The sequence below is a fragment of the Boleophthalmus pectinirostris genome, unplaced genomic scaffold, assembly GCF_026225935.1.
Source record: "Boleophthalmus pectinirostris isolate CB_2022bp ecotype Guang Dong unplaced genomic scaffold, ASM2622593v1 HiC_scaffold_21, whole genome shotgun sequence".
NCBI lineage: Eukaryota > Metazoa > Chordata > Actinopteri > Gobiiformes > Gobiidae > Boleophthalmus > Boleophthalmus pectinirostris.
The window spans coordinates 28809614-29865920 of NW_026571175.1; the positions used below are offsets into that span (position 1 = coordinate 28809614).

The 1056307-nt window shown below is 38.5% G+C and overlaps 8 protein-coding genes, 1 long non-coding RNA gene and 2 pseudogenes across 14 annotated transcripts; 7 read left to right on the forward strand and 4 right to left on the reverse strand.

Moving 5' to 3' along the window:
* The first annotated feature begins 57203 nt into the window (after window positions 1–57203).
* On the forward strand, window positions 57204–210466 carry LOC110172188 (POU domain, class 2, transcription factor 2). Its single transcript, XM_055157103.1, has 15 exons — window positions 57204–57303; window positions 185394–185456; window positions 186144–186172; window positions 189417–189464; window positions 192629–192769; window positions 193553–193852; window positions 193988–194194; window positions 197829–198092; window positions 198649–198790; window positions 198920–199068; window positions 200102–200296; window positions 201408–201456; window positions 204466–204592; window positions 207468–207541; window positions 210048–210466. The coding sequence occupies exons 1-15, from the start codon at window positions 57204–57206 to the stop codon at window positions 210464–210466; spliced, it is 2307 nt and encodes a 768-aa protein (XP_055013078.1).
* Window positions 210467–272604: 62138 nt separating this feature from the next.
* erf (Ets2 repressor factor) lies at window positions 272605–387813 on the forward strand. The gene is made up of 6 exons (XM_055157218.1): window positions 272605–273243; window positions 344873–345107; window positions 364109–364221; window positions 373748–374610; window positions 378906–379365; window positions 380908–387813. Exons 1-6 carry the CDS (start codon window positions 273222–273224, stop codon window positions 381123–381125), a joined length of 1911 nt encoding a protein of 636 aa, XP_055013193.1. The 5' UTR covers window positions 272605–273221; the 3' UTR covers window positions 381126–387813.
* A 41261-nt stretch (window positions 387814–429074) lies between these two features.
* Window positions 429075–555118, forward strand: cica (capicua transcriptional repressor a). Of its 4 annotated transcripts, none has more exons than XM_020938015.2 (23): window positions 429075–429260; window positions 466849–470226; window positions 476528–476789; window positions 501245–501376; window positions 503059–503215; window positions 512315–512414; window positions 513469–513651; window positions 514370–514496; window positions 514908–515053; window positions 519343–519475; window positions 519908–519987; window positions 522914–523276; window positions 525562–525904; window positions 531458–531603; window positions 533554–533714; window positions 538634–538871; window positions 540730–541003; window positions 543798–543955; window positions 546030–546151; window positions 549790–549941; window positions 550013–550147; window positions 550545–550670; window positions 551914–555118. In XM_020938015.2, the coding sequence occupies exons 2-23, from the start codon at window positions 466999–467001 to the stop codon at window positions 552159–552161; spliced, it is 7014 nt and encodes a 2337-aa protein (XP_020793674.2). In that variant the 5' UTR covers window positions 429075–429260; window positions 466849–466998; the 3' UTR covers window positions 552162–555118. The 4 variants fall into 4 exon arrangements, with proteins under 4 accessions (XP_020793674.2, XP_020793676.2, XP_020793675.2 ...); XM_020938017.2 differs by having other exon boundaries at window positions 525562–525622; XM_020938016.2 differs by having other exon boundaries at window positions 522917–523276.
* A 734-nt stretch (window positions 555119–555852) lies between these two features.
* Window positions 555853–576502, forward strand: LOC110172181 (glycogen synthase kinase-3 alpha-like). Of its 2 annotated transcripts, none has more exons than XM_055157428.1 (11): window positions 555853–556164; window positions 563975–564060; window positions 564421–564522; window positions 565249–565332; window positions 567097–567207; window positions 568336–568466; window positions 569269–569473; window positions 569557–569652; window positions 569854–570040; window positions 570746–570832; window positions 573468–576502. In XM_055157428.1, the coding sequence occupies exons 1-11, from the start codon at window positions 556008–556010 to the stop codon at window positions 573527–573529; spliced, it is 1308 nt and encodes a 435-aa protein (XP_055013403.1). In that variant the 5' UTR covers window positions 555853–556007; the 3' UTR covers window positions 573530–576502. The 2 variants fall into 2 exon arrangements, with proteins under 2 accessions (XP_055013403.1, XP_055013404.1); XM_055157429.1 differs by having other exon boundaries at window positions 570746–570823.
* Window positions 576503–579529: 3027 nt separating this feature from the next.
* Window positions 579530–587139, forward strand: zgc:91910 (Zinc finger protein 706-like). Of its 2 annotated transcripts, none has more exons than XM_020938010.2 (4): window positions 579530–579621; window positions 581876–582026; window positions 583909–584025; window positions 586060–587139. In XM_020938010.2, exons 2-3 carry the CDS (start codon window positions 581892–581894, stop codon window positions 584002–584004), a joined length of 231 nt encoding a protein of 76 aa, XP_020793669.1. In that variant the 5' UTR covers window positions 579530–579621; window positions 581876–581891; the 3' UTR covers window positions 584005–584025; window positions 586060–587139. The 2 variants fall into 2 exon arrangements, with proteins under 2 accessions (XP_020793669.1, XP_055013297.1); XM_055157322.1 differs by lacking the exon at window positions 579530–579621 and adding an exon at window positions 581413–581546.
* bmp8a (bone morphogenetic protein 8a) lies at window positions 587133–609450 on the reverse strand. Its single transcript, XM_020938007.2, has 7 exons — window positions 608293–609450; window positions 597096–597288; window positions 595404–595552; window positions 592882–593061; window positions 591733–591809; window positions 591534–591644; window positions 587133–589509 (listed from the first exon to the last, which is right to left on the reverse strand). Exons 1-7 carry the CDS (start codon window positions 608774–608776, stop codon window positions 589360–589362), a joined length of 1344 nt encoding a protein of 447 aa, XP_020793666.2. The 5' UTR covers window positions 608777–609450; the 3' UTR covers window positions 587133–589359.
* Window positions 609451–621245: 11795 nt separating this feature from the next.
* Window positions 621246–946950, reverse strand: macf1a (microtubule actin crosslinking factor 1a). The gene is given in 104 exon segments (XM_055156981.1): window positions 621246–622843; window positions 624491–624599; window positions 626347–626439; window positions 628052–628269; window positions 635162–635279; window positions 637934–638008; window positions 639084–639238; window positions 639439–639601; window positions 639965–640113; window positions 640390–640489; window positions 641553–641741; window positions 642635–642907; window positions 643002–643196; window positions 643386–643545; window positions 644096–644265; window positions 644349–644468; window positions 644946–645152; window positions 646220–646375; window positions 646998–647177; window positions 648063–648191; window positions 649338–649535; window positions 650900–651055; window positions 652550–652723; window positions 652983–653084; window positions 653955–654056; window positions 654140–654262; window positions 655489–655715; window positions 656461–656686; window positions 661740–661943; window positions 662185–662403; window positions 662868–663095; window positions 663640–663846; window positions 665411–665637; window positions 668005–668089; window positions 669945–670271; window positions 673813–673972; window positions 676379–676545; window positions 679238–679408; window positions 680545–680706; window positions 750927–751109; window positions 751254–751571; window positions 754853–755059; window positions 755853–756041; window positions 756896–757494; window positions 760252–760528; window positions 761918–762142; window positions 764439–764638; window positions 769925–770054; window positions 770181–770419; window positions 771796–771858; window positions 772763–772874; window positions 773555–773711; window positions 778754–778920; window positions 779473–779790; window positions 780734–780933; window positions 782046–782169; window positions 782319–782492; window positions 782590–782781; window positions 784795–784962; window positions 786154–786327; window positions 788637–788816; window positions 789520–789753; window positions 791064–791213; window positions 793997–794281; window positions 794418–794579; window positions 796361–796576; window positions 796853–797008; window positions 797099–803959; window positions 803961–804545; window positions 810668–810803; window positions 811545–811636; window positions 811802–811924; window positions 812008–812106; window positions 813296–813403; window positions 813492–813575; window positions 814355–814514; window positions 815698–815891; window positions 817270–817408; window positions 818206–818384; window positions 820105–820271; window positions 821799–821982; window positions 823652–823778; window positions 825649–825803; window positions 832126–832278; window positions 834955–835080; window positions 835466–835561; window positions 836665–836769; window positions 838645–838806; window positions 839724–839801; window positions 841097–841225; window positions 842012–842312; window positions 843288–843442; window positions 844952–845045; window positions 846927–847054; window positions 851420–851515; window positions 852586–852705; window positions 853439–853545; window positions 854781–854893; window positions 856400–856566; window positions 907044–907136; window positions 908566–908643; window positions 912042–912131; window positions 927775–927836; window positions 945969–946950. Coding segments are annotated over 104 exon segments (24444 nt in total). The 5' UTR covers window positions 946096–946950; the 3' UTR covers window positions 621246–622595.
* LOC129410014 (uncharacterized) lies at window positions 885052–887291 on the reverse strand. Its single transcript, XM_055156982.1, has one exon. The coding sequence runs from the start codon at window positions 885773–885775 to the stop codon at window positions 885173–885175; it is 603 nt and encodes a 200-aa protein (XP_055012957.1). The 5' UTR covers window positions 885776–887291; the 3' UTR covers window positions 885052–885172.
* On the forward strand, window positions 898955–899072 carry LOC129410234 (5S ribosomal RNA; annotated as a pseudogene).
* LOC129410015 (uncharacterized) lies at window positions 945925–951577 on the forward strand. Its single transcript, XR_008632688.1, has 3 exons — window positions 945925–946083; window positions 946945–947103; window positions 949547–951577. It is a non-coding gene; the product is annotated as an uncharacterized LOC129410015 (long non-coding RNA).
* Window positions 951578–1037362: 85785 nt separating this feature from the next.
* Window positions 1037363–1056307, reverse strand: part of LOC129410031 (RNA-binding protein 25-like) — a 58988-nt pseudogene continuing 40043 nt past the window's right edge.

Consider the following 1056307-nt stretch of genomic DNA (forward strand, 5'->3'; position numbering starts at 1 on the left):
TTCTCTGCAGTATCAGAATCGGTTTTGAGAGTTGAGTTTGTTCCTCAGTATCGAAATCGAGTTTGAAACTTTATTATCGTGACCGCACAAGTCTGCACTCCTCTTTTTGTGAATTTCTTCTTCTGATTTTCTTTTCTTTTCGGTTACAGACCTCCACATGATCTGTCGCTTCCTGGAGTCAAAACTGAGTCTCTAATTCCCCCACCGCACCAACACCTGCCCACGTCCAGAGCCTGTTTTGCTGCCTTCATACTCTATATCTCTCTTTTCTTCTTCTCCTGCTCTTCTCTCATCCCTCCCTCCCTCTCTTTCTCCTCTTTTTTCACCTTCTGCCTCAGTCTCTTCTTCTCCCCATTGTTTTCATTCTCCTTTCACCTGTCTCTCCTCGTCTTTACTCCTTCCTCCTCTGTCTCTCTCCTCTTTCATTTCCCTCTCCTCCTTTCCCTCCTTTACTTCTCTCTCCGTCTCTTCTTTCAGCTGCCTCTCCTCCTTTCTCCCGTTACTCCCTCTCTCTCTCTTTCCTTTCACCTGCTTCTTCTCCTCTTTACCCCCTCTCTGTTTCTGTCTCTGTCTCTCTCTCTCTTCTTTCAGCTACCTTTCCTCCTTTTCCCCTCTACTTCTCTCTCTCTCTGTTTCTCTCTCCTTTCAGCTGCTTCTCCTCCTTTCCCTCTTTACTCTCTCTCTCTCTCTCTCTCTCTCATCCCTGTTTGCCTGTTCTTTACCCCTCTATGTCTCTCTCTCTCTCGTCTTTCAGCTGCCTTTCCTTTTTCCCCCTTTTACCACCTCTCTCTTTCTCTCTCTCTCTGTCTCTCTCTCTTTCTCCTCATTTTCCTGCCTCTCCTCTTCTTTACCCCCTCTCTGTCTTTCTCTCTCTCTCTCTCTCTCTCCTGTCAGCTGCCTCTCCTCCTCTTTATCCACCTCTCTGTCTCTCTCTCTTCTTTCAGCTGCCTCTCCTCTCTTCCCCTTTACTCCCTCTCTCCCTTTCTCCGTCTCTCTCTCTCTCCTTTCACCTGCCTCTCCTCCTCATTACCCCCTCTGTCTCTCTCTCTCTCCGCTTTCAGCAGCCTTTCCTCCTTTCCCCCTTTACTTCTCTCTCTCTGTTTCTCTCCTCTTTCAGCTGCCTCTCCTCTCTTTCCCCCCTACTCTGTCTCTCTCTCTTTCTGTCTTTCTCTCTCCTCTTTCACCTTCTTCTCCTCCTTTCCCCCGTTCCTGGCTTTCTTTCTCTCTCCTCTTTCACCTGCCTCTCCTCCTCTTTACCCACTTCTGCGTCTCTCCCTCCTCCTTTCCCCCTTTACTCCCTCTCTCTCTCTCTCTGTCCATCTCTCTCCCTGTCTCTCTCTGTCCTCTTTCAGCTGCCTCTCCTCCTTTCCCTCTTTCCCCTTTTTCTTCTTTCATCTCCTTCCTCTCCTCCCTCTCTTTCTCTCTCTTCCCCTCCGTTTAAAAGACAGATGGAGCGCTGTTGTTTCTTTTCTTCCTGCGGCCTGCTGCACGTGCCCAGAACACAGGGGCCTCACTGCGCTCTATTCACCACCAGCCCCCTCCCCTCCCCTCTCCTCCTCCTCTCCTCCCTCCCTCGCTCCCTCTTTTCTTCTGCCCCTCCCTCCTTCTTTTCTGCCCCTCCCTGCTGTATTCTTCTGCCACACTTACTCCTGTTTTTTGCCCCTGGTCTATTATCTGCCCTCCACACACACACACACACACACACACACACACACACACACACACACACACACACACACACACACACACACACACACACACACACTCGGTGGCTTTGTGATTTCCAGTTTTTGAGACATCATTATTATTTAGTATTTTCATCACCTTTATCATTTTTTCTTCTTCTTCTTCTAATTGTCCATCGCTTTTGGAAATTATGACATTTCTGAAATTTCAAGGTTTTAAAATTCTCAACCTGATCTTTATCTTGAAATTTAAGATATATACACTTGGAAAAAAACAATATCTAGGTGAGTTAAAATAATAAGTAAAATTATCGAGAAATGGAATAAGTGTGTTTTTCTTAATTCAAGCATCACTCGATTTTGTTTCCGATTTTAAGTGCAAAAAGTTGTTTTTCTTGTGTAGGAAGATGCATTTTCATATTTTAAGTACAAAAAGTCTTGTTCCATGTGCAAATAATTTTACTTGTCAAGTGAAATTTACTCAAATCATGGTAAAATTTTCTTAATTCAAGTCATCTTAACTTGACTAGATTTCGTTTTTTTGCAGTCACTAAAATTTTCTTAGGCACATTTTATGTTATTTTCTGATTTACAGTGTGTTGTAATGTTGTTTCCTCATCAAAAACAGACCTGGAGTTGTGTTTTGTTTCATTCACACATGTTTAACACACAAATCTTGCATATTTAGGCTGCGTTTTTCTCTGTTCCACCTTGTGATGTCATGTTACAAATCAGAAAGTGCTTCTCTGTACATCTTCACCAGAATCATTTGGATGATTTCAGCCCTGGAATTGCCAATCTCTACTCAACTAAAAGGTAAAACATAACTGAAAATTATACCGCTTTTTGAGCATTTTAAGCTTTGGAGATGTAGACAGACTAAAAATAAAGGGTTACTCGATGTGTGAATGAAACAAAACACAACTCCAGGTCTGTTTTTGAGACGGAAACAACGTTACAACACGACTAAAACCTCAATTTAGAACCTTTAATCACAACTATGCAAATACCTTGAATGCCAATGGAGTTATTTACATGTGTATTTCTCATCATCGTCTCTTCCCGCGTTGTAGATTTCTCTTTTGCCGTGCTCTTGACGTCAGCCCTGGATGTGACTGTGGCCCCTGTGTGTTTAAGCTAAAGGTGGAGCAGCCTCGGGGCCAGTTTGACCCTCTCCACCGCCAACAAAACCAATGAGCCAATGAAACCAGAGAGGAGAGGAGAGAAGAGAGAGAGAGGACTCCACACAATGCACTGGTCTAACATCTGTGGATTTACAACCCCTCAAAGACTTTAAACGGTCGGACAAATGACATAAAGTTAATGTTTATAATATTAGGACGTAAAAAGCAAATTGTTTATTATTCCATGATGATCCAAAGCAAATAACAGAGATTTTAAAGAGGGAGTATTGTTACGCAAAATCGATTTATACCATTTTTTCTCTCATCTGAAGTAGGAATGTCACAGTAACCGAATTATCGTGATATCGTGCACTGTCAGAATATGTCGAATTACAAGTTTCTCTGCTTAAATGCGTGGTTTTATAGCAGCAACAGATTATAAACATAGGGAACTACATATCCCATGATTCATTTCGGCGCAGACGACATGAAGAAATGTGTTTTTTACTTGAATTCTTGGGATTACGACGGAAATAATTCACATCAAAATCTTGTCAAGCTATTTTAAAAGCAAAAAAAAGCATCCTATCTTCAATTATATCAATCTCTTCAAAATATCGAAATAAATATCGTACCGTGAGATGCGTATCGTGATAGTATCGTACCGAGAGATTTAGACATCGTGAAAATATCGTACAGAGAGATTTGGATATCGTGATAATATCGTACCAAGAGATTTGGACATCGTGATAATATCGTACCTCGAGATTTGGATATCGTGATAGTATCGTACCAAGAGATTTGGATATCCTGATAATATCGTAACTAGAGATTTGGACTAGTGATAATATCGTACCGAGAGATTTGGATATCGTGATAATGTCGTACCGAGAGATTAAGACATCGTGATAATATCGGGCAGAGAGATTTGGACATCGTTACATCCCTAGTCCGAAGAGGTCGTAGCTGTCGTCCATGCATGTTTGAGTAATTTAGCGATCTCTCCCGGGCCCTATCCAAACCCTTTTTACAGTTCGCTGTAAGATTCTGTGCAATTCTCAGCCCACGAGCCTACGTCACCCGTGCTCCCACGCGACAATTCTCCAGAAAAACATGACTCAAAACTGTACACAGCAACTTGACAAACCCGAGCGCTCTGAAGGGGGAGTGACTTTGCACGGAGAGCAAAGGGAGAGGAGACTCAGAGCATTAAAAAACAGAAAGTAACAGTAATTTAGATATTAGTGTTAGCAGATAATACCCTGCAGAGGTAAAATACCTCCGTTTTAAGATGATTTATTTGGACTACAGGGTCATTTAACACCAAATACTGTATATAAAATGCAAAAAGTGACATTATAATTTCAGATTTCACTGATTTCACTGATCTGAATGTAAAATTATATGTTAAAATCTGTAATTATAATAGTCTATATTTCAAATAGCAAGAAGTATTCAACAATATTTGTGTTTAGTGGAGAAAAATTGGAGCTAAGATCTGTTTTTTGCATATTTTAAAACCCCAAATTACCATAAGTGTTACTCTGATTTTGTTCTTTTTCATTCATATTTTACCAGGAGCTTTCAGTGTCCTTTTCGATACACTTTAAGCCACACTTTTATGCAAAAATTCTGGCTTTATTTCATAACAAGAACCATTTTCCTTCAAAGCACTGTCTCAGGTACAACCCTTAACATTAGTATTTAGTGCTTGGTAATTGTTATTGAATGTGGTGAGTATTTATTTGGGCTTATTGGGGTTAACGGTGAAATAATGAAGTTGTCGATGGAGAGGCGGTGCAGGTCTATCCCACAGAAATCAATGAACACTGAGTTAATTATGAGAAATCAATTAAAAGCTCCAGGTTTGACCCCGAGAGACGATCAGCAGGACACGAAAAGAGCAGAGAGCGAGAGAGCGAGAGAAAGAAAGAAAGAGAGAGGTCCCGGTGCACTTTTAGACATGTCCTTTTGGTGTCCTCACACAAATACAAAAGAAAGAAAATATACAGCTTCAAATGATCGTATATTTTCTGTTTACAGTCCTCCTGGTGCCTCGTCTGAGCTCCTAAAACTCAACTACACTGAACGTAACACACACGTCTGGAGTCTGTGGAGTGTGTGTGGGCCCCTGTGTAAAGAAAAGAGAGTTAGATAAGAGGACAAGCACGATATTTAGTATCTGATGTTTCTAAAATGTTTACAAAGTGCTTTTTTTCTTCCTTAATTTCATATCAGTGTGTAGGAAATTGTTACTTGAATAGTGTTTGATTTATATGGATAGGCTACTTATTCAAAGGAGTTGAAAATTCCCTTTATTGCCAGGCTCTTTAAATGTATAACTAGGTAAATAAAAGAGGTAAATATTTTTTATGGCACATTTATGAAGTGATATAATTGTCTATAAAGGCTCATTAAATTAGCTTTCAGTAGAAAAAGCTCAGGCTGAAGTTACTGAAACACACACACACACACACACACACTTTGATACTGTAAATTAAAAAGTATATATATATATTTTGTTGTAATCTCCATGGTTACTGCAGTAGTCACAGCGTCAGTTTTTTTTAATAGCTCCATGGTCAGACCGCAGCTGAGGTCAACAGTTTGAGGTTTTACGCACGGTTACGCACGGCTCTGCAACAGGTATTCACATTATTCTTATCCCCCATGAATGTTAAATAATTAAATTAACATTTGTAGTTTAGGATGACCGCATTTTTATCATTTTTATTCATGTATTTACGTAGAAAACGATCTTAAAATGTCATAATCTCGAAATGCGTAAATCGCCAAATCTGCGTAAATATGTAAATTATTAACTATGTTTTGTTTCATATTTGATTATTAAAATTTGACCTGTATTGTTATGAATGTTATAAAATGTGCAGCCACACTCGAGGCTTTTATGAAATCGATGTCAGTTTCTAATATTTAAATTATATGCAAATCATTTTTAAATTATATTTTCGTGTTAGTTGATAGAATAAATCACACATAGCAATAACACGTCACATATTTAACGTTTTTACTTTTATTTCTCATTTTTTATGAGAATTTACATTTATGCATCGCATGTAAATGGCCTCCACGATTTGAATAAAGCTAGAAAAATACTTTTTAAAGCCCAAATACGTAATGTAACCAAACTGGAAAAAATAGTAATGGATGTCTGGTGATTTTACGCAAACGAAAATATACGTTTGCATATTTAGACTAATTTACAAAAGTGTGTAAAAGAAAGAGAAACTGTGTGTTGTGTGTTGTTGGATATGAAGGAAAATTACAGTGAAATTCCCCCAAAAGGCCGTGGTGTAATTTTGTACGGTCGTGTCCGAAATAAAAGGCTCCGGAGTGAAACAGAGCGCAGCCGGAGAAGGGACCCACGCCTTTCCACAACCGCACATTTGTCACGTATCGATTTTCTGTCCAAAACGCGACAGTCAGACTTTCATTTGAATTGATAAATAATAAAAACACAATGGGACGTCTGCGGATACGCGTAACTGCCCCCAACAACGATACATTTTACACTGCGTTAAAAGAGGAGGTACAAAGAGTGTGTCATTATCAAAAACGTGAAAATGAAGCTCGCTTTGGTTCAGGCTACAGATGCTATAGCGCGCAATGGAAACCTGAACGCTACAGCCAGTCTACACGTGCTGTCAGGGGAAAAATACACTGCAAAGAAACAACTGTAACACCTTTGACAACACTCATAAAACCACTGAAATCAAATGAAAAAATATAGCTTCATTCAGATGTGTAACGTGATATAATTTTGGAGAATTTTCATAATGTACGTCAGATTTTAGTTGGACCACGTGCAAGACTCTCCACGCACTAAAGTAAGTGTTTCATTGCAAACATAACATCATTTATCTTTATATTAATTTATATTTTGATGGTGTTTTTATGAATTTAACAGCTTGTCCAACTAAATGCAAGAAAATATGAACAAATCTGAAGTTTTGATTAAAATTAGTGTAACCATAATTTCAAAATAAAATGTGAATTCCTCGTTTTTTTGTGGTTAGTATTAACAAAAATGTGGAAACTTTTTATGCAGACACCATTCATGACTAACATGAGTCAGTATAGTCACATTTTCTTTGTGTTTTGGTCATTTTTAAGCCAATTTTGTGTATTTTACCTAAACAAATCACAATTTATGCCTCTCTTTACTGTTGGCAGGTCAAAATTTGGGACAACTGAACACATTTCTTACATAAAACCCGGACAAATCACTGTTTTTTGTAAATCTGCAGGGACAGGGGGACACAGGGCTCAAAACTGGGACTGTCCCGGGTAAAAAGAGACATTTGGTCACCCTAATTAAAATGGAAAAGTTGTGAATGTGTATAGAGTTACATTGCACATCCATTGCAAATGTTAAAACTCTCTTTACTTTTCTGATTATTTTGTTAATTCTGTCATTCTGAAAGCAGGATCTGACGCTTGGACTCCTCGTTGTATTTACAGTAGATCAAACCAGCGTAAATCTGTTGTATCTTTTCCCTTTTAAACCAGTTTAAACAACTATTAACACAAGTCTAGCGTCTATATTTCCTTCGCCAAACTTGACCTTGTCCGAGCGCGTCCAGTAAACACGTTACACTTTGTCTTTTATTTTTTCACCCCATAAAAAACAATGTTCGCCATAACACACACAAACACACAAATACACACACGCACATTATTGTCTGTGTTGCCATTAGGGGATTATTTGGTTTTTACGATCCACACGCTATTGCCTTTTTTCATCAATTTCCTCAGGACCGGCGTCTGTCACCGCGGCGATGACCCGACCCCCCTTCGCCGTGACATTGGGAGGTCAGAGGTCGGAGTTCAGCTGGCCACTTCCCCATTACCGCAACTCATCAGGCGCTCCTGCCGTCAGCCCCTATACTTCAAATAAACAACACCAGCGACCCGGCTTTAATTAAGTGAGTACACCCTTTGGGCAACATTAACTACATACAACATATTAAAAAGACTGTAGTTTTATGGCAGAGACCGCTCCCAGCCTTATAACTCTGGGATTATAATGTTTCGAAGCTGCTTTAAAGGTAAAATTACAATACTATTTCACCATAATGTCAAAGATTAGGTGCTATAAGTAATTAGACTGTATTGGGCTATGGCATTTTCTATGTTGGCTATTAATCAAAATGACCGGACTACCGGACTAGTAGCAATAGGGTAACGAAATCCCATACAGCAGCCTTCTACAAATGGCTTTTTATATATTTATGTTGCTTATTTTCAAAACTAAATGCGTTCCAGGCAAGTTTAATTCTCTACTGTTTGTTATGACATTACTTTACTTAAACAAGGTGTATTTTTTTTTTAGATTATCTAGCATTTTATAACGTCGTTTACGCATCGAAAACATCCCTGAAGAGCTTGTAGATGTCGTCCATGCGTGTTTGAGTAATTTAGTGATCTCTCCTGGGTCCTATTCAGCGCGCAAACGTAGATAATTCTCCATAAATGTACAAAAACATGACACAAAACTGTACAAAGCGAAGCGACAAACCCATTGTGTTGGATTTTGGTTTGAGATCAAATTGACAAATATCTCAAAATGTTTAAATGTTTACCGCAAATTTTAGTAAACATTTTGTGTAATTGTGAATATTTTTGTGCATTCACTCAGTTTCTTATCTTATTTTTATATAGGTCTTCCAAAATGAGCTTATTTGACCAACCAGAAATGCTTTTTAAAAATCTAACTCTCACACAAACGTCAAACGAAATGTAACTTTTAAAATAAACCCTATCAGCTATTTTTATTTAACTTCTAACGAAAAGCTTTGATTTGAACTTTTTATGCGCTCGTAAATGTCCGGTGCAAACATTAAAACCCCAAAACTCTCATATATATATAAAGTGTTGATGTTTCTCAGTTTGAGCTGTAATCAGGGCGAGTTTATCTGGAGGCGCACGGAGACTCAGATGTGATAGTCGTCATGGAAACGCCGCTGCTGTCCGGCCACTCGTAAAGGGTTAAATTAATTACAAACACTTCCTCTTTTTTGACACAGAAAAACATCGTTAAGGACGGTTGAAATGAGGATACGGCTTTTTAGAAGTGAGCTGTACTGCGCCGTGAATATTCAAAGCAAAACGACGAATTTACATGTTAAGATCACTGATGTATTGTAATTTTTTGCATAGTTTTTTCATTTTTTATTTTCTTTATTTATTCATTTGACAGAAACAATGCAGTCACACATACTCACAAGAAACTATACTTGTAAATAGGCCGGTCATGACAATTTCTACTTAACTTATTGTTCAATACATGAAAGCTGAAAGCCATGTTTTAGCGCTTTATATTTATCTTGTGGACATTTTTTTGCAGTAATGGACAGATTTCAGACATTTTTGTGTAATTATGTAAGATTTGAGCTGTAGAGGGTGGAATAAAGAACTTTTATGGCAATTTTTTTGTTCCTGAAGTTGGTCTAAAACACTTTGTCAGGTTGTGAAAATGAATTTAAGACGATAACATTGGCATACAACAGCATCTAAGGGGATTTCTTATCTCTTATTTTATTTATTTGTAAAGGGACAGCACATATTAATGAACACTTAAAATGCAAATATGTAAAGATTAAAACCAACGTGGGTAATTTCCATCTTCAGTTCCTCAACAGGTTGATGTAAAATCATCTACAGGACAAGGAAAAGTACAGCAACAATCACAGAAAAGTACATAACACCAGCACAATCTTTATACGTACAACACACTCACTGTACACAATTAATTTCAAACAGTTAATTTGTTTTAGTTTTAGGTTTTGTTTTTCAAATTTAATAATCATAGCCTGCTAAAACCTTTAATAATTTCTTATATAATTATTCTATTGGCCAGTACAGACACACGGACAAAAAGAGTGAATAGAAACGACTACATTAAACTACAAAACTTCAAAAATTTTACGTTTTTAAAATCAATGCTTAAATTCGCCATCTTTCTTATCAGAATCAAATAAATGTATTAAAGGTGCACTGTGTAGCCACCTGATTGTCTCCATGGCGATGTTTTTGCTTTAAATGAAACACAAAATGTACACCAAAATTCTTTTAGAGGTGAAAATGCAAGAAACTGCAATTAAACTTGAAAAAATGCATAGTAGACTCAGATTATTTTTAAATAATGTTTCGGCAAAAAGCCTTTATCACATAATTTTTCTTGCTTTGGACCAGAATAGAGATGTTATTGCTTTGCCTGGAATGTTTCACAGTAAAGCATTAAACTCTCTATCTTGTATCTATTTAATTATTTTGTGGATTTTGTGGTTAAATTAATAATGGAAAAAGTGGGTAACGGGACTAAGTTCAGGACTTAGACCGGGACCAGACCAGGACTGAGACCGGGAACTGAGACCGGGAACTGAGACCGGGAACTGAGACCGGGAACTGAGACCGGGAACTGAGACCGGGAACTGAGACCGGGAACTGAGACCGGGAACTGAGACCGGGACTGAGACCGGGACTGAGACCGGACTGAGACAAGGACTGAGACAAGGACTGAGACAAGGACTGGGACCAGACCGGGACCAGACCGGGACCAGACCGGGACCAGACCGGGACTGAAAATGGTTCAGTTCTGGTTCAGTACGTGTGCGGCGCAAAAGTCCAGCATCGCAGTTTAAGTCACTTAAACGGGAAACGGCCATTGTCCTTTTTTTCCATTTTTCATTTAACCACAAAATCGAAAACTGAAAAAACAAATCACTTTGTCATTTTGGTTTTGGAGACAAATAATGAAGAAAACAATTATTTTTTCATTTTCTTAATTTTGGTTTTATATTGAAAAACAAATGAACGAATGATACACGGATTACAAAGCATAGAAGAGTAATTTTTGCGTAATAATATACAGGGTTCCCACGGTCATAGAAATCCTGGAAAAGTCATGGAATTTTAGTATCACTTTCACACAACTACAGCGTTCTGTTAAGTTCTCATTAGTCTATTATGATTATTTCTGAACGTCCCTTTTGTTTTAAAGAGACGACAATAAATACACTGAGAGTATTTTGAATGTTAAAAAACTCTAATAACAAACCATAAAGTGAGTGGAAAACATTTAATATTTATCCCTAAAATTATGCTTAATTCTCCTCATGTAGGTGCCGTCAAGTCATGGAAAATTCACTTTAGGTCATGATAAAGTCGTGGAAAAGTTTTGAAATTTTGTCAGTGAAAAAGAGTGGGAAACCTGAACCTTTAATTTTTTCACCTTGCTTTTTTGCGCGGCCGTTTTAACCCAGTAAAAGCAGAAATAGACTCGTTTTGACAATATAATACTGACGCGTTTTATATCTAACAAAATGGCTGTCCTTTCAGTGGCCCGTGATGCCTATAGATCCTTTTCTAATCTTCTATAGGTGGAACTATAATAAGTCTGAGCAGTAAAGTTGTGTGTGAGCTTAAAGAGTGTTTGGACAGCTTCGGTTTAGTCCCTCTTTTTGGGGCGTGGAAAATCTGGATCAGGAGTGTCCGGCTACAGATAAGAAACCCCGGCCCCCCTCCCCCCGGACCCCCCACTGGCCCCTGTCATCTCGTCCGGCCATAATCGCCTCAAATGAATTAACACTAAATTAAATGATAGCATCGCTCGGTGAACAATTTTAAAAGTGGTGCCATAAGCAAAAATACAAGATGGACGTTTGGTAGGTTTACCTCTTTGAGCTCTAGTTGTTTGAAACGCTCTGAAGATGTGGATTATGTAGACGCTGTACAGAGAGTGGAATATTGTTTATAATTAATTGTTTTATTTGTAAATTGTAAACTGTAATTCTAATTATACATTTGTAAAAAAAAATAAATAAATAAAATAAAAATCACCTTTTTCACAATACTAGCTTTCTGCTGTCATTGAAATATTCAAAAGTGTATTTCATTTGAATTTCTTAAAATATTAAACATCTGTGACTAAATGAAACCAGGACTGAACCAGGACTGAACCAGGACTGAACCAGGACTAAACCAGGACTGAACCAGGATATAACCTGGACTAATGTAGGACTAAAGCAGGACTGAACTCTGAATAAACCAACCAACTAGGACTGAACTAGGGGAAAACCCGGACTAAACCCGGACTAAACCCGGACTAAACCCGGACTAAACCCGGACTAAACCAGGACTAAACCCGGACTAAACCCGGACTAAATCTGGACTAAATTTAGATGCAGGACTAAAGCAGGACTGAATTAGAACTAAGACAACCAACTAGGATTGAACTAGGGGAAAACCCGGACTAAACCAAGACTAAACCAAGACTAAACCAAGACTAAACCAAGACTAAAGCTGGACTAAACCAGGACATAAACCAGGATATAAACCAGGATATAACCTGGACTAATGCAGGACTAAAGCACGATAAAACTAGGACTAAATTATTGGAAATCAGGACTATACCTGGACTAATGCAGTTCTAAAGTAAGACAGAAGTAGGACTAAACCAGGATAAAACTAAGACTGAACTAGATTAAAATCAGGACTAAACCATAACTGAACCAGGACTTAAGCAGATCTAAACCAGTTCTTAATTAAGCCATAAATACATTTACTTTCTATTGTCCTGTTCAACATAGAATAATTACTCAATTTTAATTTTTATGATTTTTTTTTTTTTTATGTATCAAAATTTTATCTCCTTAAATTAAAATATTTTTTTGCCATTTTTTACAGTCTGTTTTATATTTAATTTCCAACCATATTTCAAATCAGTTTTTATTTGATGTCTGTGGAGGTGATGTTAAACAGCTTATAATATTGTCACTCATAATTCTTTGTATTGACGAGGAGCTTACACCAGACCACATCCTCCCTCTCGATAAATATAGCGCCAATACATCCGTGATCGGTTCTGGGGAATGTTAACTCCACTCCGATTGATTCCCAATAATCTCTCGTCCTCCGTCTGATCCCCGGAATCCACATCTGGGAATTTGACAATGACTTTCCGCCGCTACGGAGACCTGTGCGTCGGTAATAGAAGTTAACGAGATATTAACCCGGGCTAAGTAAAACTGGATTTGTTGAGACGGGATTTGTGAATGCATGACCCCGGACTGATCAATAAGTCTGTGTTATTCAGAGGAGTGACCCTGAGCAGCGGCTGCAGACTTGGCCAGATGGACTGAAGAGCTGGTTTTAGACTTGGACTTAGACTTGGACAAACTTTATTGATCCACAAGGGAAATTATTCGGACACAGTGACTCAAAAATCACGATATAATAAAATAACAAAGAGAAAAAATAAGAATAATTTTAATAAATCCTGAATAAGTAGCAAAAAAAGAAAAAGAAAAAAAAAAGAGAGACAGATGTAAAATAAGGCATAATTATATATATATATATATATATATTATATATATATATATATATATATTTAATATAATTAAATAAATTATTGTATATATATATATATATATATATATATACAATTATATATAATTGTGTGTGTGTATATATATATATATATATATATATATATATATATATATATACATATACAATTATAATATAATTAAATAAATTATATATAATTACAGTTGTAGGGAGTATTATTTGTTATGTTGTACGCCTGAGTTGTTGTACAGTTGTAGGGAGTATTATCTGTTACATAAGGGTAAGTTGCTGTACAGTTGTAGGGAGTATTATCAGTTACATTGGGGTGAGTTGTTGTACAGTTGTAGGGAGTATTATCTCTTACATAAATGTGAGTAGTTGTAAAGTTGTAGGGAGTATTATCTGTTACATAAGGGTGAGTTGTTGTACAGTTGTAGGGAGTATTATAGTATGAATGTAGACCTTCATTTTTTTGGTTTTAGTCTAGTTAGAATATTAAATGAAAATGTTATTCTATCTTTTCTTTAAAACTTAAGATGTTGTGGTATATTTGTTCTCATTTAGTGTCTTTTGGTCCTAGTTTGGTCCTTGTTTAGTCCTAGTTTTGTTATTTTTTATGATTTATTTAACAGAGATAGTCTCATTTCGATCTTTATTTGCACTCTCGCATTTTTCAAGTATCAGTTTTGGTGTTTGAAAAGTTAAAATTTCCTTATACAAAAAACTAATCTTTCATTTGCTTGTTTCCACTTGTCAATTTTTTTTATGTATTTATGCTTTATTTGTGATTTATTCAACTAAGATAATACCACTCAGACCCTTTTAACTTTACAATTTTCAAAAAAAAAAAAAAAAATCAGTGTTTCAATTTTGAATGCAAACTTAAGAATGATCATGTTAGATATAATAATTTACAATCGACACCACTAAATGTAAAAGTTTTCAACAAATTTGGATTCAGATTTATTTTTCTTTTACACTGTCTAGACGGCCAACTTTTGATACTTTACAAAAAAGGATTAAGTTTATCAAATTAAAACTACATTTAGAACATAATAATTAAGATATTGTGTCTGAAATGTTGAATTCTAAACTCAAACTGTCCTGCCGTCTGAGTTTGACCAGAGAAAACAAATTCCTTTTCTCAATTTGAACCTGAAAAAATATCTATTATTGATACGTCCGTTTTGTTTCCCCTGAGTGTTTAAAAAAACCGACAGACGTGGTGCAAACCGGGCGGCTCGATGTCCAGCTGGTTAGGATGCAAGCGGCTCCCTCCACCCCGGGGTCAAGGGGCAACTTCATCGGCGAGGAGTGACCTAATCCAGGAGACGCCGACCCCCGAGGTCACGAGCTGAGAGTGAGAGAGAGAAAGAGAGCGCAGATGGACAGACTGAGAGGAGAGGAGAGAAGGAGAGAGAGAAAGAGAAAGAGAGGAGGAGGATAAACAGAAGAGAGACGGAGAGGAGGAGAGAAAGAGAAGGAGAAAGGGAGAGAGGAGGAGAGAAAGAGAAGGAGAAAGGGACAGGGGGGAGAAGAGAGAGGAGAAAGAAAGAGAGGAGGAGAAGAGAAAGAGAAGGAGAGAGGGGGAGAGGAGAAAGAGAGGAGGAGAGAAAGAAAAGGAGAAAGGAGAAGAAGAGAGCGAGAGAGGGAAGAGGAGAGGAGGAGGAGGAGACAAAGAGAAAGAGGAGGAAAAATGAGAAGGAGAAAGGGAGAGGTGGAGAGGAGAAAGAGAGAGGAGAGAAAGAAGGAGAAAGGGAGAGGGGGGAGAAAAAGACAAAGAGGAAGGAAGAGAGGGGAGAGAGGAGAAAGAGAAGGAGAGGAGGAGAGAAAGAGAGGGAAAGAGAGAGGGGGAGAGGAGAAGAAGAGAAAGTGGGGGGAGAGAGGGAGAGATAGGAGGAGAGAAAGAGAGAGGAAGAAAACAGAAGGAGAAAGAGAGGAGGATAAACAGCAAGGGGAGAGACAGAAGGAGAGAGAGGAGAAAGGGAGTGAAAGGGGGAGAGGAGAAAGAGGGAGAGAGATAGGGGGAGAGGAGAGGAGGGGGGAGAGGAAAAAAGAGAAGGAGAAAGGGAGAGAGAGGGGGAGAGGAGGAAAAAGGGGAGGAGAGAAAGAGGCGAAGGGGGTAGAGAGGGGGGAGAGGAAGAGAAGGAAAGAATGAAAAAGAAAGAAAGAAAAGAGGGAGAGAGCAAGGGGAGAAGAGAAGTGAGGGAGGGAGGGAGGGAGGGAGGGAGGAGGAGAAAAAGAGGAGAGAAAAAGGACCTATGTCTATGAGTGCAGACGGACAGACAGAGACGAAGAAAGACAGACAGACAGAGAAGAGAAGAGGAGAGAGGGAGGAGGAGGTTAGAGGAGAAGAGGGGAAGGATGGTGTTTAGGGAAAAAAACAAGGAGGAAGACAAGGAGACCCAGAGGTTAAAAAGTGAAACTGGACAAACAGAGAAAGACAAGTGTGTTAGAGCGCGGAGGGCAGGAAGCTCTTATAAAACGTCTATTTGAATCACTCACGACAAAAGTTTGGACAATGAACTTGACCTTATAATCTGATCAACTACTTTTTTCAGTCACGATGACAGAACACGAGGAGCACAAGGGATCAAAAATTACTCACAAAGATCCATGGTCCGGGAGAAGCAAAATTGGGTCCTAAATTGGGCTAATGATATGTATTTATGTTAATATAATGAACCTCCAGATGTACAAATCCTTCCTGATAACTTGTTTTGAATGGAGCAGGTGTCAATATTGTAAATCTGTTTTTCTTATGGGTTAAAAAGTTAAGTTTCCCATTGTGAAATCAGTAGTTATATTTAAACAATTGATTTCACAGTGGGAAACTTAACTTTTTATTGAAGCTCTAAACAGATTAAAGTGCAGAATAATGAGGATGATCTTTTCAAATTCATTAAAACAACCCCTATGAAGTAGAGAATCTGAGTATCATTCGTTTTTCAAAATAAAGCCAAAAATAAGAAAATGAAAAAAAAAAAAAACTATTTTCTTCATTATTTGTCTCCAAAACCAAAGTGACAAAACAGATAGTTATTAGTTTTTTCAGTTTTTGATTTTGTTGACTGAACCAGGACTGAACCAGGACTGATCCCAGGACTAAAACAGGACTAAACCATTACTAAACCACGTCTAAGTCAGGTCTAAGTCAGGTCTAAGTCAGGTCTAAGTCAGGTCTAAGTCAGGTCTAAGTCAGGTCTAAGTCAGGACTGAACTGGTCCCGTCTCAGTCCCGGTCTAGGTCCTGGTCCTGATCCTGGTCTGGTCCCGGTCTCAGTCCTAATCACCTGACAGTCTACATGGGCACACCTCCAGGCCCATCCCGACACTCAGTCCTGATTCAGTCCTGGTTTAGTCCTGGTTCAGTCCTGGGATCAGTTCTGATTCAGTCCGTATGCGATGCAAAAGTCCGACATCACAGTTTAAGTCACGTTTTTGTTTTTGTTTTTTTTCCCCATTATTAATTTAAACACAAAATCAAAAACTGAAAAAAAAACAAATCGTTATCTGTTTTTTCATTTTGATTTTTGGAGACAAATAATTAAGAAAATTGTTGTTTTTTCTTTTTCTCATTTTTGGTTTTATTTTGAAAAACGAATGATACACGGATTCTAGAGATACGCCAATGTTTTTTGTTTGTTTTTTTCATGCCGGACACTGATTGCTCCAAAATCCAGAGGAGCCAAAACCTGAGAACCTCTGCCAATACTTCGTGCTGATTTTGGTAGTTTTTTTCCCCCAAATCATCTCACTTAAATTGACTCCAGAATCATCGATGACCTTGAAAGAAAGCTGTGTAGTCCCATTTTGTGCAGTGACCTCTTTGTACTCCGTAAGTGTTCAAATTAAATGTTTTGTTTTTATTTTATTTCATTAGTTTTAGGTAACTGATTGACCCAAACAACAAACCGGCCTCTACAGATCGACACAGATATGCTCAAAACTACAAATATCGGACTGATTATTGTTTTATTTTTAGGATAAACTCTCGAGGATGTTGTGTTTTATGGAAAATACTTGGTGTATGTAAGAAAATATGGATAAAAGTTGTTATTAGTATTGTATTATTCATAGTAAAGGAACAATAATGATCCAGTGACCGAACAGACGAGACCAAATCAAAACCAAGATGGAGGATTTGGGCCTAAGCGATGGCAGTGACAGACGAAAGGAAGTTTTATTTATATTTGTACAGTTTTTGCTCTTGTGCTGTGATTGTTGTTTCGGTATATATTTTTAAATCCCTCTTTCTGTGCCTCTCCTCTGTCCCTCTCTCTCCCTCCTCAGAACAGCTTTCCAGAGTATTATGTTTTGACCTTGGCTGGTGACCCTCTGTTCCTCCCCCCAGTGCCGTGTGCAAAGGCAGGATACAGGAGCACGGTGAGCTCATCCACAGATACACTCCCAGCATGCACTGCACACACTCACGCCGGCGCTCATTTACTGCGTCCAGAGTCGTAAGGAGTAATTTAATTTAACCTCATTTAAAGAGCCGTGCGATTTAACAAGTAATAAACAGTAGTAATTGAAGTAGTAGTAGTAGTAGCAGTAGTGGCAAGAAATGCTAAAGTAGTAGTAGTATTAGTAGTAGTTGGAGGAGGACTTTGAGTAGTAGTAGTAGTAGTAGTAGTAGTAGTAGTAGTGGCACTGCAATATTCTTCAATTAGTAATAGTAATCCTTGAAGTAGCAGTAGCAGTACAAGGAGTTGAAGTAGTATGTGCTTTAAGAATAGTACTCTGTTTAAAATATGTAGTAACAGTAGTAATTGAAGTAGTAGCAGTAGCAGTAGTACTAGTACAGTAATGTAGTAATAATTGAATAGTATTAGTGCTACTGCAGTAGTTGTAATAGTACAAGGAGTAAAAGTAGTAGATGCTTTAATAATAGTACTCTGTGAAAAGTATGTAGTAACAGTAGTAATGGAAGTAGTAGATGTAGTAGTAGTAGTAGTAGTAGTAGTAAGACTTTGAGTAGTAGTAGTAGTGGTAGTAGTAGTAATAATAATAGTAATGGCAGCAGAAGCAGCAGCAGCAGAAGTAGTAGTAGTAGTAGAGGTAGTACTGCAACATTGTTCAGGTAAAGTTATAGTAGTAGTATTAATAATGATAGTGATCCTTGTAAAATATGCAGTAACAGTAGTAGTAGTAGTAGCAGAACAAGGAGTAGAATTAGTAGGTGCTTTAGTAATAGTACTCTGTTTAAAATATGTAGTAACAGTAGTAATTGAAGTAGTAGCTGTAGTAGTAGTAGTAGTAGTAGTAGTAGTAGTAGTAGTAGTAGTAGTAACTTTGAGTTAAGTAGTAGTGTTGCAACTTTGAAAGTCAAGTGTTGAAGTCAATGTTGAGCTCAAGTAAGAAGTGCAGTAGCAAGTAACATTTTAAAAGTTTATTGGTTTTATTGAACAATTAAACACGTAAGCAACGACATGTGCGTGTTAGAATGGTGACAGAATATTTACGTTAGATGATTAAATACTTTGGATTTAATATTTGATTTTGTCATTATCATTTTCATTACATCGTATTTTATTTTTGTTTCCATGTGTTGAAAACACTGTAACTTTGTTTAGAAATGCACTGTATAAATAAAATATCACTATATTATAACAGAAAATTCACACTGTTGCCTATGATATTTATTTAATATAAAGATTTTAGTATTTTCCAGTAATGTTTCTCTTATATAGTGGGAGCTTTATTTGATAGAAGATATAGGCCTGTCGATATGTGCTACTTCCAGACGGAGCCCTATCTCAGCAGAATACGACTGTCCAAATGAACTGCCTACACATATTCAGATAAATTATTTGAAATTGTACATAACAAAGGTATAAAGTCGGATCATCGTGTGCAAACAGCATCAAACCCGCGTCTCTAATTCCAAAGAAATATGTCGTAAAATTGGGGAGGTCGGGGTCAGGGTTTGGCTTTATTGGATCTATACAACTGTAAATGGAAAAACGTGAAGTAACTTATTTCGATGGGGTAGCGTGAATCGATAGACGTCACTGTCGATTTAGGCTGCGGGTAGCTCATTTTGAAGGGGAAGCCCGTTTCGACTGAACACTGGGTTGCAGGGACACCAAAGGTTGTCCACAAAACATGCATGAATGAAAATTGAGTTTTGAAATCAGCTTTACATAATTTATTTGGATACAGTTATTTCTCTGTATTAGTATTAAGCCTACAGGTTTAATTATGTATGTTTAAAATGACATTTTTGTATTAAATGTAGTGTAAATTATGATTTGCATGGATGGGTGAGGCGCTGCATTGGAGACTTTGGGAATGCTGTTGTAGAAAATGACACTGTTAGTGGATGTATTCACCTTGCAGCCCTCACTGGAATGTTCTTCTGTAAATATCATTGTTCACTCGCTCCAGACCTGATGGTGGTGAGGTTCTTATGTAGCCACAGCTGCCCTGGGATAGACTGACAGACATGTGGCTGTCAGTCTGTGCCACCAATCACTCACTCACACCACATTAATGCACAGACATGATGGGTCAAGTGTATTGCCCAAGAGCACAGTGGCCATATACACTGGTTGAAGCAGGTTTTTATCCTCCAGGCTTTAGCTGCTGGATGAGCTCTCTGACCTCTCGAGTGTCAGCGCTGTATTTCTCATAAGTTGAAAATAGTAGTAGCAGTGAGTGTAGATACTTGTAGTACTAGTAGCAGCAGTAATAGTTGTAATAATTTATAGTAAACAGTAATTTCTTAAAGGTTCTGTGTTACATAAAATTTACTCTTGTGAGCTTTAAGTGATGTTGTAATGTTACTTCATCAAAAACAGACCTGGAGTTGTGTTTTGTTTCATTCACACATGTTTGAGTAACACTTTATTATGATTCTGTCTAAATCTCCAGAGCTCTAAATGCTCTGTTCCACCTTGTGATGTCATGAAATTAACAGCAATTTTTTTACCTTTAGTTCAGTAGATATTTGCGATTCGACGGCTGAAATCATCCTAATGATTCTCAAGCCCAGTTTATGGTCGTTTGTCAAATTGTTTGAGTCACGATGTAGAGTCTGCGTCGCCTTGAACCCTCTCAGCAGAGCGTCAGTATCGACCGCCGTGCACCTCCAAAATTTTATACCTGAGTGTTGAACCGAAGCCGACAGAAGGAAAAGCGACGCAGACAATAAGGGCTGTGATTAGTCCTCTCTACATCCACTCTACATACATTTCCGGTACTGGAATGCCAGTTTTAAATCGCAGCGCATAGACCTCGACGCAGATCCCTAAATTAAAAACGACAGCAACGAGGCGAGTTGACGCGAAACTGTAATTCAGCCTTACATAAAGATGTTTAAAAACACAGTGGAGCACTTCCTGTATTGTTCCAAGACATCCCAAGGTGGAACAATGTTTTCCGTTTGAGAACTCATCCTAAATATGCAGAATTTGTGTGTTGAACATGAATGAAATAAAACAAAACTCAAGTTACGTTTGTGATGAGTAAACATTATAACACAGATCAGAAAATAGGCTTTTTGAATTGAAATTCAGGGCAAAAAATAGAAAAATATATGTAGTTTTTATTTGTCTCGTAGCACTCGCAAATCCAGTGTGATCTAGTTTCTGTAGAGGACAAATATTTTCTTATATTGTGGATGTTTTGAAGGTCTTTCCTCATTCAATCCTTTCTTGGTGTGTATTTTGTGATTACAGGCGATGACCACAATCAAAGCCCTCTCTCGCCCCCTCCTCCTCCCTCCTCTCTGCCCATCCCAGATCTTCAAACATGGCGGTGAGTAGTGCGTAGTGGGAGGGGAGGGAGCCATGAAAGCTAGTGGAAATACGCCTGGTCGAGCATTGCTTTTAGACTCCTACAAGCTTCTCTTACAACCAAAAAAAAAAAAAAAAAAAACTAAAAAAAAACCCCAAAACCTCAGCTTCCTTCTCCCCTCTCCGAGCCCCTAATCCTGGGATAGTGCACTGCATATGCCCCTAATCCTGACCATGTGGGGCCCTCTCCCTCACAGGACCCCATACAAACCCTTTATTTTAGCTTTTGGCCTTTTTCATTTATTGAACATTTGCAGGAGTAGATTTGGCTGTGCTTAAGTTGTCCACTGCTTTGATTTTGAACTTGAGGTGGTCTTACAGTGACAGTACAGTTCAGGCTTGGTGAATAAAATAAATAAATATACACATTTGCATTTTAGTTTTGTTAAGTCTTTATTTGAAAGGACAATGAACAGAGACATTAAACTCAAAAATAAAAAAAGAACCACGCATTAAAGATAAATGGCCAGTTTCCACCTGCAGTCCCTGATTTACAGAAATAAATTATACAACACAGTTATATTCAGTTCATTGTTTGTAAGATTCTTCTGTAGCCACATCTGCCCTGATGCTGACTGACTGCCACCAATCGATAAACGTCTACTGTGTAACTCAGAGGGTCCGTCAAGATACGATACATATCTTGATACAGTGCACTTTCGATTTGATATGATAAATTTCAAGTTAATTCAGTATGTTTCAACAAAAAATGACAGATAAATCATGGCTGTGATACTAAAAGTCTTTGTTGAACCACTTGTCTTTAAAGTGAATATGAAACACAAACATTTTAATCATCAAATCTGTGAAAATGTCAAATGTGTCGCATAAACAAGCAACAAAACTGTAGCTGTAACAAAATAATTTTGTAAAATATACAAAAAAATACTCTTGGTGATATATCCATACAGCAGCCCATGATATCGATACTGCATCATCACATTAAACGATACGATATATTGATATTTCAATACTTTTGCACACCCCTATCCATTACCCTCTGTGCCTGTTCCACAGTAAGGCATTAAGGGTCTGTTTACACGACAACACTTGCAGGCAAAAGTGACAAAATATTTTATTGGAAGTGCCTTTCGTTTAGACGGTGATGGCGTTTTTGGGGCTTAAAAACACAAAAATCTGAAACCACCCTCCAGAGTGGAAAAGTTGAATATGCTCCGCCCTAGTGTTTCTGTCTACACTGCCCAAGACGCAAAACTCTGGTCAGATCTGCTCACGTCACATACATGTCTGCATCACATACATGTCTGCATCACATACATGTCTGCATCACATACATGTCTGCATCACATACATGTCTGCATCACATACATGTCTGCATCACATACATGTCTGCATCACATACATGTCTACGTCACCACCAATCAGCCTGACATTCATACCCAGTCGAATTCCACACATTTTTGCGTCACCGTATGCACGCAGATTTCTTCCCGAAAACACTCGTCTAAACGCAGAATAAAAAGTAAAGACGCAATGCCACTTTTGCATCTTCTGTTCAGACCGTCATCACATAAACGTAGCCTAAATATCTACACAGAGACGAGCAGGAGATGCCACCTGGACAAATTACAGGGCAGATCTGTGGAGAGGCGAGCCCACTACTCACCGTATAAATGTTTCTCAAGGTTTTTTTTAGCAACAAAAACACCCATAATTAAATAAATCAAAGATATATAATCATAATGCCATACTAAGGAACATTCCAGGCAAAAGATAACCCCCCAGCTCAGACTCCACGCAGTGCAGCTCCTGTCTGATTGTCCTGAGAATTACCTTTAATTAAAAGCAGCGAGAGGAGCTCAGACCACTCGCCGTACAGTCCGGTGGAGGTGTTGTGGTGCTCCGTTTTAATTCCGTCGGAGTCCTTTTTGCCGGACACTGGAGCCGACCTCAGCTTTTTCCCTTCATAAATAATTATGGAGCGTGAACACGTGGTCTCTGCAGCTTCAAAGGCAGTGACACAACAGCAGAGCGCCGGTTTTCGTGCGAGTGTCACATACACCTGTCACAATAATCACTGTATCGACTTCTACAGCATATTACAAACGAAACCATACTTTTTGGGGATCAATATTTATCTTGATACATTTTCTCTGTACTAGTGGGACATTTTGGATTATTTCTTTCTGCAATATGATCAAATTTGAGCTGTAGAAGATGGAATTATGAACTAAAATCACACAAACTAATCACTTAAGTGTTACTTTCTGCTATTTATTCATACAGCTCAACAATATTTCTTACATTTAGAATACTTTTTGTGAATAATTCTGCCTTAAGGTTTGGTTTATCGTCTGTATTTAGTTCAGCAATATATCACACTTCGAAATTTGTTATCGTGACAGGTCTAAACATGAAAAAAAGCAGCACCTTCTCTCTCTAAAAAAGCTCTCTAGTGCATCTTAAGTCCCTCAAATCAATGTGGGTGAAGTGTCTTTCTCAGGGATACAATGGCGCATTTACTGGGATCCACTGTTTGACACAAAAGAAACAACTTTATAATATGTAAGAAATGTGGATTTGTGTAAAAACGGTCACATTTAAATCCAGTACGAGTTAATATACCATTTCAATATACATCTGACAGTCCAGTTTCTCCCTCCTCCCTCTTGCGTCTTGTGCGTCCCATTTCCTCTCAGGTGATTTGGTCCTTTCTCTGCCTCCTCATTGTAACGGCCCCCCCCCTCTCCTCCCTCTTCCCCCTGTTCTCCTCCCCATCGCTGAATAGTCTCCCCGAGCCTTTTGTCCGGCGCTGTATAGGCACATGCCAAGTCAAGTTATTTCGGCGCAGTTTTCAATGGAATTACCTCCCAAATAATCTCCTTGTGCTTCAGAGAAACTAGAAAGGATCGAAGAATGGGGCAAAAATGAAACGCGCCCTTGACATAGTATAAAACGGGGGTATCAAAAGATGAGAATAATATGCATATTTTGTGGAGTGTGGTGGATCAAAGTGGGACATGGAGAGTACCTCAGCTCTGCCTTTTATCTCCGCAATGCTTTTATATTACATTTGGAAGCTTGCAGGACAATTTTCTGTAATAGCTACTGTACACTTAAAGGTCTTATATTACGCAAAATTGACTCTTATGATCTTTAAATCACGTTAGACTGTTATTACCTCATCGAAAACGTAACTGGAGTTGTGTTTTGTTTCATTCACACGTGTTTGAATAACCCTTCGTCATTAGTCTGTCTACATCTCCTAAGCTCAAAATGCTCCGTTAACAGACACATTTTACCTTTTGATCAGTGGAAATCGGCAATTCCGGGTCTGAAATTATGCAGATGATTCTAGCTAAGGTGTACGGAGTTTAAAAACACAGTGGAGCACTTCCTGTATTATCAGAAGGAAGCCTAAATATGCAGGATTTGTGTTTCAAACTAAATTTCTGGTATATTCTTCATGAGGAAACAACATTAGAGCAGAAAATAGCATTATATGGGCTCTTTAATCATTGGTAATTCAAATTAAACTAAAAACACAATATAAACATAAATAATCATCATGAAATTTAACATTAAAAGAGAAGAGAGAAGACTAATTTAACTACTTTTGCATAAATCACCACACCCCCTTAAGATGATGGTATCGTGTTTATTTTAGAAAAAAACTGTAACAAAAAAAAAAAAAAACGGTTTTAAATTCATACTGTAATTATTTTTGCATAAATCACCATGCCCCCTTAACATGATAGTACTGTGTAAAAACACATAAAAAATAAATAACAAACCCCCAAAATATTTTTTAAATTGCTGTTTTTAATTCCTACTTTGACTATTTTTGTATAAATCACCACACCCCCTTTAAGATTATGGTTCCATGTTTTATTTTTTTAATTTCAGAAACAAAAACAAACCTCAAAAATATTTTAAAATGGCTGTTTTTAATTCTTACGTTGACTATTTTTACATAAATCACCATGACCCCTTAAGCTGATGGTACTATGTTTTGTTTTTTTGTTTTTATTTCAGAAAAAACACAATAACAAACCCCCAAAATATTTTAAAATTGCTCTTTTTAATTCCTACTTTGACTATTTTGCGTAAATCACCCCGCCCCCTAAAGCGATGACACAACGTTTTTATATTTCAGAAAAAAAAACAATAGCAAACCGCCAAAATATAAAAAAATTGCTGTTTTGATTTCCTACTTTAACTGTTTTTGCATAAATCACCCCGCCCCCTAAAGCGATGACGCCACGTTTTTAATTTCAGAAAACAAAAAATACAATAACAAACCCCCAGAATATTTAAAATTGCTGTTTTGATTTCCTGCATTAACTGTTTTTGCATAAATCACCCAGCACCCTAAAGTGATGGCACCATGATTTTTTTTTTCCCCACAAGAAAACAATAGCAAAGCCTCCGAAAATAATTAAAAATTGCTGTTTTGATTTCCTACATTAACTATTTTTGCATAAATCACCACGCCCCTTTAAGATGACGGTACCATGTTGTTGTTGTTTTTAATTTCACAAAAAAACAATAACAAATCTCCCGAATATTTTTAAATAGCTGTTTTGATTTCCCACTTGAACTGTTCTTGCATAAATCACCACGCCCCCTGAAGCGACGCATTCAAAGTGCCCGCGTGTGCTCGCAGATGCCTTCAGGGCCCTCCTGGTGAATAACCATCTGTTCCATCGATACCTCCACTCTCTCCGCACATCCCAGCGCGTCTGTCCACTGTTTATCGATAGGTTAATAGCTGCTGTGTCACATTCACTAACTCTCTGATTAGTTGACAGTTCACTAATCCACACGGCACCCTGAGTTATTGGCGACGCTGCATTGATTTCCGCAGAGGCCAGAGGAGCCGGGAGGGGGGGGGCCAGAGGTCGACCCACAAGCCTGCTGCTATTGATTGGCCCCTGGATCAACCTGGCCGGCTCTTCCCTTAACACACACAAATATATATAGAGGCAGGCGGTGGAGTTAAGTTCACCGGCTTATATGAGATAGAATGAAGTCTGTGCCCGTGCCGCGTTCAAGTGACTTCAACATCGAGTGGAATTATTGGCGCTTTTGATGCAGAGGAGTGCAGCGGGGCCCAAGTTGGGAATAAGAGGCGGCGTTGATAGTTTGCGGTGGCGGTTGCACTGGAGGGAACAGCTTGGGTGTCTATGGAGGAATGTCCAGCAGTTGCCATGGTGACACACCGCACACACGGCCTGATTTTAGTTTCGAGAAAATACTAAATCGATTTAAGCGTTCGTGAATGAGTTCAGATTGGGAGCGCGCGGGAGTCTACAGTGCACCGGGAGATTTTTTTTTTTTTTTTTTTTTTAGTCCAGGTCAGACACTCATTGACTTGTCCTGTTCCCCATTGTGGTTCTCAAGACGATTACCCTTAGACTTAGACTTAGACAAACTTTATTTATCCACAAGGGAAATTATTTGGGCACAGTAGCTCACACATCACAATATAATATAATAACAAAGAGAGAAAATATAAATGGTAATAATAAATTCTAAATAAGCAGCAAAAAAGAGCAAGAAACAGGTGTGAAATACGACAGAATTATATAAATGTAAATGTACAAGTTAAAATAAAATGGAAAGATAAGTAATAAAATATTAAATTACAGCTTTATACAAGAGGTCATAGGAACACAGCTAAAAAGGATATGATGATTGACAGGACATAGGGCAGGGGCGTCCAAACTTTTTTCATCAAGGGTCACATATGTAAACACAGACGAAGCAGAGGGCTGATCGAGGGCCGTAGACTGGACCTCAAGACAGTGAATAATTCAAATATGTGCATGTGTAACACGTTAGAATGAGCCATCAGTCTTTTATTCATACTAAGATCATTAAAACCAGACCCTAAATATTAAATAGTGGCTTTATCAAGGTAGATATACAAAAAACTTGGGGTAAAAAGTTTAATTGTTGCAAGGCAATTTGGGCCAATTCACTTGGAAGCCTGAGGGCCAAGAAAAATTTGTCTGAGGACAGAATATGGTCCACGGGCCATAGTTTGGACATGCCTGACATAGCATTATTTGTTACATACGGATGAGTTGTTGTGCAGTTGTAGGGAGTATGGTATGAATGTAGTCCTGTATCCAATCAAAAAGCAGAATGAGCTTCACGCGAGTCTCACATTTTGCCAGTTTTAATGCTGAAATCCAGTTGGTTTAAACCTAAAATACCTCTCTCTGATCTCAATGGTCACTACCTCAAACCACACAACCTACAGCCAAACATGACTCAGTGCTTGTGCAGCCTCTGTAGCTCAGTGAGGGAATTCTGGAAGTTCTTTTCTGAGCTTTCACATGACTTGAGAAAAGCGTGTTTTTCCTCTGTCTGCAGGTTAAGACACTGGCAACCATAGACTGTATATATAAACGGACATAGCTAACCTTCTAGCCGCCATGGTCCATATAGGAAGTGAGCACAGGTGCACGCTTAACCTGCTGGACATTATCTTGATGTTTTCCTTTCACTGTTTTGTCCATAAATCAATTCCTATTCCTAATAAGGGACTCAAACCAAAACATGCTACATAGGTTTCCAGGAAGAATAGCTGATACCTGATAGATGCGGTCAATTGAATACAATCAATCAATTAAACTGCCCTGGGACTGCAGGTGGAAATTTGCACTTGTTGCACTTTATAACCTGGTACAGTGCATCTCTCCTGTTAAGGTTAATGTATATTGAGCACTGACCCTGTCTCATTAAATAAATAAACTACCGTATTTTCCGCACTATTAGGCGCTCTGGATTATAAGGCGCACTGTCATTGAATGGTCTATTTTCAAACTTTTTTTTTTTTTTTTTTTTACAAATAAACCGCACTGGACTTTAAACGAAACACAACAGTTCGATGGGTCAGTGGGACTTTGTTTGGCGCGTTCGCGGTGGCTCTGGGCTTTGTTCAGTTGTGGCGTGTAGGGAGGGTGCTGTCTGGGACCGCTGGATTGTCGGCGTGTTCGCAGTGACTCAGTTGTTCAGTTGTGGCTAGAAGCGGCACATTGCGCTCACTTTATCCGGTTCGTTCCTCCGTTCCATTCCTCGTCCTCGCCCTCGTTTTTCGCCGCGCGGTCGCTGTCTGCTCCGTGCATGTTTGCGTGCGCTGCGGGTGGTGCGACTTTGTAGTTTACTGAAGTCGTGCTGGGACACCCGAGTGGATTCGTGTATAGGACGCTCTGGATTGTGGGGCGTTTTTTGATGGGGTTGGGGGCTTAAGAGCGCGCCCAATAGCTCGGAAAATATGGTAACTAACTAAATAATATGTAACTCGGTGACAAATTCACTCCTGTACCTTTTGGCCTCTTTTAATCTGTTTCACTTACAACATAATAAAGTATAATTGCTTCCATGCTCAAACATCTTTAATATCTTCTTATAAGTCTTATAATATAAAGTTACGTAATGTCACATACCCATACAAACATACAGCCCTGCACCAGCGTGTCCGCCTCTCTCCTCCGCGTGCGCTGTGGAGCCCGGGGAGCTGTTAAACATTTCTCTTCGTTCTTAATTGTTTTGACTTGTGGCATTGGCATCCCGATTAGGCTCCATCGATTCCCCACCGCTAAGTGCATTGATTTCCACATTTCTCATTGATCTCTGCTTCTAAATCTACCCACACACGACTCTCTCTCGCGGTGCCGGCCCCTTTGTGAACACATGCGCTGCACTGGCTCGCTGTGTCGACCCGGCTGTGTTTTAGAGACATGCGGAGCGCGGAGGAGGAAGAGGAGGAGGTAGAGGAGGAGGAAGAGGGCAAAAAGCTTCTCACTTTCAGACTGAAATGTATCCGTCTGACCTCACGTGTTTTCAAAGATCGTAGATGTTTTGAAAAGGGCGTCTTAAGGAAGGCTGTTGTAAATAGCAGAGGTGACTGAGTTGTAAGAAATTGTGGTGGAATAAGTATTAAGGTTGCAAGATTCAGCGCCATTTGAACGGACGCAATTAGCAAATCACAAACTCAATTTAAGTACCGTAATTTCCTCCACAAAGGTCAAAATCTCCTGTCTCATTCTGCATAAAACAGCCAACCCTGTACAGTTCTGAAGTGTGATTCTTGTATTAGTTTTTCAGCTTTTTGTAATTTTTTCTGGACACGTTAAATATGTGAACATTTAACGAGCCCCCCCTGTACCCTTAATGACGACTTTTGACACCTCCGCTGTATCACTAAAGACGTGATTTGACGACCATTAGAAATGGCTCCGTTTTTCACATTTAAACAGAGACTGCGATAGGTTGGGGCCACTACAACCACACTAGACTGACCATTAGGATTCAAGGATATGTTTTCGCTGATTTTTTCCGAAGTTAATCGAAGTAGTGATGATTGCAGCTTCCGGAAAAAACACAACCCGAAAGATCGCGGCGCTGCGGCGCACAGTTTTAGAAATAATGAGGAGCGGACGTATTTTATGGATAAGTTTAGAGAAAGTGACTTTTATAGATTTCAAAGTGATGATGAAGGTGATTATAAAGTGGAAAACAGCGATAGCGACGAACTTACAGAGAGTGAATCTTACGAAGATGAGAATGCCGCTGATGCGTCTGTATGAAGTCCTGCGATATCCAAACAAACTATCCGGGCTTTATACTCGATTATGAACCAAAATTGCCCTGAAATCACTCGTGGAAGTCTGTTTTCTTTTATGCAGTTATGCTCTAAGTGTAGCCCTAGTAACATATGTATGGGTTGTTCCTAGTAGGCGTCCAGGGGGGAAAGAGTTAACACACAAATCCTGCATATTTAGGCTGAGTTCTTCTTTCGAATGCTCCATGCACCTTCACTAGAATCACTTGGATGATTTAAGCCCTAGAATTGCCAATATCTGCTGATAATGTAGCTGTTAACTTGAAAACTACCACTACAGGACATCACACGGTGGAACAGAGCATTTTGAGTCTTGGGGATGTAGACAGGTAGTCAGGCCGGCGCCACCTAATGCCTCCGCTCAAATTCATTTCTCTCCAGCGACTAGGTCAGGAATCGGAATACACTAGACAATTTGCAAAAAAAACCTGGAAGTTGTCGACTGCGCATCAGCCAATCAGCAAAGAGCTGTGAAGCCATGATGTCAAACTCAACGCCTGTCTGGGTCCCTTTTGTGGAACAGCACAACAGTAAACAAAGCGGTCCAGATGGATGTAGATGAAGCCAGACATTCTGTGTTGGCAACGATTCCTGAGATCGAGGATTTAAAGCCGGAACAAAGAGAATGTTTGGTGAATTTTATCAAGGGGAAAGACGGTATTGCCCTTCTTCTTGTGGGATTTGGGAAAAGCTTAATATACCAGTTAGCCCCGTTAGTGGCGCATTACATACAAATATTAGCGATTGGTTAAATTTAAAAAGTACCCACATACCATCGAGCAAACGAATCGTAACGCTGTGAGGTCAGATGGTTTCCACAAAGTGAAACCGGCTGATGAATCAGACTAGTGGACAGGCCCATAATGCACGATAACTAGGGATGTAACAATAACCAAAATATCGTGATATGGTATTGTTAAAAAGCTCACAATAATATCGAGAGTGGTGACAATATATCACATAAGGAACTACATATCCCATGATTCACTTTCAGTGCAGCAACACGAAGAAATGTTTTTTACTTTAATTCTCGGGATTAAGAGGGTAATGATTCGCATCTAAGTCTTGTCAATGTATTTTAAATCTACAATTATATTAACCAATCCAAAATATTGCAATAAATATCGTAACGTGAGATGAATATTGTGATAATATCGTACCATGAGATTTTGATATCGTTACATCCCTAACAATTTCTGAGATATGTGTGAATAAAATGAAACATAACTCCGGGTATGTTTTTGATGAGATGACAACGTTCTAACATGACTTAAAGCTCACAAGAATCCATTTTGTGTAATATAGGACCTTTAAAAGTGATTTGTGGTGCCTGTTAATAATACATCGGTCTCACATCTGGGTCGTTACGCTTTAGGAGCCATTTGGGGAAACATGGCATTGTCCGGGAACTGTGAGCTCATAAAATCACTAAACTCCATCTTGTTCCTTAAGCTTTCCAAACATGGATCTGACTAGAATCCCTTTTGTTCTACTCAGAGCAATGATACGTATTTTACATCAACATTCTATGCGAGTGTGACGCTAACTGTAGGCACTGCTCTGTCTGAAGCTCTGTTACTCGAATTAGACTTTAATCTGAAGTTTTTAACACAATCTGACATTTCAGAACTGACTTAGCTAGAACTACAACTGGTGAGCCAATTTTGTACTATTAAACAAGTCTTTCTGACATAACAGTTTTTCAGTCATTTACTCTCAATTTTTCTGGTTAAAATCAAACATTTAAACAGGACCATGAAAGCTTGTTTTGATTTAAGTTAAGTTTTAAGTTTGTTTGATTTTTGAGGATCTGTCTTCACTTTGTGCAAACCGTCTGACCTCACAGCATTAGGATTCGTTCGGTCGACGGTAGGCGGGTACTTTTTTTATTTAACCAGTCGCTGCTGTTTGGTCGTGACGTATGTAATGCACCGGAACGCTCAGTGGTGTCCAAGTAATTGCCGACACAACAGCAAACAAAACAGAGAGTGAACATGTCTGTCAACGATCATTGTTGTTTCTAACACAGAATGTATGCCTTCGTCTACGTCCATCTCGATTGCTTTGTTTACTGTTGTGCTGTTCCGCAAAAGGGACCCAGATAGGCGCTTGAGTTTGACGTCATGGCTTCACAGCTCTTCGCTGATCAGCTGGTGTGTGGTCTACAACTTCCGGGTTTCTTGCAAACCGTCTAGTGTATTCAGATTCCTGCCCTAGTGGCTGGAGAGAAAGGAAATTGAGTGGAGGCACAAGGTGGCGTCAGCCTGACTACTGCACTATGGCCATAAACGTATGAATCTATGTGGAGACTTGCAAGACAAATTACAGGTTAGATTTGTGGAGATATGACCCCAGTCACAGTAAGAATTTATGCTTTTTAAAGATATTTTTGAGCTATAAAAACCTTCTGTAGTTTAATAAATACAAGACAGAATAGTTTAAAACAATGGACAACCAAAGCACAGAGAAGAGAAGAGATATCTCCATGGAGACAAACAGGTGGCCTCCAGAAAAGTTACACAGTGCTAGGGGTGTGCATTACCTTGAGTCTGACAATACCATACATATTATGATTCGCATGTCACGATTCAATATATCACGATATATCCCGGTACTAAAGCAATTGATGATATATTGCGATTTATCAATAATTACTTCTAATAATACAGTCAGCTACACCTTCAAGAGAACACAATTGTATGAAATATAATGTATTTATTTTTAAAATCATAAGAACTAATACGTTTTTGTGAAAAATATTATTTAAAAAATCAATTCAGATCCATTTTGAATCGATTCGAGAAAGGAGCAATGAAGTATCACGATATATCACTGAATCGATTTTTTTTCTTACACCCCTACATAGTGCACCTTTAAAACTGCTTTGGCTGATGAACTGATGAACATTCTACCATAGAAATACACGCAGAACACCCCCAGCGTGATGTCACTGCAAAGTACTCTGCTTCCGTACATAATTTTTGTTTTGAAAAGAACTGAAATCATCAATCTGAATCACTTGGCTACATCAATGTTTTGTAATCTTTGTGCATATTGTTTATCTGTTTTCTTATATGCATAACTGTTTGTTTATAATAATTTGTATGTATATATGCAAAAAGTTTAAAAATATATATATGATCTTGGTTTCTGGATTGTTGTTTTGACTGTTATGAACAACACAAAGATACTGACCTGCTGTTCTGTAACTATTTTCCACGGTCTCTATGACAAATCCTGTAATATCCTTTAATAATAAGAAGCCTCTCCAATGGCGGTCGTGTGCACCGTGAGCATGACAGAATTGTACTTTTGAGGCTCGTTCACTTCTAATTTATTGTTAAGTGGAAGGTTAAGGTGGCAGGCTTCATTTTGGGAACAGAAATCTCATCTCATGGAGTTTGTCATAATAATGCATTCGTCTTATAACACTTTTTAGATGCTCAGTTTGGCCTGTCATGATCATCACAATAATGACTTATAGTTCAATAATGTTAGATTTTTATTTCACTTTTTTTTAATCCACACTTTTGATATTTGACAGTACTAGACAAACATGATTAAAAAAGAAATAGACAATCATAAAAATGTATGCACAATTGGGCACTTTTTCTTTGTAGTAATGGGAACTTTTTGTTATTTTTCTGTACTACGATAAGATTTCCACTGTATAGGAGTATTTTATTTCTGCTATTTGGTTATTGTAGTAATGAAACTTTTAATGACATTGTACATTTACATGTGACCCGGCCCCGGATAAGCGGAATAAAATGGATGGATGGATGTACATTTAGAATAAGTTGACAAATCCAAAATATCTCTGCATTTTGTTATTCTATCAGTCTGGTCCCTGCGCCCTCCTTTGCATCTTAAATCACTGCAATCTACAAAAGCTCAAATACCGCACATTTTTCGGTATCTGCATCAGCGAGTACTCAGAGCAAAGCACCTATCCGATATCATTCTTGACATTTGTGCTTCTTCTTTAATGTTTTAATTTAGCCTTTAGTACATACCATATATACATTTGTCTCCTCAAAATCTCATTTATTCTTGTTTATTTTCTTTAGAGATTGTGGTGTATTTATTTTTTATAATTATTTTTTGCTTTTGTTCTGTAACAAAATTGAGTAGCCTTATTCTACCGTATTTTTTGGACTATAAGGCGCACTGGATTATAAGGCGCAGTATCAATAATGTTGAATTCTCTTGTTAGTTTTCATACATAAAGCGCACCGGATTATAAGGCGCATTAAGCAAAACAAACGGACGACTTGAGACTGATCCCTTAGCCTATGCATCCACGATCCATTGGCAAATCATGGCGTAATTTGCCCGTAATTCTAATTTGTTTAATGCAGCTTTGCGCACATTTGTTTACATTTACAGAAATTAACCTTAAAGCCACATGACTAATTTGAATAAACTATAAGTGCTGAAAAAAAAACAGCTCGCTCCTTGTGCGCTGATGCGGTCAGCTTCTGTCGGACTAAAGGTCACGACTCAGTGGAGGTCAGTAAGCACAACCAGAGTTAATAATAATAGATTTTTGAGAAAGTTAAAGGATTTTTAAGTGTGTCTTATTGTCCGAAAAATACGGTACACTCTTCACACTATGCAGGATCAGACTGGCCTTCGTATCACAAGTACAAGTATCTATATCGAATTGGATCCAAAAAAGTGTATCAGAGCAACACTACTAATTATATAAAACACACACTGGACTTACTTTGACCTGAAAAGCCACTTATATAATATATTTGTACTGAGCTAAGACACATTTTGCTTAAATACATTGGAAAATATCAGGTACCGGGCCTTGAATTGTATATCAAACCCAAATAAAATATCAGGCGTTGCACTGACCAACGCTAAGTAAACCCTTGGCCAGTCAAAGTGGAGGAAACTGGTCTTTACAATCAGAACAATCAGATTTCCTTTCGGCGCGGCTCTCCTCCCACTCTCGAGGCTCCTGAGCTGTGAGCAAAAGCATTGATCTACGGCGGTGATTGTATCAAGATGTGAATTGACAGCGCTGTGTTTTGCTTTGTCTGTTTGTCCTCTGCGGCTGTAAGAGGAGTAATGGGCGAGTTGGAGGGCTATTGGCAGCTCTGGACCGGCCTATTGACGATCTGTCACCATTGATTACTTAGTCCGACTGCACGAGCTACAGAGACTCAGGGCCCCAAGATCAGAGTACGGAGAAATAGATATTACGTCATGTCAGATGGAGAGAATACAGTGTCAAGTAGGGCTGTCAAAAGTACCGAAAATCTGATACTAATCGATACTAAAACTAGCGTGGAAACTCAGATAATCATTTAAGCAGGCATCGATACTAAAAATCATCACATTCACTGGACAGAAGTGAACCTGACTAGCTTTAAAAAGATCTTGAGATGTATCAGAGCACAGGGACTAGTATACGCCCATGGACCACTGAGGGATTACACAGATATAAGACTACATGGGAATATAAAAGAAAGTACTACGATTTAATGTTGAAATTGATATTCTATTGGGTATTTTAAAGGTGCACTATGTAAGGCCTGCCAATTGCCTGTGTCCATGGAGATTTTACTGCTTTGCCTGCAGTGTTCCAAAGTATAGCATTAAATTTATCAATCTCCACAGAGACGAGCAGGAAATGCCACCAGACCAATTTACAGGTGAGATCTGGGAAGCGGAGAATCCCACTCAAGTCAAAATGCATATTAAAAGTATTTTTGAGCAATAAAAACACCCTTAATTTAATAAATTAGGGGTGTAACGGTACATTTATTCGTGCTGAACTGTTTTGGTTCGGTGCAAGGCTGTGCACGAGTGAGTTCGTTTGTGTGTGTTTTACATTCCACCACTACATGTGCAGCTACACGGAAGTCTCGGCTCTTTAATATTCACGAGGGAACTTGTCCGTGATTGGGGTGGCAGTGTTTCCCGCAGCTTTTTATAGTTAGGGTGGCCGGCTTGACTATGTCCCTGGTCCTCACTTTTTTGAATCTAGGAATTTATTATTTATAATATTTGATACACTGGTTGCTGTTGTTGTTATTTGAGAAAATTTTATTTAACTTACTAGTATTACCAAGCAGCACTTTGCATTTATTTTATTTTCCCGTTTGTATAATGTTAAAACAGATTGTTGGTTTAATAAACACACAGATGGTTTTGCATTTTGTCCCCATACTGTACTGAAAATGAACCGAACCGTGACCTGAAAACCAAGGTACGTACCAAACCGTGATTTTTGTGTACTCTTACACCCCAAGAATAAATGCATTTTATACAAGTTTAATACCATACTGTGGAACATTACAGGTAAAGTAATAGCAGATCCATGGTGGCGGACTCCCAGTATCGAGTCTATTCTTTAGTATAGAAATTGAGTTAGAATTTTTGTATCATGGCAACACTAGTGTCAAGTTAATGCCACTTTTTCAAGCATAATAATTCAGTTTGTAATGTTTTATAAGATTACTGTTGTGGCTACCAGTCTGTCCCCTCTAGCCACTGCCAATCAGAAATTCACAAACTTCATTCATACAAAGTGGATGAAGTGCCTAAGGACATAATCACGGTGTGTATGAACAAGAGCTGGAATTGAACCACCAACCTTCTGGTCATAAAACAACCACTATTAGATTATAATTTTGTTTGTGTAGAACTAAACTTGAGCTCTGGTTTCGCTGGTGTTGACTTATAGAGTACACCGGTGCTGATATAAAATGTAACATGATGTATGGAAGCCTGTAAGGTCCATCCCTGCAGCGGTGGTGTTGTGGTGCTGTACTCTTATTTTAGCTCAGCTGTGGTTCCTTTCATTTGTTTTCCTTCTGTCGAAAACAAGAACACGATCTTAGAAACAGGTCTGTCTCTGGACCAGACCGGTTAGAAAATTCTGCCGTGCGTTTATGATTAATCCTTATTGTCAGGACAGATTCTCAGTTGACTATAGTTATAATTATTTGTATAGTTGAAGCAAAATTGACTTTTCAGAGGTTTAAACCATGTTATAGTTGTTTCCCCTGAACATTTACTCACCAGAAGTTGTATTTGGAATGATCTGTGCATGTTTGAGCAATCTTTAATCACTTATTTTGCACTATTTTGCTGATGTTCTCCCATTTTCACCTCCAACAGTACACGCCCAATCACCCACTGCTCTGTGCTTGCTTCGTTTTCTAATTTTATTTTCTTCATCGGTGATACACATCGGTGATACGCATAGGATTCGGTAACATCACATAGTCCCTTTTGTAGAAATTAAAAAAGAAGATATTTACAGTGACGACAGCTCCTATTAAACACCTTTTTTCTTTTATTAAGTCGTTTTAGATGAACATTGCGATTCAGTATGTGCAAATTATAACATAATGTATTGTAGACTAAAGCACAATATGTCTGTAAAATGATACCAAAACATACAAGAAGACTAAGATCAGCCTCTTCTGTTGGTTTATTTTGTTTGTATCGGTAACATACGGTCCCACTGCTGACAGAGTTTCTGCTGCAGTGAGCCCAGAGCAATTAGGAAGCACTTAAATACTGTCTGAGGTCCAAGCCCTTCCCCAAGAACAATTTGCATTTAGGTCAGTCCGACCAGTTGGCCTTTTCAGCTCAGGTAACACCTTCACATTAGCATTTGAGTACAGGTCAGGATGATCAAACAAAAGACTTGGAATAAGACAGCAGACATGTAAATGGGAAAAAACCCAAAGTTACCTGTAGACTTCCTGTGAGACTAAGGGGCCGTCCACACGACCACATTTTTGGTCAAAACTGAGAAGTTTGTATTCGTTTTGGCTTTTTGTCCACACAGAGCCGGCGTTTTGAGTGGTCGAAAACTGAGTTTTCTGAGAACGGGTTCCAGAGTGGAGAAAACTGAGAATGCTGGCGTCACGTTGTTGTGTGGACAAACAAACTGCAGCTTTTGGAAAACGATGATGTCATGATCCCGTCATCGCCAGGGTCCCCCGATGCAGCGAAGCCTGCAGCCCTCAAACTGGCCCCCACAGACCGCAAGAGCGTTGCCAAAATGGGACAGGTGTAGTTTACAGAGCCGCTCCCATCACCCATCAACCAAGGCACGCTGCTAGCGCCAATACTAACAACACGCACCGCAGATTATGCACACGGATCAATAACAAAGACTATGTTTACACTGAAACGAATCCTCGTATCACTGTATCGCCGTATTAGAAACAATCTGTGTCCAGACACTTCGTTTCTGTGTCTGTAAGCCTTCCCTATCCACACAGCTTTGTGCATATTTGTTTACGTTTTACAGAAACTAAACTTAAAACCGCATGGATAATTTGCATTTGCTCAAAAAACAGCTCGCTATTGTGCGCTTCTGTCGGACTAAAGGGCACAACTCAGTGGAATATATGGGTTCTTTCTGTGACTTATGTTTAACTTTTGCAAAACAAAATGGCTATATTTCTGGGATACATTTATAGGCTAAATTACCTTTAAGTTTAAAAAACGGTGATGTGATATTCATTATTAAATATTATTATCATTGTTAACAGCACCACATACAGGCGTGGCAGATGTATTACATAATTTTCATTCAGTGCTCCTTTGTCATGTGGATGCACATTTTTTTCAACTTGCAAAGAAAAAAATCCAGGAGCGTTGTCATGTGGATGTAGCCTTAAATACTGTCTGAGGTCCAAGCCCTTCCCTCAGAACAATTTGCATACAGGTCAGTCCAGCTATTTGGCCTTTTCAGCTCAGACAGGTAACATTTTCTCATTAGCATTTGAGTACAGATCAGAATAATTAAAACTAAAAGATGTGGAAAAAACAGCAGACTTGTAAATGGAAACACAAAGGTACCTGTAGCCTTCCTGTGAGACTAAAGGATTCGACAAACAACAGTGTGGCTTTTATCACTTCCTGCAGTGTATTTTGGACAACAGCACAACACACATAGTACTCAAATTTCCACCACACTTCTTTAATAGACACAGACTATTATTATACTTTGACAAAACAAGTGCGCTCCAATCTTTAAAATCAACCCGTCTATAAACTGTCTGCTCTGTATTTACTTCTTTATTCTCCAGTTTTATTTTCTGAATCTGTGATACACGCAGGAGTCGGCAGAGTTGCGCAGCCCTTTTGGTACAAATGAAAAAAGTGTAGAGGGGCTGACAACTTAATGACTCTTTGTTGTGATGATATTTACGGTGACGTCAGCTCCCATTTGGCTCCACAGTTTTCTAACTTGAGAGCGAGCGGACGTGTTTCTTTTATCAAGTTGTTGTAGGCCAATATTGTGATTTGAAATGTGCAAATTCTAACATCATGATCCACAGATGTCATTTTTTTATAACTTTATAGAGGCCCAAGCGCAATATGTCTTCTTTAATAAACATTGACAGAATTATACAGTTTTGAAGATGTGCAAAATTAAACTTAAGATTTTAACCAACAAACACAACAAAAAACATTAATTTCTGCACTTTTCTTTGAGTAATTTCGCTGTCTGTGTATCATTTATGCCATTTTTGAACTCCAAACTTCACTGCAAAAACACTGAGATCTTAATTTATCACTATCACCCATGTCCAGCCTTAGACATATTTCTCTATATGGATTCCCTTAAGGTCTCTCTGTGGCTGCATCAATGTCACGGCGCAATGGGTCTCTTGTTTTATCCTATGACATCCCGCCACCACTCTGCTGCTGTTTCACCGTTGTCAAAAAACACTCCGTCAGAACCGTCTTCTTGCTTCTAAATTGCCCCATTAGGAAAAAAAAAAGCGCTTCACTTTCTGTAACGTCCCTCAGATGTGTCCCACTTGTTTATGAGTAATAGTTATGTTAGCCTGGGAGCGGTGTGTCAGTGAATATTTTATAAGGTTTATTAGGACCATTTGCTCCGCGGTAATGACTCCTCTCACCTCATCATGTGTGTGTGTGTGCATGTGTGCATGTGTGTGAGTGAGTGTGTGTGCGCGCAAAGGCTGCAAGATTAATCACTATTGAATCGAAATCGCAATCTGGCTGGAATTTTTTAACTACCGTACTTTTCAAACTATAAGAGGCACCAGATTATAAGGCGTAATATCAATAATGTTGAATTCTCTCGTCTCTTTTCATACATGGGGTGCACCGGATTATAAGGCGCATTAAGCGAAACAAACGGATGATACTTGTGACTGATCCTTTAGCCCAGGCGTCCACGATCCATTGGCAGATCGTGTTGTAATTCGCCCGACGTTGCCTCCCTGTTTTGGTGAATGTGTATTATGAATGTGAATATGGGTGGATCATTTAAGTTTGTTTTTTTATTTCCTACGAGGAGGATTCAAATATACATCGAGTAATAATGTGTTTAATGCAGCTTTGCGCACATTTGTTTACATTTTACAGAAACAAAACTTAAAACCACATGGCTAATTTGCATAAACTATAAGTGCTGAAAAAACAGCTCGCTCCTTGATACAATCAGCTCCTGTCGGACTAAAGGACATAACTTAGTGGAATATGAGTGTCTATCTGTGACAAGGCGAGGGGGGCAGTGTGCGGTGAGTCGACACAGAACTATACTTCACCCTTTACTTCAAGGCTCCTGACTACGGTAGCCATAAAGCTCTGACAATCCATCAAACGGTGCGGCTTCGTAGCTTACCAAAACCGTACTAAAACATTTAGACAGATTTTTGAGTGCCATGTACCACATAAAATCGGTTTGAGATCAGTAAGCACACCCAGAATTAATACGTAAGGCGCACAGGATTATAAGGCACATTTTTGAGAAAATTAAAGGATATTAAGTGCGCCTTATAGTCCGAAAAATACGGTTCCATAATTTCCAGTCTTACTCTGCATAAAAAGCTGCTAACTTTTTAGTTTAGATCTGTAAAAACATGCTCTGAAATGTGAATCTTGTATTTGTTTGTCAGTTTTTATTTCAGTCTTTTTTGTCACTTCTTCTGGACGTGTTAAAATTTGAACTTTGAAGAGAATCCTGTCATTATTTGAAATGGCAACACTTGTCAGAAAAATTCGCTTTTAGATATTTTTTTTCTCGTGCAGCCCTAATTTGTGCGTGTTTTTTTGTGAGAGTGTGTTTGCGTCCGTGCATCTGTGAGTGTGTGTGTGTGTTTGTGCTAGGGCTACAAGATTAATGGCTATTGAATCAAAATCACAATCTGAACAGACGCAGTTAGCAAATCGCGAAGGCTGCAATTGTTTAAGTACTATCATTTTTTTCACAAACAACGAAATATCCAGTCTTAATTCTGTCTTTTTGTCAATTTGTCAAAATCCTGAATGTCTTTAAAATGTGAATTTGAACAGAATTTTGTGATTAAAACATAAATCGCAAGTCACCATACAGTGTTTGTCAGGAAAATCACAATTAAATGTTGTTGGTTTTTTTTCAGCCCTAGTGTGTTGCATCCGCATGTGTTCTTGTGTGTGAATGTGCGTTTGCACGTGTGTGTATGTGTGTGTACGTGTGTGTGCGTTTGTGTGCATGTATGTATGTGCACGTGTGCGGACAGGCGAGCGTGCAGAGGCAGTGATATAATTGTAAGCTCGTATTGATTGGACTCCCCTTGTTATTGATGAGGGAGAATTTAATTCAACCAACTCGTTTGTCAACATGACACTGCCATTTAACAATGAACTGGCTCTCTTCCTCCGCGCACACAGCCTCCAGACACAGCGCCAAAGATCTCAACCAAAATAAAACATAAATGTGGACAATCATTTCTCAGCTCGCTCACACAATAAAAGTCAATGAGCAAACCGTTTGAAATGACATATTCTCTGGCTTCTCTCTCTGGATTACTTCATACTCATTACTTCTAATACTGCTATTTCAGTAAAAAAAAAAAAAAAAAAAAAAAAAAGGGGGTAATACAATCTCCAAGACATTTTTATATAAAAAAATACATATACATTTCAAAAAGGCAACATTAAAGAAGAGCTATTGTGCTTGTGTCTGTTATATCTGTTATAATCTGTGAGACCCAGAGACCATTGTATTATAACTTGGACATTTTAAATCTCAGTATTCATTTAAAACAACCTAATAAAAGAAAAAAAAAAAGCACACTGACTTCTGCTTTAGAAAACTGTGGCGCCCAGTGGGAGCTGATGTCGGCGTAAACGTCATCACAACAAAGAGCTGTGAAGTTGTCTGCACCTCCGATGGATCGCTGCAGATGACGCGAGCGAACATCGGTGGTGAAAACTGGAGTTAATCTGCAAAATGGCGTCTTGAAAATAAGCAATTAAAGGCTGCTCAAACATGCTTGAAACAATCCAAATACTACTTCGGGTGAGGAAATAATGAGGGGAAACAACTATAATATGGTTAAAAGCTCTGAAATGTCAACTTTGCAGGTCTGCTTTAAATCAATTCAGCTAACAATTTCCGTTTGTTAACCTGTGCTCTGAGTCTAATAATATAATTTGAAGGCTTAGTAACACTTAATTAAATCATTACATTTGCTTATGTCTGAGTTGTTATTTAACATGTAAGAAAGCACTATGTCTTTATTTTAATGGTTGTGAATGAGAGCCCCTATTACAATTCATCCGCCAATAACTGTAATATGGTGTTGGAAAGTAAAAAAAAAAAAAAAATCTGAATAAAAAACATAAAATATTGTCAGCCTACACTCTCTTCCCAATATATTCCCATTCAAAGTGACATGATATATACAATTTGGCACCTTTGGTAATGTAATTGAAACACATTAATAGATAAATTACTGTGACATTATCTAATAGGATCTCCAAAATTCACGGTATGATATTTTCACGATATGCATCTCACGGTACAATATTTATCGTGATATTTTGTGGAGGCGAGGTTTTAAAATACCTTTGGTTCTGTCATAAACCAAAGAGTGAAGATTTAAAAGTGCGTAATAACAGAAATAAATATTTCATTGCGTCAACTGGACTGAAACAAAGCAAAGGATCCTGGTATATGTAGTTCCTTCTGTTCATTTAGCTATTGCTGCACCATGAATTTAAGCCAAGAAACTTGTAATTCGATATATTGTAACAACCCATGATATTATTAAGAGACTTTTGACGATACGATATCACGATACTTTGGTTATTGTTACATCCTTACTATCTAAACCTTACTCAGATTACAATCCATGTATTTCCTGTAGACTTGACATCTATAGAATCTGATGTTCTGTGCTATTATTTGCTATTTTATTTGCTTTAATACTAAGGTGGTAACAATATCCAAATCAAAAAGTTATGATTTAGAAGTGCGTGATAACAGAAATAACAGCAGTAATTATTTTATCTTGAAAATTGGATTAAAACAGAGCAAAGGATCATGGTCTATGTAGCTCCCTCTGTTTCTTTAAGCTATTGCTGCACCACAACAATTAACTTAAGCAAAGAGACTTGTAATTCGACATATTGTGACAACCCATGATATTATTGAGAGACTTTTGACGATATGATATCACGATATTTTGGTTATTGTTACATCCTTACTATCTAAACCTTACTTACCTTAAATTACCGTCCATATGTTTCCTGTAGACTTGACATCTATAGAATCTGATGTTCTGTGCTATTATTTGCTATTTTATTTACTTTAATACTAAGGTGGTAACAATATCCAAATCTGTCAGTACAATACTTCCACAATATGCATCTCACGGTACGATATTTATTACGATGTTTAATGGAGATGAACAAAATTGTGAATATGCTACTTTTTCTTTTTAAAATGCCTTGACAAGCCAAAGAGTAACGATTTTTAAAAGTGTTTAATAACGGAAATAATTACTTTATTGTGTAAACTGGACTGAAACAGAGCAAAGGATCATGGTCTATATAATTCCCTGTTTTTCTTTTTGCTATTGCTGCAATTCTTTTAAGCAAAGAGATCTAAAATTTCAAGTGCTTCATAACAGAAATAATTATTTAGTCGTGTAAATTGGACTGAAACAGAGCAAAGCATCATGGTCTATGTAGTTCCCTGTTTCTTTTAGCTATTGCAGCACCATAACAAATAATTTAAGAGAGAGTACAGAGATCTAAATTTTAAAAGTGCTTAATAACTGCTATTTCTTTATCTAGAGCAAAGGATCATGGTTTATGTAGTTCTGTTTTTTTTTTTTTTGTTTTTTTTTAGCTATTACTGCACCAAAGCTATTCATTTAAGCAAACAAACTTGTCATTTCGATATATTGTGACGGCCCACGATATTATTGTTAGACTTTACTACGATATCACGATATTTTGGTTATAGTTACATCCATATTTAATACTGTCCAACCCTCGCTCAAACTAAATTTCAATTTATCAATACATTTCCAAGCTAGAACATCACAAACGTGTAGCTAAGTGAATCACGTGCTACTGGCGCATTGTTTGACTCTTGTTTGACGTGATCCATTTTGTCTTTCTCTCCTCGGTGCCGACGAGAGCTTTGAGTCCAGTGTCTCCGTCTCCATTGGCCCCCGTTGTGTGTGAATCATCCTCACATGTTGGACAAAGCATCTCCGCAGGTATCAGCGCACTTATAAAACGCCATAGATATTACAGCAGGGAAAAGAACATATTGCTATTGATGAGGCCCATCGCGTGCTATATTCCTCACCTTTTTTCCCCCCCTCTTCAAAAATCCTTCCTTTTGCTTTCCTCCGCTCACAAAACACACTATACTCGAGCAGAAATAATTGCTTTTGTCTGAGTTTGGGATCCTCTCTCCCTTCTGCGAGGCCCTGGTCTGAAAAGGGGGGCTTCGGACGGACAACGCGGTCACTGCTCCAGACCCCTGCCTCGCTCCCTCCTCCCGTCCTCGCTCCTCGTCTCTGTGCTCTCGTCTCGTTGCTGTTGAGAAAGCTTAAATAAACAGAATTATAAAAGCATCTCAAACAGACAATCGAAATGATGTCTGAAAACGTATATGTGAAAATGCAAATGAAACAGAATTTATGGGATATTCTTTTTTTATTTGTCTAGTTGGGAAATAGTTAGTCAAATTTCACTTGTTCATGTCCTGAGTTTTGCACAATTGTTTATCTTTTTTTTTTTCTTTTTAAGCTTTTTGAAATGTTACTATGTTGTTCATCAAAATCATGCCTGCAGAGGTTTGACATGTCATCCGTAAATGTAGTATTTGAGCGATTTATTTCGTTTTTATCCCTCTTCGAACCCTCTTTACGGTTAGCTGTAAGATAAATCTACATCACCCACTGCCCCTAAACGACAATTCTCCATAAATGTGCAAACACATGATACAAAACTGTACACAGCAACTTGACAAACCTGATGCGATGTGGAGTAGTTTCATTTGCGGGATGTACAGCGATTGTGTTGTGATGGCGCTCTGAAGGGGGAGTGACTTAACTTGGGGAGCCAGTAGAGGTCATAGTGTCAAAACTGAAACTTATAAAACATTTCAAAACATTTTTACTCTTTAAAATAAAAAAGGAACAACTTATTCTATTGGTAAAAGACTAATCAAAATGAAATCAACTTAAACTTTGCAGCTTTAAGATCATTGTATTTCCAGGTGAATCTCCTCATTGTTCAGTAAAATAACCAACATTTTCTGACTTGTGCAAGGGAAAAGTCCCTACGATAAATATTGACCCCCTAACAAGGAATGTTCCATCTTTCGTGTACTTGAGCGATATTTCGATATAATATTTATCGTGACAAGCCTATCTCTTCTCTCTTAACCTCCTCCCTCCTCACCTCTACTCTCCTCTTTCCCTCCCTTTTCTTCTCACCTCACCTCCTCTCCTCCTTGTCTCCTCCCTCCTTCCCTTTTAGGAATCTGTGGTCACCATACTGGTATCGGATATTACCGCAGATATTGAAAATTTTGATGGATCAGATATCGGTTCAGTCTCATTTTGATCAGATATTGATTCAGTCTCTCAGATATCGGTGCAGTCTCGGTTTGATATCGGCTCAGTCTCGTTTTGATATCGGTCCAGTCTCATTTTGATCAGATATCGGTTCAGATCAGATATCGGTTCCGTCTCGTTTTGATCAGATATCGGTTCAGTCTCATTTTGATCAGAATATCGGTTTTGATCAGATATCGGTTCAGTCTCGTTTTGATCAGTTATAGGTTCAGTCTCATTTGGATTAGGTATCGGTTCAGTCTCATTTCGATCTATAATTTAGTGGTCGATTTTGGCCCAGAACAGCTGTTTAAAATGATAAATGACAGCTACAAAACACATTTTCACCATACGTCATCTGTGTTTAAAGGAAATAAGTAATATTTTCAGTCTCTATACAAGGGGTCTCCAACTTTTTTCCTCTGGTGAGCGACCTGTGCAAAACAAAAATGCCAGAGAGCTACAAATTTTAGAGATTGGAAGAAAATGAGTAAAGATAAAGAGCCACAGTAAGCGGACAGTTAGATAAACCATCATCGGTTTATTAGTGCACAAAGTTAGACATTTAAAGCATGTGATAATAAGCAATTGATTCATCCATCAGATCTTAGTTCTTCAGCACGATATGTTTACGGTAATTCAGAAATTCCTTTTTTGAGCTACTTGGAAGAGTGTAGAGCTACCGGTAGGAGTCTGGTTGGAGGCTCTATACCCAACTATCGGCTGATATTGGTTATCGCCAGATACTTAAAGTCAATTATCGATATCCCTTCCAATCTCCTCTTCCCTCTCTCCTTTCCCTCCTCTCTCCCTCCTTCATCATCCTCCATCTTTTCCTCCTTCTTCCTCGTGTCTGTTTTTTTCTCCCCTCACCTCACCTTCTTTTCCTTGCCTCCTCACCCTCCATCTCTCCTCCATCTTTCCTCGCTGTCCTCCATCTTTTCCTCCTCCTTTCCTCCCCTCACCCCACATTTTTTTTTACCTCACCTCCTCTCCCTCCCTCCTCGTACACCCCTCTGCCTTCCTGTCAGTAGAATATGTGTTTTATGAGCGCGTGAGGGCTTTTTGTGGCGTGACGTGTGCTTGTGCATACATGACATCAGAAACACGGTGAGTAATGGACTTAACCTGGAGAGGAGGTAGACGGGGCTCGATTGGTCTCAGAGGATGCCGCTCAAAGTGACTCAGCCCGATCTCCGCAGTTATAGACGTGCTAATGTTCCCTAATAGGCTAATTAGCGCTCCCTTCATTGTGCTCCATCTTGTAAGCTTCCATAGATTTGAGTCATGGGGCCATTTCTCATCGTCGGTGCAGCGAAAACTTTCTACCTTGATGAGTGCTATGTGTAAATTAGACAAAAGTTCAAATTAAAAAAAAGAAAAGAATTAAGGCTCATTATACGGATGCACTGATACCACTTTTTGAAAACCGATACAAGTATGAGTATAATCATTTCTGTACCGATACTGATACTTTAACCCCCACCCCCATGAACATACACTGAGTTTACAGCTGTTTACATTTTATACTGCCTCTTGGCCAGGTCGACATTGTAAATTAGAAGGTGTTCTCAACTGACTTACCTGGTAAAATATTTAATAAATAAATAATTAAATAAATAAATGTGCGCGCTGAGAAACCGGGACACTCATATCCCTGTGTACATGATCAAGTGTAGTATCTCGGTTTTCTTGACATAATCTTACAAATGTGCAAGAGCAAAAATTATATATTTAATAAACCAGGAAAAATAGAAATAACCGTGATGTTATAATATGTTTATTGCAGCTTTGTGTGTGTTTTCTGTGACAGAGGATCTGCTGCTGATGGTGAGTCTGTTCTATGCGTGTGTGTGTCGCGTTGGAGATGGTTCATGTTAAACTTTTCAGAGATCATACGCGTGCAGGTCGTACATGTGCAGATCGTACATGTGCAGATCGTACATGTGCAGATTCGAACTTGTGCAGATCGTACGTGTGCAGGTGTGCAGGTCTTACATGTGCATGTCGTACTTGTGCATGTCGTATCGTACATGTGCAGATCGTACTTGTGCATGTCGTACTTGTGCAGATCGTACGTGTGCAGATCGTACGTGTGCATATCGTACGTGTGCAGATCGTACGTGTGCAGATCGTACGTGTGCATGTGTGTACGTGTGCATGTTGTATCGTACGTGTGCATGTCGTATCGTACGTGTGTGCATGTCGTATCGTACGTGTGCATGTCGTACGTACGTGTGCATGTCGTATCGTACGTGTGCATGTCGTATCGTACTTGTGCATGTCGTATCGTACGTGTGCATGTACGTATGTACGTGTGCATGTCGTATCGTACGTGTGCATGTCGTATCGTACGTGTGCATGTTGTATCGTACGTGTGCAGGTTGTACGTGTGCAGGTCGTACATGTCATGTCGTATGTGCATGTCGTACTTGTGCAGATCGTACGTGTGCAGGTCGTACGTGTGCATGTCGTATCGTACGTGTGCATGTTGTATCGTACGTGTGCAGGTCGTACGTGTGCAGATCGTACTTGTGCATGTCGTACTTGTGCATGTCGTACTTGTGCATGTCGTACTTGTGCAGATCGTACGTGTGCATGTTGTATCGTACGTGTGCAGGTCGTATGTGTGCATGTCGTACGTGTGCATGTCGTACGCGTGCAGGTCGTACGCGTGCAGGTCGTACGCGTGCAGGTCGTACGCGTGCAGGTCGTACGCGTGCAGGTCGTATGTGTGCATGTCGTACGTGTGCATGTCGTACGCGTGCATGTCGTACGTGTGCAGGTCGTACTTGTGCAGGTCGTACGCGTGCAGGTCGTACGCGTGCAGGTCGTACATGTGTCATTTCACTCATGTTCAGTCACTTCATTTTTCCCAGTTTCTCATAACCGGGATTGGCTTATTCAAGATAATGAAATCGAGATACTGCGTAATGTGTCATGTAATAGTGGTATCGGTCCGTGGTATCGACAAAAGTTTTACGAGTGCAATTATGAGTATATTAAGGAAGTATCGGGCCCTCCCTAGTTCATTGCGTAACTTTTTAGGTAGCGGGTCCGTCAAATGCTTTTCTTCATGGACATGTTATTGCTTCATCTGGAATGTTTCTGTCACATCTAGAGTAGAAGTAGGACCCAAAAGGCAAAACTGCATTCCTAAAGTCTCTCAAAGTATGATCAAACACAAAAATCCAAACAGACATGACAGCCATAATGACAATGAACCAACAAAGGGCAAAGGAGAACACAGGGTATATGTGCACATAAATGAGACACAGGTGAGACACACGGGGCGGGGCAAACAAGAAGCACAACAGGAAGTCAAAACACACACGGCTAGAGAAATACAAAATAAAACCAGGTCAAGAATAGTCAAATAATTCAATGAAAATTAACACCATTACAGTTTCACAGTATGTTATTAAACTTTTCTATCTTCATTAAGACCAAACCAAGTTACAGGTCAGATCTGTGGAGAGGTGACCCCGCTCACAGTCAGAATGTTTGGTTTTGCACCTGTAATTGAATAAGTGTAACATAGAGCTGTTTAATGTCATACTGTGGAACATTCCAGACAGGCAGAGCAGTGATGTCTCCATAGAAACAAGCAGGTGACGACCCCTAGACCAAAAAGTTACACAGTGCACCTTGGAGGTTTTTTTGAGCATTGAGTTGTCAGTGTTGCGGCAAAGACAAAAACAAAACTACGCCTTCTAGTTCAGTAATTCATACATGGAAGAACATTGCAAAGCTTTTTTTTGTTTTTCCCCACTTTAATTAAAATGATTAATTATTAATGAATGTATGATTTTTTTAATTATCATTATTATTTTTTTTTTAGCTTAATCAAATGTTGCAATTAATGTTTTTTTTAAATATATATTTTAATGTTGTATGTTGGAATTTCTTAGCAGCATTTCTTTTTAGTGTTTGTTTTTGTTAAAATATGAACAGAAATACAAAGTTATTCAAGTCTAGGAGGTTCGTTTATGGTTTGTGCCGGTCCCAGGCTCGGATAAATGCAGAGGGCTTTGTCGGGAAGGGCATCTGACGTAAAACTCCTACGACAAACCAACACGCAAATCAGCGAGTGGACACAAGTAGTCAGATTACATTTTGTAGAAGCTCCACACTTCACAACGAGCTCAAAGAAAATATGATCTTTGAGTTCTAAAATACAAGACTGCGTTGACTTTGTTCCTTTTTTCTTTTCTTTTTTGTCCTCCCTGATCACTTCTTCCTGATTGTGTGTTCAACATTATTATTCTCCCCTGTTCCTGTTGGACGGCTCTATCTGCTTTGTGCATCTACGCTCCAGATTATCACCAGCATAGATTTTTTTAAATAGAAAAATCCATACGCTAAATATCGCAGTCAATAAAATAACATCGACCACTCTACATCTCTCTTTCTCCATCGCTCTCTCTCTCTTTCACTCTCCCCCCTCCCTCTTGTTTTTTCTCTCAATCCCTTTCTGTTTTTCCTTCCTTTCTCCCTCTGTCATCCACCTTGCTCCCTCTCTCTCTCTCCTTCTCCCTCTCATTTTTTCAATCCCCCTCCCTCTCTCTTTATCTCTTTCACCTTCTCTCTCTCTTTCTCTCTCTTTTTCGCCTCTTTCTCTCTCTCCCTCTCTCACTAGCCCCCACTCCTCTCTTTTTCTCTCTCCCTCTTCACCCTCTCTTTCTGTCTTTCACTCTCACTTCCTCTCTCTCTCTTTATCTTTCTCTTCTCCCTCTCTCTCTATCTCTTTCTCCCTTTTTCTCTTCTCTCTGTCTCGCTTCCCCTCTTCATCCTCTTTCGCTCTTTCGCACTCCCCGTCTCCCTTTCGTTTTTTCTCTCCATCCCCCTCGCTCTCTTTGTCTCTCTCTTCCCCTTACCTCTCTCTATTTCATTCTCTCTCTCTTGATCTCTCCCTCTTTTCTTTTCTCTCTCTCTCTCTCTCACTAGCCCCCAGCCCTCCTTTTTTCCTTCCCTCTCTTTCACTCTTCTTCCCTTCTCTCTCTCTTTCACTCTCCCCATCTCCCTCTCTTTCTCCCTCTCTTTTCTCTTCTATCTCTCTCTAGCTCCCACCCCCTTCTCCCTCTCTTTCTCTCTCCCTTTTCACCCTCTCTCTTTCACTCTCCCCATCTCCCTCATGTTTCTCTTCTCTCTGTCTCTCTTCCTCTCTCCTTCTCTCACTAGCCCCACCCCTTCCTCTCTCTCTCTCTGTCTCTCTCTTCCTCATTACCCTCTCTCTATATCTCTTTCGCTCTCCATCTCCTTGTTTTTTTCTCCATCCCCCTCTCTCTTTCTGTCTCTCTCTCCCCTCCCTGTCTTTCTCTTTACCTCTTACTCTTTCTCTCTCTCTCTTCTTTCTCCCTCTCTTTTCTCTTCTCTGTCTCTCTCTCTCACGAGCCCTCACTCCCTCCTTCGCTTTCTTTTTCTCTCTCCCTCTTCACCCTCTCTCTTTCTCTTTCACTCTCCCCATCTTCCTTTGGTTTTTCTCTCTCCCCTCCCTCTTTCTCATCATTCTTGCGTTTTCTCTTTTTCTTTCTCCCTCTTTTCTCTTCTCTCTCTCACTAGCCCCCACCCCCTTCTCCCTCTCTTTCTCTCTCCCTTTTCACCCTCTCTTTCTGTCTTTCACTCTCCCCATCTGCCTCTTGTTTCTCTCTCTCTCACTAGCCCCACCCCTTTGTCTCTCTCTCTCATTTTCTCTCTCTTTCTGTCTCTCTCTCCCCTCCCTCTCTTTCTCTTTACCTCTTTCTCTTCTCTCTCTTTCTTTCTCCCTCTCCTTTCTCTTCTCTCTGTCTCTCTCTCCCTCTCTCACTAGCCCCCACCCCTCTTCTCTCTCTCTTCCTTCCTCTCCCTCTTCACCCTCTCTCTTTCTCTTTCACTCTCCTCATCTCCCTTTGGTTTTTCTCTCTCCCCTCCCTCTTTCTCATCATTCTTGCTTTTTCTCTTTTTCTTTCTCCCTCTCTTTTCTCTCTCACTAGCCCCCACCCCTCCTTCTCTCTCTTTCTCTCCCTCCATCTCTCCACCTCTCCATCTCTCTCTCTCCGTGAATACACTCGCAGCTAAGACTCAGCTGTTAATAAGATATCGATCAATTATGGCCCCAGTATGGAGGGGCCCCGGGCTCCTGGCCAATGCTAATGTCCAGTCCGCACTTTAGGATCTCTTTATGGATAGGCCCTCATCACGTCTGCTGACCTACGCACTCAGCAGAGCCTCGAATGCAAATCTGCACCACCCTTTCCTCCCTCTTTCCTCTCTTTCCTCCACTGGACTCCTTCTTCTTTTAAATATCGCTTTATCGTATCGAAGTATCGTCGAGATTCCCACAACAATATCGCGCTTTGTCTCCATATATCTTATTATTATAGGCTTGTTTGGTTAAAGCCGCACTGTGTAACTTTCTGATTAGGGGTCCGTCACCTGCTTGTTTCTATGGATACGTCATTGCTCTGCCTGGAATGTCCCGCAGTGTGACTTTAAACATCTCTACTTTGCGTTTAACCGATTACAGGTGGTTTTATTGTGCAAAAATTCCTAAATAAAACAACATTTTGACTGTGAGCGGGGTCGCCTCTCCACAGATCTGACCCCTAACTTGGTCTGTTTTACTCAAATCTCCATGGAGAATAGTATTTGACGGATAATCCACCAGAAAAGTTACACAATGTGCCTTTAAATGCATTGTGTAGCATTACAGGTGGTTTTATTGTGCAAAAATCCCTAAAAAAAAACAACATTCTGACTGTGAGCAGGATCGCCTCTCCACAGATCTGACCCCTAACTTGGTCTGTTTTACTCAAATCTCCATGGAGAATAGTATTTGACGGATAATCCACCAGAAAAGTTACACAGTCCGCCTTTAAATGCATTGTTTTATCGCAACAGCAGCTAAAAATGACGATGTTTTGTGTCTTTTCACTGCAGAAAACATGAAGAAATAACTCTCATAAAGAAGTTTTCTGTCTTAATTCTTTGGACTTTGATATAAATATAACCACAAAGACTTCTCAAGGATTTTTTAAACGAAAAAGTAACATTTCTTCCATTTTGTTTGTCTCTCCACAATATCGCAATAAATAAAATAATCGACAAATATTGACTTCTCAATCGTTAAAAAAAAAAAAGTTGTAGTCTTATTTTGACTATTGTTAAAGGTGCATGGTGTAACATTTTTAGCGCAGGGTCCGCCTCCTGATGTTATTGCTTTGTCTAGAATGTTCCACAGTACAGATTAAACTTATCTGTCGCCAGGGAGACAAGCAGGTTACAGCACTACGCTACATTACAGCTCAGATCTGTGGAGAGTCGCGCCTTTTCACAGCAGGAATTATTGTATTTTTCATCAACCTTTCACCAGAAAAGTTCCGCAGTGCACCTTTAGACTTTGTAACACATGCAGATTCCTGATTGCATTAAGAACACACTAGATTCAACCTTTATTTGGCAAAAAATATATTTAAAAAGTCTCATTTGTGAATAGAAATGATCATTTGACTAATGAATGACGAAATGTAAATATTATAATCACATAGAATTATAATGGAATAAACAGTCTGATATTAAAACAAGTTGTGTCTTATTTTACTTGTTTAGATCAAATTGAAATGGCTTAATTTTCTTCCAAAAATGACCTCAGATATTTTTGATATTTTTAGTTCTTGCAATTGTATTATAACCTGAATAATCACTGTTATTTAAAAGAATTATCTTGTATTATAACCTGGATCGTCACTATTATTTAAAAGAATTATCCTGAGAACTGCTTGCACATAAACATCTATTATTATTGCATTGCAGCGTTTCTTTCCATAGTTTATTTTTGCAACAGATGCCCTTCCAAACGCAGCATCTGAATGATATAGGTTGAAAACACCCAAAGTTCTGTTAACAAGACGGCAAGATATTAATAGTACAAAACATAATACATACAAACACATCATAATAGAGAATAACAGAGCATAATAAAATATGAAAAATACAATTATATGGAGACGTTTTGGAGGGACTTTGCATTTATGGTGATTTTGAGGTTAGATTTAAGAAAAATTAAGTACTAATCCTGCTTGGAGACTCCTTGTAATGGCGAGAATTCATTATATTCAAAACAGATTTGATGATCACGAAGCAAATATCGATATTTATTCATAAGGAGCTGGAAGCCTGCCCCATCTGCTCCGCCACAAAGGTCAAAGGTCACCACTGGACAATGGCCATCATCACTGGGCTTAAGACGGCACCGAGTCACACTCAGAAAGGAACCAGTGACCAGTGTTTTCAAATACACAGTGAATATAACACACGGCGTGATTTTAACTTTATCTGCCATGTGGTATTAGAGGCTTTTGATTATTTTGTACTTTTTGAGTGCCTCAGTTTTTCCTACTTCGTATTTGAGCACCAAAAGGACAGTTCTGCACAATTTTTGCCCTCAGAGCTTTGCATAATAACACATGTATGACAATATTAGCCCAAACTGAAACTTGGACGTGATAATAATGGTCACAAAGCAAAACTGTAAGATGATTTTAGTTCTGGTTGCGTTTTGTCTCATGTTAAACTTCATATAGAACTGAATTCTTTCTTTCTATCCTTATTGTATGTTTTCGTTTGTGTATTTGTTGCTTTGAAGCTGCGTTTAATTAAAGTAACACATCGTATCGTCTCGCTCTTGGTCACAATATATCGAATTCTAAGCTTGTTAAATTAAAGGTCCACTGTGTAACTTTGTGATTTTGGTTTCCGTCACCTGCTTGTTTCTGTGGAGGTGTCATTGCTCTGCCTGGAATGTCCCACGGTGTGACATAAACAGCTCTACTTTACGTTTAACCAATTACAGGTGGTTTTGTAGCGCAAAAATCCCTAGAAAAACAACATTTTAACTGTGAGCGGGGTCGCCTCTCCACAGATCTGACCTCCAACTTGGTCTGTTTTAGCCATATTTCTATGGAGAATAGTATTTAACATAATAATAATGGTCACAAAGCAAAATTCTAAGATCATTTTAGTTCTGGTTGCGTTTTGTCTTATGTCGAACTTCATATAGAGCTGAATTAAAACGCAGTCTGTCTTTCTTTCTATCCTTATTGTATGTTTTCGTTTGTGTATTTGTTGCTTTGAAGCTGCGTTTAATTAAAGTAACATATCATATCGTCATGCTTCTCACAATATATCGAATTATAAGCTTGTTAAATTGTTAAAGGTGCACTGTGTAACTTTGTTATTGGGGGTCCATCACCTGCTTGTTTTTGTGGAGATGTCATTGCTCTGCCTGGAATGTCCCACAGTGTGACATTAAACAGCTGTACTTTAGGTTTAAGCAATTACAGGTGGTTTTATAGCGCAAAAATCCCTAGAAAAACAACATTTTAACTCGCCTTTCCACAGATCTGACCTCTAATTATAGTATTTAACGCAATAATAATGGTTACAAAGCAAAACTGTAACATCATTTTGGTCCTGGATGCGTTTGTCTTATGTTAAACTTCGTATAGAACTGAATTGAAACGCCGTCTGCCTTTCTATCCGTCTTTCCTTACAGTATGTTTTCATTTTGTTGTGCTGTGTTTGTTGCTTTAAAGCTGCGGTTAATTAGAGTAACAATAGAGGTGTACCTGTTTAACAAGCTTCGTCAAATTAACCCGTTTCATTCATCAAGTCTCGGTGACATTCCCTCACACTTAACGCTGCCAATCTCAATCGAAACCCGGATTGATTTGACACCGCGGCGATACAGGCCTCAACTGTACCCCTCCCCGCGAACAGAGGCGGCTGCTGCGGTCCGCCTGTGACCTTGCGTGGGTAAATCTATACGAGAGACGAGGCGCGGATCCACCTGCTGAAATAAACATCAAAGTCCGGCCTCTTTTGAATGCGTGTGTGCGCGCGCTTTGTGGAGGGAGGGAGGGATGGAGGGAGGGAGGGCGAGAGCGCGAGGGAAGGCGATCGATCCGCCCGAGCAGCGATGATGTGATTATTGGCTTCATTATAATGAAGTAATCAGGAGATCAATGAGCGGGGATGAGCCGTGGCTTGTACCGGATTAGGGCGCAGGGATACGGGGCAGAGGAGGGGACCGAGGGGGCAAGTGGATGTGTAAGCAATTAAGCAGAAAAGACACGGGATCAGGAGCAGGTACAGGCGTGTAATTAGCTGCAACGTTATGAATTGATATAAAAAAAAAAAGAAATGAAAATCTTATAAGCCAAGGGATACAGAAAGAAGCACGATTAGTTATAAATTCCATATATATTTGTAGTAGAAATGCACAATTACGCACGGCTGCATAAGAAAGTACGTAGGTTTTACGCACAGATGAAAGACGTGAACCTTTGTGAAATTTCAATTAAATAATAAATAAAGTCCCTCTATTAAACCCGGTGTATGATGGTTTTGAATGATTAGTCTAATTTAAAAATATGTCTAGGATTGTATTAAGGTGAGAAAGGCAATAACGTTACGCGTAAAGTGCGGTAAAGTTGTTAAATTACAAATGCGTGGCTTTATTAGGAGAAAAAAAAAAAAAAAAAAGGAAGGCTCGTTTTCGCTCGTGGACATGGATACCATGCAGGCGCGCGCGAGTGTGTGTGTTTGCGCGTACACGTGTGTGGCGGGGTAGAGAAAAAGAGGGGAGAGAGAGAAAGGGGGAAACGCTCCGAGCAGAAGGGGGTAAAACAGGGGGGTCAGTCCGCGGAAGAGGAGGAAAAAAAAAAAAAGGGGGTTGGATATCTCTCCCGTCTGGCGTCGCCTTCTCCAGGAGCGCGCGATACTGAGCCAAAGCACCCGGCAGAGGACCGAGGGGCACCGACCAAGATTAAACCCACGCACGAGGAGGGAGGAAAAAGGCGAATGGCGCGAGGCTGGAGAGAGGAAGAAGCGTGAAAAAGAGGCGAGTCCGTTTCTTCTGGCCCCCGCGCCCCGTTCATGTGTGGAGCAAACGCGGACTGCTATGGATTTTCTCATTCATTTCTCCATCGATTTGGCTTTAATTAGTGACCCGCGGTGAAGGCAGGGAGACGGGACCGGGACGAGCAGCGCGAGGGGAGGCGAGGGAGGAGCTTAAGTCCAGCCGGCGGTGCCTGCGTTTAGCCCACAGTAGAGTTTGCTTATTTTATTATTTATCTATACGCAAATTCTCTTGTTAATATTTCGCTTTGTGTTCTACTTCTGAATCCGCGCCTTCTCCAAAAAACCAGCCCCATCTATGCTACTAAACCAAATCTTTTACGAGAACCAAAAATAACTACTATTACAAAGACAGTTTCCAGCGCGGATTTGTCAACAGACTTTTTTTTTCTTCCTTGCGAGGCATCAGGTGAAATACGAGTCTTATGTGGAGCGTTTGTGGACACGTTTTGAGAAAAAAGACAAACCAAAGACGGAGCAGCGGAGCCTTTACGCACATCTGTCTGGACACAGCCGATGGAGTCTACGGGAGCAGTTTCCTCGAGGATGCTCTTATAGAACCGGAGCGAGCCAAAATCCACCAAAGCTGTTTTCGCCTTTTTCCTCTTTAAGTCCAGGGACACACGATCCAAAGAAACCAAAAAAACAAAAAAAACACACATATACACACTCCAAGGATGAGATAAGCTAACGCGAACCAGCCCAAAGTCGAACATCACAATACCTCCTCTCTCTCTTCGTACACATCGCTACGAATCTAAGGACAAAAACGACCCGAAGAAAGGCCAAAGAACGAAGCGAAGGACCACGGGATAAGACTTAAGTGCAAGTAGAAATAAAAACCGACGGGCCCCCGGTCGACAGAGGACCATGTTTGTCCCCCTGCCGGTCCCCTTCGTCTTTCAGAGAACAGCGTCCGACTTCAGCGCTTGGAGACTCAAGTCATCGCTGGCTCCGCGGACCAGCCCCGGTAAGCGTCTTTTCGAATAAAATTGCACTCCAAACACCACAAATGCGCACACGTGTTACCAAACTGACAAAACACCTTGAATAAAACCGTCATTTATTCCGTTTACGCATCGCACACACACTTGTATTGCCCCATTCAAATCGCCCATTAAGTTTCATTCAAATGCGCCCAAGTCCACGTCTTTACGCACCATAAAATTTCAAGTCCACATCGCAAATAACTTAATTTTAGCCACAATATGTTACTTAAACGTCTAATTATTACACCTCAGTCATTTGCATTGCCTGTAGCGTCGTTGCAAGTGGCCAAAATTCACACCAAAACGCAAACAAAACACTTTAAAAGCACCACTTTGAATTATCCCAGTGAAATTTCCCGTTTTAATAATTTTAATCTAGGTTAATATTGTGTAAAAGTAACTCCTTTTGCCAAACAGCATCACGTCCAATCACTTACTTGTATGTATTGTAATCCCACTTAGCTGCATCCATTTAATTAGTGTCACTGTCTGATTTTGTCTGCTGTGTCTCTTCAAAGTTGTCTCTTTCTTCCACCTCAAACCAGTCTCCTCTTCTTCTTCTCCTTCTCCTTCTTCTTCTTCTCTGCTGGTTCTTGGTCGCTCAAGTTCTGGGCAATATTCATGGTCCTCTATTGATCAGGGATTATTGATCTGGGACAAGAAACTCAATGGGAGCGGAGGAGAAGTTTCATCGTAAACTTTGGTCCATCGTGTGCTTGTATAAACTATTCAAACCCTACCTGTGTCAGCACGTTATAACGAAGCGATTTAATAATAATTTAAGAGCTGGATCTTTATTTTAACATCAAAACGCGGTGTGTAATTCAAATTTAACTACACCTATTTTTCATTTATTTGAGCCGAGCTAAATTAAGTGAAGCTGCTTTGACTATATCTGTGCAAAAACATTATCTTATAAAACCGAAAATTGAAATCTTGACCTATAAAGATGAAATTATTACAATAGAAAGTTATTTTAACCATTTTTATTCCAACATATTTTCATTTTAACTTATTTAGACTTGTAAGAAAGCCCTGAATTCTCAACTCCAGTGCACAATTTTGTTAAATCGCAGAATTTGTAAAGTTGTAATCGTAAATCTATAAGCTCTCTTAATGTACGATCTTGTTATACTTTTTTAATTCTTTGTGTTGTTTTCTTGTTTTGATATCTAAACCTTTTGGTGAGTAGAAAGCCCTGACAGAAGGAGACTCAATTAGGGGAATAGGGCGATGTGTCCTCTTCAATATGTATTAATATGATAATACGATGCAGGTTTGCCCCACCGAGTCCCTTGTGGTTTCCTCTAAGCAGCATGACTTAAGGCTAATAAAAGCAAGAGGATATTTCATTTAAATATTTTTGGACATTCATTAATCTCGTGTGGAAAATTTGAATTATTTCTCCCTGTTGGCCCATATAAAGCAGTTGTATTTATTTGGCTGTGATGACAGAAGGAGGTTTGGCTTGGTGGGTTTGCTGAAGCAGGTTTTTTGTAGAATGTAAAATATTTTGGAATTAAAAATATGCGTGAAATTTTCTATAAGCAGTTTTGTGGCTTTGCTTTTGAAAAATATGAACACAAATTGCAGCTCCAATCCTGTTACATTTGGTATAGTCTCCAGTGCATGTTTTTGTGTTTTTTGTTTTAGTAATTGGAAAAAAATCTCACCCCATTTTGCTCAGAAATTATATTTGTTTACACATTTTCAGTGTATTGAGGTCTTCTTAAGTACAGTAATATCTAATGTCCGTTTGAGCAAAAAAGTTCAGAAATGCTTCCTATATTTTTCTCTATTACTGATCATTTTAGTCACCCACTTTTTTAATATACAAGTTAAAGATACATTTTCTTACATACTATTTTTTCTCTAACCTTATGTCTGTTTACAATTTGTTAAAATCACTTAAATCACTAAATATAGATTTTAAATAACATTACAATCAATAATTTTCAACTTTTGTGTGCACTGATAGAAAGAGATGTCCACAATTGTCTTCTTTTAACTTAACATGCACAAATAATATAGTTACAATCACAATAAATACCACACTGGAACAGTATATTTTTTGTACTCATTTGCACTTTGTCTTTACACGATTGGGAATTTTTTGGTTATATGATAAGATTTGAAACGGTTAAAGGTTGAATTTATAACTTCTATGACTCTTTACAGATGCAGACTAAGTACTAAAGTGTTTAATTTATTGTTGCTCATGATTTTTTAACAATATATACAGATTTAGAATAGTTTTTGTGGTTTAAATCTGCTTTTCATGAATTATTTGCAATATTATGCGCATTGAATTAACCTGCTATCACATTTTTACATTTTAAACTTTAAGCTTTGAGGCCAGCTCTGTCCTTATATGTGATTTTAATTCTAAATATAGATTTTAAATAACATTATCATCACTAATAATCAACTTTTGTGTTATCTATAGCTCTTGCGTTAGCGGTTTCTTTATTGACCATTGAAAAAATGCGCTTCTTTACCTTAATTTGCACCAGAATTAACCTGTTGTCACATTTTTACATTTTAAACTTTAAGCTTTGAAGCAGCAGTGTCCTTATATGTGATTTTAATTCTAAATATAGATTTCAAATAATCAGTATGTCAATAATATTCAGCTTTTGTGTTACATATATATCCTACATTGATGCTTTTCTTAATTGACCACTGAAAAAATGACCATAATTCTCTTGTTTAGCTTAAAACGCAGATTTAATTAACAATTTTTACATTTTAAACTTGAAGCTTTGAGGCAGCTGTGTCCTAATATGTGATTTTAATTCTAAATATAGATTTTAAATGACATTACCGTCAATAATAATCAACTTTTGTGTTATCTATAGCTCTTGAATTGATGTTTGCATTATTGACCACTGAAAAAATGCCATTCTTTACCTTAATTTGCACCAGAATTAACCTGTTGTCACATTTTTACATTTTAAACTTTAAGCTTTGAAGCAGCTGTGTCCTAATATGTGATTTTAATTCTAAATATAGATTTGAAATAGCATTACTGTTAATAATATGCAACATTTTTATAATCTGTAGCTCTTGTGTTGAGGTTTTCTTAATTGACCACTGAAAAAATACCCACAATTTCCTTCTTTACCTTTTTTTACATTTTAAACTTTAAGCTTTGAAGCAGCTTTGTGGTTTTGGTAGATTTTAATTCTAAATATAGAGTTCAAATGACATTACTGCTAATAATATCCAACTTTTTTGTCATCTGTAGCTCTTACGTTGATGTTTTCCTAATTGATCACTGAAAAAATTTAAACAATAGCTCCTTATATGTCCTTTTAACCTTAAATATAAATTTAAAATAACATCACTGTGAATAATTTCCATTTTTACATTTTAAACTTTAAGCTTTGAAGCAGCTGAGTCCTTATATGTGATTTTAATTCTAAATATAGATTTGAAATGACATTACTACCAATAAAATCCAACTTTTGTGTTATCTGTAGCTCTTGCGTTGAGGTTTTCTTAATTGGTCACTGAAAAAAATGTCCACAGTAGCCAACTTGAGTCCTCATACGTGCTTTTAATTCTAAATTTCAAATAGCATCACTGTCAATAAAACTGAGCTATCTCATTTTTACATTTCAAACTTTTACGCTTTGGAGCAGCTGCGTTGTTTTGTCAGAGTCCTTATTTGTCCTTTCCCCCATTCTCCTCTGCATATTTCCCATCCCTCCATCTGGAAATGCCCCTATGACAGATGCAGGGGTAAGTGCGTTGGGGTAATTCAGCCCATCACTTTAAGTAGGTGTCAGCGCGGAGAAAAACGGTTGGGTTTTAATGAGTTTCAGCTTGTGGCTAGTGACAGGAGACGTACAAGCAAATGCAGGCGCTGTTTTGAAGTATGGGGGGCTCCGGAGCAGTGAGGTCAATGTGCACTAGTCCTTTAAAGAAATTAAACTAAAGGAGATGGAAGAATAGAATAGGACTGCCACTGCCACGGCTACTGCTGCACTGCAAAAACTCTAATCTGGCCACGTTTGGATGACTTGAATTAAGAAAGCTTTATCATGTTTTGAGTCAATTTCATTTGACAAGTAAAATAAACAATCACATTTTGTACTTGAAACATGAAAATACATCTTGTCTTTTAAAGAAATTAAACTAAAAGAGGTGGAAAAATAGAGTGTGACTGCTGCACTGTTAAAATTACTTGAATTAAGAAAGTTTTATCGTGATTTGAGTGGGTTTAAGTAAAATGATCTAAAATTATCTACTGCTGCAATGAAGAATTGAAAATTTTTCATCGTAGTAAATTAAAATATGGAAATACATCTTGTCTTTTAAAGAAATTAAACTAAACTAGATGGAAGAATAGAACAAAACTGTGACTACTTCTACTGCTGCTTAAAATTACTTGAATTAAGAAAGTTTTATCATGATGTGAGTAGGTTTAAGTAAAATTATCTACCAATGGAATAAGACTTTTTGTACTTAAAATATGAAAATACATCTTGTCTTTTAAAGAAATTAAACTAAGCGAGAAGGAAGAATAGAACAGGACTGATATTTCTACTACTGCACTGTTAAAATTACTTGAATTAAGAAAATTTGATCATGATTTGAGTCAATTTCGCTTGACAAGTAAAATAAACAATCACCTTTTGTACTTAAAATATGAAAATACATCTCGTCTTTTAAAGAAATTAAACTAAGTGAGAAGGAAGAATAAAACGGGACTGCTACTTCTACTGCTGCACAGTTGAATTAAGAAAGTTTTATCAAGATTTGAGTAGGTTTAAGTAAAATTATCTACCAATGGAATGAGTTTTTGTACTTAAAATATGAAAATACATCTCGTCTTTTAAAGAAATTAAACTAAGCAAGAAGGAAGAATAGAACGGGACTGGTGCACTGTTAAGATGACTTGAATTAAGAAAATTTTATCATGATTTGAGTCAATTTCACTTGATAAGTAAAATAAACAATGACTTTTTGTACTTAAAATATGAAAATACTTCTTGACTTTTAAAGAAATTAAACTAAAGGAGGTGGTAGAATTGATCAGGGCTGCTACTGCTGCACTGTTGAATTAAGAAAGTTTTATCATGATTTGAGTAAATTTCACTTGACAAGTAAAAGTTAAATGTAAAAGTCAAATTTAACAACACGTTTTGTAGTTAAAATATGAAAATACATCTACTATCTGCTATACTTAAAGGCGCATTGTGTAATTTTTCTGGTGGAAGGCCTGTCTAATTTTTCTCCCTGGAAATGTAATCACTTTGTTTGACCAAGTTACAGGTCAGATCTGTGGAGAGGCGACAAAATGCCTGTTTTTTTTAAGTATTTCTGAAGCCATAAAACCACCTATAATTGAATAAATGTAAAGTAGAGCTGTTTAATGTCATACTTTGGGTCATTCCAGTTACAGCAATGACGTATCCATAGAAACCCTAACCAAAAAGTTGCATAGTGCAGCTTTAAGATAAGAAAAACACAACTCTTTGCACTAAAATATGAAACAAATTAAGAAAAACACACATATTCCATTGGTCATGATGAATCTACTCAAATCAAGTAAACTGTTCTTAATTTAAGTCATGTTATTTTACATAGTCATAGATATTGTTGGGTTTTTTTTTGCAGTGTAGTGCCGCTGCTGCCGTCGCTGTTGCCGCTATTGTGAATGAGCGATTGAGTAAATGTGTGAATGAATAAAACATGAGAGAGGTGGTCAAACATGGCGTGATTAATAAAACAGTCAAATGAGGCGATGTCGAAGGATAGAATAGCTGGAGAGCTTGAAAAATGAATGACCGGAGAATGGCACTGAGTGAGCAGGTTAATATAATGACAAAAATACATAATCACCAGAGAACGGGGAACAACATTTGACTGTGTAAGATGGAGTAGTGGAGATATGACAGGGCTATTATCACATTTACGAACACAATGATGCCTGCCAAACTAAAATTAAATTAGGAGTGTGGAAAAATATCGATAGAACGTGATACTATGTGAGTTTTTTGGTATTTTTTAGGATTTTTTTGTGATCGTACTATGATTTCGTTGCTAAATTCGTGGAAGAAAACTTATTTATGCAATTCGTTGTTCAAGAAATCTGATTCTCAAAACACTTAATCAAAAGAAAAGTTGTTGTATTTAAAATTTTGTATTTTTTGTCTTTGGAACGTTCATTTTTTTGCATAATTGTCCTTCTCAAAACCCGCTGCTGTGAACAATTTGCTCACATCAACTTGAGCTTTTTGCATGTCCTTTAAGTCATTTTAATGGTCGAGAAATCAGATTTTAATCCGATTTTGGTGATTTTGTAACCGTGGTCACGGATATTTCAATAATCTGATAACTCCACAAATTAAAAATAACAAAATAATGATGGATTTGATACGATTTGAGCTGTAGATGATTGAAAAATGACTTCTGTTGCTAATTATTGGTTCGTTTTGCTGTTTATTTCATGTTTTTTAATGTTACACTCTATTTAAAAGTTGTTTACTGGGATTATCCTGCTTTATTATTGTGTCAGTGACATAAATTTGTTTAAATATTTGTTGTTTTCATGACAGTCGTACGTGTTAAGATCGTCAGTGTTCGTTTACTCCTGTGCGTTTTCGTGCACTGATTGCGATTATGTAGAACTGCAATTATCTTTATGGCTTGCTGTGAAACTGACACCGTACTTTGGCACATACTTTTACTTGGGGACATTTCTGAGGTAAACTGGTTTTGGTTTGGCCTTAAATATTTTATGAATTCTCAAAATAAGTGCATTCTCTTTTTGGCATATCTCAAGTGACAAGTCCTGTCTTACTTACTGTCAGTGCAGGGGCTAAACTATGTAACAGCACAGACCTACGTATTAGCAGCATAATATTGTAAGTATAGGAGTAACTTTTAGCTTGTCTCTGTGATGATGTCGTTATTGCTTTGTCTGGAATATCCCGCAGTATGACTTTAAATGTATCCATCTTGTATTTATTCAATTAAAGTTGTTTTTATTGCTCAAAAAAACCTGAAAATACATGCCTTCTTACTGTGAATGGGGTCATCTCTCCATAGATCTGGTCTGTCACATGCTTGTGTTTATTTAAATGGCCAAGTGTATATATTTCCATGGAAACAAGCCCATAGTTACAGGTCAGATCTGCGGAGAGGTAAGCTCATTCTGTATAAGACTGTATTTTTGAGCACTAAAACACCTGTAATTACATTTAATTCATGCAACATAGATTAGTTTAACGCTATACTGTGACACCTTTCAAGCAACGCAATAATATTTCCATGGAAACAAGCCCACAGTGCCCTCAGGCCACATTACAGGTCAGATCTGTGGAAAGGTGAGCCCACTTTCTGTAGGACTGTATTTCTGTGCAGTAAAACATGTGTAATTAAGTTTAATATATGCAGCATAGATTAGTTTAATGCTGTACTGTGACACCTTTCAAGCAACGCAGTAATATCTCCATGGTTACAAGCCCACAGTGCCCCCAGGCCAAGTTACAGGTCAGATCTGCGGAGAGGTGAGCTCACTTTCTGTAGGACTGTATTTTTGAGCGCTAAAACTTTTAAATATATGCAAGATAGATTAGTTTAATGTGAAAACTGTGATACCTTTCAAGTAAAGCAATAATATCTCCATGGAAACAGGCTCACAGTGCCCTCAGGCCACATTACAGGTCAGATCTAAGAAGAGGTGAGCTCACTTTGTGTGAGATTGTATTTTTGAGCACTAAAACGTGTAATTAAGTTAAATATATGCAACATAGATTAGTTTAATGCGAAAACTGTGATACCTTTGAAGTAAAGCAATAATATCTCCATGGAAACAAGCCCACAGTGCCCCTAGGCCAAGTTACAGGTCAGATCTGTGGAGAGGTGAGCCCATTTTCTGTAGGACTGTATTTCTAAGCACTAAAACTTTTAATAAAATACATGCAACATAGATTAGTTTAACGCTATACTTCATATATTTCAAGCAAAGCAGTAATATCTCCATGGAAACAAGCTCGTGACGGACCCCCTACCCGAAAAGTTACACAGTGCACCTTTAAGTTTAAAGTAGTATTTCCGGACTTTCAAGTTTGCAGTGAGTTTCAGAGCAACACTTAACCCACAACTTCTACAGAGTGCATATTATCAAGTGAATTGGGTTAATAGAAAATAAATTGTCAGCATCACCCATCTCCAATGTACAGTTCAAGTGTTTATATTCCATTTTTAATTTAACTTATAAAAACAAGAATATACGCTGCATTCCACTATTTAAAAGCATACAAAAACAGTCCTATTTACGTCAGTGTTGAAAATCCGCGTTATGTTCTGATTAAAAGCAAAAGTGACCTCGATCAACCTTCATCTCCGTCTAGAAAATCGCTCATCACAACATTGTACAAAGCTTAACTTGACATATTTACAAATGTATGCACCGTGTATTACTCTGACAGTGAGAAATGTCAAAAAGCCACGCATTTCCTTTTGAGTTTTACTTGGTTAGCGGCAATTTATCGAACCGCCGGTCTTATTTTCTTTACACGTTTCCGCGTAAGAGACTTAACAGGGTCAAAGTGTGCGCGCGGGCTCCGTTTTATTATATAGATGTAGCAGGCAAAGCGCATACAGAAATAAACAGCTTCACGGAGCAAAGGTTGAACTCTCGTGGTCTTCCTCTTTTCCGTCTGAAATCTCCAGAGAGACGCCGTGAAGATGTGGCGTGTGTCTGTGAAATGCTAGCTCCACTCAAGTTCTATTCAGTGAAATGCAAACCTGTTTTTTTTTTTTCCCCTCTTTACTGGTCTGGCCTCCCTGTGGACTGAAGGAGCTTGGCTGTATTGGATTTGCCTGCCGTGGTGAGACCAAGGCCCTCTAAGCCACTTTAGCTAAGTCTGTTACTCGCCGTGCTCGGTGTATCCATGATCCACTGATTTTTGGTGGCGAAAATGTACTTTAGATTTTACGGAAATGGATAGAAGAGTGTTCTGGTGTTGCTTTGTCTAGGGCGTGTAAGTTGTGATGAGATTTCAGACGCAATCGGGCAAAGACTGAGTTGAGAGTTGTTCTAATCGATGTGTTTTAACTAATTGCATTGCTAAATAATATTCATTAGGGATGTAACGATATTCAAATCTCACGGTACGATATTTATTCCGATATTTTGAAGATATAATTGTATAATATAATTGTAGATGGGACATGTTTTTGCCTTTAAAATACCTTGACAAGATTTTGGTGTGAATTATTACCGTCATAATCCCAAGAATTCAAGTAAAAAGCATATTACTTCATGTTATTTGCGCTGAAATGCATCATGGGATATGTAGTTTTCTGTTTTTATAAGCTGTTGTTACTATAAAACAATGCATTTAAGCAAAGGAACTTGTGATTCGATATATTATGACAGCCCACAATATTATTGTGAGACTTGACGATACGATATCACGATATTTCGGTTATTGTTACATCCCTAATAATAATTAAAAGGCCTTTTACGCTTTTTTCTAATCTGATATAATGTTTTTTCCTCGTCACAAACAAACCTGGAGTTGTTTTTGTTTCATTCACATGTTTAACAGACACCTTGCATATTTAGGCTGAGTTCTTCTCTCAGACATCCACCTTGTGATGTCATGTTGTAATACAGGAAGTGCTCCACTATGTTTTTAAACTCCGTACATCTTCACTAGAATCATCTGGATGATTTCAGCCCTGGAATTACCTATTTCTGCTCGACTAAAGGTAAAATAAAGCTGTTAACGTGAAAAATAACTGAGCATTTTGAGTTTGTAGATGTAGACAGACTAATAATAAAGTAGTTAGAATATTTTTAGCAATAGTAATTTGTCCAGTCATCTAGAGTAGAACTATAAGGAAGAAATGAAAATATACTGTATGTATGAACTCAAATGATTATATATGTATTTGAACCTACTATAACATTTTGAAGATAGCACATTTTGCAAATCCTGCTCAAATGACGTGACAGAAAGAAAATATCATTACAGTAATTTAATTAAACAAGAAAAACTGTCAGTAGTGTCCTTTTAATAAATACAAATGCACCAACACATTAACATATTACACTGTTTATTATACAGGAAGCATTGAAAATGGACTAAAGCAAAAAAGCTTTAGTTTAAACATGGAATCCAATTACCTAAACAAAATATATAGAAAATACTGTGCTATAAACCGTGTTCATTTGGCAGCGCTGCGAGCCGAGATGGGGTGTCAGGGCGTGATGGGTGACGGGGATCAGAGGGGGAGGGGAGAGATGGTCCTAAACAGCAGACGTTAGCAGACACTGGCTCTGCTCCGGATCTCCACCAAAGCTTATGGGGGTCTGAGGACAGAACTGGTCTAAGCCTAAACCCAACCTCGAGGATTTAACATTTTGTACTGAAGTTATGTGACGAAAATGTTGTATAGTTAGTTTTGTGCTTTTTCCAGCGATCTATAAAAACACATCACTAGTTAAATTAATGAATATTTCGTCTTTGTTTTTCATTTACAGGTCCTAAATCATGCAAAATGGACTCTTTTGAGGTTTGAACCATGTTATAATGTTGTTACCTCCTCAAAAAATATCTGGAGTGTTTTGTTTCAGTCACACATGTTTGAGTAAACCTTTTATTATTAGTCTGTGTACATTTCCAAAGCTCAAAATGCTCTTTCCCACTTTGTGATGTCATGCAATGGTAGTTTACAAGCTTGTTTTACCTTTTTGTTCAGTAGAAATTGACAATTCCATGGCTGAAATCATCCAAGTGATTCTAATAAATGTGGATAGAGTTTAAAAACACAATTTAGGCCGCATTCATTTGAGCTTGGAGTACAAAAACGTGAATTTGTTTACTAGTTTCCATAACCAAGCATTGCAAACCTTTAGGGATATTATGTAAAACAATATTGATTAAAATTCACAGTAAAAATTTTTTTTTTAATATATATATTCTCTCGATTATGATAACCAGCAGATGTTTTGCCAGAAATGTACCAGAACTTGTCTTGGTTATGCAAATATGGCACAAAATATTAATTAATTTATAAAATGCACCATGGAAATTGTGAAATTTTTTTTAACAATACTAGTAATAAATTATGTTATTTATCAGCTCCTTTCTAGACACTCTGACACTTTATAAATAACTGAAATGATTGTCTTTTGAAATATTACACTCCAAGTTCATTGTCCTTTTTAACCTTTTTTAACAATACACAACCAACTCTCCAGTATTTGCCAGTCTCCCGTTGAATTTATTTATGATACCTCTTCCTCATTATGATTCTCCATTAGTTACAGCTTCAACAAAAGTCAGGACCACCAGACTCCCCCTGTGCCCTCTGCCCCCTCTCTGTCCCCTCACAAAAGCACGTCTAAATGCTCTTTTATTTCACACTCCGAGCTGTAAAAGGCTCCGGGGGTCCTGCTTGTCCCATATAAAACGGACGACTGTCATCTCCACACAGCGCGCGCACGTGCCTGGATTTATGTGGCCGCTATGAAAAGACTCTCATCCCACTCATAATTATTCACCTCCACTGCAGCTTTATGGTGTGTGCCGCTCAAGAACATTTATTCACTATTACTAACTTTGCACGGCTCGGAATCGTAATGGGAGCGGTTCTCGGTGTGTGGCACAGGGATGTCTGGTAGAGGGCACGGCTGGAGATCAGAGTCTGGGGCCATATTTGTCATTTTTGAATTGAATTTTGGGTAAAGTGCGTCTCTATGTCAGTTTTTATACAGAGAACGGGGTCACCTCTCCACAGATCTGACCTGTAACTTGGACTAGTAGCATCACCAGCTTGTCTCGATGGAGATAATTACGAACGATGTCATGTCAGCTGAGCTTAAATGTAGTTTTTGAATTGGCTTAGCTCTGGTTTAGAGATAGTTTAGATTGTAGAGTGTATACAAATATAAATGGACATAACCCACTTGCAGCTGCGTTCCTAATTGGAAGTGAACATGGGAATACCGGCTCGAGCGTCCCCCTGGCTTGAAAGTCCCAGCTCGAGCGTCCCATTCTCTCGGCGGGGACGTTCTCGCCGGCCTTTAGTCAGTCGCGTCATGCACTGTGATGTATTGAGTTAAAAAATCAGCTTCTATATCATAATAAAATGAAACGTGAATGTAGCAACACCAAATGTCGGCCTTGTTTATGTCATTTTACCGATTTTCCTGAAGCGGCACACATTGTTTCTGTGTATAATATCAATATAATCCTCATTTGCTCGCAGAGGTTTTTTATGAAATCATATTTTAAATAATTTTTTCTTGTTCTCCATGTCCTACAGCATCTGTAACTGCTGATTTGGGAAGAAATATTAATTATTTCCTTACCTGCCATGAACATAATCTGTAAACAGCGTAACACAAGAAACTTAAAAAACTACAGAATTTGTTCAAAAATCACTTTTACGAAGGCCTTAACTATATATTTCATCGAAATAGTTGCGTCACAGTTGAGTTCACATAATTTTTGCATGTTTTTGTGTGTGTGTGTGTGTGTGTATGAACAAATGTGTTGAAATGCATTGTAACTTGCAAACGTACAATATATAATGTAAAAAAAAAGTTTTGTTTTTTTATATATCTATATTGATTAACTTAGTTTCAAAAATTGTACAATTCAGGGGGACTTTCCAGCTTGGGGACCTTACAGCCAGGGGGACTTTCCAGCTGATTTCCGAACATGGACGCACTTCAGGCTCTATCGACTCTGGCTCCAGTTCACTTTCTACTGACAAATCTTCAATCCTCTTTCCATAACCACTGCTGTCACGGTCTTCATTTTGGTCTTAAAATGTTCGTATTGACCCACTCAACATGATTCTGGGGTTTTTATTTTGCAATTTTTTGATTGTCCGTGAATTAATTCCTATTCCTAATCTGGAGCTCTGCTTCAAATTTGCCACTTCGTTATACAGTCTGTGGTTTAATCCTGGATCCCACCTGATGATGCAGATCTTTTTGACCTGTTATTTGCATGTTTCACTGCTGAGTTTCATTCAGATAGTCAGTCAGTCTGTCCTGATTTAGTTCTGGTTTGGGTCCAGCTCTACTTCTTTATACAGTCTATGGTTTAGATCTTGTTTAGTCCTGGCTCCCACCTGATAACGATTCAGACCTTTTAGATCTGTTATTATGTGCATGTTTCAGTGCTGGGTTAGAACTGGTTTACATCTCATCCTCATAGTCAGATCTGGCTTGGTTCCAGCTCCACTTCTAAGGGCTGGACCTGGTTTAACCCTGATTTAGTTCTAGTTTGGCCCCTTTACACATTGGTCCATTTATGACTGTGCTACCATCCAAATATTTACTGCAGCGGTAGTAGGCGTGAAACAGTTCAGGTAGTAGTAATTTATAAAAAATGCACGAAGCAAAACAAAACTAAAATCTCCAGTTTGCTAAATATTTGATTAGCGGTGCATTGTTTTTGCTGTGTTTTTGCTTTTTTTTTTAGTGGCATGGGTGGATGAAACTTTTTAAAAAGCGTGAAAAACCCTCTCTAGCAGATCCACACATGAAAGAGCTCCATGCTGCTGGATAACTACCGGCCCTCGCTGCCAGGGTCTCCACCTCGCCGAGCCCAGGAGGAGGGCCTGTGTTTGGGCCACACCAGACTGGGCCCTGGCCTATAGCCCCGGAGCCTGCTTTAATTGGCCTTATATTGTGTGTTAGTGTTGTGGTTAGAATCTCTATTGCTCGGTATATGTTGTGAAAGTGGATAGGTTAAGAAGGGTATTGGAAATTGAACTTTTTGATTTTTTTACTCTCTCCATTTGGGCAGGAGTCTAAACAAGCAACTGTGTGGACATTGGATCGTGTATATTATAGTTATTAAAGCTGCACTGTGTAACTTCTTGGTTGGAGGTCCACCACCTGCTTGTTTTTATGGATATGGGGAAGGATTTTGAAAGAATTTTTAAATTTTTTGATCTGTGAAAGGAGCAAAGTTTATAAGAAAAGGCAAATAATGGTAGTAATATGTGTTTATGTTAATTGTCATATTTTGTTGTTGTTGTTTTCTTTAAATTGATGCCAACAAAATAATAGCATGAGCAATAAATAAACAAATGGCTCTACTTTACATTTATTGAATTACAGATGGTTTAATAGTTCAAAAATAGTTAAAAAATACAGGCATTCTGACTGTGAGCGATGTTGCCTGTCCACGTTTATCGTTTATTTGTTTGTTTATTGTTTAAATGGTCAATGGTCACATTTTTCTACAGCACTTTTCCACCTTCAAGGCTCTCAAAGTGCTTTACAACAAAGAACCACACACCCACACACACACATGCACCATACACCAGTGTACGCAGACACTGGGGGCGAGGTGGGTTAAGTGTTTTGCCCAAGGACACAACGACAGCATTCATCTGTGGGAACTGGAATCACACCAGCCAACCTGTGGGTCAGTGGTGCTGATCGCTCAACCCGTGATGTTTTTTATGTCGAGAGTGGGATGTTTATTTCTGGTTTGTTTATTTATTCATAGTTTGGTTATTTATTGTTTATTGGTTTGTTTTAATGTTTATTTGTTTATTGTTTTGCTCAAAAATACCTAGAAAAACAGGCATTCCTCTCCACAGATCTGACATGTAACTTGGTCCAGTTTGGTCTCTGTGAAGATGCAAAGATTAATTGTTATTTAAACAATAACAACCGCATGGAGACAAGCATTTTACGGACCCTCCACCAGAAAAGTTACACAATGCACCTTTAAGTTAAGCACTAATCAGCTGTGTTGGTCGAATGTTTGTCCACTGATCTGAAGGTCGGTGGTTCGAATCCCACTCTCGACATAAACGTAATTGGTGGAGCGAGCAGATCTACTTACCCACAGGTTGGCGGTGCAATCCCAGCTTTTGTTGTGTCCTTGGGCAAGACACTTAACCAACCTTGCCAGCCACTGGAGCCTACCAGCCACACTGCACTTCACACATAACTAATACAAAAAATCATGACACTTAAAACATTCAAGTCACTAAATATAAAATAATACATGCATAGCTTTTCAATTGATTATTCATAAGAAATATTTTTTTAAATTGTCTTTAATTTGAATAAAAAATATTAAGTGCAGAGCTCCATATTTGGGATGTACAGAAACCAAATGAAGTGTCACCGTGTTTGGTCTGATCCCCACTTTATAATTAAGTACCATGTGGAAGTACTACGAAGGTTTCATTATATGTTGGCTTGGCTTGACTTTTTCGACCTGTAACTTTGTCTCCTTTATGTATCAATAAATCTTTTTTATTTAGCCTTAAGTCTACCTGTCACATGCTCCGAGTACATCGTGTACCTCATGTCAACGCAAACTGGTTTTGTTGGATTTTCTTTCTCTGTTAATGTATATAGCCACGTGTTATTGTTCTATCTAGACCAACCCATTTACATATATACGTAGAATATGCACGCTTTTGTTAGTATTTTTATCTATCTGTATTCTAATTAGTACTTAAAATGAATTTGTACAATGAGTCAATTTGATATTTTTCAGAACTTGCCTTATAAAAATACAAAAATATAATAAAGTACTATCGTTATGTGTTGAAAAAGCAGTATAAAGACTGATCGCGCGCTGTTATTTTGATTAAAAAGTGTTGATTTTGTGTACCATATAGAGAAAAACATGAGAGCGAGACCAACCTTTGACTCGAAGTGCATGTTGAACCATAAGTGGATGTAGTAATTATCATGACAGGCCTATGTACATTCCTGTTACACACATTTTTACCTGTTATATTCCACGGCGCTGATATAACTCTTCTTCCTTATTTGTGGTCGGGTAGAAAGCCTTGCATGGGAACATTTGATTTGAGAGACTTTTGGCTGACCCGTGTTGATCGGACTGCGCGGTTTGTGGGCAGGTGGACAAAGCGATGATTTAATAATTGCACGCTGAGGTCAGTTATGGATCTGTGAGTCCGTGCGGTGGAAGTGGAGCCTGCAGCTGACCATTGTGCTATCGGTTTTAACCTTCTGCCTGTATCGATCAGGTGCACTGACTTCTCTCCTCAGGCAGGGTTAGGCCCACCGGCTGTACAGCCATGCACAGGTTCAGACCTGGCGTAGTCCTGGTTTAGACCTGGTATAATTCTTGTTCAGGTCCATTTAAGTTCTGGTGTAGTCCGGGTATAGTCTTGGTGTATGTGGTCCTGGTATAATTATTGTTCAATTCCACTTAAGTCCTGGTTTAGTCCTGGTGTAGTCCTGGTGTCGTCCTGGTGTCGTCCTGGTGTCGTCCTGGTTTAGACCTGGTATAATTCTTGTTCAGGTCCACTTAAGTCCTGGTTTAGTACCTGGTGTAGTCCTGGTGTAGACCTGGTGTAGACCTGGTGTAGTCCTGGTGTCGTCCTGGTGTCGTCCTGGTGTCGTCCTGGTGTAGACCTGGTGTAGACCTGGTGTCGTCCTGGTGTCGTGTAGTCCTGGTGTAGACCTGGTGTAGTCCTGGTGTCGTCCTGGTGTAGTCCTGGTGTCGTCCTGGTGTCGTCCTGGTGTCGTCCTGGTGTCGTCCTGGTGTAGTCCTGGTGTAGTCCTGGTTTAGACCTGGTATAATTCTTGTTCAGTTCCACTTAAGTTCTTTTGTAGTCCTGGTATAGTCTTGGTGTATGTGGTCCTGGTATAATTATTGTTCAATTCCACTTAAGTCCTGGTGTCATCCTGGTGTAGTCCTGGTGTAGTCCTGGTGTCATCCTGGTGTAGTCTGGTGTAGTCCTGGTGTCATCCTAGTGTAGTCCTGGTGTAGTCCTGGTATAATTCTTGTTCAGTTAGAGTTTAGTTAGGGTTTAGTCCTGGTTTAGACCTGGTTTAAACCTGTTTTGGACCTGATGTAGTCCTGGTATGATTGTTATTTACTTCCAGTTTCCAGTCCTGGTTTAGGCCCGTTTAATCCTGCTTCAGTACTGGTTTAGACCTGGTGTAGTCCTGGTATATTTTTTGTTCAGTTCCAGTTTAGTCCTGCTTTAATCCCGGTTTAGTCCTTGTTTAGTCCAGTCCTGGATTTGCTCTTGTTTGACGTCTCTCCTCAGAGCTTTGCAGAGGTTCAGCTCTGGTTTAGACCTGGTGTAGACCTGGTGTAGTCCTGGTGTAGTCCCGGTGTAGTCCTAGGTTCAGATATGGATTAGACCTGGTTTAGACTTGTCTTAATTTTTGTTCAGTTCTACTTTAGTCCTGGTTTAGCTCAGTCCGGTTTTGGTTTTTGTTTAGACTTTGGTTTAGTCCTGGGTTGAGTCCTGGTTTAGTCCTAGTTCAGTCCTCTTTTAGTCCTGGTGTAGTCTAGTCCTAGTTCAGTCCTTGTTTAATCTCGCTATAGCTGTAGTTTAGTCCTGGTTTAGTCCTGATTCAGTCCTTGTTTAGTCCTAGTTCAGTCCTGGTTTAGAACTGGTTTAGAACTGGTTTATCGTTAGTTCAATCCTGGTTTAATGCTGGTGTAGTCTAGTCCTAGTTCAGTCTTTGTTTAGTCGAGGTATAGCTCTTGTTTAGGCCTAGTTTAGTCCTAGTTCAGTCCAAGTTTAGTCCTGGTGTAGTCTAGTACTAGTTTAGTCCTTGTCTGGTCCCGGCATAGCTTTAGTTTAGTCCAAGTTCAGTCCTGGCTCAGTTCTCGTTGAGCCTTAGTTCAGTCCTGGTGTAGTCTAGTCCTAGTTCAGTCCTGGTTCAGTCCTCGTTTAGCCTTACTTGAGTCTTGGTTTAGTCTTGGTTCAGACCTGGTTCAGCTCTCGTTTAACCTTAGTTCAGTCCTGCTTTAGTCCCGATCTTGCTGTAGTTTAGGCCTAGTATAGTCCTTGTTTCAGTCTTGGTTTAGTCCTGGTTCGTCCCTCGTTTAGCCTTAGTTCAGTCTTGGTTCAGTCTTTGTTTAGTCCTGATGTAGCCCTGGTTCAGTCCTGGTCTAGTCCTGGTTCGGTCCTGGTTCAGCTCTGGTTCACCATTTCCTCAGCCCTCCTTTAATCCCGTCTCCTCGTGCCTTGACCCTTGTTTAATCCCACACCGCGCAGCTGTCTGTCGTATGCACCATTTTAACCTTTCACTGTTATTGATCAGCCCGCCCCCCTCCCTCCTCTGAGCGCGTGCGGATGTGTACACTTCCACGCCCATATATAGGCATGTAGTTTACGTGAGGACACCTGCTTAAAAACGGCCCGGCGCGCGCAGTTAGTGGTTGGTTGTGAGTCGCGGCGCTAACGTGATTGCCAATGACAAAGCGTCCAGGCGGGTTTGTTAGCTCCATAATGGGGAATCAATAGACACAACACAGATGTCAATACAACATGGTTTATTGCGTTAAGCTGCCTCGCCCCCTCCGCGGGCTTTCAGACACTTCAACACTCACTGCAAGAGGAAATCTGAACCTGTGGAATCTCAGGTCAAGAAAATATGAAACAATGAAAAAAAATGTAAGAATTTTTATTAATTATCTTGAATCTTTAATCTTTGTTTGAATTGGAGTAAAGCTGAATGAGTTTAGAGGTGATTTTCACTAACGATCCTGGTTAATTTTAGACTGGTCTTGGTCCTGGTTTAGTTCTATATCAGTTTTGGTTTTAGTCCTGGTCTTGTCTTGGTTCAGTCACAGTTTAGTCCTGGTATAATTCTTGTTCAGATCCAGTTTAGACCTGGTTTCGACCTGATCAATTTTAGTCCTGGTTTTGTTCTTGTTTGAACCCTGGTTTAGTTTTAAATCGGTCCAGGTTGAGCCAGGTTGAGTCCTGGTCTAGTCCTTGCTCAGTCCTCCGCAGGCTTTCAGACACTTCAGCACTTCCTGCAAGAGCAAATCTGAGCCTTTGGAATCTCAGATCAAGAAAATATGATGGAGAAAAAAAAAATAAAAATCTTTGTTTGAATTGTAGGAGTTTAGATGTGATTTTCACCAACTTGATCCTTGTTAATTTTAGACTGGTCTTGGTCCTGGTTTAGTCCTAGATATCAGTCCTGGTTTAGTCCTGGTCTTGTCTTGGTTCAGTCCCAGTTTAATCCTGATATAATTCTTGTTCAGATCCAGTTTAGACCTGGTTTAAACTTAGTTTAGACCGGTTTAGTCCTAAATCAGTCCAGGTTGAATCATGGTCTAGTCCTTGTTCGGTTCTCCACAGGCTTTCAGACACTTCAACACTCACTACAAGAGCAAATCTGAACCTGTGGAATCTCAGATCAAGAATTTATGAAGGAAAAAAAAAAGATTTTCTATAAATTATCTTGAATTTTTAATCTGGTTTTGGAAAATATCTAATTAAACTTTGCACACCTTCTCATTTGGATAATTTCAACTCTGGAATTGGCAATCTCTACTGAACAATAGGGTAAAGGTAGCTGTTGAAAACTACCACTTCATGACATCACAAAGTGGCATTTTAAGTTTTGGAGATGCAGACGGACTAATAATAAAGGGTTACGCAAACAAAACACAACTACAGGTATGTTTGACTCAGATTCTGATTGTTTAGAATACAGAGAAACTGATGGCGGTTCGATATTTTTTGCAGATTTTGATTATTTTCCTGATATTCTGTAATTTAAATTTACTTGAGATTCATCCAAAGCACTGTTTTTTTTAACCATAAACATATAACAGAGCTGTGAGGTCACATGTTCGGCCTGTGCTGGAGATTTAAGGTTAATAGTCTTTACTAAAAATAGCAAATATCAGCTCTGTACATCGACCAACTGATATAGACCTAAGATAGACCTGACCTTCAACTAAAACTAACATAACGTAGACTAATTAAACTTACTTCATACATGTACCTCACCTCAGCTTTGTGGTCACTGAATAATTCTGTATTTATTCACAGAAATCCCCATCTGATTTTACCAAGCCACATCCTTTGAACATATTTCCATACATTTCCGGTGCGCGCTGTATTATGCACATATGTAGCGCTTTTATCCTCACACAAACCAACATCAATGCTGTGTCCTCTGCTCTTTTGCCTGCTTTCATTACCATTACTTTACATCGAGTCTATTTCAGAGCACAGGGTTTGTAACAATGCCTACTTTGAGCATTACCTTGAAGAAACATGTATATTATGGCCCTATTCATTCCCAAGGCCACGTAATGTAATGTAATGCTATGGCTACAGCTGCATTAAGTCTCATATATGCAAGAGAAAGCAAGAATGGTCCAGGCATCAAAGGCTGGTGGTATTCAGTACAGTGGAACAAAGTGTAAGAAAAAAGATTATGACTGCATTCAAAAGTTCATATTTAAAATAGAAAGCAAGACGCATAATGTATTTTCCTATAGTTTCAATACTTTAAAATGAATATTGGAGTGGTGTTAAAGATTGCACAATGTTATGACTATCCATTGGTTGTAGAAAGATGAAAAATTGTCATTTTTTGTAGCAATTAATAATTTAAAACTAAGGACTAAAAAAAATGAGCTGGATCAGGAATCAGTTCCATGATATTGGTTCAGCCGTGTCCTGGTTGGGCCTTTAATTGGTAGTAATAAGACTATTTACATGCAGATTTTGGCTAAATGTTTGAACTTTTGTACATAAAAAAGCTGTTCAGTAGTGATTTGAAGGATAAATAACAGTTTCATAACTAGGGCTGGGTAAGTTGCCGATTCCATACATACCCGATACATAGGCAACGATACGATATGTATCTCGATACAGTGAGCTTTTGATTTGATACATTTCATATTGATTCCATATAATTCTATAAGAAATAAAGGCTAAATCATGTTTGTGATACTAAAATTGTCTGTTAAACCACTTCTTGTTCAGAGTGAATATGAAACACAAACATTTTAATCCTCAAAACTGTGAATATATCAAAAAAGTTTCCTTTCTGTAAATAAGCAACAAAACTGTAGGTGTAACAAAGTTATTTAAGAAAATATACCCAAAAATACTCTTGGCGATATATCGATACTGCAGCCCCGATATCGATACTGTATCATCACATTAAATGATACGATATAGTGATATTTCGATATTTTTTGCACACCTCTACTCATAACACAGTTAGATCTTTTGTTAGATCTCAGTTAGTAGGGATGTAACGATATCCAAATCTCTCAGTACGATACTTTTCCGATGTTTTGTGAAGGCTAATAAAACATGTGAACATGCTGCTTTTTCCTTTTAAAATGCCTTGACAAGCCTTTGGTTCTGTCATAATCCAAATAATTAAGATTTAAACATGCTTAAAACTGGTATATCTTCATGTACTAGTAATCGGCAAACGGAGAAAGAATTATTGTCTAAGTAGTCAGTTTTTAGGTATATTGTTGCACCATAACTATAGCTTAAGCAGAGGGACTCGATATATTGTGATGGTCCACTGTTTTATTGTGAGACTTTTGACTTTTAATATGACAATATTTTTTGTTATTGTTACATTCCTTGTCATAAGTCAGCTGTGTTTTGAGGATCATTTTCAGTCCCTACACTGGATATCGGCAAATACTTAAAGTCATAGTATCGATATCGGAACTGTAAAGTGCTCTCGGTGCATCCCTATTTAAGTAAGTGTTATTAAGTACATGTACCTTTTTGGATGGTGGTCCGTCACTGCTTGTTTCTATAGATATGTCATTGCTTTGCCTGGAATGTTCCACAGTATGACATTAAACAGCTCTACTTTACATTTATAACATTACAAGTGATTTTATTGCTCAGAAGCACCCAGAAAAAACGGAATTCTGACTGTGATTGGGTCGCCTCTCCCCAGATCTGACCTGTAACTTGGTCTGATTTGGTCTCCTTGAAGATAGAAAGGTTTAATGCCACACTGAGAAACATCCCAGCCACGGAGAAAAGCATTTGACGGAGCCTCCAGTAGAAAAGCTACACAATGCACCTTTAACGCACGACTGAGTAGTGTCAAAATCGAGTTTTAAATTTCACTATCATGACAACATATATACAGCACTAGCCTATAGCCACATCTTTTCTTTACCACCTTCCTATAACTCTGCGGGGAGGCACCTTTGTCTCTGTCCGCGATGAACCCATTGCTGTCTCCCGCTGTGCAAAATAGATAAATAACAAAAAAAAAAAAAAAACAGCATACACCATCCACCTGCCTTAAACCTGCTCTGAAACCAGCTGACCTCCCCTTCCCCTCTCCACCGCTGTCCATGCGTCAGCCCACCCGAGCGACTCAAATGACCAGCGTTACCACAGAAACATACGTAGGCCATTAGCTACACATGAGCGAAGAGACTTGAGGTAAAGATCGCCCTCCTATATACGCTCGCACAATGCACATCTTAGGCACCGCGCACTTGATGGCCACAAAAGACCATTAAGGGCTAAATTGTCTGTGCTCCGACTCGTGCATTTGACTGCCCCGTGTCTGTGCGTAATCACCGATCATATGGGGAGTGGGTGTGGGGGTTGGAGTGCATTTTGCGTCCTTGTAAATATGGTTTGTGATTCACTCTGTGTGTGTGTGTGTCTGTGTACTCAGTGTTTTTTTCTTACAGACGGAGTTGGGGAAGCTAGACGTAATTTTGGACAGTCGAGAGTATAATCCACTTGAAAAATGAAATGTTGACTTATTTAAAAAGGACCAGATTAGGCCATTTTCTGATCTATTATATAATTTCCTCTTCAAAAACATACCCACAGTTGTGTTTTTGTTTCATTCATACATTTAAGATACAAACAGGAAGTGCGCTGCTTTGTTTTTAAACTCCATACACCTTCACTAAGATCATTTGGATAATTTCTGCCCTGGAATTGCCGATCTCTACTTAACAAAGGTAAAACTGAACTGGAAAACTACCACTATAAGACATCACGAGGTTTAACAGAGCATTTTGAGCTTTAAAGATATAGACTAATAATAAAGGATAATTCAGACATGTGAGAATAAAACAAAAAAGAACTCCGGGTATGTTTTTGATGAGGTAACAGCATTTTAACAGGGCTTAAATCTCACATGAGTCAATTTTGCATAATATAGGACCTTTAAATATAATGTCTCACCTTTTTCCCTTTATTTATCTAGATCCAAAACATAGCCAACAGATAGGCTACTATAAAAGCTTGAAAAACATCCTGGAGTCTAGTCTATAGTCTAGTCAGTTGAAATAGGGATGAAGAGTGGGGAGAGACGTTCATATTGTATACATACTGTGATGAACATTACTATTACGATTCATATTTACTGTATTTTTGGGACTATAAGGCGCAATATCAATAATGTTGAATTCTTGTGACTGTTTTCATACATAAAGTGCACCGGATTATAAGGTGCATTAAGCGAAACAAACGGACGACACTTGAGACTGATCCCTTAGCCCAGGCATCCACGATCCTTTGGCAGATCGTGTCGTAATTCGCCCGGTGTTGCCTCCCTGTTTTGGTGAATGTGTATTATGAATGTGAATGTGGGTGGATAATTTAAGTTTGTCTTTTTATTTCCTACAGGGAGGACTCAAATATACATTGAGTAATAATGAATTGAAGGCAGCTTTGCACACATTTGTTTATGTTTTACAGAAACGAAACTTAAAACTACATGGCTCATTTGCCTAAACCATAAACGCTGAAAAAACGGCTGAAAAAAGCTCCTTGTGCGCTGATGTGGTCAGCTTCTGTCGGTCTCTGCGAGGCTCCTGACTACGGTCGCTGTAATGCTCTTACAATCCATCAAGCGGTGCAGCTTCTTAGCTTACCAATGTCATACTAAAACATTTTGACAGATTTTTGAGCGCCGTGTACCACATAATATCGGTTCGAGGTCAGTAAGCACAACCAGAATTAATACAAAAGGTGCACCGGATTATAAATCGCACTATTGATTTTTGAGAAAATTAAAGGATTTTAAGTGCACCCTATAGTCCGAAAAATACGGTATTCAAAACATTACTTGTATTGTATTGAATTGTAATTATTGTAGGAGCTTGTACTTGCCCGTCTTTGTCGATACACGAGTTAAAATGGTTGCCCCTGATGCCTGGCCACACTGTGTATAACTAGACCAGTGTCCCATTTTCACCTGTGCTAAATAATGACCCTGTCCAGTGGGGGACCAGCGCTACAGAGCACAGCCCAAATCGAACCCACTCACTCAGACCACCACCAGTCCCCCTTTTTGTCCTACAAGAAGCTCGGACATTGATAGGTATTACCCATATATACAGTACACGCCATAAAGAACCCTATTCACTTGACTCATAGCTCAAATTCCTCCTCTGCAGCCCTCCTTAACCAATACACCATAATAGTATTTCACTGTGTTGGCCTGGCCTGCCATTGGGTTGAGCTATAAGATACGACCGAACAGCGAAAGGTGTTTTTTGTTATTACTGACCGATGTAATGTCAACTTTAAACTTCTATCTCCAATTAAAGCCCCTCTACCTGAAATTTTTCCATATATTTGAGGAAATTTGAGCAGTATAGATATATTTTATAAGGTAGGAATGCACTGATACAGCTTTTTCAGTCTGATACCGATGCCCGACATCAACCGATTCTGGTACAGAGACTAAAATATTTGTCATTTATTTGTCAAAAATGATCCAAATGTGTTTTATAACTACAGAACAGCTTTTAAATTCAGCTAAATTTTATGAAACTGGCCAGTAAATCATCTTAAACACTTATTAAAAAAACAAAAATGGGATACCGCCTGAACCGATCTTGGAAGCCGATGTCCGATCTTCTAAAAATGTCAATATTGGTGTGATAAAAGCAGCTCTTGAGGTTAAAATAAGTCAGCTCTGCAATGTTTACATCTAAATAGAAAGCCTTTTATTTTCTGACAATCGGGAAGTGCGTGTTAGCTTGCTAGTTGTTGTTAGGAATACAGCAAAACCTTAGGCTGATCTCTCAAAGTTGTAAAAAGGGTTTATAAGCTCGTCGTGGTGAATAATTAGGATACTCAGAATGCATAAGGTAAGTGAGGAACAACTTTCGAACACTACAAATGGTACAAAAAGTGAAAAACTAAACTAAATCCTTTTAAAACACAGTGAAAATCTGGTACATTGCTTTTAAATACAATAATTTGGGTTCGTGCTGCAAAGGTTTTTCAGATTTTCAAACCCACTGCAGAAATCTTAAGACTGGACATACTCTGATATAGTTATAAGGTATAGAAGGGCTTTTTGTAGTTGGAGATATTTCTACTCATGTCAAAGATCATTGAGGGATCTCGGTGGGGAGAAGTTGATCCAAAGGAGTATTGTCCATCTAAAGCCAGCTATGACCAGAAGCAATGTGCTGTATTGGAATGTCTTCAATGTAGTGACCGCTATTAAGGTAAGAGATGGTGGAGCCCTTTTCAGATATGGAATAGCATTTAGGCTTTGTCCTTTCTCTGCACTATCATAAGGTTTTTGAACAAGCCACTCAAAGTTTCGCTCTCATTTCTTTCAACCATGTCCAGACGCAATCATCCAGGTACTAAAAACTAGGATGAATCAGAGAGAAGAGACCTCTGCCATCGCTGTTGGAAACTTTGGGCCTATCTCTCAATGATATATATAGTTTCAGTACACGTTCCTTAATTCTTTGTACTTTTAATTTCAGACATTCGGCCATGGGTTTGGATTTGGTATCTTCTGAAAATAAATAAAAACGTATGCAGGATCAACATGCAAATTTACCTACATGCTCCCACACGACAGTTCTCCATAAATTCGCAAAACATGATAGAAAACTGTACAGAGCATGAAGAGGGGTGTTAATTAGGAATGTAACAATAACCAAAATATCGTGATATCGTATTGTCAAAAGTCTCACAATAATATCGTTGCGTTACACAATATATCGAAACTCAAGTCTCTTCTTAAATTCATGTTATGGTGCAGCAACCACTAAAAAAACACGATCCTTTGCTGTTTCAGTGCAGAATACATGAAGAAATAAAGGGAAAATGTAGCATATTTTGGTTTTGGTTAGTCGCCACCAAAGTCTCTTGTTGTGACTATGAGGACCACTCGAAAATGAGATGGCGAGAAATCTCAAGGGGCTTAGTCTCCAAACAAATAAATTCAAATTTCACAAAATATCGTAATAAATATCATATCGTGAGATGCATATTGTGAAAATATCGTATCAAGAGATTTCAATATTGCTACATCCCTGGTGTTAATACATTGTTTTAGGCGAATATAGCATTTTCAAAACAATAAAAATTAGTAATACTGCAATTTTTGTTATAAAACGTGATTTTTTGATACATGTTTTCCAACGATTTTTATTTTAATATTTGACCAGTCACAAGTACTCCAATTGCTGCAGCCCTAAGTAAAAAAAAAAAATAAAAAATTGTAACTTCCTAATAATGGAGCTATATTTCTCATGAGTTTACGTATTAGACAATAGAAATTGTCTTTTTAGAACAACAAATTTTGAAGTGTGATTTATTGCTGAAGTAAATATAGATGATAAAAAAACAAACTATATATAGAGCTTAAATTTCCACAAAAAGTATTTTAACTCTACAATATTGTTAAAAGACATGAGCTGCAATAAATAAACGACAGGATACAACACTTTAGTAATTAGATTGTATAGTTTTAGTTCATAATCAACCGTCTACAGCGCAAATGTGACAGGCCTGCATTCAGACTGCTCTTTTATGCAACTCTAGATTCATGTTTCAGCATCTACTTACCCACGTTTGTCAGTATTGTAACACTTATCAAACTAACTCTACCAAAACTATATACAGGTCTACTATTTCCGGTGACAGTTGACTATGGCTGCACTGACAGTGAGAGATTGAAGGCAGCTTAAAACTTTGTACCAAATTGGTTTCTCGACCTGCGCGCCCCCAGGAATACGATGAGGATTTGACTCTGTACATTTCACAGTGGGGAAAGTTGAATGTTTTCTCTGTTAATCCCAGATCAAGATTAACTCCAGTGTAATCTATAATCTGTATATCTATGACCCCAGACATGATCATCGCTATAGGGAGACTCCGCAGGGCTGTGTCTGAGAAACTAGCAGTAACTTATAGGAGGACTGATGGACGAAAACTGACATGAGCGCGCTGTGTAACTTTTCTGATGCGTGATCCCCTATCTGTCTGTTTCCATGGAGATTTTATTGCTTTGCCAGGAATGTTCCACAATCTCGTTTATCCATTTTGTATTTATTCTAGGTGTTTTAATACCGAAAAATGCATTAGAAAACACAAAGTTGCCTTCAGTATTACAATTTTGTGATTTTTCTGTTTGTTTATTTTTATCGTGATAGGTCTTCTCTCCACAGATCTGACCTGTCACCAAATGCTTGTGCTGTCTCCATCTTGCTGGATAAGTTTAACGCCATACAGTGGAACATTTTAGGCAAAACAATAACATTTTTGTGAAGACAAGCTGATGCCAAACTCTAAACGGAAAAGAACACCTGAACATTGACTGTCCTATCAAATCTGCAACACTGAACTGCTTGCTGATTTATAATGTAAAACGAATATATATATGAATACGAATAAATATGAAATGAGAAGTATTTTAACTTTAAAGAAATAATTCAATAGCCAGGCTGGTGTCACCTAGTGCCTCCGCTCAATTTCATTTCTCTCCAGCGACTAGGTCAGGAATCACAATACATTAGATGGTTTGCAAGAACCCTGGAAGTTGTAGACCGAGCACTGGCCAGTCAGAGAAGAGCTGTGAAGCCATGATGTCAAACTCAAGCGCCTGTCTGGGTCCCTTTTGTGGTACAGAACAACAGTAAACAAAGCGTCGAGATGGATGTAGACGAAGACAAACATTCTATGTGGGCAACGATTCCCGAGATCAAGGATGTAAAGCCGGAAAAAGTTAATGTTTGGTGAATTTTGTCAAGGGGAAAGACGTTATTGCCCTTCTTCTTACAGGATTTGGCGCATTACATATGTCACGACCAAATAGCAGCGATTAGTTAAATAAAAAAAGTACTTGCCTACCGTCGAGCGAACGAATCCTGATGCTGCGAGGTCAGACGGTTTCCACAAAGTCAAACCGGCGAACAAATCAGATCAGCGTTGGAAAACTGCAGTGTTCAATGGGAACTTGCGTCGCTGTGAACGTCATCACAACAAAGAGCCGTGCAGCTGTCGACACCTTCGATGGATTAGCTACAGATCGTGCAAGTGAATAGTAGTTTTTTAATTTTTATCAAAATTACTCCACAGTCCGAGTCCTACATATATCACAGATTAAGAAAATTAAATTGGAGAATGAAGAAAACATAAGCAGTGGTGGTGAAAATGGGAGTGGGCATCTTGAAAATAAGTGATTAGAAGATTCCTCAAACACTCAAAAATCACTCCAAAACAACTTTGGGTGAGTAAATGGTGATGGGAAACTACTCTCAGCTAGTTGATTTTGCATAATGGGTCTGCTTTAAACATGCCATGCCTTCAGTCATGTTAATTCTTTATCATTTTTCACACTTTTTCATTGATATATTTCCTTAATCGTGTTGTGTTACAAGAGTGACTGGGCTACGACCAAAATCTGATAAATTACACTCTGAAAAGCCGAAGATAGAATTTGATGAAATGGTATAAAGCAGCCGATTCAGACTTTTTATCCATCTTAAAACCTTACTTACCCATGCGTTCAATTTGTGATCTTTTACTTTAAGTGGGGTGCATTCATGTCGTTATCCTCTCTATCTGTGAATCCGTGCATCTTTTCGAGCTTGCATCTCCTCCTTTTTTACAAAACCGCCCTCATCTTTCCCCTTTAAAATACTGAAGTGCTGGTCTTTTGTACCGCGCAGACATCTCGAATGAATAGAGTGGAGTTAAAGTTAATGAATATACTGTATGCTTTGAATACATTCTCACAGGGCTTTTGACAGCGCCGTACCCGGCTCTCGACTCGTACAAGGCCAGGCGGATAAGAGGACCACTCACTCCTCCTCTATTTCCTCCTTTACATTTGACTGTGGAGTGTTTGCATGTTTATGTGTGTAGTGGTAATGTAATCTGGTTTTGTAGCACCACCGGGACTCTCTATGTCCACAAACACACATTACAATATAATGAATAGAGACGGGGAGGTCTATGTAAAATAAATAAAATTGTAAGACAAAATTGGAATTTGTTGCGTAATATAAGCAAGATATAGGTTGTATTGTATTGTGAAGATGCACTAAAAGGCTGCACAAAGGTGTAGGAGTGCAAAACAGAGATAATATATGACCATATTGCATTGTATTATTGTTTTGCAGTTATCCTATTCAAGATATAAATTTGAATATTATTTGAGTATTGCAGCATTTTATTGTCTTATCATATTTAATGCAGATGGGGGCAGCTATAATGAATATTGTTATTTTGTTTGTAATACAAGAAGTTAATGCATCTACTGTAGTCGCTAACAGAAATCATCAGGTTCAACATTTGTGAATTTACCTTTTGGATATTTTATGGTAAAGTACAATGTAATCAATAGGGAGAACTGTCTTTTTTATTTAACGTTTTATTGCATGTATAGAAACAAATTATTTTAAACATACATGCATGTAAACGTATGAACAATATTCAGGAAGTTTACAAGAAATAAGGTGAATTAATTGATTCAGATTGTAGAATAAATGTAATTATCTTGTTTGTTTGGAAGGTTTTCTAGGTTCACATTGTCGAATCAGAAAACCACCAATATTTTCCTCTATATATTCAGTATATTATTTAAAACGGATGCCAAAAAAATCATAAAACTATAACTTGGCACTTAACAATGACTTTTACAGATGAGTGTTAGCAGTTTTTTCTATTGAACTCCCGTGGATCGTTGTTATAATTTAGACATTTTAAATCCCAATGTTAATCTAAAATGAGTTAATAAAATAAATAAATCTGCTGACTTCTGTGTTAGAAAACTGTGGTGTCCAATGGGAGTTGAAGTCGCCGTTAACGTCATGACAACAAAGAGCCTTGAGGTTCTCGGTACCTCCGATGGATAACTACACATCACAAAAGTAGCAGATTTTTTTTGTCATTTGTACCAAAATGTCAACGCTGCCTTGAAACTTAATCATGAGTTTTACAGGCAGGTGTTTGCACTTTTTTTGAAGGAACGCTAAAATATTGTCTTAATATTGTGATGGTAAAAATAGATGGTTCTCCAGAGATATTCGTTTTAGGTAAATGTTTGCTCATCCATAGCCGCTAGGACTTTCACCTCACAGAAAGAATGTGAGGACTTTCTTGATTTAAAAAAAAAAAGTTCTCCATTTTCCACCATGATCCTAAAACATGTAATAGTAGTTGACCAAATCCTCTAGCTGAGGTTAGTCCTGGCCAATTCTAGAAGTATATTTAGTCCATATAACAATTTCATTCAAACAAACTCATAATTTTGCACAAAGAAAGAAAGTGAAATAAGTCTACTTAATATATTTTTATATCTATTCATATTCAATTCCTCAAAGTAGCCACCCTTTGCTTTGTGGAAAAAAAGATTTAGATTTTTTTTCTTTTCTACACAATTCCATAAATCTTACTCAATATATTTTATGTCTTTAGTGTGTATATGATGTAGAAAATGGTAAACATGAAGCAACAAAAACACTGAATGAGATGTTGTGTCCAAACTTTTGACTGGTAGTGTATTTTACTGATCATCTCTCAAATTTTCAGTCTACATTTTTATAATATAAAGTTTGTTGCGATGTACTTGAGATTGCGTGTAAAAAAAACAAAACAAAAAAGTGCTAGAAAGTAGAAAGTACTAAACATAAAGAAAAATTCAAAGCACTGAATGAGATGTTGTGTCCAAACTTGTGACTGGTAGTGTATTTTACTGATCCTTTCTCAAAATTTCAGTCCACATTTTTATAATATAAGGTTCGCTGCAATATACTTGAGATTGCATGCAAAAAAAACCCCGAAAGCACCACTCTCCCTTTTGCGTTGTGCTTTTACATTCCTGTTTCTAGGCAAAACTCCTGCCCTGCCACCAACAGGGCATCTGATACATTTAGCTAATAAAGTCAGATGACACAAGTGGGGTCGGTTTGATTGGATTTCGTCTCTTTTGTCCCTTTCTCTCTCCATTCAACCCTCTTGGCTGGTGGTAGGTGGCATTTTGGGTCTAACTGAGGGAGAGATTTAGATTTCCCAATTTAATTTACGAGACAGGAGTTATGGTAATGAACTTGGGACGGGAGGGGGGGGCAGAGGATGTATGTTTTTGTGTTGGGGCCGGGGGAGGGGCGAGCGTACCTCCAAAAACGCCCTTGCTGGCTTGTTTTATTAAGATGTTTTTTAGCTAAAATCTTTGCCGTGGCGGGCGGGAGGGGCTGTAGATGTATTCACAGAAGTAAAGTGACAACAATAGCGGGACACGGGGAGGAGGAAGAGGAGAGGGGAGTGGGGGTACGATACACGGGCTGTGGGTTTGTCCCTTTTTAATAAATGTGAGTGCTTTGCTTAGTGCTCCACTGCGAGGCTAGCCCCCTTTCGCACACGGACGTACAGCCACTTACCCCAGACTCATTTTCACCAACATATGCCCAGCTCAAGGGCTTTTAGAAGGTGTTTTCAGACCGGCCTCCACAGCTGAGGCTAGGCCCTAATTGAACTATCCACCAAAACAGCCACCATAATGAAATGCTGCTATTCTGTTTTTCTGGCTATACTTTATATAATGCGCACCATGTTTTTTCCCTAAAGCTTGAAATAAATTTAGTCGCATAAAAAAGGTGGTTGACCAAGGATGCCCAGAAACGAAATGGAAAGAAACATATTTACTCTTAAGGTTACAGATGCGATATTCAGTAACTGTTTGGTATTGTAATAACTATATTTTTGTGATATTATCCAAGAGTTTTCAAACATATTATAGTTGTTTCCCCTTACCATTTACCCTCTCAAAGTTGAAGCTTTAATCACTTATTTTTAAGACTGCCACCAGATTCATCAGCCGGTTTCACTGCAGTTCACTTCGTAGAAACCGTCTGACCTCGCAGTGTTAGAATTTGTTCACTCGACGGTAGACGGGCACGTTTTATCATTTAACCAATCGCTGCTATTTGGTCGTGACATACGTAATGCGCCGCTAACGGGACTAAGTGGTATATTAAGCTTTTCCCAAATCTCGTAGGAAGAAGGGCAATAACGTCTTTCTCCTTGATGAAATTCACCAAACATTCTCTTTATTCTGGCTTGAAATCCTCGATCTCGGGAATCGTTGACAACACTGAATATATGGCTCTTCGCTGATTGGCTGGTGCCCAAACTTGCACTTCCGGGGTTTTGCGAACCGTCTATTGGTTTTTGATTCCTGACCTAGTCGCTGGAGAGAAATGAAATTGAGCGGAGGCACTAGGTGGCGCCAGCCTGGCTACCGGTATATGCCCATTGCTCCATAATAGTTCGCCATCTGAACTTTCTTTTTGTATGTGTTTGAAAATTTTTCTACATTTATAGAACAAAACAAAAGTGCAGACCAAAACAAAACCAAAAATAAATTCGGAGCATCTAGAGTAAAACAATAATTATCTATCTTCACAGTATTAATATATCAACGCCAAATAATCGGCCCATTTCCTCCATTACCGGTTACATTTAGCAGTAGAAAGTCTTAATGAAAATGTCAGTCTCTCCATGTCATAACAATTGAACTTTGTTAATCTGTGATACACGTAGAATTCGCCAGCGTCGTTTAGTCCTTTTGGTTCAAATGCTGACTCTTTGTTGTGATGACGTTTGCTCACATTGGGCAGAAGTCAGTGGACTTGTTTCACCTCCTTCTGAAAGTTCACTCTTCATTGTTATTTGTCAATCCACATGTTACTCAAAAAGTGTGTTTGTTTGAGCGTAGAGTTGCGTTAAATAGGAAGTCGTTGATATTGAGATTTGAACAAAAATAACAACTTCTCACAAACATTTTTTTCATTTAACCATAGGTGTGTAACGATATCCAAGTCTCACGATACAATATCGTAACTGTATGAACCTCACGTTACGATATTTATTGCGATATCGTCCAAAGTATACGATATGGTGGGGAGGCTCACGATTAGGAATGTAACAATATCCAAATCTCTCTGTACGATATTTCCACAATATACATCTCACAGTACGATATTTATTGCGATATTTCGTGGAGGCTGAACATCTAAAACTGTTAATATGTTACTTTTTCCTCTTAAAATACCTTGACAAGACTTAATCCAAAGAACTAAGACTTAAAACTGCTTAGAACTGTTATTTCTTCACATAGTCTACACTGAAATGGAGCAAAGGATCATGGTCTATGTAGTTCGATATTATTATGAGAACTTTGACGGTACGATATCACGATATTTCGGTTATTGTTACATCCCTCTTTAACCACCGTATTGTCCAGTCCTTACACCAACTACACGTTCATCTTTAAATATTGATTCATAGACAAGGTGGGTGAAGTGTTTTGCTCATGGACACAACAGTGCACACTTGTTATAGCTGGTATCAAACCCTGGAACCACCTTTCCTTTTAGACTGGCCAATCTAAAATCAACTATTGAAACTGCAGTATTGTAATTCTAGTTATTCACTTTAATACGAGCTTGCTTTTTATTCTCTTCGGCATTACCCTCATGATATCTTGAATATTGACTACACGCTGTTATCTTAAGGTCTTGTATTTTGACAGCTAAAATCACACGGCTCTTATGCAAAGAAATTACCCTTTGACAGCGAAAATGCAGAGAGATCAAATCCGTATCATTTCTCCTGACGTTCCGGACAAGCCTGGCATTTTGGACCATTAGCCTCCAGTGTTGCCGCCGGGAATATATCTTAAAGCATGCCCATTTGAGTCTCTCCACTTATCTATGACGAATAAGAAAATTACACCTTCAAACAACAAAATACACACGTCTGCTTTCGAGTGTTTTAGCCTGAAAAAGCAAGCATACCATCTCGTGCATTAGACCGGCTGTGTCCAGATACTTATACTAAATTACTCCAGCTTCAAAATGGCACTCACTATGTTTATGCCCGTGAGAAGTTGCATGTTTTTTCCACTGCATACGGTTTATTTTAAGACATTTTAGTCCATCTTTTCCGGTGTTTTCTGTATTGTGGAAATATAACAGGAAATGCACGGTGTTTATACTAAAAGCAAATGGATGGAGTGGTAAAATGCATTCATGAATGTTGTGAGAATGTTTGTGTTATGGATGGGAGTGAAGGCTTTATGCACAAAATGGCCAACTTCTATATAGTGCAATTGAATGGATAAATTGCATAGTACAATTGAATGAATAAATGTAGTAGAGAACTCAATAAGGATGGACTAATATCTCTCTATATATGTTTTATTGTATTTGAGGGATTTTGGTGACGCAGATGCAGCTCTTTGTTCGTCTTGGAGGCCATCTTAAGGATTGTATATGAAAAGAAACTGGCATAAGTATTTTATTATTGTATTTTTTGACAATAATACCTGTACTTGAAGGTTCCATATTGCGCTATTTTCTGTGCTCTGTTATAATGTTTTTTCCTTGTCAAAAACAAACCTGGAGTTGTGTTTTGTTTCCTTCACACATGTTTAACGCTCAAACCCTGCATGTTTAGGCTGAGTTTTTCTCTCAAATGGAAAGCACTCTGTAGCACCTTGTGATGTCATGTGGTAATACAGGAAGTGCTCCATTGTGCTTTTCATAATTCCAGTTCTACTAAACAAACAGTAAAAGGTGTTTGTTCACATACTGATTACTCAAACATGTGTGAATAAATCAAAACACAACTTCAGGTCTGTTTTTAAGGAGATAACAACATTCTCGGGACCCATATTTTAAAAATCACAAACCTTCGTGACCCAAGTCAATAGACATTATTCGTAAATCACAAAATAAAGGTGGATTTGACCATTATTGAACATAAATGAGGATATTTTATTCTTGATTGAGTGATCGTGTCTCTCTGAACAATTAGTATTACTCAAGTTTTAAACAGTAAAAACAGTAATTGAAGCAGCAATAAAAGTCTCCATAAGTCGCCTATTTGGACATTAAATTTGGCCCATTTCTTTTTCTTTTCAACATTCATTTGAACCAGCAATATTGAAACAAAACAGTCAATAAAATAATTACAAAAACATTAGAAATTATACAAAACATGTCTTAACATTTCAACATGTGTCAGAAGTGTGTGTTGCAGACCGACATGCTGATCGTGACAAGGCGACCCCCAAAAAATGTCTTGCAACCCACCTGAGGGTCGTGATGCAGTCTTTGGGAAACAATGTTCTAATACATCTTAAAGCTCAAACTTAAAGCAAAAACTTATGCACAGACTGATTGTAATATTATTTGAGAAAGACTTGTACAAATCAGCTCACCTGTTGTAATTCCACTCAGTTCTTTTTGGCCAGATTGTGTAAAAATAAAGCACAAATCAAAGTCTAACTAAGCCTCAAACAAAGCAGAGCCTTCAGTTAGCATCACACCCTCAGGGAAAGTTGGACATCAGCTCCAAAGTATCAATAAGAGGTGTGGGTGCCTCATAGAGCTGCATTCAGTAGAAACATTTGTGAATTTCAAGATGCAGAGTTCATATTTTACAGTGTTTCCTCACAGGAATAAGATCACAATTCAGTTTTTATCTTCATATTACCCTGCCCCATTGTGAAACTTACGGCGAATCCCAGTATATAACCTCTTCTTATATGTTCAGCGACCTGCGAGTCTTGAGCCAAAATGTCCGCCGCCTTTGTGCACTAACCTTTGCTGGTATTATAAGCGTAATCCTCTGTCCACTGCATCTTTTATGATGTTTGGGTGTACGATTGAGTGAGCGTGCCCGGCTGTAGCCCAAGCTTTACAATATGTTAAATATCAATGAGCCCGGGCAGCACTGCTTTGCACAGCCTGCACTAATATATGAATATTTCACACGTCTCGCTCACGTTTGGGCTGGAGATTTGGGTCTAAAGATCTCAAGGTTTTCTCTCAGCGCACAAACATAAACTGTGAAGATATAGTTGAAAATAGAAGTAACTTTTTATATGTGATGTTGAGAGCACTGACTTTTAAATTGGTTATGTAAGATGGAAGTATTAGTGAATAAAATGGCTGATTATGTTCTCAAGTACACTATATAATAATTAATAACAGAGAGAATATACTTGCCCTACTTCTACTTAGTTATCGACAGCTACTTCTAATAATACTACTTCTACTGCATTTAATATGTAGAGTACTACTTTTAGTGCTACTACTATGGTTTCTATGGGAACTACTGCTACTGCTTCTACTACTACGGTCAGCAGCCTCCAAATTGAGTATGCATGATTACTACTACTGTTACTACTACTACTACTACTATGATAAAAAATATATATAAATGTTATCAGTCAAACCGCAAAAAATCACCAGTATGCAGCAGACTGAGATACTACAACTACTACCACTACTACCTACTACTCCTACTACTCCTACTACTACTTCTACTTCTACTACTACTACTACTACTACTACTACTGCTACTACAACAACTACTACTACTACTACTACTACTACAATTTAAAAAGTACATATATAAATGTTATCAGTCAAACCACCAAGAACCAATATGCAGCAGCCTGAGCTACAACTACCAACTACCACTACTACTACTACTACTACTACTACTACTACTACTACTACTACTACTACTACTACTACTACTACTACTACTACTACTACTACTACTACTACTACTACTACTACTACTAAAGCACATTGTGAGTTGATCTCTGCCCTATAAATACATAAAAAAATAAACGTTACTTACTTATTACTAAAGTATATATATATATATATATATATATATATATATTATATATATATATTATATATATATATATATTTATATAAATATGTAGGGGTGTACAAAAATATTGAAATATCCATATATCGTATCGTTTAATGTGATGATACAGTATCAATATTGTTGCATCGATATAGCGCCAAGAGTTTTTTTTTTTATATTTTACTAAATTATTTCATTACAGCGCTACAGTTTTGTTGCTTGTTCAAAGAGAAAGGAAGCTCGTTTATGTGACACATTTGACATTTTTACTGTTTTGAGGATTAAAATGTTTGTGTTTCATATTTATTTTGCACAAGAAGTTATTTAACAAGGACTTTTAGTCTTACAGCGATGACTTAGCCTTTATTTTTCATTGGACTGTATCGAACCGATTTGAAATATCATACTGAATCATATCAAATCGAAAGCTCACTGCATCGAGATATGTATGGTATTGTGGCCTATGTATCGTATCGGCAACTTTATTACATTATACCCAGCCGTATAAATATGTCTACTGTTTAAAAAATATATAAATTCTGTCAGCTAAACCTCGAAGGACCACCAGCGCACCAGCAGCAGCCTATTGTAGCGCTCTATACAGATCTAACCCCTCTTCTGAAGCGATTTAAGTCCTGATCTTCTCTGCATGATGTAAACCAGTCCGCCTCCTTTGTAAAGTTGAGTTTTATTCCTCCTCAAATCCTGCGATCCTCACCAACAGTTAGAGACATAATCGCCAGCCTCCCCACGGCCCCCCTCTCCTCCGCACTGTACACACATTTACTACATCTGATAAAACAGGGGGAAAAAAACTGATTTTACTCCAGTGCTTATCTCAACCCCCTCCTCTCAGCTCCTCTATCCTCTTTTTATGATCCTTTCTTCAGCGGAGGAGTGAATGAAATTAATCTGTAGCGCCCCTCCCCTGTCCCATTGTGCATAGAAGTCTGTAGGAGGAGGACTTCTTTATTTTGGAACAGGAAAGTGCATGGACCATAGCATATAAGAAGAATATAACAACATAAAAATAATGGAAATCGTCTATTAAAAAAATGCAAGCTTGCACATTGTAGAAGCATTTGAAATAACATACTCCAGAAGCTTTCAGAAAATAAGTGTTGGTTTTATAGACACATTAACTTTTCACTCTTGGTTGACCGTGTACAGTAAGTATTTGATGACATTTCAATCAAATCTATGGCCCTTTATTTTTTCTATTATTATAAAGTCCTCCCCATTATTACAACATAAGGCCTGTTTCTTCAGTTAACTGGGACTAAGTTTTAAGGTAAAAAGGTGAGGTAAGAATCCAATAAGTAAAGGATTTTGATGGTTTTGTTCTTTTTCAGGGTCTTTTGCAGGGTCTTAAAAGTCTTAAAAAGGTCTTAAATTGCATGTTCCTAAATTAAGGCCTTAAAAAGTCTTAAATTATGTTGTCCAAGTCTTATTTTTTTCACAAACTTTTTTTTTTTTTAATACTGCAGTGTTAAATAGAGGGAGGGGAAAAAAACAAAGTGAACTCATGTAATGTGAATAAACGTCTAATTTGGAGGATGCGCAAAAAACACTTGGTTTCTAGCGGCAGCAATGAGTAAACAATCAGCACAGTGGAGTAAGACGTTGGATGGATCATGGGGAATTGTAGGTTTAATCCACAGTCGCTCTTAGATTCTAGATATAGTAGTTGGTTGGTCATTATTAGAATTCGATCTGGTGTTTTTTATACCCCTGTTGGTCTTAATTTTCAATTAAGTGGTCTAAAAAAGGTCTTAAAAAAGTCTTAAATTTGAGGTAGTCAAACCTGTGGACACATTGTTTCTTCATTCATAATAAATATACATCCTTTATTTTATTGCAATTCCTGTATGTTTTTCACATTAAGCATTGTTAAACCTCTACTCCTGCCTTCTACTACTACTACTACTACTACTACTACTTCTTCAGAGAGTTTCATTTCATTCTTCCCTTATTATGTCCAAATAAAGGTTTCTTTGAACAGACCTGTGTTTGGTTTACACATACCTCCAGAAGGGTCACGTGATGTTCGTTCTGGCAACAAAACGTGAGTTTTCTGAAGAAGGACGCAGAAGGCATCCGAAACATGTCACGATACACGTAAACAACACACCGGTATGTTGAAAAGGACCTTTATTAGGAAATACTACTACTGCTGCCACCACTGCTACTGCCATTTCTTCATGCGCATTTAAAATCCAAGGTGCATTAAGTCAGTACAGTATAGTGACTTCCATTGCCTCTGTGTTAAGCACTGATGTAATCCTGCTACTACTACTAGAGTTCTAGTACTGCTTCTGCTACTACTAAAACTACTACAACGACTACTATTCACTATTTCACTACTACTATTCATTTTACATCCAAAACCCAAGCCACTGCTAGTTCTAGTACTGCTCCTCCTCCTACTACTACCACTACTACGTTCACAACTACCATTACTACTACTACTACTACTACTACTACTACTACTACTACTACTACTACTACTACGTTCACAAACTACCATTACTACTACTACTACTACCACTACTACTACTACTACTACTACTACCACTACTACGTTCACAACTACCATTACTTCTACTACTACTACCACTACTACTACTACTACTACTACTACTACTACTACTACTACTACTACTACTACTACTACTACTACTACTACTACTACTACTACTACTACTACTACTACTACTACTATCCCTACTACCACTACTACTACTACCACTACTACTGTCACTACTACTGTCACTACTACTATCACTACTACTACCACTACTACTACCACTACTACTATCACTACTACTACCACCACGACTACCACCACTACTACCACTACTACTATCACTACTACTATCATCACTACTACTACCACTACTACTACCACTTCTACTACCACCACTACTACCACTACTACTATCACTGCTACCATTACTGCCACCACTTCTACCAATACTACCACTACTACTACTCCTACTCCTACCACCAGTACTACCACTACTTCTATCACTACTGCCACTACTATTTCTACCACCACTACTACTATCACTACTACTACCACTCCTACCACTTCTACTACTTCTACTTATACTTCTGCTACCACCACTACCACCACTACTTCTGTCACTACTACTACTACTACAACTACTACTACTACTACTACTACTACTACTACTACTACTACTACTACTACTACTACTACTACTACTATTCATTTCACATCCAAAACCAAGGCCACATTCATTCAGTTCATTACTGCGCTTTCCTTTTCCTCTGTGATAAACACTGATGGAACCCTGCTACTACTGCTATTTCTAGAACTACTACTACTACTACTACTACTAACATTACCACTACTGTTCTTATCCCTACTACTACCACTACTATTATTTTATTCACATCCAAAACCCAGGCCACATTCAATCAGTTCAGTAGTGCACCTCCCTCTGCCTCTGTGTTAAGCATTGATAAATCTCTTTCATAAATATTAATCACTGGGTTTTGTCATAAACTGCCTCGATCCATCAAAACAGAAGACATGACGCCGCTCGCTCCTCGCCGCTTTATGGAGGTTACATGGAGACGTTTGATTTCCGACGCAGGATGTGCCATTTTCGCTCCGATATCTAAACAAATCTGCACCAAACCCCACTGCTGCGCGCCCAAGTCCACGTCTGACAAACTGCTCCTCTTCTCCTCCCCTGCACGCCTCAATCAAGCTCTGATAGGGATCTGGACCAGGACTAAACCAGGACTGAATCAGGACTAAAACAGGATTTAAACAGCATTAAAACAGCATTTAAACAGCATTAAAACAGGACTAAACCAGAGCTAAAAGAGGACTAAACCAGGACTGAATCAGGACTAAAACAGGATTTAAACAGCATTAAAACAGCATTTAAACAGCATTAAAACAGGACTAAACCAGACTAAAAGAGACTAAACCAGGACTAATCAGGACTAAACCAGGACTAAACAAGATTAAACCAGAACTAAACCAATACTAAACCAGGACTGAGATAGTGAATACAAAATGGAACTAAACCAGGACAAAATCAAGGCTAAATCAGGACTAAACCAAGACTAAAACAAGATTAACCAGGACTAAACCAGGAACTGAGAAGGTGAATACAAACTAGGACTAAACTGGGACTAAATCAGGACTAAAACAGGATTAAAACAAGACTAAACCAGGGCTGAACCAGGACTAAACCTGGTGTAAACCAGGACTAAAATATACATACGAGGACAAAACCAGGACTGAGAAGGTGAATACAAACTAGGACTAAACCAAGACTAAACTAATCCAGGATTAATGGAGGACTGATCCCTGACTAAAGCAGGACTAAGACAAGGCTAAACCAGGGCTGAAACAAGATTAAACCAGGACTAAACCAATACTAAACCAGGACAAAATCAAGGCTAAATAAGGGCTAAACCAAGACTAAACCAAGATTAACCAGGACTAAACCAGGACTGAATTAGTGAATGCAAAATGGGACTAAAAACCAAGGACTAAAAGACCAGGACTAAACTAAACCAGGACTAAACCAAACTAGAACAAACAGGACTAAACCAGGACTAAACCAATCCAAGGACTAAACCAGACTAAACTAGGAATAAAACAAGGCTAAACCAGGGCTAAAACAAGATTAAACCAGGACTAAACCAAAACTAAACCAGGATTGAGATAGTGAATATAAAATGGAACTAAACCAGTACAAAATCAAGGCTAAAACAGGACTAAACCAAGACTAAACCCAGATTAACCAGGACTAAACCAGGACTAAACTAAACTAACAATACAGAGTCACTTAAGTCAGATGCAACCACGGTGAATCCATCAAGATCAAGATTCCACCAGGTCTAAACAAGAACCAGGTCAGAACTAAACCATGTCTTTTCAAGCCCTGAGTAACCTAAATGAATTCAGGACAAAACCAGCCCAACCAAGCTGCTCCAAACCAACCGTCCCCATCAAACAAAACCGCTCTAACCCTACCTATGACTTGCATATCTGTATTGATCTGGTCTTCTGATTATTACTCGACGTCTCAATTCAGTAAATCTCCTCTACCTTCATCCATCATCGCACTTGAATCTTCAAAAATCGCTGTTTACCACCTCCCCCAACCCCTTTTTTTATTCCTGCGTCTTCTACATAGAGCCTTGTGATATTGGCAGGTTTTCGCTTTGGCCTTGGCTGAACTAGTCTTCCTTATTAGCAGGATACGGAACCAACCAGACTCGTTCTTCGCTATGAAAAAATGGGGGAGGGTTGGACACGGAGAGAGAGAGGAGAGAGAGGGAAAGAGAGGTTATTCTTAATGGTCCCCCCAAGGGATTTGAGTGGCCGTGCGAGCCTGTGCTGCAGTTGGAATATAGTGGTAGCGAAATGGGACAGGTAAGGCCCTCCTCCTTGGCTGTAAAGAGTGGTATGAATATGGTAAAATCGGTACCATGATTCTCTCCCCGAAAATGGCGTGTGTCTCTGTCCCTCGGGGGGTGAGAGCTAAGGAGATTCTGCATTTAGGGTCCCCGCTCAGTCCGCTCTACAGTCTCAGGGGGGAAGAACAAGACCCTGGCCCACTGCTGTACACCTATCCATCTCCCATATACATGAAACAGTTGTAGTAGTAGTAGTAGTAGTAGTAGTAGCAGCAGTAGTAGCAGTAGCAGTAGTGGCGGTAGGGAGAGCAGACATGGTTTAAACATAGGAATATCTGTCGTCCGTTTGGATGTTGGAGTTTAGCTGGTGGTGACCCAACTTGAACAAGAGATATGAAAATAAATTGAAGCAAAGCAGTGACTAAACCTTTAAAAAACACGTTATATAAAGTCGATTTTGCATCATAGTTCTGCTTTAACAGTTGGATAAACCACCAGCGTTATCGTAATTTGGATAAAGAGCTGTAGCTGGACTAAACCAGGACTGAAGTAGACCAGCGAAGTCTTAATGAGGACCTAAGCCAAGATGAAACCAGGACAAATCAAGGCTTAAATCAAACATAATTCACATTTTAAACAATGCAGAGTTCTAAATAAATGGCCAAAATTAAATGTATTCAAAAATATATGGTTAAAATGTGTAACACTAGGGAGCTCCAACCACACAGTAACATTACGTCTAGAGCTGAACGATCGTTTTGGACCGAAAAATCGCGACCACAGACAATACGATTTTGGAAGCGTCAAAGCCACGTTTTTTTGCTGTGCTCCTAAAAAGCCCAATTTTAAGGTCGAAGTGTAGGTCTGCGTTGACTCAACACACTGTCGGCATCGTTTTTGATTTATGGATCTGCGTTGAGGTCACAGCACTAGGGGGTGAGGATTTAAACCTGGCGTTCGTGTCAAGTTTAACATGAACCATCTCCAACGTGATAGAAGCACAGAACAGACTCACCATCATCAGCACGTCCTCTGTCACAGGAAGAACATTCATATTCCACTGAGTCATGTCCTTTAGTCAGAAATCCCATCAGCGCACAAGGAGTGAGCTATTTTTTTTCAATGCTTATAGTTTATGTAAATTAGCCATGTGGTTTAAGTTTTATTTATGTAAAAGGTGAACAAATGTGTGCAAACGGTCCAGATTCAAATCGTGGGTGTAGGACTCTGGTATGATGTAAGTTTCTGTGATGTTTGCAAATGTTCATGTGCACTAGAACTTGATTTGAAAAAAAAAAAAAAATGGATGAAATCGAAATCGCAATATCTGCCAGAAAAATCGCAATAAAATTTTTTTCTTAAAATCATTCAGCCTTAATTATATTACTACTGACGCTACTACTATGACCAACACTACTGCATATAGTATGCGTCAGTCAATAAGGAAAAGCCATTATGTCCTGAATTTGAAGCTCTACTCTACCCTGCAATACTATTTCCAAAACTACTTACTAGGGATGCACTGATCCAATAAATCGATACTCAGAAATTGGCTGGACCAAGTATCGGCTCCTAAATATCGGTTCAGTCGATATCCTCATTAGGTATATAAATTAATGTCATTTATTTATACAAAGAGATAAGTCAAAGAAAACATGAAACATTTTGATCAGTTTTGTTTTATTTTACTTTAGTTTAAAGGAAATAAATGCTGTTTTCAGTCTCTGCTCTGGTTATCGAGTATTGTCAGATACTTAAAGCTATAGTATCGAAATTAGTATCGATACTGAAAAAGCTGGATCAGTTCATCCCTACTAGTTGCTACTACTATTTTAATATAGTTACTACTAATTAGGGATGTAACAATACCCAAATTTCTTGGTACAATATTATGACACAATGCATCTCACGATATTTACGATATTTATTGCGATATTTTGAAGAGGCTGATATAATTGTAGATTGGAGACTTTTTTGCTTTTAAAACACCTTGACAAGAGTTTGGTGTGAATTATTTCCGTCATAATCCCAAGAATTCAAGTAAAAAACATATTTCTTCATGTTGTCTGCGCTGAAATGAATCATGGGATATGTAGTTCCCGATGTTTATTAGGCGTTGCTGCTATAAAACAACATTTAAGCTACTTTTGGCGAAACGATATCACGATATTTCGGTTATTGTTACATCCCGGCTACTAATACTGTTGTTGGTGCTACTTCAGTTGTTAATATTGCTCGTACAACAGCTACTACTACACTGTTTTCTCATGTTGACGTGCACTCTACTCTCCGGGGTCTAAAAACGCCCCATCCCCTATCTCCCGTGCACCAGCAGCAGCAGCAGCAGCAGTGATAGTGACCGCACCGCACCGCACTACCGCTTTAACACAGGGCCTATCTGAATGGATGCATGCCTGACACTGGCTACATTTAGCTGTGTTACCCCGAGGCGTTCAGGGACCACCGGTGACCACATCATGTCCATTCTCTCACACACACTTCATGTTGTTTTTTTGTCCCGCTCTTGTTGAGGTCAGCGAACACGGCGCGGTGGCAGCTCTGTCAGCCTGCCTGTCCTTCAGCCATTATACTGAGAGGGAAAATGGTTTGGGTTTTAAACAGTGGAGCAGGAATGTCACTAAAACCAATGCGTTATAACGTAGTGTCAAATATTAAACTGGGTAATACTGACAAACATTAATAACTTTTTTTGTATTTCAGCCATATTCAACCAATATTTAACCGTCTAGATCAGGGGTGTCAAACTCATTTTGGTTCGGGGGCCGTATCCAACCTACTTTGATCCCAAAGGGGCCGGATCAGAAAACTCATGTCATATAAACCCCAAAAATAACAATAAATTCAAATATTTGTGCAGAGAAACACAAATCTATTACAGAAATCTTTTTTAATTGATGAACTCTTTCTTTTACAAAACATTATAATATTATGAACAACCTGAAACTTTAGGAAAAATGCAATTTCAACACAATGTTTTAACATTAACTTGTATGCAAATAGGAATAAGTCAGTTTTTCTTGGAAAATCCTGCACTTGGCTCCATTTTTCTCATTTTTGACATTTTGCTGATGAGGTAAAAACGATCGTCCTTTAAGAGCGTTTGGAAAAAGGCAAGTCTTCATTTGTGCTGCTCTGGTGGGAGGAGCCACTATGCTAAGCACCGCAGAAAATTACCAATATTTTAATAGAAACTATAATTAAAATATTTTAGTAGAAAATCAGCAGAGGGCCAGATTAAAGGTCTTGGAGGGCCGCATCCGGCCCCCGGGCCTTATGTTTGACACCTGTGGTCTAGATCATTTTAAGTGCAGAAGTTCTTCCTCACTTACCTTTTTTTATTCACCTCAATGAGTTTATAAACACTTATCTCAGCTCTCAGAGACAAGAGTAATAAAGCAGCAACTAGCATGCTTAACACGCACTTCCTGATTATCGGATAGTAAAAAAGCGGTGTCTATATTACGGTATTTTTTACTCTATGTTTTAACGTTTCCTTGTCAAAAACATACCTGGAGTTGTGTTTTGTTTCATTCGCACATGTTTAGGCTGTGCTCTTCTCTCAAACTGAAAACACTCCATTCCACCTTGTGATGTCATGTGGTAATACAGGAAGTGCTCCACTGTGTTTTTAAACTCCATACACCTTCACTTGAATCATTTCGATGATTTTCGCCCTGGAATTGCCCAACTTAATTGAACCAAAGTTAAAAGGTAGCTCTTGAAAACTACCACTATATGACATCACAAGGTGGAACAGAGCATTTTGAGAGTTGGAGATGTAGACAGACTAATAATAAAGGATTCGTCAAACGTATGTGAAATGAACAAATCGCAATTACGGGTATGTTGTTGAGGAGTGGAGCTGGGTATCATGAAGAAGTTGCAGATACGATACATACCTCGATACAGTGAGCTTTTGATTCGATATGATATATTTTAAAACGATTCGATACAGTTCAGTAAAAATAATGGCTAAATCATGGCTGTGATAGTAAAAGTCTTTGTTAAACCACCCATTTTAATCTTAAAAACAGTGAAAATGTCAAATGTGTTGCGTAAATGAGTTTCCTTCGTCTAAACAAGCAACAAAACTGGAGCTGTAACAAAATAAATTAGTAAAATATATTTAAAAAAAATACTCAATACATACCTCGATACAATACGTTTTTCGATTCGATAGAATGTATTTCAAAACGATTCGAAGGCTAAATCATGGCTGTGATACTAAACGTCTACTAAGTCCACTAACTCTGTGCAAATTTAAGATGAAAAATGCCTCAAAACAGTGAAAATGTCAACACAATGTAGCTCTTACATAAAAATAATTTAGTAAAATATACCAAAAACTACTCTTGGTGATATATCGATACAGCAGCCCATGATATCGATACTGTATCATCACATTAAACAAGATAAATCACCAGCGTTATCATAATTTTTAATAAAGAGCTGTATCTGGACTAAACCAGGACTGAAGTAGACCAATGAAGTCTTAATAAGGACCTAAACCAAGACAAAACCAGGACAAATCAGGGCTAAAATAAACATAATTCACATTTAATATAATGCAGATTTCTAAATAAATGGCGAAAATGAAATGTAGTCAAAAACGTACGGTTAAATTTTGTAACACCAGCCTGCTCCAACCTCACACAATAACATCACTTCTAGAGCTGAACAATCTATTGTTTTGGACCAAAAATCGCGATCAACACGATTTTGAGAGATCAAAGCTACGTTTTTTTTTTGCAGTGCTCCTAAAAAGCCCAATTTTAAGGGCGAAGTATAGTTCTGCGAGTGTAGTTCAGTACGATATATCGATATTTTAACATTTTTGCACACCCCTATTGAGGAGGTGACAACATTCTAACCTGGCTTTAAAAACCTTTAATAACTAGATCCAAACAGTGCACAGCAAACGTATTTTTCCCTCAGATCTTTGCTCAATTAGATGGAAAGAAATCAGGTACTGTGCCTTTAACACTGAAATTACCATAACATTTAAAAATCTATGTTAGAATTGATCTACCTCTTCAATTGATAAGATGATTCAATTCCATTACGCGGAGCTCCACTATAACCGCGCTAAGGTGTTGCATGTATTTCTCCAGTGAGGGATTGTCCATTAAGAGCTTTAAATCAAACCCACCTCGTGAGTAGAAGTTACTGCAGAAACCTCCACATCGTTCATGTTCTAAAGCCATTGAATATTCACGTGGCCAAAGGGGATCTCCATACATTACACATCATTTATATTGCCACATTCAACCTGCTTATTGCGTGTTTGGTGGACATTATACATTCAGAGTTTATAGCATCATTCACTCAGTTGGATTAATTTTTAATGCACTGACATCTTATTATCCACCGTGTCGTTTTTCAGGAGCTTTTCAAACAACCACTTGCAAACCAGCTGGAGAATGTAGCGGTGGATTCTAAATAAGATTTGCGATTTATTTTCTATATTTTTTGCATGTTTTGGTGGTTTTACAGAGACTTTTCGACCACAGAATACATTTGGATTCACAGATTACCACTTTAAAACGATTCAAGGGAGTAAACTGAGTACTATACCAGACCTAAACCAGGTCCAAGCCAGGTTTTACCAAGTCTGGACGAGGTGGTCACATTGAAGTTTGAAATTTAGTGTTGATTATTAATAACACAGAAGTATGTATTACGCTTTTTCTTCTTTTTTTTTAAACAAATGCCAAGACAAACCCTGAAATCGAGACTTAACTGGGACTAAACACAGATCTAATCCTGGACAAGACCAAGACTAAACTAAAACCAGAACAGGGCCAATCCAAGTCCATGGAGATGTTACTTTTTTTACCTGGATTGTTCCATTGTGTCGCATTAAATATTTGAGATGTGTATTTCTAAACAATACAAAAAAATGTCTGTCTCTTACTGACACTCGATTCGCCTCTCCACAGATCTGACCTGTCACTGGACCCAACTTTAGTTAAACGCCATGAAACTGAACATTCTAGGCATCATGTAAAGAAAAATCCATAGAGTCTAGAAGATCGCAGACCCTCCACCTGGAAAGTTGCTTTGTGCATCTTTAAATTGAACAAAACTATGTTAATTCAGAACTTAATCCACACTCTAATCAAAACTAGTATTTGTCTAAACTAAACCCAGAGTTGGGGAGTAATGGATTATATGTACCGGAGTTACGTAATCAGAGTACAAATTATGAGTAACTGTATTCGATTACAGTTACTGTTTCAATGAGTGGTAATTAGATTACAGTTACTTTGTTGAAATAAATGTATTACAGGGCGGTATTTTTCTGTTTTCACATTTTGGGCTAAACCAGGACTAAATGCAGGACTAAAAGCAGGACTAAACCAGCACTAAACCCAGGACTTAAACAGGACTAAACCAGGTCTAAAAGCAGGACTAAAGCAAGACTAAAGCAGGACTAAACTAGTACTAAAACTAGGACTAAAACCAGGTCTAAAACCAGGACTAAATCAGGACTAAACCAGGACTAAACCAGGATTAAACAATATGACACCTAACAGTAGGGTGGACATAATTTAAGGTGATCTCATATAGAAATCATTTCTCTATCAATAATATTTTTTATATGCTTAAGTAAAGACTGGTCTTTTTATTTTCTTTAAGCAGAAAAAACAAAACACCTTATGTTAAGATTTCCTGGTCTTTGCTTCTCTACAACAAACAGTTTCTTATTCATGGAGACTTGGGCTCAACAGAGAATTTGAAGAGATGTGGTTGGTACATTCATGTAGTTTTAAAAAGCATGACAATATCAAGTAATCCAAAGTATTCAGATTACGTTACTCACTTTAAGTAATTTAATGGATTACTTTACAAGATACATTTTGGGGTATGTAATCTGTAGGGGAATACATTTTAAAAGTAACCTTCCCAACACTGACTAAACCATAACCATACGTACTTAAAAACGAAAATCTGAAACTGCAAAAGCCCTCAGTTGCATCAGTAGAAGCATATGCAGCTCTAGACATAACTGCACCACATTTTGAAACCATCTCTAATATTTAATCTTGTGATATTACCTGCACTCCTCTCCAAAGTACTGTGAAAGTTAGCTTTAAGGACACCGCCAGGACCAGGAGCTGAATTGCAAACAATAAAAGTCATTACATCATGATACTGCCGTTAAAATGATAGATCCCTGCTTTGTCCTTAGAACCATTGTTCTTGAATATGGCCCCAGTGTAAATCTTAATTACTTGTAAAATTAAACATTTATTAGGGTCGGGCGATGTAGTTATTAGAGGAAATTGCTGTCTTGCCCAAAGGCGCTTGACCGACACCAAGAATCAATGTGACCTCTATTGTGGAGCGACACCGTAACTTCAGACTTAATATAAAGTTTGGTTTTCAGAGTTTGCAACATTGAAATAGAAGTACAATAGTGTTTTAAGGTACAGAAGGTGTAAATGCCGATATGTGGGAGGTGGACAACTTTAAAGATACGCTAAGTAACTTTTCCGATGGAGGGTCAGGTGTCCATGGAGATGTTTTAGCTTTGGAGTGTTCCACAGTGTGACTTTAAACTTATTTATGTCAATGGAGACAGTCAGGCCAAGTTACAAGACAGATTTTGTGAGCTTTAAGCCATGTTAAAATGGTGTTACCTCCTCAAAAACATGTGAGTAATCCTATATTATCAGTTGTTTTTTACGTATTTTTCTATTTTATTTTGACACCTCTCTCTTGCTCTTTTTAGAATTTATTATTACCATTTATATTTTTTCTCTTTGTTATTATTATGTTATATTGTGATGAGTAGGGACGTAACAATAACCGAAATATCGTGATATCATATCGTCAAAAGTCTCACAATATTATCGTGGGCTGTCACAATATATCGAATTACAAGTTCCTTTGCTTAAATGTTCGGTTTTATAGTAGCAACAGCTTATAAACATCGGAAACTACATATCCCATGATTCATTTCAGTACAATAAAATTAAGAAGTATGTTTTTAAATCTTTTCAAGGTATATTAAAAGCAAAAAAGTGCCATATCTACAATTCTATCAGCCTCTCCAAAAAATATCGCAATAAATATCGTACGGTGAGATGCATATCGTGATAATAACGTGACGAGAGATTTGGATATCGATCAATGAAGTTTGTCTTAGTCTAAGGTTTTTTTTTTTTACGTTTCCAAAGCTCAAAATGTTCTGCTCCACCTTGTGATGTCATGTAGTGATGGTTTTCAAGTTAACAGCTCTTTTTACCCTTTGTTTAGTAGAGATTTTAAGAAATCCTGGGCTGAAATTATCCAAATGCTTCTAGGGAAAGTGTATGGAGTTTAAAAACAGACTAGAGCACTTCCTGTTTTATCAGTTGACATCACAAAGTGGAACAGAGTGTTTTCAGTTTGAGAGAAGAACTAAGAGAAGTCTAAATGTGCGGGTTTGTGTGTAAAACATGTGAATGAAACAAAACACAACTCCAGGTATGTTTGTGATCAGAAAATAGTAGGGATGTAACAATAACCGAAATATCGTGGTATCGTATCGCATGAGGTCTCACAATAATATCATGGACCATCACAATATATCGAAATCGAAGTTTCTTTGCTTGAATTAATAGTTATGGTGCAGCAATAGGTAAAAAAAATAGAGACAGAGGGAACAACATAGACCATGATCCTTTGCTCAATTTCCGTGCAGACTACGTGAATTGAAGTTTCATTGCTTAAATTAACAGTTCTGGTGCAGCAATAGTTAAAAAAAAAACTACATAGACCATGATCCTTTTCTCTGTTTCAGTGCAGACTACATGAAAAAAATAACTGTTCAGCACTTTTAAATGTTAGGTCTTTGGATTGTGACAGAACCAAAGTATTTTAAAAAGAAAAAGTAGCAGATTCACAGTTTTGTTTGGCTCCTCAAAATATCATAATAAGTATCGTACCATGAGATGCATATCGTGAAACTATCATTATATCCTTAAAAAAAATACCATAATCTTGGTACCATAACGTTTAAAGTGAATCATAAATTGTTCAAAACATCTAGGTGCTTGGGTTTTCTGCATTTCCCGGTTCTGAGGCTTTTGCAGATTTTGGCTCTGACTTATACTGAGCAGTCAGGCTAATACAATTGGGCGGATTAATAGCAGATTAGATTGGCTCTAACCACAGCTTGGCCCTTTCGAACGGCAGTGACCCCAAAATGTGACCCCCATCCCATTCCCAAAAAACCAGACCCCCCCTCCCCGCACACAAAACCGGCCCCGACCCCTGGCTTTAAAAAAAAAAAGAGCATCCGGACCCCTGGCTGTCCCCCCCTCTCTGGCCCCTCACTGGCCCTCGGATCGTCCGGGGACTTGAACTTGAGACTTGACACAACAGCGCGGCCAGGCGTGGACAGATGAAAGAAGAATGGGACACTTGCATATGAATGGGACCAGGGCCAACGGGTGAGAGGGGGAGGCAGGGGGGAGGGTAAAGGTCAACCCCCCAGCAGGCCAAATGTCCCAACCAAGGACCAGTTTTAGGTGCTGTCGTGGATATAAGGTGTGCCTATTCACTACTTTTAATTAAAATGCTCGGGAAATACACCAGAGATTGCTTCATGATGTCCAGTTAAAAAATGTAGTAAAATATATAGTTAAAAATCGTGACGTAACGATATCCAAATCTCTCGATACTGTATTTATTGCGATATTTTGTGGAGGCTAAGAAAACTAAATATGCTCAGTTTTCCTCTTAAAATGCCCTGACAAGACTTAATCCAACGAACGAACACATTAAAGTGCTTAAAACTGTTATTTCTTCATATAGCCTGCACTGAAACGGAGCAAAGGATCATGGTCTATGTAGTTCCATCTGTTTTTTTTAGCTATTGCTGCACCATAACTCTTAATTTAAGCGAAGAGACTTTTAATTAGATATATTGTGATGACCTACGATATTATTGTGAGACTTCTGACGATACAATATCACGATATTTCAGTTATTGTTGTTAAAAATGAAAAATACGTGTTGATTTGTAGGTAAACAAGCTTATAGTAGTTGTTTTTTGTGTCTATGTATTTCTGTTTCTATTGTAAACACTGCTACTCAAGTCAAACCAAAATTATCAATTGATTTAAACTAAAATTGTCTTGTTTAGGGTTGTCAAAAGTCTCGAAAATCAGATATTGATTGATCCTAAAAGTAGTATCGAAACTAAACTCATCTGAATAAGTATTGTTACTTAAAAAAAGTCACATTCACGGGACAGAAATGAACCTTTCCTGAATAGTTTTAGAATTATCTTGAGCTGTGTCAGAAGAAGTATAAGAGCACTTAGACTAATATATATAAGGATAAGTGGTAATATACTAGAAAGTACTGCTATTAATGTTGAAAACCGTGTACTTTTGTCTAATTAAAGAGTGTTTTTATGATCAGAATTGGTTTTGAGTATCAAAATCGAGTTGGAAATTTTAATATTGTGACACCACCAGTCTTGCAAATACGTTTATACATATTTATTTACATTCATGCATTATTCATACACACAAATTTGAATTATATTATTACTTCTACTATGACTACTGCCTGCTACTTTCAAAGCTACTACTACTACTACGACTACTACTTCACAAACCGAGTCAGCTGGACATCTTGCCATCAAGGTCAAGTCCAGCGGAGGCAGGCGTGGACAGATGAAAGAAGAATGGGACGTGACGGGACACTTGCATTTGAATGGGACAGGCCTAACGGGCGAGGGGAGGGGGGGGCGGGGCTTATCCAGGGAGAGTTCAAAGGTCAACCCCCAGCAGCGCGTTCATCCCGTCGCGGGCCGCTCCCGAACTGACGAGCAAACAAAGGAGATGACACGGAGCACTGGACAGGCGGCTGCCCCACTCCAGGAGGGGGCAGCGAGGAGGGAGGAGGAGGAAGAGGAGGGGGGTATTTGGGGTTCGTGGGGGTCAGTAGAGAGAGGAGAGCGGGGGGGGGGCGCACAGCAGGCAGATGCACAATGCGGAACACTAAAGAGCGCTAAAAAGACAATAGCACACGCGTCCAACCCCGAGGAGAGCGGACGCGAGGCACACTTAGCACTTCTGCCTCTGAAATCTGCCCCACACATGAATAAACACATCTGCATCTATATTTCAACAGCGATAATCTGCACTTTGAGTAAAATGCAAACAATACTCACGTTGCAAATTCATTATTGGAGTGTCTTTGCAGTTTTATAAGGATTTTACCAGATCTCGTGAGACAAAAATGCCACAAAATCGTGCACACGTGAGAAAAATGATCTCGTAAAAAGAATTTCCAAGTGTTTTTCATTTGGATTGGACAAAAAAAGTTACATCTCTTTAACAGGTGCACAAAAAGCAAGACTAGTAGTTCATATGCAGCATGAGTACTGTTTGTTTCATATTTTTGTTTCCGTTCTAGAGTATCTTTACAATTTTATAAGGATTTTACCAGATCTCGTGAGACAAAAATGCCACAAAATCATGCACACGTGAGAAAAATTGTCTTCTGAAAAAAAATTTCAAAGTGTTTTTCATTTGGATTGGACAAAAAAGTAACATCTCTTTAACAGATGCACAAAAAGCAAGTCTAGAACGGAAACAAAAATATGAAACAAACAATACTCAGACTGCATATGAACTACTAGAGTATCTTTGCAATTTTATAAGGATTTTATCAGATCTCATGAGACAAATGATCTTGTAAAAAGCATTTTTCGTTTGGATTGGACAAAAAAAGTTACATCTCTTTAATAGATGCACAAAAAGCTAGACTAGAATAGAAACAAAAATATGAAACAAACAAAATTGCGAGGCCAAAATTGGAAACTGGATCGTGAAATTTATATATTAGAAATTTTAAATCTCGTTTTATCTCGATCTTTTAGACCCAATCTCGTATCTTGTTTCTTCTTGTGGAAACTGTGTCTCTCTCATCCCATCTCTACAATTTAACAATTTTATCGTGCATCATTATACATTAGTTTATGGTTTTGTTTATTTATTTTATTTGTCACATTCTTATACATATAGTAAGTGAAATCATAATAGAAATTAAAATAACCACAACAACAAAAATTTGCCCAAAAAGGAGTGGGAAGAAGAACACTTATTCAATCCCACCCCCACTCTACTAATCTTGTAAATTTAGTGGTTATTTACTGTTTTTAATGTTTTAAGACTAGTACGATTACATTTCTGTATTTGTGCAGCACTTTGTTTAGAAAATGTGCAATATAAACAAAAAAAAAGTGGATTTGATTATTAATAACATGGTCTCATAGCCAGAAGATTTCAGGTTAAAATCAGGTTTATATTGTTGAATTTCTCTTTTAAAACTACAAAATCATATTCACTAATGCTATGGGTAGTCAAAGTTGATAAGCGTAAAATTAGAAATCTGGCTGACACCTATTTTTTTAGACAGCATATATATATTTTAGTGTAATTTATAGTTTAATGCCGCTTTTATAGTCTAGCTTTCGACACTAGAGTTAATTAATTTATTGCTGTTTTATGTTTTTCTCATTTAGTTTTTGATTTGACTTGGTTTGAGGGCTGTTAATATCAAATTGAGCACACGCAGGTTTTGTTTTTATTGGTTTTCGTCTCTCTGCAGTGCTTTTTGTTGATAAAATTTGCTGTTTACATGAAGTAGACTTAGACGATTTCACCCAGAGAAGCGTAACGATCTATAGTGGTGCCTCTGAACTTGAGCTTGAGACGGGACGGAGACCGGACGCTCGCTGACCTGAGGCGTGGGGGGTCAGAGCGGGTCAGATGGGGTCACAGACACCGGGCAGACCCTCTCTCCATCTGCTCCCGACGCATTTACATATTTATATCGGGGACATCTGCAAACAGGCTCCTCACCGGACAGTTGGTCATTTTGGTTTATTCATGCAAAACGTCTGAAAAGCAGTTTGGGGGAAATGGAAAAAAGGGGCTCATACAAAACTAGAGATGCTTGTATTACAGATTTACACGCTATACAGACATTGTGTAAATTATAGTTTACGAAAGCGACTTAAATATATAGGGACTTGGCTTTTTTTTTCTTTTTTGCATTGTCATATTCATAGTGGAAGCAGTAATAGCAATTCACTGCTTATTTCTATAATAATAGTGTTTGTACTCTTCACAAGTTCTCCATTCACCCAAGGTTGCCTATTATATTGTACATTTTATATTTAATTCCTTCAAATCGACCATCCGCAAGTCAATGTTTATTTTTGTGTTACTGTTTTTTTTTTCCTCAATCTCAGTTCTTGAGGCGGTAAATCTAAGAAAGACTAGTTATACAATTTGATATGACCACCGAAAGATTAAAAAGAAGTCTTGCAATTGTATTTTTTAAACCTCTGCAACCATGTTCTGAAATACATGGGATTCGTGTATTTGTATTAGTTCCCAGTCATGGAAATCCTGGAAAAGTCATGGAATTTTAGTATCTCTTTCACGCAACTCCAGCGTTCTTTTAAGTTATTTCCGAACGTCTGCGCCTTTAGTTTAAAAGAGACGACAGTAAATGCACTGACAGGATTTTGAATGTTAAAAAACTATAATACCAAACCATAAGGTGAGTAGAAAGAATTAACATTTCATTTTTAGCTCTTAAAGTACGATCAATTCTACACATGTAGTGCTGTAAAGTCATGGAAAATTCACTTTAGGTCATGAAAAAGTCATTAAAAAGTTTTGAAATTTTGAGTAGGAACCCTGTATTTCAGTTTTTTCTCATATTTTAACACTCCTGGAGTTATTTATAAACTGCACTCTGAGCAGAATCATATTTTTTTAACATTTATATCAAATCTAATCACTTTTTTCCCTCCAAAACCACGCACTATCTATTCCTTCAAAATATACAAGCACAATTTTGTAGTTTTAATTGATATTGACTGATACTAGACGCTCATTTGAACAAGTGTCAATTCTAAAAAGAAGTCATGTTCACAAGACACAAATGAACGTTTCCTGAATATTTTTAGAATGATCTTGAGCCGTATCAGAACAGGTATAAGAGCACATAGACTAGTATAAACCCATGACCCACTGAGGGATTATACAGATATAAGGTTCCATGGTAGTAAGTTAGTTAGTTTTTATTTATATAGCACTTTTCACAGATTTTTGTCACAAAGACGCTTTACAGAGCATTATTCATTCGCTCCATTCCCAGTGGTGGTAAAGCTGCTAATTGTACTATTGAGGGTGAAGTGCCTTGCCTAAGGACACAGCAACAGTTTTTTTATGACTAGCGCCCCACTGTGGCAGCTGATTTTCCCAGTGGTCTCCCATCCAAGTACTAACCAGGCCCAGTCTCGTTTAGTTTCTGAGATTTGACGGGATCAGGCTTTGACAAACTGGTATGGCTTTTTAACAAAAAAACTGATGTCTCCAAAAAATATAAGAAATTATTACTACGATTTAACGCTGAAAATGCTATTAAACAGTCTAAATAAAGTCATTTTTGTCATTTTCGTGGTAGCCTTGGCTTTATTTTCACTCAAACCTACAAACACACCCTATTATGAGAAACTTATAGACATATTGTTGGATTCTTGCTCTTTTTTGGACCAGTGCAGGTGGTGTGGCTGGTCATTTCACCTCCCCCCGTCCCTCTCAGCTCCTCTCTCCAGTTGCCGTTTTGGGAGGGGGAAGGCGCGGTGGTCGTGGAGGGTCAGGGTCGCGGGTCAGAGTGGGCGGGGCTGTGGGTCAGTTCGCCAGACGGACGCGCAGACGGTGGACTTGACATTGAGTTTGACCGGGGAACCTTAACTGAATTTGGGGCGGCGCTCTTCACCGAAACAACTGACGTCTCCCCAAAAATATATATGGCCCTGGAGGTTAGAGGTCAGATTGCACTTTTAAAGTCTAACGCCTTAAAATTAATAGCATTTTATCATTTTTATCGCAGCCACAGAAGGTGAACAGCCATATTGTTGCGAAGTTGAATCTGTATTGGCGTGTATTCAAGTTAATCTCACTTTTTTAATGGAAAAAAGACTCATGACTTCATGTCCTTCAAATCACAATGAATTGACTGACAATACCTATGCTTGCATTTAACTACAAAATATCTCTATTGTAATACTGCCTTCCTTTTAAAAAGCCTTTGGAGGACACTGAGAGAAGAATTAACAAGTAACACAAATGAAATCACATTCTTGACACACTATTGTCCGCAAACATACAATTATGTTTTCTCCACACAGAATAGCATAAGGCTAGCATTCCTCCAAGACAATATGAAAGTGTCCAAGGATGCGTTAAGTGGGTAACCAATTTTTTCAGGCATCTGACTTTTAACCCTGTGTTTATGTTTGTGGCATTCTTGCAGATAATAGACACGAGTTAGTTCTTGAAAGCATCCAAATTGAATGCTGATTGAGATGGCCCAGAGGTTATACAGTGAAATGGAGGGAGAGTTATTGACCCCCTCTTACTCTGAAAGTGCAGCTGTAGTTGGAGCTCAGGCGTGTCCAAACTGTGGCCTAGGGACCGAGTGCAGCCGCAGACCAGTTTTTCTTGGCCCTCAGGCTTTCAGGTGAATTGGTACAAATTTTCTTAAGCAGTACTTTTCACTGCAAGTTTTTTAGAAGCTTGACTAAGGCTCTGTTTTTTTAAACTCCATAAATCTTCACTATAATCGTTAGAATAATTTCAGCCCTGGAATAGGCTCTAGTCTCTCTTATATTTGTTAGTTACAGACAATGGACTTGCCTACTGACTGCGAATACGTATGTGCCTTTTTTTGAATCATGTTGAAGTTGGGGCCTCGTCTCTTCTAATCGCATGTACTCAGTGCGCTAAGAGTTGTGTATCAGTGAGGAAATGATGAAAACTGAGGTGTGGTTGTAAATGCTGATTCGCCGAACATAACGGAACGCTACAATGACATGAAGATGAACTCAGACTTACGATCGCGCTGGAAGTTGTCATCGCATGGTTTGTGACGTAAGCGTGAATAGAGCCTGTTGTCAGTTTCAGCTGAATAAAAGGTAAAAGGAGCTGTTAACTTGGAAAAATACTGCTTCATGACATCAAAAGGTGAAACAGAGCATTTTGAGCTTTAGAGATTTACCCAGACTAATAATAAAGGTTTACTTAGACATGTGTGAATGAAATAAAGCACAACTCTGTGTATGTTTAACATTACTAAGAGCTCAAAGGACTGTATTTTGTGTAATATTGGACCTTTAAGGTTACGTTTACGCTGAAACGAATCACCGTATCACTGTATTGGAAGCAATTTGTGTCGTTTCAGTGTCCGTTCCCTATCCACACAGTAAAGCGAAACCACCTGAAACGCTAGTCACGTGACTAGGCTGGGGTTGCGTCGTCACAACTTCACGCGGGCGGTAAAAACAAGGAAGTAGAGCACCGTGTCTGAAGTTGCAGCATCTGATTTCGAGCCGAGGATGATGGCAAGCGTGAAAATAGTCTTTTTGTGCACCGACGAAAATGTTCAGTTTGTTTAAGCTGCTTTCTGCAATAGCATCACATGACCGATGTCACGAACCCAGTGAATCAGGAAGGCACAAGTCATGGTGACATGGTCCAATAAGGGCGCAACTAGAGCTCCTACATCAGCTTGTATTAATGTTTTCAGGCGTCCACACAGTGCAGGATCAGATCCGTACTCAGATGAATTCATAGGAGCGTCTCTGGGGCTGTTTTCCATCGGATTGGTGTGGACGAACATTTAATTCACAACGAAAACATCTCATATACGTACTAGTGTGGATGGGGCCTAAATGTGCACTGTGTAACTTTTTGGTTGAGGGTCTGTCTGGCTTTACCTTACATTTATTCAATTACAGCTTTAACAGTTTGAAAATACCTAGAAAATTAGGCATTCTGACTGTGAGCATGGTCGCCTCTTCACAGATCTGACCTGTAACTTGGTCAGGTTTGGTTTCCACAAAGACGGGAAGGTTTAATACCAAACTGTGAAACATTCCAGACAACAAACCAATAACACGTCTATGGAGAAAAGCATTTGACAGAAAAGTTACACCTTTACAGTTTACATTTAAAACACATATTTCTTATTTCTTCTTCTTCAGAGTTCTCCAGCTCAGATAAAGATTGACACTGAGTGCATTTAGTCGTCTATAGAAATTCACACCTGTTACTTGAGTCATTTATTATTGCTTGTGGCTAAAACACTATTATTTAACTGGCGAGTTGTATATGAACGCTGTGAAAGTTCAACCCCGGTATTACCATCTCCAAAACTGAGCGCAAATGGCCAGTATGTTTTTCCCTGTCTCTCCTGATGTGTTCTGATGGCTGACAGATCCACCAGCTCTGTCATTGATGCCAATTGCAGTTTTTTTCTTTGACGTTTCTCCTGAGTGCTCAAATTACTATGTTCCAACTAGTTAAAGTGGTCCAGCTTCTCCTATACTCTTTCAGGGCATACTTTCACCTCAAAATGACACAAAACCGCTGGAAATCACTTGGTTGAATATGCGTAAAATGGAAAAATACCTCTTTGGGGATGTACCGTGGTAAATAAAATAGTAGGTTTTTATTGAATTTTTTGCTCAGTTCATGTTGTTTGGCAGGAAGCGGGTTCCCAAATCAAATGTGTGACAGCGCTGCTCACCACAGGAGCCTGGTGTCTTTATTTAAAGGTGGGAGTTGTAGTTTTTTGCAACATTTTGGGTGGCATACGGCAAACTCACACCTATCACTACAACTTTTTGGAACATGAGAAGAGATAGGGGAGCCCTGCTGGTACATGCTGTTGTCTAGGGAGAAAGCAGACGGATAGATCTCGTAGCAATTCGGTATGGTCGCTTTAGAATGAGAAATGAGCCGAGTCTGTTTTTCAATGCTCTGAAATCTGTTGACAAAAGCAAAATAAATATGGTTTGGTTATAAAAAATAGTAAATACATTGATGTAATTGCACTAATAACCTCTGGCCTCTATGAAACTTTAAATGTACCTACTGAACTAAAGGTAAAAGGAGCTATTAACTTGAAAACTACCACTAAGAGACTAAACTAAAAGAGCATTTTGAGCTGACTAATAATCTAGGATTACTCAAACATGTGAATGAAACAAAACTCTGTGTATGTTATTAGGTTCTTTTTTCAGACCAAGGGTTTGTTTTCATACCTGACAGTTTCGACTGCTGAAAACAGAACCTAATAACATAAATTATCGGAAGACCAAATGAACCTCATCGGACTAAAACTCTGTATTTTTTGTTGAGGTAACAGGATTAAAGCTCACCAAAGTCAATTCTGCATAATACAAGACCTTTAGATACAATTTTTTTGTGTTGATCGTGTTAATTCTGTATTAAAATTGTGTATTTATAATCATATTTTTCTTTTCTTTTTCTTTCTTTTTATTTGGAAAGAGCAGATGTTTTACTGTCACTGTCCTTGTCTGTTTTAAAAATGGATCATGAGTCCAAAATAGAGATGATGATTATTTACATATTGCAGTTTTTCAGTTCAAATGTGGTCTTTTGAATTTTGGTATTTTGGTATATAACAAAAAGGGGGAAAAAAAGAACAGGGGAGCTTAGAGAAACAAAACTGCCATAAAATAAAATATAACAAATCTTCACCAGGGTTGGAGAAGTTACAAGAAATCTTTTCTGATCGGGATGAAATACTTAATCCAATTATTCCAAATACACTATCAGTTGTCTCTTTGAATGTTTATTGTGTAAATTAGCTTTTCCGTCTTAAATATATCAGATATTATGTCAATCCAGCCATCCAGTGAAGGAGTGACAGGGGTTTTTTGGCCATTTTTTGGTGATATTCTTTTTGCTTGCCACCAAGAGGGTTTGTAACATATAATCATATTTTTCAAGGTTGAATTTTTTTGTATCATAACACAAACACATAAACATATAAATTAAGACATCACACAGTGGAATATACTATCTCTAATGCGTAGTTTTTCATATCATGCGCTTTTAAAGTTCCTATATTACACAAAATTGACTGTTGTGATAATGCTGCTACCTCCTCAAAAACATGCACAGACTTTTTTTCATACACACATGTTGGAGTAACCCCTTTTTATTAGTCTATCTACATCTCAAAATGCTCTGGTGTACTTTTTAGTTCCGTAAAAATGGGCAATTCCAGGACTAAAATCATCCAAAATCTAAAATCTAGTGAAGGTGTATGGAGTTTGAAAACACAGTGGAGCACTTTCTGTATCACCACATGACCACATGAGCCTAAACTCAGCCTAAATATGCAGGATTTGTGTGTTAAATAGGTGTGAATGAAACAAAACACAACTCCAGATCTGTTTGTGATGAGAAAACATTACAACATAGATCAGAAAATAGTGAAATATAGATCCTTTTAATTGCAATAAACTTCATTTTTACTTCCAGAGCTTGTCCCTCCTTTTTTCTTACCATCAAAACACTTTTATCACCCTGTTGTTTTGTACACGCTCTTATGTATATTTCATGTATATGTGTTACCTGTTAATACCCGAGTGGAATACTGTATAAATAAGTAGATGCCAAACACTGCCTTTCAAAATAAAGCTCCTAAATCATCACATACATGTCAACGTTTATGACATAGTATTTAGATGCCGCATGTATTTTTAATGCGGTCATTTCTCTTTGCATCTGAAATGTATAGAATCTTATTAACACCTAAAGACCGTTGTGTAGCCACTAGGGATGTCCGCGAGTCTCCCTCTACTACTTTGTTGCTTTGCCATAAGTCACTTCAAGACCTCTGTTTGATATTAGACAAGCCTTATGAATATTCAGTATTTACCACAGTGTGAAATATAGAGAGAACTGGGTCTGAACAACGCAAGGAAACAAAAAGAAAACCTGCTTTTTTCTGACAAAATCTGAAATTGTGTTCAGATTAAAATAGTAGATGTAAGGCTGTGCAATTAATTGAAATTTGATTGTGATTTGTGTGTCAAAACAATCTCCAAATCACCTCTAAACTATATTTACTTTATTTTTTTTTAATGTAGAGATTAAGGAACAGCTAGTTATTGAGTTTATTTTGGATACATTTATGTTTTTCTAGGCTTTATTTCACGTTCAAAGTATATTTTATTCATTTTCTTGGTTTATACATCGCAAAACTGCTCTAAGATGCATATTTGTAGCCTATATTTATATTCAATTGGAAAGTTTTGCATGAGTTATCAATCACAAATGCTAAATAAATGCATCATGTATCTAAAAAATAATAAATAAGTAATCGTGATTTCAATATTGACTAAAATAACTGTGATAATGATTTTTTTCCATAATTGAGCAGCCCTAAGTAGATCTGCTGTTTGTTTCGCAATCAAAATTTAAAGGTGCACTGTGTACTTTTTCTAGTAGGGGGTCTGTCACGAGCTTGTTTCCATGTCATTAAATGTTGTATTTATTCAATTACAAGTGCTTAAAAATACTACGAAAAAACATGCGACTTGGCCTGGAGGCATTGCAGGTTTATCTCCATGGAAACTGATAAGCAAAGCCATACTGTGGGGCTTTCTAGATGAGGTAATAGCGTTTCCATAGAGACAAGGAGGTGGCAGACCCGCTTCCAGAAAGTTACACAGTGCACCTTTAAGACTATGAACTACTAAACAATTTCATTCAGATCACGCTTTTCTGCTTATTTCTGTGTTAAAAAATATTGCTGTGCCTGCAATATTCCGCTGTACTGCATTTATCGCCATGGAAACAATCCGGTGACACCACTAGGCCAGGTTACAGGTCAGATCTGTGAAGCAGCATCCCTTTTCTCGTCAGTAAATACATCTACAACTGATTAAATTCAAGACACATTTAATGCCATAGTGAGGAAAATTCTAGGTAAAAAAAAATAACATATCATTTCTAGTGAGAGTAGCTGACCCTCGCTAGAATGTTACACAGTGCACCTTTAAATATTACCTACATAATTTCAGCCTTTCAAATTTAGTGCAGTTTAAATTTCAATATTTTTGCAATTCATATTTCAGCCATAGCTTGAATTCATTTAAAAATCCGCCCTGATTTATCGGTATTCCTTCACAAACCCTTTTCAGATTAGTTAACAAGGCTTTCACTGAATCCGCTCGGAAAAAGGTACGATGACCAGCACCTGCCCCCATGCTTACCCCTCCGTCTCATCTATTCTCCCCTCAGGATAAAAAAACATAAGAAATTGCAACAAAAACGACTTGAGAGATTGAAACTCTCATTGAAAGTAGAGAAAAAGCCGAGCGGTCAAAGGAGGAAGAGGAAAGAAAGGATGGACGGATGGACAGACACTTCTAACGCGAGAGGAGAAAGAGGGAGAAGCCAGCGGTCGCCGCGGTGATAGTGGTGGGCTATAGCCGGACAGACAGACAGAGACGCATTAAAATTCATGGTCTTTTTTATTTTCCGAGCTGAAAATCAATACTGTCTACTATGGATGAGGTGCGATGTGGACAACAGCGGTTCCTGGACGGTGCCGGGGCTTTTTGGGGGGGGGGTGAGGGGGTCCGAGAAAGGGGTCCAGGGTGGGGGTGAGGGGGTAAGAGAAGGGTGGTGTCAGTATTAGCAGTGACACAACCAGTAAGGGACAGAGCAGAGGGGTACATTTTATATTTTGCCCCATTACCTTGTTTTTAAAATATGTACTTTTTAAATTTTATTCTTTATACAGCATCTTTGAGTGTTTAGAAGAGCACTGTTGCTTTAAAATAACAACACATAAACATAAATGCTTTAAAAAAAAGAATATAGAAATTGGGAGATTGGGGCAAAATTTGGAAATCTGTGTTTTGTTTTTTTGTTTTTATTTTATGGGGCGTAATAATAATAGCCAAACTGTTGACGATGGAGAATATTTTAGTCAGTTTTTGTCTTTTTTTTTTTGCATAAATAACTGCATTTTTGTTTCTGAATGATGGAAAATTAGGACTGTCGCCATAGTGATTAACAATTTAATAGCTAAACATTATATCTTCCCTTTTCTTTTTTTTTTATTCAGATTTTCCCAATATTAATGATAAGAAATTTTGAGTTTATATTGATTGGAAAAAAGATATAAACGTTCTTAAATTATCCAGGTTTTTAGTTTTCAATTTGATCCACACAAGATAGATTTTTTTTTTTACAGATATTTTTACGTTTTCATCTGACCAATGTTAGTAAATTTTTCCTTAAAACTGTCTCTAAACATGCATTTTTGGGTACGTTCAGTTATTTTTTTTAAACTAGAGTCAAATTCATGAATAATGTTTGATTTAATTGGATATTCTCTGACAGTTTTGTAAGGTTTTTGGTAATATATATGTATTTTAGAGAGATCCGGTGTTGCTTTTTGCACACTGAAACTCAAACTAATACTGGATTACACACCAGTGAGCTAATTCCAACCACAGAAAAGCTTGAATTGGAGGGAAATATAGAGAGGCTTGTCTTTAGTATCAGTGTTGACGCAGCCTCTCTGCTCTGGTCCAAGGTGGAGCTGGGGACCTCCGCACGAGGGGGGATGGGACCGCGGGGTTCAGTGTGATAGGGGGGTAGGGTTCATTAAGTCTAACCAGGAACACTGCCTTTTGTCCGAAGGTCCGGCAAACCTCGCAGATGGATAGATGGACAAATACAGACCCCCCCCCAGTGTCCACACACACACAGAGACACACTGGGTTTCCATTCTTCTTTGGGGGACATAACATTGACTTCCATTCATTTCCCATAGTCTCATCTTAACCTTGAGCGTAGTCTCTACTTGCCAAATCGTAACCAAAACCAAAACCTTCATCTGTTTTGACCAGTTTTTGAACCTTAAACCTTCTTTTCAATCTTATCATGAAAGATTTACATAATAGAGACCTTATCTTTGTCCCCATAAGTATTACTTTAATACAATAAAACTGATTCTTAAGAAAAACCTTCATCTATTTTGACCAATTTTTGACCCTTAAACCTTTTTTTTAGATCTTCTAATGAAGTATTTGCATAATAGAGACCTGATTTTTGTCCCCATAAGAAATATTTTAATACAATAATACTGATTCTGAACCAAAACCTTCATCTATTTTTACCAATTTTTGAAACTTATAATGAAGGATTTACATAATAGAGACCTGTTTTTTGTCCCCATGAGTAATACTTTAATAGAGTAATACCAAAACTTTCATCTATTTTGACCATTGTAACACCTAAAAGAAGGTTTAAGGTTAAAAAATTGAATGATTTACATAATAGAGACCTGATTTTTGTTGCCATAAGTCATACTTTAATATAATAATACTGATTCTGAACCAAAACCTTCTACTTTCATCTATTTTGACCAATTTTTGAAACCTAAACCTTCTTTTAGGTCTTATAATGAAGGATTTATATAATAGAGACCTAATTTTTGTCCTCGTAAGTAGCGTTTAATACTTTAATACAATAATACTGATTCTGAACCAAAACCTTCTATTTGAACTAATTTGTGAACCTTACACCTTCTTTTAGATCTTACAATGACAGATTTACATAATAGAGACCTAATTTTTGTCCTTCTAAGTACACTTTAATATAATAATACTGCTTCTGAACCAAAACCTTCATCTATTTTGATAAATTTTTGAACCTTAGACCTTCTTTTAGATCTTGTAATGAAGTATTTACATAATAGAGACCTGCTTTTTGTCCCCATAAGTAATACTGATTCTGAACCAAAACCTTTATCTATTTTGACAAATTTTTGAACCTTAAACCTTCTTTTAGATCTTATATTGAAGGATTTACATAATAGAGACCTGATTCTGGTCCCCATAAGTAGTGTTTAATACTTTAATACAACAATTCTGCTCTTATACTTGCTCTGAATCAGCTCAAAATCATTCTAAAACTATTCAGGAAAGGTTAATTTCTGTCCTGTCAATGCGTCTTCTTCAGTGTCAGTACCTTTTTAAATTAGTATCTAGTTTCAGTACTACTTTGACTTGATTTTTGTCCCCATAACACAGCCAGAGCTCCATGAAGTCTAATACGCACACAGATTTTAGTCCCCACACCGTTATAAATATACCCACCCCCACACGCACATAGAAATACATAGACACCGTTATAATTTACTACCCCCCCAAAACTAGCTTGCCCCACAGCGGCTTTATCATTTAGCTACTGCCTGAGTTTGACTAATGCCTGGCAGATGTCCTAACGCTACATGCCAACTATTGTTCCTTAAAGGGTTGGGGTCAGTTCACTTCTAATTCAGGAAATGGAGATTCTTGCGCGCCTACAAAACCATAAATCTCCCTCCATCCCTTCCAGCTTATTACATTAGGTTCATTTTACGCTTTAAATGCACAGACAGAAGCAGGAGAGGCAGCAGCAGCAGACATGTCCTCTTGTTTGGATTTGAACTTGAGAGCTACAAATCAAAATCCGAATATGAAACGAGGCAATTTACAAATAGAAAATAATGTCCTGGTAACGCTGTAGTTTAAAGGAGCCATATTTTACGCTATTTTCTGATCTATATAACGTTATAATGTCGTTTCCTCATCACACAGACCTGGAGTTGTGTTTTTTTTTTTCATTCACACAGATTTTAACACATAAATCCTGCATATTTAGGCTGTGTTCTTCTGTCAGTCTCTCTCTGAGCTCCACCTTGTGATGTCATGTGGTAATACAGGAAGTGCTTCTCTGTATTTTTAAACTCCTTACACCTTCACTAGAATCATGTGGAAGATTTCAGCTCTGCAATCTCTAAAGAACTAAAGGTTTAACATTATAATGGGCATGTAACAATATCCAAATCTCTCGGTACAATCTTATCACGATATGGATCTCACGGTATGATATTTATTGCGATATTTTGGAGGTGGGACACTTTTTTGCTTTTAAAATACCTTGACAAGATTTTGGCGTGAATTATTTCCATCATAATCCCAAGAATTCAAGTAAAAAACATATTTCTTCATGTTTTCTGCGCTGAAATGAATCATAGGATATGTAGTTCCCAATGTTTATAAACTGTTGCTACTATAAAACCATGCATTTACGTAAAGGAACTTGTGATTCGATATATTGTGACAACCCACGATATTATTGTGAGACGTTTGACGTTACGATATCACAGTATTTCGGTTATTATTACATCCTTACATTATAACAGGGCTTAAAGATGCGCAGTAGTTTCATTAACGGGGTGCACGCTGATTGTGTTGTGATAGCGCTCTGAAGGGGGAGTGACTTAGCTTGGAGAACTTTTATATTATATTATAGGATTTTCAAAACAATAAAAGGTAACATGGTGATCTAAATTTGTTATGTGTTAGCAGTTAATACTCCATAAAAGTAAAATATCCCCTCTTTCTTATTCTTATTTTCTTATTTGTTTATTTGTAAAGGGACAGCACAAAAGTCTTAAATTATCTTGTCTAAGTCTAATTTTTTCACAAAGGTCTTAAATTTCATTATCCTGTTTTTTTGTATACTCAACTGGGCTGCAGTGCAATGTTAAATGACGCTGGATGGATCATGGGGAAGTGTAGGTTTAATCCACAGTGGTTCTTAGATTCTAGATCTAGTAGTTGGTTGGTCATTATTAGAACTGGATCTGGTGTTTTTCGCCCGCATAATTATGTTGGTCTTAATTTTCTTTTAAATGGTCTTAAAAAGGTCTTAAATTTGCAGTAGTTAAACCTGGGGATACCCTGATATTAACAATTGAAATGTAAATATGTAAAGATTATAGTCGGCGTGGCTAATTTCCATCTTCAGCCCCTCGGCAGGTTGATGCGAAATCATCTGCAGGACGGGAAAAATTACAGCAGCAATCACACAAAAGTACATAAAACCAGCACACTCACTGTACAGTCACTATATTTGGTTATTTGTTTAAACATGCATATTTGTAGCCAGGCTGGCGCCACCTAGTGCCTCCGCTCAATTTCATTTCTCTCCAGCGACTAGGTCAGGAATCAAAATACACTAGATGGTTCGCAAAAACCCCAGAAATGCGAGTTCGGGCACCAGCCAATCAGCGAAAAGCCATACATTCTGTGTTGGTAACAATTCTTGAGATCGAGGATTTAAAGCCGGAACAAAGAGAATGTTTGGTGAATTTCATCAAGGGGAAAGACGTTATTGCCCTTCTTCCTACGGGATTTGGGAAAAGCTTAATTACACACATTACATACATCACGACCAAATAGCAGCGATTGGTTAAATGACAAAAAGTACCCGCCTACTGTAGAGCGAACGAATTCTAACACTGCGAGGTCAGACTGTTTCTACGAAGTGAAACCGACAGATGAATCGGACTGACATATTTGGCCATTGCACTCCCACTTTAAGCAGTACATACGTTTGATTTTCTCCCAGATATGAATACTCCTGGTATATTTAAAACGAGCACTCGCACCAGAAAAAATACTATTCTAACCACAATCCTCACACTAAATCTCAAATGGTCCAGCCCTTGTTTACGCCATTATTTACTTGGTTTTATATGTGCAGTTTTATGCCCGTGCACTTGTGTTTGGGGAAGCAGCTTAGCACCAAAAGGCTGTAAAGGCACTGAAATGATCCTCGGGGGTGTTACGGTTCACAATGCCCGTAGTGTGCAGTAGCTGGATAACAACATATAACGCTATCTTTTGTACTAAACGGCTAATATCAGGCATTGAAATAGTATCTTTACCAACGCGCATTTTATCAGTTATTTTGCTTATAGACTGGAATATAAGCTGGAGTTTAGTCGCACATTCAAATGGCAAAAATGGCTTGATGTGGCTGAAAATGCACCGTTCAAATAGGAGTGACCATATGAGAAAATGGCCATTGTTGCTTTCTGCATGGATCATAAACTATAAAATGATAAACAAAACGTAAGGTTAATAGATGTACCATTTTATGCACCATTTATAGTTGGAAATTTGGCGTCCACGCTGCGTTTCTAACCGCGACAGTGCATGATTTCTATATGTTCGCTATATTGTACCCAAAATGTATAAATAAAATAGGCCCTGAATTGCTTTCCATAAATTGTGTGTGGTTTTGAATGTGTTGCATTTTATGAAGCCAAATCATGTCAAAATGTTACCTCAGCCTGTCAGGAGAACAGCAGCATTCAGCATGAAGGGAGACTATGTTTTATTGATTAGGGACATGGTAAGTTTCTTTTTGTTATGGAGGAAGGAGGCTGAACAGTACTGCCATCACTACTACTACTACTGCTACTACTCCTGCTACTACTAATACTAAAACTACTACTAATTAGGGCTGGTTATCATTAAAAAGTTGCCGATACGATACATACCTCGATAAATAGGCCACGATAGGGTAACATACCTCGATACAATGAGCTTTCGATTCGATACGATATATTTCAAATCAATTTGATACGGTTTAATAAAAAATAAAGACTAAATCTCAGCTGTGATACTAAAAGTCTTTGTTAAACCACTTCTTGTGCAAAGTTAATATAAAACACAAACGTTTTACTCATCAAAACAATGAAAATGTCAAATGTGTCGCGCAGATGAGTTTCCTTCCTCTAAATAAGCAACAAAACTAAAAATAATTTAGTAAAATATACCAAAAAATGCTCTTGGTGATATATCGATACAGCAGCTCACGATTTTATTACATTAAATGATACGATATAGCGATATTTTGATATTTTTGCGCACCCCAATACAACTAATACTACTATAATATCTTTTTCGATATCAATACTTTGGCTTTAATTATGTGACAATACCCGATATCAGCTGATACTAAAGCAGAGACTGAATTTGTATTTATTTTTTTCCTTATTCTTCTTAAATATGACTACAAATGTGTTTATGACTGTTATTTACCAGCTTTGAAAAACTACAAGTTCCATAATACAAAGTGTTTTGGGCCAAGATTGGCAATTAAATTATCTTATGTATAAAAGCCAAACCAAAAAAGATACTCACTGACCCGGTATCTTGGACCCAATATTAGATTAATCCAAATTTTAATAGCAGGTCAAATGTCCAATACTAGTACTATATACTACTACTACTATTACCAGTGCTAGTACTACTAATACTTGTGCTTCATGCTATAGTAGGAAGTACTTCTGCTTGTACCAGCACTTTCATCTTTTGTCCAGTAGAGATTGATCAATTCCAGAGCTGAAAATACCCAAGTGATTCTAGTGAAGGTGTTTGGAGTTTTCTATTTGAGAATATAACTCTAAACATGCAGGAATTGCGCATTAAACATGTGAATGAAACAAAACAACATTATAACATAGATCTGAAAACGGCATAATATCGGCCCTTTAACTCAGTTGGTCGTTTAAATATTAGTTCTAGAAATGATTGTGTTTTTTGTAAACATCGCAACAACAAAACGTGTAATTCTTCGCTCGACAAATCCAGTACAATCTTTGCTTGTTAGTCCTAAATTTCCTGCTCCTGTCCCCACATCTCCTCTCTCTCCTCCTCTCCCTCTCTCCCCTTCTCTCTCCTCTCTCCTCTTCTTCTCATGGAGGCCTGGTTTCTATGGGGATGAGCTGAGGCCGTGGGTTTGAGGTGTAAAGCATCATAAATAATGGACACTGCACCTCACATTGAAATGCAAAGGCTTCAGCTCTGGCCCGGCCAAGTGGTAATACTGGCTTTTTGAAATTTATTTTTCATAACCGCGATCTGTCTAAACCCCCTTCTCTTTTTTTTTTTTTCTTATTCCAATCACATACTTATAACTGGGGTCAATATGCACCTACAGCTGCTTTTCAGGTGACATCACAACAATCTATGGGTCAGTATATTTTAATACAGATAAGGGGGCAGCTTAATAGAATCTTGTTAAAATGCAGTTTTTTGTTGAAATACAAGAAGTGAATTGGTCTAGAAATCATCAGGTTAAAGGACCCATATGAAACTATTTTCTGATCTATGTTCTAATGTTGTTTCCTTATTATAAACAAACCTGGAGTTGTTTTATGTTTCATTCACACTTTTAACACTAGGGCTGTGCAAAAATATCAAAATATCGATATATCTTATTGTTTAATGTGATGATACAGTATCAATATCGTGAGCTGCTGTATCGATATATCACTAAGAGTATTTTTTGGTGTATTTTACTAAGTTATTTTGTTACAGCGCTACAGTTTTGTCGCTTTTTCAGAGGAAGGAAACTCGTTTATGTGACACATTTGACATTTTCACTGTTACGATGATTAAAATGTTTGTGTTTCATATTCACTTTGCACAAGAAGTGGTTTAACAAAGACTTTTAGTATCACAGCCATGGTTTTGACATTTTTATTGAACCGTATCAAATCGATTTGAAATATATCGTATCGAATTGAAAGTGCACCGTATCGAAATATGTATCGTATCGACAACTTCTTACTGATACTCGACTCTTTTTAACACAGAAAGACACGCATTTTTAGGCTCTCTCAAACAGAAAACACCCTGCTCCACCTTGTGATGTCATCTGGTAATACATGAAGCGCTCCACTGTGTTTTTAAACTCCATAAACCTTCACTAGAATCATTTGGATGATTTGATTTCAATTCCGGCATTTTCAATCTCTACTAAACTAAAGGTAAAAGATAAATGTTAATTTGAAAGCTGCCACGACATGACATCACAAGGTGGAACAGAGCATTTTGAGCTTTGGAAATGTAGACAGACTAATAATAAAGGATTACTTAAATATGTGCGAATGACACAAAACACAACTCCAGGTCTGTTTTTGATGAGAAAACAACATTCTAACACGACTGAAAGCTCAAAAGAGTCCATTTTGCGTAATATAGGACCTTTAAACATTTGTGAATTGAGCTTTTGGATATTTTATGTGCCAAAAATACAATATTATTAATAGAAAAAACTGACTCTTGGCCCCATCTGGGAGTATGGCATCTTCACATTCAAGAATCTGAAAGCACCATTATGCTATACTTTTATATCTCCCCACTTACCATAGAGAAGACATTTTAACATACATATGCATTCCAAATTTCATCTCCGCCTGCCACACTAGGTTTTATTAAATCCAGTCATTTATCAAGGACTTGTCAGGAGCAATTTCCAAGTAAGGCTATTTACCGACGCGTCTTCATAGCACTATATCACAATATTTAATCTTTTTGCCCAATGCGATGAAAATTTTATGCAGTAATAACGGTTTTGCATAAAGGGAAAGCGCCGGAGAGGTATTAAAAGCTGTACTTTTTCAAACTTTGACTGCAGTTATGGATATTGGGGCTCATAAATCAATAGAATGTTGATGTGCAAAATTTACCGAAAACACTTATTGTAATGTATTTGGGTGTTTTAGAGGGAAATGAGATGGAATAGAGACAATGCACATATATTTCAATGTTTTATGCAGAGTATGGCTTATAAACAATACGGGAATAAGCAGCGTTTGGTATATAAAATGATTTCTCCAACTCTTTTTTGCAAGTACAATGTCTAAAGTATATACAGCTTTATTTATAACTTATTGCAGTCTACATACATTAAAGAGGAAATATTATGCAAAATCGATGCATTTTTTTAACTTTCTATCATTTTATAATGTTAATTCCTCATCAAAAACATGCCTGAAGAGGTTTTTGACGTCATCCAAGCATGTCTGAGTAATTTAGTGATCTCTCCCAGGCCCTTTTGGAACATTTTTTAAGGTTAAGCATGATAATTCGCCACAAATACACACAAAAAAAAAGATACAAAACTGTTCACAGCGACTTGACAAACCTGAGTCGATGCGCAATAGTTTAATTAACGCTGATTGTGTTGATAGAGCTCTGAAGGGGGAGTGACTTAGCACGGAGAGCAAAGAGAGGGGAGTCTCAGAGCATGAAAAGAAAGTGAAATTTAGTTTAAGTTAGTTTGTTGCAGATCATTAAAACATTAAGCTTATTACAGGACTGCAACTGGAGGAAAATTTTTGTGTATTTTATTTGGGAAACATACAAACTGGGCTGAAAAAAAAAGCGATTACGCGAAAATAACTACAGGACTCTTACTATTTCAGAATGGGCTGAATAATCAACAGAATTCAGGTTATGGAACAAATAACATTTTCCTTGAGACACTCCTCAGACAAAGGAGAAGTGTATTGGAAAAAGTTGAAATCTTACAATCAAAATAAATCGTAATGTAATTTTTTCAACATTTTATACATCAGATGTCACATGATGATGGCCTCCTATTTTATATTTTATTTTTGTATATATTATTTGTATTTATTTATTTATGATTATTATTATTATTAGTAGTAGTAGTAGTAGTTCAAGTAGTAGTAGTTCTTGTAGTAGTAGTAGTAGTTCTAGTAGTAGTAGTTCTAGTAGTAGTAGTTCTTGTAGTAGTAGTAGTAGTAGTAGTTCTTGTAGTAGTTCTAGTAGTACTTCTTGTAGTAGTTCTAGTAGTAGCAGTTCTTGTAGTAGTAGTTCTTGTAGTAGTAGTAGTAGTAGTTCTTGTAGTAGTTCTAGTAGTAGTTCTTGTAGTAGTTCTAGTAGTAGTAGTTCTAGTAGTAGTAGTAGTAGTAGTAGTAGTTCTAGTAGTAGTTCTAGTAGTAGTAGTTCTAGTAGTAGTAGTAGTAGTTCTAGTAGTAGTAGTAGTAGTTCTAGTAGTAGTAATAGTAGTTCTTGTAGTAGTTCTAGTAGTAATTCTAGTAGTAGTAGTTCTAGTAGTAGTGCGAGTAGTAGTAGTAGTAGTAGTAGTAGTGCGAGTAGTACGAGTAGTAGTAGTAGTAGTAGTACGAGTAGTAGTAGTAGTAGTAGTAGTAGTACGAGTAGTAATAGTATTATTATATTATTATTATTATTATTATTAGTAGTAGTAGTAGTAGTAGTATTTTTACTATTATTATTATTATTTATTTACTTTATTTTATTTTTATTATTCATTTGTTTTTTCTGACTAATATACCATTTTCAAAACAACAAAATATAACATGGCAATCCCCATAGAAGTCAAATACTCCCTCTTTAACTCCAAATATATATATATCTATAAAATCACAGTAGGCCATATATGTAGTCCATAAATGCGCTTACTTACTTCTTCTAGACGCCGACGGTATGGAGAAAGCCTGTGCCAGCAACAACAGGATTAATTTAGCCCTTACAAATACTCTACTTATATGTCCACAGCCCACTCTTTTAGACTATTTCGCGGTACATTGCATAGGAACACAGCGCTCGTATTCCGTGCATTGATTTGTCATATTGTGCCGATCTTTTCTCCAGATGTTTGCTCACATCTGGGCAGAGGAGTCAAAGGGCCAGCTTGTGTGGATGCATTGATGTGCAGATGTTTATGTATGAGCGCCTTGTATAGTTCCAAGCTGAAGGAAAGGCAGACTGACGCTATGGGACCAAGTGGATGAAACGTCTAAGCATTTGTGACAGAGTCTAAGGCGTCTGACCCGAAAGAGCAGCACAAGCAGTGAGGAAAAGGTTTGTTTATTGTTTAGAAATTGTAAAAAAAAGTTCGGTCTACTGTTGTGGCGGTGTCTTCAAACATGCATCAGGTCTTTAGCATTCAGAAACGGTGAGGTATGGACATGTGAAGTTAGGTGGGATGAAAAAAGAGAAGTTAAAAGTGTGTTGCTTCAGAATAATTTTCCTCAAATAGAAATATAAAGTTATGGTTTAAAAAAAATGACTTGTGTAAGAGTAAGAAAAACATTTTCATAGTAAAAATAATGGAGCACTATTTGGGTGGAAAGTTAATTTAATTTGAAGGACAAAACAAACCAAAACAAATTCTGGTATTTTAAAATATTAGACCACAAAAGTGAAAAAGAAAAATTAAATCATATGCGAAAGCGCAGCGCAAGAAATACAAATGTTTAGATCATTAACCCTTCTAGACCGACTGGGAATATGTTTTATATAACCGCACATAACTTTCCAACCATAAAAGATAAAAACGTACTCTTTTTTTTTCTTGGAAAGCTGAGAGTTGTGGCTTTCTGACCATATTCCTGGCATTATTCTAAGTCACATGCACATTGTGTGATAATGCAGGGAATACAAGTGTCCAAACTCATGCGCTCCGTCCGTTTTGATCGGCGTAAACTTTGCCAAAGAGTGTAGTGAGTCAAGATGGTTGACTGCTCTGAGCGTCTGTGTTCGTAACAATTGAAAAAGCCGCTCTAAGTGCAGTTATTTCTCAAATAAACTGCAAATTACGTATCTTGGTCTGCTTGACTTTTTGTTTTGATTCAATAAGGATATTTTTGGTTTACTTACAGACTTTGATATTTTTGCACTTTTGTAGCTAAGGCCCTAAATTAAACACTTTATGTATGAAAACGTGTGAATTTTATTGTCGTATATTTTGTTTTTCATTTGTATTTCTGGTCCTACAGCTTTTATTACAGACATATGACACAACTACAGCGTGCAGACTGTGAAATAACAGGTTGTACTGAAAAAAGTATGTATAACACTTCAGTAGGGGGTAAAAGGAGGAGTTTAAATAGCAAAATTAAGAAAAAAATCCAGGCGAGGACAAATGTACTAAAATTGCCCTTAGATCTTGAAGGGTTAATAGTGCCACTTGTCGACTTAAAGGGCTCATATTACAGTATTTTATTTTACTTTCAATAATGACATCACAAATTATAGCAGAGCAGAGAGGATTATTCAGACACTTGTGAATGAAACAAAACATAACTCCAGGTTTGTTTTTGAGGTGGTAACACAATTCTAACATGACTAAAAGCTCACAAGAGTCAATTTTACATAAAGTAAGAGTAAGAAAAAACATTTTGGCAGTAAAAAGGTTAAATGTTAAGTGGAAGTGCTGATTTATGATATGAAATTCGTGTCTTTGGAAGGACAAAACATTGCAATGAATCTGGTATTTAAAATTATTAGACGACAAAAATTAAAACAAAATGAAGTCATATCTGAAAGAGCTGTTCAGTAATTAATATTTTCACTTGTCGAGGGAGTTGGCAATACTCTTAATCAAGTACGCTGTAAAAGAAAAAGTACTCTGACAAGCACAACTTCTTTAAAAAGTAACTCAGGTAAATGTAGTCCGAAGTTGTTGGAGTCCAAACATTGAGTTTTACAAAGTCTCAACTAAACATCTGCGGATAAAGACCGTTATTTACTCTCTGTCTGCATTTTCTGAAGGATTCTAAATCTTCTCCCCAAACCTGTGATCTGTAGTTCATTCACAAACTCATTTTCTTCTCCACTCATTGGCCTCACTCTATCCATCCTCCTGTTTACTTACTGCCACCGCTCTCTCGTTTTTTTTTTTTTGGTCCTCTCTCTCTCACCCCTTTCTCTTCTCGTTATCCCTCCCTCGCTCTGTCTTCTCTCATTTTTTTCCCGTCATCTTCCTCCGTCGGTAACTCTCTTTCTCGCCTTCTCTCCTCCTCCTCTTCCCTCAGTCCTCACCTCTCTTTGCATCCTCTCTTTTTCTTACTGCCCCTCTTCTTCTCCTCATATCTCCTCTTTTTCTTTGTTTCAGTCTCTCTCAAATTCTCTCTCCTACTCCCTTTCGCTCCCCTTTCTCCTCTTTCTCCCTCCTCTCTCTTTCTTCCTCTCTACATCTCTGTTACCCTTCTTTCTGTCTTTCTCTTTCCCCCTCTCCCTCTGTCTCTCCCTCTTTTCTCGGGGTCCTCATGATGGCCCCCTGCGCTGTAAGGCAGTGGGCAGGATTGTAGGTCTGAGCCCAAATGGCCCTTAAATGTGTCTCCAACTCGCACTGGCTTTATTGATGCTTTGGAGCGACGCCAGCAGACCTCCGCTCCAGAGAAAGAGAGCGAGGGAAGACGAGAGGGAGAGGGAACGATGGAGGGATGAGAGAGAAAGGAGAGAAAAGAGACAAGAGGGAGAGATAGTGATTGGCCCCGTTGATTATACGGAGAAACCCTTTGTGAAAACTTTGACTTAACGCAGGCAAGAACAATCAGATGGAGAAAATCACAAGTATTTTAAACTTGCGGTGGATTAAAGAAATTCTTGGTGGAATAAAGACGTGTCCTGCCGTTTGATTGTTCGACTAAAAAGGGGGAGCTCTCAAAAATAATGTATAATGTGCCTCTACGTATCTGATGCAAACCTGCAGAGTGAGTTTATGCAAAAAAAACAACAACAAAACAACAATTTATGGCAAAAAACTACAAGGAATCAATGTATTTATTGTGCATTGTGTAACTTTTCTGGTGTTTTTCTCCATAGAATTGTTATGGCGTTGTCTGAAATGTTTCACAGTATGGCATTAAACCTTTCTATTTTCAGGGAAACCAAACTAAACCAAGTTACAGGTCAGATCTGTGGGGAGGCGACCCCGCTCACAGCCAGAATGTTTGTTTTTCTAGATATTTTTTGCGCTATAAAACCGTCTTTAATTGAATAAATGTAAGGTAGAGCTGTTTAGTGTCACACTGTGGAACATTCCAGGCGGTGTCGTAACCAAAAAGTTACACAGTGAAGCTTTAATCTGACGATTTACACATAAATACCAAAAAATAACAAACCTTTAGTTAACTTACTCCCTCACTAACTTCCTCTTTCTTCTGTTGTCTCATATAAATTCTTCTTAAATCATCCAAATGAAATGAGTTATTGACTAATACTAATTTCGGTCAAAGTTGTATTTCTATCCATCTATTTTCACATTTTTCCAGATTACTGTCATGACTACTTTAACTCGCATGTTGAACGTTTATTAAATCAACGTTTATTCAGACTGTAGTGCATAGAAAACGAAAATATGTAGATATAGCACAAAAATTACAGACTCCTTGTCCATAACGATAAACCAAAATAAATGTCACGCAGATTTTACTTGTGTCTGAAAAGGAGCGGGAGGAAGTAAATATTTATTTAACCCCTCCCCTTTTTTCTATTGTCCCAAATTAACAAAGAGCAAATAGACTTCTCATTTCCTGTATATTATAAGCTATAATTGCACAGTACACACATGTTAATTTGACTTGTTTGTTTTTTTATGTCAGATGCCCATCCTCACACAGTCTTTTCATTTAGTTAGGTCCAATTGTCCATGTGTTTAGTAGCTAGAGGAAATCTGGTACAGCTCCTGGCCACATACGGGCCTTTGGGTGACTCTGACCGGTCCTTTTAAGCTCATTTGGAATAACAAAATAAACACATTTTATAATTTTACCTCATGCATGGACTAAAGTTGCATTGCTTTTATTTTAGAGGTGTTTTTTAATGACATTTTTTGTAAGGCAACCTCACTTTTTCATTGCTTAGTCATAACATAAACTCTTATTAGTTTTACCAGCTCGTCAAAACAGCGCTATTTTCTATATCCAAATCTCTCGGTACGATATTATCACGATACGCATCTCACGGTACGATATTTATTGCAATATTTTGTAGATAGGACACTTTTTCGCTTTTAAAATACCTTGACAAGATTTTAGTGTGAATTATTTCCGTCATAATCCCAAGAATTCAAGTAAAATCATATTTCTTCATGTTGTTTGCGCTGAAATGAATCATGGGATATGTAGTTCCTGATGTTTATAAGTTGTTACTACTATAAAACAATGCATTTAAGCAAAGGAACTTGTAATTCGATGCATTGTGAGACTTTTGACGATACAGTATCACGATATTTTGGTTATTGTTGTTATTATTTAGAAATACAATTAATATTACGCAGAATTGAGTTAAACATTTTGGTCCGACGCTCGACTTTCCATTTTCTGTTCCTCTTTTGCCCTCATGGAAAAAATAATTGTCCACTCTTGAGCGAAAGGCTGAAATTGCTTGAATTATCACTACTTCACAACTTTAATAATGTTGTTCTGACACTAAAGAGAATTCGAACAGTATACAACTAATCTGTATTCATTGAGTTTAGTTTAGCGAGTCCTACTTTCACCTACGCTTTTGTATCGTTGATGTAACCACTGAAAATACATTCTTTACTGGCATTTGAACCCACAACCTTTTCCTTGTAGTAAAATAGTATAGCGGTGAAGTCAAAATATTACATCCATATACAAGAGAAATCACTTTATAACTCTAACCTTTTACTATTCAAGTGGACAAGGCTATATGTATGTATGCGATCGTCTGCTTTGAATCCAATACAGACGTCTCAAAGTGGAGATCATGGATGGCGCATTACCTCGTGAAGGGCCCTATTTTGACTATTCACTTTAACAATGCGTGTCGTGATCCGAGCGAGGCCTTGGGCGCATAAAAATCTGACTCTTGCTCTCACATCTTCACAGTTTGTATAGCGGCTGCATTAGAGCGTCTTTTATCTGCACTTTGCCCACTGCAGCGTTTCATAATAACACAGGTAACACACACACACACATGTACGTACACACATGTCTCTGTACAGTCCCCCAGCGCTGCTTTCAAGTCCCTCGGGAGCTCTGAGTTGCCCACAGAAGACCAAACACCTGTCCTTGTGCTGCTGGCTGCTTCTCGATCATGTGTCTTATACACGAACACGCTTTTGTGCAGACTGTCATCTTACAAAACTGCCTCATGCCTTCTCACTACATGTCTAACTTTGTGTTCTATATTGTTAATATTTTATCATATTTAATGTTTCTTTATGATGTTATTTTCTGATCTGTGTTGTAATGTTCACTGCAAAAAAAGCTGGGCCAAAATTTAAGATATAAACACTTAAATTTATCAGAACATGACTTAAAATTTGTGAAATTATTTGTCCATGCAACAAGTTATCTTAAAATAAATGACCTCTAAACTACAATTAAGCAGTCTCAGAACTAGAAAGAAGATAATAAATCTGAAAACAAGATGAATAACCTGATAGAAGTTTTAAAATCTTGGCCACATCAGATATATTTGAGTGAATGAAAACACAGAAAACACAACTCCAGGTATGTTTTTGATGAAGAAACAACATTATAACTTAAGCTAAAAATTCACAAGAGTCCATTTTTGTGTAATATAGAACCTTTTGAATTTCATCAACCCGTATTTTAACGTTAATAAAGTCTAAACCAGAAGCAAACAGCACATTCAGGAGACTAAGGCGACGTGTAGACTGCAGGGCTTAAAGCTCAATTTGGATTTTTTTGTGAAATCAGATTTTTTTTGCGAGGTCGTTCACATTTCCAATTAAATGTGACTTGTATGTGATCTCCAGTGTGAACTTTAAACGCCCCGAAAGTGTCCCCTCATGCGCATCGGAGGACACTACGACGTCACACACAGCGAACATGCTCAGTGTTTACGGAAGTCGCCCTAAACACTGGGCTCATCTCCCAAAATACGGTCCAGTTCTTCATAAAATGGACAGGTTACACGTCCACGGCCGCTTCGTTTGTTTGAGTCTTTTGCCTCCTTGTATTTGGCTCGCAGGCTCTTTATTTTTCGTTGACATTGGAGCCAGGACCGACTGTAGCCGCGCTCGGTCATTTCTTTGACAATCATTTCAAAAAACGCCCGGTTCCGATAAATAAGACCCCGCCGATTTGTCCTGAATACAGCGATCCCCCCCAAATATTAATTAACTCTCTAACCTCGCTTTCCCTACATTGACAAGACTCCGAGTCTGACGTGTAGGTGGGATGAATGTGACCTGACCATTCAGATTGAAGATTGGACATGTATCGGTTTTAGAAGCACATATCCAAGTGGTCTGGGTCACGTTTGAAAAAATCTGATCTGTGTCATTAAAAGATCAGATACAGGGGCGAAATAAAAGTTGGATTTCGGTCACTTCAGGCTGAACGTAGCTATAATTTCTTTTTTTAGCTTCAAGTTTTAAGGCTACGGGTAGAAAATTCCACGACTTTTAGTACTTTAGTCATCGTAGGCCACTCCAGCTACTCAGTGAAAAGTGTACCAACAATGATTCCAGGACCACTACTTGAAAACCACTGCTGTAACTTATTTTTCTTACTGCTTCAGACCATGACAGACCTAACCCTCTACTTTGTCCCCGTATCATCTCCGTAGCCTCACAGCACCGCAGACCCCGCCAGCTCATCCAATACCTATCATTTTCATTAGCACCGTCGCTATCGGGGCTTTAGCTCCTTTAAGCCCGGCCTCCTCCGTCCAATCACTAACACATTTCTGGCTAGTCATCTTTTCATCTCCTCCTCGCTCGTGTCCCATCTTGTTTTAATTCATTTTATCACTTTCTTTTCCCCATGTTGGCGCTGTCTCGTGGACGCGCGACCATGCTTCTCTGTTCCCTCTCGCTTTCCTCTCTCTCTCTTTCTCTTTGGCCTAGCTTTCTCTATTGATCCACCCATAGTTTTTTCAGTCTTGGCAGTGCTTGGCTGGCTTTAATCAATATAGATAATTGTCTGCTTTCTCAGTTTTTTTTTTCCTTTTTTTTTTTTTTTTCTGAATGAATCTAGGTCTTCCCCCCTCCACACACGGGACTCCCCTTCGCTAATGACGGGAGATAACCTGTTTTCCTTACCGATTTTTTTCTTTCTTTCTTTTTTTCGATCACCCCATCCCGTTGCCCTCCTCCTCCTCCTCCTCACCCCCCCCCCTTTGGCTTCGGATTCCCTTTTTCATCGATTACCGTGAGATATCGCCCCGCGTGGCCAAGTCAACACATGTAAACACTGGGCTCCACGTGGCCGGGCGCCGAGGACAAACAGAGGAAGAGGAAGATAAATATTCAGATTCGCAAATGGACTCAGGCGTGGGACACCAGGGGGCGCTGCACTCGAGAGGCTCTAATAATTATTGGATAGCTGTCTTCATGTCTTTACGCAGTTTTCCGTGTAGTTTATCATGCGTTTATTTCACGCAACTTTCCTGATGTGTAATATTTTCTCTGTACAGTTTTTGTTTTATGATTAATGGAAGAAGAAATATGATTTTTGATCATGAAAAAAATTGAAATTCACATTAATTCATGCTTTCTAATAGATCATCATGCCTTAAAGAAGATATATTGTGCTTCTGTCTGCTTTATAGTTATAATCTTTGAAACTTGTGGATCATTAGGTTATAATTTGGACATTTTAAATCGCAATATTCATCTAAAACGCCCCTGGTGCCCAATGTGAGCTTTTTTCCCCCCTTTCTTTGTAGATTATAATGTTACCTGTAATATCACAATGATCAATTACCTGGGTATTCTTGATCAAAGTTAAAGGTGCATTGCGCAACTTTTCTGGTGGAGGGTCAGTCACTTGCTTGTCTCCATGGAGATGTTATTGCTTTTAGACCTGGGTTAGACCTGCTTTTAGTTTTAGTCCTGATTTTAGTCCTGGATTAGTCCTGGTTTTAGTTCTGGTTTAGTCTTGGTTTTAGTTCTGGTTAGTTCTGTTTGTTTTGTTTTAGTTCCTGGTTTTAGTTCTCGTTCCGGTTTGGTTTCTGTTTTCCTTTCTTGTACGTTGTCTATCCCGGGTCCTTTGGTCGGCGCTTTCGTCTGGTTCTGGTCTGTTATATCTCCGTCCCCCGGGTAGTTTCTTTAGTCTGTTCTTGGTTTGTTGTGTCTTCGCGCTTTGTTAATTCCAGTTTCTCGGTCGTTGTTTCAGGTACTGCTGTCGTCTGTGGTTTCCAGGTCCTGCTGTACGTTCTTATTTGTTTGTTGTCTTAGTGCTCCTCGGTTTTGGCTCTCCTGACTACATTTAGTTTTTATGGTTTAGTCTGTTCATAGTCCTATACCGTCACCTAGGTTCCTCTAGTCTGTGGTTTCTGGTCTCGCCGTACCGCCCCGTAGTTTGCCCCTTCGTCTATGTGCTTTTTGATACTCGGCTGTTGTTATGTCCTGCATGGCTCTTTAGGGCCAATGTATTTTGGGCATCCACTCGATTATTTAGTTTCTTGGATTTTATTTCGTACTGGTATTCATTTTCTTGGCCTCTCCAATCTATATAGTTCTCGTACAGTCCTGGTTTTAGTTCTGGTTAGTCCTGGTTTTTTAGTCCTGGTTTTAGTCTTGGGTTTTTAATGCTTCTGGTTTAGTCCTGTGTTTTCGTTCTGGTTTATCAGTGTCTAGTATATATCGTCTCTGGGTTTTAGTTCTGTATATAGGTTTAGTCCTGGTTTTAATTATTCTGGTTTAGTTCTGTTTAGTTCTGTTTATGACCTGGTTTTAGTCCTGGGTTTAGCATTCTGGTGTAGAGTATGGTCACGTCATTAGCACACAAGAAGACGCTTGCACGGAAGGAGCTGCGGTTGGTTAGGTGGGGTTATTGCACTTTCGTGCCCGTACCGTCCACGACCCCGGGGTTTGGGGAGTGCCTGATAGTTGGTTTTCGCTTGAATTAGGATTCGGATGTGTTATCTCTTGCCGTGGGAACTGAGTCTAGCACCTAGGTTTCATATTATACTTGGAAGCACTGCAAGATAAATTCAGTGAGAACGGTACTCTCTGCCACTCTATGATTAAATATTGCTGGAAGGATGTACATGTCCTTTTTAAGACAGTAAAAGCCTTTTCAATTACCGTTGATGATTGTTGAGTCTCAACATATAAAGTTCTCAACCCTAACACCTTCATAATGTGTCTATGCTCAATCTATAGGACCTAGTCACAGAGAACACCTAATAGACAAATGATTCGTGTAACCTCAGACTCGAAGTTGTTTATCGTCTGTTATCTGACATTTAGATGCAACTCGGTCCTATGATAATATACATGGTAATTGATTTTACTTAGAGCATCCATTAGATAATTAAAATATTAATGCATTTCTTTGCCGGAAGGGAGTTTAACTAGGGGACTATGTTTTTGGTGCAATAAGGCACATGTTGTCTATTTTTTTATCTATCATGAAATTTGTTTGGCTAGGCTAATTGTCTTTGTAAATTAGCTTCGAGTTATTCTAATATCATGGTGATAGAGTGGTCTGTCATCACTCATGTATCACGGCGCGGCGTATTTGAATGCTGAGGTGTCTTATATCAATCCGCTTATTTGACAGAAGGTGTCTGTACTTCTCCGTCATTTCTGTTGCTCTTCTGGCAGCGAGAGAGCGATACATAGGCGAGCTGCCGGGTGATATGCATCTATATGAAGAGAAGGGTCGTTCTTTTAATTGATCGTTATGATATTCTGATGTGGCGTCACCCGTAGTTTGGTCGTGCGCAAAGCCGCCTGGCTGCTTATTAGTGCTCGAGTACTTTTGGATAAGAGTAAAAACTATATCTTTGAGTCGACGCAGAACTCTAGACTCGCCCTTTAATCCACGAGGTTCTGATACAGTAGCTAATGCTCCAAAAATTATCAGCGGTGCGGCTCTCGTTGGTTACACGATATAGTCTCATCTTAACCACACCATTTCTGACTGTCTTCTTTCTGACTGCACTCGTGTACCTTCACATACACAATCTCAGGTTGTGCCGTTAGCCTGGTCATGTGACATGCGACATGTCTAATTGAACAGTAGATAGGTGTAAGTCTCCCATAATCGTTTAAGGCTGGCACTGTAGCGTTTGTTGTAGGCATAGTAGGAGTCTTGTCAGGCGCCCGGGATTCTCTCCTAAATCCGTTTTATTACCGTCGACTGTCTCCTTGACCATGCGTTGTGTACGCCTACCTATTTTTGTTTTTTGTTTGTGCATAACCTGCTGCGCTTCGTTGCGACAATTAAGGTTGTCAGCGATAAGGATGTAGATGTTATTGCTTATATTGTTGTTGTTGATCTGTAGCTGTCGATGATACTATCCTCACCACGTGTCTCTTCTCGTCGCCGCTGTGATATCTCCTCTGATGGTTTGCTTCTGGGGGATCTACCCTAGTAAACCTTACTGATTTACACGGTGTTCGCGAGAATGATTAGTATTGAAGGCGTGTCGGCTGTGGTTCGTTAGTTTGCTTTCCATAGCACGTTCGGAGCGCGCGCTAGAATACATTGTCTTGACTACGATCCGTATTTGTAGCGCCCGTGTGTAGCCACACACATGTTATAACTGTTCGCTATGGTCGAAGGACAGCACGCTAGTCACTCAGAAGTTTAATCCAAGCATAGGTTGCCCAACATTTTTTTATAGGTTCGCACTATGAGGTTGTGGTAAGAATAGTATCTATATTTTCTGGTGGAAGGTTTCTGTAATCGCTTACTCTAGTTTGTTGTGCGTTTCTGTGATATTCGGCCTAATTTGTCAATATTGGCGATTGAATTTGTCTTGTTGCTCATTCGTTACCTAGGCATATGAAGTAACATTTATAATTCGTTATAGAGTCTACCTTATGTTGAGAGGTGATTGTCAGTATTATTAGTTATCGCTTTCGTTATTACCTATCTTCGTATGGAGGATATGAATCGAAGTTTCTCTGATTTGGTTCAATGGTGACGGATTCTGGCTTCTGATTGTGTATCCGATATACAATTTTAGGTACACGGTGTGTTACGGATACTGTCGGTTGTTGTCGTCTGTTATAATTCTCCCATCTCCAAGATACTATATATTCTAGTATATTCTCCGTAGTTTAATCTATCTCACTCTTATTGATGTCTACGCTGTTGAAATTGGTTGTGTTTTATTGTGATTATTGAGGAGATGTTAAGAGAACCTATGGTTTTTTTCTACTAATGACCACCATATACTTCTTTATAATCTCCCTCCCCTGTGCTTTCTGTAACACTACCACACAAACCCAAAGCAAACATGAGAAGGCTACAATACACCTCACCGCGTGCCGCCCGGGGTACACACAATTAGACTCTATAGGGGGCAGTAGCAAGGCCGTACAGTAATTACACGGAGCTATATGAACTGAAATGGCAGGGGTCTCCGTGTGCACGCCCCATTGTAACTGCGCTTTGAAACCCAGGCCCAACCGATCGATATTCGGTTACATAGAAGTGAATAGGGGAGAGTGAGGGATGCAGTGGACGTATGTATACACATATAGAGAGAAAGAGAGATGGTTTTCTATGGGTTAAAATGGGAGCAATAGGGTATGCAAGGTTATAGTGTTAATGACGCTTGTACTTTCATAACAATTTAAGCAAGTTTATTAAGTAAGATCGATATTTGGTTACACAGAAGTGTAAAGGGGACAATGAGGAATGCAGTGTTATGTATAGAGAGGAACATTTTTTATCATTTTGGTAGTAAATGTGAGCCGAATTGGTGTTGTATGACCGAGCGTTAGTTGGTGGATTCTGTATAAGGTGTAGTTCTAACTATTTGCTTCGTTGTAAGGTTAGGGCTCCAAGACTTATTATTCTTTGGATATGACTTTAATATTAATGGTTGTCAATCAATAGGTCTGTGTTTTTAACTATTCTTCTGTTTCTCAATCGTATTTTGTAGTGTTTATCCGTATCTTATCAGATGATAAGATGTGCAAATACGCGTTCAAAGTATGTTGGTTTCGTATGCTATTTTTCTTTGCCTCTCATACTAGGTGGTTTGAGCTACTATTTAGCTATGTCTTGTCTATTGGTTATATTGAAGGGCTACTTCTTGAAAGCGTGTGGATATAGATCGTGCACTTGTTGCAGAACATACTAGTCCACGTGAGCGGCTCTCGCATCGTATGTCGCGTAGTTCGAGACAGATTCAGTCGGTGTAAGTTTTGTTCGCTACCGCTGCTCATATGGAGTACTGTGTATCGCTTACTAGTGTAGTTGAGGGTGGCTCGGAGTAAGATCATTTTCAGAGTTCTTGCTTTGATCTTTCATATTCCTTGATGTGAGGATTAGTACGTCGAGAATAACATATATTGTTATTGTGTCAGCTTAAATTGTGTTCGTGTCACGTATTTGTGATTTATATGCATTTCAGCCATTTATTTTGCATTAGGCCATTAAGTGCCCAATGGAAGATTGACAGAAATACTAATGTCTGTTAGAAAAACCATGGTGGCTAATATTGTTGTGATTATGTACGAGCAGAATCTGATAAGCTTTGTGTTTGGATAATAAAGCGTTAGCGCTGAGATTATTTTGTAGCCTGTAGACTGGTTCAAGTTTCTGTTTGGACTTACTCCACGAGGCTTCTTGAGTCTTTTATCAGGATATCCTTTTCTTTTATTTTGCTACTGAGATACCGCGATTGCAATGTAGAGAGTCGAGTGGCTTCGGTATACGTCTTCTTGGCAGATAAAGTCGGATAACTGTGACATTTTGTCGACAGATTTTATGTGTGTGATGTGTTACTTATAAATAAATTTGGGTTTCAGAGTCTCTAGTTGGGACAGCATACGCCAGAATTTTATGTTATAATAGCTCACTGTCAAGATTGTTGAGATAAGAATTTGAATAAGGAGAATGTTTTTAGTGCGTCCTGTGTGGTCGCTGGTATACAAAACACGTAGACCTCTATGATAAGTGATGATGCGTGTGATGTGTAAGGGTGATAACTGCACATCGAATATACCAACAGTTGGTGATAGTGGTATTAAAGAGCGTACTCTGTTTGGTTAGATTTGATGGTGGATTGATGATATTGCCGTGAGCTGGATGGGCACTTTCTGCCCAACTTCCACGGTTTAGTTATGTGTTAAATCAGGTGTTATAAACACTCTGTAGGGTGTACTCTCCTGCAGCGTGTGAGAGTACGTTGTTTTCGTTGTGTATGACTAAAGTGTGGCCATTGTGAAGTGAGTTAAAGGAGTGCGGATAAATGTGCCGGTTTAATTATATGCTGACGATTTAGTCACCGATCTTTAGGTTGAAGAGAGGGCTATTATTGTTTCAGCATGAAGTGAGCAAATGTGCAGCATGTCTCGGCATTGGTTACGTTAGATGTTATATAAGCACAGGTTTGTAGGACTGGAATGCATCATTCCACGGTCTGTTTCACATCTGCTGGAATGCCGATTCTCCATTGTGTGTATACCGGCCAAGTTACTATCTGTGTTTGTATTTTTTATTACTATTCTCTCTTTTGTTCAGTAGTCCTGCTTCTGTGTCTGGGTTTAATCACTTTAGGCAAAAATAATAGCTTGTTAGTGTCATTAAATGTTAAACCTTTGGTAGAGCACGAGCAAACATTTGTCTGGTTAATGACATAACTCATTTGTGGCTTTCTGAGAAGTATCCATGTGTGTTAATAAAGAATGTGTTGGTTTTAAGTTAGACTTTTTGTTGCTCACTGACTTTCCATCCAGTACATGAAACATAGAGATAGGTTTATTTAGGCTTGAGTCTCATTAATTAGGAATATGGGTAGTTTTTGGATGATGGATTGGATACTTTTTGGACTTTTTTGAGACTATTTAGAGATGAATATCCTACTTTTAGTCTAACACATGTCTAATAAGTCAAAATCCAATCTGGGTAACTCAAATTATTAGGACTAATTAATCAGGCTAAACCAGGTAACCAGGTGAACGGTACTATACTAGGATTTCAGGGAAGCTGAGTGACATAAGATGTCTTCAGTCCGAATAAATACGAGGTGACTTTCTTCTGGATATACAGGTCATAGCACGACTTAGAACACTACGGATCGAGCAACACGGGTGTCGCTTACAACTATGTAGCTATACTTTATGGGCACTATTAGCACAGACGTGTCAATCCACGACTAAAGCAGTGACATAGAAACACGTATAATAGGTACTATAAACTAGTGCATAATACCTTGCGATCTTGTAGAACGATTGGCACTAAAGGGCCATAGGTATTTACGAAGGATCTTAGGATAGACGGACACCGCCAGTGTTTAGGATATCATGAGATACGTACCTAATGACTAAGTGCACCAAGACCGGAGGATCATGAAGAAGCAGGTGCTAAACAAGACTAAACTCATGGTACTGGAGAAGACTCGGCGAAGCATTAGAGTCGGGTGTCTAGAAGGCAGTGACTCATCAGACACAGATGAGCTTAAAGCCAGCGAGCTAAAGACCAATTCTAAGCAGTAGCTAAACGCAGGGCACTGGTAACAGGGACCAAACCCAAGAAGGCTACAGTATCTAACCAGGAGCGGCTGTGTGGATGAGCTGGCATATTTTAAAGAGTTTTAGTCGTCTACTGGTGTAGGGGTTGTTATGGCGCCAAATGAGTCCAGAATAGGAAATAACAAGTATATCTGGTTTTCCATTCTGTAATTGTTATCTTTTATAAGAATTGTACACTAGCCAAACGAGTTGGTGAGCAATGAAAACAGAATTTGAATTTGGATCGTTTTTGGTTTAGATTATATGACAATTTTAATTTGAGTGTCAATCTACCACTTCTATTTTATGTCTCTACTGTGTGTTGGGTACTGCGAGATCATCTCCACTCTGCCTTCTAGAGCCGGTTATATGCCCGTCCTGCATGCGTGGCCTGGCTAGCCTTATAGGTGTGTTTTCCAGTCGTTGTACCGCGCAGAATTGATGTTCTCTTTTGCTGGTTTAAACGCATCTTTTTCCCATAGCATTCTTGAATAGCCCCGTTGGCGTCGCACGGCGTTGTCGTGGTGTCACTCTCTAGTTAAGGCACTTCCTTGGATTTTGTTGGCATCAGTGGAAAGCTTCGGCCTTGATGATGGATAGGAGTATCACGGCGGGAGGCGTCTGCTCACTTGGAGCATCCTTGTATCTAGACAGTACACGGCAGCGCCCTCACTGTCGTCTCTCGTACTAGGCATAGGGTGGAGAGCTGAGTGATGTGACTGAGAGCTGTCGTCTGACCACCGCTGTGATACTCGACGCCGTACCCTACTCGCTCAGACGCACACGCCTAACATATTGCCTCTACGTGGAGCTCCTCTACCACATATACGCCATGTTCGAACTTATTAGGTCTATTCATCACTTCGTATCTAATGTGATTTGTATGTCGTTTATTTGCGCTGCATGGAATGGCAGAGAGGACACGCATGATACCACCATAGATGACTGAAGTTGTCTGCCGTGTGTAATTGTGTATTTGTTGACGGAGATTTGTAATCCTGTATTCAGTGCAACATAGTGCAGCTGTCGTCTGGTTAGCTTTATTCTCATATTCTCGAGTTAATGGACGAAAGTATGAAGAGGATGAGATATCGATTGTAGTTGATGTCCGATCGTCTGGTAGAGTGATCACATCTGTTTTACCGATGCGTCTTTTTATCATCTAAAACTCTATCAGTGTCTGATACCGTCAGACTGCATTCCTGCACTCACTCACATACGTGGATCCGCATGAATGATACGAACTCGCTTTCAAAGACATATTACATACCATCCATTCTGCTCTAAGGAACCAAACGCATCATAGTCGATTGAGCGTTACTCTCCACCATTGTGGTTCATTGAGAGTGCTACGTTTTCTGCAGCAGACGATTGGAAGAACGACAACGTTAAATATATTCCCACTACGTGTGCGACTCATTTGGGCATTAACACCTCTAATGGGAAAGGAAGAATGAATACTCACAAGATCAGACTTCTCCTCCTCTGTCGCGGGCGCTGATGCTTTTCATGCTCTCTGGTTGTCGGACACTGTAGACAGACGTCTGCCGATCGGTCAGGTCGTGAGGGACTGGCTGTGTGCCTTCTTCTTCTGTCTGCGTGGAGTCTGGTGAGTTCGTCTGATTGGGCTCTCGATCTGGCCTGGCTGGAGGCTCTTGGATCTATTTCTGTCTGCTTTCACTATGCTGCCGGTTGGTGGTCTCGATGTTTTCAAAGATAAGCATAGGGCAGGTCCGCTGTCGGCGGCGGTTCTTTAGCAGGTGGCGGTCTGAGTTATCGTTGGATGGCTGCAGACGGTTTCTAGATGCTGTGTGGCATTGTCTCTTTTTGCAAGTGGAGGACCTTACCAATTAAGGGTCTTCGATTATTTTTGGTCGTCTTCTTTATATGGACCGCCTTGTGTTACTGAAGTATTGTTTATTCGCCATCTGTTTCTGAATGCTCGGACAGAGCGATGATGATCCGGATTATTTTGCACTGAATTGCGGTGAAGTGTTTCACTCCATTCATGGCGAAACTTCTGAACAGGCCTCCGTGCTCTGAAACCCAACTCTGATCATTCAAATACCGATATCTCTCTTGAACGCATTAGCGAATCTGCCTCCGCGGCTGTAGACGGTCAATGCAGCGGCGCATATGGCAATCCGTGGATCTTGCTTAATCTTACGCGTTTCATTTAGAGCAAGCGCACAACGTCACTATTCTGTGCTGAATAGTGAAAATTGTTAATGAATCTCCATGTCACTGAGCGAAGCACATCACCATCAACACTCTTGGCTCGTCTCCACATCACACGTTCCTTTAACGGCGTCGCTGCCATGGGACTGGCTTGCCGAGCAGGAGGACTAAGCAACGTGCGGACCGGACCCATATAGACAACTCATCGCTTAGCTACTATTCTTTACTTCATAATCTTTTATTTGCTGTTTTTAGGAACATGTATGATTTGGTATTGCTTCATTGTACGCACGCGTGTGCTTCGGGATGCGTAGCATAGATATGATTCTTGTGTTACAGTCTTAGGTGCTCAATGCTAAGACTGACGATACAATTGCTGCTTTTTTGTGTAACTAAGACTTGGCAGTGATCATCAGAGCTGACTGCTCGCTCCTGGTCGGCTATGATCAGTTGATCTGTTTTCTCTCAGCTGTGCTCTCATTGGGGAAGATGAGGAAGTGACTCTGTTTCGTGCGTTTTTACCGCTGCCACTGGAGTCACTACAAGTCGCATTTAATCTGGTAATGTGCCAGAACCGCGCCTCTTTCTGAATATATAGGCATCTGGAGATTTCACAAAAAAATCGGAGAAATTTGAGATTTGAGGTCACTTTGTGTTCCTTGACCGCCGTATATCTCGTGCTGCATTTAACATTGCATTCAGCATTGTTGAAGTACCTGGTGGATTTCCAGGATTGTGCCTGATGTTTAAATCTACACTCGAATACTCGATAGGGGTTGACTTGATGTCATGAGGTCAAACGGTGGGATCTGTGGAGGGTCGTTGCTAACTTCCAATCCTGGGGAGTCAGACGCAGCTTCGTCATCTACCACACAGAAACGCTGAGCAACTTATGCAGTTTGCTCGGAAGTTTGATGATTGGAGAACGGGTGTTTAGGGATGAAAGAGTGACAATTTTAACTTAAAGTGGAGGTCACTTGATCAGAGCTATCTACCTAGTCCCCTAATGGCGGGGGAGGAGGGATGAAGGTCCTCGGAAGATGAGAGGTGATCAAAACGTTGTTGTGACGGCTCAACCGCTCTTTTTTAATGACATGTCTTTGTGTTTTTTCTTATTTTAATGGAATTCCAGTTATTGAGATTTCAGGTTTAATTTTTAGTTTGTACATATCTCGGGGCATGATGGTATCATATTGTGTTACATATATGTTGGGATGAGTCAAATTGTGACTCACTGGTATAAAATGTCAGCAGTAATCTCTTATTTGTAGTACTTGTACAGAATGTTCACATTTTAATTTGGTAAAAGATTAGGTTAACTCATACGAGGTTTTTATGCTTGTTTAATAATCCATATTTATGTTGTGTATAAACTACTCCCTACAACTGTATCTCTGCATCGCGACTCAACCTGATGTACGCCTAAAGAATAATATGCTCGCCTGATATACTGTTACTACTCCGTTCCTAATTGTACTAGATGAAAATAATGTTTGGGTGATTTGGATATTTTTTGGCCTTTTTTAAGACTTTTAGAGATCAAAATACTACACATGTCTGCTATTTTGATCAGTCTCTACTACATGTAGCTTTCAAGCATAATGGTACGTCAAATGGAAGAGTAATGTCAAGACTGGAACTTACTACTGTATGACATCGCTCTTCTATATATGGTTATAAGATGGATCAGCAAGGCTCAAAGAGGCTGGACCTATCTTTAAGAAAAGAATTAATAGCTATATAATAAGATAGCGGTACATAAATACTTACCTATATCGGATTTTTAATTTACTTGCTATATACTTTGAACAGCAGAATCTCCAATACTTTTCATATCCATTCAATAGTTAACACCACTACCTTAATGGGATGTTTTCATCGTGGCAATATATTAAAATATCGTATCAACAAAGTCATGTAGGTAACACCTAACCCAGTATAAAACCTGATAATGCCCATCGATGGTATGAGGCGAGTATCAATAAACTCTCCCTCGTCCTTTTGCTCCCTTTATGGTAGTGTGGCCGCTGTCTCTAATAAGCAATACTCACTCGCTTACTTCTATCTTAAACTCGTACAGTGCAGTTTACTCTAGAGGTATGAGGTACTGAGGTGAATTGTATTTTTAATTTAATATCTTCTGTCTCATGCCTTAGCCTATAACCATAGGAATGAGGCAGCGCGTGATTTCACTTCCTAAATACTGTAGGCTCCCTCCTCTCATATCATTGGTATAGTTGATCGTTGCCTTTTATTCTCGATACGCAGATTTTCATACATCTAAATGCACAACGCTGCACACTGATTTAGATGTTCAGTTATACTTTAGGAATAAAGACTCACCCTTCAATGATAACCATTCGCACACATGATATGTGTCGAGAGAAGTAATGCACTGAATAACACGGACTAGATAGATTGAGCATATCTCTCATTTAATCCTACCTCTAATTTACAATTTTTAATCTACATGGTATTGCCTGCTCGCTCTTGTCATTCCGTTTTAGGAAAACTAATACACCATAACTTGGAACACACACTACTAACTCGTGCAACCAAAATATCTCCTGCCATTTGCAGACTACGCGTAGGTCCAATACCGCAATCACAGAGCCAGTACACCTACATCTCCTCTCAATCTAGACAATAAGAAACTCAGATGGCGTATTGTGTTTAAATAGACATGTTTATGGGAACAACTAAAACTGTAACCAAGACGGGTAGAATAACGTTTGGGAGGGGACTAGACTGAGTCCATTTAACTAACAACTTGCCTTAACTTAATCAGTAACTAAGATAGGCAACAATATACATGATAAATTCCGAATTTTACTGTATTATGCGATCTGACTATTATAAATTGTGTGGGAGGCTGAGTTTTCTTAGTGCATCTCAGGAATTCATATGGTTATTTAGAAATATGGCTTTTTAGACTTTGTTCTCTATTAAAGCCCTCCTGGATATTAGTCTCTTGTGGTGATGTATGATACTATACGTTGGAGGTTATGATACTATTGGTCCAAAGAAATTCTAGTACTTCTTGACAAAATTGTATTGTAGCTTATTTATGCAGCTTATTATTTTTGTCTGCTCCACTACAGTAGAATTTAAATGTACCAGAAATGTATAAATATGTTAAAATTATCCACCTATAAACACAGATTAGACAAAAAGATCAAACTGTTTTAATAAGCGCAGGTTTTGTTGTGAATTTTTACAGTATTGTGCACTGTAATATGTAATTTCTTGTGCTTTCAGATTACTTTTTTGAGACTTTTTTGACACTGATTGACATTAAATCATTTCTTATACATTTTAGATTGTCTGTATTTATTTGTAGAATTGCACCATTTTCTGTCCGCAAAATCCGTCATGAAGCGGTCCATCTTTCATCCTCCTCTTCGACAGCGTAGTCCGAAACGCATTTTAAAAACTCACCGTGTCCGAGCTTCGTTTTTTTTTTTTTTTTTCCTCCGTTTCCTTATCTGGCCTTGACGGCGTGTAACCTTTCCGTCTCTTGTCAGCCGGCCCTGCCTTTAATCGCGCCATTTCGGCCATTTTGATTCTGTGTTGTTTGTTAGCTGGCGCGCTCTTGTTTGTTAGTGTTTGTGCGAGTGTGTGTGCACGTGTGTGTGTGTGTGTGTGTGTGGTGCCGCCGGTAACCGAGAGAATGCACCCTTATCCAATTTGTACTGGTCAGTGGTGTGAAATGGTGGTAGGTCATGTAGCCATACCCAGCCAGCCTCCTAGTCTCCTTCCCCCGTTTGCTTCTGTCCATTTTGTAAAAAAAAAAAAAAAAAAAGAAAAAGCATATCCTTCTATAGTGGTCTAGTCTTTTTTTTTTTTTCGACGCACGTTGGCTCGCCCGCTTTCTCCCTACCTCCATGATAATCCTATGGACAGAATTAATAAGCCTGATTACAGCTCAAATAATAACTCCCCGTGTAAAGCATAATATTATAGTGGACACAATAATGGCATCCAGCTGGCTTTCCTGTTGCGTCTCATACACTGCACACCTCCCGTACGAAAAAAAAACATAGCCTTTTCTATTAAATTGGTCATTATTGTATGGTCAGCCCCCTATGGATTGAATCTATACGGCGGCGAGCGCACACACACACATCATTCCGACAATTATCCGTGTAGCCGAGGCCTGTAATTGCGAGGAGTTGTGCGTTTCGTGTCTCTGCGTTTCGTGTCTGCGTGTGTGTGTGTGTGTGAGGAAAAAGAAGGAATAAACGCACTTTTGTTTTGCTCTCGTGTCATAAGCTTTAATTCCGTCTCTATCGCAGGATATTAGAAATGAGATGTCCCCTTCACCGCGAGTCTTGTGTAGCAGATCAAGAACGAGTGTGGGGGAAAAAGAAATAAAAATACACAATGTGGCTGTTTCAAAGGGCATAATTAATACACAGAAACGTACACGGATGTTTCGCAGTCAAGCCATGCAGCAATACGATGATGCAATTTAGTATTAAAGCGCGAATATTGCACTTAAGAGTCACTGCTTCCAGACACTTTTTGCTTTTGTATTTGTCTTTATTTATTAAAGTGACAAGATAATGCAACATGTACGTCTAAATATGCCAAAGCAAAGCAAATTTTCATCCTAGGTCTCCACATTTTTCGAGTTTTAGCAGAAGTAGTAGTACTTCTTGAAGTATAAGACAATGAATTTGAGTTTTATTTAACTATATGTCTTAAAATGACTGCATACATAATTGCAGAGTTGTGTTTTAGGAATAAATATAGCTTAAACATCTATTTTGAATAATTTAAATGAATGTACTTTCTCATAATTTTACATATTAAGTAGGGCTGGGTGTCATTAAGAAGTTGCCAATACGATACATAGGCCACGATACGATACATATCTCGATACAGTGAGCTTTCGATTCGGTACAGTATATTTCAAATCAATAAACATAATGGATAAAGTATTGGTGTGATACTAAAAGTGTTTGTTAAATCACTTCTTGTGCAAAGTGAATTTGAAACAGACACATTTTAATCATCAAAACAGTGAAAATGTCAAATGTGTAACAAAATAATTTAGTAAAACATACCCAAAAATACTCTTGGCGATTTATCGATACAGTAGCCCATGATATCAATACTGTATCATCACATTAAACAATAAGATATATCGATATTTCAATACTTTTGAACATGAATATGAATATGAATATGAAACACAAACATTTTAATCATCAAAACTCAAAATGTCAAATTTGTCGCACAAACGAGTTTCCTTCCGCTGAACAAGCAACAAAACTGTATCTCTGTAACAAAATAATTTAGTAAAATATACCAAAAAATACTCTTGGCGATTAATCGATACAGTAGCCCATGATATCAATACTGTATCATCACATTAAACAATAAGATATATCAGTATTTCAATATTTTTGAACATGAATATGAATATGAATATGAAACACAAACATTTTAATCATCAAAACACTCAAAATGTCAAATTTGAGTTTCCTTCCTCTGAACAAGCAACAAAACTGTATCTCTGTAACGAAATAATTTAGTAAAACATACCAAAAAATACTCTTGGTGGTATATATTGATACAGCAGCTCCTGATATCGATACTGTATCATCACAATACATTTTTTTTGATATTTTTGCACATCCCTAATATTAAGTGACATACTTTGCAAAATGTGAGGTACTGGTCACAGCTATAAGATATTAATATTCATGCATTCTTCTCTATAGCTTAATTATAGATAGAAAGAAAGATTTATTGATCCCAAAAGAAATTCACAGTTCAGCATCTTAGAAAAATTGATTATTTAAAAATTATGTATGCAAATTGTTTCTAATTAATGCAAAATAATACATTTCAAAAGTTGCATTGACTGAGGAAGCTGGTTGCACTGTAAACAAACAGCACTTTTTTTCATTTTATGCATATGTAATTAGATCATTTTCATAATTTATTTTGCGTTTATAGTGAAATAAGCAAAGATATGTACCGCAGATTGCAATGATTTCTGTAAAATGCCGTCTAGAGCCAAAAACCCTTCGTCTCTTCGTATTTTACAGCACTGGCCTCTTTCCATTGAAGTCCACCTGAACGTTAAAAAGCCTGTCCTATTCACATTGCTTTTAGTGGCTTATATATTTATTTGCAAAGCTTATAAAATATACAAAATAAAACTTCTTAAACGTAACCTTGATTTCTTCCTTTTTGGCTCTTATCGTCGTGTATTTTTTCTCAAACACTTGAAAAAAACTCAAGGTGAATTCAGAAGCCACTCCAGTATACGCTTAAAAAAAATAAATAAAATGAAAGTACTGCATGTGAAGACTTCTCAAAGCAAAAATAATATCACGGGAAAATAAAAACTGTATGTATACGGTATGGTCAGAGATGTTTTTTTACGGTTCGGGTCAGAAATCCCAAATCAAAATGGTGGCTTCGTCATTGTCCGTAATTGTGTGTTGGTTTGCAAAAGTGAGCAGATAAGTGCCTTTGGTGTAAAAATAGATAGATAACAGCCACTCCGGAGCGAAAAGGCTTTAGTGAAGGCGGGTGGTCTGGGCTGGGTGGCCTTGAGCACCCATTTCACCCACTTTCTCTCCCCCCCTCCCGGCTCCACTGTCGCTCGCTCGCCCATCCGCCTCTCCTCCGTCTCCTCCGCTCCGGCCGTGTTCCTTCAAAATGGAGTTGGTTAAGTGATAGACGGACACTGCAAAAAGCTGGGAAAATTAGAGTTTGTGTTAGAAGAGTAAGAGTAAGAGGTGGTCGAATACACAATACGCAGACACTAAGCAGAACTAAAACTATCACTGAAACTAGATACTCACTTGAACAGGTTTTAATACCCGAAAAAACACAACTAAATATGACAAAATGTGGCCTTTGTCGAATAAACATGTATTAATGCTTGAAAACATGCACCTAAATTGGACAAGATTTGAGCTTGTCTGAATTAACAGGTATTAATATTGGAAAAAACAGACCTAAATTGGACAAAACTCAACCTTTTCTGAATGAACAGATATTAATACTAGAAAAAAACAAAATCTGGGCAAAATGTGACCTTTTCTGATTTAAAATGTATTAATACCGAAACAAATTCACCTCAGTTGGACAAAACGTGGTCTTTTCTGAATTATCAAGTATTAATATTGGAAAAACACACTTTAATTGGACAAAACTTGGCCTTTTCTGAATTAACATGTATTAGTACTGAAAAAACACAACTTAATTTAAAAAAATATGGCTTTTTTTGAATGAACAGGTATTAATACTTGAAAAAAGACACACCTCAGTTTAACAGAATGCAACCTTTCCTAAATTAACAGGTATGAATACAGAAAAAACACACCTCAGTTGGACGAAATGTGGCTTTTTCTGAATGAACAAGTATTAATACTGAAAAAAAAAACACTTTAATTGGACAAAATGTGACCTTTTCTGAATTAACAGTTACTAATACTTGTAAAAACACACCTTAAATGTACAAAATATGCCCTTTTCTGAATGAACAGTAATTAATACTGAAAAAATGCACCTAAATTGGCCAAAATTGTCACTATATCAGAAGTAGTGTAGTCAAGGCAAGTTTATTTACATGCGCAATCGTACACAAAGTAATTCAAAGTGCTTTGCAGAATAAGAAAGACAATAAAATCACAAAACAAACAAATCAAGACCATAAGATTAACATTAAAAGAGAAGAGTGCAGAATAAAAACAGTATAGTACAGGACAACTTTGTAATATTACTGCGTACTATTACCACGAGCAAACTTGTATTAGTATGTATTGAAAATTGTATTGTATTGCTTAATAATACAGTTTTAGTATCATTGTGGTCTTAAGATCAGTATTAGGTCTCAAAAATTGTGCTTGTATTTTAGAATGGAAACCTTTATGACGACACTAAAGAGGATTTGGAGTATTATGATTTATCTAAATACCAAATATTTACCATCGACATTGAATGTTACTGATAGACCTTTTATAATCGTGATGTATATTCCTTTGGATCATAAAACATCTGTAGTAGAGTTTGGAAAAGACAAAAAGTGTTTCCTCTGAGTTTTTATTGACTATGGTGGCACAAGCGCTCCATATATACCCAGAGTTTTGCTTGTGTGCATTTAAACATTTTGTACACAACCAGTCAAAAATGTCGAAAAAAACAGCTTTAGACTTAGACTTAGTCAAACTGTTTTGATCCAAATGGAAAATGACTTGGACACAGTAGCTCACACATCACAATATATCATAATAACAAAAAGCAAAAAACATAAAAATGGTAAACTCAGTCAATTTTAAATAACCAGCAATAAAAATAGCAAGAGACTGATGTCAGATAAGGCATAATTATATAAATGTATATGCACAAATAAAGTAAAAAACAGAAATATAGTAATTAGGGGTGTGCAAAAATATTGAAATATCGATATTGCATCGTTTAATGTGAGGATACGGTATCGTTATCGTGGGCTGCTGTATTGATATATCGCCAAGAGCATTTTTTGGTGTATTTTACAAAATTATTTTGTGACACATTTGACATTTTCACTGATTCGATGAGTAAAATGTTTGTGTTTTGTATTCACTTTGCACAAGAAGTGGTTTAACAAAGACTTTTAGTATCAGCCTTTATTTTTTATTGAACCGTATCGAATCGATTTTAAATATATCGTATCGAATCAAAAGTGCACAGTATTGAGGTATGTATCGTATCGGTAACTTCTTAATGATACTCAGCCCTAATAATAATATAAACACAATATATTGGTCATATATAAGAGGTTTATCTGTTACATAATGGTGATTTGTTGTACAGTTGTAGGGAGTATTATGTGTTACATAAAAGCGAGTTGTTGTACAGTTGTAGGGAGTATTGTATGAATGTAGAACACAGAGAAACACTGTCCATCGAATCCTCAAATTCTTTATTATTCCCGGTCCGGCCCTGGTCTACCACACACTTTCCTTTTGCGTTTGGATTCTCAGTTTGTCTCCACTTTGGACCAAATCAGGCTTGACTCTCCCCCCTTGTCCCATAACCACAGCGACGCCCCCTCCCCACCCAAGAAGAAGAAGAAGAAGAAAAAAAAAAAAAAAAGAAAACACATCTTCCCAATCCCAATCCTTATCCCAAAATTTGGAATCCGCCTGGAGCTGCCTGATCCTTGCCTATGGTGGAACTGAGCCCGGTCACGCTCGCAGATGGAGAATTTCTGATGCAACGCGAGGTGGGACAGTCCGAAATTGTTGTTTTTTTTTTTTTTAGGGAGGGGGCCGGAGAAAGTGGAGGAGAGGGTCTCTGATTTTGTATGATTGGTCTGAGTGCTTGTGCTCCTTTACACCTTTTCTATCCCAAAATGACCAGCTGTGACGGGGAGGTTTGAGAGGGACAATCAGGGCGGTGGTGGTCCAGGTCGCAGCATACAAAATGTAACTGGAGATTTGGGGACGATTGGCTCCTGCATTTGCAACGATTGAGAAATATTTTTATCGTATTCCTTTTATAGTCATAGTTTGGCCGTGAAATTTTGGTTCATTTTTCTATGAGCAGTAAAATGATTGAAAAAGATGCATATACAGAGAGAGAGACTTAAATATTTTGTCTCATGGGAGTTTACAAGTTAATATTAATGATCTATGGTAGAAATATGTTTTATCAAATACAGTGTAATTGACAATTTTTCAAATTTAGTCTCAAGTCAACACAATATTGTACAAGAATTATTAAAGGGCCCGTATTAAACCATTTTCTGATCTGTTATAATGTTTTTTTCTCATCAAAAACAGACCTGGAGTTGTGTTTTGTTTCATTCACACATGTTTAACACACAAACCGTGCGTGTTTAGGCTGAATTCTTCTCTCAGACTGAAAACAGGAAGTGCTGTGCTGCGTTTTTAAACTCCATACTCCTTCACTAGAATCATTTGGATAATTCCAGACCTGGATTTTCCCATCTCTACTGAACTAAAGGTAAAAACAAAGCTGTTAACTTGGAAAATGAAGATGTAATTCCTTGTTATTCCCAGTCCAGGGGCTGCTTAATGACATCACAAGGTGGAACAGAGCATTTTGAGGTTTGGAGATGTAGACAGACTAATGGTGTTGTAGTACTTGAGACCGGTGTGGGTTTTTTTTTGCTTTCTTGGTCTCGTCTCTGATTCGACCACATTTGGACTTGGTCTTGTGTCAGTCTTGAAGGCGTTTGGACTCGGTCTTGTCTCGGTCTTGAAGATGCTGGGACTCGGTCTTGAAGGAGCTTGGACTTGGTCTTGTCTCGGTCTTGAAGGCACTTGGATTCGGTCTTGTCTCGGTTTTGAAGACGCTTGGATTCGGTCTTGTCTCGGTCTTGAAGGCGCTTGGATTCGGTCTTGTCTCGGTCTTGAAGGCGCTTGGATTCGGTCTTGTCTCGGTCTTGAAGGCGCTTGGATTCGGTCTTGTCTCGGTCTTGAAGGCGCTTGGATTCGGTCTTGTCTCGGTCTTGAAGGCGCTTGGATTCGGTCTTGTCTCGGTCTTGAAGGCGCTTGGATTCGGTCTTGTCTCGGTCTTGAAGGCGCTTGGATTCGGTCTTGTCTCGGTCTTGAAGATGCTTTGACTTGCTCGGTCTTGTCTTGGCCGTGGAGACGCTTGGACACGGTCTTGTCTCGGTCTTGAAGGCACTTGGACTCAGCCTTGTCTCGGTCTTGAAGGAGAAAGATTTACAAAACAGTGATATATATGTGCCAAAAGAAATTTAAAATACAAATAAATGTCAAAAATTACAAAGATGACCTCAATTTGGTCTCGATGGGCTGTGGCCTTGGTCTTGTCTTGGTCTCGGCCTTTAAATGTCTTGGTCTTGACCCTCGGAGATCTCGGTTTTGTCCTGGTCTCGGGACCCTGTGGTCTCGGACAGGTCTCGATTAGTGCGGTCTTGACTACAACACTACAGAAAAAAAAACACAACTCCAGGTCTGTTTTAGATCAAAATTGGGACTAAACCTGGAATATAAATCAGGACTAAACCAGGTCTACATCAGGATTAAACCTCATCATTTATCATAAAAATCATAATTAAAGTCTATAATTTAATATTACTAATGTATAGTACAATATAGTCTTGTTCTCAAAACTTCTGGACTGTCCTCGTCTCATTTTTTAAACTGGATCTTGAGCTGGAGTTTTATCTGCTGTTCTACAAAAGCCTGCGTAATATCAGGTGGTGCTGTGTGAGTGCGAGGAGAGGAGAGAGGGGGAGAGAGGGAGGGAGGGACGGGGGTCTGGTCTGGTTCGGCGTTGGTCACTGCAGAAGTACCCCGGCTCCCGTCCGTCCCGCTCCCCCCTCGGCCGGGCCCCGATCGATACCAACTCACAGCAATAAAGCTTTCCCCCTGTCATCTCCGCAGAATACAAAGCAGAGCGGGGCAGCTGAGGCGGAGGAGAGGAGGGGGAGGAGGGGGAGGAGGAGGAGAGGGGGAACAGAGGAGGAGAGAGGGGTGGAGGGGTGGAGGGGCAGAGGAGGGGGGGGGGGGAGCTGTTCAGGAGCCACACCAATTTCCTAACCCCACGTTTTTTCACCTGCTTTCCTCGGCCAGCTTCTTGCCTTCTTTTTTTTTTGTTTTTTGCTATACCTTTCTAACGTTCTACCTTGGACATTGAGAGGACCAGGACTGTATTTCGAAAATGAGACCAGCTTCAATAAAAATGTGTAATAATTAATCTATAAATGAAGTGCTAAAACAGGATTGTCTTGTATTTGGAAGTACTGCTCATTTCTGTGTGTTTCCAATGTGTTTTAATCAGCTATTTTCATTTATTTCTACATTCTACCTTTGATCATGAGAGTACCAAGACTATATTTCGAAAAGAGACCAGCTTAAATGAATAAATACATGTAATAATTAGAGATGTAACAACCAAATAACCAAAATATTGTGATATCGTATCGTCAAAAGTCTCACAGTAATACCGTGGGCTGTCACAATATATCGAATTACAAAATCCTTTGCTTAAATGCATGGTTTTATAGTAGCACCAGCTGATAAACATCAGGAACTACATATCCCATGATTCATTTCAGCACAGACAACATGAAGAAATATGATTTTACTTGATTTCTTGGAATTATGACGGAAATAATTCACCTCAAAATCTTGTCAAGGTGTTTTAAAAGTAGAAACGTGTCCTATCTACAATTATATCAAAATATCGCAATAAATATCGTACCGTGAGATGCATATCGTGATAATATCGTACCGAGAGATTTGGATATTGTTACATCCCTAGTAATAATTAATCCGGGATTGTCTTATCTTTGAAATTACTGGTCATGTCCCTGTGTTTTCATCTTATTTTAATCAGATATTTCCATTTATTTCTACATTTTACCTTTGATAATGAGAGGACCAAGACTATATTTCGAAAATGAGACCAGCTTCAATAAAAATGTGTAATAATTAGGGCTGGGTATCGTTAAGAAGTTGCCGATACGATACATACCTCAATTCATAGGCCTCGATATGATACGCTTTTCGATACAGTCCACTTTCAATTCAATACGATTGGATACGATATATTTCAAATCGATTCGAAGGCTAAATCATGGCTGTGATACTAAACGTCCACTAAGTCTATGCAAAGTTAGTATGAAAAACGCCCATTTTACTTAAAACTGTGAAAATGTCAACACAATTGTAGCTCTTACATAAAATAATTCAGTCAAATATACCTAAGAATACTCTTGGTGATATATCGATACAGCAGCCCATGATATCAATACTGTATCATCAAATTAAACAATACGATTTATCGATATTTCAATATTTTTGCACACCCCTAGTAATAATTAATATACAGTTGGAGTAATATAACATCATTATCTTGTGTTTTCAAATATTTCTATAAGAATTAATGGTCATCTCTCTGTTCCCAACCTCTTTTATTTCATTTAATCACTTATTTTTATATTTTGGTGTACGCTTTGACGCAGCAAAAATAATTTTAGCAACCTTGGCGTGTCCTTGTGTTAGAAGTAATAATAATAATTGCGATCGTAATGGCGTAAACTAATACAATAATGTAGAAAACTAGACAGCAATCATTGAGGATTTGATTTTCACGTAACGACACTCAACTAAACTGTATGTGTCTATTATTATTAGTCTGTTTTTTAGAATTTAAATTAGACTCGACGCTATATTTGGCTCTATTTTGTTGCAGCTTGGATCATAATGAAGCAACAGCATAGAAAACGTATAGAAAAACTGACTAAAATCCCCAAATTTCTGTGTATGAATGACGAACCGATGGTATTTTAGTTGAAATCGTCGCCAAAACGTCAAGACAAAATCCAAATCTTGAGCCCCAAAAGCTGCTTCGGGACCTGGAGGGGCGCAGGAAATAAATGCATTGGTGTAGGATGAGACGGGCAGGGGTCTAAAGAGGTGGGGGGAGGTGGAGGATATAGGCTGGAAATGAAGAGGGGGGAGGGGGCCCCGAGGTGCTGCATCCAGGAGGGAGATGGATGTTTGGGGAGGACGACGTTTAAGGGGAGAGGACCTGAAAGAGGACGGGGGGGTGACGAGGAGAGGACCTGAGAGAAGACGGGACGGAGGGGTATATACGGGGGTCAGAACAGAGGCCGCTTTAATTGGGAGGCAATTTGAGTCAAGGCCGATCGATAAAACCTGCGAAGCTACCGACACACCTGGTTTTACACGCGCCGAAAGCTGGAATTTACGGCGAAAATCCTGGATCTTAAACCTAACGCTGTTGCTATAATAGTCGTTTTCAGATTCTAGATGGAGCTCATATTCTTTGTATTGATTATATGGACTTTTGTATAAGAAATGTCCATAAGGAATATTGAGAATTCATTGAGATTCGAGACAGGTTCATTACGACGCTATAAAAATATCCGAACACAACAAAACGCACCATAATAACTATTGTAATATTCCACTTCCAATGTCACTTACTCTTTTAAACACAATTTTGATCTGAAACCCAGTCATTTTTAGTAATTTGAGCACAATAGGCTTTTGAAATTGTAGTTTTGTAGACATGAAAAGCAAGAATTTTTAGTATATTTAAAAATGTATAAAAAAACTATAAAAATTTGCAAAATTGTGCAATGAAAGAAAATTCTAGTGAAATTTTGGAAGAAAGGGTGGAAGTTCTGTAATTTTTTGTTTACTATCTGCAAATCTTACCACATTTTTAATAGATAGTAAAATTATAATCTAAATTTTGTCCTTGAAATAATACATAAAAGTATCAGTATATTTTTTTATTTTTTTTTTTTTTCTATACAATGAACTCAGCTATTTTTATCACATCTCTAAAAGATAACAAATTTCTAATCAAAATTTTGTTCTTAAAATATTCCCCCAAAAATACCAACACATTTTGGATTTTTTGTATAATTCTTTCTTTTTCGTTTTTTTTTTTTTTTTTTTTTCCCCTTCACATTGAGCACAGCTATTTTTATCACCTCTCTAATAGATATCAAATTTCTAATCAAATATTTGTCCTTGAAATATTTCCAAAAAATTACCAACACAATTTGTATTTTTGGTATAATTTTTTTTTTTTCTTCTTTCTGTTTTTTAAATACATATTGAACATAGTTGTTTTTGTCATGTTTGCAATAGATAGCAAATTTCTAATCAAGTTTTTGTCCTTGAAATATTACCAAAAAATTACCAACCACACTTAGTATTTTTTGTATAATTTTTTCTTTTTCTTCATCTTTTTTTTCTTCACATTGAGCACAGCTATTGTCATCACATTTCTAACAGATAGCAAATTTCTAATCCAATTTTTGTCCTTGAAATATTCCCAAAAAATTACCAACACACTTTGTATTTTTTGTATAATTTTTTCTTCTTCTTTTTTTTATAACACATTGAACACAGAGGATTTTCCAGCCCTGAATCCTCACATAAATACCCCGGCGGTCACATGACAAGCTCATAACTCCAAATTGAGCGGTAATATGATTTTCTTTGGGTGGGGGAAAATTCGGCCATCTTTGGACTTATCAAATCCCCTCAGCCTCTATGGGATAAGCGTGCTGGTCAAACTGAGAGGGATTCACACACTGGGTTATAGGGTTTTTATATGGGGTTTAATATAGCTGTCAATATGTCTGCAGAACACACCTGGAATTTGTCATGGAAGTACAAGGAGATATTGATATCAAAGACCATTCTGACAGAGCCCGTACTAACATACATAGTGGCCAGATTCAATTTATTCTCATAGTGTGATAGTGTATTGCAGTTTTTTCCTTATTCCTGTTTTAATTTGTAACATATTTGACCAAAAAAACTAATCCGGATGTGTTTTTGATGAGGTTTTTGATGAATTATAACATGACTAAAAGCTACGTTATGTAATTTCTCGTGGAGGGTTTGTTTGGAATCACAGTATGGCATTAAACCTTTCTATCTTCATGGAGACCAAACCAGACCAAGTTACAGGTCAGATCTGTGGAGAGTTGACCCCGCTCACAGTCAGAATTCCAGTTTTTCTAGGTGTTTTTGAGCTATAAAACCACCTGTAATTGAATAAATGTAAGGTACAGCTGTTTAATGTCACACTGTGGAACATTCCAGGCAGAGCAATGACGTATCCATAGAAACAAGCAGATGATCGATCCTCAACAATGCACCTTTAAAGCTTACGAGTCAATTTTGCGTAAATTATGCTCAGGAATTTAATATTAAAAGCTTTGAATGAAAAAACAAAACAAAAATTGTGATTAAAAATACACAATATGATACATTATTTTGCGATTTCTAAAGCCAGCCCCAACCTGTTGAACTACTGTTATGCATTTATTCAATTACAAGTGGGGTCGCCTCTCAAGAGATCTGACCAGTAACTTGGCCTGGTTTGGTCTCCATGAAGATAGAAAGTTTTAAAGCCAAAGTTACACGATGCTGGCCAGGCTGGCGCCACCTAGTGCCTCCGCTCAATTTAATTTCTCTCCAGCGACTAGGTCAGAACTCAGAATACAGTAGATGACCGCGCACCGGCCAATCGGCGAAGAGCTGTGAAGCTATGATGTCAAACTATCAAGGGGAAAGACGTTATTGCCCTTCTTCCTACAGGATTACATACGTCATGAACAAACAACAGCAATTGGTTAAACGAATCCTGATGCTGCGAGGTCAGACAGGTTTCCACGAAGTGAAACTGGCTGATGAATTAGGCTACCTTTAAAGCTCACAGAGTAAATTTTGTGTACGTTTTGCTCAGGAATTTAATATTAAAAGCTTTCAATGAAAAAAAGAACCAAAAATTGCCATCAAAATCCACAAGGGGAAAAAATATGATGCATTATTTAGCAATTTCTTAAGCCAGCCCCAATCTGATGAAGCACTATTATACATTTATTCAATTATAAGTGGTTTTACTGCTCCAAAATACCTAGATAAACTGCGAGCGGGGTCGCTTCTCCACAGATCTGACCTATAACCTGGCCTAGTTTGGACTCCGTGATGATAGAAAGGTTTAAAGCCAAAGTTACACAATCCACCAAATAGTCCCTCTGCTCCTCAGCTCCTGTTTTCTGAAATAAAATTAAAAAATAAATTTAAATTGTCATGAAAATACACAAGGAAATAAGTCATGATTCATTATTTTGCTTTAGCCCAAACCTGAGGAACTACTACTGTACTCCACACTTATTTTCTATTCACAAACCCATTCAAAAACTCTTTATCAGTGACCATTCCAGTTGATTCTAGTTCTTCAGTATCTTTTTCCGCATCTATTTGTGTTTCCGACCGTCCCCATGATCCTGGGAATCTTAGTTAAACCCAAATCTCCTCTCCTCCTCCAGCTCCTGTTTTCCGAAAAAAGCAAACAAAAAAAATAGAACTGCGGTCTTTATTTCGCTCCTCTGTCTTCCCCACAATACCATTATCACGAGATTTTTCCACTTTTTCATCTGTGCTCATTTATTCCATGCCTGTCCTCTCTCTCCGTCCCAGTCATTTTTATCCATTCTTGTTATTTTTCCCAATTACTCTCCCTGGATTCCTAATATGTGCCATGCTCTTGTGTAGCGTGCTCCTCCAGCCCTCCTCCAGTCTTCCTCCTCTTCGTCTTTGAAACAATCCCCCACTTTCCGACCACGAAGAAGAACATCGAGCTTGTTTAGCCAGTCCCAAGCAAAAAATCTCATGTTAATTGCCCTAAAACAGATGCAACATTTACGCATTTTCAATTAAAGCTGCGTTTTGGAACTTTTCTGGTAGAGCGTCCATCACTCCGACTCTTTATGTTGCTTTATTTTTGGCTCTTTTAAGGCATTTTACTTAACTATCTCCATGGAGACGAGCAGGCCGAGTTATGGGTCAGATCCGGTCACGGTGGTAATGCTTTTTTTATATTTTTGTGGTAGTTTTGAGAAATGAAAACACCCGTAATGAATAAATACAAGGTATATTCCTTGTTTAATGCCGTACTATGGAAGATTCCAAGCAAAAGTTACACAGTGCACCTTTCAATTGTAATAATTTAATGTAATTGAAAGAAAATTGCCAAAAACAAAACATAAAAAGTCTTCTCTTTGAGCTTTTTTAGACAATTCCACGCAAAAATATCACATTATGTGCCCAAAATAGATGAAATATTTCTAAGGTTTTATTTAAGATGCAGTAATTTGATTTAATAGAAAGAAAATGGACTAAAACACAATATTCTTGAGCTTTTTTAGCCAAATCCAACCAAAAATATCAGGTTAATTCCCTAAAAGAGTTGCAACATTTCTAAGGTTTTATTTAAGATGGAGTAATTTAATTTACTAGGAAGAAAATTGACAAAAACAAAACAAAAAAAATCTTCTCTTTGAGTTTGTTTAGCAAATTCCATGCAAAAATATCACGTTAATTGCCTAAAATAGATGCAATATTCACACAGTTTTATTTAAGATGGAGTAATTTAATTTAAAAGATAGAAAATTGACAAAAACACAGTCTTCTCTTCAAGGTTTTTTAGCCAATTCCACGCAAAAATATCACGTTAATTGCCTAAAATAGTTGCAGCATTTCTAAGATTTTATTTAAGATGCAGTAATTTGATTTAATAGAAAGAAAATGGACTAAAACACAATATTCTTGAGCTTTTTTAGCCAAATCCAACCAGAAATATCAGGTTAATTCCCTAAAAGAGTTGCAACATTTCTAAGGTTTTATTTAAGATGGAGTAATTTAATTTACTAGAAAGAAAATTGACAAAAACAAAAACAAAAAAAATCTTCTCCTTGAGCTTTTTTAGCCAATACCACGCAAAAATATCACATTAATTCCCTAAAATAGATGCAACATTTCTAAGGTTTTATTTAAGATGTGGTAATTTAATTTACTAGAAAGAAAACTGACAAAAGCACAATCTTTAGAGAATTTTATAATCTGTTGTTTACGTTAATCTAGTCCATAGGAAGTGAGCATGGGCACACTTCCGGCTCCATCGACTCTGGCTCCAGTTCACTTTGTATTTAAAAACGTTGTCCCTTTCTCTGTAACAGGCTCCTCATTTTGGTCTTAAAATATTCATATTAACCCGCTCGACATGATCCTGGTGTTTTTATTTCACTATTTTGTCCCTAAATCAATTCCTACTCGGCTCCAAATGTTCACATCTATAACTACCAGCCTCGTTGAGCTTCATTTGACTGGAGCTGAATGCTGGGATCCAGGGAAAACTGTGCGTGCTCGAGATACATTAGTTTTGCAATTCTTCAAATGAGTCCAGTCCTTTTGTTCGTCTTGTAGCGCCCCGTTTTATTTCCCTTTGGACTCTTTAGCCCAAAAACCCAAATGTGCGAGGAAGCAAGCGTCTCCTAGTTTCCTTTCCTTTGTGCTTTCTGTCCTTCCCTCTCCTCCCTCCATCCTATAGTTTTGGCATCTCTCTCTTCTTCCCTTCTTCTCTCTGAACATCCCCTGTGTCTGTGGTGTTTCTCCTCTTCCTCTCCGTCCATCCTCCGGCCCTGAGTTTGTACCTATGGCTGTAATGTCTCTCCTCCGTCTTCTCCTCTTCCTCTCTTCTTCCTTCTTGCTTTTCTTTTCCCTGTACCTGTGGTTTTGGCGTCTCTCTCTCCTTCCTCCCTTCATCCCCTGGGCCTGTACCTATGATGGTTGTATCTCTCTTTCCTCTCTTTCCTCTCCTCTTCTCCCTGTGTCAGTGATCATTCTCTCTTCTCCCTCCTTCCTTCCCTTTCTCACTCTCTCTCCATTCTTCCTTCTGTGTCTGTGGTCTCTCTCCTCCTCCCCTCCTCCTCTCCCCTCTTCCTATGTCTGTGTTCTCTCTCCTTTCCTCCTTCTCTTTCCATCCCTCCATCTGTGTCTGTGGTGTTTCTCTCTCTTCGTCTTCTACTCCTTCCTTCCTCAGTCTGTGTCTGTGATCTCTCTCCTTTCCTCCTCCTCCCTTCATCCCTCCATCGGTGTCTGTGGTTTTGGTGTCTATTTCCTCCTCCTTCTCCACTCCTCCCTCTCCTCTCTCCATCTCTGTGTTGCATCTTTGGTTGCTGTTTCTCTCTCTCCTCTCCTCTCCTTTTCCCTTCATCCTCTGACCCTGTGTCAGTGATCTCTTCCTCTCCTCCCTCCTTCCATCCCTCTTTCTTTCTCTCTCTCCATTCCTCCATCTGTGTCTGTGGTGTCTCTGTGTCTTCGTCGCTCCCTCCTCCTCTCCTCTTCCTCTCCTCTTCTCTCCATCTCTGTGTTGCATCTGTGGTTGCTGTCTCTCTTCTCTCCTTCTCCCTTATTTTTTTGACCCTGTGTCTGTAGTCTCTTCTTCTCTTCCCTCCTTCCTTCCCGCTCTCTCTCTCATTCATTCCTCCCTCTGTGTCTGTGGTATCTCTCTGTCTCCCTCTCTCCCTCCTCCTCCTCCTCTTCTCTCCTTCTATGTCTGTTGTCTCTCACCTCTCCTCTTCCTTCTCCTCTCCTCCCTCCATCTTCTCTCTCTCCTTTCCTTCTCTCCTTTTCTCCCTTCATTTTCTGGTCCTGTCTGTGGTCTCTTTCCCTCTCTTCCCTCCTTCCTTCCCTTTTTATCTCTCTCTGTGATGTCTCTCTTGCTTCCTCACTCCCTCCTCCCTCTCTCTATCACTTTGTCTGTGTCTCTCTCTCCTCCTCTCCTCCCTTCATCCCTCCATCTATGTCTGTGGTCTTGGCGTCTATTTCCTCCTCCTTCTTGCTGTCTCTCTCTTCTCTCCTCCCTTCTCTCCTTTTCTCCCTTCATTTTCCGGCCCTGTCTGTGGCCTCTCTCCTCCTCCTCCTCTCCTCTCCTTTTGTCTCTCCATCTTTGTATTCTATCTGTGATTTCTCTCTCTCCTTTCCTTCTTCCTTCCCTCCTTTTCTCCCTTAATTTTCTGGTCTCTCTCTCCTCTCCTCCTCTCCTTCCAGCCCCGTGTCAGTGATCTCTCTCTCTCTCTCTCTTCCCTCTGTCCTTCCATTTCTCTCTCTTTCTCTCTGTGTGGTGTCTCTCTTGCTTCCTTACTCCCTCCTCCTCCTCTCTCCTCCTCCTCCCTTCATCCCTCCATCTCTGTGTTGCATCTGTGGCTGCTCCCTCTCTCCCTTCTCTTCTTTTCTCCCTTCATTTTCCGGCCCTGTCTGTGGTTTCTCTCCTCCTCCTCCTCCTCCTCCTCTCCCTTCATCCCTCCTTCCGTCTGTGTCTGTGCTCGTGCTCTTTCTCCTCCTCTTCCTCCTCCTCCTCCTCCTCCTCTTCTCTCCCTCCGTCTGTGTCTGTGGTGCGCGCTCCGTGGGGAGGGCAGTAATAACGGAGAAGGGGAAGGAGAGCGAGAGGGTTCTGCGATTATTGTCTTGTCGGGAGTCAGAGGTATCGATCGCTTCAGAAATATGTGGAGCGAGAAAGAGGTACAGTATCGCTTTAATAAACACTCCAGAGACGCATGTGCACAAAAAATAAACCCAAAGCAGATCTCACGTCCGTGTGGCTGGGCACAGGTGGGGACGAATTAACAAATGAATCGTACTGTAATTGTGCGCAAAATTTGAATCTGAATTTATTTTTAAAGCTCCTATATTACGCAAATTTGACTTTTGTGAGCTTTAAACCATGTTACCTCATAAAAACACACCTGGAGTTGTATTTTCTTTCTTTCACGTTTTGTTTCTTTAGTCTGTCTACATCTCCAAAGCTCAAAATGCTCATGAAGCGGTAGTTTTCATGTTTTAAATAATGATATATTTATTATTTATTAGATATTTTAAGTTAGAAAATACTAAAAGCCAATTAAAGCCTCAAGTAACTTTATAAACTCATTACAAATTTATTTATTCACTCTCTGCAGCAACATTAACAACGCTGTTTTCTAGGGATGTAACGATATCGAAATTTCTCGGTACGATATTATCACGATACGCATCTCTCGGTACGATATTATTTATTGCGATATTTTGGAAAAGTTGATATAATTGTAGACAGGACACGTTTCTGCTTTTAAAACACCTTGATAAGATTTTGGTGTGAATTATTTCCATCATAATCCCAAGAATTCAAGTAAAAAACATATTTATTCATGTTGTTTGCGCTGAAATGAATCATGGGATATGTAGTTTCCGATGTTTTTAAGCTGTCCCTACTGTAAAACCATGCATTTAAGCAAAGGAACTTGTAATTTGTGACAACCCGTGATATTATTGTGGTACTTTTGACGATACGATATCCCGATATTTTGGTTATTGTTACATCCTGACTATTTTATCATGTATATTGTCGTTTCCTCATCACAAACAGACCTAGAGTTGAGTTTTGTTTCATTCACACGTGTTTAACTCACAAACCCTGCATATTTAGGCCGCAGTTCTTCTGTAGAAACTGAAAACACTCTGTTCCACCTCGTGATGTCATGTGGTAAAAATCATTTGGATGATTTCAGTCCAGGAATTTTCGACTGAACTAAAGGTAAAAGGTAGATGTTGACATGAAAACTACCTCTACATGACATCACAAAATGACAGAAAACAGAGCATTACTCAAACATGTGTGAATGAAACGAAACACAACTCCGAGTCTGTTTTTGAGGAGGTAACAGCATTATAACATGACTAAAAGCTTGAAAGCGTCAATTTTGCGTAATATAGGCCCTTTAATATCATCAAAACAAACAAACCAAAAATAGTAACATCTTTTATTTGGTCAGTGTTGCTCCCTTAAATTCAGGTAATCCATAACTCCGTCTTTCACTGTGCACAAATCAAGCACACCCACAGGTCCAGACACAGACTCACCTGAGATGATCAGAGGAAAATCTACATGACACTTCACAGGGACGCTCCCAACAAAGACACAAACGCACCTTTTACACTGGAGTTTATCAAAGACTGGACCGATGCATGCTGGGACTTTAGTCATTTACTGCTACACAGGGAGACATGTGGTGTTTTTGTTTGTATTTTCTTATTATTTATTAAGTTCTGGTGAGGCTAAGATACTAAAGAGAGGGAGATTTGAGATTTAAAAAAAAAAAAATTAAATTTGTATTGTAGGTCAAACAATATGGAAGTTAATGAAGAGTTAAGTCTAAAAGAATATATTATTTCGCTGTCCCTTTGTTGCACTCACCTTTATGTAATATATAATACTCCCTACAACTGTACAACAACTCACCTTATGTAACAGATAATACTCCCTACAACTGTACAACATCTCACCTTTATGTAATATATAATACTCCCTACAACTGTACATATCACCCTTATGTAACAGATAATACTCCCTACAACTGTACAACATCTCACCTTTATGTAATATATAATACTCCCTACAACTGTACAACATCTCACCTTTATGTAATATATAATACTCCCTACAACTGTACAACAACTCACCTTTATGTAACATATAATACTCCCTACAACTGTACATCTAACCCTTATGTAACAGATAATACTCCCTACAACTGTACAACATCTCACCTTTATGTAATATATAATACTCCCTACAACTGTACAACAACTCACCCTTATGTAACAGATAATACTCCCTACAACTGTACAACATCTCACCTTTATGTAATATATAATACTCCCTACAACTGTACATATCACCCTTATGTAACAGATAATACTCCCTACAACTGTACAACATCTCACCTTTATGTAATATATAATACTCCCTACAACTGTACAACATCTCACCTTTATGTAACATATATAATACTCCCTACAACTGTACAACAACTCACCCTTATGTAACAGATAATACTCCCTACAACTGTACAACAACTCACCCTTATGTAACAGATAATACTCCCTACAACTGTACAACATCTCACCTTTATGTAACATATAATACTCCCTACAACTGTACAACAACTCACCCTTATGTAACAGATAATACTCCCTACAACTGTACAACATCTCACCTTTATGTAATATATAATACTCCCTACAACTGTACAACAACTCAGCCTTATGTAACTGTGAGGAAACAAAACCAAAAATTTGAGATTTTAACTAGACTAATTGACATGGCATCAGGCTTAAATGACCCATATTATACCTGGAATTGTGTTTTCTATTATTTACACACGTTTTACACACAAACTTTGCCCTCAAATTTCCAATCTTTACTAAATTAAAGACTAAAAGGTCGCTATTAACTTGAAAACTACAGCTTCCTGACATCACAAGTTGGACCAGAGCATTTTGAGCTTTGGAAATGTAAACAGACTAATAATAATAAAGGATTACTTAAACACGTGTGAATGAAACAAAACACAACTTGGGGTATGTTTTTGGTGAGGTAACGACATTAAAACATGATTAAAAGCTCACAAGAGTCCATTTTGCGTAATTTAGAACCTTTAACTTTCATTAAATCACGTACGCAACTCTATTTCTAAACATTTCTAAGCCACGAGAACCAAGTTAAAAGTAAATTTAGTTCAAGGGATGGCAACAATTGAATGTTTTAAGGGATTTCTGGTCAGCTTAACACTAATATAAGCGTCATCAATACATGTTACCTCACCGTACATCTCCGCATTGATCCGGCGCTGACCCACATAGACCGCAGCGTTAACCCGCGGTCCGGTCTCGATCCGTGGCCCTCGCGAACACGGCCGACACGACATGCTTATTCTTAATCATTAACGCCCTCAGCCTTTTCTCCCTCTTTCTCACGCGCGCACACAAACATAAACACACACACACACGCAGAGTACATACACACGCGCATATGATCCTTAGACGTGCGCCCGGGAACACGCGTGATCTCTCTGTTTCCATGACGACGGCCCGTGTCCCGCCACCGCTGCTGACCACTGCCACACGACGAGGGGATTTAACAAGGAAATCAGGACTTCGGGTCATAAATATTAGCGAGGGAGTCAGGTAGTAGTAGTGTGTTTGTGTAGGGAATGCATCTGGTGTAGTCCTTTGCTTTTCTGCATCATGGTAAGTAGGTCATAAATTCAAATTATTTTTTTATAGTTGGCTAAAATATATAAAAATCTACAAAAATTCCATGTTTTACTATAGTATTATATTGTGGTTAAGTATGATGCACACAAAGCCTATTCATTTGTGTCCTTTGTAGTGGACGTTGAGTAAAAGTGTTTTGAGATAGATTTAATGAAGGACTAGTTTTTGTCTAAATAGGGCTGGAGGATTGATTATCTGGTGCTAAAATGTCCAGGATACAAAATTAACTCAATAGGAGTTAGTTTGAGGCTGCACTATGATAAGAAAGAAAAAAAAAAAAAAGAAAATAAAGGGGAGTCTAAAAACTTTTTGAGGCGACTGTAGAAGCTTGTCATCAATTAAGTTGTTTTTGTTAGGTTGTCAACTTTACAAAATGTCCCCGGTGTCCATTACAGAGGACATGTTACAAAATTATGAATAAAATCTAAATGCAAAGGTGTTCATTTACCTCCAAATAGATAGAAAATCACAAAAAATATATGTTGCAATACACTTTTTTTCTTCGGGTCCCAGGAGGAAAAGCGAAAATGCAAATTGCCGTACAACTTTATCTTCTCTTCTCCTCTCAAACAGAAACGCTATTCCACTTTGTGATGTCATGTGGTAATACAGGAAGTGCTCCACTGTGTTTTTAAACTCCATACAATCATTTCAACCTTGGAGATGATCCAAAGGGTTACTCAAACATGCGTGAATAAAACTAAACAAAACACAACTCCACATATGTTTTTGAGAAGGTAACAGCATTATAACTTAAAACTTACAGCTCACAAGAGTCAATTTTGTGTATTATAGGACCTTTAAGTATTTGTAATCCACAAAAATGTTTGAACAATTCAGTCAAATTCTTTATTTTTTAAGCAATTCCTGAGTACATTTTGATAAACACAAAATCATATATTCATAGCGAAGTACAACTACTTTTTTAAATTAAGATGATTCTTTTTCTATCTTGAAAACTATCATAAAGACCATTTTATGTTTGTTGTTATGCATGAAATAAGACTCTTTTTGCTTTTTTGATAAACACTTCTGATAAACACAAAATCGTATATTCATAGCAAAGTACAACTTTATTCATTTGATTCTTTGCTTTCACAATAAACCAGAGATCCTGACCACTAGTATAAAGACATAGACTATTTTATGTTTATTGTATGTTTGTTGTCATGCATGAAATAAGATACTTGCTTTTTATAATCCCAGTGTAATATGTTTTCAAACCTGTTATCATAAAGACAGTCAGAATGACCATAGCCAAAGGCAGCAATTCAATATGAACTTATTTGTAGAAATATTCTCTAACTTTGACCCAATTGTTTTCAAAATTTGCCCAAAACTAAACTTTGCTTCACTTTCTTTAGTCATTTATGTGTCTGGAACAACTTTTAACAACCAAAAAATTCACAAAAAGCACAAAAGGTGAGGACAACAAGATGCATTTTAAAGAAACGTTGAATGTGCAGAAGTGAATTAGGCTAAAGTTTAGGTGAAGGTCATAAACAGGTTCGAGTTACAACGGAAAATAAGCGCCGTCCGAATAAATGAGCTGAGAAACCAAACGTAAGGAGGTGTGGGAGAGGGTTAAGGGTGCATAAAAACACTTGTTATGTTGCAAAGTTACCTAAATTCAAGTCTGCACTACCAAGAAATAAATATTGGTCTCAATGGGCAAAGAATACTGCAGTTTTGAGGTGTGCACATTAAAGGGCTATTTTCTGATCTATAATGTTGTTTCCTCATCACAAACATACCTGGAGTTGTGATTTGAGTGATGATTGGCGGAACAAAGTGTTTTCTGTTCCTCTTAAAGCTCACAAGAGTCAATTTTGCGTAATATAGGACCTTGAAAATGAACTAGTTCTGTTTTTCATGTTTTTAAGATTGTGAAAATCAGTGAAGTTATAGTGACTTTAACACAGTGTTTCCCAAACTTTTTTTTTTAAGTCACAAATCTCAAGTCAAGTCAATAGACATTATTCATAAATCACAAAATAAATGAGTGACCATGAGTGGTGTCTCTCTAAACAATTAGTATTATGTATTTTTCGGACTATAAGGCGCATTAAGAGAAACAAACGGACGACACTTGAGACTTTAGACTTTTTTATTTCCTACAAGGACTCAAATATAGATTGAGTTATAATGTGTTTAATGCAGCGTTGTGCACATTTTTTTTTACGTTTTACAGAAACAAAACTTAAAACCACATGGCTAATTTGCATAAACTATAAGTGATAAAAAAAACATCTAGCTCCTTGTATCAGCTTCTGTTGGACTAAAGAACATGACTCAGTGGAAGTGGATGTGAAAATTGGTTCGAGGTCAGTAAGCAGAACCAGAATAAATACATAAGGCGCACTGTCGATTTTTTTTTAGAAAATTAAGGGATTTTAAGTGTGCTTTATAGTCCGAAAAATAAGACTGGTTAGGCGACGCTGCCGAAAAACTGAGGAGCGAGGGTGCGTGGAGATAGCCAATCTGGCACCACTTTAATTTCTTTTAATTTCAATTTAATTTCTCTCCAGCGACTAGGTCAGGAATCGGGATACACTAAACAGTTTGCCAGAACCTTGGAAATGTGGGTTCGGGCACCAGCCAATCAGTGAAGAGTCATACATTCTGTGTTGGCAATGATTCCCGAGATCCAGGATTTAAAGCAGAAACAAAGAGAATATTTGGTGAGTTTTATCAAGGGGAAAGACATTATTGCCCTTACCCTTCTTTCTATGGGATTTGGCAAAAGCTTAATATACCAATTAGCTCCGTTAGAGGCGACCAAATAGCAGCGATTGGTTAAATTAAAAAAGTACCCTCCTACTGTCGAGCGAAGGAATCCTAATGCTGCGAGGTCAGACGGTTTCCACGAAGTAAAACCGGCTGATGAATCAGGTTAGTGCGGCAATGTATGTATATGTATATTGCAGACCTACATGCAGATCATGAAAAGGCGACCCAAAAAAAATCTCTTGGGACCCAGTCTTTGGAAAACACTGCTTTATATTAACAGATATAATCCGATTTTGAATCTTACACTAGTTTAAAATACCATGAGCTGCGTACACTTTCAGTACATAATTTTGTTAAAAGTAGACTCTCCCTCTTTAATATTGAGTTCGAATACAGTGTGAGAACCGTCTTATCTTCTTCACAGGTGCAGTTTCTGTCAGTTGTCAGCCTTAAGCATTAAGATTAAACCAAATCCCTAACAACACATGATAAGATACACTTTGGTGAAATTTCTGGATATTTCTTGCAAAAAAAGCAAATTACCTGTAGAAAAAATGTGACCCCTGCCCAATCTTGAATATTAAAACAGCTTAAAAAACCATAATAAAGGTTAAGAGGTTCTGACCCCTGCCCCCCAACTGAAATTATACGTCCATAATCACACATTGTAAACCCGTCCTGCTGCTCCTAATGGATCATTTATGAAAGAAAGAGTGTTTCATAGTATCTTGGGCAGTTAAGAACCAAATTTTGCAGAGTTTAACTAGAAATTCAACACTGCCAAGGGTCATTCAGCCTTCAAAATCTTTTCTTTATGTTGCATTTATACATAGAATAGATACAAATGATTTTAAACATACTTACATGCAAACGTATGAAGACAAATATATACACAAATATTACAAGACATCGCACAAGGGGTAGTTAAGACTCAGACTGAAGTTCTTTATAAATTAACATGTAATTTACTTGTTTATTTGGAAGGTTTTCTAATGATTTAAAATAATATTGTAGGTTGTAGTTTGGGGATTTTTTTTATATGAATAAGTATATTTATGTTATTTTTTTAAATATAGAGATTGTAGAACAGCTGGATATATAGTTAATTTTGGATACATTTATGTTTGTCTATGACTTATTACATGTTCAAAGTATATTTTATTCTTTTTTTTTTGTTTTACACATCGCAAAACTGCTCTAAGGTACATATTTGTAGACTATTTATTTTCAGTTTTAAAGTTTTGCCTAAATTATCAGCAACAAAGAGTTCTTGTTTTTGACACAGAAATGCTGATAAATGCATTGTGTAACTAAAAAATAATCGTTTGAATAATCGTGATTTCAATATTGACCAAAATAATCGTGATAATTATTTTTTCCCTTATTGAGCAGCCCTATAGTAGACTCTACTTTTCTGTAAGAATTTGTCCAGTAAATTGTTTTATAATCAGGGTTTTTCCTTTGTTAGAAATGCTTAATGTCTATGATAAACTCTACTTAACTTCCCAAATAACATAAAACACAATTGTAAATGTTTCTAAACCAGGCTCTGATATCACACACGTTTCTGAGTGTTTTTAGTTTGCCAAATTTACCTTGATTTTTCAGATTTGGTGAATTTCTGAGCTTAATCCCAGTTTCACCATTGAAATCTTTTTTTTTTTTTTTTATTGCATATATGCATACAAATGGTTACAATAAACATACATTCAAGAAAACAGATAAGTACTTCCTTACAAGATGTTCCACCTCACTTTTGCCTGATTCATCAGACGGATCACTTCGTAGAAACCGTCTGACCTCTCAGCATTAGGATTTGTTCGCTCGACGGTAGGCGGGTACTTTTTTTATTTAACCAGTCGCTGCTATTTGGTCGTGACGTATGTAATGCTCCAAATCCCGTAGGAAGAAGGACAATAACGTCTTTTCACTTCACCAAACATTCTCTTTGTTTCGGCTTTAAATCCTCGATCTCGGAAATCCTCAATCTCAGGAATCGTCGCCAACACAGAATGTCTGTCTTCGTCTACATCCGTGTCAACCGATTTGTTTACTGTTGTGCTGTACCTCAAAAGGGATCCAGACAGACACTTGAGTTTAGTGTGATGACTTCACAGCTCTTTGCTGATTGGTCAGTGCACGGTCTACAACTTCCAGGATTCTTACAATCCATCTAGTGTATTCCGATTCCTGACCTAGTTGCTGGAGAGAAATGAAATTGAGCGGAGACACTAGGTGACACCAGCCTGACTAGCCTCCTGTTGCCTCCATTCCATAAATTAGAACTCTCTTTTTTTTTTTTTTACATTTTTAAAGGGTCCATAGCGTGGCATTGTCCCCACACTGTATTGTCTTTTCTTATGACACTTCCTGACATGGAAATAGTATTTTTTTGTGCGCGTCTACCCCCCATAAACATATACCTGACATGTTTATTATGGGTCAAATCTTCAGTCTGAATGCAAACAAATCCAGCTGTCTTTTGGAAGCACAATTTGGAGTCTATCTGGATGTAAACAGCTTATTTAGGTCTCATTAAACTCGCCTGTCTGTGTCTGGTACAGGTGTGACTATGGACCATTATAATGAAGCTCGTGTCCAGCTCTCCTGTCTCTCTCTCTCGCTCTTCTTTCTCCTCTTTCTCTTCTCTTCCTCTCCTCTCAAATCCAATGTTGAATTCAAAAACAAGCGCAGAAAATATACAGCGCATAACTAGACCTTTGTCAAACCTGCGCTTTTGAAAGAGAGACAGAAATCAAAGACTGAACGGCGAAAACGTAGCTGGAAATTCGACGCTTTTTTTGGGGTGTTATTTGAAAATGAGGAGTTGGTTTTGTTTGTTAGCGGGATCTGGGAGAAATGTTGTCACGTTCTTATCAAGCTGTTCACTGATAATAATACAATAGAATACAGTAGAATATGTGGGATAATGATGCTGGTGACACAAAACTGTATAGGAAACTGTCAGGAGGGATACATAGGATATCAATGAGCTTTGAAAGGAGATTGGACACTGTTCGGAGATGTGAGGAGTAAGGATTTTCTGGAGATTGTTTATTATTTTCATCTATATTTAGGAAGTATGTACTGAGATCTGTCATCTTGCTTTTTTTAAAATTATTCTACACATTCTGGCTTCACAAAAATGTTCTTAAAAGTCCTGTATTACACAGAAGTGACTCTTGTGAGCTTTAAAACTTGTTATAATGTTGTTACTTCATCGAAAACATACTGTACCTGGAGTTGCACTGGAAAAAAACAATATCTAGGTAAGTTAAAATGATGTAAATTAAGAATATTTTGCTTTATTTGAGTAGATTCAACTTGACAAGTAAAATTATCTACCAATGGAATAAGTGTGTTTTTCTTAATTCAAGCAACATTCGATTTTGTTTCTTATTTTAAGTGTAACAAGATGTATTTTCATATTTTAAGTAGAAAAAGTCTTGTTCCACTGGCAGGTAATTTTACTTGTCAAGTGAAATTGACTCAAATCATGATAAAACTTTATTAATTCAAGTCATCTTAATTTGGCTAGATTTTGTTTTTTGCAGTGTGTTTTTTGTTTCATTCACGCTTTTGAGTAACACTTTATTTAGTTTATTAGTCTGTCTACATCTCCAAAGCTCAAAATGCTCTGTTCCACCTTGTGATGTCACGAAGCAGCAAGTTAACAGCTGCATTTTACCTTTAGCTCAGTAGAAATTGGCAATTCTAGGGCTGAACTTGTCCAAATGATTCATCTAGTGTAGGCAAGTGGAGTGAAATATTACCACGTTTTGTTTTTTGTTTTTTTGTTTTGTTTTGGTCTGTTTTTTTTTTCAGTTTGAGAGAAGAACTCGGCCTAAATATGCTAAATATGCAGAGTTTGTGTGTTACACATGTGTGAATGAAACAAAACACAACTCCAGGTCTGTTTTTGATAAGGAAACAACATTATACCAAAGATCTGAACATTTGTTTCATTTACACTTTTAAGGAACACTTATTATTAGTCTGTTTACATCTCTAAAGCTCAAAATGCTTTGTTCCACCTTGTGATGTCACGAAGCAGCAAGTTAACAGCTGCATTTTACCTTTAGTTCAGTAGAAATTGGCGATTCTAGAGCTGAAATTGTCCAAATGATTCTAGTGAAGATAAATGGAGTGAAACACTTCCTTTATTACCACGTTTTTGTTGTTGTTCAGTTTGATTAGATTAGATTTAGATTTATTATCATTGTACGAAATACAGCAAAACTTTGACAGAGCGGTAAAAATGAATACATATAGATACATCCTCACGTCCTTACCAATAAAAACATGAAATAAATCAAATAGATTATAGCACTGAGTTCTTTCTGGCCTTTTATTTGAGCCTGTGCTCCTGCTTTGAGAGACGAACTCAGGGTAAATATTCAGGTTTGTGTGTCAAACGTGTGAAAAAACACGAAAAAACACAACTCCATGTAACATAAATCGGAAAACAGTAAAATAGTTAATAAATAATATAATATGGGACGTTTAATGTTTTTTGCATAAGATTTGACCACATTATTGCAATGAATTGATTTACACTAAAAAAACAATATCTAAGTAAGTTAAAATGACTTAAATTAAGAACATTTTACTTTATTTGAGTCGATTCAACTTGAGAAATAAGATTATCTACCAATGGAATAAGTGTTTTTTTTTTAATTCAAGCAGCATTCGATTTAGTTTCTTATCATCTTTCTTATTTTAAGTGCAAAAAGTTGTCGTTTTTCATATTTTAAGTGTAGTATCTTCATTTTTTATGTACAAAAAGTCTTCTACTGGCAGATCATTTTACTTGTGAAGTGAAATTTACTCAAATCATGATAAAACTTTCTTAATTCACGTCATCTTAACTCGACTAGATTTTGTTTTTTGCAGTGTAATTGCATTTCATGGCGACACATTTTAAAATCTAAACTCAATAATTACACAGAAATTGTACTTTGCAGTGATATTTTTTGTAGTAGTACTCTTATTTTTACTTCAAATCAGAATACATACATACATTTTTATATATTTCAAATGTGAGCTACTTGTGTAATTTCTTTGTCTGTAAAACTGCCCCTCTCTTTACATAACTGCCCCGTGCATTAATGTGACAGCAGGGGGCAGGTGGGAGCGTTAGGGCCCGGACCATGTGTGCCTGACCTTTGACCTCCACACGCCAAAATACCCCCCGCTCGCCGAACCCGCCCCTCCCGTACCCGACAATACCCCTCCCCCCTTCCCCTCTCTCCTCTCTCCGCTCCTAACCATCCCGTCCGGCTACATTCATAAACCCACGCGCCGTCTGTCAAGAGCCCCTGACAGGCGTGACCGAGGCGGGGCATCTGGGGCAAGTTTAGGAGCGCCTCAAGCCATTCTACTGCCCCCCTCCCGAATTTTGCCCCTCCCGAATTTTTAACTCCCAAAAAGAAGCCACAAAAAGAAAGATACATCATCGCATCATCTGCCCCGTGGTCCTCTGTCCGGGCGCGCTCCATCTCGCTATTAGTGCCGAGAGGAGGGGCAGAACGCCGAGGGGAGGTGGGGAGGTGGGGAGGGGGGCATCATCAGGGCCGGGTTTGTCAAATTGCCCCAAGACTGAAAAGGACAGGGTAGAAACTGAGCTCATGCTTTGTTCAGTACAGCAAATATTACAGATTTGAAATACTGTATTGTAAGAAAAAGTTTAGAAATTGTAAGTTAAACATAGAATTAATGGGAAGGATCTTTGAGTTAGAATAGAAAAGCTTTTACATCAGATGCCCTAACTTATTCGCTACTCTATACATACATACTACTACTACTACTACTACTACCATTCAGAACCCTATCCATTTGCACATAGTACATAGTGATGGATTAATGCATTAATACTACGACTACTATTAATACTACTACTACTACTATTAATACTACTACTGCTACTACTGCTTCTACTACTACTACTACTACTATTAATACTACATAGTACATAGTGATGGATTAATGCATTAATACTATTACTACTACTACTACTACTACTATTAATACTACTACTGCTTCTACTACTACTACTACCATTAATTCTGCTACTGCTACTATTACTACTACTGCTACTACTACTACTAATACTATTAATGCTACTACTATTGCTACTACTACTACTACTACTACTACTACTACTTCTACTATTAATACTACTAATAATATTTTTTGTAACGATAAACTTTTAAGTAATAACCCTATCCATACTACTACTAATACTTCTACTCTACTACTACTACCACTACTACCACTACTACCAAATATTATTAAAACTACTGCTACTACTACTAGTAGTGGTAGTAGTACTACTACTACTACTACTACCACTATTCACAACTGGATTTGCTTTACACATAGTAAATAGTGATGGATTAATGCATACTACTACTACTACTACTACACTACTACTAATTTTTTTGGGGTCATTGTTTTGTATTTGAAAGTTTTACATCAGATGCCCTGCCTTATTCACAACCCTATCCATACTACTACTACCTCTACTACTACCTCTACTACTACGAATACTACTACTACCAGTATGCACAACTGGATTTGCTTTACAACACAGTACATAGTGATGGATTAATGCATTAATACTACTAATACTAATACTACATTTGTGTAATGATGAAGCATTAAATAAAAAGATGCATTTTTGTATTTAATTTTTTATTTTAAAGTTATATATTAAGAGATTGTAGTCCAACTTGGAATGAAAAAAGAAAATATTGGTCTAAAATCTGGTGCGTTTGATTTGCTCGCATTATTTGGGTGGATATTTTGGAGGAGGGGGGTGGAGTTTTCGCCCCGATGGCCAGAGGGGTTAGGGGCAGTAGAGTCAGGAGGAGGGGAGATAAAATGATTGTCCTTTCATATGCTGAGGAGGAGATCTGACACTTGGGCCTCCTGCAGCTGTATGCAGAAGATTTTCACAGATAGGAATTATTTTTACAGTTGTTAGTTATGGTTTAGGGTCAGACAAAATGCCTTACATTCAAACCGAAGCAACAGAAGTGATTTTTGTGTTGTGTTTGTGTCTCAAATTCTGCTCATTGACACTAGAAAATGTTTGAATGATTGTGTTGAATTTGTGGCATTCAGGTCAGTAAAACCAAAGGCGTATTCAAAACAAAACGTAATGTAGAGTTTCAGAAGAATGCTGCCCTGAATAAAGAAAAATACAGTTAATCTGAGACGTTTCAATTCAGATTTGAGTGCTTAATATTTCAGCTCTGACACTGCGCTGATCCTCGGCTGTTACACTGACAGCTGCTGCCACCCCCTGGAGGATACGTGTAACAGCACAAACCCACGTCTCCAAATGTCTTTAAACTGAGCACGTTTGCAAAAGGGAGATTTATTTATTTTCCAAGTCTTTTGGATTTGATAATTTTGTAATTTTACTGCACAGTATTTGTAGTAAAGTTGATTGAAGTGGGTTGATTCAGTTTGCACCATGTATCTTTACTGGTGCAGTGTCCATCAGCTGCTTCTATGTTATTGCTTTGCCTAGAAAGTTCCACAGTACGACATTAATTGTGTCTATCACTATAGAGACACCGCCTGGCCAAGTTACAGGTTAGATCTGTGGAGAGAAGACCCAAATCAGTTCAATTCAATTCCATTTTTGTCATTTTCATATGTAGTAAGTTAAATTACATTAGAGCATCACACAAACGGCATAGTATTTTAAAAGTGCATAATAGTGTAGAGCACCCGCCCTATGACACCCACCACCTAAACATTACACCAACTATGTGAACATAAGATCAGCAGTTACATGTGTATTTAAATAAGAATGTATATTTTTAATGGTATAGTTACAATAAGAAGTACCTGTAATAAAATAAATGCAAGAAAAGCAATTACGTAATGTTGTTCTACATGGACACACTGGTGTCTGAAATAAAGATTGATTGATTGACTGACTGATTGACAGGTTAATGCCGTACTGTTAAACATTCTTGGCCAGGGGAGTCAAACTGAAATTCACAGAGGGCCAAAAAACTGGGACTAAGTCGTGGACCAAACTAAATATTTATTGAAAAATTTCAACAGCATCTGCATGTTTTCTCTTCTTTCGAGATATGTAATGTTCTTCTTATTAAAATAAATGTTTAATAATAGTTTTAATTAAACACTGAATCTAGAACAAACAGAATATAAAATAATAACAATGTCTCTATAATCTATCTGTAGCTGACTGGCAGCTCTAATACATATCTGATATGATCTTGCAGGCCAAATATAACTATATCGCGGGCCAAATTTGGTCCCTGGGCCTCAGTTTGACATGTCTGTTCTAGGCAAACAGCATCTTCATGGAGACAAGAAGCTAGTGGACCAAAAAAGTGACATAGTGCACCTTTTTTTGTTGTTACTTATGACTTATCACAATTTCATTTTTTTTGGTAGCTTCATGAAATTAAAACACATTTTTCACAGCATTATGTGTAAGTTTTGTCCTGATTTAGGCCCATTTGAAGCTCAGCTCTAAACAGAACAGTGAAAAACCTAAAGTTTCGCGCTTTGCCATAGTGTTTTTTGTTGTGAGTAATGTGGGCTGCTCAGGTAAGCACTTCCAGTCTGCAGTTGAGTCCGGACCAATTACCTCCCGAGTCCCAGAAGTGAACCATAACTGTGCAGCTAATGTGGAAAAGGCTCCCAGAATCCCTCCTCCACGTCCCAGGACCCCCAGTTTTACATCTAAAGAGGGGCAAAAGACCAGGCCGCAGCTGTGTCGGCCATTTTGAGCTGGGAGTTCGTTTTTGTGGCTCTGGTGCAAAGTTAGGACGCAAAATAAGACGTGGCTTGATGAGACTGCTTCAGTTTTTTTCTTCCAGTGTTTTTTTTTGTTGATTTTTAAAAAGTTTTAAGACACCACAAAAACAAAACATACACTGACAAGGAACATAACTAAATAAGTACAGACAGACACATGCATTTGTGTACTTATATATATAGTCTATAGCACTTTTAAAATTTATACCCACGTGACCACTGATACCAAAACCAGTATTAAAAATGTAAACCCATCAAAACATGCAACAATGTTGAAAGACAATCGCACAAATAGGCACATTTTAGACACATTTAAAAAGCAAAATAATACATTAATGTGTGGATAACTTTGATATTTGAGTTTTTATTTTCTGTTTTCTTCCTAAACTGTGAATTTAAACTGGTCCATTGATAATTAAAGGTGCACTGTGTAACTTTTCCGGTAGAGGGTCCATCACCTGCTTGTTTTTTTGATACATATGTCAAATTTTGCCTGGAATGTTCCACAGTGTGACATTAAACAGCTCTACCTTACATTTATTCAATTACAGATGGTTTTATAGCTCAAAAATACCTAGAAAAACAGCATTCTGACTGTGAGCGGGGTCGCCTCTCCACAGATCTGACCTGTAACTTGGCCTGTTTTAGTCTCTGTGAAGACAGAAAGTCTTAATGTCATACTGTGAAACATTCGAGATAAAGCAATAACATTGACAAGCATTCGACAGACCCTCCGTCAGAAAAGTTACACAATGCTCCAGACTGTCTTTACGATTGCACCAAACTTTCTGTTCAAGAGGAATTCATCTTTTAAAAGTATGAAATTCTATTTATTGTAGTATTAAGACAACAGAAAACTTTGCACATCCCACTTTAGGACGGTAAAACTTCCACTTGCCTTCATTAACTTTTTAAATAAATCACTGGTACTGCAAGAAAGACAGTGTGTGTAGACTTGTTCTTTCTTATTGTATTTTATTGTGTTGATATATTTTTTGTGTATTCTGACCAGTGTTCCTCTCTTATGTTCCACAGATATCAGGATGTCCAAAGCAGAGGAGGAGAAGTCTGGGGCGGACTATCCAGGAGACAGCTCAGGTACTGCTCTTATATCACAATATTTCCTACTTATAATTACATTAACTGCACCGTATCCCTTTAATTAATAGATTTAATGGAATTAATGGAGACTTTGGTCCAAAAACTATACATTATGCTTGTAGTGTTATCATAAACATATATAAGTAACATTTTTAATCTGTAATCAGTGTTTTTTGGTTCAGTAGAGGCAAAAAGTGACATTTATACACCAAAATATTATAAAATAAATGATTCAAATAATGATTCTGATCAGTTACACTTATTTACCTACAAAAAGCAAAGACAGAAAAGAGAAAATATCCTTGTACTTTGTTTTCAAATACTCTAAAAGTCCATTCATTTACTCACAAGATGTTTTTATGATCAGATTTCTCTAAAAATCTAATGTTGACCCATTTCTAAACACTTAAAGGATCAAAAAAAAGTATCATTTGAGTGAGGGAGTAGTAATTACATAGTAGTTTGGCCACCATAGGTACATTTAGTAGTAACTTTATGTATGGGATGTGTGTTGGATGTACAGTATTTCCTCTCTAAACCCCAGAGGCTCTTACAGTAGCCTGCGTAACTTCCTGTAAAATCAATACGTGTCAATATTTCACTCTCTCTCTTTCTGCCTCCCTCTCTGTGTTTCTTTCTCTTTCTCTCTCTTCTCTCCGCTGATCAAATCTTCTTCTGTTTCAGACTCAGACAGAAACAGCCCTGACGACCAGGTGGGTTTCACTCAATCATTTACATTTTACAAAATCGTCAGTCACTCCAGCGAAAAGAGGGACGTGTAGAAATTATTTAAACACATTGAGCAAAGCAGTAAAATACAATAGTAATACTGTAGAAAAAGCTCAAACCAAAGTCTCAGTGCAGATCAAGAGGAAGTGTGATCAGATCCAGAGTTAGGGTAACAGCCCTCTGGACAAAAGTGTACCTCATCTCTTTCTTGAAGCTCAAACATTACAGCAGCCTCCAGGGGGCGCCAGGTGAAGTCTAGAGACACACCAGGAAAGCCTCTCCTCTCTCTCTGTTTTCTCTCACTTTTGTTTTGTTCGGTGATGAGACATGCCATAAGCCAGAAGACGTTTGGAAAAATGCGATTACAACTTCCCAGATGCAGTTTTCTTCACCTACATGTCATTGTAGCGACTAATCAACAATTACAGCCATACCTCAGTTTTCATCATTTCCCCACTGACGCACAACTCCAAGCGCTAGAGCTGGATATCATTAAAAAGTTACCGATACGATACATAACTCGATACAGTGCACTTTCAGTTCAGTACGATATATTTCAAATCAATTCGAAATGGTTCAGTAAAAAAATAAAGGCTAAATCATGGCTGTGATACTAAAAGTCTTTGTTAAATCACTTGTTGTGTAAAGTGAATATGAAACACAAACATTTTCATTTTCAAAACAATGAAAATGTCAAATGTGTCGCAAAAATTAGTTTTCTTCCTCTTAAATAAGCAATAAAACTGTAGTGCTGTTACAAAATAATTTTAGTAAAATATACCAAAAAATACTCAGGGTGATATATCGATACAGCAGTCCCCAATATCGATACTGTGTCATCACATTAAACGATACGATATATCAGTATTTTGATATTTTTGCACACCCCTACCATATGCGATTAGAAGAGATGTGGCGCCAAATTCCGGATGATTCCAAAGACCACATACGTATGCAGTCTTCATTTTACCGCTGATCACATTTACTTCAGTGGGTCATTTATCGATCGGCGAGCCCAGTGGTAGTAACTATAACTGTAATCGCATCTTTCCCAACGTCTTTCTGGTTTGTGACGTAATGTGAATAGAGCCTATTCGCTCTAGAACATCTTCCTTCAAATGGAACGTCCCACTGTATGGCATTCAACTTCTTGAGTCCAGTATGTATGAGGCCAAGTTGCTGTTTTGCGGAGATAAATACGTTTAACACCATACTGTGGAACTTTCCTGACAAAACAATAAAATTTACATTCATTTAAGTAAGCAAAAACTCCTCTACTAATGTTATTTAGGCCCCATCCACTCTAGTACGTATTCAAGTCGTTTTTGTTGTGGATGCAGTGTTCGTCCACACTAATCTGATTGAAAACAGCTCCAGTGACGGAATGATCTGGTGCCGTCAGCTCCCACGAATTCATTTGAGTACAGATCTGATCTGGCACTGCGTGGACACCTGAAAATGCTGATACGCTGATGTAGGTTTATGCGCCGTGAAGTAATTCACCGCCAAAACACTAAGAGGCTAGAATATATGTCTATGTATGACCTGCAGACGTATAATCTGTGAAAAGTTTAACATGAACCGTCTCCAACGCAACAGAAGCACAGAACTGACTCACAATCAGCAGAACACCCCTCTGTCACAGAAAGAACACATGTATAATCCACTGTGTCATGTCTTTTAGTCCGACAGAAGCTGAACCACATCAGCGCACAATAGCGAGTTTTTTGACGCTTAGTTTATGCAAATTAGCCATGCGGTTTTAAGTTTAATTTCTGTAAAACGTAAACAAATATGCTCAAAGCTGTGTGAATAGTGAAGGCTTGCAGACACAAAAACGACGTGTCTGGACGCAAATTGTTTCCAATACAGTGATACAGTGATTTCTTTCAGTGTAAACGCAGCCTTAGAAACACTGTAAGAATCAGAACAGTGAGTGCGTATACATGCACATCAATAACCCGGTTATTAGCCATATCCCGGTTATGTCAGTATTCGGGTTACTGCGTTTACATGCGCACTGAGAAAACCGGGATACTCATATCCGCGTATACATGATCAAATGGAGTATCCCGGTTTCTTGACATAATCTTACAAATGCGCAGGCGCAAAAATTAACTTAAATCAATTTCATAAACCAGGAAAAATACAAACCGTGAGCTCCTTTAGCATAAGAAGCTAAGGAGCTACGAGATCTCCCACAATCCACTGTGCAGATTCTTCATTAAAATCTTCTGCATAAATAAACTCAACTTTACAACATATAAACCATAAAGACTATAAGATCTACATTCAGCCCGTTTGATCAGATAATTCAGCTGTGATCACATTTGTTTACGTTTTACAGAAACGAAACTTAAGACCGTTTGGCTAATTAGCATAAACTGTTAGCGGCGATAAGAAACAACTCGCTCCTTGTGCCGCTGATGCGATCAGTTTCTTTTGGACTAAATGACACGACTCTGTGGATTATGTGTGTTATTTCTGTGACAGAAGAGGCGCTGAATGAATGGTAAGTGTGTTCCGTGCGTATAGAGTATAGGAGATAGTTCATGTTTTAGCTTTTCAGCGATCACACGAGTGCAGGTCGTACGAGTGCAGATTGTACGTCATTTCACTCGTTTGGTCACTTTATTTATGTTGGTCAATTTATTTATGTCACGCTACTGTTGTGTTGAAAGGCTGGAAAGTGTCTTTTGGACGCATGCGCACTCAACTTTATGTTGCAGTAACCGGGGTACTGCGTTTACATGCCACAAGTAACCCGGTTACTATCGGAATAAACCAGCTACAGTAACCCGGTTTCTAATAACCGGGATACTGCCATAACCGGGTTACTGAAACCGGGTTACTGCGTATACATGCACCATCAAGAAACCGGGATACTCAAAAAACCCGATCATAACCGGGTTATTGATGTGCATGTATACGCACTCAGTGACCGTTTTTAAAATAGATTTCCTTATTTAGCTTTGTGCGTTTATCAATTTAGTTGTTATACTGAAAATGACCACGGATTTCTGTCATATGTAACATTTTAATATCATTTAGGCCCTGTGGAAGCCTTTTCTTTGTCGCCTTTGTGTTTTGATGAAGACTCTATCGTTCATTTTGACTGGCTGATTGTCGTTGTCACGGTGACATGTGTCTTGTTGACGTGTTGACACAAATCACAGACTGGGATGTGATTGTATGTTTTTCTGATCGAGAGTCTTTGTCCAAACACAGGTCCAGCCCATGAAAATCAGTGTTTCTCCCACAGCGGCTGCAGGCAAGGTGAGTGCTGTTAACTCCATTTTGTGTTTCCGTTATTACAAATATACAAAATGGAGTCATATGTATTTACTATGTTGAACTAAACAGCAGTTATTTACATCTAGAATATGAAAATGAAGCAAACAGACAGCGGGGCACAAAAAGGTCTATTATCTTTTTCTTTTAGCTAAAATACAGAAAAACATGCTTCAAAATGAAAATAAGAAAAAAAAATCAACAACAGAAGTCCCCAGATTATATACTGACACGTGTGAGTCGAGTAAGGACAATGTAAGGCTTTGTTAGACTTTAATCTGAGCTTTATTTGAACACAATCTGACCAGAAAACCAGAGCTACAAATGATCTGATTTGTACTGTTAAACTTTTTTTTTTCACAAATATTGTTACATTCACAAACTAGTTAGTATTAGCCAACAGTTTTTCAGTTAGTCACTCTCAAACACCTGAATAGGACCTTTAAATATGGTGTTATAAATCTGTTTTGTACTTGAGTTTTCAGATTATCTAAAAACAAAAATTTGGTAGTTATGTAACTGTAATTTCTGAATATTTCACCAGAGAGATACAAGTAGAACACCCCAAGCATGAAGTCACTGCAAAGTATCAGTTGGATGTTAGCTACAGTGACCAGACGTCCCTATTTACCCGGGACGGTCCCAGTTTTGAGCCCCGTGTCCCCTGTCCCATCAGATTTATAAAAAAAATAATAATAATAATGAAAAGAAATGTCCTAGGCGTCTCTAATTTTTTACCAATTTGATTTAAACTAGGACTAAACTAAGACTAAACCAGGACTACTCCAGGTCTAAACCAGGACTAAAACAGGATTATCTCAATTTTTGACTAATCTTAATTCCTGCCAACAGTAAAGTGAAGCATAAATTGTCATTTGTTTTGCCGAAATTCAGAAATCTTTGTTTGCGAATGACCATAAAGCAAAAAAAATGAAGCAACGGAAGTCCCTCAGATTATGACTGACACGAGAATGCACAATCTTACACGCTCTTTTCATTATTTTATTTATCCATCCCGACCCAAGTGTGTCCCAGTTTAGAATGTTGAAAATCTAGTCACCCTGATGCAAGCGCTACAGAAATATTTTTGTTTTTTAGCCTTAATTGAGTAAAGTTTGAGGGAAGTATAAATTCTGATAGTAGTATTTAATATTTAAATCTCCTGCCAAATGGTTGCATTCATAATTTGGTATAGTATGTTATTAAACCTTTCTATCTTTCTAGAGATCAAACTGAACTATGTTACAGGTCAGATCTGTGGAGAGGCGACCTCACTCACAGTCAGAATTTCTGTTTTTTGAGCAATAAAACCCACTTATAATTGAATAAATGTAAGGCAGACCTCTTAAATGTCGTAATGCGGAACATTCTAGGCAGAGTAGTGACATCTCTATAGAAACAAGCAGGTGACAGACCCTCCAGAAGGAAAGTTACACAGTGTACCTTTAATAAAGAGAGTGAAAAATATCTGCATTAGTGATTAAATAAGTTGTAAGTGTAAATAAATAAATAAGGGGAAACTGTGTTGTCCTTTAAAAGCTCCGGTGTGTGCACAGACCAAAATATTCAGCCCGTCTATTGTTGAACTGTAAGTGTGAAAATAAAGGGAGTGAATGGGGAAGACAGTGATGGACAGGCGGCTGCAGCAGTGACTGATGGGTAATGACAGTGGGCGCCAGGTAACGATACAGAGAGGTCAGAGGTCAACAGAGCTGAAACGTCTCTGACACTTTCAAAACCAACAGGACGGACTGTTCTTTATAAGCAGACGTCGGGGAAAATCAACTTTAAATTCAGCGGAAGAGAGGGGCTACGGTCTGCTACTACTAGAGCCTATTTAAAACTATGGATACACCACTATGTGCAAAAGGGATTATGTTAAAGGTTCACTGTGTAACTTTTCTGCTTCAGAGTATGCAGCCTGCTTGTGTCAGGGAGATATTGCTTTGCAGAGAGTGTTCTACAGTATGGCATTATCTTAAATTTATTCAGTTACCACAGTTTTTATTGCTCAAAAATAGCAAGAGCAGGATCATGTCTCCACAGATCTGACCTGTAACTGGCTCCAGCTGCTTGCTTCCACAGAGATAGAGAGATTTAATACCATGGAGAGTTCCAGACAAAGCAATATACTGTATTTTTCGGACTATAAGTCGCTCCGGAGTAGAAGTCGCACCAAAAAATGCGTAATGAAGAAGAAAAAAACATATTTAAGTCACACCGGAGTATAAGTCGCACTTTTTGGGGGGAAATTTATTTTATAAAATCAGAGACCAGGAGCCGACATTTCGACTTGAAAGGAAAATTATAGTAATAACAATAGAACAGAGAACAACAGACGGTTAACGTCACATATGAACAGTTCTTCAGATAACTATAGCATCAATAACAGAACAGAACAAGTTTATTAAACTCTCCATCTCCGTCCAAATCACTAAATCCTTTGAATTCTTCATCCTCGGTGTCACTTCTGAGCAACTCTTTGACCTCTGGAGGTAAACAGAGCGCCACTTCCTCTTCTGTGTAGCTGTCATCAGACTCAACATCAGTTCCAGTTAGAATTATTCTGGCCTTTCTGAATCCCGACAGGATGGCTTCACTTGTCACTGAAGTCCAGGCTTTGTCCATCCATCCAATGACCTCTAGAAAAGTTACATGGCACACCCTCCCGGTTGCCATGAAGCTGTGTTCTCCATCCCCACTTTCCACCAGTCCCTCACAAGTTTCTCGTTCACTCCAAACTTTCTTCCTGCTGCTTGATTACTGTTTTTGACAGATTATTTCACTACTTGCAGCAGGACAACAGCTTTTTCTGCAGGAGACATGCACAGTAAAGTGAAGTGACAGTGTTACAGGAGTAATAGCAGCAGCAGATACTGACATACAGGACTAGAGCTTCTCGCAGCTGTCAGTGTGAACATTTTAATATATAAATCGCACCAGAGTATAAGTCTCAGGATCACCTAAACCATGAAAAAAGTGCGACTTATCATCCGAAAAATACGATAATCTCCATCTCCAAGCAGGTTACCAGAAACGTTACACATTTCACCTTTAAGATAATAATTTTTATCTCCAGTATTTAACATTTTCCACAGTTGAACTCTCATTGTTTATGATCTATACCGATGTAAAATTTTCTTTTGCAGATACGTGCCGACGAAAGCTCAGAGCCGCGAAGCACAGTGGCCCCGGCCCCGCCTCCCCCTCAGCCCCCGCCCCAGCAGCAGCAGACCGCCCAGCACCACCACACCACACAGCTCATGCTCGCCGGAAGTCAACTGGCTGGGGTTCGTCACACTCACATACGTCACATCCTTTACTGGCCACTAGAGGGGGCTGCTGAAAGTCCCGCCATTTTTTCATGATCAGTTTGAGCAGTTACACCAACAGTTGTGAAATCTCTCTCTTGCCCCCCTTCGTGTATGACGTCAATACTCTAAATGAATATGAAACCACTTCTATTTCTAGTCAAATGTAGATGTTTAACCACAAATTGTATCAAATATGTAAATAATGTACGCCATGTTACGATAGATTATTACTACAACAGGGGTCTCCAACCTTTTTCCTCTGGTGACCTACCTTTATAAAACAAAAATGCCAGGGAGCTACTCTTTTTAATGGTTGCCAGTAATTGAGAAAGTAGAAGAGCTATGGCAAGCGTTAAATGAGGTACAGTTAGATACCTATTAAACATAAATCATTATCCATTTATTAGTGCACAGTAAAATTACACATTTACAATGGTAATTCATCAGATTTTACTTATTAAGCACAATATACTCATATACTTCACAGTCACAGTTATAACCATAAATCCATGCTTATAACCTTCTCAGCCTTAAACGTTTGCAATATCTTTTGTTGTCATAGTCAAAAGTCAAAGTGTAAGTTTGTTGCAGTTTCTAGGCAGAATTGTGGTAAAATCACTAAAAAACAAAACTAGAACAGTTGTGAAGTTGCCATCTAGGGCTCTCATAGAACTATAGTGACTTTAGTAACTGTTTAATACTGCAGAGATACAATGTGAAGAAATTATCAGCTCATATGGATGTTTCTTCTCTCTTCAGCTGGCGGCTCTGCTCCCGGCTCAGCAGCAGCTCCTCCTGCAGCAGGCCCAGGCTCAGCTCCTCGCCGCCGCTGTCCAACAGTCCAACGCCGCCCACGCAGCTCACGCCCAGGCCCAGGCTCAGGCTCAGGCTGCACACGCCCAGGCACAGGCCCAGGCCCAAGCTCAGGCTCAGGCCCAAGCCCAGGCTCAGGCCTCACAGCAGCAGCAGCAACAGCAGCAGAGCATCAAACAAGAGCCGCTCCAAGCCCCGCCTCCTCCTCAGCTCGCCCTGTCTCAGCCGATCCAGCTCACAGCACAGGTAACACAAAACAGAACAAGACCAAGCCTAGCTCAAGATCTACCATAATAAACCATAAACTTATTTGTCCATTATGAAGTTAAGCCTACATCCTTTATAAAGTGTGACTGAATTGATGGATTTTTGTGTTTTCAGGACATCCAGCAGTTGTTGCAGTTGCAGCAGTTGGTGTTGATGCCTGGACACCCTCTTCAGTCCACGGCTCAGTTCCTCCTCTCTCAGCCTCCACAGCCCCAGCAGACCCAACAGTCTCTGCTCTCCTCCCCAAACCTGATCCAGCTACCTCAGCAGAGCCCGGGCGCCCTGCTCACCACCCCCCCACGCCTCGGACTACCGCCACAGGTCAGGAGCTATACTTACTACTGCTGGGTTGTGCAAGTCATTGAATGTTAATCCAGATTGAGATTCAGTCATGTCTAATAGTCATTGATCGGTTTGGGTCTTTTTAATGGATAATGGAGAAGTCTATAGCCAGTCCTCTGTCAGTAAAAGGAGGCAATTATTATTATTATTATTAAAAGTTTGTCCTGTTTTTGTTATATATAAAAATAATATTGGAAGACACTTTTATTAGATATGAATGAGAAAAAAATGTATTTAAAATTGTGCTCAAACAATATTAGGGAAAATAAATAATGCATATTGGTTAGGGATGTAACGATATCCAAATCTCTCACGATATGTATCTCACGGTATGATATTTATTGCGATATTTTGGATAGGCTGATATAATTGTAGATAGGAGACTTTTTTGCTTTTAGAATACCTTGACAAGATTTTGGTGTGAATTATTACTGTCATAATCCCAAGAATTCAAGTAAAAAACATATTTCTTCATGTTGTTTGCGCTGAAATGAATCATGGGATATGTAGTTCTTGAAGTTTATTAGCTATTTCTACTATTAAAAAATGCATTTAAGCAAAGGAACTTGTAAATCAATTTATATAGTGAGGCTCCACGATATCATTGTGAGACTTTTGACGATACAATATCATGCGATATTTCGGTTATTGTTACATCCCTAATATTGATTAAAAAATCTTTTTGTTAAAAATATATATGCATAGTAATAATGGGAAATTCCACTTTTGGCATTAATTAGCGTTCATATTTAATCAGTATATAATTAAAGGTCTTATATTACAGAAAACTTGAGCTTTAAGTCATGTTGTTACCTTATCAAAAACACACATCAAGTTGTGTTTTGTTTCATTCACACATTTTAGTGATTTTATTATTAGTCTGTCCACATCTTCACAATAACAGCTACCTTTCATCTTTTGTTTAGAAGAGTTTGACAATTCCAGAGCTAAAATCATCATATTAACTCCTAAATATGCAGGATTTGTCTGTTAAACGTGCGTGAATGAAACAAAACACAACTCCAGGTTATGTTTATGATGAGGAAACAACGTTACAGCAGAACACAGATCAGAAAATAGCGTAATATGGGCCCTTTAAGCAAAAGTACACGACTTGCACTTTCGATGCTCCCACAATCTTGAGCTACGCTTGGCTTTGAATAAGAACAATGTCCAACTCTGCATACATTGTTTAGTATGAAAAGCAAAGATGTGAAACTAACCCTATGCATTAAACATTAGGCCCGGTGTTAAACCATGGGAGCCTGGAGAAGTCATGTAGAGCAGCCTGCTTTGTGTTGCATATCGAAACACACACTTAACCCTTTTCCGCTCTGGGACGGGCAACTAATTGAACCAATATTATGCACAATAGAGTGTCTTCGAGGCGTATTTACATGTGCGGTCCCTGCATAAGTAACGTACATGCAGAGGGGGCAGAGGGAGCCTTTGCGTTTGACATGACTTCATCTCTTGGTAATAAAAAAATCTATAATGGTCTCAGACATGTGATGGTGCATTCACGCCATGGGTTACTTTGTTTTGCTTTGGTGAAAAATGAATTATTAAGATTCATAGCCTGTGTTAGATCCAAGAAGATGCATGTGTGTCTATATGGAAATCACCTGTTTTGGATAATACTGCGTTCCCATATACACAATATATATATACAGTATGAAGCGTAACATTGTGAACAGAAACTTGTGAAGTGAATAAAACTGATTTCATTTGGTCTCGCATCTATGGCAAATACAAGGCAGTATGTTTAGCATGTTAGTCTACTTACCAGCTACCAGTAATGCTGAAGAATGAGCTAAAATATAAATGAGTGGACATATTGGGCTTGTTTAGGCCGCGTGCATATAATGTTATGGTTGATTTGAGCGATTCAAGCCAAGTGTATCTATAGGAAGGTAATATTTGGCTTTCCGTCAGGACTAAACAAGGTCTTAGAAAAGGTCTTAAAAAAAAAAAGTGCTATGTGTAGAGGTGTAACGATATATCCAAGTCTCACGATGCGATATTGTCACAGTATGAATCTCACGGTACGATATTTATTGCGATATCGTGGGGAGCCTCATGATTAGAGGTGTAACAATATCCAAATCTCCCAGTACAATATAATTCATGATATACATCTCACGGTACGATATTTATTGCGATATTTTGTGCCTTGACAAGACTTAATCCAAAGAACGAAGACTTAAAAGTGCTTAGAACTGTTATTTCTTCATGTAGTCTACACTGAAGTGGAGCAAAGGATCATGGTCTATGTAGTTCCCTCTGTCTTTCTTTAACTATTACCACACCATAAGCATAGAGGCTTGTAAGTCGATATATTGTGAGGGTCCATGATATTTTTTGAGAGACTTTCAGTCAACAGGTGTTATCAGTCAAGGGCACAGAAATCTGGAACAACATCCCAGCTGCTATAAGAGACTCCACCACTTTCAGTTCATTTAAAACTAATCTGAAACGATGTCTTAAGAGAAACCAGATCTGTAACCACTAATGTTATGCTCCTATGTAAATGTCAGTGTCATGCTTGTGTGTTTGTCTATTGTGACGTGTTTTATGTTCTTATGTTTTATGTCTTATGTGTCTATCTCTCTGACCTGCCAGGGACTACAGATGAAAAGTCGCCTTCGGGTTAATTCTGGCATATTTACAAGTATATGTTCATGAATATGCATTGTCCCTTTTAAATAAATAAAACTAAAAAAACTAGAACTTTGATGATACAATATCACGATATTTCGGTTATTGTTACATCCCTAGCTATGGGTGAGTTTTTTGTCCATTTAAATTACATAATTTGAGGAAAATAATAAAAATCGTCCCTACACATCAGCCCAAAAATATCGGCAGAGCTCATCGGCCATCGGTAGCTTTGAATTCTAAACTATTGGTATTGGCTTTGACCGTAAATTGCTCATATTGATCAGTCTCTACTGAACTATGACTTGGGTATATATGAACTACGATGCTCTCCGTAATTTTTCACAGCACAACATTCAAATTTTCTTTCTCGCTTTTATTCAGTCACATGTGTTTTATTCTGGAGAATCCCAGAGAATCCCTGATCCCAGATCTGATTTATAACTTGCCATTGTGACTTCTAATTCTCAATCTAATTGTCGTTCAGACTTGGAAGATATTATCATCACTACTTGTGGCAATTATTGAAAGTTGGTATTGTACTAGTATATCTTCAGAATATTTAAAAATTTAAAATCCACTGCAATGTGTATGTACAAAAAAGGAAACTAAATTGTGCATAATAGTGAAGATTTCTGTTTGCAACTAGTGCGATTGATTGTGCCTGAACTGAAATTTTAAAGTGACTATCGGTGTTGATGTTTTGTCTGGAAAAGGGAAAAGGTGGCAGATAACATAAGATTACTCTTCTTTCTGCTCCTTTTCATTCATTTCTTTGATGTTGTGACACAGTTAATGTCTTTTTATACTTAAGGAATTAAATAAATAAACAAATATTTGTAATTGGTCAATAATTAGGGAAGTAAATTTGCCCTAGTACCTACTGGTCCATAGCTACAGTACCCAGTCCAGTCCTTTGTTTTACTCACTGTTCATTTGTCATTCTCTCTCTCAGCGGGAGAAGAGCAGTGATGTGATCGTCCCCAGCGGCAGCAGCAGCTCCATGGTGGGTCCCAGTAGTAGCACCGTGGGGGTGGTCTCCTCCGGACCCTCCCCAGGCTCCACCTCCTCCATGCCCCCCACCTCCCTGCCCTCCTCCTCCCTGCCCTCGGGCCTCGGCGCCGGGGCACACATGAGCGAGGAGCCCAGCGACCTGGAGGAGCTCGAGCAGTTTGCCCGCACCTTCAAACAGCGACGCATCAAACTGGGGTTCACACAGGTAAATACGGGAGAAATCACTACTACTACTTTTTGTGTTAAGTGACAGTTTTTAAAAGCCTGTGTTTATGTTCAGGATATTTTAATAAGACAAGTCAAATTAATAAACATTGTGATGAAAAAGATGTGTTGTTTTTTTTGTCATATCACCCAGACTTAGTTAAAATTTAAGATAGCAGTCTTACTTTGCACCCAAAATTGCTTTGTATTGTTCCATTCTCAGTTGCATTGAGTGATCGGAACCTTCTTCTTTTCATGGCTGTGTACTTTCACCATTCACAAGATATAATATTTTGTTTTGAATTGTCCATTTCACTTCAAACACTCTGACATAAGAGTAGCTGACAACTGGTTCATTCATACACAGACATATGGATGACGCAATGTTAGTGCACAACCATATACTAAATTTATTATTTGAAAGATCTGTGTCCACTTTATTTTACAGATACATTTAACCTGCTTTTTGATCACTACTTACTATGCTGAGAAAAATGTTAATGCTCGATTCCTTTTGCAGATTTGTGTAATAGTATTCTTTTTCTTCCTGTCTGCAGGGCGATGTGGGCGTGGCTATGGGCAAACTGTACGGCAACGACTTCAGCCAGACCACCATCTCTCGGTTTGAAGCCCTGAATCTGAGCTTTAAGAACATGTGCAAACTCAAGCCTCTGCTGGAGAAGTGGCTCAGCGACGCAGGTGAGAGAAGGAGCTTTCAGACTTAAGAAAATCTCTTGTTTATGGAATAATAGATGTTCCTTAATATGCTCTGTCCCTATAAAATAAATAAATAATGAGATAATGATAAATGCCTGCTGTGTGTAATAGAAACCATGGCAGTGGACAGCATGCTGCCCAGCCCCTCCTCTCTCTCCTCTCCTCTTTTGGGCATGGAGGGTCTCCCGGGGCGACGCCGGAAAAAACGCACCAGCATCGAGACCAACGTCAGAGTCGTCCTGGAACGCAACTTCAGCACGGTAAGTTTTAAAAATTTGAGTTTATTATTTTTCTCTTTTTCATCTGCAGTTGGATCTTATTTTAAATATTATGAAAGTGTGGTTAATTCCTGTTAAATCTCACCAGAACAAACCTCCTGGTCAAAGCCTGATCTTGTCCTTGGGGCTGGTTAGTACTTAGATGGGAGACCGCTGGGAAATATCTTACCTGTCCAGTCAGAACCACACAGGAACCTGATTTCAAAGGGCGTGATTGACAGGCGGATTAACCAATTAGAGAGACGCATGCTCAGTTCGTGTCAAAAACAAAACAATAACTACTTGTAAAATGTAAAACGGCTGGAAAAAAACAACATAAAAGACTGAAAAACAGCGTGAATTTTGTCAGAATCAACAATCGAAGCACTAAACTATTACTTATCTCATGTAAAATAAGGGTAACACTTTAGTTTAGGGACCACATATTTATAGATAGTAGATAATAGGTAATAGTAAAATGCATAATAAGTGCTTAATTACATCTTTGTTAGTATTTATTTTTGTCTAAGGCCGTATTTTGCGAGTATTAACCATCAACTATTTTCTTCCCATTAAAGTAGTGGAGATTACAATAGATATTTTTGTGTTAATAAGCATTAATAAGTGTTTGATTAATACCAACTATTACCAATTACCACTTAGTTAACTATTAATATGTGGTCCCTAAACTAAAGTGTTACCAAAATAAGTTATATATTTTGTTCTGAATGTTAGAAGATTTTTTTGTGCTACAAATTGGCAGCTGTGGTTGAGACGACATGTCACTCCAGGAAAAGTCTGTTTGTCAAGACTCCCACTGGATAATTCTAGTGACACTTGCTGTCTTACCTTTTTGGTTTCAAGCTGTTCCGAGTTAATATAACATTTTGCCATATCTAGAATCATTATATCCTTGCAACAAACAAACATTTAACCCTAAAAGTCAGCAGAATTATGTCTTAGCTTTCAATATAAACTAATTGTACATATATTTTTGCATCAGTCCTTTTCTAAATCTGTCTTATTTCCCGTTTAGAACCAGAAGCCTACCTCTGAGGAGATCCTGATGATGGCCGAGCAGCTGAACATGGAGAAGGAGGTGATCCGCGTGTGGTTTTGTAACAGACGACAGAAAGAGAAACGCATCAACCCCTCCACCAGCACCACCCCCCCTCTGCCCCAGAGCTCCCCCGGGCTGACGCACAAGGGCCCCGGCTACAGCCCACACATGGTACGGACACTGACCAACTCAAATCCTCGCTGCTAAGTCACTCCCCCTTCAGAGCGCTATCACAACACATATCAGCATGCATCCCAGTAATCACATGGTTTTTACCAAGTTGTTGTACAGTTTTGTATCATGTTTTTGTATACCATATTTTTCGGACTGTAAGGGGCAGTATCAATGATGTTGAATTCTCTCGTTTATTTTCATACATAAGGCGCACCGGATTATAAGGCACATTAAGCAAAACAAACGGACGACACTTGAGCTTGATCCCTTAGTTCAGGCGTCCACGATCCGTCGGCAGATCGTGGCGTATTTCTCCCGGTGCTTGCTGTTAAGTTTAGATTTTTATTTCCTACGAGGAGAACTCAAATATACATTGTGTAATAATGTGTTTGATGCAGCTTTGCACACATTTTTTTTACATTTTACAGAAACAAAACTTAAAAACACATGGTTAACTAACTATAATCGCTGAAAAAAAACAGCTCGCTCCTTGTGCACTGATGTGGTCAGCTTCTGTCGGACTAAAAAACACGACTCTGACGACGGTAGCCATAACGCTCCGACACTCCATCAACCGTTGTGGCTTTGTAGTTTACCAAAGTTGTACTAACACATTTGACAGATTTTTGAGTGCTGTGTACCACATAAAATCGATTGGAGGTCAGTAAGCACAACCAGAATTAATACATAAGGCGCACTGTTGATTTCTGAGAAAATTGAAGGAGTTTAAGTGCACCTTATAGTTTGAAAAATACGGTATTTTTGGAGATTTGTTGTGTGGTAGCATGGGAGAGCTTGTTGGCTGAGCACTGGACAAAATCTTACATCTAAGTAGATTTATTTTAAAGGTGCACTCTGTTACTTTTATGGTGGAGGTCCGTTAAATGCTTTTCTCCATGGAGTTGTTATTGTTTTTTGTCTGGAATGTTTCACAATATGACATTAAACCTTTCTATCTTCATGGAGACCAGACCAGACCAAGTTACACAGTGCACCTTTCAGTTGCCTATTTCTTATAATATCTCAATTGTTTGTGTCTGCTGCCCTGACATGTTTTACAGTTCTGTTGTTGACGTCTTTTGTCTCTTTCCGTGTCCGTCTTTTCCAGATTTCGAGTCCGGGTCTGTCCCAGGTCGCCACCAGCCTCAGCACAACAGGTGAGTTATAATTACTGTGTGCCTGGGCCCTCTGTGCTGTCAATAAATTATTAAAGGTGAGAGTTTGAGTTTGAGTTTCTGGATCCAGAGGTCAGATACTGGAAGATTAAACCTGCCCTGACATTATTTGGCGAAAGTTGATATTGTCGAAAATGTCTCAGGCCTTTCACTTTTGATGAACCGACCTGGAAACTGTGATTTGGTGGAAAGAGAGAGAGAGTTAAGGAGAGAGCTAGAGACGGAGGGAAAGAATGAGTGTATGGGAGGAGGGAGTAAGGGTTGGGGAGGTAGAGAGAGTTTGGGAAGGAGGGAGGAAGTGAGTTAGAGAGGAATGGGGAGAGAGAGAGTTGGGGAGGGAGAGAGAGAGTGAGTGTTGGGGAGGTTTACGGAGGGAAAGAGGGAGGTAGAGAGAGAGTGTGTATTAGGGAGGGAGGGAGAGAGAGAGAGTTAGGGAGCAGCGGATGGTGAGAGAGTTGGGGAGGGAGAGAGAGAGTGTTGATGTTTAGGGAGGGAGAGAGAGAGTTATATAGGGAGGAAGGAGAGAAGGATGTATAGAGAGAGACTTTTGGGGAGGGAGGTATAGAGAGTTAGGGAGGGAGGGATGGAGTGAAAGAGAGAGCGTTAGGAAGGGAGAGAGACGGAGTTAGGGAGCAAGAGATGGAGAGAGAGAGTTGGGGAGGGAGGAAGAGCGATTTGGGAGAGGGAGGAAAAAAGAGAGCTAGGGAGGGAGAGAGAGTGTGTGTTAGGAAGGAAGGAAGGGAGAGAGAGTTAGGGATGAAGAAAAGAGAAAGAGTTGGGGAGGGAGGGAAAGAGAGAGAGTTAGGGAGAGAGAGAAAGACAAAGTTGGAGGGTTTAGGGAGGGAGAGAGAATTGGGGAGGGAAAGAGACAGAGAGAAAGCTAGGGGGGAGGGAGAGAGAGAGAGAGTTAGAAAGTGAGGGAGAGAGAGAGTTAGGGAGCGTGAGATGGAGGGAGGTATAGAGAGTTGGGGAGGGAGAGAAAGAGAGAGAGTGCTAGGGAGGGAGAGTGTGTGTGTTAGGAAGGGAAGGAGAGAGAATTAAGGATCGAAGGACGGAGAGAGAAAGTTGGGGAGGGAGAGAGAGAGTGTTGGGGCATTAGGGAAGGAAAGAGAGAGAGAATTGGGGAGCAAGGGATGGAGAGAGAGAGAGAGAGTTGGGGGGAGGGAGAAAAGGAGAGAGACAGAAAAAAAAAATCTTTGAGGAAAAACAGAAAAACAATGACGCACTGTTGACACCAAAATGGAGGCTCAGGTCCCATCTTGAGTTGTTTACCGTGGCGACAGGATGTTGTGATTTATAGAGCCGTGATCCGCCGCTCCGCAGACGTGACAGATGAGATGACAGGTAACAAACACCTGGAAATGTATCGGCTGATTGAGTCCGAGGCGACGCTCTGACACTTAAAGTCTGCTCAGTCCAGTCCAGATCCACTGTGTTAATGAAAAGAACAGGCCAAAAGACGAGACTTTATACTTTTATTTGGTAAAGCAATCTCCAATTTATATTTTTTATTGCTGGAAGTACATTTTTGATTAAGAAAGTTAAAAGTGGATTAAATGTTATGTATAATAGAAATGTATAGTGTATGATATTTAAATTTAAATCCCCTTCATGTAACTTTTCAGCCAAAGTATCAATTAAAATAAAAGGTTTTAGGTTTCTATTGCACTGAAAAACATAAAAATATGGGTCCGGTCAAGTTTTAACGGAGGGAAACGGGCAGATTTTTTACATTCAAATAGCTCTTATTCAGAAACTAGAGGGACTATTGAAATAAATAAGGTATCAGAATGTAGGAAAGAGTTAACACTCCAACAGGGTAAATTTAAACCTGCGATATTCAAGTTGTTGACAAAAAATTTAAAAACTCATGTTGGTAATGGAGGGAATGAAATATGCAGCACTTTTTGGGCAATAAATACAAACAGTGATAACTATCGGTTCTCACTTACATATCCTTAACAAACTGGTTTGAATATTTGCTTCATATAGTTTTCTACCATATGGTACAAGATTAGGTTGAAAATCCTCTTACTTTTTGAGTAATGAGATTTTTTATTAAGAAAGGTCATGGTAACGAAGGGAAAAGTAACGGAGGGAAAATTGTACAAACAAGTAGAAGGTGCAGGATTTTGCATAATTTGTCGCTTTTTTCTTCCGAATACTTTAATGTTACTTCAAAATGAAAGGAAACTATTTCTATAAAATATGTCAGTCCTTCCAAGCAAATTTTTTATCATTTTAAATACATTTTTTTTGAAAAATCATGTACCTTCATCAACAGTTCAAAGATCGAATAACACAAGATATGATGAAATACGTCAATTTATTTACATGATTTGCAGGTCTTTGAAATTTGGGAAATAATTTTTGTTCCATGTTTCATACATGGTCTGTTTAAAACGTATGTAACTTTATAACCAAAAATGGTACAGAAAAAAGGTAAACAGTTTCATAAACTAGAGTACATATGTATCTGTTCAATACATTTTTATATCAGATGCATTAAGTTGAATTTTTGGCCTTGCTGTTTACCTCTGCTTGACCGGGCCCATATACATCCTTACTTTCAGTGGGTTTGCATCTCCACAAACCTGATTCATATTTAGTCAGGAGGATAGCCTTGTTTTTCATAGAAATTATGTTCCTTAGGCTGTAATATTCCACAGTATGGCATAAAATTAATTAGTTCAAGTATGGTTTTCACTCAGAAACTCCAGAAAGTTACATGGTTATGCTTTAAAACTGTTCCCCAAATTTTCCCCAAGCCCTAAACATCAATCTTCTGCAGGTCAAACTTACTTTTACTCACCTTATTTTTGTCTCCTTTGTGTCATTTCTCATTTAGAAATGTTTATATCAGTGTTTATTCCAGTGTCAGATCTGTTTTTTCTCGAGCTTTGCCCTGCATCTGCCCCTGTATAAACTGTACCTCCTCTATTTATTAAACAGTTTATTGTGTATTGTCTAAATGTTGCCTTCTCGTCTCAGCCTCCAGCTCCTCGCCCTCTGCGTCCTGCCCCATGACTCCTGCAGGCCCCGCCTCCTCCTCTGTGACTCCGCCCCCTCACAGCACAGCCAGCCCCACCGGCCTCAGCGCGCACGGGCTCAGCTCCGGGTCAGTCTCTTACATCAACTTATTACTTTAAGACTCTAATACTTCTTATATCATAGTTGAAATTTGAAGATCAGACTTTATAGAAAGAATTTTAATAGGTCATTTATCAGTGCTAAAGGCATTTCAAATTCTTATTTTATTTTTATATAGCCCACGATATAAATGAATGAGAATTTCGCACATCAATTTTTTGAAATGGGTGCGTTGGAGGAGATGGAGCAGCCCAAGAACATAGAGAAAAATCCCTCACACTGTCTTAATTGCAAATTGTGAAAAATATTAGCGGGATTTTTCTCTATATTTTTGTATAGACCGAAATCACACAATAGTCTGGGCAATGTTAGTTCAAAACAATATCTGAAGCACTGGTTTACTTGAGGTTAAAATAGTTAAACTTATCAAATTGATTGAAAAACTATGCAGATTTACAGAAAAGTTTATAAATATTCTGGAATTATGTAGAGTATATAGTCACTGTATTCTACCAGTCAAAAGTTTGGACACACTTTTTCATTTGTTTGTTCAATATTTTCATCATTATGTACATTGTAGATCAGGATTCTCCAGCCTTTTTCCTCCTACTTTTACAAAACAAAAATGCCAGAGAGCTACTGGTTTTACCGGTCACAAGAAATTGAGTAAATGTAAGAGACAAGGCAAGATTTAGATGAGGTACAGTTAGATGCCTATAAAACAAACCATTATCTATTTATTAGTGCACAAAGTTAGGCATCAAAATGACACATGCACAGTGGTATTAGGCATTTAATTAATCAACTTCAATCACTGCTTTGCGCTTTGGACTTTTCTTTACCGTTTCTTGGCACACGTGAAGTGAAATCCATTTCCGGGACTTGATCAAGAAGTTTATTGAGAGAAGGCCAAGGGTTTGCAACGCTTTCCACAAAGTAAAGGGTGGAAACTTTGAGGATTTGAATTAAAAATGTAACAAATATTAAGAATAGGGATGTAACAATATCGAAATCTCTCAGTACAATATTTTCACGGTACGATAATTATTGCGATATTTTGTAGAGGCTTACAAAACTACTGCTACTTTTTCCCTTTAAAACGCCTTGACAAGACTTAACCCAAAGTACTAAGATTTAAAAGTGCTTAGAATTGTTATTTCTTCACGTAGTCTGTGCTGAAATGGAGCAAAGGATCATGGTCTCTGTAGTTCCCTCTGATTTTTTTAGCTGTTGTTGCACCGTAAGCCTTAATTTAAGCAAAGAGACTTATCGTATTTTCCGCACTATTAGGCGCGCTCTTAAGCCTCCAACCCCATCAAAAAAATGACTGCGTGCCCCATACACGAACATGAATCCACTCGGGTGTCCCAGCACGACTTCAGTAAACTACAAAGCCGCACCACCCGCAGAACACACAAACACACATGGACCAGACAGCGACCGCACAGAGAAAAACACCCACAGACACATTCATCACTCCACACAGATGAAGAACGGAACGAAGGAATGAACCGAAAAAACGAGCGCAATGTGCCACTTCTAGACACAACTGAACAACTGAGTCACTGCGAACACGCCGACAATCCAGCGGTCCCAGACAGCACCCTCCCTACACGCCACAACTGAACAAAGCCCAGAGTCACTGTGAACGCCACAAAGTCCAACTGACCCATCCAACTGTTGTGTTTCGTTTAAAGTCAGGTGCGGTTTATTTGTGAAAAAAGTTTGAAAATAGACCATTCTATGACAGTGCGTCTTATAATCCAGTGCGCCTAATAGTACAGAGAATACGGTATAATTCGATATATTGTGACGGTCCATGATGTTATTGTGAGACTTTCAACGATACAATATCACAATATTTTGGTTATTGTTACATCCCTAATTAAGAATTTATTTTTTTTACTACATAATTCCATATATTGCTTCATATATTATTTGATGTCTTCTGTATTTATCAAATGTGGAAAGAAGGTGTGTCCAAACTTTTTACAGGTAGTGTACATATTAGAAAAGTGTGTCAAAAACCATTAGTATTTAGGGTAACACTTTATAATAACTACACCTTATTTAGCCTTAATAAAGCATGAACAAAGACTTAATTAATAATGATTCATGCTTAGTAACTACTTAATTACTACCTGAATTAGCACTTAACTTGCACTTAATTCACCTGTGCTGTAAATAGTTACTCAATACTTCTTAATTACTCATGAACTAACCATATGCATGTTTACAAATGCATATTTAAGTACACATTTGAGCATTTATTAATCATTAATAAGCTATGAGAGAATGATTTACTAATAATATAATGCAATGATAATTCAGGCAGCTGTTATCTGTTAGTTAAGTCTTTTTGAGAGCTTTTCTAAAGTGAAGACTAATTCTGCTTTATGAAGCATTTGTTAAGGTTGGTCAAATTCCAGAGAAACAATAATGCATCACTAGTAAATCATTCTCTCATGGCTTACTAATCATTAATAAATGCGCAAATTTGTACTTAAATAAACATTTACAAATGCACACACAAATGGTTAGTTCATGAGTAATTAAGTAAGAAATACTTATGAGTAACTATTTACAGCACAGGTGAATTAAGTGCAAGTTAAGTGCTAATTCAGGTAGTAATTACGTAGTTACTAAGCGTGAATCATTATTAATTAAGTCTTGGTTCATGCTTTATTAAGGCTAAATAAGGTGTAGTTATTATAAAGTGTTACCGTATTTAGTTAATATTCAGTAAATAGACCACTTCCGTTCCCTGTAAATACTTCCCTAACCTTCCTGCCTCGTGTCCCTACATGTGTGCGTGCGTTTTGGTTTGACTGTGTGTGTGTTTCGTTCCTTCGTGTGTGTGCATGTGTGTTCTTTGTGTGAATATGGGCACATCCACACTTTAGGAACACTATGATGGGAGTAAGCACAGGGATGAACCAGGCCCTCATTGGCAGTAACCCCCTGGCCACCATGCAAGGTGTGTGTGTGTACGTGCATGACTGCAACAGAAGGGGGCGCCCGTGCTCCCCCTCGGGCCCACCTGGTCTCCACAACAATATCCATTTATCAAAAGCCCATCCACCATTCAACCCATCTCATCCATTCTGTGCAAAATTGAATGCCTTCTTTGCAAAGCTCCAGTAGCCAACAGCAAAGCCCGCCGCCGCCTTCCTCCCTCCTCCTCCTCCTCTTCACCGCAAACTTTTGAATCGCTTATTTTGCTGAAAGATTCAATTTTATTCTCATACAATGCTTCGCTATTATCACAAGCTGACAACAGACCCTTATGGCAAAGCTTAGGAGCTCCAAGTCCGATTATAGTAAACACACCAAGACACTCAATCCCCCGTCATATCAAGAAGAGCTGACGGCTAAATAACTAGTTTCGAGTTCAGAAAATTCTCCTTTTCAAAGCGGAAACCCGTCGTCGAATCAATTAACCATCACAAATATGTTTTTTTCAGGCTAAGCTTTGAATTGGTTTGTATGGGATCTTCCTATACACGTGCCCCTCCTCCGTTCCTCTGCGATGTCTGCCTCCTCGGGACATGGCCATATTATCCAGTGTGGTACTAGCAGCGGCTTATAACAGTGTGAGGCCAAGTTTTGATGTGAAAAGGGTTTATTTTGATTCCCTTTGGGGCTCATGTTTTTTTGCGCTGAAAGCATCAAAAGGTTTTATTGACAGAGAAGTGCTGACAGCTCATAATACGTCTCTAGTCGTAGTAACATAGTAGTAATAACAACAAAAAAATCTATGTTACAATAAATTCCTGAATCGTTTTAAAGTGAGTTGACTGTTAATGTTGTCAAACCACAAAGATGTTTTGATTTACACCACTTTTTGTCATGTTTTTTGCTTTACCTTCAATAAAAGACCAAACCTATGTCTTGATTAGTCTTAATAAATCACAAAGAAAGACGAAACTCATAATGAACAGATAGTGTATTAAAGGATTCATATTGCGCAGTTTTTGAGCAATAATATAATATTATTTCCTCATCACAAGGAGGAGGAGCTGCTTCATTCAGACATATCATTCCTTTATACTTGCACATTTCAGTGACATTGAAAAGACGGCTTTGCTTCAATTACGGAACGATAAGGTATTTTACGTAACTGTTGGGCACAATCAGTTCCAAGGTACAATTACAGAAATATTACCACATGGAGCTGGAGGGTCTGTGTATCATTTGTTCTTTTGAATTTCTTTGAATTAAGAATGAAAAACAATAAAGTGGGAAAACAGTTTACAGTATTTCATTATTCCGTTTTAATGTAAAAAAAAAAAAACAGATTTCATCTCTATTTCCAATATTTAATTTAAAGTTTACTTCAAGTAATCATCAAATAATTGTCGTGCCTATTTCAGTTTTGATATTTTACTCTCTCTGGTTTATTTGCCCCGGAAGTTCTGCTGCTAGAAGGACTTGCCTGAAAAATCGTTGCAATTTTGTGTTGTTGAACTCCATGATAAGTTTATTTCGGATGTTTCCATAAATAATAAATTGCATTATCATACAGTAAATGATAAATTGCATATGCAATATTCAACAGATACCTAAAGACTATTATTTTACACTGCTCATCACAACTATAATAACCACAAATAGAAATAAGAGAAAAAAAAATCTATTATCTATTAAAATCTAACTCCATGATGAGAAACAGGAAACAGCGAGGCAATAAACTTGTTCACGTGACTCCATAGAACTATAATAAAAATAGTTTTTATTATAGATCCATGGTTGACACTGCAGGAGAACTTTCGGAACAAAAAAACAGAGAGAATAAAATATCAAAATTAAAATAGCCACCGAAACTGTTTTTTGATTGGTGTTATTTGAAATCAACTTTAAATTTAATATTGGCAATAGAGTTTGAAATCTGTTTTTTTTTTTTTTTTTTTTTTTTGACACTAAAACTAAAATAACAAACTTTTTTCCCATTTTATTGTTTTTCGTTTTTAATTGAAACAAATGGTACACGGATCCTGGAGCCTGATATTTGCACAGACAAACTTTCAATCAATCAATCAAACTTTATTTATAGAGCACTTTTCATACAAAAATGCGACACAAAGCTCTTACTTACAGATGGCTGTGCCTGTGTCACATCATACAATTTAAACTCACTCTCGTCGTCTAGTGTGACATTCAGTAAAATTATAAAGCGTGAAAAAATCGTGCAGTGGAAATCAGGCTTTAGGACTTTTGCATAACATAACAAAGAAATCCTCATTTGCTTGAACACAAGGCTGTTTGATGCAGTCTTGGGAAAGGGTTGGCCGGAGCACTAATCACTTCACACCAAATTCATTGCAATAGGCCTATAAAAACTCATTAAAAAAGTCCACCAACCATCACTTCAGCTTCTTGTGTACATCGTGCTGTGAGCGTGTCTTTGTGAATCCTCACCCCCATCCTCACCCTTCACCACCTTCAGCTCTCTGTACTTATAACTCCTGTGTTCCCTGTAACAGCTCTGGCCGCCAGCGGGGGTCAGCTGCCCCTGTCCAGCCTGGAGGGGGGTCCCGGGCACATGCTCCTGGGCGGTCCTGGTGGCACCGCAGTGTCATCCTCCATGCGCCCCTCCCTCTTCCTTAACCGCCCCTCTCTGCTGCCCATGATGCCCGGCTCTGGCTCTGCGATGGGCATGGTCAGTGCCAGCGCGATGAGCAGCGGATTGGGAATCGGAGCGGGAGGCGGTGGAGGAGGAGGAGGAGTAGGAGGAGGGGGTCCCCGGGCGTCGTACCCGCAGCCCTCCGCCTCTGCGCCCGGCCCGTCTGACCTCATGAGCCCCACGTCCTGCCCCGAGGAATCACCCTGCTCCAGTCCGGGCTCCTTCTGCTCCTTTAGCGAAGCCTCCCCCCCACCGCTCGGAGGGACTATGGCCGACTGACCCCAAATGTCCCATCGGAGCGGGTTACGGGAGGAGGAAGAAGAGGAGGAAGAAGAGGAGGAGTTCGACTAAGCTTTATTGATTTAAATGTACAACCTCGCCTTTCAACCAAAGCCATCTTTCTGTCTCAGCCATCTCTCGCTGGTCTGTGCCCGCGCTGCTCCCCTCTCGAGTCTCCCGAAGCCAAAAATATACTCAGACGAAGGAGGGGGGCAGCCGGGTGAGACTGGATGGTGTGGACAGAGAGAACTGCCGATGGGGGGGTAGACTGAAACCAAATAATGAAGTGGAGAGGAGGCGCTGAGGGCTGAGGCCGCTCTGTGCTTTTGACGAGATTTGAATACGAGGGCAGGGAAAAGACGTGAAAAACGCCAAAAGAAAAAGAGACTTGTGAACCGAGCGTGAAGCAGGAGGGACACACAAGAAGAAACGAAATCTCCAAATACCAAAAACTGAAACCAAAAATGTCAAAACCAACAAACGGAGGGAAAAGCTTTAGTTGAAAAAGACTTTTACACGAGATCTGTCCAGGATCGATCCAGCGCTCACACTTCTCCACCATCTCTTTACATCCCTTTTACTTTGAACAAATCATCTATTTTTGTATTATTTTGTATGAAACATTTTGAAGATGCCAAATGCAACTTTAATAGACCCCAGGTACCATCTACCTCCTCAACAGTGAACCAAAGTCAAGAGCTACGCCTAAAGTTTGACAAAGCTTTAAAATATTCTACTTGTTTACCAGGATCGAAGGCGTTAAAATAATGGACCAATGGACTCCACAGCATCACTTTTACATGCACAAGTTTTATCGTAATATAAAGTTTTTTTGTCACGTTAAAAACTCTTGAATTCATTTTTGTAATTAGACTGAATATTTAGAGCAGTAGTCCTTTTTATACAGAGTTATTATTGGTACAAAATCACAGTTTTTCGCAATACAATACAAAAGAGAAAAACAGTCTTGGCAACTTATTCAACCAGCCAATTTGACTTGAAGCACTAATTTTGCGCAACTGTCATAGACTGTATAAAGAAGTGGGCAAAGTGCGTGTGACGTCACCGATAGTGTTTGGTTCCACTCAAATGAAGCCCACTATGCCAGCGTTTACAGAAGTGAATTGGAGCCAGGGTCTTTGTTATGAACTGGGTTTTGTTTAATCATGTAGAGCAGCAGTGTCCAACTTTTTTCCATTGGTGAGCGACCTTAAAAAAACAAAAATGCCAGAGAGTTGCTCATTTTAGAAGTTGGAAGAAATTGAGTAAACATAAGAGCCTTAGATGGGGACAGTTAGATGTCAATAAAGCATAAACAATTATCCATGTATTAATTCACAAATTTAGGCATTAAAAGCGTGCATTTACAATGATAATAAGCATTTAATTCATCAGATCTTAGTTATTCAGCACAAGACTTATAATTCAGAAATCCCTTGGTGAGCTACTTGGAAGGGGGTGGAGAGCTACTATTAGATCCCGAGCTACAAGTTGGAGATCCCTGATGTAGAGCGAGTTAATACAAACATTTTAAGACCAAAATGATGAGGCTCATGGCAGTAGTTACAGAAAGAGGGGCGACAGTATTCCAGTGTAAGTCAATGGGAGTCAGGATCAGAAGGAACCGGAAGCGCCGCATAAAAACTTCCTGTTTGGAACACTGTGGCTATCGAGTTAACTATGTCTATTTACATACACAGTCTATAGAAACTGTTTTCCGGTACAGTTACTTTTTCATTTGGTGCTATTCAAATTACTTTTTTTTTTTCTACAATAGAGATGTGTGAAAAATCCCTCTGTCGTCCAGGTCGAATCCATGGCAAAGGAGAAATTCAATTTGTCAACTGGACAAAGTTTATTTGGTCGAATACGTTTCGCTGCTCCTTCAGTTCTGGTTTGGCGAAACATTTTGGACCAAATAAACTTTGTCCAGTTGACAAATTGAACTTCTCCTTTGCCTAAAATAGAGAAGAATACATGGCAATACTTCGTCATGTAATTTTGGCTTTGAACTGCATGGTATTGGTGAGGAAAAAAAGAAATGCAGAACAAAGAGTGCAACAAAAATATAGAAGTTTGTAATATTATGCAGTATTTGTCTCACCAGAATATAATCCAACTCGGTGTGAGTATTTTAAGTACTCAGAATACAGTACTCTGATTGGGTGATGTATCGGACTACCTTACCAAATATACCAAATATTCTGTAACTAAATACATTTTCACAGTATTCTTCCATCAGTGCTAATCGTAGAAAAATGTTGTTAAAAATTCTGAAATGTTAAAATTTTAAACCATTCGCTTTCATATTTTCCTGAACTGACAAAAACATGAAATCATCCTCTGAGCGTATATAGGCCAAACATGGTGGAGTCCTTTGCCCTCTCCCAAAAGACTCTCTGTGGCCCCGGGATCCTTGGTCCATTGTTTTACCCCTCGTCTATGTATTTTTCATTGCCTTATTTGCCTTCTTTTATTTATACACCACCATAGACCCATCTCATGTCATCACACAACAGCAGCCACTCTGAGAAAACCAAAGCACCACCTCAAGCAGCAGCGGTGTCTGCGTCCGCCCGCGAGACCAGTCCAGACCTTTGTCCAAGACTTCAGTCCACACACACGCATAACACAGACCCCAAATACCCCTGCCCTCCACCTCAGCTGCCCCTCTCCCGTGTCTCCAAAGATTACATCAAAAGGGCCAGAAGACGAAGAAGAGAGGGAGAGAGCGAGAGGTGTCGTCCGGAGGTGCTCAAAGCTGCAGGGGGAAAGAAGAAGAAGAAGGAAGGAAAAAAAAAAAACGCTAGAAGAAGAGGAGGAAGAGGTGCGGAGGCTCAACAAACCAAAAAGAAACACGAAAAAACCAAAAGCTACTACTACTGCTACTAAGTGTGAGTGACTGATCGATACCAAATACACGCGAAGCAGCAGGCGACCGGGAGCGACCAAGAAAGACGGCCATTTTGAAGTCTGTTCTGATTGACTGTGATTATTATTGTTGTTTTGTTTTTTGACAGATTCAAAGTGGCCCCCCGAGCTTTTCCGGTATCGCTTTGCAGGTTTCGCGCTTTTTCCTGGATGGATAAAATATGGAAAAACCTCAAGAAACTGACTCTAAGAATATATATATATTTTTGTTTTTTGCTTTACCATAGTGTGTCTGTTAATGCTGTATGGGGTGGTACCATTGCTTTCTACTTTTTATGCGCCGGGGAGGGCATCCGGGTGGGCTGCGGGGGAAAAAGGGGGGCGGGGTTAAAGTTGTGAAGAGGTTGCGGGTTCGAAAAAGTGTCGGAAGTGTTGCCTACTTTCATATCTCGTCGTCTCTTTGGTTACACGCTGGGTTTGTTTTTAACGTTCACTTTTCTGGTTGGAAATAACTGTGAACATGTTGCTTCCACGTGAAGAAAAAGAACCAAATAGCTCAACAGTAGTTTCCGAATGTTGTTACAAAAAGCCAAAATTGTAAGACCAAAATTTTTAGTCGTACAACAAACCAAATAGAACTACCAAACCAATGCACAAGAGGTACGCCTGGAGAAGAGCGGATGAAAGCGAAAGAAAGAAAGAGAAAGAGAGGAAGCGAGTGTGTTCAGATAAACTTGTGTTAACGGAACCATTTCAGAAACTTTTAAGCAGAAGATTTTGTTTGCTGGTGAGTACAGGAAGTTCAGCTGTTGTGGGTCTCGACCTGATGGGCTTATGTCATGTTCTTGTTCTTTCTCTTAACACATTTGAACCTAAATCAGGATCGCAAATCGTTTTATTTTATTACTTCTATTACAGTAGATGAATAAACACTATAATAGTACAAAATTTCATGTTTAGTTTCCGTAAATTTTATACATTTAGTGGTACTTCATACTTTTTTACTCACTTGAATCTTTAAAAAGGATCAGGATTAGAGTTTCGGATTTCTACTTCACGCAAAACATGAAAATACAAAGTCCACACTTGAAAAACAAAGATTTTTCTCAACATTATCTTGAAATTTTGATACTTTGCGGCAGATACCTTCAACGTTCCCTGGAGGTGTGATTCTAACTGAACGCACTGCTCTGTCTGAAGCTTTGGTACTCAAGCCACACGTTAATCTGAGTTTTATATGAACTCAAACTGACTGTAAATAACTGAGCTGATTCGTGCTGTTAAACAAGTCTCAAAATGAAATTACAGTCACAAGTTTTTCAGTAGTTAGTCGCTCTCACCTTTTTGTTGAAAATCAAACACCAAAACAAAATAAACACTCACATTGATCACAGACTCTTGAAAAATGTGCAGTTTAAATCCATTTTGGATTTTTTCTTGCGTCTTAAAACTTACTAGTACTTGACAGTTTTTGGCAGTGTACGAATTGTGTCTCCATGGTAACTGCTGAACATTCCACCAATGCACATACATGTAGATCACCCCCAGTGCGATGTATGTCATTGCAAAGTATCAATAATGAGTTTATTGATAGTTCTAAACTCTGTGGACTCCCTCTAGTTATTATGATCGTACTTTTTTTTTCTGTAACTTAACTAAAATCTTGTTATTGTGATTTAAGTAAAGAAAGTTAAGTTGGAAATTTTCTTTTTTTTTTACAATGGAGCACATAACATTGATGAAATCATAGCAGAAATAACAACAATAAATAAGTAAAAATAAAAAAAAATTGGCCCAAAAAGGAGTGGGAAGAAGAAAACGTATTTAATCCCACACCCCTGTCCTCGCATCTAACACAATGAGCTTTTTTTTTTTCAAATTTTTCTGACATTTTACATTAAACTATATGACCTATTTACAGCTCTTTGAACAAATGGCAAATAAAAACACAGCACTTAATTATGAAAATGAAAACATATTTTAATTCATTTTAAATCCAAATTTTGTACATATAGAAAATCCCGTTGTGTAACTTTTCTGGTAGAGGGATTCGTCAAACATTTTTCTTCTTCTCCATGGAGATGTTATTACTTTCACTGGACTGGAATGTTCCACAGTATGGCATTAAACATTCTCAACCGTCAGATCACCTGTTTTTCTAGACATTTTTTTGGGCTATAAAACCATCTGTAGTTGAATAAATAAAAGGTAGAGCTGTTTAATGTCAAACTTTGGAACATGACTTACCCGTAGAAACAAGCAGGTGAAGGATCCCCAACAAAGAAGTTACACAACGTGAAAGACTCCTGACAAAACGCTCATGGTCAGACCCCAACAGCGAAAAACGATAACGCAACCGAAGGCAACAAGACGAAGGAGGAGGAGGAGGGAGGAAGAGGAGGGAGAGGGGGACTACATATAGCTTGTCTTTAGTTTATTTTAGGGGGGAACAAATGGAACGCTCTTAAATGTGTTGCTTGTGTAAAAAGAAAGACGGGGCGTTTCCGTTGGGCGACCGCGCTCCCGTTGGGCGACCGCGCATCCATGGCGACCGAAGACGACGATAACTTGATGTTTGATGAACCAAAAGCTTTAAACTCTTTATCTCACGGGCTCCTTGTCGGATGGGGGGGAAATCTTTGTAACTTATTGTAAGCGGGTGGTGTGTGCTTTTCGGGGATGGGACGTGTGGGTCCAGTTTGTATTTTAACGAACTACTTTGTCTTTCACCTGCGTTATTTATTACTTTATTTATGTATTTATTCTATTTAAGTCTTTTCGGATCGCTTTGTAATAGTTTTTCATGGGGGGTTGTGAGGCTTGTATCTACGGACATGTTTTTTTTTTGTTTTTTTTTTTTGGATCACGATAAAGAAGAGATGATGCCAATCGAATGTTTTAAGCAAGACCAAAACCTAAGACTGTTTTACATGACACTGAGAAGTGACAACGGGAGACGGCAACAGAGCAGAGGCCTTGTACAATTATAAAAAAATATATATTTTCTAATTTAATTCTGACTTGGAAACATAAACAGCATAAGTAGGGATGTAACGATATCCAAATCTCTCTTTTAAAATACCCTGACAAGATTTTGGTGTGACTTATTTCCACCATAATCCCAAGAATTCAAGTAAGAAACATATAACTTCATGTTGTCTGCGCTGAAATGAATCATGGGATATGTAGTTTCCAATGTTTACAAGCTGTTGCTACTGTAAAACAATGCATTTAAGCAAAGGAACTTGTAATTCGATATATTGTGAGTCCCCACGAGACTTTTGTCGATACAATGTTACGATATTTTGATTATTGTTAAATCCCAAACCATAAGTACCAAAGGAATAATTTGATAGAAAGTACTGTGTCTAAAAACCTAAAAAGCCTTACATAGATGATTGCTTTTGCCGAACATAAAGGTGCATCGTGTAATTTTTCTGTTGGAGGATTCATCAAATGCTTCTCCATGGAAATTATCATTATTGCTTTGTCTGGAATGTTTCACAGTATGATATTAAACCTTTCTATCTCCATGGAGACCAAAGTCAGATCTGTGGAGAGGTGACTCCGCTCACAGTCAGAATGCCTGTTTTTAAAGGTATTTTTGAGCTTTAAAACCACCTGTAATTGAATAAATGTAAAGTAGAGCTGTTTAATGTCATACTGTGGAACATTTCAGGCAGAGCAATGACGTGTCCATAGAAACAAGCAGGTGACGGACCCCAAACTAAAAGTTACATAGGGCATCTTTGAAACACATGTTGGTTCTGCTTCTCAAACAAACCAAACTTTTTGAACACACCTTGTACTTGTACTTCAAGATGCATTGTGTAACTTTTCCGGTTGAGGGTCCACCACCTGCTTGTCTCCATGGAAATCTTATTGCTTTGTCTAGAATGTTCCACAGTAGAGATTAAACCTATTCAGATCTGTGGAGAGTCGCCTCTGTTCTCCTAAAGTATTAAATTACTGTGTTTCTGAGCAACAGAAACACGCTTAATGAATAAACGTTAGACGGAAATGTGTAAAGTCATACCATGGAACATTGCACCAAAGCAATAACATCGCCATGGAGACAAGTAGGTGGAGGATCCTCTACCGGAAAAGTTACGCAGTGCACCTTGAAGTAATATTCGTTTTTATTGACTATACTAAACTTTTTTTATATATACTTTAAGAAAATTTTCCTGAATACATAAACAGGAAATCATATTTTTTTCATCCAAGCAGTGATTTCCGATTTGCCTAGTACACCAAATACTAATATACTACCAAATATTTAAAGGTCTCTACTTTTTACTTCTACTTGAGTAATAATAAAGGAAGTACTGGTACTCTAAAAATGTACACGTTTTGTTACTCTACTCACTTTTCCAAATACAGTCTTTGTTAGAAAGTATGTGCAGTTTCAAGGATTTTTCACAAGATTTATATTTATTTTACAAACTAAAATTTTTAAATATTAAGTCAAATTTTCTGGATATTTCTCGACATTTTTTTGGGCCTCTGCTCTGCTCCCGTCTCCCGTCGTCCTCTGAAAAGCTTTGCGACCCCGAGTCCCGCTGCAGGGTGGGGGTCAGACTCATACCTCTGTTACTCTGAAGAACAAACCAAATATTCTCTACAAGCTTTAATGATTATCGATATGAATAATTCTAATAGTACGAGATGTGTCTGAACTCAGGAGGGAGGGACGAGGATCACGTGTTTCTATGGAGACAAACCTGAAACTGTTTTAAAGGCTTTGACGTCGGGCCGCTGTGCGCTGACGGAGAAAATGGAAAATTCGTCTCAAAGCTGCATCGTGTAACTTTTCCGGTGAATGGTCCGTCAAACGCTTTTCTCCGTGGAGATGTTGACGATGATTGCTTTGTCTGGAATGTTTCACAGTATGGCATTAAACCTTTCTATCTTCATGGAGACCAAACCAGACCAAGTTACGGGTCAGATCTGTGGAGAAAATGCCTGTTTTTCAAGGTATTTTTGAGCTTTAAAACCACCTGTAATTGAATAAATGTAAAGCAGAGCGGTTTAATGTCACACTGTGGAACATTCAAAACAGTGCAATGACGTATCCATAGAAACAAGACCCCCAACCAAAAAGTTACACAGTGCAGCTTTAAGTTATTATGGAATACTATTAGAATCTCATTAGAGCATACTTCAGAAATCCAAACCACCAAAACAAAATGACTCTCTGTATTTGTCGCTATTTTAGTTTTATTTTATGCTTATTATTTATAACTTATTTATTGACTTTTTAATTAATATTTAAATATTTATGTAATTGTAATATATTTGATTATTAGGCAAGGACAAGGTGACACTTTCTCCCATGCATTCTGTTTTATTTATTTTTAATATATTTTTATTTATTGTATTTATTTCATTCGCAAAATATGAAAAGACATCAACTGTGTCGTAAAGTTAAACATACAAGAAAATAATGAAAAAGAGCAGAGAGAAGAGTATTATTATTTTATTTTCCCCCTTTTTCCAGCTAGTTAAACGCAGGTACTAAACTTTTTTGAGTACGTAAAAAAGCCCATGTCTATTTATGCGCAGTAGGACATATTTTTTAAAAATTATGCAGGATCACAACTCCATTCTTGCACCAAAACTAATAAATTAAAGACTAAACTTTTGGAATCACTATCTTGGTTAAATGGCCTGTTTACGCTATTTTCTGGTCTATTTTTACAATGTTGTCATCACAAACAGACCTGGAGTTGTGTTTCGTTTCATTCACACACGTTTCAGTTCTTCTCTCAAACAACGCAACACTCTGTTCCACCTTGTGATGTCATGCGGTAACACAGGAAGTGCTCCATTGTTTTTTTTTTAACTCTTTACATGTTCACTAGAATGATTTGGACGATTTCTGCCCTGGAATTACCTATTTTTGCTGAACAAAAGCGTAAATTGTAGCTGTTAACTTAAAAACTAGCACTTCATGACATCACAAGGTGGAACAGAGCATTTTAAGCTTTGGAAATGTAGACAGACTAATAAAAAAAGTTACTCAAACATGTGTGAATGGAACAAAACACAACTCTATGTATGTTTTTGATGAGGTAACAGCATTATAACATGATTTAAAGCTCACAAAAGTCGATTTTTGCGTAATATAGAACTTAAAATAACTTATTTTTACTAGGTATTTAAGCGGAATATTGAAGTAAATATAATATAATATTCTTAAGTAAATATCGAAGAAACTGAAGTATGCTATATGAGATACACCAACAAATCTGAACTAAACTAACTTGTCTTGTGTTATAGTTTACGCTCTTGTCAGCAGCAGTGGCCCGTTGGCGCCCGTGGTGGACCGAGAATGATACCAAAGTTTAACCACCACCACACGGGGGCGCCACTTTACCGTCACCACACCACGCAGTCTTCTTCTCCATGTGTATATAACTCATCTGGATCCTGGTTTAGGGCCTCAACTGTTTTATTTACAAGTCAGTCTCCATTTCAAAGTTGCCCCGTGCTTATTTATGTGTTAATTTATAAGATACACGTTTTATTTTTGGTTTAATTTTCTACGATGCAGCTTAAATCCAAAGGTTGATAAGAGAACAGCAAAGATAGTTTTACTAAAGTTAAACCTCAATAGTGAAAACCAAAGAACTCCAGTGTACCCTTTGATTTCTCAGCCTTGTACATGTTTTTACTCCAAACAGAAACCCAACTCTGCTCGATATGAAGCTTTATTACTATGAATATTACAATTTTGGACGCTTTAGTTTGGATGGAAATGCTGTTTTTGACTTTGAGGCTCTTCTCTGTTTAACCTGGTTTTGTTGGGGGAAGGTCTTGTCCCATCGCTGTCTGTGTGCCTGTCTATGGGGCGGAGGGAGCGGGACAGCTGTACGTGTTAGGAATAAAGTGCGAATTTAGACCAAACTTCTGTCCACGCGTCTTTATTTGTGTCTCTGTCTTATTATGACGATTGTTTATTACACTTTTTACATTCACTGTTCATACTTTGCAGCTGGAGTCATCAACTTTGCTGCTTTGTCTGAGGTTTTATTAAACTTTAATCTGAGCTAAGGTTGCTCGATTATGGAAAAAATCATTATCACGATTGTTTTGGTTAATACTGAAATCACGATTATTCAAATATTATTTGTATTATTTAGTATTTAGTATAGTATTTATTTAGTTACACAATTCATTTATTCAGCATTTCTCTTGCAAAAAAAACAACAACACTTTTTTTATTGATAATTTATGCAAAACTTCCAAATTGAAAATAAATTCAGGCTACAAATCTGTACCTTAGAGCAGTTTTGCAATGTATAAAACAAAACATTAATAAAATACACTTTGAAGATGAAATAAGGCATAGAAAATCATGAATGTATCCAAAATAAACTATATATCTAACTGTTCTACAATCTCTATATCTAAAAAATAAAATAAATATACTTATTTATATTTAAAAAAAATTATCCCAAAATACACTTTGTTAAGCTTAATTGTTTCAAATCGATTATATGAGTTTGGAGATCGTTTCCATAAATGGAAATGGCAATCAAATATGATTAATTGCACAGCCTTAATCTGAGCTTTATTTTAACACAATCAAACCAAAAAGAAGTGACTTAGTTGGAATTACAACAGGTGAACCTGTTAAACAAATCTCTCACACATAAAATTACTTTCACAAGCTGCACAGCATTAGACAACATTCACTTAGGCCTAGACACTTTCACCTTTTTGGTTGAAAATTAACCCCCAGCCTGACGTCACTGCAAAGAATCAATACTTTTTTTTCTTTCAAATCTAAAAATGTACAATCCAAATGTATTTTATAAAATGATAATGCCTTTTTAAATGCAGCTGTCTTGAAGTAGCAGCAGTTGGGTGATTTGAGGTAGTAGAAAGTATTTTTTTCAAGGTATTAAGCAGTAAAGATTCCAGGCAAATCAGGATCATCCCACGGAGACCAGCAGGTAGTGGACCCCATCAGAAAGTTAAATAATTAAGCGTTTAAAATTATACAGTAAGTTGTACTTTCCAGGTTACATCAAATGACCAGATAAAATAAAGTAACATTGTTTTCCAGTTGTACAGTTGAACATTCAAACAACCTTGCATTTATACTCATATTTGTTGATGTGATATTGTCAAAAATGGACAATCTGTAGACCTTTCACTGATTTTATTTTTTCCAAGTCTAAATTTTGGCACAAATTTCCAAACTTGCCCCTGAAGTAATAAAAATACAGTTGATGTTGGCACAGACTTATCTCTAGTTTTGAGTCAAATTCTCAGATCAAAACGACAAAACACTTCTAAGCAGAAGCTAAAACACAATGGTCTAGTATTTAAATCCAGACTGCAGCTGTAACTCTGCTCGTGCTGAAGTCTGTGAACATAAATACTGCACATGCTCACCACAGGCCACAGAGCAAACACACAAAGGACAAGACTGAACACAGAAACACAATATGAAGAGATTCTATAGACACACAAGCACCAGAAACACAATGTAAGAGACTTGTGTATGTAGTGAAAATCTGTGTGAACCAGGTTTTTATTCAGAGACTTTGAGGTCCAAGTCTGACACAGCTCAGATCCCAACTGCTACGAAATTTGTAAATTGTCCTTTATCTGTTCCCCGAATGACTGTGTGATATTTTACACGGTCATTTTTAGGTACACTTCTGATTTCTGATTTGTTGTGTGTCTTGTGTGAAGAGTTTTGCAAAGTGAAGCTGAAGATTTGCCAGAAAATGTGCCAAAGCGATCGAGAAAACTTGCAGTGCACTCTCTTCATGTTCTGCAGCCAAACACTGCCCTCTTCTGGTCAAAAGTAGTTTATTGTATATTTATTTTAAGCCATAATGCATTTTATTATTATTACAAGTACTTCACTACTACTATTAATACTATCGGTGTTGGGGAGTAACAGATTACATGTACCAGAGTTACGTAATCAGAGTACAAATTATGAGTAACTGTATTCAGTTACAGTTACTGTTTCAGTGAGAGGTAATTGGATTACAGTTTCTTTGTTGAAATAAATGGATTACATGGTGGTATTTTCCTGTTTTCACATTTTGGGCTATATCCCCCTTTTTTTTTTTTTTTTTTTTTGTCGGTAATTCCACTCATTGCCGGAAAGTAAACCAGGTCTAAACTAGATCTAAACTAGACCTAAACCAGGTCTAAAATAGGTCTAAAAATAGGTCTAAAAACCAGGTCTAAAACCAGGTCTAAGCCAGGACTAAAACAGGACTAAAACGAGACTAAACCAGGACCAAAACATCACTAAACTAGCACTAAAACAGCACTAAAACAGCACTAAACCAAGACTAAAACGGGATTAAAACAGAACTAATCCAGGACTAAACCATGCTGCGTGGACGTGTCTTCTCTTCTATCAATAATATTTTTAATTTGGTTAAGTAAAGTCTGAGCTTTTTATTTTCTTTTAGCAGACAAAACATCTTATGTTACGATATCCTGGTCTTTGCTTCTCTACAGAAAATCAAATAACCCAAAGTATTCAGATTACGTTACTCACCTTAAGTAACTTAATGGATTCCGTTACAAATTACATTTTGGTGTATGTAATCTGTAATCTGTAGGGGAATACATTTTAAAAGTAACCTTCCCAACACTGAATACTATATAGTTACTGCTACTACTACTACCACCTACTTCCTGATATTACTACTACAGACAAAGCTATAGAACTTTGTATAGATTTTCCCTGTATATTTGTCTATATGTGAACATTTCCACATGTCTTTCTATCTCTTGTGAGTTCGTGTGCACTTCCTCGTGTTTTTAGGGGCCCCTGAATGATTGAGTGGCCCTGCAGTCTCAGTCTGACAGTGAATCTATGTTTAATGCAGTCCTCTCCTTCCTCCTCCTCATCCTCCTCCTGTGTCCTGGCTTCAGTCGGATCTTCACCGCTCACAGGTAAAGGCGAGAGGGAGGAGAGCAAAACGAGGGGGGTCTGGACTTACAGGAACCAGGACTAAACCAGGACTAAACCAGGACCAGCGAAAAACCAAAAAGAAATGTGTGTGTCTAAACCAAAACATCTTCAGTGTAAATTTCCTGAATTTCACAGCTGTACAGTCAACTCTTTCTCAGTCTTTTCTATTACTGACTACTGGAAAAGTGTCAGTTTTCCTACTGAAATCCTCAGTCCTTAATAATCAATGACTTTCTTGGTGATTATTGATAAAAATATTTTGACTTGATTCTGAAATTGTAAAAAAAAAAAAACAGCATAATATTTTATACACATAAAATAGAAAAATAAGTAATAAAATATAAATTCACAGCTATAAAATCTAGTATCTATTATATTGTCTATTATATATCTATTTTCTAGTATCTATTTTATATAATATATAGGCTCCACTACAGCCACTAGGAGGGTGCAGGTCTGTCTTTTCCCACAGATGTGTCCCTCTTTTGGGTCTGTTTCAGTCTCTGGTTTAGTTTTGTGTGGTTGCGTTGGTCTTACACACAGTTTTGCAGAGTTGTGACGTCAGACAGGAGCTGAGGCGAAGACCACAGCAGCTCCTCCCAGAGCTCTAAATCAAACCAACCTCTGCTCCCACAGACGCAGCGAGGACAGGCTGTAAGCAACGCCGATATAGTCCTGTACACCCGTCTCACAATCATGGACATTTAAAACTGTTGTTGTACTAAATAAGTAACAATTGAAAACAAAATATCCTCTCATTTGAATGATGAATGGTCCACAAAATGTTGCCTATAACAGGAAGTTGAAACCTGATTTTAGTGATAATGCAGGCTTGTTCTAGCCTGATTCATCAGACAGTTTCACTTCATGGAAACCGTCTGACCTCGCAGCATTAGGATTTGTTTGCTTGACAGTAGGTGGGTACTTTTTTATTTAACCAATCGTTGCTATTTGGTCGTGACGTATGTAAGGCTCCAAATCCCGTAGGAAGAAGGGCAATAATGTCTTTCCCCTTGATGAAATTCACCAAACATTCTCTTTGTTCCGGCTTTAGATCCTCGATCTCGTTAATCGAATGTCTGTCTTCATCTACATCCATCTCGATGCTTTGTTTACTGTTGTGCTGTACCACAAAAGGGACCGAGACAGACACTTGAGTTTGACATCATGGCTTCACAGCTCTTCAATGATTGGCCGGTGTGCGGTCTACAACTTCCGGGATTCTTGCAAAATGTCTAGTGTATAAGGATTCCTGACCTAGTCGCTTGAGAGAAATTAAATTGAGTGAAGGTACTAGGTGGCACCAGCCTGGCAACTTACAGCACCCTACATGTGTAGAATTGAATCTCTTTCCACTCACCTTATGTTTGGGATTATAGTCTTTTAATGTTCAAAATACTTCGGAAATAATCATAATAGATTAATGATAACTTAACAGAACGCTGTAGTTGCATGAAAGAGATACTAAAATTCCTTGACTTTTCCAGGATTTCCATGACCAAAGGAAACCTGAAGTCTTTTAAAATAAGGTGTCAATACATCATTTTGCCCCCCTGTAGACCCGGGCCTGTGCTGCGACCATTATAATTTATCTGTAATGTCAGTCTAATCTAATAGTCTTTTCTATTTAGCTGTGCAGCTTTTCTAAACGTGATTCATAACACTAAACACAAGACTGCTGCACAGATCTGGTTTGATTTAATACAGTAATGATCCAAATATAACCACAGACCTTACACTGGTTTAGCATTTCAAAGCTTTACCGCCTTCACTCTCTGTTTAGTCTGGCTCTGCTCTTTTACAACATTTGTGCAACAGCTCCAAGTGTCAAACTCATTATACAGTTTTCACACTCTCGGGTCTGTCTTCGGTCCTGGTCGAGTTCTGGTTTAGGCCCGGTTTTCGCGAGGCTCTCATTGGGTGGGCCTCGGTGCGATTCCAGTCAGCGCCGCTCGGCCTGCTGGGAAACAGCGTGCGGTTTGCGAAGCCACAGAGCCCACGGGAGCCACAAACACGGTCAGGACTGTCTCTAAGCGCAGTGTCCTGAATGAGACCAGTGTTTGATCCTCTGTCCTCCAGATGTGCAGCTCGGACCTCCACATGGGACAGATGTTCAGGAGCCCAGAGAACATGGACACTGGGAGACGGCCGGGAAATAAGAAGGCCACGACTCCAAGTGAATTCAAATTATCTTAAACCTGTTCTTAAGCCTGGAAAATTAAATAAACTGTGGCTACTATCTGCTTTGTTTTCAGCGTGTTGATACTTTAAAGTGACTAATAACGAAAAGAATAAAGAAAAATGTTATACACTCGGCACTAATGTGAGTCAGTATAGTCACATTTTCTTTGTGTTTTTGTCATTTTTAAGCATCTTTTCTGTATTTTACTTAAACAAATGACGATTTATGCCTCTTTTTACTGTCGGCAGGTGTCAGGTTGGTCAAAACTAAGGGACACCTGAGACATTTCTTGTAAAAAAAACTGGGATAAATCAGTGGTTTTGGATAAATCTGCTGGGACAGGGGACACAGGGCTCAAAACTGGGACTGTCCCGGGTGAATAGGGACGTCTGGTCACACTATACATGTATCTCTATGGTGAAATGTTCAGCAGGTATCATGGTGATGCACTGAACACGTTAGAAAACACTGTCAACAAGTTTTAAGATAGTCTGAAGAAGTCTAGTCTCAAGAAAAAATACAAAATGGATTTAACCCACGCATTTTCAGGAGTCTGGGATCAATACAAACATTCATGGCCTTGTTTAGGTGTTTGATTTTAATGATAAATGTCAGCAGAATTTCAAAACTTGACAAAATTTCAGGTAAAATCTTTAACCCCTTAACGCCCGAATTTATGTAAATTTAAAAAAAAAAAGTTTTATGTGTGTTTTTGCCTTCAAGTAGATGATAAATTAAGTTGAGATTATTCATTCAACTATAGCAAAAAAAAAAAAAAAGAGGGCATGCTGCAAATTTGCAACAACTACAATCAAGTGCTAAGGGATTAATGTAATGTTAACTGTGTTTTAGTGGAAAAGTACTCTGACCTGCCATATGCACTTTAAACCACTAGAGGCTCGATCTGTTTTTGATATAAACTAAAATCTTATTATAAAAACAAACGTTCTTTCCCCAAATAAGCAAAAACATGTAGTGCTGCCAGCCACAACTTGTACAAAAATTTAAACCTAATATAGTGTCATGATAGACTAGTTCATTGTTTTGTATCGGCCTATATACATGAATACTGTGAGAATATATTTAAATACATTTTACTTTCATTTATAACTCTAAAATTCCTCTGCTTGAAATTGCGTTTATGTCATAATTATTTTAGCTTTTTTGCTATTTATTTAGAATTTATTATTATCATTTATATTTTCGCTATGTGTTATTATATTATATTGTGATGTGTGAGCTTCTGTGTCCAAATAATTTCCTCTTGTGGATCAATAAAGTTTGTCTAAGTCTTAATAGTTTATTACTTGTGGCAAAAGGCTTCACTCATGATATTACGTTGTTTCACCACTAGATGGCGACACTTCATTGCTAAACTGACTCATTGGCTTTTCCAAATATGGACTTCCTCTTTTCTATTGACGTTGTACTTACTGTCTGTTGTATCTTAGTCCACTCATGCAAATAATAAAGAGGAAGGACTGGTATTTCTCTGGTAATTCAAATATATTTATAGTTTTTGTTGTATTTTTGTTTGTTTTAGTTTAGTTTCACAATGAGAACACAGTTGAAAGATTATGCGAAACGAAACTATAACTATACTTAAAATTGCATTCTTCAAGATGCACTGTGTAACTTTTCTGCATATTGTGGGCCACTCCAGTCAAAACAATAACATCTCCACGGAAACAGGCACCAGAAATGTCCCATAGTGCACCTTTAACTCTCCTCGACTCTATTCTCTCTACGGATTCGTCTTTCGTTGACATTTCTTGGAGGTGTGACGCTAACTGAGAGCACTGCTCCGTCAGAAGCTCTGTGACTCAAATTAGACTTATTTAGAGTTTTATTTTAACACAATCTGACCAAAAACAGCTGGTTTAGTTGGAAATACAACAGGCGAGCTGATTTGTGCAGTTAAACAAGTCAGAAAACACGACCACGAACGCTCCTAATGATCACAGGCTTCTGAAAACGTGCTGTTTGAATCCATTTTGTGTTTATTTTTCGCATTTTCAGACTATTTTAAACATCTTTAGGCTCTGTTTGTGTCACGTGTCGCCATGGTACCCGCTGAACATTCCACCATAGCGAAAAATGCAAACAAATACAAACATCAACATCAAATAAAAGGCCCATTTTACGCTATTTTCTGATTCGTTATTCTGTTTCCTCATCGAAAACATATCTGGAGTTGTGTTTTGTTTCACAGCTTTTCTTAAATAGAAAACACTCTGCTCCACCTTGTGATGTCATGTGGTGATACAAGAAGTGCTCCACCTTCACTTGAATCATTTAGATAAACACAAACCGGTTGAGATGGATTTAGACAAAGACAGACATTCTGTGTTGGCAACGATTCCCGAGGTAGAGGATTTAAAGCCGGAACAAAGAGATTATTTGGTGAATTTTATCAAGGGGAAAGTCGAACGCTCCTGATGATCTCAAGCTTCTGAAAAAGTGCCATTTGAATCCATTTTGTACGGAAGCCGAGAGGGGTCACAACAAACGCAAATGCCGCAACACATTAAAAAGCCACAACACATCAAAAAGCCACAACGGAAGTGACCGTGGGACTCTATTTTCAGACACGATGAAGCAGCAAGTGAAGAAGAACAACTACAACGTGAAACGAATAATGATAAAACAATAAATTACTTTTACTTACGTTTCCATCTTCTCCATTCTTCACTTGCCGCTTGATCGGTCTGTCAGAAAATAGAGTCCCGCAGGTCACTTCCGTTGTGGCTTTTTAATGTGTTGTGGCTTTTTAATGTGTTGTGGCTTTTTAATGTGTTGTGGCTTTTTAATGTGTTGTGGCATTTGTATTTTTTGTGGCGTTTGCATTAAAATAAGAGTCCCGCGGTCATTTCTGTTGTGGCTTTTTTGTTGTGCGGCTTTTTTGGTGTGTTGTGGCTTTTTGTGGTGCTTGTCATGTTTGTATTTGTTGTGGCGTTTGCATTAAAATAGAGTCCCGCTGTCATTTCCATTGTGGCTTTTTTTGTTGTGTTGCGGCTTTTTTTGGTGTGTTGTGGCTTTTTGTGGTGCTGTCATGTTTGTATATGTTGTGGCGTTTGCATTAAAATAGAGTCCCGCTGTCATTTCCATTGTGGCTTTTTTATGTGTTGTGGCTTTTTTGGTGTGTTGTGGCTTTTTGTGGTGCTGTCACGTTTGTATTTGTTGTGGCGTTTGCATTAAAATAGAGTCCCGCTTTAATTTCCGTTGTGGCTTTTTTTGGTGTATTGTGGCTTTTTTTGATGTACTGTGGCTTTTTTTGGTGTGTTGTGGCTTTTTTTTTTGTGATGTCGCATTTGTATTTGTTGCGGCATTTGCATTAAAATAGAGTCCCGCTGTCATTTCCGTTGTGGCTTTTTTTGGTGTATTGTGGCTTTTTTGGTGTGTTGTGGCTTTTTTTGGTGTTGTTGCGTTTGTATTTGTTGCGGCGTTTGCATTAAAATAGATTCCCGCTTTCATTTCCCTTTGTGGCTTTTTTGGTGTATTGTGGCTTTTTTTGATGTACTGTGGCTTTTTTTGGTGTATTGTGGCTTTTTTGGTGTGTTGTGGCTTTTTTTTGTGTTTGTTGCATTTGTATTTGTTGCGGCTTTGCATTAAAATAGAGTCCCGCTGTCATTTCCGTTGTGGCTTTTTTTGGTGTGTTGTGACTTTTTGTTGTGTTGTCGTGTTTGTATTTGTTGCGGCGTTTGCATTACAATAGAGTCCCGCTGTCATTTCCGTTGTGGCTTTTTTTGGTGTATTGGCTTTTTTGGTGTGTTGTGGCTTTTTTTTGTGTTGTTGCATTTGTATTTGTTGCGGCGTTTGCATTAAAATAGATTCCCGCTTTCATTTCCGTTGTGGCTTTTTTTGGTGTATTGTGGCTTTTTTTGATGTACTGTGGCTTTTTTTGGTGTATTGTGGCTTTTTTGGTGTGTTGTGGCTTTTTTTTGTGTTGTCGCATTTGTATTTGTTGCGGCGTTTGCATTAAAATAGAGTCCCGCTTTCATTTCCGTTGTGGCTTTTTTTGGTGTGTTGTGACTTTTTGTTGTGTTGTCGTGTTTGTATTTGTTGCGGCGTTTGCGTTTGTTGTGACCCCCTTTCGGCTTCCTTAATTTTGTGTATATTTTTTTTGCATTTTCAGACTTTAGACTTTGTTTGTGTCGCGTGTCGCCGTGGTAGCCGCTGAACATTCCACCATAGCGACACATGTAGAGCACCGCGCTGTTTTAACGTGACTGATTGGACCTTCTGTGTGTTGTGTTCCATTGTAGCCGACATGTAAATATTAAACGGGCTCTGGCGTCTTGTTTTGAATACATTTGAAGCTCGGTGCAGATCCGTGACTGGGCTGTTTATCCTCTGTTTGTTTAGTCAAAACGTGTGTGTACAAATGTGTGGGGGCCTCAAATCATTTCATACAGGTGAGATTTATGCCGCCACAAACAGGCTGTCCAAACCACCGCTTAAAGGGACACTGTGTAACTTTGTCTCCATGGAGATGTTATTGCTTTGAATGTTGGAGTGTTCCACAGGAGGCGAGGCGGGTTTGTTTGCAGAGCAGTTCGTACATAAAGTGAACAGCTTACAGGCTAAAAAAGACATTCAGTTACAAAATACAAACAAATAAAATGTTACACATCAAAATAAAATTTACTTTAAAGTTCTAAACCAGGTCTAAACTAGGTCTAAACCAAGTCTAAAATCATTTCTAAACCAAGTCTAAATCTAGGTCTAAGACCAGGTCTAAAGCCAAGACTAAACCAGGACTAAACCAGAACTAAAACCAGGACTAAAATCAGTTCTAAACCAAGTCTAAAACTAGGTCTAAAAACAGGTCTAAAACCAGGACTAAACCAAAACTAAAACCACAACTAAACCAGAACTAAAACCGGGACTATACCAGGACTAAAATCAGTTCTAAACCAGGTCTAAACCAGGTCTAAACCAGGTCTAAACCAAGTCTAAAACCAGGACTAAACCAGGATTTAACCAGGACTTAACCAGGACTTAATGAGGACTAATCCATGCCTCGTCTCCTCCCGTACGCCACGCCAACCACGCCTGCTCCTATACGCCGCCTGTCCATAAAAATATTGTCTCACTCTCCGAATTTTTGTCAGACATAAAACCAGTCCGTGGCGCAAATAGGTTGGGGACCACTGATTTAGATGATTTCAGCCCTGGAAGTGCCAATATTTACTGAACAAAAGGTAAAAAAGTAGCTGTAAACTACCAGTTCATGACATCACAAGGTGGAGCAGAGCATTTTGAGCTTTGAATGTAGAAAGAATAATAATAAAGTGTTACTCAAACCTGTGTGAATGAAACAAAACACAACTCCAACTTTCTGAAGAGGTGACAACATTCTAACATGTCTTAAAGCTCACAAGAGTAAATTTAGTGTAATATAGGACCTTTAAACTCGACCTCTTCTGCAAAAACAACTTTTCACAGCTTTTAACCATGTTGTAGTTGTTTCCCCTCATCATTTACTCATCCAGAGTTGTATTTGGAGTGATTCATGCATGAAGTTTGAGTAATTTTTAATCACTTATTTTCAAGTTGCCATATTGGCCATCAACCCCCGTTTTTACTGCCACTAGTACACACCCACCACCGCTCTCTACTGCTTTTTAAATCGGTTATTTTGGTGCAAATGAAAAAAACAAAATCCATTCTTCGATAGTGATGTGCAACTATCCAAAGGAGGTGCCTGACTCTTTGTTGTGATGATGTTTACGGCAACGTCAGCTCCCATTGGGCATCTCGGTTTTCTAACGCAGAACTCGGCTCACTTCTTTCTTTTATGACGTTGTTTTAGATCAGGGGTCGGCAACCTCAAATACTCAAAGAGCCATTTGGAGAGTCTCCCACAGAAAAGGAAAACACCCGGAGCCACAAAACCCTTTTGACTCTGAAATGAGGAGAACACCGCAGATCATTTTTTAACCTGTGTGCTCTGAATAAAAGACTATAGTTTGTTGCATTTATGAAATCAATGAAATGCTACAGAGAACAGGGAATTTTATGTCTGCATGAAACAAAAACATTTTGAAGTCCAAAAAAAAAGACACTTGGTTGACGCTTACTTTCAAATTAAATACACACTGTCTATTTGAGTCGTAGTAGGAAATAAAAATCCAAACTTAAATTCTCCACCCGCAGCGAACCAAAAACACCATCTGCTTCTGTGTTCCGTCATTTTATCACGTTTAAACCAGTCTCATCAGCTATGAAAACAAATGAATTTGCTCACGTAGTATTAAACGTTCTGTTTTCTTCAGAAACTTTCCTTTACTTGGATTTATCCATCTTTTACCTATGAGGGGTCGAAAAGTTCAATAAATCGTGCTGCTGGTGTAGGTGGGATGAAGATCAGCTCTTCCAAGGCCATGGTTCTCGACCAGAAAAAGGTATCTTGTCCTCTCCGGGTGGATGGAGAGTCCCTGCCTCAAGTGGAGGAGTTCAAGTATCTCGGGGTCTTGTTCACGAGTGAGGGGAGGATGGAGCGTGAGATTGACAGGCGGATCAGTGCAGCGTCAGCAGTGATGCGGTCGCTGTATCAGACCGTTATGGTGAAGAGGGAGCTGAGCTGAAAGGTGAAGCTCTCGATTTACCGTCAATCTATATTTCTTCCCTCACCTATGGTCATGAGCTCTGGGTAATGATCGAAAGGACGAGATCGTGGATACAAGTGGTCGAAATGAGTTTCCTCCGCAGGGTGGCTGGTGCTCCCTTAGAGACAGGGTGAGGAGCTCGGTCACACGGGAGGAGCTCAGAGTAGAGCCGCTGCTCCTCCACGTCAAGAGGAGCCAGTTGAGGTGGCTCGGGCATCTGCTCTGGATGGCTCCTGAACGTCTCCCTTGGGAGGTGTTCCGGGCATGTCCCACTAGGAGGAGGCCCCGAGGAAGACCCAGGACACGCAGGAGCGACTATGTCTCTGGGCTGGCCTGGGAACACTTCAGGATCCCCCCGGAGGAGCTGGAGGAAGTGTCTGGGATGAAGGAAGTCTGGGAGTCCCTGCTCAGACTGCTGCTGCCACAACCCAGCCCCAGATAAGCGGAAGACAATGGATGGATGGAATTTTTTTTTTTTTTATGTTTTATTTTAATGTTACAAGATCACCATTATCTCCAAATTTAGAATTACATTTAAGAACAAACTAACTAAATTAAAAATACAGTCTAATTAAATGCTCTTTTTTTTGTTGTTGCCAAAGTTAGAGGGAGTCACAGCAGAAGGATGCCACAGGTTACTGACCCCTGTTTTAGATGAATATTGCGCTTTAAAATGTCCAAATTATAACATAACAATCCATGGGTGTCATAGATTATAACTATAGCAGACACAAGCACAGTATGTCTTCTTTAAAATGAGTAAACTTCTGGTTACGGAAACATGCGCCAACACTAAAAAGAAAGTGTAATGTTGATTTAAATACAATCATTATGTCATTCTACCATCTGGCGAATATTAGACCCATGGATCATTTGGGAAATAAGTTTAATGTCCCTTTAATACGCTCGTAAATGATTCACTTGACTTGTGTCTCAATGTGTGGCCCTCGCTCTGCTGGTTACACTCTTGTCTCTCGAGTGTTTTCCCATAAATGTAATGTAATGCACTTCTTTATTACTGCCCCAAAACCCGGCGGTGACGTCTGCCTCCGCTCCTCTGACCCAGACTCGTCGCCCCCGGTAACCACACTGATGCAAACCCGTCGCTAGAGTAAACCGTGTGTGTTGTGGGTGCGCGCGGTTAGACTCGTGTGATGTCTGGTGCCATCTCAGATATTTTTTTACACGTTTTCTTGAGCTGGAGGCGGATTTCGAAGTGCCAAGTCACCCCTCGCCCACGGTTTGAGGAGCCCACAAAAACACAGCCTTGGCCAAAGTTAATCGAACCAGCGCGTCGCCTGTCCAAAGACATCACCACACCCAGATTTAAGCCACCCAGAGGTTTCCCACATGATATTTGATAGTTTAGAAGACGGGCAAAGATGAGGAGCACTGTAAAAACAAACCCAAAAAAAAAGTCCCAAGTTAAAATTATTGCATTTGTGAATATATACAGTATACATGTAGTCATTTTTATACTTTTGATTGGTTAAAGCTGCACTGTGTAACTTTTTGGGGTTCGTCATCTTCTTGTTTCTGTGGATGTGTCATTGCTCTGTTCCACATGTTCCACAGTATGGCATTAAACAATCATTCGTTCATTTGCTTTTCAAAATAAAAGCAAAAATTTTAAAAAATAAAAAAAATAAAAAAACAACAATTTTAAAAATTATTTGTCTCCAAAACCAAAATGAAAAACAGGTACCAATTGTTTTGTTGTTGTTGTTGTTTTTTTCAGTTTGTGATTTTTTTGTTTAAATGAATAATGGGGGAAAAAAAAAAAACGTTTCTGTGACTTAAACTGCGATGATGGACTTTTGCGCCACATACAGACTGAACCAGGACTAAAACAAGACTTAACCAGGACCAAAACAGGACTGAACCAGGACTAAACCAGGACTAAACCAAGACTAAAACAGGACTAAAACAGAACTTAACCAGGACTAAAACAGGACTAAAACGGTACTAAACCAGGACTAAAACAGGACTTAACCAGGACTGAACCAGGACTAAAACAGGACTGAAACAGGACTAAAACAGTACTATACCAGCTATACCAGGACTAAACAGGAACAAACCAGGACTAAAATAGGACTGAACCAGAACTAAACCAGGACTAAAACAGGACTAAAACAGTACTAAACCAGGACTAAAACAGGACTAAAACAGTACTAAACCAGGACTAAACCAGGACCAAAACAGGACCTAACCAGGACTGAACCAGGACTAAAACAGGACTGAAACAAAACTAAAACAGGACTAAACCAGGACTAAACCAAGACTAAAACAGGACTAAAATACTATACCAGGACTAAACAGGAACAAACCAGGACTAAAATAGGACTAAAACAGTACTAAACCAGGACTAAAACAGGACTAAAACAGTACTAAACCAGGACTAAACCAGGACTAAAACAGGATTAAAACAGTACTAAACCAGGACTAAACCAGGACCAAAACAGGACCTAACCAGGACTGAACCAGGACTAAAACAGGACTGAAACAGAACTAAAACAGGACTAAACCAGGACTAAAACAGGACCAAACCAGGACTAAAATAGGACTGAACCATAACTAAACCAGGACTAAACCAGGACTAAAAGAGGACTGAACCAGGACTAAACCAGGGCACACCTCCGGGTCTGTAGCGACACTCAGTCCTGGCTGAGTCCTCCACCAGAAGTTACACAATGCAGCTTTAACATTATTATTTATTTGTTGACCCGAGATGAGGTAACTTTCTTCAGTGTATTTCTAATTTATTCGATTATACTGTATTTTATTTTAAAGTATTAATTATTATCTCTATATTTTTGTATTTAAAGGTGCACTACAACTTTTCTAGTCAACAGTATGCTTGGAGCAAAGGCGAGGAGCACAGTAAAAAAGCTTGCAAAAAATTATTTCATTTGCAAACATATAGTTTTATTTGACTATACATGGGTTTCAGAATGATTAAAAACTAGGGCAGTTTCCATAGGAATTAACAAAATATCATATCTTTTTAATGTGGAAAAGGCTGGATCTCATTACTGGATCTTGACTTTTAAGCATTTATTTATTTATTCAAGGAGCCTGTCTCCATGGAGATGTTATTGCTTTGTCTGGAATGTTTCACAGTATGACTTTAAACCTTTCTGTCTTCATGGAGACCAAACCAGACCAAGTTACAGGTCAGATCTGCGGAGAGGCGACCCCGCTCACAGTCAGAATGTCTGTTTTTCTAGGTATTTTTGAGCTATAAAACCACTTGTAATTGAATAGATGTAAAGTAGAGCTGTTTAATGTCACACTGTGGAACATTCCAAGCAGAGCAATGACATCTCCATAGAAACAAGAAGTTGTCAGACCCTCAGTCAAAAAGTTACACAGTGCAGCTTTAACATTCTAAAACAAAATACCATATGTTCTGAATGGAAAAACTCCTCTCATTGCTTATTTAGACTTTTAAACATTTCTTTTTTTTATTTATTTATCATTTATTTTCACTTCTAATTTATTCCAGTACATTTTTTTTTTATTTCAGGTGATTATATATTTGTATCTGCTTGTCTTCATGGAGATGGTTTGATAGTTTGCAGCTGAGGTCATCCACATTTCCTGGGGGTGTGACGCTCGCCGTAAGCTCCGCTCTCTCCGAGTCTTTATTAGACTTTAATCTGCGCTTTATTTGAACACAATCTGACCAAACAGAACTGACTTAGCTGGAAGTACAACAGGTGAGCTGAGTCGTGCTGTCAGACGAGTCTCCAACACAGAACACAGAACATTACAGTCACAGCCAGGTTACAGCGGTTTTTCAGTTAAGCCACGAGTACACCGTGCAATTTTTGGCCATTTTTGAGTCGATTTTTCACTTGTTTTTGGGATCGAGCCGAGTTTTCACTTAATCGTGTGTTGTGCTTTTTGTAGTATACAACGAGAACCGATTAATACCTCACGACCAGCTCCCAATCAGCAATCGTAGGTCGCAAGAATATCAGACCTGTTTGAAATCCAGTCGCCTCTCGTGAAGGCTTCGCTCTGATGAAGTTGTTCGTTTAGTGTGAGAACATGAATCGTGAGCTGCGAACTTTTAAACCCTACTATTTGGTCGTACAGTTTGAGCTTTGGCTGAGTGAAACCATCAAAAATATTGCACAGTGTATGTCCAGCATTAGTCTCTCTCACCTTTTTTGTTGAAAATCAAACGCCTGAACAGGACCATGAACGCTTTTGTGTTGCTTAATCCATTTTGTGTCTTGACAGTGACATCTTTGACTCTTAAAGGTTGTATGGAGGATTTTTTTGTTTTGTTTCAAATTGTCAGTGAAAGTTTAAAATACCATTACAGAGACGCAGCAGCCTTGTAATTATGATGACCAAAAAAAAAAAAGAATGAAAATCTATCAATTGTGGATGTAGTGAGGCCAGATAAACATCATCCAATAGAAAATGAGGCTCCCTCATTTTCTATTGGCTGTTAGGCTGTCAATCAATCTCCCTACGTTTCTAGTGTAACTGACTGGGGATTACGAGGTTTATGCAGCGGTTTTTAGAGTCTTTTTTAAACTGTAGCTTCCTCACATTTCCCACAAAGTTTGCCGCGATGTCGGACGAGAATCCACGACCAGTTCGCGACAAAAGAAAGTCGGTTTTTGAGGTCGCTGAAAGAAGAAGAGAAGAAGAAAAGGAGCAAAGACAAACTGAGGTGATTCTTGGAGATTTTTTTCCAGCGATGGCGCGAATGAAGCAGACGAAGGGTCTAAAAACTGACGCGTCGGTCGCTAAAATATTTCTAGACAGGAAACTTCAACAGTGATTCTGAACGCGCACTGGATGTAAACAAATGTGATTTCTAGAGTAAAGAGGCGGGAGGAGATGTTTCTACTGAGGAGCTGTGGAGGAGGAAGGTGGTGTCACACATGCACAACATTTGAAAAAGGACTGTCGCTGTATTTCACTTCCCTTAAAAAATCCTCTATACAACCTTTAAAGGTGCATTGCTCAGCTTTTCTGGTAGAGGGTCCATCACCTGCTTGTCTGATGATGATAGGGACGTAACAATAACCGAAATATCGTGATATCGTATCGTCAAAGTTCTCACAATAGTATCATGTATAATAATAATATTGAATTTCAAGTCTCTTTGCTTAAATTAAGAGTTATGGTGAAGCAATAGAATAAAAAAAGACTTCAGTGTAAACTATAAGAAGAAATAACAGTTCTAAGCACTTTTAAGTCTTAGTTCTTTGGAAATCTTGTCAAGGCATTTTAAGAGGAATTATAGGAATTATAATATTAGCAGTTTTAGACATTTAGCCTCCACAAAATATCGCAATAAATATCGTACTGTGAGATGTATATTGTGAAAATATCGTACCGAGAGATTTGGGTATTGTTACATCCCGAATCGTGAACCTCCCCAACATATCGTGAGCTTTCCAACGATATCGCAATAAATATCGTACCGTGAGGTTCATACCATGTCAGTATCGTATTGTTAGACTTGGATATCGTTACACCCCTACTGTATGACATTAAACACATTTATCTAGTATTTATTCACTGCGTTTGTTTCTGTTGCTCAAAAATACAATGATTCTCTTTGTGAGTAGGTTTGTCTCTCCACAGATCTGACCTGTAATGTAGCCTGTAGTTGTTTCCCTTGAGATATACAGTATAGGTTTAATCTCTACCGTGGAACATTCTACACAAAGGCTCCAAAAATAAAATGTAGAACACCCCCATTCTGGTGTCACTGTAAAGGTCTACGTTTATGCCTAATTTACACTGAGGTTATATTAGGATTTAGTCCAGTTTAAGGACCTGGTTTAGTCCAGATTCAGTCCCAGTCTGGCATAAAGTTTTGGTGAAAAATTTGAGACCAATTAAAAATAAATTGTACTCTGAAATAAACTCTAAACTTTAACTCTAATCAAGTTAAAATTTAAAGTCACTCTCGCACATTTGACATTTAGTTTTACAGTGCTTCTCATAAGTCTCCACTTGGTCTGCGTTTAACCAGTAGGAAAGAGAGAGAGAGGAGAAAAGAGGAGAGGAGAGAGGGAGAGAGAAGGGAGGAGAGAAGAATGGAAGAGAGGGAGAAGAAAAGAGAGCAGAGGAAAGGAGATGAGGGGGAGGAAAGGGAAGGAGAGAGAAGCACATGAGGGGAGAGGAGGAGAGGGAAGGAGAACAGAGGAGCAGGAAAGGAGTGGAGAAAAGAAGAGGGGAGGAGAGGGAGGAGGTGAGAATAGGAGAGAGGTGGATGGAAGAAGAGGTGAGGGAGAGAAAGGAGAGGGGAGAGCATAGGAGGAGAGGATGAGGAGAAGGAAGCGAATCAGAGTGAGGGAGAGGAGAGGGTGAGGAGAAGAGGAAGAAAGAAAGGAGTGAGAGACTAGAAGAGATGAGGGGGAGGAGAAGGTGGAAGAGGGGAGGGAAGGGGAGAGGAGAGGATGAGGGGGGAAAAGAGAAAGGAGAGAGCGGAGAACAAGCGAGAAAAAAGAGGAGTGGATGCATGGAGAAAAAAAGAGGAGAGGAGAGAACATGAGAGGAAATAAGAGGGAAGAGAGTAGAAGAAAGGAGGAGATGAGAGAGAGGAGTGGAGGCGTGGAGAAGAAAAGAGAAGAAAGGAGAACATGGGAAGAAAAAAGGAGGGAGGAGGGGAGGAGGAGAGGAGAGGAGGGTGAGGGCAGAAGACGAGAGGGGTTTTCCATGCAGCGTCCTGTCTGCAAATCTGAGACGAATTAGACAAATTACAGGACGAGTGCAGAGCTGCTAACACTTTCCACACTGCAGGCTTCAGCGAGGCCCCGGCCCCAAACCCACACACACACACACACACACACACACACACACACACACACACACACACACACACACACACACACACGAGTTTACTGGACCTTTTAACGCACTTCTCTCTGATGAGTGAGCGAACAGAGCACGTGTGGGAACTGCGGCGGATAAACGAAGGATAATATCGGTACTTTAGGGCTGTGGCGCTAACTAACTGGAGGCACTGCTCTGTGTGAAGCTCGACGACTCAGTTTAGACTTTAATCTGAGTTTTGTTTTAACACAATCTGACCGTGAAGAACTGAGTTATGTGGAACGACAACAGGAGAGAGGATTTGGGCTTTTAAACAAGTCTCTAACGCAAAAAATGACCAGGGTTCCCACGGTCATGGATATCAATTCAGTTCAATTCAATGAAAGTTTTGGAAAAGTCATGGAATTTTAGTATCGCTTTCACACAACTACAGTATTTTCCGGGCTATTAGACGCGCTCTTAAGCCTCCAACCCCATCAAAAAACACCCCACAATCCAGAGCGCCCTATACGCGAATCCACCCGGGTGTCCCAGTACGACTTCAGTAAACTAAAAAGCCGCACCACCCGCAGCGCACGCAAACACACACGGAGCAGACAGCGACCGCACAGCGAAAAACACCCGCAGACACTCATCACTCCACGCCGACGAGGAACGGAACGGAGGAACGACCCGAAAAAGCGAGCGCAATGTGCCACTTCTAGACACGACTGAACAACTGAGTCACTGCGAACACGCCGACAATCCAGCGGTCCCAGACAGCACCCTCCCTACACGCCACAACTGAACAAACCCAGAGTCACCGTGAACGAACAAACAAAGTCCCACTCACCCATCCAGCTGTTGTGTTTCGTTTAAAGTCCGGTACGTTTTATTTGTGAAAAAAGTTCGAAAATAGACCATTTAATGTCTTATAATCCAGAGCGCCTAATAGTGCAGAAAATATGGTACAGTGTTCTGTTACACTACCGGTCAAAAGTTTTAGAGCACCCTAATTTTTCCAGTTATTTATTACAACTCAAGTCGTGCAAGTCCAATGAAGAGCTTGAATTGGTTCAAAGGTAAGAACTGAACAGACAGAGGTAAAAAAAAATGATAAAAGATACAAAACACAAGTCCAAGCTCTGCCAAAACTCCCTCAGGAAAAAAGAACAAGACAGTAAAGCTTGAAAACATGGAGAGTCCAGTCTCCAAAATTAAACAAGCTGGTTTGGGATGAACTGGACAGAAGAGTGAAGCAACCTACAAGTGTCACACATTTATGGAAACTTCTGCAACAGACTTGGGAAGAACTTTCTGAAGAATATTTGATTTATATTGTGAAAAGAATGAGTCACGCGTGTGTTCAGCTGTTATATCTGCCAAAGGTGGACACTTTCATCAATCAAAAGTTTAGAATAAGTTTTGGTCAGCAGTAAACAATAAAAAACTGGAAAAAGTTTGGTGTTCTAAAACTTTTGATCGGTAGTGTAAGTTCTTATGTTTGAATGTCTGTGCCTTTTGTTTAAAAGAGACGACAATAAATGCACTGACAGTATTTTGAATGTTAAAAAACTATAAAACCAAACCATAAGGTGAGTGGAAAAGGTTAACATTTCATATTTAGCCATAAAAGTCTGATCAGTTCTACAAATGTAGGTGCCGTAAAGTCATGGAAAATTCACTTTAGGTCATGAAAAAGTCATGGAAAAGTTTTGAAATTTTGTCACAGACAAAAAAGGGAACCCTGAACCCTGAAATCCTAAAAAGTTTAAATCCATATCGAGCTTTCAGGCAATCTTAAATCTTTTTTTTTATTTTATTTTTTTAACTTGCATTTTGTCACCATGGTAACAGCTGAATATTCCACCATAGAGATACGTGTGGAACAGTCCCAGCATGATGTTATTGCAAAGTATCAATCACAATTAGTTGTTTTGGACGCCTGCAAAAATATTAAAATATTAGTATGTTGTCTAAAAAATGGAAAGTAACAAATACCCATGTTTCTGTAATTGAGTACATTTGCAATATTTATACTTTTACTTAAGTATAATTCCAAACATTTATTGTAATTATAGGTACATTTAAAAAGCTAGAATTCCCATGGTCTTTGCTTCACTTTCTTTGTAAGTACTCATAACAGCGCAGTACTTTGAGTAGTATTTTGTGTACTTATTTTACTTTTTATACTATTTTTGTAGCAGTATTATTCGTGTTCATTTTACAGTCCGTTCCCAACTGTGCAGTGCTCAGTCTCATCATGTTTTCCAGACGTGTTTTGCACATTTCAGATGGAATTGACATAATATTGTCTGAATATAATAATATTATGACTTTTTGTCAGTTATGATGAATATGAATGAACTGTCTTGCCCAGGGACACAACAGAAATCTTGTGATTAGGAGCCAGCTGCACTGTACTGCCAGTACTGTTTTTTTTTTTTTTTTTTTCAAAGAAGGTTTTAGTGGTTCAAATTCCAAACCTCATTCAAAAGCTTTCTGTTGTTGTGTCACTAGGCAAAACACTTCAAACATAGTGCGTACTCCAGTCCCTGTATGTGGCTATTTGTAGAAAGTGAATTGGACTTTTTAGGAGCTGCTGTTGAAATAAGTCAATTTAGTCGTCTTTTTATACTCTATCTGGCCACATACGGTGCAAACTGTTGTGGTGTTCTTGAGCAAGACACTGTGATTGTAATGTTTTGAGTGCATGATTGGTGGTTAAATTGGCCAAATTGCTTTCTGGGCATCTATAGCTGCAATTGTGGGAAGTGAATTCATGTTAAGCCTCTATAAAAAATAACAATATAAAACCAACGTTATATTGTTCAGAAAGCAGAATGGAAGATTTGCCTTAAAGCTCCTTTATTATACAAAATTAACTCTCGTGATGAGCTTTTAGTCATGTTAGAATGTTCAAAAACATGCCTGTTTGAGTAAAACTGTCTCATTAATCTGTCTGCCTCCCCAAAGCTCAAAATACTCTGTTCCATGTTTTCATGTTTACAGCTACTTTTATCTTCTTTTTAGTAGAGATTGGAAATTTAAGTACTTAAATAATTAAATTAATTCTAGTGAAGGTGTGTGGACACATTTATGTTAGGTTAGGTTGCTTTATTCATACCTGTAAGTAAATTTGTTTTGCAGATTTGAGAGGCAGGTCCCGCATGTCACATTTTATTCATCACACTATACACAATAAACACATAAAAACACAGTTACAAAATAAAGTGTTACAGGGCTTCAGTGCAGAATGGTTTTGCTCCATAAATAATTAAATTCATCCATCACACTTGGCTATGATCACAATAAATATTAAATATATAAAAACACACAATTTTTTCAAAGACAGGGCACTAAAATTGATTTATACTGTAAACAGATTACAATTTATTCATAAATACAACAGCAGCTGGAACGAAGCTCCTTTTAAAACGATTCGTTCTAGATCTTGGGACTAAAAACCTCAGACCAGAGAGAAGCAGCTGAAACTCTGAGTTTAGTGGCTGTTGCACGTCTCCTAGAATCCTCTGGGACATCCGCTGTTAGGGTCTTGAGTACAGGGAGTCCAGGCGGCTCTGAGGATGGACAATCACCGACTCTCCCATTTAACCAACTGATTCAGGGAGTTCTTGTTTTTAGCAGAGACGCTTCCAAACCATTGCCCGATTCATCAGTTGGTTTCACTTCGTGGAAACCGTCTGATCTTGCAGCATTAGGATTCGTTCGCTCGACAGTAGGAGGATACTTTTTTTTATTTTAACCAATCGCTGCTATTTGGTCGTGATGTATGTAATGCGCCAAATCCCGTAGGAAGAAGGGCAATAACGTCTTTCCCCTTGATAAAATTCAACAAACATTCTCTTTGTTCCAGCTTTAAATCCTCGAACTCGAGAATCGTTGCCAACACAGAATGTATGGCTTCATCTACATCCATCTCGACGCTTTGTTTACTGTTGTGCTGAACCACAAAAAAGACCCAGACAGATGCTTGAGTTTGACGTCATGGCTTCATGGCTCTGCACTGATTGGCCGGTGCGTGGTCTACAACTTCCGGAGATCTTGCAAACCGTCTAGTGTATTCCAATTCCTGACCTGGTCGCTGGAGAGAAATGAAATTAACCGGAGGCACTAGGTGGCGCGTGCCTGGCTAGCCAACCCATAAGACCAGTGAGTTCAAACTGATTCCATAAACGTTTTATAGAACAGTGTTATCATGGGTCTATCTACACGGCAGAAGGAGAACTTCCTCAGACAATGAAGGCACTTGTGGCCTCTTTTACACACAGCAGTACAATCATCGTCAAAGCTCAATTTAGAATCAAAGAGTGTTTCAAGATACTTATAGGAGTCTACACACTCAACTGACTGACCCTTTATATATGTGACGCATTCTTTCAAAAGTCAATAATCATATCCTTCGTTTTGAAAACATTTAGGTGTGGAAATGACTCTTCACTAGCCTGATTCATCACTCTGACCTCGCAGCATTAGGATTCGTTCGCTCGACGGTAGGCGATGGTACTTTTTTTATTTAACCAATCGCTGCTATTTGGTCATGAAGTATGAAATGTGCCCGAACGCTGAGTGGTGTCCAAGTAATTGCCGACACAACAGCAAACAAAGCAGAGCGTGAACATGTCTGTCAACGATCATTGTCGTTTCTGCAAGATGAACTTACGAATTAAAGATGCAATAAAAAATGCAAAGTTTGTATTTGACAAAGAAAGTCCAAAGGAGAATAGCAACTGGGGTTGGTTCAGCTCTTCACTGATTGGCCGGTGCCGGGACTCGCACTTTGGGAGTTCTAGTGTATTCCGATTCTTGACCTAGTCGCTGGAGAGAAATGAAATTGAGCAGAGGCACTAGGTGACGCTAGCCTGGATAACTCTTCACACCGTTGGAGCACTTTTTGTAGTAAATATGCAGAGTTTGTGCGTTAAACGTGTGTGAATGAAACAAAACACAACTCCAGGTTTGTTTGTGACGAATAAACAAGATCAGAAAATAGCGAAATTTGGGCCCTTTAATATAAACAAAACACCATTATGTTTTTTTAACCACAAAAGTAAAAGAAAGTGTCTGTTTTATTATTGTCAGCCCGTCATGTGCATCTTAAATCTCACCTCTAATGCACAAAGCCCTATACAGTCTATAGGTGATCTTCTGTCATAATCCACAAATATGAGTCCATTAAACCCAGGTGAAGACAGCTCTTTAGTTCAGCAGACTGAGAAACGGCAGCAGACTACACATATCACCGCTCATATTTACATTAGAATCAAACAAAAGGAGAGACAGAGGCCGGGGCAGATGGTCCCTGTCAGACACGTGAAGGAAAGGAAACGAGGAGAGAGGAAGTGAGGATGTATGGAGACTGTAGGAATGAGAGAAATGTGACGCGGCCGACAGCAAGGTTTCCATAAATAGTAAAAATCCTGGAAAATGCATGGTTTTCCTCCTACGATCTCGTCTGTCTTATCTGTGTCTGGCGCTGGAGATCTGCACTGTTCAAATGCAATGTTACCGTACATTCTTTACATCGCACAAAAACATTCTTCCAACATATTCAGTAAAGATGTGTGGCTGCTTGACAACAAAAATGCAACTAAATTAACCTCAAATTCTACCTCGGGCATTCTTGAGTACTTCAGATAAATCAGTCTGCAGAAAATGTTGGAAATTGAGTGGTTTACTGTGATATCTACATTAAAAAAAATAATAATCATGGAAAAAATACAGTGTTCTTCCAAGTTATGTCACGACCCAGACACAGAACTAACTAACTAGCTGCATATTTTGCTGTTTATATTCTAGGAAAAGCAAAAACATCTGCATGGACATAATTCAGCATTCACTAAATCAGTGTTTTGTTTAGTTTTTTTTCTTTTTTCGGGGCCCATATTTTAAAAGTTACAAACCTTTGCAACCCAAATCCACAGACATTATTCGTAAATCACAAAATAAAAGTGGATTTGACCATTATTAAACATTAATGAAGGTATTTTATTGTGATCGTGTCTCTCTTTTAACAATGAAAAACAGTAATTGAACCAGTGATAAAAGTCTCCATAAGTCACCTGTTTAGATATTATATGTCGCTTAGTTGTTTTTCTTTTCAACATTCAATTGAACCAGCAATATTGGAACAAAATCATCAATAAAATAATGACAAAAAGATTAGAAATTATACAAAACATGTCTTAATATTTCAACATTTCTAATGAGATAGGTGGGCCTGTCTGTGTTTTTGTAGCACGTTGCAGTCCGGGTGCAGGAGGAGAGTGCAGCATGAATATCAGTGTCAGAACTGTATACTGTAGACCTACATGCAGATCGTGACAATGCGACCCCCCCAAAAAATCTCTTGTGACCCACCTGTAGGTTGCAACCCAGTCTTTGGGAAACAATACACTATAGGACCTAAAAACAGATCCAGAAATCTACAACTGATACCTCTGCATTGATATTACACTGGGAGAGTTCTGTGCAGTTAATTGAATTTTTATTGTGATTTTGATTTGTGTGTGAAACGATCTCCAAACGTAAAGCTTAGCAAAGTTTATTTTGGGGTATTTTTTATATTCATTATTTTATTTTTTTTAATTTAGAGATTGTAAAACCGCTAGATATATAGTTATTTTGGATACATTTATGTTTTTCTATGCCTTATTTCATGTTGAAAGTATATTTTATTCATTTTATGTTTTATACATCGCAAAACTGCTCTAAGGTTCATATTTGTAGCCTGAATTTATTTTCAGTTTGAAAGTTTTGCATTAATTATCAAGTGTTTTTTTTTTTTTTTTTTTTTGAGACAGAAATGCTGTATAAATGCATTGTGTAACTAAAACTAATAATTGTGATTTCAATATTGACCAAAATAATGGTGATAATGATTTTTTTCCATAATCGAGCAGCCCTAATGTGTATCTATGGTCGAACGTTCAGCAGTTGCCATGGAGACACACTGCACACATTAGTAAACACTTTCAAAAAAAGCTTCAAGATTGTCTGAAAACTTGGAAAAAAAAACCCACAAACACACACCTGTTTTCACACACACTCACACACAGACGGTGTTTCTGTATCAGCGTCTGGCCCGGAGTCTGAGTATTCCATCCATGTGACACGGGAGGAAACCGAGCTGTGCCAAGAGGAACAGGAAGAGCAGCCTCCTCCAGTCCTCAGGCCGAGACGCACGCACACGCTCTGCTTTTAGACACTCGCCATTCCTCTCATAACTCCCCCTGTACCCCCCGTCTACCCCCCGTGTACCCCCTATTTACCCCCGTCTAGCCCCGCCTCCCTCTCCCGTCTCACCCCCTGCAACTCTCTCCTCTCAGGTTTCCCAAAATGCCTCTCTGTGCTCCAGACTTGGCACACAGCAACAACTAGGTCAAATCTAACGCTTTGCTTCCTCTCACCGGACTCACTGTAAAACTTCTGCTGAGTCAACACAACAGACACAGAACACGTTTGCGTTATTAGTCCGTCTGCATCCCCCGAAGCCCAAAATGATCCATTGAACCTCGTGATGTCATGAAGCGGTTGTTTTCAAGTTAACAGCGCCTTTTAATTTTTAGTTCAGTGGAGATTGGGAATTCCAGGGCTGAAATTATCCAAATGATTCTTGTGAAACTGTATGGAGTATGGAGATTCCTTCTTGATTTGAAAGACTGAAGTTTGCAAAACACAAAGGCACACAAACAGCAAAATCTCCGGTCTTACGCTGCATAAAAACTGCTTACCCTGTAGTTTAGATCTGCACAAACATGTTCTGAAAAGTGATTCTTGTATTAGTTTCAGTTCACATGACACAGAGTCCTGATATTAAAACATGAGCCGCAAATTTAACCTAGAAGTAGTAGTAATAGTATAAGGAGTCGTAGTTGGTGGTAGTAGTAGTAGGAGTAGTGGTAGGAGTAGGTGGTAGTAGTAGTAGTAGTAGTAGCTGGTATTAGTAGTAGTAAGTGTAGTAGTAGGTGGGAGTGGGAGTAGGTGGTGGAAGTAGTAGTAGTAAAGTAGTAGTTGTAGTAGGTAGTAGTAGTAGTAGTAGTAGGTGGTGGTACTAGTAGTAGGCGGTAGTGGTAGTAGTAGGAGTAGGAGTAGGTGGTGGTAGTGGTAGTAGTAGTAGTAATAGTATAAAGTAGTCGTAGTTGGTGGTAGTAGTAGTAGGAGTAGTAGTAGGAGTAGATGGTGGTAGTAGTAGTAGTAGTAGTAGTAAGAGTAGTAGTAGGTGGGAGTGGGAGTAGGTGGTGGAAGTAGTAGTAGTAAAGTAGAAGTAGTAAAGTAGTAGTTGAAGTAGGTAGTAGTAGGTGGTGGTACTAGTAGTAGGTGGTAGTGGTAGTAGTAGGAGTAGGAGTAGTTGGTGGTAGTGGTAGTAGTAGTAGTAGGAGTAGGTCATGGTAGTAGTAGGAGTAGTAGTAGTAGTAGGTGGTAGTAGTAGTAGAAGGAGTAGTAGTAGTAGTCGTGGTAGTAGGTGGTAGTAGTAGGAGGAGTAGTAGTTGTTGTACAGTTGTAGGGAGTATTATCTGTTTCTTAAGGGTGAGTTGTTGTACAGTTGTAGGGAGTATTATCTGTTACATAAAAATTAGTTGTTGTACAGTTGTAGGGAGCATTATCTGTTACATAAAGGTGAGTTGTTGTACAGTTGTAGGGAGTATTACCTGTTGCATAAAGGTTGGTTGTTGTACAGTTGTAGGGAGTATTATCTGTTACATAAAAATGAGTTGTACAGTTGTAGGGATTATTATCTGTTACATAAAGATGAGTTGTACAGTTGTAGGGAGTATTATCTGTTTCTTAAGGGTGAGTTGTTGTACAGTTGTAGGGAGTATTATCTGTTACATAAAAATTTGTTGTTGTACAGTTGTAGGGAGCATTATCTGTTACATAAAGGTGAGGTGCTATACAGTTGTAGGGAGTATTATATGTTACATAAGGGTGAGTTGTTGTACAATTGTAGGGAGTGTTTTCTTTTACATAAAGGTAAATTGTTGCACAGTTGTAGGGAGTATTATCTGTCCCTCTATAGTCTGGTGCCGTGGGTGAGTTGCTGTACAGTTGTAGGGAGTATTATCTCCTCTGTCCCTCTATAATCTGGTGCAGTGGGTGAGCAGGAGTGAGCAGTTTGTCCAGTGTCCTCTTGTCTCTCACCGTGACAAATGTCTCCAGCTCACAGCAGATCATGTGACCAGTTTCATGGATGAGTTTATCGATCCGCCCAATGCTGCTTTTACCTGAATAAATTTCCAGAAACTATTGGGATGGGAAAGATCTCGTGCCACAAGATCTCGTGAGTGCACACATGAGGAAACTGATCCCGTGAGATTAGTTTCCATTTAGTTTAAGGGCTGGTAATTGACATCTCTTGTGGATCTGTGCTTCCAAAAAGAAGGTCTTCTACTACTAAAACAAAAGTATAAAATCGGAAAGTTTTAGGCGCAAAAATGCAAACAGAATCGCACAAATATTTTATCACAAATTATTTCAAAATCACGTCTGGTTTCGTTGTTGTGGACCTGATCTCGTGTCCCGTTTCATCTTGTGGAAATTGTGTCTCGTCCCACCCCTAGAAATTATAGAATACAAAACGATTCTGGTGGCAAACATATTTTCGCTCGTCGACTTGGGTTAGTGCGTCACAGACAGACTCATGTCCTGACAGGAGCACAGTTCTCATGATCTTATACGTTGTACATTCCTCGTTTACTCTGCTCTCTGTGCTTCCTGATCCTGCAGACGGAGTAAACAGGGCCTCAGACTTTTGCATTGACATAAATACAGTGTTTGTCACCACACACTGATTGGACTCCAGCGTTTTACGGTCGAGAAAAATGATCCTGTAATTTTATAGGCCCCTCATTCCATCTGCACCCGAGAATTACAACAACATTCAAGAAACACGTGTAAACAAGAACGCTTTTCTGTCATTAAAACTGCATTGCGTAACATTTCTAATGGAGGGTCTGCCACATGTTTGCCTCTATGGAGATGTTATTGCTTTGTTTAGAATAGGGGTGTAACGGTACATGTATTCATGCCAAACCGTTTCAGTACAGGACGTTCGCTTCGGTGCAGGACTGTGCACGATTGAGTTCGCGCAATCAGTGTGTGTTTACATTCCGCCACTACATGTGCAGCTACACGAAGGCGAGGCTCTTTAATATTCATGATCGGACTCTGTGATTGGGCAGTGTTTCCTGCATTGCTTTATAGTTAGGGCGGCTGCCTTGACAATAATTGTCCCACTCCTTGACTACGCCCCTCCAAACCACGTGAATCCTCACAAAACTGTAGTCGTCGCACCCTGTTCCTCACTTTCGCCTTTCATCGGTTCGGAATCCCTGCCCCCCCAAAAAACAAGTTGGTTTTTCTGGCCAAAAATATGATGATTGAGTAAAACTTCATGCTGCGCTTTAATTTTTGAAAAGTTAATTTTACTGTTTACAAGGAATTAATTTTTTATAATATTTCATACATTTGTTGCTTATTTGAGAATATTTTATTTAACATATTAGTATTACCAAGCAGCACTTTGTATTTATTTCATTTTCCCATTTGTATAATGTTAAAACAGACTGTGTTGATTTAATAAACACAAATAAACAACATGTAAATGTTTTTTGCACTTTGTTCCCATACTACATGTACACATACATACGTACCAACCTCAAAACCGAGGGACGTACCGAACCGTGTTTTTTGTACCGTTACACCCCTAGACTAGAATGTTCCGCAGTATACATTACAGCACTACACTACATTACCTTTCAGATCTGTGGAGTGTCGCAGCTTTTCACAGAAGGAATGATTGTATTTTTGAATAATAGAAATACCTGTAATGAATAAATGCTAGATAGATATGTTTAATGTCATACCATGGAACATTCTAGGCAAAGCAATAATATCTCCTTTTTAGCTTTCTATCATGTTATAATGTTGTTCCCTCATCAAAAACATGCCTAAAGAGTTTTTAGATGTCATCCATGCATGTCTGAGTAATTTAGCGATCTCTCCCGGGCCATATTCAAACCCTTTTTACGGTTAGATGTAAAATTCTGCACAATTCTCTTCCCATAATCCAACATCACCCATGCTCCCAGACGGCAATTCTCCATAAATATACAAAAACATGATACAAAACTGATACACACACGCGCTCTGAAGGGAGAGTGACTTAGCGAGGAGAGCAAAAACGAGTGAAAACAGTTAATATATTGTTTTCATTGAATACAAATCAATAAAAAGTAACATGATGATCTTAATGTGTTATGTATTACCCCAAAGAAGTAAAATACCCCTCTTTAACTCATTTTGTTCAAATAAATAACTAATACTAAAATTGTTGGTGATAAAATATAAAACAGTTTTCCCCCAGACAATTATCTTGTAAAAAAAATAAAAAGTCTCTTGTTCGTATCTGAATGAGTGGAGTCTATTTTGACAATTTTGGGCCTTAGGGGGGTACAGTCAAATGTTTCTGCCAAAAGTCCTGGTGATAATTATTAAATAAAACACGGGCTCAGCTCTCAGACACAAAGAGACTTCAGTTTAGCTTTTATTTCACTCTGATTGCTTGATATGAACCTTTAGGGCAACATCCTATTCAAAAATGTGTCTAATGTCCCCCATGACCTCCCATCGCCTCCGAACAAGCCACTGGAACAATCTGCACTTGTTTTTACATTTATCATGCTCTCTTTCCCTCTTTTATAATCCCTCTGTTGATCTGTAGTAGTATTAGTAGTTTAGAATCTGTAGTAATAGTAGTACTGTTGTTGTAGTTACAGTATTAAAGGTGCACTCTGCAACTTTTCTAGTGGTGGATCCTCTACCTTGGTCCTATGACTGGAACGAAATAGTTCAGCGAATTTTAGCATCTCTACAGACTATTTAGTTTGAAAAATGGGCAGAAGTGCAGAGCCTTTGTGCATTTGTGGACAAAGAAGTTGCCTGTGCTTTTCTTTCTTCAACCGGATGTGACAAAAGTTTGATTTTCGTCTCGTTCTGTTGTTGCGGCACTTACACCGATCGAGTTGAAATTGCTGACATCACAGCTTTATATAGGCCAATATGATTTAATACAGATGAGGGGAGCTAAAGTAAATACAGTTAAAATGTAGGTTTTTATTGTAACACTGAATATTAATGGGTCTGGTCACCGAAAGAAAATATGACATTAACGATTTGTGAATAAACTTTTTGGCTCTTTTTTTGGGGTAAAGGGAAATCTGGAGCTTGCCCCCCATCTTGAAGTATGACATCATCACGTTTTAGTATCTGAAAACCACCAATAGTTCGTTTATCATTAATTCATTCATTTGTTCATCATTCATTCGTTCAAAAGTCGTCATGACATTCTGCATTTTCCATTCGCTTTCAGTAAGAGCCATTTCAGATTGAACATGTTCATTTATCCATTTTATTCCGCTTATCTGGGGCCGGGTTGCAGGGGCAGCAGTCTAAGCAAGGATTCTCAGACTTTCTTCACCCTGGACATTTCTTCCAGCTCCTCCAAGGGGACACCAAGGCGTTCGCAGGCCAGCCCAGAGACATAGTCCCTCCATCGTGTCCTGGGTCTTCCCCGGGGCCTCCTTCCAGGGACACCTATCCAAGGAGGCGTCCAGAGGCATCCAGAACAGACGCCCAAGCCACCTCAGTTGCTCATCTCGACGTGAAGGAGCAGCGGCTCTACTCCAAGCTCCTCCCATGTGTCTGAGCTCCTCACCTTATCTCTAAGGGAGCGCCCAGCCACCCTGCAGAGGAAACTCATGTCGACCACTTGTATCCGCGATCTCGTCCTCATGACCTTAAGATTGAAAATATGTAGACCTCAATGCAGAAGGCTGCAAATATCAATCTGATGTGAGCCAGTTTCTTCTCTCTATCTGTATAGTAATAATAGCAGTTGAATACTTTCACTTGAGTATACTGAATTCATTTACTCTAAGCAGTACTAATCATCAGTAGTACTGTGCTGCTTGTGAGCACAATTACACTGAGTCGAGTAAAGGCACTTGAACTCGGTCTTGCCACGGTCTTGAAGGCGCTTGGACTTGATATTGCCTCGGTCTTGAAGATGCTTGAACTCGGTCTTGTCTTGGTCTTGAAGGTGCTTGGACTCAGTCTTGCCTCAGTCTTGAAGGCGGTTGGTTTTGGTCTCGTCTCGGTCTTGAAGGTGCTTGAACTCGGTCTTGTCTTGGTTTTGAAGGCGCTCGGACTTGGTCTTGTCTCAGTCTTGAAGGCCCTTGGACTCGGTCTTGTCTCAGTCTTGAAGGCCCTTGGACTCGGTCTTGTCTCAGTCTTGAAGACGCATGGACTCGGTTTTGTCTCGGTCTTGGAGGCGCTTGAACTTGGTCTTGCCTCGGTCTTGAAGACGCTTGGACTCGGTCTTGTTTTGGTCTTGAAGGAGCTTGGACTTTGTCTTATCTCGGTCTTGGAGGCCATATTTTAGTAATACTAGTGGTAGTAGCAATATTTAGTTGTACGAGTAGAAGTAATGTACTAATAGTAGTATTTACTAGTAGTTGTGGTTGTAGTAGCAGTAGTAGTTGTAGGTGCACAATGTAGCTTTTCTGGTTATAGATCTTGTACCTGCTTGTTTCTATATCTATCACTTTTTTTTCCACATTTGTTTAATTTTCTCCTCCTCTGCTGTCTGTTTTTACATGTATTCTCTCCTCCTCCTCTTTCTATCCATGCATTCATCCCTTTTTCTTCTTCTTCTTCTTCTTCTTTTTTTCTGGTGGGTTTGTGTGAGGCTAATCTCATTACACACGTGTGAATACAGCTGGAGCAGAGACACAGAGGGCCCAGTGTCCCCGCCGCCCGCTCACTACCAACTCAGACCCCTCCCCGTGATCGAGTCGTCAACAAACCGCCATAAAGCAGTGCATTATGGGTCGCCCGCTGGTATGTGCACTTTATGGTGATGTAGAGACGGAGAAATTGAGCTGGACAAATGAACTGTTTTAGTGTTTAGTCTGCCAAGTACTGCAAATCAGAGGAAAATGGGTTTACTACTACTACTACAACAACTACTACTACTACTGCTATTACTATTACTACTGCTACTACTACTATGATTACTATTACTACTACAACTACTACTGCAACTACAACTACATCTACCACAACTACAACAGCTACTACTCCTACTATTACTACAGCTACTACAACTACTACTGCTACTACTACTACTACTACTACTACTACTACTACTACTACTACTACTGCTACTACTGCTACTACTGCTACTACAACTACTACTGCTACTACTGCTACTACTACTACAGCTACTACTACTACTACTACTACTACTACGACTACTACTGCTACTGCTACTGCTACTACTACTACTACTGCTGCTACTACTATTACTGCTACTGCTACTATTACTTCTACTACAACTACTACTGCTACTACTACTACTACTACTACTACTGCTACTGCTACTGCTACTGCTACTGCTACTGCTACTACTACTACTACTGCTGCTACTACTATTACTGCTACTGCTACTATTACTTCTACTACAACTACTACTGCTACTGCTGCTACTACTACTACAGCTACTACTGCTACTACTACTACTACTACAGCTACTACTACTCTACTACTACTAACTACTACTGCTACTACTACTACTGCTGCTACTACTACTACTGCTACTACTACTACAGCTACTACTTCTACTACTACTACTACTACTACTGCTACTACTGCTGCTACTACTACTACAGTTACTGCTACTACTGCAACTACTACTATTACAGCTACAGTTGTCACAAACACATAATTTCTCTGTAGAAAACAAGTAGGTGAAGTGTCTTGCCAAATGACCATGTAATGTGCTTTTGCAGAGCTTGAACCTACCTCTTGAAGGAGCTTGGAGTCGGTCTTGTCTCAGTCTTGAAGGAGCTTGGACTCGGTCTTCCCTCGGTTTTGAAGGCTCTTGAACTCAATCTTGTCTTGGTTTAAATGTCAAAAAAAATTACAAAGATGGTCTTAATTTGGTCTAGATGGGTTGTGGTCTTGATCTTGTCTTGGTCTTGACCTTTAAAAGTCTTGGTCTCGACCCTCAGCGGTCTTGGTCTTGTCTCGGTTGCGGGACCCTGTGGTCTCGAACTGGTCTTGGTCTTGATTACTTCGGTCGCTACATATTAATCTGGTAAGAGGTTAGAGATAAGCCCCACCGAGAAAGAACATATGGCTTGAATTCCCTTAAATTATTTATCCCCTTTACATTTTTTACATAAGGCTGTAGAGCAGGGGTGTCCAAACTTTTTTCATCAAGGGCCACATATCTAAACACAGATGAAGCAGAGGGCCAATCGAGGGCTGTAGACTGGTGCTCAGTACAGTGAATAATTGAAATATGTGCATTTTTAACATGTTAGAATGATCCATCAGTCTTTATTCATGCTAAGATCCTCAAAACCACACACTAAGTATGAAATATTGGCTTTATCAAGGTAGATTTTCCAAAAACTTGCAGTAAAAAGTTATGTTTTAATTGATGCAAGGTAATTTGGGCCAATTCTCCTGGAAGCCTGAGGGCCAAGAAAAGTTTGTCTGAGGGCCGCATTTGGCCCCCGGGCCATAGTTTGGACATGCCTGCTGTAGAGACGTAGGTGTGAGGTTTACTCAGTTGGCTGCTTATGAACAAACTAAATCAACAAACAATTGCTAAAACATAACAATAGAAATTAAAGCAAAGTATAAGAAATATTAGCAGAGCACTTATGTTTCACATCAAGAAAATTCCACATTCAATTCCCGGCTCGCCCAGGCCTTTTTGTGTGGAGTTTCCATGTTCTCCCTGTGTGTGTTTGGGTTTCCTCTGGGCACTACAGTTTCCCCCAACAACCCAAAACATGCACCATAGGTTAAACCCTCCAGCTAAGGTAGTCCTGACCAAGACTAGCTCAAGATCTGGAGATGGTTCGCTCTGCTCACGACAGGTGCAGGACGGGTCAAATGTAGAGGGCAAATTTCCCTGTATACGGGCCCAGTAAAGCACTCAACTAAATCTTAGAACAGCTCGAGGTAGTGAAATACCTGCTCTGGTGCGTGGTGTTGGTTGTGTAAATGTGTTGGCTGATTGTGTTGCTGTGGCGGGTTGGTGAGGACACGGCTGACAGCGCAGACAGACCTAATGTGGCTCCTGAAGACTTCAAGCGCCAAGAAAATAAACAAGAGTTTGATCACAAAGAGTCCATTCACTCTGCGTCTCTCCACTCTCCCTCCTCCTCCTCCTCCTCCTCTTCTCCTCTCCCTCGGGCTTTGGACCAGGACTAGTGCTGCTGCTGCCACTGCTGCTGACACATGGAGGTATCAGACTGGACCTCAGAAATAATGTCTAGGTACAATTCAAGTAATCTTTGAAGGACAGATAAAGATAAAGATGAAAACTATTGTTGAGAAGTAGCAAGATACTTTATATTAAGTTATAAACAAAGATATTTCACCTGAGTACATACTTTGCTATATTTTGGCATCTATTTAAACTAAATTGTGTATTCCAAATTACTTCAAATTACATCTTGGAAATATTTTGCGTCTGTTTTGTTTTTAATTTTCACAGCGTTAGACCTTGGTAGCAAAGTGTTGTGTTGCAAGTTTCAAGTAAGTCTCAAGTCTATGACCTCAAATCTGCGTCAAGTCCCAAGTTAAGTCCAAGTCAAGTCTCGAGTCTAAGTCAAGTCCAAGTCATCTGCTTTGAGTCATTTCAAGTCTTTAAACCAAAGTAGCTTAGATTTTTGCTATTTATTTGACTTTTAAGATAAATTGTACTTAGTCGAGTCCCAAGTCTTACTCCATTTTAACAAGTCAAGTTCCTAAAAATAGTGACTCAAGTCTCACTCGAGTCCAAATCACAGCTTGCAAGTCCCCACCTCTGCTTGTGACTGCTACATTATCGTTCTAATCTATGAACCACGGATCATTATGTTGTAGTTTGGACATCTGAAATCGCAATATTCATCTAAAACGATTTAATAAAAGAAAAAAGTTTGGATTACTATTGCAGCAACACATCATCAGTAGTGCTTAGTGAATTCTGTTTCATAATGATAGAAAGAGCCAACATCGACGGATCAAAAAGCAGCGTCGCTATAAAGGCCTGGCCGCCACAAGCCAGTTATCCCTGTGGTAACTTTTCTGACACCTCCTGCTTAAAACCAAAAAAGTCAGAAGGATCGTTAGAAAACTACGATGCCCAGTGGGAGCTGATGTCGCCATAAACGTCATCACAACAAAGAGCTGAGAAGTTGTCGGCACCTCTGATGGATCGCTGCACATCACACTTGCTAAACTGAAATATCTGAAATTGCCTATTATTGCAGAAATATGCAAGACAAGGAAGACATCTGTGCTTTTCTCTCAACTGGATTTAACTAAAGTTTGATTTTACGTCTTGTTCCGCTGCACATCGCATCAATGTCAAGTCTTTGTTTGATTTCTCCGATCAGTGGTTCTGATCACTTTCAACAAGCGCTATCCGAGACCAAACTCTATTCATTTCAGAATGCTACACGAGACCGGCATAGATTGTTTTTTCCATTTTAAACCAAAAATGACTATGCAACGCTGTCGAATGCAATGCTTATCACAGATTAAGACAATTAAACTGGAGAACAAAGTAAGTGCAGAGCAGTGGGCGTGTATTGCTCTGCGATGGTGGTGAAAATGGCTATTGATCCGCAAAGTTGTGTTTTGAAAATAAGTGATTAAAGATTGCTCAAACATGCACGAATCACTGCAAATACAACTTCAGGTGAGTAAAAACTACTAACATCTGAATAGTCTTTTGTACATTATAGGTGTGCTCTATTATAATGAAGGCTACGGACCTCATTAAATTCATGTTTTTGCTTAAGTCAAGTAGCAGCTGATCACTTTTATCAGGACAATTGTTCACAAAGAGGGAGTTGGGCCTCACAGCTAGACTTTACAAGATTTCAATATGTCATTTCCAATTTATGACTCTATATGCAGTCTAAATTTTAAGTTGATTTTAAACATTTTGCAATATGTTATAGTATAATATTACAGTGTGTGTTGCATTGACAGTTTATCTGGTTCATATTCTGTGCACAAAATGAACAGCTCTAAATACAGAACACTTCCTTGTGCACAGAAACAAGTGAATAAAACGTGTCATTATTTCTAGCCTTGCACGGAACCGTCTTTCACTTTTAATGCGTCTCTCATATCGGTCCATCTCTGATCTCATGGCGATCTGACCAAAGACACAAACATCATCTGACCAACCACAGGGCACTGGGGCGCAACAATGACCCCTTTTTACTCCCACATACACACACATACACACACATACACATACGCACACATACACATATCCTCACAAACACATACACACACATATTTACATGTCTTATCAGGATTTTACATTGACTTACATTCATTCCCTTGAGACTGATCCTAATCTTAAAGGTCCTATATTACACAAAATTGACTCTTGTGGGCTTTAAGTCATGTTAGAACATTGTTACCTCCTCAAAATTATACCTGGAGGTGTGTTTTGTTTCATTCACATGTTTCAGGCTACGATTATACGACGACGGTCTGAACAGAAGACGCAATTGTGTGTTAGACAAGCGTTTTCGGGAGGAAATCTGCGTACATACGGTGACGCAAAAGTGTGTGGAATTCAATTGGGTATGCTTGTATTTAAAGCAACAAGAGCATCTTTGGACATTCGGAAGTTTTCACGCCACGCATTTTCATCAGCTCCTCCTTCCGCAAAGTTGTCTCACCATCGATTGGTTCTCCCAGGTCTTGTCCACAGCTGTCTGGCTCGCCTGCGACGAACTGGTGCGTAAAGATTTTGAAAGAGGTGATTGTAGATCCTTCTCTGTTCACTCATAGTATGTCTGCATATTCTGTACATTTGTTGGGAGCCTCCTGTAAGTTTATTAGAGCTGCCAGAGAAGCTTGAAGGTCCGACGCATGGAAATAATCCAACATGCTTATTTCTGTGTACTGTATGTATGTGACGTAAACGTGTACGCAACCTGAGCACATCTGACCAGAGTTTTGCATCTTGGGCAGTGTAGACGGAAACGCTATGGCAGAACATATTCAACTTTTCCACTCTGGAGGATGGTTTCAGATTTTTGCGTTTTTAAGCCCCAAAACGCCGTCACCGTCTAAACAGAAGGCACTTCCAATAAAATATTTTGTCATTTTTACCCGCAAGCATTCTTGTATAAACAGGCCCTCAGTAACCATTTATTATTAGTCTGTCTGCATCTCCAGAGCTCAGAATGCTCTGTTCCACCTTGTGATGCGATAGATTTAAAGACAAAAACACATACCTTTTCCCTTTAATTCAGTAGAGATTGGCAATTCCAAAGCAAATGACCATGTATGGAGTTTAAAAGCACTTCCGAGCGATGGAAAAAGACTAAAACAAGAGACCCCAACCCCATGCAAATTAGTTAGACGTTGCGTGTCGCCACTGAATGAGAGCTAATCAGATTTATAATAACACCTAAAAATAACGTTAATCACCTGTTAACAGTCAGTATTTCAGTCTTTTGTAGGTTTATTATTGCGAAACAGACCTGAAAGGACTAAAAAATCACCTCTTTACAACAAAAAAATGCAACCTGTGACTGTCAAAATGTGCAAAGAAGCCCAAAGTCGCTATAAAGAAGTGGACTTGGCAACCCTGCTCACAGCCGGCTCTATAGCCCAGTGTCAAAGCAGGGCGTATGGGTGATTTAAGTGTTTTCTTTTGCATACAGATGCCCTGGAGGAGAGCAGCAGTTTTGGGTGTGTCCCGGGACCATTTGCCCCCCTCAGGACTACTTTCCATTTAAAAGGCCAAGTCACATTTCCTACATTGTCGACTCAGAGCCAAACAAAACAACTACAGGCGTCGAGAGATAGGGCTCGTTTTAAGTGTTGTAAATGAGACAGAAATATAGTACAATACTTAATATAAAAAAAATTAAAATAAAATGTTCCTTTACTTTAGAACCAGTGTTGTGGGATTACATTTTTAAAGCATTGCGCAACTTTTCTGGTCTCCATAATGTTATTGCTTTGCCTGGAACGTTCCATGGTATGACATTAAACATTTCTTACCAACATTTTTCATTATGGGCATTTCTATTGCTCAAGAATACAATAATTCTCTCTTGTCATAGTAATTACATACTTGCCACTCCACAGATCTGAGTTGTCTCCCTTGAGGTAAATAGGCTTGGGGCCTGTTTACATGAACGACAAAATATTTTATCGGAAATCCCTTTCGTTTAGACGGTGATGGTGTTTTTGGAGCTTAAAAAAGCAAAAATCTGAACCCACCCTCCAGAGTGGAAAAGTTGAATACGCTCTGCCGTAGCATTTCCGTTTACACTGCCCAAGATGCAAAACTCTGGTCAGATTTACCCTTGCAGCTTGAATAAATTTACAGGAGGCATCCCAACAAATGTACAGAATATGCAGAGATATTATAAGTGAACAGAGAAGGATCTGCAATCACCTCTGTCAAATTCTGGACGCACCAGTTTGTCACAGGCGAGCCAGACGGCATGCACACCCAATCGAATTCCACACACTTTTGCGTCACCGTATGCACGCAGATTTCCTCCCGAAAACTCTTGTCTAAATGTGGAATAAAAAAGGAAGACCCAACACCACTTTTGCGTCTTTGGTTCAGACCATCATCATATAAACGTAGCCTCAATCTCTACGGTGGAACATTCTAGACAAAGCAATAACATATTTAAAAGAACACTGCAATTACTTATCTTTTTAAAGTTCAACAAATTATAATACACAAATTAATATGCGATTTAAAAAAGGAAAAAAAAATACAGTGACATCTAGATCAGGGGTCATCAAACTAAGGCCCATGGAGTGACTCCAGCCCTCCACGCCCCTCTGCCCCCCACCATTTGAACTGACCCTATGAAGCAATCCTCAAAAGTTGTCATGGCCTATTTTTTTATTACCTTCTCGCAAATAATCACACATCTGCATCTTGTATTTTGTTGTTTTTTTTTTCAATTAAAAGAAGATATTTATATGAAGTATTTATATTTACATAATTATATGACGTATTTATATTTGCCACCAAATTTTCGTCACCTGACAATCTCGAGATCAAACAGTGACAGCCAACACATATGCAGAGTTCTGTAGTGCAGTTAAGGACACCAGAACAGCGAGTGTTAATGTACGAAAACTTGACAGAAAATGCCGAGTTTTCAAAGAACAGTGGACGACCGTTTGTTTTTTTTATGTTCAGTGTAAGGAGCGTGCAGTTTGTCTGATATGTAAAGAAAGTGTGGCATTTTTCAAAGAATATAATCTGTGTCGTCAGGGTCATACAATTCTGTTATACAGCTGACCTGAACCCAGCCCCCGTCACAGTCAGGAGCAATAATGTGGCCCCCAGAGAAAAAAGTTTGGTGACACCTGAACTAGATGAAGAAAACTGGGCCATTTTCTCAATTTTCTCAGATTTTGTCAGAGTTACTATCGCCAACAGAGCCCACCAGAAGTCATCATTCGTGTGTTTCCAAACGTCTTCTGGTTTTGTGACATAAAAACCCATTGGCCCATTGGTCACTGCAGTTTATTAATGCAGAAGTGAGAAGACTTGTCACTTCAATTACGTAGTTTTAGATCAATATTGTGATTACAGGTGTAAATTATAACGATATAGCAGAGTCAAGCACAAAAGGCCTTTAAAATGATCAAAATTATAGTGGAGCATATTTTTATGAAAGGTCCAGTTGAATTAAGTCGATCTTCTAAGCATTACAGTACAGCTTTTTCTCAAATGACTCTTCCCTACTGACCTGAGAGCTCTTTCCCCACATAGACCAGCCTGTATTCCTGAGCCCAGCCCCCTCTGTGTCTCATGTTTGTTGTTAGGGTCATTACCACAGCTGTAATGAACTAAAGGCGTTGAAGTGATCAATTAGTCCCAATCACCGTCCCATTCACTTACATGTATGTGAGGAGGGAGGAGAGGGGGAGGAGACGAGGGTCCCACTGGGCTTTTGTTTACCGGGCTTTCACATTTACACGACACTCCCACACGCCCTTTGCCCCTGCGAGGGTCAGCTGGGGCAACTACTGTATGGTTTACACTTTTACTTCAAACACCAGCCCACAGCATTTAAAAGAGTAAAGAGAATAGAGGCCTGTATCATTTTAACCAGTATTATGGAACTTTTCTGGGAGAGTCTGGTGGTCTGCTACCTGTTATATTTTATTATTTTCCCTAGAATATTTCACATTATTGCATTAAAGTGTCTTGCCCAAGGACACAACGACAGTATTCAGCTGCGGGAGCTGGAATCACACAGACAACCTGTGGGTCAGTGGATCTGACTGATCTCCCTGTGATGTTTATGTGAAGATCACGATTTGAACTTTGGATCAGTGACAAACACCAACTGTTGTCCTTGTGTCACAGTGAGGTACATTTATACACAGAAATAAATGTGCACCATGGTCTATAGATTTACCACCCATGGAGATAAGGGTGGTCCACATTTTTTATTTATTTATTTTTAGATTTTGTAGATAAAAACCCTGCATTTGGTTCCATATTTGGCCAAAATATTTGGGTCTAAATTGTATGCTAATTAATTAATATTTAGAGGTTGCTCAAGACACTTGAAAATTGCCCTATAGGGCCTGTACTAAAACATAGAGAACCAAATAAGTAAGGCATAGTCCAATAATTTGTCATTTTATTCTGGAAACACAAACTGAAATTTGCATAAAAATTACTTACAGAGTCCATAAAAAATTACTTAGAAAGTCCAGCAACCACTGTGGCTTTGTTGGCATCACAAAAGATGTGCCTGCTTGCAGTAGAAACTGTTTCTCATTCTTTGTACGGCTACAGTTAAAATTTTGAATAAGTTTCATCTCCTTTCAGCAACATCATTGACAACTTTCCTGGAATGCACAATTTTAGCAGCCATCTGAAAGTCTGCATCATCAGCCCAGTCTGCTGGGGAATTGTTAAAAATGTTTTTGGCAGATCGAAAGCTTTGAGGAAACGCATCGTGCTGGTGGTGACAGAATCACTGATCTGCTTCCCTTCATAATCTACTTGATTAAGGGCATCATGTCGCTTTGGTGGAGCCTCTGAACTTTCCTTTTTCATAATACTGTGAACCATCAGCTTTGTCTGTTCTTCTGTCACAGTGGAGTCAAAGAATTCCAGGCCAAACATTTCTTCACTCAAGTACCAAAGATGTCACCCGAAAGCTTAAAGCTTAGGGCTGTTTTCTTGACAATGAATGGTTCATACTGTGACAGCTTCTTAAGGAAAACCAAATCAGCTTCTAAACTTCATGCAGAAACTTTATGCAGCTTGAGCAACCTGTAAAACATCTCCCTTTTCTTCCAAATTTCTTTCAAAATCATCTTTTAGAAGTGAAAAGCAAATGCAGGGTTCTAATCGAGGTTATCTGGACCACCCTAAGTTAAATGCCAAACTGTGAAACATTATCTCTCTCTATAGAGCCGCCAGCTGCACATCAGATCGGTGGAGAGGTGTTCCCCGCAACCCACTTTACTGAAGAGTCTTGAATGATCTTGATCTGTATCGGAAATTGTGTAGAACCACGTTACAATACGAAAAAAACTAGAAGATTTTTGTTGACACATTATACTGCACATACTGTATATAAAAAGTATTTTCTTATCTCTCATAAATCAGTCAAGTATTAAGCCTTTTTCTTTGAATCTAAATAGAATTGTGGCATCTATCTACAGTATAGATCCTAGTCCAGGTTGTATTAAATCCAGCGTGGAGTGATTGACGCTGCATGTACTGACTTGAACACAGGTGCTCATTATTGCGATGGTACATTGAAAACACTTAGTCCTGTTATTTTCTCCTCCGCTCTTTTCTTGTGTTTAATGAAGTGCTCTCAGCTCCACAGCCATCGCCACAGCAGCAGGAACCTGGCGCAATCACTCAGACCTGAACCGAGAGATGGAGAGAGAGAGAGGAAGAGAGGAAGAGGAGGAAGAGGAGGAGTGGGCTACCGATGACTTTACATAAGGACTACAGTAAGGATTATGAAAGGTGAAAATTACTGGTCCACATCTTCTGATCCTCTCCTGTGCACCCACTTCCTTTGACTATAACTGCATGTATATCGGGTGTATTGTTGGGAAAAGTATCGAAAACCAGATACTAATTGATATCGAAATTACACTCATTTGAGGGATTACACAGACTACATGCAAAAAAAAGTACTATGATTTATTATTGTGTTTTTTATGATCATTATGGGTAATATTTAGAATTCTTCTTGATTTATTCTGTCCAATTTTTGTCATAATCAGACGCGTAGATAGTTTAATAAGAAGAGGATCTGTAATAACTTATTTAATTTCAGTTTTTTGCAGTTTTGATGTTAAAAATTCAAATTAAAAACAGTTTTCATATGTTAAAAAAAAAATTAAATCAATTTCTGTCTTAGTGTCTTCTAACAAACTTATCTGAGAGTTGGTTGGAGCGTTTTTTTCATACTTAAGGGGCTGTCACTCCTTGATTATTTAGCCAGCGTATGCCGACGTATGAAAAATTTGGCAAACGCTCTGGTGTACGTCAAATAAAGTATACTTAAGTTTTCTATACGTTATGAACACAATGAAGCACGCTGGCATACGTCGACATAAGGCAAGGTCGTCGAAAAATTTTGAGCATGCTTCAAATTTCTCAAAATTTGTCAGCGTTTGTTTATACGTCCTGCATACGTGGACCGTAAATTGTAGGTAAGTTTTGCGATCGTTGACACACGTTAATTGTAAGTTACGCATAAGTCCAAATACGTTGAGTTAATATCTAGAGTACCCATAACTTAAGAGTAACGTGCTTTGAACCTACGTGTAACTTATATCGAACTTACCGCCAACGCATATACATGCAAGTTCATCTGCATACGTCAATACATGCATCCCAAATTTCGGACTTCCGGTCATTGCGCAATGCATACTGGGAAGGTCCCTCCGAAAAAGTGAGCATCAAACCGTCATGTTTGATTTCCCAGTGGGATGCGTTTATTGTCAAAGCCGATCTTTTCAAGTCTTTTGAACCATATCACTTTTGTTTCTTGTTTTGATATTTTAGTTATGGGATTCAGACATCGAAATTGTGTGGTTGCACTGTGCGATGACCGGAAGTCCGAAATTCGGGATGCATGTAATGACGTATGCAAACGTATTTGACATGTTCCGACAATCACAGAATTTACTGAACATGTTTCTAACTTACAGCTACCGTATAATGGCATATTGGCAGCATGTAGAGAAATTGGTGTATAAAAATGCGAAGGAAACCGGCAGTACTCCTCCAGACTTCATGGTACGGAGTTGTCTTCTGCATGACGCTGATTAATGTTGCTCCTGTGATGTCTAAGCACAGTTATGAATCGTCGAATCGGAGCCTTTTTCTAGGCGACAACACGTGATCGTCGGCAATACGCTGTCGTGCACTTTGCATAAGTTCATTGGGCATAAATTGTGGATGCCGGCAACACAAGCATTAGTTGGTATAAGTTATATACTGTATAAGTTATCAAAACATTCTATACAAGCAGTGTTGGGAAGGTTACTTTTAAAATGTATTCCCCTACAGATTACAGATTACACACACCAAAATGTAGTTTGTAACGTAATCCATTAAATTACTCTAAGTGAAGTAACGTAATCTGAATACTTTGGATTACTTGATTTGCTGTAGAGAAGCAAAGACGAGGAAATCTTCACATAAGTCTGCTAAAAGACGATAAAAAAGCCCAGTCTTTACTTAACCGTATTAAAAATATTATTGATAGAAGAGAAGGAGACACATCCGCACAGCATGAGTCCTGTTAAATCCTGTTTTAGACCTGGTTTAATCTTGGTTTAGACCCGGTTTAGTCCTGGTTTAGTCCTGGTTTGGACCTGGTTTAGACGTGGTTTAGACCTGGTTTAGTGTCCGGCGATGAGTGAAATTACTGAAAAAAAAGGGAATACCCCAAAATGTGAAAACAGGAAAATACCGCAGTGTAATCCATTTATTTCAGCAAAGTAACTGTAATCCAATTACCACTCACTGAAACAGTAACTGTAACTGAATACAGTTACTCATAATTTGTACTCTGATTACATAATCTATTACTCCCCAACACTGTATATAAGTTACTAATACGTTATGTCTACGTCCAACTCGTTACGAATACACTGTATATGTCCAAAACTGAAAAAAAAAAAAAAAAACATGGATAGTTCAGCGTTTGCCAGAGTTTTAGAGAAACTCTGGTACATCGACATACTCTGGCTAAATCATCACGGTGTGACAGGATCATTAAAGATCTATGTTATAATGTTTCCTCATCCAAAACATACCTGGAGTTGTGTTTTGTTTCATTCACACGGTAATACAGAGAGTGCTCCACTGTGTTTTTAAACTCCATACACCTTCACTACAATCATTCGGATAATTTCAACCCTGGAGTTACCTTGAAGAATGATCCAGCCTTCTTAATTAAGTGAATATGGTTAGGAATTGGGGTATAAATTAAGCATTAAATCATTCTTAACGTATTTGCAGATTATTAATTAAGATTTTTGTCCACGTTATTATAAAAGTTCATCAGTGATCTTTTTAAAATTCAGTCCATTACCTTCAAACCTTGTGTACTGTGCTCCTCCTCTGCTCTGAGAGTGAGTGGGAGACGAAGGCCAGTTTTCATAATGAGGATTTCACAATGAGAGGAGCATCATCATCAGAGCCGTATCTATGGAAATCTGACGGACCTCTCCTGCGTCCTCTTGTGCTTTAACTTCCTCCTGTCCTTAAGGATCCTCGAGTCGCCTCCTACCTCCTCTTTTGTGTCCTCGTCTCCTCTGCCCACCGCCTCTCCATCTGAGGGCTCTTGTGTTATCACTTCCTCCTCTCATTGTTTCTGATTACCTCCTGAATACACAAGGACTTTAAAGTTTTAGTGTTAGTTTTGGATGGAGAGGAGTTGAATAGGCGCTGTTAAATATGCAAAAGATTTATTTTTTTTTAGGCACCGTGTAACTTTTCAGGTGAGGGTTCTTGCTCTGAGGCAGACTGAAGGGACACGAGGCTGCCGGTCTGTGCCGTCGAACCCCTCTGATCACCGCCAATCCCTCACACGCACCATTACTAGACATGCTACTGACTGTCTTGCCTAAGGACACAACGGCAAAACTTGGCCATGAAAATATTTGAATAAAACCCACAAAGCTCACCTGACTCACGCCACACTGATCTGTCACTCTGATCATGATCAATCTGGAACGACTCGCTGAAAGAGATCACAAAACACAGAGCGTCATGGCGACTTTTTGATTCTGATTGGTTGAAGCGTCGCGAAATTGGAACAAGATGAAAAATCTAACTTAAGAATCAAACTTTAAATACAGTTCAGAAAAATATTCCAGCTCACAGACACATTCCTTGTCCACAAACGCACAAAGCTCTGACCTTCTTCACGTTTTTCACAAACCAAATAGTCTAAAATCGGCTGAAGTACGTCTGTCTGCATCTTCATGTTTGTTTTGGTTTGTCTGGGAGCTTCATATTTGGCTTCAGCACAAATCTCAGAGCTGCGACGTGATTGGTGCGCCGGATTAATCGTACAGCGGCTGCACGTGAAGATGGATTCTCGTGAGTTTCTGATCTCACAAATACCAGAAGAATCCATCACACTGTGCATGGTTACAAAGCTACAAATGACAATAAATGAATTACAGCCAAAGGAACTTATTTCATAGCACTTTCATAGTCCTTATTTTTAATTTATCTCTGTGAATCACGGCCAAATAATGTGTTTTTGTAAATATGGTTTAAATGTTAAATGGTCACATTTTTATACAGCACTTTTCCACCTTTAAGGCTCTCAAAGCGCGTTAACAAGGAACTACTCACCCATTCACACACACATTCATACACCAGAGTACACAGACACTGGAGGTGAGGTGGGTTAAGTGTCTTGCCCAAGGACACAACAACAGCACTTGCCTGTGGGAGCTGGAATCACACCGCCAACCTGTGACTCAGTGGATCTGACGCTGAACAGATGATGTTTATCATCCGATGAGGTTCACTTGGTCTTCAGATAATTTATGTTTTTAGGTTCTTTTTTCAGACTAAGAGTTTAGAGTAAGAGCAGGAGTTTAGAGCAGTCGAAACTGTCGGATATGAAAACAAACCCTTGGTCTGAAAAAAGAACCTAATAACATCAGAGAGCAGGTTTACTGTTTTGTATTTGTGCTGCTGCCTCTGGGCCAGGTGAAGAAGACATTTACGGAGTTTCATCCTGGTTAAATAAAGGTTTAAAAAGACGACCCTGGTGTTATATTTATATTCTTCATTAAATTCTGGAGCCTGTGCATTGAGCGTGACTTTATTTTGAAATGACATATCTGCCCTCTTAGTTTACAGCTCGATCCTCCTGCTCTCTCCACCTGTTGCTCCCGGAGCGCGCGCGCTTGGCTCTGGACACACAGCACCCTTGGGCCCCGGTGCCTCCGTCGTTACCGTAAACAGCACCCACAGCCGTCTCCAGGGCAACACGGTGACGCGCCAGCGGCAGAGCGCGAGGCGACAGACCGGAGGCGCTCTGCAGCTCACGCGCTCCGGGCACGCGCTCCGGCCCCGGCCTCCGCGGAGATCGTCTATTGAGACAAAGCGCCACGCCGTTACGTCACTGTGTCATTCAGCCCCGGGGGACGCGCTTCATAACGCGACCAGGGACACAGCAAAATATTTACCCGCCTAATGAAACACGTGACAAGAGACGATGAGGATGAGAAGAACAACAAGATCTGCTCCACAAGAAAGACACAGACACAGAGAGTCAAGATGGAAGAACAAACATGTCACTGTTTTTATTTGTTTATGCTTTACACTACACAGATAGATAGATAGATAGATAGATAGATAGATAGACAGACAGATATAGATGGATAGATCAATAGATGGATAGAAAGAAAGATAGATAAACAGATAGGTAGATAGATAGACATATTTAGAGACATAGATATTTAGAGATAGATATTTATAGATAGATAGACAGATAGATAGATAGACAGATATAGATGGATAGATCAATAGATGGATAGAAAGAAAGATAAACAGATAGATAGATAGATAGATGGAGAGATAGATAGATAAACAAATACATAGAAAGACAGATATAGATGGGCAGCATGGATAGACAGACAGATAAACAAATAGGTGGACAGACAGACACATAAGCAGATAGAAAGATAGACAGATAGATTGACAGATAAATAAATAAATGGATGGATGGATGGATGATAGATAAATGGATAAATAAATGGATGGATAGATAGACAGACAGAGATAGATAAGCAAACAGACAGATTGACAGATAGATAATATTTTACCAAAGGAAATTCAATTTTCTGCAGCAACAGTGAAACAAACATAATAATACAGCTGTCCATTCTCTTGCATTCATCATTTATAGCAACTTTATATGTGATTTAAAGGTGCACTGTGTAACATTTTGGGGTGAGGGTCCTTCACCTGCTTGTCTCCATGGAGAAGTTATTGCTTTGCATGAAATGTTCCACAATATTGCATGAAATTTTATGTATTTAGTCAATTATACAAGATTTTATTGTCTTGGAAAAACATAAATTCTTACTCAAAGCTTGGTCCCCTTTTCACAGATCTGACCTGTAACTTGGCCCAGTAGCGTCACCTGCCATACTCCGTGGTTACAGATGTTTAATGCCACGCTATGGGACATTTCAGCAGTAGACAAAAAGGTGACCTTCCACTATGAAAGTTACACATCGCATTTTTAATTACACTTTTAATAAGCGGTGGTTTAGTTTGATTAAATGTGAAACTCATTTAAATTTTTGCACATATATTAGAACGTCAAAGATTGTAAATTTAATCTCCAAAACATTTCTAATAATTTGCTAAGAGGTGTTGTGTCTTGTTGTGTGTTGTCTTTGCTCTTCTCCGCTTACACTGGAGAATTAGCAGTTTAAAACATGTCACAAACACAACACCTATTTAACGGTCGACATGCAGCCTGCGTTATTTGATCAAGTTTGTCCATGAGTTTGTTGCCGTAGGCCCAGTGTTAAGATCAGGCACAGATCTGTAATGGAAAAAGTTTGGGCTTGTCTTTAGTGTAAAAGCAATATCAACTTTTGTACCGTTAAATTGAAAAAAAAAAAAAAAAAGCAGTTTGTCAAGAGTCTTTTGGCACGGCTGCTGTTTGTTTCCTCAGACTAATCTATCTCCATGGAGACCAGGCCAAGTTACAAGTCAGATCTGTGGAGAGGTGAACCTACAAAGAGTAAGAATGCGGTTTTTCAAGGTATTTTCTGAGTAAAAATGAGAAGAAATAGGTATACTTTAGAACATTAGATGCAATTATACGCAAAGGAACATTATCTGACATGAGCAGAATAGAAAAATTACACAAGACACTTTATCCACCTTGCGTTGTAGTTAAAAGGATAAAAATACTCGTGAATGAAAATCGTACCACAATAAATTAGTAAAAATAAAAGTTAATCTGGAAAACCATCAATTTTTTTAGATTGTTTTATAACAAAATGACGTATTCTGCTCGACATGTGAGATCAGTGATATCATTTTTAATTTCAGTTCTCTTGTTACATCCTGCATTTTGTCATTTCAAAATTATTTACATCTGAATCAGACATGTTCAGACGTCTCACCAAGAATCCGGTCCGACCCTGTAGTTTCTTACTTTTTTTATGTGTTAAAAAACGAAACTAGACTATAGACTTTTGAATAAATTATTCACATTACAGCCTCCTTCCTTCCTCTGTTTTTATTATATGGTTATTGAAACACAAAGGTAATTTACATCTTGCGTAAAATCCCATATGTGTCTTTGAGATTATCCACAGATTTTAGACGGATATGCTTCACTGACTGCCATCTGTGCAGGATTTTATAATACCACCAAAAATACATCCAGTTTACAGAGGACTATTCTTAAGGCCATAATGTAACATGATAGCTCTTATACGATACAATAAATCCTACCTGTAGCCTAAATATTTTCATTATTTTAAAATTTTTTACTCCTACACGTGACGCGTGAGATTGACAGGCGGATCGGTGCAGCGTCGGCAGTGATGCAGTCGCTGTGTCGGACCGTTGTGATGAAAAGGGAGCTGAGTCGAAAGGTAAAGCTCTCGATTTACTGGTCAGTCTACGTTTCTAGCCTTACCTATGATCATGAGCTCTGGGTAATGACCGAAAGGACAAGATCGCGGACACAAGCGGCCGGAATGAGTTTCCTCCACAGGGTGGTTGGGCGCTCCCTTAGAGATAGGGTGAGGAGCTCAGTCACATGGGAGGAGCTCGGAGTAGAACTGCTGCTCCTCCACGTCAAGAGGAGCCATTTGAGGTGGATCAGGCATTCCCACTGCCTCCTGGGTCCAGGGCGTCTCCCTCGGGAAGTGTTCCAGGAATGACCCACCGGGGAAGACCCAGGACACGCAGGAGGGACTATGTCTCTGGGTTGGCCTGGAGGAGCTGGAGGAAGTGTCCGGGGTGAAGGAAGTCTGGGAGTCCCTGCTTAGACTGCTGCCCCCACGACGGCCCCGGATAAGCAGAAGAAAATTAATGGATTTATTTTTACTTGTACATACATTTATATAATTATGCCTATTTGAAATCAATCTCTTGTTATTTTTGCTACTTATTGATGTACTTTGTCTCATATTATATTGTGATATGTGTGCTACTGTGTCCAAATAATTTCCCTCGAGGATCAAGTTTGTCTAAGTTTTCTGTTCTTTCCGAATGCCCCCATGGAATAGGCCTTCAGGGTTGAGGTTGTGTTGAGTAAAGTTGTTTACTGTATATATTGATATGTACCCACAGTACTTGTAATAATAAGGGAAAAGGGAAACTTATCTGTGTTTAAAAAGTCTCAAAATCTTCATCATGTTCCTTAAACTGAAGCTAAGCTTAAAGGTGCACTGTGCAACTTTTCTCCATGGAGATGTTATTGCTTTGTCTGGAATGTGCTCTGTTGCTCAAAAATATAATAATTCCTTTAGTGAATAGGGGCAAAAAGTTGTTGATTTTCTTATTTCAAGTGTAGCAAGAGGCATTTTCATATTTTAAGTACAAAAAAAGATAATTTTACTGAACCAGGGCTAAACCAGAACTAAAACTGGAATAAACCAGAACTAAAACAGGACTAAACCAGGACTGAACCAGGACTAAAACAGGACTGAACCAGGACTAGAACAGGACTAAACCAGGTCTAAACCAGGACTGAACTAGGACTAAACCAGGTCTAAACCAGGACTGAATCAGGACTGAATCAGAGCTAAACCAGGACTAGAACAGGACTAAACCAGGTGTAAACCAGGCCTAAAACAGGACTAAACCAGGTCTGAACCAGGCCTAAAACAGGACTAAACCAGGTCTGAACCAGATCTAAACCAGGACTGAACCAAGACTGAACCAGAAAAAGCGAAATTTACTTAAATCATGATAAAACTTTCTTAATCCAAATCATTTGAACTTGGCTGGACGTTTTTTGCAGTGTATTGCTGTAACCTGCGCGTCTGCCTGGTGATAGTTAGGTTTAATCAATACTTTGGAACATTCTAGACATTTCCATGGAGACAAGCAAGTGGCTCACCCTCTGTTAGAAATGTTAGAGTGCATTTTTAAATTAAATAATCCAGCAGGAAATTAAGCATTACTGTATGTCATACAAATATCCAGTAGTGGAACGTAATGAAGTAAAAGTAGTAGAGTACTGCTCTTAAGTATAAAAAAAAAAAGTATCTGTACTTTACTTAAGTAGGTATAGCTGGACTGGATACTTTTTACTTTTACTTTATGGTGTCTGTACTTTCTGCTCCACTACATTTTTGAACTGGACTGAAAAGTAAAAGTATTTCTGATTATTGTATTTTCCTTAATGAACAAAATTGAGTAGTGTAAACTTGAACAAGTAAATAATTAATTCAAATAAATATAACTGAGTGTTTATACATTTCCCATTTTTTTCTTTCAAAAATTCATAGTGTCAGTTTTACAGGTTGACCACACGTTCCTATTTACCCGGGACAATCTCAGTTTTGAGCCCTGTGTCCCCTGTCGCAGCAGATTTATCCAAAACCACCGATTTGTTCCAACTTTATACAAGAAATGTCCCACGTGTCCTTATTTTTAACCAATCTGACACCTGCCAACAGTAAAGAGAGGCAAAAATTGTCATTTGTTTAGGTAAAATACAGAAAAGCTGCTTAAAAATGACCAAAAACACAAAGAAAATGTGACTATACTGACTCACATGTTAGTGATGAATGGTCTCTGCATAACAATTTTCCATAATTACGCGCTCGTTTCACAATTTTATTATTACCAGCCACCAAAAAAACCCGAAGACGTCCCAGTTTTTATTTTGAAACGCTGGTCACCCTACACGTTTGCGCACAGACTTTACGCACAGATAACTCGCGCCGGTTCCTGCAGCACAGACCTGACCCCGAATTGTTTTATAGGCTGCTCCTCGTGGCCTCTGTGCCCACCAGCATTGATTAAAAGTAAATGCAATCTTCCAAAAAAACATAGACGATCTCTGGCAACAAGTGGGCGTTTGGTTCCTCTTTTCCTCCCTCCCTCCCTCCGTGGGTCAGCGTGGGCGGCCCCGTGTGGCAGGAGGAGAGAGAAACACGACACCCCGGCGGAGCGCGCAGAGAGAAGGGGGGTCGACACCGCGAGGAGAGAGTGGAAAAAGAAAAGTCTTGCGGAGAAAGCGGAGTTGGCGACTTGGTTCGGGCACTTTTGTTCATTTGCGCGGAGCTTTCTCGGTGTTTGCAGCCGGAGAAGAGGAGGATGTTGAGGCGGATGGAGCGACCATGCGACATCGCTACAACAAAGTGGACGGACGCGTAGACTGGCTGCATTCCGCTGCTCCAAAACAGACCCAAACTTCGCCCACCTCCCAGCGCCATTCAAACCCCAACGAGTGGACTTCCCCCCGGACAACTTTTCTCGCCACACGCCCCTCTCCCACGAGCCAGTGCCGCTGCGTAAAACTTTTCCAAACACGCGTGGATGTGCGCTGGTGGTAAAAGGAACTCCCACGCTGAGTTAGTTGTTACAAAGTGGTAGTTTTCAAAGGCAGCGAGGAGGAGGAGGAGGAGGACGCACGGTGCCGCGGCTAGTAGCAGCTAGAGCGCAAACTAAAGTTACCGATCCAGACCTCGGAGGGGAAAAGTGCCTGAAGCGAGCGGACGAAGAAAGCGAGAAAGATGAAAACCCCGGCAGATTCGGGTAAGTGCACGACTGCATGTACAAACAGATTAAAGTTTTAGGTTTGACGCGCTGCAATTGTTCTCGAGACGAAAACAATCCTACACAACACAACTTAGCACTCGGTGGCTAACGCGCTAGCACGCTCGACTCCAGAGAAAGTGTGACAAAATTATGGCGCTAGGCTGAAACCCTCAGACTCTTGTAAGGTTTTTTAAAGTACGTGGACTGCGTGGGGCATTGTAGGAATTTTGGATTTTTATTCCTGAATGCGTTTATGGAACTTTTAACTATTGGGTTTCATGTATTTGATCAACTTTACGCACGGAATGGGAATGTTCTGAACAAAGTAGAGGAGCTCCCTGTGTTGGCTTCACTAATGGTTACAAAAACTTTTTTATGGGAGCCACTTGACCTATATATTTTCTTCTAAACCTTAATCACCGTGTTTCCCACAGGTTCTGGGGAGACTAGGGTTGCAGAAGTAATTTCGATTTTAATCATTTCCATTTTTATACAACGTGTAGTGAATAAATGGAGTTTATTGCTTATATTTAATCATTTATTTTATCTTAAAGTAGTCATTTTTGTACACATGTCCCAGTATAGTTACTTTTAAATGTTTATGATAGCACACTGAGCAACAAATAGTTATTTTGTGGGGTATTTTAAACTATGAGGGGCATCATAGTCTCTTGTATTAATGGGAAACATTTAATCATGCTGTAACTTTCCCAGTGTGATCCAAGGGGATTTTAGATTTGGATATGCGTTGGCGTTACACATGAAGTTACAGTATTTAATTGCAAATCTAGTGTATACTCTCATGTATTAATGGGAAACATTTAATCATACTGTGACTTTCCCAGTGTGATCCATGGGGATTTTATATTTGGATATGCGTTGGCGTTACACATGAAGTTACAGTATTTAATTGCAAATCTAGTGGCAACGCTAAACAAAATATTGGAAACCACATTTGCAAAGCGTCCAATGCCCCTATATTTACACACATATTAAAGGGCCCCATGTTACACTGTTATAATCTTATTTCCTTGTCGAAAACAGACCTGGAGTTGTGTTTTCGTTAATCCACACATGTTTAACACACATATTCTGCATATTTAGGAGTTTTTCTCAAACAAAAAACTCTGTCCACTGTTTTCTCTTGAATAATTTGGATGATTTCAGCCGTGGAATTGCCAATTTCTACTTAACAAAAGCTGAAATGAAGTACGTGTTAACTTGAAAAGTACCGCTTCATGACATCACAAGGTGGAACTGAGCATTTTGAGCTTTGGAGGTGTAGACAGACTAATAAACCCAGATTACTCAAGCACGTGTGAATGAAACAACGGCATAATAACGCACTTTAGAGATCACAAGAGTCAATTTTGTGTAATATGTGACCTTTAAAAGTAGAATTGTAACTCTCCACATAAGGTACTACTGGGTTTGCTTTAAGTTAGTAATGGTAATTAATTGGCTTCTTGCACGCCAGGAGTTACAGCCCATCTATCACCGACCAAAGATGTGTAATTATACATAGACGTACGTGTGGAGAGTGATGTCAGTTTTTACACTTTAAATACTTTAATCCCTGCATTTACTCGGGATGAACTGGAGCCTGTTTGGCCTGGTTATTACTATCTTGTCTTCCTGGTCGCTGCTCATGCTTTGTGTTACAGGCACTTTTGGCACTTTTGACCTTTTGACCTCACATCTAACCTCACGGTCTTCGCTTCTTTTTAGTCAGAAAAGTCCGTATAATCTCCTGCGGGGGATCAACTCCAACTAAGCAAGGTTTTTCTAAATGCAGCTGGTTAGAATTCCTCTCATTTCCAGACCTGTTTGTGCCGTCATTGAAATAAGTATGATTTCAGTGGCATAACTTATCATTTGGCCTCGTTGTGCTCAGAGAAGCTCTTAAATCCAGTTTAGTCCGAAATGGTGTGTGGTCATTTTAAAGGAAGGCAATGATCCAGCCTTCACAATGAGCTACAATTATAGTCAGACATTTAAAGGGCCCGTTTACGCTATATTCTGATCTATGTTATAATCTTGTTTCCTCATCACAAACGTACCTGCAGTTTTGTCTTGTTTTGTTTCGTTCAGACATGTATAACGCACAGAAAACGCTATGCTCCACTGTGTTTTTAAACTCTATACACCTTCACTAGAATCATTTGGATGATCTCAGCCCCGGACTTGCCAATCTCTACTAAAAAAAAAAAGGTAAAAGGTGTTTATTAACTTGAAAACTACTGCTTCATGACATCACAAGGTGGAAAAGAGCATTTTGAGCTTTGGAGATGTAAACAGACTCATAATAAAGTGTTACTCAAACATGTGGACGAAACAAAACACAATACTCAATTTTGAAATCACGATGATTCAAATGGTTATTTTTTTTGTCAGCATTTCTCTCTCTCTCTCTCTCTCTCTCAAAAAAACAAAACAAAAAACACTTTCTTATTGATCATTTACACCAGGCATGTCCAAACTATGGCCCTCAGACACATTTTTATTGGCCCTCAGGCTTCCAGGTGAATTGGCCCACGTTACCTTGCATCAATTAAAAACAAACTTTTTACTGCAAGTTTGTTTGAAAATCTACCTTGATAAAGCCAGTATTTAATATTTAGTGTGTGGTTTTAAGGATCTTAGCATGAATAAAAGACTGATGGCTCATTGTAACATGTTAAACATGCACATATTTGAATTATTCACTGTATTGAGCTCCAGTCTACGGCCCTCGATCAGCCCTCTGCTTTGAATGAGTTTAGATATGTGGCCCTTGATGAAAAAAGTTTGGACACCCCTGATTTATGCAAAACTTTCAAATTGAAAATAAATATAGGCTGCAAATATGTAACTTAGAGCACTTTTGTGATGTATAAAACTGAGTAAAATACACTTGGAACATGAAATAAGGCATAGAAAAACATAAATGTATCCAAAATAAACTATATTTATTTTAATTTTTAAATATAGAGATTGTAGAACAGCTGGATATATACTTATTTATATTAAAAAAACACCCCAAAGTCAACTCGATTATGTGAGTTTGGAGATCGTTTGACACACACATCGAAATCGCAGTCAAACTCCAGGTATGTTTTTGAACACTTGGAATGTGGCTTAAAGGTCACGAGAGACAATTTTGCGTAATACAAAACCTTTTAAACCAACCAGGGCAGTACGGTCAGTTATCTTTGTAAAATTGTGCAGCAAATCGCCCAGAAAATACAGTTTCATTTCAGTGATGTGTGCCATTTCCTCTCATATGCAAATCTGACTTCTGTACTACTTCTCACGGATCCTTTCGTATCCATTTGAATTTAGTTTTGTTTGTTGCTGGAGCTGCCCAGATAATCAAAAAAGATAAACAGTATCGCACACAGTGTACAGCGTGAACATTTGAATAGTAAATTTTGATCTACCACATCCTTCCCCAATCCATTCTTTTGTAGTTACAGGGTTGCTATTATTTTCATAAAGTAAATGTAGTGAATAACAACAGTCGACCAATTCATGAAGCTAAAAATGGTGAAATATCCAACTGCAGGTTTGTTTTAATGAATTAAATATCGCATCTTTGGACTAAAATGCTCCTCTTGGCTCAGATTTTGTTCATATTTAAAGGGCACGTTTTCAAATCTATGTTCTGACGTTGTTTCTTTATCGCAAACATACCTGGAGTTTTGTTTTGTTTTGATGAAGTAGCAGCGTTTTACATGGCTTAAAACTCTCAAGAAACCATTTTGTGTCATACAGGAACTCTAATTCAAAACCATTCTTACCAGATCTTTACCATCTTTTAAAAATGTGTCAAGTCGAACTAATTAGTTTCACACAGTTCAAAGTCGATTCCTCACTTTTGTAATGCATTCCTGACATCCTTCTTCCTTCACTGTCATGAGTTTCCAAGCCTGTTTCCGAACTTTCAAAGGGGAAAGCCCGGGTTTAACTCCCCAGCGCTGCAAACAAATAGAGATAGACACAGACTTTGACACAAGGAAAATAATTTGGACACAGTAGCTCGCGCATCACAATGTAATATAATAAAAACAAAAGGCAAAAACTGCAATAAAAAAATAAAAAAATGCAAGAGTCTGGTGTGTATCTACTCCCAAAAATAACAATTAATGCAAAGTTTTTCTTTATTTTGCTGTTTTTGTGTCCTCAACTTTGCGTTATCGTTCACAAAGTTTCATTGGTGGAACAGTAATTTTTTATTTTTAGGTCAATATTTTTGTGTTTGTGTGTATGTTTCATTTGCACTACTGGAATTTTTTTTTAAATTCTTTGACTATATGATCAGATTTGAGCCGTAAAAGTCAAATTTATGGCTTCTGTGACTCATTACAGATACATGCTATGAAGGTATGAAAGTGAATCATTCTGCTATTTGTCTTTCAGTTCATGTTTTTTTAATCTGTCTTGTACATTTAAAGTAGTTTTTGTGGTTTAAATTTGCTGTTTCAGTGGCATAAATCAGTTTCAGTATTATAGTTTATTGTCTGTAGTTACCAATTCAGAATGTTTTATCGTGACAGGCCTATTGCTCACAACATGTAGGCTGTGTCTGAATGTCCACCCTAGTCCCTAACTCCCTGATTCACTACATAGGCCCATACTCTTTAGCGCCCTCTACAGTGCACTCATTCACTCACTACATTCAGGTCACGTGATTCTGTTGTCTAGGTGAACCTAAACTCCAATAAAACCAGATTTCTATCATAAATAATGATCAGAACAGACTGGCACACAAGCAGAGGTGTAAGAGTTTTTTTTTGGGGGGGTATATTTTACTAAATTATTTCGTTACAGTGCTGCAGTTTTGTTGCTTTTTTTATCCAACATATTTCACATTTTCACTGTTTTGATTATGAAAATGTTTGTGTTTCATATTCACTTTGCACAAGAAGTGGTTTAACAACGACTTTTAGTATCACAGCCATGATTTAGCCTTTATTTTTTACTGAATCTATTTGAAATTTATCGAATCGTAAGCTGACTGTATCGAGGTATGTATCGTATCAGCAACTTCTGAATGATACGCAGCCCTACACACAAGTATTTATGGACTAATAATAATCCTACCTAATGTTTTTGTCACACTGGATTTCACATAAATGGACCGAATTATTTGCATTTTGTCTGAAATGTGGAAATTATTGCTCTTTTAACAGCTGGAGCACTTTTACACCAGAACGGTTTATTTAAAAGTGTTTTATTCATAATCACGGATCAGCAGTGCCATAAATTGGCGCTTTTGTCTGCTTATTTCAGTCGGATTGTGTCCAGGTAAACGCCTGTCGTTGAATGCTGTTGTTTTCCCGACTCTCGCAATGCATTATGGTCTATATTGACTGCTCTAGAGGCCACCGATGCCCACTAATTTTCAAGGTGCACTGTGGAAAACTTTAAGTGCACTACTTTTTCACCAACTGGACATTCGGCTACCCCTAGAAATGACTCCTAAATAGATTTAATGTCATACTGTGGAATATTCCAGGCAGAGCAGTGACGTACCCATAGAAACAAGCAGGTAAGAGTAAAAAAAGTTGCATAGCGCCACTTTAAAAAGCTTCATGTGGACGGGCCATATGCTTTGTATGACATGAAAATCTCCCGGGTTTAAAAATACACAGTGTCAGTCTGGTGTAATTATCTGTCTCTGTGAAGTTTGATGGATGACGTGCAGGAAAAGCTCCACAATGGACCCTGGTAACGATGGAAAAATCTGAAAATACCCACCAAAGACTCACCATCTGCATCCTCTGGGCTTGGTTATATGGCAAAAAATACTCATTATTTTTTTTTACCTGGTTATTAACACAATCCTGGACTAAATTTAGAGTCATTTTGATGATGAAACTAGGCTTGAAGCACGAGATATTACTATAGAGATACAATGCCATAAACGATAATACTGAAACTGCTTTATGCCACTTATATCACTTAATCAACAACTTTATTAATCCCAAAGGGCAGTTCACTTCGCATCTCTGGTCATAAAAATCAAATAGATACAACACACGCCATACATTCACACCTCATTGCATCAGCGGACAAAATAGCAAATTTAATTTCCATTTAAAAGCTTTATGACTGAAGGAATAAATGTATACAACAACAATAATGCAGGATAATCCCAGGAAACACATTTTTATATACAGTATTATAAAAAATATATATATCATCAGCAGAATAAACCAGTAATTATTAGGGGTGTAACAATAATAACCGAAATATTGTATCGTCAAAGTTCTCACAATATTTTCGTGGACCATCACAATATATCGAATTACAAGTCTCTCTGCTTAAATTAAGAGTTATGGTGCGGCAATAGCTAAAAAAAAGACAGAGGGAACTACATAGACCATGATCCTTTGCTCCCTTTCAGTGCAGACTACAAGAAGAAGTAAGTTCTAAGCACTTTTAAGTCTTAGTTCTTTGGATTAAGTCTTGTCAAGGCATTTTAAGAGGAAAAAGTAGAATATTAACAGTTTGTTTTGCCTCCCCAAAATATCGCAATGAATATCATACCCTGAGATGTATATTGTGAAAATATCGTACAGAGAGATTTGGATATTGTTACATCCCTAATTGTGAGCCTCCCCACCATATCGTGAAATTTCCCATGATATCGCAATAAATATCGTATTGAGAGACTTGGATATTGTTATACCCCTAGTATTTAACCTCCTACAGCTCAAATTTGATGGTATTACAACAAAATTTACCCAGTTTTACAAAGAAATGGTACACACGATAAATACTGAGCCTCAAAATGTATTGTTCCAGCTTTCATATAGTGAACGATAATTCGATATAGTGACAGACCTAGATGAAAACAAATGAAAATGGCGTTAATATTGAGGTTCATAAACATGGAGGACAAAGTTTGGTGCCCCAGACCAAGTTGGGCAAAAAGATAACAGAAAATGATTGTCACCTAGAACTACTAGATGAATCAGTAAGATGAAAAACAAAATTAATTGAATAAAAAATGCAATATTATAATGTACATAATAAACAAATCGTGAAGGCCTCTATTTTTGAAGCACTATACTTTTTCCATTAACAACAAAATATCCTGTCTTATTCTGCATAAAACTGTTAAAGCTGTAGTTTATATTTGTACAAACATGTTCATATTTCATCGCAATGCTTGTTGAAAAATAGCAACTTTATATTTTCCCCAAATGGTTCAGACCAACTATGTCCATTATCCTCCTCATGAGCTGAGTAGATCTCCACACCTGTGCTGTCTCTCTCTTTTAACCATGTTTTTAAACCAAACAACATGGCTGGCACTTTATGACCACCTTGTTACTGTAAAACATATTGGAACATTTACATGGCCCGGTGTTTTTGTTAATTTAAGAGGTGTAATTTCAATATATGAGTCTATGATGTAAGTGTGCGCCGAGACTTTTAAAGGTCCTGTATTACGCAAAATGGACTCCTGTGAGTTTTAAGCCAGAAATATACTCGTAGTTGTGTTTTGGTTCGTGCACACATGTTGTAGTAATCCTTTATTATTAGTCTGTCTACGTCTCCAAAGCTCAAAATGCCCAGTTCCACCTTGTGATGTCATGAAGTTGTAGTTTTCAAGTTGGTTAACATCTGTCTTTTTAACTTTTGATCAATAGACATTTGCATTTCCAAGGCTGAAATCATCCAAGTGATTCAAGTTAAGGTGTATGGACTCTAAAGCTCCTATATTACACAAAATAGATCATTTGTGAGTTTTAATCCTTGTTATAATCCTGCGTTTTGTGTTTTGTTTCGTTCACACGTTTGAGTGAGTTATTATGAGTCTGTCTACAGCTCCAAATCTCAAAATGCTCTGTTCCACCTTTTGATGTCATGAAGCGGTAGATTTCAAGTCAACAAGTCAAGTTTCCTTACTCAAAGTTCTGAAAAGAAGTTTCATGAATGATTTTTGTTTCAAGAATAATAATGCAAAACACTTGTATAGCTCTTTCCTTGACACTCAGAGGCGGTTCTCACAGTTCAAAACGAGCAAAACAGATAAAAATTAGTTATTTGAAGGCATTTTTCAAGCTTCAATCTTATTAAACAAAAAATAAATATAACAAAAATAAAAATATCTATTATGTTTATAGTCTGTCTATATAATTATGCACATACTGATTTATTAAATTTTCTTCCGTTCAATAGAGATTAGGAGTGTGCAAAAATATTGAAATATCGATTATATCTTATCGTTTAATTTGATTATACAGTATTGATATCATGGGCTGCTGTATTGATATATCGCCAAGAGTAATTTTTGGTATATTTTACAAAATTATTTTTGTGTAAGAGCTACAAAAGTGTTTTGATGAGTAAAATTGTTGTTTTTCATGTTAACTTTGCACAAACTTGGTGGACTTATTTAGGGGTGTGCAAAAATATTAAAATATCGATATATCGCATCATTTAATATGATGATGCAGTATTAGTATCGGGGACTGCTGTATCGATACATCGTCAAGATTATTTTTTGGTATATTTTACTAAATTATTTTGTTACAAAGCTACAGTTTTGTTGTTTTTTAGTGGAAGGAAACTCATTTATGCAACACATTTGACATTTTCACTGTTTTGATGATTAAAATGTTTGTGTTTCATATGAACTTTGAACAAGAAGTGGTTTAACAAAGACTTTGTGTCACAGACATGAATTAGCCTTTATTTTTTATTGAACTGTATCGAATCAATTTGAAATGTATCGTATCGAACCGAAAGCTCACTGCATCGAGATATGTATTGTATCGTGGCCTATGTATCGAGGTATGTATCGTATTGGCAAGTTCTTAATGATACCCAGCCCTAGACTTAGTAGACTTTTAGTACCACAGCCATGATTTAGCCTTTTTTTTCACTGAACTATCAAATCGATGTGAAATATATCATATCGAACTGAAAAGCGTATCGTATGTATCGAGGTATGTATTGTATCGACAACTTTTTAATGATACCCAGCTCCTGTAGAGATTGACAAATTCAGAGCTGAAAATATCCAAATGATTCTAGTAAAGGAGTATAGAGTTTAAAAACACAGTGGAGCACTTCCAGTATTACCACATGACATCACAAGGTGTAGTCTTTTCTGTTTGCGAGAAGAACTCAATGTAAATATGCAGGATTTGTATGGTTAAACATGTTGGAATGAAGCAAAACACAACTCCAAGTATGTTTATGACGAGAACACAACATTATAGCATAGGTTTTTTTAAAAACTCGCTCCATATAGACCCTTTAAAAACACGTCTGCTCCCACACTGGCCCTTTGTGCACGCTTCCCGTTGTGCTTGGAGCCCGGTTCAAGTATATGGGTCAAACTACACACTCTCCTATCAGGAAGTCAGCAGTCTGGCCCCAGTAGTCTCTCAATTTTCCACTTGTGCAGTTCCTTGTATCAACATACGGAGCCAGACGTCATAGTCCCGGGACGGCCCAGCGCCCCTCTCTCAAAGAGCCCATAGAGGCACACAGCTACTGTTTATGACTTGAGATGTTTATGCATTTCTAACTGCTTGTGTGTGTTTTCCATTTGACTTCAGCAGCGCCCCAATCGTCCCTCACCGCACACCGTAGTCCTGAGATTTATGTGGTCACAACAAAGCCAGTGTATTTGGCGTTTACCATAACACCGCACTGCCCTTTAGGAAGACCATTTGGCTGTGGGCTTTTGACTCACCGGGTTAATTACAGGAGCTGGGCTGTCGACGAGGCCATCGCTGATTTCAATGTTTGTAGGGACAGTTTTGACAAAAGTAAATGAAATCAAAATGTTCAGAGCGCTTTATTTTAGTTTGTCATTTGTCAGGTGGAAAATATTTAATGAGGGCCCGTATTATGGTCGTTCCTGATCCATGTTATAATGTTGTTTCCTCATCACAAACATACCTGGAGTTGTGTTTTGTTTCATTCACACATGTTTAACCCCGCATTTGTATCTTGTGCCATTTTCTCAAACTGAAAACACTCTGTCATGTGGTAATACGGGACGTGCTCCACCGTGTTTTTAAACTCCATACACCTTCACTAGAATCATTTGGATAATTTTTGTCCTGGAATTGCCAATCTCTGCTGAACAAAAGGTAAAAGGTAAATGTTAACTTGCAAACAGTGTTGGGGAGTAACAGATTACATGTACCGGAGTTACATAATCAGAGTACAAACTATGAGTAACTGTATTCAGTTACAGTTACTGTTTCCTTGAGTGGTAATTGGATTACAGTTACTTTGTTGAAATAAATGGATTACATGGCGGTATTTTCATGTTTTCACATTTTGAGCTAAACCAGGACTAAACCAGGACTAAACTAGGTCTAAACCCGGACTAAACCTGGTCTTAACCCGGACTAAATCAGGTCTAAATCAGGTCTAAACCAGGTCTAAACCAGGTCTAAACCAGGACTAGACCAGGTTAGCATTAAGGGCTTTGGAGATGTAGACAGACTAATAAAACGGGGTTCCCACAGTCATGGAAATCCTGGAAAAGTCATGGAAATTGAAAATGTCCAGGTGTTGCAGATCTTTAGGCACAGAAACGATTTAGGTTTTCTTTTCCACAAAGGGATATTTATTATGAACCCACAAAAAAAGTTAAACCGGCTACAACAGCTCCCCTCTCTCATCCCCTGCCTTGCTGCGGTAAAAGCACACTCAAGTCTAGTTCAAGGCACACGTACAAAACCAGTGTGGGGCGTTCAAATGCACCTTAATTGCACATTGATTCACAACAATCATGTATAACTGTAAATTTATTAATCATATTTCTCACACAGGCCTGGAAAAGTAATCGAATCTTAGTCTCTTTCATGCAACTACAGCATTCTGTTAAGTTATAATGAGACTATTATGATTATTTCTGAACATTTGCTCGCCTTTTGTTTGAAAAAGACAACGATAAATGCACTGACAGTATTTTAAATGTTAAAAAACTATCATTCCAAACCAAAAGGTGAGTGGAAAGTCATGGAAAATTCACTTTAGGTCATGAAAAAGTTTTGAAATTTTGAAAAAGAGTAGGAAAAGATGATTCAAACATGTGTGAATGAAACAAACACAACTCCAGGTCTGTTTTTGATGAGGTAACCGTATTATAACATGGCTTAAAGCTCACAAGAATCCATTTTGTGTCATATAGGACCTTTTAAAATTAGTTTTAAAATCAACATTCAGTTCCAAGTAATTAAACAGGAGCGTTAACATTTGTGCGAGAGAATGGGCCGTTTAATAAAATTATTCATAGAACACTTTGTAGACAGCGTAATTTCTAGTTTGTCATATTGTCATTTTAGGGAACAGTAGTAGCGTTTATGATTCGCTAATTGTGACAGCTTAAATTTTGGTTACAATGCGTTGCTGATTTAACGTGGCAGTTTTAGGAGCGAAAATAAATCATTTAATTTTACGCATTACATTTATCTGAATGTTTGTCACAATAACGCCGGATCATCTCTCGGAAAGTTTCATTTCATAATACACGTCACATACTAGAGGAACGGTGATCTATTAAACAATGTGACTCGAAAGTATGTGATAGTTTTTATTACATTGCATTCCTAATCTAACATGACGGTCATAGATGCAAATTTCATGTCAAAAGGGATGGGTATTGATCAGGAGTTGCCGATACGATACATACCTCGATACATAGGTCACGATACGATACATACCTCGATACATAGGTCACGATACGATACATATCTCGATACAGTCAGCTTATGATTTCATATGATGTTTTCACATTTTGGGCTAAACTAGGTCTAAACTAGGTCTAAACTAGGTCTAAACCAGGTCTAAACCAGGTCTAAACCAGGTCTTAACTAGGTCTTAACCAGGTCTAAACTAGGACTAAACGAGGTCTTAACCAGGTCTAAACCAGGTCTAAACCAGGTCTAAACCAGGTCTTAACCAGGTCTTAACTAGGTCTTAACCAGGTCTTAACTAGGTCTTAACTAAGTCTTAACCAGGTTTTAACCAGGTTTTAACCAGGTCTAAACCAGGTCTAAACCAGGTCTAAACTAGGTCTAAACCAGGTCTAAACCAGGTCTAAACCAGGTCTAAACTAGGCCTAAACCAGGTCTTAACCAGGTCTTAACTAGGTCTTAACTAGGTCTAAACTAGGTCTAAACTAGGTCTAAACTAGGTCTAAACTAGGTCTAAACCAGGTCTAAACCAGGTCTAAACTAGGTCTAAACTAGGTCTAAACTAGGTCTAAACTAGGTCCTAAACCAGGTCTAAACCAGGTCTAAACTAGGTCTAAACCAGGTCTAAACCAGGTCTAAACCAGGTCTAAACTAGGTCTTAACCAGGTCTTAACCAGGTTTTAACCAGGTCTAAACCAGGTCTAAACCAGGTCTAAACCAGGTCATATGATGCAATATGATATATTTCAAATTGATTCAGTACATTTCAGTAAAACATAAAGGCTAAATCATTGCTGTGATACTAAAAGTCTTATGTAAAGTGAATATGAAAAACAGTTTTAACATCAAAACTGTGAAAATGTCAAATATGTTGCATAAACGAGTTTCCTTCCTCTAAACAAGTAACAAAACTGTAGCACTGTAACAAAATATTTGAGTAAACTATACCAAAAATACTCTTGGTGATATATCGATACAGCAGCCCACGATATCAATACTGTATTGTCACATTAAACAATACGATATATTGATTTTTTTTTTTTTTTTTGCACACCCCTAGTCACAATAACACTACTTTATTCCTCAGAAATTGTGATATGATTTGACAAAACCTTCGAGCCGTGTTCAGTCTCCCAAATAGTTCTTTTAATTTCAGAATGTGTCTGTGATTGAAAAGTTCCAGTGTAAAGATGGCGCTTTGTCTTTACCATTATATAACCAGTGTTCCTCATTCTGTGGCCCTGAGCAACTTTTACAATTCTGATTCAAGTCAACACAAAACACAGTTACTTGTACACACAAAACCACAGAGTGTAGTTTTTTTGTTTGTTTTGTTTTGTTTAGTTTTTTGTTGCAGAATTGGCAATCGAAACACCAAACTGTTATTTATGTCAGGTTCATATAGTTTGTTCTGAATGTTACTAGGATGTTGTAGAGACACGAGATACAATTTAGCGTCTGTGGTTGGATCGTCTCGAGTTTTGGACGGAGGTTTTTCACGCTCTACGATCTTTATTCCAGACCCTTCTGGATTCGAGCAGAATGTAGAAAGGACTGTCTGTCTGGTCAGGAAATGATTTGATAAAGTTGGTCACAGAATGGCGGGGTGATTTATTAGACAATGTGACAATCATGAAAGTCAAGATGTTTCTTTTCACAATTTTCATAACACTAAAATTGGATATCGTGACCATAGACCAGGGATGGGCAAACTAAGGTCCAATATGCAGCCCTTTAATCTTTTTAATCTGGCCCGCCAAACTTAAATAATAATAATAAAAAAATAAAATAAATTATGATAAAACGTAATAATAATAATAAAAATAATAAAAATAAAAAAATAAAAAAATATCAATAATAAATAATAATACTAATAAATAATAATAATAATATATATATATATATATATATATATATATATATATATATATATATATATATATTATTTATTTCAGTGTTTTAAAAGTAATTTCAATAAATACTGTGGGACTTGAAAGACAGATATTTTGTTGTAATCCTTTTGTAATGATTTTCAATTATGGGATATTTCAATAACATGGGACATTTTTTTCTCTTATAAGGTGGATTACAATAAAACTCCATCCATTTGTTCCTGGTCTGGCCCTTCCGTCAAATTTTAGAACTCTTTGTGGCCCACGAGTCAAAAAGTTTGCCCACCCCTGCCATAGACCATGGGTAGGCAGTTGTTTTTTCCATGTGGCAACAAGAGAAACAGAAAATATTATGGAGAGCCGGGCCAGAATGCTCAATTCTGCTTAATATTAATTGTATTTCTTTATAAAAAGCATTAAATAGCATTGTTTTGACAAGATGGTAAGACTGGTAAGAGTTTTTATGACTAACCAATGAAAAAGTGAGGTTGCCTTACAAAAAAAGTCACTTTAAAAACACCTCTAAAATAAAAGTTCATGCATGAAGTAAAATTCTAAAGCTCAAGGCCAGGAGTCATGAGGCGAATTTGAAGGCGTGTCTCGAATTACTAATAGAAATTGATTTATGACACCGGGATCATGTAGAGCGGGTTAATACAAACATTTTAAGACCAAAATGCGGAGCCTGACAGCTGCAGTTACAAAGAAAGTCGTGACGTTTTTTTCAACATAGTCGCAACGAAGATTTAATTGATATTGCGGTGTGGTTGTAGTTTCATCTATGGGACTTCCTGCCTCTTTGATACGGCAGACAGTCTTTTGAAGCCGCACACTAAAGGCTACGGTGGATATTTTGGTACAAGTCGATAAAGTTAAAGGGAGAGAGGGATTATGGGAGAATATAGAAGTCCTTTTGTACTGAAGGGTCACTGTGGGTCAGTCTCACGCAGAGACTTTAAAAGAAATCGGCCTCTGGGGAAACTTCTGACATCTGTAAAGAGCATTTTTCATCACCATCTCAGCTGCTGTCTGCATTTAACAATCAGCTGTTTCATTTTATGTTTTTGTATTGTGTAATGTAAAGGTCCATATTGCGCTATTTTCTGATCTGTTATAATATTGTTTCTACATCACAAATAAACCTGGAGATGTTTGTGTTGATTTCAGCCCTGGAATCCACTGAAGAGGGATGTAACAATAACCAAAATATCATATCGTATCGTCAAAAGTCTCATAATAACATCGAGGCCATCACAATATATCGAATCTCAAGTCTCGTTGCTTGAATTCATTGTTATGGTGCAGCATGAGCTAAAAAAACAACCCTGAACCACATAGACCATGATCCCTTGCTCTGTTTCCGTGCAGACTCCCGTATTTTCCGGAGTATAAGTCGCAGCACCGCCCAAACCATGAAAAAAGTGCGACTTGTAAACCGAAAAATACAGTACATAAAGAAAAAAACTGTTAATAAGCACTTTGAAATCTGTCAAGGAATTTGGTGTAGGAATTGGTGAAAGTATTGACATATATAGCGACAATTTTGGCTTCACAAACAAAATATCGCAATAATTATTGTACCGTGATAAGCGTCTCGTGAACATATTGTACCGAGATTTGGATATTGTTACATCTCTGCTACTGAAATGAAGGTAAAAGGAGTTTTTAACTTGAAAACTACCACTACATGACATCACAAGGTAGAACAGAGTGTTTTGAGCTTTGGAGACGTAGACAGACTAATAATGTAAGCGTTAAGATGGGTGTACGCTCCGATTTTTGAGCCGATTTTTTTTCACTTGTGCGACAGTTTTTTGGGATTGGGCTGAGTTTTGGCTTAACTGTGTGTCGTCCTTCGTGTAGTAACCATGGGGTAACGAGAACCCATTAATACCTCACGACCAGCTCCTGATCGGCAATCATAGGTCGCAAGAATATCTAACCTGTTTGAAATCCAGTTGCTTCTCGTGAGGGTTTTGCTCTGTTGAAGTCGAGCTGTGAACTTTTAAACCCTGTGATTTGGTCGTACAGTTTGAGCTGGGGCGGAGTGAAACGACTGAAAATATCACACAGTGTATCTATGGTATTACTCAAATATATGTGAATGAAACAAAACACAACTCCAGTTATGTTTAAGATAAAACAACTTTATAAAATAACTTAAAGCACACAATAATCCATTTTGTGTACATTGAGGATCTTTTAAAGTCACAAACTTTTCTTTGGAGATGTTTTACCCCATACTGTGGACCATTCAATAAAGTCAAAGCAATAATATCTCCATGCTCCCCTTAGTGACAAGTGACGTGACAAAGCCCAGTTATGAATCATATCTGTGGAGCAGCGTGACCTCTCATTGTAAGGATGCGTGTTATTTGACCAATAAAAACACCAGTAAATAAATAAATGCTTGACTTTTTATGCCGCATGGACGCATTTCAGTTAAAGCTGCACTGTGTAACTTTTTGGTAGAGGGTCCACAACCTGCTTGTCTCCATGACGATGTGATTATTTTGCCTGCATGTCCCACAGTGTACAATATTAACTTGTCTGTTTTGTATTTATTCCATTACTGCTTAAAAATACCATTAAAAAAAACTGTTGTTCTTAGATACACTGTGACGCCTCTCCACAGATCTGACCTGTATCTGGGCTTTGTTTAATTTCCTCTTATCTTCACGGAGATGGAAGAGATTAATGCTTCACTGCAGAACATTCCAGGCAAAGCAATAACAACTCCAGCTTGAGATGAGACAAGCAGCTGGCAGATCCTCCACAAACAAAGATACACAGTGCACCTTTTTAAAGCAATAACATCGCCATGGAGACCAGCAGGGGAAAGTTGCATAGTGCACCTTTTTTAAAACCTTGTCCCCATTTACAATCAGTCCAGTTGATATGATTGGAGTGTGGTTGTTTTATTGGCGTTGAATATTCTAGGGATCAGAGTGCTGTGTCATAGTTACTCAGCAAATTATGCAACAACGCAGTGAAAGATCAGCTCTGTGCACTTTAGATTCCAATAGATATTCAACATCAACTCTTAAAAACGCATTTGCCACGTTTACATGAGAGTTTTACTTACGAATAAAAATAATTTAATTTGGAATAAAAATTAATTCTGCTTTAAAAAGACCATGTAAACACTTAAATCCTAATGCAAATGATTATAATTAAGTGGGTGGTTTGTTCCGATTTTAAAGCCGGATTTTATTTATTCCTCGATCATGTAAATGTTTATTCTTCTTAAAAATAATTCAGGTTGTTCATGCTCGTTGGGTCGCCCTTCTGACGCGATCCAGACAATCCAGGTCCACCAATCCTGGCTTCGGACTTTCATCCACGTCTCTTTGGATTTGCGAGTGGGATGCGGGAGTGGGCTGAGGTAGAGCAGCCGTTGACTCAGTTTGTCTTCTTCCTCTCTTCTCCGATACTCTTCCCTTCTCCTCCTCAGCCGACAAACGTAATTAAAAAACATCATGTAAACGTGGCCAGTGTGTAACTTTTCTGGAGGTAGGTCAGATCTGTGGAGAGGCGACCCTGTGCACTGTCCGAATGCCTGTTTTTTTTTTAGATATTTTTGAGCTATAAAACCACCTGTAATTGAATAAATGTGAAGCTTTTTAACTCTATACTGTTTGACATTCCAGACAGAGCAATGACATATCCATTCCATAGTATTGGGGAGTAACGGATTACATGTACCGGCGTTACATAATCAGAGTACAAATTGAGTAACTGTATTCAGTTACAGTTACTGTTTCAGTGAGTGGTAATTGGATTACAGTTACTTTGTTGAAATAAATAGATTACATGACAGTATTTTCCTGTTTTCTCATTTTGGGCTAAAGCAGGACTAAAACCAGGACTAAAACCAGGACTAAAACCAGGACTAAAACCAGGACTAAAACCAGGACTAAAACCAGGACTAAAACCAGGACTAAACAATATGACACCTAACATTAGGGTGGACATACTTTAAGGCAGCAATGCTCTCATATAAAAATCTTTTCTCTATCAATAATATTTTTTAATACGGTTAAGGAAAAACTGGGCTTTTTATTTTCTTTTAGCAGACAAAACATCTTATGTTAAGATTTCCTGGTCTTTGCTTCTCTACAGCAAACAAATGCTGTTCATGGAGACTTGGGCTCAACAGCCAATTTGAAGAGAACAAACAAGAATTTTCAGGATGTGGTTGGTACATTCATATAGTTTTAAAAAGCATGACAATATCAAGTAATCCAAAGTATTCAGATTACGTTACTCACTTTAAGAAACTTAATGGATTACGTTAGAAACTACATTTTGAGGTATGTAATCTGTAATATGTAGGGGAATACGTTTTAAAAGTCACCTTCCCAAAACTGTCCATAGAAAAAAAAGAAAGTGAAGGACCCCCAACCAAAAAGTTACACAATGCACCTTTTAAAGCTAAAATCTTAATAATTTTACTTTTACCTGTCAAAAAATTGGCGTCCTTTATTCTCACTATCCCTCTGAATGTTTAGTTTTAAATCCTACTTGCAGTCAGTACAGCAGCCGCTTTCAAATCAAATAATTACTCACAAAAACCATTCATACCGGATTTTTTTGACTTGTTCTATCTTAAAGGGATCTTAACTGCTCGTGAATCACCACGGGGATCATCTTAAGGGATATGCCACGACCTTGAAAATCTGTTAGCGTGACTCCGTGTTTAATGAAAAGTATTTGTAAATGGTTTGTGTTGATAGGCCTGTCATGATAACAAATTTCGAAGCACTATAAATGGCTACGGAGAAATACTGCAATAAATGACATATTGAAATGACTTTATGCCTCTGACACAGTAACAATAATGCAGGATAATCCCACTAAACCTGTGTAAATAGACGGTATCATTACGAGGCATCAGCTACAACAAATAGATAGCTGAATGAACAAATAAAAGAAACAATAGTTGTGACCTGTTGAACTCAAACAGCTCAGACTAAAATAACATCTTCTCAAAATGTACATGCAGAAAATAATACCGAGACTTGAAATATAGAAGGTAATATATATAGTTTTATATCTACAGACAGATGAAGCGTATAGGGTTCACGCGCTGGTTTACTCTGTACCACCTTGTGATGTCACGCAGTAATACAAGAAGTGCTCCGTACACCTTCACTAGAATCATTTGGATAATTTCTGCCCTGGAATTGCCAATTTCTGCTGAACTAAATGAAAAAAAGGAGGTGTTAGATTCACTACCTCTTCATCTTCATCCTCAATTATCAGTAACTCAGGGTTCTTACTTGGAGTGTAACGATATCCAAGTCTCACGATACGATATCGTCACGGTATGAACCTCACGGTACGATATTTATTGCAGTGTTTTGTGGAGGCAAACGGAACTGTTAATATTAGGGATGTAACAATAACGGAAATATCGTGACATCGTTATTGTCAAATTTCTCACAATAATATCGTGGACCATCAGAATATATCGAAATGCTACTCTCTTTGCTTAAATTAAGAGTTATGGTGCAACAATAGCTCAAAAAAAGACAGACAGAACTACATAGAACTGTTATTTCTTCTTGTAGTCTACACTGAAATGGAGCAAAGGATCATGGTCTAACACTTTTAAGTCTTAGTTTTTTGGATTAAGTCTTATCAAGGCATTTCAAGAGGAAAAAGTAGCATATTAACAGTTTTTAATAAATATCGTACAGTGAGGTTCATACCATGAAGATATCGTATTGTGAGACTTGGATATCGTGACACCCCTAGTTAATACGCTACTTTTTTCTTTTAAAATGCCTTGACAAGACTTAACTCAAAGAACTAAGCCTTAAAAATGCTTAGAACTCTTTTTTTTTTTTTTTTTAGCTGCACCATTACTCTTAATTTAAGCAAAGAGACTTGTAATTCGATATATTGTGAGGCCCCGCAATATTATTGTCAGACCTTTGATGATACGATATCACAATATTTCTGACGATATTTCACATTCTATGAAAATTTGGGGTTATTTCAACAAGAATTCCCCAAATTATTGGCCTGCGAAATTATGGCAATTTTTTTAGAGACAGATGAGGCGTAGGTTTCATACGCTGGTTTATTAATACATATATTCTGTGAAAAGTGTCTTTAAAGCTGCACTGCAAAACAGTGACAAAAGAGTGACTGTCACCTCCTTGTCTCCATGGAAATATTTTTTTTACAGGTTTTACAGGTCAGAGCTGTGGAGAGGTGCTCCTATTTACAAAAGGAATGATTGCATTTTTGAGCAAAAGAAACACACGTCATGAATAAATGCTGCAGGGGAAATGTTTAAAGTCATACCATGGAACATTCCAGGCATAGAAACAACATCTCCATGGAGTAAAAGTAGCAGACCCTTCCATCAGAAAAGTTGCGCAGTGCACCTTTAAACATTTCCATCTAGCATTTACGCATTTACGGGTGTTTCTATTGCTCAAAAATACAATAATTCCTTCTGTGAATAGGAGCGCCTCTCCACAGATCTGAACCTGCTCGTCTCCCTCGTCATATTCAAACCTTTACAGCTCAAATAGAAATAACAAATCTTCCCATTTTTGCGAAGAAATGAGTGCACGAAAAATGCTGAAACTCAAAATATATGATACAATAAATATACGTAGTTTCAGTTTTGATATTGAGCGATAAATCAGTGTAGTAATTATTGTGACAGGCCTATGTACGTGTATTTGTAAATGTTTGGTGTCGATGACGTTAGTAGTCCTCCAGCCCTCCTCCTGCCCTCCACCTCCTCCTCCCGGTTGCTGTGCCCCCATGCCCCCTATGCCTCCCGTGCCCCCCTTTTCCTGGAAGCGTGTTTGTGCAGTGGCTTTAGTGACCCGTTCGGAGCCGGGTGAGTGGACGCAGGCTCCGGGGATGGGGCATGATGGGCACACAAACACACTGGGCACATAAACACACAAAAGGGCCCATGTGTGGAACAGCGTATCAGGTCGGCACGTGGGACGAACTGGTTTAAAGGTGCGTTGTGTAAGTTTTCTGGTGGAGAGTTTGTCCAGAATGCCTGTTTTTGTAGGTATTTTTGAGTTATAAAACCACCTGTAATCGAATAAATGTTAAGGTTAAAGTCATACCAACCAAAATGTTATATAGGGCAACGTTTAAAGGGCCCGTGTTAAGCTATTTTCTGATCTATGTTATGGTTTCCTCATCACAAACACACCTGGAGTTGTGTTTTGTTTCATTCACACATGTTTAACGCACAAATCCTGCATATTTAGGCTGAGTTCTTCTCTCAAACAGAAAAAAAAATGCTGTCATGTGGTAATATAGGAAGAGCTTCGCTGTGTTTTTAAACCTCATACACCTTCACTAGAATCATTTGGATAATGTCAGCTCTTGAATTGCCAAACTCTTCTGAACTAAAGGTGAAATGTATCTGGTAACTTGAAAACTACAGCTTCATGACATTACAAGTAATAATAAAAAGAGGATTACTCAAACATGTGTGAATGAAACAAAACAGAACTCCAGATATGTTTGTGAGGACGTAACAACATTATAACATGGATTAAAGCTCACAAGAGTCAATTTTAAGGCTGACTAAATTGAGGAAAATATACAATTGCAATTTTCTGATAAGCATTGAGACACTGGCGATGTTTTAATAAGTCCAGAATAATTGATACTAATGTTGTACAGATATAAACTACAGGGTTTAGCTGTTTTTTAATGCAGAATAAGACTGGATATTTTGTTGTTTGTGGAGGAAATAACTTCAAAAACTGCAGCATTTACATTTTGTTAATTTCGTCCATTCGAATTTGTATTTAGTTGTGATTAATGTTACATCCCTTTTTTGATACAGTGTTACTGCGATTAAAAAAGATTATTAGATCACAACAAATGGACAAGGTACTTGCGTCCGTTGACAGAGGTGGGGACTTGCAGGTCGTGACTTGGACTCGAGTCAGATTTGAGTCACTATTTTTAGACTTGAGACTTGACTGGATAAAATAGACTAAGACTTGGGACTCGACTCGGACTTGAGAAGCACTTTTAAATCCGAATTCTTTCTGATCTGACCGTAATGTTTCACACTAAGATCTTGTTGAGACACTAAAAAAGGAAAAATGAACATTTCTACAACTCTTACATACTCTATAAATATTCATATGTAAATATTCTATGAAATTTTAAGCACAATTTATCTTAAAATTCATATAAATTGCAAAAATCTAAGCAATGTTTGGTACTTTGAGCTTCAAGTCATTTCAAGTCTTTAAACCAAAGCAGATGACTTGGACTTGACTTGGACTTATGGGCCAGTGACTCAAGATTCGACTTGGACTTGCCTGTATTTGACTTGGGACTTGACTCGGACTTGAGGTCAAAGACTTGAGACTTACTTGAGACTTGCAAAACAACGACTTGGTCCCACCTCTGTCCTTTAGATTAGATTTGGTTCAGACTCTAATGGCTCAAATATTCTTTAATACATTTTGTGGAGTTTAAATGTCACGTTTTGCCCGTATTTCATATTTTAGCAATCTTTCTGAACAGTGTAGTTAGTATTTTATTTTTATGTAAAGCAATAAGTCTAGTCCATGTTCTTTTTACACATTCGCAAGGAGAATTTAGACTATGTGGGCCACTATAGTCTCTGAAGTTATTCAAGTACCGTGTCTTTAAATGTTGTACAGACTTCTCGTACAGTTCTTATCATTGATTCGTGATTGATAGTTATGTAAAGTAGTTGTGCTTTGGGACCTTTTTACAGAGTTCTGATGTGAGGTCAGAGGAGGTGGGGTGGAACCAGTGCGCGCTCCAGTGAAGAGATAAGACCAGATCTGAGAGACACCTGATCGTACATGCGCTCTCTTCTTTATTTCTTTCACTTTGCAACAAGAATAAAACCAGCCTCATTGTTTTAAACCTTCATCTCCAGAGACTTTTCACCCACGGGTTTATTGAAGATGCACTGTGGAACTTTTCTGGTAGAGCGCCCGAAACTTGCTTCAGTCTAGGTAGATTAGGGGTGTGCAAAAATATTGAAATATCAATATATCATATCTTTTAATTTGATGATACAGTATCAATATCGTGGGTTGCTGTATTGATTATGGATGTAACAATAACCGAAATATTGTGAGATCGTATCATCAAAAGTCTCACAATATATCGAATTACAAGTTTCTTTGCTTAAATGCATTGTTTTATAGTAGCAACAGTTTATAAACATCATGAACTACATATCCCATGATTCATTTCAGCGCAGACAACATGAAGAAATTTGTTTTTTACGTGAATTCTTGGGATTCTGACAGAAATACTTCACACCAAAATCTTGTCAAGGTATTTTAAAAGCAGAAAAGTGTCTCATCTACAATTATATCAGCCTCTCCAAAATATCGCAATAAATATCGAACATTGAGATGCATATCGTGATAATATCGTACCGTGAGATTTAGATATCGTTACACCTCTAATATCGATATATTACCAAGAGTAATTTTAAAGTGTATATTACTAAATTATTTTGTTGAAGAGCTGCAATTGTGTTGACATTTTCACTTTTTTGACAAGTAAAATGGGTGTTTTTCATATTAACATTGCACAAACTTAGTGGATTTAGTAGACTTTTAGTATCACAGCCATGGTTTAGCCTTTTCTTCACTGAACTGTATCAAATCGATTTAAAATATATCGTACTGAATCGTATCAAAAAACGTATCATATCAAGGCCTACGTATCGAGGTATGTAACTTATCGGCAACTTCTTGACGATACCCAGCCCAAGTAAATGTTTTTTCGTGGGCATTTCATTTAACACTCTCCACTATCTCCATGGAGACAGGCAGGCCAAGTCACCAGGCCAAATTACAGGTCAGATCTGTGGAGAAGAGGCCCGCTCACTTCACGTTATTATTAATGTATATTTTTGCAATGGTTTTGAGAAATAAAAACACCAGTGATTCAATAAATACAAGATACTCTATGTATATAAGTGTTTAATGCCATACTGTGGAACATCCCAGGCAAAGCAGTAACATCACCACGGAGACGAGCAGATGGCGGACCCTTCACCGGAAAAGTTACACAGTGCACCAACTCTTTATGCTTCTTTTGTAATTATAGATTGCATAAACATTTTGCATAATTTCAAATCAGCAATACCAACTTTTGATACAAGAAATTTTAAATAACTATAACTTAAAGGTGCATTGCGTAACATTTCTAGTCGAGAGTCCTCCCCCTCTTGTCTCCACGGACATTTTATCGCTTTGTCTAGAAGATTCCACAGTACAGACTAAACCTATTTGCTAATTAGGACTGTTCATACTGCAATTTTTACTCAGTTGCTTTTAATTTTTGCAAACTTTCTGAAAATTGAATGTAAAAAGCCAAAGTCACCAAAGGCTCTTCCCAAAGCTAACACGACTCACTGAATCCAGCCATAACGCACCATACCTTTTGATTCCAGACCAAACAGTCACAGTTAATAGACAAGTTCAGGTCATGCATTGTGCCATTTATTGTCTGGCTTACGGGAAAATCGTCAAGGGCGACCGTTTCAGGCTCACGTTTGACCATAAGAGCTGTGCTTCGTTTTCACTCAATGCAAAAATGTGTTAAAAGTGTGGGACTGTAGTTGTTGTGCTTTGTTTAACAGAAAGAAATGCAATATAAAATTAAAGTACAGCCATTTAAAGCTGCACTATGCAACTTTTCTGGTGGAGTGTCCGTTTCCTGCTTGTCTCCATGGAGATGTTATTGCTTTGCCTGGAATGTTCCATGGTGTGACATTAAACATATTCATCTATTTGTTCATTAAAAGTGTTTCTGTTGCTCAAAATTATCACAATAATTCCTCCTGTGAACTGTAACCTGCTTGCATCCTTTGTGATTAGGGCTGTGCAAAAATATCAAAATATCAATATATCGTATCGTTTAATCTGATGATACAGTATCGATATCGTGGGCCGCTGTATTGATATATCGCCATTATCAAGGATTTTTTGGTATATTTTCCTCAATTATTTTGTTACAGCTACAGTTATGTCGCTTGTTTAGAGGAAGGAAACTCTTCTATGCAACACATTTGACATTTTCACTGTTGTCACTGATTAAAATGGGTGTTTTTCATATTAAGTTTGCACAAGAAGTGGTTTAACAAAGATTTTTAGTATCACAGCCATGATTTAGCCTTTATTTTATATTGAACTGTATCGAATAGATTTGAAATATATCCTATTGAAATGAAAGTGAGCTGTATCGAGATATGTATCGTATTATGGCATCTGTATCGAGATATGTATTGTATTATGACGTCTGTATTATCGAGATAGGTATATATAATCGTATCGTATGATATGTATCGTATGTGTATCGTATGTATCGTATATAATCGTCGATTTGTATCGTATTATGACGTCTGTATCGAGATATGTATCGTATTATGTATGCGTCTGTATCGAGATATGATGTATCGTATTATCGAGATAATCGTATTATGATCTGTATCGAGATATGTATCGTATTATGGCGTCTGTATCGAGATATGTATCGTATTATGACGTCTGTATCGAGATATGGTATATCGTATTATGTATGTCTGTATCGAGATATGTATAATATCGTATGTATCGTCTGTATCGAGATATGTATCGTATTATGACGTCTGTATCGAGATATGTATCGTATTATGAGCGTCTGTATCGAGATATGTATCGTATTATGACGTCTGTATCGAGATATGTATCGTATTATGACGTCTGTATCGAGATATGTATCGTATTATGACGTCTGTATCGAGATATGTATCGTATTATGGCGTCTGTATCGAGATATGTATCGTATTATGACGTCTGTATCGAGATATGTATCGTATTATGAACGTCTGTATCGAGATATGTATCGTATTATGACGTCTGTATCGAGATATGTATCGTATTATGACGTCTGTATCGAGATAGGTATCGTATTATGGCATCTGTATCGAGATATGTATCGTATTATGGCGTCTGTATCGAGATATGTATCGTATTATGGCGTCTGTATCGAGATAGGTATCGTATTATGGCGTCTGTATCGAGATAGGTATCGTATTATGGCGTCTGTATCGAGATAGGTATCGTATTATGACGTCTGTATCGAGTAATGTATCATATCGTGGCCTGTGTATCGAGATATGAATCGTATCGGCAGCTTCTTAATGATATCCAGCCCTACTCGTGAAAGACGGGTTTAATCTGTAGTGTGAAACATTCTAGACAAGCAGGTGGCGTACCCTCCAACAGAAAAGTCACACAGTGCAGCTTTATGTCCTGCGAACGAGCTGTTTAACTTTGTAGACTGGGTGTGTCCCTTAAGGGCCACTGTATTATTGCTGTTTAAATGAGATGAGACAAGTTGCAGTTAAAGCAAAATTTCCTTCTAAGTGTTTTTAAAGTAGTCCGTTTTAGCAAAGCAGGAACAATTTGCCAGTACTTTCTTGGTAATAGGAGAGGCTGGGGTGGCTGTGTCTTCAAACTTCAAACTCCAAACTCCCAAACATTAAAATACTCAAAGTTAACTGCGGTATTTATTGGCCGTAACCATGGAAAGTATAAAGAAAAGTGCAAATTTAGACGCCGTTGTAAAATGGGGCATATGGGGACCACCAGGACGTGAGAGGAAAGCCCGAGCAGGATGTACCCAAGGGGGAAAGAGGACACCATCTCGGGCTTTGTGGTTGTTTCGATTGGGGCAAGCGTTCCCAGATTTTTTCCTGATCTTAAAACCTGTTGGAATTCACCCTGCGGAGCTGAGCTAAAAATACATACGATATCCTCAACTGTTTTTCTAACATCCACATGGAAAGACAAACGCCATGACGGCCCATTTCAGAGCAAGAAATTATACGTTTGATTTGAAAACTGGGCCTGGCGAGATATAGTGGAAAATGGGGCTGTCAAAAAATCGATACCCAGATACTGACTGATGTTAAAAATATGATTGGAACAAGATGCCCGTTTGGATAAGGACAAAATTGGACCTTACCTGCCTAGTTTGGAAAAGGTTTTGATGTACACTACCAGTCAAAAGTTTGGATTCTTCCTCTCATTCAATGTTCTCTTCTTTTTTCTTCTATATTTTAGATCCATACAGAAGACATCAAACACTTCTAAATATTTTTTAACAAACCAAAGTGTGGCTAAAAATTTTGAATATAAAATAAATAAAACTACTATCTTTTTTTTTATTTACATACATCTCACTTTATATATTTGATGTTTTCTGTATTTTGTAATAAACATGAAAAAAAACAAACATAAACTGTATGAGATTGTAGTGACTAGTAGTATTTATCAGTGTAAGACTATTATTTTGTGTTGAAAATTACATTTAAAGAGCATTTTTATATTTCAGTTGCCACATTTACATGAGAGCTTTAATTCTGAATAAAAATAATTCAATTCTGAATAAAATTTAATTCTGCTTTAAACAAAAAAAAGACCATGTAAACACTTAATTCCTACTGAAAATGATTGTTTGGAATTAAACTTAAGTCCGAATTAAGTGGGTGGTTTATTCCGATTTTAAAGCTGAATTACTTTATTACTTGATCATGTAAAAGTTTATTCTTCTTAAAAATAATTCTGGTTGTTCAGTTCATGCTCGTTGTGTCGGCCTTTTGGCACGAATCCAGGACGATCCAGCTCCACCAGTCCTGGCTTCGGACTTTCATCCACGTCTTTTTGGATTTGCGAGCGGGATGCGGGAGTGGGCTGAGGTAGAGCAGTTTGTCTTCTTGCTCCTTTTCTCCGACACTCTTCCCTTCTCCTCCTCAGCTCACAGACGTAAAGCACGATGATATATTTCTCCAGCTGCTGCTTCATTATCACTGAAACGACTGCGAAAAAAGTTTGGATCATGTGTGTGTCCGTGGCGTAACGACAAACCGAGATGACGACAAATCCGGTAGCAGCTGAAGTGTGTGTTTTACGTTCGTATCCCTGTAAAATCCAGAACCCTTCCCCACCCCCAGACGTTGAGCAGAATTAAATAAAGACAATTTGACGTGCTTTCCATGTAAACCTCAATTCAGAATTATTATTTCAATGTGAATATTTTAATTCCAAACGATTTCATTCAGTACAATTAATTCAGAATTACAAAACATCATGTAAACGTGGCCACTGTGACATAGAAACTGATATCAAGTACATCTAGGATTGAAAATTATCTATGTCAGTTCATTTTCAAACGTGATTTCTGTGTCATTACAACATGGTGTAATATAAACCGGTGCACAGTTGTATTGCCGTCTCACGTGCGCGGCTGTTTGTAGGTTGAAGTTCAAGGTGCTGCGAAGCTATGAAACTGAGGTCGGTGAGGTTAGAGCAATTCAGTCAGGCCATGTCACCTGATGCAACAACTTTCATTTTCCACTGTTCAACTGCATGCAAACTTTCCTATACCTTGCAACACTACAAGACTTAAATGGTTCTAAATGATCAGTATTTTACATTATTTACTTTGATTTAATGTTTCAGTAGTCATTTTTAAACTCTACACACACAAATATTTTGAAATGCTTGAAGAACTCCCCCAAAATTGCCCAATAGAGTAGGACTAAACTATGGAAGATCATTAGTTTCAGCAACAAAAATTCAGAAATAACATCTTTTTTCAGAGTTAAATATTTAAAGTGAGAAATTGAGCTGTATTTAAAATTCTAAATCAAATGAAACAAATTATTTTCCATATTAAACTACCTAACTTACTTGTACTTTTATTTGTACTAATACTACAGAAATCTTACCACTATAGTTTTTTCCTGTTATAAACTCTGTTTGTGGCTGTGACACCCACACATTTTGTATTTGCACGTTTAAAATTGCAATATTAATCTCAAACACTAAAATTATTTAATAACACATTACACTAGCGAGCGCTTCTCATTTGTACCAAATGACTACGCAATGCTGTTGAATTCTGCACATACCAAAAATTGTTAAGATAAAACTCGAGAGCGAAGTATAGAGCTGTGGAAACGGGGATTTATGAGCAAAATGGCTTGAACATGCACAAATCAGTCTAAATACAACTTCAGGTGAGTAAATGGTGATGGGAAACAACTATAACATCCACATTTAAAGCTATTATGCAAAAAAAATAAAAAAATAAATCCACTTTTCAGAGCTTTTAACCATCACTTTTCGGGTGGAGGGCCCAGCTGCATTGAGATGTTAGTGCTTTATCTGGAATGTTCCACAGTATGGTAGTAAACCTTTCTGTCTCCATGGAGACCAAACCAGACCACACCAAGTTACAGGTCAAGTCTGTGGAGAGGCGACCCCGCTCACAGTCAGAATCCCTGTTTTTCTTGATATTTTTGAAAACCTATAAAACCTGATTCATCAGCCGGTTTCACTTCGTAGAAACCGTCTGACCTTAGGATTAGGATTCGTTCGCTCGACAGTAGGCGGGTACTTTTTTAATTTAACCAATCGCTGCTATTTGGTCAGGACGTATGTAACAGGGCTAACTGGTATATTAAGCTTTTCCAAAATCCTGTAGGAAGAAGGACAGTAACGTCTTTCAGCCTTGATAAAAAATCACCAAACATTCTCTTTGTTCGACTTTAAATCCTCGATCTCATGAATCGTTGCCAACACAGATATCTGGTGCCCGAACTTGCAATTTTGGGTTTTTTTCTAACCGTCTAGTGTATTCTGATTCCTGACCTAGTCGCTGGAGAGAAATGAAATTGAGCGGAGGCACTAAATGGCACCAGCCTGGCTATATAAAACCACCTGTAGTTGAATAAATGTAAGGTAGAGCTGTTTAATGTCACACTGTGGAACATTCCAGGCAGAGCAGTGACATCTCCATAGAAACAAGCAGGTGACGGACCTCCCAACCAAAAAGTTACACAGTGCACCTTTTAAACGAATGCTTCATGTAGTGCAAAGTCCAGATGAGTGACGTCGTATTATGGCTGAAATCAGAGTGGCTCATGGGAATGTTTTGTGCTTGACCTTCACAGTAAAAAGGCTTTAAACCCTCAAATACATCATGTTCCTTCACCGTCTGCAGCGTGGCGTGTCCTGCTCTCCGGGTTCACCCCGTACAGCTCCGGTGTGTTTGTGGATTCAGTCTTTTTGAAAAACTGTGTATTTGCTTTGGGCTCATTACACACAAACTTTTCACACCTCCAAACCACACAGACTCATTTATGTAGCGCTCCACTCCTCAGACTGCACCTTCGCATGTCAATAATGGACACAGCTCAGATATTAACCACGTGTTTTCATGTTAGTCGCTCTAAACATGAATCTATCAAAGCATCAAAGCAGGTTGGTGTTGGCTTCAAGTTAAAGTACAGATTTATTGTAAAAACTGGGTCAAAAAGAGACCACTGTGAGCTATCTGGATCCACTTATAAACCGTTTTTTTTTCTGTTGGCGTGTAGGGCTGGGTAATTAATATAGGCATAAATAGAACTGTGCCAAAAACCCAGCTGGAGCTCCTCACCTTTTCTCCTCTGGTGCTTCTCGTCATTATAATCCAAGTTACGGAAAATAATCGACTGTTTTCTCACAGTTTATGAGTGAATTTTTTATTTTTTTTTATTTAGCGCACAGACATCGCACGTGTTTCTGTTTATCAGTTAAGCGTGCATACTTTTAGGTTTTTTAGGCTTGTTAGTTATTCATTTTGTTTAGTTTTTGAAATAGTAGCGTATAGGTTTGTGCAAAAATATCAAAATATCAATATATCGTATTGTTTAATGTGATGATACAGCATCGATATCGTGGGCTGCTGTATTGATATATCTCCAAGAGTATTTTTTGGTGCATTTTACTACATTTTTTTGGTACAGAGCTACAGTTTTGCTGCTTTTTCAGAGGAAGGAAACTCGTTTATGTGACACATTTGACATTTTCACTGTTACAATGATTAAAATGGGCGTGTTTCATATTAACTTTGCACAAGAAGTGGTTTAACAAAGACTTTTAGTATCACAGCCATGATTTAGACTTTATTTTTTATTGAATCGATTTGAAATATATTGAATTCAATCGTAAGATCACTGTATCAAGGTAGTCAAGAGTATTTTTTGGTATATTTTGCCAAATTATTTTGTTGCAGCGCTACAGTTTTGTTGCTTGTTTAGTGGAAGGAAACTTGTTTATGCGACACATTTGACATTTTCACTGTTTTGAGGATTAAAATAGATGTGCTTTTAGTATCACAGCAGTCATTTAGCCTTTAGTTTTATGGGATCGTATCGAATCATAACAAATCGAAAGCTCACTATATTGAGATATGTATCGTATTGCAACATAAAAATGAGAATGAAGAGCTTCCCTCGTTTGATTGTGATTAATCGTCCAGTGTGTGCAAACAGATTTTTTTTTTGCACCTATCACCCAGCTCTGTTTGCATCCTAGTTGTGGTTTGCAGAGGAGTGACAGTAAAACTCTGCTTTTATAAACTCATTGAGGTGAAGGGTTACGATGCCACAGGTTATTCTTTTATTCTTGTGGTTCACTTTAATGTACCATTGTAACAGCATTCTTTAAGAAATTCTCATCTACACTCGGTGTTGAGTTGGAGCGATGAAAGGTTATAGATCGAATCAGGCCAAACATGCTCTGAAATGTGATTCTTGTATTCGTCTGTCAGTTCATATTACAGTCTTTTTTAGAGATGGGACCGATATTTGGACTTTTTATTGTATCAGCTATTGGCCTTAACTCTCCAGCACAGGCAGATGTTTTGTTCTGGTTGATCTGCTGCTTTAAAAAATACACACAAAGCTTTATTTGAACACTTTAAAATGAAAAGATAACTGCTGAAAACATAACTACACAGCTTTTTTAAAGGTTTGTGGATAAAAAAGGGATGTGGGTGAGTTTGTAGTAACTTTTATCTAAGACATGTTGAGGAAAAGAATCAAAATAGTCCCAAAAATATCAACAGATTATTGGTTTCTCTGGATTCTAAATTCTGTGTTTTTAAATTTTTTTTTGTGTGTTTTTATTGGTTTTATTCATTTAAATTTATTTATATTTTATTATTTTGTTCTTATTTTATTTTACTAGCTTTATTATTTTAAGACTAGTATTATTTTAGTAGTTTATTTTATCATTATATTATTGTTAGTAATATGTATTTGTGCAGCACTTTGGAAACTGTGAAATGTGCTATAGAAATAAAGTGGATTGGATTGGCAATGGCACAAAAACGCAACATATTGGTAGATCTCTAATCTTTTTTTTATAAATTTTTCTGGACTGGTTTAAAATATGAACTTTGAACTGAATCATATTAAAACATAAATCGCAAACCTGACTTGAAAAAACAGCAGTTTTTCTAATTGTTCAGCCCGTTTTTCTGTAATTTTTAATTCTATAAACCTTGGATGAGAGGCATTTCGATGTTTCTCAGTGGCATGAATTAGAGGATGTGAAACAGGAAATGTTGCAGCTGATAATTATTTTTTGAACATTTTTATTTGAACTGGCACCCGCCCATCACCAGAAAGTCCCTTCTGGTCACAGGCACGGTAGAGTTGTCACATTTTTGGTCAGCGCTTAATGGTCTTCTTCCTGCCGTTAAGATGTTTATAGACGCAGCTTTAGCCATCCGGTCTACAAATGTGTGATCGCACTATATTGAATTAAATATAGTTTTAACTTAAAAATTGTATATTATTTTCTCATCGAGTGTAACCAAGTCTTTCATTATCATTTGCCTTTGTCTAATTTGCATATTGACACACATGTGACGAGGGCTGGGCATCTTTTAAGAAGCTGCCGATACGATACATTATTTTATTATTTTGGTCAATATTGAAATCACGATTATTCAAAGGATTATTTCTTAGTTACACAATGCATTTATTCAGGATTTTTCTCTCTCTCTCAAAAATCCAACACTTTGTTACTGAATTTACACAAAACGTTCAAATTGAAAATAAATATAGGCTACAAATGTGAACCTTTACAGCAGTTTTGCGATGTACGAAATGATATAAAATGAATAAAATAATACTTTGAACATGAAATAATGCATAAATATCTCCCAAATAAACTATATATCCAGCTGTTCTACAATCTCTATACTTAAAAATTAAATAAATGTACTTATTTATATAAAAAATATCCCAAAATAAACTTAGTTAAACTTTATCTTTTCAACACGATTATGAGTTTGGAGATCGTTTGACACACACAATCAAAATCGCGATTAAAATTCTATTAATTGCACAGCCTTATATAGGCCACGATACGATACATTTTTCGATACAATGCACAGTTCAATACAATTCAATATATTTCACATCGATTCGATATGGTTCAGTGAAAAAACAATCACAAACAAAAGGTTAAATCATGGCTCTGATACTCAAAGTCTACTAAGTCTGTGCAAAGTTAATATGAAAAACACCCATTTTACTCAAAACAGTGAAAATGTCAACACAATTGTAGGTCTTACACAAAATAATTTAGTAAAATATACCTAAAAATACTCTTGGCGCTATTTATCGATACAGCAGCTCACAATATCGATACTGTATCATCAAATTAAACAATACGATATATCGATATTTCAATATTTCATTGTTTTTGCACACTCCTACATCTGACATACACATAACATAAATTTATGTAACTTTGTGTTTGTCTTGATCAAGATTTTCCACAGTATGGCATTTCTACACTTCTCCATCTCCATTAAGACAAATATGTGACACTACCAGACCAAGTTACAGGTCAAGTCTGTGGAGAAACGAGCCCACGCACTGTACAAATGCTTTTTTTTTTCCAAGGCCATAAAAACATCTGTAATTGAATCCATGCCAGAGATGGATTACTTTATTAATATCATTCTGTGGAACAATCTGGACAAAACGTCTCCATCGGACAAATAAGTGGCGGACAAGTTACACATTGCACCTTTTAATTTGCTTGTTTAAGGTAATACTTTATTGATTTGACTAACTGTTGACGTAAAAGGATCGCAGATAAAATCCTACTGGACTTAAACAGATTTTATTGATCCATAAATGAATCAATACTTGGGCACAGAAGCTCATACAATGTTCTAGTAAATAAAACTTTAAACGATATACACGTAGTTAGAATATTTAGAATAGTTGTGCCGTTTTTTTCTACTAATTTAACTTTAAATGGCATTATGATGTAAAATAAGTGTATGTTCTGGAAGGTCTGTCAGTAAAAGCTTTGACTCCTTCCTCTATAAAATCTCCCGCCTCTAGATCCTTTTATCGAATCCTGATTGGTCCTCGGACGTGTCAATCAAACCACTAATGAGCGACCTTCATACCTTCTTTTACTCCACTCAAATTTAACTCCAGGTTTGAATAAAGTTAAACAAAAAATAATCAACTTGAAACAAAAACACTAAAGAAGCTAAAATACAGTATAATTAACGTGAAAATGTGAAAGTAGGTCAATAAAATAAATAGGCCTACTGATAATTGATGTAATATTGGAGTTTTAGTCAACCAAAATGTGTATTATTTAAATTATAAAGACTTATATGGGACAGCAGCAGAAAGAAGTTGGTCCGTTTTCTGAAGATTTGGCATTTTTTGATATTTAAAAGTAAAAAAGTCAGATTAAACAAGTCTGCCTTTATGTAAGTACTTTGTTTCTGAGTATTTTTTCTGCATAAATAGTTGTTTTTTGCTTTAACTCCCCCTGAAAATGTAGCCTGGTGAGTAAAGTTTGGGCCAGATACAGATATACGTAATAGTTTTTGAAAGATTTTGTCATGCCCCCTTTTCTTAGCAGTTACAGTATTGTAGAAAAATCCATCAATAAAAAGTGCATTTCAAAACTGCATTAAAAGTTTGTAAGCGTTAAGTTCTTTTCAGTAACAAAAACCAAAGGGATCTGCTTGTGTCCTTGCTTTGCCTGGAATGTTCCCCAGTGTGGCATTAAACTGGTCTATCTCGCAATCATTCAATGTCACAGTAATTGCTGTATCAACTTGGAATTTGGAAAGAGCAATCATTTCTGTGGGTCAATATTTATAGTGGATACTTTTTTCTTTGTTCTAGTCGGGAACATTTTGTAATTTTTCTGAACTACAATAAGATCTGAGCTGTAGACAGTCGCATAAATAACTTCTGTGACTCACTGATACAAACTAAAGTAATAAAGTGTTCCATTTGTTTTTGTTGCAACTCAAGTTCGTTTTGTTTTGACAATATTGTACTTTTAGAAAAGGTTTAGTGGGGTAATCCTGCTTTAGGATTGTTGCGTCAGTGGTAAAAAAGTAATGTAAATATTATCATTTGTAGTCTGTTTTCTTCAGCAGTATGTTGTACTTCAAAATGTGTTATTGTGACTTTGCACCCCCTACTCTAAATGATATTGTCCATTTAAAGAGCCCATATTTCACTATTTTCTGTGTTATAATTCTTCATCACAAACAGACCTAGAGTTGTGTTTTGTTTCATTCACACATTGAACACACAAACTCTGCATATTTAGGCTCTAAATAAATATGAGAGTTCTTCTCTCAAACAGAAAACACTTTGTTCCACCTTGTGATGTCATGTGTTAATACAGAACGTGCCCCACTGTGTTTTTAAACTCCATACAATTTCACTAGATTCATCTGGATAACTTCAGCTCTGTAATTGTCAGTCTCTCCTGAATTTAAGGTAAACATAGCTAGCAAAGGAAAAATTCAATTTGTAAACTGGACAAAAGTTTATTTGGTGGAATATGTTTCGCGGCTCATCCAAGTTGCTTCTTCAGTTCTCAACTCTCTGAACTCTCAGAACTGAAGAAGCAGCTTGGATGAACTGTGAAATGTATTCAACCAAATAAACTTTTGTCCAGCTGACAAATTGAATTTTTCCTTTGCCATGGATTCTACTTGGACAACTGAGGGATTTTTCCACATAAAACATAGCTGTTAACTTGAAAACTATCAATACATGAGTGTAAAATCCCTCAGTCGTCCAGATCGAATCCATGGCAAAAGGAGAAATTTGTCAACTGGACAAAAGTTTATTTGATCGAATACGTTTCGCAACTCACCCGAACTGTTTCTTCAGTTCTGAACTGAACCGAATGAACTGAAGAAGCAGCTTGGATGAGCTGAGAAATATATTTGACCAAATAAACTTTTGTCCAGTTGACAAATTGAATTTCTCCTTTTGCTATCTATACATGACATCACAAGGTGGAACTGAGCATTTTGAGCTTTGGAGATGTAGACACACTAATAAACCAGAATTACTCAAACATGTGTGAATAAAACAAAACACATCTCCAGGTATGTTTTTGATGAGGTAACATTATAAAACGGCTTAAAGCTCACGAGAATTTTGCTTAATATTAGACCTTTAAAAAGTTTTGCTGGCCTTGTCTTGCTCTGTGGCATAAAGTAGTTTCAATACATATTATTTATCACAATATTTCTCTGTAGCGATATACCGTGTTTTAAAACCTGTTATCATACCAGGCTTATCAACCCCCCCCCCTTACTCCACAGCGCCCCCTTCCCCATGTTGAATTTGTTAGACTTTGTTAAACTGCTCGTCTTTGATGTGGAGCCGATTCGTGACCAGAGAGTTCTCCTGAGTTTTGTTTTTGAATCTGCACTGATGGATGACTCAAGCCTGCGTCACTTTTATTGAAATGTGAAAGTCTATTAGCCCCTCCTTCCCTCCCCTTCTCTCTCTCACACACACACACACACACACACACGCAGTCTCTCCGCAGGACCCCCCACACTCACAGTAAATGGATGAAGCCTGTTCTGAATTAACACGTGCACAAACTCTTTTAATTTTCTCTGCATTGGGTTTTGGTTTTTGTCCTCGTCATTTGTGGTGACGCCGTCCTGCCTCTGTCTTTAATGTTTTTACACAGGCAGCAGCAGCCAGCCGTTCACTCAAGTTTAAAGGTCCTTTATTACGCAGAATTTACTCTTGTGAGCTTTAAGTCACGTTAGAATATTGTTATCTTCTCAAAAACAAACCTGGAGTTGTGTTTTGTTTCATTCACACATGTTTGAGTAATCCTAGATTATTAGTCTGTCTACATTTCCAAAGCTCGTAATGCTCTGTTCCACCTTGTGATGTCATGAAGCTCTAGTTTTCAAGTTAGCAAGTCAAGTTTATTTACTCTTAAAAGTTCTAAAAAGAAGTTTCGTTTCTTTTTCAAACTTTATTTTGGTATGTGTTTGAAATTTTTGATACATTTATAGAACAAAACAAAAAAAGACCACAATAAAACTGAATATTATATGTATATATGTATGAATAATATAAAAAAAGTTTCTTAAATAATTTTTGTTTCAATAATAATAATACTCAACACTTGTATAGCACTTTTCTTGACACTTAAACATTTCACACAGTTCAAATTGGACAAAACACAAATGAAGAAAGTTAAAAAAATATTTAGTTATGTGAAGACAGTTTTAAAGCCTCAATCTTATTTTGATTTATTATTTTTGATGCATTTTTTGTTTAATATATCTTTACCTTTCTTTATTACGTTTCCTTTATCCAGGTGATTCTAGTGAAAGTGTATGGAGTATAAAAACACAGTGGAGTACTTCCTGTATCACCACATGACATCACAAAGTGGAAAAGAGTTGGTTTCTTTAAACAGAAAACAGAAAAACTCAGCCTAAATGTGCAGCGTTTGTGTGTTAAACGTGTGAATTAAAACAAAACTCCAGGTACAGTATGTTTGTGATGATGAAACGACATTAAAACAGATTAGAAAGTCCCGTAATATAGGCCCCTTTAAACCATCAAACATTTGCTAGAGGAAGGACTTTAGTGTCTCTTAAGCTGAGCGCAAATAAAGGATCACGAGTTAAGTTGTTAAAGGTTCTCCTCAGTCCACATTACCATGACTAAAGATATTCAAATCCACAGCTGCTTACCATAGAGAAACAAAGGCAGCCCCTGAATGCATAAATAATTGAGTCAAGTTGCCATCTCTCTTTTAAAGCTGCGTTGTGTAACTTTCCTGGTGGAAAGTCCGTCAAATGCTCCATATATAGAGACCAAACTAGATCCATTTACGCTCTTGTCACGGTCACAATGTCTGTTTTTCCAGGTATTTTTGCACGGAAGGCGAGAGGGTTCATAACAAATGCAAACGCCGCAACAAATACAAACGCGACAACACAGCAAAAAGCCACAACAAACCCAAAAAAGCCACAACGGAAGTGACAGCGGGACTCTATTTTAATCCAAACGGTGCCACATATGCAAACGCCACAACACAACAAAAAGCCACGACAAACCAAAAAGCCACAACGGAAGTGACCACAGGACTCTATTTTCCGATGGACCAAGCGACGGTCAGACGGTGACATTGATCCTGGCCACAAAACAATAAATTTCTTTTACTTACGTTTCCAACTTCGTTCACTTCCCCGTTCCTTTACTTTTCACATTCTTGTTCTTCTTCAACTTTTCTCATTCACTTCCCACTTGATCCATTTAATGTTTCGCTTGGTCCGTCGGAAAATAGAGTCTCGCAGTCACTTCCGTTGTGGCGTTTGCGTTTGTGTCGTGGCGTTTGCGTTTGTGTCGTGGCGTTTGCGTTTGTGTCGTGGCGTTTGCGTTTGTATTTGTATTTGTGCCGTGGCGCTTGCGTTTGTGCCGTGGCGTTTGCATTTGTATTTGTGTCGTGCCGTTTGCGTTTGTGTCGTGTCATGGCGTTTGTGTTTGTACCGTAGCGTTTGCGTTTCGTGTCGTGGAGTTTGCGTTCGCGTCGTGGCGTTTGTATTTGTTGCAACGTTTGCATTAAAATAGTCCCGCGGTCACTTCCGTTGTGGCTTTTTGTTGTGTTGTCGCATTTGTATTTGTTGCGGCGTTTGCATTTGTTGTGACTCCTCCCGGCTTCTCTAATTTTTGAGCCATAAATCCACCTGTAATTGACTAAATGTAAGATAGAGCTGTTTAATGTCATACTGTGGAACATTTCAGACAGAACAATGACATTTCCATAGAAACAAGCAGGTGAAAATTTACAAAGTGCACCTTTAAGTCAGTATAAACCTCGCATGCTTTAGATCTAAGCACCGAAACAAGACTTTTTCCAATTAACTTTTGAGATTTTCACGCGCTTAAGTGAAACATACTTGATTTCCAGTAAAACTTTAAAGACAAGAGCGTATGTCACTCTCTCTTTCTTGCCCTAATCAACACTGGAGTCGTTTTGTCTGCGCTGGAAGACGCTAAAAGCACTGCGGCCTTCTGGGAAATTTGGAGGGGGGAGGGGCTGGCAGATGAGGCTTGATTGGCAGTAGTTTTGGTGGAGTGAATCACCCCAGTCCTCCGCAGCGTTGCCAAGTCTGCTTTTTATAGCGATTTTGGGCTGCTTTTTTTGGAGCGGCTTGCAGATTTTGAGAGACGCCGGTTGGAATGGCACTTTCATGTCATAAAAGATGTTTCATGTTAATGGGCCCGGTAATCAACTTTATATCATCGTAATGGAGACAGGTTAATGGGCAGATCTGTGGAGAAGCAAGCCTGCACATTGTAAGAAGTCTCTTTTTTACGTATTTTTGAGCTATAAACACATGTAATTGAACAAATTGACAGTCTGTAGATATTGTTGTCAAAATATACACATTTCAAACTCAATTTCGATACTAAGATAAAGGCTCGATACCAATTTCTTTATTAAAAACTTATCTAGAGTTGTGTTTTGTTTCATTCACAACATATTTAACACACAAACCCTGCATAATTAGTTTTTTTCCCACAAATGGGAAACACACTTTTCCACTATTGTTTTTTTTTAAAACTCCATACACCTTTTCTAATTTGGTTAATTTCGGCCCTGGAATTGCCAATCTATACTGAACTAAATGTAAAAGGTAGATGATAACTTGAAAACTACCGCTTCATGACATCACGAGGTGGAACAGAGTATTTTGATCTTTGAAAATGTAGACAGACTAGCTATTTATGTAAAAAATAGTAATAAACTTCTAATTTTTTTTGCTCTTTGTTATTGTGTTAGATCAGGGGTCAAACTCAAATTCACAGAGGGCCAAGATTAAAAACTGGGACCAAATCGTGGGCCGAACTAAATATTTATTGGAAAATTTCAGCAACATCTGCATGTTTTCTCTACTTTTAAACCTTTTCTTAAAATAAATGTTTAATAATAGTTTTGCTTAAACATTGAAACCAGAGCAAGCATAATATAATAAAAAAATCAACGACAACATTTTAAATAAATAAATAAATACTAGATATGATTTCGTGGGCCAAATACAATTATATCGCGGGCCAAATTTGGTTCCTGGGCCTGAGTTTGACATGTCTGTATTAGATTATGATGTGTGAGCTACTGTGTCCAAGTAATTTCCCTGGATCAATAAAGTCTAAGTCTATGTGTGAATGAAACAAAACACAACTCTAGGTCTGTTTTTGAGGAGATAACAACATTATAACATGACTAAAAACTCACAAGAGTCAATTTAGTTTAATAGAACCTTTCTCTGGCTGCTTCTATTTGAGATTTCTTGCGAGACTCAGGTCACATCTTTCTTTTTGAAGTAAAATATGGCATTCCTGGTCCTGCTCTCGCTGGATGTGCAGGCTCTGGAATATTCTGGGAGCGTTCTGGTGTATTCTGGGGCAGCCGAGTCGGAGGGGACACGTGTTTGAGCGGTTTGTGTGAGTTTTTGGTCCGCCCGCCGCTCTGGAGCAGAATGAAAGAAGTCTGGCCCCAGGACCACAACACAGCAGCCCGCGAGCAACTGAGAAATGTATCTACTCTCTGTCTGTGTCTGACTGAAGGCACTTTCTCTCTTCCTCTCTGTCTTTCACATGCTCATCTCTCTTTCTCCAGCTCTCTATTTATCTCTTATCTGTCTCTGGCTTTCCTTCTCTATTGCTTTCTCCCTCCTCTTCTCCTCATTTTTCTTCCCATACTCTCTATCTCTGTGTCTCGCTCTTTCTATCTATCAGTCTCTATATCTGTCTGTTTCTCTCCCTTTCTCCATTTACCCTAGTTACAACTCTTTCCCTTCCTTCTTTCCTCCCATCTGTCCTGGATATTTCTTTCTCTCACCCTCCCTTTTGCTCTCTCTACACTCCTTACCTTGTGTTCGTCCCTTTTTCTCTCACTTTTTTATTTTTGTCTCTCTCCTCTCATTATTTTCTCTCACTTTCTCTCCCTCTGTCTCTCTTTGTCTTTCATTTTCTTTCCCTCTCATTTTCTCACTCTTGCCATCTCTCCTCCCTCTTTCACTCCTTCCCACTTTCTCCCGTCAACTCTTCTTCCTTCTCTCCCCTCCTCCCTCTCCTCTCTTTCCTCTCCCTCTCTCTGTCTCAGACACCATCAGATCTTGTACATGTTTTTCTGAACTGGGACAGAAATCATTTGGATTCTAGTTTTGACATCGTCCCGCTGCCGCTTTATTCAAACATGTTTTCTGCCAAATCAGAGTCATTTTTGGAAAACTCTGATCGTTCAGTTTTGGCTTTTTCACTGAAGAAACTGTCACAGAAATCCCTCTGCCTCCCACAGTACACGGTTTTTACATATTTATTTGGTGTGTGCTATGAACTTCTTTTAAAGGTTCTATTTCACGCAAAAGAAGAAAGAGATCCGTACTGCAGTTCTTTGAAGCTCCCAAATTTTTATTTCAGTGACACCACAATGTGACATTTCGGGTCAAGCCCTTCTTCAGACTTGAAGGCTGAAGGTTGTTGTCTGAAGAAGGACTTGACCCGAAATTTCACATCGTGGTGTCATTGAAATAAAAATTTGGAAGCTTCAAAAAACTGCAGTGCGGATCTTTCTTCTTTTGCGCAGTTTTTGTTTTTGGACCAGGCACGCAGTCGCAATTTTTGTTGGATGTACACGCAAAATCTTCTCTTTTTGAAATATAAACCGTGTTATAATGTTGGTACCTTCTGAAAAACATACCTACAGTTGTGATTTGTTTCATTCACACATGTTTGAGTAATCCTTTATTATTAATCTGTCTACATCCCCAAAGCTCGAAATGCTCTGTTCCACTTCTCAGTTTTTAATTTAACTTAGACGTCGACAAACTTTATTGATCCACAAGGGAAATTATTTGGACGCAGTAGCTCACACATCACAATAAAGATAATAAAAAAGAGCAAAAATCTAAATAGTAATAATAAGTTCCAAATAAGTAGCAACAAAGAGCAAGAGACAGGAGTCAAATAAAACATAATTATATAAATGTAAATGTACAAGTAAAAATAAAATAGAAAAATAAGTATTAAAATATAAAATCACAACTTTATACAAGAGGCTATAGGAAGGTAGTGCAACAATGATATGAATTGTTGTACAGTTGTAGGGAGTATTATCTGTTACATAAAGGTGAGTTGTTGTACAGTTGTAGGGAGTATTATAGTATGAATGTAGTTCTATATCTCACAGTTTGAGTGGCGCTGTAGAATTATCTGTACCTCTATAGTCTGGCGCAGTGGGTGAGTTGTTGTACAGTTGTAAGGCGTATTATCTGTACCTCTATTGTCTGGCGCAGTGGGTGAGTTGTTGTAGTTGTAGGGAGTATTATCTGTCCCTCTGTAGCCTACTGCAGTGAGTGAGTTGTTGTACAGTTGTAGGGAGTATTATCTCCTGTCCCTCTATAGTCTGGTGCAGTTAGTGATTGTTGTAGTTGTAGGGAATATTATCTCTCCCTCTATAGTCTGGCGCAGTGGGTGAGTTGTTGTAGTTGTAGGGAGTATTATATGCCCCTCTACAGTCTGGTGCAGTGGGTGAGTTGTTGTAGTTGTAGGGAGTATTATATGCCCGTCTATAGTCTGGTGCAGTGGGTGAGTTGTTGTAGTTGTATGGAGTATTATCTGTACCTCTATAGTCTGGTTTTATAATAAGTAGAGATTGGTCATTCCAGGACTGAAATCAAGCAGGAGTTTTAAAACCCAGTGAAGCACTTCCTGTATTACCTCTATTCTGTTCGTGAGAAGAGCTCATCCTAAATCTGCAGGGTTTGTGTGTTTCAGTAGATCAGTATGGCTCCTTTAATCTTCACTAAGTCTAAATTACTTCTGCCATGTAACATTTTGGTTTCTCCACCTTTTGGTCTCCACCCAGTGACATATCTTACCTGTTTCCATTGAGATATATTTTAATGTCATAGTGTGAAACTTTTCCAGTCATGACTGTTTGACATGAATATTTGCAGATTCCGAAGAAAACTATTATAGACAAACTGTAAACAAACTAACCCAGCAAACTCTAGTCGGTGAGCAGCGCATTTCCTCTGAGAGACAGACTGTGACACCGACTGCGCCGCATTCCTGAAATACAAATGTAAATGTAAAAAAAAAAAAAAATCAGGTTACATGTTACAGACCGCATTCTTGTGATAAAAGTGACCTACTTTTGGACCACATTTTCTGCCGTTTTGTTCCGGTCTTTTTTAAACCTGCTTTGAAGTCGTCTTTCCTCATGATGCTGTTTTTGTTTTTTTCTCCCCCGGAGCTACTGAACTTTGTGGCTTTGTTTCACCTAAAACCATTACAACAACTGAAATTACTCTACTGTGTCTGAAAGCAATGCAACAAGTCACTTTTGGTTTGTTGTCGTATAAAATCTTCATCTTAAAGGTCGCATATTACACAGAATGGATTCTTGGGAGCTTTAGACCATGTTATAATTAGTTCCCCACGATCAACGTTTTTTTTTTTTTTTTTTTTTTTTTTGCGGCCAGTATGAAACCGATCAAATGGGAGCTGGATGTGCCGATAGCCAATATAAAAGCTGATATATTTAGTGATGTAAAAATTCACTGTACATCTTCAATTTATTATAAAACTTAGGTTTGGCACTACTGGATTTTAAATTGGGTTTGTTTATTGTTATTCTGCCTCTTTACAGTCATATTTAAAGACAGTAGGTCAGCCTAATGGCATTTTTGCATGACATATAGCAGTAGTTTACTTACTTTGTTTACTGGCTTAAAATTTTAGCGGTAAATGCATGGCACAGTGGTAATTGATTATGTGTGTAAATGCTGATAATTCACATCTCTACGACCTAAACAATGAGAAAGAACTAAAAGTAGCTTCAAAAATCGGCACATTTGCAACACTCACCGCTCACACAGGCTCCTCTCAGATCACAAGTCTCCACAAATAAGTCATAATCAATTGAAGATTTATAGTAAAACTTGTGTTTGGCACTACTGGATTTTAAATTGGGTTTGTTTAGGTGACATTTATTTTTATTCTGCCTCTTTACAGTCATATTTAAAGACAGTAGGTCGGCCTAATGGCATTTTTACATGACATATAGCAGTAGTTTACTTACTTTGTTTACTGGCTTAAAGTCTTTAGCGGTAAATGCGTGGCACAGTGGTAATTAATTATGTGTATAAATGCTGATAATTCACACCTCTACCACCTAACCAATGAGAAAGAACTAAAAGTAGCTTCAAAATCTCTCACACAAGCTCCTCTCAGATCACAAGTCTTCACAAACAAGTGTCCTTTTAATCCTGACTCAAAACGATCGTGCGTAAATATAATAAAATATAATCCAGTGTGTTGACAGCAGCTGTGTGTGTCTGTAAACAAGAGCACATGAGTGACGTGACTCTGGGGGTGCGTTCGGGGGCAGTACGGCTTCACAGACACAGACAAATTACTCCTCTGATAAATATCGATGCAGCACCACATATTAGGACATTTATCTGTCTGTAAATTGGATAAAATTGACATAATATAGAGAGTCTAAACTTTATAACGAGGTGTAACATGCCCACGATAGCCAATGTCTCCAAGTGCCCATATTGGCCAGCTAATATATTGGTCAGGCCCTAGTTATAATGTTGTTACCTCCTCAAAAACATACTGGAGTTGTGTTTTTTTTTTCATTTACATGTTTGAGTAGCTCTTTTATTATACCGATCTACATTTTCAAAGCTCAAAATGCTCTGTTCCATCTTGTGAACTGAGCATAAATACGCAAGGTTTGTGAGTTAAATGTGTGAATGAAATAAAACACAACTCCAGATATGTTTATGACGAGGAGATATTATAACATGGATCAGAAAATTGCATAATATGGGCCCTTTTAATCTTTTATGTAACGTATAATATATTTTGTGTGTGATTGTGTAGTCCAAAACTGCATGCGAATAACCTGTTTTCCCTCGTAGCTTTGTTATCTTTTAGTATCCAGAGTTATTTTCGAAGTTTTGTTTGTAGTTGATTCACTTTTACTCTTTTTTTGATGACTGCGCCAACTCAAACAGCGGTTTTGATTTGATTCTGATAAATGTCCGCATCCTAATTGAAACTGGTTCGTAACGCTGGTCTTATCTGGTGTATCTGGCTCTGTCGGAAGCAGATTGCGGTTGGCTTGGAGGCAGACTGCTCCTCTCGTCATTATAACCGTGCGTGTTTCACAGAGATGTCATTTTGAGCAGAGGCAGGTCCAGGCCGGTCCCGCTCACACCTGTACATGCTTGTCCCTTACACGGCAGCTTTCTCAGACTACACAAACTCAACAGACTGTTTTTGGAGACTTAACCTGAGGAAAATGTTGAAAACCTAGACGGGCAAAGTTCTCTGGGTTTACAAAATGTCTAACTGTGCTCTTTATTAACTGTATTCATTGGATTTTGATCAAATAATTTCTAAAAATCAATGATAAGTTTGTTTTTTTTTTCATTGAGAGATCTACAGCCAGTCCTCTGTCAATAAAAACATGTGATTTGGAGCAGACTTCTGAATCGTTTTCAAAATAAAAAGTGGACTTCTTATGCAAAATTGACTTTTCAGAGCTGTTTATAGCACACACCAAGTTGTGTTTGGGATCTCTAATTTCTCTCCTTTTTCTGACCTTTTTTCACAGACAGACTTTGCTTCAGCTGGGGTCATTTTGTTTCTGTTTTTTGTTTCTGTGATGTATTGAGTTAGAAAATCAGCTTCTATATCATAATAAAATGAAATGTGAATGCAGCGAGACCAAATGTCGAGTGTTGTTTATGTCATTTTACTGATCTTTTCGAAGCAGCACACATTTTTTCAGTGTGTAATATCAATATAATCCTCATTTGCTCGCTGAACCTTACTATGAAATCGTTTTTGAAATCGTTTTTTCTTGTTCTCTATGTCTTATAGCATCTGTAACTGTTGATTTGGGAAGAAGTATTAATTATTTCCTTACCTGCTGCCATGAACGTAATCAACTCGTGTCAGGTGTCAGATCATGCAGCAGGGGATAAAAGCCGAGTGCTCATCCTTCACAAATCAGAACACTTGCTTTTGCTCAACATGAACAAATGTGTTGACATATACTATAACTTACATCTGTAATCAATTTTTCATTATTTTTTTTATTTATATGTATATAGATTAACTAACTTAGCTTCATAAAGGGAATAATTCAGGGCGACCTTCCAGCAGGGGAACTTTCCAGTGGATTTCCTTTAGGATCTTGTCCCGGTTTTGGGTCTAATCCTGGTTTAGTCCGGTACCTGTACAGGTCTGATTAAGTCTGCTAAAACATCCTGGTGTGACCTGAATCCAGCCCAAACTTTATGACTCAATTTTCAAAAGCCTGTTTTGCAGATCAATTTCCGCTTTCACTGCTCTGTACTTTCTCAAATTTGATATTTTATTTACCGTCAGTTCTCATTGGGCAAGACTTATTTCTATTTGTAGAAGTCGTTTTCGATGAATATTGTGATTTAAAATGTCCAAATTATATCACAATGATCCATAATTATTCTGAATAGCGAGACATAACATTGTGATTTATTATAATGGGAGAATGTGATAAAAAATAATGTACATTTTCACCGTATTTTCCAGTGTAGACAGTTTTACATTTCTATCATAACAATTTGCACCTCCTTTAAATCTCTCATTGTACTAAATCATGAGTTTCAGCTTCCTGTTTTGTGCAACATTTTGTGGACTTTTTCCCGATAATATTTTATCTTAAATTGTTAATTGCAAAGGCAGCTCTCCAAATTTGTCATCATTCCCAAACCCGTAGCTCATCACCGCGCAGTCTTCCCCCACGCAGTGACCAGACCGAGGCTTGCTCACATCCTTGGCGTGGCTCTTGTGTCTGTCCTCCCCTCACAGATTCTGGTCTTCTCAAACTGTAAAAACTCAAATCTAGCCAAGTTAAGAAATTTTTATCTTGATTTTGAGTAATTTTCCCGTAACAAATAAAATTATCTAAAGATTTTTGGTAGTTAAAATATGCAAATACATCTTGCTTCACTTAAAGGTGTGTTGTCTGACTTTTCTGGTGGACGTTCTATCAAATGTTTTTCTCCATATTGATGTTATTGTTTTGTCTGGAATGTTTCACAGTGTGATATTAAACTTTTCTATCTTCATGGAGACCAAACCAGACCAACTGACAGGTCAGATCTGTGGAGAGGCGACCCCGCTCATAGTCAGAATGCCTGTTTTCTAGGTATTTTTGAGCTATAAAACAATCTGTAATTGAATAAATGCAAGTTAAAGCTGTTTATTGTGATACTGTGGAGACACAAGCTGGTGATGGATGGACTCTCAACCAAAAATTTACATATTGCAGCTTTTAAGATAAGAAAAACACAACTCTTTGCTCTTAAAATGTGTAACAAAATCTAATGTTGCATGAAGTAAGAAAACTGATTCCACCGGCAGATAATTTTACTTGTCAAGTTGAATTGACTCAAATAAAGTAAAATGTTAAAAGAGCAATGTGTAACTTTTTGTTAGGGGTCCGTCACCTTCTTGTTTCTCCGAATACGCCGTTCTGTTTTGTTCCACTGTATGACATTGAAAAGCTCTACCTTACTTTATTCAATTACAGGTGATTTTATAGCTCAAAAATACCTAGAAAAACATCAATTCTGACTGTGAGCAGTGTCGCTTTTCCACAGATCTGACCTGTAACTTGGTCTGGTTTGGTCTCCATGAAGATAGAAAGGTTTAATACCACCTCTCCCTCGCCTTTCTCTCCGGTCTCTATGAAAACTGAAAGGTTTATTAACGTAAATTGAAAACATTCCAGACAAAGCAATAACATCTATACGGAGAAAAGCGTTTGACGGATCTTCCAGCAAAAAAGTTACACAATGCACTTTTAATTGAAGTCATTTTAACTTGGCTAGATGTTGCTTTTTGCAGTGAATGTTCTCTCAGGTCTCTCAAGGCTCTGACCCTGTGGACTCACGATCGCACTGTTGTGTCTGGTATCTGTGCTTCAGAACAAAACAGAACTGAGTCTCTGATCAACAAGCATTAAGTGTGACTTTTATCAAGATGTTGGTGGGAATTTCTGCGTTTTGTCTTGTTCAACCTTTGACCAAGTTTTGCTCAGTTTTTGTCTTAATGATTAAAGGTACATTACTGTCATTGCTTTATCTGGAACGTTTCACAGTATGGTATTAAACCTTTTTATCTTCATGGAGACCAAACCGGACAGGTCAGAATGCCTGTTTTTCTAGTTTTTTTACGCTTTAAAACCACCTGTAATTGAAAAAAAATAAACAAAACAAAACTGTGACTATGATGAACAGGCTGCAAGTGTCTCAAAGTGTGAGTCTCATCAAGATGTTGGCGGGAATTTCTGCGTTTTGTCTTGTTCAACCTTTGACCAAGTTTTGCTCAGTTACTTGTAGACCTGTCACGATTGGGGGGGGTATCATTCAGAAGTTGCAGATACGATACATACCTCGATACAGTGAACTTACGATTTGTTATGATTCAATTCGATATATTTCAATTCTATTCGATACAGTTCAATAAAAAATAAAGGCAAAATCATGGCTGTGATACTAAAAGTCTTTGTTAAACCACTTCTTGTGCAAAATTCATATGAAACACAAACATTTTAATCATCAAAACAGTGAAAATGTCAAATGTGTCACATAAACGAGTTTCCTTCCTCTAAACGAGCAACAAAACTGTAGCTCTGTACCAACAAAATTTAGTAAAATATATCAAAAAATAGTCTTGGTGATATATATCGAAACAGCAGCCCACAATATCAACACTGTATCATCACATTAAACAATACGATATATCGATATTTTGATATTTTTGCACACTCCTAGTCATGATAATTACTGTATAGACTTATCCTTCAATATACAGTACTGTATATGAAAGCTGGGAGAGTATTTTTTGGGCCTCAGTATTTATCGCTTGTGCATTTTCTTTGTGCTGATGGGAATTTTTTGAGTTATTTTTTTGTAGGAGTTGAAAGTTGAACGAGTAACTGTTTCATTCTTCTTTTCTTTAAAACAGTATGGTGCCTCTAGAATATTTTAAGAGATAATCCTGATTTAGTCTCATAGTGTCAGTTCGAATATTATTGTGTATCTTCTGTATTTTCTTCAGCATTGTCATACTGTGGGACATTCCAGGCTGAGCAATGACATATCCATGGAAACAAGCAGGTGACAGACCTCAAATAAAAAGTCACGTAGTGCACCTTTAAGAAAAAATGACGTAAACATGTTAGTATAAATTGTAAAGCTGTATAAATGACAACCTCTCTGACTACAATTTCAGTGTGATTGCGATTAATCCTGTTGCCCTGAACATGATCATATACAACTAAGCCGAGGGATCACCTCCTGCACCTGCCTGCACCTGTCCCATTTGACAGGTTCCAAGCTTTCCTCCTTCCCCATGTCCTGCCTGACTCCTCCTCCTCCTCTTCTCCCTCTTCTTTCCTTCACCTCTCCTCCTTCTTTCCTTCTTCTCTCCACCTCCTCTTTTCCTCCTCCTATCCCTCTCCTCCTCCCCCTCTCCTTTCCTCCTCCTCTCACACTCCTCTCCTCCCCTTTGCCTCTCCTTTCCTCTTCCTCTCACTCTCCTCCTCCTCCTCTTCTTTCTTTCCTCCTTGTCTCCTTCTCCTCCACTCCTCTCCTCTTCCCCTCGCTGTCCGCTCCTCCCCTCCTCCTCTCCTTCTCCTCCTTCTTTCCTCCTTGTCTCCTTCTCCTCTACTCCTCTTCCCCTCCCTGTCCTCTCCTCCCCTCCTCTTCTTCCCTCCTTCTCTCCTCTTCTCCTCCTCCATTCCTCAATGTCTCCTTCTCCTCCCCTTCCTGTCCTCTCCTGCCCTCCTCCTTTTTCTCCCACTCCTCTTCCTCCTCACCCCCTCCCCGTCTTTTCCTCTCCTCCTCCTCTCCTTTCCTCTCCCTCTTCCTCTTTCTTTCCTCCTACTCTCCTCTTCTTCGTTTCCTCCTCTCCCTCTCCTCTCCTCTCCTCCTACTCTCCTTTTCTCCTTCTTTCCTCCTTGTCCTCCACTCCCCTTCCTCTTTCCCTCCTATCCTTCTCCCCTTCCCGTCCTCTCATTCCCTCCTCCTCTCCTTTCCTCCTTGTCTCTTTCTCCTCCCCCTCTCCTTCTCCTCCTCCTCCTCCTCATCCCCTCTCCCGTCCCCTCCCTGGTGCTAAGTCCCTGGCTCCTACCTCATCCTCCCAGCATCCTTCAGTGCCCATTAAGAGCTCAGTAGAGTCTTTTAAACACTGCTTTTGGAGATGGAGGGATGAGCCCATGTCTGAGTCTGTCATAAACTGTATTTAAAGACATGGAAATCCACACGAGACGCCCGCCCGGTTTATTTTAGGGAGAAGACAATGGGATTAACTAAACGCCGGGTGAAATTATTGCTTTTGGAAATGTAATTGGGAATTCTGACCTACTTTTGAAAACAAAACTGAGTGAATGTTTTCTACTTTTAGTTTTATTTTCATTGAAATTTCAAAACAACTGATTTAAAACAACAAAAATATTTATCTTTTATCATTTTACTTTAAACTTTTTACACTGATAAATCAACTTTTTTCACATTAATAAAAGATACTGGCCTATTACTCAAAGTTATGCAATTTTCTCTTCCCCATTATCAAATCATAAACAGTCTAAAGTAACTATAAAATAAGTTTTGGTTTAGTAGCGCCAAGAAGTAAATGATATACACAGATTGGATGAGATTACGTTATTCTCAGTAAATAGAAAACACAAACTATTTTTAGAATACTGTTTAATATCTTAAGTCATCATAATTTCAGCTAAAGATGAATTTGTTTCATTTCGAGGAAGTTAGGGATGTCAAAAGAACACTGTTGTCAGAATCTCCAGATACTCGACCTAAAGACGTACATTTTTTTGAGCTTTCTACCATTTTATGATGTTGTTCACTCATTAAAAACATGAAGAGGTTTTAAATGGGAGTATTGAGTATTTCAGAATCTGTCCAATGCTCTTCCCACAATCCTACGTCACACAGGCTCCCACACGACAATTCATCATAAATCTACAAAAACATGATTCAAAACCGCACATAACAACTTGACAAACCTGGTGTGATGTGCAGTATTTTCATTAGGGGGATGCACTATGACTGTGTTGTGATAGTGCTCTGAATAGGGAGCGACTTAACACTGGGAGCAAAGGGAGGAAGGAGTCAGAGCATCAGAAATGAAAGTGAAACTTATAAAAACATGTTAATAAGTTGTTTTCGGTGAATATGAGCCTGATTCATCAACCGGTTTCATTTCATGGAAACCAGGGATGTAACAATAACCAAAATATCGTCAAAGTTCTCACAATAATATCATGGACCATCACAATAGATCGAATTACAAGTCTCTTTGCTTAAATTGTTATGATGCCGCAATAGTTAAAAAAGACAGAGGAAACTACATAGACCATGATCCTTTGCTCCATTTCAGTGCAGACTACAAGAAAAAATAACCGTTCTAAGCACTTTTAAGTCTTAGTTCTTTGGATTAAGTCTTGTCAAGACATTTTAACTCTTTCCCCCATGAAGACTACATTTGACAACCCTCTTTTTTTCCTTAATGACGTCTTTTGACACCTCCGCTGTATCACTAAAGACGTGATTTGACGACCATTACAAATGGCTCGGTTTTTCACATGTAAACAGAGGCTGCGATAGGTGGGGGCCACTACAACCCACACATACTAATATATGTATGGATTGTTCCAAGTAGGCATCCCAAGGGGGAAAGAGTTAAGAGGAAAAAGTCACATATAAGCTGTTTTTTGTTTTTTTTAGCCTCCACAAAATATCGCAATAAATATCATATCGTGAGGTTCATACCGTGACGATATTGTATCGTGAGGCTTGGATCTCTTACACTCCTAATGGAAACTGTCTGACAATTAGAATTCGTTCGCTCGACAGTAGGCAGATACTTTTTTTATTTAACCAAACGCTGCTATTTGGTCATGACGTATGTAATTCGCCAAATCATGTAAGAAGAAGGGCAATAACATCTTTCCATTTGATAAAATTCAACAAAAAATTCTCTTTGTCCCGGCTTTAAATCCTCGATCTTGGGAATCGTTGCCAACATAGAACGTCTGTCTTCGTCTACATCCATCTCAACGCTTTGTTTACTGTTCTGTACCACAAAAGGGACCCAGACAGGCGCTTGAGTTTGACGTCATGGCTTCACAGCTCCTCGCTGATTGGCCGAAGCGCTGTCTACGACTTCCGGGATTCTTGCAAACTGTCTAGTGTATTCTGATTCCTGACCTAGTCGCTGGAGAGAAATGAAATTGAGCAGAGGCAAAGACATGGTGATCTAAATGTTATGTCTAAATATTATGTGTTAGCGGTTAAAATACCCCATAAAAGTCAAATACCCTCTTTATTCTTACATAAATGGCTCTTATTTACATTAAAAACTGTATTCTTTTGATAATTTTTATCATCCATTGTGGTATTCAAGTTGGTATTGCGTAGTGAGCCCTTTCACAAGTTTGAAATTTTTGTATCGTGACAAGATTTTGAGGACTTTTTCCTCATTCAGAAGAAATTTATATTGAAATATCTTATCCCTATGGCAACACCTGAACTCAAAACCAAAATAAGAAAAAAACAACTAACCATTTCTCCTTTTTGTTGAACCAACTTACCGACAAAAACATTGTTTCCCATAACCCAGATTACCGTATTTGATGACGCCGCGATGCCCGAGTAATGACCCATTTCCTCTTAGCTTCCTCTTATTTCCTGTTTTTTTTTTCTTTTTCATATCTTTATTCTGACTAAGCCCCACATCATCATCATCATCATCATCAGATCTCCCACTTCGCTTCGATTACCTCTGCCTTTTGAATCGCGCCCTGCCAGAAGAGACACAGTGACCTTTCAGAGCGTCTAAAAATAGTCCCCAACAAAGAATGGGAGGAAGGGAGGGTGAATAGACGGGTGAGAGGGACGCTAAAGAAAGTTGAACAAGCCGTGATTTTCTGTGTTTTTTTTTTTTTTTTTTTTTTACAATACCCCGTGATGACTATCTGGAGTGTAATAGCACTTTTGACCAGGCCATACGTCATAGAGCCCTAAGAAAACACAACAAAATCCTTAACTGGCTTCTGCTGTGTTGATTTTGGAAAGAGGAACGCAGGTGGTTTTGCACGAATAGGCCCTAATAGCAAAATTAAAGCTTATTTTTTCGGTTTCTGCGGCTAATTTTAGACACGCTGAGATTTGAAATGGTGCGTTTTACCTCGACCTCACTTGTTTCCGGTCTGGAGCGGAGCCTGCCAGATCAGACAAAAGACTTGGACTGGAGTTTTTACACACTGTAAGATCAACATTAGGATATGTGTAAGCCAATGATAACAGGTAATAGTATTGTGGGGATTAAAATAACAGTTTGTGCTCTTGACGGTAGGACTGGACCGTTAATCAGATTGAATAGAGATTGAGGTCCTGGCGTTTCTATTGGTCAGTATGAGCTTGAGACGTCTACAGCCATTTCTGTCTGTAAATACATATTTTTCTGCATCAAACGGTTAAAAGACTATTGTTTATGTTCAGGAAATCAATTATCCTACTACTTCTGGAGCTCCAATAAGGACAAAAAAGTACATTTAAGTGTTCTAGATACATGCACACTACAGCTCGAAATAATTAAATAAATAAATGGGAAAGAAAATTGGAAAAATTATTATTACGAGTTAAAGCTGTGCAATTAATTGATGTTTTAAATTTGATTTTGATTTGTGTGTCAAACAATCTCCAAACTCATATCAAGTTGAAACCATTAAAGCTTAACAAAGTCTATTTTGGGCAATTTTTTTATATAAATACATATGTTTTTAAATATAGGGATTGTAGAACAGTTGGTTATATAGTTTATTTTAGTTTTTCTATGCCTTATTTCATGTTCATTTTATGTTTTAAACATTGCAAACTGCTCCAACGTTCATATTTGTAACCTGAATTTATTTTCAATTTGAAAGTTTTAAGTAAATTATCAAGGGTTTTTTGTTTTTAGAGAGAGATGCTGAATAAATGCATTGTGTAACTACGAAATAATCGTTTGAATAATCATGATTTCAATATTGACCAAAATAATCGTGATAATTTTTTTTCCATGATTGAGCAGCCCTAATACTATTATTTCCACGTGCAGATACAAATGTTGACAGCGTTATCAGCATTGTTTGGTGATAGTGCTCTGAACATTAGAGCATTAAACAGAATTTAATTCCTAATGAAAATAGAATTCGGAATGACTTAATTCCGAAGTAAGTGGTTTATTCTGCTTTATATTTTAAAGCTGAGTTCATTTATTCCCGGATCATGTGAATGTTTATGTTTATTACCCGAATGATCCAGCTCCACCAGTTGTTGCTTCGGACTTTCATCCACTGCTCTTTGGATTTGCGAGCAGGATGCGGGGGTGGGCTGAGGTAGAGCAGCCGTTGACTCAGTTTGTCTTCTTCCTTCTTCTCCGACGCTCTTCCCTTCTCCTCCTCAGCCGACAGACGTAAAGCGTGATGAGAGAATTCTTCAGCTGCAGCGTCATTGTCATCGGGAACAACTGCGATAAAAGATTGTGTCCGTGATCTAACGACAAACCGAGATGACAAAAAAGCTGGGAGCAGCTGAAGTGTGTTTTCTTACGGTCGACGTAAATACGTTCGCGTCTCTGTCCGATCAGAACCCTTCCCCAGCCCCAGACGTTGAGAGAAATTAAATAAAGCTCAATTTGGAATTATTATTTCCATGTAAACTCAAAGAATATTTTAATTCCGAACTATTTAATTCAGAATTTGAAAAAGTCATGTAAAATTAAACTGTAAACTATAACTGAATTATGCTAAACAGAAAGCTGTAAAGACACACAATAACATTTCTACTGGACAAGAAGGCTGTGTACACACTACCAGAAAAGTTACATAGTGCGTCTTTAATTATGAGCTGTAAAAAACTGCCATCTCAATCCAAATAACCAGCGAGTAGGGACCAGTGTTTATGTATTTTTTAAAATCTTCTGAAATGATGTATGGGTGGGGAGTAAACCATAATAGTTTTGTGAATGTATTTCCAAACTCCACCTAAGCAGACCTAAACTCTTTGTCAACTTTTTCGTTAGTGAATCATATTTTTGTCGTGACTCTGCTATTTATTTTTAGCGCTAAAAGCTTTTGTTGCTAGGAGACTGTAGCCGTGCAGGAGAGGCGTGTGAATGGGAGGATGAGGAGGGAGGAAGAAATGGAGGGAGGGAGGGACGGAGGGATGGGAACTCGTGTAAAGAGAGAGGAGGAGGAGGAGGAGGAGGAGGAGGAGGAGGAGGAGGAGGAGGAGAAGACAAGTGAATGAGAAAGTGGAGTGAGGGGGTGAGAGAGAAGGACAGATGAGAAGAGAGAACAGAAAAAGAGGGAGAAGGAGAGAGAGATAAAGGGGAGAATAGTTGCTTAGAGAGAGGAGGAGAGGTGAGACAGATGAGGAAAAAGGGAGAAGAGTGACGAAGAGAGAGTATAGATTAGTAAATGAAAAAAGAAGGGAGAGATTAGAGAAAAATGGGGGTTAGATGGAGAAATGGGGAGCGGAGAGAAAGAGCAGTTGCTTGGAGAGGGAGAAGGAAGAAGAGAGAGAGAGAAAGGAGATGTGAATGAGGCGACGTTTATACGATGACGTCTGAACAGAAGATGCAAAAGTGCTGTCGCGTCTTCACTTTTTATTCTGCGTTTAGACGAGCGTTCTCGGGAGGAAATCTGCGTGGATACAGTGACGCGAAAGTGTGTGGAATTCGATTGGGTATGCATGTCAGTCAGGTGGTGACGTAAACGTGTACGTGACGTGAGCAAATCTGACCAGAGTTTTGCGTCTTGGGCAGTGTAAACGGAAACGCTACGGTAGAGTGTATTCAACTTTTCCACTGTGGAGGGTGGTATCAGATTTATGTGTTTATAAGCCCCCAAAAACGCCGTCACCGTCTAAACTCATTTTGGTCCGGGGGCTGTATTCAACCTACTTTGATCCCAAAGGGGCTGGATCAGAAAACTCATGGCATATATACCCCAAAAATAACAATAAGTTCAAATATTTTTACAGAGAAACGCAAATCTATTAATTGATGAACTCTTTCTTTTACAAAATATTATAATATTATGAACAACCTGAAACTTTAAGAAAAATGGAATTTCAACACAATGTTTTAACATAAACTTGTATGGAAATAGGAATAAGTCAGTTTTTCTTGGAGGCATCCACTTTTCTCATTTTTAACATTTTTCTGATGAGGGTGTCTCGGTCAACAGTCAAAACGATCGTCCTTTAAGAGCGTTTAGAAAGAGGCAAGTTCTTCATTTGTGCTGCTGTGGTGGGAGGGGCCACGCACAGAGACGCTGGAGACGCTGCTATGCTAAGCACCGCAGAAAATTACCAATATATTAATAGAAAATATAATTAAAATATTTTAGTAGAAAATCAGCCAAGTTCCAGGTTAAAGGTCTTGGAGGGCCGGATCTAGCCCCCGGGCCGTATGTTTGACACCCCTGGTCTAAACGAAAGGCACTTCCGATAACATATTTTGCCGTTTTTACCCGCAAGCGTTCTCATGTAGGCACTGAGAAGTTGGAGAGAGAAAGAGCAGAGAAAAGAAAAGAATAAACAGTGAGAGAGATGAGAGGTGTTTCGATACCGATACTATGACTTTAAGTGTGTGCTGATACTCGATATTCACAAATACCAGCGCAGGGAAGGAAAATTATACTTATTTTCTTAAAACCCACTGAACTTATTACACAGCTGGTTCAACTGTGTTACGCAACTGTTATTTATCCTTCAAATCTCCACTGAACAACTTTTTATAATTAAATTTCCAACATTATGACACGTTCTAGACCAAAATCAGCCTGTGAATCGTCTTATTACATCCAATTAAATGTCCGTCCGGGATACGGCTGAACCAATATCATAGAAACGATACGTAATCCATCTGTTTTTTTTTTTAGTATTAGTGCGATTATTCAATACCAGTGTCCGTATCGATGCATCTGTAGGTTGGGAAAGAGAGAGACGACGATGGAGAGAGTGAACAGCGACTTGGAGATGAAGAGAGACTAATCAGAGAAAAGAAGAGAGAGAGAAAGAGAGATAGAGATGAAGGACAGATGAAGCGCGGATGAGTCAGCAGCAGTGTTCAGTCTGTTCTGAGCTTCTATTTCTGAGGCTTTTGTTTTGTCCCACGCACGAACCCGCTCACCTCCAGTCTCACCTGCGCCCAGAGACCACAGCAGGGACAGCGCCGAGACGCAAATCTGGGCTCTGTGAAGTATCGAAAATCAGATACCAGTCAATACTAAAGCGAGTATTGAAACTAGATACTCATTTGAGCAGGTATTGATACTGAAAAAGTCACAGAAATGAACCTTTCCTGAGAATGAGCTTGAGCTGTATCAAAACAAGTATAAGTGCACATAGACTAGACTTTTATGTTGAAAATTCTTTTTTGTGTCTATTCCTTAGTGTCAAAATCAAGTTTAATCAAGTTTAGTTTCTGTAAAATAAATCTAAAACTGAATAATAATTGCGTAAAGAGAAAAAACATGCCTGAACCGATACTGAATCCTTAAAATTTTAGGGTTCAGGCATAATGTTTTTTTCTCTTTACGCAATTATTATTCAGTTTTAGATTTATTTTTAGTCCTTATCACAAGAAAGAAATAGAAACTAAACTTGATTAAACTTGATTTTGACACTAAGGAATAGACACAAAAGAATTTTCAACATAAAAGTCTAGTCTATGTGCACTTACACGTGTTCTGATACAGCTCAAGCTCATTCTCAGGAAAGGTTCATTTCTGTTTCTTTCTTGTGATAAGGACTAATAATAAATCTAAAACTGAATAATAATTGCGTAAAGAGAAAAAACATTATGCCTGAACCCTAAAATTTTAAGGATTCAGTATCAGTTCAGGAAATTTTGCATGTCTAACGTGTACAAAATGTCAAGTGGAAAGTAGTAGTAGTAATAGTAGTAGTAATTAGGGCTGGGTATCATTAAGAAGTTGCCGATACGATACATACCTGGATAAATAAGCCACGATACGATACATATCTCGATACAGTGCACTTTCAATTCAATATGATATATTTCAAATTGGTTCAATAAAAAAATAAAGGCTATATCATGTCTGTGATACTAAAAGTCTTTGTTAAACCACTTCTTGTTCAAACTTCATATGAACCACAAACATTTTAATCAGCAAAACAGTGAAAATGTCGAATATGTTGCATCAGCGAGTTTCCTTCCTTTAAACAAGCCACAAAACTGTAGCGCTGTAACAAAACAATTTTGTAAAACATACCAAAAAATACTCTCGGCGATGTATCGATACAGCAGCCCACGATATTGATACTGTATCATCACATTAAATTATACGATATAGTGATATTTCAGTATTTTTGCACACCCCTAGTTCTGGTTTATGCACTCAAATTGTTATTAAGTTGTTATTTTACATTTTCTTTATTTTATTTTTAGATGTGATAGTGGTAGGGATTCGGAAACAGAATTTAAAAGCCTTTTATTCAAATTTTAATAAAATTATTTGGACAGCTTTTTTTTTGTACTTTATGAACCAAAACCAACCGACAGAGGTGAGGACTTGCAAGTTGTGACTTGGACTCGAGTCACTATTTTTAGGACTTGACACTTGACTTGATAAAATGGACTAAGACTTGGGACTCGACTTGGGACTTGAAGGTCAGTGACTTGGAATTTGACTCGGACTTGAGGCCTGTGACTTTAAGACTTGAGAAGCACTTTTAAATCTGAATTCGTTCTATTCTGACGGTAATGATTCACACAAAGATCTTGTCAAGACATTTAAAAAGAAAAAAAAAATACTAAATTAACTCTCACATACTCTGTAAATACTCATATATAAATATACTATGATTTTTTTAAGTACAGTTTATCTTAAAATTCATATAAAGTGCAAAAATCTAAGCTATATTTGGGACTTTGGATTAAAGACTTGAAATTGAAGCTCAAAGCAGACGACTTGGACTTGACTTATGGGCCAGTGCCTCGAGACTCGACTTGGACTCGCCTGTTTTTGACTTGGGACATGACTCGGACTTGAGACTTGCAAAAAACGACGACTCGGTCCCACCTCTGCCGACCGAACATCTCCTGCGACAAAACCAAAAACAGTTTTCACCCCATCACTGCTCATTTTGTATTTTCCTCATGATATCGGTCCATTAAAGTTTCTGAAATAGCCTCACATTACGTAAAACTTTTCCCCCCTTATGTCACACAGCCTTATTATTCACTTTGCCTGTTTTTCACATTTTTCACCCTTTCTTTTTTACTTTTTTATATGAGACATGACATAATCTGTTACCATGCCCCCCTTATCTTCGTAACAGCAGTGCATTGTGAATCATATGTCTGCACCCACTTAGCAATGTCCCTCTGAATAGCCCGTTAACATGTCTTTCTGTGTTTTCTTGGCTCCCCTCTCATCTCTCCATAGGACATCGGATAGCAGCATGTGGTTTATTAGTCACCACTAGCTACTTGTTTTTCACCATTTTTTTCCCTTTCCTCTGATCTATTTTGTACGATTTTTTAAATGCATTAGCGGCCAACTTCGGAAAGGGAAGAAAAAAAACTGTGCGAAGAAGTTGTGAAGGAATAAGGAACAGAATTCTCCCGGTTGGAAAGCGGCGATCACACTCGAGTCGTAAAGTTTCAAAGCCAATCGCATGTTTTTGCCATTATTTCATTGTCAAATCGGCTCCTAATGAACGCGGAAAGGTGTAATCTAGTTAACTAATTGAGACTAATTTTTGTAATAGAGAAGTTTGCAAATTGTTGGTGTTTTTTTTTCACATCGGGGGGCTGTTCTCAGTGCAGGTGTCTTGCCAGGAGGAACGTTAACAGTGAAATTTAGCAGTTTGACACAAAGGAAGCATATTTGGTTGGTTCATTTCGTGTTGCAATGCTGTTTTTTGAATACTTACTACATATAATTGCGAATATACTTTACTTTAGGTTTAATTAAGGCTGTGCAATTGATTAAATTTTGATCACGATTTCGATTTGTGCGTCAAACGATCTTCAAACTCATAATCGAGTTGAAACGATTAAGCTTAACAAATATAAGTATATTTATTTTTAAATACAGAGATTGTAGAACAGCTGGATATGTAGTTTATTTTGGATACATTTATGTTTTTCTGTCTTATTTCTTGTTCAAAGTATGATATTTTTGTTTTATACATCGTAAAACTGCTCTAACATACGTATTTGTAGCCAGAATTGATTTTAAATTTGAAAGTTTTGTGTAAATTATCAATAACAAAGTGTTTTTTTGAGAGAGAAATGCTGAATAAATGCATCGTGTAACTAAAAAATAATCGTTTGAATAATCGTGATTTCAATATTGACCCAAATAATCGTGATAATGATTTTTTTCCGTAATCGAGCAGCTGTAGGTTTAATGAATCTTTCTGCGTGACGAGCCAGTCCCTTCTGCATTCGGTTTAAATCCAGAAGGGTCTGGAATTGAACCATGAAAGCGTGAAAATCAAAAAATCCAAACTTGAAACGATCCAACCACAGCCGCTAATTTGTATCGCGTTTCCCTCAAATGCAGAAGACGTCTCCTCTCAAATTCTCTCAACATTCAGAACAAAATATTCGGGGTATTCTATAATTAGAGGTACATTTCATGGCCGTTTGCTGTATTTATGAATTGTACCATTATTTCCTGGAAGCAGTGATAGTTTTCTCATTGGTCCATCCTCACATTGGACAAAATTTGGTGACCTGATGGCATTATTAAACGATTACTGTAGAATCCATCACTTTATCTGCTGTAGAGAGCCTTTTTTGCTTGTCCGTTTTTCAAATTTCAAAGTTTCAGATCCAAAATCTATATCTGACCGGATAAATTTGGTCTTGTATAAAGAAGTGTAATGATATTAAAGTCTCACGATACGATATCATCACGGTATGAACCTCACAGTACGATATCATTATTGCGATATCGTATGAAAGCTCACGATTTGGTATTGAATGGAACAGTATTCAAATCTCTCGGTACGATATTTTCACAATATACATCTCACTGTTAGATTTTTATTGCGATATTTTCAGGCTAATGTGCAACATTTTCCTCTTAAAATGCCTTGACAAGACTTAATCCAAAGAGCTAAGACTTAAAAGTGCTTAGAACTGTTATTTCTTCTTGTCTACACTGAAATGGAGCAAAGGATCATGGTCTATGTAGTTCCCTCTGTCTTTTTTTTAGCTATTGCTGCACCATAACTCTTCATTTAAGCAAAGAGACTTCTAATTCAATATATTGTGATGGTCCACGATATTATTGTCAGAACTTTGACGATACGATATCACGATATTTCGGTTATTGTTACATCTCTACTTATATAACATCCTCAAATGTTAGAAAAGGCTGATTTCTTAAGATGGTGAGAATTACTTTAATATAAGACTGCAACAAGTCAAATTTAAGAGCAAATTGAAATGGTGGACTGAATTTATAAAAACTGTAAGACCAGATTTTGTTTGACCCTTTATTTTGTTTTTCTTGCGTTGCATGCTGGGAATTATTTTGGTCGGCGGCAAGAAACACTAATTCAACATGACTGACAGAGCGAGAAAGCACGTAAAGGGTATTGATCCCGGTTATTTATCCACTCTAACGACAGAGGACCCAAGACCATTTGACCAGAAATTGGTCATAAGCATCGATGGACGACAAATCACGTCGGAATCGCCAACTACCTGGACAAATATTCACTTCGGCGATATCCACAATGACTTGGTGGAAACTCCTGGGCCATTCACAGCAGAAAAGATGAAAGTCCTACAAGAGTCTCGATGTGTTGTTGAACTTGTTGGAGTCCACGGTTTGTTAGGATCTTCTACGTTTGCTCTGCGAATGTTTGAAAGCCGTTTAATTCACCGTTAGCGGTTCTTTTCACTCGGAATACGAAAAAGACTATTTCCTTCTTCCGTGCTTCTATTTGTGCATCCGATAATGCAGCAGGAATTTACCATTATCGGGGATAAATACGCGAGGTTACGCACTGTGTTTGACCGCTATCGTGTTTCTTGCCTCCGACCAAAATATTTCCCAGCATGCAACGCGGGCTTTTAATAACAATGACTTCAGGTGAAACTCGCCTATAGGCTCATTCAAAAAATAATCCCTCATAAAACTGCAATGGTTCACGGTAAAGTCACAAACTCAACAACACAGTGATATTTGAAAAGCCATTTCTCAGGTTTAACCCTCTTGTTTGAAATAATCATCCTGTTTTAAAGCGTACCCAGCTGAGATGAGTAATAGTTAGGTGCTTTGATTGTCATTTATGTAAAAATCAATGTCGTTTATCAGTCCCTTATGTTGTTTTTTCCCATTTTTTATGTGTAAGCAGCCATGAACTCGCTCTCTGATTAGTTTAGAAGACGAAATACAGCTCCAGATCCGCTCGTCTTTGTAAAGTTTTGTCAAAGCGTGTGGTTCTGGCTGGTCAGGTAAAATTAATCTATCAAGACTGGCAACTAAGCTACCATTATATAGCCCTTTACGACCGTTTAGGATTGCTTCAGAACACAACTCCAGGTATGTTTTTAATGAGGATGCAGCGTTATAACATAAATCAGAAAATGACGTCATACGGACCCTTTAATGTGTCTCTTGAACAAAGCGTTTATAAGATCCTAGCAGATCCGTTTAGAGTGGGATGAAAGGCAGTCTCCTCCACACCTGCACACCTGATAGCCCGGCCTCCTTCTGTTTCCATGACTCAACTTTTACTCCGTTTACACCCACTATGAATAATGTGGACAGCTCTGGGCCTATACACGGACACTCTCATATCACCCATTCTGAACGAGCTTTAATGTCCCAAATGGAGAAACCGAACACCGCACAAACTCCAAACAATGTTACATAAATGAGATGAGACCCAAAGATAAAAAAATTAAAAAAAAATCAGTGAAATGAGTAACTGTTAGTCAGAGGTGATGGAGTTACATGTATTGTTACAGGAATAGTCGATCCTAATAGGAAAGATTAACAATGCACTTGACAACTGGGATCCGTTTTTGTTTTGGAAAATATTTTCATGTATTATTGTAGTTCTTAGCTGTAGTTTTTAAATGGTAAATATTTGACAAACCCTCGGCATTAGGTACAGTGCATTAAAATGGAAATCTGAACCTGTAAAAAAGGAGATTACTCATAATTTCCACCTTGAGATGTCATGTTATATACAGGCTGTTAACTTAAACGACTACTTCATGACGTCACAAGATGGAGCAGAGCATTTTAAGCTTTGGTGATGTAGACAGACTAATAAAGATTTACTCAAACATGTGAATGAAACAAAACACAGCTCCAGGTCTGTTTTTGATGAGGTAACAACATTATAACATGGTGTAAAGCTCACAAGAGTCAATTCAGCCAAATACAGGACCTTTAAAATGTTAGTTTTTCAGTAAGAAATGCATTAACCCAATAACATAAATTATCAGAAGACCAAATGAACCTTATTGGACTGATCCTGTACTAATTGTCATAGGAAATGGTTATTTTTTTCAGACCAGGGGCTTTGTTCTGACTGCTCACTTAGCGGTCTTCCTCAGAGCGGTCACGTGATGTTCACTCTGAGGAAGACCGCTAATGAGCAGGCGAAAAACTGTCAGGTATGAAAACAAACCCTTCGTCTAAAAAAAAATAACCTACTAACAGTACAATACCACAAAGTAATATAATACTATTTTCTAAGAGTGTAACAGTACACAGAAGTCACGGTTCGGTACCTACCTCGGTTTTGAGGTCACAGTTCGGTTCATTATTTGTGGTTTTATTAAATCAACAATTTATTTTAACATTATACAAACTGGAAAATAAAATCATGGCAAAATGCTGCTTGGTGATACAAGTAAGTTAAATAAAATCTTCTCAAATAAGCAATAAATGTATGAATTCCATGCTGGCAAAAAGTGAAAGTGAGGACCGCAGTGGGATGACCGTAGTTTTGCGAGGATTCACGTGGTTTTACGAGGGACGTAGTCAAGGCGGGCGGCAATTGTTGTCAAGGCGGCCGGCCAAACTGTAAAGCGTTTCGGGAAACACTGCCGCCCCGATCACGGATGAGTTCCCTCGTGAATATAAAAGAGTTAAACTTTCCCTGTAGCTGCACATGTAGTGGTGGAATGTAAACACACAAATTGCGCAAATTCACTCGTGCACAGCCCTGCGCCGAACCAAACGTCCCGTACCGAAACAGTTTGGCACGAACACATGTACTGTTACACCCCTAGTATTTTCTATATATATTTTAAACTAATATCTAGAGTAGACCTGGAAATTCTGATGCCTTAATCTTAAATCGTAATCTAATATTATGTTTTTATAGCACATTCATAGATTAAAGTAGCCTATATTTTACACAAATGAGCATGTGTTACTCCAATGAATGATCAAATTGGTCCAATCTTCTACTACACATCTGAGCCTTTGTCTGTTTTAATCTTAACTTTTAATCTAATACATGTTTTTATAGTGCATTTATGGATTAAAGTAGGTCCAGCCCTCCACCACGTACCTGGATTTGATTTTTTTTGTTGTATACGAAATGTTTTTTTACATTACATTTACATTTTTTACATCATTTTTGCATTAGTTGAAAATGTCGAAATGGATATATACACGTAATGCTTCAGTAACTCGTCACTCACTTTTCTTTGACCAGTATTTGTGTCTGTTTGACTTCTCGGGTCAGTGGAAAACACCGTACCTCCTACACGCCGCCTAAAGCCCCAGAGTTGAACACAGATCACTTCCACCTGTCTCTTTTCATTCTGTGACCGACTCAAAGGACTTCAAATGGGCCCCAGCCGTTCCTAATATTTCCTACAAATACATAAAATCAACCCTAACCGTAACACATCGACTACAGTCAAACTCCGTTACATAAAAGGTTTCTAGGAGCACATCTGGCCGCCATCTCCTCCAGGTGCATTACTTTATAGCTGTCATCTGTTCCTTTTGTGTGGTTGTTTTTATGTCTTATTGTTTTTTATGGTATTTTTTTATGACGCCGCCTCGAGCAGTTTCCTCCTCCTCTGCAGACTCGCAGTAATACAATACGCTATCACATGTCACGTAATTGAGTAAATGTACTTGGTTTGGAGCTAAGGTGAGAAGGGCCATCGCTATTTTCTGATCTGTTATGATGATGTTGTCAAAAACGTACCTGGACTTGTTTTATTACATTCACACATGTTTAACACACAAGCCCTGCATATTTAGAAGTTCTTTTGTTCAAGTTCTTCTTCTTGTGAGGTCACGAGTAACACAAGAAGTGCTCCTATGTGTTTTTAAAGTCCTTACACCTTCACTAGTTTTGTTAATTAGAAGTGTTAGAGCTGAAATGATTAAAGCTTTTTTTAAATATATAAATAAGTATATTTATTTTATTTTTTTAATATAGAGATTGTAGAACAGCTGGATTTATAGTTTATTTTGGATACATTTATGTTTTTCTATGCCTTATTTCGTGTTCAAAACATATTTTAGTCTTTTTTTTTGTTTTTGTTTTATACATCGCAAAACTCCTAAGGTACATACTTCTTATTGATAATTTACACAACACGTTCAAATTCAAAATAAATATAGGCTACGAAGTGGGGTTTTTTGAGAGAGAAATGCTGAATAAATGCATTGTGTCACTAAAAAATAAAAGTTTTAATAATCGTGATTTCAATATTGACCCAAATAATCGTGATAATGATTTTTTTTTTTCCATAATCGAGCAGCCGTAGGTTTAATGAATCCCTGCGTGACGAGCCAGTCCCTTCTGCATTCTGTTTGAATCCAGAAGGGTCTGGAATCGAACCATTAAAGCGTGAAAATCTAAAAATCCAAACTTGAAACGATCCAACCACAGGCGCTTGTGTATCACATGTTCCTCAAATCATCTCCTCTCAAATTCTCACAACGTTCAGAACAAAATATTCGGGGTATTCTATAATTAGGGGTACGTTTCACGTCCGCTCACTGGAATTATTTCCTGGAAGCAATGACAGTTTGGTCCATCAGCCACACATTGGACAAAATTTGGTGACCTGATAGCGTTAGTGATTATTCCAGAATCCATCACTTTATCTGCTGTAAAAGTATTAGTCCTTATAGAGCTAAAAGTAAAAGTATTTCATGGAGACTTTGAGATCTTGTATTGATTTTTATACCTATTGTTTTTTTTTTCTACCTGTTTTTATTAGTACCATATATTTTTGAATTGCTCAAATTATGAACTTGATCAAATAAACCCCTCAGCCTTGGCTAATAATAAGTACTTTTTACTTTTCAGTCCAGTTAAAAAATGTACTATAGTAGAAAGTAGATATTTTCTCTCAAATATAGTGAAGTAATAGTAAAAAGTATCCAGTTTATTTAAGTACAGATACCTAAAATGTGTTAAGTTACGTAAATACAATACTTTACTTTTACTTTATTTTCCACCCATAGACTGTATGCATAAATGGACATACACTACCGGTCAAAAGTTTTAGAACACCACAATTTTTCCAGTTTTTTTATGGTTTGTTGTTGACCAAAACATTCTAAACTTTTGATTCATGAAAGTGTCCACCTTTGGCAGATATAACAGCTGAACACACTCGTGGCTCGTTCTTTTTACAATAGAAATCAAATATTCTTCAGAAAGTTCTTCCCAAGTCTGTTGCAGAAGTTCGCATAAATGTGTGGCACTTGTAGGTTGCTTCACTCTTCTGTCCAGTTCATCCCAAACCAACTCGATGGGGTTTAAGTCTGGACACTGTGCTGGACACTCCATGTTTTCAAGTTTACCATCTTGTTCTTTTTTCCTGAGGTAGTTTTGTCAGAGCTTGGGCTTGTGTTTTGTTGTTTTCTCTTTTTTTTCTTTAACCTCTGTCTATTCTGTTCTTAACTTTGTACCATTTCAAGCCCTTCACTGAACTTGCACAACTTGAATTGCAATAAATACCTTGAAAAATGACTGTGTTCTAAAACTTTTGAGTGGTAGTGTATCTAATGCCCTAGAAAAACCGTAACCATGAGCATCACAAGCTTCATTTGAAAACGTATGGAGCTGAACACGATGAGTTACATCACGCTCGCTTAGTCCACTTTAAAAAAAAAATTTATACAGTCTATCGTTCCACTACAGGCTGTACTTGAACTGTAGTTAAAAGGGAAAAAAATATATTGCAGGAGTCTTAGTTGCTAATCCTAGTACAAGTTATAATAAAAAAAGTACTGGAGTCACCTTCAATCTCTACCTATTGCACAACAGTTATAGCCTCATAAGTTCTGTACGTTTATTTGAGAGTTTTATGTAAGATCGAACCGCTTATGTGTTCGTTATCCTTGAAAACTCTCCAGTCTTTTTTATCCAAACAGAAAATGCCACTGAAAGGGTAACCTCGGCGTTTGAAGTAACGTATTGATCCGTGTGTCTATAAATAGACTTGTTCACGTGTGATGCCGCAGTATTGGTTATATCATCCACTCAGAGCTGTACAGTGGGACTTTGGCCTCTGGACCTCACCACCTCATCACCGCTCTCCCATGAGCTGTTCACATCTGACTGCGAGGACTGTTACGAGCATCACTGCCATAACTCAGTTCATTCTAATACTTATATTTACGCAAGGGGTGACATTTGAGTCCTATTTACAGGGCCCATATTACGCTGTTTATTATGCTGTGTTTTAATGTTGTTTTTAGGGCTGGGTATCATTAAGAAGTTGCCGATACGATACATATCACAAGAGAGTGAGCTTTTGGTTCAATTTGATATATTTTAAAGCGATTCGATATGATTCAATAAAAAATAAAGACTAAATCATGTCTGTGATACAAAAAGTCTTTGTTAAACCACTTCTTGGGCAAAGTTCATATGAAACACAAACACTTTAATCATCAAAACAGTGAAAATGTCAAATGTGTCACATAAACAAGTTTCCTTCCTCTAAACAAGCAACAAAACTGTAGCGCTGTAACAAAATAATTTGGTAAAATATACCAAAAATACTCTTGGTGATATATCGATCATCACATTAAATGATACGATATATCGATGTTTAAATATTTTTACACACCTCTAGTTGTTTCCTCATCAAAAACAGACCTGAAGTTGTGTTTTGTTTCATTCACACATGTTTAACACACAAATCCTGCATATTTAGGATGAGTGATACAGAAAGTGCTCCACTGTGTTTTTAAACTCTACATACTTTTACTGAAATGATTGGGCTACTTTCAAACATGCAGTTTCCAATCTCTACTGAACTAAAGATAAAAGGATCTGTTAACTTGAAAACTAAAACTTCATGACATCACAAAGTGGAACAGAGCATTTTGAGCTTTGGCGATGTAGACAGACTAATAATAAAGCGTTACTTAAACATGCGTGAATGAAACAAAACACAATAAGAGCAGTCAGACCTATTTACCCAGTTGGCAGTGCAATTCCAGCTCTCACAGATGACTGCTGTAGTTGTGTCCTCGGGCAAGACACTGTAAGTTCCTCAACTTGAATGAATAGTTATAGTGCAGCAACATAGCTATAAAAAAAACGTAGGGAACTACATAGACCATGATCCTTTACTCAGTTTTTGTACAGAATTACTAGTACATTAAGAAATAACTCTTATCAGCACTTTTAAATCTTAATTCTTTTTATTTAATTATGACTAAAAGAAAAGTCTTGTCAAAGCATTTTAAAAGCAGAACGTATCCTATCTACAATTCTATAAGCCTCTCCAAAATATTCCAATAAATATCGTACTGTGAAATGAATATTGTGAAATGTATTGATTGAAAAACTGGGTCGCGACCCTCGGGTGGGTCACAAGAGATTTTTTTGGGGTCGCCTTGTCACGATCTGCATGTAGGTGGAAATGTTAAGACATGTTTTGTATTTCTAGTCGTTTTGTAATTATTTTATCGACTATTTTGTTCTAGTATTGCTGGTTCAATTGAATGTTGAAAAGAAAAAGAAATGAGCTACATTAATGTCCAAATAGGCGACTTTCTGGTTTTTCATTGTTTAAAACTTGAGTAATACTAATTGTTCAGAGAGACACGATCATTCAGTCAACAATAAAATATCCTCATTAATGCTCAATAATTGTCAAATCCACTTTTATTTTGTGATTTATGAATAACGTCTCTTGACTTGGGTCGTGAATGACTTTTAAAATATGGGTCCCCAGAAAAAAAAAAGTTTGGGAAACACCGTTTTTAATTAACTATCAGTGTTGATGTAATGTCTGGAAAAGGGAAAAGTGGGCAGATAACATAAGATGACTCTTCGTTCTGCTCCTTCTCATTCATTTCTTGTATGTTTAATGTCTTTTCATACTTTAAGAATGCGATAAACAAATAAATAAATCAAACAATATCGTACAGAGAGGGTTGGATATCGTCACATCCTCAGTATTTACGCAGCCGCAGCTTTACCAGTGGAGAACTCCAGTGTGGGAACGCGATTGTAACCTTGGTATTTAGCAGCGCGTGTCTCTTTACAGTTGCATAAACACAAAGTGGCTCATTGTTGCATTGGGCCCATATGTTTCACAGTCTCAGTCATTTTCTCAGCCTATTCACATCTGGTCCTAATGTAGACGCTGTTATGTGTCATTCGGCCTTGTTTTAGAGCTCTGTTGAGTCTTTTACTACCACCCACAGCTCCTTACCAAACATCTACACTTTTAACTATAATGCCATGCGCGGGAGGGAGTCATTATTTACCGATGGTGCTTATAAAACCGAGCTCGCCTGTTTTGTCTTCTCGTATCTCAAGGTTGGAGTAATCTGGTAAAACGGTGGCCTATCTCGCGCTTTGATGCTGATAGCGTGCCGTGTTTTTGATTGAGATGCAGTGTGGGAAAAAGTGGCGTATGAGAAGTTTTCAAAATGCCTGGTTTTGTTCTGGGAGATTTTGAGTAACTGGTGTTTTTAATTGAAATGAAGATACGTAGACATCTGGGCGCGCTCTGGTAGCATATGGCAAGAAAATATGCGCTGGTTAATGAGCGTGAGTTGTAATTGCCTTAGCTCTGTTACCTGTTGATCGTTTTTCGAAAACATTCCTTTGTGTGCTTTATAAAATAGCCGTTTAATGTATTGATTCAATGCTATGGTATTGTAGTTATCGAAAATAGACTTAAATCTAGTCTTTGGTCTTCCTCTAGGTCTTCAATTCAGCTCAAAGATCAGTATACTGTATTTTTTGGACTACAAGGCGCACTGAATTATAAGGCGCAATATCAATAAAGTTGAATTCTCTCATCTATTTTAAGTTAAACAAACAGTAAGTGAAGTGAAACATTAAGTGAAACAAACGGACGACCTTTGAGACTGATTCCCTGAGCCCAGGCGTCCACGATCAATTGGCAGATCGTGGCGTAATTCGCCCGGCGTTGCCTCCTTGTCTTGGTGAATGTGTATTATAAATGTGAATGTGGGTGGATCATTTAAGTTTTTTTATTTCCTTCGAGGACAACTCAAATATACATTGAGTAATAATGTGTTCAATGCAATTTTGTGCACATTTGTTTACGTTTTAAAGAAATGAAACTTAAAACCACATGACTCATTTGCATAAACTATAAGAAAAAAAAACGCTCGCTCCTTGTACACTGATGCCCTCAGCTTCTATCAGACTTACTCCTCGAGGCTCCTGACTACGGTTGCTGTAATGCTCCAATGACAATCCATCAGGCGGTGCGGCTTTGTAGCTTACCAAAGTCGTACTAAAACATTTTGACAGATTTTTGAGCGCCGTGTATCACATAAAATTGTTTCGAGGTTAGTAAGCACAACCAGAAGTTCCCAAACGTGGTGTACATTGGTGAAAGAAGAACAAAGGTCATTGAGTTGAATAAACAAAACATCGTGATGACACAAAATGTTACTAGATCGTACCTTATCAAATATAACTGTCAATGAACTTACCTTACTTTTGTAACAACCTTTTACTTGTTCTTACCTGTTTTTTTGGATAACTACTATTGGACAAAAACTGGCACAAAGTTAGAAATTCTGTGTGAGCATAGATTAAACTAAGGTACAATTGTTTTCATAATTATAGCTTAAAAAATAATGCTGTGAGTTGCAGTAGAAACGACTTAAAGTTGGTGGAGCGAATCCCAAACAAATAAGGTTCATCATTTGTGTATCATAAATTTGGATATTTCTTACAAAAACATAGATATTACTCTGAAATAATGGTTTAATAAAATTTTAGAACATGCAATCCAATACACTTCATTTATATAGTACATTTCACAAACAAAAACGGCACTCAAAGTTGCTGCCGTTGCTGGATGGTATCTAAGAATTTCACTAAACTACTACTAGACTAAACTGAAAACTAAACTAAAAAACTAGACCAAAATCTAAACTTAAAAAAAGATAAAACCTAGACTAAAACCTAGACTAAAACCTAGACTAAAACCTAGACTAAAACCTAGACTAAAACCTAGACTTAAAACCCCAGACTTAAAACCCCAGACTTAAAACCCCAGACTTAAAACCCCAGACTTAAAACCCCAGACTTAAAACCCCAGACTTAAAACCCCAGACTTAAAACCCCAGACTTAAAACCCCAGACTAAAACCCCAGACTTAAAACTAAATTAAAGGCTGTATAATCTAAAATCTAAAATACAATGGAAATCTAACTGAACACGTGTTGGTCGATCTTTTCTCTGTAGTGAACTGTCCCTCTTTTTTGTCTGCAGGGTTTGCGTTCCCAGAATGGGCCTACAAACCTGAGTCCAGCCCCGGCTCCAGGCAGATCCAGCTGTGGCACTTCATCCTGGAGCTGCTGAGGAAGGAGGAGTACCACGAGGTGATCGCCTGGCAGGGGGACTACGGCGAGTTCGTCATCAAAGACCCCGACGAGGTGGCCCGTCTGTGGGGGGCGCGCAAGTGCAAGCCCCAAATGAACTACGACAAACTCAGCAGAGCTCTCAGGTGGGGAAATAGGACTGCGCCAACTGTGACACCGGAGTTATATTTAATACGTGCCACTTGATTCAGGACTCAGCTTTATTAATCCCACCAGAGGAAAAACACATAGTGATAAACATTCAACACATGGAGTGATTCTGAACAAAGAGCAGCTCAGAGGTCTAAAAAACACCCAATAAAACACATTACATCCACACAGAAAGATGGGTTTCAGGTGCGTTTTCTTGCTGACATATTTATCAACAGCAAGAAAATGAATCCTAACATCTGACTGTGGGGGGAAAAAAGCAATTGGTTTAAGAAATTAACAATAGATGTGGCCAGTGCACGACATTGTATAAACGTCCATGTCCTGTTTACTTTGATTTAACCTTTAAATAGCCACAGTTATTATTAGTACTTGACAATAGCTTTATTAATCTTATGCACTGTAAAAGAAAAGTTTCCGTATTTTAATGTCTAGGAGTCGTTTAAAAATATTGCCAAGTAAAGTCTTGACCTGAATGTTTAGACACTTAGGTGGTAATCCTGTCCCGTCTGTGCTTCTCAGTTTAGTGTTACCGGATCTGAACTTATGAGCTTTGGACTCCTCCTGAACTTTGACCTTCCTCTGACCCTCTAGTTAAATAAGGCCAACGTTTTTGTTTGTTTTTTGTGACAAGTTCAAGTCAGGGTTTTTTTTTGTCTTAGGATTTTCATGCTTTATATTTTGATTTCAAGCTATTTTATCCTGTCATGTACTAAAATCACATTTTATTACAGAAAACCCTTAAAAATTTATTGCCGTTTTAATGGAAATATCTGGCAACCCAAAGTGAAGACCTCATTTTGCTTTCTAATTCTCATTTTTGCAATTCAGAAATCAGGATTTGAATTGTCATCAGTGAAATCAATATGCGATTAGACAATGTTAACTTCATTTCAGAGTTGGGTAATGTCCATGAAATATTTACAAACCATTCGGGGTGTGCGAAAATGTTTAAATATCGATATATCGTATCGTTTAATTTGATGATACAGTATCGATATCGTGGACTGCTGTATCACTGTGTCGCCAAGAGTAATTTTTGGTATATTTTACGAAATTATTTTGTCCAAGAGCTACAAAACTGTTGACATTTTGACTGTTTTGATGAGTAAAATTTGTGTTTTTCATATTAACTTCACACAAATTTAGTGGACTTTTAGTAGCCTGATTCGTCAGCCGGTTTCACTTTGTGGAAACCGTCTGACCTCGCAGCATTAGGATTCGTTCGTTCGACGGTAGGTTGGTACTTTTTTAATTTAACCAATCGCTTTTAACTGGTACTTTAAGCTTTTCCCAAATCCTGTAGAAAGAAAGGCAATAACGTCTTTCCCTTTGTTAAAATTCACCAAACATTCTCTTTGTTCCGGCTTTAAATCCTCGATCTCGGGAATCGTTGCCGACACAGAATATATGGCTCTTCGCTGAGTGGCTGGTGCCCGAACTCGCACTTTCGAGGTTTTTGCGAGCCGTCTAGTGTATTCTGATTCCTGACCTAGTTGCTGGAGAGAAATGAAATTGAGCCGAGGCACTAAAAAGCCATGATTTAGCCTTTTTTTTTTTTTTTTTTTGCACTGAACTGTATTGAATGGATGTGAAATATCTCGTATCGAATCAAAAGCTCACTGTAAAAACTCAAAAAGCGCATCGTATCATGGCCTATGTATCGACAGCTTCTTAATGTTACCCAGCCCTTCAAACCATCTTATATATTTTTAAGTCTTTATGATACAAAAATATCTTGTACTGCCATAACAACAGCTCCATTCTTATTTTTTCTTTTTCATATTGGCTGTGTTTCTCCCCAGTCTCCTTGTGTGTCTCATGCTCCACCTGCGTCACTGAGCACATGGCCTATTAGCATCGTTTAATCAGATCTAAACGCGTTCCTGCTCCGGCTCCAGTTCTCTACGTCAGCCCCCGTTCACATCATTCACTTCAGACGCACCCATTTTCAGCCCTCTCACCTTTTGTCACGGCTCCGTCACCGCCTCCTGTTGTGAATGAACGATTGGACCAAATTGCTCCACTTTTGAATGCGCTGAACCTTTTTAGCACGAGGGAGAAAGACGGCGGACGGAAGTGCTAAAAACAGAACCACGGCAATTAAAAATCTCTAACCCTTTATTATACTTTGACAATGGTGGTAGTTTTAGTAATAGTTTTAAAACGCTACAAAAAGTAAAGTCTATTTAAGTTCAAATTACTCAAATTAAGAAGATTTAACTTGATTTGAGTAAATTTCACCTGACAAATAAAATGATCTGAACATGAAATGAGTCTTTCTTAGTCAATTTAGTTGCTTGTTTTAAAGGTGCACGATGTGATATTTTTGATAGGGTGTCCATCATTTGCTTGTTTCCATGGAGATGTCATTGCTCTGTCTGGAATGTTCCACAGTATGACATTAAACAAGCTCTACTTTACATGTCTTCAGTTACAGGTAGTTTTATAGCTCAAAATACCTTGAAAAACAGGCTTTCTGAGTGTGAGCAGGGTCTCCTCTCCACAGATCTGACCTGTAACTTGGACTGGTTTGGTGTCCATGAACATAGAAAGGTTTAATGCCATACTGTGAAACATTCCAGACAAAGCAATACCTTCTCCATTATGGCTGAGTATCATTAAGAAGTTGCCGATACGATACATGCCTCGATACAGTGCACATTCGGTTCGATACGATATAGTTTTAATCGATTCTGTACGGTTCAATAAAAAATAAAGACAAAATCATGGCTGTGATGCTAAAAGTCTTTGTTAAACCACTTCTTGTGCAAAGTTAATATGAAACTATTTTAATCATCAAAACAGTGAAAATGTCAAATGTGTTGCATAAATTAGTTTTCTTCCTCTAAACAAACAACAAAACTGTAGCTGTAACAAAATAATTTAATAAAATTTACCAAAAAATACTCATAAGGAGGGATGGCAAAGAAAACTGGGAAGAAACGCAGCCAATTTGAGAAAAAAAGAAACGATAAGAGTGGAGTTGTTGTTATGGCAGTACAAGATATTTTTGTATCAAAGATTTAAAAAATATGTAAGATGGTTTGTAGGGCTGGGTAACATTAAGAAGTTGTTGATACGATACATAGGCCACGATATGATACGCTTTTCAGTACTGTGAACTTTTTATTCAATACAATTCAATACGATATATTTCATATTGATTCAATACAGTTCAGTGAAAAAAAGGCTAAATTATGGCTGAGATACTAAAAATCTACTAAGTTTGTGCGAAGTTAATATGAAAAACACAAATTTTACTCATCAAAACAGTGAAAATGTCAACACTTTTGAAGCTCTTACACAAAATAACTTAAAATATACCATAAAATACTATTGGCCATATACCGATACATCAGCCCACAATATCAATACTGTATCATCACAGTAACGATACGATATATCGATATTTCTATATTTTTGCACTCCCCTAATCTTCATAAAAACATTTTTTCCCCTATTTCAAGTACAAAAAGTCTAATTTCATTGGTAGATAATTTTAATTGTCATGTGAAATTTACTCAAATCAATGTTCTTAATTGAAGTTAGTTCAAAGATTTTAGTGTTTGTAGTGCTGTAAGTTGCGGCAGAATATAAAACTAATCGAGTCGTGGGAGCAGCAGTCTAAGCAGGGACTCCAGATTCCCTCACCACAGTGCCTTTCCAGAGAGACGTCCAAGAGGCGTTCAGAGATGCGCCTCTCAACATGGAGGAGCAGCATCTCGACTCCAAGCTCCCACATGTGACTGAGCTCCTCCTTTATCACTAAGGAAGCACCCAGCTCATTTTGATGACTTGTGTCCTCTTAAAGGTGATGATTTTGACCCCAGCTACCTCACTCTGGTCTGGACTTTAGTCTGGACATCATATCTTAACCGTTGCATTTTTTTGCTCGTCCTTGGAGTTTGCTCGGCACCATAACTTTTTTATTATTCCCACCAGTTTAATTTTAATTACAGCCGCTCGTGTGGGCAGGTACAGAACAAACGCACGTGCCAAACTCTGGGCCAGTCACCCTCCGAGCACTTCCAACACATGTGGGACGCTGCAAAGACAGATTTAGCTCACAGTCTGTTTCGGCCATGTTTGTAGTCCGCGTTGTAGTCATCATTTTCGCCTCCTGGTGTTTTTGTGGGTTGGTTAGTGCTAGTCTGATCACTCACACGCTCCCAGTGAAATGTCATCCCCTCCTCCAGCCCATCTGCGCCTTGTTTGTGCAGCTTTACACCTTTTTATATCCACAACTCACCTCAAATAACGTCGATGTGTTTATAAAATTAGTGGGGTTTGTAATAAAAAACGCAACGGGGCCCAGACGTTGGCTTTTGAAGTGTTTCCCAGAAAAGATAAGCTCGTTTTTACTGGTAGACTAATGAGCAAATAAACTGTTGTGGTGTCAGTGAGCAAGACACTTCAACGCCCACACTGAAGTACACATTTCAGAGCAGTACTTGTAATAGATTATAGAAGGTTAGTCGCAATTAAAGGCGCATTGTGTAACTTTTCTGGTGGAGGGTTTTGTCAATTGCTTTTCTCCATGGTTTTCTTCAATATTGCTTGGTCTGAAATGTTTCACAGTATGGCATTAAAGTGTTCTATCTTCATGGAGCCCAAACCGTACCAAGTTACAGGTCAAATCTGTGGAGAGGCGAGCCCTCTCAGTCAGAATTTCAGTTTTTCTAGGTATTTTTAAGCTTTAAAACCAGTTGTAATTGAATAAATGTAAGGTAGAGCTGTTTAATGTCACACTGTGGGTCATTTCAAGCAGAGCAATGACATATCCATGGAAACAAACAGGTGATGGACCCTTAATCAGAATGTTACATAGTGTACCTTTTAAATTTTTTACAGGTTAATCCCAGTAAACAATTAACCCTATTGTATCATTAAAAAGTCTGAGCTATGACAAATATAGCACAATGATCCAATAAATAGCCATAAAAGATCTTTTTTTCAGCCCTTTACAGCTCAAATCTTACATTATCATATAAAAATGACACAAAATCTCTACATTATCGCAAAGAAAATGTCCACATGAGTCCCGAAATCTATTGTTTCCAACTTTTATATAGTGAACTATATATTATACACAACATTATATTGTACTGTACTTTTACTTGAGCACAATTTTTCAGTCTTCCCACTTCTCCCCATATTACACACTGTATTTGTAACTGAGATAAGAAAAGCATCTGACACAATTAAATGTGGAAAATCACCGGGCAACTCATTCTCTACGTCAATTTGACTCGGTTGTTAAAGCGTAGCCCAGAATGTTCCACTGTATGGCGTTAAAGTCGTCTACTTCTGGCTCAAAAGCTTGCGTTTGTACTGTGTTTGGGCTCGCCTCTCCGCTTGATCTGACCCGTAACTTGGCCTGGTGGTGTCGCATATTTATCTTTATGGAAATGACAAAGAAGAAAGCAAAAAAATAAATAAATTCCAGCTGCTTCTTCAGTTCTGAACAGTTTAGATGAGTGGCGAAGTGTTTTCAACCAAAATAAATGTTTGTCCAGTTGACACATTGAATTTTTTCGTTGCCATGGATTCTACCTGGATGACTGACGGATTTTAAACACTTTATGGAGAAAGATAAGTTTATAAATGCCATACTGTGGAACCGTCCAACAGAGAATTCAGATTTGCACCTTTAACATGCATCGTTTTATCTTCAACCATTACCAGTCTTACCTCAAATTATCTTCATATGTTTATAAAGTGAAATTACAGGAATTGGTCATAAAACACGAGCTGAAACTTTGAAGTATTTCCCAGAAAACATTGCTTCATTTTACTAGTAAACTAATGATCATATAAACTGTTGTGTCCTTGAGCAAGACACTTTCAAGCAAGACATAGACGTAGATGTCTGTGTAATGCCTCTGTCGTCCAGGTATGATCCATAACAACAAGGGATGCGCAAAAATATCAAAATATCGGTATGTCAGTATCAGTATCAAGGACTGCTGTATTGATATATTGCCAAGAGTATTTTTTGGTATATTTTACTAAATTATTTTGTTACAGAGCTACAGTTTTGTTGCTTGTTTAGAGGAAGGAAACTTTTTTATGCGACACATTTGACATTTTCACTGTTTTGATGATTACAATTTTTGTGTTTCATATGAACTTTGCACAAGAAGTGGTTTAACAAAGACTTTAATATCACAGTCTTGATTTAGCCTTTAGTTTTTATTGAACCGTATCGAATCAGAAGTGCACTGTATCGAGATATGTATCGTATCGACAACTTCTTAATGATACCTGGCCAATTTTTTTTTTTTTTTTTTGCGAGTTACACATTGCCCGTATCAAACGCCGTATTTGTGGCTGAGATGGGTATAAGGAAGGGCATCTGGCGTAACCAAATATGTAAAATAAATGAGTAACATGAGGTTTTAAAGGATTTATGGAGAAGATAAGATAACATGTACCAACCGAGGATCAAAGCTGCTGAGCGTGCATACTGTTGTGTCAGTGGTGGTATGTTTAGCAGTTACCGCGGCGACACAACGCACACGTTAGCAAACACTGTCGAAAAAGATTTACGATTGTCGGAAAACTCGAGAAAAAATACAAAATAGACTCTTAAAAATGAGCTGTCTGAATCCATGACCAATGCAAGAGGTCCATAGTCCTTTAGCAGTTTAATTTGTGTTTGATTTTCAATAAAAATGGTGAGTGTGACTAAGGCTGTGCAGTTAATCGAACTTTGATTGCGATTTTGATTTGTGTGTCAAACGATCTCCAAACTCGTATAATAGAGTTAGAGGGATATTTATTTTATTTATATCCAGCTGTTCTACAATCTATATATAATATAGTTTACTTTGGACACATTTATGTTTTTCTAGGGATGTAACAATAACTGAAATATCGTGATATCGTATTGTCAAAGTTCTCACAATAATATCGTGGACCATCACATATCGAATTACTTAAATTAGTCTTTGCTTAAATTAAGAGTTATGGTGCAGCAAAAAGACAGAGGGAACTACAAAGACCATGATCCTTTGCTCCGTTTTAGTGCAGACTACAAGAAGAAATAACGGTTCTCAGCACTTTTTAGTCTTAGTTCTTTGGATTAAGTTTTGTCAAGGTATTTTAAGAGGAAAAAGAAGCATGTTCACAGTTTTGCCTCCACGAAATATCGCAATAAATATCGTACTGTAAGATTCATACCGTCACAATATCGTATCGTGAGACTTGGATATTGTTACACCCCTATGTTTTCCCCTGCTTTTTTCATATTAAAAGTATATTGTATTCATTTTATTTTTTCTACATCGCAAAACTGCTCTAAGGTACATATTTATAGCCTGTATTTATTTTCAGTTTTGCATAAATTATCAATAACGAAGTGTATTTTTGAGATAGAAATGCTGGATAAATGCATCGTGTAACTAAACAATAATCATTTGAATAATTGTGATTTCAGTATTGACAAAAATAATCTTGATAATGATTTTTTTCCATAATCAAGCAGCTCTAAATGTGACTAACTGAAAAACTATCGGCTAGATTGTGTTAAAATAAACAAACTAAAGTCTTAAAGTCTCAGACCGAGCAGTGCCTCCAGTTGGCATCGCACCAGCAGGGAAAGTTGATGCCAGCTGCAAAGTATCAATAGAAAATGCGTCTGGTGTCTATAGTCCAGATTTTGTATGTTACCCACAAAGCCGCTGGTAAACCGCATTGATATCGGAGCGAGTGCAGTTTAAAGGGCTCCTCGTGAGTTCAAAAGAGCGTTTGAAGAAGTGACTGTTAATTTCACTGCTTTGGTTCTTAATACAGGTCAGGACTGGGCGCATTAGGAGGTCTCTGTTGTGGTTAGTTTCACTTTTATGAATGAAAAGCTGTTAATTAATGGCAGTCTTTGAAACACTTCCCTTTTAGAAGTGTAGTATTTATGCGCCATGCCTTATACATGTGTGTTTTTTCTGTGGTTTAGACACTCGGAAGCCCTGTTTGGGTTAATATTAAGGAGGCAGTTGAAAGAGAATCAACTATGACCTCAGTATATAACTTTCTATATTAATTCATGATGCACTGAAATAAGGAGCTCTGTAATTGATTAGTAGTTCTTGATGTGCACTTTCAAGCTGAACTTAATGTGCTTACTACTAGTGTTTTCCGATACCATTTTTTTGGGATCTAACCCCGATACTTGGCCTTGGTGTACTCGCTGATGCCGATACCAGTCCGATACCGCATAGAGGGAAGTTTTGTTACAGCACAATAAGTTGCAACTGTTGATTTGCCGAACATAACGGAACGCTACAATTATCTTTTTTTTATTATGTTAAACAAATTATAATACACAAATTAATAGGCAAAAAGGAAAAAAATAAGGAGTACAGTGACATTTAGATAAGTGTTTCCCAAACTTTTTTTTGGGTCCCATATTTTAAAAGTCACAAACCTTTGCGACCCAAGTCAGTACACGTTATTCGTAAATCACAAAATAAAGGTGGATTTGACCATTATTGATCATTAATGAGGATATTTTATTGTTGACTGAATGATCGTGTCTCTCTTTAAACAATAAAAAACAGCAATAAACCAGCAATCAATCAGAACCAGCAATAAAAGGATCCATATGTTGCCTATTTGGACATTAAATGTAGCCCTTTTTTTTTTTTTTTTTCTTTTCAATATTCAATTGAACCAGCAATATTGGAACAAAATAGTCAATAACAAAATTACAAAATGATATAAATGATATGAGATGATATAAGAGATGAGATGATATAAATTATACATAACATTTCAACTTTTCTAATGAGATAGTTGGGCCTGTCTGCGTTTTTGTAGCGTGTTCCAGCCCAGGGTGCAGGAGCAGAGCGCAACTCACAGGTCAGTGTCAGACCAACATGCAGATCGTGACAAGGCGACCCAAAAAAAAAAAAATCTCTTGCGACCCAATTGAGGTTCTTGACCCAGTCTTTGAGAAACGATGATCTAGATGAAGAAAACTGGGCCATTTTCTCAGTTTTCCCAGATTTTGTCAGAGCTACTATCGCCAAAAGAACCCGCCGTAAGTCATCGTCCAGGTTTCCAAACGTCTGCTGGTTTTGTGACGTAAGCGTGAGTAGAGCCCATACATCTACAAAACTATACATTTGAAATATATAACTCACAACTCACTTCAGTCTCCTGTCAATCCTTACCCTCTCCATCTGTACACGGTCTGCTCCGCTCTGGCCTCACACCTCAAACCCTTTTCTCGTGCATTAAAAGGAAGTTGAGTCTGTCTTGAAAGCGCCGACACCCGCTCCTGATTTGAGATCCATATTGACGCAGGCCTGAGTTGGCGTGTGTTCTCTCACATGTATGCCGCTCACCCTCAGACTCACCCGCTCTGTGCCACCCGCTCGGTGTCACCCATCTGTGAACATTATGTCTCCGTGCTCCTCTTAGCACCCACTCGCAAATATAGCTCTGCGCCGTCTGGAGAGGGAACTGTGGGACCCAAAATGTTTTCACCGAGGAGCAAATCGAATAAAAACAAACACATAAGTTAGGATTGGATTTTTTAAATGTTATTAAAGCTTCCGTATGTAACTTTCTGGAAGTGGCACCTGTGTGATTCCATTGAAATACAATTGAAAAGAAGTTAAAACCATACTTGGAACAGTTCTTCATTTAGATAGATTACCTTTTGTTTTATAGATTAAATTTTGTTATCATATTATATTGTGATTTGTGAGCTACTGTGTCCAAATAATTAAACTTTCAACTTTTTTTCAACTTTATTATTGTCCCAAAGGGAAGTTGGTCGGCAGCAGACGTACAATACAATACAATTCAATAACACACTTAACCACATCTTAATGCTCAACAATGCAGACAAACACTCCCTTAAAAATTGGCAAAAAAAAAAGTAGCCACATTTCCTCAGGACTGATCCAAACTATGAGAGAGCTTTACCCTTACCCTTACCCCTAAGTTTGTCTTAGTTTTATGCCATAGTGTGGAAAAATAAGTGTCAGGTTTGTGGAGATGCAAGCCCATAAAATATAATTTTTTTTAAGTTTTTGTTTTTTGGCTAAAAACTGGGATATAAACCTGGAACTAGGTGTGGGAGAAGACCGGCATCAATAAAATGCTGATATTCAATTTAGTTTTTGTAATTGTTTTTTTGGGGGTAAAAGTTGTGCTCTGGCTTTAAAGAAAAAGAAACTATAAAGCTTTTCACACTTTCACAAACGCCGCATTAAATCTGTAATTTGGGAAACCTGGGGTCCTCCGATCTAAACCTGGAGTCTAAACCTGGAGTCTAAACCTGGAGTCTAAACCTGGAGTCTAAACCTGGAGTCTAAACCTGGAGTCTAAACCTGGAGTCTAAACCTGGAGTCTAAACCTGGAGTCTAAACCTGGAGTCTAAACCTGGAGTCTAAACCTGGAGTCTAAACCTGGAGTCTAAACCTGGAGTCTAAACCTGGAGTCTAAACCTGGAGTCTAAGCCCGGGGACAAGAGACCAATAAAATGTTGATATATAATTTAGTTTTTGTTGTTTTTTGGCTAAAAGTTGTACACTGGTTTTAAAGAAAAAGAAACTATAAAACTTCACACTTTCACAAATGCCACATTAAAACTGTAACTAATTTGGGATTAAACGTTGGATCTAAACCTGGGATTTAAAACCTGGAACAAGACCGGGGGCTAGAGACCAATAAAATGCTGATATAGGTCTCTATGGTCATGATATGGACTAACCAAAGATAAAACCAGGGCTGAACACAGACTTAACTAATTTGAAATAAACAAGAGCTTTCAAATTTAATATAAAACATGAAGAGCTAGAGCTAAACTGGGGACCAAACCAGGACTAACCCAGATCTAAAGAGTTACAATTTATGCAATAATTGTGGTTCTGTTAAAAGTACTTCTTATAGTCCAGATCCTCATACATTACTTCAAACTATAGGAGGTACTTTACCACTTCCCTTTAGAATAATGCATGTTAAAAGCCTTTATACTTAGTAAAAGCCGGCCATATTCAAAGCCTGGTTTAATTAATGTGAATGATTCTGAAGCTCTCACAATAATATATTCCCGGAACCTCAGTTTTTCCTTTTTCTTAGAACGTCACCAGGCTGCCATCACGTAATTATTGTTTTTATAGAAAGTTTTATTCCATCAATCTCTAATTTTAAACGACACGGCGTACACCAGTCCTCCCTCCCTTATTACATGTTAGAAGTGGAGTTTCAGATGATTAATGTTGGATGTTTTGAGACCTTTTCTGTCCTTTTGCTGAGGTTACTGGTGTTAATGTGAATTTCTCAATACTGTCAATACCGTAGATGGATTATTTGTTTATCAACACAGTGGATTCGTGTGTAACCTGAAGTTTCAGCACTAGATAATGATGTTGTCAGGGCACTAAAACAGTTTAACAGCGTCTGATGAAGCAAGTTCGGCTGCTAAATGAACATTAGTGAGTGGGATACGTCTTGTTGTTAAATGCAAATGAGTGCGTAAATGACGAGAAGAAAATCCCAAACTTGAGTGACCGGACACATTTATACCTGATGGACACTCCTGGCCCCGCCCCCTGAGGGAGTCTGAAATCTAAAACACACTGACATGATACGAGACAGGAGAGATGTAGTCTGATAATCCCTCTATAGGAAGGTGTAGATCAGTTGAGTAATTGGGCCACAATATAAATGATAAGAACTAAAAAATATGATTGTAAACATTGTAAAAGCCAAAAGAAAATGAAGGATTTGCCTTTTGTTTGGTCATGATTTCAATAATTGTTGTTTATGTATTAGAAATACCGAGCCCTGCAGACAAAGTACAGCCATAAGAACAGAACTAAACCTAAACCAGGATCAAATTTGGATTGAACCAGGACTAAACCTGGGACTAAAACCGGGAGTAAAACAAGGACTAAACTCGGGACCTTAACTCGGGACCTAAACTCGGGACCTGGGACCTTAACTCGGGACCTAAACTCGGGACCTAAACCGGGAGTAAAATGAGGATTAACCCTGGGACTAAACGCAGGACCTAAACCCGGGATTTAAACTCAGGATTTAAACTCCCAGGACCAAAACCCCAGGACCCTAACCCCAGACCAAGAACATTACATGGTCTCTAGTTATGGAAACCTGGGACCTAACCCCCTGACCTAAACCCCTGGACCTAAACCCCAGACACTTCAGACCAAGAACATTACATGGTCTCTAGTTATCTAAACCCTGGACCTAAACCTGGACCTAAACCCCTGGACCTAAACCCAGGATTAGGCCCAATAGTACATACATTTAATTTAAAAAAGTTCAACTTGCTGTAGAACATTCTGTATCTCTCCTCTGTAAAGGTACCATATCCAAGAAGTAATGTGGAGTAATTTGAGTTCCTTGCCCGTGAGTGGTCCTAATGGTATGTCTGATAATATATTATTACCTGGTTACTATGGTTACTATACACTCACTTTTTCTTATTTTGCAGGGTATACTGAAATTTCAACACCATTCTTACCCACATTTACAGCCTTATGTGACCGTTCTAAACCTTATTTTTTTGTAGTAATTGATGTATGATAGTTTACATAGTATGCAATTTATTTGTATTTGCTAAGTAACGAGTAACGAGCAAGCATTACTTTTTTAAGTAACTTCCCCAACACTGGTTACAGGTTAGATCTGTGGAAAGGCGACCCCGCTCACAGTCAGCATGTTGTTTTTCTAGGTATTTCTGAGCTATAAAACCACCTGTAATTGAATAAATGTAAAGTAGAGCACTGTGGAACATTCCAGGCACAGCAATGACATATCCATAGAAACAAGCAGGTGATGGACCCCTAAACAAAAAGTTACACAGTGCTCCTTTAGCATTATTGTCGCATTTAAATTCAGTATTTCAATATGAATATGCTGAATGACATCGACAGTATCTATGTCTATCCGTATGAACTTCAACCAAGCCTACAGAATGACATTATTGCTGCAGACTAGTATATTTAGTATTTGTTTTTCCTCCTCCTCTCCTCTTTTGTTATTGTTCTTGTTCGTGTTTGTGGAAGTGCATCTGTAGTACGGTCCCTGTGAAGTGGTCCTCCTCTCTCTGACTCAGTGAAGCCGGTGACTCAGCCTCCTCTCACTGGACACTACCATGACTAATGCTACCACCACAGCATCACTCAATGGTGTTTTTCTCTTCATTAATGTGTTTTTTTGTCAACATGTTTTTCACTTCTGTACGATTTTTAAAGGTACACGGCGTAACTTTTCTTTGCTTGTCTCCATGGAGATGTTCTTGCCGTGTTTAGAATGCGCAGCGTGGCGTTAAAGGGGAATTATTTAACTTTCGTGCACGGTGGAGCGTCTGTCGAACAGTTTTCTCCATGGAGATGTTACTGCTTTGTCTGGAATGTTTCACAGTATGTTTTTAAACCATTCTATCTCCATGGAGACCAAACCAGACCAAGTTACAGGTCAGATCTCTGTAGAGGCGACCCCACTCATAGTCAAAATACCTGTTTTTCAAGGAATTTTTGAGCTATAAAACCACCTGTAAGTGAATAAATATAAGTTAGAGCCATTTAATGTCACACTGTGGAACATTTCAGGCACTTCAATGACATCTCCATAGAAACAAGCCGGTGACAGACCCTCCAGAAAGTTACACAATGCGGCTTTAAATCCATCACTATGTTCTTGCTTTGCCGGTAATGTTGCCCGGTGTGTAATTAAACACCTCAATCTCCATGGCGACAACTTCGTCATCTTGTGTCCATGGTGATGTCCTTGCTTTGCCTGGAATGTCGTGCAGTATGGCATTAAACTCGTCTGTCTCCATGGAAACAAGGAGGGGACACCACCAGGCCAAGTCACAGGTCAGATCACAGGAAAAGTGACGATTTTTGAGCAATAAAAACACCTGAAATTTAACAAATACCAAATAGATTTGTTTAATGCCATACTGTGTAACATTTCAGGCAGAGCAATAACATCTCCATGGCGATGAGCACTTTTTAAGATGAATTTTTAAAGCTACATACTGGACATCCATCTCTTCACCGGGAGTCAGTCACTAAAAAGAGTTGAGAGTTTGACAATTTTGAACATTTTGATGTAATTTTTCTGACAGATTATATAATTGTAATTAGACACCTCGGGGAATATTCACTTTTGAAAGAACACTGGAATTTTAATTGAAGGAAATGTCTTCAAAAAATACCTCTAAACTAGCAGGATAGCAGTTATATAAGTGAATTTCGCCCAAGAACGTAAAAAAAATTAGCAATTTCACTGTGGTTAATTAATTGTTATACTCTTGTTTTAATTATTCAAAACTTTACGCAAAATGAAGAATGTGACTTTTTAAAGCTGACCTATTATGCAAAATGTACTTTTCAGAGCTTTTGTAGTTGTTTTCCCTCCCCATTTACTTACCCAAAGTTGTATTTGGCGTTATTTGTGCATGTTTAAGTCATCTTTTAATCGCTTATTTTCAAGATACCGTATTGCCGATCGATGCAGTTACCTCCTCTTAAACATACCTTGAATACATGCATCCTGAATTTTGGACTTCCGGTCATCACACAATGCATACTGGGAAGGATCCTCCGAAAAAGTGAACATCAAACCGCCATGTTTGATTTCCCTGTGGGATAGGTCTATTGTCAAAGACGAACTTTTTAAGTCTTTTGAACCGTATCACTTTTGTTTCTGGTTCTGATTTTGTCATATTTTAGTTATGAGATTCGGATATCATAATTGTGTGGTTGTTGGATGTCCTAACAGTGGAAAATGGCTCGAGAAATGGGCTTCGGAAATTTGCAAACTCTATAACTGCAAAAGGGAATCTGTGTGACTGCAAACCCCCGTTCAAACAGTTTTCCTTCCCAACGGAATTGAAAAATAGTGAAAGGCGAAGGCGATGGGCAGGATTGATACACAGGATGATTTCTTAGGTAGCCAAAGGTTACCTTTTTCGTCCTTCCTGAGTTTGCAGCGAACATTTTGTATGTGGAACGCCATCAAAGCAAAATCCCAGTCCCTCGCTCAACCTTGGTTACAAATTTAAAAAGTCAACGCCAAAGCGAAAGGCACCAACTGTTCTCCAAGAAACAACTTCCACTGCAAAGAGACCAAGACGTGATGTTGTTGTAAAACCACAAGAACAAGAAAGTGCAAGGTCAGCCTGTTTGTCTTCAGTACCTCAAACAGGATTTCCTGTGTATCAATCCTGCCCATCGCCTTTGCCTTTCACTATTTTTCAATTCCGTTGGGAAGAGAAACAGTTTGAACAGAGGTTTGCAGTCACACAGATCTGATTCCCTTTTGGATTTATGGAGTTTACAACCTTTCGAAGACCATTTCTTGAGCCATTTTCCGCTGTAAGGACATCCAACAACCACACAATTACAATGTCCGAATCCCAAAACTAAAATATGACAATATCAGAACCAGAAACAAAAGCGATACGGTTCAAAAGACTAGAAAAGATCGGCTTTGACAATAGACGCATCCCACTGGGAAATCAAACATAGCGGGTTAGTGTTTTAGTAACCCTTTATGTCCAAAATGCTTAGTTCCACCTTGTGAAGTTATGAAACTGGTATGTTTTTGATAACGAAACTACATTCTCATTTTTTCAGTGCCTTCAAAACTGTCTGTAGTGCTTTGTACATGTTCTGATCAATCATTTTCTCACATGACATTTCAAACTTTTTTTTCTTGCGTAAACGGTGGGTTACACAATTGTCATTAAAGGCTCCCAGCAGTAATGCGCAACAAGGAACATATAGGAATTATAAAACCTCCTTGTTGCTATGGAGATGTGCTTATTGAATCTATGATCAATACATTTGTCATGTTCAGATGTACAAAAATGGATGATACAGCGTTGGGGTTAAGTAATTCTTATATAAACGCGAAGTTAATGCTTGGTTTAAGACTGTATGACTTCATTTGATCGAATCAATATACATTTTGTTCATTTTACACTACTACACCTCGACTGGTCTTAATAAAGCACTTAAAGACACTAAAAAAACATGTTAAAGACTTAGACTAAGACAAACTTGACTGGGAATTAAGTATTTTTTCCTTGAGCTAGTTCATTTTAAACAGTGTGCAATGGTCCTCACTTACCTGATTCATTTCGAGCATCTCAATTATTTAGCAATTTAGAAGCTTTTCACAACTTTAAATGGCCAGAGTGGAGGTAACAACAACTTGCACGCTAAAAATTTAATACATCGTGGACTTATTTTAACCTCAAGAGCATACTGGAAAAAATCTTGTGCAAGGCCTTTAAGTATTATTTATTTAAGATGAAGTCAAGCTAAATTATTATATAGTTTTATCCATCTCATCTCTTAAACTTTACTGGGGCCATGGTCAAATACATGTACAGGGCCTTTTAAGTATTATTTAAGATGAATTAAAGATAAATTACTCTCGATTTACTGGTCAATCTACTTTCTTACCCTCACCTATGGTCATGACCTTTGGGTAATGACCAAGAGGACAAGATCGCGGATACATAAAATGAATTTCGCTCCCTTAGAGATAGGGTGAGGAGCTCAGTCACATGGGAGGAGCTCGGAGTAGAGCCGCTGCTCCTCCACGTCGAGAGGAGCAGGTGGGGTGGCTTGGGCGTCTGTTCCTGATGCCTCCAGGGAAGACCCAGGACACGCTGGAGGGATTATGTCTCTGGGCTGGCCTGGGAACGCCTTGGGGTCCCCCCTGGAGGAGCTGGAGGAAGTGTCCGGGGTGAAGGAAGTCTGGGAGTCCCTGCTTATACTGCTGGGACTCCTAAACCTGGTCCCGGATAAGTGGAAGAAAACGGATGGATGAATTAAAGATAGATTATTCTGAAGTTTGATCTATAGCGGAAAAAAATCTATAAAATGATAAGAATAAATGTGGGTACTCAGTTTAAGATTTTTTCTCATCTCTTCATCTTTACTGGGGTCAGGGTCAAATGTATAGAAAAAAAATCTTGTACAGGGCATTTTAAGTATTACTTGAGATGAAATAAAGCAAAATTATTATGAAGTTTTGACCATAGCTGAAAAAAACTATAAAATTATAAGAATAAGTGTGGGTAGCCAGTTTTAAGATTTTGTCTCATCTCTTCAACTTTACTGGGGCCATGGTCACATATATAGAAAAAAATCTTGAAGAGGGCCTTTTAAGTATTATATAAGATAAATTAGAGCTAAATTATTATGACGTTTGATCTATAGCGGAAAAAAGTATAAAATTATAAGCATAAATGTGGGTACTCAGTTTTAAGATTTTGTCCCTTCCTTTAAACTTCCCTCTGTACAAAGGTGTACTTGTTCTACTGCCCCATGACTAACGTCCTCCTCCACTTTTGGCAAAGCTGCTCTGAATGAGTGAATGAGAGGCTCGGGCTTTTATGTAAAGAAAATGTGAATGCGCCGGCTCCATAGGTGACTCATTGGAAGCCATTTTCTCATGTTCTGATTGAGTTGTCAGCTCTATTCTCTGCTCTGTGTGGGGCTGAGGTGACTAATGTCTCAAAACTACATGAGTTCAACCTTCCTGCGTGAACCACATCCTTGGGCAATCAGCACATGGGCGTAGAGCTGCTCACCTTTAGCTCAATTGATTGCTGCATAAGTGTGGAAAATCGGAAGTTGTTAGAATAATACTTTTTTTTTAGATTTTAAAGGTCATGTATTACGCAAAATGGACTCCTGTGAGCTTTTAGTCATGTTCGAACGCTGTTATTTCATCAAAAACATAACCGGAGTTGTGTTTTGTTTCATTCACACGTTTGAGTCACCTTTTATTATTAGTTTGTCTACATCTCCAAAGCTCAAAATGTTCTTTTCCACCTTGTGATGTCATGTAGTAGTAGTTTTCACAACTACCTTTTATCTTTTGTTTGGTAGACATTACAAAAGTTGACAAAACTGCAGTTGTATTAAATTTACTTTTTGCTTTTAAAGGTGGACTATGCAACTTTTTGAGGGTCCATCGCCTGCTTGTATCTATGGATATGTTGTTTCTATGCCTAAAATGTTCCACAGTATGACATTAAACAGCTCTACCTTACATTTATTCAATTACAGGTGGATTCATAGCTCAAAAATACCTTGAAAAACTGTGATTCTGACTGTGAGCCTCTCTACAGTTGTGCAGTAGTTTTATTATTCCGGATGCACGTGGATTGTAATGTGATGGTGCTCTGAAGGGGGAGTGACTTTAGCATGAGGAGCAAAGAGATGGGAGACTCATAAAACATGTAAATATTTCAGGAACATTAACATTTTCAAAACAATAAAAGGTAACATGGTGATCTAAGGATGTTACGTGTTAGCAGTTTATACAACATTGAAGTAAAATACCCCCTCTTTAAAGGTGCACTGTGTAACTTTTTGGTTTGGGGGTCCTTGTTTCTATGGAGATGTCATTGCTTTGCCTGGAATGTTCCACACTATGACATTAAACACCTCTACCTTACATTTAGTCAATTACAGGTGGTTAAAAGCTCAAAAATACCTTGGAAAAACAGGTGTTCTGACTGTGAGCAGGGTCACCTCTCCACAGATCTGAGCTGTAACTTGGTCTGGTTTGGTCTCCATGAAACGTTTAATGCCATACTGTGGAATATTCCAGACAAAGCAATGAGGCCACCATCAGAAAAGTTACGCACTATGTCAAAATGTTGTTTAATCATCACATCACATCAGTTCTTCGCCTACTACTTCTTCCTCTACTTCAGTTTCACCTTATGACGTCATTAAGTGTGTTTCAGAAGTGTTCCTTTGTCTTCAAATCAGCAGGTTTTGTTTTTAGCCTTATGTGACCTGCTTCACTCAGTCACATGGCAGTTCAGTAATTTTGTATCTCCAGAAATTTGAGTTTAAATAATTTTTAGTTTTTTGTTTGTTTGTTCAGTACGTCATAAACTCTACCAACTTCTTCTTATCTCTCCTTTTATACTAATGTTTGTCTGTTGTTTTATTTTCAGATATTACTACAACAAAAGGATCCTCCACAAAACCAAGGGCAAAAGGTTCACCTACAAATTCAATTTCAACAAACTGGTGCTGGTCAACTACCCCTTCATCAGCATGGACTCAGGTATGTGCAGTATAAGATCACCATGGCAACTGACAACACAACTTCAAGACTTTTAGACTAGAGGAAAGAGATGGAGGAAAGGACCATTTAAAAATACGAATATGAATTAAAAACACACGCAGTCGTTTTTTGATGGGGCTGGAGGCATTTGAGCGAGCCCTATAGTGCGGAAAATATGGTATTTACTTTCATAATGACTGGTCCTTTTTCTGTTTATGCTGCTGTGTGAAGAATTCCTCAGTCGTCCAGGTAGAATCCATGAGAAGAAAAAAATAAATAAATAATGATTCAGTTTGTCGACTGGACAAAAGTTAGTTTGGTTGAAGACGTTTCAGCTCTTCAGTTCTTCAGAACTGAAGAAGCAGCTTGGATGAGCTGCGAAACGTCTTCAACCAAACTAACTTTTGTCCACAAACTGAATTTTATTTATTTTTTTCTCCTTATTTATACTGCTATTTATGGTGCCTTTTATAAGTCCTGTATTACTGTAAATCAGGGGTCTCCAACCTGTAGCTCGGGAGATACCGGCAGCTCTCCACCCTTTTCCAAGTATCGCTCGTCAAGAGATTTCTGAATTCTATGTATTGTGCATAATAAGTAAAATTTAATTAACTACCACCAATAAATAGATAAATGGTTTGTTTATAAGCATCTAACTGTTCCCCATTTAAGGATCGCCATGACTCTTATATTTCTTAGTTTCTTAGTTTCTTTGCGACTGCTGAAATTGGTAACTCTGACATTTTTGTTTTGTAAAAGTAGCTCACTGGAGAAAAAAGGTTGGAAACCCCTGCTCTAAATTGACTTTTGTGAGATTTAAGTCATGTTTAATGCCGTTACCTCCTCAAAAACAGACCTGTGTTTTTTTACATTCACACATATTTGAGTCACGCATTATTATTAGTCTGTCTACATCTCCAAAGTTCAAAACGCTCTGTTCCACCTTGTGATGTCATGTAGTGGTAGTTTTCGAAGTCACAGCAACATTTTACCTTCAGTTCAGCAGAGATGAGCAATTCCAGGTCTGAAATTATTAAAAATGACTCTAGTGAAGGTGTATGGAGTTTAAAAACACCCGTGGGTTTACTTCCTGTATTACCACATGACATCACAAGGTGGACCAGAGTGTTTTTTGTTTGAGAAAGAACTTGTGTGTTAAACTTGTATGAATGAAACACAATTCCAGGTATGTTTTTGATAAGGAAACGACATTATAAAGTAATATGAGCCCTTTCATTGTGCCATTTCTCTGTTGACTCTTCCACCAAGATCTCAAAGTATTTATTTCAGATTTAAATGAATCATATTTACACTTCATTTGAGAGCATCCACTTCTATGACAAATACTCCTACTTCAATTACTACATTTTTCTCCACCTCCTCCTCCTCTGTGTACATTTACTATTGTTACTTCCTACCTTGCCACCACAATAGACTTGATTCATTTATACCGATGGAAAAACAAACACTTCTCGCAGTTACATCACATAGAAATAGACCATTATCTGTGTGAAACTCACCTTGGCAACGGGGCGCAGGAGTGAAGCTTTAAATAGAAGAATTGTACTCGACAAGGACTCAGGAGCTCTGTTATAGACAAAACACTGATGACCTTCAGGTGTCTGTGAATCTGAAGTGGTGTAAGAACTGGAAAAATACTGACAAAAGCAAGTTTAAAAAGTCAGTTTTTAGTGCAGGAAAAAAGTAATTCTTTATTTACCAGAAGTTTTAAAGAGGAGGTGGTATTATTATGCTAAATCGATTTGTCTTTCAGCTTTCTACCATGTTATAATGAAGAGGTTTTAGGTGTCATCCAGGCATGTTTGAGTAATTTAGTGATCTCTCCCGGGACCTTATTCAAACCCTCCTTATAGAAGAAGTAAGATTCTCCATAAATATACAAAAATATGATACACGAAACTACAGAGAAACTTGACAAACCTGATGCGATGTGCAGTAGTTTCATTAACGGGATGCGCACTGATTGTTTTGTGATATTGCTCTGAAGGGAGGGTGACTTAGCACAGAGAGGAGACTTGTGAAACTGGTGAATATAGAGCATTTTCAGAACATTTTCAAAACAATTTTAAAGTTAACGTGATCTAAATATGTTATGTTTTAGCAATTAATACCCTAAAGAAGTAAAATACTCCATATTTTAAAGGTTTTTATTTCATGTTAGAAACTTTTGCAAAGTTTAGGGCCCCTCAAGTATCGAATAAATACTATCAGGATTATTCATTCACACTTACACACATACAGACAATCTAAAAAAATTACAATATCATGAAAAACGTGTTTGTTGGCACTTATATCAGTTATGAGCAGGCCCGTCAACAGAAATTTGGGGGTCCAGGGTAAGAAAATTCACATGGGCCCCCCTCTAATATTAATTAATAGGCAGAGGTTCCAGTTCTGGGCCCCTAACAGACCCCTTTGTCCCTCCCCTGGTTATAAATAAAGTTAAATGTACATTATATAAACTCATGACACATAAAGTGAAGCATCTTTTTCTTGATATTCTAATTTTTGGAGATGGTCTCTACACTACGTCTAAACTGGGACTAAACCAGGATTACATCAGTGCAAAACCAGGTCTATAACAGGACTAAACTGGGATCAAACCAGCTGCAAACCAAAGTAAAAAGTTGGAGGAATCATTGTGGTTAACCCCGTAGGCGATGTGTAGTTCAGTTCCACTTCTGAACATTTGCTTGTGATTTGTCTTTGTCAGTCTGAGGTTTGATTTCAGACTTTCACACAGAAGTTCAGTGGTTAAAAACTTGACTTCAGTTTATCTGGAAGTAACAGATGGAGCAGGGGCAATACATTATGAGGTCCACAGACGCATATGAACTACCAAAGTGACTACTACTACTACTACTTACTACTACTATCTACTACTAACTACTACTACTTCTACAACTACACACTACTGCAACAACTGCTACTATACACTGCTATTACTACTATTACTACTGTAACTTGTAACTATACATAATTACTGTTACTAATACTAATACTGCAACTACTACATACTATTACTACTATTATTATTATACACAATTACTACTACTATTATTGTACACTGTTATTATACACTACTACTACTACTACTAATACTACTACACACTATTTCTAATACTAATACCACAACGATTACTACTACTATTATTGTACACTATTATTATACACTACTACTACTACTAACTACTACTTACTACTTACTACTAGCTACTACTACTACTAACTACTACTAGACACTATTTTTAATACTAATACTACAACTACTACATACTATTACTGCTACTGTTATTATACGCTACTACTACTACTACTACTACTACTACTACTACTACTACTACTACTACTACTACTACTACTACTTCTACTACTACTACTACTACTACTACTACTACTACTACTACTACTACTACTACTACTACTACTACTACTACAACTACTACTACTTCTACAACTACTACTACTACTACTACAACTACTACTACTACAACTACACACAATTTCTAATACTAATACTACAATGATTACATACTATTACTACTACCATTATTATTATACACAATTACTACTACTATTATTGTACACTATTATTATACACTACTACTACTTCTACAACACTATTAAAGAAACTACTACTAATACTACTACACACTATTTCTAATACTAATACCACAACGATTACTACTACTATTATTGTACACTATTATTATACACTACTACTAACTACTACTTACTACTAACTACTACTAGACACTAACTACTACTAGACACTATTTTTAATACTAATACTACAACTACTACATACTATTACTGCTACTGTTATTATACACTACTACTACTACTACTACTACTACTACTACTACTACTACTATTACTACTACTACAACTACTACTACAACTACTACTACAACTACTACTACTACTACTACTACTAACAACTACTACTACTACTACTACTACAACTACTACTACTACTACACTACTACTACAACTACTACTACTACTACTACTACTACAACTACTACTACAACTACTACTACTACTACTACAACTACTACTACAACTACAACTACTACTACTACTACAAATACAACTACTACTACTACTACTACTACTACTACTACTACTACTACTACTACTACTACTACTACTACTACTACTACTACTACAACTACTACAACTACACACAATTTCTAATACTACAATTACTACATACTATTATTACTACCATTATTATTATACACGATTACTACTACCACTGCCACTACTACTACTACTAATACTAATACTACAACTACTACATACTATTACTGCCACTATTATTATTATACACAATTACTACTACTACTGCCACTACTAGTGCTACTACTACTACTGCTATTGCTTCCACTACTACTCTGCACTATTACCACTACTGTTATTATACACTATTACTACTATAACGTGAAAATCTCACTACACTTACAGATCTTGCACTTGCCAGTAAAAAAACTATCTAGAAACGGGATTAAACCAGGACCAAACCAAACAAATGGTAACCCCGTCAAGTTGAATCATTGTGGCTGTGACCCCGTGGACGATGTGTAGTTTATGGATACTACTAAACATTTGTCGTTATAAATAGTCCCTCTAGATTGACTCATGCTTCACTTCAAGCCGCACTCTCAGCTAATTTCCTACAGGACATTAATTTTAGTAGCTTTGTTTGTGTCTGAAAAGCGCTCCACGTCCTGCCCCGCCCTCTCCTCCCTCTGAGGTCTGGTCTGGTCCCTGTCCCGGGCTGGCCCACTTTAAACGTGTCCCATTCAGAGCTATGACATAAGAGCCGAGCCAAACTTTAATTACACGGGCTGTCTGCTGTAGCCCACACGCCGTCATTTTGATAGGGCCATTTGTCTGCGTCAGTCTGGGCTTTGACTTCAGACTTTCACACAGAAGTTCACTGGTTAAAAACTTTACTGACAAGCTGAACTGTCACCACAAATACTACTTTAACTAATCGGTCAGGATTAGATGGAGCAATGCATGCTGGGGGTTCACAGATACATGCCAGCTACTAACATGTTTTCTATTTCTACCTCTGTTACTACTGCTACTACTTGCTACTACTACTACTACTACTACTACTACTGATATTATTAGAACTCTACTACTACTATTGCTACTGCTTCCTCTGCTACTACTATTACTACTTGTATTACTACTATTACTACTTTACTAGTACTACACCTACTGCTTACTACTACTGCTACTACTACACTTAAGGCCTACAACTAGTGCCACTACACCTACTGCCTACTACTACTGCTACTACACCTACTACTTACTACTACTACATCTACTGCCTACCACTACTACACCTGCTGCTACTACTACTACATCTACTGCCTAGTACTACTACTACTACATCTACTGCCTAGTACTACTACTACTACTACTACTACTACTACTACTACTACTGCTGCTACTATCCCTACTTACTATTACTACTACTATGACGCTTACTGCCTACTACTGCTGCTACTACACCTGCTACTACTACTACTACCCCTACTGCTTTCTACTACTACTACTACTACTACATCTACTACTACTGCTGCTGTTACTACTACCCCTACTGCCTACTACTACTGCTACTACTACTACTACTGCCTACTACTACTACTACTACTGCCTACTACTACTACTACTACTACTACTACTACTACTACTACTACTACTACTACTGCCTACCACTACTACTACTACTGCTGCCTACTACTACTGCCTACTAATAACTACTACTACTACTACTACCAGAACCACCACCACTACTACTATTACTAAACACTATTACTACTACTACCTGTACATCTACAAAACTTGCACTTGCCAGTAAAAAAAAAAAAACATTTCTAAATCTTTAGTTTAAAGGGTTCATATTTTCTGGTCTATGTTATATTGTTGTTTCCTCATCACAAACAGACCTGGAGTTGTTTTTTGTTTCATTCACACATGTTTAACACACAAATCATGCATATTTAGGCTGAGTTCTTTTCTCAAAATGAAAAAAAAAACAAAAAACTCTGTTGCACCTGGTGATCTCATATGGTAATACAGGAAGTGCTCCACTGTGTTTTTTATTATCTGTTTTATTGTATGTTACCTTTTCCTGCTGTTCTGAAATTGCGCGTTGCAACACTGGAATTTCCCCACTGTGGGACTAATAAAGACATATCTTATCTTATCTTACATTCCATACACTTTCACTAGAATCATTTGGATAATTTCAGACCCGGAATTGCCCATCTCTTCTGAACAAAAGGTAAAAGAATCTGTTAACTTTTAGCATTTTCAGCTTTGGAGATGCAGGCAGGTTACTCAAACATGTGTGAATGACACAAAACACAACTCCATGTATGTTTTTGATGCGGCAACAACATTATAACATGACTTAAAGCTCACAAGAGTACTCTTTGAGTAATTTAGAACCTTTTTAAGTATCTTATTTACAATACTTTAGCCCGCAGTACTGTACATTTACACCCCCAACAGAATAGACTTGTATACAGTGGTTCTTTGGCTCAACTCCACTGGTCCAGACATGACTCCAGAGTGTTACCTCTCAGACAGAGCCACACAAACACACACACACACACTGACACATGTACTGAGACTGTGGAAAAGGAGGAGGTACGCGCCCTTATTTGTGATGGCACACGCTTCTGCAGCAATGCCACAGGCTACTGGTAAAAACAGGGAGGATGAGGGTTCAAAAAGCACCTAATTGTGGCTCCGTGTAACTCTGCTTTCTGTCTATGGGTAAAGCTGTCATATGTCACCGCAGCTCTGTTCTAATTAGGCTGAGATAAAACATTCTTCATTATGGTCTTGTATTGTTGACAGCGTTGGCCAAAGTTAAAATAGCAAATTAGTTTTAGCAAAAAATAGTAGCGCGTAAGAAAAACATGTCTGGTATGACACAGGGCTCAAATGGGAATGGCTGCTGATTTTGCTGTATTTAGCTGCAAAAATACATGACCAAAATAAGTGAACACAAAAAGAAAGTGCTTTTTTTTTTTTTTTTTTTTTTTCAATAGATCCTTTTACCCCAGACATCTCAAAATGTCTCTAAATCAGGGGTGTCCAAACTTTTTTCTTCAAGAGCCACATATGAAAAGACGGATAAAGATCGAGAGCCAGACTATTGGACTGATTGGACAATACCGATAATAACTCAAAACAATGTGCCTTTATAACAGGTTAAACTGAGCCAACAGACTTTTATTCACGCTTAGATCCTTATTTGACGTCGGCTTTATCGAGGTAGATTTTCAGAACTCGCAGTAGACAAACAGACTGATCCGTAAAGCTGGTCACGTGATCGGCTGTGAGCTGAACAGATTTTTCGCGGTGAGGGACAAGAGGACGCTGGACAGACTGCTCTCCGTCGTGGACACTCCTGCTCACCCACTGCACCAGACTATAGAGGGACAGATAATACTCCCTACAACAACTCATCCACTGCACCAGACGATAGAGGGACAGATAATACTCCCTACAACTGTACAACAACTCACCCACTGCACGAGACTACAGAGGGACAGATAATACTCCCTACAACTACAACAACTCACCCTCATGTAGCAGATAATACTCCCTACAACAACTCACCCACTGCACCAGACTAAGAGGGGCAGATAATACTCCCTACAACTGTACAGCAACTCACCCTCATGTAGCAGATAATACTCCCTACAACAACTCACCCACTGCACCAGACTGTAGTGGAGCAGATAATACTCCCTACAACTGTACACCCACCACCAGCACTACAGAGGGGCAGATAATACTCCCTACAACTACAACAACTCACCCACTTCACCAGACTATAGTAGCAGATAATACTCCCTACAACAACTCACCCACTGCACCAGACTGTAGTGGAGCAGATAATACTCCCTACAACCACTCACCCATTGCACCAGACTATAGAGGGGCAGATAATACTCCCTACAACTGTACAGCAACTCACCCTCATGTAGCAAATAATACTCCCTACAACTGTACAGCAACTCACCCTCATGTAGCAAATAATACTCCCTACAACTGTACAGCAACTCACCATTATGTAACAGATAATACTCCCTACAGCTGAACAACAACTCGCCATTATGTAACAGATAATACTCCCTACAACTGAACAACAACTCACCCTTATGTAACAGATAATACTCCCTACAACTCTACAACAACTCACCATTATGTAACAGATAATACTCCCTACAACTGAATAACAACTCGCCATTATGTAACAGATAATACTCCCTACAGCTGTACAGCAACTCACCCTTGTGTAACAGATAATACTCCCTACAACTCTACAACAACTCACCATACTCTTATTTGTTTTTTTTTTTTTTACTTACTTGTACATTTACATCTTTATAATTATGCCTTATTTGACACCAGTTTCTCTTTTTTATTGCTACGTATTAAGAAGTTTTTATGACCATTTTTATATTTTTTGTTATCATAATACAATGTGGTGTGTAAGCTTTTCCCTAAATAATTTCCCTAGTGGATCAATAAAGTCTGTCCAAGTCTAAGTCTAGAAAGTACTGCTTAAGGTAATTTGGGCCATTTCACCAGCCAGAGTTTAAACATGCTTGCTCTAAACTGGTATTAAACTTAGACTCAGTGCTGTTATTCAGTAAATAACTGTGAACTGATACTCTGCATATCCCAGGAGAAGTGTTGGTGTATGGAAAAGTTTGGTCATAGATCTAGATCACACTGAGTTTGCACGAATTGTCGAATGCAGTTAAGATTATAATAGGCTCTAGTCACGCTTACCGGAAGATGTTACCAGAAGTTCATACGTAATTTCACTTCAGCCTAAACCCCTTTGGTCATAGTTTTGTGTGAATCATGTACTTAATGGCCTGTTACAAACATTTAAGAACATGACCGAAGAAAATGAACTACTACTACTACGACTACGGTTGGAAACAAGCGGATGGCGACTTCCGGACACTGGGCATGTGATAAAATCCTGGATTCAACAGCAGCAGCATCACAACTTGTCAAACGTGACGTGACTCTAATCGTATCTTCACTTCTGCTGGTTGTAACTGTTGATCTGCCGAACATAACAGAACGCTACAGTGACATCTTTTTTTTTCCAAGTTAGACAAATTATAATACACAAATTAATTTCTAAAAGGAAAAAAGAAAGAATACAATGACATCTAGATGAAGAAAACTGAGCCATTTTCTCAAGTTTTCCCAGATTTTGTTACTATCACCAACAGCACCCAAAGGAAGTCGTCATCCGCATGTTTCCGAACGTTTTCCGGTTTTGTGACGTAAGCGTGAATAGAGCTGATAATATGTCCCCTGCAAAAAAGAAGTGAATTATTTTGATAAACAACATAAAAACACTTGAAAATATAAAGTTTCAGCAACATGTGAAACTACGATAACAGTAAACATATTCTAACCTGTTTTATTTTTTCTCCAGGTCGAGGTGTCCCCCAAAGCGCACCTCCCGTCCCCTCCGGAGGCACCCACTTCCGCTTCCCGCCCTCCACCCCCTCAGACGTGCTCTCGTCCAGCGAAGAGCTGCGCAGCCCGGGCATGTACAGCGCAGTCAGCCGGCGCATGGCACGGGGGTCTGTGAGCGACTGCAGCGACGGCACCTCCACCAACTCCGAGCTGGAGGAGGCCGGGGCGGAGGAGCGGGGCGGCGGGGGTCCAGATCGCGCGTACCGAGGCCTGCTCCCGCCGCGCCTCCCTCACGATTCTCTCTTCAGAGTCTTCGGAGGAGGACCTGGAGGACTGGCCAGACCGACCCCGCGAGTCCACCCCGATCCGCTGTCTCCCTTCCCGGTCTCGCCTCTCCCCGGGCCGGGTCTCCTGCCTCCGCTGTCCCCCGCGATGTCCATGACCCCGACGCCCCATCTCCCCTTCACCCCGTCCCCCTCCCTGCCCTCCCCGCTCATGGGCTCCCACTTTTCATTCAACGCGGAAGATATGAATCATTACCTGCAAGCGCATAATCAGTCCGTGTACAACTACCACCTGAGCCCGCGCGCTTTCCTGCCCTACCCCAACATCATAGTCCCCCAGCCCCACAGACCCACCCCGGACAAGCCCTCCCTCCTCCACGGACCGCCCCTGGGCCTGTCTCACTCCCTGGGGCAGCAGATCGGGGCGACCGACGAGTTTAAGTTCAAGCTGCAGCCCCCGCCTCTCGGGAGAAAGCACAGGGAAACAGGAAGTACCCCGGCTGCTTCCTCCTCCTCATCATCGTTGTCTGGGTTTTCAGGGTCCAGCCAGACTCTGAGTAACCCCAGCCTGTCTGTGGGACCACCCAAGATCAAGGTGAGGAAGTGAAGCTCAAAAAACGCTCAAATGGGTCATAAGATAAACTAATATCAGTGATTTTATTTAATATTTACAGAAGATTAACCAATCCACTTTAGTTGTATGGCACATTTTAGAAACATGACAGTTTTCCTATGAGCTCTTGTATAAAGCTGGGATTTTATTTTATTACTTATCTTTAGGGATGTAACAATAACCTAAGTATCGTCAAAGTTCTCACAATATTATCATGGACCATCACAATATATCGAATTACAAGTCACTTTGCTTAAATTAAGAGTTATGGTGTAATAGCTTAAAAAAAAAAAGACAGGGGGAACTACATAGACCATGATCCTTTGCTCCCTTTCAGTGCAGACTACATGAAGAAATAACAGTTCTAAGCACCTTTAAGTGTAAATTTTTTGGGCTTAAGTCTTAAGTCAAGGCATTTTAAGAGGAAAAGGTAGCATCTTAGCCTCCGCTAAAAATCACAATAAATATCGTACTGTGAGATGTGTATCGTGAAAATATCATACCAAGAGATTTGGATATTAGTTTAATTTATTTATTTTGCACATATAACATGACAATAAAAAGAAACACACGAGATAAAAAGTAGGTGCCGGAAGAGGCAAAAAACCAAATAGGGCTTTAACATTATCATTGTGCATAAAAATGTATATATATATAGAGAGAGAGAGAAAAATGACATTTAAACACCATGGATTAAATTCTTTTGATTCAAACATGGATAAAACACAATGAAACATCCACCATTGAAAGATTATCAAACATTCGCACAAAATATCAAACATTTCCTCAACCCCTTTTTAAACAACACCTCTGAACTGCCATCACTAACCAGATGTGAAAACTGGCTCCAGAATTTACAGCCTCTGTATCGTCCGCAAAACTGAGCTCTTGATGTGACAAATTTTGGAACATGAAAATTATGAATTTGACGAGTTTTGTAGCTATGAATCTCTGCATTGGTTTTAAAATAAAATATTGTTACATCCCTAATCGTGAGACTTCCCACCAAATCATGAGCTTTCCTACGATACCGCAATAAATTTCAAACCGTGACGATATCGTTTCGTGCGACTTGGATATCGCTACACTCCTACTTATCTATTTTATTTTGACTTATGTTATTAGATTCTTTTTTCAGACCAAGAGTTTGTTTTCATACCTGACATTTTCGACTGCTTGTTTATTTTAACTTCACACCAAACTCTTGCTGTCTTTTTTGCTACTTATTTAGAATTCATTATTACCATTTATATTTTTTGCTCTTTGTTATTATATTATATTATATTATATTGTGATGCGTGAGCTACTGTGTCTGAATAATTTCCCTTGTGGATCAATAAAGTTTGTCTGAAAGTTTCCAAAGTGCTGCACAGGCAAATTAAGAGAATAAATAAAAAGAGTAAATCATATTTAAAAACTTTAAATAAAAGTATTCAAATTATGAACTGAATACAATCAAATAAAAATGTAATAACTTTATTTAAAATGGCCAATTGTGATTTTGGTAATAAACTTAAAAAGGTGCTTCATCATCTGCTCGTCTCTATGGAGATGTAACACAAATCTGTCCTTTAACCTTGTGGAGACAGATTTATTTAATGCTGTACTTTGGAACATTCAGGGCAAAGCTATAACATCCCCATAGCGACAATAAGTTGGAGGACCCTTCACCAGAAATGTTACATAGTGTACCTGATTTTAATCTAAGTTTATTGCAACTGATACTAGGGCTGGGTATCATTAAGAAGTTGCCGATACGATACATACCTCGATACATAGGCCACGATACGATACATAACTCGATACATACATACCTCGATACATAGGCCACGATACGATACATACCTCGATACATAGGCCACGATACGATACATACCTCGATACATAGGCCACGATACGATACATACTCGATACATAGGCCACGATACGATACGATACACGATACGATACATAGGCCACGATACGATACATACCTCGATACATAGGCCACGATACGATACATACCTCGATACATAGGCCACGATACGATACATACCTCGATACATAGGCCACGATACGATACATATCTTGATACAGTGAGCTTTCAATTCAATATGATATATTTCAAATCGATTTAATACAGTTCAATAGAAATAAAGGCTAAATCATGGCTGTGATAATGAAAGTCTGTCTTAAACCTCTTTTTGTGCAAAGTTCATATGAAACACAAACATTTTATTCATCAAAACAGTGAAAATGTCAAATGTGTTGCATAAAAAAGTTTCCTCCCTCTAAACAAGCAACAAAACTGCAGCTCTAACAAAATAATTTAGTAAAATATAACAAAAAGTACTCTTGGCGATATATCGATACAGCAGCCCACAATATCGATACTGTGTCATCACATTAAGCTATACGATATATTGATTTTTCAATATTTTTGCAAACCCCTAACTGATACACACATTAGAATGAAAATCTACTTTATTATCGTTTGTGTTAGACATATTTAAAAAACAACAACAACAACCTTCTGCATTTTAAAGCTGCATTGTGCAACTTTTCTGATTAATGGTCTGTCATTCGCTCTTCATCAAGATGTTCCACAGTAGAGATTAAAGTCTGTCTTAAAGGCGACAACTATAGGCCACTTTATAGGTCAGATCTGTGGAGATGCAACCCTATTCACAGAGAGAATTGTTTTTTTGACCAATATAAACACCCGTAATGAATAAATGTTAAGATAGAGGTGTTTAATGTCATACTGTGGAACATTCCAGACAAGCAGGTGACGGACCCCCCACCAGCAAAGTTGCGCAATGCACCTTTTAATTGATTCTTTTTTACAAGTCAACTTTTATTTAACCTATAAAATAACATTTTATAGAAGTTTTCCATTTCCAGAAAGCTTCCTTTTGTGCGTGTTTTAGTGCATTGGACTCAAACTTAAAGAGACACATTTTTTTCTTTTAACACTTGAACGTCTCACACTAGAAAAACAACACTTTACACTTTCAATTTTAACGACATGTTTGCACTGCTGTCTTCAAACTTAAACGTATATTATGTAACTCTTCTGGTGGAGTTTCCGTTGCCTCTTCGTCTCCACGGAGATGTTGCTTTACCTCCATGGAAAGAAAAAACTGACTCTAACAAGCAGAGTTACATGTCAGATCTGTGGAGAGGCGACCAGTGCTTATATTTTTAAGCAACAAAAACACCTGTGATTGAATAAATGCGAGATTTTAGTTGATTAACGCTACTGTGGAACATTTCAGGCAAAGCAATAGCATCTTAGACTTACTTAGACAAACTTTATTGATCCACAAGGGAAATTATTTGGACACAGTAACTCACACATCGCAATATAATATAATAATAATAACAGAGTAAAAAATATAAATGGTAATAAATTGTAAATAAGTAGCAAAAAAAGAGCAAGAGAGGCATATTTATAGAAATGTATTTGTACAAGTCAAAGAAAATAGAAAAATAAGTACCATATTTTTCCGACTATAAATCGCACCGGATTATAAGGAGCATTAAGCAAAACAATCGGACGACACTTAAGACTGATACTTTAGCCTGGGCGTCCACGATCCATCGGCAGATCGTGGCATTATTGTTGAATTTGTATTATGAATGTGAATGTGGGTGGATAATTTAGGTTTGTTTGTTTTTTTCCTACAAGGACGACTCAAATCTACATTGAGTAATAATGTGTTTAATGCAGCTTTGCGCACATTTGTTTACGCTTTACAGAATTGAAACTTAAAACCACATGGCTAAAGCGCTGAAAAAACAGCTCTTTATTGTGCGCTGATGCGGTTCAGCTTCTGTTATGTCTGAATATGAGTGTTCTTTCTGTGACAGAGGATATGCTGCTGATCGTAGCCATAATGCTCTGACAATCCATCAAGCGGTGCATCTTTTTTATCTGACCAAAGTCGTACTAAAACATTTTGACAGATTTTTGAGCGCTGTGTATCACATAAAATCTTTTCAAGGTCAGTAAACACAACCAGAATTAATACGTAAGGCGCACTAAAGATTTTTGAGAAAATTAAAGGATTTTAAGTGCGCCTTATAGTCCGAAAAATACGGTAATAAAATATAAAATCTCAGCTATTTACAAAAGGTCATAGGAAGGCAGTGGAAAAAGAAAATCAGATGACAGACCTTTGACCATAAAAGTTACACCATGCACCTTTAAATGTTTATATTTGAAATGATAAAGCTAAAACACAAGTCCAAAATGTAGAGTTTCTATATTCATCCTGCGCTCTGGTGTTTCTCAGGTGGAGCGGATCTCGGACGTGGAGTCAGACGAGGAGGTGGAGGTGACTGACATCAGCGAGGAGGACGACGACATGAATCACCACAACGACGGGGGGGAGGACGACGACGACGAGGGCGACATCTTCACACCTCTGTCTCGCCACCGCTTCCTCCATCACCACGGCAACGGGACAGCCGGAAGGTTCCTCGGTCGCCACGGCAGCAACGGGACCACGAGGACCGGCACCCCGCCTCCGCCGCCCGCTCCTCCGGCGGACGATGACGACGACGAGGATGTGTTCAAGACCCCCGCCACACCTCCCCCCGGGACCATGCCGTTCCCCCTGCTCAGCCTGAAAGCAGAGCCGGGGCAAAGCAACAGCGCCCCCATCAGCCCTGGAGGAACGCGCTGCATCCCGCTCAAACTGAGGTTCAAGCGACGCTGGAGCGAAGACCAAAAGACCGAGGTGGACGGTCGAGGTGGGTAGAGTCATTTTGAGAACTGTATTTTTGCCACTGCATTTAATAATAGTTAAAATATTTTTGTAACTATTCCTTGGACTGATGAGATGGTCCCTGTGGTAAGTATTTGTCATAATTTTACATCAGTCAAGTGATTTATGAAAAATACAGGAAGAAGCACAGAGTTCTAAAATGGAATACACTAGAGCTGCTCGATTATGGAAAAAATCATTATCACGATTATTTGGTCAATATTGAAATCACAATTATGCAGACGATTATTTTTTAGTTACTCAATTCCTTTATTCAGCATTTCTCTCTCTCAAAAAAAAAAACACTTTGTTATTGATAATATACACAACTCTTTCAAATTGAAAATAAAGGCTACATATATGAACCTTAGAGCAGTTTTGCGATGTACAAAACATAAAATAAATAAAATATACTTTGAACATGAAATAAAGCATAGAAAAACATAAATGTATCTAAAATAAACTATATATCCAGCTGTTACAATTTCAATATTAAAAATTAAAATAAATATACTTACAGCATTTATATAAAAAATATCCCAAAATAAACTTTGTTAAGCCTTAAATTGTTTCAACTCGATTATGAGTTTTTAGATCGTTTGACACACAAATCGAAATCGTGATCAAAATTTGATCAGTTGCACAGCCTTAGAATACACGTATACAATTTACACACAAGGAAGGCATTTTTCTGACAATTTAAACATTGATTTAACAAAATAAAGATTATAATTAATCTGTAGTTGTCAAATTGTATGTGTAATTTAGACAGTTTTGGCATTTGTTAACGTTATGGTTGCTAGGTCACAAACTTCTTCGTGTGTCATATCTGCTGCCCGTGTCCAACCACGTTAACTTGTAATCTTCACCAAAATGACAACTAGAAAAGACCAGGCTTTTTTTTTTTTTTTTTTGTAAAATCTTAAACAGATCTGCTCACATCACATATGCGTTTTCGTCACATACATCACCACCAAACCACCCAATCCAATTCCACACACTTTTGCGTCACCGTATCTACGCAGATTTCCTCCAGAAAACGCTTGTCTAAACGCAGAATAAAAAGTAAAGACGGGACACCACTTTTGCGTCATCACATGTTTCCAAACGTCTTATTGATTTGTGACGTAAGCCTGAATAGAGACTATTGCTCTTTAATTTGGTATTGTTTAGAATACAGTTACTTTCCTAAAAACAAAGGAATGCATTGTCAGGGCAGCCGTGGTGTCTTAAAAGTCTTAAAAAGGTCTTAAATTTCATGTTCCTAAACTAAGGCCTTAAAAAAGTCTTGTTAGATTCTAGATATAGTAGTTGGTTGGTCATTATTAGAATTGAATCTGGTGTTTTTCACCTGCATAATGGGTGTGATGTTGGTCTTAATTTTGATTTAAGTGATCTAAAAAAGGTCTTTAAAAAGTCTTAAATTTGGGGTAGTTAAACCTGGGGATACCCTGATTATGAGAATTTACCTTTTACAGCGAAACTGACTGAAATGTAAATATATCAAATTCATTTCTACCTCTTCCAGATGGTGAGAGGGACGGCGAGGCAGAGGATAAGAAAGTGCGCGCCGACGGAGAGGAGGGCATGGAGGAGGATCAGAGGGCGGCAGAGGAGGAGCCTGTGCCCGCACGAGGAGCAGTCATCCTGGGCTTGACTCTCCCGCCTCCCCCTGCCCAGCGCCGGGGCAGCTCAGAGCTCCAGAGGGCAACTGCTCAACTATCCCTGGAAAACCCGACCTGCTGAGACCTGGTGACGCATAGATACGAAAGACCTACCGGCTTCTTGTTGACGCAGACCATAGACGGCGAGATCGTAGCAAGTTTTAGCCAATCACAATCCACAATTACAAGTAAAGTTATAGTGTATTTTTGTATATTAATAGTGGCTTCTTAATGAGCATATAGCAGACCAAGCATCTATTTTTACTTGTTAATAATTTTTATAACCATATTTTATCCCAAAGTTTGTAAAATGAGCCGTAAAGTGGGCATTTTTACCAGATAAATCACTATTAAATCTACCCTTTTTGCTATTAAACATCAGGATGCAAGGGTATTTTATTCCGCTTAAACAGGCAATTTCCAAAGCACAATTTGTATATATAAAGTAAAAAATATTATGTACACTCCCCCTTCATGATGACGGCATTAAAAAATTCTTAAAAATGCATATTAGAGTTTCAGTATTAGCGTTAGTTTTGGAGTTTGTCAGTGTTTGAATCCTGGCCTGTTCTGTCAACAAGCGGCTCCGAGTTTTTGTGATCTATGTGGAGAAAGCGAACCAGTGCCTGCATCGCCTCCGAAACAACGGATACAATTAAAGAAAAACTATAAATCAACTTGCAAAAACACACAAAAACAGAAAAGGCAAACTACACCGGCCCTTCTCCGTCAGTGAAGACTTGTAAAGAGCTTTGGGATTCATTCACACTGCCTTTTTTCGAAGTCTGCCGGTGCCAGTTTAGGCTGCCAGGCTCTTACATCTCACCATGTGCCCAGAATATGTTTTAGCACGATCTCCTGGCAGCGAGCGAGCATTGTTACTAAAATACCAATCGCTTTGTTTGGACGACGTGTACAGCGCAAATTGTCACCACCGAGGCGCCTCTTTGCTTTGATTTCCACTTTGTTTAATGCTCAAAATCCTGCTTAAAGGGCCCGTGTTACGCTATTTTCTGATCTGTGTTCTAGCATTGTTTCCTCGTCAAAAACAGACCCGGAGTTGTGTTTCGTTTCGTTCGCTCACGTTTAACACGCAAATCCTGCATATTTAGGAGTTCTTCTCTCAACCTAGAAACTCCACACACCTTCTCTAGAATAATTTGGATGATTTAAACCCAGAAATCGCCAATCTCCACTGAACTAGAGATAAAAAGTAGCTGTTAAGTTTGTAATTTTGAGTTTCAGATGTAGTCAGACTAATAATTAGGGCTGGATATCATTAAGAATTTGCCGATATGATACATACCTAGATACATAGGCCACGATACGATACATATCACGATACGGAGCGCTTTCGGTTCAATAAGGTATATTTCAAGGCAAGTTTATTTGTATAGCACAATTCGTACACAAAGTCATTCTAAGTGCTTTACAGATCAAGAAATACATTAAAATCACAATAAAAACAAATCAGAACATAAATAATCATAGTAAAATTAAAGATTGAAATTAAAAGAGAGAGAGAGAGACATTTCAAATCAATTCGATACAGTTCAGTAAAAAAGAGAAAAGCTAAATCATGGCTGTGATGCTAAAAATCTTTGTTAAGTCACTTTTTGTGCAAAGTTAATATGAAAATTTTTTATCATTTTAATCATCAAAACTGAAAATGTCGTATGTGTTGCGTAGATGGTTTTCTTTCCACTAAACAAGAAGCAAAACTGTAGCGCTGTAACAAAATAATTTAGTTAAATATACCAAAAAGTACTCGGTATGGCGATATATCGATACAGCAGCTCACAATAACAATCCTGTATCATCACATTAAATTATACAATATACCGATATTTCCGATATTTTGATATTTTTGCACACACCTACTAATAATGCAGGATTACTCAAACGTGTGAATGAAAATAAACACAACTCCAGGTTTCTTTTTGACGAGGAAACAACATTATAAGCTCACAAGAGTCAATTTTGTGTAATATAGGACCAAAATCTTGCTTAAAAGGCACACTGTGTAACTTTTTTTGATTGTCTCCATGGAGATGTTTTTGCTTTGCCTGAAATGTTTCATAGTATGGCATTAGACTCTGTTCAATCACAAGGCTTATGTGGTATGACTAAGGAAACACGCATTTTTGCCGTAAGTTGGATTGCCTTTCCACAGATCAGACCTGTAAACTTGAAGTAATGTTGCCAGCTACTTGTCTACATGATTATTTCAATGCCATACCCTGGAACATTCCCGGTGTAGCAATAAAATCTACATCGAGATGGCCAGAAATGTTACATAGCGCGTCTTTCTTCATCCGTTTTTTATTGGCCCATTTATAGAAGTGCCTGCCTTCTCACGCAGTCAATTTTATCATCTGCCGAACTTGTAATTTCTTTCCTGGAAATATCTGAAAGACTCTCTCAAGTGAGACAAAATGATCCTATCTTCTCACCCACACTACATTGTACAAAGAGACATTAAAAGCAGCCGTGTTTGTACAAAGATGAAGTCGGAACTTTGAAATACTGACATTTGTTAACCAGCGAATGGACTTAAAGTTGCTATATTGTACAGATAATCAAATGTTTTGCTCGTGGAGAGGGCGCGAAACACAACAGGAGGCTCGAAATTAGGAAGAGGAAAACTGCCAAGACTGCTATTAGTCCTTGTTTGAACTGTCACAGATCCAGCGAGGAGGAGTGAATACAACCCAACGCAGAAGACACCGCTCATTCCCTTTTGTTTAGCTTAAAAGACGCTAAAACCGTGCCTCTTTTTGACTTGCACCCTCGGTATGTATTAATATTATTATTATTATTCTTAAGGGCATTTGCGGTGATGTATTTTGTTTTTTTTTCGTTCGTATATATATCATATCGAGATGCGAAATTTCTCTGGAGCATTGTAAAACGAATGTTGAGCATCGAGGTTAACTCAGGCGAAACCTTTACTGAGAAGAATCGACTTATTTTTATGTGTTATTTTACAAAAGAAACCCCATTTTAAGCATATATATATATTAAAAAAATGGTGCCTTTTTAAACGCCAATGCTTTCTCTAGTTACCCCCCTGCAAAGTTCACACTACAGCCGTCATGCCTTCAGTCTTTTATAAGAAAACCTACAGAATTACACTTATATATTTTCTTCAAATATATATAGAAGTCAAATGTTATATTTCAGTACGGATTTGATACAAGAAATCAGGAAGATGCTATTTTTAATGGTAAAGATTTGTAAATATTATAACGGGCATATTATAAGCAGTATCTCCTGCCTTAGTATTTCACCCTAGCCTTCTTATTCTTGAGCTATCTTTATGTAAAATAATGATCTCTTCAGGGGAACATCTACGAAAATCTTGGGTCAAAATTGTACCTTTTTTTTTTTTTTTGCTTTGGTGGGTTGACATTGGTCCAAAGACAGTGCCAGTAAACATTTTTATTATCAAGTCTTTTCTTTCTTTGCACTTGCTTTGTACTGCGATTTTGGATTTTCGCCCTGTTGTAAAACTATTCACTGTTTTGACCCAAATATAGGAGGGATGCTGCAACAAAGTGACATTTTATGATGATTTTTTTAATGGAATCAAACGCGTTAAAGGTTCCTTCTCTCATGCTTTGCCAAGGAGGTTTCGCAATTTGGCGTTAAAATGATCTATCTCCATGGCAACAAGCAGATAACGCCACTATAAACACCTAAAATTTAAAAGATAAGACCAGAAAGATAAGTTTAATGTCACACTGTGGAACATTCCTGGCAAAATGACAACCCTATCTCGAAGAAGACAACATTTATAACCTGTTTTAACTTTTGGTTCTATGGATATGTTGTTTCTATGCCTAAAATGTTCCACAGTATAGCATTAAACAGATCTACCTTGCATTTATTCAATTACAGGTGGTTTTATAGCTCAAAAATACCTTGGAAAAACAGGAATTCTGACTGTGAGCGGGGTTGTCTCTCCACAGATCTGACCTGTAACGTGATCTGGTTTGGTCTCCATGACGATAGAAAGGTTTAATGCCATTCTGTAATCAACATCTCCAAAAATGCAACTACAAAAGATCCATAGTAAATGATAAACTACGAACTCCACATCGCCTATAACCGTCTTTTTTCAAGTTAATCCTCTTTCTCTGCTGTTTAAAGTCATAATGAGTAGATAGAACCAGAAAAGTTACACAATGCAGCTTTAAAGTATCTAACTTGGATCAACCGTGAACTCTAAATCACCTATAACCATCTTTATTCAGGCGTATCCTCTCCTCTGCAGTTTGAAAACGTAATAACTAGATACAGCGCACTGGAAATTACGTCAGAAAAACCTCATTGCGGGATAGGGAGACGGGGACTTACCATAACTACCGCTCTGGTCTGTGCAAGTGGAAATCTGATCCTAGATTTGTGCCATAGACATACATCATTTAGCAGAGGCCTCCCCACTCCCGGCTTATTCACAATCAGAAACCACAGTCCAAGTCATTATTATATTTAACCTTTTTCACAGTTATTAAAACTTTCCATGGTTTATTGCGAGGGCCTTGTCACTTTAAGCCCTTTATTTGACTTTAGTTAATTCAGAAATATTATAAATTACAATAATCTGTACAATTTGGATAATTTTGTTCAAATTTTTAACCTAACCAGCCAGTATCATTATAGAAGTGACTTTATGAACTTTTTATATACGAAACTGCTATATTTTGAGTAGAAATAAGAGTAATAATGCAGTTTATATGGTCTATTTCACTGCTAATAACTTTATAATTGTTTAATTTGTATTTTTTTACTCAACAACTGCAGAATTTATTAATACAAAACATCCAAACAGTTATTTTTAGTCCATCACCTAATTTCTGAAACTGCTTCCTATAATTCACGTCATAATTAAGTCGGCCTATAGTTTCTCACTCCTATCAGCTTTTTCTCTTAAAGGTGCACTGTGTAGCTTTTCTGGTGGGCAGTCTGTTACCACGGAGACACTGTTCCTTTGCCTGAAATGTCCCACAGTGTAGCATTAAACTATCTCACATGGATTGATTCATATACAGGTTTTTTGTTTGTTCGTTTGCTACAAAAACCTTGAAGAACACGCGTTAATGCTTTGAGCAGGGTCGCCTCTCCGTAGATCTGACCTGTCACTATGGAGTTTAATGCTGTAGTGTGGAACATTCTAGGCAAGGCAAGGGCAGCGTAGCATTAAACTATCACACATGGATGGATTCACATACGGGTTTTTTGTTTGTTCGTTTGCTACAAAAACGTTGAAAAACACGTGTAAATACTACGAGCAGGGTCGCCTCTCCGCAGATCTGACCTGTCACTAGGCTGTCTCCATGGAAATATGAGTTTAATGCTATACTGTGGAACATTCTAGGCAAGGGAAGTTTATTTATATAGCAGAATTCATACACAGAAAGTAATTCAAAGTGTTTTCTAGGCAAAGCGATGACATCTCCACGGAAACAACTCCATTTTCTTTCCATAAAAGGTGCACTGTGTAGCTTTTCTGGGAGGCAGTATGTTACCACGGAGACGCTGATCCTTTGCCTGAAATGTCCCACAACGTAGCATTAAACTATCTCGCACGGATGGATTCACATACGGGTTATTTTGTTTGTTCGTTTGCTACAAAAACGTTGAAAAACACGTGTAAATACTACGAGCAGGGTCGCCTCTCCGCAGATCTGACCTGTCACTAGGCTGTCTCCATGGAAATATGAGTTTAATGCTATACTGTGGAACATTCTAAGCAAGGCAAGTTTATTTGTGTAGCAGAATTCATACACAAAGTAAATCAAAATGTTTTCTAGGCAAAGTGATAACATTTCTATGGAAACATCTCAATTTTCTCTCCAGAAAAGTTACATAATACATCTTTAAATTGGAAACAACATGCATTAGGGATGTAAGAAAAAATCTATTTAGTGATATATCGTGATACTTCATTGCACAATACTCAAATCGGTTGAAAACTGAATTCAAAATCGATTTTTTAAATAATAATTTTCACTAAACTCATGATTTAAAAAGGTAATAAATTATTTTTCATGAAGGTGTAGTTGAAAATATAAGTTATGATAAATTGCAATATATCATCCATTGTTTTATAAATATCGCGATATATTGAATCGTGACTTGTATATCGTAAGTATCGTATCGTCAGAAGGCAATGCACACCCCTAATTTGTATACCATTTTCTAATATAAATATAATATAAATGTTCCAAACTCCAATTTTAATTCAATTCATGGTCTAAAATGTCACTTTGTCCCAGTTGCGCCCTCTCATTGTATTTCTGTATACTTTTCAAACATATTACTGTTACTATATTGTAATTATTATATTAACTTTTGGATTATTTTGTACGCAGCCTCTCCTCCGTGACATCTTTTCGTATCGTTTCTTTTCAGTTTTGCACTCATTGACCCATTTAAGTTCTTGCTTCGTGTATTTTTTAACCTGATTTTATAACATTTATGGATAAGAGGAGGGTCATATTTCCCCGTTATGTTAAATACAAGGGGAGAGCAGTTGTTGTTTTAATTTTTTGGTATTGTGTATATATATTTTTTCATTTTTTGGAGGATTCTGTATGAAAAGCCTTGTACTGTTATACTGTTTATTAATATCCATTGTATTTTTTGAATTGTCTTCTTTGGGTTGTGTCTTCGTTGGGACCTCCTGTTCTTTTATTTCTCTTCTCTCTGTTCATCTACATTTGTAATTACACAATAATCAGGGTTCATTAAAAAGGTAAACGTTTTCTGTGTGTGTTGTGTTTTATTGCTACAGATATTCACTTTTGCTTTCACAGGTCACTTATAATTCGGGAAATAATATCTTGGAAGGCGCATTGTGCAACTGTTTTCCGCTTGTCTCCATGGAGATTTTGTCTGGAATGTCCCGGTATGGCTTTAAACGTTAGCCTGATTCATCATCTGACCTCGCAGCGTTAGGATTCGTTCACTCGATGGTAGGCGGGTGCTTTTTTTTATTTAACCAATCGCTGCTATTTGGTTGTGACGTATGTAATGCCTCAAATCCCTTAGGAAGAAGGGCAATAACGTCTTTTCTCTTGATAAAATTCACCAAACATTCTCTTTGTTCTGGCTTTAAATCCTCGATCTTGGGAATCGTTGCCAACACAGAATGTATGTCTTCATCTACATCAGACATGCCAGACTAAGGCTCAGGGGCCAAATTTGGACGACGAGATCATATCAAATATGTATTAGAGCTGGCCCGCCGGTTACAGATAGGCTTTAGAAACATTATTTAAAATTGTATTATTATTTTATATTTTGCTTGTTCTGGATTCAATGTTAAAGCAAAACTATTATTAAACATTTATTTTAATAAGAGAAGGTTTAACATTACACATCTCAGAAGAAGAGAAAACATGCAGATGTTGATGATTGTTTTTCAATAAATATTTAGTTTGGCCCACGACTTGGTCCCAGTTTTTAATTTTAGCCCTCTGTGAATTTGAGTTTGACACCCCTGGTCTACATCCATCTCGACCTCTTTGTTCACTGTTGTGCTGTTCCACAAAAGGGACCCAGACAGGTGCTTGAGTTTGACGTCAAGGCTTCACAGCTCTTCACTGATTGGCCAGTGCCCAGACTCGCACTTCTGAGGTTCTTGCAAGTGTATTCCTATTCCTGATCTAGTCACTGGAGAAAAATGAGAAACTAGGTGTCACCAGCCTGGCTAATTAAACGTATCTATCTTGCGTTTACTCAATAACATGGGTTTTTATGTCTTAAAAGCTTGAATTCTTACTGTGAGTGGGCTCGCCTCTCCGCAGATCTGACATGTAACTTGACTCTGTAACATCACCTGCCGTCTCCGCAAAGATAAATGAGCGTAATGCCATACTGTGGAACATTCTAGGCAACTTCTCCATGGACAGAAGCAGGTGACGTCACAATATTTTATTTAATATTTTTGTAGCACCATAAAGTTTGAGTGAAAGAGGGTAGAATAATATATAACTTAAATAACTCATACTCTGTGATGGGAATACTTTTAAAATGTAGTTACAGAATACTGAATACCTGCATTAAAATGTATTTTGTAACGTATTCTGATACATGGTCCAATCAGAGTACTGTATTCTGATAATTTTTAGATCAAGTTTCCGTTTAAATCATAGTGCAAAAACAACTTTCTTTATTTGACTGTTTGTTACACAATTATTTATTGCTAATTGGAAAAGGAGAAATCACACATGTCTCACTGGAAGAACTGTGTTTTCAGATTTTCTCAGTAATAATGTGCAGTTTGAAGCCTAAATTGTGTGATTAACAGTGTTGGGGAGTAACAGATTACATGTACTGGAGTTACGTAATCAGAGTACAAATTATGAGTAACTGTATTCAGTTACAGTTACTGTTTCAATGAGTGGTAATTGGATTACAGTTACTTTGTTGAAATAAGTGGATTACACGGTGGTATTTTCCTGTTTTTACCCCACCCCCCACCCCATCCCCTGTAATTTCACTCATTGCCAGACACTATACCAGGTCTAAACCAGGTATAAAAACAGGTCTAAACTACGTCTAAAACCAGGTCTAAAACCAGGTCTAAAACCAGGTCTAAACCAGGTCTAAACCAGGTCTAAACCAGGTCTAAAACCAGGTCTAAACCAGGTCTAAACCAGGTCTAAACCAGGACTAAAACCAGGTCTAAAACCAGGACTAAAACCAGGTCTAAAACCAGGACAAAAATTCTTATGTGAAGATATCCTAGTCTTTGCTTCTCTACAGCAAATTAAGTAATCCAAAGTATTCAGATTATGTTACTCACCTTCAGTAATTTAATGGATTACGTTACAAACTACATTTTGAGGTATGTAATCTGTAATCTGTAGGGGAATACATTTTAAAAGTAACCTTCCCAACACTGGTGATTAAATACTGTTATGTATTCCTTTGATTTTAGGAAATATATCTGAATACCTCCAAATGAAAGAGTAACAGCACAGGAATACAGTTACTCAAAATGACCATCCTGAATATTTATTTTTAGTACATATATTCAGTTACTTCACAACACTGCTCATACTACATAAATACCGTACATGTCTTAAAATTGGTTCCTTGAAGTGCAGAGAGGACATTATCGTAGTAAAAACACAGTGGAGCACTTCCTGTATGAGCTCTATTCACACTTGCGTCATGAAACTGGAAGACATTTGGAAACATGCGGATGACGACTTCCTCCGGGCTCTGTTTGCGATAAAAACTGAGAAAATGGACCCGTTTTCTTCATCTAGATGTCACTGTATTTTTTTCTTTTTCCTTTTATAAATTGCCTGTTAGTTTGTGTATTATAATTTGTCTAACTTTAAAAAAAAAAACAAAAGATGTAATTGTAGTGTTCAGTTATGTTTGGCAGATAAACAGTTACACCCAACTGCCTGTAAGAAGTAGTTGTAATAGTAGTCGTTCTTGTTGTTGTTGTTTTAGTAGTATTAGTAGGAGTAGTTATAGGAGTAGTTGTAATAGTAGTAGTAGTAGGAGTAGTAGGAGTAGTAGTAGGAGTAGAGGAGGAGTAGGAGGAGTAGTAGGAGTAGAAGTAGGAGGAGTAGAAGTAGGAGTAGTAGTAGTAGAGTAGTAGTAGTAGTAGTAGTAGGAGGAGTAGAAGTAGGAGGTAGGAGGAGTAGAAGTAGGAGGAGTAGTAGGAGGAGTAGAGGAGTAGGAGTAGTAGTAGTAGTAGAAGAAGTAGTAGGAGTAGTAGTAGTTGTTGTAGTAGGAGAGTAGTAGTAGGAGTAGTAGAGTTGTAGTAGAGGAGTAGTAGGAGGAGTTGTAGAGTTGTAGGAGTTGTAGTAGTAGTAGTAGTAGAGTAGTAGAGGAGTAGGAGGAGTAGTAGTAGAAGAAGTAGTAGGAGTAGTAGTAGTAGTTGTAGTAGTAGGAGGAGTAGGAGGAGTAGTAGGAGTTGCAGTAGTAGTAGTAGAAGTAGAAGAAGTAGTAGTAGTAGGAGTAGGAGTAGTAGTAGGAGTAGTAGTAGAAGAAGTAGAAGTATTAGGAGTAGTAGTTGTAGTAGGAGTAGTAGTAGTAGTAGTAATAGTAGTAGTAGTAGTAGTAGTAGTAGGAGTAGTTGTAATAGGAGTAGGAGTAGTTGTAAGTAGTAGTAGTAGTAGTAGTAGCTGTAGTAGGAGTAGTTGTAGTAGTAGTTGTAATTGTTGTAGTTGTTGTAGTTGTTGTAGTAGTAGTTGTAGTAGTAGTAGTAGTTGTAGTAGTAGTAGTAGTAGTTAGTAGTAGTAGTAGTAGTAGTAGTAGTAGTAGTAGTTGTTGTAGTAGTAGTTGTAGTATTAGTAGTAGTTGTTGTTTTAGTAGTAGTTTTATTCAGTCATTTTGTTGCACTACAAAACAAAACATAGACTACAATCCCATAGATCATGACTGAAAGGGTTTAGGCTGAAGTAAAAAGTACTTACAATGCCTAACCCTATTCAACAATGACAGAATTCCAAAAAGAAAGCAGCGTATGAACAGCAAGCTTTCTTATTTGAAGTGCAAAAAGTAGTTGTTTTTCTTATTTTAAGTGTAGCAAGATGTATGTTCATATTTAAGTACAAAGTCTTATTCCAGTGGCAGATCATTTTACTTGCCAAGTGAAATTGACTCAAATCATGACAAAACTTTCTGAATTCAAGTCGTCTTAACTGAACTAGATTTAGATTTTTGCAGTGTATATGCAGGAGACAAACTATAAATTAAAACAAACTAAAGTGAATGCATAATTAATTCATTCCAGAGTCCTACAGCTTTCAAAACATAACGCTTTTTACCCTTTTTTTTACAGTTTACTTCTACAGTGTTAGACTTAAAAAAAAAAAATCATCACTCAGGTTGTTTCATTTAACCCCCTAACAAAAATACAATCACTTTTTTCGTAGTTCTTAGTTCAAATCGACATTGAAGACGCAATAAGAGTCTGGTCCCCCATGAAAAGTTTTGGCAGGTTGTGAAGACGCTGCTGCTGAATCCATGGTTTTATCACATGCCCATTGTCGGGAACTACACCGGAAATATCAGGGAGACTCACCAGAGCACAAAAAGATAAAGCAGAACAGGAAAACCTAAAATCCGCCATATCAGAGCACTGTAAAAGGACAAACCACATTATGGATCGGGACAGGGCTCGGGTCATTGGATCAGAAAACAACAAGTTCAAACGCTGGATCAAGGAGGCCACTTGAAATCAGGAAACGAGGCACGGGCAGCATGAACCGTGATGACGGAGCGTTCCTCCTTTCACACACCTGGGACACCCTCCTCCAGAGAACACCGGGCGACGGGAGGCGTGGTCAGTCTGAGCGACCTGCCAGGTCCATCAGGCTGACCACGCCTACAGGAAGTAACAACAGCTGATATACGACACGTCACCACCAACATCGGGGACAGTTCTGAAGATGGCTCGCAGCTAGCAGCCGAAACATGTCAACAAGGTACAAATACACTTTACTGCATTGTCTTTAAAAAGAACCCAAGAAGTTACACCGGAAGTCGTCATTCGCATGTTTCTGAACGTCTTCCAGTAAGCGTGAATAGAACCGATTGCCACATGACATCCTTGAGTTTTTGCATCTCTTGGTCTATCAATGCATTTAGTTTTCATTAGAGATGTAACGATATCCAAATCACTTTGTACGATATTATCACGATATGCATTTCATGGTACGATATTTACTGTGATATTTTGAAGAGGCTTAAATAACTGTAGATACGACACTTTTTTGCTTTTAAAATACCTTGACAAGACTTTGTTGTGTCATATATTTCTTCATATTGTCTGTGCTGAAATGAATCATGGGATATGTAGTTCCATATGTTTATTAGCTGTTGCTGCTAGGAATGTAACAATATCCAAATCTCTCGGTTCGATATTATCACGATATGCTTCTCACGGTACGATATTTATTGCGATATTTTGGAGAGGCTGATATAATTGTGGATAGGACACGTTTCTGCTTTTAAAATGCCCTGACAAGATTTTGGTGTGAATTATTTCCGTCATAATCCCAAGAATTCAAGTAAAAAACGTATTTCTTCATGTTGTCTGCTCTGAAATGAATCATGGGATATGTAGTTCTCTATGTTTTATAAGCTGCTGCTACTGTAAAACCATGAATTTAAGCAAAGGAACTTGTAATTCGATATATTGTGACAGCTCTTGATATTATTGTGAGACTTTTGACGCTACGATATCATGATATTTTGGTTATTGTTACATCCCTAGTAATTAATTAACAAAGAATAAATTTAGAGTGAACCTTAGAGTGAACTACATTACCTCATTATTTGTTTTTAAACCATTTGAACTTGTTTTATTGCAGCTTTCAGATAAGAGATTTCCAAACTGTGCGTGGGCCTTTTCGCCTCTGACCTCAGTATTTTATCTTGTACTAGACTTTGCTTAGCTGCCACTGACATTTGTTGATATTAAAGTGTTGAGAGGACATTATCTCTCACTACATTATCTCTATCACTATCTTCTGTTAGTTTCAGGGCACCATTGCATTTAAATCATTTCAAAGAGTTGTACAGAGAGTCACAGGTGGGACCAAGTCGTTGTTTTGCAAGTCTCAAGTAAGTCTCAAGTCTTTGACCTCAAGTCCGAGTCAAGTCCCAAGTCAAATACAGGCAAGTCCAAGTCGAATCTGGAGTTGCTCGCCCATAAGTCCAAGTCAGGTCAAGTCGTCTGCTTTGAGCTTCAGGTCATTTCAAGTCTTTAAACCAAAGTACCGAATATAGCTTAGATTTTTGCAATTTATATGAATTTTAAACTAAATTGTACTTAAAAATCATAGTATATTTATATATGAGTATTTATGGAGTATGTGGGAGTTGTAAAAATATTGATTTTTCCTTTTCCTTTTTAAATGTCTTGACAAAGTCTTCGTGGGAATCATTACATCAGAACAGAAAGAATTCAGATTTAAAAGTACCCCTCAAGTCTTCTCAAGTCCGAGTCAAGTCCCAAGTCACTGACGTTCATGTCCAAGTCGAGTCCCAAATTTACTCCATTTTATCAAGGGTCAAGTCCTAAAAATAGTGACTCAAGTCTTAGACTCACTTGAGCCTAAGACTTGCAAGTCCCCACCTCTGCAGAGAGTTCCTTTCAGAAAGCAATTAATCTGACTTTATTTTAAGAAATCTACATTTGTGTAAATAAAATTAGCCAAAAAAACATCTCATTATATACAAGACTACTAATAATTTAAAGGTGCATTGTGTAACTTTTCTGGTGGAAGATCTGTCAAACGCTTTTCTCCATGGAGATGTTATTGCTTTGTCTCTAATGTTTCACAGTATGGCATTAAACCTTTCTATAATCATCGAGACCAAATCAGACTATGTTACAGGTCAGATCTGTGGAGAAGCAACTCCGCTCACACTCACAGGGTTCCCATGGTCACAGAAATCCTGGAAAAGTCATGGAATTTTGTAAACTCAATGAAAGTTTTAGAAAGGTCATGGAATTTTAGTATGTTTTTCACACAACTACAGCGTTCTGTTAAGTTCTCATTAGGCTATTATGATTATTTCTGAACGCCTTTTGTTTAAACGAGATGACAATAAATGCACTGACAGTATTTTCAATGTTAAAAAACATAATACCAAACCATAAGGTGAGTGGAAAGGGTTAACATTTCATATTTAGCCCTAAAAGTCTGATCAATTCTACACATGTTCACAAAATTCACTTTAGTCATGGAAAAGTTTTGAAATTTTGTCAGTGAAAAAGAGTGGGACCCCTACACTCAGAATATTTGCTTTTCTAGGTATTTTTGAGCTATAAAACCACATGTAATTGAACGTAAGGTAGAGCTGTTTAATGCCATACTGTGGAACATTCCAGGCAGAGTAATGACACATCCGTAGAAACAAGCAGGTGACGGAGCACCAACCAAAAAGTTACACAGTGAACCTTTAAAACAAACTGTAAAAGCATTAAATAAAGTTGAAGAGCTGCTCTATAAACCACTCCGGGTTGTGGCTCCCCCGTCTGTCCAGAAACGGTATTACAGCTTCATCCTGAGCTTCACTTTTTTTTTTTTTTTTTTTTTTTTTTCTAATAATAAAGTCATCTCACCTGTTAAACTTTAATGGCGTTACTTTTTTTTTATTTTTATTTTTATTTTTGTTGTAATAATTTAATTTCCATGCTGTACAGAGTAAACAACCGCAATTCCGGGTGACGTGAAAGCAGCCGAGCTATTCAGAAAAGGTAAATTGCAGCTTCTTTTGTTAAATATTTTAAACCTTTATACATACACATATTGCACAAATTACCCCCCAATAATATACTCTGCCTGTTGTTTTATTTATATTTCCACGGAAAGGGGGGAAAAAATACAAGGCTAATACTAACATGCTAATACTTGACTGTTTTGAATGGGCCACCTTAGTTTTATTTCATCTGTGGAATTGTAAGGAAATTATGTTTAGGCCTATAGTTTACACTCAGTAAAGTTTTGCGGCAATATTTATACTTTCAAACTTTTTTTTTTCTATCTAAATAAACTCAGACTATTCCCAAAGTACATAATAGAAACTGTAACCTGCTTGTATTTTCTGTTTTTGATTTAATGCAAATTTATATCCGTGTTATAATTCTGTCACCTCCTCAGAAATGTGTTTTGTTTCATTCACACATCTTTGAATAATCCTGGTTTATGCCTTCTCAAACATCAAAATGCTCTGTTTCCCCTTGTGACGTCATGCAGTGGTAGTTTTCAGTATACTTTTTACTTTTTGCTTTTGTAGAGACAGAAACAGAGAACAAGAATCCACGTGTGTCATTCGTTCATCCGTTTTTCAAAATAAAATCAAAAATAAGAAAATGACATAACAGCTGTTTTCTTCATTATTTGTCTCCAAAACCAAAATGAACAAACAGGCAACGATTTTTTTCAGTTTTCGATTTTGTGTTTAAATGAGAAATGGAAAAAACGGCCGTTTCCCTTTTGTGTTTCTGGTCCCGGTCTGGTCCTGGTCTCGGTCTCAGTCCCAGTCTGGGCCCGGTCTCAGTCCGGGTCTCAATCCTGGTCTCAGTCGCGGTCTGGTCCTGGTCTCAGTTCTGGTCTGGTTCCAGTCTCAGTCCTGGTCTCAGTCCTTGTCCTGGTCCCGGTCTGGTACTGATCTCAGTCCCGGACTTATTCCTGGTCTGATCCTGGTCTGGTCCTTGTCTGGTCCTGGTCTGGTCCCGATCTTAGTCCCGGTCCCTGTCTGATCCGGGTCTCAGTCCTGGTCTCGGTCCTGGTCTCAATCCTAGTCTCAGTCTCGGCCTCAGTCCTGGTCTGGTCCTGGTTTGGTCCTGGTTTGGTCTTGGTCTCAGTTCTGATTACCCAACAGTGTACGTGGGCACACCTCCAGGCCCATTCCGACACTCAGTCCTGATTCAGTCCTGGTTTAGTCCTGGTTAAGTCCTGGTTCAGTCTGTAAGCGGTGCAAAAGTCCGGCATCGCAGTTGTAAGTCACAGAAACACAAAATCGAAAACGGAAAAAACAAAAAACAGAATCATTATCCTTTTTTTTTTTTTTTTTAAATTGGTTTTGGAGACAAATAATGAAGAAAATTTTAGTTTTTTTCTTTTCTTATTTTTGGTTTTATTTTGAAAAAACGAATGAACGAATGATACACGGATTTAGCAAGACAGTAGAGAGAGTTATTTCTTCGAGTGAGTGTTTTCTGTCTGAGAGAAGAACTCAGCCTAAATATGCAGGATTTGTCTGTTAAACATGTGAATGAAACAAAACACAACTCTGATCGTAGAAGTGTCCAAATTATTCGAAATAGATGATCACACTGTAGACCACATTTCCAGATACTTTTTAAACATAACTCTTTTCACATCTTTGAATCTTGTCCTTTACTTCTCTGTATCTCCTCTAAGGTCCATCCCTCCTCTCCTCCTCTGACCTGCCGGGGGTCGTGAGTCTCTGGTGATTGACAGCTTGTTCGGGGTCCTGCGGAGAGGGTTTGTGTGGCGAGGTCAGAGGTCACAAACCAGAGGAGCCGGGGACAGAAAACAGACGAAGCACCGGTCTAATTACCACACATTGTCCTGGATGTGCCGACGGGACAGAGGGACCACGCCTCCCCTTTCACCGGCCGTCACCGGGGCCCCCGCTCTGAAAGACGGACACGAGGTGGGATGAGTTTACGACCGATTCACACATTCACCCGCAACAGCAGCCCAGGCACTTCATTACATTTTAACTACTAGTTTTACAGCTCTATAAAAGCGGCATTGTGGAACTTTTCTGGTTCTTTGTCTCGCTAAAAGAAGAAATCTTTTATCTCAATGGGACCGTAATGACTAAATAAAGGATAAAAAAATAAATAAAATAATTAATCCTCTCAGCGCCACTGTTGACTTAAGATAACAAGATGCCGCTCTGAATAAAACGGACAATTTTGTCAAATATAGTGTCAAATCTAATTCAAGATGAGCCAGGTCTAAACCAGGACTGAACCAGGATAAAAACCGGACTAAACCAATACTAAACCAGGTCTAAACCAGGACTGAACCAGGATAAAAACAGGACTAAACCAAGACTAAACCAGGACTAAACCAAAATGAAAATAGGACTAAAACAGGTCCAAGCCAGGACTGAACCAGGATAAAAACAGGACTAAACCAAGACTAAACCAGGTCTAAACCAAGACTGAACCAGGATAAAAACAGGACTAAACCAGGTTTAAACCAGGACTGAACCAGGATAAAAATAGGACTAAACCAGGACTAAACCAAAATGAAAATAGGACTAAAACAGGTCCAAGCCAGGACTGAACCAGGCCTAAAAAAGGACTAAACCAGGGCTAAACCAGGATGAAAATAGAACTAAACCAGGTCTAAACCAGGTCTATACCAGGACTAAACCAAAACTAAACCAGGACCAAACCAGGACTAAACCAGGATGAAAATATGACTAAACCAGAATGAAAATAGGACTAAACCAGGACTAAACCAGGATAAAAATAGGACTAAACCAAGACTAAACCAGGACTAAACCAAAATGAAAATAGGACTAAACCAGGTCCAAGCCAGGACTGAACCAGGCCTAAAAAAGGACTAAACCAGGGTGAAACTAGAACTAAACCAGGGCTAAACCAGGATGAAAATAGAACTAAACCAGGTCTAAACCAGGACTAACCAGGACTAAACCAGGATGAAAATAGGACTAAACCCGGACTAAACCAGGATGGTGACCTGTGTATTGAGGTATGTATCGTATCAGTAACTTCTTAATGATACCAGCCCTGCTCTTACCACTGTGAGTAAGTCTGCAAATGACAAAACCTTTACATTTGTGTTTCTCATTTGTGTGTAAATTCTTTGAAAATACCAGATTTGATGCATTATTTAATGTTTTGTCCTTTGAATTACATCTACTTTAACTTATACATCGGAGTAGTTAAAGTTACAATTACACTTTAAGTTACTCTTACTTGAGTAGTAGTTTTCCCAAATACTTTTTTAGTCCTCCCATCGATACTTACAGATCTATAAGTGCATTATTGTGATATGTAATAGACTTTGCTTGTGCACGTTTATAATACGCACAAAAGGAAAGAAAGAGTGACATCTACTGGAAGCTGTTGGTCATTACAAAGGAAAATAATAAAGCCTGTAGATACAATTGTCTTATAAAGAGTGTTGGGGAGTAACAGATTACATGTACCAGAGTTACGTAATCAGAGTACAAATTATGAGTAACTGTATTCAGTTACAGTTACTCTTTCAGTGAGTGGTAATTGGATTACAGGTACTTGGTTGAAATAAATGGATTACATGGCGGAATTTTCCTGTTTTCATATTTTGGGCTATATCCCTTTTTTTTTTTTTTCCCTCAGTAATTTCACTCATTGCTGGACACTAAACCAGGTCTAAACCAGGTCTAAACCAGGTCTAAACCAGGTCTAAACCAGGTCTAAAACCAGGTCTAAAACCAGGTCTAAAACCAGGTCTAAAACCAGGTCTAAACCAGGTCTAAAATCAGGTCTAATCCGGTTCTAAACCTGGTCCAAACCAGATCTAAAACCAGGTCTAAACCAGGTCTAAAATCAGGTCTAATCCGGTTCTAAACCTGGTCCAAACCAGATCTAAAACCAGGTCTAAACTAGGTCTAATCTAGGTCTAAACCAGGACTAAACCAGGTCTAAACCAGGACTAAACCAGGACTAAACCAGGTCTAAAACCAGGTCTAAACCAGGTCTAAAACCAGGTCTAAACCCAGGTCCAAACCGGTTCTAATCCTGGTCCAAACCAGATCTAAAACTAGGTCTAAACTAGGTCTAAACTAGGTCTAAACCAGGACTAAACCAGGACTAAACCAGGACTAAACCAGGACTAAAACCAGGTCTAAAACAGGATTTAATAGGACTAAACCATGCTGCGTGGACGTGTCTTCTCCTCTTCTATCAGTAATATTTTTAATACGGTTCAGTAAAGTCTGGGCTTTTTATTGTTTCTAGCAAACAAAATATTTTATGTGAAGATTTCCTCGTCTTTGCTTCTCTACAGCAAATCCAAAGTATTCAGATTACTCACTTTAAGTAATTTAATGGATTACGTTACAAACTACATTTTGGGGTCTGTAATCTGTAATTAAAAGTCACCTTCCCAACACTGCTTATAAATGCGAGTATGATTTTGCAGTGAGAAATATTGTTTTGCTTTTTAGTGTGAATATCGTGCTTTGAGACAGTTCATATATAAACTTGACTTTTGTGAGTATTAAGCCATTTTAGAATCTCGCTACCTCATCTTAAACATACCTGAGTTGTGTAAAAAAAGTTTCAAAAGGAGCGCTTCCTGGACCTCCAGAGGATAATACACAGTAGACAGAACACAGTGGTGCTCTTTGGGGAAGGAAAGTCAATTTAAAGATGCAAAAAAAAAAAAAGTTTAGGTCTGGTCCCAGTCTCAGCCCCGGTCTCAGTCCCGGTCCTGGTCCCGGTCTGGTGCTGATCTCAGTCCCGGACTTATTCCTGGTCTGTCCTGGTCTGGTCCCGGTCTCAGTCCTGATCAACCAGCAGTCTACATGGGCGCACCTCCAGGCCCATTCCGACACTCAGTCCTGGTTTAGTCCTGGTTTAGTCCTGGTTCAGTCCTGGTTCAGTCCTGGTTCATCGCAGTTTAAGTCACAAAAACAGGAAATGGCCGTTACCCGTTTTTTTTTTTTTTTTTTTTTCATTTGAACACAAAATCGAAAACTGATAAAACGAATCATTATCCGTTTTTTATTTTGGTTTTAGAGACAAATAAGGTTTTCACATTTTTGAATCTTGTCCTTTACTTCTTCTGTTAGAATCTCGCTACCTCATCTGAAACATACTTGAGTTGTGTAAAAAAGGTTCAAAAGGAGCGCTTCCTGGACCTCCAGAGGATAACACACAGTAGACAGAACACAGTGGTGCTCTTTGGGGAAGGGAAGTAAATTTAAAGATGCAAAAAAACGCAAAAAAAAAGTAAGGCACACATTGATTAAAATAAAATGCCTTTATTCATCTACGGCGTACGTTAATGGACAACTTAAAAGTCCCAGTGTGTTTTAGCCTTCCCGTTTCCAGCTTTTCTTCAGGGGACAAACAGAATTCTGAGTGAACCATGTGAGTTAAATACAGTAAAACCCACCAATAGGGCAGCTCCACCTGGAAGAGGAAGAGAGGAGATTACCACCCGAGTTGTGTTTTGTTTCATTCTCAAGTCTGTCTACATCTCCGGAGCTCAAAATGCTCTGTTCCAGTTGTCAGTTTTCAAGACAACCTCTACTTTTTACCTTTTTGTTCAGTAGAGAGTGGAAATCCCAGGCCTGAAATCATCCAAATGATTCTAGTGAAGGTTTATCAAGTTTAAAAACACAGTGGAGCACAATTTGGAGCGGGGTTTTTGTCCGTTTGAGAGAAGAACTCAGCCTAAATATGCAGGTTTGTGTGTTAAACATGTGTGAATAAAACAAAACACAACTCCAGGTGTATTTGTGAAACGATTCTGAAAATAGCGTAGCGTATTTCTGATGTTCTAATATTATTTCCTCATCAGAAACACACCTGAAGTTTAGTTTTATTCGCATGCTTTTAACACTCACACGCTGTAACTGTACGCTGAGCTGTTTTCTCGAACTGAAAGCGCTCACACTACAATCACTTGGATAATTTCAGATCTGGAATTAACAATCTCTACTCAACTAAAGATAAAAACACAAGTCCAGGTTTGTTTTTTGAGAAGATAACAACTTTATAACATGAATAAAAGCTCACAAGCGTCAATTTTGTGTAACATTGGACATTCGGTTACAACTTCCACAGCCATTTGTAAATATTAAACTTTCTCTACAATATTCCGCTGTAGTTTCCAGTGTTGCAGTATTGTCTTTTGAAAGTCCTGATGTGTTTTTCAGCCTATAGGTTTTCCTCAGGGTACAGAATTCTGAGTGAACCATGTGAGTTAAATACAGTAAAACCCACCAATAGGGCAGCTCCACCTGGAAGAGGAAGAGAGGAGATTACCACCCGAGTTGTGTTTTGTTTCATTCTCAAGTCTGTCTACATCTCTGGAGCTCAAAATGCTCTGTTCCAGTTGTCAGTTTTCAAGATAACCTCTACCTTTTACCTTTTTGTTCAGTAGAGAGTGGAAATCCCAGGCCTGAAATCATCCAAATGATTCTAGTGAAGGTTTATCAAGTTTAAAAACACAGTGGAGCACAATTTGGAGCGGGGTTTTTGTCCGTTTGAGAGAAGAACTCAGCCTAAATATGCAGGTTTGTGTGTTAAACATGTGTGAATAAAACAAAACACAACTCCAGGTGTATTTGTGAAACGATTCTGAAAATAGCGTAGCATATTTCTGATGTTCTAATATTATTTCCTCATCAGAAACACACCTGAAGTTTAGTTTTATTCGCATGCTTTTAACACTCACACGCTGTAACTGTACGCTGAGCTGTTTTCTCGAACTGAAAGCGCTCACACTACAATCACTTGGATAATTTCAGATCTGGAATTAACAATCTCTACTCAACTAAAGATAAAAACACAAGTCCAGGTTTGTTTTTTGAGAAGATAACAGCTTTATAAGATGAATAAAAGCTTGCAAGCGTCAATTTTGTGTAACATTGGACATTCGGTTACAACTTCCACAGCCATTTGTAAATATTAAACTTTCTCTACAATATTCTGCTGTAGTTTCCAGTGTTGCAGTATTGTCTTTTGAAAGTCCTGATGTGTTTTTCAGCCTATAGGTTTTCCTCAGGGTACAGAATTCTGAGTGAACCATGTGAGTTAAATACAGTAAAACCCACCAATAGGGCAGCTCCACCTGGAAGAGGAAGAGAGGAGATTACCACCCGAGTTGTGTTTTGTTTCATTCTCAAGTCTGTCTACATCTCTGGAGCTCAAAATGCTCTGTTCCAGTTGTCAGTTTTCAAGACAACCTCTACTTTTTACCTTTTTGTTCAGGGGAGAGTGGAAATCCCAGGCCTGAAATCATCCAAATGATTCTAGTGAAGGTTTATCAAGTTTAAAAACACAGTGGAGCACAATTTGGAGCGGGGTTTTTGTCTGTTTGAGAGAAGAACTCAGCCTAAATATGCAGGTTTGTGTGTTAAACATGTGTGAATAAAACAAAACACAACTCCAGGTGTATTTGTGAAACGATTCTGAAAATAGCGTAGCATATTTCTGATGTTCTAATATTATTTCCTCATCAGAAACACACCTGAAGTTTAGTTTTATTCGCATGTTTTTAACACTCACACGCTGTAACTGTACGCTGAGCTGTTTTCTCGAACTGAAAGCGCTCACACTACAATCACTTGGATAATTTCAGATCTGGAATTAACAATCTCTACTCAACTAAAGATAAAAACACAAGTCCAGGTTTGTTTTTTGAGAAGATAACAGCTTTATAAGATGAATAAAAGCTTGCAAGCGTCAATTTTGTGTAACATTGGACATTCGGTTACAACTTCCACAGCCATTTGTAAATATTAAACTTTCTCTACAATATTCCGCTGTAGTTTCCAGTGTTGCAGTATTGTCTTTTGAAGAGAGCGGATACTTGAAGCGCAGCGAGAGAGAGAGTCTGAGAGCGGGTCAAGAACAGTGCAGACCCGGCGGCTGTTCGCGCCTGTGAGCGGCTAAGCTCAGTGTGTGTAATGTATTTAGTGTAAAGTGACTGGGATTAGCCTGTGCTCTGCTCCGGCTTCTTAGAAAGTGCTCTGAGGCTGCTAATGCCGAAGCAGTTATGGCTCATTCACGAACAACAAACACGTCTGACATTGTGAGCTGCTAGGGGGCGCCAGCGAGTGACCACGCCTGACCACTGTAAGCTTTGTTCTGTTCTGTTTAGGGCTGAGTATTATATTTTAAACATTATTTCTGCTTCTCTCATCAAAAACATGTCGGAAGAGGTTTTATATCATCCCTGCATGTTTTATTTTATATTTTAGCTCCCAGTTGGCCCCATTCGCTCTAAGATTTTGTGCATTCTTAACGATTCTTGATTTGGGAGACCAGATTTCACAATCAAAAACTGGAAAATCCCCGGTCTGGAATGTTTGGTAATAATAAAATTGTGAAATGAGTGCGGAAATAAGGAAAATTGTTCCGCACTCGGCCCATTCGTGACTAATGTGTGAGTTAGTATAGTCACATTTTCTTCGTTTTGGTCATTTTTAAGTATCCTTTTCTGTATTTTACTTAAATTAATGACGGTTTATGCCTGTTTTTAGTGTTGGCAAGTGTCAAATTGGTCAAAAATTGGGACAACTGAGACATTTCTTGTATAAAACTGGGACAAACCCTTGGAATTGCCAATCTCTACTGAACAAAAGGTAAAAAGCGCAGTTAACTTGAAAACTACCACTACAGAAAGGGTAATAGTAAAGGATTACTCAAACATGTGTGAATGAAACAAAACACAACTCCAGGTCTATTTTTGAGGAGGTAACAACATTATAACATGACTAAAATCTCACAAGAGTCAGTTTTGTGTAATATAGAACCTGTAAAGCTGCAAAACCCAACATTTCTCGGGTGTAAATTGAGTTTTTCCCTTTGTAATTTGTATTCACGTGTGTCGTTATATGATGCTTTGGGATGCAACAGAGATTTGGAAGTTTTTCATGAGAACACTTCTGTTGTTTTTCACCTGTTTTATTTTCAGCTTTAACGTCTCTTCTCGAATCTTTCCTCCACTTTCAATATTATTCACTCAGTGCACCCACTTCTTCTCTCATGAACCCACATCACACACAAACCACTGCTCGCTTTTATGCTTTCCCCTTTCTCTCACACTCTCTATATATTTCTCTTTATGTCTCTTTCTCTCTCCCCCTCCCCTCTTTCTCTCTCTCCTCACTTTTTATGCCCCTCTGTCTCTCTCTCTTCACCCCTCTCTCTTCTCTCCTCTATCTCTCTGTCTGTGCCTTTCCCTACCTTCCTCTCTCTCCATCTCCTTTCCTCTTTCTCTCTTTCCCTCTCCCTTCCTCTCTCACACTCTTCTTTTTCTCTCTGCTCTCTTCTCTCTCTCTCCTCACTTTTTATGTCCCCCCTCTCTCACTTGCTGTTTTTCTCTCCCCTTTCCCCCTCTCTCTCTCTGTCTCCTCACTTTAATGCTTCCCCCCTTTCTTGCCCTCACTATATATATATATTTCTGTCTATATCTTTCTCTCTGTCTCTCTTTCTCTCTCCCCCTCCCCTCTTTCTCTTTCTCCTCACCTTTTATGCCTCCTCTCTCTCTTTCTCTCCCCCTCCCCTCTCTCTTTCCTCACTTTTTATGATCCCCCTTTCTCGCTCTCTTTCTCACCCCCCCTTCTCTACCCCTTCCTCTCTGTGCTCACTTTTGATATTCTCCTTTCTCTCTCTGTTTCCCTTTCTCTCTCCCTCCCTCTCTCTCTCTTTCTCTCTCTACTATGCCCCCTCCTCTTTTGCTCTCTCTGTCTTTCTTTCCCACCCCCTTTTCTCTCTTTGCTCACTTTTTATATTCTTCTTTCTGTCTCTTTGTTTCTCTCTCTCTCTCCCCCTCTCTCTTTTATGTTCCCCCTTTCTCTCTCTCTCTCCCACTCTTTCTCTCTTCTCTGCCCGCATCTTTCCCCACCTCTCTCTCTCGCTCTCTTCTCTACCTCCCCCTCTCTTTTTCTCTCCCACCCCCTTCTCTTTCTGTTCACTTTTTATATTCTCTCTCTCTCTGTTTCTCTCTCTATATCTCTTTCTCCCTTTCTCTTTTATGTTCCCCCTTTCTCTCTCTCCCTCTCCTTTCTCTCTTCTCTGCCCCCATCTCTCTTTTTTCTATCCCCTCTCCCCTCTTTCTCTCCCACCACCTCCTCTCTTTCTGCTCACTTTTTATATTCTCTTTCTCTCTCTGTCTGTTTCTCTTTTTCTCTATCTATTTCTTACCCACTCTCTCTCCTCTTTTTTGTGCTCGACCTCCCTTTCTCCCTCTTCTCTTCTCTATCCCCCATCTCTCTCTTTTCTCCCCCTCTCTCTTTCTCTTTTTCTCCCACTCTCTTCTCTCTCTCTCTGCTAACATTTTATATTCTCATTTCTCTCTGTTTCGCTTCTCTAGCTCTCTTTCTTCCACGTTCTCTCTCCTCTTTTTCATATCCCCCCTTTCTCTCTACCTTCTCTCTCTCTCTCTCCCTCTCATCCCCTCTTCCTGTCTCTTATGAAACTCCCTCTGTACTTGGCCTACATTTGTGGTGCTGTGTTTGAATGGGAGTCTGCAGTGGTTCAGTGTGAGTCGCTCTGCTGCTCCTCAGACTCCGGCTCAAACTCTTTGTGTGTGAAAAACATGTGAAAGAACAGCTCCCTCACAAATATGGAGCGGTTTCTCAACAATAACCCATCATTTATGAGAGATATTTTAGGTTCAGCTGAGGTAATTTGATCTGGAAGTGTTGTTATAGTCCAAATAAAACACAACAGATTTTGGACACGTTTAGGAAATCATGTACTGACTTACTTATTTCTAATTTGTCAGACTTAACGAAACTGAAGCAGAAATGTCCATGCACACACCAACTTTTCATAAAAATCATTTAAGGAAGATGAATTTCCTTTAGTTATAATAAATGAATGCAGTCAAAATTAAAAACTACAGGAGTTCGACGATGAATAGATAATGATTTTTAAGATTTTTAAAAGAAGGCCTATTGTTTACAGAAGGGCTATTGCGCTTGTTTCGGCTGTATAGTTATAATCTAGGACACCAGTGGATCATTGTGTTATAATTTGGACATTTTACATCACAGTGTTTGTCTAAAACAAAGAAACAAGTCCACTGTTTTCCACGTTACAAAATAAAAGACCTATGATTACACAAACATGCACAAATCGGGTGAGTAAGTTGTATTTGTAAATGGTGAAAAGAAGCTATAACATGTTTAAAAGCTCTTAAAAGTTGATTTTGCGTAATAGGTCTGCTTTAAAGGTTCACTGTGTAATTTTTCAGGTGGATGATTCTATTGACATCTGCGGATCTCTGTGAAAATGTTGCTGGGAATGTTATAATATGGCATTTAGGGCTGGGTATCAATAAGAAGTTGCCGATACGATACATACCTTGATACGTAGGCCACGATACGATACATATCTCGATACATAGGCCACGATACATATCTCAATACGTAGGCCATGATACATATCTCGATACGTAGGCCATGATACGACACATACCTTGATACATAGGCCACGATACGATACATATCTCAATACGTAGGCCACGATACAATACATATCTCGATACATAGGCCATGATACGATACATATCTCGATACGTAGGCCACGATACGATACATATCTCTATACATAGGCCACGATACATATCTCGATACGTAGGCCATGATACGACACATAAATTGATACATAGGCCATGATACGATACATATCTCGATACATAGGCCACGATACAATACATATCTCGATACATAGGCCACGATACAATACATATTTCGATACATAGGCCACGATACAATACATATTTCGATACATAGGCCATGATACGATACATATCTCGATACGTAGGCCACGATACGATACATATCTCGATACGTAGGCCATGATACATATCTCGATATGTAGGCCATGATACGACACATACCTTGATACATAGGCCATGATACGATACATATCTCGATACATAATCCACGATACAATACATATCTCGATACATAGGCCACGATACAATACATATTTCGATACATAGGCCATGATACGATACATATCTCGATACGTAGGCCATGATACATATCTCGATACATAGGCCATGATACGACACATACCTTGATACATAGGCCATGATACGATACATATCTCGATACATAGGCCACGATACGATACATGCCTCGATACATAGGCCACGATACGATACATATCACGATACAGTGCACTTTCGATTTGATTAATTTATTTCAAATTGATTCGATATTGTTCAATAAAAAAATGTCAAAATCATCTGTGATACTAAAAGTCTTAAACCACTTCCTCAAAATCCTCAAAACAGTGAAAATGTCAAATGTGTCACAAAAACGAGTTTCCTATATATATATATATATATATATATATATATATATATATATATATATATATATATATATATATATATGTATAAAAAATGTGTTTCTCACCTTCCACGGTGGTAGGTCTCTCTCACCCTCATTCAGCTCGGGTCCTCTACCAGAGGCCTGGGAGCTTGAGAGTTCTGCGCAGTATCTTTGCTGTTCCCAGTACTGCACTTTTCTGGACTGAGATGTCCATTGTTTTTTCCCGGTATCTGTTGTAGCCACTCTTCCAGTTTGGGGTTACAGCCCCGAGTGCTCCAATCACCACAGGCACCACTGATGCCTTTACTTTCCAGGCTCTATATATATATATATATATATATATATATATATATATATATATATATATATATATATATATATATATATATATATATATATCCTATATATTTCCTATATATAGCAATATATCAATACAGCAACTCCCGATATCGATACTGTATCATCACATTAAACAATACGATATATCAATATTTTGGCATTAAACTTGCATATGTCTCTGAGCAGGTGGTGGAGCTGGGTCAAATACCAGTCAGATCTGTGGAAAGGTGACTGCAGTCACAGGAAGAATCTTCTCACTCGCAGTAAGTTTGCAAATGTATTTACCAGTAGAAACATCTGTAGTCGAATACATGCAAAACACATGGTCGGTTTTATGTTTTAATGATTTGGAGCGGGTGATCTATGCTTTTATTTCTACATGTCTTGACTGTAATCCATTGTATACTTGTCTGAGCCAAGCGAACCTGTCACGATTACAATGAATTCCAAAATTCTGCAGCACATCTTTTAACCGAGACATGTTGTAGAGGACACATTACACTTATTTTATCCTCATTGCACTGACTCCTTTTTCATTTTAGAGTTGATTTTAAAAATTTATAGTTTGTTTTTAAGGCATTTCACTCACGCGCTCTGACGTCTGAGGGCCAGCTCCAACTTATCTTTCCAAAAACGAGACTTTGGGGTGACCCTGGCCATTTCTGTGGTTGGCCCCAAACTTCAGTCGATTCTTTAAAGTCTCATTTAACACACACTTTTACTCACCCGCTTTTAACACGACGTGAGAATTGTATGGCCCTCTGACTGTCTTTAATTGATTTTCTTTGCTATTTTCTTTTTTATTCACAAATTTTCGTATTTATTTGTTTTAATTGACTTGCTTATTTATGTTATTAGGTTATTTTTTCAGACCAAGAGTTTGTTTTCGTACCTTTCTGACTGCTCACTGTGGTCATCCTCGGAGTGGTCAGGTGATGATGCTGTGACATGTCCGGTCAGCTGATTTAAACAGGTTTTGGCGCTGTCTTCCTGTCTCCACCAGTAGGAAGACAGTGCCAAAACCTGCAGTCCCACTTCTGGTGAATAGAACTGAAGCATAAATGTAATGTCATATTCGAAATCCCCTGCATGTCCTGCAATAAAACACAAATCGGGAAAACAGGGAGGGCGTCCAGTCCACGAAGAAGGAACATAGGACAGAATGCAATAGGGAAACAGTGAAGGCGAAACACAAGCAACAAAACACAAAGCAGAACAGAAACAACTCAAATCAGCCTTTTCTGACCACTATAAAAGCGAAAACCACATTAAGGACTGAGATGGAGCAAACATCACCAGGACAGAGGAAAACAAACACCATCGCTGAATTAAAGAGGAAATCGAAATACAGAAACATGCCCACGAGACGATAAACCAGGACGAGGGGGCTTTTTTGCTCTCATACACCTGGGATACTGTCTTGAGGAAGTTGAACTGCAGATGGCGCTGTCGTCCTGCCAAAACCTGTTTAAATCAGGTGACCGGACATGTCACAGCAACATGGCGTGACTTTGAGGAAGACCGCAGTGAGCAGTCGAAACTGTCAGGTATGAAAACAAACTCTTGGTCTGAAAAACGAACCTCATAACATAACTTATCGGAAAATTATCATAAATTATCGGAAGACCAAATGAACCTCACTGGACGATGACTTGTTTATTTATTTTATGCTTCATTTTATTTAATGTCCAGCACTTTGGAGATTTTGCATTGGTTAAATGTGCTATACAAATAAAGTTGGATTGGATATGAGTTCAAGACCATACTGTGGAACATTCTAGGCAATAACATCTCCTTGGAGACAAGCAGGTGGTGGAAAATTACCTACAAAAGGCCCACTGCTACAAAACTAGAGAATTCAGCTCTTTTACCTCTAATTTATAACATTTTAATAATTAGTTAATAAATGGTAAGGTAAGCCAGCTTGAATACAGTGAAGTTTAAATGAAATGGTGAAAAATTAGGACCATTGCTGTAGCGATTATGTTTTTTTTTTTTTAACATATTGAGTTTTCAACATTTTAACACAAACACACACACACACACACAAACACAGAGTTTGAGTCTGAGCACGTATTTTGAGTTTTCCTCATTACATAAATATCACCCAATTAAGCAAGACACACCGACCTGGTCAAACAGGAAAACCAACAGACCGCCACAAGACTGAGCCTATATGTCTCTGTATAATGATACTGAGATCACCGGGCAAGTTATAAAGCAGAGGCCGCCACAACTCCATAAAGAAATCATCATTACCTTTCAATTTTGCACTGAATCTTTCCATGGGTATGACTCTAAAAATTTCTTTATACCACTGGGTGACAGTCGGTGGCTTCTCATGTATCCATTTACTTTTGTCTGTCACTTTGTTTAAAGGTGGCAGCCCCAACAGAAACCAACCCGGATCCTTCACTAGTCTTAATTTCACTATGCTGCTTATGTCTTTAGTTATACATAGCCAGAATTTGGAAATTTTCGATCAAATTCACAGACAGCGTAAATAAGTCCCATCTGTTGCCTTACATTTAAGACACAAAGGTGATCTACTAGGGTCTGTCTTGCTCAGATAAACTACTTCTGTGCTGCCTGTGTAAAATTTTAAATTGGGTCTCTTTATATTTGTTATTGAGGAATAGTGAATGAGTATACCGGATACTGTCCTTCCAACTATGCTCCTTGTAGTGGACAGAAAAGCAAAGTCAAGGTATAAAAATAAGTTTAAATTTAATAAAGTCAAAACAAAGGCTCAAATTAGACAAATTATTAACAAAAAAGCCGGGCCCAACTGGGGTAACTTAAATCAAACTGAACAGAACAAAACTAACCCCCACCAGACAAAGGAACAGGGTGTTTCAATACTTCAGGACCAACTAAAGCTAAACACAAGAGGGAGGAATTACACTAAATAATTAATTAAACTACTAACTTAATCAAAGTAACAAAAAGGCAAATAATTATAACACAGAAAATAATAAGAGATAATAAAGTGACCTTAAAGTAAACTAAACAAACTTAATAAAACTAACTAAATTGTGCTCCCTCCCCCTATTGTTGAGTCACGATGGGCTCTCCCAAGGGTCCGTCGTCCAGTGCTCAAAAAAAAAAACAGAAACAACAAGTGCAAGTAAATCAGACTTATATTAACTAAAATGTGTGCACTCAAATTAGAATATAAGTCTAAAAGGAATTATGTGTAATGCACTTAACGTAATGGGAATGAAATAATATGGAGTGGTGGCAGAAGTATCCCCCACACTCCTCATAGTGGCATTGGAGATCTTCTTCCCAACGCTTAGTCAACCTTTCAATATTATGTTGATTATGTCCCTGCAAGCTTGAGTAAAACTGTTTGATGACACTTTTCTTTAAACGATGATCAATTTTAAGTGATCCTCTGAATGGGGAAAAAGGTCTCGAAACGTTGCAGGAAGCTGAAAATTTATGAATAAATAAATAAGCTATTAAAAAGTATCTGAATTTTACACAGCAATCAGCCAGTGGGTTATGACCGGCTGGTGATGTAACGATGATTGGTTGCCATGGCAGCTGTCAGTGGGTGGGTTAAATTCAGCAACAAGTGAAACCTTTAGAGGAGGACGGAGCGGCGGTGAACTGGCAACAAGCACAGGTCCACACCTCGGGGATCTCTCCCTCGCGCGCTCTCGCCGTTTGATGAATGGACACGGTGACAATAATAATGAGTCTGGAGAGAAGAGAGAGCAGAGAGGGGCCAGGGCGGGCGGAGGACAGAAGGGGGCAGCGGCGTTAATCAAAATCGAACCGAAAACGCCATATGAATGGACGCAATTAGCAGATCGCAAAGACTGCAGTTTTGTCATAATATCATTCACAAATAAAAAAAATATCCAGGCTTATTCTGCATAAAAACTAACCCTTTAGTTTAGATCTGCTCAAACATGTTCAGAAAAGTGATTCTTGTTTTAGTTTGTCAGTTCAGATTGTCAGTCTTTTTGTCAAAATCTTCTGGACATGTTTAAATGTGAACTTTGAACTGAATTCTTGTATTAAATTACTTTAAAGTGGACATAAAATTTGCTAATTTGACCTTTCAGAACTTATTATAGTGTTATAGTCATTTCCTGTCACTATTCGTTAATCAGAGGCGGTGCTACCATTAGTCAAAAGTGGGCGGCTGCTTAGGGCCCCCAAACCTGGAGGGGCCCCCAACCAATTTCCCTCAGTGCCACTAATGCCTGAGGCCTCAGAGCAATTTGAGTTTCTCTCAAAATGACTTTAAAGAGAGTATTATACCTTTAAGCAATAATCATAAGAAAAATAATAATAATCATATGTAATGGATGTAAACAAAAATTTAATTATACTAGCAAAAAAATAAAACTATGTCCTGTTCTGGTTATCTAGTAGGCATCTAACTAATAAGACAAGTTTCCAAGCCACCATAATTCAAATAAATAGAGATGTACATGTCTCAAGAACAATGGGGAAAAACAGACAATAAATATATATATATATAAAAAACAAACAAAAAAACAGTGCATTATAGTGAGGACCCCAAATTCAAGTTTGCCCAGGGCCCCCAAATTGCTAACTCCGCCACTATCTTCAACTAATCACTTATTTTCTGTACTTACTTCATTCTTCAGTTTTATTTTCTGAGTCGGTAATACACAGGTGACGCACACTGGATTCTGCAGCTTTGCGTAGACATTCTGGTAATTTATAAAAAAAAAAAATTTAAAAAAAAAGATGAGGAGGTATCAACAGCTGCACGGCTTTTTGTTATTATTATGGCGCCGGCTCAAACAATCGCAACAAAGGAGGGAGGACATGAAAACGGCGATGGTTTAAGCTCTCTGCTGAAGCATTAACTAATAAGTTACGATAAATATATGTTAATAGTCCTAAAGTGTGTTGTTGCAATCGGCTGATGGCGTGGCCAGGTGGAGTCGAGCCAGAGGAGCAGCCATGGGTGTAGGAGGCGGGTCCATTTTATAAGCGACTAGATCTAGAATCTGTGTAACATTTGTTCATTTGTTTTTCAAACTACAAAAACTATTTTCTTCATTATTTGTCTCCAAAACCAAAATGAAAAAAACAGATAATGGTTCGTTTTTTCAGTTTTCGATTCTGTGTGTAAATAAATAATAGAAAAAATGGAAATCCTGTTTCTGTGGCTAAAACTGCGGTGCCGAACTGAACCAGGACTAAGGGTGTTTTCACACTGACAGTATTTGGTGCGCACCAAACGGTCCATTCGAACTAAAAGTGGTTAGTTCGGTTCGTTTGCGTTGGTGTGAAAGCGTCAATCGGACTCGGACCCGAACCAAATCAAGCGGACCGAGACCGCAAAAAAGAGGTGGTCTCGGTTCGCTTGAATCCGCACCAAATGACCAACTTTGGTGCGGTTCCTCTGGTGTGAACGCGAACCCGGGTCCAAACCATAGACAGCAGGTCCAAACGAACTATTCGAAATGCATCATGGGAGAAACGCGTCTCCTTTGCCTGACGTGACGCGCTGTACGACTCCAGCGCAGTAACAGATTGTTGTTCAGACGCAGCCGCGATTCATTTTCAAATTATTTTACCAACAACGGCCAATACAGAGAATGAAACACACGAAGATCAGAGCAAGTATCAGTGTGCGATCGTGTGGCTCCAGAGTGAGTCAAAAAGAGAAGCCCCGGTGTTCCCCGTGTTCACGTAGCAACCAGCATTTGTTATTTTAGGCTTTAATTAACCAAATAATCTCATGGCAATAGGCAATAGCCTATTTAATTGATATAACTTAAAAAAAGTCCCTGTTTTTAGCCTAGTGTGAGAAATACAGTCGGACTAGATCCAAACCAGAGTCCCGAACCAGCGGGAGCAGCTCCAGTTCAGGCCGGGCTCAGAGGAGCTGGAGCGGGGAGCCTCGACCTGAGGAAGCGCTTTCCCCGGGAAGAACCAAATGCGCCAAGGACGGACGCTCAGAAAAACATATAACAAACCAAACTGGACTCACGCTTCTGTCCGGATGCTGCACCACCTCGGAACCAGCCGCGATTCTTGAGCGCGGAGGACCGGAGTAGCCCGCACAGACCTGTAGGTAGTCCACAGCGCATTCTCACTTTCCCCACACAGAACCAGCTCGCAGACGACGGAACGTTCCCACTTAGACCCAGTCCACTGCGCACTGGTCTTGCTCGCCACCGTTTGGAACCAGCACATGAAGGACAGAGCCTCCGGACCATCTGACCAACGCGCAGAAGACCAAGGACCAAACCCCAGCCCCGTCCTGAGGAGCTGCGCGCTACTGTTGCTGTTACCCGAACTCAGGACTGATGTGCGGTGAGTTTGTACAAAGTTCTACATGTTGCTGTTTTATGAGTTCATGATGATAATTTGAGATGAGGACGGCCCGTGGTTTTAACAGGAACATCGGTGTTGGTAACTGGAGTATCGCTGTTTTACCGGGAAACAGAGACACGTCAACCGAACCAATTTTGGTTCGTTTGCCGGTGTGAACGCGGACCACACTGGAGTGTATTTGCTACATAATAACAATTTTATTGCCTGGTGCGGACCAAATAATTGAACTAGCGGTGTGAAAACGACCTAAAACAGAACTAAACCAGGTCTAAACCAGGACTGAACCAGGAGTGTCAGGAGGGCCTGGAGTTGTGCCTGCGTAGACTGTCGAGAGATCAAAACCAGACCAGGACTAGGACTGAGACAGGGACTAAGACTGGGACTTAGACTGGGACTGAGACCGGGACCAGACCAGGACAAGATCAGGACTGAGACCAGGACTGACACTGGTTTAGTCCTGGTTTAGTCCTGATTCAGTTCTGGTTTAGTCCTGGTTTAGTCCTGATTCAGTTCTGGTTTAGTCCTGGTTTAGTCCTGATTCAGTTCTGGTTTAGTCCTGGTTTAGTCCTGGTTTAGACCTGGTTTAGTCATGGTTTAGTCCTGGTTCAGTCTGGCATCGCAGTTTAAGTCACGGAAATGGGATATTTGATTTGGTTTTGGACATTTATATAATGGGGAAAAAATTTTTTGTTTTTTGTTTTCTTATTTTTGGTTTTATATTGAAAAACGAATGAATGAATGGTACATGGATTCGCTGGGCCTTAGTGCATTCGGGTCACCTCAAAATAGAACAATAATTAATACAAACACGACACAACCGAGACATTTAAGGTGATGTCTGCTTCCACTGGGCTTATACTTTTATACACAAGTTTTTATTGTTAAAGAGGAGGTATTGGCTTTAATTGTTTTATTTTTTAGATGTCGTCCATGCATGTTTGTGTATTTTTGCGACCTCTCTTGGGCCCTTCCAACCCTCTTTATCGTTCCCTGTAAGATTCTGTGCAAAGCTCCACCACAAGCCTATGTCATCCACGATCCCACACAACAATTCTCTGTAAATTTACAAAAACATGATCGAAAACCATACGCAAACCTGATGCAATGTGCAGCAGTTGCATTAGTGGGATGCATGCTGATTGTGATAACGCTCTGAAGGGAAAGTGACTAAAAACAGAGAATAAAGGGAAGGGAGACTTAGAGTGAAACTTTTAGAACATGGTAATTACTTTGTTTTGAGTGAATATAGCATTTTCAAAACAATAAAAGTTAACATGGTCTAAATATGTTATGTGTTAGCAGTCAATACCTCATGGAGCTCTTTAATTTTAACTCTATTTTTGCTCATCCTATAAACACATGCAATGATAATCTCTTTAGCAGCCTCTTGTGGTTCCATTGAAAATTGCAGCGGACTCCCCTGTTTAACATTATGGTCTGTGGTGGATAATTTGGTAACTTTGTAATAACACGAGATTGTCCTCTCTTGGCGCCTGTAAAATATGAACCGACACAAACTTCTCACGCTCACTCCTCATGGATTCTGTAGAATGTTTCATTTCACAACATTATCAGATTTAGTTTGAGTCATTTCAAGTGAAAATTGCCCAAACTGAGACTAATTTTTGACATTATTGTAACTCTACTTGATTATAGTTACTGTAGCTATAGTTAAAGCAACGGTTTAACACAATATCGATTAAATTAAATACATTATGCCAGTGTTTCCCAAACTTTTTTTCTGGGGACCCATATTTTAAAAGTCACAAACATTCATGACCCAAATCGATAGACATTGTTCATAAATCACCAAATAAAGTTGGATTTGACCATTATTGAACATTAATGTAGATATTTTATTGTTGACTGAGTGATTGTATCTCTCTGAACAATTAGAATTACTCAAGTTTTAAACTATGAAAAACAGTAATTGAACCAGCAATAAAAGGATCCATAAGAAAACTATTTGGACATTAAATGAAGGCCATTTCTTTTTCTGTTCAACATTCAATTGAACCAGCAAAATTGGAACAAAATAGTCAATAAATTAATTACAAAAAGATTAGAAATTATACAAAACATGTCTTAACATTTCTAATGAGATAGGTGGGGGCTGTCTGCACTTTTGTAGCTCATTCCAGTCAGGGTGCAAGAGGAGAGGGCAACACGAATATCAGTGTCAGAACTGTATATTGCAGACAGACATGCAGATCGTGACAAGGCGACCCCCAAAACATCTCTTGCGACCCACCTGAGAGTCATGATCCAGTCTTAGGGAAACAATGTTTATACCATTCGTAATTAGTTTTTAATTTTTGTTACTATCACCTCATATACTCTAAAATCACTTTAAAGGGGCATTATTTTCTGATCTATGTTATTATGTTGTTTCCTCAACATACCTGAACTTGTGCCAAATCCTGCATATTTATGCTGTGTTCTTCTCAAATGCAAAGCACTGTTCCACTTTGTGATGTCATGTGGTAATACAGAAAGTGCTCCACTGTGTTTTGAAACTCCATACACCTTCAATAGAATCATTTGGATAACTTCAGCCCTGGAATTGCCAATCTCTACGGAACTAAAGTTAAAAGGTAGATGTTAAGGTTAAAACAACAGCTTCATGACATCACAAAGTGGACCAGAGCATTTTGAGCTTTAGCGATGCAGGTTTACTCCTATCTGAACGAAATAAAACACATCTCCAGGTCTGTTTTTAATGAGGTGATAACATGGCTTAAAGCTCACAGGAGTCACTTTTGCATAATACAGAACCTTTAACATGCATTTTTATCTTTTCCTTTACCATTTAATTGAAAAAGGTGCTTCAAAATTTCCTTCTACTAGTACTTCTTTTTTATGGCTTGCCTCCAGTGCACCAGACAGACGCACAGACAGATAGTGAGACAGAGATGAGAGCTAACACAGCCTCCCCTGGCAGCTGTAATAAAAGTCTATGGGGAGAGATAGACATGCATTTATTGGAGTGTTTTGCCTGTGAAAAATGTGCCCATATTTAACACTGCATATCATATGGGCCTATAGCTCTCAGTGTGTGCCTATAGACCGGGCTCTGTGTGCAGCACGCAACCCGGGGTAGGATGTGTTTGCATGTTAAAGAGGCGAGTGTACGATCTGTGTGTGTGCGTGTGTGTGTGTGTAGGATATGTTTGCATGTTAAAGAAGCAAGTGTACAATATATATGTGTGTGTGTGTTTGATACAAGTGTGAGTAGGCTATGTTTGCATGTTAAAGAGGAGAGTATACGAGCTGTGTGTCTGTGTGCATGTGTGTGTGTGTGTTTGAGACAAGTATACAACCTCTATATGTGTGTGTGTAGGTTATGTTTGTTTGTTAAAGAGGTAAGTATCCAACCTGTCTGTGTGTGTGTGTGTCTGTGTATGTCTGTCTGTGTGTGTGTTTGAGGCAAGTATACAGCTTCTGTATGTGTGTGTCTGTGTGTAAGGGTAGGCTGTTTGCATGTTAAAGAGGCGAGTGTATGGTGTGTGTGTGTGTGTCTATGTGTGAGCAGGCTACAAGTATACAACCTCTGTGTGTGTATCTGTGTGTGTGTGTTTGTGTTTGAGGTAACTATACAACCTGTGTGTGTGTGTGTGTATGTCTATGTGTGAGTAGGCTACAAGTATACAACCTCTGTGTGTGTGTTTGTGTTTGAAACAAGAATACAACCTCTGTGTGTGTGTGTTTGTGTTTGAGGTAACTATACAACCTCTGTGTGTGTGTTTGTGTTTGAGGTAACTATACAACCTGTGTGTGTGTGTGTGTGTCTATGTATGAGTAGGCTACAAGTATACAACCTGTGTTTGTGTGTGTGTGTGTTTTGAGGCTAGTATACAACCTGTGTGTGTTTGAATCGAGTATACAACCTCTGTGTGTGTGTGTTTGAGACAAGTATACAACCTCTGTGTGTGTTTGTTTGTTTGTTTGTATTTGTGTTTGAGACAAGTATACAACCTCTGTGTCTGTGTGTGTGTGTTTGTGTTTGAGATAAGTGTAGAACCTCTGTGTGTGTGTTTGTGTTTGTGTTTGAGGTAACTATACAACCTCTGTGTGTGTGTTTGTGTTTGTGTTTGAGGTAACTATACAACCTCTGTGTGTGTGTTTGTGTTTGTGTTTGAGGTAACTATACAACCTGTGTGTGTGTGTGTGTGTCTATGTGTGAGTAGGCTACAAGTATACAACCTGTGTGTGTGTGTGTGTGTTTTGAGGCTAGTGTACAACCTGTGTGTGTTTGAATCGAGTATACAACCTCTGTGTGTGTGTGTTTGTTTGTTTGTATTTGTGTTTGAGACAAGTACACAACCTCTGTGTGTGTGTGTTTGTGATAAGTGTAGAACCTCTGTGTGTGTGTTTGTGTCTATGTGTGAGTAGGCTAGAAGTATACAACTTGTGTGTGTCTGTGTGTGTTTGCATGTTAAAGAGGCAAGTGAATAACCTCTGTGTGTGTGTGTTTGTGTTTGAGACAAGTATACAACCTCTGTGTGTGTTTGTTTGTTTGTTTGTATTTGTGTTTGAGACAAGTATACAACCTCTGTGTGTGTGTGTGTGTGTGTGTGTGTTTGTGTTTGAGATAAGTGTAGAACCTCTGTGTGTGTGTTTGTGTCTATGTGTGAGTAGGCTAGAAGTATACAACTTGTGTGTGTCTGTGTGTGTTTGCATGTTAAAGAGGCAAGTGAATAACCTCTGTGTGTGTGTGGGCGCATGCGTGTGAGGGTGTGTGAGTGCGTGAATGTGTGAGTGTGTGTATGCGTGTCTTTGTGTGTGTGTATAATGTGTGTGTTTGAGGCAAGTACACGACCTTTCTGAGTATGTGTGAGTAGGCTATGTTTGCACGTTAAAGAGCGAAGTATACAGCCTGTGTTTGTATATATATGTGTATGTGTGTGTGTGTGTGTTTGCGCGCGTCTGTGTGTGTATGTGTGTGTTTGTGCGCGTCTGTGTGTGTGTGTGAGTGCCAGCCTTCACGTATCTCCTGCTTATGTAACACCCGGGCATGTTCTGACTGAGCTGCTGTTCTTGTCTATGGACTTGCCTGCTAATGCGCGTGTTAGTTAGGCTCACTGCATTGGCGCAATACTAATCAGCCATAGCCCTCCTTCCCTCCGTATCATCGCCATTGAACAAATCTGCCATCTGCGCTCGTGTAGTCTTAAGATATATAGAAATTACAACCTCCTACTCCAAACCGAACACTGTCTCACTCCGCTCGTTTGCGCCGGGGGAAGCCACGCAGGTCCCATGCATGTTTCAGGACATTTATTTTTAAACATGACAAATTTTTAGCAGCGTTTTCCCTTTTTTGTAATGCAACTTTAATAGGGATTTCATTATTGCTCTAATTTACTGCAAGATTACTGTAATAAAAACAAATTCTTTTCTATACTGTATGAAATAAGAGCTTGTTTTGACAGTCAGACTTGAAGCAAAGCAGATCTATTGTGCTTGTGTCTGCTGTGTGGTTATAATCTATGGCAGGGGTCACCAAACTTTTTTCTCTGGGGGCCACATTATCGCTCCTGACTGTGACGGGGGCCGGGGTCGGGTCGGCCGTGTAACAGAATTGTTTGACCCTGACAGCGCAGATTATATTCTTTGAGAACCGCCGCACTTTCTTTACATTATCAGACAAACTGCACAGTCCTTACACTGAACAAAAAAAGAATCGGTCGTCCTCTGTTCTCTGAAAACTCGGCACTCTCTGTCAACTTTTCGTACTTTAACACTCACCATTTTGCTGTCCTTAACTGCACTACAGAACTCTGCATGTGCGTTGACTGTCACTGTTTGATCTCGAGCTTGTCACGTGACGAAAATTTGGCGGTAAATGTAAATACGTCATATAATCATTTAAATATAAATGTAAATACTTCATATGAATATAACTTTTAATGGAAAAAATCAACAAAATACAAGATGCAGATGTGTTATTATTTGCCAAAAAGTAATACAAAAAAATGGCCGTGATAACTTTTGAGGTTTGCCTCATAGGGCCGGTCAAAGGTAGCCTGATTCATCGGCTGGTTTCATTTCATTTCACTTCGTACAAACCCTCTGCCCTTGCAGCATTGGAATTTGTTCGCTCGACGGTAGGCTGGTACTTTTTATCATTTAACCAATTGCTGCTATTTGGTCGTGACATATGTAATGCGCTGCTAACTGGTATATTAAGCTTTTCCCAAATCCCATAGGAAGAAGGGCAATAACGTCTTTCCCCTTGATAAAATTCACCAAACATTCTCTTTGTTCCGGCTTTAAATCCTCAATCTTGGGAATCGTTGAATATTTGACTCTTCCCTGATTGGGTGGTGCCCAAACTCGCACTTCTGGGGTTTTTGGGAACCGTCTATTGTATTCTGATTTCTGACCTAGTTGCTGAAGAGAAATGAAATTGAGCAGAGGCACTAGGTGGTGCCAGCCTGGCTAGGTCAAAGGGGCGTGGAAGGTGAGATTCAGAATGCGGGCCTTAATTTGATGACCCCTGATCTATGGCACCCATTGATCATTATGTTATAATTTAGACATTTTAAATCACAATATTCATCTAAAACGACTTAAAAGAAACAAATCTGCTGACTTCTGCATTAGAAAACTGCAGTACCCAATGAGAGCTGACGTCACATCACAACAAAGAGCTGTGCAGCTGTCAGCACCTCCGATGGATAGCTGCACATCACACTAGAATCCTACGCATAACCAAGATTGAGAAAATAAACCGGAAAATAAAACGAAGAATGCCAGCAGCAGTAGAGCTGATCGGGGTCTTGAAAATAAGTGATTAAAGGTTGCTCAAACATGCACGAATCACTCCAAATCCAAGCCAGAGAGGGTAAATAAATGGTGAGGGGGAGCAACTATAATACGGTTAAAAGCTCTGTGAAGTCAATTTTGAATAATAGGTCTGCTTTTAAAATTTTCAGTGGCCTTTAAAAAATGAAAATCAGATACTAAGGCATAGTAAGACCAGTATTGAAAATAGATACTGAAAAAAGCATAAGCATGACCAAATTTGACCTTTCTGGATTAGTTTTTATGTAATCTTGAACTTTATAAACACCAGTTAGAAAAAACATGATAACTTAAAGAAAGGACTATTATTTAATGCTGAAAATTACATTCTATTGTCTTTATTTTTTTGTTTATCATTGTGAGTATCGAGACTTTTCCTTATACATAGGCAAAGGGGGGTGAAGTGTCTTGCCCAAGGACACAATGGGTACATTTACAGTAAATAGTAATTACCTCAGATTTTTGTCTGTGCCATGTTAGTTTGCCCCGTTCTGCGTGCTCAAGCTTGAGTGTGCACGCTAAGTTTGTTCTCATGATCAAATAATTTCCATGACTCTTCAATAATCTGATAACTCCAGAAATCAGATAAAGATCAGACTTCTAGTGCAGATATAAACATAGTCAGTGATTTATGTTGTCTGTTTAATTTTGACAGTATTAGTGATACTAAAATTTAAAACTTTCTTAAAATTCTGATACTAAGGACAGACTCAATACTCAATACAGATTCAGATACCATGATGATGATAATAAAAAACACTTTATTTAGACAATAGAATGTGATTTTCAACATTAAATCATAGTAAGGCTGTGCAATTAATTGAACTTTGACTGCGATTTCAATTTGTGTGTCACAAATTGAGCTTAACAAAGTTTATTTTGGGATATATTTGTATATGAATAAGTATATTTATTTATTTTTCTTAATATAGAGATTGTAGAACAGCTGGATATAGAGTTTATTTTGGATGCATTTATGTTTTTCTATGTCTTATTTCATGTTCAAAGTATATTTTATTCATTTTTTTGTTTTATACATCGCAAAACTGCTCTAAGGTACATATTTGTAGCCTATATTTGTTTTCAATTTGAAACTTTTGCGTAAATTATCAATCACAAAGTGTTTTTTTGAGCGCAAAATGCTGAATAAATGCAACGTTTGAATAATTGTGATTTCACTATTGGCCAAAATAATCTTGATAATGATTTTTTTCTATGATCGAGCAGCCCTAAATCATAGAACTTTCTTTTACATTCTCATGTGGTCTTATTTTTTTGTAATCCCTCAGTCTATGTGCTCTTATAGTTGTTCTGATTCAGCTCAAGATCATTCTTAAACTAGTCAGGTAAGCTTCATTTCTGTCCTGTGAATTTGAATTTTTCATATCGATACCTGCGAGAAATGAATATGGGCTTGTAGTTTCAATTCTAGTTTTAGTCTGATCTGATTTTGGATCTTTTGACATGCATAATCATAGAGAAATGCTGAAAAAATGCATCGTTTAAATAATCATGATTTCAGTATTGACCAAAATAATCTTGATAATGATTTTTTTTCTATAATCGTGCAGCCCTAAATCCCAGAACTTTCTTTTATATTCCCATGTGGTCTTATATTTTTGTAATCCCTCAGTTTGTGCTCTTATATTTGCTCAAAATCATTCTTAAACTATTCAGGTAAGCTTCATTTCTGTCCTGTGAATGTGAATTTTTCGTATCGATACCTGCGAGGAATGAGTATCTGCTTGTAGTTTCGATTCTAGTTTTAGTCTGATCTGATTTTGGATCATTTGACATGCATAATCATAGTTCTTTTTTATATATATATATCTAAAAGAGTGGTGTGTTTGTGTGCGTTTGAGCCTGTACCTGCTTGTATGTGGCGTGCCTGTGTAATTACTCTGAGCAGGGAGGCCCTCGGTGGATGTGGGTCACTGTCAGGAGCTCTAATCCTCTGCTAGGACTAACTTACTCTATGGGATTTCTCTCTTCCTGTTCAGGCCGAGCTGATGGCAACAAGCACGATGACCTCACCAGCGCGCGCACCTATTGGCCGGCACATAGCAACCCTCTCGGCCAATCGGGAGAGGCCCTGGGTGACGCGTGGGTCCCAGCGCGCGACGCGATTGGACGGGAGGCGGGACATGAGGGGAGGCAGTGTTTTCGGAGGCTCATCTGATTAGCTTGGAGGGAGGAAGAGAGGGAGAGAGGGAAGGAAAGAGGGAGGGAGGGAGAGAAAGAGAGAAGGAGAAAAGGAGGGAGAGAGAAGGAGAAAAAGAAAGTGAGAGGGAAGTAAAGAGGGAGAGAGAGAAGGTGAAAGGGAATGAGAGAAGGAGAAAGAGAGGAGGAAAAAGAAAGAGGGAGGGAGGAGAGGGAAGGAAAGGGTGAGGGTGGAAGAGAGAGGGAGAAAGAGAGAACGAGAAAAGAAAGAGAGGGAAGGAGGGAGAGAGAAAGAAGCCGAAAAAAGAGAAAGGGAGGGAGAGAGGGATGGAGAGAGAGAGAGAGAACGAGGAGAGGGAAGGAGAGAGGGAGAAAGGGAGTGAGAAAGGGAGAAAGAGAGAAGGAGAAAAGAAAGAGAGGGAAGGAGGGAGAGAGAGAGAAAGAAGCCGAAAAAAGAGAAAGGGAGGGAGAGAGGGATGGAGAGAGAGAGAGGAGGAAGAGAGAGGGAGAATGGGAGAGCGAGAAGGAGAAAAAAGAGAGGGAGGGAGAGAGAAAGAAAGAAGGAGAAAAAGAAAGAGACAGAGAGAGAGACAGAGAGGGAGGCAGAGAGAAGGAAAGAGGGAGAAAGGGAGAGGGAGAGAGAGGGAGGAAGAGAGAGAGGGAGTGAAAGAAAAGGAGAAAAAGAAAGAGAGGGAGGGAGAGAGAGATAGAAGGAGAAAAAGAGAGGAAGGAGTGGGAGGGAGGGGGAGAGGGACTGAAGAAAATGAGAGAAGGAGAGAGAGAAAAGGGGAGACAGAGAGTGAGTGGAGGAGAGAGAAACAGAGGAGGGCAGAAAGAGAGAAAAGGAGAGAGAGAGAAAGAGTGGGAGAAAAAGAAAAGGAGAAAGGGAGAAAAAGACGGGGAGAAAAAGAAAAGGAGAAAGGGAGAAAAAGAAAAGGAGAGATGGTGAGAGGGAGCGGAGAAGAGAGGGAGTGAGGGAGAGAGAGAGAGAGAGAGGTGAGACTTTGGAAGTTTGTGTTTTTGAGCTTCCTGTTAAACTACCTGTGGCTCAGAGGGAATACTGGGAAAAGCAGATAAAGCAGAAAGAAGTGTCTAGACTTGTTCAGATTCTGCATTAACACGGAGAATTCAAAGTCTATTGTTTATAATATAGTTTTCTGATACCTGGCAGCCTCAAAAGAAACTCAAAATGTCCCACGCAAAATTGACTCTTGTGAGCTTTAAGCCGCGTTATAATGTTGTTTCTCCTCAAAAACACCCGGAGTGTTTTGTTTGAGTAACCCTTTATTATTAGTCTGTCTGTATCTCCAAAGTTCAGAACGCTCTGTTCCACCTTGTGATGTTGTGCAGCGCTAGTCTCAAGTTAACGGCTCCTTTTACCTTTTTGTTCAGTCGAAGTTGGCAATTTCAGGGCAGAAATTATCCAAATTATTGTAGTGGAAGTGTATGGGGCTGGAGCACTTCTAGTTATGTTTTTGATGAGGAGAAAATATTATAACTAAATCAGAACTTAATGTAATACGGCCTCTTTAAAGGTGCACTGTGTAACTTTTCTAGAGGAGGTTGTGCCACCTTCTCTTCTCCATAGAGATATTATTTATTGTTTTGTCTGGAATGTTCCACAGAAAAGCATAAAACGTATTTATACCCATGGAGACCAGCAGACAGCACCACCACGCCGTTACGGGTCAGATCTGTGGAAAGGCGACCCCACTCACAGTAAGCATGCATGTTTTTTTTGTACTTTTTTGGTACTTTTGGTCGAGAAAAACAACCGTAATGAAGCTAGATCTATTTTAAACTCATGTCATGGAACATTCTTGGCCAAAACTAGAACTTCTTCACATAGATAAGAACGTGGCATATCACCTCCACAGGAAAAGTTACACGGTGTTTCTTTTTTTACTGTCCTAAATGGCCACGCTCACCACATTTGCACTGGGTTGCCCTTCCCTCTCTTAATGACTACTACTATTGTATGAGTGACATCAATACTGCTAATTACTAAGTAGGCTTGTATTTATTACATAATATGGCAGCAGGCAGCAGAGCTCGCTGCAGAGGAACTGACACACTGTGCAATTAGGCCTGGACCCCCACACTGTAAGCTCCCCTAAAGACTGATGAGTATGTATACGTGTTTTATAACAGCTTTCAGGATGGCCTCAAATGCTGTCGCTCTTCACATCATCACAGCAGCAAAACTGTGACTAATCCTAAAACTAAACCAGGACTAAACCTAGAACTAAACCAGGGCTAAACAGGATTAAATCAGGATTAAACTATGAGTAGAATAGAACCAAAACAAGATTAAATTAGGTTCAAATCAGGACAAAACCATGTAAAAGTCTGAGTTTAAAGGGCCTATTTTATGTTATTTTCAGATCTATGTTCTAATGTTGTAGCCGGATTCATGACCTCGCAGCATTAGGATTCCTTCGCTCGACGGTAAGTGGGTACTTTTTTAATTCAACCAATCACTGCTATTTGGTCGTGATGTATGTAATGCGCCAAATCCCGCAGGAAGAAGGGCAATAACGTCTTTCCCCTTGATAAAATTCACCAAACATTCTCTTTGTTCCAGCTTTAAATCCTCGTTTCCATCACAGAATGTCTGTCTTCATCTACATCCTTCTCGACCGCTTTGTTTACTGTTGTTCTGTACCACAAAAGGGACCCAGACAGGCGCTTGAGTTTGACGTCATGGCTTCACAGCTCTTCACTGATTGGCCGGTGTCCAGTGTACAACTTCCGGGGTTCTTCGGTATTCTGATTCTGACGTATCGCTGGAAAGAAATGAAATTGAGCGGAGGCACTAGGTGGCACCAGCCTGGATAATAATGTCTGGAGTTGTGTTTTGTTTCATTCACGCATGTTTAACACGATAATCCTGTATATTTAGGATGAGTTCTCAAATGTAAAACACTCTCTTCCACCTTGTGATGTCATGTGGTTGTACAGGAAGTGCTCCACTGTGTTTTTAAACTCCATACACCTTCACTAGAATCATTTGGATTATTTCAGCCCTGGAATTGCCAATCTATACTGAACTAAAATTAAAAGTTGACTGTTAAAATGTTGAAAACTATCGCTTCATGACATCACGAGGTGTAACAGAGCATTTAGAATTTTGGAGATGTAGAAAGATTAATAATAAAGTGTTACTCAAACATGTGTGAATGAAACAAAACACAACTCCAGGCGTGGTTTGATGAAGTAACAATGTTCTAATATGGCTTAAATATGGCCTAAATGTGCAGGGTTTATGAGTTAAACATGTGTGAATGAAACAAAACACAACTCTGGGTCTGTTTTTGATGAGGAAACACTATAACCTAGATCAGTGTAATATGGGCCCTTTAATTACAGTTAGTCACCAGATATGAGCGTTTGGTTTATCGCTGTCGTGTTGAGCGTCAGGAAAACCCCCGGTACTTTCTGCAATGCTTTTCTAACCCATGATGCTGGTTAAACCAGGGCGAACCTAGAACTGCACCGTTGATGGGGAAATCAAAAATAAACTATATATAGTTCTGAAAAGTTTAAAGGCGCTTTGTGAAACTTTTCTGGTGGTGGATCCGTCAAATGCTTTTCTTCATGGAAATGTTATTGCTTTGTCCGGAATGTTTGACAGTTTGGTATTAAAGCTTTTTATCTTCATGGAGACCAAACCAGACTAACTTACAGGTCAGATCTGCGGAAAGGCGACCCCGCTCACAGTCAGAATGTCTGTTTTTGTGGGTATTTTTGAGCTATAAAAATATAAAATTGAATAAATGTAAAGTAGAGGTGTTTAATCTGATACTGTGGAACAAGCAGGTGACAGGTCCCTCCACCAGAAAAGTTACACAATGCGCCTTTAACCACACTTGTAAAACATTAATTATAACAAATTAAAAACAAATAATTATGTTTTAGAGAGAAAGCTTCCTCTGTGTTGAGGCTGTAGTGAAAATATGCAGTGAAACACTAGGTTTCCTGTAAACTTCAGCTTGGCCGGTTGCAGACATAGTTAGCATATTTGACATTTTGACTCAACTTGTAAAGCAGAACAAGTAAGAACTGCTTAAATATTTTGCTATACGAGGCCAACAAAGTAGATACATATATACAGGGTGACCACTTTTATTTGTCCTGTACAGTCATTTAGCCCCATGTACTTGTAGTGTATTTTACTTTTTCATTGATGCTACATGAATTATAACATATAAAGTGAGATTTTCATACATTATAGTCATTTTTATTGCAAAAAATCAAGACTTTTTGAGTTTACAGGTATTCAAAGTTGATATTTGCACCAATCTCTCGGTGTGTTAAAGTAACTGAATACATGTACCAAGAACACGTTACTTAGAATATTAATTTAGACTTAGACTTAATTGATCCACAAGGGAAATTACTTTGACTTTTGGATTTTTAGTGTTCTGTAACTGTATTCATTTGGTGGTATTTAGAATTAGCCAGGCTGGCGCCACCTAGTGCCTCCACTCAATTTTCATTTCTCTCCAACGACTAGGTCAGGATTTGGAATATATTATAGATGGTTCGCAAAAAAAACCCCCAAAAAAGTGCAAGTTCGGGCACCAGACAGTCAGCGAAGAGCCATACTTTCCCAAGATCGAGGATTTAAAACTGGAATGAAGAGAATGTTTGGTGAATTTTACCAAGGGGAAAGATGTTATTGCCCTTCTTCCTACGGGATTTGGGAAAAGCTTAATATAACATTTAGCCCCGTTAGCAGCACATTACATACGTCTTGACCAAATAGCAGCGATTGGTTAAATAAAAAAAGTACCCCCCCACCGTCAAGCGAATTAATCCTAATGCTGCGAGGTCAGACGGTTTCTATGAAGTGAAACCGGCTGATGAATCAGGCTTATTCAGAATACAGTAACTTTTCTAAATTCAAAGGAATGCATTATGGTATTTCATTGTGTCATTTTGGCGTCAAACTGCACATGATGCGAAAAATAGACAGCACAATAGACCGCTCCTGGTGATTTTTCCATCTCCAATGATTCATAGGAAATGCTTTGAAACAGTGAAACAAATACAAAACTGGTATTAATATTTTTAATCTTAGTCACTGTAATGTAAATGCAACTCGATGTAAAGGTATTCTAAGTATTCAGAATACATAATACACATTTTACACAGGTAAAACCAAAAAGTCACCCTGCAAATATACTAACTATTTTATTGTCACTTTAAAGCCACAGTATGTAACTTTTTACCCATTGATTGTGTTTATTGCGCTGAAAAAGCAGGTGTCTACTGTGAGCGTGCTTGCATTTCCACAAACCTGAGTCTTATTTGACCTGGAGGCCTTTCATTAAAATGTTTTTCCTTTGGCTATGATATTCCACGGTGTGTCATAAAACTAAACAAATCCATTTTCCATGTATTAAATATAGTTTTAATTGTCTGTTTCCATGGTTCGGTGCCACCTCCAGGAAAATTACACACTGTACCTTTAATGAACAATGAACCTAATGACTTTCTTTCTCCTTGTACATATATTTACATCCTATTGAGATGCGTGTGGAGCCTATAGACGCGTTTGCATGTGTTTATAGACTCAGACTAGACTCCTTCATTCCTCCACTGTGCCCGTGACCCCGCCTCCTGCGCGCTCCCCATTGGCCACCGCGTCCTCGCTCTCCTAACAGCTGTTCAGTGTTTTCCCACACTGCCATTGGCCAGACCGGGGTGTCAATCCGTTTTACTTTGACATGTGGCCCCTCCCGCGTCGGTGTTCCGCGGCGTTTCATTGGCTACTGTACGGGTCCGTGCGTCGCGATTGGCCGCACGGGCTGGTTGTCAAGGCTTCGGGGCTTCATTCACCATTTTGCGACTGTAGTGTAGAATGCACAGGGCAGTAGTTTTCCACCTTTTAAGTTGCTTTGCCGGAGAAACACGAACGGTCGCTGATTGGCAACTGCGCACGACTGGCCCCACTGCCCTATTTTACCCCGCGGAGTCATCAAACCACCGGTCTGAACCCGCTCCGGTGAGTATAGCCCCGGACAAATCTTTGCTCTCTGCAGCACTGCGGCTTGCGAGGCTTGTTGTGCTTTCGCCGAGCTCCGATGCTAATACATGTTTACCGTAGTCATAAACAGCACCAGCCCGGGGAGCAGTGGTCTTATTTACGCGTAAAAGAGTGGTCCGGACCGGGAACTCGCGGGTAGACTTGGTGTCATCTGCGTAAAAGGGAGCGGTGCGGCTAGACACTGAGGGCTTGAAACTTTTCCACTAGAAATAAATTCAACGCCATAACTGCCTTTGGACTTCCTACAACAACTGTTTTTTTTCTGCCTGCGTAGCACCAAGCAGCTACAACTCCCTAATGACATCTCTTTATCGCTACGTTTACATATGTCGCCCCACTCTCCGTGCGTAAACGTTGTTGAATATTAATGTTTGTGATGGGCTTCAGGGCCTAGTAGTCCATGGCCACCTCTTGATACACACACAGTATCATCTTGAGCATAAAACACTGCAAATCAACTCCGAGCGTGTCGTAAAGTTATCGCGTAAGCTCGGGCAACCTTTTTACGCAACTGTCACTTTTGGATGGGTGACGTTTATCGCGTTAGAGGACTTTGAAAGTGGATTGACAAAGTTACCGTGAGCTGCCCAGAGGATAGAACCAAGCATTACGCGGTATTACGGGTCAGCACGGCTCTTTAAGTGGTTACATGGCCGGGGACAGCGAGGTGGACAGGGGATTTCTTCTTCTAAGCGGCCTGTTTTCGTGCACCCGGGGCCTGGCCGGTCCCTGCACGCCACGGCCTGCAGTAGTGAAGTGCGTGGAGTAAAAACGGGTTGTAATCGCGGTACTACGACTACACGCACACGCAGCAAAAAAGTAGGTGACGACATCAGAGCTCGTAGTGTGCAATGTGTGTTCAGGCCTTAGTTAGATAAGTTAAGACACTTTTACAGCCGATAGACGAACTAATAAACCTAGAATCTACTATCTGTTTATGTATTTCTTACAACCTGACATGCACCTTGTGAACTGCAGATTAAGTTACGATAAAGTTCGTAAAATATTTTTGAATGGGCTATCTATAGGCGAGTTTGCTCTCAAATAATCGAGTTTGCTTGCAATACACTGATGCCAAAGCACTTTATGTTATTACTAATGCAACGGTGTAACGAGCTATTGATGTAACATATAGCAGCATCCGATGTCAAAAGATAATGTAGGTTTACTCTGGTCCTGTTACTGTATAAAGTACTCAAATTACTACAGCTCTCACTTTGAATCGTTAAAAAATACCCAATATATTTTAAGACATGAGTTCATGTTCCGGGTTTACAGATCAAGATGTCACTTCTTTGAATCAAACCGGAGAATATATATGTGTGCAGATCTAAGACAGTCCAAGTGTATTTTGATTTGTTAATCACAAAGGAAACTAAATCTGTATAAATAGATTGAATTGCAAAATAACATGTCATATTTATTGCTATTTCGAGACTTGAGGAACTTTACTATTTTATTGAGTAACTGAATAGACTGTAGTTCTAGTTTAAGCCCAGTTTAGTCCTGGTCTAGACTTGGTTTGATCCTCTTAGTCATAGTCCTGGTTTAGTTCTGGGTTTAGTAAAATAACGTCATATTTATTGCTATTTCAAGATGAGTAATTTGGTATATTCGATGCCTTTTGCTTTTTCACTGAATAGACTCATACGACTTAGGGTTCATGATGACTTAATCCTAGTTTAAGTCCAGTTTAGTCCTGATCTAGACTTGGTTTGGTCCTCATAATTCTGGGTTTAATAAAATAACATGTCACATTTATTGCTATTTCGAAACAAGTAATTTGTTGTTTTAGATGTTTTTTGCTGTTTCATTGAATAGACTCATACAATTTAAGGTTCACACTGGTTTAGTTCTAGTTTAAACCCAGTTTAGTCCTGATCTAGACTTGGTTTGGTCCTCATAATTCTGTGTTTAGTAAAATAACATATCATATTTATTACTATTTCAAGAGGAGTAATTTTGCTATTTCATTGAACAGACTTAAACGATTCAGGGTTCACGCTGGTTTAGTTCTAATTTAAGCCCAGTTTAGTCCTGATCTAGACTTGGTTTGATCCTCTTAGTCATAGTCCTGGTTTAGTTCTGTCATATTTATTGCTATTTCAAGGCTTGAGTAATTTAGTGTTTCAGATGTTTTTTGCTGTTTCATTGAATAGACTCATACGACTTATGGCTTCACGCTGGTTTAGTTCTATTTTAAGCCCAGTTTAGTCCTGATGTAGACTTGGTTTGACCCTCTTGTAGCCCTGGTTTAGTTCTGGGTTTAGTAAAAAAAGATGTCATATTTATTGCTTTTTCGAGACTTGAGTAATTTGGTGTATTTCATTCTATAGACTCATACGACTTAGGCTTCACACTGGTTTAGTTCTTAGTTTAAGACCAGTTTAGTCCTGATCTAGACTTAGTTTGGTCCTCATAATTCTGGGTTTAGTAAAATAACATTATCATATTTATTGCTACTTCGAGACGAGTCTTTTGTGGTATTAGATGCTTTTCGCTATTTCTTTGTATAGACTCATACAGTTTACACTGATTTAGTTCTAGTTTAAAACCAGTTTAGTCCTGACCTAGACTTGATTTGATCCTCTTAGTCATAGTCCTGGTTTAATTCTGGGTTTAGTAAAATCACAAATCATATTTATTGCTATTTTGAGACAAGTACTTTGTTGTATTAGATGCCTTTTACAGTTTCATTGAACAGACTCATACAATTTAAAGTTCACGCTGACTTAATCCTAGTTTAAGACCAGTTTAGTCCTGATCTAGACTTGGTTTGGTCCTCATAATTCTGGATTTATTAAAATAACATATCATATTTATTGCTATGTTGAGACTTGAGTAATTTTCGTGTTTTATTGAACAGACTCATACGATTTACACTGGTCTAGGTTCTAGTTTAAGCCCAGTTTAGTCCTGATGTAGACTTGGTTTGACCCTCTTACAGTCCTGGTTTAGTTCTGGGTTTAGTAAAATAACATGTCATATTTATTGCTATTTCGAGACTTGACTAATTTAGTGTATTTCATTGTATAGACTCATAGGATTTAGGGTTCACGCTGGTTTATTTTTAGTTTAAGCCCAGTAACAGTTTAGTCCTGATGTAGACTTGGTTTGACCCTCTTAGTCATAGTCCTGGTTTAGTTCTGGGTCAACTCTAGTTCAAGTTTAGTCCCAGTGCTGTGTGTGTGTATGTGTGTGTGTGATAATGCTACTTAATACAGGTCCTAATATAGTGTAACATGTAGTAATTGTCATCATTTCTAGTTTCATTATCGAGAAAACTGTTGTTACTCATTTACTCATGGGAATTTGACTATATATAAAACATTATACGCAACATGACTAAACAGATTGGCCACTCTGCTCATTGTAACGTGAATAAAGGGACAGATCAGACCATGAAGCAGAAGTATCCACAAAAATAGTGCACTAAATGTACAGTATTGTTAATTATTGCTGCATAAATAAATAGCAGAACGCGATTAGTTTGTGTCATTTTAGTTCGTAATGCAACTTTCTACGGCTCAAATTTGATCATATTGTAGAAGAAATAACTAAAATCTAACACTACAACAAAGAAAGAAGTCCCCACGATAAATATTCATCCCCAAAATATTGGATTTCTTTTGTAAAATACTGAATGTCGATGTGTAAAATAGTATAATATAGAAGTATCTGTCATTATTTGTAGTTTCATTTTTGGGGAAGCTGTTGTAGTGGTGGAAGAAGTTTTGTTTTTTTTAAATAAAAGTACAAATACAGAAGCAGAAAATACTCAAATAAATGTAAAAGTATCACATGAGAAAATCTACTTAAGTAAAAGTATGAAATTAGCTGTTTAAAAATGTACTTAAAGAGTAAAAAGTACAAGTATTTCACACAGAATTTGAGATCTAATAAAGCTTCAAATGTAGTGATTTTAATTTGGATTTTTGCTGAATTTTGTTCAGTAGAAACAACTGAATCTGTCTTTTTTTGTGCTTTTTTTTTTGCTCAAACTATGGTGAATGTGTTAAAAATAAACCCTCAGACAATAATGAAAATACTTTTACTTTTCAGTCCTGGTCAAAATACAGATACTGGAGCAAAACATACTCAAGTAGAGGTAGAAGTATCACATGAGAAAATCTAATCTTGTGATTTTCATTTTGATTTTTGCTGAATTTTCTTCAGTAAATTGAAATTGAATCTGTCTTTTTTTGTGCTTTTTTTTTTTTTTTGCTCAAACTATGATGAATGTGTTAAAAATAAACCCTCAGACAATAATGAAAATTCTATTACTTTTCAGTCCTGGTCCAAATACAGATACTGGAGCAAAAAATACTCGAGTAGAAGTATCACATGAGAAAATCTAATCTTGTGATTTTCATTTTGATTTTTGCTGAATTTGTTTTTTTATTTTATTTTTTTTTAGTTGAGTTTATTTTTTTTTTTTTGCTCAAACTGTGAATGTGTTAATAATAATGAAAATACTTTTACTTTTCAATCCTGGTCAAAAATGTAGTGGAGCAGAAAGTACAGATACCCGCTCTCAAATGTGGTGCAGTAAAAGTAAAAAATATCCACTTTAAATCTACTTAAATAAAGAACAGATACCTCAAATTTATTCTTAAATACAGTACTACATTTAGTTTGTTATGTTCCACCACTGTTACTATACTATTGTTTACTCAGTTACTCATGGGATTCTGACTAAATATTTCTTATAACATTACACCCAACATGACTAAACAAATACTACTACTACTACTTTACTCATTGTAATGTGAATAACGGGATAGATCAGACCACAAAGCAGAATTATTCACAAAAATAGTACAATTTTGTTAAACATTGTCCTGCTGTATGAATAAAAAAACAACAGAATGCAAAATGTGTTCTCCTTTGTATAAAATATTTAAGGATAAGTCAAAATAGTAATTATGTAATCCCAATTTTAATGCAGTGTGTGTGTGTAATGCTACTTTATAGTTGTGTAATATAGTATAATGTTGTTCTTGTTCTTGCTGTTCTTGTTGTTCTTGTCGTTCTTGTTTATTTCGAACATGCAACAGTAGAAAGACGTAATAAAACACACATGACACTCAAAGACGCTTCACATAGACCAAGACAGACACAAACACAAACATAACAAAACAAAAAGCATAAAAAAACAACCAATGATCAGGATTTGCAGTCTTTATATACGAGGAATTACGTGCGTTTTTGAAAAAGAAGTGGGTGGAAGTATAAACTATGCATTCCTTTTGCTTAGAATTTGATCAAAACATGTACAATTCACTTTTTTTTCTTAAACATTATTCATCTATTAAACATATACGTAGAATATATTTACCCTTTTGCATTACTTAGCATCTCCATCTCTTTCAAATCTCACAAATACAGAAGTGATAAATCATCTTTTCTAAGTTTAATTATTGCGAATTCTGTTGCTCATTTAATCTTGTGACTGTACATTTCTTCAAACATTATACTCAATGTGATTAAACAGGCCGGCTTCTTTACTCATTGTAATGTGAGTAAAGGGACGGCACAGTCTTCCCTAGTGGAGCGTGGAGGATGTTTTGTACAGAGAGTAGAACAAAATGTAGCTCTAACACGCTTACAGTGCAGTTTGCGTCGTTCTTTCGTCAACAGTGTGAGCGATATCACGAACAGAAACTGCTACAAGTGTATAAAAGGCAATAGTCGTGTTTAGGTTTCAAAATGAATGTGTAATAATTGCTTAAAGTGGACCTATTATGCAAAAGTGTGCAGCCATGTTATACTACTTTCCACTCGTCATTTATTTACCGAAAGTTGTACTTGGAGCAATTTTTAATCACTTATTTTCAAGAGGCCATTTTGCAGATCAACTCCAGTTTTCACCTTCGCCCTTTTACTCCCACAGTTCTGTACTTTCTTCATTCTATAATTGTATTTTTATTTTATTTTCTTATAACTAGGGGTGTAACGATATCCAAATCTCACGGTACGATATTTATTGTGATATTTTGGAGAGGCTGATATAACTGTAGATGGGACGCGTTTCTGCTTTTAAAATACCTTGACAAGATTTTGGTGTGAGTTATTTCCGTCATAATCTCAAGAATTCAAGTAAAAACATATTTCTTTGTGTTGTTTGCACTGAAATGAATCATGGGAAATGCTGTTCCAGAGGTTTATAAGCTGTTGCTACTGTAAAATCATGCATTTAAGGAAAGAAAGTTAATTAATTTGATATATTGTGGCAGCTCACGATATTATTGTGAGACTTTTGACGATACGATATCACAATATTTCTGTTATTGTTACATCTCTAATTATAACTATATATCAGACAGAAGCGCAATACAGGGTTCCCACGGTCATGGAAACCCTGGAAAAGTCATGGGAATTGAAAATGTCATTTTCCAGGCCAGGTTTCTGTAAATTCAATTAAAGTTTTGGAAAAATCATGGAATTTTAGTACCTCTTTCATGCAACTACAGCGTTCTGTTAAGTTCTAATGAGGCTGTTATGATTATTTCCGAAACGTATGCGTCTTTTGTTTAAAAGAGACGACAATAAATGCACTGACAGGATTTTGAATGTTAAAAAACTATAAAACCAAACCATAAGGTGAATGGAAAGGGTTAACATTTCATATTTAGCCCTAAAAGTCTGATGAATTCTACATGTACGGTGCCGTAAAGTTTAGGTCATGAAAAAGTCATGGAAAAGTTTTGAAATTTTGTCAGTGAAAAAGAGTGGGAACCCTGACCATTAGGTGTACAATACATTTTCGTTTCTTTTTTTTTTTTTTTTTTTGTCTTTCAATAATTGTCCTATCACTTTTCCATTAGACCTGCGTTAAACAAACTGGGTTCTTAGTGTCTCATGGCAACCTACTCAAATATTTGGAAAACCAAACACAATAAGATTCATTGTATAGTTGCAGAAGAATAAATATTAAAGATCCTATATTAGACAGAAATTGACTCTTGTGAGCTTCTGGCCAAGTTATAATCTCATTAAAACAGACCTGGAGTTGTGTTTTGTTTCGTTCACACACGTTTGAGTAATCCTTTATCATTAGTCTGTCTACATCTCCAAAGCTCAAACCGTTCAGTTCCACCTTGTGATGTCACGAAGAGGTAGTTTTCAAGTTAACATTGACCTTTTATTTTTAGTTCAGTAGAGATTGTCGATCGCAGCGCTGAAATTATCCATATGATTCTAGTGAAGGTGAGTTTAAAAACATAGTGGAGCACTTCCTGTATCACCGCATGACATCACAAGGTGGGAACAAGTGTTTTCTGTTCAAGGAATGAACTCCTAACTGTAGTAACAATAGTGCAATAGTATTTGTAAGTATTCGTATGGAGCAGTTGGTAGTAGTAGTTGTTGTAGTTGTAGTAACATCAGTAATTACAGTAGTAACAGTAGTAACAATTCAATATCTAGTTAAATAGGAGTAGTTGTAGTAGTAGTAGTAGTAGAAGTGATGTTGTACTAACAGTAGTAGTCACAGTGCAATTTCTAGTTTAATAGTATTAGTTATAGTAGTTGTAGTAGTAACAGTAGTAACAGTAGTAACAATACAATATCTAGTTTAATAGTTAAATAATAGTAGTAGTAGTAGTAGTATTAGTAGTAGTAGTAGTTGAGATGTAGTACTAACAGTAGTAGTAACAGTAGTAACAATACAATATCTAGTTTAATAATTTAATAGTTTAGTAGTAGTAGTAGTAGTAGAAGTAGATGTAGTACTGACATTAGTACTAGCAGTAGTGACCATACAATATCTAGTTTAGTAGTAGTAGTAGTAGTAGTAGTAGTAGTAGTAGTAAATGTAGTAACAGTAGTAACAATGCAATATGTCATTTAATAGTAGTAGTAAATGTAGTAGTAATAGTAACGAGTGTTTTTGTTTGAGAGAAGAACTTCCTTACGCCTAAATATTAAGTTTGTGTGTAAAACGTGTGTGAAAGAAACAAAACACAACTCCAGGTCTGTTTGTGACGAATAAACATTATAACAGATCAGAAAATTAAAAAAATGGGCATAAAATTGACCCTTTAAAAATTATTTTGTTAGAATTGACTTGATCATATATGGACTATACATTGCTATTGTACTATTCACATACTGTATCAGATAGTTGAGCCTCTTGACCTTTTAAGGGCACATCATTTTAATTTTATAGAGTGCTGGAGTGGTTGTGTAGCTCTGATATGAGTGTATTAGGCCTGTTTTATTGACATTGGCCTGGAGCATGTCTATATCTCCCCTGTTCACTTTATAGGGGCTGTTGTAATTTATTGGTTACATAAATTAGCATAACCACAATCTCTCTGAGTGGAGCCCGTGTGTGTGTGTTTCCATGTTATTGACAGGTCATTTCAGAATTGGTCATCGTCATTTTTTTATGTTTAGGAATAAAAAATGCATTAATAGTAATAGAAGCATGTGTTAGAATGGATTTTGAAGTAGTACTCAGTTTTGTTACTTAAGTGAAAGTACAAATACCAGGGAAAAGAAAAATTCAAGAAAAGTACCACATGAATTAGAAGTATTAATGTACATGTTTAAAAATGTACTTAAAGAGTAAAAAGTAAAAGTATTTTGCACAGATTTTGAGGTCTAATAAAGCTTAAAATGTAGTGATTTTGATACAAATTTATGCTGAATTTTGTTCAACAGAAACAATTAAATGTATGTATTTTTTTATTTGTATATTTTTGTTTGCTCAAACTACAAATGTGTCTTTTTAGCAGGTCTCTAACAATAAAAAAAAAACTTTTACTTTTCAGGCAATTTCAAATATGTAGTGGACTAGAAAGGACAGATACTGCTCTCAAATATAGTGAAGTAAAAGTAAAAAGTACCCACTTTAAAATGTACTGTACCTAAAATGTATACTTAAGTACAGTACTTTACTCATTTTTACTTTATTACATTTCACCTGTGACAAAACGAGATTTTGTAGAGAATAGGGGAGTGCAAAAATATTAAAATATCGGTATATTGTATCGTTTAATGTGGTGATACAGTATTGACATCGTGGGCTGCTGTATCGATATATTGCCAAGAATAATTTTTTGTATATTTTACTAAATTATTTTGTTACAGTGCTACAGTTTTGCTGCTTGAAACTCATTTATGCAACACATTTGACATATTTACTGTTTTGATGATTAAAATGTGCGTTTTTCTTATTCAGTTTGCACAAGAAGCGGTTTAACAAAGACTTTTAGAGCCTGTCCACATGACAACGTTTTTGGTCCAAACGGTGAAGTTTCTATTCGTTTTGGCCTTTCGTCCACATGGAGCCGGCGTTTTGGGTGGGCGAAAGCTGTGTTTTTTGAGAACGGGTTCCAGAGTGGAGAAATCTGAAAATGCTGGATTTGTGTTGTCATGTAGACAAGCAAACCGCAGCTTTTGGAAAACTATGATGTAGCGACCTTCACATCGCCAGGATCCTCTGATGCAGTGAAGGCTGCAGCCCTTGAAGTAGCCTCTGTGGACCGTAAGAGCTTTTCCAAAATGTGACCGGTGTAGCTTACGGAGCCGCTCCTGTCGCCCGGCAACCGAGACACGCTGTTAGTGCTAATGTTAACAACACGAACCACACAAATTACACGCACGATTAAAGATTACGCACGAATAATTAAACTGTTGGATTGAATTGGATTTGAAGTTATTCTGATAATTCTCATTCAAATCTTATGGCTTAAAACAAAAACTTCTGTTTAATCTTTGCAAAACAAAATGGCTATATTTCTGGGATACTTTTAAAATAGGCTAAATTACCTTAAAGTTTAAAAACCGGTGATGAGCTCACTGTATCGTGATATGTATCGTATCGTATCATATCCTGTGCATCGAGGTATGTATCGTATCGGCAACTAGTAGACAATGTGCAAAAAAGTTCAATGTTCACTGTTTTCAGTTGTTTTCAGTTGTTCATTTGCTTGTCTCCATAAAAATGTTACTTATTTCCCTTTAATGTTAAACAGTATGGCACAGTATACTGTACATCTCCATGGTTACAAGCAAGTGACACCACCTGGCCAGGTTACAGGTCAGATCTGTGGAAAGCTGAGCCTGCACACGATAAGAATTTTCCACGTGCATGTATTTTTAGCAAACAAATACAAGATAAACCAGTCTAATGCCATACTGTGGGACATTCCTTGCAGTACAGTAACATCTTCGTAGAGACAAGCAACTGGCAGAACCTAGACTAGAAAATGTAGATAGTCCAGTTTTAAAATAGTTTCCATAAATTATTAGTAAAGTAAACGAATAAAAGGTAAATACATAGTTAAGTAGATTCCAAGATAGATTAAAAACATGTGTAATATTTAACGGCGCTCTGAACTATTTTGTACTTATGGCCTTCATCTTCTTTTTCTACTATTACCAGCCCAAACTAGGTTACAATTTCCACCCTGCTTTTTTCCTGTTTCAAAGCGATCGTCCGTATATTGCAGCTCTCCTCTTGTAGGTCACCTCTGTGCAGTTTGATATAGTGTCAGTAATTACAGCGAGCCTTCACCTCTCCTCCTGCCTGACCCCGTTTCTCACCTGACGTGACATAGATCAGCCCTGTTTACGGCCCGGGCCATAGGGGAAGGTAAACACAAGTATTCAAATATTATCCTGGGACGTGTTGTACTACGCTGTGCTGTATATGTATTCAAGCGTTATTTCATCAGACACGGATCTTGCAAAACACACAAAGACCCAATAGTACAATAACAATAGTGCTAGAGTAGTTTAAGTATTTGTAAGGAGGAGGAGTTGTAGTAGTAGTTGTTGTAGTAGTATTAGTAATAACGGTAGTACCAGTAGTAACAATATAATATCTAGTTTAATAATAGTAGTAGTAGTGGTGGTAGTGGTAGTAGTAGTAGTTAAGATGTAGTACTAATAGTAGTAGTAACAGTAGTAAGAATACTATATCTAGTTTAATAGTAGTAGTAATATTAATAATAACAGTAGTAACAGTAGTAATAATGCAATATCTAGTTTAATAGTTTAGTTGTAGTAGTAGTAGTAGTAGTAGTAACAGTAGTAACAATGCAATGTATAGTTTAATAGTAGTAGCAGTTGTAGTAGTTGTAGCAGTAACGGTAGTAGTAGTAGTTGAGATGTAGTACTGTAGTAGTAACAGTAGTGCCAATACAATATTTAGTTTAATAGTAGTAGTAGTTGTTGTAGTTGTAGTTGTAGTAGTAACAATAGTAGTAACAGTAGTAACAATACAATTATCTACTTTAATAGTAGTTGTACTAGTTGTAGTAGTAGTAGTAGCAGAGATGTAGTACTAACAGTAGTAGTAACAGGATTTTTTTTTATTTAATAGTTTAGTAGTAGTAATAGTAGTAGTAAGTAAATGTTGTAGTGACAGTAGTAGTAACAGTAGTAACAATACTGTATCTAGTGTCTATAATTCTATAGTTTAATAGTAGTAGCAGTTGTTGTAGTAGTTGTAGTAAATGTAGTAGTAAATGTATTAGTAACAGTAGTAAAAATACAGTGTCTAGTTTAATAATTTAATGGTTTAGTAGTAGTAGTAGTAACATTAGTACTAGCAGTAGTAACAATACAATATCTAGTTTAATAGTAGTAGTAGTCGTAGCAGTAGCAGTTTAATAGTTTAATAGTCGTAGTAGTAACAATACATTATGTTGGTTAATAGTAGTAGAGGTAGTAGTAGTAGTGGTAGTAAATGTAGTAGTAACAGCAGTAGTAACAATACTATATCTAGTTTCTATAATTAGGTATCATTCGTTTTGAGAAGAAGAAGAAGTAGTAGTAGTAGAAGTAGTGGTTGTAGTATTATTTACAGTAGTTTTATAGTCCTTCAATACTTCCTGATATAAAGTACACTATTTTCTGATCTCAGTGTTGTTTATTCGTCACAAACAGACCTCGAGTTGTGTTTTCTTTCATTCACTGTTCTTTGTTTAACACACAAACCCGCATATCTTCTCTCAGACTGAAAACACGCTGTTCCACCTTGTGATGTCATGTGATAATACAAGAATTATTATTATTGCCCATTGGATGAAAGTTGTAAGGCCCAAACACGATTATTTTGTATTATTAAACGACAAAGACTGAATTGTATTTTTAAACACAGGTGATTTCTTTAAGTACATTAAAGCGAGGGAGTGCTGAGGTGCCGTGGACAGGCTGGATTTTAAGGTTCAGAGACGTGATTTAACTGTAACTTTCACGCTGCAGCTCTGTGTGTGTAGGTGGTGCAGCCAGTAACACTATGCATTATGTATTCAAATGAGTTTCACAAGCCTACTTCAATCATTTGTGACGGTTCAGAATAAAATAACATGTAAACACTAGTTTCAATAATAATGATCTGTGAGTTTTTAAGTTTAGAGAATTTTTTCAACTATTCTTAGCATGAGCTGGGGCCTGTCACGAGAATTACCATATGAACTTGTCATTCAATACCTGACGTTTATCGTGTGCACATTTTCTTTTTTTCATTAAGGGGAGTTTTTGGGTTATTTTTTCGCTATATGAAAACATTTGAGCTGTAGAAAGTTGAATTGAAGTGTTGAAGTGTCACAAAACTGCAATTTCTAACTTGATATCTAAGGATTATATACTGAAAACTGATTTCTATTTTACAATGAGACAAAACACTTTTTTTTATACAGTACTGTGTCATTTTCAACACAAAATTATAAGTTTATTTTAATGTTACCACGTGATTTATTTTTCTAGACCCATATACATTGTAATTTGACCTATAATAGCTTAAATTTTGTCATATTTGTCTTATTTCAATACTAGTTTCAGGGTTCCCATGGTCATGGAAATCCTTGAAAAGTCATGGAAATTTGTAAATTCAATGAAAGTTTTAGAAAAGTCATGGAATTTTAGTATCTCTTTCACGCAGCTACAGCGTTCTGTTAAGTTATCATTAGGCTGTTATGATTATTTCTGAACGTCTGCGTCTTTTGTTTAAAAGAGACGACAATAAATGCACTGACAGTGTTTTAAATGTAAAAAAACTATAATACCAAACCATAAGGTGAGTGGAAAGGGTTAACGCTTCATATTTAACCCTAAATGTCTGATCAGTTCTACATGTAGGTACTTAAAGTCATGGAAAATTCACTTTAGGTCATGAAAAAGTCATGGAAAAGTTTTGAAATTTTGTCATTGAAAAAGAATGGGAACCGTGTAGTTTTCAGTACAAGTTTTATTATTGATTAGTATCTGACCATGCATTTTTACAAACATATATACTGTAATTTAATTTATAATGCAACGCTCCAAATCGGAATTGTTCATGGACGCGCTTCTAGCTCATATATATTGTAATTTGACCTATAATACTGCAAAAAGTAATATCTAGGTTAATTTAAATGACTTAAATTAAGAACATTTGACTTTATTTGAGTAGATTCTACCAATGGAATAAGTGTGTTTTTCCTATTTTAAGGGCAAAGAGTTGTTGTTTTTCTTAATTTAAAAGCAGCACGTTGTAATTTCATATTTTAAGTACAAAAAGTCTTATTCCATTGGCAGATAATTTTACCTGTCAGGTGAAAATTACTCAAATCATGATAAAACTTTCTTAATTCAAGTCATTTAACTTGGCTAGATTTTATTTTTTGTGAAATTTTGTTGTATTTAAATGGTCTAGTTTTCAATACTGCTACTTTTATTATTGATTAATATCTGACCACACATTTTTTACAACCATATATATTGTAATTTGACTTATAATGCCACGCTCTAATCGATCTAATCTGATCGACTCTGGCGTCAATTCGCTTTACATTGAAAAATTCTCACCCTTCTTTCTGTAATTGCTGTTGTGAGCCTCCTGATTTTGGTCTTAAAATATTCACTATAACCCGCTCTACATGATCCTGGTGTTTTTATTTTGCTATTTTGTCTGTAAAAAATGTAAAATTTCTATTCTTAGTATGAAACTCTTCTCCAAATTCACCCCATAACTGCAACCCTCGATGAGCTTCACTTGACTGGAGCTGAGCGCTATATCTGACGAGACACTCCCTCAGTCCGCTTCTTTATGCAGACTATAAATGTGACCTATAAAAGTTTTAGTAAACCCACATATTTCCTGCGATGGTAGTTTATAGAGTTTAGATCTGTGTGTGTGTGTGTTATGATTTTTGGTCAGGACTTGCTTCTTTTTAGCTGGTTTCACACACAAAAAAAAGTTTCCCCAAAAGAGAAGGGCTTGCATCATTGACTCAACTCTTATCTGAGGACTCTGGCGGTCACATGTCTGCTGTGCACAGTTCACTCCTCAGTCCACACGCAGAACAGGCTCTCGTCACCGAACACAGGGCACGCAGCCAAACCCTCACGAACACTGCTCCCTCTGCTACTTACATTTACATAGATATTACAATGGCTTTATGACTCTGCTTTTATGCCCATTTAATCCTGTTATTGATACTTTGCAGTGGCGTAACGCTGGCTGTGTTCTGCATGTACATCTATGGGCGGATGTTCAGCGGTTACCATGGCGACTCAATGCACACATTAGTAAACACTGACTGAAATGTTTAAATGTTATCTGTTAACACTCAAGAAAAAATAGAAAATGGTTTGAGACAGCACATTTTCTGGAGACTGAGATGAATACGAGCGCTCGCGGTCCTGTTTAGAAGTCAGAGTTTCAACAAAAAAAGTAAGATTAACTGAGGCTATGTCCTAATTTGAAAATAAATGGATAAATAAAAAAATAATTAATACAAATAAATGAATGCATACCAACACAACTGAAGCTGTTTGTAATTATATGTCATTTTACCCTATAATATAATACAACTCTGTAAAAAAAAATATTCCAAGTACAGTGTTTTTTGGACTATAAGTTGCTCCGGAGTATAAGTCACACCAGCCAAAAACTGCGTAGTAAAGAAGAAAAAAACATATATAAGTCATACCGGAGTGTAGGTCGCACTTTTTTGGGGGAATTTATTTTATAAAATCAGAGACCAGGACCCGACATTTCATCTTAAAAGGCAAGTTCTAGTAATAACAACAGAAAAGAGAAGAACAGACTGTTAACGTGACATATGAACAGTTCTTCACATAACTATAAACAACAGAACAGAACAAGTTTACCAAACTCTCCATCTCACTCCAAATCACTAAATCCATTGAATTCTTCATCTTCTGTGTCACTTCTGAGCAACTCTGCGACCTCCGGAGGTAAACAGTGCGCCGCTTCCTCTTCTGTGTAGCTGTCGTCAGACTCAGCATCAGTTCCAGTTAGAATTATTCGGGCCTTTCTGAATCCCGACAGGATGGTTTCGATTATTATTGAAGTCCAGACTTTGTCCATCCATCCAGTGACTTCCAGGAAAGTTTCTCGCTCACTCCAAACTTTCTTTCTGCTGCTCGATTACTGTTTTTGGCTGCATATTTTGCTACTTGCAGCTTGTAATCTGCAAAGTATGATTTTCTTTTGGAGGCCATTTGTGTTCAGTCTTCACAGTCGTCTTTATACATTTGTTTAAATTTTAAATGTTCAATGATACAGAAGTAATGTTGCAATCAACTGACATGATACAGACGGGACAGAGGCTCTTTCTGCAGGAGACATGCGCAGTAGAGTGAAGTGACAGTGGTACAGGAGTAAGAGGAGCAGCAAATACTGACACAAAAGCCTAGAGCCTCTCACGGTTTCACTGTGAAAATTTTAATATATAAGTTGCACCGGACTATAGGGGTGTGCAAAAATATTGAAATATCGATATATCGTATTGCTTAATGTGATGATACAGTATCGATATATCACCAAGAGTATTTCTGGTTTATTTTACTAAATTATTTTGTTACAGAGCTACAGTTTTGGTGCTTGTTTAGAGGAAGGAAACTTTTTTATGCGACGCATTTGACATTTTCACTGTTTTGATGATTCAAATGTTTGCGTTTCATATGAACTTTGCACAAAAAGTGGTTTAACAAAGACTTTTAGTATCACAGACATGATTTAGCCTTTATTTTTATTGAACTGTATCGAATCGATTTTAAATATATCGTATTGAATCGAAAGCTCACTGTATCGAGATATGTATCGTATCGTGGCCTATGTATCGAGGTATGTATCGTATGGGCAACTTCTTAATGATACCCAGCCCTACCGGAGTATAAGTCGCAGGAAACACCCAAACCATGAAAAAAGTGCAAGTGCAAGTCAGAAAAATATGGTATTCAGGATACAGTACTCAGATTGAATATGTATCAGTATTTTACATTTTATTTTGGGTATTCAGTATTCTGTGATGACATACATTTTCAAAGTACTTTTCCCATCACTGCTTAAGTATCAGAATTTTGCTTTTATAATTTTTTAAAAACACCTAAAGCCAGCACAGGGGAAACTTTGCCTTAGTCCTGGTTCAAACCTCACAAGTCCCATTTTAGTTGTGGTTATGTCCTGGTTTAGTTCAGAGTTTGTCCTGGTTTTGGTTTCATATCACTACCACATTAAAGACAATGTACAGAAACTGAAATACATTTATACGATTTGTTACATTTTTGAATCTCTGCCGCAATGTCGATAAAACGCAGATAAAACTGAGTAGAAACCAGGCTCGGCGCACTATCGACTCAGACCATAGAGTGTTTGCAGTGTGTAGCCTTGAGACAGTCTGATGTGGAGCGTATAAAAGGGATCTGAATGAGAACTGGCACAGACGAACAGAAAAAGACGAGACGGAGAGAGGGATGAGGAGGGAGGGAGAGAGCGAGAGAGAGAGAGAGAGAGAGGCAGAGTTAGAAAAAGAAAAGAAGGAGAAAGAGGTGGGTGGATGAAGAGAAGCACGGAGGGAAGTCAGCTGTCAATCAAAGCGACTGGAGACATGCTGGGCTGGTTCTTATATTCTGAGAGAAGTGAGAGTGAGAGGATTTCGTGTGGTGTATCTGGCAACGTATATTTCTCGCTTTCTCTCTTTCTTTTTTCTCTCTCTACCTCTCTTTGTGTGTTCTCTCTCTCTCTCCCTCTCTTTCCCTTCTCTGTCTCTCTCATTTCTCTCTTCTCTGTCTCTCTCTCTTCTGTCTCTCTCTTTCTCTCTATCTTTGTATTCTCTTTTCTCTCTCTCTTTGGGTTCTCTTCTCTCTCTTGCTCCTTCCCTCTCACTTCTCTATCTCTTTATTTCTCTCTCTCTCTCGTCTATCTCTCCCTCTCTGTCTTTGGTTTCTCTTCTCTCTCTCCTTCCTTCCCCCCCTCTCTCTCTCCTGTCTCTCCCTCCCTTCCTTTCTCTCTCTCTTTCTCTCTCGTCTCCTCTCTCTCTCTCTGTGTTCTCTTCTCTCTCTTTCTTTCTCTCCCTCTCTTTCTGTCTTCTCTGTCTGTTTCTCCCTCTCTTCTCTTTCTCTCCCTCTCTCTCTTCTCTCTTGTCTCTCTGTGTCTCTCTCTGTCTTTTCTGTCTCTCCCTCTTTCTGTCCCTCTCTTTCTCTTCTCTCTCTCTTTCTGTCTTCTCTGTCTGTTTCTCCCTCTCTTTTCTCTCTCTTTTTCTCTTCCTTTCTTTCTCTTCTCTCTCTTGTCTCTCTGTGTCTCTCTCTGTCTTTTCTGTCTCTCTTTCTCTCCCTCTCTTTCTCTTCTCTCTTTTCTGTGTCTCTCTCTGTCTTTTCTCTCTCTCTCTTTCACTTCTCTTTCTTGTCTCTCTCTGTCTTTTCTGTCTCTCTTTCTCTTCCTCTCTTTCTTTTCTCTCTTTTTCTGTCTTCTCTGTTTCTTTTTCTCCCTCTTTTCTCTCTCTCTTTCTATCTCTGTCTTTCTCTTCCTCTCTCTCTCTCTTCTCTCTCTTTCTGTCTCTTTCCGTCTCTAAAATGATTCAATTCGACTGCATTATTTCTACCAATATTTCAAGGAGACACAGACAAATGGGTGAGTTCAGCCGTAGTTTATTTAAAGGTGTACCGTGTAACTTTTCTGGCGGGGGTTCTGGTTCAACTAAATGCTTGTCTCCATGGATATGCTATTGCTTTACTTGAAATTTTCCACAATATGGCATTACTTTCGTCAACGTCAGATGTATTCTACTGCTGATGTTTTTATTGCAAAAACACTTGAGAAAAATAAAAAATCATTCTTACTGTGAGGTTGTGGCCGCCTCTCCACAGATCTGAGCTTTATCTTGGCCTGCTTGTCTCCATGGAGATAGCGTTAAATGCTGTACTGTGGAACAATCAACGAATTAATTATCTTTATGGACTAATGTGGATGCTTTGTATGTTTATTTTTAGTATTCAGTTTTTCTTTTAAACTATCGACTGAATAATATTTGTGTCTGAAATAAAGAATATCGGGATGTAACGATATCCAAATCTCTCGGTACGATATTATCACGATATGCATCTCACCGTACAATATTTATTGTGATATTTTGTAGAGACTGATGTAGTTGTAGATAGGACACTTTTTTGCTTTTAAAATACCTCGACAAGATTTTGATGTGAATTATTTCCGTCATAATCCCAAGAATTCAAGTAAAAAACATGTTTCGTCATGTTGTCTGCGCTGAAATGCATCATGGGATATGCAGTTCCCGATGTTCATAAGCTGTTGCTACTGTAAAACCATGCATTTACGCAAAAGAACTTGTAATTCGGTATATTGTGACAGCCCATGATATTATTGTGAGACTTTTGACGATACGATATCACAATATTTTGGTTACTGTTACATCCCTAAAAAAAAAGCGATCCATCTCAAGCAGGTAGCAGACCCTACATCAGAAAGTTACTTAGTGCATCTTTTGTAGTGTATCATCTACTTTTGCATGTAGAAAGTTAATGAAAGTGTGATAGATTTGTCCAAGCTCCTATATTACGCAAAACTGGCTTTTTTGTGAGCTTTAAGCCATGTTAAAATGTTGTTCTCTCCTCAAAAACATACCTGGAGTTGTGTTTTGTTTTATTCACACGTTTGAGTAACACTTTATTATTAGTCTGTCTACCTCTCCAAATCGCGAAATGCTCTGTTTCACCTTGCGATGTCAGTTTTCATGTTTTGTTCAGTCGAGATTTCCATTTCCGGCTCTGAAATCATCTCATAAGGTGTATGGAGTTTAAAAACGCAGTGGAGCACATGTGAGTGAGCCTAAATATGCAGGATTTGTGCGTTAAACATGTGTGAATGAAACAAAACACAACTCCGGGTATGTTTGTGATCAGGAAACAACATTATAACATTCTGTAGATCAAAAAATAGCGAAACTAACATCTACGCCGCGTGGTTTTGAGAGCCCAGTCTTGGAGCTAAAGTTCAACTCCTCCACAAACCACTTTCATTATTATTTGACCTTTTTACACGTTTTATGTTGTTGCATAATGTCACTGATGTGTCTTGAAGTTACTGATTTGTGTTGATCTGTTCTTAAAGAGGAGGAAATACAACTTTTTTTGGAGCTTTCTACTGTGTTATAACGTTGTTCCCTCATCAAAAACATGCCTGTAGAGGTTTTAAATGTCATCCATGTTTGTTTGAGTAATTTAGTGATCTCTCCCAGGCCTTATTCAAGCACTCTTTATGGTTAGCTGTAACATTCTGCACAATGTGTCGCCCACAAGCCCACGTCACCCATGCTCCTACACGACAATTCTCCATAAATATACAAAAATATGACACAAAACTGTAAATTTGACAAAACTGACGTGCAGTTTCATTAATGGATGTGCGCTGATTGTGTCGCGATAGTGCTCTGAAGGGGGAGTGACTTAGCGCAGGGAGTTTTTAAAACCACTTACCATCCACCCGCCGGCCGGCGGGCGATTTTCCAAAAAATCTTTTTCACTCTGTATTTTCACCTTCATTATTGTTTTCACTACTGGCATGCCATACATCGTTTGAAAGCATAATTTCTCAATAAAACAACGATATCATTCATTTTATGCCATACAACGAGCCCAAAACGCTATAACTTAAAAATTCACATCATAATCAAAGAATAAAATACGCGTTTGTTACATTTGAGCCGGTTCTGTCGGTCCAAAACGCGTTCAATCCATGAAAAGTTGTACTCAATAAATCCGTAATAATCCACAGAAAAAGAATATCAAGTTGTTTTTCCAAAAAATAATTCCATGTGGGTAAATAATCCAGAAAATCGTCGTCCGTATGAGTGGATGAATCCGTGAATGAAAATATTATGTCTCTTCTCCGCCTCTTCTCCCGCTCTGACTTCCCTTTCTCTCCGGCTCTTGGGTTCGCTTGTTTTCCTCACACTCTTAGCTTCAAAATGAGACCCTCCCCGCTGTTGTCGGTGGCGGGGTTTAGGTGGGACAAGCCGCTGAAGAAGCTAACGCACTCACGTACTTCCTGGCTTTACGCACGCGTCATCAGTTTGTTTACGGGAAATCTCTTCAGTCATTGGATCTTCCAGAAAGTGATTGACATATTGTTTTAGCCTATCACCAGAGCTTTCACACGTGGGACATTCAAATAGTATTGGAAACGGAAGCTGTGTTTATAAGCGCAGCAGAGAGACCATGAGTGAGACACAGAGAGCAGTATGGGAGGTGCCATTGAGTGCAGAACTGCCACTTGGAAGACAATTTTGGCTACTTTTAGTTTTTTTTCTTGAGAAAACATGCCTAAAGCTCAGAAGAATTAGTATTATAATAATAACAATTATTATTATTATTATTATTATTATATTATTATTTATTTTGGCACAAATTTGGCAATCTTGTGCCGAATTGTCATTTTGTATACACAAAGGCTCACAGCATCAAAACCCTTTGTCCTAGAGATCTGAAATTCTACACAATGAGTGTAGTGAGTCACAAATGCCTAGCATGAAGTATGCCCAAGCTGATCTACTAGTTCTAATACAGGTCAGAAGGTTTCTATCTTTGTTCTGTTTTTGTGATTTTCAGTATTGGTACTCAGTTAAACGTGTGTGAATTTGAGTCATTTTAGTACAGATTTGTATCTTGGTACTGATATTTTTGACAGCCCAACAGGTCTTTCATGTTATTGTCTATGCTTTTACGCTTAAACCACAAACCATACCTGTAGTGTGCATTTTTAAAGAGGAAGATGAAGCTTGTGTCTCCTGCTGTATAGTTTTATCTATGAAACCTGTGGATGATTAGGGTGAGGTGTCATTAAGAAGTTGTCGATATGATACACATCTTGATACAGATGCCACGATACGACACATATGTTGATACAGTGCACTTTCGATTCAATATGATATATTAAAACTGATTCGATATGGTTCAGTAAAAAATAAAGGCAAAATCATGGCTGTGATACTAAAAGTCTTTGTTAATACACTTCTTGTGCAAAGTGAATATGAAACATGCTCATTTTACTCATCAAAACAATGAAAATGTCAAATATGTTGTATAAATGAGTTTCATTCCAGGCCTGCATCATCTAGTGCCTCCACTCAATTTCATTTCTCTCCAGCGACTAGGTCAGGAATACACTAGATCAGGGGTCGGCAACCCAAAATGTTCAAAGAGCCATATTGGCCCAAAAAAACAAAAACCAAACCTGCCTGGAGCCGCAAAAAATGAAAAGCCTTATATAAGCCTGATATGAAGGCAACATAGGCTGTCAGTATATTAGCTATATAAGCCGACTATTAAAATGACTAAGTAGGCTACAAATACAAAATGAGCATTCATGATTACACAAACCCCTTTTGCGACCCTCTCATACTCGGTGCGCCGTCTGTAGCCACTGAAATCAGGTGGTTAGTGTTTATTCCTTTGTCATTTAGGCCCCGTTTACACGTACACAGGTATTTTTAAAAACAGAGACATTTTCCTTCGTTTGTTTACATCGTTTACACGCAAACGGTGAATTCGCCTCTGAAAACGAATCTTTCTAAAAACTCCGGTTTCACGTTTGCGTGTAAACTGAGATAAACGGAGTTTTAGGAGCTGACGCACTGAAAGTGCGACTGGCGTTTACCTTTTGCTTTGACGATGATGCTGGAAGTATTCTGAGCAGCAGTCGCATTTCTTCTGATCGTGCACAGGAGCACTCATAAAACAGCAGCACGTAGAACTTTGTACGCAACATCAGCCCGGAGCAGAAGCTCTGAGCTCGGGCAGCAGCGCAAAACACACGGGAGCAGTCAGCACACAGCTCCTCAAGACGGGGCTGGGGGTCCAGTGTTGGTCAGATTGTCTGGAGGCTTCGTCCTCCGTGTCCTGGTTCCAGACGGGGGCGAGCAAGACCAGCGCGCAAAGGACTGGGTCCGAGCGGTTCCGTGTCGTCCTCTGTGCGCTGGTTCTGTGCGGGAAAAGCGAGAATGCGCTGTGGACCACAGGTCCGGGCTGCTCCGGTCCTCCGCGCTCGACCGCGGCTGGTTCCGAGGTGGTGCAGCATCCGGACAGAAGCGTGAATCCCGTTTGGTTTGTTGTATGGTGTTCTGAGCGGTCCGTCTGCGCACGTGTTTTGTTTTGTGACGCTGTGAGGTCAGACGGTTTCTACGAAGTGAAACCGGCTGATGAATCAGGCTACAAATCTGTAGCACTGCAACAAAATAATTTTGTAAAATATACAAAAAAAAAAACCCTCATACAGCAGCCCATGATATTCATCCTGTATCATCACATTATACAATACAATATATATCGATATTTTGATATTTTTGCACACCCCTATAGATCATTGTGTTATAATTGGTATAGTAGTAGTAGTAGTAGTAGTAGTAGTAGCAGTAGTGTTGATAATAATAGTATAGGTAATAAATGAAGCTGGAGTTGTAGTAGTAGTGGTGGTTATAAATAAAGCTGGATTGGATTGGTATAATTGTAGTAGTGCTCGTAGTAGGAGTGATCATAAATAAACTTGGTACAGCAGCAGTAGTAATAGTAGTAGTAACAGTAGCAGCAGTAGTAGTAAATTTAATTGCTAAAATACAGTGTTGCATTGTCATTTAAAAAGTCAGAATAATGATTGTGTATTTCTAGCTGCCAAATCTTACATGTATCACTGATTAAGAAAATAAAACTGGAGAATGAAGTAAGTACAGCGCAGAGGCAGTGAAAAACGAGGGTTTATCTGCAAAATGGAGTCTTGAAAATAAGCGATTAAAGATTGTTCAAACATGCACTAATCACTCCCAATAAAGGGAAACAACTATAACATTGATAAAAGCTCTGAAAAATCGATTTTGCATAATAAGTTTGCTTTAAGTATAATGTATAGTGAAGCCCAACTACATCATTACCAATTTATAACTACATCTAAAACAGTTTTTCAGAGTAAATGCATGTGGATTTGTCTGTGTACAAAAAAAATAAATAAATAAAAATCAGCTTTGAATTCAGACGTTGAAACATCTGAAAGATCAGTGGACTCTGTTGTGTTTGAAAGCAGGACTGTTCTCTTTCTGCTTTGGGAGCTCAGGGGAGTCACAGCTCACAACAAAACCAACACAGGACAAAAGTAACAGGAGCAGTCAGCAAAATCAACAAAATCAATTTCACCAAAGACTCAATGAAAACGTTTGTATGAATAATTTGAGCCGGAAAAGAGGAAGGCGAGCATAGAATTACAATTATTTGAGGATAGATGTTTTTTGTTTTTGTTTTTCCAGTACAGTTAAAGATGCAGTACTAGTATGTAAGATTTTGGTTGGGAGTTCGTCACCTTCTTTTATGGATTTGTCATTGTGCTGAGAGAGAAAAAGGATGAGAGAGAGACAGAGAGAGAAAAGAAAAGGGTGAGAGAGAAGAGATAGAGAGGGGGCGCAAGATAGAAAGAGAGAGAGAAACAGACAGAGAGAATAAAATGAGTGAGAGGGAGAGAGAGAGAAAGAGAGTTTGAAAGGGCAACAGGGACACAGAGAGAAAAGGTAAGAGAGAAAACAAGAGAGAGAAAGATGGTGAGAAGAGAAAGAGGCAGATCGATAGAGAGTGAGGAAGGGCAAGAAGGAGAGGAGAAAGAGAGGGGGAGAGACAGAAAGAAAGTGTAAGAGACAAGAGAAAGCAAGAGAAATAGAGAGACAGAATAAGGAGAGAGGGAGACACAGAGAGATAGAGCAAGAAAAAGGATGAAAGAGACAGAAAAAGAGAGAAGGGGCATGAGAGAGAGGAGAGAGAGAGAGACATAAATAGAGGGGAGAGAGAAAGAATGAGAGAAAGTGTAAGAGACAAGAGAAAGCAAGAGATAAACAGAGAGACAGAAAGAGAAGAGACAAAAAATGGAGAGAGAAAGTGTGAGAAAGGGTGACAGAAAGAATGGGAGGGAGCGATAGGGCAAGAGAGAGAGGAGAAAGAGAGGGGAGAGACAGAAAGAAAGAAAGAGAGAAAGTGTAAGAGAAAGCAAGAGAAACCGAGAGACAGAAACATTGAGAGAAAGTGTGAGAAAGTGACAGAAAGAGTGAGAGAGAGAGAAAGGGCAAGAGAGAGAGAAGAAAGAAAGGGGAGAGACAGAAAGAAAGAAATAGAAAGAGACAAGAGAAACAGAGAGAGACAGAAAATGGAGAGAGAAAGTGTGAGAGAGTGATAGAAAGAATGAGAGAGAGAGAGAAAGGGCAAGAGAGAAGGGAGAAAGATAGGGGAGAGGCAGAAAGAAAGAGAGAAAGTATCAGAGACAAGAGAAACAGAGAGAGAGAGAGAGAGACAGAAAATGGAGAGAGAAAGTGTGAGAAAGAGTGACAGAAAGAGTGATAGAGAGAGAAATGGTAACAGAGAGAGAGAGGAGGAAGAGAGGGGGGAACAGAAAAAAAGAGAGAAAATGTAAGAGACAAGAGAAGACAGAAAGAGAGAGAGAGAAAGACAGAAAAAGAGAGAAAACAGAGAGAAAGTGTGAAGAGAGTGAGAGAAAGGGCAGAGAGAGAGGAGAAAGAGAGGGGGGAGACAGAAAGAAAGAGAGAAAGTGTAAGAGACACGAGAAACTGAGAAAGACAGAAAATGGAGAGAGAATGTGTGAAAGGGTGACAGAAAGAGTGATAGAGAGAGAAAGGGCAAGAGAGAGAGAAGAAGGAGAGAAAGAGAGGAGAAACAGGAAGAAAGAGAGAAAGCATAAGAGACAAGAGAAACTGAGAGGGACAGAAAATGGAGAGAGAATATGTGAGAGAGTGACAGAAAGAATGAGAGAGAGAAAGGGCAAGAGAGAGGGGAGAAAGAGAGGGAAGAGGCAGAAAGAAAGAGAGAAAGTATAAGAGACAAGAGAAACACAGAGAGAGAAACAGAAAGAGAAGAGACAGAAAATGGAGAGAGAAAGTGTGAGAAAGAGTGACAGAAAGAGTGATAGAGAGAGAAATGGTAACAGAGAGAGAGGAGGAAGAGAGGGGGGAACAGAAAAAAAGAGAGAAAATGTAAGAGACAAGAGAAAGAAAGAGAGAAACACAAAGAGACAGAAAGAAGAGACAGAAAAAGATGAGAGAAAGTGTGAGAGAGAGTGACAGAAAGAGTGATAGAGAGAGAAATGGCAAGAGAGAGAAGAGGAAGAGAGGGGAGAGACAGAAAGAAAGAGAAAGTGTAAGAGACAAGAGAAACCAAGAGAAATAGAGAGACAGAAAGAGAAGAGACAGAAAGAGAGAGACAGAAAACATTGAGAGAAAGTGTGACAGAGAGTGACAGAAAGAGTGAGAGAGAAACAGAGAGAGAGAGAAAGAGAGAGAGGGAGAGAAAGAGAGAGAGGGAGGCAGAGAGACTATCTTCTCGCTGTAGGAATTCCCCCGCCTCTGATCGGGCCGGCCTGGCGCATTCAGCGGGCGTGTGCACAGAGGCTTGTCTGGGCATATTGCACTCATCCTCCTCACTGTTTCCACACTGAGCCCCGGCCGGTTCACAGCGCAGTACTTTACGTGTACTACAGTAGCGTTGTAGTAGTACTACAGTGTCTAAAATGGCGTCTCATTGTCAGTATGTACCTGGCCTGGACGCGAGCCTTCAGTTATGTGAGTAGGAGCGTTATGTAACAGATAAATTTGTAATGAATGTGTGAATGACTCATGTTTGTTACAACCCGGCGCTGCATCCTCCGCCAGGGAATACACAGGAATTTAGACGTGTTAAAAAGAACAGGGTTACCGCGGAAACGAAGGGGGATTTACAGGTGCGGAGTGACACCTGTTAGACAATTTATCTAGGTGCTGTTCCATGTATTATTCAGAGTTTCTCAGCTGGTTTGGACATCTCGAACTTGATATTTCCTAAAGAACAACTTAAAGACGCACTGTGTAGCTTTTTTCGGTCGTGGGCCAGTCACCTGCTTGTTTTTATAGTCTGGAATATTCCACAGTGTGACGTTAAACAGCTCTATTTTACATTTAGTTAATTACGGGTGGTTTTACAGCTCAAAAATACCTAGAAAAACCACATTCAGACTGTGAGCGGGGTCGCCTTTCCACAGATCTGACCTGTAGCTTGGTCCGGTTTGGTTGGTTTGTCTCCATAAAGATAGAAATGTTTAATGCCGTACTGTGGCATTTTCTCCATGGAGAAAAGTTACACAATGCACACTGCAAAAAACAAATTTAGCCAAGTTAAGACGACATGAATTCAGAAAGTTTTATCATGATTTGAGTCAATTTCACTTGACAAGTAAAATTATAAAACTTTTTGTGCATAAAATATGAAAATACTACACTTAAAATAAGGAAAACAACAAATTTTGCACTTTAAATAAGAAACAAAATCGAATGTTGCTTGAATTAAAAAAAACAAACACTTATTCCATTGGTAGATAATTTTATTTGTCAAGTTGAATAAAGTAAAACGTTCTTTATTTAAGTCATTTTAACTTACCTAAATATTGTTTTTTTCACCTGCTTGTCTCTATAAATATGTGGATATGTCATTGTTCGACCTAGAATGTTCCACAGTAAAACAGCTCTACTTTACTTTTAGTTAATTACAGGTGGTTTTATAGCTCAAAAATACCTAGAAAAACCACATTCAGACTGTGAGCGGGGTCTCCTCTCCATAGATCTGACCTGTAACTTAGTCCGGTTTGGTCTCCTTGAAGATAGAAATGTTTAATGCCGTACTGTGAAATTTTCTAGACAAGTCATAACATCTCCATGGAGAAAAGTTACACAATACAAACTGCAAAAAACTAAATTTAGCCAAGTTAAGATGATTTCAATTAAGAAGATTTTATCACGATTTGACAAGTAAAATTATGTTCTTAAATAAATAAATGTTTTTAATTTAAATCATTTTAACTTACCTATGTCACTGCTCGGCCTGGAATGTTCCACAGTATGGCATTAAACAGCTCTACTTTACATTTACACAATGCATCTTTAAAATTGTGTCAGACAAAAATGTGCAGAAAATATCTTATTGGGATTATGATTAGAATTTTGAATTCTCTTTTAATAATTATTTTTTGTTCAGAGTTTTAAAAGCTTTACACAGTTGACAAAATTATGAAATGGCATACGAACTGATAACTAAGACAAGAATCGTATTTCAGAACGTGTTTGTGCAGATCTAAAGTACAGGATTTGCAGCTTTTTAATGCAGAATAAAAGTGGATAATTTTTGTTGTTTGTGGAGGAAATCAGAATGTTAAAAAATCGCATACATTTGATTTGACTGCGATTCATTTTGCAGCACTGTTGCGTAACCATAACCTAAATATACCTTTAATCTTAAGAGTACATTTTCACAGTTTTATATTTTTGTGTTCTTGTCAAAAATATTCAAGTTGTGGTGGGTTATTTTTAAAGCGATAAAAAAGACCAGACTAGACCAGATCTAAACCAGGATTACAACAGAACTAAACCAAGTCTAAATCAGCACTAGGCTGGGGTCAAACCAGGACGAGTTAACTTTAAGTTATTCGAGAAATATGACAGTGTAGCTGTTCTAGTTTTGAAAAAAGTCCTCTGTGTGTTTTGGGTACGTAGAAATAATAATACTGAATTTCTATGGAATACAGTTCAACTCCGTGTAGTGTCAGTTTCCTTTTGTGACTCAATATATTGCAAAATCTGGAAGTGTTGTAGTCGCAGTAGTCATAATAGTAGCAGTAGTGGTAATAAATAAAGTTGGATTGTAGAACTAGTAGTAGTAAGAGCAGCAGTATTAATAGTAATTTTAAAACTCTCCTGATTGCATATTTTGTGTGTGGTAATATTACAAAAATAAATAATATACAAAATGTTGAAAAAATACAACAAATATACATAAAAATAAAATATATATATATACAAAAATCTAAAATCTACTACTACTGCAGTCTATATAGTGTTTGTAGTAGACATAGTAGTAGTAGTAGTAGTAGTAGTGATGGTAATAAATAAATTTGGATTGTAATAATAGTAATAGTAGTAGTGGTAGTAGTAGTAATAGTTGTAGTAGTATTGGTAGTTATAAATAAACATGGATTGGATTGGTATTGTAGTAGTAGTACTAGTAGTAGTAGTGGTAATAAATAAACTTGGATTAGTATAGTAGTAGTACTATAGTAGTAGTAGTAAATTTAGCAGCTAAAATACATAATTGCATAAATCTACTTCCACAAATGCAGTCTAAATAGTAGTCGTAGTAGTCGTGGTTGTGGTAATAGATAAAGTTGGATTGGTATTATAGTAGTCGTAGTAGTAGTAGTAGTAGTAGTAGTAGTACATGTGTACAGGATAATACTGACATTTAATTTAAAAAGTCAGAATAATGATTGTGTATTTTATGTGTATATGTATGGTAATAATAGATACTACATTTCTATACATTACAAATCTGAAAATCTACATCCAGAAATGCAATTTGTATAATAGTCATAGTAATAAATTTGGAGTAGTAGTAGTAAATATAGCAGCTAAAATATTTACAGTAGTAGTCATATAGTAATAGTAGTGGTAGTGTAGGTAATAAATAAATTTATATTGATGAAGTAGTAGAAGTCATAGTAACAGTAGTAGTAGCTGTAGCAGTAGTAGTAATAGTAGCAGTATTAGTGGTAGTTGCAGTTGTAATCAAAGTAGGAGGAGGAGGTGTATTGGTAGTAGTAGTAAATTTAGCAGCTAAAATAGTTGTATAATAGGAGTAGTAGTAGGAGTAATAGTCATAGGGGTATTAGTAGGAGAAGTAGAAGTAGGAGTAGTAGTAGTAGTAATAGTAGTAATAATAGTAATAGTAGTAGGAGAAGGAGGAGGAGGAGGAGGACTATTATCAGTAGCAGTATTAGTAGAAGTTGCAGTAGTAATCAAGTAGTAGTAGTATTTGTAGGAGCAGTACTAGGAGTATTGGTAGTAGAAGTAATAGTAGTTGTAAATTTAGCAGCTAAAATAGTTGTATAGTAGTAGTTGCAGTAGTAATCAAAGTAGTAGTGGTAGGAGGAAGAGGAGTATTGATAGTAGTAATAATAGTAGTAGTAGGAGTAGTAGTTGGAGGATTATTGGTAGTAGCAGTATTAGTAGTAGTTGCAGTAGTAATCAAAGTAGTAGTAGTAGCAGTAGTAGTAGTAAATATAGCAGGTAAAATACATAGTGTTGCATACAGTATAGTCTTGACATTTAAAAATCTTGTCACAGTTTTTTCTTTATGACTCAGACGTCTTGATGCCATCTACTTTCAGTCTGACTCTATGGTATCACATCCCACGTAATGAGTTTGCAGTAATCAAATCTGCATTTTCATATTTATGTTTGCCATTATAACGTGCGTATGGTAGATTTTTATGACCGACTTAATTTGGTGGGATTATAACCTTTGTAAATGTAAATGATAGTTTTACACCAATCACGAAGCAATTTGCAAAGAAAAGTTGAGAAATATGTTACAAGAAATTAAATTAAACATTAAATTACAGGAAGTAGAGAGTTTTATTATTCTTTCTATCTTCACATCACACTAGGGAGAATTTTGTCCAAAAGTTTAGCACAGATACTGATACTTTAAACGTTATTTCAACTAAATAACGGAAATATCTTGACATCGTACCGTGAAAAGTGTCAAAATAATATCGAGGGCAATCACGATATATCGAATCTCAAGTCTCTTTGCTTAAATTAATTGTTATGGTGCAGCAAAAGCTTAAAGAAACAGAGGGAACTACATAGACCATGATCCTTTGCGCTGTTTCAGTCCAATTTACACGATGAAATAACTTTTTGAGCACTTTTAAATCTTAAATCTTTCATGTGTGACAGAACCAGAGGCTTGTCAAGGCATTTTTTAAAGGAAAAAGTTGTATATTCACAGCCTCTATGAAAAAACCGCAATCAATATCATACCGTGAAATGCATATCGTGAAAGTATCGTACCTAGAAATTTGAATATCATTACAGGTGTTTTTTTATATTTGTATTTTTTTAGATAACAATTTCTGTGTAGGAGTTTTGCATGGTAACAGGTCGCTTGGAATTCCTTAGTGTGATCCCACAATTTTAAAACTTAAAAATTGGGAAAATGTTTTTACAAAAATCTTAAATATATCTGTGTTTTAGTAAAATGAGCAGTCTAACCCATCATAGGCACTTAAACGACTCACTGTTTAGCTTTTCGGGAGAGCGTCCGGACCTGTTTGTCTCCATGGAGATGTTAATGTTTTGCCTTGGTTATTCCACAGTATAAAAATAAACTTGGTAATCACAATGGAGTAGGTTTTGGGCGTGATTAGTCAATTAATCGATAATTGATCATTAAGAATTTTGTCGATTACGTTCATTTTTAATCGACAAACCGAATGTAGGTTGTTTTGCGTAGTGTAAGGAGACGAGGCTGTGTCTGACAGCACAAACACTCGAGTTGCGGCCAAACAGTCCCACGTTTGGGCTCTGACTCCTCCTTGGAGATCACTGTATCATTCAGTGAGTGTGTTTACATGCACATCTTTATCCAGGTTTGGTCATGGTGCATGTAAACGCAGTATCCCAGTTACTGCAACATAAAGAACTGCGCTAAACCTGCACACGTCTGATCTCTGAAAACATGAACCATCTCCAACACGATATACACAAAGAACAGACTCATCATCATCAGCATCAACACCCCTCTGAGTCGTGTCCTTTAGTCCGACCACATCAGCGCACAAGACCTGTTTTTTTCTTGGTTTAGGTTATGCAAATTCGCCACGCGGTTTTGAGTTTCGTTTCTGTGAGATTTGTGCAAAGCTGCATTAAACACATTATAATCTCAAACGGGCTGATGTGGCTCTAGATCAGGGGTGTCAAACTCATTTTGGTCCGGGGGCCGTATCCAGCCTACTTTGATCCCAAAGGGGCCTGATCAGAAAACTCATGGCATATAAACCCCAAAAATAACAATAAGTTAAAATATTTGTGCAGAGAAACACAAATCTATTACAGAAATCTTTTTTAATTGATGAACTCTTTCTTATTATAATATTATAATATTATGAACAACCTGAAACTTTAAGAAAAATTCAATTTCAACACAATGTTTTAACATTAACTTGTATGCAAATAGGAATAAGTCAGTTTTTCTTGGAAAATCCTGCACTCGGCTCCACTTTTCTCATTTTTGACATTTTGCTGATGAGGGTGTCACGTTCAACAGTCAAAACGATCGTCCTTTAAGAGCGTTTGGAAAGAGACAAGTCTTCATTTGTGCTGCTCTGGTGGGAGGGGCCACGTACAGAGACGCTGGAGACGCTGCTGTGATAAGCACCACAGAAAATTACCAATATTTTAATAGAAAATATAATTTAAATATTTTAGTAGAAAATCACACAAGGGCCACATTAAAGGTCTTGGAGGGTCGGATCTGGCCCCCGGGCCTTATGTTTGACACCTGTGCTCTAGAGTGTTTATGGTTTATGTGTTGTAAAGTTGAGTTTATTTATGCAGATTAGTAATAGTAATAATAATGATGATAATTTTAATATAAAAACTTTAATGATTAATCGAAAATAGATCATTAATTCTCCCGACGATCGATTACAATCCCTACAATGGAGACAGGTTAATGGTCAGATCTACGGAGAAGCAAGCCTGCACAAGAAATCATGTTATTTAAGGTATTTTTTGGGCTATAAAACACTTGAAGTGAAGTGAAGAAATGCAAGGGAGATACAGTATGTTTAATGCCCTAGTGTGGAACATTCCATGCAAATAAATAACATCTCAACGTAGACAAGCGAGTAGCGGACTCTGCACTACACCTCCAGTGCATCTTTAAAGTTGTATAATACCAGTTAAATTGAAGTGATTGCTCATTTGTACTTGAGCGCTTTTTTGTGGTGTAATAACAAAACCTGTGACCTACTGTTTCCAACACCCACAGTAACGGTTCTGCTTTTAAATTAATGAAATAACCTAATGGCAGAGCAGTTTTCACAAAATCACGCACTCATTTATGAAAAATAAATATAATGCAGAGCTGGAGCGTTCTTTATACAACATTCTCAGAGCCAAGTTTGGTATTAGACTAATGCAAAAAGTAATTATGTCGTCTCATTATTGGCATTTTCCAAAATTAATCACAGTATTGCAGATTTCTTTATGCAGCTCATAACTTCATAACAAAATACTGAGGTTTTGCAAAAGGGGAATTATATGCTTTATGTGTAGGATCCAATACCCTATTTTATCCATGGAAATGTTGTTTTCTACAAATGGCATAAAACTTAGTGATCTCCGAGCAGATGACTTCATCAAACCAAGTGTTTATTCAGAAATAAAAACGTATGATATGAATTAACCCTCCTGGTGCCACTGTCGACTCAAGATATAAAACGGACGATTTTGCCAAATACGGTGTCAAATTTCATTTATGATAAACCAGGTCTGAACCAGGCCTAAACCAGGACTAAACCAGGTCTGAACCAGGACTAAACCAGGTCTAATCCAGGACTAAACCAGGATGAAAATAGGACTAAACCAGGGCTAAACCAGGACTAAACCAATGCTGAACCAGAGCTAAACCAGGACTAAACCAGGACTGAACCAGGACTAAACCAGGACTGATTGAGAACTGAGCCAGGACTAAACCAGGATGAAAACAGGACTAAACCAGGACTGAACCAGGACTAAACCAGGACTGATTGAGAACTGAGCCAGGACTAAACCAGGATGAAAACAGGGCTAAACCAGGACTTAAACAGGACCAAAACAAGGCTAAACCAGACCTGAACCAGGGCTAAACCAGGACTGACCCAGGACTGAACCAGGACTAAACCAGAGCTGAACCAAGACTCAACCAGGACTCAACCAGTATGAAAATAGGACTAATCCAGGAATAACCAGGATGAAAATATAACTAAACCAAGACTAAACCAGGACTAAACTAGGGCTAAACCAGAGCTGAACCAGGACTAAACCAAGACTGAACCAAAACTAAAACAGGACTAAACTAGGATGAAAATAGGGCTTTACAAGGGCTAAATCGGGACTTAACGAAGACGAACCCAGGGCTACACCAGGACTAAACCAAGACTAAACCAAAACTGAACCAAGACTAAACCAGGCCTAAACCAGAACTAAGATGTCAAAATCGCACGTTTTAGGAAAAAAACTCTGACACCTAAAGGATTAAATGAAACATAGATGTTTATTTCATATTAAGGAACATTATAGTTAAAGCAATAACATTTTCATGAGACAAGTCTCCACCTAAAAACATATATAATGCATCTTTAATTAATGTATAAATCTTTAATTGTCAAACTATTTTGCTGTTCTTATAAGGTTTATATAATGCTCCCCACATACTAAAGGCATTTTCAGTCTTGAAAGATTTTTAAACATGAGACAAAAAGACCAAAGACTTGTACACCACAAGCTAAAAGTTGCAATAACAAGCTCAGACAATGCTGCAGTGTAACTTTACAACTTTACGAGATGTGAGTAATAAAGTCTTCTAATTATTTGGTATTTCCTGAGTTTGTGTCTTGCGTCTTTGAGTTCGCCTCTCCGTCTGCCCCTGATGCTCTGTTTCATTCTTGCCGTGGGGATGTTTTGTGGTCATGATGACAAAGCAGCTCAGAGTTGCACTGACACCGAACACGAGGAGAGCAGCAGATTCAAAATCGCAAAGACAAAGACCCAAAGAAGAAACAAATCGGGCCATAAATCTCCAAAATTATCCTGTAGTGTAACAAAATGAATTGGTTACAAGGCGCATTGTGTAACTTTTCTGATTGGGGGTCTGTCAAATGCTGTTATTGCTTTGTCTGGAATGTTTCACGGTATGGTTTTAAATCTTTCTATCTTCATGGAGACCAAACCAGACCAAGTTACGGGCCAGATCTGTGGAGAGGTAACCCTGCTCACAGTCAAAATGTCTGTTTTTGTAGGTATTTTTGAGCCTGTAATTGAATAAATGTAAAGTAAATTGTGTGGAGTTATTTTATTTAATGACATATCCTAAGAAACAAGCAGGTGACGGACCCTTAACCAAAAAGTTACATAGTGCAGCTTTTATTTAAATCTATATTCAATCAATTTTCATTCTCCTAAATTATCTTGTAGTGAAGCAAACGTGGATTAGTAAAACAAATTGTGTCTTTCAAATGCTTTTCTCCATGGACATGTTATCATTTTGTCTGAAATGTATCACAGTTTGGTATTTACCCTTTCTATCATCATGGAGACCAAACCAGACCAATTTACGGGCCAGATCTGTGGAGAAGCAACCCCGCTCACAGTCAGAATGTCTGTTTTTCTAAGTATTTTTGAGCTATAAAACCACCTTTAATTTTAATAAATGTTAAGTAAATAGTGTGGAACATTCCAGGCAGAGCAATGACATATCCAAAGAAGCGAGCAGGTGATGGACCCTCAACGGAAAGGTTACATAGTGCAGCTTTTATTTAAATCTATATTCAATCAATTTTCATTTTCCCAAATTATCCGGTTGTGTATTAAACTTGAATTAGATGCAGAAATTGTGTTGTGTAACTTTTCTGATGGATGGTCTTTCAGACGCTTTTCTCCATGGAGATGTTATTGCTTTGTCTGGAATGTTTCACAGTATGGCATTAATTTAAACCTTTCTATCATCATGGAGACCAAACCAGACTAAGTTACAGGTCAGATCTGTGGAGAGACAACTCCACTCACACTCAGAATGTCTTTTTTTCTGAGTATTTTTGAACTATAAAACCATCTGCAATTGAATATATGTAAGGTAAATAGTGTGGAACATTCCAGACAGTAATTTTATTTAATGACATGCCCAAAGAAAGAAGCAGATGATGGACCCTCAATGAAAAGTTACACAGTGCAGCTTTAGTTAAATCTATATTCATTCAATTTTCCAGACTAAATCATTCTTGTTGCAGTAAACATTTGACACGCATTTACACATACTATAAATTAAACTATCTACTTATAATATTCACACTTTTACCTTTGCTTTATTAATATTATTTTTATTAACTTGCATCTTAATAATCTTGTATTTGGAGAATTACATTGGAAGTTTTGGTCTGAATACTGAGCGGTCAGACTGTTCCTGTAGTTGGGGCTGGGTCACTGACCGAGTCTCTGGTATGAGACCACTGTTTGGTTTGGCTCAGGCTGTTTCCCAAAAGTCTTTTTTTAGTGGATCGACATTCATCCTTATCTCTGATATGAATCGAGACTAAATACACAGAACTTTTTTGCTTCCATTTCTGTTTATTGTAAATTCTTGCAATAATTTGGTGGCAAGCAAAGCAAAGCAAAGCAAAGCAAAGGAAATTACTAGTACCACTTGTTCCTTGTTTCAGTGAATAGTTTCAGTGTGTAATGTTGAATTTTTAAAATACTTTTGTAAGCAGAGACATGGCTCTTCCTTCCTCTATTTCTTAATACATAAAGTAAATGTTATGCAGATTATACAGACATCTATTTCTTTCTTTCCCCACTTACTGCTTCAGTCGTGTTCCTCATTTTGACACATCTAGTTGACTTTCTGAACTCTTGTCAATGGGTGTTTTACTGAATTAACTCAAATAATGCTGCTAACATAGTACAAGAGGGCCCAGTCAAGCAGAAGTATACAGCAAGGCCAAAAATTCAAGTTAATGCATCTGATATAAAAATGTATTCAACAGATACATATGTACTCTAATTTATGAAATGGTTCACCTTTTTTCTGTACCATTTTTGGTTCTAAAGTTACATATGTTTTAAACAGACCATGTATGAAACATGGAACAAAAATTATTTCCCAAATTTCAAAGACCTGCAAATCATGTAAATAAATGGATGTATTTCATCATATCTTGTGTTTTTCGATCTTTGAACTGTTGATGAAGGTACATGATTTTTCAAAAAAATTTATTTAAAATGATAAAAATTTGCTTGGAAGAAATGACATATTTTATAGAAATAGTTTCCTTTCATTTTGAAGTAATATTAAAGTTTTCGGAAGAAAAAAGTTGACAAATTTTGCAAAATCATGCACCTTCTACTTGCTTGAAAATTTTTCCCTCTGTTACTTTTCCCTCCATTACCATGACCTTTCTTAATAAAAAATCTCATTACTCAAAAAGTATGAGGTTTTTCAACCTAATCTTGTACCATATGGTAGAAAACTATATGAAGCAAATATTCAAACCAGTTTGTTAAGGATATGTAAGTGAGAACTGCTAGTTATCACTGTTTGTATTTATTGCCCAAAAAGTGCTGCATATTTCATTCCCTCCATTACCGACATGAGTTTTTAAATTTTTTTGTCAACAACTTGAAAGAATATTGCAAGTTTAACTTTACCCTGTTGGAGTGTTAACTCTTTCCTACATTCTGATACCTTATTTATTTCAATAATCCCTCTAGTTTCTGAATAAGAGCTATTTGAATGTAAAAAAATCTGCCCCTGTTTCCCTCCGTTACAACTTGATCGGACCCAATACGTATCTACTCCAAAATTCATGTTGTTGTTTTTTTTATTGTAGATGTAGGACCAAACATTTCTTTTCACATTTTTTTATTTTTCATTTTGTGAGTCTTTTTATTTAAACGTCCTACATTGCGCAAAATAATCCAAGTCATATTATAATGCTGTTACCTCATCAAAAACATATCTAGAGTTGTGGGTTTTTCATTCACACGTTTGAGTAACACGTTATTATTAGTCTGTCTGCCTCTCCAAAGCTCAAAATGCTCTGTTGCACCTTTTGATGTCATGCCAGCATCTACATTTTACCTTTAGTTCAGCAGAGATCAGCAATTCCTGGACTGAAATCAGCCAAATGATTCTAGTGAAGGTGTATGGCGTTTAAAAACACAGTGGAGCACTTCCTGTATTATCACAAGACAACAGAAATTGTATTACATTTTAAAATGTAAAGCCTTCTTAAAATTTGCTTGTATTTTAGTGCAGTTTCAGACTATGAAAAATCTGTTCTCATAGTTTTTTTTTTTTTTTTGAGTAATGTTATGCCTATTTAGTTTCTCTTAAAGTTTGATATAATTTTTTTTCTTTAATTCTCCTCCGTTTTCCAGACAAAACAAGTTGTTGTGCAGCTGTTTGCAGATAGAGCCCAAGTGTTTTGCAATGAATACTGTAGTGCACAAAGGCCCCTTTCAAAAGCCCTTTGATTTTAACAGAGTCCGTGATTTATTGTCATTGCCTTGGACTTAGCAGCCGTCTGTGTGAATAGGCTTAGTGAATGTCTGATTGTATTAACCACATGAGTAACCCACCCTCTCTCTTGTCTCTCTCTTTCTTTTTTTTCTTCCAGAGTCTTCAGAATAAAGGTGGACAAGTGGCGGAGTTGCATACGAGACAGGATGAGTGAGAGAGACACAGACAGAGGAGGAAAATAGAAACGCAAGCATCAAGGCAAAGCAATAGAAGATCTCGGGGATAAAAACAAAATAAACTGTTGGAAATGAAGCCTATAAAAAAGCAAGGAAGGCGCTCTCCTCCCTCGACCCGGGCGAAAGGGGGGAAGAGGCGTGGCGCGGGAGACCTTTCGGACGGAGGCGAGAAAAGAGATTCGGACGAAAACAGAGACAGATCGCCGCAAAATCGGACTTCGGATTCTTTGCAAGAGCCAACCAGAGCGCGTGACAGTTCGGACGGGGAGGGGCTCTACAGAGAGGGCTTGTCCGATGTCGATTCAGGGAAAATGTTGACCTCTTCGGATGATATTTCCGGCCGTTCGATGGTGAGCGGCGGTAGCCATAGCGACAGTGGCGGTAGTAGTTGTAGTAACAGTAGTACACCGAGCGCTAACAACAGTCCGAATCACGCCTCAAGTCGGAAAACCGCAACTTTCAAAGCTCGCGTTCCGAAGAAGAAGTACACCTCGGAACACTGCTCTTTGTCTGGGAACAGCAACCCCACTCCCAATACCCCGCCCCCTCCTCAAAATCAGGGCACGACCAGCCAGGCGCCCTCGAATGAAGAGAGCGAAGTCCCGCAATCTCAAAGCAGAAGGTTAATAGATGATTTCCACGATAGAAGGTTAAGCAGGGACGGCTCGCCAGGTCCGCCGACACTAACGCTAGCATCCGAGCGGGAAAGACCAGGAGGAGCGGAAGACAGAGTTTCACCAAGTCCACTGCCGAGATGTTCCTCAACTGACACAGCGAGCGAGCATTCTGCCGATCTGGAGGTAGTCAACGAAACTCGTGTCCCGATGGGGCTGCCTGACCTGCTTTCGGACGCTCTCGCGAAAGGAATGAAGAACCAACGTGTCCTGGCTAGACTACCGAGAAGGAGAAGCGAGGAGGGCAGAGGGCAGGATGACGCTGAGAATTCTGGGTTGGTGTTTCGAGCTGGAATTGTCAGAAAAGTCAATGGTGACTTTGGAAATCTGGAGGTGCAACTCAACGGCGAAAAGACTCTGCTGAGGTATCCATACAGGAGAGATAGTACTTGTCCTGTGGATATAATACTCGATGCGGCACCACCTGGAGTCCACCCCATTCCAATAGGCACCAGAGTTTGTGTCCCATTTGGGAATAAAGAAGGAAGTGAGGGGCAGTGGTACAGAGAAGGTGTACTGAACCAAGTTGATACTCACCCCGCGGTATCTCATCGGTACAGAGTTGTCCTAACAGACGAAAGGCAACATTCTTTAGATCAGGAAGACATCGCCAGCACCACCCAGGCAGTTTGGGTGTCCAGACAAACACTCCGTCTCCTGGTGCCACCCTGGGACTTGGATCTACCCTCTGGAGGAGGTGGAAGAGAGTCCGAAGAAAGGGTCAGAGAAAAGGAGAGGGATGAAAGAGAGGATTTGGATGTCGAAGTCTGTGGGATGACTTCAAGAATGGGGCCAGTTTTGGGAAGAGGGATGCCATATCCAGGGATGGTACCAGTCTCCTCCACGGTGGGTCACAACATCACCTCTCCAGTTACGCCCGCCTCTGTCTTAAGTCTTGCTCCAGGCCGCGAATGGGATATCGAGAAGGGAAGGGAGCTTCAGAGAAAACAGGAGAGAGAAAACGCAAAACCGCCACAGCTGCCCTACATGCCGCTGACTCCCGAAGAAGACATGGAAGTATCCATTTTCAACATGGTCCCAATGGGGCCGCTCATACCTGGGGCCAAACCTATGACACTTCCTCAACCGCATCCTCGCCACATCCTTTCAAAGCACCCACCACCAACAGGCTACCTCAACCCATTGTCAGTGGTGCGGGGAATCGGGGTCCCACCAACGCACATCGCCCTGAATCCGCACCCCCCTCCCTCCCCCGTTGTGCTCGGTCTAGACCCAAGCACGGCAGTCATCACCACCCCGCAGCTGCCCCCTCTTCCCCCAATTTCCTCCTCCACGGTGCAGGTGTCCCGAATGGATAAAGTCTCAGGATCTTCGGCGGGGGGGTCGGGTTCGGGCTCAACCTCCTCGTCATCTTCACGATCTCGGACTCCGCTCACCGCCGCACAGCAGAAGTACAAAAAAGGGGACGTAGTCTGCACCCCAACTGGAATTCGGAAAAAGTTCAACGGAAAGCAGTGGAGGAGGCTGTGCTCTAGAGAAGGCTGCTCCAAAGAGTCGCAGCGCCGTGGTTACTGCTCTAGACACCTTTCAATGAGGACCAAGGAGATGGAAGCTAGCGGAGGTGGTCGGGACAGAGGCGGAGCCAGTAGTACCGGGACACTTACTCCGTCTGATCTCCGGCTAGGTGGAGGCAGAGCCAGTTCGGAGTTCGACTGGGATGAGACTTCTCGAGAAAGCAGCGAAACCAGCAGTCGTGGGGCAGATTCGCGTCCTCGCCTGGTCCTACCATCGCTTTTGCCCCAAGATATTTCTCGATTCGACTTCGACGAGTGCGAAGCTGCAACCATGCTTGTATCTCTTGGAGGTTCTCGCTCCGGAACGCCATCTTACTCCCCCATATCCAACCAGTCACCCTTCTCACCCACGCCTTCTCCTTCCCCCTCTCCACTTTTCGGCGGATTCAGACCAGCTAGCTTCAGCCCGATCACAGCCCCCGCTTCGCTAACCCCTCGCCGCCCTCGTCAACTAAGCGGGACAAAAATCAGCACCCCAGGAGCTGAGCGCGAACGTCACTTGTCCGGTATCGTCCCAACTTTTCAGACCAATCTCACATTCACAGTCCCAATGAGCCCCAGCAAACGCAAAATGGACTCACACCCTATCCCTCCTCTACCGGTGATTCAGGATTACCAAAACAAATCCGATCAGCAGTTGGTGGGAATTGGCGGGACTGGTGTGGGCGATCCAACTTTGAGTCCAGCTTTCAGAGTCCTGTCTCCACAAAGTCAGTCAACAACTCCTTCGCTCTCCTTTCCCAGGCCTCGAAGCGCTACCAGCAGGCCACCGTCCTCCGCAGCTTCTACCCCTCCGCCCATGCTGGTCTCCCCCACGCCTCCCTCTCCACTGCCCCAGGAGCCCTCCCCACGGCGTATCGTACCACTCAGAGACTCCCCTGTGATCGTGCGCAACCCAGATGTTCCACTGGCGAAGTTCTCAGATGGACCTTTGGGGAGAAGAGAGAGGAGCAGATCCAGAGAACACAGCCAGCCCCTGCACACTGGACCCCCAGGACTGCAGGCCCCAGTGCCCATCAACGGGGCAGCTCCGAACGGGACAGTCCTGTTGAGGAACACGTCTACTCTGGTCCTCGTCACATCCAGCTCAGTAAGTTATAAACCCAAACTATTTTAATCAAGAGAGATAAAAAAAAAATTACCTTAAAAGAACCCATATTATGCTATTTTCTGATCTGTATTATAATCAAAATCATACCTGGTGTTGTGTTTTGTTTCATCCACACACTCATACTCAAACGTGTGAATGAAACAAAACACAACTCCGGGAGTGTTTTTGAGGAGGTAACACCATTACAGCATGGCTCAAAGCTCACAAGAGTCAATTTTGTGTAATATAGAACGCTTAAACTTTCTAGGTAAAACCATATTGTACACCTTTGTCATCATTCATCATTCATTCATCTTATCTTCTACATATTGTTGTATTATTATTTTGTGAAATCTCTAAACCAGGCTGGTGCCACCTAGTGCCTCCGCTCAATTTCATTTCTCTCCAGCAACTAGGTCAGGAATCAAAATACACTAGATGGTTTGCAAAAACTCTGAAAGTACGAGTTCGAGCACCAGCCAGTCCACAAAGAGCCATACATTCTGTGTTGGCAACGATTCCTAAGATGAAGATTTAAAGCCGGAACAAAGAGAATGTTTGGCGAATTTTGTCAAGGGGAAAGACGTTATTGCCCTTCTTCCTACGGGATTTGGGAAAAGCTTAATATACCAGTTAGCCTCATTAGCGATGCGTTACATAGATCACGACCAAATAGCAGCGATTGGTTAAATTATAAAAAGTACCCACCTACTGTCAAGCGAACGAATTCTAATGCTGCGAGGTCAGAAAGTTTCTACGAAGTGGAACCGGCTGATGAATCAGGCTAGTGAATCTCACTTTATTGGAAAAAATTCAAAACATAAGAAAAATAGGTACATATAATATAATTAATTTAGAAGTGTTTTCCAGACTCAAAGACACCTTATAATGTAGGGGTGTGCATTGCCATGAGTCTGGCGATACAATACTGTATATCCCAATATATCTAAAACAAAGATATATCCCAATATATCTAAAACAAAGCACAATATATTGCAATTTCTCAATTATTACTGCTAATAATTTAGTCAAATACACTTTCACATGCGTACAATTGTATTACATGAATTTATTTATTTTTAAATAATGAGAACAGTAAATGTAACTCTGGATTTTTTGTGAAAAATATTATTTAAAAAATCGATTCAGACACATTCAAGAATTGTGCAATTTAGTATCACGACATATCACTGAATCGATCCTTTTTTTCTTACACCCCTATTATAATTTCATCCAATAATCCCTTATTTCACACACTCGTTGGTGGTAAGATACTCCTTTAGCCACAGATGCACAGACATATGGCCCTCCAACCATCTCCAGTCACTCACATATTAATAATAATTCATATTCATGGGTTTCAGAACGATGAAAATTTATGACTGTTGCCATAGCGAAGAACAATTAAAACAAAAATATTGCATCTTTTGAATGGGAAAAAGTCCTCTAAATGTTGCAGAAAACAGAAAGCTGAAACCAGTGAATTGATAATGTTGTAGACGAATTGTCTTGCTTGAAAACATCAGTCTGCTCTTGTATTGATGTTTTCATGTCATTTTAGAAAAGACTTTTTATTAGAAAAACCTTGTCCCGCTTCCATTTTCTTAGAATTTTGTGTACAGAGTAGTTCACTTTTCAGAATCAGAATTACTTGTATTTATACCCAAGGGGAAACCATTTTCGTTACAGACATGCAGTTATAGACCAGCAGAAAAAAGACGCGAAAACGTCAATAAAATATCAATATCACAGTAAGAAGAACAAAGAATATGTCTGTTTTTTTATCCAGTGAGAATAAAATAAACTTGCACTGTAACTTAAAGGTTGCACAATATAGCAAAAATTAATCTTGTGAGCTTTCCACCATGTTATAATACTGTTACCTCCTCAAAAACACATCAGGGGTTGTGTTTTGGTTCATTCACACATGTTTAAGTAATCCTCTTTATTAGTCTGTCTACATCTCCAAAGCTCAAAATGCTCTGTTCTACCTTGTGATGTCATGAGGTGGTAGTTTTCAAGTTAACATTTTAAGGCTCTGCTCTGTCTGAAGCTTTATTAGACTTGAATCCAAACTTTATTTTAACACAATATGACCACAAATAGCTGACTTACTTTGAACTACAACAGAAATTATCCAAATGTTTCTGTATGGAGTTTAAAGGTTGTATAGAGGATTTTCCAAGGAACGAGAAATCCAGCGACTGTTTGTCCTTTTTCAAATGTTGCGCATGCGTGAAACCACCCCCCCCCCCCCCCCCCCCCCCCCCCCCTACAGCTCCCTACGTAGAAACGCCTCCTCCCGCCTCCTCCTTACGCCAGAAACAGGTTTGTTTACAGCCGGTGCTGCACATGACTTGTAAACAACTAACTACAGAGTTGGTTAGGCAAGACGGAGAAGTGAGGAGCGGGGGGAGGGGGTGCGCGGACATTTCGTGCGCGGACAAGAAGTGAGGAGCAGGGAGAAGAGCGGAGCAGGGAGAGAGGAGAGGAGAGAGGAGAGGGGAGCGGTGCAGAGAAGGGTGCGCGGAGATTCCGTGCAAATGAACTAGCTACAACAGGCAGCAGCAAGCGGACTCTTTCTTTGCCTTGAAAATTACGTTTTCAGATATAGGATATCGCATTCGTGTCCTGAAAAACGTTTGTCTAGCTCTTGGAAATAAAGTACGTTTTCATAATAAGCAGAAGTTTCCTGTCCAGGAGTAATTTGGCGACCAGTGTGTCAGTCTTTAGACCCTTCGTCTGCTTCAGTCGCGCCATCGCTGGAATGAATCTACAAGAATCACCTTAGTTTGGCTTCGCTGCTTTTCCCCTTGTCTTCTTCTTTCAGCGACCTCAAAAACGGACTTTCTTTTGCGGCTAACTGCCATTGCACAAACTTTGTGCTAACTGCGAGGAAGATATAGGACAAAAAAGCTGCTAAGAACTGTTGCGTTGGTGGAGTAAACGGCGTCTGTGCGTCTTGCGTCTGTGGACTGTGTGACAGTCGTACGTAAACCACATAATGGCAGCGCGCAGGCAAGTCAGTTACGCTAGAAACGTAGGGAGTTTGATTGACAGCCTATCAGCTAACAGATAACAAGGCAGTGTCGTTATCTATTGGCAAATGTTTAGCCCCACCACGTCCAGAGTTGAATTTTTATTCTCTTTTTTTTGGTCATCATAATTACAAGGCTACTGCACCTCTATAATGCTATCATTGACAATTTGAAACAAAAAAAATCCTCCATTCAACCTTTAAAAACAGAGTTCATGTATTACCATAAGACATCACAAGGTGGAATAGAGTGTTTTCTGTTTGAGAGAAGAACTCAGCCTAAATATGCAGCGTTTGTGAGTTAAACATGTGTGAATAAAACAAAACTCCAGGTCTGTATTTTATGAGGAAACAAAATGATAACAGATCAGAAAACAGCATAGTATATATATTTTTTTTAACTGACACTGAAATTGTAGGACTGAACTGAACAGTATGGGTGTGCAAAAATATTGAAATTTCAACATATCGTTTCATTTAATTTGATGATACAGCATTGAAATCGTGGGCTGCTATGTCGATATATCGTCAAGAGTATTTTTCGTTATATTTTACTAAACTATTTTGTTTAAGAGCTATAAATGTGTTGACATTTTCACTGTTTTGAGTAAAATGGGTGCTTTTCATATTAACTTTGTACAGAATTATTGGACTTAGGGTTAGGGTTAGGGTTATCACAGCCATGATTTAACTGTTGTTTTAAGGGACAATCCGGAATTTTGGACATAGGACCTCATTTTCTAGTGAGCCAGAGTGTTGGAGACATGTGGAGACACTTTTTTAAATATTCCATCTAGTCCTTGTATTTGCAGAGGTCACTGGTGCTAGGCTAGTGCATGTCAATGGCCATAGTTATCCTGCCACTAAAAACAGTCTTACCCTCTCCACAAAACACCCGAAACAAATCTATTATTACGCTAGACTGTGCATGTGAATGTCCAAAACCAACCTTGTATTTGAAGGATTTATGTCTGAGCAGCAGCAGTGAGTTGTACTTCCTGATAGAAAGTTTGGCAGCGGCGGACTGATATATGAGAAAATAGTCCCTCAACAGGCGACGATTAATTCGATGCAAGGTTAGTTTTATTTCAAACATTATTCTATCAACACAGACATTTACATCCACAGTCTGGTGTAATAATAGATTTGCTTCAGGTGTTTTGTGGAGTGGGTAAGACTGTTTTTAGTGGCAGGATAATTATGACCATTGATATGCACTAGTCTAGCACCAGCGACCTCTGCAAATACAAGGACTGGATGGAATATTTTAAAAAGTGTCTCCACATGTCTCCAACACTCTGGCTCACTAGGAAATGAGGTCCTATGTCCAAAATTCCAGACTGTCCCTTTAATGATGCCCAGCCCTACTTTACAGAGGGAATTTTACAGTGCAGAGCTTAGCGACAGAGACAGTGAGTGGTGATGACAGAGGGCACACAGTTCAGTCTGAATCCCACCCAGGCTGCTCCGACACAGGACACCACGTTTTCTATATGTTAACATGGCTCTGAAATGCAATGGCAGGTGTCCCATAAGAAATACACGGCCGATCAGTTTACATGGAGGTAAATCACCATGGGGGATGTTATTATAATTTACTGCACCATCAACTTTTGTTACTGCAGGAACATTTCCATGACACAACTAACATGTAATATATGGAAAATGTAAAAAAAAAATAATAATAAATTTTTTTTTTAATAAAATAAAATAATAATAATTTTTTATTACCTCAAAATAAATAAATAAATAAAAAAACATATATGTAATACAATAATAATAAATAATAATACATTTTTAAAATATTGATACTTTGCAGCTGCTGTCATCTACATTTTCGCGGGGTATGAAGCTAACTGTAGGCTCTGCTCTGTCTGAAGATTTATTAATCGTGAATACAATCTTTATTTTAGCACAATATGACCAAAAATAGCTGACTTAGTGTGAACTACAACAGGTGAGCTGATTTGTGTGGTTAAACAAGTCTCTCACACATAAAATTACAGTCACATGCTAGTTAGTATTAGACAGTTTTTTGTTAGTCACTCTCAACTTTTACTGTTTAAATCCATTTTGTATTTTTTCTTAAGTTTCCAGACAATCTAAAAACCTTATTGGCTGTGTTTGCTTATGTGTGCATTGTGTCTCCATGGTAACTCCTAAGCATTCCACCATTAGAGATACATGTAGAACACCCCCAGCATGATTTCACAGCAAAGTATCAATATAACATTAAAACAAGTAACTGTGCAATACAATAAAATGTCAGGAATACTGTGTACTGATGTTAAAATTATATACATTACAAAAGGCTCTATTCACGCTTACGTTACAAACCAAGACGACGTTTGGAAACATGCGGCGACAACCTCCAGTGTAGTTACTGACACTTGGCTCGTCGACCGACTGTAATAAAACTCACTGAAGTAAATGTGATCAGCGGTAAAATGCATACGTATGTGCTGTTTGGAATCATCTTGAATTTGGTGCCCTCATCTCTTCTAATTAAGGCTGGGTATCATTAACTATAAGTTGCCGATACGATACATACTTTGATACATAGGCCACGATACAATACATATCGCGATACAGTGCACTTTTGGTTCGATACGATATATTTCAAATCAGTTTGATACATTTCAATAAAAATTATGGCTAAATCATGGCTGTGATACTAAATGTTTTTGTTAAACCACTTCTTGTGCAAAGTTAATATGAAACAAACAAACAAACATTTTAATTGTCAAAACAGTGAAAATGTCAAATGTGTTGCATAAATGAGTTTCCATCCTCTAAACAAGCAACAAAACTGTAGCGCTGTAACAAAATAATTTAGCAAAATATACCAAAAAATACTCTTGGTGACATATCGATACGGCAGTCCCCGATATCTGTACTGTCACATATATCACATTAAATGATGCGATATATATATATACGATATTTCGATATTTTTGCACACCTTTACTTCTAACTGCATGTACCCAGTGCGCTCGGAGTTGTGTGTCAGTGAGGAAATGATGAAAACTGAGATGTTGTTGTAATTGTCGATTAGCTGAACATAATGGAACGCTACAATGACATGAAGATGAAGAAAACTGGGGCATTTTCTCATTTTTCATAGATTTTGTCAGATTTACTACCGCAAACAGAGCCCGCCGGAAGCTGTCATTGCATGTTTCCACAACGTGTTCCTGGTTTGCGACGTTAAGCGTGATTAGAGCCTGTACTATTCATTTATCTAACTGTCCCTCTCTCCTGCAGTCCTTGACTCCGGCCACAGGGGGCTCCACTGCCTTGTCCAGCGCAGCCACCACCTCGTCCGGCTCTGTGCTGTGCTCCTCTGGGTCGGGGGGCAGAGAGAGGGAGAGGAAACCCGAGGGAGGGCATCAGGACTCTTCGGGGTCCCTGCCTCAGCCCGTGGCCTGTCACCCCACCCCCACCGCCCTGCTCCCCCTCATACTGCCAGCCGAGTCCCCCCACCCCGCCCCACGCAAGCAGATCATCATGGGACGACCTGGCACCGGTAAGACTCCAAACACACAATTTTGTACGCTTCATCCTGATCATTTTGTAAATTTTTTGTGCCATACCCGAACCTCAACCATAGACGGTATATGTAAAAGGCAGAGGTGTGGAATTGCAAGTTGTGACTTGGACTCGAGTTAGACTTGAGTCACTATATTTTGGACTTGAGACTTGACTTGATAAAATGGACTAAGACTTGGGACTCCACTTGGACTTGAAGGTCAGTGACTTGGGACTTGACTTGGACTTGAGGCCTGTGACTTGAGAAGAGTTGAGAAGCACTTTTAAATCTGAATTTGTTCTATTTTGACCATAATGTTTCACACTAAGATCTTGTCAAGACATTTAAAAAGAAAAAAAAAATGCAATTCTACAACTCCTATACACTCTATAAATATTCATATATAAATATACTATGACTTTACAAGTACAATTTATCTTAAAATTCATATAAAATGCAAAAATCTAAGCTATATTTGGTACTTTGGTTTAAAAGCTTGAAATGACTTGAAGCTCAAAGCAGACGACTTGCACTTGACTTGAACTTATGGGACTCGAGACTCAACTTGGACTTGCCTGTATTTGACTTGGGACTTGACTCGGACTTGAGGTCAAAGACTTGAGACTTACTTGACACTTGCAAAATGATGGCTTGGTCCCCTCTATGGTAAAAGAACATAGGAAGTGAGCACGGGTGCACTTCTGGCTCCATAGTCTCTGGCTCCAATTCGCTTTGTATTGAAAAACAAACAAACAAACAAAAAACAAACATTGCCCCTTTCTCTGTAACTGCTGTGAGCCTCCTCCTTTTGGTCCTAAATCTTTTCGATCAACCCGCTGTATGTGATCCTGGTGTTTGTATTTTTGCTATATTAAAATTTTGAAGTACAAATTCAAAAAGTGGTTAACAAAATTATACCAGAAAGTGCTGGTGAATGATAAATAAAAAGTATATTTTAGTATATATATTTTTTTGTTATTTCAGAATTCATAGTGAATTTTGCTGCTGATTTAAACAAAGTCCTTAGGAGTCAAACCTAAATTAATATCTTAATTAACTGCCCATGGTATAGACTTGTGGTTTTAACACAAGACAAGCTTCACAGGGCCATTTTATACTTCCACAGCCCAGGACTAATGCCCTTGAAAGAACTGTTAGGTACAGAGCGATAGTGCTTTGGAAAACACTCTCCCAAACCTTAACTGTTCATAAGCATGAGCCAAGTTTTAAGAAAATGTTAAAGAAAGTTATTCATTGTAATTTATTGGATATATTATAGTTAAAGTTTATGACGTAGTATATGATGGAACAGGATTGTATGAACTTATGTGTGATAGTTGTTGTTTTGTTTTTTTGTTATAATGGAAAATTTTACTGTAAATTATGCCAACTTGGACCCTGGGAAGAATAGTCTTTACCCGAGGACAGACTAATGGGAATCCCATAAACAAATAAACAAATAAACTAAACGTATTTCCATAGACTAAATATGTAAATGGACATTGCTAACCCACTAGCTGCCTTTTTCCCAATAGGAAGTGAGCATGGGTGTGCTTCTGGCTCTACCAACTGTGGCTCCAGTTGACATTACATTGAAAAATTGTCATCCCTCTCTCTGAAACTGCTGCCAGACTCCTCAATTTGGTCTTAAAATGTTTGTATGAACCCGCTATACATGACCCTAGTGTTTTAATTTCATTTTTTTTTTTCTGTAAATAAATTAATATAATATCTAACCAAATTGTGAACTGCTAGCCTCGTGCGCTTCATTTGCCTGGAGCTGAACACTGTGGGTAAAGTCACTCTCCCTTAGTCCACTTCTTTATACAGTCAATGAAAAAAAGAAAAATCAGTGAACAAAATATAAATTGATATTGTGATTAACTGTCCATAGTATTGCCTAAACATACTGCTTACTTATTACTGGTCTGTTTATTTGTTTCTATTTTAATTTATTTGGACATTTCTAATTGTTTTGACCCGTTTCCTTGTTGAACCACTCACCTACATTAGCGTCACATTTCACCGTGAGGCAGAAGCTGTTCTCTTTAAATCCACTCTGCTCCGGTCCAGCCCCTGTCTCTGGGGCAGTGTCCCTGCACTACTCACTGGAACAAATGTACTACAACTGTCATGACTCAGACAGTGGGAATTTTACTACTACTATTATTACTGCTACTACTGCTGCTCCTACTACTACTACTACTACTACTACTACTACTACTACTACTATTATTATTACAACTACTATTCACTGGAACAAATGTACTACAACTGTCATGACTCAGACAGCTGGAATTTTACTACTACTATTATTACTGCTACTACTACTGCTACTACAACAACTACTACTACTACAACTACAACAACTACCAACAGTACTACTACTACTACCACTGTTACTACTATTACAACAATTACAACAATTACTACTCACTGTAAATGTCTAATACTGCCATGACTCAGACAGTGGGAATTCTCCTACTACTACTATTACTACTACTACTACTACTACTACTACTACTACTACTACTACTACTACTACTACTACTACTCACTGTAAATGTAGTACAACTGTCATGACTCAAACAGTGGGTATTTTACTACTACTACTACAACTATTGCTACTACAACAACACCTACTGTTACTACTACTGTAAGTACTACTACTACTACTACTACTACTACTATTATTACTACTATTACAACAACTACTGCTCACTGTAAATGTGTAAATGTGTAAAACTGCCATGACTCAGACAGTGGGAATTTGACTACTCCTACTACTATTATTACTACTACTACTTCTGCAAGTAGTACTACTACTTACCTCTACTACCACCACCACTACTACTACTGTTACTACTACTACTACTACAACTATTGCTACTACTACAATAGCTACTGTTACTACTACTGTTATACTACTATTACAACTACTGCAACTACTACTTCTACTATTACTATTATTACAACAACTGCTGTAAATACTGTATAGTACAACTGTCATGATTCAAACAGTGGGTATTTTACTACTACTACTGCTGCTGCTACTACTACTACTACTACTACTACTACTACTACTACTACTACTACTACTACTACTACTACTACTACTACTACTTATTTACTACTACTACTACAACTATTATCATTACTACTACTACTACAACTATTATCATTACTACTACTAGTAGTACTACCACTACAACTCCTGCCTGCTGCTTTAAACAGAGTAACATGACTCAGTGTGTGTTTAGGCCCACTAAATTTCACTTTACGTTTTTAGAGATGAGCTCACAGCTAAAACAGTTTCCATTTATTTTGAGGGTTTAGATTTAGCAAAATGACCCGTCTCACAGTATCACATCCTCACACCGCTCCTGTCGACTACGGAACTTTATTTGGATTTTGTTTAATGCTCCTGAATTACACAAAATGGATTCTTGTGAGCTTTATGTCGTGTTATAATGTTGTTACCTCCTCATAAACAGACCTGGAGTTGTGTTTTGTTTCATTCACACATGTTTGGGTAATACTTTTATCAGTCTGTCTGCATCTCCAAAGCTCAAAATGCTCTGTTCCACCTTGTGATGTCATGATGTGGTAGCTTACAGATACTTTTTAACTTTAGTTCAACATAGATTGGCAATTCTAGGGCTGAAATTATTCTAGCTATTTCAGTGAAAGTCTGTGGAGTTTAAAAACACAGTGGAGCACTTCCTGTATTACCACATGACATCACAAGGTGGAACAGAGCTTTTTTCTGTTTGAGAGAATAACTCTTAGTAGCCTCAATATGCAGGGTTGGTGTGTTAAACATGTGCGAATGAAACTAAACACAACTCCAGGTATGTTTAGATGAGGAAACAACAATATAACATACAGTAGAGATCAGAAAATAGAAGGCACTTTAAAGGTGCACTGTGTAACTTTTCTGATAGAGTATCCATGAAAATGCCCTGAAAGTGAATATGGAAAATGAAATGTCTTTATGTGCTATATGCTACTGGTTATATACAAGTTAAATATTCTTAACTATATACAATTACTACTCATTGGAAATGTAGTACAACTGTCATGTCTCAGACAATGGGTACTTTTAATACTACTATTACTACTACTACTACTACTATTACTTAAACAACAACAACAACTATTACTACTCGTACTACTACTACAACTACTACTACTATTATTACAACAACTAGTACTCACTGTAAATGTAGTACAACTCTCATGTCTCAGACAATGGGCACTTTTAATACTACTACTACTACTACTACTACTTCTACTTCTACTACTACTACTACTACTACTACTACTACTACTACTACTGTTACTACTACTGTTACTACTACTGTTACTACTACTATTATTATTACAACAACAACAACAATAACTACTACTACTACTACAACTATTACTACTAGTAGTAGTACTACTATTCTTACAACAAAACAACAACTATTACTACTGTTACTACTACTGTTACTACCACTATTGCTACTACTACTACTGCTATTATTACAACAACAACAACTACTACTACTACTACTTTTACTTTTACTACTACTACTACTACTACTACTACTTGAAATATTCCAAGTTAAATATTCTGAACTATATACTTGCTTGCATATTTTTAGATACAAAAAATTACCAGTTTCCTCTTCTCATATTGACATCCGACTGAAATGTGATGAAATTGGAATTGAAAGTCGCTCTGCGTTCACAATAACAACTCCATTTTGGCTGTAGTGACTATTTTCTCAGATTGAGCAAAATGACTCATTCTCACATCCTCATATTGATCCTACACATGCAAGATTTGAGTATTTCCTATTTAATCTTAGTTAGCTGTTGCAGTAAATGTTTAAGTGTACACTTTTTGAATTAAATATTACAGAACACATAGAGTAGAAGTAGTAGTACTAGGAGTTGTATTACTTGTAAAATAGTTAGTAGTACTGTAGTTAACGTTTAAGGCTATTGTCAATTATGAAAGCTTGTTTTGTCACATCATTCAACCCTGTTTCTGTGTCTCTTATTTCAACCTTGTCCACAAAAAAGCTAAACTGGAAATGACATATTTTCAATTGCAGTAATATAAGTAATATTATTATATATAAAGTATTATTATATAAAGTAGTATTTGTTTCGTTTCTCTAATAACAGGAACAAGATCTGTAGTACTACATGCAGTTGTATAAATGGTGTTTTGAAGTAAAAGTTATGTTTATACTTTTGAATTAAATATTACAGAATGTATGGAGTAGAAGTAGTAGTACTAGGAGTCGTATTAGTACTAGAATAGTTAGCAGTATCGTAGTTTCTGTTGTCAATTATGCAAGCTTGTTTTGTCACGTTCATTCAACCCTGTTTCATTGTTTCTTCTTTCAACCTTGTCCACAAAAACGCAAGAATGGAACTTATATATTTTCAATTGCAGTAGTAAAAGTAATAGTAGTAGTTTTGTTTCGTTTCTCTGATAAGAGGAACAAGATCAGTAGTACTACATGCAGTGATTTAAATGACGTTTTGAAGTAAAGTTTTGTGTATACTTTTGAATTAAATATTACAGAACATATGGAGTAGAAGTAGTACTAGGAGTTGTATTAGTACTAGAATATTATAAATTCATATATTATCAATTGCAGTAGTGTAAGTAACAGTAGTAGTAGTTACTGGAGTCATCTTAGTAATAGAATAGTTAGTAATATCGTAGTTAATGAACTTAACTTTTTAGTGTAAAGATGTTGTCAGTTATGAAAGCTTGTTTTGTCATGTTACCCAGTCCTGTTTCAGTGTCTCTTTTTTCAACCTTGTCCACAAAAATTGAACTTATATATTACAAATTTCAGTAGTATAAGTATTAAAAGTTGTAGCTTTGTGTCTCTAATAATAGGAACAAGAACAGTACTACTATATACTAACAGTTATGTGTATGCTTAAATTTTACTGAGTTTTTACTGAGATTTTTACTAAGTACTAGTATTGGAGTCATCTTTAATGGCAGAATAGTTAGTAGTATCGTAGTTAATAAAGTTTTAGTGTAAAGTTGTAGCAAATGTTGAAAGCTTGTTTTGTCACGTCATTCAACCCTATTTCATTGTTTCTTATATTAACCTTGTACACAAAAGCAAAAATGCAACTTATACTAATATTACTGCAATGGGTAATATATAAGTAGTAGTAGTTGTAGTAGTAGTTTTGTTTCTTTATTAACAGGAAAAAGAGCAGTAGTGCTACATAAAGTGATATAAATTAAGTTTTGAAAGTAACAGTGATGTGTATACTTAAATAATACAGAACGCGTGTCACCCAGCCCTATTTCAGTGTCTCTTATTTCAACCTTGTCCACTTATATATTACCAATAAGTAATATTAGTAGTAGCTTTGTTTTCCTAATAAGAGGCACAAGACCAGTACTACTACATGCAGTGATATACATTAGGTTTTGAAGTAACAGTATCTCTTTGTAGTTATACAGATTCCTCCACCTCTGCACCATCCACATTTACATATGTAACCCTTTTGACTCATACAGAGAGTGCTACCGCGTCCTAAACTTCCGCCAATGGAAATGTTTTGTGCTAAATTCAAAAAGAATGATTTTAAAAACCATTTTGGGGTCAACTGTGAGTACAGTTGTGTAATGTATTTAAAGGTGCATTGTGTAACTTTTCTGGTAGAGGGCTCGTCAATAACTTTTCGCCGTGGAGATGTTAATGGTTTGTCTGGAATGTTTCACAGTGTGGTGTTAAACGTTTTTATCATCATGGAGATCAAACCAGACCAAGTTACAGGTCAGATTGTCTGTTTTTCCAGGTACTTTTGAGCTGTTAAATCACATGTAATTGAATAAATGTAAGGTAGAACTGTTTAATGTCATACTGTGGAACATTCCAGTGAGAGCAGTGACATATCCATAGAAACAAGCAGGTGACGGACCCCTAAACATTTTTTTTTCTTTAAAGTGTATATGACAGGTTTTCATATTTTTATAACTATTACTCATGTCATGTCTGTAGTAAATACTGTATTTACCATAGTTTTATATCAGTTAAGTGGCAATTAGTCAGAAAAAAAGTGAAAGGTCGTACCATTTTTTTCGGACTACAAGGTGCACCGGATTATAAGGCGCTTTAAGTGAAACAAACGGACGATGATCCATTGGCAAATCGTGATGTAATTCACCCGGCGTTGCCTCCCTGTCTTGGTGAATGTGGGTAGATAATTTTTTAAGTTAGTTTTTTTTTTATTTCCTACGACGACTCAAATATACATTGATTATTAATGTGTTTAATGCAGCTTTGTGCACATTTGTTTACGTTTTACAGAAAGAAAACATAAAACCACATGTCTAATTTGCATAAACTATAAGCGCTAAAAAAAACCAGCTCGCTCCTTGTATCCTGATGCGGTTCTGCTTCTGTTGGACTAAAGGACATGACTCAGTGGAATATGAGTGTTCTTTCTGTGATGGAGGATGTGCTGCTGACGGTGAGTCTGTTCTGTGCATTTATCACGTTGGAGATGGTTCACTTGAAACTTTTCAGAGATTATAAATCTGCAGGTCATACACATACACCTTATAGCAGTGCGACTTCATAGCTTACCAAAGTCGTACTAAAACATTTTGACATTTGAGATTTTTGAGCGCCGTGTATCACATAAAATCGGTTTGAGGTCAGTAAGCACAACCAGAGTTAATACGTAAGGTGCACCGGATTATAAGGCGTACTGTTGATTTTTGAGAAAATTTAAGCATTTTAAGTGCGCCTTATAGTCCGAAAAATACGGTATATTACACAAAATGGATTCTTGGGAACTTTAAGCCGTGTTAAAATGTTGTTACCTCCTCAAAAACACACGTGGAGTTGTGATTTCTTTCATTCACACATGTTTGAGTAACCCTGCATTTTTAGACCTTTTAAAACCTCAAAATACTCTTTTCCACCTTGTGATGTCATGTAGTGGTAGTTTTTAAGTTACCACCTACCTTTTACCTTTTGTTCAGTAGAGATTGGCAATTCCAGGGCTGAAATCATCCAATCATCTTCAGACTTAAAACGAATGAACTATTTTTTGTGTTAAATGGCATTTCTCCTGTTTATCCAGCCAGTTCTCTTTGTTTTTAATAAGAAAAAAAAATCCAAATTGAGTCAAATATCGCGGTATCTTTTACCATCATGCCCCTGTAAATGCAAGGTATGTGTTACTGTGAACTTCAACAACCTTTTCACAAGTCTGCTGTGTTCAACTTCAGATTTAAGTGAAAAAGGAAACACTATGACTGCTACAGAAGAGGTGTCAGACTGTTGCATTCGTGATTTACATTTGGGAGACTGTAACATTTCTTTTTACCATAGAATATTGTGTTTTGTTTATTTGTAAGGGGAAAGTCAACATTTGTTTACCAGGTCCCTTGTATGTTTTTGTTTTGCTTCTCTGTATTGTAACGGTTGAGAATACATACTGTAGTTATCCTTTCAAAAAGATACAGAGATGTTGAGTGATTTAGAATGACAGAAAGGGAAAAAAAAAAGTTAAAGCCGACCTATTATGTAAGATCGACTTTGCAGAGCTTTTATATGTACCTGTTATACTTGTTCTCGCTCACCATTTCCTCACCTGAAGTTGTATTTGGAGTGATTCATGCATGTTTGAGGACTCTTTAATTGCTTATTTTCAAGATGCCAGTTTGCAGATCAAGTCCAGTTTTCACCTTCACCGGTACTGATTTACTTCATTCTCCAATTTTGTTTTCTTAATCTGTGATACTTGTTGGATTTGGCAGCATCACGTAGTCACTTTTGTATGAATGAAAAAAAAAAAAAATCCATGGTTTGCTTGCATGACGTGCAGATATCCATTGGAGGTGTCGACATCTGCATGACTCTTTGTTGTGATTTTGTTTACGGCGACGTCAGCTCCCATTGCGAACCGCAGTTTTCTACACTGGAAAAAAACGATATCAAGGTTAGTTAAAATGACTTAAATTAAGATCATTTTACTTTATTTGAACAGATTCAACTTGACAAGTAAAATTACGTACCAATGGAATAAGTGTGTTTTTCTTAATTCAAGCATCATGTGATTTTGTTTTGTATTTAAAGTGCAAAAAGTTGTTGTTTTTCTTATTTTAAGTGTAGCAAGACATATTTTCATATTTCAAACACAAAAAGTCTTGCTCCACTGACAGATAATTTTACTTGTTAAGTGAAATTTACTCAAAACTTTCTTAATTCAAGTCATCTTAACTCCACTAGATTTTGTTTTTTTTGCAGTTTAACATAGAAATCAGTGCACTTGTTTCTTTTATTAAGTTGTTTTAGATCAATATTGCGATTTAAAATGTCCAAATTATAACATAATGATCCACAGGTATCATTGATTATAACTATATATCAGACATAAGCACAGTAGGTCTTCTGTGTAACGTTTCTGTAGAGGTTGGTTGGAATGTTCTGTATGTCTGTATGTCTTTTTTTTTTTTTTTCATCACATAACCAAAATGAACAGAAGAATCAGAGGACAGGGTCAGATTTAGGCTTAACTATGACTATGATTATTTCAAAATGCACATTAAAGGGACAGTTGGGAATTTTGGACATAGGTCCTCATTTCCTAGTGAGTCAGAGTGTTGGAGACGTGTGGAGACACTTTTTAAAAAAAAATTCCATCCAGTCCTTGTATTTGCAGAGGTCGCTGGTGCTAGACTAGTGCATGTCAATGGCCATAGTTATCCTGCCACTAAAAACAGTCTTACTCACTCCACAAAACACCCGAAGCAAATCTATTATTACACCAGACTGTCGATGTAAATGTCTGTGTTGAAAGAATAATGTATAAAAAGAATAATAAAACTAACCTTCCATCGCATGAATCGTCGCATGTTGAGGGACTATTTTCGCAGCAGCAGTGGAATTTTACTTTGCCGGTAGATAGGTGCCACTGCCCAGCTTTCTATCAGGAAGTACAACCATGGAGCTATTAAAATAACTGGATAGGGTGTTACTGCTTGTCGCTGCCTCCAGTTGACGTAGCGGCCACTCACTGGAACTTCAGCGGAAAAATCCCATGGGCTGAGAGGATTTTTCTCATAGAGGCAATGTAATCACAAACTGCTCGTGTTCGGCTGACAGGGCGCCTGCAACTTTCAAAAATGTTGGATTTGTTGACCATTTTTACCTATTTTTAAATCATAGACTTTTTCTCAGCTCAAAACCCTTCAGTTGTCTTAAACGCTTTATAATCGTTAGCTCCGGCTACGCTCTACTCTGCTCTAGCTCCTCTCGCTCTGATTGGTCAAAGCAGTCACGTGATACACAAGCCTGCGCTCTGTGCTTGCGTTCGCGTGCATTCGCGTGTTCCCACGAGAGAAAAGAGCACTACTGCGCATGCTCGGTTGGCCCACAGCCACCGGAAAGACCTCGCCGGGCTAAAGGCGAATCTGGACTCATTGAACTTGCCATTGAACTTGGCCCACTGACTTGAATGGGCTGCCATTTTGAAACCTTGGCGCTTGGACTGGATAGAATATTTAAAAAAGTGTATCTACACATCTCCAACACTCTGGCACACTAGGAAATGGGGTCATATGTCCAAAATTTTTGACTGTCCCTTTAAAAATCTTACTGCGCTAACGGGCTTTGTATTTTAAACTATATCTCTTGTCTTGTTCCAAATTCAACACACGTTAAAATGTCCAAATTATAACAAAATGATCATAGATTGTAACTATATCGCAAACTCAAACACAATAGTCATTCTTTAAAGTGTGCACGATGAATGTTCCACAGTACGTCTTCTTATTTTTGCTACATAACCCAAGAAAACAGAAGAAGCAGTGGATACGGTCAGCAGATGCAGGCTGGTAACTAAGACTAAAATACACAAAATACACATTAAAAACCTCACTGTGCTAATTGTCTTTGTATTAAAACTGCTCGTCTTGTTCCTAATTCAACCCACAATGGGCTAAGTTGACTGTATTGGAAAGTTACTGAAAGGCCGATTAGTCACTGAGCTTTCTCTTTTAAAGTTACTTACATGAAAGTAAAATCGCTTTGGCTGCTGTGTTGAATATAATAGCGAGAAATTGCCTGCTGAGAAATCGAGGTGTTTGGGTTCATCGTATATACAGGGCGCTTGTTTCCAATGGCAACTGTGCGGTTCGGAAATGTGCTCCAAAATGAATATGTATTTTGCATTTGTAACACATCTGATTTGGTTCTCAATCATGTTAACGCATCCATGTGAAAACGTGAGAGTATACAGTACTGGGATGTTATATTGTCATGTAGTTTCACTTAGTTTTTTTTTTTTTCCCCCCATTTTTGAAATTTAAATTAACAAAAAACTGACTGACTGAAAATTATCACACCCATGTAGTTTCACCTCTGACACAGAAAGTATAATTAGGCCACAGAAATAAAAAATATAGGCATAACGAAACTGCATAATCCGTTGTATGTTGTGATACATATATTGATGTTACAGTTGTACAGAAATATCAAAATATCGATATTTTTTACTACATTTCGTGATACAGTATCGTTATCGTGGGCTGCTATGTCGATATATCACCAAGGGTTTTTTTTTTTTTTGGTTCTTTTAGCAATGTTTTTTGGGACCACACAAAAAATGTCTTGCTTATTTAGTGAAAGGAAACTTATTTATGCAGTACACTCAACATATTCACTTTTTTGATGATTAAAGTAGATGTATTTCATATTAACTTTCACATGTAGTGGTTGGAATATTGTTGCAAAAATGTATTTGGTTCTTAAAAAACAGCAATATTGTAGTAGTAGTAATAGTAGCAGTAGCAGTAGTAGTAGTAGTAGTATAAGTAGTAGTAGTAATATTAATAGTATAATAGTCTGATATATTTGCTGATAGCTTACACTGACAGTATTTGGTCCTGCTTGTTTAATATTTATGTAGTAGTAGGAAAGTTCTAGTTGTAGTACTCTTACTTTAATCATTAATCATATTTTGACTGATATATTAGCTGCTAGTTTGAGTTGGTAGTAATAGTACTAGTTGTAGCAGTAGTAGTAGTAGTAGTTGGAGGAGGAGGAGGAGGAAAAGTTTCTAGTTGTAGTACTTTTACTTAACCATATTTTGACTGATGTGTTAGCTGCTAGTTAGAGTTTAGCTTGTACACTGTGTCAGTATTTAGTCCTGCATGTTAAATATTTATGACCGTTGTAGTAGTAGTAGTAGTAGTAGTAGTAGTAGTAGTAGTAGTAGTAGTAGTAGCTTGTACACTGTTTTTGTATTTAGTCCTGTTTAATGTGTAGTAATTGTGTAGTAATTCTAGTGCAGAGTTATTTGTAGTAATAGTAGCAATAGCAGTAGTAGTAGTAGTAGTAGTAATCGTATTAGTAGTAGTAGTAGTGGTAGTCGTAGTCATAGTAGTAGTCGTGGTAGTAGTCAGAGGAGTAAAAACATATACAGTGTCAGTATTGGGTCCTGTTTAATATGTATTCCAGTGCAGAGTTAGTTGTAGTACTAGTAGTAGTAGTCGGAGGAGGAGGAGGAGGAGGAGAAGTTTCTCGTTGTAGTACTTTTAGTTTACCATGTTTTGACTGATACATTACTAGTTAGCTTGTACACTGTGTGAGTATTTAGTCTTGCATGTTAAATATTTATGACGGTTGTAGTAGTAGCAGCAGCAGTAGTAGTAGATTGTACACTGTGTCTGTATTTAGTCCTGTTTAATGTGTAGTAACTGTAGTGCAGATTTAGTTGTAGTAATAGTAGTAGTAATAGTAGAAGTAGTAGCAGTAGTATTTGCAGTATAATAGTCTGATATATTTGCTGTAGCAGTAGCAGTAGGAGGAGAGGTTTCTAGTTGTAGTACTTTTACTTGCCTGTCTGTATTTAGTGGCAGAAGTAGTAGTAGTAGTAGCAGTCGTAGTATTAGTCGTCGTCTTAGTAGTAGTGGTAGTAGTCAGAGGGGTAAAATCTTGTACAGTGTCAGCGGTGGGTCCTGTTTAAAATGTATTCCAGTGCAGAGTTAGTTGTAGTAATAGTAGTAGTAGCAACAGTAGCAGTCGTAGTAGTAGTATTAGTAGTAGTAGCAGCTGTAGTAATATTAGTCATAGTAGTAGTTGTGATAGTATTCAGAGGGGTAAAATCTTGCACAGTGTCAGTATTGGGTCCTGTTTAATATGTATCCCAGTGCAGAGTTAGTTGTAGTAATAGTAGCAGTAGTAATAGCAGTAGTAGCAGTCGTAGTATTAGTAGTCGTATTAGTAGTTGTGGTAGTAGTAGTAGTCATGGTAGTAGTTAGAGCAGTAAAATCTTGTACAGTGTCAGCATTGGGTCCTGTTTAATATGTATTCCAATGCAGATTTAGTTGTAGTAATAGTAGTCGTAGTAGTCTTGGTAGTAGTAGTCATAGTAGTAGTCGTGGTAGTAGTCAGAGGAGTAAAATCTTGTACAGTGTCAGCATTGTGTCCTGTTTAATATGTATTCCGGTGCAGTTGTTGTGAGGGACAGCTGAAGGGTGTTGACTCACCGTACAGGGACATGTCCAGACTCGCCCTGAACTCCGGCAAGGACATATACGCCTCACAGATACTCGTATACACTCCCTCATATACGCGACGACTGTACTCATAGTATACAAAGAACGTTACGCAATTGCAACGAAAGGCCCTATATCACACAGACTTGACTCTTGTGAGCTTTGAGTTATGTTATAATACTGTTACCTCTTTAAAAACAGACCTGGACTTGTGTTTTGTTTCATCCACACATGTTTGAGTAATCTTTTATTATTAGTTCGTAGGGATGTAACGATATCCAAATCTCAATAAAAAAAAAGAAGAAGTCAAAATCAGTGTTCGTACTATTTTATATCATCCCCAGCCTCTGATAACCCCAACAAACACAAATTAAAATGATTTGAAAAACAGAAAAAAAATTTTTTTAATGCACAAAATGTTAGACTTTTGCTGTAAAAAATTGGCATTTAAAGGGTTAAAATTTCAAAATATTATATAATATTTGGTATGTATGATTAGGGCAGAAGTAAATGAAGACATTGATTAAAAAAAAAAGAAAAAAAAAGTTGGACAAAAATCTGTACTGCATAAAAATATTGTGATATTTTTGTCACGAAGGACCACAGGTGTAACTATTTTTAAAGAGTTGCACGAGGATTAAGCAAAGGAACTTGTATTGCGAGACTTTTGACGATACGATATCGCAATATTTCAGTTATTGTTACATCCCTATTAGTTTGTCTACATCTCAAAAGCTCAAAATGCTCTGTTCCACCTTGTGATGTCATTTAGTAGTAGTAGTTTTCAAGTTAACGGCTCCCTTTTTTCGTTTAGTTTGGTAAAGATCGGCAGTTCCAGGGCTGAAATCATCCAAATATTTCTAGTGAAGGCGTATAGAGTTTAAAAACACAGTGGAGCACATCCTGTATTACCACATGACATCACAAGGTGGAACAAAGAGACGAACTCAGTCTCAATCTGCAAGGTTCGAATAAAACAAAACACAACTCCAGTTTGTGAAGAGGAAACGACATTATAACATAGGTGAGAAAAAAAAAAAAAACACATTACAATTACAATTAAAACTCCAGACAAACAGAATAATTGATAGGGCATGTAGAATTAAATTAAAATTATATTAGAGTCGCTTTTAACATTGTCAGATGTGATGTAACAAAGTCCTTTCAGTTTAATAATAATAATGAATATCTCCATCCGGCGACTAGTTTCAAGTGTTATTGATTTGATGGAGTTGGTATTTACTGTGTCCAATTCCAATCCAATCTAACTTCATTTGTAGGTCTGTAGCAGATTTTACATAACCAGAAAAGTGCTGCATATTTGTCATATAAAACTCTCTTCTCTCTTCATCTCTTTCTTTCTGTACCTCTCTCTATCCTTTTTCTTTCATTGACAATCTCCTTTCTGTCTACCTCTCTTCTTTTCCTATTATCTCTCTCTGTCTCTCTCCTCTGTCCACCTCGCTTTCCCTATCTCTCCTTTTCACCCTCTTCCTCTCCTTCGCTCGCACAAATAGGCTCTATTCACGCTTACGGCACAAACCAGGAAGACGTTTGGAAAGATGAGATTACAACTTCCGGTGTAGTTCCCGACACTGGGCTCGACTAACACGGATCTATTAAAAGTGACGAACCCACAGAAGTAAATGTGATCAGTGGTAAAATGAAGACTGCAGACGTATGTGCTGTTTAGAATCATCTTGAATTTGAGTTTCGTGTCGGTGCGGAAATGATGAAAACTGAGGTGTGGTTGTAATTGTTGGTCAGCCGAACATAACGGAACGCTACAATGACATGAAGATGAAGAAAACTGGGCCCGAGAAGTTGTAATCGCACCTTTCCAAACGTCTTCCTGTTTTGTGACATAAGTGTGAATAGAGCCTATTGTGCAGACATATCAGTATATTGTGATACTACATTTTGATATATCTCTAAGGCTTTTTTTGTTTTGTTTTAGCAATGCTTTTTGGGACCACACAAAAAATGTCTTGCATATTTATTGGAAGGAAACTTGTTTATGCAGTACACTCGACATATTCTCTGTTTTGATGATTAAAGTAGATGTATTGTTGCAAAAATGTATTTGGTTCTTAAAAAACAACAGTATGGTAGTAGTAGTAGTAATAGTAGTAGTATAATAGTCTGATATATTTGCTGTTAACTTACATTGTGACAGTCTTTGTCCTGCTTGTTTAATATTTATGACAGTGCAATTGTTAGTTGTAGCAGTAGTAGTAGTAAGAGAGGTTTCTATTTGTAGTACTTTTACTTGACCATATTTTGACTGATATATTAGCTGCCATCTCTCTCTCTTAGTGTCATAGTACTCGAGACTTCGGGGTCTTGAGAATGGCTTCGAGACTGTTTTTTTAAAATATTTTTTTTATGGTTTTGGTCTCGTCTCGGACTTGATCACATTTGGACTTGGTCTTGTCTCGGACTCGAGGTCTGACACTCGACCAGTGCGATCATATTTCATTACGGCCGCTGCTGTCTGAAATAAACTTACTGCGACCTGTAGGTGAAGTTTGCCAATAAAAGTGCACAAATGCATCTGTATTTGTCACGACGTGCGTTTGGTAAATGTGTAGAGGCTAAACCCCACTGCAAAACCAGTCTTACACAGGTTTAAAAATCCTACACACTTTCTTCACTTTCTTCACAGTTTTCTGTAAACTGCCAGTGGAAGGGATTCTCAAACTGTGGGTGAGGGTCCAAAACAGGGGTGTTTCAGTGCAGCACAGTTTGCTTGGCTTATTATAGAGAGAGACTATGGAGATAGATTCATAAAAACATTGATATATATGTGCCAAAATAACAGTAGAATACAAATTAATGTCGAAAATTACAAAGCTGTCTTGATCTCGACCTTTAAAAGTCTTGGTCTTGTCTCGGTCTCGACCCTCAGAGGTCTCGGTCTTGTCCTGGTCTCGGGACCCTGTGGTCTTGATCTAGTCTTGGTCTCGACTAGTGCGATCTTGACTACAACACTACTCTCTCCTGTCCCTCCCATCTATCCCTCCCTTTTTCTCTCTATCCCTCTCTCTTTCCCACTATTTATTTCTCTCCTTCATTTGCCTCCCCTCTCTCCCTATCGTTTTCTGTCCTTCATTTGCCTCTCTATCCTCTATCTCTCCTCTCTCTATCTCTCTTTTTGCTTTATCTCTCTCCACTCTCTCTGTCAGTCTCCCTTCCTACCTCACTTTCCTTCCTCTCGCTCTCCCTATCATTTTCTGTCCTTCATTCTCTCTCCTCTTTCTTTCCCCCTAACTATCTGTCCTCTCTTTTTCTCCTCTCTCCTCACATTTCTCCCTCCCTCTCTCACTTCCTCTACTCTCTACACCTTCTCCCACCCCCTCTCCCTCTTTCTCTTCTTTACTCTCCCTCCCTCGTCTCAATCAAACCCACAGAGGCCATCAAGGGCAGGTCCGGAGCGTTGTGAATGCGTCTCGGCTGTAAAAGAACCGAAGGAGTAATCTCGTATTGTCGCCGCGTTGTCATGGAGACACTGTTTTCCGTCGCTTGAATTAGTGCCGAGGTCGTTATGGGAGGCTGTATTCTCTTCCTGTTTCTCTCTCTTTCTTTCTTTCTTTCTCTCTCTCTCTGTCACACACATCTGTCGTTCTAATGGTCTTTTAGTTTACAAAGTCTACCGTGTTATTATTTTATTTTTTTAATTGGGATTCAAATTGTTGCCGCAATTATAGCGTTACGAAGACTGCAGTTATAGTTAAATAATACAAAGAACTAATTATCCTGCATGGGATTCTTGTGTAAGGCCCCGTTTACCAGTTTATGTTTTAGTTTCCTCTCAACTGTTAAAGGCCCAAAGCTGACTCTTGTGAGCTTTAATTCCTGTTATAATATTCTTACCTCATCAAAAACATACGTGGAGTTGAGTTTCGTTCCATTCACACAAGTTAAGTCATCTTTTATTATTAGTCCGTCTACATCTTCATATTCAACTACGGCGGGTTTATAAAGCCTGGGTCCAGTAAAAACTATGACGATCTGAATGCGATGTAAAACTTTAATTTAAAAAATTTTATTAATAGGTAACTGGTATCACAGCGGCAATGTACGAATGTGGACAGAGAGCAGAAATATTGCAAAAATGAGTACTGTATTGAAAACGTAAAACCAGAAACAAAAGCGTTACCAGTCCACAACAATCACGGGTACCAAGTGTTGGGGAGTAACAGATTACATGTACCAGAGTTACATAATCAGAGTACAAATTATGAGTAACTGTATTCGGTTACAGTTACTGTTTCAGTGAGTAGTAATTGGATTACAGTTACTTGGTTGAAATAAATGGATTACACAGCGGTCTTTTCCTGTTTTCATATTTTGGGCGATATCCCCCTTTTTTGTTGTTGTTGTTGTTTTTTTTGTTTGTTTTTTTTTTGTTTTTTTCTCAGTAATTCCACTCATTGCCGGAAACTAAACCAGGTCTAAACTAGATCTTAACCAGGTCTAAACCAGGACTAAAACAGGTCTAAAACCAAGACTAAACCAGGACTAAAACCAGGACTAAACCAGGACTAAAACAGGTCTAAACCAGGACTAAACAAGGACTAAAACCAGGTCTAAACTAGATCTAAACTAGATCTAAACCAGGACTAAACCAGGTCTAAAACCAAGACTAAACCAGGACTAAACCAGGACTAAAACTAGGTCTAAAACAGGTCTAAAACCAAGACTAAACCAGGACTAAAACCAGGTCTAAACTAGATCTAAACCAGGACTAAACCAGGACTAAAACCAAGACTAGACCAGGACTAAACCAGGACTAAAACCAGGTCTAAACTAGATCTAAACTAGATCTAAACCAGGACTAAACCAGGACTAAAACCAAGACTAGACCAGGACTAAACCAGGACTAAAACTAGGTCTAAAACAGGTCTAAAACCAGGACTAAACCAGGACTGAACCAGGACTAAAACAGGTCTAAAACCAGGACTAAACCAGGACTAAAACAGGATTTAACAAGATTAAAACAGGACTAAATCATGCTGTGCGGACCTGTTTTCTCCTCTTCAATAATATTTTTAATTTGGTTAAATAAAGTCTGGGCTTTTTATTTTCTTTTAGCAGATAAAACAAAACATCTTATGTTACGATATCCTCGTCTTTGCTTCTCTACAGCAAATCAAGTAATCCAAAGTATTCAGATTACATTACTCACTTTAAGTAATTTAATGGATTACGTTACAAACTACATTCTGGGGTATGTAATCTGTAATCTGTAGGGGAATACATTTTAAAAGTAACCTTCCCGACACTGCGGGTACCCAGCCAACTTCTCTCCTCCCTGGCCCAGGTGAGTGTGTGCCCTTTATGCACATTTCCATGCCCGCACACACACACCCGACACTCACATGACCCCACCCAAGAAATGTCTCCTATAACAACAATAAAAGAACATAATGCAAGTACAATTAAAGATCCTATACACAAAATTGGAGCTTTAAGTCACGTTAGAAACTTGTTACCTCCTCAAAAACATGCCTAGAGTTGTGTTTTGTTTCATTCACTCATATCTGAGTAATCCTTTATTATTAGTCTGTCTACATCCCCAAAGGTCAAAATGCTCTGTTCCACCTTGTGATGTCATGTAGTGGTAGTTTTCAAGTTAACAGCTACATTTTACCTTTAGTTCAGTAGAGATTGGCAATACTACCTGTATTACCGCATGACATCACAAGGTGGAACTAAGATATATTGCCAAATGATACTTAAAAACTTTCATGTACTTACTTTAAAAAAAAAATGTATGTACTTACTTTTTTTTTTATTTTTTATATTGCTTATTTATTACTGTTTTTATCTGTCTCGGCCTCGGGGAGCACATTTCGTTCTGTCATGTGTTTCTGTCACATGCTTGAATGACAAATACAGAACCTTGAACCTTGAAAAGAAAGTACTACGAAGTGCATCTTGTGACTTTTCCGGTGGAGAGTCCGCCACCTGCTTTTCTGATGTTATTTCTATGTCTGGAATGCTTCACTGTATGATATTAAACCTTTCTATCTTTGTGGAGACCAAACCAGACCAAGTTACAGGTCAAATCTGTGGCGAGACGGCCCCGCTCACAGTCAGAATGTCTGTTTTTCTAGGTATTTTTGAGCTTTAAAACCACCTGTGATTGAAGTAAATATAAAGTAGAGCTGTTTAATAACCATAAAAACAAGAAGCTGATGGACCCACTACCAACAAGTTACACAGTGCACCTTTAATGTTGAAAATCACATTCTCTAGTCTAAATAAAATGTTTTCTAGTATCATTGTGGTATCAGAATCAGTATTGAGTATTGATTCTATTCCTTTGTATTGAAACGGAGCTTGAAGTTGTATTATAGTGACAACATTACCACTAACACTCTCCTTACCACCTGAGCCAGTGTTAACACCTTCTTCTGTATATTCCCCAGGGCGTTTACCCTATAGACTGATATATACGAGTTCAGCGTGTTCAGTGGTTGGGACCTCCTTGAACCGTACACCGCTCGGTTCAACTCTGGGTCACTGCACTGTATAAAACTTTGATGTTTTCTATTCCATGTAACGTCGTACAATCCGAGAAAGCGTTAGAAACTGGCGGAGGTCCCTGAGGTGCAGATCGTTTCTAAAGATAGCCCCCGCACTATGGACCATCTGCATCACAAGAATCACTACGCAATCCACTTCACTCACTCCAAGAGCGTTTACGCAGAACTCCTGGATTTAAAGGTGCACTGCTTAACGTGTCTAGTGGAAAATGTTGCTGCTTGTCTCCATGGAAATGTTGTTGCTTTGTCTAGAATGTTCCACAGTATAGATTAAACCCATCTATCATAAGAGAGACAAGCAGGTTACTACTCAGGTCAGATCTCTATGTCTGGAATGTTTCACAGAATGGCAATAAATCTTTCTATTTTCATGGAGAACAAACCAGACCAAGTTACAAGTTAGATCTGTGGAGAGGCGACCCCGCTCACAGTCAGAATGTTGTTTTTCCATGTATTTTTGAGCTTTAAAACCACCTCTAATGGAATAAATGTGAAGTAGAGCTGTTTAATGTTACACTGTGAAACATTCTAGACAGAGCAATGACATTTACATGGAGAAAAGCACTTGACGGACCCTCCACCTGAAAAGTTACACTGTGCAGCTTTAAGCCCCATCCGCATTCAAAACATTTAGTACGTATTCGAGTCGTTTTCATTGTGGATGCAGTGTTCGTCCACACTAATCCGATGGAAAACGGCTCCAGAGACGGTACAATCTGGTGCCGCCAGCTCACGTGAATTCATCATGAGTACAGATCTGATCCGGCACAGTGTGGACGCCTGGAAAACATTGATATGCTGATGTAGGAGCTCTAGTTGCGTCCTTATTGGACCACGTCGCTGTGACTTGCACCTTCCTGATTCGCTGGGTTTGTGACATCGGTCATGTGACTCTATTGCCGAAAACAGTTTAAACAAACCATAGACAAATGGGAAACAGTGTAGCTAGAACTAGAAAGACTGTTTTCACGCTTGCCATCTTCCTCGGCTTGAAATCGGCTGCTGCAACTTCAGACACGGTACTCCTCTTCTTTGTTTTTACCACCCACATGACGTCATGACGTTGTGACGCCAGCTTAGTCATGTGACGAACGTTAGACAGAGTAGTGCCTTCAGTTACCAGTTTGTTGATCAGACATCAGCTGCAAAGTCTCAATACAAAGATAAAGGTGCACCATGTACCTTTTTAATTACAGGTGGTTTATATTGTTCAGAAGTCCCTTGAAAAACATGTATTTTTACTTTTGCTCTGCTTGTTTCCGTGGAGATACCTAGATAAGTTCAAAGCCATACTGCGTAACATTTCCCACAAAGCAAAACATCTCATCTATATGGACAAGCTGAAGTCTGACCCTCATTTATTTATTTTTTTTATTACTGTAAATTTTTATAATCAGTTTTATTTAGTTTTGGGTTTACTGTAGTTTTGTTTTAGTGGCCCTTCTTCTTCTACTGTACGCTAAGTTGCTTTCCCGATCTTTCTCAGGGCTCCGCGGATTTCCATTTTAGAAAAGCTGGGACCGTTGGGATATAAATAGAGCATTTTAATACTTTATTAAACATTATTAATAGAAAGTGGAAGCGGCTGTTGCAGTGTAGAGCTCAGGGTTTCTTCACAGCTTTGCAGTGTCTTTGCAGAGGGGCATAAATACTTTATAAGAACAGTTACAGTAGGTGGAAGACGTCCTGGATGAAATGACGAAAGAGCTTTGGAAAGAATACTTTGGTTTTCAGAATTATATAAGACAAAAAAATAGGACCAGTTCTATTGCTATTAAGGATTTAAAATTAAATATGATATCTTCTTAATGGGAAAAAAGTCCTCAAAATCTTGCATAGAAACAGGAAGCTGAAACCCATAAATAAATACTCATAAACAATTTTTCCAAATCTCTTGGTACGATATTTTCACGATGTACATCTTACGATACGATATTTATTGTGATATTTTGTGGAGGCTAATATGCTACTTTTTCCTTTTAAAATGTCTTGACAAGACCTAATCCAAAGAACTAAGACTTAAAACTGCTTAGAACTGTTATTTCTTCTTGTAGTCTGCACTGAAATGGCGCAAAGGATCATGGTCTATGTAGTTCCCTTTGTGTTTTTTTAGCTGTTGCTGCACCATAACTCTTAATTTAAGCAAAGAGACTTGTAATTCGATATATTGTGATGGTCCACTATATTATTGTGAGGACTTTGACGATAAGATATCACAATATTTTGGTTATTGTTACATCCCTACTTATAAATAAAACTTTAAATAATAAATCATTGCTTGTAGTACACATACCTTTTGTTAATTTTGTTTTAGTTCTATTTCAAACCAACTTGAGTCCTATTAACTGGTCACATCTAGTATAAAGCGCTTTTTCGATCTCTGTTAGACAATCAAATACACTTTCATTCTCCACTGAAGGTAAAGTGGGTTGTGTCTTGCCCAAGGGAAAAACAACAGTATGTACTGGTGGGAGGATCCATGTACTATTTTCTGATCTATATGTTATGTAGTTTCCATGTCAAAAACAGACCTTGAGTTGTGTTTTGTTCCATTCACACATGTTTAACACACAAATCCTGCATATTTAGGTTTAGGGGTTCTTCTCTCAAGCAGAAAACACTCTTTTCCACCTTGTGATGTCACGTGGTAATACAGGAAGTGCTCCACTGTGTTTTTAAACTCCACACACATTCACAAGAGTCTGTTGGATGATTTCAGCCTTGGAATAGCCCACTACTAACTAAAGAACTAAAGAAACTAAAGGAAAAAAATAGCTGTTAATTTGTAAACTACTGCTTCCTCACATCACAAGGTGGAACTGAGCATTTTGAGCTTTGGAGATGTAGAAAAACAAAACGATTCCAGGCTTGATTATGATGAGGTAACAACATTTTAATAGCTTAAATCTCATCTTTATAAAAAACTGTAAATTTTGCGTAATATAGGACCATTAAAGATCTTGTACCTGATTTGTATTTGAACAAAATATGTCTCACCCCAGAACAGATCTATTGTATAAGCAGCTGTTTAAGTCAAAATATCCCCACTGTGTATTGTCTGCATTTCATTATGAAGCATTTCATTGTCAGATAATCAGGAAGTGCGCATTAGCGTTCTAGATGTTGTTTTCTCTTTTACTCTGATTGCTTCTGAGAGTTGTGAAAAGTGCATTTAAGCTCATCATGGTTAATAATTAGATGACTCAATGCGCTGAGTGAGCAATTGATGTCATCTGGCGATACAGGAAGTGCTCCACAACAAATAGGTAAATAGGTAGATGTTAACTTGAAAACTACAGCTTCATGACATCACAAGGTGGAACAGAGCATTCTGGAGATGTAGACAGACTAATAAAAAAGGTTTACTCAAGTGTGTGAATGAAACAGATCCCGTTTTTGAGAAGATAAAAGCAATATAGCAAGGCTTACAAGAATCAGTTTTGCATAATGTAAAAATTTTTATGTGGTACTTGTAATGTCACATCTAGTATTGCAGTATTTTCTTCTAAAATGTGTGATGATGTGGTCCAGAACATTCAGAACATAAACTAAAAATATTAGTTTGTACTTGAATATGCAGTATAACGTCACTTTTATCCAATTTGATAATTTGAGTGAGTCACAGCCTTTTGTCTTGGATCAGTGAGGGCCATGCAGGGCTCTCATGACATCCAGAACAATTCTTCTTTTTATTTATTTATTTTTTATTTTTTTTTACTTTTGGCTGATTCTGTCCCCATTTACACTTTATATTTTATTTAAAAAAAAAAAAGTTTTAGCACATTTTTAAAAACTTGATTTAGTTTGATAATTTGGTTTAAACTTGTATCTGTACATCGACTATTACTGTGTCCTTTGGCAAGACACTTAGCCCACCTTTTCTCCAGAGTCTGTGTACACTGGTATATATTGCTTTTAAATGGTTTCTTGATTCTTGAAGTGCTTTGAGAGTTCATTGGGGATAGAAAACTGGTGATTTCCTTAACTAAGTTCTCTCATTTTATCATTACTGTGTTGCGTTTGTATATCTCAATTTCCCTTAATCTTGCTTTGACCTGATTTGAACTTCCTCTACTTGAAGGCACTATTTTCACAGCAGGCTTACTTGGTGCTGCCAGACTGTCATATGCTCTGTTCAGACAGGGTCTAGTGTAATAAATTTAAAGGTTAACAAGTGCTTTTGGTAACGCACAAGTATCCAGTTACTTTGAATTTCTGTGTGTAGTTTTTGTTTTGTTTGAGTTCACCAAAATTTCATGACCTCAAACAGCCCAAAGGTAGAACACAATATTTGGAACAACTCTTTTCTTTTTCTATTATTTTTATTATCGTTTCTCTGTTTTTCTGTCTCACAGTTTGGACCAATGTAGAGCCGAGATCTGTGCCTGTGTTTCCATGGCACTCACTCGTCCCCTTCCTGGAGCCCAGCCAATCAGGAACCTTGGTCCCGCCCGCTGACGGACAGCCGATCGTCCATCAAAGCAAAGGTACCGTACAACCATCATTTAAGAAATAACCACTCGTACTCTTTTAATTTCGTACAAAGATTCAACATTTGCTTTTCTTCACATAAACTTCTAGTGGAACTGATAATGATGACTTTTGAGCTTTATGTAGCATTTTTAGAATGTGTGTAAAATCCCTCAGTCGTCCAAAAGGAGAAATAGTATTGAGTAGAGAATAGTAGTAAAGAATACATTAGAGAAATGAAACTACTTTACCACTTTACAAGAGGATGTACCAGCACAGATGAGAGAGCAATAGTGGACCTCAGTCTGCTGTGCATCTCCGCCTAAAAGCCTCGGGCTGCTCCTTTGAGGACAGTGAAGTACAGATCTTAGTCAGAGAAAATAATTGGTTTGAGAGGAGAGTTAAAGAGGCTATTTTTGTTAGGAAAGACAACCCTTCTTTGAACAGAAATGGAGGGCTCAGACATCATCTAACTCCCCTATACAACTCCATCCTCAAACCTAAAAAAAAAAGAGAACAATAGGTGCAGCCAGGTCATTTTGGGCCTGAATGATTATGCTAATTCTGTGTGTCACCTCACTTAGATACAGATGAATAGGCCTAGCTAACAAACAGAAACTGTAAACAAGCAGAGGTGTTACTTTCAGAGTAGTTTCAGTGTAGTTAGCTCCTCCCTTCAGGCAGATATCAAGCAGTGTTCACCAACGTCTGACCAGAACTGAAGAAGCAGCTCGGATGAGCTGCAAAACCTTTTCAACCTAAATAAACATTTTGTCCATTTGACAAATTCAATTTCTCCTTTGTCATTTTTAGAATATTCAGAGTTCCCACTCTTTTTCACTGACACTGACTTTTTCATGACTTAAAGTGAACTTTTCATGACTTTACGACACCTACATGTGTAGAATTGATTTTGACTTTATTGATTGACTTTAAGGGATAAATATGAAATGTTAACCCTTTCAACTCACTTTATGGTTTGGTATTATAGTTTTTTAACATTTAAAATACTGTCAGTGCATTTATTGTCATCTCTTTTAAACAAAAGGCACATACGTTCAGAAATAATCATAATAGCCTGATAATAACTTCACGGAACACTGTAGTTGTGTGGAAGAGATACTAAAATTCCATGACTTTTCCAAAACTTTCATTGAATTTACAAAATTCCATGTTTTTTCCAGGATTTCCATGACGATGTGAACCCTGAATATTATCATGCCCTTAATGCAACAGAAAATTCAGATACTAATCTGTTTGTGAAACTCTTTTTTTTTTCTTTATATACAAATGATTGTTTGTAATAATTGTAGTACATTATTACATATGATGGATTTGTAGTGGTATAACAGAGGTATGAGCTTAAATTTCCTATTGTTCAAAGTGACATTAAACCAATCATTAAATTAATCAAATGCAATTTAGTCAATAATATTAAAGAGGGTATTATGCAAAATGGACAATGCATGTTTGAATAGTCTTGCAGTCTCCACCAGGCCCTATTTGAACCCTCTTTACTGTTACATGGCTTCACCCACAAGCCTACAGTTTTCCAAAAATATAGATGCAAAAATACAAAACCATACAGTACAGCTTCACATGGCATATATAGCATTTTCAAAACAATATAAGGTAACACGATGATCTAAGTATAAGTTTTAGCCCTCTTTAAGTGAATAAACAGTGTTGTATTTCACAGAGCCTCGCTGTGGAGTGGCGTTGGTGAGTGACGGACGCAGTGGCCCTTCAGACTCAGACCGCGGATCTCCTTCCTGTGCTCCTTCAACCAATGAGAATCCTCCTCCTGCAGAAAGGGGCGGGGCCGACAGCGAGACAGAGAGTGACACTGACGACCCGTGAGTGAAAACAACCTATTAATAAATATTACTTCAGTTTACATTTGAACTAAAGCAAATATCTAAAGCAATAAAGATCTACTGAGCTAACAAAACATATGTTAGAATACAAGGTGTTTTTATTAAGTGTGCATTGTGTAACGTTTCTGGTGGAGGGCTCTTCAAATGCTTTTCACCATAGAGATGTTATTACTTTGTCAGGAACGTTTCACAGTATGGTATTAAAACTTTCTATCTTCATGGAGACCAATCCAGACCAAGTTACAGGTCAGAACTGTGGAGAGGCGACCCCGCTCACAGTCAGAATGTCTGTTTTTCTTGGTATTTTTGAGCTATAAAATCACCTGTAATTCAATAAATGTAACGTTATACTATTTAGTGTCATACTGGCCACGTTTACATGAAAGCTTTAATTCTGAATAAATATAAAATCCGCTTTAAAAAGACCATGTAAACACTTAACTCCTAATGAAAATGATTATAGGTAAGAGGGTGGTTTATTCCGATTTTAAAGTCGAATTAATTTATTCCTATATTATCATGTAAAGGTTTATTCTACTTAAAAATAATTTCTTTCGTTCAGCGCATGCTCGTTGGGTCGCCCTTCTTCGATCCGGACGACCCAGCTTCACCAGTCCTCGCTTCGGACTTTCATCCTCTGCTCTTTGGATTTGTGAGCGGGATGCAGGAGTGGGCTGAGGTAGAGCAGCCGTTGACTCAGTTTGTATTCTTCCTCCCTTCTCCGACACTCTTCCCTTCTCCTCCTCAGCCGACAGGCGTAAAGCGTGATGAGAGAATTCTCCAGCTGATGCTTTATATTCATTGGAACAACTGCGGAAAAAGTTTGGATCATGGTTGTGTCCGTGGCGTAACAAGAAACCGAGATGACAAAAAAGCCGGTAGCAGCTGAAGTGTGTTTTCTTCCGGTCGATGTAAATACTTTCTGTCCCTGTCCGTTCAGAACCCTTCCCAGACGTTGAGTGGAATTAAATAAAGCCGATTTAACGTGTTTTCCATGGAAACCTCAATTCGGAATTATTATTTCCATGTAAACTCAAAGGAGACTATTTTAATTCCAAACTATTTAATACAGAACAATTGATTCAGAATTTAAAAACAGACAGGGCAATGACATATATAGAAATAAGCAGGTGACAGACCCTCAACCAAAATGTTACATAGAGCAACTTTAGTTTAGTATGTATATTTAGTAAAGATATTTTTTACACATAAATAGTTTGAAATATACTTTGAAAACAACTAAGTCAACCAAATATTTCAGAAAACATTTCATGCATATAGAAGTGTTTGAAATAAAATACAAATAACAAACTTGCTCATAGCCGATTGGCCTGTGTAAATGTTGGTTTGAATCCATTTTATCTCAACTCTTGGGTAAGAAACTCCCTTTAGTGTCCCTGGTTCACCTCGTTTCACTACTGATTCTGCAGCACCTGTTTTGTTCGCACTTAAAAATGTTGCGAAGCGTGAAGTAAGTCAGTGAGAAAGCTCCAAAACTCCAGCGCTCACTTCCTCCTGCACGTCCTCTGGCAATGACTCAGTCCACACTGCATACTGTTTAAACTCAACACTACAGAGTAAACGAGGTCTTACATGGGAAACATTTTGAAGTTGCGTGCTCCAACTTGATTAGAGTTTGATTTTTACTGGAAAAGTTTGACTGTTTTCTTTAAAGAGCCCATTTTACGCTATTTTCTGATCTGTTATTATGATGTTTCCTCATCACATACAGACCTGAAGTTGTGTTTTGTTTCATTCACACACGTTTAACACACAAATCTTGCATAGAGGCTGACAGATAACACCCTGTTCCACCTTATGACGTCACGTGGTAATACAGGAAGTGCTCCATTGTGTTTTTAAACACCATACACTTTTCTTTTGGATGATTTCAGCCCTGGAATCAGAGTCCTGCACAGGTCCATTTTTGGAGACCTGCACCCAAGAAGTACAGCACCACATCACGTCTGCCTGTTAACCCATGAATATATCAAAGTTAAATCTGCACCTGCCTCGGCCCGTTAACATTCCACCCATTACCTGCCTGTGCCCATGATAAATCGGGGTCAGCCCATTTGTCTGACAGCCCAATAGTCCAGGACTTAACCATGTCTAAACCAGGACTAAACCAGGAGTGCAGCCGGCGAGCCGATCACCTCCGCTGAGGGTTTTGTGTAATAAATACACTAAAGTTTCTCTCAGCCTGGTCCATCATTCCAGAAAAAGACCGGGAAATGTGACTTGTTTCCAGAGCAATGGACGTCCTGGACAAATGTCAAGTATTTTTCTCCCGTTCGTCATTCAACTGATTAACCTGACCCGCCTGTGTGTAATTATTACCCATCCGCATACCTGCCCGTAAAATTCCAGAACATTAAAACCCGCCCGTTTCAGCAACTATTTACGAGTACCCAACCAGGATTTTGCCTGGAATTGCCCATATTTACTGAACTAAAGGTAAAAAATATCTGTGAACTTGAAAACTGCCACTACATGACATCATAAGGTGGACCTAAGCATTTTGAGCTTAGGAGATGTAGACAGACTAATAATAAAGGATTACTCAGACACGTCTGAATGAAACAAAACACAACTCTGTTTTTGATGAGGTAACAACATTATAACATGGCTAAAAGCTCACAAGAGTCAATTTTACGTAATATAGGACCATTAAATGCCCTGTACCTGATTTTTCCCACGTATTTGAACAAAAAAGGCTACATTCAGACTGCAGGGCTTATTGCTCAATTCAGATTCACATTTCACATCACAATTCACATTTCCAATTAAATGTGGCTTGTATGTGATCTCTAGTGTGAACATTAAACACCCCAAAAGTGTCCCGCATGTGCACTGGACGACACGACAATGTCACACACAGCGAGCGTGCTCAGTGTTTATGAAAGTTGCCTAAATGCTGAGCTTGTCTCCCAAAATATGGTCCAGTTCTTCGTAAAATGGACAGCTTACACGTCTTCGTTTGTTTGATTCTTTAGCCTCCTTGTATTTGGCTTGCAGGCTCTTTATTTTTTTGTTGACATTGGAGCCAGGATCGCCTGTAGTCTTTGGCAATCATTTCAAAAAACGCTCGGTTCCGATAAGACCCCTCCAATTGGCCTGAATCCAGCGATCCCTCCAAATATGAATGAACTCTCTAACCTCACTTCCCTCCATCGACCAGACTCTGAGCCTGACGTGTAGGTGGGATGATTGTGACCTGACCATTCAGACTGAAGTCGCATGTCAAAAGTTCGGATATGTATCGGTTTTAGGAGCACATATCCAAGGGGCCTGGGTTGCACTTGAAAAAAATCTGATGTGTCATTCAGACTGTCATTAAAAGATCAGATACAGGTCACATAGGGGACAAAAAAATCTGATTTGGGTCACTTCAGGCTGCAGCCATAAAGTGTTCTCGGAAAACGTCAAAAACAAAGACAAAAACTCTGTATAATTATTGCTATTTTGTATTATTCGCTTATAAAATTAGTGAACAGATGTGCTGAAAAGTGTCTGAAAAATGCAAATAGATTAATTTATACAGAGTTTTGTGTAGTTGTTCCAGCACGTTGCTTAAAGCTGTGGTTCAGTAGCAGCTGGCCGGGTTAGCGCTCTTTCATAGTGACTCACATAGACTGCGTGGCTGTCTGGAGGAGATGTGGTTTTCAATGTTTTCAGGGTCAGTATGTTGTTGGAAAAAAAAAGGCTCACAATGCCAAAAGAAATGTGATAAATCTCTCATCATTACAGCGAACAGGACGTGTTCCGTGGCCACACAATAGAGAGAGGTGAAGGAGGACGTAATTATAAAATACCAACTGCTGTGCTGTCTGCTCACAGGAGAGTTCCTCCAACGTTCACTGATGCACAATGTAAACGAACGAGGATTAACAGATATTTTTAGAGAAGATACTGAGTTCCTAAAAAGTTAGATTGTAATTTTAGGATCTGGCAACAAAATGTACAATAAAAACTTATAGTACATGACACAGTACAGTATACACAGTACATACTACAAGATGTGACTACAGTATTATTACTAGTCATAATATTGTCTGAAATACATTTAAATAATTTGTCAGATAAAGTTTGTTTGAAGTACTACTACTATTACTACTACTGCTATAGTGCTATTGCTACCTACTGCTGCTACTTCTACTATTAATACTACTTACTCCTACTCCTACTACTACGGCTACTATTTATACCACTACCATTAATACTACTACTACAACTACTTCTACTATTATTGTTACTACTTCTGCTGTTACTACTACCACTGCTACTGCGACTACTACAACTACTACTACTACAGCTACTACTATTACTACTGCTTCTGCTACTACTACTGCTGCTACTACTACTACTACTACTACTACTACTACTACTACTACTACTACTACTACTACTACTACTACTGTACTGCTATTACTACTACTGCTACTAATATTACTGCTACTTCTACTATTAATACGACTTACTACTAGTAAGTAGTTACTACTTCTCCAGCTACTGGTCATACCACTACCACTAATACTACTTCTACTACTACAACTACTACTACTATACTGCTATTGCTGCCTACTACTGCTAATACTCCTACTATTTCTACTATTAATTCTACTTCTGCTTCTATTACTGTCATTACTACTACTACTACTACTACTACTACTACTACTACTACTACTACTTGCTGTTACTATTACTTACTACTAATACTACTACTTCTACTACTGCCACAACCACTACTTTTACTTTTACTACTACTACTTCTACTATTACTACTACTACTATTGCTGCTACTGCTACCACTACTACTACCACTACTACTACTACTACTACTACTACAACTACTACTTTTACTACTACTACTACTAAAACTACTACAATAACAGCTTTTTCCACACACTATAATGTTTCTTGTAAATACTCCGTGCTGTTCCCTGTTTGTGTTCCGTCTGTTGTTCGTTGAGGATTAAAAGTCTCATTTTACACGACTCTCTCACTTTTGTAAATTTACACAAACCGAAGCGTCTAACTTTACTTTACTTTACTTTGACCAAACTGAAGCAGGAAACATGAACCCTGTGACCTTCTCTCTGACGTTGGTTTAATCTGAACCCAGCCACTCCTGAGAAAACTCCCACATCTGAAGAGAAACGAGAACAACAAGGTGGCCATTTTGATACATGGCATACATTCAGGTTTTCTGTATCACTCACCCATGTTGTGAATGAAAAAAGATTAGAATATATATATAAAAAAATAATAAATTATGATTCTGTTTTGTTCACAGTGCATATTTTGAAATAGTTCATGTTTTGTAAATGATTGTATTGCAGCTAAGAAGGTGCACTGTGTAACTTTTTGGTTGACCTGCTTGTTTTCTGTTTCTGTTTCTTGCCTAGAATGTTCCGCAGTATGACTTTAAACAGCTCTACCTTACATTTATTCAATTACAGGTGGTTTTATAGCTCAAAAATACCTAGAAAACCAGGCATTCTGACTGTGAGCGGGGTCGCCTCTCCACAGATCTGACCTATAAGTTGGTCTGGTTTGGGCTCCATGAAGATAGAAAGGTTTTAAAGGAAAAAAAACAATATCTAGCTAAGTTAAAATGACTTAAATTATGAACATTTTACTTTATTTGAGTAAATTCAACTTGACAAATAAAATGAGCTACCAATGGAATAAGTGTGTTTCTCTTAATTCAAGCAACATTAGATTTTGTTTCTTATTTGAAGTGTAACAAGATGTATTTTCATATTTTAAGTACAAAAACTTTTGTCCCATTGGCAGATAATTTCACTCATCAAGTGAATCATGATAAAACTTCCTTAATTCAAGTCATCTTAACTTGCCTAGACTTTGTTTTTTGCAGTGAGTACCACACTGTGAAACATTACAGAGAGCACACTGCAAAAAAGCTTGGCCAAAATTTAAGATAAAAACACTTAAATCTACCAGAAAATGACTTAAAAGTAATAAAATTATCTATCCATGCAGCAAAATAATTTTACTTGACAAGGTTTCTTAAAATAAACTACCTCTACACTAGACTTAAGCAGTCTCTGGTTTAGTAAGTAGATAATACATCTGAAAACAACACGAATAACCTGACATAAATTTTAAAATCTTGGCCAGAGCAGAGAATTTTGCCGTGCAATAATGTTTGACGGACCCTCAAACAAAAAACTTACACAATGCACCTTTAAAGGGTCATCAGATTTATTTTTACATTATTTGCCTCATGAAGACAGAGCACTTTATTTCTGTCTTTGGATCTTTTCTGACTCACATAGATAAATAGTTACACAGATATATGAGATATACTGTAGATATAGTATCTAAGAAATATTCATAATTAATAACCTTCTATCTTTTAACTAGTTGCTAAGTCTGAATCATTCTTAAAAATCTTTATTATTATTTTTTTTTTATCTTTCTGCCATGTTATAATATTGTTCCCTCATCAGAAACATGCCTGAAGATGCATGTTTGAGTAATTTAGCGATCTCCCCTGGGCCCTATTAGAACCCTTTTTACTGTTAGCTGTAAGATTCTGTGCAAGGCTCCGCCCACAAGCCTACGTCACCCATGCTCCCGTTCGATAATTCTCTACCAATATACAAAAACAGAAACTTGACAAACCAAACATGATGTGCAGGTTCATTGTGCGACACATGCTGATTGTGTTGTGATAGTGCTCTGAAGGGGGAGTGACTTAATGTGGAGAGCGAAGGGAGGGGAGATTCAGAGCTCCAAAACGTATAAAACTTATAAAACATGTCAATACTTTGTTTTTGATAGCATTTTCAAAACAATAAAAGATAACATGATCTAAATATGTTATGTGTTAGCAGTTAATATCCCATAGAAGTAAAATACCAAAATCTAAACTATGATAAAATAAAAGTTATGCATAAAATAAGGTGTATATAAACATTTTCTCATACTGTAGATTGAAAAGACAAAGGCAGTTCTTCTTCTGTAGTGGGCGTTTTCTATTATAATAAACTCATATGTGACCTCCATTGTGTCTGTTGTTGCTGCTCTCAGACATTTTTTATTTATATACAGTCTGTGCTAATGAGTCATAGGCTTTATCTTTAACTTCGCTACAGACATCGAGAAATTATTCAAAAGAAAATAAAATCTGATACGAACAATACGAGGGATCACCGCCCATTTAGGACAATCTGAGCTTCTTTTGTGATTCAGTCATTCTGGACAGAGGAGGGAAGGGAGGTGGAAATTATTTGTGTATGAGACAATTTTATTCAATCTAAAAACAGAAAAATGAAAACTGGTAACACTTTATAGTAACTACTAGGGATGTAGCAATAATATAATTGTTAAAATATCGTGATATCGTAGCGTCAAAAGTCTCACAGTAATATTGAGAGCTGTCACAATATATCGAATTACAAGTTCCTTTGCTTAAATGCATTTTTTATAGTAGCAAGAGCTTAGAAACGTTGGGAACTACATATCCCATGATTCATTTCAGCGCAGACAACATGAAGAAATATGTTTTTTATTTGAATTCTTGGGATTATGATGGTAATAATTCACACCAAAATCTTGTCAGGGTATTTTAAAAACAAAAAAGTGTCCCATCTACAATTATATCAGGCTCTCCAAAATATCGCAATAAATATCGTACCGTGAGATGCATATTGTGATAATATCGTACCGAGAGATTTGGATATCGTTACATCCCCAGTAATTACATCTTGATTTGTCTCAATAAAACACGAACAAGGACTTAATGCATAATGAACAATAAGTATTTTAAAACTGATGAAGGGTTAGAAACTAGTTAAATAAAGAGTTAAGAGGTAGAGTATCAATTAAGAATACTCAGTCATGTTTAAAGAGGGAGTGTTTTACTTCTCTACATATTTAGATCACCATGTTACCTTTTATTGTTTTGAAAATGCTATATTTGCCAAAAACAACATATTGACATGTTTTATAAGTTTCACTTTTGTTTTTGGTGCTCTGAATCTCCTCTCCCTTTGCTCTCCGTGTTAAGTCACTCCCCCTTCAGAGCACCATCTCAACACAATCAATGAATGAAACTACTGCACATCACATGAGGTTTGTCAGGTTATTGGGTACAGTTTCGTATCATGTTTTTGTATATTTATGGAGAATTGTCATGTGGGAGCGTGAGTGTCGTAGGCTTGTGGGCAGAGCATTGCGTAGAATCTTACAGCTAAAGCCCAGTTTATGGTCGTGCGTCCAATCGTCTGCGTCGCCTTGAGCCTCCTCCACTGGGCGTCTATGTCGACCAGTGTGCACCTCTGAAATTTTGTAAGTATGCATCGAAACAATGCAGACAGCAGGGGTAAGCGATGCAGACAACAAGGGCTGTGATTGGTCCTCTTTACCACCGCTCTACATACGTTTCCGGTACTCTGCTTTCCCGCTTCATTTTGTAAACTCAAATGCTATTTTTTTAAATCCTTGCCTCCTAGCGTTGTGGGGGTGAATTACTTTGACCCATAAATCAAAAACAACGGCAACAAGGTGATGGCGGCAATGTGCACTGAGTCGACGCAGAACTATAATCCATCTTTAAAAATAACAAAATTGGAGCGCTACACTGGATCAAAAAACTTACGCATACAGGTGTTCATCAAACCGGAGGGCTTATATTCTCGTAAAGCAGAAAAAAGGGATGGCAGAGGCACACTGATTTGCGGTGAATTTATTGATAGTCACACCAATGCGTTTCGACTACTTAGTCTTCTTCAGGGCTCTTTATAATCCAGCTTTAACTGTAAAGAGGGTTTGAATAGGGCCCGGGAGAGATCGCTAAATTACTCAAACATGCATGGATGACATCTTAAATTTCTTCAGACATCTTTTTGATAAGAGAACATTATAACATGGTAGAAAAAAATTGCATAATACCCCTCTTTAACCTCATGAGCCGCTAATACAATATATCCATACTGGAGTAAGACCAATTTTATTCAAATTAAAGGGAAAAAATCAGATGCAGGGCCTTTAATTTGTTGTACTGTGTTGTGAATTTTGATTTTTTTTCTCATTTTGATGTTTCAACAGGTTTTCTCCAGGAGTGACCAACGACCCATCGCCCTCTGCTGGCACCGTGAAGAGGCGCACACAGTCCCTCAGCGCTCTGCCCAACCAAGGAGACAGGAAGGTCAGACTTTGTCCATTTAAACATTTAACACCAGAATATGGATTGGTCAACTTAGCAGGTGCAACGCTCACTCTCAGACAGGGACAGGAGCCAGTGTGTAGACTGTAGAGTAATTTCTTTAAAAAATATCACAAAATAATCTCTTTCTGAAATCCAACAAAACATAATTAGTACAGGAAGATATAGTTTCACTATTTTAAAGCAAAGAGCAAAAATACTATGCAACTTTTCTGGAGGAGTGTTTACCATCTGTTTATCTCTACGAAGAACTTATGGCATTAAACTTGTTAAACACTTACACACACACAAGCTACAGGTCAGATCTGTAGAGTGGCGAATCCGCTCACAAAACAAAACAACTGTAATTGAATGAATGCAAGATAGATATGTTTATAATTTTTTTCTTCATTTACACATATTTAACACACAAAACCTGCATGTTTAGGTTGAGTTCTCTGTGTGAGAGTATTTCTCTCAAACAGAAAACACTTCACTCCACCTTGTGATGTCATGTGGTAATACAGGAAGTGCTTCATACACATTCACTAGAATCATTTGGATAATTTCAGCCCTGGAACTGCCAATCTCTACTGAATAAAAGATAAAACGTAGCTGTTAAATTGACCACTACTTGACATCACACGGTAGAACAGAGCCTTTTGACCTTTAGAGATGTACTCTGACGAATAATAATGCAGAGTTTCTTAGTTACTGGTGTGAATGAAACAAAACACAACTCCAGGTTTGTTTTTGAGGAGGTAACTACATTCTAACATGGCTGCAAACTCGAAAACAAGACTAAATGTTGCGTAATATAGGCCCTTAAAGCAAACTTAAAGGTACTACATTATTCTATTGTAGAGAAAACAATGACATTTCCATGGAGACAACAGCAGAAAAGTTAAATAACACGCTTTTAAACTAACTGTTGACCTCTAAAAGAAACAATACATGTTTTCCAAGTCCACACATGACCAATAAGATGTTCTGTTTTCTGTACTGTATTTTCATATTGTGTCCTCCATTAAAACAGTTTGTTTTTTGCCATATTCAGAGAGAGAAGGACCACATCCGGCGTCCGATGAATGCGTTCATGATCTTCAGCAAACGCCATCGTGCCCTGGTGCATCAGAGACACCCGAACCAAGACAACCGCACCGTCAGCAAGATCCTGGGGGAGTGGTGGTACGCGCTGGGGCCCAATGAGAAACAGCAGTACCACGACCTCGCCTTCCAGGTATTACACTGCACCGGTTCCAATTAAAGGGCTCATATTACACTATTTCCTGATCTACTCTGGGTATGTTTTTGAGGAGGTAACAGCATTGTAACATGATTTAAAGCTCACGAGGATCCATTTTTGTGTAATATAGGACCTTTAATCGAGGAGACTGTGGTGGTTTTCAGATCCTAGACTGTGATTTTCCGTATTGATACTTTGCAGCTGTCATCAGTATTCCCTGAGGGTGTAATGTGATGCTAACTTTTCATTCACACTGCAAAAAAGCTTGGCCAACACTTAAATCTATCAGAAAATGAGTCAAAAGTAGTGAAACTATCTGTCCATGCTGCAAGATAATTTTACTTGATGAGTTATCTTAAAATAAACAACTTCTAGACTAGAATTAAGCAGTCTCTGGTCTAGTGAGTAGATAATAAATCTGAAAACAAGATGAATAACCTGATGTAAGTTTTAAAATCTTGGCCAGATCAGAGAAATTTGCAGTGCACGGCGACAAGTTTATAAGTGCTTTTCACAACTTTTAGAGGTTATCACAATAAAGCTCGCAACAACTAGCTACTTATATAATATATCTGCACTTGGAAAAGACAAATTTTGGTGCAATAAGGGGTTTTTTGACAACTAAAACAGTTTGTATCTTAGATCTATTGGCAACATTTTAAGTTTATATGGACTTTGGGTTGTGATCAAGTATCTTTGTTTCAATGTTCAGGTGAAGGAAGCGCATTTCAGAGCTCACCCCGACTGGAAATGGTGCAACAAAGACCGGAGGAAGTCCCTGTCGGAAGGCCGTGGGACCCCCAAAGAGGCCAGGGAGAGGAGCATGTCCGAAAGTATAGGTTTGTATCTCAATAACTACTCCAAAATCATTATTTGATAACTTTTTAGTTGGGGTTCCGTCACAAGCTTGGTTCCATGGATATGTCATTAATCAGCTCTACCTCACAATTATTAAATTACAGATGGTTTTACTGCTCAAAAATACCTTGAAAAACAGGTATTCATACTATGAGCTGGATTGCCGCTTCACAGATCTGACTTGTAACTTGGTCTGGTTTGGTCTACATGAATATAGAAAGATTTAATACCAAACTGTGAAACATTTCATACAAAGCAATAACATCTACATGGAGAAAAGTTTTTGACGGACCCTCCACCAAAAAGGTTACACAATGCCCGACCATAGTACTAGAAGGTTAGTAAAGAGATTTAGTAATTCTGTATCTTGTTGCGTTCTCTCTTTTCCACAGACCCACAGTCCCCTGGGGCGGAGGCGAAGCCCTGGTTGGGGGGTACAGAGCGTCGAGGAGCCTCTGGGGGGCAGCTCCCTCGTCCCAGGGCCTTTTCTCAAAGCGCCGTGCACACGCTGGAGCAGAGAGAGAAGGACATGGACAAGGTTTGTGGACACCATGGATCTATTAAAATAACTAGATAGGGTATTGGTGCTTAGAGCTGTCTCGAGTTGGCTTAGTGGCCACTGATTGGAACTTTACTGAAAAAGTCCCTCCTGCCCGTAAAGGTTTTTTCCATAGAGCATAAAGTAATCTCAAACTGTTTGACTGACGGGAAAATTATAGTCCAAATTCTGTGGCAATTTTTACGTATTTTCAGACTTTCAAAAATAAATTTGTCTTAAAAACAGCTTTTTAATCAATAGTTTCGGCTCTGCTCTGGTGCACATGGTCAATGAGCACCGGAAGTACTTGGCTCAGGGACAGTTCACCCTTACTGCAGTTTAATGGACCTAGAGCTACTAAAACTGTAAACAAACAGGTGTGTTTATTTCAGTCCTCCTCCCTTCAGGCAGATAAAAGGCAGTGTCTGTCAACAATCTGACCACAACTGAACTGAAGAAGCTCTTTGATAAGCTAAAATCTTTGTCACAAACTTTTATAATAATTAATTTTAATAATGATAATAATAATCAGTTTAATATAGCAATTTTCTGGACACTCAAAGACACTTTACAGATCATTATTCATTCACTCCACACCCAGAGGTTGTAAACTACTAGGCTGCCAAACTGCGCCATTCGCCCCTCCACCCACCACCATCACTCATGCACACACCACTTTCATACTAGGCAATGTGGGTGAAATGTCTTGCCTAAGGACACAACCACATTTGTTGTGACTGGCGCCCCACTGTGGCATCTGATTTTCCCAGCGATCTCCCGTCCAAGTCCTAACCAGGCCCGACCTCTGAGCCTCTGAGCTTCTGAAATCTGACGGGATCAGGCTTTGACAAGCTGGTATGACCGTTTTGTAATATAATATTATTAGAGTACTATTTTGGTCTATTTGCGTCAGTCCCAAGCGTGGATAAATTTGGACGTTATCATTTCTAATCCAACTATATAAAGATCACAAGGCCGGGTTGAAGCATTGGAAATCTCCAAAAGAAAACCTACACTCAATAAATAAACGAGTTTGAGGAGGAAGATTTACTGTTGCAATCCAAAAGCAGCTATCTGATTCAATATAATTCCTTAAACACATGCAAATCCCAGATAGCATCTATTAAAAGATTAAAACCGTTTTCTAATACGACTTTGTGGACTTAAAAGCATAAAGTTTCAAACTGTGCAGCCGATATCAAAGCGCGAAAACATGAAGCCAGGCGATGCCAACAGCGTTTAATGACTCTCTCTAAACAAAAGCGCCGGAGTGAAGGCCCTGATCCTCTGTGACTGGGGGGAGAAGCAGCAGACACTGGTGTAGTTTTGTACCTTCAAAGCTGCTTAAAGTGAACACGGAAAAGCTTTGAAGACGCAGGATCCCACAGAGTTTTCTGAGGGCATTTGGAGGAAAAAATCTCTAAAGTGAGTGGACTCATTTGAAGTGAGTTTGAAGAAAAATGGTGTTTGTGGCAAAGTGGTGGAGAATGTGAAGGACGTCTGAACAAAGTAGTGGTGACTAGTCTCTGCTGGTCTAGACGAGAGATGGGGACTTTAGGGGTTTTTGGAGTAGCCCGAGTAAACCACAGTGTTTGAGCTGGTTACTTTTGGTTCTCTTTGGTACATTTAGGCCTGTCATGATAAGACATTTTGAAGTAGGATATCTAGTGCAAGAAAATATAGATAATAAACAATAATATTTAACTTTAAAGCAGGATTATCCCACAGAAATAGTCTTAATGTATAATGTGGTTTGAAAACATAAACTGCAATAAATAAATAGCAGAATTAAACACTTTTGTAGTTAGTTTGTATCTATAATGAGCTTTAAAAGTGATTTATTTAACTGTCTACAGCTCAAATCTGATCATAGTACAGAAAAATAACAAAAAGTTCCCCATTAGAATGAAGAAAAAGTTAAGTTAATTGTCGTTTTTACATCCTAATGAGTACATTTTATTAATTTAGCTTGGGTTTTGGTTTGAATTTTGGACATGCACATGTAAAACTACGCAATAAAAGAAATAAGTCTGCTGATTTTCGCATTAGAAAACTGTGGTGCCCAATGTTTACGTCGCCGAAACACAATCACAACAAAGAGCCGTGCAGCTGTTGGAACCTCCGATGGATAGTGCACATCACACAGATTTCAAGTCACTCTTTTACTAATCTTAAAAGCTTAAAACTGTGGTGCACTGGAGATGTTATTGCGTTGTCTGAAATGTTCCACAGTATGGCATTTAACACATAAATCTTGTATCTCTGCAAAGCTTTGGGGGCAGGAGTGCTACTTGGATATGCAAAAAATGTGCAGAATTGTTCTTTTGGTGCTCTACAGTGTAGGGACCAGTCTCAAATACAAAGTAGAAAAAAAAACTGAGGCACTCAAAAAGTACAAAATAATTAAAAGCCTTTAATACCACATGGCAGATAAAGTTAAAATACTCACGTTTCGGCCCTTCGGCCTTCATCAAATCTTGTATCTATTCAGTTACAGGTGTTTCTCAAAACTACAGTGAAAACCATACATTATCACTGTGAACGGGCCCACTTCTCCACAGATCTGACCTGTAACTTGGCCTTGTGATGTGGCCTGATGGCATTAAAACATTTTAGGGAATAAAAACATTAACATCTACTTGGAATCAAGCAGTAAAGTTACACAGTGTACCTATAAAAACCTTAAAACTTAACTTTTCTTTTAAAATGAACAGCATTTTAAATACCTTTCCTGTTGCATCAGTCTCCACCTTTTATTCAAGTTTGGTCACATTGTGTTTCACCAAAATCAGTAAAAAAACGTTCCTATGACATGAGTCACAAAGAAAAGATAACTGGAAAGACAGAAAAATAAAAAGATTCCCATAAACAAGTTAATTCACAAAAATTACAAGACCGTCTACAATGAACATCCTCCTACGACCCGAACTCTTGCATGGCATACTTTATTGATTTCTCATTGTTATTTGGGCTGATTGGGACCTGATGAGTGCAAAAACAAAGAATTATATTTTTATATTGATATGTCCACATTCATTTTATGTTTTAATCATTTTGATGGAACACAATAAAGTCACAACTGAATAATGATTTGCAAAAACTTTATTTATTAAGTGCTTGAAAAACTCTGTGACACTGTGGTTAAATAAGTCTCCCCAAAACACAAAATCAACAAAAAAGAAATTATCTAAAATATGATCAAATATGACGCGAGCTGCAAAGACAGAGAAAACTATTAAAACTGCAAAAACAGAGAAGAAAAAATGATTAAATTCACAAATCAGACAAGTATTTATGCTACAGATACAACTGAGTATAAGTATAGGGAAGCCGACAACAAAAATACATACCACTGCACATTTGCTATACTAGTAGTAGTAGTGGTAGTAGTAGTAGTAGGAGTAGGAGTAGGAGAGGGAGTAGTAGTAGTAGTAGTAGTAGTAGTAGTAGTAGTAGTAGTAAGAGTAGCAGGAGGAGGAGGAGTAGTAGTATAGTAGTGGCAGTAGTAGTAGTAGTTGTTGTTATAGTAGTAGTAGTAGTATTAGGAGTAGGAGTAGTTGTAGTAGTAGTAGTAGTTGTTGTTGTAGTAATGGTAGTAATAGTAGTAGTCGCAGTAGCAGTAGTAGTAGTAGTAGTAAGAGTAGTAGGAGGAGGAGGAGTAGGAGTAGTTGTAGTAGTAGTAGTAGTAGTAGTAGTAGTAGTAGTAGTAGTAATATTAGGAGGAGGAGGAGTAGGAGGAGTAGGAGTAGGAGTTGTTGTTGTAGTAGTAGTAGTAGGAGGAGGAGGAGTAGTTGTAGTAGTAGTAGTAGTAGGAGTAGTTATAATAAGAGTTGTTGTAGTTGGAGTAGGAGTAGTAGTAGCAGTATTTGTAATAGGAGTAGTTGTTGTTGTAGTAATAGTAGTAGTAGGAGTTGTAGTAGTAGGAGTAGTAGTAGTTGTAGTAGTAGTAGAAGTAGGAGTAGTAGGAGAAGTAGTAGGAGTATTAGGAGTAGGAGTAGTAGGAGAAGTAGTAGGAGTAGGAGTAGTAGGAGAAGTAGTAGGAGAAGTAGTAGGAGTAGTAGGAGGAGGAGTAGTAGTAGCAGTAGTAGTAGTAGTAGTAGTAGTAGTAGTAGTAGTAGTAGTAGCAGTAGTAGTAGTAGGTGTTTGTATGTTTATATAAAGACTGTAAAGACTGACATTGATTGAAGATTAAACAGTAAATAGAATCAACAAAAATTCACAAAAAATACTTTACAAGACCAACCAAAGTTCCGAGTGTATTAAATGTGGTTTTGTTTTCTCTGTTTCAGGAGGATGGTCCGGGCCTGTTCCCCAGTCGTCCCCCTCCTCTGTTGGGGCGTCCGGGCGGGGTCAGCGAGGATGTGACCAGTGATGAAGAGCGGATGGTGATCTGTGAGGAAGAGGGGGACGATGATGTCATGGGTTAGTCCCTTCAGTCACTACTAAAGAAAAAAAATTAAAAATGCAGCCAAACTTTCACTTCCCGTAAGAGACATAGTTTCTTCGATGAATCAGCAAATTACACCCACGATTTCGTAATGACAATTCTGTTTTTTTCATATTTTTTATTTCACTGTAATTAAATTTGAAGTTTGAAAAATAATTGTCATAATAATAATTTAAATTAAAAGAAGAATACTTAAAAAATATTGTTAAAGGGCCCGTATTACGCTATTTTCTGATGATTTAAGGAGCAATAAAAAAAGTTTTGCATAATCACACAATAGAATCAGTGTAAAAAAAAAAGTAATTACATATATATTTTTTACTACACATAATAGTTTTTCTGTGGTTTATGTTTTGTGTCTCGTGTCTGTTTGGTTTTAAAAGTGTTCTGAATTTTGTTTTTCTCAGAGGATTCTTGTCCCGAAGGCTCCATCGACCTCAAGTGTAAAGAGAGAGTGACAGACAGCGAGGACGAACCAGACGGACAGGTATTTACCACAAATACAACTCAGTACAAGTGAATGTGTAAATATAGAGAGGCCAAACACAACAATACACACCGCTGGGTATTTACTGTAGTAGTAGTAGTAGTAGTAGTGGTAGCGGTGGTGGAAGTGGTAATGATAATAATAGTAGTAGTCGTAAAAGTAGTTGTAGTGGTTGTAGCGGTAATAGTAGGAGTAGTAGTAGCAGCAGTAGTAGTAGTGGTAGTGATAGTAGTAGTAGTAGTAGTAGTTGTTGTTGTTGTTGTTGTTGTTGAAGTAGTTGTAGTGGTAGTAGTGGTAGTAGTAGCAGTAGTAGTAGTAGTAGTAGTATTAGTAGTAGTAGTAGTAGCAGCAGCAGTAAAAGCAGTAGTAGTAGTAGTCGTAGTAGTAGTAGTAGTTGTTGTTGTAGCAGTAGTAGTAGCAGTAGTAGTAGTAGTAATAATAGTAGTAGTTGTAGCAGTAGTAGTAGTAGTAGCAGTAGTAGTAGTAGTAGTAGTAGTAGTAGTAGTAGTAGTAGTAGTAGTAGTAGTAGTAGTAGTAGTAGTTGTTGTAGTAGTAGTAGTAGTAGTAGTAGTAGTAGTAGTAGCAGTAGTAGTAGTAGTAGTAGTAGTAGTAGTAGTAGTAGTAGTAGTAGTAGTAGTAGTAGTAGTAGTAGTAGTGGTAGTAGTGGCAGTAGTAGTTGTAGTAGTAGTAGTAGTAGTAGTAGTAGCAGCAGCAGCAGCAGCAGTAGTAGTAGTAGTAATAGTAGTTGTTGTTGTAGTAGTTGTAGCAGTAGTAGTAATAGTAGTAGTAGTAGTAGCAGAAGCAGCAGCAGCAGCAGTAGCAGCAGTAGTAGTAGTAGTAGTAGTAGTAGTAGTAGTAGTTGTTGTTGTAGTAGTTGTAGCAGTAGTAGTAATAGTAGTAGTAGTAGTAGTAGTAGTAGTAGTAGCAGCAGTAGTAGTAGTAGTAACAGTAGTAGTTGTTGTTGTAGTAGTTGTAGCAGTAGTAGTAGTAGTAGCAGCAGCAGCAGCAGCAGCAGCAGTAGTAGTAATAGCAGTAGTCGTTGTTGCAGTAGTTGTAGTAGTCGTAGTAGTCGTAGTAGTACTAGTAGGAGTAGTAGTAGTTGTTGTTTTATTGTATTTTTTTGTCATGCCCTTTTATGGGTATCATTCATTCTGTTGCAAAGTTTCAGCTTCGACTTAATTACTTTTAACTGAGCGGTTTACAGTAATTCCAAAGTTATGAATGGAACAAAACAGTAGATTGTTGTAAAAACTTGGCAAGAATGAAGTAATTTGAAAGGTCAGTCTATAAATAATTAAAGGAAATAGGCCAAATAGTCTCTCTGTTGAAATATTGTATTGTTTTTTTGACTGAATGAGATCACAGTTTAAAAAAGAGCAGCAAGACACGTACACGTTTCACTTCTGTCTACTTTAATTTGAATATTTTGGGTTGTTTTAAAGGTGCACTGCGTTAGATTTCTAGAGGAGGGTCCACCACCTGCTTGTCGCCATGGAAATGTTATTGCTTTGTCTAGAATGTTCCACAGTAAAGATTAAACCTGTCTATCACGAGGGAGAAAAGCAAGTCAAAAGCGAGTCCTGCACTGGTCGAGTACCCACGAATAGCTGCTGAAACGGGCGGGTTTTAACGTGCTGGAATTTTACGGGCGAGTAGTGATTACACACGGGCAGGTCAGGTGAATTAAATGAATGACGAACGGGAGAAAAGTCCAGGACGTCCGTTGCCCTGGAAACAAGTGACATTTCCTGGTCTTTTCCCGAGTCCCGAGAGTGACTCTAGTGTATTTATTACATAAAACCATCAACAGAGGTGATCAGCTCGGCGGCTGCGCTCATGGTTTGGACCTGTTTTAGTCCTGGTTAAGTCCTGGTTCAGTCTTGGTTTACTCCTGATATAGTCCTTGTTTAGACCTGTTTCAGTCCTGGTTTAGTCCTGGGTTAGACCTGGTTTAGTCCTGGTTAAGTCCTGGTTCAATCCTGGTTTAGTCCTGATATAGTCCTTGTTTAGACCTGTTTCAGTCCTGGTTTAATCCTGGGTTAGACCTGGTATAGTCCTGGTCCTGTTCTGGTATAGTGCTGGTCCAGTTCTGGTGTAGTCCTGGAGATCGGCAGCGCGTATATATTTATAACCCACTAATGACACAGGATAGGTTCAGTCCTGGTTTAGACCTGGTTTAGACCTGGGTAAATTCGGGTTTAGACTTGGTTTAATCCTGGTGTAGTCCTGGCAATCGGCTAGGTGGTTGCGGCGTGTATATATTAATAATCCGCTAATGACACTGCTTAGGTTCAGTCCTGGTTTACTCCTGGTTTAGTCCTGGTTTGGACCTGGTTAAGTCCTGATTTAGTTCTGGTTCAGTCCTGGTGTAGTCCTGGTCCAGTCCTGGTGTAGTCCTGGTCCAGTCCTGGTGTAGTCCTGGTGCAGTCCTGGTGTAGTCCTGGTGCAGTCCTGGCGATTAGCTCGACGGTTGCGGCGTGTATATATTTATAATCCACTAATGTGGCGTAGGTTCAGTCCTGGATTAGTCCTGGTTTGGTCCTGGTTTGGTCCTGGTTTGGGCCTGGTTTGGGCCTGGACTATTGGGCTGTCGGACTAATGGGCTGACCCAATTTATCACAGGCATGGGCGGGTAATGGGTGGAATTTTAACAGGTCCAGGAGGGTGCGGGTTTCCAAAATTGGACCTTTGCAGGACTCTGAAGCAAGCTACAGCTACAGCTACATTACTAATCAGATCTGTGGAGAGTCGCCCCTGTTCACAGAAGGAATTATTGTATTATTGAACAGTAGAAACATCTGAAATGAATAAATGCTAGCAGGACCCTCCACCAGAAACATTGCAGTTTTAACTCTTTTTTTTCTATAATAAAATGTATTTGAATTAAAGACTTCACTTCAATTTCTGATTTTATCTCTTGTTCCAGCAGCACGGTTTCCAGCCAGTCTCTCGCTCCTCCTCCTCTCCCTCCAACTCCCGCCCAGACTCCGCTTCAGGACCGGGGGACGAGGGCTCAGACAAACCCAGGGGCCGAGGCACAGACGGTGGACAGGACGGCGGAGAACGGGGCGGCAAATCTGAGCAGACGACCCTGGCTTCAGGAGAGGGGGCGGGGCAAGTGGTCGGGTCCCAGGCTCCGCCCACTTTAAGCCCTCAGGTAATGGGCACGATGAGGACGGCCCCCACCATGGTGACCAGCGTGGTACGTCCCATTGCCAGCACGCCTGTCCCCATCGCCAGCAAACCAGCAGAGGGCGCTGTGAGGGGGAAGATGGATAATAATAGCAAGGTAACGGACTTGTGCAACATTTCTGGTGGAGGGCTTGTCACATGCACGTCCTTCTTGATTTGCCTGTAATATTCCACAGTATAGCATTAAATGTTTCAATATCCATGGCAACAAGCGTGTGACACCACCAGGCTAAGTAACAAGTCAAATCTGTGGTGAGGCGATTCCACCCACAGAATATTTTTCAAGGTATTTTCTGCAATAAATAAAAAATCTGTAACTGAGTAAATGCTTAATCCACTGAAAATTGTTCATTTTTAAATCTGATAACATTTCGGCTGTCCATGGATGTTCAAGGCATTAGCTATTTCTGTTTTCGTATACGCTAGTCCCTCCTACACAGTATGAATGCATCATACATAAATAATGCCTTACTGCGGAACTTTCCAGGGAAAGCGGTAACATCATAGAGACTACCAAGTGGTGCATTCCCCACTAGAAGTTATGTAGAGCACATAGACTGTATAAAATAAAAAGTGGACTAAGCGAGTGTGACGTCACCCATCGTGTTCAGCGCATGGATCTGTTAAAATAACTGGAGGGTGTTGTTGCTTGTAGCCGCCGCCAGTCGGCTTCGTGGCCACTCACTGGTACTACAGAGGAAGCCACGAAAGGATTTTTCTCAAAGAACATGAACAGTTTGTGATTGCATTGTGCTCTATGAGAAAAATCCTTTTGTGGCCACTCACTGGAACTTCAGAGGAAAAAAATCCCTCTGGCCGCGAAAGGATTTTTCTCATAGAGCGCAATGTAATCACAAACGTTTGTGTTCGACTAACAGGGCACCTACAACTTTCAAAAATGTCGGATTTTGTGGCGATTTTTACCTATTTTTAGATCATAAATTTTTTCCCAGCTCAAAATCTTTCAGTTGTCTTAAAAAAATGCGTTTAATCTTTCGCTCCGGCTCCGCTCTAGCTCCTCTCGCTCTGATTGGTCAAAGTGATCACCTGCATGTGCTTGCGGAAGAAAAGAGCACTACCTCGCTGGACTAAAGGCTAATCTGGAATCATGCGCCGTTGAGCTCTGCCCATTGACTTGAATTGGCAGCCATGTTTAGACCCATGTTTAGACCTTCAGGATCATGCAGAGCAGGTTAATATGAATATTTTAAGACCAAAATGACAAGGCTCACAGCAGCAGATACAGAGAGAGGAGTCACAAGATCCCAATGTAAGTCAATGGCAGCCAGGAAGAACCTCCTCGCGCACTTCCTATTTGGAACGTGGCGGCTAGAGCGTTAGGCTGCATTCAGACTGCAGCCTGAAGTGACCCAAATCAGATTTTTTGGCCTTTATGTGACTTGTATCCGATCTTTCAATGACAGTCTGAACGACACAGATCCGATTTTTTCAAATGCAACCCAGGCCACTTGGATATGTGGTCCTGAAAGGGATACATATCTGATCTTTTGACATGCGACTTCAGTCTGAACGGCCAAAGCGCATTCATCTGACCTACACGTTATCAACAAGCCACAAACATCACTATTCTGCGCTGAAGTAGGCGAAAATTGTTAATGAACTCCGTGTGACTGAAGTGAAGCACATCACCACTCACCACTCTTGGCTACGTCTCTGCATCCACGTTCCTTTCTACGGACGTCGCTGCCGCTGCCCCACAAAACGCCACGGCCAAAAACCTCGTCCTTCTCTTTCTCAATCTAATCTTTAAAACAAGTAAGTTGTTCATGTTCTGGTTCCGGTACGAGAGGAACTTTAAAATCGCCAGGTGCTCAATGCTCGCGTCCATGTTTGGACAACTTCTGTAAACACAGAGAAGCTCGCTGTGGATGATGTCATTGTGTCCTCCAGTTCCATGCGGGACACTTTCGGGCTGTTTAACGTTCACACTGGAAATCACATACAAGTCGCATTTAATTGGAAATGTGAACGACCTCTCAAAAACATTGGATTTCACAAAAAAATCTGAATTGAGCATTAAGCGCTGCAGTCTGAACGTAGCGTTAGTTATGTCCATTCATATGTATGATCTATGGTATAAATGCATAATATATAAATTTAATGCCTTACTGTGGGACATTCCAGGCAGAGCTATAACATCAGACTACCAGGCGGCGCATTCTCCACCAAAAAAGTGACATAAATAACCATTGTTACCATTGCACTTAACTAAAAACATCGACTTTTATTTTTGTGTATAATAAAAAGTCGTCAAAATGGAACCATAACAGGAAGTAAATCATGTGACTGAACCCCATGAGTAACATTTCAGTAAAATTATAACTGTATCATTTGTTTTTTTTGTTTTTTTTTCTTCCTCAGGAGAAGAAACCCACTCCCCTGATTGGAGGAGGCGGATCTCATCAGCCAATCACAGCAGGGGGTGGGTACCTGTCCTCCTCCTCCTCCCCCATCCATGTAAACTCCATCAATGGTAGTGCTTTGGTCACTAGCCTAGTTCTCGGAGGGTCCCAGCTCCTCGCCCCTGCGCACCCACACAGCACCCCCCTGCCCGTCCTGCCCAAGCCGCTGGTGCAGTACTTCCTGCCCAGCGAAAGCCCCGCCTCCCCCCGGGTCCTCTCACCGCCCATCACTGCCAGCATGGCCAATGGCGTGCACTCAGGGGCGGGACTAAGAGTGGCCTCCCTCAGCCCCGGTATCAGAGGTGAGACAGAGACCAACTAAAGCCCAAACTAAAATTTTTATAACCTCACTACTCTTTTTAATCGTGATTTGACTTGTAGTGTTTACCAACTAACCAAAGATACCAGCTAATGTAGTTTTTGCCACTAATATAATAAGTTGTGTTCATGTTCTTGAATTTTTTATGAATGTTATAATTTCAGAAGATGTAAGTCTATGCCAGATTTACTGTTTTTGAAAGAAATTTAAAAAGAAAGAGAAGTTAAGATCCATAATTCTCAAGCCTTATCTTTATTTGTTGGGATTGGCTAAATAAATGTTCCATATTAGGTTAACATTATGTCTTTAAGTCCTTTAAAAGTACAACAATTACATCTTTGGGGCTGAATAATGGCACCGCTTTCTGAAGATATTGTGAAAATATTAATTCACTTCTGTTGATTTGTACTGACAGAGAAGAGGTTCACCTTTGTGTTAGTTTTTCATTTGAAAAGGCCCAGTAATTACAGAGATATTAAGAAGAAAACCAGGTCAACAAGTCTGCAATCTGAAAGTTAAAGAGCCCATTTTACGCAATTTTCTTTCTTTCTTTCTCATCAAAAACAGACCTGGAGTTGTATTTTGTTTCATTCACACATATTTAACATACAAAAACACCTGCATATTTAGGCTGAGTTCTTCTCTCAATCAGAAAACATGTAGTTTCCTATTTTTCCTCTGTTGCTTTGAGTTATTGTAATAATCTGCCAACAGAAACTCTAACTGAATGAATGATTACTTGAATGTAGAACGTTTGAATGTGTGTTTGTGCAAATGCTGGTAGTGGAAGGGGTGCATGTGGTTGCGTGTCTGGTGTATGCTGTTTTTAGAATAGTATTTCAACTCTATAGCCCAAAGTAATATCTGTTTTAATTATTTTATTTAATTTTGGTCAATTTATCTGTATATATAGAATCTATATTTTAGTATTTCCACCAACCTGCTCAGGGATGACAGGTGTAAACGGTGTGCACGAGCATCTTTCCTATGACTTCTGTCTTGGTTAATGTGTTGTTGTGCACTGCCACTGTACAAATAAAAAGCATACCATACCGTACCAGAATAATTTCAGACCTGGAATTGCCAATCTCAATCGAACAAAAGGCAAAAACTAGCTGGGTCCATGTACCATTCGTTTTTTGAATTTCAATTAAGAACAAAAAAACAATAAAATGGGAAAACTTTTTTTTTTTCATTATTCCCCTTTAGTGTCAAACAAAAAAAGAGATTTTGATCTCTATTTTCAATATTTAACTTAAAGTTTATTTCAAATAGCACCAATCAAAAAACCTCTGTGTCTATGTGCCAATTTCAGTTTTGATATATTATTCTCTCTGGTTTATTTGCCCTGGAAGTTCTGCTGCTAGAGGAGAATAAAATATCAAAATTGCAAAACTGAAATAGGCCTGATGACGTGTGTTATTTGAAATAAACTTTAAATTAAGTATTGGAAATAGAGGCCAAAATCTGTTTTTTTTTGTTTGGCACTGAAACAGAATAATGAAATAACAAACTGTTTTCCCATTTTATTATTTTTCGTTCTTAATTGAAATTCAGAAGAACAAACGGTACAGGGACCTTGATGACACCACAAGGAGGAACAGAGTATTTTGAGCTTTGGAGACTAATAATGCAGGATTACTCAGACATGTTTGAATGAAACGAAACACAACTCCACGTGTGTTTTTAAGAAGGTAACATAGCATTATAACATGGCTTAAAGCTCACAAGAGTCAAGTATGTGTAATATAGGACCTTTAAACAGCAAATTCTGTCGTTAGAAAACTTTAACATTTTAAAAACTTTATATGAATATGATCACGTGAACACAACTTATTAGTCAATTCTATTATAAAAATAACTGGATTAAAAAATAGGTGCTTTTTGATCTATTTGGACTTGAAGAAAGACCTCATATAACCACCGCCTTTATTGTTATTGTAACGTAATATGCATTTTCTTATATATTATGCTGCTCTATGCACATCTCCTCTTTCCATGTTGGCTGTTTAGCATAAATGTCATGTCAAAGTCACAATACAACACCAGTTCCCAGAAATTGATTTTCTCTGTATAAAGTCAGAACAATCAACCTTATCTTCGCACGTGAAGAGGTCATTAAGAGTAATTTTCAAAAGTATATTATAGTCTATGTTCTTTCCCTAATGATTAAAGCGCAAATGGCAGGTTTTCATGTTTTTATAATCATCTCTTGGTTTGATGGGATAGCAGCTGTGGTAAATATTTTTCATAGTTTTACATAAAGGTCCCATATTACACAAAATTGAGCTTTAAAGGTGCATTGTGTAACTTTTCTGGTGGAGGATCCGTCTAATGCTTTCCACCATGGGGATGTTATTGCTTTGTCTGGAATGTTTCACAGTATTATTATCATTTTTATCATCCTGGAGACTAAAGCAGACCAAGTTACAGGTCATATCTGTGGAGAGATGACCCCGCTCACAGTCAGAATGCCTGTTTTTAGGTATTTTTGCGTTATAAAACTAGCTTTAATTGAATAAATGTAAAGAGCGTAGAACTGTTTAATGTTATACTGTGGAACATTCCAGGCAGAGCAGTGTCATCTCCATAGAAACAAGCAGGTGATGGACCTCCAGCCAAAAAGTTACACAATGCACCTTTAAGTCATGTTATAATACAGTTACCTCATCAAAAACAGACCTGGAGTTGTGTTTTTGTTCATTCGCAACACTTTATAATTAGTTTGTTTACATCTCCAAAGCTCAAAATCCATCTTGTGCCACCTTGTGATGTCATTCAGTGGTAGTATTCAAGTCAACAGCTGCCTTTTACCTTTCGTTCAGCAGAGATTGCCAATTGCTGGGCTGAAATTATCCAAATGATTCTAGTGAAGATGTATGAACACAATGGAGCACTTCCTGTATGACCACGTGACATCACGAGGTGGGACTGCATTTTCCTTTTGAGAGAAGAGCTCGGCCTAAATATGCAGGGTTTGCGTGTTAAACTTGAATGAATGAGACGAAACACAACTCTGGGTTTATTTTTGAGGACAGCATTATAACAGAGATCAGAAAATAGCGTAAAATGGCTCCTTTCATTATTTCTCCTATAACGTCTGCCACAAATGTCACCTTAGTCATGGTTTGCAATAAGTCATGAACTGAATTATCAAGTCATGAACTGAATTATAACTAAAATAGTCAACTTCCGACCACTTTCTCAAATTACTCAAAACATTTCCAAAGGTCAATAGGCTGATGTCATTGTCAATAAAACACTACATACAGTAACAGCATCTTCAGTCAGCAATGGGCCAATCACGGTCTAATTTTTGCTTGTGAACAATTGCCACTAACAGGGTCAACCTAGAAGCGTGAAATGTTGCTGTTTTGTTGTATGGACCCAGCTATAATCGCTCATTGTCCTACCTTTTCATTCATATTTCAATACTTTATTTTTGTGCAGTCCAGGATGTGCTGAAAATAGGCCTAATTGACTTACGTAAAGTGGGATGACTGATTGACGGGTCGCCCACCAACTCTTAATCACTCTCTATTCACAAGAGACACTGCACGCTGCTATTTCCTGTCTTTTTGTTAAGGATTAAAGGGACAGTTTATGTATAGATGGTGTTCACTTCCTGCGATATCACGCTATTTTCTGATCTATGTTATCATGTTGTTTCATACAAAAATAACAGACCTAGAGTTGTGTTTTGTTCCATTCACACATGTTTAACACAAACCCTGCAGATTTAGGCTGAGTTCTTCTCAAATTGAAAAGTCTCTGCTCCACTTTGTGATGTGATAATACTGGAAGTAGGGCTGCTCCATTATGAAAAAATCATTATCACGATTATTTTGGTCAATATAGAAATCATGATTATTCAAACGATTATTTTTTTTTACACAATGCATTTATTCTAGCCTGATTCATCAGCTGGTTTCACTTCGTAGAAACTGTCCAACCTCGCAGCATTATGATTAATTCGCTCGACGGTAGGCAGGTACTTTTTTATTTAACCAATCACTGCTATTTGGTCGTGACGTATGTAATGCACCATTAACGGTGTATATTAAGCTTTTCCCAAATCCTGTAGGAAGAAGGGCAATAATGTTTTCCCCTTGATAAAATTCACCAAACATTGTCTTTGTTCCGGCTTTAAGTCCTCGATCTCGAGAATCGTTGCCAACACAGAATGTATGGCTCTTCGCTGATTGGCTGGTGCCCGAACTCTCACTTCCGTGATTTTTGCAAACCGTCTAGTGTATCCCAGTTTCGGACCTAGTCGCTAGAAATGAAACTGAGCAGAGACACTAGGCGGTGCCAACAGTTTTGCGATGTATAAAACATAAAATGAATAAAATATAATTTGAACATGAAGTAACTCATAGAAAAACATAAATGTATCCAAAATAAACTATATATCCAGCTGTTCTACAATATTTAAAAAATAAAATAAAGATACTTATTTATATTTAAAAAAAATATCCCAAAATAAACTTTGTTAAGCTTAAATTGTTTCAACTTGATTATATGAGTTTGGAGATCATCTGACACACAAATCGAAATCGTGATCAAAATTCAATTAATTGCACAGTCTTAACAGGAAGTGCTCCATTGTGTTTTTAAACTCCATACTCCTTTATTAGAATCATTTGGATGATTTCAGCCCCTGGAATTGCCAATCTCTACTGAACAAATGATAAAATGTTGCTGTTAACTTCAAAACTACCACTACACAATCACATCACAAGGAGGAACAGAGCATTTTGAGTCCCTCAAACTGTGTGATTTAAACAAAACACAACTCCATGTATGTTTTGTGGAGGTAACAAGATTATAACCTGACTAAAAGCTCAAAAGAGTCAATTTTGAGTAACGTAGGACCTTTAAAATGCCATTCAAGGTCATATATATTGCTATAAAACCTCAACTGGGTTTATAATCCCTTTAAAAAATCTTTTAAAATGAAGTCTCCATTATTGAAAATCATTGTCAGTTTCATTCATAGCACCTTGGGACTGCCATTTAAAACTCTGGTATTGATTTTGGCGTATTATTCAAATCACAGACTACAAGTGCACGCCTCATATAACAGCTTTTCAGATCCTTATTCCAATTGACCACTGGAGCCCATACTTGACACCAAAATCTGTCGCAAGCATTTGGAGATAGTCGCTAACAAACAAACACTGCGTCTTGTATTAGCTCCGAATTACGTATGAAAAAATAGAGTTGAGGTGGGTGTGTGTCAACTTTCCCATTCACCTCACTTGTCCCCGGTTCATTTTAGGCCACCGCATTTCCGTGCTTTTCCCAAACTTCGACTGCCACCTACCGTAGACATTTTGAAACACTTTCCCCGTACCTCACATAACCTTGATTTTTACGAAACACTGTCCCTTTAAATGAGGAAACAGCCTCCCCATGCCCGTGTCCTCAAGTATCCTCTCATTCACTTCTTCACACGGCGAGACCTCTTTTCTTTTTTTAAATTCTCTCTCCCTATCTCTCTCTCTTTCTGTCTCTACCTCACTTCCCTCGTTAGTCCAAACCCAATCGCCGGTTCTGCAGACGAAGATGGTGGTTCCCATGGCAACAGTGCGAACAGGAAATACTCCTCCTCATCCTCCATCCATCTCCCTCGTGGCCCCGCCCCTTCCTGTGCAGAATGGCCCCCAGACAGGAAATAAGGTACGGGACTGATAACTCAAGTTTCCTCTTCTCATCAGCAAATTAGCGCATTATCATACTCAAGTACATAAGCAGCTGCACGGTGACCGCCCATGCCCAGATGACGAAAGTAGATCTCCCATTCATTTTTCCCCACAGACTTTCCTATCTCCAGTATTCAGCTACAGTCTTACTCATGACCTACAATTTTATTTAAAGGCTCAATGTGTCACTTTTCCGGTGCAACGTCCGTCACTGACAGTATTTCTCTCACGAAGATGTTATAGCTTTGCCCAGAATGTTAAAGTCATTGATCTCCTGCACCGATTCAATTACAGGTGTTTTTACGGCTTAGAAATACTTTAATAAGCATCTGTACTGTGTGTGGGCTCGCCTCTCCACAGATCTAACCTGTAACTTGGTCCGATACTGTCTCATTTTTGTCTGTATGGAGCTGCATAACTTTAATGCCATACTGTGGGACTCAAAATATGTTTCTGAAACCTTTTAAACCATGACGCTGATTAAAGCTTTGTTAAAATTTGTTATTTGAGCTGAAATTAATACAATATTTTTGAGTTGCTATGGATACAGATCTGCCATTCATGACCCCAAATGGCAAAAAATACCTACTTCACTTTGCTCGTTGTGACAGTGATGGCTCAGATTAAAAATGTCGAATGACGAAGTCTGAAGTTCTGCTGCCGAAACATGTCAGTTACATAAGATAGTTCTTTTTGCAGATTTGTTTTATTAGGAGAAAAGACAAAGTTTCTACAGGGCTGGCAGTTTATATGCAGAAAAAGAGGGAATTTTGTTGTTTGTGGAGGAAATGATGGTACCGTATTTTTCGGACTATAAGGCACAATTAAAATCCTTTAATTTTTGCTCCTTATGTATTAATTCTGGTTGTGCTTACTGACCTCGAACAGGTTTTATGTGGTACATGGCACTCAAAATTCTGTCAAAATGTTTTAGTATGACTTTGGTAAGCGAAGCCGCATCGCTATATGGTCTATGTGTATGACTTGTAGATTTATAATCTCTGAAAAGTTTCACATGAACCATTTTCAACACTATATACGCACAGAACAGACTCACCATCAGCAGCACAACCTTTGTCACAGAAAGAACATACATATTCCACTGAGTCATGTCCTTTAGTCTGACAGAAGTTGACCGCATCAGAAGACAAGGAGCGAGATGTTTTTTCAGCACTTATAGTTTATGGAAATGAGCCATGTGGTTTTAGGTTTTGTTTATGTAAAATGTAAACTAATTTGCACAAAGCTGCATCAAACACATTATTACTCAATGTATATTTGAGTCCTTCGCGTAGGAAATAAAAAAATAAATTAATTAAATTCCACCCGCATTCACATTCATGACATTCACCAAGACAGGGAGGCAACGTCCGGCGAGTTACGCCACAATCTGCCAATGGATCGTGGACACTGGGGCTAAGGGATCAGTCTCAAGTATCGTCTGTTTCAATTAATGCGCCTTATAGTCCAGTGCACCTTATGTGTGAAAATAGACAAGAGAATTCAACATTATTGATATTGCACCTTATAGTCCAAAAAATACGGTGTTTAAAAACTGCAGGCCTCGGTAAGCTTCATTTGACTGGAGCCGAACTCTTCAATTGACGTCTCACTTCTTTAGTTCACTTCTTTATCCACTTCTTTATACGGTCCGTGGGTTAGAGCTGACAGGAAATAGCAGGAGGAGCACAGAGGAGATGTTTTGGATGTGGTGAAACAGGAGTTGAAGTTAGTTGGTGTTCGTGAAGAGGATTCAGGGGCTAAAGGCTAAATGGAGGCAGTAAAGAGAAATAGAAGCCAAGTTTGAGTTTAAAGACTGAACCTCCTCCTTCACATGGGGCCTTGACATGTTGCTGTAAAAATATCACTAAGCACATTTATAAACATCTTTTTCTGCCCACTTCACTTTGTTTATTTCCATCCTCAGATCATCCAGATCGCCCCCATGCCTGTGGTCCAGTCCCACCCCAACGGGGGAGCGGCCGCTGCGGTGCATTCTGGGAGCCCCTTCCCTGTTTCCGTGGCAACAGTGATGGCCCCGGGCTCCACTCCTCCGCAGACCGTGCTCCTGACCCCGCCTCCCACCAGGTCACTGCCATCAGACGCTCGATCGAAACTTATTTACACACGTCGATATTTCTTCAATAGCGTCAGTAGCTTCAATGAGCTGTACTGAACTGTATGTTCCAGGGTTTGTGTGTGGTGCTTTTTATTTAACTCAAGTACCACATATAAAGCAAGAAAGCAAGACTATATGGCAAATGCAGACAGATGGTCATTTTAGGTCATAACACTTTTTGCTATTTTAGACGTCACCTGTTTGTTTAAAGATGCAAAAAAAAAAACAAGGCACTCACTCACTCACTGGTTAAAATAAAATGCCTTTATTAATTTACAACATGTCTCAATGGACAATTTACATAGTCCCAACCTGTTTATTGCCATGAAATTTGCTTTACCTTGAATGTTCCACAGTATGGCATTAAACCTCACTACCAGTCAAAAGTTTGGCCATTTGGACTCATTCATAGTTTTTTTTTCTATATGTTCACTACTAATACATGCAGAAGACATGCAGTATGTGAAGTAAGATATATGGGATTATTTAGCAAAGAAAAAAAAGTACAATAACTCTACTAAATGTTTTTTGATAAAGCAAAAAGTCGCCAATTTGAGGATTTGGTTATAAAATATTTAAGCAATAACATCACCACTGAGACAAGCAGAAGGCAGACCACCAACCAGAAAAGAAACATAGTACACATTAAAATAATATATTTAACTTAAAGGTTGTATAACGGGGATCTCTGACTGTTTATCCTCCGGTGAGCTACTTTTACAAAACAAAAATGCCTTAGAGCTGCTAATTTTAGTGGTCACAAGAAATGGAGGAAATATAAGAGGCTCAGATGAGGTACAGTTCGATGCCTATAAAACATAAACCATTATTAATTTATTACTGCACAAAGTTAGGCATCAAAATGACACATGTACAATGGTAACCGGCATTTAATTTATCAAATTTTACTTACTCAGCACAATATGTATAATTCAGAAATCCCTTCAATGGAAAAAATTTACTTAGATTAAGAACAAGAAAGTTTTATCACGATTTGAGTAAATTTCACTTGACAAGTAAAATTATCTGCTAGTGGAACAAGACTTTTTGTACTTAAAATATGAAAATACATCCTGCTACACTTAAAATAAAAAATGAACTTTTTGGGCTTAAAATAAGAAACAGAATTTAATGTTGCTTGAATTAAGAAAAGACGCTTATTCCATTGGTAGATAATTTCACTTGTCAAGTTGAATCGATTCAAATAAAGTAAAATGTTCTTAATACAGGATTCTAGTGAAGGTATATGGAGTTTAAAAACACAGTCTTCCTGTATTAATACTATCCTGTATTTTAATTTATTTGAATCTCTTGACAAGTGAAATTATCTACCAATGGAATAAGTTTGTTTTTCTTAATTCAAGCAACATTCGATTTTGTTTCTTATTACCTCCGCCAAGGAGGTTATGTTTTTGCCGGCGTTTGTCTGTTTGTTTGTTTGTTTGTTTGTTTGTCTGTTAGCAACATAACTCAAAAAGTTATGGACCGATTTTGATGAAATTTTCAGGATTTGTTGGAAATGTGAAAAGGAAGAACTGATTTCATTTTGGGGGTGATCCGGAAGAAATCCTGGATTCTGGATCACTTTGAAATTTTAGTTAACATTGTGGTAAATGGGGCCAAAAATTTTGTTTCTCAATATCTCGGTTAATTATTGACCAAACCCCATGAAATTTGACTCAGGGATGGACAATGGGATCCTCTTTCATATTCCAAAGGCTGATCCGGATCTGATCCAGAAGACTGATTTTATCGCGATTTCTATAAAAAATGGGGGTAGTCCTTGGCGGAGGTCTGCGCTCTCTGAGTGCTTTTCTAGTTTTAAGTGCAAAAGTTGTTGTTTTTCTTAATTTAAAGGTTGTATGGAGGATTTTTTTTTGTTTCAAATTGTCAATGAAAGTTTAAAATATGATTACAGAGATGCAGCAGCAATGTAATTATGATGACCAAAAAAAAAAAAAGAATGAAAATCTATCAACTGTGGATGTAGTGAGACCAGATAAACATCAGCCATTAGATAACAAGGCTACCTCATTTTCTATTGGCTGTTAGGTTGTCAATCAAACATCAAACTCCCTACGTTTCTAGTGTAACTGACTCGCCTGCGTGCAGGGATTATGAGGTTTATGCAGTGGTTCTTAGAGACTTTTTTAAACTGTAGCTTCCTCGCAGTTCACACAAAGTTTGTTGAGATAGCGGACGAGAATCCACGATGCAAAAGAAAGTCCGTTTTTGAGGTCGCTGAAAGGAGAAGAGAAAGGGAAAAGGAGCAAAGCCAAACTGAGGTGATTCTTGGAGATTCCTTCCAACAGATGCACAAATGAAGTAGACAAAGGGTCTAAAAACTGACGTGTCGGTCGCTAAATTATTTCTAGACAGGTCATTTCAACAGTAACACTGAACATGCACTGGCTGTTAACAAGCATGATTTCTAGAGTAAGGAGGCGGGACAACATTTGAAAAAGGACTGTTGCTATATTTCTCATCCCTTGAAAAATCTTCTATACAACCTTTAAGTGCAGCAAGTGTATTTTCATATTTTAAGTACAAAAAGTCTTGTTCCACTGGCAGATAATTTTATTTGTAAAGTAAAATTCACTCAAATTGTGATAAAACTTTCTTAATTCAAGTCATCTTAACTTGACTAGATTTTGTTAGAATGTTGTTCCTCATCAAAAACAGACCTGGAGTTGTGTTTTGTTTCATTCACACATGTTTGAGTAATCCTGTATTATTAGTCTGTCTACATTTTCACCTTGTCATGTCATGTGGTGGTAATTTAAAAAAAAATTCAGTAGAAATTGGGAATTTTAAAGTTTGAAATCATCCAAATTATTAAAGTGAAGGTGTATGGAGTTTAAAAACACAGTGGAGCACTTACTGTATTACTCCACGTATGTTTGTGATGAGGAAAAAACATTATAACATCAGAATATTAGTGTAATGGGCTCTTTAACAGTATTTTCACAATTTTGACTTGACAAATTGACAGACATGAGGCTGGTCCAGCTTCTGTTTGAACATGTTGTCACTATTCTGTTTACCAGTGTTTGGTTTCATCATTTCCCAGAATCAGGATTTAGCTTGAAGTAATTTTCTGAATCCAACCCTGTTACAAGTGTGATCATTGTGCCCGGTCCAAATGTGGATGAATAGAGCAGCGTGGGCTCTAAAGAATGGAGAAATACTGCTGAATACTTGTAAACTAATAGAAAAGTAGATTTTTGTTACTGTTTTTCCATGTGAAATTATTACAGTGGGTGTGCAAAATTGAGGGCATAACATCTTTTTTAGGGAACCTCTAAAAGCTTTGTGTCAGTGACGACATCCAGTTTTAAATAAGTTAATATCTACATTAGGGTTGAACCATTTGGGAAAAATATATCATGATAGGATTCTTTTTAGCAGTTCACATTTTAAACGCAACCAGAAGAATTAACAAAAATTCTGAAATATAAACTGACAAACTAATACAAGAATCACATTTCAGAGCATGTTTGTACAGATATAAACTACAGGGTTAGCCAATGTTTACAAAATTCATTCTGTCTTTTGTCTCTAAATGTTCCTAAACCGCATTTTTTTTGTGGTGGCACTTCCAGTTAGAGATCCCATTCCTGTCAGTGGAGAATTTGGGAAATGTTTTGCATCTTAAAAACAACAAAACACTGATTTATTTGTGTAAAATGTTAAATTTTCATGTGCTCCAACAAGTTAGCCAGATTCATCAGCCGATTTCACTTCGTGGAAACCGTCTGACCTCGCAGCATTAGGATTTGTTCACTCGGCAGTAGGCAATAGTCGCTGCATTTGGTCGTGACGTAATGGGGCTAACTTGTATATTAAGCTTTTCCCAAATCCCATAAGAAGAAGGGCAATAATGTCTTTCCCCTTGATAAAATTCACCAAACATTCTCTTTCTTTTGGCTTTAAATCCTCGATCTTGGAATTCGTTGCCAACACAGAATATATGTCTCTTCGTTGATTGACTGGTGCCCGAACTTGCACTTCCGGGGTCCTTGCAAACCGTCTAGTGTATTCTGATTCCTGACCTAGTCGATGGAGAGAAATTAAATTGAGCGGAGGCACTAGGTGGCACTACACTGGCTACTAACAAGTCATATTGCACTTATTCTCTGTGAGGAAAAGCAGTTTCAAAACAGCCTTATAATCCGTAAATAACTTATTTACTGTCAAGATCAGCCCCATATAAAATAATATAACCAGAACAATGATTGTGGTGCCCACGGCAACCTCCAGAATAAGGTAACTGTGTTTTCTTCTAATAAGACAAATTTGTACAAAGCCAATGCTGACACCGAAACAGGTCTTATTAGAAGAAAACACAAAGTTTCTACAGGGTTTGCAGAAAAACAGGGTATTTCGTTGTTTGTGGAGGAAATTATACTTTAAAAATTGCAGCCTTTGTGACTTTCTAATTGAATCCTTTCAAATTGGGATTTTGATTCAGTTGCAATTCATCTCGCAGCTTTCATAGTTTTAGGAAATCTGCATTTTTTTTTTTTTTTTGCTGTTTTGACACGAGAAGTTATGGCCAATTATATTTTACAGTGGGTGTTCCAGTTTGTTGGTTTAGTTACATAACAGGCATCACATTTATAAACTCTAGAACAGGGGTGTATTGTAGGTCATAATAAAGTTGTTTATCTATATCTTATCTGTCTAAATTATCCTACACGATCATTTGTTGTACTGTTGTGTCTTTTAAAAGCTAAAAAAAAAAAAAAGGTTCTGTCTATGTAATCCCTCAGTTGTCCAGGTAGGATCAATAGCAAAAGAAAAAATTCAATTCGTTTTCAGTTTTTTTTTTGTTTTTGTTTAGTTTTGGACCTAATTGTTGAACCCTTCATTCCCGTTTGTGTTTCAGGATCCCCTTTGTCCAGCCCAGCGCAGGGGGACCCACAGCAGTGACCCACCAGACCCTCTCCTCCCCGGGGCAGACTTTCCTCCCGCCGCCTCTGGCCACTCTGGGCTTCACTGCCATCACCCCTGCCCCCGGTCAGACCCTGGTCCAGTCCAGTTCTCTGCTGACCCCCGCCCCCCCTCTCAGCTGCCAGACACAGACAGGCCCCACCGGACAGGCCGCAGCTAACACGGGCCGCCCGGTAAGACATTTATTATGCTTCAGTATATTGTTTTGTATCATATATTAGCCTCTACTGTCCAAAATATCCCATGGTTTACATTGTTGGACTTTTTTTAGCTTAAAAATTGTCATGAGCTGATAAACTAAAAACAATATTGTATTTTCCTTGTCGTTGTTTTGAGGAAACTATTGTAAAGTGTTTTGAGGTACTGTGAAAAGCTCTTTAAAATCATCAATCTAAAATATATAATTAAGTTAAGGTCCTATATTATTACATTACATAAAACTGACTCTTTTGAGCTTTGAGTCATGTTATAATGCTATTACCGCCTCAAAAACAGACTTAAGAGTGGTGTTTTCTCAGATAGTTGATGAAAACTGTACAGATCTACATAATACGTCATAAATTGGTAAATAAATGTATATATTTATCACTTCATAGTGTCAGAATTATGAAATAAAAATAATAAAAAAGGGCATACATTAAAATAGGGCAGGGTATCCTTAAGAAGTTGCCGATACGATACATACCTCGATCCTCTGCACTTTAAATTCAGTACAATATATTTCATATTGATTCGATACGGTTCAATGAAAAATAATTTAGTGATACTAAAAGTCTTTATTAAACCACTTCTTGTGCAGAGTTAATATGAAACACAAACATTTTAATCATCAAAACAGTGAAAATGTCAAGTGTGTTGTAAGACTGTGCAATTAATACAATTTTGATCGCGATTTCTGTTTGTGTGTCAAACGATCTCCAAACTCATATAATCGAGTTGAAACGATGTGAAAATGTTGTGCTTGACCATGGACAACAAACGGACAACATTTTTGTGCTTGACCATGTTTATGTGTTACACGACATAGCGATATGGCACTTGTTATAGGAGCGTCTGGAACAGCGACCAGATCAAGTGGTTGAGCGCGTTCATGCGCTGGCAGTAAAGAGCAACGTTTGTTACTTCAAATGCCAGGTCTTGATGGGAAAATGTGCGGGATGTATTTGGATTATTTCTCAATGGGGAAATAATACGCCACGATAAAAAAGGTTTGCTCCAGCAGTTTTGCGTCTCTCTATGAGAGTGAATGGAAGCGAGAGGAGGGCACGCCCCCCATGCTTCCAGATGTGGCTCTGCCTTTACCAGTTACGCTGATCTCCAGACAATCCGGAACACCGGCAGGAGACTCAGTGCTGTGCTGCTCAGCATCCGCCGTCAATGGGTTAAAATAAGGCAAATCATTCTGAGTGAACACTAACTTAAGAAGGTTGCATCAAATTTGACCTTTCAAGAGAGCATTTTGAGAAAGCATCTTGATTTTGAGGGGCTCTTTAAAACAGGTAAGGCAGCAGCACGAGCAGCAGTGAAGTAAAAACATTTATGATGCATGAAATATACAAAATACTAGGGATGTAACGATATCCAACCATCTCTATATGATATTCTCACGATAACCATCTCACGGGACGATATTTATTGCAATATTTTCTGGAGGCAAAAAAACAACATTGTGAGTATGCTTTTTTTTTCTCTCATCACAATCCAAATAATTAAGATTTAAAAGTGCTTCAAAACAGTTATTTCAACATGTAGATTGGACTGAAGCAAAGGATCATGGTCTATGTAGTTTTTTAGATGTTGCTGCACCAAAACAATGAATTTAAGCAGAGACACTTGAGATTCGATATATTGTCGACGATATGATATCACGATATTTTGATTATTGTTACATCCCTACAAAATATACAAGACAAAACATGACAAATAAGGCTCTCTTCATTGGTTCGTTATTATCGCAGCTCAGAAAATGTTGATGTGCAAAAAGTCTCAAGCTCTTTGTAACATTTTCCTAAACACCTCCATCTTCCTCAGGTCCTCACTGCCATTTACCCTGCACAAACAATCGCCCTGGCAACTGGAGTGGTCCCCGTGACGACCGTCCCGTCCAACATGGCGGCGCTGGACCCGGTCAGGCCCTGTTCTCCGCTGGGCTCCGGGGCTCCTGGCTCCACCGTGACTCCGCACATGAACGTGACGGTGAAGGTGGAGCAGATGGAGGTGAAGACGGAGGCGGAGGAGGGCGGGGCTCATGGGACCTCACGCTGTGGAAACAACGCCACGCCAGAGACCTGTGTCACTACTGCAGGTGAGGACTACACCGAGTTATTTATTATACTCTCTGGCCTGTTTGAATACAGTATGTCACCTTTTTGTTCACCTTTTTCCAAGCAAATAATTTAGATTTTAACATTTTTTTAATCTGCAGTTGTGCATGAGTGCCCAGCTTTGTGAGGTGCATTAAAAAAAAGGAAAGATTTGGGCGCATGACAAGTGGGATAGGTCCTTGTTTTGCCAAATTAGATTTTTTTTTTATTATTGTTTTTATTTGTTGATTGACTGGCTTTAATTATTTGTTTTTATCTTATATATGTTTTTGTAATTCATTTATTTATTTATGTAGTTTACTAGGTTTATTAATATTCCTTATCCCATCCCCATCCGCTCCTCAAGAGCAACAAACACACATGGAATTATATGTTATTTTTATATTATATATTTTATGTATGTGGCCAATCAGCGAAGAGATGTAAGGCCATGACGTCAAACTCAAGCGCCTGTCTGGGTCCCTTTTGTGGTACAACACAACAGTAAACAAAGTGGTCGAGATGGATGTAGACGAAGACAGACATTCTGTTTTGGCAATGATTCCCGAGATCGAGGATTTAAAGCTGGAACAAAGAGAATGTTTGGCGAGTTTTATCAAGGGGAAAGGTTATTATTGATATTGATAGATATTATTGCCCTTCTTCCTACGGGATTTGGCGCATTACATATGTCACAAATCAAATAGCAGCGATTGGTTAAATAAAAAAAGTACCCACCTACTGTCAAGCGAACAAATCCTAATGATGTGAGGTCAGACGGTTTCCATGAAGTGAAACCAGCTGATGAATCAGGCAGCTGGTTGTAAACAAATTTGACAAATTATAATAAAATAATAATATATATATATATATATATATATATATATATATATATATATATATATATATATATATATATATATATATATATATATATATATATATATATATATATATATATATATATATATATATATATATATATACATATATATATATATATATATATATATATATATATATACACACACACACACACACACACACACACACATATATATATATATATATATATATATATATATATATATAAAAGGAAACACGAAAGAATATAATGACATCTAGATGAAGAAAACTGGGCTATTTTCTCAGTTTTCCCAGATTTTGTGAGAGTTACTATCGCCAACAGAGCCCAAAGGAAGTCGTCATCCACATGTTTCCAAACGTCTTCAGGTTTTATGACGTAAGCGTGAACAGAGCCCACTGAAGTAATCTTAAATATACTAGCTTTGGACAAAAATATATGAATTATGATCACTATTGTCTAAAATTGTCTCTAAATTGTAAGCCTCATTTTCAGCAGTGCACAACTTAGTCTCTATAAGATCCGGGTGCGTGTCAAAAATATCCCTTTAATTCGAGATAATATGGACATTTCCTGAAGTGAACCCTCTGCATACAGGTTTAGAGGTGCCCTGGGACAAATGAAATACGACTCTGACAGTTGTAAAAATAGCTTTGTATTGTAGGACTATACATTGATGTCAGCACGAGTCAGCAATAGCAAAGTGAGTGTATGATTTCAATGGCTGGTCCTTATTACAGTGTGTTGTTTTCAATTGGACGTACACAGCAGTTTGTTATAAGAAAAATATTGTCATAAGCAAAAACACGAAAGCAAGTTACATTTTTAGATTCAGAAAATATGGGTCAGGCAAGTGAATATAACAACACAAAGTACATTTTACTGAGAAATTCATTGGCTTTAATTGGTTGAATTTAGATAAGAGCTTTTGATAAATGGTTTGCCAAATGTTAAAATAAAAATCCTTGCTTGTAATATTCGAACTGAGGATTTCTATTTGTTTAAAGTGATACTCTTGGCTAGTAAGAAAGTAACAACAAGGAATTGGCTGAAGGATGACAGAAATAATGGAAGAAATTCATGGGATGGAAAAAATTTACTTATTATTTGAGACTGAAAGCTGGTAAATTTGAGAAGCGATGGTCAAAATGGTCTGTTTACAAAGCTCACTCCAATGGTATTTTATTTCTCAATTTTTTTGTAGAATCCCACAGACTGTTTGTTCTTTTATGTACATTTATAAAAAATTTGAAAAAGCACAAATAAAAGTAAAAAATAAAGTAAAATAACTAAATTCTTGCTTATACAGCGAGCCATTCACTGGGAATATTGTTTTGTTCAGTTTCAACTATTCATCTAAGACACTGGCATTCATGTTTGTGTAATTTAAAGCTCTTTCAATGGATAAACATCATGCTTTTGTGTTAGAAAAAACACAAAAATTACAAAAGAAAAGTATTTCTTAGTTCAAATGCGCTTTGTGTGCCTTGAAGGTGGAAAAACGCTGTATAAAAATGTGACCATGACCATTTACCATTTGGCAGCTAGAGAAGGTATTGACTTTTGTATCTTTTTTTTTTTTTTATGTGCTTAGGTTCAGTAATTACACCAGGTTAAAAAAAAAAAATCAAAATTCTGGCAATTTAGAGGGAAATTCTACTTTAAAATTCTCACTTACCTTCAACTTACATTTTGAATCTTTTCCGGTGGGGTTCAGTGACCCGCTTGATTCCTGGAGATGTAATTTCTTTGCCTAGAATTTTCCTCAGTATGACATTAAATCCATGGAGACAAGCAGGTCAGATCTCTGGAGGGGCGAGCACGGGCACAGTAGCCTAAGAATGCATGTTATTCTGTGTATTTCTTTGTATGAGCAATGAAAACACCTGTAATTATAATTAATGTTTTGTCTTATGTTTTCTTTGTTGCAGGAAACAGTGATGGAGAGATGATTCAACACATAAAAGAGGAAAACACGTACGATGGACAGAGCTGGGAAAAGCCAAATGAGATGGAGAGAGAACGAGCAATGAAAGACAGTAGTGACAAGAAGAGAGAGCGTGAGGAACATGCCATCGGAAACAGAGAGGTCAGAACTCACGGCAACAATGTCAAGAACAATGTGTTCAAATGTTACATAGCCCATGGTCTATATTACGCAAAACTGACTCTTGAGAGCTTTAAATCATGCTAGAACGTTGTTGTCTCTTGAGAAACAGACTGGAGTTGTTTTGTTTCATTTACACATTTGAATAATCCTGTAATATTAAGTCTGTCTACATGTCCGAAGTTCAAAATGCTGTTTCACCTTGTACAGATGCTTTTTACTTTTGGTTCAATAGAGGTTGGCAATTCCAGGACTGAAATCATCCCAGGGTCGCCGCAGGGTCTTAAAAGTCTTAAAACGGTCTTAAATTTCATGTTCCTAAATTAAGGCCTTAAAAATTCTTAAATTCTGTTGTCTATAACGTGAAATCATGTAACCCGAATGAACATCAAATTTGGAGTTTGCACAAACAATGCTTTGGTTTCTGGTGCCAGCGGTAATGAGTAAACAATCAGTAGAGTGGAGGAAGACGTTGGATGGATCATGGGGAAGTATAAATTTAATCCACAGTGGCTCTTAGGCTACGTTCAGACTGCAGCCTGAAGTGACCCAAATCTGATTTTTTGGCCCCTATGTGACCTGTATCTGATCTTTTAATGACAGTCTGAACGACACAGATCCGATTTTTTCAAATGCGGTCCAGGCCACTTGAATATGTGGTCCTAAAACCGATACATATCCGATCTTTTGACATGCGACTTCAGTCTGAACTGCCAAGGCGCATTCATCCGACCTACATGTTATCAACAAGAGACAAATGTACACAAACGTTCTTCTCGTCATATGAAAATTGTTAATGAACTCCGTGTCACTGAAGCGAAGCACATCACTATCCCACCACTCCTGGCTACGTCTCAGCATCCACACGTTATTTTCAACGGACTGCCCCACAAAATGCCATGGCCAAAATTCTCGTCCTTCTCCTTCTCAATCTCCTCCTTACAACAAGTAAATTGTTCATGTTCTGTCTCTGGTACGAGAGGAACTTTAAAATCTCCAGGTGCTCAATGCTCAAGTTCATGTTTGGACAACTTCTGTAAACACAGAAGAAGCATGCTCGCTGCGGTTGACGTCGTCGTCGGGACACTTTTGGGCAGTTTAATGTTCGCACTGGAGATCACATTTAACTGGAAATATGAATGACCTCACTAAAATATCGGATTTCACAAAAAAAATCTGAATTGAGCATTAAGCCCTGCAGTCTGAACGTAGCCTTAGATTCTAGTGTAGGACCGAAGTTGGTTTGCTCATTATCAATATGCTCATGGTGTTATTTTGTCCGCATAATGGGTGCGATGTTGGTCTTCATTTTCATTTAAGTGGCCTTAAAAAGGTCTTTAAAAAGTCTTAAATTTGGGATAGTCAAACCTGGGGATACCCTGCACCCAAATGATTCTAATGAAGTTGTATGAAACACAGTGGAGCACTTCCTGTATTACCGCATGACATCATAAGGTGAAACATAGTGTGATGTTTCTCTCTTGATGATAAATAATTAATCCATTTGCGAAGCCCGATGAGATTTTTCAAATATAGACCAAGGTTTTTTCCTTGAGTCTCTGCTGAAGTATCTGCCCCAGAGCATCTGAGCTCTGAGTATTTATACAGAAATACAAGTTACATACATATCAAAGCAGAGTGACTTTTGTTTCAGAGGCTGGTGCCAAATTAACATACATTTGAGGACAGCTAAGACAATACACCGTTTCCTGTGGGTGGAATCAGATGTGTCTGCTGAGCCTGTACTTATTTTAATGACTGGTCTGGGTGTCAGGTAGAAATCACATTAATTTATACAAAGACAGATTGAGAGAAATCTTTCCACAATATGAATTTACATCACAATAGTGTTTTCAGTTTAAGAGAAGAACTCAGACTAAATACGCAGGGTTTGTGAATTAAACATGTGTGAATGAAACAAAACACAACTCCAGGTCTGTTTGATGAGGAAACATAATAACACGGATCACAAAATGAGTTAATAAGAGCAGTTTAAAGCAGCTTGGCCTAGAAAAGGAACTAATAATTGATGTGATTTTGTTTGTCTCATCTCCAGGCCGGACACTGTTCCCCTCCTGCCTCCTCCTCAGGTCTGGACCCTCCCCCTCCTCCCACAGAACCAGGACCCTCCAAGAAGACCAAGTTTAGACCCCCTCCGCTCAAGAAGACACCAGACTCGTACGTCTTACTTTCATTTTACTTTACAGACACTTTTGTAATAATTGCTGCAGTTCTAGTAGTCGTTGTAGAAGTATGAGCAGTTATAGTTATCTATTTTGTAGTTAGATACTTTACTACTAACTAAACTAAATAATACTAGGTGTTGGTATCTCGCTTTTTGCATTTTTTTTTATCATGACAAAAATGTAAAAAGTTACTATGGTTTTTAAAGAGGGGGTGTTGTGCAAAATAGATTTTCTTTAAGCTTTTCCATTCTCCATAAATATACAAAAGTGTAATACAAAACTCTAAACAACAACTTGACAAACTTGAGGATGTGCAGTAGTTTCATTAGTGAGATGCACGCTGATTGTGCTGTGATAGCGCACTGAAGGGGGGGTGACTCAGCACTGGGAGCAAAAGGAGGGTAGACTCAAAGAGGCAAAAATGAAAGTAAAACTTGGTTAGCTTGGTGATCTAAATATATTATGTGTTAGTAGACGTAAAATACCAACTATTTAAAAAAAAAAAAATTCCACACTAAATTTTTTTAGACATTTTCACTTTTGTATTAAATAAAATTATGCTGCCTTAGTTTTCACACAAATCTGAAGAAAACATTCATAGATATTAGATTAGAGTAGATTCCTAAAATGGTCAGTATTCAGTAAAAGTACAGATACCGGAGCAAGAAATATTCAAGTAAGTTTCACATGTAAAAATCTACTTAAGTAAAAGTATTATAGTACCTGTTTAAAATGTCCTTGAGTAAGTAAGTATTTTGCACAGATTTTGAGATCTAATAAAACTTCCAATGTTGTGATTTTGATACAGATTTGTGTTGAATTTTGTTCAGAAGAATCAACTGAGTCTATTGTTTGTTTTCCTAGCTGTTTTTATTTGTATATATTTATTTGTATTTATTTATTTTATTTATCAAACTACAAACATGTAAAAAAAAACAAAAACAAAAAAACTCAGCCTTTTCAGCAGGTCTTGTGAAATTAAACAGAAATACTTTTACTTTTCAGACCAGTTAAAAAAATACAGATACATGCTCTCAACTGTAGTGAAGTAAAAGTAAAAAGTATCTAAATTGTCTAACTAAGCTTGGAACCTATAAATTCTTGTACGTTTAAAATGCACTTGAAGAGTAATAAATAAGTAAAAGTAAAGCATTTTGGATAGATTTTGAGATCTAATAAAACTTCCAATGTTGAGATTTTGATACAGATTTGCTCTAAATTTTGTTCAATAGAATCAACTGAATTAATTGGTTTTTTTTTCCTAGCTGTTTTTATTTGTATATATTTATTTGCTCAAACTGCAAACATGTAAAAAAAAGCCTTCAGCAGGTCTTGTGAAATAAAGAAAAAATACTTTTACTTTTCAGACCGGTTAAAAAATACAGATACTTGCTCTCAACTGTAGTAAAGTAAAATGTATCCACTTTAAAATATACTTCAGTAAAGTACAGATACCTAAAATGTATAGTTAAGTACAGCATTTTACTTATTTCACTTTGTTATGTTCCACCACTTTCCACTTTCTATTTCTATTGTCTTTTTCATCCATGTTTTAGTTTGAAATACATTAGTTTCGTCCATCTGGTTGGTCTTAAGCTTGTGTTTTTCCTGTAGTTTCTAGTGCTTCAGATCTCCAGTTTAAGTTCAGCAGCTTGAGGAGTTTTATCAGAACAGGACTCTCATTGACTTTACCACGTCAGCAGCCATTTTTAGTCTGTGGCCAGATTTCCATCTTTGTAAAAATGTGTTATTTTCCCTCGCTGCAAATGTGCATCTTTGCTTATTATATTATTATATTATTACTGTGACACACTAACAGATGGAGTCGCTAATGTTTTACCAGGCGTTCACGGATGTACAGTCAGAGAGGCCAGATTGAAATGGTTTGGAGGGATTGTGATGGTTTTGGTAGAGAAGTGCTGCACCATGAAGGAGGAAGAGGAAGAGAGGATGCAAAAGAGAGGGTCAAAGAGTCTTTTTTTTGTTTGTTTGTTTTTCAGAAGAAATTAGGATAAAAGTTGGACATGTTTTGTAGAGCTGAAGTAGTTGTTGAATCAATAAATCGACTGACGGTGTCTAAGCGTGCACTCACACTCAGCCCAGTCCAATTCTGTTTGTTTGTTTTTGTTATATTTTTATTAGGATTAAAAGGATTTCTATTTACGTCAGCAGAAAGAAGAAAGCTTGTAGTGAGTTACCAGGAGTTTTTTGGACAGTTTAATGCTTTTTCACATATTGATACATCACTCTGGGGCTGTTCTGCATGACTTTCTATGGCGGAATGTTCAGCAGTTACCATGGTGACACAATGTAGACCTTAGAAAATGGTGAGAGTGACTAACTTAAAAACTGTTATGCGGGCTAATGCTCACCATACGATATCGTCACGGTATGAACCTCACAGTATGATATTTATTGCAATATTGTGGGAAAGCTCACGATATGATGGGAAGGCTCACAGTACGATATTTATTGCGATATTTTGTGGAGGCTTATATGCTACTTTTTCCTCTTAAAATGCCTTGACAAGACTTGATCCGAAAGACTAAGACTTAAAAGTGTTTAGAAATAGGGGTGTAACGATATCCAAGCCTCACGATACGATATCATCACGGTATGAACCTCACAGTACGATATTTATTGTGATATCATGGGAAAGCTCACGATATGGTGGGGAGGCTCACGATTAGGAATGCAACAATATACAAATCTCTCAGTACAATATTTTCACGATATACATCTCACTGCACGATATTTATTGCGATATTTTGTGGAGGAAAACTGTGAACATGCTTCTTTTTCCTCTTAAAATGCCTTAACAAGACTTAACTCAAAGAGCTAAGACTTAAAAGTGCTCCGAACTGTTATTTCTTCTTGTAGTCTGCACTGAAATGGAGCAAAGGATCATGGTCTATGTAGTTCCCTCTGTCTTTTTTTTTTTAGCTATTAGCTGCACCATAACTCTTAATTTAGTGGCTAAAAATAGGACTAGAAATTTATTTAAAAATGGGGAAGGAAAAAAAAAATTAAATGCCTTTAAAATTTTGATTTGAATTTGTAATAAATAACAAAAAATTATGAAAGGAAATGATATTAGTTTAAGTATAGGGACTAAAGGTTTTATTTAAAAATGGGAGAAGGAAGAAGAGGAAAAAAAGGAAGAAAGAGAGAAAAGGAGTTTGAATTATGAATTAGCTGCAATGTGTCAATGTAAAGTGGCCTAGTGGTGTGTTTATGTTGCACTACCATATTACTTTTGTTTAATTTAGTTAGACAAATTTGTGTCGGTGTGTGGTCGGGGGGGAAATGTGGGCTTTTTTTGTTGTTGTTTTGTATTTGTTGTGGATGTTGCTTTATGTTTTTGTCTTTTATTTTGTGCTGATTATTGTAAAAAAAAAAAAAAAAACTCGATATATTGTGATGGGCCACGATATTATTGTGAGAACTTTGATGATACGATATCACAATTTTTGTTTAACTATAAAAATCATCTCACCTGTTGTATTTCCATCTTAGTCAGTTTTTTCTGGTCAGGTTAGTTTAAATTAAAGCACAAGTTAAAGTCTAAAAAAACCTCAGATGGAGCATGCCAGCAGCAAAGTCTCAGTACTGTCTGTTGTGTTGGTGCAGGGTTTTATCTGGAGCGTACTTTGAGGAGCGTTTTGCAGAGCTGCCGGAGTTTAAACCAGAGGAGGTGCTGCCGTCTCCAACCCTGCAGAGCCTGGCCACCTCCCCCAGAGCCATCCTGGGCAGCTACCGCAAGAAGAGACGCAACTCCACTGGTACGTCAGTCATTACATACAAATACATTCATAAAAACTGATTCAGATAATAAACAATAAAACTTTGTCAGATCTCGAGGCAAATGCAGAGGACCCGAGTTCTCCGCGAAGGAAGACCAGACGTTTGTCCAGCTGCAGCTCGGAGCCCAACACCCCGAAGAGTGCAGCCAAGTGTGAGGGGGACATCTTCACCTTCGAAAGAGCCGGTAAAACATGCACTTTTCTCATCACGCTTTGTATTGTTTTGTATTACAGGATTCTATTACTATTATAGGTACGCCGTGTATAGTACAAGAGTCAGTTTCATAAAGCACACACTGTAAAAAAGAGAATGTCTAGACAAGATAGAGAGAGAGATTTTGTTCTATTGCATAGATTGTTTCACAAAATCACATAACATTTTACATCTGTCATGGAGACAGGGTGCATTTTTGGCAATAAAAAGCCTGTAATTGAATAGATAAAAGGTAGATATGTTTTTACTATGGAACATTCCAGGCAAATACTTACGTTGTGCACCTTTAAGTTAGTAGTTTTTACTAGTTTAGATGTATTTATTTGACAGGCAAAGATACTGAGATTGTTGTTTATTGATTGGAGCAGGAGCAGAGGGCGAGGACCTTCTCGGAGACTTGGACCGTGTCCCGTACTCGTCTCTGAGGAGGACTCTAGACCAGCGCCGCGCCCTTGTCATGCAACTCTTTCAAGAACATGGCTTCTTTCCTTCAGGTAAATCTCTACTGATAGCGTTCTTGCTACTGTAATACTAAGCATTCGTGTTTAGTGTGGACTTAACAAGATCCAATATAGCAGAATAATGGAGCTTGACTAACATAACGTAATATAATCCTGTGTAGCATTGTCATATTTAACTCTGGAAGGTAGATATGTGTATGTGTATGAATAGCTGCTGCTGCCAGGCTCATCATTTTGGTCTTAAAATGTTCATATTAACCCGCTCTACATGATCCTGGTGTTTTTATTTCACTATTTTGTCCCTAAATCAAGATATGAACATTAATAGCAGACAAATGAGGCGCCTTCTTTCCCAGAAGTCAGTCCCTCTAGTGTTCGCAACAGGTTTGACTGACGGCGTTGCTAAATGTATTCATTATCTACTGCAGAACACTGTAGTTTTTGGTTGGCCCTGACACCAGCTCACTATACCCACATAGCACCCTCTTGTGTTTATTCAGACTGTTCAGATTCAGATTTCTAGTAATTGAAAATACCCAGTAATCCTTTGCCTTGACGCCTGTCTCTAACCGAGCTGAAATTATGCTGCCATTTAAACAAATCTAAAGAAAACATTCATTCTTAGATTAGAGTAGATTCCTAAATTGGTCAGTATTCAGTAAAAGTACAGATATGGGAGCAAAGAAATACTCAAGTAAAAGTAAGAGTATCTCATGTAAAAATCTTCAAAAGTAAAAGTATTAAAGTACCTGTTTAAAATGTACTTGAGTAATAAGTAAAAGTATTTTGCACAGATTTTGAGATCTAATAAAACTTCCAATATTGTGATTTTGATACAGATTTGTGTTGAATTTTGTTCAAAAGAATCAAATTAATCTATTGTTTGTTTTTCCTATGTGTTTTTATTTGTATATATTTATTTGCTCAAACTACAAACATGTTAAAAAAATAAATAAAAATCTGCCTTTTCAGCAGGTCTCGTGAAATTAAACAAAATACTTTTACTTTTCAAACCAGTTAAAAAATACAGATACCTGCTCTCAACTGTAGTGAAGTAAAAGTAAAAAGTATGTAAATTGTCTCTAACCGAACTTGAAACCTGTAACTTCTAACCTCATGAGCTTCATTTGCCTGGAGTTGAACGCTATGGGTGAACTTGGTCCACTTCTTTATGCAGTCTATGGAATTATTGTGCCCTCTAGAGTCTGTTAAAATTTCTAATAACTGAAAACACCCAATAATGTTTTCTTGTGTTTCCTGTGTCTCTCTCCTTCAGCTCAGGCGACTGCTGCGTTCCAGGCTCGCTTCTCGGACACGTTCCCCACTAAAGTCTGCCTGCAGCTGAAGATCCGCGAGGTGCGCCAGAAGATCATGCAAACGGCCACGCCCACCGAGCCTGGGGGGTCCGCCGAACCAAGCCCCGCCCCTCCCCACTGCCCCTCCTTCAATCAGTCCCACCGGGAGGACACAGGACCGGGGGAGCAGGGGGACGCGGAGGACGAACCCAAAAACGAAGGATCATAAGCCAGAGAGGATGACAACATACATCGATAAACACGGAGCAAGTGCAAGGCGTTATCCTCTCCAAAGAAAGTTGTGTGTTCATCCACTATTCACCAAGACCTGGGCATAGAAATATACACACTGAAATCTTAAGTAGTGCTCCAAAATGCCCTTGATTTGTCGCGTCTAACAATGAAGCCTCAAAAGCGGCGAGCTACAGTTAAAGTGGAGGAGAATGACAAGTCAAGCGCATGTCACGATTTCTTTTATTTTCAAATATCCAGATTCATTTCGGTGCGTACACACGGTGGCCCAGGTCTGCTCTCAGCACATTTGTACAGTAGTTTTGTCATCGGACACAAACTTGGTGGTACACTCTTAATATCTGGTGCGTAATATGTATTCTACAGCAGCATGATCCCACACACAACAGCGCACTCACACCAAATCAGACTTAACCAGACTGTTACTATTGGCGAGCAGTGTCCTGGAGGCTGCCGACCAAGCACCACCATAAAAACACAGGCACTTCGTCACTTCTAACGTGCAGATGCAGTTTGCTGTTTTGCCAGCTAGCCCTCAGATGCCATTGACTTTCAAAAAAAACCTCTTAGAACCCCTTTCCGACGCCCACTCCTCAGCAAAGTGGGTACGTAGGGGGCGCTAAACACAACCCCAATGACCTCCACTGATTTCACAGCCCCTTCAATGCTGCAAGACAGACAGCACACACCTCAATGTACCCCCCTCCCCCTCCCAAAAAGACAAAAAATAAACAAAAAAAAGAACTACGCACTCAACCCTGGTCTGACCAAGCCATCAACCTGCACAGAATTTGTGATTGTAGTGAGAAGAACTGAAAGCATGAAATCTCTGGCTCCTGAAAAGAAAAAAAAAAACGGTTGGAGTTGGGATTTAATGTGACCAATGTTTGCACCTTCTGATATTGCCATTTTGAAAAGTGGGTGGATTGGCGGGTGGTTATATATAGAGTATGTATGTTTGTATGAATGTTGTGTGTATAAAGGCTCTGCAAAGAGATTATGTGTCGAGAGATTACTGGTTTTGAGGCTTTTTGAAGAATCATTGTTTAGCTTGAAATGGACTGGGAAGAGGAGCACAGAGACGACGTAAGAAGAGGAGAAACTGAATGGACAATTTTCCAAAAGAATCAATAGACATTTGTACATCAGCTCAGCAGGAAATCCACCTCTGAATCTCAAAAGTGAATATACTGTTGCTTTCTTCTTGTAATCGTCGCCGTGGAAATAACCAGTTTAACCGTGGCCTGTTTCTCTCGTGGCTCTGTTGTGTTTTCTCTCCAGCATAAAATATCACTCTGACAAACGGGACGCATCAGTCTGGACACCCACTGTTCTAACGGCCGCTGGGGTCCCACTCGGGGGTCCCGCTCGGGGGTCCCACTCGGGGGTCCCACTCGCCCCTGTCCTCAGATCCACAGCAGACACACAGTGCGGGCGCAGGGGTGTTTGTCATTTTGTATAACGTTGAAATCAGGTGTTTGCACAATTTGTGTGGTCTCTCTCCGGAGGGACCACCGCAAGTTAAATCAGGAAAGTATTGTTTTTAGAGATTGTTTTAGTAGTAATAATAACCTTGTTCCATATGTTATCAACACCCCCTTTACCTAGACCCTCCCACGCCCCCTTTGTCCTTTCCTCATCCTCAAGTGTTGTTAGGAAGTGCCCTTAAGCACTGGTCCCGGGTCAAGCGCTATGTAGCTCAGGATGGTTGTGATAGGGTTAGTTCAGGGAAAGCCGATCCTAGACCAGCCCTAGAGGGCAGTCTTTGTGCCCTCCCCTCTTTCCTCTATTCTCGACACTTTATCCTTTCCCATCAAATGGTGCAATAGGACATTTATTTTATTTTTATGAAAAGGGGTGGGTTTATTTGTTTTCGGGGCTCTGTGCCATAGATCCATTGCAGTCAGTCAGTGGGAAGAATGAGATGTTCTTTAGCTATGGTATAAAATAAAAAGAATCACACCATTATTGTTGTTGTTGAAAAGATAGAGCATATATAACTTACTAAAAGTCAAAGACATCTTTTGAATAGCACTTTTCAGCTCTTTGCTTCTCAGTGAAGAGTGGGGTAGTTATTATTATGGGTATCTTTTGTTTCTCTGTATACAGTTGGATGTGTGACAAAAATATATATACTGGTATTTCCATATTTGTGCATTTAGGTCTGCATTTGGGTGTGTGTATGTTTTGGCACATGCAGGTCATTCTATACTGGGACAGTCCTTTTAAAGTTGGGCTTTGTATGAACCCTGTTTGTATCTATATCAACACAATTCAGGGGCTGGCCACTTCATATAAATGCTGTACTGCCCTCCAAAGACAGAAGACAGTAACTACATGTTCTATAATTAGCTTGTTAACCAGCACAATGACCATAAAAACTGAACAACTTTTAGTTGTTACATTTTGCTTAATAGGCCACTCCAAACTAGGGTCACCTCCATTAATTTACATTTGTAATGTTTTTTGAAGGTTCATACAGCTCAACTTAAAACATACTGTACTCAGTCTTTGATCACACAACACAACATTATAACAATATATGTTATCATTTTGCTAGATTATTCACTATAGACAGTATTTTTATAGTCACCACGACTATTTCCTTCATCGTTTTGACTGTTATTGACGATTCAGGATATGTTTGACTTCTAGATTCAGGATAAAATCACCCTTCACTGACACAGCAGTAACGTCTCATTTCTCTGGGTTCATGCACATTCACACACCCAGACAGACATGGTGCACTCAAACATGTGTATGCGTGTACACTGTATGATTGTACTTAAAAATAAACTGTCCTTATTTTGGAGAAGGAAAATTAGGATGTGAGAGATGAGTGTTATCTCATAAGCAGGCATGTTGACCATGTGCAATATTTCTAAACAACAAAAAACTAAATATTGAAAATATTAAAGTTCTAACACAATTCCACTTGTCTCTGGTTTATTTCACTGTGTGATATTGACTGTGTTTATACTGGTTTAAAAGTGCATTATCTACTTTTTCTGGTCAGGGTCTGCTCTCTTCTTGTCTCCATGAAGATGTAACTTCTTTGTTTATAATGTTCCGCAGTATAGTATAGCATTAAATATATCTTTTACATTCAGGTTTTCAGGCTACATTTGTTTGTATTGCAAAAAAAAAAAAAAGAGAGCGAAAAGATTTAAAAGATACTTTCTTTACTGTAAGGAGGCTCAACTCTCCACAGACCTGACCTGTAACCTGTCATGGTGACGTCATACTTGTTCCATAATACAGATATACTGTATTATTTTAATAAGTTTAATACCATGCTGTAGAACATTAGGCAAAGTAGTAAATATCACCACAGAGACAGACAAATGGACCTTCCACTAAGTAGTGCAGCTTTAAATTTCTTCTATTAAGGCTACAAATTTTTGAGCAGTATTATAAGTATGGTTAAATACAATTCTGAAATTGTTCAATTAGGCGTAACTGGATACAATAAACATTAACTTTAATTGACATTAAATAATAATTATGTTCTTTATTTATTGCTATGTTTCCATCGCTAATATAGACTGAACACTAATAACAAGTTTTCATTTTGTAGCTTTTTATTAAGATCATTGAAAAGCCTCAAAACTGAGTTAGAGTCATTTAGAACTCGATTTCCCATGCGCCATTGCGAGCGCACAGTTTCTGGGTGTCTAGCAACAGCTACCAGCCCAGACAACCGGCGGCCACGGGAGCGGTGTTTTTCAGTGCCTTTTAACGATATTCTACCGCCGGTTTGTCGTATTTTCGAGCATTTTAGCAGCAGCAGAAGGAGCGTCAGCCGTGATCCCTGCACAGAGATATGAGCGGCAGCGGGCGGGCGAGGACCAGCTCGTTTGCTGAGCCGCCTGGAGTCCCCGGCGCCGCCGCCGCTGCTGTGGGGAGCAGCTCAGGAAAGTCCGGGGTCCCACAGGCCTCCGGTGGCAGCTCAGCAGGATGCGCCAACCTCAAACTGTCCAGTGAGTATAACAGGCTCATACTCTTCTTTTATCCGCCCTAACTCCACCCGCGTGTCCCCAATGAAAGGCTGTTTTCTCATTTGCTCTGCTGTTAGCCCGATTCTGCCCGATTTGCATCACTAGCCACTTTCCATGAGAAAGTGTTTTGCGCATGCGTAACACGGTCCATCGTCTTGGATTTGAGATTTCTGTGAATTAAAATAAAATTTATGGCTCAGAGATTTCAGTAACAAGCTCTACAGTCGAGCTACGTGCAGTGTGATACGTACGAGCATGTGTGTGTTGACCTGAAGGTTGGGCGTGTGTCGTTAAATGCGATTTGTCAGGGGCATGACACTAATCGGGTAATTTGCTAACGTGCTAGCAAAGCAGCTCGCTAACTGTAGCTAGCTTACTTGTTTTGTATGTCAATGTTTCCTGTTTATCGGCTCGTTGGTTGTTTCATAGATGATGATCTAGATTTGAGGGGTTACATGTGTCAACATTTTCATAATCGCCTTGTTTAAATTTGAATTTTGAAACGTTTTCCCCGATCTTTGCGTTGGGTTGGTAATGAAAGCTGAGTGAAACGGGGTGCATTGGTGGGGCAAAATGCTGAAGCAAAAATAAGAAGTTATGCAAAATATTTTGAGTGTTTTAGGATTGTGATGTTTGTTGGAATTTTGTGTGTCTGGAAATGGACGAACTAGTTTTTCCACAAGGTCACCTGTGGGGCAGAGGCTTCCAGCTCAGAGGATGCAGGTGATGATGACTCTCCAACTGAGTTTCCTACATCTTTATCCCACATCCAAGTGCTCTGCTCACACTCCACACCACATGGCATCTTCTGAAACTTGTGAGGAACCCATGTTATCTGGCTCTGAGCACGTCAAATCAAAAGTTGGAAACACAGAATTGCACAATATACTTTATCAACTTCTCAAACAGTCACACCTACTTTACACAGTTTAAATACATAGACCATAAATGAACATAGCTGATCTGATAACAGTCAGGGTCCAAATAAGAAGTGAGCACAGACACGCTTCTGGCTCCATCAACTCTGGTTCCAGTTGACGTAACTCTGTGTTGCTGTGAGCCTCGTCATTTATGATCTTAAAATATTCATATTGACCCGCTCTGCATGATCCTAGTGTTTTTATTTTGCTATTTTTGCTATTTTTCTGTAAATAAATTCCTATTTCAGATATGGAACTGGCTCCAAATTTGCCCCTGTAACTGTAATTATCACATACTCCTTTGTCCACTTCTTTCTACAGTCTGTTATCTTCCCTAAATATTAGATTATGCATTAAACATTCACAAAATATATAAATTAGATTAAAAAAATAAGAGCTTTCCTGGTTTTAGACTAAGAATCTATGCCAGAATTTATAAGACCAGTTGAAAATACTATGACAAAAATAATTAAAATTTCATGTTGATGCTGAAAATATTTATCCATTCCTTCTCAGAATTGATACCGGTGGCCTTTTCTTCAGAATTGAACTCGAGCTGGGAATGTATAAAGTGCGCATGGTATCCTGATAGTTTCCATGTGCTATGTATGAATTTATGCAGACAATCTGTCATCACTGTCAGTGTAATAGGAGCCCCCTGTTCATCTAATGCTTCTCGTCCACTGGCAGACAGCAGCAGCAGCGTGACTCCAGTATCAGGTCATCTCCAGTTCAAAGCTCACTCGACCCTGTGATGATCCCTGCTACGTACAGCAGAGAAAGATGATGCATGGGACCCCTACTTAGCCCAGAAAAATGGATTTAGACAATTGAAATTACCTCATTTTATTTGACTTTTGACATAAAATATACACTATCACAGTAATTTGCTCACAGATTTAGTCAAAATCTTGATTAAACCCTGATCTAAACCTGGATTAGACCATGACTAAACTAGGACTAGAGCAGGACTACATTAGGACTAACCCAGGATCAAACTAAAATGTGTTTTAATCCCAGTTTAATACTGTAAATAATGTTAGGCCATATTCAGTGTTTAGGCGTCTGGTATTCATCGACAGTAGTGTGTTTGTTATTTAGAGTTTGTACATTACATTTCTCTGCTGTTCTGTTAACCCCAATTCTAGTGACAAGACAGGAAGGGCATCTGGCGTAAAACCCCACCAAAAGCTCATCAGGTCACTGTGACGTCATGGGTAAATTAAGCGATGGGTCAAATAAGGTGTTTGGCATTTGGTGCAACGTTGACATATTTCTTGTATTGTTCGTATATCCTCCATTTGTCATCCTGTCAGCCTCCTGAATGAGCTGGAAACTGTAAGTCTTAGTGTTTCTATAAGAAGGCTTTAGACGAGCCCAGACATGCCCCCACAACAGCGAGACTAGCAACTGTCTCTGAAATCTACAGTTTAGAAGAAGTGTGTTTTATTTGTTCATTGATTTTTTAATTTTTTTTTATAGGAGAACAAGAACAGTCACATTATAGGTTAAAATTTTCAGTCATTTCTAATCGTGAGCGAAACCTCTTGACAGTATAAGCTTGTGGTTTGGAGAAGGGTTCAGACTTTTAATGTGTGTTGTGTAATGTTTGGGGGTCTGTCACCTGCTTGTTTCTATGGAGATGTCATTGCTCTGCCTGGAATGTTCCACAGTGGGACATTAAACAGCTCTACCTTACATTTATTCAATTACATGTGTTTTTTAAGCTCTAAAATGCCTACAAGATCAGGCATTGTGACTGTGAGCGGAGTCGCCTCTCTAGAGATCTGACCTGTAACTTGGTCTGGTTTGGTCTCCATGAAGATGTAAAGGTTTAATGTCATACTGTGGAACATTTCAGACAAAGCAATAACATGTCTACGGATACGACATCAGAAAAACTTACACAATGAATACACCTTTAAAGGAATACATTTTATGTTAATTTATGTTCTGGAAATGAATATTGAAAGCCAACTTATTTTTAAATTAAATAAAATTGAAATTATTATATGTATTTGGACAGAAATCTTGTATTCTTCATCATTTTGCCTTGTCACGCAGCCCTAGTATTATAGTAGTGGAGTAGTAATAGTTGTTTTAGTCGTGGCGTTCGGGAGAGCATCCGGTCCAGTGTCACCTTCGTGGCGTTGACGTAGTTGCCTCCTCACCTCGTCAGACTCAGACGGAGATGCCGCTGATGTCTGGACTCAAATCTGCACCAATCAAACAACAAAGAGCCGCGTGAACAGATTAAACTCTGATAAAGGCAAAGCAAGTTTATCTGTAGTGCACAAGTCCGACATAAACTCATTCAAAAATACTTGACGGAATAAGAAATGCATTAAATTTGCAACACGAATAAAAACATACATACTCATAACACAATTTAATTTAAAAGAGTGAAAAGTGTAGAATATTAAGTCAGTCAGATGAAGAGGTTCAGCGTTTGGTTTCCCTGTTGTTCAGAACAGAGAAGAGAATATGTTGTAATTGAGTAGTAAGGAGTTTGTTTGGCTTAATTTTCCTTTCAATTCTTGATCGATTACTTGTTTTGCAAGGTGTGTTGTTATTGACATTTTGCAGTGACATCACACTCAGGGGGTTCTACATGTATGTGTATGGCCGAATGTTCAGCAGTTGCCATAGTGACAAAAACGCTCGCATTTGCAATCACTGTCAAAAAAAAAAGTTTTAACGTTCTTGAGTTTTAATTCAGAAACGCAAAATGAATTTAAACAAAACATTTTCAGGAGCCTGTGATCAGAAATATTCTCTGTGGTTCTGTTTAGGTGTTTTTGAGTGATTTAGAGAGACGTGTTTATCAGTAAAAAAAATATCTCACCTGTTGTGGTTCCAACAAAATCAGTTCTTTCTGGTCAGATTGTGTTAAAATAAAGCTCAGATTAAAGACTGACAAAGACTCGTACAGAGCAGTGCCTACAGTTAACATTATGTGAAGTATCAATATACAGAAAGGTAAACGTGTTATTTTAACAAGCGACATTTTATTGCCGTAAAATAAGAGATTACATTGAAAATTTGGGTTGAAGGCTTCAAACTGATCTTTTTGTTTAAAAAAAAAATTGCCTGCCTTTTTATTTTCCCCACGTATTTGAGCAAAATGTCCCTCAATCCAGTACAAATATATTGTATAAGCAGCTCTTGAGGTCAAAATAAGGCACTGTAGTGAATAATTTGGATACTTAGAATTTATAAGGTAAGTGAAGAATAACTTGGACTTCTGTAAATGTTTTAAAATTAACTACTTTTGTTTTTTTTGTTTTTTTTACTAAAATGTAACTAAATGGTGTGGAAAATACAGGAGCTTTTGTTGAACTGGTGCGCCAGTTGTATCGGTGTGTCCCTCGGGCTCATGTGTTGTGGGTTTATGAGCGAGTTTACGGTTGACCATGTGGGATGTCCCGTGGAGGTGACCCATTCTTTATTGTCTGAGATTCTGACTCACGAGTGCAGTCCACCCCTCCTCATAAAGGATGGAACAAGTCTGACGCTGTATCATGGTTAGGAGCACTTTATTTTTCCTGTTCGTCAGTGTTGGTTGAGTCAAACACAGGAAATGGAGCAAATAAAAGAGGATTCCGAATGGGAAAATATCAGGCCTAGGCTTGAGGACCTGTTTATTTTTCACACCAAGGAAAAGGCTTGATACTTTTATAAGAATTTCAATTAAAAACACAAAAGGGTTCTTTAAAATGTTATATGTTCTTTGGCTACAGATCAGACCAAAGAAGTCCATTCTAAAACTGTCCAGGAAAGGTCCAACTTTGTCTTTGGGGGTGTGATGCCAACTGTAGGCACTGCTCTGTCTGTAGCTCTGTTACTCAAGTCAGACTTTATAATATGAGCTTTGTTTTCACACAATCCACCCAAAACAAAGTGAACTGCAACAGGTGATCTGATTTTGTACAGGCAAACAAGTTTCTCTCAAGACAATTAGTCACAATCTCACAAGCTAGGATTAGTCAAAAGGTTTTCAGTTAGTCACACTCATCTTTTTGTTGAAAATCAAACAGGACCATGAATCTAATTAATGTATTTATCTAATCTATCTATTTATCTAATTGATCTATGTCTCTAATCTATTTATCACATTTTTATCTAATATATTTATCTGATCTATGTCTCTAATCAATTTATCTAATTTATCTACAGCATGGAAGTTAAAGTCAAATTTACAGAGGGCCAAAATTTTAAAATTGTGACTAAGTCATGGGCCGAAGTAAATATTTATTGAAAAATGTCAAAAACATCTGCATGTTTTCTCTTCTTTCGAGATATGTAATGTTAAAATTTTCTTATTAAAAAAAAGTTTAGTAATAGTTTTCTTAAACATTGAATCCAGAGCAAGCAGAATATAAAAATAATAACCAAATTTAAAATGGATAATGCTTGTATAATCTATCTGTAGCTGGCGGTCAGCTCTAATACATATTTTATATGATCTCGTGGGCCAAATGTGGCCCCTGGACCTGGGTTTGACATGTCTGATCTACAGTATCTATCTAATCTATTCTATCACAGGCTCCTGAAAATGTGCTGTTTAAATCAATTTAATATTTTTTTTCTTGATTTGTAATAATCTTATTTTTTGCCTCTCTTTGCAAATATATGCATTGTTTCACCAAGGTAACTACTGAACATTCAGCCATAGAAATACATGCAGAAAACCCCCAGCATGATATCATTGCAATGTATCAATGTTACGTCATTCATTTCTTAGGAACTGTCTACCTGGTCAATTGAATCTAGGTTTGAAATTATTTTTTTGTATAATATAATATGTGTGTTTGTGTCTGGGTGGGAGCGTGTTTTGCTAAAGCGTAAATTGATTTAAACCTTTTTCCATGTTCGAGGTGTCTGTCTGGGCACTATTTAAAAGCTGCTGCAACAGATGCAAAACATGCATCATTTACTCTCCCATTCATTCACAAGGAGCGCGATTAGACTCACAGATTTACACAGTATGCAGATGTGTGTTTGTGTTTGGACAGGAAATACATATGAAAGATCTGTAGACATCACAGGGTCAGTCTGGCCTAAGAACGGAACCAACCACCTCTTTGTTTTGATGATAATGGCCTTGGGGTTTGCATATGACACGTTTCCTGACTCAACCATCAATTCCCAATGCCAAGAATTTGCTGCATGTCTCTCCTAACTCTTCACCCACTTCACGCCATTACAGTACTGTTATCATTAAAGACAGACCGACATATCCTTTGGTTGATATATTGGACCAATATTTGCACTTTTTATCTAATCTGTTATTGGCCATAAATCACCCGCAGAGGCTGATCTTTTGTTTTGCCCAACCAGCAGGCTAAAAATGCATGTAAATTGTATGTGTAAAGCTTTGTTTGAACAGTTTAGTCCAAAGAGAGTACTACAGAAATATAAATACACTAGACTCTTCACAGTTTATAGTAAAACAATGTTGTGGATAAGTTTGTATGAAATGTGAATTAAACAATTTGGGGAATTTACACACACATCGGGTCAAAAATATCTCTGGATTCTAAACAACTGGAATATGAATCTGCATTGGCCATGAAAAAAATACACTAAAATTTCAAACTCAGATGTGATAAGGTTTGATATAACACAATTTTGATCCCACAACTATTAATTTTTCTTTTTTTTAATGTATGCAATAGAATGTAATTTTCAGCACAAGTGTTGCTTTTGATAAAAGTACCATGTGGCCTCATGCCGGTTCTGAAAAAGTGTTCTATTTTGGGCTCCTCTCCAGTCTAATTAGCCTCTGCCTCCTACATGAACTGCCCCGTGTCTCTGAGGCTCTTTGACGCCGGCTGCAGTGTGAAGCATTAACCTAAATATCCACACAGCTAGAACAGGACTAGTACAGAGACGGAGCAGGGTCAGGTTTAGGCCGACTCTGTTTCACTAATGGCACTTTTTCCAAACATTAACCCGGCCCAAGGCCTGTAAGTGTGTGGTGTAAAGTCTAGACCAGAAAATCACTCGGTATCCTGTGACTTTAAAGGAGCATTGTGTCACTTTTCTCACTGAGGGTCGAGTCAGATGCTTTTCTCCATATATGTAGATGTTATTGCTTTGTCTGGAATGTTTCACAGTATGGTATTAAACATTTCAATCTTCATGGAGACCAAAGCAGACCAAGTTACAGGTCACATCTGTGGAGAGGCGACCCTGCTCAGTCAGAATGCCTGTTTTTCTAGGTATTTTTGCGCTATAAAACCACCTGTAATTGAATAAATGTAAGATAGAGCTGCTTAATGTCACACTGTGGAACATTCCAGGCAGAGCAGTGACATATCCAGAGAAACAAGAAGGCGACATTCCCCCAACCAAAAAGTTACATAATGCACCTTTTAAAACTAAAAATATTTGCTTGAGGTTGTAGATTAAAGTATTTGTCATTTTCATGTTACTTAAAAATTTTATTTCACACAGCCACCATGATTCAGTGCTCAGCAAAATAGAAAAATTCTGTATTTTCTCCATATAAGCAAAACTGTATTAAGTAAGTTTCAAAAGTCCAAAGATTTAAGTCCAGACATTTCTGTTGGAACCATGTTGATGGTGATTATCACACTTTTATTCAAAACACTACAGCAAGATCTTGGATACAGTATTCAGAGGAATGCACTGATCCAGCTTTTTCAGTTTGATACAGATTCTGATACTATGATACTTAGTATCTGCTGATATATGATACCAACACATACCAGTGCAGAGATTAAAAACTGCATTTATTTCCCTAAAACAAAAATAAATAAGACAAAATGGATCTAAACTACGTTGATAATGAATTGCCATAATCCCAAATGTCCTTTTTAACTGTGTTTTCCTGCTTTGTGTTTCAGGAGACAGCGGCAAAGTGACGACAGTTGTGGCCACTCCGGGACAGGGCCCAGACCGCCCACAGGAAGTGTCCTACACCGACATCAAGGTGAGAACGGCGCTATGGCAACCAGGGGGGTATTTACAACGGCAACAACGGCATCTGCCCAGTCACTGGAGCGTGTGGTGACTGGATATTGTCATGTGTTGATGGCCGTAACCAAGGGCTGGTTTTAAAGATACAAATACACAATTTTTTATACGGTATTGACTTTAAAGTTACTACATACTCAAAATAAAAAATACAAGGATTTTTTTTTTTTTACATATTGCCAACTACACACATACCATAATAACAATTACAGTCATGACTAATAAGACAAAAATGTTTCCATCGATGAATCATACAGAGATAGCAAGAGATCTCTAAACACAAAGTAGTAAATGTTTTTCTTCCTGAACATTACAGGTGATCGGGAATGGCTCCTTTGGCGTCGTGTACCAGGCTCGACTCATCGACAGCCAGGAGATGGTCGCAATTAAGAAGGTTTTACAGGACAAAAGGTTTAAGGTAATCCAATACTTCAGTCGTCGATTTATTCATGACACTTTTTATAGTTTATTAAATATTTATAATTCTGTGTTTTAGTAATGATATGGATAAAGACCAGTCAAAAAGCATACAGAAAATGTTCAACTTTGTTCATTATGTGTGTTTTTTGATGCCTATTAAAATTTATATCTAGTTTCAATACTAGTATCAGTGAGACGGCATATTCCCTCATTTGTCAGGAGCGATTTAGAGTTTCAACAGTGGTCAGATCGGATGTTTTGGCTTCCATCCACAAGCCGTTTTCAATTTGATGTAACTGCCTTGAAGCTCTGGGCTTTATATTTAGTTTAGTCCCGCCCCAAAGTTTATTTTAGAGTGAAACTGACCTGCCGTTGTTTACATCTATCATCGCTATAAGTCATTTGTCCCTGTCATGTACTCACCGTCTCACCTGCCGTGTTGCTGAGGACCTGACTAGCTTTTAATTGTTTTGTTGTGGTCTTTGTCCAGGGGTTCAAAATGCTTCTGTAAACAGCTGGTAGATTATATCAGGGTAAACCATTTTCGTCACGCACTGTAAATAACATTCTTTACTCCTCTCGCAGACCTATTCTTTTCTCTGCTCACTCATTTCAGTATTAATTAGTATGCGGCTACGGCTTCTTTTGACAAACCTTATTTTGACATTTTCGATTGCAGTAATATTTCCACGCGTGACTAATCTGTTTTGATTTTATTTCGCAGAATCGAGAACTACAGATTATGAGGAAGCTGGACCACTGCAATATCGTCAGACTACGTTACTTCTTCTACTCCAGCGGGGAGAAGGTATTTACCAGGGAAAGAGACAGAACCAAGCCCTGACTCAGAAAGCACTTCTTACCAGGAAAAGAGACTGAACCAAGCACTGACTCAGCAGTTTTTACAGTAATTGATACTTGGCAGCTGATGACATAAATATGATATCGGGGGTGTGTAAGCACTGCCCTGTGTGAGGCGTGTTAGACTTTAAATCTGACCAGAAAGAGCTGGTTTAGTTGGAGCTACAACAGGTGGGCAGATTTGTGCTGTTAAACAAGCCTTTCACACATAAAATTACAGTCACAAGAGCTAGTATTAACCAACAGATTTTCAGTTAGTCACTTTCACCATTGTTACTGAAAATCAAACAACCTAAACGGGACCATGAACGCTCGTATTGATCACAGGCTCCTGAAAATGAATTGTTTAAATTAGGGGTCTCTAACCTTTTTTCCTCCAGTGAGCTACTTTGACAAAATGAAAATGCCAGAGTGCTGCTCATTTTAGCAACCGCAAAATGATATAAGAAAGAGGGCAAGCCTTAGTTGGGGTACAGTTAAATGCCTATAAAACATAAACCGTTATCCATTTATCAGTGCACCAGTGGTAATAGCCATGTAATTAATATATTTTTAGTTATTTAGCATAATACATATAATTCAAAAACGCATTGGCGAGCTACTTCAATTGGCTGTAGAGCTATAGCTCCCGAGCTACAGGTTGGAGATCCCTGGTTTAAATCCTTTTTTTTTTTCTTGAGTTTTCAGACCATTTTAAAGGTCCTGTATTGATCCAAAGTGACTCAGGTGAGCTTTAAGCCACGTTTTAATGCTGTTACCTCATCAAAAACAGACCCGGAGCTGTGTTTTAGTTGATTCACACATGTTTGAGTAATCCTTCTTTAATCCTTAATTTCTGGAGAATAAGTCGCTACTTTTTTCTCCCACTTTCTCACACACAGTTATTTTGTGCTTCATACACACACCCTCCTCATGTAAGACACACAAATAAATGCAGATGATGCTGCTTTTAAGTTAAAAGCAAAGGCTGTCAAGAAGTAAATCAAGCTGCTGCACGTGAGCTTGGCATCATTGAGTCGATGGTGAGACGATGGCGACGGCAGCGTGACGAAATGACTCAATGCAAAAGGACGACAAAAGCTTTTAGAGGCGATAAAAGCAGACGGCCTGAACTTGAAAACGTTCTTGAAGACGTGGACACCTGCGGCTTATAGACATAGACATATAGTGCGACCTATATATGTACAATTTTAAAGTTTAGTTAAAATTTAGTTTATGTGGCTTGTGTTCAGGGGCACTCAAAATCTGGAAATTACGGTATTAGTCTGTCTGCATCTCCAAAGCTCAAAATGCTCTGATCCACCTTGTGATGTCATGAAGCGGTAGTTTTCAAGTTAATAGCTACTTTTACCCTCTGTTTAGTAGAGATTGGCAATGCCAGAGCTGAAATCATCCAAATGATTCTAGTGGAGGTGTGTGGAGTTTAAAAACACAGTGGAGTGCTTTCCTTTTGAGAGAAGAATTTGTCTTAAATATGCAGGGTTTGTGTGTTAAACATGTGTGAATGAAGCAAAACAAAACTCCAGGCATGTTTTTGATGAGGAAACAAAATTATAGATAGAAAATTGCGTAACATGGGTCCTTTTAAATCTTTTTTGACTCTGTTTGCTCAGAATTGCACCATAGACACAGACAGTGCAAAGAATCGATCGCATAAGCAATTTTGTCGTCTGAAAATGTGTTTGCGTTTTGTGTTTTGTTTTTGTCACAGAAAGATGAAGTGTACCTCAATCTCGTGCTGGATTTTGTCCCTGAGACGGTGTACCGAGTGGCACGGCAGTTTAACAAGGCCAAGAGCATCATCCCTATTATTTATGTGAAGGTAACAGGCTCCACGATCACACAGCCGCTCCTCTCAGACGCACACTCGCACTGACGCTGTAAAAACGTCAAAGCAAAGTTTAACTCCTGCGTCTCCTCCTCAGTGAAAGGCTTTATATTATGTGATTTATTTTGGAGGAGGTGCTTTTATGGAGAACGGTGAGAGGAGCAGATTTTAGTAGCTCCTCCTAAAAGTGCTCAGAATTGCCTGTAAATGTCAAAGTTTTAAGTTTCAATTAAAGGGCAATGGTCTGTAAAATGAAGTGAGTGCAGAAATGTCACTTTATACCCAAAAGTTCCTCTTGGTTATCTATATATTGAATAAACTATTATTTGATTTACAGACCAGAAAGGATGTTTTGTAAAGTTAATGTAGTTGCTGACCCCTGGAGCCTCTCAAGTGAAAGAGCTGATGACAAACAAAGGAGATGTAAATCACAGTTTGCTTCTTCTTCTCATGCAAAAAATACTAGAAAAACATGCGTTCTTTTTACTGTGAGCAGACTCTCTCTCAGCTGCTTGTCTCCGTGATGGGAAATGAAATAAATGCCATACTGTGTAACATTTCAGGCAAAATGGTAATTATCTGTATGGAGACAAGCTGAAAAGTTACATCGTGCACCTATTTTTTTAATTTTTTGGTACAGTATATTTTTTTATAGAGATATTTAACAACACAAGAGTTAACAAATACACAAAAGAACAAAAATAAAAGGGCAAGTGGAAACAAAATTTTAAGACCTTGTTTCCTCTCCTCCTTTATTTCTGTTAGACAACTTATTCACACAGTCAGGTCTCAAAATCGCTGTGTATTGAATTCACTTCTGACAAAACACGTAACATTTTTTCCTTTTGAAGTCTCAATGACATTGTAAGATTTTCCATCAAAATTATTTAATGAACAGTATCGTACAACTCTTCTCAAATCTACCGTAGTGACATTTGGAATCTCCTGGACTAAGTACAGATATAGGAAGTCAAAGGGAATATCGAAGCTGAAAATATTTAGTAAACATTAATGGAGCTCTTGCCCACAGTGCACCTTTTTAAAATTAAAACTTGGTATCATCTCCGTTTGGACATAACCCCATCCTCTGGTCGTACTGAGTTCTCCCGTGTCTCTCCTCAGGTGTACATGTACCAGTTGTTTCGCAGCCTGGCGTACATCCACTCTCAGGGCGTGTGCCACAGAGACATCAAGCCCCAGAACCTGCTCGTCGACCCGGAGACCGCCGTCCTCAAGCTCTGTGACTTCGGCAGGTGAGGAGTCTGATGGGAATTTTACTTTAGATCACACATTTTAATCGCCAGTGGGAAACTAAAGTCAATCAGATGGATTTATACTCGTAAAGAGGAGAGATTTTACTTTTATGGCACAGACTGTATAAAGAAGTGGAGTGAGTGAGTGTGACGTCACCTGTAGAGTTTGGCTCCAGTCAAATGAAGCTCATGAAGGTTGCATTTACGGGGCGAATTTGGAGCCAGGTTTCATATTAGGAATAGGATTTTTTATTTTTTTTTCCATACAAAATAGTGAAATAAAAAGCAGGTTAATGCGAACATTTTAAGACCACAATGATGAGGTTCACTGCAGTATTTACAGAGAGAGGGTCAACAATACTCTAATGTAAGTCAATGGGAGCTAGAGGTAGTAGGAACTGGAAGCGACCGCATGTGAACTTCTTATTTGAAACACACGAGTAGCGTGTTACTCATGTCCATTTATACAGTCTCCGTGTTCCCCGTGTTTTATGAGGTATGAACTGCTACACATAACATATTTAGATCACCACGTTTCCTTTTACTGTTTTGAAAATGCTATATTTATCAAAAACAACATATTAATGTTAATTAAGTTTCATATTCACCCTTTGCCAATTTTTATGAGTTTTAATTTGTATGATTCTTATTCACAATCAAACAGAACCCCAAAACACAACCCAAATGGGAGAAACACATACCGTAATTGTGTTCTTCTGCAACAAAAACAAACTTGTGTGTGCCAAAATTATGGAAAGTACTTAGTCAGAAAAGTTTAGTAACGCTTCCTGTCCCTCCTCAGTGCTAAACAGCTGGTGCGTGGAGAGCCTAACGTGTCATACATCTGCTCCCGGTACTACCGCGCTCCGGAGCTCATCTTCGGAGCCACAGACTACACGGCCAACATCGACATCTGGTCGGCCGGCTGTGTGCTCGCGGAGCTGCTGCTGGGACAGCCCATCTTCCCCGGGGACAGCGGAGTGGACCAGCTCGTGGAGATCATCAAGGTCTGACTCTGGTTTAACTTTGTTTAGGTTTTGACTGTGTAAAAGGCTTGTCCTCACTCAAACTTTTGTACTTTTGTTTTTAGGTTTTGGGAACTCCCACCAGAGAACAGATCCGTGAAATGAACCCAAACTACACAGAATTCAAGTTTCCTCAGATCAAAGCTCATCCATGGACCAAGGTACAGGAGATATGCAGACTTTTCTAGACAAGTCGACTGTGTTCATGTTTATCTTCAGATTGAATTGTCGTTTATATTTATGTAAATGTAAAGAGTGAAGATGGCTGATCCTTATAATCTTGGCAAACCAATGACCTTACAAAAAACAGTAAATGCTCTGCCCACTCGTCTCAGTTGAGTTTCTCCTGTCTGGTGTTCCAGGTGTTTAAACCGCGCACGCCGCCCGAGGCCATCGCTCTGTGCTCTCGTCTGTTGGAGTACACTCCAGCCTCGCGTCTCTCTCCGTTAGAGGCCTGTTCTCACGCCTTCTTTGACGAGCTGCGTCTGCCCAACACCCGTCTGCCCAGCGGCCGAGAACTGCCCCCCCTCTTCAACTTCAGCACCGCAGGTACAGGACACGGCACAGGGGCATGGTTATGTCAGGGTTAGAGATACAGCGATCTGCCTTTTTCAGCACCTGCCGATATACAACTTTTATTTCCTTAAATCGAAAATGAAATAAGACAAAACTGATCCAAATGTGCTATAGAGCTGTTATTTATTTTTTCTAGTAACTACAGAAATGTGTGTAAATAAAAGTCAGTTACCAACTATGACCAGTAACTAGTTTTACATACACATGACATACTTTTAATTTAATTTTTATATATCTGATCCATCAAATTCTTCAGTATCGGTGCTGAGATCAGTATCAGATTTGTGGATACTTAATTGGAGTAACTCTGAATTGATTGTGATTTGATGTGTCAAAAGACTAAATTAGGAAGGACTAAAATCTAAACTTTTCTTATGTGGAATGACATTACACACTACATTATCATAAACGTAAGAATTGATTAATTGATCAAACAGGACTGCTTGGCAAAGATAAAGTTTTAGCAATTTGGTAACTTTGGGTAATCTCAATAAAATAAAACGGCGTCAGAGTTACTCCAAAATGGCGCAGAGCTTTTATGAAACCCTCGTCATGGTGCGAAGGAAATATTTTTATTTTCCGAACAACATAACAATTTCAGTTGAGGCTTGACTTTATTTTCGGTCAAAGTTGAAGGAGTTTAATAGCTTCTAAATGTGTTTGTGTGTTTGTTCACAGAGCTCTCGATCCAGCCTCAGCTGAACTCCACTCTGATCCCTCCTCACGCTCGCTCTCACACGGTCTCCTCCGCCCACGGTAACCACGGTAACCACACTTCTCCGCCGCTAATCACAACGGCGACTCTGTATTTTTATTCAACTTTCAAACAAAACAACAGATTAGATTAAAATAGAAGAGATTCAAACGTGAAAATCAGTCGATGACGATTATTTATCCCGCACTTTGATGCATTTTCACATTATACACAGCCAGGAAAATGTCTCCAATAATAATCTCTAAATGTGTAAAGCAAAGATCAACACTGACTTTTATTACTTTTATGTTATTTTAGTTTTTTATATTTGTTAGGAGAATTGCAAATTATAATGAAAGCAGCAGCGCAGACTTTTTTGATCCACAAGGGGAATGATTTTGGACACAGCAGCTCACACGTCACAATATAATATAATAACAAAGGGCAAAAATGTAAAAGGTAATAATAAATTCAAATTAATTAACAAAAATAACATGTCAAAAATAAAGTATAATTGTATAAATGTATATGGGACTTGGTTTAATGCCGCACTGTGGGGTTTTAGGTGTCCAATGATTTTATGACGTGTAGGAAACAAATAGTTAAAATCTTGTAGCTGAATAAAATAAAAACAGGCTTCAGAACTGACAAATTCTCTTGAAGCTGAGAGATTCTTAAAACTGAATGTATTTCATGTAACTGCTGTGGATCCTACAAAGTTTCAGAACACTCAGTTGGGACTGTCGCCATAGTAATTACCAATTTTAAAACAAATAAATATCCTTTGAATGGGGAAAAAGTCCTCAAGATGGACTTTGTTATAGTAGTTATAGTTGTAGTTGTAGTAGTTGTAGTAGTTGTAGTAGTTGTAGTAGTTGTAGTAGTAGTTGTAGTAGTTGTAGTTGTAGTTGTAGTAGTTGTAGTAGTTGTAGTAGTTGTAGTAGTAGTTGTAGTAGTTGTAGTAGTTGTAGTAGTTGTAGTTGTTGTTAGTAGTTGTAGTGTAGTTGTAGTAGTTGTAGTAGCTGTAGTAGCTGTAGTAGCTGTAGTTTGTAGTAGTTGTAGTAGTTGTAGTTGTAGTAGTTGTAGTAGTAGTAGTTGTAGTAGCTGTAGTAGTTGTAGTAGTTGTAGTAGTTGTAGTAGTAGTTGTAGTAGTAGTTGTAGTAGTAGTTGTAGTAGTTCATTCGATTATGTTGCAGCACTACAAAACAAAACAAAACATGGACTACAACCCCATGGATCATGACCAAAAGTAAAAAGTGCTTTTAATGCCAAACCTTGTTAAAGAGTGACAGAATTCCATGAAAGAAAGCGGCGTATGAGCAGCAGTTTACATTTACAATTTCACTTTTGACCTGCTGTATATATAAGAGACAAAATATAAATTAAAACAAACACTGATTATTATATATTATTATATTCAGATGTGTGAGCTACTGTGTCCAAATAATTTCTGTCCAAGTCTTTAAGTTCAGAAAGATCTACTCTTATAATATGCACTTCTCTTAATGAAGGTAAAAAAAACCCAAACAAAACTAAAATATCATAAAAGTAATAAAAGGAAGCTGAAATCCGTAAATATAGACTCTGTTCACGCTTAAGTCACAAACCAGGAAGACGTTTGTAAACATGCGATGACAACTCCCGGCGGGTTCTGTTCACAGTAATAAGTCTGACAAAATGTAGGAAAAATTAGAAAATGTCCCAGTTTTCTTCATCTGCATGTCATTATTTCATTCTGTTATGTTCGGCTAATCAACTTACCTCATACAATACGTCAGTTTTCATCATTTCCGCACTGACGCACAACTTGGAGCGCACTGGGTTCATGCAATTAGAAAAGATGAGGCACCAAATTCAAGATGATTCCAAACAGCACATACGTATGCAGTCTTCATTTTACCTCTGATCACATTTTATCACAGTTGTTTGGAGAGCCCAAAGTTGTCATCGCATGTTTCCAAACGTCTTTCTGGTTTGTGACGTAAGCGTGAATAGAGCCTATTGTCTGATACGTGAACAAAGAAATGATTCTACCAGGAAACAAGATTAATATTCTGAATCTAATCTGATGTACCGGTCAAAAGTTTAAGAACACCACACTCTTTCCAGTTTTTTACAGTTTACTGGTGACCAAAACGTATTCTAAACTTTTGATTAATGAAAGTGTCCACCTTTGACAGATATAACAACTGAACACACTCGTGGCTCATTCTTTTTGCAATAGAAATCGAATATTCTTCAGAAAGTTCTTCCCAGGTCTGTTGCAGAAGTTTCCATAAATGTGTGGCACTTGTAGGTTTCTTGGCTTTCACTCTTCTGTCCAGTTCATCCCAAACCAGCTCGATGGGGTTTAATTTTGGAGACTGTGCTGGACACTCCATGTTTTCAAGTTTACTATCTTGTTCTTTTTTCCTGAGGTAGTTTTGGCAGAGCTTGGACTTGTGTTTTGTTTTCTTTTATCTTTTTTTTTTTCAACCTCTAGCTGTTCAGTTCTTACCTTTGTACCATTTCAAGCTCTTCATTGGACTTGCACGACTTGAATTGCAATAAAAAACTGGAAAAATTTGGATGTTCTAAAACTTTTGACCGATAGTGTAAATCCCACCTGAATGAAGGAGGGATTACAGACGTCTTGTAGCTCTTCCTTTCTCTCTCCTCACGCAGAACGTTATTAATTATCATGTCTCTCTTCCTCTTTTTGTGCAGATGGCAGCGGTTCGGACTCGTCTCAGCACAGCTCAGTCCAGGGCTCTCTGAACAGCATCTGACCCCTTCACCCCTCCCTTCCTCTCTTTCTCTTCCTCTCTTCTTTTCTCTCTCTCCCTCTCTCTCTCTGTCTCTCTTCTTTTCTCCCTCTCTCCCTTCTCCTCCTCCTGTCAGACACACTCACTCACTCCTGTCCCCGAGCCCGCGCTGCTCCTCTTCTGTTGGTCCCGTCTCATCTTTCTGTGAACGCATTGAGCCCTCCGTCAGCAGGGGGCGCTCACACGTTTTTACCTCAGTGCTGCCTCAGTGGGAAGTGAAGGTTCAGGGGCTGGTCCTCTTCTTAAATAGACTCTTTTTAATCTTTTAAATTTTTGTCGTGTTTTATTTATTTGTTACTTTAAAATGTCATCATGGGCTCTCGACATGGTGCTTTAAGCTTTTCAGATTATATTTTTAATAATGTTTTCTGTTTAATTTTATTTTGATTCCCTGTTTTTGTCGTTTTTTGGAGGTTGGGCTGTGCACTGCCTGAACAGAATTTGCCCCATGTTGGAGATCAGGGTAAATGAAAAATCCATCTCAGGACAACACACTCCCTGAAATCCCCTTTGATCATTTCTGTGGCTTTAAGAGAAAACATGTTCTAGCTGGCCGTGAAATCATAACAGTTTTAAGACTAAAATTAACCCACAAATGTATAACTGCTAATCTTAATCCGATATCAAAATCCAGTGAGCAAAGACGAAGAGCTCTTAAGGCGTTTGGTGTGTATTATTATTGGTACATTCCTTCTTTTCGATGCTTTTTCTAACAGACAGACACTCGGTAATTGGATGCAACATTTGTTCAGTAAGAATGAAAACCCCAATATAAAGTACGGTACCTACAGCTTGAATGTAGAAATATGTTTAATCCGGCTTTCTGGCATTTTAAAAGACCTGCAAAGCTTTTAGGTAAAGACTAGGTCAGATATCTCATGTAACCTGCTTAACCATAGACTAACAACAGAAATGAAATCACTCTAATACTTATACTAGTCACAGCTCGCTGTAACCTTAGTCCTGCCTCAGCAGCAAAACGATGTAAAGCAAAGAGAAGAGTTTGGGAAAAACCATTGAGGCTGATGATGTTATTACCACAAAATGAAATCCTTTTATCTTTTAAACCTTGATAATGTCTGTGGTAAATATTTTATTTTCCTAGAAAAAAAAAACACAATGAGATGGTATGTTGATTTCTTAATGTCTGGCTTATATTGAAACTTTGTGTTGGGGAATTTTAAAGTGAAATTTTAAGTGGACACGGGTCTGTTTGTCCAAATTATGTCAACATCTGTCGTGTAAAGGACAAAGATGAAATCAAATGATAAACTAGCATCAGTACTGACAGGGATATTAGCACTGAGATTCTTGTCCTGGTGTTTTTAGAAAAATATTCAAATTAACGTTGTAAAACATAATGTGAAAGTGATCAACAGCAGATAACTATTAGAAGAAGGGCATTTGGTGTTTGTCAGAATAGTTCTTGAGTATGTTTATTTCATCGTTTTCAATGAGCCTTTGCAGTAGCCATAGAGACAACGGTTATTGTGCTCCTATATTGTGACCACAGTTTGAGATTTCGCTGTTTTGTGCAGAAATGATTATGATACTTTCTCTTTATTGCTACCAGGGCCTTCATCAGTGATCCTCATGGCAAACTAAATGTGAGCATCTGAAACCGTTTTAGACATTTGTACATTTCGGGACCACTTGAATCATGTCTTCACCTCCTCTGGCGTCTGGTTTCGGCGTCCGCTTTTGGGACTTGCATTTTAACAGCCCTCGAATGTATTTTGTCCCTTTTGTCTATCCGACCATTATCCAATCTCCAGTCTGCAGCTTGTGTCTTAGTCTAGAGCAGCCTACAATAACAACTCTAGTCCCGCTCAGTACAGACCACTTGAAAGTTTGTAGTATAGTATATTTGATACAACTGTTCCAACTGCCATCATCTTTGTTTTTGCGATCTTTATTTTATACAAGTCAAGGGCTGCGTTCGGCCTTGATGCAATTTTTTAATTTACATTTAAAATTAATATATTCTCTTTTCTCCCTATAACCTCTCTCGTTGGGTTGGTTACTGCCATTAAAACTAAAAATGAGGAACACCGCGGACGCTTTAGGGTACAGTTTGGTGCTACGAGCTTGCGCAATTTGTAAAGCAATGAAAGGCACCGATTTACCCTCGTCCGCGGAGAAAAACGCAGCTAATCTGACAAAACGACCACTTTTAAAGAAGCCATTTTCTCTCTCTCTCACCTCTGCCAGTCTTCTCCATTGATTATCAACGCACATGTAAATACCACCGACTTTGATTTCCTTATTTTTATTATTATATTTTATGGTTTATATTACACCCACCTCACTTTTAAGACTTTTACGTTGTGGATTTTTGTAAATAAGTTTTTTTTTTTCACAATACAAAATGTAAATACGGCAAAAAAAGGATAAAAAATATTCTGTCAACTTCACATGTGTTGATAGTTCTTCTCGCTCTTCCTCTTTCTCAATAGTGGATAGTGATTTTGCCATAACTACTGTACTACTATTACTACTACTATTACTACTACTAGAGTTTGTGGAAGATAGTCACCGTTAAAACAGAAAGTGGTGCCCCTGTACTTTGACTGAACAGTATAAAGACAACTGTAATAGCGCTATAAGTTGAGTACTGTAATTCTTTTTATTAAATCTGTCATGAAGTGTTGGCTCTGATTGCACTCTCAATTGTGATTTTATATGATTTTGCTATTCCAGTTGTCGACAGCAGGGGGAGTACAGGGAGCACGCATTACTCACTCAGTCATTGCGCATACAAGACTGTTACTTTCAAACCAGTAGTGTTGTAAAATATCCTGTGTGTTTCATTTTTCTGGTTTTGGTCTCGCTTTTCACAAATTAAGGAAGAGGGAGCGGGAGAAGGCCCAAGTGTCTGTCCGTTCTGTGTGCGTACGATATCGGCTCATTTACTGGAATAAAGTGATGAAACTGTGACCGTTTGCTCTGCGTCTTTTGTTATTATTGCGATTGAACTGAAACAAGTATAAAGCTGTTTACTCTTTATCTCCAAAGCTCAAAACATTCTGATCCAGATTGTGATTCAGCTACCATTTACTTTTGGTTGAGCAGAAATTGGCAATTCCAGGGCTGAAAGTATCCAAATGTTTCTAGTGAAGGTGTATGGAGTTTAAAAACACAGTGGAGCACTTCATATATTACCACGTGACATAGCAACAGTGTGTTTTGAGTTTGAGAGAAGCCTAAATATGCAGGATGTGTGTGTTAAACTTGTGTGAATGAAACAAAATTCCATTAATGTTTTTTGATGAGGAAACAAAACATAGATCAGAAAATACTGTAACATGGGCCCTTTAAAGTAATTATTGTGTTATAACTACTTTCTGAAGTCTTCCAAAATGTGCCTAATGTGTATCAGATTTGCAATGATCCAAAAAATGACTTTCACCTCAAAACCTAACAATAATGCAGCAATTACACCAACTGGGAGAGGTTGATTGGACTGTATAAACAATTAAATGTATACAGTTACCAGTCGTTCCTTTTAACCCGGGACAGTCCCAGTTTTGAGCCAGGGGGTCCCAGCAGATTTTGTCCCAGTTTTATACAAGAAATATCCCAGGTGTCTATATTTTTGACCAATTTGATCCAAACAAGGACTAAACTAAAACTAAACCAGGCCTAAAACAGGACTATCACAATTTTTTACTAATTTGATCACCGTCAACAGTAAAGAGGAGCATAAATTGTCATCTGTTTTGCCAATAAACAGAAAACCATGTTTGCAAATGACCACCCAAACCCAAAACATGCTACACAGGTCTCCAGGAAGAACAGTTAGTCAAGAGCAAATAAATACAATCAATCAATGAACCTGCCCAGGGACTACAGGGGGAAATTAGCACTGGTGCTACAACCTGGTGCATGTATCTCTCCTTTTTAGGTTAATGTAAAAATTGTGCGCTGTCCCTGTCTCAAATAAATAAATAAATACCATACCAACTTTATTTATAAAGCACTTTAAAAACTTTACAATAGGCCAAAGTGCTGTACACAAACAGAGGACAGACAATGACAATCGAAGTAGAAGAAAATAAATGGTACAAACACAATACAGCTACTAAAAAACATAGAAAACAGTAAAATACTCAACAAGAAATATACATGTCACTTCTTTTAAAAGCCAGTGAAAAAAGGTACCTTTTTAGGAGTGATTTAAAAACAAGTACAGACTCACAGCCTGTCTCATCTCTAATGGCAACTGGTTCCACAATAAATAAATCAATCAATAAATAAACAAACCACAAAGCAAAAAATGCATTCACAGAAGCTCCTCAAGATTATGACATGAGAATGCAAAATGTTACACACTTTTTTCACAGTTTTATTCACACCAACCATCCCAGTGTCCCAGTTTTTAATTTTGCAAATCTGGTCACCCTACATAGACTGTATACAGTGTTGGGGAGTAACAGATTACATGTACTGGAGTTACGTAATCAGAGTACAAATTATGAGTAACTGTATTCAGTTACAGTTACTGTTTCAGTGAGTGGTAATTGGATTACAGTTACTTTGTTGAAATAAATGGATTACATGGTGGTATTTTCCTGCTTTCACATTTTGGGCTAAACCAGGACTAAACGAGGTCTAAAACCAGTACTAAACCAGGACTAAAACCAGGTCTAAACTAGGACTAAACTAATACAAAATGACACTAACAGTAGGGTGAACATAATTTAAGGCAGCAGTGATCTCATATAAAAATAATTTCTCTATCAATAATATTTTTAATCTGGTCAAATAAAGACTGAACAAATATGAATTTTCAGGATGTGGTTGGTACATTCATGTAGTTTTAAAAAACATGACAATATCAAGTAATCCAAAGTATTCAGATTACATTACTCTCTTTAAGTAATTTAATGGATTAAGTTACAAACTACATTTTGAGGTATGTAATCTGTAATCTGTAGTGGAATACATTTTAAAAGTAACCCACATACAAACTATTACAAACAAAATTTCATATCACTTAAAATTACTCTATCAGTCCATCAGTTGTTTTAGCTTTTCTGTTAGGAAAAAGATTATTTCACAACTAATTCTTCCCATTTTAGATTACTGCGATATCATTTATCAAAATACTACAACTTCTATTCTCTAACCACTCAACGTTATCTATAACAGTCTGTGCAGATTCATTCTCCGCTGTCCCTGAACTCACCACTGTGCAATGTATCACCAACTGTCCTGGCTTAATCTGTCCTCCCGACGTCAACTTCACTGGTTATTATTTATTTTTAAATATATTAATCTCAGTTATCTTGAATATCTTAAACAGTATTTAATTCCATTCAGATCCTCTTACAGTTTACGTCATGCAGATCAGATATTTTTTGTTGTCCCAAGAGTCAAAAAACAAATTGGAAAATACTCATTTAAATATAAAGCTGCTTCTGATTGGAACAATCTTCCCTCATCGATTCGTGCTTTAACTTCTGTCCCTTTATTTAAAAATGCTCTGGTTCAACATTTACATAACCCATGTCATTGTTTTTGATTATTTTGTTGAATTTTGTTGTTTATCTTGTTGTATCCTGTGATTATCTTTGAACTCTGTTTATAATAATAATAATAATAATAATAATTATTATTATTATTATTATTATTATTATTATTTGTGTGTGTGTGTGTGTGTGTGTGTGTGTGTGTGTGTGTGTGTGTGTGTGTGTGTGTGTGTGTGTGTGTGTTGATTTTGTTGTTTTGATGCTCATTTGAATGTATGTCTCCTACTGTTTGCCTGACTGCATCTGTCTTTTGTTGTTGTATTTTTATGAGGACCCCCTTGAAAACGAGATGGTGACACATCTCGAGGGGCTTATCCTCTAAACAAACAAAGAAGTAAAAACCTTCCCAACACTGACTATATAAAGAATAAAATTTATTATAAACAGTCTGTGGGAGTGTTGCAGTCCGGTTGTAATGCTCCTCCTGTCCGCCGTGTGTCGCTGTTGTGTTGTTTGTTTTAACCCTAAATCGGCTCCTCGCATTTGTTTGAAAACGACCAAAGCGAACAGAGGCGATCCTCGAAGGTAAACGCGTTTATTCGCTTTAAACACGATGCATATCACTTTTATCCACCTCACCGTGTTGCATTTTCACCTCGTTAATCATTAAGGATCACGTTGAGCGCGTTTATATGACCAGGCGCACAATAAGTTGAAAACACAAGTCACATGTTAGCCGGGCGTTAGCATAGTTAGCTTAGCTCGGTGTGTTGTGAAGGCGACGCCGGTGTCACAGGCCGAAACAGACCCGCGCGTGCTCCGATCTGCTCTAAATGTAAATAAATCACCTTTATTGTGTGGTTTGTGTCGTGCTGTTGCTGCAAACATACACATAATAACAGGAAAATAGTTAGATGATGTGATATGAATTCAGAACTGCGATGCTGCTAAATGCTAACGTGCTAATCTGGATGGTAAAAGCCGAAAGGTGGAAATCGTGATCAACTATTGCACTATTTCTTTATATTTTTATAAGCGGTGTACTCTGGCTGAACATAGCTGTCAGGAGCCGGTTGTCTTGTAATTTTAACACGTATTTCTTCTGACCGGGTCTCTCTGTGTGTGTTTGGGCGTGGATGCAGCGCCAGAGCCGTGTTTGTTTAATGTGTTATTCTTTATTTGCACGCACACTTTTAATATTTCCTTCCTAGTCGTGCCTATTTACCCGGGACATTCCCAGTTTTGAGCCCCGTGTCCCCTGTCCCTGCAGATTTATCCAAAACCACCGATTTGTCCCAGTTTTATACAAGAAATGTTCCAAGTGTCCCTATTTTTGACCAATTTGATCCAAACCAGGTCTAAACTAGGACTAAACTAAAATTAAACCAGGCCTAAAACAGAACTATCACAATTTTTGACTAATCTGATCCCTGTCAACAGTGAACAGAGGCATAAACTGTCATTTGTTTACGTAACATACAGAAAACTGCTTAAAAATGACCAAAATACAAAGAAAATGTGACTATACTGACACACATTAGTGCTGAGTGCAGAACAATTTTCCTTAGTTACGTGCTCGTTTCTCAGTTTTATTATTACCAATCACCACAAACCAGGGATGTCACATTTTTTATTTTTATTTTATGTATCTGGTCACTATATCTTCATCCCTGTGTTATTTTCAGTACCAGTGTTGACTATTTTACTAGTCTGTAATGCTGGTTGCTGCAGATATTTTGTTTATATTATAATTTTGGTGCATGGTCTTATGATACACGAGTTATACTTTTGAATTTACATTTGATTTTGGGTAAGAAAGCTTCAGACTGATTAAAAGATGTAGTTAATAGTACGTTCAGTATCTGATATATCTTATTTTGTTATATCTGTTCCTCAGTTTTTCCTCTTTGTTGGATATAATAGTGTTATAATAGTAATGCCAATGATAGTGTTTAGTTTGGGAATACTTTGACTGACTTTAAAGTGAAATAAGACAAATGCAATTAGGCTTGTAATAATAACAAATTTCAAGCAATAACAATAAAGCAAGATTATTCAAGGAAACACTTTTTAAACAGGCTCTATTCATGCTTTCGTCACAAACCAGGAAGATTTTTGGAAACATGCGATGACAACTTCTGGCAGGATCTGTTCTTGGTTGTAAGTCTGACAAAATCTAGGAAAAATGAGAAAAATGTCCCAGTTTTCTTCATCTCCCTGTCATTGTAGCGTTCTGTTATGTTCGGCTAATTAACAAGTACAACCATACCTCAGTTTTCATCATTTCCTCACTGACGCACGACTCAGAGAGCACTGGGTACATGTGATTAGAAGAGATGAGGTGTCAAATTCAAGATGATTCCAAACAGCACATACTTCATTTTACTTCATTTCACTTCATTCAGTCTTCATTTTACCACTGATCACATTTACTTCAGTAGGTTTGATCACAGTTGGGAACTACACTGGAAGTTGTCATCACATTTTTCCAAACGTCTTTCTGGTTTCTGGTAAGCGTGAATAGAGCCTATCGTATAATTAACAGACATGAATTTCAACTCATAATAAATAGCTGAACGAACCAATAATTAGCAATAGAAGTTACTTATTCAACTCTCTACAGCTCAAATCTTGTTGTATTATAAGAAAAATAACCAAAATCTCAACACAAGTGCAAAGAAAACGTATCCACGATAAATATTTGGCCCCAAAATGTATAGTTTCAATTTTGATATATTGAACAATAAATCGAAATAGTGATTATTGTGGCAGGTCTAAATGCGACTTATCGACTTTCAGTATTACTAAACCTTGACACGTTAACATTTGTTCTTTGTAGGCAGAAGCTGAGAGCCATGGCTCGTGGGCAGCAGAAGATTCAGTCCCAGCAGAAAAACGCCAAAAAAGCGGCCGAGAAGAAGAAGGGCCAAGGCGCCGACCAGAAAACAGCGGCTAAAGCGGCGCTCGTCCACACCTGCCCCGTCTGCCGCGTAAGCACCTCTCACACGCTTATGCTTCTACTAACAACTCAGTGCAGGGGTCAGCAATACGGCAACAAAATGTATTTTATGATTTGTTTTGGAACCATTTCACAATTCATGTATACCTTATATTTTCATTCTATTCTCCTGAGATTCTTTTTGTTTCACACTTCCTTGTTAGGTCAACATAAAAGGGCATTTGCAGCTTAAAACAGGACCTTACGTAGTCCTCTGTAAAAGTAGAAGTGCCTTGAATTGGCTAAGAAAACATCTGTTGAGGAAATTTGGGTCAGTTTAATATCTGGGGTCGGGAAACACAGATGTGAAAACTGTCTCCTCCTCACCTGAACTATTTAGTGCTGGAGTGTCTTGTTTTGTTCTTTATCTGTTTATATTTTGGTTTATCTGGTGGAGTGTGATTGGCTGATGAACTACAGTGTCTAAAAAAAGTGTTGCCAGTAGAGATAACCTTCCTTATCTCTCAGCTGCCCATGAAAAACAGAAAATGTCAAGACAACTTAACCTTGTGATCATGTGCTGTTCTGAACCGAGTCACTTGAACGGTACAAACTGTGACAGGATTTGGTTTAGTCTCACGCTGCTACTTGTTTCACTGCAGGCTTTAACTGTAAGATTTTAGTTTGAAAACAAGTCTCCACCATTAAGAGCACGCGGAGAAACATCCAAAAGGAAAACCTATGAATGTAAAAGTTGATTATTTATATTATTGAACAGACAATCTATTTACCATCACAAAATCTGAACATTTGTAATAGTCAATTTAAAAAAACTCAAGGCAATCACTGGTTAAAGTAAAATGCCTTTTTAAATTTTTGGCATGTCTTAATGGACAACTTACAAAGTCCCGACGCATTTCAGCCTTTGACACACCTTTGTCCCCTGAGGAAAGCCTTGCGTTTTTTGCATCTTTAAATTGACTTCCCTTCCCCAAAGAGCACCACTGTGTTCTGTCTACTGTGTTTTATCCTTCGGAGGTCCCGGAAGCGCTCCTTTTGAAACCTTTTTATTTTGAATAGTCTTTTTGAACTGCTCCCATCTCTCTTAAAGCTGCACCATGTAACTTTTCTACCTGCTAGTCTCCATGGAGATGTTAGTTTGCAAGATGGATGCTGTGTAACATTTCAAGCATTAATGTCATTACTGGTGTTTTAATCATGAATATAAATACCTCGAAAAAGAATATGCATTTTTACTGTGCGTGGGGCCGCCTCTCCACAGATCTGACTTTGCCGGATGGTGTCACCTGCTTGTTTCCATGAAAATTGATAAGATGAATGTGATACTGTCCATAGATTCCAGGCAAAGCAATAACATAAACCGTTGTTTCCCAAAGACTGGGTCGTGACCATCAGATTTGAAATTTGTTTTGGGTCGTCTTGTCACAATCTGTATGTAGATCTGCAATATACAGTTCTACAGATTATTTTTTTCCCAGTGTTGCTGGTTCAATTGGATGTTGAAAAGAAAAAGAAACGGGCTACATTTAATGTCCAAGTAGCGGACTTATGGATCCTTTTATTGTTGGTTCAAAACTTGAGTAAAACTTGAGTAATACTAATTGTTCAGAGAGACATGATCATTCAGTCAATAAAAAAATCCTCATTAATGTTCAGTAATGGTCAAATCTACCTTTATTTTGTGATTTATGAATAATGTCTGTTGACTTGGGTTGCGAAGGTTTGTGACTTTTAAAATATGGGCCCCAGGAAAAACAAGTTTGGGAAGCACTGACATAAACTCCTCAAACACACAGGGCATCACAGTAGGACACAGATGTATTTGTTTTATTATCTCTTTCCTATTTATTCACCAGGATCTCTAAAGTTTAAATCCTAAATGAGAATCTGACCTCACATTTCTCATATTTCAGACGCAGATGCCCGACCCTAAGACCTTTAAGCAGCATTTCGAGAGCAAACACCCCAAGTCTCCGATGCCCCCTGAGCTGGCTGATGTGCAGGCGTAAAGGACTGCTCCATGGACCCTGGTAAAACGTGTTTTCAAGTGTAATTTTAATAAGATTTTAATGCTGATACAACTTTGAAGAATACTGAAGAAAAATAGATGTTTTGTAAAAATCATGTTGTGTAATTTTGTCTTATAACATGGTAGAAATAACACCAGAAACATCCCTTAGTGGTTATAGATGTCTTCCATGCACAGTATTTGAGCGATCTCTCCCCTCTCTTCTTACTGTTTGCTGTAAGATTCTGTGCAAAGCTTCGCCCACAAACCTACGTCACCCCTGCTCCCACACGACAGTCCTCCGTAAATGCCTGATACAAAACTGTATGCAGCAACTTGACAAACTGATTGTGATGTGCAATAGTTTTATTAGAGGATTTCACAGTACAGTGATCGTGTTGTGATAGCGCTCTGAAGGGGAAATGACTTAATATGGGGAGCGAGTTGAGAGGAGACAAAACCGAAACGTATAAAACATGTTTGCACGTTGTTTTTGATGAATATAGCATTTTCAAACCAATAACAGGGTTTCCGTGGAGTCTTAAAAGTCTTAAAAAGGTCTTAAATTTCATATTATTAAATTAAATCCTTAAAAAGTCTTAAATTATGTTCAAGTCTTATTTTTTTCACAAAGGTCTTAAATTTCATTAGCCTATATTTTTGTTTACTCAACTGGGCTGCAGTGCAATGTTAAATGGAGTAGGGATGGGCATGATTAGTCGACTAATCGATAATTGATCATTAAGAATTTCGTCGATTACGTTCCTTTTTAATCCACAAACCAAATGTAGGTTGCTGTGCGTAGGGTGACCAAACGTCTGGTTTTCCACGTCCCGTCCTGGCCGTCCGGATTTTTTTTTCATAAAGTGATTAAAATGTCTGGGTTTTTTTGATCTTTCATTGGGCCATTAAACTGAGCGTCTCTCGTAGCTCTCTGTAACTCAGAAGGAGCGAGCAGACACAAACAGTCGGTCAGTCTGCAACATGTCGAAGCGCAAATGTGCATTTACCGATGACTTGTAGAAGAAATTCCCCTCTTTCTATCCCGGTCGAGACAAGTGGGAGGCCATGTGCACAGTGTACAAAGCCACATAAGTTTCGGTGTCAGGGACCTCAAAGTTCACCAGGACACCGAAAAACATTAAAAAGCTTTGTCAGGTGAGAGTAGCTCAATGTCGATGACGAGTCCCCACCTCCCACTCCCCGTACGGTGTCCTGGTTTAGACAAATGCAAATATGCTCACACTAACCTGTGTTCCACTGAGTCATGTCCTTTAATCTGACAGAAGTTGAACCGCATCAGCGACACAAAAGCTGTTTGTTTCTTCGGTTAGTTTATGCAAATTAGCCATGTGGTTTTAAGTTTCGTTTCTGTGAGATTTGCGCTTATCTGCATTAAACACATTATAATGTCAAACAGGCTGATGTGGCTCTAGAGTGGTTACGGTTTATATGTGGTAAAGTTGAATTTATTTATGCAGATTAGTAGTGCAGATAGTAATAATAATGATGATCATTTTAATATAAAAACGTTAATGATTAATCGATAATCGATCGTTAATTCTCCCGACAATTGATTAAGAAAATTTAATCGAATGCCCATCGCTAATTTGGAGTATACGCAAACAGTACTTAGTTTGTCTTGTTAGAATTTTATAAATGAGTTTTCTGCCCTTTTACAAGCAATACATACGACTATAAATGAGTTCTGAATAAGATTTTATAATTAAAGTATTTTTAATATTTAAAGCAGTAAGTAATGGTGATTATTAGAACTGGATCTGGTGTTTTTCACCCGTATAATGGGTGCGAAGTTGGTCTTAAAAAGGTCTTAAAAAAGGCTTAAATTTGCAGTAGTCAAACCTGAATAAAAGGTAACATTGTGATCTAAATATGTTATGTGTTAGTAGTTTATACCCCATAGAAGTAAAATACCCCTTCTTTAAAATTGCCCCTTACAGTAGGATTAAAAATATCTTCAACATCTTTTAAATTTCACTTCACCAAACCTAGAATAAATGTGTCAATATAATGTGCGTAATCTTCTTTGTTTCAGGAACCGGATCACCACAGATGACTTTTTGATCTGGAGAGACCACGTCGAACTCGAACACTGGTGACCCCTGCAGGCGGAGGAGAGACCTGCGGGTCGTGATGGTCGTGCGTGTGTGCTGTGTGTGTACGTTTGTGATTCTGTGAAATTAAACTCAACGGAGGGGCAAAAGGACACCAGCTACACCACACTTTTATATTTATTATGTACAACTACCTTATGTTTTCATAGAAGGAGAGAGGGCCTGATCCACTACCGCAGAAACGACCACACAGGGCTTACACAGAAAATGGTTACTAGGTTTATTTACACGCTTGATTACTGAACGATCGATATTTGACAAGTTTCCACCAATTTGTACAGCAAAATGTTTAGAAATAGTCTAAAAAATGTGCGTATTTGAAGTCGTGAGATCATTTCCAACGTTATAGGGTCCAAAAAAAGCAACGTACGAGTCAAGAAATGTACAAAAATTTTCACAAAAATAGTTTATTTACTTTAATGTTGACATGAAATTTACTACTTTGGGACCAGACTATTATAAAAATTCCCAAAACCTGTATAGCTTGGTGGAAAAAACAACTGGCAACGGCACAATTTGTAACATGAAGTCTACTAATATGCATAAAATTTGACATTTCTAAGTATAAACAAAACAGTATGATACCCTCCGAAGAAAAGTATTTAGTTCCTTTAACATCAGCCATCATACAATCGTAGTATTCATTGACTTTTTAGTTTAACAATAATAATAATAAACTCTGCTACTCTGTCCACTGCTGCTTCACAACTGTACCTCAGCAAATCTTGTGTATTTTTCTCTAGCTCGAACATTACCTGCAATAAAATCATCTTCGACAATGTTAAATTCAGCTGTTTGCATTCCAAGCCCTATTTTGTTTTTTTGTTTTTTTTTTTTGAATGTTTCTTGATATAAAAACATATGAAGCCCCCCGATAATAATGAGAAGAAATTACCGTTATTAGTCCCTATAGTTTCAATCATGAGCAAGTAAAATGTCCACTAATTGAGTTCACTGTACTTTTTTTACCCTTTTGAATAAACTCAATGTATTTAACATGACTTATTGTGTTTTCGGTGTTATTTTGTTGAAATGTGTCCGATAATTTGACTCTGATTATCTATTATGTAAATTCATAAATAAATGAAAACGAATATTCATTTTGGGGTTATAAAATGTTAATCCCGTAGTTTAGACATATACAGACCTGTTCAACAAAGAGTAGGATTATTGATACTTTGGAGCTGATATGTGATGCTAACTGAAGGCTCTGCTCTGTCTGAAGCTCAAGTTGGACTTTTATCTGACCATAAAAACTTATTTAATAGAAACTACAACAGTTGAGATAATTTGTCATGTTTTTGTTGTAAATCAAACTCCTAAACAGGACCATGAACACTCGTATTGTTCACAGGCTCCTGAAAATGTGTAGTTTAAATCTTTTTGGTATTTTTTCTTAAGATTTCAGACTATTTTAAAGTTTTTTGACTGAGTTTGCTAATGTGTCACCATGGTAACAGCTGAACGTTCCGACATAGACACATCCTCCTGGGACCCGAAGAAAATAAGTGTATTGCAATAAATTTTTTGTGTGATTTTTCCATCTATTTGCAGGTAAATGAACACCTTAGCATTTAGATTTTGTTCATTTTATTTTTATTTATAACATGTCCTCTGTAATGGACACCGGGAATATTTTGGTTTTAAATCCATGTAAAGTTAACAACCTAACAATAACAACTTTATTGACCAACATCTCTGACAAGCTTCTACAGTCGCCTCAAAAAATTTTTTTAGACTCCATTTTAATTTCCTTCATTCTGTTTTTTTTTTTTTTTTTTAAAATCATAGTGCAGCCACAAACTGTTGAGTTATTATTATTATTTTTATCTTGGACAAAACATTTAAAGGTTAGACTGATTCACTCAATTTTCACTATAAAGGACACGAATAAATGGGCCGGGTCTCAGGAGGATATCCAGAACACTTTGTTCGGTTGCCTGAATTCAACCCTTTTTGCTATGGACTCCACCTGAATAGTCATTCTAGAGCAGGCATGTCCAAACTATGGCCCAAGGACCAAATGTGGCTCTCAGACAAATTTTTCTTGGCCCTCAGGCTTCCAGGTGAATTGACCCAAATTACCTTGCATCAATTAAAAATTAACTTTTTACTGCAAGTTTTTTTTTTTATCTACCTTGGTAAAGCAAATATTTAATATTTAGTGTGTGGGTTTAAGGATCTTAGCATGACTAGGCAAGTTACATTGTTGACAAAAGTGTGCGTTGCATGCTGGGAATTATTTTGGTCGGCGGCAAGAAACACTAATTCAACATGACGGACAGAGCGAGAAAGCACGTAAAGGGTATTGATCCATTCACAGCAGAAAAGATGAAAACCTCCAAGAGTCTCGATGTGTGTTGTTGAACTTGTTGGAGTCCACGGTTTGCTAGGATTTTCTACGTTTGCTCTGCGAATGTTTGAAGCCATTTAATTCACCGTTAGTGGTTCTTTTCACTTGGAATATGAAAAAGACATTTTTCTTCTTCCGTGCTTCTATTTGTGCATCCGATAATGCAGCAGGAATTTACCATTATCAGGGAGAAATACTCGAGGTTACGCACTGTGTTTGACGCTATCGTGTTTCTTGCCTCCGGCCAAAATATTTCCCAGCAGCAACGCGGGCTTTTAATAACAATGACGTCAGCTGAAACTCGCCTATAAAAGGCTCGTGGCTCATTCTAACATGTTAAACATGCACATATTTGAATTATTCACTGTATTGAGCTCCAGTCTATGGCCTTCGATCAGCCCTCTGCTTTGTCTGTGTTTGGAGATGTGTCCCTTGATGAAAAAAGTTTGGACACCCCTGTTCTAGAGAGTGATAAAGTCACACTCCCAGATGGGGGAAAGATCCAGCTTTTCCTCTTGATTACATTGTATTTTGTCATGAAATATCTAAAAGGTGAATCGACAAATGCTGAATCTTACTCTCTAGACCCAGGAACTCACTGTATTACAACACAAATCTACATTTTAACAATAGTCACCTGTAGCGGCCTCCATCTGTGTTAAATATTACTGGCCTAAAACTAATAGTGTAGTGATGTGACGTCCTCTGAAACCTCCATCAGTTCATATTTCCGTCTTCTCTCAAATACTATAATGCTCCTGGGCGAGTTTACGAGGTGCACTGTGAACTGAATCTTGATTTCTTTGTTAACATAAATCACAAATCCAATATTTTTCCATTCTAGTTCGTGTCTGATGATGTATCGTTGCTATAGACAGCCGCAGCTCTTGACCACCATGTTCCTGTGCTTCTTGAGGATCACGTTGTTGTTGTCGTCGTAGAAGAGGACGGAGATGGGGCTGAGCTTTGTGGGGGCGCAGCACGCTTTAGGGACCTCGTTTGGCTTCAGCAGATGCACCTACAACACAACACAACACATATCATATGATCTAACATGTATCGCTCTTTATTTTTTATATTTAATAACATCCAACTATGCACCCAGTTATGAAATCAACAAAAAACACAGAATTTCTAGGCAAGAAACGTCAAGCTAGAAAAACAAAAAACAAAATTAGTCTTAGGGCCTGTTTACACGAAAACGCTTGCAGGTAAAAACGACAAAATATTTTATCGGAAGTGTCTTTTATTTAGACAGTGACAGCATTTTTGGGGCTTAAAAACGAAAAATCTGAACTGAAACCACGTAGCGTTTCCGTCTACACTGCCCAAGACGCAAAACTCTGGTCAGATCTGCTCAAGTTACGTACGCGTTTACATCACATATATGTCACCTTTTACGCCACCGTATGCATGCAGATTTCCTCCCGAAAACGCTCATCTAAAAGCGAAATAAAAACTGAAGATGCGACGCCACTTTTGTGTCTTCTGTTCAGACTGTCATCATAGAAACGTGGCCTTAATATAGACCTGGGTGTAGCACTTTTCTAAATGCTCAGAGCTGCTTTAAGATAAGATAAGAAAAGATAAGATATGCCTTTATTAGTCCCACCGTGGGGAAATTCCAGTGTTGCAACGCGCAATTCAAGAACAGCAGGAAAAAGGTAACATGCAATAAAACAGAAGTTGAAACGAAGCAGAAACAGCGCGTTTCTGAAGTAAAAAAGTTGGAAAATAGAGGAGCGCAATGCAACCAGCTGCAGTTCTCACCAGCGCCGAAAGTTGAATTTGAAATCTTTACAATTTCTTGCAGACTCGATTAAGTAAGTTATAAAGTTGTAACCACAGCTGCCCTGGGGTCGACTGACTAAAGCGAGGCTGCCAATCCGCGCCACCACGGGGTCAGTCCTAAACTCCCTCAGCCCTCTGTAACCTTATTTCTATAAGATTTTTTCTCTAAATTAAACTCTAAATCAAGTCAATTTTTTATTTTTAAACCGCATTTAAAGGGATGATTCAGAGTCATTTCAGCCTAGGATCATTTACTCCATGACCTCTACATTACATCTGTATTCAACTACTGCTGGAGAAGAGTTGGTCGGGTGTATTTGACGACCAAACTGAGAGAAATGGGGATAAATTCTGATGCAAACTGATGAGGTAAGGAAATTTAAGTTACCATTGTCGGTATGTTTTGTAACTATTGGTGTTGATGTTTTGTCTTGAAAAGGGGAAAGGGGGCAGATAATATAAGATGATTCTTCTTTCTTTTTGCTCCTTTTCATTCATTTCTTGTATGTTTGATGTTGTGACACTGTTGATGTCTTTTTACACTTTATGAATGACATAAATAAACAAATAAATACATAAATGTTACCAAGCTATAACAGTAACTCTTTGTCTGCACTTGTAAATAGTTCATATAGTTTAATAAAAAATGTCTCAAAAATTCTAAAGAAACTCATTGTGTTAGATTTGAAGAGCGGGTGGGATTAAATACGTTTTCTTCTTCCCACTCCTACTCCGGCCACTTTTTAATTTTTTTGTTGCTGTTATTTCTGCTATGGTTTCATTAATGTTATATTATATATAATGTTCAATTGTAAAAGAATGTACATTTCTTACTTGCCCAAAATAAATACATAAAGCAATCAATCAAATCATGATAAAGAAAATTTGGGAACATAGGGCTTAATTTTGGAACAGAGCTTCAGAGATCTGACTTTGACAAGGACGTCTGGCCACGATTAACATAAATGTGACCTGAGATCTTACAGTTTATTATAATCACCACTGAACCTAAGCTGCCAGAGCTTTAGCCTGCAGATCGAGGACACATCTAAGTTTTTTGTTTTTTTTTTTTGGATGTGAAAGCTCAGAGCCTCCAGAATTCACTCACTGAGCTGAGAAATTACAGAGTTTAGGTAGTGACCATTCAGATCAGAGCGACTCCTTTTAGGTTTAAACCAATTGAATGAACATAAAAAGAAGTTTAATGACATAATTGCATTGATTAGTAAATAAATAAGATCCAGCACTGACCACTTGTTGAATGAGAGCGTGGTTTGTGGCGTTCATGCAAGAGCCGAGGGGATAGAAACACTCTCCATCACAGTAATACGCCAAATATCCTGTGGGGGCCAAAACCCAGTCCTGAAAGTACAAATACACAACATTACACATAGAGATATCACTTTATTCCTCTGTCATCAAAGTAAAAACTGTAAACTGAGAGTCTGACCTTCCAGCCCAAGTCACTGAAGCTGACGTAGAGCTCGTGTCTCTGGCAGGGGGCGCCATTGTTCACTGGAGTGAGATCTGAGGAGGAAAAAAAAAAAAGAAAGAAAAGGAAAATGCATTACATAAAACACAGACACACTGATGTCTTTGAGTTTCTAGAATGTGATTATGTCTCAGATGGGAGCAATGTACGGAAATACAAAGCAATGGTCCAAGAGATTACGCAAGAATAAAAAAAACATATATGGAGAGACTATTTCTTCAGCAAAAGGAAAGGAAAGTAATCACAACAACAAGCGAGAGTACTGCTTTTTCAAAATATACTAAAATATTACTCAAGTAGAAGGAAAATAACAGTGTCTGAAAAGTACAATTTGATAAAAAAGTTCTCGTAGGCTAAATTCAAGTGCATATACTAGGGCTGCTCGATTATTTTGGTCAATTTTGAAATCACGTTTATTCAAATGATTATTTTTTTAGTGACATGATGCATTTATTCAGCATTTCTCTCTAAAAAAAAAAAAACAAAACAAAAAGCACTTAGTTATTGATAATTTATGCAAAACTTTCAAACTGAAAATAAATTCTGGCTACAAATATGAACCTTAGAGCAGTTTTGTGATGTATAAAACATAAAATGAATAAAATATACTTTGAACATGAAATAAGGTATAGAAAAACGTAAATGTATCCAAAATAAACTATAAATCCAGCTGTTCTACAATCTCTATGTTTAGATATACTTATTTATATAAAAAATATCCCAAAATAAACTCATATAATCACCTTTTTAAACTCGAGTATATGGGTTTGGAGATTGTTTGACACACAAATTGAAATTGTAATCAAAATTCGATCAATTACACAGCCTTACTATATACTATATACTTTTTCATTAGAATAATTTTGATGATTTCAGTCCTGGGATTGTCGATCAAACTGGAAGAGCTTTAGAGATGTAAACAGTCTTATAATAAAGTTTTACTCAAACATGTGTGAATGAAACAAAACACAACTCCAGGTCTGTTTCTGGGAGATGACAATATTATAACATGACTTAAAACTCAAAATTTTGTCTAATACAGGACCTTTAACTGTGTTTTAGTTGTTTAAAATGTGCAGTGTGTGTGAGTTACACTGTGGTACTGACTGTGGATACTGGGCATGGGCAGGTCGGGTTTGGGTTTCCTGCGTCTCTGGTTGGGTCTGACGGCGCGGGGAGGACGGCAGGGCACCTGGCTTTCCCTGAAGAAGGTCACCATGAACGGCTGCTTGGACCTGGGACCCCTGCGCCCCACCAGCCCGATCCAGCCCGCGGACAGAGAGCGATCTGAGGAAGAGGAGGAGGAGAGGGACTGTCAACAGTGGTGATATTACATAACAGGTTTGAAAAGGACTAAATACTAAAATACCGTAATTCAAAATGACCAGATGGGCCACTTCACTGTTTTATTATTGTTTTCCTCTCTAAAAACAAATGATTAGTGAAAAATATATACAGTAAAGCTGAAATATTTTACATAGCTACATGCATGTGTAAAAACATGGAACTTTTAAAACTACTTTTAAAACTATTCATAGTATTAGAAGTAGCAGTGGGAGCAGCATTGGGAGCAAAAACAATGAAAGATATTAGCTGAAGAGTGACCCATTGAAACTAAAATAATGGATAGATATAATGGAGGAAATTTATGTGATGGAAAAAAATAATGTTTGTAAAATCTATGGTAGACATGTCAAACTCAGGCCTGGGGCCCAAATTTGGTCCACAATATAATTATATTTGACCCGCGAGATCATATCAAATATGTTTTAGAGCTGGCCAGCCCGCTACAGAGAGGCTATAGAAATATTATTTAAAATGTTATTATTTTGTATTATGCTTGTTCTGGATTCAGTGTTTAAGCGAAACTATTTAGTTTAATAAGAAAAGGTTTAACATTACATATCTTGAAAGAAGAGAAAACATGCAGATGTTGTTGAAATTTTTCAATAAATATTTAGTTTGGCCCACGACTTAGTTACAGTTTTTAATTTTGGCCCTGTGTAAATTTCAGTTTAATACCCCTGGTCTATGGCAAAGGAGAAATTCAATTTGTCAACTGGACAAAGCTTTCGACCTAAATAAACATTTGTCCAGTCCTTTACCATGGAAAAAAGAATGTATTATTTGAGATTGAAAGGTGGTAAATTTGAGAAGCAATGGCCTACTTACTGTACATAGCTCACTCCAATTTTTTATTTTATTTATTTATTTATTTTTTTGTAAAGCCCCACAGATTACGATTTTTTTATGTATCCTGGTTAAACCTTGAAATAAAAAGTTACAAATAAATAAATAAAAAAAATATAAAGAGGATACTGGAGGACACAGGACAAACACTGAGTGGATGGATCCAGGTGGTTCAGGTTTCATAGGCCAGTCTGAAGAGGTGGGTTTGAAAATGTGTTTTGAAAGAACAGAGGGAGTCTGTGTCACAGATGGACGATGGGAGGAGCTCCAGATTTGGGGGCCCCCGTAGAGGACAGGTGGGCTGGAGGGACAAACAAGAGGTTGGAAGAAAATGATTCTAGGGAGAGTGAGGGAGCGTGAGGGCGGAGGAGGAGGTGCAAGATTGTGAAGGGCTTTGTATGTAAGAAAAAGGATGATAAAGCTGAAGTCAGTGGAGATGACAGGGGATGTGGTCAGAAATGGGGGAGTTCTGGACCATCACTAGTTTATGAAGGGTTTTCTGAGGTAAACCAAACAGGAGAGAGTTACAGGAAACTAAGTGAGAAATGACTAGATCATGGATGAGTAACTGGAAAAGATGAGACTAAGCAGATGAGGAGGAGATGAGAGTTTGTAGTCATTTGCTCTTAATGTTTAAAATGGGTCTTCAGGGTTCCCACGGTCATAAATCCTGGAAAAGTCATGGAAATTTTGTAAATTCAATGAAAGTTTTGGAAAAGTCATGGAATTTTAGTATCTCTTTCACGCAACTGCAGTGTTCTGTTAAGTTCTCATTAGGTTATTATGATTATTTCCGAACGTCTGCACCTTTTGTTTAAAAGAGACGACAATAAATGCACTGACAGGATTTTGAATGTTAAAAAAACTATAAAACCAAACCATAAGATGAGTGGAAAGAGTTAACGTTTCATATTTAGCCCTAAAAGTCTGATCATTTCTACACATGTAGGTGCCGTAAAGTCATGGAAAATTCACTTTAGGTCATAAAAAAGTTATGGAAAAGTTTTGAAATTTTGAAAGTGAAAAATAGTAGGATAGATATAATGGAGGAAATTTATGTGATGGAAAAAATTATGTGTGTAGAATCCCTCAGTCGTCCAGGTAGAATCCATGGTAAAGGAGAAATTCAATTTGTCATTTTCGACTTACACAAACGTTTGTCCAGTTGACAAATTGAGTTTCTCCTTTGCCATGGAAAAAATAACTTATTATTTGAGATTGGAAGTTGGTAAATTCAGCAAGCGATTGTCAAAATTGTCTACTTCTATCGCTCACTCCAATGTGTGTGTGTGTTTTTCTTTTCTTTTTTTTTTTGGTGAAAGTGAAAAGTGAAAAATAGTAGGAACCCTGTGTATTGTACTTGAGGTAGTATTTGTTGTATGAAGTTGGTAACTAAATAAACCTGTAAAGTGTTAATGTGTCTTTAATACTGCACATACCCTCCTCTGTCTCGACGTAGAGCCGGATGCCCAGGTTGCTCCGCGGGCGCAGGAGCCAGTGGTTTGCAGCTGAAGTGACGTCGAAGGCCAACCAGCCCTCCTGCCCCGCGGGGGTCGACTGCATGTCCAACAGGACCAGCTCCGGCTCTCTGGAAACAAACAACACTGTCAATCAAAGTGGTCTGTGTGGTACAGAGGAGTGAATATGGGTTGACTTTGTACATTTTTATCTTAAATTGAACACATTTAATTTAACATTCTTAGGATTTTTACCAATTAAAACTTCCAAGGATAAAAGTTAAAGGGACAGTTCAGAATTTTGGACATAGGACCTCATTTCCTAGTGAGCCAGATTGTTTGAGACACTTTTTTACATATTCCATCCAGTCCTTGTATTTGCAGAGGTCACTGGTGCTAGGCTAGTGCATGTCAATGGCCATAGTTATCCTGCCACTAAAAACAGTCTTACCCACTCCACAAAACACCCGAAGTAAATCTGTTATTACACCAGACTGTCGATGTGAATGTCTGTGTTGATAGAATAATTTTAGAAGTAAAACCAACCTTGCATTTGAAGGATTTATGTCTGAGCAGCAGCAGTGAGTTGTACTTCCTGATAGAAAGCTCAGCAGCGGTGGACTGATTTATGAGAAAATAGTCCCTCAACATGCGTCTGTTCATGCGATGCAAGGTTAGTTTTATTTCAAACATTATTTCATCAACACAAACATTCACATCGACAGTCGGGTGTAATAATAGATTTGCTTCGAGTGTTTTGTTTTGTCTCCAACACTCTGGCTCACTAGGAAATGAGGTCCTATGTCCAAAATTCCGAACTGTCCCTTTAAGGACTATTGGATTGTGATTTGAGCAGTTTGTCTTTTCTGTATCTCTACAAGCCAGTCCTAGTTAAGTCCTGCTCTAGTCCTGGTTCCGACCTGGTTTATTCCTGGCCATGATAACCGAGCTCTGAAATAGTACAGACTAATAGACAAATATGACAGATGGTGGCCAGGTTCGGGAGTAGTGGGCTCCTCACTCCCGAACCTGGCCACCCTCTACTCTTCACGTCTCTACACATGGGCCTCCAACATTTTGCAGGACCCCACACACCCTGGGAACTGCCTCTTCCACCCCTCAGGAAGGCTTCAAACTCCCCTTACACGCACAAACAGGCTGAGCAACAGCTTCTACCCACGAGCAGTGGACGTGCTCCAGCGCCACAGGCACAGATAAAAGGCCTGAAGGGACTCAGTGCAATAATCTATTTATTTTATTTATGAAATGATTTTTTTATTGGTATGGATGTGAGGATGTGTCTATATTTGTTCATTTTTACTGCTACAGATCTGCTCTATCGAAGGTTCATTGTATTTCTTACAATGACAATAAATAAATCTAAATCTAAAACGTTCCAGAGAGAATGGCCAGTCTCATCAGTGGTGGAAACAACAGAAGAGTGAGAGTGTTCAGGACAGAGAGGGGGGACACTTTTGTTCTGAGGGCTGTTACTCTCCTCAAACTGTCCTGACACTGGATCTGATCAGGTTCTCTGTGACTTTTGTTTGTGCTTTCTGTCATTGTTGTATTTTCTAGCTCAGTGTGCTTAAATCGCCTCTCGAGGACAAATACAATGATACAGACTGATAAATTTCCCACATAAACCAAACTCACGTCGTAGGTGATACAGACCTGATCCTGTTGTCTCTCTGTATCTCGTACACTGAGATGTGCAGAGTGCGGTTGGCTCTTTGTCCCAGGGTCTGACTCTTGTAGATCCTAAACTCGGCTGCAGCCACAGTCTCTCCCTGAGGCAGAGGAGTCAGGTCAAAACGAAACTCTTTCCAGTAGGGACGGGGCTGCAGCAGGTCACGCTCCTGCTCCACTGAGACACAAACAGAGGAACTCGATTTAAGATTCATAAATATTACCTGCACCCCCAGATACAACGTAAACATGTTCAAATCAAATACAACTTTTACTGGTAACGATGCAGATGTAATGCAGATTTATTCTTAATTATAAAAAGACTTGACTGTGTGTGTTTTAATGTAATGTAGTAAAATTTGGTGTTTCTGGTTCTTAAGGTGATCAGAAAGACGAAAAAAGCTTCACATGAGTCTTTCATTTGTGTTGCCAGTTTCAATGCAGAAATCCAGTTGGTTTAAAACGAAAATGTCTCTCTCTAATCTGAATGGTCACTACAAAAACCCCAGCACTTTCAGCCAACCATGAATCAGTGCTAGTACAGCCTCTGCAGCTCAGGGAGGGAATTCTGGAGGTTCTGCTCTTTCACATGAGGCCTGTCCATAAACTGAGAATGAGAAAACTTGTATGTGTCCTCTGTCTTTAGTCACTGACAATCCAGGTTCATTTTTAAGTGCAGTAAACTGTAGCTCACATACAGCTCCTTTTAATGTAACAATTATTTTTTCCATGGGGCCACATGAGAAACAAAAAATATTGTGAAGGGCCAAAATGCTTAACTCCATTCTGCATAATATTAATTGTATTTCTTTAAAAAGCAGTAAATATCATTGTTTTGACGAGCTGTAAGACTGGTCAGAGTTTATGTTATGACTAAACAATAAAAAAATGAGGTTGCCTTACAAAAAATGTAATTAAACAACGTAGCTGTAGTCCGTGCATGAGGTAAAATGATAAAATATGTTTATTTTATAATTCCAAATGAGCTTAAACGGGGCTGTCAGAGTCAAACAAAGAGCTGTATGTGACCTGGGAGCTGCACAACGCCCACGTCTATTCCAATGATTTTGTTGTCAGTTAAAATAGGTTTGGAAAGCACATAAATGAGCAAGTAATGAAGAGACTGTGATGTACATTATATCACTCAAATGTAGGACTATTTAACAACTTTCATAACCACAACTCACTACTACACACTCTAGATCACTACAATTACCAACACTGTTACTGTTACTGTTACGATTCTCACCAAAACAACAGCAACTTCTTAAAAACAACTCCTTTTACAATTCGTTCAACCAGGATCAAACTGAATTTGATCAATTCATATGAGAAATCGACTATTTAAAGATACACTAGTAACTTTTCTGATCCGTCACACGCTTGTCTAGTGATAGAGATTAGGGCTGGGCATCATTAAGAAGTTGTCAATATGATACATACCTCGATACATAGGCCACGATACGATACATACCTCGATACAGTGCACTTTCGATTCAGTAATATATATTTCAAATTGATTCGATACGGTTCAATAAAAAATAAAGGCTAAATCATGGCTGTGACACTAAAAGTCTTTGTTAAACCACTTCTTGTGCAAAGTTAATATAAAACACAAACATTTTAATCATGAAAACAGTGAAAATGTCAAATATGTCACATAAATTAGTTTCCTTCCTCTAAACAAGCAACAAAACTGTAACTGTAACAAAATAATTTAGTAAAATATACAAAAAAAACCCCAACTCTTTAGCGATATATCGATACAGCAGGCCACAATATTGATACTGTATTGTCACATTAAACAACACAATATACAAACATCCCTTGCTATATCACGGTTTACCTTTCACGGCCTCGCTGTTTCGCGGATTTTTTTGTGTGCAATTTTACATGCTTTTTTTTTCAGTCTCATTTTCCTCTGTGCCGCGTCTCCTGCACAGTACAGAATGTGTTCAGTTTGCCAAATTTACATAGAAGTTCGATCTCTGGCAGTGTGATTTTGAAGTGCTGTACATTTACAAGTTCGACAAAACCCACAACGTCGACAAAACGTTCTGCACCGACAAAGGCTCCTGCGGTCGCACCCAAAAGGCAGAGGAAGATACAAACCATAGCACAAAAAGATGTACTTCTGGACACGCTGAAGGAAGGTACAAGTTACACGATTGTAAGTGCCATTACGGAAAGAATTAATGTTCGGTTTGTTACATAAAGAAGGAAAATAACATAAAGACGACAGCAGCAATAAGTTTTAAGAAGGATGCAAAAATGGTTGGAACTGTCCTGTCTGAGAAAAGTGAACAAAGTGTGTGGTGACGAGTTTTACAGCCTTAAAACATTTATAATAATTGTAAAAAATTAAGTTGACTACTTCGCGGATTTCGCCTATCGCGGGTTATGTTTGGAACTTTACCCCCGAGACAAACAATGTACCACTGTATCGATATTTTGGTATTTTTGCATACCCCTAATAGACATGTTATTGCCTGGAATGTCCCACAGTATGGCATTACTCTTATCTTATATCCATGGAGACGGAAGAAGGAAGTGAGTAGGTGAAGACAAATAAAATCAGGTAAAAGTAAAATCAGTGGCGAGGAGTCATCAAAGCAAAGCAGTGACATCAACATGGACAAGCGGGGATCAGACTTCTACCTAAAAAGTTACACAGTGCGCCTTTAAATGTAATTAAACTTCACCTGACGACTGACATGTCCGTAAACAGCATTCTTACGAGACGCGACAGTTCACAACGCCGCCTCTAGATGTCGCCAACTCCTCCGTTACGCTCACAAACGCTCCGCCGATCACAAACCTATAATTAATATCCATGGTTACAACCCACACATCAATGACTCTTGGGGTTTCCTGTCCTTGTAAAACCCCACTTGCCCCACTGGATTCTGGGTAAAGTGAAGTGTTCGCAGTGGGCACGGAGATGGGCGGGGTCAGACCAGGCACACGAGGGCTACATAATTAGAGAGAGAGTCCCGGACAGCAGGCCCTCGGCAGCTGCAGGGCCCTCACCGCAAATCACAGGGTACCAGCCGTATTTTTAGACTCACTATTTTGATCGTGATTCTGGACCAGAGTTTTCAGCGAGTGTCGTGAAGCCTGTAATTCTGACCAGCTGTGTCGTCGCGGTTACGCAGAGCACATGTGGAGGAACTGCACGCCCAACTACCAGATTTAATTTAATTTCTTTTGTATTTAAAAATATTACTTTCATTTTTTTTTGTTTTTGTCTTTTTTTTGTTTTGGCTCGTGTCCATGGAGATTTCCAAGAATGTTAGACTTACAGTAGACTTTGACAAATTTTATTCATCCACGAGAGAAGTCAATTTTACACAGTGTGGCATTAAACTTAAGTCTCTCAGTAAAGGCCTAGTTACGAGTGAGATCTGTGGAGAGGCGAGACGACCCTGCTCACATAATCGTGACATTTTAGAGCAGTAATCTGTCTTTTCTGATATAAATGCGTAATGAGTTTAATGCTAATGAGTTTAATGGCGCGCTGTGGAACATTCTGGTCTGTGCACGATTCTTTTTTTTAATTTATTTTTTTATTAAGAACGAAAAACAATAAAATGGGAAAACAGTTTGTTATTTCATTATTCTGTTTTAGTGTCAAACAAACAAACAAACAAACAAAAAAAAAACTGATTTCGACCTCTATTTCCTCTGTGCCTATTTTAATTTTGGTATTTTATTCTTTCTGGTTTATTTGCCTCGGAAGTTATGAATTCAGTGTGAACCATGGATCTATAATAAAAAAATATTTGTATTATAGTTCTCTGGTGTCAACTGAACAAAGGAGAGTTTATCGCTGCTTCCCGTTTCTCGTCGTGGAGTTTAACAATGACTTTCTAAGACTCGAAAGTAAAGGCGTTGCTATGTTTGTCCACAAAATTGCAACGATTTTTCAGGTATGTCCTTTCTAGCAGCAGAACTTCTAGCAGAGAATAAAATATCCAAATTGAAATGTGCAGAGAGACAGTTTTTTGATTGGTGTTTCTTGAAATAAACTTTAAATTAAATATTGGAAATAGACATCGAAATTAGTTTTTTTGGTTGACACTAAAACGGAAAAATGAAATAAAGCGTTTTCCCATTTTATTGTTTTTCGTTCTTAATTGAAATACAAAAGAACGAACGGTGCACAGACCCATTCTAAGCAAAGCAAAACGTCTCCACCAGAAAAGCTCCATCGTAAAGACAGTATTTGACATTGTATTTGACTTTTTACAATCCTAAATGTGAAGAAAATTAAGATGAAAACAAGTGATTACAAAACTTCTCAAAGCATTTATAAGCAGCGATTCATTTGGGTCAGTGGGTCGATTCCCGATCCCATAAACAGACTGTTGTTGTGTCCCTGAGCAAGACACCTAGCCATGCCTTTTGCTGTCAGAATACACTAGTACTGAAATAAACCCAGAACCAAACCCTGCTAAAATAATTTCTAAAAGTCTAATAATTCATTTAGGGGGTATTAACTGCCAGTCAGAATGTCCCTTTGCTCTCTGCACTAAGTCACTCCCCCTTCAGAGCACGATCACAACACAATGACTAATGAAACTACTGCACATCACATCAGGTTTGTCAAGTTGTTGTGTACAGTTTTGTATCTTGTTTTTGTATATTTATGGAGAATTGTTGTGTGGGAGCAAAAAGTGGAGTGTTAAAAGTGACTCTCACAGAATCAATTTTAAAATTTTCTCAGGGTTTATGTGAGTAGTACTAGTAGTAGACTAGATAGTAAATGGTCTATAGCACTTTTCCACCTTCAAGGCACTCAAAGCGCTTTACAACAAGGAACCACTCACCCATTCACACACCAGTGTACGCAGACACTGTGGGCAAGGTGGGTTAAGTGTCTTGCCCAAGGACACAATGACAGCATTCATCTGTGGGAGCTGGAATCACACCAGCCAACCTGTGGGTCAGTGGATCTGACCGCTCAACCTGTGATGTTTATGTCAAGAACTGGTTTCAAACTACCAACCTTCAGATCAAATGCTCTACCAACTGAGCTACTGCCGCCCTAGAGTTAATTTAACATTTTTGGAAATGTTAATTAAGTAACACTGGACTAAAGTTCATGTTTAACCCCAAAATCAAGAGTTACATTCACATTTTGAGAGTAAAAGGATAACACTTTGTAGGGTTATCCTGATTTAGCTGAACAGCACTTTATTTTTGTTAATTTAAGATGAAATTATGTATAAAACTGGTTCAGATTGGTCTTCTGTCGCAGAAGTTTGAAGTGATGGGTGAGAGGAGCCAAATTAACACTAAGGGAAGTTGAATTAATACTAATGGAAGTTGAATTAACACTAGAAAAAACTGAATAACACTAGAGTAAGTTCAATAACACTAACCTAAGTTGAATTAACACTAGGGGAAGTTGAATTAACACTAGGGGAAGTTGAATTAACACTAATGGAAGTTGAATTAACAATAGGGGAAGTTGAATTAATATCAACCATATCAACTCTGGCAAAAAAAAAAAAACTCAAATAACTCGAACTACTGTTTAACTTTCAAATTGTTAAAATAACACTTTTGGGTTAAAAACAACTCAGAAATCTTTTACCTTGAAATTTTATCCCTCCAGTTTTTGCTGTGTGGGTGACGTCGGCTTGTGGGCGGAGCATTGCACAGAATCTTACATCTAACTGTAAGGAGGCTTTGAATAGGGCTCGAGAGAGATCGCTAAATTACTCAAACATACATGGACATCTAAAACCTCTTCAGGCATGTTTTTGGTGAAGAAACAATATTGTAACTTGCTAGAAAGCTAAAAAATGCTTTAATTTATCATAATACTGCCTTTTTAAGTAGATAAATTAGTGCAGGATAAACTAGATTGTGATTTAAAGAAAAGTTACAGTTAAAAAAAAATAAAAAAAAATCCAAAATGACACACAGAAATATTTATTTGTCTCGAAAGCGCATAGGATTCGAGACATAACATCGGTGTGCAGTGTAAGAAACAGCTCTCACTTTGTTTACTGAAGGAGTCTGGAGGAGTTCAGGGGCTGCAAAGTGGTGTTTTGAAACTGTTGACAGGCAGATTTCAGGGTGCGTAATCTCTCCAAACACAGACAGATTAAAGGGACAGGCCAGAGCAGTGTTTGGGTGCTGGAGATGGAGAGAGATGCATGTGTGCAGCAGCCGAGGAGGAGGAGCAGCCAGATTAGAACGGGTTACTCAGATATGATGTAATACTGGAATTAAGTTAGACTACTAATTTCAGCACAAAGTCAGCATGATCATATTTTAGATTTTCCTAGAAATCACCAGAAAGTGCCTATTTTTTCTGTTTTAATTTTCATTTTGGTGAATAATTTTACTTCCTGTTTGAACACGGGCAGCAGCTGTGACATATAAGGTAATTTTATAGCTGTCACCTCGCAACTGTAATGTAAACAAAGGCTAAAACGTGTATAAATTGTGCAAGAGTTATGATTAGACTAATAAAATATAAATAAATTACAACACTTTTATTTTATTAAAGGTCCTATATTATGCAAAATTAATTCTTGTGAGCTATAAGCCATGTTATAATGTTGTTACCTCCTCAAAAACAGACTAAGAGTTGTGTTTTGTTCCTTTACTATTAGTCTGTCTACACCTCAAAAGTTGAAAATGCTCTGTTCCATCTTGCAATGTTCAAATTAAAGGGACAGTCCAGAATTTTGGACATAGGGCCTCATTTTTTAGTGAGCCAGAGTGTTGGAGACACGTGGAGACACTTTTTAAATATTCCATCCAGTCCTTGTATTTGCAGAGGTCGCTGGTGCTAGACTAGTGCATGTCAATGGCCATAGTTATCCTGCCACTAAAAACAGTCTTACTCACTCCACAAAACACCCAAAGCAAATATATTATTACGCTAGAGTGTTGATTTAAATGTCTGTGTCGATAGAATAATGTTTCAAATACAACTAACCTTGCATCGCATGAATTGTCGCATGTTGAGGGACTATTTTCTCGTATATCAGTCCGCCGCTGCTGAGCTTTCTATCAGGAAGTACAACTCACTGATGCTGCTCAGACATAAATCCTTCAAATGTAAGGTTGGATTTACTTCTAAAATTATTTTATCAACACAGACATTTACATCGACAGTCTGGTGTAATAATATATTTGCTTTGAGTGTTTTGTGGAGTGGGTAAGTCTGTTTTTAGTGGCAGGATAACTATGGCCATTGACATGCACTAGTCTAGCACCAGCGACCTCTGCAAATACAAAGACTGGATGGAATTTTTGAAAAAGTGTCTCCACACGTCTCCAACACTCTGGCTCACTAGGAAATGAGGTCCTATGTCTAAAAGTCTGGACTGTCCCTTTAACATCTCCTTTTTACCTTTCGTTCAGTAGAGATCATCCAAATGATTCTAGTGAAGGTGTACGGAGTTTAAAAACACAGTGGAGCACTTCCTGTATTACCACAAGACATTACAAGGTCTGTTTGCGAAAAGAATTCAGCCTAAACATGCAGGGTTTTTGTGTTAACCTTGTGTGAATGAAACAAAACACAACTCCAGGTCAGAGGAGGTAACAACATTAAAACATAGATCAGAAAATTGCATAATGTAGGCCTTTTAAATCAAGGTTTAAACTGCCAGAAAAATGTCCTCTTTACGCATGATGACATTTGACTGATGTAAAACTCTGACAAATATTTAGATGCTATCCCACCAGAGCAAGTAAGAAATAAATAAACACGAAAACCTGCACTTTAAATGTAAACTCTGAACAGGAGTAAACAGCAAGGGCAGGTTCATGCAGCTTTGAGTAAACCTGCTGACGACAAAGTGAGGAAGTGCGTCTGCAATTTTGCACAAGCTTAAAATCCACCAAATGTAATGTAATGTGCATGCAGTCTTGTTTTTTATGAAAGAAAGTAGTGATAGTGGAAAGTTCAAGAATTTAAAATGCAAAAAGACAGTCATGAATCACTAAAAAGCTATGAAAGTTACAATAGTAGTGGAGAAATGTTACACAATCTCTCTTCAAAAATGATCTAGTTGACTTATTGTGCTTTATTACTGGAATTTTTACAGTTAAATAAGTAAGTATTTTAGTCAGGCTGGTGCCACCTAGTGCCTCCGCTCAATTTCATTTCTCTCCAGCGACTAGGTCAGGAATCAGAATACACTAGATGGTTTGCAAGGAACCCCGGAAGTTGTAGACCGCGCACCGGCCAATCAGTGAAGAGTTGTGAAGCCATGACGTCAAACTCAAGAGTCTGTCTGGGTCCCTTTTGTGGTACAGCACAACAGTTAACAAAGCGGTCGAGATGGATGTAGATGAAGCCAAACATTCTGTGATTGGCAACGAATCCCGAGACCGAGGCTTTAAAGCCAGAACAAAGAGAATGTTTGAATTTTATCAAGGGGAAAGACGTCACGACCAAATAGCAGCAATTGTTTAAATAAAAAACGTACCCGCCTACCAACAAGTGAACGATTCCTAATGCTGCGAGGTCAGACGGTTTCCACGAAGTGAAACTGTCTGATGAATCAGGCTAGGGGCATTTTACTTCTATGGGGTATTAACTACTAACACATCACATATTTAGATCAACATGTTACCTTTTATTGTTTTAAAAATACTATATTTACCAAAAACAGCGTATTAACATGTTTTATAAGTGTTTCACTTTCTTTTTGATGCGCTTAGTCCCCCTACCTTTGCTCTCCATGCCAAGGTGCTACCCCTTCAGAGCATTATTAAAACATAATCAGTGTGCATCCTGCTAATAAAACTACTGCACATCACATCAGGTTTGTCAAGTCGCTGTGTACAGTTTTGTATCATGTTTTTGTATATTTATGGAGAATTGTCATGTGGGAGCATGGGTATGTCACCTACGATTTGTGGGCGGAGCCTTGCACAGAATCTTACAGCTAATTGTAAAAAAAGTTTGAATAGGGCCCAGGAGAGATCGCTAAATTACTCAAAAATGCATGGATGCCATCTAAAAACTTTTCATGACAGTGTTATAACATGGTAGAACGCTAATGATGTTGCATAATACTCCCTCTTTAAGTTATTTACACAGCAACATCACAGATACACAAATTAGGAAATACAGAAATGTTTTTTGGATGGTCTGAAATCTCAAGCAAAGGGACTGCAGCAGGTAGCTGTAGTAGATTAGATCTACAATCTCAGCACAGAATATTTATTCTGCTTTGCCCACTTTAACTTTTGACTGTGTTTTTAAACTCCCCTTCACTAGAATCATTTGGATAATTTCATGTCTGGAATTGCCGATCTCTGCTGAATGTAAAAGGTAACTGTTTACTTGACAACTACCACTTCATGACATTACAAGGTGGAACAGAACATTTTAAACTTCAAATGTAGATGGACTAGTAACATGAGTGAATGAAACAAAATCCGGGTATGTTTTTGATGACAACATTCTACTTAAAGCTCACAAGAATCAACTGTGCGTCATATAGGACCTTGAAGTCTTGGTTTGGTCTCTGTGTTTTAGTAGTAAATTAAATTATGGCATTTTTTGTTTTATTATTACTGAAATTATTAAGGCAAATATAGCAAAAATATCAGTTCTTCACATTGCAAATTTTGATATGAAGTAGCAGCACTTTTGTCTGGTCATATCTGTGGAGGTGGAGCGCTCTTGTCTGGTGTCAGGCTGGTTCATGTTGAGGTGATTGAGTGAAGTGCAGATTACAGAGCGGTCAAAGTGACAACATGTTTGAGTTTCTGTTTTTTCCTCTCCACAGCCGAGTGAGGGACACACAGACAGACTGTGCATCAGAGATAAGCTAAGTTTCTTGAATTATTCTTGAATATTCTGTGTTTATGTTTAAGTAAAGACTGATTAAACTCAGGGGGTAAGTCTGTTGTCTTTTTTTTAGTCCATTTTAGTCATTGCTGTACATGCCAATGTCCAGTCAGTATCACCATTAACAAGCTGATAAACCAAAATGTTTATTTACATTGTTGATAGAAATGTTGCAAAAAATTATCAGTGTTTGATGGACTTTCATGCTTCATTATTCTCTTGCAACTAATGTAATGTAAAATAAAGAACATTTTTAAAGGTAAGTAAGTAAGTATATTTTTATAAAGTGTTTTTCACACACATATGTCACAAAGATGCTTTACAGATCATTATTCATTCACTCCATACTCGGTGGTGGTAAACTACTATTGTAGACACAGCTGCACTGGGGCAGACTGACAGAAGCGAGGCTGCCAATCTGCGCCATCGCTTCCTCCGTTCACCACCAACACTCACACAGACACCACTTTCATACTAGGTGCACTGCATTGCACTTGCAAATCCAGATTGAAATCTCTGTATTTTTATACAGATTGGTATCAGTCTGGTCCCTATGACCTCAGTTACGTCTGAAGCCAAACATAACCATCCAATCAGATACATTTATTTTCAGTGGCCCATATGAAACGAAGGAGCTCATTGGTCAACTATTCTTTACAAAAAAAAAACAAAAAAAAAAACAAAACCAATTTTATCTCACCTCAAAGAGTTTAAGTGGTGAATAAGTAAGATGTTCATAATGCGTAAGGTGATCTATATTACATTATTTATTGATCTATGATATAATGTTATTTCTTTTTCAGAAACAGACCTGGAGTTTTGTTTTGTTTTATTCACACATGTTTAGCACACAAACCCTGCATATTTAGGCTGAGTTCTTCTCTCAAACTGAAACTAATCTGTCCCACCTTGTGATGTCATGCAGTGATACAGGAAGTGTTTTTAAACTATACATACACCTTCACTATAATCATCGTTAAAGATCACAGACCTTATTTAAAATGTATTATTACCATTTATATTTGTTCTCTTTTTTATTATATTTTATTGTGATGTGTGAGCTACTGTGTCCAAGTAATTTCCTTTGTGGATCAATTAAGTTTGTCTAAGCTTAAGTCTAAGTCCAGCGGAGACTTCTGATCTTTACTGAACTAAAGATAAAAAGTAGCTGTTAACAAAACACACCTCCAGGTCTGTTTTTGAGGAGACAACATTATAACATGCCTTAAATCTCACAAGAGTAAATTTTGCGTTATATTGTACGCTTAAGACAACAACAATCAGTTACTGCACCTTGAGTATTTTGGTGTATACAGTTAGTTACCATGGCGACACATACATCACTCTTACCTAAATTGACGAAGCTCATGACGGTGTCTGCGTCGGTGACCACGGTCCCGAGGGGCGGCGTGTGCGAGCTCAGCGTGGGGAGGGCCGCGAGGTTCACCTGGGCCAGTTTATCCACCGCCCCGAACCTCCCCAGGCCCATCCCGTTCATCAGGATCTCGTTGCCCTCCTCCTCGCCCTCCGCGGACATGGCGTGGTACAGGTCCAGCATGAACAGGGGCGCGGACGAGGGCGGGCGCAGCGGGTGGGGTCTGGGCCGCCCGGGCAGCCCCAGAATGGACAGTATCTCCTTTTGCATTTCTTTCTTCTCTCTGCCGCTCAGTCTGCGAAAGCTGGACTGCACGGCGGCGTCTGTGTAGCTCCAGAGAGACAAAATGAGAAGAGGGAACAGAATGAGGGTCCTGGGGCGACAGGGGCGTCTCGAGGGGGTCCGAGAAGTCCTACCGCAGCCGCACAAATGCTCGGACATGTTTGTGGATTCTTTCATAGCTCCTCGGTCGTCCTCCTTTCGTCTTGATGTCTTTCGGAGGGACTGTCTTGCTTCAAATCTGCTCAGAAGTCTCTATCTCGGAGTTTATGTTTATGCTGCCCCTTCCTCTCCCACCTCCTCTAATCTAAAACCAAGTGCCCTCCGCCCGTCTCAGCCCACAGCTATAATGAAAGACTAGAAAGATTACACACATTTGTTATGGGGCAGAGGCTGTGTTGACAAAAATACAGACTTTGAAGTTGATGGCTAGAAGTATAACAAGTAGAAGTGTACGTGAAAAATACCAAGAATTTACTGCTTGTCCTTACCACTATATTACTACAAATCTAGATTGATCAGCCTTTTCTATTGATTTTTGTTTTAAAGCTTTGTTAAAGTACAAAAAAAAACTAGGTAAAACGTGGCCAGTACTACTATAGCCAAGTAAAAGTACCAAAAAATATTAAAAAAGTTCCCGCTGCTCGTACTACTACTACTACTATGATTACAGATTGATTACTTAGTCTTTTCTAATGATTTTTGTTTTAAGCTTTGTTAAAGTAGAAAAAACTAGGTAATACTTGGTCACTACTACTATAGCCAAGTAAAAGTACACAAAAAATATGCAAAACTTACCACTGCTACTACTACTACTACAATTACAGATTGATCAGTTCATCTTTTATACTGATTTTTTGAAAGCTTTGTATAAGTAAAAAAAAGTAACTAGGTAAAACTTGGCCACTACTACAAAAGTATACAAAAAATACACAAAAGTTACACTTTCTACTACTACTACTTTTATACTGATATTTTTTAAAGTTACGTTAGAATAAACAACAACTATATAGAGGTAAAACTTGACAACTACTACTATAACCTAGTAAAAGTATGCAAAATATACTCTACTACTACTACTACTGCTACTATTGCTACTTCAACTTCTACTATTACTATTAGTCTTTTCTTTTGATTTTTAAAGTTGTGTTAAAGTAAAAAAGAAGCAGCTTCTAGCCACTACTACTATAGCTAAGTAAAAGTACACAAAAAATAATAAGAATTTACCACTACTACTACTACTATTACTACTGATTTTTAAACTATGACTACTACTACTACTACTGCTACCAACTTTGCCACTAAGGTTAGAAACTTGTGCCAGTATTTGTATAAGATACTAGAGTGAAAAGTACATTTTTAGTCACTCAAAATATCACAAAGTTTTAGATAAAATCTTATCTAGTTGCTGCAGTTTCCTAGAAGATTTGAAGCAGGTCAAGAGGCAAGTCCACACCTGCGGTTAGTTTATCAGCTCCGATAGTTCCAAATTGTCCATAAACAAAAATTCAGAGCCTCCCACTAAAAGGAGAGGCTCTTCTGCCAAAAAAAAATGAAAAAATCCCAAAACACAATAGAGTCCGACTTGCTGCTTCTACTTCGACAGCTGATGTTAAACTAAAGTCTCCTTGTGGTCTTTAACATGTGCGGCTGAAGGACCCGCCCCGTGGTCTTCCCTTCCTCCTACTCCTCCTCCTCTTTCCTCCCTCTCTCTCTTTCCTCCTCCTCCTTCTTCCCCTCCTCCTCTTTCTCCTCCTCCTCCCTCTTTACACCTCTATTCATCTTTCAAGGCCTCCCTCTCTCTGAGTGGCCACTCTTCCTCCACCTCCTCCTCTCTTCTTCCTTCTACTCCTCCTCTCTTCTCCCCCTCTTCCCCTCCACCTCCTCCTTTCTCTCCTCCATCACCCCAACCTCCTCGTCCCTCTCCTCCCTTTCTACACCTCCATTCATCTTCCATCTGTCCCACATGACCTCCCTCCCTCTCCACCTACTTTCTCCTCCACCTCCTCCTCTTACTTTTCCTCCTTCTCGCTCTCTCTCTCTACTCCTCTTCTTTCTCTTTCACACCCTCTTCTTCGCTCTCCTCCTCGTCCTTTTCCTCCTCTTCTCCCTCTCCTCCTCTTCCTTCTCCCCCTTCTCCTCCCTCTCCGCCTCCTCTCTTCTCCTCACTCTCCTCCTCTTCTTCCTCCTCTTTCTTTTCCTCCTCCTCCCTCTCTACATCTCCATTCATCTTTCATCTGTCCCACATGGCCTCCCTTCCTCACCTTTCTCCTCCTCCACCTCCTCTCTTCTCCCTGTCTCTCCTCCTATTCCTCCTCTCATTTCCACCCCCTCCTCCCTCCTCCCTCCCTCTCTACATCTCCATTCATCTTTCATCTGTCCCACACGGCCTCGCTTCCTCTCTTCCTCCTCTTTCTCCTCGTCCTACTCTTTCGCCTCCCTCTCCTCCTCCTCCTCTATCTTCGCCTCCTTCTATTCCCTTTCCTCCTCGTTCTCTTCCTTCTCCTCCCTCTCCACCTCCACCTCCTCTTCTCCCTCTTTCTTCCACTCCTCTCCTCCTCTTTCTTTTCATCCTCCTCCCTCTACTAGTCCTCCTACTCTTTCTCCTGCTTCCTCCTCCTCTATCTTCTTCTTCTCCTCCTCCTCTTCCTCTCTCTTCCACCTGTTCCTCCTTCCTCTCCCCCCTCTATTTCTCCTCCTCCCTCCTCCTCTCTCTCTACACCTCAGTTCATCTTTCATCTGTCCCACACGGCCTCGCTCCCTCTCTTCCTCCTCTTTCTCCTCCTTTTCTTCTTCCTTCTCCTCCCTCTCCTCCTCCATCCCCCCTTTCTCCTCCCTCTCCTCCTCCTCTCTCTCCACCTTTACTTCCTCCTGGCTCTCCTCCTTCTATTTCTCCTTCCTCCTCCTCCTCTCTCTCTAAACCTCCATTCATCTTTCATCTATCCCACACTGCCTCCCTCCCTCTCCTCCTCCTCTATTTTTTCCTCCTCCTCCTCTTTCTCCTCCTCTCTCCTCCTCTCTTTTCTCCTCTTCCTATTCCTTCTCCTCCCTCCTCCTCTCTTCTCTCCTCTTCCTCCTCTCTCTTCCACTCCCTCCTCCTCCTCTCTCTCTACACCTCCATTCATCTTTCATCCGTCCTTCTCGGCCTCCCTCTCTCTCAGTGGCTTCTTCTTCTCACATTTTTGGCTGCGTCCGGTGCTAAAACATGACCTGAGTTCAAACCCCTGAAGTGGAAGTGATTAGTCTTTGAAATCGAGCCGCAGAATTCGTCCAAAAGCGGAGCGCGGCCAAGGCACCTGCTTCTGGGCGTGAGGCTGTTTACATATGCAAATGAGGAGAGGAAATTTAACAGTTATTTGAACAAGATTATTACCACGTGTGCTCTGTGTAACGAGTCCAACACGTTAAAGCGCTCGTATTTTACACCGTTTTATGATCTGTGCTTCATCAAAAACACATCTGGAGTTGTGTTTTGTTTCATTCACACATGTTTAACACACAAACGCTGCACATTTAGGCTGAGTTCTTCTCTCAGAAAGAAAACACTCTGTTCTAAGGCTGTGTAATTAACTGAATTTTGATCGTGATTTCGATTCGTGTGCCAGACAGTCTCCAAACTCATATACCGTAAATTCCGGACTATAAGCCGCTACTTTTTTCTCACACTTTGAACCCTGTGGCGAATAAAACGATGCTGTGATATATGGACGGATTCTTTGTTTGGCACATTGTCAGAAAACGTCGCTGTCTGTGCGGTTACACATGGATCTAGGGTTAAAATGATGTTGCTACACTACCTCGAGAAATGGTCAGCGCACTCAAATAGTTTATCGCCATGTGATAAAATAAGTTACAACGCTAAATGAACATTAGTGAGGGGGATATGTCTTACCCGTGTGCGTAAATGACGAGAAGAAACGTCTCAAACTTCAGTAGCCGGACTTCCACTCAGACCTGATTGACAGAACTAATCCTGCCCCCGAGAGAGTCTGAAATCTGCTGAAATCCTCCAAGACACTGACATGATCCAGACAGGACAGAGGCTCTTTCTGCAGGAGACATGCGCAGTAGAGAGTGACAAGAGACGGGCTGATGTGTCGAGGAAGATGTTCATTTGGTTGTGTTTTGAACAGTTATTTTGCGCTTCATACACACCCCCTCTTCATGGAAAACACACAAAGAAAAGTAGATGATGCGGCTTTTAAGTTAAAGGCGATTGATGTGGCTGTTGAAGAAGTAGACAGAGCTGCTGCACGTGAGCTCGACATCAGTGAGTCGATGGTGAGATTTTGGCGACGGCAGCGTGATGAACTGACTCAACACAAAAAGATGACAAAATCTTTCAGAGGCAATAAAAGCAGACGGCCCAAAATTGAAAACGTTCTTGAAGACACGGACACCTGAGGCTTATATTCAGGTGCGGCCTATTTATGTACACTTTTAGTTAAAATTTAGTTGATGCGGCTTATATTTAGGTGCGCTCAATAGTCCGGAAAATACGGTAATTGAGGTTATTTAGGGATACTTTTCATATAAATAAGTATATCTATTTTATTTTTTTAATATAGAGATTGTAGAACAGCTGGATATATAGTTTATTTGGATACATTTATGTTTTTCTATGCTTTCTATTATCTTATTTCATGTTCAAAGTATATTTTATTCATTTTTTGTTTGTTTTATAAATCGCAAAACTGCTCTAAGGTTCATATTTGTAGCCTATATTTATTTTCAGTTTTAAAGTCTTGCGTAAATGATCAATAAATAAGAGCGAGAAATGCTGAATAAATGCATTGTGTAACTAAAAAAATAATCGTTTGGTAATCAATATTGACCAAAATAATTGCGATAATGATTTTTTCCATAATCAAGCAGCCCTACTCTGTTCCACCATGTCATGTGGCGATACGGCAAGTGCTCCACTGTGTTTTTAAACTCCATAAACCTTCACTAGAATCATTTGGATAATTTCAGCTCTGAAATGTCATCTTTCTACTGAACAAAAGGTAAATGAGGGCTCCTAACATTAACATAACACTAGTTTCACGACATCGCAAGGTGGAGACTTGGAGATGCAGGCAGGGTTACTCAAACATGTGTGAAAGAAACAAAACATTTATCGTGATTTAAAGAGTCAGTTTTGCGTAATATAGTAACACTAATAGGCATAAAGTACTAGTGCTACTTACTTTGACACAATGTTGAGCACTTATATAACAAAAAATTCATTCATCATTCTTGTGAGCTTTTAGCCCTGTTTAAATGTTATTACCTCCTCTTCCTCAAAAACATACTTGGAGTTGTGTTTTGTTTAGGGTGACCAGATGTCCCTGTGACCAGATGTCCCAGTTTTGAACCTTGTGTCCCCTGTCCCAGCAGATTTACTGACAATAAAGAGAGGCATACATTGTCATTCGTTTAGGTAAAATACAGAAAAGCTGCTTAAAAACAACCAAAATACAAAGAAAATGTGACTATAATGACTCACATTAGCGCCAAATTTTCCTTAATTACACGCTCGTTTTACAATTTTATTATCACCAACCAACCCAAACCAGGGATGTCTTAGTTTTTTATTCTGAAAATCTGATCCCCCTAGTTTTGTTTCATTCACACAAGTTTGTTTAACCCTTTATTATTAGTCCGTCTGCATCTCCAAAGCTCAAAATGCTCTGATGAACCTTTAGTTTTCAAGTTAACAGGCTCTTTTTACCTTTAGTTTAGTAAAGATTGGCAGTTCCAGGACTGAAATCGTACAAGGAATCACAAGCTGGAACAGAGTGTTTTCCGTCTGAGAGAAGAACTCAGCCTAAATATACAGGATTTGTGTGTTAAACACGTGTGAATGAATCAAAACACCGCTCCATGTGTGTTTGCGACGAGGAAACAACATTATAACATAAATCAGGAAAGAGCGTAATATGGGCTCTTTGATGTAACCACAGTCGCACGGATCTGACTCGTAATTCAGCCTGGTAATGACTCCGTTTTGCAGCAATGAATACAGATACATTTAAAGCCATACAGTAAGAAAACACATTATGGTCAGGTTTAAGATATGAAAAGTGCTCTGTAAAGCTCTCGACGCAGAGCACAAGGACACCACACACTACACGCAGGCGTTGTGTTTTATAAGTACTTAGTAAGTAAATAGTTTTGGTATCTAGTTCCTTTCCCCCACTGGCCAAACTCCCATTTAAATAAACAGGAGCCGAGCGAAGTTTCCTGAGCTGAAGTTTGAAATAACATGTTTACTGGACACACAGAGCAGAGGGCTGTGCAGCTGTGTCCGGGCCCATTCGTCATCCCACCGCCACAATGGACTCCTCATCCTCGCTCTGCACTGCAAAACAAACACAACATCGCTTCAACGTGCACCCCGCAGCTTTTCTAATTTAGGGTCCGCTACCTGCTGGTTCCATGGAGATGTGATCGCTTTGCCTGGAATAGTTTGGAATTTTGGACATAGGGCCTCATTTCCTAGTGAGCCAGAGTGTTTCGAGACGTGCGGAGACACTTTATAAAATATTCCATCCAGTCCTTGTATTTGCAGAGGTCGCTGGTGCTGGGCTAGTGTATGTCAATGGTCATACTTATCCTGCCACTAAAAACAGTCTTACCCACTCCACAAAACACTCGAATCTATGGCCTCATCCACACTAGTACGTATTCGAGTTGTTTTTGTTGTGGATGCAGTGTTCGTCCACACTAATCTGATTGAAAACGGCTCCAGAGACGGAATGATCTGGTGCCGCAAGCTCCCACAAATTCATCTGATCCTGCACTGTGTGGACGCCTGAAAACTCTGATACGCTGACGTAGGTCTATGCGCCGCGAAGTAATTCACCGCCAAAACGCTAAGAGGCTAGAATATTTGTCCATTCACATATATGGTCTGTGCATATGACCTGCAGACATATAATCTCTGAAAAGTTTAACATGAACCATCTCTAACGCGACAGAAGCACAGAACAGACTCACCATCAGCAGAACACCCCTCTGTCACAGAAAGAACACTCATATTCCACTGAGTCGTGTCCTTTAGTCTGATAGAAGCTGAACCACATCAGCGCACAATTTTTTGTGCACTTAGTTTAAGCAAATTAGCCATGTGGTTTTAAGTTTCATTTCTGTAAAATGGAAACAAATGTGCTCAAAGCTGTGTGGAAAGGGAAGGCTTGCGGACACAGAAACGACATGTGGATACAGATTGTTTCTGATATGGTGATACGTGGATTTGTTTCAGTGTAAACTTAGTCTTTTATTACACCAGACTGTCGATGTGAATGTCTGTGTCAATAGAATAATTTTAGAAGTAAAAGCAACCTTGCATTTGAAGGATTTATGTCTGAGCAGCAGCAGCAAGTTGTACTTCCTGATAGAAAGCTTGACAGCGGCGGATTGATATATGACAAAATAGTCCCTTGACATGCAACGATTCATGCAATGCAAGGTTAGTTTTATTTCAAACATTCCAAACGTCCCACAGGTGGGAGGAGTTCACCTGTATTGAGGAAGTAAATGCAGAAGAGAACATTATTTTTGGGCCCATGAGCACAGGCCACCGAAAACAATATGGCACCATCTTGGATTCATCTTCCAGATTTTATTATAGTTCTATGTGCGCACAGAGTCTGTTCCTTCTGTGAGGATCGACTCTCCACAGACCTGAACTGTAATGTAGCATAGTGCTGTGACCTGGTTGTCTCCCTTATGATAGATTTAACTTTAATTTATACTGTGAAACAATCTGGACAAGCAATAACATTTCCATGGAGACAAAAAGGTGTTGGACCATCTAATAGAAATGTTACGCTGTGCAACTTTAATATGACTTTAAATTAGGATATGACTCTATAAAACTCTTAAATACCTCAAAAACAAGTGTTCAATCTGTGAGCAGAGTCGCCTCTCCCCAGATCTGACTTCTGCAATCTGCTCGTCTCTATGGAGATAGTAAAGAGATATGTTCTCCACGGGAACGAACAGGTGGTGGACACTCCTCTAGAAAAGTTACAACACGTGCACCTTTAACATAAATGGTGAGTTCAGATTAATTAAAAATGTTTACAATTAAACAAATAATGTGGAAATGGGCATTTTGTTTATTTTGAAATAAGAATTGTGTCCATCAAAAAACTACATAAACCAGTGAAAATCTACATTCATGTATCGTACTCAAAACACTGAAGACTGAAGAATTCTGAACTCAAATCATTTCAGCCTTTCTGCAGTTTTTGCAGTGCACACTGAGCTGCCTCACTCTGTCCTGTATCTGAAACCTTAAGTGCAGAGACGTGCCAAGAGAAAGAAAACAAACCTGTGGACAGAGGAGCGCTAAAGTCCAGGCATTTGGGACGCACCCTTTTGGCCCTGGACCAAATGCCCGTGGTCACTCTGGTTTGGTCAGTCTGGATCAGGAGGAGCAGGCACTTTGAAGAGGCAGAGTTAGGACAGAGCTGGGACAGAACTGACTCATGGGAGAATTTCCCAGTGTTCAGTCTCTTCACATGAAACTCTCTTTGTGTAACCTGTTACAGTTACTCTGCTGGCCTAGTTATCTGTCTAACTCTTTAGAATAACTGCACTTTTACTACAGCCTTCATGAAGTATGGACAAAAACATCATTCTTAATGAAACAATAAAGCCACAATATGTAACTTTTTTGCCAATAAAAAATAGATTACTACACTGAAAAGCATTGAAAACGTACTATGAGCCGCTTGAATCTCCACAAACCTGACTCTGCTTGTTTCCATGGAAATGCTGTTCCTTTGGTGATAATATTCTACTGTATTACATAAAACAAACCTACTGAACTTTCTATTTCAGTGGGATCATGCATCATCATCATGAGAAGTACCACCTCCAAAAGTTCCATATAATAATTTGTAATAATTCACCTAATTCAGATTTTCCAACCCACGGTTGAACCCATGGATTGACTGATTGATAAACGGTCTAGTCCAGGATAAATACCAGAAGACTGTGTTCTGATTGTGGCTACCCTAATCTTGAAATGAATCTTTAGAGACACACTCGTGCTGTGTTTCAGGCAACTGAGGTTGGTTATTTCCCAAATGAACATTACAAGTTTCTGAATGATTTCATTCATTTCATGCCAACATTTTGAGGACTATTTCACATTCTAAAAATATATTTTTTTAAACTGTGATTTGGCAACCGTCCTAATTTTGCATCATTCTAAAACCCATGGATACCAAATAAAACAAAAGTAAACAATCGAGTCAAACTGAAGCATTACTAAATCCTCAGTACGCACTAACAGAGAGACCAGTTTTACGCTCAGATCTAAAGTCCAGGAGATGTCCGTCCCCCTGCACCATCCTGAGGACATCCAGAGCCTTATGCAGAAGAGCATATACCTCACGATGTTGCTCAAAGCAGAGGTGGAGCGCATGCAGCTGGACAGACAGCATATCCAAGGAATCGTTCGGACATATGATGACGCCATCACAGCAAGGCAGAGCTTAGCTTTTGCCCAGCAAAGACAGCTACAGCAGGTCAGGGCAGTTTAGTTTATTCAAACAGAGATAAAATAATATCAAAGACGGAACAATGAACACAACATAACATCATCGTAAGCAGGTGATCTTTTTACATGCGACACCTGAAGAAAACCAGTACTGAAAATCACAGTCTATCGTCTAAAGAAATAAGTCTTCATTGTGGCATCGTAAACGGTATTGAGTATCGAGTCTGTTCCTTAGTATCAAAATCCAGTTTGAAATTTTAGTATCATAACAACGCTGAAATGCATGTTCAAAAAGGTACTGGCGCCACCTAGTGCCTCCACCCAATTTCATTTCTCTCCAGCGACTAGGTCAGGAATCGAAATACACTAGACGGTTTGCAAGAACCCCAGAAGTTGTAGGCCGCGCACTGGCCGGGGGAACTGCGATAACAGACTGAATACACTATCCTCCTTTGGACTTCCTTTGTCAAAAACAAACTTTGTATTTTTATTGCACCTTTAATTCACATGTTCATCTCGCAGAAACGGCAATGATCGTTGACAGACGTGTTCACTCTCAGCTTTGTTTGCTGTTGTGCCGACAATTACTTGGACACACTGAGCGTTCCGGCGCATTACATACGTCACGACCAAATAGCAGCGATTGGTTAAATTTAAAAAAGTACCCGCTTACTGTTGAGCGAACGAATTCTAATGCTGCGAGGTCAGACGGTTTCCACGAAGTGAAACGGGCTGATGAATCAGGTATAATATTTAGTCCATTTTGTTTTTTTTCTTGAGTTTTAAGACTTTTTCGAAAGCGTTTACTACTGTAGGCACTGCGTCACCATGGTAACTGCTGAACATTCCACTACAGAGACACATGTAGAACATCCTTCACTGCAAAGTATCACTATATTACTTTTTTTTTTTTTGCAGAATCAGAATCAGGGGAGTTACGTTACAAATCCCTGGTATGACTGGGCGCAGCGTGAAGAGAAACTCACGTTAGAGCTGAGGGCCAACAGAGAGAGATGCCGCTCCCTTCAGTTTGGGATAGAACAGACGATTTCAGACGCTCAGGCCAGACTGCGGAAAGAGATGATACAACTCCACCGACATATGTTCCATCTGCTTCATAAAAGAAAATATAAACGTTATTAATATTTTGGATAATAAACTTACATGACGATATTGTTTTTAATTAAGATTGAGTTTTTTTCTGGTGAATTCCTTTGTCGATGTTTATCACAGACATCACGATTATGGTCTTCCCTTTCATGTTGATTGTGAATATTCCATATATGGTCCTGTCCCATCAGAGACTTCCTGTGGGCGTGTCCTTATCTCCTTCAGGATAATTACACAGGAGCGTCCGGACTCTGGGGTCTGCGGCTCATTGGAATGTAAACAGTCCCAAACAGCAGAGGTGGAGAAAATGTTCAGTTACCTCAAAATACACGACATGTTTACTCCAAAAAGAAGAATACTGCAGAGTGAATGAAGTACAACATTTAAAAGTAAAGTGTTGGTTAGACTTTATAATAACTGCGGCTTAATTAGACTTAATAAAAGATGAAGAAAAGTTAATTGAAAATGAGCGAATTGCTTATTTTAAATTATTCGGGCTTAGTATCTACTAAAAAGTTTTGGTATTAATGAAGTAAGCCTGAATACTCTTGATTCTTAATAAACTGTGAATTAGGCTTTCTTCATCCTTTACAGCAAAAAGTGAAGTGTTAAAAGTGACTCTCACAGAATCAGTTTTAACATTTTCTCAGGGTTTATATGAGTTCAATCTGTTCTAGAGTTAATTTAACGTTTTTAGAAATGTTAATTAAGTAACACTGGACCAAAGTTCTGGTTTAACCCCAAAATCCAGAGTTATATTAACATTTTGAGAGTAAACAGATAACACTTTGTAGGGTTATCTTGATTTAGCTAAACAACACACAGAGGTGTTTTATTTTTACTCTTTATTTTAGTTTATTTAAGATGAAATTATGTACAAAACTGGTTCAAACTGGTCTTCTCTCACAGGATTTTGAAGTGGTGGGTGGGAGGTGCCAAATTAACAATTAAGGTAAGTTGAATTAACTTCAACTGAGTCAATAACCCCAACTCAAACTCTCATTTAACTTTCAAATAGTTAAAATAAAAATGTTTGTGTTAAAACAACTCTGAAATATTTTACTCTGAAATTTTAACCCTCCAGTTTTTGGTGTGTTTATTAAGTTTATTAAGTGTAGTTATTATAAAATGGTGTCAGAGAATAAAGAATAAAATAAGTGTAATAGTCAAACTTAATACTAACTTCATACTTACTACAGTGGATGGTGCATTAAGGTGAGCTGTGTGTTTCACTGACAGTCTAAGAATGCCTTGAATTGGGAGACACAAAGGCAAAGCTCTTGCCTCTCAGCAAGAAGGTCCTGGGTTTGATTCTGGGACGGGATCTTTGTGTGGAGTTTGCATATTCTCGATTTGCCTGCGTAGGTTTCCTCCAGTTTCCCCTAAAAACATGTACAGCAGGGTCCCCTGTGTGGCCAGGACTCCTATAAACTAATTCCTAATCTCCTGGTTAAATAAAGGTCAAATAAATGTATAAAATATTTTAAGATTATCCACATACTCTTAGCCGGATGCACTGATTTGAAACTGGTATTGGATGTATCAAGACTATTTATTGGTCGTATTTGGCCCAAAAATTCTCATATTTGAATTATTATTTACACAAAGTTGTTCTGTGGTTACATGAGGCATAAATAACAAATATTTAACATATTTGGATCGATTTAGATTTTTGTTTATTTTATTTAAAGGAAATAAATGTTGTTTTCAGCCTCTGAGCTGGTATCAGTGATAGGCAGATATTTAAAGCTGAAGTATCGAAATCTGTATCGGAACTGAAAAAGCTGGATTGAAGCATCGCTATTCATCAGTAATCGTATTTGAACATATCCATACTTATGATGGGTGAAGTGTCTTGCCCAAAGACACAATGGCAGTAAGTTCTGATTGGAGCTGGAATCAAACCTTTGAGTTTGTGTGAACCCACTTTACTAAAAAACACTTTAGCCTAACAGTACTGTCAGTATAAGAAATGTACTGAAATGATGCACAGAGTCATTGTTAATATTATTGATAATACACCACATAATAAAGAAGCAAGAGTCACTTTACTGCAAGCATATTTTAATACAAAAACAGAACAAAAATGTTTATAATTTTAGTTCTTTTTACTTTTACACAATTGAGTCGTAGTAACGCCCCCTCCCTCCCCTCGTCTTCACACTGAGATAAGCACAGCATCAAAAGGTGTAGGCTCCTCTGCCCAAAAATCCACCTCCAGACAAATAAATAAATAAAAATCACCTAAACAGATCTTCAATCGGTCACTTAATTCATTCTTCATCTCGTACATTGAGATAACAGACACATCTCCGGCCCCAACTTGACATTTGGGGCATTTGAAAAAGCCTAAAAAGAAGAAGTAAAGGGGGCGGGACATGAGGGAGGAAACCTGCTCTCATTGGTCCGCTCGGTCACGCCTCCTTGTCAATCATAAATGTAGTTTCTTGTCTACAGATTAAGGGCAAGTCCCCTTTGGTCATGATTTGGAAACCGAGCCATAGTAGCAAAAAGAACAAAAAAAATACAAGATGGTTAGCGACAATGAAGACAAAATGTACACACAAAACGCACACACTTTCTTGGTACAAAAGTTTTGAACCAGTAATACTCAATCTGCCGATGATATGATGTCAAAATAAATATACTCTTATTATTTATTTAAGCTAGATAAACAAAATCAGATATAAATTAACCACAAAAAAGACATTCGCAAATTAAAACGTTTGCATACAGTGACCTCTATTTTCTTGTAACATGTGTCAGACTTATCTTCGTCAATAGGCCAAAAGTGGACGAGGTTAGTGCATGCTGGTTTGGGTTAAACTGTCAGTTATTATGTGCTGTTAGAATAAAAATAGTCCTTTATTTCAATACCAGTTTGAAGTTGTTGTATTGACACACTCGCCTCGCGTTGAAATGCAAATCCTTGTCTCTTTTTTGGGAATACTTTTACGTCTCGTAGCCACCGGCCGGGATCGCTAAAATTGTTTCACCCCAAACTCAGGAAGCTGCTCAGTTGTTTCTGCTGAGGTCGACGCATTTCAGTTTGGAGGAAGTGGCATGGCAGTTGTTGCATATTTTCTGTATTTTTTTTAGCTCATCCTCGAGGCATCTGGGCTGGAAAAACCAAAATGTCTTCCTGAACAGTTTTTTTTTTTTTGTGGTTCCGCTCCTTTTAACGCCGCTCTGGCTGTCTAGAATCGGGACTAGTAACACAAAATAAGGCAGCATACGTCAATTCAGTGAGAAGAGGCAGGTCCTGTCTTAAAGGGAAAGTCACTGTGGACCGTCGCTCTTCGTTCTTGTGCATGGTTTTATTCGGAGGAAAGTCGAGACAGAAAGAGCGTGTTTTCCTGAATCCTTCCCTCCGTAGTGCTAAGATGCTCGTGATCATTTCTTGGTAGCGCTGGTAGTCTTGGGGCTGGGGGCCTTTTTGGAGATGGTGGGGATTTTGGATGGTTTGGCGCCCCCTCCTGGTCGCCGCGGGGTGTCGGAGGCGTCGGAGCAGACGGAGCGCGCGTCCTGGAGCTCGGAGGCGTCTGATGCGTCGCTGCCACGGCGGCTGCTCGCCCGGCTCCCCGCTCTGCTCCCGGCGCGACTCGTGGGACCACTGGTGGTAGAGCCCCCGCGCTTTGGGTCTGAGGGCAGAGACGAGAAGACAGACGTTAGAGTTATAACAAATATTTTATGATTAGATGGATGAATTAAGTGTTTTGCCCAATGACACAGCAGCAGAATACTAAAACTACTCCTACTAATAAGGCTGGATATCATTAAAAAGTTGCCGATACGATACATACCTCGATACAGTGAGTTTACGATTTGATATGATTTCAATACGATATATTTCAAATTAATTCAATACTGGTCGATAAAAAATAAAGGCTAAATCATGTCTGTGATACTAAAAGTCTTTGTTAAACCATTTCTTGTGCAAAGTTCATATGAAACACAAACATTTTAATCATCAATACGTTAAAAATGTTTCCTTCCTCTGTAGAAGCAACAAAACTGCAGCTGTAACAAAATAATTTAATAAAATATACCAAAAAAATACTAAAATACTATATATTGATACAGCAGCCCATGATATCGATACTGTATCATCACATTAAACAATACGATACATATCAATATTTCAATATTTTTACACACCCTACTTACTAATTTCAGAAAATTAATACCAGTGGGCGTGTTCTGCATGGATGTGTATGGCAGAATGTTCAGCAGTTACCGTGGTGACGCAATGCACACATCGGCAAATGTAGCCTCATAAGTTTATAGATTGTCTAAATACTCAAGAAAAAAATTTAAAATACTACAAATACTAATTTATCCAACAGATATTTGGGAACCTGCACAGCAAAAACTGGAGGGTTAAAATTTCTGAGTAAAATATTTGAGAGTTGTTTTTAACACAAAAAAGTGTAATTTTAACTATTTGAAATGGGGGTTCAAGTTGGGGTTATTTGCCACAGTTAATATGGTTGAAGTGAAATCAGCTCCTCCCACCATCACTTCAAACTGCTGTGACAGAAAACCAGTCTGAACCAGTTTTGTTCATGATTTCATCTTAAATTAACAAAAATAAAGTGTAAAAATAAAACACCTTTGTGTGTTGTCTAATGAAATCAGGATAACCCTACAAAGTATTATCCGTTTACTCTCAAAATGTTAATATAACTCTTGATTTTGGGGTTAAACTTCAGGGTTTACTTAATTAACATTTCCAAAAAATGTTAAATTCACTCTAGAACAGATTGGACTCATATGAAACCTGAGAAAATGTTAAAACTGATTCTGTGAGAGTCAATTTTAACACTTCACTTTTTGCTGTGTGTGATCAATACGAGTGATCACGGTCCAGGTTCGGTGTTTGATTTTCAACAAAAAAGGTGAGAAAAACTGAAAAACTTTGAGGGGGACTTGTTTAAGTTGTAGTTCTAAGTAAGTCAGTTCTTTATGGCCTGATTGTGTTAAAACAAAGCTCTTTTTTTTGGTAAATATTCTCTTTCTAGAAGCCTTCAGTCATCGTATATCAACCTTTACTTGGCTAAAACTGTATTCCAAAAGTCTCAATGTACAATAGAAATAATCATTTGACTAGTTGACTACACTACCTGCTTGTCATTATACATCAGATCTGTGCAGAGGCAAGCAGGATTACAATAATAATCAGTATTTCAAGGTGTTTTTGACCAATAAAAACAGATAAAGTGAAGTAATAAAGTCAGCTCTCAAAGACAAGATTCTCCTTTTCCTAGATGAAAGTACTAGGCTCTCACCAGTCCGTGTGGGTTTGCTGGTGTGGCTGGTTCCTCCGTTCTCTCCGGTCAGAGATCCTCGGCTCGAGTGGAACGTGGGCCTCTTCAGCTTGGAGCCCGACGCTGCCCCCTACAGGAGCACACAGGCAACGTCAGGAGGATTTCATGGTGATACGCAGAGGAGAATGATGTAATATAACAAAAAATAATGCACAAACTACGACATGACAGCTATGAAGATGCCACCAAAACCACCAAAAGGTCACACAACATTAATGAGCAACAACAAAGACGCTTGTACAAAAATGTGAAAGGATGAGGAGTCACTTCACTTTTTTCTTGCAGTGTTGAATCTAAACTTTGTAAGTAAAAATATTATAGTCCACTGCAGCTACTGACTTCACTACAACAAAAGTGTGCTACTTTAGAATTACGATACAACTGATACTGCGCAGTGACATCAGGCTGGGGGTGTTCTGCCTGTACGCCTATGGAGGAATGTTCAGCAGTTACCATGGAGACACAATGCACACATTAGCAAGGACCGCCTAAAACAGTTTTAAGATAGTAGTTAGAAGTTATAATGCTGTTACCTCATCAAAAACGTACTGCAGCTGGAGTTGTGATTTGTTTCATTCACACATGTTTGAGTAATCCTTTATTATTAGTCCGTCTACATCTCCAAACCTCAAAATACTCCGTTCCACACTGTGATGTCATTTAGTGGTAGTTTTCGAGCTACGTTTCACTTTTGGTTCAGTAGACATTTGCAATCCAGAGCTGTAATGATCCAAATGGTTCTTGTAAAGATTTGCAGCACTTCGTGTATTACCACATGACATCACAAGGTGGAACAGAGAGTTTTTTTGTTTGAGAGAAGAATTAAGAAGCCAAGAGAGAAGCCTAAATATGCAGAGTTTGTGTGTTAAATAGGGATGTAACAATAACCGAAATATCGTGATATTGTATCGTCGAAATTCTTTGCTGAAATGCCTGGTTTTAAAGTAGCAATAACTAACAGACATCGGGAACTACATATCCCATGATTCATTTCAGCGCAGACAACATGAAGAAATATGTTTTTTACTTGAATTCTTGGGATTATGACAGAAATAATTCACACCAAAATCTTGTCAAGGTATTTTAAAAGCAAAAATGTGTCCCATCTACAATTATATCAGCCTCTCCAAAATATCGCAATAAATATCGTACCGTGAGATGCTTATCGTGATAATATCATACAGAGAGATTTGGATATCGTTACTTCCCTCATGTTAAAGATGTGAATGAAACAAAACACAACTCCAGGTCTGTTTTTGATGAGGAAACAACATTATAACATCGATCAGAGAACAGCGTAATGTGGACCATTTATACAGCACATTTTTTTTAGGAGTCTGTAATCGATATGAGAGTTCACGGTCCTGTTTAGGTATTTTTAGGTGAATTTCAACAAAAAATGTGAGCCTTACTAAGTGAAAAACTGAAAAAACTGACCAATTTTAACTAACTTGTGACTGTAAAATTGTTTAAGAGCGACTTGTTTAACAGCACAAATCAGCTCATCTGTTTTAGCTCCAACTAAATCAGCTCTTTTTGGACAGACTGTGTTAAAATAAAGCTCAGATTAAAGTTTAACAGAGCTTCAGACAGAGCAGTGCCCACAGTTAGAGTCACACCCCCAGAAAATACTGACGACATCAGCTGCAAAGTATCAATAACTTCAATTTGGAGTTGAAAATGCTACACCTGCAACCTTCCTTCTTGTTCTTATTATGTTATTAGTTAGTGCAGTAGGCTTTAGTGGGGCGGGTTCTGGCCGGGCGGGGCAACGGGGCAAAAGGGGGTGCATTTTTGGGGTAGTTAGAGTGAGTTACCTCGTGGCCATCGGGGCAGCAGTGGCACTTGGATGCTGTCGGTGTTTTACTGTGAGCCAGCCACGGTTTGGCATAGTCGCGAGTGTGGGACGACTAAAGGGAGCAAGGAAGGAGGCAAGGAAGGAGGCGAGCGAGGAAAGGAAACGAGGAGCCAAGCGTTTGTAAAGGGAAGGTGTCGTTTTGAGTGCGGCCCGTCGATGAATTAAGGAGGATTTAGAGCAACATAGCAGGAAAAGGAAGGTTGTGAAATGAAGATAAAACACAAAACATAATTGCACAGTTAGGGATGTGGGGAGACAAAACTCAAAGACAAACAAATGTACAGTTAACGTTTAGACATGACATGAGTGAATGGCTCATGTTTCTAGAAAGGGATCATGTCACAATTTCAGATGGGCATTTGTATTTGATATTATATTCTGTTTAAAAATACTATACTAGTAAATTAGTCCAAATATATTTTCTGAATATATTACACGAATCTCACAGAATTATTGACTATGCACAGGATCATTTCTAGTTTTTATACATACACAAATGCAGTATGTAAATATTGGTTGGGGTCCTTTTTCGTAATTTGACCTGGTAACTGTGCCTGCTTGTCTCCATGAAGATAAATATGTTAATGCCATACTGCGGAACTTCTAGGAGACAAAAGAGGTATGAATTGCGGACCCTCAACCAGAAAAATTATACTTTTACAGTCAGACCTGTTTGTTAGAATAATGCAACACTATTTTGATACTACCGTACATTGAAAAAAAAGTTTTTTAAATGCATAATTTTATGTTAAATAATTGTAATATGATGTATGATTATGTTAATGGACTGAGGAAAATAAACTAACTAAAACTAACATGGTTATTATGTGGTAACAGACGAGCTTTTATACTTAACGCCTTGTTTGTTTTATAAAGAAATTTGCAATAAATGTTTCTATGTACTAAAATTAGGGGTGAGACATTAAGTTCAAGTTCATCAAGTTAATTACGATTAAGTAATTGCAAAGAAAATGAAGCATTGAACATATTAACACATTTGCAAGCCAAACAATGACGAACATTTGTCAGTTTGTCAGTGCACCGTGTCGAGGTATGACAATTATACTGACGCACACAGTGGACTATGAAAGCGCTGAGTCTGGGGGACGGCAAATTTCTATTCAAAAAACGACCCGACTGGAAGTATCGACAAAGGCGCTGTTTACTGCAAACTGTGCAGAGAAGAGTTTGCATATCACAGAAGCACCTGAACCCTACGACACCATTTAAATGCAAAACATGTCACAGCGAACACAGAAACACAACGTTCAGAAGGTAAGAACTTAAAGTAAAACGGCACTTTAACTTTAGTCACTTTAATTTTGGACAATAACCTTATCTTTCTCAACTATTTTGAAATGAAATGCAGTTTATTTTTTTTGAGACATTTTTCCAGACATTAAAAAAGCTTGAGTTTAAAAGTCATGTCTGTGTGTATTATTTGATGAAGTTGTCCAATAAATTCATTTACATAAAATACATGTTGCTTTTGGGGCAAATATTGTTATGCGATTTTTGAGATTACTTAAACACAAAGCCTCAGATTTTTTTTTATCAAGTCCCACCCCTAATTCAAATATAAAAACACAATATTGCCCTTATCTGAGAGTGAGACATCATCTTATCCCAGAATCTACAGAATAACCCGCGGTGCTTCTACTTACCCTGGACGAGGCCGAGGTGGTGGGTGTAGCGGGCGCAGACGGAGCAGAGGGCCCAGACGCTCCGCTGTGAGAGGCCGAGGAGGAGGAGCGGGTCGGGGAGGCGTTTCTGGAGCCCGGCTTAGATCTTCTTCCTCTGGACCTAAACGCTGCCAGACCCTGCGACGCCCCCTCCGGTAAGATGAACTTCTCTCTCAGCTCCAAGTTGGTCCTTCCGCGAGCTGGAATAAACCAAAGACGCGGGAGTTAATATCTGGAGGTGGGGTGGGTGGAGGTCCCGTGGGTGCAGAGGGGAGCAGAGCAGCGTGCACGTCCGGTTTGAGGTGCGTGTGTTGGGGGGCTGTCTGTGAGCTTTGGTCCAGTGAGAGTGGGACAATGTTGATCAATGAAAACAGTCTGAGCTTTCATTGAGTATTTTGACTGAAACAAGTTGGTGAAGCAAGGCACATACTTCAAGAGGAACACAACCTAAGTACATTTACAGTAGTATTTGTTCTCTCTGGGGTATTGGAGTTAAAAGTACTTTGATTATCTGAAAATAAACATGCAAAATAGACTAAACCTCCAGCTACTCCTGACCAAACTCAGAGCTCATGATCTGACGCTAGAGTACAAACTCCCTACAGAGAACAATAAAGAAGACATATCGTACTTTTATCTGCTATATAGTTATAATCTGTGACAAACGTGGATCATTATGTCATAATAATCGCAATATTCATCTAAAATGACTTAATAAAATAAACAAGTCATAACAACAAAGAGTCGGCACCTGCGATGGATGACTGCAGATCGCACTAGTGAGCTGCAGATTATTTTCACTTGAACCAAAATTACAATCCTATTAAATCCTACGTCTATCATAGATTAAGGAAACAAATTTGAAGAAGTACAGAGCAGTGAGCGTCTACAGGTGAAACTGGGAAGTGATTGACAATATAGTCTGAAAATACAGGACGCCATATAATACGATTATGGGTGAGAGGAAACAACTACAGTATTTATCGAACTATAAATCGCACTTTTTTTCATGGTTTGAGTGGTCTTGCGACTTATAAAATTTTCACACTGACAGCCTTGAGAGGCTCTAGTCTTGTGTGTCAGTATCTGCTGCTCCTGTTACTCCTGTACCACTGTCACTTCACTCTACTGTCTGTCTACTGTGCATGTCTCCTGCAGAAAGAGCCACTGTCCTGTCTGTGTCATGTCAGTCGATCGCACCATTACTTCTGTACCACTGAAAATTTTAAATCTAAATTACTTCAGTAACAGAAACCATCCTGTCGGGATTCAGAAAGGCCGGAATAATTCTAATTGGAACTGATGCTGAGTCTGACAACAGCGACACAGAAGAGGAACGCTCTGTTTACCTCTGGAGGTCACAGAGTTGCTCAGAAGTGACACCGAGGATAAAGAATTCAATGGATTTAGTGATTTGGAGTGAGATGGAGAGTTTGGTAAACTTGTTCTGATCTGTTGTTTATAGTTTATCTGAAGAACTGTTCATATGTGACGTTAACAGTCTGTTGTTCTCTGTTCTATTGTTTTTACTATAACTTGACTTTCAAGATGAAATGTCGGTTCCTGGTCTCTGATTTTATATACAATTGTACTAATATATAAATATAATAATTTTTCCCCAAAAAAGTACGACTTATAGTCCGGTGTGACATATATAAGCTTTTTCTTCTTCATTACGCATTTTTTGGCTGGTGTGACTTATACTCCGGAGCGACTTACAGTCTGAAAAATACTGTATAACTAAGTAAATTTTTCATAATAACCTAGTAGTTAAAGTAGTAATATCATTAAATCTAAGACCGAAAACAATTTTAGTAGTGAAAATTTGTGTATCTATGGCTATTTTATGTTAGTTATTAAAAATGAACACAAGTCTATACATCACTGCAGTACTATGTTATTCTTTACTCTCAACATAATATTTTAATCCTCCCTGTAGTTCCACTGTGTCATATGGGTACATCATAGCCTGCAGTAGCTGTGGGGTCATGCCTGTTAATGCCAAAAGCAGGAGACAAACTCGGAACAGCCTCAGCAGACAATCACAAGCCTGCAGCCATCGCAGAGAGAGCCCGGTCCGAACCAACAGAGTCACATAATGAGCCCGCGACAGGGGACAGAGCAGAGCCAGGGGTGAGTGTCGGCATGGCAACAAAGAAATAAAACCAAACAAAAAATGATAGAACGCCAAAAATGAATCGAGTTTGTAGCTTTTTTTTTTTTTTTTTTTTTTTAGCACAGCCCCAGCGATCAAACAGGAGGACGGCCAGTTTAATAAATATGAGTGGAGTCTGTAGTTAGTCTTGTGTTAGTCTGTAATCATGTCCCACCAGCAAAACAGCATTAAGGGGAGAGCCAGGCTGACCACGCCCAAGTCCACAGCACCAACACCGGGTTAGCACGGATAGCAAGATGTCATTTAATACTACTTTAAACAAGGCACGATTTGTTATATCATAGGGTCATTTATTATTACGAGGAATTATACTGAAAATGTGCACATGCTACATTTTCAGGTTATTTAAGCTTACAGACAGCTAAGCCAGGCAAGCTATAAATGCAGACATATACTCTGTACGATTTACCAGAGGTGGGACCAAGTCGTTGTTTTGCAAGTCTTAAATAAGTCTCAAGTCTCTGCCTCAAGTCTGAGTCAAGTCCTAAGGCAAATACAGGTATAAGTTGAGTCTCGAGTCACTGACCCTTTAAGTCTCAAGTAAGTCTCAAGTCTTTGCCTCAAGTCCCGAGTGAAATACAAGCAAGTCCAAGTTGAGTCTCAAGTCACTGACCCTTAAAGTCTCAAGTCTTTGACCTCAAGTCTGAGTCAAGTCTGATACAGTCAAATACAGGCAAGTCCAAGTCAAGTCTCGAGTCACTGGTCCTTAAGTCCAAGTCAAGTCCAAGTCGTCTGCTTTGAGCATCAAGTCATTTCAAGTCTTTAAACCAAAGTACCAAATACAGCTTAAATTTTTGCAATTTATATGAATTTTAAACTAAATTGTTCTTTAAAAAAAATCATAATATATTTAGTATTTATAAAGTATGTAAGAGTTGTAGAAATTCATTTAGTTTCAATTTTACCTTTTTAAAAGTCTTGACAAGATCTTAGTTTGAATCATTACAGTCAGAATAGAAAGAATTCACATTTAAAAGTGCTTCTCAAGTCTTCTCAAGTCTCAAGTCACTGACCTTCAAGTCCAACTCAAGTCCCAGGTCTTAGTCCATTTTATCAAGTCCTAAAAATAGTGACTCAAGTCTGACTCGAGCCCAAGTCACGACTTGCAAGTCCCCACCTCTGCTATTTCTTAGCATTAATTGAAGTACATAATACTACTTTACTTACATTTAGTTTAAGTACTTATTACAAGTTTTGTCCTATTAAAGTACAGATGTCAAAGGCAATAATTATTCCTTATTCCTAAATATTCCTAAATTGCAGTGTTTGTTTTTAAATTGGGAGTAACTTTATTGATCCATAGGGGAAGTTACTTAGATGTAGTTGCTTATGTATTTCTTCTATAGGACCTTTGCTAATAATGAGGCAAATTTACACTGTAACTGTTATGGATGTTCATTATTACACACTGTCTCTGTCAAATAAATGAATAAAACCACACTGCCAGACAAAAGTTTGGATGCCCACCTTCTTTTTCAATGTATTTTTAGCTTGATTTGAATCCTTATATAATGATTTAAATATAAATATCATATAAATATAATTTTCCATTGAAAAAAATAAACAAAATACAAGATGCAGCCGTGTTATTATTTGCCAAGAAATAATGGCCATGACAACTTTTGAGGATTACCTCATAGGGCCAATTCAAGTGGGCTGGGGGGCCGATCAAAGGGGCGCGGAGGGCCGGAATTTGCCCGCGGGCCTTAGTTTGATGACCCCTGATCTACAATATAAACAATCATGGAAATAATCATGGAAATAAAACTATAAATTAAAAGGTGTGTCCAAACTTTTCACTGGTAGTGTATATCTCTAGTATTTTGCATTATTGCCTATAATATTTCATATTAAACTGCAGCTTTGGTAACAGATTTAATTTATAGGTTTACTAGTGTGGTAGCAGTAGCAAGTCTTACATTATTACAACATTTAACATGCAAAATATGACTTGAGTTCACCTCCAAAAAGCATAATCTGTTTAAAATATTAACCAATACTATTAACAATACTAGACTAGACCTTTTAAATTTGTAATACCCAGCTGATTTTCTTTATATTAGAGATATTTCAACCCTTATAATTGATAATATGATACAAAATTGTTTGATAATCCAAATCTAAAGACATGGGGTTGGCCAGATCCTGCTGAAGTGGGTGAGAGAAGCGAAAAGCACAGAGAGGACAAAACAGACACCTGAAGCCTGAAAACACATATAAAAAACAACATGGATTAAAGTATGTTAAAATGAACAGATGATGATAAAATGTCGGGCGATGGAGAGAGTGAGAGATGGACAGTGAGAGATGGAGAGAGAGAGAGAGAGTCAGGGGAAGTACCTCGACAGCAGAAATAGCCAGGAGTGACTGTCACTGAGAGACACAGAAGACAATGTGAAAAACTGCATGCTGGAGGTGGGATGAGACCATAGGCTCAAACAAAACAACCACTCTGTCATTTATTCACACGCGCACACACACTTTTGACCACCAGGGGGCCCACCGCTTCAGTGAGCCCTGTAACATGTAAAATAAATATTGCAGAGAGTGATATTTTTCATTAGGCGTCAGCAGGAACAGGAAGTGAGGAGACACAGAGAGGGAAGTCCCGCCCCCATTATGACAAAATATGGGACAATAACTTTGAAAAACATTAACAGTGGTCAAGACTACATCGTGTAACATATAAAAATGTACTAATAACAACAAAAAATTTAGGTAAAATGCATATTATCGTGGACTCAAAGGACAATAACAAGATAAGTCCAAATTTAGATTTTGAATTGATGAATAGGGGTGTGCAAAAATATCAAAATATCGTATTGTTTAATGTGATGATACTGATGATGAAATAACTAGAACCCGAATCGCGATGGTGGCCTCCAGTGCAACTTCGGCAATAAGGTGAATAGTATTTATCGTGACAGGCCATGCTGTTTTACACAAACGTTGCCGCTACTGAAGCCATCTTTTCACTCTGGAGATTTGGTTAATTTATTAGTTTTAGATTTTCTATGTTTCTATAAAGTTGTTTGTACATGAACAGTGCACAGAATTAGACTAAAACACAAAAATTTTAACTAATCTCGACACAACTGTCAAAAAAGATGAAAAAAAAAAAGCCAGTCTGCCAGGTTATCATAGTCCTTGGAATAGCTGATGTTTTTATTTCACCACAAGAGAGCAATTTAACAATTGTAAGTAAGATGACGTTATGTTTTTTAGGGGAGGTGGTCTTCTCACTCTTTCCTACACAGTAATTTATATGTTTTCTACCTCTTTGCAATGTTTTTACTTGTATTGTGCAAATAAAAATTTAATCTACTCTATGTTGATGGTCATACAGGATTCATAGAACCACAGTTACATTCAGGACCTTTATCATACAGATAAATACTACGTTTCTGAATTGCCGCTTTGATATTTTTCAAAGTTAAAGCCCCATGTTAAGTCCATTTAAAGGGGAGGGACTGGGCCTCTCTTTTGGGTTAGTCAGGTGATCAGCAAGGCACAACAACAAGCCCAAACCATTACATATTAAACAAACCAGAGAGGAGGAAATGGCAACAGGCTGAAGAGAGAGAAGCATTTGACAGTTTATTTTAGGACAAAGGTGAAGATTTAGAGGAAACCCAACCTATACGAGATGAGATGGAGCTACTGGAGTCAGAGCGGAGGATCTTAAGTCCAGGATGTTGAACTGAGGAAAGAGAAAAACCAAGAGAGAGGGATGGGAGAGAGGAGAGGTCCATGCAAAATCATGCAAAAATATTAGTGATCAAATTAGACACTAGATGGAGACAGAGAGAGAAGTTTGGACGAGAAAAGAGAGAAAAGAGTGTCACATAAAAAGATGACAAAACTCGTCAAACAAAAAGGGAAGGTAATAGACTGGAGACACCACTGAAAGAGACTGGAGAGAGATCAGACACAAACTCAAACCTAGGTTAAAGCTACACTGTGAAACTTTTCTGATTGAGCGTACGCCAGCTATTCGACTCCATAGAGAGAGATTATAATGTCAATTATGTTACTTATAATATTCTTTTATGGCATTAAATGTATCCATGGGAACTCGAGATTGACCAAAATGTTTTTTTTTCATGGCTCATGCCGATAACGATTGTTTAGAATCCAGAGAAACTGATTATCCGGTAAACTCTGCCGATATTTTTGGGCTGATATATAGGTAAGATTTTGTGTAGTTATGTTTTCAAGCATCTTTTAAAATAAAACTGTGTGTATTTTTTGAGGAGCAGATCAATCAAAACAAATATTTGGCGTGTGCTGGAGTTTTAAAGATGATGTTGGATATTGAAAAAATCTAATCTAATACTGGTCCGATATGTCTGCCAAGCGATATATCGATCAGTCTCTAATGGAAACAGGCAGGTAGTGTCACCAAGTCACTTGTCAGATCTGTGGAGAGGCGATCCTGCTCATAAATAAGCTTGTGTAGCGTACCCTCTACCAGAAAAGTTACACTTCTTTAATAATCTTAATTTAGTGCAGAGCAGTTAAAAGCTGAGTGTGTTTATATATAATATATATAAATAAGTAAAGTAACTATTACTAGAATGAACTATTTAATTGCACTTAGTTAAATTAAACTCCATAGTCAACAAAATATCCACCATGAATTCTTTCACCAGTACTGAAAAGACGAATAAACCTCAGTCAGATCACTAATTTGGAACAAAAAAAAAAAGTTAACCTTGCAAAATGGAATGGCTGTTCAAAATTCTAAACTAGAAATACCAGTGAATGTTGTTCATCCAAAAGAATCAAGTAACAGTTCATTCGCCCAACTCTCACGTAAGAGACAAAAATCAGGACAAACACAAATAAAGAAGTACACAGAAACACGAAGAAACACATTTGGCTTCATATTTTCTCACGGTATTAAATGAGCTCACCTCGACATGGATCGTTCTTGACCAGAAACTCGTCCAGAGCCATCCAGCCTCCTCCCACTCTCACCATGACCGTGCTGCGCAGGATACGAACCAACCGCAGCTGCTGAGAATCCCCAAACTAAACAGACACCGAGAAAACAGTCAGTGCTTTTAATATGGGAAGAGACACAGGATATTAAAGGTGCACCACGTAACCTTTCTGCTGTAGGGTCTGCCGCCTACTAGAGATTACTTATTACTTCGCCTAGAATGTTCCATAACAACACTAGTTAACTAATGCTAATAGAAAGAATGCCTGTTTTTCAATGTATCTTCAATGCAGTAAATCACATCTACTTGAATAAATGTAAGTTAGATAAATTAAATGTGTACCGTATTTTTCGGTTTATAAGGCCCAATATCAATAATGTTGAATTCTCTCGTCTATTTTCATAAATAAGGCACACCGGATTATAAGGTGCATTTCGTGAAACAAACAGACGACACTTGAGACTGATCTCTAAGCCCAGGTGTCCACAATTCATTGGCAGATCGTGGTAAAATTTGCCCGGTGTTGCCTCCCTGTCTTGGTGAATGTGTATTATGAATGTGAATGTGGGTGAACAATTTAAGTGTGTTTTTTTATTTCCTACGAGGAGCACTCAATTACACATTGAGTAATAATATGTTGAATGCAGCTTTGCGAACATTTGTTTACGTTTTACAGAAACGAAACTTAAAAGCACATGGCTAATTTGCATAAACTCTAAGCACTGAAAAAACTGCTCGCTCCTTGTGCGCTGATGCATCAGCTTCTGACTAACGGACACGACTCAGTGGAATATGAGTGTTCTTCCTGAGTCTGTTCTGTGTGTATATCGCGTTTTGACAGATTTTTGAGTGACGTGTACCACATAAAATCAGGTCGAGGTCAGTAAGCGCGCCTTATAGTCCGAAAAATACAATAATAGTGTAATAAATAGTGGGGAACGATCCAGGCAATGCAATTAGATCTCCATGGAAACAAACAGATGGCAGCCCCTTCACCAGAAAAGTTACATATTGCACCTTTAACTATTATGTTGTTTTTTTTTTGCAGCCATCACGCCAAGCAGTCCCAAAATGATCCAAACCTCAACAAAATTATTATTCTAACATGCAAAAACAACATGCAAATTACAAGTCTATTCAAATAATAAATAAAGTATTCCCAGCCCAGAAATGTAGAAAAATACACAACAGATTTGACTATTTAATACAGATTATCAAAATAAAAGAATGCCAAAAGTCCTGAAGCAAAGTTATTTCTTCAACCAGGCAGCCAGATTTGCTCCCCATCATAAAACAGAACAGAATAAACTGTAAATATCAAAAAAAGGACCACTTCAGCCATTGTCTCTAGTTTGAAATTTTTTTTTGCTAGAAATCAAAGAAATCCACACAAGAGGACTGTGAAACCTGCTCACGATCCTGCCACAATTAAGCGCTCATCTCCTGGACTTTATAGTTTAATCTGACTCGAAAATGGAGTTTGGGGAGAGCGCTTTTGATTGAAGCAGAACCAGAAAGCAGATTTCACTCGTCCGATCACAGCAGAGGACGTTACTTTACCTGGTTTCCGAGGAAGAACTAAAAATCCAGACACGGAGCAGAGAAGTGAGGGGAGAGAAAGAGAGGAAAATGTAACAAAAATGTATTTACAGTTTATATTTGTGTATTTTGTGCTATAAAATGGTACAGAATTATAACTTTAGATAATATTACGTGTTATTGTATAGTGAATTAGTTGTGTAAGCAGCAAACGCAGTGAAATAAAATGTTAAAATGTTTTGAGTTGTAAATGGTGATGAAGACAGAGAGAAACAGGAAAGAGAAACAGCTGTTATGACACACACAGACCAGTAGGGGGCATCCAGTGTCGCTGTGAGACACTAACAACATTGACCGTGAGGTAATGACAATGAATAGAGTCCAAAAGATGCTGCTGAAATGAATGACTCCTGTAAAAGGCTGCACAGATACAAACAACTGGGGACTTCAATGAGGACTATTTATTTGATTTTATTCCTTATCAACCAAATTTCAAAAAAGTTAGTTGACGATTTTTTGTTTTTTTTTGTATATTATTTTTCATGCACGTCCAAATCTAGTTTTGTATACACCAAATTGATCACAACTTTGCAAATTTTATACTTTTTTCCACAATATTTTATTATTTTTATACATTTTTTTGGTCTTGGGTGAAGATTTACAGTAAATATTGTAAAATTTCTCAGATAAATTAGCTACACTGTCTAAAATGGTATCATCTTTTAGACTATTTCTTGTTTTCTGCATATTATTTTTAGTTATTAGTTAATAATATTGTACAATGCTTTGTTTACACCAAATTCATCATCATATTGCAAATTTCATGTCTTTTTTCCACTATATTTTATTATTTTTATTAATTTTTCTTTTATTTTTTGGTCTTGGATGAAAATTTGATCAAATAAATTAAATATTGTAAAATTTCTCCCCATAATTTCTTGTCTTGTATCTACGCAACCACATTTACAAGGCATATTAATGATGAGACGACAAACAGCAGAAGATCTGGTGCTCTGTGACAAGTCCAACATTTAAAACATTATAATTATTAAAAACATATAAAATACACCATGTGTTCATGATGTGACGAATGAAAGAGCTTTGGTTATGAACTGTGAGACAAACAGCCATTCAGTGATATTATTTTGTTATAAATTAAAAGCTTCAGGTGAATTTCTTTATTTGATTTTGATTTGAACTTACCCTGTACTTGTTCTCCCCGATCTGCTCCACCTGGAACCTCTTGGCACATTTGCACTGCGCCACCTGTCGAGTCACCTGAGAAAAACACAACGTTTTTAGTCTATTAGAGGTGTGGTCAAATATTGATAAGATAGTGATTCTAATACTACTAATAAAAAAAAATCCATATTTGTAATTCCGACTTGGATCTATAATAAAAACTGGATAAGGCATTCAGCTCTTTCTCAACTCCAGACTGACTAGTGGCCGCTCCAGGTACTGCAGCTCCCAGAAAAAACTCTCCCATAGAAGCACAATGCATTTTTGGGGAATTCAAACAGCCCGTGTTGGGCTGACAGAGTATTTACTACTTTCACAAAGGTCGGATTTTGTAGGGATTTTTTTCTATTTATATACCATATATAACATTTTTTTTTTTTTTATCGTCAAAGCGCCTAAAATGTGGCCTTGTAAGACTTGGCCTGGTCCCGCTCTGAGCAGCTCTCATTCTGATTGGTCCAAACACTCCACGCTGTGCACCTTACAGACGTCACACAGGTGGAAGGAGCTCGGCTGTGTTGAGGAAGTAAATGCGGAAAAGAACTTTTTTTGGGCCCATGCACCAAAGAGCACACGCCATTGAAAACAATACAGTACAGAGCCATCTTGGGTTCATCTTAGAGATTTTATTATAGTTCTATGTTCCGATTATCATAGCAACCAAAGAGCCAATTGTGAGCCAGGTGGTCATAGGTAACGCTCCTTCCTGCTCCGCTCTGCTGGTTTAGCAAGTTTAACACTAGTGGAATGACCTTGGTGAAAGAGGGCAACTCAGTTTGTCTGTAATTAAAGTTCATATCTTGATTTAAGGAGAAAATAGCAAAATAAAAACCCCAGGATCATGTAGAGCGGGTTTATATGAACATCTTGAGACCAAAACGACGAGCCTTACAGCAGCATTTACAGAGAGAGGGGTGATGGTTTTTCAAGAGAAAATTAACTGGAGACAGAGTCGATGGAGCCAAATCTTACCCATGCTCACTTTCAATTTGGACCATGGCAGCTAACAAAGTATATATAGTCTATGATCATTGTTTATAGAATCATAAAATTCCCTCTGATTCCCGGCCATACTTAATATAATTTCTTCTGATAAATAAATGTAACTTACCTCATCTTCGATCTTATCTGCGTCCGTGGTCGGTCTGTACGCGTCTTTGTTCGGATGTAGAGCGGCGACAAACTCATAATAGTCGATGTAACCGTCTCCATCGCGATCAAAGATGTCCGCCACCGCCGTCATCTCCAGTTTACTGGTCGGGAACTCTGCAAAAATAAGAATAATGCTTAGCTATGAGAGAGAATTACAGGTTTCATACGTACTCAATAATTGATTTTTTTGCCCAGTTAAAGGTGTTGTACATAAGACTGTATAAAGAAATGGACTAAGGTGACTAAGTGCAACGTCACTCCACTATCTGGGAAAAATGCTGTACAGTCGATTTATATTTCGAGCTGTAACTCACTTGAAGCCAGGATGCCGTCTATAAACTCCTGTCTGGTGATCTTTCCGTCCTGGTCTTTGTCGATTCGTCTGAAAAAGTCCATCACTCTGGACTTCTTATGGTTCATCCAGCGCATGTACTTCTTCCTCCACACGTCAAAGTCAAAGTTGGCAAATTCCTTCAGCTGAAAGTGGAGAAATTAAAATGTTATTATCCATATTATAAGACCAAAACAAAACACTGCTACTACTATTATATTTTTAAAAATCTACACAATTATCACAAAATTGGTTTCCACTACTTATACTTTTTATTGTTATTTCAGCTAATACTTCTTACTAACAACATTTTTAGCTTTCATGCAAACTCTGGCCTGTATATATTCAAGCTGCTTGCCGTCACATTGATTAATATTGTCCTGTAAATAAATAAAATGTCAAAAACACATACTATCATTACTGTATTTTGTTAGGGACTCCAAGTAAACAAGTGCCATTGTGGGTTGATTTTGTGCATCATTTCTTATAAACAGCTCATGTGTCAGTACCTCCTCCAGCCTGTCCAGGGCATCGTTGAGTTTACGTTGGCGTTCCAGAGCCAGGAGCCACACCTGCTGCCACCGAGCGCAGAGCTGGTTCAGACGAGGATTCGCCGATGTGACCTGTACTGCCCCCTGCTGTTGCTGCTGCTGTTTACCTAAAGATCATTGAAAGTCTCGATTAGTCCTAATTTGTATCATTTTGTTTATTTATGTTTTTATTGCCCAAGAGTCGGGTTTGTCAACATTTAGTCTAAATAAAGCATAAACAAAGGCTTAATCCATAATGAAGAAATTATTTATTAATAATGATTCATGCCTATTAACTACTGAATTAACAGGTTAAAGGTGTACTGCTTAATTTTTATAATTATTATTATATTGTTATTATAAAGTGTTTATAACAATATTTTAAATGTAAAAGTTAAACCTACGTCCTCTCCTCTCTGCCAGGGTCTCAGAGGGTTTTCTCTTGTAAGATTTTGTCACTTTGTCGACGTCCGGCTGTTTCCTCGTCATCTCCTCCATGAAACTCTATAAAATAAAAACAAAAGTTAATTAATTAAACTACAAATGTTATTGTCAGAGCAAAAAGGCGTTTTCTATAAAACGTTTGACAAGTTCAGGCAAAGAAAGTCAAGTAAATAAAGGTGGTACAATATTTTATTTGTACTGAATCAACATAATTCCATTGATTTAGTCACTGGCTGCAGTTACATGTGCATTCCACATTTGATGATTACCAGATTTTTGTAATTTTGGAAATTAATTTTATAATAACAATATAATTTGGCAACTTGCACAGCAAATTCATACTGGAACGCTCATTTAATTACTACAGGCTCCGATTAATTCATCGTTTTTGTACTTTTTTGACATTGAAATTTCATCGGTAACCCTCTCAAATATAATGGCATCGACTCCAAACAATTTTGTTGATTTTAACCATCCTATCTCTTCCTTAAGATATATTGGCATTGAACATGTGGAACTGCCCCCTAGAGGTGGTAATCTAGAGATGCTCCTGTCAAAAAGAGAGCACTTCTGGATTCACCATCTTAAAACTCTTACTCCTCATGGACTGAATGTGGAGTTTGATTTAAGATGTTTTTTGTGATAGACAAACTATTTCTGCATTTTATAAAATGTTTTTTTATGTAAACTGTTGTTTCTTGTTGTAGAATGGGCTGAACTCACTGGGTGACCTCACTTTGGGACCTCCCATTCATTGAGTGGGTATTTTGTGTGCTGTGGTCCAAGACAAGAAAAATATCTGATGAAGGCTTTTTTTGGCGAAACGTTATTTTGTTAATAAAATAGTATTTGGACATTGGCTATTTCACCCTGATCTGGCTACTCCTTGCATTTGCACCTCTGCAGGAATCTTGGTGTGCGTTTTCTGTTTCTTTTTATCGACTCCAAACATAAAATCTGAGGCTACACTGGTCATTTCTCAGTGTGGACCTGGTGTTCAATGACGAGGGACTTGAGCAAAAAACAGATAAATAATAGGAAATGCACCCAAATATAATAGCACTGACACAACCTAAAATAAAGAGCCACTGTAATACGTCCCCAGTGTGAACCAGTGTCTGACCTGGTGCTCGGTGATGAGGGACTTGAGTTGGGGGATGTCCTGTGGGAGGGGGTCTGTGTCTCTCTGGATCAGGGTGGTCTCCGCAAACTGCAGCCAGGACAGGAGCTCCTCCAGCAGGTTTGCGTTGTTCAGGACCTCGGTCAGAGCCGTCTCCAGCCTCTGCTCGTGCTGCTTCGCCCACGTCAACACCTAAACCACAAAAACAAATCAGTTATTTTTGTTCATGCAACTGATATTAATCAGTACATTTGAAATGAATTGATTATGTAAAACAGGTTCAGTAATTGTAGATTGTTATAATAATATATGAGCTTTTTTTCAACCTGTAGACTTTATCTGACATTATAGGAAATTAGAGTGTGAAAAAACAAGAATCAGTCACACAATATCGCTTGTGTTCAATATGTACCTCTATCCAAAAAAATAAACACATGAAGTTACCAAACACAAGTTAAAGGTGGCAAATAGCAATTATTAATATAAATGACCATAAAAACATCTTAAAGCCAATTCAGTATTTTACTTTTTAATCTAAGGAAGCAGCAGCACTGGATTAATAAGGAATAAGGATAAGTTAATATGGAAAAAACATTTTCAGTAGTACAGAGTGTAGAGACTGAATCCAAAACATAGACTGTATATAAAGCTAATGCAATTGCTACTACGTTCCTAATAGGAAGTTCGCATGTGGGCTCTTCCGACTCCTTCTGACCCTCCCTCCCATTGACTTACACTGGAATACTGTCACCCTTCTCTCTGTAATTGCTGCTGTCTGTCCGTTAAAAAACCCTAATATAGAACCTGAATCCAGATTCACTCCTGTAACTGTGAGCATCGCAAGCTTCATTTGAGTGGAATCGAACGCTGTGAGTGACGTCACACTCACTTATAGTCCACTTTTTATATTTTTTATGTTCCAAACTCACAAATAGCTGTGTATATCTCCCCATCTCTACACACTGCTATCTTGACAAAAAGTATCCATACCTAAATATCTCTACCCACTCTACACACTGGTCAATGTACAGTCTAATAAATCCTGCAGTGAAAACACCTGGTAATTATGTTGTAAATATAAGTACCTCCTCGAAGCGCGCTCTGATGATGGTGATCCAGTGCTTGATGGTGGTGATGGAGTCTGGGTGACACACAGTGAGAATGGCCTCTCCCATCCCCGCAGCCTTGTTCACGTCTGTCCTTTTGTCCTCCACAGATCCCAGGAAGTCTCTGTGTGTGTGGAGCAGAGCCTGGAGAGTCTCCGCCTCCTCCGGCAGGACGCCTCGGAAACGCAGGCTTTGCTCCGCCTCCGACAGCCACTCCAGGAGCACCTGCACCGTGCTACGAAACTCCTCCGCCTGAACAAGGGCAAAGGAAGAATATTTATGCAGTGAATCCATCTAAGAGTTTAGATGATTTAGTATAATAACAGTGACATAAAGCCGCTCTTACCTGTTTGAACGCCTGCTGCAGCCTCGTCTGTTTGGTCACAGACAGAGCGCACACAGTGTCCCAGCGGTTGCTAAGCTCCTGCAGTTGAACTTTGACCCAGGCCGTGTCGTCCCGTCCTGTGTCCATCAGGTCTCGAGCTGATCTCTTCAGAGCCTGGATGTTTGTGGTCCTCTTCCCCAGCTCCTTCTGGAAAGCCTGTTCAGACAGAGAAACAGAGCAATGAGTCAAAACCAATTCAATAAACGATGGACTAAAAAGAGGGTACATCACTGTGAATAATTAGGATGCAAGGAATGTGTTAACACAGTGAGGATTAACTTTGGACCACTACAGTAAAAATCATTTAGTGCGCCTTTAAGCTATTGTTTTAAAGTGTTGTCTGACCTTATGAGCGTCCATGAGGTTGGAGACCAGGTCAAAGTCTCCGTGCACAGGCTGGTCCTCGGCCAACTGTGGCTCCACTCTGTAAAGCCAGTCCACCAGAGCCTGAAGAGCCTCTGCAAACTGCCCCGAGAAGAGCAGGGCCTCCTCCAGCTTGTGCTGCCTGCAAACAAGGGAAAGAAGGGTGTTTAGTCTAAGTAAGTACTATTTTAGAATAGCTTAAGAACAAAAAATTATGAAAAATGAACAATTCTGAATAATAATTCTAAATAAACGATTGTTCATTTCAACTTAATAATGCTAATTAAAGTGGCATATTCTTGGGAACAATAAGCATTTTTAATAAGTTTTAATAAGTGTTTGAAGATTGTCTCTATAAGTCTTAATGCAGCTAAACTATGAACTACTGAACAAAAAAAAACAGAACTAAAAAACAGGGTCTAACCAAACCAGGACTAAACCAGGCCTAAACCCAGACTAAGCCAAGTCTTACTAGGGACAAAACCTGGTCTAAATCAGTACAGCACCAGGACTTGAGTATTAAAGTATTAATATTAGTAGTGAACCAGAAACCAAAAATAGAAACTGAAAAAAACTATAGAAGGCACAGAGTAACAAAAGAAGGAGAGCAGCGTCCACTTAGAAAGACCAATAATTATTACTTTATATCAACTATATGTACATTAAAACATGGTATTTTCTGTAGTCTTTACCTCTCCACACTTTTGCCACAGACGGTGTCCCACTTGTCGCGCACTTCTCCCACCAAATGGTCCAGTTTCTGTTTGTCGTCCGGGAGCTGGGCCTTGTCTCTCATGGCTCGGCCCGACCTCACTGTGGTGTCATAGACCGGCTGCTTAGACCCCAAAGCCTTCTGGAACTCCTACACAACATACAGGAAAGATATTTATAAGAAGTGCTAAAATTACAAATAATAAAAATGTGAAAAATATTATTGAACAGTACCTTGTGTTTAGTGAGTTGAACTTTGATCTTGTCCGGTTCGTTGGAGATCTCCAGCTCAGAGTCCAGACGCTTCTCAGCCTCCTCCAGCCAGTCTGTGAGCTTCCTCCAGGCCTCGTGGAACTGTGAAAAGCACAAAAAATACAATATTTATTAACAAAACTACTAACCACAAAATAAAAACACGTTTATTTTGCTTTTCATTAGCATTTCCACAAACTTTCCGAGACCCATTTTTGACTTGGAGAAGGTCCTCTTGCTGCTTTTTTTCCATGGAAATGTTTTTCCTTTGGCTATAATCTTCCACCGTATGATATAAAAGGCATTACTGTTCATGGAGAATGTTCTGAAGTATGGTTTAACTTTCTATCTCCATGGACTCAAGCAGGTAATGTGCCACTACCAGAAACTTACATATTGTACCTTTAAGTTAGTTAATAAGCCTGACTCATTTTTAATAAACTATTAATTCGTTGTGAATTAAGTCTGAAAATAGAGTAGTTTTTCCATTGTTTAGCACACTGATGTACTATATGTTTGGTAAAGTCATACATAATCAATTTTCTATTAACCATGTGTCTTATTCCAACCGTCTCATACCTGTTTGGCTCTCTTGCGCGCCTCGTCCAGGTGTCGTCCTCGGTCCAGTGACCTCTGCACCAGTTTGTCCCATCGCGCCTGAACACTGAGCAGCAGGTTTTTGATCAGGACCACATCCTGTTTGAGACTCGCGAATCTGAGCTGAGAGCCGGACTTCTCCAGAGCCAGGACCTGCTCCCGGTGCGTGTTCACTTCATTCACGAACACCTGCACAACAGACACCACATGGGCATTAGATTTACTTATATTTCATTCTGTACTTTTATGTAAATGTGTAATATATGAATGTAATTGTGAAAGAAAATGGTGGTAGGATCAGTTTTTTTTTTTTTTTCTCTGGGTCACAGACTTTTTTTTAGAAAAGACAGTTAAAGCAGTTTTTGGTTAAGTCCTGGTTAAGTCCTGGTTAAATCCTGTTTTAGACCTGGTTTAGACCTGGTTTTAGACCTGGTTTACCTGGTTTAGTTTAGATAACCTGGTTAGACCTGGTTTAGACCTGGTTTAGTCCTAGTTTTGACCTGGTTTAGTTTAGACCTGGTTTAGACCTGGTTTAGTCCTGGTTTAGACCTTTTAGACCTAGTTTAGACCTGGTTTTAGACCTGGTTTAGACCTGGTTTAGTCCTAGTTTAGATCTAGTTTTGACCTGGTTTAATCCTGGTTTAGACTGTTTCAGTTCTTGGTTTAGACCTGGTTTAGTCCTGATTTTAGACCTGTTTTAGATCTGTTTAGTCCTGTTTTAGATCTGGTTTAAGTCCTGATTTTAGACCTGGTTTAGTCCTGGTTTAGTCCTGGTTTAGTCCTGGTTTAATGGCGGCCCGTGTGGTGTACAGGAGGGGAGGGACGGTCCGCGCGGCATGGTTAAGTCCTAGCTAAATCCTGTTTTAGTCCTGTTTTCGTCCTGGTTTTAGACCTGTTTTAGACCTGGTTTAGGTCCACACAGTGTACAGGAGGGGGGGACAGGTGAGTTAAAGCATGAAATTGGGAAAAAGAGAGCAGAGACCTTCAGAAAACACTGAATCACACTGCCTTAACCCCTATATCACTGGTATGATTTCTTTTTAAAAATTTGCAATTATAATTCAATTTACTGCATAGTTATTCTTTCAACTACCATACTGTTTGAAGCTCATCTTCTTGCTTAAACTTTTTATACTTTCGGCTATCAACACCTTAACATTTATTTGAGTTCTAATATCATGACAATAAACCTAACAGAAAGTATATGAGCATAGAGAAAGGAAATAAAATAAAAAAACAATCCTGTATGTTTGTACCTTGTGCTCGTCGATCTGGAAGAGCACAGTGTCCAGGATGAGGCTGGGGGGCTGGGCCATGTTCAGAGTCTGTTCAGCCTGAGTGAGCCAGTTTATGGTGTCCTGAAGAGAAGTCTGGAAACCTGTGGCCAAAGACACCGCCTCCTCCAACTTCGCCTGTGGAGGAAAGAAAGGTACATGTTAGAAGAAGAGAAACTAATCATCCATGTTTCATTATTTATGTTTTTATTTATTATTTTATGCTGTAAAATTGATGTGACAGACAGCAAGCAAAATTTAAGTAATGCATTAAGTTATTATAACCAAAATTAAGTACTGCATTTCTTATTTTCAGACATGTACTTATGGTATTAAATATAGTCTTAAAAATAATTCAAATTCAAAGTAATATCAGGCATTTTTATAGTTTAAGTTCAACTGGAAAATATTACAGCTGATCATTTATTTAATATTTTATGGTTTTGAATATTTTTTTGTTTTTTCTGTGTAATTGATTTTTTTACTTAACATATATTTCTAGCCTATTTTCTGTTGATTTTATTGGATTGTGTATCGTCCATGACAGCTAAATGAGCTTTTATATCACTGCGCAGAAAATGTTGTTTACAAAGTGGGATTAGTTGATGCAATTCCCCATTTGTCCAAGAGTTGAGGTTGTTTTCTAACATATAAAATAAGATAATTAAATGGACATACATGCAGTAAAGTCAGTTAGAAAGTTCAAATAATTGAGAAAGACTAATCAAATGGACATTGGACAAATGGACGGCCCTCTTACCCTGCGGTCGTCCATTTTGGCGTTGAGACTGGTCCATTTGTTCTGGAGCATGGCGAGGTTCTGTTGGGTCTGCGTGGTCCCAGGTCCGGCCTCTTCTCCTCGGGCCAAAAGCATGGACTCCCCCTGGTCCAGCAGACGGTGGTACTGCTCTGCCCTCTGCGTCAGCTGGGCCTGGAGCTCCTGAAAACGGACACAACAAAAGTTAAAGATGCAGATATGGAGACGTGAGGGGGTGTTTTCTTGAGCAGTTCCTGGGACAAAAGAGGTAAAGTTACAAGTCGTCTGCCATATGTCGACTATTATTCTGTGTTCACAATAAGGATGGATAAGGTGGCACTGTCAACACAGCAGCAACTAAAAATAAAGATCAGGTTTGTGGCTAAAAAAATCAACAAATTAGGCTCAAAAAAGGCTCTGTTCTGTAAAAAGGTTCTGAAAAGTTAATCCGTAAAAATAGAGGTGGGATGAGACACAATTTCCACAAAACAAAACAAGACACGGGACTGGATCTACGAGAACGAGACAAGATGACATTTTGACATTATTTAGGCTTTAACAAATACATTGTGCATTTCAGTTCCCAGTTTTAGTTTCACCATTTTTATTGACTTTATTTAATATTTCTGCTGTCACTGTATCTCCGCTTTTTGGGACTAAGCATTCTCAAAAATTTTTACTCAATCCAATCATAAAAACATGAGGAAAAAAAATAAAATCACGAGATCATTTTAAGTAAGTGTGCACGATCTTGTGGCAATTTTGTCTCGCAAAATTTTGTTGCCCGAGATCTTGTCCCATCCCTATGTATTAGTAATCTTTAATCCAATTCACTCATCTTAAAAACATTTACAGTGACGCTACCTGAAAACCTTGTAACAAAAAAATTAGATGGATGGATGGATAGAGAAATAAGCAACTAAAGTCTTCATTTATTCTATTGATTCTGGAGCGTGTAACACCTCTACTTTCTTCTTAAATTGGATCAAATCATGCTAAAAAGCATATTACAAACATATTCTTGTAAACAATAGCGGTCATCATGTTTATTCTCGTCTTGTCTCGTACCATGTGTTGCTGGAGCTGCTCCCTGGCCGTCTCCGGGAGGCCTCCTGTGGGTTTGGCTGCGGAGAGCTGACTGTCCGTCCTCCTCAACCACTGAAGGAACTCCTCCAGCTCGCCATGGAAGCCCTCCGCCTAAAACAGACACAGGAGGAGGACGAGACAAAGGTAGACTTAATAATAATAATAATAATAATGCATTAGGCAAGGCAAGGCAAGTATAAGTGTATAGCACAATTCATACACAAAGTCATTCAAAGCTTTACAGAATAAGAAATACATTAAATAATCACAATACAAACAAATATAAATACTAATCATAAAATTAAAAGAGAGAGACAGAGATATTAAATGAGAGAGAAGAGTGCAGAATGAAACCTTTCAGTCATACGCAACTAAACAGAAGTGTTTTGAGTCTGATTTAAACAGAGTCAAAGTAGAGGCCTGTCTAAAGTCTTCAGGAAAACTGTTCCAGGTTTTAGCTGCATAAAACTGAAACACTGCTCCCTGTGTTTAGTCTGACTCTGGGCACTGACAGGAGGCCGGTCCCTGAGCTCCTCAGAGTGCAAGATGGTTCATATGGCACTAACACACTTTAAAGTTTATTCTCTGAGCCACAGGAGCCAGTCAGAGACCTGAGACTAGGACTTATGTGCTCGTACTTCTTGGTTCGAGTCAAGACCTGAGCTGCAGCGTTCTGACTAGTCATTAATCGTATACATCGCTTTTCCAGATGCTCAAAGTCGCTTCAAAGTTTGTACATTATTCACTCACTCCATACTCGGTGGGGGTAAACTACTATCATAGCCACCGCTGCCCTAGGACAGACAGATGGAAGCAAAGCCGCCAATCTGTGCTACTGGCCCATCAGATCACAAAATAACTCACTCACACGGCACATTCAAACTAAAGAAAATGGACTACAAATTTAGAATCAGTGGAGGAGTGTGTCTCAAAATCATGACAAATCAACAGTGTAAAATAAAATAAACTATGAATGAATTCAAAACGCTGATCTTTAGACTACAGTATATTCATTGTACTAATGCACATGTGCAAAACTGTGCATTTAAATTTATAACTATATTCTTTCCAATTTTATAAGTAAAGGAAGCAACATTGCTAACAACAAAAAAATAATAAATAATAATATCACATGTTGTTTTATGTATTTTCTTTGTATTTTTGGAACTATATGTAAAGGAAACAACACTGCTAACAACAAAAATATAATAATAAAAAATAACACGCTGACATTAATCACGTTCATAGTGTTTTTACCTGTTGCAGTGCGGCCTCCAGGAGTTTCTGGCGGTCCTGGGTCTTGAGTAGCAGACTCTCCCAGCTCTGGTTGAGTTGCTCCAGCTGCTCTCGGAGGTGACCTGCCTCGTCTCCGGGGGAAGACTCCAGGAGCTCCGCCGCCGCACTGTTCACCGTCTCCACTGTTGCATGATGGGAAAGCACGTCGTTACGCAGCACCTACAGCAGAGGGAGGAGAAGGAGGGTGAGTTTAAGAAGCTTTGAGAGCAGGAGAAGAAGAAGAATTCACTAAATATAATTTTTCTAATTAATTTGCTCCAAAAGATGGTCTGGGTCTGAGAGAATATTTCAGTACAGACAGAAGTATGAGCCCATATAAAGCAGATTAGATTTTTTTATTCAATACCTGGAAGTACTATACCTTATCTACTAACCAAAGTAAATTGTCAGTGTTATATTTGAATTATAATTGAACAGATTTGGAAAGAATAAGAAGGAGTAGACCAGTGCAATTTGAGGGGTATGGTTGTATTATAGAACTCTGAGTGACTTTTTAAAAGAAAAAAAAACACACAAAAAAAACCAAAAAAACAAAACACTGTACAAATGTGTTTAAAGATTGTGTTTTTAAATAGTTTTGAACTACACCACTGACCTGGGACAGGTGTCAGTGGTGTAGTGGAGATTTTTTTAAGTGGGGGTATGCGATTTGTGAAGTCACCCCCCCTCAATTTCCAATACTAACATAAAGGCGCCAGGCCATTTTTACTCAAAATTATACAGAATCATGTTATTAACATTAAAAACATTCATAATCCCCTACAGAACATAAATCATCGGCAACAACACATGAACCAGGACTGAACCAGGTCTAAATCTGGTCGAAACCAGGTCGAGACCAGGACTAATCCAGGACTAAACCAGGACTACCGGTAATCTTGGACTTGAGAGCGAGAGAGAGACTGGGCAACGGCTGTGCTTAGCCCAAGGGGGTGTGGAGCTCTGGGCCAGTCCTTTCACCCGCAGACACCCGATAGTCTAGTCCCGACACTCAGTGCTGGTTCAGTTCTGGTTTAGACCTGTTTTAGTCCTGTTTTAGTCCTGGTTCAGTCCTGGGATCAGTCCTAGTCCCCTCATGTTGCAGGTCAATATAGGATAACACTGCAGATATCCTGAGCCTATGCAGGTTGTTTTCACCATTGCCAGTAGCTCCAGTTTGACATTATATTTGTTATTTTTTTATATCTCATGTCAGGAAAAGCGGGTGGACAGCGTTTCCCCCGTGCACCACGCACACTACACCCCTGACAGGAGTTGAGAATAAGCACCAGCTCTATATGCGTGCTGCCTATGATTATGTATGAGTGCACTGTCCCTGTCAAAAAAATAAATAAAAGAACAAAAGAAACATTGACAGAACAACCTACCTTTGAGCTGACAAAATGAACAAAAAAATAATAACTAAAATTAAATCAAACAATGAATAACTGTCTACTTTGTTAATGAAACAAAACCAGAGGAAGCAGCGGTGGTGTGTGTGTGTGTGTGTGTGTGTGTGAGTGAAGCCGTGGACGGGGTCGTACATGGTGTTTGGCCAGTTCGATCTCGATGGCTTTGGGGTCAGAGGTCACGGCTCTCTGCGTGTCTAAGGTGGCGTGAGTGTGACTGAGCCAGGCCTGCAGCTCCGACAGCGCGTGTTGAAACTGGCCCAGGGCGAGCAGGGCGGCCTCCAGTTTGTGCTGCGGCGGAGGAGAGAGAGCAGGTAAAACCAAGCACACACAGAGACAACGACACAAAAGCAACGTGGGTATTTACTGTAGATTAACACGTACTGAGTTATAAAAATAGGTGGATATAAGATTGATTTGTGTTGTACTTTTAATCGCCTTTTAAAGAATGAACACAGACTTAATTCAAAATAGTTAATGAAGAATGATTCAGACTTAGTAATTACATAAAGAGAGGCTATTTTACTTCTTTGGAGAATTAACTGCCTATTTGCTCCCCGCTCTAAGTCACTCCCCCTTCAGAACATACAACATAATCTTACAGTGAACGCAAAGAGGGTTTGAATAGGCCCCGGGAGAGATCACTAAATCACTCAAACATGCATGGAGGACTCTAAAACCTCTTCAGGCATGTTTTTGATGAGGGAACAGCATTAGAACACAGTAGAAAGCTAAAAATAAAATCTATTTTGCGTAATACCCCTCTTTAATAGAACCTAGAACAGATGTGAGACAGACTCTACTCTGACACTTTAAATCCAGGCTCAAAACACTTCTGTTTAGCTGCGCGCATGACTGAAAGGTTTTCATTCCACACTCTTTTCTCTCTAATTTATGTAATTAATGTCTCTCTCTGTTTAATTTCATGATGATTATTTATGTGTTGATTTGTTTTTATTGTGATTATAATGTATTTCTTATTCTGTAAAGCGCTGAATTACTCTGTGTACGAATCGTGCTATACAAATAAACTTGCCTTGCCTTGCCTAATAATACCTCAATCCTGACTCCTTACCCAAACACTCTGTCTGAAATGAACTCCTTGTTCATTATGAATAAAGTCTTCATGTTCAAGTTTTATTAAGGCTGATTAAGTAGTAGTTATAATAAAGTTGTACCTGTTTACATGTTTATGTATATTATATGAATGAAATCATAATTAAATGAAAGTATGTCCAAACCTGTCCAAAAACTTACAGTAAAATGTTAGAATCTCATATGCTAAACTGCAACTTTATGGTTAATTATTTAGAATAATAAAAGTAAGAATACAGTTGTAAGAATACAGTTCCTTCATTCTGTTGAGATGATTTCAAATGCAGCCAGAATTAACATTTAGTCAAAAGAAATTAAATGATCTTTGGGATTAAATCACGTGCTGTTAATGGGACCTAAACTGAAAACATTAACAGATGTTACACAGACAAAAGTACATGTTTTTGGAGAGTGCCAAAACATGTTTTTACAAAAGTCATAATTGATTATTTGTCAAACTTAATGCCTGATCAGGGGTTATGGATCAGTTACTGCAGAGTTTGTAACACCATTATAATCTTCTAAACACTAACATGTAAGTTGTGATCACTGAACACTGAATATGTTTGGCAGTTTGCAACAGCGGCTTGTGAGTCAAGTTATTGCAAAGTTCCACACACTAGTAAAGGCATTAATTGCTCCCACACAAAGCTGCTCGAGTTATTTCAACACACATATTCGGTCACAAACCTGTCGCTGGGTGATTTTGTCCCCTAAATTTTCCCAAAGGTGTCGGAGTTCGGTCAGTGGTTCCTGGATCATGTCTCTGTCAGTTTGATCTGAGACTTTCTTCAACAACAGCTCCCCCTGGTGGCAGAGTTTCTCCATGTCGATCTGCTGCTGGTACACGTCCACTTTGTACTGCTGCTCAAACGGCAAGAAAACACTGGAGTCAGGGTTTGGACTTTGGAGAATGTAGAGATGTTAATTAATCACAACAACTAAGACCATTTTAGAAGCAAAATGAATATAATAGTATGAAAAGTAAACAATATTGTAAAGCATTTTCTATTTGCTGGTTTATGTCTTATTAACTTCACTTTATTATTCAACATACAACACAAACTTATGATGATATATATATATTTATTCATTATTTGTTAATTTAAATGTATGATCAAACCTTGAGTTCCTCGATCTGCTGCTTCACTGTTCCCAGGTCAGTCCCAACAGTCGACATGTCACACAGTTTGATCACAGCATTGTCCAGGTAATCGAACATGGACTGGAAACATAAAAAAATGCATTACAAGTAGGAAATAAGACAAGAACCATTTTACTAAAGCCTTCCTGAATGACAAAATCGTTGCAATACACGATGCGTCAGTTTAACGGTCAACTGTATTTATTTATTTTTTATTTTTTTTGTAATTCATTCTATGTATTAAGGTCGTGCAATTAATTGAATTTTGATCACAATTTCAATTTGCGTGTCAAACCATCTCCAGAGTTGAAACAATTAAAGCATAACAAAGTTTATTTTGGGATATTTTTTATATAAATAAGTGTATTTATATTATTTTTTTAAACACAGAGATTGTAGAACAGCTGGATATATAGTTTATTTTGGATGGATTTATGTTTTTCTAAGACTTAGTTCATGTTCAGAGTATGTTTTATTCATTTTATGTTTTATACATCGCAAAACTGCTCTAAGATTTCATATTTGTAGCCTATATTTATTTACAATTTTAAAAGTTTTGTGTTAATTATCAATAACAACGTGAGAGAAAAGCTGAATAAATGCATCGTTTAACTAAAAAAATAATCATTTGAATAATCGTGAATTCAATATTGACCAAAAATAATCGTGATAATGACTTTTTCCATAATCGAGCAGCTCTACTATATATGCAAATTTTTGTCATTTCTATTTAATTTTTAGTACATGACTCATGACAACAAGAGACATTTTAAAATTTTGACATAAGAACGTAATTTTTTTTTTTTCTTTTTTGGTCAGCACAAAAATAATCAAATCAAAATAGTTAAATCTTAAATATGGTAATATATTTTGACTGGTACATGCATTAATTACAAAAAGTAAGTTAGTTATATATGTGCAAAATAAATAAATAAATAAAAGTGTAGAAACCTGGAGTGCATCTTGATACTGGACAGAGGCGGTCATTGCTTCGTCCAGTCTCTCCATCCGCTCCCTCCATGTTCGGTTCAGTCCCTCCCAGGCGGCGTTCATCTAAAACCACAAACCATAAAACTGATTACACAACTACACAGATCCAATTTAATATTCCCGCTGGTGTTGGGTTAATATCTCACCTCATCAATGGTTTTCTTCACTTCGGGTTTCTCAGTTTCTCCACAGGCAAAGATGAGGTCAGCCCCGAGAGTCCTGACAAACTCCAGCTCCTCCCGCAGCCCGTCCGTCTCGGCTTTGATGGCCTGAGCGTGAGAAAGAAAGTACATTTACAAACTGTACACAGACAGAATATTAGTAATGCATTAGTACAAAATGGTATTGTTGTTGAAGTTACCAGTGGCCGCTAACAAAAAAGTGGTGGAGGAAGTACCCAAGTAAAAGTACAGATACCAGAGCAAAGAAATAAAAATGTGAAAGTATCACATAAGAAAATATACTGAAATACTACGTATGTAACGATATCCAACTGTTTCGGTAGGATATTATCACGATATGCATCTCACGGTACGATATTTATTGCAATATTTTGGAGAGGCTGATATAATTGAACACTTTTTTGCTTTTAAAATACTTTAACAAGGTTTTGGTGTGAATTATTTCCATCATAATGCCAAGAATTCAAGTAAAAAACATGTTTTTTCATGTTTTTTGCACTGAAATGAATCATGGGATATGTAGTTTCCTATGTTTATAAGCTGTTGCTACTATAAAAAAAGCATTTAAGCAAAAGAACTTTTAATTCGATATATTGTGACTGCCCACGATATTATTGTGAGACATCTGACGATACGATATCACCATATTTCGGCTATTGTTACATCCCTATTAAGTAGATATACATTAAAGTACTAGCAGTAGTAGTTTAAAAATATACTTAAAGAGTAAAAAGTAAAAGTATTTTGTGCAGATTTTGAGATCTAATAACGCTTCAGCTGTGCTGATTTTGATAAAGATGTCACTGTTTTTTTACTAGCTACTTTGCTTTGTATATTTTTCTTTGCTCAAATTACAAATATTTAAAAAAATAAACCCCTCAGCCTTTTCAGCAGGTCTCAAACCATTATAAAAACATATTTTACTGATCAGTCCTGTTTAAAAATGAAGTGGAGGACAAAGTACATACACCTGCTCTCAAATATGGTGAAGAAACAGTAAAAAGTATCCACTGTAAATGTACTGAAGTAAAGTGCAGATACCTAAAATGTATACTTAAGTACAGTACTTCACTTCTTTTACTTTGTCACATCCCACAGTACGGTATTAAACTTCTAACTATCTTGCACTTATTCAGTCTGAGGTGTTGACCCTCAAACTTGAGTGTAGATTCACGTAGACACACTCCAGTTTATAGTGCAGTTTTGAGCACATTTCACCATTTAAAGGTATAATATTTTGCTTTGAATGGTCATTGGCATGGTAACAGTGCTAATTTTTCATCACTCTCCATGGATAAATTTGCCCCACAAACCTCTGCTGCTTCTATCTGCTGTTTGATGAGGGACGGGTCGACTCCGGGGTCTTCCAGCTCCCTCACGATGTCCTGGGAGTCTCGGAGCGTGCTGAGCAGAGCCGCCACGTCAGACCAGAACTTCCCGGCCAGATCCAGCACGTCGTTGAGTTTGGACTCGCGCTCCTCTGCACGCTGACGAATCTCATCCCACAGAGAGCGCAGCCGGAGCAGACGAGAACGCACAGCTGAGAAGGAGAGGAGATTTTAGTGGATAAATCGAAAATAGACGGCGAAAATAAACGTAAAGATGCACCGTGTAAATTTTCTAGACTGTGTCTGTCTGTTATTGCTTTGCCTGGAATGTCCCACAGTATGGCATTACACTTACCTATTTCCATGGAAACAAGCAGATGACAACACTAAGCCATGTTACAGGTTACATTTGAACCTCAAAAAATGGAATAGATGCAAAATATAAGTATAATGCCATACTGTGGAACATTCTAGGCCAGAGGTGGGCAAACTTTTTGACTCGTGGGCCACAAAGGGTTCTAAAATTTCACGGAAGGGCTGGACCAGGAGCAGATGGATGGAGTTTTTTGGTCATCCACCTCATAAGAGAAAAAAACAACATGGGATATGTAGAAAATGTGCTTGAATTTCAATTGAAAATCATTTCAAAGCATTACAACTTTCACTATTAAAGTTTGGCGGGCCAGATCAAAAAGATTAAAGGGCCGCATTTGGACCCCGGGCCGTAGTTTGCCCACCCCTCTTTTAAGCAAATAAGGCCTGTGCATAGAGTAAAGCAGGCTCACTCTCTGCAAATTTGTTAATAATTTGAACATTGGCTACTGTAATAAGGGCAGTAAATTAAAAATGTAGTAGTAGTAGTAGTAGTACAGAGTTATTATATAAGAATACTAAAACATATTTCTCTACACTCCTCAGTAACTGTTCCTGATCACGTTGAGTCTTTCTGGTTCTTACCCTGGGCGGCAGGATCGTCGTGAGCTGCCCGTCCAATCAGCTCTTCTCCTCGGGCGCACAGAGCAGAGAAACTGGGCAGGAGTTTGTCCAGCTCCAGGCCCTGGGCTCGGTGCTCCGACAGCTGCTCCCGGATCTTCTCCACCTCAGCGGCCACAGGTGGGGGCTGTCTGAGCCTCTGCACGGCCCCCTCCAGGGTCTCCAGCAGAGGGTCCATCTTATCGTGGAACTGAGGGGAGGGATGGAGGAGGTTAGAGACAAGATAATATTCTGATAAACTAATACAATTACAGGAAATGGCAAAAAAACAATATTGAAGAGGGGTTCTTTTCTTTTAAATGACAAATTTGATGATTTATCATTTTAAAGGTCGCTACACTACAACTGCAGAAAAAGTACATAGAAAATAAAGCTGAAGCCTACATAATTTAAAAACATCTTAACTAGAAATCTGCCAAATGTCCTTCTTTTTGGCTATGGCTCAAAGATATGGTGGTATTTCATTCACATTAAGGGGATGTACTGATGTACTGGTTTTTCCAGGTATGACAATACTTTATTTCTTATTTTTCTCATTTGCAGGTGTTGCCAATTTGAATGTGCCAGTACCTGCTGTTATTTTTGTAATTTTGGAATATTTAATATTTAATTGGTGTATGTATTTAATATTTAAATGTACGTGGTTAGGGTTCCTATTATAATTTTTTGTACAGGTATATTGTAGATGCTTGTATTTTATGCAGTTTTATTACACTGTGCATGTGCAATTGGAGAAAAAATTTAAAAAAAACTGGGACAACTTAACTGTATATTGTGTATTATATTTTATATTGTCATTGTATTTTCTCTGTTAGTGTTCCTAATAAAAAAATATTTGGGTAAAAAAAAGGCTTTTTGCCAAAATGTTATTTAAAAATTTAAAAAAGGTTTTGGACATCGATCATCTGAGTGTGCTATGCATTTTTTCACTTTTATCTTGCTGCTCCTTGCATTGGCATCTCTACAAGAATTTTGGTGTGAATTTTCTGTTTCATTTGAAAAAAAAAAAAAAAAAGTCTCACATGGAAAATACATTTTCAACTGATGATTTGATAAAAAAAAAAAATAAATAATAATAATAATATAATAATAAAAATAATAATTTATAAGACTGTAACTAATACAAAAATATTATTAAAAGTACAATGAAATGTATCAATTTAAATACACATGCTGAGAGTTCATGAAATCAATGCCAGATCGTGTCATGCAGTCGTAATAACCCAGAGTGCTCAGTGTTACCGTGGTGAGTGTTGCCGTGGTGACTCTTACCTCTACGAGCTGGTGATGCAGTGAGCAGTGACCAATGGAGAGAATGGAGGTGGACACACACACAGCACATCCACAATCAGTGAAGATGCGTTAGGGCGGGGGGTTAAAGATGAGAGACAGGTAAAGTCATGAGGTGAGGTGGAGGTTAGGCGGAGGTGGAGGTGAGGGGCGGGGTTAGGTGGAGATGGGGCGGGGTTAGGTGGGGTGAAGGGTGAGAGGTGGAGGTGAGACAAGGAAATAAACATGTTTGAATGGGACAGGAGGAGGGCGGAGAAACAAAATCATGAGTTAAACCAAATTACATGCGTACAACAAAAACAGTGCCACACATTTTCTAGCAGTGCTGAGATGGAGCAAAAATCACAACAAGATTTAAATACAGTGTTTCGCATTAACAGAGGAGAATATGGTGGCCCACTATAGTCAAAAAATAACTTTGGCTTCACAGAATAACACTTTGTTGCTGAATTTTCATAAACTAGGGATGCACAGGTCCAGCTTTTCTAGTTTTGATACCTATATTGATACTATGACTTCACCTATCTGCTGTACAGACTGAAAATGACAATTATCTCTTTAATTTAAAACAGATCCAATTGTGTCATGTAACTTTATTTATTATCTAAAAAATGACCACAGAACCACTTAATATGAATTAAATTGAATTAAAGTTCAAACGTTATGAGATAATTTTAGGGTAAACTCAGGATGGAAGATAATTTGTTCCATTTTGAATTTTAAATACCGCTGAATTTCTCACTTTGAAAAGAACTGAATTATTTTTATTCTGAATTTTAGCTGCTGAAATTTTAAATATACTTTTTCAATTTAGCACAGATATTTTCAAATCAAATTCAAACATTAGAAACAAAGATCCAAGATGCCAAGACAGAAGCAATCAATCATGAGTGAGTGAGGACAGAGGTTATTTCCTATTGGACGTTCTCATCTGTGGGCGGAGTTTACACGTAAGAAATAAAAGAGATAAGGTTTTGATGAGGCTAATTCTGACCAATCAGATCTCTTCACTGCACCATTTCCCTTTTGTTACTAAGTTAGATCAGATCACTTTGGATCGATTGCTACGGCCTTGGCATCTTGGAGCTTTCCTGCTAATTTTTATCACTGCGAATTTTACACACTAAAATTCAAAATAAAAATTTCACCTTTAATATACAGCACAAATATATTGAAGCCCTCATAATCAACAGTTAAAATTCAAACACTTTGAAAATGTACACTTAAAATCTCAACAACTCAAATTCAGAATAAAAATAATTCAAACATGTTTGAATGAAATTCAACGGCATTTAAAATTCTAAATCTGATTAAATAAATTATCTTCCATAATCAGCCTGTAAATAGTCTTATTAAATCAAATTAAAGGCCGAATCACAAAATTAAACCAATATTATGGAACCGATTCAGTTAATTTTTCTGTATCGGTGCTGATATGTGATACCAGTACTAGTATCGGTATCGGTGCATCTCTCCTAAACATATAAAAGTTACTATAGTGGGCAAAAAGGACTGCTATAAGATAAAATATAGGCAATATGATCCATAAATTATATAAAATGTAATTATTCAAATACAAATGATCAATGCCACCAGTCTCCCCAAAATCAATGTGAAACACTTCAATGTCTATGAATCAAAAAGAACACGGTGCAGTATAAATAAAGCAATATTTTCAAACATTTATGGAAATTAGGTCAAATCCAAAAAATACCAACATTCTCAGGTAGCAAATCTATAATAACTGCTGTTTTGAGATTTATATAATATAATTCTTGCTATATTAACAATTAGTTGCCATGTTTGATTTTAAATAAGTGTTTCAACTTTTACAAATTTGGAAAAAAGTTATGAAAAAGTTGAAAAAATATGTGACATTAAGTAAGCGATGGCGTTATTGGGCTGCCACACGCATAGTCAGAGAATGCAAGCTCGCATGTTAATACGCATAAGTCATTCTGAATTTGAACTTGTGAAACTAAACTAAATGAAAAAAAAATGATCATAAATATTCAGTAAGATTATCAAATGTAGTTATTTATACAGCAGTTGCTAGGGCAGATTTGAGATTTTGCACGGAGCTCTCCAGGCCGCCGTCTCTCTTTGGTAAAACAACTTCTCCATAAATTTCCCATTTGGATGCAGTGCAGTTACCAGAAACACACACACACACACAGCCCCATGCCGCTCGTAAATCAAACCAAATTTCTGTCCTGAGTCTGAGAAGCCAACATTAACTAGAGCTGCTATAAACAGACTGGGGCCAAACAACCTTTAGAAATAATTTATCAGTCTGCAGCGAGGCACAAATGGACGTCATTATGTCAATTTATGCACAATATCCCAGTCTGAAGTGAAACGCATTTGGACAAGAGCTATAATTACTAATTTGGTTCCTGGTTTTGGAGGCGGATTGGTTGGCGCAGACGGAAAATGTTTTGGGATATTTCAAACTTCTTCTTTGCAGAGTTAAAGGTGCGCTCTGTAACTTTTTGGCTGGGGCTCCGTCACCTGCTTGGATATGTAAATGGATATTGCTCTGCCTGGAAAGTTCCACAGTGTGACATAAACAGCTCTACTTTAGATTTATTCAATTACAGGTGGTTTTATAGCTCAAAAATACCTAGAAAAACAGGTATTCTGGCTGTGAGTGGGGTTGTCACTTGGTTTGATAGAAAGGTTTAAAGGGACAGTCCAGAATTTTGGACATAGGGCCTCATTTCCTAGTGAGCCAGAGTGTTTCGAGATGTGTGGAGACACTTTTTAAAATATTCCATCCAGTTCTTGTATTTGCAGAGGTCGCTGGTGCTAGACTAGTGCATGTCAATGGCCATAGATGGCCTGACACTAAAAACCGTCTTACCCACTCCACAAAACACCCGCAGTAAATCTATTATTACACCAGACTGTCGATGTAAATGTCTGTGTTGATAGAATAATGTTTGAAATAAAAATAACCTTGCATCGCTTTAATCGTCGCATGTTTCTCATATATCCATATGCCGCTGCTGCTGCTCAGACATAAATCCTTCAAATGCAAGGTTGGTTTTACTTCTAAAATTATTTTATAGACAAAAACATTTACATCGACAGTCTGGAGTAATAATAGATTTGCTTCGGGTGTTTTGTGGAGTGGGTAAAACTGTTTTTAGTGGCAGGATAACTATGGCCATTGACATGCACTAGCCTAGCATCAGCGACCTCTGCAAATACAAGGACTGGACGGAATATTTAAAAAAGCATCTCCACACGTCTCCAACACTCTGGCTCACTAGGAAATGAAGCCCCTATGTCCAAAATTCCGGACTGTCCCTTTAATATGATATTGTGAAACATTCCAGACAAAGCAATAACTATTTGACGGAGAAAAGTTATACAATGCCGCATTAAACTTCTTGATATCAATGAGGTAAGTGTTCAAAAGTGTTCAATTTGAGGCCTCTTGAATTGGTAAATGTAGGACTAAAAATCATTAAAAATGACTACTTTGGTGCAGATATTTGAGATTTGGTACTAAACACTAAAAAGTCTAAAACTAAACACTAAAAGCCTGGTGGGCCCTGAGCATAGACTGTATAAATAAATGGACATAAATAATATGCTTGCCACTGTGTTCCAATTAGGAAGTGAGCATGGGCACGCTTTTGGCTCCATCTACTCTGGCTCCAATTCATTTTGTATTGAAAAAACATCGCCCCTCTCTCTGTAACTGCTGCTGTCAGGTTCCTCATTTTGGTCTTAAAATGTTCGTATTAACCCTCTATACATGATCCTGGGGTTTATTTTGCTATTTTGTGAAACTGGAATTGCAAGTCTCAGTGAGCTTCATTTGACTGAAGCCACTGAAGCATTTGAAAGTTACTTGTAAACTACTAACCCAACCCTAAATGCTAAAAACTGAAATAATTTAGCAGGGAAGTGATAGAAAATATTGTTTAATTTCTCAGCCATACCTGTGCAGACTGGGAGACCGCTTCGTCCAGTGTAGTAGCGCGACCTTTGACCTCCTCTTTGATGGCGATGTAGCGTCTTTCAGCCTCGTTGTAGCGCTGAGTTACGGTTTCTCCATCGTGAAGGCTGAGCTCTGCCAGCTGAGGCCCAATCTTCAGCAGCTTGTCTATGTGAGGTTTGTGTTCGGCAATGGACTCGCGAAGCAACTAGAAATAAAACAGATTTGAGTAAGTCAGTCAGTAGATTTAAATATTGAAAAAGAAAGACTACAATAGGAGCCACAGCAGACTTTCCAACTACTCGTAATCACTCATGCACCAATTTCATACCAGTGTCTTGCCAAAAGGACACAATGACAGATCTTGGTCCGAGCAGAAACTGATCCTCTGACCTTCGACCGCTGCTCTAACCATGTGTTCTGTGTGTTCTACAGTATGTGCTCCTCACCCTCATGTGGTCCTGCTGTTGTCTCAGTGCATCAGTGTCTATGGCCGGAGGAGGCAGCTGTGAGATCAGAGCCTCTGTGTCTCCGAGCCACGGCTCCAGCTCCTCGTACGTCTCCCAGAACCGGGCCACCAGGACCTGGGCTTGTTCCAGAGCCGAGAACCGCTCACTGTGGCTCTGACTGACCGCCTCGTACCGCAGGCTCAGAGAGTCTGTCTTCACCTGGAGAAGGAATATAATGCAATGAATTAAAAATAACAATGATAATAAATAATACAACGCTTTTTTGTTTTTTGGACACTCAAAGATGCTTCACGAGTAGGAAGCAACTGGGGGAAAAAAATAACATATAAAACCAAATAGTTTGTAATTCTCTGATTGTGTTAGAATTCAGGAATTAGGTCAACTTACTTTTCCCAACAGCCTGCAATCAATAAAAGTCATCTATTTTGTCTTTAATATACTCGCCAATTTACATCTACTTTTTGGAAACAACAAATTTAACACTCACTAGGTTGACAGGAAGACACATAAATGGGGTTAAATATTTCATAATGAATAAATAAATACAACTACAGCAGCACACAAATCACATTATATCTTTTTAGACACATTTATCATATAAGGCTGCACACAAAACAGATTTCCAGAAACCGTCATCCATAAATCCGTATGATGTGTCTCACCATGAGCGCGTCCCTCTGTGCATCACTGCAAGTCTCCAGGATGTCTTGGCGTGAGGACAGGAGCTGGTCCACTGTATCTTTGTGTCTGATGATGTCGATGTTAAAGGCTCTCTGCACCTGCAGCTGGGCCCCGGTCACATCAGGCTCCAGGCTCAGAGGCCCCAGAGACGACAGTTTACGCTCCGTCTCCCCAACCCAGGCCAGCTCTGCATCTACGGCCTCCTCGTACTGGACACACAAGGGGACAGAGGTCAAATATTTTTATAATATGAAGCACAAAAAACAACTTTTCAACATTTATCAACTGAGCTTGCTTAATTCTAGTAAATTAAAACATTTCTGAAAGGAAATTTGTGTAGATAAAGCAATGAAGCAGAAATGAAAATGCATTAAAATAATTCATTTATGGTTAAATATCAATTTCAAAACACATTTATATAGCAATGAAAATATTGGGTATTTTGTAAAATTGTAAATGGATTTGTTAGAATGTTGTTACTTAATAATTTATACAGCCTCCTCGTATTGGACAAACAAGTGGACAGAGAGATCAGACATTTTTCTTATGTAAAACACAAGAAACAAGCTTTTCTACATTTTTTCTACACAGCTTGGTTAATTCTGGTAATTTAAAACATTTCTGAGAGGAATATTATGTAGATAAAACAGAAATATAGTTCATATAGTTATATACTGTATAGGTGTATAAATGAATGTTGAATTTTGTATTTTCAATATATATGCAACACCAAATTCTCTGTAGTTACAGTACCTGTTGTGACCTCTGGATGGCGGCCTGCACCAGCTGTACCCTCTGTGTGATGGTGTCGTCAGCCTGTCTGTAGCGCTGGTTTGCGTCGGCCACGAGTCGGTCCAGCCCCTCTCTGGCTCTCCAGGGCACCAGGTCTAAAAGAGCACTGCCCACCTCATTCACAGTGTCCAGAACCAGACGCTTCTCTGCAGAAACCTTCTTCAACTCCTACGGCACAGAAATACAAAAAGTTATTTACAAGTAGAAGAGGGAGATATACTCAGTTTTGTTGTTGTTTTTGTCTGGAATGTTTCACAGTATGGTAAAAGCTTTCTGTCTTCATGGAGACCAAACCAGACCAAGTTACAGGTCAGATCTGTGGAGAGGCGACCCCGCTCAGTCAGAATACTTGCTTTTCTAGGTATTTTTGAGTTATAAAATCAAATGCAGTTGACTAAATGTAAAGTAGAGCTGTTTAATGCCATACTGTGGAACATTCCAGGCAGAGCAATGACATATCCATAGAAACAAACAGGTGACTGACCCTCAACCAAAAACATACACATTGCAGCTTTAAGTAAAAGTACTGAAGTACCTGTAGTAAAAGTAAAAAGTCTTCACTTTAAACTGCGCTTAAATAAAGTACAGATGCCTATTTTTTTTTTTTTTTTTTTTTTTTTATACTTTACTACTTGTACTTCATTATGTTCCACTACTGGACATATCAAAAAGAAATGGATAATATCACAATTGCTGTTTGGGAGCAAAAATAAAGTATATTGTTTTTAAAAATATGTATTGTAATATGTATAATAAATATTCTTCATTATGTGTTATATCTAAACCTCAACCAAGACATTAGCAGGCACATTTGAGCAGATAATGCAATGAATAAAAAAAAAAGATAAAACATAATTCATTAACAAACAAATAAAAAAAAATCAAGATATTCATTTTTCTGTCAGATAAAACTGTCAAAGCCTGGAAGATAAACAATTTTCTTGTTAATGCATTTTTTCTTGTTAACTGCAGAGACGTGACTAAACGTAAGTGAAATGCCATTTTGAAGGGAAATTACAGGGCAGCCCAGACCCAGAGTGTACAGACCATTCTTGAATACTGTGAAATTTTGGTTTCTATGGTAACTTGGTTGAAAGTAGGACAGTGGTTGCTCTGAAATATCAAGTGCATCCAAAGTAGACATTTTGAAAAGATAAATAATGTGAGGTATTTACTTCTGGACATCACATTTTCTGTAAAAACTAAAAGCAATTCAAGTTTTATACTTGTATTCCTGTAATTTATTAAAAAACTACATGTTTGAGAATTACAAAAACTGTTTTAAGAAGATGTAGAATTTTCAATAAAGTGCTAAATAGATAATTAGAGAAAAGATAAGGGTCCAGCACTGAGCCTTGAGGTACACCAGTTGAAAAAGACGAGTTGAATGGAGAAAGAAAAAGCCGTAATTAACTGTAATTAACAAACTATAATTTGGAAAAGTGCATGAAATGTTCCATAGTAAAGCATTAATTCATCCATGTCCATCAAGATAGGCATAAATTAAACAAGGCCTAGATACAGGTCAGCTCTGTGGAGAGGCGTCTTAGTGTATCGTAAAAATACCTGTTTTGCATGGTATTTTTAAGCAGTAAAAACACCTATAATGGGATAACTAAACATTCCAGGTAAAATAATCACATCCCCATGGAAACAAGCAGGTTTTGGACCCTCTATCACAAAAATGATCATCACAGTTAAAGGTGTGTCACTGTGTAACTTGTTAAACTACCTTCTGCCTCTCCTGATAGGCCGGCGTGGCGTCTGGCTCGGTGTTGTTAAGCTCCGCCTCCACAGAGTCGAGCCACTGGTTGAGGTCGTCGTTGGCGCTGGAGAACCGCGTGGCTAACTGCAGCGCCTGCTCCAGAGTCCGCAGGGCTTTGCTGCTGCCCGCCGTCATCTCAGCGTATCGAGATTTTATCCCATCCAACTTCTCCTGGATCAGAAGCACCTCCTCGCCTACAAGACACCAAAAATACAAGATCAGTACTCAAAACAGAACAATTACAAACTATTAAATGTGATTACTTACTTACTGGCCAAAAACTATTGATTATATTGGTGCTCATTGGTGGACTAATGTAATGTAATGTAAAAAAGTAAGGGATTATGGTACAACTTTATAAAAACTAAAGCTACGTTCAGACTGCAGGGCTTAATTTTCATTTCGGATTTATTCGCGAGGTTGTTCACATTTCCAATTAAATGTGACTTGTATGTGATCTCCAGTGTGAACTTTAAATGTCCCAAAAGTGTCCCTCATGCACATTGGAGGACACGATGATGACACACAGCGAGCGTCCTCAGTGTTTACGGAAGTCGCCTAAACATGGCGAACATGTACAGCTATTAGTTTTAAGGCGAAGATTGAGAAAGAGAAGGACAAGGTTTTTGTATATCAGTAATTTTGTCCAGCGTTTAAAGAAGAAATGTCCCTTGAGTCGTACAAAAAAAGTCAGTCGTTCCATTGAATATATTTTTTTCTATAATGTCTAGCCACTGATTCACTGACGGCGGGTCCTTTTAAAGCCAGCTTCTTGTTATTGCTTTTTTCAATGCCAATGTCAGAATCTTAAAAAGGTTCCGTCCGCTTTTTCGATCACCTCTCAAGGCAGAAGGGCTAATAAAAATATTTTTAGGTCCTTGGGGACAACATAAATCAAGATCGTATTGTTTTTTTCAAACACAAATGGAAAAACAGAATGATTTTATTTTGTACATGTCCAAAAAATATGAAAGTGATTTGTGTTTGAGTGGCCACACTGTCTGCCAGCAACAACAATCAAACCCTTGTACTCTGGCAGTAATTTGAGGAGTAATAAATAATCAAAGAATCTTATAAGACACTTCCACCAAAATTCCCTCCAGCTTTTGGAGCTAGTTGTTGTTTGTTGTGTGCTGCACATCAAAAGTCAATAACCCTCTGATAAAACAATATTCAGCTCCTCTTCCCATTTAGATTTAAAACAAAATCTGTTGTTACTACGAGTGTAACGATATCTAAGTCTCGTGATACGATATCGTCACAGTATGAACCTCACGGTATGATATTTATTGCGATATCATGGGAAAGCTCATGAAATGATGGGGAGGCTCACGATTAGGGATGTAACAATATTAAAATCTCTCGGGACGATATTTTCACGATATACATCTCACAGACAGATATTTATTGCGATATTTTGTGGAGGCTAAACAGCTAAAACTCTTAATATACTACTTTTTCCTCTTAAAATGCCTTGACAAGACTTAATCCAAAGATCTAAGACTTAAAAGTGCTTAGAACTGTTATTTCTTCTTCTGAAATGGAGCAAAGGATCATGGTCTATGTAGTTCCCTCTGTCTTTTTTTTTTTTTTTAGCTATTCCTGCACCATGACTCTTAAGTTAAGCAAAGAGACTTGAAATTCGATATATTGTGATGGTCCTCAATATTATTGAGAGACTTGACGATACGATATCACGATATTTTGGTTATTGCTACATCCCTAGTTGTTCCCCTTTCGTTTTCGCAGCCCTTTATAAAGTTTCGAGACAGATTTGCTGCGCAGAATTTTATAAGCGTCTGTAAATACTTTTAGCAGACTAATATTACTGATATCATCTTGGCTTAAACAACAGTACTATTTTTAACACTTTTTGGCACGGTTTGGTTAAAGTTCACATGTTTAATTGATTGAAAATGAAAATAAAAAATGCACATGACTTTATTGACTAGTGAAACTGGGTCAAAACTTAATATTATCAAAGGCAAAACCAAGACTAACCCATGTTTAAAGCAGAACGTAATAAGGGAAATCATGAATAAAATCTGCCTTTTGTCCATTTTTCTTTCCAAAAACAGCACACTTTTGTAAAATGGAGAACTCCGTGTAGTTGCGATACATTATTTTCTTGTGATATCGATTATTGTGTCAGTCAATATCGATATTTTTGCAATATACTGCGCCCGTCTAATTTCTATCATTGCACAAAAGAAGCCTGTAGTATTTATTTTGATCTGTAAAATCCCCTTAAGTGCTTCATCACTCACAACCACATCATTGGTCCAAATATTTAAGTTCTCACAGCGCAGTGGGGTGGTCATGGGGTAGACCAACAATCGGCCCTTTATTAGAAGAAGCAGGCGTGTGGTTTGTGTCCGACATGAAGCAGAGAAACCAGATGTTGATTTCTGGTGAGCCACAGATAGAAAAATGTGTTTCTCGGGTTAACAGCGATTTTCTGTCCAAGTCTGGCTCATTGGTTTTAGTGTGTGTAAATATTCTCAGAGGGATCAGTGAAAGTGTGGTGGTGTTAATGTAATAGGAGGATATGAGAGGCTTACCTGTGGTTTGTTTGAGTAAAGCCTGTCCGTTTTTGATCGCCTGGTCCACGGTTTTCTTTCGGCTCACGATTTCCTCATTCAGCGCCTGCAAATAGAAAATTACAGTTTAATAGGAGCATCTAAACAAACATTTCTCTCTTGAAAACTTTTCCACCGTGATGTTAAAAGCAAGGAGCAGCGTAAATTCATGTTGTTGCTTTATACTCCAAAACAAAAAACTGAATTATAGGACAATGAAAACCCAATCTTACAAGGAAAATCAGAACTCTTAATTGAATTCCAGTGGGCAGACTATAAATTTGTATGGGAAAAACAACAGTAGATTTGTACGCAGTGGTGGAAGAAACACTTGATTTTGTTAATTACGTAAAAGTAAAAGTAGCACATGAAAAAATCTACTCAATAATAATTATTAAGAGTAAAAACCAAGGCTATGTTCAGACTGCAGCTGGAAGTGAACCAAATCAGATTTTTTCACCCCTATGTGACCTGTATTTGATCTTTTAATGTCTGAACGACACAGATCCGATTTTTTCAAATACGACCCAGGCCACTTGGATATGTGCTCCTAAAACCGATACATATCCGATCTTTTGACATGCGAGTTTAGTCTGAACGGTCAGGTCGCATTCATCCCACCTACACGTCAGGCTCGGAGTCTCGTCATTGGAGGGAAAGCGAGGTTAGAGAGTTTATTAAGATTTGTGGGGATCGCTGTATTCAGGCCAAATTGGAGGGGTCTTATCAGAACTGGGTGGTTTTTGAAATGATTGCCAAAGGAATGACTTCATGGGTCTCGCTCCAATGTCAACTAAAAATAAAGAGCCTGCGAGCCAAATACAAGGAGAATGAAATCTCAAACAAATGAAGCGGCCGTGGACGTGTAACCTGTCCATTTTACGAAGAGCTGGACCGTATTTTGGGAGACAAGAATAGACTATAATAGAAAGCCTTTTTTATCATTATAATATAGTATAATGAAATTCAGAGCTGTTCCATCAAAGTGCAAGAATTAATTAATTAATAAGTAAAACAAATTAACAGTTCTCATTAAGTATGGTGACAGCTTTGGAGAAGAAGCCGACCCTGAGTCTGTTGGTCCAAGCTGGAATTGACCTGAAGCGCCTGCCAGAAGGCAACAGGTTTAGGCGACTTCTGTAAACACTGAGCACGCTCGCTGTGTGTGACGTAGTCGTGTCGTCCAATGCTCATGCGGGACACTTTTAGGGCATTTAAAGTTCACACTGGAGATCACATACAAGTCGCGTTTAATGGGAAATGTGAACAACCTCGCAAAAAAGTCTAATTTCACAAAAAAATCTGAATTGAGCATTAAGCCCTGCAGTCTGAACATGACCTAAAAGTATTTCACGCAGATTTTGACATCTATTAAAACTTTAAATATAAAGATGTAGATAAAGATATGTATTTGACAACTAAACAACAACAACTGAATCAATTTTTTTGTTGTTTTTCCTTGTATATTTTTGTTCTCTCAAACTATGAACGTGTTAAAAATAAACTGCTCAGTCTTTTCAGCAGGTCTCAAACTATAATAATAAATACTTTTACTCATCAGTCCTGTTCAAAAACATAGTGGAGTACAAATAAATGCTCTCAAACGTAGTGAAGTAAAAATACACATACTTTTTTTTTTTTTAAACTTATGTACAGTGCTTTACTACTTTTACTTTGTTACGTTCCACCACTGTCTGGATGCAAAATTTTGGTCGGCAAGCGCTGGTTTTAGTCACATGATGTAATTTTGACCACAGGAAAGATAGAACGTTTGTATATTGAATAAAAAAGGAAAGACGAACAGTTAATTCTTCATCTTATAAAAGCGATTGTTGTTATTTGTCCCCTGTATACTCTCTGAAATGGTTAGTTTGATTGCTTTATGGTTAGTTCGAGCTCTTCATCCCCACACATGTCCATACCAGTGCGTGCTTGTGCTGCTCGTTCAGCTGCTCTGGTTGGTAACTCTGCACTGAGACCTGCCCCAGCCTCTGAGCCACTTCGGCCAGCCAGTTCATCACCTCCACCTCGTCCTCCCCAAACAGCTCCGCATTGGCCAGAGCCTGATCCAGCATGGCCGCCCTCCTCGCGCACCAGTCGGCGAGCTCGGAGTGACCCGAACGCACCGCCCCCACGCGCTCGTTCAGCCAGTCGCGGTCGGCCTGGCTGCTCAGGGGGGTCAGGCTCTGGCCCAGGGACTCGAGGTGGTCCACGTCGGTTCCGTGTGAGGACACTTCCTCTTGGAGAGCCTGGGAGGTGTGTGTGAGTGTGCCGTGTGCGAAAGGGCGGAGTGTGGAGAAAAGTGAGACAAAAACAAAAATAAAACACACAAGGATGAAAACTTAAAAACGTGCAAACGACAAGTGAATGAATTAAAATAATAAAGCATAACATAAAAATGAATAATGAACTTAAAGTAAATAATATGAGACAAAACCAAGAAGTGTCATGGGATCTGGACTTGTAATGTTGTTTTTTGTCTCTAAAATTTATCAGTTTCATTTTTCTTTTCATTTAAAGGACCCATATGATGCTATTTTCTGATCTATGTTATAATGTTTCTGCATCAAAAACAGACCTGGAGTTGTTTTGTTTCATTCACACATGTTTAACACAAACCCTGCATATTTAGGCTAAGTTCTTCTCTCAAACGGAAAGCACTCTGTTCCACCTTGTGATATCATGGGGTAATACGGGAGGAGCTCCATCGTGTTTCTAAACTCCACAAACCTTCACTAGAATCAGTCAGATAATTTCAGCCAATCTCATCTAACCACATTAACAGGTTGATGTTAATGTGAAAACTACAGCTTGACACATTGGTGTAGTGGGGATTTTTTATGTGGGGGTACATGATTCATGACGCAACCTAGTTGGATTAAAAAAAACAACAACTCACTTTCAGTACAAACAAAGGCACCAGTCCAGTAAACATCAGTAATATTTGATGTTTTGTTTTTTGTTTTTACTCAAAATGATGCAGAATCATGTTATTAACATTAACACTGTTTATAATCACCTATACAGAACATAAATCACAGACTCCAGCACATGAACCAGGACTGAACCAGGATTAATCTTGGACTTGAGAGCAAGAGAGCCTGTAGAACAGAGTGTCCGCAAAGCCCGATCAGGGGACGGCTGCGCTTGTCCTTTCGCTCGTGGTCACCTGACGGTCTACGCAGGTGCACCTCCGGGTCTGACCCGAAATTAAGTTCTGGTTCAGTTCTGGTTTAATCCTGGTTTAGACCCAGTTTTGACATGATTTAGTCCTGGTTCAGTCCTGGTTCAGGTCACTATAGGACAGTACAGCAGATATCATGAGCTTATGCAGTTTGTTTTCACCATTGCCAGTTTGACATTAAAGTTGTAGACTATTTTATATTTGTTATTTTTTTATATCTCACGTCGAGAGAAGTGGGAGGACGGCGAACCCCCACGCACCACGCCCACTACACCCCTGGCTTGACATCACAAGGTGGAGCAGAGCATTTTGAGCTTTGTAGATGTAGACAGAGTAATAATAAAGGGTTACTCAAACATGTGCATGAAACAAAACACAATTCCAGGTCTGTTTTTGAGGAGGTAACAACATTATAACATGGCATAAAACTCACAGGAATCAATTTTGTGTAATATATAGACCTTTAAATACAGAATAAAAATAGCAAATTTGACTAAAATGGACGATATTGGATACAAATATGGTTCAAAATTTACCCAGGATAGGAAAATTAATTTATAAAGGTAATTTTTGCATTTGATCATTCTTACAGCCAATCAAAACAATAAAAATTGCATTAATTCAAGCCTGTACAGTGACATTAACCAAATATGACTAAGCATGAGTGTACTGGAAAAGTAATAATTTCATAATGTGATGTAGTTTGAAAACTGAGGTGGGGATAAAACATAAAATAATGATGCACATGCAAAACTTAAATGAACTGAAATAAAACAGAAACGCAGTGACAGGAGCTGGTCTTGTCTTGTTGTAACTAAATAAAACATGGGTGCTCTGGTTTTGATTTATTCGTCAATTTGTGTAACCTCTGATATTACAAATAAACACCCCCAATTATGCTGTCACCTCGGGCATTTGGGTGTTTTGTGGCTCAGTTACGAAAACGTCTAAAACAGTGTTAATGTCAGAGGAGAGATCGACGGTTGCTTTTATGGGAGTGTTTGTAAAAGATTTGTCACTTTGCAGGCACACACAACTGGAGCTGTTGTTTTGGAGATGTTCAAAAGCAGCTGTTCAAGCCCCAGCCCATTACCTCATTCTCATTCTCATCATGTTTTTGATATTATGCTAACTCACACAAAGTTGACCAGACTATTAAAACCAGGCTTAAAACTTAATACTCAGTAATGCAGTGACACTATGCATAAGATATACCGTATTTTTCGGACTATGAGGCGCACCGGATGTGAATGTGCATTATGAAGTTTATTTTTTATTTCCTACAAGGAGAACTCAAGTATACATTGAGCAATTATGTGTTTAATGCAGCTTTACGCACATTTGTTTACGTTTTACAGAAACTAATCTTAAAACCACATGGCTCATTTGCATAAACTATAAGCGCTGAAAAAAACATCCCGCTCCTTGTGCATTGATGCGGTCAACTTCTGTCGGACTAAAGGACACGACTCCGCGAGGGTCCTGACTAGAGTAGCCGTAATGCTCCGACAGTCCATCAAGCAGTGCGGTTTTGTAGTTTACCAAAGGCGCACTAGAACATTCTGACAGATTTTTGAGCACCGTGTACCACATAAAATCAGTTTGAGGTCAGTAAACACAACCAGAATTAATACATAAGGAGCAACTGATTTTAAAGCGCACTGTTGATTTTTGAGAAAATTAAAAATTAAGTGTGCCTTATAGTCCGAAAAATACAGTATATAAGTTTTATTTTTGAGTTTTTGCATGTTTTTATATTGTGTTGTTTGTATTGGAAAGCACTTTATGTGTTGTAAAGGGCTCTATACAGATAAATAAATATTGATTGATTGACTTGGTTATTTTGAGTGATGTCAGGACATGTTTCACTAATTTATGAAATTTAATACTCACGCTAAAAACACTGATCTATATCATATGCAGAATTTAACCGTTTGTATTTCATTACACCATAAGGAAATAACCACGGATACATTTTCCACGGTTGCCACTCTTTTTCACTTGTGTTGTTGTTGTGTGAAAGAGACTAAATTTCTATGACTTTTCCAAAACTTTCATTGAATTTACAAAATGACATGACTTTTCCAGGCCTGGATAATGACATTTTCAATTTTCCTGACTTTTCTAGGATTTTCATGACCGTAGGAACCCTGATTTTCTTTTTACTTATGTCATTAAAATTTCCTGGAGGAGCACTGCTCTGTCTGAGGCTTTATTTTAACACAAGTTAAAATAAGAAGTTAAGAAGTCCCTCTCAAATAACATTACAGTCAAATTAAACACCTAAACAGGACAATGAAAGGTAGCATTAATAATAGATTCCTGAAAAAAAAATCATGTTTTGGGGGTTTCAGAGCATCTTAAAATATTTTGGCTGTGTTTGCTTATCTAAATGTTTACATTGTGTCACCATAGTAACTGCTGAACGTCCCACCACTGAGATTCATGCAGAACACCCCCAGCAAACAGCCGGATCATGTCTCCTGGAACTGGATGTTGGTTACTGTAGGGTTAGGGCTACCAGGGCATTGATCTGTCTAGCCTTTATTACACCTCACTGATGTTACGTCCCCCAAATCTCCTGTTAGTTCCACCAGAGCCAGTACCTTGTGTTTGGCGATTTGCTGTGTTATTTTGGCCGTCTGGGTTCCCATGGGTTCAGCGGAGCTCAGGCGTCGCTCTGTGGCACTGAGCCATTCACCCAGAGGCTCCAGAGCTTCGTGAAACTCAAGCGCCAAAACCTGCAGCTCCTCCAACTGCCTCTGCCTACGGGGAAACAGAGAAACACACAATGTAAGACACGATATCAACAATGTGAGTCAAGTTTGTGGGGTTTTTATTACTTTCAGAGGTGGATAGTGCTCAGTTACATTTAATTGAGTAACGATTTAACAAAATTGTACTTTTCTAGCAGCATACTTGAGTAATACTACTTATTTATTATTAGAATTTATTATGACCTTTTAGTCTCATGTTTAGTGCAGTACTATAACTTTGGTAAAAGTTTTGATATCTCTTCCCACTGCAAGTAAATCCTCAAGTGACATAAGTTTTAAGTTAACAATATGAAATGATTCGAACATTTGTGTTTCTTGCACCGCTCCTTCACATGTAATGTATGGCAAAAGGAGAAATTCAATTTGTCAACTGGACAAAAGTTTATTTTGTTAACTAAGTTTCACAGCTCATCTAAACTGCTTCATCAGTTCTGGTCAGACGCTGGTGAACACTTCCTTATATCTGCCTGCAGGGAGGAGCTAACTACACTGAAACTACTCTGTAACTAACACATCTACTTGTTTACAGTTTCTATTAGTTAATTAGACCTATTGAACTTGCAGTGAGTATGGGCTCATTAGGAGAATAATTCAGGGCCATAATGGAGCTTTCACACTTCTGGACCTGATCTGGCTATCCCTGTTCTCTTCGTTTTGATTTAGTAAGTAAGTAAGTAAGTCTTTATTTATATAGCGCTTTCACAGACATTTTCTGTCCCCAAAGACGCTTTACACAGCATTATTCAGCACTATTCATTCAGCATTCATTCATACAGCATTATTCATTCACTCTAAACCCTGATGATGGTAAGCTACTATTGTAGCCACAGCTGCCCTGGGGCTCACTGACAGAGGCGCGGCTGCCATGCCACTCGGCGCCATCGGTCCCTCCGACCACCACCAGCACTCACACACACACCACTTTCATACTAGGCAATGTGGGAAGAAGTGTCTTGCCTAAGGACACAATGATTGAATTGATTGTATTTTAACTGACCATGACTATCAACTGTTTATGGAGACCTATGTAGCATGTTTTGGGTTGGGGGAAACCGGAGCACCCGGAGGAAACCCATCCAGACACGGGGAGAAACATGCAAACTCCACACAGAAAGGCCTGGGCGACCCGGGGATCGAACCCAGAACCTTCTTGCTGTGAGGCATGAGTGCTAGCCACTCAGCCACCGTGTTTTGATTTAGGTTTGAGGATGGAATTGTAACTAGGGGAAAAATGGTGTCTGAGTCCCCCATTTCTAGATGGTTTGCCTTTCCTAACAAAAATAGCTTACTAACTCTCCTCTCAAACCAATTCTTTTCTTCTCTTGCAAAGATCTGTACCTCACTGTCCTCAAAGGAGTGGCCTGAGGCTTTTAGATGGAGATGTACAGCAGACTGAGGTCCTGTGTTGTTCTCTCGTCTGTGTTGGTACATCCTCTTGTGAAGTGTCTGTAGCGTTCACTGCAGTCTTCACTACACTGAATGGAGCACATTGCTTAGTTTGTGGCTCGGTGTTTTGTCCTTTGGATGGACCAGTTTCTGTCTTAAAGTGTTTGTAGGTTTGAAATAGACTGGGATCTCATGTTCTGTTTTTCAGAAACACCAGCCATGTAAGGAATAGCTACCCCCTTTCTCCTGGATTCTATGTAAGGAATAGTATATTATTTAATGTTTTATCCTTTATAACTTCAAATTATAAATCAGATGTTATGTCCCGAAGTGTAGTCTTTAAGTTACACTTTTTGACGTTGCATTGGTCTTATCTTAATCATTCAAAAAGATTCTTGTTAATTTATGATATGGTTGTGCATTATCCATTTTAATTGAGGAAATTCAGAAATCCAAGGACAAAAGTTGTTAGACTAGACCCATATTCATTTGTTTGATAACAAAACTCCTTTACTTTTTCTTTGTCTCATAATTTGGCACAAGGCACGAGCACGAGCTGTGCAGTTGGATTTTTCTAATTGACAATGCTGTGGTTTAGGCTTATTAATGTGGAAATGTATACAGTTTTTTTTATCTTAATTTATGGTAATTAAAAATTTTATTTATATTTATGTTTAAATATAAAGAATTTGAGTACTACTACATCTTCTATGCTAACGGCAACTTATATTAACATAGTAGTTATTTTAAGTCTTTATCCTTGTTTGATGTTATCTTTACCCCTGCTGGTTTTCCAATTAACACATGGGGGAAGGAGTCTTCACTAATGAAACACTTAAATTACATTATTAAGCAGACACCCTAACCACAGAAATCTGCACACGTGGTAATTAAATATTGACTGGAGCAGACAAAACCACAATTTCCTTTTAGTTGGTTTCTATGGTGATGGAGAAAGAAGCTTTAGGGCACAGATTAAGCCTGCATTCGTTAACCCGGGCTCACATACCTGCCGCTGGCCTTGTCCATGAGGCTGGTCCATCTCTGGTCCAGACTCTGGAGCTGGGTCTGGATCTTGTCCCGGTCTGGAGCGTCGGCGGTGGCTGCGATTCTCTCTCCCTCGGCCCGGATCATGTCCACTGTGGGTTTGCGGTCGTCCAAGAGTCTCTGTAACAACTAGAAAACAGAAAGAAAAGCAGAAAGAGGTTTAGTCTACATATTAGATAGTGGTTATTTTTGAGCAAAACATGACAAATACACACAATCCTATCTTTAATTTTTGAGAGATTAAACAATTACATGGTACTGGATAATTGTGGCAAACCAATGTAATGAGAAATACTAGTAGTAATTAGGGATGCACGGATACCGATACTGGTGTCGCATATCAATACCAGACTGAAAATGTTGTTGGATTGAGTATCGGTTCCACAAAATTGGTTCAGACTTTTAATTCGACCTTTAAATCGATGTAATAAGATATTTACAGACAAATTTTTGTCCTAGAACGTCTCATAATGTTTAAACTTTAATTGACATGAAATTCTTCAGTTGTCAGGATAAATAATAGTTGCATAACACAACTGAATCCCTTGTGTAATAAGTTAACTGTGTTTTAAGGAAATAAGTGTAATTTCTGTCTCTACACTGATATCGGTGAATATCGGATAGCGCCAAATACTTAGAGTGAAAGTATCAATATAGATATCAGAACTGAAGAAGCTGGATTGGTGCATTCCCAGTAGTAATAGTATTTAGTGGTTACAAAAAGGTAGTCATAAAAGTAGAGGTTTTCAGTATTAACATAGCATAATTTCCGGAAAAACACATTTGTACACATATACTCATGCACCTGTCTATAAGCCGCAGGTGTCCACGTTGAGATACTTACATAGAAAGATGGTACACAAGATTTTTAACATTCTTTATTAAATACTGGTATGAGCTTTTTCCGAACAGTGCTTGTCAGTAACACTACAGTATTACGACAGAATTATCAGATGTCGTCACTTCGCTTCACTCTACTGCGCATGTCTCCTGCAAGAGCCACTGTCCTGTTTGGGATCATGTCAGGAAAGAGGTTGGAGACCCCTGGTTTAATGTGTGAGAATAAAGTAGCATCTTATAGTCCGGAAATTATGGTATGTACAATCTATTTTAGTACTAGCATGGATTTGTAGACACCTATGGACTTTACTAGTAAGGACATACATAACAAATTACATTATACATATAAGGAAATGCCATTTTCCTCATTAATATAATCTTAATAGCATCTTGAATAACCACATCCTATATATTCAGTCCCCTCTCTCCATTAAGTTCAGTTTTCTTCCTGTTGAAACCATGTCTATCTGTTCTTCTTTGAAACCCTCTCAGCTCAGGAATGCACTCTCTCTTCAGTTACTATTTTCTTATCAAAGCGGTGACACCGTTTTTGCTGGGAGGATGTAAACACGTTTGATTGATCTGTCTTCACCAGAACTGCTCTCCTCCGCTCACAATCACAGGAAGCTCGTGTAAGATAAACAGGAGAGGTGAGAGAGTGCCCCGAGACAATGTAGATCCAGGAAAAACGTATCTAAGGAACCTGAACTGGACTAAAGATGTAACATGAGAGTCTTAAAAGGAATTAGGACCTAACTCAGAAATCTATTTTTACTTTTTAACGCTGCACTGTGTCACAATTGCTCGTCTCCATGGAGATGTTGGTGAAATATTGCAGCTATGTTAGATATCAGGATGGTGAAGTTACTTAAAAGTGCACTGTGTTACTGTTCTGGTGGAAGGTCATCTGCCCGTCTCCGTGGAAATGGTACTGCAGAAATGTCACAGAGTACGGCATTAAACATCTACCTCCCTAGAGTCAAGCTGGCGACGTTACTAGGCCAAGTTACAGGTCAGATCTGTGGATATTTGATGCTGTTCTCAGTAAGAATGCATGTTTTTCAGTACAATAAAATCCCTATAATTGAATAAATGCAAGTAATATATACATTTAATGCAATACTGTGGGACATTTTAGGCAAAGCAATAAAATGGGTCCATGGGTACAAGCAGGTGATGGATCCTAGTCCCAAAAAGTTCCACAATGCACCTTTAAAGACGGCGTATTTTACTTCTACCTGCTAACACATAAACATATTTAGATCACCTTTTATTGTTTGCTATATTCTCCTAAAACAACGTATTAACATGTTTTATAAGTTTCTCTCTCTATTTTTTTGATTCTTCTCTCACTTTGCTCCTCATGCTAATCCCCTCCCCCCCAGAGCGCTACCACAACACAATCTGCGTGCATCCCACTAATGAAACTACTGCACATCGTGTCAGGTTTGTCAAGTTGTTGTGTGCAGTTTTGCATCCTGCCTTTGTTTATTTGTGGAGTATTGTCGTGTGAAAGCGCGGGTGATGTAGGCTTGTGAATCTTAAGCCCCATTACCATGGCGATGTTGTTGCTTTGTCAGAAATGGTTCACAGTATGCCATTAAACCTATCTAGCATTTGTACTATTATTATGCCAGGTGTTTTAGTGTTAAAAGAAAAAAAAAACCTTGGGGACAAAAAAAAAGCATTCTTATTGTGAGTGGAGCTCGCCTCTCTACAGATCAGACCTGTAACTTGCCACCTGCTTGTTTCCATGGGGATAGATACTTCATTGATCCCAAAAGGAAATTCAAGATAGACAAGTTTAATGCCATACAGTGGGATCTAGGCAAAGCAATAACATCTCCATAAAGACAAGTAAGTGGTGGAAAAGTTACACAGTGCACCTTTAATTATGTAAAGTTTGTATATATAAATAAATCAATTGCATGTTGTTAGTCGTTAAGGTTAAGGTGTAGTAGTGCTTTTCAGTATAAAGTACCTTCTGTTCCTGTATTTGTGCCTTGACCACGCGGTACTCTGCAGACGGAGGCTTCTGATTGGCCACCAGCTCCTCTGTGTCGCTGAGCCAACTGAGCAGCGGCTCCAGAGCATCCTGAAACTTCCCACAATGCAACAGGGCCTCCTGCAGCTGGGCAATGCGCTCTGCCACCTGAGGACAGAGGGGGCAGCGGTGAGCAGGAAAGTCTTACTTAAAAACATTGTTCTCAATTGTACATTTTTTTTATATATGCATTAGGAATGTAAAGATATCCAAATCTCTCGGTACGATACTTATTGCGATATTTTGGAGAGACTCATATAATTGTAGCTAGAAACATTTTTTGCTTTTAAAATACCTTGACAAGACTTTGGTGTGAATTATTTCCATCATAATCCCAAGAATTCAAGTAAAAAACATATATCTTCACTGAAATGAATCATGGGATATGTAGTTTCTGATGTTTATAAGTGTTGGCTACTATAAAACAAGGCATTTAAGCAAAGGAACTTGTGATTCAATATATTGGGACAGCCCACGATACTATTGTGAGACTTTCGACGATACAGTATCACAATATTTCGGTTATTGTTACATCCCTAATATGTATGGTCTGAAAAGGAAAGAAAAAATACAAAATGGAGTAAAACAATCATTCAATATGAGCGTTCATTTAGGGTTGTCCACCTGAAAAAGAGACTTTAATGGTATTTAAAAAGTGAAAATCAGCACACCTGTTGTAGTTCCAAGTAAATCAGATCTTTATGGTTAGATTGTGATAAAACAAAGCTAGAATTAAAGTCTAACTTCGGTAACAGAGCTTCAGACAGAGCAGTATCTCCACTTAGCTATACTAAAGGTGTCAGTAAGTTATTATTTTTGGTAAAGGTTCAGTTTGTCTTCTGAAAACATTAGGCTATAAGCTATCATGGTGTCCTTTATGCCAACCAATCTAATATTAGGACTGTGCAATGAATTAAACTGTAAAACAGATCGAGATTCAGTCATTTGTAATTATCAAAAACATGCTTGGATCTTTTTAATGGAAAGGTTCATGCTGTAAAAATGATCTTTCATACTACAGAGTGCCTTGGATCTCCTCTCCTCTGACTGCTGTACACATCTTTTTACTTCAGTTTTTTTTTTTTATATATATTGTTTATGTTCTGGAAATAAATATTGGAAGCCATTTTATTAAGACAAAAGGAAACTGAATAGAAAATATGAAGGGACACATCATTTTGGACACTCAGACTTGGTGAAATATTGTCGTTTCATGTGATATCACGACAACCGTAGTTCCGTACCCTTTTGTTGAGTGAGTTCCATCTGAGGTTGGTGGTCTCCAGGTCGTGCTCCAGTCCCTGCGTGTCGGTGTGTTTGGCGGCGCTCTGGATCAGGCCCTGTCCCACCGCGTTCACGTGCTGCAACTTCGGCTGGATACTGTCCACCTGCTCCCGCTCCACCGCCTGGAACAAAAGAGACACGAAATATTGTAGAATAAGAGGGTTTTTATTCATTGTTTTCCATTGTTTCATTCTAACATTACAGTGGTACAGACGATGCTTATTTGAATCATTTTTGAATACATATTTTGTGGGTCGTCACTTTTCAGACTAAACAGTGAACTGATGAACTGTAATTACCATTCTTGTGTATTATTGATGTATTCTGTTTGCGTTTTTTCTATAATCAATTAATTTTGAACTTACTGCTTTCAATTCAAAAAGAATAGTTGAAGATTTTCTTACGTTATAACGCTGTTTCTTCATCAAAAATATACCTGGAGCTGTGTTTTGTTTCATTATCCCATGTTTAGCACACAAACCCTGCATATTTAGGTTGAAACTCCACACACCTTCACTAGAATCATTTGGATCATTTCAGCCCTGGAATTACCAGTCTCTACTGAACAAGACATTACAAGGTAGAACAGAGCATTTTGAGCTTTGGAGATGTAGACAGATAATAATAAAGGCTTACGCAAACATGAGTGAATGAAACAAAACACAACTCCAGGTAAGTTTTCGCTGCGGTAACAACATTATAACATGCTTTAAATCTCATAACACTCAATTTTGTGTAATATAAGACCTTAAAAGTTAAAGTCTCTTTATATTTATGATCATACAACAAGCAAAAAGCGTCATTTTTAATGCCAATTTATTGCTCAGTTTGTTTTCAAGTAGACCAAAATAGACTAGGGGCATCTCCTCTATCAAAGGAAAATACTATATTATTTATTCACCTTTATAATCTTAGTAAGAGACACAGGTGAGTAGGAGTGTAAGAAAAAAATCTATTCAGTGATACTTCATTGCACAATTCTCAAATAGATTCAAAGTGGATCCGAATCAATTTTTTAAATAACATTTTTCACAAATCATATCATCAAATCATTATTTACGTTCACTGTTCTCATGATTTCAAAACATTTAATACATTATATCTCATACAGCTGTGTTCTCTTGGAAGGTTTAGTTGACTGTATTATTAGAAGTAATTATTGATAAATCACAATATGTCATCCATTGTTTTAGTATCGTGATATATCGAATCGTGACATGCATATCCTGATAGATATTGTATCGTCAGACTCAAGGTAATGCACACCCCTACAGATGAGAGGACACTGCTTCAATCTACACCAAAATGCAGAATTACTATCATTTCTTTGTGATAAAATGATCCATAATGATGGCATGTAAATATCATTAGCAAAGTAACTAGCAATAAAGTAAAAATGTCTAAAAATACAGTTTGCAGTTAAACAATTATGCATACCTATGTGTAAAGACCTAAAACTATAACAGCACAGTAGTACAGTTTTACTACAAAGACCTTGATTCACAGTTCTAATAAAAATGATCCATGACAAAGATAAAAATACAGTTTGAGGTTAAAAAATATATGTCCCTCTATAGTAAAGACCTACTCAACTCAAAGCTATAACAACACAGAGTACTACAGTTGGACCAGTTTCACTACAAAGATCTTGATTCACTGTTCCATTAACGAGGTGGGAGATGGGAGCCTCCTCAGACAGAGCGGTGGGGAGGGGCAGACGGAGGATTAGAGGATTACACAGTTTGGGGCCTGACTGGAAAAAGCTGAGTCGACAAAACTTAATCACAAATTTAAACAGTCCCAGCGGTAGTACATCACCACACACACACACACACACACACACGTTTATGAAGAGGGCGGAGGGGCCGGGGCCGTTTTGGATCCGCAATAGAGCCAGACTCCCGACAATAAAGACTAAACACACCTTCTCTGGCAGCAGACCAAAAACACACAGCGAGACGAGTATGAAACCCTTAAAGAAACATTCAAAAGCAGCTCGCATATAGTGATGTGCAAAAATACAGAAATATCGATATATCGTATAGCTTAATGTGATGATACAGTATCGATATCATAGGCCGCTGTATCGATACATCGCCAAGAGTATTTTTTTGGTACATTTTACTGAATTATTTTCTTACAGAGCTACAATTTTGCTGCTCGTTCAGACGAAGGAAACTCGTTTTTATGCAACAAATTTGACATTTTCACTGTTTTGATGAGTAAAATGGGCGTGTTTCTTATTTACTTTGCACAAGAAGTGGTTTAACAAAGACTTTTAGTATCACAGCCATGATATTGCCTTTATTTTTTATTGAATCGTATCGAATTGATTTGAAATATATCGTATCAATTCCAAAAATGGACTGTATCGAGGTATGTATCATATCGTGGCCTAAGTATAGAGATATGTATCGTACCATGGCCTGTGTATCGAGATATGTATCGTGTCGTGGCCTATGTATCGAGATATGTATTGTATCATGGCCTATGTATCAAGGTATGTATTGTATAGGCAACTTCTTAATGATACCCAGCCTTAATCGTAAAAAAAACAATCTATCTCCATGGACACCAGATCCAGGTATTTTTCTTTGCAATAAAATGCCGGTAACTGAATAAATGCAAGTTCCTCCAAAAAGAAAAATTACACCATACATCTTTAAAAGCCTACCAGATCTCTCCATTCACTGTAGTCTCCAAATTGACCTCATTATGGCTTTAATTTGATCTATATCCATGGAGACAAGCAGGTGAAACTGCTAGGCCAAGTTACAAGTCAGATCTATGGAGAGACTATTTCGTTCACAGTAAGAATGCTTGTTTTTCCAAATATTTTGGGGCAATAAATGAGTTGAAAATGAATAAATGAAAGATAATTTACAGTTTAAAGCCATAGTGTGACATTCTGGGCAAAGCAATAACATGTCTGAAACTGATACCAGACTCAGCGCAGAAAAGTTGCATAGTTTACCTTTTACGTAAGCCGTAATGTATTGGAAGAACCTCAAATAACCATGAATACCCCAGAAATTGCACCATAAAACCTTGCCAATTTGCAAATCCAACAATGAACTACCAATTAACATAGTAATCAAGAAGTCTCCCAGTTTTTTCTGTCTTTCCAGTATTCCTCAAACCGGTGCGTATCACTCTGGCCCCTCTAAATCCCGGAGAGATGGAGCTGGGGTCAAATGACATTAAACTACTGAGGCTTGACATTCAGAGAGAAGCAGGACTCTCCCGGAGGAGTGAAGCCGGACCAGCCAAAACCCAAACCAGAAACATGACCAGAAACACAACCAGACCTCCATCTCCCTGTCTCTCTTGTTTTCTATCTCTTTCTCGCATCGCTGTGTCTCAAAATAACAGATTTTCGGGACCTTAATGAAACTTTGCAGTGACATCGTGCTGTGGATCTACGGTACAACGGATTTAAACAACACATTTTTAGGAGCCTGTGATCAGTTCGAGCACTCATGGTCCTGGTTAGGAGTTTGATTGATGGATCTACACCGCAAAAACTAAAATCTAGCCAAGTTTAGATCGCTTGAATTAAGAAAGGTTTGACGAGTGAAATGATCTGCCAGTGGAACAAGACTTTTTGTACTTAAAATATGAAAATACATCTTGTCTTGCTACACTTAAAATAAGAAAAACAACAACTCTGTGCACTTAAAATAAGAAACTAAATGAAATATTGCTTGAATTAAGAAAAACACACTTATTTCATTGGGAGATAATTTTACTTGTCAAGTTGAATCTACTCAAATAAAGTAAAATCTTCTTAATTTAAGTCATTTAAACTTATTTAGGTACAGTTTTTTTTGCAGTGTACTAAAATGTGAGAGTCAAAAACTGTTTGTGTTGCATTTTTGTAAGAAAAGCACTCTGTAAATAAAGTTTAATTGATTGAACTAAGTCGGCTAATTGTGTTAAAATAAAACTCAGATTAAATCAATTCTGACAGAGAAGTGCTTTCAGTTAGCGTCACACCCACAGGGAAAGATGATATCAGCTGTAATCAGTGCAGAAATTTTGATGCAAGTATTACAAAACTACAAGAAAGAAGGAGAAAGGGAAATGCAAAGAGATTGAGAGGGAGAATGAAAGAAAAACAAAGAGAGGTGTTAAAAACTATAGAAAACCGCTTTTTTTTTTTTTTTAAGAAATTGTGAGCTTTCAAAACAAAACATGCTTATACTAGAGGTGTAATGATATCCAAGTCTTACGATACGATAGCGTCACAGTATGAGCCTCACGGTACGATATTTATTGAGATATTTTAAGGAGGTTAAACAGAACTGTACTTCTTAAAACGCCTTGACAAGACTTAATCCAAAGAACTAAGACTTAAAAATGCTTAGAACTGTTATTTCTCCATGTAATCTGCACCGAAATGGAGCAAAGGATCATGGTCTATGTAGTTCACTCTGTTTTTTAGGCTATTGTTGCACCATAACTCTTAATTTAAGCAAAAAGACTTGTAATTCGATATATTGTGATGGTCCACGATATTATTGTGAGAACTTTGACGATAAGATATCCCGATATTTTGGTTATTGTTACATCCCATGCTTATATTGTATTTTAATTTACTCAAATTTAATAAATATGGCAAAAAATACTAGATCTTAAAGAGCTTCTATCATACTACAGAGACATTTTCCAACGCAAATAAACGTACTGTAAAAATGACACCTTAAAAGCAGCGCTAAAACATGCAGTGATAATCAGGCTGGTGGCTCTATACCAAGAAAGAGTCTAATTAACCGACTTCACACATCAGCTCTTTTCATTTAGTAGATGTAGGCCGCGCAATTTTCTCCTTTTATTTGAACACAACTGACGTCTGCTTCGGTGAGCTTTGTTTTCATAGATTATAGTGATACAGAGCCAAAAATGTGCCCAAGTCAGTGTATTTTTGTATTCGGGAGTGTTCCAAAAATGACAATGAAAGCTAATTTTAACAAAGACAAGACATTTCCATTTCATTTATTTTACTTTAACAATTGCAGCCTTCACGATTCGCTCATTAAGACCATTCAAGCATTGATTTCTATAACTAATTAGGTTCCATCTTGCAGCTAAAATGGTGAATATTAAATTTACAAAGTGTATTGTCTAACTTTTCTGGTGGAGTTTTATCCAAGGAGATGTTTTTGCTTTGTCTGGAATGTTCCACAGTATGGCATTAAACCTTTCTACCTTCATGGAGACCAAACAAGGCCAAGTTACAGGTCAGATCTGCGGAGAGGCGACCCCGCTCACAGTCAGAATGTCTGTTTTCTAGGTATTTTTGAGCTCTAAAACCACCTGTAATTGAATAAATGTAAGGTAGAGCTGTTTAATGTCACACTGTGGAACATTCCAGATTAAAGTGACATATCCAGAAGGTTCCACAATGCACCTTTAAGTGAGTCGGTTGCAGATTTCTCACTCAATGTGTAATGAATCCTGCTATAATGGCTTAAAACAATACAAACGGTTAAGTACATTTTTATATTTGCATTCATAGAGGAGAGTTCTCAAGTTTCTCACACCAAGTAGCCGGCCGCCTGAGATAATATTTGGTTTTCCGAGTACCATCAGATCTAAACCCGGACTAGGTCAGGCCAAAATTAGGACTAAACATGGACTACAATGAGACTAAGCCAGAGCTAAAACAAGACTAAACAGTGGCTAAGTTAGTCCTAAATAATGAATAAATCAAAAGAGGGTAAATAGATTAAAGGTCCTACACATAGAACTATAATAAAATCTGGAAGATGAATCCAAGATGGCGTCATATTGTTTTAAGTGGCCTGTGCTCAATCGTGCATCAAAAAAATGTTCACTTCTGCATTTACTTTGTCAACACGGGCGAGCTTTGGACCAATCAGAGCGAGAGTTTTACAAAGATACATTTTAGGCGCTTTGAAGATTTAACATTTTTAACGAGTTTATGTTGTGAAAATAGAAAAGAATCCCTGCAAAATCTGACCTGTTTGAAAGTTGTTCATGACCTGTCAGCCGAACATGGGCAGTCTGAATTCCCAAAAAATGCATCGCGCTCTACGGGAAAATTCTTTCTGGGCCCAAGTTCCCAAAAGTTGCAGTACCTGGAGCGGCCACTAGTCGATCTAGCCCATTATTCAGTTTTTATTATAAATCCATGATCCTATATTACACTAAATCTAATCTTGTGACCTTTAAGCCATGTTATAATGTTGTTACCTCCTCAAAAACAGACCTGGAGTTGCGTTTTGTTTCATTCACACACGTTTGAGTGACCTCTTCTTATTAGTCTGTCACATGTCTACATCTCAAAAGCTCAAAATGCTCTGTTCCACGTTGTGATGTCACGTAGGCGTAGTTTTCAATTTAGTTTAGTAGAGATCAGAAATTGTAAGGCTAAAATGATCCAGATGATTTTAGTGAAGTTGTGTGAAGTTTACAAACACGGTGGAGCTCTTCCTCGATTGCCTGATGACATCACAAGATGGAACAGAGTGTTATTAGTTTGAGAAGAACTAAAATCTGCAGGTTTTTGCGTGTTTAACATGTGTGAATGAAACGAAAAACACAACTCCAGGTCTGTTTGCGATGAGAGAACAACATTATAACATAGATCATAAAATAGCGTAATATGGACCCGTTTAAGAAACCCCTGTATAGAGCATATGGAGGCTGTGAATGAGACTCTGGATCTGTTATTGCACAGAGCTGCTCAGTGGAAACAGCTGTGTTGTGGTGACGGGCGTCGAGCTCAAACAGGAAGTCTGTCGCCCCCAAAACAATGAGCTGAGGCCTGACCCGCCCCGCCCAAAAACCTTATCCAACGCGCACACCATCCTGGACCACAACCTGGACGAAGACGGAGGTGTAATTACAAACACAAAACAATAACTCATCGACAACTTTCACTGTAGTATTTGAACTCAGAGAAGTGACAGGCAGAATGACACAAAGCTACTGTATATATGTCGCCTATCCTGTTTTGGTTTATCTCATCTATACTTCACTGTGATTGGTTAAAAACATCTGTCAATCACTTAGAACATAACAAGACTGCTCAATAGTGAAGTGGGCGGATTATTGTGCCCAAAATAAATAAAAATGTAGATGTAGAGTGCCTGTTTTTGAGTGTAAAGTTGCAATAGACACAAAAGCTCTGAACTATGATAAATTACTAACAAAAATGACAAAGAATATATATTTTTTGCATGGAATTCTGTAGTAAATTAAAAAAAATCTTATGTTGACAATGCCGCAAACTATTCTTTCAGTAATGAATGAATGATTACTACATTTCATATATGTTCATTCATAGATTTTCAGCCTTCAGTGAGAGTCTACAATGTGAATAATCATGGAAATAAAGAAGAAAAAGAAAGAAAAAAATTTTGTTCAAACTTTTGACGGTTTAAAACTTCAGTTCAGTATTTTAAATTTGTCCGGGAGCAAAACAAAACTAAAGTTATGCTGAAAATACTAATTAAAGTAACATTTGACTTTCTCTCTCTTGGTTCTGCACATGTCCAAGTCTCTCCCCCTCGTCTCTCCCTTCTCTCCTCCCTCATCTCCTCCTCCTCCTCTCTGTGTTTCTGTGGTTGGATCCACTGAAGCTCTGGACACTGTCCCACATTGTTGTCATTCTTCTCCACCTCAGCCACGGGACCGGCCTGTCACAGAGGAGAGGCTCACACCAACAATCAATCCATCACACACTCTCACCTTCCTCCCTCACCACTCTCCTCTCTCTCCATTCCTCACGCCTTCTCTCTCTATGTCCCTCTCCTTTCCTCTGTCGTCTCTAACTCACTCCACATCTCTTCTTCCCTCTCTCTATCTCCAAGTCTCTCCCACGTCCTTCCCCTCTCTCCAATTTTTGATCTCTTCATCCCTCCATTCCCCCCTCTCTCTCCAATTCTTCCCCAATCTCTTCTTCTCTCTCTCTCCAAATCTATCTCAATATCTCCTTCACTATCTTCCTCCTCCCTCCCTCCAATCAACCAACCCGCTCTCTCTCCAACTATACATCCCTCTCACTCCCTCTATCTCTCTTTCACTCTCTCTCCAGCTCTCTCCAATCTCTTCTTCACTCTCTCTATCTTCCTTTCTCTCCAAATCTATCTCGATCTCGCGTTTGCCATCTTATTCCTCCCTTCCTCCACCCCCCTCGCTCTCCAACTATACATCTCCAACTCTCCCTCAATCTCTTCTTCTCTTTCTCTCCAACTCTCCCTCAACCTCTTCTTCTCTCTCTCTATTTCCCCCTCTCTCCAAATCTATCTCCATTTCTCCATTGCTATCTTCCTCCACCACCCCCAACAATACATCTCTCTCTCCCTCTATCTCTCCAAATCTCCCTCAATCTCGTGTTTCCTCTCTCTATTTCCCTGTCTTTCCAAATCTCCCTCCATCTTTCCTTCACTCTATCTAGCTCCCCCTCTTTCTCTTGTCAAACTTTCCCACCTTCCTCCACTCCCCTCTCTCTGCAACTCTCCATCTCTTCCTCCATTTCTCCCCAGTCTCTTCTTCCCCCCTCTCCAAATCTCCCTCCATCTCTTCTTCACGCTCTCCCTCCTCCATCTCTCCCTCAATCTCTCTCGCTTCACTCCCCCAATCTCTTTGTTCCTTTATCTCCCAATCTCTCCAAATCTCCCTCCATCTCTCCACTCCTCCTTCTCTACCACCCCCTCACTCCCTCTCTCAATCTCTCCCTCCGCCCTCCCTCAATCCTTCTCGCTCCACTCCTTCTCTACCGCCTCGCTCTCTCCCTCCAACCCTCCCCCAATCTCTTTTTCCCCTTCTCTATCTCCCGATCTCTCCAAATCTCCCTCCATCTTCCCTCCTTCTGTCAAACTTTCCCACCTTCCTCCACCCCCTCTCTCTGCAACTCTCCATCTCTCCCTCCATCTCTCCTTCAATCTTCCTCGCTCCAGTGCCCCACTATCTTCTACCTCCTCTCAGTCTCTCCAAATCTCCCTCCATCTCTCTCTCTGTCTCTCCACTCCTTCTCCACCACCCACTCTCTCCCTCTCACTCAATCTCTCTCTCCTCCCTCCCTCAATCTTTCTCGCTCCACTCCTTCTCTACCACCTCTCTCTCTCCCTCCAACCCTCCCCAATCTCTTCTTCCCCCTCACTATCTTCCAATCTCTCCAAATCTCCCTCCATCTCTCTCTCCGTCTCTCCACTCCTCCTTCTCTACCACCCCCTCTCTCCCTCTCTCCATCACACCTCCTCCACGCGTCCTTTGTCGACCTGTGTTGATCTGCGTCTCCCCTGTTCTTTCCCACGTCACAGCTGCCAGATCTTCTCACAAACCTGCAAACGTAATACTGAAAAAATCTATTTTTCATCTAGACCACAAACACAACACTGACGTTTCCGCTTTGGCCGCAGTTTGGTGTCAACATGGATCATGACTCAAATCTACTGGAATCTATTACAACTGGGAGGTTCGATACTTGAGAAAAATAAGCTTTTTTATTCATCGCAGGTTAAAGGTGCAACATTGGTTTGCTTGGAATGTTCCACAGTGTAACATTAAAAAGCTCTGTGTTACATTTATTCAATTACAGGCGGTTTTATAGCTCAAAAATACCTAGAAAAACTGGTATTCTTGACTGTCCACAGATCTGACCTGTAACTTGGGTTTAGTTTGGTCTCCATAAAGACTGAAAGATGAATTGCCATAGTGTGAAACATTTCAAACAAAGCAATAACATCTCCACCGAGAAAAGCATTTGATGGACCCACCACGAGAAAAGATACACAATGTAACTTTAAGCTTATTCTAACTTTAAACTTTTCATTCCTTACACACTACTCACTTCTTTGACCTGTTGCCCAGTTAGTTACAGCCACCAGAAATAGCCAAGTCATTTAATTACTTTGCACCGGGCTCATAAACGCATTCATCTCCCTTCACCCTGTTACAGCCTACAGTAAATAGTCCCTCATACAAAACAAACACGCACCATTGTCCATAGAGTCTGCTGTATGTCACTGCCCTATATTCACTCATCATGAGGTAAACATATAAACATCAGAAGCCCTATTCGCATGAGATAATTATAACCTGGGGACGTCTGGTTATTTGCAAATTATGGCCCACCACTGAGTTACTTGCAGCGCATTTGCACGGGATCAGCAAAGTCCATAAATTACTCTATTTTACTGATATTGAGTGCGTATATATGCACGTCAGTATCCCAGTTATGGCAGTAACCGGGATACTGCGTATACATGCCGCAGTATATGCAGTTACTATCGGAATATACAAGCAACAGTATCTTGGTTTCTCGTAACCCGGATTCTGCCTTATTTGGGATACTGAAAACAGGATACTGCGTACACATGCATCATGACGAAACCAGGATACTCAAAAAACCTGATCATAACTGGGATACTGATGTGGATATAAATGCACTCTTTGACTAAGGCCCCATCCACACTGGTACGTATTAGAGTCGTTTTCGTTGTGGATGCAGTGTTCGTCCACACTAATCCGACTGAAAACGGCTCCAGAGACAGAATGATCTAGTGCCGCCAGCTCCCACGAATTCATCTGAGTACAGATCTGATCTCTCACTGTGTGGATGCCTGAAAACGCTGATACGCTGATGTAGGTCTATGCACCGCAAAGTAGCTAATTCACCACCAAAACGCTAAGAGACTGCAGACGTATAATCTCTGAAAAGTTTAACATGAACCACCTCCAACGTGATAGAAGCACAGAACAGACTCACCATCAGCAGAACACCCCTCTGTCACAGAAAGAACACTCATATTCCACTGAGTCGTGTTCTTTAGTCCGACAGAAGCTGAACCGCATTAACGCACAAGGAGCGAGCTTTTTTGAGCACTCAGTTCATGCAAATTAGCCATGTGGTTTTAAGTTTCGTTTCTGTAAAATGTAAACAAATATGCTCAAAGCTGCATGGATAAGGAAGGATTGCGGACACAGAAACGACGTGTGTGGACATAGATAGTTTCCGATACAGTGATAGAGTGATACGCGGATTCGTTTCAGTGTAAATGGGGTCTAAGATTGAAAGAGAAAAGAACTCGGAAAGAAAAGACGCACAATTACAACAACAAACACTGAGATGCAGATTCTCACGGGACTAGTATTATCACCGGACATCTGTATTTGGCAAAATATAGTAGGTAAATTGTGGTGGAATTTTTACTTTACAAATTACAGACATGGCGTATTCGCATGGGATTAAGATCTCAGGCGTCCCCTACAATTATTACAAATCACCAAAGGTCCACAGGTAAAATTAATCCCGTGCAAATAGGGCTATACTAGACACAGCTCAGTATGTCCAATCATAATTTATGTATTTATCACAATGTCAACTCACAACAGTCTTCTTCAAATTGTCTGAGAATACAATAAACTTGAACTAAATGCAAACTTGAACATTATTTTGTGTTGCTTACTTCTGTTTTCATCTTTAATTAGAACGTTTTGCACCTATTAAAACACAATGACAAAAGCAAATCAGATATTAAACTGTGAAGTGAGTGACGATATTAAAGAGGAAATTAAAGAAAAAAAAAAGCATAAGACAGTTAATTTGATCAGGAAGCAAAGCAACAAAACAAAAGTCTTAGTCATAGCTCTAATAGAAATAACTTGTGCATAATAATAAAAAACTACGTCATTGTACAAACAGTGAAAATGCTTAAAAAAAAGCATCAGGGTCCAGCCAAACACTACATCATTTCTGATATCTTAGGCATAAAGGACAATAGTAGAAGTGGATAATGAGGAAAATCAGTGTAATATATTTTAAGTTAAACAGTGTCACATTTGCTATCAGCTCCTTCGGTTTCCTCTCTCTCTCTTCCTGACAGACCTCAGCCTCCTTTTCCTGTCTTTCAATCCACCTCCTTCCTCACTTCCGCGGGGCTTTCTCTTTCATTGCACAGACAAAACCAGGTCACCAAAAAACACCATATTTGTAAATATTATAATAAGACTATTGTAAAGTTAAGGAAATATTTAAAAAGTTAGATTTCAACTTGTATTTTTGACAACAATGTACTTTCAAAACAAGAGACGATGTTTTTTGGAGAATCTACTGACTGATTCAATAGATACTGCCAGCTAGTAGTAGTAGTAGTAGTAGTAGTAGTAGTAGTAGTAGTAGTAGTAGTAGTAGTAGTAGTAACAGTAGTAGTAAGATAAGTTATTTGTCCCGCTATGAGGAAATTACAGTGTTGCAACGCAAAGGTGAAAAGAACAGGAGAATAAGAACAAGCAAAGATAAGATAAATAAATATAAAGACTTAACAACAGACATACAATAGCAATAGTAGTAGGAGAAAAAGAAGTAGCAGTAGTAATAGTAGCAGCAGAGCGGTAGCAGTAGTAGTAGTCGTAGTAGTAGTAGTACTACTAGTAGTAGCAGTAGTAATAGCAGCATTAGAAGTAGTACTAGTAGCTGTAGTAGTAGCAGTAGTAATAGTAGTCATAGTAGTAGTAGTAGTAGTATCAGTATCATCTGTAGTAGTAGTCGTAGTAGGAGTAGTAGCAGCTGTAGTAGAAGTAGTAGCCATAGTAGTAGTAGTAGTAGTATCAGTATCATCTGTAGTAGTAGTAGCAGTAGCAGTAGTAATAGTAGCCATAGTAGTAGTATCAATATCAGTATCACTATCAGTATCAGTTGTGGTAGTAGTTGTATCAGTTGTTGTTGTTATAGTAGTAGTAGAAGTATCAGTATCAGTTGTAGTAGTAGTATCAGTATCAGTATAGTAGTAGTAGTAGTAGTAGTAGTAGTAGTAGTAGTAGTAGTAGTAGTAGTAGTAGTAGTACTAGTAGTAGTAATGTAAGCATAAAAGGAAGTAGTGTGAATCAATGCATGAACACATGAACACACCAAAGCATTTCTTGCTTTTCTATACTACTCTTGTTTACACAGCTTTGTAATTGTACTGGTATAAATACAGTTGTATACTGTTATATACTGTTATATACTGGTGTATATATACTGGTGTATATACTGGTGTATATACTGGTATATACTGGTGTCATCTGTCATCAATCTTACTGTAGCTGGATCCAGATATGAAGGGGTTAATATTTCGATCCTGTTTCAGCCTCTAACGAAACAATGAACTGTGCTGTGCAAACAAATGTGATGCAAATGCCCAGAGCATTCACAGCAGTAAATGAACAAGCAGCAGAAGCCTTCTCTTTGTTTGTACTCATAATAGAACAGAACAGAACAGCTTCTTACATTTTTAAATACATGATAACACTGTATAATTACAACATATATACAGTGCGTGTCTTAATACAATATGAAAAAGTGTTTGTTAAGAATGATTCAGGCTTTGTAACAACTTAAAGAACTTACAGTATATTACGCAAAATGGACTCCTGTGAGCTTTAAGTCATGTTAAAATGTTGTTACTTTCTCAAAAACAGACCTGGAGTTGTGTTTTGCAACCCTTTCTTATTAGTCTGTCTACATCTCCAAAGCTTAAAATGCTCTGCTCCACTTTATGAAGTCATGAAGTGGTAGTTTTTAAGTTCACAGCTATTTTAGATCAGCAATACCAGGATGGAAATTATCCAAATAATTCTAGTGAAGTTGACGTAGTAGTTTGGCTACTCTACCCCACCTCTGTCCAGTATTTTTGTTATTTAATGCATCATTTGTAGTTCATAATTTTTTGTGTTAAAAGAAAAAAAAAAGTTACGATATTTTCTTCTGTAAAAGCCCAAAACGCATCTAAAATATGAAACAGCAGCTTAATAACAAACAGAAAAGTCTATAACTGCTAAATATTTACACATGTTTGGGTAACTCTTTATTGTTAGTCTGTCATCTACATCTACAAAGCTCAAAATGCTCTGTTCCACCTGGTGATGTCATGAAGCGGTAGTTTTTAAGTTCACAGCTATTTTAGATCAGCAATACCAGGACTGAAATGATCCAAATAATTCTTAGTGACATCATAATGACATCACAAGGTGGAACAGAGTGTTTTTGATGACATTATAACATGGTAGAAAGCTCAAACAAACTAGATTTTTGCATAATACCCCCTCTTTAAATCCTTTTAGAAGCCATGTCCATGCATTCAAAGCTAAAGTATAGTAATGTGGAGGAATTTTAATACACAGACATTTTTTCCTACATTACACCATGCAGCAAGCTGAATATAAACAAGCTTTGGACATTGTGGAGTTAGTTTTTCCTTTCCCTCTTCACATCTTTCCTGCTGAATCCTGACGCTGGTTTGGAAAGCTCCAATTATCCCATCAATCCCAGTTTAAAAGGACGAGACGAGGAGGCACCTGCTCCACACAAAACCTGCCTCTGTCTGCATCCCCGTTACTATGGAAATGACGAGGAGGGAAAAGATGATGGGAAAGATGGATCTGAAAGTTGGATCAGTGGTGAATTTTGATGTTCAGCAGAATCACAGCTTGTTTTAGTACAGAGGTTATGCATGACGTCACAACACTATGATTTTCAGTCTCAAGCCATGATATTTTCTGTCCAGACTCGGTTTTTTTGGAAGGAATTCGACAAACACAAACGCAACTTTATGTCTTATTTTACCCTTTCTTTTAAAGACATGCTGTTTGGTCTTTGCAAAATGCATCACATGAAAAGTAAACAATACAATATAATTAATCTTTTAATCATCCTGGCAAAATTTCATATCCACAAATGTAAATTCAGTATTCGTAAACCTTACTTCTCCATTTTTCTGTCCGAGATAAAATACTATTAGAAAACCATCCACTTAACATCCAGTGGAAATTTTGAACAATTTATTTATGTATTTATGTATGTATGTAATTATTATTATTATTACTATTATTGTTATTGTTATTATTATTATTATTATTATTATTGTTATTATTATTATTGTTATATTATTTTTATTATTATTATTATTATTATTGTTATTATTATTATTTTTAATATTTTTTATTAAATTTTTTTATGTAAACTGAACTGAACTTTGGTTATGTGTGATCTTTGGCTACTCTACCCCTCCCCTGGCGTTATCTCTGTCCAGTATTGTGTGTTAAAGTTTGTAAAAGTAAAAAGTAAGTTAAAAAAAAAAGTTAAAATTAAGTAAAGTAAAGTGAAAAAAAAAAAAAAAAAAAAAAGTAATGATATTTTCTTCTGTAAAAGCCCAAAACGTAACTAAAATATGATACAGCAGCTTAATAACAAATTGAAAAGTCTGCTAAAAACTGTTAAATATTTACTCTGCATCTGACATTTTAAACAAGAAAATCAAGTCAACACTCACAGAAAACTAGTAAACAGTTAAACTACAGGGACACTGCAGACTACAGGCACATTTTACACTGATAAACACTTTGGGTCAGACACAGTTGAACTCCTTAAATGTTTGTGAGTCTGTGTGATGAGATTAATTATTGTGGAGTGAGTTGAAGTGCCTTTTATCTCCCTCTGTCGTTGGCTACCAAGATAACTAAACCCTGCAGAGTCACAGCAACAACAAAGAAGCTACTTTCAGTTTCCATTTTGTAGTTTAAAGCTAATTTGGACAAAAATGCAGCCAAAAAAAAAAGCAAAAAGCAAAGAAACAGATTTCGTTTGTTGTGCTGCCTGGAGATCTGCCTCAGTGCCACTCAGTCTGAAATTATCGTGGCGCTTCAATAAAATGATGTCAGTGCATAACCTGCTAGACATTGTTTTATTACAATGGACTTTTATGATTCAGACTGCCTTGTAAATAACAAAAAGAATGAAAAACCTAAACCCAAACAAATGCCACAGAGACAACTCAGTGGGGATGAGCAAATGGCCGACTCTCCACCAACATAAAACAACACAGGGCACCTTGAAAATCATGGAAAGAACTGGTGGCTTAATGGTCAGACAACTCTACATTCTACAATAATTCAAGGTTCTTTTTTCAGGCCAAGAGTTTGTTTTCATACATGACAGTTTCGACTGATCACTGTGGTCTACGTGTCAGATGATTTATACAAGTTTTGGAGCTGTCTTCTGGTGAAACCACGCACGGGACTATAAACCAAGACGAGGGGGCTTATTTACTCTCACACACCTGGGATTCTTTCCTGAGGAAGTTAGACTGCAGATAGCGGTGTCGTTCTGCCTCCAAAGGCAGGAAGACAGTGCCAAACCTGTATAAATCAGCTGACGGTATGAAAACAAACCCTTGGTCTGAAAAAAGAACCTAATAACAGAAATTATCTTAAGACCAAATGAACCTGAAAAGGCTACGTTTATATGACGACGGTCTGAACGGGAGACTCAAAAGTGGTGTCGTGTCTTCACTTTTTATTCCGCGTTTAGACAAGCGTTTTTGGGAGGAAATCTGCGTGCATACGGTGACGCAAAAGTGTGTGGAATTCGACTGGGTATGCATGTCAGGCGGCGAGGTGGTGAAGCTACGTGGTGATGTATGCGACGTAAACGCGTACACGACTTGAGCAGATCTGACCAGACTTTTGCGTCTTTGGCAGTGTAGACGGAAACGCTAGGGCGGAGCGTATTCAACTTTTCCACTCTGGAAGGTGGTTTCAGATTTTTGAATTTTTTAAACCCCCAAAAATGCCATCACCATCTAAATGAAAGGCACTTCCGATAAAATATTTTGTCATGTTTATCCACAAGTAAACAGGCCGTCATTGTACATTTACATTGAATAATTACAAAACTAAAACTAGTACATAAATAACAGCAAAGGAGTCTATATCACGAGCCCACAATTGGTCCAGCTTCCTATTAATTTATATTAGAGGGGGCCCCATGTGAATCTTCTTGCCCCGGGCCCCTAAAATTTCTGTCGATGAGCCTGCTAATAGAAAATAGATTTGACCTACTTATTTAATTCACAATAGAATACACAAAAATCTCTAAAATTCTCCTGTCTGTCTGTATTGTCCGTGTCTGTGTGTATAAAAGCATGTGGTGTGGTCCATCTGTCTGTCTGTTCCACCTTCACTCCACGCTCTGGGAGTCCAAATGAGCTTCATGTTAATCCAGGGCCTTCTGCCTGAGCCCGCTGCCAGGACGCATCATTGAACCGAGCCTCCAGGGGGCGCTACAGGGAGGGCACTACTGCAAACAAAAGGCTCGCTCTGCTCAAACACATAAGCGAAGACTAGGACAAAAACCTTAAGGATAAGATGTGTAACGTTTTTGGTTGGGGGTCCGTCACCTGCTTGTTTTTATGGATATGTCACTGCTCTACCTGGAATGTTCCACAGTGTGACATTAAACAGCTCTACTTTACATTTATGAAACTACAGGTGGTTTAATAGCTCAAAAATACCTAAAATAAAGAAGCAAATCTGTGTATCATTCGTTCATTCGTTTTTTCAATATAAAACCAAAAATAAAGAAAAAAAAACACTATTTTCTTCATTATTTGTCAGTCAGCAGACCGGGACTGAGACCAGGACCAGGACAGAGACCGGGACTGAGACCAGGACCAGGACAGAGACCGGGACTGAGACCAAGACTGAGACCATGACCACACCAGAACTGAGGCCAGAACTGAGACTGGAACTGAGACTGGGACCAGACCAGAACTGAGACCAGAACTGATACCGGGAGCAGAACCAGGACTGAGACCGGGAAGAGGACCAGGACTGAGACCGGGACCAGACCAGGACCAGATCGGGACTGAAATAGTGACCTGACCAGGACCAGACCGGGACTGAGACCGGGACCAGACCAGGACTGAGACCAGGACTGAGACTAGGACCAGACCAGGACTGAGACTAGGACCAGACCAGGAATGAAAACAGTTTAGTCCTGTTTTAGTCCTGATTCAGTCCTGGTTTAGGAGACAGTTCTCAGAGGCAGACCTGACCTGTAACTTGGTCTGGTTTGGTCTCCATGACGATAGAAAAGTTTAATGCCACACTGTTAAACATCCCAATTAATAAAACCTCCATGGAGAAAAGCATTTGACGGCTCCTCTACCAGAAAAGTTACACAATGCACCTTTAAAAGTTATTATAAACTGTTCCTTGTTTGCCACAGAACAGAATTAGTAGTGCTGCCAACCAAGAATGCATTTTATTATTTATCTTTTTAACGCTACCATCAAAATGAGCGATTTCTTATCATTCAGTTTCTAATTTCTAACATTTCGGTCACATATAGAATTGCAAGGTTATTTGTACTGCAAAATTACGCCAAAATATACAACGCTTTACTTCACTTTTGGCTCCGTTTTATCGTTTTATCGGATATCTCGGTTTAAAATCCCAGGACAGTTTTGACTTAATGTTTGTGTATCCGAGCTGTTGGCAGGGGCAGTAGAATTTCGCCTCTCACCTCCTTATCTCTCCAACACAAGCATCCAAGCAGCACCAGCAGAGAGAGGGGGGAGGGAGGGGGCAGGGGGGAGGGAGGGGGGCAGGAGAGAGGGGGCAGGGGCAGATAAGAGAGGGGGGATTTCAGCGCGTAATTATTATAAGTATCACTTTAGGGCACAGAGGGAGTTCAATTTAGTGCCTTCAAATCCATCAAAAATAAAAATGCAGAGGGAGTATTGGCGAAAAGCTACTGCCTGATATTTGAAGAGGCCTAGATCTGATTTGGCACACGTTGGTTTCATTGTTAAAAGTATGTTTCTTTTATTTGTGCTTATTTTGTTATTTGGATCCTAATTTGGAGTGAACATTTTCTGACTTAATGAATCCGTGTGTCATTCGTTCATTTGTTTTTCAATATAAAACCAAAAATAAGAAAATGAAAAAAATATTTTATTCATTATTTGTGCCCAAAACCAAAACCAGTTTTCGATTTTGTGCTTAAATGAATAATGGAAAAAACTGCAATGCTGGACTTTTGCGCCGCATACAGATTGAACAAGGACTAAACCAGGACTAAACTAGGACTAAACCAGGATTAAACCAGGACTAAACCATTTTCAGTCCTGGTCTGGTCCAGGTCTGGAACCAATCTGGTCCCGGTCTCAGTCCTGGTCTCAATCACGGTCTAGTCCTGGTCTGGTCCTGGCCCCAGTCCTGGTCTCAGTACCGGTCTGCTCCCGGTCTCAGGCCCAGTCTGGTCACGATCTCAGTCCCGGTCTCAGGCCCAGTCTGGTCACGATCTCAGTCCCGGTCTCAGTCCCGGTCTCAGTCCCGGTCTAAGCCCCGGTCTCAGTCCCGGTCTGGCCCCGGCCTCAGTCCTGGTCTCAGTCCCAATCTGGTCCGGGTCTCAGTCCTGGTCTGATCCCGGTCTAGGTCCTGGTCTCAGTCCTGGTCTGGTTCCGGTCTAAGTCCTGGACCTGGTTTAGTCCTGGTTCAGTCCGTATGCGGCGCAAAAGTTCGGCATTGCAGTTTAAGTCACGAAAACTGCAGTATCCCGTTTTTTCCATTATTCATTTAAACACAAAATCGAAAACTGAAAAAAAGAATTGTTATCTGCTTTTTCACTTTGAAGAAAATAGTTCTTATTTTTGGCTTTATATGAAAAACAAATGAACGAATGATGCACAGATTTTAAAGCTGACCTATTCTGCAAAATCGACTTTTTAGAGCTGTGTTTGTTTCTCCTTAACATTTTTATTGTATTTGGAGTAATTCGTGCACGTTTGATCTTTAATCACTTATTTTCAAGTTAACTCCTAGTTTCTCCGCCACCAGTACACGCCCACTGCTCTGTACTTCCTTCCTTCTTCGATTTTACTTTCTTAATTAGTGATTTGGCAGCGTCGTGTAGTCCTTTTGATAAACTGCAAAAAACAATATCTAGGTAAGTTAAAATGACTTAAATTAAGAAGATTTTACTTTATCTGAGTCGATTCAACTTGACAAGTAAAATTATCTACCAATGGAACAAGCGTGTTTTTCTTAATTCAAGCAATAATAGATTTTGTTTCTTATTTTAAGTAAGTTTAAAGAGTTGTTGTTTTTCTCATCTTAAGTGCCGCAAGATGTATTTTCATATTTTAAGTACAAAAAGTCTTGTTCCGTTTTGTTTGTTAAGTGAAATTTACTCAAATTTTAGTACAAGTTTTTTAATTCAAGTAATTTTAACATGGCTAGATTTTAGTCTCTGCATTGTACAAATGAAAAAAAAAAATCAGCTACTTTGTGTTAAGTAATTATAGATGAATATTGTGATTTAAAATGTCCAAATTATAACTTCATGATTCAAGAATGTCATAGATTATAAGTATATAACAGACACATAATAGGTCTTGTTTAATACATTTCTTTTGTATATAGAGTCATAATTTTATTAGGTTATGAGCCATTCACCAATTCAGCCAACTCATTAGGGATGTAACGGCACGATATTATCACGATATGCATCTCTCGGTACGATATTTATTGCAATATTTTATTGGGAGAGGCTGATATAATTGTAGACAGGACACGTTTCTGCTTTTAAAACACCTTGACATGATTTTAATGTGAATTATTTCCATCATAATCCAAAGAATTCAATTAAAAAACATATTTCTTCATGTTGTTTGCACCAAAATGAATCATGGGATATGTAGTTCCTGATATTTATAAGCTGTTGCTACTATAAAACCATGCATTTACGCAAAGGAACTTGTGATTCGATATATTGTGAGACTTTTGACGATACGATATCACGATATTTCGGTTATTGTTACATCCTTAGTGCTTTGTGTCACTTTTCTGGTGAAGTTGTTATTGCTCGTCTTGAACCTTGAACCTTTTTATCTTCACTGAAAACCAAACCAGACCAAGTTACAGGTCAGATCTGCGGAGAGGCGACCCCGCTCAGTCAAGAAAGCCTGTTTTTGTAGATATTTTTGAGCTATAAAACCACATTTAGTTTAATAAATGTAAAGTAGAGCTGTTTTTTTCATACTATGGAACATTCCAGGCAGAGCAATGACATATCTGTAAAAAAACAAAGCAGGATTAGGGACCTCTAATCAAAAAGTTACAGACTAAACTTTACGTACGCACCCTATAATATATTTAGATTGTGTATATGCCATAATATGCGGTGATATTGTAGACTTGAGACCTGACATCCCACAGCAATAAACAAATCTTACGGCCCTAAAGGATACTGGATGGGACGTGATCTTGTTATCTTCTATTTACCTACATTACGTCGACGGCATTATCTGCCTTCTGCCCAGGTTCATTTCCCTATACTGGTCCAAACACACTTAAACGCCAGAGTAAATGAGATGCAACCCGGGCTGGACCAGATGGATGGAAACTGTAATATAATGAAGGCACCGCAGTTTAAACAAGACCAAAGACGTCAACAAATACGTCACGGCATCGCGGCGAGCAACCACGCTTTCTGTGCTTGAGAATAGATCTAATTCAGACCTGAGTAATTTGAGTTTCTTTTAAATTGGTCGCTACACAGGGTCAATTGTTCTCAAAGCCAAACACATGTATTACGGAGAGCAAAATGGTCCAAATTGTGCGTAATTACTATTCCTGTGGGGAAGTGAGGTTAAGGTCTGTCAGGCTACTGCGCAATTAGTTTGAAAAAGTTATTGTGAAAATGACAAGAAATAAAATAATATAAACAAAAAAAAGGGTCAAAATAGTCATTCATTATTATAATTTTTTTTCTCACAGATGATTGCAGCCTTGTCTCTTAAGCTTAAAAAGGGCAGAAACACAATCATTTTAATTTAATAACCTCAACTTTTTGATTGGGGATCTGTCACCTGCTTGTTTCTAGGGAGATGTCATTGCTCTGCCTGGAATGTTCCACAGTATGACATTAAACAGCTCTACTTTACAATAGGATGGGTATCAGTAAGAAGTTGCCGATACGATACATAGGCCACAATAGGATACATATCTCGATACAGTGCACTTTCGATTCGATACGATATATTTCAAATCGATTCGAAGCTAAATCATGGCTGTGATACTAAAAGTCTTTGTTAAACCACTTCTTGTGCAAAGTTCATATGAAACACAAACATTTTAATCATTCAAAACAGAGAAAATTAGGGGTGTAACGATATCCAAGTCTCACGATACGATATCTTCACGGTATGAACCTCATGATATTTACGATATTTATTGTGATATTGTGGGAAAGCTCACGATATGGTGGGGAGGCTCACGATTAGGGATGTAACAATATCCAAATCTCTCGGTACGATATTTTCACGATATACATCCGATTTATTGCAATATTTTGTGGAGGCTCAACAGCTAAAACTGTTAATATGCTACTTTTTCCTCTTAAAATGCCTTGACAAGACTTAAAAATGCTTAGAACTGTTATTTCTTCATGGAGCAAAGGATCATGGTTTATGTAGTTCTCTGTCTTTTTTTAACTATTGCTGCAGCATAACCCTTAATTTAAGCAAAGAGACTTGTAATTCGATATATTGTGATGGTCCACGATATTACTGTGAGAACTTTGACGATACAATATCACGATATTCATCCCTAGTGAAAATGTCAAATAAATTTGTTTCCTTTCTCTAAACAACAAAACTAGCTCAGCAACAAAGTAATTTTGTAAAATATACAAAAAGTACTCATGGTGATATATTGATACAGCAGCCCATGATATCGATACTGTATCATCACATTAAACAATACGATATATTGATATTTAGATGTTTTTGCACACTCCTACTTTACAGCTGGTTTTATAGCACCAAAATACCTAGAAAAACCTGATCTGACCTGTAACTTGGTCTGGTTTATTCTCCATGAAGATAGAAAGGTTTAATACCACACTGTGAAACATTGCAGAAACAAAAAAAACAACAATAACATCTCCACCGAGGAAAGCATTTGACAGACCCTCCACCAGAAAAGTTACACAATGCACCTTTAACACTGCAAGTAACATCGTAAAGAATGATAAAAAAAATAAATGACAATAAATAAATGACAACACAATCAGACCTGGACATTGTGCAGCTTCTGTTTAGGCCCGTTTTAGCTCATTTGGAAGTACAAAATAAACATGTTTTATCATTTTACCTCATGCACGGACTAAAGCTGCATTGCTTTTATTTTAGAGGTGTTTTGAAATGACATTTTTTGTAAGGCAACCTCACTTTTTCATTGCTGAGTCATGACATAAACTCCTGCCAGTCTGATCAGCTTGTCAAAACAATGATATTTACTGCTTTTTATAAAGAAATGCAATTAATATTATGCAGATTTTGGCCCGGTTCTATACAATATTTTGTTTCTCTGGCCCTATGGAAAAAAATAATTCCTCAAACCTGATCTAAATGCTCCAAACTTAAATCAAAATCAGAAATGACAAAGTTCCACTCACTCAAAGCACTAAATGTGACTGTAGTTGCCGTGTGAGGGACAAGCAGTGTGACCAAAGGAGTTTCCTGGTAGAAGCGTTTTGAACTGAGACTAAACTATGAAAAACATCTGAGCTCACTTTAGCCTGAGCCAGAGGTCTGAGTCAGAGTTACGCAAACCAGACCAGGCTCCGAACACAAACTATGCACAATCTCCACATTAAGCTCACAGTAAACCCACGGAGACACAAGAGGAGATAAGAGAGATAAGAGCGAGAGCGGCTGCACACACGGACTCGGACACGGCCCAGATGAATGCAGACTGACGGCCCTGTCAAACACGGTGCATCAGATCACAGCGGGGCAGCTCTGCAGGACTACACCAGACTTTTACTGCTAAAGCAAGTGAAAAGCAGATAAAAGAATTCATTTTTTATTTCAAAACACACCCTTAGCACCTGAGAGTTTTACATATACATTTACATAATTACTTTTTCGGACTATAAGTTGCACTTTTTTTCATGGTTTGGGTCCTGCGACTTATACTCCGGTGCGACTTACATATTAAAATTTTCAGACTGACAACTGTGAGAGGCTCTAGGCTTGTGTGTCAGTATCTAGTACTACTATTACTCCTGTACCACTGTCACTTCACTCTCTACTGCACATGTGTCCTGTAGAAAAAGCCGTTGTCTTGCTGCAAATAGTGAAATATTCAGCTGAAAAACGGTAAAGAAAGGCAGAAAGAAAGTTTGGAGTGAGTGAGAAATTTGTGAGGGACTGGCGGAAAGCGGGGATGGAGAACACAGCTTCACGGCAACTGGGAGGGTGCAACATGTAACTTTCCTGGAAGTCACTGGATGAATCGACAAAGCCTGGACTTCAGTGACAAATGAAACCATCCTGTCGGGATTCAGAAAGGCCGGAATAATTCTAACTGGAACTGATGCTGAGTCTGACGACAGCTACGCAGAAGAGGAAGCGGTGCGCTGTTTACCTCATGGATCTATGGTTTATCTCTGGAAATCGCGCAGAAGTAACACCGAGCATGAAGAATTTAATGGATTTAGTGATTTGGAGTGAGATTGTGAGTTTGGTAAACTTATGTCCTGTTGTTTATGCTATAATTATCTGAATAACTGTTCATATGTCATGTTAACATATTAACGCCTATTCAGCCTCTTGTTCTCTGTTCTGTTGTTATTACTATAATTTGCCTTTCAAGATGAAATGTCGGTTCCTGGTCTCTGATTTTATAAAATACATTTCCCCAAAAAGTGCAACTTATATTAGTTTTTTTCTTCTTCATCGCACACTTTTTGGCAGGTGTGACTTATACTCCGAAGCCACTTATAGTCTGAAAAATACGGTAGCTTATTTGACAGTCTCATTATTTTTATTTCTACTTACTGTTTTTAGAATATATTGTTACCATTTTTATATTTTTCACTCTTTGTTATTGTAATATAATGTGACTTGTGAGCTACTGTGTCTAAGTATTTTCCCTTGTGGATCAATAAAGTTTGTCCAAGTCTAATTCTAATAGTAGGTAGTGACTATTTTGACTAATCTACGTCGACGACTGTGGGATTACAAGCGCAGAAAAGACACGTAATAACAATGTGCTAATAAAAAGCTTAAAGATAGAACAAAGATTACTATGTATGAAAAATGTTTGCCTTTTGGACATAACATTCGGATAATACACATTAAAGTAGTAATGTATTTCTTGTTATGCAGCAAGCACAATACTGTATCATAAAAAACAACTGCTTGGCAAAACCCCGGAAGGGAATTTTCAGTGTATAAATGGTAAGAAGTTGTGCTATTTCTGTAACTTTCTGGTAATGTTTATTAAAGGGCTTGTATTACACTATTCTCTGATCTATGTTCTAATGTTGTTTCTTCATCACAAACAGACTTGGGAGTTGTGTTTTGTTTCTTTCATGCATGTTTAGGCTGAGTTACCACCTCGTGATGTCATGTGGTAATACAAGAAGTCCCCCAATGTGTTTTTAAACTCCACACACCTTCACGAGAATCATTTGGATTGTTAATTTGAAAACTACAGCCCCATGACATCACAAGGTGGAACAGAGCATTACTCAAACGCGTGTAAATGAAATAAAACACAACTCCAGGTATGTTTTTGATGAGTTAACAACTTTATAGGGGTTTAACGATATCAAAGTCTCACTGTACGATATTTATTGCAATATCATAGGAAAGCTCACGATATGGTGGGAAAACTCATGATTAGGAATGTAATAATATCCAAATCTCTCGATATTTTCACCATATACATCTCACGGTACAATATTTACTCCGACATTTTGTGGAAGGCAACAAAAGTGTTAATATTTTTTCTACTTTTTCCTCTTAAAATGCCTTGACAAGCCTTAATCCAAAGACCTATGACTTAAAAATGCTTAGAACTGTTATTTCTCCATGTAGTCTGCACTGAAATGGAGCAAAGGATCATGGTCTATGTAGTTCCCTCTGTCTTTTTTTAACTATTGCTGAACCATAACCCTTAATTTAAGCAAAGCGACTTGTAATTCAATATATTTTGATGGTCCACGATATTATTGAGAACTTTGATGATACGATATCACGATATTTTGGTTATTGTTACACCCCTACAGAATTATAACATGTCTTAAAGCTCACAAGAGTCAATTTTGTGTAATATAGGATCTTAAAAATGCACATATGACTTGTTATGAAGCATAGAGCGAGTAAGTAAATATCTCATTCATTTTTTCCATAGACTTTCAAAAAACAAATAATACGAGCATGACTAATCTGTTTTTGAAAGTTATCAAAGGATTTTGCAGAATCTTCTTTTTTAAACGTGTATTTTGGACTCAAAACAACCGTGTTATCGTACCTGGTTTGCCCCCAAGTTGCTTTTGAACTCTTAAAGTGCCCATATTACACTATTTTCTGATCTTTGTTCTAATGTTTCCTTATCACAGACAGACTTGGCGTTGTGTTTTTTGTGTTTCTTTCATGCGTGTTTAGGCTGAGTTCTTCTCTCAAACTGAAAACACTCTGTTCCACCTCGTGATGTCATGTGATAATACAAGAAGTCCTCCACACACCTTCACTAGAATCATTTGTATTGTTAACTTGAAAAGTACCGCTACAATGAGATTATAATGTGAAACAGAGCAATACTCAGACATGTATGAATGAAACAAAACACAACTCCAAGTCTGTTTTCGATGAGATAACAGCATTATAACATGTCTTAAAGCTCACAGGAGTCAATTTTGTGTAATATACGACCTAAGGTGAAGAATGCACATATGACTTGTTATGCAGCACGGAGCAAGCACAACGCTGAACCATGTAAAAACAGCCGCTTTGCATAGACCCAAAAGGAAACTTTCAGGGCACAAAATGCTAAGAAGTGCTATTTTTGTCTGGTAATGTTCTTTAAACTTGAAATGAATTATTTATGGTCTGCCAACACTTTGAGCTCAGTTGAGTTATCACATTAAAATGTTAGGAAACAAACTCATTTGAGCAGTAAAAAAAAGTATAATGAGGCTACTAACATTACTGCAAATACTTCAATCACTACTATAGCTGCTAAAAGATGATCTCTCACTATCACTATGTTAAAACAGTTAATAGTTCTGGTTGTAGAAGTAAATTTCTCATTCATTTTTCCCATAGAGTTTCCAAAAAAAACTAATATTTCAATAAGTGACTAATCTGTTTTTGAAAGTTATCAAAGGATTGCACCGAATCTTCTTTTTTAAATGTGTTTTTTGGACTTAAAGGGACCATCTCATGCAAAATAACTCTTTTCACATTGTTTCTTCTGCACATAAACAAGCATAATTTGGGTTTTGGAACATCCATTACACAACAGTTATGAAATCTTACTGATTTCTTGGAGGCAGTCACAGACCAGGAACTGTTAAAGGCCGACTATTGCTCACCCCCCCGCCCGTCCTGAGAAAGCACAGGCTCCGCCCTCCAAACGTGACGTAGGCTCTGAGTGAGCCGCCCTTCCTCCGCCCATCTCAGGGAGGGAGGGGGAGACAGGCGTGCACCCTGATAGCGGTAGGAATAAACTTTTATTCATCATGGAGATACAGCGCGTTCAGCCGCATGTGTTGGACCCGGAATCAGACGAGGACTTTGAGGTGCACAAAGCTCAAGCACCACGTCCACATCAGCTGAACATTACTGATTGTTAGGGTCAGGGTTTTATTAAGTATTAATAAACACTAGTAGATAAACTTATTATATTGTGTACACTGCAGTGTATAACAATTAACTTATGCTGTCACTTTTGTTTAGGCGTTCATGTGGGAATTGTCGGCCGTTGCGGGGTGGAGGCGGTGGAGGGGGTCGGGTGTGAAGCGCCTTCTGCTACTTCAAACGCGTCATCGGTGTATCTGCCGCGTCATTGTTGTAGCAGCTTTAGTTCGTTGTCACGTGGGAGGGTGGCAGAAATACGCTGCAATTTGTTTAAAAAATGCCGAATCAATCTAAAAAACACTTCGGTGACATATACAAGGCCCACACATCACTCTTAGAAGGTAGAAAGTTCTGAAAAGTTGATTTTGCATCAGATGGGCCCTTTAAAACAACACTGTTATGGATTATTATTACAGAAGGACGTAGCTGGTTAACCTCCACAATGCTTTTGAACTTTTAAAGAGCCCATATTCCTTACTTTTTAACTTAAATCAATGTTCTAATGTTGTTTCCTCATCACAAACCTACTTGGAGTTGTGTTTTGTTTCATTCACACAGGCTGAGTTCTTCCCTCAAAAAAAAAGAAAACACTGTTCTCTTCTGAACAGAAGGTAAAAGGTAAAAGCTGAAAACTTGAAAACTACCACTTCATGACATCACAAGGTGGCACATGTGAGCATTTTGAGCTTTGGAGATGTAGACAGACTAATAAAACAAATGTGTGAATGAAACAAAACACAACTCCGGGTCTGTATTTGACGAGGAAGCAACATTATAACATGTCTTAAAGCTCAAAAGAGTCACATTTGCGTAAAATCTGAAACGTTCTAAAAGTCTATGGGAAAGATGAATGGAAAATAGAATTCACTTTTAAGCTCCACAAAATTAATCTGACAAACTACAAGCTCCAAACCACAGCGTTATGTTACCAACGTTACTATCACAACCCGTTTTACCACAGACAAAAACATGCCTTTTTTGTATATTTGAGCAAACCAAACATGTTCACCATTTCACTGAGTTTGTGAGTTTACTTTCTAATCCGTTTTAAATTTGTTTACCCTCTGAACTGAAATGACCCGAGCGATATTGAAGAGCTCTCAGTGATGTGTACAAACAGTGGTTCTATATTGACACACCACAAAGCCTTAAGCACAGCCCTTTGAATGAATCACAAAAGAAACATCTGACCAACTCCACTAAACTCAGAGCACATTATGCACTTAAAGGTCCTATATGATGCACAAATTGACTCTTCATACTCAAAGTTATTCAAAGTTCATTGAATTACCTCCTCAAAAACAGACCTGGAGTTGGTTTAATATCATTCACACGTGTTTGAGTAACCCTTTATTATTAGTCTGTCTACATCTCCAAAGCTCAAAATGCTCTCTTCCACCTTGTGATGTCACGTAGCAGTAGATTTGAAGTTAACAGCTGCTTTTACCTTTTATTCAGTAAATATTGGTAATTACTCTTCTTGTGGAAATACAGTCCCTGACAAAAGTCTTGTCGCTTATCCATTTTGTAGAAACAAAAGCTTATAACCTGACTTTAAATTAAACGATTGGTTTTAGAAATGTCTCATATGAAAGCTAAAACCCTCCCAAATTATGCTCAATATACTAAAATAAATTTGCTTCGCTGAAGAAAGACTGATCATTTAATGAACACAGAAAGGTCAGATTTTGGCAAGACAAAAGTCAGGGACTTTTGTCAGGGACTGTACATACATAGATACATTTCGCGTCTGTGTGTGTGGTATGTGTGTATTTTTAGTTTTTAACTGCACATTGGAATTCCCCATGTGTAATGTTTGTTACTAGCCCGATTCATCAGCCGGTTTCATTTTGTAGAAACTGTCTGACTTTGCAGCATTAGGATTCATTTGCTTGACAGTAGGTGGGTACTTTTTTATTTAACCAGTCGCTACTATTTGGTCGTGACATATGTAATGTGTGCCGCTAACGGGGCTAACTGGTATATTAAGCTTTTCCCAAATCTCATAGGAAGAAGGGCAATAACGTCTTTCCAGTTGATAAAATTCAGCAAACATTCTCTTTGTTCCGGCTTTAAATCCTCGATCTTGCGAATCGTTGCCAAAACAGAATGTATGGCTCTTTGCTAATTGGCTGGTGCCCGGACTGACACTTCCGGGGTTCTTGCAAACCGTCTAGTGTATTCAGATTCCTGATCTAGTCACTGGAGAGAATTGAAACTGAGCGGAGGCACTAGGTGGCGCCAGCCTGGCTAGTCTGTTACATCGTGGAAATGACAATAAAGTTCACTTTGGTACTTTGAAATCCAGAGTTGTAATTATTCAATTGCTTCTAGTGAACGTGTATGGAGTTTAAAAACACACTGGGGCAGTTCCTGTACTACAACATGACATCACAAGGTGGTGAACAGAGTGTTTTCAGTCTGAGAGAAGAACTCAGTCTAAATATGCAGGGTTTTTATGCTAAACGTGTAAATGAAACAAAACAGAACGCCATGTATGTTTGTGATGAGGAAACAACATTATTATTAACATTGATCAGAAAAATTGCGCAATATGGGCTCTTTAAAGGTCCATTGTGTAACTTTTCTGGTGGAAGGTCCATTACCAAAAACCAAAAAGTTACACAGTGCGCCTTTAAAGACAGCCTGGATGACCCTGCATTTTTTTCCCCTTAAGCCTTTGCTCCCCTCACCCCTTTTTAAAGAGTCACATTTCAATCATTTAAAGCCCCCCAAACACAAGCAGCTAATTATGGCGTCTGCATAACTTCACCCTAGCGAGTATTTTCCGTGCCAAGCCTACACCCGGATATCTGACCCACTTCTCTCCTCCACGCTATTTGCCTGTGCGCGTCCACGTCCAATGCATTCATGACTATAAACAGTATTTTGATCAGCTTTCACACTCCACTAACAAAACTCCCTTTAGTGGACAAACATTCCAATGTCTCTCCCTCGCTATGCTTAAAGTGACCATATTACGCTGTTTTCTGATCTGTTATAATGTTGTTTCCTTGTCACAAACATACCTGGAGTTGAGTTTTGTTTCATTCACACATGTTTAACACACAAACTTTGCATATTCTTCTTCTACTTCTTTATTTTCAGTCCTGAACAAAAGGGAAAAAGTAGCTGTTAACTTGAAAAAAGAGCATTTTAAGCTTTCAAGATGTAGACAGACTAATAAAAAAGGGTGACGCAAACGTGTGAATGAAACAAAACACAACTCCGGGTATGTTTTTGATGAGTAACAGCATTCTCACAAGTCAATTTTGCATAATATACAACCTTTAAATGTATTCTAGCAAAGTTTCAAGAAGGAGTAAAAGTCAAACGTATACACAAACATCCTCAAAATGGTAAAATTGTTCTCTTAATTGTATGACACTAGGTTCTTTCACTATTATTTGCTCTATACTATCACATGACTAGATGCATTCTCCAATACTATAATAGAAGCACATGGTTCAATTAAAAAATAATAGGTCCCATATGCTTAAATGTTGTTGTAATTATTTAGATGCCACTCATTACACCCAATATTAAAGAAAACATAGAAAATGCACTATTAATTCTCTACCAAGATTCTTGCTCATCCACTTAATGTAATTACAGCACAATTCGTATGTCTGTATATGTAACAAAAGTGCTTTTCAAACCATGGCCTAGGAACAAATTTAAAAGTAGTAGTAGTAGCAGCAGTAGTAGTAGTTTTAGGAGCAGCAGTAGTAGTAAAATATACTTATTCTGAGAGTTTAAAACCTTTTTTTGGAAAGAGAAGAGGCAGCAGGTGGGAGGGATCTGCAACAGAACTCCAAATTCAACTTTTTGATGTAATACCGTCCAGATTTTCTGGGCAAAGCTTAAAAAAGAACACTAACTAGCTTTATTTTACACTGATAATTCTGCTACATATTCTCAGCTGTCACTTTTACACTTCCACACACACTACATCACAACCGGGTCTAAACTGAGAACTAAACAAGGACTAGAACAGGACTGAATCAAATCTACATCAGGACAAAACTGCAGTCAAACCAGGACGAAACCAAGGCCTAGGAACAAATTATATGATTTCTATATGTAACAGTGTAATAAAATTCACAATTAAAAGTAGTAGCAATGGTAGCAGCAGTGGTAGTAGTAGTTTTAGGAGCAGTAGTAGTAGTAATATACACTTATTTTGAAAGTTAAAAACCTTTTTTTGGAAAGAGCAGAGGCAGCAAGTAGGAGGGAGCTGCAACTCCAAACTCAACTTTCTGATGTAACATAGTCCAGATTATCTATGTAAATCTTAAAAAATCACAGTAACTCGCTTTTTTTATTTCTATAATTCTGCTACATATTGTCAGCTGTTACTTTTACACTTTCACACACACTACATCACAACGGGGTCTGAACTGAGAACTAAACAAGGACTAGAACAGGACTGAATCAAATCTATATCAGGACCAAACCAGGACAAAAAAACTGGACCAAACCAAGGCCTAGGAACAAATTATATGACTTCTATAAGTAACAGTGCAATCAAATTCACAATTAAAAGTAGTATTAGTGGTAGCAGCAGCAGTAGTAATAGTAGTTTTAGGAGCAGCAGCAGTAGTAGTGGTGAAAGTAATATGCACTTATTTTGAAAGTTAAAAGCCTTTTCTTGGAAAGAGGAGAGGCAGCAGGTGGGAGGGATCTGCAACAGAACTCCAAACTCAAGTTTTCGATGCAAAATAGTCCAGATTTTCTGTGGAAAACTTAAAAAAAATACCAGTAACTAGCTCTACTTTATACTGATAATTCTGCTAAAAATTCTAAGCTGTCACTTGGCATAATATTCACATTTACACTTCCACAAAGTCTATATTACTAAACAAGGACTAGAACAGGACTGAATCAAATCTACATCAGGACAAAACTGGACTCAAACCAGGACCAAACCAGGACAAAAAACCAGGACCAAACCAGAGCCGAACACACTCTAAACCTCATTTGACATAGCTCCTTTCACTACAACTGTCAGCTGCAATGACTCATTAAAAAGCATTTGGAGTGAATGGATACGAGTTGTGTTTTATGGAGGGTCAATGTTTCTTAAAATAACAGTAAGAGTTAATGGCATACCTCAGCAGCTGTGTCTGATTCGGGATGGGGTAGAGCATTGGGTGATTCATGTTCCTCTGCAGAGCTGTGTCCTGATTCTGGGAGGGGGTCTGTACAACAAGGCGTGGACCCCATTTGGGACCCCTCTTCGTCTTGGGGAGTCAACACTGGCGTTTCGACCCTTTCCGAAAACAGATTGTAGAGTAATCCCGGTTCGATGTTGTCCCAAACTGGATCGGAGTTGAAGAAAGGCAAATCCAAAGTAGATCCTTCAGATTCCCAATCGCTATCTCCTTCCATAGACTCCAAAACGAAATCAACTCCCGACTGAGTCCCTTCGGAAAACGAGTCCAAGTCCTGATCTTCGTAAGCTGAACCGATGTCGGAGCGGCCAGGTTGGGGTCTCTCAGGTGCGGCCATGTAAACAAAGCTATCGGGGGAGAGGAGGGTGCCGTCTTGTTCTTCTGTCCCGTGTGGGGGTTTGGGGATGGGACTCGGGGGTACAGAATCCTGCAGGGGTGAAGGGGGGCAGTCGTGGGGCGATTGCGGCGGCACTGAAACGGCCAAGTAAACGAAACTATCCGAAACGACGAAACCTTCGGATGAGTCTTTAGAGCTCAAAGCAGCACCAACTAGATCTGAATTTGAAAGAGGAGACGAGTGGCAAATAGGGACTGCATTTTCAGGATTTTCAAGGGAATTTTCTTGGGGTACGCTTGCTGTAACTTCTGCTGAAATTGGCTCAGAGGATGCATCTACAGTCTCCGATGCATAGGAGGTCCCTTCTGTTGCTGCATCATCCGTTTCCATTGAGACGATTTCACTTAAAATTTGCTTGTCAACTTCCTGTTCATGATCCTCGTGGGACTGGTCCATGAAAAGGCACTCGCCGCTGTCCAAATTTGGCTCAGATTGGTCATACATCCCGCTATTTTCTGATTTGATATCTTGTTCTTCCCCTTCCTCTACATAAGGGTTCACAGGGCTACAGGATGTCTCGTAAAAACCGACCTCCTCTTCTACATCCTCTCTATCTCCATGCTCAGAAGACGCCCCGCTATCAAGGTCCGTTTCGGTTTGAGCGAGTTTATCACCCTCGCTGTCCATTTTGATAACGTCTGTCCCGTCTGGTTGCGAGTCCGACTCTAGCTGTTGCCCCAAAGCTGAATCCGTGGGGTAACTTATCGCCTCCTCTTCTTCATTTTTACCCTTTTCAAACTCACTCTCACTATCGTCGATTATGCTATGCTCGTTTTCACAGTCTTGAGTTCTCTTCAGATCAAAGTCCTCTATTGTCTCGTCTATGGGCTCATTTGGCGTCATGTTACTCATAATCATCTCAACTTCTAGTTCTACTTCATCTATGGGCAGAGTTCCTTCAAAATCCACAACGTTTTGATCCTCTAAGCAGGGCTCGTCATAGGGATCGACTGGCTCAGGGTCTACGCACATCTCCACCCCTTCTTCATAATTATCGTCGTCTTCACATTGACGTTCCAGCTGAAGGAAGAGGTCATCGGATTCTGCCTCCGAGCTGGGGCAAGGGGAGTTGGACACAGCCCCAGGCCCCCCAAATCCGGTCGGAGGGGTCAACAGCGGCCAATGTCCAGAGGAGCTCGCCAACTCCCATTCTTCAGATTCCAGCGTCTCCTTATCCCAACACTGATCGATAATGTCTTTATTTTCTAATTTTAACACCGCCTCCCACTCCCTCTCCTCTCTTTCGGCGAGTTCCTCCTCTTCGGTCAATATCCCACATGCTTCGTTTTGTTTCTCCTCTTCCTCTAGCTCGGCAAGAATCCTTCGTTCGTCCTCTTCGAATTTCAGTTCAGAAGCGGTGCGCTCCCTGAGTTGGTTAGCGTCCCATCCCAATAACCCCTCGTCTAAACCTTCATGACTAATACAGGGGGAGAGAGGTAGCCCACCGTACACTATTCCATCTTCCTCTTTTAAAAACGGGGAAGGGGGGTCTAGCAAATAAAGCGATTCTTCATCTGTGTTGCCATCTTCGCTTATAAGAGGAGGAAGAGGGGGTAAAACAGGAAAGTTGTGCCTTAGCCCGATTTGAGCTTTCTTCCCTGTTGTAATGCTTCGAGGCCAGGTGCGTGATTTGGTAGGGGGGCAGAACACTGGCTTGGGTGGTATAAGGGGGGCATTGTCCGCTTGGTCCTGCTCCAAAAGAGGAGAGTCCCTTTCTGAATCGGATGTCTTTATTGACTCCGCTGGCTCCTCCGGGATTTGTATAATTGCTGGTTTAGTGGAGCTTGCAGTCCGTCTATGCGCCGGTCTGGACACGCTAGGACTTTGCTGCGAAGGGGTATCAGAAGCCCCCCTCCTTTTGGGCGATTCTTTGGGAGAGGACGGCAGCGCTATAAGAGGGTGTTTGTTTTGTTTTTGCAGCATAGCATGGACTGTTTTTGGCTTGACCGGCTGTGAAGTAGGAGGCACTGGGCTGACCGTGGGCGTGACGGAGGGAGAGGAGACCGGGGGCGTGTGTGGGGCAGATGAGAGCGGAGAAGGCGTGTGAGGAGGGAGAGAGGGCGTCGAGGAGGTCGGCGTCGACGGGATGGGGTGCGAAGAAATGTTTTGAAGAGGAGATAGCGGAATTCCGGGTCCCGACTGTCTCCTCTCCATGTCAGTTGAGAACTCAAACCTCTCCGCAAACTCGGGGTAACTCGGGGGCATGAACGCTTTCCACGACCGGCGATTTGGGTTGTCCTTTTTATCGCCGCCCTGGAGACGTCTCTTGGCGACCGCCGCCACCACACCTGAGCTGGAGGAGGGGGTGATGGGCAAACCTGGTCCGACTATCCCAACGGGAGGGGACATAATCTGGGGGTCACCTGTCAGCTTTAAGGCGTCAAATATCACCCTTTCATCAAGTTTTTTCACCCCACCTGGATGCTCCGTGTTCCTCGATACAAAAACACCTCCTATATCCGCTCCTATTGTCCCATTACTTGATATTGTACTCCCTTCTCCTCTCGGTTCGCCTCCAGATCCCAATGTGCTCCTGGACTGTTGACAAAGTTTGGTCCCTTGGTCAATTTGTTCGTTAATCCTCATTGTGTCATAAATGGATCTTTGTGGAACATAGCAGTCCTCGATATAAGCCTCCTCTTCGTCCCCTTTACCCAGGCAACGTGGGTTCTGCCTCAAGCAGTCGGGGCGGCTCAGGGGCTTTCCCATTGTGTCCTTTTAAATTTGCCCCAGCAATCCTTCACTGCTACACGATAATTAAACGGAGTACAAGTTTATGTGGAAAACTCACTCATTCACATTCAAAAGTTGAGTCAAATCCATAAATGTCCATTCAAATTTTCACATCCTCGGAAAAACAATCGAAGCCAGCAGCGTCTTCATTCATTCCCAGCTATGTCACCTCAACAGTTGTGAATTTCTCAAGTGGGTTTGAAGTGCAGTGTGGCATTGGAGCAGTTATTGTCCTCCCCCTTGGCACCATATTAATCACCAGTCCTGTTTAGTTACAAGGCTATTGGGAATGAGGAAGAGGTGCAGAACGAAACAGTATAGGTCCAGTCCCGAAATGTCCAAGGTGAGGTGAGAGCCGTAGCGAACCCATCCCTTTGTCTCGCTGTCAAAAAGTAATCTCACCTATTTTAAAACGTGCACAAGTTTCATCCTCGTTTCATGCTCAGTCTGCTCCCTCTCTGTAACAGCCGCTGTGTGGATGACAAGTCTCCTTTTAAGGTGAGAAAACCCACTCTGTTATATAAAAGATGCGCTGCGTGGGGTGGAATAAACAGGCTCGTTCAATGCCCCACGGATTGGCACAAGTTCCATCTTCAAAATAATCCTTTCAGCAAAAACGAATGGGAAAAATACACCCAAAATCCTCTTGAGATTTTAAGGCAGCGATTGGAAACTATAAACAAGCCTGGGTACTTATTGTCTTGCGTGCATCCTTGGTGATTTAGTTTAGTCCACAGCTCCACGCACGATCTTTCGCCATCCAATATCAGATCCGAATGAACTTCATCCCATTGCAACTGTCCGGTATCTCTTAGCAATGCCAAACAAAAGGAGTCCCAATCTGTCAATGTGTTTTAATAGCTCACTTTCATCTCTTTAGAAGAAGTGTAGACCTGCGGCGCGAGGCTGGACTGAAAGGAGGGCATGTGGGGTGTAGATGATTGAAAAAGGGGGAGTTGACGGGAGCAGACAGCGGGTTGAATCCTGGGGCACAGCAGAGCGGAGCAGCCAGTCTTGGAGGAGTATCCAGAGGGCATAGACCCAGACAGTCATCCAAAAAAAAAAATTGGAAAATATAGAAGACAATCCCAAGACGGTATAGTGCTAGTTTCTCTCGTCTTCAGATGTAAACAAATGCCACGCAGTCTTCAAGCTCAGTTCTTTTTGTTTCTCTCTCTCAAGTCTCAGCCAGGCAAGCCACACTCTGCTCCACACACAACTGAAATGGTTTACAGCTGCTAAAAAAATCTTTTCCTGCTTTCACGCTGGTGCTGCCCCCTCCCTTCGCTTCCCTGTTGTCCCTCCCTCTCTCTCTCTCTCTCTCTTTCGCTCTCTGTTCCTCTCTCTCAACTCATCTCGCTGTTTGTGTTTGAATCCTGCTCCTTCCTGCACTTGGGTTTAAAACACAGGAAGTTCTCCAATCGTGCCGGCTTCCTCTCCCATGGAAAAAAGTGAATAGAAAATAATTTGTAGGGTGGTGTAGAAAAGAGGGAGACGTGTGAGTGAAACGGGAGTGTGGAGCTGGAGAAAGCGGAGGAGAGGAAGGATTTTGAGCAGACTAAAAGGAACAGGAGCTGGGACAGAGCTGATCAGCCCACGCCGCACAGAAGGCAACGCTCGGCTCCATCAAAACGCCTCCCCAAAAAATCACAAGCAACAATGAGGCTGAAATTGCAATGACTTAACAGGAGCTGAATGGAGTTTAGAATCTAAAAAGAGCAACTACTACAACTGTGAAAGCTATGAAAGGTCCACAAAAAAGAAATAGCACGGTGTTACTTCAAAACAGTGACCAGAAACATTGAAGAAAAATGTCAAATCTATTGTTATAATTATCTAAAGATTCAAAATTAACACTTCACGCAAACTATACTTATTGTGCAGCTAGCGATTTGGAAATTATGGTGTTGTCCAAACTGGAACTATGCCCACTTCAAGTCAACCAGCCAGTATGAGAATCGCCAATAATAATCACAGAAACTCAAGATCAATGGATAAAGTTTAGGCACTGTCTTTTGCCGTGCACTGTATGCCTTTTGCACTTTTGCGCTATTTACCATTTATTTACTATGCATGGGATAGTGAGAAACATAATTTCAGTTCTTTGTGTGATCTTTGTATGAAGAATTGACAATAAACTTTGAATTAGAACTTCCTTTAATTTTCTCAAAAATCGACAGGGCTCTTTTTAGTCCGCTGCGCCTTATGTATTAATTCTGGTTGTGCTTACTGACCTCGAACTGATTTGATGTGGTACACGGCGCTCAAAAATCTGTCAAAATGTTTTAGTACGACTTTGGTTAGATACGAGCGTTACAGCCGTATTCAGGAGCCTCACAGAGTAAGTCCGACAGAAGCTGAACTACATCATGGCACAAGGAGCGAGTTGGTTTTCAGCGCTTACAGTTTATGCAAATTATCCATGTGGTTTTAAGTTTAGTTTCTGTAAAATGCAAACAAATGTGCGTAAAGATGCATTAAACACATTATTACTCAGTGTATTTGAGTAGGAAAAAAATAAATAAAGCTTAAATGATCCACCCATATTAACATTTATAATCCACATTCACCGAGACAGGGAGGCAACGCCAGGCGAATTACGCCACGATCTGCCAACGGATCGTAGACGCCTGGGCTAAGGGATCAGTCTCAAGTGTCGTCCCTTTCACTTAATGTCCCATATAATCCGGTGTGCCTTATAGTCCAAAAAAAAAAACTGTAATATCTAATAAAAGACTGAAGACCTGGAACAGCAGGTTATGTTTCTGTGCGCTATAGTTTAGGGATGGGCGTGTAATGAAATTAGTTTGATTAATTTGGGTTTTTAATAATCAAAATAAAAAAAAAAAAAGCAAAATCATGAAATCAAGGCTTATTATTACACAGGGTTAGTGCTGAATTACTGCAAAACACAAATGCAACTGAAGGCAGGTCACAATTTCTTCAATAATAAAATAATATAAGAAGGAAAACAAAGAGCTTCTTGTTTGAATGGGGAGCACCCTTTGCCGACTTGGATTTAACCAAATCGCCCAACCCTTCTCCAGCTTATTCAGTGAAAACCAGTTATACAAATACTCACTTTAAACACCACTACTGTCGGTGTGTACATTACCAACAATATCTTTTATAGTGTCTGTAGCGTTTCACTTTGCGGGTGCCTTTGTCAGACGGAGCGCTCACAGCAGTAAAACGTCTGTACACTCATCACAGCTTTGTAATCCACCTCAACTCTCCCAGGGCCCTCTGCCTCCAGCTTCACCAGCACAAAAACACTGTCTGCCCAGAGCGAGATGATACTGTCAAAGAACGTCGGGGAAAAAGGGGGAGACGGGGGAGAGGGAAACGGGGGAGAGGGGCGGAACCACTCACTGACAGCAGAAAGAACCTTATCAGTAATGAGACGAGCTTTTTATACAACCCCCTAAAGCAACAGTCCTACGAGACAACCACGGATCCACTGTTGTGTCTTTGTCTACGTTAGTGCGTCTCAGATTATCGTGAAAAGTCTTATTTGTCAATTAAAAGCTTTATTTTGACTCTTAAAAAATGTGGAAAACAGAGCTGGTTGACTCCAGTCTTTTCCCTCGCTTTCTTAAACGATTCCTAGCCTCAAAAAGTTTATAAGAATGATTCAAAACTTTCAGAGAACAGCGCCAATGATAACAACAACCACCGTGCATCCAATTTAATAACACATCGGTCCTCGTAGTACTCGGAAAGCCAAGTATTAGTGGAAATTCTTGGTATGAAAAGTCTGAAAACCAGCGGCGGGGCTTTAACGGGACAAGCCAAGTACAAGTACAGTGAGCCTATGCGAGTAAACCGCAAGTCACAAAAGCTAAAGAGGTATTCACAGACTCCACTTGTGCAGAGCGTTGAAATACTATCCTGCCTAAAGAGGAGAGCGCATGTGGGAGCGGGGGCCACGAGGAAAAGGGGGCCAAACACAAAACCAGCGAAGGAGGCCAGAGGGTGGGAGGGTGGGGGTGCAGAGGGTTGGTTGGTGGGAGGGTGGGGAGGGTGGCTGCAGTGGGTGGGCTCCAGTCCATCTCTCCGGGGTGTCCCACAAACTTCAACAGAGCTATTAGTCAACGTAAGAGAAATGCAATCCCTTAACCCTCGTAGTAATTTGGGAGGCTGAACCAGTCTGAAGTGGTCCAAACTTGTGTAACTTTGCTGGTTGGGTGGTTGGACGGCCGTCACCTGCTTTTTTCTATGGATATGTCATTGATCTGCTGCCTGGAGTGTTCCACAGTATGGCATTAAACAGCTCTACTTTACATTTACTCGATTACAGGTGGTTTTATAGCACAAAAATAGAGAAAAACAGTAATTCTGACAGCGAGAGGAGTTGCTTCTGATCTGGAACTTGGTCTGGTTTGGTCTATATCAAGATAGAAAGTTTTAATACCATTCCCACTCTTTTTCACTGACAAAATTTCAAAACTTTTCCATGACTTTTTCATGATCTAAAGTGAATTTTCCATGACTTTACGGCACCTACATGTGTAGAATTAATCATACTTTTAGGGTTAAATACGAAATGTTAACCCTTTCCACTCACCTTATGGTTCGGTATTATAGTTTTTTAACATTCAAAATGTATTTATTTTGTTTATTTGTTTTTATCTGTTTTATTTTTTCCATTGTTTTGTTTATTTACTTACTTATTTATTTTGTTTATTTGTTTTTATGTTTTTTTTTTTTTTTTTAGTACTGCTTTTATGTATTGCTTTTATTATTTTTGTTCACTGATTTTATTATTTGTATTTTATTTATGGATTCTATTAGTTTCCTCATGGTTGGAACATAATTCTGCTGAATTTTTATTTTTTATTTTTTTAGTTAAATGTTTTAAATTGCTATGTAAAACACTTTGGAATCTGTCTTGTTTATAAAAATGTGCTATACAAATAAAATTGGATTGGATTGATAATAGCCTAATGATAACTTAACAGAACGCTGTAGTTGCGTGAAAGAGATTTTCAATTTCAATGACCGTGGGAACCCTGCATACTGTAAAACATTCCAGACAAAGTAAAAACATCTCCATGGAGAAAAGCATCTGATGGACCCTTCACCAGAAAAGTTACACAATGCACCTTTCATAAGCAAGAACAATGATGAAGTAAAGACGCAGTATGTGTGTTCAGAGTTCAGACTTTAGAAGTAGACAGGTGTGAGTCTTTATGTTGAGTCAAACGATGAAGCAACTCAGGCGATATATGGAATTCCACATTTCAAAACCACAGTCAGTGTTGAAATAAGGAAATACAACGCTCAGTACAGGCTTTGCTCCAAAATACATCCCAACTGTTCACTTTTCACAATGGATTTTCAGAGTATTTTGATCATTTGTCGTGATACTGTGAGGTGTCCTACATGTATCTCTATAACGGAATGTACATATAAGTAAATACTGTGAAAAAATATGGTCAGAAAATTGTCAGAAAATGGTCAGAAAACACTAAATGGATTTAAACAACACATTTCCAGGAGCCTGTGATCAAAACAAGTGCCCGTGATCTGAAAAAGTGTAGTTTAATGCGAGCTTGTGACTGTAATTTCATGTTGCAGTTCCGGCCAAGTCAGTTCTTTGTGGTCAGGCTGATAAAACAAAACACACACCCCCAGGGAATGTTGAATGACATCGGCTGCAAAATGTCAATCTTCATATGTTTCAGGTTTTAAATGTGGGAGTAATAAGTGCAGCACGGGTCATTTTTAGTGTATGGAAAGATCCTTCTCCTCCAGACTTTAACAGACGGATGGACAATTTGATGAAAATGAAAAATTATCGGCTAGACTGAATGATAACAGACATTTTTGTAAAATCTTGGGCACTTGTTTTTGACTGAAATGTCTGTAACACAGTTGAGATTGGTATGTATTCATGTGGTATCCATGTGGCCTTTTTATTTAGTATTGAAATAGTTATTGGTATTTATAACAGGTTAAATTGAGTGGAAATTAGAGCGTCACGGAGTCTTGTCACATGCACTTTGACTGTTTTATTTTATTGTTCATTTATTTTTGCCAGGGAGTGCACTTATGTATGATTGTGTTTATACTGAAACAAATCACCGTATCGAAAAGGATTTGCGTCCAGACAGGTCGCTTCTGCGTCCGCAATCAAAGCCTTCCCTAGACAGTAACGCAAACACGCCTGAAACGTTCGTCACATGAGTAGGCTGGTGTCACAATGTCACGACGTCACGTGGGCGGTAAAAACAAAGAAGAGGAGCACCGTGTCTGAAGTTGCAGCAGCTGATTTCGAGCCGAGGAAGACGGCAAGCAGTTCCAGTTCTGCTGTTTCCAGTTTGTCTATGATTTGTTTAAACTGTTTTCCGCAATAGCGTCACATGATTGATGTCGTGAACCCAGCGAATCACAGTGACGTGGTCGAATAAGGACCAGCAACTAGAGCTCGTACGTCAGCGTATCAGCGTTTTCAGGCGTCCACACTGTGCCGGAGCAGATCTGTACTCAGATTCATTCGTGGGAGCCGGCGGCACCAGATCGTTCCGTCTCTGGAGCCGTTTTTCATCGGATTAGTGTGGACGAACACTGCATCCACAGCGAAAACAACTTGAATACGTACTAGTATGGATGAGGCCTAAATCATGCATATATACATAGTTAACTTCTTAAATTGTATCTTTCCTTCAGCCCAAAGTAACGCTGAGTAATTGCTAAATAAAATAAAAACTTGAATTACAAAAAATTACAAAAATATTCATGTGTTTCAGAAAAATAAAATAAGTGTTTTATCTTCTGAGTGCTTAAAAGTCTTCATGTTTTCTATTCTATCTTTTATCAGAACAGTAACTGAATAAATGAAAGATTGTTGAATGACAGTTTGGGACATTCCAGGCAAAGCAATAACATGTCACACGGATAAACAAATGTCAAACTCTCCAGCGGCAAAGTTACATTACTTTAACGTGTCAACACAGTCAAATTAGAACGGCATATTGAGTTGCTACATATGTCCGGGATTAAGCGTGTGCAGTACGACTACAGCTCCGACTTCATTCCGTGTCACTCCTCCGTCTCCGGGCCCTCCTCCCTTCTGTTTTCTTCGCTTGCTCAACGTTGTGTTTGCTTAAATCCTCACACTGGTCTTATCTGAATGTGCCCCGACGCGCAACAAGAGAATCGGGCCCTTTCTCAACTGTTGCGCTGCTCCGGCGTGGCCTGCATGTCAAATATGTTAAATACTCCGCTCTTTCTTCTCACCCCCTCCCTCTCTTCCTCCCCTCTCTCTGTCTCTCTCTCTTTCTCTCTCCCTCCCCCCTCCGCGTCAGTTGCGCTGCAGCTGTCATTGGCGCGTCCGAAGCAAACGACTCAATCGAAACAAAAGGGGTTTGTCAGTGGGTCCTGCGCTCGCTCCCACTCGCATGTGCGGAGGGAACGGACCGCCAGACCGCAGCAGGATTTAAAGACAGGAATTTAAGCATGTGGGAAGAGAGAGAGAGAGAGAGAGAGAGGAGAGAGAAAGAGAAAGAGTGGGGGAGGAGAGAGGGAGGGAGTTAGAGAGATGAGAGAGATAAAGAGGAGAGGGTGAGGAGAGGCAGAAAAAGTGAGAAAAGCGGAGAGAGAAAGAGGTAAAGAAGAGAGGGAGAGGGTGTAAGAGAGAGAAAGAAAGAGAGAGCAAAGATGGGGGAGGGAGATAGAGAGGAGAGAGATGAAAAGGAGAGGTAGAGAAGGGGTGAGGAGAGAGAGAGAGAGAAAGAGGGAGACTGGGGAGAGGAAAAGAGGAATGAGAGAGAAAGAGGAGGTGAGGAGAGAGAGGGAGACTAGGGGGGCAGGACGAGAGAGAGATGAAAAAGAGAGGGGGTAACTGGGAGATAGAGAGAGCGTAAGAAAGAGGGAAGGAAATAGAGAGGGGGAGAGGGAGGAGGTGAGGAGAGAGAGAGAAAGAGGGAGACCTGGGGAGGAAAAGAGGGATGTGACAGATGGAGGGGAGAGGGAGAGAAAGAGTGAGGAGAGAAAGATAGAGGAAGGGGGAGACTGGGGGAGGTGAAAGAGAGAGAAAGAGTGAGAAACGCAGGGAGAGAGGGAGAGAGAGAAATGAAGAAGAGAAGGAGAGGGGGGTGAGAGAAGAAAAGAAAGAGAAGAGAGATGAAAAGGAAAAACACAGAGGGTGTGAGGACAAAGAGAGAAAGAGGGAGACTGGAGGGAGGAAGAGAGGGATGACAGAAACAAAGAGGACAGGAGGAGAAAGAGTGAGGCGAGAGAGAGAGAGGGAGGGAGTAAGGAAGAGGGATGAAGATAGAGAGGAGAAAGAAAGAGAAAAGTAGAGAGAGAGGAGATGGGGGGTGAAAAGAGAGAGAAAGTGTGAGAAAAGGAGGAAGAGAGAGATCAAGAAGAGAGGAAAGGGGGTGAGTAGGAGAGAGCGTAAGGAAGAGGGAAGAAGGGAGAGAGAGAGGGGGGAAGAGGAGAAAGAGAGGAAGGAGAAAAATAGAGAGAGAGGGAGAGGAGAGAGAGAAGAGAGATGAAAAGGAAAGGAAGAGAGGGGGTGAGGAGAGCGAAAGAAAGAGGTAGACTGGGGGATGAAAAGAGAGAAAGAGAGAGAGAAGAAGAAAAGGTGAGAAAGCGAGAGTGAGAGTAAGAAAAGTGACAGATGAGGAGAAGAGGGAGAGGAAAGAATAGATGAAGAGAAGTAGGGAGAGGAGAGAAAGAGGGAAACGGAAGCAAGAGCTAAACAGAACGATGGAGTTAAAATGGGAAACATTAGGGAAGGGGAGGAGAGAGAAAAGGGGAGTGAGCGGAAGAGAGCGAGAAAGAGAGAGAGAGAGGTCAGAAGAGACAAAGACAGAGAGAGGGAGAGAGAGGAAACTGGGAAAAAGAGAGAAAGAAAAGCAGAAAAGCATAGCAAAAGGAGGAGCATTGAAGAGATTTTTCTAATAAAGTCACTTCCTCGGGTGCGTGGGCCGAGGTCACAGAGTCTGAATCAGGCTTCACCTCGTCCGTAGTTGAGCTGCATTAGTTTGTTCCTCTGTGGATTCACACGTTCAGCATCAGCACAAAGACGACGCTGTCCCCCCCGCGCTCTCATCGCTCAAACAATGTCAAGTGTTTTATTCAAATGTGCAAAACCTCGAGAGAAGTTTAACGCTCGAGACGGTGTGGAGATTTCAGATACATGTTCAGCAGTCAGTTAAAAGCGTGGATTTTTCAGCTCACTTATTTGTTATAAAATATTGATACTTTGCAGCTGAAGTCTTCAAAAAATTTTTAAGTGTGAAGTGTGACGCGAACTGGAAGCACTGCTCTGTCTAAAGCTCTAAAACACTTGAATCAAATCTTTATTTTAACACAGTCTGTCCAGAAAGCCACCTAGTCCCTTTGATCAGTTTTATTTCTCTCCAGCAACTATGTCAGGAATCAAAATACAATAAATGTTTCGCAAAAACCCCAAAAAGTTCAGGCACCAGCCAATCAGTGAAGAGTGATATATTTTATGTTGTCAACAATTCCCGAGATTGATGATTTAAATCCAGAATAAAGAGAATGTTTGGTGAATTTTATCAAGGGGAAAGACGTTATTGCCCTTCTTCCTACGGGATTTGGGAAAAGCTTAATATACCAGTTAGCCCCTGTTTGCCGCACTTTACATACGTCACGACCAAATAGCAGCGATTGGTTAAATGAGAGAAAGTACCCGCCTACCGTTAAGCGAAGGAAATTTAACACTGCGAGGTCAAACGGTTTATACGAAGTGAAAGGAAGTAAAACCGGCTACCAGAAAGAGCCAAACTCAGAAGGATCTACAAAAGGCGACCTGATTTGCACTCTTAAACAAGTCTCTCAGACAGAAAATTACAGGCATAAACGTTAGGCAAAAGTTTTTCGTCACTCTCACCTTTTTTGTTGAATATCAGGACCATGAATGATGAATGAATGAACGAAAAAATGCCTTTATTTGCCTTTTATTGTACTTCACATGTACAAGACAAACAAAGATATCGAAACTGGACCTGTCACCTCATCAGTACATTTACAAACATATAAAACAAGGCATACTAGACATGGACCGGAAGATCATTGTGATACTTGTGTCTCCATAGTACCTGGTAAACATTGCACCATAGAGATACATGCAGAATACCCCCGTGTGATCACTGCAAAGTATCAACACATTTCTCTATGCATCACAGTGCTCTGAAACAGGACTGTATGTTTCAGCTTTTTATTTTAAATACTGATACTTAGGATTTCCTCAAATTTCAGCACTTTATTGTATCGCTCAGAAAGTGTTTTTTCTGTTTTTTGATCACTTACAGCACTTTATAATATGGACCTGATGTTTTATTTTTTTGTTCTATTTTCTAATTATTTAGAGTTTGACAAAAGAACACAGTGGAATGTAAGTCATATTTTTGTTATATATCAGTCTTTTGTAGGGGTGTAACGATATCCAAGTCTCACGATACGATATCGTCACGGTATAAACCTCACGGTACGATATTTATTGCGATATTGTGGGAAAGCTCACGATATGGTGAGGGAGGCTCACAATTGGGGATGTAACAATATCCAAATCTCTCGGTACAATATTTTCACGATATACATCTCACGGCATGATATTTATTGCGATATTTAGGGTTAACAAAACTGTTAATATTCTACTTTTACCTCTTAAAATGCCTTGACAAGACTTAATCCAAAGAACTAAGACTTAAAAGTGCTTAGAACTGTTATTTCTTCTTGTAGTCTGCACTGAAATGGAGCAAAGGATCATGGTCTATGTAGTTCTCTGTCTTTTTTTAGTTATTGCTGCACCATAACTCTTAATTTAAGCAAAGAGACTTGTAATTCGATATATTGTGATGGTCCACGATATTATTGTGAGATTCTGATGATACGATATCACAATATATCGGTTATTGTCTTGTTATTGTCGGTCTTTTGTTCTGCCACAATAACGTAATAATGAATTTAAATGAGAATACCTCAACTTTTCTCAGCAATTTTTAGGTGAGATTAAAACAGAGATTAACTAGATCAATTCATTACAGATCATGAAAAGGTTACTTCCCTAAAAACTACTTTAACATGTCCATCAAGACTTCCTGCAATACTAAGAGTTACCATAAAAATAGTAATAGTGCAATAGACTGATAATTATATTTGTACACCGATTACAATAACTTTACAGCAGAAAAACATTGTAAATCAAACTCAGCGACGTGTGCAGGTTCTGAAAGTTAAAATGAGGCGTGGTATGACTGCAGTATCAGTGTTGCGAAATAGTCAATCAATACCAGATCCATAAAAACTTCAAGTATCTGCACCATTAGTGATACTAGTAGCACTCCTTAGTTGTGGTTTCGGTTGGGTTATAAACTGCTTCATCTGTGACTAAACACAGGATTCTGGCATTAACTTTACTTTCTGGAAGACCTGTCTAGGGCAAAATAGGCTTTACTCTATCTCCTCCCTCTTTTTTTTCCTCTCTTCTGTATCCCTCTTTCACTCTCTCTTTCTAACAAACCTATAAACTCCACGTCATGTTCTGCCATTTTGCCTTTCTGCTCTCCTCTTGTCCGTCGGTCCCGGGGGTAGTTTTAGATTAACCAGCGGGAGAGTTTCACCTGCCCCTTTCTTCTTTTCTCTTTCCTCTCCCTCCTCCCTCTCTCTTTCTCTCTGCGTGAAAGCATTTATTGTTCGTAACCTTTACCGAGCAACTTGTAGACACCTGGACAACTTCATAAAACTCACCCGTCAATCATGCCTCATAAAGCTAAATACACAAACCAGAGACTTAAAAGCTTTGGCTGGTATTGACCCATTTCTAAATAAAATCTTGCTCAGGAACTGTTGTGAATAGTAGATGTGACGACAAGATAAAACGCAGTCTAATTTTGAGGTTGGGTAACTATAGCAACAGTTGCGTGTGGACTCAGCTACTTCCTCATTTTCTAGTTAATCATTAGGCCTGGTTTGTGTTATTCGGGACACTATCGCACACAGGAGACAATGTTTTCATCGTTGGAAATAACACTGGATGTAATGGATAAAATAATTAACCTTTTGCACGGAAATTGATGTTGGAAAGCGATGTTAATTTCTGTAAAAAATTCTTATCAGTTTTGAATCGTAATATTGTTATTGTTGTTTTCCCGTGTTGCTAAGCTTTGCCTGCTTCAGCTTTTATTCTCTGGCTTTTAACTCTGTGTGGGTTGTGTGGTCCTTTCTGCTTTTGATTTTATTTGAAAAAGGGGCTATTATGCAAAAAGGATATATTTTTTTTAACTTTCTACCATGTTATAATGTTTTTTCCTCATCAAATACGTGCCTGGAGAGGTTTTAGATGCCATCCAAGCATGTTTGAGCAATTTAGCGATCTCTCCTGGTCCCTATTTGAACCCTCCTGTGTCATGCTCCGCCCACAAGCCTATGTCACCCATGCTCCCACATGATAATTCTCTATAAATATGCAAAAACATGATACAAAATGGTACACAACGACTTGACAAACCTATGTAATATCGTCGGTCTGCAGAACACAGATGGGCGTTTCTTCCCTAAATGGCCACGCCTTGGGTTTTCTCCTTCTACTTCCACGAGGAACTGTCAACATCCGGTCAAACATATATGTCAAAGTAAAAGTATAACATTGATGTTAGCACTGAACCCATAGATATACTGTATATAGATGTATATACGTCTATGATTGAACCGAGTAGTAAAAGCAGGAATTTCAAGTTTAAACGCTGAGCTGCCACCGAACGTCGTGTAGTAAAATGTTTGGTTGTACATTGTTTTACTTCTCAAAATAAAAAATTTAATAAAAAAAAATATATTGTATTGCTTACTTCTTTTAGTATTTTCAACACAGTAGTCATTTAGATATGAAAAAACTGCATTCATGACAAGTACTAGTGTTAACGCTGTACCTGGGCATACTGCACAATGCAATATATTTTGAACATGAAAATTTTTATTTACGGAGATAACCTCTCGTGAAACACACCACTTGCCGTTGCCGATTTGCTTCGACTATGAACATTATAGACTTTTGCCAAGAAGAAGCGAAAAATGGGTTGGTTACATGTTACAGGCCCTGCTCATGGGATGTGCAGTAGTATTAGTAGTTGTAGTGCTCTGAAGGAGGAGTTACTTAGAGCAGAGAGCAATGCGGTATAGGTTTTTCAAAAGGCAACACGGTGATCTAATACCCAATAAAAGTACAGCTCACCCTCTTTAAATAAATCGACCTAGAATTTCCAGTTTGTGTAATTTCAAAAGTTGGCTTAAGTCTGCAGTTTCAGTCAGATGTGTGATTAATGCAGAACAGACTTTCTCATTACAAACAATTTGGAGGTCACGGCTCTTTGCACCATTTGTGGAGTTTCACTGTGGTAAAAATACACATTTTTCTTTTACAGTGCTGGTCCCTCTCTCCCCCAGACTGCACCTGTGAGGGGTCAATGGGGTCAGAGCTGGAGGTCAGCCCATAAAACAACTATCTGTCTCCTGTTTGAACATATACGAGCCCCATTCCTCATGTTACACAAAAGAAAGCTTAGAATGTGTGTCTTTTATATACTGGCTTGCGCATGTTGGACTGGACTTTGCTTGCTCTTCAGTAGTGTTGTCACAATACTAAAATTTCAAACTCAATTTCAATACTAAGGAATAGACTTGATACAATACCGAAGGTAATAAAATCACTATTTCTTTAGACTATAGTATCACTTTCTTTTATATTCCCATGTGGTCTTATATCTGTGTAATCCCTCAGTGGTCCAGGTAGGTTCCATACTGGTCCATGGGCGTGTACTAGTCTATTTCAGAACTTTTAACCCCTTATGAGCCCTCCCGCAGCCTTAGATCCTCAAGCAGGTCCATGTGGCTGCTCCAAAGTCCAGACTCCGGACGAAGGCTGATCGAACCTTTTCGGTCTGGGCGCCTCAGTTTTGGAATGACCTGCTTGAGGAAAAGGCTCGCTTTTAAATAATTTCTTAAGACTCATTTTTATTGGATGGCCTTCCTTTAACTGGTTTTAGCTTGATTTTATTATTATGTTTATATTTATTCAATTTCTTTTAATTTATTTATTAAATTTTAATTGGATTGTTTGCTATTTTTATGCTTCTTCTATTGTTGTTGTTGATTGTTGGTGTTGTGGTTGTTGCTGTTTTTTTGGTGTTGTTGGTTGTTGTTGATTGTTGTTGTTGTTGTTGTGGTTGTTCTTGTTGATTGTTGTTCCTGTTGTTGGTAGTTGTTGTTGTTGTTGTAGTTGTTGGTGTTTTTGTGGTTGGTTGTTGGTGTTGTTGTTGGTTGCTGTTGTTGTTGTTGTTGGTTGTTGTTGTTGGTTGTTGTGGTTGTTGTTGATTGTTGTTCCTGTTGTTGTTGTTGTTGTTGGTGGTATTTTTGTGGTTGGTTGTTGGTGTTGTTGTAGTTGTTGGTGTTTTTGTGGTTGGTTGTTGATTGTTGGTGTTGTTGTTGGTGTTGTTGGTTGTTGTTGTTGTTGCTTGTTGTTGGTTGTTGTTGGTTGTTGTTGATTATTCTTTTGATTGTTGTTGATTGTTGGTGGTGTTGTTGGTTTTGGTGTTGTTGCTGTTGTTGTTGGTTGTTGTTGTTGGTCGTGTGGTTGTTGTGGTTGTTGGTGTTGCTGTTGGTTGTTGGTATTGTTATTAGCTGTTGATGTTGTTGTTGGTGTTGTTGTTGGTGTTTTTGTTGGTGCTGTTGTCGGTATTGTTGGTTGTTGTCATCATCATCATTATTATGTGCTCTTATACATGTTCTGATACATCTCAAGATCATTCTAAAGCTATTCAGGAAAGATGCCAGTGTATGATCCAAACTTCTGTCCAGCTGAAAGAATTGGATTTTGATACTTGCTTAAATGAGTATCTACTTTAGAAACAAAAAAGTCTCATTCCACAGGACATAAATGAACCTTTCCTGAATCGCTTTAGAATGATCTTGAGCTTTATCAGAACAAGTATAAGAGCACACAGATTAGTATTACGCCCATGGACCACTAAACCAGAGCTGCAGCCACTTTTACTTAAACATTTTAGTCAGTTCCTCGTTGTAAGAAATCTGAAAATTCCTCAATTAGATTCACTATTTCAAGCTCAAACCACACTCGTACACTCTTCCTTTATTCGTTGAAGCACAGTTATAGCGATTAAACTTGAGTCATAGTTTCTAAGAGAGATCTATGGCGCAGTATGAGGTCAAGGCTCTTCTCTCCCATTGGACGGTTGAATGATTTGAATTCAAAAGAGCTGCGAAAACAAAGTGCAACGGCGGAGAGAGAGAAAGAGAGAGAGAGAGAGAGAGAGAAAGAGAGAGCGCCCGGATAATTCACAACAGCTGATACAATATGAGACGCAGAGAGGAAAGGCCCAAGCTCCAGACACTGGGCAGACCTATGTGATCACAGACATAACACACTCTACAGCTTATGAGTGTGTGTGTGTGTAACATACTCTATAAGCGTATGTGTGTGTGTCTCTGCACGCTATGGAGAAACCAGGCTCCTTCGGGATAGGCATTAGAATATATTAGTGGTTTTCGTGTAGTAGTACAGGTTCCACTGGTACTGTAGTATGTCGGGTTTAGTCTTGATTCTGTCCTGGTTTAGTTACCGTTATAGTCAAAACCGCACTAATCGAGACCAAGACCTGTCCGAGACCACAGGATTTCAAGACCAGGACAAGGCAAAGACCTCTGAGGGTCGAGACTGAGACAAGACCGAGACTTTTAAAGGCCAAGACAGAGACCACGGCCCATCAAGACCAAATCGAGACCATCTTTGTATTTTGGCACATATATAACAATGTTTTTTTATAAATCTATCTCCATTTTATCACTCGTGTCAGACCTCAAGACTGAGACAAGACCAAGTCCAAGCGCGGTTGAGTCCGAGATGAGACCAAGACCGCAAAAAACAATCTCTACGACTCTAGGTTTAGTTAAAGTTTAGTTTAGAGCTAGTTTAGACAACACCGGTTGAGTTCTGAGACCGAATGGCTAGCACAAGATCATAATAGTGATTTACAAACTGTGGTTTCGATGACACAGGCGGTGCACTAATTTCTAAAAAATCCAACTTAAAAAAAAGAAGAAAAAAAAGAAAGAAAGATTTAATGTTGGGTGATGGCTGCTCAGTGGTTAGAGCAGTGGTCCCAAAGCAAGACACTTAATCCACATTTGAGTAGTATGAATATGGTCTGTATTTGTGTGTGTGTCTGTGTGAGAGAGAGTGTGTTGGTCGTGCTTTGTCAGTCTGCCCTAGGGCATCTGCGGCTACAGCTATAGTTTCTTAAAACCACAAAGTATGAAGTGAATGAATAAAGAGTACAGTGAAGAGCTTATAGAGGCATGTAAACGCATTATTATTAATATAAAGTTGATTTAGCCAAATGATGGTTAATCCTACTTTAGTCTTGATCAAGATCCAGGTCCAAATCTGGTCTGGACCTGGTTTAGTCCTCCTGATTTAGACCCATGTACTGTTTTTAGTCCCACTGTAGACCAAGTTTAGTAGAGGTGAAGTTCTGATCATTTGTGTCCTGTAATAGTCTCACTTCAGTTTCAGTTTAGCTCAGATCCTGCCCTGGTTTTGTCTTACTTAGTTGTTGCAGTAAGTTTCAGGACCACTGGGTTATAATAACATTACAGAAATAATGTTAGCTTGATCCAATCAGGCCACTCCACGACCGTAAACTGGAGTCATACACAGACTGTAAAATGCGACCAGTGGGCTAAAAGTAAAAACAGGAAATGTTTAAGAGGTGCTGGCTCCAGATGAGGAGTGACTTGGATTAGCAGTGAGTCATGTGATGCTTACTGGGTCCTGACACACTGAACTTTTCCTCACAGCGATGGACCTACCCAAGATGGCCGCCAACAAAACGAAAACATATGCACATAGTCTTCATAGTTGATCATAGATAAGTAAAGGCAACTTTTTCCAACAAGCGGTATTTTCCAGCATTCTTCAGTAATTCTTTCCACATTGTCAGATAGTGCTGTACTGCATGACTTTATCAGTTTATAGTGAAAAATGAATCCACTATAAACTGTCAAGTGTAAAATTTTGGGAGACATTGTTCTTCTCAAAATTTTAAAGATGCTATATTAACTTTGTGAACTTTGAGCCATGTTATAATGTTGTTACTTCATCAAAAACACACCCAGAGTTGTGTTTTGTTTCATTCACACATGTTTGAGTAATCCTGGTTTATTACTCTGTTTACGGCTCTAAAGCTCAAAATGCTCTGTTCCACCTTGTGATGTCATGGAGTGGTAGTTTTTAGGCTAGCAGCTACATTTTACCTTTAGTTTACTAGAGATTGACAATTGTAGGGCTGAAATTATTAGGTGTTTTGTATTATGTATTTGTGTCGAACGGTTTCAGTACGAGACGTTCGGTTCGGTGCAGAGCTGTACACGAGTGAGTTCGCAATTTGTGTGTGTTTACATTCCGCCACTACATGTGCAGCTACACGGAAGGACCGGCTCTTTAATATTCATGAGGGAACTCGTCCGTGATTGGGGTGGCAATGTTTCCCGCTGAGCTTTATAGTTTGGGCGGCTGCCTTGACAACAATTAACCCCCATCTTGAACTCCGAACTACGTGAATCCTTTTAAAACTACCGTCGTCACACCCCGGTCCTCACTTTCGTCTTTCGCCGGCCCGAAATCTCCACATCCCATACCCCCTTGCACTTACTGCAGACAGTGCAGACAAGTTGGTTTCTTTGGCCAAAAATATGAAGATTGAGTTAAACTTCATCCTGGAACTGTTAGTGGTGCGCTTTACTTTTCGAAAAGTTTTGTTTACTGTTTACAACACAGGTGTCAAACATACGGCCCGGGGGCCAGATCCGGCCCTCCAAGACCTTTAATCTGGCCCTCGGCTGATTTTCTACTCAAATATTTTAATTCTATTTTGTATTAAAATGTTGTTAATTTTCTGTGGTGTTTATCACAGCAGCGTCTCCAGCGTCTCTGTACGTGGCCCCTCCCACCAGAGCAGCACAAATGAAGACTTGTCTCTTTCCAAACGCTCTTAAAGGACGATCGTTTTGACTGTTGACCGTGACACCCTCATCAGAAAAATGTCCAACATGAGAAAAGTGGAGCTGAGTGCAGAATTTTTACAACAAAAAATTTACTTATTTCTATTTATACAAGTTCATGTTAAAACATTGTGTTGAAATTGTATTTTTCTTAAAGTTTCAGGTTGTTCATAATATTATAATATTTTGTAAAAGAAAGAGTTCATCAATTAAAAAAGATTTCTGTAAAAGATTTGTGTTTCTCTGCACAAGTATTTGAACTTATTGTTATTTTTGGGGTTTATATGACATGAGTTTTCTGATCCGGCCCCTTTAGGATCAAAGTCGATTGGATATGGCCCCCAGACCAAAATGAGTTTGACACACCTGGTTTACAAGGAATTTATATTTTACACAACATACATTTGTTGCTTATTTGAGAATATTTTATTTAACTTATTAGTATTACCAAGCAGCACTTTGCATTTTTTATTTTCCCGTTTGTATAAATGTTAAAACAAATTGTTGGTTTAATAAACACACAAATAAACAACAAGCAAATGGTTTTGAAAATGAACCGAACCATGATCTCAAAACCGAGGTGTGAACCAAACCGTGATTTTTGTGTTATCCAAATGATTCTAGTGAAGGTGTATGGAGGTTAAAAACACAGAGGCACTCCCAACTCCACGTATGTTTTTGATGAGAAAACAACACAATAACATAGATCAGATAATAGTGTAATATGGGCTCTTTAAAAGTAAGTTCAGTGGTTGTACAGTATCTTATAATAGACTCAAAGAGCTTGGAAAGTATATAGTCTAACCTTAATTACAAAGATACATGTTATTTTGATGATACAGAAGATAAATGATAAAACCCAGCACCCGCCTGTATATTAAATTACACTAATGCAATCTTCTCTCATTCCAGACTGAAGCTTATTACTGTATAACCCAGTAAGCAGCAGAACTCGCAAACTGAGGTCTACTTTCAGCTTTTTTCACAAGACCGAAGACGTCCAGTGAGCAGGCGGTCTGGCTTGGAACAGGTCCATCAGTGAAGACTCGCTGACGTTAGGAAGGAGGAAGAAGAGGACACTGAGTCAGAGAGCGATGAAGAGGAGCCAAGATGGAGGACGGAGGAAGGAAGGTGTGAAGGAGGAGGCGAGCGCACAGAGGAGGAAAGCGTCATGGTTTGGGGATGGTGTTTTACTAATCAGACTTTATTAAAGAAGTTCATTCAAGTATTTCTTGTTTTAGCTTTCTACCATGTTACAATGTTGCTTCTTCAAAAACGTGCCAGTAATTTAGTGATCTTTCCTGACCTCCATACAAACCCACTTTAAGGTTAGCTGTGACATTCTGTACAAAGCTCTGCCCACAAACCTACGACACCCTTGCTCCCACACGAGATTTCACCATATATATACAAAAATCGGATAAAAAACTGTACATAAACACTTGTCAAACCTGATGCGATGTGCAGTAGTAGTTTTATTAGTGGGATGTACGCTGATTGTGTTGTGATAGTGCTCTGAAGGGAGAGTGACTTAACATAAGGAGCAAATTGACATGGGGAGCAAAGGGGGGGGAATGCCAAGTCAAACTTATATATACAGGGTTCTTTGTCACTGACAAAATTAGTAAACTTTTCCATGACTTTTTTATGACCTAAAGTGAATTTCCCATGACTTTATGGCACCTACATGTGTAGATTTGATCAAACTTTTAGGGCTAAATATGAAATGTTAACCCTTTCCACTCACCTGATGGTTTGGTATTATAGTTTTTTAACATTCAAAATACTGTCAGTGCATTTATTGTCGTCTTTTTTAAAACAAAAGGCGCAGACGTTCTGGGATAATCATAATAACCTAATGAGAACTTAACAGAAAACTGTAGCTGTGTGAAAGAGTTACTAATATTCTATGACTTTTCCAAAACTTTCACTGAATTTATAAAGTTCCATAACTTTTCCAGGCCTAGGAAATTACATTTTCATTTTCCATGACTTTTCCAGGATTTCCATGACTGTGGGAACCCTGTATATAAAAGGTACGTGGTGATGTAAATATGTGATGTGTTAGCAGTTAATATCTCATAGAAGTAAAATACCCCGTGTTTAAATAAAACTAATCTTTTGGTTTTTTCCACTCTATATTTGGGTCTTTTGATAATTTCTGGTTACATAAAGATTTGTATTTTTATTCAGCACCTTTCAAACTTCAAGGAACTCAAAGCACTTTACAATAACACTACAAAAAAGCTTGGCCAAATCTATCAGAAAAATGACTTAAAAGTAGTGAAATTATCTGTCCATGCAGTGAGATAATTTTACTTCCCAAGTTATCTTAAGATAAACTCTATTCCTCTAGACTAGATTGTAGCAGTGTGTGGTCTAGTAAGTAGATCATAAACCTGAAAACAAGATGAATAACCTGATATAAGTTTTAAAATCTTGGCCAGATCAGAGAAATTTCACATACTTTCACACACACATATCCACCAGTGTACGAAGATAGTAGGGGCGAGGAGGGTTAAGTGTCTTGCCCAAGAAATAAACAAGAACATTCATCTGTGTGAGCTGGAATCTGACCGCTCTATTAACGATGTTTATGTCAAGAGGGGGATTCAAACCACCAACCTTCAGATCAGAGGACAAACACTCTACCAACTGAGCTTCTGTCGCACAATTTAATTTACTTTTATCTGATTCACAGTTGTCAAAAATAGGTTTAGACTTTAATACGTTTTATTATAATTTCATTAGGGATGTTCAGGAGTAAGTTGAGTCTTAAGACCGACTTTTAATCTTTGGTATTTCTGAGTGTTGAGTGAATTGTGTGATCCTCTGTTCCGAAAACTCCATAAAAATATTCACGTCGCGTAATGAGTCACACTTTAGTCGTGTCATAGAAACTAACCAGCCTTTTACAAGAATCCCCATCTGCACTCGGGCCCTGTGTCCTGCCTCACATTTGCGCCGGCAGCTGCCCCAGGTCGGGGGCAGGGGGCAGAGGAGCGGGGGTATGCGGTGGCGGGGATGTTGTGGCCGCGCCCTGTTTGTGTGGTCGGACACAGACAGCTGAGATTCCGGTTGGGAAGCTAAAAAAGACACGGAACGCCAACCATCCCCGATACGAGCACAGAGCACAGAGCGCGGGCACGGACACACACCGCTGAAAGAAAACACAGAAGCACCTCTCCTCCACAGATGGGATGATCAGAAGAACAAGTAGAGGAAATATGGAGTAAGATGGACGGTAAATCGGTTATAAGTATGAAAACGTGTTGACTAGTTCATCCAGTCTTTCTCTAAAGGTCCGAAATTACGCAAAATTGACTCTTGTGAGCTTTAAGACATGTTACAATGCTGTTACTTCATAAAAACATAACCCGGAGTTGTGTTTTGTGGAAGTTTTCAAGCCAACAACTACCTTTTTACTAGGAGTGTAACGATATCCAAGTCTCACGATACGATATCATCACGGTATGAACCTCACGGTACGATATTTATTATGATATCGTGGGGAAGCTCACGATTAGGAATGTAACAATATCCAAATCCCTCTGTACGATATTTTCACGATACACATCTCACGGTATGATATTTATTGCGATATTCTGTGGAAGCTAAACAGATAAAATTGTTAATATGCTTCTTTTTCCTCTTAAAATGCCTTGCCAAAGCTTAATCCAAAGAACCAAGACTTAAAAATGCTTAGAACTGTTATTTCGGGAGCAAAGGATCATGGTCTATGTAGTTCCTCTGTCTTTTTTAGCTATTGTGGCAGCATAACTCTTAATTTAAGCAAAGACACTTCTATTTTGATATATTGTGATTATTATAAAATGATATTGCGATATTATTGTGAGAACTTTGACAATATGATATCACGATATTTCGGTTATTGTTACATCTCTGTTATATCTTTTTACCTTTCGTTTAATAGAGATTGTCAATGTCAGAGCTCAAAAGATGCAAATGATTTTAGTGAATGAAACAAAAAACAAATCCAGATATGTTTGTGACCAGGAAACAACATTATAACACAGCAAAGCATAACGCAGATCAGAAAATAGTGTAATATAGGACCTTTAAACCATGTTATAATGCTGTTACCTCCTCAAAAACAGCTTCAAAGACCTAATGCTTTGAACATCCATGGGGAGTCAGAACTATTTTCAGTTAGAGGGACCGTGGTATAAGTGGATTTAACAACTCGGAGCGTTACACATTTTTAAAACAGTACATCGCACTGCTTCTTGTTGTTTAATCTTTACTTCACTGTTAACACACAACATATTTAGATCACTATGTTACACTTTTATTGTTTTGAAAATGCTACATTCACCAAAAACAACATATTAACTATGGATGTAACGATATCCAAATCTCACGGTACGGTATTTATTGCGATATTTTGTGGAGGCTAAGAAAATTGTGGATATGCTGCATTTTCCTCTTTTCTTTAAATGCCTTGACAAGACTTAATCCAAAGAACTACGATTTTTTTAAAAAGTGCTTAGAACTGCTGTTTCTTCATGTAGTTTGCACCAAAACGGAGCAAAGGATCATGGTCGATGTAGTTCCCTTTGTTTTTTTAGCTTTTGCTGCACCATAACAATGAATTTAAGCAAAGAAACTTGTGATTCGATATATTGTGATGGCCCACGATATTACTGAGAGACTTTTGATATTTCGCGATATTTTGGTTATTGTTACACTCCTAATATTAACAAATCACAACACAATCAGAGTGCATCACGTTAATGAAACTACTGCACATCACATCAGGTTTGTGAAGTTGTTGTGTGCAGTTTTGTATCATGTTTTTGAAAATTTATGGAGAATTGTCGTGTGGGAGCATGGGTGATGTAGACTTGTGGGCAGAGCATTGGACAGAATCTTACAGCTAAAGCCCAATTTATGGTCATGCGCCAAAGCGTTGCGACGCAAATAGTGCTTGAACACCCTTTTGTAGAGCGTCTGCATCGACCGACGTGCACCTCTGAAATTTTGTAGCTACATGTCAAACCGAGGGAAAGCGACACAGACAATAAGGGCTGTGATTGGTCCTAACTCTACCACTGCTCACATACATTTCCAGTTTGCTTTACCACTTCATTTTGTAAACACTAACACTGTTTTTAAATCCTAGCCTATAGTGTTGTGGCGATGAATTACTTTGCGGTGCATAGACCTCAATGCAGATACATAAATCAAAAATGATGGCGACAAGGCAACAAGACGGTGTGCATTGAGTCGATCCAGAACTATAATTTGGCTGTAACAGTAAAGAGGGTCTGAATAGGGCCCGGGAGAGATCGCTAAATTACTCAGTGGGGGTGTAACGATATTCAAGTCTCACGATGTGAAATTGTCACGGTATGAACCTCACGTCACGATATTTATTGCGACATCGTGGGAAAGCTCATGTTATGGTGGGGAAGCTCACGATTAGGAATGGAACAATATCCAAATCTCTCGGTACGATGTTTTCACGATATACATCTCACAGTACAATATTTATTGCGATATTTTGTGGAGACTAAACAAAACTGTTAATATGAGACTTGTTCCTCTTAAAATGCCTCGACAAGACTTAATCCAAAGAACTAAGACTTAAAAGTGCTCAGAACTGTTATTTCTTCATGTAGTCTACACTGAAATGGAGCAAAGGATCATGGTCTATGTAGTTCTGTGTTTTTTTTAGCTATTGCTGCACCATAACTCTTAATTTAAGCAAAGAGACTTGTAATTCAATATATTGTGATGGTCCACAATATTATTGTGAGAACTTTGACGATACGATATCACAATATTTTGGATACTGTTACATATCTATTACTCAGACGTGCATGGATGACATCTAAAACCACTTCAGGCATGTTTTTGATGAGGGAAATAACGTTATAACATGGTAGAAAGCCAAAAAAATATATAAATTCTGTGTAACACACCATCTTAAAGTGAAGTTAAGTCACTATTGTATGAGGATTGCGTCTAAGCTCCACTTTTAAAACACTTTTAACACAAATCAATCAAGCCTCAGGTCTCTACCTCGGTGACCCTTTTAGCCCCTGAAGCAGTTTAAACAATAATCTCCCCGAAATCCTCTGCTCCACTCCCATGACCTCTGCACACCGCCCTGATCTCCCCCCACCCGCCCTCCTCGCCCATCACCCGCCACCGCTACCCTCCTCACCCACCCCCCGCCCCCCGGCCCCCCAAAACTGCAGCCTCTTCTTTCTAAGCACTGCCATGACATCATCTGTGTGGATTTGAAGCGGGGTCTGTCGGGGGAGGGGCCCGGGGCCAGACACATGTTTAGGTTTGAAATGGGATCAGTTACACAGAGAGAAAGAGGGGGGGAAAGAGAGAGAGAGAGGGAGGGAGAGAGAAGGGGGCGCAAGAAAGAGGGTGAGGGAGCGAGGGGGAGAAGTGAAGAGGGAGACAGAGAGTGGGAGGGGGAGAGAGAGAGAAAGAGAAAGCAGGGGGCGCAGGAGAGAGGGAGAGAGAAAGAGAGAGGGGGCATACGTAGGAGGGGAGGGAGAAGGAGAAAGAGAGGGAGGGGAGAGAGAGAGGCAGGGGAGAGAGAAAGAAAGAGGGAGAGAGAGAGAGAGAAAAGAAAGAGGGGGAAGAGGAAGAGAGAGAGACAGGGGGAGAGAGAGAGAAAGAAAGAGGGGGAGAGGGAGGAGAGAGAGAGAAAGAAAGAGGGGGAGAGGGAAGGAGAGAGAGACAGGGGGAGAGAGAGAGAAAGAAAGAGGGGGAGAGAGACAGGGGGAGAGAGAGAGAGAAAGAAAGAGGGGAGAGAGACAGGGGGAGAGAGAGAGAAAGAAAGAGGGGGAGAGAGACAGGGGGAGAGAGAGAGAAAGAAAGAGGGGGAGAGGGAAGGAGAGAGAGACGGGGGGAGAGAGAGAGAAAGAAAGAGCAGAAGAGTAAGGGAGAGAGAAAAAAAGGGGGGAGGGGGAGGGAAAGAGACAGACAGAGAGAGAGGGAGAGAGAGAAAGAGAAGGGGGCACAGGAGAGAGAGAGGGAGAGTGGGAGAGAAGGAGGAGACAGAGTAAAGTGATTTGCTGTTTTTAAATTCAAATTTTGGACTTTTTCCACAGTGAATTTGAGTTGTTATAGTTCCTCTATTTTGCATTATTTTAGCTTCTTAAACAACCTTCATATATTTCAACATTCATATTTCATGTTGTTTTGATTTAGTAACTTTCTGCAGCCTGTGAGTTTAGTTTGTGGCCCATTACACTGAGGTGCGTGTATCATAGAAATGGCATTTCCCTTTCTTTGGAAGCACAGTTACATCCTTCCCCTGGACAAAGGAACATCATCAAAAAGATAAAAACAAAAACAAGATTTAGATTTTCACATGTGAAATACCAGTCCATTACTTTAGTCTTTTTGCATACTTTTTGTCTACAATTTTATATACTTTATTTTTATCATTCAAAAGCGTGAATAACAGACTTGAATAACAGAATAATAAAATGTGTGATAATAAAAAAAAAAAAAAAAAAGAGGTAACATTTATCTCTATTTATTTTTTTAATGTTTAGCCTGAGTTCTTTTCTCAAACAGAAAAAAAAAAAACCCAACACAAAACTGTTAACCCCCTGTTATGTCATGTGGTTATACAGGAAGTGCTCCAGTGTGTTATTTTAAATTCCATACACCTTCACTACTATTATTTGGATGATAATGATTAAAAAAAGATAAAAGTGGCTGTTAACTTGAAAACTACCACTTCATGACATCACAAGGTGGAAGAGAGCATTTTGATCTTTGGAAATGTAAACAGACCAATCATGCAGAATTACTAAAACATGTGTGAATGAAACAAAACACAACTCCAGGAATGTTTTTGATGAGGTAATAACATTATAACTCAACTCAACTGTGAGCCTCTCCACAGATGTGACCTGTAACTTGGCCTGGTTTGAGTGCAGCCTCGTACGTTACAGATATTAACCCCGAATAAAGCATTAAATCACACAAGTTAAAGTATGACAGCGCAGGGTCGTGGGGAGGACAGGACACAGCCCGTCTCTCTCTCTTTCTCTCTTTTCTGGCTTATCTCTCCCTCTGCATCTGGACTCTGGCCTCGTGACCTCAGCTCCACACTGACCTGCTTCTTCCTGTCCACGTTTGACTTACATTTGCGTCCTTTCCTTCACATTTTAACCCCGATGCCCTCCCCTGGACCTCCCCGTATTAATAACTCTCGGGTTGCCCCAGGGTTGAGTGACGGACAGGGGATATTCTGACCCAGCAGCAGTCCGTCGCCAGCCCTGTCCACACCTCATCAGGGAGCGTATCGAAATCGCTTTACAAGACGCGTGTGAGACTGAACTGGAGAATGGAATTGAATACGACTTTTGAACTCTTTAATATTGTTTTACAAGTTCAGATCAATAGGATTACATCTGTTTTTGACTGTAAAGCGTCTTTGAGTGTCCAGAAAAGCGCTATATAAAGCTGATGCATTATTATTAGTAGTAGTAGTGGTACAGTATAAAGTATGTAGTATGTAGTATTATTATAGGCTGCATATATACCAGATTGATACAAAGTCAAATCTGTGGTCTGTTTCATTCATACATTTTAGATTTCAAAGCAACAGCATAACAGAGTAACCTGATTCATCAGTTGGTTTCACTTTGTGGAAACCGTCTGACCTCACAGCATTTGGATTCGTTCGCTCGACGGTAGGCGGGTACTTTTTGGTTCAACCAATCACTACTATTTGGTAGTGATGTATGTAATGGGTCGGGCTAATAGCAGAGACCAGAGTAGTTAAAAAATAAATAAATTCTTCCCGTAGGAATCCCGTAGGAAGAAGGGCAATAATGTCTTTACCCTTGATAAAATTCACCAAACATTCTCTTTGTTAAGGCTTTAAATCCTCAATCTCGGAAATCATTGCCAACACAGAATATATGGCTCTTCGCTGATTGGCTGGTGGCCGAATTCGCACTTTCGGGGTTTTTGCAAACAGTCTAGTGTATTCCGAATCCTGACCTAGTTGCTGGAGAGAAATTAAATTGAATGGAGGCACTAGGTGGCACCAGCCTGGCTAAATATCTACATCATGAAACTGATTTTTAACTTTACTTGCAGAATCAGTCTGAGTTCAGAAGTTACTTATGTTTTATTCATGACCATAACATTAGTTTTGCTCAGTAGTTCACTAATGCTCGTCGTTGTTCGCCTTTAAGCTTTTGTCTTTTTTACCTTGATAGTTGTGGATAAATTCTTCATGGGAAAATGTTTATCCTTTGTGGACCTTGTTGGTTGAAGATTTGTTGATGGGGCAGATTTATGAAGCTGGTGGAAAATACGCGAGACATTTCCACAGATATTTCGCCACAGAAAACCATTAACCGGAAGTGACGTTTACCCTACATCGCGGCACTTCCTGCTGTTGTGAATAAGGTCTATTCCCTCAAGGTGTGACGCCAACTGTAGGCACTGCTCTGTGTGTCTCTGTTAAATTGAAGTTCAGATTAAACTCCAATAATCTGATCAGAAACACCTAAAAATGTGTTGTTTACATCCATTTTGTGTTTTTTCTTGAGTTTTCAGACTATTTTTAAACTTTTTTGTCGGTGTTTCCTACTGTGTGCATTGCATTTCCATGATAACAGCTGAACATTCCACCATAGAGACATATGTGCAACACCCCCAGCATGATGTCACTGCAACGTATCAAGAGTGAAAGCTGAGTAAAATTCATCATTCATCAACTGGGGTACACTACACAAAAAATATAATGCCCTAGTAGTAACAGTATTTTTATTGATAGTCATAGGTGAATTCTACGATCCATGAAATATTAGCACCGTTTCCATAGAAATTAACGATTCAAAACGGTCCAAAGTCCTCAAAATGGCGCTTATAAACCAGAAAGTGAACCCCATGAAGAAATATAGCTGCATTTAGATTACATCACAACATTCTTCAGGTCTAAAATAATATGTATTTGGAAAACGTCAGATTTTATCCACTAATAGAAACAAGCAGGTTCGACATTAGCGGATTTTCCTAATGAATATTCCTCCTGAAAATACCAGCAGAAAAAAATACACGCTGCACATTAACATGGGTCTGATCTGCTCGTGTTCAATAGACGTCCATTTACATCCACATCACCCCTTCATCTCTCAACACCTTTTTATCTGCTGTGTTTGTTCCAGACACGGCCTCCTTCTTTCATCGACTAAACTAAACTCAAAACAACAAATGAATCGAAGGAACTGGCAACGCAGGGGAGTTAGCGGCGTGAGATGAGAAGACTAGAGTGACGCCACGGTAAATACCCCAATAATGAAATTAACAAAGATGAAAAGATGTTTAAATGAGAGAAAGTTGCGCGTTCTTTGATCAGCCCACGCACGCACAAACACAAATACACACACACATGTTGGATTTCCACACTTCTTTGTGGCATTATAATTCAGATTTTAACTTCAAATATAGTCAGGACTTGCCTAACCTTAAAGATGCAATGTGTAACTTTTCTGGTGAAGGGTCCGTCCAGTGTTTTTCTCCATGGAAATGCCATTGATTTGTCTGGAATGTTTCACAGTATGGCATTAAAACTTTCTATCTTCATGGAGACCAAACCAGACCAGACCAAGTTACAGGTCAGATCTGTGGAGAGGCGACACCACTCACATTCAGAATGTAGGTTTTTCTATGTACTTTTGAGCTCTAAAACCACCTGTAATTGAATAAAAGTAGGGTAGACGTGTTTAATGTCATACTGTGGAACATTCCAGGCTGAGCAATGACGTATCCATGGAAACAAGCAGGTGACGAACCCCCACCAGAAAACTTACACAATGCGCCTTTCACCTTAACTCTTACCTTAACAAGCTTTTTTAACCCATATCTGATCTTTTGTCTAATATCTAATTTATCTAATAATAATGTACATCAGGGGTCATCAAACTACGGCCCGCGGGCCAACTTCGGCCCTCCACGCCACTTTGACTGGCCCCCCAGCCCATCTGCTCCCCACCACTTGAACTGACCCTATGAGGCAATCCTCAAAAGTTGTCATGGCCTATTTTTTTTATTACTTTATAAATTACTTTAATAATAATTACTTTAAGTGGTATTTATATGAAGTATTTATATTTATATTTAAATAATTACATGACATATTTACATTTGCTGCTGAATTTTCATCGCCTGACAAACTCGAGATCAAACAGTGACAGTCAACGCACGCAGAGTTCTGAAGTGCAGTTAAAAACAGCAAAATGACGAGTGTTAAAGTACGAAAATTTGACAGAGAATGCTAAGTTTTCAAAGAACAGAGGACGACCGATTTTTTTTTTTTGTTCAGTGTAAGGACCGTGCAGTTTGTCTAATCTGTGAAGAAAGTGCGGCAGGTTTTCAAAGAATATAATCTGCGTCGTCAGGGTCATACAGTTCTGTTACACGGTCGACCCGACCCCGGCCCCCGTCACAGTCTGGAGCGATAATGTGGCCCACAGAGAAAAAAGTTTGATGACCCCTGGTTTACATCATGGAGACTGGAGTAACTGTAGGAACTAAAATCTGTGCATACAATATAATAAATACCCGCTACTTAATTTACAGACAAAATAGAGTATTAAAAAAAAACAAAAAAAAACCCTGTTGTTAAATACACACATTTTAAGACCAAAATGAGGAGCCTGACAGTGTCACGGTTCATGTTTTGTAGTCGTTGTTTTTGCTTATTTTGGTGTATCTTTGCCTTTACTGTTGTGTGCCCTTGGTGTTTTATACTGACATTTGTCCCGTCTGCTTCTAGTTTTGAGTTTTACTTCCTGTCTTGATTGTTTGCCCCGCCCTGATGTGTTTCACCTGCATCTGTGTGCATATATACCCTGTGTTCTGCTTTGCCCTTTGTTGGATCATGTCTGTTGTAGTTTCAATTTTAGATTTTTGGAACTATGTGGTTTTTTTTGGGATCTTTTTTGTTCGTATTTAAAGAACTTTAAAGCAGTCCTGCATTTTAGGTCCTCCCTTTATTTCCACGTGACAGACATGAGCAGATACAGAGCGAGGCCTGACGGCTTTTCAATAGAAAGCCAGAATCGATGGAGCCAGAAGCGCGTCCATGCTCACTTCCTATTTGGTTAGCTATGTCCATTTATATAAACAGTCTATGTCCTCCCACACACAAACACTGAAGTCTCCAAAGGCATAAAAAGATGAGCTCATTTCACATTAGTCATCGGTCACTCGATCACAGCACGACCTGAAGAGAACAAAGGGGACCGCAGATGGGACCCCGACTGAGAGATACGAACACTTAAAGAGGTTTAAAAAGGACAGGAAATGACATCACGGAGGAAAAAATGCTCTCATGGGTTCTCAAATTATTGTTTCATTTAATGGTACTGATGATTTGTGGTTTTATATTAAATTTACCGTGGTTTAAACTTTTATATCGAGTCCAGTTAAAGATTTAAACTATAATCTTGAGTTAGTCCTGGTTCGGTGCACATTTTGTTCTTAAAGCCACGCTGTGTAACATTTCCGGGTATGGGCACGCAAATTCCTTGTTAAAGACTTCGGGAAATTCGCAGCACTAGAACTATTTAGAAGTCAGGTCTGTGGAGAGACAATCCCGCTTGCATTAAGTAAGGATTCACATTTTTCTAAGTATTTCTGAGCATAAATGATTGTTCTAATATGAATACTATTACTTAAAGGTACACTATGTAACTTTTTGCTTGGGGCATCGTCACCTGCTTGTAGGGCTGCTCGATTATGAAAAAAATCATTGTCAAGTTTATTTTGGTCAATATTGAAATCACATTTAAATGATTTTTTTTTTGTTACGCAATGCATTTATTCAGCATTTCTCTCTCAAAAAAACACTTTGTTATTGATAATTTACACAAAACATTTAAATTGAAAGTAAATTCAGGCTACAAATATGAACCTTAGAGCAGTTTTGCAATGTATAAAACAAAACAAAAATTAATAAAATATTTGAACATGAAATAAGACATAGAAAAACATAAATGTATCCAAAATAAACTATATATCCAGCTGTTCTACAATCTCTGAACTTAAAAAATAAAATAAATATACTTATTTATATAACAAAACCATCCCAAAATAAACTTTCAACTCGATTATATGAGTTTGGAGATCGATTGACACACAAATCGAAATCACAATCAAAATTAAACAGCTCTACTTTACATTTATTCAGTTAAAGGTGGTTTTATAGATCAAAAAATACCTACAAAACAGGGATTTTGACTGTGAGCGGGGTCGCCTCTCCACAGATGTGACCTGTAACGTGGTCTGGTTCAGTTTCCAGGAAGACAGAAAGGTTTAATATCATACTGTGAAACATTCCGATCAAGGTAATTTCCGATCCGAAAGTAAAAATGGAGAAACTAATTCGACGGACCTTCCAGCTGAAAAATTACACAAAGAACCTTCGATTTAATGGCTGAAATGTTACACAATAAGACTTTAATTAGTACCACATTATCATCTTAGTAATAGTGTTCACCTTTTACATTTCAGTACCTGTTTGAGAATCCAACTTCCAAACGTGAGGTGAGAAAAGCCAGAGAGGAAGTAATAACTCAACGTGACAGTGATGAAAAATGGGAGGCTTAATAATGAATGGGACATATATATTTGCGAGAGTTCTTAAAGGACAGGAAGTGACATCATCGAGTGAAACGGCCTTTGAAGCTGAAGCTGATCGAAGTGAAAGGAGTCTCTGTGCTCCTGAGGAGGCCGCAGTAAAACAGTGAGGGGCACATTCCTGACTCTGCTCCCGAACCACAACAACAATAAAGTCAAGATCAGCATTAAACACAGCTGTGCGCAATACATCTGCAAGGCACTACTGTACTACTACTACTAATATTACTACTAATACTATTACTAATACTACTACTAATACACCTACTACTACACTGCTCAAAGTACGTACAATGCTCCCATTAAAAACGACGACTACTAATACTGCTAATTTCAATTGCTTCCACTGTTCGACCACAAATATATACTACTTACTACTACTACTACTACTACTACTACTACTGCTACTACTATTGCTAAAAGTACTATTTTGAAAGCTCCTATTACAAACAACCTCCTAGTATTATCCATCCTAGTGTTACAAATATCACCAACTACTACTACTGTCACTACTACCGCTTCTGCTACTACTACTACTATCACTACTACTACTACTGCTACTGCTACTACTGCAAATATTACTACTACTACTACTGCTGCTACTACTACTGCAACTATTACTACTACTGCTGCTACTACTACTGCTGCAACTATTACTACTACTGCTGCAACTATTACTACTACTGCTGCTACTACTACTGCAACTATTACTACTACTGCTGCTACTACTACTGCTGCAACTATTACTACTACTGCTGCAACTATTACTACTACTGCTGCTACTACTACTGCTGCAACTATTACTACTACTGCTGCTGCTTCTACTACTGCTGCAACTATTACTACTACTGCTGCTACTACTACTGTTATTATTGCTGTTACTACTGTTGCTACTACTGCTACTTTTACTTCTATTGCTGCTACTACTACTATTACTACTACGGCTACTGCTACTGTTACTACTACTACTGCTACTACTACTACTATTACTACTACCACCACTTCTATGGCTACTGCTACTGCTACTACTACTACTATTACTACTGCTGCTGCTGCTGCTACTGCAAAAAGTACTATTTTAAATCCTCCTATTACACACAATCCCTGCTACTACTACTACTGTTGCTACTCCTATTGCTAAAATACTTTTTTGAATCCTAGTATTACAACAACAACTACTAATACAACCACAACTACCACTACTACTGCCAGTACCACTACCACTACCACCATGTCTACTACTACTACTACAACTGCATCAGCTGACCCCACACTCTACTCGTGTTAATAGCATCACTAGTAAATTTAGATTACAGTAGATCCTTATTATATCTTTGTTCTCAGCTGCTTGTGTAAAACATACCAAAAATGCCTCCGCATTATTCAAAACTGACACTATCGTCACAGCAGCAGAAGAATAATTTCCAAACCACACACTCCTCCACTTTAGAACTGAGTCAACTGCACATGAAGCATTTTAAAAGACGTGTGACTCAGCTGACGCGCACGTAAAAGTCTGACCGTCCAGTGTGGTCTTGAACGCACCATCCCTTACCTCACTGTCTGTGGCGGTGATGAGCCAGACCCCCTCAGAGAGACCCACCATGATCCACGACACACACACACACACAGCTGCATCACGCTCACAGTACAGTTTTCCGATTGAAACTGGACCAGCACATAAATAATAAGACCCTACTGGCCTCACCATATATGCAGTTTTACACTTAAGTACTAACAGTATGAAATATTCGAGTTATTTAAAGGTCACATATTACACAAAATAGACTCTTGTGAGCTTTGAGCCGTGTTACAATGTTCTTACCTCCTCAAAATCAAACCTGGAGTTGTGTTTTGTTTCATTCACACATGTTTGAGTAATCCTTTATTATTAGTCTGTCTACAACACCAAAGTTCATAATGCTCTGTTCCAACTTGTGATGTCATGAAGTGGTAGTTTTCAAGTTAACAGCCCCTTTTACCTTTAGTTTAGTAGAGAGATTGGTATTTCCAGGGCTGAAATCATCCAAATGACTGTAGTGTATGAAGGTTAAACATATAGTGTAATGTATTACCACATGACGTCACAATAATAATGGATCGGTTTTATATAGCGATTTTTTGGACACTCAAAGACGTTTTACAGCATTATTCTTTCATGACTTGGTATTTGTGCAGACTGATGGAAGCGAGGCTGCCATTCTGCACCATCAGCTCTTCTGACCAATCATCACCAATCACACGCACACACCACTTTTTTACTGGGCTATGTGGGTGTAGAGCCTTGCCTAAGGACACAATGGCAGTTTTTTGCCACTGGAGTCCTACTGTGGCACTTGGTATTCCCAGTGGTCTCCCATCCAAGTCCTAACCAGGCCCAGCCTTGCTTAGCTTTTGAGATCTGATGAGATCAGGTTTTAATAAACCACTATGGCCACAAGGTGGAACAGAGTGTTTTTTAGTTTGAGAAAAGAACAAAATGTGAAGAATTTCTGTTTTAAACATGTGTGGCTGAAACAAAACACAACCCAGGTATGTTTGTGTTGAGGAAACAACATTATAACAGATCAGAAAACAGTGTAATACTGCTCTTTACTAACTACTTTAAATACTTTCTGTAGGCTTGGTATTTCTGTAAAATTTTGGTGCATATGAAAACACGTATAGGCAAGGTAAAAGAAGGGGAACTAAACAGTCTACCCTGTGGTTAGTGGGCACAGAGCAAATGCATTCTTCTACTAATACAACAACTTTGATAAACCAGTGCATATTTCCATCAACATTCCTCAAGTGAAAAAGGCTTAATCACAAACAGTAAAAGCTCTTTGTAGATCGTGTGGTGAAAGTGTGCAAACTTTAAACCAAAACGCTCGTCCTACCTTGAACTCGTGTAGCTGCTGTTTGATGGTGTCCACCTCTGTCCCCACCACGGCCTGAGCCTCCAGCCCCTCCTCCGCCCGTCCCAGCATGCTTTGCAGCTCGGAGACCAGGCGGTAAAAGTCCCGCACGCGCTCAGAAGCATCCTCGATCTGATCCAAGCGGGCCTGACCACGCTCACTCAGCTAAAAGAGAGACATGATTTATTACATAAAAGAAACATAAAATAAGGTGGCGAAAATATTTTAAACGGCATTAGCATTTTTTCACTTGTATTATATTGCAAATCTTCTACATCACAAATCATTACATTAGTTCTTCTTATTCACCTTGCCCGCCTGTCGACTCAGCGCCTCGGTCTCTCTCCTGAGGGCGAGCAGGTCTGGAGATGACCCCTCTCTTCGGAGCATGTTGGTACATTCGGCGGCGTGGGCCTCGAGCTGGGACCTCACTGTGCTCAAACGGGACAGGAACCCTTTGAGCACGTCTGCCTGGGAGGAGAGGGAGTCTGCGTCCCTCCCCACGGGGCAGAGGGAGTCCAGCTCATCGTCCAGATCGGCCAAACGAGAGAAGACGTCGCGCACATGAGACTGGACCTCACTGACGCCCTGCAGACGCGACTCCAGAGACGAACAGCAAGACTCGATCTGAAGAACAGATGGAGGAGATAAGTTCAGAAAATGCATGGATTTTAACAGTTTTACTTGTTTTACTCTAACATGAGCCACATTTTATGCTCATCATGTGTAAGATAATTTATTAAAGCCACAGTATGTAAGTTTTAAGAAAAGTTAGTTTTATGTTTTATCATTTTTGGTTGTGTTTACAGCATTAAAAAACATCAAATAACACAATGTCCTTCCAGTTCGGGGGCCTGCATCTCCACAAACCTCTTTCATTTGGCCTGCTGACCTCATCTTGCTTGTTTCATTGGCTTTTATCTTCCATAAAATGTATCATAGAAGTCTGGTTTTAAATTCTTATTTCTGTGAAATCATGCAAATAAAGTGCCACCTCCATAAAGTCACATAGTGTACCTTTAAGTGAGTTTATCCATTTTATAGAGATTGATATTGATGGTGAACTGGTTACTGCTGTAGAAGTTTTCAGCTTGTCTAAGAAAGAGTAGAAATAAAAGGCTGGAGACCAACGGATGTCTTAAGCAGGACAAGTATATTTACTATCAATAATTTGGGCCCGGGGGACTTGAAAATTCAACATAGTATGAATTCAAAAGAGAACATAATATAATAATTGAGTGTTCAAGCCGCTTGACTCTGCTTCCAGAGAAGGAGGTTTATAAAGTAAGTGTGCTGAGACTATGAAGGCCAGTAGACATCGGTTAGACAGAAATATGCCACAATTTAGATAATGATGTGTCAATGATGTGCCAAGGGAAGATGATCGTGTGACTATAGCTCCTGTGAGTCAATGTTAAACTGTAGGTGGAGGATAAATTACTTAAATTCTCTCACAGTTACTAGTCAGACTGAATGTAAAAAAAAAAAAAAAAAAAGATTACTGACAGATGTGCCTAACGTCCGTAACGTCCAATATAAAACAAATATATAAAAGCAAACAAAAGAGCTCTGGAACAAGCCAATAAACTGCTAAGTCACTACTGATAAATACAAGTATCACACTGTTGCATCTTATACTTCAGTATTTAGCATGTTAAAATCTCTGTTGGTTTAACATTAGGTCAACTGAAAAATCAGTGGAAAATACATTCAGTTTACTAGATTTTTTGTTGCATAAGCTGACAGTGAAGGTTCAGAGGAGCAGTGACATACATTACTGTGGCACATATTCACAGCACCTACGTGTGACCCACTTCTGGATCCTGAGCCACCAGTTCAACAAGTCAGTTTGAACTATGCTTAAATTATATAGGATGAACTCATTTAAAACCAATATTTTTTGACATTTATTGTATCACATATCATCTTTGCTGATCCTGATAAGAACTGTGTATTATTTACTCTAAAAGACAATTCCAAAGTATAAATAGATTTTTGAAAAAGTTTTATTCACGTGGTAGGACTCATAACTCTACCATACCATTGTCTATTTAAAGAATATTAAAAACAGCATTAAATAAACTAAAGTAGCGCCAGACATGTCAGAGCAAAACTCCTACTTGGCTGGTTTACATTTCACACCATGACAAAACGCTGCATGTCCACAATGACCATAAAAGACAACTGTAAGCCAAAGATCCAACCGTCAAAACAACTGTGGAGCTGCTCTGGTTTATCTCAATGTTAGAACACTTAACACCGCGCACCTACACACAAATATATGCACACCAAAATAACCCACACCTCCTCGCCATGACCGCGTGTATAAATAGGGCTACTGCTTTTGCATTTCTTCACTCACAAGCTCATAAATTAAAACTCTATCTAGGCACCACCGCTACCTATGTCCATGATGTTTCAATTTGTGCCCTGTTTACGTTGGGTTTTCAGCAGTTTTCATTGGCTGTAGTTTTGCCCAAAAGGGAAAACATTTAAGACGGCGTTGATAGCTAAAGCTGTGCTACAAAAATACACAAACAAGCCGCTTTCTTTACATTTTATGAGGTGCTGAAAGAGTCGGATGCCCCGGAGTATTTGGGCAAGCTTTGAACAAATAGGCCTAATTTATACATCGACATGCGACTCGTAAAAGGTTTTTCCTATATTGACAGAGTTTTAAAGGGATTTCTACACACTAAAATTCCTTTAAACACTACTACTATTGTTATCGCTGTTATTGCTACCATCAGAGTAAAACATTAAAGAGGAGGTATTATAAAAAAAATAAATTTTTGTTTATCTTTCTACCAGGTTATAACGTGATATACATACCTTTTATTGTTTTGAAAATGTCATATTTGACGAAAGATATATATTACTATTATTATTTGATGTTTTGATTCTCCTTTTTCTTTGCTCCTTGTGTTAAGTCACTCCCCCTTCACAGCACCATCACATTAAATTCAGAGCGTATCCCACTAAATGAAACTACTGCATGTCAAGTTGCTGTGTGCAGTTTTGTATCATGTTTTTGGATATTTATGGAGAATTATCGTGTGGGAGCATTGGTGACGTAGGATTGTGGGCAGAGAATTGGACAGAATATTTCAGTTAACAGTAAAAAGGGTTGGAAAAGGGCCTGGGAGAGATCACTAAATTACTAAAACGTGCATCATGACATCTAAAACCTCTTCAGACATGTTTTTGATGTTTTGGGCAATATTATAACATGGTAAAAGCTAAAAAAAATGATTGTGCATAATACCCCCTCTTTTCAGTAAAGGGCCATTCCAAGCCCAAATCTCCGAATGCCCCCACCACCATCTCAGATTTGACTAAAAAAATTCAATATCAAACCTCTGTCTTTGAAATTGCACTTTTCATAGTCCTTCAAAGATGCCCTCAAATTTGAAAAGTTAAATTTTTGAGCAAATTCAAGACCCCAGAAATGTATGATAAATCAAAAGTGTAAAAGTCCATATTTTACAAGTACATCTGACAAATTTTAACCCTTAAAAATTTGAAGGCCCAACCTTAAATAGTTTTTTTTAGATACAGCAATCTGAAAGTGGCTTCCTTGGACAACTCTGCTCAAAACAGGTCAGGGCAGAGTTGACAAAATATCTTTTAATGACAAAACTATAAGGAGTTGGGAGATAAAATTTGGGAGTTTTCCTGTTGGAAAGTGTGTGAACCTTCTAGAATTTTTTCAGTCAAATCTGAGATGGTCGGATGGGGGCATTTGGAGATTTGGCGTGGAATGACCCTAAACCTATTTCTAAATATTTACAATTGTTAAAAAAAACAAGCTGAATATTTCAAATAGCATTATAAAACACTTGAAAATCAATCAAAAATTGCCTAGTAATTTTCAATAAATAAATGACAATAACATTAGGAAACCTCACCTTGTCAGTAACTTCTTCATACTCCTTCTCTGTGTCTTTGGCCTGATTCTGGAGCCTGTCGGCCCCTTCAGTGCTGCCCCCTGGTGTCTGTGGGGCGTCCTGCACCAGCCCCTGGGCCAGGTCTTTGAGGTAGACCACCTGCGGCTGGAGCGACCTCAGACTGTCCTGTTGACTGCGCAGTCTCTCCAGGCTCTTAGCGCTGCACGCCTACACGGACCACAGACATGAGCAGAGGTTACATGAGCCGTAAATCTAATCTCAAGACTGTTTAACACATTTGAAATATAAGATACAGTTTCAATGAGTAGTCAGGCTGTACAACATGAAAAAAAATATTATAGTATTAGAAAATAACTAAATAATAGAAAATATGTAGTTTAATATTCTTTGCCTTTTTTATTATTATTTTATTTTATTAATATATTATTTTATAATTTATTGTATTATTTATTAAATTTATTTATTTATTTGTATTATTACTTTATTTAGTCAGAACTGTGTCACACTTAAAATGTAATACTTAGGCAGTTCTGAGACAATCCCAAATATGTAATAATAAAATCAATGTATTAATAATAAAATCTAATAATCTATTCTATTAAATCTATGTATTTGAAATGACTGGATACATTTAGTCACAATATACTGTAAATAGACTTGTGTGTTTGTTATCAGTGCATCAAAAATCTGATCATAATCTGATTTCTGGAGTTGTCAAAGAGTCAAATCTGATCCTGTGAGAAATGTTTTTGTTTTACTTTTATTTCTTTTAATATGGCTAAGAGATTTTGACGATGAGATGACAATATATTCACGAGTTACTGAAACTGCTGCCATGGCAATTTAAAATAAAATCATCTCTTGAAGGCTAAAAAGTCCTCAAAATATCACCTAAAACAAGAAGCTGAAACCCATTCTTCTGCTATATATATACCTGGTCCTTATACACCTGTGGTCCTTCTGTACCTGTGGTCCTTATACACCTGTCTTTCTTATATACCTGTGGTCCTAGCGCCTCCTGGACTTCGATCTGGTGCTTGGCGGCCTCGAGCCTCCTCTCCACAGCCGCTCTGCCCTCCTCAAACTCCCTGAGACGAGTGCTGAGCTCCTCCAGGTGAGACGTCCTGTTGTGGACACTCTCCCCCAGACGGTCCACTCGACGGTTCAGCTGGGCCTTCTCATCCCTCACCTGAAAGAGCAGGGGACAAAATACAAGGAATTAAGACTTTTTAATCTAAAGTGGGAGACAAGAGACAGTTTCACCAGTGATTATATTGTATTTTCAGATCATTTATACAATTGTTTTCTCATCAAAAACATAAATGCAGTTGTGTTTTATTCACACATGTTCAACACAAAAAAAACCCTGCATGTTTAGTTAATTAAACTAAAACAGGATTTAATCAGGACTGAATCAGGACTAAACCAAGTCTCAAACCAGGACTAAACCAGGACTAAAACAGAATCTAATCAGGACTATACCAGGACTGAACCAGGTCTAGACCAGGTCCAAAACCAGGTCCAAAACCAGGACTACACCAGGAGCAAACCAGGACTAAACCAGATCTAAAACCAGGACTAAACCAGGATTTAATCAGGACTAAACCAGGACTAAAACAGGTCTAAAACCAGGACTAAACCAGAATTTAATCAGGACTAAACCAGGACTAAAACAGGTCTAAAACCAGGACTAAACCAGAATTTAATCAGGACTAAACCAGGACTAAAACAGGTCTAAAACCAGGACTAAACCAGAATTTAATCAGGATTAAACCAGGACTAACTCAGGACTAAACCAGGACTAAAACAGAATTTAATCAGGACTAAACCAGGACTAAACCAGGACTAAAACAGAATTTAATCAGGACTAAACCAGGACTAACCCAGGACCAAACCAGGACTAAAACAGAATTTAATCAGGACTAAACCAGGACCAAACCAGGACAAAACCAGGCCCCCTGTCCTCGAAATACTATCGGACATAAAACTGGTCTGTGGAGCTAAAAAGTTTGAGGACCACTGCTTTAGTACATTAGCTCGTACCTCTTCGTCACCGATACAGCACTGCTCCAGCAGCTGATCGGCCGCGGTGTTAAAAGCTTCCATGTGGGGCTGTCTCCTCTCCAGCTCCAGCCCCAGAGCTTTGGCCTTCAGCAGACACTCGTCCAGCGCAGAAGACTCCAAGGAGGGCTGAATCTCTCTATCCCTCTCCTCACAGTCGGACAACCATGGCACCAGCTCGCTCTTATGCTGCTGGTAGGCCTCTGCTTTGGCTAGAGTATTCTTCAGCTTGCTCTCCCTCTCCGATATTTTCTCATTCAGTCCTTCCCAGTCTCGTTTTAAACCGGTGAGTTGGCATTGCAGCGCGGTTCTTTCGTCTCCTCCGGTTGGTAAAGACGCTAAAAGTGAAGCGCCCTCAGCCTGGAGGAGTTCGTAGGATCCTCTCTGACTGGCTATGCCCCGCTGTAGATCTTCTGTTTGGGACAAGAGGGAGCGGAGGGCATCGGGGGTACAGGGTAAGGACACACTAGAGGCTTCTTTGAGATCCGCCTGTTTGTCCAACCACGACCGGAGCTCCTCAAACATCTGCTGGAACTGCTGTGTGGAGGAGAGAGCCGCCTGAAGCTGGGACAGACCATCAGCTGGAGACGAAGAGACGAGAGATTATTTTAGATCATTCTGGCAGTTTAGACACCTTTAATGTTATTTATTTATTTTTTTATTTCTTGTGCTATGAATAATCAGTTTATGATAATAATATACTTTCCATATGTAAACAAATACAAAACAAAACTACAAGACTACAAGACCATTTTAAATCAAGTGATAATATTTAAAGGTGCAATGTGCAACTTTTCTGGTGGAGAGTCCGTCACTTGCTAGTATCATGGAAATGTTATTGCTTTGTCTAGAACAGGAGTGTCAAACTCATATTCACAGAGGACCAAAATTAAAAATTGGGATGTGGGCCAAACTAAATATTTACTGAAAAATGTGAACAACATCTGCATCTTTTCTCTCCTTTCGAAATATGTAATGTTAAACCTTTTCTTATTAAAATAAATGTTTATTAATAGTTTTGCTTAAACATTGAATCCAGAAAACAAAATTTTAAATAAATAATGTCTCTATATCCTATCTGTAGCGGGCAGGCCAGCTCTAATACATATTTGATAGGATCTCAGGAGCTAAATATAATTCTATCTTGGCCCGCGATACAAGTTTGACATGTCTGGTCTAAAATGTTCCATAGTATGGCATTTTCTATTTTGCATATGTTTAATTTCAAGTGTTTTTATTGCTAAGAAACACCTTGAAAAGCGTGTATTCTTAGTGAGTGTCGTAGTGTGCTTGCCTCTCCACAGATCTGACCTGTAACTTGACCTGGTAGTGTCGCCTACATGTCTTTATGGAGAGGGATAAGTTTAATGCCATATTGTGAAACATCTCTATGAAGACAAGCAGGACTTTCATGGCTAAAAAAGTTGCACAGTGCACCTTTAACATTGACGTTATTGGAAATCCGTTTTCTTTATTTATGTAAATGGAGAAAGCATTTAGAGCATTTATGTAATCATTTTTATGTCGTTATAGTCCATATATTGTTACAATTAGACTGTTGAACCCAATGATCCTAACTTCTTGGGTTCTTTTCTTATGTACTTTAACTCCTTGGATTATTTAAAGAAGCAAAAAGTGAAGCGTCCTCTGCCTAAGAAGTTAAACTACGTAAGAAGACAAAATGAAAAACTTTGCTTTTCCAATGACCCCAAGTTATAAATTGCTGCAAGATTTCTTAGGTTATGTTGCTTTACTCGTACCCGTAGGTAAATTTGCTTTGCAGATTTCATCCACATTTCACATTTCATTCGTGTGTTACAGTGCTTAGTGCAGAACATAAACAATTAAAATCATCCAAAACGTCTTGTTAAAAAATCTTAAATAAATAGATTACAATTTATTCATAAGATGATGATGAAGCTGATTCTTCTAGATCTTTAAAACAGAGGGACAGCTGAATCTGAGTGTTCAGTGCAAACTCTGAGGCAATTCCAAACACACCAGTTTAAAATGATTCCTCTGGTGGTTTCTCAAAAATTCATATTGTCAAAATTTTAACAGTTAACTCATAAACCGTATAATGAAGTGGACTAAGGGAGTGTGAGGTCACGAGGTCAGCAGTTATATTGGCAAATTTGGACTTCCATATTAGGGAGAGGAATTTATTTACAGACAAAACAGTGCAATAAAAACACCAGGACCATGCAGAGCAGATTAATATGGACATTTTAAGACCAAAACAACGAGGTTCAGTGCAGCAGTTACAGAGATAGGGTGGACAATTTTTCAATGGAACCAGAGTCGATGGAGCCGGAAGTGTCCCCATGCTCACTTCCTATTGAGAATATAGCAGCTCGGGGGTTAGCTATGTCCATTTATTAGGGATGTGTATCGTCAAAGTTCTCACAATAATATCTTGGGCTGTCACAATATATGGAATTACAAACTTCTATGCGTAAATGCATTGTTTTATTGCAGCAACAGCTAAAAACAAATTGCAGACTGTCAACTTTTATTCCATGTCTATGCAGAAAACATGAAGAGATAACTGTTACAAAGAGCTTTTCTATATTAATTATTTGGACAATGACACAAAACAATTCCCAAAGACTTGCCAAGGCTTTTTAAAAGGAAAAAGTAGCATTTCTTCAATTCTCATTCAATTCAATAAAATACGTACTGTGAAATGAATATTGTAATTGTATTGTACCGTGTGATTTACATATCGTTACATCCCTACCGTTAATATATACTAGGGATGTAACGAAATCCAAATCTCTCGGTACGATATTATCACAATATGCATCTCATGGTACGATATTTATTGCAATAGTTTGGAAAGGCTGATAAAATTGTAGATAGGACACGTTTCTGCTTTTAAAATACCTTGACAAGATTTTGGTGTGAATTATTTCCATCATAATCCCAAGAATTCAAGTAAAAACATATTTCTTCATGTTTTTGCACTGAAATGAATCATGGGATATGTAGTTCCATGTGTTTATAAGCTGTTGCCACTGTAAAACCATGCACTTAAGTAAAGGAACTTGTAATTCCATATATTGTGACATTTTAATATTATTGTGAGAATTTTGACGATACGATATCACGATATTTCGTTTATTGTTCCATCCCTAATATATACAGTCTATGTTCTGCTCCTACAACTAGAAAAACTACTTTCTATTTTATTTTTAATTCACAGGGGCTTTTGTTGTCCAAAGTTAACCACGTAATTTCCCTCATGGATTTATAAAGTTTAAGTTACCTCTACCACGACAACGACATCTGTCACCATGACCTTTTTAATACTAGATCTGCATCGATCTCCCACTCACCGGCGCGCTCCTCTAGACTCCTCAGGGGCCCGCTCACACTGTCCAGCCTCTTCTTGAGCTCCTCTTTCAGGTACGGTTCCACCACGATGGCACTGAGCTCCTGGCACAGCCTCTCAGCCTCGGCCAGCTCTCCTCTCCGCCGCTCCAGCTCAGACTTGATCTCTCCGGTCTCCTGCAGCCGCTGCTTCAGGGCCTCGGGCTGAGCGCTCAGAGAGGCCTGGGAGTCCAGTCTCTCCCCCAGAGCAGAGACACTGGAGGACAGCTCCCTCAGCAGGGTCTAAGTAAAGGAGATTAATATCGACTCAGATTTGTGACAGAAATGAAAAGTATTGACAAGTTTTCAAGTAACTGTCAGTGTTAATGTATTGTCTGGAAAATGGGGCAGATAACAAAAGATTACTCTTCTTTCAGTTTCTTTTCGTTCATTTCTTGTATGTTTAACGTTATGTGACTGTTTACCGTATTTTTCAGACTATAAAGTGCAACGGATTATAAGGCGTAATATCAATAATGTTGAATTCGCTCATATTTTCATACATAATGTGCACCGGATTATAAGGTGCATTAAGTGAAACAAACGGATGAAACTTGAGACTGATCCCTTAGCCCAGGCATCCACGATCCATTGGCAGATCATGGAGTAATTCACCCAGCATTGCCTCCCTGTCTTGGTGAATGTGTATTATGAATGTGAATGCGGGTGGATAATTTAAGTTTCCAACAAGGACGACTCAAATATACAATGAGTAATAATGTGTTTAATGCTGCTTTGCGCACATTTTTTCATGTTTTACAGAAAGGAAACTTAAAACCACATGGCTAATTTGCATAAACTATAAGTGCTGAAAAAAACAGCTTGGTTTTTGAGATTTTTGAGCGCCGTGTACCACATAAATCGGTTCGAGGTCAGTAAGCACAACCAGAATTAATACATAAGGCGCACCAGATTATAAGGTGCACTGTCGATTTCTGAGAAAATTAAAGGCCTTTTAGGTTTTATGAATGAAATAAATAAAAGAAGACATTATGCATTTTGTGTGTTCAGCTTTTCTAAAATATTTGAGCTACTCCACACTATCAACTGTCTTTCAGTGTATAGTATATTGAATTTAAAAATTAAAGAAAACCCTTCAAATTCAATATTATTCAAAAAGTGTACCACAGCAAACTAAAGGACTTTTTTTTTGGCATCTAGAAATACACTATACTAACACATTTTTTATAGAAAGACACATTTTTGGGTCATTACTGAGTCAACAGCACTATTCTCATACACTTAATAAACCTGTTTTAAAATTCCTTCATCAAAATAAGTAATCTTATGATAAAATCTTATTACAAAATGTTTTCATAACCTAAAATTATTATGATATATGTATATTATTTCATTGATATTTTGGCATTTGATCATTTGAGTCCATTTCTTATCTTTATGGGTCTGTGAGTGCTATAAAATACATTTGTTTTCATTGACAGAATCATAGCGAGAAGAGTACAGTTATTAACAAAGGCTTTCAATATAAATCACTGACTTCATCCATTAAAACATTTTATTGGAAAACCTCTATAAAATGGTTAGCTCATGTTTTTTTTGTTTTTTTTTTTACAACCTACCATTACTTGATTAAACCTTAAAATAGTCTCTGTTGTATGTGACAGCTCTTACCTGGTATCTCTGGCTGGTTCCTTGTGCCTGGTCGATGTTGCTGGCTCTCTGCGTCAGTCTGTCCGTGAGTCCGTCCCACTGTTGGGTGATGGACCCCAGCTCGGCCCTCACCTCCCCCAGGTCAGAGGGCTCCTGCGAGGGGTCGGACTGAGACAGGATGCCCTCCGCCGCCTGGGTCAACTGGTCCAACTGCGGACGCCGCGTCTCAAACTCACGCAACATGAACTGGAAACGACAAATTAGAAAGTTAGTATGGTTAGAATTGGCCATTAAAGCTATAAGTTATTAGAAATACAGACACTACTGGTCAAAAGTTTTAGAACACCACACTTCTTTCAGTTTTTTTTTTACTGTTGAACAAAAAGTATTCTAAACTTTTGATTCATTAAAGTGTCCAGTGACCTTTAGCAGATATAACAGCTGAACACACTTGTGGCTCATTCTTTTTACAATAGAAATCAAATATTCTTCAGAAAGTTCTTCCCAAGTCTGTTGCAGAAGTTCACCATAAATGTGTGGCACTTCTTCTGTCCAGTTCATCCCAAACCAGCTCGATGGGTTTAAGTCTGAGGACTGTGCTGGACACTACATGTTTTAAAGTTTACCATCTTGTTCTTTTTTCCTGAGGTAGTTTTGGCAGAGCTTAGACTTGGAGTTATTTTTTATCTTTTTTTTAACCTCTGGCTGTTCAGTATTTATCTTTGTACCATTTCAAGTTCTTCCTTGGACTTGCACGACTTGCAAAAAATAACTGGAAAAATTAGGATGTTCCAAAACTTCTGACCGGTCGTGTATATAAAGTATATAAGACAGAAAAAATAAAAGATTAATAATACAGCTGTTGATTTATTGATTGTTCATTTTTTTAAAACAATAAAAACTGTCAAATTGATATATTTTAGATTCTATTGTATAAATTATCCAACATAACAGACACTGGAGTAGTTACTAAGCCTGAATCATTCTTAATTCTTTAATCATTCTTTATTAAAAAACTTCTATCGGATGTTAGCTGCAAGCACATAAGATATTTAGATCACCATGTTACTTTTTATTGTTTTGAAAATGCTATATTTACTATATTCATCAAAAATAGTGTTTTATAAGCTTCACTTTTGTTTTCTCTGCTCTGAGTCTCTACTCCCTTTGCTCTGCGCCTTAAGTCATTCCCCCTTCAGAGCGCTTTTTATGTATTTTTTAAATTTATGTATTTATTTTGGGCAAGTAGAGATCTACATTCTTATATAATGGAACATATAACATTAGTGAAATCACAATAGAAATAAAAATAACCACAACAAAAAAATTTGCCCAGAAAGGAGTGGGAAGAAGAAAACTTATTTAATCCCACCCTCACTCTTCTAATATGCCATCATAACACAATCTGCCGTGCGTCACATTAACAGAACTACTGCACATCGCATCAGCTTTGTTAAGTTCTTGTGTACAGTTTTGTATCAAGTTTTTGAGGGAGTAAATACTCAAAACCTGCATGGATGACATCTACAACTTTTTCAGGCATGTATTTGATGAGAGTACAACATTCTAGCAAGAAAAAAAAAAAGGATTTTGCTTAATGCCACCTCTTTAAGACTAATTAAGGAGTAGTTATTATAAAGCGGCACCAACACCATCACTTTGTATTATTGGTTCTATTCACGCTTAAGTCACAAACCAGGAAGACGATTGGAAAGATGCGAACGACAATTTCTGGTGTAGTTACCGACACTGGGCTCTCCTGCCGACTGTGATAAAACCATGGATCTATTAAAATAACTGGATAGGGTTTTGCTCCTTGTAGCTGTCTCCAGTTGACGTAGTGGCCACTCACTGTTACTTCAGTGAAAAAAATCCCATGGGCTGAGAGGATTTTTCTTGTAGAGTGCAATGTAATCACAAACTGCTTGCGTTCAGCTGACAGGGCACCTACAACTTTCCAAAATGTCGGATTTGTTGGCGAGTTTTACCCGTTTTTTCTCAGCTCAAAACTCTTCAGTTGGCTTAAAAAACACTTTATAATCGTTCGCTTCGGCTCCGCTCTAGCTCTGATTGATCAAAGCGATCACGTAATACGCTACTGCACATGCTCGGTCGGCCCACAGCCACCAGAAGTACCTCATCGGGCTAAATGTTAATCTGGAATCATGCGCCTTTGAGCTCGACCCATTGACTTGAACGGGAAGCCATTCTGAAACCCCGGGGCTTGGTTAAAACCCACTGAAGTAAATGTGATCAGCGGTAAAATGAAGACTGCATGTGCGGTTTGGAATCATCTTGAATTTTGCGCACTCACCTCTTCTAATTGCTTCTCGTCTAAATGTCTTCTAAATGTACCCAGTGCGCTCGGAGTTGTGTGTCAGTGGGGAAATTATGAAAACTGAGGTATCGTAGTAATTGTTGATTAGCAGAACAGAACCCGCTGGAAGTTGTGATCGCGTCTTTCCAAACGTCTTCTTGGTTTGTGATATAAGCGTGAATAAAGCTTTTTGTATTTATTTAAACCTCTTAGACCTTCACTGACCTGCACTTGCTGTTTCTGCGTGTTGAGCATGTTGGGGTCTATGCTCAGGGGTCCCAGGACACTCATCATCAGCTCCTTCTCCCTGAGCCACGGGGCGAGCTGATTGGCCGCCGAGGCGAAGGTGCCCAGCCTATCAGCGCACGTCTCGAGCTCCTTCTGCCTTTGTGCCGCCGTCTGATTGGTCGCCTGCCACCTGGAGTCTGGGGAAAAAGGTAATTTAGGTATTTAGGTCATTTCACCCAAAGTGCAATAAAGGTAGTGACTTGGAGCAACAAAAAATTCAGGTCATATTATAATGTGTTTGATCTATTCTTTGTTATATAAATAGAAGTAGTAGATCTCTTGTGCATAAGTAAATAAGACAATACTGTGGAAAACTTCAATAATTCTAATTAACAGAATATAAAATGTCAACTTTTTACCATTTCATGCACATGGAGCTGGTATAAAAAAATATTTGAAATGGGTTTATAATGACAAAAACATGTAACATTTATTTTCTGTATATTATAGTTACTTTAATTCATCTTTTCTTACTTTTAAAAAACTGAAACCGAATAGAACTGATATTTTAGAACATTTACATATCAAATTGTTCACGTACGACATAGAATAAGATTTTCATTGACTATAAGAGAAAACAATTAAACTGAACTAAACCTAAAACTAAACAACCAAAGTCATGAATCATTTGACCTTGAGCAGTGAATGAGATAGAAATATGGATTCAAATTGGACTCGATTAGATGAATAATTTCAGTATTTTCCAGTTTTATATGAGTCTTGCAGATGTTATGAGCCAAAAGAGGGGTTTATTCTATCAGAAAATCTAAGCTTATCTCCTGACACTGTGTAACTTTTCTGTAGAGGGTCCCCAACCTGTTTGTCTCCATGGAGATGTTAATGTTTTGGTATGTCCACACTATGGCATTAAACCAGTGTTTTCTAAACTTTTTTTCTGGGGACCCATATTTTCACAAACCTTCGTGACATTATTTGTACATGACAAAATAAAGGTGGATTTGATCATTACTGAACATTAATGAGGATATTTTATTGTTGATTGAGTCTCACAACAATTAATATTACACAAGTTTTAAACAATGAAAGAAGTAATTGAACCAGAAATAAAAGGATCCATAAGTTGCCTATTTGGACATTAAATGTAGCCCATTTCTTTTTCTTTTCAACGTTCAACTGAACCAGCAATATTGGAACAAAATAGACAATAAAATAATTACAAAAAGATAGGATTCACTGACTCACTCACTTTCTCATATGTTAGAACTTTATATTGCAGACGGACATGCAAATCATGACAAGGAGACCCAAAAAAAATCTCTTGTGGCCCAGTCTTTGGGAAACAATGCATTAAACTGACCTGACTTGTATTTGTTCAACAACAGGTGTTGTTTATTGCTCAAAATCTTAAAAACACAAATTCTTACTGTGAGTGGGGACGTCTCTCCACAAATCTAACCTGTAACTTCGCTTGCAAGCCTCCATGGAGATTCTTAAATTCATGGCAATACTTTGGAACTTTTTAGGCACATCTCCATGGAGACAAGCAGGTGATGGACCCTCCACCAGACAAGTTATACATTGCACCTTTAAGTTGTATTTTCTGCAGGTGTACCTCAAGGCTCGATTTTTAGGCCCAGTGTTATTTATTTACATTAATAATCTTTGTGCTTATTTGTGAACTTTATGCACCACTTTTATGCCGATGATACAGTACTTTATTACTATTCAACTTCTGTAGCTCGTTCTCTCAGGATGCGTGCTGCAGTAAGAGATTTTGATCTTAATGGATTTTTCACCTGGTTAAATAAAGCCAAATGAATTAAGTTCAGTCCAAACAATACCATGCTTTCCCAGAGTCCCTCCTACATCTGCTTTTCTCAGCCTGTGACTCACCCTCTGGGCATCTGACTGTGCCCATCTGTGCATTATGAAACTGAAAAGCCCCCATCTACTATTTCACCTTAAATATTTCTGAGTGTTACCTCATCGGACTGGCGCTCTGGCGAAAATATCAAATCGTGTGAGTAGGTTTGGCAGCAATAATTTCTAGTCTCTCACTGCATACATTTTATTTGGAGGAAAAGAGAGTAACCAGATGTATTTTTGAGAAGAAATTGTAAAGCATTTCAACAAAGAGTGAGCGCCATTGTAACTATATGGGGCAGATGACAGGTTTATTTAAAAGATGTCTCTCTTTTCACAAGTATTTCTCATAATGTTGCTACTCTCTGTTATAGCAATGGCATGGGAATAGAAAAGTAAATGACACTATGGGTTATGATTCATTTTGCAGCATTATTTCTTCATTATTACCAAGCCAATACTAACCATTTTTAGTAGGAGTAATAGTTTAGAGTCTTCATAATTGGTGTTTAGGGATGGGACGAGATCTCGTGCCGCAAGATCAAGACAAAATTACCCCAGCATGTGAGAAAATTATCTTGTGAGATTGTTTCTCCCTGAATTTACCTTTACTTTAGACAAAAAGAGTTATGAGCTGTGAGTTATACACTTTGAGAAGCAGTAATTCCAAAAATCAGCATGACAATGACTGCTTAAGTATTACATAAAATAAATAAAATATTAAAGCCAAAATTGTGAAATGTATTGCACTACTTAGTTACCACAAATTATGTCAAAATCTAATCCTGTCTCCTTCTCATGGATCCAAATCTTGTGGTGTGTCTCATCTCATGAAAACTGTGTCTCGTTCCACCCCTAGTTAATAGCACTATAGGCGTACCGTGATTTATTAGGCAGCCTTAAGCCCTATTCGCACCGGATAAATCCAACCTGGGGACGTCTGGTAATTTGCAAATTACCGCCCCACCTCTACTTGCAACACATTCAAAGTCCGTAAATTACTCTATTTTACTGACATTGAGACAGAGATTGAAAGAGAAAAGGCACGAAAAATACACCAACAAACACTGAGATGCAGATTAACACGGGACTAGTATTATCATCAGACATCTGTGTTACAGACAAGGCACATTTGCACAGGATTAAGATCTCATGCATCCTCCGCAATTATTACAAATCACCAAAGGTCCACAGGTTACTAATCCCGTGCAAATAGGGCTTTATTTCTAAATTGTTATCAAGTCATTTCTAGCCGTGTTACCTGGTGGTTTACAGTCTTCATAATTGGTTAGTTACCGTGAAATAAATATGAATAATAAAGTGTACTGGTGGTTTTCAGATTGTAGAATGTGATGATTCTTAAATGAAAGCAAAAGCCAGATTTCCCTATTGATTACATTGTACTTTGCCATGAACTATCTAAAAAATAAATTCACAAATGTTGAACCTAATCATTTCTATTATTGATTAGACTGAAGAACTCACTGTATCACGACAAAAATCTGCATTTGAACCATTGTGATTTTAGCTGCCCCAATCTGTATTTAATATTATTGGTTTATAGACACTAGTTATGTTGAATTACTAAAACTGCTAATACTGTGCTGTAAAATAAAGTGTGACCCTAAATGTTCTAAATGTGTGTATATTAATATGAAATAGGACAGCCAACGCAATGATTTTCTAGTCTCATCTTTCTCTAAATGGACGGGGAGTTTGCGTCAGGTCCCAGAGGCGACAGTGGTCTTTGTTTAAGTTGACACATGTTACCGCCGCTTTGCTCTGGGCTTTGAAATCTGAAACCTTGTTAATAATGATTCTACCCACATGAGTACAGCTCATCTCCACCATCAAAATTTTAAAAACCATTATGCAAAATTAATAATCTCATTTTTTTAAAGACGCCATGACAGGAGAACCAAAGAATTACAATTACCCAATCCATTTACCTTTTCTCTTCTATGAATACTTTGTAAATTTTATTTGTACTAGTACTGATTTGTACTTGAAATAACACTTTTGGCAGGTTTTACCACTAAAATCTATAGATCAATGTTTCCCAAACTTTTTTTCTGGGACCCATATTTTAAAAGTCACAATTTTTTGGCAATAAAATCAATAAACATTATTCGTAAATCACAAAATAAAGGTGGATTTGACCATTATTGAACATTATTGAGGATATTTTATTGCTGACTGAGTGATCGTGTCTCTCTGAACTCAAGTTTTAAACAATGAAAAAAGGGATAAAAAGGAACCATAAGTCACCTATTTGGTCATTAAAAGTAGCCCATTACGTTTTCTTTTCAACATTCAATTGAACCAGCAATATTGGAACAAAATAGTCAATAAAATAATTACAAAAAGATTAGAAATTATACAAAACATGTCTTTTCATTTAATTTCATTTCAACCTACATGCAGATCGTAACAAGGCGACCAAAAAAAATCTCTTGCGACCCACCTGAGGGTCACTTCCCAGTCTTTGGGAAACAATGCTATAGATGACTAAAGCTCAGAGGTCCTACATTACACAAAATTCATTTTAAGTCATGTTATAATGTTGTTACCTACTCAAAAACATACCTAGAGTTGTGTTTTGTTTCATTCCCACATGTTTGAGTATCACTTTATTAGTCTGTCTACATCTCCAAAGCTCAGAATGCTGTTTTATTTTCTTCTTGTGATGTCCTGTAGTGCCCTTTTGTTTAGTAGAGATTGGAAATTCCAGGTTTAAACAATAGTAGTGAAGGTGTATGAAGTTTAAAAACACAATGGAGCACTTCCTGTTTTACCATATGACATCATAAGAGTGTTTTCCATCTGAGATAAGAACTAAAATATTCAAGATTTGTGTGGAGACATGGACGCTGATCACACACATGTTTTGGAGTTGCCTGAAAATGAGGGTATATTGGGAACAATTAAACACGACCTTAACGAGTATTCTGGGATATGGAATTCCAAACATATGTCTTGTGATGTATCTGGGAAGGATGACATGCATTTGACAAAAATTGTTTTAGCTGCATCTAAAAAGGGAATTACAAAGAGGTGGTTGCAACCAGATCCACCTGCACAACAAGACTGGATCAGGATTGTGGAGAATATTTCAGTGATGGAAAGAATAACATATAATCTTAAACCGAAAGGGCACAAATACGATGAGAAATGGGAAAAATGGAATGTATTCATAAATGACACCAGTAAAACAACATAGTACATAAAAATGTCAATACCAAATGCATGTTTAAATAAGAACCTGTAACTCCAGACTGTTGTTACATTGTTTTAGATTTTATATTGTTTCTTGTATGTTTTGAAATGTTACTTAAAACCAATAAAACAAAGTTATAAACAAAGATTTGAGTGTTAAACATGTGTGAATGAAACAAAACACAACTCCAAGTCTGTTTTTGATCAAGAAACTACATTATAACATGGATCAAAAATCAAAAATAGCTTAATATGAACCCTTGAAGTTATTTTAGAAACGTTTCGACTTGTCCATCCATCTCTGGTTGTTATTACTAATTTATATTTCCCTTCTGTCATTGATGTTGATACAGTCACAGTGTTGGTCTTATAAGGACACATACCGATCTCTTGTAGCTGCTGTCTCCAGGTCTCAGCCTCTGGAGAATCTGGGTTTTCTGAGATCAGTTTCCTCAAAGTGCTCTTCAGCTCCTCCACTTTAGCGGCGCGTTCGGCCAGTTCAGACAGCAACGCCTAAAGAAAAAGTCAATAATAACTCTCAATGTATGAATTATGCCATCATCATCATTAGGTTTGTGCTCAAAAATATTACTGATACTGTGCTCAACTAACATGACAATCATAAGTCCTTCGTGATACCTTGTTCTCTTGAGCTTGTGCACGGACGACCTCGGACTTGGACGGGGAGGCGACCTGAGCCTGGGTGAAGCTGCTCTCCTTTTGGGTGAGCCAGCCCTGGAGTTCCTGGGTGCCCTCGGACGCCTTCTGCCTCAGCTCCAGAGAGGACTGCTGTTTGGACAGACGCTCCTGCAGATCTGAACCCAGAGACTCGTATCTGCTGTTCACGTCTGACACGGCCACCTGCAGCTCTGTCAAATCTGAAAAAGACAGGGACAAATGTGCAGTTATTTTTAATAGCACCAGCCATGTGGGAATTCTGATTATGCTCAGAGAGATGCATAATTTGATTAAAAAATATTAAGCAATGTATCAAACATAATGAACAATAATGAAAAAACTTTAGTGAAAGTTAATAAGAGCAAACCCATATTTAAAAAAGGTTCACTATGTAACATTTCTGCCACCTGCTTGTCTGCGTGGAGAAATTGCTTTGTTTGGAATGTTCCACAGTATGACATTAGATCAGTGGCGGGGCGTCAAATATCTGAATCACAGACTGATGTTAATTATATTACTATTAAATAATTCAAAATGTTCTGTCCGCTTCCTTTCAGAGCTTTTACGATGCTTGTGCTGCTTCCACACATGGATTTTCATATTAAAGCATTTGACCAATCACATTTCAGCCGTCATTTGTTGCTAGGCAGAGTCAAAGTCAAAGAAGTGTCCCTGATGCTTTCACAACCCTTTCTGCAGGCCTTCGAACATAAAGTAAATGTCAATGAAACTGTTGTTTCAACCAATCAGATTTTGAGTTGGTATCACCAGGGCCTCCTAGCAGCGCATGACAACGTCACCGGATTCAGACCTGCTGATTGGACAGTCAGAGAGTGAACCAGCCAAAGCAGCAAACTGCATCTGTAGTGGAACCAGGTCTAAACCAGGACTACACCAGGACTAATCTTGGACTTGAGAGAGGTCCTTTCATCTGCGGTCACCGACAGTCTACGCAGGCACACCTTCAGGCCAGTCTTGACAAACAGTTCTGGTTTAGTCCTGGTTTAGCACCCCAGCACTCCTCACTTTTTCTCCATGCATCGCGCATCCCCATCTCCACGGCTCTTTATACTGTGTTTCTGTATAATGAGAGTGGATTGTTTCAGACGGAGCACTACTCAAGGCCTAGGTGTTAAATGCAAGCTCCGCCACTGAAGTAATCAGAGGTGAGGACTTGTAAGTCGTGACTTGGACTCAAATCAGACTTGAGTCACTATTTTTAGGACTTGAGACTTGATATGATAAAATGGACTAAGACTTGGGACTCGATTTGGACTTGAAGGTCAGTGACTTGGGACTTGACTCGGGCTTGAGGCGTGTGACATGAGAAGACTAGTGGTGTATATACAGTCTGTGTTGAACAAACTTCAGTCAGTAGTAGTGCTAAAACATTTCCTTACATTTCATTTTTTATCTATTCAGTATCTTTCAATCCTCAGTCAATGCATTTCCTCATCCTACAACTGTACAAACATTTATATTCAACAGCAAGCTGACATAAAAAGTGAAAAGACAAAAGACAACAAACATTTTTTTCTATAAAGTCAGAGAATCCTGGAGCAGCACAGACAGTTACCTTTACATGTGTGAATGCCATTGAGACTGCTGGGACCTGAAGAACCATTGATGTGAGGGGCACCTGAAGAAAGACACACAGCTACTCAGACGAGAACAACAAGAAGAAGGCCACAAGAAGCACACAGAAGCTTCACACGAACAACGATAATACAGAAAAGAAGCAAGCACGTTACAGAGATGATAAATGGAGCCTGTTAACTTAATGTTAGCCGTGTTAAAATGTTTATACATCATCAAAACATAAAATACCTGGAGTTGTGTTTTGTTTTATTCACACATGTTTGAGAAATGAAAAAAGAGTGTGAGGAAATGTTTGATATTTCATGGTAATGTTTGATAATCATTCAACTGTGGATGTTTCATTATGTTTGAATCTAATTAATTTAATCCATGGTATTTAAATGTAATTTTATTTAATTTTTTTTATGCACAGCGATCATGTTCAGTTTTTAAAGTATTCATAAGGTGGAGGATTTACTATAAGCCCTTTTAGGTTTTTTGTCTCTTCCGGCACCTACTTTTTTTATCTAATGTGTGTTTTTTTTTATATAGTTATGTTACATGTGCAATAAATAAATAAATAAATACAAAATAAATCCTTTATTATTAGTCTGTTTACATCTCCAAAGCTCAAAATGTTCTGTAATGTCATGAAGCTGTTGTTTTCAAGTTAACAGCTACTTTTTACTTTTTGTTCAGTAGAGTTTAACAATTCCAGGGCTGAAAATCATCCAAGTGATTCTAGTAAATTTGTATGGAGTTCAAAAACACAATGCAGCACTTTTCTGTATCACCACATGACATCACAAGTTGGGAAAGAGTTTCAGTTTCAGAGAGAAGAACTCAGCCTTTATAAGCAGGGTTTGTGTTAAGAAACAAAACACAACTCCAGGTATGTTTTAGATGAAGAAACTTTATACTATAGATCAGAAAACAGGGTAATACAAGTCAGTGCGATTTCTTACCAGTTTTGGTTTGTGGTGCGGTGATGTCGATGATAATTGTCTCCAGCTCTGAGCCTTTTTTGTTCAACTCCTGAACTCTGGATTTCTGAGATTCCCAGTCATTCAACAAGTCCTGAAGAAAGACAGTTGATTATTAAAGAAGAGATATTACACTTGTTAACACATAAGACTGTATAGAATCATTTACAGTCTCTGCTGCTTTCACTCCCCATGCCATGTCACTCCCCCTTCAGAGCGCTATCACAACACAATCAGCGTGCGTTCCTCTAATGAAACTACTGCACATCTCATCAGGGGTGTGAAATTGTACTGTATTGTTTTGTATCTTGCGTTTTGAGCAGAGGCTAGGATTGTACTCGTAAAAAGGGTTGACACGGCCCAGGAGAGATCACTAGATTACTGAAACATGCATGGATGACATTTAAAACACACTCCAAAAAGTTGATTTTGCATAGTATAACGTGTAGTAATTTTTTAATGCCGTTTCAGGGTATTTTTTAAAGTGAATTGTGTAACTTTTATGGTAAAGGGTCCATCAAAAGTTTTTCGTCATACAGATGTTATTGCTTTGTCTGGAATGTTTCACAGTATGGCATTAAACTTTTCTATCTTCATGGAGATCAAACCTGTTTTCCTAGGTATTTTTGAGCTATAAAATCACCTGTAATTGAATAAATGTAGGAAACAAGCAGGTGATTGACCCCAAAACAAAAAGTTACACACTGCGCCTTTTATTTTGTACGTGTGTATTTATATGAAAGCAATTATCTTCAATCAGTAGAACAAACGAACCTTGAGCTGCTGTACCCTCCTCTGCAGCCCGTCCGTGTTGAGGCTGCTCTCTTTGGCGGGGAGTTGGTCCTGCGCCGTCTGCAGCCACCTGAGGAGGGAGCCGGAGAGCCCACGGAACTGATGCAGCTGCTCCTCACAGGCGTGGATCGCAGCGAATCTGAAAAACACAGAAGAAGAAGAGGTTCATATTTAGTCTAATGTAAATAAATAATTGTTTTTAGAGGAAGGAAAGTTTGGTTTGAGCTAAATAACATACGCCAATGTTTAAAGGCAAACAGGGAACATTAGTTTGAGGTGAATATGATGAACAGATTTTTGTATTGTGGAGAGTATTCAAATTAAAGGCATAGTATGTAACTTTCTGGATGATTCCTTGGAAACAGTTCAATGAAAACAAGACAGTTAAAACCGTACTCTGGGAATATCTGCATGGATATGTCTAAAGATCTGCACACTGTAGATTTAAATTGCGAAAAGTTCATTTTAATAACTAGATTTTTGTTCCAAGCCAAAATATCAATATCTCATATATATTAAAAGTAGGTTTGAATAAAAACAATGAAAGAACTAAGTCAGGACAAAACCAGGACCAGGGGCCTCATTTATAAAGCTCGCTTATGCACAAATCCTTGCGTAGTTGCTCTCTACACCAACCGCGGGATTTATGAAACTTGTCCTAAGTCTGGCGCTTTGCTTATCTCTACACCAACTCAGGACCTCCTGTAAGCTCTACGCAAAGTCTGGAGACACGGGGAAAAAGCAACACTCGAGGAGAGGAGCAGAAGTGAACAGAGTTTGAGGAAGAGTTTGATCAGAAACTTAAGAGAAAATCCACGTATATAAAAGAATGACCTTCAGATTTGTGCATTTAAGTGTTTGGTTCGCCAAAACAGGGAGAAGGGCTGTTTAATATTTTGGAGAATAATGAGTGGAATAAACATTTGAAACTCATGCATGTTCCCGGTGTGGCGCAGGGTCTCCCACAGTCCGCACCGTGACCATAGACTTCTATAGAACACAGTCTGTGACCCAACACAGAGGACGAAATAATGACCGGACCTGAGAAAAAACTCTTCCCTTGGACACAGCAGGAGCCAGGATTTTGATTTAATGAACGCAACTTTAACACTTTTACTTTAGTCTTTATGCACCAAGTGACTCAAGTCTGCGCACGACACGAAGCCTACTGTCCGAACCTGACCTGAGCACAAAATTATCCCTACATTTTTGCGTAATAAGGAGCTCGAGCAAATGTCACACATGTTTAACACATAAATCCTACTCCACTGTATTTTTAAACTAAACACACAATCATTTCAGTCTTGGAATTGCCAGTCTCTACTGAACAAAAGTCAAAAGGTAGTTATTGAAAACTACTGCTTCATGACATCACAAGTTGGAGCAGAGCATTTTGAGCTTTGGAGTTGTGGACATGTAGACGTGTGAGTGAAGCAAAACACAACTACGTAAGTTTTTGATGAGGTAACAACAATGTTTTAAAGCTCACAAGAGTCAATTTTGTATAATCTAGGACCTTTAACCGGCTTGCTTGTATCCACATTGTCCTTTTCGGGGCATTTCTGGGAAGAGGGCAGAAAAATAGCTCACAGTCTCTGCTTTGGCTCAGAACAAATACAGGACTGCGATATAAAGCATACAGTTATGTTTTTATGATATAATTATAGAAGAGAGTACATAAACTGTTTCTGACGGGCCCGGGGGCACTGCTGACACAGCCCTGGCCTCTCTGATCTCACTGTAGACAAAACAGCTCTCACAAGTCTTTTGGCCCTGGACAGTGTCATTATAATGCTGCCATTTTTCTCCCTCGGGACACAGAAAGAAAGAGGCTGGGGCTGATCCAAAAGTGAGCGGGACAATGAGCCATGTCCACTGCTTATATTAGCCTCCGACAGCAGCCAAATACAGCGGCTAAAGCGGACCAGAATACGCGGCATGTTTGGTATGTTTAACAAGACCGTTTAGAGACAGAGCCAAATGATGCTTTATGTTACAGGTGAGTACAGGTCGGTCCTTGTTTAGATGGTTTTACTTTACTTTACTTTACTTAATATTACAGTATTATTGCTGTTTCCTCATCACAAACAGACCTGGAGTTGTGTTTTGTTTCATTCATACATATTTAGCACACAAACCCTGCAGATTTAGGCTGAGTTCTTCTCTAAAACAGAAAAAAACTCTGTCATATGATAATACAGGAAGTGCTCCACTGTGTTTTTAAACTCCACACACCTTCACTAGAGTAATATGGATGATTTCAGTTGTGGAGCTGATAGTCTCTGCTGAACCAGAGGTAAAAAGGGAAGCTGTTAACTTAAAAACTACCGCTTCATGACTTCCAAAAGTAGAACATAGCGTTTAGATATTTGTAGATGCAGACAGACTAATAATAAAAAGTTACTCAGACAAAATTCTAATATAGAGATGACAACATCCTAACATTGCTTAACCTCCTAGAACCCACACTCTTGCATGGCTTTATTGATTTCTCTTTCTTATTTGGGCTGATTGGGACCTGATGAGAGCAAAAATTCTATTTTTTAGAATATTTTAATATTTTGTCCACATATGATATACAAGATATTCATTTTAATATTTTTGTTTTAATCATTTTAATCATTTAATTTTAATCATTTTGATGGAACACAATAAAGTCATAATTGAATACTGATTTGCAAAACCTACTGTATTTACTAAGTGCCTGAACAAACCAAAATGTGTTGGCCACTCATACCAAGTCCTAGGAAGAGTTAACTTTTTGTAATATAGAACCTTTAAAGTCACTATTTCTACAAAATACATTAATCATACATTTAGAACTAATTTAGCTCATGCGTATTCATATTTGGTAAATATATCGTGCTGACCTCTTTTAATCAACTCCATTATTAAAGTGAATAAACCAAGGCTCAACTCCAGGTGTTGTTGTTTTTTTTTGATGAGGAAACAACATTATAAAAGTTTAAAATCATTTTCCAAGTACAGATTTTTATATTTGTCAAACCAGAACTGAACCAGGACTGGACTAGGATTGAACCATGTCTACTCTACCCCAAGCAATACCTGAAGCAAAAAAAACAAACAAACAAACAAAACAAAAAACAAAAAACAGACTAATAAGGCCAGGATAAGAACTGGATCTGCACGAAACAACAATTTAAAGGTGCACTATGTTACTTTTTGGTTGGGATACACTTGTTTCTGTGGATATGTCATTGCTCTGTCTGGAATGTTTCACAGTATGACATTAAACAGCTCTACATTTATTACATTACAGTGCATGGATGTGATGACTGAGACTGAATGGGAATATAGTTTCACTTATTTTATTGACTGGATGAATGTTTGCATCAATATACTGTACATTGCATTTTATTTTATTGGCATGTGCACCATTTATGACTTTGTGTAGTTCAGTGTTTTTATGTGCATTTTTCCTGATAAATAGACAAATAAACTAAACTAAACTAAACAGGTGGTTTATTGGTCAAAAATACCTAGAAAAGCTTGGTCTGGTTTGGTCTCCATGATGACAGAAAGGTTTAATGCCATACTGTGAAACATTCCAGACAAAGCAGTAACACGTCCATGGAGAAAAGCATTTGACGAACCCTCCACTAGAAATATTACACACTACACCTTTAACTATGTCTGTGCTGAGCTCAACGGGTCCAGGTCCAGTTAGTCCATGAACCCGGCTCTAAGGTCTCAGAGGTGACAACAACTATTATTTTAAACCTTGTCACTTAATATGCGATCAGGCGTGTTAAAACAGGACTTTTAAGTGGCGGTTAAATCCGTCCAAAATCCCACACACATTCCGTGAGTTGTATTTTTAAAATCCCTTGCCCCCTGCTGGCGCTGACAGGGCCTCGCGTGTGGAAACAGGGTCGGCATGGCAACCGGCGAAGGATACGGTTTTAGAAATGCCAACAGCAAAGGGGACGCAACACAAAGTCACCGGGAGAGTTTTAAAAGAGAAGGGCTAATCCAGACATAATCCCATTTTATTTTTTACCAGCTATAAAGAGTGATACATTAGAATAACCGTGTTTAAACCCAGGAATAGAGCGTAGACAGTCTAAACAGACACAGGAAGTTAAGTGTCTTGCCCAAAGACACCAAAATATCAATATTAGGGATGTAACATTAACCATAATATCGTGATATCGTGTCATCAAAATGCTCACAATAATAAGTTCCTTCGCTTAAATACCTTGTTTTACAGTAGCAACAGCTTATAAACATCGGGAACTACATATCCCATGATTCATTTCAGTGCAAACAACATGAAGAAATATGTTTTTTACTTGAATTCTTGGGATTATGACGGAAATAATTTACACCAAAAAGTTATCATGGCATTTTAAAAGCAAAAAGAGTCCCATCTACAATTATATCAGCCTCTCCAAAAATATCGCAATAAATATCGTACCGTGAGATGCATATCGTGATAATATCGTATCGAGAGATTTGGATATCATTACGTTCCTAATGAATATATCATCAAGACTATTTTTTTGTATCTTTTAGCAATTCATTTGTGACCGCACTACAATTTTGTTCCTTATATTATTAAATTCATCAATTGCAAAAATCTAACTTTGGTTTAAAGACTTGAAATGACTTGAAGCCCAAAGCAGACGACTTGGACTTGACTTGGACTTATGGACCAGTGACTCGAGACTCGACTTGGACTTGCCTGTATTTGACTTGGGACTTGACTCGGACTTGAGGTCAAAGACTTGAGACTTACTTGAGACTTGCAAAACAATGATTTGGTCCCACCTCTGATAAGTGGTGTAGTGTGGTCGATTTAACAAATAAATACTGTTGCTAAAATCATGAGGGACTTTACGATTCCCAGATCTAAACAGTATTGATTAAAGCTGAGATTGAATTGTTAATCTTTTAGATAGTTGGGCAAATTGGAGGAAACTGTTATCAACCATTTTATCCATGTAACTGATGCTATTGTCCGCTTACAAATCATGTACAAAATTAAATAATGGTGTCAAAACAGCTTTGAATCTTGTCTGGAGCCAATTTGTGGATGACAGTCTTTAAAGGTTTCAGTAAATTGTAAATGTGTGCATTGCTTTTTGAAACTTGTATATAAAAAACATAGCGTTATCCTCTGTAGTATTTGTTTTTCGGAGAGGTGGTTGCTTGTATTACCTTTTATTGACGCTTGTCTCCAGTTGGTTGAATTCTTCAGACACTTCTTTGACGTTGTCCAATAGGCTCTGAGTGTTGGTGAAGGTTTTCGATTGGCTGAGCTCAGAGCCCAGGCTGCAGAAAGACTTCAGCTGACCGGACTCCTGCTCCAGCTCAGACTTCACCTCCTGAAAATCACAAACACAAGTACAATGTATTAAAAAAAAAAGGCGAAACAAAGACAAGAGTGTCAGAATAATTTTATTATCCCATATTTGCTAAATGCTTGTGTGATATTCTAGGCCTATGAGTTAACCATTTATGTACTACAATTCTTTGATTTATAATGTACCAATCACTTGTCACTTGTTGAATAACCTCTGTGTGTTTGACAACTGTGTGCAGTGTCCTGTCGCTCTAGTGAACCTCGAGATGATTCCTCACATGAAGCCAACTCCCACTGTCACACATGCAAGAGTTATGATGGTGTCTGACCTAAGGCACCTCCTGATTGTTAATCATGTTTTATGTGTTTGTACTATGCATAGCTGCATCAGTTTCTTATTATGTCTTTGCTGATTCCCCCTTCCCCTTGAGAATTATCATTCTGTAACTAGGGCCTCCTAATGAAATAAAAGGAGGAGAGCGGCCTTGAGTCATCAGAACGTGTGGATAATAAGTGCATAAGTACATGAGGAAATGTTCATGTACATTTTTAGATTTTGTACATGTGATCTGACCTCTATCGTCTGCCTGTAGTCCTCCACACTGCGGTCTGGTTGTCCCACAGGGCTCAGGGCCTTCAGTCTGCTCTGGGTGAACACCTGGAGGTCCGTGCCCAAGCGCTCGTAGTTCTCCAGGCGGGGCAGCAGTGCTTTGAGCTCGGTCTCCCTCTCCGTTTGAACCGCCTGGGCTTTAGTGAACCTCTGCGTGAGCTGGTCCAGGGAGCTCTTCAGACCGGAGGCGGTGGAGGCGTCCGAGCTCTGCAGAAGTTTGGACACGGCGTCTCTTGTGGCGTCGACGCTGCCCTGTCTCGACAGTATCTCCTGACGCAGTTTCTGTAGAATAAGAGATTTTAGATAAGCCTGTCACGATAAAAAATTTGAATTGCAACTTATTGTTTTCGTGAATATACAAGATAATATTGAAGCAAATTTATACCACTGACACGATAATCATTAAGCAGAAACTATTCTAAATTGTTTATATATTTGAGATACAAATAATAAATTGCAGAATTAATCACTTAAGTTCTTAGTTTGTATCTATAATGGGTCATAAAAGTTATTTCAACCCTCAGCAGCTCAAATCTTATCATATTACTAAATATAAAAATAAACAAATTATCCCTAGTGTAAAGAAAAATTACCCATGATAAATATTGTCCCCAAAAATTATTGTTCCATTTGTCATTTATTAAACGATAAGTCAATATAGTAATTTTGGTGACAATTTTCAAACTTCGGCTTTAAGTAATTATTCAGATTTTATATTTGAACAAAAAACTCAAACAAAAATGATCATATAAAAGCAGCAGGTTTTGTCCTCCCTAGTCAAATACAGGTAGATTTTATATTTTTGCTCATAACATTTTACCCTTGCTAGCAACTTTTTTCATATATAACTTTACAGAGGCTTAGATGTATATTTTGTAAACAATAATTAGATATTAAAGCAAAGCAGATAATGCAAAGAGTTACTAAGAAAATACTGTATGTATGTATAAATGTTTAAAACAATCATTGGTAAGTAACATCTGAATAGGAACAGTAACAGTCCTTGTTATCAGAGGTATAATACTCCTTACAATAGAAGCATAGCCAGATTGGACTGTACTAAATTAGAATGGAAACGCTGCTTCTTCTCTTTAACTCTCGTGCTACTACCATTTATTCTACAACAAGGCATTAGCGATGACCAGAAGAAATTTAGTGGTTTCAAAAATCAAATAACTCCTCTTTTTTTTTTAATACTTGTTTTTTGTTTGTTTTTTGTACATACCTGGTTCTGTGTGAGAGCCTCTTGCACAGCCTGAGCGGTGGGCAGTACCGGTGCCGGCTGCAGGGGGAGCTCTTCTAACCAGGACAGCAGAGTCTTGAGTCCCTCCTGGACGCTGACGGACTGAGCCACGGCGGTCTGGAGCTGCTCCGCCCGCTCCGACACAGACGAGGACAGAGAGCCAAAACGCTTCTCCAGACCATCTACAAAAAACACAGTATATGGCATTTTATTTAGCTTATTACCATGGCAACATACAAGATATTTGCAGTATTTTAAAAGAATAGAAACTTTATTCCATCGTAGCTACAATTTGCACCAATGAATAATAATAAATGTATATGAACTTGATTTGTCTGTAAAAAAAACTTTTCTTGTAGAGGATCTGCCATCTATTTGCCTCTACTAAGATGTTATTATTTTGCCTGGTATGATTCACAGTATGGAATTATGAGCTACGATATTAAAATCCATGGAGACAAGCGAGTGTTACTGTAATTCAAAGTTCTCCAACCTGTAGGTCAGGAGTTATTAGTAGTTCTCTGCTAGACGTCTGCGTGACACAAACATTTTCAGTTCTACTCCCACCCTGCTCATAAAGAATTGTAATTTTCATTCCCGCTCCCATCCGCATCTACGATATTTTGTTCTGCTCCCGCCTGCAAATCCCGCAAGATGGGGGTTTCTTTCATTAGCTCTATCAAACATGGAGAAGTGGAAAGGAATTGTGTAAAATGTGCGGCAGTTTAGACCAAGTCTGCAAGTTTAGGCTGCTTAAAGTGTTTTTATAAAACATCCAGCACAAATTATGCATGATAGGTATACATTAATCATTTGTATATTTTACTTTACACTCTATATTTAGTTTGCGGGACTGCAGTTTATCATCCCACCCACCTCCGCCATGAGCTTTCAAAATGTGTCCCATGTTGCACTGTTTTGCGTTAGGAATGCAGGGCTCTATTCTCCAAGTATTTCTGAATTATACACATTGTGCTGAATAAGTAAAATGTAATAAGTTACCCTTGTAAATGTATAATTTTGTTGACTAACTTTGTGCATTAATAAATAATTCTTTATTTTTATCTAACAGCATCTAAGGCTGTGAAAGTTCTATACTCAGTTTCGTGTGACTGCTAACATTTTTTAGCTCTAAGTTGGAGACCCCTGCTGTAATTGAATAAATGCAATATTATTTTCCATCCAGGCAAAGAATTAACAACTCCATGGACACAAACAACAGGATCCCCCATAACCAGAAAGGTTCCATAGTGGACTTTTAACTTGATATGACCACAGTTTGCCCTATAGTTACCTGCAGCACAGAGGATGTCCACAGCTCTGAGGGACGGAGACTCCTCGGTGCTCACCAGGTCTCGCCCGGCGCGTTTCACCTTCTCCAGCTGGACGGAGCGCTCCGCCATTTCATCCTGCAACGACTGCAGCGACGAGATTATAGTTAAAATAAACAAACAACTACTTTGTTCATAGTAATAGGACCAATCTCTCTACATTTCTGAGCTCTATTTTTGCACCTTTTTGTTCAATGCTTTAATTAACCATAATAAAGCATCTGACTGATCCTCACCTGGACTTGTCGTAGTGTGTTCTGCAAGTTCTGTGGGTCTGTGTCCACTGTGGGTTTGGTGATGCTTTGGTTTTGTTCCTGAGCGCTGAGCCACGAGTGCAGAGACACCATCTCATCCTGATACTGCTGGTACCGCTCCAACAGGCCGGAGAGACGGGCCCCCAACTCTGACGACTGAGACCACAACAGAACAGGAGGTTATTATTGGAAGTTTAATGAAATAATAGGGGAAAACATTCAAGAAAATCAACTTAAATCTCTTTTCCGTTACCTTAGTATGCAGTGCAGTGTATCTGTGGTTAGCGTCGTGTAGTTTGTCTGTGACCAGTTGTTTGGTGCTGTCCAGAGCGGGGTCAGAACCTCCCACCTGCTCCAGAGCCCCCTGCACCGAGTCCAGAACCTTCTGACCCGAAATGGACACGAAGCGCAGGTCTGCTTTGTGGCAAATGACATCCTCAGACAGCTGACAACAGAAAAAATGTATGTATGTGTTAGTTTAGTTCATAGTTTAATGCAAAATGTCTGAAAAATGCAAAAGAAAGCTCATTGTGTTAGATTAAAAGAAGAATTTTTGTTGTGGTTATTTCTATTATGATTTCACTAGAGTTAAATGTTCCATTGTATAAGAATGTAAAGCTCCTACTTGCCCAAAATAAATACATAAATAAATAAATAAAAAGTTTAATAGAGATATAATAAAGGCAAACAATATTAACAGCTATAATAAATACCAAAAGGTTGAAATAGTAAATCGGGGTAATAAAGAACTACCGAATCAATATACAAAAAAATCTATAATAAAAAGATATAAAAAAAAACATTTACTACTATGGCAGTATAAATGATGCTATCACCATTATTACTGAATAAAGTATAGAATAGAAAACAATACAAGAAGTGCTCCACCGTGTTTTCAATTAACTTATAATTAACTACTTTTGATCATTTCAGCCGTGGAACTGCCAATTTCTACTGAACTTAAAGTAAAAGGTGTCTGCTGACTCGAAAACTGCCCCTACATCAGGGGTTCTTAGCCTTTTCTGACGCTGCGGCCCGATTTTTCCAGTGCAGAGTGGCTCGAGGCCCATTAAATATTAACACTGTAGAGATTTAACTGATCTCACTCATTTTTATTCAATAATAAATCAAATCCACTCACAGTTTAACAAACTAAACCCTGAATAAACTTTAATGAATAATAACATGACATGGTAAAATGTGATCACCACAGAGATTTTTATTAAACCTATATCAACTTTTGCTAATAATTCATGAAACAGATCAAGCAAGAAAAAAGGCTGTAAAGGCTTAAGTCAGGCCCATTAATAATAAAGACCAATATTTAGATTTAACTTTTAACAAAACAAGGGACTCAGAATTAAAAAAAAACATAAAAATCAGTCAATCAATAAACAAAAAAAAGATAGTGATAAAATAAATACATTCATAATAATATTTTTTAAACATTAGATTTTAATATGCTACAAAATAATAAAAAATATATATAATGTTGTGTTATTGTATATGATGACAACTAATTTTGATTCTGGACTCTAAAAAAATTATTTAGTGTGTTTCTAAAGCGAAGTAACAAGCTAAACACTGACAACCTACGGCCCTCACAGCCCAGAGTTTTTTGCGGCCCTCCAGATGAGTTTGGGCCCTATGGTTAAGAATCACTCTACTACATGACATCATAAGGTGGAACAGACAATTTTGAGCTTTGGAAATGTAAACAGACTAATCATAAAGGATTACTCAAACATGTGTGAATGAAACAAAACACAACTATGGTTTTGGACGAGGTAACAGCATTATAGCAGGGCTGGACGCTCACATTAATCCGTTTTGTTTAATATAGGACCATAACAGTACATTTTTATTATGATGAGCTACGAATTGTGTATAAACAGTCCTATACAAACTTGCCTTGCCATAAGTCTGTGTCTATACACTGATAAAACTTGCAAATCTATACACAATCCCTACATTTTCTTCTATAGCTCTAGTCTAGTTAATCATGGGAATTACAGTTAAAGCCTATAGTGTAATGATCTGTATCAAATTGGCTGAGAAACAAGTCGAAGAAAACATATGTAGCTCCCTAATGTGGTGCCAAGGGACCACTAACAAGTGAAATTACCCCAGGGGCTTCTATATAATGTGTGACTGTATAAATCACAGCTCGTTTGGCCAAAAGAACAGAAACGGAGTCTGGGAAACGGCTGCTGCTCGGGCAATTAAACATGAAAAAGGCCAGAGAGGTATTTGTTTTCACTGTACTTTTGAAAACTCCAGATGCTTTACATGATTAGTTTTCAGTATTTTCGCAAAGCTGGGTTTCTCGTTATGATGTAGGAGTGACGAAAGCAAAGTACGGTTAAAACTTCTTCACGGTTGAAAGCTTAAATTATATTACACAAAAATGACTCTTTAAGCCATAGTGTAATATAGAGCCTTTAATAATTCTCCATACCTTCCTGTGCTCCTCCATTCTTGCCTTCAGGCCCTGGGCGTCGGTCTCTCCTTCTCCCAGAGACTTGAGCTCGTGTTCGGACTGATCCAGCCACGACACCAGGCTCCCGTGCTCCTGGACGAACTTGGTGAGCTCGTCCTTCAGGGCCTCGGACTTCCTCAAGCGGTCCTGGGAGAATGGGAGTTAGTGGAAATGCACAAAACATGAGGATGCTCTTTGACAGGTATACTAAGAAGAGTAGAAGTATCAGGTCTAATTAGTAAAGTATCTGTTAGGGATGTAACGATATCCAAATCTCTCGATATGATATTTATTGCAATATTGTGAAGATGTTGATATAATTGTAGATAAGACACTTTTTTGCTTTCAAATCCCTTCACAAGATTTTGGTGTGAATTATTTACGTCATAATCCCAAGAATTCAAGTAAAAAACATATTTCTTCATGTTGTCTGCACTGAAATGAATCATGGGATATGTAGTTCCCGATGTTTATAAGCTGTTGCTACTATAAAACCATGCATTTAAGCAAAGGAACTCGTCATTCAATATATTGTGACAGTCCTTTTTGACTTTTGATGATAAGATATCACGATATTTCAGTTATTTTACATCCCTAGTATCTATATGTTTTTGTCAGCTAGGCCCCATCCACACTAGTACGTATTAGAGTGGTTTTCATTGTGGATGCAATGTTCGTTCACACTAATCCGATGGAAGACAATCTCTGAACAATCTGGTGCCGCCAGCTCCCACGAATTCATCTGAGTACAGATCTGATCCGGCACTGTGCGGACGCCTGAAAAAGCTGATATGCTGATGTAGGAGCTCTAATTGCGTCGTTATTGAACCACGTCACTGTGAATTGTGCCTTCCTGATTCGCTGGATTCGTGACATCGGTCATGTGACAAACGGGAAGAGCGTAGCTAGAACTATTTGCACAGAACCATTAGCAGAACATCCCTCTGTCACAGAAAGTACACAGATATTCCACTGAGTTATGTCCTTTTTAAGTCCGACAGAAGTTGAACCGCATAGGGACACAAGGAGCGAGCTGTTTTTTGAGCGCTTAGTTTATGCAGATTAGCCATGTAGTTTAAGTTTTGTTTCTGTAAAACGTAAACAAATATGCTCAAAGCTGTGTGGATAGGGAAGGCTTGCGGACACAGAAACAACGTGTCTGGAGGCAAATCATTTCCGATACGGTGATTCGTTTCAGTGTAATAATACTGAATTACTGAATACTGAATTACTTAAATATGCACGGGTGACATCTAAACCTCTCCTGGTATTTTTTTTTGATGAGGAAACAACATTATAAGATGTGTAGAAGCATAATGATATGAAGACTGTATTTACCTGGCAGTTGTGCAGCCGCTCCTGGTGCTGGGCCTGTAGCTGGTCCAGAGCCGCCCTCAGACGCCTCTTCTCTTCGGGGGGGACGGCGGAGTCTGGCTGCTCCAGGAGAGAGCGCACGGACTGGGACACCTGCATCAGCTGGGCCTGCTGAGCCTGGAGCTGCTGCAACTCGGACTGAAGGAGACACAGGCAGGGGGTAAAGAGATTATATTATGAGAAACCAAAGTGAATCAGTGAGTAAAAAAGTAACCCTAAATCATTCTTAAACACTCCAATTAAAGACGTACTGTATATTAGGACAGATCTAACTGTCTAGGTGTGTGTTTTTGTGTGAAGTCCGTTGATTATACACACAGCTGTTTTCTTTTAATACTGTTTTGTCCTAATAAATATTAAAAAATAAAATTACAGTCATAAGCTCCAGTTTTTGAGTTAGTCCTCTTTCATATTTTTGCCGAAAATCAAACACTTAAACACAACCATGAACAGTATATTAATCAGAGGTCAATGAAAATGTGTTTTAAATAAATCATTATCACGATTATTTTGGTCAACGATTATTCAAACAATTATTTTTTAGTTACACGATGCATTTATTCAGCATTTCTCTCTCAAAAAAAACACTTTGTTATTGATAATTTATGCAAAACTTTCAAATTGAAAATAAATTCAGGCTACAAATATGAATCTTAGAGCAGCTTTGCGATGTATAAAACATAAAATGAATAAAATAAAAAACTTTGAACATTAAATAAGACATAGAAAAACATAAATGTATCCAAAATAAACTATAAATCCAGCTGTTCTACAATCTCTATATTAAAAAATAAAATAAAATAAATATACTTATTTATATAAAAAATAAACTTTTTTAAGCTTTATCATTTCAACTCGATTATATGAGTTTGGAGATCGTTTGACGCACAAATCGAAATCGAAATCGCGATCAAAATTCAATTAATTGCACAGCCTTAGCGTGCGTCGTGTCTCCATCGTAACTGTTGAAACTCTGCCATAGATATACATGCAGTGCCCCCCAGCGTGATGCCACTGCAAAGCATGAACTGCATTTAGAGCTTTTGGACATAATTTTTCAGACTTGATACATCGTTCAGATTATCCGAGTTGGAGCTGCTTCGTCCTGAGGGGATAAACAAAGCTCAAACTGACATTAAACCAAATGTCATCCGTCGCGTTACAAAACGGCCGACCTTTACGCCGCAGTCAACGCCGAGAAATAACTGTGCAAAATGGAACCTTCATACAAAATACATAAAACAATTACTAGAAATTGTTTTTAAAATATTATGAGCCATTAAGGTCAATTTATGAGGTAAAACAAGAGGGAACTGCAATAAGTAGAAGTAGTAGTGGTTGCTGTAGTTGTTGAAGTAGCCATAGTTGTAATTGTAGTCATAGTAGTAGTAGTAGTAGTAGTAGTAGTAGTAGCAGTAGTAGTAGTAGTAGTAGCAGTAGTAGCAGCAGTAGTAGTAGTAGTAGTAGTAGTAGTAGTAGCAGTAGTAGTAGTAGTAGTCAGTAGTAGTAGTAGTAGTAGTAGTAGTAGTAGCAGTAGTAGTAGTAGTAGCAGTAGTAGCAGTAGTAGTAGTAGTAGCAGTAGTAGTAGTAGCAGTAGTAGCAGTAGTAGTAGTAGTAGTAATAGTAGCAGTAGTAGTAGTAACAGTAATAGTAGCAGTAGCAGTAGTAGCACTAGTAGTAGTAATAGTAGCAGTAGCAGTAGTAGCACTAGTAGTAGTAATAGCAGTAGTAGCAGTAGAAGTAGTAGTAGCAGTAGCAGTAGTAGTAGTAGTAGCAGTAACAGTAATGGTAGTAGTAGCAGTAGTAGTAGTAGTAGTAACAATAATGGTAGTAGTAGTAGTATTAGTAGTAGTAACAGAAGCAGCAATAGTAGTAGTAGTAGTAGTAGTAGTAGCAGTAGTAGTAGTAGTAGTAGTAGTAGTAGTAGTAGTAGTCGCAATATTAATGGTAGCAGTAGTAGCAGTAGTAGTAGTAGTAGTAATAGTAGCAGTAGTAGTAGTAACAGTAATGGTAGCAGTAGCAGTAGTAGCACTAGTAGTAGTAATAGTAGCAGTAGCAGTAGTAGCACTAGTAGTAGTAATAGCAGTAGTAGCAGTAGAAGTAGTAGTAGCAGTAGCAGTAGTAGTAGTAGTAGCAGTAACAGTAATGGTAGTAGTAGTAGCAGTAGTAGTAGTAGTAGTAACAATAATGGTAGTAGTAGTAGTATTAGTAGTAGTAACAGAAGCAGCAATAGTAGTAGTAGTAGTTGTAGTAGCAGTAGCAGCAGAAACAGTAGTAGCAGTAGTAGTAGTACTACTAGCAGCAGTAGAAGCAATAGTAGTTGTAGTAGTAGCAGTAGTAGAAGTAGTAGCAGTAGTAGTAGCAGTAGTAGTAATAGTAGCAATAGCAGTAATAGTAGCAGTAGCAGTAGTAGTAGTAGTATTACTTTATAATATATAGTTTCCAACCTGTAGCATGTCTGTATGTGACTTCACAGCGCCCTCTGGTGGTGACAGGGCAGATTGCACAGAGTCCAGTGTGCCGTTGAAGCCCGTTCCTTTGGCTCCCAGTTGGTTGAGGCTGGACAGTTCGTTTAGGAGCGAGTCGATCTGTCCTCGAGTCTCCTGCAGCTCCTCCTCTGCCTTCGCCTAACATGAAAAAAACATTTCAATATTTTGATATCTTCTTGATATTTTAGTAGCAACACTTTATTTTAGGTTGCACTTAAAAGCTTCTGACCAGCTATGAATACACATACATTTAAGAGGTTATTTTGTAATTATTTAATGTACATAATATATTTAATGTTTTTAATCTTATTTTGCATTATTTTCCAACTTAAATCGAAGTGTTTTCTCATACACACTGTGGTCATGGTCATATTTTTTTCTACAGCACTTTTTTTTTTTTTATGTCGAGTGCAGATTCATACCAACCTTCAGATGAGTGGACAAACACAAAATAAAAACGGTAGGTATGGAGATGAGGTTGAGGCTATCTTATTATGCTGCTAATCAGACTTCTACTAACACTTTCCTATTATTTATTTACTTATTACTGTTTACTAATATGATGTTAAGACATAATTAAAGATTACAGATTTTTGGTACTAAAGGAGGGAGTTGTTAACGGCTACTACCACATGCAATTGAGTTTTTTTTTCATGTACAAGAATCGCTTCAAATAACACTCGTAAGCAGTAAAAGGGTGTTTATTAATAGAAGTAAAAGTCTAATTAGCAGCAAAATAAGGTTCTGGTTATGACAAGTAAATACAATTTAAGTATAAATCACGTGTTCACAAATTGTACCCTAATATAAAGTGTTTCCATTGTTTGTATGATTCTTTTACCCTCTGTGTGTTCTGTTGGACTGTGGTGCTGATAGCCGAGTCCACCTCGCACAGTGACGTATTTGCTGTATCTGTCAAAGCGCTGTACTGCTCCTTCATCTTCGCTAGCGCCCCCTGCAGGTTTGCCCTCTCCTCTGGGCTCAGACTGTCTCCTTTCTCTGCCAGCAGCTCCTCCACTGAGCGAATGGCCTCTGCTATTCCATCAGATTTGGACTGCAGGTCTTTTTGTACCTCCTGAAATGACAAATTACAAAATATTTCATACTTTTTTTCACACAAGTCTCTGATTTCAATTTAAAGAAGCACTAAGTCACTTTTATTTTGTTTTTACTTATTGTCCTCAGCATCTGACCCATCCTTCAATGCAAGGTTTGGTCAGACTCAGGATACATATTGTGCATGTTTTGTTGATGGGGGAAACCGAAGAGCCAGGAGGAAACCCACCAAGACATAGGGAGAACATGCAAACTCCACACAGAAAGACCAGAGGAATTGAACTTCTTGCTGCCACGATTGTATAGAATTAAACATGACGGAATACATCCATTTATTTCATCATGCGCTACTATTTCAATGTACATTTTTTACCATTATAACCACAGACTGTATAAAGAAGTGGACTAAGTGAATGTGACGTCGTCTATAGCATTCGGCTCCAGTCAAGATTTTGGTGTGAATTATTTACGTCATAATCCCAAGAATTCAAGTAAAAAACATATTTCTTCATGTTGTCTGCACTGAAATGAATCATGGGATATGTAGTTCCCGATGTTTATAAGCTGTTGCTACTATAAAACCATGCATTTAAGCAAAGGAACTCGTAATTCAATATATTGTGACAGTCCTTTTTGACTTTTGATGATAAGATATCACGATATTTCAGTTATTTTACATCCCTAGTATCTATATGTTTTTGTCAGCTAGGCCCCATCCACACTAGTACGTATTAGAGTGGTTTTCATTGTGGATGCAATGTTCGTTCACACTAATCCGATGGAAGACAATCTCTGAACAATCTGGTGCCGCCAGCTCCCACGAATTCATCTGAGTACAGATCTGATCCGGCACTGTGCGGACGCCTGAAAAAGCTGATATGCTGATGTAGGAGCTCTAATTGCGTCGTTATTGAACCACGTCACTGTGAATTGTGCCTTCCTGATTCGCTGGATTCGTGATATCGGTCATGTGACAAACGGGAAAGAGCGTAGCTAGAACTACTTGCACAGAACCATTAGCAGAACATCCCTCTGTCACAGAAAGTACACAGATATTCCACTGAGTTATGTCCTTTTTAAGTCCGACAGAAGTCTATAGCATTCGGCTCCAGTCAAATAAAGTTCATTGAGGCTGGCGGGCATTTAGCAACACTGTTGATAAATTAGAGGGAGTAAACTCAAGGAAAAAAGGCGCCCGATTTGTCCGTTATTAATGTTCATATCTTGATTTATAGACAAAACGGTGAAATAAAAACATGACTCGATGGAGCTGGAAGTGCCCATGCTCACTTCCTGTTTGAAATATGACTAATAAGAGCGTTACTGCACCTTTAGCTTCCTCTGCTTCTCCTGTAACGCGTTCACATCTCCAGACTGTCCCCCGGTCACATGACTCGCCAAAAGACTCGCCGCTCCGGCCAAATACATCGCAAGACCCTCCAGTTTCTGTGAGCACTCGGCTTTCTGCTGCTGTACCACCTGACGAAAAAAATGAAAAAAATTACGATTATATATTTAAGAAGAAGACAAGACAAAGGTGCATTGTGTAACTTTTTTGGTGGAGGGTCCGTCACATGTTTTTTTCTCTGTGAAAATGTTATTACTTTGTGTGGAATGCTTCACAGTTTGGCATTAAACCTTTCTATCTCCATGGAAACCAAACCAGACCAAGTTAGAGGTCAGATCTGTTGAGAATGTCTGTTTTTTTGGTATTTTTGAGCTATAAAACCACCTGCAATTTAATAAATGTAAAGTAGAGTTGTTTAATGTCACGCTGTGGAACATTCCAGGCAAATCAATGACATATCCATAGAAACAAGCAGGTGATGGACCCAGAACTAAAAAGTTACATAGTGCATCTTGACAATGTTTACCTTTTTGAATATGATTTTTTTTGTTTTTTTATCACAATTCACACAGATATTTTCAGTGCACTTTTAGTTTTGAGCATGTTGTGTCCACATTCACACATTCACACACACAAAGATAACATTACGCACAAACTGCAACAAATTGGCAAAAGCAACACAAAGACAGATCACACAATTCCTCTTTAAAACGAGACAAAACTCTAGCTTCAAAAGTACTGGATCTATAATAATCCCTATCTGTTTCCCATTGCGGTGACAAGTGATTTTCAGTCTGGAGCATCTGGAAAAGCAAGGCAAACAGGTTAAAGGCACACAATGTTAACTTACATGCAAAAAGCTCAATTTGTGAGAAGAGTGATGGTGCTATAGCGGGTATGGGTACATATTTTAGTTATTTTATTTTATTTTGTGTGGAACTTTTTGTGTTTGATGGCATTATAAAGATGAACAAGTGAAAGCGATGGGCGTGAATGAAATATTGGAATGGTCCTCTATTACGCAAAATTGACTCTTGTGAGGTTTCAGCCTTGTTAGAATGTTGTTACCTCATTAAACAGAGTTGTGTTTCGATTCATTCACATATGTTTGAGTAATCCTGCAGTACTGGTGATGTCTTTCAATGGTAATTTTCAATTTAGCAGCTACTTGTAGTTTAAAATGAACTGAATATACTGTAAAACACAACAATAACTAAAAATGGTTGCCCTTTCTATAACTATATCCATTTCAATTCCTTTATTGTCATTGTCATATAAAATCACAACGAAATTATGTTAGAGCATCACCACAACACTTTTTTAAATAAATGATGCAGTTGTGGTGATGCTCTAACGTAATTTCATCTTATTAATATGAAATTACGTTAAATTTCATATTAATAAGTGTATACATTTTCATCTTATACAGATGAAAATTAGGTTGTAGTTAAATCTGGTCTGTGCTATATATTTATTGTGTAACATTTGTCAAATAAATCATACAATAAATAAATAACAATAAATAAATGAACACTTTGTTTAGTTGAGATGGCCACACGAAGTCTACAATAGCTCCTGGTGGCTAAAACAATACCTGTAATTTTAAAGTTTCTACATTTCTGAGCTGGAAATCATCAGTGATTCTAGTGAAGGTGTTTGGAGTTCAGAAGCACTTCATTCTTTCAGTTTGAGAGAAGAACTCAGCCTAAATATGCAGAGTTTGTGTGTTAAACATGGGTGAATGAAACAAAACACAACTTCTGTCTGTTTGTGAAGAGAAAACATAACAGATCAAGAATTTGCTTAATATGGGCCCTTTAAGTGATGCATAACGTAAAGTAATGAAAGTGAACTGCATGCATTAAAGAGGTCATGTCTATAAAAAACAGCATAACGTGTTTCTAAGTTCATTGAATCACATGATATACTGATGAAGGAGTATTTAATTCATAATATTAATGGTAGTATTTGTAGACATTATAATTAAAACCGTACATAAACCTCTATATCCACAGGCCTTGCTTGGGGTAGGCTGATTCTCGTGTACACAGTATATGGTAACTTGAACATGACTAAAGGTCCTATATTACACAAAACTGACAACCGTGAGCTTTAAATCGTGTTAAAATGTTGTTACTGCATCAAAAACTGACTTGGAGTTGTGTTTTGTTTCATTCACACATTCATGTTTGAGTAACCCCTTATTATTAGTCTGGTCTAGTATGATAGTGGTGCGGCGTGAGTGAGGGGCTGATGGCGGTGACTGGCAGCCAGTCTGCCCCAGGTCAGCTGTGGCTACAATAGAAGTTTACCACCACCGGGTTTGAAGTGAATAAATAATGATCTGTAAAGCGTCTTTGTGACATAAGTCTGTGAAAAGCACCATATGAATAAAAACTTACATCTCCTAAGCTCAAAATGCTCTGTGATGTGATGTAGTTGTGGTTTTCAAGTTAAAAGCTACCTTTCAGCTTTAGTTCAGTACAATTGATGATTCTAGTGAAAGCGTATGGAGTTTAAAAACACAGTGGATCACTTCTTGTATTACCCCATGACTATAATTTATGTTTGAGAGAAGAACTCAGCCTAAATATGCAGGTTTAATGTGTTAATCATGTGTAAATGAAACAAAACACAACTCCAGGTCTGTTTGTGATGAGGAAACAACATTATAACTAGAATCAGAAAACAGTGTAACATGGGCCCTTTAAACTTGTAGGTATAATAACTTAAAAATTGAGTAAAGATGGATAGTGAGGAGAATATTCTGTAGTTTTCCAATTCATTCTGACAAAGCAACAATGGCATAACATAATAAAAAAGCATGGCGGTAAGCTGTTGAACACAAAGCATGTCTCGATAAAACATCAGCACAGCAGTAGCACCTCACAGACCCACTCCTCTTTATCCAAACCTCTCTCTCTTTTGCACTCTCTCTGTTCTTCTCCTCCTCTTTGCTCTTCTCCTCTCTGCGTCTCCTCTCCTCCTCTCTCTCCCTCTGGACGGACAGAGCCGTGGACCAGGCGTGGGCGTGGCCTGTAGCCTGGTGATAAGCCCCCTGAAGCTGCTGGAGCTTTCCCAGGACCCCCCTGCTCTGGTCCGGGCTCAGATCTTGGGCTCGTTCTGAGATAAAGACCTGGATGTCAAACGCAACATCGCTCACTTCACTGGAGCGGGAGGTCAGGGCGTCCTGGAGATCCTGTGAGGGAAAACAAAAAGGGACAAGAATTTTAAAATGAAATCTGTACAACTTGAAAACAACCTCTTCATGACATCACAAGGTGGAACAGGGCATTTTGAGCTTTGGAGATGCATACATTATTAAGTTAACTTACTTTACAGAGCTGTAGCTGCTGTGTTAGAGGACAGTCCCCGGCCCCCTCCTTCTCCTCTGTCCTGTTCATTCCTTCACTCATTTTGGACTCCGTTTCTTTGAGCCACGAGAGCAGAGTCTCAGCTCGCCCTTCCAGAGAAGAGAGCTCTGCTGCTACTGCCTCCTGGAGATAGAGAAAAGAAATAATGATAAAGTAACGAAACAATAAAACAAAGCCAGCAGTAAAGTTTAAACTAAATATTTCATTAGGTTTTGAAACAACTTTAACACTTAACCAGTCTGTAATAAAAGTGTGTTGGGTCCGTTTGATTAGGCCTATTTTGCTTTTTTAAACTACATGCTAAAAAAATGCTCGACCTAGTAATTTCCTTTAGTAGTAGTAGTAGAATTAGGCAAGGCAAGGCAAGTTTATTTGTATAGCACAATTCGTACACAAAGTAATTCAAAGTGCTTTACAGAATAAGAAATACATTAAAATCATAATAAAAACAAATCAAAACATAAATAATCGTGAAGATTAAAATAAAAAAAGAGAGACATAAATTGGAGAGAAGAGTGCGGAATGAAAACCTTTCATTCATATGCACAGTTAAACAGAAATGTTTTGAGCCTGGATTTAAACTGCGTCACAGAAGAGTCTGTCTCACATGTTCAGACTGTTCCAGGTTTTAGCTGCATGAACCTGAAACGCTGACTCCCCTTGTTTAGTCGTGACTCTGGGCACCAGCAGGAGGCCGGTCCCTGAGGTCCTCAGAGTGTGAGATGGTTCATATGACACTAACATGTCACAGATGGACTTTGGTTCTCGGCCATGGAGAGACTTGTACAAGCAGAGCTGCTTTAAAGTCTCTGAGGCACAGGAGCCAGTGCAGAGACCTGAGCACAGGACTTATGTGCTCGTACTTCCTAGTTCGAGTAAGGACCCGAGCTGCAGCGTTCTGGATGGATCGTCTCACAGCTCGTTTGGAGAGTCTGATTTAGACAGTAAACCTTTGATTTTTGCTATGTTTTTTAGATGGTAAAAGGCTGCAGATGTTATTGATTTGATGTGGCTGTTAAAGTTAAAGTCTGAGTCCATTATTACCCCTAGATTTCTTGCCTGATTTGAAGGTTTTAGAGAGAGAGAGACTGGAGGTGACTGCAGGTGAATTAGTAGTAGTAGGTGAATTAGTAGTAGTAGTATGAAAGCATGGTTTTATAAATGAGTCTTGTAGTTGAATTGTTGTTCTCTCTGTATGCTAAAAGTCACACTCAGCCCTCTGCGTGGGTCTATATCTGAGTTTAGATTAAATAGATGAAACTGAGCTGTGCACTCTCCTGTTACTCCTGAGTCTGAGGACCTCAATGATGGACATGTCTCTCTCCTCTGTTACTTTCTTAAGGCTGAATTATAGTTCTGCGATGACTCAACGCACCCTGCCACCATTGTTTTTGATTTATGGATCTGCGTCGAGGTCTATGCACCGCAAAGTAATTCACAACCACAATGCTAGGAGGCTAGGACTAAAACTGGCGTTCATGTAAACAAAATTAAACGGGAAAACAGAGTACTGGAAATGTATATAGAGCGGTGGTAGAGAGGACCAATCACAGCCCTTATTGTCCACGTCACTTTCCGTTGCTGTCTGCATCAGTTTGACGCATAGTTACAAAATTTCAGAGGTGCACGTTGGTCGATGCGAACGATCTGCGGAGGGGGTTCAAGACAATTTGAAGCATGACCATAAATTGGGCTTTAAATATATCTACTGTGAAGCTTATGTAAAGTGGAGCATCCTGATCATTAAACTTCTAAACAAGAATCTATTCACCTGGATCTGGCGCCATCTCCTAACAACAACAACCATCTCCTGATATCATAGTAGTAGTCAAAGTAGTAGTAGTACTAGTATTGGTATGAGTAGTAGTAGTAGTAGTAGTAGTAGTAGTAGCAGTTGTAATAACCTTGTGTGAGTCTCTATGCTCCTTCAGACTCTTCAGTATCTCTTCGGACAGACTCTTGGCCGCCTCGTATCCTCGGGACAGACTCCGTCCGTCTTTCTCCAGAGCCAGTAGGAGCTGAGGAGGCAGGTCCTCCGGTTTGGGGTTCAGGAAGTGTTCTGACGCCTCCAGCTGTTTGTGGATTTGAGGTTCTAAATCTCGCAGTTCAAGGTCCAATGTCTGAGGATTAGAAAACAAAAACAAAAGAGATTTAATATATTTAGAGACTAATCGGATAATCAGGGAATAAAGGCTAACATTTTTACGGGAAGAGACATTTTTATGTTAATAAACTGCACAATGAAAAATGTAGATAATTCTTTTGCATTGAAAAACCATGTTAATACGTGACCAAAAGTATAGCATAAAAAATGGAATGAACCAACATGTCTGTCATTTTTTAGGTCGAAATCTATTTTTTATTTATTTATTTACGTTAAAAAACTCATCACTCACCTCTGTTTGTCTTATGATGTCGTTCAGAGCTATAAGGCTACGTCCCACAGACTGCTGCTTCTGTTGTTTCAGTTGGACTTCAACATGTCTGACCATCGAGACCAGAGCCACAATCTGCTGATCCAGCTCCAGACACTCCTGCTTCTTCAACGAGGACTGCAAATCGCAATACAAAACAACGCGACGGTAATACAGACTTCAAAATGACATAATAGCTATTCAACTTACTCTACTTCCTTAACTTACCTTGCCAGTTTTAGAAGTTGTAGCTTGGTTTTTCAAAACGGCACCCTCTGTTATTTTAATCTGCTCGTTCAAAGGTTGGGTTTCGTTATCGGACTTGCCATTTTCAGGTAATTCCGTTGCGGTAATTTCAAAACCCTGTGGCGCATCCACTTTTTGTTCTTCAATAACTTTGATATCTGGCAGATTTACTGTTTCAAATGTATCCTCCATCTTTTCGTCTTTCTCTGCAATTTTCTCCACTTCCTTCGGTTCAATTACAGGTTGGATTTGGATGTTTGACTCATTTCTATCCGGATCAGTCTGGCCAAGATCTTTGGTACTTAAGAGGTCAGGTGACAGATCTGGTGAGGCTTTTGTTAACCCAGTACTATATTCCTCTGCTTGGGTTGAATTTGAAAGTGTTTGGTCTTCACTTTTACTTTCTGATAAACCAATAGTTGCAGTTTGATTGTCAACAATAGCTTGCAATTTTGGTTTCAAAGTAGTATCTTCAGAAATCACGTTTTCTTCACGTGGCTTCTCTGTGCGGTCCGTTTGAGTTTTTGCCTTTTTATGCTTCTTATGTTGTTTCTTTGGCTGGGTTTCTTTGATTTGTTGAATTTCAGATACTTCTTTTAATGCTACATGAGGAACATTTTCAACCTTATCTGAAACCACTTCTTTGGGTTTAACCATTTTATCCATTTCACCATTACTTCCTTGTACAGCGTCACCTTGCGTTGGTCTTTCTTGCTCATTCATATCTTTTTGTATCTGTTCTGATCCCACACTCTCCTCCATCGGCTTAACCATTTTACCATGTCCATCTTTCTTTCCCACCTCTTTCCGTAAGGCTTGCAATTCCTCCGCTGCTTGTTTCTCACTCACTCCTTTCTCAAAAACCTTTTTCAAAATACTCTCTTTGGCCTTCAGCACCAACGCTGCTTTTTCATCATCTGGCAAAGATGATTTTTGAGGTAACGCCCCTTCCTCTTTCTTAACCTTTTCTTCTTGGAGCTGTACTATATTTTTAGACTCACCATTCGCACCAGTTTTCTCAACTTTCTTTGCCTTCTTTCTTCCGTTCACTAGTTTCGCTTCTGACTTCTCTTTCTCTGATTGGAAAACTGACGATTCTTTGACGATTGCAGTGTCCTTTTCAACCTCCACTATTTGAACCTCATCTGAAGAAGATATTTCATCTTTAATTTTGGTTTTCTCAAATTCACTTACAGATGGGACAATAGCAGTTGATTGCACAATTTCAGCGCCTTTTTCAGTTTTGGTTTCAAATTTAGTGTCTTCAGATTTGGCTCCAGGTTGCTCCTCTGAACCATCTGCACCGTTACCTCTGGCCTTTTTGTGTCTTCGCTTCTTCTTACTTTTGCTGTCTGTTTCTTTAGCTGGAACAGCCATAACTGGTTTAGATACATCAGCGTCAGAGGACATTTTGGTTGGAGTTTCCAAAGGTGGTACAGCTACGATGACATCTTCGTCCTTATTGGTTGAAAATACAATTTCTTCAGTTTTCTCTTTACTTTCTTCTTCCAGTTTTGAAACAGTTTTGGTTGGAGTTTGCAAAGATGCTGCAGCTACGATGACATTCTCGTCCTTTTCGACTGAAACTGCAGTTTCTTCAGTTTTCTCTTTGCTTTCTTCTTCCAGTTTCGAAACAGTTTTGCTTGGAGTTTGCAAAGAAGGTACAGCTATGATGACATTTTCATCCTTATTAGCTGAAAGAGCAATTTCTTCAGTTTTCTTTTTGCTTTCTTCTTCCAGTTTCGAAACAGATTTGGTTGGAGTTTCCAAAGATGGTACAGCTACGACGATATTTTCCTTCTTATCAGCTGAATCTGCAATTTCTTCAATTTTCTTTTTGCTTTCTTTATCCAGTTTCGAAACAGTTTTGGTTGGAGTTTGCAAAGATGCTGCAGCTACGATGACATTCTCGTCCTTTTCGACTGAAACTGCAGTTTCTTCAGTTTTCTCTTTGCTTTCTTCTTCCAGTTTCGAAACAGCTTTGGTTGGAGTTTGCAAAGATGGTACAGCTACGATGATATTTTCATCCTTATTAGCTGAACTTGCAATTTCTTCAATTTTCTCTTTGCTTTCTTTATCCAGTTTTGAAACAGTTTTGGTTTCTGTAGCAGGAACATTTTGTACTGTTTCAGACAGATTTATATCAGTTTGTGTAGGTTTTATTTCTCCTTGTTTCATCTTTTTAACTGCTTTTGCTCGTCCGTTTTTCTTTGTCATTTCTTTAGCTGGTTTTGCAACTGCAGATGCATCTTCTACTGATTGAGAAGTAGCAGAAGTAGTGGTGGTAGTAGCAGTAATTTTCTGGTCAGGCTTGATTTTAGCTGTGATTTTTTCTTGACTTTTCGTTGCCTTGACATCTCCATCTTCACCAATAGAACTTTCAGCTCCAACATGTTTTGCCTCTTTAGTTTCCTTCACCACTTCTGAGATGCTTTTGTCTATTGTCAACCCATTTGTGTCAATATCTTTACTCTTCACGATCTGATCAGTCATCTCCAAGACAGGACTTGCTTTTTCCAGAATTTCGACAGATGTCATTTCGATTTCTCCTTCATTTTCAACGTTATTATCGGTTTTAAATCCAGAAGGCATCTCCTCACTCTTAGTTGGCATTTTCCTCTCTTCAGTAGTCATCCTTTCTTCATCTTCAGATATACGAGCCACACTGTCTGGGTATTCCTCTACTTGTGTTGTTGAAACTTCCTTTTTGATAGTCATAGCGTCCTTCTTGCCTTTAGTAAAATCTTTCTTACTTTGAGGACTTACTTTGTCTAGAGTTTCAACAGGTTTTGATATTTCGATCTTTCCTTTATTCTGAACCTGAATATCTGTTGTTGTCTGTATCTCTTCACTTTCAGCTGGAGTTTCTCTCTTTTCCATAACAATGTTCTTTGCATCACTGGATGAAGTAGACACACGATCATGATGTTTCTCTGTTTGTATTGGAGAAGCTTCTTTTTCTTTGGTAATCATGGTCTCCTTCTCAGCTTTAGTAATCTCTTCATCACTTTCCTTTGCTGGTTCTGGAATGCCCTTGTGGTCTACAGATGTCGTTTCTATTGTGTAAGGAGTAATATCATTATCTTTATATGACAAGGGCTCCATCTTCTCCACAACTTCAGTCCTCTTTTGAGTTTCTAAAGGTTTCACAAATCTGCTCTCTGACTTATTCTCAACCACATCTTCCTCAAGTTCTGTTTTTTGTTTGGCATCTTTAGCTTGTTTTGAAATGTCGATTTTGTCTGCCACAACTGTCTTCACTGTGTCCATATTTTCAGAGGAGAACATTGGTAGAACTTGGTCAGAAGTTTGAATGCTTTGTACGAGTCCATCAGCGTTTTCTTTAGCTGCTGTTAAAACAGCATTGCCAACTTTTATTAACTTCTCTGCCCCATCAGAGTTTGTAGGCACTGACATTTTAGGATAAACTTGGCCTTTAATTTGTGCAACGCCAATTTCTTCCACTTCTTTCTCAAACGCAGCATCTTTTTCAAGTTTTGCAACAACTGGAATTTTACTAACAGCTTTAATACTATCTTCACGCATTTTGTCCTCCTTCTCTTCTCGAACAGATCCAATATTAAGCTCAACTGGGCTTTTAATTGTTAGTATTTTATCACTTTGGTCAGCCTCATCAAGCTCTTTATAGCCAATTTTTTCTTGTGCATCGTCCATGGTTTCTTCAGTCGCTAAACTATCTTCCAAATTTTCTCCAACAATGTCAGTTTCTTTATTATCAATTCTAAAAGTAGGCATTGTTACAGCTTTTGTATCTACAGTTGCATCGTCTGTCTGTGGGGCAATTTCCTCAATAGCCTTTTGGATCTTTTTCTCCACATTTGCAGCAAACTTTGAGAGGATGTCCAGTGATTTATCAGGCTCTACTTGCACAATTTCTTCTGTGGACTGTTCCGATCCAGTTGATATTTTTTTCTCTCGCGCGCCTACCAAACCTTTCTCGTAAAGCACAGATTTTGAGTCAGTGTTTGAGTCCGACCAGGTTTCCATACTGTCTGCGCTGCATATTGACAGTGTAATTGCAGGGCTGTGTTCACTACCAGAAGAAGCGACAGGAGTTGAACTGTCAGCCAAGCTTTCTCTTTCTGTAGATAGCAGCTTTTCAGTATCATCTTGAGTAATTTCTTTGGGTAAGAGTCCTTTGGCAATAGCATCACTAAGGTTATCCACTTTCTGTCCAGTAGCAGGATCAATTAACCCGTCTTTCTTTAACTGATTGGCAGCTATTGTTTTTGCCATATCTTCTTCCACTAAACCTTTGCCAATTGCTTCACCTAAGGTAACTCTCTTGCCAGTTGTGATGTCGATAATGCCTCCACTGTCTGCTTGGCTTTGCAGAACCCTCATAGCAGGGATGGGGTCAACCTTTTTAGATGCAATAGCCTGGGGAAGTGTCATAATTACACCAGTTTTCTCACCTTGAATACCTCTAAATGGCTTAATTTCTAGGAAGCGCTTTCCAGTTTCGATATCTATCTTACCCTGGTTTGCGAGATCAGAGTAAGGCACAATGCAAGCAGTTTGTGGGTCAATAATTCCTTGTTTTACACCAGGAGATGTCATAGCGTTGTTAGCAGTTACTTCATTTATCAGACCTTTAGAAACCGCCTCAGTCAAAGTCAGTTTTTGTCCTGTGCTTGGATCCAAAACAGCGCCCGTAGATGCTTGCAAAACTACAGCTTCTTCGTTTGATGACTGGTTTGTTTTGCCTTGGTAAACCCACTCCAGCTCCTCGAGTCCCGGGGCCAGAGATCGGTCGACGAGTCCTCGATCAACTGCATCCGAAACAGGCAACCTCAGGCCAGATTCATGATGGATTATCCCACCTTCTGCAACCTGCTTAGCCAAAACCTTATAAGCATCTTCCTGTTTGATGAGCCCTTTTTGCAATGCTCTCTCCAATGGTAAAGGACATTTCGACTCAGGGTCAATTATTCCTTCAATTTGTAGCTGTAATGAGGCTTTAGTCATGGCAGTTTCAAGGTTGGTATTTTTGCCTTTGTAAGCCTTCTCCAAAGCAATCAATGGCTCTCTTTGCTCCTCATCAATTAGTCCCATATTGGTGGCAAGAGTAACTGATATTTTCTTGTCACGGTTGAGGTCTACAATGCCCCCAGACACAACTTGAGCTTCCAAAAGTCTACTGCAAGTATTTGTATCAATCAACCCTTCTTTAGCTGCTTCTGTCACTCCCAGAATCTTACCCTTTTCGGCATCTATAACCCCAGCAAGAGTTTTGTCTGATTTTAGTATACTCCACATGAGATCTTCGCCTTCCAGACCTTCTTGCATCAGATCATCCAAATTCAATGAGTCTCCAGTGCTGGCGTCAACAAAACCGCCGAATAAACCAGCTTGGGACATCAGCTTGACTGCAGTGTGGCCAGGAAGGATGCCCTGAGCTACAGCCTCATCTGGGAGTAGTCTGTCCCCTTCTGGAGTCTTCAGACCTCCTTCTTTAAGCTCTGCAACCAACCGTGAAATTTCCATCTCCTCCTCAGTCTCCTCTGTGGGCTTCAAGCTGTCATCTTGCCCGAAGACAGTAGACAATTGTGGCTTAGTTTTGTCCATTTGAGCAGGTTCAAGAGCTTTTTTACTTTCTACTTTGGACAAAACAGCTTTCTCTGACTCTGATGTTACAGTAGTGGCAGGATCTGTTATAATTTTAGCATTGGAGATTTCTGTATTGGCCAGTGTGGTAATATCTTCAAAATGTCCAGTTTCCTCAGTTTCATTTTTGAGGTTCTTATTCTTATCATCTACATTTTCATCCACTTGACTTACAGCTTTTATTTTTGCTTGTTTACCATTTTGTAGTCTCACAATTTCGCCCGATTGTTTGATAACTTTGTCAGCTTCCGATTTTGCTTGTCTCTGAATATCTTCTTTCATTTCAACAATTTTAGTTCCATCTTCTTCCACAGCTCCCTGATGTGGAACATCTACAGTTTCAGTTCTTACAAGCTGATTTCCATCTTCAGAAAACTGGTCAAAAGCTGCGACCAACTCCAGCAACTCTGAATCCAGCAAAACCAACCGTCTCCCGGTGTGTGCATCCATGTAGCTATGTGTCATTATGTGAAACAGGAGCTTTTGTTTAGCTTCCTCTTCCGGATCTTGGGAGTTTACAGATTGGATGTCCCATATAGGTGGACTGGGGAAAGATGGCCCCAACGGAGAAGATGGAGGTGTAGAGGAACTTGTTGAATTCCAGCTCAAACGTGACAGAGAAAGAGATTGGTTTGTGTTGGGAACAATATCCGGAATATGTGTGTCTTGAAGTTTACGGACAATATTTGCACCAAGAGTTTCCTTAGCTGTATCATTGAAAGGTAGTACTTGCAACGTTTCAGGGTTGTACAGGGCTCCTATGACATGCCGCTGTCTTAGCATGTTTTTAGCGAGCTCCCCTGATATTACGCCTTGTTGTAGAGCTTCAGTTATGGGTAGGATTTCACCAGATTTTGGCCACAGCATTCCCATGTAAGACCAAAGCGACTCAAGCACCAATAAAGCGAGGCGAGGGGAAAGCAAGTCCCTACGAATGCTTTCTTCCAAATCCAAGCGTTCCCCATCGCAGAACGGATCAACGATGCCGCCATGTTGGAGCTGTCTCGCTAAAATGGCGCAAGCGAGATCCTGGTCCATTAACCCGTGACGTACAGCTTCATCAACGGTGAGTCTATGGCCAGAACGTGGATCAGCAATACCTCCTGCAAAAAGCTGTGCCTCTAGAAGACGGACAGTCACATTTCGGTCGATCAGTCCTTCTTGGATAGCTCTGAAAATTCCTACTTTTCTTCCAGAACGCAAGCAAACGGTACCTTCCTGCTTGCTGTTTGACGGGAAGCAATAAAAATCCAGAATCTTCGTCGGTAATGCAGTGTTGTTGGAGATCTGAGAGACTTAGTTTCTCAGCAGTATTTGGGTCAATTAGCTCTTTCGCGTTTGACATTGAGTGTAATTTTCGAGCAAGATTGGGAGTTAAGATTTTCAGGTCTTCTGCTTGCTCAATACTTATTCTAGTTTCATTTGTTTCATTTATAAGCCCACCAGAATTCAATTGCAAAGCCAGTACGTGAAGACCAAGCTCCTCTCTGATTAAGGAATTCTCAATCGCGTTAACAACTGACTTAACATTTAGTTGCGCGTTCTTTCCCATAAGATAGAGGGCGTTGTTAAGTTCAGAAAGGCACTGCTGCGTGTGTCCGTTTACAAGTCCGATATCTTCTCCTTGCTCCAGCGATATAAGGAAACCGGACTGAGGTTGAAGAAGGCCGCCCCAAACTAGCTGTGCCTCCAGGAGAACCAAGCACGTGTCCTGGTCAATGAGTCCACGTTGGGCTGCTTGAAACACGGGGAAAGTCTCCACGGTCCCCAGGTCAATCACTCCGGCAATGACAGGATGAGTCTAGGAGAAAGAAAAAGTAAAATGTAAGATTGCGTACTGGTTAAAATTGATTTGTAGAGTTAATCAAATGTTATAAAGGCTAAAAACAACTACAAGAACACCACGATCTAAAGAAAAAGAAAAGAAACGAAACCCACAGCCAAAATTAAAGGGATAGTCGAGTATTATGTGATTCATAAGATACTTTGGGATTGGCAGACTTTTTATAACAGTAATGTCAGTATATATCATAGACCGATTTTGGCTCCATCGACCAACTTACTTTACACTTAAAAATTGTCAACCCTCTCTGTAACTGCTGCAGTAAGACTATGTTCATATTAACCTGCTCTACATGATCCTGGTGTTTTTTATTTTGCTTTTTTATCACCCCATAACCGCTATCAATGAGCTTCATTTGACTGGAACCAAACGCTAAGGGCGACTTCACAACTTTTAGTCTACTTTTTTATACAGTCTATGGTATATTTAAAATTTGGACTAGTAAACTAAAGCAATTGAGAGTTAAAGGCCTATTCATTCTTTATTAGAACATTAGAACATTAAAGCACCCAGGGCTGGCCGAACAAAAATCAAAAATCATTTTGTTCGTCCAGCTCCTGTTCAGCAGTTCTTCGGCTTGTTCTCGACATCTCAGCTGAGCAGAATTTTGCTCAGAAACGCTGTCTGACATCTTCGCTCTCACTGGTTATTTATGTTGGCGTGGTTTATCTACCAACGGGTGCCTGAGATCCAACGACTGCTTCCTTGCCGGTGCGGAGCAAGAAAAATAAAAGGATGGTTTTGAGTCACAGCTGGCGGAAATGGTGAGAAAATACAAACATCTATACGACACAAAGTTCAATGACTATAAAAAGGCCAAATGGCAAGAAATTCAAGCAAGGAGATCGCGGACATTTTAGGTTTGGATGAAAATCAGTGTAGAAAAGACTGGTGTAATTTCTGTGACAAGTGACAAGCCAAATAATGTGGGTCAACAAAAAAAAAAAAAAAGTGGACAAACACAGGAAAAAGTCCACCAATATGACTCCAAGTCAAATAATAGGCGCAAGAGACCGGACAGAGTGAGGGGTGGGCAGTTCGACAGCAGAACATCTTTTAAAGTTGAAATGTCAGAGCCCAAACAAATTATGTTCTTGTTCTTATCACCTCAAGAACAAGAACAAAGTTATGTTCTCATGAAATATGAATGGGCCTAAAGTCTTTGTTTAAATTCCCCATTGTGGCACAAATAAAGGTTCTTTGATCTTAAAGTTGTCCAGCACAAATTTCTGCTGGAAAAATGCTTTAACTGTCCTAAAGTATCTAACAGAATCACAAACATGATATCCCAAACATAAAACTGTCTTTGATTTTATGTCAAATAAAAAATATTTCATTCATATTTTTATTTTTAAATGAAATTACACACTCAAATGTTAAATCTAAAAGTAAATTTGGATTCTACAGTACTTACCACAGCAAATATAAGCATGCAACAAAGCAGTAAAAGCACACACAATAATAAAGTGCATCTAAAAAGAGGGATATTGCCATAATTTAATACAATAAACATAAAAAAACATCCCAGTTTTTAGATGCACTTATACAAATGAAAAACACAAAAAGCCAAAAAAGTAAAGAATTGCTCTAAAACTGTAGAGAAAAAACAAAAACTTAACGGTAAGAGAAAGCAAGCAGCACTTACCGTACAGGACCTTTCCTTGGCAACACACATTTGGGCTCGAGCGACAGGTGAGAAGCTGGTTGTTAGCACTTGGCATGCCACTCTCCACTCTACCAACCCTAAATTAAACCTATCTACTTTCAACTCACTCAACTAAATAAAAAATATATACGTTTTTACTCATATTTGACATTTGACTGCACTATAAACCAGTATCTTTAGCCTCTCTTTCCACTTCTGGCTCAAAGAATGGCGTCTTCTGGCAGCTGTTAGTGATTTTCAAGCAGAATGCTGGTTTAAAGTGTCACACACATTAAATGCATTAGAAAAAAACAAACATTTCACACACATAACACGCATAGTTTTTGGTGATCTGGACACAACATGCTCAAATGGTGAAGTTTTGCATAGCTGGCCGTTGGTGCACCAAGACTCAAGTTTTCTAAAACCTTCATGAATAAGACGGTTTGATATCATTATAATGGCATACGCTTAATGGACAGTCATGTTTCAGTGTTTTAGATTTCATAGGCTTTTCATAAGTGATGCAAGGAAATAAAATATAAAATGTGAATGTTGAAAAAGGCACAAATAAAGGTCCTATACTATATTACGCAAAATTGACTCTTTTGAGCTTTTAGTCATGTTATAAAGCAGTTATCTTGTCAAAAACAGACCTGGATTTGTGTTTTGTTTCATTCACATGTTTGAGAAATCCTTTATTATTAGTCTGTCTACATCTCCAAAGCTCGGATTGATCCGTTCCTCCTTGTGATGTCATGAAGTGGTAGTTTTCAGACCTCTAGTTTTACAAAGCATAGAGAAAAATCCCACACACCGTCAAAATGTGAGACTTATGATGACATACAGCACAACGTTTCAGCACTAGGCCTTCATCAAGTAGACCCGTTTGTGTGCCGAAATGTTGCACTACAGCGCAATAAATCTCCTAATAAATCCTAATAAATCTCACATTTTGCAAGTCAGACGGTGTGCGGGATTGTTCTCCATGTTCTTGGGCTGCTCCCTCTCCTCCAACGCACCCGTCTCGAGTAACTGATGTGCGAAGTTCTCATTCTTTTATACATTTAGTTTTATAAAAATTATCCAAATGATTCTAGTGAAGTTGTATGGAGTTTAAAAACACAGTGGAGTACTTGCTGTATTACAACATGACATCACAAGGTGGAATGAAGCGTTTTCCGTTTCAGATAAAGACCTAAATACACAGGGTTTATGTGCTAAATGTGTGAATAAAAACAAAACTCCAGGTCTGTTTTTGATGAGAAAACATTATAACAGATCATAAAAAAGCGTAATATGGACCCTTTAAAATCCGTGTATCATTCCTTCATTAGTTTTTCAAAATAAAACCAGAAATAAGAAAACACAAAACCCAAACTATTTTCTTCATTATTTGTCTCCAAAACCAAAATGAAAAACAGATAACTATTCAATTTTTAATTTTTGGATTTTGTGTTTAAATGAATAATGGAAAAAACTGTTTCCCGTTTCTGTGACTTATGTGACTGTGATGCCGGACTGAACCAGGACTGAACCAGGTCCGGGATCAGACCAGAACCAGACCGGGACTGAAACCAGAACTTACATCGGGACCGGACCAGGACTGAGACCGGGACTGAGACTGGGAACAAGACCAGGACTGAGACCGGGACCAGACTGGGACTGAGACCAGGACTGAGACCGGGACTGAGGCCGGGACCAGACCAGGACCAGACCGGGATTGAGAACGGGACTGAAACCGGGACCAGACCAGAACTGAGACCGGGACCAGACCGGGACCAGACCGCGACTGAGACCGGGACCAGATCAGAACTAGACCGTGACTGAGACTGGGACTGAGACCGGGACCAGACTGGGACTGAGACCGGGACTGAGGCCGGAAACAGACCAGGACCAGACCGGGATTGAGAACGGGACTGAAACCGGGACCAGACCAGAACTGAGACCGGGAACAGACCAGGACTGAAAATGGTTTAGTCCTGGTTTAATCCTGGAGCAGACCGGCATCGCAGTCACGGAAACATTTTTTCCATTATTCATTTAAACACAAAATCGAAAAACTGAAAAAACGCAATATTATCTGGTTTTTTTTTTCATTTCGGTTTTGGAGACAAATAATGAAGAAAACTGTTGTTTTTTCATTTCCTTATTTTTGGTTTTATACTGAAAAACACACGAACAAATGACACACGGATTCTTTAAGTGAAAAAATGAACTGCATAAAATGTATAAATTCTATATAGAAAATAAACATTATGAGCACTCCACTTTGTACTGAACAGAATTAACTTTTCCCTTTATACAGTATTTGTCAGAAAACGGCAAACGTGTATAAAATAATATAACTGTTAATATAAATACATACAAAATACTCATTGTGTCATCCTTACAAATTTGCATCATTATGTAAGGACACACAAAACAACACAACGTAAAGACGATGCTGAAAACTAAAATGAGAACTACAAACTACGAACTACAAACTACAAATCCACGGTGGCACTCCGAGGGCCGGGTATTAGCCACGTTAGCGTTTAGCAGATGAGTTTTGATCGTGATGGTAATGACATGATGATAAACAGTGGTGGTGATGATGAGGGAATTACTGAACAAGCTGTTTTAGAGGGTGGACGTGAAATGGACACACCATGCTCAAACCCAGTTCAGACAGTGGCATCCAGGAAAGACATACTCACGCTTTTAGTCTCGTTTTATTTGTTTTACGTTGGTATAATTCAGATTCGAGACCCAAATCTGGACCCAATTTAGAGTAAAGTAGTACTTTTTAAAATAAAACAATACGCAGTCCCATAAATGTTTTTATTTTAGAGGCTACAGAGTTTGGACTCATTCTCTTGTTCAATGTTTTTTTTTTCTATGTTTACTGCTTTCTATATTTGATAGACACGCAGAAGACATTAAATATATGAAGCAAAAAAGAAGCAGAAGAAGCAGAATCAAAAAGCAGAAGAAACAAAAGAAGTAGAAGAAGCAGAAGCAGAACTAGAAGATGAAGCAGAAGAAGGAATGGAAGAAGCAAAAACAAAAAAAAGCAGAAGCAAAGAGGTAGAAGAAGCAGAAGAAACAGAAGAAGCAGAAAAAGAAGATGAAGAAGAAGCAGAAGAAGAAGCAGAAGAAACAAAAGAAGTAGAAGAAGCAGAAGAAACAAAAGAAGTAGAAGAAGCAGAAGAAACAAAAGCAGAAGAGAAGAATGACGCAGAAGAAACAAAAGAAGTAGAAGAAGCAGAAGAAGTTAAAAAAAAGCAGAAGACAAAGAAGAAGCAGAAAAAGAAGATGAAGAAGAAGCAGCAGAAGAAGCAGAAGAAACAAAAGAAACAAAAGAAGTAGAAGAAGCAGAAGAAGTTAAAAAAGCAGAAGACGAAGAAGAAGCAGAAAGAAACAAAAGAAGTAGAAGAAGCAGAAGAAGTTAAAAAAAAGCAGAAGACAAAGAAGAAGCAGAAAAAGAAGATGAAGAAGAAGCAGCAGAAGAAGCAGAAGAAACAAAGAAACAAAAGAAGTAGAAGAACAGCAGAAGAAGTTAAAAAAGCAGAAGACGAAGAAGAAGCAGAAAGAAACAAAAGAAGTAGAAGAAGCAGACGCAGAACTAGAAGATAAAGCAGAAGAAGGAATGGAAGAAGCAAAAAAAAAGCAGAAGTAAAGAGGTAGAAGAAGCAGAAGAAACAGAAGAAGCAGAAAAAGAAGATGAAGAAGAAGATGAAGAAGAAGCAGCAGAAGAAGAAGTAGCAGAAGAAACAAAAGAAGTAGAAGAAGCAGAAGAAGTTAAAAAAAGAAGCAGAAGATGAAGAAGCAAAAGAATAGATTTTTCCTCTTGTGTACTTGCATAAATTTAAAAAAAGAAGTTTTAAGAAAAACATTAAATAACCAAAACATTTTCAGCATATTTAGTCCAGTTTTTTCACTTTTGTTTTCTTCACTAAATAATTCCATATATCTTGCTTCATATATTTGATGTCTTCCATATGTTTATAAAACGTAGAAAGTCGTAAGAAAAACAAAACAAAAGAATGAATCAACGAGACTGTCCAAAGTTTTGACTAACAGTGTATATTATAACTTTTTTTTCTCAAATATTAGGATAAAATGAGTTGCATAAATACTGTATCTACTTTATAAATATGACTAACGAGTATTTCTGAACACTCGTTATCACCTTTTATTATGTAAAAATGAACTGAATGCCAGTCTGAAAAGGGTTGGTGCTCGTAACATAAAAACCAAATGAAAATTGTGATAAAATGGAAAAACAACATGCTGTAGGAGACATAGGAGCTGCCCACACACACTGCGCTTTTAGCTCGCAAGCATTTATTTATTTTTTTTCATTTTTTACCAAAGTTCACGGCGACCTTTTCTCACAATGACCCATAATGCCGTAGTCTTTTGTCCAAGCACCTCGTATGAGACATTTTACCTTTCTCTCCTCCTCTTTGGCCAGCTGCTGCTCCAGTTGTTGTAGCTGTTGGTTGGAGGAGGTGCAGATCTGGTTGTAGGTGGCTTTGAGATCCTCGAGCTGAGCCTCCACCTGAGCGCGCTCCCCTGGGGACAATCTACAAAGACAAAGAGGAGGAATGAGTGGAGATCGGATACAGTGTTATGCATTTTAATTGTACCATGTGTCTCAGAAGAGTTCACAGCAGGTTCAGTTTTGTTTATCAAATTTTTTTAGGTTTTATTTGACATGACGGGCTTGGCTAGAACCACACGCTTAAAAAAAAAAAAAAACTTTACAAAGACGAGTGGATCTGGAGCTGAATCCTCTCTCCCTGATTTCAGAGGGAGTGATTGACAGGTGGATTAACCAATCAGAGAGATGCATGGTCTGTTCGCGTCAAAAACAAACATTGCTGGTTTCACGATAAAGGAGAAGAAGAAAAAAAAAAAAAAACTACATAAAGGACTGATAAACATTTTTGTAGAATCAACAACCAAAGCACCAAACTCGTATTTATCTCAGGTAAAAGGTAAACTTATATATTTTGTTTTTTTGTGAAGGTTACAAGAATTTTTGAGACAGATGTCTTCCACATTTGAGAGAAACGTTCTACAAATTTGTGCCAGTGGATAGTTGGAACCAGAAACCACGCTCAACGCAAAGGCCTGTATCTTAACAACCTTACTTAACAACCAGCCAACACTAGTTTAGTTTAATTGTCACATTTGAATAGTTTAGTTCAGTTTATTTACTCTTAACTTTAAATTATGATGGCAAGTATCAACCAACAACAATAATAGCACAATAATACGCAATTAATGTATTCAAATACATTAGATATGTCTGATAAACCTACTTGCTGGCTTGTTTCGACATGAGGAAGACTTCTGTGCTTCGGATGGCTTCAGCGACTTCATCCTTTTTAGAGGCGAGCTGTTCAGCAATGGCCTGAAAGGAACAAAAACAGCAAAGTGAATTCACTCAAATGAAGCCTGATATTGAAATAAAAATGACTTGATATCTCCTACACTGAAAGCATGATGTTATAAATGAGTCTTGTAGTTGAATTGTTGTTCTCTGTGTATGCTAAAAGTCACAGTCAGAATCTCATACCTGTTGAGCGGCGAGAGAGGACTCTGCGTTTGGACCTCCTGCTCGACGCTGCAGCCCTTTGACCCATCCCAGAAGGTCAGACACTTGTCCCACTCTGGCCTGCTTCTCCTCCTCCACCTCTTTCTGCAAACACCACATCACAGCGAGAATCAGCCTCAAAATAAATGAATATAGTTATACAGTTTTAAATGGTTCAAAACTCGCACCTCTTCCTCTTCCAGCCTCCGGAGGGCGTCGCTGATGTACTTCACGTGTTGAGTGGTTAAAGTGACCAGGGCTGTGTAACGTGTGCGCAAGTCCATGAACTACAGACAGACAAAAGAACACACACAGTCATCAAAACACAAGATTTACAGAGAAAAAAGACGTACAACTATGGAAAACTACTGTGGTTTAAAATGCATCCAATGTGACTTATATATTAACATTTTCACATTGGCAGCCTGGAGAGGGCGCTTTAGTCTTGTGTGTCAGTATCTGTTGCTCCTGTTACTCCTGCACCACTGTCACTTCACTCTACTGCGCATGTCTCCTGCAGAAAGAGCCTCTGTCCTGTCTGTATCATGTCAGTCAATCGCACCATTACTTCTGTACCAATGTAAACCAACTTATTAAGACGACTGAGAAGACTGAACACAAATGCCCCCAAAAAGGAAATCATATTTTTTAGATTACAAGCTGCAAGTAACGAAATACGCAGCAGAAAGAAAGTTTGGTGTGAGAGAAACTTGTGGCACCAGGAGGATGCACCATGAAACTTTCCTGGAAGTCATTGGATGGATTGACAAAGCCTGAACTTCAGTAACAACCAAACCCATCCTGGGGTTAGGGTTACTATAATTTGCATTTGAAGATGAAATGTCGGTTCCTGGTCTCTGATTTTATAAAATAATTTTCCCCCAAAAAGTGCGACTTATAAATGTTTTTTTCTTCTTCATTCATTCTGCATTTTCTGGCTGGTGTGACTTATACTCTGGAGCGACTTATAGTCCGAAAAATATGATACAAGTTAGAATCCTGAAGGTCTAATGTGTCTATTCTTGTCTATATTTAAGATAGGTAATAGAGAATACTAAATGGTAAACAAGTTGAAATTGTTGTTTTTGTTTTTAAGAGTGAAATACATAACTAATCTTTAACAGGTACAAACGTTTTTACAGAGGTCCATCAGACTAGAAAGGTCCTATATTACGCAAAATTGATCCTTGTGAGCTTTTATCCATGTTATAATGTTATTACCTCATGAAAAATATACTTGGAGTTGTGTTTTGTTTCATTCATGTTTGAGTAATTCTACATTATTAGTTTGTCTGTGTATCCCACGTTTAAAATGATGAATTTTGATGAGGAAAACAAACCACTATTGTAAAAAATGCAAGTGAAAAAATAGTCTGGTTATTGGTTAATGTGTGATTTATCTATCCATCCATCATATCGTGTGTGTTTATGACTTCTCGGTTTATTAGAATCATAAAAACACAGCGTGAAGTTCACCTCCTGAGTGATGACGTCAGAGGATGAGTGCGGCCTCCTCCTTTTCACAGACGATTTGTGCGTCGACTCCACAAAGGCTCTGTACGTCATCAGCTGCAGCTCATAATCCTGAAAAAGTATTTATTTTTTCAAAAGTTAGACCATATTAATAACATAAAAATAAGACAACTCCCAATGATGAAGACGACGCTCTCACCTTCACAGCTGTACAGTACTGTTTGGAGTGAGTTTGGCATTCGTCCAGTTTGGTCTGATTCTTCTCTATTTCAGCTACTAACGCCTAAAAGGAGAAAAATGGGGTTAATTCATTGCACTATGTAACTTTGTAGAGGGTTACTTGACAACATTCAATAAACAAAACAACCTTACTCTTTGTTTCTTACATTTATTTGATTACATGTTGCATTGCATTGTTAGAAAAATACCTTGGAAAAAAATGCACTTTCTTATTGAATAACTTAGTCTGGTAGGGTCAGCTCCTTGTTAAAAGTTTAAAGCTATACTATGGAACATTCAGGCAAAGCAGAAAAGTTACACAGTGCTCTTTTAAATTAAATATTAAGCATTTGAAAGAATATTGTCCTTAATATCTTGAACTTAGGACACATTCTTGAATAATAACACACTGTATAGCCTAGAGGCGTGCAAAAATATCCAAATATCGATATATTGTTTTGTTTAATGTGATGATACAGTATCGGTATCGTGGGCTGCTGTATCGATATATCCCTAAGAGCAATTTTTGGTATATTTTACTAAATTATTTTGTTACAGAGCAACAGTTTTGTTGCTTGTTTAGTGGAAGGAAACTAATTTATGCGACACATTTGATATTTTCAGTGTTTTGATGATTAAAATGTTTGTGTTTCATATGAAGTTTGCACAAGAAGTGGTTTAACAAAGACTTTTACTATCACAGACATGATTTAGCCTTTATTTTTTATTGAATGATAATGAATCGAATTGAAATATATAATATCAAATCGAAAGTGCACTGTATCGAGGTATGTATCGTATCGGCAACTTCTGAGCGATACCCAGCTCTAGTTTGGCCCTCACCGTCTGCTGGGCCAGTTGTTCAGACAGGGCCTTGCTGTCCGTTTGTCCTGGTTGGGTGTTTTCTTGTCTTTCTGTCGTTTCTTCGATCCATTTGATCAAAGCCGAGTGTCCGTTTCTGTACAGCTGCAGAGACGAGCCCAGCGCCTCCAGCTCTGTTTGTCTGAAAAAGAGAAATAAAAAAAGGTAAAAATGTGTTTGTATAATTTATCATTTAACAGTGCATAGACCTGTAATTACAAGTTTGAGCAACACGGACACAGTAGCTCGGGAATTAAAAGAATATTTCAATGACAAACAGTGAACAGAAGACTAAGCCCTGCAGTCTGATGTGTGTATTTTATATTTATGTTTGTTTGTTTGCTTGTTTTAATGCTCATAATGCCCCAGTACTGTACGGAACTTTTTAGCTAAAAATAGATTAAGTATGTTTAGTTTTTTTTAGGAATTGAAACTTGTATCAAATGTTGTTTGATGGCATAAATAAAGAAAAAGTGTCTGCATGGTTTTAATTCTGTTTCCATGGAATCAAGCATTTGACGTGGCAGGCAGAAAGTTACACAGTGTTGTTTTAAATTAGAAAATAAGATAAACATATCCTATTATGACCAACATCAGAACGTGGTAACCATTTTCACATTCTCCCCCTGTGTTTTACTGTTACCCTTATGTAACAGATAATACTCCCTACAACTGTACAACAATTCACCATTATGTAACAGATAATACTCCCTACAACTCTACAACAATTCACCATTATGTAACAGATAATACTCCCTACAACTGTACAACAACTCACCCTTGTGTAACAGATAATACTCCCTACAACTGTACAACAACTCACCCTTGTGTAACAGATAATACTCCCTACAACTGTACAACAACTCACCCTTGTGTAACAGATAATACTCCCTACAACTGTACAACAACTCACCCTTGTGTAACAGATAATACTCCCTACAACTCTACAACAACTCACCCTTGTGTAACAGATAATACTCCCTACAACTGTACAACTCACCCTTATGTAACAAATAACCCTGTGTCCTATGATCTCTTGTATAAAGCTGAGATTTTATATTTTATTACTTATTTTTTTTCTATTTTATTTTGACTTGAACATTTACATTTATATAATTATGTTTCATTTGACACCTGTCTCTTGCTCTTTTTTGCTACTTACTTAGAAGTTATTATCACCATTTATATTCTCACTCTTTATTATTATATTATATTGTGATGTGTGAGTTATTGTGTCCAAATAATTTCTCCTTGTGGATTAATAAAGTTTGTCTAAGTCTAAGTCTAAGTCTAAATTCCCGTATCAGTTTTCTCTTTGCACTCACCTGGTCTCGATCTGCCTCTTGACTCCGCTCCACCTCTCGCTCAGCTGGTGGGCTTTCTCCTGGTACCGGTCCAGTTCAGGGCTGCGTTCTGGGTGGATTCTGTTGAGCTGAGATCCTGCCTCTTTGGCCTGGGCCACCTCAGACTGAAGAGACTGGAAAATGCCCTCCTGATCTGTAACTTCAGCCTGCCACCGCTACGGAAAAGAGAGCAAAAAGGGTTTAATATCATAGAAACTCATGATATTTACAGGCTTGTTTCCATGGATATGTCATTGCTCTGCCTGGAATGCTCCACAGTGTGACATTAAACAGCTCTACCTTACATTTATTCAATTACAGGTGCCTTTACTGCTCAAAAATACCTAGAAAAACAACGTAACGTGGTCTGGTTTGGTCTCCATGAAGATAGAAAAGCTAAGTGCAATACTGTGAAGTATTCCAGAAAAAGCAATAATATGTCCATGGAGAAAAGCATTTGACAGATGTTCCACCATAAAAGTTACAGAATGCATCTTTAACTGCTTGAATAACTTGAAAAATAAATAAATAAAATAAAACGATTCCCGAGATCGAGGATTTAAAGCCGGAACAAAGAGAATGTTTGGTGAATTTTATCAAGGGGAAAGACGTTATTGTCCTTCTTCCAACGGGATTTGACGCATTATATACGTTATGACCAAATAGCAGCGATTGGTTAAATAAGTAAAGCACCCACGGTCAAGCGAATGAATCCTAATGCTGAGAGGTCAGACGGTTTCTATGAAGTGAAACCAGTTGATGAATCAGGCTACTGATAATGTAATAGATGATAATGATTCCTCCATGATTTTAAATTCTTATGATTCTCATGTATGTCAACCATTATTAATTATATCATTACAGTATTATAAAACATTATGAATTCATATATTTATTTTGAAGAGGGAGCACTTTACTTCTATGAGGTATTAACTGCAAAAACATAACATATTTATATCACTTGTTAGCTTTTATTGTTTTGAAAAGGTGATATTTACCCAAAACAATTTATTATCACGTTTTACAAGTTTCACTTTCGTTTTTGACACTCTGAGTCTCCCCTCTCTTTGCTAATGAAACTACTGCACATCACATCAGGTTTGTCAAGTTGTTTTTGTATCATGTTATGGTGTATTTATAGAGAATTGTCGTGTGGGAGCATGGGTGACGAAGACTTTTGGGTTGAGCATTGCACAGAATCAGGAAAGTTTGAATTGGGCCCAGGAGGGACCACTAAATTACTCAAACATGAGGGAATAATGTTATAACATGGTAGAAAACTCTAATTCAGTTCAAATTTACATATATAGCGCATTAAAAACAACTTGTGCTTCACATAAACGTCAACAAAAACAAAAGAAGCAGATACCATGTGAAAACTGCAATAAAAACACCAAGATAACCTGACTAGCTTGTACTAAATGCCAGGGAGAAGAAGGAATTTTGCATAATACCCCCCTTTAAGATAGAGTCCCTTTGCATTTAACAACCTAAAAGCTGCCTTAGTTAAATATAACCATCGCAGTTAAGAGTTAAGAGTGGCTCATGACTCACCTGCAGCTGGTCTCTGAGGTTTTTAATGGCCGTCGTATCAGGAGGAACGATGTCTTCTTCGCTCAGTCTGCTCTCGTACTTTTTGACCTGGCTCTCTGCTTCGTCCAGGCTTCGTATTAAAACGTCAACAGTCTTTAGTCTACGGGAAAAGCACACAAAGAAACATTTTATCAACAAGAATCATTTAAAAATAAGCATAAGAAGATTAGTAATTAACAATTCAAAAAGCAGTATTTTATCTTCTAAATCACAGGTGTCAAACATACGGCCCGGGGGCCAGATCCGGCCCTCCAAGACCTTTTATCTGGCCCTCGGCTGATTTTCTACTAAAATATTTTAATTAGATTTTCTATTAAAATCTTGTTAATTTTCTGTGGTGTTTATCACAGCAGCGTCTCCAGCGTCTCTGTACGTGGCCCCTCCCACCAGAGCAGCACAAATGAAGACTTGTCTCTTTCCAAACGCTCTTAAAGGACGATCGTTTTGACTGTTGACCGTGACACCCTCATCAGAAAAATGTCCAACATGAGAAAAGTGGACGTCGAGTGCAGGATTTTCCCAGAGAAATTAATTTATTCCTATTTACAGACAAGTTCATGTTAAAACTTTGTGTTGAAATTTCATTTTTCTTAAAGTTTCAGGTTGTTCATAATATTATAATATTTTGTAAAAAAAAAAAAAATTTAAAAGAGTTCCTCAATTAAAAAAAGATTTCTGTAATAGATTTGTGTTTCTCTGCACAAATATTTGAACTTATTGCTATTTTTGGTGTTTATATGACTTTTTTTTTTTTTTCCGGCCCCTTTGGGATCAAAGTAGGTTGGATACGGCCCCCGGACCAAAATGAGTTTGACACCCCTGTTCTAAATGATCAAAAGTTCTCAAAATGTCACTGAAGGAGCTATATTTTTATGCAGTTAAATAATGTTGACTGACTTTTGGAGGAAGACGGTGGAGAGGTTGTGCAGTTTGTCGGTCTTGTCCACGGCGTAGTTGAGTTCGGAGCGGAGGGCGGGGATACTCGAGGACGAAGGTTTCTCCTCAAAGAAGCGAATACAGCGGCGAGAGACATCGCCCAGACCAAAGCGAAGATCGTCCAACTCCAGCTGCAACCTCTGGAGACGGAATAAACAGGAAGAAGGTGAATCGATATTGCGATAAACATTGAAATTAAAAGCTGAAAATGACAGACGAGGTAAGACGAGAATTCCCTACAATGGAATGTTTTAAGACACTTTTATTCTCTGGTTTTTAACACAGCCTGAGTTGTGCGGTCCTTTGTGTCTTTTATTTATTTTTATTTTACTTACTTATTGCTATTTTATAATTTTCTGGTTTTGCTTTTATTTGCTTTTACTGGTTTTATTGTTTCAGGACTGGTATGACCACATTTTATCAATTTCCCTTTTTGTCGTCTTCATTTTATGATCTCTGTGCAGCACTTTGGAAACTGCTTTGACTGTAAATGTGCTATATAAATAAAGTGGATTTGGATTTAGATTTGGATAGAAAAATATATAAATAGACAGCAGTAATTAATAAGTAATGACTCTCCTAAATTTAAATATCGAAAAAGGGCCAATATTACGCTATTTTCTGATCTATCTAACACACAAATCCTGCATATTGAGGCTCAGTTCTCCTCTCGAATTGAAAACACTCTGTTCCACCTTGTGATGTCATGTGGTAATACAGGAAGTGCTCCACTGTGTTTTTAAACTCCATACACCTTCACTAGAATCATTTCGATAATTTCAGTTCTGGAACTGTCAATCTCTACTGAAGTAAAGGTAAAAGGAGCTGTTAACTTCAAAATTACCCCTTCATTACATCACAAGGTGTAACAGAGAATTCTGAGACAATAATAGACTAGGCTACGTTCAGACTGCAGGGCTTAATGCTCGATTTGGATGTTGTTTTTTTTTGGTGAAATGTAATTTTTTTGTGAGGTCGTTCACATTTTCAGTTAAATGTGACTTGTATGTGATCTCCAGTGTGAACTTTAAATGCCCCAAAATTGTCCCACATGTGCATTGGAGGACACGACGGCGTCACACACAGCGAGCGTGCTCTGTGTTTACGGAAGTCGCCTAAGCGCTGGGCTTGTCTCCCAAAATATGGTCCAGTTCTACGTAAAATGTACAGGTTACAAGTCCACGGCCACTTTGTTTGTTTGAGTCTTTATTTTCCCTGTATTTGGCTCGCAGGATCTTTATTTTTCATTGACATTGGAGCCAGGACGTCTGTAGCCGTGCTCGGACATTTCTTTCACAATTATTTCAAAAACCGCTCGGTTCCAATAAGGCCCCTCCAGTTTGGTCTCAACACAGCGATCCCCCCAAATATTAATTAACTCTCTAACCTGGCTTTATATGAATCAGCTTTAGGAGCACATATCCAAGTGTTCCTGGTCGCATTTGAAAAAATCAGATCTGTGTTGTTCAAACTGTCATTAAAAGATCAGATACAGGTCGCATAGGGGCGATAAAATTGGATTTGGGTCACTTCAGGCTGCAGTTTGAATGTAGTCTAACAAACTTATAATAAAAAGGTTACTCAAACATGTGTAAATGGAAAGAAAAAAAACTCCAGGTATGTTTTTGAGGAAATAACAACATTAAAACATGGCTTAAAGCTCACAAAAACAAAGACACTTCCATTATATTGCATTATAATTCACAATAATTATGAATTTAACTATATACAATTACAAAACACATTAAAAAAACATTTATTGTCATGTTCAGTGCTTCTAGTCAATCATATAAGAGCATGAGCTTATAAAGTAAAGAAATCAGATGTAATGCTCTGTGTGGCCTGCAGATGGCGCCTCACCTCCTGCTCTGTGATCTGTACGGTGTTCTCTGAGGGGTCTGTGGACAGCAGACTGGGCAGAGGCGTCTGGATGCTCCTCATCAGCCTCTGTTCTGCTTCATTCAGACGCAGAGTGATGTCCTGCAGCTCAGACAGGTACGAGCGCGACACGGACTCGTCCTTCTCCACTGCAACAAGAGAAGAAGAAGAAGAAGCATTTTTAGAACAGATTGTGGTCAATAATATATGACTGCGTGTTTTTATGAGTAAGCCACATTATGCATCTCTTCTCGAGAAGCGCTATTTCTTCATAAAAGAACATTTTAGCTTATGACTCATGATCATTATACTTAGGCCTGTTTTTGTTTATATTATAAAACTCTCAAACATTTATAACAAACTAAGGCACGGGTGGGCAAGAAGTTTTTTCCATGGGGCCACACGAGAAACAGAAAATATTGTAACGCTTAACTCAGTTCTGCATAATATTAATTGTATTTCTTTATAAAAACAGTAGTTTGATGATCTGTTAAGACTGATAAGAGTTTATGTTATGACTAAGCAATGAAAAAGTGAGGTTGTCTTACAAAAATGTCATTAAAAAACACCTCTAAAATAAAAGCAATGCAGCTTTAGTCCATGTATGAGGTAAAATTATAAAATATGTTTATTTTGTAATTCCAGATTAGGTTAAACGGGCCGGTCAGAGTCAAACAAAGGTCTGTATGTGACCTGGGAGCTGTACAATGCCCAGGTCTGGACTAAGGTAACATTGCTGTTGATCTTTTATAAAGAATGTCATGACAACATTATCTTACTAAATCAATTGTTTATTTTTTTAATTATCATATTTTTCGGACTATAAGGCGCACTTCAAATCCTTTTATTTTCTCAAAAATCGACAGTGCATCTTATAATCCAATGCACTTTATGTATGAATTCTGGTTGTGTTTACTGACCTCTAACTGATTTTATGTGGTAAACGGCGCTCAAATATCTGTCAAAATATTTTATTATGACTTTGGTCAACTATGAAGCCGAACTGCTTGATAGATTGTCGGAGCATTACTGCTGCCGTAGTCAGGAGCCTAGTGGAGTTACTCCGACAGAGTGTATCAGTGCACAAGGAGCAAGCTGGTTTTTCAGTGCTTATAGTTTATGTAAATGAGCCATGTGGTTTTAAGTTTCGTTTCTGTAAAAACAAATGTGCACAAAGCTGCGTCAAACACATTATTACTCAATCTATATTTGAGTCCTCCTCGTAGGAAATAAAAACATATCAGTGTCGTGTGTTTGTTTCGCTTAATCCGCTTTAATAATCCTTTGCGCCTTATAGTCCAAAAAATACGGTAGTCAAACAAAGATTTGTCCACTAGAAAATGTCAATGTTAAGATATAGAAATATGAATAATTTCGTAGTTAAATTAAAATGTGACAATTTGAAATAGAGATAATAATAAATACATTTGTGGTTAAAAAAAACAACAACATTTAATCGAGAGTTTTTGTCACTTCATGCTCATTTGTCCGGGCGATGCAAATCTCGATAAGGGGATGATATCCACACCGACACCACACCAGGTCTAGTTCCAGTTTAAAGTGGTGTTTCTTGTGAACGCACCCCGACAGTCAGTATTATACACTGTGGACATTGCATCATTTTCCTCATTCTGACACTCTCTCAGTACTGAACCGTGTACGTGTGTGCGTCTCACCGGTCTCCATGTTGAGCAGCAGGTCCTGACAGTGCTGCTGGGCCTGGAGCACCTCTGCCTCCAGCTCCTGCGTGTCTGCTGCGGTGAACAGAGCGCTCTCTTTACTGTCACTCACGAAGTCCGTCCAGTGAGAGTCCAGCTGGTCTAGGGTCTGCTGTCTCTCTGAGGGGGACTGGCAACGCACCTGGATCAGAGGAGAGAGGATAATGAAAAATTAAGACCTTTGGCATCACAATTAACTATTTAAAACTACATATTTTATCTTTTGAATAGTCCTCAAAATGTTGCGTATAATAGGCATCTGAAATCAGGGTTCCCACTCTTTTTCATCGACAAAATTTCAAAACTTTTCCATGACTTTTTCATGACCTACAGTGAATTTTCCACGACTTTACGGCACCTACATGTGTAGAATTGATCAGACTTAGAGCTAAATATGAAATGTCAATCCTTCCCACTCCCCTTATGGTTTGGGATGATAGTTTTTAACATTCAAAATACTGTCAGTGCATTTATTGTCCTCTCTTTTAAACAAAAGGCGCAGACGTTCAGAAATGATCATAACTGAACGCTGTAGTGTGGTGAAAGAGATACTAAAATTCCATGACTTTCCCAAAACTTTCATTGAATTTACAAAATTTCATGACTTTTCTAGGCCTGGAAAATGACATTTTCAATTTCCATGACTTTTCCAGGATTTCCATGACTATGGGAACCCTGGTGAACAGATTAATAACCAGATCCAACAAAAACAAGAACAATGCATACTTATAAATTACAGCAAATGTTTTCTGCCTGAATTCAACTTTACATTGCTGTCAACAATTGCTTTTTACCTGCATAGAAATAAAGGCTGATTTATTCCTTTCCTATACTTATTTTCCATATGGTCTTTTTTTTGTTATAAAATATGAAATGCCAACCTTAGACGGCTAAGTGTACTTTAAAAAGGTTAATTAATGCGTGATATTGAACCTTCAAGTGAACCAAATGCATTATGAATTATTATGAAGCGTCTCTGCGTCCTGAGGCTGCAGTGTTATGAGGATGGTGCCACTGACCAAAAAATAAAGCAGAATTCGTTGGGTATGGGGATCAGAAAGTCTCCAAAACTAAAACATCGCCTAGTCTGGTTTAGTCTGGTCTAGTCTAGTTTTTATTTGAAGGGACGATGTACAGAGACAAGCTAAAAAAAAACCTCAAATGTTCTGCACCAAATTATAGCTAAATGAGTTCTACAAAGAATGCCAAATTAAGTGGAGTATAAGTAAGATAAATTAGGTCTGGACAATCACAAAAAAGTACCATAATCACTAATTTCTTCCTCCCTATTTTCTAGACTTTTTATTTAATGTATTTTGTCTTATTAAAATGAATTTCAATATTAATTTCCTTCAAATGAAACAGAAAACGCACACTCAAGTTCTTGTAGAGGTGCAAATGCAAGGAACAGTAAAATAAAAGTTAAAAAATGCATAGTACACTCAGATGGCTGATGTCCAAAAGCTTTTTTTAAATTAAAAAAAAAAATTAAAAATAGAAAGAAAGCCTTCATCAGATCATTTTTCTTGCTTTGGATCACAGTATGCGAAATGCTTGTCAGAACCAGGTGCTCATATGTGTGCTATGCATTTTTTCACTTTTATATTAATTTCCTTAGAATTAACAATATATTTTTAATCACTGCCACTGAACACAAAAAGAATACTAAATTTCTTCCTCCAAATCTAAACTACTAATCCAAACCACATGACCAGATCTTGATGAAAATGTGAATAACTGGATATGGTAGGATAACAAAACACACAATAAAATGGTATTCTGTGTGTTTGATGATGGTGTGTGGTACTGACAGTGTCCAGGGTCCAGGCTGAGACCGTCCTGACGTCTTTGAGCAGGTAATGCCACGATACGACACTCTTCATATTCACATGGAGCTGGTGCCAAAGAGACATCACCTTCTGGTACAGCTGCTCCGCCCTGGAAACACAACAACAATAATAATAATAATAATAATAATAATAATAATAATAATAATAATAATAATACACAAGGGTTTGACACTGTTTTGGTCCTGGTTTAAGCCCATTTTAGTCAAACTAGTCTAGTTCTGGTCTAGTCCAGCTTCAGTTCTGGGTTTAGTCTAGGGTTGAATCACTAGGTCCCTCATGATTCGATATTATGCACAATACATGACTCACGGTACGATATTATCACGATGTGGTGATAGATGCGATAATCAGTATACACTGTACATGATACTCTGTGATATAGTGTTGTATGTAAGAACCAAATACATTTTAATAACAATATTTCTTTGTTAAAACACCATTTGTGCAAAGTTAATATAAAATACATCTTTTTTAATCTTCAAAACAGTGAATATGTCAAGTGTACTACTACAACTACTTTCTTTTCACTGAATAAGCAACAAAATTGTCATGTGGTCACAAACAACAACAACAACAAAAATTGCTAAAAGATACCAAAAAATACTACTGGCGATATATTGATACAGAAGCCCATGATACCGATACTGTATCATGATATTTAGATATAACAATATGAAAACATAATATTACTCAAATTGTTAGCATAGTTGGATTTGAGTAGGAGATACTAAAACTAAAACTACTACAGAGATCAACAGCAGCGCTTACATGTCAATGGGGGTCCACTTATAAAACACTTGCATTTATCTATTTCTCTCTAGACCCGACTCTCTCTCTGCCCGCGGCACAGCGGTGGGACAGGAAACCATTCCTCCCACAGCTCCCGCGGAGCAGGGTGTCCGCAAAGTGCAATCAAGCGACGGCTGCGCTTAGTCCCGTGGGACATCTACAGTCACCTGACGGTCTATGCAGGCACACCTCTGGGTCGTAATGAAGTCCGGCGCTTTGGCCCAGGGCTCCCCCCCGAGCGATAAATGGACTAGAACTCAAGGTGGTCCCTCGTGATAGGGAACTTGAGTTATTATTTATTTTTCAGAAAGCCACGTAAAATGAGGTGTTCTGATAGGGCATGCAAGCTGTACACCAAATATAATGTTGTTTCATTATTTCGCTGTCTGGTCGGGGGATGGGGGACATCACCGTCTGGGGGGGGCCACACACAATGCTACTTGGTTTGTGGGAAACACTGGAGTCTCTTTTAAGTGCATGTGCATGAATAAATAATATATACACTGTGTTATCATTATAAATGGTACTATTTATGTATTTTGTTGTTAATGGTGCACTTTGTAATTTTGGTTGGGGTTATGCTGGTTTTTATGGATATGTCATCGCTCTGCCAGGAATGTTCCGCAGTATGGCATTAAACAGTTCAAGCATCAATGTTATAGATGATGGAGAGAAGATGGTGAAATGTAGAAATGTAAAATAAATTAAAATTACAAAATACAAAAAAATAAAAAATTATATTAAAAAAATTATAAAATAAAGCAAAAATAAATAAATAAATGCATAATAAAATTTAAAATTAAAACAGCTCTACCATACAGTTATTCGACTGCAGGTGGTGTTAGAGCTCAAAAATATCTACAAAAACAAGCATTCTGACTGTGAGTGGGGTCGCCTCTCCACAGATCTGACCTGTAACTTGGTCTGGTTTGGTCTCCATGACAGAAAAGTTTAATGCCATACTGTGAAACATTCCAGACAAAGCAATAACACCTCCATGGAGAAAAGAGAAGTTAATATATTTCTATGTCTTGTGAAGTGAAGTCCTGTTTTCTAAATTTGTATAGATTTCAAAATATGTCAAGAAAACAAAGTCCATCTGTTAGCTGGAGCATGTGGGAATATCAGGTATAATTTTAGCTCTTATTGGGTGATCTCGATGCCCTCACCTGGCAGCAGTGTCGATGGCGTCCTGGTTGGGAGGGGGGATGGTGAAGCACACGGACGGGACCATAGCCTCATTTCCTGTCGGACTGATCACTTTCCATTTGGTCCGGTGTGAGCTGTCCTCCAAGACGCACTCCTCGCCGCTGTTTATGGTGATCTGAGAGGTGAAGGATGCGAGGAGGGAGGAGGGAGGACATAGGAAGTAGGAAGTAGGACAGAGGAGACAGGAAAGGAGGACGGAGCAGAGACAGGGGCAAGACCAGATGTAGCATGAGGATAAATTAGGTTGAAAAACAAGCAATGAAGGTTATAGATGATGGAGAGAAGATGGTGAGATGTAGAAATGAAGGGTACATTAAAAAAAAATAAATAAATAAATAATAATACATTTTTAAAAAAGTAATAAAAAAATATATTAATAAAATAAAATATGAATTCAGGCAGATGGAGTATGATAGAGATAGAGTAAAATGCATGAAAAAAATTATTTAAAAAGTAAAAAGAGTAAAAAAAAAGTAAAAAAAAAAAAAAAGTAATAATAAAAAATTTAATAAAATTAAAATTAAAATTAAAATTGTATAAATTAAAATACAAATTCAGGTAGAGGGAGTAAGATTGAGAGTTGAGTAAAATGCATGAAAAAAAAAAAATTTAAAAGCAAAAAAAGTAAAAAGTAAAGTAAAAAAAAATTATATATATATATATATAAAATAAATAAAAAATAATAAATAAAAAATAAAAAAATTAAATTAAATTAAATTAAAAATTAAAGAAATTAAAATATGAATTCAGGTAGAGGGAGTAAGATAGAGAGTTGAGTAAAATGCATGAAAAAAATGTAAATGGAAGATGAGGGAACAACAGAAAAAATAAAAAAAAGATTAAACAGATAAATTAATAAGATAAATCAATAATAACAACAAAATTAGATGCAAAACAAAATGTCAACGTACATGGATTTTATGAAATTACAGCAAAACTTAAAGGTGCACTATGTAACTTTCCGGAGAGTCTATCACCATGGAGATGTTACTGTTTTACCTAGATTTTTCCACAGTATGATTTTAAACTTTTATATTTCCACAGAGACAAGCACCAAGCCAATTTACAGATCAGATTTGTGGAGAGGTGTAAGTGCTTACAGTAGAATGTTTTGTTTTTTTTCAAAGATACTGTTTCAAAGATACACCTAGAATTAAATAATAAGCAAGTTTAATGCCATACTGCGGTACATTCCAAGGAAAACAATCTATGGCGTCAAAACAGTCCCATAATACACAAGCAAGATAAAACAGGCATCCAAACGTATTCTATTATTTCACACGTGTAGATATTAACTGTGAGCGAGCAAATTCTCTTTGGTTCAGTCCTGGTTTAGTTCTGGAATCAGTCCTGGTTTAGTCCTGGTTTAAACCTGGTTTAAACCTGGTTTAGACCTGGTTTAGTCCTGTTTTAGTCCTGTTTTACTCCTGGTTCAGTTTTGGCATCAGTCCTTGGTTTAGTCCTGGTTTACTCCTGGTTAGTCCTGGTTTAGTCCTGGTTTAGTCCTGGGATCAGTCCTGGGATCAGTCCTGGGATCAGTCCTGGGATCAGTCCTGGGATCAGTCCTAGTTTAGTCCTGGTTTAGACCTGGTTCAGTCCTGATTTTGTTCTGTTTTTATCCTGTTTTTGTCCTTGTTCAGTTCGTATGAGGTGCAAAAGTCCGGGAAATGGCCATTATCCATTTCTGAATTTTGGTTTTGGAGATAAATAATGAAAAAAATTGGCTGTTTTTTCATTCTCTTATTTCATTTTTTTATTCTGAAAAACAAATGACCGAATGATACACGGATTCAGAAATCCACCTTGCGCACGAAAGAACAAAAAACAACTTGGAGAGAGCTTGTTGCCTTTTCGAGAGTGTGTCTGCCCCCTAGTGGTTGTTTTGCGCACAGGTCACAGATAATTTGAGATAATTTGCTCGTTCGCCTGAATGCATGTTTTATCGCGCGTGAATTATGGGACTATGTTGAATCTCCCTACCACATCTCCACGGACACAAGAAAGTGCTAGACTTGTACCAGAAAAGTTACAGGGTGCACCTTTAAATATTAATAAACTCAAACTTAAAGGGGGAACTACTTTGCTGCGCACATAAAGTAAAGTTTGTTTAGCAAAAGCAGCGGTTTTCTCAGTCACTTAGAGTCACATAAGCGCCAACACGGGGATAATTACAAAGCTTGATTACATAACCAACTCGCTCAGGGGAGGGCGTATAGAGAGTTAGAAGTTTATGGCTTTGAAATACATACAGTGGGAGATTTTAGCTGCACATAGAAGACTAAAGCAGTACTAGACCAAGCCTCCCACTCGCGCCCTCTCTCACCCCTCACTGCACACACGTCAATACAATAAATACCACAAGAACGTACAAAAACAGATACAGGAAAACTACGGCTGAATGAACTGAATACACAGAGAACTTCAGCGCCATCTGCCCCCCGTCTGCTGATTTCAACATGTATTGGTTTAGAGATATTTGAAATCTATAAGCAGTGTTGTGTACGGACAATTTTCAAATGGTTCAATTTGCTTAATAGATGTGGTTTTCTTGTCATAAAATGGATATTGAGACTTTTTAGAATCAAAACAAGTTATAAAAAATGATAAAATGCAAGTATATATCAGGAGAAGATTGTAAAATTGCAATGAATGAGGCTCAGTTAAAACAGGGCACAGAATTGAAGTAGCAATGAAAACCTAAAATAAAAAGAGCGTGTCTCATTATTGTATGTTGAAGGAGCTGTACCTAATGTTTATAATGTTAAAAACTAAAAAAAACAAAACAGAACTAGCTGTCCAGACTAAGCTACGTTCAGACTTCAGCCTGAAGTGACCCAAATCCAAATTTTTCACCCCTATGCGACCTGTATCTGATCTTTTAATGACAGTCTGAACGGCACAGATTCAGTTTTTTCAAATGCGACCCAGGCCACTTGGAAATGTGCTCCTAAAACCAATACATATCTGATCTTTTGAAATGTGACTTCAGTCTGAACGGTCAGGTCGCATTCATCCCACCTACACGTCAGGCTCGGAGTTTCGTCAATGGAGGGAAAGCGAGGTTAGCGAGTTTATTAATATTTGGGGGGGATCGCTGTATTCAGGCCAAATTAGAGGGATCTTATCAGAACCGGGCGGTTTTTGAAATATCCGAGCGTGGCTACAGGTGGTCCTGGCTCCGATGTCAACAAATATAAAGAGCCTCCGAGCCAAATACAAGGAGACTAAAGACTCAAACAAACGAAGCGGCCGTGGACGTGTAACCTGTCAAATTTTACAAAGAACTGGATCATATTTTAGGAGACAAGTCCAGCGTTTAGGCGACTTCCGTAAACACTGAGCACACTCGCTGCATGTGATGTCGTCATGTCCTCTAATGCGCATGCGGGACACTTTTGGGGCATTTAAAGTTCACACTGGAGATCACATACAAGTTGGATTTAATTGGAAATGTGAACGACCTCGCAAAAAAATCTAATTTTACAAAAAAATCTGAATTAAGCATTAAGCCCTGCAGTCTGAACGTAGCCTTATTCATCTTCCAAATGCGTTTTTAGCATTCTAATTATTTATTGCACTGAGTATATAAGGAGATTTCAGAATTTTCAGAGGTCAGAATTTTGCTAATTGGTAATGCCGCCAACAACAACTAGCATGCTAACAGTGCACCAAGCATTACTTCATGGCTGTGAACAATAAAAAAGCCTTATCATTTGATGCAAACAGTATGCAGCTGTCTCATTTTGACCCTAAGAGCTGTTGTATTCAATACAACTGTTCTGGGTCAAGACAAATTTTACTTTTCTACTTTAAATAATTTACAAAAAAATCCTACTAAACATGTAAGTGTAAATAGCTCCTATAGTTTATGGCACTGTTACCCTCAGGTGGGTCGCAAGAGATTTTTTTGGGTTGCCTTGTCACGATCTGCAGGTAAGTTGTGTTAAGACATGTTTTGCATAACTTCTAATCTTTTTGTAATTATTTTAGTGACTATTTTGTTCCAATATTGCTGGTTCAATTGAATGTAGAAAAGAAAAAGAAATGAGCTACATTTAATGTCCAAATAGGCGACTTATGGATCCTTTTATTGCTGCTTCAAATACTGTTTTTCAGTGTTTAAAACTTGACTAATACTAATTGTTCAGAGAGACACGATCATTCAGTCAACAATAAAATATCCTCATTAATGTTCAATAATGGTGAAATCCACCTTTATTTTGTGATTTACGAATAATGTCTATTGATTTATGACTTTTAAAATATGGGTCCCCAGAAAAAAAGTTTGGGAAACACTGCTTTATGGCGTAATGCGAATTTAAGTTTGTAAGGACTTTTCAAAACTTTCAGAGGTCAGAGTTTTGCTGGCACGGTAATGCTAACAACAACTAGCATGCAAACAGTGCACCAGCATTACTTCTTGGCCTGTGGACAATAAAAATGCTTTATAATTTGATGCAGTGGGTGTTTTTGCAATACGACTGTACTGGGGCAAGACTAAATTTGACTTCTGGCACAGCCCCTTTAATCCGGAAAATCCCGCTAAACATGTAAACGTAAATAGCTACAAAAGCTTATGGTGTAATGTGAATTTAAGTTTGTAATCCAGAATAAATTGACCAATACATGTGAAACCAGCTGTGAGCACTAGAGGGCAGTAGAGTGTGTGTGAGTCTGAGGTGAGAGAGGCAGATTATAGCAGCTATACCTGAACGTTTGTCTTGCCAACCGGGCCGACAGACGAGAGGAAAAGTGTCGGGAACGAGGGAGGGGTGAACGGATGAGGCAAAAACAAGATGGAGGAGGAGGAGGAGGAGGAGGAGGGATGGAGAGATAGACAGAAGGAGGTGAAGGAGAGAGATTTAAAGTTACAAAAGCAGCAGGTCCAGTGGAGAGTGCATGGCTTGGCTGTAAAGTGGAGGGTACAGTCCTGATGTTTCATTTATGAGGTTTTAGACCAGACTGAGAGCCCTGCATAAAAGTGTAGCATAAATAGAAAGATGTACTTCGGCAGAGTTACTTTCATAAGCTATTTTTGGAGTTTTTCTATGAATCTTTGAACAGGTCTGGACAGTGGTCACATACAAGACATTTTTTGGTTTCATTCACACATGTTTAACACACAAACCCAGGATATTTACACTGAGTTCTTCTGTCTGATAAATGATAGCACTCTGTTACACTTTGTGATGACATGAAGTAATACAGGAAGTGCTTCACAGTGTTTTTAAACTCCATATGCCTTCACTAGAACCATTTAGATAAGTGGTACCCAACATTTTTTTATGCCACAGGTTTTATGTCCAGCAATATTTTGCGGACCGGGGGCGTACGGGAGGAGACACTCATCGTTTAGTTCTGGTTAAATCCTGTTTTAGTGCTGATCTAGTTCTACTTTTAGACCTGATTTAGACCTGGTTTAGACCTGACTTTAATCCCAGTTTAGTCCTTGTTTAGTCCTGATTTAGTTTCTGGTTTAGTCCTGGTTTAGAACTGATTTCAGTCCTGGTTTCATCCTGGGTTTAATTCTGATTTAGTTCTGGTTTAGACCTGGTTTAGACCTTGTTTAGATCTGATTTTAGTCCTAGTTTAGTCCTGGTTTAGACTTGGTTTAGGCCTCGTTTAGTTCTGGTTTAGTCCTAGTTTTAGTTCTGATTTTGTTCTGGTTTAGTCCTGCTTTAGTCCTGGTTTAGAGGCGTGGGAAACATCAGAGGAGGCCCAGTTCACGAAACGTATGGAAGGGGGAGTTTAAGTTTTCGTGGCCAGTACCAAACAACCCACGGCCCAGTACCGGTTCGCGACCTGTGGGTTGAGGACCCCTGATTTAGATAATTTCAGCTCTGCACTTGCCAAATTCTACTGAACAAAAGGTAAAAAAAAGCTGCTAACTTGAAAAACTGCAGCTTCATGACATCACAAAGTAGAACAGACTGACAATAGAGGCTTATTTAAACATGTGTGAATGAAACAAAACACAACTCCAGGTGTATTTTTGGGGAGGTAACATTACAACACGGCTTAAACCATTTGTAGGCCACGTCACAATAGGAAATGGACAATTGTTATCAATACAGAGGAAGCTCAAATGTGATCTTGGGACAGGGTTTGTAGAGGAATTTGGTGCAGTGGGGTAAAGTGGAAGGTACATAGGCTGGTCAAGAATGCACTGGTTTAAAATGGCCTAGAGTAGGATCATAGACTGTATAAAGAAGCGGACAAAGCGAGCGTGACGTCACCTCAGTCAAATGAAGCTCACAGATTTTGGAGCCAGTTCCATATTAGAAAAAGGAGTTAATTTACGGAGAAAATAGTGGAATAAAAACACCAGGATCATGTAGAGCGTGGTCACTTCACATTTACTGTCCACTTACATGTACAGTCTACGATTAGGGTTGATGCTGTGTGTTTCTATCGTGTGGTAAATGTATGCGGTTTACCTCGATCTGTCTGTAGTCACATATGGCTCTGATGGGGGTGGTGGAGCCGAGGGGGGTCTCCGCACTTCGGGGTTTGAGTTGGACCACGGTTTTGGCTCGTCCCACCAGACTGGCCACTGTGCCCCGGTACTCGATCAGCTGCTCCTTCTCCTCCTGAACACAGACAAATAATACGGGTTTAGAAATGGTAAGGCAAGGCAAGTTTATTTGTACAGCACAATTCGTACACAAAGTACTTCAAAGTGATTTACAGAATAAGAAATACATTAAAATCACAATATAAACAAATCAAAATATAAATAATCATCATAAAATTAAAAAGAGAGAGACATTAAATTAGAGAGAAGAATGCGGAATGAAAAATGAAACACTTTCAATCATATGCACAACTACACAGAACCGTTTTGAGCCTGGTTCTAAACAGAGTCAAAGTAGAGGCTTGTCTCACATGTTCAGACCGTTCCAGGTTTTAGCTACATGAATCTGAAACGCTGCATCCCCGTGTTTAGTCCTGACTCTGGGCACCAGCAGGAGGCCGGTCCCTGAGCTCCTCAGAGTGCGAGATGGTTCATGTGGCACTAACATGTCACAGATGTTCTTTGGTGCTCGGCCATGGAGAGACTTGTACAAGCAGAGCCGCTTTAAAGTCTCTGAGCCACAGGACTTATGTGCTCGTACTTCCTAGTTTGAGTGAGGACCTAAGCTGCAGCGTTCTGGATGTTCTGGATGTTCTGCTGGATGTTCTGGATGTTCTGGATGTTCTGCAGCGTCTCACAGCTCGTTTGGAGAGACCAGTGAGCAGAACATTACAGTATCTAACCTACTGGAGACAAACGCATGGATAAGTTTCTCCAAATCTGCTTTAGACAGTAAACCTTAGATTTTTGATGTTTTTTAGATGGTAAAAGGCTGCAGATGTTATTGATTTGATGTGGCTGTTAAAGTTCAAGTCTGAGTCCATTATTACCCCTAATGATATGTAGCTTATTGAGTATATTACCTATAACACTTGAGAATATAGATTAACTTTAAAGCTGCACTGCGTCAGTATTTCTAGTGCAGGGTCTGCCACCTGATTTCTCCATGGAAATGTCATTGCTTTGTCTAGAATGTTCCACAGTACAGATTAAACTTATCTATCATGAGGGAGACAAGCAGGTTACAACACTATACTACTTTACAGTTCAGATCTGTGGAGAGTCGCCTCTATTCACAGAAGGAATTATTGTATTTTTGATCAATAGAAACACCCGTAATCATGGTATATGTAGTTCAGTTTGTTTTTTTAGCTGTTGCTGCATCATAACTATGAATTTACGCAAAGAAACGCATAATTCGATATATTGTTATGGTATTATTGTGAGACTTTTGACGACATTTCGTGACAAAATAGTCCCCACAACTTATTATTAAACAGCGACGATAACAACACTATCATCAACATCTACTTCCAAACTACCTGTAACTGTATAAAGCCCAGTTTCTATTGTACACGTTCTGCTTTTGAACCTGCATCGTGCTTGTGGGTTTGTCCTGTGGAGCGTGGCCCTCAGCGGCGCCACCATCTGTCTGAAGTCAGGTGTGCGCCAATGTGTCCGTGAACAAATGGCTCAGGGGAGGAGGATGAATCAGCGACGCTTCACTGCTCCGCGCGAGGATCAGGCCCGGGCGCGGTGACTCAGGGGCAGGGCTAGAGACTCGATGTTAACACGTTCACACTTTGGTTTATGGGTGTAGATGTGCTAACGGCTGGAGGCTGCGGTGTGTGTCATGCGAGAGGCGTTTGGTGAGTCATAATTACAGCGTTCACACATAGGGGGCAGCAGAGCGCACACGTGAAACGCAGAGGTCACTGAAGGGGTAATTTTCTGCAATCAGACCATTTCAGAGTTTGCAGACGTTTCACAGAGAAGTTCATTGACCAAATAGTGTAGTATTAATGTTAACAATATTTTTGTTATTTCTGGTATCACTTGGCATGTAATTTTTTTGTTTTGACAAGAAATATTATGTAAAAAAAAAAAGGCAAACTAATGTGGCAAAGATAAAATGAATGCTAAAAGAAAGAGATGTTTTTAGATTAATTGCACTTTGTCTTCTAAATACAACAGTTATGCTAAAAAATCATCTAGATATTTGATTTTTACCAACTGTGTAAATGTACCCACTGTTATCCATGCAATAATTTTCTTAAAGGACCCATATTACACTATTTTCTGATCTGTTATAATGTTGTTTTCGCATCACAAACAAACCTGGAGTTGTGTTTTGTTTCATTCACACATGTAATACAGGAAGTGCTCCACTGTGTTTTTAAACTACATGCACCTTCCCTGGAATCATTCAGGTGATTTCAGCCCTGAAATTTCCAAGGCAAAAACTACTTCATGACATCACAAGGTGGAACAGAGCATTTTGAGCTTTGGCGATGTAAAGAGACTAATAACAAAGCTTTACCAAATATGTGAATGAAACAAAACACAACTCTGGGTAAGTTTTTCAAATTAAAATTCAATTCAAAATTGTTAAATTTCCAGATGAATATATGAAACATTATGTCTCACTCTCAGTTCTTCTAAATTAAATAATATTTAAATAAAAGGAAAAGTCCAAAGTTCTTTAAAGAGATGCAGACTCCTGTTTCCTGGCAGCCTGGTGGTTAGAGGGGGGAGGGAGTTCAGCATCCTAACAGCCTGGTGAATGAAGCTGATAGTGAGTCTGGTGGTGCGGGAACCAGTGGGTCCCAGAGGGCAGGAGGCTGAACAGATTGTGTGCTTGCATCACTCGCAATTGTGACTGAAGTCTTTGATGAGGAAACAACATTCTCACCATAGAATCCTGCAGCAGATCCTCCAGTCTGCTGAGCCTGCTGTTCTTGTCACAGGTGTATTGTCTCTTTATGGTGTCCTGGAGCTGCTTCAGGTACGACTCGCAGTCTCTGGCGTCGCTCATGAACTGCACACAAAATAAATGTAATAAATATGTAATGTAATATATAAAATACAAGACTACATTCAAACCATATTCCATACAACTCACCCTTATGTAACAGATAATACTCCCCACAACTGTACAACAACTCACAACCATTATTTAACATTATTGTGTATAGCTGAGAGTTATATTTGTATTACTATATTTCTATGTTTTTATTTTTACTACTCCAATAAACATTTACCTAATTATGCTTTACCTGTCTCTTGTTATGTTGCTACTTATTTTGAACGTGTTATTATCAATTATATTTTTGCTCTTTGTTATTACGTGTGAGCTACTGTGTCCAAATAATTTCCCTTGTGGCTCAATAAAGTTTGCCTAAATCTAGTGTTTTATAAGTTACCTGGAAGTACGCAGTGTTGTCTTTGAGATGTTGCTCCACACAGAGGCAGAGCTGGTTCACCCACTGCCACTGAGTCTGAAGAGCTGCGCTGTAGGCCTGAAGAGGAGGAGGAGGATAAAAGATGAGAGGAGATGACGTAACATAAGAGAGCCTTTTGTATTTTCTGTGAATATTTTTTTTTTCTGTGGATCTTGGATGGAAAGATCTTAATCTTTAAACCGTATCGACTATTTTTAAAACCTTTGTTACTTTCGACTAGGGCCCGATTGATATGGATTTTTGCAGCCAATATGACACCAATAAAATGGGAGTTGGAGGTGCTGATAGTTGATATAACAGCCAATATATTTAGTGCTGTAAAAATTCACTGTAAATCTTCAACTGACTATAAAACTTAGCTCAGGCTCTACTGGATTTAACTGTGGTTTGTTTTGGCTAAATTTATTCTTATTGTGCCTCTTTACAGTCATATTTAAAGACAGTAGATTCGCCTAATGGCATTTTTGCAAGACATTCTAGCCAGTAAAGAAATTATGTGTGGGAGCTACAGCAGCTAAGCACTAACTAATGAGAAAGAACGAAAAGCAGCTTCAAAACGAACACATTTGCAACACTCACTGCTCACACAGGCTCCTCTCAGATCACAAGTCTTGACTAATAAGTTTGATAAAAACAAGCAGTAGTTTTGTTGCCGGCCTAAACTGCGCTGAAGTTCACTTTTATTTACGGTGTTGAGCACATGGATCTGTGGCTGCGCACTGATGTAAACAAGCACACGTGAGTCTGGGGGTGCGTTCAGGGGCAGTACGGTCTCACAAACACCGACAAATTACACCGCAGATAAATACTGATGCAGCGCCACATATTAGGACATTTATCTATCTGTAAATGTGATTAAATTGACACAATATAGAGAGAGTCTAAGCTTTAAAATGAGATATAACATGCCCATCTGGACTATCTGCATATATTGGCCAGATTTAGGCTGACAGCTGATGTGTCTTAAAGTGCCCATATCAGGTCGGGCCATACTTTTGACCCCATATTTAAGGTCCCAAATTAATAATCATTTTCAGGTTTGGTAACTACTTAAATAAGAGTTTAGTTGTGTAGTTATTATTTTGTGTTACCATATTTTTTTTTGTGTACTAAATAAATGAATAATGTACAAATATTTCATGTAGTTTTCTCTGCGTTACCTCTACGGTTTGTTTGGCGGGATGGTTCTCCTGACACAGGCGTCCGGCTGTTTCCTGCAGCGACCGCATCACTTCCCGTTTCTCCTCCAGCTCTAACCTCATTTCCTACAAACAGAACAGGAAATTATAGAGGATTATCAAAGGAATGACATCAGTATATTTACATGAAGGAAATATCGTGTTCTCCGTTAGTCTCAACAAAGGAAATTGACCCACGCCCCAGATACAAGAAGCTCATTTTAAACAATACCCTATTAACCTATTTTCTCAACACTTTACAACAGCCATTTACAATAACAAGTGGGGGTATTTACAAAAAAAAAATCTTTCTTTTTTACCACACATCTCTATAATCCAACAGCCTAATAGGTACATTCTTCTCTCCAATTTATGTCTCTCTTTTTTTAATTTTAATCTTCATGATTATTTATGTTTTGATTTGTTTTTATTATGATTTTAATGTATTTCTTATTCTGTAAAGCACTTTGAATTACTTTGTGTACGAATTGTGCTATACAAATAAACTTGCCTTGCCTTACATAGAGTTCTGAGTACTTTTGTGGACTTTACACTATATAAATATGAGTAGGTTTTATTGAATATTATAGATTTGTATTTGCATTCAAAGACTTTATAGTACATTTTATTGATACTAGGCAGTTCTTCATGTATGTCTATGGTGGAATGTTCAGCAGTTACCATGGAGACACAGCACACACATTGGCAAACACTGTCAAGATAGTTTTAAGACTGAACTACTCCACAGTAACAGAGTACAGTTCTCTTTAAGCTCTCATATTGGGGTAATTTGCACTGTATTTTAATAGTTTTTATTGTATATTATAGACGTTGTATAGATATTTTTTGTATATTTACTCCACACTCACAGAGTACAATTCCCTCTTGGCGTTCATGTTGGAGTAGTTTTTACCAGAGTTGGGACCAAGTCGTTGTTTGGCAAGTCTCAAGTAAGTCTCAAGTCTTTGACCTCAAGTCTGAGTCAAGTCCCAAGTCAAAAACAGGCAAGTCCAAGTCAAGTCCAAGTCGTCTGCTTTAAGCTTCAAATCATTTCAAGTCTTTAAACCAAAGTTACATTTATGCAATTTATATGAATTTTTAATCTAAATTGTACTTAAAAAAGGTCAGGGTATATTTATAAATGAGTATTTATATAAGAGTTGTAGAAATGATCATTTTTACTTTTTGTCTTGACAAAATCTTCGTGAGAATCATTACGGTCAGAACAGAAATAATTCAGATTTTAAAGATGCTTAATAAGAGTTATTTTCTCATGAAATTGAAGGATCATGTTCTATGCAGTTCCTTCAGTTTTACTGTATTGTACTGCATATTACTGTAGTACATTTGAGGATACTACATCACAGTACTTCAGTTACATCCAAAGTAACAAACAGTTGTGGGAGGAACATGTTCCAGTTTGTTCGTGTAAAATGAATCAACTGTAAAGAGAAAAGTATTATCTAAAAACATATATATTTTTCTTAGAAGAAGCATCAAGTCTTCTCAAGTCACAGGTCTCAAGTCCGAGTCAAGTCCCAAGCCACTGACCTTCAAGGCCAAGTCAAGTCCTAAGTCTTAGTCTATTTTCTCAAGTCAAGTCTCAAGTCCTAAAAATAGTGACTCAAGTCTGACTCAAGTCCCCACCTCTGGTTTTTACTGTATTTTTATAGTTTTTATTGTATATTATAGATGTTGTATAGATATTTTCTGCATAGTTACTCCACACACAGAGTAAAGTTCCCTCTTGGTGTTCATGTTAAGGTAGTTTTTATTGTATTTTGAGTTTCATTGTATATTATAGCTGTTGTATAGATATTTTTTGTATATTTACTCCACACTCACAGAATAAAGTTCCCTCTTGGCGTTCATACTGAAGTAGTTTTTGCTGTATTTTAATAGTTTTTATTGTATATTATAGATGTTGTATAGATATTTTTTGCATAGTTACTCCACACTCACAGAGTAAAGTTCCCTCTTGGCGTTCATGTTGGGGTTGCCATGGCTCCAGTCGAAGGCGAGCTCCTCCTCCTCTCTCTCGTTGAGCCAGATGAGCTCCTCCGTGCACCGCGACACAAACTCGTGCAGACTCTCCAGACTTCGCAGGCGCCACGACGACTGTTCCTATGGCAACCAACAACAACACCACACAGTCAGGGGATGCTACAGTAATGTTTCCATCAGTAAGAAGAGAAATGATTGAAATATTGTAGTAATGCAATATAAGAACATTTCTGTAGTATTTTGGATCAGGAATTGTTTTACAAATCTTACAAAATTACAAAAAGTAGAATGAAAAAGTAAAAAGTGCACACTATCATCACTAGTAGCTATGAATGGGATGAGACACAATTTCTACAAAATGAGACAAGACAAGATTTAGAGAAATTACTCTTCACCGTTTTTTTTTTTCACTTTTATTTAATTCATAGTTTACTGTTATTTTAGCACTGCTTTTTGGCATTATAGCTTCTCAAGGAGTTATTCAGCAAAGTTAACCTTTTTTATCCAAGGCAAATGTAAAAATATGAGGGGAAAAATCTCAGGAGATCATTTTTTTTCATGGGTGCAGAGTCTTGTGGCAACTTTGTCTCGCGAGATCTTGTAGTACAAATCTTGTCCCATCCCTCCTAGCAGCATTAGTAAAAAGTACTGCGGCAAACTCCAGCTACGGCTACTTCTACTACTTAATGCTCCTATTACTTTTTAAAATTACTTTCAATTACTTATACTTCTTATAACTTAACTACAACTCATATTACTGTGCCCAACAAAAAAGTGTCAGATGCAGCTTTAAACAAAGGTTCAACTTTAATGAAAATATTAACAAAATCAAGCGACAGATCCCCAATATCTTTTGCTCAATCTCAAATATCAGTTTCGTTTTCAAGTTCCAGCCCATAAGAAAAGAAATCTCAGGGGTCCGGCAGATGAATAACTGAGTGAATTTAAATGAGCGATCTGTCACGCTCTGATCGGATTAAATAAAAATGAGTGCGGATGGAACAAAGAGGAGACGCGGACGGCTCTGTGGGACTGACCAGTAGTTTGCAGTATTGGTGCTCCAGCTTGGCCAGGGTTTCAGAGTAACTGCTCTTGAAATTTGGCGAGACTTTGGGCTTTGGGGAGAGAAAAAAAAAAAAGAAGAGTTTACAGTTACACAATCAGTTATATTACGGACAAAAACACATTTAGTAAATCATTTCAGTAAGTTAATTCAAAGGAAAAACTCATTATAATAGGGATACAGATATTTATACAAAAGTTTTTTTTAATTTGCTGTCATGGTTGGTTTTAAGAGTTTTGTTAAGACATATCCTCACACACACACACACACACACACACATGTAATGTTATGTAAACTATTATTATTTGCCAAGTATCTCTAAATACAATGACTGTGGTAGGAAAATGACATAAAACCTTGCTTGGTTATTTAATATAAAACAAAAATCCAATATTAGGTGGACTTGGCAGATAATTTGTGGTGTCAATATTTTAAAAAATCAATATACAAAAAACTGCATTATACCTTTTGAACTGAAATTACCACAATAATGTAAGCTTTGCCACTCAAGTTTAAATGTAAAAAAGTGTTTTTTATGAATCAAGTTTCCTACTACCCAGAGACTGTGGCTATTGTGATATAGATATTTAATTTTACCAAATAGGAAGTGAGTAATGGGGCCCTTCCGGCTAGACTGATTCATCAACCAGTTTCACTTTGTGGAAACCGTCTGACCTCACAGCATTAGGATTCGTTCGCTCGACGGAAGTTGGGTACTTTTTTTCATTTAACCAATCGCTGCTATTTGGTTGTGATGTATGTAATGCGTTGCTAACGGGGCTAACTGGTATATTAAGCTTTTCCCAAATCCCGTAGGAAGAAAAGCAATAACATCTTTCCCCTTGATAAAATTCATCAAACATTTTCTTTGTTCCGGCTTTAAATCCTCGATCTCGAGAATCGTTGCCAACACAGAATGTCTGACTCTTCACTGATTGGCTGGTGCCCAAACTTGCACTTCTGGGGTTTTTGCAAACCGTCTAGTGTATTCCAATTTCTGACCTAGTCTCTGGAGAGAAATGAAACTGAGCGGAGGCACTAGGTGGTGCCAGCCTGGATAGCTTCCGAGTCCATCTGCTTCCAATTAACTTTACAGTAAAAAATTATTGCTGCTCTGAGCCTCGTCATTTTGGTAAAATGTTTGTTTTAACCCGCTCTACATGATCGGGGTGTTTTTATTTTGCTATTTTGTCCATAAATTAATTCCTGCTCTTAATGTGAAAGTTGACTCGGAATCGTGAGCTTCAATCAGGACTTCACACTCCCTTAATCCACTTCTTTATATAGTCTATGCTACTACTCCTGTACAGTAGTAATATGTTGTGTACTCTTGTGTCCTGTGTGTACCTCGTAGCTGCGTGCCTCCTGTAGGCTGCTCATCAGATCCTCCACCGCTGTGTGGATGGAGTTCTGCTCCGTCAGGTGTTTCTCCACAGAGGGGAGATCTGCGCCCCACTCCGCCTGCTCCAACAGGTCCTGAGTAAACAGAAAAAACAAATATAACTGTTCAAAGAGTCAAATATCACCAAAAAGTTCACAATGGTGCAATCAGATACAAGTTTTTCAGGGATATAAGTATTTGTTTTGATGCAGCCCATGTGTGTCTCTAATTGGCTAATCCACCTGTCAGTCATACCCATCATGCAGTTTCACTGCTGCTTCTGAAAAATGAATTTCCTTTGGGATCAATAAAGTATTCATCTATGGTAACACTTTATTTTAGGGTGCACTTATGAACATCTAACTACCTGTTAATTAGCTGCTATTTGTTAGACATTTACAAACACTTTCCTATTAATACACTTCTTATTACTGCTTATTAGTATGATACTAGGCCATTTTTGTCCATGAATTATGATTCTAGTAAGCTTTTGGCGCAAATACATTTTTTGTGCTACTTGTCCTTAACAACACCCTTATTACCAAAAGCTTATTAGAATCAGAAGTCATATACAAAAATGGCCTAGTATCATATTAATAAGCAGTAATAAGGAATGTATTCATAGAAAAGTGTTTGTAAATGTCTAACTAATAGCAGAATAAGTGTTGCCTTATCTAATTATTTATCTGTCTATCTATCAAAAAACAGGGAGAGTCACCGCTGACCAGACTCACATTTTGTGCTTTGGAGATGTGGACAACCTAATAATAAAGGATTACGCAAACAGAAACATAACTTCAGGTATGGTTTTGATGAGTTAACAACATTATAACAAGGCATAAGGCTCACAAGAGTCACTTTTATGTAATATTGGGCCTTACCTGTGTCTCTTCGACCCATCCCAGCAGCTCGTAGATGAACCTCAGACTCCCCTCGTCCTCAGATGAAGACATGGCCACTAACTGAGACCGGTCCATGGGCCTCCGGAGCAGAGCGGCGCCCATCATCCCCACAGCGCCCACGGCTCCCAGCAGAGTCTGTCCCAGAGAGAGCCCTCCGTCCTGGGAGCGCTGGGTGAGCTCTGGCCCTGTCCCGCTCAGGGCCTGTCCAAAGTGACCCTTCCTGTAGAGACTGGAGCACTGCAGCCGGAGGGAGACCAGCTCCTCCTGCAGGCACGACACTCTGAAGGGACACACAAATGTAAATGTGTAAGTGTAATGACAAATAAGTAGCATACGAATAATTCAACTTCAAATTTTCTAGTGTTACTATATAGATAACAAACAATATTCATGAAAATGGATAAACAACTTTTTCACTTGGGCCCAAACAGTGAGAAATACACACTAGTAAATCTATTTTAGTGTAAATCTGAAATGAATCACTGTCTGCAATCTGTCTGACAAGTAAATATTGTGCAACTCTAGAAACCAACACATCCCTTATATGTTTAAAAGGTACTGTATTATGCAAAATGGAGCTTTAAGACATGTTATAATGTTGTTACCTCCTCACATACCTGAAATTGTGTTTTGTTTTACTCACACATGTTTCAATAATTTGTTTTTTTATTAGTCTGTCTACATTTTCAAAGCTGAAAATGCTCTGTTCCACCTTCTTATGTCATGAAGCAGTAGATTTCAAGTTTACAGCTGCCTTCTAGCTTTTGTTCAATAGAAATGGACAATTTCCAGCCTAAATATTCAGTGTTTGTGTGTTAAAAATGTGTATATGAAACAAGACACAACTCCAGGCATTATGCTCTGACGAAGACCGTCTTGCTGGTCAAAACGTGCTGGGGTCCCTCCATGTAATAAAGGAGTTTTCATATATTCAGTCGGAGTGCCTCAGGTTTGTACCTTGCCCACTTTTACATTATTTTAGTAAGGGTAACTTTCTGTTAAGATTAACCCTCGTAGAGCACCTGTACTGCTATTTTTAACTTTTTTTTGACCCAGTGAAACGCGCAACCACTTTTCTTCATCTGACAGCTCCAGGTATGTTTTTGATGAAGAAACATTATAATCTAAATCAGAAAATTACAGAATATGGACCTATCACAAAAAAGACTGACAAATATACAGCAGCTCATATTTCAGACCAGAGATTAGAAAAACTGATAGCAGACTACAGACATGTTCACAGGACTAGACTCACCTGAAGGCCAGCTGCTCCACCTGGTAGTACCTCTCGTCCCTCAGAACCTTGAGTTCCTGGTTCAGGTTCCTGATGAGAGCCTCACAGTCCTGAAGGTAACAGGCCATGTCCCTCTCACACTGCACCGACTCCCCGCTCTCCACCCGGGACATGTCCTACACAAAAACAACACACACATTTTTACTAGAGTCATTTATTATAATCATGAAAATACGATGAAATGTGAAAGAAAATGTGAAAAACGATTTGGAATATTATAAAAACTGTGATTTGTCTACCTGATTTAGGACAGATTAAATGCCACATGAACTCACAAAGTATAAAAGTATATGTGGATTTCATTTTACATTTTTTAGTTCATACCATAGCCTGTACAAAGAACTGGACTATAGAGAAACGTTCAGTTCCAGTCAAATGAAGCTTATCGAGGCTTGCAGTTATAGGAGCAAATTTCGAGCTACTGTATATTCCGCGCGCTCTTAAGCCTCCAACCCCATTAAAAAACGACTGCACGCCCCGCAATCCAGAGCGCCCTATACACGAATCCACTCGGGTGTCCCAGCACGACTTCAGTAAACTACAAAGCCGCACCACCCGCAGCGCACGCAAACACACACAGGAGCAGACAGCGACCGCACAGCGAAAAACACCCGCAGCCAGACTCATCACTCCACGCCGAGGAGGAACGGAACGGAGGAACGAACCGAAAAAGCGAGTGCAATGTGCCACTTCTAGACACAACTGAGTCACTGCGAACACGCCGACAATCCGTTGGTCCCAGACAGCACCCTCCCTACACGCCACAACTGAACAAAGCCCAGAGTCACCGTGAACGCGACAAACAAACAAAACCACTGACCCATCCAACTGTTGTGTTTCGTTTAAAGTCTGGTGCGGTTTATTTGTGAAAAAAGTTCAAAAATAGACCATTTAATGACAGCGCGCCTTATAATCCAGAGCGCCTAATAGTGTGGAAAATACAGTAAGTTCCATGTTTGGAATTCCGACAGCAAGTATCAGCAACTAAAAGAACCAATCCAGAGTGAGGTTGCTGAAGGTAATGCTTGCAGGAGACACCTTGGGGAAAGACGTCGCCTGATTTGTCTGTTATTAATGTTCATATCTTGTTTTATGGACTAAATAATGAAATAAAAACACTACAATCATGCAAAGAGTTCTTCACTGGCAACATCACACTCCAGAGATTTTTGTCACAATTTACACAAGGAACACATTTTTCTCTGACACTTTTAAGCAAAATAAAGCAATTTTCTTATATTTGTATTTGTCAGATAATATTGGAAGAGTTTTGCCAGGTCACAGTTATGTAATTCTCTAGTATGAGGTCACCATTTCCAAGTAAGAAGTAAAATTTTAAACCTAAAAAATGGCCAAAGTGGGAAAACGAGTGTTTTCATCAAATCTGTAGTCTAACCTGTCATAGATACTTTATCACCACGAGAAATCCAGACTTCTTACGATACGCAGGGAAAGTGGTAAGCAAATATTTACGGTTCAAATAAAGACACTTGCCTTTTTATTTTAACTGTGTACTTATTATATTAGTGGATTGTAAAGCTTTAAAGATCCCCCATAAACCCAAACCTTTGTGCAAATGTGTGAGACAAATTAAAATTTAAATAAAGTAGAAGAGGAGCGCTCACAGCTTGTAGTGTGTTCTTCGCTAACGTCAGTTTCTCCTCACAGTCCAGAGCCATGTTTTGGATCTTGTTGGCTCTTTGTAGCAGCAGCTCAAGTCTAAAATAAAAGAAAGAAAAAGAAACAGTAATTAAATATAGTTAATGGAATATGCAAATGAGACAATATCAAACATACAACATGACATTATAACCTGACATGCGAAGAGAACAGGGTGGAGCTGTTATAGATGGTTTAGTTCTGGTTTAGTCCGGCTTTTGTGGGGTCTGTTTTAGGAATGCACTGATATGATCTCGAAATGTTTGAACATTTATTCATACAAAGTTGTTCAGGAGTGATTTGAAGGATAAATAACAGTTACATAACACAATTTGATCTCTTCTGTAAAGGAAATAAGTAACATTTTTGTCCCTTCACTGGTATCAGTCAATATCAGGTATCGGCAAATAATTAAAGTCCGAGTATCTGAACTGAAAAAGCAGAATCTGTGCATCCATGACTTAATTTTTTTGGCGGCCATACTGGAGGTCAAGGTTGGGGTTGATCCGGAAGGTGTTATTCAGTTACTGCAATATAATCGTGGCTACTTTAAAGAGCGCAAACAACATAAAACTGTCCATAATTGCCAGCTCGTTAGATCAGCCGTCATTAGAAAGATGTAATGTTAAAGTCGTCCTCCTGGGTTGTGGAATAGATCCCTAATTTCAATGCTCGCTCTGTGCCCAACCTCCAATGTCCAGATATTTCTAACTAGTTAATTCATTCTACATCGTCCTACACCAACCAAGAACTGAAAAGTTAAGAGGGGTTTTGGGTTCCATGCCGGCGAAAGTGAGGACCGGGTCGGGGGCCAGCAAAAGTGAAAAACTGCACAGTGCACCCTTCCTTATTTTATCGCGCACAAATACTACACATTCGTCCAGATAAATAGTTTGACCTCCAATATGGCGGCATAAACAACACGTCACATGCTTTTGTGCCATAGATGCAAAACCTTAATACTGATCTACCAAACTGTCCAAAGAAAGAAGGATAGTTAAGCCAATCGAAGGCTATGGCCGTGTCTCATTTCTCGTTCCTCGCTTCCTTCTCCTTGATTCCTCTCCTCGATCCTCCATTTTCAGCTGTCAATCAAATGTGTCATATAAAGTGGTGTCCCGGAGAAAACCACAGAAGGAGCGAGTAAACATGAGGGAGGCTTCAGGAGCAGACATCACATAAAATAATCACACTTTATTGATCTCAGCTGGGGAGTTTATATCCTCTCTCCTTGCTTTGTCACGGGAGAATCGAGGAGAGGAATCAAGGAGAAGGAAGTGAGGATAGAGGAATGAGACGAGGACGTATGGACTGTATGGACTGAACCAGGTCTAAACCAGGTCTAAACCAGGTCTAAACCAGGTCTAAACCAGGACCAAACCAAGACTAACATTGGACTAGGACTTGGAATCTAGGTCCACCCTTGAGAGAACCCTGAGCCTGTGGAGCAGGGTGTCTCTGTCTGCAAAGCGTGATTGGACCGGCCTGTCTCAACATTCGGAACCATAACGATGGCATTTCACCGCTGCTGATATCGCGGTGATTTTAGCGAATTTGTATGAAGAAAAACGAAAAACCCACCACTTCAATCCAGGTTAAAAAAGCATTGTGACACGAGTTAGTGACATTTGTACCGAGTAAAATATTACCAATTTTTTCCCTGTTATACCTTTTCATAACTATATACTAACGCGTTACTCCCAACACTATTTATTGTGGACGAGCCCATGACACAAAGGGATCATATTATAGTGATTATTGTTATTTGTTTTATCTGCACTGCAATTTACGCAATGCAATAGAGTCTATATTAAGGACATCCTCATAATGTCATTTCAGATTGGAGTAAATACATTGTGTGTTTTCCTCTGCCTTGTAATAAAGTCTAACCTAATTCAATGTAATGTAATGTAATAATGTAAAGTATGTATTCGTTGTTACCTCTCGACGGCCGGTCTCAGAGCCTTTTCTCTCTCCAGCATCTCCAGGATGAGTTTGCCCCACTCCTCCTCCAGGTCGTTTGGATGGAGGCCCTGAGGAAGCTTAATACGACCAAACTCTATCCACACCTAAAACACACAGAAATACAACAATTTACCACACCAAAGTGATATAAAGACACTTAAAAGTGAATGAATCCCGAAGTTAAATGTTGCATAGTGCGGCTTTAACACTCTAAAGATGGCCGTGAATACAGAAATGATACAAAACAGGCCAAACTCGTCCTGCTCCGTTTGTTTTATTTATGGATGAGGACAATCAGGTCAGAAGACTCTCGGGTCCCAGGAGCCTCAGAGCTTCACCTGCTCAGACTCCTCACACCGTTTAATTATAGTGACCCCAAAGTGGATCACACACCAAACATGTTTTATTCTGTGAAAGCTCAATGTTAAATGGATAATTGTTATATCGTTAGTATCATTCTATTAGTGCAAGGTCTACATGTTATAGAAGTTTTAGCCAGATTTGTTAAAGGTCTAATTAGTGTTAAAAGCTCCTAAACTGTTAGAAATGTTCATGTTTATAACTGGGTTTAAAGGACTTATATTACACTATTAATGAGCCGTTATAATGTTGTTTCCTCATCAAAGACACAGCTTTTTAACACAAAGACCCTGTATATTTAGGCTGAGTAATTCTCTAAAAGAACAAAACGCAATGTTCCACCTTGTGATGTCATGTGGTAATACAGGAAGTGCTCCACTGTGTTTTAAAACTCCATACAACCTCACAAGAACCATTTGGATAATTTTAGACCTGGAATTGTCAATCTCTACTGAACCAAAATGAAAAGGAGCTGTTATAGGGACAGTCCAGAATTTTGGACATGGGACCTCATTTCGTAGTGAACCAGAGTGTTGGAGACGTGTGGAGACACTTTTTACCTCCGCCAAGGAGGTTATGTTTTTGCCGGCGTTTGTCTGTTTGTTTGTTTGTCTGTTTGTTTGTTTGTTTTTGTCTGTTAGCAACATAACTCAAAAAGTTATGGACCGATTTTGATGAAATTTTCAGGATTTGTTGGAAATGTGAAAAGGAAGAACTGATTTCATTTTGGGGGTGATCTGGAAGAAATCCTGGATTCTGGATCACTTTGAAATTTTAGTTAACATTGTGGTAAATGGGGCCAAAAGTTTTGTTTCTCAATATCTCGGTTAATTATTGACCAAACCCCATGAAATTTGACTCAGGGATGGACAATGGGATCCTCTTTCATATTCCAAATTGAAAGATACGAGACAAATATTTATGGAAAACACAATTAATATGAGGGGGACTGTAGTCCTTGGCGGAGGTCTGCGCTCTCTGAGTGCTTTTCTAGTTTAAATATTCCATCCAGTCCTTGTATTTGCAGAGGTCGCTGCCACTAAACCCACTCCACAAAACACCTGATGAAAATCTATTATTACACCAGACTGTCGATGTGAACGTCTGTGTTGATAGAATAATTTTAGAAGTAAAACCAACCTTGCATTTGAAGGATTTATGTCTGAGCAGCAGCAGCGAGTTGTACTTCCTGATAGAAAGCTTGGCAGCAGCGGACTGATATATGAGAAAATAGTCCCTCAACATGCAACGATTCATGCGATTCAAGGTTAGTTTTATTTCAAACATTATTCTGTCAACACAGACATTTACATCGACAGTCTGAAGTAATAATAGATTTGTTTCCGGTATTTTGTGGAGTGGGTAAGACTGTTTTTAGTGTCAGGATAACTATGGCCATTGACATGCACTAGTCTAGCACCAGTGACCTCTGCAAATACAAGGACTGGATGGAATATTTTAAAAAGTGTCTCCACACGTCTCCAACACTCTGGCTCACTAGGAAATGAGGTCCTATGACCAAAATTCCAGACTGTCCCTTTAACTTGAAAACTACTCCTTCATGACATCACAAGGTTGAACAGAGCATTTGTATGAAACAAAACACAACTCCAAGTCTGTTTTTGAAGAGGTAACGACATTATAACACGGCTTAAAACTCACAAGAGTCAATTAAACATAATATAGGACATTTAATGAAAAAAAAAAAAAAAACTGAATAAAACATTTAATCTCAAAATGGTGCCTATAAAAAAGGAACCCGAAACCCAAATCCTACACCCAAAAGAAGGGATTAAAATTAAAATAAGCAATGCAAATAAATAGGGGTGTAAATAACAATATTTAAATCTCTCTGTACGATATTTTCACGATATACATCTCACAGTACGGTATTTATTGCGATATTTTGTGGAGGATAAACAGCTAAAACTGTAAATACGCTACTTTTTCCTCTTAAAACGCCTTGATAAGACTTATTCCAAAGAACTACGACTTAAAAGTGCTTAGAACTGTTATTTCTTCATGTACTCTGCAGTGAAATGGAGCAAAGGATCATGGTCTATGTAGTTCCCTCTGTCTTTTTTTAGCTTTTGCTGCACCATAACTCTTAATTTAAGCAAAGAGACTTGTAATTCGATATATTGTGATGATCGAAAGACTAAGAACGAGACTGTTTTTCAATTGCAAATACATGTACAGGGACAAACAAAGCTATAGGGGATGATAAGGTTTAATTTATGTGCAATCACTGAGTAGAATAAATGGCTGTTCCCTGTCAGCTCATCACATTATAACAGCCCCGGGTCCGTGTCTCTGTGAATTACACGTGTTCTAATTATCCTGAACAACGTATAGATTAAAAACTCAATTACATCTGTGTTTTTTCCCGACGTGAGATCACACTTTGGTCTCATCAGCTGGTCAAAACAAACAAGTCTGTGCTGTATCTGCTCTCATGTGATTCTTTTGAGACAATATATCTCTTTGATAATGTCACATCACGGAGGGGTGTTTGGACCTTGACAACAACAGTTATGATATAATTATGGAGCCTCTGAGCTAAACCCATGATATGTAACGGGATCTGCACAAGGGAGAATCAGGAACTGCAGTTTTTCCTGGGAACTGACAATATTTTTCATGCTAATATCGATATAGTCTGTTAAGTATGATTTGTTTTCTATACAGTTTGCACAGTCTGTTCCAAAATGTATTTTCTAAGCAGCTCCTGTCCCTTCGTATCCATATATTTTTGGTTAGTTTGGTCAAAATGCATGAATATTTTTAAAGGTCCTATATTAACCAAACTTTAAGCAATGTTATAATGTTACCTCATCAAAAATTCATTCATTTTGTTTCATTCACACTCGTCTCCAAAGCTCAAAATGCTCCATTCCACCTTGTAATGTCATGTGATGGTAGTTTTCATGTTAACAGATGTCTTTTGTTAGACAGGCTGAAGCCACCTGGTGCCTCCGCTCAATTTAATTTCTCTCCCGCGACTACGCCAGGAATCGAAATACCCTTGATGGTTTGCGAGAAGCCGGGAGTTGTAGATCGTGCACGGCCCAATCAGCAAAGAGCTGTGAAGCCGGCAATTACTTGGACACCACTGAGCAATTACATAGGTCTCGACCAAATAGCAGCGATTGGTGAACTAAAAAAAAATGCCCGCCTACTGTCGAGCGAATGAATCCTAATGCTGCGAGGTCAAACGGTTGATGAATCAGGCTAATGTTTTGTATTTAAGTTCAGTAAAATTGTCAATTCCAGGACTGAAACAAGCACAATCAGAGACAGCAACCTGGTCCCCCATGAGGCATCAGTGGGGGCAGTTCATCACCACAGAAGCAGTTTATGAGGAGTCCAGCCCATACCCTGTTTATGTGTGTGCCAACTTGTGTGATGATTGGGTGAATATTTTAGGCCGCAGATGGTTTAGAAATTGCAGAAATTGCCTGTCCTTTATAACGGCGTGACCTTTCAATTGACCCAAGTGACCTCAAATGACCTTGGATCATCACAAAACTTTTTTTTTTTTTGCGGCATCGGTCACAGGGGCTTGACCCATGTACCAAAACGGTGACAATGGGTCCATAAATGGCGGAATTATCGCGGGTGGACAGACACACAGACACACAGGGTGAATACAAAACCTGGTCAACCCTTCGGGGACCAGGTAACTGAGGAGAAGGTGTGTGGAGTTTAAAAACACAGTGGAGAACTTCCTGTATCACCACATGACATCACTATGCAGAACTGAGTGTTTTGTGTTTGAGAGAGCACAAAAATCAACCTAAATATGCAGGGTTTGTGTGTTAAAAATGTGTGAATGAAACAAAACACAACTCCGGGTTTGTTTGTGATAAGGAAACAACATTAAAACATAGAAATCTGTTTAAAGCGTCCATATTACGCTATTTTGTGATCTGATTTACAACTGAAACTATGGTATATTTGCTGTATTACAATAAAAATACAAAACACTGCATTACAAAAGTGAATTATATCTTAAAATCTGCAAGTATGAGGTTAGACGGATTAAATCGGATCAGTATTGTCTGACAAACTCCATTTCGTAGCATCACAGAGCTTCCCTGTTGACTCACCTCCAGTAGTTTGTAGAGCTGTTCGATGTGACCTTTTTCCTTCTCCTTTGAGGGGATTTCTGTCTCTTTGAAATGGACGTACTCGTTGTAAAGTGCCTGCACACACACACACAGAGAGAGTAGAGTGAATGGACTGTGGTCAATAACACTGTAAAAGGGGCAGTTTAAAATGACAATAACACTGGGTTTGCTGACAGCAGTTTTACAACCACATATTGACTGGACACATAAATAAGTAAATTTGACATGTGTGGTGTGAGTTCAGTGTGGTGAATTGTGCTTCAAGTTTAATTAGTACTGCAGTGCATCGCTAAATGACCCAAGAAATGAAACCAATGAAGTGTACAGGAGCAACAGGGACACACTTAGACTGAATAAAGAAGAGGACTAAAGAAGGGTGACGTCAGCCATAGTGTTCAGTCAAATGAAGCTCATGAGGGTAGCAGTTACGGGGGGAATTTGGAGCCGAGTTCCATATTAGGAAAAGGAAATTATTTACGGACAAAATAACAAAATAAAAAACACCAGGATCATGTAGAGCGAGTTAATACAGATATTTTAAAACCAAAATGAAGAGGCTCAGAGCAGCAATTACAGAGAGAGGGGTGACAAATTATACAGCTATGTCTATCGTCCATTTATACAGTACATTTATACATTTATACAGTAGAAATATTCTCTCTCTTATGTCTAGTATATAAGACATCTTTGTTTCAAGCATGGAAAATGATTTACTACTTGAGATGGACAAATAAGATCAAGAATTTTCTTCAAAAACTGAGCAAAATAAACCAGGTGATACGTCAGAGGCGGCGCTACCCCCTCAGTCCTACTAATGTCCAAAGCCTCAGAACAATTAGATTTTCTCTCAATAAATGAGAGTAGTTCACTTTTAAACAATTATCATAAGAAAAAAAAAATCATATGTAATGGATGTAAACAAAAAAGTAATTACACCAGCAAAAAAATAAAACTACTTTTAACTAATAAGACAAGATTCCAATCCACCATAATTCAAATAAATAGAGATGTGCACGTCTCCAGAACAATGGGAAAAAACAGACAATATATTAAAAAAACAACAATAACTGTGCATTATTAAGTTTGCCTAGGGCCACCAAATTTCTAACTCTGCCAGTGTGATATGTATTTGCATGACTCCTCACCTTGAGTTCCACAGGGTTTTGTGGGAAGTTCTTGTTGGCCATGAGGGCCGTGTGCTGTCGGCTCCACTGGAGCAGAGAGGAGAACCGGGCCTGGTACTCAGCCCACCGCTGCTCCACCTCCTGCAGACAACACGGTACAGACAGAATATTAAGAGAGAAACAGTGTTCAGCACATGGATGGTCTTGGTGAGATACTGTGTCCAAACAGATTCCATTGTATCTTAATAATGTCTGAAATCTACAAGTCGTGCTGCAGATCCGCGGGTTTCAGATGTGATGATGTCATTCTCCCAGATGGAGGCGAGAGTCAGTTTTTCCAATTGATCACATTGTACTTTGCCATGAAATAGCTACAAGGTGAATTCACAAATGTTGACTCAAATCATCATCAAGAACTCACTGTATTACAACAAAAATCTGCACTTTAACAATATTCATTTTAGCTTCCCTACATTTGTATTAAATATTACAGGCCGCTGTGATGTCATCTGAAACCCAGCTCCTTTAATGCATACTTTAATATAAATGTTTTTTCTCTCAGACCTGTCAACTTGAATAACTATATAGAGTATTTACAGTAGAATCCCCTGCACCGCCTCGTCCAGAACTGCTTCTTTAATGTCCACATTATAGAGAGTTTTAATATTATATTTAATACATAATACACGATCGTATGTCCTTTCAGCTTTAATGTAATCGTATGAGTCTTGGCATGATTGCATTTGCTACTGGACATGAAGAGGAGGAGGCACTGACATTGATTTGAAACTCAGCGTAAACGAGTGCATATAACCAAGGTTAAGTGGCAGGCAGTGGTGAGTTAAAAGCATTAAAGCTCCACTGTGGAACGTACGTGTGCGGCGACGCCCTCTCCTCCCTCGGGGATCTTCGGGAAGGCGTCGTAGATGGAGGAGACGTAAGTGATGACGGACTTTTCATCTGGAGAGGGCACATCCACATCTGCCACAGAACAAGGTCAGAGAAGGAAAGTAGTGTGAGATATGCAGAGTAGGACCATCATAGATTATAAGAGATTGCAATATTGAGATGGAATTGCTTTCTGTTAACGCAACCTACACCTCTCATGGGTCAATCTACAACATATTTAAAGTGAAATTAGTTTTTAAAGGGCCTATATTATGCTATATTTAACACACACACACACACTCTGCATACTTAGGCTGACTTCATGGCAAGCAGAAAACACTCATGCCATATGGTAATGCAGACGTGCTGTGTTTTTAAACTCCATACATCTTCACTAGAATCATTTAGACTGAGTAGTATGTTATCCTGATTCATCAACCGGTTTCACTTCGTGGAAACCGTCTGATCTTGCAGCGTTAGGTTTCGTTCGCTCAATGATAGATGGGAACTTTTTTTTTATCCAACCAATCGCTGCTAATTTGGTTGTGACGTATGTAATGTGAAGCTTTTCCTAAATCCCATAGGAAGAAGGGCAATAAACATCTTTCCCCTTGATAAAATTCACCAAACATTCTCTTTGTTCTGGCTTTAAATCCTTGATCTCGGGATTCGTTGCCAACACAGAATATATGGCTCTTTGCTGATTGGCTGGTGCCCGAACTCACACTTCTGGGGTTCTTGCAAAACATCTAGTACAGGGGTGTCCAAACTTTTTTCATCAAGGGGCACATTTCTTAACACAGGTGAAGCAGAGATCTGTTTGAGGGCCATAGACTGGTGCTCAGTACAGTCAATAATTGAAATATGTGCATGTTAGAATGAGCCGTTAGTCCTTTATTCACGCTAAGATCCTCAAAACCACACACTAAATATTAAATATGAGCTTTATCAAGGTAGATTTTCAAAAAACATGCAGTAAAAAAGTTAATTTTTCATTGATGCAAGGTCATTTGGGCCAATTCTCCTGGAAGCATTTCGCCCACGAGCCATAGTTTGGACTTGCCTGATCTAGTGTATTCCGATTCCTGATCTAGTCCCTAAAGAGAAGTGAAACTGAGCGGAGGCACTAGGTGGCGCCAGCCCGGCTAGTAGTATGTAGGAATGGGCGATACATCAGTGATAGTAAATGGTATTGGCTGATATCGATGCAGATTTGTTGGTACTCATGAGTTAAAATAACATCAAAAGTTCGTCCTCAATGAATTTCTTTATTGTCGTTCAGATATTGTAAAAATAAACTGTATTCCTGGTCACATGCGGGTCCTCACCTTCAGCGTCGAGCAGTCGTGTGACTCCTAAAGACTCTGCGATCTCAAAGGCCTGCTCCAGGTTCTCTCTGTTACTCTGTCGCTCCACCAGCTTCATGTCGATCAGATCGGGCCTGAGCACAGAGGGGAGGGGTCAGGAGGGCTCACGCTGACAGAGCTCAGGGATACGTTCACCAGTTACAGCAGAACTGACATTTCAGAGCTTTTAACCATCTTATAAGAAAATAAAATTAGAGAACGTAAGTACAGAGCAATGAGATGTGCCTGTGGCGTCTTGAAAATAAGCGATTAAAGATTCCTCAAACACGCACGGATCACATCAAATACAACTTCGAGCACGTAAATGAGAAGGGGAAACAACAATAACATTTATAAAGTCTCTAATCAGTCCCTTTTGCGTAGACGGTCTGCTTTAAACAGTGTTCAGATACCGGTGCGTTTTATCTTGACATGAGCTAAAGCTTTGTGTATCTGCAGAAAGCATTAACATTTCTCTCATGTCTCTCTGCTCCACTGTCCTTGCGCCGCTGTTTATTTAAGCCTCTCTCTGATTCTTAAGTAGCTGCTACAGTCGCAGAACTTCAGACACTGAGGCAGAATAACGCTTTGTAAAGTCATATATCGCATGTTTCTAAAGGTATGAAGCATAATATACGAGTACAGTCAATCTGCAGTATTTAATCTGGGCTGATAAAACTAAAGACCTAAACAAACTGACATTGCCATAGAATTAATTTGAACATTTTCTTAGTTGTGCAGTGTAGTTGTGCTCATCAGCTGTTGCTCTAGTTTCTAAACAACATAAAAAGGCCATAAAAAGAAAATACAGAAAAAACTAAACTCTAGAAGAAATATTACGCTTGCTTCTGCTCTATAGTTATAATCTATGATACATGTGGATCATTGTGTTAATAAGTTGCATATTTAAAAAATGACAAATAAAATAAACAAGTCTTCATTCGTTCATTCGTTTTTCAATATAAAACCAAAGATAAGGAAAAAATAAATAATTAATTAAATATTTTCTTCATTATATGTCTCCAAAACCAAAATAAAAAAAAAAAAAAAAAAAACGGATAAGGATAACGATTTGTTTTTTAATTTAATTTTATTTAGATTTATTTGATTTCATTTGATTTCATTTCTATTTCATTTCATTTTATTTTATTTTATTTTGATTTCATTTTATTAAATTTTTTTTATTTTTATTATTTATTTTATTTGTTATTAATATTAGCAGTAGTATATTTGTTATCATTCTATTATTATTATATTGGATGACATTACTTGTATTTCTTGAGTGATTCGTTTTTGTTGGGTCACTTTATAAGTTACGTTTTATCTGCATAAAAATGAAAAATTGTGTGTGTACATGTGTTGTTTGAACGACATATCTATATCTGTTTGCACATGAATAAAAACATATGAAACCGGAAAAGATTAGTCAAAGAAGATTACCTTAATCAATCTAAATACAAATGGAAAGGGGAAACAGCTAAAATATGGTTAAAAGCTCTGAAAAGTCGATTTTTACAGAATAGGTCTTCTTTAATAAATGGGAAAAAATGTCATAATAGTAAATAAAAACATGTGTAGAGTATTTCCCAGCTGGTCTGTACCTGTATCGGTGCAGCAGAGCGTTGAACATTCGCCCATCGCTCCAGGATGAGCTGAAGTTGGAGCAGCGGAGCCCGGGGTATCCCTCTGTGGCCTTCTGAGTCCACAGCAGCAGCTTCTCTTTGGCCGTCAGGTCTCCAGACTCCCCGCTCACGTAGATCTCCGAAATCTGAAAACGAAAACACACGAGAGGTTTAATACACGAGGCAGACGAGGAAATATGTTTAAGGAGGATTTTGATGACAGGAGTGGATTTTGTGTAATATTAGGACCTTTAAAGTCAAATGTAATATTGAGATCAAACCATGAGGAAGGATTATTCACTAAAAAATTACAAAAAAAACATGAGGTACAATAAATAAATAGCAGTCATAGGAGTTCAAGATCAGCTCAGACCTTCTCATATTGCAAAACAAAGAAAGTACATGACAGAAGAGTCGTGTTTTGTGCCATTGAATCGGCGCGTCCACACTCGGCTTTAAATGGCCTTTCAATAATTTATTAGTTTGTGGGATTCTCGCTCACTCTGTCAATGCCTCCTTCTCCTCCTCTCCCTCTTTTCTTCTCTTTTTTTTTAGTCTACATCCCTCGTTTTTTCTTCTCTCTCTCTGTCCTGGCCACATTTTGCTTCTCTCATTTTCTCTCTCACTATCTCACTCTCTCTGTCTCCCTGTCCCTCTATCTGTCTCTTTCTCTTTGTCTGTCATTCTGCCCTTCTTTTCTTAGGTCTCTCTGCCCCTCTCTCTCTCTCCATTCCTCCCTCTCTCGCTCTCTCTTTCTCTCTCTCCATCCCACTTTCTCTCTCTGTCTCTCTTTCTCTCTCTCTGTGACTATATCTCTCTGTCCCTCTTTCTCTCTCTCTCTCTCTGTCCCTTTTTCTCTCTCTTTCTGCAACTGTCTTTCTCTGTTGCTCTCTCTCTCTCTTTCTGGGACTTTCTCTATTCCTCCCCCTCTCTTTCTGTCCCTCTGCTCCTCTTTCCTTTTTTTCTTCTCTCTCTCTGTCCCCCCTTTTCTCTCTCTGTGACTTTCTCTCTCTCTCTGCGACTATATCTCTCTGTCCCTCTTTCTCTCTCTCTCTCTCTCTCTATGTCCCTTTTTCTGTCTCTTTCTGCAACTGTCTTTCTCTGTTGCTCTTTCTCTCTCTTTCTGGGACTCTCTCTATTCCTCCCCCTCTCTTTCTGTCCCTCTGCTCCTCTTTCCCTTTTTTCTTCTCTCTCTCTCTCTCTCTCTGTCCTTCTTTTCTTCTCTCTCTCTGTGACTTTCTCTCTCTCTCTGTCCCGCTTTCTCTCTCTGTGTCTGTCCTTCTTTTCTTCTCTCTCTGTGACTCTCTCTCAGTCCCTCTTTCTCTCTCTCTCTGTTCCTCTCTCTCTGTGTCCTTTTCTTCTCTATGACTCTCTCTCTGTGTGTCCCTCTTTCTCTCTCTCTGTCCCTTTCGTCTCCCCTCCTAAACTCCCCCCCTCCTCCTCCTCCGCCCCTCCAGTCTGAAAATGTCTGCTCCGTTCGTCTCTCTCTTTCATCTCGTCTTCGTCAGATGTGGATCAGTCTGTTGTGGATCGTTCTGCTGTGGCCTCCCGCGTCTCCAATCGTAAAGTCATTTCTTTCAAAGCCATAATCACAGACCACTCCAGAGAGAGAGCTGCGTGAACCTGTCTGTAAAAACGTGGACTCGATTTGTATTTGTTTCCAACGGCAACGGTAAAACGATCCTCTCAAAATAACAAAAGATGTGTTTTGGATGGTCTTGCATCGACAAATAAAGCAATTAGGCCTCTGTGTTTACAAGAACGACTGCAAGATACACTGGAATTGAGATCGAAATTTTGAACGTCTCAATCAAATCACAAAAACGTGCAATTATTAAGTTGTTATCACGTCCACTGTACACGACGGGATTTAACAATATCCAGATCCAATATTTTCACAATATGCATTTCATGGTACGAAAGTCCTTTGCTTTGTCATAAACCAAAGAATTAAGTTTTAAAGGTGCTTAAAGCTCTAAATTAATAATATTGTCATGTGAAGTTGGCACTGAGACGGTGCAAAGGATCATGGTCTATGTAGTTCCCTCTGTTTTTTGCTGCATCAGAACTATTAATTGAATCAAAGACACTTTTAATTTGATACACTGTGATGGTCCACGATATTATTATCAGACTTTTGATTAGAGCTGGGTATCATTAAGAAGTTGCCGATACAATGCATACCTCGATATATCGGCCACGATACAATACGTCTTTCGATTCAGTAAGATTTGATACGATATATTTTAAGAGAGAAGAGTAGGGGTGGGATTAAATAAGTTTTCTTCTTCACACTCCTTTTTGGGCAAAATAATAATAAAAATAGTAAATTTTTTGTTGTTGTTATTTTCATTTCTATTGTGATTTCACTTATGTTATGTTCCATTGTGTATAAATGTGACTTGCCCAAAATAAATGCATACAATTTTAAATTAATTAAATTAAATCGATTCGATACGGATTATTGAAAAAAAAAAGGCTAAATCATGGCTCTGACACTAAAAGTCTACCACACCAGACAAGATCCACGGTGTAGACTGTGCAAAGAGGCTCCTGAGACAGTCCAGCACAGAACTGCAGGGTTTAAGATGCTGCAGGGAAAACATACATGGAGCGACAGAATCAAGTGGCGGGCAGAGTGTACAGAAACATCTGTGCAGAGTACGAGCTGGAGACCCCAGGGTCAAAGTGGGAAACACCTCCAAAGGTTGTGGAGAATGACCGAGCCAAGATCCTGTGGGACTTCCAGATACAGACTGACAGGATGGTGATGGACCAACCAGACATAGTGGTGGATAAGAAACAGAGCAGAGCCGTGGTGGTTGACATCGCAATACCAAGCGATAGTAATATCAGGAAAAAGGAACACGAGAAATAGAAAAATACCAGGGGCTCAAGGAGGAGTTGAAGAAAGCCTGGAAAGTGAAGGTATCTGTGGTGCTCGTGGTGATCGGAGCACTCGGGGCTGTAAAACTCAAACTGGAAGAGTGACTACAACAGATACTGGGAAAAACAACAGACATCTCAGTCCAGAAAAGTGCAGTACTGGGAACAGCAAAGATACTGCACAGAACTCTCAGGCTCCGAGGACCCGAGCTGGATGAGGGGAAGAGAGACCAGCCACTGTGGAGGGTGAGAAACACTTTTTTTTATATATATATCGCATAAATAACCCCTCTTTAAAGCTTTTTTTTTTAGAGATTTGAATACATGTTTATGGATATTGGAAGCATCAAGAGAGAAGTGACAACAGCACAGGGAGAACACGCAAACTGTGACAAAGCACAAATCCTTTTACGAGCCACTGACATTTAACCAAATCTATTTCCATCAAAACATAATGGATCTTATAATGTCTTTACGGTCCTATTCTCCAAAGCGATATTATAATAATGTAGGAGATTTATAGTGTCGCTGTAGAGAAAAATAAAACCACATGACATCCACTAAAGATCAAGGCTTTTATAGTGAAATATAAGGCCCCATACAACAGATAAACAGGCCTGAGAATAACAGGAAAACTCCAGGACGTGTTTACAAGCTGCAAGGAAACTGTGGACTTATTTAACCACGTATTAGACCGTTATAAGGGTGTGAAAAAGATGTGAAACAAGCCTAACAGGGAAAATTTGAAATAAAGCTAGAATTTTATGTTCATCTTACTCCAGTAGATGTTTGAGAACGAGTCTATAAACTTGTAGAAGTGGCTGGAAAATGTCAAAATAAGTTGTTTTCGAGATTAAATTCAAATGTCAAGTATGTTGGCAATGATAAGAAAACTGTTAAAAAGGAGCAAAAACAATGGACAAATATTAAATAAACTCGCAGTGAAATGGTGAAATCCAAAAATATAAACAGTAATATTACGACAATCAGCTTTAAGTTACATTTATGCAATGTTTAGATCCTATATTATACAAATATATTACACAAAATTGATTCTTGTGAGCTTTAAGACATGTTATAATGTTATCATCTCCTCAAAAACAAGCTTTATTATACTCTGTTCCATCTTGTGATGTCATGATGTGGTAGTTTTCAAGTGAACAGCTACAGGACTTTTTACCTTCACTGGAAAAAAAAACAATATCTAGGTAAGTTAAAATGACTTAAATGAAGAACATTTGACTTTATTTAAGTTGATTCAACCTGACAAGTAAAATTATCTACCAATGGAATAAGCAACATTAGAATTTGTTTCTTATTTTAAGTGTGAAAAAGTTGTTGTTTTTCTTATTTTAAGTGTAGCAAGATGTATTTTCATATTTTAAGTAAAAAAATGCCTCCGCTGAATTTCGTTTCTCTCCAGCCACTAGGTCAGGAATCAGAATACACTAGACTATTTGCAAAAACCCCCGAAGTGCGAGTTTGGGCACCAGCCAATCAGCGAAAATTGATATATTCAGTGTTGTCAACGATTCCCGGGATCGAGGATTTAAAGCCGGAATAAAGAGAATGTTTGGTGAATTTTATCAAGGGGAAAGACGTTATTGTCCTTCTTCCTACGGGATTTGGTGCATTACATACATCACAACCAAATAGCAGCGATTGTTAAATGGTAAAAAGTACCCGCTTACCGTCAAGCGAACAAAATCCTAAGCCTGCGAGGTCAGACGGTTTGTACGAAGTGAAATTTACTCAAAACCTTAATTCAAGTCATCTTAATTTGACTAGATTTTGTTTTTTGTAGTGTTTAATTCAGTAGAGATTGGTAATTCCAGGTCTGAAATCATCCAAATGATTCTAGTGAAGGTGTATGGAGGAGATTAAAAGCACAGTGGAGCACTTCCTGTATTACCACATGACATCACAAGGTGGAACAGGTGGAGTGTTTTGGCTTGAGAGAAGAACTCAGACAAAACATGCAGGATTTGTGTATGTTTTTGATGAGGAAATAGAAATATTAGATAGAAATAGATCGGAAAATAGCGTAAAATGAGCTCTTTAATGTCAAAAATGAAATAATCTCCATAACATTATAATTCTGTCATGTTAATTCTGTCAGTTTTGTCCATGAAACTGTCTCACTGTTGGGTCTTGGCTCTTGGTACTTTTGTAGTATTGGGGAGTATCCAGTTTTGTAGTCGTTAGTATTCTGTTACCGTCTCTCTCCTGCCCTGACTAATGGCCCAAAGCCCCTGCCCATCGCTCTGCTCCTCTGCCCTCTCCCACACTCCCTGACCCGGGACAGTGAAGGAGACACAGCACGAGCCAAAAAGACAAAATATATGAGGAGGAGGAGGAGGAGGAGAGAGAGAAGGAGGAAGAAGGGGGAGAGCGAGAAAGAGGAGAGAAGGAAGAGGAGATGAGGAAGAGGAGAGAGGAGACAAGGAAGGGGAGAGAAAGAGAGAGAGAGGAGGAGAGGGAGAGCGAGACAGGAGGAAGAGGAGAGGTGAATACAGAGCGAGAGAGGAGAGGAAAGGAGAGGAAGAGGAGGAAGAAGAGAGAAAGAGAGAGAGGAGATGAAGAAGAGGAGATGAGGAAGAAGAGAGAGGAGACAAGGAAGGGGAGAGAAAGAGAGAGAGAGGAGGAGAGGAAGAGCGAGACAGGAGGAAGAGGAGAGAGATAGGGCGGAGAGAGAGAGAGATAAGTGGAAGAAGTGAAGGAAGAGGAGAAAGAGAGAAGCAGAGGAAGAGGAGAGAGAGAGAGAGAGAGGAGGAAGAGAGAGAGAGAGAGGAAGAGAAGAGAGAGAAGGAAGAAGAAGAGAGAGTCAAGAGAAAGAAAGAGGGGGAAGAGGCGAGAAAGAGAGAGAAAGGAGAAAGAAGAGAAGAGAGAGAGAGAGAGAGAGGGAGGTGAGGGGAAAAAGGAGAGAGAGTGAGAGAGACAGGAGAGAGCGGAGAGAGAGTGGAGGAAAAGAAAAGAGGGAGAGGAGAGGAGAGGGGGAAGAGGAGAGAGAGTGAAGGAAGAGGAAAGAGAGAGGAGAGGAGGAAGAAAAGAGAGAGACAGGAGAGAGGGAGTGGAGGAAGATCAGAGAGAAGAGAGAGAAGGAAGAAGAGGAAGAGAGCTAAGAAAGAGAGAGGATAAGAGGAAGAGGTGAGAGAGAGAGAGAGTGGAGAGGTGGAAAGAGAGAAAAAGAGGTGGGAGAGGAAGAAGATCAGAGAGAAGAGAGAGAAGGAAGAAGAGGAGAGGTGAATACAGAGAGAGAGAGGTGAGGACGAGGAGGAGGGGAGAGAGCAAGACAGAGGAGAGGAGAAAGAGGAGAGGTGAATACAGAGGAAAGGAGAGGAAGAGGAGGAAGAAGAGAGAAAGACAGAGAGAGATAAGTGGAAGAAGTGAAGGAAGAGGAGAAAGAGAGAAGCAGAGGAAGAGGAGAGAGAGAGAGAGGAGAGAGGAAGAGAAGAGAGAGAGAGGAGGAAGAGAAGAGAGAGTCAAGAGAAAGAAAGAGGGGGAAGAGGCGAGAAAGAGAGAGAAAGGAGAAAGAGGGAAAGAGGAAGAGACAGATATAGGAAGAGAGAGAGAGAGAGAGAGGGAGGTGAGGGGAAAAAGGAGAGAGAGTGAGAGAGACAGGAGAGAGAGTGGAGGAAAAGAAAAGAGGGAGAGGAGAGGGGGAAGAGGAAAGAGAGAGGAGAGGAGGAAGAAAAGAGAGAAGGAGAGAGAGAGGAAGAAGAGGAAGAGAGCTAAGAAAGAGAGAGGATAAGAGGAAGAGGTGAGAGAGAGAGAGAGAGAGTGGAGAGGTGGAAAGAGAGAAAAAGAGGTGGGAGAGGAAGAAGATCAGAGAGAAGAGAGAGAAGGAAGAAGAGGAAGAGAGGACAAAGAGAGAGAGATGAGGAGGTGTGACCAGGCGGCAGAGTCCTGTTGAGTACAGTGGTACAGTGGGACATTTGTTCAAAGAAGTGAGATTGATCGTTTGACGAAAGGAGGGAGCAGCTCACATTTCAATTCATTTATCAGGATTAGACCAACTGTTTATACGAACACACTTCAGACTGATCAGAGAAAACATGTCGGCCGATCCATTATCATCCGTTTTAACATGAAGAGTAGAGAAAAACATCACTTCTCACAGTCTGTTCATCATGTTCAAACTAGTGACAATCTGATCTTTTTTTTTTTACCAATACCAATACCGATACTTGGCCTTAGTGTACTTGCCGATACCAATTCAGGTCCAATACCAAAGCTGAAAAAAAGAAAGAAAAGAAAGAAAAAAGAAATACACAAGGCTATCTCTAGAAAAAAAAGAGGAGATTTTTAGGATTAGGATTGAATATTCGCTGAAAAATGGCAGTATCTGAGATTTTGCCAGTACCAGTATCGGTATCAGTATCGGAACAACCCATATTTAAACACGACGCAATTTATTCGTCATTGTTATTTTTTTTTTGGGGGGGGGGGGTGACGTAAAATGACTAGTCACCAGGGAAAAGCTAAGTGACAGCAAACTGTGTATTTTTACAGGTTAAAACAGTGTGGAAATAGGGTTCTCTTCCATCTAAATTATTTTATTTAATTTTTTATTATTTTATTTAATTTTTATTTATTTATTTTTTTATTATTTTATTTTACTTTTATTTTTATTCTTTATTTTATTTTTATTCTTTTATTTATATTTTATTATTTATTTTTTTTTTATATTTATTTATTTATTTATTTATTGAGACAGGGACAGCGCACAATTTTGACGTGAACCTTTACAGGAGAATTGCTTGTACCAGGTTGTAACACCACTGCTCATTTCCACCTGTCGTCCCTGGGCAGATTCATTGATTGATTGTATTTTTAATTGCCCTTAGCTTTCAACTGTTCTTCCTGGAGACCTGTGAAGCATGTTTTGGTTTATTTCTTCAACTTAAAGTATTGAAAATGCATGATATTGTTGACTTAATTATCCTCAAAGTCATGTATAAAGCAAAGTGCAATGTGTTACCTGTAAATATTCAAAGACTGTGAGATGAGAACGAGCCACTACACTTTAAAAGGAACCTATATGTTTAAAAAAAAAATCCGATTCAGAACCAAGGTTATGGAGTGACGCATCGCTGTGAAAGGAGTTCATTTATGGAATAGTCTTGACAAAGATATAAAAGAATCAAGTACAACGATGGCATTTAAAAAAAACAACACATAAAACCCACTGCAATGTGTATTTATGAAAAAGGAAACTCAGCTGTGGTGCATAAAAGTGAAGATTTCGGTTTGCAATTGATTAATAATTGTGCCTGAATTGAAATGTACTGATTTGAAATGTTTTAAAGTAACTATCAGATGTTTTGTCTGGAAAAAGGGGCAGAAAACATAAGATTTCTCTTCTTTCTGCTCCTTTTCATTCATTTCTTATATGTTTGTTTTGTGACACTGTTGATGTCTTTATATACTTTATGAATGAAATAAATAAACAAATTAAAAATGTATTCTTCAAAATGAAATAAAAGAAAAATGTAATGAAAAACAGATTTAGGAAACTTAAATTGGGATAAATCATGCTGTGACCTTCTATCGAGCTTTTCAATCAATACTTTGCCTAGTCCAAAATACATTCGAATAACATCAATAACTGAATAAGATTAGCATTTTATTATTGAGCTACAACTACTTTCTTATCCATTCATCTGTAAATATGCTTTAGATTAAACACTACACCCAAACTACAGGAGAATCAAAGAAGCAGTCATGAAATCATCTCTGCATAAATCTACATAAACTGATTCTGTAAACACGGGGAGTACAACATTACACTTAACAGAGCTGTTTATATTCAGAAACAGGCTGCATGTCCTTTATACTCATTCATTTCATCTTCAAACAATTAATGAAGAAATGCGACCAGAGTTTACAGACAATATCCTCAAATAAACAAGATATCATGTTAGTGAAGCTAAAAATCGACAGACATTAGTCTATTCTGTTACTGTAAGCAATATTGTAATACACTACAGTCAAAAAACTACAGTTTGCTATGAATCTTTAAATCTTTACAATATTTTTCGGACTATAATTTGCATTTTTTTTTCATGATTTGGGTGTTTCCTGCGACTTATACTCCGGTGTGAATTATATATTAAAATTTTCACACTGGATCCGCGAGAGGCTTTAGGCTTTTGTGTCAGTATCTGCTGCTCCTGTTCCTCCTGTACCACTGTCATTATGTACACACTGCGCATGTCTCCTGCAGAAAGAGACACAACTGCTCCCAAAAAGAAAATCAGATTTTGCAGATTACAAGATACAAGTAGCGAAATATGCAGCCAAAAATAGTAATCAAGCAGCAGAAAGGAAATTTGGAGTGAGCGAGAAACTTGTGACACCGGGAGGATGCACCATGAAACTTTCCTGAAGTCACTGGATGAATCGACAAAGTCTGGACTTCAGTGACAACAGAAACCATCCTGTCGGGATTCAGAAAGTTCCAAATAATTCTAACTGGAACTGATGCTGAACCTGACGACAGCTACACAGAAGAGGAAGCGGCGCTCTGTTTACCTCCGGAGGTCAAGGAGTTGCCCAGAAGTGACACAGAGGATGAAGAATTCAGTGGATTTAGTTTGGTAAACTTGTTCTGTTCTGTTGTTTATGTTATAGTTTATCTGAAGAACTGTTCATATGTGACGTTAACAGTCTGTTGTTCTCTGTTCTATTGTTTTTACTATAACTTCCCTTTCAAGACGAAATGTCGGTTCCTGGTTTCTGATTTTATAAAATACATTTCCCCCAAAAGTGTGACTTATAGTTCAGTGCGACTTATAGTCGGAAAAATATGTTATATTCATTTCAATTTATCTTCAGATACTTATTGAAGAAGAACCTACCAGAGTTTCCAGGCAATAAACCCAAATAAACAAGACACTATGTTACTGAAGTTATAAATTGACATAAAGTACAAGAGTCTATTCTGTCAAAGATGCACTATGTAACTTTATTGGTTTGGGGTCTGTCACCTGCTTATTTCTATGAATCTGTCATTGCTCTGACTGGAATGTTCCACAGTGTGACATTAAACAGCTTTACCTTACATTTATTCAATTGCAGATGTTTTTTTAGCTAAAAAATTCCAAGAAAAACAGGCATTCTGACTGTGAGCCGGGTCGCCTCTCCACAGATCTGACATGTAACTTGGTCTGGTTTGGTCTCCATGAAGATAGCAAGGTTTAATACCATACCATGACAAAGCAGTAACATCTTCATGGAGAAAAGCATTTGAAAAGTTCCACAATGCACCTTTAACAGTAAGCCATATTGTAATCCAGTCGAGTCAGAGCTACAGTTTGCTGCATTGCTCCATAAATATGAATCTGTAAATCAGGTTCAGGCTGTCCTTTACACTTCACAATCTCCAAATGTGGCCAACCGGGACCATGAGCCTGAAATACATTTGCTCTGAATCTCTTTGAACGCTCCAACAAACTCTGTGCGGCAACAGCAGCTTTAATCCTCACAGTGAATATTTAAGCTGCGAGAAGACGACCGTGTCAAAGCATAAAGCACTTTATCTCACAATATAACAAATACATTCCAATTCTGCACACATCTGTTGATATGCAGGAGTGTAAATATATGCTGCAGTACCAAACTCAAGTTATAGACAAGGTTTTAAAAAGGCTATACTGTCCAACATAATACAATACAAATATCTAATTCAAATACAATATACAGCTGTACACTTCACAAAGAACATGTGTCACTGTGCAAAAGACAAGAGACTTTCTTCTTCATTTAAGTAAAACTAACTTAGAGGAAGTAAATATGAGCAAACAGATCATTTAGGAAGAAAAATTAAAGGGTGCTGTAAAGTCATGGAAAAGATTTGGAATTTTGTCAGTGAAAAAGGGTGGGAACCCTGTAGTAGTACTATGCCATGATACGATACATATCTCGATACAGTGAACTTACGATTCGATTTGATATATATTTCAAAAAAATCGTTTTGATACGGTTCAATAAAAAATAAAGGCTAAATCATGGCCGTGATACTGAAAAGTCTTTGTTAAACCACTTCTTGTGCAAAGTGAACATGAAACAAACATTTTAATCATCATAACAGTGAAAAAGTCAAATATATTTACATAAACGAATTTCTTTCCAATAAACAAACCACAAAACTGCAGCACTGTAAACTAAACCACAAAACACTATTGGCGATACATCAATACATCAGGCTCCGATATCGATACTGTATCATCACATTAAATGATACGATTAGAGGTGTAACGATATCCAAGTCTCACAGTACGATATTGTCATGGTATGAACCTCACGGTATGATATTTATTGCGATATCGTTAGGGAAAGCTCACGATTAGGGATGTAACAATATCCCAGTCTCTCGGTACGATATTTTCATGATATACATCTCACGGTACAATATTTACTATGATATTTTGTGGAGGTTATCAAAACTATTAATATGCTACGTCTTAAAATGCCTTGACAAGACTTAATCTAAAGAACTAAGACTTAAAAGTGCTTAGAACTGTTATTTCTTCATGTAGTTTACACTGAAATGGAGCAAAGGATCATGGTCTATGTAGTTCTCTCTGTCTTTTTAGTTATTGCTGCACCATAACTCTTCATTTAATCAAAGAGGCTTGTAATTCGATATATTGTGATGGTCCACGATATTATTGTGAGAACTTTGACGATACAATACTCCAATATTTTGATTCTACTCACCCCTACTCCATACACTTTCACTAGAATCATCTGGATGATTTCGGGCCTAGACAGATTTACAACGCAGCTTTATGAATGAAATTTTCAAATGTAGCCATGTTTTGGTTGTAATTTTTGGCAGATTGGTCAATTTCATAACTGGAGCACAAAATCGGTCAACTGGTATTGGTGCTTTTGATCGATACTGATATTTTTGTACTGGTCCGATCTACTGGAGCATCCCTAGAAGATAAGTTAGGTTAGGTTGCTTTATCCGAAGGTAAATTTGTTTTGCAGATTTGAGAGGCTGGTCCCAAAAGTTTACTTAACACTGCCTCTTGGACCTCTGTGAAAACAAAGGATATCGATCTCTATAAACTCTTCTTGGTCCATCAGGCGCTCGTCAATATCCCGACAGCCAAAATTGTATTCTTGCATCTTTCATTTCCTTATTAAACAAACATCACCTGACACTGACCTACTTGAATTACATCGATTTGACTGAACTTTGACCCCAGAGTCTCCACAGACGTCTGACCTTCTGTCCAATGCATCATGAGAAAAGTTCAAACTCAGCTTTTTTTTCTCCACGACAGACTGACGCAGACGAGGTTATCCGTAGACCAACGTTAACGATCCGGCGCTAATGAGAAAACGTCAGCTTAGTTTCCACTGTGCGCTAAATTAGCCTTGAGGGTATTTGCATCGAGTAGGAAAAAAAAAAAAAAAAAAAAAACGCAGATGATTAGTGAAGGAACGGCTGCTAAACTTCAACAAGTGGCTTCAGATTAACGGAGCGCTTAAAAAGGACCAGATTGTCACATATTTACTGATTTAAAAGTGCATTGTGGAGCTTTTTCAAATGCTTAGATGTTATTGCTTTGTCTGGAATGTTTCACAGTATGGCTTTAAACCTTTCTATCTTCATGGAGACCAAACCAGACCAAATTACAGGTCAGATCTGTGGAGATTCAACCCCGCTCACACTGTTTTTTTTTTAGGTATTTTTGAGCTATAAAACCACCTGTAATTGAATAAATATAATGTAGAGGTGTTTAATGTCAAACTGTGGAACATTCCAGGCAAAGCAATGACATCTCCATAGAAACAAACAAGTGACAGACCCCCCAAACAAAAAAATTACACAGTGCACCTTTATTTTTTTTAAAGAAATATTTTTAAAAGTATATAATGAAGTAAGCACATCTGTTTTTATCTAAGTTAAAAACCAGTAAGAGGTAGTAGCAGTGTTTCTATGGTCATGGAAATCCTGGAAGAGTCATGGAAATTTAAAATGTCCTTTTCCAGGCCTGAGAAAGTCATGGAATTTTGTAAATTCAATAAAAGTTTTGGTAAAGTCATGGAATTTTAGCATCTCTTTCACACATCTACAGCGTTCTGTTAAGTTCTCATTAGGATATTATGATTATTTCTGAACATACACGTCTTTTGTTTAAAAGAGACGACAATAAATGCACTGACAGCTTTTTATGTTCCCTGATGAAGACATAAGTCGAAACGCGTTGGGCGTTTGACATGAAATAAAATCATAGCCAAACATATCAGAGTGCCTCAGATCTCCTTTTTTCATCCAGTAAGTCATTTGTCCACTTGGGATCTCCAAAGAACAACTGATCACTTATTATTTTACTTCAGCAGTGATCCAGCGAGTGCTCTAATTACCATTTACTTCTTCGCAAATGCACTGACAGTATTTTGAATGTTAAAAAACCATAAAACCAAACCATAAGGTGAGTGGAAAGATTTAACATTTCATACTTAGCTCTAAAAGTCTGATCAATTCTACACATGTAGGTGCTGTAAAGTCATGGAAAATTCACTTTGGTCATGAAAAAGTCATGAAAACGTTTTGTCATTAATAAAGAGTGGGAACCTTGTAGTAGTACTAGTATCTTAGCGACTTTTAACAGGAACAAAAAGGAGAGAGCACATAACCCCAATCCTTGCATCTTTGCACTGGCTCCCTGTTAATTTTAGAATTGATTTTAAGATTTTATTGTTTGTTTTTAAAGCTTTGAATGGACTGGCTCCACAGTACGTCTCGGACCTCATCCAAATTTATACCCCTGCGCGCGCTCTGAGGTCCGAGGTCCAGCTCCAGCTCAGGGGGCCTAAGACGAGACTTAAAACCAGAGGGGACAGGGCCTTCTCTGTGGTCGGCCCTAAACTCTGGAACGATCTGCCGCTTCACGTTCGAGCAACACCCACAGTGGAGTGTTTTAAATCTCGTCTGAAGACCCACTTTTATTCTCTGGCTTTTAACACCGCGTGAGTTGTGTGGTCCTCTGTGTCTTTTATTTATTTTTATGTGTTTTTATTGGTTTTACTGATTTAATTTGTTTATTAGTTTATTTATTTCTATTCTATGATATAGTTTTATTTTTATTTTACCGGTTTTATATTATTTTACTAGTTTTATTACTTTAAGACTAGTATTATTTTAGTAATTTACTTTATCATCTTATTGTTGTTATTTTTTATGTATTTGTGCAGCACTTTGGAAACAGTTTGTTTGTGAAATGTGCTATATAAATAAAGTGGATTGGATTGGATTAACAGTTGCAGTACTGTACTAGTGGTGTAGTGTTGTAGCCTCTTTACTTCAAATGTTTAACATATTTTCATAACTCCCCAAAGTATTTCTCAATGAGCAGTTATTTGTGTATTCTTGTGTGTATTTAACACAGTTTGGACCAAGTCTTCGTTTTGCAAGTCTCAAGTAAGTCTCAAGTCTTTGACCTCAAGTCCGAGTCAAGTCCTAAGTCAAATACAGGCAAGTCCAAGTCGAGTCTCGAGTCACTGGCCCATAAGTCCAAGTCAAGTTCAAGTCGTCTGCTTTGAGCTTCAAGTCATTTCAAGTCTTTAAAACAAAGTCCCAAATATGGCTTAGATTTTTGCAGTTTATATGAATTTTAAGATAAATTGTACTTATAAAACCATAGTATATTTATATATGAGTATTTATAGAGTATATAAGAGTTGTAGAAATGCTATTTTTTCCTTTTTAAATGTCTTGACAAGATCTTAGAGTGAATCATTACAGTCAGAATAGAAAGAATTAAGATTTAAAAGTGCTTCTCAAGTCACAGGCCTCAAGTCCGAGTCAAGTCCCAAGTCATTGACCTTCATGTCCAAGTGGAGTCCCAAGTCTTAGACCATTTTATCAAGTCATGTCTCAAGTCCTAAAAATATTGACACAAGTCTGACTCGAGTCTAAGTCATGACTTGCAAGACCCCACCTTTGGTATTTAACTCAGGTGTTTAAATGGAAAGCTGTTTACGAATTCGGTTGTTAAAAAAAAAAAAAAAAAAACGATTATCCTGGTCTCTATAGCATGTTCAACCATGTGGATTTAAACATGTATCTGAGTGACAGAAGGAATGTACCAACACTGGTTCGAACATGGATTTTTCCCATGGTCTAAAGTCATTACGGAGAGAGGAGAGCTGTTCAGACCTGCTCCATTCTGGGGTTTACGGGTCACACAGTAAAGCTTAAAACACAATGCACCTTAAAAACCATAGAGTAATTATACAAAGACCTCACATGCAGCTAAATCTCATGTTTTCAAGGTCTACAATGTACGTGCACGCTATATTATATTTTAGGGCAAAGGTGACAGAGTGAGTTCAGAATTTGCAGACCCGAGAAATTTATATTATATTTATAGTTTTATGTAGTTGTGGTCTTAAAGTATAGACTGAAAACTGGTGTTACAAAGGTTTTAGAATCACAAAATAAGCGTGCCCACTCAAAATCCATATCGGAAACTGAATATACAAGAACGTAAACGATCACTTGTTTACTACTTAAAAGTCTGTACTGTGATTGTCATTCTCATTTTAAACGTATATCAATTGTGCTTATGTCTGCTTTAGAGTTATAATCTATAAGAACTGTCAATGATTATGTTCTATTATAATTTGCACATTTTAAATCACAATATTCATCTAAAATGACTTAATTAAAGGAACAAGATTGACTTCCATGTTTGAAAACTGTGGTGTCCAATGGGAGCTGATGTCGTCACAAACATCATCACAACAAAGAGTCACAAAGCTGTCAACACCTCCAATGGACAGAACCACAGACTTCTGTATTTACTTTGGGCAAGTAAGAAATGTATATTCTTTTACAATAGAGCATGTAACATTAATGAAATCATAGCAGAAATAACAACAACAACAACAAAATAAAAAAAATTCGCCCAAAAAAGAGCTGATTTAATCCCACTTACTTACTTTCTTGCTTTCTTTCTTACTTTCTCACTTTCTTTCTTACTTAATTTCTTTCTTTCTTTCTTACTTTCTTTCTTACTTTCTTTCTTTCTTTCTTTCTTTCTTTCTTACTTACTTAATTTCTTTCTGACTTTCTTTCTTACTTTCTTTCTTACTTTCTTTCTTACTTAATTTCTTTTCTGACTTTCTTTCTTTCTTTCTTACTGCTTTCTTTCTTACTTTCTTTCTTTCTTGCTTTCTCACTTTCTTTCTTACTTAATTTCTTTCTGACTTTCTTTCTTTCTTTTCTTACTTTCTTTCTTTCTTGACTTTCTTTCTTTCTTTCTTCTTTCTTTCTTACTTACTTTCTTTCTTTCTTTCTTTCTTACTTTCTTTCTTTCTTTCTTTCTTACTTTCTTACTTTCTTTCTTTCTTTCTTTCTTGCTTTCTTTCTTACTTACTTACTTTCTTTCTTACTTTCTTTCATTTGCACCAAAATGACTGTGCAACCCTTGAAATTCTTATGTTTATCACCGATTAAGAAAATAAAAATCACTCTAGAAAGAAAATAGAAATCACTCCAAATACAACTTCGGGTGAGATAAAAAGGTGCTGAGAAAAAAGGTATCAAAGCTCTGAAATAGTTCCGCTTTAACACTGTCTTATGAAATATCCAAAAAGTAAATTCACAAATGTTGAAAGTGATCATATCCATTTGTGACTAGACCCAAAACCTCGAGATACAAAAATCTGCATTTTATAATATTAATTTTAGTTGCACCGTATTATATTGGCCTATGGCATATTAGTGTTTTATACAGAGTGTCTTAAAGGTTGTATGGAGGATTTTTGTTTTGTTTCAGATTGTCAATGATAGGTTAAAATAACATTACAGAGATGCAGCAGCCTTGTAATTATGATGACCAAAAAAAAAAAAAGAATGAAAATCTATCAAATGTGGACGTGTTGAGGCCAGATAAACATCAGCCAATAGAAAACAAGGCTACCTCATTTTCTATTGGCTGTTAGGTCGTCAATCAAACTCCCTACGTTTCTAGTGTAACTGACTCGCTGGGATTACGTGGTTTATGCGGCGGTTCTTAGAGACTTTTTTAAACTGTAGCTTTGCACAAATTCGCACAAAGTTTGTTGCAACGGCGGACGAGAATCCACGACCAGTTCGCCGCGAAAAGAAAGTCCGTTTTCGAGGTCGCTGAAAGAAGAAGAGAAGAGGAAAAGGAGCGAAGACAAACTGAGGTGATTCTTGGAGATCCCTTCCAGCGATGGCGCGACTCAAGTAGACGAAGGTCGCTAAATTGTTTCTAGACCGGTCACTTCGACTGTAATTCCGAACGCCCACTGGCTGTAAACGTGTGATTTCTAGAGTAAGGAGGCGGGAGGAGATGTTTCTACTGAGGAAGCTGTGGAGGAGGAACATTTGAAAAAGAACTGTCACTGTAGTTCTCTTCCCTTAAAAAAATCCTCCATACAACCTTTAAGTCTTGTCTTAAGACCCACTTTTATTCTCAGACTTTTTTTTGAGTTGTGCGGTCCTGTGTCTTTTATTTGTGTTCTTTATTTTACTTATTTACTGCTATTTTATGATTTTATGGTTTTACTTTTATTTGGTTTTATTGGTTTTATAGTTTTAGGACTGGTATGACCAAATTTAAGCAATTAATTTTTTTGTTGTCTTCATTTTATGATCTCTGTAAAGCACTTTGGAAACTGCTTTGTTTGTAAAATGTAAATAAAAAGGATTTGGATTAGGATATTATGATGTCATGCGAATCCACCACTACCGTGACCGCAGTATTAACAAACAAATATCATAACTTTCACATCCTGCAGCTGTTTTTGACAACAATATCCAGCCCCATGAATCAGAAAGCCGCTCCAGAGGCGAAGACCGCATCCTTTTTTTAGAAACATGGCCTCTTTGAAGTCCATTTAAAAGGACAGGACAGAGGAGGGAGTGTCCGCCATGATCGAAACCAGACAGAAATATGTTTGATGTCGATAACGTCACTAGAAAAAGCATCTCTGTACACATTTGAGCGTGAAGACAAAGGCGAGCGGGTGCCAAGCGGGGGGTATGTCACAGTATGGCGGCTGGGTTGGACACATTAGAGATTGTGACATCCCTGGAGGGCACGTGATGAATCCTAAATCCTTTTTTATGCAAATCGGGGCGTCATGGAGGACGAGAGACGATGTTGAGTTTGGCCTGGAGTGAAAGCGTGTCTTTAATGTACAGGGAGAGTGGAGCTATTGATCTGAGCGCAGAGCGAAAGTGCGATTCAACAGGGAAGTCTGAGAGCTGCACCAATCTCTACTGTGTGTGTGTGTGTGTGTGTGTGTGTGTGTACGTGTGCGTCTGTGAGCTAGTGACTCAGCAGGTTTAGCGTCAAGCTCGAATATTAAAGTGATGGGAGCCACGTAGCGTTCAAGTCTGCCACAAAAGCCCCCGTTTGAGTCAAATGCTGCGGATGATACAAAAGCCCGTGAAAAACGCAATGCATTTTTTCCAGCAGCACAATTCGCATGAGCCAAACTGTTGAATACAAAACAGAATAAATAAAACAGCACCAAAGATTGTGATGTGGGACAATATAACAAAGAAAAGGCAAGATGTTATAATTAGGTCGACAGCATTTTGGCAATATGATTCAATCCAATTTATCGAATGGCCAAATGATTGCATATAAATAATTAACCAGTGGCCATTAACTATTAAAAGGCCCCCTAATAACGTTATTTTCTGATCTGTGCTATGTTTTTCCTCATCCACGTTTCCCACTCTTTTTCACTGACAACATTTCAAAACTTTTCCATGACCTTTTCATGACCTAAAGTGAAATTTCCATGACTTTACGGCACTTACATGTGTAAAATTGAGCAAACTAGGGCTAAATATGAAATGTTAACCCTTTTCACTCACCTCATGGTTTGGTTTTATAGTTTTTAACATTCAAAAAACTGTCAGTGCATTTATTGTCGTCTCTTTTAAACAAAAGGCGCATACTGGGAGTCTCCAACCAGTAGCTCTCCACCCTCATCCAAGCAGCTCACCAAGGGATTTCTGAATTACATGTATTGTGGATAATACGTAAAATATGATTAATTACGTTTATAAAAGTACCATTTTGATGATTTTGAACTTGGTGCACTGACAAATGGATAATGGTTTATGTTTTTAGCATCTAACTGTTCCCCATTTAAGGCCGTGGCTCTTATATTTACTCAGTTTCTTTGCGACTGCTGAAATTTGTAGCTTTCTGGCATTTTTGTTTTGCAAAGGAGCTCATTCAAGAAAAAAAGTTAGAAACCCCTGGCGCATACGATCGGAAATAATCATAATAACCTAATGATAACTTAAGAGAACGGTGTACTTGGGCGAAAGATATACTAAAATTTCATGACTTTTCCAAAACTTTCATTGAGTTTACAAAATTCCATGACTTTTCCAACCCTGGAAAATGACATTTTCAATTTCCATCACTTTTCCAGGATTTCCATGACCGTGGGAACCCTGCTCATAACAAACATACTTGGGGTTGTGTTTTGTTTCGTTCACATGTTTAACACACAAAAACTGGATATTTAGGCTGTGCTCTTTTCTCCGACAGAAATCACTCCAGTTCCACTTTGTGATGTCATGTGGTGAATACAGGAAGTGCTCCACTGTGTTTTTAAACTCTATACACCTTCACTAGAATCACTTGGATCATTTCAGACCTGGAACTCTGGATCTCTTCTGTACTGTATTTGAACAAAATACTGTATGTCTTCTCCCAGTACAGATGTATTGTATTGTAGCTCAATCAGGAAGTGTATGTTAGCATGCTAGTTGTTGTGGGCTTTACCATGCTCTGAAAAACACTGCAAACTGTTTAAAATGATCTGCTTCTGTTTTTCACATTTTTAAGACGGTAAATAATAAGTACAGCACCTTTGAGTACTTTTAAATATTATAATAATTTTGCAAGAGGGTAAACAAATATATGGTTTTGCATATGCTCACCGGTGTATGCCAGAAACTTATGAATAAATTGCCACATATTTCTTTCCTCCTTTGATAGTCTAATCACGTTTTTTGACTGTATAACTTAATAAAAACATGATACAGGAGGGTGTGTTGTTATGATTCGTATACACTTCTGCGTAAAAGGACACAGCGTCTCTTTGTTCAACTCTGCACTGTCACTGTTTAGCATAACAATGAGATCAAAACCTCCTCTGATATACTAATGTTTAACAAAGGAACAATGTACATCAAACAAAATATATGTAGAGCTATAGCAAAGCACAGGGGAGGCCACTAGCATGCTAATTTGTGCATGGAACACTTACTCACTGCCAGGCAACTGTTCTTAAAGAGTCCATGTTACGCTATTTTTCTGATTTTCTATGTTATAATGTTGTTTCCTCATCACAAACATATCTGGAGTTGTTTTTTCTCAAACTCAGGAACTTTCAGGAAGTGCTCCAGTGTGTTTTTAAACTCCATGCACCTTCACTAGAGTCATTTGAAAAAACTGAGACCTGGATTGGCCATTTTCTATTGAACTAAAGGTAAAAGGAGCTGTTGACATGAAAACTACCACTCCATGACATCACAAGGAACGTTTTGAGATTTGGAGATGTAGACAGACTAATAATACTAAAGGGTTCCTCAAACATGTGCGAATGAAACAAAACCAACTCCATGTATGCTCACAAGAGTCAATTTTGCATAATACAGGACCTTTAAAAGCACTATACCTGATTTTTACCGTCTTAAACTTGTAAAAAACAGAGCTAGTGCATTTTAAATTGTTTGCAGAGGCCCAAAGTTATTCCTGATTTAGGGTACCTCATGCTTTCAGATGAGTTTATAAGTGCTTTTACTGCCATTGCAAATCTAAAACCAACTAGCAGGCTCCACATTATTGGACAATAAAGTAGAGCTGCTCGATTATGGAAAAAATCATTATCACGATTATTTTGGTCAATATTGAAATCACGATTATTCAAATAATTATTTTTTAGTTACACGATGCATTTATTCAACGTTTCTCTCCCTCTCAAAAAAACCCCCAAACACTTTGTTATCGATAATTTACGCAAAACTCTCAAATAAATAAAATAAATAATTATAGGCTACAAATATGAACCTTAGAGCAGTTTTGCAATGACAAAAAATGAATAAAATATACTTTGAACATGAAATAAGGCAATCCAAAATAAACTATATAATAATAAATAAACTATATCCAGCTGTTGTACAATCTCTATATTTTAGTAATAAAATAAATATACTTATTTATATAAAAAAATATTCCAAAATAAACTTTATTAAGGTTTACAGTTTCAGCTTGGGCTCGGAGATCGGGATCGAGGCAGACATACACAGTGGACTTTTTCTGACCTCAAGAGTCACATTTTGCTCAAATACACGTGAGAAAATTGAGTCTTTAAAGGTGCATTGTGTAACTTTTCTGGTGGAGAGTTCATCAAATGCTTTTCTCCATGGATATGTTATTGCTTTGTCTGGAAGGTTTCACAATATGGTATTAAACCTTTCTATTTTCAAGGAAACCAAACCAGATCTAAGTATTTTTGAGCTATAAAACCACCTATAAATTAATAAATGAAAGGTAAGAAAGGTATTTAATGTCGTACTTTGGAACATCCCAAGCCAAAAAATGACATATCCAAAGAAACAAGCAGGTGACGGACCCCCAAACCGAAAAGTTAAGATCTCTTTTCTTGTTTTACGATAGTCTAGTCCACATTGATCACATTCTTCACTTATAAATTTGAATGAAAACACTTTAGAGTTAATGAAACCACAATTCACATTACACCAGAGAACAGCTTTTCCTCACAGTCTGCTGCCACTGCGGAGACGGGACCCAGTACGGAGAACCTGGCAACGCTCCATCTTTGTTTATTGTTCTGTAACTCGCTAAAACATGCATTTTATTTGTCTTTTTTTAATATATATAATTAGTTACTGAACAGCACGGCAGAGTCAGTGAGCACTTTGAATTTAAGTTCCAAGACCAAACCAGTGTTGGCAGTTTACATGATGCGTGTGGGCGAGTATTTATCATATTGTGCGGGTTTAAAAATCTGTACACTAAATACACGGTTTCCTCTCAAACGGAGACAAAATATATGACACTTTTTCTTTATTATGAGAACAACAAAACCTTTAGTGTTCATTAACAAATAATGGGAGTGGACAACATGACATTATTCTAAACTATTATATGTATACATGAGAAAAATGATCTGAGATTATTTTAAACTTTTTTTTTTTACATTTTTACATTTGGATTGGACAAAAATTGGACATTTCCCAAACAAAATGCTCGGTTCCATCATAAAGTGGTAGTTTTCGAGTTAACAGCTACTTTTTCCAATTCCAGGGAGGCAGAAATCATCAATTTTTTTCTAGTGAAGGTGTATGTAGTTTCAAAAACACAGTGCTTTACCTGGAATGTTCCATGGTATGACTTTATGACTGCATTTCCTTCTAGTATTTTCATCATTATGGGTTTTCCTATTGCTTGAAAATACAATAATTCTTTTGGTGACTCTCCATAGATATAAATTGTAATGTAGCGTAGAAGTATAATCTGCTTGTCGCTCTTGTAATAGATCGGTTTAATCTACTGTGGAACATTCTAGACAAAGCAATAACATTTCCATGGAGACAGAAATGTGACGCAGTGCATATTAAAGGGAATCAATGCGAGTCAATGTAATGTGCCCAAGAAGCATTCAAACCCAACATGTGTGTCAGAGTCCTGCGCCGGGTCGAGTACCGCGGTGCTGAAACGGGCGGGTTTTAACGTTCTGGGATATTAAGGGTGGGAAGTGATTACACACAGGCGGGTCAGGTGAATCAAATGAATGATGAACGGGAGAAAAATACAAGGCGTGACTCCAGGACGTCCATTGCCCTGGAAACAAGTAACATTTCCCAGTCTTTTCCGGGAATAATGGACCAGGCTGAGAGAGACTTTAGTGTTTTTATTACATAAACCCATCAGGAGAGGAGATCGGCTCGTTAGCTGTGCTCCTGGTTTAGTCCCGGTTTAGTCCCGGTTTAGACCTGGTGTAGTCCTGGTGTAGTCCTGGTTTAGTCCTGGTTTAGTCTTGGTTTAGACCTGGTTTAGACCTGGTGTAGTCCTGGTGTAGTCCTGGTGATCGGCTCGGCGGTTGCAGCATGTATATATTTATAATCTGCTAATGGCACAGTGCCGGTTTAGTCCTGGTTAAATCCTGGTTTAGACCTGGTTTAGTCCTGGTTTAGTCCTGATTTAGACATTTAGTCCGGTTTAGTCCTGGTTAAGTCCTGGTTTAGACCTGGTTTAGACAAGGTTAAGTCCTGGTTTAGTCTTGGTTTAGTCTTGGTTTAGAACTGGTTTAGACCTGGTTTAGTCCTGATTTAGACATTTAGTCCGGTTTAGTCCTGGTTAAATCCTGGTTTAGACCTGGTTAAGTCCTGGTTTAGTCCTGATTTAGACATTTAGTCCTGGTTTAGTCCTGGTTAAGTCCTGGTTTAGACCTGGTTTAGACAAGGTTAAGTCCTGGTTTAGTCCTCGTTAAGTCCTGGTTAAGCTCTGCTTTAGACCTGGTTTAGACCTGGTTTAGTCCTGGTTAAATCCTGGTTTAGACCTGGTTAAGTCCTGGTTTAGTCCTGATTTAGACATTTAGTCCTGGTTTAGTCCTGGTTAAGTCCTGGTTTAGACCTGGTTTAGACAAGGTTAAGTCCTGGTTTAGTCCTCGTTAAGTCCTGGTTAAGCTCTGCTTTAGACCTGGTTTAGTCCTGGTTTAGAGGTGGTTTAGTCCTGGTTTAGACGTTTAGTTCTGGTTTAGTCCTGGTTAAGTCCTGGTTTAGAGGTGGTTTAGTCCTGGTTTAGACATTTAGTCCTGGTTTAGTCCTGGTTAAGTCCTGGTTTAGAGGTGGTTTAGAGGTGGTTTAGTCCTGGTTTAGACCTGGTTTAGTCCTGGTTTAGACATTTAGTCCTGCTTAAGTCATGGTTCAGTCCTGGTTTACTCCTGGCGATCGGCTATGGCTGTTGCGGTGTGTATATATTTATCATCCGCTAATGACACAACGTAGGTTTAGTCCTGGTTTTTAGTCCTGGATTATTGGGCTGTTGGACTAAAGAGCTGACCTCAATTCAATTCATCACGGGCACGGATGGGTAACAGATGGATGGTTAAAGGGTCCGGACGAGCGCGGATTTAACTTTGATATAATCACGGGTTCACGGGTGGATCTGGTGCTTTATTGCGCAGATGCAGGTCTCCAAAAAATGGACCCGTGCAGGACTCTGGTCTGTGAGTGTGGGTTTGTGTTAGAGACATTAATCTGCTATGACTAATTCAGACATTTACTCAAAAATGCACAAACCTGACGCAACTCAAAACTGACGCAACGGACTGCAAGAAAACTGTCTGCCGGCCAACCTGAGAATTTAACCCACAACCTCTTTGCCAGAAACGAAAATAAGCAGACAAGTACCCCACACAATAACTCCTCAACTTTTCACCGAATTCATGAGAAATAAAGTAAATGTTTTTGCTTTCTGGCTCTTGTTGGGCCCGTCAGTCTGCTGTGAGGTCTGGAGCAGGAGGTGGTTTGAAAGGACGGCGTGTGTTTGGTGTTGATTAGACTCCAGGAAAAAACAGAGCAGGCTTTTCTACCGCTGATAACCACACACAGAGGCACATACAAAAACATGGACTATAAAAGGAAACTAAGCTGTGAATACCTTCTGGACAACTGATTAAGAAGGATGGAAATATACTACAGTACTCCTAGAACTACTACAACTAGTACTACAACTACGACAGCTATCTACAACTATTTAGCAATTAGTAGAGGTACAACTTCAGAACACAACTACAATTTAAAGATCCAATATTAGACAAAATGTATTCTTCTGAGCTTTGAGACATGTTAAAATGTTGTTACTTCATCAAAAACATAATTGCAGTTGTGTTTTGTTTCCTTTACACATTTAAGTAACCCTTTATTATTAGTCTGTCTGCATTTCCAAGTCCAAAATGCTCGATTGCACCTTATGATGTTATGAACCTGTAGTTTTTAAGTTATGAGCTATGTTTTTTCTTTTTGTTCTGCAGATTATTGTTTTCCAAAGACTGGGTTTTGACCTTCAGGTGGGTCGCAAGTTTTTTTGGGGGGTCAACTTCACACGTTCTGCATGTAGGTCGGCAATATCCAGTTGAATACATGGATCTGTGACCTTATCGTCATTTTGGATATTTCGTCAGAATATCTTGCACTCGGTTAGCCTGATTCATCAACCGGTTTCACTTTGGGGAAACCGTCTGACCTCGCAGTATTAGAATTCGTTCGCTCGACAGTAGGCGGGAAATTTTTAATTTAACCAATCATTGCTAACTGGTATATTAAGCCTTTCCAAAATACCATAGGAAGAAGGGCAATAACATCTTTCCCCTTGATAAAATTCACCAAACATTCTCTTTGTTCCGGCTTTAAATCCTCGATCTCGAGAATCATTGCCAACACAGAATGTATGGCTCTTTGCTGATTGGCTGGCGTCCAGACTCACACTTCAGGGGTTTTTGCACACTGTCTAGTGTATTCTGACTCCTGACCTAGTCGCTAAAGAGAAATGAAATTGAGTGGAGGCACTAGGTGGCGCCAGCCTGACTAATCCTCAGTAGGGCCAGTGTTTCTATGCTTATTCCTTTCACTACTATATATGTATATGTATATGTATATATGTATATATGTATATATGTATATATGTGTGTGTGTGTGTGTGAATTGGGAGTTTCTGTGCTCATTAAAATGAAGCCAAAGCACAGAAACAGACTGAATGTTGCACCTGATCTGCTCCTGCGTTCTCCTCCTGCACCCTGGACTGGAACACACTACAAAAACACAGACAGGTCCACCTATCTCATTAGAAATGTTCAAATGTTAAGACATGTTTTATATCATGTCTAATCTTTTTGTAGTTATTCTATTGACTATTTTGTTCCAATTTTGCTGGTTCAATTGAATGTTGAAAAGAAAAAGAAATGGGCTACTTTTAAAATCCAAATAGGCGACTTATGGATCCTTTTATTGCTGCTTCAATGACTGTTTTTCATTGTTTAAAACTTGAGTCATACTAATTGTTCAGAGGCACGATCACTCAGCCAACAATAAAATATCCTCATTAATGTTCAACAATGGACAAATCCACTTTATTTTGTGATTTACAAATAATGTCTATTGACTTGGGTCGCGAAGGTTTGTGACTTTTAAAATATGGGTCTCCAGAAAAAAAAAAAGTTGCTGTAGAGATTGGCAATTCCAGGGCTGAAACGATCCAAATGATTCTAGTGAAGTTGTATGGAGTTTAAAAACACAGTGGAGCACTTCCTGTATTACCACATGACATCACAAGGTGGAACAGAGTGTTTTCTGTTTGAGAGAAGAACTCAGCCTAAATATGCAGTGTTTGTGAGTTAAACATAAACAGAAAATAGCTTAATATAAAACCCTTTAAGTAGTTATATAGTTAGAGTGTTTTCAAATTTTAATAAAAAAGTGTATGATGTGTTTCAGTTTCAGTTTCATTTGCAGCTTTTTATTCAACTGTCACCTATTCAATTTCAGTTCTGTGTGATTTCAGAGAGGTAGGATTCAAGCTCTTAATGACTCACCTAATTTAATTTAATAGTCGGTCTTTACCAAACGAGTAAAATTAATAACATTGACAGTGATATATCAGCGGTCTCCTTTTGAGATTTGAGAAGTGATTCATTTCGGAGGTGAGTATGCAAATGCGGTCCGGGTAAGTCCCAGTTTCAGACCTGGTTTAGTCCATACAGTACACCTGGCTGTTAGTAGACTGTCCCGAGTTATAATTGACCCCATTTTTAGTTTAATCATAGCTCAGACTTCAAAACTTAGTAAGAAATGATTGTTGAAGTATAAGTCAATTTTTTTCATATATTTAGTTTGCTTGTGTGGTGATAAAAGTCATCTTCAATCCTAACATTAGTCCTGGTTTCGTCTTAAGTTTATTCCTGGTTTATTCCTTGTTGATGTTCAATTTCTCTCCAGCAACTAGGTCAGGAATCGGAATACACTAGATGGTTTAAAAAAAAAAAAACGAAGTGCGAGTTTGGGCACCAGCCAATCAACGAAGAGCCATATATTCTGTCTTAGCAATGATTCCTGAGATCGAGGATTTAAAGCCGGAACAAAGAGAATGTTTGGTGAATTTTATCAAGGGGAAAGACGTTATTGCCCTTCTTCCTACAGAATTTGTGAAAAGCTTGATATACCTGTTAGTCCCGTTAGCAGCGCATTGCGTACGTCATGACCAAATAGCAGTGATTGGTTAAATGAAAAAAGTACCCGCCTACCGTCGAGCGAACAAATTCTAATGCTGCGAGGTTGGACGATTTCTACGAAGTTAAACTGGCTGATGAATCAGGCTATTAGTTTACATCCAATGTTGTCCTTTTTTCACAAAATTCAGTGTGGTCCTGTTTCAGACATGTCGTAATGAATAAGTATGTTTTTCAGTACTGATTTTGTCTTTCACATAGACTGTATAAAAAGTGGACTAAGGGAGTGTAACGTCACCCATAGTGTTTGGTTAAAGTCAAATGAAGCTCATCGAGGCTCGCAGTTACAGGGGCGAATTTGGAGCAGACTTCCTATTTGGTCATTCATATATACAGTCTGTGATCTTTCGTATGTTGATCAGATAACAAATAAGTTTGCATTGTTGAAATGTTAATCACCTTTAATAAATTTTCAAGTTCCTAAATCCTCCAATGGACAGATGTTGTTTTTGTGTTGTTTCTTACTATAACACAACTATAACACAAAGCATCTTGATCAATAAGTGGAATCTCTATGTCCAAAAAATGTATAAAAACAAACAGTGAAGATGATCATGCTTGTAGTATAAAAATTGAGAGTGACAGAGTAAAAAAGTGGTCAAAAAGTATAAATATAAAAAAATACCAATTATCAGCCAAAAGCTTACATTAAGAACCATACTATCCATTAATAAAACTGTCAAAACTCTATTCATAAACACCCGAAATAGGGCTGCTCGATTATCACAATTATTTTTGTCAATATTGAGGCTATAGGCTACAAATATGAACCTTAGAGCAGTTTGGCGATGTATAAAACATAAAATGAATAAAATATATACTTTGAACATGAAATAAGGTATAGAAAATGTAAATGTATCCAAAATAAACTATATTTCCAGCTGTTCTACAATCTCTATATTTAAATATTTATATAAAAATATCCCCAAAAAGACTTTAAGCTTTATCGTTTCAATTCGATTATATGAAATTGTGATAAAAATTTTATTCATTACACAGCTTTAACACAAAATATATGATTCACAGAGCTGGTAATCATATAGTGTGTAAACTCAAACCTCTGGCAGGGGCGTGGTTTGTTGCTGCGGTGATTGACAGCTGTCCATCACCGAGTCCAGTCTCTCGGAGGAGCTCGTTTCCGGGACGACCCACTCCGTTTGACTGGGCGTGGTCCCCGTTGTCCCCGGCGACGTCAACGGCAGGTCACTGGTGTATCCCGACTCCAAAAGCGACGGGGAGCGTTGTGGCGCACGTACAGGCGTTTCCAAAAACATTCCCTTTGTAGCAATATCCGCTTTTGGGATCGTAGGTGCTCCCATGGGTGCTAGGGTCGTGTCCGGATTCAAAACTTTAACAACGTCTCCGGGTGTCTCTGTGTCACCCTTCCAAACCGGGGAACCATAGTCACTTGGATAAACCGTCCTAACTACGCAAAGTTTTCCATCTACTTCCCGAATATGAACCACACCTTTGCGCTCTTTTTCCGACGGAGTTTTAGCGCGAGAAGTCCGTTCCTGTATCCGTTTCGTCTTAACATCCGTTCTTTTCACTTCCGCTATCCTTTTTCTCCTTCTTCGCTCGTAAAATCCAAGGTTTTTCCACCACGCCTTGCACTTTCCCCTTGATCCGAAGCACCCTGCCCCCACCTGGAGTCGTGCTGCCCAGCGGAGGAGCAGTGTTGACTGGGGAAGTTGTCGTGGTTTGACTGGGAATACTGGAAACATCCACAATCGCACTAACGGAATCCTCCTCACCGGGATAACAGAAGACGCCTTTCCACGCCGGGCTCGGTTTAGGAGACGAATCAAGAGTCCTACTTCCGTAAACCATCGGCAAAAGAGTATTGCTTTGCGAATGGGCAGGCACTGTTAGAAGACTAGGTTTGCTAACTTCGAATTCGGTCGGTTTTTGGTCCGTACATTCTTCGTTCTTTTCCTCCTCTGGTTCCTGATTGGTTTTGTATTCCTCTACGTCAACTTCTCCCTTTTTGGATTTCTTGTTTTTATGTTTTCGTCGAAATCGCAGCCGCCTCTTTGGCGAATGGGGGGCCGCTCCAGGGTGCTGCCCCTCGGAAGGTGGAGGCCTTACACAACCGATGGAGTTGCCCATGGTTTTGACACAGGAGCAGGGCATACAAGCTTCAATGGTACACCAACAGTTTTAGATCAATAAAATCCTGGTTTAGACTCGGTTCAGTTCAGCTTTAAGTCCTGATTTAGTCCATAGTTTAATCCCGGTTTGGTTCAAATGCTGCTACAACTTGGAAGTTTTGACACAGAAGCAGGGCATACAAAATGAAATGGTTACGCAAACAGTTTTAGATCAGTGAAATCCTGGTTTAGACTCGGTTCAGTTCACCTTTAAGTCCTGGTTTAGTCCATGGTTTAATCCCACTTAAATTAAAGTCTTGACGAGCTTGGACCTGGCAACCATCTCTTCTAAAAACTACAACAACTCTCTCTTTTTTAGAGTAATGAAATCCTGGTTTAGACTCGGTTTGGTTCAACTTTAAATCCTGGTTTAGTCCGTAGTTTAGTCCCGCTTAAGTTAAAGTCTGGAATTGGATCTGGCAACCATCTCTTCTTCAAAAACAAACAACTCTCTCTTTTTTAGATCAATGAAATCCTGGTTCAGATTCAGTTCGGTTCAACTTTAAGTCCTGGTTTAGTCCATGGTTTAATCCCGCTCAAGTTAAGGTCTTGACGAGCTTGAATCTGGCAACCATCTCTTCTTCAAAAACAAACAACCTGTCTCTTTTTTTAGATCAATAAAATCCTGGTTTAGACTCGGTTCAGTTCAGCTTTAAATCCTGGTTTAGTCCATAGTTTAGTCCCGCTTAAGTTAAGGTCTAGAATTGGATCTGGCAACCATCTCTTCTCCTAAAGATTTCAAGAACTCTCTCTCTTTTTTAGATCAATAAAATCCTGCTTTAGACTCGGTTCGGTTCAGCTTTAAGTCCTGGTTTAGTCCACAGTTTAATCTAATTCTAATGCTGCTACAACTTTCAATCAGAGGACTATTTAGGCCTGTCCCAAGCCTAGAAAAATATAATGAGATGTATCAAGATTGTGCAGTTGACAAAGTGGTTTTGTTCTTGTTGTTTTAAGAATATAGTCCTGGTTTAGTCCTGTTTAAGTTAAGGTTTTGACTAGTTTGGATCTGGCAACCATCTCTTCTTGTAATAATACTAATGCTTTATCTTAATCGAAGGACATAAACGTACAAAAACGCAGACTCAGACCAAATTTCTGCATGCATTCGTTGTTTACAATTTATTCCGGCGCTGCTAGAAAAATAAACGTCCGCGTACACCGACAGATGACCGATAGCTCCTCATTTAGCTGACAGGTCTGATTAATATGAAAATAAGCACAGCGGGCTAAACCCCATTCTAAAATTTAACTCTGTGAACGGTGAGAAGGAATGAGCTGAGGGCATTTTTAGAACGGCAGGTGTATAGCTAACATGTCATAACATTTTACTGCTAACTTCCAGTCGCAATTTAAACAAAACATGCACAGTCAGCGATTTCTTGAGCCGTTATCGAAACTAGAATCTCATTTCAAGTATTGACATTGAAAAAAAATCACATAAACCAGACAAAATTAGACTTTTCCTCAATGTTTATTTTCTAGATTAGTACTTCTATAAGAACATATAGTTGTATTAAAGAAAGTACTACTATTTTTGTTTTGAAAATTTCATTGGATTGTTACAGTTATGATCAAAACTTTACTTTACTTTATTGAAATTGAATTGGAAGTTGCAGGTTTATTGAAGAATGGGTCAAATGCAAAGGAGCAATCTTGGTTTTGGGGCTCTAAAATCCATGAATCTAGCTCAAGATCTGGAAATAGGTGCCTAGATTCTTTACTGCAGTCGCCCACTGCTCCTGACAGGTTTAGCTCAGGTTTTTTAAAGAATGGGTCAAATGCAGAGGACAAATTTCCCTATGAGGACACTAAAGTATACTTAACCTGTGTTTGTATTGGCCCTCTAGATTTGTAGTTGCAGTCTATGAATCTAGCTCAAGATCTGGAAATAGGTCCCTAGTTTATTTACTGTGGTTGACCCAGGTTTATTGAAAAATGGGTCAAATGCAGAGGACAAATATCCCTATGATAACACTAAAGTATACCTCATCTATCCTATCCCCTATCTTGGCCCTCTGGACTTGTAGTTGCAGTCCATGAACCTGGATCAAGATCTAAAAATGGGTCTCTAGGCTGTGCGCTGGGATCGCCCACTGCTTTTGACAGGTTTAACCCAGGTTTATTGAAGAATGGGTCAAATGCAGATTACAAATTTCTCTAAGAGGACCCTAAAATATACCTAACCTGTCTTTGTATTTGCCCTCTAGACTTGTAGTTTACGGTGGTCGCCCACTCCTCCTAAAACCTAACAGGTTGACCCAGGTTTATTGAAAAATGGGTCAAATGCAGAGGACAAATTTCCCGATTAGGACACTAAAGTATACTTAACCTATCTTGGCACTCTGGACTTGTAGTTGCAGTCCAAGAACTTAGCTCAAGATCTAAAAGTGGGTCGCTAGGTTCGTCCACTGCTCCTGACAGGTTTAACCCAGGTTTGTTAAAGAATGGGTCAAATACAGAGGACAAATATCTCTAAGAGGACACTAAAGTATACCTAATCTGTCTTGGTATTGGCCCTCTAGACTAGTAGTTGCAGTTCATGAACCGAGCTCAAGATCTGGAAAACGGGCCTTGGGTTATTTACAACAATCGTCCACAAGTTTAGTCCAGGTTTACTGAAGAATGGGTCAAATGCAGAGGACAAATTTCTCTATGAGGACACTAAAATATACCAAATCTGTCTTTGTTTTGGCCCTTTAGACTTGTAGTTGCAGTCCATCTGGAAAAAAGGGGCCTTGAGTTATTTACAGCGATCACCCACAAGTTTAACCCAGGTTTACTGAAGAACGGGTCAAATGCAGAGGACAAATTTCCCTCACAATAAAGTTTACCTAATCTAAAGATCTAAAAATGGGTCCTTGGGTTAGTTATTGCAGTTCATCACTACACTGGACAGGTTTAACCCAAGTTTAAATCTAAAAAAACGGGTCAAATGCAGAGGAGAAACTTCCTTCCAGCTTAACCTATGCTTGTATTGGCCTCCATGTTACATCCAAGCCATATGGTTCTGCTTCATATGATCCCTGTAGACTTGTGGTTGCATTCAAGGACACTCGGACATAACAATGGAAAAATATCCGCGTGTAAAACCAGACTCGGATGGTTTTTGATTTATCTCCGGAATTCGAGCAGGTACGATAGGTAGGATGTCATCTCTATGAGCCAATCCATCACCCAAAATGATAACTGCAGCCAAGAAAGATGGACTCTTGCACAATGTTATTCAGCCTATTAGAGCGGCTCCGTGAACCGTGGCGTCGCGTGTGTGTGTGACCTCGATGTGTGAAAATACGCCAGGAATCTTACACTAACGCCGAATCAATAATCACATCGCATCCCGGCTATAAAATAATAAAAAAATACACAGGATTAGACGCATAAATCATTCCCACGTTTGAGCTGGTTCCTCGGATAACTGTGGCGTGCCTTTTTGGCCGGCAGCAAGATCTCAAACTCATGAATTATCAATGCTCCCCGTCCGACTCGGCTGGTGTTATGACACGATCGGACGACGCCAATAAAAACCCGTTACAAAAGTTGAGCTGAAATCTTATCCGGCAGTAGTGGAAGTAGCGTTAATGTCCTCGTCGATACAGTTCGTAGTAAAACATGAGAAGGGGGGCATTCTGCAGAGCAAGCACACAGGTGGTAGAGATAGTGTGCGGTCAGCCAATGGGGTGATAGATTACTGGTAGGTGAAGCCAATCGTCAATCTTCGCATCACCGACAAGAGCATTAGGTGATCTGTAACGCTTTTATAATAGCTTATAAGGGATAATACAGCTGGAAGAGATCATAAAAAAGCCAAAATGTTCTTTTAATTCCACTTTTAGGAGGGTTTCTTGTTTAAAACGACAAATCCAAGCTCAAATCGCGCCACGTTTTAGATAATTATCCACTTCCCAAGCTTGATAAATCCACAAGCGTATAATAAATCTGTTCGGTGTCAGTCCCAAGCCCGTTTTAAAGACATTTACGAGGGCATTCGCTCCAAACGAAAGACGTTTATCCGCTTGTCAATATGTAATCCTTTCACGATGTCACTGTTTTAAACCAGTCAACGCTTTCTGTCAATCCAAAGTGAGGATAAACAGTATCGGGAAGGGCATCTGGCGTTAAAAAAAAAAACCTTTGCCGAATCAGTAGGTTTTGTAGCAGACCTGTGGAGCGCTTTAATACATTCTACAGCATCTCTGACCTTTTCTGCAGGATCTGGGGGACTTAATCTGTCTGGACATCTTTACTTGGAATCTCTAAGAAGAAGAAAAAAAACTCAGATATTTCATTCTTTTTTCCTGTGATGCCTTGGCACGCTTGGGTACGCTGCAAATCATAAAGCTCCTGGCGTGCTCCTGTCACTCTGCCAGCTCTATTTCCCCTTCATCAGGTGGTGCAGTGCGACGATGCCAACCAAAAAATCCACTGTTTTAGGGGGTGCGGGTGGGTACCAAGTCTGTGACACCAACTCCCAAACCGCACGGGATTACAGTGCAAACGAATACAGTTTCCGCCTTGATCTGGAGCTCCGTGCCGCTGCTAATAGCTAGTCTTGTCACTGGAATCCAATTTGGAAAAAGACATTCAGTTTGACAGCGTTCTGGCACACAAGCAACCAAAAACAGGTCTTATTCTTCACTCAAAACGCAAAAACATACATCCTGGTTGAATTATAGGTGCATACGTTTGGATACAAGCCAGCAGGCAGTACTTATTGTCCAGGAAAAGGGGCAATCCTGAAGTTGGGTCTATTGCAACACACTACAGAACGAGGGGTTCCGAAATTTGGCTATCCTCATTTAACCTCGCGGTATTTTCCATAGAGTCCGCGGTTTAAAAAAAAAAAAAGGAAATCCGTTTGGAACCGCGGAGTGACAGTGTGTAAAAAGCAGGGCGGTCCGTTAAATCAGCTGTTCCGTGCACTTCCACACAGAGCACATCCCCGGCGAATCCGAGGTAAAAATATGAAAAGCTATTCTGGGATTTGCTTGTTCCTGCGTGCGTCGCCGGTTGCTCGGTTTCGTCCCTCGCTCGTAAACGCCGGTAAAAAAAAAAAAAAAAAGAGAGAGAGAAGAGGAGAAGAGGAGAGGAAGGGAAAAGGGTTACGTCTCCTGCTCGATGCTGCTGCTGCTCTGCCGAGCTCTCACCCCCTCCCCGGCTCCAGCCTTCGCAAACTCCTCCCACCGTCTTTGCTCTGTTCTCGTGATCGCTCCTCTCTCTCTCTCCTCTACCTCTTCTCTCACTCGTTTTTGCTCTCCACACTCCCTCTCGTCTCTCTCTCTCTCACTCGTGTCCCTCCAGACCCTCTCCTCTCTCTCTCTCCTCTACATAATCTCTCTCGTTTTGCTCTCCACTCCCTCTCCTCTCTCTCTCAATCTCTCTTCTACCTCTTCTCTTATTCATTTTCCCTCTCCACTCCCTCTCTCTTCTCTCTTCTACCTCTTCTCTCAATCCTTTTCGCTCTCCACTCTTTCTTTCTTCTCTCCTCTCTCTCATTTGAGTCCCTCCAGACCCTCTCCTCTCTCTCCTCTACCTCTTCTCTCACTCGTTTTCCCTCTCCACTCCCTCTTCCTTTCTCTTCTACCTTTTCTCTCATTCATTTTCTCTCTCTTCTCTCTCACTTATTTTACTTCTCTTCTCTTGCCTCTACCGCTTCTCTCACTCGTTTTCCTTGTCCACAATCTCTCTTTTGCTCCTCTACCTTTTCTTCCTCTCATTTCCCCTCTCCACTCTCTCTTTCTCTAATATCGAAAGTGGTTTCTCGTTCTATCCTTCACTTCTATTTCGTTGTCTTTTTCCAATCTCTCTCCTCTCCATCTCTTCTTTCCCCTCCCTCTGTGTCTCTCCTTGTTGCTCCCTCCCTCTCTCTCCTTTCTACTCGCCTTTTTCTCCCCCTCACTTCTGTTTCTCTCTCTTCCTCACTTTTATCATGTCTTCTCTCTCTCGCTCTTCTTCCATCCATCCATCTACCTCACTGTATATCCCTCCTATCTTGTCCTCTCTCTCTCCCTCCACTCATCCACCCATCCCTCTGTCTTGTCCTCTCTCGTTTTCCATCCATACCTCTGTATGTCAATCCAATCTTGTCTTCTCTCTCTCCCCCATCCATCCATCCATCCCTGTGTATCCATCCCACTGTACGTCACTCCTATCTTGTCCTCTTACTCTTTCTCCCTCCATCCATCCATCCATCCATCCATGCCCGTCTTGTCCTCTCTCCCTTCATCCATCCATCCCACTGTATGTCACTCCAACCTTGTCCTCTCTCTTTCTCTCTCTTCCTCCATGTATCCATCCATCCCTCTGTCTTGTCCTCTCTCCCTTCATCCATTCCTCTGTATGTCACTCCTGTCTTGTCCTCTCTCTCTCTTTCTTCCTCCATCCATTCATTCATCCCTCTGCATGTCAATCCAATCTTGTCTTCTCTCTTTCTCTCTCTTTTTCCATCCATCCCACTGTATGTCACTCCTACCTTGTCCTCTCTTCCTCTCTTCCTCCATCCATCCACCCCTCTGTCTTGTCCTCTCTCTTTTCCATCCATCCATCCCAATGTATGTCACTCCTGTCTTGTCTTCTCTCGCTCTCTTTCTCCATCCATTCATCCATCCCTCTGTCTTGTCCTCTCTCTTTTTCCATCTGTCCATCCCACTTGTATGCCACTCCTGTCTTGTCGTCTCTCTCTCTTTCTCCATCCATCTATCCATTCATCTATCATCTATCCATCCCTCTGTCTTGTCCGCTCTTTTTCCATCCATCCCACTGTACGTCACTCCTATCGTGTCCTCTCTCTCTTTCTTCCTACAACCACCCATCCCTCTGTCTTGTCCTCTCTCTCTCTCTCCCCTTCCATCCATCCCTCTGTCTTGTCCTCTTCTTTTCCATCCATCCATCCATCCATCCCTGTCCTTTCTCTTTTCCATCCATCTCTGTCTTGTCCTTTCTTTTTCCATCCATCCATTCCACTGTATGTCACTCCAAACTTGTCCTCTCTTCCTCCTGCTCCTCTCCCTCACTCCCTCTCCTTTCCTCCTCCTCCTTCTTCTTCTTTCCCTCCCTCTATCCGTCCCTCCCTCCCTCTCTCTCGTTAAAACGACATCATCCTGCCACAAACCCACACAAACCGCACACACTTGACCCAGCAGCTTTACGCACAACGACAGGCTCCAGCAGGACTCCGAAACAACAGAACACACACAAAAACACTAAAAAACACTGCGAAATCCAATTTAAAACCAGGACAGTTTCATCACAGCCTCAAAATGAGAACCACGTGCTCCCAAATCCATTGTATTCGTTTTTTTTCCCCCTCCTCGTAGAAGACAACATGTGCCCATCCACACGAAGACTCAAAGGTCAGAGGAACGGAGGGAGGTGGAGATTGCAAAAAGATCGAGGAGAACTTAAAAAAAATACATATCGGACTTTGAAGGTGGAAAAGCACTGAATAAAAACGTCACAATTTATAGAGTTTTTAGAGTTTTAATTTCGATATTTCTGTCCTTTATGTAAATGTAATCGGAGGATCATTTAAATACAAAAAAACTGATAAAAATATGCAAATTATGACCTTAAAATCAGGAATAAATATGAACTTTTAAAAGAGAATCGAGTGTCTTTTGTTGTAGCTTTTATATTAATTTATTGGCTCGTATTAAAAAGCAAATATTATGCCATTTTCTGATTAAAAATAAAGACATTTCTGAGAATTTATCCATTAAAGATTTGTAAGCGAGTAGCAAAAAGACTGGAAAAAGATCACTGGGATGAGTTCATTGGTGTCAGTAACAGCTCAATTTCTTTATACGATATTGAAAAAACCTGCATATTTAAGCGTAGTTCTTCTCTCAAACTGAAAACACTCCATCCACCTTGTGATGTCATGTGGTAATACAGGAAGTGCTCCACTGAGTTTGTAAACTGCATACATTTTCATTAGAATCGTTAGATGAATTTTGGACCTGGAATTGCCGATCTGTACTGAACTGAAAACTACCACTTCATGACATCACAAGGTTTCAAAGTCTAGACTAATATAAAAGAGTTCCTCTCACTCGTTTTCTCACTCGTTTTCCCTCTCCAGTCTCTCTCTTCTCTTGTAAAAGCAGTTTCAACACTTTCATTTTTCTTGAAATGTTTCTCTGTGGCGATACATTGTGCCTCTTTCTCTCTCTATTCGCAATTTCCCTTCCTCTATCAGTCACTTATTCCGTTCCCATTTTTAATCTCAAATGTAGCGCTTAACTTGAAAACTACCACTACGTGACATCACAAGGTGGAACCGAGCATTTTTAGCTTTGGAGATGTAGACAGACTAATAATAAAGGGTTAATCAAACGTATGAATGAAACGAAACACAACTTCAGGTAAGTTTTTGAGGAGATAACAGCATTATAATTAGGGCTGGGTATCATTTAGAAGTTACCAATACAATACAATACCTCAATATAGTGAGCTTACGATTTGATACGATTCAATACGATATATTTCAAATAATTTCGATATGTCAAATGTGTTGCATAAACAAGTTTCCGTCCTCTAAACGAACAACAAAACTGTAGCACTGTAACAAAATAGTATATCGATATATAGATACAACAGTCCATGATATCGACACTGTATCATCACATTAAACGATACAGCATATATCAATATTTCAATATTTTTGCACACCCCGAATTAGAATGTCACTTAAAGCTCACAAGAGTCAATTTTGCATAATATAGTACTGGAGTTTTTTTACGTTCTTGGTCTCGTCTCAGGCTCGACCACATTTGGACTAAGTCTTGTCTCGCTCAGTCTCGAGGTCTGACACTCGAGAAGTGATAAAATGGAGATAGATTTATAAAAACTTTGATAAATATGTGCCAAAATAACTATAAAATACAAATAAATGTTGAAAATTACAAAGATGGTCTCGATTTGGTCTCAATGGGTCGTGGTCTTGGTCTCGTTTCAGTTTTGGTTTTCAAAAGTTTCAGTCTGATCTCAGTCTCAGCTTTTAAAAGTCTTGGTCTCCTCTCTGTCTCGGCCTTTAAAGGTCTTGGTCTTGGCCTTTAAAAGTCTCGGTCTTCTCATCTCAGTCTCAGCCTTTAAAAGTCTCGGTCTCGTCTCAGTCTCAGCCTTTAAAAGTCTCGGTCTTGTCTCAGTCTCAGCCTTTAAAAGTCTCGGTCTTGTCTTGTTCTCAACCCTGCTGTCCTGCTCTCGGGACCCTGTGGTCTCGGTCTGGTCTTGGTCTCGATTATTGCGGTCTTGACTACAACACTAACTATCATAATAAAGATGAACCTATTATGATCAAATGTTTGAATAATTCGCTATAACAAATCACCTCTACGGTATGAGAAGACTGAAAACACGATGTAAATGAAACACGCAGGGAACAGTCAGTCAGCATTAATGCCCTTTAAGATCTGATTATAATGACATATATTTTGCATATATTGTGATCATGTAAGCGTGTGGCCTTTGTGCTGAAAAGGTTGAGGCTCGGAGAATGAACTTACGCGCAGACGTTGAAAATAAGCTTGTGGTAATTGCAGGTCTTTTGCATAACGCAGTCTCTTTCTCTGAATTTTTTCAATCAAAACTCAATTCTCTGACCAAAACAAAATAATAAAGGCCCTATATTACGCAAATTTTACTCTTGTGATGTTTAATTTGGTCTTTTATTAGTCTGTCTACATCTGCAAAGCTCAAAATGCTCTGTTCCACCTTGTGATGTCATGTAGTGGTAGATTTCAAGTTACTTTCTGGTTACTTTTTACCTTTCGTTCAGTAGAGATTCACAATTCCAGTGCTGAAAATACCCAAATGATTCTACTGAGGAAAACTTAAAAGAAACATATATAGGACTGCGCTGATAAATGTTCCTTGATGTAAAACGCTTCAAGAGAAAATAAGTAATTTCAACATGTAATTTTATATATACCGTATTTTTCGAACTATAAGTCACACTTTTTTTCATGGGTTGGGTGTTTCCTGCGACTTACACATTAAATTTTTTCACAATGAAGCCTCAAGAGGGCGCTCTAGTCTTGTGTGTCAGTATCTGCTGCTCCTATTTCTCCTGCACCACTGTCACTTCACTCTACTGCGCATGTCTCCTGCAGAAAGAGCCTCTGTCCTGTCTGTATCATGTCAGTCGATCGAACCATCACTTCTGTACCAATTTAAACAAATATATTAAGACGACTGAAAAGACTGAACACAAATGCCCCCAAAAAGAAAATCACATGTTGCAGTTTACAAGCTGCAAATAGTGAAATATTCATGGACAAAAATGGCTTAGTATCAAACTAATAAGAAGTTTTAAGGAGTGTATTACTAGGAAAGTGTTTAGTAGGAATTACATTACACATTAATAAGTGCTGAATAAATAATAATTAATGACAAATTTACCATCTACAACTGTGTCGAAGGACATAATATATTCTGCCGGATGTTTGATTGACAGATATTGTGGCCAATCAGATGTTGTCGTGTTTGGGTTTGGTTGACAGCGCTACGTGTTTTTGGTTGTTTTTCAGTGCGTCGTGCGGAGCTCGTGGGTGTGGGGTCTCGTGTGCGTATGAAAGAAGTGAGTAGTGGTTGAAGAAAGGCACATGTACATGAAGCTGTTTGTAGAGTGCTTTTTGCAGTAGACGATTATAGAAATGTGTGTTCGAGGGCCATTATATGTTTCAAGAAAATGCTAGATGTGCTAGATGCTAAGTGCTAGCTAGCGGCCCGCTGTTATTAGAAAGCTATTACCGTTTGTTTCCGACATGTTTGTTTGACTATTGTATAGAGTGTATTATAATTTATATATCTTCCTTCTGTTTGTTTCAGGACCACACACAAATACACATACACACCCACACGAGTTCAACGTTTTAATAAAGGCATAAACTCCATCATCTTATCGTGCATTCTTACCGATGCCCCCTGGTGGTCACAACAATTATAAGCCACACAACTAGTTTCCCCATAACAACAACTATTCTAATGAGCAGGTAGTTAGATGTTAATAAGTGTACCCTGAAATAAAGGGTTACCCAGTGTTACTTGTCAAGTGAAATTTACTCAAATCATGATAAAACTTTCTTAATTTAAGTGATCTTAACTTGACTACTGTGCATGTCTGCTGCAGAAAGAGCCTCTGTTCTGTCTGTATCATGTCAGTCGATCGCACCATCACTTCTGTACCAATTTAAACAAACATATTAAGACAACTGTGAAGAAATATCCAGCCGAAAACGGTAATCAAGCAGCAGAAAGTTTGTGACAACCGGGAGCTGTTCATATGTGACGTTAACAGTCTTTTGTTCTCTGTTCTATTTTTATTACTATAACTTGCCCCTACAAAGTGCAACTTATACATGTTTTTTCTTTTTTATTATGTATTTTTTGGCTGGTGCGACTCATACTCCGGAGTGACTTATAGTCCAAAAAATACAGTAATTTGAAAAACAATAAATGTACCACAAGTAAAAATCCTGCTCCTTTACATTACACTGGGACTTCCTGAGCTGTCACGGGTCACGATGGGCCTGCTCCACTTTCCAAACAACCACATGATACTAAAGATAATATATGATAATAATAATATTTGTGGATAATTTATAGGGACAGATATGAATGGGCCCGGTAACGTGGGGGGAGCTCTGGTGCGGCGGTAACTGCAGCGATCCATCTTTTCTCATTAGGGGCGAAGCGTCTGAGACCAAAACGCCAAGACAAAGCAGATCGGCCAATCAGAAACAGGCACTAACAAACTCCCAGAGGTATTTGGAGCTGTCTACTTTCTATCACATACAGAGGAGAAGCGCTGTATCTGAGCCTGATTCAAAACAAGAGATGTAACGATATCAAAATCCCTCGATATTTTAACGATACGCATCTCAAGGTTCAGTATTTATTCTGATATTTTGGGGAGTCTTATGCTGCTTTTTCCTTTTAAAAGCCTTTTAAAAGCCTTGGAAAAGTCTTTAAAAAGCCTTTGGTCCTGTCATAATATGAAGAATTAAGAATTAAAAGTGCTTAATATCAGCTGTTTCTTCATGTAGTCAGCACTGACAACAGCAAAGGATCATGGTCTATGTAGTTCCCTGTGTTTGCTGCACCACGGAAAGAAAAGGCAAGTTTATTTCTATAGCAAATTCATACACAAACTAATCAAAAGTGCTTAACACAGGGTTTCCACAGTCATGGAAATCCTGGAAAAGTCATGGAAATTTAAAATGTCATTTCCCAGGCCTGGAAAAGTCATGGAATTTTGTAAATTCAATGAAAGTTTGGGAAAAGTCATGGAATTTTAGGCTATGTTTATATGACGACGGTCTGAACAGAAGACGCAAAAGTGGCGTCGCAGCTTCACTTTTCATTGCGTATCAAACCAATCCCAAACTAATACCAAACCATAAGGTGAGTTGAAAGAATTTAAATTTCATATTTAGCCCTAAAAGTCTGATCAATTCTACATATGTAGGTGCTGTAAAGTCATGGAAAATTCACTTAAGGTCATGAAAAAGTCATGGAAAAGTTTAGAAATTTTGTCAGTGAAAAAGAGTGGGAACCCTGTTAACAGAAAAGAAAAACATTAAAATCCCTGTAACTATTAATTTAAGCAAAGAGACTTGTAATTTGTGACATTTTTGACGATACAATATCACAAGATTTCAGTGATTGTTACATCCCAGTTCAAAACATACCTCAAATGCAAAAATATCTGAATGCATTTGAGCATTCATTAAGTTGAGACTGAATTAATAATTTAGATACTGGTGAAGATGTGATTGATGCTAAAGCTTTTTTGCATAATTCCTCTAAAAAACTGAGAATTTATCCATTAAAGATTTATCAGTGTGTAGCAAATAAGACTGAAAAAAGATCATCGAGATGTGTTCATTGGTGTCAGGAACAGCTTTATATAATATTGAAAATAAAACTGCATATTTAGGCTGTGTTCTTTCCTCAAACAGAAAAAAGCTGTCTGTTCCACCTTGTGATGTCATGTGGTAATTCAGAAAGTGCTCCACTGTGTTTTTAAACTCCACACACCTTCACTAGAATCATTTGGATGATTTTAGCCCTGGAATTGTCAACTAAAGACAAATAGCAGCTGATAACTTGAAAAATACAGCATCAACAGAGCAGTTTGTGTTTTGGAGAGGGAGACTAATAATAAAGTGGCCATACCATCTTGTCAAAGCCTGATCCCATCAGATCTTAGAAGCTCAGCAGGGCCGGGTCTGGTTTGTACTTGGTTGGGAGACCACTGGGAATTCCAGGTGCCACAGCGGGTGCCAGTCACAAAAACTGTTGTTGTGTCCAGGGCAGCTGTGGCTACAGTAGTAGCTGACCACCACTGAATGTTGAGTGAATGAATAGTGCTTTGGGTATCTTGAAAGGTGCTATATAAATGTAATGATTAATAATTACTTTAAAAATTAATCATAAAGCATTACTCAAACATAGGCGAATGAAACAAAACGTGTGTAAGTGCGTTTTTCTTAATTCAAGCAACATTTGATTTTATTTCTTATTTTAAGTGCAAAAAGTTGTTGTTTTTCTTAAGTGTTCAGTGTTTCTAAGTGTAGCAGAACGTATATTCATATATTAAGTACAAAAAGTCTTATTCCAGTGGCAGATAATTTTACTTGTCAAGTGAAATTGACTCAAACCGTGATAAAACTTTTTTAATTCAAGTCATCTTAGCTTGACTAGTTTTTTTTTTTTTTTGCAATTTCGTGGGGCAGTTTGTTATCAGTGCAAACGTAATAAACCAACACATAGACAGTTTTATTTTACAGATAATTTCCACGACTGTCTGTGCATCGACAGTAACTCAATCTGTATAGTCCTTTAGCACCATTTAAATCCACCTACATGTGCATTTTCACCTGTACAGACGCTCTAACCTGTCATTACCTCAGATTAACTGAAGCAATACAGAGACTAGTGAAGTGATTGTGATAATAAAGTGATCTCTGCAGCCGGGATCATGTTGGCCTGAAGCAGATGGAGATACACACATGAGCTTCTCCTCACTCCCCTGTAAGAGCACGGCTCTTTATCAATGATGCACAAGCCCAGCGGAGCCAATCAGGAGAGGACACCGTGGAGAAAGGGGCGGGGCCAAAGTCGTGATAGATAGATAGTGGTTCTGTATTCACTGCTGACACCTAGTGGATTAAGCAGCTACTAACAACAATAATGGTGAGGAAAAAGGATTAAATAGTCCAGAATTAACAATCTAAGCAATTTTAAGGTTAGTTTGAAATGTAATATTAGTATAAGCCTTATTACAGATATAAATGACCCATATTGTGCTATTTTTAACTTTCCCAACACAGCTTTCTGGTTACTTTTTACCTTTTGTTCAGTAGAGATTGGCAATTCCAGCACTGAAAATATCCAAATGATTCTAGTGAAGGTGTGTGGAGTTTAAAAACACAATGGAGCACTTCAGCTTGAGAGAAGAACTCAGCCTAAACGTGCAGGATTTGTAAGTTAAAAATGTGTGAATGAAACAAAACACAATACCAGGTCTGTTTTTTGATGAGGAAACATAACATAGAGCAGAAAATAATGTAATATGGGCTCTTTAAAGAACTTGTTTCAATGTGTAATTTTATATAACTTGAAAAACAATAAATCTAACACAAGTAAAAATCCTGCTCCTTTACATTAAACTGGGGCTTTCTGAGCTGTCATGGGTCACGATGGGCCTGCTCCACTTTCCAAACAACTGCATGATAATAATGATATATAAGCATTTTAACTTTAGTTTCAAATGTAATATCAGTATAAGTCTTATTACAGCTATAAATGACCCATATTTATTTTCTAATCTGTTATAATGTTGTTTCTTCATCAAAAACAGACCTGGAGTTGTGTTTTGTTTCATTCACACAAGTTTAACATACAAATCTTACATATTTAGGCTGAGTTCTCTCTAAAAAAAAAACAAAAAAAAAGAAACACTCTGAATCCATTGTGTTTTTAAAGTCTTTACACTACAATCAGACATGTCAGACTCAGGCCCAGGAGCCAATTTTGGCCCGCAATACGATTATATTTGGCCCGCAAGCTCATATCAAATATCTATATGCACTGCTAATGCTACTACTCTGATGAACTTGTATTGTCCAAACTTTTTTCATCAAGGGCCACATATCTAAACACAGATGAAGCAGAGGCCGATCGAGGGCCATAGACTGGACCTCAATACAGTGAATAATTGAAATATGTGCATGTTTAACAAGTTAGAATGAACCATCAGTCTTTATTCATACTAAGATCTTTAAAACCAGACACTAAATATTAAATATTGGCTTTATCGAGGTAGATTTTCAAAAAACTTGTAGTAAAAAGTTAAATTTTGATTGATGCAAGGTCATTTGGGCCAATTCACCTGGAAGCCTGAGGGCCAAGAAACATTTATCTGAGGGCCGCATTTAGCCCATGGGCCATAGTTTGGACATGCCTGATCTAGATCTAGATGTCAAGTATTTGTTTCTGCTTTGGGACCCATGTGCATCAGAGTAAATCACAGTCTAGCAAACTGAGCTTGGATGAATGTTTTCTTTATGATTTTTGATTGTTCATAGCTGGATTTTCATTGAAGCAAATTGTTATTTTTGACTGATTGTTGGCTTGTGAAGAAAAAAATAATAATTAAAAGGAGTTCAAAAGCTACAGATACATTATTTATTTAACATTTTGTTATTATTTTATATTATGCTTGTTCTGGATTCAATGTTTAAGCGAAACTATTATTAAACATTTATTTTAATAAGAAAAGGTTTAACATTACACATCTCGAAAGAAGAGAAAACATGCAGATGGTGTTGAAATGTTTCAATAAATATTTAGTTTGGCCCAGGACTTAGTCCCAGTTTTTCATTTTGGCCCTCTGTGAATTTGAGTTTGACGCCCCTGATTTAGATGATTTCCTGGAATTGGCTCTGGAAACACGCAATGACAACTTCTGGTGTAGTTCCCGACAATGGGCTCGCAGACCGACTGTTTGGAGTAAATGTGATCAGCGGTAAAACGAAGACTGCAGACGTATGTGCTGTTTGGAATCATCTTGAATTTGGCACCTCATCTCTAATCATCTTTAATCACATGTACCCAGTGCACTCGGAGTTGTGTGTCAGTGTGGAAATGATGAAAACTGAGGTGTGGTTGGAACTGTTGATAAGCCGAACATAACAGAACACTACAATGACATGGAGATGAAGAAAACTGGGACATTTTCTAATTTTTCCTAGATTTTGTCAGACTTACTACCGCGAACAGAACCCCCCGAAGTTTCTAAACGTCTTCCTGATTTGCGACGTAACCACGAATAGAGCCTGTGGTCCACTTCTACTGAACTAAAGGTAAAAAAGTTGCTGTGAATGAAACAAACCACAACTCCAGGTTTGTTTTTGAGGAGGTAACAACATTATAACATGACTTAAAGCCTCGATGAGCTTCGTTTGACTGGAGCTGAACTCTGCGGGTGACGTCAGACTCGCTTAATCCACTTCTTTACAGAGTCTATAGCGGGTGTATTCAAAATGTGCGCTCAGCTTCAGTTTCTTCATGCGCTGTGAGGAGTTGTCGTCGTGATATTTGAACGTGGCTCTCATGTTGTGAAGCTCAGTCCTGTGGCTCACGGCTTGAATTTATCTTAATCCTCTCCACAACAGACAGTGCAGAGGAGCTACGTGACCGGACTTCCTCAGTGCGGAGCTCAAGTTGTTGTCATTTTAAACTCACTGAACTCTCCTCCTCCTCCTTCTCCCTCTCTCTTTCCCTTTCTTTCCCTTTCTTTCCCGTCTCCCTCTCTCTGCTTCTCACTTTGACCCCCGCTCTCTTTTGCTCTTTCTCTCTCTCTCCCCTCCTCCTTCATTTCCTCCCTCTTCTCTCTCTTTCGTGCTCTTTCCTCCTCCTTCATTCCTTCTCTCTCTCCTCTCTCTCCCGCCTTCTCTCTTTGCCCCATTATCTTTCACTCTCCCTTCCTCCTTCTTTCCCTTTCTCTCTTCTCCCTCCTCCTACCCCACTCTCTCTCTCCACCTCTCCATCTCCCCCCATCTCTCTCCTTCTCTCTTTGCCCCTCCTCTCTTTCACTCTCTTTCCCCTCCTAATTCATTCCCTCTCTCCATTCTCTCTCCCTCCCTCTCTCCTTCTCTCTTTGCCCCCCTCTCTTTGTGCTCTTTCTCTCTTCCCTAATCCTTTATTCCCTCTTTTCCTCTCCCTCTCTCCCCTCGTCCTTCATTCCCTCTCTCCCTCCCCTCTCTCTCTCCTTCCCTCTTTGCCCGTCTCTTTCACTCTCTCTCCTATCCCCCTCTCTCTCCCTCCTTCCTTCTCTCTTTAGCTCTCTCTCTCTCTCCCCTTTTCCTTCATTCCCTCTTTCTCTCCTCTCTCTCGTACCCCCGTCTCTATCCCTCTCTCCACTTCTCCATCTCCCCTTCTCTCTCTCCTGCTTTTTGCCCCCATCTCTTTCACTCTCTCTCCCCTCCTCCCTCATTCCCTCTCTCCCTCCTACCCTCTCTCGCTGTATCTCTGTCTCCTCCTCCTTCACTCCCTCTTTATCTCCCCTCTCTCTCCTTCTATCTTCTCTCTCCTTCTATCTTCACCCCCCCTCTCTTTTGCTCTCTCTCTCCCCTTGTCCTTCATTTCCTCTCTTTCTCTCTCTCCTTTCCTGTATCCATCTTTCCTTTTATTAAATCTCAGCCTCTCTCTCCTCTGCCTGTCCATCACTCCCGGGTTAGTCCCTGCTCCTGCGTCACTCCTCACCTCCTCCTCCTCCTCCTCCTCCTCTTCCTCTTTTCCTCGTTCTGCTGAATCACGCTCTCATTGGGACGTCCTGCACTGCGCCGGCGTCACCGTGGAAACCGGGAGGGCGATGTCACCTTGGCCACGGGGCTGGAGTTTGTCTCTGCAAAGTCCTACACTTTTATTTAAATCGTGGATGTTTCTGGCACAGACTGGTTTGCATTTGGCTCGAGCAAGAACCGCCATTATTTAGCTCACTTTAGAGAATCGCAACAAGTAAAAAATAGAAGTAAAGAAGTAAAAAAAATACTTGAGTACTATATCTGAGTAATGTTGGTTTTACCCCAGTACAGATGTATAGGAAAAGCAGCTCTTACTGTCAATTGAGACTACTTTGTGCTTTCTGCATGTGATTATATTATATTACTGTATTTTTGGGCTATAAGTCACACTTTTTTCATGGTTTGGGTGTTTCCTGCGACTTATACTCCGGTGCGACTTATCTATTAACATTTTCACACTGGCTCTAGTCTTGTGTGTCAGTATCTGCTGCTCCTGTTCCTCTTGTACCACTGTCACTTCACTCTACTGCGCATGTCTCCTGCAGAAAGAGCCTCTGTCCTGTCTGTATCATGTCAGTCCATCGCACCATTACTTCTGTACCAATTTAAACAAACTTATTAAGACGACTGAGAAGACTGAACACAAATGCCCCCAAGAAGAAAGTCATATTTTGCAGATTACAAGCTGCAAGAAGCAAAATCTGCAGCTGAATACAGTAATCGAGCAGTAGAAAGAAAGTTTGTAGTGAGCGAGAAACTTGTGACACTGGAGAGTGCGCCATGCAACTTTCAGATCGAACTTTGGATGGATGGACAAAGCCTGGACTTCAGTAACAACCGAAAACATCTTGTCGGGATTCAAAAAGACTGGAATAATTCTAACTGGAACTGATGCTGAATCTGACGACAGCTACACAGAAGAGGCCCTCAGTTAAAAATGTTCATATCTGACATTAACAGTCTGTTCTTCTCTGTTCTGTTGCTTTTACTATAACTTGCCTTTCAAGATGAAATGTTGGTTCCTGATCTCTGATTTTAAAAAATAAATTTCCCCTAAAAACTGCATCTTATAGTCCGGTGCAACTGAGATATGTTTTATTCTTCTTCATTACACTTTTTTTGGCTGGTGTGACTTATACTGCTGAGCGAATTGTAATCCAAAAAATACTGTATATTTTTTTATCAGCTACAAACCAAGAAGTAACACTGGTGCACTGTTAGCTTGCTAGTGAATAATTTGGTGCTAGGAAAGTGCACTATCATTGCCTATTGTCTCATAGTATGACATTAAACTTTTCTAACTCCAAGTGGAAAAGCAGGTGATTCATCTGGACAAAGTTACATGTCAGATCAGTGGAGAGGTGACCCAACTAACAACAAAAAAATATATATCTTGAATGAATAAATGCAAATTAGATACGTTTAATAGCATACTGTGGAACACTGAAGACAGAGCAATAACATCTCCAGACAATCTATAAAAGTCAACTGTTCTGTTTGCTATTGTCACCAAACATACAGTAACAGAATAACCCACTGTACATCACAATCTTCAGTTCAGTATTAAAGGGCAGCAGGTGTACTCATACAACAGCAAACAGTGTCCCCTTGTGGTGGGTCTTGGCCATTTCTACTAAACTAAAACTAAAAGGTAGCTGCTTCATGACATCACAAGGTGGGACCGAGCATTTTGAGCTTTGGAGAGTGGACAGACAATACTCAGGGATTACTCAAACATGTGTGAATGAAACAAAACAAAACTCCAGGTCTTGTTTTTAAGGAGGTAACAACTTCATAACATGGGTAATAGTGTTGTAGTACAGTACTCGAGACCGGTCTCCATTTTTTGCCCGTCTTGGTCTCGTCTCAGACTCGACCGTGTTTGGAATCGGTCTCGTCTCAGTTCTGAATGCACTAGGACTCGGTCTTGTCTCGGACTCGAGGTCTGACACTCAACAAGTGATAAAATGGAGATAGACTTGTAAAAACATTGACATATATGAGCCAAAAATTGCTGTAAAATACAAATAAATGTCTAGAATTACAAAGATCGTCTCGGTCTTGCCTCGATCTCTGGCTTTAAAAGTCTTGGTCTTGTCTTGGTCTCGCCCTTTAAAAGTCTCGGTCTTGCCTCGATCTCTGGCTTTAAAAGTCTTGGTCTTGTCTTGGTCTTGCCCTTTAAAAGTCTTGGTCTTGTCTCAATCTCTGGTTTTAAAAGTCTTGGTCTTGTCTTGGTCTTGACTTGGTCTCACCCTTTAAAAGTCTTGGTCTTGTCTTGGTCTTGTCTTGGTCTTGTCTTGGTCTTGTCTTGGTCTTGTCTTGGTCTCACCCTTTAAAAGTCTTGGTCTTCTCTCGATCTCTGGTTTTGAAAGTCTTGGCCTTGTCTTGGTCTCGCCCTTTAAAAGTCTTCGTCTTGTCTCGATCTCTGGCTTTAAAAGTCTTCGTCTTGTCTCGATCTCTGGCTTTAAAAGTCTTGGTCTTGTCTTATATCGACCCTAATAGGTCTTGGTCTTGGTCCTGGTCTTGGGACCCTGTGGTCTCTTACAGGTCTTGGTCTCAATTAGTCCAGTCTTGACTACAGCACTAATGGCTAAAAGCTCACAAGAATCAATTTTGCGTAATATTGGACCTTTAAACAACCAACTGCAACACAACACAACACTATATTTTCGTCACCCACATCTTTAGCTTAAAACTATTCCTAAGACGTCCAACACTGACAGAACCAGCAAGAACTAAACAGAACAAAAGTCTGTTGGCAAAAAAATATGTACACATTACTATATAAACATCCATTTTTCACCAATCACAAACAACATCATTTCAATTCTAGTTACATCAATGTAAGATTAAAGGTGCACTGTGTAACTTTTCTAGTGGAGGCTCTAATAGCTATAATTGTCTTTACAGAGATGTTTTTGCCTTACTTAAAATCTTTAACAGTGTGGCAATAAATGTCTAGCTTCACAGAAACAAGGAGATACCACCAGGCCAAGTTAGAGGTCAGATCTGTGGAGAGGCTACCCCGCACACAGTTTTTCACAGGTATTATTTTAGCGATAAAACACCTTGTCTTTGAATAAATGTTATTAGATGAGAGAAATATTCCACACACACACAAAAGTATATATACTATGTCAGTGAAGACTTCTCAGATAGCAGACGCCCACAAAAAAGTGACACAGTGCACCTTAAGAACCACATTTAAACCAATTTTTTTGCAGAATCGCCTTAGATTCACTCAAATCTGGAATTATCTCACACTATCTCAAAATATTATTATTATTATCACTTGCTACACAACTTAAAATCACAGCCTCAAACACAAAAGTCAGCACATTATACCACAGATGTAGCTGTTTATGATCCAATATGTAACCAAAAAAGAAAAATGCAGTACTCAAAAGCGCAGAGAGGGGGCAGTAGTGAGCGCACACAGACCTGGAAGTGGAGGATGATGGTCCAGATGAGGCCCAGGGTGAGTTTGGGGTTTCCGTCGGTGATGTCATCGTTCCTGATGTTCACAAGTTTGACCTGAAATCCCAAAATCAGAGTTATTTTTAGAGTAAAATAAATGATATCACTTTTATTGTGTTAAAGCTGCATTGTGTAACTTTTCTGGTACTTTTTCTCGATGGATATGTTAGTGCTTTGTCTGGAATGTTTCGCAGTATGGCATTAAACCTTTCTATCTTCGTGGAGACCAAACCAGACCAAGTTACAGGTCAGATCTCTGCAGAGTTGGGACCAATCGTTGTTTTGCAAGTCTCAAGTAAGTCTCAAGTCTTTGACCTCAAGTCCAAGTCAAGTCCCAAATCAAATACAGGCAAGTCCAAGTCAAGCCTTAAGTCACTGGCCCATAAGTCCAACTCAAGTCCAAGTCATCTGCTTTGAGCTTCAAGTCATTTCAAGTCTTTAAACCAAATGTACCAAAGTATAGCTTAGATTTTTGCAATTTATATGAATTTTAAACAAAACTGTACATTAAAAGTCATGGTATATGTATATATGAGTAGTTATATAAAAGTTGTAGAAACACCTTTTTTTTCCCTTTTTAAATGTCTTGACAAGATCTTAGTGTGAATCATTACAGTCAGAACAGAAAGAATTCAGATTCAAAAGTGCTAAATAACAATCTTTTTTGCCATGTACAGTCGTCTGAACTGAAACAGGAGGATCATGTTCTATGTAGTTCCCTCTGTTTTACTGTATTCTACTGTATATTACTGTAGTACATTTGAGGATACTACATCACAGTACTTCAGTTACATCCAAAGCAACAAACAGAGAAGTGGGAGGGACATGTTCCAGTTTGTTTCTGTAAAATTAATCACCACATTTATCAACTTTAAAGAGAAAAGTATTTTCTAAAAACATATATATACATTTTTTTAGCAGAAGCATCAAGTCTTCACAAGTCACAGGCCTCAAGTCCGAGTCAAGCCCCGAGTCACTGACCTTCAAGTCGAGTCCCGAGTCTTAGTCCATTTTATCAAGTCAAGTCTCCGGTCCTAAAAATAGTGTCTCAAGTCTAGATCTGTGGAGAGGCGACCCCCGCTCACAGTCAGAATGTCTTTGTTTTCTAGGTATTTTTGAGTTATAAAGCCACCTGTAATTGAATAAACGTAAGATAGAACTGTTTAATGTCACACTGTGGAACATTCTAGGCAGAGCAACGACATATCCTTAAAAACAAGCAGCTGATGGACCCCGAACCAGAACGTTACATAGCCCACCTTTAAGTAGAGTTATACTATTCCCTATTATAATTCTCTGCAGTAGACATATATTTGTATTGTGCCTAATTGGCCTGTCTTCTCCGTATAGAAAAGGTTAAGATAAAGAGTTTGAGGCTCTGGGGACCTTGTTAAACGTGGTGTGGTAGAACAGAGCTGACCGTTCTGTGTAATGAGAAAACAGACCGAAGAAAAGGTCAGTTCTTTAAACAGTTCTGTCTACAAACCTGTCTCTGCTTCAGGAAGTCCAACGCAATCTGAACATTCTGTAGTCTGTGAAACCTCATCCGGCCTTTTTCTCTCGGCTGGAAAAAAAAAACAAAAACAAAGAAAAACGGTGAGATGAAGAGGTGCTTTTGATTGTTTTGAGTGAATTGTATCAGTGTGTGTTGTCCTCCAGGGGGCACTGTCTTCATCTCAGCAAACCAAACTGTGGAGTCTCAAACCATGCTTGTTAGAACAGCAGCACATCAAACCATTTCTTCTTCAAGGTTTTTTAAAGAGATCAAAAACACAGAAACATCATAAGAGACTGTTTTGGTTAGTTAATGGTGCAACCCGACAACATGCTGTGGGAGGAAGAATTTTGTATTTATTTGAAAGTACTTTTCATTCAGTTGTTGTGGGATAAAGTCACGGAAGAACATGTAGATTATGGTCAGGCAGGTCAATAAGAAAACTGTGAATGTGCATGTGAATGTTATCAAATCTGATGTGTTTTTGCCTTGTTTGCTTCTTTACCTTATTCAAAATTTAAAGAAAAAAAAAGATGAAACCTGTTTCTAACGCTAGCAGGGGTGAACATTCCTAAAGGCTTAAAACTAATAGAAAAAATATAAACAAACATCTCATGTGAAGATGATTTAAAACAAAATGTTCTTTCTTGATTGTTGTGTGGACGACCTTTAGGCAATGACTGCAACTGTGTGCTCTCGATATTAAAGAATTACATAAGATCTTCAAGAAATAAAGGGGATAAAGTTATCATAACCCAGCTGAGTACAAAACCTGTTCAGTCTTTACTTCACTCTACTTTTTCACTTCACTTTAATTCACTTTACTATTTCACTTTACTTTATGATTTTACTTTCCTATTTCACTTCACTTTACTTGTTTACTTTAGTTTACTTTACTTCTTCACTTTACTTTATTTCCTCACTTCACTTTATTTCACTTTACTTCACTCTACTTTATTTAAATTTACTTCACTTTACTTCTTAACTTCACTTTATTTCACTTCACTTCACTGTACTTCACTTTATTTCAATTTATTTCACTTTACTTCACTTCACTTCACTTCACTTTATTTCAATTTACTTCACTTTATTTCACTTTACTTCACTTCACTTAACTTCTTAACTTCACTTTACTTCACTTTAATTAAATCTATTTCACTTCACTTCTTCACTTTATTTTACTTTACTTTACACTCCTGGATCATGTGTGGTGTGTTGTGATCTTGGTTTTGTATCATGGTCCCTCTGTTCTCCATGATTCATTACTTGGATAAAAGGGGTGAAATCCCAAGGACACATTTCCATATGAGACATTAAAGTGTATAAGTTAACCTTTCCGATATTAGAGCGTTTCATTAATCTATGACAACAAGAATCCAATGTGAAATGAACAATTTTCCAATTTTAGATGCACACAGTGACGACACAGCACTCCCATGCAGTGTCCAAACAACACAAAATGAGTTTAAAGGTCAAAGGTGAAAGGTGAAAGTTGTTGTTATTGGGAGAGCGCTGTGCTGTAAACATACTCCCTCCGATCCTTCCTCCTCGTCTTCCTCCTCTGTCCCGAGCAGGATCAGAGGAGGGGCCAGGAACACTGAGGCTCGTCTGGACACGGGGCCCGTCTTCTGCTGCCACAGTCACAGGACGGGAACAACATAAACCAAATGTACAAGGTATAATGTAAATAAATAAAATACGACATTATGTTATATTATTTTACCTTGATTTGAACAGGTTTTATTATTTTTGTCTTTTTTTTTTACATTAAAGACAAGATAAGAGACAAGAGATAATGCAAAAAAAAAAAAAAAAAAATAAATAAATAAAATATAATATATATATATATATATATATATATATATATATATATATATATATATTACATTATATTATTTGGCCTTGATTTGGACAGTTTTTATTATTTTATATAGTTATATATAAATATATATATATATATATTTTTTTTTTTACATTAAACCAAATGTACAAGAGATCATGTTAAATAAAAATACTGTATTATTTTACTTTGGTTTGAACAGTTTTTTTTTTTTTTTTATATATAATCATTTTTTATTTCTTTTTGTGCAAATTAATTTATGTTGAGGCAAAATTATTGATACTTTGCAGCTGATGTCATCAACGTTCACAGAGGGTATGATGCTAACTGTAGGCACTGCTCTGTCTGAGGCTTTGTTAGACTTTAATCTCATCTGAGTTTGCTATGCTTTTTTTACTTGAAAATCAAACTCCTAAACAGAACCATGACGGCCTGTATTGATCATTGTCTCCTGAAAATGTGCTGTTTTCAGACTATCTTAAAACATATTTGGCAGTGTTTGCTAATGTGCATTGTGTCATCATGGTAACTGTGAAACATTCCGCCACAGACATACATTCAGAACACCGCTGGCATAAAGTCACTGCAAAGTATCAATACTACTTTTTTAGAAACCACAAGTAGCTGTTTGAATTCTGGAATTATGTCAGTCCTGGTCAGAAATTCCTCAAAAAATAACAAAGTAGTAAGCATAATTGACTAAAACCTGTTCAAACCAAGATAATATTCTGAATTTAAACCATTCAGCCACATGCTTGTATTATTTTTGCATTATTTTAAGAGATACAGGAGCGTGGATGTCTGCGGTAACAGAGGTCGCAGAGCCCGGGGACAGTCCAGAGTCAGCAGTCTGTCCCCGTCTGTGGGTGGAGCGTGTCCTTTATCCTTAACATCAAAACGACTAAGTGTCCACATCAGCAAAATGTCAAAGGTAAAGTCTCTGCCTAGTGTAGGACTCAAAAAAAAAAGTTTAATTTAGCCTCAAAACGTGTACATTTACATCATTAAACATACTGTAATTACCAAGATGATGACAAATTAGTACAGTTGCCATAGTAATAAGACTTAAAATCTAAATATCATGTAATTTGAATGGTTAAAAGTCCTCAAAATGGCGCCTATAAACAACAAGCTGAAAACCAAGAGTGAACCAAATAACACAGTAAATAAAATCGATACTATTTTCACATTTTACATTATAACACATTAGTCGATGATGGTGGATCCACAAAAAATGCATATAAATTCGTTAAGTTATTAATCGCTATGGCAACAGTCGTAATTATCTATCACGTGTAGAGAAAATTATGTCCAGTACCATTTTTTACCAGCAGCTGTACCTTCAAATCAACATGAAATTACTACAAACGCACTGCAAATTTCTCTGATCTGGCCAAGATTTTAAAACTTATATCAGGTTATTCATCTTGTTTTCAGATTTATTATTTACTGAGAACACCAGAGACTGCTTAATTCTAGTCTAGAGGTAGTTTATTTTAAGATAAGTTGTCAAGTAAAGTTATCTTGCTGCGTGGATGGATAATTTCACAACTTTTTCTGATAGATTTAAGTGTTTATATCTTAAATTTTGGCTTCTTTTTCGTGTTTCGTGAGACATTTTACATACCAGCGTGACTCCAGAGAGGACTTCTAATAATGAGATGAGGTTGTGTCCGTCCCTCAGGTCCTCGTACAGGTCGGTGATGTGCTTCCTCACCTGGGACACCGCCGGCCAATCAGACGAGAGCAAGGAGAGAGGAGGAAATGCCATAAAAGGACAAAGAGAAAAACAACAACAACACAAGTTAGTAAAAAACAAAGCCTAAGAAATCTGTGATATAGAAAGAATAAGAAATCAGAAGCCAATTTAGATGTCGACAAACAAATATAAATGTTGAAATGCATTGAGCTCTTATATAAATTTTGCAAATCTCAAATAAATTAACTTAATCCTTCAAAATATTTCGCAAATCTTGTCCCAATCAGATAAAAACAATTTTTTTTTTCTCCACAATTTGTTTAAGTCTAATTTGTGTTGACATGTGCTCCCATTAAACTGCTGACTGAACTGGTGTCAGGCGTTTCCATGACGACCGAGCAGGAAGTACCAGCTGTGTTCTGACTCTGTTGCCATGACGCTGCCATGGCGACAGGGCGACGAGGTTACCAGGCAGACTGAGCAAGAACTGATACTGAACAAAAAAGAATAAAAACTAAAACTACATGAAACTAAACTAATATTTTGAGTTGAAACTTGTGTTATGTTGAAATCGGACTATTTATTTTTATTTTCTATTTTCTTATTACTGTGGTTTTGAGATTGGTGTCAAGTAATGAGCCTTTTCCTCTGTATAGAAATTTACTTTTATTTTAATATTGTGGCAACACTGGCTATTCTATTCTATTTTATTTTATTCAATTCATTTTATTTTCAATTCCATTTTATTTTATTTTATTCTATTCTATTTTATTTTTTTATAATTTATTTTAATATTTATTTATTTATGTATTTATTATATTTATTAATAAGACAGTGACAGTGCACAATTTACATTAACCTTAACAGGAGAGATGCATTGTACCAGGTTCACGTTCACATGCACACCAAAGTCAAACTATTATCTAATTTATGGACATTAAAGATTATTTAAATGATAAATAAACCACAAAATCTGATGTGAAAAAGAACAGAATTTGTTAATTTTGCTGTTTACATTGTTTCTGTCATTTTAATAATCTCGTAATTTAAACATAATCTGATTGAGTGTTTTATCTTCATTTTCGAGTGCCTTGTTCTATTTTCTTTTTTGTGGTCTATTGGGGGAAATTCCAGTGTTGCAGTATGAAGCTTTAGGTCCTATGTTATGCCAAAATTGACTCTTGTGAGCTTTTAGTCATATTATAATGTTGTTACCTCATCAAAAACAGACCTGGAGCTGTGTTTTGTTTCATTCACACACGTTTAACACACAAATCCTGCATGTTTAGGCTGAGCTCAATTCCACTTTGTGATGTCATGTGGTAATACAGAAGTGCTCCACTGTGTTTCATGAGAATCATTTGAATCATTTCAGCCTTGGAATTTACTCAACAAAAGGTAAAACGAGCTGTTAACTTGAAAACTACCACTACATGACATCACAAGGTAGAAGAGAGCATCTTGAGCTTTTGAGATGTAAACAGACTAATAATAAAAAGTTACTCAAATGTGTGAATGAAACAAAACACAACTCCAGGTGTGTTTTTGAGGAGGAAACCACATAATAACATGACTAAAAGCCCACAAGAGTCAATTTTACGTAATATAAAACCTTTAAAGTTCAAGCTGCAACACCGGAATTTCCCCAATGTGGCACAAATAAACATTCTCTTATCTTATCCTGTAAATGTAGCCCCTGATTTTAATATAACACAACAATTATATTCAACAGTGAGCACTGTTGGGCAAGTTACTTTAAAACTGTAATGTGTTACTTATGACTTATTACTGTCATTTCAAAGTAATTCGTTACATTACAATATTACTGTATTTCAAATGTAAAACATTACACGACTATTGTAGCACTTTTATTTTAAGTTACTCTCACCAAAATAACTGCGAAGAAGTTGAACCTTTGTGCCGTATATGGACTGAACTAGGACTAAACCAGGACTAAACCAGGACTGAACTAGGACTAAACCAGGACTAAACCAAAACTGAACCAGAGCTGAACTTGGACTGAATCAGGACTAAACCAGGACTGAAAAAAGACTGAACCAAGATTGAACCAGGTCTAAACCAGGTCTAAACCAGGACTACACCAGGATTGAACCAAGATTGAACCAGGTCTAAACCAGGACTAAATCAGACTAAACCAGGACTAAACCAGGATTGAACCAAGATTGAACCAGGTCTAAACCAGGTCTAAACCAGGACTACACCAGGATTGAACCAAGATTGAACCAGGTCTAAACCAGGACTAAACCCAGACTAAACCAGGACTGAACCAGGACTAAACCAAAACTGAACCAGATCTGAACCCAGACTAAACCAGGACTAAACCAGGATTGAACCAGGTCTAACTCAGAACTGAACCAGGACTAAACCAGGTCTAAACAGCGTGGAGTTCTGTGCCGGTCCTTTCTGTGATTTTAGCGAATTTGTATGAAGAAAAACAAAAAACCCACCACTTCAATCCAGTTAAAAAAAGCAATGAAACGCGGGTTACTCACATTTGTACTGAGTAAAATATTTTTTAAAAATTTCCCTGTAATCCCTTACATTACTGTGTTACAGCAAAAAGCAACGCATTATAGTAATTTATTACTTTTATAACACTGACGGTGAGTGACTGAAACTGTAAATGCACAATATCTGTTCTCATAATTCAAATCTCAACTCTTACTTCCTCTGTAGAAATCAAAACACAACTCATTTTCTAACACTGAAATGACTTGTGGTTGTAAACACAAACTTTTAATGACTGTGCAGATGTCACAGACTGTCCCCGCTCTTGGCACAAACACAAAAAGTACCTGCATTGAGGCTCCTGTCCAGTCTGCACCTGCTCCGTTCTCTACTTTCTACTGCAGTCCTGGACCTGGGACAAACACGCACTGCTCTGATCCACCAGCAGAGGGCAGGACCGCCACAACAACTCACTCTGTCCTTCACCATAAATCACCAACTCTGATTATTCAATAAAACGACATTATGTAAACACGCTAACTAGATTAAGTGCAGAGGGTTATCACGGGTTTACACAGCCTCTCTGCCTTTATTGTGAAGTGTGTAAAACATTCGAGCTGACAGTGGAGTTGATTGATGAGTTACAAGATTATAACAGGATTATAACCGGGATTTAAATCTTAGTGAGATGATAAAAGGCGGTTTTATTGGAGCTGTTTGGGACAGTTTCAATTTTAAACGCAGCTTAAAGGTTTTATATTATACAAAATTGACTCTTGAGAGCTTTTAGTTGTGTTATAATGTTGTTTCCTCCTCAAAAACGGACCCGGAATTGTGTTTTGTTTCATTCACATGTTTGAGAATATTTTATTATTATTATTAGTCTACATTTCCAAAGCTCAAAACGCTCTGTTCCACTGTGTGATGTCATGAAGCGATAGTTTTAAAGTCATATTTTAGCTTTTGTTCAGTAGAGATTTGAAATTTCAGAGCTGAAATTATCCAAATGGAGTTAAGGCTGTGCAATTAATCAAATTTTGATCGCAATTTCGATTTGTGCGTCAAACAATCTCCAAACTCATATAGTCGAGTTGAAATGATAAAGCATAACAAAGGGATTTTTATATAAATAAGTACTTTTATTTTATTTTTTAAACACAGAGATTGTGGAACAGCTGGATATATAGTTTATTATTCTAGATACATTGATCTTTTTCTATGCCTTATTTCATGTTCAAAGTATATTTTATTCATTTTATGTTTTATACATCACAAAACAGCTCAAAGGTTCATATTTGTAGCCTGAATTTATTTTCAGTTTGAAAGTTTTGCATAAATTATCAATAACAAAGTGATTTCTTTAGAGAAATGCTGAATAAATGCATCGTGTAAGTAAAAAACATTCATTTGAATAATCGTGGTTTCAATATTTACCAAAATAATCGTTATAATGGTTTTGTCCCTAATCGAGCAGCTCTACATAGGGTTTAAAAACACAGTGGAGCACTTCCTGTATGACATGACAACACAAGGTGGAACAGAGTGTTTTCTGTTTGAGAGAAGAACTCTAAACATGCACCTAAGGACTTGTGTGTTAAACATGTAAAAAACACAACTCTGAGTATGTTTGTGATGTTTATGATCAGGGGTGTACACAAATATTGAAATATCGATATATCGTATCGTTTAATTTGATGATACAGTATCAGTATCGTGGGTTGCTATATTGATATATCGTCAAGAGTATTTTTAGGTATATTTTACTAAATTACAATTATTACAACTGTGTAAATTATAGTATAATATTTTAATGTTTTTTTTTTCCATATTAACTTTTTACAGAATTTAGTGGATTTAGTTTCACAGCCATGATTTAACCTTTGTTTTTCACTGAACTATATCAAATCAATTTTAAAATTATCATATCGAACTGTATAGAATCAAAAGTGCACCGTATCGAAAAGCGTATCGTATCGTGGCGTGTGCATCAAAGTATGTATCGTATCGACAAATTCTTAATGATGCCCAGCCCTATCTGTGATGAGAAAACAGCATTATAACAGATATGAAAATAGAGTAATATGGGCACACATTATGCTCTTTCTCTTCTAAATCTCTGTTCCACCTTGTGATGTCATGAAGCAGTAGTTTAAGTTAACCGTTACCTTTAGTTCAGTAGAGACTTGAAATTTAAGAGCTGAAATTATCTAAATATGTAGAACTTGTGTCTTAAATATGTCAAAACACAAAAAACATTAAAACACAGATCAGCACATTGACTCTGAGTCCATATTACTGTCACTCTGGTCTTTCTATTAAATGTAACGGTGCCAGTTGTCTGTGGCCCTCAGCTGCCTCGGTGAGTGACAGGTGTAAATGCGTTCACAAAGACTCGCTGTATTCAACACTGACCAGAAACACGCACAAATATATCAGTGTATGAGACCAGAGCGTCGCATCAGCTCAAGTCAATGCACATGACTAAACACTGTTAGTTACTGGAAGCATTTTGTCACAGGAACGAAAATATGAAAGCTCTGTTATTATTAAGAATATGACATGCTGGTTGGTTATTTAAGTAATAAACTGTAAATTGTCACACTTATATGGCGCTTTTCTACTTTCAAGTAACTCAAAACTCATTACAGGGTTCCCACTCTTTTTCACTGACATAATTTCAAAACTTTTTATAACTCAAGGTGAATTTTCCATGACTTTGCGGCACCTACATGTGTAGAATTGATCAGACTTTCAGGGTTAAATATGAAATGTTAACCCTTTTTACTCACCTTATGGTTTGGGATTATAGTTTTTAACATTCAAAATACTGTCAGTGCATTTATTGTCGTTTCTTTTTAAACAAAAGGTGCAGACGTTCAGAAATAATAATAATAGTCTAATGATAACTTAACAGAACGCTGTAGTTGCGTGAAAGAGATACTAAAATTCCATGACTTTTCCAAAATATTCATTGAATTCACAAAGTTCCATGACTTTTCCAAGCCTGGAAAAGGACATTTTCAATTTCCATGACTTTACCAGGATTTCCATGACCGTGGGAACCTTGTCATAAAGTTAAATTAGGGGAGGGAGGTCGGATATGGAAATATGTTTTCTTCTTGCTACTCCTTTTGCGCATTTATTTTGTGGTTGTTTTGTTTCTGGTTTGATTGCACTAATGTCCAATATGGATAAAAATAAAGTAAGTAAAATAACTTGTCCAAAATAAATACATAAATGAAAAATGAAATGAATGAGAGCTTTGTACATCAGGGAACCACTCACACACTCACACACCAGAGTAGCAGACACTGGGGACGAGGTGGGTTAAGTGTCTTGAGCAATAACAATAACAGCATTCATCTGTGGGAGCTGGCATCGCACCGCCAACCTGTAGGTCAGTGGATTAGACCGCTTTACTAATGAAGTTTATGTCGAGAGCGGGATTCAAACCGCCAACCTTCAGACCAGAGGACGAGCACTTTATACTGTGCAACAGTTCATTACAGCTGAAGTGAAGAACAGGCGGTGTAAACAATAACTAACATAACTTATAGGAAATGTTATCGCTTAGGTTCAAACAGACGTATGAGGACTTATTCATGTAAGTGAGTTAAAGTTTAGGGGTAATATGAAAGAGTATTTTAAAAATAAAAGTAAAAAAAAATAATTTGATGAAGCGTTATTTAAGAGCCAAGTATGTAAGTAAATTAAAGTTTAAAGTTATCGAAACATATTCAAATCAATCAAGTACTTTCGCATTTTTTCATGGTTTGGGTGTTTCCTGTGACTTATACATTAAACTTTTCCCACTGACAGCTGGGAGAGAAGCACCACTGTCACTTCGCTCTACTGCACATGTCTCCTGCAGAAGAAAGAGAAAGAGCCACTGTTCTGTCCAGTAATGTGTCAGTCGATCGCAGCATTACTTCTGTATCGCTGACAATTTAAAACTTAAACAAACATAAACACAACCGAAACCATCCTGTCGGGATTCAGAAAGGCTGGAATAATTCTAACTGCTGATGCTGAGTCTGACAACACCTACACAGAAGAAACAGCGGCGCTCTGTTTACCTCCGAAAGTCGCGGAGTTGCTGAGGAGTGACAACGAGGATGAAGAATTGAGTGGATTTAGTGATTTGGAGTGAAATGGAGAGTTTGTTAAACTTGTTCTGTTGTTTATGTTATAGTTTATCTGAAGAACTGTTCATATGTGACGTTAACAGCCTGTTGTTCTCTGTTTTGTTGTTTTTGTGTTGATTCCTGGTCTCTGATTTTATAAAATACATTTCCCCCAAAAAGTGCGACGAGACTTTTACTCAAGAGCAACTTACAGTCCAAAAAATACAGTAGTTATTCCATTACATTGTGCATGAATAATACAGATGGTGAATACAAATGTGTGATTATGATGCAGTATGAGTCTGTCAGCAGTCACACTTTTAAGCCTGTAACGATTATCGGTTTGACCTGTATTGTAACTCAGACCTTTTATTAACAGCTGTTCCTCTAAACAGGAAGTGTCTGTGTGTGATGTGCCAGCTGCTTCAGAGGGGCACATGGGCCCAGAATGCCCTTCACTGCCCTGAGGATACACAGGACACACACAGGACACACACAGGACACACACTGGACACACACACTGCACACACTGTCACAGGCTTAAACAGGAGGGCGCGTGCTCTGACATGTGTTTGGACAGACACCGTCAACTGTAAAAATATTTAAGGTGCAGTTGTTAATGTGCGGACAGTCCCTGAATGTGACCCTCAGCAGATCTTGACTTGCACTCAGAACTCAGGACTGAAGCCTGGACAAAATCTGGTCTAGATCAGAAGGTGGGCAACTCAATTCTGCATAATATTAATTGTATTTCTTTATAAAAAGCAGTAAATATCATCGTTTTGACGAGCTCGTGAGACTGGTAAGATTAAAATTATGACTAAGCAATGAAAAAGTGAGGCTGCCTCACAAAAAATGTCATTAAAAAACACCTCTAAAATAAAAGCAATGCAGCTTTAGTCCGTGCATGAGGTAAAATTATAAAATATGTTTATTTTGTAATTCCAAATGAGCTTAAATAGGCCGGTCAGAGTCAACCAAAGAGCCGTCTAGAGCAAGATCACAATGAAGTAATTTGAAGTTTTAAGTGTTCATATACTGTATTGCCAGAAGAAACTGAGATTATAAAGGGTCAGAATGATTGTTTCATAGCTATTTAAGTTGATTTACTCTTCTTGTGGGATATAGAGGAATGATTCAATTACTATAACTTTTCGCCATCACTAGAAGTAATGGTTTTAGCACTTTTCTTCACTAAACTACCCATAAAAAATTTAAACTATCATTTGCTAGGATAAAATTCACTCTCCCATATGAGGCTCTTTTTATTTTAGCCAAAGACCAAATCAAACTACCTCAAATCTTATAAATAGTATCTTATAAATATCTTATAAATCAGGCCCAGATTGCATTATCACATATTTAAAGGTTCTGTATTGCACAAAAGTGACTCTTGTGAGATTTAAGTCATGTTTTAATGTTGTTACCTCATCAAAAACAGACCTGAAGTTGTTTGTTTCCTCCTGTCTAAACCTCCAAGGCTCAAAATGCTCTGCTAGTTCGGTAGAGATCGGCAATTCCAGGACTGAAATCATCCGAATGATTCTAATGAAGGTGTATGGAGTTTAAAAACACAGTGGAGCACTTCCTGTATCACCACATGACATCACAAGGTGGAAAAGAGTTCAGTTTGAGAGAAGAACTCAACCTAAATATGCAGGATTTGTGAGTTAAATCTTTGTGAATGAAACAAAACACAACTCCAGATATGTTTGCGATGAGGAAACAACATCATAACCAGTGTTGGGAAGGTGACTTTTAAAATGTAATCCCCTACAGATTACAGATTACACACCCCAAAAAGTAGTTTGTAACTTAATCCATTAAATTACTTAAAGTGAGCAACGTAATCTGAATACTTTGGATTACTTGATTTGCTGTAGAGAAGCAATGACGAGGATATCGTAAGATAAGATGTTTTGTCTGATAAAAGAAAATGAAAAGCCCAGACTTTACTCAAGCAAATTAAAATATTATTGATAGAAGACGAGGAGACACGGTCCACGCAGCATGATTTAGTCCTGTTAAATCCTGGTTTAGTCCTGGTTTAGATCTAGTTTAGATCAAATTTCAATCTAGTTTAGACCTGGTTTTAGTCCTGGTTTTAGTCCTGGTTTAGACCTGGTTTAGATCTAGTTTAGATCTAGTTTAGATCTAGTTTAGATCTGGTTTTAGTCCTGGTTTTAGACCTGATTTTAGTCCTGGTTTAGTCATGGTTTAGACCTGGTTTTAGACCTGATTTAGACCTGGTTTTAGACCTGGTTTAGACCTGGTTTTAGACCTGATTTAGACCTGGTTTTAGACCTGGTTTAGACCTGGTTTAAACCTGGTTTAATGTCCGGCAATGAGTGGAATTACCAAACAAAAAAATATAGCCCAAAATGTGAAAACAGGAAAATATCGCCATGTAATCCATTTACTTCAACAAAGTAACTGTAATCTAATTACCACTCACTGAAACAGTAACTGTAACTAAATACAGTTACTCATAATTTGTCCTCTGATTACGTAACTCCAGTACTTGTAATCTGTTACTCCCCAACACTGATCATAACAGATCAGAAAGTGGCATAATATCATAACATACTCTATATTTTTGTAATTTCTTATCCAAACAAACTTTCATTCACAAATCTTACGCAAAAATCTATAAAGTCGACTATCCTGAGCTGTGGCTAAACTTAACAGAAAGTGAAAGCTTCCGGTCTCCTTCTAAAGTCTTAATCCAAACCAAATTTAAGGAACCCAAGTCAACATAACCCAGGTTCAGTCTGAGTACTGCATGCCAAAAGTACTTGAGTGACTGCAGTAGTGGCCTATATTTGTTCTGTATATATAAACAGTGGTGTTGTGAGGACCGCCCTGAATACCCGAGTCACACAAAAGACTAACCACACTCAAATATGACTCAGTAAATACACACAGATGATGTCACGGGGAAAGAAGCTGTTTACAATGTACTCAGATTGTACATTAACGTATGAGGACTAGACTGGAAAACTACTCTTTATATGAATATTATCAAAAGTATTGTGATAATACTTTGGGTTTATGTGGGGACTTTCCAGACTCCCACAATTCCCCAAAGATGCATTGTGTAAGTTTTCTGTTGGAGGGTCCTTCTAATGCTTTTCTCCAGGACTAAAACCAGGTCTAAATCAGGACTAAAATCCAGTCTAAACCAGGACTAAATCCAGGTCTAAACCAGGTCTAAAACCAGGTCTAAACCAGGACTAAAACTCGGTCTAAAACCAGGACTAAAACCAGGACTAAACCAGGACTAAAATCAGGACTAAAACCAGGTCTAAAACCAGGACTAAAACCAGGTCTAAACCAGGTCTAAACCAGGTGTAAACCAGGTGTAAACCAGAACTAAAGCCAGGACTAAAATTAGGACTAAAATCAGGTCTAAGCCAGGACTAAAACCAGGACTAAAATCAGGACTAAAACCAGGACTAAAACCAGGACTAAAATTAGGTCTAAAATTAGGTCTAAACCAGGTCTAAAACCAGGTCTAAACCAGGACTAAAACTCGGTCTAAAACCAGGACTAAAACCAGGACTAAAATTAGGTCTAAACCAGGTCTAAAATCAGGTCTAAACCAGGACTAAAGACAGGACTCATAAGGGGAGTCTCATATTCACCTAATTTGAAAACCCCTGATGTAAACCAAACCAGACCAAGTTACAGGTCAGGTGTGTGGAGGGGCGACCTCACTCACAGTCAGAATGTCTGTTTTCTAGGTATTTTTGAGCTATAAAACCATCTGTAATTGAATAAATGCAGTAGTAGTACAGTAGATCTGTTTAATGTCACATTGTGGAACATTCCAGGCCGAGCAGTGACATCTCCATACTCCAGAAACAAGCAGGTGAAGGACCCTCCGCCAGAAAAGTTACACAATGCGCCTTTAAATTGCATCATTCATTCACTACATATTCAGTGGTGGTACGACACTGAAGCTGATCTGCACCATCTGTCGCTCTCTCACCAACAACACACACTCACACTCACACACACACACACACACACACACACACACACACACACACACACACAAACACAGACACACACACACAAACAGACAAATAGACAAACACACAAACACCCACATATCAGGTTGTGTGGGTGAAGTGACACATTGGCAGTTTTATTCCATCACATTTTGGTGTCAATGCTCCCAATTAGGGATGGGCATGATTTATCGATTAATCGATAATTGATCATTAAGAATTTCGTCGATTACATTAATTTTAATCGACAAACCGAATGTAGGTTGCTGTGCGTAGTGTGACCAAACAGGTCCGTACATGTGTCTCTCTGCATCAGAAGGAGCGAGACACAAACAGTCAGTCAGTCTGCTGCGTACCGAAGCACAAATGCGTATTTAACGATGACTTCTACAAGAAAGTCCACGCTTTCCGTTGCGTTCGGGACAAGTGTGAGCCCATGTGCACAGTGAACAAAGCAGGAACATATGTTTCGGTGTCCAGTGGGAAAAAGTTTTACCAGGTGAGAGTCGCGCAATGTCGAAGACGAGTCCCCACCTCCCTCCCCCGTACGGTGTCCTGGTTTTGACAAACGCAAATCTGGTCACACTAACCTGTATTCACCTGAGTCATGTCTTTTAATCCGACAGAAGTTGACCGCATCAGCGACACAAGAGCTGTAGTTTTATCTTCGCTTAGTTTATGCAAATTAGCGATGCAGTTTTAAGTTTCATTTCTGTGAGAGTTGCGCAAAACTGAATTAAACACATTAATAATTAATAATGTCAAACGGATTGATGTGGCTCTAGAGTCGTTACGGTTTATATGTCGTAAAGTTGAATTTATGTATGCAGGTTAGTAGTGCAGATAGTAATAATAATGATGATAATTTTAATATAAAAACGTTAATGATTCGTTAATTCTTCCGACGATCGATTAAGAAAATTTCATCGAATGCCCATCCCTACTCCCAATGCTCAAATTTGGGAAATATTTCTGATTATTTAAAGACGGGACATTTTATGCACCCGAATAATGTCACTTTTATTAACCCTTCCAGACCGACGGTATTGTGTACGATACCGGCGGACAAGTTTTCTATAACAACCATAAGCGATAGAAACTTGCTTTTTTTCCTTGGAAAGTTGACAGTTGCTAATCTGATTCATCAGTCGGTTTCACTTCGTTGGAAACCGTCTGACCTCGCAGCATTAGGATTCGTTTGCTCGACAGTAGGCGGGTGCTTTTTGTCATTTAACCAATTGCTGCTATTTAGTCGTGACGTACGTAATGGGCCAAATCCTGTAGGAAGAAGGGCAATAACGTTTTTCCCCTTGATAAAATTCACCACGCATTCTCTTTGTTCCAACTTGAAATCGTCAATCTCGGGAATTGTTGCTAAAACAGAATGTCTGTCTTCGTCTACATCCATCTCGACCACTTTGCTTCGCCTTCGCTGATTGGCCAGGGTGCGATCTACAACTTCTGGGGTGCTTGCGAACTGTCTAGTGTTTTCTTATTCCTGACCTTGTCGCTGGAGAGAAATGAAATTGAGCCGAGGCATTAGGTGGCTCCAGCCCGGCTAGACAGTTGTGACTTTCCAAGCATATTTCCGGCTTTATCCTATGTCACATGAAAACGAGTGCCCAATAGGAACTTTGTTTTCCAAAAATGTATGAACTTTTTTTTTTTTGTTTTGAGGGCAATAAGGACATTTTTAGTTTACTTACAGACTTGATATGTTGCACTTTTGTAGGTAAGGCCCCAAATTAAATTTTTTTTATGTCCAAAAAGTAGTTTATACATGTTTACTGTGTGTTTTGTTTGAAAGAGTGTGAATTTTATTTGTATTTCTGGTCCTATAGCTTTTAAAACATCCACATGACACAACTACAGCGTGCAGATTGTGAAATAACAGGTTGTACTGAAAAAAGAATGTATAACACTTCATTAGGAGGTAAAAGGTTGATTTTTAATAGCAAAATTAAGAAAAATAAATCCAGGCGAGGAAAAATATACTAAAATTGCCCTTAGGAAGGGTTAAAGTTTTATATTTTTCTAATTTGCTGATCAGTATTTATAATTTGGATAAGTCAGCATTTCAGTTCTGTTTTAAAGTCTGTCACTCTGAGGAAAACATGAACATGACAAAAATAGGGGAGTTTTGTCGTTACGGTCATTGCATTCAGAGAGAAGCGGTGCAAGAGGAAGTTCAAATCTAAAACACGACCGGGCCAATCCTTTCAACGCACGTCTAAATAAACTCTGACATAACTGCACTGTAACTCCTCGTTTTGGTAATTAATTCGTTCCTCGCTGACCTTAAACCTCTCTCCCTCTCGCTGTGACTGTGGCCTACATAAACCCAGCCCCTCCCTGGTCCTGGTCCTGTCCTTGGTCCTGGTTCAGTTCTGGCTCAGGTCGCTGTGACGGCAGTTGCTGGAGTTATGGGGTCAGACCTGCTGCTGTCATGTGACACAAATACCCAGCATTCCCTGCGCCCCACAAGTGTTTATAAAGCGCCAGACGAGCATGTGGTGCTGAAGTGACCAGTGTGCTTCGAGGAGGGGGACAAATGACAAGTGTGGGGCCATTCTTGTGATTTAATTTACACCTTGAGGCCTCCTAATCCCCGAAAATATAAAAAAAAAAATTCTCATGGTCCAAAATTCCCAACAGACTCAATCTAGTAAATCCATAGGCATAAAATTCAATTCAATCGGCTAGATACTTTGCAGTGATGTCACGCTGGGGGTGTTTTACATGTATCTCTATGGTGAAATGTTCAATGTTATTCAATATCAATATGGAAGATAATTTGTTTCATCAGATTTAAAATTTTAAATGAATTTCTCACTTTGAATGTTTTAACTCTGAAAAAACATGTTATATTATGATGAATTATATGATTTTTTTTTTTTTATTCTGAATTTTAGTTGCTGAAATTTTAAGGGTTTGAATTTTAAATGTTGAATTTGAGGGCTTGAATAGATTTGTGCTCAATATTAAAAAGGATAATTTTTTTGTTTAAATTTTAGAGGGTAAAATTTGCGGTGAAAAAAATTCGCAGGAAAGATCCAAGATGCCAAGGCCGATCCAAAGTGATCCGATCTAACTTTGTATTTTGTGTTGTATTTTTGTATTTATTTTGGGGCAAGTAGAGATTTACATTCTTATACAATGGAACATCTAACTCAGTAACAAGCAGGAAATGGTGCAGTGAAGCGATCTGATTGTTCAGAATTATCCTCATCAAAACCTCATCTCTTTTATTTCTTACGTGTAAACTCCGCCCACAGATGAGAACGGCCAATAGGAAATAACCTGTCCTCACTCACTCATGATCAATTGCTTCTGCCTTAGCATTTTGGATCTTATGGCCTGTTTACACGAGAACACTTGCGGGTAAAAACAACAAAATCTTTTATCATAAGTGCCTTTCGTTTAGACGGTGACGGCGTTTTTGGGGTTATCACCCTTCAGAGCGGAAAAGTTGAATATGTTCCACCATAGTGTTTCTGTCTACACTGCCCAAGACACAAAACTCTGGTCAGATCTGCTCAGGTCACGTACACGTTTAAAGGTTGTATAGAGGATTTTTTTAAGGGAAAAGAAATACAGCGACAGTCCTTTTTCAAATGTTGTGCATGTGTGACACCACCTTCCTCCTCCACAGCTCCCTCAGTAGAAACACCTCCTCCCGCCTCCTGACTGTAGAAATCACGCTTGTTTACAGCCAGAATTACTGTTGAAGTTTCCTGTCTAGAAATAATTTAGCGACCGACGCGTCAGTTTTTAGACCCTTCGTCTGCTTCAGTCGCGCCATCGCTGGAAGGAATCTCCAAGAATCACCTCAGTTTGTCTTCGCTCCTTTTCCCCTTCTCTTCTTCTTTCAGTGACCTCAAAAATGGACTTTCTTTTGCGGCGAACTGGTCGTGGATTCTCGTCCGCCATCGCGACAAACTTTGTGCAAACTGCAAGGAAGCTACAGTTTGAAAAAGCCTCTAAGAACCGCTGCATAAACCACGTAATCCCCGCGCTCCGATGAGTCAGTTACACTAGAAACATAGGAAGTTTGATTGACAACCTAACAGCCAATAGAAAATGAGGTAGCCTTGTTTTCTATTGGCTGATGTATATCTGGCCTCACTACATCCACAGTTGATGGATTTTCATTCTCTTTTTTTTCGTCATCATAATTACAAGGCTGCTGCGTCTCTGTAATGGTGTTTTAAACTTTCACTGACAATTTGAAACAAAAAAAAATCTTCCATACAACCTTTAAGTCACATACATCACCACCTAGAGTCACCACCGAGCCGCCTGGCGTGCATACCCAATCGAATTCCACACACTTCTGCGTCACCATATGCACGCAGATTTCCTCCCGAAAACACGTCTAAACGCAGAATAAAAAGTGACCACATGACGCCACTTTTGTGTCTTCTGTTCAGACCATCATCATGTAAACGTAGCCTTTGTTGTGATTTTTTATATTTTTTTTTACAGTAAATTTTAACTTTTGAATTTGACAGCTTGAAAATATCTGTGCTTTTTTTGAATATTTAAACGGTGACATTTTTATTTTGAATTTGAAGTATATTGAAAAAGTATAGTTAAATTTTCAGCAACTAAATTCAGAATGAAAATAATTCAATCAGCGGTATTTAAAATTCTTAAAATATCTTCCTTACAGCAGTTTCTATGGTGACACAATGCACATATTAGCAAACGCACTGTCAAAAAGGTTTTAAGATAATCTGCACAGTGCATTTTCAGGAGCCTGTGATCAATACGAGCGTTCATAGTCCTGTTTAGGAGTTTGATTTTCACCAAAAAGATGAGCATGACTAACTGAAAAACTAATGCTGGCTTATTACTGTAATTTTATGTGAGAGACTTGTTTAACAGCACAGCTCTTCTCACTTGTCAGCTCCTTCTGATCACATTGTGTTAAAATAAAACTCAGATTATTGTCTAACCTGAGTATCACAGCTTCAGACAGAGCAGTGCCTACAATTATCAGCTGCAAAGTATCAATAAATAAGTGTCAATAATTAAATAAATAATGTCCTGTACCTTGATGAGATGTTTGTTGACCCATTTCGTGAACGTTTTCTTCTGCACCCGGTCCCGCTCATCTGCAAAAGACACACAGAAAATACACACGTTTAATACACATTTAAAGCAAGAATAATACAATTCAGAATTCAGTGAGAGGTATATTTTAAACAGACAATAATGTGCAATAAATCAAGACAACATTAGTCTGAACTGGGCCTGTCACAATAACAAATATTGTCAAAGTAAATACAGACGATAAATGAGCATTTTGAAAGTCACGTATGCCACAGAGCAGATTTAAACCACAAAAACTAATCAAAATCAACAATATGGTTAAAAAATCATGAGCAGAACGAAACACTTTAGGACTTTGCATCTGTAATGAGTTTTTAATTCAACTTCCACAACTCAAATCTCATCATACAGCCAAAAATTTCTCACTAGTGCAAAGACCATGTTCAAAAGTTTAGGGGTGTAAGAAAAAAAATCGATTCAGTAATATATCGCGATACTTCACTGCACAATTCTAAAATCGATTCAAAATGGATCCGAACAGATTTTTCAAATAATATTTTTCACAAAAATTCAATCATTACATTCACTGTTCTCACGATTTAAAAAAATAATTAATTATATTTCATACTATTGCGTTCTCTTGAAGGTGTAATTGACTGTAATTATTGCTAAAATCACAATATATCAGTCATTTAGGTTCAGTTTTAGTATCGGGATATATCATGATACATTAAATTGTGAAATCCATATCATGATATGTATTGTAATGTCACAAAGCAATGCACACCCCTACAAACGATAAATACTGATGCCAAAAATATCGTTTCAGCTTGCATATACTTAACGATTAGGGATGTGCAAAAATATCAAAATATCGTATCGTTTAATGTGATGATACAGTATCGATATCAGGGGGCTGCTGTATCGATATATCTCCAAGAGTATTTTTTTGGTATATTTTGTTAAATAATTTAGTTATAGAGCTACAGTTTTGTTGCTTTAGTTGAAGGAAACGCATTTATGTTTTGGTTTAAGAAAGACTTTTAGTATCACAACCATGATTTAGCCTTTGTTTTTTACTGAACCGTATTAAATCGTTTCGAAATATACCATATCAAATCGAAAGTGCACTGTTGTTATTGTGGCCTATGTATCGAGGTATTTATCGTATCGACAACTTCTTAACGATACCCAGCCCTATTAATGATAAGTTGATATACTAATTATAATCCCCTAGTTTGAGCTAAAGGAGTATGGGAGAAGAAGACGACCACTCCCTTTACAAACACATAAAATTAAACCATTGCACCGCATAAATTGACTTCCCGTTGTAACACAGACCCACCCCGTCCTGTTATTATTATTGTGATACAGTATTAAATTAAGCGAAGGTCTCCAAGGACAAAGCAATGAATCCAATAAAGTGGTGTCCACGTCATGACCCTTGGCTGAAACTTGGTCAAATCTCTACAGACGTGTTGTCAACAGGCCCTATCTTTATCAATGTTTGCTTTTGAGTTTTAAGCCTGTTTTGCAACATGTACTAAAATGGTCAGATAAGTGAACAACTAAAGCTACAAAACAGTGAATTACAATATTTAGGTGAAAAAAAAGAGGAGGTATTTTACTTCTATGCGGTACACGTTATATATTTAGATCATTGTGTTGCCTTTTACTGCTCTGAAAATGCAGAAAACAAAGCATGAACATGTTTTAGAAGTTTCATTTCCGTTCTGAGCATCAGGTTTGTCAAGTTTCTGTGTGCAGTTTTGTGTCATGTTTTGTTTTATTTATGGAGATTTGTCATGTGGGAGCATTTGTGATGTAGGATTGTGGGCGGCGCTTTACACAGAATCTCACAGCTAATCGTAAGGGCTCGAGAGAGATCACTAAATTATTCAAACACGCAAGGATGACATGTAAAACCTCTTCAGGCATGTTTTTGATGAGGACATAAGGTTATAACATGGAAGAAAGCAAAAATAAAATAAAAAACTGATACCCTCACATTAAAATATTGCATGATTATGGTACAAACTGTTCTTTAAAGATAGATTTTAATTGCCATTTTTAGCCATTGAAATGTTTTGGAGCTGGCTTTATAACTACAGTGTATGAGGGTCTTACAGACAAAGCAGCTCTCCAATAAAATGAATGGCCCTTCTATCCGTGTAGCATTTGTTCATGTATTTTTCAATATAAAACCAAAAATAAGAAAATGAAAAAACAAATACATTATTTGTCTCCAAAACCAAAATGAAAAAACGGATAAGGATGTTATGTGTTTAAATGAATAATGGAAAAAAAACAACAACAAAAACAGATAATGGCCATTTCCTGTTTCCGTGACTTAAACTGCAATGCCGGACTGCACCAAGTCTAAACCAGAAACTGAACCAGGACTGAACCAGGAACTGAACCAGGACTGAACCAGGAACTGAACCAGGACTCAGTGTCGGGATGGGCCCAGAGGTGCACCCGTGTAGATTGTTGGGTGATCAGGACTGAGACTGGTCCAGTCCAGGACTAGACCGGGACTGAGACCGGGACTGAGACCAGGACTGAGACCGGGACTGAGACCATGATTGAGATTGGGATTGAGACCAGGACTGAGACTGGGAAAAGACCAGGACTGAGACCAAGAAAAGACCAGGACTGAGACCGGGAAAAGACCAGGACTGAGACCAAAAAAAGACCAGGATTGAGACCAAGAAAAGACTTGGACTGAGACCGGAAAAAGAACAGGCAGGCGACCAGGACTGAGGCCAGAACTAAGGCCGGTTTAGTCCTAGTTTAGTCCTGGTTTAGACCTGGTTTAGTCTTGTTTTAGTATTTAGTATTTCTGGTTTTATTTTGAAAAACGAATGATACACAGATTCCCTTTAATAAACAAACAGCTCAATACGCAATGAAAAACTGAGCAGAGGCTTCAGTTTCTTGTTATAGGCGACATTTTGAGAACTTCTTACCATCCAAAAAATATAATATTCTGTTTTTATGGGTTTTGGTGAGTGTGTGTACCAGCTGTTTGCGTCACGGCTGAAGAGTCTAGAGGGTCAGAAATAACTCTACAATCTTATCTATAGACCCCCCCTCGCTCCAACTCCTCCAACACTAACAGACCATTATGGCATATTTCAAGGACATGATTAGGGCTGATGATAGACAGTTTAATATCTACTCTGTGCTATTCAAGTCTTCTATTTAAGTTTAGTTTAGTTTGACCCATGAATCTATGACACCTGTGGATCATGTTGTTATAATTTGGACAATTTCAATCGTAATAGTCATCTAAAACAACTTGATAAAAGAAAAAGTCTGCTGAGTTAGACTTAGAAAACTGTGGTGTCCAACGGGAGCTGACGTCGCTGTAAACGCATCACAACGGTGACAAAGAGTCAGCACCTCATGATGGACAGTTGCACAACACTCTAGCGAGTTAAGAAAATTAAACTGATGAACAAAGTAAATATAAAGTGACGGTGAAAATGAGAGTTGATCTACAATGTGGCGTCTTGAAAATAAGCGATAAAAGATTGCTTAAACATGCACTAATCACTCCAAAGCTCTGAAAAGTCAATTTTGCAGAATAGGTCTGCTTGTGAAGGTGCATTATGTAACTTTTTGGTTTGGGGTTACCTGCTTATTTCTATGGATATGTCATTGCTCTGCCTGGAATGTTCCACAGTATGACATTAAACAGCTCTACTTTACATTTATTCAATTACAGGTGGTTTTATAGCTCCAAAATACCTAGAAAAACAGACATTCTGACTGTGAGAGTGGTCGCCTTTCCACAGATCTGACCTGTAACTTGGTCTGTTTTGGTCTCCATGAAGATAGAAAGGTTTAATACCATACTGTGAAATATTCCAGGCAGAGCAATAATATATCCATAGAAACAAGCAGATGATGGACAACCAAGTCAAAAAGTTACATAGCGCATCTTTAAATGCCATTAAAGCCCCATCCTCGGCTTGAAATCAGCTACTGCAACTTCAGACGCGGTGCTCCACTACCTTGTTTTTACTGTCCACGTGACCTGGTCACGTGACGAGCGTTTCAGGAGGTTTCGTATTACTGTGTGGTTAGAGAAGGCTTTGATTGCGGACACAGAAACGACGTGTCTGGACGTAAATCGTCCGTGATTTCAGTGTAAACGTAACCTAAATGTCTCATAAGTTTTTAAAGCAAACCTATTCTGCAAAGTAGACTTTTCAGAGCATTGGAGTGATTTGTGCATGTTTCAACAATTTTATTGCTTATTTTCAAGATGCCACATTGTAGATTAACGCTCATTTTCACCGTCACTTTATACTTACTTTGTTCACCAATTTAATTTTCTTAACTTACTACCATGCTGTATATAATATCACCGTGCTGTATTAATATTAATGTAAGAATATTTCCATCTTCAAAGCATAGAAAAAGCCAGAAAAGTTACACAATGCACCTTTAACATTGTTTGAGCAGAAACGTGCTGCATAAATAAATGCAATTGACGGATCTAAGGTCACTAGACAAACCGGTATCTTTTATACTATGAGATCCAAATCAGCATTTCAATACTGACATGAACAACACTGCATCTTTACACAGCCCATTTTGCAAGTTTCAAAAGAGGAAATAGTTTGCTTAGTTCTGAATAAACATTGTGAGATGCCTGTTCAGCTTTAGGGATGATGTCACTGTAAGGCCTTGCGGTTCATGATTAGATAGACTATGTTTAGGCTTTGCATTACACTCAAGTGGCCTTTCCCTCCAGATTTAGTCTCCACCAATCAGAGCACAGCCTGCTTTGGGCGCTTCCTGCTTGGATTGTTTATTTGTCGCCATGGAGCTGACACATGTCCACCACCGTTATGTCCTTTTTCCTTCTCACAGTTTTCCAAATCTCTGCTGAATCTATCACATCACAGAGTGCAATTTTTGGTTTATAGAAGGCTGCTTTTGGTTGTAGAATCTGGCAACCCAAAGTGAAGAGCTTTATAATCGATAATCTGCATGAGAACCGACTCAAAAAAAGAGCGACAGAGGCTTAGTAAACCTCAAAACTGAAGTTCGTCGGATCGATTATTATCATGATTATAAAAAAAACAGCATTAAACTCCACTTCATTTAAACCGGCGCTAAACGAACCTCTAAAGTCACTGTCACTGGCGCCTTAAATAGAACGGATTTTGATTCAGGATTAAGTTCCTGGATCACAGTCAGTGTCGGCTGGAGCGGAGCCAGAGGACGAGAGGTTTACTCAAGAGGGAGAGTCGTCAGCGTGCGCATATTTCAACACAGTCTTACAAAATAGTTTCAGGAACACGCCTTGTTTCTCGCCCGGAGTAGCCAAGCGAGTTACCCTGGCAGGAAGTATGTATGAGCTATTTGTAGGTCATAGTACTGACACCGGAGCAAAGAAATACTCAATTAGAAGTAAAAGTATCACATGAAAACGTCACTACAGTGTATAACTTTTGTAGTGGGGTGTTCGTCTGTGCTTTTCTTTTCTTCAATGAAGATGCTTTTTTTTTTGTCTGAAATGTTCCGTACGTATAGTGGAACCTTTCTGTCTTCATGGAGACCCAACCAGACCAAGTTACAGGTCAGATCAGTGGAGAGGTGACCCCACTCACAGTCAGAATTGCAGTTTTTCCAAGGTGTTTTTGAGCTATAAAACCACTTGTAATTGAATAGCAGTTTAATGCCATACTGAGGAACATTCCAGGCAGAACAATGAATGAATGTATAAAAACCATAAAGTTACATAGTGCAGCTTTAAGTAAAAAGAATACTGATTAAGATTTGTGTTGAATTTTGTCCAGCAGAAACAACTGAACAACTGAATAAACGTATTTTCTCGCACTTTTATTTGTATATTTTCGTTTGCTCAAACTGTGAAACCCTCAGCTCTTTCAGAAAAGCTCATAATATAACAAAAATACTTTTACTTTTCAGTCAAAAATGTAGTGGAGTAGGAAGTACAAACACCTGCTGTCAAACGTAGTAAAGTAAAAGTAAAAAGCACACATACCTAAATTCTTACTCAGGTGCAGTACTTTTACTACTTTTACTTTGTCACGTACTATCACTGCATATCAGGAAACCAAACCTGCATCTGTCAAGCTCTTGAACGCAATTTAATGTCATATTTTGTTTACGTTTAGTGAAAAATGTCTTCGTTTTGACTCAGCTTCACATGTGCGAGTGACAAGCCGAGACAGCTCCATTCATTCACACAGGAACCCATTGTTGGCACGTCCACGTTCCCGCGCCGCACGTCCGAGCGCAACCTCAAAAAAACAAGGATATTCAACGCGCAATAGGAAACTGCAATGTTGTCACAGTTCACGAGTAGGAAGTGCTCGGACACGTGCTAACCGTAGCCGCTCTGCTAACGTAAACAAAACAAGAGCCGTGTGTGGGAACTGACCTGCGCAGCACATGAGGGAATACAGGTGAGCATTGAGGTGGCTTTCGTTGGTATAATCCGGCCACATAGTCGTCTGAATCACGATTACGGGCAAAACATAATCCGATCTTGAGTCAGAATTGAGTTTTTATAGCAGCAAAAGTCATAGAAATATCCATGGGTAAAACAAATAAAACTACAAATTAATCCGTTTGCATTTTCAGTTCATGTTGGAGGAAAAATAATACTTAAAATCAAAATTTAAAAGTGCGTAAATGTGTAAAAACATGGAGTAGCAGCTTAAGTTTCCAACACAATGCAAAAAGTGTGTATTACTCAATCAAAAATGTAACTGTAGTTCACTCAAAAGCGTAAAAACCCATGTACAAAATACAAAAACTATTTCAATTTTCAGTTTCCAAAAACAGAGCAGGCGTAGTAAACAAAATCAAATCCCATCTGACAATCAAAACACAGCTTCAAACGTGCAATCCAAACAGCATGAATGGTCAAAAATAGAGCTGCAAAAATAGAAGCTGTAACGCGAATCCCGAAGTAAAAAAAAAACGGGTGAATCCTGGTTGCGATTGGTTAGTTTCAGAATCTTGCTTTTCGTTTTTCTCGTCCGGCCAAGCCTGCGCTCAGCTCCGGCCGGCTTCTCCTCACCCTCACGGCAGTTGTTCTGGTTCCACGTGTGTCAAAGTCAAACAGGCTCCTCCCACTTTCACTTCTAAAAATTCGGATTGCGTCCTCTCCTTCCCTCCCTCCCTCCCTCCCTTCCTTCCTCTCGCTCTTGCTTTCTCTCCCTTTTCTGCACCTCTCCTCCGCTGCTACTCTGCTGTCTCATGCTAAACAATCCGCTCCGCGCAGCCACAGGATTCAGGCTCGCTGGCGTCGTTTTGCAAAGACGTGGACAGAATCGGCTCGCGGTGCTGAAATCTTGTTGACAAAACTGAAAACTACGCTCGGTGAGGTGATGTATGGACAAGCACAGGCAAATCTAATGATCTCATAATTAACATGATTTGATCTGTGTCACGTCAAATAAACAAAAACAGCATTTGCTTGGAGACTGTCCTCGAAAATGACAAGACGACAAGGCTTTTTGGCATTATCTTTCATCATTAACTACCCCTTAGGCAAGCTTTCGGAAGGGAAAAAATGACAACATGATTGCGTCTTTGAAGAGTAAAAAACGACAAGGTTGCAAAGCTGGTTCGTGCAACAATCTACTCCAAGAAATAACTAACGAGAAAAACAAAACAAAACCCTCAAATCCTCATTCACTTGTGTTCAAAAATAGCCCTGGCCATCACTGTTCACTTTCTGCTTCGTCACAGTTTGGAGTCTGGCATTGAACGACCCCCCTCCCCGTCCTCTCCTCTCCTCTCCGGCTCGTCACGTGACCCGAGACGTCATCGGAACGAGCAGGGGTTACCATGGCAACGCTCTTGTAGCTGGTTAGTGATAAAAATAAATACAATTAAATGACAAATTGGGGAAAAAAATCACATGTAATATCCATTGGTTTTGTCGCGTTCGAGTGTCCCTTTCACCCAGACGGCGCTGCCATCTAAAAATACCAGACCAGAGGCTTATGTTGTTAATACTGTTGTGAGCTAATCTGTCTCTGCCCGGCTCCGTGTGTGTGTGTGTGTGTGTGTGTGTGTGTGTCTGTGTGTGTGTGTCTGTGTGTGTGTCTGTCTGTGTGTGTCTCTGTGTGTGTGTGTGTGTGGTCCGAGTGGATGGAGCTGTGTTTTCCGCTCATCTGGCTTTTCCTGATTATATTATAAAACAGAATTAGCCCAAGATGGATGTTTCCAAGTCTCTTCACTTCCAAGATTAATTTTACGATGAAGAACACTGCAAAAATACGACACTATTGCTGCTCGATTATGGAAAAAATCATTATCACGATTGTTTTGGTCAATATTGAAATCACGATTATTCAAACGATGCATTTATTTAGCATTTCTCTCTCCAAAAACAAAAACAAAACACTTTGTTATTGATCATTTACGCAAAACTTTCCAACAGAAAATACATTCAGGCTGCAAATATAATACTACCTTAGAGAAGTTTTGCGATGTATAAAACATAAAATGACTAAAATACACTTTGAACATGAAATAAGGCATAGAAAAACATAAATGTATCCAAAATAAACTATATATCCAGCTGTTCTACAATCTCTATATTTAAAAAACTAAAATAAATATACTTAATCATATAAAAATATCCCAAAGTAAACTTTATCAAGCTTAAATCATATCAAATCCATCATTTGAGTTTGGAGATTGTTTGACACACAAATGAAAATCGCGATGAAAACTGGATTAATTGCACAGCCTTACAGTAGACTATTGGTACTTGAAATCACATTGGGGGTTATGTGTATGTATGTGCAGGGTGGAATGTTCATAAATTAGCAAACACTGCCCAAAAAAGTTTTAAAATTGTCTGAAACTCAAGAAAATGTGCAAAATTAGAATGAATTCATTTTGATTGTTTTTAGATGTTTAATGATGAATTGGCTTGTGTTTATTTTAAAGAGACACTGTTAATGATTGGTCTAATGTAAATAGTTTCTTTAATGTATTTTGTACCTGCCCAAGGTCTGCAAATGGAAAGGAGCTTGGAACTAAATCTGGCACAGAACATCTTTACTCTCTGAGATGAATGTTTTCTGTGCACTGTCCTTGTTTGAAATAAATAAAATAAATAAATACATTTCTTCAATATAAGCAATATGACATTTTCACTGTTTTGATGATTAAAATTGTTTGTGTTTCATATGAACTTTACACAAGAAGTGGTTTAACAAAGACTTTTAGTATCACAGCCATGATTTAGCCTTTTAATTTTTAATTGAGCCGTATCGAATCAACTTGAAATGTATCGTATTGAATCGAAAATGCACTGTATCGAGATATTTATCGTATCGTGGCCTATGTATCGAGGTATGTATCATATCAGCAACTCTTCAGCATCTTGGGACTGTAATGTTCTGGTTCTTTCTGGTCAGGTTGTGTTAAAAAAAAAAAAAAACTTAACGTCACACCTCCAGAAAATATTGACGACATAAGCTGTAAAGTATCACTATTAAATGAAGTCTGAACATGCCTCGATATCTGCGTACTTACTGAACTAAAAGCAATAGTGTTTTGATTTTTTCCATATTTCAGAGCTTGATTTTGAATAGTTTGGAATAATAAAATTGTACTTTTGCTGTTTATTCTTTGTTATTTTCCATAATTTCACTTTCTCTTTCTTCTAGAGTTTATTCAGCTGGTATCAAAACACACTGGTAGGACCTCATTCTTTTGTTGAGACTTTCTTTATGCTTCCAATTCCGCTTAATCAAAGAGTGACACAAGCTGCATACAAAGTGGACAGGTCAGACTCAGTGGTAACTTCAATAAACAGCTCTCTTCTCTCGTCGTACTTGATGTTAAATGCCGCTTACGAAGCTAATCTGAGCTCTGTCGGACACATTTAAAAGTACAGGCTGTTTGGCAGATTAACTTCAGCTCCAATTGGCCTCCTGCGGTCAGAGAAGAGAAGAGAGACCCCTGATGGTCAAACAAGGACATGACCTCAAACTGACTTCTACTAGTAACACATTTTCTTGTAACGTTAACAGACAAAATTATTATTTAAAGGGCCCATATTACACTATTTTCTGATCTATGTTCAGTGTTGGGGAGTAACAGATTACATGTACCGGAGTTACGTAATCAGAGTACAAATTATGAGTAACTGTATTCGGTTACAGTTACTGTTTCAGTGAGTGGTAATTGGATTACAGTTACTTGGTTGAAATAAATGGATTACATGGCAGTATTTTCCTGTTTTTTTTGTTTTTTTTTGTTTTTTTGTTAGTTTTTTGGTAATTCCACTCATTGCCGGAAACAAAACCAAGTCTAAACTAGATCTAAACCAGGTCTAAACCAGGACAAAACCAGGACTAAAACCAGGTCTAAACTAGATCTAACACAGGTTTAAAACAGGTCTAAACCAGGACTAAACCAGGACTAAAACAGGTCTAAAACAGGTCTAAACCAGGACTAAACCAGGACTAAAACAGGTCTAAACCAGGACTAAAACAGGACTAAAACAGGACTAAAACAGGTCTAAAACAGGTCTAAACCAGGTCTAAAACAGGAGTAAACCAGGACTAAAACCAGGACTAAACCAGGATTTAACAGGACTAAAACCAGGACTAAAAACAGGAAAAACAGGTCTAAACCAGGTCTAAACCGGGTCTAAACCGGGTCTAAAACAGGATAAACCAGGACTAAACCAGGTCTAAAACAGGATTTAACAGGACTAAACCATGCTGCTTGGATGTGTCTCCTCTTCTTCTATCAATAATATTTTTAATACGGTTAAGTAAAGTCTGGGCTTTTTATTTTCTTTTAGCAGACAAAACACATTATATCAATATCCTGATCTTTGCTTCTCTACAGCAAATCAAGTAATCCAAAGTATTCAGATTACTTTACTCATCTTAAGTAACTTAATGGATTACGTTTACACACCAAAATGTAGTTTGTAATCTGTAATCTGTAGGAGAATACATTTCAAAAGTCACCTTCCCAACACTGTCTATGTTACAATATTATTTCTGAAGTTAAACAGAAAACACACTTCAAAGTTCTTGTAAAGGTGCAAATGCAAAGAACAGCAAAATAAAAGTGAAAAATTACATAGCACACTCAGATGACCGATGTACAAAAGTTTCTTTATTTTTACATAACGTTTCAGCAAAAAAGCCTTCGTCAGACATTTTTCTTGCTTTGGACCACAGTACAGTTCCACTTATATTGGCTTCCAAAGCAAGAAAAATATCTGACAAAGCCTTTTTTTGCCAAAACGTTATTTAAAAATGATTTTAAAAAGCTTTTGGACATCGTTGATATAAGGGGCATAATGATGATTAGTTGTTATTATTAGTTGTTAGCTGTTGTTACCATAATTTAATCACTGTATTTTTAGGGTCTGAGGCGTGAAGAGACACTATTTTTTGCCAAAACGTTATTTAAAATTTTAAAAACAACTTTTGGACATCGGACATCTGAGTGTGCTGTGTATTTTTTCACTTTTATAATGTTATTTCCTCATCAGAAACAAACCTGGAGTTGTGTTTTGTTTCATTCACACATGTTTAACCAGATTTCTTCTCGCAAACAGAAAAGACTCCACCTTGTGATGTCATGTGGTAATACAGGGAGTGCTCCACTGTGTTTTTAAACTCCACACACCTTCAGAATCAATCTGTATGTGGACAGAAACGTTTGGATAGTTTCAGACCTGGAATTGCACATCTCTACAGAATCCTGCATATTTGGGTTGAGTTCTTCTTTCAAAACACTTCCACTTCCAGTACTAAACCAGGACTGAATCAGGACTAAATCAGGACTAACCCAGGACTGATTCCAGGACTGAACCAGGACTGAAATAGGACTGATTCCAGGACTGAAACTAGGAGGACTAAACCAGGACTAAACAGGACTAACCCAGGACTGACCAGGACTGAACCAGGAGACTAAACCAGGACTGAACTAGACCCAGGACTGAACCAGGAGGACTAAACCAGGACTGAACTAAGGACTGATTCCAGGACTGAACCAGGAGGACTAAACCAGGACTGAACTAAGACTGATTCCAGGACTGAACTAGGAGAACTAAACCAGGACTGAACTAGAACTGATTCCAGGACTGAACTAGGAGAACTAAACCAGGACTAAATCAGGACTAACCCAGGACTGAACCAGGAGGACTAAACCAGGACTGAACTAAGAACTGATTCCAGGACTGAACTAGGAGAACTAAACCAGGACTGAACTAGGACTGATTCCAGGACTGAACTAGGAGGACTAAACCAGGACTGAACTAGGACTGATTCCAGGACTGAACCAGGAGGACTAAACCAGGACTGAACTAGGACTGATTCCAGGACTGAACTAGGAGAACTAAACCAGGACTAAACCAGGACTAACACAGGACTGATTCCTGGACTGAACCAGGAGGACTAAACCAGGACTGAACTAGGACTGATTCCAGGACTGAACTAGGAGGACTAAACCAGGACTGAACTAGAACTGATTCCAGGACTGAACTAGGAGAACTAAACCAGGACTAAACAGGACTAACCAGGACTGATCCAGGACTAGACTGAACTAGGACCAGGACTGAACTAGGACTCCAGGACTAACCCAGGACTGATTCCTGGACTGAACCAGGAGGACTAAACCAGGACTGAACTAGGACTGATTCCTGACTGAACAGGAGGACTAAACCAAGACTGAACTAGGACTAAAACAGGACTAAACCAGAACTGAACCAGGACCGACTGTCAGGGCGGGCTCGGAGGTGCACCCACATAGACCGTCAGGTGACTGCCGGCAAAAGGACCGGCTCAGATCGCACTTTGCGGACACCCTACTCCTCGGACTCAGGGTTCTCACTTTCTTAAGTCCAAGATTAGTCCTGGTGTAGTCCTGGTTTAGTCCTGATTTAGTCCTGACCCGCCCGTGTGTAATCACTACCCGCCTGTAAAATTCCAGAACGTTAAAACCTGCCAGTTTCAGCAACTATTTGCCCGTACCCGACCCGGTGCAGGACTCTGGTCTGAGGTGTGAAGAGCCACTCCCAGAAGTTCCCCTCAAACTCCAGTTCAGAGAAAAGTGTGAAGTCCCTGCATTTGCATATTTCTCAGTTTCATTTGACACACGCCCAAGATCTTTTTTTAAACCCAACGAATCAAAATAGCAAATGATGACTTCCAGTAATATTATCATGCGTTTAATTCACTTGTATTTTAAATGTACATATTTATGGAAATCCATTCTCATAACAGTTTCAGATTTGGAGGCATTTTAAAATTTAGGTCAAATTAAGTGTGAAAAAGCGAACTCTGCAGGTTGACATTAAAATTGTTAATTTCCTGAAAGTAAAGTTTGAAGCAGAGTTTAGGGAAAGCCCCATTCAATCCAAATGAGTCAGAGAGACAGAACAGAACAGTGAAACAAGCCCAGCGCAGTTAATACACCTCAGAGCATTTAGATTTTTTGGCTTTTCACGCTGGGACGCTTAAAATAACCGCGTAACTCACTCGAGATGCCACTACATATGAAATAAATGTTAGCAGCTTGTTCTTCTGAAACAAAACAAATGAAATGATTCAGAACAGTGTCATAATTTTACACTGACATTTCAACATCATCTCGACATCTCCGGCTCAGGATTCATGAACCTCCCAGGGATTCCCAGCCACCAATTTAGGAGCCTCTGATTTAGACAGACTGTTCTGGAAATCATACAACAACAGCTGTTATTGATGTTAAAACTGAATTTTCCTGATTATTTTTTTCCCCCGTGGAGTAAAATTCACCCAGAACATGATTTATTTAATACAAAAATCACTTTCACTTCACATTTCATTTTTTTCTGGATTGGAACCACTGTCATATTTCTTCCAAATGTATTGATTTTGGACTTAAAATATTTCTCATAATCTAATCAGATCAATTGCCAATGTGAAGCCAAAAAGTCAATAGGCTGAGCTAACAAACAGAAACTGCAAACAAGTAAATGTGTTAGTTTCAGAGTAGTTTCAGTGTAGTTAGTTCCTTCCTGCAGGCAACTGAAGAAGCAGCTTGGATGAGTTGCAAAAGGTATTCGACCAAATAAACTTTTGTCCAAATTGTCCAAACTTCTGACAAACTGAATTTCTTCTTTTGCAATGCCAAAAAGGTTTAAAGCAGACATGTCAAACTCAACTGTCCCGCGGTATAATTATGTTTGGCCCGCGAGATCATATCAAATGTGTATTAGAGCTGCCCGTCAGGCTACAGATATACAGACTGTAGAGACATTATTTACCGTATTTTCCGGGCTAATAGACACGCTCTTAAGCCTCTAACTCCATCAAAAACCGACCGCACGCCCCGCAATCCAGAGCGCCCTATACACGAATCTACTCGGGTATAACAGCACGACTTCAGTAAACTACAAAGCCGCACCACACGCAGAGCACGCAAACACACACGGAGCAGACAGCGACCGCACAGCGACAAACACCCACAGTCACACTCATCACTCCACGCCGACGAGGAACGGAACGAAAAAGCAAGTGCAATGTGCCACTTCTAGACACAACTGAACGACTGAGTCACTGCAAACACGCCAACAATCCGTTGGTCCCAGACAGCACCCTCCCTACACGCCACAACTGAACAAAGCCCAGAGTCACCGTGAACGCACGACAAACAAAGTCCCACTGACCCATCCAACTGTTGTGTTTCATTTAAAGTCCGATGCGGTTTATTTGTGAAAAAAGTTCGAAAATAGACCATTTAATGACAGTGCGTCTTATAATCCAGAGCGCCTAATAGTGCGGAAAATACGTTATTTAAAATGTTGTTATTATTTTATATTCTGCTTGTTCTGGATTCAATGTTTAAGCAAAACTATTATTAAACATTTATTTTAATAAGAAAAGGTTTAGCTTCACATATCTCGAAAGAGAAAACATGCAGATGTTGAAATCTTTCAATAAATGTTTAGTTTGGCCCACGACTTAGTCCCGCTTTTTAATTTTGGCCTCTGTGAATTTGAGTTTGACTCCCCTGGTTTAAACAAACTTGGAAAAAATGTATTTAAACAGACATTTTCAGGAGCCTGTGATCAATATGAGCGTTTATGGTCCGGTTTAGGTGTTTGATTTTCAACAAAAAGGTGACGATGTTATTTGGTCACACTTTTATATAGCACTTTTGCACCTTCAAGGCACTCAAAGCAATTTATAAAAAGGAACCACTCATCTATTCACACACATATTCAAGTGTTTTGCCCAAGGACATGACAACAGCGTCCATCTGTAGGACCTGGAATCGTACCTCCAACCTTCAGATCAGTGAACAAACGCTCTACCAACTGAACTAACTTATTTGAGACTTGGACAAATCATCTCTCCTGTTGTATTTCCAGGTAATTCAGTTCTTTATATCATCATCTTTATTCTGGACTCATGGTCCATTTTAAAAACAGACAAGGACAGTGACATTACAAAACAATAAACATCTATGTTTTTAAAAGACCACCACATCAGTGTCTCCACATACTGGACTGATCTCTTACTGCACTGAATCTTATATTTGTGAGTGACATTATTATTTCATTGTCTGATTTGTTCAGTCTGCAGATAAAACTGTACATTAAAATTCTTAGTGCAGCTTGCAAAGTGGCCACTTGAGCAGTAACAAACATTTCAGTCGCACTCGTCCATCGTGGCCTCCTCAAAAGCTCCGTAAAGCGTCATTGTAGGCACCTGCAGTCTTTGCAAACTGGCTTTTTTATAATGAGTCCAGAGGTGAGCTGTGTACAACGGTGAACAATATGATTTAAACAGTAACAACTTTAGATCATTTGTACAAGAACCAAACTTGCGCATAAGACTATTTGCCTGAGCATAGAGCGTCCTACACTGTCTGTACATATCATCATCATCTGTCATGTCCACAGTGATGATATGCCCAAGATATTTAAGTTTTGTTCTAACAGACAACACAACATTTGACAGGCAAAAGTCAGGAAATAGTCAGAGTGTGCTAAAATAGAGTTGACAAACCTCAGACAGAGCAGTGCTTACGTTTAGCACTTTGATTACATCAGCTGCAAACCATCAACAGCAGTAAAAACGACTCCCTCGGCAAAAACAGTTCATCATAATTAGCACAGGCCTGTTTCCTCAATGCCTCACAATGGTGTTTATTAAAGCGGCTTACAGCACAGAGCTCATTTGTTTGTTACCGAGGCTGAAGTTGCCGTTGAGTTTGAAACATGAATTATACCAGAGGCTTTACTCACACAAAGCCTAATAAGGACAAGTCTGAGTCTGGTACGAGCAACAAAACCTGGACCACAAGAACACTGGAGACAAGACGCTGTGAAAACGCCAAGATTGAATTCAAGAATGCTTCTGTCTGTTTTAGGTTTCACAAAAGTATCGGAAATCAGATCAGAATCAGAAACTAGATACTTATTTGATACTAAAAAAGTTCTCAGGACCAAAATGAGCCTTTCCTGAATAACTTTAGAATAATCTTGAGCTGTGTCAGAACAAATATAAAAGCACGTAGACAAGAATATGCCCCAATATAAAAAGAAAGTAGATTTAATGTTGTTAAAGTGTTGTTTTTTATCAACATTGTGGTATTGGAATCGGTTTGTAGTATGAGGTCTATTCCTAGGAAATATTCTCGGTTTTAAGGGAAATGTAGACACTAAAATCTGACAAAAAAAAAAAAATCACATTTAATTTCTCTTAAAAGTTCTATATTACAGAAAAATGACTCTTGTGACTAGGGCTGGGTATCATTAAGAAGCTGCCGATACGATACATACCTCGATGCAGTGCACTTTTGATCCAATACGATATATTTCCAATTGATTTGATGCGGTTCAATAAAAAATAAACATTAAATCATGGCTATGATACTAAAAGTCTTTGTTAAACCACTTCTTGTGCAAAGTGAATATGAAACACAAACATTTTAATTTAGCCTCCGCTTAATTTCATTTCTCTCCAGCAACTAGGTCAAGAATCATAATACAATAGACGGTTTGTAAAAAAACCCGGAAGTGCGAGAGTGCGAAGAGCCGTACATTCTGTGTTGGTAACGATTCCCGAGATCGAGGATTTAAAGCCGGAACAAAGAGAATGTTTGGTGAATTTTTTATCAAGCAGAAAGACGATATTGCCCTTCTTCCTATGGGATTTGGGAAAAGCTTAATATACCATTACATAAGTCACGACCAAATAGCAGCGATTGGTTAAATGATAAAAAGTACCCGCCTACTGTCGAGCGAACGAATTCTAACACTGCGAGGTCAGACGGTTTCTACAAAGTGAAACCAGTTGATGAATCAGACTAACTTTAATCATCAAAACAGTGAAAATGTCAAATGTGTTGCATAAACAAGTTTCCTTCCTCTAAACAAGCAACAAAACTGTAGCGCTGTAACAAAATAACTGAGTCAAATACACCAAAAAATACTCTTAGCGATATATCGATACAGCAGCCCATGATATCGATACTGTATCATCACATTAAACGATACGATATATATGGATATTTCGATATTTTTGCACACCCCTACTTGTGAGCTTTAAGATGTGTTAGAAAGCTGTTACCTCCTCAAAAACAAACCCGGAGTTGTGTTTTGTTTCATTCACACACGTTGGAGTGATTCACTATTAAAATGAATGAAAACGCTCTGTTCCACCTTGTGATGTCACAAAGCCATTTACGTTTTGTTCAGTCGAAATTGGCAAATCCGGGACTGAAATGATCCAAATGATTCTAGTGAAAGTGTATGGAGTTTAAAAGCGCAATGGAGCACTTCTTGTATTACAACATGACATCACAAGGTGGAACGGAGTGTTTTGTGTTTGAGAGAATAACATAGACTAATAAATATGCAAGATTTGTGAGTTAAACATGCGTGAACGAAACAAAACACAACTCCAGGTCTGTTTTTGATGAGGAAACAACATTATAACAGATCAGAAAAGCGTCTAATATCCGCCCTTTAAATTGCATAGATTAAACTAAACATTACTCATTGTGTTTTATAACAACAAACACACAAGAGGCGGGGCTTAAACAGGAAGTGCACGCTATACCAAATGTTCTGAATTGCTTAATAAGTAAAGAGGAAGTCTGCTGAGTCAACTGTATTGTTCCAGCATAGATTTTAAGAGTTTACACGTTCACAGTTTTACCTTGTTCATAACCCCACGTGCGTCTGCGGCTTCGGCAGTAAAACCAAAACCCGGCAGCTGTCAAAAAATGTGCAGTTATCACCAAAATCGGAGCCAGGACGTAGCGGTCGGAGAGGTAATCCAACATCGTGTTAAAATGAATGGGGGAAAAGTCCAAAAAAGTGGAGATGTGAGGCAACGTTTCAGCAAATCTCTATAAGAATTGAAATATGTTGCTTGGATAATGTTCACAGATGAGCTTTAATCTGTTGTATAGTCCTCTGCTAGTCTGGAAAGTTCTGCAACATTGCTTGAAAATGAGTGGAAAAGTTGAGATGCAAGAGCCAAAGTTACTCAAGTTTTGCCAAATTTTGATCAAAATCCAAATATTTTTGCTTATGTTTCTTGATCCTGTATTGTTTTGCTCCAATCTGAGACTTAACCCAAAATTGTTTAAAAATTTGGACAAAATTTGCAAAAAGTGGTAGAAATTCCAGCAAAAGCTCACCACGTTTCACCAAATCTCTGTCAAAATCCAAATAGTTTTTAGTATTTTTCTTTGTCCTCAATTGCCTTACTCCAGTCTGATAGATTTAGCTCAAAATTGTGTTTAAAATTTGGAGAAAAATTTACAAAATGTCATAGAATTTCCTGCAGAAATTCGCCACGTTTCACCAAATCTCTATCAAAATCCGAATAGTTTCAGTATGTTTCTTGGTCAGTTGTTCTTCTCCAGTCAGATTTAGCCCAAAATTGTGTTAAAAATTTCCAAAAAGTTGTAGAAATTCCAGCAAAACTTCAGCACATTTCACCAAATCTCAATCAAAATCTGCAGAAAGTTTCTTGCTGAGTTGCTTGCTCTGTAGTCCAGTTTTGCTCAGCTCTTCAGTGCTGTGTAGCCGTGTCCATGCCGGTCGGTCTAACCCCGGTCTCTCTCTCTCCCTCTCTCTCTCCCTCTCTCGGATCGGGGCATCTGAATTCCTTTCCGGTGAAGCAGAGGTCCAGACTGTTGCCGTGGCGCTGCCTCTTCAGAACCAGTAAATAAATGAACACGAACTAACGGAAATGTAAGTGCGGCGGTGAGAAGGAAACCACAGGAGTCGCTGCACGCACTTCCTCTACCACACCTGATGAATGTCTCTATGAACTCAATGAGGTTTGTACTCCAAGAATGAGCCTCTTTTTTAAAGTAAAATAACGACTCTACTTTGCACCGGGAGTGTTTTACGTCAGGGAACTCCAACCCCCAGGACCAGGACAGGTACCAGGACTAAACCAGGACTAAACCAGGACTAAACCAGGTCTAAAACAGGTCTAAAACAGGTCTAAAACAGGTCTAAGACAGGTCTAAACCAGGACTAAACCAGGACTAAACCAGGTCTAAACCATGTCTAAACCAGGTCTAAACCAGGTCTAGGTCTAAAACTGGTCTAAAACCAGGTTTAAAACCAGGATAAACCAGGTCTAAAACCAGGACCAAACCAGGTCTAAAACAAGGTCTAAAACCAGGTCTAAAACAGGTCTAAAACCAGGACTAAACCAGGTCTAAACCAGGTCTAAAACCAGGTCTAAAACCAGGTCTAAACCAGGTCTAAACCAGGTCTAAACCATGTCTAAACCATGTCTAAACCAGGTCTAAAACTGGTCTAAAACAGGTTTAAAAGCAGGACTAAACCAGGTCTAAAACCAGGACCAAACCAGGTCTAAAACGGGTCTAAAACATGTCTAAAACCAGAACTAAAACCAAGACTAAAACCAGGACTAAATCAGGAGCTGGTCCGTGAAATATTGTCAGATATAGAACCGGTCTGTGGCGTCAAAAATGTTGGGGACCACTGTTCTGCACTCAGCACTAATGGGAGTCTGTATAGTCACATTTTCATTGTGTTTTTGTGTTTTAAGATGATTTTCTGTATTTTACCTAAACAAATACATGAGTTTATGCCTCTTTTTACTGTCAGCAGGGATCAGATTGGTCAAATATACAGACACCTGGGATATTTCTTGTATAAAACTGGGACAAATCAATAGTTTTGGATAAATCTGCTGGGCTCAAAATGGGGACTGTCCCGTAAATTGGGACGCCGACTCAATTTGCAGAATGTTTAGAAGTTACCATGGTGACACAAAGCACAAGTTAGTAAACACATCTACAAAAAAAAATTAAGATAATGTGAAAACTCAAGAAAAAAACAAAACAAAATTGATTTAACCAAAACATTTCCAGGAGCCTGTGTAATGTTATGTGAGAGGGAAGATATCCAGGTCCTGCTAAATCATCTCCTTCTGGTCAAATTGTGTAAAATAAAGCTCAGATTGAAGTCTAACTTGAGTATCACAGCCTGCCTAAGTGCTTAGAGTTAGCGTCATACCCCCAGGGAATGTTGACGCCATCAGCTGCAAAATATCAACCAGGTCTCAACCAGGACTAAACCAGGTCTAAAACCAGGTCTAAACCAGGTCTAAAACCAGGACTAAAAGAGGTCTAAAACCAAGTCTAAAACCAGGACTAAAAGAGGTCTAAAACCAGGACTAAAAGAGGTCTAAAACCAGGTCTAAACCAGGTCAAAAACTGGGACTAAACCAGGTCTAAACCAGGTCTAAACCAGGTCTAAAACCAGGTCTAAAACCAGGTCTAAAACCAGGTCTAAACAGGTCTAAAACCAGGTCTAAAACCACGAATAAACCAGGACGAAAACAGGACTAAAACAGGTCTAAAACCAAGTCTAAAACCACGAATAAACCAGGTCTAAACCAGGACTAAAACAGGTCTAAAACAGGTCTAAACCAGGTCTAAACCAGGTCCAAAATAGGTCTAAAACCAGGACTAAACCAGGATTAAAACAGGTCTAAAACAGGTCTAAAACCAGGTCTAAAACCAGGACCTCCTGCTAAATCATCTCTTTCGGGTCAAATTGTGTAAAATAAAGCTCAGATTAAAGTCTAACTTGAGTAACAAAGCTTCAAGCAGAACAGTGTTTACAGTCAGCATCACACTCCCAGGGAATGTTGACACCATCAGCTGCAAAATATCAACTTATACATTTTGCAAGTGCCCAAAAAACAAGATTAGGTTTATAGAGGTTGGTATCCCGGAAGTTGTAGACCGCACACCGACCAATCAGCAAAGAGCCTGTCTGGGTCCCTTTTGTGGAACAGCACAACAGTAAACAAAGCGTCGAGATGGATGTAGATGAAGACAGACATTCTGTGTTGGCAACGATTCCCGAGATCGAGGATTTAAAGCCGGAACAAAGAGAATGTTTGGTGAATTTTATCAAGGGGAAAGACGTTATTGTCCTTCTTCTTACAGGATTTGGCGCATTACATACGTCACGACCAAATAGCAGCGATTGGTTACATAAAAAAGTACCTGCCTACCGACAAGCGAACGAATCCTAATGCTCTGAGGTCAGACAGTTTCCACCAAATGAAATTAATCTAAGCCTGCTCATCTCCATGGTGATGTTACTCCTTCACCTGGAATATTCCACAACAGAGCATTAAAAATATCCATCTTGCGTTTAATAATAATTTACATATCTTTTTTATTGCTGAAAACATGGATTTTTACATTGAGCGGGATTGTCTCTCCACAGATCTGACCTGTAACTTGGCCTGGTAGTGTCTTCTGCATGTGTCCGTGAAGAATTAGAAAAGTTTAAGGTGGGCTCTTCTAGAAAAGTTACACAGTGCATCTTTAAAATAGCTGCAAAAAGAGGATTTGAAATGATAAAAACCTGCATCAAAGTCACATTTTAAGCACAATTCCAGTTTATTTTTTCCTATATCCCACCCGGAATATTCAAGAAGTCAACTGATATTTTGCACCTGATCAACAACATTTCCTGGTGGTGTGACGCTAACTGTACGCACTGCTCTGTCTCACGATCTGTTACTCAAATCAGACTTTCATCTGAGTTTCGTTTTACCACAATTGGCCCAGAAAAGAACTGACAACAGATGAGCCGATTTGAAACGTCTCACACGCAATTTTGCATTTTTCACTTGCGTTATGAGACAATCTTGAAACTTTCTGTCAGTGTTTATTAATGTGTGCATCGCGTCACCATGGTAACTTCTACATTCCACCGTAGACGTACATGTAGAACACCTCCCAGCATGATGTCAAGGCAAAATATCGATACAAAGGACCTATTCATCTGCTTGACATGTCGGCTGTTGCTGGGGGGTGACGCGTCTTCTGATTGGAGCCTGGGTGATGCAGCAGAGTCCAGCAGTGACTCAGGTCTGACTAAAGTTACCGTCACCTCTCCCGAAATCTCCCCGATGTGAATGTGGGCGGGTGAGAGCGGGCGAGACAGGAGGGGGGGCAGAAATCAGCTGCTGTTTTTGTCTTAGCAACCGCCACATAAACAGTACACAAACTAATATCAGAGAGACCGAGCAATCATCAGAGCCAGAGTGCAATATTCAAGTGTTAAAGTGCAAGTAAAATTGGGTTAAAGATGCACTGTGTAGCTTTTCTGGTGGAGGGTAATGCTGTTTTATTACTTATTTTTCTTTTTTATTTTGACATGTACATATACATTTATATATTGTGCCTCTTGCCATCTTCTTTTCTGCTACTTATTTAGAATTTATTATTACTCAGAGTGTCATGGTCAGTGTGTGGGGGCCTTAGGCGAACTTGGGTTTCGGGCCCTCACTATAATGCAAATTTAGTTTGTTTTTAATTTTTGTTTTGTTTTTTTCCCCATTGTTCTTGAGACTGGAAGTAGTTTTTATTTTTTTGCTAGTACAATTACATTTTTGTTTACATCCGTTGGTGGTTGATGGTAGCGCTGTTTCTGGTAACGGTACATGTTTTCGTGCCGAATTGTTTCGTTTTTTTGGCCAAAAATATAAAGACTGAGTAAAACTTCATGCTGGAACTGTTAATGCTGTGCTTTACTTTATAATATTTCATACATTTATTGCTTATTGCTGAATATTTACTTAGTTTAATAGTACCAAGCAGCACTTTGCATTTATTTTATTTTCCCATTTGTATAATGTTAAAACAAACTGCTGGTTTAATAAAAACACAAATAAACAACAAGCAAGTGGTTTTGCATTTTGTTCCCAAACTGTACCAAAAATGATCCAAACCATGACCTCAAAACTGAGGTGCATACCAAACCGTGCTTTTTGTGTACAGTTACACCCCTAATTATCACCATTTATTTTTTCACTTTTTTATTATTTTATATTGTGATGTGTGAGCGAATGTGTCCAAATAATTTCCCTCGTGGATCAATAAAGTTTGTCTAAGCCTAAGTTTAATGTTATTGCTTTGTCTCTAGCTTTGATACTTTGCAGTGACATCATGCTGGGGGAGTTCTACATGTATGTCTATGGCAAAAATGGTCAGCAGAACCATGGTCACACAATGCACACATTTGCAAACATTGCCTGAGTTTTTAGACAGTCTGAAAACTCAACAAAAAAATACAAAATGGATTAAAACAACACGTTTTTGTGATCAATCCGAGTTTTCGTGGTCGTGTTTAGGAGTTTGATTTTCAGCAAAAAGGTGAAAGTGACAAACTGAAAAACTGCTGGCTAAAATGTTTCACAGCAAACAACAAATGAACTCACCTGTTGTAGTTCCAAGAAAGTGAGTCATTTCAGGTCAGATTGTGTTAAAACAAGGCTTGAATTTATTTCTAACAGAGCTTCAGACAGAGAGTGCTTCCAGCTAGCGCCACATCTTTCATTTATTACAGACGTGTTTATTGCAAAAAGGAAAAAAAAGAAAGTTGGCTCAGAGGTGTTTCCCAGATTTGTTTGCAGTAAACACTCAATCTCCAAGACACAAATCTCCAGCAAAACAAGCCAAAGGATCCAAGAGTCTCACAGAAGAATAAATCTATTTACTGGAAACTTGGAGCTGAGATGTACTGGATTACAATATAATTACTACAAATATTACTGCTATTACTGCAGTACTGTTATTATTACAAGTTTTACAGGAACTACTGCTAGTGCTACTGCTGCTGCCACTACTGCTACTACTACAACTACTACTACTATTGCTACAGTACTACTAGCTACTACTACTACTACTACTACTACTACAGCTACTACTACTACTACTACTACTACTACTACTACTACTACTACTAGCTACTACTGCGACTACTACTACTACTACTACTGCTGCGACTACGACTACTACTACTACAGCGAATACTACTACAGCAACTACTACTACTACAGCGACAACAGCTACTACTACTACTACTACTACTACTGCTGGGACTACGACTACTACTACTACAGCAACTACTACTACTACAGCGACTACAGCTACTACTACTACTACTCTACTACTGCGACTACATCTACTACTACTACTACAGTGACTACTACTGCTGCTGCTCCTGCTGCTTCTACTACTGATACTCCAACTACTACTGCTGCTACTACAACTACTACTACTGCTACTACTACTACTACTATTACTGCTACTACAACTACAACTACTTCTGCTGCTACTACAACTATTACTGCTGCTACTACTACTATTACTGCTACTACTACTATTACTGCTACTACTACTACAACTACTTCTGCTGCTACTACTACTATTACTGCTACTACTACTACAACTACTGCTGCTGCTACTACTACTATTACTACTACTACTACTACTGCAGAAATTTCATTTTTTATTAAGTAGCTCTTGCTCCTAATACTACACTTGGGACCAACAACCAACACTACACTTGTCTGGACCAAGAACATAAAAGTAAAAAGTATCTCCAAAGAACCATTTGCTTTATAGTTGGATAACCGCACCATAAAATAAGTAAACAAACAGACACGTGTGGAGGAGGATGTGGTGAGAGACGAGCTCGAGCCTCAGAGCTGCGGTGGTGATGTGACACGTGTCCACCGGGGGGCAGCGCAGGGCCACGCTTCTCACTGTAAACCTCCTGTACTTGTGATTCTTTAGATTTCAGTCAACTGCGCCGAGCCTCAGACCACAGCTTCTACACAGCGGTCTGTCACATTCACATTACACGCTCACCGCAAACAACATATTACAACTCAACTGTGTCACTGTTACCATCAGAAGTACCTGTTTTTATGTGGTTGCTCACTGTTATTTTCTATTTAAAGAGTGTATATTTTACTTCTCTGGGGTATTAACTTCTAAAACATCACATATTTAGATCATCATGTTACTTTTTATTGTTTTGAAAATGCTATATTCACTAAAAACAATCTATTAATGAGTAGTTTTATGAGTTTTGCTTTCGTTTTCGCAGCTGAGTCTCCATCCCTTCGCTCCACGTGTTAAGTTAAGCGCTATCACAACACAATCTTTAAGTATTTCTGTCAAATACTTCAACATTTCCTTTACATTTTCATCTACTATCAGATAAAAAAGAAAACAGGCACCATCATGTCACAAGGGGTATAAAAACTACATCTTCAGCACAGCAAATACACAATTAAATATTTAGAATTGGACATTAGACAACTGTATTTTGTATTTTTTGCAATAAATGATAGTTTTCATCAGTATGGTCCTCCTGGGTTACTTTAGATCCTAATATTTGCTCCTGTTACATCTGTCATAACAAATTTCGAAGCACAATATATTGCTACACAGAAATATTGTGATAAATGATAATACTGAAACTACTTTATGCCACTGACAACAAGCAAAATAAAGTAAACTGATTTTTTATTGTATATTATCAGTAAAAGGCCTGAGCTGCAACAAATTAATCTCAGAATGAAGAAATAATTAGTCAAAGAAGTATTTATTCAACGCTCTTTCACCCACTTTTGTCTTTAAACGCTCTTAAACCGCACTTTTTAGAAGCACTTCAAGATAAAAAATTTATTCTGTTCATGTCAGTGGAGAATTTGGGAAACGTTTTGCATCTTAAATGTGACATAAAGTTGGTTTATTTGTGTAAAATGCAGAATTTTCATGTGCAAAAGAAGAAAGAGATCCGCATTGCAGTTCTCTGAAGCTCCCAAATTTTTATTTCAAAGGCACCATAATATTTTTGTGTTTGGACCCAGAACACAGTCGCAGTTTTTGTTGGATGTGCATGTCTCTATCTAGTAATACAATGTTTATGTGCACCAACAAGTCACACTGCACCGACTCTCTGGAGGCTTTAAAACAGCTTTATCGTCCACAGCAACTCCTAGAATAAGGTGGACAGCTCAAATCTTACATTATTACAAACAAAATGTCAAAGATCTCGCCATTATTGTTAAGAAACTGTACCCAAGATAAATACTGAGCCTGAAAATATACTGATCCAGCTTTCATTTACTGAACAATAAGTTGACAGGCCTCGCTCCTGATATATGATAACACGCTTTTTGAGGTTGTGGTGAATTCATTTCCTGTGATGATGACTGCAGCTGCCAGCCACAGTGAAGAATCTATACCGCGGGTCAGGTCTCAGAATGCTGATGTGGGACAAATCAGACACAAAGACGAGACCGTGTGCGCGATCAGACCGGGTGATGTCAGACTATGAGATCAGCACGAATCAAAATACTACAAAACCATTTATATTTGGTAAAGCTGCAAGATTAATCTCAATTGAATCAAAATTGCAATATGAATGGACGCAATTAGCAAACCGTAAAGGCTGAAATTATTATAAAGTATTATAATTTCATCCACTTGAAGCAGGGACTCTCCACCCACCTCGAGAGGGCAAGCCACCTTTTTTCGGTCGAGAATCATGGTCTCGGATTTGGAGGAGCTGATCTTTATCCCAGCCGCTTCACACTCGGCTGCAAACTGCCCCAGAGCATGTTGTAGGTCCTGATTTGATGAAGCCGTGAGGACAACATCATCTGCAAACAGCACCGTATTTATGGATATTCTGTCCATAAATACAATGAACAGAACCGGTGACAAAGGGCAGCCCTGGCGGAGTCCAACATGCACCAGGAACAGGTCTGACTTACTGCTGTATGGAGTAAGAAAGCTGTCAAAAATATTTGTGCGCGTAAAATAGAAATCCGTGCGTATTTGGGAAATCCGTGCATATTTGGCTGTTGTTGCACATAAAATAAATATTTGTAAACTCTCAAATGACTCCAGTCGTACATAAAATATAATGTGTGTATTTTATCCATCAGAATACGAATTGAAAAATTACGACGTCATGAATTACAATCACGAAATGAAAATTTACGATTACACTTTCATCAGTACGAATACGAATTCACTGACGGAACTTTACTGTCAAAAATACGTCATCACTTCACAGACATTATCCATCGAGCAGAAGAAACATCGATCAAGATCAAGACTGCGTAGCTCAAGTTTGTAGCAGAGGGTAAAAACAGAGTAAAAGCACAAGGAGCTACAACAGCGACCAACAAGTGGGTTAATTAAAATCTATTGTAAAAATGTCTTGAATTCGGGAACCGAACGCTGCTGTGTAATATTGTGTAGAAACACCTCCTTTGAACGGGAAATTGCACCTATATGTTAGATAACATAGTGGAGCCAGTTGGCCAACATAAGACGTAACGTTATCCCAGGGCTAATTAACAAATATCGGCGTTCTCTGTATGTTTAGATTAAAACATTCACGGCTACTACGTGATTGTAATTCATGACGTCGTAATTTTTCAATTCTTATTCTGATGGATAAAATACACACAATATATTTTATGTACGACTGGAGTCATTTGAGAGTTTACAAATATTTATTTTATGCGCAACTACAGCCAAATATGCACGGATTTCTATTTTACGCGCACAATATTTTTGACAGCTTTCTTACTCCATACTGCCGGCATTGCGAACACAGCTCCTGCTCCGGTCGTACCAGACAGTCCTTAGCAAAAGAACCTGAACCCCATATCCCAGAGCACCCCCTACAGGACACCATGAAGGAGGCCAGGGAAGGCTTTTGGGTCCCCCTGGAGGAGTTGCAGGAAGTATCCAGGGTGAAGGAAGTCTGGGAGTCCCTGCTTGGACTCCTGCCCCCGCGACCCTGCCCCAGATAATTGGAAGAAAATGGATGGATGAAAATATCGCGTCCTATTCTGCATACAAATTGCTAACCCTATAGTTTAGATTTGTATAAACTAGGGACAGGCATTCAATGAAATTTTATTAATCGATCGTCAGGAGAATTAATGATTGATTTTCGATTAATCATTAACGTTTTTATAAAAGTATCACCATCATTATTACTATTACTAATCTGCATAAATAAACTCAACTTTACAACATATAAACCAGAACCACTGTAGAGCCACATCAGCCATGTTGTGCGCTGATGCGATTCAGCTTCTGTCGGACTAAAGGACACGGCTCAGTGGAATATGAGTCTTCTTTCTGTGACAGAGAGGATGTTGATGCTGATGGTGAGTCTGTTCTGTGCGTGTGTCGCAATGTTTTCAAAGACAGGATGTGTGCAGGTTTAGTGCGGCTCTTTATGTTGCAGTAACCAGGACACTGATGTGCATGTAAACACACTGACTGAGTGGTACAGTGTCTCCAAGGAGGTGCCGTAGCCCAAACGTGGGACTGAAGTCGCAACTCCAGTGTTTGCGCCGTCAGATGCAGCTTTGTATCTACGCACAGAAACCTACATCGGGTTTGTCGATTAGGAATGAACGTAATCAACAAAATTCTTAATGATCAATTATTGATAAGTCGACTCATGCCTAGTACAATCATGTTCTCAAATACATTGGATTCTTGAGTTAGTTTGTCAGTTCATAAGCCTATTACAGTCTTTTTGTCAGTTGTCCAGGATGAGTTAAAAATGTGTATTCAAACAGAAAAAACTGAATCGCAATGCTTGTCATAATTGGATTTTTTCCCAAATAGTTCAACAAAATTTTTTAAATATTTTTTTCTTAATTGATACTTTGCAGCGAATGCCATCAACATTCCCTGGGGGTGTGATGCTAACTGTAGGCTCTGCTCTGTCTGAAGCTCTGTTACTCAAGATAAATTAAAACACAGATTTAAGTCTAACGCAACTAAAACACAACTGACTAAAAAGAGCTGGTTTAGTTGAATCTACATAAAGTACGAGGATTTGTACTGTATTAACCAACTGTTTTCCAGTCACTCTCAAATTTTTTTTGAAAATTAAACGCCTAAATAGGACCATGAACACTTTTATCAATCACAAAAGGTCTTTCAATCCATCTCATATTCTTCCTTGAGTTTCTTACAACTGCCCGTGTTTGCTGCTGTGTGCATTCTGTCATTGGTAACTGCAGAACATTACATCACAGATAAACACGCAGAGCTCCCCCAGCATGATGTCACCGCACACTTTGATTCTAAAAAGCAGCAGAATGCACTTACTTAACCTACTTGAATAATTCAGCTTTGTTTGGCTGGACCCTGTCTATTGTTCTCTGTCCTGAGAGAAGCTCCAGTCAGCATCCTGCTCCAAACAGGACACAGCAAGGTCACAGCGGCAAACAACATCACACAAGCTCCACGTTAGGATTTTATATCTCGCTAAAAACACGGTGAAGCCAGTAAAGTGAATTATGGATACATTATACATTTTTAAATTAAAGTAGAAGTCAATATAGGTTGAAAATGATTTAAAAAGTCATCAAAATAACATCTATAATAGAAAACCAAAGCTTATGAATAGACCAGTGCAGTAGGTCTGTCGCGATAACTGCTGAAGTAAATATAGATGATAAAAAATAATATTAAAACCAAACTATAAAGCAGAATTATCCTCCAAAAATATTCTAAAAGTACAATGTTAATTCATAATATATATATTTTTAAATTACCACTACTTACTACTACAACTCCTCCTCCTCCTCCTACTGCTGTTACAACTACTACTACAACCACCTCCTACTACTACTACAACTACTACTACTGCTACTGCTACTCCTACTACAACTACTACTACAACTACTACCACCTCCTACTACGATGACACCTAGTACTACTACGACGACTACTACGAGGACAACAACAAACTACTACTGCTACTACTACTACGAGTATTACTACTACAATTAGTACAAGTACTACTACTACTACTACGAGGACAACAACAAACTACTACTACTATGACTACTACTCCTACTCCCACTCCTACTACAACTACAACTACTACCACCTACTACTACTATGATGACAACTAGTACTGCTGCAACAACTACTAGTACTACTACTGCCGCTAGGACAACAACAAACTACTACTACCACTACCACTATCGCTACCATTACTAGTACTACTACTACTACTACTACTACTAGAAAAATTACCACGACTTACTACTAGTACAACTTGCTACATACTACTACTTCTACTACTGCTTACTACAATTACTACTAGAAAAATAACAAAAAATTGTCACTAGTACAAAGAAAAAAACAAACAAAACAAAAACCTCATGATACTCAAATACTGAACCCCAAATATTATTGTTCCATTTCGTGTATTGAAGAGTAAATCAATACAGTATTTAAGTATTTATGGTGACAGGCTGACAGTGCAGTCACACAAATCTCTGATAAAAATACTAAATAAAAACATGATCTGTCTTAGTCTTGTTTAACCGTGAGAGGAAGCAGCTGCAGTAGAGTCAGGAGAAAGTCAGATTGTGCAGTGATGGATGAGAGAGGGACGGGAAGAGGAAAGGGACAAAAGTGTGACGGCCTTGGCTTCAGATCTGAACAGCTGCTGCAGAAAATACAGTATATACAGCATATATAGCACCTGTCTATTCAGAGTGAACACAGTGAACCTGGTTTACTGAATTGGTTGGTGATTAATTCAAATATTGGACCCAGAGAAATTAGAAAAAGTATTGTAAACAGACTAAAATCAATCTGTCTAAGTAAAAACCCAACAAAACCTTGACTTTCAGAAAGAATACGACAATGATTAAAAGTCCTAGATTACACAAAATTCACTCTTGTGAGCTTTAAGTCATGTTCGAATTTTGGTACCAGGGCCTGACTGATACGGCCTTTTTTTTGTGGCTGATATTATACCGATAACCAATGACAAAGTAGCTTCAAAATAGACACATTTGCTCACACAGGCTCCTCTCAGATCACAAGTCTTTACAAACAAGTGCAATAAAAACAAGCAGTAGTATTGTTGTTGGCCTGAACTGCACTGAAGTTCACTTGTATTTATTTATAGTCAGTATAGTGGATCAGACACAAGAGCGTTTAAAGTCAGTGGCTCAGTGTTGTACATGTGGATCAATGGCTGTAAAAAACGCATGTGAGTGACGTGAGTCTGGGGGTGCGTTCAGGGGCAGTACGACGAATAGACACAGACAAATTACTCCGCAGATAAATACTGATGTGGCACCACAAATTAGGACATTTATCTGTCTGTAAATTGGATTAAATGGACATAATATAGAGAGTCTAAGGCCCCATCCACACTAGTACGTATTCGAGTCATTTTCGTTGTGGATGCAGTGCTCGTCCACACTAATCCGATGTACAGTGTACGAGTACAGATCTGACCCGGCACTGTGTGGACGCCTGAAAACGCTGATACACTGATGTAGGTCTATGTGCCGCGAAGTAATTCACCGCCAAAACACTAAGAGGCTAGAATATATGTCCATTCATATATGTGGTCTATGTACGACCTGCAGACGTATAATCTCTGAAAACTTTAACATGAACCATCTTTAATGTGATACAAGCACAGACCAGACTCACCATTAGCAGAACACCCCTTTGTCACAGAAAGAACACATATAATTAACTGAGTCATGTCCTTTAGTCCGACAGAAGCTGAACCGCATCAGCACACAATAGCCGTAGCTGTTTAGCCATGTGGTTTTAAGTTTCATTTCTATAAAACGTAAACAAATATGGTCAAAACTGTGTGGATAGGGAAGGCTTGCGGACTCAGAAACGAAATGTCTGGATGCAAAGAGTTTCCAATACGGTGATACGTTTCAGTGTAAATGTAGCCTAAGCTTCATAACAAGGTATAACATGCACACGTGGACTATTGGCCCAGATCGGCAAGATCTAGGCCGATAGCCGATAATATTGGCCAACTGATAAATCGGTCGGGCCCGAGTTGTTACCTCATCAAAAACATGCGCAGAGTTGTGTTTTGTTTCACTCACACATGTTTGAGTATCCCTTTATTATTAGTCTGTTTACAACTCCAAAGGTCAAAATGCTCTGTTCCACTTTGCGATGTCACGGAGTGGTAGTTTTCATCTCCTTTTAGCTTTAGTTCAGTGGAGATCGGCAATGCCAGGACTGAAAATATCCAAATGATTCTAATGACGGTGTGTGGAGTTTAAAAACACAGTGGAGCACTTCCTGTATTACCACATGACATCACAAGGTGGAATAGAGTGTTTTCAAAATAAATATATATGCAGGTTTGTGAGTTAAACGTGTGTGAATGAAACAAACAAACAAAAAACAGGTGTCACCCCCAGGCCAAGTGTCAATGTTTAGCAAAATAAACACCTGCAACTGAATAAAAGCCAGACAGACCAGTTTAATGCCATACTGTGGAACATTTCAGACAAAGCAATATTATCTCTATTAACACAAACATGTGGTGTGGCGAACATTAAACAGAAAGTACTGTTAAGATTTCACAAAGCTCTGTATGTCTTATGTCTCTGTAGACTTTGAAACATCCTTTTGCCTCCCACATGCATCCAGACAGCTGTGTGACCTTTGACCTCTGCATAGGAAACGCACAGCAGAAACATTTCCTGCCTGAACGTGGACATGACCTCGACCCCGATCACTCACACAAGAGGAACTCAGCCATGTCGAAATGTATTTTTAGCTCAACGGTCCAACAATGTGATTAAGCGTTATTGCAAAATTCATATTATGACAAAGACAAGATATAAGACAGTAGCATGTTTCACAGACAGGGGGCGTCCTCAGGCCTGGTAAAACTCTCCGTGCCTCAGTTTGCTGCATTGTCCTCTATAAAATCTTATTCAGGCAAAATTAGTGGAGAAATCTGGACTTTGACATTTCAAAATCAGCAGGTGGTTAATGTTTTCACTTTTAGGTAACTGGGTAAATTAAAAAAACAAACCTGAAATTTCCCAGTGGTTCCTACATCCTGGTTTATAGTTTACTGTTTAATAAAAGAAAAACATTACGTAACTGCGTGAGGACATCAGACTCTTTCAGTTTTTTGGTACATTTCAGTTCCTTAAAGGTTCCATATTGTGCTATTTTTTGATTTCTATGTTATAATGTCGTTTCTTCATCACAAACAAACCTGGAGTTGTGTTTTGTTTCATTCACACGTTTAACACACAAACCACAAAACAAACACACAAAAAAACACTCCAACTTGTGATGTTGCTTGGTAATACAGGAAGTGCTCCACTGTGTTTTTAAACTCCATGCACCATCACTAGTATCATTTGGATGATTTCAGTCCTGGAATTGCTGATCTCCACTGGCAAAAAGGTAAAAAGTAGGTATAAAGTAGGTGTAGGTGAGTAGTAGTAGGTGAAAACTAAAGCTTCATGACATCACAAGGTGGAACAGAGCATTTTAAGCTTTGGGGATTTCTTTAGGAGTAACTTAAACATATGAGAATGAAACAAAACACAACTCCAGGTCTGTTTTTGAGAAGGTAACAACATTATAACATGTCTTAAAGGTCACAAGAGTCAATTTTCGTGCAGTATAGGAGTGGTCTCCAACCTTTTTTGCGCCACGGACTGGTTGAAAATCCGACTATATGTTTGCGGATCGGGGTGGAGTGTGGTTGGGGGCGCTCTTTTTGGGACGTGGAAAATTGAGGACTGGGGGGGTGGTTAGTGCTATATGTGCCAATCTGCTGGTAACAAACATCAGACAATCTTTTCACGGACCATGGGGCTTGAACGAAAAAACGAAATTGAGAAAAATTGAGGACCGGGGGGGGAAGGGAACTCTTTTCGGGACACAGAAAAAGAAAATATCGAGGACCGGGAGGGTGGTTCACGCAAATGGTCCAGTGGTTGGGGACCCCTGCAATATAGAAGAACCTTTTAACTTGATTGTGTGACCAGAGAAACTTTCTCCACACAAAAAGCTTTGATCGTTAGAGTTGATTTGTTTTGGGAACTTAAGGTTGCTGGTTCACGACCCAACTCTGCTTCTTTTAAATGATCCTCAGTCATTGCAAAGTCTACTTCATTTTTTATGTTATGGCACTGCTCAATCAACAAGACATATCCAAATAATATCAAAGATCCTTGGTCCAGATCGGTCCAAAGGTTGCACTTGAAATCGCAATCAAACAATCAAACAATCATAATGTATTTGTGTGGAACATTCCAACAAGGTGATTAAGGCAAGACAATGAAACCACAAATCAATCAAATCACAAAGACTGCAATTATTTAGGTAATAGCAGCTTTAAAAAGTAGAAATCTAGTCATATACCGAATGAAAAGCATGGGTGTCTGGAATGAGTATAGCAATTTATATTTCAGTCTTCTCTCGAGTGCTTCTTATGAACTGAATCCACATTTGAAAACAAAAACTGAAAGCAAAAACATGTTACAAACTTGGACTGGGAACAATAAAACTTTCTTCAACTCCACGTGGGACGGTCCTGCAGACGGAGTGGTAGTTTTGTGGTAGTTTTGTTTAAAGACACTTGATCCTTTCGTGATGAGAGGCGCAGAAGGAGCGATACCCCACGGAGACTACATTAGTGGATTATCATGTCCACCGGTTAGTCTAATGAGGCTGGATTAACCCGGACTAACCCTGGACTCAGACTGGACTAGACCTGCACCAGAACTTGACCCAGTTTACAGTCTGCACTTGAGACGCTCCACAGCTCGGGTTTCCTCAATGGAGCTGGAAGGAACTGATGAGAGAGAGGACAAGACCACAAACCAGATCAAAATAGACCTGATGTTAAAGGTGCGTTGCGTAACTTTTCAGGTTGGAGGTCCACAATATGGATATAAGATGCATTTATTCAATTATGGGCGTTCTTATTGGTCAAAAATACTTTTAAAATTAACCATACTGACTAGGGCTGTGCAAAAATATTTCAATATCGATATATAGTATTGTTTAATGTGATGATACAGTATCGATACCGTGGGCTGCTGTATCGATATATCACAAAGAGTATTTTTTGGTATATTTTACAAGTTATTTTGTTACAGCGTTACAGTTTTGTTGCTTGTTCAGAGAAAGGAAATTTGTTTATGCGACACATTTGACATTTTCACTGTTTTAAGGATTAAAATTTGCACAAGAAGTGGTTTAATAAATATTTTTAGTATCATAGCCATGATTTAGCCTTTATTTTTTTATTGAACTGTATTGAATTGATTTGAAATATATTGTATTGAATTGTATCGAATGTATCTTTGACACTGAGGTCTGTGTCTGTGTCTGAGGATCTGATTGGCTGAACTCCAGTCACAGTGACAGCAGGTCCCGCCCCTCCTCTTCCTCCTCCTCCTCCTCCTCCTCCTCTGTGTCACTGTGAATCACACTTTGTCTTGTTCTAACATCATTTCCTCAAACAAAGCCACACAGAAGTCACAGCCAAAGATTTTGTATCACTGCCAATACTACTACTACTACTGCTACAATTACTACAGCTATTGCTACTACTGCTACTATTGCTACTACTACTGCAGCTATTACTACTACTACTGCTACTACTGCTACAATTACTACAGCTATTGATACTACTGCTACTATTGCTACTACTACTGCAGCTATTACTACTACTACTGCAGCTACTACTACAGCAGCTACTACTGCAGTTACTACAACCACTACTACCACTACTACTACAAAAAACACTTCAATAACAACTTTAACAACTACTACCACAACTACTACAACTACTACTGCTAAGTAAATAAGGATTAAGTACTACATAATACTTCTGTTAAAGGTGCATTGTTCAACTTTTCGGCTGGAGGGTTTTCTACCTACTCGTCTCCATGGAGATGCTTATTTCTCTGCCTGGAATGTTCCGTGGTATGACGTTAAACATTTCCATGTAGCATTTATTCATTACGGGTGTTTCTATTGATCAAAAATACATACGTTTCTTCTGTGAACAGGGGCGCCTCTCCACAGATCTGAACTGTAACGTAGCCTAGTGCTGTGACCTGTTGTCTCCCTCATGATAGACAGGTTTAAGCTATACTGTGGAACATTCTAGACAAAGCAATAGCATTTACATGGAGATAATCAGGTGAATATTTTATTATCTATTTTGTATTATTCAAAAATATGTCTTCCTACCGCCTCTCCACAGACTTGACCTGTAACTTGGACTGGTGGAGTCATCTGTTTAATGCCATACAGTGGAACATATCAAAGCAAAGCAATAACATCTCCATGGAGACGAGCTGACGGCAGATGCTTCACCAGAAAACTTAAATTAAAGCTAAAAAGCCAATACACGTGTCAGTTTGAACAAATGCAAATTATTACATTAAAATAAGAGCAAGAGTTTCCTTAACGTACTTCGCGGTCTCCATGCGAACGGCCTTGAGTCACCCAACTTTACGCTTACTATCACCAACGATTAGTCAGGACCAGATAAGATAACAGGCTCATTATTATCATGACAGAGGACAATGGTCTAAAAACACACAAAGAAACACACGAGGAGAGCGTAGGATGCGAATGACTGAGCCCTGACGTTTCCGAGGAGTCTTTTTAAAAGTTTGGTCACGCTTGTCGTTTGCTGGTATGATCTACGACAATGTGTGTTTGAAGTTCAACGAGAAATATGTTAAGCCTCTGGTTAATAAGAGGAAATCTGTGACTAGTGACCCTGTGTTACTTTTTCGTTGGAGGTCCATCACCTGCTTGATTTTACGGATATGTCATTGAATGTTCCACAGTATGATATTAAACAGATCTCCTTTACATTTATTCAATTATAGTTGGTTTTATAGCTCAGAAATACCTAAAAACAGACATTCTGACTGTGAGCGGGGTCGCCTCTCCACAGATCTGACCTGTAACTTGGTCCGGTTTGGTCTCCAAGGTTTAACACTGAACTGTGAAACATTTCAGACAAAGTAATAACATCTTCAAATTCATATAAGATGGATTTATTCAATTACGGGTGATCAAAAATATTGAAATATCGATATATCGTATCGTTTAATGTGATGATACAGTATCGATATCATGGGCTGAGCATTTTTTGGTGATTTCATATGAACTTTGCACAAGAAGTGGTTTAACAAAGACTTCTAGTATCACAGCCATGATTTAGCCTTTATTTTTTATTGAACCGTTTCGAATCGGTTTGAAATATATCGTATCGAGTAAAAAGTGCACTGTATCGAGGTATGTATCGTATCGGCAAATTCTTATTGATGCTCAGCCCTAATTAGTGTGTAGTGTGTTCTTATTGGTCAAAAATGCCTTTAAATTGCCCAATAACATCTTCATACAGACAAACATTTGATGGAAGGTCCACCAGAAAAGTTACACAATGCACCTTTAACTTGAGAAGAGCAGGGTTAAGATCAGAGCTGTTCTTTCTTGAACCATGGGAGATCGTCTGAGATAGTCACCGGTTTGTCTGTGTCAAGGTTGTTCTCTGCTTTTACAATGTTCTGGATGGACTAAAGGTTTGTTCTTGAACTAGAAAGAATAAAGGTCAAGACTCACAAAGACACAGTTTATTTTTGTGTTGTTAACCCAAAACATGTGCAGAAAGATAATCCTCCAGCTCCTGACCACAACACCTCTGGAGATGTTTACTACTCCTGTCTGGTTTCTCTTGAGTCCATAAAAAACTATCAAAGAAACCAACCAACAAACAAATTTAAAGCATCTGGATCAAATGAAAAGATACTTCTAGTGCTATAACGAGTAAAATGAAAAGACTTTTAAATCAAAAACAGTCTATTCCATCCATCCTTAAACTACTGTGTGGAAATATGGGGAAATACTTTATAACCTTAGAAGAACAGGCATCTTAAAAAATTAAGATAAGAACCAAGAAAAAAAGTGATTATATTTCTGTTAGAGGGATTATTATAAGTATATATTTTTAAATGTGAGTGACGATTTAAAAAGTCTAACACTGTAGAGCAGAGGTGTCAAACTCAAATTCACAGAGGGCCAAAAATAAAAACTGGGACTAAGTCGTGGGGCAAACTAAAAAAATTTCAGCATCATCTGCATGTTTTCTCTTCTTTCAAGATATATAATGTCAAACCTTTTCTAATTAAAATAAATTGTTAATAAAAAAATAATTTTGCTTAAAGATCCAGATAATAAACAATGTCTCTATAGCAGATGTGTAGCCAACGGGCAGCTCTAATACATATTTGATATGATCTCGCGGGCCAAATATAATTATACTGTGGACCAAATTTGGCACCCGGGCCTGAGTTTGACATTGCTGCTGTAGAAGCCTTAAAAACAAGAGAGAGTATAAAGCGTTATGTTTTAAAAGCTAGAGCTATAAAGTACTTTTTACTTCAGCATAAACCCTTTCGGTCATGATCTGTGGAGTTGTACTACTACTACTACTACTACTACTACTACTACTACTACTACTAATGTAATCTTTTAAAAATACATTTTTCATACACATTGGCTGTTTTTTTTTCTCAATACTTGAACACTGACCAAAACAATCACAAGCAAGTTTTTAGTTGGCTGTTATACTTATAGTCATTATTGTCAATATCACCACCCCTCCGTGCTAAGTCACTCCCCCTTCAGAGTGCTATCACAACACAATCTTAGACTTAGACAAACTTTTCTGATCCACAAGGGAAATTTTTGGATGCAGCAACTCACACATCATGATATAAAATAATAACAAAGAGTAAATAAAAAATATAAATGGTAATCATAAATTCTAACAAAACTACAGTATATCGAATCAGGTTTGTGAAGTTGTAGTGTACGTTTTTTGTCATGTTTTTTTGTATATTTATGGAGAATTGCCGTGTGGGAGCATGGGTGATGTAGACTTGTGGACGGAGCTTTGTACAGAATCTTACAGCGAACTACAAGAATTGTTTGAATACGGCTTGGGAGAGATTGCTAAATTACTCCAACATGCATGGATGACATCTGAAACAGACTTCTTCCACTTTTGAACTTCTAGTTGTAATATTTAGGATTTGCTTTATCTTTTTCTTTTTTTTTTTGGAACACTTTGTGCAAGGACTTTGAGTATCACTGTTCTTCAGGTGGCTCCTCTGGCTTCACCTCCTGCTGTTTGTAATTTTTTCTCTCGCTTTGTGCACTTCCTGTTTACTTCCTGACGTTCCCAAATAAACCCCGCCTCCTGCAGCTCACCGGACTGCACTTCCTGTAAACGGTCGCCTGGAAACCGAGCTTTATCTCAGCATGATCCTGCCCCCCGCGCACAACAGCTCAGAAAATAAAGGTAGAGGATATTTGTTTAACCCTGAGGCAGACGGCACACATGGTTATCAGGAGATGTCTGTGGATACTGGCCTCAAGATGACGATAACAGTTTCTAAGAAGTATTTTTAGAGCTTCTGGTGAGGGGAAGGTGAAAAACTTAAAGTGCATATGACAAGATTCTCTAATTTCCACTTAATTTTGTGGGACACTACCTGTTGTAAATATACATTCTACTTTTACACCAGTCAAGAAGCAATTAGTGGGAAAAGTGGAAAAACATGTTGAAAAGTACAGTTCTGTTTTAGAGAGTCCACACTGATAAAGATTATTTCAACAAAATAGACGTCTTTTCTTATCATTTTATTTGTCAAATAATAATCTCTGTGTACTTTAGAGGAGTTTTGGCCCAGTGTACAGCATAGTTGCTCGATAACAGTTGGAATTCCCAAGTGCGATATCAAGATTTACCACCCAGAAGTAAAATCTGACACCTAAAATATTGCCAAATTAAAACTGCTTTTTAGTCAAATGAGTTGAGTTTAGTCAAATGAAGCTACTCTGAAACTTTGTTAGTTAGGTTTATTAGTTTCAGAGTAGTTTCAGTGTAGTTAGCTCCTCTCTTTAAGCAGATATAAGGCAGTGTCCACTAGAATTTTGACCAGAACTCAAGAAGCAGCTTGGATGAGCTGCGAAACGTATTCGACCAAATAAACATATGTCCAGTTGACAGACTGGATTTCTCCTTTTGCTATTATTTGCGGAGGACAAATTCTGTGGACAACACTGATGCGAAGCTGCAGTTTAACTTTACAACTTTACGAGGGGTGAGTAATAATTATTTTCGCCATTTCCTGAGTTTGTATGTTGCGCCTCTGTGCCTGTCACTCCTCTCCCCCTGACGTTCTGTTTTATCGGATGTTTTCGTAGCATTGCTGATGTTTGGTGGTTATGATCGGACAGAGCAGCTCGGGCCCCGTCCACACTAGTACATATTCGAGTCGTTTTCATTGTGGACGCAGTGTTCGTCCACACTAATCCGATGGAAACCGGCTCCAGAGATGGAACGATCTGGTGCCGCCAGCTCCCGCAAATTCATCTGAGTACAGATCTGATCCAGCGCCGTGTGGACGCCTGAAAAAGCTGATACTCTGATGTAGGAGCTCTAGTTCTCTAGTCCTTATTGGACCATGTCACTGTGACTTGCACCTTCCTGATTCGCTGGGTTTGTGACATTGGGACGCTAGTGTGGAAAACAGTTTAAACCACAGACAAACAGGAAACAGTGTAGCCGGAACAACTTGCACAGAACAGACTCACCATTAGCAGAACACCATTCTCATATTCCACTGAGTCATGTCCTTTTTTTAAGTCAGACAGAAGTTGAACCACATCAGTGCACAAGGAGGGAGCTGTTTTTTGAGCACTTAGTTTATACAAATTAGCCATGCGGTTTTAAGTTTCGTTTCTGTAAAACTTAAGCAAATATGTGCAAAACTGTGTGGATAGGAGAGGCTTGTGGACACATAAACGATGTGTCTGGACGCAAATCGTTTCCGATACAGTGATACGGCGATTCGTTTCAGTGTAAACGTAACCCCAGAGTCACACTGACACCACACACGAGGATCGCAGCGGCTTCAAAATCGCACACGAAGACACAAAGTTGGTTCACGCCTTCCCGAACTCGTGGAGAAGCAAATCGCAGCCAAAATCGTGCAAATTCTTCTACAATGTGTGGTGGCCTTTAATAATCTTCTCTATACAGTCTGTGATTACAACTATGAAATGGAACCAACTTCGCTCGCTAGACCAACAAAACAGAGCGGTTAGGATTCTATACTGTAAAAGCATTGTTGGCTTAATCCTAATTACACTGCTGTGATGCCACTAGTGCTGTAAACGTGATGGACGACGAGCTTCTGTCCGCACCATTAGCCGAACTGAAAGAGGGGCTACTGTTCCCCTGATGCACAAGCCCCGCCCCCTATACGTCAGACTCCTCCCTCTCCCATCCGCACTTCCTGGTGGTCTTAATCGTCACGCCGACCGCACACAAACAAACTCCCGATTCAAGTCAACTGTCCGCCGTCCTGAAAACAAAAGCCAAAAAGATGACTCCATCGGCCCCGCTGCCCACACAGAGAGCAGCGCCCGTCTCCAGCGTAAATACACGGGGATTTGGGGCAGTTAAACAAGAGACATTTACGACAAAAGAGAAAGTTTACTGTTGTCATCTGATAAGGTTAACAAGAGTTTCAAGGACAGGTTTATCACAGATCATTAATACTGCAAACACTGAGCCAAGGCACTCAACCACGGAAAAAAGACAAAGAGAGGCAAGCGCTGATTTCTGTATAAAGCAAATGAACTAAATGTGAAGTCTTAACGCATTTATTGTCATATTACACTAAATTTAAAAGGCTGCTGGTAAAATTATATGAGAAATATATAAATTATTAGGGCTGGGACAAGACAAAGTTTTCATGAGACGAGACACACCAAGAAATTAGGTCCACGAGATGAGATTCTGACTTAATTTGTAATAAATAAGCAGCGCAATCCATTCACTATTTTGATTTATTTCATGTAATACTTTAACGATCATTGTACTACTGCTTTTTGCAACGACAGCTTCTCAAATTGTTTTTTTTTTCCAATCTAAAAGGTAAATTCAGGGAGAAACAATCTCACAAGATAATTTTGTCTCACGAGATCTTGTGGCATGAGAAATTTATGTTTTAACTTTGTTTCCTCGTTAAAATTATGCCTGAAGATGTTTTAAATGTCATCCATGCATGTTTGACTAATTTAGTGATCTCTAACAGGCCTTTTTGAAACCTTTTTTAGGGTTAGCTGTAAGATTCTGTACAAAAACATGACACAAAACTATACACAAGGACATGACAAACGTGACGTGCGATAGTTTCGTAAGCGGGGTGCACATTGATTGTACTCTGAAGGGGGAGTGACTTAGCGCGGAGAGCAAAGGGTGGGAAGACTCAGTTTCAAAACAAAAAATCAAAATAAAAGGTAACATGGTGTTTTAAATATGTGTAAAAGAGTAAAATGCCTCATCTTTAACTTGAGGATTTACAGCTTCAAATGTTCCAAAGTTCACACTGCAGTTGTTCTCTTGGGCAAGACACTTCATTCAATATTGTCACACCTCCAAAAAATGATATCTTTTAATCCATTTTATCTACATGTTATCAATATTTTAGCGAATAATAAACAGTGTGACGTGTGAAGTTTGTGGGAGTGGGGGTTGAGGTGGACAGAGGTTTGACAAAGTGATCAATGGTGCTTTTAATTGAAGCGCGGCTGGACTCTGGAGCTCCAGCGTGTTACGTAACGGCCAGTAATCCACTTTTAATGAGCAGAGTTTGTGTAAAGTTTGCTTTGGTCGGGACTCTGTTACAGACACCTGCTGCTCTGCTGATCAGGGGGGACGCTGGGTAAAAACTAAACAGGGGCATTATGTCATTACAGGTTTTCATCAATTATCGTTTTATTTTTGATGAGTTTATATCGGGCTATTTGTGGGTTACATGGTGATATAAATAAAATATATATAAATAAAACCACATGGCCGCTGTACGTTTATGTAAATTAAAGATCTAATAACAGGTTTTGTTATCTTCATAAAAAGTTCAACCCTTGAAAGCGCTTGGACTCTGTCTCATCTTGGTCTTGAAGGCGGTCAGACTCGGTCTTGTCTCGCTCTTAAAGGCACTTGGACTCAGTCTTTTCTCGGTCTTGAAGGCGCTCTGACATGGTTTCGGTCTTGAAGGTGGTCGGACTCGGTCTTGTCTCGGTCTTCAAAGCGCTCAGACTCTATCTCATCTTGGTCTTGAGACCGAATCCGAGCATCTTCAAGACCGAGATGAGACCGAGTCTGAGCGCCTTCAAGACTGAGATGAGACCGAATCCGAGCGCCTTCATCTCAGTCTTGAAGGTGCTCAGACTTGGTCTTGTCTCGGTCTTGAAGGCACTCTGACATGGTCTCATCTCAGTCTTGAAGGCGCTCGGACACGGTCTTGTCTCGGTCTCAAGGTCTGACACTTAACAAGTTCTAAAATGGAGCTAGATCTATAAAAACATTGATATATATGTTCCAAAATAACTGTAAAATACAAATAAAAGTAGAAAATGACAAAGATGGTCTCGATTTCGTCTCGATGGGCTGTGGTCTCGTCTTGGACTTGGTCTTTAAAAGTCTCGGTCTTTGTCCTGGTCTCGGGACCCTGTGATCTCGGACAGGTCTTGGTCTTGACTAGCTGAGTAGGCGTGAAAAATGAATGAGAAATGTAAATCCAGAGCCGGGGGGAGTGGGCGGTCGGTCCCTGGTGGGCTCCTCTTGATCTCTGTACTTTAATGCGCTCTGAAGTTTAAACGTACACGGTGACGTCAGGAGCAGCGTGCGGTGGAGCTCCGGGTCAAGAGCCCTCAGGAAGGCCACGGGGCTGAAGGGGCGGCAGAGGAGGGAGGGTGAGAGGTAACCGTGGAGACGAGAACAGCTGGGGTTAAACGTAGGGCTCGTCTCCGTGGTTCTGGGAGCTGTGTTTGTGTGCGCTCTTCAACAGGTTTTGTGTCTTTTGTTTTTGGTCCGTTCCCATCCACTGACCTCATCTTCCTCATCAGACTCTCACGACACACAAAGAGCTTTAATCTGGGACTGCATGAATGTACAGCACAACGGTTTAAAGGGCTCATATTACTCTGTTTTCTGATCTATTATGTTGTTTCCATGTCAAAAAACAAACCTGGAGTTGTGTTTTGTTTCATTCACACATGTTTAACACACAAACCCTGCAGATTTAGGCTGAACTCTTCTCTCAAACAGAAAACTCTCTGTTCCACATTGTGATGTCGTGTGGTAAAACTAGTGCCGTAGTACTCGAGACCGGCCTTGAGATAGTTTTTTTTTTTTTTTTGCGGTCTTGGTCTAGTCTCGGACTTGACCGTGCTTGGACTCGGTGAGACACTTTACGAGTGATAAAATGGAGATAGATTAATAAAAACATTGATATATATGTGCCAAAATAACTGTAAAAAACAAATAAATATTGAAAATTACAAAGATGGTCTTGATTTGGTCTTGATGGGTCGTGGTCTCGGTCTTGTCTCTCTCTCAGCCTTTAAAAGTCTCGGTCTTGTCTCGGCCTTTAAAAGTCTCAGTCTTGTCTCAGGCTCTGCTTTTAAAAGTCTCGGTCTTGTCTCAGTCTCTACCTTTAAAAGTCTCGGTCTTGTCTCAGTCTCTACCTTTAAAAGTCTCGGTCTTGTCTCAGTCTCTACCTTTAAAAGTCTCGGTCTTGTCTCAGTCTCTACCTTTAAAAGTCTCGGTCTTGTCTCAGTCTCTACCTTTAAAAGTCTCGGTCTTGTCTCAGTTTCGACCCTCAGAGGTCTTGGTCTTGCCCTAGTCTCGGGACCCTGTGGTCTCGGACAGGTCTTGGTCTCGATTAGTGCGGTCTTAACTACAACTCTAGGTAATTACAAGAAGTGCTCCACTGTGTTTTTAAACTCCACACACCTTCACTAGAAATGACAAGGTGGAACAGAGCATTTTAAGATTTGGAGATGTAGACAGACTAATAATAAAAGATTACGCAAATGTGTGAACGAAACAAAACAACTCCAGGCACGTTTTTGAGGAGGTAACAACATTAAAACATGACTTAAAGACTCAAATTACCACATTTTTGACCTAAAACATGTCAGAGATAGATCAATTTTGTCAAAAGTATCGGAAAATCAGATACTAATCAAGACTAAAACTAGTATCGAAACTAGATTCTCATTTGAGCAGGTATTGATACTAAAAAGCCACATTCACAGGACAGAAATGAACCTTTCGTGAATAGTTTTAGAATGATCTTGAGCTGTATCAGAACAAGTATAAGAGCACATAGACTAGTATACGCTCATGGACCACTAGAACCTACCTGGACCACCCACCCCCATAAACCCACACAGTAAAATAAAAATATAAAAGAAAGTACTATGGGACTATAGGGCCATCCTGGAAAAACGCTCAAAATATTCAAAAATATAATGAATTTGGTCATTTAACAAGCAATAGCATTCTTGGCTGAATAAATTAAGAGGGATTTTTCCCAATGCCGTGAGTAAGCTCGGGGTAATTACTAAAAGCTCTAGTTCTTCAAATTCTCCATAAAACCCATGTAAACAGCAATGAATGAAGTTTACTCAGCGCTGCAGGACAAACAGAGAGAGGAGGGTCAGAGCCACACAGATTCAGACAGATTAAATTTGGAGAGGGAAAAGTGCAGAGCAGGACAGGTCATTCTCGAGGTTTGGTGACTTTACTTTTCAGGAATTTGAGTATTGAGCTTACTGAGCATGCTGATAGTAAACAGTGCTGTGGTAGTTGGAAAGCAGAAGTGTAAAGTGCAAGTCAGGGCAATACAAAAACATACTAGTGGTTTTCAGATTGAATGTGATGATATCAGACTCCCAGATGAGGGCAAGAACAGATTTTTCTATTGATAAGGCTGTACTTGTTATATCCAATAGGTAAATTCACAAATCTTGAACCTGCTTATTTCTGTTTTTGGCTAGACCCATGAATTCCTGCGATTTCTGCGATGTCTTATTCAGTTTGGGCTGAATTGTTTGCTCGTGACAGGTCTGACGAATCACAGGGCCGCTCTGTGGTTTGGGTTTAAGCCAATGGCGAATGGTTCAAAACAATCATGGTGACGCAGACGGCCATACTTCAGTCTAATTTAGAGTCAATACGGACTCTTAGTTTGTGAAAAATGTGCAGACTGCAGAAGAGCTTTGTGCATTTGTGGACAGGGAAGATGTCTGTGCTTTTCTCTCAACTGGATGTACCGTATTTTTCGGACTATAAAGCACACTTAAAATCCCTTAATTTTCTCAAAATTTGACAATTTGACAGACACCTTATGTATTAATTCTGGTTGCGCTTACTGACCTCGAATAGATTTTCACAAATATTCCACTGAGTTGTGTCCTTTAATTTGACAGAAGTTGACCGCATCAGCGCACAAGAGTGAGCTGTTTTTTCAGTGCTTATAGTTTATGCAAATTTGTCATGTTGTTTTAAGTTCGTTTCTGCAAAATGTAAACAAATGTGCGCAAAGCTGCATTAAACACATTATTGCTCAATATATATTTGAGTCGTCCTTGTAGGAAATAAAAAACAAACTTAAATGATCCACCCACATTCACATTCATAATACACATTCACCAAGACAGGGAGGCAATGGCGAGTGAATTACCCCACTGCCAGTAGATCGTGGATGTCTGGGATAAGGATCAATCTCAAGTGTCGTCCGTTTGTTTCTCTTAATGCTCTTTATAATCTTGTGCTCTTTATGTATGAAAACAGACGAGAGAATTCAACATTATTGATATTGCGCTTTATAATTCAGTGCACCTTATAGTCCGAAAAATACGGTAAGTAAAGTTTGATTTCTTTTCCGCTGAGACGCTTTGACCAATCAACATCAAGTCTTTATTTGAACGCTCTGATCACTGGTTCTGAACACTTTCAGGGAGAGCCATCTGAGTTTGATGAGCTGCACATTTCAATCCAACGAGAGTCAGGTTAAGAACTCACTAAAACAACCAAAATCTGCATTACAATACTCATTTCGGCAGCCCCCATCTGTTTTAAGTATTATTGACGAGAATGTTGTGATGTCAGCAGAGATCCAGCAATTGAGGCCACATTCATTCAGTTCATTTGGTTTTCCCTGATAAGTTCCTTAAAGCTTGTTAAAAAACTGCACACATACGAGGACTCATGCATTCCTCACTTTACAACCACTAGAAATTGCGTAAGTTAACGTTGCTGATTCACAATACCCGCTTAAAACAACTGTGCACAAACTGGAACTACATTATCCCTGTCATGGTAACAGATTTGGAAGATATTTTTATTAGAGATGTAACAATAACCGAAATATCGTGTCTCACAGTAATATCATGGGCTGTCATAATATATCAAATTACAAAATCTTTTACTTAAATGCATTGTTTTATAGTAGCAACAGCTTATAAACATTGGAAACTACATATCCCATGATTCATTTCAGCGCAGAAAACACAAAGAAATCTGTTTTTTCTTGAATTCTTGGGATTATGATGGAAATAATTCACATCAAAATCTTGTCAGGGTATTTTAAAAGCAAAAAAGTGTCCTATCTACACTTGTATCAGCCTCTCCAAAATATAAATGTAAATAAATATCAAATCCAATCCACTTTATTTCTATGGCACATTTCACAAAATAAAACAGTATCCAAAGTGCTGCACAAATACATAATAATAACAATAATAAAATGATAAAATAAACCATACTACTCTTAAAATGATAAAACCAGTAAAATAAAATAAGAGCAAAATCATAGAATAGCAATAAATAAATAAATAAAACCAATAAAATACATTACAAATAAATAAAATAAAAATAAATACAGGACATAGAGGACCACACAACTCACGCGGTGTTAAAAGCCAGAGAATAAAAGTGGGTCTTAAGAAATACAATATCATAATATACAAATATCGTACCGTGAGATTTGGATATCAGTCTAATTTTTATTTTTCTCCAGAGATTTCAGTAATTATCATGACCAAACTGGCACAACAGCATGATAAATGATAAAACTTTGAGTAGAGGTACAGCTGTCTTCTTGTAACTATAGTGCAGTAACTGTCCTGTCCAGTGGGGGCGCTGTAGCTGTGTTTGGATCAGGGGACCTCCTCAGAGCGGGGACATACACTCTTTTAAGGACAGTAAACACAGAGTGACGTTGGGACCCCACCCGAGTGTCCGAGGACTGATAAACACGGAAAGCTGCTTATCGCGTTCACTCACATACTGTATGTGTGGACGAGTTCAGATGACCAGAGGTGACCCCAATGTGATTATACACTTTTCAGTACGTCTCTATGTACCGTTTTGGATTTGCCATGAATCAGTTCTCTCATTCATTTGTCAATTTGCTCTTACCTTCACATTATTCACATGAGAGACTACACAAGAGTAAGTTTAGCTGCAGTTTATGCCAACATCTGGATCTACTACAATACAACCAGCAGTTCTTGGATTTAATTAGAAATGCTAACTTGACAAATTCTATCCCCATATCATTTTCATATTGGTAGAGCTTAGGGCCAATATAAACCTGTACCAAATAAGTGGAAACCCATGGCCTCATATTTTCCTCACTCACTCACCGTGTGCTTCTTAGGGCCCAGGTTTGGGACTAGTTTGAGCTCTAAAGTACAGTCGCTTTGGTATAGCAGTCCCACTCCCTGTTTTGATACGATAAGAGAAGACCACCTTATGAATCTGTTGTTCGTCTTGTGTGTCATTCTGAACTGAGCTCTGCACATTTAAGAATCTGGAACAGCTCTCGGTGAAAGTGGTTGGAAAAAGATGTAACACCGCGATTTGAATCTGATCAGTCGAAGTGTCACAGCAACTGAACAAGATGGAAAATGAAAGGGACAGTCCAGAATTTTGGATATAGGACCTCATTTCCTAGTGAGCCAGAGTGTTGGGGACGTGTGGAGACACTTTTTTAAATATTTCATCCAGTCCTTGTATTTGCAGAGGTCGCTGGTGCTAGGCTAGTGCATGTCAATGGCCATAGTTATCCTGCCACTAAACAGTCTTACCCACTCCACAAAACACCCGAAGCAAATCTATTACAACACCAGAGTGTCCATGTAAATGTTTGTGTTGATAGAATAATTTTAGAAGTAAAACCAACCTTGAATTTAAAGGATTTATATCTGAGCAGCAGTAGCGAGTTGTACTTTCTGATAAAAAGCTCGGCAGCGGCGGACTGATATATGAGAAAATAGTCCCTCAACATGCGACGCTTCATGTGATGCAAGGTTAGTTTTATTTCAAACATTATTCTATCGACACAGACATTTACATGGACAGTCTGGCGTAATAATAGTTTTCCTTCGGGTGTTTTGTGGAGTGGGTAAGACTGTTTTTAGTGGCAGACTAACTGTGGCCATTGACAAACACTAGCCTAGCACCAGCGACCTCTGCAAATACAAGGACTGGATAGAATATTTAAAAAAGTGTCTCCACACGTCTCCAACACACTGGCTCACTAGGTAATGAGGTCCTATGTCCAAAACTCTGGACTGTTCCTGTAAGTAAGCAAGACTTTGTTTATAGAGCACCTTTCAGAGATAAACAAAAAGCAGAAAGTGCTTTAGGGAGTGCAATAAACAACATGTACAACAATAAAAAGAGAGGTTACAAACACAGTGAACTAAAACTTTGTCTAAATAGCAGAGTCTAGAGCTGCTTTTTAAAAGAGTCAGTGGAGTCTAGGGGCAGGGCACTCCATAATTTAAGTCACTGATGTACTGAGGTGCCTGACCATTTAGAGCTCTGTAAGTTAAAACTATAATTTTAAAATCAACCCAGAATTTAACAGGAAGCCAGTGCAGTGAAGATAAAATCGGTGTGATGTGTGTTCACCTGCCTTAAAACCCAAACCTTGCAGTCGCGTTTTGTACAAGTTGCAGCCGCTTAAGTTTGGAAGTGTTAATTAAACTTTGGTTAATCCATCCAATGTCCAGTCCAAATCCAAATCTTCTCTACTCATCAAAGCTCTCACTTTCAGCACATTTTTCACAAACTAAATAGTGTGAATTTCTGGCCTCTTTACCTTCGGCTTCCACACAAACCTCAATGCTGCTCTGTGATTGGTCCGTCTACTCAATTAACCTCACAGCGGGCGCACGCCGAGACGGATTTTCGTGAATTCTCTCGCACAGAATAAACAAAGAGATTCCGAAAATTCCGAGCATCTAGCATCATCCAAATACGGAAACCACTGTTACATCAATTGCGGTTTCTAATTGGATTTCCCTCTTGTATAATTAATTACGCAGTGAAAATATAATGACAGTGCGTGTGCTGAACCCAGCCTCTGCACTCGCTCCCGTTTCCTCTCATGTCCTGCAGTCAAAACAGTCGTAAAAATAACTTCATACTTTTCATAACCTGATCAGCTGGATCACACCGCATTAACATTACACAAAAAACAAACACACAAAGGCAACACGACATGGATTTAACTCTTTGAATGATGTGAGAAATGAATAAAAACACAAAAGCCCGGTCAAAAAAAAGCTTCAATTTTCGTAACTGTTCTGGGTCAACGCCTCCAAGTTTAAATAAATATGACGAATAACACAAGTCCCCCAAAGATCGCTGGAATAAACACACCACAACATGTTTTAAATTACAGGTTAGTGGCCCGTTCATTCATTTGTAATTGCAAGTTCAGCAGAAAATGTGGCTATTTTGGGTCGTGTTTTCTTTCCAAGTTGAGTTCTAACATATGGTAAAAGCTTTAAATGTAATTGAAGCATTAATCCTGCTTTACTTGTTGATTTTAGTCCAGATTAAATGTAAAGAAAGAAGCCGCACACACATGGTTTCACTGAGTTTAAAGGGCACATATTACTTTATTATTTTCTGATCTATGTTATAATGTTGTTTTCTGGTCACAAACAAACCTGGAGTTGGGTTTTGTTTCATTTACATGTTTTTTAACACACAAACACAAAATTTAGGCCGAGTTCTTCTCTCAAACTGAAAACACTCCAGACACACATAGAACAAAAACTCCAGGTATGGTTTAGTCCTGGTTTTAGTCCTGGTTTTAGTTCTGGTTTAATGCTGGTTTAGTGCTGGTTTAGTCTTGGATTGGTCCTGGTTTTAGTCCTGGTTTAGTCCAGGTTAAATTCCGTTTTAGTCCTGGTTTTAGTTCTGGTTTAGTCCTGGCTTTAGTCCTGGTTTTAGTCCTGGATTTAGTTCTGGTTTAGTTCTGGCTTTAATCCTGGTTTAGTCCTGTTTTAGACCTGATTTAATCCTGATTTAGACCTGGTTTAGACCTGGTCTAGTCCTGTTTTTAGACCTGGTTTACAGCTGGTCTAGTCCCGGTTTAGTCCCGGTTTTAGTCCTGGATTTAGTCGTGGTTTTAGTCCTGGTTTAGACCTGGTTTAGACCTGGTTTAGTCCTGTTTTTAGACCTGGTTTACAGCTGGTCTAGTCCCGGTTTAGTCCCGGTTTTAGTACTGGATTTAGTCCTGTTTTTGACCTGGTTTACACCTTGTTAATCCTGTTTATAGACCTGGTTTACACCTGGTTTAGTCCTAGTTTTAGTCCTGGTTTTAGTTCTGGCTTTAGTCTTGGTTTTATTCCCAGTTTAGACCTGGTTTAGACATGGTTTAGACCTGGTTTAATCCTAGTTTAGACCTAATTTTGTCCTGGTTTTAGTTCTGGTTCCATCCTGGTTAAATCCTGTTTTAGTCCTGGTATTAGACCTGGTTTAGTCCCAGTTTAGTCCTGGTTTTAGTCCCGGTTTAGACCTGGTTTAGTCCTGATTAACAGATAAACAAACAAAATGTAGCTATTAACTTGAAAACTACCGCTACATGACATCACAAGGTGGAACGGAGCATTTTGAGGTTTGGAGATGTAGACAGACTCATAATACAGTGTTACTCAAACACGTGTGAATGAACCAAACACAACACACAACTCCAGGTCTGTTTTCATCATTATAACATGTCTCAAAGCTCACGAGAGTCAATTTTGTGTAATATGGCACCTTTAAATTACAAGTTAGTGGCCCGTTCATTCATTTCTAATTGCCAGCTCAGCAGAAAATATGGCTATTTTGGGTCGTATTTTTCCAAGTTGAAAGGCATTATATGTAATTTAAGCACTGATCCTGTTTTAGGTGCTGATTTTAGTCCAGATTAAACGTAAAGTATGAAGCCAACTGGACCTTAAAACTATTTAATGGGCCCATATTACACTATTTTCTGATGTTATAATGTTTTTTTCTCATTACAAACAGACCTGGAGTTGTGTTTTGTTTCATTCACACATGTTTAACTCATAAACCTTGCGTATTTAGGCTGAGTTCTTCTCTCAAACACAACTCCAGGTCTGTTTTTGATGCGATAACAGCATTATAACATGATTTAAAGCTAAAAAAAGGAGTAAATTTTGCATAATATAAAACCTTTAAAGAGAAACAGGATGTAGACGGTGCATGACGATGACCTCACTGAATTGATGAGACAGAGGAAGGTTATGGACAAGGTGACACGAGGAGGGAGGAGTCTGATCACATTAAGGAGATTAAAAAGAAAATTAGCTGCCAGCGCTCTTAAAATATTGAATTTTAATGAATTTGAAGTCGTATTTAACTTTGACCATAAATAAAAAGTCATGAAATGTTTCTATGTAGACTGGGTTTGCATAAAAGTGCCTTAAAAAATATGCATTCTACAGCTCCACGGATTTGGTCTTGGTTTAATGCCGGTCTGTGGAACATTCTAGGCAAACATCAACAAGGAAGCAAGCAGGTGTTATAGATATACCACCGGAAAAGTTACACAGTGCAACTTTAAATTTAGAGACGGTTAAAGAAGACCTGTTGTGCTTGTGTCTGCTGTGTGGAGTTATAATCTGTAACAGTGAACCTCAACTTTTTTAGCTCCACAGACCAGTTTTACGTTCGACCTGGTTTAGTTCTGTTTTAGACCTGGTTTAGACCTGGCTTAAGTCCTGGTTTTAGTCCTGGGTTTAGTCCTGGTTTTTGTCCTTGTTTAGTCCTGGGTCAGTACTGATTAAATCCTGTTTTAGTCCTGTTTTAGTCCTGGTTTAGACCTGGTTTAGACCTGGATTTAGTCTTGGTTAAATCAAGTTTTAGTCTTGGTTTAATCCTGATTTTAGACTTATTTAGACCTGGTTTAGTCCTGGTTTTAGACCTTGTTTAGTTTTGGTTTAGTCCTGGTTTAAGAACTGTTTTAGTCTGGGTTTAGTCCTGGTTTAGTCCTGTTTTTTGTCCTGGTTCAGTCCTGATTAAATCCTGTTCTAGTCCTGGCTTAGTCCTGGTTTTAGTCCTGGTTTTAGTCCTGGTTTTAGTCCTGGTTTTAGTCCTGGTTTTAGACCTGGTTTAGACCTGGTTTAGTCCTGGTTTAGTCCTGGTTTAGTCCTGGTTTAGTCCTGGTTTAGTCCTGGTTTAAGAACTGTTTTAGTCTGGGTTTAGTCCTGTTTAGTCCTGATTTAGTCCTGGTTTAAGAACTGTTTTAGTCTGGGTTTAGTCCTGGTTTTGTCCTGTTTTTTGTCCTAATTCAGTCCTGATTAAATCCTGTTCTAGTCCTGGCTTAGTCCTGGTTTTAGACCTGGTTTAGACCTGGTTTAGTCCTGGTTTAGTCCTGGTTTAAGAACTGTTTTAGTCTGGGTTTAGTCCTAGTTTAGTCCTGTTTTTTGTCCTGGTTCAGTCCTGATTAAATCCTGTTCTAGTCCTGGCTTAGTCCTGGTTTTAGTCCTGGTTTTAGTCCTGGTTTTAGACCTGGTTTTAGACCTGGTTTTAGACCTGGTTTAGTCCTGGTTTAGTCCTGGTTTAGTCCTGGTTTAGTCCTGGTTTAAGAACTGTTTTAGTCTGGGGTTAGTCCTGGTTTAGTCCTGATTTAGTCCTGGTTTAGTCCTGGTTTAAGAACTGTTTTAGTCTGGGTTTAGTCCTGGTTTAGTCCTGATTTAGTCCTGGTTTAGTCCTGGTTTAAGAACTGTTTTAGTCTGGGTTTAGTCCTGGTTTAGTCCTGATTTAGTCCTGATTTAGTCCTGGTTTAGTCCTGGTTTAAGAACTGTTTTAGTCTGGGTTTAGTCCTGGTTTTGTCCTGTTTTTTGTCCTGGTTCAGTCCTGATTAAATCCTGTTCTAGTCCTGGCTTAGTCCTGGTTTTAGACCTGGTTTAGACCTGGTTTAGTCCTGGTTTAGTCCTGATTTAGTCCTGGTTTAGTCCTGGTTTAAGAACTGTTTTAGTCTGGGTTTGGTCCTAGTTTAGTCCTGTTTTTTGTCCTGGTTCAGTCCTGATTAAATCCTGTTCTAGTCCTGGCTTAGTCCTGGTTTTAGACCTGGTTTAGACCTGGTTTAGTCCTGGTTTAGTCCTGGTTTAGTCCTGGTTTAGTCCTGGTTTAGTCCTGGTTTAAGAACTGTTTTAGTCTGGGTTTAGTCCTAGTTTAGTCCTGTTTTTTGTCCTGGTTCAGTCCTGATTAAATCCTGTTCTAGTCCTGGCTTAGTCCTGGTTTTAGACCTGGTTATGAGATGTGTATGGGAGGGGGGATTTGCGCTTTCGCGGCCCGGTACCAAATGACCCATGACACCGGGCCGAGGCCTGGGGGTTGGCGACCCCAGATCTATAACACCCATGGATCATTCTGTTATAATTTAGACATTTTAAATCATAATGGTCACCTAAAATAACTTTAAAAAAAAAAAGAATCAATAAGAAAATAAGTGAGAGGTGGAGGTGAAAACTGGGGATGATTGTCAAATACAACTTTGGGTGAGTAAACAGTGAGGAGAAACTACAACATGTTTAAAAACTCTGAAAAGTCGTTTCTGCAGAAAAGTTCTGCTTTAAATGACATTCAGGAAACAAAAGAGTGACCCTGAATCATGGGGGTGGAGTTTTTTTTTATTACTGTTCAGGCACTTCCTTTGAATCACACAGTTCCTCAAAATGAATTTAGAAACCCTGAATCATAAAATCCAAATCCAGTTTTTTCCAAGCACATTTATGAGACAGAGTGAGTTTATCCTCTGACAGATTTCACAAACTGAAAACATGCTGTGCAGAATTAACAGATTACAGTCGCTCAGAGAATCCACTGACCTGCCTCTGCTCCAGTCAACACCAGAGCTGAACTGTTTTGAAAAAGTAATAATTCTAATATATATTTTATATTATTTTTCAAATTTTAAGTCAATGCTGAATTCTAAGAGGACTAAATTATTATGTGCTCAAAAAGTACGGCACATTACATACGTCACGACCAAATAGCAGCGATTGGTTAACTCAGGGGTGTCAAACATATGGCCCGGGGGCTGGATTCGGCCCTCCAAGGCCTTTAATCTGTCCTTCCCTTTCTAATTTTAAAATATTTTAATTATATTTTCTATTTAAATATTGGTAATTTTCTGCGGTGTTTATCATATCAGTGTCTCCTGAGTCTCTGTACGTGGCCCCTCCCACCAGAGCAGCACAAATGAAGACTTGTCTCTTTCCAAACGCTCTTAAAGGACGATCGTTTTGACTGTTGAACGTGACACCCTCATCAGAAAAATGTCAAACGTGAGAAAAGTATTGTATTGTATTTTTCTTAAAGTTTCAGGTTGTTCATAATAATATTTTGTAAAAGAAAGAGTTCATCAATTAAAAAAGATTTCTGTAATAGATTTGTGTTTCTCTGCACAAATATTTGAACTTATTGCTATTTTTGGGGTTTATATGCCATGAGTTTTCCGATCCGGCCCCTCATCTTATGAAATATGTGGCCACGATAAAACATAAATTGAAACAAAACACAACTCCAGGTCCATTTTTGAGGAGATAAAAAGATTCTAACACATCTTAAAGCTCACAAGAGGCAATTTGGCGTAATATATATGTTTAAAGACCTTTAATAACTGTTCAGCTCAAACACAAGACTAGCCTCCTACGTGGTTTCCTTGCCTCCTTGTCCCCTCTGCTCTGTGGACTGGCTTATGGCTCAGTTTGGTCATATGAGCTGCTGTTTGACTTTTTAACATTGGGCCTATTGTAGTGCACAGTCTTTCTTTGAGCACTCATTATGTTTGCAGTCGGATTAACGTGGATTTTCGGAATGCGTGTGTGGATTACGGTGGTTTCCTGCGTTCATTTTGCGGCCTGACTTTGAAAACATGTTTTTCCGTGGCCGTATAAAGTCATTGGGTGATAAAATTCTTAAGGGGATGGCGTATATGTTAGTCTACAACAGATGGTAAGTGATGAGAAGGTGTAATTTGTATCAATAACAGCAGGTACACGAGGCCAGTTGTGTACTTTGTAAGATAATATGAACGCTCTCTTAGCTCCACCCAGGTTTCACTTAGCGTTATTAGTGGATCCTGTTGAAAATTAAAGTATAGAAACCAAATTATTACAGCTCCAGATGTTCAATGTAAAGGTTAAAGTGAACCTACTATGCAAAATCAGCTTTTTCAGAGTCTTTAAAAGGTCCTATATTGCACAAAATTGACTCTTGGGAGCTTTTAATGAGGTTATAATGTCGTTCCCTCCTCAAAAACAGACCTGGAGTTATGTTTTGTTTCATTCACACATGTTTAACTAACACTTTATTTCAGTTTGAGAGAAGAACTCAGCCTAATTATGCAGGATTTGTGTGTTAAAACTAAAATTAATGAAACAAAACACAATCCCAGGTCTGTTTGTGATCAGGAAACTACATTCTAACATAGATTAGAAAACAACATATGGGCACTTTAACCGTGTTACAGTTGTTCCTCTTCTGCTTTTACTCACTCCAAGTTGTATTTGAAGTGATTTGTGCATGTTTGAATCATATATAATTGTTTATTTTCTATGCTTGTTTTCAACGCCACTTACTTACCGTATTTTTCAGACTATAAGTGGCACTTTTTTTCATGGTTTGGGTGTTTCCTGCGACTTATACTCTGGTGCGACTTATATATTAAAATTTTATAGCTGCGAGAGGCTCTAGGCTTGTGTATCAGTTTTCTGCGCATGTCTCCTGCAGAAAAAGCCACTGTCCTGCTGCAAGTAGTGAAATATGCAGCTGAAAACGGTAATCAAGCAGCAGAGAGAAAGTTTGGAGTGAGCGAGAAACTTGTGAGGGACTGGTGGAAAGCGGGGATTGAGAACACAGCCTCACTGCAACTGGGCGAGTGCACCATGAAACTTTCCTGGTAGATGACAAAGTGACTCCAGTGACAACCCGAAGTTGCATGGATTTGCTCAGAAGTGACACAGAGGATGAAGAATTCAATGGATTTAGTGATTTGGAGTGAGATGAAGAGTTTAGTAAACTTATGTTCTGTCATTTGTGCTATAATTATCTGTTAATATGTTACGTTAACATATTAATGCCTATTCAGTCTGTTGTTCTCTATTCTGTTGTTATTACTATAATTTTCCTTTCAAGATAAAATGTCAGTTCCTGGTCTCTGAGTTTATAAAATAAATTTCCCCCAAAAGTGCGATTTATAGTCCGGTGTGACTTATGTATGCTTTTTTTCTTCTTCATTACACATTTTTTGGCTGGTGCGACTTTTATTTTCTTACTCATCAACACATAACTAAAACTACAAATCAATAGTTGAAAGATGCACTGTGTAACTTTAGAGATGCTTTTCTCCATGGCGATGAAATTGCTTTGTCTGTTTCACAATGTGGTATTAAACCTTTCTCTCTTCATGGAGAACAAATCAAACCAAAATACAGGTCAGATTTGTGGAGAGGCGACCCCGCTCACAGTCAGAATGTCTGTTTTCTAGGTATAATTGAGCTATTAAACCATCTGTAATTGAATAAATGTAAGGTAGAAGTACATTAAGTACATTGATCTACATCCATTGTTTATTCTAACCATAAATGTGACAGAAACTAGTAAAAAGGTCTTCCAAAATAACTGTGTATCATGTGAAAGACTTGAAAACACACACTTTCAGGTCATTCTCTGATAATACTCGACCAATTACACTCGAAAACTGGGGCATTGACTTCTCTGCTTTAAAGATAAACATGAAACACAACTGGTCCTTTAACACAGAGGCCATTGACTCCACGGTTGATCAGCCCGACGCGAGATACCGACTGTGACATGTGCAAATACAAAGCATGACCTCACCAGCAGCAGCCTCCAGTCATGTGACCAGCGCAGGCAGGAAGTGGAGCTTCTGATTCACTTATCAGGTCAAGAAAGGCATGGGTGTTAAAAGATAAGAGTGAAATGAAGAAAATTAACATGCAAACTAACAAATAAATAAAATAGAAAAAAAAAAATAAATAAATAAATAAAATTAAATTAAAAATACAAACAAAAATAATAATAAAAAAAATAAAATAAAAAAACTTAAAATAAATCAAATGAAAATTTAAATACAAATATAATATAAATAAAATAAAATATACATAAAATACAAATATAATATAATATCAATTAAATTAAATTAAGATGAATAAAATAAAATTAAAACGGTAAATGCTCACATTTTTATGCAGCGCTTTTCTACCTTCAAGGCATTCAAAGCGCTTTACAACAGGGAACCACTCACCCATTCACCCACAAATTCACACACCAGCGTGCGCAGACATTAGGGGCAGAGTGAGCCAAGTGTCTTGCCCAAGGACACAACAACAGCATTCATCTGTGAGAGCTGGAATCGCACCGCCAACCTGTGGGTCAGTGGATCTGACCTCTCAACACTCATCATGTTTTCTGTCGAGATCAGTGGACAAACGCTTTTACCAACTGAGCTACTGCCGCCCCACAAAAATAAAAATAAAATAAACTGACTCTGGGAATTTGGAATCATATTTTGGTGACTTCTTAAACAGCTTAGAGAAACATTTGTAAAAGAACTGACAATAAAGGCAGGAGGCACAATTTCTCCATTGTAAGTACAGGTTGTGTGCATTTCATATTGCTGTTATGGGCGCCATTTTGAAGCCTTTTGACCATTTACAAGACAGAACATTGAGATTTGACTCAGCAACTACTATGGCAACAGTCTCAATTCTTCATCACAAAGAAACCCATAGACTGAGGCTACGTTTATATGATGACGGTCTGAACAGAAGACGCAAAAGTGGCATTGCATCTTCACTTTTTATTCTGCGTTTAGGTGAGCATTTTCGGGAGGAAATCTGAGACGCAAAAGGGTGTGGAATTTGATCGTGTACGCATGTCAGGCGGCCCGGTGGTGGCGCTAGGTGGTGATGTATGTTAGGGTGACCAAACGGCCGTTTTCCCCCGGACATGTCCGTTTTTTGCGTCCTGTCCTGGGCATCTGGGTTTTTTTTCATAAAGTATGCAAATGTCCGGGTTTTCATGATCTTTCATCGGGCGAATAAACTGAGCAGCTCTCGTAGCTCTCTGTGCACTCAGAAGGAGCGAGCAGACACAAACAGACGGTCAGCGTGCAACATGCCAAAGCGCAAATGTGCATTTTACGATGACTTGGATAAGAAATTCCATGTTTCCGTCCCGGTCGAGACAAGTGGGAGACCATGTGCACAGTTTGCGAGGTGAGTGTAGCTCAATGTCGAGGCCCCACCCCCTACCCCCGGTAAGGTGTCCGGAAATATGGTCACCGTAATGTATGTGATGTAAACTTGTACGCGACGTGAGCAGATCTGACCAGAGTTTTGCGTCTTGGGCAATGTAGACGGAAACGCTACGGCGGTTTCAGATTTTTGCGTTTTTAAGTCCCAAAAATGCCATCACCGTCTAAACGAAAGGCACTTCTGATAAAATATTTTGCCATTTTTACCCGTAAGCGTTCTCGCGCAAACAGGCCCTAAATGACACCTTTCAGGAAGAACACTAGTATGTCCACCTTAAACAAACGCTCGCAGCTTTCTCATGCGCTCATTCATCCATTCACTCCTTCACAGAGACAGGTGACAGAGACAGAGCAGGATCTGAACAAAGCACAGAGAAACACTTGAGGTTTTGAAAAGGGGGAACGTGCCCGGGCCGCTCCCAGAGGTGAGCGCATTCATGTGGGGAGGGGAGAGACGATTCAGGGGGTGACAGGGAACGACCATGGGGCTAAGAAAAGAAGAATAGAGCTTCACATTATACAGCAAACTCACTGCATTCAGACTTCATTCATCCATTCAAAACAGGAGAAAGCAGAGGATGTTTGTGAAGGAGCAGATGAGTTGAGCTTAATCTACTAGTATTATTTTTAAAAAGTCAGAAAGAGACGCCATTTTTACACATTATCCATGATTGACAAGAATGTAAATTGTTATATAGACCTAATATTGAGGTTGCTATTCTTAAATGACTCTTAAACCCATAGTTAAAATAAATAAGGTAAAGACTATGGAGCTTTCAAAGTGTCCCAGAGAAGAAAGCACTTGAAAATCATACAACAAACTCACCGCATTCAACACTTCATTCATCCATTCAGAACGTGATCAAAACAGGAGAAAGCAGAGGATGTTTGTGAACGGGCAGACTACGAGTCGAGTTGTTACTACAGATTGTATTCAGCTGGGATTTCCAGTAAAAGTAGTCGGAAGTGGCGATGAAGTGTTCACATACAACTGTTTTGTACTGAAATGTATAAAGAGGGCAGCTGCGTCTTTATTTTATTTTCTTAATCGGTGATACGCGCAGGATTCAACAGTGTCACACAGTCATTTTGGTATAAATGTGAGTTTGAGGTGCAGATATCATCAGAGCTGCTGATAGCTACACAGCATTTTGTTGTGATGATATTTACACCAACATCAGCTCCCATCTGGCATCACAGTTTTCTAACATGGAAGTCAGCAGATTTGTTTCTTTTATAAAGTTGATTTAGATTGATATTATGGTTTCTGAAAATGACAAAATAATGATCCACAAGTGTCACAGATTATAGCTACACTAACGGTCAAAAGTTTTAGAACACCTTAATTTTTCCAGTAATTTATTGCAATTCAAGTCCAATGAAGAGCTTGAAATGGTACAAAGGTAAGAACTGAACAGCCAGAGGTTAAAAAAGATAAAATATAACAAAACACAAGTCCAAGCTCTGCCAAAACTACCTCAGGAAAAAAGAACAAGACGGTGAACTTGAAAACATGGAGTGTCCAGCAGCACAGTGTCCAGACTTAAACCCCATCGAGCTGGTTTTGGGATGAACTGGACAGAAGAGTGAAGCAACCTACAAGTGCCACACATTTATGGGAACTTCTACAACAGACTTTGGAAGAACTTTCTGAAGAATATTTGATTTCTGTTGTAGAAAGAACGAGCCATGAGTGTGTTTAGCTGTTATATCTGCCAAAGGTGGACACTTTTATGAATCAAAAGTTGAGAATATGTTTTGGTCAACAGTAAACAGTAAAAAAGTGGAAAACGTGTGATGGTCTATAAGTTTTAGTGTATATAACAGACACAAGCACAATAGGTCTCCTTTAAGGTCACCTGAACACTCAAGAAAAATTACAAAATGGATTTTGTTACAGAAATTGCATTTCTGTGCTGCACTGAGGGCACTCACTAACAGCTCTGCCCTTGTAATTTCGTCATCAGAGGAACGGTACTCAATAAACGGGAGCATAGCCAGACAGTGACTAAGACACACCAAGTTGTTATAATTGCTACACAGCCACACCACAGACAATATAATGAAACATAATATATTAACATTCTTCCATTCACAAAAAAGACATGTAACAATAACGGAAATATCGTATCGTCAAATTTCTCACGATCATAATATCGTGGACCATCACAATATATCTCTTTTCTTAAATTAAGAGTTATGGTGCAGGAACAACTAAAAAACAGAGAGAACTACATAGACCATGATCCTTTGCTCCATTTCAGTGCAGACGACATGAAGAAATAACAGCTGTAAGCATTTTTAAGCCTTACTTTCTTTAGATTAAGTCTTGTCAAGGCATTTTAAGAGGAAAAAGCAGCATATTAAAAGTTTTGTTCACAGCCTCCACAAAATAAAAATAAATATCGTACCGTGAGACGTGCATCATGAAAATATTGTACCGCGAGATTTGGATATCGTTCCATTCCTAATCGTGAGTCTCCCCACCATATTGTGAGCTTTCCCATGATATCACAATAAATATCATACTGTGAGGCTTGCATATCGTTACACCCCTATGGACCATCACAATATATCGATTGAGAAGTGACTTTGCTTAAATGAAAAGTTATGTTGCAGAATGAGCTAAAAAACAGAGGGAACTACATAGACCATGATCCTTTGGTGTTGCCAGCGCAGACTATATGAAGAATTAACTGTTATTAAGCAGTTTTAAATCTTAATTCTTTGTATTTTAAGAGTACCAAAGGCTTTTTGAGACTTTTTCAAGACTTTTAAAAGGAAAAAGTAACATATTCACAATCTGGTGAGCCTCAACAAACATCCAAATAAATATCGAGATGCGTGTCGTGAAAATATCGTGTCTAGAGATTGTGATATCGTTACATCCATGTTCGTAAACCTCACTCTTTCCTTTGCATCTGGCATAGCTCCAAGTCCCAATCTAATTTCCCTTGACATCCATTGACTTTATAGTGTAAACAACATACACCACAAACCTGGTACAGTGATACTTTAATTCACTACAGAGAACACAAGCCCCATACAACTCAGTGTCTCTGCATTAATGACATTGAACACGGCACTGCACACGGCTAATGCGTTTATCTGAGCTGTGATGTGAGGATTTACTGCTGGTCGGAGGAGAACGGGGCGGCCATGACACCCTCTTCACAGGATTTAAACACAAGAGCAGCTGCCCGGACGAGACTATACGCCACTTTAGATCATCTCAACTGGAGGAGCAGGTGTGGCCTTGGACGGGGTAAAGAACGGGATAAAGAAAAGAGCTGATTTACTGCAGAGAGACTCGATGGTCCTCCTGGATTTCAAAAGGGGACACACACTGGTATCAAAACACGAGGAAGCAGACAATCCGTGTGTCATTCGTTCATTTGTTTTTCAAAATAAAACCAAAAATAAGAAAATGAAAAAAACAAAAACAAAAAACAATTTTCTTCATTATTTGTCTTCAAAACCAAAATGAATAAACGGTTAACGATTTGTTTCCTGTTTTCATGACTTAAACTGCGATGCTGGACTCTAGTGCTGCATACGGACTAAACCAGGACTAAACCCGGTCCCGGTCTCAGTCCCGGTCTCAGTCCCGGTCTCAGTCCCGGTCTCAGTCCCGGTCTCAGTCCCGGTCTCAGTCCCGGTCTCAGTCCCGGTCTCCTGATCACCCGACATTCTACGCGTGCTCACATCCGGGCCAGTCCTCACATTCCTGGTTCAGTTCTGGTTTAGTCCTCGTTTAGTTCTGGTTTAGGACTGAGACCAGGACCAGGACCGGACCAGGACCAGGACCGGGACTGAGGCCGGGACTGAGGCCGGGACTGAGGCCGGGACTGAGACCGGGACTAAGACCAGTTTAGACCTCGTTTAGACCTGTTTTTTTACCTGGTTTAGACCTGGTTTAGACCTGGTTTAGACCTGGTTTAGACCTGGTTTAGACCTGGTTCAGTCCAGCATCTCAGTTTAAGTCACAGAAATGGGAAACGGCCATTATCCATTTTTTCCATTATTCATTTAATGACTGATGACTGATTTCACCTGTAATTAAACTTTTTTTTTTTCCTGTTTAATGCCACACTGTGGAACAATTTCAGCAATGCAATAACGTATCTACGGAGACATGCAGGTGGCAGGATCCTCCACCTGATAAAAAAAGTTATGAAGTGCTCTTTTCATGAAGCTCTACGCTCAAACACACTTTTCCCCATCCTCTCCTCTTATTGATCAGTTTCTCTCTGCTTTAAGTGAGTGATTGACAGGTGAATTTAACCAATCACGGCGCAGTGTGAGCTCCCAGAGGACATGTGGCCCTGTGCAGTTTGTGTGCCTTTGTTTTGACCTGTGTTTTATCTGTGGACGCTCACTTGTTGGCTGAGTAAACACACTCAAAGTTCAGTTCAATGGTAAAGCACAGTGAATGTAGTTAAACACAAGACAAGCTTTTTATAACGGGAATCCACTAGTCAATACTTAAAGCGGACGTGTTCTGCAAAATCGACTTTTCAGAGCACATTATAGCTGTTTCCCTTCTCATTTACAATCTCAGAGCTGTATTTAGAGTGATTCATGGCTGTTTGGTTAATCTATTCTCCTGTCCTCAAGCCCTGATTTCACCAAAACCAGTACACGCCCACAGCTCTGTTCTGACTTTGTTGTCCAATTTTATTTTCGTAAACAGTGATACAAGTTGGATTTGACTTTGTTGTGTGGTACAAATGAAAAAGATCCTAATCTGTAGCTGTCCATAGGAGGTGCCAGCAACTTCACAGATCTTTGTTGTGATCATGTTTACGGCGACGCCACTGGGCACCACAATTTTCTAACACGGAAGTCAGAGGATTTGTTTCTTTTATCGGGTTATTTTAGATCCCACTCTCGACAAAAACATCATCGGTTGAGCCGAACCCACTGGTGGTGTGATTCCAGCTCTCACAGATGAATGCTATCATTGTGTCCTTGGGCAAGACACTTAACCCACCTCACCAGTGTCTGCGTACACTAGTGTATGAATGTGTGAGTGATTCCTTGTTGTAAAGCGCTTTGAGTGGCTTGAAGGTGGAAAACTGCGATATAAAATGTGACCATTTACTATTTGACCATTTAGATGAATAGTTTGCGATTTAAAATGTTTAAGGCTACGTTGAAGTGACCCAAATCAGATTTTTTTGCCCCTATGCGACCTGCATCTGATCTTTTAATGACACAGATCGAGTTTTTTCAAATGCGACCCAGGCCACTTGGATATGTGCTCCTAAAATCGATACATATCAGATCTTCTGACATGCGACTTCAGTCTGAACGGCCAGGTCGCATTCATCCCACCTACACGTCATCAACAAGCGGCACTTATTCTGTGCTGAAGTAGGCGGAAACTGGAAGAAAGCCACAACCAAGGCGGACGACAATGCAACGCCGCACCAAAACTTTAATTTCTATGGATGTTGCTGCCACTGCCCCACAAAAGGTCATGGCCAAAAACCTCGTCCTTCTCCTTCTCAATCTCCTCCTTAAAATAAATAAGATGTACATGTTCTGGCTCCTGTACGACAGCAACTTTAAAATCGCCATGTTCAGACTGCAGGGCTTAACGCTTAATTTGCATTTTTTCATGAAATCTGATATTTTTACGTGGTCGTTCACATTTCCAATTAAATGTGACTTGTGTGTGATCTCCAAAGTGAACTTTAAACGCCCTAAAAGTGTCTCGCATGAGCATTGGTGGACACGACGACGTTACATGCAGCGAGCGTGCTCAGTGTTTACGGAAGTGGCCTAAACACTGGGCTTGTCTCTCAAAATACGGTCCAGTTCTTCATAAAATGGACAGGTTACACATCCACGACCACTTCGTTTGTTTGAGTCTTTAGTCTCCTTGTATTTGTCTCGCAGGCTCTTTATTTTTTGTTGACATTGGAGCGAGGACCGTCTGTAGCCATGCTTGGACATTTCTTTGGCAATCATTTCAAAAACACCCCCTCCAGTTTGGCCTGAAAACAGCGATCCCCCCAAATATTTATTAACTCTCTAACCTTGCTTTCCCTCCATTGACGAGACTCCGTAGGTGGGATGAATGTGACCTGACCGTTCAGACTGAAGTCACATGTCAAAAGATCGGATATGTATCAGTTTTAGGAGCACATATCCAAGTGTCCTGGGTTGCACTTGAAAAAATTCGGTCTGTGTCGTTCAGACTGTCATTAAAAGATCAGATACAGGTCGCATAAGGGCGAAAAAATCATATTTGAGTCACTTCAGGCTGCAGTTTGAATAACTTAATCATAAACACAAGCACAATAGGTCTTCTTTAATGATAAACAACTCTAATATTATAACAGGGGATATGCAAACTCTGTAAACAAAACAAAATGCTAATGTGAAACGCAATTGTGTCACCATGGTAGCTGCTGAACAATCCGCCAATAGAGATACAAGTAGAACAGCCACAGCGTGACGTATCAATAGGCTTATAGAGTGTTGTAATATCGTCTTACACTCAGCAATGTGTAACTGTTTCCTGTCTGAAGTAATCAATCCCAAAATATCTTACAAAACCAGAATGACTAAATAACTCTGCATTAAAGGGCCCAGTATTTTACTATTTTGTTTCTTCATCAAAAACAGAGCAGGAGTTGTGTTTTGTTTCATTCACATTTCATTGTTTAACACGTAAATCCTGAATATTTAGGCTTAGTTCTTCTCTCAAACGGAAAATACGCCACGATGTTCCACCTTGTGATGTCATGTGGTAATAGAGGAAGTGCTCCAATGCGTTTTTAAACTCCACACACCTTCATTAGAATCATTTGGATGATTTTAGATCTGGTAATTGCTAGGGGTGTCACTACATGTATTCGTTCTGAACCATTTAGTTACAGGAGGTTCGGTTCGGTGAAGAGCTGTTTTGTGTGTGTTTACATTCCGTCACTACATGTGCAGCTACACGAAAGGCTCGGCTCTTTAATATTCACGAAGAAACTCATCCGAGACTGGGGTGGCAGTGTTTCCCGCTTTATAGTTAGGGCGGCCACCTTGACAACAAGTGCCCCCCGCCTTGACCACGTCCCTCCAAACCACGTGAATCCTCGCAAATAGAAATAGAAATAGAAAGCCTTTATTGTCCTTATACAGTATTATTATTATTTATTAATAATCAATAAATAAAACTACAAAACTGCAAAACTACGGTCGTCGCACTGCGGTCCTTCCTATGAACACGTTTTTTGTTTTTTCTGGCCAAAAATATGAAGACCATGCTGGAACTGTTTGTTTACGGTTTACAAGGAATTTATTTTTTATAATATTTCATACATTTGTTGCTTATTTGAGAATATTTGATTTAAAGGGCCCATCTCATGCAAAATCAACTTTTCAGAGCTTTTTACCTTCTAAGAGTGATGTGTGGGCCTTGTATGTGTCGCTGAAGTGGTTTTTAGATTGATTCTGCTTTTTTTTTTTAACAAATTGCAGCGTATTTCTGCCACCCTCCCACGAGACAACGAATTAAAGCTGCTACAACGATGACGCGGCAGATACACCTATGTTTGATGTAGCAGAAAGCGCTTCACATTTATTTTATTTTCCCGTTTGTATAATGTTAAAACTAATTGTTGGTTTAATAAACACAAATAAACAACAAGTACATGGTTTTGCATTTTGTTCCCAAACTGAACTGAAAATGAACCAAACCGTGACATCCAAACCGAGGTACGTACTGAAACATGATTTTTGTGTACGGTTACGCCCCAAGAAATTGCCAATCTCTATGGAAAAAAAGATAAAAGGCGCCGTTACATGTGTGAATGAAACAAAACACAACTCCAGGTATGTTTTTTGGAGGAGGTAGCACCATTATAACACGTCTCAAAGCTCATAAGAGTCGATTTTGCGTAATATATGACATTTAAAACACTTAAACTGTCTTAACTTTAATCTGGAGTTTGGGAAAGACGATCATCTCATTACACAAGTCCATCCAGGCCCCGCCCACAGCGTGACGGGGCCGATTCACAGAGAGAGTGACAGAACAAACCACACGTGCTGCTCGTCATCGCGTTTACACAGAGAGAGAGAGAAAAAGAGAGGAAAAGAACACCTCAGAGGCCACGGCGAGAATAAAGATAAGACTTAAACACAGTGTGGTGATCCAAAGTGAATATGACCTCACTGCGGCGTCCAGGAAGTGCTCGGAAACTCGTCCAAACTCTCGGAGACGCCGTCGTGAGAAAATATTTGACTTTCCAAGATTATCTACAACAGACTTAAACAGGCTCAAGTGTACAGACTAAATAAAAGGTTAAACCAGGGTTAAACCAGGACTACAACGAGACTGAACCAGGATTTAACCAAGGCTAAACATGGACTGAACCAGGACTGGACCAGGAGCGGACAGTGAATAAACCAGGACTGAACCAGGACTGAAACAGGGCTGAACCAAAACTGAAACAGGGCTGAACCAGTACTAAACCAAGACTACAAAGATTACAGAAAGACTGAAACAGGACTGAACTAGGACTGGACCAAGACTGAACTCAGACTGGACCAGGACTAAATCAAGACTACAAAGACAAATTGAAGCAGGACTGGACCAGAACTGGAACAGGACTGGACCAAGACTGGACTAGGACTGAACCAGGACTGAACCAGGCCTTAACCAGGACTTAAACAGGACTAAACCAGGACTACAGAAAGACTGAACCAGGACTGAACCAAGAGTGGACCAGGACTGAAACAGAACTAAACCAGGACTGAACCAGGACTGAACCAGGACTGAACCAGGACTGGACCAGGACTGGACCAGGACTGGACCAGACTGACCAGGACTGAACCAGACTGGACCAGGACTGAACAGACTAAACCAGGACTGAACCAGGACTGAACCAGGACTGAACCAGGACTGAACCAGGCCTTGACCAGGACTGGACCAGGACTGGACCAGGACTGGACCAGGACTGGACCAGGACTGGACCAGAATTGGACCAGAATTGGACCCTGACTAGACTGGAACTGAACCAGGATTGAACCAGAACTGAACCAGGGCTAAACTAAACCAGGATTGAACCAGTACTAAACCAGGACTAGACCGAGACTAGACAGGGAATGAACAGAACTGAGCCAGAACTAAACCAAGACTAGACCAGAACTAGACCGAGACTGAACAGGACTGAACCAGAACTTAAACAGGATTAAACCAGCCAGGACTAAACCAGGACTGAACCAAGACAAATGAATGAGTTTATTGTATGATTGTGTCTCTCGTACAAACACGCCCGAGCCTTTTGTGAGTTTATAAGACATAAATAACAAAATACAACAGGCCAGTTTCCAGACGTGTGTTTTACAAACACACATGGATTAATTTAAACAAACAAATCGGCCGCTTCTTCAAGACTTTACAAAGAAACAATCTCAACTTATAAACATCAGAATTAAACCGACATTTCATCTCGTCATCGTTAAACCAAAACATTTTATCAAGAAGAATTTATAAACTCATCATAAAAAGGACAAAACAAAAAAGATGCTTCACTTTTAACTTCTTCCAAATCACACAAACCACAAGGTCAGCGTCTCCCGGGTTCTAGTAGTCTACAATTGTGACTAAACCAGGACTATCTCAAGACCGGATCAAGACCTCAAAACCAGAATTACACAGCAGGTCTAATTCAGGCCTAAACCCAGTCCAAAACAGGTCCCAAACAAAGTCAACAAACATCTGGACTGACAAAGCCCAAAGTAGAACTAAACCAGGACTACATCAGGACTATATTAGGACTACATCAGGACTGCTTTGTGGGTCTAAACCAGGACTAAAAACAACAACTGGTTTCAATAGGTTTCAAACTAGAAATAAACCCAAAAGTAAAAATAGGTCTCAAACAAAATCAACAAACATCTGGATTGACTGAAACAGGATTGGACCGGGAATAAACCAGGATTAAACCAGGACTACAGCAAGACTGAACCAGGACTACAGCAAGACTGAACCAGGACTACAGCAAGACTGAACCAGGACTACAGCAAGACTGAACCAGGACTACTGGGACTACTAAACCAGGACTATCTCATGACCGAATCAAGACCTCAATTACACAGCAGGTCTAATTCAGAACTAAACCCAGTCCAAAACAGACAAATACCAAAGCAGAACTAAACCGGGACTACACCTGGACTGAGCTAGGACTACAGAAGGACTAAAGCGACTACTGGTTTCAACAGGTATTAAACCCATGAGTAAAACACACTAAACCAGAACTATATAAGGACTGAACCACGACTGTATAGTGGGTCTAAACCAGGACTACATCAGGACTGAAGTAGGGCTGCATAGTGGGTCTAAATCAGGACTAAAGCAACAACTGGTTTCAATAAGTTTCAAATAAACCCATGAATAAAACAGAAAAAACGAGGACTACAACAAGACTGAACCAGGACTACATCAGGACTGAACGAGGACTACATCAGGACTAAACCAGGACTACATCAGGACTGACTACATCAGGACTACATCAGGACTACATAGGACTACATCAGGACTACATCAGGACTGACTTCAGGACTACATCAGGACTACATCAGGGCTGCTTTGTGGGTCTAAACCAGGACTAAAACAACAAACTAGAAAATAAACTAGACAAAAACTAGAAATAAGCCCATGACTAAAACAGACTAAACCAGGACTACATCAGGACTGAACCAGGACTACATCTGGACTGCATAGTGGGTCTAAACCAGGACTAAAGCAACAACTGGTTTCAATAAGTTTCAAATAAACCCATGAATAAAACAGAAAAAACGAGGACTACAACAAGACTGAACCAGGACTACATCAGGACTACATCAGGACTAAACCAGGACTAACCAGGACTACATCAGGACTACATCAGGACTACATCAGGACTGAACGGGGACTACATCAGGACTACATCAGGGCTGCTTTGTGGGTCTAAACCAGGACTAAAACAACAAACTAGAAAATAAACTAGACAAAAACTAGAAATAAGCCCATGACTAAAACAGACTAAACCAGGACTACATCAGGACTGAACCAAGACTACATCAGGACTGAACCAGGACTATGTCAGGACTGAACCAGAAGTACATCTGGATTGCATAGTGGGTCTAAACCAGGACTAAAGCAAAAACTGGTTTCAATAAGTTTCAAACTACAAATAAACCCGTGACTAAAACAGACTAAACCAGGACTACATCAGGACTAGACCAGGACTGAACCAGGACTACATCAGGACTAGACCAGGACTGAACCAGGACAACATTAGGACTGAACCAGGACTACATCAGGACTACATCAGGGCTGCTTTGTGGGTCTAAACAAACTAGAAAATAAACTAGACATAAACTAGAAATAAACCCATGACTAAAACAGACTAAACCAGGACTACATCAGGACTGAACCAGGACTACATCTGGACTGCATAGTGGGTCTAAACCAGGACTAAAGCAACAACCGGTTTTAATAAGTGTCAAATAAACCCACAAATAAAACAGACTAAACCAGGACTACATCAGGACTGAACCAGGACTACATCAGGACTGAACCAGGACTACATCAGGACTGCATAGTGGGTCTAAACCAGGACTAAAGCAACAACCGGTTTTAATAAGTGTCAAATAAACCCACAAATAAAACAGACTAAACTAGGACTACATCAGGACTACATCAGGACTGTATAGTGGGTCTAAACCAGGACTACATCAGAACTGAACCAAAACTACATCGGGACTAAACCAGAACTACAACCGGAATAAACCTGGACTACATCAGGACTAAACCATGACTACATCAGGACTACACCTGGACTACATCAAGACTGAACCAGGACTACATAATGGGTCTAAACCAGGTCTAAAGCTACTGTAAACAACTGGACTAAAGCAGGAATCAAAAGCATGTGCAAACCAAGACTAAAACCAAAGACAACACACTAGAAACTCCAAAAAAGTTAAAATTCATGCCAAAAAGTTCCAAACTAAGAGTAAGCAGCAACAATCAGCAACTTTAATCCCAATCAAAAACATAAAAATAGAAGCTGGGAGAAGAAAAGTAGCTCCAAATACCAGCACCACATCTTGAGAACCTTGCATTACGTTGCAGTTTCTTGACCAAAAGTTGTGAAAGACGCACTCACCTCTCTTCTCCTCAAGATCCTGTAGATACTGTTTATAAGCAGCTGCCGCATTCATCCCGGCGAAACAGATCTGATCCTCAAGGAAACATTTAAAATCCTGAATTTCCAAAACAAAACTATCTAGAAACTTGAGTTGTAGTAAATCCACGTTACGATCAAAGTGTCATCCTTAATCTGTAATCCTTCTACTTTCCTCCCCGCTGTGAATGCCTCCTGTTCCCGGTTTGCGTCTCTTTAACGGAGTAGCCTGAAGTGTTAGTCGCCGCGAAGCAAATCCGGATTCAAAGGGAAAAAAAAAAACAGGACTTTGGACCACGAGGGCTAAACCGGGTTAATAAAACGCGTGTGCTTGTTGCCGGCTCTGAGCGGAGAGAGAGAGAGAGGGAGTAAAGGAGGAAGTGAGAACAGAAAGAGGCGTGTCCTGGGACGGAGCGCTCAGCTGTGGTGTGGGGTTTGCTTCAGGGTAAAGTTTGTGAATGTTGGACTTTGTAAAGGTCTTATATGATGCAAAATTGACTCTTGTGAGCTTTAAACCGTGTTATAATGTTGTAACTTCCTCAAAAACGCAAAAACAGACCCAGAGTTGTGTTTTGTTTCATTCACACGTGTTTCCACTTCCAAATAAATGCACTCATTACATGTTATCAGTGTATAAAGACATGAAATTATCAGCCTGAGTCATATAACACAAATTATAATAAACATACATGCAAGAAAACAAACATACACAAAGATAAAATAGGGGTAATTAATCCGTGTATCATTCGTTCATTTGTTTTTCAAAACAAAACCAAAAATAAGAAAATGAAAAAACAACAGTTTTCTTCATTATTTGTCTCCAAAATCAAAATGAAAAAACAGACCATGATTAGTTTTTTCAGTTTTCGATTTTGTGTTTAAAAGAAGACAGGAAAAAATGAATAATGGATGTTTCCCGTTTCCGTGACTTAAACTGCTAAACCAGGACTGTCCCGGTCTCTGTCCCGGTCTCTGTCCCGGTCTCTGTCCCGGTCTCTGTCCCGGTCTCTGTCCCGGTCTCTGTCCCGGTCTCTGTCCCGGTCTCTGTCCCGGTCTCCGCTCTGGTTCCAGTCTCAATCCCGATCTCAATCAAGGTCTGGCCCTGGTTTGGTCCTGGTCTCAGTCCTGGTCCTGGTCCTGTCCCGGTCCTCAGTCTCCGGTCCTCAGTCCCGGCCTCAGGTCCCGGCCTCAGTCCCGGCCTCAGTCCCGGTCCTCAGTCCCGGTCCTCAGTCCCGGTCTGGTCCCGGACCTGGTTCAGTCCTGGTTCAGTCAGTATGCGGTACAAAAGTTCGGCATCGCAGTTTAAGTCACAGAAAATTCAAAAAAACAAATGGCACACAAAACAATTACCCCTATTTCATGTCATCTTTGTGAATATTTATCCATTTTCTTGTATGTACTGTATGTTTATTATATTTTTTATGTATCTATGCAACACATTCAATAGGGAAAAAGCAAAATTTTACCATTAGTTCAGTAGAAATGGACAATTCCACGTCTGAAATCATCCAAATGATTCTAGTTAAAGTGTATAAAGTTTCTAGAGAACTTCATGACATCACAAGGTAGGACAGAGTGTTTTCCTCAGCCTAAACACACAACTCTAGGTTTGTTTGTGATGAGGAAACAATATTATAACAGATCAGAAAATAGTAATATGGGCCCTTTAAACCAGAGCTTCTTGTTTTCTGACCGTGTTTCATGAATCACGTTGGGGAGCGCTGCAGTGTAGTGTCAATATTTTGGTTGAAAACACCTCTGCACTTTTGTGTCTGAGCCAAACAGTCTGAGAGCTGCAGCTTCACACCTCCTCACCGATAAAACAAGACATGTGTAGATAATCTTTATTTTTGTTTTGTTTTTTTAAGAATGAGCAGAAATCCCAAACTAACTATTATACAGTGGGTTCTGTATGGATGTATGCATGTGTATGGTCAAATTTTTAGCAGTTGCCATGGTGACACAACATAAGCATTAGCAAACACAGTCAAATAAGTTTTAAAATAGTCTGAAAACTCAAAAAAATGATGTAAACAACACATTTTCAGAAGCCTGTGATCAATAATAACAGCAAAAAATCAGCTCATTTGTTGTAGTTCCAGCTGAGTCAGTTCTTTCTGGTCGGATTGTTTTAAAACAAAGCTCAGATTAAAGTCTAAGGCCACGTCCACACTAGTACGTATTTGAATTGTTTTGGTTGTGGACGCAGTGTTCATTCACACTAATCCCACTGAAAACGGCTCCAGAGACGGAACGATCTGGTGCCGCCAGCTCCCACGAATTCATCTGAGTACAGATCTGATCCGGCACCGTGTGGACACTAGAAAATGTTGATACGCTGATGTAGGTCTATGCACCGCGAAGTAATTCCTCATAATTCGTAGTAATTCAAAATGCTAAGAGGCTAGAATATATGTCCATTCATATATACGGTCTAATCTCTGAAAAGTTTAACATGAACCATCTCCAGTGCGATAGAAACACAGAACAGACTCACCATCAGCAGAACATCCCTCTGTCACAGAAAGAACACTCATATTCCACTGAGTCGTGTCCTTTGGTCCGACAGAAGCTGAACCGCATCAGCGCACAAGAGCTCTCAGTTTATGCAAATTAGTCATGTGGTTTTAAGTTTTCTTTCTGTAAAACGTAAACAAATATGCCCAAAGCTGTGAGGATAGGGAAGGCTTGCAGACAAAGACGACGTGTCTAGACGCAAATCGTTTCTGATACGGTGATTCGTTTCAGTGTAAACGTAGTCTAACTTGAGTAACAGAGCTTCAGACAGAGCAGTGCCTCCTCTTAGCATCACACCTCCACGGATTCTTGATGAGATGAGCTGAAAAACATCAATAAGTACTGGTAGTAGCTATAATGTCGAGGGAACTTTAAAGTTATTTGTGTAATTTTTCTGATGAAGGGTCTGTAACCTGTTCTGGAGATGTTATGGTTTTGTCGGAAATGTTCCATAGTATGACAATAAAAAGAAGCAGTAAGCACCACCAAGATGAGTGAAAGGTCAGATGTGTGGAGTCGAAGGTATTTTGGAACAATAACATGTCCTGTAACCAAATGAATGCAAAACGAACAGGTAAATGTCATAACGCAGGAAATTCCAGGTAGAGCAGTAACATTTCCATGGAAACAGGCAGGTAGCAGGACCGTCACTGGAAAAGTTAGAGGATGTTGACGACATCAGCTGCAAAGTCTCAATCTAAGGGTGTGAAGTTAACTGTAGGCACTGCTCTGTCTAGAGTAATGTCTGACGTTAAAGAAAAGATCAGGGAGAGATGATTTATGCGGCTAAATAAGTCCATCTCTAATAAAACTAAAGTCACAAGTTTTGATCACAGGCTCTTGAAAATGTGCTGTTTAAATCCATTTTTAGTTTTCCGACAATCTTGAAACTTTTTTGTCCATATTTGCTGATGTGTGCATCGTGTCACCACAGTAAATGCTGAACATTGCACCACACAGATACATGTAGAACACCCCCAGTGTGGTGTCACTGCAAAGTATGAATACTGTAGTGGTGTTTTAATCACATAATAAATTGTATAACAGTGATCTAATAAACTAGTGATCACCACCAAGACAACACAAGTATACAAGACAAACACAAATATAAGACAAATAGAGTGTATCTCTAAATATCTCTTAATTGTGTTTAAATGCAAATACGCCTCAGTAAAGGGGAAATGTTATGTGACATTTGCAAATAAAATGAATTCGTTTGAATCTGAATGTATAGAGCTAGTTTTGAATATACTTTGGTTGACCTGAACTTATCAAAAGTATGGACACACCAATCCATCTTTTTTCAGTTCAAATACAGATATGGAAGTAGTGGCTTGAAGTATCTGCCTATATCCGATATTCACCAGTACCAGTGTAGGGACAGAAAAACACAATTAACTTATTTATCCTTCAAATCAGTTCTGAATTGCTTTGTATGAAAAAAAGAGACGTTCTAATCCAAAATCAGCCTGTAAATAGTCTTATATCAAATTAAAGGCCCAAACAGGATAATGGCTTAAGTGATATCATTAAAACCAATGCCCGATTCAGCATTTTTCCAGTATCGGTGCCAATATTTGATACCAATATCAAAAGAAGTACATCCTTAATCAAAACCTACACCATTTTTATCCATAGACTATTCTGTGATTTGTTGGCATCCTCCTTTCCCTTTCACCAAAATAGGAGCACGTCCGTAAACAGTTGAAAAATCCATTCACTGAAAGCTTTTCCACTTAACAAAAGGAGTAAATACAAATCAATGAGACAGATGTATTGAGTTTGGGTTTAGAGATGACCTTTAATGACGCCATGACCCCGGAGTTCAGAGGTTAACGGCGTCCAATCACAGTAAATCTGCTGCCTCCTCTAAAACAAAAACAACAGAACCAATCGCCCCGTGGCAATTCACTGAGCTACTCCCTGCCAGTGAAAGTGGTTCAAACCCTGCGTACATACTCCTACTAGAACAAATAAAGTCGATATAAACAAACGGCAAGAATTTAAAACTGGACAGTGTATTTAAAAACAGCACTTTTCCACCTTCAAGACACTCAAAGCGTTTTATATCAAGGAACCACTCATCCATTCGTAGACATTGTTGTATGGTGTGCCATGTGTCTTGCCCAAGGACACAACGGCAACATTCTGAGAGCTAGAATCGCACCACCAACTTTCAGATCAGTGAAGAAACGCTCTGCCAACTGAGCTACTGCCGCCCCGTATCCAAATGTCATGCCTGTCCCAATAACAAATTTTGAAGTACAAGATATTGCTGAAGAAAAAAATACACGATAAAAGAAAATAATTAAACAAATTTATAGAATTGTCCCCCCAAAACAATTTTAAAATGTATTATATGGTTAAAAACATGAAATGAAATCATTAAACAGCAGAATGAAACACTTGTATTTACAGTATAATGAGTTACCGTATTTTTTGGAGTATAAGATGCTCTGGATTATAAGGCGCATTAAGAAAAACAAACGGACGGCACTTAGAGACTGATACTTTAGCCCAGGCGTCCACGATCCATTGGCAGATTGTGGCGTAATTCGCCCGGCGTTGTCTCCCTGTGTTGGTGAATGTGGATTATTAATGTGAATGTGGGAGGATCATTTAAGTTTTTTATTTCCTACAAGGAGGACTCAAATATACATTGAGTAATAATGTGTTTAATGCAGCTTTGTGCACATTTGTTTACGTTTTCCAGAAACTAAACTTAAAACCACATGGCTAATATGCATAAACTATAAGCACTGAAAAAAACAGCTCGCTCCTTGTGCGCTGATGTGGTCAACTTCTGTCGGACTAAGGACCTTAAATTGGGCTTTACTCCACGAAACTCCTGACTACGGTGCGGCTTTGTAGCTTACTAAAGTCATACTAAAACGTTTTGGCAGATTTTTGAGCGCCGTGTACCACATCAAATCAGTTTGAGGCCAGTAAAGAGTTAATACATAAGGTGCACCGGATTATAAGGCGAACTGTCGATTTTTGAGAAAATTAAAGTGTGCCTTATAGTCCGAAAAATATGGTAGTTATTTATTCAACATTCTACAGCTCAAATATCATTGTAGTAAAGTAGAAAATAACAAAGAGTTGACTTTTAAAACAAAGAAAAATACCCACGATAAATATTAACTAGGGATGCACCGATCCTGCTTTTTCAGCTTCGATTCCGATACAAAAAAATAATATAAGACATAACATAAGACAATAACATAAGACAAAACCGCCTCTGCCCCTCATAAGAGAAAAGCGATAAAAACGTTGCCTGTTGTGTCAGTCCATCAAAGTGTTGTGACCATAACTAATCTAATCTAATCTATATGGACCTTTATGACCTAGGATTTGTGTTTTATTTCTCTTTGCGACACCATGTTCTTTGCTGATCTAGTCCGTTCTATAGTTTCGTGAAGTGAGTGAGAAGTTCAGTTTATTCTGTGAACTCAGCAGTGCACCTTTTGCCTAATTCCTTCTAAATCCGCCTCAAAAAGAAAGTGGACTTCAAAGTACCAGCTCAGGATCTCAAACAAAAGCGCGTTTGAGAGGAGCGCGCTGAGGCCTGACGCTCCCCAGAGTCTCCGCTTTCGCACTGCACCACGAACGCCCCACCGGCCTCGCTTCAAACGGTCCCTGAATGCAACACGGGCAACAAGCGACGGTCTGGTACAACTCAACGGAGCCTAAACAAAACGTAAGACAGTATGGCTGAAAGTCTGACATCTCTCTCCTCTGCTAAAGCTGCACCATGGCACTTTTCTGGCACTTTTCCAGCCCCACCTTGTTTCTATAAACCTATTTTTGCTTGTCTTGGATTTTCCACAGAATAGCAACTGTTTATCTATATTTAAAAGGCCCATATTACGCTATTTTCTGATGTTATAATGTTATTTCTTCATCAAAAACAGACCTGGAGTTGTGTTTTGTTTTGTTTTTTTTTCACACATTTAACACACAAACCCTGAATATTTAGGCTGAGTTCTTCTCTTAAACTTCTCTCAAAACACTGTTCTACCTTGTGATGTCATGTTGTAATACAGGAAGTGCTCCACTGTCAATTTTTTTTTAAACACATACACCTTCACTGCAATCATTTGGATGCTTTTAGGCCTAGAACTGTTAATCTCCACTGAACTAAACGTAAAATGTAGGCGTTAACTTGAAAACTAGCACTTCATGACATCACAAGGTGGACCAGAGCATTTTGAGTTTTGGAGATGTAGACAGATGGATAATAAAAAGTTGGTTAGTACATTGGATGGGAGACCGCTGTGAAAATCAGATGCCACGGGGGGGCGCCAGTCGCAAAAAAACTGTTGTTGTGTCCTTAGGCAAGACACCTCACCCACATTGTCTAATATGAAGGTGGTGTGTGTGAGTGTTAGTGGTGGTGGTGGGAGGGGCTGATGGCGCAGACTGATCTTAATCTAGGACCTGATCTTAATCTAGGAACTTTAATTCAACTAAACAAAATGGTGATGGATCTAACACCAGAAATGTTACACGGTGCATCTTTAAATTATCCAAATTATAATCCCATTTCCACCCTAATAGCTTTCAGAAAACACTATGACGTCCCACTGGACCCATTTCTAAGCTCAAGAACTGGGTTTGGTGGTGGTGGGAAGGGCTGATGGCGCAGACTGGCAGCCTCGCTTCTGTTTGTCCCAGGGCAGCTGTGGCTACAATAACAGCTTATCACCTCTGATTGTGGAGTGAACGAACAATGAACTGTAAAGCGCTTTGGGTGTCTTGAAAGGCGCTATGTAAATGCAATGATTAATTAATTACGTGTAAATGAAACTAAACACAACTCCAGGTATAAAAATGACATTGATACTGGAGCGATGCACTGGATCAAAACTTATGCATCCAGGTGCTCATCAAACCAGAGGGCGTGAATTTTTGTTGAGTAGAAAAAAGGACGGCAGAGGCACTCAGATTTCCTCATTTCAGTTTTCTGCAGCAAGTGACTGGAACAACCTTCAACGAACTTTAAAAATGAGTTCATTTTTACCTCTGTCGACTTTTAAAAACTCCATCCCGAGTATTTTACAGCAACATTAAAAGCACATGCTTTTAATACTTTTATATCTTTAATCTGCAAATGTTTCACTGTTTTATATCTCTATTCACTGTTTCATGTTTTTGTTGATGTGAGAGTGTTTTCTGTTTGTGCTTTTGTTTTATTCTGCCTCTTGGCCAGGTCGTTATTGTAAATGAGAATGTGTTCCCAATTGACGTACCTGGTAAAATATTGAATAAATAAATAAATCAATTTGCATATTTAGTATTTATTAATTGTCATGCCAACGCGTTTCGACTGCTTGGTCTTCGTCGTTCAGCCCTGGATGAACCCAAATAGTCGAAACGTGTTGCCGTGACAATTAATAAATACATCGCAAATCAGAATGCCTTTTCCATCTTTTTTCTACTCAACAACTCCAGATGTGTTTTTGAGGAAGAAACAGCATTATAACTTAAATCTCACAAGAATCTATTCTGCGTAATCTAGGACCTTTAGGGCAACTTTTAATTTAAACAAAAAGGTGCTGGACCTAACACTAGAAATGTTACACGGTGCATCTTTAAATCATTCAATTATAATCCCATTTCCATCCTGACGGCTTTCGGAAAACACTGTGACGTCCCATTGGACCAATTTCTAAACCAATTAGTCAAGAACTGGATTTGACAAAACAAAAATGTATTAATGACTTTACAATGATCTTAATGTCAGATTTAATGAGAGATCAAACCAGGCCAACCCCAACCAGAGCCAAAACCTCACTGCGATTCAATTAAGAAAATCACATTTACCTTTTGATGGAAGAAGACGGAAGGATCGTCAGCAGCAACATGGAAAAGAGAGAAAAAAAAGAAACATTTTGGTTAGATTAGTGTTTAGATATTTAAGAATTAAACAACTTAACTTATTTCTTTGTCAGGATTGTTTCACAGTACGGCTTTAAACCTTTCTATCTTCACAAAGACCAAACCAAACCAAGTTACAGGTCAGATCTGTGGAGAGGCGACCCCGCTCACAGTCAGAATGTTGTTTTTCTAAGTATTTTTGAGCTGTAAAACCACCTGTAATTGAATAAATGTAAAGTAGAGCTGTTTAATGTCACACTGTGGAACTTTCGAAGCAGAGCAGTGACATATCCAAAGAAAAAAACAGATGACGGACAAAAAAAATTACATAACACACTTTTAATTATAGGCTTTTGGGGTAAAATTCGATATTGATACTAAACTCTTCATTTCTCATTATTCTGAAAAACATGGATAATTCTATTTCTGCCATTAGGTTAAAAGTGGGGTAAAAGTATGAAAAAATTGTTTTGTTTTGTTTTTTTTTGGAAAGGGGCAACAAGAGGACAAGCTGCATAAGTGAACCGTAAATATTGTGGAGAAAGGAAAGAGAGAAGACGAGAGGAGGGAGGAGAGACGAAGAGAAAGAGGGAAAATTGGAGAGAGAGAGAAGAGAGAAATGAGAAAGAGGAGAGAGAATAGAGAGGAGATGAACGTGAGGAGGGAGATAGAGGGAGGGACAGAAAAAAAGAGAGCAAGGGGGAAGAGAGAGACAAGAAAGAGATGCGAGAAGGGGGAGACAGAGAGAGACAGACAGAGGGAGAGAGTGAGGGAAAGAGAGAGAGGAGAGAGAGAAAAAAAGACAGACTGGGGCCAGAGAGGAGAGGATGGAGAGGAGAGATGAAAAAGTGAGAGAGAGAAGACAGAGGAGGGATAGAAGAGAAGAGCGTGAGGAGGGAGAGAGAAGGAGGAATGGAGGAGACAGAGAGAAGAGGAGAGAGAGAGTCGAAGTTAGATAGAGGGGAAAAAGAAAGAGGAGAGAACAAAAAAGAGACGAGGCAGAGGAGAGGGACGAGGAGAGGATGGAGAGGAGAGACGAAAAAGTAACAGAAGGAGCAGAGGAACAGAGGAGAGGAGAGGGAGGTGGAGTAAGTGGGGAGAGAAGAGGGACAGAAATAAAGAGAGAGGGAGGGAAATAGGCTAAAGAGTGGAAGCAGAGGAGAGAGAAGGGGCGTGGATGTAGGTCAGGGATGGAGAGAGACATCGGAGGAAACAAACGTTGATGTTACACGACACTGGCTGTAAACTCAACTGGAAGGAGTCTGTGTTTTTATCGCGACGGGTCAAGGATATGAAAGTGTAGAATAAAAATATCTAAACACAGAACTTAGCGAAAGACACAGGTCAGTGGGTGTTTTTAATCGAGAAGTCTACAGCCTGACCTCTGTGAGAAAAACATACGACATACTGACTCTGGAGGAACAAACATTGAAAGCAGTTTACTATAATTAAATTAAATAAAACACCAAGATAAACATAAACAACTACTTTAAACCCAGACATTATTTAATCAGGGTATCCCCAGGTTTGACTGCCCCAAATTTAAGACTTTTTAAAGACCTTTTTAGACCACTTAAATGAAAATTAAGACCAACATCGCACCCATTATGTGGACGAAAAACACCATATTCAATTCTAAAAATGACCAACCAACTACTATATCTAGAATCTAAGAGCCACTGTGGATTAAACCACTTCCCCATGATCCATCCAACGTCTTCTTACACTCTACAAATTTTGTTTACTCATTGCCGCCGGGGCCAGAAGCCAAAGTATTTTTTGCGCATACTCCAAATTAGACGTTTATTCACGTTACATGAGTTGACATTGTTTTTTTCCCTCCCTCCAGTTAACATTACACTGCAGCCCAGTTGAGTAAACAAAAAATAAAAATAAAAAAGGCTAATTTGTGAAAAAAATAAAGACTTGGACAACATAATTTAAGACTCTTTAAGGCCTTAATTTAGGAACATGAAATTTAAGACCCTGTGGCCACCCTGTTAATAGTATATTTAAATTGCACATAATTGTACATCGCCATGATCCCCCCAGCCGTACATCGTTTTACATTTCTATAACATGTGGCCACAAGTTGGAAAAATGCATCTGGAAATCACATACACATCATGATTATGTAATTTTAGTTTCCTTGTTAAATGCACAGAATCTCCTCCCACTCAAAACTCCAGGAAACCTTTTAGTTCCAGTAAGAGAAATGCGTTCTGGTTTTGTCTTGGCCTTTTTCCAATTCACAGAAAATAGCACTTTTACACCTTTAAATAGAAATGGGCTTTAAATCAGTCCCTGCATCGAAGAAACAGTGAATTATAACATGAGACAGTGAAACATTTGTAGATTCAAGATATAAAAGTGTTGAGGCAAATCTGCAACTAATTATCTAATATCTGAAATAACTACATTTAATTATACTTTTTTAAAAATGTGAAAAGTTAATTTGAAGTCTTCGCTTCCACTTAAGATACATTTGTGCGTCTCTATGGATTCTAAAAGCCAAATAGATATTTAATGTCATTGTACTTTTTAGAACAGTTTGTATTGTTTATGCTGTTTTAGTATTATATGTTTTGTTTATCTCAGGAATTGCTCCCAGAGTGACAGTCTCACACAAAGCATCTCTACAGTGTTTCTTTGATTAATGCTCCTGTACACAGTCCCTGTCAAATAAACTAAAACTAATATTGGTATCGGCAAATATCAATTATCGGTCCCAAAACCAGGCAGAGTATAAAAAAAAACATATGGGCCCATCCCAACTAGGCATGGTACAATATTCAATCTGGTGTCACAATTATTTCAAATTAACGATTATATCATGATAATTAGTTGTTGACAGTTTAAAAATGTTATGGATATGACTAAATATACTTTCAATATTATGCACAAGATCCATATTTAAACAACTGTTATAAAAGTGTACTTTGTTAACAGTGAAAACAACAATGATCTAGAACAGGGGTGGGCAAACTACGGCCCGGGGGCCATATGCGGCCCTTTAAACCTTTTAATCCGGCCCGCCGAATTGGAATAAATTACAATAATAAACCTTGTTGATGTTTTATTTTTCATGCATTTCCGGCATTTCCCAGTAGGTGGCGCACTATATATACATTGAGGTGTGGCGTATTATGTTGGCCACAATGCTTTACGGGAAAGTGTTCTTACAGGAGTTATTCGGACCATGAGTGAAGTAGTGGTGTTCAAGATATAACCTTGCACTGCTTCCATTTTGAGTTGGAAAAAATCAAAGGCAAGAACTTGATAGATGTCGTGTTGTACGTCTTAACGCATGGATCGTTTTAAGATTTTTGTTGTGTAGCATGTGGATTTGTGGTGTGGGTTTTGTTTCTCAGTAAAACACAGTCGCTTGCAATTCACTTTCGCCTGTGATATGTAGTGGAACAGATTTGTTAATTTTAATATATTCTGGATTTTTCGTGGCAATGTCGTAGCGCATAGTGTGCTTCCTACATAAGCGTAAATACGAATAAAATGCAGCTGAACTCTTTACACGTCGTATCCTGTGTTCTGTCTGGCCCTTCATGCAAATTTTAGGACCCTATGTGGCCCGCGAGCCAAAAAGTTTGCCCACCCCTGATCTAGAAGAAAACATCAAGGAGAAGCAGCTTTTTTCTAACAAGGCTGGTGCCGCCTAGTGCCTCCGCTCAATTTCATTTCTCTCCAGCGACTAGGTCAGGAATCAAAATACACTAGACGGTTTACAAAAACTCAGAAAGTGCGAGTTCGGGCACCAGCCAGACACTGAAGAGCCAGACATTCTGTGTTGGCAACGATTCCCAAGATCGAGGATTTCAAGCCAGAACAAAGAGAATGTTTGGTGAATTTCATCAAGGGGAAAGTCGTTATTGTCCTTCTTCCTACTGGATTTGGGAAAAGCTTAATATACCAGTTAGCCATGTTAGCGGCGCATTACATACGTCCACGACCAAATAGCAGTGACTGGGTACATGATAAGAAGTACCTGCCTACCGTCGAGCGATTGAAATCTAAGGCTGCGAGGTCAGACGGTTTGTACGAAGTGAAACGAAGTAATAAACTAAAACTAATATTGGTGTCAGCAAATATCAATTATCAGTTACAAAATCAGGCCAAATATTAGATGAAAATACATATGGGCCCATCACGACTATGCATAGTGTTGTCCATGAAAGAGTGGAAGTAAAAGGCTGGAGACCAACTGGACGTCTTAAGAATGAGAAGTTTATTTACCATCAATAATAAAGTCAACATAGTATGATTTTAAAAGTGAACATATGATCTGATCTGACTCCGTTTCCAGAGGAGGAGGTTTATAAAGCGAGTGTGGTGAGACTACGAAGGCCAGTAGACACCGATTAGACAGAAATACGCCACAATTTAGATAATGGTGCCAATGGTTTGTCAAAGGAAGATCATGGTGTAAATACAGCTTTTGTGAGTCAATGTTAAACTGAGATGGAAGATAAATTACTTAAATTCTCTTACACATGGTACAATATGCAAATTTGGTGTCACGATTATCATGGTTAAAATAATTGGAATTCATGATTATAGCAAGATAAGTTGTTGACAGTTTAAAAATGAACAAGAACTGTTAAATAAATAAAACTGTACTTTGTTATCAGTGAAAACAACAATGATCTAGAAGAAAACATCACTGAGAAGCAGCTTTTTTTCTGCACGTTCTGGTGATTTACGGCGAGTCTCTTTATCACGATTATACAGAATGTCCCGCAAATGCTTCTTGTCTACGTTATTGTTTATTGTCTCATCCCTAATCCCGACTTAAACCTGTTATAGTTTGTTTAATGGGTGTTACAGATGCATGGTGCAGTATATGAGGTGCAATGGCCTCTGCAGTGTGTGTGTGTGTGGTTCTGTGGGAGTCAGCAGAATCAGCACACGGCTCAGAGGAGAGAGAAACAGAGAAAGAGAAGAGGGGGGGTCTACGATAACAATGGTGTCGAAAAGGAGAAAACGAGGAGATGGGATAATGTGAGGAAAGCACCAAGAACAGGCAATGATGGAGAAATGTACATGTTTGTATTATATTTTACAACGATCAAAGGAATTGGAGGTTAAAGATCTGATATTCCACGATTTTTTTGATCAAAACAGACCTGGAGTTGTGTTTTGTTTCATTCACACGTTTCACACTCTTAGGCATATTTTGTTCAGACTGCAGCCTGAAGTGACCCAAAACTGATTTTTTTCACCCCTTTGCTCCTGTATCTGATCTTTTAATGACAGTCTGAATGACACAGATCTGATTTTTTCAAATGTGACCCAGTCCACTTGGATATGTGCTCCTAAAACCGATACATATCCCATCTTTTGACGTGCGGATTCAGTCTGAACGGTCAGGTCGCATTCATCCCACCTGCTCTCATTCCGCACCCACATGTTCCTTTCTACGTTGCTGCCCCTGCCCCACAAAACGCCACGGCCAAAACCTTGTACTTCTCAAAACAAATAAGCCTGACATGTTCTGGCTCCGGTACGACAGCGACTTTAAAATCTCCAGGTGCTCAATTCTCGCGTCCATCTTTAGGCGACTTCCGTAAATGCTGTGTGTGATGTTGTCAAGTCCTCCAGTGCGCATGCGGGACACTTTTGGGGCGTTTAAAGTTCACGCTGGAGATTACAAACAAGTTGCATTTAATCGGAAATGTGAACGACCTCGTAAAAAATCGGATTTCACAAAAAAATCTGAATTGAGCATTAAGCCCTTAAGAGTTTAGCCTGATTCATCAGCCGGTTTTACTTCGTTTCACTTCGTACAAACCGTCTGACCTCTCAGCCTTAGATTTCGTTCGCTAGGCGGTAGGTGGGTACTTTTTATCATTTAATCAATCACTGCTATTTGGTCGTGATGTATGTAATGTGCCACTAACGGGGCTATATATATATGGAATATTAAGCTTTTCCCAAATCCTATAGGAAGAAGGGAAATAACGTCTTTCCCCTTGATAAAACTCACCAAACATTCTCTTTATTCTGGCTTTCGAGAATCATTGAAACACTGAATATTTGGCTCTTCGCTGATTGGCTGGTGCCTGAACTTGCACTTCCTGGAGTTTTTGCAATTCGTCTATTATATTTTGATTCCTGACCTAGTTGCTGGAGAGAAATGAAATTGAGTGAAGGCACTAGGCTATTAAGAGTTCTTCTGTCAAATGCAAAAAAAACTCCATAGCCTCTCACTAGAATAATTTGTATAATTTCAACTCTGGAATTGCATATTTCTACAGTTAAAAGGAGCTGCTAACTTGAAAACTACAGCTTCATGACATTTTAAGCTTTATAGATGTACACAGACTAATAATAAATGGTTACTCAACATGTGAATGAAACAAAACACAACTCCAGGTCTGTTTTTCACAAGGTAAGAGCATTCTAACATGACTAAAAGATCACAAGAGTCAATTTTGTGCAATATAGGACCTTTAACAATTGCTGCCAGTGCTAATATCTAGGGCAAGTTGTCAAAAGAAACACTTGGTTGGCAAAAGACATGCCCTGTTCAGTCAGTAAGAAGGAGCCTTTACGCTGAATAAACATGTAAACCATCAAAACACGGAGAAGACAGTGGCTGCGTCTCATTTCTTTTTCCTCGCTTCCTCGATCCCCCATTTTTCAGCTGTCCAAAAAAAGAGTGGTGTCCAAAAGAAAACCACTGAAGGAAGGTAGAAGGAGTAAACACGAGGGAGGCTTCAGAAAACAGACGTCAGATAAAATAATCAGACTTTATTTGTCTCAGTGAGGAGTTTTTATAACCTGTCTCCTCGCTTTGTCTCCTCTGCGGGTGGGACTTCCTCACAAATTTCCTGCAGAATGGAAGGAGAAGGAAGCGAGGAAAGAGGAAAAAGAGGAATGAGACGCAGCCGGTGAGCAGAGCGGAGGCGACTGTTTACATTTTTCTAAACTCATCCCTCGTGTTTGAGTAGTTGCTGAGATGACAGACACAAATCTTCTGCACGTTTTGACACGACCACAAAGAAACTCGTCAACTGCAGGACCACCAAAGAACAGAACGCCGTGACACTTTGCCAATAGGGCTGAAAAGACTTTCAATAATAAAATAAATAACTCTACCTGGCATTATTATTGTGTATAAGTTTAGATCTGCAATGCATGTTTACAAAGTAGGCTTCTGTTCACACAGTAATCAAATCCATGCAGAAGTATTAAAGGTTGTATAGAAGATTTTCCAAGGAAAGAGAAATGCAGCGACTGTTTGTCCTTTTTCAAATGTTGTGCTTTGCTCCTTTTCCCCTTCTCTTCTTCTTTCCGCGACGTCAAAAACGGACTTTCGTTTGCGATGAACTGGTCATGAATTCTTGTCCGCCGTTACAACAAACTTTGTGCAAACTGAGAGGAAGCTACAGTTTCGAAAAAGACCCCAAGAACCGCTGTATTGGTCGAGTAAACGGCATCAGTGCGTGAGAGGCGAACGTAAACCTCTTAATCCCAGCGCACCGGCGAGTCAGTGACGCTAGAAACGTAGGGAGTTTGATTAACAACCCAACAGCCAGTAGAAAATGAGGCAGCCTTGTTTCCTATTGGCTGATGTTTATCTGGCCTCAACACGTCCACAGTTGATGGATTTTCATTCTTTTTTTTTTTTGGTCATCATAATTACAAGGCTGCTGCATCTCTGTAATGGTGTTTTAAACTTTCACTGACAATTTGAAACAAATAAAAAAATCCTCCATACAACCTTTAAAGGGCCCATAGTTTGCTATTTTCTGATCTGTTATAAAGTCGTTTCCTCGCACTCTGAGGACCTCGGGGACCGACCTCCTGCTGCTGCTCAGAGTCAGGACTAAACATGGAGAGTCAGCGTTTCAGTTTTACGCAGCTAAAACCTGGAACAGTCTGAACATGTGAGACAGGACTCTACTTTGACAATGTTTCAGTATATCCCCAGGTTTGACTACTCCAAATTTAAGACTTTCTAAAGACCTTTTTAAGACCACTTGAATGAAAATTAAGACCAACCTCGCACACATTATGCGGGTGAAAAACTCCAGATCCAATTCTAATAATGACCAACCATCTACAGTACTATATCTAGAATCTAAGAGCCACTGTGGACTAAATCTACACTTCCAAATGATCCATCCAACGTCTTCCTACACTCTACTGATTGTTTACTCATTGCCGCCGGCGCCACAAACCAAAGTATTGCTTGCACATACTCCAAATTCATTCACATGACTTCACGTTGTTGTTTTTTTCCTCCCTCCATTTAACATTGCACTGCAGACCGGTTGAGTATACAGGAAAAACAGGCTAATGAAATTTAAGACATTTGTGAAAAAAATAAGACTTGGACAAGACTTTTTAAGGCCTTAATTTGGGAACACGAAAGACCTTTTTAAGACTTTTTAGACCTCGCGGCTACAGTGTTTTTAAATCCAAGCTCAAAGCAATTTAGCTGCATATGACTGAAAGATTTTCATTCTGCACTCTTCTCTCTCATATAATGTCTCTCTGTTTTTAATTTTATGATGATTATTTATGTTTTGATTTGTTTGTATTGTGATTTTTATATATTTCTTATTTTGTAAAGCACTTTGAATTACTGTGTGTACAAATTGTGCTATAAAACAAAAAAAAAAACTTGCCTCGTCTCTCCTCATCACAAACAAACCTGGAGTTGTGTTTAGTTTCATTCACACATGTTTAACACAAAAAAATCTGCATATTCAGACTGTGTTCTTCTCTCAAGCTGAAAACACTCTGTACCACCTTATGATGTCATGCCATCTTCACCAGACTTTAAAACTTACTTCGTTTTAGCTCTGTCAACTTTTTAAAAAACTCCATCCCGAGTATTTTACAGACTCATTGCACATGCTTTTAACACTTTTATTTCTTTAATCTGCAAATGTTTCATGTTATGGTTGATGTGTGAGTGTTTTCCGTTTGTGTTCCTGTTTTATTCTGCCTCTTGGCCAGGTCGGCAATTGTGAATGAGAATGTGTTCTCAACTGACTTATCTGGTAAAATATTGAATTAAAAAAAAATGTTAAAAATGTGTTCTTAAAATTATTGGCGTACAGCATCAACAACTGTCAGCAGTTACCAGCGAGTTTTAACTTTTTTTTCATTCATTGACTAAGAGTAAGATGATGAAGTCATGCCAAAACAATTAAATGCAAAACCTACTTCAAAATAAGAGGAGTTATCTCATGACAGACGTACACAACGAACTGTCAACACAAACGAGCAGCCCAACTCACTTTTTGCCTACAAGCCATTGCGCACGTGTGGAAAAGCCGGACGTAAACAAAAACAACATTTTCTCATATTACACATACTTTTACTTCAGCCTAAACCCTTTCAGTCATGATCCATGGGGTTGTAGTCTATCGTTTGTTTTGTTTTGTTTTGTAATGCTGCAAAATGATCGAATAAACTACACTACGACTGAACAAATAGAAGACTCCTGTGCATTTCAGAACATGTTAAACTACAAATACAACAACATTTTTCAATAATTTTGTTTTTGTTCTTTGCAGTGGACATCGTGTTATCTAAATAATCACAGCCTTTACAAATGGATAATTACGCCAACTCAAAAAATGATGCTCTGTTTGCCTCCATTAGTGATCACCTACAGAATAACATCCACTGCTTTGCTTTGGTGCTTAAAGGTGCATTGTGTAACATCATTTATTCAGTTACAGGCGGTTTGAGAAGCTGTAGTCCCAAAAAGCAGTGTTATAATGACAGCAGAGATATTAAATATGAGCTAAAATTGTCAGAAAAACTGGATTACACATTGCATTTATAACAAATAATGTCAAAATCTCGTATCGCTTCTCGTCTTGTGGAAATTGTATCTCATCCCACCTCTTAGACTCAGCCACTTATCTAAATATAGTGAGAGCCAATTCCCCTCTTCCATGGTTTGGATTTTATGTAGTTTCCTCCATATGCAGGCAGACGTTCTCCAGACATAAAATTTACAGACCAGAAAATGTGTGTTTTGAGCGTCCTTTTCCCTACGTCTGACAATCGCAGGGGTTTAAATGTAGCTGTGTTGTTGTTGCAGCGTTAGTACAAAACACGGTGCCACTATTTCAGCTTCTTGACATCATTTAGTCATCGCATGAGCCGGTTTTGAAGTGCAATAATTATAGTAAAACGCTATACTTAGACAGTCGCAGTAAATGTAAGGGGCTTGAAATAAAATGTGTATTAGAAGCCAGTAGAATATGTGTATCGTTTGTTTTTCAGAATAAAACCCAAAATAAGAAAACAAAAAAACCCAACAATTTTCTTCATTATTTGTCTCTAAAACCAAAAAAAAAAAAAAAAAACAAAAAAAAAAAAACAGATAGGGATTTTTCAGTTTTCAATTTTGTGTTTGAATGAATAATGGAAAAAACGGATAACGGTCGTTTCCAGTTTCCGTGACTTAAACTGAGATGCCGGACTGAACAGGACTAAACCAGGACTAAAACAGGTCTGGGACCAGACCAGAACCAGACAGGAACTGAGACCAGGACTTAGACCGGGACCAGACCAGAACTGAGACGACTGAGACCAGGAACAGGACCGGGACTGAGACCGGGACTGAGACCAGGACCAGGACCAGGACTGAGACCAAGACTGAGACCAGGACTGAGACCGGGACTGAGACCGGGACTGAGACCGGGACTGAGACCAAGACTGAGACCGGGACTGAGACCAAGACTGAGACCGGGAGTGAGACCAAGACTGAGACCGGGACTTAGACCGGGACCAGGACTGAGACTGAGACCAAGACTGAGACCGGAACCAGACCGGGACAGAGACCGGGACAGAGACTGGGACCAGGACCGGGATTGAGACTGGGACCAGACCAGAACGGAGACCGGGACCAGACCAGAACTGAGTCAACTGAGACTGGGACCAGACCGTGATTGAGACCGGGACTGAGACCGGGACCAGACCGGCACCAGACCGGGACTGAAAATGGTTTAGTCCTGTTTTAGTCCTGGTTCAGTCCTGGTTCAGTCCTGGTTCAGTCCTGGTTCAGTCCGTCATCACAGTTTAAGTCACAGAAACAGGAAACATTATTCATTTAAACACAAAATCGAAAACTGAAAAAACAAACCAACTGTTTTTTTCACTTTATTTTTGGAGACAAATAATGAAGAAAATTGCTGTTTTTTTCGTTTTCTTATTTTTTGTTTTATTTTGAAAAACAAACAAATAGTAGTGAGTGGGACATTTCTTGTTGCTACTAGAGAAAATACGGTGTTGCTATATTAAGTGTTGATATTTATAGTCGGCAGAATGTACAGTTCATATAAACTGTTATAATCAACAAGTGAGTGGGAAGTTTCTTGTTATTAGTTAGTCGTTGCGTAAGCTGGTTTGAAGTGTAATGATAAGAAAACACTAAACGAGACCAGGGAAGATCACAAACAGATGTAATGGAAAGAATGTAGGTGGATTCATATTAAATTTGCATACTGATACTTTGCAGCTCATGTCATAAACATTCCTTGGGGGTGTGACACAAACTGAAGGCACTGCTGTCAGAAGAAGTTTATTTGAACTCAATCGGATCAGAAAGAGTTGACTGAGATGGAGCTACAGGTGAGAGGATTTGTGCTGTTAAATAAATCTCACACATAAAAGACGCATCAAAGTTTTTTTGTCAGTTTTTTTTTGAAAATCAAACACCTAAAGAAAACCATGAACGCTCGTATTGATCACAAGTTAAATTTTGAGTTTCCAGACTATCTTAGGATGCACTCACACTACGACTTTAGAACTGTGCCGTACTCAAGCAAAATACCCGAGGGTTCTAAGGTCGCACTCACGCCTGCACAAACCGAACTGAGCCACGGCCCCATGACGTCATCACACGGTGCTGTTTGTTTACATGTCACGCAGCAGAGCTAACGCTTTAGTGGAGAAAATAAGTCCAGCGGCATGAAATATCGATTAAATAGTGAGGTAGATTTGAGTCCTGCTGTGATACGTGCACCTCCCTGAGTTTATAGATATAATAACAGAGCGAAGGAGCGAGAACAGAAGGAGGAGTGAGGACAGGAGGAGACAAGGACAGGAGGAAGAGTGAGGACAATAGGAGACGAGAACAGGCGGAGGAGTGTGGACAACCAGAGACGAGGACAGGAAGAGGAGTGAGGACTAGGGGTGTGCAAAAACATCAAAATATCGCTATATAGTATCGTTTAATGTGATGATACAGTATCGATATCATGGACTGCTGTATCATTGAGTATTTTTTGGTATATTTTACCAAATTTTTTTGTTACAGCGCTACAGTTTTGTTGCTTCTTTAGAGGAAGGAAACTCGATTATGCGACACATTTGACATTTTCACTGTTTTGATGAGTAAAATGTTTGTGTTTCAGATGAACTTTGCACAAGAAGTTTTTTAACAAAGACTTTTAGTATCACAGCCATGATATTTTTTATTGAACCGTATCAAATCGATCTGAAATATATCAAATCTAAAGCTCACTATATTGAGATATGTATCGTATCGTGGCCTGTGTATGTATTGTATCGGCAATTAGTGGTTTATCCTGGTTTACATAGGGGGTGCTCTACACTATTATGCACTTTTAAGAGGACGCTGTAAAACTTCTGTCGCTGTCACAGAAACAGAGTTTCAGCTGACGTCATTGTTATTAAAAGCCCGCGTTGCATGCTGGGAAATATTTTGGTCGGCAGCAAGAAACATGATAGCGTCAAACACAGTGCGTAACCTCGCGTATTTATCCCCGATAATGGTAAATTCCTGCTGCACTATCGGATGCACAAATAGAAGCACGGAAGAAGGAAAATGTCTTTTTCGTATTCTGAGTGAAAAGAACCACTAACGGTGAATTAAACGGCTTTCAAACATCTGCAGAGCAAACGTAGAAGATCCTAACAAACCGTGGACTCCAACAAGTTCAACAACACATTGAGACTCTTGGAGGTTTTCATCTTTTCTGCTGTTAATGGCCCAGGAGTTTCCACCAAGTCATTGTGGATATCGCCGAAGTGAATATTTAGCCAGGTAGTTGGCGATTCCGACTAGAAATTTGGTTTGGTCCACCTTTTGTCAGGGTTGAAAAGGGTGATTTGGCTCCATCGATGCTTATGACCAATTTCTGGTCAAATGGTCTTGGGTCCTCTGCCGTTAGAGTGGATAAATAACCGGGATCAATACCCTTTACGTGCTTTCTCGCTCCGTCCATCATGTTGAATTAGTGTTTCTTGCCGCCGACCAAAATAATTCCCAGCATGCAACGCGCGCTTTTGTCAACAATGAAACTCGCCTATTGAAGGTAAGCGCGGAGTCAGTGTGCGTTTTGGAGCGGAGTTTATTCACCGTTTTTCTCTCATGCACACACTGGGCTCGTATAGAAAAGTCGTGTGTGTGTTCATACATGAGCAACCGTGTTTGCTTTGGCCCAAATCCTCCAACCGGGCCGAAGTCCAAACCTGGGCACGGTTCGATTGCGCTCACATTGGAAAAACGTACCGCGCTTTAGGGGCTATCCGTCCCAAAGTCCTAGTGTGAGTGCACCCTTAAAACTTTGCGTCAGTGTTTTCTCTGTGTCCTCTCTGTCTCCATGGTAACTGCTGAAAATTCCACCCTAGACATACACACAGAACCCAGCTATCAGAGAAGATACACAACACATCTTTGACCTGTCTTAGCGTTTAGCACATTTCAAACTGAAAGAGCGCGACTCGTGTGAACCGCGTCATTATAACTGTGTGTAATTATAACGTTTCACACATTAGCAGCTTCCAGGCCAGCATTAGCGCTCATCTAGAGACAATGTACCGAGGTTCCATTAAACAGAGAGGCTTCTGGATCATTTACACCCATGTCTAAGCTCCAGGCAGCTGTGAATGTGTCTGCTCGAAAATGAGACAGCTGCACCGTCTTATACAACAAAAGGTGAGAGACATAGATCCAAAATAGGCTCTTAATGTCTTTGAAACCTGAGGAATAAATGTAGACACAGATACAGGGTTGGACGTTGTGACTCTGTAATGCAGCTGGTCAGAGAGTGTAGCGTTAAAAATAAAAACGTTGACTTTTTGCCATGGCGATATTCAGACGATATTATGAAAATCCAACAGAAATGTACTAAATTGCTTTGGAAATTACATAAATAAATGAATAGACTGTACAACTAATTACTTACATTGTCTGAGCTTTCTATCCTGTTATAACATCGTTCTCTCGACAAAAACACGCCTGAAGAGGTTTTAGATTTCATGCACCCAAAAAAGTTCATTTTGTCTTCTTTTGTCTGTTAAGTTCTTGGGTTAATTTTAAAGACAATACAATAGGGGATGTATTTACCTTGTTGACATGTTCAGGCTGCATCTTCAGAACGGTTCCAAATCAACTTTAATTTTGTCTTCTTTTAAACATTAACTTCTCTTCTTTTTACAGTTCTGAAGATGACTTGCAGCTAGCAGCCAAAACGCACAAGGTAAATACTGTACACCTCCTACTGTATTGTCTCTGTGTATAAAAAAAAAATAAAAAAAATAAAAAAATAAATAAAAATAGAGTTTATTCGTGCATGTTTGAGTAACTTAGCAATCTCTCTTGGGCCCTGTTGAAAATTCAGAATGGTTTTTGGAGCCTGTGATCAATATGTATAGACCAGGGGTATCAAACTCAAATTCACAGAGGGCCAAAATGAAAAACTATGACTAAGTCGTGGGCCAAACTAAATATTTCATGAAAAATTTCAACAACATCTGCATATTATCTCTTCTTCTATCTCTTCTGTTAACCCTTTCCTTATTAAAATAAATGTTTAATAAAAGTTTTCCTTAAACAATGAATCCATCCAAGCATAATATAAAATATCAGGCCAAATATAATTATATCACAGGCCAAATTTGGCCCCCGGGCCTGAATTTGACATATCTGTTAAATACAAAACAGTGCTTACAAAGTTCATGGTCCCGTTTAGATGTTAGATTTTTGACAAAACGGTGAGAGTGACGAACTGAAAAATGTGTTTACCAGTAGAAATCAGTTCACACAGTCATATCTTTCTGGTCATATTGTCGAAATAAAGCGAATATTAAAGTTTAACAAAACCTCAGACAGAGCAGTGCCTACAGTTAGCATCACACCCTCAGGGAATGTTGATGAGATCAGCTGTAAAGTATCAACAAATTAGACCAAGAGACAATACTAACTCACAAAAACATGACTTGCAAAACAAACTCTCAGCACTGTAAAGATACTTCTAATAACATCGCCTCAAACCAACTTCTCCTTCTAATGTCCATAACTTCAAAAGGGACGTTTTTTTAGCACGTTTATTTTTAGCCTATTTGAATAAGGCTCCATTTGCATCTATTTACATGATGATTTAGGGAACTACAGCGTGAACACAATATAAAGCAATATCGAGACAGAACTGCTACAGCATAGAAAACAGAGGCCGTTTCAGTACATGTATTTTCAGTTTTTCCGTACATGTTTGGTAATGGTGTTGGCGGGAGGTTCCTGTGTTTTAATGGCGTGTGCAGATGATAAAAAGCTGTGTGCCTCTGAGTCTGATTTCATATTCAAACATTCATATTTATGAGAAATGAAAAGAATGTGGTCAGCAGAAAATACGTGTCAAGGGAGTTTAGGAGGAGTTACATGAGGTCAGGTTTAAATATAGACAAAGGTGAAGCAACTGTTTGTAAAAGGTGTATGCATAGTTATTTACTGAGATGGTTTCAAGTGACAAAAGCCTGTTTACAATATAATATTTCTAAGTAAAAATTATTTTCCTTGGTGGTGTTACGCGACTATTTTGGCAACGACTGCCCTGGGGTAGAATGACAGTAATAATAATGATGATCATTTTAATATAAAAGCGTTAATGATTAATCGACAATCGATCGTTAATTCTTCCGACGATCGATTAAGAACATTTCATCGAATGCCCGTCCCTAGAAGATACATTGACATTCCAGACAAAGCAATAACATCTCCATGGACACGAGAAGGTGGCGTACCATCTACCAGAAAAGTTACACAGTGCACCTTTAAACAAAATCCTAACCATAACTCCTAAACTTAAATCCTTTCTTGCACAGCCTCACCAGACCGTCCCTCCGGAGCCTACTATCTCCCTGCACCAAACGCACACAGAAAAACTCTGCGTGACTTTCTCAGAGGAGCCCATTAACCGCGGTCATGCTTAAAGAGGATCGAGCGGCGCACACAGCGACTGGCTCAACATTTTATTAGAATCACTGAGAGAACATTAACCCGATGAGACGCTGCCAAGAAGTAACATAACGTGAAGATTTGAAATGAAATAAATGAATGAATGAATGTGAGTGGGTGGAATTCCTGGAGCTTCAGAGGTTATGGGAAATGGAGAAAGTAGATCATGTGACCCCAGGGACAGAGCTGTGTGCAGTGAGGCAGCAGATACTCAGCCACATTTACTGTAACACCAATGAAACTCGTGCTAGAAAGACTGCTGATGTATGCAACAATCTTCACTTTTATTTGTATTTTAATGTCTTGACAACTGTAATAAAGTCGTGAAGCTATAATAGAAAAAAAAGAACATTTATACGCCGTTTTTTGATCTGCTATAATGTTGTTTCTTCGTTAAAACGGACCTGGAGTTGTGTTTTGTTTCATTCACACGTGTTTAAACACACAAATCCTTTTCTCAAACTGAAAACACCTTGTGATGTCATGCAGTAAAACAGGACCACACGCCTTCACTAGAATCATTCGGATAACTTCAGCCCTGGAAATTCCAACGAGCTGTTAACTTGAAAAAAACAATATCTAGGTAAGTTGACTTAAATTAAGAACATTTGACTTTATTTGAGTCGATTCTACCAATGGAATAAGAGTGTTTTTCTTAATTCAAGCAACATTACATTTTGCTTCTTATTTTAAGCAGAAAGACTTGTTGTTTTTCTTATTTTAAGCGTAGCAAAATGTATTTTCATGTCAATTTTTATTCCACTGGCAGATAATTTACTCAAATCATCATAAAATTTTCTTAATTCAAGTAGTAGGGGTGTAACAATAACGGAAATATCTTCATATCGTATCGTCAAAAGTCTCTTAATAATATCGTGGGCCATCACAATATATCGAATTACAAGTGTCTTTGCTTAAATTCATTATTATGGTGCAGCAAAAGCTAAAAAACAAAGGGAACTACATAGACCATGATCCTTTGCTCCATTTTAGTGCAGACTAAAACAAGAAATAACAGTTCTAAGCATTTTCAAGGTGTTTTAAGAGGAAAAAGTAGTATATTAACAGTTTTGTTGCCCTCCACAAAGTATCACAATAAATATCATACTGTGAGATGTGTATCGTGAAAGTATCATACCGAGAGATTTGGATATTGTTGCATTTCTATTGGCTAGATTTTGTTTTTTGCAGCGTACCGCTTCATGACATTACAAGGAGGATGTAGACAGACTAAAAATAAAGTGTTACTCAAACATGTAAATGAAACAAAACACAACTCCAGGTTTGTTTTTGAGGAGGCAACAGCTTTATAACTTGACTTAAAGCTCACAAGAGTTAATTTTGACTAATGAGGACCTTTAAGAATGATTATATGTGTCGTGTGCAAGTTGATGTCTTGACAATTATAACAAAACAGTTAAGCCAGAGTTGACAAAAAAGATCATGTGTACAGCATTAATTTCAATATCCCATTTGCTCTTGAAATGAAAACAGATTTAGGCTGACATGGTCTGTAAAATAGGAAAAAATAAAGTAATGCAGATTCTGAGGCACAAAATGGTAACTACAACTATTATAAAAACGTTAAATGGTTAAAAATGGTGATGCCCAAATTGCACACTTTCTTAGAGGGGTGAAACCTAATGTCATTTAACCAGTTGACTGAGAAATATGATATTCCAAGGAAAGACTTTTACCAATATCTACAGGTGAGGGATTTTGTTAGGAAAGATACTGCACATCCAATCTTCGGAGAAATATCGGACACGGAAAGACAGATCTTCCTTACAAAGTCAACTGCTTCCATTAAAATATTTTACAATATCCATAAGGGGTATTCTACTGTAGACTCTCACCTGAAAGGGCTCTGGGAGAGTGAACTTGGTTGTACGATTACTGATGATAAGTGGGAAAATGTCTGGAACAATGCAAAAACCCTGTGTGTTTGTAATAGGGTTAAAGCAACTCAGCTTTTGATCCTCCACAGAGCTCACATTTCTCCTAATCGATATAATAAATTAAAACCTAGCTCTTCGCCATTGTGTTTGAAGTGCAAGAACGAGATTGGTTCCCTTACACACTGTTTTTGGTCCTGTCCAAAAGTGCAACAACATGATTGGATAAGAAATAGAAAAAATTCTGTCTGTAAATTTAACCAATGATCCTCTATTTCTGTTGCTTGGTGTAACTGACCCCGTTGTAAAAGATAAATATAATAGAAAATTGTAATGGATGCTGACTTTTTGTGCCAGAAAAAGTCGACTAGTGAATTGGATATGTGACAAGACCCCCACTAAAACTCAACGGCAGAGGACGGTTCTTGGTTTTGTTTCTCTTGATTACCTGACGTGTCGGCTTCATCATAAGGACAATGTCTTTAAGAAGACTTGGGAACCATTTTTGATATATACTGGACTTAAGATCTCAGCTATTATGAATAGGGGATTTGAAATGGCTGCATCTGTGTCTAAAATATGAATGGGCCAATGTTTGTTTGTTTGTTTTGTTTTGTTTAATTTTGCTTGTATTGCTTATATCACAGGTGTCAAACATACGGCCCGGGGGCCAGATCCAGCCCTCCAAGACCTTTAATCTGGCCCTCGGCTGATTTTCTACTAAAATATTTTAATTATATTTTCTTTTAAAATCTTGTTTATTTTCTGCGGTGCTTAGCACAGCATCATCTCCAGCGTCTCTGTACGTGGCCCCTCCCACCAGAGCAGCACAAATGAAGACTTGTCTCTTTCCAAACGCTCTTAAAGGACGATCGTTTTGACTGTTGACCGTGACACCCTCATCAGCAAAATGTCAAAAATGAGAAAAGTGGAGCCGAGTGCAGGATTTTCCAAGAAAAATTTACTTATTCCTATTTACATACAAGTTAATGTTAAAACATTGTGTTGAAATTGCATTTTTTTTTTAAGTTTCAGGTTGTTCATAATATTATAATATTTTGTAAAAGAAAGAGTTCATCAATTAAAAAAAGATTTCTGTAATAGATTTGCATTTCTCTGCACAAATATTTGAACATATTGTTATTTTTGGGGTTTATATGCCATGAGTTCTGTGATCCGGCCCCTTTGGGATCAAAGTCGGTTGGATACGGCCCTCGGACCAAAATGAGTTTGACACCCCTGGCTTATATTGTTATTTTGTTGATTATTTTGTTTAAACTAAAAGGCAATAGTGATGCATATTCGCAAACAGACCTAAAACTCTCCAACTAAGACATTTTATCTTTCAAAAATATACCAACGAGGTCAAAGGAGTTGTGTGTGTACAACTCTGCTGCACCTCATTCATAATTCATGGACGGTGCGGTCGACATAAACTCCACTCTGCTGTTGGACGGTGTGAGCTTTTCCCCCCCGCTGCTGCTGCTGCTGCTGCTGCTGTCCCCAACCCCAACAAACTCCGCGAATACTGAAAATATAATACACACATGCGACTGTGAGCTGTTGGCCCTCCCAGCTGTTTGTGGTTTCGGGCGGGTGGAGGTCCCAGGGTGGGGCAGGGGTGAGAGGAGGTGGGTGAGTCCTCGGGGTTTTTCGCGTGTTCTACATTTCGGAGCAGCTGTCGCATTTCAGGGCGTGACTCTGTATTTTATGAACCGGAGCTCAGTTTGGTGTTGACGGAGACTCGTATATCAATAACTGTTGCTGAAAGGTGTGTAATATTTCTAGAGGAGGGTCCGTCACCTGCTTGTCTCCGTGGAAATGTTATTGCTTTGTCTAGAAAGTTCCAAAGTGAAGATTAATCTAAATAAATCTATTAATCTAGCACTACACTCCATTACAGTTCAGATCTGTGGAGAGTCGTCCCTACTCACAGAAGAAATGATTGTATTTTGGATTTCATCTGTAATGAATAAATGCTACATGTAAGGCTGTGCAATTAATCGATGAAACGATAAAGCAACACACAAAGTTTATTTGGGGATATTTTTTATATAAACAAGTATATTTATTTTATTTAAATATAGAGATTGTAGAACAGCTAGATGCATAGTTTATTTTGGATACATTTATGATTTTCTATGCCTTATTTCATGTTCAAAGTATATTTTATTCATTTTATATCACAAAACTGCTCTAAGGTACAGATTTATAGCCTGAATTCATTTTCAATTTGACAGTTTTGCATAAATTAGCAATAATAAAGTGAGAGAAATGCTGAATAAATGCATCGTGTAACTAAAAAAAACAATCATGTGAATAATTGTGATTTCAATATTGACCAAAATAATCGTGATAATGATTTTTTTTTTCCCATAATCGAGCAGCTCTAGCTAAATGGAACTGTTTAAAGTCATACCACGGAACCACATTCTCTATGGAGACAAGCAGGTAGCGAACCCTCCACCAGAAAAGTTACGCTGTGCACCTTTGACAAACTTAATTTCAATACTGAAGATTAAACTCGATGCAGACTTTGATACCCTAATGATGATTTAGTTTGGAATCCGTTTGGCCGATCAGCTTTGCCAATATTTTTGGGCTGATTTATATTATTTTCCTCAAATTATGTCATTGAAATCCACTATAAACTTAGTGTACAGCTCTTTTTTTTTAAATCGCAAACCTTTAAGAGAGTTGTGTAGTCATGTTTTGTGCAGTTATATCTTTGCAATAAAGTGTTTAAATAAAGCTTTAGATGTATTATTTAGGCCAAAATTAAATATCTGCCTGTGCTGGAGATTTAAAGGTGCATTATGTAACTTTCTGGTTGGGGGTCAGTGGATATGTCATTTCTCTGCCTGGAATGTTCCACAGTATGACATGAAATAGCTCTAACTAACATTTATTCAATTACAAAACAGGCATTCTGACTTAAAGTGGGGTTGCCTTTCAACAGATCTGACTTGTAACTTGGCTTGGTTTGGTCTCCATGAGGATGGAAAGGGTTAGAAAAGATGAATGAACAGGAATAATTAAAAATCCGCATACTATCATTGTCAATTTCACCTTGGGAGCTTTAAAACAGTGTACGGGGTTTAATTATTCTTGTTCATCTGATCTTGTAGGTCCTGCACCTGCACTTGGCTGATGTGCGAACATTCTTTCTTCTTTTAGAAAGGTTGAATTAAAATGGTGTGGTCTTACACTCGTTCTGACAAAACTCAAGTTGAAACTGCTCAGGAAAGGTCCAATCTTATGCAGTTATGTGATTCTTTACAGTAGCGATACTTCTTCATATCTTTGTATCTAGTTTCAGTCATTTTAGCTTTGATTAATACCTAATTTTCTACACTTTTGACAACCCTAAAGTGTAAAGTGTATTTTCTGCGTTTGGTTGTGTAAAGTGGTCGTGTTCTGTTGCCTGCAGAAAACACTAGACTGTAAAAGTGTAAAACATACAGACGCTCCAGGGCACAGCTCATAAACATTTCAGACGTACATATGATTCTATTATAGCGGAGAACAATGTCAGTACAGGTTTAGATCACAGTACGGCTGCACTAGAAGCACATGGCAACACCACAAGAAACAATCTCTCTGTATATATAAAGACAAAAGTGCATTGTGTAACTTTTCTGATAGAGCACGGGTGTCAAACATGCGGCCCGGGGGCCAGATCCGGCCCTCCAAGACCTTTAATCTGGCCCTCGGCTGATTTTCTACTAAAATATTTAAATTCTATTTTTTATTAAAATATTGGTAATTTTCTGCGGTGGTGAGCACAGCAGCGTCTCCAGCGTCTCTGTACGTGGCCCCTCCCACCAGAGCAGCACAAATGAAGACTTGTCTCTTTCCAAACGCTCTTAAAGGACGATCGTTTTGACTGTGTTGACCGTGACACCTCATCAGCAAAAAATGTCCAACATGAGAAAAAGTGGAGCCGAGTGCAGGATTTACCAAGAAAAATTTACTTATTCCTATTTATACAAGTTAATGTTAAACAAGTTCATGTTAAAACATTGTGTTGAAATTGTATTTTTCTTAAAGTTTCAGGTTGTTCATAATATTATAAATTTTTTTTGTAAAAGAAAGAGTTCATCAATTAAAAAAGATTTCTGTAATAGATTTGTGTTTCTCTGCACAAATATTTGAACTTATTGTTATTTTTGGGGTTTATATGACATGAGTTTTCTGATCCGATCGGGCCCCTTTGGGATCAAAGTCGGTTGGATACGGCCCCCGGACCAAAATGAGTTTGACACCCCTGTGATAGAGGGTCCATCAAATGCTGCTTTTTCTGTGGATATGTTTTTGTCTGAAATGTTTGACAGTTTGGTGTTAAACCTTTCTATCTTCATTAAAACCAAACCAGACCAGGTTACAGGTCAGCTCTGCGGAGAGGCGTCCCCCCCTTAGAGTCAGAATGCCTGTTTTTGTCTATATAATTGAGCTATAAAACCACCTGTAATTGAATAAATGCAATGTAGCTGATTAATGTCATACTGTGGAACATTCAAGCAATAACATATCCATAGAAAAAAGCAGGTGACAGACACACAGCCAAAAAATTACAAAGTTTAAGTGATAATGTCTGTAGTAATCTTAACTGTCAACCAAAACTGAATTCAAAATCACTTTATACAATTCAGCTCAGACAACATGATTTGAATTCTCTTTGTCATTGTGTTTGAAGTGCAAGAGTGAGACTGGTTCTCTTGGTCTTGTCCAAAAGTGCAACAATTCTGACATATGACTGGACAAGAAATACAAAAAATTCTGTCTGTAAATCTGACTAATATTGCCCAGTGTAACTGACCTGTTGTATAGGGCAATAGAGAACAATAGAAAATTTTACTTTTTGTGCTAGAAAAAGTGAATTGGAAATCTGACCAGACTCCCTCTAAAGCTCAATGGCAGAAGGCGGTTCTTGGTTTTGTTTCTCTTGATTACCCGAGTGTCTGCTTCATCATAAAGACAATATTTTTAAGAAGACTTGGGAACGTTTATTGACATATACTGGACTTGAGATCTCAGCTATTATGAACTGGGTATTTACATTTTGAAATGGGTGTATCTGTGTCTAATCGGGGTGTAACGATAACAGAAATATCGTGATATCTTATCGTCAAAAGTCTCTCAGTAATATCGTGGACCATCAAAATATATCGAATTACAAGTCTATTTGCTTAAATTAAGAGTTATGGTGCAGCAATAACTAAGAAAAGACAGAAGGAACTACAAAGACCATGATCCTTTGCTCCGTTTCAGTGCAGACTACAAGAAGAAATAACAGTTAAGCACTTTTAAGGTACTTTAAGAGGAAAAAAGTTGCATATTAACAATTCTGTCAGCCTCCACAAAATATCACAATAAATATCGTACCGTGAGATGTAAATCATGAAAATATCGTAATGTGAGATTTGGATTTCGGATATACACCCCTAGAAATAACTTAATAAACACTTTTAAATCATAAGTCTTTGGTTTATGATGGAACCAAAGGCTTGTCAAGGCATTTTAAAAGGAAAAAAGTAGTGAGATACATATTGCGAAAATATCTTAGAGAGAAATTTGGATATTGTTACATCCCTATCAGACCAAATAAGGCATAGTGGTATCGGGTCACAAAAAAAAGAACGAAAACATATCAGCCGATCCTTAAATTCCATAAGTATGAAGTATAAAAATACAGTGTCATGTTAAAGCTGCCTGAGCCTGTTGTCATAAATGCCTGCAGTGGAAGTCCCCTTCAGTCAAACAGCTGCGGTACAACTGTGGACATCTGACCACACGTCTGTCCATACGCTCCTATAGCATCAGTCACAGCTCGCAGCACCGCACTGGCCTTCACCCGACACGTCTCAGGAGGGGGGCACCGGCGGGGGCAAAGAGGGGGCAGATCTCAGTTGTCCCGTTGGCTAGACTCACGGACCGAGGGGAATCTGGGCCTGAAACACCTGCTCGAAAAACCTGCTCGAAACATGGCAAACTTGTGGAGTCATCGTCACTTATAAAACCAGAAGGAAGAGTTTAATATGATAATAAATAGGAATGTAGCGATATCCAAATCTCTCGATACGATATTATCACAATATTTATTGCCATGTTGTAGATAGGATGCTTTTTTGCTTTTAAAATACCTTGACAAGAATTTGGTGTGAATTATAACTGTTATAATCCCAAGAATTAGAATAAAGCAAAAAACATATTATTTCATGTTGTCTGCTCTGAAATGAATCATGGGATATGTAGTTCCTAGGGGTAATAATAATAATAATAATAATAATGCATCAGTTTTATATAGTATTTTTTGAACACTCAAAGATGCTTTACAGATCATTATTCATTCACTCCATACCCAGTGGTGGAAAACTACAACTGTAGCCACAGCTGCCCTGGGACAGACTGATGGAAGTGAGGTTGACAATCTGCGCCATTGGCCCCTCGACCACCACCATCAGTCACACACACACCACTTTCATACTAGGCAATGAGGGTGAAGTGTCTTGCCTAAGGACACAACAACAGCGCCCTCCTGTGGCACTTGGTTTTCCCAGTGGTCTCCCAACTATGTACTAACCAGGCCCGGATCTGCTGAGCTTCTGAGATCAGACGGGATCAGGCTTTGACAAGCTGGTATGTGGCCATACGGGGGTGTAACGATATCCAAGCCTCACGATACGATATCGTCATAGTATGAACCTCACAATACGATATTTATGGCAATATCATGAGAAAGCTCATGATATGGTGGGGAAACTCACAATTAGGGATGGAACAATATCCAAATCTCTCGATACGATATTATCACGATATACATCACACGGTACGATATTTATTCCAATATTTTGTGGAGGATAATAAAACTGTTAATATGCCACTTTTTCCTCTTAAAATGCCTTGGCAAGACTTAATCCAAAGAACTAAGACTTAAAAGTGCTTAGAACTGTTATTTCTTCACATAGTCTACACTGAAATGGAGCAAAGGATCATGGTCTATGTAGTTCCCACTGTTTTTTTTAGCTATTTCTGCACCATAACTCTTAATTTAAGTAAAGAGACTTGTAATTCAATAAATTGTGAGTGTACACGATATTATTGTGAGATCTTTGACGACACGATATCACGATATTTCGATTTTTGTTACATCTCTAATAATTAATAAAAATAAACATAGACCGATATTGTCTAAAAATGATGAGAAAAATTATAAGATGAGATGTTTTTTTTTAATCATTATGGCAGACTATAGAACTTGGTATCAAATATCAAAGTTTCCTAATAGTACTGAAATTGAGTTTGACATTCTAATAGAAAAACACAACTTTTCCACATGGGCTTTCAAAATGTCAGCTTCCATTTAGTAACTTGAGCACAAAATTGCATCTAAAAGCACTTTTGAACCAAGAAAAACAAAAGTTTAAGTGTACGTGACCACAAAAAATACATATGGACAAGACTATCCAAGACTATAATGGGACTAAACCAGGATTCTAACAAAACCAGGCCTAAACCAGGACTGAACCAGAACTCAAACACCAACTAAAGCAGAACCAAGAGGGGGCAGATTTCAGTTGTCTCCTTGGCCATAATCCTGGACCGAGGGGAATCTTGAAACACTTGCTGGTGCCACTCCCAGACGACAGCGTTAAGTCATCACTCATTAAATCCTTCCTTTTGGTTTAATGTGATAATTGTGGCTATATAACGAACTATCACGGTCAATAAACGGCTAATTGGAGACGGGTTGAGTTCCAAGTCCAGCAGACGCATGCGGTCAAAGGGGCGTGACTCAGAGACTGTGCTTTTTGCGTTTCGCTATCGTATAACGGTCGAACGGTACATATATCACCCACCTCTAGTCTAATACATCATTTTAGGGTCGAAAAAATTGGCCGAAAATAAAAACAAAACAAATGTGCGGCGTGTTTTTCTAACAAGAGTATGAAGTGGCATTTCGTTTGTGGATAATTTTCCACTCTAACTTTTTGTGAACCATGACATTTACAATCACATTTTAGCCCATTTCTCTTGGTCTTTCTCTCTGTCTCTCTCTTCATTTTCTCTGTCTGCCTCTTTCCGTTTCTCCCTTTTCTCCATTTCTCTCCCTCGGTCTCTCCCTCGGTCTCTCCCTCGGTCTCTCCCTCGGTCTCTCCCTCGGTCTCTCCCTCGGTCTCTCGGTCTCTCTCGGTCTCTCCCTCGGTCTCTCCCTCGGTCTCTCTCTCGGTCTCTCTCCTCGGTCTCTCTCGGTCTCCGGTCTCTCCCTCGGTCTCTCTCGGTCGGTCTCTCTCTCTCTCGTCTCTCCCTCGGTCTCTCCTCGGTCTCTCTCTCGGTCTCTCCCTCGGTCTCTCTCTCTCGGTCTCTCCTCGGTCTCTCTCTCGGTCTCTCTCCTCGGTCTCTCTCCCTCGGTCTCTCCCCTCGGTCTCTCTCTCTCGGTCTCTCTCTCGGTCTCTCTCTCGGTCTCTCTCTCGGTCTCTCTCTCTCGGTCTCTCCCTCGGTCTCTCTCTCGGTCTCTCTCTCTCGGTCTCTCTCTCGGTCTCTCTCTCGGTCTCTCTCTCGGTCTCTCTCTCGGTCTCTCTCTCAGTGTTTCTCTCTCTTTCTTTGTATCTCTCTCTCTCTCTGTCTCTATTTCAGTCCCTCCCTTTTTCCCCTGTTTCTCTCTCTCCCTGTTTTCCTTTCTCTTTCTCTCTTTCTCTCTCGGTCTCTCTCACAGTCTTTCCCTGGGTCTCTCCCTGGGTCTCTCTCTCTCTGTCTCTCCCTCAGTGTCTCTCTCTCTCTTTGTATCTGTCTCTCTCTGTCTCTATTTCATTCTCTCCCTTTTTCCTCTGTTTCTCTCTCTCCCTCTGTTTTTCTTTCTCTCTCGGTCTCTCTCTCGGTCTCTCTCTCGGTCTCTCTCTATCTGCCTCCATTTCAGTCTCTCCCTTTTTCTCTGTTTCTCTCTCTCTGTATCTCTCTCTCTCTCTGCCTCCATTTCAGTCTCTCCCTTTTTCCTCTGTTTCTCTCTCTCCCTCCGTTTTCCTTTCTCTTTCTCCGTTTCTCTCTCGGTCTCTCTCACGGTTTCTTTCACAGTCTCTCTCTGTCTCTCCCTTTTTCTCTGTTTCTCTCTCTTTCTGTGTATATCTCTCTGTGTTTCTCTCTCTCTCTTGGTGTCTTTTTCGGTCTCTCACTTTTTCTCTGCTCCCCATTTCTCTCTCTCCTCTGTTTTATTTCTCTCTCTCTGTTTCTCTAACTGTCCATCTCAGTCTAACCCTTTTTCTCTGTTTTTCTCTCTGTCTGTCCCCATCTCTCTCTTTGTGTCTTTGTCTCCCTCTTTCTCTCTCTCTGTCTCTTTCTCTCTCTGCATTTCTCTCTCTTTCTTTCTGTCTCTCTCTTTCTCTCATAATACCATCTGCTTCTAGTCACTGACACAACTCAAAAATCACCTTCAGTTTTATCATTTCGGCCTTTCCCCACAAAAAACTAAAGAAGTACGATTCATCACGAGGTTTTAAAACCGCGAAACAACCCTGACGCTCACTTCTGGACAAACAAAATTACAAATCTGAAAAAACTGCGTATATTACATAAGCTTCTACAGTGACGGAGCAGAGTCTGTGTTCACCTGGTGCGTGTGGGGAACAGGAAATTGTGCGACTGGGAGACGGCAGAGGCTTTCTTTTCATTACGGACCGACGCTGGAGACATCCGAGTCTACGAGAAAGGTCCAACGCATTCCTCTGTGAAACTCGAACCACTTTACACGGAAACGAACCGAGCGCACCGGCTACTGAACTACACAGGAAGAAGCTGGTTATACGGCTAAAACATGACTCAGCAATGGAGGAGAAAAAAAAAATAATCAAAGGTGCATTGTGTAACTTTTCTGGTGGAGGATCCGTCGCCAGTTTATTTTTATAGCACAATTCGTACGCAAAGTAATTCAAAGTGCTTTACAGAATAAGAAAGACACTAAAATCACAATAAAAACAAATCAAAACATAAATAATCACTTTTATCTAGTGTTTATTCATGACGGGTGTTTCTGTTGCTCAAAAACACAAAGATTCTCTCTAAATAGCGTTGCCTCTCCACAGATCTGACCTAGAAAAAGCCATAACATCTCCATGAAAACAAGCAGGTGACAGAAACTCCTCCAGAAAAGTTACGCAATGCAGCTTTAAACTATCAACGCCTGAAAATAGATTATAAAGCTGTCAAAAGTATCGATATCCAGACACAAATTAATATCTAAACTATGGATCGATTTCAGCATCCTATTATGTGCAACATTTTCAAGGTTTTTTTCTCATCCAATTGTGTTAAATTGTTAATCGCTACGGCAACAGTCTTTAGTTTTCATCATTCGTAAAACTCATGGATACTGATTTGAGCAGGTATCACCATAAAAAGGACATTGTACACTTATATTATTACTAAACCACATTGTAATATTTAAGGAACTATTGTTATTTAGTGTTAAAAATGTCTAAAAAAATAATGCTTTTTCTTTTTTAAATCACTGTCGTATATAAATTATAGGGATGTAACGATATTACCACAATATGCCTCTCACGTTATGAGAATTATTGCGATATTTTGGAGGGATTAACAAAATTGTACATACCTTGAACAGTTTTGATTGTGAATCATGACCATATTCCAAAGAAATAAGATTTAAAGTGCTTAATAACAGTTACTTTATTATGTAGTAAAGTAAGTAAAAGATCATGGCCTATGCAGTTCTCTCTTTTTTAATACTTTTAAGTGAAACATCTTGCAATTTGATATATTGTAATGGACCACGATATTATTGGAAGAGTTCTGGCAATACGATATCACGATATTTCGGTTATTGTTACATCCCTAATAAATGAGTATCGAGCATCAAACATTTTCCTAACAGTTTAAAAGCAAAACCAACTCTTTCACATGGGCTTTCAACATACTAACTTCCATTAAAGGTGCATTGTGTAACTTTTCTGTTGAAGTGCCCATCAAATGCTCTTCTACATCAAACCAGACTAAGTTACAGGTCAGATCTGTGGAGAGGCGATGCCGCTCACAGTCAGAATACCTGTATTTCTAGGCATTTTTGAGCTATAAAACCATCTGTAATTGAATAAATGTAAAGTAGAGCAATGACATATCCATAGAAACAAGCAAGTGACGGACTTCCAACAAAAAAGTTACATAGAGAAGCTTTAACATGAGCATAAAATTACACCTAAAACCAGATCTGAACCAAGAAATACGAAAGAAAATTAAAAAATGTACAGGGACAATACATGGAGGCTCAGTCTAAACCAGGACTAAAAAACAAGACTATAACGGGACTAAACCAGGACTGAACCAGGACTGTAAATGATCGTGGTCAAATCAAACACCAAATAAAGCAGAAGTAAAGCCGGACAAAAGGACCAGAGGAGAACAGCAGCAGCAGCAGCAGCGGATGTACAGAAATAGTCTTTTGTTAAACTTGTGGCGTCGCACCGAGTCCTTCCTGCTCTGGATATAGAACAGAAGAAGCACAAAATAAACAAGAAAATCTCCAGGAACAAATCTGCTAAAAGGAGAAAATAAAATAAACATCTTGTGGTTAAAATGTGTTAAGTATCAAAACTCAAATTTTGGCTTTGAATGGTTAGAATGCTTCTGTAATGAGATGTACTTGATCTGTTGATTTGCACTCACTAACCTCCCTGGTGTTATTGTACTAAAGTATGACATTAAATATATCTCCATGGAGACAAGCAGGGGGCGCCACCAGACCAAGTTACAGGTTAGATCTGTGGAGAGGCGACCATGCTCACAGTAAGATCTCTCTCCCTCTGTATCTGTCTCCATCTGTCTGTGTATGTCTGTTTCTTTCTCTCTCTCCGTCTCTCTTTCTCTGTCTTTCTTTCTCTCTCTGTGTCTATTTCTCAGTCTCTTTCTCACGTTCTCTGTCTCTTTCTCTCTCTCCCACTCTCTCTTTCTCAGTCTCTCTCTCTCTGTCTCTTTTCTGTCTGTCTGTCTTTCTCCGTCTCTCTTTCTCTCTCTGTCCCTCTTTCGGTCTCTCTTTCTCTGTCTCTTTCTCTGTCTCTCTCTATCTCTTCCTCTCTCTTTCTCTCTCTTCCTCCCTCTTTCTCTGTCTCGTTCTCTCCCTGTCTCTTTTCTCTCTCGGTCTCTTTCTCCATTTCTCTGTCTTGTTCTCTCTCCGTCTCTTTTCTTTCTCTCTTTCTCCATCTCTACGTTTCTTAGTCTGTTTCTTTCTCTTTCTCTCTGTGTCTCTCTCTCTCTCTTTCTTAGAGTCTTTCTCTCTCTTTCTCTGTCTTGTGCTCTCTCTGTCTCTTTTCTTTCTCTCTTCCTCTGTCTCTTTCTCTCTGTATCTCTTTCTCTTAGTCTCTTTCTCTCTTTCTCTGTCTCGTTCTCTCCCTGACTCTTCTTTCTCGGTCTCTTCGTCTCTTTCTCCATTTCTCTGTCTTGTTCTCTCTCCGTCTCTTTTCTTTCTCTCTTTTTTTTTACTATTTTTGATCCATAAAACCTGTAATTGAATGAGTAAAAGCAGGATGGATGTTAAACGGCAGGAGCATGTCCAGGGGAGTCCTGCTGTTACCTGAACGATTTATAGGTCAACTTCCAAATCCAAACAGTCGTCATAGTAATAAATGTGATCAATATAAAAGCATGAATTAGAAAACAACTTCTGGCACGTAGCTTATAAACGTGTTTTTTTCTTGTGTTTCTTGTATTTGCCTTTGACTTTCCTTCTCGATCGTTCTTCATATAAACAGGACCTTGAATCCAGTTGTAACATTTCTCTGTGTGCGATTTTCTCATACAAACATTCCATCTCATACAACCTCCACATTCCTGGCTGCGTTCCTGCTCTCTTTATTTCTGTCTCTCTCTCTCTCTCTCTTTCAGTCTCTCTCGTTCTCTCCCCCTCTATATCAGTCTCTCTCTGTCCGTCTCTCTCTCTGTCTCTCTCTGTGGCTCCCCCCGTCCCTCTCTCTCTGTCTATCTCTCTTTCACTCTCTCTCTTTCTCTCTGCCCCCTTCTCCTCTCTCTTCCTTTCCCCTCTATATCTGTCTCTCTGTGTGTCGTTCTCTCTCCTCTCTTTGTCTTTCTTTATCCTCTCTCCCTCTGTATCTCCCTCTTCTCTCTCTCTCTCTCTGCCCCCGTTCTCTCTTTCTCCCCCTCTCTCATCTCTTTGTCTGTCTCCCTTTCTCTCTGCCCCCTTCTCCCCTTTCTCTCTCTCCCAGCTCTCTCTTCATCTTCCTCTCTCCTCCCTCCCTCTCTATCCCCCTCTATGTGTCCCTCTCCCTCTGTTTCTGTCCAACTGCCCCTCCTCTGTCTTTGTCTCTCTCTCCCTTCTCCTACTTCGCCCTTCTCTCTCAACCTCTCTGTGTCCCTCTGTCTGTCTCCATCTCTCTCTTCTCTGTCATCCATTCTCTCTGGGCCCTCTCTCTCTCCCTATGTGTGTCTTTCTTTCTCTCTCTCTCTTTCTGTGTCTCTCTCCCTTTCCCCCTCTCCTCTCTCTTTCTCTCCTTTTCATCCCCTCTGTCTCTCGCCCCTCCTCTTGCCACCTTTCTGTCTCTCTCCGTTTCTCTCCTTCCTCTCTCTGCCTCGGTCTCTTTCTATGTGTCTCTCTTCTCTCTCCCTATACGTGTCATTCTCTCTCTCTCTCTCTCTCTCTCTCTCTCTCGCTGCCTTTCTCAAACCCCCAAACCTCTCCCTCTCTCCATCTCTCCCTCCTCCACTCCCGTTCTTTGTGTCTCTCCTCTCTCTCCTCTCCCCCTCTGTCTCTCCACCTTTCCTCTCTCTCCTCCTCCTCTCTCTTTCTGTGTCTCTGCTCTGTTCCCCCGTCCGTCTCTCCCTCTCCTCTCTCCACCTTTCTGTCTCTCTCCCTCCTCTCTCTCCTCTCTCTTCTTTGCGTTTCTCCTCTCTGTCGCCCCCCTCCTTTCTCTGCTTGTCTGTCTCCCTCCCTCCTTTTTCCGCTCTCCTATCTCCATCTCTCTCCCTCCTCTCTCCACCTTTCTGTCTCTCTCCCTCCTCCTCCTCCTCTCTATCTCTTGCTCTGTGTCTCTCCTCTCCATCTCCCCCTCTCCTGTCTCTTTCTTTCTCTTCCTCTCCTCTCTGGGCCCAAACAGAAGCCTTTACCTGCTCTCCTTCTCTCAGCTCTTCCGTGAGCTTCAAGAGCCGGTGACATTTGCGGGACTTGTTAAGATGCAGGCCGCTCTCTCGTTCCCAGCGTCTCTCCGTTTTGTTACGTAACACAATCCTGAGCCAGGAGTCATTCACACGCAGATCTCAAAGACACAAACCACACATTCAGAGTTTGACTGGAGGCAAAAGGACTGACGCAAATGTTTAATATAGATTTTGATTTGATGCAATGCCAGAGCTGAACAACCATTTAGAATTTTGGCAAAACAACAACAAAAAAATTGCAGAAATGGTTTTGGAACAGGACTAAAATGCTTTAATCGAAGTGCAAATCTGTGGAGAAATTTTATGACTACACCGCGACAATTTACCAATCAAAACCTATATTAAAACACGCATAATTCAAGTAGTTTGCGGAGAGACGACGGCACGAAAACATTTGAGATTTGAGGTGAGGGTAACAAATTCATGACGCAACATTAATAATTAAATTGTCAGAGTTTTGGCTTCGGTCCCCAAGAGCAAAAGCGGCACGTTGATTTGCATTTTAATAAAATCATGATTCAACTTCTGGAACTTTTTTGGTAATATTTGTCAGAACCAAAGTAATCACAAATCAAGACAGTTATTAAACAGACTTCTTATGAAAAATCGACTTTTCAGAGATTTTGGCCACGTTATAGTAGTTTTCCCTCACCATTTACTCACCTGAAGTTGTATTTGGAGTGATTTGTGCATGTTTAAGACGTCATTTTGCAGATTAACTCCCGTTTTTAGTCACCAGTAAACTCCCACAGCTCTGAACTCAACCATTTATTTTCTTGATCTGCAGTTATCCATCGGAGGTGCCAACAGCTGCACGGCTCTTTGTTGTGATGATGTTTACAGAGACGCTTGGACCCCATTGGACACCAGTTTTGATGAATATTGTGATTTTAAAATGTGCAAATTATAACATAACATAGATTATAACTATGTAACGGACACAAGCCACAGACCAGTGGCCAGACATAGCGTCCAAATAGGAAGTTTGCCAGGAGGCTCTTCTGGCTCCTTCTGACCCTGGTTCCAGTTGACTTACACTGGGATCTTGTCGCTCTCTCTGTAAATGCTGCAGTGAGCCTCGTCATTTTGGTCTTAAAATGTTCGCATTAACCCGCTCTACATGATTTTTTTCCCGCTATTTTGTCCGTCCAAAAAATCCAATTCAGTGAGCAGGAGTGAGCCTCATTTGCTGAACGCTATGGGTGACATCACACTCGCTTCGTTTACTTCTTTTATACAGTCTGTGACACAAGCACAATAGGTGTTTGTTAAAGATGCACCATTTAAATTTTCTGCCACCAGCTTGTCTCCATTTAAATGGTACTACAGTATGCCATTAAAATAATCTGTCTTGCATTTGCACAGTTAGTGTTTTTATTGCCCAAAAATACTTTGAAAAACATCTTACTGTGAGCGAGAATGTGTCTCCAAACTCCAAACTGACCTATAACTTTGCCTATAGTGGCGCTACCTCCTTGTCTCCATGGAGTAGAGTTGAATGATCTATCGTTTTGGACGGAAAATCGTAATCTCACACAGTGTCGAAGCTGCACTTTTTTGCAGAGCTCCTAAAGCCTAATTTTAAGGGTGAAGTTTGGTTCTGCATCGACTCAGCGGACACTGCCGTCGTCGTTTTTGATTTATGGATCAGCGACGAGGTCTAAGTAATTAACCACCACAACAACAGGGAGCGAGGATTTAAACCTGGCGTTCGTGTAAAGTTTAACTTGAACCATCTCCAACGCGATAGGACAGAACAGACTCACCATCAGCAGAACATCCTCTGTCAAAGAAAGAACACACATATTCCACTGAGTCGTGACCTTTAGTCCGACAGAAACTGAACCGCATCAGCAGCACAAGGAGCGAGCTGTTCTTTCAGAGCTTATAGTTTATGCAAATGAGCCATGTGATTTAAAATTTTGTTGTGGTAAAACGTAAACAAATGTGCGTAAACGGTCCAGCATCAAATCGTTGGTGCAGGACTCTGGCATGATTTAAGTTTCTGTGATGTTTGCAAATGCACTGAAACTTGATTTGAAAAAAAAAAAATCATGGATGAAATCAAAATCACAATATCAATTCAATTTTTTCTTAAAATCGCTCAGCCCTACCATGGAGATAGATCCGTTTAATACCATACTGTGTAACATTACAGACAAAGAAATGCACAAAAGCAGGTGGCAGACCCTCCAACAGAAAAATTACGTAATGAACCTTTAAACGGTGTGTGTTTGTGCAGACTGAGGAGGACTAAAGAGGAGGAAAGGTCACAGAGGAGAGGTTTACGGTGTAGCCTGGTTCCACCTGCGTCACAGAGAAGGGTTTCATTGAGTCGTGTCCTGGGACAAACAGCCTCAGTCTTTGCTCGGCTCTGAGCACAGCAGCTTTGTTCACACTGAAAAACAACTTCTCTACAGCTATTTCTAAACTACAGAGACCAAACCGACAGACTAAAATGTGAAAAATAAATGATTGTCAAACCTTACAGAGGGAGTATTATACAACATTTGGATCTTTCTACAAAGTTACAATGTTGTTACCTCATCAAAAACAAAAACATGCCAAGAGGTTTTAGATAATACTCCCTACAACTGTACAACAACTAACCATTATGATAACAGATAATACTCCCTACAACTCTACAACAACTCACCCTTATGAAACAGATAATACTCCCTACAAGTGTACAAGAACTCAACCTTATGTAATAAATAATACTCCCTACAACTGTACAGCATACGTTTATGTAATAGAAAATACTCCCTACAAGTGTACAACAATTCACCCTTATGTAACAGATAATACTCCCTACAACTGTATAACAATTCACCCTTATGTAACAGATAATACTCCCTACAACTGTACAATTCACCCTTATGTAACAGAAAATAGTCCCTACAACTGTACAACTCACTTGTATTTAACAGATAATACTCCCTACAACTGTACAACAACTTATCCTTATGTAACAGATAATACTCCCTACAACTGTACACAACAACTTATCCTTATGTAACAAGATAATACTCCCTACAACTGTACAACAACTCAAGCTTATGCAACAGATAATACTCCCTACAACCCTATGCCCTATCAATCATCATATAATATCCTTATAACTTCTTGTATACAATGGAGATATTTTTATTTTATATATACATTTATATAATTTTGCTTTATTTGACATGTCTCTCGCGATTTCTTATTTAGAATTTATTATACCATTTCTCTTTGTTATTATAATTTGCCGTGAGCTACAGTGTCCAAATAATTTCGCTTTTGGATAAATAAAGTCTAAAACATTGTATAAATTTCGCTAGAATCACAGAACTACAATTGTGTACTATATTCTGTATCACCACGAGCGTGCGCTGAAATGTGAATGACCTTAATAAGCTGCAGTGGCCCGGGGTTGGTTTGCTGTACACTAATGTCACACACTGAACCAGTTTCCGGAGCAGAGGCAGCTCGACCCACAGCCCAGAGACACGGACCGGGCCTGGGGAGAGAGCAGGAGGAGGAGGAGGAGGAGGAGGAGAGGAGGAGGAGAGGGTCCATTGGAGCCGAGGCACCACAGTCAGCACTATGAACACATCCACACGCAGCAAACAGAAGCAGCAGAGGACAGGAGAGGAAAGCAGAGGAGGAAAGATCGATGGAGCTTACGATCACAGCACTTCTCGCACACAAAGGGACGACGGCGTTAAAACCAGTGTCTTTGGGGAAGTGCTTATTTGACATTAATGATGAGGAAATACACTGTAAGGATAAACCTGTTCTGTAAGCGTGTTGTCCCGTCAGTAAGATCACACAGCTCTCTATAAAAACTAAAAGAACGTAGGCAAAGTTTAGATTTCTTATTGTCGTATTGTGCTTGTGTCTGCTTTATTATTATAATCTATGACACTCATGGATCATTACATTATAATTTGGACATATTAAATCGCAATATTCACCTAAAATAACTTAATAAAAAAACGAATCCGCTGACTTCTCTGGTGCCCAACGGGAGCTGACGTCACCCGCAAACATCATCACAACAAAGAGTCATGTAGCTGTTGGCACCTACTGGATCTTTTTTCTTCATTTGTACCAAAATGACTAAACAACACTGCAGAATCCTGTGTGTATCACCAATAAAGTACAGAGCAGTGGGTGTTAAACAGTCGTGGAAAACAGGGATTGGGATCTTGAAAATAAGTGATTAAAGATTATTGTATTTTTCGGACCATAAGGCACATTTAAAATCCTTTAATTTTCTCAAAAATCAAGAGTGTGTCTTAAAATCCGGTGCACCTTCTGTATTAATTCTGGTTGTGTGTACTGACCTCGAGCAGATTTTATGTGGTACACGTCACTCAAAAATCTGTCAAAATGTTTTAGTATAACTTTGGTAAGCTACGAAGCCGCACCGCTTGATGGATTGTCAGAGCATTAAGGCTACTGTAGTCAGGAGGCTCGCAGAGTCCGACAGAAGCGGAACGGCATCAGCACACAAGGAGTGAGATGTTTTTTCAGCGCTCATAGTTTATGCAAATTAGCCATGCGGTTTTAAGTTTCGTTTCTGTAAAATGTAAACAAATGTGCGCAAAGCTGCGTTAAACACATTATTACTCGATGTCATATTTGAGTCCTCCTCGTAGGAAATAAAAAAACAAACTTAAGTTATCCACATTCACCAAGACAGGGAGGCAACGCCGGGCGATTTACACCACAATCTGCTAATGGATCATGGATGCCTGGGCTAAGGGTCTCAAGTGTCGCATGTTTGTTTTGCTTAATGCCCCTTATAATCCAGTGTGTCTTATGTGTGAAAACAAATGAGAGAATTCAACATTATTGATACTGAGCCTTATAATCCTTGTGCCATGTATTCTGAAAAATACGGTACTCAAACATGCACAAATCACTCCAAATACAACTTCGAGTGGGTAAATGAGAAGTGGAAGCAATTATAAATTAGTTAAATGTGCTCAAAAGTTGATTTTGCATAAGTCAGCGCTCTTAGTTACACATTTTTTATTACCAAAATGCCAGTATAAAAGACTGTCGTCACTAGGGGTGTACAAAAATATTGGAATATCGATATATCGTGTCATTTACTGTGGTGATGCAGCATCGATATCATGGGCTGCTGTATCAATATATCGCCAAGAGCAAACATGTCAGACTCAGGCCTAGGGGTCAAATCTGACCCGTGATATAATTATATTTGGCCTGCAAGATCATACCAAACATGTATTAGAGGTGGTCCACTGGCTACAGATCGACTATAGAGACATTATTTATTAAAAATGTTGTTGTTATTATTCTTATTATTATTTTTATATTATGCTTGTTCTAGATCAGGGGTGTCCAAACTTTTTTCATCAAGGGCCACATATTTAAACACAGACGAAGCAGAGCGCCGATTGAGGGCCACAGACTGGAGTGCAATACAATGAATAACTGAAATATGTGCATGTTTAAACACATTACAATGAACCATCAGTCTTTATTCCTGCTAAGATTCTTAAAACCAAACACTAAATATTAAATATGAGCTTTATCAAGGTAGATTTTCCAAAAACTTGCAGTAAAAAGTTCATTTTTCATTGATGCAAGGCAATTTGGGCCAATTCACCTGGAAGCCTGAGGGCCAAGAAGAATTTGTCTGAGGTCTGCATTTGGCCCCCGGGCCATAGTTTGGACATGCCTGTTCTAGATTCAATGTTTAAGCAAAACTATTATTAACCATTTATTTTAATAAGAAAAGGTTTAACATTACATATCTCGAAAGAAGAGAAAACATGCAGATGTTGTTGAAATTTTTCATTAAATATTTAGTTTGGCCCAGGACTTAGTCCAAGTTTTTAATTTTGGCCCTCTGTGAATTTGAGTTTGACACCCCTTGCCAAGAGTATTTTTGGGGATAGTTTACTAATTATTTTATTACAGCACTACAGTTTATTGCTTGTTCAGAGGAAGGAAACTTGTTTATGCGACATATTTGACATTTTCACTGTTTTGATGATTAAAATGTTTGTGTTTGATATTAATTTTGCACAAGAAGTGGTTTAACAAGGACTTTTAGTATCACAGCCATGACTTAGGCATTATTTTTGATTGAACCGAATCGAATTGACTTGAAATATATCGTATCGAATCGAAAGTGCACTGTATCAGGCCATGATGCGATACATGTCTTATGTATCGAAGTATGTATTGTTTCGGCAGCTTCTTGATAATACCCAGCCCCGGTTGTTACTAAGACACAAATACGATATAATGTAAACAAATGCAATAGTCCAATGAGATTCATTTGGTCTTCCGATACTTTATGTTATTAGGTTCTTTTTTCAGACCTAGAGTTTTGTTTCATACCTGACAGTTTCGACTGCTCCCTGTGGTCTTCCTCAGAGTGGTCACGTGATGTTGCTGTGACGTGTCCTGTCAGCTGATTTAAACAGGTTTTGGCGCTGTCTTCCTACCTGTGGAGGCAGGACGACAGCGCCATCTGCAGTCCGACTTCCTCAGGACAGTATCCCAGGTGTGTGAGAGTAAAAAAGCCCCTCGTCCCGGTTTATTGTCCTGTGGGCACGTTTCCGTATTTCGATTGCTTCTTTAATCCAGCAGCGATGTTTGTTTTCCTCTGTCCCAATGATGTTTGCTCCATCCCCATCCAGAATATGGTTCTCTCTTTTACAGTGGTCAGAAATGGCCGATTTGAGTTCACGTGACCACTCTGAGGAAGACCGCTAGTGAGCAGTCGAAACTGTCAGATATGAAAAAAAAACTCTAGGTCTGAAAAGATAACCTAATAACATAAACAAATGCAATGTTTGTTTGTTTGTTATTTTAAATGTCATATTTGATTTCCAGTACAGGAATTATTTCAGTAGTAGATGTTACAATCATAATATTACATTTCGACAATTCACGGCTTTCACCAACTTGTCCTGTAGGGGAAAACCACATTCCTATCATGTATGAGCTCATCATTATCAATAAATATGACAGAAGCAATACTGGAAACCTCTCATCTAGTGTAACCCTCACAGTGACACGAGCACTGCATCACCATGACTGTCCGTGTGAGTCAAACGGCCTTGAACCACAGCCTCGTCTCCTTTAATCTCGATGGGCGTCACTCTCAGTCTGCACCAGCTGAGGCCTGACCTTTGACCTCCGACCTCCTACAGAAGCAGCTCTCCCATAACACCAGTCTGCATGTGTCAAACCAAGTGCCCTTCAGAAATCCTAAGACAAAAAACAACACATTCTCTCGCGTTCTAAGGCTGCACAACATCACAGTTTTAACAAAATCACTATTCGAGTTGAGGGTAATTATCAAATCATACCAGCTGCAATTATTAGATGAAAAAAATCACGTTGTTCTTGTAATTTAGACCTCAACATACACTTAAAATGCACAGTGTTAGTACAAAAGGATTATCCGGACAACATATTCTGTCACATTAACAGGTTTAAACCAGACTGCAGATAAGCAGCAGGGGTCAAAGGTCGTGTGTGGTCTGTAATGAGGTGACATCTGATCCTAATGAGAAGTTTCCTCCAGAGACACAAACGCAGAAGAACTAGAGATCAGGACTCAGATTAAGAGGATCTCAAAATAACAGGCCCGTCACGACAAAGCATTTCGAACAAGGGTACGTCGTCCAAATGAGATATAAAAAAATAACAATTTAAAGAGCTACAATTTAAATGTCAAACCGGAGATGAAAACAACCTGCATAGGCTCATGATATCTGCAGTACTGTCCTATAATGACCTGCTACATGAGGGACCGGGACTGAACCAGGACTAAAACAGGACTAAAACAGGACTAAAACAGGACTGAACCAGGAACTAGGACTGAATCAGGACTGAATCAGGACTGAATCAGGACTGAATCAGGACTGAATCAGGACTGAACCAGGACCAAAACAGAACTAAAACAAGACTAGACCGGCACTGAACCAGGACTGAACTGAGACTGAACCGGGACTAAAATGGGACTAAAACAGAACTGAACCAGGGATAAAACAGGACTGAACCAGGACTAAACCAGGACTGAACTGGGACTAAAAACGGGACTAAAACAGGACTAAACCACGACTGAACCGCGACAGAACCGCAACTGAACAACGACTGAATCAGGACTGAACCGGGACTAAAACGGGGCTAAACCGCGACTGAACCGCGACTGAACTGAATCAAGACTAAAATGGAACTAAAACGGGACTAAACTGGGACTGAACAACGACTAAATCAGAACTGAACAAGTACTGAATGTCAGGTTGGGCCCGGGGGTGTGCCCACATAGACCATCGGGTGACCGCAGGCGAAAGAACCGATGCAGAACTCCATGCCCCACGGGGCTAAGCACAACCATCGCCAGGTTTAGTCCTAGTTTAGACCTGATTTAGTCCTGTTTCAGTTGTGTTTCAGTCCTGTTTTAGTCCTGGTTCAGTTCTGGTTCAGTTGGGCGGGATTCATGACATCACAAATTGCATAACCCCACTTAAAAAATTTAGTGTAAATGTAGTAAATATAAACAATAAATGATAAAACTGAAACTAATTTATGCCACTGAAACAATAATCGAAGAGTAAATTTAAACTACAACTATTTTAGATTTACAATACTGTTAAAAACTACGAGCTGCAATAAATAAACAGAATGAATTTTACAACTCAAATCTTCTCAAAAATAACCAAAAATGTCCCACTATTGCAAAACAAAATGTACACACAATAAATACTGACCCAAAAACATAAATATATATTGTCGTAGCTAAGTGGATATAGTATACTAATTTCATTCAGATTAACAACAATTTATACTGTATCTAAGATGTTTTTCTTATTGTATGATATAAAAGTCTTCATTTTTACACTTCAAAGAGAACACAAAAAATGTAAAATATTCACAGCAGACGGTGAGCAGCTTCTTCACCCAAACACAAGTCCGTATTTTACATCTCCAGGAATGTTTTATAGAGGCCAAGAGCCGTCTGTCAGAGCGAAAGAATAGACTGACATATGCAGAGAGGCAGAGTCATGAAACTTTTAAAAACATACACAATATTCTCCACTTTAAAACTTCTAACTTGAGATGGGTCCCTAGACGCTCCAGACGAATTTTCCAGACTTCCCCCTCCATGGTTATGTCATTGGTCTGCCTGGAATGTTTCACAGTATGACATTAGACAGCTCTACCTTACATTTATTCAATTACAGGTTGTTTTACTGCTCAAAAATACATGTACCTAGAAAAACAGGCATTCAGACTGAGCGGAGTGGTCTCTCTGCAGATGTTGTAACTTGGTCTGGTTTGGTCTCCATTCTAGACAAAGCAATAACGTCTCCATGAAGAAATGCATTTGACGGACCCTCCACCAGAAAAGATACAAAATGCATCTTTAAAAGGGGCCCATATTACAATTTATTTCTGTTATAATGCTGTTTCTTCATCACAAACAGACCTGGAGTTGTGTTTTGTTTCATTCACACATGTTTAACACACAAACCCTGCATATTTAGGCTGAAATTACCAATCGTTACTGAGCAAAATGTAAATGATAGCAGTTAACATAAATACTACCATCACAAGGTGGAAAAGAACATTGAAGCTGACCTTTGAAGACATAAACAGAATAATACTAGAGAGGGTTACTCAAACGTGTGAATGAAACAGGAAAGTCCATGAATGTTACGGAGGAGGCAACAACATTAGAGAATATCTTAAAGGTCAGAAGACTCAATTTTGTGTAATACAGGACCTTTAAATACAAGAAAAACTTTAATTTGCAAGGATTTGAAACATGAATGTTTTTCATCCTGGAACATGACTTACTACGATATAATGTGGTTCTGAATAAGAAACGGAAATACATATTGCTAAAGCAAAAAATAAATCATTGTTATTGTGATATTAAACTTGAATTATGTTCTTATAGTTTGTTATGTATGTTATGTGTATGTATGTATGTATGTATGCATTTATGCTATGTGTATGTATGTATGTATGTATGCATGTATGCTATGTGTATGTATGTATGTATGCATGTATGTATGTGTATGTATATGCATGTATGTATGTATGTATGCTATGTGTATGTATGTATATGTATGTATGTATGTGTATGTATGTGTATGTATGCATGTATGTATGTGTATGTATGTATGTGTATGTATGTATGTATGCATGTATGTATGTGTATGTATGTGTATGTATGTATGTATGTATGTATGTATGTATGTATGTATGTATGTATGTATGCATGTATGTTATGTGTATGTATGTGTATGCATGTATGCATGTATGTTATGTGTATGTATGCATGTATGCATGTATGCATGTGTATGCATGTATGTATGTATGTATGTATGTATGTATGTGTATGTATGTATGTATGTATGTATGTATGTATGCATGTATGTATGTATGTATGTATGTATGTATGTATGTATGTATGTATGTATGTATGTATGCATGTATGTATGTATGTATGTATGTATGTATGTATGTATGTATGTATCATGTATGTATGTATGTATGTATGTATGTATGTATGTATGTGTATGTATGTATGTTATATGTATGTATGTATGTATGTATGTATGTATGTATGTATGTATGTATGTTCGTTCATATTACTCTTCTCTCCATAGGTTTCAGACTGAAGAAAAATGAGGGCCGTTGCCATAGTGATGAATTGTTTAGGTATAATAGTTTTAGTTCCTTCTGTGAAAGACAAACAAAAATAGCCTGAACTCAAAGTCCCACAATGCCTGGCTGTAGGTACGTGCTGTTTCCATGAGTTTTACATGAGGTACATTTGTGTTCAAACCACCATGACTGAGCTGGACATGACCTCCTTTTACACATGCATCACCACAAAAACAGGACAGACTGTGCCGCTGCCGCTCATTCAATATTCACAACTTTATTTAAAAATATCTGCACTTTGGGACCTCCACATGGAAAAGTCCTCAGCTCAACTACACTCTGTGCTGCCAGAATTTTTGATGCAGATTCCAAACAAAATGATCACAAAACTGAGACAACATCCGAAAATCTCTAGAAGGTCGATGAATGGCTTTAGAAAAACAGAAAATCAGCTTAAACTTGTCAAAAATTCTCGATTTTCTCTCTTTTCACCAGAAAGTTTGGTGCAGAAAATTCATTTGGAATGCACAAAATCAATACTGATATCAGATTTGGGTGCAATACTGAAAAAAAAAAAAAAAGAGAGATATGATTAGATACTGGTTTCCAAATTTCAGTTCCAATAATAAACAAATAAACTGATGTAATAAGACTTTTTTACTGTTTTTTAGCCCAGAAAGTCTCATGTTGCTTGATTTTTTATTTATACAAAGTTGTTCTGAAGTGACTTGAAGGACAAATAAAAGCTACAGAACACATTTGGATCAACTTTGTCATATTTTACATTTGTTTAAAGAAAATAAATGAGTTTCTTAAAGCCATAGCATTATCTAATCGGTATCAGAACAGAAAAAGCTGGATCTATGCGTCTCTACTTTCCGTTTTAGTTTATGCAGAAGCACTTCCAAGAAAATCATTGACCCAAGTAGTAAACTCACAGAACTGAACTTGAAAACGTAATGAGTCTGATGCATTTTAATCAGGCTCAGACTTGTAACACCACGTCTTTTAGCACTTTGCAAATTGTCCGACAATAGAAAACATGTCGGGGGAAGTTCTCTGCAAAATGTGTTTAGAGTAATAGTGTTCCAATGAAAACATTCTTCGAAATTCATTCAGATTCTTATCAATGTGCATATTTTAAACACATTAAATCTGTTTATGTCTTTATAGTTAACACTCTCTCCCTGCTTGTCTTATCCTTTCTGTTTCTCTCCCTCTTTACACTTTCCCCTCCTTCTCTCTTTCTTTCTCTCTCTATTCCTTCCCTTTCTCCTCGTCTCGCTCCTGTATAAACTCGTTTGTGTGTAAATTCAGCTGTATTCTCAGTCTCTCGTCGTGCTGCTGTTGGACTGAAAAGCAAACTCAGCAGCAGCAGCAGCCTCTCCTCTGTTACATCTCTCTCCCTTTCTCTCTCTTTCTCTGTCTGTCTCTCTTTCTCTTCCTCCTCTCCTCTCCCTTTCCTCTGTGTACTCTCAATTGCTCTCCCTTTTCCTCTCTCTATCTCACTCTATCTCTCCCTCCCTCTTTCCTCTCTCTCCCTTTCCCCTCTGTCCCCTCTCTCTTTCCCCTTTCACTCTTGCTCCCTCTCTGTCTCTCCTCTTTTCCTCTCTCCACCCCTGTCTCTCTCTTTCACCTCTCTCTTTCTCTCTCTTCCTCTCTCTTTCTCCCTCTCCACCCCTGTCCCTCCCTGTCTCTCTCTTTCACCTCTCTCTCCCTCCTTCTTTCTCTCTTTCTATCTCTCTCCTCACTTTCGTCTCTCTCTCTCTCCACCTCTGTCCCTCCCTCTTTCCCCCCCTCTCTCTTTCCCTTCTCTCCACCCATCCTCACCTCTCTCCCCTCTCCCCTCTCTTTCCTGTCTCTCTCCTCTCTGTTCCTTTTTCTCTCTCTTCCTCTCCCTCTTTCTCTCTCTCTCTCTTCTCTCTCTTTCTGTCTCTCTCTTTCTGTCTCTCTCTTTCTGTCTCGCTCTTTCTCTCCCTCTCTCTCCCTTTCCCCTCTGTCCCCTCTCTCTTTTCCCCTCTGTCCCCTCTCTCTTTTCCCCTTTCACTCTTGCTCCCTCTCTGTCTCTCCTCTTTTCCTCTCTCTACCCGTCTCTCTCTTTCACCTCTCTCTCCCTCTCTCTTTCTCTCTTTCTATCTCTCTCCTCACTTTCGTCTCTCTCTCCACCTCTGTCCCTCCCTCTTTCCCCTCTCTCTCTTTCGCCTTCTCTCCACCCCTCTTCTCCTCTCTCGCTCTTTCTCTCTCTTTTCCCTTCTCTCCACCCATCCTCACCTCTCTCTCCCTCTCCCCCTCTCTTTCTGTCTCTCTCTCTCTGTTCCTTTTTCTCTCTCTCCCTCTCCCTCTTTCTGTCTCTTTCTCTCTCTTTTCTGTCTCGCTCTTTCTGTCCCCTCCTCTCTCTCTTCTCTCTCTCTATCCCTTTCTCTCTCTCTCTCTCTGTCATGACAGAGCTCAGGTTTCAGGAGGAAAGTGGGTCAAAGTCGAGAGTCTGGAGCAGATGTGGGTGACTGGGGGAAACATCACATCCAACACGACGGCACAAGAGCCCCGGAAAACACACGACAACACATTATTACAACGACCAAACGTGAAAACGACACTACAGCAGTCACTGAACGGACTCTGAAATCTATACAGCAAATACATATGAAATGAAAATTAAATTTAACAAGGCTCATGGTTAGATTTGTTTTTTCTTGGTTCAGCTGAAACTAGAAAGACTAAATTTTACTTTAGTGATATTTTTGAATATTATGACTGCAGTAGTCCTCAAATCTACAGCAGAAACATTTTCTACAGCTTATCTGCATGTTTCCATTAGAGACAGACTGATATATAAGGCAGATATTTGGACTTTCTTCACATTGGCTATTGGCCTTAAATCTCCAGCACGGGCCGACATTTTGTTTTGGTTGATCTACTCCTGAAAAAATGCACACAAAGCTTTATATTAACACTTAAATACAAAGAGAAAAGTAAACACAATACAGCTCTCTTATAGGTTTGTGTAATTTGTATTAAATTTATTTCATAATTTGGGGAAAATAATCAAAATCGGGCCTACATATTGGCTCAAAAATATTGGCAGTGCAAGTTATCTGCCATTGGTTTCTCTGGAGTCTAAATGATCGGTATTGGTGTCTGCTGTTGAAAAAAATAAAAATAAAAGCCATATCACTTGATTTTCTCAAATGATTTTCTCAGAAACTAAAAAAAAAAAGATACAAATTTTGAACGTTTTACAGTAAATTTTTGAAAAGTCTGAAGCAACTTCCCTGAAATTGTTTTGTTTTTGACTTTGTTTTACACTTCGATGTAAGGTGCATTGTGTATCTTTTCCGGTGGATGGCCTGTCAAATAATTTTCTCCGTGTTATTGCTTTGTCTGGAATGTTTCACTGTATGGCATTAAACCTTTTTAATCACCACGGAGACCAACCAGACCAAGTTACAGTTCAGATCTGTGGAGAGGCGATGCCGCTCACAGTCAGAATGTTTGTTTTTCTAGGTATTTTTGAGCTGTAAATCCACCTGTAATTGAATAAATGTAAAGTAGAGCTGTTTAATGTCACACTGCGGAACATTCCAGGCAAAGCAATGACATCTCCATGGAAACAAGCATGTGACGGGACCCTAAACAAAAAGTTACCAAGGAGAAATAACGGAAAAGTTTAAACCAAAACGCAAAATGTGTTCTGACCCTTCCACTGGTACTTCCCCTGGTCCCGAGGCGTCGCTGTCCCTTTAAGAACAACCCAAACAGCGCACTTCCTGCTCCTTCAGACTCTGTAATGTCAGGAATGTTCTCAGGCCTCCGTCTCTCTCACTCTGCAGCGTCACCAACTATAACACAGATCCACAGAGCAGCCCCAGACCAGCTGCTCTCACACTGAAGCCCAAAACAGCTTTCATTTTTCTCTTATGAATAAAAGAATTATGACAAATTACACACACACAGCGCTTCTTAATATGTTGCAAATTACCAAAAAATTCAATTATTCTACGAGATTTTGAGCTGCAAAGTCATGGAGTAGTTTATAATTCTATTACATAATTCGAAAAAACCTAGAAATTCATAATATCCTGCATTTTTCTAGACTTTCTGTGCTCTCCTGGTTAAGTTTTGTTATTTTTAAAGACCATGTGCCCAGTTTTTCTTCATGTATTTGAGCAAAAATGTTCTTACCACTGGTTTAAACCACCTCTAATTCTAAAGTTTTATAAAGTTTTATTGTTCGATAATCTGGAAGTGCACGTTATCATGCTTGTTGTTGTTTTACTGTGATGATAAACTCTCTAAAAGTTGTCAAAAGTGTTGATAAACTCATCAATAATTAGCTCTAAATGCAAATGGTAAGAAAGGAATAACTTTGGACCACTGCGAACCATTTAAAATAAACTAAAAATCAGATGCAGTGACTTTAATCCACTAAAATTCCACTTGTATTAAAGCAACAGTAATCTACGAAAAGAAAAACACGATCAATTTGTGGCACTTCCGGCTAAAAGTTGCCATATACTCCACCAGAGAGAGTTATCATTTTGACCTTTTACTGAGGGACCTCTAAGGAAAAGGCAGGTCCAGACAGGAGCAGGTGAAACGTCTGTAGATGTAGATGAGACGAGATTAGAAAAGGACACTGCCGAGACTGACGGGAACGCGATCAGATTTAACGCTCCAGTGCAAAATAAACAGGAGCAGTCGTAATGGGCCTTGTAATGATGTTTGTCACCGTCACTGTTCACCCACAATTATGAAAAGATTGACATTTGTGGTTGTGTAATAGCGACAAAACTCAAGCAAAACTCATCACTTTGCTTTTCACTAATTGTTATTCCTTCAAAACATAAGTTATAGATAAATTTGGCTCAAGTTACAGTTTAGGTTTTGGTAAATAGTAATGAGGGATTCACACAAGTTTGCGAGAAATGTTTGGATATAATGGTGCGTTCGATTATCCGTCCGACTCAGAGGTCCAAGCACCGATATGCCCCTTTTCCTTGAACGGCGGAACTCAAAACTTGGAAGAACTCAGACGAGACCGAGCAAGGATTCTGAGACAGAATCCAAGCTGCTGTGTCCAGTGTCGCTTTTTAGTATGAACTGTTTTCGTTGTGTTTGGAGCTTTGGTGGTTTAAAGGTTGTATGGAGGATTTTTTTTTTTGTTTGTTTAAAATTGTCATTGAAAGTTTAAAATACCATTACAGAGACGCAGCAGCCTTTTAATTATGATGACCGAAAAAAAAAGAAAGAATGAAAATCTATCAGTTGTGGACGTAG

What these genes read in the sequence shown, in the direction of transcription:
- erf (XM_055157218.1), top strand. Translation starts at nt 273,222, where the DNA reads ATGAAAACCCCGGCAGATTCGG. An exon ending in AAACTCAGCAGAGCTCTCAG is followed by an intron (nt 345,108 to 364,108) that starts GTGGGGAAATAG and finishes TTTTATTTTCAG; the next exon opens with ATATTACTACAACAAAAGGA. An exon ending in TGGGACCACCCAAGATCAAG is followed by an intron (nt 374,611 to 378,905) that starts GTGAGGAAGTGA and finishes GGTGTTTCTCAG; the next exon opens with GTGGAGCGGATCTCGGACGT.
- zgc:91910 (XM_020938010.2), top strand. Translation starts at nt 581,892, where the DNA reads ATGGCTCGTGGGCAGCAGAAGATTCAGTCCCAGCAGAAAAACGCCAAA. An exon ending in ACACCTGCCCCGTCTGCCGC is followed by an intron (nt 582,027 to 583,908) that starts GTAAGCACCTCT and finishes CTCATATTTCAG; the next exon opens with ACGCAGATGCCCGACCCTAA.
- LOC110172188 (XM_055157103.1), top strand. Translation starts at nt 57,204, where the DNA reads ATGTTTGTCCCCCTGCCGGTCCCCTTCGTCTTTCAGAGAACAGCGTCC. An exon ending in GCCTCGGACTACCGCCACAG is followed by an intron (nt 194,195 to 197,828) that starts GTCAGGAGCTAT and finishes TCTCTCTCTCAG; the next exon opens with CGGGAGAAGAGCAGTGATGT. An exon ending in CCCCCTGGCCACCATGCAAG is followed by an intron (nt 207,542 to 210,047) that starts GTGTGTGTGTGT and finishes TCCCTGTAACAG; the next exon opens with CTCTGGCCGCCAGCGGGGGT.
- cica (XM_020938015.2), top strand. Translation starts at nt 466,999, where the DNA reads ATGAAGCCTATAAAAAAGCAAGGAAGGCGCTCTCCTCCCTCGACCCGG. An exon ending in TCCTCGTCACATCCAGCTCA is followed by an intron (nt 470,227 to 476,527) that starts GTAAGTTATAAA and finishes TCTCTCCTGCAG; the next exon opens with TCCTTGACTCCGGCCACAGG. An exon ending in ATGCCATCGGAAACAGAGAG is followed by an intron (nt 543,956 to 546,029) that starts GTCAGAACTCAC and finishes TCTCATCTCCAG; the next exon opens with GCCGGACACTGTTCCCCTCC.
- LOC129410014 (XM_055156982.1), bottom strand. Translation starts at nt 885,775, where the DNA reads ATGCCCTGCTCCTGTGTCAAAACCATGGGCAACTCCATCGGTTGTGTA.
- bmp8a (XM_020938007.2), bottom strand. Translation starts at nt 608,776, where the DNA reads ATGAAAGAATCCACAAACATGTCCGAGCATTTGTGCGGCTGCGGTAGG. An exon ending in CATGAGCTTCGTCAATTTAG is followed by an intron (nt 597,289 to 608,292) that starts GTAAGAGTGATG and finishes TTTGTGTCTCAG; the next exon opens with TGGAGCAGGAGCGTGACCTG. An exon ending in ACGCTCTCATTCAACAAGTG is followed by an intron (nt 589,510 to 591,533) that starts GTCAGTGCTGGA and finishes GTTGTGTTGTAG; the next exon opens with GTGCATCTGCTGAAGCCAAA.
- LOC110172181 (XM_055157428.1), top strand. Translation starts at nt 556,008, where the DNA reads ATGAGCGGCAGCGGGCGGGCGAGGACCAGCTCGTTTGCTGAGCCGCCT. An exon ending in TCTACTCCAGCGGGGAGAAG is followed by an intron (nt 565,333 to 567,096) that starts GTATTTACCAGG and finishes TTTTTGTCACAG; the next exon opens with AAAGATGAAGTGTACCTCAA. An exon ending in TCCCTATTATTTATGTGAAG is followed by an intron (nt 567,208 to 568,335) that starts GTAACAGGCTCC and finishes GTCTCTCCTCAG; the next exon opens with GTGTACATGTACCAGTTGTT.